The sequence below is a fragment of the Podospora pseudocomata genome (genome assembly GCF_035222375.1).
Source record: "Podospora pseudocomata strain CBS 415.72m chromosome 1 map unlocalized CBS415.72m_1, whole genome shotgun sequence".
In the NCBI taxonomy this organism is placed as follows: Eukaryota; Fungi; Ascomycota; class Sordariomycetes; order Sordariales; family Podosporaceae; genus Podospora; species Podospora pseudocomata.
The window spans coordinates 392,014-1,422,395 of NW_026946363.1; the positions used below are offsets into that span (position 1 = coordinate 392,014).

The 1,030,382-nt window shown below is 52.5% G+C and overlaps 336 protein-coding genes and 6 non-coding genes across 342 annotated transcripts in view; 185 read left to right on the forward strand and 157 right to left on the reverse strand.

The window, feature by feature from the left end:
• Positions 1-302: 302 nt before the first annotated feature.
• Positions 303-4,277, forward strand: QC762_103870 (uncharacterized protein). The gene is made up of 5 exons (XM_062884780.1): positions 303-1,292; positions 1,528-1,782; positions 1,843-2,603; positions 2,657-2,806; positions 2,861-4,277. The coding sequence occupies exons 2-5, from the start codon at positions 1,563-1,565 to the stop codon at positions 3,170-3,172; spliced, it is 1,443 nt and encodes a 480-aa protein (XP_062747678.1). The 5' UTR covers positions 303-1,292; positions 1,528-1,562; the 3' UTR covers positions 3,173-4,277.
• Positions 4,278-4,404: 127 nt separating this feature from the next.
• On the forward strand, positions 4,405-5,659 carry SBH1 (Arf guanine nucleotide exchange factor sbh1). Its single transcript, XM_062884781.1, has 3 exons — positions 4,405-4,811; positions 4,881-5,187; positions 5,287-5,659. Exons 1-3 carry the CDS (start codon positions 4,809-4,811, stop codon positions 5,319-5,321), a joined length of 345 nt encoding a protein of 114 aa, XP_062747679.1. The 5' UTR covers positions 4,405-4,808; the 3' UTR covers positions 5,322-5,659.
• A 646-nt stretch (positions 5,660-6,305) lies between these two features.
• On the reverse strand, positions 6,306-11,669 carry QC762_103890 (uncharacterized protein; the record flags this gene model as incomplete). The annotated part of the gene is made up of 2 exons (XM_062884782.1): positions 6,306-8,684; positions 8,736-11,669. The coding sequence occupies 2 exons, from the start codon at positions 11,667-11,669 to the stop codon at positions 6,306-6,308; spliced, it is 5,313 nt and encodes a 1,770-aa protein (XP_062747680.1).
• Positions 11,670-12,135: 466 nt separating this feature from the next.
• QC762_103900 (uncharacterized protein) lies at positions 12,136-14,113 on the forward strand (the record flags this gene model as incomplete). Its single annotated transcript, XM_062884783.1, has 3 exons — positions 12,136-12,610; positions 12,666-12,740; positions 12,795-14,113. The coding sequence occupies exons 1-3, from the start codon at positions 12,571-12,573 to the stop codon at positions 14,111-14,113; spliced, it is 1,434 nt and encodes a 477-aa protein (XP_062747681.1). The 5' UTR covers positions 12,136-12,570.
• Positions 14,114-14,838: 725 nt separating this feature from the next.
• QC762_103910 (uncharacterized protein) lies at positions 14,839-15,784 on the forward strand (the record flags this gene model as incomplete). Its single annotated transcript, XM_062884784.1, has 2 exons — positions 14,839-15,435; positions 15,503-15,784. 2 exons carry the CDS (start codon positions 14,839-14,841, stop codon positions 15,782-15,784), a joined length of 879 nt encoding a protein of 292 aa, XP_062747682.1.
• A 1,730-nt stretch (positions 15,785-17,514) lies between these two features.
• Positions 17,515-19,767, forward strand: QC762_103920 (uncharacterized protein; the record flags this gene model as incomplete). Its single annotated transcript, XM_062884785.1, has 3 exons — positions 17,515-18,222; positions 18,445-19,343; positions 19,396-19,767. The coding sequence occupies 3 exons, from the start codon at positions 17,515-17,517 to the stop codon at positions 19,520-19,522; spliced, it is 1,734 nt and encodes a 577-aa protein (XP_062747683.1). The 3' UTR covers positions 19,523-19,767.
• Positions 19,768-26,225: 6,458 nt separating this feature from the next.
• MED8 (mediator of RNA polymerase II transcription subunit 8) lies at positions 26,226-27,202 on the forward strand (the record flags this gene model as incomplete). Its single annotated transcript, XM_062884786.1, has 2 exons — positions 26,226-27,007; positions 27,067-27,202. The coding sequence occupies 2 exons, from the start codon at positions 26,226-26,228 to the stop codon at positions 27,200-27,202; spliced, it is 918 nt and encodes a 305-aa protein (XP_062747684.1).
• A 1,264-nt stretch (positions 27,203-28,466) lies between these two features.
• Positions 28,467-28,868, forward strand: QC762_103935 (uncharacterized protein; the record flags this gene model as incomplete). The annotated part of the gene is made up of 2 exons (XM_062884787.1): positions 28,467-28,624; positions 28,793-28,868. The coding sequence occupies 2 exons, from the start codon at positions 28,467-28,469 to the stop codon at positions 28,866-28,868; spliced, it is 234 nt and encodes a 77-aa protein (XP_062747685.1).
• A 455-nt stretch (positions 28,869-29,323) lies between these two features.
• QC762_103940 (uncharacterized protein) lies at positions 29,324-30,823 on the forward strand (the record flags this gene model as incomplete). Its single annotated transcript, XM_062884788.1, has 1 exon — positions 29,324-30,823. The coding sequence occupies one exon, from the start codon at positions 29,324-29,326 to the stop codon at positions 30,821-30,823; it is 1,500 nt and encodes a 499-aa protein (XP_062747686.1).
• Positions 30,824-31,840: 1,017 nt separating this feature from the next.
• QC762_103945 (uncharacterized protein) lies at positions 31,841-32,751 on the forward strand (the record flags this gene model as incomplete). Its single annotated transcript, XM_062884789.1, has 4 exons — positions 31,841-31,920; positions 32,000-32,261; positions 32,345-32,415; positions 32,485-32,751. 4 exons carry the CDS (start codon positions 31,841-31,843, stop codon positions 32,606-32,608), a joined length of 537 nt encoding a protein of 178 aa, XP_062747687.1. The 3' UTR covers positions 32,609-32,751.
• Positions 32,709-36,089, reverse strand: chk1 (Chk1 protein kinase). Its single transcript, XM_062884790.1, has 3 exons — positions 35,063-36,089; positions 34,750-34,826; positions 32,709-34,680 (listed from the first exon to the last, which is right to left on the reverse strand). The coding sequence occupies exons 1-3, from the start codon at positions 35,063-35,065 to the stop codon at positions 33,048-33,050; spliced, it is 1,713 nt and encodes a 570-aa protein (XP_062747688.1). The 5' UTR covers positions 35,066-36,089; the 3' UTR covers positions 32,709-33,047.
• On the forward strand, positions 34,947-36,609 carry UBC11 (Ubiquitin-conjugating enzyme E2 11). The gene is made up of 3 exons (XM_062884791.1): positions 34,947-35,729; positions 35,791-36,123; positions 36,186-36,609. Exons 1-3 carry the CDS (start codon positions 35,620-35,622, stop codon positions 36,286-36,288), a joined length of 546 nt encoding a protein of 181 aa, XP_062747689.1. The 5' UTR covers positions 34,947-35,619; the 3' UTR covers positions 36,289-36,609.
• Positions 36,405-37,859, reverse strand: RPL31B (60S ribosomal protein L31B). The gene is made up of 4 exons (XM_062884792.1): positions 37,509-37,859; positions 37,309-37,399; positions 37,171-37,245; positions 36,405-37,019 (listed from the first exon to the last, which is right to left on the reverse strand). Exons 2-4 carry the CDS (start codon positions 37,396-37,398, stop codon positions 36,816-36,818), a joined length of 369 nt encoding a protein of 122 aa, XP_062747690.1. The 5' UTR covers position 37,399; positions 37,509-37,859; the 3' UTR covers positions 36,405-36,815.
• On the forward strand, positions 37,318-40,041 carry RAX1 (Bud site selection protein, Revert to axial protein 1). The gene is made up of 3 exons (XM_062884793.1): positions 37,318-38,497; positions 38,558-39,245; positions 39,298-40,041. The coding sequence occupies exons 1-3, from the start codon at positions 38,328-38,330 to the stop codon at positions 39,532-39,534; spliced, it is 1,095 nt and encodes a 364-aa protein (XP_062747691.1). The 5' UTR covers positions 37,318-38,327; the 3' UTR covers positions 39,535-40,041.
• A 529-nt stretch (positions 40,042-40,570) lies between these two features.
• Positions 40,571-42,736, reverse strand: QC762_103990 (uncharacterized protein). Its single transcript, XM_062884794.1, has 2 exons — positions 42,223-42,736; positions 40,571-42,147 (listed from the first exon to the last, which is right to left on the reverse strand). Exons 1-2 carry the CDS (start codon positions 42,253-42,255, stop codon positions 40,897-40,899), a joined length of 1,284 nt encoding a protein of 427 aa, XP_062747692.1. The 5' UTR covers positions 42,256-42,736; the 3' UTR covers positions 40,571-40,896.
• A 764-nt stretch (positions 42,737-43,500) lies between these two features.
• On the forward strand, positions 43,501-48,030 carry CCC2 (Cu(2+)-transporting P-type ATPase). Its single transcript, XM_062884795.1, has 2 exons — positions 43,501-44,190; positions 44,251-48,030. The coding sequence occupies exons 1-2, from the start codon at positions 44,111-44,113 to the stop codon at positions 47,684-47,686; spliced, it is 3,516 nt and encodes a 1,171-aa protein (XP_062747693.1). The 5' UTR covers positions 43,501-44,110; the 3' UTR covers positions 47,687-48,030.
• Positions 48,031-48,357: 327 nt separating this feature from the next.
• On the reverse strand, positions 48,358-50,427 carry QC762_104010 (uncharacterized protein). The gene is made up of 4 exons (XM_062884796.1): positions 50,323-50,427; positions 50,053-50,249; positions 49,196-49,763; positions 48,358-49,135 (listed from the first exon to the last, which is right to left on the reverse strand). The coding sequence occupies exons 2-4, from the start codon at positions 50,115-50,117 to the stop codon at positions 48,734-48,736; spliced, it is 1,035 nt and encodes a 344-aa protein (XP_062747694.1). The 5' UTR covers positions 50,118-50,249; positions 50,323-50,427; the 3' UTR covers positions 48,358-48,733.
• Positions 50,428-50,648: 221 nt separating this feature from the next.
• QC762_104020 (uncharacterized protein) lies at positions 50,649-53,064 on the reverse strand (the record flags this gene model as incomplete). The annotated part of the gene is made up of 3 exons (XM_062884797.1): positions 50,649-52,139; positions 52,215-52,529; positions 52,878-53,064. The coding sequence occupies 3 exons, from the start codon at positions 53,062-53,064 to the stop codon at positions 50,770-50,772; spliced, it is 1,872 nt and encodes a 623-aa protein (XP_062747695.1). The 3' UTR covers positions 50,649-50,769.
• Positions 53,065-53,683: 619 nt separating this feature from the next.
• Positions 53,684-55,555, reverse strand: QC762_104030 (uncharacterized protein; the record flags this gene model as incomplete). The annotated part of the gene is made up of 3 exons (XM_062884798.1): positions 53,684-53,946; positions 54,040-55,451; positions 55,518-55,555. 3 exons carry the CDS (start codon positions 55,553-55,555, stop codon positions 53,684-53,686), a joined length of 1,713 nt encoding a protein of 570 aa, XP_062747696.1.
• Positions 55,556-56,309: 754 nt separating this feature from the next.
• Positions 56,310-59,351, reverse strand: CAC2 (Chromatin assembly factor 1 subunit; the record flags this gene model as incomplete). The annotated part of the gene is made up of 6 exons (XM_062884799.1): positions 59,251-59,351; positions 58,614-59,195; positions 58,449-58,551; positions 58,138-58,374; positions 56,989-58,084; positions 56,310-56,934 (listed from the first exon to the last, which is right to left on the reverse strand). Exons 2-6 carry the CDS (start codon positions 58,737-58,739, stop codon positions 56,310-56,312), a joined length of 2,187 nt encoding a protein of 728 aa, XP_062747697.1. The 5' UTR covers positions 58,740-59,195; positions 59,251-59,351.
• Positions 59,352-60,806: 1,455 nt separating this feature from the next.
• On the forward strand, positions 60,807-66,410 carry QC762_104050 (uncharacterized protein). Its single transcript, XM_062884800.1, has 4 exons — positions 60,807-61,736; positions 61,805-64,337; positions 64,387-65,321; positions 65,376-66,410. Exons 1-4 carry the CDS (start codon positions 61,431-61,433, stop codon positions 66,276-66,278), a joined length of 4,677 nt encoding a protein of 1,558 aa, XP_062747698.1. The 5' UTR covers positions 60,807-61,430; the 3' UTR covers positions 66,279-66,410.
• A 199-nt stretch (positions 66,411-66,609) lies between these two features.
• Positions 66,610-67,654, reverse strand: QC762_104060 (uncharacterized protein; the record flags this gene model as incomplete). The annotated part of the gene is made up of 3 exons (XM_062884801.1): positions 66,610-67,229; positions 67,298-67,447; positions 67,522-67,654. 3 exons carry the CDS (start codon positions 67,652-67,654, stop codon positions 66,610-66,612), a joined length of 903 nt encoding a protein of 300 aa, XP_062747699.1.
• Positions 67,655-68,160: 506 nt separating this feature from the next.
• Positions 68,161-69,850, reverse strand: TRR1 (thioredoxin-disulfide reductase). Its single transcript, XM_062884802.1, has 3 exons — positions 69,330-69,850; positions 68,412-69,230; positions 68,161-68,344 (listed from the first exon to the last, which is right to left on the reverse strand). The coding sequence occupies exons 1-3, from the start codon at positions 69,409-69,411 to the stop codon at positions 68,247-68,249; spliced, it is 999 nt and encodes a 332-aa protein (XP_062747700.1). The 5' UTR covers positions 69,412-69,850; the 3' UTR covers positions 68,161-68,246.
• Positions 69,851-69,902: 52 nt separating this feature from the next.
• Positions 69,903-72,119, reverse strand: QC762_104080 (uncharacterized protein). The gene is made up of 3 exons (XM_062884803.1): positions 71,101-72,119; positions 70,901-71,036; positions 69,903-70,843 (listed from the first exon to the last, which is right to left on the reverse strand). Exons 1-3 carry the CDS (start codon positions 71,131-71,133, stop codon positions 70,002-70,004), a joined length of 1,011 nt encoding a protein of 336 aa, XP_062747701.1. The 5' UTR covers positions 71,134-72,119; the 3' UTR covers positions 69,903-70,001.
• YTH1 (RNA-binding component of cleavage and polyadenylation factor) lies at positions 71,767-72,515 on the forward strand (the record flags this gene model as incomplete). The annotated part of the gene is given in 2 exon segments (XM_062884804.1): positions 71,767-71,771; positions 71,789-72,515. 2 exon segments carry the CDS (start codon positions 71,767-71,769, stop codon positions 72,513-72,515), a joined length of 732 nt encoding a protein of 243 aa, XP_062747702.1.
• A 639-nt stretch (positions 72,516-73,154) lies between these two features.
• On the reverse strand, positions 73,155-75,739 carry QC762_104100 (uncharacterized protein). Its single transcript, XM_062884805.1, has 3 exons — positions 75,324-75,739; positions 74,713-75,225; positions 73,155-74,657 (listed from the first exon to the last, which is right to left on the reverse strand). Exons 1-3 carry the CDS (start codon positions 75,360-75,362, stop codon positions 73,653-73,655), a joined length of 1,557 nt encoding a protein of 518 aa, XP_062747703.1. The 5' UTR covers positions 75,363-75,739; the 3' UTR covers positions 73,155-73,652.
• A 33-nt stretch (positions 75,740-75,772) lies between these two features.
• sif3 (Sad1-interacting factor 3) lies at positions 75,773-78,459 on the reverse strand. Its single transcript, XM_062884806.1, has 3 exons — positions 78,191-78,459; positions 76,802-78,131; positions 75,773-76,749 (listed from the first exon to the last, which is right to left on the reverse strand). The coding sequence occupies exons 1-3, from the start codon at positions 78,221-78,223 to the stop codon at positions 76,235-76,237; spliced, it is 1,878 nt and encodes a 625-aa protein (XP_062747704.1). The 5' UTR covers positions 78,224-78,459; the 3' UTR covers positions 75,773-76,234.
• Positions 78,460-79,461: 1,002 nt separating this feature from the next.
• QC762_104120 (uncharacterized protein) lies at positions 79,462-80,274 on the reverse strand (the record flags this gene model as incomplete). The annotated part of the gene is made up of 1 exon (XM_062884807.1): positions 79,462-80,274. The coding sequence occupies one exon, from the start codon at positions 80,272-80,274 to the stop codon at positions 79,462-79,464; it is 813 nt and encodes a 270-aa protein (XP_062747705.1).
• A 3,097-nt stretch (positions 80,275-83,371) lies between these two features.
• FAP1 (FKBP12-associated protein) lies at positions 83,372-87,702 on the forward strand. The gene is made up of 2 exons (XM_062884808.1): positions 83,372-86,254; positions 86,312-87,702. Exons 1-2 carry the CDS (start codon positions 83,962-83,964, stop codon positions 87,544-87,546), a joined length of 3,528 nt encoding a protein of 1,175 aa, XP_062747706.1. The 5' UTR covers positions 83,372-83,961; the 3' UTR covers positions 87,547-87,702.
• Positions 87,703-88,803: 1,101 nt separating this feature from the next.
• bem46 (bem46 protein, variant) lies at positions 88,804-91,534 on the reverse strand. Its single transcript, XM_062884809.1, has 4 exons — positions 90,127-91,534; positions 89,934-89,977; positions 89,215-89,865; positions 88,804-89,160 (listed from the first exon to the last, which is right to left on the reverse strand). The coding sequence occupies exons 1-4, from the start codon at positions 90,241-90,243 to the stop codon at positions 88,980-88,982; spliced, it is 993 nt and encodes a 330-aa protein (XP_062747707.1). The 5' UTR covers positions 90,244-91,534; the 3' UTR covers positions 88,804-88,979.
• Positions 91,535-91,928: 394 nt separating this feature from the next.
• QC762_0001620 (uncharacterized protein) lies at positions 91,929-92,484 on the forward strand (the record flags this gene model as incomplete). The annotated part of the gene is given in 3 exon segments (XM_062882753.1): positions 91,929-92,113; positions 92,130-92,227; positions 92,414-92,484. The coding sequence occupies 3 exon segments, from the start codon at positions 91,929-91,931 to the stop codon at positions 92,482-92,484; spliced, it is 354 nt and encodes a 117-aa protein (XP_062747708.1).
• A 118-nt stretch (positions 92,485-92,602) lies between these two features.
• QC762_104160 (uncharacterized protein) lies at positions 92,603-96,702 on the forward strand (the record flags this gene model as incomplete). The annotated part of the gene is made up of 3 exons (XM_062884810.1): positions 92,603-92,623; positions 93,109-93,231; positions 93,284-96,702. 3 exons carry the CDS (start codon positions 92,603-92,605, stop codon positions 94,472-94,474), a joined length of 1,335 nt encoding a protein of 444 aa, XP_062747709.1. The 3' UTR covers positions 94,475-96,702.
• Positions 95,446-96,714, reverse strand: PEX10 (peroxisome biogenesis factor 10; the record flags this gene model as incomplete). Its single annotated transcript, XM_062884811.1, has 1 exon — positions 95,446-96,714. One exon carries the CDS (start codon positions 96,712-96,714, stop codon positions 95,446-95,448), a length of 1,269 nt encoding a protein of 422 aa, XP_062747710.1.
• A 274-nt stretch (positions 96,715-96,988) lies between these two features.
• Positions 96,989-98,467, forward strand: ERD1 (protein-ER retention protein; the record flags this gene model as incomplete). Its single annotated transcript, XM_062884812.1, has 2 exons — positions 96,989-97,279; positions 97,338-98,467. Exons 1-2 carry the CDS (start codon positions 97,189-97,191, stop codon positions 98,465-98,467), a joined length of 1,221 nt encoding a protein of 406 aa, XP_062747711.1. The 5' UTR covers positions 96,989-97,188.
• Positions 98,468-99,122: 655 nt separating this feature from the next.
• Positions 99,123-102,065, forward strand: QC762_104190 (uncharacterized protein; the record flags this gene model as incomplete). Its single annotated transcript, XM_062884813.1, has 1 exon — positions 99,123-102,065. The coding sequence occupies one exon, from the start codon at positions 99,123-99,125 to the stop codon at positions 102,063-102,065; it is 2,943 nt and encodes a 980-aa protein (XP_062747712.1).
• Positions 102,066-102,917: 852 nt separating this feature from the next.
• Positions 102,918-103,585, forward strand: PCD1_1 (8-oxo-dGTP diphosphatase; the record flags this gene model as incomplete). Its single annotated transcript, XM_062882754.1, has 2 exons — positions 102,918-103,340; positions 103,406-103,585. The coding sequence occupies exons 1-2, from the start codon at positions 103,080-103,082 to the stop codon at positions 103,583-103,585; spliced, it is 441 nt and encodes a 146-aa protein (XP_062747713.1). The 5' UTR covers positions 102,918-103,079.
• An 11-nt stretch (positions 103,586-103,596) lies between these two features.
• On the forward strand, positions 103,597-104,490 carry PCD1_2 (8-oxo-dGTP diphosphatase; the record flags this gene model as incomplete). Its single annotated transcript, XM_062882755.1, has 2 exons — positions 103,597-103,678; positions 103,736-104,490. 2 exons carry the CDS (start codon positions 103,597-103,599, stop codon positions 104,488-104,490), a joined length of 837 nt encoding a protein of 278 aa, XP_062747714.1.
• On the reverse strand, positions 104,011-105,722 carry CTR2 (copper transpport protein). Its single transcript, XM_062884814.1, has 4 exons — positions 105,239-105,722; positions 104,998-105,181; positions 104,754-104,925; positions 104,011-104,701 (listed from the first exon to the last, which is right to left on the reverse strand). The coding sequence occupies exons 1-4, from the start codon at positions 105,344-105,346 to the stop codon at positions 104,584-104,586; spliced, it is 582 nt and encodes a 193-aa protein (XP_062747715.1). The 5' UTR covers positions 105,347-105,722; the 3' UTR covers positions 104,011-104,583.
• Positions 105,723-105,965: 243 nt separating this feature from the next.
• BNA1 (3-hydroxyanthranilic acid dioxygenase) lies at positions 105,966-107,714 on the forward strand (the record flags this gene model as incomplete). Its single annotated transcript, XM_062884815.1, has 2 exons — positions 105,966-105,997; positions 106,054-107,714. 2 exons carry the CDS (start codon positions 105,966-105,968, stop codon positions 106,577-106,579), a joined length of 558 nt encoding a protein of 185 aa, XP_062747716.1. The 3' UTR covers positions 106,580-107,714.
• Positions 106,566-107,821, reverse strand: QC762_104240 (uncharacterized protein). The gene is made up of 3 exons (XM_062884816.1): positions 107,428-107,821; positions 107,160-107,371; positions 106,566-107,101 (listed from the first exon to the last, which is right to left on the reverse strand). Exons 1-3 carry the CDS (start codon positions 107,526-107,528, stop codon positions 106,674-106,676), a joined length of 741 nt encoding a protein of 246 aa, XP_062747717.1. The 5' UTR covers positions 107,529-107,821; the 3' UTR covers positions 106,566-106,673.
• Positions 107,822-108,581: 760 nt separating this feature from the next.
• On the forward strand, positions 108,582-109,811 carry QC762_104250 (uncharacterized protein; the record flags this gene model as incomplete). The annotated part of the gene is made up of 3 exons (XM_062884817.1): positions 108,582-109,114; positions 109,190-109,483; positions 109,578-109,811. Exons 1-3 carry the CDS (start codon positions 109,058-109,060, stop codon positions 109,809-109,811), a joined length of 585 nt encoding a protein of 194 aa, XP_062747718.1. The 5' UTR covers positions 108,582-109,057.
• Positions 109,812-110,736: 925 nt separating this feature from the next.
• QC762_0001730 (uncharacterized protein) lies at positions 110,737-112,506 on the forward strand (the record flags this gene model as incomplete). Its single annotated transcript, XM_062882756.1, has 3 exons — positions 110,737-110,840; positions 110,909-112,337; positions 112,402-112,506. The coding sequence occupies 3 exons, from the start codon at positions 110,737-110,739 to the stop codon at positions 112,504-112,506; spliced, it is 1,638 nt and encodes a 545-aa protein (XP_062747719.1).
• A 1,369-nt stretch (positions 112,507-113,875) lies between these two features.
• Positions 113,876-115,229, forward strand: EAF6 (chromatin modification-related protein eaf6; the record flags this gene model as incomplete). Its single annotated transcript, XM_062884818.1, has 2 exons — positions 113,876-114,238; positions 114,305-115,229. The coding sequence occupies 2 exons, from the start codon at positions 113,876-113,878 to the stop codon at positions 114,836-114,838; spliced, it is 897 nt and encodes a 298-aa protein (XP_062747720.1). The 3' UTR covers positions 114,839-115,229.
• A 240-nt stretch (positions 115,230-115,469) lies between these two features.
• QC762_104280 (uncharacterized protein) lies at positions 115,470-118,281 on the forward strand (the record flags this gene model as incomplete). The annotated part of the gene is made up of 3 exons (XM_062884819.1): positions 115,470-117,842; positions 117,896-118,198; positions 118,261-118,281. 2 exons carry the CDS (start codon positions 115,470-115,472, stop codon positions 118,082-118,084), a joined length of 2,562 nt encoding a protein of 853 aa, XP_062747721.1. The 3' UTR covers positions 118,085-118,198; positions 118,261-118,281.
• Positions 118,282-118,957: 676 nt separating this feature from the next.
• On the reverse strand, positions 118,958-122,254 carry MCD1 (sister chromatid cohesion protein 1). The gene is made up of 2 exons (XM_062884820.1): positions 121,420-122,254; positions 118,958-121,359 (listed from the first exon to the last, which is right to left on the reverse strand). Exons 1-2 carry the CDS (start codon positions 121,681-121,683, stop codon positions 119,698-119,700), a joined length of 1,926 nt encoding a protein of 641 aa, XP_062747722.1. The 5' UTR covers positions 121,684-122,254; the 3' UTR covers positions 118,958-119,697.
• A 91-nt stretch (positions 122,255-122,345) lies between these two features.
• Positions 122,346-126,577, forward strand: PMR1 (High affinity Ca2+/Mn2+ P-type ATPase-like protein). The gene is made up of 3 exons (XM_062884821.1): positions 122,346-123,261; positions 123,325-125,791; positions 125,849-126,577. The coding sequence occupies exons 1-3, from the start codon at positions 123,121-123,123 to the stop codon at positions 126,400-126,402; spliced, it is 3,162 nt and encodes a 1,053-aa protein (XP_062747723.1). The 5' UTR covers positions 122,346-123,120; the 3' UTR covers positions 126,403-126,577.
• Positions 126,578-126,979: 402 nt separating this feature from the next.
• Positions 126,980-128,070, forward strand: QC762_104310 (uncharacterized protein; the record flags this gene model as incomplete). Its single annotated transcript, XM_062884822.1, has 3 exons — positions 126,980-127,074; positions 127,144-127,542; positions 127,600-128,070. The coding sequence occupies 3 exons, from the start codon at positions 126,980-126,982 to the stop codon at positions 128,012-128,014; spliced, it is 909 nt and encodes a 302-aa protein (XP_062747724.1). The 3' UTR covers positions 128,015-128,070.
• A 425-nt stretch (positions 128,071-128,495) lies between these two features.
• QC762_104320 (uncharacterized protein) lies at positions 128,496-130,223 on the reverse strand. Its single transcript, XM_062884823.1, has 2 exons — positions 129,521-130,223; positions 128,496-129,452 (listed from the first exon to the last, which is right to left on the reverse strand). The coding sequence occupies exons 1-2, from the start codon at positions 129,825-129,827 to the stop codon at positions 128,734-128,736; spliced, it is 1,026 nt and encodes a 341-aa protein (XP_062747725.1). The 5' UTR covers positions 129,828-130,223; the 3' UTR covers positions 128,496-128,733.
• Positions 130,224-130,891: 668 nt separating this feature from the next.
• QC762_104325 (uncharacterized protein) lies at positions 130,892-131,528 on the forward strand (the record flags this gene model as incomplete). Its single annotated transcript, XM_062884824.1, has 2 exons — positions 130,892-130,996; positions 131,130-131,528. The coding sequence occupies 2 exons, from the start codon at positions 130,892-130,894 to the stop codon at positions 131,526-131,528; spliced, it is 504 nt and encodes a 167-aa protein (XP_062747726.1).
• Positions 131,514-133,691, reverse strand: QC762_104330 (uncharacterized protein; the record flags this gene model as incomplete). Its single annotated transcript, XM_062884825.1, has 1 exon — positions 131,514-133,691. One exon carries the CDS (start codon positions 133,689-133,691, stop codon positions 131,514-131,516), a length of 2,178 nt encoding a protein of 725 aa, XP_062747727.1.
• A 957-nt stretch (positions 133,692-134,648) lies between these two features.
• QC762_104335 (uncharacterized protein) lies at positions 134,649-135,146 on the forward strand (the record flags this gene model as incomplete). Its single annotated transcript, XM_062884826.1, has 3 exons — positions 134,649-134,682; positions 134,741-134,834; positions 134,931-135,146. 3 exons carry the CDS (start codon positions 134,649-134,651, stop codon positions 135,037-135,039), a joined length of 237 nt encoding a protein of 78 aa, XP_062747728.1. The 3' UTR covers positions 135,040-135,146.
• Positions 135,147-135,248: 102 nt separating this feature from the next.
• Positions 135,249-136,979, reverse strand: rrg1 (Protein-lysine N-methyltransferase rrg1). Its single transcript, XM_062884827.1, has 3 exons — positions 136,183-136,979; positions 135,689-136,125; positions 135,249-135,629 (listed from the first exon to the last, which is right to left on the reverse strand). Exons 1-3 carry the CDS (start codon positions 136,481-136,483, stop codon positions 135,333-135,335), a joined length of 1,035 nt encoding a protein of 344 aa, XP_062747729.1. The 5' UTR covers positions 136,484-136,979; the 3' UTR covers positions 135,249-135,332.
• Positions 136,980-140,699: 3,720 nt separating this feature from the next.
• QC762_104350 (uncharacterized protein) lies at positions 140,700-141,009 on the reverse strand (the record flags this gene model as incomplete). Its single annotated transcript, XM_062884828.1, has 3 exons — positions 140,700-140,810; positions 140,871-140,924; positions 140,947-141,009. The coding sequence occupies 3 exons, from the start codon at positions 141,007-141,009 to the stop codon at positions 140,700-140,702; spliced, it is 228 nt and encodes a 75-aa protein (XP_062747730.1).
• A 5,446-nt stretch (positions 141,010-146,455) lies between these two features.
• Positions 146,456-150,389, forward strand: QC762_104360 (uncharacterized protein). The gene is made up of 3 exons (XM_062884829.1): positions 146,456-147,598; positions 147,742-148,037; positions 148,095-150,389. The coding sequence occupies exons 1-3, from the start codon at positions 147,428-147,430 to the stop codon at positions 149,902-149,904; spliced, it is 2,277 nt and encodes a 758-aa protein (XP_062747731.1). The 5' UTR covers positions 146,456-147,427; the 3' UTR covers positions 149,905-150,389.
• A 754-nt stretch (positions 150,390-151,143) lies between these two features.
• DYN2 (Dynein light chain) lies at positions 151,144-153,096 on the reverse strand. The gene is made up of 7 exons (XM_062884830.1): positions 152,447-153,096; positions 152,328-152,350; positions 152,209-152,242; positions 152,092-152,126; positions 151,950-151,976; positions 151,816-151,885; positions 151,144-151,756 (listed from the first exon to the last, which is right to left on the reverse strand). The coding sequence occupies exons 1-7, from the start codon at positions 152,511-152,513 to the stop codon at positions 151,692-151,694; spliced, it is 321 nt and encodes a 106-aa protein (XP_062747732.1). The 5' UTR covers positions 152,514-153,096; the 3' UTR covers positions 151,144-151,691.
• A 166-nt stretch (positions 153,097-153,262) lies between these two features.
• MRD1 (Multiple RNA-binding domain-containing protein 1) lies at positions 153,263-156,183 on the forward strand (the record flags this gene model as incomplete). The annotated part of the gene is made up of 3 exons (XM_062884831.1): positions 153,263-153,668; positions 153,729-154,505; positions 154,711-156,183. The coding sequence occupies exons 1-3, from the start codon at positions 153,438-153,440 to the stop codon at positions 156,181-156,183; spliced, it is 2,481 nt and encodes an 826-aa protein (XP_062747733.1). The 5' UTR covers positions 153,263-153,437.
• A 793-nt stretch (positions 156,184-156,976) lies between these two features.
• Positions 156,977-160,678, forward strand: QC762_104390 (uncharacterized protein; the record flags this gene model as incomplete). Its single annotated transcript, XM_062884832.1, has 3 exons — positions 156,977-157,427; positions 157,488-157,700; positions 157,823-160,678. 3 exons carry the CDS (start codon positions 156,977-156,979, stop codon positions 160,276-160,278), a joined length of 3,120 nt encoding a protein of 1,039 aa, XP_062747734.1. The 3' UTR covers positions 160,279-160,678.
• A 327-nt stretch (positions 160,679-161,005) lies between these two features.
• QC762_104400 (uncharacterized protein) lies at positions 161,006-162,601 on the reverse strand (the record flags this gene model as incomplete). Its single annotated transcript, XM_062884833.1, has 1 exon — positions 161,006-162,601. The coding sequence occupies one exon, from the start codon at positions 162,599-162,601 to the stop codon at positions 161,006-161,008; it is 1,596 nt and encodes a 531-aa protein (XP_062747735.1).
• A 1,746-nt stretch (positions 162,602-164,347) lies between these two features.
• Positions 164,348-165,358, reverse strand: cyp3 (Peptidyl-prolyl cis-trans isomerase-like 1). Its single transcript, XM_062884834.1, has 4 exons — positions 165,233-165,358; positions 165,014-165,039; positions 164,674-164,957; positions 164,348-164,616 (listed from the first exon to the last, which is right to left on the reverse strand). Exons 1-4 carry the CDS (start codon positions 165,268-165,270, stop codon positions 164,416-164,418), a joined length of 549 nt encoding a protein of 182 aa, XP_062747736.1. The 5' UTR covers positions 165,271-165,358; the 3' UTR covers positions 164,348-164,415.
• Positions 165,359-165,640: 282 nt separating this feature from the next.
• On the reverse strand, positions 165,641-167,986 carry FCY21 (Purine-cytosine permease fcy21). The gene is made up of 3 exons (XM_062884835.1): positions 167,251-167,986; positions 166,964-167,180; positions 165,641-166,912 (listed from the first exon to the last, which is right to left on the reverse strand). The coding sequence occupies exons 1-3, from the start codon at positions 167,512-167,514 to the stop codon at positions 165,801-165,803; spliced, it is 1,593 nt and encodes a 530-aa protein (XP_062747737.1). The 5' UTR covers positions 167,515-167,986; the 3' UTR covers positions 165,641-165,800.
• A 1,213-nt stretch (positions 167,987-169,199) lies between these two features.
• DUS3 (tRNA-dihydrouridine synthase 3) lies at positions 169,200-172,830 on the reverse strand. The gene is made up of 2 exons (XM_062884836.1): positions 169,593-172,830; positions 169,200-169,527 (listed from the first exon to the last, which is right to left on the reverse strand). Exons 1-2 carry the CDS (start codon positions 171,665-171,667, stop codon positions 169,440-169,442), a joined length of 2,163 nt encoding a protein of 720 aa, XP_062747738.1. The 5' UTR covers positions 171,668-172,830; the 3' UTR covers positions 169,200-169,439.
• A 359-nt stretch (positions 172,831-173,189) lies between these two features.
• On the forward strand, positions 173,190-174,926 carry QC762_104440 (uncharacterized protein; the record flags this gene model as incomplete). Its single annotated transcript, XM_062884837.1, has 1 exon — positions 173,190-174,926. The coding sequence occupies one exon, from the start codon at positions 173,190-173,192 to the stop codon at positions 174,924-174,926; it is 1,737 nt and encodes a 578-aa protein (XP_062747739.1).
• Positions 174,927-175,229: 303 nt separating this feature from the next.
• RCF2 (Replication factor C, subunit RFC4) lies at positions 175,230-176,612 on the reverse strand (the record flags this gene model as incomplete). The annotated part of the gene is made up of 2 exons (XM_062884838.1): positions 175,230-175,912; positions 175,973-176,612. The coding sequence occupies 2 exons, from the start codon at positions 176,610-176,612 to the stop codon at positions 175,824-175,826; spliced, it is 729 nt and encodes a 242-aa protein (XP_062747740.1). The 3' UTR covers positions 175,230-175,823.
• A 1,014-nt stretch (positions 176,613-177,626) lies between these two features.
• Positions 177,627-178,105, reverse strand: QC762_0001950 (uncharacterized protein; the record flags this gene model as incomplete). Its single annotated transcript, XM_062882757.1, is given in 3 exon segments — positions 177,627-177,703; positions 177,896-178,011; positions 178,026-178,105. 3 exon segments carry the CDS (start codon positions 178,103-178,105, stop codon positions 177,627-177,629), a joined length of 273 nt encoding a protein of 90 aa, XP_062747741.1.
• Positions 178,106-180,726: 2,621 nt separating this feature from the next.
• Positions 180,727-185,545, forward strand: SFP1 (Transcriptional regulator of ribosomal biogenesis proteins). The gene is made up of 4 exons (XM_062884839.1): positions 180,727-182,512; positions 182,657-183,748; positions 183,810-183,990; positions 184,052-185,545. The coding sequence occupies exons 1-4, from the start codon at positions 181,908-181,910 to the stop codon at positions 184,190-184,192; spliced, it is 2,019 nt and encodes a 672-aa protein (XP_062747742.1). The 5' UTR covers positions 180,727-181,907; the 3' UTR covers positions 184,193-185,545.
• A 775-nt stretch (positions 185,546-186,320) lies between these two features.
• On the reverse strand, positions 186,321-188,665 carry ERG11 (Lanosterol 14-alpha-demethylase). The gene is made up of 3 exons (XM_062884840.1): positions 187,968-188,665; positions 187,706-187,903; positions 186,321-187,644 (listed from the first exon to the last, which is right to left on the reverse strand). The coding sequence occupies exons 1-3, from the start codon at positions 188,211-188,213 to the stop codon at positions 186,499-186,501; spliced, it is 1,590 nt and encodes a 529-aa protein (XP_062747743.1). The 5' UTR covers positions 188,214-188,665; the 3' UTR covers positions 186,321-186,498.
• Positions 188,666-189,177: 512 nt separating this feature from the next.
• On the reverse strand, positions 189,178-192,816 carry QC762_104480 (uncharacterized protein). Its single transcript, XM_062884841.1, has 2 exons — positions 191,666-192,816; positions 189,178-191,556 (listed from the first exon to the last, which is right to left on the reverse strand). The coding sequence occupies exons 1-2, from the start codon at positions 191,821-191,823 to the stop codon at positions 189,678-189,680; spliced, it is 2,037 nt and encodes a 678-aa protein (XP_062747744.1). The 5' UTR covers positions 191,824-192,816; the 3' UTR covers positions 189,178-189,677.
• Positions 192,817-193,891: 1,075 nt separating this feature from the next.
• KIP2 (Kinesin-like protein kip2) lies at positions 193,892-197,504 on the reverse strand (the record flags this gene model as incomplete). Its single annotated transcript, XM_062884842.1, has 2 exons — positions 193,892-196,687; positions 196,748-197,504. The coding sequence occupies 2 exons, from the start codon at positions 197,502-197,504 to the stop codon at positions 194,421-194,423; spliced, it is 3,024 nt and encodes a 1,007-aa protein (XP_062747745.1). The 3' UTR covers positions 193,892-194,420.
• A 173-nt stretch (positions 197,505-197,677) lies between these two features.
• On the reverse strand, positions 197,678-198,518 carry QC762_0002000 (uncharacterized protein; the record flags this gene model as incomplete). Its single annotated transcript, XM_062882758.1, has 4 exons — positions 197,678-197,714; positions 197,797-198,030; positions 198,116-198,305; positions 198,494-198,518. 4 exons carry the CDS (start codon positions 198,516-198,518, stop codon positions 197,678-197,680), a joined length of 486 nt encoding a protein of 161 aa, XP_062747746.1.
• Positions 198,519-199,949: 1,431 nt separating this feature from the next.
• Positions 199,950-200,230, forward strand: QC762_104495 (uncharacterized protein; the record flags this gene model as incomplete). Its single annotated transcript, XM_062884843.1, has 2 exons — positions 199,950-200,126; positions 200,207-200,230. 2 exons carry the CDS (start codon positions 199,950-199,952, stop codon positions 200,228-200,230), a joined length of 201 nt encoding a protein of 66 aa, XP_062747747.1.
• A 2,353-nt stretch (positions 200,231-202,583) lies between these two features.
• QC762_104500 (uncharacterized protein) lies at positions 202,584-206,533 on the reverse strand (the record flags this gene model as incomplete). Its single annotated transcript, XM_062884844.1, has 5 exons — positions 202,584-204,516; positions 204,572-205,118; positions 205,168-205,310; positions 205,364-206,194; positions 206,272-206,533. The coding sequence occupies 5 exons, from the start codon at positions 206,531-206,533 to the stop codon at positions 202,844-202,846; spliced, it is 3,456 nt and encodes a 1,151-aa protein (XP_062747748.1). The 3' UTR covers positions 202,584-202,843.
• Positions 206,534-208,281: 1,748 nt separating this feature from the next.
• Positions 208,282-209,383, reverse strand: PSF1 (DNA replication protein psf1; the record flags this gene model as incomplete). Its single annotated transcript, XM_062884845.1, has 3 exons — positions 209,016-209,383; positions 208,438-208,961; positions 208,282-208,375 (listed from the first exon to the last, which is right to left on the reverse strand). The coding sequence occupies exons 1-3, from the start codon at positions 209,046-209,048 to the stop codon at positions 208,282-208,284; spliced, it is 651 nt and encodes a 216-aa protein (XP_062747749.1). The 5' UTR covers positions 209,049-209,383.
• Positions 209,384-209,478: 95 nt separating this feature from the next.
• On the reverse strand, positions 209,479-210,041 carry QC762_104515 (uncharacterized protein; the record flags this gene model as incomplete). The annotated part of the gene is made up of 2 exons (XM_062884846.1): positions 209,907-210,041; positions 209,479-209,704 (listed from the first exon to the last, which is right to left on the reverse strand). The coding sequence occupies exons 1-2, from the start codon at positions 209,948-209,950 to the stop codon at positions 209,479-209,481; spliced, it is 270 nt and encodes an 89-aa protein (XP_062747750.1). The 5' UTR covers positions 209,951-210,041.
• Positions 210,042-210,379: 338 nt separating this feature from the next.
• On the forward strand, positions 210,380-212,791 carry HSP78 (chaperone ATPase hsp78; the record flags this gene model as incomplete). Its single annotated transcript, XM_062884847.1, has 1 exon — positions 210,380-212,791. The coding sequence occupies one exon, from the start codon at positions 210,380-210,382 to the stop codon at positions 212,789-212,791; it is 2,412 nt and encodes an 803-aa protein (XP_062747751.1).
• A 1,096-nt stretch (positions 212,792-213,887) lies between these two features.
• Positions 213,888-214,818, reverse strand: ARF1 (Arf GTPase arf1; the record flags this gene model as incomplete). The annotated part of the gene is made up of 4 exons (XM_062884848.1): positions 213,888-213,956; positions 214,191-214,256; positions 214,313-214,557; positions 214,656-214,818. The coding sequence occupies 4 exons, from the start codon at positions 214,816-214,818 to the stop codon at positions 213,888-213,890; spliced, it is 543 nt and encodes a 180-aa protein (XP_062747752.1).
• A 552-nt stretch (positions 214,819-215,370) lies between these two features.
• On the forward strand, positions 215,371-217,084 carry EMP24 (p24 complex component). The gene is made up of 2 exons (XM_062884849.1): positions 215,371-216,303; positions 216,372-217,084. Exons 1-2 carry the CDS (start codon positions 216,103-216,105, stop codon positions 216,783-216,785), a joined length of 615 nt encoding a protein of 204 aa, XP_062747753.1. The 5' UTR covers positions 215,371-216,102; the 3' UTR covers positions 216,786-217,084.
• Positions 217,085-217,330: 246 nt separating this feature from the next.
• Positions 217,331-220,021, reverse strand: QC762_104550 (uncharacterized protein; the record flags this gene model as incomplete). The annotated part of the gene is made up of 1 exon (XM_062884850.1): positions 217,331-220,021. One exon carries the CDS (start codon positions 220,019-220,021, stop codon positions 217,331-217,333), a length of 2,691 nt encoding a protein of 896 aa, XP_062747754.1.
• A 1,597-nt stretch (positions 220,022-221,618) lies between these two features.
• KAR2_1 (ATPase with role in protein import into the ER) lies at positions 221,619-224,432 on the forward strand. The gene is made up of 5 exons (XM_062884851.1): positions 221,619-222,548; positions 222,609-223,363; positions 223,413-223,469; positions 223,572-224,062; positions 224,116-224,432. Exons 1-5 carry the CDS (start codon positions 221,935-221,937, stop codon positions 224,305-224,307), a joined length of 2,109 nt encoding a protein of 702 aa, XP_062747755.1. The 5' UTR covers positions 221,619-221,934; the 3' UTR covers positions 224,308-224,432.
• Positions 224,433-224,692: 260 nt separating this feature from the next.
• On the forward strand, positions 224,693-227,160 carry PEX13 (Peroxisomal membrane protein PAS20). The gene is made up of 3 exons (XM_062884852.1): positions 224,693-225,165; positions 225,237-225,758; positions 225,812-227,160. Exons 1-3 carry the CDS (start codon positions 225,111-225,113, stop codon positions 226,570-226,572), a joined length of 1,338 nt encoding a protein of 445 aa, XP_062747756.1. The 5' UTR covers positions 224,693-225,110; the 3' UTR covers positions 226,573-227,160.
• An 800-nt stretch (positions 227,161-227,960) lies between these two features.
• Positions 227,961-230,619, reverse strand: TOA1 (transcription factor IIA subunit alpha). Its single transcript, XM_062884853.1, has 3 exons — positions 230,024-230,619; positions 228,423-229,591; positions 227,961-228,359 (listed from the first exon to the last, which is right to left on the reverse strand). Exons 1-3 carry the CDS (start codon positions 230,141-230,143, stop codon positions 228,275-228,277), a joined length of 1,374 nt encoding a protein of 457 aa, XP_062747757.1. The 5' UTR covers positions 230,144-230,619; the 3' UTR covers positions 227,961-228,274.
• Positions 230,620-231,329: 710 nt separating this feature from the next.
• slp1 (WD repeat-containing protein slp1) lies at positions 231,330-233,117 on the reverse strand (the record flags this gene model as incomplete). Its single annotated transcript, XM_062884854.1, has 1 exon — positions 231,330-233,117. The coding sequence occupies one exon, from the start codon at positions 233,115-233,117 to the stop codon at positions 231,330-231,332; it is 1,788 nt and encodes a 595-aa protein (XP_062747758.1).
• A 494-nt stretch (positions 233,118-233,611) lies between these two features.
• Positions 233,612-236,883, forward strand: QC762_104600 (uncharacterized protein). Its single transcript, XM_062884855.1, has 2 exons — positions 233,612-234,454; positions 234,517-236,883. Exons 1-2 carry the CDS (start codon positions 234,028-234,030, stop codon positions 236,415-236,417), a joined length of 2,328 nt encoding a protein of 775 aa, XP_062747759.1. The 5' UTR covers positions 233,612-234,027; the 3' UTR covers positions 236,418-236,883.
• A 1,528-nt stretch (positions 236,884-238,411) lies between these two features.
• QC762_104610 (uncharacterized protein) lies at positions 238,412-241,859 on the reverse strand. The gene is made up of 3 exons (XM_062884856.1): positions 241,328-241,859; positions 238,964-241,266; positions 238,412-238,909 (listed from the first exon to the last, which is right to left on the reverse strand). The coding sequence occupies exons 1-3, from the start codon at positions 241,361-241,363 to the stop codon at positions 238,738-238,740; spliced, it is 2,511 nt and encodes an 836-aa protein (XP_062747760.1). The 5' UTR covers positions 241,364-241,859; the 3' UTR covers positions 238,412-238,737.
• Positions 241,860-242,128: 269 nt separating this feature from the next.
• On the forward strand, positions 242,129-242,761 carry QC762_104620 (uncharacterized protein; the record flags this gene model as incomplete). Its single annotated transcript, XM_062884857.1, has 1 exon — positions 242,129-242,761. The coding sequence occupies one exon, from the start codon at positions 242,129-242,131 to the stop codon at positions 242,759-242,761; it is 633 nt and encodes a 210-aa protein (XP_062747761.1).
• Positions 242,762-242,963: 202 nt separating this feature from the next.
• On the reverse strand, positions 242,964-251,040 carry UTP20 (U3 snoRNP protein). Its single transcript, XM_062884858.1, has 2 exons — positions 249,609-251,040; positions 242,964-249,556 (listed from the first exon to the last, which is right to left on the reverse strand). The coding sequence occupies exons 1-2, from the start codon at positions 250,958-250,960 to the stop codon at positions 243,046-243,048; spliced, it is 7,863 nt and encodes a 2,620-aa protein (XP_062747762.1). The 5' UTR covers positions 250,961-251,040; the 3' UTR covers positions 242,964-243,045.
• A 269-nt stretch (positions 251,041-251,309) lies between these two features.
• Positions 251,310-253,380, reverse strand: QC762_104640 (uncharacterized protein). The gene is made up of 2 exons (XM_062884859.1): positions 253,109-253,380; positions 251,310-253,054 (listed from the first exon to the last, which is right to left on the reverse strand). Exons 1-2 carry the CDS (start codon positions 253,120-253,122, stop codon positions 251,428-251,430), a joined length of 1,641 nt encoding a protein of 546 aa, XP_062747763.1. The 5' UTR covers positions 253,123-253,380; the 3' UTR covers positions 251,310-251,427.
• A 1,110-nt stretch (positions 253,381-254,490) lies between these two features.
• MIH1 (m-phase inducer phosphatase) lies at positions 254,491-258,813 on the reverse strand. Its single transcript, XM_062884860.1, has 4 exons — positions 257,563-258,813; positions 257,414-257,487; positions 257,137-257,347; positions 254,491-257,063 (listed from the first exon to the last, which is right to left on the reverse strand). The coding sequence occupies exons 1-4, from the start codon at positions 257,787-257,789 to the stop codon at positions 255,956-255,958; spliced, it is 1,620 nt and encodes a 539-aa protein (XP_062747764.1). The 5' UTR covers positions 257,790-258,813; the 3' UTR covers positions 254,491-255,955.
• A 5,465-nt stretch (positions 258,814-264,278) lies between these two features.
• On the forward strand, positions 264,279-267,694 carry POL5 (DNA-directed DNA polymerase). Its single transcript, XM_062884861.1, has 2 exons — positions 264,279-265,510; positions 265,564-267,694. Exons 1-2 carry the CDS (start codon positions 264,430-264,432, stop codon positions 267,582-267,584), a joined length of 3,102 nt encoding a protein of 1,033 aa, XP_062747765.1. The 5' UTR covers positions 264,279-264,429; the 3' UTR covers positions 267,585-267,694.
• Positions 267,695-267,707: 13 nt separating this feature from the next.
• PRE10 (putative proteasome subunit alpha type-7) lies at positions 267,708-269,186 on the reverse strand. The gene is made up of 2 exons (XM_062884862.1): positions 268,992-269,186; positions 267,708-268,864 (listed from the first exon to the last, which is right to left on the reverse strand). Exons 1-2 carry the CDS (start codon positions 268,992-268,994, stop codon positions 267,911-267,913), a joined length of 957 nt encoding a protein of 318 aa, XP_062747766.1. The 5' UTR covers positions 268,995-269,186; the 3' UTR covers positions 267,708-267,910.
• Positions 269,187-269,399: 213 nt separating this feature from the next.
• Positions 269,400-271,769, forward strand: QC762_104680 (uncharacterized protein; the record flags this gene model as incomplete). Its single annotated transcript, XM_062884863.1, has 1 exon — positions 269,400-271,769. One exon carries the CDS (start codon positions 269,400-269,402, stop codon positions 271,767-271,769), a length of 2,370 nt encoding a protein of 789 aa, XP_062747767.1.
• Positions 271,770-273,648: 1,879 nt separating this feature from the next.
• On the reverse strand, positions 273,649-277,151 carry QC762_104690 (uncharacterized protein; the record flags this gene model as incomplete). The annotated part of the gene is made up of 2 exons (XM_062884864.1): positions 275,207-277,151; positions 273,649-275,152 (listed from the first exon to the last, which is right to left on the reverse strand). Exons 1-2 carry the CDS (start codon positions 276,949-276,951, stop codon positions 273,649-273,651), a joined length of 3,249 nt encoding a protein of 1,082 aa, XP_062747768.1. The 5' UTR covers positions 276,952-277,151.
• A 2,508-nt stretch (positions 277,152-279,659) lies between these two features.
• On the reverse strand, positions 279,660-280,841 carry QC762_104710 (uncharacterized protein). The gene is made up of 2 exons (XM_062884865.1): positions 279,824-280,841; positions 279,660-279,767 (listed from the first exon to the last, which is right to left on the reverse strand). Exon 1 carries the CDS (start codon positions 280,601-280,603, stop codon positions 279,824-279,826), a length of 780 nt encoding a protein of 259 aa, XP_062747769.1. The 5' UTR covers positions 280,604-280,841; the 3' UTR covers positions 279,660-279,767.
• A 3,251-nt stretch (positions 280,842-284,092) lies between these two features.
• Positions 284,093-286,705, forward strand: QC762_104720 (uncharacterized protein). Its single transcript, XM_062884866.1, has 5 exons — positions 284,093-284,336; positions 284,412-285,374; positions 285,433-285,500; positions 285,563-285,937; positions 285,996-286,705. The coding sequence occupies exons 2-5, from the start codon at positions 285,149-285,151 to the stop codon at positions 286,524-286,526; spliced, it is 1,200 nt and encodes a 399-aa protein (XP_062747770.1). The 5' UTR covers positions 284,093-284,336; positions 284,412-285,148; the 3' UTR covers positions 286,527-286,705.
• A 478-nt stretch (positions 286,706-287,183) lies between these two features.
• QC762_104730 (uncharacterized protein) lies at positions 287,184-291,367 on the reverse strand. Its single transcript, XM_062884867.1, has 9 exons — positions 289,992-291,367; positions 288,975-289,940; positions 288,847-288,915; positions 288,685-288,787; positions 288,490-288,635; positions 288,285-288,428; positions 287,969-288,230; positions 287,574-287,913; positions 287,184-287,518 (listed from the first exon to the last, which is right to left on the reverse strand). The coding sequence occupies exons 2-9, from the start codon at positions 289,091-289,093 to the stop codon at positions 287,247-287,249; spliced, it is 1,455 nt and encodes a 484-aa protein (XP_062747771.1). The 5' UTR covers positions 289,094-289,940; positions 289,992-291,367; the 3' UTR covers positions 287,184-287,246.
• Positions 289,752-291,481, forward strand: QC762_104740 (uncharacterized protein). Its single transcript, XM_062884868.1, has 3 exons — positions 289,752-290,662; positions 290,723-291,108; positions 291,175-291,481. Exons 1-3 carry the CDS (start codon positions 290,049-290,051, stop codon positions 291,294-291,296), a joined length of 1,122 nt encoding a protein of 373 aa, XP_062747772.1. The 5' UTR covers positions 289,752-290,048; the 3' UTR covers positions 291,297-291,481.
• A 1,470-nt stretch (positions 291,482-292,951) lies between these two features.
• QC762_104750 (uncharacterized protein) lies at positions 292,952-293,959 on the reverse strand (the record flags this gene model as incomplete). The annotated part of the gene is made up of 1 exon (XM_062884869.1): positions 292,952-293,959. One exon carries the CDS (start codon positions 293,957-293,959, stop codon positions 292,952-292,954), a length of 1,008 nt encoding a protein of 335 aa, XP_062747773.1.
• Positions 293,960-294,518: 559 nt separating this feature from the next.
• Positions 294,519-295,793, forward strand: RPL44 (40s ribosomal protein L44e; the record flags this gene model as incomplete). The annotated part of the gene is made up of 3 exons (XM_062884870.1): positions 294,519-295,117; positions 295,175-295,239; positions 295,754-295,793. The coding sequence occupies exons 1-3, from the start codon at positions 294,587-294,589 to the stop codon at positions 295,791-295,793; spliced, it is 636 nt and encodes a 211-aa protein (XP_062747774.1). The 5' UTR covers positions 294,519-294,586.
• A 1,246-nt stretch (positions 295,794-297,039) lies between these two features.
• Positions 297,040-302,890, forward strand: QC762_104770 (uncharacterized protein; the record flags this gene model as incomplete). Its single annotated transcript, XM_062884871.1, has 2 exons — positions 297,040-300,166; positions 300,231-302,890. 2 exons carry the CDS (start codon positions 297,040-297,042, stop codon positions 300,995-300,997), a joined length of 3,894 nt encoding a protein of 1,297 aa, XP_062747775.1. The 3' UTR covers positions 300,998-302,890.
• A 199-nt stretch (positions 302,891-303,089) lies between these two features.
• Positions 303,090-307,490, forward strand: QC762_104780 (uncharacterized protein). The gene is made up of 2 exons (XM_062884872.1): positions 303,090-304,413; positions 304,475-307,490. Exons 1-2 carry the CDS (start codon positions 304,086-304,088, stop codon positions 305,335-305,337), a joined length of 1,191 nt encoding a protein of 396 aa, XP_062747776.1. The 5' UTR covers positions 303,090-304,085; the 3' UTR covers positions 305,338-307,490.
• A 537-nt stretch (positions 307,491-308,027) lies between these two features.
• Positions 308,028-309,668, reverse strand: QC762_104790 (uncharacterized protein; the record flags this gene model as incomplete). The annotated part of the gene is made up of 2 exons (XM_062884873.1): positions 308,028-309,410; positions 309,441-309,668. The coding sequence occupies 2 exons, from the start codon at positions 309,666-309,668 to the stop codon at positions 308,028-308,030; spliced, it is 1,611 nt and encodes a 536-aa protein (XP_062747777.1).
• Positions 309,669-311,894: 2,226 nt separating this feature from the next.
• Positions 311,895-312,151, reverse strand: QC762_104795 (uncharacterized protein; the record flags this gene model as incomplete). The annotated part of the gene is given in 2 exon segments (XM_062884874.1): positions 311,895-312,059; positions 312,071-312,151. The coding sequence occupies 2 exon segments, from the start codon at positions 312,149-312,151 to the stop codon at positions 311,895-311,897; spliced, it is 246 nt and encodes an 81-aa protein (XP_062747778.1).
• Positions 312,152-312,788: 637 nt separating this feature from the next.
• Positions 312,789-314,014, forward strand: QC762_104800 (uncharacterized protein; the record flags this gene model as incomplete). The annotated part of the gene is made up of 2 exons (XM_062884875.1): positions 312,789-313,643; positions 313,719-314,014. The coding sequence occupies exons 1-2, from the start codon at positions 312,890-312,892 to the stop codon at positions 314,012-314,014; spliced, it is 1,050 nt and encodes a 349-aa protein (XP_062747779.1). The 5' UTR covers positions 312,789-312,889.
• A 677-nt stretch (positions 314,015-314,691) lies between these two features.
• Positions 314,692-317,163, forward strand: QC762_104810 (uncharacterized protein; the record flags this gene model as incomplete). Its single annotated transcript, XM_062884876.1, has 4 exons — positions 314,692-314,882; positions 314,943-315,246; positions 315,301-315,675; positions 315,730-317,163. 4 exons carry the CDS (start codon positions 314,692-314,694, stop codon positions 317,161-317,163), a joined length of 2,304 nt encoding a protein of 767 aa, XP_062747780.1.
• A 50-nt stretch (positions 317,164-317,213) lies between these two features.
• QC762_104820 (uncharacterized protein) lies at positions 317,214-319,181 on the reverse strand. The gene is made up of 3 exons (XM_062884877.1): positions 317,722-319,181; positions 317,485-317,664; positions 317,214-317,422 (listed from the first exon to the last, which is right to left on the reverse strand). Exons 1-3 carry the CDS (start codon positions 318,087-318,089, stop codon positions 317,359-317,361), a joined length of 612 nt encoding a protein of 203 aa, XP_062747781.1. The 5' UTR covers positions 318,090-319,181; the 3' UTR covers positions 317,214-317,358.
• Positions 319,182-319,246: 65 nt separating this feature from the next.
• STI1 (Hsp90 cochaperone) lies at positions 319,247-321,715 on the forward strand. The gene is made up of 4 exons (XM_062884878.1): positions 319,247-319,658; positions 319,744-320,048; positions 320,105-321,327; positions 321,390-321,715. Exons 1-4 carry the CDS (start codon positions 319,588-319,590, stop codon positions 321,540-321,542), a joined length of 1,752 nt encoding a protein of 583 aa, XP_062747782.1. The 5' UTR covers positions 319,247-319,587; the 3' UTR covers positions 321,543-321,715.
• A 1-nt stretch (position 321,716) lies between these two features.
• QC762_104840 (Oxidase-like protein) lies at positions 321,717-323,621 on the reverse strand. The gene is made up of 3 exons (XM_062884879.1): positions 323,317-323,621; positions 323,036-323,151; positions 321,717-322,677 (listed from the first exon to the last, which is right to left on the reverse strand). The coding sequence occupies exons 1-3, from the start codon at positions 323,444-323,446 to the stop codon at positions 322,027-322,029; spliced, it is 897 nt and encodes a 298-aa protein (XP_062747783.1). The 5' UTR covers positions 323,447-323,621; the 3' UTR covers positions 321,717-322,026.
• Positions 323,622-324,909: 1,288 nt separating this feature from the next.
• On the forward strand, positions 324,910-329,485 carry HMG1 (3-hydroxy-3-methylglutaryl-coenzyme A (HMG-CoA) reductase isozyme). The gene is made up of 3 exons (XM_062884880.1): positions 324,910-325,413; positions 325,645-328,870; positions 328,931-329,485. The coding sequence occupies exons 2-3, from the start codon at positions 325,725-325,727 to the stop codon at positions 329,295-329,297; spliced, it is 3,513 nt and encodes a 1,170-aa protein (XP_062747784.1). The 5' UTR covers positions 324,910-325,413; positions 325,645-325,724; the 3' UTR covers positions 329,298-329,485.
• Positions 329,486-330,093: 608 nt separating this feature from the next.
• On the forward strand, positions 330,094-333,102 carry QC762_104860 (uncharacterized protein; the record flags this gene model as incomplete). Its single annotated transcript, XM_062884881.1, has 2 exons — positions 330,094-331,745; positions 331,799-333,102. Exons 1-2 carry the CDS (start codon positions 331,160-331,162, stop codon positions 333,100-333,102), a joined length of 1,890 nt encoding a protein of 629 aa, XP_062747785.1. The 5' UTR covers positions 330,094-331,159.
• A 1,033-nt stretch (positions 333,103-334,135) lies between these two features.
• Positions 334,136-335,464, forward strand: QC762_0002400 (uncharacterized protein; the record flags this gene model as incomplete). Its single annotated transcript, XM_062882759.1, has 2 exons — positions 334,136-334,807; positions 334,876-335,464. 2 exons carry the CDS (start codon positions 334,136-334,138, stop codon positions 335,314-335,316), a joined length of 1,113 nt encoding a protein of 370 aa, XP_062747786.1. The 3' UTR covers positions 335,317-335,464.
• Positions 335,465-341,501: 6,037 nt separating this feature from the next.
• On the forward strand, positions 341,502-343,081 carry QC762_104880 (uncharacterized protein; the record flags this gene model as incomplete). Its single annotated transcript, XM_062884882.1, has 3 exons — positions 341,502-341,791; positions 341,844-342,653; positions 342,709-343,081. Exons 2-3 carry the CDS (start codon positions 342,370-342,372, stop codon positions 343,079-343,081), a joined length of 657 nt encoding a protein of 218 aa, XP_062747787.1. The 5' UTR covers positions 341,502-341,791; positions 341,844-342,369.
• An 831-nt stretch (positions 343,082-343,912) lies between these two features.
• QC762_104890 (uncharacterized protein) lies at positions 343,913-345,921 on the forward strand (the record flags this gene model as incomplete). The annotated part of the gene is made up of 3 exons (XM_062884883.1): positions 343,913-344,653; positions 344,712-345,489; positions 345,542-345,921. The coding sequence occupies 3 exons, from the start codon at positions 343,913-343,915 to the stop codon at positions 345,730-345,732; spliced, it is 1,710 nt and encodes a 569-aa protein (XP_062747788.1). The 3' UTR covers positions 345,733-345,921.
• Positions 345,922-345,926: 5 nt separating this feature from the next.
• Positions 345,927-347,854, forward strand: RPC34 (34-kDa subunit of RNA polymerase III (C)). Its single transcript, XM_062884884.1, has 2 exons — positions 345,927-346,635; positions 346,703-347,854. Exons 1-2 carry the CDS (start codon positions 346,373-346,375, stop codon positions 347,649-347,651), a joined length of 1,212 nt encoding a protein of 403 aa, XP_062747789.1. The 5' UTR covers positions 345,927-346,372; the 3' UTR covers positions 347,652-347,854.
• Positions 347,827-349,959, reverse strand: CSR1_1 (phosphatidylinositol transfer protein csr1). Its single transcript, XM_062882760.1, has 4 exons — positions 348,800-349,959; positions 348,648-348,718; positions 348,294-348,570; positions 347,827-348,226 (listed from the first exon to the last, which is right to left on the reverse strand). Exons 1-4 carry the CDS (start codon positions 348,970-348,972, stop codon positions 348,034-348,036), a joined length of 714 nt encoding a protein of 237 aa, XP_062747790.1. The 5' UTR covers positions 348,973-349,959; the 3' UTR covers positions 347,827-348,033.
• Positions 349,960-350,152: 193 nt separating this feature from the next.
• ENT3 (Epsin-3, clathrin recruitment and traffic between the Golgi and endosome) lies at positions 350,153-352,698 on the forward strand. The gene is made up of 3 exons (XM_062884885.1): positions 350,153-350,404; positions 350,468-350,579; positions 350,639-352,698. Exons 1-3 carry the CDS (start codon positions 350,323-350,325, stop codon positions 351,984-351,986), a joined length of 1,542 nt encoding a protein of 513 aa, XP_062747791.1. The 5' UTR covers positions 350,153-350,322; the 3' UTR covers positions 351,987-352,698.
• A 578-nt stretch (positions 352,699-353,276) lies between these two features.
• Positions 353,277-354,327, forward strand: QC762_104935 (uncharacterized protein; the record flags this gene model as incomplete). The annotated part of the gene is made up of 2 exons (XM_062884886.1): positions 353,277-353,450; positions 353,512-354,327. The coding sequence occupies 2 exons, from the start codon at positions 353,277-353,279 to the stop codon at positions 354,325-354,327; spliced, it is 990 nt and encodes a 329-aa protein (XP_062747792.1).
• An 822-nt stretch (positions 354,328-355,149) lies between these two features.
• QC762_104940 (uncharacterized protein) lies at positions 355,150-357,174 on the reverse strand (the record flags this gene model as incomplete). Its single annotated transcript, XM_062884887.1, has 1 exon — positions 355,150-357,174. The coding sequence occupies one exon, from the start codon at positions 357,172-357,174 to the stop codon at positions 355,150-355,152; it is 2,025 nt and encodes a 674-aa protein (XP_062747793.1).
• A 570-nt stretch (positions 357,175-357,744) lies between these two features.
• On the reverse strand, positions 357,745-358,796 carry QC762_104950 (uncharacterized protein; the record flags this gene model as incomplete). Its single annotated transcript, XM_062884888.1, has 2 exons — positions 358,305-358,796; positions 357,745-358,241 (listed from the first exon to the last, which is right to left on the reverse strand). Exons 1-2 carry the CDS (start codon positions 358,714-358,716, stop codon positions 357,745-357,747), a joined length of 909 nt encoding a protein of 302 aa, XP_062747794.1. The 5' UTR covers positions 358,717-358,796.
• Positions 358,797-359,559: 763 nt separating this feature from the next.
• On the forward strand, positions 359,560-360,677 carry QC762_104960 (uncharacterized protein). Its single transcript, XM_062884889.1, has 2 exons — positions 359,560-360,205; positions 360,273-360,677. Exons 1-2 carry the CDS (start codon positions 359,758-359,760, stop codon positions 360,599-360,601), a joined length of 777 nt encoding a protein of 258 aa, XP_062747795.1. The 5' UTR covers positions 359,560-359,757; the 3' UTR covers positions 360,602-360,677.
• Positions 360,678-363,392: 2,715 nt separating this feature from the next.
• Positions 363,393-364,636, forward strand: QC762_104990 (uncharacterized protein; the record flags this gene model as incomplete). The annotated part of the gene is made up of 3 exons (XM_062884890.1): positions 363,393-363,712; positions 363,764-364,367; positions 364,448-364,636. The coding sequence occupies exons 2-3, from the start codon at positions 363,909-363,911 to the stop codon at positions 364,634-364,636; spliced, it is 648 nt and encodes a 215-aa protein (XP_062747796.1). The 5' UTR covers positions 363,393-363,712; positions 363,764-363,908.
• Positions 364,637-365,321: 685 nt separating this feature from the next.
• Positions 365,322-369,480, forward strand: QC762_105000 (uncharacterized protein; the record flags this gene model as incomplete). The annotated part of the gene is made up of 5 exons (XM_062884891.1): positions 365,322-365,567; positions 365,618-366,036; positions 366,094-368,245; positions 368,384-368,594; positions 368,877-369,480. The coding sequence occupies 3 exons, from the start codon at positions 365,322-365,324 to the stop codon at positions 367,607-367,609; spliced, it is 2,181 nt and encodes a 726-aa protein (XP_062747797.1). The 3' UTR covers positions 367,610-368,245; positions 368,384-368,594; positions 368,877-369,480.
• Positions 369,481-373,068: 3,588 nt separating this feature from the next.
• QC762_105005 (uncharacterized protein) lies at positions 373,069-373,960 on the forward strand (the record flags this gene model as incomplete). Its single annotated transcript, XM_062884892.1, has 2 exons — positions 373,069-373,214; positions 373,372-373,960. 2 exons carry the CDS (start codon positions 373,069-373,071, stop codon positions 373,958-373,960), a joined length of 735 nt encoding a protein of 244 aa, XP_062747798.1.
• A 1,063-nt stretch (positions 373,961-375,023) lies between these two features.
• Positions 375,024-376,589, forward strand: QC762_105010 (uncharacterized protein; the record flags this gene model as incomplete). Its single annotated transcript, XM_062884893.1, has 1 exon — positions 375,024-376,589. One exon carries the CDS (start codon positions 375,024-375,026, stop codon positions 376,587-376,589), a length of 1,566 nt encoding a protein of 521 aa, XP_062747799.1.
• A 1,060-nt stretch (positions 376,590-377,649) lies between these two features.
• Positions 377,650-378,081, reverse strand: QC762_105015 (uncharacterized protein; the record flags this gene model as incomplete). The annotated part of the gene is made up of 1 exon (XM_062884894.1): positions 377,650-378,081. The coding sequence occupies one exon, from the start codon at positions 378,079-378,081 to the stop codon at positions 377,650-377,652; it is 432 nt and encodes a 143-aa protein (XP_062747800.1).
• A 560-nt stretch (positions 378,082-378,641) lies between these two features.
• Positions 378,642-380,831, forward strand: QC762_105020 (uncharacterized protein; the record flags this gene model as incomplete). Its single annotated transcript, XM_062884895.1, has 1 exon — positions 378,642-380,831. The coding sequence occupies one exon, from the start codon at positions 378,642-378,644 to the stop codon at positions 380,829-380,831; it is 2,190 nt and encodes a 729-aa protein (XP_062747801.1).
• A 1,484-nt stretch (positions 380,832-382,315) lies between these two features.
• On the reverse strand, positions 382,316-383,386 carry QC762_105023 (uncharacterized protein; the record flags this gene model as incomplete). The annotated part of the gene is made up of 1 exon (XM_062884896.1): positions 382,316-383,386. One exon carries the CDS (start codon positions 383,384-383,386, stop codon positions 382,316-382,318), a length of 1,071 nt encoding a protein of 356 aa, XP_062747802.1.
• A 10,198-nt stretch (positions 383,387-393,584) lies between these two features.
• QC762_0002570 (uncharacterized protein) lies at positions 393,585-394,025 on the reverse strand (the record flags this gene model as incomplete). Its single annotated transcript, XM_062882761.1, has 1 exon — positions 393,585-394,025. One exon carries the CDS (start codon positions 394,023-394,025, stop codon positions 393,585-393,587), a length of 441 nt encoding a protein of 146 aa, XP_062747803.1.
• A 1,090-nt stretch (positions 394,026-395,115) lies between these two features.
• On the reverse strand, positions 395,116-395,483 carry QC762_105028 (uncharacterized protein; the record flags this gene model as incomplete). The annotated part of the gene is made up of 2 exons (XM_062884897.1): positions 395,116-395,301; positions 395,394-395,483. The coding sequence occupies 2 exons, from the start codon at positions 395,481-395,483 to the stop codon at positions 395,116-395,118; spliced, it is 276 nt and encodes a 91-aa protein (XP_062747804.1).
• A 670-nt stretch (positions 395,484-396,153) lies between these two features.
• QC762_105030 (uncharacterized protein) lies at positions 396,154-397,699 on the forward strand. Its single transcript, XM_062884898.1, has 2 exons — positions 396,154-396,905; positions 396,962-397,699. Exons 1-2 carry the CDS (start codon positions 396,256-396,258, stop codon positions 397,644-397,646), a joined length of 1,335 nt encoding a protein of 444 aa, XP_062747805.1. The 5' UTR covers positions 396,154-396,255; the 3' UTR covers positions 397,647-397,699.
• A 6,814-nt stretch (positions 397,700-404,513) lies between these two features.
• Positions 404,514-407,902, reverse strand: HNWD-pc19 (HNWD NOD-like receptor pc19; the record flags this gene model as incomplete). Its single annotated transcript, XM_062882763.1, has 2 exons — positions 404,514-406,265; positions 406,322-407,902. 2 exons carry the CDS (start codon positions 407,900-407,902, stop codon positions 404,514-404,516), a joined length of 3,333 nt encoding a protein of 1,110 aa, XP_062747806.1.
• Positions 407,903-408,300: 398 nt separating this feature from the next.
• QC762_0002610 (uncharacterized protein) lies at positions 408,301-408,435 on the reverse strand (the record flags this gene model as incomplete). The annotated part of the gene is made up of 1 exon (XM_062882764.1): positions 408,301-408,435. One exon carries the CDS (start codon positions 408,433-408,435, stop codon positions 408,301-408,303), a length of 135 nt encoding a protein of 44 aa, XP_062747807.1.
• A 2,850-nt stretch (positions 408,436-411,285) lies between these two features.
• On the reverse strand, positions 411,286-411,811 carry QC762_105075 (uncharacterized protein; the record flags this gene model as incomplete). The annotated part of the gene is made up of 2 exons (XM_062884899.1): positions 411,286-411,685; positions 411,777-411,811. 2 exons carry the CDS (start codon positions 411,809-411,811, stop codon positions 411,286-411,288), a joined length of 435 nt encoding a protein of 144 aa, XP_062747808.1.
• A 1,081-nt stretch (positions 411,812-412,892) lies between these two features.
• Positions 412,893-413,738, forward strand: QC762_0002630 (uncharacterized protein; the record flags this gene model as incomplete). The annotated part of the gene is made up of 2 exons (XM_062882765.1): positions 412,893-413,499; positions 413,555-413,738. Exons 1-2 carry the CDS (start codon positions 413,408-413,410, stop codon positions 413,736-413,738), a joined length of 276 nt encoding a protein of 91 aa, XP_062747809.1. The 5' UTR covers positions 412,893-413,407.
• Positions 413,739-415,335: 1,597 nt separating this feature from the next.
• QC762_0002640 (uncharacterized protein) lies at positions 415,336-416,678 on the forward strand (the record flags this gene model as incomplete). Its single annotated transcript, XM_062882766.1, has 2 exons — positions 415,336-415,354; positions 415,608-416,678. 2 exons carry the CDS (start codon positions 415,336-415,338, stop codon positions 416,042-416,044), a joined length of 456 nt encoding a protein of 151 aa, XP_062747810.1. The 3' UTR covers positions 416,045-416,678.
• Positions 415,600-416,403, reverse strand: QC762_0002650 (uncharacterized protein; the record flags this gene model as incomplete). The annotated part of the gene is made up of 1 exon (XM_062882767.1): positions 415,600-416,403. The coding sequence occupies one exon, from the start codon at positions 416,401-416,403 to the stop codon at positions 415,600-415,602; it is 804 nt and encodes a 267-aa protein (XP_062747811.1).
• A 965-nt stretch (positions 416,679-417,643) lies between the features above and the next one.
• On the forward strand, positions 417,644-418,843 carry URE2 (Transcriptional regulator ure2). The gene is made up of 2 exons (XM_062884900.1): positions 417,644-417,875; positions 417,942-418,843. Exons 1-2 carry the CDS (start codon positions 417,827-417,829, stop codon positions 418,664-418,666), a joined length of 774 nt encoding a protein of 257 aa, XP_062747812.1. The 5' UTR covers positions 417,644-417,826; the 3' UTR covers positions 418,667-418,843.
• Positions 418,844-419,060: 217 nt separating this feature from the next.
• Positions 419,061-423,094, forward strand: LYS2 (large subunit of alpha-aminoadipate reductase). Its single transcript, XM_062884901.1, has 3 exons — positions 419,061-419,513; positions 419,594-420,546; positions 420,601-423,094. The coding sequence occupies exons 1-3, from the start codon at positions 419,229-419,231 to the stop codon at positions 422,894-422,896; spliced, it is 3,534 nt and encodes a 1,177-aa protein (XP_062747813.1). The 5' UTR covers positions 419,061-419,228; the 3' UTR covers positions 422,897-423,094.
• Positions 423,095-423,329: 235 nt separating this feature from the next.
• On the reverse strand, positions 423,330-425,938 carry QC762_105120 (uncharacterized protein). The gene is made up of 4 exons (XM_062884902.1): positions 425,837-425,938; positions 424,841-425,775; positions 423,719-424,784; positions 423,330-423,655 (listed from the first exon to the last, which is right to left on the reverse strand). The coding sequence occupies exons 2-4, from the start codon at positions 424,918-424,920 to the stop codon at positions 423,557-423,559; spliced, it is 1,245 nt and encodes a 414-aa protein (XP_062747814.1). The 5' UTR covers positions 424,921-425,775; positions 425,837-425,938; the 3' UTR covers positions 423,330-423,556.
• Positions 425,939-426,044: 106 nt separating this feature from the next.
• Positions 426,045-431,115, forward strand: QC762_105130 (uncharacterized protein). Its single transcript, XM_062884903.1, has 7 exons — positions 426,045-426,727; positions 426,780-427,407; positions 427,466-427,937; positions 427,986-428,161; positions 428,214-428,565; positions 428,626-430,242; positions 430,307-431,115. The coding sequence occupies exons 2-6, from the start codon at positions 427,035-427,037 to the stop codon at positions 428,876-428,878; spliced, it is 1,626 nt and encodes a 541-aa protein (XP_062747815.1). The 5' UTR covers positions 426,045-426,727; positions 426,780-427,034; the 3' UTR covers positions 428,879-430,242; positions 430,307-431,115.
• On the reverse strand, positions 428,976-430,852 carry QC762_0002700 (putative secondary metabolism biosynthetic enzyme; the record flags this gene model as incomplete). Its single annotated transcript, XM_062882769.1, has 2 exons — positions 428,976-430,036; positions 430,399-430,852. The coding sequence occupies 2 exons, from the start codon at positions 430,850-430,852 to the stop codon at positions 429,288-429,290; spliced, it is 1,203 nt and encodes a 400-aa protein (XP_062747816.1). The 3' UTR covers positions 428,976-429,287.
• Positions 431,116-431,463: 348 nt separating the features above from the next.
• Positions 431,464-433,863, reverse strand: QC762_105160 (uncharacterized protein; the record flags this gene model as incomplete). Its single annotated transcript, XM_062884904.1, has 8 exons — positions 431,464-431,686; positions 431,734-431,931; positions 431,982-432,614; positions 432,673-433,379; positions 433,440-433,515; positions 433,579-433,653; positions 433,722-433,750; positions 433,804-433,863. The coding sequence occupies 8 exons, from the start codon at positions 433,861-433,863 to the stop codon at positions 431,464-431,466; spliced, it is 2,001 nt and encodes a 666-aa protein (XP_062747817.1).
• Positions 433,864-434,298: 435 nt separating this feature from the next.
• On the reverse strand, positions 434,299-436,267 carry QC762_105170 (uncharacterized protein; the record flags this gene model as incomplete). Its single annotated transcript, XM_062884905.1, has 3 exons — positions 436,105-436,267; positions 435,723-435,995; positions 434,299-435,658 (listed from the first exon to the last, which is right to left on the reverse strand). The coding sequence occupies exons 1-3, from the start codon at positions 436,107-436,109 to the stop codon at positions 434,299-434,301; spliced, it is 1,638 nt and encodes a 545-aa protein (XP_062747818.1). The 5' UTR covers positions 436,110-436,267.
• Positions 436,268-436,429: 162 nt separating this feature from the next.
• LAC4 (Beta-galactosidase (Lactase)) lies at positions 436,430-440,338 on the forward strand (the record flags this gene model as incomplete). The annotated part of the gene is made up of 4 exons (XM_062884906.1): positions 436,430-437,488; positions 437,564-437,621; positions 437,690-439,042; positions 439,105-440,338. The coding sequence occupies exons 1-4, from the start codon at positions 436,855-436,857 to the stop codon at positions 440,336-440,338; spliced, it is 3,279 nt and encodes a 1,092-aa protein (XP_062747819.1). The 5' UTR covers positions 436,430-436,854.
• A 295-nt stretch (positions 440,339-440,633) lies between these two features.
• On the forward strand, positions 440,634-442,281 carry QC762_105190 (uncharacterized protein; the record flags this gene model as incomplete). The annotated part of the gene is made up of 2 exons (XM_062884907.1): positions 440,634-441,338; positions 441,397-442,281. 2 exons carry the CDS (start codon positions 440,634-440,636, stop codon positions 441,940-441,942), a joined length of 1,251 nt encoding a protein of 416 aa, XP_062747820.1. The 3' UTR covers positions 441,943-442,281.
• A 414-nt stretch (positions 442,282-442,695) lies between these two features.
• Positions 442,696-443,467, forward strand: QC762_105195 (uncharacterized protein; the record flags this gene model as incomplete). Its single annotated transcript, XM_062884908.1, has 3 exons — positions 442,696-442,806; positions 442,942-443,219; positions 443,251-443,467. The coding sequence occupies 3 exons, from the start codon at positions 442,696-442,698 to the stop codon at positions 443,465-443,467; spliced, it is 606 nt and encodes a 201-aa protein (XP_062747821.1).
• A 284-nt stretch (positions 443,468-443,751) lies between these two features.
• Positions 443,752-446,432, forward strand: QC762_105200 (uncharacterized protein; the record flags this gene model as incomplete). Its single annotated transcript, XM_062884909.1, has 2 exons — positions 443,752-444,169; positions 444,226-446,432. 2 exons carry the CDS (start codon positions 443,752-443,754, stop codon positions 445,539-445,541), a joined length of 1,734 nt encoding a protein of 577 aa, XP_062747822.1. The 3' UTR covers positions 445,542-446,432.
• Positions 446,433-449,711: 3,279 nt separating this feature from the next.
• QC762_105208 (uncharacterized protein) lies at positions 449,712-450,454 on the reverse strand (the record flags this gene model as incomplete). The annotated part of the gene is made up of 2 exons (XM_062884910.1): positions 449,712-450,219; positions 450,276-450,454. 2 exons carry the CDS (start codon positions 450,452-450,454, stop codon positions 449,712-449,714), a joined length of 687 nt encoding a protein of 228 aa, XP_062747823.1.
• A 2,249-nt stretch (positions 450,455-452,703) lies between these two features.
• Positions 452,704-453,315, reverse strand: QC762_0002780 (uncharacterized protein; the record flags this gene model as incomplete). The annotated part of the gene is made up of 1 exon (XM_062882770.1): positions 452,704-453,315. One exon carries the CDS (start codon positions 453,313-453,315, stop codon positions 452,704-452,706), a length of 612 nt encoding a protein of 203 aa, XP_062747824.1.
• Positions 453,316-453,665: 350 nt separating this feature from the next.
• QC762_0002790 (uncharacterized protein) lies at positions 453,666-456,734 on the forward strand (the record flags this gene model as incomplete). The annotated part of the gene is made up of 3 exons (XM_062882771.1): positions 453,666-453,741; positions 454,060-455,600; positions 455,649-456,734. The coding sequence occupies 3 exons, from the start codon at positions 453,666-453,668 to the stop codon at positions 456,732-456,734; spliced, it is 2,703 nt and encodes a 900-aa protein (XP_062747825.1).
• Positions 456,735-457,681: 947 nt separating this feature from the next.
• On the reverse strand, positions 457,682-472,129 carry QC762_105210 (putative Hybrid PKS-NRPS biosynthetic cluster). Its single transcript, XM_062884911.1, has 4 exons — positions 471,575-472,129; positions 469,864-471,492; positions 469,333-469,809; positions 457,682-469,275 (listed from the first exon to the last, which is right to left on the reverse strand). The coding sequence occupies exons 2-4, from the start codon at positions 470,059-470,061 to the stop codon at positions 457,774-457,776; spliced, it is 12,177 nt and encodes a 4,058-aa protein (XP_062747826.1). The 5' UTR covers positions 470,062-471,492; positions 471,575-472,129; the 3' UTR covers positions 457,682-457,773.
• On the forward strand, positions 470,599-471,885 carry QC762_105220 (uncharacterized protein; the record flags this gene model as incomplete). The annotated part of the gene is made up of 1 exon (XM_062884912.1): positions 470,599-471,885. One exon carries the CDS (start codon positions 470,599-470,601, stop codon positions 471,883-471,885), a length of 1,287 nt encoding a protein of 428 aa, XP_062747827.1.
• Positions 472,130-472,505: 376 nt separating the features above from the next.
• QC762_105230 (uncharacterized protein) lies at positions 472,506-474,398 on the forward strand (the record flags this gene model as incomplete). The annotated part of the gene is made up of 3 exons (XM_062884913.1): positions 472,506-472,607; positions 472,677-472,844; positions 472,941-474,398. 3 exons carry the CDS (start codon positions 472,506-472,508, stop codon positions 474,396-474,398), a joined length of 1,728 nt encoding a protein of 575 aa, XP_062747828.1.
• A 454-nt stretch (positions 474,399-474,852) lies between these two features.
• QC762_105240 (uncharacterized protein) lies at positions 474,853-475,572 on the forward strand (the record flags this gene model as incomplete). The annotated part of the gene is made up of 2 exons (XM_062884914.1): positions 474,853-475,029; positions 475,091-475,572. 2 exons carry the CDS (start codon positions 474,853-474,855, stop codon positions 475,355-475,357), a joined length of 444 nt encoding a protein of 147 aa, XP_062747829.1. The 3' UTR covers positions 475,358-475,572.
• Positions 475,573-475,808: 236 nt separating this feature from the next.
• QC762_105250 (uncharacterized protein) lies at positions 475,809-478,119 on the forward strand (the record flags this gene model as incomplete). Its single annotated transcript, XM_062884915.1, has 3 exons — positions 475,809-476,609; positions 476,663-477,528; positions 477,600-478,119. The coding sequence occupies exons 1-3, from the start codon at positions 476,481-476,483 to the stop codon at positions 478,117-478,119; spliced, it is 1,515 nt and encodes a 504-aa protein (XP_062747830.1). The 5' UTR covers positions 475,809-476,480.
• A 743-nt stretch (positions 478,120-478,862) lies between these two features.
• On the forward strand, positions 478,863-480,287 carry QC762_105260 (uncharacterized protein; the record flags this gene model as incomplete). The annotated part of the gene is made up of 1 exon (XM_062884916.1): positions 478,863-480,287. One exon carries the CDS (start codon positions 478,863-478,865, stop codon positions 480,285-480,287), a length of 1,425 nt encoding a protein of 474 aa, XP_062747831.1.
• A 3,290-nt stretch (positions 480,288-483,577) lies between these two features.
• QC762_105270 (uncharacterized protein) lies at positions 483,578-484,534 on the reverse strand (the record flags this gene model as incomplete). The annotated part of the gene is made up of 1 exon (XM_062884917.1): positions 483,578-484,534. One exon carries the CDS (start codon positions 484,532-484,534, stop codon positions 483,578-483,580), a length of 957 nt encoding a protein of 318 aa, XP_062747832.1.
• A 1,098-nt stretch (positions 484,535-485,632) lies between these two features.
• SKI6 (Exosome non-catalytic core component) lies at positions 485,633-487,460 on the forward strand. Its single transcript, XM_062884918.1, has 3 exons — positions 485,633-485,792; positions 485,851-486,705; positions 486,771-487,460. The coding sequence occupies exons 2-3, from the start codon at positions 486,386-486,388 to the stop codon at positions 487,282-487,284; spliced, it is 834 nt and encodes a 277-aa protein (XP_062747833.1). The 5' UTR covers positions 485,633-485,792; positions 485,851-486,385; the 3' UTR covers positions 487,285-487,460.
• Positions 486,140-489,553, reverse strand: QC762_105290 (uncharacterized protein). The gene is made up of 2 exons (XM_062884919.1): positions 489,098-489,553; positions 486,140-489,023 (listed from the first exon to the last, which is right to left on the reverse strand). Exons 1-2 carry the CDS (start codon positions 489,245-489,247, stop codon positions 487,623-487,625), a joined length of 1,551 nt encoding a protein of 516 aa, XP_062747834.1. The 5' UTR covers positions 489,248-489,553; the 3' UTR covers positions 486,140-487,622.
• On the forward strand, positions 488,658-491,218 carry QC762_105300 (uncharacterized protein; the record flags this gene model as incomplete). The annotated part of the gene is made up of 2 exons (XM_062884920.1): positions 488,658-490,084; positions 490,148-491,218. Exons 1-2 carry the CDS (start codon positions 489,878-489,880, stop codon positions 491,216-491,218), a joined length of 1,278 nt encoding a protein of 425 aa, XP_062747835.1. The 5' UTR covers positions 488,658-489,877.
• A 1,290-nt stretch (positions 491,219-492,508) lies between these two features.
• Positions 492,509-492,694, forward strand: QC762_105306 (uncharacterized protein; the record flags this gene model as incomplete). The annotated part of the gene is made up of 1 exon (XM_062884921.1): positions 492,509-492,694. One exon carries the CDS (start codon positions 492,509-492,511, stop codon positions 492,692-492,694), a length of 186 nt encoding a protein of 61 aa, XP_062747836.1.
• A 235-nt stretch (positions 492,695-492,929) lies between these two features.
• Positions 492,930-493,721, forward strand: QC762_105310 (uncharacterized protein; the record flags this gene model as incomplete). Its single annotated transcript, XM_062884922.1, has 1 exon — positions 492,930-493,721. The coding sequence occupies one exon, from the start codon at positions 492,930-492,932 to the stop codon at positions 493,719-493,721; it is 792 nt and encodes a 263-aa protein (XP_062747837.1).
• Positions 493,722-494,553: 832 nt separating this feature from the next.
• Positions 494,554-496,088, reverse strand: QC762_105315 (uncharacterized protein; the record flags this gene model as incomplete). Its single annotated transcript, XM_062884923.1, has 2 exons — positions 494,554-495,723; positions 496,080-496,088. The coding sequence occupies 2 exons, from the start codon at positions 496,086-496,088 to the stop codon at positions 494,554-494,556; spliced, it is 1,179 nt and encodes a 392-aa protein (XP_062747838.1).
• A 312-nt stretch (positions 496,089-496,400) lies between these two features.
• Positions 496,401-497,752, reverse strand: RPN11 (multicatalytic endopeptidase; the record flags this gene model as incomplete). The annotated part of the gene is made up of 3 exons (XM_062884924.1): positions 497,503-497,752; positions 497,156-497,409; positions 496,401-497,091 (listed from the first exon to the last, which is right to left on the reverse strand). Exons 1-3 carry the CDS (start codon positions 497,563-497,565, stop codon positions 496,401-496,403), a joined length of 1,008 nt encoding a protein of 335 aa, XP_062747839.1. The 5' UTR covers positions 497,566-497,752.
• On the forward strand, positions 497,620-500,654 carry RPD3 (histone deacetylase; the record flags this gene model as incomplete). The annotated part of the gene is made up of 4 exons (XM_062884925.1): positions 497,620-498,773; positions 498,857-499,157; positions 499,215-499,756; positions 499,812-500,654. Exons 1-4 carry the CDS (start codon positions 498,108-498,110, stop codon positions 500,652-500,654), a joined length of 2,352 nt encoding a protein of 783 aa, XP_062747840.1. The 5' UTR covers positions 497,620-498,107.
• Positions 500,655-501,356: 702 nt separating this feature from the next.
• On the forward strand, positions 501,357-503,683 carry QC762_105340 (uncharacterized protein; the record flags this gene model as incomplete). The annotated part of the gene is made up of 2 exons (XM_062884926.1): positions 501,357-502,287; positions 502,341-503,683. 2 exons carry the CDS (start codon positions 501,357-501,359, stop codon positions 503,351-503,353), a joined length of 1,944 nt encoding a protein of 647 aa, XP_062747841.1. The 3' UTR covers positions 503,354-503,683.
• On the reverse strand, positions 503,451-506,648 carry QC762_105360 (uncharacterized protein; the record flags this gene model as incomplete). Its single annotated transcript, XM_062884927.1, has 2 exons — positions 503,451-504,487; positions 504,551-506,648. 2 exons carry the CDS (start codon positions 506,646-506,648, stop codon positions 503,781-503,783), a joined length of 2,805 nt encoding a protein of 934 aa, XP_062747842.1. The 3' UTR covers positions 503,451-503,780.
• Positions 506,649-508,601: 1,953 nt separating this feature from the next.
• On the reverse strand, positions 508,602-510,489 carry QC762_105370 (uncharacterized protein; the record flags this gene model as incomplete). Its single annotated transcript, XM_062884928.1, has 3 exons — positions 509,182-510,489; positions 508,969-509,111; positions 508,602-508,902 (listed from the first exon to the last, which is right to left on the reverse strand). The coding sequence occupies exons 1-3, from the start codon at positions 509,608-509,610 to the stop codon at positions 508,602-508,604; spliced, it is 873 nt and encodes a 290-aa protein (XP_062747843.1). The 5' UTR covers positions 509,611-510,489.
• Positions 510,490-514,089: 3,600 nt separating this feature from the next.
• Positions 514,090-515,358, reverse strand: QC762_105380 (uncharacterized protein; the record flags this gene model as incomplete). Its single annotated transcript, XM_062884929.1, has 1 exon — positions 514,090-515,358. One exon carries the CDS (start codon positions 515,356-515,358, stop codon positions 514,090-514,092), a length of 1,269 nt encoding a protein of 422 aa, XP_062747844.1.
• A 2,146-nt stretch (positions 515,359-517,504) lies between these two features.
• Positions 517,505-518,732, reverse strand: QC762_105390 (uncharacterized protein; the record flags this gene model as incomplete). The annotated part of the gene is made up of 2 exons (XM_062884930.1): positions 517,505-518,644; positions 518,703-518,732. 2 exons carry the CDS (start codon positions 518,730-518,732, stop codon positions 517,715-517,717), a joined length of 960 nt encoding a protein of 319 aa, XP_062747845.1. The 3' UTR covers positions 517,505-517,714.
• A 745-nt stretch (positions 518,733-519,477) lies between these two features.
• On the reverse strand, positions 519,478-521,172 carry QC762_105400 (uncharacterized protein; the record flags this gene model as incomplete). Its single annotated transcript, XM_062884931.1, has 2 exons — positions 519,478-520,969; positions 521,033-521,172. The coding sequence occupies 2 exons, from the start codon at positions 521,170-521,172 to the stop codon at positions 519,478-519,480; spliced, it is 1,632 nt and encodes a 543-aa protein (XP_062747846.1).
• Positions 521,173-522,276: 1,104 nt separating this feature from the next.
• Positions 522,277-525,017, forward strand: QC762_105420 (uncharacterized protein; the record flags this gene model as incomplete). The annotated part of the gene is made up of 3 exons (XM_062884933.1): positions 522,277-523,790; positions 523,851-524,068; positions 524,122-525,017. The coding sequence occupies exons 1-3, from the start codon at positions 523,354-523,356 to the stop codon at positions 525,015-525,017; spliced, it is 1,551 nt and encodes a 516-aa protein (XP_062747847.1). The 5' UTR covers positions 522,277-523,353.
• On the reverse strand, positions 522,542-522,997 carry QC762_105410 (uncharacterized protein; the record flags this gene model as incomplete). The annotated part of the gene is made up of 1 exon (XM_062884932.1): positions 522,542-522,997. The coding sequence occupies one exon, from the start codon at positions 522,995-522,997 to the stop codon at positions 522,542-522,544; it is 456 nt and encodes a 151-aa protein (XP_062747848.1).
• Positions 525,018-525,582: 565 nt separating the features above from the next.
• On the forward strand, positions 525,583-526,986 carry QC762_105430 (uncharacterized protein; the record flags this gene model as incomplete). Its single annotated transcript, XM_062884934.1, has 1 exon — positions 525,583-526,986. The coding sequence occupies one exon, from the start codon at positions 525,583-525,585 to the stop codon at positions 526,984-526,986; it is 1,404 nt and encodes a 467-aa protein (XP_062747849.1).
• Positions 526,987-529,665: 2,679 nt separating this feature from the next.
• QC762_105440 (uncharacterized protein) lies at positions 529,666-531,318 on the forward strand (the record flags this gene model as incomplete). Its single annotated transcript, XM_062884935.1, has 1 exon — positions 529,666-531,318. One exon carries the CDS (start codon positions 529,666-529,668, stop codon positions 531,316-531,318), a length of 1,653 nt encoding a protein of 550 aa, XP_062747850.1.
• Positions 531,319-531,573: 255 nt separating this feature from the next.
• Positions 531,574-532,506, reverse strand: QC762_105450 (uncharacterized protein; the record flags this gene model as incomplete). The annotated part of the gene is made up of 1 exon (XM_062884936.1): positions 531,574-532,506. The coding sequence occupies one exon, from the start codon at positions 532,504-532,506 to the stop codon at positions 531,574-531,576; it is 933 nt and encodes a 310-aa protein (XP_062747851.1).
• Positions 532,507-533,984: 1,478 nt separating this feature from the next.
• On the reverse strand, positions 533,985-534,836 carry QC762_105460 (uncharacterized protein; the record flags this gene model as incomplete). The annotated part of the gene is made up of 1 exon (XM_062884937.1): positions 533,985-534,836. One exon carries the CDS (start codon positions 534,834-534,836, stop codon positions 533,985-533,987), a length of 852 nt encoding a protein of 283 aa, XP_062747852.1.
• Positions 534,837-537,093: 2,257 nt separating this feature from the next.
• srk1 (MAPK-activated protein kinase Srk1) lies at positions 537,094-540,280 on the forward strand (the record flags this gene model as incomplete). The annotated part of the gene is made up of 5 exons (XM_062884938.1): positions 537,094-537,999; positions 538,148-538,623; positions 538,771-538,824; positions 538,937-539,181; positions 539,242-540,280. The coding sequence occupies exons 1-5, from the start codon at positions 537,960-537,962 to the stop codon at positions 540,278-540,280; spliced, it is 1,854 nt and encodes a 617-aa protein (XP_062747853.1). The 5' UTR covers positions 537,094-537,959.
• A 991-nt stretch (positions 540,281-541,271) lies between these two features.
• QC762_105480 (uncharacterized protein) lies at positions 541,272-543,158 on the forward strand (the record flags this gene model as incomplete). Its single annotated transcript, XM_062884939.1, has 3 exons — positions 541,272-541,769; positions 541,917-542,442; positions 542,464-543,158. The coding sequence occupies 3 exons, from the start codon at positions 541,272-541,274 to the stop codon at positions 543,156-543,158; spliced, it is 1,719 nt and encodes a 572-aa protein (XP_062747854.1).
• Positions 543,159-544,169: 1,011 nt separating this feature from the next.
• QC762_105485 (uncharacterized protein) lies at positions 544,170-544,463 on the forward strand (the record flags this gene model as incomplete). The annotated part of the gene is made up of 1 exon (XM_062884940.1): positions 544,170-544,463. The coding sequence occupies one exon, from the start codon at positions 544,170-544,172 to the stop codon at positions 544,461-544,463; it is 294 nt and encodes a 97-aa protein (XP_062747855.1).
• Positions 544,464-545,093: 630 nt separating this feature from the next.
• QC762_105488 (uncharacterized protein) lies at positions 545,094-545,822 on the reverse strand (the record flags this gene model as incomplete). Its single annotated transcript, XM_062884941.1, has 2 exons — positions 545,094-545,766; positions 545,813-545,822. The coding sequence occupies 2 exons, from the start codon at positions 545,820-545,822 to the stop codon at positions 545,114-545,116; spliced, it is 663 nt and encodes a 220-aa protein (XP_062747856.1). The 3' UTR covers positions 545,094-545,113.
• A 415-nt stretch (positions 545,823-546,237) lies between these two features.
• QC762_0003110 (uncharacterized protein) lies at positions 546,238-547,583 on the forward strand. Its single transcript, XM_062882775.1, has 2 exons — positions 546,238-546,950; positions 547,007-547,583. The coding sequence occupies exons 1-2, from the start codon at positions 546,677-546,679 to the stop codon at positions 547,483-547,485; spliced, it is 753 nt and encodes a 250-aa protein (XP_062747857.1). The 5' UTR covers positions 546,238-546,676; the 3' UTR covers positions 547,486-547,583.
• On the reverse strand, positions 547,559-549,799 carry QC762_0003120 (uncharacterized protein; the record flags this gene model as incomplete). Its single annotated transcript, XM_062882776.1, has 6 exons — positions 548,699-549,799; positions 548,543-548,583; positions 547,965-548,480; positions 547,783-547,911; positions 547,635-547,734; positions 547,559-547,582 (listed from the first exon to the last, which is right to left on the reverse strand). Exons 1-6 carry the CDS (start codon positions 549,602-549,604, stop codon positions 547,559-547,561), a joined length of 1,716 nt encoding a protein of 571 aa, XP_062747858.1. The 5' UTR covers positions 549,605-549,799.
• A 3,027-nt stretch (positions 549,800-552,826) lies between these two features.
• Positions 552,827-554,404, forward strand: QC762_105510 (uncharacterized protein; the record flags this gene model as incomplete). The annotated part of the gene is made up of 1 exon (XM_062884942.1): positions 552,827-554,404. The coding sequence occupies one exon, from the start codon at positions 552,827-552,829 to the stop codon at positions 554,402-554,404; it is 1,578 nt and encodes a 525-aa protein (XP_062747859.1).
• Positions 554,405-557,642: 3,238 nt separating this feature from the next.
• Positions 557,643-558,218, reverse strand: QC762_105520 (uncharacterized protein; the record flags this gene model as incomplete). The annotated part of the gene is made up of 1 exon (XM_062884943.1): positions 557,643-558,218. One exon carries the CDS (start codon positions 558,216-558,218, stop codon positions 557,643-557,645), a length of 576 nt encoding a protein of 191 aa, XP_062747860.1.
• Positions 558,219-558,530: 312 nt separating this feature from the next.
• Positions 558,531-558,604, forward strand: QC762_0003150. The gene has a single exon. It is a non-coding gene; the product is annotated as a tRNA-Lys (tRNA).
• Positions 558,605-560,400: 1,796 nt separating this feature from the next.
• On the reverse strand, positions 560,401-560,915 carry QC762_105530 (uncharacterized protein; the record flags this gene model as incomplete). Its single annotated transcript, XM_062884944.1, has 2 exons — positions 560,401-560,569; positions 560,638-560,915. The coding sequence occupies 2 exons, from the start codon at positions 560,913-560,915 to the stop codon at positions 560,401-560,403; spliced, it is 447 nt and encodes a 148-aa protein (XP_062747861.1).
• Positions 560,916-565,171: 4,256 nt separating this feature from the next.
• Positions 565,172-565,293, forward strand: QC762_0003170. Its single transcript has one exon. It is a non-coding gene; the product is annotated as a tRNA-Leu (tRNA).
• A 618-nt stretch (positions 565,294-565,911) lies between these two features.
• QC762_105540 (uncharacterized protein) lies at positions 565,912-567,330 on the reverse strand (the record flags this gene model as incomplete). The annotated part of the gene is made up of 4 exons (XM_062884945.1): positions 565,912-566,115; positions 566,823-567,064; positions 567,116-567,189; positions 567,260-567,330. 4 exons carry the CDS (start codon positions 567,328-567,330, stop codon positions 565,912-565,914), a joined length of 591 nt encoding a protein of 196 aa, XP_062747862.1.
• Positions 567,331-569,948: 2,618 nt separating this feature from the next.
• On the forward strand, positions 569,949-571,079 carry QC762_105570 (uncharacterized protein). The gene is made up of 4 exons (XM_062884946.1): positions 569,949-570,099; positions 570,169-570,226; positions 570,326-570,470; positions 570,614-571,079. Exons 1-4 carry the CDS (start codon positions 569,996-569,998, stop codon positions 570,754-570,756), a joined length of 450 nt encoding a protein of 149 aa, XP_062747863.1. The 5' UTR covers positions 569,949-569,995; the 3' UTR covers positions 570,757-571,079.
• Positions 571,080-571,513: 434 nt separating this feature from the next.
• Positions 571,514-572,365, forward strand: QC762_105580 (uncharacterized protein; the record flags this gene model as incomplete). The annotated part of the gene is made up of 3 exons (XM_062884947.1): positions 571,514-571,878; positions 572,012-572,046; positions 572,100-572,365. Coding segments are annotated over 2 exons (399 nt in total), but the record flags the coding sequence as incomplete, so codon positions are not given.
• A 117-nt stretch (positions 572,366-572,482) lies between these two features.
• On the forward strand, positions 572,483-572,857 carry QC762_0003210 (uncharacterized protein; the record flags this gene model as incomplete). The annotated part of the gene is made up of 1 exon (XM_062882777.1): positions 572,483-572,857. The coding sequence occupies one exon, from the start codon at positions 572,483-572,485 to the stop codon at positions 572,855-572,857; it is 375 nt and encodes a 124-aa protein (XP_062747865.1).
• Positions 572,858-574,482: 1,625 nt separating this feature from the next.
• On the reverse strand, positions 574,483-576,727 carry QC762_105590 (uncharacterized protein; the record flags this gene model as incomplete). The annotated part of the gene is made up of 4 exons (XM_062884948.1): positions 574,483-575,011; positions 575,073-576,402; positions 576,464-576,533; positions 576,593-576,727. 4 exons carry the CDS (start codon positions 576,725-576,727, stop codon positions 574,840-574,842), a joined length of 1,707 nt encoding a protein of 568 aa, XP_062747866.1. The 3' UTR covers positions 574,483-574,839.
• Positions 576,728-579,482: 2,755 nt separating this feature from the next.
• Positions 579,483-580,658, reverse strand: QC762_105599 (uncharacterized protein; the record flags this gene model as incomplete). Its single annotated transcript, XM_062884949.1, has 1 exon — positions 579,483-580,658. One exon carries the CDS (start codon positions 580,656-580,658, stop codon positions 579,483-579,485), a length of 1,176 nt encoding a protein of 391 aa, XP_062747867.1.
• Positions 580,659-580,799: 141 nt separating this feature from the next.
• Positions 580,800-582,837, reverse strand: QC762_105600 (uncharacterized protein; the record flags this gene model as incomplete). The annotated part of the gene is made up of 3 exons (XM_062884950.1): positions 582,135-582,837; positions 581,406-582,076; positions 580,800-581,348 (listed from the first exon to the last, which is right to left on the reverse strand). The coding sequence occupies exons 1-3, from the start codon at positions 582,469-582,471 to the stop codon at positions 580,800-580,802; spliced, it is 1,557 nt and encodes a 518-aa protein (XP_062747868.1). The 5' UTR covers positions 582,472-582,837.
• A 2,094-nt stretch (positions 582,838-584,931) lies between these two features.
• On the reverse strand, positions 584,932-585,140 carry QC762_105610 (uncharacterized protein; the record flags this gene model as incomplete). The annotated part of the gene is made up of 2 exons (XM_062884951.1): positions 584,932-584,988; positions 585,045-585,140. The coding sequence occupies 2 exons, from the start codon at positions 585,138-585,140 to the stop codon at positions 584,932-584,934; spliced, it is 153 nt and encodes a 50-aa protein (XP_062747869.1).
• Positions 585,141-591,439: 6,299 nt separating this feature from the next.
• SAM4 (AdoMet-homocysteine methyltransferase) lies at positions 591,440-592,776 on the reverse strand. The gene is made up of 2 exons (XM_062884952.1): positions 592,428-592,776; positions 591,440-592,359 (listed from the first exon to the last, which is right to left on the reverse strand). Exons 1-2 carry the CDS (start codon positions 592,697-592,699, stop codon positions 591,516-591,518), a joined length of 1,116 nt encoding a protein of 371 aa, XP_062747870.1. The 5' UTR covers positions 592,700-592,776; the 3' UTR covers positions 591,440-591,515.
• A 313-nt stretch (positions 592,777-593,089) lies between these two features.
• On the forward strand, positions 593,090-594,071 carry QC762_0003270 (uncharacterized protein; the record flags this gene model as incomplete). Its single annotated transcript, XM_062882778.1, has 3 exons — positions 593,090-593,111; positions 593,327-593,370; positions 593,451-594,071. The coding sequence occupies 3 exons, from the start codon at positions 593,090-593,092 to the stop codon at positions 594,069-594,071; spliced, it is 687 nt and encodes a 228-aa protein (XP_062747871.1).
• A 113-nt stretch (positions 594,072-594,184) lies between these two features.
• QC762_105630 (uncharacterized protein) lies at positions 594,185-596,096 on the reverse strand. Its single transcript, XM_062884953.1, has 3 exons — positions 595,326-596,096; positions 594,757-595,223; positions 594,185-594,680 (listed from the first exon to the last, which is right to left on the reverse strand). Exons 1-3 carry the CDS (start codon positions 595,717-595,719, stop codon positions 594,456-594,458), a joined length of 1,086 nt encoding a protein of 361 aa, XP_062747872.1. The 5' UTR covers positions 595,720-596,096; the 3' UTR covers positions 594,185-594,455.
• A 2-nt stretch (positions 596,097-596,098) lies between these two features.
• On the forward strand, positions 596,099-604,021 carry QC762_0003290 (uncharacterized protein). Its single transcript, XM_062882779.1, has 6 exons — positions 596,099-597,454; positions 597,506-598,087; positions 598,161-599,616; positions 601,290-601,526; positions 601,586-601,757; positions 601,809-604,021. Exons 1-6 carry the CDS (start codon positions 596,453-596,455, stop codon positions 603,349-603,351), a joined length of 4,992 nt encoding a protein of 1,663 aa, XP_062747873.1. The 5' UTR covers positions 596,099-596,452; the 3' UTR covers positions 603,352-604,021.
• On the reverse strand, positions 603,451-606,294 carry QC762_105655 (uncharacterized protein). Its single transcript, XM_062884954.1, has 2 exons — positions 603,998-606,294; positions 603,451-603,929 (listed from the first exon to the last, which is right to left on the reverse strand). Exons 1-2 carry the CDS (start codon positions 604,039-604,041, stop codon positions 603,674-603,676), a joined length of 300 nt encoding a protein of 99 aa, XP_062747874.1. The 5' UTR covers positions 604,042-606,294; the 3' UTR covers positions 603,451-603,673.
• QC762_105660 (uncharacterized protein) lies at positions 604,536-606,273 on the forward strand. Its single transcript, XM_062884955.1, has 2 exons — positions 604,536-605,576; positions 605,635-606,273. Exons 1-2 carry the CDS (start codon positions 605,081-605,083, stop codon positions 606,054-606,056), a joined length of 918 nt encoding a protein of 305 aa, XP_062747875.1. The 5' UTR covers positions 604,536-605,080; the 3' UTR covers positions 606,057-606,273.
• A 132-nt stretch (positions 606,295-606,426) lies between the features above and the next one.
• RSA4 (ribosome assembly) lies at positions 606,427-608,464 on the forward strand. The gene is made up of 5 exons (XM_062884956.1): positions 606,427-606,772; positions 606,849-607,353; positions 607,409-607,554; positions 607,614-608,018; positions 608,075-608,464. The coding sequence occupies exons 1-5, from the start codon at positions 606,548-606,550 to the stop codon at positions 608,345-608,347; spliced, it is 1,554 nt and encodes a 517-aa protein (XP_062747876.1). The 5' UTR covers positions 606,427-606,547; the 3' UTR covers positions 608,348-608,464.
• Positions 608,465-610,465: 2,001 nt separating this feature from the next.
• Positions 610,466-612,659, forward strand: QC762_105679 (uncharacterized protein; the record flags this gene model as incomplete). The annotated part of the gene is made up of 2 exons (XM_062884957.1): positions 610,466-612,181; positions 612,389-612,659. The coding sequence occupies exons 1-2, from the start codon at positions 611,895-611,897 to the stop codon at positions 612,657-612,659; spliced, it is 558 nt and encodes a 185-aa protein (XP_062747877.1). The 5' UTR covers positions 610,466-611,894.
• A 270-nt stretch (positions 612,660-612,929) lies between these two features.
• On the forward strand, positions 612,930-615,832 carry TPS3 (Trehalose-6-P synthase/phosphatase complex subunit; the record flags this gene model as incomplete). The annotated part of the gene is made up of 4 exons (XM_062884958.1): positions 612,930-612,952; positions 613,019-615,005; positions 615,063-615,732; positions 615,792-615,832. The coding sequence occupies 4 exons, from the start codon at positions 612,930-612,932 to the stop codon at positions 615,830-615,832; spliced, it is 2,721 nt and encodes a 906-aa protein (XP_062747878.1).
• A 1,384-nt stretch (positions 615,833-617,216) lies between these two features.
• Positions 617,217-618,535, forward strand: QC762_105690 (uncharacterized protein; the record flags this gene model as incomplete). Its single annotated transcript, XM_062884959.1, has 3 exons — positions 617,217-617,289; positions 617,361-618,124; positions 618,185-618,535. The coding sequence occupies 3 exons, from the start codon at positions 617,217-617,219 to the stop codon at positions 618,533-618,535; spliced, it is 1,188 nt and encodes a 395-aa protein (XP_062747879.1).
• A 971-nt stretch (positions 618,536-619,506) lies between these two features.
• Positions 619,507-620,096, forward strand: QC762_0003360 (uncharacterized protein; the record flags this gene model as incomplete). The annotated part of the gene is made up of 2 exons (XM_062882781.1): positions 619,507-619,734; positions 619,896-620,096. 2 exons carry the CDS (start codon positions 619,507-619,509, stop codon positions 620,094-620,096), a joined length of 429 nt encoding a protein of 142 aa, XP_062747880.1.
• A 633-nt stretch (positions 620,097-620,729) lies between these two features.
• On the forward strand, positions 620,730-621,241 carry QC762_105700 (uncharacterized protein; the record flags this gene model as incomplete). The annotated part of the gene is made up of 2 exons (XM_062884960.1): positions 620,730-621,055; positions 621,136-621,241. 2 exons carry the CDS (start codon positions 620,730-620,732, stop codon positions 621,239-621,241), a joined length of 432 nt encoding a protein of 143 aa, XP_062747881.1.
• Positions 621,242-623,763: 2,522 nt separating this feature from the next.
• On the reverse strand, positions 623,764-624,938 carry QC762_105710 (uncharacterized protein). Its single transcript, XM_062884961.1, has 2 exons — positions 624,424-624,938; positions 623,764-624,368 (listed from the first exon to the last, which is right to left on the reverse strand). Exons 1-2 carry the CDS (start codon positions 624,818-624,820, stop codon positions 623,857-623,859), a joined length of 909 nt encoding a protein of 302 aa, XP_062747882.1. The 5' UTR covers positions 624,821-624,938; the 3' UTR covers positions 623,764-623,856.
• Positions 624,939-625,681: 743 nt separating this feature from the next.
• On the forward strand, positions 625,682-629,296 carry QC762_0003390 (uncharacterized protein; the record flags this gene model as incomplete). Its single annotated transcript, XM_062882782.1, has 7 exons — positions 625,682-625,824; positions 625,872-626,666; positions 626,721-627,089; positions 627,160-627,604; positions 627,861-628,590; positions 628,643-628,791; positions 628,860-629,296. Exons 2-7 carry the CDS (start codon positions 626,034-626,036, stop codon positions 629,294-629,296), a joined length of 2,763 nt encoding a protein of 920 aa, XP_062747883.1. The 5' UTR covers positions 625,682-625,824; positions 625,872-626,033.
• Positions 629,297-630,839: 1,543 nt separating this feature from the next.
• Positions 630,840-633,452, forward strand: QC762_105740 (uncharacterized protein; the record flags this gene model as incomplete). Its single annotated transcript, XM_062884962.1, has 4 exons — positions 630,840-630,897; positions 630,962-631,512; positions 631,570-631,874; positions 631,927-633,452. The coding sequence occupies 4 exons, from the start codon at positions 630,840-630,842 to the stop codon at positions 632,942-632,944; spliced, it is 1,932 nt and encodes a 643-aa protein (XP_062747884.1). The 3' UTR covers positions 632,945-633,452.
• Positions 633,135-633,983, reverse strand: BUD23 (18S rRNA (guanine1575-N7)-methyltransferase; the record flags this gene model as incomplete). The annotated part of the gene is made up of 1 exon (XM_062884963.1): positions 633,135-633,983. One exon carries the CDS (start codon positions 633,981-633,983, stop codon positions 633,135-633,137), a length of 849 nt encoding a protein of 282 aa, XP_062747885.1.
• A 506-nt stretch (positions 633,984-634,489) lies between these two features.
• On the forward strand, positions 634,490-635,796 carry SVP26 (erv26 superfamily protein; the record flags this gene model as incomplete). Its single annotated transcript, XM_062884964.1, has 3 exons — positions 634,490-634,908; positions 635,127-635,360; positions 635,432-635,796. Exons 1-3 carry the CDS (start codon positions 634,839-634,841, stop codon positions 635,794-635,796), a joined length of 669 nt encoding a protein of 222 aa, XP_062747886.1. The 5' UTR covers positions 634,490-634,838.
• Positions 635,797-636,056: 260 nt separating this feature from the next.
• On the forward strand, positions 636,057-636,611 carry QC762_0003430 (uncharacterized protein; the record flags this gene model as incomplete). The annotated part of the gene is made up of 2 exons (XM_062882784.1): positions 636,057-636,093; positions 636,469-636,611. 2 exons carry the CDS (start codon positions 636,057-636,059, stop codon positions 636,609-636,611), a joined length of 180 nt encoding a protein of 59 aa, XP_062747887.1.
• On the reverse strand, positions 636,435-637,340 carry QC762_0003440 (uncharacterized protein; the record flags this gene model as incomplete). Its single annotated transcript, XM_062882785.1, has 1 exon — positions 636,435-637,340. The coding sequence occupies one exon, from the start codon at positions 637,338-637,340 to the stop codon at positions 636,435-636,437; it is 906 nt and encodes a 301-aa protein (XP_062747888.1).
• Positions 637,341-637,719: 379 nt separating this feature from the next.
• On the forward strand, positions 637,720-638,606 carry QC762_105767 (uncharacterized protein; the record flags this gene model as incomplete). The annotated part of the gene is given in 4 exon segments (XM_062884965.1): positions 637,720-638,034; positions 638,041-638,214; positions 638,348-638,524; positions 638,559-638,606. Coding segments are annotated over 4 exon segments (714 nt in total).
• A 499-nt stretch (positions 638,607-639,105) lies between these two features.
• Positions 639,106-639,177, forward strand: QC762_0003460. The gene has a single exon. It is a non-coding gene; the product is annotated as a tRNA-Thr (tRNA).
• A 747-nt stretch (positions 639,178-639,924) lies between these two features.
• QC762_105770 (uncharacterized protein) lies at positions 639,925-644,468 on the reverse strand. Its single transcript, XM_062884966.1, is given in 6 exon segments — positions 639,925-641,628; positions 641,808-642,014; positions 642,170-642,368; positions 642,422-642,851; positions 642,868-644,109; positions 644,187-644,468. The coding sequence occupies 4 exon segments, from the start codon at positions 642,751-642,753 to the stop codon at positions 640,555-640,557; spliced, it is 1,812 nt and encodes a 603-aa protein (XP_062747890.1). The 5' UTR covers positions 642,754-642,851; positions 642,868-644,109; positions 644,187-644,468; the 3' UTR covers positions 639,925-640,554.
• Positions 644,469-645,967: 1,499 nt separating this feature from the next.
• QC762_105780 (uncharacterized protein) lies at positions 645,968-649,451 on the reverse strand. The gene is made up of 3 exons (XM_062884967.1): positions 648,454-649,451; positions 647,674-648,395; positions 645,968-647,608 (listed from the first exon to the last, which is right to left on the reverse strand). Exons 1-3 carry the CDS (start codon positions 648,476-648,478, stop codon positions 646,139-646,141), a joined length of 2,217 nt encoding a protein of 738 aa, XP_062747891.1. The 5' UTR covers positions 648,479-649,451; the 3' UTR covers positions 645,968-646,138.
• Positions 649,452-649,721: 270 nt separating this feature from the next.
• Positions 649,722-650,177, forward strand: QC762_105783 (uncharacterized protein; the record flags this gene model as incomplete). Its single annotated transcript, XM_062884968.1, has 2 exons — positions 649,722-649,947; positions 650,008-650,177. The coding sequence occupies 2 exons, from the start codon at positions 649,722-649,724 to the stop codon at positions 650,175-650,177; spliced, it is 396 nt and encodes a 131-aa protein (XP_062747892.1).
• A 1,387-nt stretch (positions 650,178-651,564) lies between these two features.
• QC762_105790 (uncharacterized protein) lies at positions 651,565-655,049 on the forward strand. The gene is made up of 4 exons (XM_062884969.1): positions 651,565-652,534; positions 652,597-652,641; positions 652,698-652,903; positions 652,956-655,049. Exons 1-4 carry the CDS (start codon positions 652,409-652,411, stop codon positions 654,079-654,081), a joined length of 1,503 nt encoding a protein of 500 aa, XP_062747893.1. The 5' UTR covers positions 651,565-652,408; the 3' UTR covers positions 654,082-655,049.
• Positions 655,050-656,639: 1,590 nt separating this feature from the next.
• QC762_0003510 (uncharacterized protein) lies at positions 656,640-657,033 on the forward strand (the record flags this gene model as incomplete). The annotated part of the gene is made up of 2 exons (XM_062882786.1): positions 656,640-656,857; positions 656,913-657,033. Exons 1-2 carry the CDS (start codon positions 656,754-656,756, stop codon positions 657,031-657,033), a joined length of 225 nt encoding a protein of 74 aa, XP_062747894.1. The 5' UTR covers positions 656,640-656,753.
• A 317-nt stretch (positions 657,034-657,350) lies between these two features.
• QC762_105800 (uncharacterized protein) lies at positions 657,351-659,000 on the forward strand (the record flags this gene model as incomplete). Its single annotated transcript, XM_062884970.1, has 3 exons — positions 657,351-657,481; positions 657,568-657,812; positions 657,891-659,000. The coding sequence occupies 2 exons, from the start codon at positions 657,351-657,353 to the stop codon at positions 657,629-657,631; spliced, it is 195 nt and encodes a 64-aa protein (XP_062747895.1). The 3' UTR covers positions 657,632-657,812; positions 657,891-659,000.
• On the reverse strand, positions 658,642-659,761 carry QC762_105810 (uncharacterized protein; the record flags this gene model as incomplete). Its single annotated transcript, XM_062884971.1, is given in 2 exon segments — positions 658,642-659,367; positions 659,378-659,761. 2 exon segments carry the CDS (start codon positions 659,759-659,761, stop codon positions 658,642-658,644), a joined length of 1,110 nt encoding a protein of 369 aa, XP_062747896.1.
• Positions 659,762-660,239: 478 nt separating this feature from the next.
• QC762_105820 (uncharacterized protein) lies at positions 660,240-662,759 on the reverse strand (the record flags this gene model as incomplete). Its single annotated transcript, XM_062884972.1, has 1 exon — positions 660,240-662,759. One exon carries the CDS (start codon positions 662,757-662,759, stop codon positions 660,240-660,242), a length of 2,520 nt encoding a protein of 839 aa, XP_062747897.1.
• Positions 662,760-663,550: 791 nt separating this feature from the next.
• On the forward strand, positions 663,551-664,135 carry QC762_105830 (uncharacterized protein; the record flags this gene model as incomplete). The annotated part of the gene is made up of 1 exon (XM_062884973.1): positions 663,551-664,135. The coding sequence occupies one exon, from the start codon at positions 663,551-663,553 to the stop codon at positions 664,133-664,135; it is 585 nt and encodes a 194-aa protein (XP_062747898.1).
• Positions 664,136-664,403: 268 nt separating this feature from the next.
• Positions 664,404-668,053, forward strand: QC762_105840 (uncharacterized protein). The gene is made up of 3 exons (XM_062884974.1): positions 664,404-664,943; positions 665,004-667,312; positions 667,378-668,053. The coding sequence occupies exons 1-3, from the start codon at positions 664,812-664,814 to the stop codon at positions 667,625-667,627; spliced, it is 2,691 nt and encodes an 896-aa protein (XP_062747899.1). The 5' UTR covers positions 664,404-664,811; the 3' UTR covers positions 667,628-668,053.
• Positions 668,054-668,547: 494 nt separating this feature from the next.
• Positions 668,548-670,540, reverse strand: IDH1 (isocitrate dehydrogenase (NAD(+)) idh1). The gene is made up of 3 exons (XM_062884975.1): positions 670,292-670,540; positions 669,103-670,163; positions 668,548-669,050 (listed from the first exon to the last, which is right to left on the reverse strand). The coding sequence occupies exons 1-3, from the start codon at positions 670,313-670,315 to the stop codon at positions 668,963-668,965; spliced, it is 1,173 nt and encodes a 390-aa protein (XP_062747900.1). The 5' UTR covers positions 670,316-670,540; the 3' UTR covers positions 668,548-668,962.
• A 6,567-nt stretch (positions 670,541-677,107) lies between these two features.
• QC762_105870 (uncharacterized protein) lies at positions 677,108-680,106 on the forward strand (the record flags this gene model as incomplete). Its single annotated transcript, XM_062884977.1, has 2 exons — positions 677,108-679,182; positions 679,232-680,106. The coding sequence occupies exons 1-2, from the start codon at positions 678,987-678,989 to the stop codon at positions 680,104-680,106; spliced, it is 1,071 nt and encodes a 356-aa protein (XP_062747901.1). The 5' UTR covers positions 677,108-678,986.
• QC762_0003590 lies at positions 677,178-677,264 on the forward strand. The gene has a single exon. It is a non-coding gene; the product is annotated as a tRNA-Lys (tRNA).
• On the reverse strand, positions 677,345-678,376 carry QC762_105860 (uncharacterized protein; the record flags this gene model as incomplete). The annotated part of the gene is made up of 1 exon (XM_062884976.1): positions 677,345-678,376. The coding sequence occupies one exon, from the start codon at positions 678,374-678,376 to the stop codon at positions 677,345-677,347; it is 1,032 nt and encodes a 343-aa protein (XP_062747902.1).
• A 408-nt stretch (positions 680,107-680,514) lies between the features above and the next one.
• QC762_0003610 (uncharacterized protein) lies at positions 680,515-681,955 on the forward strand (the record flags this gene model as incomplete). Its single annotated transcript, XM_062882788.1, has 3 exons — positions 680,515-680,708; positions 680,813-680,884; positions 681,076-681,955. The coding sequence occupies 3 exons, from the start codon at positions 680,515-680,517 to the stop codon at positions 681,755-681,757; spliced, it is 948 nt and encodes a 315-aa protein (XP_062747903.1). The 3' UTR covers positions 681,758-681,955.
• A 262-nt stretch (positions 681,956-682,217) lies between these two features.
• Positions 682,218-686,294, reverse strand: PAK6 (Serine/threonine-protein kinase PAK 6). The gene is made up of 3 exons (XM_062884978.1): positions 685,281-686,294; positions 684,904-685,220; positions 682,218-684,845 (listed from the first exon to the last, which is right to left on the reverse strand). Exons 1-3 carry the CDS (start codon positions 685,385-685,387, stop codon positions 683,188-683,190), a joined length of 2,082 nt encoding a protein of 693 aa, XP_062747904.1. The 5' UTR covers positions 685,388-686,294; the 3' UTR covers positions 682,218-683,187.
• A 1,684-nt stretch (positions 686,295-687,978) lies between these two features.
• Positions 687,979-689,595, reverse strand: ubx2 (UBX domain protein Ubx2; the record flags this gene model as incomplete). Its single annotated transcript, XM_062884979.1, has 1 exon — positions 687,979-689,595. The coding sequence occupies one exon, from the start codon at positions 689,593-689,595 to the stop codon at positions 687,979-687,981; it is 1,617 nt and encodes a 538-aa protein (XP_062747905.1).
• An 840-nt stretch (positions 689,596-690,435) lies between these two features.
• On the reverse strand, positions 690,436-698,254 carry ECM29 (proteasome component M29). Its single transcript, XM_062884980.1, has 3 exons — positions 696,412-698,254; positions 694,764-696,237; positions 690,436-694,682 (listed from the first exon to the last, which is right to left on the reverse strand). Exons 1-3 carry the CDS (start codon positions 696,627-696,629, stop codon positions 690,774-690,776), a joined length of 5,601 nt encoding a protein of 1,866 aa, XP_062747906.1. The 5' UTR covers positions 696,630-698,254; the 3' UTR covers positions 690,436-690,773.
• Positions 698,255-706,332: 8,078 nt separating this feature from the next.
• On the reverse strand, positions 706,333-706,851 carry QC762_105915 (uncharacterized protein; the record flags this gene model as incomplete). Its single annotated transcript, XM_062884981.1, has 1 exon — positions 706,333-706,851. One exon carries the CDS (start codon positions 706,849-706,851, stop codon positions 706,333-706,335), a length of 519 nt encoding a protein of 172 aa, XP_062747907.1.
• A 1,141-nt stretch (positions 706,852-707,992) lies between these two features.
• Positions 707,993-712,074, forward strand: QC762_105920 (uncharacterized protein). Its single transcript, XM_062884982.1, has 7 exons — positions 707,993-708,167; positions 708,709-708,857; positions 708,907-709,014; positions 709,067-709,207; positions 709,258-709,524; positions 709,577-710,135; positions 710,199-712,074. Exons 2-7 carry the CDS (start codon positions 708,727-708,729, stop codon positions 710,199-710,201), a joined length of 1,209 nt encoding a protein of 402 aa, XP_062747908.1. The 5' UTR covers positions 707,993-708,167; positions 708,709-708,726; the 3' UTR covers positions 710,202-712,074.
• A 1,187-nt stretch (positions 712,075-713,261) lies between these two features.
• QC762_0003670 (uncharacterized protein) lies at positions 713,262-713,489 on the reverse strand (the record flags this gene model as incomplete). Its single annotated transcript, XM_062882789.1, has 1 exon — positions 713,262-713,489. The coding sequence occupies one exon, from the start codon at positions 713,487-713,489 to the stop codon at positions 713,262-713,264; it is 228 nt and encodes a 75-aa protein (XP_062747909.1).
• Positions 713,490-719,408: 5,919 nt separating this feature from the next.
• Positions 719,409-721,609, forward strand: QC762_105927 (uncharacterized protein). The gene is made up of 4 exons (XM_062884983.1): positions 719,409-719,846; positions 719,919-720,163; positions 720,219-721,131; positions 721,189-721,609. Exons 1-3 carry the CDS (start codon positions 719,634-719,636, stop codon positions 720,442-720,444), a joined length of 684 nt encoding a protein of 227 aa, XP_062747910.1. The 5' UTR covers positions 719,409-719,633; the 3' UTR covers positions 720,445-721,131; positions 721,189-721,609.
• Positions 721,610-721,755: 146 nt separating this feature from the next.
• Positions 721,756-723,115, forward strand: QC762_105930 (uncharacterized protein). The gene is made up of 2 exons (XM_062884984.1): positions 721,756-722,197; positions 722,260-723,115. The coding sequence occupies exons 1-2, from the start codon at positions 722,072-722,074 to the stop codon at positions 722,677-722,679; spliced, it is 546 nt and encodes a 181-aa protein (XP_062747911.1). The 5' UTR covers positions 721,756-722,071; the 3' UTR covers positions 722,680-723,115.
• An 890-nt stretch (positions 723,116-724,005) lies between these two features.
• On the forward strand, positions 724,006-724,281 carry QC762_105940 (uncharacterized protein; the record flags this gene model as incomplete). Its single annotated transcript, XM_062884985.1, has 1 exon — positions 724,006-724,281. One exon carries the CDS (start codon positions 724,006-724,008, stop codon positions 724,279-724,281), a length of 276 nt encoding a protein of 91 aa, XP_062747912.1.
• Positions 724,282-725,985: 1,704 nt separating this feature from the next.
• On the forward strand, positions 725,986-729,160 carry TPO5_2 (polyamine transporter tpo5; the record flags this gene model as incomplete). Its single annotated transcript, XM_062884986.1, has 7 exons — positions 725,986-727,289; positions 727,345-727,621; positions 727,672-728,074; positions 728,128-728,284; positions 728,345-728,821; positions 728,884-728,909; positions 729,139-729,160. Exons 1-7 carry the CDS (start codon positions 727,134-727,136, stop codon positions 729,158-729,160), a joined length of 1,518 nt encoding a protein of 505 aa, XP_062747913.1. The 5' UTR covers positions 725,986-727,133.
• Positions 729,161-732,132: 2,972 nt separating this feature from the next.
• On the reverse strand, positions 732,133-734,096 carry QC762_105960 (uncharacterized protein). The gene is made up of 4 exons (XM_062884987.1): positions 733,580-734,096; positions 733,274-733,522; positions 732,531-733,205; positions 732,133-732,468 (listed from the first exon to the last, which is right to left on the reverse strand). Exons 1-4 carry the CDS (start codon positions 733,773-733,775, stop codon positions 732,260-732,262), a joined length of 1,329 nt encoding a protein of 442 aa, XP_062747914.1. The 5' UTR covers positions 733,776-734,096; the 3' UTR covers positions 732,133-732,259.
• Positions 734,097-734,354: 258 nt separating this feature from the next.
• Positions 734,355-737,587, forward strand: QC762_105970 (uncharacterized protein). Its single transcript, XM_062884988.1, is given in 5 exon segments — positions 734,355-734,681; positions 734,744-736,143; positions 736,215-736,596; positions 736,652-736,994; positions 737,010-737,587. 3 exon segments carry the CDS (start codon positions 735,332-735,334, stop codon positions 736,754-736,756), a joined length of 1,299 nt encoding a protein of 432 aa, XP_062747915.1. The 5' UTR covers positions 734,355-734,681; positions 734,744-735,331; the 3' UTR covers positions 736,757-736,994; positions 737,010-737,587.
• On the reverse strand, positions 737,251-740,301 carry QC762_105980 (uncharacterized protein; the record flags this gene model as incomplete). Its single annotated transcript, XM_062884989.1, has 1 exon — positions 737,251-740,301. The coding sequence occupies one exon, from the start codon at positions 740,299-740,301 to the stop codon at positions 737,251-737,253; it is 3,051 nt and encodes a 1,016-aa protein (XP_062747916.1).
• A 606-nt stretch (positions 740,302-740,907) lies between these two features.
• GH51 (Endoglucanase gh5-1) lies at positions 740,908-742,132 on the reverse strand (the record flags this gene model as incomplete). Its single annotated transcript, XM_062884990.1, has 2 exons — positions 740,908-741,711; positions 741,767-742,132. 2 exons carry the CDS (start codon positions 742,130-742,132, stop codon positions 740,908-740,910), a joined length of 1,170 nt encoding a protein of 389 aa, XP_062747917.1.
• Positions 742,133-742,947: 815 nt separating this feature from the next.
• On the reverse strand, positions 742,948-744,981 carry QC762_106000 (uncharacterized protein; the record flags this gene model as incomplete). The annotated part of the gene is made up of 3 exons (XM_062884991.1): positions 744,498-744,981; positions 744,114-744,439; positions 742,948-744,055 (listed from the first exon to the last, which is right to left on the reverse strand). The coding sequence occupies exons 1-3, from the start codon at positions 744,726-744,728 to the stop codon at positions 742,948-742,950; spliced, it is 1,665 nt and encodes a 554-aa protein (XP_062747918.1). The 5' UTR covers positions 744,729-744,981.
• Positions 744,982-746,684: 1,703 nt separating this feature from the next.
• QC762_106010 (uncharacterized protein) lies at positions 746,685-748,803 on the forward strand. Its single transcript, XM_062884992.1, has 2 exons — positions 746,685-747,648; positions 747,744-748,803. The coding sequence occupies exons 1-2, from the start codon at positions 747,577-747,579 to the stop codon at positions 748,686-748,688; spliced, it is 1,017 nt and encodes a 338-aa protein (XP_062747919.1). The 5' UTR covers positions 746,685-747,576; the 3' UTR covers positions 748,689-748,803.
• A 2,476-nt stretch (positions 748,804-751,279) lies between these two features.
• Positions 751,280-751,949, forward strand: QC762_106013 (uncharacterized protein; the record flags this gene model as incomplete). The annotated part of the gene is given in 2 exon segments (XM_062884993.1): positions 751,280-751,397; positions 751,414-751,949. The coding sequence occupies 2 exon segments, from the start codon at positions 751,280-751,282 to the stop codon at positions 751,947-751,949; spliced, it is 654 nt and encodes a 217-aa protein (XP_062747920.1).
• Positions 751,950-752,814: 865 nt separating this feature from the next.
• QC762_106014 (uncharacterized protein) lies at positions 752,815-753,537 on the forward strand (the record flags this gene model as incomplete). Its single annotated transcript, XM_062884994.1, has 1 exon — positions 752,815-753,537. One exon carries the CDS (start codon positions 752,815-752,817, stop codon positions 753,535-753,537), a length of 723 nt encoding a protein of 240 aa, XP_062747921.1.
• A 4,735-nt stretch (positions 753,538-758,272) lies between these two features.
• QC762_106015 (uncharacterized protein) lies at positions 758,273-758,703 on the reverse strand (the record flags this gene model as incomplete). The annotated part of the gene is made up of 2 exons (XM_062884995.1): positions 758,273-758,499; positions 758,559-758,703. The coding sequence occupies 2 exons, from the start codon at positions 758,701-758,703 to the stop codon at positions 758,273-758,275; spliced, it is 372 nt and encodes a 123-aa protein (XP_062747922.1).
• A 78-nt stretch (positions 758,704-758,781) lies between these two features.
• On the reverse strand, positions 758,782-762,258 carry QC762_106020 (uncharacterized protein; the record flags this gene model as incomplete). Its single annotated transcript, XM_062884996.1, has 4 exons — positions 759,712-762,258; positions 759,358-759,602; positions 758,955-759,283; positions 758,782-758,893 (listed from the first exon to the last, which is right to left on the reverse strand). The coding sequence occupies exons 1-4, from the start codon at positions 760,997-760,999 to the stop codon at positions 758,782-758,784; spliced, it is 1,974 nt and encodes a 657-aa protein (XP_062747923.1). The 5' UTR covers positions 761,000-762,258.
• A 472-nt stretch (positions 762,259-762,730) lies between these two features.
• Positions 762,731-762,964, forward strand: QC762_106030 (uncharacterized protein; the record flags this gene model as incomplete). The annotated part of the gene is made up of 1 exon (XM_062884997.1): positions 762,731-762,964. One exon carries the CDS (start codon positions 762,731-762,733, stop codon positions 762,962-762,964), a length of 234 nt encoding a protein of 77 aa, XP_062747924.1.
• A 2,988-nt stretch (positions 762,965-765,952) lies between these two features.
• QC762_106040 (uncharacterized protein) lies at positions 765,953-767,656 on the reverse strand. Its single transcript, XM_062884998.1, has 2 exons — positions 766,597-767,656; positions 765,953-766,543 (listed from the first exon to the last, which is right to left on the reverse strand). Exons 1-2 carry the CDS (start codon positions 766,975-766,977, stop codon positions 766,322-766,324), a joined length of 603 nt encoding a protein of 200 aa, XP_062747925.1. The 5' UTR covers positions 766,978-767,656; the 3' UTR covers positions 765,953-766,321.
• A 216-nt stretch (positions 767,657-767,872) lies between these two features.
• On the reverse strand, positions 767,873-772,626 carry QC762_106050 (uncharacterized protein). Its single transcript, XM_062884999.1, has 5 exons — positions 770,965-772,626; positions 770,737-770,897; positions 769,706-770,673; positions 768,137-769,642; positions 767,873-768,078 (listed from the first exon to the last, which is right to left on the reverse strand). The coding sequence occupies exons 3-4, from the start codon at positions 770,136-770,138 to the stop codon at positions 768,996-768,998; spliced, it is 1,080 nt and encodes a 359-aa protein (XP_062747926.1). The 5' UTR covers positions 770,139-770,673; positions 770,737-770,897; positions 770,965-772,626; the 3' UTR covers positions 767,873-768,078; positions 768,137-768,995.
• Positions 772,627-772,686: 60 nt separating this feature from the next.
• Positions 772,687-776,488, reverse strand: QC762_106060 (uncharacterized protein). The gene is made up of 4 exons (XM_062885000.1): positions 774,601-776,488; positions 774,169-774,542; positions 774,000-774,076; positions 772,687-773,944 (listed from the first exon to the last, which is right to left on the reverse strand). The coding sequence occupies exons 1-4, from the start codon at positions 775,046-775,048 to the stop codon at positions 772,996-772,998; spliced, it is 1,848 nt and encodes a 615-aa protein (XP_062747927.1). The 5' UTR covers positions 775,049-776,488; the 3' UTR covers positions 772,687-772,995.
• A 352-nt stretch (positions 776,489-776,840) lies between these two features.
• Positions 776,841-780,156, reverse strand: NAG4 (Synaptic vesicle transporter SVOP). The gene is made up of 3 exons (XM_062885001.1): positions 778,440-780,156; positions 778,113-778,376; positions 776,841-778,060 (listed from the first exon to the last, which is right to left on the reverse strand). The coding sequence occupies exons 1-3, from the start codon at positions 778,870-778,872 to the stop codon at positions 777,057-777,059; spliced, it is 1,701 nt and encodes a 566-aa protein (XP_062747928.1). The 5' UTR covers positions 778,873-780,156; the 3' UTR covers positions 776,841-777,056.
• Positions 780,157-781,206: 1,050 nt separating this feature from the next.
• QC762_0003870 lies at positions 781,207-781,280 on the forward strand. The gene has a single exon. It is a non-coding gene; the product is annotated as a tRNA-Asn (tRNA).
• Positions 781,281-781,439: 159 nt separating this feature from the next.
• Positions 781,440-783,280, forward strand: QC762_106080 (uncharacterized protein). The gene is made up of 2 exons (XM_062885002.1): positions 781,440-781,842; positions 781,998-783,280. The coding sequence occupies exons 1-2, from the start codon at positions 781,743-781,745 to the stop codon at positions 783,086-783,088; spliced, it is 1,191 nt and encodes a 396-aa protein (XP_062747929.1). The 5' UTR covers positions 781,440-781,742; the 3' UTR covers positions 783,089-783,280.
• Positions 783,089-784,489, reverse strand: QC762_106090 (uncharacterized protein). The gene is made up of 3 exons (XM_062885003.1): positions 784,234-784,489; positions 783,695-784,165; positions 783,089-783,631 (listed from the first exon to the last, which is right to left on the reverse strand). The coding sequence occupies exons 2-3, from the start codon at positions 783,938-783,940 to the stop codon at positions 783,296-783,298; spliced, it is 582 nt and encodes a 193-aa protein (XP_062747930.1). The 5' UTR covers positions 783,941-784,165; positions 784,234-784,489; the 3' UTR covers positions 783,089-783,295.
• Positions 784,490-786,198: 1,709 nt separating this feature from the next.
• QC762_106100 (uncharacterized protein) lies at positions 786,199-789,193 on the forward strand. The gene is made up of 2 exons (XM_062885004.1): positions 786,199-787,521; positions 787,657-789,193. The coding sequence occupies exons 1-2, from the start codon at positions 787,480-787,482 to the stop codon at positions 788,944-788,946; spliced, it is 1,332 nt and encodes a 443-aa protein (XP_062747931.1). The 5' UTR covers positions 786,199-787,479; the 3' UTR covers positions 788,947-789,193.
• A 2,315-nt stretch (positions 789,194-791,508) lies between these two features.
• QC762_106110 (uncharacterized protein) lies at positions 791,509-793,092 on the reverse strand (the record flags this gene model as incomplete). Its single annotated transcript, XM_062885005.1, has 1 exon — positions 791,509-793,092. One exon carries the CDS (start codon positions 793,090-793,092, stop codon positions 792,352-792,354), a length of 741 nt encoding a protein of 246 aa, XP_062747932.1. The 3' UTR covers positions 791,509-792,351.
• A 2,175-nt stretch (positions 793,093-795,267) lies between these two features.
• QC762_106115 (uncharacterized protein) lies at positions 795,268-796,598 on the reverse strand (the record flags this gene model as incomplete). The annotated part of the gene is made up of 4 exons (XM_062885006.1): positions 795,268-795,348; positions 795,518-795,634; positions 795,989-796,328; positions 796,384-796,598. 4 exons carry the CDS (start codon positions 796,596-796,598, stop codon positions 795,268-795,270), a joined length of 753 nt encoding a protein of 250 aa, XP_062747933.1.
• A 552-nt stretch (positions 796,599-797,150) lies between these two features.
• QC762_0003930 (uncharacterized protein) lies at positions 797,151-798,361 on the forward strand. Its single transcript, XM_062882792.1, has 3 exons — positions 797,151-797,872; positions 797,927-798,098; positions 798,157-798,361. The coding sequence occupies exons 1-3, from the start codon at positions 797,724-797,726 to the stop codon at positions 798,340-798,342; spliced, it is 507 nt and encodes a 168-aa protein (XP_062747934.1). The 5' UTR covers positions 797,151-797,723; the 3' UTR covers positions 798,343-798,361.
• A 2,568-nt stretch (positions 798,362-800,929) lies between these two features.
• Positions 800,930-801,979, forward strand: QC762_106120 (uncharacterized protein; the record flags this gene model as incomplete). Its single annotated transcript, XM_062885007.1, has 1 exon — positions 800,930-801,979. One exon carries the CDS (start codon positions 800,930-800,932, stop codon positions 801,977-801,979), a length of 1,050 nt encoding a protein of 349 aa, XP_062747935.1.
• A 1,988-nt stretch (positions 801,980-803,967) lies between these two features.
• QC762_106130 (uncharacterized protein) lies at positions 803,968-805,872 on the reverse strand (the record flags this gene model as incomplete). The annotated part of the gene is made up of 1 exon (XM_062885008.1): positions 803,968-805,872. One exon carries the CDS (start codon positions 805,870-805,872, stop codon positions 803,968-803,970), a length of 1,905 nt encoding a protein of 634 aa, XP_062747936.1.
• A 674-nt stretch (positions 805,873-806,546) lies between these two features.
• On the forward strand, positions 806,547-807,890 carry PAM17 (TIM23 complex component). Its single transcript, XM_062885009.1, has 2 exons — positions 806,547-807,584; positions 807,650-807,890. Exons 1-2 carry the CDS (start codon positions 806,936-806,938, stop codon positions 807,745-807,747), a joined length of 747 nt encoding a protein of 248 aa, XP_062747937.1. The 5' UTR covers positions 806,547-806,935; the 3' UTR covers positions 807,748-807,890.
• A 194-nt stretch (positions 807,891-808,084) lies between these two features.
• QC762_106150 (uncharacterized protein) lies at positions 808,085-809,494 on the reverse strand (the record flags this gene model as incomplete). The annotated part of the gene is made up of 3 exons (XM_062885010.1): positions 808,085-808,090; positions 808,191-809,296; positions 809,353-809,494. 3 exons carry the CDS (start codon positions 809,492-809,494, stop codon positions 808,085-808,087), a joined length of 1,254 nt encoding a protein of 417 aa, XP_062747938.1.
• Positions 809,495-809,847: 353 nt separating this feature from the next.
• On the forward strand, positions 809,848-810,691 carry QC762_106160 (uncharacterized protein; the record flags this gene model as incomplete). The annotated part of the gene is made up of 2 exons (XM_062885011.1): positions 809,848-809,946; positions 810,004-810,691. The coding sequence occupies 2 exons, from the start codon at positions 809,848-809,850 to the stop codon at positions 810,646-810,648; spliced, it is 744 nt and encodes a 247-aa protein (XP_062747939.1). The 3' UTR covers positions 810,649-810,691.
• QC762_106170 (uncharacterized protein) lies at positions 810,691-813,979 on the reverse strand. The gene is made up of 5 exons (XM_062885012.1): positions 812,472-813,979; positions 812,394-812,408; positions 812,274-812,323; positions 812,204-812,223; positions 810,691-812,105 (listed from the first exon to the last, which is right to left on the reverse strand). Exons 1-5 carry the CDS (start codon positions 812,836-812,838, stop codon positions 811,508-811,510), a joined length of 1,050 nt encoding a protein of 349 aa, XP_062747940.1. The 5' UTR covers positions 812,839-813,979; the 3' UTR covers positions 810,691-811,507.
• Positions 813,980-817,029: 3,050 nt separating this feature from the next.
• Positions 817,030-818,370, forward strand: QC762_106180 (uncharacterized protein; the record flags this gene model as incomplete). Its single annotated transcript, XM_062885013.1, has 1 exon — positions 817,030-818,370. One exon carries the CDS (start codon positions 817,030-817,032, stop codon positions 818,368-818,370), a length of 1,341 nt encoding a protein of 446 aa, XP_062747941.1.
• A 453-nt stretch (positions 818,371-818,823) lies between these two features.
• Positions 818,824-828,363, forward strand: GDB1 (bifunctional 4-alpha-glucanotransferase/amylo-alpha-1,6-glucosidase). Its single transcript, XM_062885015.1, has 3 exons — positions 818,824-823,510; positions 823,573-827,956; positions 828,017-828,363. Exons 1-3 carry the CDS (start codon positions 823,281-823,283, stop codon positions 828,116-828,118), a joined length of 4,716 nt encoding a protein of 1,571 aa, XP_062747942.1. The 5' UTR covers positions 818,824-823,280; the 3' UTR covers positions 828,119-828,363.
• Positions 818,976-820,839, reverse strand: GPD1 (glycerol-3-phosphate dehydrogenase; the record flags this gene model as incomplete). The annotated part of the gene is made up of 2 exons (XM_062885014.1): positions 818,976-820,713; positions 820,802-820,839. 2 exons carry the CDS (start codon positions 820,837-820,839, stop codon positions 818,976-818,978), a joined length of 1,776 nt encoding a protein of 591 aa, XP_062747943.1.
• Positions 828,364-828,900: 537 nt separating the features above from the next.
• QC762_0004030 lies at positions 828,901-828,990 on the forward strand. The gene has a single exon. It is a non-coding gene; the product is annotated as a tRNA-Tyr (tRNA).
• Positions 828,991-829,473: 483 nt separating this feature from the next.
• QC762_106210 (uncharacterized protein) lies at positions 829,474-833,474 on the reverse strand. The gene is made up of 4 exons (XM_062885016.1): positions 833,258-833,474; positions 831,081-833,196; positions 830,636-830,969; positions 829,474-830,581 (listed from the first exon to the last, which is right to left on the reverse strand). Exons 2-4 carry the CDS (start codon positions 831,082-831,084, stop codon positions 830,278-830,280), a joined length of 642 nt encoding a protein of 213 aa, XP_062747944.1. The 5' UTR covers positions 831,085-833,196; positions 833,258-833,474; the 3' UTR covers positions 829,474-830,277.
• Positions 833,475-837,669: 4,195 nt separating this feature from the next.
• Positions 837,670-838,749, reverse strand: QC762_106220 (uncharacterized protein; the record flags this gene model as incomplete). Its single annotated transcript, XM_062885017.1, has 2 exons — positions 837,670-838,617; positions 838,684-838,749. 2 exons carry the CDS (start codon positions 838,747-838,749, stop codon positions 837,670-837,672), a joined length of 1,014 nt encoding a protein of 337 aa, XP_062747945.1.
• A 1,112-nt stretch (positions 838,750-839,861) lies between these two features.
• On the forward strand, positions 839,862-841,187 carry QC762_106230 (uncharacterized protein; the record flags this gene model as incomplete). The annotated part of the gene is made up of 2 exons (XM_062885018.1): positions 839,862-840,138; positions 840,198-841,187. Exons 1-2 carry the CDS (start codon positions 840,127-840,129, stop codon positions 841,185-841,187), a joined length of 1,002 nt encoding a protein of 333 aa, XP_062747946.1. The 5' UTR covers positions 839,862-840,126.
• Positions 841,188-845,315: 4,128 nt separating this feature from the next.
• Positions 845,316-845,636, forward strand: QC762_0004070 (uncharacterized protein; the record flags this gene model as incomplete). Its single annotated transcript, XM_062882793.1, has 1 exon — positions 845,316-845,636. The coding sequence occupies one exon, from the start codon at positions 845,316-845,318 to the stop codon at positions 845,634-845,636; it is 321 nt and encodes a 106-aa protein (XP_062747947.1).
• A 443-nt stretch (positions 845,637-846,079) lies between these two features.
• Positions 846,080-847,950, forward strand: QC762_106240 (uncharacterized protein). Its single transcript, XM_062885019.1, has 3 exons — positions 846,080-846,299; positions 846,434-847,380; positions 847,437-847,950. The coding sequence occupies exons 1-3, from the start codon at positions 846,227-846,229 to the stop codon at positions 847,758-847,760; spliced, it is 1,344 nt and encodes a 447-aa protein (XP_062747948.1). The 5' UTR covers positions 846,080-846,226; the 3' UTR covers positions 847,761-847,950.
• Positions 847,951-848,081: 131 nt separating this feature from the next.
• On the reverse strand, positions 848,082-849,608 carry QC762_106250 (uncharacterized protein). The gene is made up of 4 exons (XM_062885020.1): positions 849,168-849,608; positions 849,046-849,106; positions 848,416-848,992; positions 848,082-848,335 (listed from the first exon to the last, which is right to left on the reverse strand). The coding sequence occupies exons 1-4, from the start codon at positions 849,199-849,201 to the stop codon at positions 848,258-848,260; spliced, it is 750 nt and encodes a 249-aa protein (XP_062747949.1). The 5' UTR covers positions 849,202-849,608; the 3' UTR covers positions 848,082-848,257.
• A 952-nt stretch (positions 849,609-850,560) lies between these two features.
• QC762_106260 (uncharacterized protein) lies at positions 850,561-851,607 on the forward strand (the record flags this gene model as incomplete). Its single annotated transcript, XM_062885021.1, has 1 exon — positions 850,561-851,607. One exon carries the CDS (start codon positions 850,561-850,563, stop codon positions 851,605-851,607), a length of 1,047 nt encoding a protein of 348 aa, XP_062747950.1.
• Positions 851,608-852,236: 629 nt separating this feature from the next.
• On the forward strand, positions 852,237-853,068 carry QC762_0004110 (uncharacterized protein; the record flags this gene model as incomplete). Its single annotated transcript, XM_062882795.1, has 3 exons — positions 852,237-852,707; positions 852,809-852,979; positions 853,051-853,068. The coding sequence occupies 2 exons, from the start codon at positions 852,237-852,239 to the stop codon at positions 852,938-852,940; spliced, it is 603 nt and encodes a 200-aa protein (XP_062747951.1). The 3' UTR covers positions 852,941-852,979; positions 853,051-853,068.
• Positions 853,069-853,426: 358 nt separating this feature from the next.
• Positions 853,427-854,173, forward strand: QC762_0004120 (uncharacterized protein; the record flags this gene model as incomplete). The annotated part of the gene is made up of 2 exons (XM_062882796.1): positions 853,427-853,601; positions 854,136-854,173. The coding sequence occupies 2 exons, from the start codon at positions 853,427-853,429 to the stop codon at positions 854,171-854,173; spliced, it is 213 nt and encodes a 70-aa protein (XP_062747952.1).
• A 135-nt stretch (positions 854,174-854,308) lies between these two features.
• Positions 854,309-855,287, forward strand: QC762_106263 (uncharacterized protein; the record flags this gene model as incomplete). The annotated part of the gene is made up of 3 exons (XM_062885022.1): positions 854,309-854,770; positions 854,863-855,152; positions 855,216-855,287. 2 exons carry the CDS (start codon positions 854,309-854,311, stop codon positions 854,986-854,988), a joined length of 588 nt encoding a protein of 195 aa, XP_062747953.1. The 3' UTR covers positions 854,989-855,152; positions 855,216-855,287.
• A 1,203-nt stretch (positions 855,288-856,490) lies between these two features.
• QC762_106270 (uncharacterized protein) lies at positions 856,491-857,571 on the forward strand (the record flags this gene model as incomplete). Its single annotated transcript, XM_062885023.1, is given in 3 exon segments — positions 856,491-856,541; positions 856,550-857,071; positions 857,160-857,571. Coding segments are annotated over 3 exon segments (699 nt in total). The 3' UTR covers positions 857,286-857,571.
• A 776-nt stretch (positions 857,572-858,347) lies between these two features.
• Positions 858,348-860,574, forward strand: QC762_106280 (uncharacterized protein). Its single transcript, XM_062885024.1, has 8 exons — positions 858,348-858,544; positions 858,599-858,651; positions 858,720-858,745; positions 858,803-858,975; positions 859,036-859,373; positions 859,442-859,768; positions 859,841-859,930; positions 859,987-860,574. The coding sequence occupies exons 1-8, from the start codon at positions 858,478-858,480 to the stop codon at positions 860,287-860,289; spliced, it is 1,377 nt and encodes a 458-aa protein (XP_062747955.1). The 5' UTR covers positions 858,348-858,477; the 3' UTR covers positions 860,290-860,574.
• On the reverse strand, positions 860,421-861,275 carry QC762_106290 (uncharacterized protein; the record flags this gene model as incomplete). The annotated part of the gene is made up of 1 exon (XM_062885025.1): positions 860,421-861,275. The coding sequence occupies one exon, from the start codon at positions 861,273-861,275 to the stop codon at positions 860,421-860,423; it is 855 nt and encodes a 284-aa protein (XP_062747956.1).
• Positions 861,276-862,124: 849 nt separating this feature from the next.
• On the reverse strand, positions 862,125-862,805 carry QC762_106300 (uncharacterized protein; the record flags this gene model as incomplete). The annotated part of the gene is made up of 3 exons (XM_062885026.1): positions 862,125-862,263; positions 862,322-862,502; positions 862,556-862,805. 3 exons carry the CDS (start codon positions 862,803-862,805, stop codon positions 862,125-862,127), a joined length of 570 nt encoding a protein of 189 aa, XP_062747957.1.
• A 960-nt stretch (positions 862,806-863,765) lies between these two features.
• QC762_106310 (uncharacterized protein) lies at positions 863,766-868,471 on the reverse strand (the record flags this gene model as incomplete). The annotated part of the gene is made up of 4 exons (XM_062885027.1): positions 864,566-868,471; positions 864,333-864,507; positions 864,103-864,273; positions 863,766-864,044 (listed from the first exon to the last, which is right to left on the reverse strand). The coding sequence occupies exons 1-4, from the start codon at positions 864,793-864,795 to the stop codon at positions 863,766-863,768; spliced, it is 855 nt and encodes a 284-aa protein (XP_062747958.1). The 5' UTR covers positions 864,796-868,471.
• On the forward strand, positions 865,982-868,758 carry QC762_106320 (uncharacterized protein; the record flags this gene model as incomplete). Its single annotated transcript, XM_062885028.1, has 2 exons — positions 865,982-867,365; positions 867,433-868,758. Exons 1-2 carry the CDS (start codon positions 867,255-867,257, stop codon positions 868,756-868,758), a joined length of 1,437 nt encoding a protein of 478 aa, XP_062747959.1. The 5' UTR covers positions 865,982-867,254.
• Positions 868,759-869,473: 715 nt separating this feature from the next.
• MEF1 (Elongation factor G, mitochondrial) lies at positions 869,474-872,553 on the forward strand (the record flags this gene model as incomplete). Its single annotated transcript, XM_062885029.1, has 4 exons — positions 869,474-869,649; positions 869,721-869,835; positions 869,936-871,965; positions 872,027-872,553. 4 exons carry the CDS (start codon positions 869,474-869,476, stop codon positions 872,079-872,081), a joined length of 2,376 nt encoding a protein of 791 aa, XP_062747960.1. The 3' UTR covers positions 872,082-872,553.
• A 60-nt stretch (positions 872,554-872,613) lies between these two features.
• Positions 872,614-874,981, reverse strand: LYS12 (homoisocitrate dehydrogenase). Its single transcript, XM_062885030.1, has 2 exons — positions 873,973-874,981; positions 872,614-873,893 (listed from the first exon to the last, which is right to left on the reverse strand). Exons 1-2 carry the CDS (start codon positions 873,998-874,000, stop codon positions 872,851-872,853), a joined length of 1,071 nt encoding a protein of 356 aa, XP_062747961.1. The 5' UTR covers positions 874,001-874,981; the 3' UTR covers positions 872,614-872,850.
• On the forward strand, positions 873,944-877,639 carry QC762_106350 (uncharacterized protein). Its single transcript, XM_062885031.1, has 2 exons — positions 873,944-875,617; positions 875,743-877,639. The coding sequence occupies exons 1-2, from the start codon at positions 875,527-875,529 to the stop codon at positions 877,407-877,409; spliced, it is 1,758 nt and encodes a 585-aa protein (XP_062747962.1). The 5' UTR covers positions 873,944-875,526; the 3' UTR covers positions 877,410-877,639.
• A 725-nt stretch (positions 877,640-878,364) lies between these two features.
• Positions 878,365-878,841, reverse strand: QC762_106360 (uncharacterized protein; the record flags this gene model as incomplete). The annotated part of the gene is made up of 1 exon (XM_062885032.1): positions 878,365-878,841. The coding sequence occupies one exon, from the start codon at positions 878,839-878,841 to the stop codon at positions 878,365-878,367; it is 477 nt and encodes a 158-aa protein (XP_062747963.1).
• Positions 878,842-879,020: 179 nt separating this feature from the next.
• QC762_106370 (uncharacterized protein) lies at positions 879,021-881,167 on the forward strand (the record flags this gene model as incomplete). Its single annotated transcript, XM_062885033.1, has 3 exons — positions 879,021-879,742; positions 879,817-879,983; positions 880,047-881,167. Exons 1-3 carry the CDS (start codon positions 879,705-879,707, stop codon positions 881,165-881,167), a joined length of 1,326 nt encoding a protein of 441 aa, XP_062747964.1. The 5' UTR covers positions 879,021-879,704.
• A 1,659-nt stretch (positions 881,168-882,826) lies between these two features.
• QC762_106380 (uncharacterized protein) lies at positions 882,827-884,231 on the forward strand (the record flags this gene model as incomplete). The annotated part of the gene is made up of 2 exons (XM_062885034.1): positions 882,827-883,073; positions 883,126-884,231. The coding sequence occupies 2 exons, from the start codon at positions 882,827-882,829 to the stop codon at positions 884,229-884,231; spliced, it is 1,353 nt and encodes a 450-aa protein (XP_062747965.1).
• Positions 884,232-885,674: 1,443 nt separating this feature from the next.
• On the forward strand, positions 885,675-886,661 carry PST2 (flavodoxin-like fold protein; the record flags this gene model as incomplete). The annotated part of the gene is made up of 3 exons (XM_062885035.1): positions 885,675-885,787; positions 885,840-886,354; positions 886,409-886,661. The coding sequence occupies 2 exons, from the start codon at positions 885,675-885,677 to the stop codon at positions 886,342-886,344; spliced, it is 618 nt and encodes a 205-aa protein (XP_062747966.1). The 3' UTR covers positions 886,345-886,354; positions 886,409-886,661.
• A 442-nt stretch (positions 886,662-887,103) lies between these two features.
• On the forward strand, positions 887,104-887,907 carry YAE1 (Essential protein Yae1, N terminal; the record flags this gene model as incomplete). The annotated part of the gene is made up of 1 exon (XM_062885036.1): positions 887,104-887,907. One exon carries the CDS (start codon positions 887,104-887,106, stop codon positions 887,905-887,907), a length of 804 nt encoding a protein of 267 aa, XP_062747967.1.
• Positions 887,908-887,973: 66 nt separating this feature from the next.
• QC762_106410 (uncharacterized protein) lies at positions 887,974-889,941 on the reverse strand (the record flags this gene model as incomplete). The annotated part of the gene is made up of 1 exon (XM_062885037.1): positions 887,974-889,941. One exon carries the CDS (start codon positions 889,939-889,941, stop codon positions 887,974-887,976), a length of 1,968 nt encoding a protein of 655 aa, XP_062747968.1.
• A 550-nt stretch (positions 889,942-890,491) lies between these two features.
• Positions 890,492-894,121, reverse strand: QC762_106420 (uncharacterized protein; the record flags this gene model as incomplete). The annotated part of the gene is made up of 2 exons (XM_062885038.1): positions 890,492-891,103; positions 891,172-894,121. 2 exons carry the CDS (start codon positions 894,119-894,121, stop codon positions 890,526-890,528), a joined length of 3,528 nt encoding a protein of 1,175 aa, XP_062747969.1. The 3' UTR covers positions 890,492-890,525.
• A 1,044-nt stretch (positions 894,122-895,165) lies between these two features.
• Positions 895,166-897,456, reverse strand: QC762_106430 (uncharacterized protein; the record flags this gene model as incomplete). Its single annotated transcript, XM_062885039.1, has 3 exons — positions 896,447-897,456; positions 896,070-896,390; positions 895,166-896,016 (listed from the first exon to the last, which is right to left on the reverse strand). The coding sequence occupies exons 1-3, from the start codon at positions 896,775-896,777 to the stop codon at positions 895,166-895,168; spliced, it is 1,503 nt and encodes a 500-aa protein (XP_062747970.1). The 5' UTR covers positions 896,778-897,456.
• Positions 897,457-897,686: 230 nt separating this feature from the next.
• Positions 897,687-898,127, reverse strand: QC762_106440 (uncharacterized protein; the record flags this gene model as incomplete). Its single annotated transcript, XM_062885040.1, has 2 exons — positions 897,687-897,943; positions 898,013-898,127. The coding sequence occupies 2 exons, from the start codon at positions 898,125-898,127 to the stop codon at positions 897,768-897,770; spliced, it is 291 nt and encodes a 96-aa protein (XP_062747971.1). The 3' UTR covers positions 897,687-897,767.
• A 681-nt stretch (positions 898,128-898,808) lies between these two features.
• On the reverse strand, positions 898,809-900,611 carry QC762_106450 (uncharacterized protein; the record flags this gene model as incomplete). Its single annotated transcript, XM_062885041.1, has 2 exons — positions 899,575-900,611; positions 898,809-899,525 (listed from the first exon to the last, which is right to left on the reverse strand). The coding sequence occupies exons 1-2, from the start codon at positions 900,088-900,090 to the stop codon at positions 898,809-898,811; spliced, it is 1,233 nt and encodes a 410-aa protein (XP_062747972.1). The 5' UTR covers positions 900,091-900,611.
• A 49-nt stretch (positions 900,612-900,660) lies between these two features.
• On the forward strand, positions 900,661-904,515 carry ADP1 (FAD-dependent urate hydroxylase; the record flags this gene model as incomplete). The annotated part of the gene is made up of 4 exons (XM_062885042.1): positions 900,661-901,232; positions 901,304-901,416; positions 901,481-901,771; positions 901,826-904,515. The coding sequence occupies exons 1-4, from the start codon at positions 901,090-901,092 to the stop codon at positions 904,513-904,515; spliced, it is 3,237 nt and encodes a 1,078-aa protein (XP_062747973.1). The 5' UTR covers positions 900,661-901,089.
• Positions 904,516-905,148: 633 nt separating this feature from the next.
• Positions 905,149-906,096, reverse strand: QC762_106470 (uncharacterized protein; the record flags this gene model as incomplete). The annotated part of the gene is made up of 1 exon (XM_062885043.1): positions 905,149-906,096. The coding sequence occupies one exon, from the start codon at positions 906,094-906,096 to the stop codon at positions 905,149-905,151; it is 948 nt and encodes a 315-aa protein (XP_062747974.1).
• A 460-nt stretch (positions 906,097-906,556) lies between these two features.
• On the forward strand, positions 906,557-908,866 carry NOG2 (GTPase required for pre-60S ribosomal subunit nuclear export and maturation; the record flags this gene model as incomplete). The annotated part of the gene is made up of 4 exons (XM_062885044.1): positions 906,557-906,566; positions 906,626-907,303; positions 907,360-907,523; positions 907,904-908,866. 4 exons carry the CDS (start codon positions 906,557-906,559, stop codon positions 908,864-908,866), a joined length of 1,815 nt encoding a protein of 604 aa, XP_062747975.1.
• Positions 908,867-909,540: 674 nt separating this feature from the next.
• QC762_106490 (uncharacterized protein) lies at positions 909,541-911,152 on the forward strand (the record flags this gene model as incomplete). Its single annotated transcript, XM_062885045.1, has 2 exons — positions 909,541-909,784; positions 909,853-911,152. 2 exons carry the CDS (start codon positions 909,541-909,543, stop codon positions 910,839-910,841), a joined length of 1,233 nt encoding a protein of 410 aa, XP_062747976.1. The 3' UTR covers positions 910,842-911,152.
• Positions 911,153-911,480: 328 nt separating this feature from the next.
• QC762_106500 (uncharacterized protein) lies at positions 911,481-912,445 on the forward strand. The gene is made up of 2 exons (XM_062885046.1): positions 911,481-911,818; positions 911,872-912,445. The coding sequence occupies exons 1-2, from the start codon at positions 911,698-911,700 to the stop codon at positions 912,408-912,410; spliced, it is 660 nt and encodes a 219-aa protein (XP_062747977.1). The 5' UTR covers positions 911,481-911,697; the 3' UTR covers positions 912,411-912,445.
• Positions 912,446-912,614: 169 nt separating this feature from the next.
• On the reverse strand, positions 912,615-914,299 carry QC762_106510 (uncharacterized protein). Its single transcript, XM_062885047.1, has 3 exons — positions 913,586-914,299; positions 913,379-913,533; positions 912,615-913,306 (listed from the first exon to the last, which is right to left on the reverse strand). The coding sequence occupies exons 1-3, from the start codon at positions 913,887-913,889 to the stop codon at positions 912,761-912,763; spliced, it is 1,005 nt and encodes a 334-aa protein (XP_062747978.1). The 5' UTR covers positions 913,890-914,299; the 3' UTR covers positions 912,615-912,760.
• Positions 914,300-917,505: 3,206 nt separating this feature from the next.
• On the forward strand, positions 917,506-919,722 carry MAS1 (Mitochondrial-processing peptidase subunit beta). Its single transcript, XM_062885048.1, has 5 exons — positions 917,506-917,756; positions 917,883-918,008; positions 918,069-918,146; positions 918,205-918,890; positions 918,950-919,722. Exons 1-5 carry the CDS (start codon positions 917,610-917,612, stop codon positions 919,335-919,337), a joined length of 1,425 nt encoding a protein of 474 aa, XP_062747979.1. The 5' UTR covers positions 917,506-917,609; the 3' UTR covers positions 919,338-919,722.
• A 2,336-nt stretch (positions 919,723-922,058) lies between these two features.
• On the forward strand, positions 922,059-926,314 carry QC762_106530 (uncharacterized protein). The gene is made up of 2 exons (XM_062885049.1): positions 922,059-924,216; positions 924,277-926,314. Exons 1-2 carry the CDS (start codon positions 923,918-923,920, stop codon positions 925,502-925,504), a joined length of 1,527 nt encoding a protein of 508 aa, XP_062747980.1. The 5' UTR covers positions 922,059-923,917; the 3' UTR covers positions 925,505-926,314.
• Positions 926,315-926,624: 310 nt separating this feature from the next.
• Positions 926,625-927,719, reverse strand: QC762_106540 (uncharacterized protein; the record flags this gene model as incomplete). Its single annotated transcript, XM_062885050.1, has 1 exon — positions 926,625-927,719. One exon carries the CDS (start codon positions 927,717-927,719, stop codon positions 926,625-926,627), a length of 1,095 nt encoding a protein of 364 aa, XP_062747981.1.
• On the forward strand, positions 927,659-933,297 carry VPS8 (Vacuolar protein sorting-associated protein 8; the record flags this gene model as incomplete). Its single annotated transcript, XM_062885051.1, has 3 exons — positions 927,659-928,672; positions 928,726-929,158; positions 929,213-933,297. The coding sequence occupies exons 1-3, from the start codon at positions 928,295-928,297 to the stop codon at positions 933,295-933,297; spliced, it is 4,896 nt and encodes a 1,631-aa protein (XP_062747982.1). The 5' UTR covers positions 927,659-928,294.
• A 274-nt stretch (positions 933,298-933,571) lies between these two features.
• Positions 933,572-934,543, forward strand: QC762_106560 (uncharacterized protein; the record flags this gene model as incomplete). The annotated part of the gene is made up of 1 exon (XM_062885052.1): positions 933,572-934,543. One exon carries the CDS (start codon positions 933,572-933,574, stop codon positions 934,541-934,543), a length of 972 nt encoding a protein of 323 aa, XP_062747983.1.
• Positions 934,544-934,893: 350 nt separating this feature from the next.
• On the forward strand, positions 934,894-936,915 carry QC762_106570 (uncharacterized protein). Its single transcript, XM_062885053.1, has 3 exons — positions 934,894-935,341; positions 935,394-936,151; positions 936,203-936,915. The coding sequence occupies exons 1-3, from the start codon at positions 935,063-935,065 to the stop codon at positions 936,720-936,722; spliced, it is 1,557 nt and encodes a 518-aa protein (XP_062747984.1). The 5' UTR covers positions 934,894-935,062; the 3' UTR covers positions 936,723-936,915.
• Positions 936,777-939,292, reverse strand: ARP4 (Actin-related protein 4). Its single transcript, XM_062885054.1, has 2 exons — positions 938,712-939,292; positions 936,777-938,649 (listed from the first exon to the last, which is right to left on the reverse strand). Exons 1-2 carry the CDS (start codon positions 938,764-938,766, stop codon positions 937,283-937,285), a joined length of 1,422 nt encoding a protein of 473 aa, XP_062747985.1. The 5' UTR covers positions 938,767-939,292; the 3' UTR covers positions 936,777-937,282.
• Positions 938,845-944,193, forward strand: QC762_106590 (uncharacterized protein). Its single transcript, XM_062885055.1, has 4 exons — positions 938,845-942,536; positions 942,599-942,655; positions 942,706-942,906; positions 943,348-944,193. Exons 1-4 carry the CDS (start codon positions 939,610-939,612, stop codon positions 943,451-943,453), a joined length of 3,291 nt encoding a protein of 1,096 aa, XP_062747986.1. The 5' UTR covers positions 938,845-939,609; the 3' UTR covers positions 943,454-944,193.
• A 1,872-nt stretch (positions 944,194-946,065) lies between these two features.
• On the forward strand, positions 946,066-946,640 carry QC762_106595 (uncharacterized protein; the record flags this gene model as incomplete). The annotated part of the gene is made up of 2 exons (XM_062885056.1): positions 946,066-946,400; positions 946,463-946,640. 2 exons carry the CDS (start codon positions 946,066-946,068, stop codon positions 946,638-946,640), a joined length of 513 nt encoding a protein of 170 aa, XP_062747987.1.
• A 637-nt stretch (positions 946,641-947,277) lies between these two features.
• On the forward strand, positions 947,278-950,474 carry RLM1 (resistance to lethality of mkk1p386 overexpression). The gene is made up of 3 exons (XM_062885057.1): positions 947,278-948,286; positions 948,311-948,512; positions 948,570-950,474. The coding sequence occupies exons 1-3, from the start codon at positions 948,231-948,233 to the stop codon at positions 950,247-950,249; spliced, it is 1,938 nt and encodes a 645-aa protein (XP_062747988.1). The 5' UTR covers positions 947,278-948,230; the 3' UTR covers positions 950,250-950,474.
• A 4,735-nt stretch (positions 950,475-955,209) lies between these two features.
• QC762_106630 (uncharacterized protein) lies at positions 955,210-959,356 on the forward strand. Its single transcript, XM_062885060.1, has 2 exons — positions 955,210-958,659; positions 958,712-959,356. The coding sequence occupies exons 1-2, from the start codon at positions 958,268-958,270 to the stop codon at positions 959,148-959,150; spliced, it is 831 nt and encodes a 276-aa protein (XP_062747989.1). The 5' UTR covers positions 955,210-958,267; the 3' UTR covers positions 959,151-959,356.
• QC762_106610 (uncharacterized protein) lies at positions 955,283-956,197 on the reverse strand (the record flags this gene model as incomplete). The annotated part of the gene is made up of 1 exon (XM_062885058.1): positions 955,283-956,197. One exon carries the CDS (start codon positions 956,195-956,197, stop codon positions 955,283-955,285), a length of 915 nt encoding a protein of 304 aa, XP_062747990.1.
• QC762_106620 (uncharacterized protein) lies at positions 956,215-958,102 on the reverse strand. Its single transcript, XM_062885059.1, has 3 exons — positions 957,907-958,102; positions 957,680-957,832; positions 956,215-957,624 (listed from the first exon to the last, which is right to left on the reverse strand). The coding sequence occupies exons 1-3, from the start codon at positions 957,956-957,958 to the stop codon at positions 956,684-956,686; spliced, it is 1,146 nt and encodes a 381-aa protein (XP_062747991.1). The 5' UTR covers positions 957,959-958,102; the 3' UTR covers positions 956,215-956,683.
• A 323-nt stretch (positions 959,357-959,679) lies between the features above and the next one.
• QC762_106640 (uncharacterized protein) lies at positions 959,680-963,945 on the reverse strand (the record flags this gene model as incomplete). Its single annotated transcript, XM_062885061.1, has 6 exons — positions 959,680-960,190; positions 960,248-961,531; positions 961,585-961,940; positions 962,003-962,449; positions 962,506-963,586; positions 963,736-963,945. The coding sequence occupies 6 exons, from the start codon at positions 963,943-963,945 to the stop codon at positions 959,945-959,947; spliced, it is 3,624 nt and encodes a 1,207-aa protein (XP_062747992.1). The 3' UTR covers positions 959,680-959,944.
• Positions 963,946-964,739: 794 nt separating this feature from the next.
• Positions 964,740-966,827, reverse strand: RCO3 (glucose transporter; the record flags this gene model as incomplete). Its single annotated transcript, XM_062885062.1, has 3 exons — positions 966,480-966,827; positions 966,128-966,400; positions 964,740-966,054 (listed from the first exon to the last, which is right to left on the reverse strand). The coding sequence occupies exons 1-3, from the start codon at positions 966,590-966,592 to the stop codon at positions 964,740-964,742; spliced, it is 1,701 nt and encodes a 566-aa protein (XP_062747993.1). The 5' UTR covers positions 966,593-966,827.
• A 194-nt stretch (positions 966,828-967,021) lies between these two features.
• On the forward strand, positions 967,022-968,155 carry QC762_106655 (uncharacterized protein; the record flags this gene model as incomplete). Its single annotated transcript, XM_062885063.1, is given in 5 exon segments — positions 967,022-967,116; positions 967,520-967,772; positions 967,794-967,853; positions 967,909-967,980; positions 967,997-968,155. The coding sequence occupies 5 exon segments, from the start codon at positions 967,061-967,063 to the stop codon at positions 968,153-968,155; spliced, it is 600 nt and encodes a 199-aa protein (XP_062747994.1). The 5' UTR covers positions 967,022-967,060.
• Positions 968,156-969,111: 956 nt separating this feature from the next.
• On the forward strand, positions 969,112-972,138 carry QC762_106660 (uncharacterized protein; the record flags this gene model as incomplete). The annotated part of the gene is made up of 3 exons (XM_062885064.1): positions 969,112-969,695; positions 969,754-971,833; positions 971,896-972,138. The coding sequence occupies exons 1-3, from the start codon at positions 969,682-969,684 to the stop codon at positions 972,136-972,138; spliced, it is 2,337 nt and encodes a 778-aa protein (XP_062747995.1). The 5' UTR covers positions 969,112-969,681.
• A 169-nt stretch (positions 972,139-972,307) lies between these two features.
• QC762_106670 (uncharacterized protein) lies at positions 972,308-973,483 on the reverse strand (the record flags this gene model as incomplete). The annotated part of the gene is made up of 1 exon (XM_062885065.1): positions 972,308-973,483. One exon carries the CDS (start codon positions 973,481-973,483, stop codon positions 972,308-972,310), a length of 1,176 nt encoding a protein of 391 aa, XP_062747996.1.
• An 83-nt stretch (positions 973,484-973,566) lies between these two features.
• QC762_0004570 (uncharacterized protein) lies at positions 973,567-974,235 on the forward strand (the record flags this gene model as incomplete). Its single annotated transcript, XM_062882801.1, has 3 exons — positions 973,567-973,612; positions 973,661-973,785; positions 974,227-974,235. The coding sequence occupies 3 exons, from the start codon at positions 973,567-973,569 to the stop codon at positions 974,233-974,235; spliced, it is 180 nt and encodes a 59-aa protein (XP_062747997.1).
• A 721-nt stretch (positions 974,236-974,956) lies between these two features.
• On the forward strand, positions 974,957-976,479 carry QC762_106675 (uncharacterized protein; the record flags this gene model as incomplete). The annotated part of the gene is made up of 2 exons (XM_062885066.1): positions 974,957-975,430; positions 975,484-976,479. 2 exons carry the CDS (start codon positions 974,957-974,959, stop codon positions 976,477-976,479), a joined length of 1,470 nt encoding a protein of 489 aa, XP_062747998.1.
• Positions 976,480-979,102: 2,623 nt separating this feature from the next.
• Positions 979,103-981,928, reverse strand: QC762_106680 (uncharacterized protein). Its single transcript, XM_062885067.1, has 3 exons — positions 981,519-981,928; positions 981,113-981,432; positions 979,103-981,033 (listed from the first exon to the last, which is right to left on the reverse strand). The coding sequence occupies exons 2-3, from the start codon at positions 981,425-981,427 to the stop codon at positions 980,407-980,409; spliced, it is 942 nt and encodes a 313-aa protein (XP_062747999.1). The 5' UTR covers positions 981,428-981,432; positions 981,519-981,928; the 3' UTR covers positions 979,103-980,406.
• A 9,284-nt stretch (positions 981,929-991,212) lies between these two features.
• BET2 (Rab geranylgeranyltransferase) lies at positions 991,213-994,803 on the reverse strand. The gene is made up of 3 exons (XM_062885068.1): positions 993,010-994,803; positions 991,747-992,943; positions 991,213-991,678 (listed from the first exon to the last, which is right to left on the reverse strand). Exons 1-2 carry the CDS (start codon positions 993,374-993,376, stop codon positions 992,324-992,326), a joined length of 987 nt encoding a protein of 328 aa, XP_062748000.1. The 5' UTR covers positions 993,377-994,803; the 3' UTR covers positions 991,213-991,678; positions 991,747-992,323.
• Positions 994,312-998,884, forward strand: QC762_106700 (uncharacterized protein). The gene is made up of 3 exons (XM_062885069.1): positions 994,312-996,661; positions 996,829-997,620; positions 997,695-998,884. The coding sequence occupies exons 1-3, from the start codon at positions 995,983-995,985 to the stop codon at positions 998,444-998,446; spliced, it is 2,223 nt and encodes a 740-aa protein (XP_062748001.1). The 5' UTR covers positions 994,312-995,982; the 3' UTR covers positions 998,447-998,884.
• Positions 998,885-999,555: 671 nt separating this feature from the next.
• On the reverse strand, positions 999,556-1,000,155 carry RRS1 (Rhodanese-related sulfurtransferase; the record flags this gene model as incomplete). Its single annotated transcript, XM_062885070.1, has 1 exon — positions 999,556-1,000,155. One exon carries the CDS (start codon positions 1,000,153-1,000,155, stop codon positions 999,556-999,558), a length of 600 nt encoding a protein of 199 aa, XP_062748002.1.
• A 206-nt stretch (positions 1,000,156-1,000,361) lies between these two features.
• Positions 1,000,362-1,002,190, forward strand: QC762_106720 (uncharacterized protein). The gene is made up of 2 exons (XM_062885071.1): positions 1,000,362-1,001,315; positions 1,001,375-1,002,190. Exons 1-2 carry the CDS (start codon positions 1,000,679-1,000,681, stop codon positions 1,002,184-1,002,186), a joined length of 1,449 nt encoding a protein of 482 aa, XP_062748003.1. The 5' UTR covers positions 1,000,362-1,000,678; the 3' UTR covers positions 1,002,187-1,002,190.
• Positions 1,002,191-1,002,398: 208 nt separating this feature from the next.
• On the reverse strand, positions 1,002,399-1,005,561 carry MCM7 (DNA replication licensing factor MCM7). Its single transcript, XM_062885072.1, has 4 exons — positions 1,005,211-1,005,561; positions 1,004,851-1,005,113; positions 1,002,714-1,004,786; positions 1,002,399-1,002,651 (listed from the first exon to the last, which is right to left on the reverse strand). Exons 1-4 carry the CDS (start codon positions 1,005,257-1,005,259, stop codon positions 1,002,574-1,002,576), a joined length of 2,463 nt encoding a protein of 820 aa, XP_062748004.1. The 5' UTR covers positions 1,005,260-1,005,561; the 3' UTR covers positions 1,002,399-1,002,573.
• Positions 1,005,562-1,005,681: 120 nt separating this feature from the next.
• On the forward strand, positions 1,005,682-1,009,732 carry PEX1 (Peroxisome biosynthesis protein pex1). The gene is made up of 2 exons (XM_062885073.1): positions 1,005,682-1,005,990; positions 1,006,063-1,009,732. The coding sequence occupies exons 1-2, from the start codon at positions 1,005,874-1,005,876 to the stop codon at positions 1,009,654-1,009,656; spliced, it is 3,711 nt and encodes a 1,236-aa protein (XP_062748005.1). The 5' UTR covers positions 1,005,682-1,005,873; the 3' UTR covers positions 1,009,657-1,009,732.
• Positions 1,009,733-1,009,772: 40 nt separating this feature from the next.
• WDR6 (WD repeat-containing protein 6) lies at positions 1,009,773-1,013,400 on the reverse strand. The gene is made up of 2 exons (XM_062885074.1): positions 1,013,275-1,013,400; positions 1,009,773-1,013,196 (listed from the first exon to the last, which is right to left on the reverse strand). Exons 1-2 carry the CDS (start codon positions 1,013,284-1,013,286, stop codon positions 1,009,870-1,009,872), a joined length of 3,339 nt encoding a protein of 1,112 aa, XP_062748006.1. The 5' UTR covers positions 1,013,287-1,013,400; the 3' UTR covers positions 1,009,773-1,009,869.
• A 1,229-nt stretch (positions 1,013,401-1,014,629) lies between these two features.
• Positions 1,014,630-1,015,910, forward strand: QC762_106755 (uncharacterized protein; the record flags this gene model as incomplete). Its single annotated transcript, XM_062885075.1, has 2 exons — positions 1,014,630-1,015,369; positions 1,015,427-1,015,910. 2 exons carry the CDS (start codon positions 1,014,630-1,014,632, stop codon positions 1,015,908-1,015,910), a joined length of 1,224 nt encoding a protein of 407 aa, XP_062748007.1.
• Positions 1,015,911-1,016,103: 193 nt separating this feature from the next.
• hxk1 (hexokinase) lies at positions 1,016,104-1,018,717 on the forward strand. Its single transcript, XM_062885076.1, has 4 exons — positions 1,016,104-1,017,115; positions 1,017,169-1,017,579; positions 1,017,630-1,018,084; positions 1,018,136-1,018,717. The coding sequence occupies exons 1-4, from the start codon at positions 1,016,957-1,016,959 to the stop codon at positions 1,018,557-1,018,559; spliced, it is 1,449 nt and encodes a 482-aa protein (XP_062748008.1). The 5' UTR covers positions 1,016,104-1,016,956; the 3' UTR covers positions 1,018,560-1,018,717.
• On the reverse strand, positions 1,018,200-1,020,624 carry QC762_106770 (uncharacterized protein; the record flags this gene model as incomplete). Its single annotated transcript, XM_062885077.1, has 4 exons — positions 1,018,200-1,019,335; positions 1,019,391-1,019,516; positions 1,019,589-1,020,386; positions 1,020,442-1,020,624. 4 exons carry the CDS (start codon positions 1,020,622-1,020,624, stop codon positions 1,018,724-1,018,726), a joined length of 1,719 nt encoding a protein of 572 aa, XP_062748009.1. The 3' UTR covers positions 1,018,200-1,018,723.
• An 810-nt stretch (positions 1,020,625-1,021,434) lies between these two features.
• Positions 1,021,435-1,026,219, reverse strand: VTC4 (vacuolar transporter chaperone; the record flags this gene model as incomplete). Its single annotated transcript, XM_062885078.1, has 2 exons — positions 1,021,774-1,026,219; positions 1,021,435-1,021,719 (listed from the first exon to the last, which is right to left on the reverse strand). The coding sequence occupies exons 1-2, from the start codon at positions 1,023,940-1,023,942 to the stop codon at positions 1,021,435-1,021,437; spliced, it is 2,454 nt and encodes an 817-aa protein (XP_062748010.1). The 5' UTR covers positions 1,023,943-1,026,219.
• On the forward strand, positions 1,024,660-1,026,251 carry RMT2 (Arginine N-methyltransferase 2; the record flags this gene model as incomplete). The annotated part of the gene is made up of 2 exons (XM_062885079.1): positions 1,024,660-1,026,162; positions 1,026,217-1,026,251. Exons 1-2 carry the CDS (start codon positions 1,024,884-1,024,886, stop codon positions 1,026,249-1,026,251), a joined length of 1,314 nt encoding a protein of 437 aa, XP_062748011.1. The 5' UTR covers positions 1,024,660-1,024,883.
• Positions 1,026,252-1,026,609: 358 nt separating this feature from the next.
• QC762_106800 (uncharacterized protein) lies at positions 1,026,610-1,029,210 on the forward strand (the record flags this gene model as incomplete). Its single annotated transcript, XM_062885080.1, has 1 exon — positions 1,026,610-1,029,210. One exon carries the CDS (start codon positions 1,026,610-1,026,612, stop codon positions 1,029,208-1,029,210), a length of 2,601 nt encoding a protein of 866 aa, XP_062748012.1.
• Positions 1,029,211-1,029,347: 137 nt separating this feature from the next.
• QC762_106810 (uncharacterized protein) overlaps positions 1,029,348-1,030,382 on the reverse strand; it is a 1,494-nt gene continuing 459 nt past the window's right edge. Inside the window, exons 1-2 of the mRNA XM_062885081.1 lie at positions 1,029,869-1,030,382; positions 1,029,348-1,029,806 (exon numbers count right to left, since the gene is read on the reverse strand). The exon at positions 1,029,869-1,030,382 is cut by the window's right edge and continues 459 nt beyond it. Of these exons, the coding sequence (XP_062748013.1) occupies positions 1,029,522-1,029,806; positions 1,029,869-1,030,382 (799 nt within the window). The 3' untranslated portion in view covers positions 1,029,348-1,029,521. The remainder of the gene's footprint in view (positions 1,029,807-1,029,868) is intronic.

The window sequence follows — 1,030,382 nt, forward strand, 5'->3', positions numbered from 1 at the left end:
AAGCTCAGCCCTGGCCATAAAACGACGCGCTCTGCCAGGTGGCTGCGTATTCGCCTCATCTTTTGATGGTTTTCAGAGAGAATAATGTTGGATTACAGTCTCCAATCTCGAAAGGCTTGGAGTGGAAAGGGGCAGAGGAGGGTCCATGATGCCGTGGAACCCTTGGCCTATGAAATTGACCATAGCGATGCTGTTGAATGCCGGCGGTCTGCAGCTTGGGCTGCCAGTTGCATTGCCTTGCCATTGCTTGAGAAGCCAAGCGCATGTGTCGCTTCTTTTCCAATTCCTTTTCTTTGGTTCGCACATAGGTCTCCAAGAGCTGCAGTTCTGCACACGACACGACACAACAGCGGGAATCTCACAGCAAACACCAGACAGACAACCTTTCCATCTCAGCACCCACTTTGCCCAGGGCCGGCCAGAAGTTGAACTTCTGTGGGGGGCGGGTCTGGGACGGATTTAAACTAAGCAGAAGTATTGATTGGGTAAAAGTACTTGGCTGCTGCTGGGCCGCGATGAGACGTGTTAGTAGAATGAATGCCCAGACGCCTTGAAACCAGCCAAATGGCAGCTGTTGGCTCTACGCGCCGCGGCAGGTACTATCGCCTGGTAATAGCACGCTATGTGCACCACGTAGCCGCAAAGTTACTGGGCTGGCTGGGTAATTTTCCCTGGGGGTAATCCGCTAATCCTGTCTTGTCCTCCTTGCTCCCCCATCGTTCTCTGCTGCTGCGCTGCACTCAAGCCATCCCAGAACCAGACCCATCACCTTTAAACTCCATCATCTCGCTTGTCCACCACCACGTCCCTCCTCAGCCGCTGATACGCCCATCCTCTTTTTTCCCCTTCCACCATCCCCAAGGCCATTGTCTGGTCTCCGGCGTGCGATTCTTCCATCTGCGGGCTCCCTTTTGGTCCGACAGCTTCCCTCCTCACCTTCGTCCCTTTTGCCTCGAAACTGCCAGTTCCTTTCGCTCGAGAAGAAACACGCCCAGTCGTGTGCTCGGTCCCTTTCCCGATCGGCCTTGTCTGCGCGCCAATTTCCCGTCTGCACCGACCGTCACATCACGGTTCGCATCGTCCTTCTCGCGACTTTCTTTCTTCATAGCCGTATTCTTCACTGCAGAGCTTCGCGTGCTCCATTCGCACCAACCAGCAGCAACGGCTTCTTCGACAGTTATTAGGCAAAGGTGGTTCGGGACGAGCGAAGTGGCCTCGAAGGGCCATACTCCGCTGAGATAGGGGCTGGGTCGCGCCGAGCGTTCCTTGGATCCGATCTTTGAATCTTAAAGGTGGGTGGGTGATTACATGCGACCGCGTTTGGGGATCTTTTGGGCTTTGGGTGGCTGTGCGGTGATGGGGAGCTTCGGTGCTCGGCGGTCAATTCGACTAGGTTGTTGACCTGCCGTGTCCCATTGCAGCGCCCAACAACACGCCATCGCGCCCCAGAGCTCAGATCCGACACTGCACGGTCTCGAGTTGGCTGCAGTGAATTGAAGGGCCAGTGCTAACTACTGCAATGGATAGGTTCTAACTCGTCTTCATATATCTTACACACAAAAATGGCTTGGGGCACTGAAGAGAGGGTGCCAGCGGCCCCTGGGAGTTCCAAGGAGAAGGACACGCTATCAGCCGAGGATGGAAAGAAGGGTCGGGGTCTTTTGCCCGTGCCATCACGGTCATCGTCTCAAAGAGCTTCACCGACGGCTACTGGCCTGAGCGGCGCAACTGCGAGCGACCCCAGAGATAGCATCGGCGGACATTCCAAGGAATCCAAAGGCAGTATGTTGGGCCAAAACCGCAATGGAAGCGCATCTAGTAACCGTTTAGGCATGGTAACAGGGCCGACAGCCACTCCGGGACAGTCTGAGCCAAACTCTCCGGCAGCTCCCTCTCATAAAAAGAAGAAGGGCGGATTCTTGGCCATCTTTGGATGCTGTGGTGTTCCGGACAACGCCAATGGGCTGGAGGCTGAGGCCCCCCATCGTCTCGACAAGATCCCCGCTCGACCTGCCACAGCCAGCCGGCGAACAGCCACGCCATCGGGAGAGCAACCATCTGGGAGCAAGACGCAGCTGTCTGAGAAGGAGCCCGGTCAGCAAGCACAACAGTCGGCTGCGCAGCCCCAGAAGAACGGGAAGCGGATCTCTGGTGCTAGCACTCAGGATCAATCTACAGTGGGTGATCGTGATGGCGAGTCGAAGCAGACGACGCTTGTCGGCGCAGGATCCGGCAACCCATCCATCTCGGTGGACCCCCCACACAGCGTTACGAGCGCCGACGAGACGATTCACGAGAATGCTTCTGAAAAGGATGCAGAAGGTGATGTTTCTATGCCCGACGCTGACAACTCAAGGCAACAGAACGCCCAGGGATCCGTAAACAACGGGGACGAGCAGCTTCCCAAGGTTCCTCCACCGCCCCCAGGGCCTGTGCCGGCAGTGCCGAATGCGCCAACATCCACGTCAGTGGAAAACCCAGCTGTGTTTGCCTCTGAGCAGCAGCAGGAGAGATGGCTTCTGCCCCCCCAAAGGCCAGAGCACAAGGGCAGAAAATGCCTTGTTCTTGATCTGGATGAGACGCTTGTCCACAGCTCGTTTAAGGTAAGACCTTGTGTCCCATGAACTACCGGTGGCAATATTCTAATGATCACCAGATCCTCAACCAAGCCGACTTCACGATACCTGTCGAGATCGAGGGCAACTTCCATAACGTCTACGTAATCAAGCGACCGGGAGTCGACCAGTTCATGAAGAGGGTTGGCGAGCTCTACGAGGTTGTTGTCTTTACAGCCTCCGTGTCTAAGGTATGGATGGAGTTCCAGGTCACCGTTGAACGCTCGCATCTGACAAGAAAATAGTATGGCGACCCGCTACTCGACCAGCTGGACATCCACAATGTCGTCCACCATCGCCTCTTCCGCGAGAGTTGCTACAATCACCAGGGCAACTACGTCAAGGACTTGTCGCAAGTTGGCCGTGACCTCAAGGACACCATCATCATTGACAACTCGCCGACTTCGTACATCTTTCACCCTCAACACGCCGTCCCGATTAGCAGTTGGTTCTCGGATGCCCACGATAACGAATTGCTGGATTTAATTCCAGTCCTCGAAGACCTTGCCACTCCCAATGTACGAGATGTCAGCCTGGTCCTAGATGTCACTCTTTAAGACGAATTTTCCTTTTCATAGCCGATACCCTTTCATTCTACTACACGTTATTCCTCGGGCCAACAAAAAAAATGGCGTCGATACGCCGGTACTGTCTAATCTTCACAACAATTCAACGTGACGGGTTCACTGAGAAACCCGTCACGACCTTTCAGGGGCCTTGTTTAGACCGGCGAGGCAGAAACCGAACTTGGGACAGAGAACCGAACCCTACTTGAAGCGTTTTACTTCGTTTTCTTGAGCTACACTTCTGGTCACAGGAGGAGGAGGCAGAAGTGGGTAGTCAAGTGGATGGTCTGGCTCTGTCTTCAAGTTTGCTATACAAAAATCGGGAACGCTTCTTTCTTGGGGTGGTGGAGTTTGTTGGTTATAAGTCCGGGTGACGGTTTTGACCCAGTGTTTTCTTTTCTCGCGTTTTTTTCTCTTTGTCTTTTTCTTTTTTTTCTCTCTCGTGGAGCGGGGTGGAGAGGGGAATCTGTTGCCGTTGTTGGGTTTAGCAGGCCAAGCTGGGAAATCAAAGGGAAGAGGGGGGAAGAGAAGAGACCAGCATTGTCAAATATCAAGCCTTTTTTTTGTTGTTTTATTTTTCTTTTTTTTCTCGCTCTTGGTTTCTTTCTTATGTCAATTTTTCTAAGGAACACCACCACCACACACCAACCACACCAATCAATTGACTATACATAAACGAACTGAGATCAAGGGAGAGGGTGTGTTTTTGCTGCTCTGCTTCTTTTGTTTTTCACACAGTACACATCTCCAACCCAGTTCCATATCACGCATACTACAACTATACCATCATACTTCAGTACCCTACTTGCTCCTCACTATATTCTGTAGTTGCGATCTGTTGATTCGTCTGATGTAGTTTTGGGTTTTGTCTTGGGGGGTACTTGTTGCGCATTGTGCTCTTTTTGTTATTATACCTCCACTTGGGTAGCTCGGAGGACGGCTGGTGGGGAGGCATAGAGAGAGCCTCTAGAAAGAGAGGGAAGGTCAAGGGTCCCTGAGGGGATATATGCTGATGAGCAGGATGTGGGCAGCTGGGCATTCTTGTAGGGATAGTGGTTATAAATGAGTTTTGAGAAGAATATAGTTGGAACTGGCAGCCATGCTTTGCTCTTGTTGATTACTCACATATCGATCTAGTGCGGTACACAACCTGAGATGATTCCAACTTGCGATCCAAGATCACCCACACCAGACACCCAGTAGAACTGTATCAGTCAGATTATCTTTAATTCATCACTCTCTCATGTAAGAGCAACTTGAGGTTAAATCCACTGATTGACCTTGCAATGGCCTGTGCGCCACTCCCCGCCAAGCCCCTGCAGTCCCCACGGCCCCTGCACTCTTTCCAAACCGTGGCCTCAATTGACGCGCACGGACCAGGCTGTAGCAATTAGGGGACAGATCGGGCGACGTGCTCGCTAGGACAGCTTGGTGCTGTTGCTTGCTGGCCAATTTCACCAACCGCGACGACTTTTGACTTTCTCTTTTTTCTTCGTCATCAACCACCACTACCACCACTACTCATCACCACAATCGCCGTTGACGCCTTCTCTTTCGGCCTTTTCGACATTTTCAATTTATTTTCTACCAAGTTTAATCCCACACACCACACCACACCACACCAACAATGGTACCTCCCTCCCCATCCCCCATCACCACCACCCCCAATGAAGATGATGACGATACTGACAAGAAATAGTCCTCCCCCCGCGCCTCCTCCCCCTCCTCTCCCACAGGCGGCCCAGCAGGCGTCGCAACCGGCGCCCGCCCGTCTTCCCCCCCCCCTCCAGGAGGCGCCCGCACCGCCATCCGCCGCCGTGCTGCTGCCGACCAAAAGGAGAAGATCGCCAATGCCAGACCCAACAGCACCCGCGCTGCGGGCGCGGGAGGATCGAGCAGCACCATGCTGAGGCTGTATACCGACGAGAGCCCCGGGCTCAAGGTTGATCCGGTTGTTGTGCTGGTGTTGAGCTTGGTGTTTATTTTTAGTGTGGTTGCTCTGCATAGTGAGTTTTTCCTTTTTTGTTCGTATGAGGGGTGGTGGAAGGGGGAACTTGGGACTGGTGTTTTGGATGTGGGATTGTGGCTGACAACAAGGGGAATAGTTATCGCCAAGATTACGAGGAAATTCTCGAGCTAATTTCCTGACACCTCACTCGATGACGCCAACGATGATCTGAGGATACGAGATGAAGAGGGACGGTGGATCTGGTGGCGGCTTGGGTATTATGAAGACGAAAGGCTCACGGAACAGGGACTCCAAGGGTGGTGTTTAGGAAGAGAAACATTTCTTAATCCATCATGAGGACTGAAAATCACTGGGCCAAAAAGGGTGGTGAACTTGGGGATGGTGGGTGACAATTTTGTTTTTGACGGCGTTCACAACATACATTACATATACCTAGGGAACGCGGGGAAGGGGAGGAAGAGAGAGATAATGGGTCGAACGGATGGTGGGATGGCCAAAAGGCATCTTGTTTTAGTCTTTTCGTGGATGTGTTTTTTTTTTTTTTTTGCAAATGTGTACAATGTAAATTTGTTTGTAAGTGGCTGAATGATGGACCTTGTTCTGTTGTGAATGCCATTTAGATGATGTTGCTCTTCGTGGCTTGTGGACATGGTTGCTTATGCTGGGAGATAAGCAGGTTCCATATGAGGCTATCGTTGGGAGAAGCCTCGGGACAGAATCAATAACGGTGATTATACAAAGATATTTATGACATCCACCAGGTAGAACCCTGAATCCAGAAGCTCACCATGTGATTAATCTGCTCCTCAAACTGTTCGAATAAATCTTGATCGCTTGAATTGTAAACCCTCGGGTATATGTGGCTATCTCTCTCTCCCCCTTTCACACCATTCTCCTCTGTTTCTATCCCTGCAGCTCCCCGTTTCTTATACACATTCTTTCTTCATTGCTCCCCCCCCCCACCACCACAGGTATTTGGTTGATACAAAAAGGAAACAAAACAGAGATACAAAATATGTACTCAACCCGCCTTTAACCCCTTAAACACCATAAACCCAACCATCAATAAAACGCCATGATATCACCTAACCCAAAACCAAAACGCCAAAACTGTGCACCCAGGAGAAATTATTGACAAAACCACAAGCACCCTGCTCAGTTACTTCTAGCCCTCTTCTCCGCCTCAATCAACTCCCTCCTCATATCCCTAAACATATCCTCAATCTCATACACCTCCTCCATCGACAGCTTCGCCGACCTCAGCGTGTCTAACCCCCCTCGAAACATCCTCATGATGGCCTTTGCCCGGTCTTCTTCTTCTTCCTTGTTGTCTTTCAAATGTCGTTCCCTTTCTTCCGCGCTCGCCTCCACAGTGGAGGCCGGGCTGGTTTCTTTTTCTCGTTGTTGTTGTTCATCAAGTTGCATTTCTTCTGCTGCTGGTGGGTGGGTGACAGAATTGGTGGGTTCCTCCTCCTCCTCTTCTTCATCGTCGTCATCAAGACGTTGACTAGCGCTAAAGGACTCGAGCGCAATCTGGGATTGAACCTCGTCGTCGTCGCTGGTGGGGGGGTCATGATGCAGGTGCTGGTGTTCCATGTCCATGGCTGCTCCGCTGTCGAGTTCGGGTGAGCCGAGGGCTGTCGTGTTTTCTACAAGAGGAGACACCGGAGGACTTGACAATTCCAGGGAGGAGCTGGGAATCTCCGACAGGGACTGCTCATGCGGGTTTTCCTCGGCCTTCACCCCCGCAGGAGCAGCAACTTGCTGAGGTGCCTGTGTTTGCCGGGGTTGGCTGTCTGGGACCTCATGCTCCTCCACCGGCGGCGGCGTCTCGGTGAACTCGAGACGCGTTCTCTTGCTAGGATCCTGCGCTCTGGTAGATCCTCTCTTTCTCTTGCGCGGCCGGCCTCTTTGTGGTCCCGTTGGCTGCGAGCTAGGAATCGTTTCCAGCTCTGGTGATGCTGCCGAGCTTGACCTGGTGAGTCTTCTGGTGACTGGTGGTATTATAGGGATAGATTTGCCGATTTTCTTAGGGCTATCACCAACCACAATGCACTCCCGAGGAGCCGCCTTAGGCCCCGTGTAGTCGGGAGAGGCAGATGATTGGTGATACTCTTGCCTGTCCACTCGCGCATTGTCCAATTCAACCACCAATCGGAGCAGACTTCTCTCGTCGAGCTCGCTGACTTCGAACGAGGTGTTATCTGCATTGCTGCGTTGGCACGTTGCCGGGGCAGTCGACTGAGCTGGCCCTGCGGACCGCCTTGCTCGGCTAAGGCTCGTCGTCGGAAGAGGACCTGGGCGTGCGTCCACAAAAACCTCATCTGATTTAGGCTCGGGATTTTGACGAGCAGGACCTTGCACGGCCTGGGGCGGTGTTGAGTGTCGTTCCTGCTCAGTCGGTCCCGGAAGCTGGGACCCATTGGTAGAGTCAACGTCCATGTGATCACCATCCTCCCCTGGCAGCCGTGCCTCCTCCTTTTCTTCTCCAGCGACGGACTTTTGAGGAGAAAGGGCGGGAAGTGATACCACGGTGACAAAACCACTTTGACCCGATGGATCGGGGACAGCATGGCGGGAAGGAAGAGGTGACCCTGAGATTGGCGAGGAAGAGAACTGCCACTCCTCAAGCAAGCTGTGACTAGCAGACCTTGACCTTATCTCAGCAGCTAGCGGATTGCGTCTCGGTTCTGGAGGTGATGAAGGCGGATCAGTCATGTCGTGTCCCGGAATCATCAACGGCTGCCCTCGGCGTGGGGTCGGCGTTGACGAGACATACTCATCAAACCGAGCATCTGGCTGAGGGGTGGCCGCTTGGGGTGTTGTGATCTTCTCTGGAGCCCGAGATGTCCCTTCCTCGGTTGTTTTGGCATGTCTCCTTGACCTGCCTGGGCTCGACCTGATCTCAGGGAAAAGAGCAGCGTTCTCTTTCTGTCGTTCGCGCACTTCCTTCTGTCTTTCAGTCAATGCCTGTGACTCAAGTGCATTCATCTCCGTAGCGGCAGGGCCAATGGCTGCAAATTGGATCTGTGAATCATCGTGTCTAAGCTTTGGCGCTGCTTTCCGACGATTGGCAGCAGCCAGCTTTCTGACAGGTGATGTGTCGACACGGCGCTTGGTCAACGGGGTAAGCCGAGTAGACGCTGGTGATCTCGCTGGTGACGAGGTTGCCCGCGGAGTTCCGCGTCGGCTGCTAGATCGAGTGGACATCCTCGGCAGGCTGAAGTCCTCGGACGACTCAGTAAACAGCATTTGCTGCTGGCCTGCAAACTGGGAGCTGACAGTTTCGAGACCTGGCAAAACAATGTCGGTATGAAGTTGCATCTGGATGAGTGATGCTTTGAGGTCCTCTGGATACTCCAGATGCCCAACCTTCTCAAACAGCCTATTCCACAAAGAAACGGCAGAGTTGACTATGGACCGATGACTAGAAGCAAAAGACGCGCAGAAGAACCGCTCAAGAAAGTCGAGTTGCTGAGCTGGCTGCTCGATCTCAGTGATCAACGAGGCTAATTTATCCCAGAGGGTTTTGGTCTACTTATTGTGAGTAACATAGCAACGAAGTACCGGGGTGTGTGTACTCACTGCAGCAGAGACAGAAGCAGTCTGACTGCTAAGCTGTCGATTGCTGTCCTGAAGCCAGGGGATGATACCATCCTGGAGGGTGGCCAATGTTCTCAGGAACAACTGGCGATTGCACCTGTCAAAGAAGCTACCAACTTCCTTGAGAAGATGGATAGTCGGATCGGTATCGGTGGTGTCAAATGTGGTATACCTGTTTACCAAAGCTTCGTTGGCAGCCTTGTAGAGGTTGTCAAACGTGTCAAAAGAGGAAGAACGAGATCCAGCAAGAGCAGTACCCCAAAGACGCCGCCGGGCTGCATCCACAGCTTGCCGGTCCCGTGGCTGTGTTGCAACGGAGATGAGTTCAGCCACGCATCTCAGAGTATTCGGGAGCAACGCGCCTCCAGTTCCCCCGAGAGTGATCTGGTCCATCAAAGCCTTGGATAGGGGCTCAATGATAACTATCGCTGCTCCTGCATCTCCAGTCTCTTCCCGTACTCTTTCGAATAGCGCATAGAACAAAGACTCCCAAGGCTTCCAGGGGAGGCTCGGAGTCGACCTGATGCCGCGTTCGAGTACCTTGACAATGTCACGATATTCATTGCCAACCGGAGTATCAGTCCCAGATCCTGTTGAGTGGTGACTGTGGTGTTGTGGATCGAGCCAAGGAGTGATCTGCTCAGCAACAAGCAGCCACGTTCCCCAAGGGCGAGGTGTCTCTTGGGGAATGGTTGCAAGGAGATCTTGTGCCAGGTCCATCTTTGCCTTGTCGGCCTTTGAGGCGAAGAAAGGGGCAAAAATTTGACCAAGGAAATCCGCATAATCCTGATCGTCCAATACACCAGGTGGGAGTGTTGACAAGCTAGAGAAGAGCGTGTAGAGAGGGGCCTTCAAGGCCCCTTGAGCTTTGCTGGGCTTCTCGGTAAACGGCAATGACCCCAGAGAGTTGAACATAAGCTTCAAGTACGATTGTGCAGCGAGAAGGAACTCTGGTCCCTTCCCCTCGGGAACCCCCTGCTTCCACACGGTTTGCAAAATATTAAAAGATTCTGTAACAAAGCTGGTGGTATCCTTTGATACCTTGATCTCCTTAGCCGCGGCAGAAGCAACAGTAACCACCAAAGTCTCCCAAAGCTTGTATGTCGTGGTGTTCGTTTGGGCGAGAGCAATGAAGTTTCGCTCAAGAATGTTTCCTACCAGAGGAAAGACCCTCCCAACACTGTGTCGGACCCATTTCGAATCAAGAGGCGGAAGTTCGCTCGGCTTCAGATGTGTATTGTCCTGAATGCGGTCTTCCTTCCATCTCCGCGGCGTCGTGCTGTCAAACAGTCCAGCGAGGATGGCAGTGGCTTGCTGAAGGTTGTCGGCGGCAGCTTCGGAGGCCGGGTCGAGAAGCTTCTCAACGATAGGCTTGACACTACAATCCCAGTATCGATCCAGAAGTGTTGTGTTGGTGTTCGGTTTGAACGTGTAGTACAGGAGATTGCAGATGGACCCAAACACTGCCTGCCGCAGCTCCTCGGTCATCTTTCCAGGACCTTTTCTCCCCAACTGCCCTGTCAGGGGCGTGACCAGCGTCGAGATGTTCTTGTTAAACGACCGATCGTCGGTTTGTACAAAGTAAACAAGACGGTTCCAGCCACGGTTGGCGGCGATCTTGGTGGCAAAGTCGGTGCTGTTGAAACAGCCCTGAATGAGAAGAAGCCAGGAGCGCGAATGCTCCCACTTTTCTAGAGGAATGCGAAGCAGTAGTAGGACCGCACTCCAGATATCTGGAACCACTACAGAGTCTTGTTTCTCCTTGATCATAGCCTGGAGCCTCTCATAGTAGTACTGGATATACTTTTGGTCCCCAGAACTGGTATTGAAAATCTCAACAACTTTTCTCGATAACGCCTTGTCGTGTCCGATAGTAAAGGCCAGTTCGAGACCAAAAGAGATAGCCGATGATCGAATTTCCTTCAGATTACTGAGCATATCGGTAAATAGATCCATCAGCCAGTCTGAATGAACTATCATGTATTGCCTCGATTGCTTGACCAGCTTCCGGTAAATGAAGATGCGGGACAGGACGATGCTCTTGCCTGTAAGATATTCCTCGATCCGGCGCAATGATGCCACTATTCTCCCAACTCTTTCCGCCGTGATGACTTTTGCTGGGAAGTTTTGCACGGACAAAACCTGCATAAGACGGCGGGCGATATCCTTGGGAGTGTCAGGATCCTCGAAGGACCGAATGCAGTGGTCGACAATGAAAATGGCAAAATCATTGCTTATGGACGAGGCTATCGCGGGAAAGTGAAGAAATGTGATGAGCATATTGAGGGCGTGGTTCACAAGTATCGAGTCCAGAGCAGATTCCGAGGTCCTAGAGACAATATCTCTCTGAATAAACTGCATGAAAAGCCCCATTTTCTCTTGCAACGCCACGCGGTCTGGTAGGTTATTCGATGTCTTGAGGGCCCGGGTCAACATCTCGTATGAATCCACCTTCGACTCGCGGTCGCCTCCGGCCAGTTGCTGGATTGTGGATTCGAGCATGGCGGCAAGGTTGACTTTCGGGTTGGATGGATCGCAGGGGTTGCTGCTGGATGGGTCGAGAAGGTTTGGGGCGTGGTTTGTGATTTTAAGAATCGATTTGATGGGCTTGGACGCACTTCGAGGGAGGGAAACCGGCGTAGGATGTTGCTTCACTGCACCCCCTTCCCCGTAGACGGGAGCCTCCTTATATTCGGTTTGGGCGGAGAACCCAACCTTCTTGCGGCGGCGCGAGGTCGAGTTCGTTGTGGTAGAGGAGCTTGGGGACTGATGTCCCGGTGGAGTGTGGACGGACTGGAGGGAGCCAAGAGTATGGTTGAATGGGACGGAAGGCTCATGGTGTGTTTCTCTCGGGGGAGTTGGGGGTCGTGGTGGCAGAATACTGAGGGCGGTAGATAGGATGGCAGGAGATGACATGTTCGGCGGATCGAACTGTCGAGAGAGGCTCTGCGCCGAGAGCGATGGAGAGTAACCCAAAGACCCAGAAACCCAAAGACCCAGAAACCCAAAGACCCAGAAACCCAAAGACCTGGCGACCCGTCACCTGAATACCGAAGACTGACAAAATGGCAGACACATTTAGAAAACAGAACTGGCGATGGCGGCGATGAAAAGGCGGCCCAGCAACAAAAAGACGGTAAGGAGCGTGATGTCGGCTTTGGTCGTACAGCAAATGTGCCTATGTGGTTGAGCCGCTGGAAGACCTTGGGCAATTAAGACTTTTAACGCGGTCGCGCCATGTCTCCCCTGGTCCTTGGACGCGTCAGGTCGCGACTGCACTTTGTCAAAGGTGACAGCCCCACATTCAGCCCCCATCTTTTCTGGGGATGCATCTCTCCAACAGGTACTTGTACCATGTAACAATTGAACTTGATGAAAGATCATACATTCCACTGCGGGTTTCCACATTGTTGGAAATTAATTGCATCTGGTCTGGAGTCTCCATTCATCAATACCAAATTTGAACAAGGCCGGCTTGGAGGGTCTAGTCAGTGTTTTCCCAGCGACGGCTATGTATGTATCTATGTACCTTGTACTTGACAGTTGCCTTTGAAATAGCCCCACCCAGTTGTCGACGACGCTCTTTCACTTTCAGACCGCCAGTATGGGCATCTTGGGAATCGGTATAAACCATTCATGAGTAAAGCTTGCTTCCACTTTCTTCCTATATTTTATTGCCGCATCTCAAGTTACACGCCAGCACAAATTCTCGTCAGCCAGGCCATCTTTTAAAGTAGGGTACCCAGCTTTTGGAGTGGTTCTTTATTGTTGCAACAGCCCATCCTAGAATCAAATCTCCAACTTTATCACAGTCGCTATGGCACAATCTGCTTCTTTCGGAAGACTTACAGGGCCTGGTAAGGGAAACTCTGGGCTGCTACTTGATGAACGCAAAGGCTAAGATTCCGGTAGCTAAACTAGATGCTGTGAAGCAGCTTTTGGGGTCGCTGACAGAGGATCTTGAGACCAGCTCCCTAGCACCTCAACGTTGGTTTATCTTCCCAGCGGCTCTTGAGATTGCCTCTAACAAATTTGAAATAGGACGAGATTCGATCCTTGAGGAGCTGAAGATATATGGCCGGGACCCCAACTGTGCAGATCCTATCTTCACCAAGGAAGGCATCAAGACGCTAGTCAGACATGCTTTTGACAGTACGTCAGTCAACACCTCGCGCGGCGCCCTCAGGATACTTTGCAATGCTCTTCTTCTTGCACCAGAGACGCGACAAAGATTCGTCGACACTGGATATGCGGCCAAAGCAAGTGAGAAGCTGAAGGAGGATAACTCCGACGATGAGTTTCTTGTGGCTAGGCTGCTTCTTATCTCCACATACAACACCAATATCGACCTCCCCAAGCTCATTACACAGCACGGCCTGGCGGATTCCATAGCCAATCACCTCGCGAGGCATGCCAAACGGCTATCCTCGACAAACAGATCAACCACTGCAAATCCTATGGATTCAATGGCCCTAGAAGAAACCCTCAAGCTTACCTTCAACGTCAGCCAATTCTCTCCTAATCACCTCGCCTCTTTCGAACCAGCAATTCCTCATATTATCACTATCCTGTGTAGTCTTGACCTACCTTCCCCCCACATCAAGACCCCTCTTGGACCGCCGTTTGGACCCGCAGTCAACGCCGTCCTAAACCTGGACCTCTCAACCCCAACCGCGAAGGAGTACCTCTACCCCGACAGCTCACCATCCAGCTTCTCGGACCGCCTCATTAAGCTCCTCTCGCTCTCTATCAAGGCCTACAAGAACCCAGATCTCGAGCAAATCGTCACTCCTCTGGTCTGCGCCCTCTCCCTGGTCTACGAGCATGCCCCGGCCTCCGTCAAGCAGTCCATTAAGTCTGCTCTCCTGCCAACAGAGAAAGATCGCGAAGACGCCCTCGGCAAGGCTGACACCTTGCAGGGCCACCTCTTGAAAAACTGGTCCAACCCCGAAGCCCCAGAGCTAGGCAAAGCGATTGCACACTTGTATTTTGACTTGTCGAATAGGGACCCGCACAAATTTGTCAAGAATGTTGGTTATGGATATGCTTCTGGTTTCTTGTTCCAGAACAACATCAGCTTCACCCCGGAGGAGCTCAACAAGGGCGGCGAGACTGAAGTGGAAGGCGAGGATGGCGTGAGGGAGATCAAGAGGCCGATCAACCCCATCACTGGGCAGTTCTTGGATACGGAAAGGGTATCTGAGCTGCCAGAGATGACGGATGAGGAGAAGGAGAGGGAAGCGGAGAGGTTATTTGTTTTGTTTGAAAGGCTTAAGCAGACCGGCATCATCGATGTGCAGAATCCCGTGGAGCAGGCCATGCGGGAGGGACGGTTCGAGGAGCTCCCTGACGACAAATAGTATGGGTGCTTTTGGAGTAGCTTGGCTGTGAAGAGGGGAACGGGGGATAGTTCAGGTGGCAAGCAACCTCATCTCGGGATGACGGTTGTTGACGGCGACACTATCCAACAGCTGGCACTGGTTTCAGACATATCTGTTTATTCGTCGACGAGCAGGAGCATTACCTAGGCAACCACGATACCTGAAACCGAAGCTTATAAGATCCAGATTGGTCCCATGTAATAACAAAACAGGACGTATGGTCTAGTGGTTAAGACGTCTCGGCTGCAAAATGTTCGTTGCCTTGAAACTGTTACAATGATATAACAGGTGAAAGGGTTCGAATGATACAATGCTCCCTGAGAAGGTCCCGGGTTCGAACCCCGATACCGTTCAGTTCCTTTTGGCTTTTTGGATAATCTGCCACATTTGCTCCTTCCTGCTCTTGCACTCCGGTCCTTCCCTTCCGGCTGTGGTCAAGGAAGGAGCCCGGGCTTGGCACGATAAAGTGGGTCTCCGGTCCCGAAGAGTGTGGAGCTCCTCCCTCGGGGAAACTGGTGATTTCATGACGTTGCACTTTTCTGTCGCGTTCAAATTACTTTCAACTTTCCAGCCCAACAGCTCTTTTTTTGACAGCTGCAGCTTGCGAAGACTACAACGCACTACTCTTCTCTTCTTACTTCATACGGTCATTTCAGGCGATAGTTTATTCATTGGTTTATTGTTTATTTCTTCAGTACAACAAAATGGACGCCGTACGCACCACCCTCCAACCGATAACCCACAACCTCCCTGCCCCGATTCGGGACCTGGGCGTCTCGATCATTGGGGAGAAATGCTACAAATCTCTGCTTCTCAATATTGACGTGGAGGACACCGAATGCCTCAAGTACGCGATTAGCAAGGGTCTCGGAATTGGCATTGTCGGCGCCTCAGCGATCGTCAAGGTGCCGCAAATTGTGAAGCTTGTCAAGTCCAAGTCCGCCTCGGGAGTCTCTTTCCTCGCCTACCTGCTCGAAACCTCGTCGTACCTGATCAGCTTGGCATACAATGTTCGGAACGGGTTCCCCTTCAGCACTTATGGCGAGACGGCCATGGTTCTCGCCCAGAACGTGCTCATCACAGTTTTGGTCCTGCACTACAGTGGAAAGGCCAGCATGGCGGGTCTGTTTGTTGCTGCTCTGGCGGCCAGCGCCGTCACGCTTTTCAACGAGCAGACCTTGGGCATGAAGGAGCTGGGTTGGTTGCAGGTTGGAGCTGGGGGCATGAGTGTGGCCAGCAAGATCCCCCAGATCGCGGCCATTTGGAGCCAGGGAGGTACTGGGCAGCTCAGTGCCTTCACTGTAAGTTCATTCGGCGGTTGCAGTGTCAAGATGGGAGAACAATATGCTGACGGCGGTGAATGAACAGGTCTTCAACTACCTCCTCGGCTCGCTCACCCGCATTTTTACCACAATTCAAGAGGTGGACGACAAGGTTATCCTCTACAGCTTCGTGGCTGGCTTTGCACTCAACTTGGTGTTGGCGCTCCAGATGGTGTACTACTGGAATGCGCCCTCGGCGAAGGCCCAGGGCAAGCGCAAGGAGGCCCTTCCCGCCAACAGCGCTCTCACCCCTTCATACGCTGAAGTTGCGGCGACCTCGACGGCGAGACCTCGCAGCAAGGGCCCCACGACTCGCCGCCGTGGTTAGGAGCTGGATCCGTTTGTTCGAGAGTATCCAGCTCATAGATCTTTCATGAAACGCACTGCTGGATGCCTCGTCTTTTGTACCATTGTTGGGTTTTGCTTTTGGGCGGTCAAATTCACCATCGCGGCTTCGTTTTGGGTGACCTCATTTATTACCGGGCTTCTTCTTCCAGCTCTCGTGCTCCCTTTCAGGGTTTTTCAATGGTCTCTCTTGGTAGCCATTGGGTCTGTTCTTTGGGTGATGTGGGTTGCCGGAGCTGTTGTTGGGGCGATATGGTGTCCATATTCGCAGCGTTTCTTTGGTTTTCTGCTCCATTGGTTTCTCTTTTTATGTATGATAAGGGTTCTTTGACAGCGACACAGGGAAAATGGTCAAGTGACGGGCTCATATGAATGACATATCTTTTTACGAAACACCTCAGACCATGGTCCAATTTTTCGACATGGGGTCCGGGAGACTGCAGCGAGAAAAACGGCTTGTCACGGACTTCCGAGTCTGTATTGGGCAGATGTTCCGGAAGAGCCCCGCGGCTCCGGTGAGCGGAGTGTCGTATGCAAGAGACGACAGAAGCAGATCACGAGAGATATCGAAAGTGGTTGGGGCATGAAAGCGTCTGTGGTCCAGACCTCATTCGGCATCGGATTGGACCCCGATATTCCCCGCAGAGATTTGCATAGGCACACAATGCAAGCTGCAAAAATTATTGATCCTTGACTGGGTTCGACATCAAAGATAAGGGACATGATCTGGGAAGTCCATGTTGCATCAGCAGCCGCCGAAAGGGTCTGATAGGGAACGACAATAGGGTTTCTGGGGTGGTGCATGATCAACGCCATGGAATTTGTTCAATGACTGCAGGTTTTCGGCTTGTTCCATCTTCTTTGTTGGCCACCCTTTGGGACATGCCCACCACTCATGGCCCTTCACCGCCGCCTTTTTACGAGAAAGTTTCACCATCCGCAACGATAACTTCTCTTGACCCCCTGGAAGGAGGAAAGGTAGCGAGCGGTCTGGCTCTTGAAGAAACTGTTGCCAGCAACGCCAAGGATCACACTACAGCGAAACCGCAGGTCCACTATCTCTCTTTCCCCCGTCCGAATGGTCTGCTTCATGGCAGCGGTCCCCCCGAGCTCCTTTTTTTTTTTTTTTTTTTTTTGGGGGGGGGGTGTGTGCTTGCGCATTGACAACTTGACAGGAGGTTTTTGGAATGCTTAGTACTGTGAAATAAATTGGAGTGCAGCGCCCCGTCCTGTGCTTTTCTCATCCCGTCTCTCGATGGCGCAATATCGATAAGCTGTCCCACGATTGCGTCAAAGAAGAGCGGTTGCGTGATCTTGCGAGCAATCTGACCTGCCATCTACACACACTTTCCTGAGACGTTTATACCCCCCTTTCACGTTCTTCGTGGGGGGTTCTCTTTTCGTTTTCCCCCCTTCTTTTTCTACGCTAGTTTGTGACATATTTCCCCCACGGGAACAAGAACAACGCCACCATCGACATTCAAAGAAGTTATTGCCTATTCGGTCCACTTACACACGGTTGAAAGTTTCCTAACTTGATATTGGGCAAATTCTTGGCGAGGCTTTCTTACGCAATTCTAGAGGCCACCACATCTCTAGGGCTGAGTTAGATACTTTGAGATACGTGCGAGGACCACAAGCAAACCCCCCAGAAGCAAGCTTATTCACACACCTTGACATCTTACTCGTCGAGAGAGACATAGATACATCACCATGTCACCCGATCTCAACTCCCTCCCCGGTGCTGACAGCACCCCATCACCAACACCACCACCACCAATCAACAGCACCCGCGGAACAACAGCTTCCAACAGCAACGGCTACTACTTTCCCAACGGCCACCATGATGGAGAAAAACGCCCCAACATCCTCTACGTCATGGCCGACCAGCTAGCCGCCCCTCTGCTCAAGATGTACAACCCCACCTCCCAAATCCTCACCCCCAACCTCGACGCCCTAGCTGCAAAATCAGTTCAGTTCGACTCAGCCTACTGCCCCTCCCCGTTATGCGGCCCCTCAAGAATGAGTATGATCACGGGGCAGCTCCCCATGAAGATAGGAGCGTTTGACAATGCCGCCCAGATATCAAGCGATATCCCGACTTATGCCCACTACCTTCGGCTGAAGGGGTACCACACTGTTTTGGCGGGCAAGATGCATTTTGTCGGGGATCAGCTGCATGGGTACGAGACGAGGCTGACGAGCGATATTTACCCGGGGGATTTTGGGTGGGTGCCGAACTGGGAGGAGCCGGAGACGAGGCTGGAGTGGTATCATAACGCGAGCAGTGTACTGCAGGCGGGGAGCTGTGTGAGGAGTAATCAGCTGGATTATGATGAGGAGGTTATGTATAGGAGTAGGCAGTTTTTGTATGATTTTGTTAGGGAGGGGGAGGAGGGGAGGAGGCCGTTTGCTTTGACGGTGAGTTTAACCCTGCGCCATGTTCGTGTCTCTGTTTCGGGGAGGGGGGAGGGGTGTATGAGTGACCCCCACGGGACCCGGGAGGGTGGTTATGATGTGGTATGCATGATGCACTGCACATGACTACTCGGCCAATGACCGTTGGGTCGCAGAGGGGGGGGGGACAATATGGGGAAACGACTGGTCATTCCAACTACACGGTGTGCTAACGTCCACTCTCAGGTCTCCCTCACCCACCCCCACGACCCCTACACCATCGAGCAAAAGTACTGGGACCTCTACGAAAACGTCGACATTGACCTCCCCCGCGTGACCATCCCCCAGGAAGACCAAGACCCCCACTCCAAACGCCTCCTCAAAGTCTGCGACCTGTGGGACAATCCTTTCTCTGACGAGCAAATCAAGCGGGCCCGGAGGGCGTACTACGGCGCCGTCTCGTACGTCGACGACTGCCTCGGCCAGCTCCTCACCCTGCTCAAGCAGCTCAAGCTCGACGAGGACACGATTGTGATCTTTTCTGGCGACCACGGGGACATGCTCGGGGAGAGGGGGCTGTGGTACAAGATGTCGTATTTTGAGAACTCGGTGCGTGTGCCGCTTCTGGTGAGCTACCCGAAGAGGTTCGAGCCGAGGAGGGTGAGTCAGAATGTGAGCACGTTGGATATTTTGCCTACGATGTGCGATTTGGTGGGGACGAAGCCGTGGGCGTTGTTGCCGATGGATGGGAGGAGTTTGCTGCCGCACCTGGAGGGGAGGGAGGGGGGGCATGATGAGGTTTTTGCGGAGTATACTGGGGAGGGGACGGTCAGGCCGCTGATGATGATCAGAAGGGGGAGGTGGAAGTATGTGACTTGCCCGGCGGATGGGAGTCAGTTGTTTGATTTGAGGGCGGATCCGCTCGAGTTGAGGGATTTGGTGAAGGAGGCGGTGGTGAGGACGGATGAAGAAACAAAAGAGGTTTTTGAGGCGTTTGAGAGGGAGGCGAGGGAGAAGTGGGATTTTGAGGGGATTACGAAGGAGGTGTTGCATAGTCAGAGGAAGAGGAGGTTGGTTTGGGGGGCGTTGACGAAGGGGAGGTTTGAGAGTTGGGATTACAATCCGATTGATGATGGGAGGGAGAAGTAAGTTCTTCTCTCTGGCGTGATGAGGATGTGTACTAATCTGTTGTGATAGGTATATCCGGTCGCATATTCCTCTGGATGACCTCGAGAGGCGGGCGCGGTACCCGGCTGTGGATGAGTCCGGCCGGGAGACAGGATCGAGGATCGTGACTGATCAAGCTGGATCTCACGGGCAGTAAACTCTGTCGACATGTGCTGGTGGCGCTTCAACTATTACGACGGTGATGAAGAGGATGTGGTTCAACCCGGTTTCTCATAGCGAGTTTTGCTCTTGGGTGCACGATGGAGGTTCAAATGGTTAAGGTGGACGATATACGCGAAGGCATCTTGGGACATGTTTGATTTGGCGAGCGTGCTAGCATTGCTCTTTGTCAGTTATGCTGATCAAAAATACAACCGATCATGCAATCTGCACTGGTAGACCGTACATGCATCAGCGTTGATGATGTTGAGAGCAACCATTGAGAACCTTGATGAGCTAGCTGCCTGAAAATAAAGTGGGCTAGAGATCTGCGCTAGCCAAATAAGGAAGCGACAACCCGGGCCTGTGCTCAAGCTCCCCCGCGCGCGCAACCTTTCCCTGAAAAATATTTTTCTAGGAAGAATCGACCAATCAGGAGCTGGTTACTCCTTCCAGGGCCTTGGAAGCCCTCTTGTCTGAATACCCTCATCACCTCACCCCCCCCTACACAAGCCGCATCCCCACCTACCACGACAACGATGGCCTCGACGGCCCCAGGAGGCTACCGCCTCTCGAACAACTCGAAGCACGAGATCTACCTAGGCGTCTCCGAAGCCTGGAAAGCAGTGCTTTTCGACAACAACGTCCCGGCTGAACAAGCCACGCTCGAGCAGCGGCGACTCGCGGAAGAACTAGTCGCTAAAACCCACGCGAAAATGACGGCACCAGGCGCCCAGACCCCCAACTGCCTGTGGAACTGCGAGGGCTGCCTGGCCTGCGCAGGCTCCTGCTACGACGACCCGTGTCGAAATGAGCAATGCCCCTCACACGCGGACCGCAGGGGAAGACAGCCTCTTCGCCGACGAAGCCGCCCTCAGAAGGGACGAAGAGATGGGAGACTCCTCCCAACGACCAGACCGACCACTCCCACCCCGACCGGAAGGACCGCAGGGACACTACCTCCTCACCCACTGCCGTCGCGCCCACGCAAGACAACGGCCCCCCCGACGACCCAGACAGAAGCTGTCCCCCTCGGACTAGATAGGCCCAGCGCACGAGGCCTCGAGGACAGCCGGCATGCCGGAAGACCCCCTCTAGACCCAGAAGTAGAGGCCCTCTTCAGGGACATGGACCACGACAGAACACAAGCCCTCCAAAGGCAAGAGGTGCTCAGGAACATGGCACAGAGCCTAAACGGCGCCCTGGCAGCCGAACTGGCCGGCCCGCAGGCAGAATGGGCGTCCTTTTGCAAGGAGAAAGTCCTTTGGCTCTTTAGGATACTTAAGGACATCGACGGCACTACAGGAGCCCCCGGCTCAGCGAGGAGCGCCTGGTCGACCAGCTTCGACTCTAAGAACTCCTCGACAAGCACGACCAGGAGCACCAGCCCGACGACAGAGGCCCGGGGCCCCTCAAAGACCCCCAAACTCGCCAAGACCCCGACGGGCAGCAATGCAACCAGCGTCACGTGGGCCCAGGTGGCGACGAGCGGGGCCAGCAGCAGCCAAGCCGCCAGCAGCGCGCGGACAAGTGTCGCCAGCCTGACTGCCCACGCCCCCGATCCAACAGCGGGCTGGAAAACAGTGGGCCGCAACAACAAGGCCAACCGAGAAGACGACCGCCTCTTCGTAAGGCTCCCCGACGGCCACCCGTGGAGACAGGCATCAGCGGAGGGCTTCAGAGTCGCACTCTGCCGACAGCTCGGGGCCCCACTCAGCCTCATCCGCTCGGCCAAACAAGTCGACACTGGCTTCGCGATCGTCCCAGCCGACAAGAAGGCGCGGACGCAACTACTCGCCCTAGCGCCAGCCCTAACCACACACGGCGCGAAGCTTGACGAATCGGCCACCTGGCATACCTACGTAGTCCCCAGGGTACCGAAGACGGTCAACGGCCCTGACGGCAGCATCGACACCAACGACCTCATGGAAGACGAGATCCTCCGGGCCACTAAGGCCAAACCGGTCTCGGCGAAGAAGTCGAAACACGCCCTACCCGACGACACTCACGCCGACTGGGTCGTATCCTTCATCAAACCCGTCCCTGACCACTTCAGACTCTTTGGCAGCCCGCCGGCCAGAAAGATCACCAGAAGTGCAAAAGCCAACCAGTGCTATAGATGCCAAGGTTACCACGACCCACGCATCTGCGATAGACAAGCCAGATGCAATAACTGCGGAACTGATCACCCACCAGGGCCCTGCGCCAGGCCACCGAGATGCGCCAACTGCCACGGACCACACAAGGCAGACTTTGGAGCGTGCCCGGCCAGACCAAGGACGGAGGGGGGGCGTCCTCAAGAAACCAACCAACAGGCAGCTCAAGGCCATACGCAAGGTAGGCGAGGCCCTGTACGCGGCGGCACACCCAGCGGAAGGAAGGAACACCGACCCCCAACCCGCAACGACCAACCCCCCGGCCACAGAACCATGCCTGTGAGACCCAGCGAGCCCAGGAGAGCGGCCAAAAAACGGACGAAAGTCCGGGCTCTCCTTCTTACAGGCCAACGTAGCCAGAAGACCAGGGGCACACGACGCCCTCCTCAATATGGCGTGGGAAAGGACTGCCGACGTCATATTGGTACAGGAACCATGGGCACGAACCCAGGACGGCAGAAGAATGACCAAAACCCACAGAGGATACCAGCACTACACGCCAACAGAAGACTGGAATGCGGGACCCCCCAGGGCGATGGTATACATCAAAAAGACACACAAGGGGACCCAACAGAGCCTGGGACACGCGGGACACCGCGACGCCTGCGCGGTAGAAGCCCAAGGGATAGTCTGGGTCAGCCTATACAGGGACAGACTTGGCGACGACGAGGTGCTCGACCTGGTCGAAAGCTGGCACCCCGGCAGACCAGCGATCATAGGAGGCGACTTCAACGCCTACCACCCTACCTGGCAACCGGGAAAGGAGTGCCCGGCGGGGAGACGAATAGCTGGATGGCTGGAAGACCGCCTCACCCTGGCATCGCTGCAGGGACCCACCAACATACACGGAAACACCATCGATCTGGTCCTCTCAACGAGCACAGAGGTAAAAAGCCTGGGTGGACGAGGACACCTACACCGGATCGGACCACTACACCCTGGCGGGGACGGTACCACCAGCAAGCCCACAGGCAACCAAGAAAGGTAGACCCTACGTCCCAGCCAAAGAGGAGGATAGGGCGCTCTTCCGCTCCCTGACTAGATGGGGCATGACACAAGTACCGACGGTAGCACACACAACCAAGGACCTCGACCACTGGGCCCGCTCCCTACAGAACGCCCTCGTAGGCGCGATCAAGGGAGCGGGACGCCTGAGAAGACAAGCAGGAGGCACCACACAATGGTGGAACGAGGAGTGCAAGGAAGCACGCGTGGCGCTACAGCAGAGCCGCAACGACCCCACACAAGGGGAGGAAGACCGGAAGCAAATACGCAAGACGTTCGAGACAACGGTCAAAAAGGCAAAAGAGAGCACTGGCAACAGAAGCTCGAGCAAGCGTCCTCGAACAAGGACATCTACGCAGTGGCGGCATGGCACAAGGCAACCGACACCTTCGCCCCCCCGCCGCTGGTCCACAGGAATAGGACCTTTACGGAACCGGGGGAAAAGCTAGAACTACTTAGGAAAGAGGTGGTTGAAAGATTCGGAGAAGACGGGGACACCACAGAGCCTTGGGTTCTCGCCCAACCCACCGACACTATACAATGGGACAACACGATCTCCCCGGAGGAGGCAAGGAGATGCACAATCGGGACCACAAGCACAGCTCCCGGCACAGACGACGTCACGGTAGACCTACTACGCGAGGTGTGGCGGGAGATAGGCGACAACATCACGGCCCTCTTCAGACAGTGCCTCCTCTTAGGGCACCACCCGCCCCGTTTAAAGAAGCGGAAACGGTAATGCTCAGGAAACCGGGCAAAGACAACTATACCACGGTCAGAGCGTGGCGCCCGATCGCCCCTCCTATCGTGTATAGGGAAGGGTCTTGAAAGACTGATAGCCAGAAGGATAGGCTTCACCGCAGTCAACCAAGAAGTGCTCGGCCCCACCCACATAGGGTCCCTCCCGAGGAGGTCCGCCGAGGACCTCGTTCTGTGCCTGGTACACGACGTCGAGAGAGCCTGGGGAAGGGGTAAGGCGGCGGCGCTCCTGACAATGGACGTACAGGGCGCCTTCGACGCGGTCAGAAAGAATAGGCTAGCAGGGAGGCTAAGGCAACAAGGCTGGCCACTGAATGTCTGCGAATGGGTACACTCCTTCATGTCACACCGGAGCTCAGCCATGAGATTAGGAGACTGCACCCTCCCCCCTAGAAGAGTGGCATGCGGACTCCCACAAGGGTCCCCTGCCAGCCCGGTCCTCTTCGCACTCTTCCTACAGCCACTGGTTAAGGAGCTGGCCGGGGCGTCGGCGTACGCAGACGACCTCGGACTGCTGGCTGTAGGCAAGAACGCCCAGGAGTGCGCGGCAATACTGGAGGCTACGGCCGAAAAGGCGGAGGCCTGGGGCTCCAGGAATGGCGTCGAGTTCGACCCAGCCAAGTGCGAGCTACTACACCTTACGAAGAGCCGCGCAACCCCCCGCAGTAAGGATAGGCAATACGGAGGTGACGCCGAAACAGGAGGTCCGATGGCTGGGTTTCTTCCTGGACCCCAAACTCAACTTCAAAGCCCACGCCAGTCGGTGGGCGACGAAGGCACTGAAAATAGCGAACCACCTGCGAAGGCTGAACAGGGTGGCCCGGGGCACCCCACCAAGAGCCACGGCGGAGGCGGTCCGGGCGGTGGTCGTACCCACGGCGACGTATGGGGCGGCGACGTGGTATACCGGGGTAAGGCAGGGAGGACAAACGAATGCGGTCAACAAGGCACTTAAATGTGCGGCCAGGGCGGTTGTCCCGGTCTGGAGAACGACCCCCCTGGGGGCGATCTTCCGCGAGAGCGGGACCCCCCCCGCCGAAGTGGCGCTCGCCCACGCCAGAATCTCGATGGCGGCACGGTTCAAGAGCCTCGACCCCCGCCACCCACTGGTCCTCCGGACCCGGCCGATGCCGGAGCCACCCAGGAGGGGCCCCCGGGGGCGTCTCCCGGAGAAGCAAACCAGACTGGAAACACTCGCGACCCTACTCCCCGACTGCCCCAGGCCGCACCTGGTGCAATGGACCCTACGGCACCCGGTACCTCTGCCAAGACCAGAAAACAAGGAACTGGGCAAGAGACTCCACGAACAACTGACACTCCTCGCCCCTAGGGACGAGATCCACCTGTTCAGTGACGGATCGAAGGCAGCCCCCGCACGAGGACTACCGAAGAGGACGGGCTGGGGCTACGTGGCGTACCAGGATGGGCAGAAGCTACACGAGCACCACGGAAGGCTCGGGGAATCCGAGGCCTTTGACGGCGAAGCGGTTGGGGCGGCACACGCGGTGGTGTGGGCGCGCGAATACATCAGGGCGGGGGGGCAAGACCCTCGGCGGTACGGCTCTTCATCGACAACTCGGCGGTACTATACGGCATCACAGGGCGCCCCTCGGACAATTCCCAGGAGGCGTTCAGGGTTATAGGATACGCGTGGAAGGACCACCACCTGCCCCCCCTCACGGTACACTGGGCCCCAGGACATATGGGGATCCAGGGGAACGAGGAGGCCGACGTTCAGGCCGGCCTCGGGGGGGCGCTCCCAGACCCAAGATCCCCCCCCGCCCTGACCGCAGTCAAGGCAAAGGCCAGGGCACTGAAGAGGGAGGCGTGGAACTCGTGGTGGCTGGCGAACAGGCCGACGCGATACGCCCAGCTAATGATCCGGGACCAGGGAAACGACCCCCGGAACTCACGCTCGCAAGAAAGACCCTACACCACCTCCTGGCGGAGAGGACGGGACACGGAGACTACGAGGAGTACCACCTACGCTTCGGACACGACTCGTATAGGACCTGCCGCTGCGGCCGACCCACGGAAATCGGGCACTTCGCGGAGTGCCCAGCGGCGCGGGCCAGGGGCACTCTGAACAGCGAAATGCGAAAAGCGCTCAGGAGGCCGGATAAGCTCCTGGGAAAGGACTGGAAGAAATACGCCGAGTGGGTGGAAGGCTCGGGAGTGTACGACCCAGCGGAGGAAGAAGAATAGGACACGTGACCAGGCCCAGATTGTAATGGCCTGAGGAAACAGCGGAACCACAGAGGAGCCGTAAGCCCTCGGGGACCAGAGCCCTGAGGCAGGCAGGCCTCTCTCCTTTGTAAATAACTCTCTTTTGTGACGCGAAACGCCCTGTCAGCTAGTATTAGCAGTAGTATTAGAAGCTTGGGCCGTCCACATCCCCAAACGGGGGCCAGGCGAGGTAGGCTCGGGCACGTGACCCCTCGGGGCCACGCGCCACAGTTCGACCCGATTGGACGCTAATAGATCTCTCTCTCTCTCTCTCTCCCCCGCGCGCGCGACAGAATCGCGAACTTAACCATCATCAATTGCGCTTCTCAACTTTTCCATATTTTGATCGCAACAACAAAATCCCGACTGTAGAAATCACCAACTCTCACCACCAATATCTAACCCTTCCCACATTCAAGTCCACCCCCACTTTACCAATCCGCACTCATCACCTTTGATCTCGCGCAAACAGCAGCGCGAAAGCGCAATACCCAACTTCCCGCGACAGCAACACTCATCCACTGACCACAACTACTTTTCCCTCAACCGCCAAAGATGGCCTCCCTAAACCTCCTCCCCGAAGACCTCAAACACCTCGACCTCCTCCGCAACCGCTTCGCGACCCTATCTCTCAACCTCTCCAACGCCCACCGCAACATGGCGCTCACCTACCCCCTCCCCTCACAAGAATCCCTCCAGGCCTCAGCAGCAATAATCCACACCTCGCTGCTATCCCTCCAATCGATCCTAACCGACAAGTCAGCCTTGTTCCACCGCATCGCTGTCCACCCGTCTACCAACTTCCCCGGGCGCACCCAGCTAGACTTTTTGTCATCGATGCTAAGAAAAAAACCGGAACCGGAGATCGAGACGAAAATGGAGATGGGGATGCAGAGGGCGAGGGAGGTGGGGGTTGATGAGGCGGTGTTGGCAGAGATTGCTAGGCGGAACAAGAGACGGGAAGGAGGGGATGATGAGGATTATGAGGATGGGGGTGGTGGTGGTGGGGGTGGGGATGGGGACGAGGGGGAGGATGAGGAGGCGAATAATGAGAAGTGGGCGGATTGCTGGTTTTTGTTTGATAGGGGTTTGAAGGAGTATATTAATGTGCAGGAGGGGAGGAGTTATACTGTGGAGGAGCAGGAGATGGGGATTGAGAGGGTGAGGACGGGGTTGAGGAGGAATTTGTTGGAGGAGGAGGAGGAGGAGGAGGAGGAGGAGAGTGATGATGAGGAAGAGGATGAAGATGAAGAAGAGGATGAGGATTTAGTTATGATGGATGGGAGTGGTGGGGGGAGGGGAGGGGTGGGACAGCAGGGGGTTGTGCAGCAGGCGAGGTACGTGGTAGGCTTCATTGACATGTTCTTGGTTATTTTGCTAATCGGGTGGCATCCAGTGGAAATACGGGTGTGCAGCCAGAGCACTTGTTTTGGTTGTATGCTAGGGGCAGGACAGATCTACCGCCGAGGATAGAGCTCGAGTCCAAGAGGGCGCCTGCGAAGGGGCAGGTGAAGAGACTTCCGCCTAGGTAGTGGGGTGTGTTTCTCTGCTCTTGGTTTTGGGAAAGGGGCGGCCGTTTATATATTCATCTAGCATAGCGGGGAATGGGACATGGTGTTTTGGCGACAGGTGCGTGGCTTTGATGGCTGATGGCTGTGGCTCTGAACGCCCCTTTCGAGCAGGAAGGTTTCTTCCTCCCGAGGTTAAGTCGGGTGTGGACTGGTCATGATAATCAAAGGAAAATACCCAACTTCGAAGTCGTGCAATTGCTCTTCAACAAGACTTTCAATGCTTCGCAGGAGGATTGTCATGTCATAGAAGCAGTATGCACAACTAATGTATGGGAATATAATGATTTGTCTACCCAATGTAAAGACATACATACTCTGCCGACTTTTGTGTTACCCCGCTTCCAACGGTTGCCCCCCAACCTAGGGATTTGAAGATGCCCCCGCAGCTTGAGCTTGGCTCAGAACCTTCTTGGCAGCTGGTCAACTTGAGATACTTGCGCATGTTCACATATCAACAGGATCGCCTGGGTGCATCCTTGCCTTCTTTTCGGAGTCTTTGCGAGCGATTGCCTGGGCTTAGAGAGCTGAGGCTGCACATTAACCCTGACGAAGAGGGACCCGTGGGTTCAGACTCGGATTGGTGGTGGGGAGAGGTGCTGGATGATAGTTTCACTGAAGAGCAGGCGCCGATACAGGCACGGAGATGGATGTGGGTTGATTGTGGACTCAGACAGCTGAAGGGGTTGAAATATCTTGAGATAGCGGTGGGTATGTATTCCACGCTGTCGGAAGCTGGGAGAAGCAAGTAGGTTACGCTGTTAGAGCAAAGATTGAATGATAAAAGGGAGGAGGCGCAGAAGGTGAAGGTTGCTCATGTCCCCCGTACCATCGGGTCCAGGTGGGTATGATAGAATCAGATATAGTCATCTGTTGTACTCTTAAAATGTCAACACACACTACAGTAGAAAAACCGACAAGGGCTGGCTGGGCTGCTTGGCAATATGACGTAAACCAAGCCGGCACACACGTTCGAAACATTCTCCGCCGCAGATCTCTGGAGCTTGTGCGTGTCCCAAGGCACAGCCTGCAACTTGGCAACAAACAACAACAAGCATGAGAATCGAACTGGCGAAGATGCTATCTTGCTCTGCTGGCCACGCTACTTCAGAGGAGAACGGCTTGCTGTTTTAAGAATTGTCTGACCCATCATGAAATCTTTTCAGCTGTCAGCGGCTAGAACCATCATTGGAGGCGTTTCCTCATGTGGCGTTTCCGAAATTGTTGCATGTTCAGCTCCCTGCATCTTCCTGTTGTTCTCCTGGGACCTGCAGTTCAGATCAAGCTTCACAGGCCGATCCGTTCCCCTCCTCTCCTGGAAGCCCCTGCATGTCCGACGGAGTCTTTTGGGCCGTCCTCTGAGACCTGGGGGAGCTACACCGCCGGGTGAGGTGAGGCAATGGGTCGGTCGTACCTGCCTGCCTCTTCTGTTTTTTTTTTTTCAGCGTTCAATTACTAGGTGCTCGGTGAGACACAATACGCCGACTTTGCTGCTTGCCCTCTCACAAGCGGCTTTCGCTTTTATTGTGTTTGCTGAAACTCATGCTGGAATAGGGCAACGCAACGACACGCGGATCAGCCAAGGGCCTGGAACATCTTTTCCAAGCTCGGTAATCTTGCCAACCCCTGATTCAGCAAGCCTCGAGCCTGGGAACGTCACCAACAACGGCTGCCATGAGACAATGGTCCCTAGAACTAGCGACGAATTAGCGTGACGGTCAATCGGTGCACCGCACCTTGTCATATCAAATCCCCAGGAAAACAAACGTTACCCACGCCTGACACCGCCACCCGCTCTCCTTCAAAACACACCTCGTCCTCGGAGCTCAGCTTGGAGCTCCCCCCTTCTTTCCTCGTCCTGGGCCTCAACTTCGTACATACACACGCACACAAGCAGCCACCTTCCTGTGGCAGCCCTCTACCATCTGACTTTGTAGACTTTGACAGTCGCTTTGATACGGAATTTGCCACCAGTGTATATCATCACATCACTCATTCAGTTCAATCTTCACCACACCATCAATACCGCTTGTTTTATTCCCATTTCCAACCTCAGGGCGGCGGCCCAAGCCTCTCCCCACCAAGATGTTATCACCGCCCACCGCCAGCCTCCCCAGGCTTTTCCTCCCTCGCCAAACCCTCTTCAAAATCCTCCTCGCCCTCCTCCCCTCATTCCTCTCGGACCGCCTCTTCCCCGATCATAAACCAACTTACCGCGTCCATCCAACCTCGTACCTCGACGGCCTCCGCGGCATCGCCTCCATCATCGTCTTCTTCTGCCACTACACCGAAAACAACTTTTCGGCCCTGACGCCCTCCCACGGCCTCAACGTCGACCGCCCCTCGTCTTTTATTCAACTACCCTACTTCCGCATCATCTTCTCCGGCAGACCAATGGTGCACATCTTTTTTGTCATTTCCGGCTTTGCCCTGTCGTACAAGCCCATCAAGGCTCTACACGCCCGAGACCTGGACAAATGCTACACTGCCCTTGCGTCGTCCACGTTCCGTCGAGCGTTCAGGTTGTTTGGACCGTGCGTGGTGTCGACGTTTATGGTGCTTTGTCTCCGGCAGACGGGGTATCTGGGTCCGGCGCAGGAGACGCTGATGGAGGAGGTGTGGAAGTGGAAGGGGGCGGTGTTTCACCAGATTACTTGGGGGTGGGACTGGGATAGGGATTTGAAGCCGGCGTATGATATCCACTTGTGGACGATACCGATTGAGTTTGCGCATTCGATGTTGTTGTTTATGGTTGTGCTGATGCTCAGTCGGGTGAAGCTGCATGTGAGGATGGGGAGTGTGTTGGGGTTGATGGGGTACTGTTTGATGTGTGGGAAGTGGGCCGGGTTCGAGTTTTTGGCGGGTTTGTTTTTGGCTGAGGTTTTCGTGCTGAAGCAGGAGGGGAAGAAGCAAAAGGAGTGGGAGGGGGAGAGGGAGGGGACCAAAGAAGGGGGGATGGTGATGGGGCCGGGCATGTTGGTGAAGGGGTTGCAGGTGGTGATGATACTGGTGGGGTTGTTCATTGGGGGTTGGCCGAATAGGAGTGCGGATAAGACGCCGGGGATTAGCTGGTTTCTGGAGAGGACGCCGTTGCCGTTTGCGGAGATGGATCATTTGGCGCCGCAGAAGTTTTGGTTTGGGCTGAGCGCGGTGTGTACGGTGTGGGCGGTGGGGGAGCTGGATTTTCTGAGGAGGTTCTTTGAGGGGGGACTGGCGCAGTATTGTGGGAGGATCAGTTATGCGATTTATATCATGCATGGACCGGTGATGGATACCATCCAGGCGTCGATTCTGGGGCATGTTGATATCCCTGCGAGGGGGAAGCCAGGGGATGCGAATTTTAAGGAGGCGCTTCCTGCTGCGGGTGTAAAGGGGTTTTTCGGGGTGAAGACGCCAACTCAGATCACGTTGAGCTGGTTCTTTGGGATGTGGATGATTGGGCCGTTTGTGTTTTGGGCGGCGGATGTGTTTTGGAGGGTGGTGGACAACCGGATTGTGGACTGGGGGAAGAGGTTGGAGAACTGGTGTCTGGATGAGGACACTGGGCCTAGCCCGAGGTCCCAGGGGTATTCTGTTGCTGCGTGAAGGCTTTGCAAATGTTTGGGACCAGGGTGAAAATATCATGGGAGGTAGGTGCTTTGATGGGTAATTATTAGCAGGCGGGGCGTTGTTGGGAGGAGTTGGACTGGCTGATGATTATTTTCTCTTATGTTCTTTTCCCGCTCTTTGCTAGATTGGCGGCTTAGTGTTCTATACCCAGACTTCGTTGTTCACAATACAGATTTGCTTGTTTTATGGCTTTGGAGAGAAAGATGGAACAAGAGATGTTTGAGTTTTGGGATGAAAGGTCTCAACTGTTGGTGAATTTCTTCCAAGCAAAAGGGCGAGTTGAGATCCGATATCATGTGACCACGCGAAGCTGACCTGCGGTTGGGTGTGGTTGTCGACGCGGGGGAGGGGGGTGAGTCACGGTTGTGCAGGTGGGTCTTTATTAGGAAGGAGGTATGACTGCATTGGATATTGCCTGGGGCAGGTCAATGGGATGATATAAACATGTCTGAGGGGCCTCAGGCTGTATTTTTTTTTACTTGAAATCTTTTGTTCTTGGTTCATCGGAATCAATCAATTGATGAGGTTGAGAAAGAACCAATTTAGAAGACTGAATACGACCCCTCACTTTGCTACAGTTCTTTATTCTTTCCTCCTCTCTCCGGTCTTCGGGCACGGCACACGCCATCAATTGAAGGATAGCCGTGGGAAACCGCTCTGATCCGAAGGGGCGTTGTGTTATTGGGATTGAGTGGATGAGATCTTGGGGTGTAGATTCAGCTTTTGACTTTTGGGTGTAGTAGGTAGTTGGGGAGGTAGGATGTTTATATGGGATTTGTTTCCTGCTTTCATGTTCTGGTTTATTCCCTGTTTTTGGGTCACTTACACCTTTGTCACAGCCTCACCTCATAACCTTCTAACTCGACCTTCTCACACAACCTTCTCCCAGCAACCCCCCCATCTCAAATACCGCCATTGAACCATCACCCAAACCAATTAACTCACATAATCCTCATACCAACCAGTCAGTCCTCAACTCAACCCAAACCGAAAATGAACGCCTCCTGCCAATGCGGCTCCATCCGCTTCAAAACCCCCCTCCCCAAACCCCTAGCCTTGTATATCTGCCACTGGTATTTCCTCTCCCATCCCCCACCCTCCCCCTTTTTTTTTTTTTTTTTCTCTCTTGGTTTTCTAACATTAGCAAAACAGCATAGCCTGCCAAAGACAAACCTCCTCCGCATTTGGCGTTTCGGCCATCTTCCCCCGCTTCTCCCTCCCCGCCAACCTCATCCAACCACCGCCCTCCTCACCAACACCATCCTCGGTCTCGTCATCAGGGAGTCCGCCAGCTGGATGTGAAGGGAGCGGGAATAACCTGCTATCAGTCTACTCACGCGCAACAACCAACGGGCAGACGCTGTACTGCTATTTTTGCAAGAGGTGCGGGACGAGGTTGGTGCATGATAGTCCTGTGAGTTTTCCTTTACCCCCAACAAAAAAACATGATATGGGTTTCACGGTTGCCTGCTACGAACGTGGCTGACAAACAATCAGAACAAAAACGTCGTCAGCGTCAAGGGGGGTTGCCTAGAGGGGTTGGATTGGAAGAGCGCGATTCACATTTGGTATGCCACCCTCCTTCGTAACATTCACAGTCGTAAGGGGCGGTATCTAACGGGAAGATTGCCATCTAGGACAAAATCAGCCATGGTGCCAATTCCAGAAGGCGTGGAATCCCACAAGGAGGACTGCAAGGACCCGGAAGAGTATGGTGTTTGTCAGGAGGAGTTGGATCAGCCGCCGGGGGGGAGTTTGTGAGTGATTTCGTTGACAGCAATAATCGGAAGCTGGAAATATAGGTCAGGAAAAAAAAGGGAATATGAATACACCACTCGGTTTCAAGGTGAGGTCAAAAAGAATACCAAAACTAAATGCCACGTCTGTTTAATACAACCCTGCCATGCTTCGTGCTCATGCTATGCTGCAATTATATGCCATGCTCACAGACCAAAAAAAAATGCTGACTTATCAAAACACACTCAGCACCCCGACCCAGCCCTGTCTGTCTCTTATATATCAGCCATCCCAATCCTCCAAGCTACATAAATGATCGTCATCCCACCGTTCATTAAAAAAAGAAGAAAAAGTCATCCCACCCTACCATCCCATCGCCATTTCCTGTAATCCGCAAATCACATCAGCAACAACACAATTCCCAAAACCACCCCAAATCCAAAGGAACAAACACGGTTATCCATTACTGTGAACTCCCCCCATCCCCACTCCAAACCCCCTCCTTGCACAGCAGCGCCACCTTCTTGAAAAACCTCCGCCACTCTAGCGGGTCACCCTTCACCTTGACAAACCTAACCTCGTGCAGCACCACCTCCTGGCCCTCCTCGTCAGACATGCTCGTCATCAGCCTGTACTTGTCCACCAGCACCTCCCCGTGCAGGCTCTGGTTTCTCCCGTCCACCGTCTTCACCTTTAGCGTCGCCACGTGGTCCGACTCCGGGTTGACACTACCACCGATTTGAGCCGGTTGCGGCACGTTGAGTTGGTGAAGCGCGTCGCTGAGCATCTGCACGAGCAGCACCGGCGGCATGTGCGAGAAGAACCTTGTCAGCGAGTATGAGGGGATGATGTCCCTGAACTGGCGGGCGTGCTGGGTCAAGGACAATGGGATGCCTGGGATCTGCGAGAACTGGCTCATGGACGGGTCATCCGACAGAGCGGAGAGGGCGGCCAGGGCCAGGTTTCGGTTGGGATGCCGGCTTGATGGCGGAGGAAGGATGGAAGCAGCATCGCGGGGAGCCAACGGCTGCGTCGAGGAGATGATGGCGTGAGTACCCAGTGTTCGGAGAGTTGGCCGTTCCCAATCGAAGGCTGCATCTGTGATGGGAGTTTCGGGTTGGGTGGCTGGGAGTTTGGTAGTCCACGAGCTGGAGGGCTGCGAATCGAGGTCCATTGCTTCTGGTTGGGAAGCACGCTGGGAGGGGGTTGGCTCTGCGCTGAGATCAATGCGTAGGGCGGCCAGCATTTTGGTGGCCAGAGCCAGAGGATCTGACACCTTGCCGTCGGCGGCGAGGAGGGGGTTGTGACGGGTGTACCATGGGTGCTGGCGAATTTGAGCAAAGCTAAATCGTCTTTGAGGTTCAATGTTCATCATGCCTCGGAGGAGGGATAATGTGTTGGGGGGAATCCTCTGCCATAGCTGATCTGTACTCCGCCCATGCGTCCGTACGTACTCCTGAAACTCCCAACTTCCAGTTGTTGGCTCGTCCCATGGTGTGTTGCCCACCAAAAGCACAAACAAAATGACGCCACAAGACCAGATGTCGACCAGATCCGCCGAATATTTCTGCTGGTCAGGCGACCTCTTATCTGGTCTGGCACACTGCAGTACCTCAGGGGCGATGTATGGGGGGCTACCGCACATGGTGGCCGTCTGCTTCCGTACTCCCTTGTACTCAAACATGGTCGACATGCCAAAGTCGGCAATCTTGAGGTTGCCTGTGTCTGACAAAAGAATGTTCTCGGGTTTGAGGTCCCGGTGAGCTACCCCCTTGGAGTGCATGAAGCTGACACCAGCGATTAGTTGCAAGAAGTACAGATGCGCAATGTCTTCCTGAACGCCGACGTCCGCCTCGATCTTGTCAAAAAGATCACCTCCTTCGGCAAACTCCATGGCGATCCATCTCCAGACGGCATCTTCGCCAGTAGCGAACCACTCGATGATGTTGGGGTGCTGGCCGATGTGAGAGTGCAATGACACCTCCATGGCGATTTGCTTGGCTGATATCCGCCCATGCTTGACAGCGTAACCCTTGTGGATCAGCTTGACAGCAAAGACTGGTGTTGGTGCATCCAGAGGAATCGCCTTTTTGATGCTGGTTGATCAGAGTCAGCTGGTGGGGTCCTACCCTGGTGTAAGTGAGATGGGTGCGGGAAGAACTCACGATGCATATGCGCCCCTTCCTATCGTCTTGGAGATGATGCGGAAGGGCAAATCGTTTGGAAGCGGATCTAATTGTGACTGTTGCATTTTTGAGAGCTGTTTTTAGTTGATGTGATCCGAAACTGATGTCCAAAGTTATGGCGATGGAGGTGTCCCAGGCAGCATCGCGGGGTATCCCTTGAGCCAGAAGTGGTATTATTCAAAACAAAAGGCAGGGACGGGGGTATCAAAGAAAGAGTACAAAGATACAAGGCAAGTGAGGAAGGCTGAGTTCAATAACAAGCCGATAGTAAGCGGAAGTAAGTTGCACTCACCATTTTCTGAGTGCTGTTTGGATGAAATATGACGCGTCTTATAAAGTTCGCGTACCCGTGTAAAGTGTATTTGTATCTTGATGCGCTCAAAGAGTGGAGTGGCGGGCAAAATGTTTTGGCTGGGCACAGCAGCCAAAGGCACGCTCTGATTGGCTATGGCACAAGGGTTGCGCCCGGACCAGGCCGCTCTTGGCCGGCAGTGGTTGCTAGAGAGTCTCCAGCTTGTTACCTAGCGGGCTGGTGGGGGCAGGCAAAGTTGGGTCTTTCTTGTAAACATTCCTCTTGGGCTCTATGGCCTTCAGACGCCGCTCCGCCAAAACTCCCGAGGCGCCTTCCATCTCTTTCCTGAAAGCAAACACCAACCTCCTGCGCACCATTTGACATCATAACCCCTCCAATTCCTACGAAGCTGACGCCCCCGCTGTTGCAGGTACGCAATCGACCTCTCTTCCAGACCAGCCTCTTCTGCATCGACCCGCTTGGGTATATTAACCTGGATCCTGTCGCAGCATACGCCGAAGACATTCTTTACTCTTACGCCCGTCTTTGTCGACATCATGTCTTACATGGATGACACCCAGAACTCGGCCCCTGGAAGCCTCCCAGCCAGCAAGGCCGCCACCGGTGCTGCTACAAGCAAGAAGGTCAACGAGAATGCGACGAAGAGGTGAGCGTCGCGTGGGCGGTGTGGTGGAAGACTCATCATGGCTGACAACATGGGCCTGAAGACTGCAGAACGAGCTTATGCAAATGATGACCTCACCTGCCCCTGGCATCTCCGCGTTCCCCTCGGCCGACGGCAACCTGCTGTTCTGGCGCGCTACCATTGAAGGTCCCGAAGACACACCATATGCTGGCCTCAACCTCAAGCTCAGCTTCGAGTTCCCTGCCAACTATCCATACACGCCACCCACCGTACTTTTTATCACCCCCATTTACCACCCCAACGTCGACTTCTCTGGCCGCATCTGCCTCGACATTCTCAAGGACAAGTGGACGCCTGCTTACAACACTCAAACGGTGTTGCTGAGCTTGCAGTCTCTCTTGGGCGAACCAAACAAGTAAGACCATGTGTTCTGCCGATATCTGGCAAGGAAGTGTTTGAGATTGCTAACAGAAACAGCGCTTCCCCCCTCAACGGCGAGGCTGCCGAACTCTGGGACAAGGACCCAGCTCTTTTTAAGACCAAGGTCATGGACCGTCATAAGGATATTGAGGAGGACTGAATAGACAAAACTAATCAATGAGTTTACGACACACGCATTTGCATTTTCTTTTTGCTTGGGGGAACGGAGTCATGACGGCGTGTTGGCTGTTTGTTGTCAAGGTGGAAATCAAAGGCGTACTTGGTTCCTGAAGTTAAGGATTGAATTCCAGGGGGGGGTTGGTACATGGATTTCTCGCATCGGCGCTGCCTGCTTGCAGAGTAACTCCTCAAGTACATCGAGCATTGTTTTTTGCAACGGACATTGTCGTCCACGAGCGTATCACTTTGAGATATACACTCCAGCGTATCACTCTGAACAAAGGTTTCTTTCCCAACGCAAGCTCCAGCTCCAGCTCCTTCACATGTCGTTTGGGTTGGTTTGGTGAATTGGTTTTTTGGTATCGGAGGTGCCGTTTTTACGAACCCATCTATTCGTAATAGGAAGCTAGAAGCCATGCGTAACTCCGTAAAATCCCAATGCCGCCCTGAACCCGAACCACGGCCCGTCCTCAATCCCACTTTTTAATTGTTGCCGACAACCAAAATTTACTCCTCAACAACGACGGTGTGGAGGCCCTTGGGGTTCGTGACGTTGACGGCCTGGACGTAGCTGTAAAGCTTCTCCTTGGCGCCCTCCTCGTCGTTACGTTTCCGGGAGATGCGGACGCGGAGTCTGTAAGGAACGCCCTTGACACCCTGCTCCCAGACCTTCTTGTTCAGCTGGGGGTCGAGGCGGACATCGGTGGTGCCCTGTAACATGACATCTCAAGTCAGCTTTTCTGTCCTATGCCACCACACACACTTATCATCCGGAATCTCGAGCTGGGCAGGGCGAGTGGTTTCGTGTGCCGTGAACGGGAAGTCGTCGGGATAGTGGGAAGGTTTCTGCGGTCGAACGTACCATGGCCTTGTAGGCAAACTCCTTGATCTCCTTGATCGCCTTGGGAGCCCGCTTCTTGAAGGTCACGCCGTGGAGCTGTCCATCGAGTCAGCAATTCAATTCTTCCATCGACTATCGCCCTCGTTCGACTTGACATACGCGCTTGTGGAGGTGGATGGTGTACTCGCGAGCCACAACGTCGGCGATGGCCGAACGCTGGGTCTTTCCGGAGGGCTTGGTGGACGACATTCTGGTGGGAGGTGAGTTAGCCGCTGCACAGCGTCTCTGTTGGTTTCTGCAATGGCGAGCAGAAAATAAATCGAGTCGAATCGAGGGGGAAACTGCCAGCAATTACGTACTTCGGAGACGTGGGATCTCTTGCACTCGGAATCGGGTTGAGTGGTGTCGTGAGGTCGCGGGCTTTTGCTGGGTTCAATAAACCTACCTCTGGGGAATTTTGCACCTGGTTTTTCCGCGAATTCTGTCTGGTGCGCCGACCACTGGGCTCAAGTCACTCGCGTAACTGCCCTAAAGTGGAATGGCGCCTGTGCTCTTCCAGCCCCACCTTCACCTTCACACCGCCAAGGTTCTGGCGGTCGGTAGCCCACTGGCGGACAGCTGCCCAGGTGTCATCTCGGAATGGGCCAATCATGACTCCACAGCCAAATCTCACAAGATGAATTGGCGCTGGAAGCTTGAGTGGAACTCCTGCTCATCAGACTCTCATGCGTGCAGGGGCAGCCGTGCGCCTTGGAAGCTCTTCATGCCAACTCCTGCGCCCGCCTGTTCCAGGTCTCAACGACATTCCATCATCGCCAGTCTTTGCGCGACCTGACACTGTTCCCTGGTGCGCTGAGCGCACTTGTCACTCTTTTCGTACGCCCTCAGCAAATTCGTCCTAATTTTCCGCACTACCTCATCGACCGACCCCAGCTACCCCGGCGACACTTGAAAGTTACCACTCTACCCGAGCAACATCCTCAGCGACCCTCCCTGAAAAGTCAATTTACGCGGTCACCTCAAAACCGAGCTCTTCCAACTCTCCAAGGTCAATTCACGAATCACACCCCGAACTAGCGACGCCTTTCCCCAGACCACGCAAAGCTCCGTTTGACGCTGCGATCATTCTTTTAATCATTTCCTGTCGACTTTATTAACGGCAAAGTCGACTGGCGAAAATGAACGACCCGATGGCATCAACACCCTCACCGGTGCCCGATTTGAATCGGAACCGATTACCTACCCTCTTCGAAGTCTTGAGTCGACGGACATTGCCCCCTGTCGATTTGTTCTCCTTTTATATTTATATGCGGGACCAGCAGCGCTCTGTCGACTATCTTGATTTCTGGTACGTTCACTGGGGAGGGCGTTTGTAGCACGAGTACTGTTTGCTAACAAGGGATCATAGGCTTGATGTCGCCCAGCACATGTCCTTGTGCCGCCACTATGTTCGGGAGCTGCGCCGATCAGTTTTGGTAGGTACCCCAGATTTGGACAAGACGTCCAAACGATCTTCGGCCATCTTGGAAGGCCTAGGTGACCTAAACCACTCGGCCGCTGGGCCGTCCATGTACGCGACGGAGAAGGAAAGAGATCAGGATGCTCAGATGTCAATGTTTTTGCGGGAAGATAGGAACCCCCACGATTCACCACACAGCAGCAATGGGAGACGCGCTCGGGCAAGCACCAACCTTAGCAGCACCCCTCGCGAACCTAATACCGACTCAAACTCTCCGGCCCACACAGTTGCCCGGCAAGATATCAGAGCTTCCGCCGAGAAGATCCTCTACACTTTCCTTCTTCCCGGTGCGGAACGCGAGATAATGCTCCCGGGTTCAATTACCCAGGATGTAACGACAGCGATCGAAGAGTTCGGGCGAGATGACCCAGAGGTTTTCGATGTGGCCAAGGACTACGTTTTCCAAGCGATGGAGCGAGATGCGTTCCCCGGCTTTCTTAGAATGAAGGCCCTTGGAAATCTTATCCCACCCACACTGATCATGAGGCTCATCTTTGGCTTGGTCTCCATGTTTGGCGGTTTCTGGGCTGCGTTCATTTTGATATTCCTCAATAAGGACCGAATGACTCGCTGTTGGGTATGTATCACTCCTTTCTGCATGTACGGAGCTCAGCGCTAACACCCTTCAGCTCATCCTCCCCTTCACACTAGGCGTGTACTTTCTCGCCTCCTACCAATACTCACTCGACCCAGTCCTTGCCCTTCTCGGGTTCAGCGAGTACACCCCCTTCAACTTTTCCAGAATACGAGAACCATATGTCCGAAAGCTCCTCGCCCGACGAGCCATCATGGTACTCGCCGTGACATTGCTCGTCGATGCCGCGTTATGTGTGCTGTTCATCCTGGTGCCCGGCAAACGACTCTGAACCCCGAGCGAGAAGAACATTTCGGGAGTTTGACCAGGCTGGTTTCCATTCTCACTCTCGAAACCAAAGTACACGAAAGAACAGCATAGCGTAGCATCTTCGAAACCACCATAATCCCACGGCCGCCAAAGCAACTCTTACGAGATATATTCCGTCCTAGGGTAATGGATTTAACGAGGCAGGAGCATTTTCTTTTTTTCTCGTATTTTTCGTCGTCTTTTTTTCTTCTTTTTACTGGCTTTTCCCTTTTTTTTATGACGAAGTTATGAGGTTCTGTAGCCAAACTAGGAAATACTAGTTTCAAAAATGGGTATTTTCTCCTCGGGAGTGCTTTTTATTTTCTGATTTATGGAGGGGTATGGATGGCCACATCTGTAGTCTCTGTCGCTGTCGTTGTTGTTCTTCATTTCATCACATTCATTTCGCGTACCAGTTTTTTTTTAGAGAGCAAATCATGTAACTTTTTACTACTAGGGCAACAACAAATGGGGGGATGAAAGGTGGGTTGGGGGTGCAATGGAAGGGGGAAAGGTGCTTAAGAGTAGGGGGGTATTCGGCGCTGGGCTAAATTTCAGGTGTTCAGGATAGTGAAACTTTGCATGCTTTATTGTTTTATTTTTTTTCCATATCTTCCTTTGCTTTGTTGAGAAACGGGGGTGGGTGGTGGTTGTAATGTACGATTTTTAGAGAGGGTGGGGGATCGGATAGTAGCTGAAGAAAAAAAGATTTGAATACAGGATTGCTTGGTGGTGATGAGATGTGACGGCCATGAGGCCCGACACAGGAAGCCCATACTGCGGACGAGAAACAGAGATATCTGTTGCTCCGAGCCAAGGCCCTGATATCTATCTGGTGGTGTCTTTCTCGCATTCTGCAACCCCCTCCTCATGTTTCTGCTGCTTTTTCCTTCCCTCTTTCTCCTCTTAACTTTGAGTTCCTCTTGACCTTGCAGTTTGAGATTGTTTCCTTTTCAATACTTTGCTAGAGTGAGTTGAGACTCTTTTATATACAATCAACACGCAAAGAACCTAAAAAACTTGCTTGTATTTCAGGGCTTACTTCTTAACTAGTCTGGTTCTCTTCACAACGGAATCTAAAGCTGATACGGAGCTACTCAGACCACGCATATCAACGTCACCGAACACCCCGGCGGCCATCCTTCTCCAAAACAGAAGACACATTGATTTGGTAGTATTGCTAGATCCACAACATCAAAAATCTTCTGCAAGGATGCGTATTACTACGCTTCCCGAATTTACCCCCGACAAGGCTGCCGATTTATGCCCACCTACCTTGCCGTTTCGACAACCTCACAATAACCAACACTACCACCCCCAACCCCAATATGAACCCAGCTGTCCTCTACTGACCAGCCCCATCTCTCGCCGCCATATCATTCAACGAGTTCTCCACCGCCTGAGCAATCATCTCCCACTCCTCCGTATCCGTCATCGACACGTCGCCCGAACCTCCTCCGCTCAGCTGTACCCCGGCCGGTGAATATCGAGCGCCTCCTGCAGGGAATCCGCCGCCGAGATCTGGTTGCCCTGGCCCCGCTTGATCTTCTCGTTGTGGTGCCGAAGGAAGTGTGCTGCTGCCGTCCGAGTCATCAGTCAGCATTCTCTTCAGAGAGTTGTTTGGATGATGATGATGAGAAGAAAATGTCTGGACGTTGTGCGGGTTGTAATTGCCGTAGGCAGTAGTAGAAGCGTCCTGGGCGGCGTACTGGGGGGCAGCTTGAGAGTGGTAGTAGTTGTTCCTGGGGTTCCAGTTGAAAACTCCTCCAGCGCCACCACCGCCTCCAGCAGCCGGATAGCCATGTGGCTGTTGAGAGTCATGGAGAGACTTTTGTTTCTTGTGCTGCTGCCTGTTGCCGAGGTTTCCGCGACCATATCCAGATGTGTATCGGGGTGATGAGGAGAAGGAGGGGTAGAAACCTTTTTTGCCCTTGTCATTCTTGTTTCCAGTCTCCTGTTCCAGGAGATTCTCTGTTGTCTCTTGCCAGGCCGCTTCTTGCGCGGCACGGCGGTCGGCGTCGGCGCGGAGCTGGTCCATTTGTGCCGAGAGGGAGCTCAGGGTGGAATCGCAACGATCAGCCCAGGCTTGGAGGCTGGAGAGGAGCCCGCCAATGGCGGTGGGGGCGACATCTCGGAGAGGAGCAACGCTGTTGATCTGGACGAGGGAAGCCTTGGGCTTGAGCTGGCCTTTGATGAGGTCGGCGTAGATGGAGCTGATCACAAGCTCCTCCAGAGATTGCCGGGTGGGCAGGTCGAGAGCTCTTTGGAGGGACGAGTAGCTCAAGGCCGGCTCGGTCCCATGGCCGTTGTTTTGGTTGGCGAGTGTCAGAAGAGACAGCTGACGGAGCTTCAGTCTCTGGGCATCGTTCAACTCGGGAAGACCTGCGGTGGACTTGTATGTTTCGTAGGTGCCATAACTAAAGATCTGGAGGAGTGTGAGGTGTGGGGCAAGCTCTGGATTCGAAGCAAGAGCTTGGATCTGAGGAGTCTGTAACAACTCGGTGAAGATGTATGTATTCGGGGCCGAAGTCGCGCGGGAGATGAGGTCGGCGGCAGCGCGCGGGGAGGTGGCCGACTTGGTGAGTGCCAAGAAGGGCTACACAATAGGTGAGCAGGGTGCGGGGTGGGATACCATCGATGTAATCATGCCTATGGCGATGACGAAACGTACCTCGAGGGCATTGAGAGCTTTTGCCTGTTCCATCTTGGAAATTGTCTGAAGAACTCCGAGATCCTGCTTCAACCTGTCAAATCAGAAACACAGTCGGAGGTGGTGTTACTTGGGAATTCGGGAAAACGTTCAACAGATGATTCCTAACTCTTGGGTGGTTGAGAGCTGGTGGTTGTAGCTGGAAGGCAGCCTTGCAGCTGCGAAGTCATGGTGGGGCTCAAACAGAGCTGTTGACAAACCTGGGGTAAGGCTGGGATTATGTTTTGCGCTTGCCCCGCGCTGAACAAATGTGGCTTCCTGGTTGCACAACCACTGGCGTTTCGTGTTCCTGCATTACGAGCCCACTCAGGATACGTAACCACGAATAACTCCGCAGAAACGCAACAGGAGACATGTACCAGTCGAGCCATTTTGCAATTGTTGTCGTGCCACTTCCATTGGGCTTCTAGAAGATGACCCACCGTTTTCTGACCTGAAGTTTAATGTGCAGGGGAATCCCACCGCAGGGTTTGACCTGCTACAAGCGGGAGAACGTCCGGATCGAAGCGGATCTTATCGACAAGAGCAAGGGTTCTCGTGTCCACAGCTTCTGAATCCGCGACGTTGCCGAGAAGAGCGAGAAGAGTGCACAGTGCGCCTTGTCGCTTGGGTCTTTCCCAGGAACCTCGTGCCGTCTCTCTTGTACCCGCATGTGCGTCAATATTCGACCGAACATCACGTACTAGAGACTGGCACAAGCTGCAGTTGATAAGACTATTGGATTTATTGCTTCCTACGGGGCGGGCGGTGGGTGTGACCATTCAGACCGCTCAAAATAGATTGCAAGAGGACTGCCGTCTTCGACACTGACCGAATGGTGGCCAAGTTTTAGACCCCGCGTCTGTAACTGTTCTCGATCTGGCAGGTTCTTTCTGACTGTGTTGTGTCCCCCTGATCTTGAGGGGATGAAGAATCGCGTGAGCATGCCCGTATTTCGGCGTATTCATCCACCAAGGCTTGACCAGCATTCAGCGGGATGGAAAAGTCTCCCGTCCTCCCGGACGCAGTGGGTGTTCCTGGTGGCGCGGCACATCCATGCCCACCCAGGCTCCGAAGATCGAGAGACGTGCTCATTGTCACAGCCCGCACCTGAGCGGCTGGACACAGTACCAACTCGAATCCGGAGACAGATCGTCAAACCTGCGGTGCCTGTTTTCAGCCCACCCTCCACGTGCAGGGGATCCCAATATATGCTGTATTTCCGCGTTGCTTGCGTCCATTCTAGCCAGAAGTTTGTAATACTTTCACTATAAAACAACCAATCTGGCCTCTGTGGCCTTGGAAACACTCGGCAGATATCGCTAGCAGCACTTACAATAACTAAACGCAGTTAGTCGCATAGTGCGCCAAACACTGTATCACCATCCAACAGGGGCCTCCTTTGGGGACCACTGGGGACCGTCAACGCTGACAAACTCGGATCCGACGCTGCCGCACTTTGCGATATCTGGCACTTTGCCTTCCTTTAACGCGCTCCTCTCCATTCATCAATCCTTCCATCTCATTTACCTTTGCCGTCGGGTACCGTTTCTTTTTTTTGCCTTGCCTTTCTTGTACATAAGCAGCCCGCCCCATCTCCGCGAGGTGGCCTCGTTACCTATGCGTTATCTTTGAACGGTCAAAGCATTGTTTCACATCCACACTACTGTTCAAATGTTATAGCCTCCGAAGAAAACGAGTAAGACCGTGATCTCGGCGTCGCATTCGACCGGCCTGTTTCTCTCCAGAGTCGCAATCGATTTCCGAACTTCACCCTGGCCACCGAGTAGTTTTGTGGAGGAGGGAGGACGAGCACCTAACAACCTATTCACTACTCCAGTATTACACGATATCGGGTGCCACCACTACAATGGCCCCTCCTCAATCACAGTCGCTATCAGCGCCCCCCGCGCACATGGCTACTACGACACTGAAGGTTGAGGGCATGACGTGAGTAGTCATAGCGGTCCAAAACCGTGGTGCTGTGCTGGTCTCTAACTGTCTCCGTAGCTGTGGCGCATGCACCTCAGCCGTTGAAGCGGGCTTCAAAGGTGTCGATGGAGTAGGAAATGTGTCGGTCAGTCTGGTCATGGAAAGAGCGGTGGTTATGCACGACCCCCAAAGAATATCCGCCGAACAGATACGAGAAATCATCGAAGACCGAGGATTCGACGCCGAAGTACTATCTACAGACCTCCCGTCGCCGGTTGCGCCGCGCAACTCGTTTGGCGTATTTCCTACGGACGATGGCCCGGCTATGATGGTCACAACGGTCAAGATCGAAGGGATGACGTGCGGCGCTTGTACATCTGCGATCGAAGGCGGGTTCAAGGACGTCTCCGGGGTAAAACACTTTAGCATCTCGTTGCTGTCAGAAAGGGCAGTGATTGAACATGACCCGGCGCTTTTGGCTGCTGAGGCGATTTGCGGGATCATTGAGGACAGGGGGTTCGATGCCGAGGTGTTGGAAAGTACGGAAAAGCAACAAGAGGCGGATGCGCTGGTGGACTCGGGCAAAACATCATCAACAGCCGCCACCACGACGGTTGCGATCGAGGGCATGACTTGCGGAGCGTGTACCTCGGCCGTGGAGGAAGGGTTCAAAAATCTGGACGGAATTCTGCGCTTCAACATCAGTCTGCTTGCGGAACGGGCAGTGATCACCCACGACCCAATAAAAATTCCAGCGGACAAGATCGCCGAGATCATTGAAGACAGGGGGTTTGACGCCAAGATTCTGTCAACGGTTTTCGAGTCTTCGGATTCATCAAGTGGAGGCTCATCAACCGCCCAGCTCAAAATTTATGGGAACTTGGACGCTGCGGCTGCTCAGGGGCTTGAGGAGAAGCTGTTGGCGCTGCCTGGCGTCAGCAGCGCAAAGCTTGCTCCGAGTTCATCTAGACTAACGGTTGTGCATAAGCCAAACGTCACAGGCTTGCGCGTGATCGTGGAAGCTGTCGAAAACACGGGTTTCAACGCCCTGGTAGCTGACAACGACGACAACAATGCACAGCTGGAATCACTCGCCAAGACCAAGGAGATCAACGAGTGGAGGCGCGATTTTAGGATCTCTCTATCGTTTGCAATACCAGTGTTCATCATCAGCATGATTCTACCCATGTGTGGGCCCCTGGACTTTGGGTCTATCAGACTCATCCCGGGTCTCTATCTCGGCGACGTCATCTGCCTGGGTCTCACGGTGCCTGTTCAGTTTGGCATCGGCAAGCGATTCTACAAGTCAGCGTACAAGTCTATGAAGCATGGCTCACCCACTATGGACGTGTTGGTCGTTCTGGGTACATCCTGCGCCTTCTTCTTTAGTGTCATGGCCATGTTGGTTTCGATCCTCATGCCTCCACACACTAGGCCAGCCACCATCTACGACACCAGTACCATGCTTATCACTTTCATCACACTTGGTCGCTTCCTGGAGAACCGCGCAAAGGGTCAGACTTCCAAGGCTCTGTCCCGGCTGATGTCGCTGGCCCCATCTATGGCTACCATTTACGCTGACCCCATCGCTGCGGAAAAGGCTGCTGAAGGGTGGAACAAGGAAACATCTGCTGGTGACGCAAACCAGCCCCTGGATGGTTCTGCCGCTGAAGAAAAGGTCATTCCTACTGAGCTTATTCAAGTGGGAGACATTGTCATTCTCCGACCTGGTGACAAGATCCCCGCAGACGGTACCCTGGTCAGGGGTGAGACCTATGTTGACGAAAGCATGGTCACCGGCGAGGCGATGCCTGTGCAAAAGACCAAGGGCAGCAACGTGATCGGTGGAACCGTCAACGGCCATGGGCGTGTCGATATTCGCGTCACCAGGGCCGGCCGTGACACCCAGCTCAGTCAAATCGTCAAGCTTGTCCAGGACGCGCAGACCAGCCGCGCTCCTATCCAGCGTTTGGCTGATCTCCTTGCTGGTTACTTTGTTCCTAGCATTCTGTTCCTTGGTCTCATGACGTTCCTCGTCTGGATGATCCTCAGTCATGTCTTGTCCCACCCGCCTCAAATCTTCCTGGAGGAGGCCAGCGGCGGCAAAATCATGGTCTGTGTCAAGCTCTGCATCTCGGTTATCGTCTTTGCCTGCCCTTGCGCCCTCGGCCTTGCCACTCCCACCGCCGTCATGGTCGGAACCGGCATTGGCGCTGAGAATGGCATTCTCGTTAAGGGCGGCGCGGCTCTCGAGACCACCACCAAGATTACCCAGGTTGTTCTTGACAAGACGGGTACCCTTACCTACGGCAAGATGAGCGTGGCCAAGACGACCATCGTCTCCGCATGGGAAAACAATCAATCCCTCCGCCGTCTCTGGTGGACCATTGTTGGTCTTGCCGAGATGGGCTCCGAGCACCCAGTAGGCAAAGCCGTCTTGGGCGCCTGCCGCACCGAACTCGGTCTCGGACCCGAGGGCACAATCGAGGGCAGCGTCGGCGACTTCACAGCAGCTGTTGGGAAGGGCATCAGCGCGCTCGTCGAGCCGGCCGTCGGTGGAGAAAGAAAACGGTATCAAGTCCTCGTGGGCAACGTGAAGTTCTTGAGAGAAAACAACGTTGATGTCCCCGAGTCGGCTGTTGAAGCCTCGGAGAAGATCAACACCGCAGCCAACTCTTCCTCCTCTTCCTCCCCTTCCTCACCCGCCCCCGTCCGTAAAGCTCAAGCAGGCACAACCAACATCTTCATCTCCATCAACGGCTCCTACTCTGGCCACTTGTGCCTTTCCGACACCATCAAGGAAAACGCCGCCGCCGCCATCGCAGTCCTCCACCGCATGGGTGTCAAAACCGCCATGGTAACCGGCGACCAGCGCCCCACCGCCCTTGCTGTCGCAGCCGCGGTTGGGATCCCCCCCGCGGACGTCTACGCTGGCGTGTCGCCCGATCAGAAGCAAGAAATCATCAGACAGATTCAGGATTCAGGGGAGGTGGTCGCCATGGTGGGAGACGGCATCAACGACTCACCTGCTCTTGCCACGGCGGACGTCGGCATCGCCATGGCTTCTGGTACGGACGTGGCGATGGAAGCGGCCGATGTGGTCCTCATGCGGCCCAACGACCTGATGGACATCCCTGCTGCTTTGCACCTTGCGAGAACGATCTTTAGGAGGATCAAGATGAATTTGTTGTGGGCGTGCATGTACAATGCTGTTGGGTTGCCGTTTGCGATGGGGTTGTTTTTGCCGCTGGGGTGGCATCTGCACCCTATGGCTGCGGGGGCGGCGATGGCGGGGAGTAGTGTTAGTGTGGTGGTTAGTTCGCTGTTTTTGAAGTTTTGGAAGCGGCCGAGGTGGATGGAGGAGGGTGGGCTCAAGCCGAAGGGGGTAGTGGAGAGGATGGGTGATGGGATTGTGAGTGGGATGGAGGGGTTGTTGGGGGTTTTCATGGGGAGGAAGGGGGCTAGAGGGGAGGGGTATGTGCCGTTGGATGATTTGGAGAATGGGGGGCGGTAGGGTATGAGAGGGAAGGGTTGATGTTTGATAGGTACCTTACCGGGCATAAGGGAGGGGCGTTGGCATACCAGGAGGTTTAGTTTTCCTTGCTTCCCTGTGTTTTGTTCTGTTGTCCTTTGGTTTTGATAGTGAGAGGTAGAAATGTTGTTGTTGAATTCCCTTTTTTTTTTGTTTATGGTATTTTGTTCATTTGCTTTGGTTTTGAGACGTAGTGCCGTATTTATATACCCTCTTTTTGAACGTTGAGCAATGCTCGTCTGCGGTCGTGTCGTGTATTTGCTCGAATCGATGTTAAAGTATCGTTGTCTCGTTCGAGCAGTTGCGATAGTCTTCGAGAAAGGAACCAACCTATTTAAATAACATTAACGGGAGCGGTGACGGTAAAGAGTGATCCTTTCTCGGAAATAAACCAGAGGACAAGACTGCAAAACCAAGCACAGGAGCAACAGTGACAGGTGTGACGAGTTTTACAAACGCGCAACCTGTTCAGATAGGAAAGACAAGTGTGCCGTCATCCCCACCCTCCCTGCAGTTCAGCATGCCTCGTGTGCAAAGGATTTGACACAGTGGCGTCTTTAGAGCTGGGTGGTGGGTATGGGGAAGTGGAATGCGGTTATCTGTTGTGGCTGATGGCCTAACGACTCGACAGTAACCCGTGGGCAAGGCAAATATAGGAGAGAACTTCTGACACTCAGAGGGCAACAGTAAAGATAGCTATCAGGGTATACGCACGAGATAATGAGATATTATATGTAACAGTGATACATGCCAGCCATACACAAGCCCTAGCTAAACCACTACCACGTGACAACCGTCCGGAGAACTATTCTACGCAAAGATGGCTTTTTGTGTGTGCCTGATGAGCCAATATAAAAATGACCTCCATTGCAGGAACCGCGAGAAAGAAATAAAAATAACGACACGAAAGCGAAAAACAAACAGCAACCAGATTCCAATTGCAAAACTAAACAACCCACGCACCCACCCTTTTACAAACTGTGAGACAACCCAACGCCATATCGACTATGCCTTGGCAGATCTCCCCCTTCACCCCGGCCGCCCCACGGGCTTTTTTGCCGGCGCAACCTTCTTCACGGCCTTCGCCTTGCCCCTACCCTTAGCAGGGGCCACCTTCTTTTCGGCTGCTGGCTTCTCCGCCTTCTCCTTCTTGGGTGCTGATACCTTGACGGCAGCATCCGCAGCCTTGGTCTTCTTTTGGCTCTTCTCAAACTCACGGACTAATTCTTCGGCTCCTTTGAGGTTAGACCTGGGCTCCCAGGTGTTTTCATTTTCGGGATAGCCCTTCCACTTGACGAGGAACTTGTGAGCCTTGGTCTTGTCGTCGATTCTCGAGTCACGGATGGCTTCGACTTCGTAAACCTCTTCAGAGGCGACGCCAGATGTGTCCTTCTTGGGACGACCGCCCTTGTTCTTGGGCTTAGTGGTGGCCTTCTCCTTCTTCTCAGTAGAGGGCTGTGACAATATATACACGTAGGAGGCATTACTTACAGCGGGCCCCTTGGGACGACCACGAGTAGGCTCCTTAGCAGCCTTAAGTGAGAGTCGCGCACTGGCGGCCTTGCCTGCAGTACGGGCAGGCCTTCCGGCACGACCACGCTTTACCGCTGGTGTCGTTTCAACTTCAGCTTCAGCTTCAGGAGACGTCTCGGCCTCGGTCTCGATCTCTTCAGCCTTGCGCTTACGGCCTGTGCTGTGGCTGGCGCTCTTAGGACCCGCACTGTTCTTAGCAGATTTGGGCGTAGCAGAAGACTTGCCAACACTCTGGGTTGAACGAGGAGTCTTCGCAGCCGGTGTCGACTTGGCGGGCGTCTCGGAAGAAGTCCCAGTAGAGGATCTCAAAGGGCGGCCCCGCTTTTTCGACGGGGAAGGCGCGAGTTTATCATCGAAGAGACCGGCACCCAAGCCCATATCGGCTTCTGGAAGGGCGGGCGGCATGGTGAACTGCTCGTTTATGATGAGATCCTCTTCTTCATGAAGGTTGACCACAGTCGGGCCAGCACCACCGGCGAAATCGAGAGCGATTGAGCTCTCTCTTGAGTATGAAACCTCAACAGACCTGCAATGCGAGTTAATAATTGGGTCAAAATATAAAACAATTAAACATGAGACGGACAAGTGAGGGTGGGTGAGTGAGTGAGTGACGGGGTTTGGACCGCCAAATGAGCGACTTGTGAAAGTAGTGAAAACTACATGGACTTGCCAAAGTCGCCTCGTGATTTGGGGGGAAAGAGAGGAGTGGCAGGGTTGTGGGTGCTTGTCGCGAGCTGCTTGTACCAAAAACCCAGCGAAACTGAGGGAAGGCACAACACGACAAGGGTTTACAGGTGAGATGCCTGGTCACTTACTCTTGCAAGTCGCTTTGGATCAATTGGAGAGGAGCATCCTCCATGTAGTCATCCACGAACGACATTGTGACAGCTGTCTAGTGATGGCTTATGGTGATGGGCTATTCTACGCTTCGTCGTGACTTGGAAGACAGGCGGCCTTGGAAGTGAAAGTGTAAGTGAGCTCTAGACCAACCAGCGCGTCGAACAAAAAGGCGCTGTGAGAGGGTGTCAGTAAAATGAGCCAAAAATCATAAAAATCGCAGAAAAATTTTCAGATATGAATCATACCTCGTAGATGAAGAAAATTCAACGATTTCTTCGACTTTTGCGATGCGGCGGCGCGTTGTATGTTCTGGAGAATGGTATAATGTAAACACGTTGTTTGGGGTTTGGGTAAGATGTTGCAAAGTTCCCGGGTTGCGGTTGGCTTTGTTTGCCGTATTAGGTAAGGTTAATAATTTCTTATTAGCAGCTGCCATGCCTACATGGGCCAACAGTACTATTAGCGGGTTTAGCATGCAATGCTGTTAGTGCAGAGAACTTGAGCAATATCATCCGATAATCAATGGAAGCAAGAGAGCATCGACAGGCAAAGCAACGTCATTTTCTTAACTTGTGAGAGAGCCAGCGAAAGAATGTAAATTTGCAATCTCCCACCCAACTTACAAAACAAGCAGCTATGTCTCGCTACAGTCGCTCTGCCTATCTTACAAACATTGGCACCCCATCAGTTATCTAAATCTTCTCCCTCCTCTTCGCCTCTTCACACACCAAGACCTCTCCCTTTCTCTTTTTCTTGCCTCCAAACTTCAGCTCCCACATCTTTGCCTTCTCGGGCCAGATACGTTCAAACAAGGCCTCCACCTCCTCCCACTTCCCAACCTCATGTCCCGGCTTTATCGGTCCCTGATCCCCAAGCCAATCCTTCTCAAGTCTTCCTGTAGGCCGTTCCACTCCGAGCACCTCGTAAAGCGACTCTACAGTCTTAGGAATATAAGGCTCTAGCATCCTCACCACCAAGTATACCAGATTGATCCCCACCTCCAAAACAGCCTGCCGCTCACATGTGTCCGTCAACATAACCCTGTTACTGACCAGGTCCAAGAGAGCAATGCCTCCACAAGTTAACTCCAGAGTTGTCATCAAGCCACCCCTCAACTCCGAGTTTTCAAGCTGGGTAACGTACTGCACCAGTAGCTTGTGTACACCTCCGTTGAAGCGCTTAATCGTCTGTCCCATAGACGAAAGCAGTGGCCCATTGATATGATCGTGGCTGTGAGGCACCACACCGTTGAGATCCGTGAGGACTTTGCGGACCAGTCTCCCGATCTTACCGACAAAAAGTTCATTGTGGACCTCGACCAGCCTGTCCCAGGTGAAATCCGTGTCTTCCATGCCCTCAGGGCGGGACTGGAGGAGGAAGAATCGAAAGACATCAGCCGAGAGGCCAGTTTGCTGAGCATTGTCGCCAAATACCCCCACCCCAAGGGATTTAGAGAATCTGCCGCCCTGGTAGGTGAGAAATCTTGTTGAAGCGATGTGGCGAGGAGCTGTGTAGGGAGGATCCAAGGGAAGTAGCGTGGCAGGAAACAAGATCCCATGGAAGAAGATGTTGTCTGCGCCGAGAAACTGGGATAGCCGAACGCCTACATCCGACTTGGGTGTGTTATCACCAGGTTTGTAGAAAGAGCTGTCGTTGTCGTCGTGGCTTTTCATGGCGATGGGTGTCGAAGGCCGCCACCACGCCCTCCAGCTTTCCCCTTCCATCCCACTTGCCGTGATGGAAATATATCCGAGCAACGCATCCCACCACGGATAGAAAACTTTCCCGTCGAACCCTGCCAACCGCCCGGGCACCGGTGTTCCCCAGTCCAGTCCATCCCTTGTTATACATATAGAAGAGTTCCCATTGATTTCCTTCGCGTTTACCAACCAATTCTCTCCTTGTTCCTTAGCCTGGTTCTCGAGCAACGGGCCATGAATGTCAAGTTTCAAAAACAAGTGCTTGCTCGGCCTTAGTGCTGGCCTTCCCCCGTGGATCTTACACTTCGGCTCAACCAACTCCGTAATGTCAAAAACCCAGTCACAATCCCCACACTGGTCACCTACCGCCCCCCCAGCCAAAGCTGTCAGCAACTCTGCATCTCAAGGTGAGCATCTCAAAAAAAAAAAAAACGTACCTCTCGCCTCCTCGCAGCCACACTCCGGGCATGTCCCCTCCACCAACCGATCAAACACAAACCCTTTACACTGCTCACACCAAAGCTGTTCCGAATCCCTGATCTCAATCAGCCCTTCTTCCCACAACTCTTTGAAGATGTCGTGTGTGATTTCCGTGTGCCGGTCATTCGTCGTCCGTCCAAAGATGTCGAAGCTGATATTGAACCACTCGTACACGTCCTTGTGGATCTTATAATACTTGTCACACAACTCTTGGGGCGCAACGCCTTCCTCGCGTGCCCGGAGGGAGGTTGTAGTGCCGAACTCGTCCGTTCCTGTCCATTGCAACATTTGTCATCAGCAGTTTGTCAGACGGTCGAGAGGGAAAACAGGCAACACAACCAACTCCCCAGATGACATCCCTACCATCAACTCATTTTTGGCCTATAAAAAAAAAAAAAAAAAAAAAAAGAGGAACCGAGAAGCAGGCAAGACATTGAAAGAGGAAGATAAAAAACAAGACTTCGCCGTCCCACAGCCAAAGCCTGGACCAACCGTCCACTCCTCCGGCTTCCCAACCCGAGGAAAAGGGAAAAGATGATACCGTGAAAAAGGAGACCAACTCAAAATAAAGAGAAGATCTCAAAAACAAAAACAGATAAGCAAGAACAGAGATAACTCACCTCCCACAAAAAGCACATTCCCCCCCCTCCCCCTCCAAAACCTCGCAAACACATCCGCCGAGAGCACCGACCCGATAATATTCCCCAAGTGCGGGACATTGTTCACATAAGGGAGCGCCGAAGTGACCAAAATATTGCGCTCGCCCGGCTTGGGGAGCGGCAACACTTTCTCCTGTTTGGACACCATTTTCTTTGAAAAGGACAAATTGAAATTGGTTCTTGATGAGAAAGAAAACAAAAAAAAAAAAAAAAAAAAACAGATGGGGTATCAAGTAGTTGAAGTGGCAGTAGTGGTGTGGTCTGTTGCCAATATAGGTAAGTGACAGTTCCTTCAAGCTGGAGATGGGGTTTTATACACACCCATCAACACATTGTGCCTAGGCAACGCCCTCGAAAGAGAAAAAACCTGCATGACCCATCCCGAAAGTTCGAGACAAGGTCACACACACATACAATCGTGCAAACGCCCTCCATTCTCGTTTGATCTCGAACCTCGCATTGTCAAATCACAGAATTTCTTTAATCCGTTTGCTCTACCCCCAAAACACCAATCAACCAGTTTTGCCATCATATCGGAGCCTGGGTAGGTACACTTTGATACCATTTCTTCATCAAAAATAGTTACTTCTTATATTTCCACGCTATGTGCAACGCTCAAGCCCATAAACCAACTGCTCCACGCTTCCTCATTAACACCTCCCGGAGGCCTTCATAACCGCTAGAGCATCCAGAAAAGCCTCCTATTCCTCCTCCTTCAACCCCACCAACTTATCCTCCAACCCCTGTATCTCATACTGAGCTGCAATCTACTCTAGCTGAAGTCTGCCGACACTGATGGGCTGATACTTGTCCTCTCCCAGGGCGTCTTCCACCCGCTGCATCACCGCCAGAACCTTTTCTTCTTCCAGTCGGCGACCAATAACCTGCACGCCCACGGGCAGGCCATCCATCTTCTCGGCGTCGTAGTACTTGTAGGCCCCACGAGCAACACCATTGAGCTTTCTGATGTTGAAGTCTTCTGGAAGGCCGTCAAGTTCGGCTTGGACCTTGGTTACGGGAAGGACGCCGGCTGAGTAATCGAGCTGGATATAATGTTAGCCAGAGACATGGATAGGACAGCGTTCAAGTAGACTTGCCAAGTTGAACAAAAATGTATACCCACAGCTGCTGAAAGCATCCTTCATCGCATTCAGGGGCAGCGCAGGCGTTGCATTCGGAACCGAAACAATGACATCCAAACCCTGCTGATTCCACCACTCAAACCACTTGGCTCTGTACTCCTCTCTCCGAGCAACCAGCTTCCAGTTCTCAAAAGCCGACTGTGCTCTCCAATTCTCAACCAAACCAGCCCAAACGTGATCTCTCCTGACATACTTCACCCAAAGGTAATAGAACCATCTAAACGGGTTCCACCAACTCGCCAGTGATTTGATCTGAGCAGCTCCAGTATCCAGCCACTCCCCAGGTCGCCTAAAAGAGTCAAACATCTGCCCGCCATCCGCATTCAACACCAGTGAGGCAATCTTCAACCCCTCATACAGATCCGGCGGCGCGTGCTCTCCATCCAACTCAACAATCTCGTGCCCCTGCGCCTTCAACGCATTCACAACCGTCTCCAACGCCCTCCGACAGGCAGGACTCGGATCAACAACCCCATCCGTCCACATCACCCCAACCTTCAACTTCTCCTTCTGCTCAAACCCCTTCTCCATCTCCCCCCTCCACGCAAGAGGGTGAACAGTCCCATCATACCTCCACGGCCCAAATTCAATCACCTCCCTAGTAAAATACCTCAAATCCCCCAACGTCCTCGCCATAGGACTGTACACACTCGGCACCCCCTCCTGCCCAGGCATACTAGTCTTGATTCCCGCCTTAGGCCACCTCCCCGTCGAGCACCTCAACGCATAACAACCTGCCCAATGCGCCGGCAACCTCACGCTCCCCGCCACATCGCTCCCAACCCCAATCCTACTCCCCCCCATAGCCAACAGCGCGCTCTCACCCCCCGTACTCCCCCCGGGACTATACCCTTTTTTAAACGGATTCTCTGCCCTCCCCCAAACATCGTTCCCGCTCTCAAAACTCAACAACGTAATCGGACAATTCGTCTTGACATGCGGCACAGCCCCCATATCCTTCAGCATCCTCACCATCGCCCCATCTTTGCCGTCGTCGTTTCCCACAAACGAGCTGTACCCCACCGTCGTGTCATACCCCCCAACAATGATCGTATCCTTCAGCGACACCGGGATACCCGCTAACGACCCCTCTAGGTTCGGCAGCGGGTTCCCTCCCTTGTCTACTTCTGTTTTGGTGCGTGCAGCGTTGATCCACTGCTCCGCTGAAGAAAACATAATCTCCGTTAGGCAGTTAGTCTGAGAGTGCGCCCTTAGCGCAAGCTTTCCATACGCGCGGAGGATGCTCAGCGGATGGGTGGTGCCGTTTTGGACATTGGCGACCAGTGAATCGATTGGCGCGGAAAATATCTCCTTTTCGTCTGGGGTGACGGGTGATTTGTACTCTGCTGGGAGGGCGTCGATCCGTTGTTGGCGTTGGGCTTGCTTGAACTTGCTAATGGGAAGGTTGTTAATTCGAATTGTCAGAGGGTAGAGGTGGGAAGAAGGGAAAGAAGCTTACCAGTCCCGTTTGTGCTGAAAGTACTCGCTTAGAAACATGTTGGCGGTGGTGGTGTTGGAACCTTGATGAAGTTATACTCTGATGATGCTATACGTGTGGTGATAAGCCTGATGGATAAGCTGTGACGAACGATAGATGGTCCAATCGACTACAATGCTCCAAGACAAAAGAAGAACCTGAAAAGTAAAGCAAACTCAAAACAAAGAGTGGTGAAAAGAGAAATTTATGTTCAAGAAGACTGCAGGAGAGACATGGGGAAGAGCAGGTGACCTGGGAAGTAGCTGCCGTGTAAGTGATAAGATAACCGCTCGGCTGACGGATACCATTGGTGCGGAGTAAGGAGCGGCTTTCCCCTCACTCCCCCGCTGCCTGACCCCAACAAAGGACGGAAGTTGCTGGGTTGCTTGACCCGTAGGAAACCGCCCATCGTTAACCTTTAGAACAAACAATTCAGGTACAGTATAGCTTGATACATTATATCTGACCAGCCGACCTAGATGTGCCCCTTCCAATCAGCAAACCAGATCAAACTCGCATACCTACAACTCTAGCAGTTACATAAACATGTACCCCGTTGTCGACAACGTGTGAGGAAAAGAAAAGGACCTAACACCACCAAATGCAGACCAGCATGGCTGGGTCCATTAACTCCGAATAGATGGGGAGCCCAAAACCATTCCATAACAAAACTTGACCATCAATATCGCTTGCTTTTCTTAACCCGCAGTCCCAACGCCTACCCCAATCATAACAAACAAACTACGCGGTTCGCCGGCGACGTTCCGGGACCACCTAAGCCCTCGATCCTTCGCTGCCAGCACCGTTGTTTGACTCTGTCGATGAGTCCACCAGTGTAGGCGCAATACGCCTTCGCTTATTCTGGTTGCCCAACGAGTCATCTGTCTCCGCTTCATTGGTATCCCGCTTGGTGCCTGTCGGCGGCGGGACAAACGAGCTTCGGGGTGTTTCTGGGGGAGTGGTGATGGGAACTCCCGTCACCTTGCCAGAGTTCACCGCTGTCAGGCTGGGAACCTGACCAGCTATTAGTGGCGGGTTGTTCAACACCCCAGTCTGAGCACCAGACGTCTGAGTAATCACTGAAGACGCCGAGTTGGACCTTGCTGGTGACCCCGGCCTTGGGTTGACAAAAGATGCGGCTGGTGGAGGAGATGGGGCTGTAAACGAGCCGGCAGAGTCGCGATGGCGATGCTGGGAGCCGTTTGGAAAAGGGGAAGGAGGTGCCAGCACCGAAGTGGGGGTTGGTACAGGCGTATTTTGGTTCGAGACAGCAGTGCCTTGGGGCTTTGGAGGCCCGAGTTCGCCCGTGTACACAGTACCAAGCTCACCCGGCAGGAACGACAATGTAGAGCAGAATCCATCCGAAGACGAGATCAGCAGCGTCAAACCATCACTTGACCTGGAAAAAATGTTAGTCTGAAACCATCTTGTTGACGCTTCCGGATGAACTTACCAAGTCAAATCAGTAAATGTGGCGCAATGAAGGTTGCTCACGATACAGATCGGGGTGTGTTGTTGAGTATCGTACAACAACACCGAATCCTGGGTAGCCACCGCATATATCATTCGATACGGCAATGCAAAGGCAGGCTTGGGTCCTGGTGTTTGCACGCCTGTCTCCAAACTCAGCACCCTGGAGTTGGACGTGACTGTTTCAACCAATGACGGCGGCGGAGGGGGCTCCATCTGTGAGGGTGCTGGGGAAGGTTTTGTGACAGCCTCGGGCAACGGCGGGATGGCATCTTCAGAAGAAGATGTGTCGATAGTAATATGCTTGGTAACAGGAGGTGACTGCCTCAGCGTATACACGATTGGTGAACATCTGACTGCGACAGATGGCTTTTTGTGCCCTGGTAGATGTGCAATGGGAGGTTTGTTGATGCCTCCTCTGGTGTAAATGTACACGGTATTTGTCACCTCGAACGTGGGTTTCTGGCCCTCAACTTGGTGCTGGGTCTGATATTGCCCAGCAGGGGTGAGAAGAAGACTTCCGTCGGGAGTAAAAGTAAGTCGCCTGAAGAAGGAAGTCAGAGTCTCGTTTGCGTAGAGACTCGCGTTCTTCATCCCTAAGCTTGCGCCATGCATGTGCGGCTTTGGCGAAGCCTCTATCGGCATCACTGCCGGCAACGGCATCGACGGCGCTGGTGAGACCGAGCGTCTCGAAGAGAACGATGACCTCCGGCTGTGACTAACAACACTTGGGGGGTTCATCGGGAGAGCCATTGAGGTGGGGGTCCCTGGAGCGGATGGGACAGGAGAGCCAATCGCCACTCCTGGCACATTGTCAAGAACTGACCGATACCCCAATTCAGGAGGGGCGGGACTGTGGGAAGAGATCCGCCGCGCCGGAAGATCAGCTTTGACGTGGCTTGCAATTTTTGATGGCTCTTTATCGTTGCAGCCTAGAGTATACTGCCCGTCCTTGGTCTTCAGCGAGTAAATATGCACGGCACGATCCGAGGATTGCGTGGCGATATACTCGTTCAACGGGTCCCATGCAACACCCTGGACATAGTGACTATGTTCGGCAATTTGTCGAACCAGCGTGCCTAGGAAAACATCAGCAAGGCGTGCACTTGAAAGCTCCTGAAGCACTACGCACCTGTTGCAGCGTTGTAGATTCGGGCAACGTTATCCATACTTCCGATAATGAAGTAGGATGCATCCGGCGCCCAAGCCAAATCGAAAATCTCCGTCCCAGAAGACCTGCACATGTGTTTTCTCCGCCAAAACTCTTTGGCTTCGGGGTCCGCCTCCTCCCCAAAGCCAGCGGATCGGGAGTCAGAAGGGACCCATAGGATCACATTACCGTCGTCACCAGCAGATGCGAGGATGTCGCCTGAAGAACCGAATAGGTTAGCATAGAAGAAACAACATCGAACAGAATACTGGAGGAGGGAGATTCCGGCTTACCTTTCGGAGCCCACCGTACCACATTCACGGCTTGTGTATGTGTTGAAAGAGTGGCTAGATAATCCACCTTGCGGTCTTCGCCATCATCTTCGATCTTCCAGAGCTACCCATGTGCAAAGTCAGCACTTAGACCCTTGAAGAGCAAGCAGGTATGGGGTAACCTACTCGGACCTTGTTGTCTCCAGCACCAGTAGCCAGTCGTCCACCACCATTGGGCTGGAAATGTGCAGAGTATATAGGATATGGGTTGACATCAACATGCCAGTTGATGATGAGCGGTTGGGCCTTCATTTTTGTGGTCGACAGAGCTCTGCAGTTATGCTGTAGCTGGATTGGATGGATGGGCGTTTGCTGCGTCCAATCCGCAGCTGTGACTTTCTGCTGGTGTGCACGACTTCTCGGTAGAGCCGGAAAGATGATGGTAGAGGACGGGCAGGCGTGGATCGTGGATCGTGTGGATCGTGGTCTGGGACGAAGGGAGAGATGAACCAATTCGAAATTTGCAGGAGAGGTGGAAGGGGAATCGTGAGATCGCCGGCTGGTCCAAGATGAATGTTGGTGGATTGGCGGAAGCGAAGGCACGGTCGGTGTCTGCGGCCGGAAGCTCGTGCGACTCAAGGCGACATGGATTTCTGATGCAGCTTCCAGTCCTGCACATTTGTCACCGACAAGACGGCTGCACTTTAGACAAACGCTAGTCAAAGCAGTTCAAACGGCCATTGTTGTGGATAATAAAGCGCGGGCTTGCTTTCCTACTTGTCAATTGGAATTGGAAAAAAGGGAAATCCGGCCGCCGGCTTACAAGATGTCTGGGAAACAGGAAAAGCTGCCAACACCTTGTCTTGAGAGCTGCTGACGCCTTTTCCATAGAAGCCAAGCACCACGCTTCCACTGAAGGTCGCGTTTTGGCGTCACGGGCTCGCCAATCAAGAGAACGGAGTTGCGGGACTGCATTAGCCGCATTGTCCACCATCGCCAAGCCATTTATTCTAAAGACACCTGGGCGTTGATGAATCAATGATTAGCTATAAGCCTGGCGATTAGATATGGCGGGGTCATGAGCTTGATCTACTCCGCTTCTGCTGAACTTGAGAAGTGAGATATCCCCAGGAAGCCTTTCAAGGGTTAGTCACTCACTCCAATCAACATGCCGGCTTGTGTCGGTCTTTAGCACTTGCTCCCAGTCATAGCGCGGGAAGGTTATGTCTGATCAGGTATTACTTAGAGTCTTCAAGCTCATAATTTCGAGAAGATCAATTCGATGGCTCAGTAGCTTCTTACATGTTTTTCCTCGCCGCCCGCTTGCCAGGAAATCATCCTACTGCGTATACAGCCTTCCCACGAAGGTCAATATACGTGACGAGAAAATGGCGGCAATAAGCTTCATGCAAGATATGCGTATAGTTACTGTGCAACACACCATAGATACCTACCAGGACGATGGATGGCGATGTCTTGGTCCGCTCTTCTGCGCTCCGAATTAAGGCTCATGTACCCGGGGGGCGCGGTGGAGAGGTGATTACGTGCAGGTCCCATTCTTGAGCCGGACCAAGATATGGGAATGCAAACTTCAGACTCGGCAGTTGGTAAGTTCCTACTGCTTGGGCCATGAACTGGCGGAGGGAGCATATATCGCGCCATTCTCATTGCTACTGGAAGAGCTGCAGAAGAACGGGATGAAGTGATGTTGAAAATAAGCAGCTGCCAAGAACAGAAGTCCACCCGTTCAAGCGCCAAGACGGGTATCACTCATAAGGCGGGGAGGTACATCTCGTTAGGCATCTCACTTCATCAATGAGACACCTGCCTTCAGTTCTCAGTCATCCGCAACAATGATTAATATAGCAGCTCAAAGACTTAATCAGTCTTCAGATAGTGTGGCAATCAATCCTAACGTCTGCCTCATGATGTATGCTTCGAGTCTGCCTTGAGCAATACACCTACCGCCCTCGCATATTGCGTATCCCTCGCATTATGAAGATGCAGTTCGATACCACGGTGGACGATCCCTTCTGGGAAATCCCGGTAGACCTTTTTGCTGTAACTTGAAGCTCCACGGTGCGGGTGCTTGATATTCTCAACGAGTCACACCGCCTCTCGGCAAAATCCACTGAATAAGATCTGATAAGAGTTCTCTACAGGCTGGACAGGAGCTAGATCAGTCGAAAGGGCATGCAATCACGATTAACCTCCAACTTTTCCCCAGTGTGCTATAGTCACACGGGAATACGGCAAACTGCACTATTATTCAAATCCCGTCCCCAATGTGGCTGACCCCGCAGGTCCAGGGCTTTTGAAGGCCCCTGTGGCAGCCCTGTTGTTCTGTCGCGGCTGCATACCACCTTCTCAACTCTGCCTAGAAACTTGCATGCAGGGTGCCGTTCGCGATCCCAGACCCTCACCAACCCCCCAGCATTGGTAAACCGACGATGCATCTGGCTGTATGTATCTTCACCGCATGACTCAACGGTTCCGTGCAACCGCACACTCCATAACCCGAGAAGCTTGTGCTAGACGTATCTTGCTACGAATACAACGGAAGGGTGGCATCGACTACCCTACCTTCCCAATGACTAGAGTCGGAGTGGACGGAAGTTGATGAACACGATAATTTGTAAGTTGGGACTCATCTGATACTGTTGGTCTCACTACCGTTATCCGTATATCTCAATCGCTCCTGCCCCTGTTCTCAATCGCTCCTACCCTCCTTCCTGAGGCGCCCTGTTCCCCGTCACATTGTGTTATCAGTTCTTAATTCCGCTTTTGGTTCTCCGCCGCCAACTGGGGCTTTGTAAAAATTTCACCAACACTCTCCTCCTCCAACAACTGCGGTAAGATTGTGGCGGAACGCGGAACCCACTCCATCAACTACGAACCATAAACAAAACACCTGGGACGGACGTCTTACAAGTGCCTCCTGATTATCGATTTGGCTACAATATCTTCAACTCACTGGTTGGCCGACCAGCACTGCAGTCTACCATGGGATCTGGCGATTCCATGCTAGTCACGGTTGCCACGAGCCTCGCATTCATCGGTCTATGTTCTCTCCCAGCCGTTTCTAGCGTTCTGCTGCGGTCAGGCAGACAAGATGGGGACCGGGACACGTACGAGGATGCCGATGGCAAGGCGACACCCGAGTCCTTGAAAGCTTTCTCAACAAAGTTGTCAAAGACATGCATCTTGATCTTCGCGAATTCGGGATTTGCAATTTCACTTGCGACTGCTCTGTTGTTCACACACTCCAGTGGGATCCAGCTTCAGCAATGGCTGAGCACAGTATCGTGGGTGAGTTATGGCGTGAAAAGGCCATAAAGCTGGTGTCTCAGTTCGGTAGTGTTAACGATACATGGCAGGGTGCGTTACTGTTCCAGTCGGTTGCTATCACTTGGAGCAGAAGCTCCGTGCAAGCCTACGATCTTGGAATCTACAGTTTTCTGTCCTCTCTCACCTTAGCTGGCGCCCTGATCATTCAGGGCACCAAGTCAGCCGAGTCTCTTCTCCAGGACAATAGAACCCTTTTTGCCCTTTGCGTAGTCGAGCTTGGTCTGGCTATATGCCTCTCAGTGGCCAGCGTCTCACTCCCAAGGAGACCGGACGTACTTTATGATGGAGAACCAGTTGACCGGTTGTACAGTACCACAGCATTGGGCCGCTACACTTTCTCATGGCCGACAGCTCTTCTCACTCTCGCCTCGACTCAGAAGAACCTTGATATGACTGATCTCCCACGTCCCGATCATTACACCCGTGCCGCCTCTATATCCGAAGCATGGAAGAAACAGAACTCCAACCGCCCGCTCTGGTTATCGATGCTCCTGGCTCACAAAACAGTCATCGCCGTTCAGTGGTTTCTTGCCCTTTGTACGTCGGTCCTGAATTTTGCGCCACAATGGGTCATCCTTCAGCTTCTTCGAACGCTAGAGGATCGACAGCCCGGTACTAGCAGTGGAATGGATGCCTGGGCTTGGGTGTTCTGGCTCGGAATCTCTATTGTCGTTGGGTCGTGGCTTGAATCATGGCTCTTCTGGATGTCCTTTGCAGACCTGGCAATCCCCGTTCGTGCTCAACTCGGCGCTCTTGTTTTTGAAAAGTCTGTCCGCAAGAAAGACATCAAAGGAGTTTCCAAGTCGAAGGAAACGCCAACTGAGCCTTCGGAAGGGACCGAACCAGACGGTACCAAGCCGACCAAGCTTGATGATGCGGATGAGCTTAAGCAGGGCAAGCAGAGCACTGTAAATCTGATTGGAGTTGATGCCAGGAGAGTTGGTGACTTTGCTGCCTTTCAGTACATGTTCCCAGGCAGCCTGTTCAAGCTTGTCGTATCAATCAGCTTCCTCATCAGTCTTCTGGGCTGGAGGGCGCTTTTCGCAGGTTTATCAGCAATGCTTGCCATCATGCCTGTCAATATCTATTTCAGCAAGAGGTATGCGGCCGCTCAGGACAGGCTGATGAAGACCAGAGACAAGAAGATGGAGGTGGTCACCGAGGCGCTCCAAGGAATCCGCCAAATCAAGTTCTCGGCCCTCGAACCTGACTGGGAGAACAAGATTGGAGCTGTACGAGAGCGAGAGCTTAGTGCCGTTTGGGACGTCTTTGTGACAGACACAATGTTGTTGGCATGCTGGATTACCAGCCCGATTCTCTTATCTGCTATTTCACTGGCAGTCTATGCTTACATCAACGGTTCGCTCTCTCCGTCGGTTGCTTTTGTGAGTCTCGGTGTCTTCAAGGCCCTCGAGGTCACTTTATCCGTCATCCCAGAACTCACCACCGACCTTTTGGACGCATGGGTCTCGATCAAGCGTCTGGAAGAATATCTCAATTCTGCAGAGGTCTCCAAGATTTCCAAAGACGGCGAGGAAGTGAAGTTCGACAGGGCCTCTATCGCCTGGCCAGCAGATGACAGGACAGAGGAGGATGACCGGTTTGTTCTTCGCGATATCAGTGTCAATTTTCCGAGAGGAGAGCTCTCTGTCATATCCGGAAAAACTGGCACGGGAAAAAGCTTGATGCTGGCGGCAATCTTGGGCGAGGTGGATGTCTTGGGCGGTACTCTCTATGTTCCACGAGCTCCTCCGCTGGCAGTACGTCACGATAACAAGGCCAACAAGAGCAACTGGATCATTCCTGAGGCCATAGCCTACGTCGCCCAGATACCTTGGATCGAGAATGCCAGCATCAAGGACAACATTCTTTTTGGGTTGCCGTTCGATGAGGACCGCTACAAGAAGACGGTAGAGGTATGTGCTCTCAAGAAGGATCTCGAAATGCTTTCGGACGGCGAAAACACCGAAATCGGAGCCAACGGTATCAATCTCAGCGGTGGTCAGAAGTGGCGCATTACGCTCGCTCGCGCCATCTACTCCCGTGCCGGTATCCTCGTTCTGGACGACATCTTCAGTGCAGTTGACGCACACGTTGGCCGACACATCTTTGAAAAGTGTCTCAACGGGGAGCTGGCAACCGGTCGTACACGAATTCTGGTTACGCATCACGTTGCCCTATGCGAGCCGAAGACTAAGTATCTGGTAGAGCTCGGAGATGGCGGAGTGTTAAATGCCGGTTTAGTATCAGAGCTCAGGCAGGGCGGTACGCTGCAAAGGATTAAGACTCACGAGCAGAGCTCCGAAGAGATTGAGGCCGACGAATCTGTGACAGCTGTCAATTCTGACGGGTCAACAGATGACCATGGCAATGAGGATGAAGGAAATACGTTGCAGAAGGTCATGTCCAAAAAGTCTGCCCGAAAGTTCGTCGAGGAAGAGAGTCGTGAGAAAGGAGCTGTCAAGACACGGGTTTACTCGGCTTACCTCAACGCCAGTGGCGGATGGATATATTGGACCGTTGCGGCTCTCGTCTTCTCGCTCACGCAGGGCTTTACCATCGGTAGGCAACAATGCTCTCAGCTCCATACAAGACACTAACAAGGCTATAGGGCAATCGTGGTGGCTCAAGATCTGGACCAGCACCTACGAAGAGAAAAACAGCGGCGCGCAGCATATTGCGAACAACTCGCTCGGGCACAGTTTCTTCTACGCCGAAGGCGTACGTCAAACATCACTGCACGCAGCTTCAGGACCCTCAATATCGGGACATTTCGAGAAAGATCTGAAGTTCTACCTGGGAATCTACGTGGGTATTGCTATCCTTGGTTGCATCATTAGCACGGCAAAGTTCTTCTACATCTTTCTGGGCTCCCTCAGAGCCAGCCGCAAGCTCTTCGCCGAGATGAACTTTACGATTCTCCGAACCCCCATCCGATGGCTCGACACCGTCCCTGTTGGTCGTATCTTGAACCGTTATACCAACGATTTCAGTGTTATTGACTCTCAGCTGGCAAACTCGTTTAGCTTCGGGTTCAACTCTGTGTTGAGTCTTTTCACCGTTATCCTTGCAGGCCTAGTGGTTTCTCCGTATATCATGATTCTTGCACTTGTGCTGCTCCTCATTTGCTTGCGCATCGCCATCACATATATGGATGCGGCAAGACCGGTCAAGCGACTGGAGAGCAACACAAAGTCTCCGGTTTTCGAGCAGTTCGGCTCTTCACTCACCGGTGTTACCACCATCCGTGGTTTCGACAAGGCGGAGGTGTACATTGAGCGCATGTACAAGAAGATTGACGACTATTCGACAGCCACCTGGCATCTCTGGCTTTTCAACCGGTGGATGGGCTTGCGCATGGCTCTCGTGGGCTCTGTCTTCTCGTCTTTTGTAGCGAGCTTGATCCTGCTTACTCCGGGGATTGACGCAGCTCTGGCTGGGTTTGCGCTTGCATTTGCGCTCGACTTTTCCAGCGCGATTATATGGACTATTCGTCTGTACTCCAACATCGAGCTCAATATGAACGCCGCTGAGCGAATTGTCGAGGTAAGTCTTTTGGTATTGCTTGGTTCAAGAGACGAGCTAACACCGGGGATGCAGTACACCGAATTGCCCACAGAGTCTCTTGATGGGATTAGCCCGCCTGCCGCTTGGCCCACTGGGGGCCGCATTGAGGTTGACAACTTGGTGGTTGGCTACGTTGCTGATATGCCGCCCGTTCTCAAAGGGCTCAGTTTCAGCATCAACAGTAACGAAAGAGTTGGCGTCGTCGGCCGCACCGGTGCTGGAAAGTCATCTCTGACCCTGGCCCTGTTCCGTTTCTTGGAGGCTCGGTCTGGCGCTATCCATATTGATGGCATTGACATTTCAAAGATCAAGCTACACGACCTGCGATCTCGCCTGGCCATTATTCCTCAGGATCCCGTTCTCTTTTCCGGAACCATACGTAGCAACCTGGACCCCTTTGACCACCACACTGATGCCGAACTCCGCGACTGTCTTGAACGAGTCCACCTCATCACCGACTCTGAAAATTCGTCGGGAAGCGCCACCCCTGTGCCTGGCTCCTCGGAAGCGACGGAGACCCCAAAGAACACGAATGTTTTCAAGAATCTAGACTCGCCTGTCTCAGAAGGCGGGCTGAATCTGTCTCAAGGTCAGCGCCAGCTACTGTGCTTGGCTCGCGCTATTGTGAGCCGGCCGCGTATCATGGTTCTCGACGAGGCCACCTCTGCAGTTGACATGCATACGGACGGGTTGATTCAGAGAAGCATTCGTGAAGAGTTCACTGATGCTACTTTACTTGTCATTGCTCACAGGTTGAGTACCATTGCGGATTTTGACCGGGTTTTGGTGCTCAGCGATGGCTGTGTTGCTGAGTATGGGAGCCCCAAGGAGCTTTGGGAGAAGGGCGAGGGGGGTATCTTTAGAGGCATGTGCGAGGAGAGCGGTGAGAAGGAGAAGTTGAAGGCGGTGATATTTGGACAGGGGCAGTCAAGATGATAAAATAGGAGGAAGGTGTTCCGGATGTGTACTATTTCTGTTTCTCTAATTTTCTTGCTGGGTTATAGACATTGAAAGGGCAGATGGGGAAATAAAATGGCATCTATGAGTTTTTCCTTCATGATGGAGAAGTTTATATGGTGTTGCTTGATGTTCAGTGCCCTCCTGTGAAGCCGCAACGTACCCAACAGATCTGGTACTGTGAACCATTTAGCGTCAAACTGCCTCGACAGTACAAGAACCACTTCTGCCTTGGAAGTTTGAACTGATTTAAGGCCAAAAGCCAAAATCTTACTCTGATTACCACCTTATCCCAGCACACTTACGCTGCCTACAATCTCCTAGCAACGACCCTCAACCGAACATAATTCACCATGTACTCCACATCCCCCCTTTCGCGCGCTGGTTCCCTTCTACAAACAATTTCCAACAACCTGACCACCTCCCTCACCGCTTCCTCCCTTTCTTTCTCGTCCCTGATCAACCAAAACAACTTGCCCCCAATCAACCTAACCCACCCCTCCAGGCCCCCCTTCCCATCAATCTTGGTAGGCCTCCACTCCATTTCACTCCTTTCGACCTCAAACCCCCCAACCTTGACCTCCATCATGTCCCTGACCCACTCCTCATCAGGAAAAAACCACGGCTCCCTAATATTCTCGGGCGCTTGTTTCAGCGTCCTAGCAACCACCCCCACCATCGCGGCCCTCGCCTCAGCGATATTCCCCATCCCGCCCATCTCAAAGACAAACTTGCCCCCCTTCTTGAGAACGTACCGGGCCCCCTCAAAGAACTTTCTGCCCCTGTTTGACACCGGGCCGTCGTCATCCAGAGAAGAACCACTGCTGCTGCCGAGCATCCAGTGGATGGCCGCGGAGGAAAAGACTTTGCTGAAGTGTTCTGGTTGGTGGGCCATGGCTGAGTGTTTGAGGAGGTCGGAGGTGTTTGCTACTGTTTTTCCCCCAAGTTAGAATTTCGCAATCACTTCTAGAGAGGGGAAAGTAGGTAAGTAAGTATACCAATAAAAAGACACTTCCTCTCCAACCCAACCTCCTTCCTCCTCACATTCTCCCTCGCGGCCCGGATCATGCTCGGTGATCGGTCTAATCCCAGAAGTTTGCCCCCTCCTTGGGCTAGGACACGGCCGATTTCAATGTCTAGGATTCCATCTGGTTTTACGCGTGTTCTCGTTAGCTAATAACCCCCATCCATCAACGCAAAACAGAAGCATGCAAAAATGTACCACCGCACCCCAAATCCAAAACCTTGTCATCCGCTTTTACGTCAAGCCACTCCAACACTTTTGTCGCGAGCTTGGGGACGAAGCCGAGATTCTTTTGGTATTCGTCTGCTTTCCATTCTCTGATGGAAGTCATGGTTGCGGGTGACGAGGTGGTTGAGATATGATAAGTTGGTATATACACCTCTCTCCCCAACAGCAACAACAACAACAACAACAACAGCAACAACAACAACAACAGCAACAACAACAACAACAGCAACAACAACAACAAACGACGACGACGAACGTCAAAGCGAAAGAAAGACGGAGGGGTAAAATGTCTGGTCCTGACTCTGGTTCTGGTTGTGACTTTAATGGAACCCATGGATAGAAAACCAGACCAGATAAACCTAAAATAACGTGTCACAAAACACCCCTCCCTCTAACTCGGCCGATGTCGGCACAGCCTGATGGTACCAGCCTTTAATCTTGCTGAGAGCAATAGGGGTAGTTGCTTAAATACGTCAAGTCTTTTGTACACAACTTGGGAACCTCTACTCCGAAAAAGAGGATAATGTTACCAACCAGGTATTCCTGCTGGCCCTGTCACCTAGTCGTCAAGAGTAGCCAACACTCAGATCATACACAATAAATCTGGGGTATATCCTGACAGACCGCCAAAAACAGTGGTATCTCTATTCACAAAAGGCTGCCGCTAAAAATGACGTCTAACCTCTATATAACTTCTATAGGTTCCCCTCCTTCCCGGCCTTGTGCTCAGCTGTCGTGTCCTCCATCTCGGACAGGAACTTTTCAGCATCGAGAGCAGCCATGCAGCCAGTTCCTGTAAAATTATCATCAGTCAGCAAAACTTGTTTCCTGGCCAAAACAAAAGAGGAACAACAACATACCTGCACTGGTAATGGCCTGCCTGTACCTCTTATCCTGCACATCACCAGCAGCAAACACGCCCTCAACACTGGTCAGCGTAGTGCCAGGCTTGGTGATGACATAACCCTCCTCATCAGTCTCCAGCTGACCCTTGACAATCTTGGTGGCAGGATCGTGACCAATGGCATAAAAAAGCCCATTCGCCTCCAGCGTCTCCTCATTCCCAGAAACAACATCCTTGACCACCAGCTGGCTCATCAGCCCCTTGTCATCCCCCTTGACCTCCACACCCACAGTGTTAAACTTGACCGTAACCTTGGGATGCCCCAGCAACCTCTTCGCCATGATCGTGCTAGCCCTCAACTTGTCCTTCCTCACCAGCACAGTAACATGGCTAGCATACTTGGTCAAGAACATCGCCTCCTCCGCCGCAGAGTCACCACCCCCGATGACAACCAAGTGCTTGTTTCTGAAGATGGGCACCGCCCCGTCGCACACGGCGCAGGCCGAGATCCCGTTCTGCCAGTACTTGTCCTCCCCCGGCAGCCCAAGCCTGCGGGCCGAGGCCCCCGTGGCGAGGATGATGGCGTCGGCCGTGTGGATCTCGTCCGGGGACCACTCGGTGGCGTACTTGAACGGCCTCGACGAGAGGTCCAGCTTGTCGACCGTCTCGCTGACGATGACGGTGCCGAAGCGCTCCGACTGCTCGCGCATCCGGTCCATGAGCTCGCCGCCCATGATGCCCTTGGGGAAGCCGGGGAAGTTTTCGATTTCGGTCGTCGTGGTGAGCTGCCCGCCGGCGGCGACGCCGTTGGCCATGAAGCCCTCGTATAGGACGGCTGTTTTTACATGGTGTTGTTAGATTAGGTTCTTTTCGTATGAGGTTGACAAACTGTGGAGGGGTAATAAACTAAAAAAAAAAAAAAAACACTACGCACGCTTCAACTCGGCGCGGGCAAGGTAAACGGCCGCGGTGTGGGCGGCCGGCCCGGAGCCGATGATGACTACTTTGCTGTGCATGTTCCTCCGCTGTTGCTGCTTGCCTATCGTCTGTTGGAGTTCGGATTGGTACAGGGTGGTCCGCGTCTTGGTAAACACGCCCGTTGTTACAGCTGCTACTGACAGGCCGGCACCAGAGCGGAGGAAGATGCGTCTAGAGAAGGATGAGGAAAACAGCTTGACGGTTGTAGGTGGGGTACGTTAGGTAGCCCAGAAGCGTGGGAAAAGAGAAGAGATCAAAACGCGGGGGAGGAATATACGCCGCACGGATTAGGAGGGGGGTCGGGGGGTTTATTTAGGTGGGTTGGTATATAAATGATTACGAGAAAATGGAGCGAGTGGGTTACAGATGCGATTCTTCGAAATGGTTATTCCCTGGAAGATTCTCTTGTAAATTGTCAAGTCGTGTTTTACTAAGCTCTCAGAGGATACATCTCTCGTGATCGATCGAGACACGGAGGGGTGGGGTTGAGGGGCAATGGGAAAATTCCAAATCAGATGCAGGGTCCAAATCGGAGGGTGAATAAGCAGTCAATTACTATGGGGGTTAGGGTTGTATGAGCACCCCTTTTTTCATTAAACATGGCATCGCTACATACAATTCAGAAAAATTACAACTTGTTTTGTCCCTCCTGGGGAATCTTGACAACAACCTTGCCCCAGGTTTCCCTGCTCCCGAGCGCCTTGAGCGCATCTGGCACAGACTCGAGTCCGACAAACTCCTTGTCTGTGAACTCAGTTCCCTTGAACTTGCCCTCGGCAATCAACTTCATGATGCCCTCCCACACCTTGGGGACCGATTTAGTCTCCATCTTCTCATACATGCCCCAGTGAATACCGACCAAGCTGATATTCTTGAGCAAGACCTTGTTCATAGCCACCTTCTCGATAGTACCAGCGGCAAAGCCAACAATGAGAATGCGGCCGTTCCAAGCGATACACTTAGTACTCTTGTCAACCATGCCGACAGGGTCATAGACAATGTCAACACCACGGCCCTTGGGCGTCAATTTCTTGACAATCTGGGGCCAGTTCTCATCGCGGTAGTCAACGACATGATCAGCGCCAAAGGACTTGGCAACCTCCAGCTTGCGGGCAGTGCCCGCCGTGGCGATGACTGTCGCGCCGTATGCCTTGGCGACTTGAACAGCAGCAAGACCGACACCACCGGCAGCGGCGTGGACAAGAACGTAATCACCCGCCTTGACGCCAGCACGGAGGACGAGGGCGCCGTAGCTGGTGGGGGCTGTTACGAACAGACCGGAAGCCTGGTTGAAAGACCATCCCTTGGGTACGGGAAGCATGGAAACCTCCTTTGCGACACACTTGGTGGCATATGACCCCTGGGTGGCTCCGAAGACCTTGGAGCCGACGGGGAACTTGGGGTTCTTGGACCCGGAAGGCGTGGCCAGCACGACTCCGGCGAATTCAGCACCAGAAACCCATGGGAAAGCTATTGCGAGGATCAGCACGGTGTCTCCAAGTGATGGTGGGTGGTCTAAATACATACGAGGTTGGTGCTGGTATTTGCCCTGAATTTGCAGGATATCAAAGAAGTTGGTTGCCGCGGCGTGGACTTCGATGAGGTACTCGTCTGCGGCAGGCTTGGGATCAGCAAGCTCTGTGACCTTGAGCTCACCAGGAGCCTATCAAGAACGTATTAGCAATGTGTTTTACACTGAGACGAGCTTCAGATTGAGTGCCTATTACCTTGACATAGGCTGACACTTGGATTCCCTTCATGATTGTAGATGTAAGACGAACAGGCACGTGCACGGGGGGGCAAGGTGAGGTCGCGGGGGCAAACAGGAGCAAGACGAAGGAATGGTATCCGAAATGTAAGCAAGAAGTAGTATTAGAGTCGCTGTGGGAGGATGTTATATATATATAAAAGACACCAATGCTACGCTAAATACTTGATCAAAAAAGAACCTCGGAAATGGTCTTCCATCGCCGTCGTCCTGTCAATGGTCCCTGATTCATTGGTAAGACGGCTTTGCCAGGGTTCAGTTCGCGGGGCAGGGGCCGAACCGAGGTTGTGGATTCCGGCGGCTGATTGGCTGCACACCGCGGAGCTCTCGGTGAGGAAGCGACGTCGATCCATCTTATCGCCAGACGCGCCGTTGCTTGCGAACCTTGAAGACCAAACTTGGCTTTTTTCCAACTTTTGAACCACCATTTTTCGCGCAACTGTTCAACGAAGAAATTTGCACCCACCGCGGCGGCCCTCGAAATATCGAACGAAACCAACACAACAAGTTGCACAAAACAACGAAGCGACCAGAGCACAAACTACCAACAATAGATCGTCCATAACGGCCACTCCCTCACCACCACAATAATAACTGATCGCAAAGATCACCACCCACCATCACCATGGCGTTCCTCCCGCCCCCAGCCCAACAACTCCTAACCCACACACCCACCCCTACACCTTCACCTTCACCCCCTTCCTCCAAAAAACCTACCAACACTCCCTCCCCCCACCCAGCAGCAACCCCCCCTCAGGCGACCAACAACAATCCCAACCCAACAACAACAACAACACTGGCGGCTTCGGTTCCCTAGTCTGCAAACACTGGCTCCGCGGCCTCTGCAAAAAGGGCCTAACCTGCGAGTTCCTCCACGAGTACAACCTCCGCAAGATGCCCGAATGCAACTTCTTCGTCCGCAACGGCTACTGCTCCAACGGGGACGAGTGCCTCTACCTCCACATCGACCCCTCTTCCAAACTTCCCCCCTGCCCCCACTACGACCGCGGGTTTTGCCCCTTGGGGCCAAAATGCGACAAGAGACATTTAAAGAGAAACATATGTCTATACTACCTCGCGGGGTTCTGCCCGGACGGGAAGCAGTGCAGGCAGGGGGCGCATCCAAGGTGGACGAGGGATGAGCTGATGGAGAAGCCTACTATGAAGGTGGAGAAGACGGCGGAGGAGCTGGAGCGGGAGGAGCAGGAGAGGGAGAGGCATAGGGAGCGGGAGAGGGAGAGGGATATGGAACGGCGGGCGGAGAGGGATAGGGAGCGGGGTGGGGATGGGGATAGGCATGATAGGGGGCATGACAAGGGGGGGAGGTTTGGGAGGGGGGGGGGGAGGTGGGGTGGGAAGAGGGGGGGGGTATAGAGGGAGGGGTCATTAGGAGGGGCCTGCATCTAGAGAGAGTGTGTTTACGGATGGGAGGAAGGGGAGGGGGAAGTGGATATACCAATATCCAGTGGTGCGAAACCTGGAAGTCGGCCACAAGTGAAAAAAAGAGACAAGTCTTCAGAACAGGAGTCCAGGCGCCGAAACGTCGCGAGAGAGGTCAGCGAGGCGAAGTGCTATGCGACTCGCCCCGCCTATCGAGAAGAAAATAAACGAGTGCCGACAAAAAAGGACAAAGATCATGAGGAGAAGTAGCCACCATGATAGAGAGCGAACAGGGGAGTCTGTATATGATTGACAAGTATCAATCCGCTTTTGTATTCCACACCAGGGCAGACACAGAGAGGCGTTAGGGTTTATTCAAAAGAGGCAAGGTGGCAAGCATTAGGAGTTCGGGCCAACAGATATAATACAAAAAGTCTTACCTTTCTAGAGAAAACTATAAAAAAAATGTTGGACGTTGTGTGGACTTGCCGTGTTTCGAGAATGCACTCAAAAGACAGACCCGGCCTCATTTGACCTCGGAATCACATCATGTTAATCCAGACACGAAAAAGATAAATAGAAGCATCGGAAAGCGTCATGTATTGTTTGTCCTCCTATCATCCAAAACTGTTCAAAAAAAAAAACAACACCATTCAAAGTGGTTTATCCCCGCGTTTGCAACGAACCTAAATAAGCAAGGACAATCAAGTCCGGCAAAGGATCGAGGAAGATGACCAATCGCGTGAGTCGTGTCTTCCGCTGTCGTCTTCCGGACTTCATTGTCCTTGCTTATCTAGGTTCGTTGCACCCACAGAGATTTCCAACCTTGAATGGTGTTATATAGATGGTAAAGACTATAGAATGAAAAATAGTAAGAGCAAGCTGTTCCCTACCACCGCCAATCAAACCCAAACCCGCCTCTCCCAAGTGTATATACCATGTCGTCGATGTGTTTTTCTGTATCATTCATGTCCCCCATCCCTAGTCTAAAAGATGAGTAGAGATCCCTACCTCCCGCCGACATGCTTAAGCCTATTCCTGGCTCTGGTGTGTGTCCTGTGTTCCTCATATACAACCGCCATGCCTTTTCTTTTCTTTCTTTTTTCTTGTTTTGCCTCAATCTCAGTCTTCTCAAGACTTCCACACATTCTCCCCCGCGACACCTTCCAAAGGCGCCACACTAATAAAGCTCTCGCTCCCCGCCATCTTGTCCTCGTCCTCTCCATCATGGCTTCCTCCCCTTGGGCTCCCATGAGCACTGCCCTGCCAAGTAGCCAGCTCATCAACCTTCCTGATGCCCATGATGAAACAAACCATGCTCTTCGGCACCCACCGCCCAACAAAGCCATAGACACTCGCTCCCAAACCAACTCTCACTGTTGACGCAGTGATGGTGCCATCAATGACATCAAACACAGCATCGTGCAAGTTCTTGAGGCTGGATCCTCTCATACCCCTGATTCCAGTTGTACCAATAGAGGAGGTTGACTGAGAGACAAAGTTCCGGGCGTAGGTCTTTCGGGCGGCATCGGGCCAGTTGTGGGTTTGTTCGACACCAGAAGCAGTGATGAGACCTTGATTGGCACGACCGGCCGTGCTAGACTGGAACTTGGTGCCTTGAGCTGGGGTGAAACCAGTGAAGTCGAAGGTTCCGAGCTGCATGTGAGTTACGGGAACCTGGAGCGGGCGAAGCTCGGCGGCGAGGACTTCTGTGAAGGCTGAGAGGGCGGAGCAGATGGTTGCTTCAGGGGCATGGAAGGGAGGGTTGATTGAGGAGATGATAGAAGGCGTGAAAACCAACACCTTGGGGGAGAGGTCTTCCTTTTCTCTTTGCTTGCTGGCGTCTTTGGCGAGACTGCTTGCGAGCTCTGTTGGTGGAGGAGGAGGATGCAACCTGGCAGTGAGGATGGGGAGGAAAGCCTGAATAGTGACGATTGGCTGAAGAAGATGAGTCTTGAAAAGGTCGGCGAAGCTGGAGGGAGGGATGGTGGCGATAGGTGAAGTTTGATAGTTGAGGGAGGGGATGAGAATAACGGATTTGAGGTGAAGGTGGGACTTCTTGCCCTTGGGGATTGCCGCGTGAGGTTCTTGGAGGTAGCGGGCGAACTCCTCAATTGAAGCACCGACACGGGTAGGCTGTGACAAACATGTTAGCCAGGTGCAGAAATAGGGGAAAAGGAGACGGGCTTACATCATTGATATCCAAAGCAAACGACCGAATATCCGGCCTGGCCATCCCCTGAATCAAAAGCTCATCATCCCGCGTGTTGGCCACAATAAACACAATGAACCCCTTTCTCTCCAAATCCAGCGCCAACGACCTCGTCAGCGGCAACGCAGGCGAGCCAGCAATAACCACAACCTCCAACCTCCCCCCACTCCTCGCTCTCTTCGCCTTACGGTGCTTCCGTAGCGACAAGCTCGCCTTATACGACTTGTAAACCACCGTCCCCGTAGCCACAACAACAATACCCGTCAAAATCTTATGCCTCGAAACCCAGTTCTGCACCCTCTCAAGGGCCCCAACAGGCACAGCAATCACCGGCGGCGGCGGCGGTGCCTGAGGGCGAAACGATTCGGGAACCCATTCTGGCAAGTTCGAGAGGGTATCTCTCAGTTTGTCCGCAGCCTTGTCGACCGATCCGTTGACAAACTCGGCGACGTCACCAGTATATCGTTTGGCGTCGTCCGGGATGTACGATAACTAGAACAAACCCAACCCCCTGCAATCAGCATAAACCAACCTCACACGACCACCACCAAAATGAGAACTCCCGAGCTCCACAAACGGGCAATACATACCAGCGTATCCAGAATCTCCTGGGGACTCGTTCCAGACATTTTGACAACTCTTTTCCCAACAGCACAATCCCGTCGTCTGTCTGTCTAGAGGTGGAGCGGGCGGGGTTTCCAGAAGAATAACAGTCAGAGCATGGGTGGTGGACGGCGGTGAGCTGTATCTATGTATGTAGGTACCTTGACGGAGAAAAGAAGGAGGGGCCCGAGTTTTGCCCTTTGTTATCGGGTATCAATGTTATCGCTCACGCCCCCCCAAAGTACAACCGCTGACAGCCGAATGGACGAGTCAACGCCGGCAACGTCAGAGCACCTAGCGGGGCTGCCCCTCACCTTGCGGGGCTGGCAGCTCAGGTACGGTTCCCAAACGGGCTAGTGATCGCGAGCTTAAATGTTCTGGACTCGAACTTCTCCAACTCGACGACAACTCAGAGCAGAGAAGTCGTTAGGCTCGCGAAAGGAGGGGTTCGTTGGTATGGAGAATTTCTTTGGAAGGCCTAACTGGTGAATCATCTGATTCCGTTAACGACGTGTTATTTCATTCCTTGTTTTGTAGGTAGGTATAACGATTATCCATGTGTTCGCAGATGCTTCGGGCAGGAATGCCTTCCCTTCAACCAATGCTGGCGCATTTAAAGTTCAGCATCGAGAACTGCTCAGTTGAGCTCTGCCATCTGTCTTCGACCTAATCAAAATGGTCGAAGATAAACATGCACAGTATAACTTCCGTTCAAACAGAAAGCTCGTATCCTCCGGGCACGGGGCACTAAACCAGCTTTTACTTTGTTATCCGATGCTGGGAAATGCTAAACATCCATGGCCTCGCTGTGCCGGTCTACAACAGTCAACATCCTATATAATACCACCCTCGGCGCCCGGTACCATCTTCCGTACCCATAACGATTGTAGACACCCCCTCAAACCCCCTTAAACGTCCTCCCCACAATCTCTCCGCCACAAACAACCTCCTTCTCCTTCTCGTTCAAAATGCTATTCCACATCCTCAAATCCTCCAGCGTGATATTCCTTTCCGCCAGACTCCTCCTCAGTAAATCAATCTGTCCATTCCCTCCCCCAATCACATTCCCTGGCCCCCCACCCCGTTCTGGATCCCCAACAATAGGAGCCACAACCCCATCTCCTTGTTTCCCCTTTTCTCTTGACAACATTCCAAACCTCAGCCCCACCTCCGTGACTGTCACAATAATGCTGATAATAATCAGAATAATAATAATCCAGGTGATGTAGCTCATCTTGGAGTCGGCCACACTATCAGCGAGAATCTCGGACAAGTCCAAAAACACGCGGCACCGCTCGTTGAGCGTTTTGATACGTGGGTCGATTTCAAGGTACTCCCGGATCGCCACGTAGAGCGGGTGCAGCGTGGGCTCCGAGTCCCAGAAGAAGTTGGGTACATCAAGGATATTAGATGCTGAAGATAGAGTTAGTTGTCCGCCCAAAACGTTGTGATGGGATATGCTTACAAAGATTAATATCCACTCTCGACTTGAACAACCTCCCCAAAATCTTCACAATCTCCGTCCGGGTCATGTTGAGCTCCCCTGTCATAGCTAACCGCTTGGGCACATGCTGTGCGTCCGACATCGTCTCCGACATGCGCTCCTCAAAGAAACACAGCTTGGTACTCTGAGCGATAGCATGGCTAATCGTCAACTTGACCATGTGATCCGAACGCGGCAGCAGCGTGATCATGTCGTTGAATACACGCGGCCGCTTGACATCGGCGCTGTACTCGAAGTGGAACTCCTCCATCTCAAAGTCGGCCTCGTCCAATGGTCTCGTCGCAAGCGCAATGTTTGTCTCGTGCTCTGAAAATGCCAAATCCGCCAAGATATCCTTTTCTTGTCGCTCAGTAAAGTTCCAAAACACCACCACTCCGTACGAGAAGACAAACATCTCCGCAAAGTGCTTGGCATCTGGAACCAACCGATTGATGGGGTTCACCGTAATCTGTTCCACTTGGTGGTCGTCCGGTCTCCCGATCGAGTCAGGTGCACTGCTCGCCTGTTGCAGCACCGTCCCCGTATTAGGACTTCCGCCCAGTCCCTGCGCACCATACGAGTACTCATCCCAGTACCCCTCATGTTCATCCCTCCTCTCACTCCTCTCAATCTCCAAATCCAGCACCGTCTTTCCCGTCCCTGGCGTCTTCAACACCGGTCGACTCCTTAGCCTATACCCATCCACACCAGGCAGCAATGGCAAGTGATAGACGATGTACAAGCAATCATCATACAGCTTCGTCTTGGCCTCATGTTTCGTCTTCAGAAACTCCGCCGTCTCCTTCACCTTGAACGCCTGAGCCGTACAATACGCCGTCAACCTCGAAACCTTCTCCCCTCTCTGCATCTTAGGCAGCCGCTCCGCATAACTCTTGCCACGAATTCCGCCCCTCTTCCTCAGCACGTCTAATTCCTCGTCTTTAAGCGGTCTGTTCTCGTCTTCGCCGCGCAGTATCGACACCCGCCTAGCCGCCATCTCATCATCACTGACATCATCATCGACGGGAGCCTCAGGGAGAAGTACGAGCTTTTCGCTAACCTTCGTTGTGCGGGACGGGACCTGCTGGCCGGTTCGAGCAGAGGCGAAGGTAGGTACACCACTTGGGCGGCGCACATTGCGTGCTGGTCGCTGGCCTGGATGGCCCCGGGGCTGGCCGGAAGGAATATCTGATGAGTACTGAAGGATGTTGTCGACTGATACGAGACGGGTGCTCGGTCGCCCAGCGCTACCCATTGCTCCTGGTCGTTGTGTGCCATTGCGAGCTGATGGCCGTTCGCGGGAATCGGTGACCTGAGACAATCAACGGTTAACTTCATCATTGTCATCTGAAAAAGGTGGTTTCTTCCTACCAAGACCGACGGTGCTCGTTTTGAGGACGCCATTCCGCCAGATATCAGATGTCGCTGTATCTGTTCCCACTATCCGCCAGTTACCAGATTGAGCGGTGTAACAATCCCCCTTCACAAACTCTCGTGTATAACGGTTCTGAGTGCTGTCGTCAAAAGTCTGCAATCCTCCGAATAGTACAAAATGTCTTCACTTTTGATGCGTGCGGTGGTTGGTCCTTGCCGAATTGGATTGATGGGTAATGACAAGGAAAATGGAGAAAAAGAAACGCCCAGAGATCGGCTCTGCAACGCCAAAGCCAAGCGACGTCATTGCGCCCAGGCCCCACTGAGCTCTCCGCAGGACCGCTGGGATCCACTCCCGAGGCTGGATTTGGCAGTTTGTCAGTGTAATAAGACAAACATGAAAGTTCTGGATGATCAAGTTTTCTAGCTAGTCTGAATGTAATGTAGCGAGATGCCTGCTTCTATATAGGGTATTCGGAGGATCACAGCTCTCAAGCATGCTGGATTGGTTCTCGTTGTTGTTATTTTGGTTGGGAAAACGTTCGCCCTGGACAAAATAATGGTGTTGTAAGTGATAACGTGTGTGATAACTGTCAACTTATGCCAGTTATTTGGTCCATGACGTGCCCAGGCGCTGAGATAGATGTTCAAAGACGCGTTCTAGAAAGCCATGGAGACGGACCTATGTAAGAAACTCACGTATATTCATTTCTTGCAGAAGCGAATATGTACTAGCTAGTTGCCTATCTGGCGTCGATATTCTCATTCTAAATCCGCAGAAACCCAAGCTCTCAGACTCCCAACTCCAACTCACAAAAAGCAGCTTCAGGTATTAATCACCATTTCAACCCACAGTCTTGCCATTCTCCCGCCAACTTGAAACAGCCCAAAAATCTTGAGGAAAAAGAAATAGAAAGCACATAATCGGCCCCATCCCAAGTCTCACACAATCATGCACAGTTCACCAGACGCCTCTCCACAGTCTAGCAGGTCCTCACCAGTTCCCGAGCCTGTGCCTCCTCCAACTCCGCTTCCTCCCTGTTTTCCCCGGCCTTCACTCTCTCGGCTCTAGGCATGTGTATGTTCACTAAGCAAGACGGTAACCACCTTGGGTAGGTACATTACCAAGCGTTCAGTATTATGAGTAATAGGAACCAGAAATCTAGCCTAGCATACGGAATCAAAATGCAGAAAAAGAGCAGAGAATGAGAATCTGAGGGCGTGTTTCCAACCTCGAATATCTTGTCCGACAGCAATGGCAACAAAATTCATCTCCTTCCAGAATCGCAGTCTCTGCCGTCTTGCCTTGCTGGGCAAGGATAGAAACAGCCGCCAGTCTTGCAACGGCGTGTTTGTACAACACCTGTGCAAGGGGGCTGGTCGAGGAGCTCTTCCTGCGAACCAATGGAAACAGCATCCCAACACTTCAATGGCAATGAATGCCCGAACTGGCAATCCCGATGGGGGAATGATACGGTGTTGATCACATCCCTGTTTTGGCTCCTTTCAACACCAAGGACATCAATGTCTGCGACCCATCTGCCTGGATACTGCACCGAGACTGCTGGCTCAAGCAGAAATATCTCTTGGTCTATTTCTCCCTTGGGGCCCGGAGCCAAGGGCACTTTCGAGTTGGTGAACGAAAGATGCAGCGAGGTTCCTTTGAAGTTGTCCTCACAGGTTCCGTCGAAAACATGATGAGATACCATCAAAGCATCGTGCCCGATTTGTCGTATACGAGGTTTGGTTGGCGACACGAGACATACCATCCCCGTCTGGCCAACATTTCCAACCAGATGCCGAATGCCCAAGTTGAATGGGCTGGTACAAGGTTCGGAGAGCAATATGTCGGCGACATATATGGAGTCGTCCGAGCATAACGCAATGACATCCGCGAGGTTCGCAAGGTCTATATCGAAGCGGCCGGACTCAAACATTGCTATACATGCGAACAACTCCGCGCGTATCATCTGTTTGAAATATTCCTCTGCAGATTTTTCAGCAGTATTGGGCAGACAGAACCATTTCGCGGCTGTCAGCGTGTGCTCGATGATTTGCAGCGACACGGTAGCTTGTGACATCCTTTTGGTAGACGTGGGCTGCAACTTCAAGGACTAGAAAAGATTGGAGCAGGTCGGGTGGCTGCCGAAACCCACTGCTAACCAGATAAGAGACAGTCCTGTCGGATTTGAGCTTCGCAATTGCCAGAGCTTTCCCAGTAACTGAAGATGTCTTCAGAGGCCAACAAGACGGGAGGGGAATCCTCCTTAGGCTTAACATCCATCGGATTAGAGAATGATTCGGTCGAAAATTCAGACTTCCAACTAGCTGTTTCTGTCCAATCTGTAGGTAATCCCGATTTATGGTCCACTGGCTCAGAAGATCCTGTGGGCGGCCCAGCTTCACAGTCGACTTGTTCAGGTTCTTGTGTATAGTTGTGTTCAGGGTTGTAGTTTACGTAGAGCCGCTCCCATCCCGGAGTCTCAGGGGAGGTCCCCTTGAAGGCTGTTGGCTCTGAGCATTTCCGTTTCCGTTTCCGTTTCCGTTTCCGCTCCCGACCGACGGCTGCCTCTGTCAGGTCATCAGAAGAAGAGTTTGTCTGATGTGTGGTTAGCTCTGTATTGACATGCCACGTTAAATATCTCTAAGGGTACATTGCGACGTGAGCGCCAGGTGAAAGATTTACGAGCCCATCCGAACATGTCTACCTGCAAACACCTTGTTTGTCCCAGCTGGTATAGCAAGCCTTTTGCCGACTGGCAAGCAAAAATACCCATGACAACATATTCTTTGAGTCCAGATAAGTCCATGTGCAGCCATCTGGCATATCGCTTTCTAGGGATGTAATCTTAGCTCAACGCGCCATAGTGTTGGGTTTGCCCAGCAATATGATCCTCGTTTGGATGTATCGTCATCCATTCAATATGCCTCTGGCCTCGAATGTAAGACCGGTACGTGATTATTGCATTCTGGGCTTTCAGATCCAGGTGTGGTGAAGTGGCAACTTGGCAGCAGGTAGTGGATTCCGGCTCCAATGGTTATGCCGCAGCAGAGAGCCTGCATAACACGGGGGTTACAAAGCCTAAAAAATGCCATGTGCTCGCCGCGGCGAAGAGAATCCCCCAGGAAACCCCTTTCTCGTCTCCAGCCGTATTTGATAAGTATTACTGCGGAAATTTTCTCTTTCCCGTCGAGTTCTGTGACCACCGAGCAGAGCCTTGAAAGCAATGATCTAGGTGCGCGACCGGATTTCACTTGGCTCAAGACCTTTCCCAATTCTGCGAACCATGTCATGGCGGCTTCAAAGTCGGTGTATCCAACCTCCCACCGGCGGAACAAAGTCCCGAGAGCAACAAGCCAAAGTTGAGACATGTAAATCCAACTCAGCTGTTCGTGGCTGTGGACTGTGACCGGAGCACCGTAATATTGTGAATGAGACAGGGCGAGGGACCATTGGGCAAGGCTTTCGGAGTATTCGCCCCTGTATTCCAGTCCAAGGCTCAGGACTGCCAATTTGGGGAAGAGGTCGTCAGAAAAAGTAACTTTGGTAGCCTCAGCCTGAAAGACAAGAAGATTGGGGAACAAGTTCAAAGCCAATATGCCCCTCAATACCGATCGATCGCAGGCCTGCTGAGGAGTGTTATGGAGGAGTTTCTCAAACACCTCCATCGCCCGAGTCCAGGTAATGACGCCAGTTCCGTACGTAGATTTACCTTTAGGGTAGGGAATGTTGAGGTTCTGGGCGATCATATCGAATTGGGAATGTTGGAATTTCATCGAGGCTTCTGCCCTCCTCAGCCAAGACCGTGCGCTCGCATCCCAAGATGCTAATTCGGTTCTCGTATAAGATTATTGAGAGGCCAGGTTCGTGCGGGTTGACGAGTTTTCCACTCTCAAGGTCGGCTTTGACAGTCCGTATTCTCTTCTCGACCAGCTCAACCCGTATCGACGTGGCTGCCTTGGCCTCCCAAGCATCTGCGAGCATGCAGTCCAGTAGAAGGACACCAATTAAGGAGGGTCCAGATGTCGCAGCAGCCCATATAGAGGTACAGTCCGCTCCAATGAAAGGTTGAAAAGGGTCATCTCTCTCTGATCCCTGGGGGTTGATACCAGAGCGGGCCTAGATTTCGGGACGCGACTACCAAAAGCCTTGAATCATCTTGGTGTTTCGGGAACGAGCTCACGGAAAAGAAAGCCGAACTTACAAGCCGTTCGATGGATTTCGCCTTTCTCTGCCTCGTGTTTTCTATTGAGTGTCAATGCCGAGCCGACAGGATGCTACTCAGGCGAAGGTGCGCAACGCCACAGCGAAAAGTCCAGGTTAAATTGACCAAAGCAAGAGTGTTTTCGTTTTGGACGGCGACCCCGGACACGTTGAGCTTGTCTAGAGAGTTCATGACTGCTTATGTATAGGTATGTGAAAGTCCAGATGCGTAGCGTTTGTACTTGAACAAATGGGTGCCCAAGCTCCCTGTTGATATCAGTCCAAGGCTGGACAGCTGGCTTGTTCAAGGAGGGTCGCAAAACGTGAGGCCTTCGTTCCCTACAATCGAATAAAGCAACCGGAGAGCAAGATGAACAAGTGTCTCCATATACTTTTAGTTTCCACGTTCAGGGAAGAAGTCCAGTCCATCTCGACGCAAAGAGACACCAAGATTGCTGCCCAACACTTAACCTTGCTGCGAGCCTCATCTGCAAGAGTATCAGAATCGCGGGGCGTGCATTGTGTGACTTGAGCTCCTTACCATTGCTTGTTGGAATGGCCCATACTGCTCTATCGTTTTGACTGTGTTTAAAGATATCCGACGATCACCGTCGAACTCTCGTACGTGCTGAAGCTGAGTTGACCAAACTGTTTCCACATCAGTAGCGCTTGAGTGCGAAAATCCAAGGGCTTGAATCCGTTATGAAGAGCATATTCGGAAGATGTTCGGTATAAGCCAGACCAGTTCGGTATCTGACGAGTTGAGAGACGACAAAGCTCTACTATTAGATTCAAATTGTCGGTTTCTGATGATGGTTGGGTGTACGAAAACAAAATATCGTGGACATTCATCCGACAAGTCCATGACAAAGGCACTGGGATACTGGGATGGGAGACATGGGAGAGAAGCTGGAACCACTCCCGCTAAGCATTACACTAATGCAGCCTACGCCGCTAAGCCTTACAACAGACTGGGCACCGGAGCCTTCCATCCTTGATTTCACGATGAATCATCCTCACAACTACCCACCAGTGCCACCATCTTTGTCATCAATTTGGGAATTTTCGGACAGCGAAAAAAGTGAAGAACACAAGCATCATTCCAGATGCCCATTGGGGTGAAGTCTATCTTTGTAACCGCAAATCGACCTCGGCCGGAGTGGCAAGAGCTGGTGTTTTCAGACCGCCGGGCCGGCACGCGACCCTAACCCTAGCTCTTAAATCCAGGCCTTGTAGCGCCGGGTAAAAGCTTCCCCTTCATAAGACTGCGGCAAATGCCAAGAGATATTACTCATGCGGCGAACTTTCAACCCATCTTATTACCATCACTCAAACCTTGGCCTTTTCTTGGGCAGCACTTATCTAGCCGGTGGACGGTATTCTCCTGTCAAGTTTTCTTCTTGTCCAACTGCATTTTTGCAAAAGAACTTTTCTACGTTTTAAAGTCGCTGTATTTCAAAAAGCGCACCCCCCCGAAAGGAAACTGTGTTTGGCGGGGCAAATTGGAGCAGCGCCCAAAATTCCACCGCTACAGTCAAGAGGATACAACCTTACGACTGAAAATATGGCTGAAGTAGTTCCACAACCCCAGGGAAGTTCGAGCCGTGGAGGAGGATCAGGAGGTAGAGTTCGGCGAGGGCGTGGCTGGAGAGGAAGGCATAGAGGTGGTCGTGGAGGGTCCAATGCCAACGCATCCGGAAGTGGAAATGGAAATGTGGAAGGGAGCCAGGCGACTACGGCAACAACTCAACCATTACCACCACCAACTGCAGTAGCATCTCAACCAATCGTTTCAGATGCCTCAAGTTCGCATCAAGAGGGCCAACCAGGCAGAGGGCGAGGAGATAGGGGCAGGGGAGGTCGGGGCAGAGGCCGTGGTCGCGGAGGCGCGGCTCAAAGATCAATAGTAACCTCCCATCGTGGAGGTCGAGGACCGCCAGTTTCAGCACCTCGACAAACCGACTCTTCATCATCTCAGTCACAGTCACAGATACGACATGGGTTCAACCTTGGTGCTGTCGAGTTTGTCCCTGGTCAACCAGTCTCCGTCACTACCAACACACGGGGTCCTGGAGAAATCATGCCGCCCAGATCTGCCCCTGCTCCTAAACCAGTCATGGAAAAATCAACAGCAGAGGACCTTCCCACACGTATTCACGAGGACATCGACAATGGGCAGTACGAATGCGTCATCTGCACCAGCGAGGTTGTCCGATCTTCCCGAGTTTGGTCTTGCTTGATCTGCTGGACGGTTACCCACCTTCACTGTGTCAAGAAGTGGCACAAAAACCAAATGAAACAGAAGGAGGAAAACCAAAGCCCTAACCAACCCGACGGTTGGCGCTGTCCAGGGTGCAACTCCAATCTGTTGGAAGACCCAGCATCGTATCACTGTTGGTGTGGGAAAGAGTTTGACATGAAAGCAATTCCTGGCTTGCCTCCTCACACATGCGGACAGACCTGCTCCAAGCCTAGAGCTACATGTCCACATCCTTGTTCCTTGATGTGTCATGCCGGACCATGTCCGCCATGTACACTCATGGGCCCAGCACAGACCTGCTTCTGCGGCAAGAACACTGTTACCAAACGGTGTAATGAGACTGACTACACGAATGGATGGAGCTGCCAAGAGGTGTGCGGTGATTTCCTTCCATGTGGGGAGCATACCTGCTCCCAGCCTTGCCATCCAGGCTTATGTGGCGCTTGCGACGTTCCCATGCCGTCAACGTGCTATTGCGGCAAGGAACGGAAAGAGATACCTTGCAACCAGAGAGACGACATTTTGGAATCGTTCAACTATGGCCAGCTCGATGACGAAGAAGAGTGGTTTGAGGGATCATTCCAATGCTCAAAAGTCTGCGGCAGAAAGTTTGACTGTGGACATCACACTTGTCAAAAGCCCTGCCACCCGCAAGATGAAGAGACATCTCATTGCCCCCTTTCGCCCGACATGGTGTTGAACTGCCCCTGTGGAAAGACACCGCTTGCTTCCTTACCCGCCGAACCCAGGACGTCGTGTCAAGACCCCGTCCCGCGATGCGACAAGCCATGCGATAAGATCCTGGCTTGCGGTCATCATTGCCCGGATAAGTGCCATACTGGTGCATGCGCCCCTTGCTTCCAGAGTATGGACGTCTCCTGCCGTTGCGGCAGGGTCACCAGCCGTTCAGCGTGCCATCTAGGCCGTGTTGAACCACCACAATGCTTCCGGGTGTGCAAAGCGCAGCTCAACTGTGGAAGACATGAGTGTGGAGAGCGCTGCTGCTCGGGAGAGAAGAAGGCAGCGGAAAGGCGGAAACAGAAGCGGGCTGTCAACGAGAATTACGAGCCCGAACATATCTGCCTACAGGTTTGTGGCCGGCTGCTGAAATGTAGTAAGCACACATGCCAGCAGCTATGTCACAGGGGGTCTTGCAATGCTTGCCCGGAGGCTATCTTTGACGAGATCAGCTGCTCTTGCGGGCGAACTGTATTGCACCCTCCGCAACCATGCGGAACCAGACCGCCAGAGTGCCGATTTGACTGTCGCAGAGCGAGGCCATGCGGACATCCTGCAGTGTCCCATCAGTGTCATCCAGACGATGTGGCTTGCCCCAAGTGCGCCTTTCTGGTGGAAAGGCCTTGTATCTGTGGCAAGAAGATTCTCAAAAATCAGCCTTGTTGGTTTGAGGATGCTAGGTGCGGACTGCCTTGTGGGAAGAAGCTGAAATGCGGAGTCCACGAGTGCAGGAAGTCGTGCCATAAGCCCGGGGAATGTGAGGATGCTGAGGTAGTTGGTTCTCATTGCACGCAGTTATGCGGAAGGGCGAGAAAGTCTTGTGATCACACCTGCGTGGACGAGTGCCATGCCCCTTTTCGTAAGTTTACAGCCTTATATTTTTATGTGCCCAAGGACATTGCTGATACAGTCACAGCTTGCAACGAGGACAAGCCGTGTCAATCCATGACATTCACCACCTGCCCTTGCCAGCGGCAAAAGAAACAAATTCGGTGCGGTGCAACTCGCTTCAACTCGGGCCCAGATAAACACATCACTTTAAAGTGTGATGACGACTGTCTTCGACTGGAGCGGAATCAGCGGCTTGCCGACGCGCTCAATATCGACCCTAATCACACCGACGATCATGTGCCGTATGCCGACAAGACCTTGAAGATGTTCCGCGAGAATATTGCCTGGGCTCAATCACAAGAACGGGAACTTCGCATGTTTGCTGCAGACCCAGAGTTGAAGCGTATGCGTTTCAAGCCTATGGCCAACCACCAGCGTGCCTTTTTGCACTCACTAGCTGAGGACTATGGTCTTGATTCCGAGTCTCAAGATCCTGAGCCTCACCGTCATGTTTGCCTTTTCAAGACACCACGGTTTGTGTCTGCTCCCAAAAAGACCCTGGCTCAGAGTCTTCGCCTAGTTAAGACCGCTGCCGCCGCTGCTGCTGCCAAACCAGCCACTCCCGCCAATAGCCAACCCTCACCGCAGGCATTCAATGCCCTCTTACTCACCACACCTCGGTTTGGACTTACAGTCGAGGAGGTCGATCGAGCCCTGGCCTCAGACATTGCGGCCGCGGCACGTTCTGGTCCGGCACTCAGCTTCACGACCAGCTTCCTCCCCTCGGAAGACATTGTGATCAAGGCCATCCCTAATTTCACGACCGCAGCTATTGCAACGTCCATGGCACCAACACCACAGGCAGTTCAGTCAGTTCTGAAGGATCTCAAGTCTGCTGTGGCAAGAACTATCTCAAAGGCAGGGTTGGCAAACGGGGTGGTACTGTGCCACGCAGACAGTTCGCTCAATGTTGTTAGAAGAGAAGGAGATCAGGCTGCTGGTGCTGATGGATGGAGTGCTGTTGCTAGCAAGGGGACATGGCGGCGAGCTCCTAGTGGGAAGGTCGCTCCTCCTCCTGTGGCGAGCAGCAGCAGAGCTGGAGGTGGCTTCTTTGCGTTGAGGAAGCTGGAGCTGAGGAAGAAGAAGGTTGAGGAGGAAAAGGCGGAAGTTGAGGAGGATTGGGAAGCGGCAGCAGAGAAGTTGGAGGGTGGAAGCAGCGATAAGGAGAATGAGGTTGTCAAGACGAGCAGCGAGGATGAGCTGCAGGGGCATCATGATTCTGAGCAGGAGCAGAGTTCTCTGGTTGCCACTGATGCTTAAAACCTACAAGCTCACGATATCAGTGTCGATTGATTGATTGTAATGTATGAAATATCATGTTGTACATTAATTGACATCCTTGGACCAGTTGCAATCTCGCTTTCAGGTGTTGTTTAAATCATCGTTCCCAAAGCCTTGAAACAATTCAATCCCAAAAGAACCAAAAGTTCATGCACTCAATCGCCGCTATTGAAACCCGTACCAAGTAAAAAGATGCGCATTCCACACGCCCCTTATTCCCTTCCCGCCCATCCCATAGCCCATGTCTATTATTAGTCCTGCTATGATCACCTCACGCTTCACCCTTTGCCGCTCTGTAACGTGACAAATTGTCATTCTAGAACTCTCAAAGTTACCCCTTGTTAACTAACTGATCTTCTCAGCCAGGACAACTGATTTGCCTCCGACGATGAAGTGACCTTTCCAGAACCGAAAGATCCCGTCAAAATCTCCTGTTTTGGCCCCTATCCAATATCATGCTATGATCGCCTTCCCACACATGACCAACTCACTCAAAAGTCTCATGTTCCAAAACCCAAGGCAACACTTCGGAGTAATTCTAGAAACCAAAAATCATCCAATGACTTCTCCCTTGCCTCTCCCCCTCAAACTCAACTCACCAATCCCAGTCCCCAATCCCCTCTCTCTCTGCCGCCTACTACCTCATGCCCCTCACCCCAGATTTCCCCATCTCATCATTCCCAGCAAAAAGCAAATGCACTTGCGTAATCCAACCTGCGCGGCTTTTCTTCAAATACCAAAGCAGCAAGCAGCAGCCCTATACCAACCCTACTATAACCTTTTTATATCTCCGCCACTGTCATTCCCCCATCCCACCATCCAATAATCCCCCCGCAAAGCCACTACCGAGCTGAACACACAAACCCACCACCCCATCCCGAGACGAGACACACATCCCCAATCCATTCCTCGCTTATTCTTCAAAGCTGCGCAACTTGCTCACCTTGCCGAACCGAACGCAAGGGACCGACTATGGACCGCCGCATTGGGAAGCCCCGCCCAGCCAATTAATATCTAACCACCCACACACAACACAACCTCAACAGCCGGCAAGTATCGCCAACTAACTAGGAACTATCATGTTTGGGATAGAGCACTCCACCTTCATGCTCCCTCTATCACCTCACCAGTTTCGTTCCTGCCCGTGATCCGACTGTCCGGTCCCGAGAAAATGATCCTGGTTGAAAACTCTTGTCCGTACAATAATCACACACCCGTAGCAAATGACCACCAGTGGTTCCAATCTTTTCTTTCATATTTTTTTTGTCTTGTACCTCTTGAGTTTTTGTATATCTAGTAGTAACCTTTCGCCTCTCTCTTCCGCAAAAAAGGTTAGGGGGGTATCACTATGTTTTGTGTCTCCGTTTCCTCTCACCGTTTCCGTTGTTGTCCCGTCTGTCATGACGTAGACCTCAAAGCTCATCCTTCTCGTCCTTCTCCCTCCTTTCCCTCACAACCCTGTTGATAAACTCGGCAATGGCCTCGAAATACCCTTCTTCAATCACACTCGAGTTGTGATCTCCCCCAGGCAGCGGCTTCCAAATCTTGACCGGGGCGTTGCTCAAGTCATAGAGCTTCTTCATATGGATTGGACTTTTCAGCGTCAGCGTATACTTCCCAACCCACAAGCCGAGGCAAAGTACTCACGGAACAATCTCATCCTGCAACCCACTCAAAAACAGCGTCGGCACCTTGATCCCCCCAATCAACCCATCGCTTCCCCACACCTGATGGCACAAATACGCCAAATACTTGGCCGGCGGCATAATACTCGGGATCAGCTTCCTCATGCTCAGAAAGGTATTCTCCAGCACCAACCCCACAATATCCCCTCCCTTCCCGCCCTGGGACTGGTTCTTAGCCACCAGCTTGATCCCCACCGCACCCCCCAAACTCTGACCATACACCACAATCTTGTGGTTTCTCGTCTCGGCCCTATCCCTCAGGTAATCCAATGCCGTCTGGGCGTCCATGTTCAACCCTGATTCATCAGGCGTACCAGTGGAAATGCCATATCCGCGGTATTCAAGCATAAAGACGTTGCACCCCGTGGCGGCGATGAGCATACGGGCGATGGGGAGACGATGACCAATGTTACCTGCGTTGCCGTGGAACATAAGCACGGTCACGTCCGAGTTGGGGTTGTTTCGCCGAGGGCCCCGGATGTAAAAGGCCGAGAGCTTCTCGCCATCGTTGGTGGGGATGATGAGCTCTTCGTAGTCGCTGAAGTGGTATTGGCTCGGCCGGGGGACGTCAGTGCGGGCGTTGGCGGGGATGGAGGCCGGGTAGATTAGTGCTCTGAGAGGGGAAGATGAGGTTAGGATGACGTTATCGTTGAAATCGGGGGGGGGCGATGGAGGATATACTTTTGCTTGAAGTACAGGAGAGCTGTCAGCAAGGCTGCAAGCCCCTACATGCCAGGAAACAATTGGTTAGTTATGAGGACTGGATATCAAAAAGTGTTTCTCAAAAAACTTGCCCCCTGAGCCAGTCTGCGCGGTTGGCGCTGTAGCCATTCAGGCACTGGGCGGGAGAGGCAGGAGGAGTATCGGGTCATACAGAAGTCGCGATGGCTGGCAGGCGCATGTAGCCCGCTGCGGTGCTCATCAACGAGAGTGTCTGCTGCACGAGAGGATTGCCTGCAGACGATGACGACTCGTGAGGAGACGAGGACATGATGAGGTTTGTTGAGGTTTGGGCAGCGGGTGCCAGTAAAAAAGGGCGGTGGGTATGGCAGGTTAGGTACAGCAAATGCCCAGCAAAGCAGGGACCCTTAGCTATCCGAGCTTATTTAGGAGACGAGGCGGGAGTGGATGCGATGGGCGAAACAAACAGGGGTTGGGAGACGTTGTTGTGAGCAGTGAGTCTCACGGACAAGGGGGGCTCAAATTGAGACAAGGTGATTTGAGATGGAGAGTCAAAATGCAGATGCAGCAGGAGCAAAGTGGAAATATGCCTGCAGCTCCAAATCTACCGCTGGACATGCAGTCTTTTGGGCATGATGTAATTTTACCTCAACCGAGCAGATCTGCCGCTGATTGCCGTCCGCACTCTCCAACTGAAGCCAGCTCAACCCGGCCGGGCCAGCTGTTCGACCGTCCTCCACCTGGCCCGCCTGTCAGGCCGAATTGAACGGGCCCGGCCTCCCGCTATCGTCCGAATTTCTTTTTTTTGTTGAGGCCTTCGAGATGTTCTACTCCCTCCCTTGCTCTTCGCCTTGCCCAGAGCTCAGAGCTGACAGTCATGACGGCCACAGTGGCATCGTGGAGGGGTTTCAAGCTTATCGATTGCAACCTTGGAATTGCTGTCAGGTTGCCCCGACCCCGGACCCGAGAGGCCGATCTGACAGGGAGTGGGGGGGGTTAACAACCAAGCCACGACCAGGCTTTAAACCAACCACACTCTGTGGCTTGTGGGAATGCCATCTCAAAATCCATCCATCCAGCGCCGGCACTGTTCAGGAGGCAGGTGCTGTCGTCGCGCGCGCGCGAACGGGCCCCTCGCATTGGATTGTGCCACTGTTCATGCAACTCGTTTGCGATTCAGGCTGGCTCGATCACTGGCTCGTACCAATCGGCAGGAAGACGTCGCGCCAGGTCTGAAACAGGAGACGACTGGATAAGGGGCAAAGGTTGCAACACCCGACGGCGTGCTTCAATCGGCTTGACAGCTTCTCCAGTTCAAGAGCTTGAGCTCTTGATGGAGTAGGCGCTGCCGAATTGCTCTAGAAGCATCAAGGCAAACTCAATTCGGGGGCTGCATTGACGAATTGAGTGCCTGTGCTGCGCTGTTCCTGAGCTAGGCCGCGGTGAATCCACCGAACCGCCTCACGGGTAAGCCCCCACCTGTTTAGCTGCGTTTGGGTACAGAAAGACTGCCCAAACGACATCATTCTGGCCCTCTCTGCATGAAGGGTTTTTTTGCTGGTCCTTGATGTCTGTATTGTGGCCGCGAAGAGGGCTGGGTTGCCCCTTTTCCTTCATCTCTTTTGAGCAATACTCGGGACTGATCACAGGTCAGATGAACCGTCATCGATGCAAGAAGTGGTGTTGTGCCGGCATTGGCTTCTTTTTTTAAATGAATTGAAACGCGCTTCGAGCTGTCTCCTGACCAACCAAAGACGCGCTTCAAGTCAAGTTTCGTGTTGAGGATGCAGTTTGTTGTGCCACATCTCCCCGCTTTTCGAACCAAGAGGGGTCATCTCCAGCGGTTCTGTCAGCCACTCAGGGCACTCTGTAGCAAATCGGGACAAACGGGCAGCTCCGCAACCAAGAGCGGGTGGAGGGGCTGCTGTGGCTCGTGGGTGGGCTCGTGGGCTGCGGGACTGCGGGCCCGGCAACAGGGCAACGCAGAGACTAGCGATGCATCGGCGCCCAAAAACCTCCAACCAAACACCAGTCCAAGCCATCCAAATTCGACTTTTTCCTGTTGACAGCGCACACAAATTTTTCTTCGAATCCCACGATTCCAAGCCGGCCACGAAGACCGGACTCCCGTCGACTACCGTGGATCGGCCTCACCAGCCCGCTAGCCCCCGCTGTTGCTAGTGCGCCGTTCTACAGTTCTGCCCGTCAGCTTCATCCGCTCTCATTCGTGCCCAACGGCGCAGCGCAGCAGCAAGCAGAGCCCACTTTGTTGACAATCCTGAGGGACGCTCGCTGTATGTACAAACCGGACCCTCAGCTCGCCCCAACACAGCCCCATCTCTACCCTGTGCCGCCGCATACGCTCTACCCAGGCCATCCGTACCTGACAGAAGCCCACAAGGCCCGTCCGAGACCCATTCTTCATCTCTTCAGTTCTCTTTTCTTCACCGCACCCCCAACACTAAGAACCCGGGCAACAGCCTCCTTTGCCTCGTCTTCACCGTCCCGGAACGATTGGACAGAACTCGACCTGCTTGCAACTGCCAGCTAACAGCCAGAAAAGCCGCCTCCGAGACCACCGACAGCAGGGCAATAAGCCGCTACACATTTTGCAGACTCTGCACCACCAATTGGACCAACCCCGAGGATACCAAGGGCCAACTGACACCATGGTTTCCTTTTCGTGCGAGGTAAAGTCATCATGTCTCTATTCCTTCATGCTTCATCCCTCCGTCGTCCATATCGGATACTGCTGCCGTTGAGACCAAACACAGCTTCAACGGCCGTGTGTGTGTGTGTGTGTGTGTGTCTGTTGATTCCCCAATTGTCACCCCTCCCCCTTGTTGGTGTGGTCTGTTTTCACCCCCCATGACCATCCCGAAGGGCAATCTCAACTGACATCACACACTGCCGCACACCACCCACCTCCACGGGTCACGGCGGCCAAGACTGGTCACCCACCCTGGCACACCACCCCTCCTTCCCGCACCCCTCCCCCAGTATTGATCAAGCTGATCCCTCCCTCCCTCCTTTGCCCTGTTGCTTGTTTTCCCACATCGCCACGAGAACACACACACTGCCGTCCATATCTTCCCCGCGCTCCCCAGACACCCACCAATTAGTCTTGCTTTCCCCCCGCTCTATATCTAACCATTGTTTTTGCGACTCTGAACAGGCCTGTGGAGACATCTTCACCAAGAAGAAACTCGACCCGCACCGCAACCGCTGTCGAGGTGCTACCTTTACCTGCATCGACTGTATGGTACATTTTCCTGGCACAGAATATCGCTGGCACACGGTACGACGACCTGGTCATGTGTGTTACACCAGCAGAGCTGACTGGGACACAGAGTTGTATGAGTGAGGAACAAAAGTATCAGGGTGCCCTCTATAAAGAGAAGAAGCCAAAGCAGCAGCAACACCAGCAGCGCGTTCCCCCTCTCGCACCACCTCCTCCACCTGCCGCCATGGCTCAACCAGCATATGTCGAATCAGTCGCCGAGGAGGACAACTGGAAGAATTACGAGCAACGCAGTGACGATGATAGCCGTTCCATCAACCTTCCGGAAGCGCCTACCCCGCCTTCTGCCGTGGACATGGGAGGCAACGTGAATGTCTTTGATTTCATGGTCGACAACCCCACGCCAACCGCTTCCAATGTTTCGCTTCCCCTTCCCGTCCCTACTCAGGTTCCAGCAAACGAGGAGATGTCCCTCGTGCGGTTTGACCCGGAGGCCAACGGCGGCGACAACTTCGAAGACCATGCCCTCATTCATCAAGAAAATGGTGCTGTAGCCTTGAACCAGTTCCAGACACCCGCGCCAAAACAGCCCCGGAGAAAGACCAAGGACAGCGAAAGTAGCGTCAAGAAAGACAAGAAGCGCAAAAGACTACACATCGAAACCGACCAGGTCATGATCGATGCCCCACCAGTAATGCACTCCGGGTTGACTGGTGGCTTGAAAGGTCTTATGAGCAGGTCGTCCGTATTCCCACCATCTCCAGACTATTCTGGAGACAATATTGCGACACCAGCAAGTCCTTTGAAGAAGACCAAGTCGTCCAAGCATCACCACAAGTCCCTTGCGCGCACGACAACCGAGTCTTTGAGCAACGGCCTGATGGCCATGATTGCCGGACCTTCCAAGACGAAGTCGTCCAAGAAGAAGGCCAAGACCAGCTCCAGCTCCAAGGACTCCAAGAAGAAGAGTTCCAGCTCCAGCAGCCCCAAGCGCCTTGAAGGCGGCAAGGAGCCAAAGCTCCTCGAATACCGACCTGGATCCAAGGATAGCAAGGAGGGTGACGTGGCAAGTGGCCAGATGGTCATTTACAAGCCCGCCGCCGACCACTTTTTGAGCCTCGTTACCAAGGGTCCCGAGAGTGAGAAGGGATGCAGCGTCAACAAGGCACTTAAGAGGTACCACCGTGAACGCAGCAACTCGGGCGTCAGCCTCAGCAAGTTGATGGAAGAGAAGGAGTTGTTCAAGACTCTGCGGATGAAGAGGAATGACCGGGGAGAGATTGTGTTGTTTACCATTTGAAGCTTTAGCATGGTGTCTGAGAAGCGTGTATGCATATGGGAAACGGGTAGCATCCGGGGGCTCCAGGGCATGGGGCCTGGGTAATAACATCATTCCGATCAAGGAGTTAAGTGGCGAGGCATGATGGGCATATTGTGGGCATACGGTTTTTCTTCTTTTTCTCTTGATGATACCTCTCGGCGATGGACGTGATGCATTCTTTTGGTCGTTTCCTTTTCTTCTCACACGGGGTGCAAAGTCGCAGCTCACCTTGATTTCTTTTGTGGTTTGGTTGACTGGGGGTTTCTTCATCTTTTCTGGTCCGCGCAAGCTGGCTATTTCTCTTTTCCTCTCTAATCTCTCTAACAGAAGTGGGAGCGAAAGAAGATGGATTGCTTGGTGGACCCTGGTGGTTTTTACCGGTTTATAATATCCTGATTTCCATCTTTGTGTTTTGTTTGGTTAAGTTTTCGATTGCAGTGTTCCTTTCTTGTATTATTTTACAATTTGAGGAAGAGAAGAAAGGGAGACTAAGGACAAGCAAAACTAATGGTGGTGGTGGTGGTGGTGGTGGTTGAAGGGGGGGTTACTTGATACCTTTTCTTGCTGTACTGCCATTTTTTTTCTCGGGAAGAAGAATCAGGATAGATGTTTTTTTTTTTGATTGGAGTGAATATCTGGGGAGGCTTTTTTGATTGCTTTTGTTTTTTCTCGACAGTGGTTTTTTTATTTTTTTTATCTTGTGTGAAATCTATGATTGAAGTCTTTACCAGATGTATAACGTATTTTTATACTTGAGTTGTTGCAATTCAAAGCAAGCAGAATCATTACTAGTTGAATTTTGAACCATGTCTCAAACAACCCGAGGTGTCCAAACTTGATATTAGTAGTTACTAGTCTTCGCTTCCCTCAATCATACACATCATTTATTTACATGACAGCCCCTGTTTACATTACGCTTTCTCCTTTTTTCCCCACCAAAACCATCATGTCTAGTGAACATGCACCATCCTCAGCGGCAAAATCTTCTGTCCCATCGCCTCCCTCCTGCACAACGGACACTCTGGCTTCTCCCTCACCCAATCCCCGATGCACTCCCAGCAAAACACATGCCCGCAGCTCGTCACCGCCGGGTCCCTCAGCTCCTCCAGACAGAGCGTGCACTTCCTGGGATTGTAACCCTTTATCCAAGCCATTTGCTTCCCGTCACTGAGATCATACCTCGGCTTCGTCCCCCCTTTCACCAACGGGGTGTGAGTCGTCCTGGCAATCTCCGCCAATGAGCGCTGGTTCTGGGGAGCGGGGGCCGAGGTGTCAAGGAGGGAGGTGTTGAGGGCGTAGGCGTTGTCGTCCAAAGAGACTTCGACGAGGCCGGAGGGGATGTGCCGGTCTGATGATGTGGGGATGTCGTCTATATTTGACGAAGGGGAGGAAGACAGTTGTTGGGAGAGGTGGAGGTAGGTCCTGACGAGCATTTGGGTGACGAGGAGGACGCCGAGCACTTCGTAGCCTCCGCGACCAGAGTTTTGGCTTGCTCCTGGGGTGTCGGGGATGCGCTTGGTGAAGATGTAGCGGAGGCCGAAGAGCCGCTTGGAGAGGGAGTAATACGCGCCGGTGAAGTAAAAGGTTGCGAGGGTGATGGCGTGGATGTGGGCTGGGTTGGTGAGGGAGGAGAGGTGGGTTAGGATGTAGCGGAGGGCGCGGGCTTCAGAGGTGGGTTGGCCTTGTTTTGTTGTGTCGAGGCCGCGGGTGGTGAGGGTTGTCAGCCGGGTGGTGAGAAGGCGGCGTAGGGAGGAGCGGAGTTTGGGGAGGAGGAGGGTGAGGAGGTAGGGGGTTAGTGTTGAGGTTGCGATGAAGCCTGCTCGGCGGGAGAGGGAGGGGAGAAGGGGGCCGGGTTGGGAGGTGGGTTTGGGGGGGATGTGGGAGTCGGGGTAGGTGGTTGCTTGTTGCTGCGAGGGAGGAGAGGGGGGCGCTTCGACTTGGACAAGATCGCAGTATTCTTCTCCGAGCGTGCGGTTGCCGATTAGGGTTGTAAGGCAGAGGTAGAGGGCATCGCCTATTGTGCGGGTCTCGGTCGCCCATGAGTGGGCAGATCGGGCGCCGCGGAGACGGCGGTGGAGGTCGGAGATCTGGTTGGTGAGGAGGCCTTGGAAGTAGGCGTCTTTTTGGTGGGCGCGGATGATGTCTGGCGCGGCAGCGTAAGGGTATGGAGAGCTTGTGAGAGGCGGTGGCGGCTGCGATTTGGGGGGCTGTGACGCCATTGTGTCTGTCGCAGTTGAATATTCAGAAAGGTCTTTGCTCGCAGCGCTCAGCGCATTGCCTGGTTCCAAAAAAGTTTACAGTCGAAGATGCGATGGCGCGTGAAGAGAAATGGTCGTGGTGTTGATGCTCGGCTTTGGAGTCTTGGACCTCGGTGAGCTCTGGATCTACGCACCGGTATCCCTGTCCCTGGATGCGGACACAACAGCGGGGCCGTTTCGGGCTTAGACTTAGGTGGTCCCCACATGCCCCAACGTCCAGGCTGACGTCGGTCTCCAAAATTAATTACAGGGGGCACAGGACAGCACGCGACGGATGTACGTACGAATTATTCAATTCGAAACACGAATTTTCTTCCCCTTCAGCTTTTATAGTCGTTGACACAGTCTCTCGCTTTTGCTCTTTGTTTACTTATCTCGCCCTTCTTCGACACTTCTCGATGCCTGCGGTAAAGGCATCACCAGAAGACAGGCACAATGGACGGTGACCCGGCGGTTGAGCCGCAGCTCGATGCTTTCAGCTTGGCCTTCCCACTGCCCTACCGAGTAGCAATCATCGTGATTCTGGGTATGCCCTGCCCTTTGAACTTGCTGTGAAGCTCTCCTGTTCTGACATTTTACTACAGCCGTGTGGGGATGGGGTCTCAATCTCCATTTCCTTCACATTCGTCGAATCGATGTGCCCTCTTTGATCCGCTACCCGGGCAGGTCGAGCTCGGCCCAACTGACCCATCACCATTCGACCTACCGCATCGCCTCCCTCCTCTCCTCCGCCTCCGGCCTGTCGATAGTGATCTTCTGGATGCTGACGCGAGGAGATCCTCAACGTGTGATCGACTACGACTGGATTCCCATGACCAACCTACTCGTTATCGCCCTGCTCTTCTCCGTCCCGCTTCGCAAACTCTCGGTATCCCACCACGGAAGAAGTCGACTCCTTAGGACTTTGAAGAGAGTTAGCGTTGGAGGTCTGGCCGAGGCAAAAGACGGAAAGTTTGGGGACATCCTGCTTGCCGATGTGCTCACCAGCTATGCCAAAGTACTGGCCGATCTCTTTGTCTGCCTTTGCATGTTCCTCACTAGCAATGGTTCTGCTACCGCCAGACCGGATCGGGGCTGCGGAGGTGATGTTCTTGTCCCCGTGATAATGGCTGTTCCAAGTGCCATTCGACTCAGGCAATGTCTGATCGAGTACGTTCGTGTTCGGAGCGCTCCTTTGAGAGAGGCTACAGGATGGGGTGGTCAACACTTGGCCAACGCCGCAAAGTACTCAACTGCTTTCCCAGTCATTGTCATCGGTGCCATGCTGAGGAATCAGACCGAAGCTTCACCTGGCCTGTCCCGCGCGTGGATTGCCGCTTGTCTGCTGAATTCCTTCTACAGTTTTTACTGGGATGTTGCCAAGGATTGGGATTTGACTCTCTTTTCTGATGCACGGGAAAGAAACTCTCCCGACCATCCGTATGGGTTGAGGAGGAGGTTATTGGTGCATAAACCAGGGGTTTACTACGCTGTTATTGCGTTGGACCTGACTTTGCGGTGCACCTGGATGATCAAGCTGAACCCCAGTCTTGACCAAATCAGCAACTTTGAAAGTTCCATCTTTCTCATTCAGTTTCTAGAGGTGTTTAGGCGCTGGATATGGATTTTCTTCCGGGTTGAGACGGAATGGATTAGGAACAACCCAGTTGGGCTGGACGCTGAGGATATTCTTCTGGGAGACTTTCAAGGAAACAAGTACGAAGACGAGGACTGAAGAGGTGGCTCTTCGGCAATACACTTACATCATGACTAAGCGGAGATGAATAAAGTCGGCTGACTTTTATTCTTGGGTACAGGCTGGTATAGACTGGAATGGGAAACACGGCACATATGTATCATGGAGCAGGCGTTCGGGCAGCGTTTGGATTAGGTATGGACTGGTCCTCTTGATGATGATCTCACGTTATGCTAATATGGACCAGCGAGATATCACATAGCATGATCTGATCAAATTAACATCCCAACTTCGAAACCATTTCTCGGCATCTGACCTTTTATGTTGGACTCGGAGGCCGCGAAGGCTCAACTCGTCAAGGGCGCCGCTCCGCTTAGTTTTATTGATCCAGACAAAGACCTGATGGTATGGTTGACCAACTCCAACAAAGACGAGGACCGAAGAAGTTCCGTCACCCGCAGCTAGCCCTTGGTATGGTTGAAAGGTATCAGGTGTGGCTACGCGGCATCGGGGTTTTCCGTTTCTTTGTCGTGATGTTGCAAAGTCCCGACAGTCTGGTTTGGACAGCCACGCGAGATTCCCGTGTCCGCTTTCGACCACTTTTATCTCAACCATGTCCCTTGTCTCCGAAAACGTGGTTCAATCCGATCAACTATGCAATGACATGTTTGACACGATATAGGAGCCGCCGATCATGGGTCCCGACGTAGCCTTCACGAAGCATCCCAATGGATCAGTCTCGTCTTTGGCCCGGGCAGAGATGCAGGCCGCCCACCAATTTTTACCTCCCCCCGTCGAACAGGTACAGAGATACCACACCAAGAACCTACCTCCGCCTCCCCCAGATAGGAGACTATCATCAGTATCTGTTCTTAGCAGGGAAATGAATGTGGCATTTGCGGGTACCGAAGATATGCTTTCACTCGACACTGACCAACGCGGGGTATTAGAGAAACAGGGGCAGGAGGGTAATCAACAAGAAATGCCAGCTCACACCCACGTTTCCATTCCGACTCGTGCATCTGACGATGTCATCTCGCCTCAGCCAAAATCGGCGCTTCCTAAGTTATGGAAGATGACGGGGCATGATGGCTTCCGTACCTCAGCATCAAGAGAAGGGTCTATCGACTCAACACACCACATGACCGCATACGTGTCTTGTAACAGGTCAAATACCCAGATCGCTCCTGAAGAAGTGGAGCTACGCCGACAACTACATGAATACGAGCATGCCTGGACAGAAGGACCAAAGAACTCACTGACAGAGCCATGGCTGCCCTCTCCATTGAGCAATCAGTCGGTGACCTCTCCTCTGCAGAAGGATGTCAGTCGAGAGCCAGTCACAGCTATCTCTGAAACAGCTTTGATGGACATCAACACCGCGTTGCGAACATTAGAACCCGAGGAAAGGCGCCCTTCTAATGCGTCTTCCCTCAACCCTCCAAGGAGTAGACTGGGTTCGACTCCACATGCATCTTCTCTTACTTCACACATTGCTCGACGCAACAAACCTGACTTCCCTCGAGAGAAGAAGGCGGCCCCGGGACCCTCACCGTTGAAGAAGACGCCACGATCCGCCGTGCATGATGATCATGCTTGGTATCGAGGCTACCGCATACCGGATTCAGACGAGCAAAGGTCCAGCCACGACATGTATCATGAAGCAGCTGTGGAAATGGTGTCCAAAACACCCCCTAACTCTCCTGCTCATGTCTCTTCGACAGCGAGCTCGTCGAAGCACATACCGCTTGAGCAAATCATCAAGGGCATCCAATTGACCGAGATAAACACAGCAGATGCAGGGAATGCAAGCAGCGAGCCAAGTAGCTGGTATAGTAGCAGCCACCACTCGACCAAACCTTTACTAGCTTCTCCCCCTCAGCCGCCTCCTTCTTCATACCATTACCATCAGTCCCCGCGCGAAGGCCAGCAGCTGCAAAACATACGCCGTCCCTCGGGGAGCAGCGCTTTTAGCGCCCTAAGTGCCACAAGCGCCCCCCAGAGGCACCTCCAGCCTGGCGACCGGTCTGTCATGGCGAGTACTAGCATCTTTGGCGGCCCTTCCCATTTCCATATCCACCCTCCCTCCTCTTCCCACTCGCGCAAACCATCGCGGAGTTCCCCATCACCCTCTCCATCTCAAAAGCCTTCCCCGCCCGGCGACAACGGTAATAGGCTTGGTGACCTTGACGGGGAAGTCCACGCAGACGGGGATTCAAGTATGGGCTGTCGAGGCAGACGAACTTGCAGCATCTCGAGGACGCAGGGCACTCGGTCTATACCTATATCGAGGCCAGGAAGTGACGTTGTCACTCAGACCGTCAGCATCGATGCCAAGTCACACGATGCTTGGTCGAGCCATTTCACCCCTTCCCCCACGTCCCCGAAGAGGTACAGCTCCATCCTCAGCAAAGTCTTTAGGCGCTCTACAGGTGTTTATCCAGTAACACCTCTTCGATCTCCTTCTAAGCAGAAAGGACCATACAACCTGATGCTAGAATCGGCACAGCAGCGGCGAGCCCTACACCAGATCCAACATCAGTTCGGATCAGACGTGAAGCCCACCACCCCCACAACACCAAATCATTTATCTTTCTCGCGAATTGTCAGTAAGGCAGGAGCTGTTGCCACGGCTCCATTCAAAACCCCCGAAGAAAGGAGACGCTCCAAACTCAAAAACAAGATCAGAGTCTATGGCGACGAGGGTCAGCTCTTGGGCCAGGAGGAAGGTGCCACACCATTCAAGCACAAGACTGAGGCTGCCAACAACGAAACTCCATCCGCAAGGGCGTCAAAACATTCGATGCTTGCTGGATATGACAGGACAAAATCAGCCCACGAGTTGATGGGTGAAGGAACGCTTATTCCTCCAAACGACAACCCAATCTGGATGGGCCCAGGAGTGGCAACTTATGTTCACGGGACGTCTGTTTCTTCAACTCCAAGATTAGTCTCAACCCCCAGTGGCACCCCAGGCGTGACGTCTGCCCGGCTCTCGGCGGCAAATACAGCTACCGCGTCTGGTACTGACTCCAATTCAGTCTGGTCCCGAGCCCCGACATTATCAGCAACAGGGACGCCAACGAGAACAACATTTGGTAGCATTGCCTCCCCTCCTCCTCCTCCCGCTACTGTAACAAGGGGCAACACTTCCTCCCCTCCGGCGAGGTATCGCAAGACCCCAGCAGGAGGAAGCGATTCTTCTCAGAGTCATAGCCGCAGTCCGGCTGTCGGGCCTAGGCTAGGTGCTACTGCGACGGAAAGTCGATATAGCCCTGCAGCTTCTCTACCGCTACCGCCGGTGCATATCCCACCACCGTTTGTGCCCAGGTCTTTTACAGCACAAGTGTCGGTGTTGGATTACCCGCTCAAGCAAACCAGGGGTACCAGCCCGAGGCCAACGCCTAGTCCTAAACCTTCGAACGCAACACGATCAGAGATTGAAATTCCTGGGTACACCACTTTGCTTGCTGACGGAGCGGCGTATGGAGGATCGAGAACGGGGGCGGTGGGGTTGGGTATTCTTGTTCCTTGGAGGACTAAGAGTGTCATTGAGCGGGAGGAGAGGGAGAAGATAGAGGGACAGAAGAAGAAGGAGGAGGGGATGGAGGTAGAGGGGGTGAGGAATGTTTTGTAGAAGGGGGGTTGAAACGGCTGGTGTTTTGGGTATTGAGATTCATAGGTAGATGTGGTTACATGGGATTTTGGGATGGTAAACGTAGTGTTGGTTTTGGGGCATTGGTAGACGAGGGGGAGTGTGTTGTGATTATACTGGGTGGTGTACATAGATTCAAATTTATAGGCTGATGGGTTGAAGTGCGGTTAATGGTGGTTTGCTTCCTGGGTGAGTCTATCTTCTTACTTGGGAAAGAGCGGGCTCGATAGGGATAGCTCCTTCCATGTTGCTCCGTGACTGCCGTCTCGAGTCTTTCCATGCTGTGTTGCTCCTTCCTCGAGAACAACTGAACCATGGTATATATATTAGTTTAGACATACACTCCTCAACAAGGAACAGTAGCTCCTGGCCAATGGTCAAGTGGTAAGCCTGCTGGCCGGCAGGAAAGTTGCCCAAAATACCCTCCCAGGGTTCCTGTCCTTCCGTGACAGAGCCTCCTGTTCAAATCCTCGCAAAACCCACGGTTTTCGGCGCTGAACACAACACTCAATTAAAGTGTGGGTGCCCAGCGAGCTTTTTGATTTTAACTTGATCATGATAATGTCGTTCGACTGTCTTTTTTTCCCGTTCTTCCATCTAAAATACCGTTGATGTTTGGACTCGAAATGCATATCTCCAGGTCAACACTCGACGTCACCCCCCACTCTTTCTTCATCAACAAAAAGTTACCCCACATTCCCCATCCCCTTTTACTCTTCGACAACACCCAACCCTTCCAGAACACCGGCCGGCCGAGGTCCACCTATGACAAGCACTCCTCCGGCTTTTGACTCCCGAACCCGCCCCGCATTTGCATTTCCCCAGTCTAGTCAAGTGCCAGCAACATTGCCATGTGCATTTCCTATCTTATGCAGTACACTCCAGAGTGCAGTGCACCGCCTTATCCGACCGAGCCTTACGCTTATCCAGTCACCTCCCCCTCACTACTCACCCCCCTTTTAACCTACCAACTAACCTAAGCTTTGGCCCCAGAAAATGACCAGCACGTTGATGGTCTCTGAGCCTCATCAGTCAGATCAACAAGACCCTCAACAACAACAACAAGAAGATCTCATTTCTACTCCAGCCCAACCAGGCCAGGAAGAAACAAAGACGGTAGTTCAGGGGTTGCAGGATTCACCGAGTTTGAGTCCCACCGCTTTAGATACTCAACAGGAAGAAAGCGAGAGGGAGGAAGACGAGGGGTCGTATTACTGGAAAAGGGAGACCATGGCGCCGTTGAATGCTGTTTCTGCTGTGAGTTGAACTTTGGGGTCAATGAGTGAAATGAGATAGATGGTGACTGATGTCTGGGATGGCAGGCGGCGGTTGCGAGGCTGAGGGCGTTCAAGCCGCCTCCTTTTCCGTTGTGGGATCGGTTGCCTGTCAGTAGACGGGCGGCGGTGTTGTTGCTGTTGTATGCGGACCGGAAGGGGGATTTGAGGGTGGTGATAACGATGAGGGCGGCGACGTTGAGGAGTTTTTCTGGTGGGTTGCTGTGAGATGATACTACATGGAATGTGTGGTTGACTTCTATGTACCAGGTCATGCAGCATTGCCAGGTGGGAAGGCGGACACCATCCACGAGACACCCTGTAACCATTCCCCCCATCGTCTCACCACCCTGAACAACTACTGACCACTGCGAAAAGACCAAATCGCCCGCCGCGAAGCCTACGAGGAAATCGGCCTCCCCCTCGACAACACCCACCTCCCCCCACCCTTCACAATCGAACACCTCTGCTACCTCCCCGCCAACCTCGCCCGCACCGAGCTCGTCGTCCGCCCCGTCGTCGCCCTCCTGCACACCTCCCCCCCTTCCTCCACCGCCACATCCCCCCAGTCAAACCCCGTCTCCCCGCAGCCCAACCCAACAATCACCGCTGAAGACTCCCTAATCCCGCGACTCGACGCCAAAGAAGTCGCCGCCGTGTTCTCCGCCCCGTTTCACAACTTCCTCAGGTCAACCGATGAACCTGGTCACGAAAAGGTAGAAGGGGAGTGGTATAATGGCTCCTGGACGGAATGGCACGAGGAGCCCTGGCGGATGCACTTTTTTTATGTCCCGGTCACTAACCAGAGGGTTACTAAACCTAAAATTCGTGAGGGGGGTTTGGCATCACTGGCTGAAGATCACAGCCCTGATGAGGAGCCAGTTGAAGAGGAAAAGCGGTACAAAGTCTGGGGGATGACCGCTCGGATTCTGGTGGATGCGGCCACGATTGCGTATGGGGAGAAGCCAGAGTTTGAGCATAACAGTCATTTTGGAGATGAGAGGATCATTGAGGGATTGGAAAGGTTGGGGAGGCTGGGGGAGAAGAAGAGACGGGGGAGTACAGTCACCAAAGAGGATGTGAAGAAGGCGGGGGAGATTATGACCAAGAAGGAGGAAGGCAGTAAGATGTGAGATGATTGTTTTGGGTATGAATCATGAAATGGTCTATTCTTTTGGGCGTGAGACAGGTAGATCACATGAGACTAGATTACACAGTAGAAATCGTTAATGGCAGGCTGTCTCCTTTGCTACGGTGGTCTGGCCGCCAAACAAGAGGTATCCGAGGCCGGCGCCAAAGGAGCAGGCGAGCATGACCCAGCCGTTGTAAGTCATGAAGATGAGCCTTATATCTTGTCAGGTTGCCATCTTGAGTGCATTTACGAAAGGATACTCACATGATCATAAAAGCATAAAAGTTCTGTACCGCATACAAGACACTCTTCATGATGTGCGCGCGCTTGGTAACCTCGTCTCTGTTCTGGCCTGTAATCACAGCGCCAAAGAAGGGGGCTGTCTCAGCATCTTGTTCATGATCTTCCTCGTCTTGATATCGAGACTCGATTTCTCCTTGGAACCAAAGGAAAAACACATCGTCTCAGCCTATGGAATATTTGGGGAAGAGTATGAAGAATGACTTACGAGGGACGGAGTTGGCCCGTCTGGTGACTGCGGCTTCATAGCGACGGATGGCTTCACGGAGGGCTTCGTAGCCGGCGCCGAGGGCGACGATGGCGAGGAGGGAGACGAAGAGGGAAAAGTTGGAGGAGATGTGCCATTGGCGGAAGACGATGCAGAGGTTGTTGGTGTCCCAGGTGAAGAGCATCTTTTTCTCATATCAGTATCATGATTTGATGAGAGGGATATGAGGAAAAGGACTCACGTTCATGTTGCACATGTTTTGGCCATCACCGCCGTGATCACCGTGGCCCATGTGAGCCGAGTGGTCCATCATTTCATGATGGGAATGGTCGTGGTGAGAGTGATCCATTTTCGCGTTTACTTTGTGAGTGAAAAAGACAGAACAAATGAGAATCGTGAGAGAGAAGTGAGGAACTGAGATTATGGTGAAGAAGTTCTCATTCGGGGTTCAAGTTGCGCATGAAATCTGTCCCAACGTTGGGAACGAGACGCGAACAGGGGTCCGTGGATCCATGCACGGGGGCCCCACTTTTGATAATCAGCTCTGGGGAAGGGCGACTCGGCATTGTCTCGGGGGCGCGGGGCAGGAGCTTGGAAAGGATTGATGGCGGGGTTGGTCTGGGTTGATGACAGAGGGAATTTGGGAATGGAGACATATTTCTAAAATCTCAAGAACTAAGATCATCATCAAACATACAGGCTTTACAGTTGTGACGCTGTACACCTAAGCCTCTCGGCGTTGACAGGTGGGTGACCACCGAGCTTCAAGATCTCCAGGGCGAAGCTCTCATCTGATCTCACGAGCACTGAGCAAAGCTCCCGATGATACCCGCATCGCTTTGCTGAATGACAAGTCTTCATATTCGCTCACTCGCCCGTCCTAGACTATCACACCTCCAAGTCCATCTCGTACCTTTAGCTGCTCTCATTAACCTTGTTATCACAGATCCAACCAAACGCTCATCGAAATGCTCACCCAACCCATCAACCTGCCAAAATGGTTCAGTCTCCAATATCACCACTTTGATCTCTAACCAAACTAACACACACCCCCAGGCTTGAAGAAAACTCCCACCTCCTCAAACCCCCCATCAACAACTACTGCGTCTACAACGAAGGCTTCACCGTCATGATCGTCGGCGGCCCCAACGCCCGCACCGACTACCACATCAACCAAACCCCCGAATGGTTCTACCAGCACCGCGGTGCCATGCTCCTCAAGATCGTCGACCCCACCGACAACAACACTTTCAAGGACATCGTCATCCGCCAAGGCGACATGTTCCTCCTCCCGCCCAACACCCCCCACAACCCCGTCCGCTTCGCCGACACCGTCGGCATCGTCCTCGAGCAAAAGCGTCCAGAGGGGAGCATCGACCGGATGAGGTGGTACTGCCAGTCATGCAAGGAGATTGTCCACGAGGCGAGCTTTCACTGCACCGATTTGGGGACGCAGATCAAAGCTGCGGTGGAGGCTTTCAAGGAAGACGAAGAGAAGAGGACGTGTAAAAAGTGTGGGGAGGTGGCGGCGTGGAAGCCCGCCGAGGGGAGTCTGAAGGATCCTAATTTGGAGGAGGCTTGATTTTTTTGGTGTATATTTACTTTTCTACTTGGGGGTTTCTAGCGGTGTATATGCAAAAAGTCATCTGTTTTGGATACATGAAAAAAAAAACATTTTACGTCTCGCCGTACTGGTAAGCACCAGTTGACTCCTCCACCTGGACCTCAATCTTGGCCTCCTCGAGCTCCTTGCCATTGATTCTGATACCAGCCTTCATGACGTCGCCGGGAACGACCGGGCCGACGCCCTTGGGGGTGCCAGTGAGGACGATGTCACCTGGGTTGAGGGTCATGACCTTGGAGATGTCGCCGAGGATCTTGGGGATGCGGAAGAGCATCAGCTCGGTCGAGTCCTGCTGCTGGACCTTGTCGTTGACGGTGAGGTAGAGCTCGATGTTGTGGGGGTCGGGAATGGCCGACTTGTTGATGACGTTGCTGACGGGGAGGAAGGTGTCGAAGCCCTTGCAGATGTCCCAGGGGAGGCCCTTCTTCTTGGCTTCGTTTTGGACGTTGCGGGCGGTCATGTCGATGCTGAGGGCGTAGCCTTTTTTATCATGTGTTAGTTCGATGGGAAGGGAAGCGCAGATGAGATGAGAACTGACTGTCAATGGCGTCGAGAGCGGCCTTGTTGTCATTCTCATCAAAGTCTCTGATACGCTTGCCGAGGACAAGGGCGAGCTCAACTTCGTAGTGAAGGTCAACACCCTTGGGGCGGACGACCGGGCCCTCCCCGGGGGCCAAGATGGAGGAAGAAGGCTTCAGAAAAAAGAAGGGTTGCTTGGGGCGGGTGTTGTTGAGTTCAGCAATGTGGTCCCTGTTCAAGTTAGCTTTAGTACTCCTGTTACAAGGTAGGCATGAGGGAGCACACACGCATAGTTGCGGCCAATGCACACGACCTTGCCAGCCTTCTTGAGCGACGCCATTGTGGTTGCGTTTGTGGCCGTAGCCAAACCTCTCCGGAAGATCATCATCTTTTCTCTTTCTTTTCCCCGCTGGAGATAACCGGTCTTTATATGCAATCCAAGGTGTCTGGATGTATGGTAACCCCCCTCTGCAGAGTACCTGCCAAAGTGAGAGATTCCGTCTTATGAGGTGAGCTCGGTTCGGGTCAATTGGTCAATTGGCTGAGGTTGGAGTAACCAATCCCAACGACAGCAATGGAAGCACCGGAAGGAATGCCGACCCCGGTTGGGAAAAGAGTGTTGGTGGATTGCTTACGGTGACAACTTCACACCTGCTGTGACTGGGTGAATACCGAGGAAGGATGATATCTTGGTATTGCGATATAAGCTACTCTCTAAAACCCTAGTCTGACTTTGCTTCAATCGAGAAGTTCATGCTTCAATTGAAGGAATAGTGGAGATGTGGAGCTGGGTAGCAACAACAGCTAGCCATTGCTCGCTGTTCAATGTCATCCTCGAGCCCATCTGCAACTGCGACATCGCTTTGCTTCTAAATCGAGGGTATCGAATCGGTGAAGAGAAGGACCGGAGTAGTTCAAGTGTCTCTCGGGCATAATTTCTCACACTCTGAACTTCGACTTGAAACTGTACGACACATACACGGCACCAAAGTATGACGAGACCAGTGTTGGGCCGGGTGGAGGTCAAGATCATGACAAGAGAGCTCTGAAAGCACTGATCTCAGACACAGTGAGTAACTCGCCCCTGCCACGGCCCGGCTCAGCCTGGCCATCCTGGACACAAAGAACTCATTGTCGGCCTCAGCATTTGCCGACGTACATTCGCAGTCGAGGCCATAAAACCCACGTGGGAGTGGTGTTGGATCGTTATGGACGGGGCGGAAACGGGCTTGAACGGCATATTCTCGCCCTGTTCATCATCAAAGAGATAACGATCAGCCAATGGCTAACACTGGCAACTTTCCCATTGTTAAGAAGATCGTAAAAGAAGGCGATGAGATGCCGTGATATGTCTTGCAGGGTCAAAATGCGGGGGACCCCACGCAAGAAGACAAATGGAATTTGCCGACCCCTGTTCGGATCACAGGGGACCGGGACCCCACCAATCTTCAGTGGACAAAGCCAAAGCTTAGCACTGGGGTCAGTGCTGGCCTGCATCCCCAGCGACTCAGCCTGCTGGGTGAACAAGAGCAACCAGCCTGGGCCGTTTTGAGATACGTAGCCCGCACACACCCTCTCCCTCCCATCTTTCCAGCCAGCTTCACTTCATTAGCAACCAGCTGGTAACTGGTGAGAGCATAAAAACTGCGGCTTCTCTCTTTCGCCTCACCCGGAAAATCTCGGTTGGTGACACCACACACACCCGTGAAGCAGGATTTCGACATTGAGAAAGGCCACGGAATCCACAGCAAAGACGTCACGGGCTGCACTCTTCGACCTCACGGCGGCCACTACCGACCCTTTGACAGCCATCAAGACAAAGCAGTCTCATTGCCTTTTCCCCTTGCGCCTTTTGCATTTTTACACGCTCCAGAAACAACACCAGAGTTATCACCGCTTTCGGAGACAGTATTCGCCATGGAGAGCATTCAACTGGCACAGATGCTAGCTGACCTTAGCGACCTAAATGCAGCTGTACGTATATATACGCCATGCCCACGGACGCGCTCTGTCAAAAGACATGAGAACCTTGCTAAAATTTTGCCACAGCAGGAAGCTTCGGCCGCTGTGGCTTTGGTCAACGCCAACAAGAACCTCAACCAGCCTACCACCACTGCCCCTTCCGACGCCAGCCAACCCTCTGATTTGGTACGGCCACCGATCCGTCCGGGTCAGCGCAATCACCAGCGCACCGGTTCCGCCGGCTCTCTGGGTTCTTCTTCTTTCCTTTCCCGTACCGCCTCGCCGGCCAAGTTTGATAAATACGGTCGTCGCATTCTTACACCGCCCAACACACGAGCCAACTCCTCGTATGGATCAATACCGGGAACCCCTCGTGGAGAGGTGAGCAGTATTCCTTGCCGTCGCTCAAGGCTTGGTGTTTGTCTCCATCACACTTCGGTCCCGATGCTAAAAAAGTCGTACTTTTGAACCACAGCAGATAAGCGACGACGATGTCGACCGAGCCGGCTCACTCATGGCCTTGTACGAGATCCGCGCGAAGTTGAAGGACCAAGATAATCGAAGCTTGCTCAAGCTTAGGGAGAAGATCACGTCGTTGCAGCATGCGAGACAACAACAGGACAGACTTGAGAAGGGGCCTACTTCGCTAACAGGGTTCGCTGGCGAAACCGCCAACAAGTCAAGATACAGTTATCCCAAACACTCATGAGATCTGGCTGGCGTTTACCACCGACAAAACAACTCAACGGGCAGCTGCTCTCATTGAGGATAGCACGACGGAACTTTCACTTACCCAACGATAGCAGCATCGATTATCGTATACGGCGTTATCAGGGAGTTCGGGCCAGACAGGCTCATACAGACAGCCCTCTGGGATAGGGATCATGTTGTGGTTAATGGATTGGGTTGATATTGGAACTTGCATTTTCTTCTTGTGAGGAGAGACAAAACTGGTGCCGAGACTGATGGAAGGAACAACAGCACTGTCCTTACAGCTAGGTTGTCTGATATACCTTGCTGTTGAAAGATTACATGTACATACGTACCCTCGTCGCGATTGTGACAGTCTTGCCTTATTCACTGCTTGTGGTTGTTGGTAGACTGTAAGACTATTCTTTCTAAATCGATACAGCGGAGGATATTTTTGACTTCTGAAGCTCATTCTCTCTAATCATGAGTAATATGTTCTCAATCTCAACAATGCGACACACGACAGTCTTCCAGTCCCAGTTAGAGAGGTGGTCGTTGGTGTGCCCCGCATTCGTTAGCATTTACTGTAGCACCCCAACCCCTGTCCCCGGCCCCTCTTGGCACCGCTCCGCTGGCGTCAAGTGGATCCGGCCTGCAAATCGCGTCCCCACTTTTTTGTTTCTTCCCAGGTGCTTGCCTGACAAACAGAAATTGCTGGCGGTCCAACTTTCTCTTTGGGAGCGCGTCACGACAACGTCCAATCTTTTGGAGGACGAGACAACAACGACCTCTGACAACATCCTTCGTTCCATTGAGTCGGTCGCTTGCTTCCATCACGTAGTTATATTTCAGTTTCTTCGTTGCCGCCAGCCCGGCCAATCCTACCATCTACCGCCTCTTGGTTATTGCATCTCGAGAGATTCAATCACCAAACAGCAGCAGCCATGGCGACAGGCGTCGATGCAAAGCTCCTCAAGAGCACAAAATTCCCACCGGAATTCAACCAAAAGGTCGACATGACCAAGGTCAACCTCCAGGTTATGAAAAAGTTTGTTTTTCATTTCGCGCTCTGTCCGTATCTCTTGTCGGAACCTCGGTCTAACAAGTTGAAATCAGATGGATCGCAGGTCGCATAACCGAAATCCTTGCCAACGAAGACGATGTTGTCATTGAACTCGTGTTCAACCTTATCGAATCCAGCCGCCACCCCGATATCAAAGCTCTACAGATTCAGCTCACTGGCTTTCTCGACAAGGACACGCCCGGGTTTTGCAAGGAGATGTGGGGGCTGCTGCTGAGTGCGCAGGATTCTCCCCAGGGCGTGCCGAAGGAGTTGCTGGAGGCCAAGAAGCTGGAGCTCTTGCAGGAAAAGAGGGAGCAGGAGGAGGCGAGGCAGAAGAGAGAGGATAGTGAGAATCAGAGGAGGGATAGCTTTCAGAGGGGGTTTGGTGGGAGGGGTGATAGAGCTGAGAGAGGGAGAGGTGCTGGGGGGCCGAGGGGAGGGGGTAGACTGGGAGGTGATTCTTGGAGAGGTCCAGGTGGGAGGGACGACAACAGAGATCGGCCTTTTGGGAGGGGCAGAGGGGGTGATGAGAGACGGTCGAGGTCGCCGCCGAGATACCGTGACCGTGGGGGAAGAGGAGGACCGAGGGGTGGCTTGAGGGATTCATATGTCCCAGGCGGACGGGGTAGTTCACCGCTCCGTCGTGGCGGAAGGGGGATGGGAGATAGGCGGGATGATAGGCGGAGAAGGTCCAGGTCGCGCTCACGGTCGCCTTCTGTGCGCTCGGCTTCGTCCCCGTCTCGGTCTAGATCTCGATCTCTCTCTCGCAGCCCTAGTGTGGATGGGAAGAGACGGTCCTATTCGCGATCGGCTAGTCCCCCTCGTCGACGCCGTCGTTCTCGCTCACCACTTCCCTACAGGGATACAGTCAAAAGACGCCGCTCCCCTGCCCGGGATGCCGACCGCCGTAGCCGGTCCCGATCAGTAGCATCCGACCGCGGCTCACCTTCACCAAAGCGTCGCCGTTATTCTCCATCTAGCAGCCGGAGCAGAAGCAGAAGCAGGAGCAGGAGCCGCACCCGCAGCCGCTCTCGCAGTCTAACACGCAGTCCATCCAAGACCCGAAATCGGCGGTACAGTCGATCTTCTTCCTATTCTTCCAGATCCTCTCGCTACTCCCGATCTCTTAGTCGAAGCCGAAGCCGAAGCCCTCCCCCCAGGCGGTCAAGAGGTGGAAGCAGGAGTGTCTCCCCCGACATCAAGCGACATCGGAGTAGGAGCCGCTCTCGCAGTACGGGCCGTAGCATTAGTCCTGCTAGCTCCTACGGACGACGTCGATCCCGTTCCCGCTCTCCACGTCGTCGATCTCGTGATAGAAAACGTAGCCGCAGTGGTTCGAGGGATAGAAGAGGAGGACGAAGCAGGGCCTCTTCTGCATCTTCACAACTTTCCAAGCGGGACAGATCGGCTGATGGTTCAGGAGCTGAAGACAGACCCCCCAAAGCCCACCATGACGATGCGGCGGTGTCGAGCCAAGATCAGGTATGTTCCCTGAAGTTTCCAAGTATTTGCAAGATATGATGGCTAACTATTGCTTATGCTGCAGGAGTCCAAAATCGACACTGAGCAGCGGGAGAAGGAGCTCAAGGAGAAGATCAAGCAGATGAGAACCTCAAGAAGTAGTGACGTGGTTGAGGCTAACGGTGCTTGAAGCTGTTTATCACTTATTCATTCGTTCATTGAACCACATCAAAGAAAAAACAAGAAAAAAAAAGAAGAAAAAACAGGAAGGACATTAGCATGGCTTTGGGAGACTCGCGTTTCGAGGCGTTGAGGTTTGGAAGGCGGCTCTGTGAGGACTACAAACCCCCAAAATATTGTCTTGGCTTGTTTATCTGAGCATATTTTTAGCAGCCTCTGTGTGGATCGCGTAGTAAAATGATAGCTGTGGTAATATAGTGGCAAGGACGTGTACTTGAAATTTGTGTTGGGTTGTGCGGCATTAGGGAGGGTGATGAAGTTCTGAGTGGTTCCTTCCCAGGATATAGGTACCTACCTGGTTTGTGGTGGGAAGTCACTGCCCGGATCATCATAGCTTGGGCATTGGTGTGGTCTGATGAGAGATAATTGAAGTCGTGACTGCCTCCTATGTATCTTCCTGTGACGTGCAGAGTGGGTGGGGGGCACCTTCCCCCCAGTCGAAATTACAAGTTCAAGCAGGAGGCAGAGCTTTCAAGTTGAAAGAAGGAAAGAAGATGGGAGTTGCATGCTCTGAGATAAAAGACCAGCTCCAGGATTGGTTGAGAAGCAACCCAATTCAATCCAAGTATCATCACTTGCTACCCGGCTTTTATAACTTCAGCATTCTTTTTGCTACAGTCCATTCTTGCTTGTCTTGACATCCTTTCGGTTTACACGATATGGACTTTATGGCCTTCTGGAGGACCGTCTGGGACAGAGTGGACATCATCGTGGACATCATCAATATCGACTTTTGGCATCCAATTCGGCCTGCAGTACTCCGTATCAAGGCCGATTTGTTTGTTTTCCAAAAGTTCATCGCTCGCCGGTCCTGGCAGGCTATCAGGTGGTCCTGGAGAAGGGCCTGGGAGTGGTTCTGGGAAGTCGCGGAGGCGATCTTGACGGCTTGGTCTTACGTGTTTCTTAGTTCGGCTATCGGTGTTGCCTTTTTCAGCTGTGTTATCTGTTGGGTGGTATTCGGTTTTGATTTGCGGAGAGTCGTGGATTCAGTGTTGCCCCGAGCACGGCTGCTCCCCCCGCCGTCCTACACACCGTTACTCATGCCCGCACTATAATTCGACCACGCACTGCAACCACTAAGGGCTTCATCCCGGTCCACTGAGGCGCCAACAAGGTAAGAGGCCCGAGACTCGGTACCGCGACATGTTCAGGCCCGAGTTCTTGACTGACGCATTTTTAGACCAGGGAGGAAACAATCACTTTGCACGCGCACCACACCCCACGTTTACGCACCCACTCACTTTACACCAATTCAACGCGCTTTTTCTGCATCTCTCGACGCGTCTTTCGTCACCATACCACCTGCTTAACAACCAGTCATGGCAACGGAGAATACAACATCTTCGAATGGAGGAGGCGGAGGCGGAGCTGCTACACCAAAACCTGTGGGGAATAACGCGACCGCGGGGGGGCATCAGAACACACCTGTTAAGAACGAGTCGTCTGCCGCAAATGGACAGTCACAGCAAGCGCAGCAGCAGCAGCAGCAACAACAACAACAGCAACAACAACAACAACAACAACAACAACAACAACAACAACAACAACAGCAACAGCAGCAGCAGCAGCAGCAGCAGCAGCAGGCGGCGGCTGCAGCGGCGGCTGGAATCCCCTATTACGAGAAACAACGAGCGCAGCTTAAGGAGTTGTTGGCGAAGAGGAGGGCGCTGGATAAGAGACTTGTGGGTTTGACCCTTTCTTTCTGGAGTGACTGTGGGCAGGGAGCTAACGGGGATTGATGTAAACAGGCCGCTCAAGAAGAACACATTTTCCAAAAGGAGACGGAGTACCTCGAATCAACGCCGCACGGAAACATCATCATTGGGTTCGACAACTATGCCAAGGGAGGAGGCGGCGCTGGGCAGGGACCAGGCGCTCCTTCGTCTTCTGCTGCGAGGAGAAAGGGCGGTGGTGGAGGTGGTGGTGGGATGCAAGGGGGGGTGTTGAATGATGCCAACAGGGTCTTTTCTCGTAGTTCGATTTCGTACAATCTGGCGGCACAGGCTCAGTTGGCTCAACAGCAGGCTGCCGAGGGTGTCACACCGGGTAGTACGCCAGGGCCTACGCCGATCAGTGGGAGTTTTGCTGGAGGAGACAGTTCAAAGGTTGGGACACCTACTAGTGCTGGGGGTGGGAATGGGGGGGGGAGTAAGGCGGGGAAGAAGGGGAGCAGTAAAAGGCCAGTAGGAAGAGGGGCGGCGGGTGATGGGGACGGAGATAGTGAGACTGATTCCCGTGATGCTAAGAAAATTAGGACTGGCTTTGGGGCGGGGAGGAAGTGAGATCACTTGAAGAAGGTGGTGATGAGCAGGGACTGTGTTGTACCAACATGGAAGTTGTGATTTTATGGTAGGATGGATGGGAGCGAATGGCATGATACCAATGGCGTTTCTTTTTTTTTCTTTTTTATCTGGGCATGAGGTATGACCTCAAGATGCATATGGCGTTTACTGGCGGTGTTGACGGCATTCTTGTACGAGTACTTTTATAGCAGTTGTCTGAACAAAACAGGATTGTATCTTGTCTGGAGGATCAAGTTTGTGTCGGACAGACTTTTCACGGGGATTAAAGGTTGCTTTGCATATGCTGGACGGGAGGCTTCCTATCCAGCACCGGGAATAAGGGCTGGAATGTTGCAATGGGGCCCGGAAGGCTCGGATGTCGAGGTTGGGAAGATGGCGAGATGTTTTGTCTCCTGCCGGATCTGGAAGTCCTGATGCTTACACCACTGGCATGTCGTGCCATGGTTCTTCCAACCATAGGCGGTGATTAGCGCCTCTGTGGGTTGAATCTTGGACGTGAACGGGTTGCTGCTAGGGGGGGATGGGGGAATGGATTTAAAGAGTGAGAAGTGCTTTTCCCGATGACATTATTCTCATCACTCTTGAGACTTTCTTTTCATTTACGTCAGAGATGGGGGAAGCTCAAGACCCAAGGTGGGACGGATACGACGATGACGATGGGAGTGGTGGTGAAGAAGCTCTAGCAGCAGCCGCAGGTCTTAGCTGTTTCTCAATGCGGGGTTGTTCAGGGGAGGGGAAGCACCTTGATGGTTGTGGTGGTGCTGGTGCTGCCCCTCACTTGGACGGCACCAACAGCACCACCGCCATCGTTGTCTCTGAGCTCAAACAATTGTTCTCCCGCAGCAGACGGCGATTATTATTATTCCCAGGAGTAGAAACGACCTTTTTCTCTGTCTGTTTTATCACCCTCTTTTTCTTGGCATTCATCATCAACCCAGCTATTGCCAGCCCGGTTTGGAGGGATTCAGCCGGCAACATGACCATCATGGCGACAAAGTTCACGCCCGAGGTGATGCTCTCTGCCCCGCGGCGGTCGGCTGCTGTGCCGAACGGTAACGGGACGCTGGCGCTGTATACCGTGTCGACGTACTCGTTTGGGGAGCATAAGCGCAGGTCGGAGGTTAGGGTGTTGACGATTGCGAATGGGCAGTCGAGTGTTGTTGTGGAGGGGAGTGGTGCTTCGGAGCCGAATTGGGTTGGGGAGGAGGAGTTTGTTTGGGTTGAGGGGGTTGGGGAGAAGGGGGAGATGGAGATCAAATGGGGGGATGTGAGGGGGAATAAGGGGGTTGTGAAGAGGTTTGAGGGGGGGGTTGGGAATGTGAAGGTGAGGGAGGTGGAGAGGGGGAGGAGGTGGGTTTTGGGTTTTACGGTGGTGGTTACGCCTGGGGGGGAGATATATAACCCTGTGACGGAGGAGAAGGGGTTGTCGAGTGGGAGGGTGTATGATGGGTTGTTTGTGAGGCATTGGGATGCGTGGAGTTCGGAGAATAAGAACTCGATTAGGTATGGGTTTTTGAGGAGGAAGGAGGAGGGAGGGTTTGAGATTGAGGGGTTGGTGGATGCGCTTTATGGGACGGGATTGAGCTCGCCGGTGCCGCCGTTTGGGGGGACGGGTGACTTTGATGTTGGGCCGAAGGGGTTGGTGTTTGTGGCGAAGGATCCAAAGCTGGATCCGGCGATGTATACAAAGACTGATTTGTACTATCTGTCGCTGAAGGAGTTGGCGCAGGAGAAGCCGAAGCTGAGGTTGGTTGAGACGCCGGGGTTGGAAGGGTATTCACAAAGCCCGGTGTTTTCGAATGATGGAAACAAGATTGCGTTTACGCGGATGAGAAGCAAGCAGTATGAGAGCGATAAGACCCGTCTGCTTTTGGTCAAAGATCTCGACGAGTTGAAGGCGGAAGAGTTCTATGCCACTGAGGACGGCGAAGGTGGCTGGGACGCCCGTCCAGATGCCATCCTCTGGTCTGCCGACGACAAGACACTCTACGTCACAGCCGAACACAGAGCTCGCAACCTCATCTTTCAGCTTCCCTCTACCCCGTGCGAAGCTGGCAAGAAGCTACCCTCTATCATTCCGACAACCGACGGCTCTGTCAGCGATGTGCGCCTCCTCAGCACCACCGTCTCGGCCCACTCTCCTGTGGCCGGCAGGTTATTCGTAACTTCCACTTCTTTGGTGGACAACTCCTGCTACAGCATTGTCAATCCCTCTCAAAGCACGTTCCACATAGTTTCCTCCAACTCCAAGCAAGGGAAATCCTTCGGTCTCTCTCGGCTAAGCGTTGACGACATCACCTTCAAAGGTGCTGGCGACTATGATGTCCATGCATTGGTCATGAGACCGTCCAACTTCGACCCCAAGAAGAAGTACCCCCTCTGCTTCTTGATCCACGGCGGCCCGCAAGGCGCCTGGGCTGACTCTTGGTCGACCCGCTGGAACCCAGCTGTTTTTGCCGAGCAAGGCTACGTCGTTGTCAGTCCCAACCCCACAGGCTCGACGGGATACGGCATGGCGCTACAAAACGGAATCAAGGGAGACTGGGGCGGTAAGCCATACAACGACCTAGTCAACGCCTTCGAGTACATCCAAGACAATCTGGACTACGTGGACACCGACAGAGCGGTGGCACTGGGTGCCAGCTACGGCGGCTACATGATCAACTGGATCCAAGGCCACCCCCTCGGCCGCAAGTTCAAGGCGCTCGTCTGCCACGATGGAGTGTTCTCCACCTCAAACCAGTGGTCAACTGAGGAGCTGTTTTTCCCCATCCACGACTTTGAGGGGACCATCTACGAGAACAAGGAGGGGTACCAAAAGTGGGATCCGGCGAACCATTTGAACGAGTGGGCCACGCCTGAGTTGATCATCCACAGCGAGCTGGACTACCGTCTTCCTGTTACGGAGGGGCTGGCGGCGTTCAATGTCTTGCAGGCGAAGAAGGTGCCGAGTAGGTTGTTGGTGTTTCCTGATGAGAATCACGTAAGTTTTACTCTTTCACACATTCTGATAAACGGGGGCTAACATGGAATTAGTGGGTGCTTAAACCTGAGAACTCGCTTGTTTGGCACAAGACTGTGTTGGGTTGGATTAACAAGTATTCTGGGATTGAAGATGACGCTGGGGCGCAGGTCCAGGCTCACCAAGCCAATGTGACCAAGCGGGAGACTGAGCGGTTGGACAAGGAAACCTTTGCGAACTTGGTGAGCAAGTTGGCGTTGTGAGGGTGAAAGGTTGTAAACATCGGTATGACTGGCATGTTTTGCAATATGAGGGAAATAGATGAAGTGTTATATAGATGTTGATATCAGCAAGCCATTATATATAACTGTTATTAGGTACGATCTCCTGATGTGTTCTTGGTAAATGCTTGTTCTCCCAAGGCTTACCTAGCCAGCAGTTGTCTCAATATTAGACCGCTACTCACATCTAAACCACCACCCCCTTGACTTAGGCACATATGGCTTAACAGATCCTATCCCTCAAATCAACCACCCCAAACCCCAAACACGCCCACCGTGGACGTCACAAACCCCACCAGACCCTAAGCTTATGCAAAGACCACACCAGCACCAAGAATGAGAAACCGCCCTCCCCTATTCTTCCTTTCCTCTTTTCTTCCCTCGCCCTCCGGGGCCTTTGGTTAGTTTGCAATCTTGCAAACATTTACAGAAAGGCCTGCACCTGCTCCAAGTTCCCAGTCCGAGGATGATGGATGGCACGCTACTCAGAGACCTGATTTGCAATCGCAAATATTGCAGAGAAGAAAGATGGGCACGCACTCCAACCTGGGGATGGCATGCCACATACTCAAAGAGACTGCTACCATTCTCCCCCCCTTCCCCCGCCCGCTGTGGTCATGGTTTTGCTGTGACATGGAGGAGGAGAAACTCATCAGTATGAGACTTGACAGTGTCTTGAGCCAGGTCTCAGTCTATCAAGTGGTATAAAACCGTCACCAGTCGTCTACCTCCCAAGTTGAAATGCATCTATGAAAGCCAACACTGTGAACAATTGATGAGTGAGTATCGCCCAGGTAAACAACTGAGCAAACAAACGACAACCACCAAAGCACGAACCAGTAGAAATAACACAAATGACCAAACTAGCATCATATTCAACCGAATATACTAGATATACCTAAGCTAAACTATTTGAAAATCATCCTCCATCCCTCCACTCTTCTCTTCTCTCGTTGTGCGCAGCAAATGGTATCCTACACTACTGCATTCCATAACAGTTGACATAATTACTCATTGCGCTCCTTCACCCCAAACCATGAACCGCCCGCTTTGCATCAACAAAAGGAATAATCCTGGCTTATCGAAACTTTGCCAACCACCTGCCGCCATGAGTGCAAATGCTGAAAATGAGATATTCAACACAAGCGGTGCCCCCCTAATCCTAATCCCAAACAGGGGCTTCCTTCTTCTTCTTGTCCACCTCAAACCCCCAATGACGGTTCCTTTTCTGAATGACGTAAACAGAAAAACAAAACGGGTTCCGATAACACATCTCCCAACAACAACAACAACAACAACAACAACTACATTTTTTTGCCCAGCCAGAACAATGGTATCTTCCAGTTGTCTCCCTTTCCCCGATACGCCAAAACGCCCACTCGGTTCGTATTTGACGACCGTGTGAAAACATTTGTTAAGAAGAGAATATAAAAAAGAAAAGAAAACAAAGGGAAATGAGATAGCCGTCCATGCGCCGCCGCCTTCCTAGATAATTCCGCCAAGAGGCAAATGATGTACAGTGAATAGCCGAGACCAAAAGCAAACCCAAAACACCAGGTTGAATGCTGTTTACGCTGTCAATGCCGCGCTGGACTCTAAGCCGAAACAGACACGGCAGCAGTTGTAGCCATAGCATGCCCGGGCTCGTTACCTTGATGTTGCTCACGAGCCATCTCACCACCTGCTTCCCTCTCGGCCCAGTCACCCCAGAGACCACGCTTGCCGCGCACCCGGATTGGGCCGCCAAGGGATCCCTCGGGTTGCTCGACCTTGATGGCATCCTTGGTGGCAAGGACAAGGCACTCAAAGAACATCTTGGTGGCATCGGCCTTGCTTGTCCTTCCTTCTGGCAGGAGTTCCTGGAAGACAACGGCATTCTTCTTGCGGACTTCAGCATTGGTTTCGGCCTCAGCACCGAAGAGGTCGCGCAGGATATGGACAGCATGCTTGGTGCCAATCGATACGGGCCCGCTGTCAGCGGGGTGAACGATGGGAACGCTGGTCTCATCAAAGTTGGGCATCGGGCTAGAGGCCTCATGGCGCCTCTCCCCCTCTTCGTCGTGCTGCAGCACAGCAGTCTCATCAGCGGGAATATCGAGAACTGTGCCATCGGCTGCGATGGACTGGTTGCCAATAACGGTCCCGTCCATGTTGAAAACGCTCTCGTCGGCGGGAAGTTCAAGACGGGGAGACTTAGACCTGTTTTGCTCTTCGTCCGTCTCCATGTCGGCAACGCCACTATCGCGCTTCCGCTTGAGCTCATTTGGCCGAATCGAGCCAAGGGACAAGAGACCCTTCAGCTCGGGAGCCCACCCATCACTGCGGCCCTCAAACAAAATGTTCTGAATAAAGCCACCATTTTTGTGGAGGTCCTCAAGACCAGTGATGTACGGGTCGTGAGTGAGGAAGGACTGTGGCTTCAAGATGTTGTCGCGCTTCGCCTGCTGTTCCCTGATCTGTTGAGTAGACAGAACAGTTTGCTCATCAGGTTGGAGTAGCTTTCTCTTCTTCTGGCGCTGAGGGGCGTTGGCAATGGTGGCGGTTGGCTCGTCACTAGGCTCGTACAGATCGGTAGTCATGTGGCGGCTGTACTCCATCTCAACCTCCTTGGCAAACTCCTCATCAATGTCGGACAGCGGGGACTCCGAGATGCGGGCGCGGCTCATATCGGGGCCAGCAGCTGCGGGCATCGCAGACGCATCACCAACATTGAGCGTGACATCGTCTGGCATGGCGATATCGCCCTCATCATCCATGATGTGAACGCCATCGCCAAAGTCAAGTCCTTCCAGGGAGACGGCACGCTCGTTTCTGTCCTTGCCCAGGTCGAAGTCCATCTCGCTGAGCATGTCGTCCTCAACAGACCGGACGGGAGGCGCATCTCTGCCCATTTCCACGCTCCGGTCCAGCCTTGATCCTTCAACAATATCCTCACCAAAATCCAGTTTCAGACCGAGATCGTCATCGAAATTACCGAGTCCCATTTCCTCGTCCTCATCATGAGATGTATTTTGAAGGAACTGGCTATTGTTGAAATCCTCTTGCAAATATGTATCTCGGTTCAGCGCACGAGCCTTGCGGGCCATAGAGGGCGTCGCAGTGATCGCTTCCAGTTGTGACAGGAGGAAGTCCGAGCTTGGTGGTGGGAGCAAATCGAGGTTGTCGTACATTGTGATTTTATCAGGCAACATTAGAGCTTCCTTGTTCTGAATGTGCAAGTTTGTGGGAATATCATGATTGCCAGTCGAACGGAAAGCCTGCGCATGTTAGAAATCATATTGTCTCGCGCAGCTGGGGTCAAAGAGCTGAACGCTTACCATTTTGATCTTGACAAGAGCTTCATTGCAGTCGTCGAGCAGGTAGCGGGCCTTGCGGCTGTAGATGCGAACGACACCTAGCAGGAGCTGGCCGGAGAGACGGAGAGCTAAGGGGGCATCGTTGGGAGCGATAATGGCGTCGACACTGTCCTGGAGATTGTGCTGCAAAATCTGGACTTTCGATACCTTGCGCTCCTGGTTGGCAGATAGCCATGCCTTGGCCAAGGGGCCGGTGGCGCTGAGAAGCGTGCCCGACCAGAACATGGCGGCGACGGGAGTGCCGGGAGCAAGTGAGGTGGTTTACCGAGTGCAAGTGAATAATATACAGCTATGACTGGTTGTCGATCTCGAGCGTCGACGGCGGAGGGGTGCGCGGGGCAGACCGGTGTGGTTGCTGGAGATGACGATGGTGGGTTGTTGGGTTGTCAGGGTGGCGGAGGAGGGTAAACAAGAAAGCGCGTGTTGCGTTGTTTGGTGAACGGGCGCGTGGACGAAGCGCCGTCTTCGGCTTTGGTGCCGACAGTTGCGCAAAATACCAAAAAATGGCGATGATGTTGTGATAATTGTACCAGACAATGCAATGCGCGTCGGCCGGAGAAATCGCGATCGGGTCTGGGTGCGATGCGCTGGATGGAACAAAGGCGAATTGGTGAAGAAAGAGGGAGGGGACGTGGTTCGAGGGCCGGGTGAGTGTGGGAATTGCTTGCCGTTTGAAAATCGAGTTGCTGCGAAATTTGAGAGGCTGGGGACAGCTGCACCAGCCACAATCAATTAACCAGCCAACAGCGCGCCGAGCTGAGTCACGTGGCTTGGTGTCGCCTGTTGGACATCAGCCTTGGCGGATTACATCACCAGGCGATAGCCATCTTCGTCGCAAGTTGATGCGGCTTTCCCAACTTGCGCGTCATGGGTTTCGCAATTGCGGTCGAATATCCGTATCCCTCTCACTGTCTCCCAAGCAATCGACTCTCGACTCTCACATGATACATGATCAACTACTCGACAGTTCTTTCAAAGAAACTGGGACCAGACCTTCTTCAACACAAGAAGAGCATAATTATCAGTTATCCCGGACTATCCTTCGCACTACCCATTTCTAGCTCGAAGACCCTTTTGTGTTACTGTCGGTCTTCAACTTTTCATCCTCTACGATGTGAGAAATGATGGCCGAAAGGTTGTCGCATTGAATTTCTGACCAATGGCAGCCTGCGTTTTATCTGCCACCCCTTTCAGCCTCATGACATCCCTGAAAAGTTGCCAAGGCCTTTTGGGAGTGGCCTGTGTGCCCCTGGAAGTCCGGCTGGTCGGTCCAGATGCAGACACGTTCCACAATGGTGGATGGCACCGCGACCTGGTCCAAGTTTCCACTTTGTATCCAACCAGACCACTGCCGTCCAACTCAAAAAGTTTCCCTCCCAGTGGATTCAAACCCAATTCCGCACGGAGTCTACGGATGTGGTGATGCCTCTCCCGTGATGCACTATTCTTGTTCAAACTTTTAGCTCCCCTGCTTTCATCCCTCCATCTGTCTGTCAGCCCAGCTCTATCGACCAACATTCGCCCCCTTCCTCACCCCCATCGCAACAGCCATTGATGTCTTTCGGTCTGGATCTCAGCTTTCGCTAGGGCCCGTTGCGCCCAGGCCAGGCATTTGGCATATCTACACGTCCTCCTGATCCTGAACACACCGCCAGAATCGAAATGGATCGCTTTACTCGAACGAATGGCGGCGATGCGCTGCCGATCTACCACAACTCCCCTGTGCCTGCGCAGCTCACCATACCTCAGGCCGGTGACCGCCCCCCATCTACCTCACCACGGACGACGTCTGCACAATCAAGAGTAGGAAGGGGAAACGTTCTTTTCATAATGTTGCGGCGCGATGGGCTAACTGTGTTTTACTAGAGCATTGCCAACGAATATTCATACCAAAGCCCCGCCGAAGTCGCATCTCGATTAAATACGTCGTTAACTCAAGGCCTGACGGCTGCGGAGGCCCTTTCAAGGCTACGCGACTATGGCCCAAACGAAATACCTCACGCCGAGCCTGAGCCATTATGGTTGCGGTTTCTCGGGCAGTTCAAAGAGCCCCTGATTGTCTTGCTGCTGTGCTCGGCTGGGCTGTCATTGCTGGTAGGAAACATGGACGACGCTGTCAGCATCACAGTGGCGGTGACCATTGTGATTAGTGTGGGGTTCTTGCAAGAATATCGTTCCGAAAAGTCTATCGAGGCACTCAACCACTTGGTTCCGAACCATGCGCATCTTGTGCGGAAACAATCATCGGGTACGACCCCTGGGGCCCGCACCCCAAACGAACCGACGGCCGGCGCTTCAGGATTAGCGACGCCCGAGGAGGAGGTTCTCGAGGCTACTTCATCAAAAGTCATGGCCGCCCAGCTTGTACCTGGTGACCTCGTTCTCTTCACCACTGGCGATCGTATCCCTGCCGACATTCGAGTCACCAAAGCTGCGGACTTGACCATCGACGCCTCGAACCTCACAGGAGAGAATGCACCTGTCAGGATCACAGCAGATGCTCGCCCCCGCCAAGGCTTCGCATCACCTGCCCCAGGCGATGCCAGCCTTCAGCTGCCTCGTCCAACTTTTGCGGCAGGCAATGCGGACGACAAGGGTCAAAATATTGCGTACATGGGAACACTGGTAAAATCCGGACATGGACAAGGAATTGTGTTTGCGACTGGAGGTGATACGCACTTTGGCACTATTGCCACCAGTGTCTCTGGAACTGAAAGCCCGCGGTCCCCTCTCCAGCTCTCCATGGACGACCTAGGAGGCCAGCTGACACGCATGTCGTTTGGAATCATTGGTCTGATCTCCATATTTGGATGGTTGCAGGGAAAGAACCTGCTTGAAATATTCACCATCTCCGTCTCACTGGCTGTTGCGGCTATTCCTGAAGGTCTTCCCATCATTGTCACGGTCACCCTGGCTTTGGGTGTTCACCGGATGGCTAAACACAACGCCATTGTCCGTCGGATGCCGAAAGTTGAGACGCTGGGTTCTGTAAATGTGGTCTGCACAGACAAAACGGGAACACTGACAACGAATCATATGACAACGACCAAGATTTGGACATTTGGCAATGACGATGCCTTCAATGTTGATTCGGATGAAGAATTGACGGGAAAGGAGCCCGACGCTGCCACCCACAGGATCTTGCGCATTGGCAACATTGCCAACAATGCCCGTCCTGCGAGAAATCACAATGAAAATGGACCTGCTGCCAGAGCCGTCTTTTCCTCCACGCAACATAGAGGTCAAGGGTCGTCATCATACACCCGTTGGGTAGGACAGCCCACAGATGTTGCTATGCTTGACCTGTTGGATCGGTTCAGTTTACATGACGTCCGTGACTCCCTTGGACCTCGAGTTGCTGAGACGCCATTCAGCTCTGAGCGCAAGTGGATGGGCGTCGTCATTGCAGACGGAGATAAGGAACATGCATATATGAAGGGTGCGATTGATCGAGTCCTCGACACTTGCGATACATACGTGACAGATGATGGGCGGGAGTTCGTCATGGATGCTGGTCGCAGGGAAGAGGCTATACAGGCAGCCGAGAAGATGGCTAGGCAAGGCCTCCGTGTCCTTGCTTTTGCCAATGGTCCGGTAAATAAGTCTGCTAGGAGCAAGGCTGCCAGGAGTACCACTCCGAATGGCCGGGAAAGTCCAAATGCTGTTGGCGCTGTTGAAGAGCAGTACCGGGGACTTACTTTTGCCGGACTTGTAGGCATGAGTGATCCCCCTCGGCCTGGTGTCGGCCGCTCTATCAGAAAACTGATGCGAGGCTGTGTCAAGGTTATCATGATTACTGGCGACGGCGAATCAACCGCTTTGGCGATTGGCAAGCAATTGGGAATGGCGGTCGCCGTTCCCACAGAACACTCTTCGAATCAGATCACCGTCAAGCCAGTATTGCGGGGTGATGAGCTTGACGAGATGTCCGATGAAGATCTTGCTCGAGCTTTGGATCACACCACTATCTTTGCCCGCACCACCCCCGAACACAAAATGAAGATCATTCGCGCTCTCCAGTCTCGTGGTGATATTGTCGCCATGACGGGAGATGGAGTCAACGATGCACCTGCCCTCAAAAAGGCGGATATCGGCATTGCCATGGGCATGCATGGAACTGACGTCGCCAAAGAGGCGGCTGATATGATTCTAACGGACGACGACTTCTCTACTATTCTTCACGCTATCGAGGAGGGCAAGGCCATCTTCAACAATATTCAGAACTTCCTCACCTTCCAGCTGAGCACAAGCGCGGCCGGCCTCTCTCTTGTCTTGATCTGCACCGCTTTGGGGTTCAAGTCTCCATTGAACGCGATGCAGATTCTGTGGATCAGTAAGCACCCCCTTCGACGCCTTTTCAGTCACTTCGATCACTAACACAGTACAACAGACATCATAATGGATGGGCCTCCGGCGCAATCCCTCGGCGTCGAAGCTGTAGACAAGGACGTTATGAACCGCCCTCCCCGCCGCCGTAACGACGCGGTCCTTACTCGCCCGTTGGTTTCTCGCGTGTTGACCCAAGCGTTTGTCATTATGGTTGGCACGATGCTGGTTTACACTCACGAAATGCAAGACGGCATCGTCACCCGTCGGGACACCACCATGACCTTCACCGCTTTTGTCATGTTTGACATGTTCAACGCTCTTGCTTGCCGTTCCGAATCGAAATCGATCTTGAGAGGAGAAGTTGGGCTGTTCAGCAACACTCTGTTCAACTGGGCCGTGAGCTTGAGTATGTTGGGGCAGCTGCTGGTGATTTACTTCCCTTGGCTGCAGGAGGTGTTCCAGACGGAGGCGCTGGGGTGGAGGGATCTGGCGAAGCTGGTGGTGCTGTGTAGCACTGTGTTCTGGGTGGATGAGGGGAGGAAGTGGTTGAAGTATGGGAAGAGGAAGATTGGGTTGGGTGGGAGGACAGGGGGTGGGTATAGTCAGGCTGTGTGATGACATTGAATATTGGGATGGGATGGTTTGTTTTAAAGGGGGGATGGCGGGGTCGGTGGTCTTAATAATTATCATTGGTGAAATGAACATGTATACATGAGCATTGCGGTGAATTGGCATCCAAAGAAGCATTGTCCCCTTGGGTTTGGGGACGGACGGGGGGGTTATAAGGGGTTGGATGGATACGGCGGGTTGTGGTAATAGACTTGGGGGTGGGGATTGGAGAGGCGGGCTTTTTTGTATAATTATGGATGAATATTACATTGATGTGTATGAAAGTCGCTGTGCCGGTGGCTTTTGCGGCGTGTCCAGATGTATAGAGCTGTGTTGAGCCTCCAACAAGGGCAGTGGACGACCTGTCTCTATCACTTGATGTTGTCTACCAGTTGTTCTCTTCTTGTAATGTTTCCACGGAATCAGGATGCAGGGGCGGAGATGTGTTTCCACTTTTAGAGAGTATTTGATGTAACCGAAGGAACTTTGGAGTTGGTCTGCTCGATGATTTTCCAGTATCATTGAGGTGAAGGTTCGGGCTACGGGAGCGGCTCGGCCATGCATAAGGTAACAGTCTGCCTTCATGCATCTGGAGAGGAAGGAGTGTACCGAGGATTCCGACAACTTCATCAGAACCATCACAAGCTCCAAAGGTCGACTTATCACGGGCAGGGATGCGTGAGACGATTGTGTCGAGCATTCACCTATCTAGTATTGTCCGTTTTCATCTTGTTCTCTCTGAATCAGACGCTTCGCCATCCGTGGAACTGAGCAGGCAGCTGATTTCAGAGTAACAGGTCACTGCACCTATGCAATACCTGGCTACTGCGACGATCCGGTCCCAGCTGGTCTCGAAAAGGTCAGTGATGGACGATGGGCATACCGGTGCCCTCACGCATGGAGGTTTCTGCTTGGGGAAGAATGCGAAGATAATTGCAGCATGCTTCTCTTCGTGGACGACGCGAGAAGCCACGAGATATCCAGTCTTCCGCAGGCTCTCCAATATTGGCCTGAACAGTGGAGGAGGGAGCAAAACTGGCGCTACGCGGCCGAAATGATGCAGCAGGAAAGTTCTTCTAAGGAGCCTGAGACAGCTGATAGCCTCGCGGGGAGTCTGTCCATGGTATCTACTCAACATGGTTGGGGGTACGTTGTTGTCATAACAAAGCCAGAATTCTTCTTGCTTGCTAACTTCGAATCTAGCGACTTTGGAAGCCGGAGTTCCGGGAAGAGAAACTATTCTGCTCTTCTGACACCAGTCTCAACCGTGCCATCCACAGTCAAGGACGATTTGAGGAACAGTTCACGTCAGAAGCAGCAGCCCAGTCCGGCCAGATCTCGCGATGAACTTGACAGCGTCATGCGAATGGCGACGGGAGCTCGTGCAAGGAGAGCAAAGGCAGAAGATGAGGGAGCCGAAGCTAGAAAGGAGATGAATGAAGCTCGACAGAAGATGGAGGAAGCCGAGAACAAAATCCAGCAAGCTGGCCTGGAAGCTAAGAAAGCTGACGAGGAGGAAATCACGGCGCTGAAGAGAGTGACTGAGCTGGCATTGGCGCGGATTGGTTTGATGGAAGAGCGGGTAAATCCAAAGAAGGAACAAGACTCGGGATGGTGATTGAACTTGGTAGCCTCACCCCTAGGGATTCTTCTCTGGGATGATGGGCGGCGAGTTGCTCCGTGGCCGATGAGGATTCCCTGCTCTATTACCACCTAGATTTAGATGACATGGAAAGTCTGTACTATGAAAAAAGGTTACTCAATAACTTTCTCATTTGTCGACGATTGTCACATTCGTAGATGTACCTTAGTTACCCAAGATTGCCACCGAGAGGAACCCTAACCCCGAACCTGCCGCAATTCCTATGGGATTGGCGATATCCAGGTACGTGATGGACACTGTCTGATGGCATGACATATAGTTTCCTCAGATCTTTTTTCAGATGAATCTCAACTCATCATCTTATGTTTCTGTTCTGAGGCCACCTGGAATTTGTTGCGACCCACAACCACTTACACTGGCTGGTCAAATTCCAGATTCGGTGACGGATCCACCGACTTCGGGAAGTTGTGGAACCCCCTTTTCTTGGTATCTGCCAAGATATTTGTAAACAAGCGCAAGAGGGGAATAGGGGCTTCAGAGACTCGTGCAGGCTGTGGCATATCTGTTGGGGTCCAGTAGCTGTTGTAGTAAACTGAATTAAAACAGACCAAGTATCACAGATTGTGTATTGTCATTACTATGAATTTCTACACCATAGATGTCAAAATGTTCACCCTGAAGCTGTTGCCATAGCAACCATTGTTCCTCTTTGCGAAACCCCCTTTTCGCATATCTTAACTAGGTCTCTGAGCAAAAGAATATCCCTCTGGCAAAGGCCCTGCGTAGAGCTCACCCGCGCTTCGATCGGAGGGGAGCTCCTTGACTGAGTTTGTCTCGGGTGTGTGTGAATGCTGAGAGGAGTGGTAGAAGCCATATGGAGGGCTGTAATGTGGTGTGTTTCCGGGTGCTTGGTTTCCTGCTACTGCTTGCTCGAGTAATTTTTGGCTTTTGTTCAGCCTCCAGAGGAGGTAGACTACTGCTGCGATGAGGGCTGCGCCGAGTATGGCGCCTATGGCTATTCCGGCTGTTGTTGCTGGGGGGAGGAGTCCTGGTTGTTGTTGTTGTTGTTGAGGTTGGGGTTGGGATTGTGGTTGATTGCCGGGTGGGGATGAAGTTGACTCTGGGGTGGTTGTAGATGAAGCGGGCTCTGTGGTGGTTATGGATCGGGATGCTGTCATGGCTGTGCTTTCTGTCGAAGTTGAAGTCAGAGGGGCGGTTGACAATGAGGAAGTCGACGTTTTGGTTGAGGATGAAGAGGTCGAGGGCTGGAGCTGGAAAGAGATGTACCGAAAAGACTTGGAGTTCCAAGTCGCTGTCGTGACTGGCCGGGCGGGAGGTGCTTCGAACAAGGCCGATTCGTCACTGCAGCAGATACGGTCGAGGAAGCAGCAGTGCGTGGTGCTGCTGTCGTTTCCGTTGAGGCAAGGTGTCACGACGATCCCTTGGCGTAGTACTGAGAAGGGAATATGGAGATTAGCTTCTGTTCACCGCAATGCTGTTAACCTGATCGACTGTGCTTACCAGTACAGAAATTGGGACATTCTGGTGACAACCAGTTCTTGTCTGTACAAGAGCCACGGCTCATTCTCCCATCTATCCCCATACATAGCTTGTTTGATAGGCATCCGCCGCCTGATGAAAAGCGACCGCAGCAGACACTGACTTCGGCGTCTGGGTCGCAAGGAGCATCATCTAGTGATTCCCCGCCACCGGGGTAGTAACACTTGTTTACAGCCGTGCATCTATCAATACAATAAAGAAAGAATAGGGTAAACTGTAGGTTTCGTCTCTTCATCATGGTAAGACCAATGGCCAGTTCCGCCAACATCTGACGCAACCAGAGGAAAAGAAAAAAACCAAGGAAAAGACAGCTGGAATGGACATGCCATACTAGGGTTCTATTATACCGTGAAAGCTTGTCTATCTCCTCGTGTGGTCGTATGGAGCGGTCCGAAGCTGGGCCTCGACCTTGCAGCCTTATGCGGGCTTCATTTGCCCCTGAACGGCCCCCAACCAACCGCGCGCGTGCGTTATCGAATGATGATACAAAAGATGAGAGACGCTCCGGAAGATCTGTAACAGAATTGCTGTGCCTCCATTTTATGGCCAATGAGGTCGTTTGTGTTCAACATGTAAGCGGAACTGGCGGTTGTAGGTTACACTCGAGTCGCCTTCGTGGTGGCTCAACAAGGAGAACGACAGCCCTGATGATGGGCTGAAAAATAGTCGCACTGGATTACTCTGGAAGCAAAAAAAAGAGAAAATACTTTTAAACTTTCGGTTGGACTGCTGTCTCGTGCCCGGGGTTGTCTCTGCTGAAACCATGTTGAAGGCTCTTTAGATACAAGCCGTCAGCTCCACTTACCCTGGTGCTCGCCACAGGTGTGATCCCGCCAAAATGATTAACCTCAGACACTATCTGGATTCTATGGCTGTTTGGGCTTTGAAGCCTCCCTGTCCAACACTTTTGTAAGTGGGGCGAATGTGTTTGATACCAAAGTCTTTTGCTCTGCTGAACGTAAGTGAGGGCGGATGTCTTTGGCACGACATGAAAAGTAGGCAATATTCTGGAATCCGGCATGCAAATTTCTCGGTCCTGGTTATTTGAGATAGATCAATTTGCAAACAGTTCTCTACCTAGCGTGCACTCGGGCTATGACAAGGGAAATTCCATCAGTAGTAGAAGTTGCTGGCCATGTGGTCAGTACTTCAAGAGACAGTAAGGTCAAGCCAGTTCAAAGGCCAATCGAACATCCACATAGCGGTCAGGCCGGGTTACGGTACGGTAAAAAGTGGTGACATACAGAAGTGACCGGGAATTGAAATTCACTCGTTGTGACTAGTTTACTGTTTTGGCTCGCATTACTGTGTGGAAGCGTAGGCTGCCTCTTCATGGGTAAGGGTTTCTCAAACCGAGATCCCCCTCTTCCCTCCAAGCTACTCATAAAAAAAAAACGGTTCACACAACAGTCCATCAATCAGCTCCGTAGCAGACAAGTAAGCAAAACTCCAAGCAAATCTCCCAATTTACTTGCAATGCTCTTCTTCAATCACCAAGAATATGTGCTTCAACTTCTTTTGTCCGCGTCATGTTCCTAGGGGCTTCTTTCTAACAGATCTATTCTGATAGTTCCCCTCCTCGCGTCGCCCATGCACCTCTCGGTCTCGCGTGCCTTGTCCTCTGAGGCCAGTCTTGATCTCTTCCAACTCCTGCCTCCCACCTCCCATCAACCTCGACCTCCAGCCATCAGCTTCGTCCATCGACTACCCAACCGCCTCGAAACCAACCACCCTGCATCGGCCACCATCCCCGCCCAAGCTCCCCCGATGTCACAAACTCGCCTCCAGATCCAGAGCATCGCCACAGCTGCAATGTCCGTTCCCCTGGTCTGAATGCTTCCGCATTTCGACTAGGTACCGTCTGTGTACTGCTCCGGGACGTCGGGAACAGCCTTTGCCCCGACGTCCCAGAGTAAGGAAACGAGGTCGTAGGAGCTTCCAAGTGGAACTGGGGTCAGCCTGGGTCTGAGTTGCTTTGACCCAGATTGGTGCCACCTAGGTCTGAGATGCTCTGATCCAGATCGGTGCCACCTAGGTCTGAGGTGCTTGGACTTGGTGTGGTGCCATCTAGGAATGACAGTCTCTGCCGCATCTCCTCCACTGACTCTCCTTCCCGAATTATATCCGTTTCCGGAATCCAGTCTTCGACTGAGGAATTAAATTCGTCATTGGGACCGGCGCCTTGCTGGGGTGCTTCCAAACTGGCCTCTTGCTCCCCAGGTTGGTCGCCTTGCCAGTTGTACGGTGGAATCCGATCTTGCTGGCGAGGAATTTCTCGCCAAGGCGGAGGAGATACATCAGGAAGAGCACGGCGGTCAGAATATACGGGATATTTTTCTCTCCTTCCGAAAACATCGACTTGTGCTCTTACATCAGGTCCAGGGGCTTGATACGGCAGGTCCCGATTGCCATGCTGTTGGTAACTTCGGACTGGGAGCTGGACGTGGTTTTGAGGAGCCTGGCGTGGGTCAAAGAAGATATCTGCAGGTGGCTGGTATGACTGTTGGGTTCCCTCTACCGCTGGCTGTGCTGGAAGATGTGGTGGAGGCTGGGAGTGGGAATTGTCAGACGGGATCGGTGCTGGCACCAGCTGTGCAAGTCTGTCTTGCCGGGGTGCCCCTTCAACTCGCCTGTTGTCGGAATTCGGGTTTACCTCCTGCTCCTGCGGCTGCTTTCGTTTCGGGGGACTATCCCTCTGATGGGCGCGGTTCGATTTGACTATCATCGGGCACGGCTGCAAATCCTGGTCTCTCATCGAGCTGAGCCACTCTCTGACCAGATTCTGAGTGCATGTCTCGGCAACGTCTGAGCCGCTTTGTCGCATCTTCCACTGGTCTATAGCTCCCGCTTCATTGGAATCGATATCTCCGTTCCATTTATGCCGGTGGACAAAGCCTCTCCCGCACTTATCATGGGCCGCGATGTACCAGATGCCATCCCGGTCTACGCCTTTGGCTTCGACAGGGGTGCATGCGGCGGTATAAACAAAAACCTCCAGGTCTCCTTGAAAGTCTTGCCCAGGAGTTCGACCAAAGACTGTGAGATCCGACATCAAGTTCCTTGTCAGATACCTTTGCATGTCTTGTGGTATTCCGTCTAGGCGGGGAGAGAAGTTTTGCAGGAAGAAGTGCCAGTTCTTAAGTGGAACGAGCTTTTTTCCTCTAGAGCCTTCATAGGGCATGGTGGCCTTGATCTCCTCTTGCTCTTCTGGAAAAGCGACGGCTTGCCCCTGAGATATCTGCTCTGGCGAGATGATCCCTGCGGGTATATACCCCGTGCCGGTTTGGCCCAGTGCCTGAGAGCCGAAAGCATTCTTGGCAGGCATGCCGGGAGCCTGGAAGTTTGGTGGCGGGTTTATATATTGGCCCATCGGCGCACGAGGAGAAAAGGGGTTGGTGCTCCGCCTTGAAGGCGGGCGAGGTCTCATGACATTTGGCGGCGCTGTAGAGGAGGACATGTTCCTCCCCATCGGCCCTATATGGCCTCCTCCCTGACGCCTGTCATATGCAGGATAATCTCCCACTCGGCGCCGCTTGCTGGCCCTCGGGAGCGTCTGAGAGCGTGCTGCTCCAGGTATCTGTCCGCTCGCCGGCCGCGCATAGGAGAGCGCGTAGGCGTCTGAGAGCGCCCGGTCGTCGCCTTCAGACGAAGCTCCTTGGGACACAAACGCACTGTGGCCCGCGCCCAAGCCGCCCGCGGTGTTGTTTGCAAACGCGGGATGTTCGTTTGCAGACGCGAGATGGCCGTTTCCAAACACAGGATCCCGTTGTTGTACTTGTTGCCGGGGGGCTCGCGACTGGACGAGAGGTGGGAGGCCACTGTCAAGAAAAGGAGGGTTAGTTTTGGATTGGTCGCTATTCGAAACCAAGGAGATAGGGTCATGGTGGGGAGGTTCGGGGGATGTCAATGCTGCATACTTGGTACGTCGATACTCTACATCGTTCCATTGCTTTTGATGATACGTTTTCCAGCCGGTCACTTGGCGGTCGCTGATAGGTGATGGTGGGTTGAAGTGCTGGTTGAACTCGATGGCGATGCGACTGGGCGACTCGTTTTTAGCTATCCACTCGTGAAGAAAGCTCTTCTGCTGGGAGGTGAGCGTCTTAATGTTGATACGGCTTCCGTTGGACATGTTGACTGCTTGATGTCTTGGAGGGTTTGGGCGATGGTCTGTTGTTGAGTGTTGTCGACAATGGGGCTTGATTTGGATGAAGCTTTGTGATGGAATCGGTCGAGACTAATTGGGCAGTGATGGGATCGGTTGCCTTGCTGAGCCTGATGATCTGATTGCTGGGTATTAAATGGGCTGAAAACAGGACGATGAAGAAGGAGGAAATGCCTACCCTTTTTCAGGAAGAAGTCTGAGAAGGAGAGTGCTAACAGTTGAATCGAGGCTATTTAGGGAGAGATGGGCGCCGAGAAGCTTATCCGTCTCTTCGAACGTTAGGACACGAGCGAGATCTGTGGTACACGATGGAATGAAATTCAGGTTCAACGTTTGCGAGTAGACACCTCCCAGGCTTCCTCAAAACAAAAAAAGGCTATCAAAGTGGCTGTGGGCCGGCTGGCAGAGTGAAAGTCACACTGTCCGGGGGAGGGAGGAGGGTTTCGACACTTGACTAACCGCCAAGGAAACTGGAATACCGCGGGGATGGTGATTTTAGCAGTTCGTACACCTGGAGACGAGATCTTCGGCTTTCAAGCTACGAACAGCGACTGACCGGGCGATAATGAACCGTTCTTGGGCATTTACGTCGATTGTTGGCGAGGCACTTGGCACAGAGCCCCTGCGATCTCGAGCCAGACTCTCCTACGAACCACCAGCAGAGGCCGATATGCTCTGCAGTTTGACAGATGGAATGGGGTCAGAAGGTGGCTTGACAGAAAATGGATACGAAAGGCTCCATGAAACCCGCGCCTGGCACATCGCACAACGAGTTTGGGTGAGTTACGAAATCGCTCTGAAAACGATATACCAACTCACGGTGCCGCATTTCTCGCAAAAACTGCGTGGTACGCTCTGCGGTACTGGGAAAGGTGATATTTCTTCAGGAACAGCCTGGTATGCTCCGTGGTTCCGGGGAAGATCATGGTATATGACATTGCCCACCGCAAGGAACCAAGTCAGTCAAACGAACAGAACGACTTTTTCCAGCTCCAGGTGCTGAGTTGAGACTATAGGAGTCAAATCTCGCATGTTAAAGGCCAGAGAAAAGCATGGAGAGGGAAACGAGTGCTGGTTAGGAAAGATCCACCACGAGAGCTGGTCACCTTTGTGCGTTACATGTTTAGCTTCGTCTGTGGCAATGTTGTCCGCGGGACGTTTTTTTGGGGCGTCTTTCTGACACTTTTTGTGCTGACTGATAATTCGAGGACAAAAGAAAAAACCGCAGGAAACCCTGGGCACGCAAGATACAACGCTTCAGCAGTGGCCCTGCCCACTGCACCAAAACAAAAAACTAAGCTTGGGTGCCGGCTGATTTCCTGGGTTGGAATCAATTCTTGATGATTCATATTGACCGTCTATTTCTACTGCTCTTTATAGCGCTATCGTATAATTCGAGTTGAAAAGAAGAAAAAAACCACAGGAAACCTTGGGCACGCAAGATACGCTTCAGCGGTGGCGCTGCCCACTGTACCAAAACCAAAAAGAAGAAAAAAACTAAGCTTGGAGCTAGCGCTATCGGCTGTACATAAAATTAAAACCCTTGATCGTCATGTGTTGTGATAATAATCAATGTAAATAAAAAGAAAGTGGGCGAGTTATTGTGGTTTAAGAACTTCTCCCCAAAATTCCCCACCAGAAGCCAACTTGCTGTGAGTCGTCGTTGTTCCCATCGCCCCAGTCGTCCTCACCATCTACAATATTCTCATGGAGACAAATCAACGGATTGCTATGTCTGCCGAGCTCGGCCCTCAACGTCCTGCAAAGACCTTTGGTGATCTCGTCTCTTTGCGGCACCATAACCAGTACACGAGCATCTGGATTGAGAGCAAGCTGCTCGTCTATGGCACTGGCCAGCAGAGTGGGGTGATCATCGTCGTATAATGGGTCAGCAACGATGATGAGCTACGGATGGTCAGCTTGGGAAGTTCGAAGATAAAAAACAGCAAATGTACAAAACATACCTCGAACCGTTCTCCTGATCGAAACCTCGGGTCGACCTCTTCTTCGCTGCCACCCCACGTCAAAGGAGCAGCCTCAACTCTGCCTCCACGTTCTTCTACGAGAGCGCGGTTGAGTGAAGCATTATGCTCGAGGTTGGACATGATTTCGGGGAGATCGGTAAGGTAGACGGTTTTCCTCCAGATAGACGCTGCGGCTAAGCCGAGTAAGCCAGTTCCAGACCCAAGCTCGAGAACCTCCTCTGTCTTTTGAGAAGAGCGAACCAAATGTGCCAGAGGGCCAGAGGCGAACTCGTGAAGTCTCTGGGCTAGTGCGTACGACGAGCCCCATGTCTTTAAGCCGAGAGAGTCTCCCGTTAGTGGCGGTTCTCTGATAGTGAGGCTGAATGAACCATAATCGGGGTTCTCAAAGGGCCAGCTCCTAATGATCTCGCCCATAGCTAAATGCCGTGTTTAGCTTTTCACCCGTTGTATATCAGACGAGTGTCGTGACCAACCTGTTCGCCCGCAGCGTTCTGACATGCGCTTGCTGGCTTCTTCCCAAATCACCTCCCTCTCATCGTCGTCCCCCAGCCATGAAAGCCCACTCTTGATGATCGAAGACAGAAAAGCAATAGCCTCCTTGCGCTCATGAGCAGTCTGAACAGCGGCCTGTTGTTTGATGATCTCTGATCGAGAGACCTTTGCTCCCCAAACAGGCGGCTCGACCCTAAGTTTTTCTAGAGCCTTCAAAATGACTGAATAAGCAGGCTTCTGCCACAGATGTGGGAGATCTTCGTCTTCTTCGATGCCGCGCATTTTAGCAGTGGGGTGTTGATAAGGGGGCGAGGAGAGTCAAGTAGGAGGCTACCCGAAAGGGAAAAAAGAGAGAGGCGAGAAAACAAAAAACGGCGCAAACCAACCAGGACGAACAAGACGACCCAACAGCGACAAAAAGTAAAGAAGAAAAGCCAGAAGAAGGAGCCTTTTCACAAACTCTCAAGGCTTCATGCTCACAGTCGATCAGCTCAGATGCTTAAGGGACCTTCCCTGCAGTGGAGTCTCACCCAGAAAAGGAAGACCCATCTTCCGCCCCCTCGGCGGTGAGCCGTTCCGTCTGGGAAACCATCGTAGACCCGCTTTCGATCTGGGGTTTGGTGCACCCCATGGCTCACGTTTCTGATGACGAAACCTGGACAGTTTGCCCGCCCTCAAACAGTCACCCGTAAGCCGGACACATCAGCGGCGTGGTTTTGGCAGCGGCCAAACCAACGCCACACACTGGAAGAAAGCTGATGCCTGGGTCCCAATGTCCGGAAGCTACCAAACGGTGAAGTCCGAACAAGAGAAGTTTGATATGTGGGGGTCACGATCAAGCTTTCTCCCACAGAAGAATTCTTCATTTCCATTGGCTCATCAATTCTGCCGCCCCACAGAGCCTCAAAATCAAGCCCCCACAACAGTTTCTCTCTCGCAGAGGGCCATCAAAACGATTTCTTGTCGAAGTCCCCCTCTTCCTCTTCTTTCTTCTTCTTCTTCGTGAACCATCCCCCCTTCACCCCCCTCTCCTCTCCCACGCTGCGTTTCTATGCAACAAACCGAAGGCTTCTCTTGTCCTCGGACAGAGCTACTTTCACCACCCTTTTCTTTGCATATGAGAAATTCGGAGAAACAGCTTCATCTTTGGCCCGTCCATTTTCACTTCTTTGGAGAGATGACCGTGGTCAGCGGGCCCTGCCGGTGACGGCCTGCCTCGACGCTCGAGGTTGTAACTGGCATCAGAAAAGCAGGGCTCTTTTTGTGATAAAAAATGTTCCCTCTGGAAAGGCCGTTACGAAAGCTTGTGTTGTTGTGACACTTTAGTGCCATACGCGGCGTGCGGACTTCTTTTTCCTTGAAAAGGGAGGGACGTATCCTTCGATCCCGATTACTCTGGCGGGGGAGGGGGGTTTGAAAAGGGGGGCGGTTCACCATCCTTTTCAGGTGAGTTGTATTGGGATTGGGAGGGATGGGATACTACCAACGATTTTGTATATGCTTCAAGACGAGCGAAAGCTAGATTGGGCAAGGCTGGGGGCGGGTAACGGACGATTCGCAAGCCACTGGACGACAAGAGAAAGTGGCTTGGACTGTTCCGTCAAGGATACGAACACCAACTGCGGCCGCCAGATGAGACCTGGGCTCCCTGAGACCAAGCGCAATTCTTCAGCACAAAACTGGCCGAACCCCGAACAGTTTGCAACGACCAGAAGGTCGGCCTTTGGGGCCAGGAGGCGTTGTCCTCTTCTGGGACGAGATCATCCCAGTTACTATATTTCCAACCTGCTGGTAGACCGGACAGCTGTTTTGATGCTCGACCAGCATGGACGTCGGAAGTAAAGTCAAACGCGTTATCTAGGGGCTGCGAAGTCGCCAATGGTTCACAGGAGCTCATATTCACGCTCATGGCTTCCGCTGTCGGCTGATCCATCAACTATGTAGGCCTGTTGGATATCAGGCAGTGGAGCGGTCATGAGCGCATGGGTTTGATCAAGTAGTGTGGTGTTGGCTAAAGTTCCTGAAACGTTATATTCATCAGGTCTTCAGCAATATTACAAGAAATTCACTGCGTCTGTCGCTCCCCTTTTGTTGCGACATCCACCGCCTTCTTTTGTGCTGTGATTTCGCTGAAGTCGGTGGTGGTCGTTTGGCAACAAGTAAACGTATTACGAGCCCCCCGAGCTTTGAGAGAACTCGGTACTTATGTTCCATGGTATCTAGACAAGTAGCATCCGCCTCTACACTCAAAGAGTCACGAGGTAGCGCGATCAACCCAATCTATAAGCAAGAAAGCCATGGGCACGTTGCGTCTGATACTTGCGAGTCGGCTCGAGAACTGATCATCATCTTGGAAAATGCTTCCCGCCTGGCATATGCCATCTTATGGCCAAGTATTTCACAACGCTGGAAGCAACTGTGGCATTTCATGGCCACAAAACCTCATTCTGAATCACGCTTCTAGCAAACCATCATTGTCTTGGTTGCCGACCTTCTATTTTACCTTTCTTTGTCTTGCCACGGCCAGTAAACCCTAACCCAGCAAACCACAACCATGGCCTCCTGTTAGCATTTACCCCTGAATCGAGTCAACTTCACCTCTCCACTCCCCTGTTGTCCAGTCAACAGTCACCACCATCTCTTATCTCACCCACACGGTCCTCAGACCATGACGATGTGGAGTCGTCCGTGGAGTCGTGGATTTTCCTTGCTCACAGCCAGTTGCCTGCCGGGACCATCTTCACATGCTTCTCGTTCTCCTTTTTCTTTCACACGTCTCACCGTTCCTTTCTCATCTTATCAGACGGCTCCATCTCTTGATCCCACGTGTCTTTCGTCATTGAAACTTTCTAAGGGTTCCCTTGAGGTGTGTTGCCCGGCTTAGGTTGTGTTTGGCGTTGGGGGGTGGTGAGGGGTCCACTGATAGGAGCAAAAAAAAAAAAAAAACATGGAGACACAATTCTGCAAGAACGAACGTTCGGGACAAGGATGGGATGGGCTGTCTATCTTTCTGTACTTTTGAATTTACGCTTTATCTTTCATTGTAAACCGCAAGCAAGGGAAAGAAGCATGCCGGCGAGTGATGCCGTAACGAGGCCCCCGGTTTCGGCCGAGGTTTTCGGGGAACGAGGGACGGAAGGGGGTTTGGAATATCGTCATTGGGGAGGGGGATTGTGAAAATAGTTTTTTGTTGGGCTGAGTGGGTTTGCCTCCGGACACAATGACTCTGGTGGCCGCATAATTCATGGCCTGATACTTGTTCCTTTTCGGACGGGCAGTAACGGGAGTGATGATGTTTTGATGTCTTGGTTCATGTTGCACAAGATCCGCTCGGCCTTTTTATCTTACTTTCTCTTCTGGACGGAGTAGCAAATACTGTAGATCTCAAAACAGTGACCAAAAAAAACAATCTTGAAGGAACTGGTACCTGAATTCCGAAAGTTCGGGGTTTTCTCAAAGTTCAAATTTCGGGTTGTCCGGGCTATTCCAGATCGGATCCGGAGAGCATAAAGGGTTCGAATAGACCCGGGAACTAAACTCTCGCAGCGGCGTGTTTGCCCATCTATCCGAAGACACCGCCTGGAAGATGCTCGGGATGGACAGACGGGGTCCGGTCCGCGTTGAAGAACAAAGCTCAGGGCCTAGTTCACCGACTTTGGGGCTGGATTCGAAGACGGTGGATTCCGGGGTCTTCAATCTTGAGCAGCGGGAGTAGGTATGTGAAGAGTGAGCGTTCGCTGTGTTTCTCGTCAACCTCATCAGTCGCTTAGAGCAATTGTTGATAACTGTCTTCAACAGAGAAACATCATCCGTCATCCCATCGGATCAAGCACCCTTCCTCACTTCACCCCCAATAAATCACAGTGGCTGTGAAAAAGTCACGCCGAATCCCCCAGAAGCTCACAAACAAACCCACGCATTGGGAAACCTTTTTCTCATTGGCCCATCTCCCCATTTCAACCAACCGGTCGACCTTCGAAGGTGGCCGGCCGGTCAGTTCGGTCAGCCAAGGCTGCGATGCCATGCACGACGACTGATGAAAGTATGAGTGAAGTGGGGTCATCATCATGTGCCCAAGCGTCCGTGTGTGAGTGCGGTATGACTTGAAATATTTCGTTTTTTCCCCGCAATTGTGTATTCCAGTCACACATACCATTGCTAGACAGTGTGCCATAGTATAATGACCGATCCAGATTGAGACCTTCACCAAGAAAATGAACGGATGGACCATAAAGCCGAGGATCTTGTCGTCGGAATTCAGGTAACGCACCACCACTAACTGATGTAATCCCCTCTCTATATACGGGACGGATCCAGCCATCCGATTCCGACGGAGGGACAAGCGAAGCTGCACCGGGAAAAAGACAGCAAACACCAAAACCGGCCCCAGTTCTTCCGCCAGTGCAGCAGCAAGCCAAATATATTTTTATCAATATACCGTATATGAATATGTGGGGCGTTTGTTTTGCAGCGAAAGCAGTCGACACGATGATGCTGCTTACATCTTTTCTTCTCTGTTTCGATTAGGCTTGCCTCTGATGGAGAGAGCGTGTGGCAGAGAAAGAAGGGACAACTCCCAATACGAAGAGACATTGCAGCTGGGCGTCTTCTACAAAAAGGGGAGGTGAGTAAGTACCCTTCAACCCTTTCGATTGTAGGACGAACATGCCTGTTCCTGACACAATGACCGACACAGTTCGGTCGGTTCGGTCGGGTCAGGTCCCCCCCCCGCCATAGTCAGGTACAAAACAGAGATAGGCAGCTCGATCTCTGATGACAAAGATAGCACCGAAAAGGTCCTTCATCATCGCCCCCTCATCTCATGCTGTTGCCGTAAAGCCGAAAGATGACAACCTACCCATTTATACACACTCTGCTCACCAAAGCAGCTCTCAGAATAAAAAGCCACTTACTCGTTTCTGTGTTAAGAAAACGGCCACCCGGGGAACCACGCGGTTCTGTCGCATCGCTAGAATATCACATAGATTAATACTTCTCCTTTCTTAAGAAGAAATATCTGGGGTAAAAAAGTCCCAGGAGAGAGGGGGGGGGGGAAACCAGCTCGCTCGGCGTAGACGGACCTGAAAACCAAAAAGAAATCCCCACTTTTTGGCCTCGCCCACCGCCGTCGTAGTGTGTTACGCTGCATAGTGCTGTATATGTAATGTCACCTCAACGACGTGAGTGGCTGGCTAGTCGAACCTGAATTGGATTGCTTGGCTGCTGCTCTACTGCGGGTGAAGAAGCTGAGACGAAAGCGAGCTGGAGGTAACGATCCTCTGGGAATGCAATATGGAGAATTGTAAAAGTTACCAGCTGTTGTTGTTGTTGTTGTTGATGATGAAGAAACCCCAATGGGTGACAAAACGGTCTGTTTGGCGGGGTCGAAACAGCATCATCATCCCATCTGCCACACTCACGTTGATTTGTCTGGTTCCTGACAACCCAAAAATCGGGGTCTCGTTGAAGAACAACGAACCAAACTGACCAAAAAAAAAAAAACCAATCACAAATTCACGGCAAGAGAGCCGGAACCTGCTGACCTGAACTTGACCGAAAATCCTCTGGCCTTATGCACAACCATCCACCACACACCCCCGCCATTTGTTTCCCGTAAAGGAATGGAGAATACCAATATTCAGTGCTGGCTTCCGCAACCCCACCCATCTTTTCTCCCCCCCAAGAATAGCGGGGAAGCGGATGATGATGATGATGAGTGAGAGAAAGGGTTCAGGTAAGCAGCCGTTCAATCCGTCACCAACCAGCCATCAAAGCACACGTCCCCTATCCCACGTTTCCTCCCACCCCGCTCAGGCCATTGTGTGTGTGTGGGTGTGTGTGTGTGTGTGTGTGCGAGGCCGACGACTAAAAACATCTCGTTCGAGCGGGGGGTGGAAATGCTCAAGAGAGCAATTGCTCTTTCTTGTAAAACAACACTTTTTTTGAGTTGTCTACCAATCCATACTGGCACAACTTCGATCTTCAAATGCAACCAATGCACAGAGGGACCCAGTCTGTCAAAAATGAGGGGCAGACAGATGGATAACAACCACCACCACAACCACACATTATCCACCCATCCACACCATACAATCGGGCATGGTTGGGAAGCGAACCAGGTGTCCCCCGTTTCCCGAATGTTGTTTTGCAATCCAGGCTACCTCTCTCTGCCTTTTACATTTGCAGGTGCATACATAAGCCCAGCGTCTACCTAGTACATAAAATGGGGGGGGGGTTGAAGAATGGCGTTATTGTACCGCACGTCTACAAAGTGGGAACGTCTCGACGTTATCCACCACCACAACCAGCACACTCAAGCCGACGACCCGACCCAAAACGAACCATTGGCATAGGTAGGTAGGTGGAAAGAAAAGAAAAGATGGCAGGTTGTGGGGGACAAAAGGTACTTCAATGTATCTCTGTGTAGACAGTGCCGCCCCCCAGAATGCTCCTCCTCTTCTCCACCTTTCCCTCTTGATAACGCTTGTCGTCGTGTTGGGCTTTTTACTCAGTCGCAGTCCCATCACGCCCCCAATGCTTCACCGTACAGTAATAAGTCGGTGCCTGGTATTGTTACTCTGTGTATGTAATCAATTTGTGCCTATTGCATCAAACGCAGAACGCATGTGCCGCATCTCGCGTATGTCAAATCGTGGCTGCTGCTGCTGCTGCTGCTGCTGCTTGCTGATATCTACATCTCGTTTACAAAGCTGTTTTATCATCAAGAAATAATCTTCAGTGAGATCGACCCCCAACCCACACACCCAAGCCAATGTCAATGATCTTCACCACCTCGTGGCTTCGAAATAGCTCATCCGTCCGTACCTTGGACCCATAAGGCTGGATAGGAATAGCGGGGTGGGGGGATCCTGCTAGGAGCCAGTCCTACCAACCACGTGCCGTTGCTGATTTGTTGACTCGATGTCTGAGCCAGAGAAGAATATGGACTAATCCAGAGATGGGATTTCTGTGATGGGAGGAATGTCTGTTGCTGCAGACAGACAGCTCAGTAAAAATAAGCATGCAGTCGGGCCTTTACCTCAAGTCGGAGGAACAGGTTCAACAAGAGATAAGCCGGCCAATCCTATTGTGGTTTGATGACCGCCACCGCCAGTTTGGTTCTGAGCAGATGCGTATCGTTAATGACGCTGTGCTACCCCAATCTGGGCTATTTCAGCCAGTTGTGTGCTTCTCTGAGGTGTGTGTGGACGCTATGAGGTACCGTCTGCCATCCTCGTCCCGGCCGGAGGTACCGTGTTGAGGGAGGGATGTGCCGTTGGAAAGCGTCTGCGAGGAAAGCCCTAAGCTGCTGAAAAGATGTGGCAGAATTGGATCCTTCTTCCTGTCTCTTCAGAGACAGGAAGGTGGGTTCCAGCCTGGGACTCGGCCCAGGCTATCCGGGTCTCGGCTCGGAGGACCCAGAGACAGTACCAGGTAGTGTTCTTCCCTCCGCTCCGTCACGGCCGTTGAATGATCTGTTGAAAACCAGGCCGGATCATCGACCGAGCCAAGGTCTGCCAGTTTCGTGTGTTCTGGTTCAAAGCAAACAAAAAAGAAACGGCGGGCATTCGTTCGTCTGCAGATGTTGCAATCCGGAGTGTTCCAGCAGGCTGGGTCAACTTGGGAACAGCCGCAGCGCATAGCTACCCAACCAATGTGCGTGATCTTACAACGCCCATTATTCCTGCCAAGGCATGGAGAGAACTTCGGCGGCCTGGCCGATGACGCCCAGACTAACGCAGTGTAATCTTCCAGCAAGGCGCGCCAACCGCCGATTATGCGTTAGACGGTGCTTGATGACTGACAATGGGCAAAACATTGCAGATATGTGACTGGCAGGAGGCTGACGGGCACCATTCCCAGCCCGAAATCAAGGCTGGGAAATATGGACATATTCGTTGCCTACCTTAGCACCCTGTCGAACGGAGCTGACAGGGCTGAAACCGTGCTGGCTCTACGATCGCAGCGACGATCTCGATAAGGTTTGGCTGGCAGATAGATGAGAACTGGTGACGCTTGAGGTGGTCAACGAGACGGCCAACAACGAGTGAGTACTTTGGTTAGTGATATAATAGCATACTCATCATAGTGTCAAAGCGAGGCATGAGGCTACGGCCGCCAAAGTCGCCCAAACACAGCTGTTGCTGGAATCTCAAACGGCGAGGGGAATTGAACCAGGGCAAGAAACAACAGGGCGGAATGTTTCAGTCGTCCATTGGTCCATACTGTCAATTTGAGGCCACTGACGGCGAGCTGGTTGGCAGCTGCCAGGGCAAGACGAACAAGATGGAAATGAAGGAAGGCTACACTCCCAACCAAGACTTCCAAAAGGTGCCCAACTGTGCAATTAGTGTTACAAACATTCAAGTAACAAGGTGAAATCTCCATGAGTCGCATATTCGGTGTTGTTGGCGCATCTATGGCCGCTCTCGCAGGCTCGGGCACTTGGCTCAACGGAGGAAACAGTTTGGCCCCCGAGCCAGCCCGTGGCCAGCTGACGGAGCACGGAATACCTTACCCTATTGTACTTCGTACATACAAATCTGTCCAACAAGAGAGCCACACGAAAATCAACAACGCACCTCAGCAACGGGGAAGGCCATTGCGTGCAGGTGAGCTGAGTGAATTCCGTGCATCAGAAGTGGGCTTGGGGAATATCCCGCAGATTGGGCGTGTAATTGGCTTGTACAGGCATTTCCATATCCATACAGACAGGCAGTTGAACATTACACTCTCCCCTGCTCGCCCAGGCGGCCCTGTTGTTCCCAGCCAGGCCCGGTGAATCATCTTCATTGCAGGGCACGGCTGGGAGCGAGATGTTACTGCACTGCTATGTCATCTCTTGCAAGAAGCCTGCCTTGCAGCCTAGAGTTTTGAGCAAACTGAGGATCTCATGGGCGGGGGGTTACTCAGAGCACCACGCGGAGCCCAACCTGGAACTGCCATCCATCTGCTGCACAACATGCACCGCAGCGATGCCGGGTCTGCTTACAACGATTCGCATATTCTGTCTGTTCGGATGGACGAGGTGATGGGACTTGGCATGGCACTCTTCGACGGCGCAACAACCGCCCTGAAGAAGCCGCAAGCGAGGGAGGTTGAGTGAGTGTGGGCCTCCGCTTCTTCCCTATGGCTTGTCGCCGCGGGTATTGATGAGCGAAGCTGTAGCGGAATTGCACTTGAAGATGCATAACACAGGAGAGCCTATCAGCGGTCTTGTGATGGTATATACCCAACGATGATGGCACAGTAAGATAATTGGGCGTTGAGTCTCTCATGATTGCAATTGTACATTTGCCCAACTCCCTCCATGAATGGCTTCCGGTTTGGTTGGCGTTGCCTTGGAGATATCGGGGCAGGAGGGCCGATGCGGGAGAATCAAAAGTGGGCAAAGACCGGACCCACCTTCCCTCCAGAGACACAGGCACTAGTCCAGCTAAAGAGAAAGTGTGGAGGGTCATGCTCAACTCAGGGTCCCAAGGTGTCGTCGATTCGTCAGCGAATACCTCACGGAATCGCTCAGAGTTGGCAAGAGACCTTTTTGGGAGGGGGAAAGAAGAAAGAAAAGAACAAAAGAAGGAGAAATCGAAACGGCTCGGCAGTGCTGGGTCCCCAACACAATGGATGATGGCTGGCTGCCCGTCAACCACTCAACCTCTCTGGTTTGGCTTGTCTCCGGAAGAAAAGCAGCCAAACCCCGGGCTCTCTAGCAACTCCAAACTCCAAACTCCAAACCTGGGACCTGGACAGACGGCCCTTGCAATTCACCCGGAATGCTCCTTTGAATTGTCAAAAAGAGACAGACAATTCCCAACCTGATCAACGGGCACTGCTTTCCACTTCCACTTCCACTTCCACATGGTGGCAATTTGATTATGTAACCCCCGCTGTCCAGAGGCCCGTCTTTTCAGGTCCAGTTAGTAGAATTTGCGTAGTGTTCGTACAGGATGCAGCTGCGAGGAAATCCGCTGAAGACTCGCTGATGACATGACGGTCGGTACGGAATACGGTAAGGATGTAAATCAGTAGGGTGCGACATGCAGGCTTGCTGCTCACCCGCGATCCCTGTCCCCTGTCGGGCACGAGAAGCGACCTGGTGTGGTTGTGTACCTGGCGGTACCGCCACGCTTCGGCCCACTCACCGGCCCCAGCTTTTCTGAGCCTGTGACTGGTCCCCAGCCTGCGCGATCCACTTGTCGGACCAGACGGTGGAACAAAGATCTGGCGGGCAGTGGGCGACACTGGTGGGTTTTGGCTAGTGCCCCAAGCTGGGAGCCAATGTAGCCCAGGTACCTTCAGACAGTGCCAAAGTACCAGAGGTACCGGCCGTCCACTTGTGTGTAACCCACTCACTCCGCCCTCCCTCCTTCACCTGCTGCTACCCTCGGTGCCTCTCTTGCTGCGTCTTCTTGCCCTCTTGCTCCTTGTGCTTCCGCAACTCTCGATCCCCAAGGCACCACCACAGAAGCCTTCGTCTGTTGGGAATCTCTCTCGTTTTCTTGACCCTGCCGTAGCCCGCCCGTGCTGCCCTCGCCTTGCTTCTGCCTTCGAACGCTTCGCTTCTGTCTCCAGCCAGAGATCCCTTTTGCGGAACGACGACCGGCTGATCGACCGATTCCATCGAATGACAGCCTCCCAACACACGAATCTCTCCGCTTTCCGCTTCACAGCTCGGTGAATTGAGCGTGCCGCCGATTCGAGATTTGGATTCTGGCAACAAAACAAGTTGGAAACACTGAGCAAGACGGCGAGGAGGTCTTTCTACCCTCTTCCTAGCCCGACCGCTCGTCGCGAAAACAAGGGGTTCAACTCGAGCTTTCTTGGGTAACCGGGAACCATCCATCGCTTGCCTCAGCTTCTTCGTCATATGTCTTGAACGTGATTCTTCACCTGAGTTTGGACAAACTTGGCTTTGCATTGTTGCACACTGGATTCGCAACACACTTCTTTGCTCAACGGGTCTCTTAAAGGCCCTAGGGGGTTTTGCTTCTTTTGAACACCCACCTTTTTACCATACACGCAATACGCTTTGAATAGTTACACCTCATCATCCTGGCCGACGAAACGCGCAGTCGACCGAACCCCCTTTCTCGCTCGCAATCTCGGCAGAGCATAATATAGACACGGGTACACACAACGGACAGCAACGGATAGGGGACAGGAACGAGGAATACACTGGGAACCGTGGGGAGGAGTGGACGCTATTCGCGTGGTCGAGACAGCAAAATGGTGTTCAACGTGCCTGATGGTGGCCTGTCGTTGGATAGCTCAGCCAGGGCCATGGCTGGGCTTCCGGCGCAGGCCTTCGGAATTACATTGAGCAATAGTGTCATCGAAGACATGATTGCTTGTGTTCAAAATGGAGGGGATATTGAGCTATCGTTGGGGTCCAATCCGGTAAGTTTATGTTGTTAGCCTTGTATTTCAAGGTTGGGTTTTCCATTGTCCCTCAATCTGAATAGCTTCTCAAACTATTGTTCAACTGCACTCGGCCCTCCACAATAGCCCAATAGCAGTGTCTAACAGCTTAAACCCCATAGGCTTTTCTCTTCAGCGATCATGAAGTCAAAATTCCAAACTCTCCCGATTCTTACGATTACGATCTGTACTATTCCGACGCAGTTTCTCCAAGATCGCTCAAGAAGCTACCAAATCCTGCAATGGGTGTCTTCATGCCCCCACGGGTCTCTAGACCTGCCGCCAAGAAGCTGGCTTCGAAAGCTCCAGTCCAAAAGACAAGCTCCAGCAATACGACTCCAATTTCAAGCAACGAGGCCGACGATGCTATTGCCAACCTCAAAAGCTCACTGGCCCGGAAGGAAGCAGAGAAGAATACGTATGGACACACTACCGCCGACTACTTGGAGGGCTGTGATACTAACTTGGAAGACAGTGCTGTTGTGGTCAGTGGGTTGATGAACTCGAAAGGCAAGGTCAAACCCCCCAACCGGTTGCTCGACAACGCATCCCCCAGGTCTCTTCCGCCAAGTCCTGCGCTCAGCGGAGTTCGATCACCCTCTCTCGCACCAGGCGGCTCTGCCCTTGATCAAGTCAAGCAACATACATTCCCAATCATTCACCAGTTGGCGGTATCGGAGCAGAGCTTCGAGGACCTTTTTGCGCAGTGGAATGAGGGCAGCGAAGACGAGTTCAGAGTCGCGCTGGACAAGGTTGCCGATTTCGACAACAACATCCAGAAATGGACTCTGAGAAAGCGATACTGGAAGGAACTGGACGTCTTCGAGTACGATTATGCCAAGGAGGAAGACCGACAAACAGCCATCAACAATGCGGTGAAGCAGTTCGATCGTATGCGAGTTGGAGTTACCGACCCTATCTGGCAAAAGCTTCTACCGGTGGCGGAGCGCGGAAAGGGGATATGCCTGAGCAAACTGCAAGCCAATTTCGCCAAAGGCCCGACAGTCCCGAAACCAAAGCCGGACGGAGCCAACGGAAGCGGATCAGAGAGAGAGGATGCTGCGGTCTTGAAGAAAGGAAAAGGGGGCGAGCCCATGTCAAGATCAAGCTCCCAAGCTTCAGCTGCTGGCAAGAAGAAGCCCTCGGCATCGGAGGCCCAAGCGAAGCGTCTCACATCCACTACCAAGAAGACCGCACCCGCCAAAGCATCGACGAAAGCATCTCCGACCAAACCTCAAGCCAAGGCGGCAGCTAGCAAGGGCGGGCGCGGACCTCTTTCCGAAGAATTTGTGAAGGACTCGGACAGCGAGGAGGAGCCTTTGGCTAAATCCAAAGCTGTAGCTGCCGTCGCTCCCAGGCCAGTCAAGGCTGCTCCTGCCCCGGCCGTGAAGTCAAAGGCGGCCGCCGCTGCCAAGACGGCATCCAAGGAAACCGAGAAGGACACCATCCGAGCCGAAGTTGTCGCAAAGCCAACCAAGGCCACCAAGCCTGCGGCGAAGCGACCACGCGATGCCGACGAGGACGACAGCTCGAGCTCAGGTACGCCGCTCAGCAAGCGCGTCAAGGCTGGCAGCAAGGCACCCACCACGGGTGCCAACTCGACGAAGCCACGGACCGTTTCGGACGCCAGCCAGAACGGTCGTCCAGGCTCCTCGGCGCCCAAGGCGAAGAATACTTCGCCGACCAAGTCGTCGCCTCTGGCGACCCCACCACAGAATGCGTCCGAGGTGGAGCAGGAGCGCCTGGCTCGTGCCAGGTCCGCCGAGCGAGAAAGGGAGCGCGAGCAAGCGCAAATCCAGGCGCTGAAGAGGGACCGGGAGCGCGAGCGGGAACGTGAACGCGAACGGGTCGAGAAGGAACGGGAACGCGAGCGCAACCGCGAGAGGGCCGAAAAGGAGCGTGAGCGTGGCCGCGGCGAGAGAGCCAGAGAGCTGGGACGAGACCGGCCTCGGGCCCGCGAGCCGAGCCGGGACACCATCATCAGCAGTGCCAGCAGCAATGCTGACAGCACGATTGGCGTCCCGGTTGTTGGCAGGAAGAGGCCGGCGCCGGTGGACTCGTACTCGGAGAACCACCACCATGTGGCGAAGCGGATGCGGGTGTCGGCCGAGGTGCTGACCAAGGCGCAGGAGTTCAAGCTGGCGTACCAGCGGTACTTGCAGCTGCATGAGGAGCTCAACGGGTGGGATTCCCCGCCAGAGTCGAAACTGCACGATTTTGTCGAGATGCACGATCGGTTGCAGAGGATGAAGAGGGCTATTTATCAGGATGTTGGGGAGGGTTGAAGGATAATTTCATGACAGAGACACAGGATGTCATGTTTTGGAATGGAGTGGGGGATGATATACAAAATTTGGCGGCAGGGGAAAATGGAGTTCAAAAAAAAAAAACAAAAAAACGAGAATATCACGACTTGAAAGTGTCTTTTTGATATTTGGGTGTTTTTTTTTGTCCGTCATTTAATCAGGGATTTGGGGGGGCAGGCAGGCAGACTACAACATCGAACAACAACATCAATCATCAGTTGCATGAGATCATTTTTGGGCGTTTTTTGTTGTTTCTTTTCCGTCATGTTGCAATTTGGTTTGTTTGTTTTATTTTGGTACATTGGGTTCATTTGACTGCTGGTCACAAATATGAGAAGGGGGGGATGTGATGACTTGATGCCGGTTATGCCTTGCAGATTTGGAGGAGAGGTGGTGGATAGTAGAGGTGATTTTGATACCCCTGGGTTTTGATGGAGGAAGAGAGAAGAGAGCGGTGGGGGGAGGGGGGAAACTGTAGTTGAAGTTGTTGAACAGATTAAAATCAAATTTTAAGGATTTTGACAAATATGGCTGTTGCTTGTGATGAATCAAGTGGTGTTTACCGAGGCTGAGAAGGAGCGAGGTATGTGATCCCCTTTCTGCAACAACAGCTTACGTTCCAACTTTTATTTTCTAGGCCAACTTGATCTAAGCTTGGAACTTGAGAGGAAATGGATTCAAGTAGGGCTGTCTGTCCTTGAAGAATTCAATCAAGGGCTGAAGAAGGGCATGAATGAAAAAGGGCTAAAGTGCTTGCATACACACCTAGAGGCTCCCAGCTCCCAATAAAAAGGGGGCACGTGCCTCCCTTTCTTTTCTCGCCTTTCACCCACCCATCGAGTTGATTCTCGTACCTTGCATCCACTGGCTCGTCCCTGACATTTCTGTCTCGGAAAATTCCACCCATTCCCCGGATCTTCGAGAGAAAAAGAAGAAATTAGATATTCCCGGCGGGATGGTTCCAGCGGAGAAAGGGAGCCGGCCTCATGTAGGCACCCTTACCACAAAATAACCGAGACACTAAAGTAGGTAATATGCCTTAAAGGATAATCCATATGCCTTTAAAAATAGTTTGTAGGCCTACAAACTATCCTTCAAGGAATGTTTACCTGCTTTCGTGTGTCAACTATTTTGTGGTGAGGGAGGTAAGGTACCAAATGTAGGGAGAGAGACGCTTCGCTTGACTTCAATGGACAATTCCACTCCATCAACAACGCCGTTGCTGTGCTCCCCTAACCACAACTTGAAGTGCCACGATGATGCATAACCTCTCAAGTCAAGTGAAGTCACCCTCCTGCCAATCCACTCATTTGCAAAGAAGAAAAAACCACATATCATTCATTAAAATTTCAAACTCCTCAACTCAAAACTACTCCCTCATACGGTACGGTACCTGGTACAAATTTACCACATTGCTTTGTTATTTCTCTCTTCCCCCTCCTCCTCACATTCTACACTTCCCCCCACGTCCCCTTGCCCCAAAAAGTGCAATGTCATCGCTGATGTTGAAAATGCCTCCTCCGAATTTATCTCAAGTCTTTTTCCTCTCTTTGTTTTACGGTAAAAATAACGCTCAAAAATTGACATGATTATTTTTCCTCGCGCCTTTCCTTTGTCGTGCTGGCCGGTTGGTGACTTTGCTGTGTCTGATTCTCGTCTTGTATCTTGCATAGGGGTTAAGAGTGTTATAAAATGATAATGGCGATGACGAGCACCCCTTTTGAGAAAAATCACAGCTTGGAGAGAAAATGGAGGAGGCCGCGCCCCTACTGGGTCTTGAAGAGGAGGATGGCGCAGTGACCGAGGTAGAAGTAGATGAAGTGCTTGGTTTCTACGGGGTGCTGTTAGTGACGCTGTTGCTTGTTGAGTGAAACCCAGGGGTAAGCTTACCGTGGGTCACGAAGCTGCCAAAGTGGCGGCCTACGATGCAGTGCCAGGTAGGTCCCTTTCTTTCATCAAACTGTTACACACGATGGCGTGTTAGCTGATCTGGTCTTAAATGAAATGTGTCGTGGGCGTCATACTGTTCTCTTGATGTGCTGGGCGATATCCTGAAGATGAGGTTAGCTTCTGCTTGCTGCTAAAAATGGGGCTTAGGTTTGGTGTGGAATCTGCTTGCTGTCCGAACGCATCACATGCAGAATTTCCCATCCTTGGTCCGCTGACCTTCTCAACGGAGTACTTGGCCATGGCCTCCTGGGCTGTAAATAATGTCAGTCACACATCCCATTGCCGTCCTCCGAGTGGGGCCAGGATCCCGCGGGTTTTGTGACCCCTACATACCGACTTCAATGACCTCCTGTTGTAATTCTTCGGACTAGAAAGAGGGGTATCGTGTTAGCAGCTCGATCTGCTCGCCGAGAACGGAACAATTCGGTGGAAGATCGGTTGGTTCGTCATACCATGTCGGCGCTCTTGATCTGGGCTGTCACACGCGTATATTCTTAGCACTCCGTTCCAACCCAGGCGGAGATGGGGAGGTCTGGTGAGGTACACCGGGCCTAGAACGAGACGAACTCACCATCAAGCTTCTCCCTCGCGACAGGGGATGTGTTCCCAGCAGCGGGCTTGGTGTCGTCTCCTGCCATTATGATTGTCTATCTCAAAAAGGTGAAACGAGGTAAGTGTGGTTGGATAGTCGACGGATAAAGAAAGCCACGGTCTGGTCAGCAATTAGTACGGTGGCGTGAAGAAGGCAAACAGTACGGTAAGCTTGGTGATGTTCGGTGTGGGTTGTTGAATTGCCGCCAACAAGCGACAGACGCTCCTCCTGGCAAAGCACGCGGTTACGAGATGGAGGGGATCGAATGGGGGCCCAACGTACCGGTACGCGCAAACAATGGGGTGCAGGTGTTGGTAATCGATAGCTCAAAGCTCCCGGTGCCGGCGGTGCAGGTTCGGCCGTGCAGGTGGAAATGTGAGAGGGCTTGTTGTTGAGCTATCAACTATGGAAGTTGGCGTCAGGTCACAAAATAAAGGGTGGAGTGCGGAGAAGAGGCAAACAAGTGACGATGGAAGTCGTGTCTGGTTTGTTATTTTGCTACTGGACAGAAGCCTTGCAACAGGACAAATCATTGGCGTCCGCAGTGAGGCGGTCGACGGGGAAGGGAAGGACTGGGGCCCATCACTCACCTGGGGTAATCGATGTAGCGATACCGAGCTGATATGTGGAAGTGTCGGCAGAGTCAAGGTATCCGGGACTTTGGAGCTTGAGCCCACTGGTGCAGTGGAGCTTCAGCGGAGGCTCTCCGATAAGATAACGAAAAGCCGGTGTGGGTGGGGCAAAGCTTAAAATTTAATTGGGGCCAGTGCGGAAAAAAATCTTAGACCTTCTCCTCTTCCTTCGACTGAAGCCAAAAACTACATCACCCACCACAGAGTTGTCGCTTTGTTCCGCGGTACTCTGGTTCCAATGATTACACGGTAGCAACTGCTCTAATCAACTGCCCGCGGCAGACCGGAAGGAGCAAGCAGCAACATCGCCAATCATCGTCATCGTCATCGCCATCACAATGGAGTCGTCAAGAATCTTCGTCAAGAACCTACCGCCGTCCATCTCCGAGGCTGACTTTCGCAAACACTTCTCGCTTCAGGGACGAGAGGTCACCGATGTCAAGCTCATCCCCAACCGCCGCATCGGGTTTGTTGGTTACAAGTCTCATGAAGATGCATCCAAAGCCGTAAAGTACTTCAACAAGTCCTTTATTCGCATGTCCAGGATCGGCGTCGATCTGGCCAAACCTGTAAGGACATCCTGATCCCACCGTTCGACAAGGCCAACCAACTAATTGTCGTGCATCTAGATTGAAGCCGCCATCCCAAGATCAGCCACACAAGCTGCTCATGTCCCGAGCCGTGATGCAGCCAAGGCAAGCTCTCTCGTCAAGTCTGACGCAGAGCCAAGCGAGGATGACCCTAGCTCAAAGAAGAGGAAGCGGGACGTCGTTGACGAGGCTGACCCCAAGCTTCAGGAGTTTCTTGAGGTCATGGGTCATCCCACCAAGAAGGCTAAGGACGGAGAAGCCCTAGGGAGTAGCGCATTTGAGTCAGAAGCGGCCGATGCTATCCCCTCGGCTCTCATCGAGGGTGGTGAGAGTGACGATGAGTACGAGGACATCCCAGTGAGGCCCAAACGGCCAATCGAGGAGGCACCTACCTCGGCTCTACCTGTTGCCACCCCTGTCGCAGCTATCATCCCCCCCGCACCATCCCAACCAGCCGAGGACGCTGCAAGGGAAGTGCCGCAGGTACCCGCTGAAGCCACTGATGATGACTGGCTTCGGTCGAGAACGAACCGTCTGCTGGACCTTGTGGACCCGGATGACCCCGGGTTTCCCGCACAGTCTGCTGGTGCAATGCCTGCCACCACTCAAACACTTCTGCCAGAGGCCCAAGTCCAAGAAACCCAGGAACCGGGTCTTGCTGCCGGGTCTGGTGAGAAACCTGTTGTGGCTCGCACACCTGAGGATGCCGTGAAATTGATCCAGAAGACAGCTCGTCTGTTTTTGCGGAATCTCAGCTACACGGTAACGGAGGACAATGTGAGGGACCACTTTAGCCAGTTTGGCGAACTTGAAGAGGTAAGCTTGACATGATTCCTGTTTCCTTCGCTCCTTGCAGTCGCCTTTTCATGATGAACCCCTGATAGGGACATCTTATGCAAAGCATATGATGAGAACCTGGGCTCGGTATTTTAGTAGATGCTTCGAGATTCTGAAAAAAAGGCCCGATTGTTGTCCTGCTGTTTCGCCTCTAGTGACACTCGACTCTCGCTAACTCTGGCAGGTTCATGTTCCGCTGGATAATCAGGGCCAAAGCAAAGGCTTTGCTATGATTCGTTATGCCAGTCCTGAGGCGGCGCTTTCCGCATTCCAGACAGACGGCACCGTCTTTCAGGGCCGCATCATCCACATCCTTCCCGCTGCTGCCAAAAGGGAGAACAAGCTTGATGAATACGCAATCTCGAAGCTCCCTTTGAAGAAGCAACAGCTGCTCAAGAAGAAGGCTGAAGCTGCCTCCAGTACCTTCAACTGGAATTCGCTTTTTATGAGCCAAGATGCTGTCAACACCGCCGTAGCTGAACGCCTGGGTGTGTCCAAGCATGAGCTCCTGGACCCAACCGACGCGTCTGCCGCTGTGAAACAGGCAATCGCTGAGACCACCGTCATCCAGGAGGCCAAGGCTTACTTTGCAACTCATGGTGTGAACATCGAGGCCTTTAAGTCTCAGCAGCGAGGTGACACGTCAATTCTGGTCAAGAACATCAAGAACGCCACCATCGAGGAGATCAGAACCCTCTTCGAGGAGCATGGCTCCGTCCTCCGTGTGCTTATGCCCCCAAGCGGGACGATTGCCATTGTCCAGTTCGCGCAACCAGCACACTGCAGGGCAGCTTTCGCCAAGAAAGCATACTCTAGATTCAAGGACGGCGTGCTGTACCTCGAGAAAGGCCCGAAAGGGCTCTTCGTCGACAATCTGGCCCAGCCCGCAGATCGTCCTGCTGGTGTTCAGAAGGTGTCAGCTTCTTACCTGCTGGAACGCGATGACGGTGAGGATCAGCCAGAGACGGCCTCTCTATTCGTCCGCAACCTGAACTTCTCCACCACCACCGAAGGATTAACAAATGCATTCAAGCCCTTGGATGGATTTGTGAGTGCGCAGGTGAAGACCAAGGCCGATCCCAAGAAACCAGGTCAGGTGTTGAGCATGGGCTTTGGCTTCTGCGCCTTCAGGACCAAGGAGCAGGCCCAGGCTGCACGAAAGGCTATGGATGGCCATGTGCTTGACGGACACAAGCTTCTGGTCAAGGCTTCCCACAGGGGTCTGGACGCGGCCGAAGAGAGGAGGCGGGAGGATCTGGCCAAGAAGGCGAATGCTCAACGCACAAAGGTGGTCATCAAGAACCTTCCGTTCGAAGCGTCCAAGAAGGATGTGCGCGCACTCTTCAGCAACTATGGAAAGCTGGTTGCTCTCCGTATTCCCAAGAAGTTCAACCACTCTTCGCGTGGCTTTGCTTTTGCCGAGTTCTCCACAGGCAAGGAGGCGCTCAACGCGATCACTGCACTCAAAGACACGCATTTTCTCGGGAGAAGACTTGTGCTTGACTTTGCTGAAGCTGAGGAGCTTGATGCCGAGGAACAGATCGAGGCCATGGAGAAGAAGATGCGTGGCCAGGTTAGCAAGGTTGCCCTTCAGCAACTCACTGGGACAGGGAGGAGCAAGGTCAATTTTGGAGATAATCCCGAAGACGAGGCATGAGAGTGTAATGAATAAAATTAATGTTGACGGTCACCTCACTGAGGGACGACGGATGGAATGTCTCAAAATCTCAACGGTCCCCCCCCCCTTGCCAAGAAGTGTGTTTGCCCCTGTCAGCTCTCGTTGAAGAAAACCCCACCCTTGTCTTGACAAACTTGCTTTCTCTGTCTCGCACGTTGCTCACAGGCTTGGCCGTTGCGTCTGATCGATCTGTTGCTGTGTAGGGCTAATTTTGTTCTCATTCCGAAAATGAGCCCCTTCATCGGCCTCCCTCCCCCACGGTCCCGAGGGGTGGCGCCAACCGAAAGAGGGCACGGTGCAGGTCAGATTCGAGCCGTATGTTTCCACGACGGCCTAGTGCCCTTGCGTGCCAGTATTGGCACCCATCTTGAATGCAGCCCAGGACGGCTGACCCAGACCCAACTCGCTGCTTGTTTGACCCTGAAGGGGTATCCATCGCCCTAGACAATGATGGGGTGCAGCAATAATCTGAAGCGAAGAACGGCGGGATAGGCTCAGTTGATCCTCGCTTTATGCAGCATCGTCAGAGACAGGGACGATGTCGAGCCCTCTTATAAGCTATGCCGCCCCCTCTTCATGCCTGTCTCTTTTGCTATGACATACCTTATATGTGATTCTGGCCCGCATCCTGATGAACAACCATTCCACTCAGGATTCCTTCCTCTTTCATTCGTTCTCGTCAGCGTTCCTGAACTGAACAAGAGTGTTTGCCACCTGGGAGAGGTTTAGGTTTCTACACATTGTTCCCAGGTCTCATCCTCGGAGCTGAGCAATGAGGCTTCCAGTCCTTCCCTCACAATGCTATTCTACGTCGCCCGACGATGAGGTTGAGGGTCGCCATGGAACCTCGGCTTCACGACAGCCGCTTCGAGAGTCGACCGGGAATGCTCAATACTCACACATGGCCTGGTACTCGGAACAGATTCGCCAGCTGGGTGCTGCCAGCGGTCTTGCTTCCATGTCTCCATCAATACCAACTCCGCCTATTGTACCGACGCAGTCCTTTGGCCCAGACTATGGCTCATCAACATCGTCGGTCTACGGCAGACAGCAACAGCGGCATCACTACCAGGGGCACCGGGTAACCAATTTCAGGAGAAGGCAATTCGAAGAGAACCCGTTGATTCCGCTGCTCCCGGCAGCCTTTCAGAACTACAGGAAGAAGCAGGCCGACAAGACAGACCAGAAGTGGACCGATGTGTTGGAATGGGGCTTCATTGACGGTAAGTCCTATCTTCAACACGAGCAGTGTCTAGTTTTGTTTGCTAAGAGGTTGTCATCAGCGCTGCTGCTTATCCCCCAGATGAAGCGCAAGAAATATACCATGAAGCAGACACAGTTTGGGCGGAACATGCTGATCGGGGAGTATCTTTGGATCTACTACCTGCAGACCTTACCGTCAGGGACCGAGGCAGAATGCAACCTCGTGAGGCACCGAAAGCAAGTGTCGAGCCACATCCAAGTGCTCAAACAGTTCTTCGCAAATCACCGTTGTTGTAAGTTGCACGTTCCCATTCTCCCACGTGACGGATCCCTTTGTTCGGTGCGGAAGTGCTTGCATAACCGCTAGAAGAAGCAAACAGCTGACAATGGCGGCCCCCTTGGCTCATCCCTACAGTCCACTTTTTCTTCAACAGCCGCAACGATGAAAAGGACAAGGACAGCATCGAGACGATTTCCCTGAAGAACAACCCCGTCTTGATTGCCCTGTCCGAAGACCGGCTCCCTGACGAACGGCCAAACTACGAGTACTTTGCCGACATCCTTGCATTGAATGAACTGGTGACTGTCCGACCCAAACGATGCTGGATTTTTGTGTCACACCAGGGCGTTTCGGTGAGGGAAGATGGATCTGGCTTTCTCCCTTCCACTGGCGACAAGCTCGATGAGAACGAGTATCCCCACCTCGCGCGCAACCTCGAGAGGGAGACGTGGCTCAAGGAAGAGCAGCAGATCTTCAAGGGCGCTCTGCTTCACGAGTTCACCAAGGAGATGCAGCAGATTGAGTCGACCAGCGTTAACGACCTCGGGCGGAAATGGGAGACTTCGTTTCCGGAACTGCATCAGAGACTACAGGGCATCTGCGATTCGACCACAGATCAGCGGTGCACCATTCTGCACATGAATGTCACCCTCGAGCTCAAGGAGAAGCGGCGGTTTCCAAGCCAGTCGGAGCTCAACTCCTGGGTGGAAATCAACATTGAGCAGCCACGTCTACTGAGCCATCGGTGGAAGGTGCACACGCGCTTGGTGAGGCCAGCGGAGCTGAGCTACTCACACGAGAGCGCGAGCCCTGAGACCATGTACGAGACTTCAGCAGAGATCGCTATCCAATATCAGCACCGCCCAGGGTGTGAAGGTCCTCGGCCTGATGGGCGGGCTCACTGTGACTGCATCGCTCAGCGACGTCACCGTGACTCTGTCACTGTCCCCTTTCCAGCTGATATCTGGGCCAGCACACTGACGAACTGTGCTGAATATCCAGCCCATTCCTTCAGCGACGCCGGCAAGAATGGAAAGCGAAGCAAGGACCTCAACGTCAAGGTCGAGGAGGAGGGCGAGGAAGGAGGCAAGCCCACCCGCCGAAGCAAGCCGCTCACACAGATGGATCTTGTGCCCAAGATTGCCATGATGCAGGAGATCTGGTCATGTCCCCCTGATGCCCCACACTATGGCCCCGAGCCTCAAGGGAACGGCTCAAGATCCCAGCGATGGACTCGACGAGCAGTGATTGTATGGACTTTCAAGACGATCCACAGCGATGTAGATGGCAAACTCAACACCGCGCAGAGCGGCAGGACAGAGTGGCGCTATCTTACCATCCTCGACCCAATGAGCGAGGAGCACCAACAAAAGGCCATCATCAGTGGCAGCAGGAAGAACTCTGCTGTGTCTGACTATGCGGATGGATATTCATCCAACCACGTCCGTCCTGTCTCCCGGGATGTGGTCATGTCCCCCAGTCCCACATACCAGCAGCACTTGACCGCGAGCATGAGCGAGAACTTTTCGTCAGCATGGGATACTCCCACCGGGCTCAACCCCCTTTCCACGTCAGCCGCGCAAGCCTATAGCGCTCATCTCATGGCGCCCAGTCAGTCCCATGTGTCAGCCATGCCCGGCTACAGCCCCCTCGACAGCTTCAGCAGCCACGGCGGTCTCGCCACCCCTCCCCCAAGTGCATCCCTCACCACATCTTTCACTCACAACTTTGACACCACATCTACCCAACCTGACCTCATGCCAAATTACATGTCCCCCCACTCCGTCACCACAACAACTGCCGGACTGGACACCGACTCGGCACTCAACACCCTCGCCGCCGTGGCAGACCCCTTCCTCACAAACGGCAACTCCTCCTTTGGGTATGACCAATCCCACTGGTCAACCTCCAATACCTTGACCGGCTCGAGTAACGTCTGGTCCCAGCCTTATCAATCAGCAGCATCAACATACACCCACTCCCCCTTGGCCCCCTGGCCAAACCACACCCAACCCACCCCATCCCACAGGGGAAGTATCTATGATAAAACCCACAGCCATGTGCAATCCCAGCCCTGGATCTCCACCGCTGTTGCGGGGGGTGTCACCACCACAGCCGACGACCACGACCTCTGGACCCCAGCCACGTCCACGCACGCTCCCTTAACGACCACCGCGCCGGCTTTGGGTCCTGATCCCATCACAGCTGGGCAGCATGAATCTCAGGACACGACGGACTGGAACCAGGTTACTACTGGTAACGGCACCAACGGCAACTCCCAGGAGACAGGGGAGGAGGAACTGGGGCAGAACTGGGAGGAGATTTTGCCGCCTATTCCGCTCAACTTGACTGCCCCGGGCACTCAGCCCGAGGCGGTAAACTCTCCGACGACGGCAGGGGATACAGCGGCGCAGAGGTTGGAGAAGGCCGCTGCTGCTATGGAGATGCCGGTGATGGGTGGCCATACCAACGGCAATGGGGCGGTGGTTGGTGAAGAGAGGAAGAGCCTGAAGAGGAGACATGAGGAGGGGGATGAGGGGGGGGATTTGGATTCGGGTGAGTGGAGGAGGAAGAGTTTTAGGCAGTGTTGATTTTTCTTTTATTTGATTTTTTTTCAGCCTTCTTCGTGTTAGTTATTTTTTTTTTTTTTTTTGGTCCGGTTGGCTGGTTGGCTGATTATTCTCTGGCGTTCCCGCTTTGATCCTGGGCGGTCCTTTTTCCTCTTTTATTTTTCTCTGGGAACTTGGCCCCTTGGCTATGCTTTTTACTATCTTCAGGGGACGACATACCTTACCTTTTTCACGTCTAATGATGGGTCATCTTATTACCTAAAGCTATATCATGTATCATGATGAACGAAGAAGCGAAGCAAGTTGGGATAAGTAATTAGCTCACGTATTATCGCCTTGCCCCCAGACCCTTCTAAGGGTATTAATGGGGGCGGATGATGATAATGAAATCATAAAAAAAAAAAAAACCAATACCTCATAAGTGACAACCCTGCACGGTGATATATGATCAACCTTGTGTATTCAATCTTGTCCTCAATTTTTAACTGAATTCCAATCCCATAACTCCACCTAATGCGATGCAATCAATGCAATTTACCCTCCCAAATACCTTGGCAAAAGAAAAATTTCGATAACTAAACTAGGAAAGAAAAAGACAAAAGAGAGTAATGGTATATCCTCCATAAGCCATATCCCATCCTTCATGACATAATTCCATCAAAGCTGTTGCGTGTGCGTGTGCTCATTCTTTTTATATGTCCAAAAGGTTTCACCCAAAAAACAAAAAAAAAAAAGGGGGGGGGGGGAGTTACACCTCCTGACTGGCTGTGGCGGTGGCGGTGGAGGCAGTCGCCGTCTTGGGAACTGTCACTGTCACGAAGCTCGTGGGTACAGTCACGGTGACGTAGAAGACGCCGTCTTCCCTGCCTGGATTGGAGCCAGCACCATCTGTTGGTTTTGGTGATGTGGTGCTAGTTTCAAGACTGCTTGATGGGCTGGGAGCAATAGTCTCAGTCCCCTCCGTAGGCTTTGGCGCGATAGAAGAAGAATCAGCTCCATCCGTAGGTGTTGGTACCGTCGGGGAAGAAGCTGGTGTTGTCTGGGTCTGAGTGGGAGCCACAGTAAAGGTCGGCGGCGCCGGTCCGTCATTCTCCTCCTCCTCCTCCTCATCATCATCATCATCCTCAGGCACCGCCTCCTCCTCAAGATACCTCCTCTGCCCGTCCAAAATCTCCATCGAAAACGGCACCGGCGGCTTAGTCTCCTTCCCGATCAGCCCCGCAAGTGGAATATTCGCCTTGTCGACGCTCACCCTCCCCTCTCGTGTGCCAGGAAAGAACTTTGCCGAGGACCTGTTGCTACCGCCGAACCCAGCCTGGGGTACCTTCACCATAAACGGCTGGACCATCTGCCTCTGGATACCACGGAACTCGGCCGGCTGCTTCGAGTCAAACTTGACCCTGTTGCGGAAACGCTTCTTGCTGTTGAGGATACCGCTAAAGGGGGAGGAGGACTTGCCGCCCTTACTGCAGGTGGGTCCTTTGACCGCACCCAGGGAGTCGTCGCAGGGGTCGACAATCTTGTAGTCGACGACGCCGGTGTAGATCTCGGGAACGGTGACAAAGTACTCTCCAAAGTCGGAAGAATTGGCGTGGAAGCTAGCTGGGGGGACGGCAGCGCCGGGCTTGTTCATGTCGGGCCAGTCCCAGATCCAGAGCACGGTGAGAACATCGCCCGGCTTGGCGTCGAGGGGGATTTGAAGGTCGGACTGGCATCTCAGGGCCTCGGACTGGGTGATTTCGTCCTTGCGGTACCTGGAAATGCCTTCCGGGTCGCCAGTAGCTGGAATAGGCTCGTGGCACTGGCCGTCGTCGTAGTTGCGGGTGGCGAGAAGACGGCCCTTTCCGTTACCACCTTTGCCATCGGCGGTCCAGGTGTGGAGGACATCGGTCAGGGTTGTTTTGGAAAGATCGTTCTCGTATGTGCCATAGAGGTAGATAGTGCCGCGGTTGATAGGCTTGTTGGGGTTGGCGCCATCAGCTCTGGTGACGTGGCCGTTCTCGAGGTAAAAGATGGAGACAAAGTCACCAGGAGCTACCTTGAGCATAGGAAACTTTTCAGAGTAGCTTGAGCTGCCGAGTGGGCCTTGGCTTTTCCTGACGATGGGGTGGTCGTGCATGATGAGCTTTCCCGTCGATAAGCCATTTGGGGGAAGGAGGTAATCGAATTGCTCTCTGGGGTTCTCCCGATCAATATGAGCTCTGTCGAAGCCCTCCTCGCCGATGAAGGTACCGTTAGTAGCGATACGACGGGTCGATTCTGGCCAGGAGTGGCCTTTTGCTGTCTCGAAGAGGGCGAGGAGTGCTGCGGTCAAAAGACCGCTTCTTGGCGATGTTAACCTCATGGTTGGTCTGTCGTTTTCGTCTGGTGTATAAGCGGTTCGCGGAACAAACTCGTAGTGAGACAAACTTCGAGATATGTTGAAAAGCCGAGTGTTCAAGGTGTTGTAGTTCGTTGCAGTGTTCGTTGTGTCGATAGGGAAAGTTCGTAAACCGGAAAGAATTCCGACAAGAGGAAAAAAGGATTAGAATTCTTTAGTATCCTGGGATAGTCGAAGCGGCCAGCGAGCACAATAGCAGTCAGACCAGCTGGCTTTGTGTTGAATAAAATGAGAGAAATGGCGCCAACAATGGGCTATAATTCCATTGTCACGACCAGCGTTAAGGCCTTGTCAGGGACAACAAAGGAGAAGAACAGCGGCTTGGTTGCGCCGCCACCAACTTGCAAGTCGAGAAGGAAGGTGCTCCTTCTGATAACGAAGGCCAGTGAAGCTGTTGGCGGTACAATGAAGTTGGCGATAGTTCAAAGGTCAGCAACCAAGGTAGTACTCCGTGGCCGTGATCAAAAGACTTAGAGAAGATACCCAAAAGGAAATATGACGAAAAAATAGAAGAGTAAGAAAGTTGGGGGCTGCAGAAGGTAGATATCAAATTACCCCTACGTTTGGAACCTTGCGGCAAAAGTACACATGTGAGTTGCAACAAAGGTGAGAGAAACAAAGGACTTGTTCCATGTGGCCGGGACGGAGAGTAAAAGGAACCGGCAGCATGGCACTACCACACAACACAGACGCGCAAGCAACGGAAGTTATCATCAGACCGCAGACTCTCCAGGGCCATCTCGCGCCGGAGCCAGCAGGGGGTCGTGACCAAGAAGTCGAGGAAACAGACGAAAAGCGACGAAAACGAACGAAAAGAAGGCCTCAGATCAGGTTGGCGAGATGAGCAAGAAACACACTTCATTCGATATGCCGGGACGGTCATGTTGCAGCCCAGAGCAGCGGCAGGCGCTGTCTGTCCACGTCCCATGTCGTTGCCAGCGAGGAAGGTGAACCATCTCGATGTATTGGATGGTGTTGCATCGAGGCTCTTTGTAAGGCGACAAGTACCTCTGCTGCAAAACCAGTAGGAAAAGTGACTTGCCAACGCAGGGGCCACTTTTGTAGACACAAGGACAGCCACTCGAACCATCCACTCGCGGCAAAGCTCAGATTGGCGATGGTGAAAAGCGGGTCTGAGCGGTTGCAACTTCAAGAGCCGAGCTGCGAGTGATTGGATGCACACCACCACACTGGAAACACACTAACGCCCTTTGGCACCACAGAATATCATCAAGCGCGCTGCCCTTGTTCTTCCCATTTTCTTTCATCTTGCGATGTTGCACAGCGCGCTACGAAACAACGTTCCTTTGTTGTCTATTTTAGCCCTTTTGCCGCTTGCCGCCCGGTCAAAGCGAGATTAGAACTTTCTTATTTATGACTCTCCCCGAGGCGCCGGATAGCACTAGACAATTTGCCTCTTAGTGTTCTTCAGATCTAGACTGCTGCTTTCCCCACGGATGAACAGATGACAAGCATTGGATTGACAACTTTGACGGAATCAAGCTTCATTCGCACAGACACACGACACCAAAGAAACGGTTTTATCCGCAGCCAGTCGTTGATCTCTGCCAGGGTTTATCTGCCATGTCTCACCACCACCCCCTGCCTGTCATGCGCTCGTCAATGTGTGGAGTGGAATATCACCCGGTATGATCTCCCCTCTGCCGTCTATTTGACGACACTTCTCCCTTTCAATCTTGGCTCTTTTTGCATTGATGTAAAAGTTTTCTATTGTTGGCAATAGGGCACTTGTCATCCTGCTTCTAAACACTCCATCTCTACATCTCTCCACACTGAGCGATAACCACGTCCAGGTTCGGCACATCCTTCCCCTTGTATCCCGTTTTCGTATTCTCCATTTTCTTGACCACATCCATCCCATCCACCACCTGCCCAAACACCACATGCTTGTTGTCCAAAAATGGCGTTGGCACCGTCGTGATGAAGAACTGGCTGCCGTTTGTATTTGGCCCTGCGTTCTGTTTTCATGTCAGCCCTTCACTTCACCACCAGTATAAAAGCAGGGCGACACCTACAGCCATACTCAACAACCCAGCCTTATCATGCTTCAGCGTAAAATTCTCATCCGCAAAGGACTTGGTCCCGTAGATACACGTCGACCCGGTGCCATCCCCATTGAGGAAGTCACCGCCCTGGCACATGAAATTGGGGATGATTCTGTGGAACTTGGAGCCCTTGTAGCCCTGGGGCCGGTTTTGGTTGTTCTTGTGCTCGCCGGTGCAGAACTGGCGGAAGTTCTCGGCTGTCCTGGGGACCACATTGGCAAAGAGTTCGAAGGTGATGCGGCCGAGGGGTTCACCTGGTGAGTGGGTCAGCACAAGCACTCAGATGGGACGAAAAGGAAGGGACAAGTACCGCCAAGAGTGATGTCGAAGAAGACGCTGTATGAGAGGTCAGCATGGGTTCAAATGTGAGGCAGTGAGTGGAGGATGGGGTGGAAGGTTGTCAGATTCCATGGATAGCAGGCGTGGTAAGGGTTCACTATCATGACATGAGCTTCAATGCTCAGCCACCGCTTGCAAAGAAACCCAGTGAATGGTGAGGAAAGTGGAAACAGAAAGAACATGGACTTACAGGGGATTCCCCGACGATGGGAGTACAGTAGGCGGCATGGTGACTGTATCAATCTACTACTTTGGGATAAGTAAAGAATGTAAACGTGGTGTAAGTGATTGATGGGGCGCTGTTCAGTGAGTGAAGTGAAGCTGCTGGCAACAGGCTGCAGGGAATGAGTGGTGGTTGGCGCTCCTTGGCAGGTGCCACCTGGACATGCAGCTGGCAAGCCTCCAAGCTCACCCTTTGAGCTCCCAGTGGCTCATAGAGCCTGGCATCAACTTACGAGGAAAGAGTAAATCGGTGCTGAGCTGAGAACTGAATATTCATTGCTCGCAAATTCCGACTTCTCCCAATAATGAACATTTCCTTCCAGCCAACACTCTCTTACTCCTCTTGGCTTTTCAACAGAGTAGCACTCAGAGCTCAAAGTTCCAAGAAGACATATCGACGAAAAAGATTGGAAACATTTTTGGCCGAACATCATGTGTTATTCCAGGGAGACTAACCGCCGCTATCACATATACCTCAAAGATTCTCCTCCAGATTCGTTTCATCATATTTCATATACATCAAAACATTCCAGCACTCATCTCCCAAAACAACTCCGTTCAACAGCCCTCAGAGGAATATATGTGATGAAAGTAAAAGCAAACCCCAGCCAAACACCCACATCAGCCCCGTGCCCCTCCCCGCCACACAACCTAGCAATCACCCCCGTGTACCATTCCTGAGACATCCCCAGAGCAACACCCACAACGCCAACCAGGCAAGAAGCAATGGCTGCGAACCCCGGTGGTAAAAGCTCTGGCTTGTGAATATCCCCCACATCATACCCTGAAAATCCACGTAATCCTCCGCGGAATAAAAAGTGTTCCACCAGGGCAATGGCAACATAGATCGAAAGCCAATATCCCGTGCTCAACACGAACGTCTCGAGCCAGGTTTCGAAGAGGTTGTACCCAGGAATACCAATCCCAACATACACTGCCGTCCCAAAGATAGTCCACACGAAGCGCGGCACTTGCTGAGTCTGTCTCGCCAGTGCCTGCAACGAGAACGAGACCGAATAGATATTGGGGCAGTTGGTCGCAATGATCGAGAGCGCCACCAGGATAAGACAGGCCTTGTCAAACCCAGGTTCAACATTCGGCGTCAACACAGCCGCCATGAGACCTCCAACACCTGCGTTCTCGTAGTGCTTTTGGTATTCCTCATTCTTGACCAGAGCCGTAGAAATAGCAGCCCCGAGGAGCATGACAAATATAAGAGGAAACGTCAGCCCAGAAAACACCCAGAGAAAGGTCGACCTGGTTGATCGTGTCGAGGGCTGATAGACACTATAATCAGCCGAGTATGCCGACCAACCGACAGCAAACCCAAAGACAGCTCCGATGTATGAAAGAACAGCTCCCCTCTCACTTGGCCCCGTGGCCAGAGGCAGGAGGCTGTCGAACTCTCCGGATTTTATGAAAGCCCCCATGGCAACAAGAAAAACCACAAAGCACGGAATCCACGCGTACCGTTCGTAGAAGTGAACAGCTTTGTAACCCAACAAGCAGATAATCAGCGTTGCCAAAGACACAATGAGAATCCCGGCCCAGCCGGGAATATCAGGGTTGACGGCCTTCAACAGCTGAGCTCCAACGATGGCATTGACAGATGCCCACCCAAGACAGGTGATAATCTGAAATATCGCAACTACCTTAGGTCAGCAGCTATGGTTATTCACACAGAACTTGGACGACTCACTAAGTTTGACCGCATAGTGTCCAAACCAAAACCTGGACAGAATAATCTGTCTTAACCCAAACTTTGGCCCAAAAAGTGCAAAGAAGCAAACGGGGAGAACTCCGAGTATGTTGACGAGTACAATAATCAACGCGGCATCCACAAAGCCCAGTCCAAAGATTGGCACGGCCACGGCCCCCAGAGCAAAAGTAGGCATCCCCATGTTGGCTGCCAGCCACTATATTCACAGCTTATGTCAGTCTCTGAACTTGTATCAGATATTTGGGTTAACAGAAGACAGGACCTACCACGCCGCCCATCTTGGAAGCCCTTGTATCTCTCCTCTCATCCTCCGGCACCCGCTCAACACCCCGCTCTTCCACGCCATAACTACCGGCAAACCTTTGAAGCCTAGAAAAGAACCAGCTCTTGTCGCTCTCAAGGACAACACCTTCTCTGCTGCTGGAAGCGGTGATGAAACCTTCATCACCGGTGTCTGATGCACGGGTCTTTTCGTGGGTGTAACTTTCGATGTCCGTTTTCGACTGCGGTGGAAATGTGGACAGGCCCATTGTGTTGCTATTCGAACAAAAATATAGTGGATAATTACGCCAGGAAAACTTAGATACTGCCAGTAGTCTAAGAACACAGGCCCTGGAAAGGATGTAAGAATACAAGGGGAAGTCCTCAGAACTGGAAAGCACAGGGCAACCTAACGTAGCTGCCTTGCAGATATATATATTCTGATATTCAGGAAAAGAACTCTGCAGGGGAAAGAACTTTGCAAAGGTGGGAAAGAGGGACAGGCAAGGTGGTGAAGGGAATCACTGCATAAGGCCAAGAGACACGCATGCTCGCCCCTTCCTTCCATGCTTCTGCCCGTGGCCATGGTGACTATGGGCTGCTGTGTATCGCGGAACAGATGCATGCCATCGGCTGCATGATGATAACACTCTTTCCTCGGTATAGTAGAGGGGAAGTGAAGATGATGATGGCCCGGGTTACCCCAACAACGCCACTGTGTCTCAGTTCTCCCGGTTCGCCCCGGGGCTCTGGGTTAGGAGACTCGTCGGTTGACGGTTGACTGGAATGTAGTCAACATTCATGAGCACTACATCAAGATAACCACCACAAAGATCATCACTTAAGAGGAGAAGCCCTGTGCAACCACACATCAGCACCACCCCAACCACAAAACCACGTTGTCAACCTTCCACTGGTCCGCTCGCAAAAACGAAAAAACTCCCATCATCACACACAGCCTTTTCCAGAACCAAGAAACAATAACAAGCGCCATGTTTGCCCCTCCCAGCGTCAAGCCAGACCTACCGGTCCACCATGTAAGCTTTTGTCCCACGTTGCACACCCCATACCAAGCCCGCGCCAATATATTCCCTCTCCACGACATGAAGCTATACCCCCAAGATGGAGAACCAACCACAGTAAGCAGCACCCTCGCATCTCATGCAATGCAAACGCACCTCCTTCTGGTACTTTTACCCATCCATGCCCAAAGTCCTGGATCTAGTAGTGATAGATAAGATGGCCCCAACTTCCCATCCCACTGCCGGTACCTTTGTCATTGGTCTAAAACAATGTTACACACCACTTAACAGAAAAAAGAAGAAACGGGAAGGAACCGCCCCTCAACTCCCGGATTCCCTTCCCGCGTCTATCTACTATACTTTGCCTTTTAGATCCGAGCAGTCAAATCAGGAGCTTTGGTAAATCTTACGGTAGACAGGTGGGTGGTATATGACGGGTGCTGTGAGATTTTAGTCAAGGGGAGCTAGCAAGTGAGAGTGTCACACAAAACCGACATATCCAGATCTCACCTAGCTTGGCTTTACAGTCCAACAAGATGACAAGCCGATCACCGACTTTTACATTTCGCAATGAACCCTTCCAAAGGACCTATCTCACTAATCCAAGCCTGATCGCCATCTCAAAAGAACCCACTCGTCTATCTCCAACATATCCTCTTCTCTGCCAGGATGCAGTGTAACCACCACAACCCTCCCCCCTGGCCCCCATGTCTTGTTTCGCCTTGTCTCGTCTCTCTTTTCCTCTTGTATACACTCGGCCCGCCTCACCGCTTCTCTCCCCCCCCTCTCTCTTTCTCTCTTCAAGTTGAAACAGAAACATCTCATCCCACTGACGGTTGTCCTACCAAAAACACGTTTGGATCGAAAGACCACAAGGAACATATAGAACAAATCCCAGTCTCGGATCTTAATTGGACAACGCACACACCACTGGGTTCACAGAAGAAAAGGGGGGTTTTGATACAGCAGATAATACCACCGCAGAAGAGTGCATTGCATACATGCTGTCTACTTTGACATTACATCCAACTTGCCATATCTCGCTGCCAAATCTGAGGTTCCAAAAACCTGTCATGTGCAACCATAACCCTCAGCCTCGGCATGATTTCCCCCCCTTTTTCTCATAGCGTACAACCTTTACATCACCCACCCCACCCATAAAACAAGCCCTCTCAACCCTCCGCCTCGATCTCATACGAGTTTGACTTGTGCTTAGGCGTAAAAGAAAACGTAGCAGGTGCCGGGCCGAGGAACATCTCACTAGAATATCAAACAAAACATCAGCAAACAGCCCCACCAACAGATCGAAACTGACATGAACAAACCTGATCTTGATCCAATCCTTATAATCCTTACTCGCAAGCAACGTCTCAAGCTCATTTCTTCCCTTGTACGCCGGCGGCCTCTCATTGATACTCGGCGGCAGATACTCCAGCAGCCCAATAGGAACATACCGGCTGAAGAAGCTCAAAAACTCCAGCAGGAACCTCCTCGTGTAGTTGATCCCCAGCTCGTCTGACCCCCAAGCCTCCATTCCATACCGGGCAAATTTCTCAATGTACCCCAACCGCTCCGTGGCCGACTTGTCCAAGTACTGACCAGTCTGGATCTCCTCGTAGATCCAGGGCTTGATGATCGCTCCTCTGCCAATCATAACCGTGTCCACCTTGGCGTTGTCGACGTGGTCAAAGTAGTCAATGTGCGAATAGCAATCGCCGTTGCCAATGAAGAACATCCTCCCGCCATTGGGTAGAGTTCGTTCATCGACTTCGCGAATGGTGTCGGTGAGGCTGTCAGTTTTCTCGTTCAAGCGCTTGATCACGGCGGCCGTCTCAGCGATGTACTCCCAGTTGGCCGCGCGGGTGTACCGTTGCTGTCTTGTTCGGCCGTGAAGCGTCACAGCCGCGCAGCCGGGAGCTCCCAGAATATCACGATGCTCCTCACTGCCAAGGGCGAGCCTCTCGATGTTCTTTTGGGCCGTGAACTTGTCATCACGGACGCCCATTCTGATTTTGGCCGTGATGGGAACGTCATCAGAGACGGCGTTCATGCCTCTGATCATACGCTCCAGCTTGGAGGGAGCATCCAAGAGGGCAGATCCAGCACCCGACTTGTAGAGCATGTCAATCGGGCAGCCGCAGTTTAGATCGATCAGCCGGAGATGTGGGAGGAAGCGAGCCAAGGCTTCGGTAGACTTGATGGCAACCCAGGGAACGTTGGCTGCAATCTGAGCGCCAAACTTGAGATCCTTCGAGTTGTCGTAACCTTGAGCAACGGGCCCATCGCCATTGAAGCGAGGGGGTGTGGTCTCACTCTTGTGGGCTCTCATCAGAGTCCAGTCAGACTTGGCACCTTGGAGTAAGGGCATGCCCATGGCCATTTCCGAGTAGGTCAACTCGCATCCCAAGTCGACGCAAAGACGGCGGAATGGCAGGTTCCCTTGGGTTGTCAAGGGCGCCAAAGCCGGTGTTTCCCTTCCAAAGTAAAGCCTTTTCTTCTCCGAGGGCTTAAAAGGTGGCTCGACGTACATTGCCCTGTAGTCCAGCGCCTCAGCACCGCCATCCTTTTGCTTGTGGTGATGGTCACGGAAAATCTGAGTATCTTTTTCCAGCCATTTTAGATACTTGTCCGACTTTTCAAACTGGACTCGTTTCCGGGAGAGGTCAATCTTGATCTGGCCTTCCACGTTGTTCACCACCTCGGTATTGGCGTCACCGGTATCCCCATCGTCGGGGTAAGTGTTGCCATCTTTGTCTGTGAGAACTAGCTCCTTGCGCCCATCTTCGTGCTCGACCTCCTTGCTATGACTTGACACAAACAAGCAACGCCAGCCAGACGGGCACTTTCCAAATTTCTCAAGAGTAGGGCATTTTCCTCCAAAGGTTTCCAGGTCTGCACGGCGGCCCTCCTTCAGGTACTTTCGGATATCATGGAGGCCATTGCACCGCTCACCAAACTTGCAAGACCTGGGAGAGAACTCGGGAGTCCAGGCAACGGAATTGCAAAGGCGTTGAGCATCAGAAAAGGTGCCAAAGGTTCTCTCCTTGTTTTGGCCTGTCTTCTTTTTCCTCTTTCCTCCTTTCCCAGCATCGCGACTATCTCCTTGCTGCTGGTGTTCAATGGTGCCTCTTCCCTCAGCCTCATCATCATCAATGACATCAGGCACAACAACCTTTGCCGACTGACCAGGGGCAACGATAAGGTACTCGGCCTTGATGGGGGCGACACCCTTCACTCTGTCCACAGGCGACTTTTTCGTTGTGCCGTTTTGAGTTTCAGCAGGCTCATCAAACCTCTGTCGCTTAGAAGCTGGCTCATCATGAGTGGGTTCCTGCTGCTGAGGGGTGGCCTTATCGTGAATCTCATCCTGCGACCGCTTCGTTGACTCCTGGGGCTCCATGATCGCTTTTCGGATTGGCGATTCTCTCGACCCGGATGTCAACAACTGTGTCTCCGCCGGCAAACGTGAGGTGACGAATTGTCCAATCTGAGATCAAGCTTGCTTTTTTTTTTCTGCCGTCCACTGGAAGTGGGCTGAACGCTTGCAGTTGCAGAGCTCTGAAAGACTTTACCCCACAGCGGGGTTTGACAAGCAGTTGGGTGGGTGCAACACTTGCGGTCCTGCGTTGCTGCTGTGAAGGCGGGAGTTGCTCTTGGAGTGGGGGCCAGATCTTTTTTGCAACCAGGAATCTCAAAAGCCCATTTTGAAGCTCACCGCTCATTGGGCATGTCTCCAAATCGAAGGTTCTGCCGAATCTTCTATGGATGAAAAGCAAAAGTCGGACGAAACCTTACAAGAAGCTTTTAGCTGTTTTCCCCTGGCGGGCATCTCCACACTTCGGCCTCGCCCAGTGCGACCGGCTCGCCGGCAGTTCACCCTTCGGCCGGGTTCAGTTTAGGGAGCGGGATCGGATCTGGGAACAAAACAAATGGAAACGCCGCTTGATGGATACGGCAGCCGATTGGTTTAGTTCCCGAAGACTGGCAGCTAACAGTCCACCAAGCGGGCCAGCTTAGAGATCGTACTGTAAAGAGATCTTAATCCCACGTCGGGACGGCTTTCTAAGAACCGAGACCGAGCGTTTGCTCCTGTCGTCGTGTGCCTTTGCCACTTATGATTCGAGATCAAGAATTATCAAACCAGGTGAAAAGATGTTCCGGAACCAGGCTTACACGAACTGAATCTTCAAAGGTGCCATATGTAACCACGGGACGAACAGCATGAGGACCGATATAGCATGTCATCTCCGTAGCCAGACCTCCGCTGTTCTTGGATCCATATGCCGCTGAGTGGGGGTCCGGAACCTGCTTCTGGCCTTACTGATGGCCTGGCAGGTGATGTGAAGACGGGCACTCGGGGAGTTGTATCCCCGATCTGAGAGAGGTTCCTCGCATTCCTCTCTGATCCAGACATCCCCAGAAAATGAAGCTTGTCACAGATCGTGAGCCGATGTTGCGCAAACGCGAGACGAATGGTCCTCTTGCTTGGGGGTGGGGGTACCACACCCAATCAGGGGCACTTCAATGCCCGGTTACGTCTCGGGCGGTGTGGGCGGCACCTAGGGTTCTCCACGTTGTACGAACAATACAGGGGGTCTCAGTTAGGGAAAACGCGAAAACGACGGCGCCATTCAGGGCTGACATCTGTGACATGCTCCCGCTGCGGACTACCTTCCAATTCCATTCGTGGTTTATCCAGTCCTGCATCGCCCACCTCTGCCACCACCTTAGCCAGCGTCATTGCCCATCGCCTCTTCTCTCCCCCAAACTCCCCGCGATTTGCAACAAGAGACCAAAGAAAATAAGCTGCCGATCGGAGCTGTCACTGAAACCACCTGCACGCGTCTGTGGTGTCGTTCAAACGACGAACCCCGCCGCCCCCCGTGTCGTCCATGCTCGAGCAATGATCATTCGACCCCACAATGGCTGACCAGGCCAGAGCAACATCACGAGACAAGACGCCGCAGTCACCGCACAGCAAGAACAAGGTTGTGCGCTCACAAAAGATATCCCAGGTGACGTCGCCGACAGAGCCGCGCGCTCCGACCCCATTAGGGGGAGATCTCTACGACCACAGCCCCGTCCAGGACCGTCCGCCGATACCCCGCTCCCATACACCAGGCCACCTCTCGTCTCGGAATCAAGACCGTCGAAACCAGTCTGGCGATCTCGCCCTCCGCCAGCGCTCCCAGTCAGCAGCAGGCCACACCTCGTCCCGAGCCGCTGCGGCAGGCATCCCACACTCCTACTCAACCACCTCCTTCTCCAGCAACCCTTCCGCAAGCAAAGCCCCTACCCCCAACTCAGCGCCCCCGTCCCGCCAGCCAACCATAACCGAGAATGGCGACAACAATAGCACCAGCAGTCTCACGGTCAACCTCACCCTCGGCCGCGACAGAGGCGATTCGGGCGCCTCGGCCGGAAGCGGCAAAGAATCCACGACCTCCACCACCCACCCCCGAAGACCAACCAACCTCCGCTCCACCTCCGCCATAGCCGGCGGCGGTCGTCCCCCAGGCGGAAGCCATGCCGCCCCTTCCCACCCCCGAGTCGGCACCGGCCGCGGCCAACCCGCCAAAGGCGCCGAAGTCTTCACCCCTTTCCCCCCTTTAACAAACCCCAAGACCGCCCCCGACGTTCTCGCGGCCCCATCATCAGGAATGTACTGGTCCCGCGCACCCACCTCGGGCACCCCCCATACCGCCCTCCGCGCTCACACCACCACCCTCGTCGGGAGCAACGTCTTTGTCTTTGGCGGCTGCGACTCAAGAGCCTGCTTCAACGAGCTATACGTCCTCGACGCCGACGCCTTTTACTGGTCCACCCCCCACGTGGTAGGTGACGTCCCCGTCCCCCTCCGCGCAATGACTTGCACGGCGGTCGGCAAAAAATTAGTCATATTCGGAGGCGGCGACGGCCCGGCTTACTACAATGACGTCTACGTCCTCGACACGGTCAACTACCGGTGGTCAAAGCCCAAAATTATGGGGTCTGACCAGCCCGGACGAGTCCCCTCCAAACGTCGAGCCCACACGGCATGTCTGTACAAAAGCGGGATTTATGTTTTTGGCGGTGGGGACGGGGAAAGAGCGTTGAATGACATTTGGCGGTTGGACGTGAGCGACTTTGGTAAGATGAGCTGGAAGCTGGTGTCTGGCCCGTCTCCGAGTTCGTCAACAACATCAGTGACGGACAGGGAAATCCGCCCCAAGGCTAGGGGTTACCACACTGCCAACATGGTCGGGTCCAAACTGATCATTTACGGGGGCTCAGACGGGGGGGAGTGTTTCAACGATGTTTGGGTCTACGACGTGGAAACGCACGTTTGGAAGCAGGTCAACATCCCGGTTACGTACAGGCGGCTGAGCCACACGGCGACGATAGTGGGGAGTTATCTCTTTGTGATTGGGGGGCATGACGGGAATGAATACAGTAATGATGTGCTGCTGCTGAATCTGGTGACGATGGGGTGGGACAGGAGGAAGGTGTATGGGCTGCCGCCGAGCGGGAGGGGGTATCACGGGACGGTGCTGCACGACAGTCGGTTGTTGATGATTGGGGGGTTTGACGGGAGTGAGGTTTTTGGGGATGTTTGGGTTTTAGAGCTGGCGGTGCACGCTTATTATAGTCAGATTAGTCATTTTACGATTGAGATTTAGGGAGGGGAAGAGGCTTTTCCAAGATGGAGAGTCTTATGGATTGGAAAGAGGCTTTGTTCGTTTTTGGGGTCATGTATCAAAGCGAGATGTTTTTTGGGCCTTTTTGTTTTGGACAGTTTATTGTTTTGCTATCTTCTTTTTATTTATTTCCCCTTTACATGTTTACGTTTCTGAAAAAGAGGAGAGCAGCGATTCGGGAAAATGGGCTGGGCAAAGAGGTCGGTGGCAGGGCAGGGTTGATTTAAAAGACTGTTTATCATGTCCGTAACTTTTCTGAGAGCCTCACAGTCTAAGAGTCTCTTCATTCAAGAGACGAAACAATAAAACACTAGAAATACTGCAAAAGATATCCTATACATTGTAGTCATCTCTGTAAATTTACTGCTGCTAGTCAAAGCACAACCATCCTCCTTTTGAATAGTATCCCCATCCTCCTCACTTTGCTCGCCATGCCATGCAATTCATTTCTTTCTGTCCCACGCAAAAGGCTAAAAAAAAAAAGACCAACAAGAATCATTTCATAACAACAAGTAATCGTACAGAGAAGAACGAAACGGTAGAAAGCAAACAAATCCCAGAACGCCACCAAGAGACAAAGTCTATCTGTGTTGGGTAGAACGTTTCTTTTTGCCCACAGCAACCCGGGGAAAAGTAGTAAACCTCCTTCAACACCCAATAAAACCAAAAAAAGAGAAAGATCCAGATCCGTAATGTAAGGAAAAGAAGAAGCGCAAGATTTTTTGTCGTTGTTGTACAAGACTAGAAGCCATGATGGCTCCTAAAAGGTGGACGGCGTTGATGAACGGGCATCATCAAGAGTCGCTGTACCGTAAGGATCATTCGAGTCCGAAAGGCCGGATAGATCGTGTCGTGACATTTGAGAATTAAGGGAGTTGCTTAAGAAGCAGGGGCCTTCTCCTTCTTCTCAAGAGCAGCCACGTGCTTCTTCTGCTCGGCGAGTCTGCGCTCCTCAGCCTCGACCATATCTATTACCATATTAGCTTCCGTTCCGTACCCATTCAGATTCTTATTAAAAAAAGACATACCCTGCCACAAGTTCTGCCCCTCATAATCCTCCTTCCTCACCCTCTTCTCAATCAGATGCTTGTGCTCCGGATCCTCCGGATCAACAACCATAACAGTCTCCCACCTCCCCTTGCCCGCCTTCGCATCCGCCGTCTCAAACGCGGCGGTAGCAATCAGCACCGCCAGCGTCAACCCTTGGGCGTACATTCTCGCCTGCACCAGCTTCTGGCTTCCGCTCAGATACTTATTCTTCCCCACCATCGCCAGCGCGAGACCCATCGCCGCAATCCAAGATGTGAACACAATAGAGTACCTGTTCTCCCGTCCCCAATCCATCAGCTTCTCCGTGTCACTCTTGGCCGCGGCGCGAGCCTCGGCGGCCGCCTTGTGGGAGGCGTCCATGTAGTTGTACATGGAATCGTGCGAGCGCTGGAAGTCGATGGAGTATCTCTCGGCCCAGACGATGGCGCCAAAGGTGCCGGTCGAGGTGACGAGGAAGGAGCGGAAGGGGAGGGTGAGGTTGCGGATGGTGGGGTAGCGCTTTGAGCCGGCGATTACACCACCCAGACCGAGGGCAAGGCCGACGGAGCCGCCGATGAGACCACCCTTGAGGACGACCTTGAAGTGGGCGTCTTCCTCTTCCTTGGAGATGATCTTCATGGTGATGGTTTTTTTGGGGGGAAGGGTGGTTGGGTGGAGACTGAAGAGGTGGTTGTTGGAAAAGTGATTGGGTGCCTTTAGGAGGTGATTGCCCGTTTGCGCGCCGTCCAAAGACAGGTGTAATTAGTTGGAGGTTTAGGAAGGTGAATAGGCAGGTAGGTTCAGAAACCGACAAGGCTGTGAGGGTTGTGGTGGTGGTTTTGTTCTTTGGCAGGCGGTGGCGTGTGAGAAAATAAATCGTATGACCGGAGCTCGTTTGAGACAACTGCGTGATGCAGAATCAGCGCAGTGACGATTGGATCTCCGGTGGGAATAAAGGTGGATCCTGTTATTAACTTTTTGCTTTGGTAAGGAAAAAAAGGCGGATTGCGGCGATGGCCTCCTTCTACGATGCACCAAGTCTAGCAGTGATATCTGAATGCTAGATATCGCTCTTATATCATGTCTTCGAGATATCTCGCAAAAAGCCCAAGGCGCGAGTGCTGGGAGATGGCCACAGGGATAATGACACAATTGACAGGTCCTGCCAAGCAAGACGTTTTGGTGATGTCAGCGGTTCGTTGCTGACTTTTGTCAAAATTTCCCGAGCCTCCCCCGCCGGCTCTCGCCGTCGAGGGAAGCACGGACCACGTCCCTGGAAAATGGAGGGGTTTTAAGTGGTGGGTTCAATTCCAGCACTTTTGAACATGCCGGCCAAAGTCCGAAAAGTCACTCAGAAGCAGCCTGTTGCTGACATGGCCATCAATGCGGTCCCGAATGCTCCCGAGACTTTGAGAGCCTCTCATTGACACTTGCTTGACATAAGACTCATCGGTCAGGCCAGGCGCCCCGGGCACAATTTCTCCCGGCGCAACCGTTCCTCAAAGGCCCGATCCGCCGGGGCGGCAGCTCCGATTCCGATCGGCAAAAGCCGGCTGACGGTTGTCGGACGGTGAAACCTCAACCGGCTCAGTCACATCTCCGGTCGCTATCGGGTGTTTTGTTTCACCGGCAGGCAGGCAGTCGGCTTGCTGACTATTCATTCAACTCCAAATCAACTTGGATGTCATGTTGAGCTTCGGCCCCACGCAGCATCAGATGTTTCGACAGGACTGGTCCAGATGTTTGTTTGGCAGCTATTACCAGTCAATAAAAGTCAGCTGCGTGTTCGTTCCCGCTGCCGTGCTGTCCGCCTGCCGGAGCATCAGGACATTTTTAGGGGTCCGGAAACAATGCGGCCGACGCTCTAGACCATCAGGAAGGCCGCGTTTGCCGTGACAAATGGAAATCTGGACAACACCCACCGTCCGCGGGCAAAATAGGGGTCTTGCCGTGTCTTCTCTTGCCCCACGGACGCTCGCCGGCTGAGCGGACCGATTCCAACTCAACCCGTTTGCTTTGCTCCGCGAGCGTCTTTTTGCTGGTTGATGGTACCAGATCGACCCGTTGTCGTTGTCAATGCCTATGTATGTAGACTGTGGGCCAAAGTCATGCGTTTGTCGGATGGTGAACATGTCCCCAAAAACGATCGGCTCGGGGTCATAACTATTTCTCTCAGTGGTTGGCCCAATGCTACGTTAAATTGAGTTTATCCGGCAGTGCTTGAGAAAATGTGGTGAACCTTTGGAGGCAGGGGTTCATCAGTGCCTGCCCTAGCGGGATTAGCCTCCGCGTGTTGCGAGACTTTGAAAGAACGGTTCCTAAAAACAACTTCGTGGCTCCATCCAACTTCAGCTGTCACTGCCCGAAAGGTAGCTCCATTGCATCGTTGTGCTAAGAACCTAGGTTGGGAAATATCAAGGAGCAAAACCCAGCTCCTAGAGGACACTTTGACGGGTAAGAAAAAGAAAGTCTATCTGCATGTGAGAGCTCACCCACAGGCTGCCAAGAGACTGTTTAGCCAGAGACATGAGCTACTCGGTACACAGTGCAGGTTTGCCTCCCGTTGTATAAGTCAAGTCAGAATGCGCTCACACGACATCCCGCGAAACAAGGTTGTATTTCGAGAGTAACGCTACTGAATATGTGATATCTACCGAGTTGACGTTTGGATGATGGAACATGCCCATTCATACCAAACCCCCCTCACTCGGCAGGCATCTCAAATACCCGGGTGAAAGCCGATCTGATATCTCCAAATTCCTTGCATTGTCCTTGGGCCAAGGGCCGACTATTATCATCATGACCAGGTTTTTGAGCCAAACGCAACCCTTGGCACCGTTGGAGACGCAATCTTCTTTTTGGAAGCATAGCTTGCGAATGATGATAAGCTGATAAGACGTTGCGACGTCAGGCCGTTGAAGCGTGCATGCTGCTCGCTAGTGTGCAAAGCATCGGATCAGCAAAGAAGCGCTGCGAGATGCTGACGACATTGGTGGAGAAGCCGATATCATGTTTCGAGTTGATCTTTCTGAGATGAAGGTTGCAGTTTTGCGCCAAACCGAGCGAGGGGGGTGGACGCCTTGTACGAAATAGGCATTTTCTTCCTGTTCTCGACCTAGATTGAGCACTTAATCTGGTGTAGGCCTTTTCCTTTGGACCGGTGTTGCTCCAATAACATCGCTAGTGAGGTGATTGCAATGGTGAACAATCTCGATCGTTGTTCTGTTGGCACTTCTTTGGGGAGTACCCTGTAAGACATGCCGTGCATCTCGGAAGACTTCGACATCATGTATTGTCCTGGCCTGTGCTTGTCCGTGTTCCACCAGCAAGACAAGCATTGACAGCACTTCATATTTCTCCACCGAACAGCATTCTAGACTCTTATTATTGTCAATGTCGAGCCTCAGGAGCCAAATCCGTGTCGAGAACGGCAGAAGCGTGCTAAGAAGTTGTTAGGTATAGGTAGTATGATTGGAGTGGGGCCAATGGTGATATCACAGTATCAACACCCTATGCTACAGTGTACTACTGTGTACCTTTGGCACAGTCTCAACCAGCAGTCTCAACAAGCTGAGATGGTTCCTGGGACCCATTTCCAAGAGCAGGGAAGTGGTCAAAACAACCTTGATCTTGAGTCAGTTGTGAGCGTGACTACCAGGATGTTGCCGATGTCTAGGCACGCTCACCACCAAAGGGCAAGACGGCAACATACCTTGCAGTAACTTTGAGCCTCAAGCCTCTGCCCTTGAATCTGAGCCCGTTTGACGGGAGTGGACCTATCCAAGCTCAGCTTTGGCCGACAGTTGGCATACCGACTGATCAATGAGGGGATGTAAGCCGGCACTTGTTGAGTTTTCGAGAAGCTTGAATCGAGATGAACATTAGAAAGCACTCGGAATACTCCGCCAGCCGAGGCCCAGGGGAAACTTCGACAAGGCGTGGAATCTCTGGAATGATGATGCCGCAAGTCGAGCATGGGACGACCTCGTTGTCTCGTTGGTGCCCCTCCACTTTAGACCTGCCAGTTTCAGCGGGCGGTGAGTGTACAGCAGGGTCTCGAGAGTGGCCCGAATTCACATGACACCAGCGGCTTGTTACACCAAGCGACTTGGACGCTTGGTAACTCTGGCGTTTATGCGAGTGATTGGCGCGGCAATAATTTATTCGCAGTGAATCAATGGCTGAAGAGGCGGGAGAAGCTACCAGTGAATCTCGAGAGAACAAGAGGGGAAAAGGGTGACGGGATTGATGGCTGTGTGGCACAATTGTAGATCGATGGGAGATCAACGCGCAGGTCCCAGGTCCGCGACGACTACCGACAAGGCAAGATGAATCCGCACAGTGCAAGACCAAGGCCAACAATCACGGTGCCTCCACATCTTGCCCCTGTCTAGCGACCTTCCAAACCGCTGGTACCGGAGGACATTGGACATGCTTCCGTTTGATTTCCACGCGCAACACCCGCACACCCGCAAGAGAGATGAGAAGACAGTTACACTGCATCTGTCGATGGCAAGTAATCCCACGCACTTGGCAGTGACACATGGGAGCGGGCTACGGCGGTATAGCAAATTGCCAGACGTGGCCAGGATCGCTGGAAATGCTCGTCATAAACTAATAAAACTTGTTGGAGTTGTGTTGTGGTCAAGGTACCGTTTACCGTAGTCGGCGTTAGCAGATGGCAAGGACACTGTCCGTCTCAGGTCTGTTAGTGCCTTCCCAGCCTGCCGCCATAACCATATCTTTGTTGCACCTGCCCGCACGACCTCGAACTCTTTCCATTCCTGCCATATGCTCATGTCTGGTTGAGCTCTCTCTGCCTCCCATCTCGTATCTTCTTCTCGTCCTCTGTCTCCCCTTCTCACGGCCCCCTCCCCACCATCATTGATACTGGTCCATCACTCCAGTCTGCCTCCAGCTGTTAGTGTTTTCCCTCCTCGTCATCAGTATCCTCTTTGAACCCGCCACCTACCACCCAAGGCCGCCGTTTGCCCACCTCCACCTGTCTCTTGTCTGTCTCCAGCTGTACAGTACATTATTACCGAGGTGTACGAATCCCGTACTCGGTTCCCTACCGCCACGCCTGTCTGTTCTCGCAGGTGCTTTCGGCTCTCGGGCATACTGAGCCTGCGATTGATCTGCACGCCATTTGCCAAGACATCGACTTCGAGAAGCCCGGGGGCGCCCCTCAAATACCGCCGAGTCTTATATCCATCGCTACCTCAAAGGGGCGTGAGGAAGAGTCACCATTACACCCTCATAAACACCATAAACACCACCGAGGCACCGCCGAACCATATCTTATCCTCGACGGTACTTCTCTGGGCTGTTGTGGCTGGCGCGCATGGCTCTGTGATACCCTCTGTCGACAGCAGGAATTAGTCATTGGCCGTACCACGGTCCCCTAACAGGCCTAACACTTACACACGATTTCTGTTTCTTGGCGGTCGATTCTGAGCCGCTGAACGGTCGACCCCCAACAAGCGGAACCGACGCCGTTATAACTCGCTGACCCTAGCCTTCAAGCCTGAATCCACTGGGGTCAAACGCCTCCAGAAAGAAAGCGACGCCCCCCGGCCTGTGGGCTACGAAGTACTGGGTGGTTGACCTTCCAGGTTGAGAGTGCGTGCCGAAACTCTAGCTTCAGGTCTCGCATTGAGCCGAGAGGAGCATTATTATTATAACTCGAGGTCAGTTCCCCCCCCATCAGCTCTTCTGTTTCTTCTTCCGCCTCATCCTTTCCATTGAAGCCCCCCAAGAGCCCCCCCAAAACCGCACTGCTCTCCCCCACCTGGGTATTGGGCATCAAGCAGCTGCCAGCACCCCGTCGTCCAACCGTTTCCAGTGGGCGCTAACTAGAGCAACAGTGGAGGAAACAAACCCTCCCGCATCCGAGGCTAGGCAGCGCTCCCCACAACAAGGCCCTCTTTTGCCATGCAACATCCCATGTCGAGTTCACTCATCAATTCCACAGCGAGCCCCGAGCCTGCGGAGCCATCGGGGACTGGCCAAAATACTCTCACAACTCTCACTAATAATATTTGTCCCAATCGCGCATCACCTTTGGCCTCTGCCTCCAGTGATTCGCCTTCCTCTCTCAACAATTCGTCGTCACGTTCACCATCCTTGACGCCTCAGCCGGCCACTCCCAAATCTCCCGCCTCTGGCCTTTTTGTCCCCGCGCCCCCAAAGTCGCATTTCGTTGACATCGCATCGCTCCCGCCTCAAGATCCCCAGAATACCGATTTTGATTTTCTGCTCGATTGCAGCGACGACGTCGCCGCCTCTGCTGCCCTGTCCAACCACGCAGCGATACCAACAAGCAACACGCCAGGTATACCAGATATCGACATGGCGACCGGCTCCGTCTACGACTCAGGCCTCGGCCGCAGTCGACAGGACTCGTTTGTCGGCGCAAGGCCCATCTCCATGACCAACCCCAACCGCACTCGCCGGGACTCGAATAACATCGGACCCGGCAGTCTGATGGGTGGTATGAGCTGGGGTGGTATCTCTTTGGGGAGTTTTGTCAAGGACGAGTAAGTGTTATCCATGTTAGCATTCTCACGGGGCCTCTTTCGCGCACGCTGGTTGCGGCGCACCCCGTCACTGCGTCTACCTCACTTATAACTGAAAACTTGAATCATGCTTGCGATCAGGTGTGACTGATACATACCTTGCAGGATAATGATGGCCGGCACTTCTCCATATCCGACACACCAGTCACCATCGTTCCACTCATCGTCCTATATGCCCAAGCTGGAAGCATCCTTTATGCGCGACTTTATCTGCTGCGAGACGACGTGGGATACCCTTCATGATCTGCTCCAGCATTATGAGGAGCAGCATACTAACCTCACGGGAAACTCCACGTTGGGGCCTGGGTTCGGCGGGAACTTCACGCGTGGTCCTGCCAGTCGTGCAACTTCTGTTGCACCTTCAGTCAGACCACAGCAGCCAACACAACCGATGCATGGGTTCCAGCAACAGCGCCAGCCTGGTACTGGCGCCAGCAACCTGGGCGCTGGTGGATTCGGTATGATGCGACAGCAGGCGGCTCCGGTCGCACCCAAGGTCAACCACATGTCTCACCTCAACGACGAGATGGATGCAGTTGGCGACATGGAAATGGATGATGCTGTCGGGCACATGGATATGGACGACAGCCAACGCATACAGCAGACCCGTCACCTCTTTGGTCAGCAGCAGCGACCCCAGCTTCATCTTAATGCCTCGGGGCTTCCTCATCAAGCGTTGCGCACTTCGCAGCCACCAACACCAGCTGCTCAGAGCTTTGGATTCCAGAACAATCCTACCGTCTCTTCGGTCAACACACCAACACTGACGACTCACCAAGGCCTGCCCCAGCGCGGACAACAGTTCTCACAAGATAACGCTATGGAGGAGGATGATGATATGTCAGGCCTGCCCATGAAGCTTAACACCAACAACTTGGCGCCTCTAGGCGGTTTTCCGTTCAATATCAACAACACCATCGACGACCCTGCGAAGCGCCTTTACAGCCCCGGGGGTTCTTCGGCTCAGATGACCAGTCAGCAACGAGCCATGGAACAGCAGTTGCAAATGCAGCAGCAAGTGCAGCAGCAGTTGGTGAGCATGAATCTTGACTACAGCCAACTGCCACCAGGCATGGATCCAACCACGCTTCTTCAGCACTTCACTGCGCTGATGATGCCACCACCCGAAGAGCACAAGCCGTTCAAGTGCCCCGTCATCGGCTGTGAGAAAGCCTACAAGAACCAAAACGGCTTGAAGTAAGTAACTATTAAAACAGTGCAACCGATCCAGGTGATGTGTTGCTGACCCAAATTCTAGGTATCACAAGACACATGGGCATTCGACCCAGCAGCTCCACGAGAATGGCGACGGCACATTCTCCATCGTCAATCCTGAGACTCATGCGCCCTATCCAGGCACCCTGGGTATGGAAAAGGAGAAACCCTTCAAGTGCGAAGTCTGCGGCAAGCGGTACAAGAACCTGAACGGTCTAAAATACGTAAGCAAACACCTCACAGCAAGGTCTATAAAGCTCTGAACATTAACGTATCTTCGTCCAGCACAAGCAACACTCCCCACCGTGCGACCCGGAACTTCGAGCTCAGCAGCAGAACCTCTTTTCCAGCATGATGCAGAATCCCGCAGGATTTATGGCCATACAGCAAAACCTTCCCAATATCAACGAAGACAACAATCATTAAGCGTGGCATTCCGACTCGGTATCTCTTATGCAACAATGGTATCCTGCTGAGCGATTCGCCTCCTTATCCTACGGCATAAGCATACTTGCCTTCTTCACCATTTTTTCCTGGTTCGGGTACTTTTGCATTTCTCCTGCATCATGCGGTCCGGCGTTTTCCTGGTGGTCCTGGGCGTGGGAGGGGACGACTTTTTTTTTCCGAGTAAAGCGCACGCGGGAAGGCTGTCTGCGGATCTATATACCCCAAAGCATAGACTGGATTTCAGACTGATACCCCGTTGTCCTCTTTTTGTTTCTTTCATTTTTATCCCCTTCTCCCATTGGTCTTTTCTGTTGACTGGTTTGAGGCCAATCAAACGACTGGCCGACGATAACGATACGCACAACATAGAGGAGACCTGCTTTTTCCCCCCACCGAGACAGCGTTTTAGAGCGAGAAAGGAGAGAGCCCGGAAGAGACGAAGACCACGAACCGAACGAATACCATTAGACCGGGGGGTTCTGACGACAACAAAAAATGGTGTTGAGAGAGTGCGAGGGAGAGGAACAAAATTGGGGTGGTGATATTTGGGATGGTTGCGGCAAGGGAAAAAAACTCGGCGCGGAGAGGTGAAGAAGGGGAGCTAACGTCATACACTCGTTATTTCACCAGTAATAATCACTAATTGAGGACCTTACGGCTGGACTAGCTGGGCTGGACTGGTTTAGGGGGGCTTGGGGTGTGTGTTTTGGTTTTTTTTTGAGAGTGCGAGGAGGCGGGAAAGAACAGGCTGTTGTGCGCGAGTGATGAAGCGAGCAAGCCAGCGAGGAGTTGGGGAGAAGGGGGATGTGTGCTTTTTTGTTTGCTGATTTTATTTGTGTTCCTTTTTCCTCTCTCCCTTATTTTCCTTGTGATTTCTTTGGCTTTCTGTGGATGGGACCCCAAAGCGGCGAGGCGTATGAGGTATCAAAAAGTTTCATGGAAGGGAGACAAGTATGAGAAATGTGTGGTATGATGATGGTAGAAGGGAGGGGATAGGTATCCAAAACCTGGACGTGGGTTTTTATCCCCTAAGATATGTTTGAGAAGATGGGGGAAAGAAAGGGAAGGGGCGGGGGGGTAGGTGGTACAAGTTGGCGCAATGTGGTGCAAAAAAAATCGGTTGGGAAAAGTACTTGTGGGTTGTTGATTTCCGTCGGTTTCTCTTTTGTCTTCTTTTGATTTGGGTCTTTTTTTTTTTTGGGGGTAGAGGGGAACAGGAGATGAAGGAGGTTGCACTTGGCTTTTTCTTTTTTTGTGTATGGTGATTTTGCTTGCTTGCTTGCTGATGTAAAGGTTCTTGTTGTTCTTGTTGTCGGTGGCTTCAGGGTTTTGGGATAAAGATAGAAATATCAAACTCTACTCTCAGTTTTAAAATACGGGCGTGATGATTCTGGAACTGCGATATGAAAATTGGTTGGTTATGTGGAGGTAATGATGATGATGGGCCGTGTCTGAGCTGACAGACTATCTAGGTGGTTTAGAGTGGAAATAGGGGTCACTCCTTGTGTTGGTTACACACACACACCTGCTTTACACCCTTTATCCGAGGATAAGAAACAAAGCTGTGGGTTTTGCCAATCAGGATATCGTGATGCTACCTACCTAGCCTGCTCTGTATAGGTGCCTTGTACCCCGACCTGAAAGGTAAAACTTGGTTTGGTTGTTGTTGAGAAATGAATGGGAGCTGGTATACACTTGCATGTTGTGGGGTAATAACATGTTCAAGATCTATCAACCTTACTTTTGTTGAAAGACCTGTCGACTGCCCTCGAAAGCCTTTATTCACAATAGCAGCCCCTAAAATTTCGTTCCACAACCTGACTTGCCATACGCAATGATTCCTGGAGGGGATAATAGGTTGGTTGTGATATTTGCAACGATGCCTGAAGATGATGCTCTACACCAGTGGCCATCGTCCGTCCTCTCAGCCAACAACTTCCTAGACCAACCCCTCAAGCTCCCCCAGACGAATCACCCCCCTCAACCCACCACCAACCCACAACACTAATGCACAACCAACACCCACGATCTCTTGTGATTTGTGATATTAGTATTAACTAAGTGTATATATACTTTGCAAAGTCATCACTGGTCGTCCACATACCCCCCCTTCCCATCTTTCCCAGTGTCCGTGTTTTTGCTTTCCCTTCCCTTCCTCCCAATGCAAATGCTTTCCCTTTGTTCCAAGAAAGCACTCACTATAACTTGGTTCATCAATGACGACCGCAGACCCCAAACGCCACGAAACAACAGCTCATCGCATCCAACAACAACAACACATAAGTCTAATTCCTCCTCTCCCAGTAAATGTTCGCTGGCTCCAATGGTCTCGAGAAGAGAGAGGCATAATCTGTGCCAATCACCTTGTCGCTGCCATCCACGTTTCTGAATTTGAAAGCGCGGACAATCTCAGCGGTGATGGTCTGAAGCTGCACATTGGCAAAGTGCTCGCCAATGCAACGATGTCTACCGGCGCCGAAGGGAAGGTAAGGAGACGCGGAGCCCTTGCTGACGAGACCATAGCCGTAATCGATCTTCTCTTCCTCTTCCTCGTTGATCTCATCCTCATTGCGAACCATGCTAGGGGCCAGAGGGTGATCCTTCTGCCAGCGCGCGGGCTCCCACTTGTCGGGCTCGGGGAAGTACTGAGAGTCGGTCGCGGAGACACCGGGGGCGGCGAGGAGGACGTGGTCGGTAGGGATGACATACTTGGTGCCGGGGACGGGCATGGGAGACTTGACGGCGCGCATGATGGAGTGAATAGGGGCGTGGAGGCGGAGAGTCTCCTTGACGATGGCCTGGTTGAGAGGGAGCTTGGCGAGATCCTCGTACTTGAGGGGGGGAAGATCCTTGCCAAGGTTGTCGATCTGTTCCTGGTAGAGAGCTTCCATAACATCAGGTCTGGAGGCAAGACGGCACATGATCCAGGAGCTGGTGGACGAAGAAGAGTGCTGGCCGGCCATCAACAAGGCAATCATCATGTGGGCGATTTCGTGATCGGGAACCTTGGTGCCGTTCTTGTAGGTGGAGTTCATGAGATGCTGCATCATATCCTTCTGGCCATCATCGCCGCGAGCGCGACGGCGCTTCATTGTATCCATGTAGATCTTGGCGACAGTTCGCTGGGCGTGATCACGGCGGTTGTTCCAGGGGAGGGGAGCCCAGTGAAGCATAAAGTTGATGGGAGAAAAGCCCATATCCAAGTCGTGGTAGAGGTCGGCAAGCTTCTCGTCGAACTGGTCGCGGATCTCCTTGCCCTGGAGCGCGTGAGAGGCGGTGAAGATGGTGATCTGAGCCATCTTGGGGCAGATGTTGACAACGCCAGACTGGCCCTTGAAGTCGGGGGTACGCTTGAGGTAGCTAGTAACCTCGTCGGAGATGATGGGGACATAGGAGCGGAAAGCTTCGGTGGTGAGGGCAATCTTCATGAACTGTTTTTCGGCGTGTCAGCTAACCAGAGTCTTGCAGCTGGCATCGTTCGATTGGACCAACCTTCTTCTGCTCCATCAGCTTCGCATTGGGGCAGTCGTAGACAACATCCTTGCCGAAAACAGGGGTGGTGAGAACGGTGTAGATCTCCTCAGCATTCACGTCGCGAATCTTGCCGTTGAGAATGAAGTTGTTGCCCTCGGGGCCGACGTAGACGGTGGTCTTCTTGCCGAGAAGGATGAAGGTGAAGCAGTCGCCGTGCTGTCGTCAGAAACGGTTAGTACCCAGACGCGCGCGCAGATGATGGCGATAGGAGCTTGCTCACCTTCTTTCTGTTCTCGTGGAAGAACTTGGGGGGATCCATGCCGTAGGTGATGGTGCTTCCAATGATGGGGAACCAGTGGAACACCATCGGTGGCTCGTTGGGGCTCTTGAACAGCACCTGCTTGAGCACATTGAGGACGACAGCCACGACCACAAAGGTGGCCGTCGCGACACCGATTTGCGATGCCAGTCCCAGCGTCGAGAAGCCCTCGAGCAGAGGGCCCGCGACATCCTGGAGGAAACCCATTCTGTCGGGGAGGGAAGATTAAAAAGAAGTAGAGAAAAAGAACGTGTCCAAGGCTGCTGGGAAATGCAACAAGCGCGCGTGCGAGATGCCAACAATCCAAAGCCCACGGGGAAAGAAAGAGAAGACTCTCGCGACCTTTAAGTAGAAGGAGCAAAGAACTTTTCTAGAGTTCATGTCATCAAGAAAAAAGGGATGCGAATTGGCTTTTGGGTAGGTAATCTGCCCCTGCCACGGCAGTCCAGATTGGCCAATCAGGCGCTCTCCAAGAGCGGTTTCGTATTCGCATTCGCACGGTACCTGGGTACTTCGCATCCGTACGCTCCCACCGCACCGTTTACTCACATCATGCGATAGAAAGGCAACATCCGATCAAAGTTGCGCCAATGATTCCACGGCAATTACCGTTGACCACCACATATGCGCCGACCTTGTGAGAAGCTGGGCGCATTCTGGCTGTAAGCGAATGCCTTCGTTTTTCGTTTCACCGTTCCTTCTCCTGAAGGGCCGTCTTCTCTGCTCTCCATGTACAGACCGCCTGTGGGATATGGTGGCTTGGCTTAACCAGTTGTCCCGTACTTCGTACCTGCAGGGCGTGCTGTCATCGGATGAACCCTACCCACCTCATGCTGTGGAGTGCGGTGTGTCAACGCCCGTGGACTCCGCTGACAAGTGCTATCGCGGATGTGCGATGGTAGGGTGTTGGTGATATTGAACATGTCGCTCTCTCTTCGTCACTTGACCCAAGTTTACTCTCGGTGAGAGCTTCATACCGATACTGACCGTGCGCTTACACCCGGCATCTTCTCACCAAAGCGGCGAGTTGTGCCGCGTCAGTGGGTTTCCCATGATCATGAGAACTTCAACTTGTCTGGGGTTCCGCTCCGTTGTTCGGATCACAAGTAGTGAAGATTGAGAACAAGGCGAGACACCCTCTCGAGAACAGGCGCATGAAGCGATATCGATTACAGTTTCCAAAGTAGCCTAGTGCCTAATGATACGTAGTAATAACACTGCTGCTTATTCATTTCATGTGATTTCCTATCCTTGGCTAAAATGACAACAGCAACAACAACAACACCAACGACATATCTATCGTCTTCTCCCTGTAAAACAACCAGCGAATGACTATTCCCGCTCCATGCAAAGTCTGAGCACATCCCCCAAAACGTAAACGAAAAAGCGAATGAAGAGAAAGTATGTACAACTTGAAAAAGAGAAAAGAAAATCATGCTAATGATGATGATGATGATGACGATGGTAGATGCAACGAATGGCTCCCATGTGTGTGTGGTATATGGTATCATCTCCTCTTCCACTCCCCCCCCCCTTTTCAATAAAAAAGAATGTCCTCTTTTCTTTTCTCTTATGCCCCTTTACCCAAGCCTAAACGCCAAAAGCGAAAACAGTGTCATAACAAGAAAAGAAAACTCCTGCAACCGACAACAACAACAACAACAAACACCTTCAATCAAGACCCAACCAACCCAAGCCCCCATCCACATTCACCCACCTCCCCCCCTTGACACTCCCCTCCCCCATCATCACCCCCAACAACCTACACCCCAAACTACTAACCGTGCAAACCACCACATCGCTCGCCTCGGCCAGCACCGCCAAATCCATCATGTAAGCCCTCCCAACCAAGCTCCTAAGCCGGAGCGACTCAGCCCCCACCCCCTTTTCCTCCTTCTTGTCATTATTCGCCGTCGGCACCCCCAAATTCCAAAACATGCCGGCATAAAACCCACCCTCCCACCCAAAAGCCTCATCCACAAACTTGTGCATCACGTTCCGATCCACCTCCTCTTCCTTCCCCCCCTTGGGGAGCAGCTCATGCTTGGAAGCGAGCTTGATCCTATCCTGCGCTCTCACCACCCTCTTCCCGTTGAGGTTGTCCTTCACTTCCTCAGAGTCATACACAAGCGGGTCGTCAGACGCGAGGATCATGAACGAGTGTTCACGCGCAAGCCGGTTTTCTTCTGCCGTGTCGTGGAAGATGCTGCCGGACGAGTTGAACTTGGAGGCGATGATCTCCTGCGCAAAGTCGGTGTAGACGTTCACAGGAAGGTACGAGCGCCTGTATTGGGGTTCAAACGGGTGGCGGTCGCCGCGGCGGATGTGAAGGCCGATGGAAAGACCAGATTGTGTGCCCTTGGTTTTGGGCACAAGACGCTTGGCGAGGAGCTTGCGGGTGCGAGCATCGACGTGGCGGGCGTCTCCGGCGTTGAGGTGAAAGAGCGCTCTGAACCCGGAGCGAGCGAGCGCGAATTGCTTCTTGAGGAGGGAGGGATCAAGTGGTTCGAGGGGTGGGGAAGAGCTGGAGAAGATTCCCTCTGCTGAAGGAGGGAGGAGGTTGGCAAAGACTTCGTGGGCGTTGGCAGCTGAGACGACCAGGTGACGTGCCTGAGGTGGGCAGGGGAGTCGTTCATGGTCAGGAGGTGGGGAGCAGTCTTGCGCGGGCGGCGCTTCAAAGATGTCGGAGTACTCTCCGTATGCCCATCTCGTGTCGTCGATGAAGAAACCACGGCCTTCTTTTTCGGCGAGACCATATGCGATCCAGAGCATCATCAGCGTTTTTCCCAAGCCAGCCTCGCTGGACTCGAGAACAAAAGTGAGGCTCTTCTTGCAGACAGGCTTCCCCGTGTTTGTTCCTCCCGCTCCCCTCTTTGGCAAATAACCAGCTTTCTCAGCTTCTTGAACATCAATGAAGTCGTGATCAGGTGCCTCCGCCCCGAAGCTGAGTGAGACCTGCGGCAACCCGGACCCCTGAGATCGCAATTCCACCGCCCTGGCCGCTACCTGCTCACACCTCCCACACATGTCTGCGTAACCCTTCTGGGACAGTGGAAACGGTGTCCCTGGCGGTATCGATACTGTCCATTTCGCCTTACCTCGATGGTCGGTGATGACGATAGGCGTAGCGAAATCTGGCGCCCCCTTCTGCGATACCATCTCAACTCCATCGCTTCGTTTTGGCGGTGCTACTATCGGCTTCTCGGGGACTGACAGTCGTGTGTTATCAGCCGGTATCGGTATTTCCGGTCCAAAGAGGTAGGTAAGAACCTCGAGCGAGATCCAAAAGACAGCAAGAATGCTCAAAATCCGGATCGTATATCGTATGAGTCGTATTGGGCGTACGCCTAGGATCAATTTCCTCTGGGGGGGCTTTTTCGGTGGGGAGAGTGACGGAAGGCCTGGAGATGGTGGTGGTGAGAACACCAAGTGGTTGAAGCTGAAGCGAGAGGATGTGGATGATAGAGGGCCCTTTTCGGCGACATTGTACGAGGCTGCTCGTCGAAGGTTGATACGGGGCGGCAAGATGGCTTTGGCATGCGCCGTTCTACTGAGGTCAAGTGTTGGCGGCATGTTGAAGAACAGAAACAGAAACCAGGAAAGGAAAGTCTAGTGTTCGAAATCAAGAACTGGATAAGGCGACCGCAGGAAAAGTATACCGTTTGGAATACAATGAGCCGCCACCCTGGAGCCCAGCGTTTGGAGCGGCGTTCTGTTCGTCTCTGTCGACACCGGCGTGCTGCTCTCCGTGTCCGGCAGAGGAGAGTTGAAGGATTTCTGGTGGGGGTACCCGACCGGTGAGATTCGTCGAAGTCATAAGGGAGTTGCGATCTTGATGTCGGGATCTTTGTCTTATCAGGGAGAACTCAACTCCCAAGCCCTGATCCCGAAAGGACAAGTGACGTTTATGCCACCGGGATATCGTATCTTTCGTGGGCACGGATCAGGACCCCTTCAGAACACAGTCGTACAAGAGGGAGCGAGGCGCTTGCGGTCTTGTTACAAGGCGACAACGACGATGTGGTGGACGGAATGGGCCGTTGGAGGCCGATATGGGGGCAGGACAGAGTGAAAGATGCAAGATGTTGATCGAATAGAATGGCGAGGGCGGCCAGCCGGATTTTCAGGTCCAGCAAAGAAGATCAGCGGCAGTGCCGGTGTCCCCCCTTCTCGAGGTAGGGCGGAGGAGAAGAGGTCTTGCTTGAAGTGGACGGGCCGCTTGAACAGCCGAAGTGACCACCTGCCGAAAGATCGCCACCAGTACGAACTAGGTAGGTGTTGGAAGTATCATCTAGAGGATTGACAAACGGTGTTCGACAGAAAATGAGAATGGCCAAATATCCCTCTCCGAAATGAGGGTGTGGGTTCGGTTCAACGAGCACTGGAGGGGTACCAGGCCAGGTTGTGCTACCTTTACCTGGGTCTCAGTCTCACTTTTGGAGTCTTCCTCTCAAGAGAGTGCGCAAATCAGACCGAGGCTGACAAAAGAGGCGCTGTTGGTATATCGGAAAATCGGTATGCGATGCGAACTGCGTCGAGTTTCTATTCGCAGCTCGGAGGGGGTGTGGCCGAGAGCAGAAGCTGGTACAACCGCCGTTGGCTTCGAGAATAGAATAGCAAAGTTCAACTGGACACCCAGCGTCACAGTCGACAATTTAATTCATATACTGACGTACATGGTGAAGAATGGGAGAAAGGGAAAAAGATCGCCTCGAGGATGGACCCCGATGACTTGTTCTGTGTCGATCACTGCGACTGTTGTTCAGGGGGCCAACGGAGAATGCCAGGTGAGGTTATGGCCCACCATGAGATCACAGGCCAAAGAAGAACAGCAAACACAGCAGATCTTTGGCTTGGTTTTGGTCTCAAACCCATGCGCCCCAAGGAACCGATACCCCGGAAAGCTCAAAACCAAATCTTATCGATATCCAACGGGGGCTTGTTTGAAGCGGGAAGCGAGATCCATCTACAAGACACCAAACAGCATGAATGATGTGATTCTCTCTTCCTGGTTTCATCTCCAGGTTCTAGAAAGGTCTTGACCCGGAATCTGGAGTTCATCATGCCCCCCTGGCCTTTGGACGGCCTCACCAGATGGCCGGCACGATAGGCAATTCAGCAGACAAAAAGTTCTAGGGATTTCCCCTCCCCCTCCGTTTGGGCTGGAAAAAAGGGCAAGTTTGTTGGCGGAGGCGGGGCAGGCGGCGATCACCATTTGTGGCAGTTGAGCCCCTGTCGCTTCTGAAACGCACTAGCTTCGGGGAAATCATCCAATCAGATACCTGGCTCCCGCCCTTCCCGGCACACCGGTGCCTTCCCGCTTGGCATGGAGAACCACCACCAACGGCAGGTGGGGAAGTTTGTGTGACCTCCAGCAACGAGAAGGTAAGCGGACTCTGACCTTGAAGGCATCTCCAGAGGCATATCAGTGCTAGGGCTCGGTCTCTGAGGTAGATATTCTGAAATTGAACCAATATATTGAGCCTCTACATCATGATACTCATATAATCATATTCAGCCTCGTGTTGGATCACTGTGAAGAATTGGATATGCAGCCCCTCTCTCGGTTTTTGTTCTGTTTATACTACATTCTTATCAGGTCTCAAACATAATACAAAAAATGAAAACTACCTCTCATTCATGCTATCACATCTATATACGCCTCGCCCATTCACGCATAGGCCTCCAAAATCAACACATACTCGCCCCCAGGCTTCAACAAAAACTCTCTCAAGTCATCATCATGCCCCGCCTCAACCCACGCACGCGTGGAAAAACAAACACATCAAATGTTTAGAATAATCTCTTTTGGCATTTCAAAAAATCGCTTTCCATTCTTTCTTTCTCCCATCCCACCTCATCTCCTCCCACCTCTCCTAACCCCCCCCTTTTTGCGCGTGCGTCGTCTCATGATGCCATAGCCTCAATGATGAAAAAATGATGAACAAATGCTCTCCCCTGCTCCTCGACAACAAACAACCAGGCAGGCCAAAATTGGATACAAAAAAAGCCCCATTACCAACCAACCCTTCCCTCCTCCAATCTCCAACAAGAAAGTTTGCCAAACTAGTTGGATCCCCCATACAAAACTCTCCCCTTTCCCACCACCCCCTTCACTCCTAGCTAATGTACAAAATTAACAACAAGACGCTGGCTTGCTAAATGACGATGAGAAAAGTAAACTTGATCCCCTCCCCCCCAATTTCCCGATCTCCACCATAACAGAGAAACGGTGGGCTATTTTGAAAAGACCAAAAAGCAAAAATACCAATAACAACAAGTCGGGTATAAGACAGAAAAAAAAAAAGTACCCCGTATTCCTTACCCCCACCTTCTTCCATGTGAAACCCAACCAAGGAAAAAGAAAAACACTTATACATGTTCTATCATGTTATACAGGCCACGGCCCCCTTCCTACACCTCCATCGCAACTGCTTTGCTCGGCTCCTGGCTTAACGAGGTCCTCTGCTTGGACAACAACTGTAACTGAATCGGTGGCTGGGATCCAGATGGCCCCGCGCCCAGTGGTGGAGGAGGTTGTGGCATCGATGGTGGAAGCGATGGGCTCTGCGTGAGAATCTGCGGCGAAGGTAATGGCATCGTCGGCGGTGGCGAAGGGACCAACTCCTTAAGCAACGACCCCCTCTCCCTCGGCTCCCTCTCTGGACCAACCACCCTGAGGCTCCCCCGATTTCCCCTGACAACCTGCCCGCTCTCCACCCTTTCGTGAAGCATCTCGTCGAGCATCTTGCTCATCTCATCGACATTCTTCGTCTGCTTCCGAAGCTGCGAGACTTGTCTAACTAGCGAGTTGGGGGCAGGCGGGCTGCCGAGCGGTGCTGGCCCTGGGTTGCTGTCAAGAATTTGCGAGTTGCGGGCCTCTGACCGGGACTCGACTCGTTCCGCATTGTCTCTTGACCTGGCCGCGCTCCGCAGCGCAGTCAACATCCGGTCCTTGTCGTCGAGGCGGGCACGGAGCTCCGCGATTTCGGCATCCTTCTCCTTGAGAAGAGCGGACACACTATGGTCCTCGCCAACCATGATGCCCTTTCCTGCTGTTGCAATGCCGACCGACGCCCGAGAGGAGCTCGCGCGGCGGGCTTGCAGCAATCTTTTCTCTAGCGTTTGGATGTAGCGGTTCTTGTCGACAAGATCCGCTTGGAGGGCTCGGTTCTGAGCGGCAAGTGATGCCGTCCCGTCGCCGTACTCCCCCATGCTGTCATCGTCTTCTGTCAGTGGTACCGCTTCTGGTGCACCGCCAGACGACCGATGACTACTCGACTTCCGTCCAATTGTTGAAGCACTAGATGTCATGGACGCTGTCCTCTCCAGGCTGAGCTTGCCTCCATTAGAGATAGTCATCGACGACCGGATGGAACCTTGCGAGTATCGAGGATGAATGCCCAACGAGCTGAAGGACCCGCTCGCATTGACCCCTATCGATTTTGAACTGAGTATGAGGCGGTTGAGGTGGTCTATCCTCTCCTTCAGCGCGGTTCTAGCAAGCTGCATTTCGAGCATCTGCTCTTCATGCCGCAACTCGGCTTCCTTCTCACGAGCCCTTTCCTCCTCGGCGTCCCTCTCCTTCTCAATCTCGGCCTCCTTCTTGCTGTTGGACTTTGCTTGGGCTTCGAGCTCCTTTCGAAGCTCGGCAATCTCCATTCTGTACCGCTCCAAAAGTACCTTTGCGCCTCCGTCGCCACCAGCGCCCAAAGACTCCTCGGCACGCTTGGCGTGGCTGACAATGCTGTTTTTGGCACGAGAGGCAAACTTTAATGTGTTGAGGGTTTCGTTGTTGTGCGTGTTTGCTGATGTTGCGCTTGCAGGAGCGCCGATTTGAATTGTGCAGAGAATGCTAACCAACGAGTTACCGGACAGCGCGCCCTGGAGTAATCTGGTCAGTTTGCTATCGCGGTACGGCAAGTGTTTCCCATCCTTGTCGGCGGATTTGCCATCGGCCTTTTGCTCGGAGAGCTTGGCGATGACCGTTCCGAGAGTGAGTAAGCTTTTGTTGATGTGGGACCCTTCTTGACGCCTCTCCTTGGACTCGGCCGCCTTCTCAGAACCAGCCAAGTCGATCAAACTTAATGTCGACACCCGGACGCCACCGGGCGGAAGCGCTTGGCGTTTGCTATCCCCCGCAGCACTTCCGGGGACCCTCTCTCTGCTTTCCACCACAATCTGCACCACGGCGTGACTCCGGGAACTCCTGGCGTTGAATTGGGTGCTTGCTGTCCTACGAGCCTGGTCGCCACGGGCAATCACACGCAGAAGCTGCGTCGGACTCTGCACAATTTCCTCCTTGAGAGGGCTCGCATAAACCCCCCTCTTGCTGTCCTCACGTAGCTTGATCTCTTCCTGCTGCTGGTTAGCGCCAGGGCCGTTGTTGGTGGACATGCTCAGCAGGTCGTGGATTTTCTCGTTGTAGATTTCCAGGTAGCTGACGCGGAGCAAGAACTCTCGAGACGGGGTTTCGCGAATGTAGGAGAAGATGTCGGTAATAGCGAGAGGTATTACACCCGGGGATGACGCAGTTCCCTGCATCGAGAAGGTTTTTCCAGTGCCCGTCATGCCGTAGGCGAATACTGTCCCGTGGTAGCCCTCCATTACTCTTCGTACCAAACGTTTCGCGCAGTGGTCGTAGACTTTGGCGTTGTCGTCGTGTGTCGTAAAGACGTTATCTGAGAAACGGTCAGACGGCTACGAGACTCAACTGTCTACTTTGTAGAATTAATTCTTACCATAGATATAATCTCCCCCTTCCTTGCCGCGGTACGAGATCAACGATTTTCTTCCCTCCACCATCCACTCCCCATCTGGCGCCTGGTCATTGCCGGCAGCATCTGGCCGGACTCTGACACTGACCACGACGTTTCCCTTGCCATCAAACTTGGAGGCAGGTTTTCCGGGGGAAGCATCTGACCTGGATGCGGCATCGGTGGCATCTTCGTACTGGGTGGCAGAAGTAGAATACGAGTCCTGCGCAGAGGAACTGCGGCTCTGGGGCGGCGAAGACACACTAATCAGTCCGTCCGAATTCCTCGTCCCTCCTGTTCGCGAGACTGATTTCTGGTCGCCTGCTCCCGCAAGAAAACTCGAGGATCCATTAGAAAACTGATAGGTTGGTGTCGTAGGCGTCTTGACCTTGCGCGAAAGGCCGGCGGATAGTGGGCTCGGTGGGAGGCTGGATATTCGACCATCTCCGCGAGGGGGGTGCGGGAAAGCGCTGATGCTGACTGTTTTCCTAAGTGTCTTGCTCGTTGCATTGTATCCTGAGGCGGTTCTGGGTGTAGGTAAGGCTCCGGAAGGGGCTGGAGTGGCAGGCGGAAGGAGATTCGAGGACGGTGTTCGAAGGGCTTTTGGTGATGTTGGTGTAGACCTGGTCGGTGGAACTGCTAGTCCACCCATGCTTTTTCGTGTTTTTCCAACGGGAAGCGCTGGGAGGGCAATTTGAGGAGGTGCGTTCGAAGGCCGCGATGGCCTCGGGAGGGTTGTCATGTTGTTGATGCGACTGGCAGTGGCCGCGAAGTGGGAGGACTGTGCAACAAGGTTTCAGGGGCTTCCGCCTCTGTTTACAGCAAAAGTTCGAGCTCGGGTCGATCGAGGTCCATGGGCGTAGGGTGTTGCTTTCCCCGGAGAAAGAATACCGACCGCCGATTCACTCTCCACTGTCAGAACGCGGGCCGAAACGGGGTGGTATCGAAGAGCCTGTCCGCCACAGTCAATTGTCAATGCCAGCTCAAAAGAGGCCGCTCATGGCTAGCAAGTTTAGAATTGAATTGCACCGTACCAATTGGCGAGCGAGTGTGCAGAGGAATGCTGATAGGTTGGTCGGTCGGACGTATCGCGGCGAAACCAAAAGGGCTTAGGAAAAAGAAACAAGTTCGTGGGATATGCGGTGGTTGCCGTCACGATATCGGACTGCACTGCACTCGGGTGCTGGCGTTCGGGAGCCCGTTGAAAAGAGCAGAGAGGCACGGGTACCGGCGGTAGCGTGTGGGATTCGCGGAGAGATTTGAGAGCCCTGGACCAGAAGCAAAAAAAATGAGTGGACGACAAGGCGCTATGCGGACGACTGGGTTTATGCGCGCGACGCCCCGTCTCCGTACAATAGCACAAATGGACCGAAGAGAGCGGCGGCGCCGGTGGGCTTTGTGCTTTGGGCAGCCAAGGACGGAAACGAACGTCGAGAGTCGCTGCTTGGACTCGGGGGTCGGGGGTTGGGTATAGATAGGTGGGTAGTGTAGGTGCGGTGCGGTGCGGTGCGGTGCGGTAGGCGGGCGTGTGCTCCAATTAGTACTGCGGTAGGGCCTTATATCGATGGCCTGGCCTCTCGTGTCGTTCCTGGCGTGAAAGGTGCAACCATGTAGTAGGACGCACAAAAAAAAACGAGTGGCCAAAACAGTTCGTCTCAACTTGTTGAGTATGAGTATAGTAGGTACCTAACAATCGCAGGGCGCCCACTCAGCTGCGATTAGGTTGACTACGCGTAAGGTAAGGTAATGTCGACATGGGCTATCGATCACTCCACGAGAAAAAGACAGAACAGACAAAAGAGAATGAACGAGGGAATGGAGACTGGAGATGGAGAGAGCCGTGACAACCTGGAAAGCTGGAGATGGATGGGCAAGTGGGAGTCCCGTTGCTTTTCTTCGGCTCCCCGTTGCCCCTTCCACTTCTTTTTTACCCTTGCGCCTTGCCCGAAATGCCTGTCAATGGCACTTTGGATGCTCTCTCTCTTCTGTCGTCTCTCTGCTGGCCGTTGCCGTCCTCGTGAGAGAGCAATTTGACGGACCACCATCGGGTCCCTGCTGATCCCTGCACCCACCACCCTGGAGGGCTTTAAACCGTTTTGGGCCTGGCGACCCTTGGCTTCCCCAAGTCGGCCAGGGATGCCGGCATGAACTGAGGAGCAATCTTAGCGCACCTGGCTTTTGAGCCATCTCACAGGCTCACAAGTGTGACGAAAAGCTCGAGACATCCTTACGACAACGTCCGCCTCGCCGGCGCCGCGGTGTTTTGTGTGTCTCGAGCTGTGACTTATATGCTGGAGAAACACGAGGGGCCGCGGATTCTGAGCTTTTGTGCCATGGCGCATCCTTCTGACAGCAGCAAGCAGCCAGTAACAGTCGACCGTCGACTCTTCTGTTGATGACGCCCATCCACCAGTGACGAGGCGGCGCGGAGGATTTGAGATCCCACCTAATCATCACATCGCGCTGGTGCGTCGCATCAATGGTAACCTACCTTTTTGCGCGACAACTTTTTCACATGCTCCACGATCTGAGAGAAACATCCAGTCGAGATGATGAGTGGTGAGGGGTTGATACCCCGGTGGAGGATGGCAGCCACATCACGCAACAGGGCCTCCTCACCTACATGAGGGGCACAAAAAGGCTCTCTCATCTCATCGGGCTGACGAAAAAAACAAACACCAAATCCTATCACCAGTTGGGCAACAACTGGGGATGACGATCGGTACCAAAAGCAGGAGGTGCGGTGGGCATCAGGTGGCCGCTACAACCCACCTACGGCGGCTCCAATAGCCAGACACAAAACAGTCGAATCACAAAGCTGAAAGGCACTCGACGAAGCCACGAGCTGATTGAGGCAATCAAACTCAGTTTTGGATTCAAAAACGCCGCAGACCTGTCAGATTTCGTCCGCCATCTCGTCAACCCCAGACTTTTTGCTCCTCCATCGGCAACTGAGATGTCTTCCCTACCAGGCCTTCAACCAAAGTCTGTGCTCACTATCGACAGGGGCCCTGGAAGTCTGCTGCAGTGACCCCCGTGCTGTGCCGTTCCAATCACAACCTCTCGCGAACCACGCTCGCCTGATAAAAAGGGGGTCGTTGCGGTAACCATATGATGGCCATGGCATGCGACTGTGACCTCAGCCAGTGTTCGAGAAGTTGGCGCACGATGTCTTGCATTCAATGGAATGCTGAAGAGCTTCCTGTCTGCAGCAGTTCTCCACTGGCCTGTACCATCGCCCAGGGTTCGCGAAAGCCTTCCCAGGGAGGGCTTGAATCAGATTCAAATGTCGTCAACCTTCATCGTCCGGCAATCCGGGAATCACTCCATACAGATTATTATTATATATCTGGGCAACAAGAAGGCAAGACATTATCCTCCGGTCATATTCTCTCCGAATTCAACTTTCCTGATCGGCAATAATGTAACGAGTTACGGCTATAGAACCGAAAAAGCAGACTACCATGATACTACTGCAGTCTGCAGGTACATTCACACCACCCAACATACCCTTAGCACGCTGCGTCGGTTATCGTCCCTCTGCCGTTCCTGCCGTAGTCTCCCTGCGGTTACTACTTACCGTGGTTAATCTTTCATTTCCGATGTTGGTCCCCTTTTACACTACACAACAGTACTAGTGTCTTGTTTCCTACATACGGGTTATCTCGATCGATATTACTCCCTCGGCGGGATGGCAAGTCTGATCGCAACGAAGGAGGCCTGTGCGAACGGGATGTTGCGTTTTCTAGGGCCTTGAATTATTCAGCCTCTATTGAAACAGCTCTACACTATCTAGTTCCCTTGAGTGCCTATAGGGGGGAAAAGGCTGAATGTTTTCTGTGGTGTAGCTAGCCAAAACTTGAGTTGCCCCCCGCCGAGACGCCAACTGCTGCGAGGAGAGGGCACTGATAGGAAAGGGTGCGTATGCATCCCCCAAGTCCGAATTTCTATGTCAGTGCGTTTCTGCCGAGGGGAAGGAGGGCAGCAAACATATTCATCGAGGACCTTGGCAGATTTTTCCTTCATTCTTAAGGATCGATCGAAACATGGGTAACAATCCAGCTTTTGAGATGTTGAAAGTGCATGTATGGTTCCGAGTTTGGCGATCGCCTCAAGTTTATTGAGCCCTTGCAAAAAGGGAAACATTCCATTGTTTGTCTCAGTCCCTTCAGGAACAAACCCCCACTTACACACCATCTCGCAGAGATGTCAAAGTCTAAAGAGGCAGCAATCGGCATTTCGTGTAAGATGCAAATGGTGGGTGGTACAAAGCCGGTAGGGGAATAAGAGCGGTTTTCCTGACGGCGCGGGAACATCGTGTTTATTGGATGTTTGATGATACATGTTTCTTGAGCTGTGCCGTCGTCTTGACCCGGCATTTGGGCGAGATGGGTAGCAAGGAACTGTGCCATAGCCTGGGCGGCACACACCTGATAGGTAATCTGGATGTGGTATAATAGGAAGATATGGGGGAGTTGGGACAGGTTCTGAGTTCTGGTAGGATGTGGTAGATCAAACTCAACCAGACTTTTCTGCTCTGCCCCATGGCAAAGAAGGTCAATCCTCGGCGCGGCCTTCGATCACGAGGCAGCTGAATGAGAGAGTCTTACTCCACGCCTCGTATATATCGCACGTTGAGATGTGGCTGAGTTTAGACATCACGCACGCATTTATGCCCATATCTTTTTACCTAAACCATGGTTCACCCCTTCAAAACAAAGAACTACCTAAGCTACAAAACCACACATGTTTCAGATCCCCCCCAGCTGAGCCAAACTCGAACCCTTTTTCTTTCCCCGGAAACGAGCCATCATGTCCTGGAGTTCGGTTGAGGGGGCCTGGGGTAGGTAAAGCCCTGGTCCTTGTCGGAGCCAAAAACCTCGCGATATAGCTGGTGAAAGGGGTATAATATACATGTAGATTTGAAGGTTAGTTATATGCCGAAACAGAGGGACGGGATGGGGGGGACATTTTTGCTGCGTGAGGAGAAAAGAACGAAGGAAGGACTGATCTTGAATATATTTTAATGTCGGGGTGGTAAACATTGGAAGGGGTTGATGCGGGAAAAGTGTAATGTGGTGATGTGGTAAAGGGGGGTTGTGGTGATGTGTTAAACGGGTAATGTGTTGATGTGCTAAAGGAGAAGATGCAAGTAAGTCCCTTTAACAGCTTGTCACTCAAATCCCGGCAACATCTCAGCAAACTGGATAAAACCCACAGTCTAGCCATTCTTCAAATACTTTGGCCCTCTCAACCAGTAAATTGCCCTTCAACAAGCAGCAAAACCATCATCATCTCCATCACCTGAACACCTTCCCTGTCCACCCCCTCAGCAACCTTCCAGAGCTGTTCTTTCCTTCAATCATCGCACCTTCCCAGCACAAAGTCTTGCTCCTGCCGATGACCTACCAGAACACCATTTGAGGAAGGAACCACAACCAGCAGTGTCACAAGGAAGGAGCAACCTCCACGAACGTTGATTGATGGATGTCGGGTGCCCCATGAAACAGCCACCAATCTCATGCTCCAGCCGGAGATAGTCTGGTGTCATTCTGAAATCTTCCAAACCCGAGACAAGTACGATCGGCTGTGAGACTTTGACTCGGCCGAAGAGGCGTTCAGCTACCGGAGATACCAACGGGATATTCTATCTCCTTGGAATTCCACATCGGCCATCCCATGAAATAAAGTACTACGACTCTTATCTGTCATATTTCTTCCAATCTACAAACTTGCTGCATGTCTCGGCGATCCTCCCTATAAACATATCTCACTATATTTTCCCGTCTTAGTCTGCAAAGTGTTTGCAGGGTGCATAAAATGTACAACAACGGTGGTGATATTCTCGGGACATTTTCTTCTTTGTCTTGGTATCATCTGTACCCCCTATCTACAACGTATCACCAATCTCACATGGCCTGCCTCATACACAAACCACCCCCTCTATCTTACGGGCTCAAGACATCCCTCCCCAAAAACACAAACGCTTTTCGTTACCCCCTCCCAAACCCAAATATACCTAAACCCGGTATAACACCAAAAGCAAAAAAACTGACTCGCTCAAGATTACCCCCCCTTCCCTCACCCAGCCATAGTAAGCGTATAACTTGTAATAACCCCCATCCTCTCGCTCGTCAACTTGAGGCTAATCCTCAACAGCTCCCTCGCCACCTCCGCTTCCTCCCTTTGCATCCTCCCCCACCCCTCCCGATCCATAACCCAAACCACCACACCCCCCTCGCTCTCCACCACACACGTCGCCGTCCTGTTCGTCTCGCTGAAAAACGGCAGCTCCCCGCACGTGGTGCCCGCGACGATACTCTCGTACAGCATCCCCTGAGGGTGCTCATACTCGGCCCTCAAAATCCCCGACTCCAGCAGGTAAAACCCTTCTGCTTGCTCCCCTGATTTGAAGAGGACCGTTCCGTGGGCGTATTCCTTTCTCTGAAAGTACCCCACAGCCCGGAACCAAAAGTCCTCGTTTTTATCCGAGACGTCTTGGAAGATGCGGAGGATGAGACGCAGCGGCTCTTTGAAAGACTGCCATCTCGTGAGTTTTTTGCGTACTTCCATCGTGCCAAGAGAGTTCTTGGCCGCTTCTCTCAGATGAGACCTCCTCGGCGACGACCCCAACAGGTCAGAAGATGAAAAATGCGGGTCCAGACTAGAAGGCACATCCAAGTTTGCCGAAGGTCTCGGCGAGGGTTGCTGCTGCTGTTGCTGAATGAGCTGCTGCTGCTCCTCCTCTTGCTGGTTGGCATAGAGGGTTTTGAGAAGCTCGTTCTCGCAGTATTCCAGGGCTGAATTCAGTTCCGGGAGGAACTTGACTTCAATCCCGTCCTCTCCCAACCCGACCGCGCGGAGGGAGCGGCCCAAGGAACGTTCGGGCCCAACACCGCTGATGACGAGCTCGATGCCCTTGCCGTTGAGGAGGCGGCTGATGGTGTTGAAGACTTCGCCGGCCGAGTAATCCAGCCCAGTGACTAGCCATAGGTCCAAAATGAGGAACTTGATAGGCCGCTTCTTGAACTGGTCCTCGGTGATGAGGTGTCTGATCTTCTCCTCGACGCTGACGATGGTGCCGAAAAACAAATACCCCGAAAGCTTGATGATGTTGATCTGGCGACCAACCTGGCGCAGGTAGTGTTGCTGTGTAGGGTTTCTCCTCACTGTCGAGCCAACCACCTCTCCTGAATAACTGGCTCGAACAGCCGGCACCCTCGAAGCCTGAACAATCAACGAGATAAAAGCCAGCAAGATACCAACCCCGATACCCACGACGAAATCATAGATACCCATAATCAACACGATAGCAATGACGGTAAGATATTCAAGCAGCTTGAGCTTCTTCCTCGGCTGCCACACGGCCTCCAGCAGCAGCTCAAACCCAAGATCAAAGATGAGGACACCAACCATCATGATGGGAATAAAACCAATCAACGAAGGTCCGATCATCATGACTAAAAAGGTAAGGGCGGCAAGTATGTAACCTGCCAGCCGACTGTCGCCGCCTGAGCGCATAAAGAACAAGCTATTGGCGTAGACGAGGTAGTTTTGAATGCTGCCCACGCATCCAGAGAGGAAGTTCGAGTAGCCGTGAAGCTTGAGCTCGTGGTCAAGATCAGCATGATCCTCCCCCACATTAAGTGCGAGCGCTGGGACGTTGATGGGGACGTGCAAGATTCCGAAAAAGGTGAGGGCGAACATGGCGGGGACACACTGCACAATGGCGCTCCAGTCAACCAGGTGGAATTCTGTTGACATGTTAGCGGGAGGTTCACATAAAAAAACCGGTAGGAAAGTACGTACTGTAAAGCGTCCAGAAATACCACCACGGCTCACCCTCAGGAGGCCCCTGAAACACCCAGCCCTTCCCTCTCAGACTCTCTGTATCCACAGCCCCAAGCATCGAGACAACCGCGTAGAACGCAGCAGGAATGACGAGGATGTACAACGGCAGGAAGAATTTGGATGTGATCTTGGACTGGCCCCAAAACAGAACAATGGCAAGCACCAAAGGAATGATCCAAAGTGGGACAGTATCAGCCTGCGCAAGCTTCTTCACGGTTTCAAGATCGTAGTTCAGACTGCCATCCATCCGCGCTGTGACCTCAAAGCCAGTGGCAACCAAGAACCAACCGACACCACCGATGCAGCCGATCAGGATATGACGGGGGATAAAACCGACGATATAACCAAACTCGAACTTGCCCATGAGGTAGAATACAGTTCCGGTAAGCATCGAACTGAGGGCGTAAGAGGTGATTGTAGTTGCAATGACGGCATCAGGCTTGTCCTCGCCTACCAAAGCGGTGATGGTGGCAGCCATGTTGTGAAAAAAGGGCACAACTTCGATCTGGTGGATGTTAGCAGTGTTGCATGGGAATAGGTCTACATTTACTTACCAATTCAGATCCGACTCCGCCCCTGAAAATACTCCCAGTCGAGAATGTCAACTGCGAGATGATCGTGCTCACGTAAAAGATGGAAATACCCGCCGATCCTAAATTGGCGAAAATTGGACTTCCCAGCGGGAACAAAATCATACCTGGTGCCTGTTAGTAACGATTCCGCAAAGGATAGGATAGCCACAGTCCTCACCATATGACAATGCATCCAAAATATTCAGCAACAACCCAACCACCACCGCCGGCAGGCACGCCACAGGAGCAACCACAACATTCTTCCAAAGCGCATGCCGATCCCAACTCTTGAACCCCCTAGCAACCTTTCCCCTACCCCCCTTGACAGAGTCAACAGTCCTATGCAGCCACCCCGTCCTCGACGGCCCCTTCTGGCTCTCCAAATCAACACTCCCATTCCTCCCATTGCTAATCCCATAACTCCTCCTACTCTCCCTAGACCTCGACACCATCAACGGCGATGTCTCATCCTCCTCCGCGCCCCACCTCGACAGCAACGGCCGTGGCTCATTCGTCGACAGCCTGCTCAAATCATCCTCCTCATCCCCATCCTCATCCTCATCCCCCGTAACCTCCACCACATCATCCTCCCTTATCTGATCCTCCTTATGGTGCGGCAGCAAATACCTCTCCTCAGGTGGCGACCTCCTCAGCATAGCAGCAATCATTGAAGGCCCCTCTCCAGAGTCAACCTCGGCGCTATCATCCAACGGCTCCGGCGAAGGCGGCTCAGAGACTTCCTCTATGGTCTCGGCCGAGATCGACGCGCCGAGCAGGTCGTTTGCTATATTGTTATTGTTGGTGACGCCTGGTTCGTTGTTGTTGTTGTTGCGACCACCACCACTACCACCCGTGATTGCGTGATCGGGTCGAGCCGATGACGAAAGAGAGCGTGCTCGGGAGAGGAACGAGGCGCTGCGTCCGTCTTTCTTGTCTGATAGGAAGTAATCCGCGAGTTCGGCCGTGTCAGCGCGGACGGAGCGGGCTGACTGAATGTTTTCGAGGCGGGCTATCGCATGGGTTTTGTTAGTTTATATTACGGAGGTTTGGGTGGGATAAGGGTGATAAGGGGGAATGTAAACATACCTGGGTCCCTGATTGAACCATGAATGTAGGATCTTGTAGGCTCACGGTGGCTCACTGAACCGACAGAGGAGGAAAGAAACCTTGCATCGTTGTTGTTGTTGTTGTTGTTGTTGTTGTTCTGCTGGTTCTGGGATGTTGGTATTGGCTCTGGGGAGGTTGAGGTTATGGTTTGGTCTTCGGGGTGGTCCTGAGAGTGATTGGAGACGGTAGACGACCGTCTTCTCGCCCAGGGGGAAAACTGGCCAAAGACAGGAGAAGACATTTCTTCTGGTTTCAAAGCGGTCCTAGAGACTTGCGGACTCTTTCTGGGGGCGCGCAATCGGAGAGTACCCTAGAAGATGGGATGGGTGTATGGACGGGAATGTTCAACGATCAGGTTACCCAGAAGCGTGCATGTTGCAGATCCACCAAAAGTCAAAACTGCAAAATGGCACTAGATCCTTGACCCCTTACTTTTCCCCAATAAGAAACCCGATGACGAGCTCAAACCGAAGGAAGTGTAGGCGCAAATGTATGTAGGTCGGCTGGTGTGTGCGGTGTTGTCCTGCAGACGGGATGTTGCGAGACCGGCCGTGGGCAGTTAAGTAGTATGCGATACACGATTGGAATAGGTAAACTCCAATGCAGGCTGAAGAGTGTAACTCGCACAAACAATATGCGCTCCAATATAAGTCGCAGAGTTATTCACCGGTCGGTACTAGAAAAAAGAGTTGCAAAAATGTCGTGTACATGAATCGAGGTCAACAGAGAAAGCGGTCGAAGACTGGAAGCGGCGGGCGGCCAGGAGGGTTCTCGACATATCACAGGACGAAAAAGGTGCCTGCAACCAGTATTTTTGTACGTTTATTTTTTCCCCACACCAGCCCCACCAAAACTCAGGGATTCCAGCTCCAAAGCAACACTAAGGTACGTAGGAAATAAGCTATGCGCCTCGCCCAGTCGTAACGTCTTTCCAGCAGTTTTTGCGTCGCTCGTAAACGTGGTGCGTGGACTTGAGAAGATGGAGAGCCAAGTCCGCGAGAGATGTGCCGTTTTGGACCGCGCCCTTACTTACATGGTCTGGAACACGCAAGGATAGCTCTGAATGGTGGGGGCAGAAGCTTCAAAGTCGTCATTAGCCCCATGCAGGTCAACGCAAGAACAGTGCGAATTGGTTTGCTCCATCCTTCACGGGCAGCTCCGGTGCTCGCGTACCGCACCCGCTTTTCTGAGCTGGCAGCGGAGACATCCCTTATCCACCAGAGAGCTATCGAAAATGGCACAAGAAGTCTTGTGGAGATGTTTATAGTTCTGTATTTCAATCGACGATCGGTCTTGTGATGTTGTCGAGCTGTTTGAAGCTCAAATTCTCTAGTCTCTGATGGCTTTTCCTAACCCATATATGCCTTGGCACGGCACAGTATTGCCACTGTGGTCCATCGCCCCTCGACGACGACGGACGGAAAAAAAATTGAACTCGCCATGTGAGCTGAGGCGTTAACTTCCTGCAGGCGCACACCGTGGGAGCCGTTGTGGGTTGCGGCGCCTGGGTTAATGACCTGGTTGATTTCTCCAAAATTCTCCAACGTCGTATGCATGCTGTGACGGCTGCGGCATTGGCCTTCAGATGGACCGCTGAGCCCTGTTCATGCAGGAGGTGTTCTGACCCTCATGCCGAGTTTGATGATTTCAGCTCTGCCAGAGGCTCTCTGATATTGATTTCCGCTTCCCTGACTGGAACCGGAAGGCCACCTTTTGCCGTCATGGTGGTGCGAACTTTCGTCATGATTTGGTGGGACAAGAGCGACGATGGGAGTCTCGAGTGGTAAAAGACCGTGGCCTCGTGAACATCGCTCGGGACCGTCCTATCTTTCTTCCCCAGACAGTGATCATGGCGAGGAAAATAGCGATGGGAGTACTTCCGAGGGACCGTCGCATACTGGGCAATTTGGCCCTGCATCTGTTTTGACCTGCAAAATCGTGATCATGTTGGACTCTTACATGATACTCTTACACTTCGCCCACGCCCCCTCAGCCAAGCTTCTGAAGGTAGCCCTGGGCGATCAGGCGCTCAACATCTCCTTGCCGAACATAGAACTGGCTGTTCTTGGTGAGATTGATAGCCCTACGCGGTTGTTAGTCTCATTACATGCATGCGGGACCATCCGCAGAGAACAGCATGCCTACCCGTATTCGGTCTGGATCTCCCCCGCATCTTTGAGCACCCGCACGTCAATGAAGAGATCTCTAGGCGGCTCGAGGCTGCCAGTTAGGTCAATATCTGTCCACTGGCCCTTGTAGGCCGCGAGGAGGTCGCCGTATTGTCGAACGTAGTCCTCCTCTTGTGGGCTCAGACTGCTACTCGCCCCACCATCGGCCGTGGCAGTTGCGCCATTGGCACCACCTCCCGCTTGCTGGCCAGCGAGGTCTAGGACATCTGACCCGTTCCATACCAGCTCCTCCAGCTTATCTGTCCTGGTGCGGTGGTAGGCAAGGAGGCACCGCTTGTTTCTCCGCATAGACAGATGGTTGACCAGTAGGGTGCAAGCCGTGGACTGGTCTGCAGAGGGGTCAAATGACCCCTGAAAAGGTTCGAGGAGGCTGGCCACGTCCTTGTCCAAATCTCGCACCTCACGTGTCACGGCGCGGACGAGCTCTGTCTGGTATGGTGGCAGGTGGGCGAGGTTCTGCATGCGTTTGGCGTGTTGCACCTATAAGATGTGTGAGTGGGTGTTAAAGTCACTGATGAGACGTTTCTCACTTACCAATTTGTTGCCCTGATCTCCGTACATCGGCATCTTGGATAAGTTGGCGAGTTATATTTGGAGTCGCAGTGAGAAGTAAGAGATTTGGCTCAAGTGAAAGGCTCCTCTAGATTTTGTTGTACTTGGTTGTGAGAAGAAGGGTGGTGAGAGTGAGAAACCAAGTGGAAGTCGCGCCGCGTCGGGCTCCCATTTAGGTGGTCTGTGTAAGAGACATGATTGGGTATTTGACGCGATAGTCCCACTTTAATTGAACCTCGACGATCTCCAGTGTGAAGATATCAGATGAGCAATGAAAACAGTCTTCGAGGTCTATTGCTCTCAGGCAAGGTTGAGATAGATTTGCGTATACATAGAGATTTGGATTCGACTACTGCCAGCTATGTTGGTCACTGGCAAAGTCTCGGCAAAGTCCAGAGAACAATAATTGACATACGAGGACATTGGTCTGGAGGTCCTCAAATCACTAGTCATGAGACAAAGTTTGTGACTTGAAAAATGTATTTCTTCTATAACCATGACACATCCAAGCTCGCCGAAAGATCACACACAGGCATGTGTCAACCGAAACTAGATTCTTTTGCCACGACAAGCACTCAATTTCGGTAGCTTTCTCGACTTCGCGATGACTTGATAATCGGATCTCTGAACAAATCGTTCGTCTTATTTGACCCTCGATAGTCTTGTTCTTACTATGGAAGCAACATGTTAGCACGAGGCTTTAGATTTTGTTAACGAGTATTGCGACAGAGAGTAGGTATCAAGTCAGAACGCATTTGCATGCTGGGTTTCGTCGTCATCTGCGGGGTCTTAAGCCGCTAGGCAACACGGACCAAAATTGATCATCATGAGAGAAGGAGAGGTAAAAGAGCAAGGAAGGTGCTGATAACTTACCCATACGACAGTGTCACGACTGCTGCTGGCAATGCGATATTCATCTGTTTCAATTGACAGCAGCAGTCACCCAGAAGACCGTTGAAGCCATCCAGGTCAAAAAGATACTGGAGGTCGAAGTGGAAATGTCGGTCGCGACTCCAGAAAAATGTTTCCAGGAAGAATTTGTCGAAACTTCGAAATTGCAGCTTAAAAAAGCAGAATGCTGGTGCACAGACCACACAAGCTCAATATCCACTTGTTGCAGCATTAAGCTCCGATAAGATAAAAGCCTTTATGTGGGGCCATGATGGAATCGCCGAGAGCTTTCGAGCTTCCAGACTGAGCTTCTCTATCAGTGAACAGACTTGCCACTGGTGTCTGTCTACAAAGACGTTAAATTCAACGGGAGGCTCGGTCGGCAAACCCGATTTGAACTCTGTTGCCCGGCGACAACAACGTTGGAAAACGCAAAACATACAAAACAAACCACCATGCAAGCACGATCACGGCTACTAACAGCAGCCTCTCGGCGCATGGCTACCATGTCGAGGGGGGCTACCCGACAGCGACAATTTCCCCAAGCCCTCGCTACAACCACACCGCAGACGGCAGCTCTGGTAAACTCACTACGGCTCGTGCCATCTGTGGCAGCTCGGCACTATTCCAATGGCAGACCGCACCCACCGGGCGGTACTCACCGCATGAACATGGGAGGCGAGCCGGAGAAGCCTGCTCTGGAACAATACGGCGTTGACTTGACGGCAAAGGCAAGGGATGGAAAGCTTGATCCCGTTATTGGCAGATCGGCCGAGATTCAACGAACGATACAAATTCTATCGAGAAGGACAAAGAACAACCCGGTGCTTATCGGTAATGCTGGTGTAGGCAAGACGGCGATTCTGGAGGGGCTGGCCCTGGAAATCGTACGGGGGGCTGTTCCGGAGAGCATCAAGAACAAAAGGGTCATCAGTCTGGACCTTGGCTCGCTCATCGCGGGAGCCAAGTTCAGGGGTGACTTTGAGGAGAGGCTGAAGAAGGTGTTGACCGAGGTGGAACAGGCGAATGGGGAAGTTATCCTCTTCATTGATGAGCTTCACACCCTTCTGGGTCTTGGAAAGGCCGAAGGGTCTATCGACGCTTCTAATCTCTTGAAACCCGCCCTTTCAAGAGGTGAGCTTCAGTGCTGCGGCGCTACGACCCTCGCGGAATACCGTCTAATCGAAAAGGATGTCGCTCTCGCACGGAGATTCCAACCCATCATTGTCAGCGAGCCAACAGTCCAAGATACCATCAGCATTCTGCGAGGTATCAAGGACAAGTACGAGGTGCACCATGGTGTCCGCATCACTGACGGTGCCCTGGTCGCCGCAGCTACTTATTCCAACCGCTACATCACCGACCGTTTCCTCCCAGACAAGGCAATCGACTTGATGGACGAGGCAGCAAGCTCTCTCAGACTGCAGCAAGAGAGCAAGCCAGACGACATCCAACGCCTCGACCAAAAGATCATGACCATCCAGATCGAGCTCGAAAGCTTGCGCAAGGAAAAGGACATTGCAAGCAAGGAACGACGTGAAAAACTCGAGGCCGATCTGAAGACGTACGAAGATGAAGTCAAGGTCCTGACCGAGAAGTGGGAAAAGGAAAAGACCGAGCTCGACGCCATCAAGCAAGCCCAAGCCGAGCTCGACAGAGCCAGAGTCGAACTTGAAGTTGCCCAACGCGTTGGCAATTTTGGCCGCGCATCGGAGCTCCGCTTCGGCATCATCCCTCAGCTGGAACAAAAGCTCCCCAAGGAAGACGAGAAGAAGAGCGAGACGACCCTGATCCATGACTCTGTCACGGCAGATGACATCGCCAACGTCGTGTCCCGCATCACGGGCATCCCAATTTCCAAGCTCACCTCTGGCCACACCGAACGCCTGATCCACATGGAGGACATCCTCCGGGAATCCATCCGCGGCCAAGACGAAGCCCTCAAAGCCGTCGCCGACGCCGTCCGGATGCAGCGCGCCGGGCTCAGCGGGGAGAACCGCCCCCTGGCATCCTTCTTCTTCTTGGGGCCTACCGGTGTAGGCAAAACAGAACTCTGCAAGAAACTAGCCGGTTTCCTCTTCTCGACCGAGTCGGCCGTAGTCAGGTTTGACATGTCGGAGTTCCAGGAGAAGCACACGATTTCTCGTCTGATCGGTGCTCCCTCTGGATACGTCGGGTACGAGGACGCGGGTCAGCTCACGGAAGCCGTCAGGAGGAAACCCTACGCCGTCCTCCTCTTTGATGAATTCGAAAAAGCCCACCGCGACATCTCGGCTCTGCTCCTCCAAGTCCTCGACGAAGGCTACCTCACCGACGCCCAGGGCCACAAGGTCGACTTTAAGAATACCATCATCGTGCTCACCTCCAACCTGGGCGCTGAGATCCTGGTGGGAGCGGACATGCTCCACCCTTACAAGGAGACTCCGGACGGGGACATCCACCCCGACGTCAAACGTGCCGTCATGGACGTTGTTCACTCCCAATACCCGCCCGAGTTCCTCAACAGGATCGACAGCTTTATTATTTTCAAGAGGCTGGCGCTGGAGGCGCTGAGGGATATTGTAGATATTCGGCTGAAGGAGCTGCAGCAGAGGCTGGACGACAGACGGATCACGCTCGAGGTTCCGGGGGATGTGAGGCAGTGGTTGGCGGAGAGGGGGTATGATCCCAAGTTTGGGGCGAGGCCGCTGAACAGGTTGATCACGACGGAGATTGGGAACGGGCTGGCGGATAAGATTATCAGGGGGGAGATTAGGAAGGGGGATCATGCGGTTGTGAGGGTGAATGAGGAGAAGACGGGGTTGGTGATTGAGGGACAGCCTGGGAAGGGGGAGGAGGGTCGAAAGGAGGAGGGGGAAGAGAAGTAAACAACAGTTGTGGGTAAAGGGGAGAAAAGTGTAAGTTTGTTGTGCAAGAAAAGTTACAGATGAAGACGCCGCTCCATCGTTTAACAGGAGATTAGGGGGGCGTGTCCATGCATGAGTTATGGCGCTGGGAATTTATATCATGGTAGCATTTTGGAAGGGGGTGGGTTGGTTTTTGGACTTTGTATATTTTTTGTATCATCATATTGTAGATTGGGAAATGAGACATGAGAACATGCTGTGAATATTTTCCCTTGCCCTTGTAAATTCTGGTGGACGACACTTGGGGTTCTAGTCGTGCTCCACAAAGTACCTCAAGACATAAGAATGAGCAAACAATGTGACAAGACAACCTTTCTTTGTGCCCCCCCACCCCTCACCGCGAGCAACCACCCTCACACGCTCACCTGCCCCATTTCGTCTTGAATAAACCAGACAAAGAAAGCTCGATCCAAACTATGGAACCAAACTGGAGCTCGAAACCAATACCTGGAGCTAGCCAGTCAATTGCAGATGACGAACCCATCTTTGTGTTGCGTGTGACCATCTATGTAAAATTGAACCGCCGCCAGATGATGCCCAACTGTTACGTACGCTCACCTAGGCAACACTATTGCCATCACACAATTCCTCATTTCGTTTGCACCATCCCAGCATTATAAGCAAAACATAAATCGCATTACACCAAGCATGCTAGAGTACTCATAACAATCGTGTATAGGAGAGAGAAACAGAAAAGGGAAAAGCCAAGACTGGAAAAACGGAAATCAAATTGATGATTAGCAACTGTGTTTACAGCCCCCGTAACACTCCTTGCACGCCCACCACTTCTCCCGAACAAAAACAACATCGACAACTTCCTCCCCGCTGTATAACGTATTCCCCCTTTTCATCCCTTCGCATCCTCGGCATATCATCAGACGTAGACGTGGAGAGCCAGGTTGGGAAGGAGTCGGGGCGTTCGGGGAAGTAGCAGATGGACTGTTGTTCTCTCCTGACGATGTATCAAATTGTACAAGATTCCAAGCCAATACGTCCCCTGTCTTTCCGAAAAGTGACCAAGTTTGAAAGAGAGTGTCGATTCTCCCTCTGCATCTTCTCATCGTGAACGGCTGTCACCATAGAGGCAGAAACCGCCGTGTGTAATGTTCATGGACCAGTCGATCGTCTAAAATTGGGTATATTTGAGAGCACAATCGAACCATGCTTGACTGACCGGTGAAGGGGACCGGCCTGTGGTGTCTGCGTTACATTTATGACTTCTTCTTGAGCTCGCTGGAGAGCCAGTCGAGACCCTCGAACAGACCGTCACCGGAAGTGGCGCAGGTAGATTGGATGTACTGGAGCACATGTTAGAGGAGGGCCAATCATTACATGAATACTGCGACGGAAAAAAACATACCCAAACGCGTTGTCTCAAGCTGTGGAGGCCAAGCTTGTCTGTGATCTCAGCAACGCTCATGGCGTTCTACAAGCACGTCAGTCAGGTTGATCAACAATCATTGGTTGATTCTCGTTGCTTACAGGCAAATCCTGCTTGTTGGCGAAGACAAGGAGAAGAGCATCCCGCAGCTCATCCTCGTTGAGCATGCGTTGAAGCTCTTCGCGAGCCTCGGGAATACGGTCACGATCGTTGGAGTCGACGACGAAAATGATGCCCTGGGTGTTCTGGAAGTAATGTCTCCAGAGGGGGCGGATCTTGTCCTGTCCACCGACATCCCACACGGTGAACTGAATGTTGGCATACTCGACGGTCTCGACGTTGAAGCCTATATTAGAGAGAGTGTCAGCTTTGATGTTGTCATGGGACTAGACATGTTCGGAGATGCCCGAACCACTGGAGATGGGGTGGATGGTGTAATCGTACCGATGGTGGGGATGGTGGTGACGACCTCACCAAGCTTGAGCTTGTAAAGAATGGTGGTCTTGCCGGCGGCATCGAGACCGACCATGAGAATTCTCATTTCCTTCTTGTTGAAGACGAACAGCTGCTTGAGCATGTCCTGAAGTTTGGAGGCTGCGAGACCCATCTTGGCGGTGTTGGCTCACAAGGAGACTTTGGGTAACTGGGGTAGTAGTAGTTATCTGGAAAGAGTGTTGTGTGAGCAGATAAGCAGCAAAAAGGGGTGTGATCAGATGCGGAGCTGAGAGCGTCGGTGAGGTTGGGAGAGTCGATGGTTGCGATACAAAGGAAGCCGGGAGGCAAAGGTATAGAGAGCTGACCGATGGTCTGAGGACAGATATGCGGAGCGTTCCAGAGTTCGAGTCGGGCGTCCAGGCTTCCAACCTACAGCCTCGATGTCCCTAGTGCGTGCAAACGGGAAGCGACAAATCGTCGAGTGAAGCGACGACTGCAGCGTCGAATTGGTCAGCAGCACGGGTTTCGATGGGCCAAGAGCCGCTGGGAGCAGTTGTCGTGATGATTGGAAGGCAGCGGGCGGCAGGCCGAGGCAGAAAGCCGATGCCGCGATGGATGCACAGACACACAGCACATACAGTCGAGTCGTCGGTGGTCGAGCTCTCCTTTCCTCTCTCTCTCTCTCTCTCTCTTTTTAGGAGACGGGCAGGATAAAGAAAATGACTTACTATTCAAGGCGGTCCTCGAATATGGATGGAGATGGCGACGCGGTTGTTTACCGTCGCGATGGGTGCTGGCTTATGATGCTATGATGGCGGTGTGGGAAGGGAAACTCTTTGGGGGGAATGGTTTGGATTTTGAAAGTTGTTCTTGGGCTGGGCTGAGCTGAGCCGGGCACGGGACATGCAGCCAGTCCAGGGAACGCCAGTCCTGTCTTGCCCCTCTGGCACCGCAAGCCAGGGGACTTTGCTTCCAAAGGGTTAGGGGCGACGCACGGGCGCAGTCTGCGTGAATACCCACTGGCAACCTTATCACAAGCCCCTTTTAGGCACACCGTCAACGGTACTTTGCATGTACCCAGCCAGTGCGAGCCTCTGGAACAACATTGGACCGCGAAGTTGTTGCCTCTGAGGTGGCTCCGATTTTTCTCTTCACAAGCCAACAGCCAACCCCCAACCCTGGAGCAGAGTTGTGGTAGCAAGGGCCCCTGTCACTGTGTTGTCGGCCTGCCAGGAGGAGCCGCTCTTGCTCGACCTGTGGACCACTCACACTCCACGCGGCCAGAATCGCCAAGGTGTCCCTTGAGACCAAAGTCCCGTCAGAAGAAGCCAGCACCGCGAAAATCTAGGGTGAAGCTCTAGCCATTTGCGAGTCTTTCCACGTCATCACCACCCCCCCAAACGATACGGATAACGACACCGACGGCGAGAGACCCCCCCGACCGACGATACACACAATGTTTCTGCGCACAGCAGCCAAGCTGCTGCTCTCAGCCAGCGTGCTGGTGAGCTCAGCTCTTGCACACAACATCCAGCTCCCAGCCCACGGGCGCGAATGCTTCCACGAGAACCTGCACCGCGATGACAGGATGACGGTCACTTTCCAAGTTGGCGACAGGGAGTTCGGAAGCTCTGGCAATCTTGATATTGATTTCTGGGTATGTCTTGGTTCTCAATGGGCGGAAGGGGGAGCAGTCGACTAACCAAGTTTTGTTTCGATCCACAGATCACCAACCCTGTCGGCGGATTCGAAGTAAACGAAAAGTCCATCTCCAACGGCGACTTCTCCTTCGAGGCCAAGCATGACGGCAAGTACCTGTACTGCTTCGGCAACGAGCACTGGGGTGCCCACTCCAAAGAGGTCTCCTTCAACGTTCACGGCATCGTCTACGTCTCCGAGGCCGATGCCCCCCAGGATCCCCTCGAGGTGGAGGTGCGCAAGCTGTCAGAAATGCTGGAGCGGGTCAAGGATGAGCAGGGCTATATCATTGTTCGTGAGCGCACCCACCGTAACACGGCCGAGAGCACCAACAGCAGAGTCAAGTGGTGGAACTTGTTTGTTATCGGTATTGTTGTCGGCGAGAGCGTCTTCCAGGTCTGGTGGCTCAGGAGATTCTTTGAGGTCAAGCGGGTTGTTTAAGGAGGAGGCAAAGCCTCGGGGTTTGCATTGCTCAAATAAATGCATATATACACCTTTACTACACGGGTTATCCATATTTTGGGCGCAGGATCTGGCGGTGCGGAATATGAGAGTGGATTCAGGGGTAATTTTGTCTTTGGGGCTCATGAAGCACAGCAATGGTTTGATGTAAGAAGGAGAGGGTGTACCGTCACTGTCTGCCATGAAGGCACAGGTGCTTGTAGATGCAATGTCACGATAATTCATGATCTATCACTTTGTTTTTGGTTTCGGAGCGCTGCTGATCGCATGGAGTGCCCAGTGGCTAGAAAAGGCCATCTCTTTTCACTGGTCACGCTGCTGGACCATCAGCCAAACAAGCATTTTCAATCATGTACAGCAGATTCATTCATCTACTCGTCTAGAAACAGATCTTTGCTCGTGCTCTTCATATGCCAACAGAAGCAGGTAAACCAATTATATCCCCAACGCCGTCGGAAACCCAACCAAAGAAGGTAATCAAGGAAACCACCCATGTATAATATCCTCCCCTCTCCATGGGTATCTCAAGCAGAAGGATCAACCTCCACAAAAACCTCATCCTCCTCCCTCCTATGCTCCTCCACCGGCAACTCCACCTCCTTCACCGGGTGCAACAACATGGGCGGTAAACACATCCTCCCCTCCCCACCTCTCATCCCCCCGGGCGTCTTCTCATCCTTTGTCCCAGTCTCGTCCACCTCCAACTCGAACTGTTCCCCCCCATCATTATTCACCTTGAGCCCCATCCACCGTCTATACAAATTCCCACTAAACCCCGCGTTGTAGAACCACGTCAGCCCCCTCATGTTGTGCTCCTTGTCACCGTAAACCGATGTCCTGCCCCCACCAGAGGCACCATTCCTCCCGCCGTTGAGGACCCGTGCGAGGTAATCCGCCGGCCAGGCTCTGTCGACAAACACAGGGTGAGGTGCATACACAGCCTTAAACCCGTGGTGAAGCGCCACCGTGGCTGGCCACATTTCCGGAAACGCGTGGTGTTTCTTGAAGGCTGTCTCCCTGTGCATGAGAAGGAGTAGTCGTCTTGACATTCTAGACGCGGTGATGATCTGAGCTCTTCGCGGCGGGAGGCCACGTTGGGTGTTGTACCCCGTGATATCACTCGCCAGCTTCCAGGATGTTCCCTCCGGATCGAAAATGGGCGACAAGGTGATGAGATCGGGCTCTTCCCCGACGCCCCACGTATATTTATCCCTTTCGTAAGAAGTAGGGGGGACAGGGTCGTGCTCGTGCTCGAACCAATCTTTGGGATCTTCTGGCCGCAAGGGACCCCAGACCGAGCTTTCGGTTTGGGGTTTTGTCACTGGGGGAGAGGGGGATTTGATGGAGCCGGGGAGTTTATCCCACATGTTGTCTGCCGTCACGGTCCCATGCTCGGTTTGGACGCGGGCCATTTGCTTGAAGTCCTCCCATGAGCCGTGGACATAAGGCATGTAGAACCTGCTGTTGCGCTCCCAGAGGCCTTTTCGAGGTTGGGTTTTGGACCAATTCTCGAGTTTGGTCAGGAGGTCGTAGTAGTGGCCTGTGTAGCGGATGTCCATTTCCCATTGCCAAAAGTACTCGTATTCCGGGTGGTTGTAGGCGAAGTGCTGCATGGCCATTTGGAGGCCACGGTAGGAGCCGTGGACGGGGAGGTCGGGACCGCGGGTGAAGAGGTCGACGATGCCTTGGTAGACGGCGAGCATTTGGGTTTGGGACCAGAGGGTGGCGATGCCGCGGAACTCTTTGGGGACGGTCTCGTTGATGCGGGCGCGGTAGGCTTCGTCGTCGGCCCAGACGGGGTTGCGGGCGTCGTTGCGGACTTGGACGAGGAGGTGGACGTCGTAGCGGCCGCCAGAAGCAAGAGAGAGCTCGGCGATGAGGGCGCGGAGGTTGAGGATGTCTTCCTCCTTCCACTGAAACTCATCCCAGCAGCGGAGGACGACAGCGGTGCGAGGGAGGTCGCCTTGGGGGTTTTCCTGCGGAGGTTTCTCTTCCTCTGTCGCAGTCTTGTTATGTCCGGCCGCGGTAGGCCTGACGCTCTCAACCACGGGCGTCTTGGCCTCGCGCGCAGCGAGTTTCGCACCCCTAATTCCATCCCCAATATGGAACCCACTCGGCGCCGCCTCCTTCCTCACCAAAGGCTTATACCTCTTGGCGTTGGCTTCATAACACCGTCTCTGCGCATCCGCCCAGTCGACCGTCCTATAATCCACCTCCTGCCCCGTCCCCCGAAACTCCCCCGCCCCCTCCCTGTCCCCGTGCTCGCCCACCCCAAGCCCCCCCTTCTTAATAGAATACCCATACCCATAAGGCCCATACCTCCCAAACCTCTCAAAGCACACATCCTCCGGCAACGCCAAAAGCTCATAACTCCCCAGCACATTGTCCGGAAACCCATCCGGCCTACCCTCCAGATACCTCACCCCAGGAACTTTTACTTTTCCCCCTCCCACCTCCAAAAAACACTCCTCCACCTCCCCCTTCTGGGGCAAAACACCCCCCTTGTACCCCTCAAACCCCTTACTCTCAGGCACCCCCTTCCCCGTCCTTGTCCCCTCCCCTCCATCCCAGCCCTTTTCCTCTCCTAATCTCGGATACTCAGGCACATTCCCCTCCAACCCAACCAACCTCCTCACCCCCCCGTAATACCTCGTCAAAAAATCAAACTGCTCCCACACCGCAGGAACGGGCTTTTTAATTGCTTCCGTCTTCCCCTCCGCGATCCGTTTATTTTCTAGTTGCGACGCGCGGATGAGGCCAAAGATGAAGATTACTATGGTTGACATCATCAGGATGCACAGCCAGCGAATAACCTTGTTCGGGAGACGGTACAAAAACCTTGGCCGGGCTACTGGCCCCCTCCGTGGGGGTTTACGATGCCCATGTTTGGGGAGGAGCATGTTTATTGTTGAGGTGCGGCGGGAGGAGTCTAGGGATGATGAGCTGGGGGAGGTGGTGGGGTAGTCGCTGTCGTCGTCGGCTTCGGAGCTGGAGGAGAAGGGGGAGAGTTCAGAGTCGGAGTAGCGCTCTTTGGTTGTTGCTGCTGCTGCTGTTGTTGTTGTTGTTGGGGAGCGGATGGGGCGGCGGGAGGAGGATGTGCTGAAGGAGTGTTTATGGTATTTTGGGGGGACTTCCTTGTATAAAGGGAGTTTGTTGTTGTTGTTAAGGTCGCTTCCTCGTGGGCGGAGGGGGTTGAGGCTGGAGAGGAGACCCATTTTGGGGTAGGTTTGAGGACTGGAGGGGTTGGGGGGGTTAGTTGAGGGTTTGAATGGGGGGGAATAGCTTCAGAAATGGGTGCTTTACCTGAAAAACAGACCAGACGATCAGAGTCTACGAGACTCCCTCGCTGAGGCTTTGCAATCAGATGCCAATTGTCGCCATACACTCTTGTGTTTGTCCAAAACCGAATCCAACAAAGAAATGTGTCGAGTTTTGCCTGTTGGGCGTTGTTGATACTGCCCGATAAGATTTCAAAAGTCAACAATGAACAATTGACAGTCACAAGTCAATTCAACCCGGGCCGGTGGATATCGTGGGCTTCCCAAAGTATGTACAATCAACAAGCGTGCATAAGCTCCATTGAATATATTTCTGGGAAGCTGCTGCAGGATGCACTTCAACAACAAGTTGGATTGCCATGACGGGCGGTGTTGTGAACCCCCGCACTGATTGGTCGTCTGAATGCTGTTGTGAGCAGCATCGCGTGTTGCTCGGCAACGGGGGGCTCTCGGACAGGGTTTGGACCTTGGTTATCGTGGGGTAAGCGCCAGCCAAGGCTAGCTTGGCTTGTCCAACTTTGATGTGATCACGATTTGGATGGACTTTGGGAAGTGAAGCATCTTTTTTTTTTTTTGAAGATATCGCAAGGTTCTGCCTGAGGCTTTCAATTGATACTCGGTAAAGGTTCGCGAGACAGGATCGGTTCCGAAGTGCTGGGAGCGGGCGCATTCCAAAGCTCGTGTTAGTGTCGAATCTGTAGAGAACACGCTGTTCTCATCACAATGGTGACTCATGGTAAAATGATAGTTTCAGCACACGATCTACTAGCATGGTTTACTGTGGTGAAGATAAGATGAAAGAATGAGATGGAAGTCATTTCTCGTCTGAGGTTCTGCGATCTGTCTTTTTTCGTATTGTAAGAGTCATCCATTGTGTGAGCTGGCCGGCGGTTAGCATGAGCATAGGGCTGTTGTGGGTTAGAGCTCATCTCCATTGGGAACAAGATGAACCTTCGTTGTGATCATCTCGTTTTTGGGAACTGAGATGTGTCTTTTTCAAGAAATGAAAGAGTCATCGGTGGGTTGCTGGTGTGTGTGTGTTGGCCTAGGCTGGTGCGGTTTGAGGATGCGGCAAAGCGGATGAGGACGATAAGTCCGAGGTGTGACCTTGGACTTTAGAGACCAACTTTAAAGGTCAGAAAGAGAAAAACCTAGGGCCTCAGATGCTTAAATTTCGAAAAATTGTGCCTGTTCTGTCGGATGTGAATGAAGTAGTTGGTGCTCCAGTGTCTGAATCGGTCAGGTCAGGGGTAAAAGGTCACGTACATGGCTGAATATGGGACAATCGCAGTTCAGCAAAGTATCTGAAGCCTCTGACAACCATAATCAAGTGCAAATACCGAGCTAAGCCCTGTACCTGGATCCCTACCACCGATCTACCCACACTGCCGGATCCGAATGGCAAGGCTGGGGGAGGCAGTGGTCGCAGAGGGGGAGGGTTGTTATGGTGGTGGGCCAGCTTCGACCCGCGCAGCTAGGTTCATGGTTTCAGACCCGGACCAGAACATTGGCATCTGTGACTCTTTCTCGTATTCCTGGTTTCAACAGAGGAATATGTGTTCTGTACTGAGTTCTCGTTGAATCCAGCATCTTCTGATGAGGCCGATTGTGAGGTCTGTACCCGGGAGGTATCATGCTGTGCCATCATCCATGATGTTGACAGATTGTCAGAAGTTGAATGGCGGCTTCGATTAATTTTGTTATAACAGCTTCACACCTCAGGCTTTCTTGTCATCAGTATACCTTCCCACTCATACCCATTGTTTATACATATCACTTCAATCTTGGGGATTCAGAAGATAGGCACCTACCACAAGTCCAACAACTCGTAACAGCACCAACCTCACAAGATGTTTCTCCGCAAAACACGCCGAAAAGTACCCCTCAAACCCCCTCACCTCCGCCCACCTCCTCAAAGCTCCTACCGCAAACTCCCCCTCTACCTCACCCTCTCCCTCTGCCTCATAGCCCTCATCATCTTCCCCCTCGCCATCCTCCCCGTAGCCTCCGCCAAATCCATCGTCTCCAGTGAACCCGCCCCAGGAGAACCCATCATCGGCATCGACCTCGGCACCACCTTCTCCTGCGTGGGCGTCCTGAAAGATGGCAAAGTCGACATCATCACCAACGACCAAGGAAGCCGAATCACACCAAGCTACGTAGCCTGGACCAAAGAAGGAGAGAGGTTGGTGGGCGAGGGGGCCAAGAACCAATTTGCGAGCAACCCCAGGAACACGATATTTGATATCAAGCGGTTGATCGGGAGGTCGTTTTCAGACAAGGGGGTGCAGGAGGATGCGAAACATATGCCTTTTACCGTTAAGAAGAGCGGGACGACGGGTGGTCCGGTGGTGGAGGTTGACGTTTCTGGACAAGGGGACATGAAGACGTTTACTCCGGAGGAAATCAGTGCGATGGTGCTGGGGAAGATGAAGGAGGTTGCCGAGGGGTTTCTTGGTGTGCCGTGAGTATTTTCTTCTTTCCACACCCTGTTGGAAAAACGTGCTGACATGACCTTTCTCAGAGTCAAGCACGCCGTGGTCACCGTCCCGGCCTACTTCAGCGACAAACAACGCCAGGCGACCAAAGACGCAGGCCTCATCGCCGGCCTCAACATCGTCCGTGTCATCAACGAGCCCACCGCCGCCGCTTTAGCCTACGGCATCGACAAAGTTGACGGCGAACGCACCATCCTCGTCTACGACCTCGGAGGCGGCACATTTGACGTCTCGTTGCTTCAGCTCGAGGACGGTGTGTTTGAAGTCTTGTCAACAGCAGGCGACACAAGACTGGGCGGCGAGGATTTCGACAACAAAGTCATCAAGCACCTCGCTACCCAGTTCTCCAAGGCCAATGGTGGAGCCGATGTGACGAACGACGTCAAAGCGATGGGCAAGCTGAAGAGGGAGGCTGAGAAAGCCAAACGGACGCTGAGCTCGCAGATGAGTGCTAGGGTTGAGATTGAGGGGTTGCACAAGGGGTTGGACTTTGAGTACACGCTCACCAGGGCCAATTTTGAGGAGTTGAATATGGCCATGTTCAAGAAGACGCTGAAGACGGTGGAGCAGGCGCTGAAAGATGCAAAGGTTGACAAGAAGGATGTGACTGATATCGTGATGGTGGGAGGGTCGACGAGGATTCCAAAGATTCGCGAGTTGGTCGAGGCGTACTTTGGGAAGAAGGTTAGCCTGGGAGTTAATCCCGATGAGGCTGTTGCTCATGGAGCTGCGCTGCAGGGCGGTGTAAGCGTTCACATTTCAAAGCCGCAAGGGAAAGATGCTGATAATTCTGTTAGATCATTGCCGGCGAGGAATTCTTGATCACGAGAGCTATCTTGGATATCACCCCCCTCACGCTGGGTATCGAGACCACAGGAGGAGTCATGGTAGGCGCATTCACCTTGATTACCATATGGAGAGTGATTCCATGAGCTGACAGGAGAGAAGACCAAGTTGATCTTGCGAAACACGGCGATTCCCACGGTAAGTCCTCAGAACTCATGGCAGTCTCTCCGTCTCACTAACCGGGCCGCAGAAAAAATCCCAAATCTTTTCAACAGCAGCGGACAACCAAAACGTTGTTCAGATCAAGGTCTACGAGGGCGAGCGCGCACTGACCAAGGACAACAACCTCCTGGGCAAATTCGAACTCACGGGCATCCCACCAGCACCAAGGGGTGTCCCCCAGATCGAGGTCTCGTTTACGATTGACGTCAATGGTATCTTGGAAGTCACCGCCCACGACAAGGGTACCGGGAAGGCAGAGAGCGTTACGATTACCAACGACCGAGGACGGCTGTCTGCCGAGGAAATCGAGCGTTTGATCTTGGAGGCCGAGGGGTATGCCGAGAAAGATAAGGAGATTCGAGAGCGGATCGAAGCCAGAAATGGGCTTGAGAACTACGCTTTTAGCCTCAAGAACCAGATGAATGATGAACAGGGCATGGGTGGCAGGATTGATGGTGATGATAAGGATACTGTAAGTCGAGTTCCCAGACCTGTTGTTTGGACTGGTGCTAACGATGATTCCAGATTATGGATGCCCTGAGCGAGGCGATGGGTTGGTTGGATGAGAATGCCGCTACGGCGACGGCGGAGGACTTTGAAGAACAGAAGGAAAGGCTGTCGAATGTGGCTTATCCCATCACCAGCAAACTGTACGCCGAGTCTGGCGGTAGTGGTGCTGGCTACGATGGCGAGCCGGATATTCATGATGAGTTGTAGATATGTACTTGGAACTGTGTTTTGACTGGGTACCAGTTCCATGCTAATCAGGATGGATATTGAACAGAGACATGGTTTAGGACCAGATTACCGTAGATATCCATCAAACAGACCGAGTTTCACAGTTTGTTTGTGGCGGTTGATATGCTCAAAGTGTGTCCATAACAGAAACATCTCGACTTGCAATGATTCTACAGCAAACAGATGCCAGTTGGCCTGGTGTCCAGATAAGTCGAAGCTTTTCAACCTGTGCAAGTCATGCTAACCCCGGATCGGGAACGATGCTTGGGTCGGTTAAACATCGGTGCAGACTTCCCCAGACCGGAGGTGGAGCCTTCTTCTAGGTTCCAGGTTGCCCCGTGCTTGAGAGGATTGGGGGGAGGCTCGGCAGGTGGCTGAAGACGAAAATACCGAGGTTCACGAGCGCTTTCGACCACCCGAGAAGGGTCGCTCCAGAACCAAGGCTCTCCACCCTTCTCTGCCGTCATCTTGAAAATCACCCCTTCACCCTTCTCTGTGCCGGAGACGCATTTCCTCCACCCATCCTTCCCTCTTTGATTTTAAGCCAGAAGCGACCTACACAATATTCTCGCACCAACAACGACTGACTCTTTGTTGCTCCGACAAATACGCGTGGGGCTGGTGTGTGTGGGCGGCTACCGAGGCCGGGCATCGACCAGTTTGCGACCTGTTCGCTGTGACCCGCTGTTGCCACCCCGGAAACCCTTGTCCGCCGGCTGAGCGCGCCTCTGTGCTTTTCTCAACATCCCAGCAACAGCAACTCTCCCCCCGTTTGCAACACGATGGCATCGCCGCCAAAACCGTGGGAAAGACCAGGCGCAGCGTCTGGAACGACTGGTTAGTGCCTCTTTATTATCATACGCTCATTCGGATTCATTCAGAGCATCTTACTAATCACGCAACAATAGCAACTCTTTCTTCCCCATCCTCAGCCGCTCCAGCTGCGACAACAACTGCGACTCCCAACGCACTTTCCAATCCCGCCATGGCGACTTCCACCACAACCGCGTCCGGTGCCCCGCCGATACCGCCAGTTCCGGCCTCTCTGACCTCTTCGGTCACACAGAACGCGGCTGCTTACAGCAGGCCATACGCCGCCTCGCCCTATGGCGGAGGTTACGGTTCAGCCTACTCGTCGCCCTACTCATCACCATACAACAGATATGGCACTATGGGCGGTATGGGTGGTTATGGGGGCTATGGAAGTAGCATGTATGGAGGCATGGGTGGATATGGTGGCGGCATGTACGGAGGAGGCATGTACGGGGGCGGGATGCCAGGAGACCCAAACAACCCGGAAAGTCTCACCAACCGCTTCAACATGAGCACCCAGGCCACCTTCCAGATGCTCGAAGGCATTGTAGGCGCTTTCGGAGGATTTGCCCAGATGCTGGAGAGCACTTACATGGCCACGCATTCCAGCTTCTTCGGTAAGTGACGTCGCCAACAGATTGATATTGGCGCGAGACTGACGTTATCATAGCCATGGTATCTGTGGCCGAACAGTTTGGAAACCTACGTGACACCCTCGGCTCAGTCTTGGGTATCTTTACCCTGATGCGTTGGATTCGCACCCTGATCGCCAGGATTACAGGCAGACCCCCACCGGTGGATGCCACAGCCCTCACGCCCGCTGCGTTCGCCCGCTTCGAGGGCCGCAAGCTTCCCGACGGCAGCGCCCCACCCAAGCCCAGCCGCAAGCCTCTCTTCTTCTTCCTCCTCGCCGCCTTCGGCCTTCCGATGATCATGAGCAGGATTATCCGAGGGCTGGCTGCCAGCGCTGAAGAAGAGGAGCGCAAGCGCCAAATCATGGCTGCTCAGCAAGTTGTTGACCCCAACAATCTTGTCTTCTGCCGCGTGCTCTACGACTTTACCCCTGCCAATAGCGGTCCGGCTGCCGTTCAGGGAGTCGATATCCAGGTGCACAAGGGCGACTTTGTTGCCGTCCTGAGCAAGAGCGATCCCATGGGCAACCCAAGCGAGTGGTGGAAGTGCCGCGCTCGCGATGGAAGAATTGGATATCTCCCTGCGAATTTCCTCGAAGTTATGCGCAAACCCAACGAGCCTATCGCTGCCATCAAGAACACCCCCGCCAGCGAGAGCAGTAGAACTAGCTCCTTGACCAGCTCCGTCAGCGCCCCTGGCACGCTCAGCACGAACCCCCTGAAGGCCCCCCCGATGCCGACAACCAAGGTTGGCGACGTGACCGTGGAGAGCTTCCAGAAGTCAACGTTCCAATCTTAGAAGGAGGCCAATGTCATACCTGGACCTGTTATCAGTACGCACTCGGCACAGCCGGTTCCTGCTTCTGCGCATCCAAGCCGACGCTCTCATTCTCAGCCAGAGCTTTCCATCATTTTACAAGAGTTTAGGAAGACGAGGATGACTCCAGTGCCGCGCTACGATACGCAGTCGGGAACTATGGTATACGTGAATCCCCTGACCGGGGCCCCTCTAATGAATGGAAACCCGGTTGTGCATTACCAAGATCCTTCACAACAGGCTGCCCACAATCCTCGACAGGGACTCTCGCTTGAAGATTTACTTCGGATGGGCAATGTGAAGCATGCGAAGCGGGTGAAGAAGGCGAAGACGACGTTCTGAGACCGTACAACAACAGCAGCATTACAGCCTTTCTCTCTTTTTTGTCTGTATTTCAGCAGCAACAAACCCGACTATTAATATCCCACGAACTCGATGTACCGCGACGAAGGTCATAACGTCAGCATATCTTACCGATGCGAGTCCGATCTCTTTTTTGGCAAAGAGGGAGGGGGGGAGGATGACGGAACGAAGGAAGGATAGGAAGGAGTGGGAAACGGGTTAACGAAAAGAATCTTTTTCATACAACAAAGTCATGGCGTTTCTTTTTTTTTTTTTTTTTTTTTTTTTTTTTTGGAGTTGATGATGACACCATACAGAGCATCAGTTATTCTTGATGAAGCGATGGGAATGAAATTCCTATTATTATTGTACTTTTGTTCTGTTTGCTTGGGGGGATTTGGGGGGTATTGTAAGCGATAAGGGGGGGGAAGAGCGATTTATTTTGGGACTTGTGTGGTGACGAGGAAGGGTGTGTATGTGTGTGTGTGTGTGGTTTTGATAGTTGTATTAAATGAGAGGTATCTTGAACATTGTGCTGTTTGGTTGTTCTGTTCCGTTGGTCATGGGATGTTACCCATTGTAGGCTCAACAAGTGTGGACAGTTGCTACGAGGTGAACAATTTGCATGTGATAGACACGGCTAGGCCGCGTGTCCTGAACATGTGCGTCAGTGTCGTGTGGTGTCTCCAGTTCGGATGGATTTCCATGTTGCACTTTTGGTGGAGCAAAACGCAGAAACACATATTGAAACATGGGACGACAAAGAAAGAGCCTCCTCACCATATATCATGAAAATGGCAGTAAACTCAAAACCTGGGTTTCACTACCTTGAGCATCTGGCCAAAAAGGCACAACAAGGGAAAGAGGACTGTTCTGCTTTCATAGCCTCTGTTTGGTTCTTTGATAGCCATATCATACAAAATTAAAAAAAACCCTCATCCTTCCCCCATACTTCTCGTCCCTTCCCTCCGAAATTCATCGAATGTTATTTTCGCCTCCTTCTTTCTCTCTTGCTCTTGCCTTATTCGTCGCTGCCAATCTCTGTAATTTCCCCGTTTCTGTTTCTTGCCCCCCTAACCGACGCCCAAAGAGAAACGGTGATAAAATGTTTTTTTTATTAAAAAAAAAAAAAAAAAAAAAAAAGACATCCCCCCTTGATGAGATAGAAGGGGAAAGACCACAACCATGAAATGACCAAAACCCCAGTCCCAGGGCAGAGACAAAGTCGCCATAACGAAAAAAAAATGTATACAATATTCCCGTGATAAAGAAAAGGTTACCCGCACAGCAAAGCGAGAAAAGGAGGCATGGATGGTGTTGATGTCCCCGCCGAAAGAAGAAATTACCACTCGTACTCCCCCGTAGCCTTGTGGAAGACATACTCCTTGCCGTTCACAGTCAGGACGCCATCCTTGAGTGTGCACTTCCTGTAGCCCAGGGTATTAGTATCTGAAATGTTATACAAGTTTCGTGGGAGTAGAGAGACGCACCACTTATTCTTCACCCTCTGCACCTTGTCATACATGCAAAGCATCATATGCCCCATGTCATCATCCTCATCATCATCCTCCTTGTTGTCGTCGGAGTCGTCCAAGTCAGAGTTGATCGCATCGTCATCCAAATCCTCATCCTTCATGTCATCCTCCCCACCATCAACCTGGGAGGGACCCCCAGCAGCGCGGTTCCGTCTATTGTCAAGGCTGCGGACCTTGGTGGCCTGCTTCAGAGGAAGCATCAGGCCGCCGCCCTCCATCTGCTTGGCTCGGGCGGCGATCTGGGCGTGAAGATGATCATCAATCTCGATGCGGCCCATCTCGACAGCCTGGCCTTCGGCGTTGCGGCGCATCATGACAGCCTCCCAGCAGTCATCGCTAGGGCCATCAGTCTGGGCATTAGGCAAGCTGTTAGGGGCAATCCCACGCTGCTGCTGAGCCTGTTGAGCCTGTAGCTGCATGCGTTGCTGCATCTGTCGTTGATACACCTGCTCGGGGGTCAGCTGCTGAGGTCCACCCTGCTGTGGCCGTTGCATGTGCTGTTGCTGAATCTGCTGAGGGTGTTGTGGGCGTTGTTGTTGAGGATGCTGCGGGTGTTGCTGATACTGCTGCTGCTGAGAGTGTTGCTGGTGTTGAGAATGTTGCTGGTGTTGAGCATGTTGTTGCTGGACCTGCTGTTGCTGCTGCTGGGCTTGGCCAACGTTCCCTTGTCCGACCTTACCATTACCGTTGGACATGGAGGCAATGGAGGCAGCAGCTCCCTCGCCGTACTTGTTCTGCAAAGCCTGCACAGCCCGGGTAGCGGCTATGCTGGGGTTGACAGTAGGCAGGCTAGGGTGGGAGGCATTGTGATAACCAGGATGCACGGGCTGAGAGCCAGCGCCGGGTTCCTGCTTGATAGCGACCGGCTCAGACCTGACCAACCCTGGCTCCTGCTTGACGGGCACCCCGTTGGAATGAGGCTGGTTGATATTTGGCAGCGAGAGAGGTTGAGCTGAAGTCTGAGGGCTCAACGTAGACTGGGTATAGGCCGCCTGCGGTGGGGGAGCGGCTTGCGGCGCTGGAGCCGGGGGAGCGGCTGGTTGAGCTGGAGGAGCGGGCTGCTCTGGCTTCGGGTCCCAGGGAAACTGGGCCACGTTGAGCTGCGAGAGCTTCATTTGCCATTTCTGCAGCTTGTGTTAGTCTCATTCATAGACATGGCTCCCTGTAAGAGGCGCAATAAGAAAACAGGAGAGGGGGGGCCCTCTAGCAGGGTGCCACGTGATCAAGCGTGAGACCATCCAATCGGAAGGCAGTGTTGGGGAATGGAGTAAGTTCGCAGCAGCGGGGAAGGGACTTAAAAAGAGACCCAAAAGCACTGGGCCGCCCACTCCGAGGCAGCTCGCTCTCCACCCCTCTTTGCGTCCCAGGAGGCCCAGGCAGTCCAGCCCGTCAGCCAACACCGCCCGAATGAAGGGACCGACACTTGTCGCGCCCTTCAACCTCAATCTCGACCACCACCAACCATCACCAACATCTTCTCATCTCAATCGACAAACGGTGCGCATCGACACGCAAGCAGGTAAGGAGACAGGGACAGGAATACGGGTTTGCCTCACCTTCTTCAGGTCCTCGAGCACGCCATCCTCAACACCATTCTCCTCGAAATCAACGCGCACAGCGTCGATGACTCCCTGAATCACAGCCTCGTAAACCTGGCCAACGTGAACGTTCGACATCTTGACGAGTCAAAAAGCTGCAGCGAAAACAACAACAGCGAGCGAAGCTTGGCTATCTGCGATCGATTTGACTTTCTTCGTGTGGGTTCGTCAAACGGTGGTTGCCTTGACGTTTGTGAGATTGACTAGCAGTTTCTCTCTCCCGACTCGTTCTTTCTCTCTACGTTTTGCACGGCAAAAACGGGGCGTCGGCTCGGGTTGCGCCGGCGGAAAATATGATTCGGAGTCGATGGTTCGCGGATGAGATATCCCGATGGGAGGGAGGCGGGAAGTCGGTCTGAACTGCTAGACGTTTTCTCTTGCACTCTGATTCCTCGATTGCTTGTCCTGCCACGTCGCTTTGAAAAAAAAGAGGAACTCCCTCTTTCTCGTGACACCTGTCTTGTCTAGATGGAAAGTGCAGCGATTCAGCAATAACTCTGCAGTGTGATATGCCCGTGTTGCGCCGCGGGTCTGGGTTGCTGTTTCGCCTGGGAGTGATGTATTGGGCAAGTTGAACGAATCCGCCAGAGGCCTGTTGAAGTACTGAGGCCTGATTAGTCATCTGGCTCGAGCACCAACAGCCAGCCGGCACCTGCCTTCTGATTGGCCAGCCCGCTTTTATTAGTGAGTTCAGGGCACTCGGCACTTTTAACCGCAGTAAAAACAAGCATTACCTGCCCTGGAACTCTGCATCAATTCAGCGACCATTATCACGAAAGTAAATCAACCTGAAGGATATCATCACATAGTTCATCCCAGTTGGTCACTATTCCATACCCCATATCTAAAACAAAAACTCCAACGCCTGTTTCCTATTCTCCGAAAAATTACAAGTATGCTACTGTTTTTGTACAGTTTTGTTCCCTAGTCCATAGCCATGGAACAAGAGAAGGGGGTATCTTATGCCAACAAATATGTCCCAGTTGTTGATGTTCGTAAACCTCATGACCAAGCCGATTTTCATTCATTCCCGCTTCGAAAAAGTGCCGCCTCAAACAATGCAAGAGTGTGGGCAAGAGAGAGAGTATCCGTAAGAACTCCGAGTGAATGCTCCTTTCCCAACCCCAACGCCGCGCTGAAACGACCAAAGTGCAGGAATCCCATAGGGAACCGTTGTTATACCTACCGTTGGTTGAACAATTGACTATGATCAGACAGGATCATTGTGTTGTTGTTGTTGTCGTATCGTCATGTGAGTATTGCTTTAGCGGATCGTCATCTGCTTGCTGAGCCCAGCCTTGGCCGACGACCCAGAGCTTCCGACACCAGCACCAGCACCGGCCTTCTTCTCAAACACCTTCCAGAACTTCAAGCTCTCATCGGCAGCAGCGGTGGCCAGCATCTGGCCATCAGGGCTGAGGCAGCTGTGGAGGACTCTGCTCTCGTGGGCGGGAATCTCGACGTTGCGGACGAGGGTAGGGTAGCTCCAGATGCTGAGAGAGTTGTCGGGGAAACCGCTTGAGCTGACGATCTCGCGGTAGTGAGGGCTCCACCGGAGGCTGGTGACCTGAGAGCCGGTGTCGATGCTGTTGACGCGGGCACCGGAAGTGGTGTTCCAGAAGTGGATGTGGCGATCGTACGAGCCGCCACCGGTAGCAAGGAGGTTCATGTTCCATGGGCACCAGGCAAGAGCCTTGACGGCGGCCTTGTGGTTGGTCTTGGTGAACTTGGGAACGGCGAGAGAGCGAGCATCCCAGATGGAGACAAGATTGTCATTGCCGCCGGTAGCAAGCTGGGCACCATCAGAGCGCCACTCAAGGCCGCAAACCTCAGAGGTGTGAGAGACGAGCTCGGCAACCTTGTGCTCCGCGATACGGACATCATGGTTGAAGACCAGGCCGCTGCGGGAACCAGTAGACAAAAGATGCTTGTTCCAGCCCATGACGCCAACACGAGTCTCATGGCCGTGCATGCTGCGGATCTTGACACCCTCAGCGACATCCCAGATCTGAACCTCGCCTGTGCCGAGACCGACACCGACGTAAGCACCATCACCGGACCACTTGACACTGCTAACATAGGTATCGGGGGTGGTTTCGAGGAGACAGCTGACGGCACCCTCATCGGCCGACCAGACATATACGTTGCGCTCCAAGCCAATGGCGACCTGGTTTCCTGAGCTCCAGTCGAGCAGGTTGAGGTAGTAGTCGTCAATGAGACCAGGGGCATCGAGAACACGCTCGGGGGCTGTCGCGATGCGACGTCTGAACTGAGGGGGGGCATTCGCGGGCTTCAGTGGCCGGTTGTATTGCTGACGAAGATCAATAGGCTTTGAAGACTCTGGTGGGGCAGGCTTGAACTGAAGGATACGGGTGTTCAAGTTGACACCACAGGCATCGGCAAGAGAGTCTTGATAGGCAACGCTGTTGGGGGAAGGGCGAGAATAGGACTCCTCTTCCTCCTCTTCAATGTTGAGACCCTCGAGGGCAGCAAGAGCATCATCAGCAGCAGAGGCAACGATGGAAGAGGCCTCGCTATGGCCAGTTCTCGAGCGCTGCTTCTCCTGGAGGTCGAGCTTTCCCGAACCGACATTGGCGATGGCCGAGCTAGCTCCCCGGTTGGGAATGAAGCGATCGGCGTTGTAGGAGATGGTGGTCTTGGATGACTTTTGCTTGACGTGCGTGGTCTTCCTGGCCTTGGGAGAGACCTTGGTGGGGACACCAGTGCCAGTCAAGGTGAAGTCGGAAACACCAAGCTCGAGCGCCTTGCGAGGGGTCGAGACACCAGCGGCAATGTTGGACTTGGGAGAGTCGCGGTGATGGCTCTTGCTTGAAGCTCTGGCAAGGCGAGCACCAAGGTTGCCGCCGTAGACTGGCTTGGAAGCGCCACGCTCATTGCTCGACTTCTCGGGGGTGAATGGAGAGGAGTTGAGGTTGATGGGGATGGCACGCTGACGAGGGGAGGGGGTCAAGGGCATGCGACCACCGGCGGTGCGGGAGGAGAAGAGACCCGTGTGGGACTTGAGAGGAGTTGATACTGTAGCGGTAGCCATGTTGGTGACTGTACTCGTGCTGGTATCGAATATCTCAAGGAGGCGCCAGTGATAGACTGCTATTGGGAGATGGGGTGGAGTGTCGACCAGTCGAGTACTCCAGGCGACCCCGGATAATGGTTACAATTATCGATTTTTTGTTTTGCGATTTGTCGATTATCGGTACCAAAAATGTGCCAAAAAAGAAGCCTCGGTGAATAGGGACAACCAGACGGGCTCGAAGTGATTCTTGCGTATAGGGGCTTGCAATGTTCTAGGGTTGTTTGCTGATGAAGCGGATGGAATATTTAGAATGAAGTGCAAAGCAAAACTCCAAAAAGATGAAGTGATGTTTCGTGTGTGATGGTACGAGGAAGGAGAGCTCTGGGACATGAGAGGAAGGAAGGATGGCGATTTAAATGTTTACATGTTGTTGTCCAGGCAACGACCGCCAGCTGTTCTCTGCACTTGCTCTTCCCCACTTTTTTTGAGCCAGCTGGTTGCAACCCCCTGATGACAAGGCTGCGCCCGGCCTGGTCTGTGGGATCTGCACGGGGCGCTGTTAGCAAGGCCCTGGCCCCCGCAAGTCCCTGTTCTGTCGCATGTCGACAAGGAAACGCCAAGAGCCAAGCACTCTTCGACCCGTCGCCGCAAACCATCCTTGAACCATCCCACGCCAACAACGACACATGCAACAACAAACTTTCGGCGAGAAACTGTCTCTTCTCAATCTACCATGACCGCGCCCGACTTGCATTGACCGGCCTGAACTTGCGCTGACCCTAAGGGAAGAATCTTTCGGCCTATTCTGCTGTATAGGGCGGCTTGAATGTCTGCCTGGCGTTCTCGTAGGGCATTCTTGCAGTAATTAACTGGACACTCAGCAGCAAGGAAGCGAAACGAACAACTCCATTTTGCCTTTGCAGCCACCATGGCGCAACAACAACATCAGCAGCCTTCAACGCCCGCCGGCACCGGTAATTCTATCTTTGGCGGGCCCGCTCACCTCCAACAGCCCGCCGGCCTCCTCGCTCAGTCTTCGTTCTCGTCCTTCTCGACAGCACTCACACCTGCTTCGGCCGCATCGTCGAACAATACCTACATCATGCCGAACTCGCCGCTCAAGCACCGCGCCGCCATGGACGGCTACCGTCCCAAAGTCACACGCACTCTCGGCCAGCGCCCGGCCTGTCTCGTCAATGCCTCAGTGACGTATTGTGGTAACAACCAGATTTATGCCTTCGGAGGCTTTGACCAGTACACCGACGAGGTTTACAATCATGTGTTGCGACTGGATCTTGTCAGCCACCAGTGGAACCTGGTCGATAACTACGGGGACATCCCCGGTGTTCGGATGGGTAAGTCTCCTGTCTATTTTGCCCGTTGCTGGTGATACTGTGTTGACATTACCCCTGAACAGGCCACACGGCGACGCTGTACAAGGGGGACAAGCTGTTGGTTTTCGGAGGCGAGAACGAACATCGAACTTATCTCTCGGATCTTATCATCTTTGACTTGAAGACTGCCCACTGGACACAGCCACAAGTGACGGGACCTATTCCAAAAGGCCGCGCTCGCCATGCTGCTGTGCTACATGAGGACAAGCTCTTTATCGTGGGTGGTATAACAGGCCATGACAACTATGTGTTGGACGACATATGTTATTTGGATCTTAAGACCTTCACCTGGTCCAAGTCGTGGCGTTTTGTTGGGCGGTTCGATCACTCTGCATACATTTGGAGTGACAGGGTCTGGGTGTTTGGTGGCTTGAGTGAAGATATGGACAAGGTTAGTGACCTGTGGTGGCTGGATCTCAAGGGCAACCCAGCGTTTGAGTCTCCTCCACATATCGGCACCCTCGATCGATCCGGTTTATCTCGAAGTGCGGCATCACCACGGCCATCGTATCCTTCCGTCCAGTCTACAGCTGTGGGCTCTTCCGGTTATGCTGCCAACTCTAGGACTGCACAGGTCAACCCACCGTCATTCCACCTGAAGACATATGCGCCACAAGCACCCGGGGCCATTTCTGCGCTCAAGTTTGTCAGCGGTCCTAATGTCCCATCTCAGATGCAAGGCATCCATTTCCATGTCTACTCTTCAGGAACACTCCTGGACTTTGTAACACCAGCAGCTACGATTACGTCAAAAGAATGCTCACTATCAGCCTTAGATTTGGCAGCCTTACGGTGGCAGAAGCTTGCAGAAGGTCGAGAGATATTCAAGCCAGGCTATCGGTGGCATTACTGCACTATGAATGAAGATGGCACGAAAGCATGGCTGCTCGGCTGCCCTACCGATCCAGGGGCTATTGATCTCGGGGCTAATGGCCTGGAGGAGTATCTTTCGGACATTATGGAAATTGATCTGCGGCGCTACGGGTTCCTAGGAAACAACATGGCTCCAGAGCCTCGCACCACCCGCCCGTCCTCCCGCACCCGGCACGTCGAAACACCTTCCAAGGGCCTTGGTGATGATCTAGCGAAGCTCTTCAACCAGCCCCCAGAATCAGGCAGCGGCACGGATTTCATCGTCACCGCGCTCTCGAGGGACTTTGACGAGGAAGAGGTTATGGGCTCGGCACTCGTCCACGCCCAAGTAGACTCTGTCGGCGACACGGACCCCGACCAGACCTGGCTGTCACCAGACACGCCTACCTCCCCACCCATCCACGTTCATCGGCTCATCCTCCAAGCCCGTTGGCCGCACTTTGCCCGGTTGTGGTCTTCTCAGATGGCCGAGTTTCACACCAAAAAAATGCACATTCCTGAACCATACTCTGTCGTCAAAGCATTCTTGTACTACCTCTACACTGACCGGATCGATCCGCCTGATCAAAACGGCAACGAAACCACTGCCGACCTGGCTGATGTAGCAGGCTTGTTGGTCATGTCGAATATTTACAACATTCCCCACTTGAGACTGTTGTGCGTGAATAGATTGTCAAAGGAGCTGGATGTGGATCATGCGTGCATTATCTGGTATTGCGCGGGGTTGTCGAACGAGGAGTGGTTGAGGAAGCGGGCAGCGAACTTTTGCATGACGCACTGGGGGAGGATCGTGAGGACGGTTGGGTTTCAGCGGTTGCCGAGGAATGCGCTGGTGGAGCTCAGCCAGGAGGTGGATAGTGAGGGGAGGGTGGTGGCGGGCGAGGAACTGGATATGATGCAGGTTGGGTTTGGGGTTGGCGGAATTGATAGGGGGGGGGGGCTGGGGAGGAAGGATAGTGTGGGGAGTGATCAAGAGGGTGGGAGAGGGGTGATGGAGAGTGATGGGCATGAGGATGGAGAGGAAGAGGAGGATGGGATGGAGATGAGTTAGGGGGTTAGTCGAAGTCCTGTTCGGGAAGGGGCGTTGAGGGGGCGGGGGAGGTTGGTAGAGGGGGAGGAAACCTTGGGGCTTGAGAGCAGTGGGGAGAGTGAGGGTAGCGAGGATAGTGACGAGGAGACGTTGGGAGCTGGGGGGAATGAGGTGCTCAAGGAGGATAGTGAAGAGGAAGGGGAGGGGGAACTGGATCTTAGTTTTGTCGATACGAGTGTGAGGCGGTCGGCGAGGAAGCCGAGGATGTTGTTGGAGCTTCTCTGAGTGACTCTCTTATGTCCGAGGAGATAATTCCCTCGGTTTCTTCGGTTAAGGTAATCAGGCTACGTTTTTTTTTTTGCTTTTATCACAGTTGCTACTTTTTTTTCCATAGCTCGAGAGGTCTCTTTTGGACTGGGAAAGGGGCAAGGATACGCTGGGATCGGAAATGGACAGGTTGGCTGGCATCATGGCGGAGGCGTTGATGGTTGGGTGGGTGGACTGTGGGTTTATTTTACTAGTTAAAGACAAGGAAAGCCAGTTATTACATGTATGTAGTTGGGGCATGTCTGTACACACTTGCATGCCCCATTTTAGAATCGTACAAAAATGGAGTTATCGGATACTTGGGACGGGACGAGTTCGAGTGACTTGGAAAAGGGTTTTTCGGTCCCAGGTTGGTGAAGTGATAATTAGGCAGGGTTCTGATTATCGTTTTATCAAGGCTTGAGGTACTTCACTGACCAGTCAGTCTATGTCCTCACCGCCGTTGAGAGCCTTGCATATTGAGTTGACAAGGCAGTCAGTCAACCGGCCAATCGTTGACAACTGCACATTGGGAAATTTCCCATGTTGCTTTTTTCGACCCTCAAAGTTCTCCTCATCCAGGCCACAAGACGCAGCTTCTAGTCTGGTAGGCAAGGACTGGTCGGCAACGCTCCTTTTCTTTTACAAAACACAAACACATGAGCGTCATGGAGGAGCAAGTGGCGATACATTGGGATACTTTGGTCCCCAATCCTTCAGCCAACGATCGCCCACCAACCTGCGATACACCGCCCATTGAAGTCGAAGATGTCCCAGCCGAAGCTGAGCCAGCAGCTAGAGATGATGACGGAGAGGAAGAGCGGCCCGCCGAGTCTCATCCCTTTCGGAGACGACTAAGGGGAGGAATGAATCTGATAATCACAGCTTTCGGCTCGGTGTGTATCATGGTTGTCAAAGTGGTTCTCCGATCCCAAACGCGCTGTTGAATCCCATCCTTACTGGAAAGCATTGGCAAGAATGATAGATCGGATCGTCATGGCATATTTGAAATGGCATCTGGAACATTGAACACGCCATCGAAGCTGGGAAAATCGTTTTTGCCTTCGTTACGTTGGGTGTCGCTGTGTACACGGTCAAGCCGTCGGTGAGATCGGCCGAGCTGGCGGAGTGGACAGCGAAGGGGTTTCTTGAGTTTTGTGAAGCGGCAGGCGAATTCGGATTTTGGCTGTCATTGTCTCCGGGCTAACATCGTCCTTTCTACAGCACGATTGGGAAGGCTCTGACTGTCACCAGATGCGCAACGTGACACTTGAAGCCCCTCCTGGGATGGGAGCTCAGCACATGAAGAGAGACCTGGAACTGGTGACCAAGTATCACACCAAGTTTAAGCTCTATGCATATCTCTATGCACTTTTCTCCCCTTAGAAGCTGGTGCATAATATTATGGTTCGTAAACACATGATATTTGCAAAATAATTTTTTACAAGTATCCTTGCCGAGTTACATTTTGTCGGGTCTATAGTTATGTTAAACATGACCCCGAAGCTCTTTCAGTTATGGTGCAGGCTGCTGCTTGTCGATGTCTTGGGATTGGAAAGTTTTTCGGGAGGAATATTCGGGGTAATGGAGTAATTGGACAACATATTTCCACTGTTTTCGGCAGGTCGTTAGATTGTTATCACCTACAGGGCGGTTTAACTAGGCCAATATAGCCTCCGAAACCTAAAGTTATAATGGCATTCGTGATGGAAAAATGGTCCGCGATTATAACGTGTCATCCGTGTCTAGGCAAAGATGGTATTGACACTATCGTTCTGAGGCTGTGTGTGACATTGCTTCTGTTTAAGTATGTACTACAATACGGCCTCAGCAACCAAGAAAGTAGCCACGGAGACCCCATACAACCACACGCGTCATAACCCAGTGATATCGCAAAAAGTCCAATGCTTACGCTTCCGTCCCAGTCCCAAGCCAGTCCATGCATGCCTTCCCGGGCCTTCAACGCCGAAAGATGTGTAAACGCGAAAGAAGATGCATGTTCATACAAGTCCCAGCCATGTTTTGTGTGGCGGCTTCACGCCAGATAGCGATAGGCAGCCGTATCGCCCTCCATCCGCTCCAAGTATTCTCGCGCAAGCAAGTCCTCGATCCGCTTCTTAATGAGAGAAATCTCAGGCTTGAACCGACCAGAGAGCTGGCTGATGACCTCGGTTGTGAGCTGAGTATGGCTGAGCTCCTTGCGTTGTCTATAATCGACGGTTAGCATCAAGCAAAAACGAGCAGCAATGAAATGTACTAACTTCATGATTCTGACAATAGCAGCATCCACAACGTGAGCCCGCGTCTGATCGTTCTTCCTCTCCGTCTCCTTGCGCTCCTCCGTGCCCTCAACCTTGGATGTGCTGCTGATAACAGGCACCCTGATCTTGATTTGCTTGCTGACGAACTGAGCATTGAAAGAAAACTTGTCTGTGGGCTTCACGGACTTTGTCAGAGGCTCCTTGGCGAGAACCCTGAATTTTGGCGGAACCGAGAGTGAAGTCAAGGTTTTGGTCAGATCCGGGATGGGAATGTTCGTCTTCAGCTGGATTTCTTCGAAGCTGAGACTCTCGTCATTGGCCAGATCGTTGAAAAGCATGAGAACAATCATTCCGTAAGTGGAGACATTGAGCTCATAGCGCCTGTCTTTGCTCAACGGCCCAGACTCTTTGCCAGGAACCTTGGGAAAGAAACATTTGATGTCTGCGCTGCCGGTGGAAGGTACCCAGGTGAGAACTCTCCCGCTGCGATCCTGGCAGTAGAATTTGTAGAAACTCTCTTGCAGTCGTTTGATAGATGGTGGGAAGATACAGTCCGACCGCGATGCATCGCCATCTTGGAGGACACCGCGCCCCATGACATCAGTAGGCCAGAAGTTTGTGGTGAGAACATGAATAGCAAGTTCAGTAGACTTCCTATCATCGTCCCCAAGATTGCGAATGTGGTCCTTGTAGTTGGTTGACAGATCTTTGGAGAGCTCCATATCCTTGAACATGCCTTCGAATTTGGCAGTGAAATGATTGCCCAACTCAGCCCGCATTCGTCGGACGAGCTCCTTTTCGATGTGGATTTCGGATTTGTTGTGCAGTAACCTGCGACCTAGGTGCTTTTGATAGTAGCGCTCGAATAAGTCACGGTCCGAAAGATACCTGACCAGAATAATGGCCTTTTGTAGAACAACCTCCGCATCCTCGTCAGATTTGCCTTTCAACCCTCGTTTGAGACTATCGTCAATGAACAGCGAGACAAACTCGGCACCTCGATCAAACATGTTGATGAAGTCTGCAAAGCTCTTCGTAATAGCCGACTGGATGATAAGATCGTTGCTGAAACAATTTTCCAGCATCGAGTCAAACTTGCCCTTGAGCTTGAGGACGTCGTCAACCCATTTGATGGCAGCGGCTGTTTGCTGTGCGACTGGACTCAAAGCCTTTGGTTTGTCGGCCCCCTCGGCCCCCTCCTCGCCCTCCCCAGCAGCACCGGCCGCTGCTGGTGCAGAGAAGTCTGTGTTCTTGAGTGTCTGCTCAATTTCAAGGCCCAGTTCCATGACCCGGCCCATCAAACTCGTTTTGAGGGTATTCTTCGATTTGTCGATCCTTGAAATCAGCTGATACAGGATTCCAAGGTCTTCTTCTCGGTCATTGTCCACCATCGCCTTCAACCCGCTCCCTTCCATCGCCAGGAATTCATCCATCTTGGCCAGTATCAACTCTTTTTCCAAGACCGCTGCGATATTGTCTTTTGTGGAATTCGAAATCGAAGTAACACACCTCTCTTCTTCTTCGAGCAGGCGTCGTCGTGTGTGGCGCAACCACGAACCGGCGTCGGACTCTCGGAGCAACTTCTCACATTCGGCTTTGTAGAAGACCTCGCTGGCGGCAAGGAAGCGTGGCTCGAATATTGTCGTGTACAGCTTCTCGTTTTCCTTCTCTTCGTCCGTCTCATACAACTGCTCTAGCATGCCGGTTATGTCACGCAGAAGGTTGCGGTCGACGATATCCCCATCTCTATCCATATTGATGAGGTCGAGAACGACAGCAGTGACCACGTCCATAATGATGAATGGCTGATCCGACCCGTCAACATCCTTTAGGCCATACTTGAGGATATGATCTCGGAAAAGGCCGATCGTTGTTGCGTATACTGATGCTTGCTTGGTTTCCACACAGGACCTCTCCAGGTACATCAGCATATCCGCGATCAGATTCATTGATGTGTTATGGTCCTCCCAAATCTTGCGAATTCCGCGAAGAAGTCTCTCACCAGCCTCGCGGCGTTCGTGGGAGCTTGACGTGGCCAATTGTATCAAGGCGATGCTCGGTAAATTGTTCCTAACCAGCTCGTCGACACCGGGAATGATGTGCTTGTGGAACCATTCCGTCTCGAATTCTTTAACCTTTTCAAAGAGCTCCTCGCCGCGCTTGACCAGTGTAATCTTGTATGAGGCTCGGTAGAGGTTTTCGAAGGAAAGCTTGCTCGCATTTTTGTTGTGTATGTCGGTCATGGCACTCTGGAGGGTTGCCCAGCATTGATCAAACCCACCGGCGTCCTTGTTGATCAGGGGCTGTGATAGACAGACGTTAGCATGCCAAATAGGAAGCTAGCAGAGAATGACGGAGTTATACTCTTCGTATTGGCCTCGGCCTATTCCTGGAAGCCATTGTGCGATATTGGCGCTCTATGCTCGGCACAAGAAGGTGGGCAGGCAAAGTGGTGATGGTGGTGGTGTCGAGAGGGGGGGGGGGACGTCAACAGTCCGCGAGGTTTCGTGAGGTAGTGGGAAATATGGCCCGATTGGACTAAATTGGTGATCAAAACTGTTAAATAGCTTGTGATCAAATTCAGTTCGTTGGGTAGGTGAAGAAAGCCCGGGATGGCAGGAGGCGATTTTGGTATGCGTGCTGTGTTGGTGGGATGGAATCCGTCAAATGGCAGGCAAGCAAAGGCGGCGAACGACCGAGCTCCGGACTGGGCACATACTCGACGTTGTCCTGGAACAAAGTAAACAGACACAGGATGGGACCAGCAAGACAATCCTCAAAAAAATACACGAGCTCGACAATGCTTGGGAAGCTTCAGGCACAACCTTGACATCTAGGAGGTCTGACTACAGCACACCATCAGCTGCGACAGCGGGGAGTTGCAGCCAGCTTCAGCTGCCACCTAAAAACCGTGCCCCACCAAACCGCATCACTGGTTGGCCTCTGATTTGCTACCAATCATCTACTCTTGGCGCGTTTTATCGCGTCTTGGCTAGCTCCAAGCTAATCTTATCGATAAGAACTCTGACAGGGATCTTGAACATCTTGACGATGACGAAGGTCCATTGCTTCTCTACAGTTCGGCTTCACCTTTTGCGACAACCAAAATTCTTACCGATTTCGACCCCTTCTTTCCTCACCACTCATACCCTCCTATCCCTGACCATGGCCTCCAAACGCCTCCTCACCACCTCAATATCCACCCTCACCCGACTCACCACCCAACCAATATCACGATCAGCACTCCCCCGCCAGCTCCTCAATTCTCAATTACAACCCCTCCGTTTCGCCCACAACATCCCCCGACCACGAGCCAGTCCCATACCATCCACCCCCTCCTCCTCGACTCCATCAACACCCTCCACAACCCCCCCATCCTCCCCCTCAACCAAGCCACCCCAACCCTCCTACGAGTTGACCTTCACCTGCGTCCCCTGCAACACCCGCTCCCGCCACACAGTCTCCAAACAAGGCTACCACCACGGCTCCGTCCTCATCGCCTGCCCCGGCTGCAAAAACCGCCACGTCATCTCCGACCACCTCAAGATCTTCGGCGACAAGGCCCTCACCGTCGAGGACATCCTAAAGTCCAAAGGCGAGCTGGTAAAAAAGGGTACACTGGGCGAGGATGGCGACCTAGAGTTCTGGGAGGATGGCTCCACCACCGTGAGGGACCACGAAGCGCTCGCTAAGGAGGCGGAGGAGAGGGAACGGAGGAAAAAGGAGGTTGAAGAGAGGGAGAGAGAGATGGTGGCGGGGAGTACGTTTAAGAGTGTTAAGTCGGAGGGCAAGGAATAGTGGGGAGGGTGGAATTGGGAGGTCTGGACGGGTGGCATGATAAAATGATGTACGATATCGCTGTATTATTTGAGGTGCTTTGGCCGGTTTGATATAGGTGTTGGCATACCCAAAAGTTTGGCATTTTCAGGGGCTAAACGCAAGACACCTCACATGTCAACAATAGAAAATTGATGATATATCCGATTAATTTCAAATACATGGTACAACCCCCCCTTTTATCAGCTTTTTATCTACCCTTGAATTATTCTCCGCCGACCTCCTTCAATTACTCAGATGACCCCCTAATTCCCCTGAAAAGCCCTCCTGGCATCCCTCTGCTCCTGCCCCTTGATCTTCCTCCTCTCCTTCTTCTTCTCAAACTTCTTCCTCTTCTCCCTCCCATACTTCTCCGGCGCCGCCACCGCCTCGATCCTTCTCTTGCTCAACCTCGCCTGCCTCCTTTCCCTAATCTGGTCGCCCACCTCCAGCAAAGCCTTGGTGTACTCCGCGCTCCCCAGCTTCCTCTGCAACACCTCCATCACCGCCACAGCCTTGCTCTTCAAAGCCTCATACCTCGTCTTGAAAAGCTCGTTCAACGAGAACGGCGCGCGAATGGACGGGTCAGTCAGGTTCCTTAACGGACGGAGAATGGTCCTGACCGAAACCTCGACCGTCTCCTTGGGGGACTTGATGCAGAACGCTTCGAGCAAATCCATCGCCGCAAGCTTGGACACCATCGCTTCGGGCTTGGGCTGGCGTTCTTTTCTGATGATGGAGCAGAGCTTCCAGAAGAGATACTTCATGTCTGCCTTGCGGGAGACAGACTTGTCCACTTTGTCTTCTTCTTCGTCTTCATCTTCCTCCTCGTCGCTGTCTTCCTGTTCGGTCTTGCCGGACTCGAGGTAACCGCCTAGGAACTGGAGGACTTGGACAATTTCCTGTGCGAGAGTTTCGTCTAGCTCGACGACGTTGAGGATGCCGAGAGAAAGGCGCACCAAAGCGGTGACGTCGTCTTCGTCGAGCTCAAGGCCATACGAGCCCTTGAGTGGGAGCTTCGCATCCCTGCCAGAGGTTTTGGCAAAGTCGGTGAGGTACATGGACAAGAGTCTTGTGGCTGTGAGTTTGACGGTTGTGTTGGAGTGCGCGAGGCAAGTCTGGACTTCGGTCCACAGCTCGGACGTGCTCGGAGCGAGGGCCTTTTGAGGATGCTTGATAACAAGCGTTTGCAGAGTGTTGAGCGCGGTGTTGGCAAGCTCCCAGTCGGCCTCCAGAGCGTCGTCATCCCCAAGAACATGAGTAATCCTGTCAACAACCAGAGCCAGGTCCTTCTTATCGTTGACATTTGGCTCCCGGCCTTCAAAGTAGAGACCCCAAGCATGAAGCGCGAGCTTCGAAACAGCAGGCTTGTCATCCTGTTGAATCCATGTCCTCAACAACTGCATAAACTTGGACAACCTCTCCTTGTCAGCCACCCGGAAAGATTCCTTGAGCAGCTCACCCGCAGAAAGACGGCACTTTTCACTGTCATCGTTGGCCAAGACGAAAATCAACGGAACGAAGCACGTGGCCACAACTTCTTGTGCGAACTCATCCACCGATTTCTTGAGCAACAGATTGATAACCTCCATAACAGAGATTCGTCCACCTTCGCGCTCATACTTGAGATTGGCAACAATGAACTGGAGCTGCTTTTCCCACCTGTTTCTCTTTTGTGGATAGTCTCGGAGGAATTGGAAAAATGCACCGCGCGCGAGATCTCTGGTGTCCTTGTCAGGGTTGGTGATCATGATAGTGCCGACGTAGTCGAGTGTGTCGTAAACAACAGCCGTTTCCATCTTGCGGTCCAGGACTGACCGCAAGAAGTTGAAGGTTACATGCCGGTACAAGGGCTCGGTGAGATCATCCTTCAGCTTTCCGAGGAGCATGTCCAGAGCAGCATCCTTGATGACAATCTCCCTCCTGTCACGCAGGATAACAGAGATGAGCTTCAAAGCTGCTTGCGCCAAGTCAGAGGTGGTGGTAGGCGACATGGATATGGCCTTGGTAGCTTCCTTCAGCGCAACTTTGTACAGATTGGCAGAGTCGTCGTTCTTGAAGGGAACCTTGACAATGACAGTGAGTATCTTGAATGCCGCGATCTTGACATCCTCTTCCGCGGAAAGTACAGCATCACCAAAGATGGGCAGCAACTTGGCGATATTGGCAGCAGTACGGAGGTGGTCATGCTTTCTGAACACAGTCCGGAGAACATCGATGGCAAACCTGACAAGCTTGTAGGTGTGCTTAGCCGTGACACCGCCATCGCTCTTCTTCGCAGCCTTCTGCACGATATATCTCTTGAGACGGGGGTCCATCTTAGGTTGCTCCATGGGCTCATTAGACTTGTAGACCTCCTGAATGACCTCATAGCAGAAGATCAGGACATCTTGCGAAGCGGCAGCAGGGTTCTCAAGAAGACCCTTGGTGATACGAGTCAGCAGCTCATCAATCTTGCGGACGGTACGGACGTCCAGCTTCTCCAACAGCAAAGACTGGAGAGGCATAGTCAGATCGCTAAGGCGACGGATGGAGGCTGTCTTGGCGACCAACTCCATGGAATCCTGACTCTTGCTGCCCTTGACCTCCTTCATCTTGCCAGTGTAACCTTCGGCATCCTTCTCTTGACCTGTGGCACCGAAGATATCGTCCATAATGACAGCCATGATCTGAGGCAGGCAGTAATCGAGATCACCCTGCTCGAAAGCTGGGATAGCGACCAACAACAGAGAGTGCATGGTGTAGGACAGGATATGAAGCTGGTTGCCTCTGACGAGAGCACCACGCAACTCCTTCAGAATGAACCCGAACCTGTGAGCACCGAGGACACCGGAGATCTTGGCGAGCGTGTCTCTGGCCATATCGCGGGATTCGACAGACTTACTCCTGAGGATATGGCAAATATCAGTCAAGACACCGGGGAGCTTCTCGTTCAAGAGGTTATCCGGGAGAAGGACGAGCAGCTTGGCAATGATAACGCCCACCGGTACTCTGGAGCTGACCTCCGTCTCATCCTTCTCGTGGATGTACTTGAGGAGGGGAGGCAGGAAGCTGCCGACAATCTCGGTGCTGAGCTTCTCCTGGTCAGGAAGTGTGCTCGCGAGGCGGCTCTTTTGTACCTCTCCATCCACCTCCATAGCGTCACTTGACTTCTGGTCAAGGGCAGTGCGGAGGGCGTCCACCTCCCTCTCCAGAAGACGGATGACTCGCTTCTGGGAGTCAGGCTTTGACTCCACAAACGAGACGAATCGTCTGAGAATAGCTCTGTATTGTTGCCATTCCAAAGAAAGGGTCAGGCCAGAAACAGTGGTAATGGCCTGCGCGCCGAGGCCATGATCGTCGCCACCCTCTGGATGACCAAAGATGAAGTGCTCAAAGAGGGGAATGAAAAACTGGCTGATGTGCTTGCTGTGGAGAGGTGTCTTGGCATTCACCGACTCCAGCAAGCGAAGGGCCTGCAACTGCCTTGCGACAGCCGGACTGAGGACGTGGAAGAAGAAGGCTTGGTCTGAGTCCTCGGACGAAGGAACCAGGGGCGTCAGATCGGAGACCATCTCCCATTCTGGGAGGCCAGCCACGAGGGCACCAAACACGCGTAGAATCTCGCGTCTCACAGTCTCTGACTCCTCCTTTGATCCAGCGTAGATGGCCGGAAGCAGGATATCAGAAACCACAGTGATGAAGGCTTGTTGCTGGGCGCTGCCCCAAGCATCCTTGGCTGCCCAGATAAACTTGCACAACCCATCGGCAGAGTTTGTCGACAGGACACCAAATTCCTCATCCTGCTGGATGTAGAAGAGCATGTTGTGAAGGAGAGGCATCCATTGGTCCAGAGTAAAGGGCGTCTCCCGATCTCTGGTGATGGAGTTGAATGCGGTCAACCGGACATTGTAGTCTGGCTCATCCAGACGCCTTGGCTTGTAAGCATTGAGATCGCGGCAGGTATCCGCAATCTCTTGTGCCCATGTTTCTGTGGATGCAAACACTGCGAGCACTTCAGCCAAGGTCTGCCTGTTTTGCCTGTCCTTGAAATAGCCAAACAAAGAGGCCACCGTATGATAGACCTTGCTCTTCAGTTCAGCATTCCCCTGGAAATCTTCCAAAGCCATGAAACCCTTGAGAATCAGCAGGATTGAACCTTTGATCTTGGGGCTGACCATCCGCGAGGGTTGGTTGAGCAAGAACGTGGAAATCTCCACTATATCCTGGATGCTGGTGGATGTCTTGACGATAGGAGAGAGTACAACAACGGTATCAACAGCAGAACCCAAAAGGTCTCTGCTAATATCGCGCTGGTCACGAAGAAGACTGCTGATTTTTCCGAGAATGAGGTCGACATTTGGATCTAAGAGCTCAGATCTTATGAGTTCATTGAACTCTGACTCCTGCGCAGATGCCTGAGCAAGGCCGACAAGGGTCTTGATCATTTCAAGCGCGTATATCTTGACATCAGCCTTGGCCTTTTCCATACCAAGCGTCTCCACGACATTGGGCACAATGCGCCCGTCGATGGCCAAAAACATGGCTGTCTTGGGGAGAGCAGCCCAGGTACCGAGCAGCTTCCAAGTAGCTGATACGCCCTGGGTAGTCTCAACGGCAAGCTTCTCAATCCGAGGACTGATGATTTCCTTCACCATAATGTCTTGATACGGCGTCCAGTCAAAGCTTTGCTCATTCTGGAAGAGCTTGCAGAGACACTTGAGAGAAATCGTCCTGATAACCTTCAAGAGCAAAGCATCCTTCACGTTCTCAGTTTCTTCGGTTTCCTCGGACTCTTCCTCCCCTGTCGTAACACCAACCTGCCGGCAGGCGGAGATGAGACAGAGGAGAATTGCATTGGCAAGGGACTCCACGTATGGGGAGACCGCACCGCCGAGCTCAGTGATGACAGCCTCAAGCATATTGAGCAGACCGACCTGCTTGCGAATGGGCAGGATTTCCTGAGAGAAGAGCCGTTCATTCAGCCCCTTGGCATCAACAACACGGATGTTGCGCAGTGGGCCAAGCGCAATGTCCAGGAAGTCGCCCATGTCGTCCACATTAAGCTGCCGAATAACTGCCAAACGTGTCGCATGAAGACCGTGCCGGCCACTGCCTGCGCCCTTCTTGGAGATCGTACGGCCGTACAAGAGGTGAAGCAGAACAGGCATAACGGCCTCTCGCTCGTTTGGCTGAATCTTGTTGTCGCCTTGGAAAAGGACAGTAAGCTCGTTTTTAAACCTGGCCTCATCAAGGAGGTACTCCAGATGCTCCTGCTTCTTCTTGACCGCATCATTCTTCCATGCCAAAATGGCCTTCAAGGCAAGCTTTTGCACCTCGATATCACCATTTGCCAAGAGCTTCAGAAGTGCCGTATAGACCTTGTCGGCTTGATAAAGCACTCGAGGATTGTTGAACTGTGAAAACACCCCAACTAAGGCTTTCCGGTCAGGAAGCGACCAACTCGCTTCTAACATTTCTTCAGCCTCTTCCTCGGTGTCTTCTTGGTCTTCAGCCGGGGTCTCGCCATCGCTCATGAAAGAAAATAGATATGGCACTAGGTTTCTTGAGCGTTTCTCAGCCAAGCGCGGGATAGCGTTCAAAGCTTTGAGAGCCATGCTGCGAGCCCTTTGCGAGTGGGGATCAATGATCTTCTGACCCTCCTCGAACTTTTCCAGCATGCCCCTGTACGGCTCCTCCAAGGCCTGAGCGATTGGCTCAGCAGTTCTATGCAGGCCTTTCATGTTCAGGCATTCAAAGTCGGTGAGCGGGAGGCGACGTGGATCTTGGGGCTTGGATGCACCTGACCACCGTTCGGAAGGCTGGTCCAACCAGTCAAAGGCCAAATCGGCTAAAACCTCCTCGCCATGCTTAGACTCGGCAACCTTTTTCATGGCTTCCACCGAGTCATCCCAAACTGGAGCAAGAGGGACGGTCATCATACCAAACAAGAAGGCTGGGATTGCCCGTATGAGCCAGGAAGTTTGATCAAGATGAGTGTAGATTTGTCCCAGTTTTCGAACGTGAACAGCGATCGTTCGTACGTTTTCCAAAATCAGAGACAGCTCTTCACACTGAAGCATCGTTGCTAAGGCTGAGTTGGAATCAGGAGTTGACTCCAGAATTTCCAGAATTCGCAAGGACGCAAGCCGGAGTTCATGAGAGGGCGCGGACAAGTTGTCGACGAGAGACTTCACTAATGGGTCTTCCTCCTCCTGCATGCTGTCACTCCCACTGCTGGTTTCTGAGCTGCTGCGTCCCTTCGCCTTGATCTCCATCAGATACGCGAGCAGGGCCTCGAGGAATGCCGGAGAGTGGCAGAACCGCGGGGTAGCTGCTCTGAGAAGAGGAGCCAGACTTGGATCTACCGACCCAGGGGCAGCACACATTCTGAGATAGGCACGGAAGCCATCGCTCATAATGAAGTTGGCCTCATCGGTTGGTAAAGAGGAGGAGGGCCGTAAGGCGAGCTTTAGCTTCTTAAGCAAAACCTCGGCGATACGGGCATTGGTGGAGGGATGGACTGTCGTAACCTCCAGCACCCGTAAAAGTGCTGAATATTTTGGCAGACATCTGTCCCTCCACGTCTCCGCATCTTTCCCAAAACCACCACTCTCCGGGAAAGGGGTGTCTTCAAGCCGTACAAACTTGTTGACAATCTGATCTTGCCAGGATTGCGGGAGAAGGAAGCCGTCTTTCCCTTTGACCCGCGGCAGGCCCCCATTTTCTACCATATGAGGCAGAAGCACGCAGAGCATCTCCTCGTTTGAGTTTCGGGACCAATGGGCGATGACAAATCTATTAAACGGTCAGTATATCAGCCTTCACCAAGTTAATGGGTCATACACACTTTTGAAAGTCTTTCAGGAAGAGCCCTCTGAACCGTTCAGGGTGGAGATCGGCCAGATAGGAGCAAAATGGAATGTACCACCGCATTAATGGCTCCTTGGTCGTGGTGTTGTTGAGTGTTGACAATGATGGCAGCAAAGCGTCTATTGGTGCTTGTCCCCAAATAATAGCTATCCTGGTGATTAGGCGGTCCCATACTTGGCGAGGCGAGATGGCCTCAATCCTTTCCTTGACCTCACCCAGCTGCGTGAGCTGTTGTCCCAGAGCTTTTACAAGAGCTGACCAGTCGTGAATCCGGTTTCCCCTCCGTACACCAGCCGCAACACCTAGGAGTTGCACAAATAACACTGGGCGTGTACCAGCCGTAGCCTCTTGCACTATGCGTGTTTCGATCGTCTTGAAAGTCTCGATTGTTGTATGGTGAATGATACTGGTAAGCACACCGCAGCAGACATCCGTCCATACTGTTTGTTCAGGAAGGTCAGCTTCTCCTTCTGGCACATCCCGCACGATAGCTGCAAAGACCTCCGGGGCAGTCGAATGGACGCCATTGTTGGGAGCCTTGAGCGCCTCGGCAAACATAGTCATGATACCCTGGCTATAGAGCTCATACTGTCTCGTCCCGGCCACACTCTCCAGGTCCTTCCTCACATGCTCCACAAAGAGCGGTAGAGCCTTCTCCTTGTGGCTGGGCGCCGCCGCTTTCTTCACCAAGAAGCTCATTGCCTCGGCCGCAAACCGAGCAATATGTCCCGGAATCTTCGCCTTGCCCATCAAAGGAGAGACCGCATCGTATGTGGGTCGGAGGTCAGGAACGACTAGTCTCGAAAGATATTTGAAGAGGAATGCGAGCGACGCAAAGGTCCATTCGATTGCTTCTACATCGTGAACTTTGCTCGCCAGCTCCACGATCAAGCCGAGAGCGCGGGGGTAGTGTTTCTCGAATCGCACACCGAGATCATGGGCGAACGCAGTGACCAGGTCGAGTAACGGCTCTAAAGAATCCTTTTGGTGCGTCGAGATGGCCTCGGCCAAGAGGTCCATAATCTTGTCTTCATGATGGAGAATTTGAGCGAGGGAATCGGTATAACGGGTGACTTTTAGCCTGAAAGACACATAGGTCTTTGACAGGTTGAGTTCGGCCCATCTGTCGAGGCCATTTCTGAGGTAGGAGGTACTCGCTTCGAGATCTTCGGCTTCGAGGTCATGGCGGCGCACTTTGCGCAACGGATCGAGCGAATGGAGCTTTGAGATTTTGGTGCTGAATGATTCCCATCTGTGATTCTTTTCGTGAGGCGTCCGCTTGACGCCCCTTTGGGACTTAACAATGCGTCCGGAAGTTGTGGACGGCATGGTGGGTTGTGATCTGGGCTGTTGGTGTTTGCGAAGAGAGCCCAAGAAAGCCTTCAATCGCGAAAACACCACCGCGAAACAGCACCCTGACCTCTGGAAATTTTTTGGCAAGGGTCTGGGGCCATTGAAGCTAAGATAAGCCGATAAGCGGATAAGAGCGGGTTGGTGGGGGCAATAGGACATGTAGCGTTATTGCATAAGCACCGCAGTCATTGTTGCCATCTGCATACTGGACAGATGCATATACGGTTGTACGCCAATGGGGGCTTAAACACATATCTCGTCTTATGACATCATGTCCACCACCACCGTAACGAGGACTACTTGAGAACTAAACGAATTGTTGGGTGTGCGCAATAAAAATCATCGCATTGGTATCTCCGTCTAGATGAATCAAATCCCCATCTCATTTATCTCCTGCCTACAATCAACTGCTCTCATGAAGCATGAAACCAAATACCTCCCATCTAAGTAAAGTTCCACTCCTTGAACGCCTCCCTAAACGCAGCAACGTCCGCCGTCTCCTCCTCCTCAGTCTGCACCACATCCTGCCAGAAAGTCCGATTCTCCAGTTTCAGCAACTTCACCATAACCTTGCGCGGATACTGCAGATCAAACCTGATCTCATCCCCAAATTGCATCAACAAACTCTTGCCAATAACCTTCCCGCCCTCGACCTCATCATCTTCTTCCCCCCAGATCCAAATCCGGAAATAATCCCCTTCCACCTCATCCGCGGTCTCAAAGTCCTTCACCACAAACTTCCCCAGCTTCATATCCTCGGCCAACACGCGGAACCCAGCCTCCACCAGACCTTTGCTGACCAGCTCAATCGGCACAGGCAAAAACTGCCAATGAGCGTGAATATTCCTTGATCGGCTGATTTCCCATGTCACAGCCCCGAGCTTGTGCTTCGAAAGTGTTGATACCATACTCTGAAGTGACTCCCGGAACCGCTTCATCTCCTGAAACGTGGTCTTGGACTGCTCGTCCCCTAGCTCGGTCTTGCTAAGCGTCGCTACGTGGTCAACGGGCGTGATGACGAAGTGACCAGGAAAGTTCAAACCGTGCTCCTTGTAAGTTTCGCTAGTCGTGAGAGGGCCCTTGGCAGTAGCAAGATAGGCAGCCTCGCCGATACACCCAACCATGTGTGTTGAGAGATTTGGATTGCACAGGCAAAAAAAGCATTTCTCCGGTCCGGGTGGCGGAGAACGCTCGCGGTGGCGACGGTGACTCTTGCGCTCATGTCGCGAGTCTCCATGTGAGAATCTCGAGAATCCGGCATCTTCAGCAGACCGCTTCGTGGCGGCAGGCTTGTAGAAGGGGGTCATTGTGCTCCCGGCGGGTGGTGTGATAATGGCATCTCTGTTGAGGGTAAAGGCGTACATCGACTTGGCCTTGGCAGTATTTCCCCAAGATGCCAACGAGATAAAGCGTGTGAGTTGAATACCCTTGTCCTGTTCCTCCTCTGCCTTCTCCGGAAAGAAAGGCTCTCTCTCGAAGCAAAAGTCATCTGGTGACATGGACAGGTGATACTTGGGCTTGAGGGCGGCGCAGAGTTCCGCAATCGCTGGGTTGGAAGGGGCTGTGGTGCTGTTGATGCTCATCTCCTTAGCCTTTGGGCTATTCTTCCAGACATCGGATGGCCAAGTTGTTGTTAGGAGAATGTCTGCACTGTTAGCTCCTCGGAGACTCTTTGCATCGCCTTCAGTGTGAAACGGTGAGATCTGTTCCTTAGACAGACCAGCAATAATGTTCGAGTCAAGTAAGCCTCCGAGTGTGACTATCCGGACACCTTCAGATGTCTTTGTAGTTGAGCGCTTCCCGAGGTAATGAAGATTAGGGGCAATTTCCTCGTCTTTCTCGATTCTCTCGACCACACGTGGGGGAAGAGGAACAGTGCCGACTGTGAAGTACGTTGGGCAAGGGATTTGAATCTGCCCATCCAAGATCTGTGTGAGCTGCTCATCATCCTGTTCGCTACTGAACAGGTTGCCCGTCACGATGGCAAAACTGAAGGCGTTTTTCGCATGGAGTGTAGCTAGTTTGCTGAAGGCTGGTTGGAGTTGACCGTTGATGCTGCCGAACACGAAGCTGATTTGGTCAGTTGATGTGGCGTCGCTGAATTGAAGGGTACTGGGAACTGACATTTTGGCGGCCATCTTGATTGATAAAGATGATTTGTGATGAGAGCAGATGCTCTGAGAAAGAGGATGAGGATAAGAGGCTGCCAGCCCCCTGAGGTTGTTGTGAGACGAAATGTTGACCGCCGATCACAAAATTACCAATTAAATAAGATATCTTGAAAAATTGTGAGATAGTTTCCTCTTATCCTTGAACAAACAAAGTTGATATCTCGATTCCGTGGTTGGTAGATTTGAACCGCTCTCATCTCACAAATGTCATAAGTGGAAGGCACGATCTCACCCACAGCAGGCGCGCTTCAGCAAGCAATGACGCGCCTCGCCCTAAATTTCTTATCGCTTATCTTCCACCCAAGCTCTATCCCGCCTTGGCACCCTGATCCTCCCACCTCCAACCCCAACCCGCAGACCCACCAGTTCACCAACCTCCAACCTCAACCTTCTCGAAGCACCATTTCACAAACGAAAGGTCCCACCCCCAAGCCATGCACAAAACCACCCGCCCCTAATGCAAATGCACACCGCGCCGCAACATCTCAAATCCCCAGCATTTCCATCCCCGTCCGTCCCACCCCCCTTTTCTCCCGCATTCCCCCATTGTTTACATTTTCCCTCTTTAGGCAACCGATCACCTGTCTCGCAAAAAGAAAAAGCGGAGCCCACACTACCTATCCGATCCGAGAACTCCACACCCCACAACCCGGGCTCCGGTCCGCATTCCGCCATCCCAGGCCATCGCCGGGCTCCACACAAAGCCCGGACCACACCACCCCGGAACGGCTATCTCAACGACGACAGGACAAGGGGTGGAATTTTCTAGTACATAGTTGGTTACAACCTCACCCCTTACCCACGGCTATATCGTCTCCAGGGAAACGCTCACCTCAACGAAAACTCTGACATGTGTTCTTTTCTTCCATGCGGTAATGGCCGACATAAAAACCATATCCACGGTACAGGTAAAATGACAACCGGAGAGTTTGAAACGGAGGTATAACACATCCCGCGTTATACACTCTTATACCCATCATATCATAGTTGTGAAAAACTTTTTGTGATTGCAGCCTCTCATTCTACCAGCACGCCTTTCCCCGTCCATCTCTGATCTACACTCTCCATCAGCTGTTGCTTCCTGCCAACCAAGCATAAAACTCCTTGCCACATCACCGCCCATCAAAACCCACCCGCTCTCACTCGTTGCCCCGCGAACCCCAGAAACCATCACCCGATCTGACAGTTCAAAAAAAAAAAATCCATCCCCATCGGCGGCCATCCCGTCATCCAATATCGCAACCCTGCCTTGTCTTAAACCAATGCAAAGAAAAGGGTTAGGTTAGGTGTTCTCCGACGACCCTCTACTCACCAAACCGTTACATTCCCACCCGCTTGCAAATTTCCCCTGAACACAAAACCCCCGTCCTTGGCAAAGGGCCCAAGTGTTTGACATGCAGAGTTCAAATTATGCTTCCATGCTGGGTCACAAATTGATGAGAGATGAAGTCACAAACTTGATGACCACATGACGACGGACATGCAAGTCAAAGCACAACAAGTGCGACAGTCGTCAAGTAATTTTTAAACTTCATTTTGTTCTTGTTTTTTGCTTCAGCCTGTAAACTCGCTAGGTACAAAGCTACTTCGTAACAAGCACCCGTGGCCGTGATTTTTCTTTGTTCTGATATTCCCAAACAGTGAAAAAAAAAAGGAAGGGCGGTTTCTCGGTTCGAGTTCTCCATCATCGCGTATCATGCTGATTGATGGCTCGCCAATAAAAACCTCATCATCCATCCAATTGCTGTATGTTGCCAGAGGGGAGCGATGGCAATCACCCACACAAAAGCAGTACAGGAGTTTCCCATGATGTCCAGGCAAGGGGAGCAGACGAGGATGACTTTTTGCCACAGGGATATCTTGTTCACCAAGATCCCAGGGCTCTCTAAAGCCGTTCTTCTGTCCCATCCCATATTTCTTCCATCCGATCCTGGCAGGAACTTGAACAAAACTCATCTGACAATCAAGTCGTGAGCCGCAGTCCGTCGCAAGTAAAGGTTTCTCCTCCCATCTTATGCTTCCTCCCCTCGGACCAGCAAACAACACCAAAGATGACCCCTTCCTCCATTTTCCCTGGCCTCCATGGTAAATAAACCTGTTGCAAACCACTGCAGAACGCATGTTCGTGGAATCGACGTCTGGATCCACCGTGCGAAAACGGTTTGCCAGGAGGGGTATCTTGTGTGTAAATGCTACAAAGAAAAAAAAGACAAAAACAACAATTTTGGTGTGGTTTCGATGTGTGTCGGACCGAACCGGGATATTCTGATCAGTAAAGTGCTTTTTCGTACAGACGTTGATAAGGGAAGATGAGGTGCCCGCGAATGGGCTGATGACGCGCAATCGTAACAGCTCTTGAGCGGCGAGTAAGATAAAACAAGACCGGTTTGCTGTATCATCGTGATCGCTAAACATTATGAATACATGCCAGTCCACGCCGCAATGCGGACTGACACTTTGACAGTATCGAAGAGCTGATAGGCATCCAAAACATGATGGGCCTTTGCTGAAGTGATACATGCCAAAAGGTGGCAAGTAATGCCGAGAAGAAGAAACAAGTATGCTGGGTTTGTCGACGATCGTGAGGGTATCAATCCTACCGGAAACAAACCTGCACCCTACTCAGTCGCGATGAGAGGGCAGCATGTGTATGAATGAGGTATGTGACATAGAAAACAAAGTGGCTGCGGATGACCCTGCTCCGGGAAAGCTGTGGTTGGCGAGCAGAGGTGACAACTGCTGAAGAATAGGTAAGGATGCAGTGTAATCCAACAAGTATTCCCATGAGTGATGTTGGTCTTTAGAAAGAGACCATCCGTCGTGGAGGCCCACGATCCGCTCCAAGTGGCGATTGCCCAAGGTCCGCAAACTCACAATCACGGCTGATGGCACGACCTGGCGCAGTTGGCGAATCCTGGATCCGATCACCAAATGCATACGTTTGCGCACGACCCAGCCCTTTGCGCTGCTGCTTTAAGCGGCCCATCAGCCGCTCGCAAGTCTTCTCGTGCCCAGCGGCGCCCATCTCAACATACGCCCGAGGGTAGCAGCGTTCTTGGTGTTCAGAGAAGAAACCACTATACCCCCCGTCCAGAATGTAAACATCAGGGTATGTGAGTCTCGGGTAAGCCTCCTGGTTCAGTTGTCGGTCCTGGGAACGGATATGGCGAGCCATGAGTGGAGCACGGTGAGCAGAGTATTCGCAGTGAAAGATGAGAAGGGTGCGCCCTGGCATGGGAGTGCGAAACAGATGGTCTGCCAGAAGATCCTTATCATTGTAGTTGATGGCGCCATCAATGTGACCACCCTCATATTCGTACTCGAAGCGACAGTCGACGATCATCTTGTGTTGGTACTGGTCGCTGTATTTGCCGTCCAACACTTCAAGCATGGTGTCGCGGGTAATGCGAGGAATGTTATCTTGTTCATCTTCGGGCATGAAATACGGTAGCAGTGGCTCCTGGGTTTCCTCGATTTCGGGCAGAGCAGCGTCGGGCTCCTTGGGTTTCATAATCTCCTCGGCGCTTTCAAACATGCTCAGTGAGCGACGAGTCGTCCACCTCCGCGGCCGGCCGGCAGGATTCGAAGACTTGCGAGAGTGGCTGATTGGTGATCCGTTGCGGACACCGCTAAGACCAGGCAAGTTGAACTGGGGCCTTGGGCGATTGCTTGCCATGATCATGCAAGGGCTATTAGCACTGAGGGACCGCCTCTGTTGAGGAGGCGAGTCCTGAAAACATTCGCTCAGCGACATCGAGGTCGAAGGGGAGGAGCCGAGCTGCACCTCACCCCCGAGCTTTAGGGAGGGGAACTGGTTATCACCATTGGAACGACCCGGGATGGCCCCCGTAGTGTAACCTTTGGCACGGCTGAGAGATGGCCGCATCAAACCAAGCTTTCTGCGGGCTCTAAAAACGCAAAACCGTTAGCACCCTGTAGCTGGGGATCCGCACGGCTGGGAGCGCGTGTCATTAGACTTACTCGGCACCAACGGCCTTAGATGTATCCATGACAGTCTTTTGTGGGATGGGAGACTCCATCATGATATCATCACTCATAGGAATGCTCGGTGTTGGAGATGGCACTTCGACCTGGCCCGCAAAGGCACTCTTCTGCGGCAATGGTGACATGTCCATCATGTCGACATTACCAGGCGACGACGATGGTGCCAATGGAGGCGTGGTAAGATATTCTGCACGCACACACATTCGTCAGTCCAACCACTTTGTGGCACGTCTCTCAACCACACCCGGCTTACCACGAGACTTGAATCCGTCCATCATGGTGGCCGTGGTAAATAGGGCGCGACGCGGCGTCGGAAACATGGGGCTACTGCAACATTGCGTACACGATTAGTTATTGGACGTCCATGCTCTTTCCGTCCAAAGCCTAGGTCCAAACACTCACCTGGCTTCATTGAGCTTAAAGTTTTGTGACAGGTCCGCCGCCAACGAGGCCGCGGGAGAAGAGCCTCGGACGGCCTTGATGTTAAAGTACTCCGGGTTCTGACGTTGGAAGATATTCATAGACCCAGGACCCAAGGGGCTGGGACCCAAGGGCGGAGCAAACAAGTTCGACTGGCCAAACGTGGGAGGCGCCGGCCGGATGGCGGCCAACGGTGAAGAGGTCTCCATGGTGGCTCCAAGGTTCTCTTATCGCATGTACACAGCAGAGAGCGTTGGTGGATGATGCTATCGAAGAACTCAAGAGGTGAAATCGGGTGGCTATTTTTGACGTGGAGGTACAATGTCTGGATTTCGTGCAGTGGGTGGTGCAGCAGCAGCAGCCAACAGTCGAGGGTGTCGAGACGGTGGATGGTGAAGCTCTGAACTAGCCGTCGCGGTTGGCCAATGCTGCGAACTGCCACTTTCTCTTACTGAAATCACGAGAGCATTCGTCAAGGTGTAAAAGGATGTCTTGAGGTTTAAAGGTTGAATTCGGTGCACTGGTTGCTGGGGTTGACCTCAGTTTTCTCGTCGTCCGGTGCAACGCGGGCGGTCTGTGAAGTGCGTTTGGCAGAACCGGGATGGCAGAGGCCAGTCAGTAACGAGGTGATAGCGGGGTTCCGCTCCGGTGGGTGCAGCCAGGGCAAGGAGCTGACGCCGGGAAGGTGCTCGGTTGTTCTCGTCGAGATCGCCAGTTGCCCGTCTAACTGTTGCCGACGCTGCTGTATACCAGATACTCGTGAATGGAGAGGGAATGGGGTCGGATCGAGGTCGATTTTGAGAGTTTTATGACGTGCCGCCCACTTTCTTGTTCAGCTCCAAGTTCTGGTTCTTTGCAGGTGCAGAGGATGGACGGTCTGCCAAGTTATGGACAAGGGGTGGCCGGGGTGGTGATATGCAGCAGCAGGCTGACTGGCCGGGGCGTGTCGGACCACAGAAGGTCTGGCGTGGAGGCTAGAATGGAAGTTCTTCTACTCCCTGGATATTGTTTTGCTGAAAAGGAGAGCTTCTGGATAAGGTATCCCTTCCTACAACCAAAGCTGTTTACCGTCTACCAATGTCGACGACAACGTTACACACCAAAGGGCCTGTTGAGGGGCGAGGGCGAGGCTACAAGATGGGCAGCAGGTGGTTAAGAAGGAATTTTCCTTGCCGGCGTCGTGCACAGCATCGACAGGGAAGCCCAATCAACCAGGGCAGTTGATTTTCTTACGGGTTGTCAGGGGAGACCCAACTGGGACCCAGCCTGGCTGCTGCAGCTGCTTAAGCGCAACGGGGGCCCTGCTTTGGGAATTGTGGAGCGCTGGAGCAGCTTCCCTGTACCCGCCGCAGGGCCATGGAAAAAGGTACAAAGTACTTTTGATAGGTACCAAAGTACACCAGTGCTTGTGAGAGCCCAGCATCGGCAAAACCTCACACAATCGAGGTACATTTCAGCATGAAAACAGCCGCCGTAGGCAGCAGTTCCATTTTGTATGTTCCGTGATTCCGACTCTCTCTCCATGCGCCGCTTCCCCAGTGGCTTCTTCATGGGCCCGCCACACCGTGCTCTGGGGCAGCTGCCGGCGGCCTGGCGAAAGGGTCGCTAGCAGGCACAGCAAAAAGCGCGGAAGTCGGTTGTCCGTGTAAGTGGAGGAAGCAGTGGGCCAGTAATGGCCATGATCGATGACACCGCGACGACAGCAAATGCAATGAGACATCTGGGAGACAAGAGACAGTTTGAGAGATTATCTTGACGTCCAGAGCCTGGCCAGGGCAACAGTTCAAATGGCATGGGTAGATGGCATCTGGCCTCTCGTCATCCCATTCTTCCCTGAGGCTATCCACAGTCCAAATTTCTACCCACATACCCATAGGCATTGACCGGCCTGAGAGTCTTCAATATCCCGACAGGCTTTGGCCGGTCGCCGTCAGAAAAAGCGCCAAATAATTTCCTAGATCTCCGAGGGAGGAAGATCTTTAAAAAGTCGGCTTCAGGCCACCAGATATCGTTCGGAAGTCCCAAAGCTCTAAGACCCTCGCACGGCACCTCTCAGTCCTCCCTTGGGATATTTTGTTGCAGACTCAGGACCCGATCTTGAAGCTTGTTCACAAGGTGACTGGGAACGGCCTGAGAAAAGGGGAGTTGTATGTACATGGAGCCATCAAGCTCCCTACAGCTTTTGATGCTGACCCAGCAACCGTCCTATTCGGGTAAACATCCCAGTGCCTGGGACGATGTTTCAGAAGCCGTGGAAGATACTCCCAGCGAATGACATGCCCGAAAGGTCATTGGGATCCAGTATGTATTGTTAGCGGTCAAGCGCTGCAAGTTAGCGCTTCTACTCCATCACAGTGCATCTCAAAATTAGCCCAGCAGCGAGCAACGGACCATTGAGATGTCGGAATGTCGACTGACGGCCGGCAGGTCATCGTGGAATTCACAACTCAGCCAAATGCTTCTTCCACATGTCAATGACTCTCATCAGGAATAAGAAACCATATGCGAAATGCATGCAAAGACCTGCCTGACCGTTGAAGCTCATGGTCGCAACAATTGGAAGCATCACCGAACGAAGCCGACGCACAGACCAAACAGGAGCTACCTAGCAATAAACATGCGGCAAAACAGTAACACTGTCTGTGCCTCACAATTCCACACATCTTTAGACCAATGACCGTCTCCAATTGTCCACCTTCCCTTGCCGATTGCCCTCGGTTCCTTTTTGGTCCATTAGCTATTGTCAAACTCTCGATATCTCCAAACCCAGACACGCTTCTCCGGCCGCGTCCAACTCTGCTGGCAGCAACGGCATCATCACGATCCCCAATCTACAACAGGATGTCGATCTTGGCAATGACGATACCGGTCCGATGTCTGGAAGCATTTGTCCAAGATTCGAGATGAGAATTGCGTCAGAGAATCGCTTCGATAAAAGCTTGCCAAGGCTCGCTCCAGCTACAACCCCGGCCAGAGGGCCCTGGCCCCGCTTCTGAAGTGGCCGTGTTGGACATCAACCCTCTCCAGCCGCGGGCCTCACACCTGCCATTGGCTACCCTACTGGGAGACAGGCTGTATGTGAGGGGTTCTCTCGTCTCAGACTCATCAAATCAGCCGGCAGAATACAACTGAAGCAAATCACGGTTTCCGGGAAGGGAGGAAACATGAGGTTGCGGGGTCAATCAGACAGCAGCCCATGACCCCAGTTTTGTTTCCGCCTCGGAGAATTCATGCGGCTCCCAAGAACATATTCGAACGAAACGAACGATATACCGAATGTTAACATCGGTCTCCTTCCTGTCGAGCGATCAGAGGGCATATCGAGCAATGCCTGGAAATAGCACAGCGTTGCTTGGAGTGAGGGGCAGTCCGCCCAGCCTCAGCCTTCTTCATGGCCCAATTGGGAAAGACGTCATCCTCTTCGGCAGGGCTAGGGCGCGCGCTTCGGCGCTTTCCCTAAGCTGAACAAGATCGCCCGATCGCGTCTCGAATCCCCATCCTCTCTGCCAATCGCCTTTCAGCATTCTTTCCTTTGACCTTGTCAAATCGCGACATTCAGATCTGTCTGATCCGCCCAAGAACCAAGGAAAGAAGGGACGGTCAAACAAGAGCCAGAATACAAAGTCAAGCTGCGTTATGAATGACGTCTCGTTTGTTTACATACTTGGAGATGCCATCGCCAACTTCAACAACGTTGTCTGTCTTCATACCCCGCTCTGTGGTGTCGATGCAGGGCAGCCCAATGACTCGCATAATATTTTGAAGATGGAGAAGTCAGCTCAAGCAGAAGCGGTCGGATCTCTATCCAATGGTTATCCGGACTGACATCTTGGCGCAGGCCCAGACGCGCCGGGGCTGCCGCTTCGGTCTTCAACTCGCTGCGGCCCAGCTCACATCAGCCGCGCCACAAAAGACCACGCTGAGAAAGTCCCGCATTCCTCCGCCAAAAGCGGATTTCACCATGGAACCGTATGAGGGGGTTGGGCTCCTTTCTCGTCATGGGTCTGTTTGAGAAGCTGCATGTGAGGTTACTAGAGACTTCTGCGGAGTGCAGCGTACGACAGGTGAAGCTCGGTTGTTGGGGAGAAACTTGCCAACACATCGCCGTTGCATTTACAGTTCGCGGGGTAAAAGTAAACAATGAAAACGCGAGAAGCAACTTCACATAACACACAAGACACAAATTTCGTGCCGCCTTCGCCGCGGGGTAGCTACCGCGCATGCTCGAGGGACGCGGTGTCACCTGATGAACGAGCAGAGCTCCCCTGAGGTGATTGCCTCTTTGGGTATCAGACGCTCACCTCGGTGAGCTCGAGGTTGGTTGAGACAGTATCTCCCAAAGACATGTAAGTTCTCAGCGAGATTTTCCTCTTTAATGTTCAGACAACGAGAGCCAACGGAAATTTTTTTGGAGCTCTTGCAGTATCATGAAAAGACAACCACCACCATTCCACAGGTGTCTCAATAAAGATGCCTGCCACAACGTCGTATGGCCTACACACTTCCTTAGAGACAACACTTGCCGCTAGCACTGGTTGCTAGGAATTATCTCTTGGCGACAACACAGGATTTCGGCTCACTGGGCGGCGCGGCGGCCAACTGGCCCTCTGGCGATGCTTATTCCCCACAATACTGCTTCCCGCTGTCAGCGCCGCCTCACCAACGGCGAGGCGTGTTTGCCATTCCGTCCTTCGGTTTCCTCAGAGACCGGCCGGCTACGGCTAGCGCGCAAAGCTTTAGTTGGACAGCGAGTACAAGCAATGACAACGCAGGTTCGCTGCCGTAGAACATGAACGCGGCGGCGGCGGCGGTGGTGCTCTAGTTACAACGACCCCCGCAAGGATATTGGTCACCTGTTCTGGCGAGGGTTTTGCTTTTAACAGAAGTCGGTAATATTCGGGGACCAAAGCAACTCCACTATGCTCAGCCGAGCATGGGTGTCATGTCAACCGCTCGTCGTGACAAAATGGCGGCGTTGGGCTTGGTTGGCTTCTTGGGGATCCGTGATAGAGTGGATGATGGAGACGCTGTTCGGCTGGATGAAATAAAGATTTCCTCGGGCACACAGCCTGAACAAAGATGCCTTCAAAATGATTGAATGAGGATGCAGTTGCTCGGGGAACCATGGGAATCTTTCTCTGGCTGCTACGCCAAGTAGATGCTAGCTGAGACCCTGCAGGAAGGATAAGATCTAGGACTTTGCCGACGAGGCTAGGAACTGTCCAAGCTAGAGGCTTGTCCACAGTGAGGTTTTATATTCGCGCTGGCAGAAGAGATGACCATAGTCTGGATGCTGTGATATCTACTGCTTAGGCAGGTACGTGAGAGCAGGAAGAAGGCATCTCGGTCTGGGCTTTCTGTCTTAGATGGCGAGCGCATGTCTGAACCGAGAAGCTGGCTTTCTGGTAGTAGTATTCGGGAATGTTTCACTTGCATCTCGCTTTCTATTCCATGATGGGTGAGGACAATAGTAAGAGCTGGGGGAACGACACACTAAACTTTCGCTTGGAGTCTTGAACAGTTTGTCAGCCAGTACTTGAAGAGATTGGGATTGTCTGGATGGGGCATGTTCACTTACACGTATTTGTCTGACGGAGTGGTACGTTGAGCAAAGCTGCTGTCACCCGTAGAAACCATATGGTTGTGAGACCATAACAAAGTACGGGAAGCAGGAAGCCAACTTCTTGGTTTTAGGATTCGGGCTAGGACCGAGGTAGTACGACATTTCTACTCATCTATTCCCACAGAACCAGTGCTCACTAGGTGCTACGCAACCATCTGCTTCTATGCCTATACAGTATAGCCTAAATGTAGAATTGCATCTGTAAAGGGACCGAATGTGACTTCATATTCTCTGACATATTGAACTGCTCGATATGTGAAAATGGCCAAATTTCTGGCAGTCTTGTCCTGAAGTTGGCACGCTAGCATAGCGGTGTTGCTCCGAGTACAACGGGGATTTACAAACTCAGCTAGGACGCTCTTCTTTACATAGGTAATGTAGAGAGTATATGGGACAACAAACCACATCCGAAGAACAGGTAGAGAATGAGATCTGCTTTGACGTCAAAATTTATAAACCTAAATAATTTCCTTGTCCTGTAGTAAAAAGGCAAACGGCACTATGAGAATATGGATTGGGAATATCTGGACCTCAACCACAACACCAGACCACTGGTTTTCATCACTTTGGATAACACCTGCGCAAAAGACTCACCTCGTCAATCAAAAAGATCAGTTGGAATATCATCGAATATCCATGATGGCCTCAACCTCAGCCCCTCTCATGAGCCCTCACAAACCGTTGAAACAACCATCCATGATCCATGTCCAGCACAAATGCTTAAAGCAATCCACAGAACCCACGTCTTCAAAATTTTCGTCCGGACTCATGTCGGTATCTGCACTCAGCAGGGATAATGCCGCAGAAACTGTACTGGAATTCCCTTGCAAGAGTTTCTAGAACACATTTTGGTCAACCCGAACAGCTGAGAAACAGTTCGTCCAATATAAGATGCATCAATCGGGGCACCTCTTTTTCTGCAAGTTTTCAGGTTATCGCATGCAACTCTTAAACGAGGGGACCCTAGCGCAAAAGCCGAAACCCCGTTTCTCGTTATCGAAAGCGGTAAACACAAGCAGAAAATGATGCCCCGCTAAAAATTTCCTGGCTGTAGTGCTTGATTCGAGCTGGATGGAAGCCCATGTCCATGCTCTGCGATTGCTACTGTTGCGACAGTTGATGCTTGGTGCATTGAAGAAAATACCCTTCGCTCTCAACCACCACCACACCTCTCACCTTACTGAACAGATCAATTGTCCTTTCAATTACATCAACTCCCACCCATCATGGGCAGCAAAAGAAAAAGAACGCCCAAAGAGGCGCAAAACGACACCGCCGCTGCTCAGCAACCAATCCAGAAGCGCTCCAAGAAGGATGACACCACGACAACAACAACAGAACCACCAGCTCCCGTAAGCAACGGCTCGACATCAACAAAATCAAAAACCCCCAAGGTCACCCTCTTCGTCGAGCACCCCACGGGCGAAGACCGCAAACGCGAAGCGGAGCTCTACGACCAACTCGGCCGCGAAGACGAATCCGATCGCATCAAAGCCGCCAGTTCCATCATCTCCAGCCTCCTCTCTGGGAATGGCGTCGACGAGCCCGTTCTCCGTCGGCACCTCGAGAAGCGTCTCTTTCGCGGGTTGGCGAGCGGGAGGAATGCTTCCCGTTTGGGATTCAGTCTGGTGTTGACAGAGATTTTGGGGCAGTTATACGGGAAGGAAAATCTAGCGGAGAAGAAATACACTGGGCTGAGCTTTGAGGAGGTGAAGAAGATTCTCGTCAAGAGCACCACACCCTTTGGGAACCTGGCTGGGCAAGAAGAGAGGAACCACTGGTTTGGACAGCTGTTTGGCGTGGAGTGTTTTGTTCGGAGTGGGGTTTTGTTTCAGGACCAAAAGAAGTGGGGGGAGATTTTGGGGTTGTTGCTTGGGTTGTCGATGAAGAAGAGTTGGTTGAAGACGCAGTGCGGGTATGTGATTGTGCAAGCGGTGGCGCAGATGGGGAAGAAGATGGCGGAGGAGACGCTTGCGAGGTTGGCCGAGGAAGGGTTTGCGAAAACGCCCGAGGGGGTGGGGATTTGGATTATGGCGTTGGATAGGTTTCCTGATATGAAGGTTCCAGCGCAGCCGTGGAGGAATCCGCTGGCGGGGAGCTCGTTGGCTGCGCTGCCGGCTGCGTTGAAGGATAGTGGACGGGAGCAGACTGGTGATGAAGGAGCGAAGAAGCCAAAGGCGGGTAATTGGACGGCGCAGTTGCACTTTGTGTGGGATTTGATACTGGCGCATTTTGCAAAGGCCGGGCAGAAGTCGGAGAATGAGGCTTCGGAGCAATTTGAGCAGTTCTGGAGTCGGGTTGTTGACGGTGAGTTTGGCAGTGATGTTTGTCAGGGGATAGGTCTACTAACACGATTGCAGAGGGCTTCTTCTCCAAGAACTCTTCAGACAGCCAGAAGTTTTCAGGCTTCATGATCTTCCAGAAGATGCTCGAAGGCGCGCCGAGTTGCGAGTTCATTGTCAAGACATTGTTCAGCAAGAACTTGATGGCATGCTTGATGAACCAGGCTGCCAAAGAGGATCGGTACTTGCATCGGGCGGCTATCAAAGCGCTCAAGGCCCTTGAGGCCGCTGCTCATCACAACCCGAACTGGCTGCCAACAATTCTCAAGGGACTGTTCGGGAAGCATGGTGCGTACAACTTTGACCAGCGAACAAACACCAAGACGATCGATAAGCTACTCCAGAACACCACTTCCGATACTATCAAGCCTGTTCTCAAGGTCTTGCAGCTCAAGGACCCATCCAAGAGTGGTCTAGACCTCGAACAGTATTACCAGGCCCTTGGCAACTATCTCCTCAGACTTTCCAGCGCGTTGTCAGAGGAACAGTATGCGAAGGAATCGAACAAGAGAGGCGTTGCCCAGAAGGCTATCAAGGTTCTCGCTGAGCTTGCGTACTCTAATAACGCTGTTCCTGAGAAGGTCCGCGAAACACTGCGGACAAGGGCAACATCTGCGTTTGCCAAGCTCACCAGCAGGTCAGATGCCTTTGGTGATCTTTGTGATGCCATTTTGTCCATTGAGACTGAGGTAGATCCCGAGGACGAGCTTGCCCTCACTGTCCTCCCCCGTGCCTTTGAGAGGCTAAAAGACTTGCTTGATCACGACAAGACCACAGAGGAAACCAAAGGTCCTCGACAAGCGTTGGCTTTGCTATTTGCTGTTGGCATTCTTCAGTTCTACAACCAGGATCCTGATGTCATGGATTTGTTTGATGAACTTGAGGAGTGCTATGAGAAGCTTGTTGGCGAGAGCGACGAGGAAGAGGGTGGTATCTCAGAGTTCCTTGTCGAGGTCCTGCTTGCCATGGTTGCTCGGCCTTCAGCACTAATGAAGCAGGTGTCCCGGCAGGTATTCGAGGCATTCACCCCTCTCATGTCAGCAGAAGCCATCAAGCTGTTGACTGATCCCCTGGCTGCTGATGAAAGCGCCAAGGGCCAGCAAGCACTTTTCAGCACCGAAGACGAAGACATGATGGATGCCGAAGCCGGAAGCGACGATGAGAGCGAAATCGAAGATGACGCAGCCCTCGACTCAGACGTCGAGATGGCCAACCTCGAAGACGCCGGTTCCGATGAAGGTGACTCCGACAGCGAGGACAACTCGGGCTCCGACGACGAGGACGACGAAGCCGAAAAGGAAAACCAAGAAACCCTCGACGCCCTCGACAAGGAACTCTCCGCAGCCCTCGGCACCCACCGCCTAGACCAGGACGCCGACGCAGCCTCGGACGACGGCTCAGACATGACCGACTCGGAAATGCTAGCCGTCGACGAGAAACTCGCCGAGATCTTCAGACACCGCGCCAAAGCCACCAGCAAGAAGAAGGAGAACAAGGACGCCAAGGAGACCGTCATCAACTTCAAGCACCGCGTTCTCGACATGTTGGGTATCTTTGTCAAGAAGGAATCCACCCAGGCGAACCCCCTCGTCTTCGAGGCTGTCCTCCCCTTGCTCAACCTCATCCGCACGACAACCGCCAAGCCGCTCGCCAACAAGGCACACGAGGCGGTTCAGAACCTGTCAAAGGGCATCAAGAAGGCGAGGTCGGAGGGGAAAACACCTGCTATTGAAGGGGACGAGCACTACGAGATGCTGGGGAAGTTGCACGAGGAGGCGGCCAGGGATCCCTCGCATGCGTTCACCAAGGCTGTGTCGACGTGCTGCTTGACGGTTGCTTCGCTCATGTGCAATGATGATGATGCTGAGAGCGATGACATGGCCAAGGTATTCAACCTGTATGCCGAGACGCAGCTGAAGTGGTTCCGTGGCGAGGTCAAGATTCAAGCGTCGTTCTTTTCGGACTGGCTCAACTGGTGCCAGGCTCATGCTAGTGCTGCTGCTAGTGCTGCTGCTACGAAGAAGAAGGAAGAGAAGTAGAGAAGTGATGTGTATGTGGTGTATGTAGAGAGTGTGGGCGATGGATAAATACCCAAATGTTGATTTTTGTTCCCAACACCCCAACCACATGTTGCTGCAAATCATATGGTAAGAACATGCCTATCAGGACTAACCATAACCTCCAATCTGTCACTCCAACAGCATCGGCAAGTCCGTAATGCAATTCCAGGCCTACAGGCCACAGACGGGGTATCTTGTACCTCCAGTCTGCCCGCCAGCCATAAATTTATCGCTGCCAAATGTTTACAAATACAATTCCGATTGTTCCCACCTGCAACGCCTCGCCCGTTCTTCTTTAATCATGTTTACTCCTCCATCTTATCCCCCTCCTTCTTCTCCTCCTCCTCATCATCACTATCATCCAGCGACTTCTTCGCCAACCTCTCCGCCTCCTCCCTCAACGCCTTGGGAACCTCCTGATGCAACCCCTTAGTCGGACCATCCCTCCCGCTGATCCAGCTCATCTCCAGCTCAAACTCCTTATCCTTGCTGTCATCGTGCGCAACATAGATAATCCTCGCCGCCTCCTTGACCGCCTCCTCCAAGGTGATCCCCTCGCCCGTCAGGTCCAGCTTCTCCAGCTCAGCCTTGGCCGCCTGTCTCCCCTTGCCGGTAGCGGCACCATAGTACCCCCAGTACAGACCCGAGGGCTCAATCATGTAGAGAAAAGGACCGCCGTATTTCTTGTCGGGGTTCTTGCCGCCGGCGCCGCACGAGGGGCCGGAGCCGACTTGGCCGTCGACGGGGAGCTCCTCCTGGGCGTCGAAGCCGCCTACGATGGCGGTAATGCCGAAGGGGCGGACGGACTGGTAGAGGGTGTGGGCTTGGAGGTAGTTGCCCATACGGGAGGCCAGGTCGGAGGTTGTGATGGGGGTCTTGAAGTTGTCGCGCCATGAGCGGGCTTCGTCGCGGGCTCGGTCTACGAAGTGCCGGCCGTCGGGGAGCATGCCGGAGTATACCTGGGAGTGGGAAGGTCGTGTTAGCGGGCGGGATGGACGAAGAGAGAGGAAACGAAAGAGAGAGGAACATACAACACCCAAATGTCTATCCACGGTCGCGATGCGCTTGTTGGCACCTGGCTTGAGGAGCTTGGATGTGACAATCTTTTCCACCGCGAGCACGACGCCGTCCTTGCACCGGATGCCGATCGAGGTGCCGCCGTTCTCGACCGCCTTCACGGCGTACTCGACTTGGAAGTTGCGGCCATCGGGAGAGAAGATGGAGTTGGAGAGATCGTAGCCTGTTCCTATCGACGTCTGTTGTTGCGGGGGGAGGTCGCGCTGTCAGCATGTCATTGTCGCTTTTTGGAGGGGTTCGCTTGGGTATGGGTTGTGGTGGGTAAGGTAGGTTTCGCTGCGGCTACGAGATGGGGGGGGGCCAACTAACCATTGTGAATGTGAATTTGGGTTGTTATTATTGCTGTAACGGTCGAATTGGCGGGGGCTTGAGGGAGTGGGAAAAGTCACTAGTTTCCACTGCCGGAGGTGGGAGTTCGGGGGTTGGTGATGGTCGAGTTGGAGTCTGGCTTGCGTCGTTGCGAGCTGCTGCTGGACAGAGAGCTTCCATCAGGCAGCCTGGAGCTGCGCGTTGCTTGGCTTTCCGGGCCAGGGTGGGAGCTCGAGGCTGGCGTATGTGGCTCGTGCCTGCCGCCCCACGAGCTGTCAGCCACAAAAGAGCTCTGGGCAGCGCACGGACCATAAAATTGCCCCTGAACCCCTTTTCTTTGGGCATCAACCAACGCGAACACTCAGCTATCCATTTATTGCTGGTAATCAAGACTCAAAATAGACCATTATGGCGCCTTTCAGTTTTGAGAATCCACATATCTGCTACCACTGCTCAGCCATACAACTTCATCTCGAACTGAAACCCCAGATTCTCTGCTGCTTCGGGTGTATGTATAATGGTCCAGGCAGGACTACAGATAAAGGCGAATATGTCTGCTTCGAGTGCGCACGCCCATTCTCAGGCACTAGTGGTTTAGATCTTCGCTACTGCTCAACCTTGCCTTACGATCTCTCACAGGCCCTGACCGCTGCCGAGTCTGACCATTGCGAGTTCTATCGCTGGGTTATTCACAGAGTCACTCGCTTCTTCAAGATCCAGGAAACACCAAGCGGCTGGAAGTCCAAAAAAGCAGTTGGAATTCTAACGCAAAGGTCACGTTTCGAACTTTCCGGAATATCGAATGAGGTTGGGAGAGCCAATCTAGATATCAAGTTCTTCAGCCATTGGGTTGATGATGATGGCAACAAACATGAAACACGACATAACCTTGGATACTTTGATGCTTGGGATACGGGCGATGACCCGTCTTTCGGTCTCGTGTCGTCGCGGCCCTACGTGCAGGATGTCAAATCAGCCCAGTCGATCGACTTCGCTAGGTCATCTTTCGAAACATGCATGAGAAGCCATCCCTGGTGCAGAACCGATCAGATCAACCATATGACCGTGTCCCGCTGGCCGGGTGATGCCTTGTCCTACGAAAGGATAGACCCCAGGGACATACCCACCCGCCTCCTGGATATTGCCACCGGACCGTCCCCTGGGGCTGATGCAGAATACATCAAACTGATCGAAACCATAGTCGATGACAAAGACGGCCAGCTCATTGAGCAAATTGCCCAAACAGGCTTCATAGTTCTTTCCTACTGCTGGGGCGGTGATCAGAATTCCAAACTGGTCGCTTCCAACCTTCAAACCTACAAGACCGAAGGCATCAAGCTGGGCCAGCTAGACCAGTCTCTCCAAGACGCGGTCTGGGTCGCCAGGCAGATAGGAATCCGCTACCTCTGGATCGATGCTTTGTGCATCCCCCAAGATGATCTCGATGGCCAGGGAAACAACCCCGACAAAGCCCATGAAATCAGCCGCATGGCCTCCTACTACGGTCGAGCAACCCTAACAATCCTCGCCGCTTCCGCCTCTAGAGCCGTGGATGGTTTCCTGCAAAACCGGCAACCAGCAACTGACTTCGACATGGCACCCACCTACGCTCAGTTGATCGTATCTGATAACACCAAGACCAATGATGACACTCCCGATAAAGTCCACAAGATCCTCCTCGCCAAACAGTCCCCCAACCCCACTATAGAACCAATAACAACCCGCGGCTGGACCCTCCAAGAATCCCTCCTATCCCGCCGCATCCTCATCTACGGTGTCAACCAACTGTACTGGTCCTGCCTCAATTCCTTCGCCGGCTGCGGTGGCAAAACCACCAACTTAACCAACCGAACCATCCCCGGTATGGAGTCCCTCGTTCCCGGAGTATACCCCATAGGCAGTCTGATCGACCAGCCTGTTTACCTGCAGTGGAACTCCATCGTCAAGACTTATACCCAACGCTTTCTATCACAACCAGGTGACAAACTATGGGCTATCTCCGCGCTTGCTAGCCACATTGTCCAAGTTAGTGCTCACAGGGGAGAAAAGCCCATTTATGCGGCTGGGCTATTGGTCGATGAAGCAAATCCGGGGACGTGGTTGCAGCAGTTGTTGTGGTATCCTGACTCGATCGAGGGAAGAGATAACAAGAGACCACCTGGCGGTAGATACAGAGCACCGAGTTGGTCGTGGGCAAGTCTTGATGGCGTGGTGAAGGTGCCTAGCTGGCGGCATGAAATGGAGGAGTATGCCGCTGTGGAAGAATGGGGGGTTGAACCAGCTGTGAAAGGGGCGATGTATGGAGGACTGAGTGGGGGGTATATCTTTTTGAGGGCGGTGACGCAACCGATTTGTCGCATTGCGGGGAGGTGTGGTGACGTTGTGTGGGCTGAGAGGTTACAGACTGAAGGTACTGGAGATGATGACTTTGACTGGACATACTCTCGAAAGGGGGGTAATCTTGAAGGAGCTGCAGACAGTTGGGTCTTGGTGTTGTTGGCGGATTCCGGCGAGTGCAGAAGCGTGATTGAGATAGGGCTTCAGGATCCTGGGGTTGGAGCGAGAATATTGCTTGTTGGCTTGTCATCTTTGTCAACGGGACAACTTGTGGGGGTCAGAGGAATAATAGTCGAGCAGACTGTAGATGATGATGAGTTGAGGTTCTGTAAGCGACGTGGGAGTTTCCGACTGAAAATGGGGAAGCTTGCAAATGGGGGCCAAGATTTGGCAGCCAAGTTCTTCAAGAAGGGAACAAAGCAAACTCTGAGGATTCTGTAATAAGGCCATGATGATCGTGTGTATCGCACGGCGTAAGGCAAACAATTTACCTAAGGAATGGAACCGAGCCAACATAAAGATACCTGAGGTATGCCAAGGGCCGGTCCCCAGTGGAAAGCCCACGAACCGTGGAACCCAGCCCATGATGGCTAGATACCTTACAACGGCGTCAATGAAGGAATATCACGAGGTGTACCACGCCAACCTTGAAAGACGCGATGGCTGTATCACTATTGTGTGATGTCATGGACTCTACCTACCAACGGAAGGGAACGAAGCTAACACAGATAACACAGATATCTCTAAAGAGCTGGGCCTTCTAAGAGACTCAGAGTCTGAAACCCAACTCAGATGTTCCTTAACTTGTGACGGGATCATTCGCAAAAGAAAGATGAGGTAGTCAAAGCAGAAGATCTATATAAATCTCCTTCCCTGAATGAGGTTTCTAGACTTTCCTTCTTGGATAGCAACATCCAAACCTGCCATCGCTTTCTCCGGCAACCATTTAAAAAAACCAAAAGGCGCCAAATTCTGCTACAAGAACCACAATCATGCCGGCCGGCGAGGGTTTTGATAAGTTCAAGTGCCAGCGCTTTTACATTCTGAGCTGTCCCAAGCCTTGTAAAGGCTGGGTGTTCATGAATTACCGCTTTTGTGGAAATTGTTTGAGCAGGCTTAGTGAGAAATACCTCGACAGATGGGCGGGGCTGATGCCTAACTCGCTCGAATGGAAAGACGCCCTCTATAAACTGGTGCATGAGGAGAGGGTCCCTTTGTTCAGGGAGGACATTTCCGCGTGGGACGCCATCGAGGATAAGAATAATGAAAACACGGAGAACGGATTGCGAAGGGTAGGGGACAAAGAGAGACACCAGGAGGTCAAACGTCGGCCGATGTCTAGGTATTTACCACAGCGGAGGAAGCAAGTTGACCGAGTTTAGTTTCAGGACTGAATATGGCCACTGGACAGCCTTGATCATAGCAATATTATCTTGGTATTGACATCGTAGCGGAGCAAACATTATGTGTAAGCAACGTGGGATTTTCTGTCTGGTTTCCAGGTTAGATGGAAGCTTCCACCCCGGAGTGCGTCAATGAGTCAACTCAGGTGCCTCAAGTATTGTGATGTTTACAAGACTTGACGATCTAACTCTCAAGATATCGAGTGTTTCATAAGCCCTTGCAATGCTATTAACCTTTCACCCACTTTCACTTAGTTGCTGCTTCATCCCCTGATCCAGATAGATATTTATTCCACAAAATCCGAAAATACTTTGTGAGCAAGCACAGAAGCACTAATTGTCTCTCTTTGGGTCTCTCCGCATTCCTTTTCCCCCCTTTACTCTCTCGGCACCTCTCAGAACACAACAGACAAAAGCCTCAACGTAAAGAGCAGACCTCGCCTATCTTGACAACTTCAAAAGCCAACAGCAACACGCCACCGCGCTTGCGCGATGTGGTGCACAAGCCATTCACCTGCCAACGTTTTTGGATCCTGGGCTGCCTCAGACTCTGCATGCAAGGAGTTTTGATTGAGAACACCTTCTGTAGCAAATGTCTGTACAAGGTCCGACTAGATATCTCAAAGAACTTGCAGGCGTTGATCCCAAGAGCAATGAATTCCAACGAATATGCCACATGCTGAGCGTCATGGAGGGAATACCAATCTTCAAACCTGGCTACGGCGGTATAAATGATGCAGATGAGGATACATTTCCGTAATCCATGTCCTAGTTCAATTCTCCTTCATGTTAGCCACGCAGGAAGAAGGATGAGAGGGTTTTGAAACTGGTCCGGCTATCAGATAGCTATTCTCCTAGCAATATCAGCCTGAGTTAGAAACATAGAAACACTCCATGCCTCCTATCTGTTCCCTACATCATCCCTCATATCTCACCCTCATGGTGCTCGGAATAGGTGAGAACGCCCTCTGATCAGCCGTCATGTAGGTCCTCAGTCCATTCCCTCCATTCTGACTCTCACCAATCTCGCCTCGAATCTGCCCATTCCAAGACGGACCAGCTTGGGAACCGTTCAGCTGCCCTCTTGTCCCATCCGCCCTCTCTAGACCCTCCAGTCCAACCACCGCCTTGAACATAGCCACCAAAATCACGCGACTGACGCCAGATCCTAGCAACCCACCCCCGATATTATGCAGCAAGTACGACTCCAAATCCCTATCAAGCCTCACTTTTTCCGGCTCTGGAAACACACCGCCATCTCTTCCCACAGCCGTCAAATCCACAACCACCCTCTCCCCAGCCTTCAAGTTCGCAGTTGCCCCGCCGGTTGCGACAACAACATCACCCTTCAACCTACTCAACACAGCCCCCGAGCCTCCCAACCTCCAACCCTCAAGCAAATACATCACCACCCCCTCCTCATCCCCAGCCTTCACAGCCCTCCCCACATCCCCCAAATACCCCCTCCCCTCCCCCAAATAGAAGTCCAAAATCTCCCCCAAAACCCTCACCAGCTCCATCACTCCAAGCGCAACCCCAACCAACACCCCCTCCCCCCCATAAACAACCTTTTCCAAATCCCCTCCCTCCCGTCTCAAAACCCCCTCCAAAACCCCCTTCCCAAGTTTCCCAATCTCCACCTCATCCTCAGTAGCCCCAACATGCCGGTGAACCAACCCCTCCACCCTCCCCAACAACCCCCCCACCACCCCCTTTTCGTCCTTCAACTCCTTGACTACCAACCCCCCAAGCTTACCCGCCATCCCTTTCGCCGTCTGCCTGACTCTAAACTCACTGGCACGACCATCCACATCAAGGGACACACTACCCGCGATGGCGGCAAGTACAGTGAAGAGCTCGTACTCACTGTAGACGCCATGAGGGTTTTGCAAAGTCTTAAGCGGGAGGTTGAAGATTGTCGCGTAGAGCTGCGTCGCGACGGGGGAGAGGACATCGCGGATTATGTCGACTTCGTTGCGGGTGTCAGCAAGGGAAGAACAGACGATAGGAATGCTGCTCTTTTGGAGGTGATGGGTTATTTTTTCTTGGCAGAACCGATTCAGAGAAGCAGATTGGGATTCTGTGAGGGTTATAGGGGTAGTAGTGGGAGGTGGGGATGGTGTTGTTTGGGGGCTGTTCCAGGGGGGGTTGGAGGAGACGGGAATGCTGTTGGCAAGGATCGTTTTGGCTGCTTGGTAAAATCTGATCACGACCGGGGAGGCGTGGCGTTGGGGTTTATCCCAGGTGTAGTTGGGGGAGGTCCCGAGGTTGTCGTGGATCTGCTTGTTCTTGGCCGGGATGACAAAGGGGTAGTGGGCGTAGATGGAGTTGTGCTGGAAGTGGTTGGGGAAGGCGCGGAAGATGAGCTTGTGCATGACGTGGCCTTGGCTGATTTTGTTGTCGGAGTTGGGTTCGTTGTAGCTGGACCGGTGTTAGTTTTCATGAACATGGCTTTGAGATTGTGGTGGTGCTTACCCCCAGTTTGTAAGATTCTTGGGCGTGTAGTCCAGAGTGTAGAACCGGTCTCCACGAATGAGACTGACAGCATCAGACAAAATTGCTTTACTCGTGGTATAGTTTGTGCAAAGCCCACTTCCAGGAGAGATAGGCGGCTTGGCTTTCTCGATGACCAGCCCGGGATACATCTCGACAGAGTCAGGCGAGTCGTACAAGTCCCGCAGTTTCTTGGCCACCACAGGGTCGGGGTTGATATCTTCAAAAGTGGTGTGCTTGGTGAGACCCATGAAAGCCCGGAACTCATTGAGGGTAGCCACATTCCAGTAACGCGCTTGCTTGATGCCCAAGATCTCTACCGTCTTGAACACGTTAGGTACCCGGTTGGCACCGAAAGAGCCGGCAATGTCCTCAATGGACTCGGTGAGTATCTTCACTAAGCCATCATCCTCGAATGTGCCGTCAGCCTGGCGAACAAGCCCGCCGAGTGTATTCCGTTTCTCAGGTTCACTAGGAATATCGCGATCAAACTTTGCCAGAGCCCTCAGTACCTCTGGCAACGCCGCCTCATCAGGGTCCTTGCCGTCCAGAAGTCGAGTGAACTCATCGATGGTCCACTTCTCATCCCGTTGAGAAACAGTGCTGTGCCACCGATAAAGAAGATTAAACTCAACCGAAACCTGGTTTCCGACACCACGAGGGGATGGCTGACTGAACATGTTTTTGCCAGACTTGGTGCGAGGGTCGAGACTCCACGTCGTGTCGACATGATTGAGAGCAAGAATCGACCTCGTATAGTCGTGAAGAATGATGTTGGCATAAAGACCGCAAGTGATGAGACGGCCTGTCTGAAACAGGTCATTGTCGTACTTCTCCCAGGCGGCGTTTCCTGCTTCCGTGCCTGGCTTGTTGAAACGGCCATTCTCGTTGATCTTGGCAAGCTGTGTCACCACATAGTTGTGGTACCTGTTGAACATGACCAGGAAGACGCCACATCCAGGAGGAAACCCAAGAATTCTCTTGGAACTGAAGCAATCCGGCTTGAGAAGACCGTTTTGGAAGGTCCTCATGGCCTTTTGCTCCACTTCATTCCGACCGTATAAGGGTGACAAGTCGAGATAAGAAGAAGTCTGGTTGATGTTGTAGTCTGAGAAGGACGTCTGAAAACAGTCATGGATGATGAGAGTTGCGAGGTAAAACATTACGCTAGAGATACCTTGGGGATGTGGTTGGAAAGTGTCACCACGTGCCATCAGCATATCGAAGATTGTCGACGGGTCGGGCTGGCTGGGATTTTGAAATGTCAAGGGAGGTACAGTTCTGGCATAAGGTCTGTTGGCAGCCCCAAGTTCGGGGTGATTGATATTGTTCCCAGAGCCATCGGCAGACCGATAGCGGAATTCTTGGCCTAGTGATGTGGCGGGTGGATGGTCGAGGCTATTCCACAGCTGGGTGAGGAGGCCATCCGTGATTTGCTTGCGCTCCTTGGAGATAGTGGGCAGCTTTGACAGAAGCTGGATCAGCCGTTCCAGCAAAAGTTCATTGTCGTCGACAGCTCCTTGGACAGCGGCGTTCAGAAAGGCGAGCAGGGTTTCATAATCCTTGAACCCCAGCGACTTGATGGCACCTATGATATCGGGTGTAGCTTCAGGTTCAAGATTTCCAGGGGCATGAGGATATTCTGCCACTGGATTGAGGGCTTTCTTGACAGCCCGCTGAAGGCCTGAGAGCCTATCTCCGAGTTGTGTGTGCTGATTCGCACTCATATTGATCGATGAGCTTGCGGGCAGTTCCTAGAAAACGAGATAGGAGAAATGTGTAAATCATTGCTGGAATGACTGATCAAGTACGACATCAAATCCCGGCTTTATATAAGAAAGGGATCCAGGACAACCACCATGATCACAAATCAGGCTGCTGTATCACCATACTATCCATGCATCAAACGTAAGATGCTGGCGAGATCTAGACCGATCATGTCTTTGGCTGAAAGGTTCAGCTGTAAGATTCAGCTGTGAGGGTGTGTTTGATATAAATGCGAACAGGGTTTGTGATTGGTGCTTTCGGGTTGAAGTCAGCACTTGCCTGATATTTTCATGCTTTGTCAGCTTTGGCGGCTGCTTAGGAGTTGTGATGCATGTGGAGTGGTGTAAGAAACACAAGAAAGTCATGTTGCCGCATTTAGCTCGCTGCAAGTTGATTATGCTAATGCACGAGTACAGGGGCGGCTGATCAGGGTGATTCGGCAATGTCATTTTCAGAGAACAGTCAAGGTGTATTGGCTGCCGTGCTGGATGACACGCCTGGTAGGTAGGTAGGTAGGCAAGAGCCGGGTAAGTGGTTGCTGCTGGGTAGTCCCCACGGAATCGCCACGACCAATCCTCTTATCTAATTTGTGTCTGCATATGTGAATTCCCATGATCATTCCAGCAGTTGGACACTGCTTCTGTTTACATCTTCAAAAGCCAATGAACAGGTAGCGTTAGCCCTCTGAAGTCGTGCAGTTTCGACCAATCCGACACAAGCTCACTCCATCTCAATCGACGAAATGCCCGCCAATATCGGAGCGAACTCGCATGCCGCCCTTACACATCTCCGAGATGCCTTCTTTGAGCGAATTCTCAGGATAGATGCAATCTGTATCAATCAAGAAGACGACAAGAAAAAGGGGAAATAAGTCCAAAGAATGGCCGAGATTTATAGCATGGCCGATCGTGTGGTAGTATGGCTTGGAGAGTCGGACCATAACAGTAATGAGGCATTGGAAGAAATCCGTCCGGCCGCTGCTCAGGGGTGAAGTTGGTTCTATCTGCTCTGCTATGTCTTGCTCCGAAAGTCTCCAATCTAAACAACCCAAAATGGGCCCATTCCACCTTCCCACAGTCGTTTTTCTCTTAACTTGTATTCACTCGGCAACTTGATCGTTATGTACCGCCTCCATAACGCAACGGATCGCCGCGACAAGCTCTTTGCATTGCTTGGCATGTGCGCTGATGAGTTTCTGGGAGAAGAACGAATGCCAAACTACCAAGCCCCATGGGAGACTTTGCTGGGAAGTGTGGTGAGATATCTATTTGGGACTCAGGCGACGGTGACCATTGTTACAGCAAAAGACATGGTGATCATCAGAAACAAGGGTACAATAATCGGCCAGCTAACATCTGTGGAAGATATGGTTGGTGCCGACAAGAGGAAATTGGTGTTGATTGCTTGGTCGTCGATGAACAGCAGTAAACAGACAACGTCAAGATGGGTGGTACCACCGGCTACCACTGTTGTCGAGCCGGGGGACTGGCTCTGCTCAATCGAAGGGGTCCAAAAACCTGTCATATTAAGGCTTCAGGGATATTATTTCCTTGTCATTATGAGTACCACTCCCGACAACTTTGACGCGCCCAGAGAACTTAGCTTGCAAAACTTGAATTTGCAACACGATTTTCTGATCGTCTGGAACTGGCGTCATACACCTGAGAAAACTCAACAGATACTCAAAAAGAAATTTCCAATTACGGCAAATATAGAGGCACGCAATCGCCGCCGTGCTAAATTCTAAGATGCGGTTCAGATCTTGACAGCGGTCGAGCCAGACGCGACGGTGGAACTTCAAGGATTATTGGGTTTCTGTGCCAGTAAATTTGGCAAAGAATACCCCTAAACGTTATCAACGAGTACATTTCTTGGGAAAAGGTGGCAAGCAAAGAAGATATTTGATGTTGCGGAAGCTGTGTTTCGAGATGTGGCACAGACAAGGGCACTAATGCATGGTTCACGGCATCCAACACGTTGAAAAGCAGGGGAGATTTAATGGCCTGCTATAAAGACGAGTTGGACTTGACCAACGAGGATACAAGCCTCTATTCAGAAAAATATGGAGCAAGGAAAATATATAAGATCGACTTGAGAACAGCTGTTTTTGGTCGAATCTATTTCTATCTTCGAGCCAACGGCCGAATACATCACGATAAGTGAGGAAACACTCGTTGAAAGCATGGGTAAAAAGGCATATGACTTTCGACCTCCAACTCACGACACGGGAAAGACGCCACCGTCTCAATTTGGTTTGCAAGTTCTACAATTTCTGCTTGAGCAAAAGGGATATGAATGCTTCATCACAGAGGGAATAATTATACGGGCAACTCGTTGGAGGAGCCCAGATTTGCTGAAACTTGTGCTCAACCATGAAGCTAGGGAGGTCAATCATGTGCCAAATCGTGCATTGTAGGCAGCTGCGAAGCATGATGACGGCCTGTTGGAAATATTCTTGAGCCGTCGACCACCGTTGCAAATTTCCATCACAGAAGAACTCTTAGAGAGAGCTGCGTTCTGGCTTGTGGTTGGGGTCTTTGATGTTCTAGATAGTCGACCAACAGCCGTTGCTCCAATTACAGCGACTGTTCTGCTGACACTCTATGATTCGACTCATGAATATTGGCTTGTTAAAGACTCCAACGAAGGGTACAAGGCAGATGCATATGGGATGGACAAAGTAAGGAGAGCACGGCATATTCTGAACGTCATTCAGCGTCCACGCCAAGGGGAGGTAGAGAGGGTTGTCAGAGGGCTTTTCAATATGAACCAGGGTCTGCAAGGAAGAGTAGTTCAGCTCCTGACCTAAGTAGCGGACTAAAACATACCTACCTAGGTCTTCACAGCACGCACAACAGCCAAAAAAGGATCCTTCAAGAAATCAGCCCAAAACTCCGGATCATCTTTCACACACTGCGCACTCTCCAGTGACATCTCCACAATCTTGGTCAACCCAGCATTCTCATACAGCTCCTTCGACCCCCCATAGATAATCTCAAGCGAAGCAACCTCAAATTCGACCGGCTCAGGCTTGCAGTGCAAAACAGCCCAATACTTCACCCCTCCTTCAATCTCCTTGACCCAGCCCGTATGAGCCCCATACTTCCCCGTCTTGAACTCATGACTGAAGGGATTCGCATCTCTAATCCCGACAAAGATCCCCCCTGGCTTCAAATAGGCGCCAATATTGGCAAACATGCCCTCCAGAGTTGACCTCTTGTCGGCATGGCTGAAGATCCAGTTCGCCATGACGACATCGTACTTTTCTCGCAGTGGGTGGTTGTACTCAGACAAAGGCTTCGAGACATCAGCTTCAAAGAACCGGATCTTGCCCTCGCGGCCGAGGGACTCTTCAATGTTGGAAGCGATTTTGAGCATCTCGGGGGAGATGTCGACAATGTCGACTGATTCCGCGCCGTAGTTGATGCATTCTCTGGCGTGGATACCACTGCCTCCACCGAGGTCTAGGACATGAAGGCCGGTGAGATCGCCGGGGCCGAGGGCACAGGCGATGAGTTGGGCTTCGATGATGCCGGCTGGGGTTTGAGCGTAACCGTCGTAGGCTGTTGCGACTTGCGCGTAAGAGGTTTTGGCTATGTCTTGCGAGGACATTGTGGAGTGATGGGGAAGCTTGTGGGAAGCCGCTGTCAGAGCAAGTTTGATGATGAAGATGATTGAGTCTCTATGCAAGAACTTGGAATTTCAAGAACAAAAGCCCGGCACGTTCAACAACAGAGTCCCAAGGACTTATCTTGGGGAGCGTTGAACCCCTCTCTAAGACCCCCTCATACCTTACTTTGCCCGAACAGAGACACACATCACCTATGCACTTGTGATTGGGTGATAGAGCTGTCAATTTGAGAGAGAGGCTGCGGTGCCTCCACACTCCTACCCTCCTCTAAATGCAAGATTTCGGACTATTCTTCCATTACACCAACCAAGTGTTGCGGCTTGCGCATGCTCGGATTAATATTGAGCTTATATTACTATCGGATTACACGACAGCTATGTTGTGATGGCTGACTAGACAGCCATGTAGATCTTTGCCCAAGTTATCAGGAAGTTAAGATGCATTCGATTTGATATTTAGCTATAAGTACTGAAATCACGAACTATGAAAGAGCTTTTGACGAGGTAAGGCGTGTGGCCCGTCGGCTAAGTATGTACTATTGGCAACATGATGAGGAAGCAACCATGCCCTGGAAGTGCCAGCTATTTGTCTATTATGTGGTTGCCACATAACTCCCAGAGCCAGACAAATACCATCTGCATCTAGTCCTCCGAATTGCCGCAGAATAGAATACTGATCCACACAACACATGAACTGGCAGCTTGGCATTATGCTTCTAATTCCTCTGCACACACTCGGATATGTGTTTGTTTCATTCGAGCCAGCTCAACAAGTTTCATTTCATGGCATCGCCTGGAAAACAGGTAGCGAACAGCAAGCCCGGTAGAACGGCACCACTGATCCAGATCGTGCATCACCCAAGATCAATGCAAGTAGCAACTGGACCTGAAAATAGAACCCGGTCATCTCCCTTCGCTCTCGCCTCTGGCGACCCTTACTCCTGAAACTTTTTCACATCCTCATCCTGAGCTGCCTCCCCCCCTTTTTTTTTTTTTTTTTGGCTCTCGTTATCCCGAACACGAAGCTAGCTGTCCGCTCAACGCAAAGGACCTTTATTCGGACTTTCTTAAATGACTTGCAACTATGGCTACCTCCCCGTATATTATATAAAATAAGTCACCTAACTACCCACTTAATTAACTAAAGCTAATACTATCCACTAACCCCAATGTTACGTCCCAAGCGTAATACTCCTGTACAGGAACCACTGGGTGGTACCCGAGGTGCTGGGCACCTCAGCCAATCATTGGGCCAGGGATGGAAAGACCCATAAGCCCCCATACGACCAATCAGGAGGTGCTCAGTCTGATCAGTGGCCAAGACCACTGAGCACACTGAGCACATTGATCATGAAAGGTTGCTCAGTCTGCTCAGCCGCCAAGACCACTGAGCACACTGAGCAAGGTACAAAGATACTTCAGAAATATATGTAGATAGCTTGACATAAATAGGAGGGAGTGCCGGGCGCTCCCCGTGTCGAGGAATCTGATTCCTCATGCAAGCAATTCAAGTTCATTTGTCTACAATCTACTTTCAGTAGCTCTTTGTTAGAACAACCTGTTGTTGACAGTGAACCCGTGTCTGAGACGCTTGCCACAACCTTCGATTATCCTGTCATATTCACCTCTGGCGTACTGCCTTGCAGTCTGTATCCATTTCTGGTGCAGGTTGTAACACCCAATCGGGTACTAGATCTCGATTTTGGACTTTAAGCATGAAATTCACTACGCAAGCTATACTTTTAAATGAAAGCACGACATTCCTATATAATTATTTAGATAGCAATATATATCGAAGCTTTTTTTACTTTGAAAAAAAAACCTATTACGCTTATATATATTTTAGTAGTTTATAGGGTAGGCAAGTCCCAATTGATTAATCATTAATGTATACGCGCTCGGAGTACTTTGTGCAATCCAATTAGTTATTTAATCAATTTAACTGATTGCTAGGTGCCGGTAGGGCAGCCTGTGCGGCCGGTGGTGAGGTAGTCCGAGTTGCAAGTCATTCTGAGCAAGTCCCTTTATCTCACCTGTTTTATCGTCCAGCATAAAGCTCTATTTCGTCAAAGATATGGTATCCGTATTAAAAAGCGGCATCCTGAACACAATTTCGGGTGCGAACCACAAATATTGTGTTGGTGGTGTTCTTGGGGCCAAGCGATGCAACCCTCATGTCAAGGAAATGCTCCGCAAGGCGGGCGGAATAAATTGTCCGGCGAGCCGGTGGGTGCCAAGGGTTGCATTTCTTTCAACCTCTTTGCAAGTCACACCGGGTTTTGGTTTAAGCGACCGCCGAACTCTTCTCACCACATCTATGAAAAAATATATGATGTAGTATCGAGTGTCTGCTAGAATGAGATCCTCGATAGGGAAATCGGGGGTTCCTGGTCAGAAGAAGGATTCCATCCTGAGATCTCCCCCGAGATTCGCTGACACGATCAATGGCACCTTGGCCAAGCAGGGGGGCAGACAGTCGAAGAGATTTAGGGCTTATCCCAACCGAGCTATCACATCTTGGGTTAGACTGAGGTTTTGTGAACGAAACACAAGTCGAAGCGATTGCGATGCCTGCACGCCCCTGCCCTCCCACGAACCTCTCAGCTTTGTCGGCAGCAGCATCCGTTGTTGCCTTCGTTTGGCTTGCGAGGTGAGGAGGTGTGTGGCTGTCAGCAAAGTCGTATCCGTACCTGCAGCCAGATGTTTCGGCCCTTTCAGGCTCTATGTAAGACCAAGTTTTGGCGAGAACCTCCTCATCATTTCTGCTGTCGAGAGATGGATGTTATCTGGTGGTTGCTTCTTTCTTCACTATCGTTGAACCACGCTGTTGGGAAGGATTTTCTTCTCCCAAGAGCTGCACGGCACTGCTGTGTCCCTGAAAATCGACAGCAACCCCTGTGCCACCCACTCACGGTGTGTCCGGCAGACGAGATCGATCTTCATGCTGAATGAGGGCTGTAAGATGCCAATCTCTAGCTGGTTAAAGCTCAGGGGGGAACGCAAACAATGATTCCCCTGTGCCAGAGTTGCCACACATCTGTTTTGGTGATCAACCCCCCCCTTGGCTCTCATCACTGCGTTTCTCGAACACGATGAAAGCTAGAAGGATTGCTAGAAACTTGTAAAACGGCGACCTTCTTAAAACGATCAAGCTTTTGCTGCGGACGCACAGCTTGGCATTGACTCTGTATGTATGTATGTACTGTGATGAGAATTGTGAAGTCCAACAAGATTTCGAGGTTGAGAAGAACGCGTTTCTTCAGCTTCTTTGGAGTCGAGGGCCGAGATGGTCGGTGGGTCCCGTCCCGTGTGCACAGACAATAGCGGAGAAGAGTAAGAGAAACGTCGCAGGGCCCGGTTTGGCTTAGTATGTGGCTTTCCACCTGTTTTCTTCTTTCTGACTGGCCGGGCTTGCGGGGGTTGCACATCATTTCCATTTTTCTTCAACGGCCAAATATCACACTGCTCAACAAGAGATCTGTGCGGTGTTCGTGGCGCGCATTAGGGAGACAGGGGCCACGAACCATGGAACACCATCCCTGCTCTTCTGAGCTTCTGCTTCTGGCTCTGCTCACCACCAATCACACGATGGCTGCCATCTCGGATCCAAACTCATGACTGGAGGACGCAGTTGGTAGCACTGCAAGAGGGAAGACCTTTTACGCACTACCGAGCCGTGTCCCAGATCCAGGAACAGCGCATGACTGGGAATGATGTGAGTCGGATACCTTTGGGAGGACGGAGTGTTTTTATGACATTGATAGATACACCAACTAAGACTGTACGCTAGCAGATCACTACCTCGACCTCTCAAAGAGATTGTCAGGTGCCAAAACTGGAAACACAGCCGGACCTCTTTCCAGATCTGATACCTGCCGCCCCGGCTTGACTTGCATTGGGGCGAGAGGGACTCTGCAAAGAAAACCTGGGAAGCCCCCTCCGGATAAACTCGAGGTCCCCGGAAATCGAGCTACTGATGCAGCCACCAGTGACGGAGCTCGCCCGCCGAGCATTGCGGCACTAGAGCGGAATCGAAGGCCTAGGCGATGCTACTCCTAGCGTAGCAGAATACCAGTTGCCATGAAATCAGAGCTCCTAGGGGGACAACCTAGACATGGGGTTATCGACGAGGGTGAATCCCAGGAGATCTGAGCGTGCAGAACGTTCGGGCCATTGTAAGAATCCGGGGAACACTCCAACAAGTCGAGAACCCAAACGGCTGTGACTTATATCGCTCAGGACGCAATACTTGCAGAGAACACAACCCCTTCCCTTCCTTCTGCCGTTCGTCTTGCATCAGGCCGTGTACCAACGGCACACACCACACTCACTAACCCTGACCGACTCTAGAGGTCCGTGGTTTCCCCCGTAAGCGACGCCGGTCCGTCACGGTATATCATGGTAGTCTGCTCCCGCCGATAGCTTCCGCTGTGGACCTTCCCGTCAGGTCGTCTTGATCGTATCAGCGATCACCCTCGACTCGGCATTTCGTTCTTTCACCAGACTATATCACCACACACATACAAGATGTCGGATACCTTTACACCACCACAGGGTCTAGCACCCGAGATGTATGAATCGCGGGCCGGCGTTGTCATCGCCGTCGTGGCAGTTTGCTTGACGACAGCCACAACTGCCGTAGGGTTGCGGTCCTATTCCCGTGCGACACTGATTCGTCAATTCGGGATGGACGATTGGGCTGCTATTATAGCCCTTCTTTTGGCGATGGGCAGTGGGATCATGGTCGCTTCAAGTACGTGGGCAGATGTCCGGTTCAAGCCAACATACCTGATTGACCATCATCTTCTTAGATACAATTTATGGACATGGCAAACACATCGCGGTCGTGGACGGGTCTCAGCTGTGGAAATATTTCAGGGTACGTCTGCTCCAAGCATATTACCTACTTTGGGTAGCAACATGTTCTAACAACCTTGATAGACATTCTACACCTCCATCGTCCTCTATAACGGATCATTGACAGCTATCAAAATCACCTTCCTCCTCCAATACTGGCGCATTCTCGGGACACCACAGATGAGAAAGGTGGTGATGTTTGCTGGAATCATTGTTGCCTTGTGGTCCATCTCCCAACTACTCGTCGTCATCTTCACCTGCACGCCCATCGAGAGGTTTTGGCTGCCAGAAACGCCGGGAACTTGCATTCCCAACCTGCCTTTCTGGTATATCAACGCGGCCGGCAACATTGTTACCGATGTTATCGTTTTTGTCGTTCCTTTGCCAGCTCTTAGCAAGCTGAACCTGAAGAAGAACCAAAAGGTCGCATTGATCGGTATCTTTTGCTTGGGTTTCTTTGTGAGTCCCTCTCTCGTCTCACCGCTCTTCTCACATTTTGCTGACCTTTTGGCCACAGACCTGCGCCATCTCCGTTATCCGCATCCAGTACCTCCGCCTCAGCGAGGATGTCACATGGGACAACGTCGCCTCCTCATGCTGGTCCGTTGGTGAGCTTTGCTCCGGCATCACCTGTGCCTGCCTCCCTACTCTCCGCCCTCTCGTCGCCAAGATCTTTCCCTCTATGAACTCGAGCAACGACAGCTACGGCAGCTATCAAAAGTCCTCCGGCCGTGATGGGACGGCTCCAAGTAAGAGCAAGAGATCCCGCAACGAGACAGGGAGCACGAGGAGCATCATCTACCCCGAGGATGTGGAGCTCCAGAGTGATGACAGGTCAGACAAGGAGGTCAGGGTGGACAGGGTGGAGGACCACGTGCAGTATGGGGATGCGGTGAGCAAGCTCAAGCTGGGTCTCAAGCCTTCGGTCACTACGGAGATCAAGGTCGGGACACCTGGGCCGACTTCTTCGAGACCGGTACCGAGTTCGCAGTGGGGTAGGGGGATTGAGGTGAAGCATGATTTGGTTGTTACCAAGGAGGGGTTTTAAGTTTCTTTTGTTTTGTTGTTGTTCTTGTACAAAAAAGGTTTTGCTCTGGTAATAGATGGATGGGATATGTTAGGAACGAAGATTATACCCGGTGGGCTGTGTCAAAGTACACGATGGACCAGTTACGAAATGTAAAAAAGTAAAATGAAAAAAAAAAAAAACATTTCAGAATACCATCACACTGATAGTGGTAGTTAACCGGTGTAGTTGGTGTTGTAAGCGAACCGTGCCGCTCCCGTTCCCAACAACATCAGCCACATCGGCTTGGAGTGACGCTATTGGGGCGAGTATAGATAGAGTGGCATCCTTCCCGTGGGCCTGTGCCGCAGTTTATTGTGACCCGGTACACGGTCTTGGTGTCGTACTGTGTGGTAGGTCGCTTAGGTAGGTATTTAGGATGGTGTATAGAAACACGAAAAGGTCAAAGCGGCACCCTCATTTATTTCACATGTCATCTAACCCTCCAGAGGTTCCTTCAAAGCCAAAGTACCTAGACCATCGGGAAAGGACCGACTCAAGCTATGAAGTCACTGCCCCTCTAGTCGTACACAACAGAGCCAAAATCTACGCCACCGATCCTCTACAACATCCACTAGAGCCACACACTGCACAGCCCATTTTTTTCTAGTCATATCATCATTTTCCATTCATCTATAATCGGGCATCTCCCAAAATCCAAACCAGGGTATCGCTCATTCAAAACCATTATTCTCCCCCGATCTAGTACTTGTACCTATCCTCTCCCTCCCTCTTCTGAAACTTATTCAACAACCAATACTGCGCATTCGCCACGATCGACATGAAAAGCGAAGCTGAGCAAAGCGCAACAATAATCGTCCACCCAGTCCTATAAACAGGCGCATCATGCGCCTGGAAGATTTGCGAGCCAGCAATACCAGCAATGTTCGCGCCCATGACAAAGATAGCCATAGTGATGGAGCGCTCGCCGGCAGATCTGGCGTTGAGGGAGAGCCAGGCTCCGTTGACGGCGTCTGAATCATATCTGTCAGTGATATCAACTGGAAATGAGATGAGGGGGTAACATACGCCAATTGGCCATAAAAGCAGTAGCCATAGTCAAGAAACCGAACCGGAGGTCTCTATTAGGGGAGGTGATCAGGAGGCGGTTTCCAAGCTGGAAAACCCAGAGACCCAAGACACCAAGGAACACCATCAGCCCTCTCTTGCTGTACTTATCCGCGAGCCAGCCCCAGAGGAGGTTGAGGACCAAGAGAATCCATGCGCCGATTGTCATCATGGCGTTGGACTGCAGTCTGCCGTAGCCGAAGCCGATGACGAGGGTGGGGGCATAGGCACCCAGGGCATGAGCGGAAGCCATTCCGAGGATGGTGGTGAGGAAGTGAGGGAGGATGCGCCAGTTGGTGAGCTGTTGTTTTTGGTTAGTCTTAGCTGCTGGCCCAGGTGAGATTGGCCGGACTTACAGTATCCTTCACTTCACCCCAGCTAACATTTTGTCTAGGCTGGAGCTTGGACGGGTCGTCCTTGAAGACGCGTGCTTGCAGAATCGCAGACTCTCTCTCGGTGAAGTAGCGGAAGCTCTTGCCTGCGATCAAGGATCTTGGGTTGGCTGGGGACTGGGGGAAGAAGGCGATGAAGATAAGGCCGACGACAATGGTAAAGAGGCCTTCGAGAAGGAACAGCCATTGCCACCCAGAGAGACCGGCAATACCTCTCATGTGCAAACTGTAGATAAGGTCAGAAAAGTTTCAAATAAAACGGTCAACATGCAGAACATACATTCCATAAGCAATGAGACCTGAGCAAGCGCCGGCAAAGAGGTTGCCGAGGAAGTAATAGGAGAACCGCCTCGAAATCTCACTACGCTTGTACCACCGAGTCATGGTGTAAAGACCGGCAGGAATAAAACCAGCTTCACAGAGACTGTAATATCAAGATTAGTCTCTCTTTCAATGTGGCATATCCCGAGGTAGCAGGGACATACCCAAGAAGCAATCTGGTCGTCAGATATGGCCCCAAGCCCTTTCCCTTGATAAAGGCTTGAAAGGTAGCGACGGCACCCCAGGCAAGAATCTGGCAGCCAATCCATAGGGTTGGGCCAACACGATACAGGATGATGTTGCTGGGAATCTATGACTTGTTAGTCTGAAGCTCAGACATATGGTTGATGGTGACCTACTTCGAGAAGCACGATGCCTGTAGACAGCAGCTGCTGGCCGATGTTGAACTGAAACTGTGTGATTCCCACTTCTTGCATGAAAAAATCCGTCATGGCATTGCCGCTTGATTAAACGTATGTTAGTCATGGTGATAGAAATAAGGGCATAATGGCTCAACTTACATGTTTCCGCGATCTATTTGGAGGGCAAAGAAGCCAAGGATCAAGAGAGGCATGATGAGAAAGTCAACCCTGAAAGAGTCAAGTCAACAATGGTTCATGATGTCAGAGCAAAGACATGGAAAGCGTACCTTCGAAGCAGTGCCTTCTCCTCTTCCTCTGTCCAGGTGATTTCTTGTCCATCGTCGTCGGTGAAGCTCTGGCTCACACTGCTCGCTGTCACCTTCTCAAGTTGCTTTTCGTCGGCCATTTTGGCGTCGACTGGGTATCACAAACAAAATCAAACAAAAAAGTGAAACAGATAGCGCAAAGGAAAACGCTGAGCACTTGAAAAGGCGCCGAGGAAAGTGATGATCGACTTCTTGCATGCAACGCAACGTCTTGCTACCTATCTATACTCCAAATGTGAGTCCATGGCCCAACCGATTCGACATGGGGTTCAAGTTCGATGGAGCATTCTTTTTCACTAAAACTTAGGTAACGTCCTCGGCTTTCCTCATGCGCCTAACTTGTTAGCATCTTGAATTTCAGCGAGCTGGAAACACGAAAACGAGCCATTGCAACGAATATCGACCCTGTAATTGAATTCACATGTGGTAAGAAAGCGGTGGTGCAGGCGTGGTGCAGCAAATGTGCAGGGGTTTGCGCCAGTTTGGCGTGCTTGATGCCATAGACATGGAGAGGCACGTCATCTGTCACCATCGTGGGTTTCCACCTTCGGTCTCTTGAAATACCACCAAAACCCCCTCGCCCGGTATACACTCCCGTAACGGCACCGGCCTAGTGCTGCATCATGCATACGAACGGTGTGGGATTGGTTCGGCGTCTGATAATGCCATTTGATGCCTGCATCGTCTCATGGCTCTCTGTCGTCGGCGTTGGGTGACTGAAGGCCTGGACCAGCAGATTGGGACGGCATTTGAATGGCACTCCAAGCCATCATGGAAACCTCGGATTTAAGCGGGCATAATATCGTGATAGCAAAGGATGTCCAAATGTTGCATCATGGGAGAGTGCCGAAAAGCTGGGTGTTTGAGACGATATTTGAAGGGCGAGATGCGTCGTTGGGCATGTTGGACTGAATGAAGACTGGAGAGCTGAACTGACCTGAGCTGAAGACGACCCCGATCCATGACTCTATAACGCACCTTCCTGACCAAAGATATCCACAGTCCACATCAAACTGGGAAGTTTCGGCCGCAAACATGGCCCAGCTTGCTGCACGCGCCAATGTTGCCCCGGACTCGGGATTTCCAGTCACCCTCCACCCACACTTTAACCCCAAGATCAAAGATCATATCCCTCCAGAGCCACCACACAAAGAGCGAACCCCAGCGCCCGACAGAGGTCTCTTTGCCAATCCCGACAAGAAATCGTTGCTCTCAATCCCCGGTATCAAAGTGGTTCCCTTGACCGAATCGATTGGAACCGTCCTGGAGAATGTCCAGCTCTCCGCCTTGACACCACAACAGCTCGATGAGCTTGCTCTGCTGGTCAACGAACGCGGTGTGGTCTTCTTCCGCTCTCAAGATCTGACCACTGAAGGTCAGGTCAAACTCTTTGAACACTATGGAGAGCTCGACCGTCACCCGTCTCAGAAAGACACGCGCCATCATGTCATCAGAGGCAGCACCATAGATCACAGGGAGATATTGGCCTACACCCCTTGGCCAAGCGGCGATTTCCATGCCGACACCTCTTTCGAGATCAACCCGCCATCTTACTCGATGCTCAGAATGGAAGAGCACCCGCCTGTTGGTGGTGACACGGCGTGGGTATCGTCTTATGGTCTGTACGATACTCTGTCGGATGCCATGAAGTATGCTCATTGTTGTCACTGCTCCCATATGTCTTTTGTGTCCTGACAAAGCGTAAGCAGAAACTTTTTGTCCGGTCTTCACGCCGTTCACACCTCTCGTCTTCAGTACGACACCATCCTCGACCTTTGGCAAGTGCCTCCCAACCGTGCCCCAATCGACACCCACCACCCCGCTGTTCGGACTCATCCAGTCACTGGCCTCCGGGCACTGAACGTCAACCCCGGCTTTGTCACGGGCTTCGCCGAGTTGAAGAAATATGAAGGCGATAAGATTTTGGACTTCTTGAACTATCACATTCATTCTGCGGATGACCATTATGTACGATTCAAGTGGGAGGTGGGGAGTGTTGCGTTGTGGGACAACCGAGCCGTGGTTCATCGCGTAATTCCCGGATCGTACGAGACCCCTAGGAGAGGCATTAGAACGACTGTTTTTGGAGAAAAGCGTATGTACTACTGGTGCATTGCGTCGGAGTGTTGATCGAATTGATAGCTGACGTGAACTTGAACAGCATACTTCGATCCGAAGAGCGAGGGAAGGTTGGAGAGACAAAAGAGGCTAAAAGCTGAGAAAGAGAACGAAGATAAAGCTAAAGGTGTCAATGGAACCAACGGCAATGGGGTCAGCCACTGAGTGGCATTTGTCGATGTGGAAGATACGGGGAAAATACGGGGAATATCCCAGGCATGTGGGTTGGATCATGTTGGCTCCAGACACGGTATATCTCAGGTTTCACAAGCATGCTTTCGATGATGACCACATCCATTTGTTGTAGGAGAGGAATGCGAAATCAAGGTGGCGAATCAGCCAAGGCCCGAATCATTGTCCCCGTGTTTCTGTTGGTATAATGGATTTTTTGAATTATTTCAGTGTTGCAACTAAATAATTGCCATGTTGTCCCTGAACTGCACAATCAGCATCCGGCCACATGAGACAAAACACGAGCCGGAGAAGTTCCAGATAGAGCGTTGGGACCCAGCAAACATTCTAATGGCTCTCACGATGCAGACTACAGGCGTTACCAAGGAAAACCCTCTCCAAAAAATGGCACCGCAAAAGTAATTAGTTGATAATAATTAAACATTTTACTGGCTTGCAATGCCGATTATTTTGGGGGGAGGGTGCCAAAAAAAGGGAACCTTCCTGTGCCGGAGACAGGTCTTCACTAGGTACCTAGGTACTAGTTGTTTTTGGAGCCCACATCAGTGAGACCAACGTCATTATAGTTTTGGTTAATGTGACGATATCTACGTTCGACTGTCTTTGATTGATGTCTCTTTCATTAGATTTTGATGTTTGTATTTGAGCACCATAGTCAACCGCGAATAATCACCCAACTGAACTGTTGAAAGAGTGTCTTGACGTCAAGAGGAGGCTTTTCATCAACATGATCAGATCATGAGATACCTACGATACAGAGTTGACGATCCAAAGAATACACTTGGTTTTCGAAACCTGACCCTTGGTAAGTCGTCATGTGTACCTTTCATACTAAACCGACGGCAGCTTCTAGTACATGTAATGCCCGATTCCCACTTCAAAGTCTTACCCTTCTTGACTGCCAAAGCTACCGGCAAAAAGTCAGAATTGCCACACACATTCTCACGAAACTTCAACGACAAGTCAGCCTTGCCAGATATACTCAACATCCCACAACACTACCTCAGACTACTTACCGACAACGAACCACCTCCACAAACATGTGCGCAAAGCATTACAAGTACTGCAATGACCCATCGGGCTGCGCAACCGAGATGTCCGTCACTATCAACAAATGGCCCGCAGCCATAAAGCACGGCAAAGATTGTGACCCGTGTTTAGGTCAAAAGGTGACGCAGGAGGGGGTTAACTGTGGCAAACACACTTTGCCGAGTGTCATATTGAAGAAGACTTAATCATGAGTGGGTGCTCATGGTGAATACTGTGGTCGCAGTGGTGGGACTTGGGCTATGGAAACGGTTCCTGCATAGCAGCTGAGGATCGTTTGCTTGCATTGTTTTGCCCGTGCCATGGGCATTTGTTGATGGAATTACGTATCGTTGATCTATTGGTCATGATGTTGGTGGCCAGGTACCTACCTAGACTTGATATCAGTTGCTAGCTGGAGAAACTCGATACAGCAATAAAACCCCTGGGAGTCACCATACAGCGTCCGTCTACCTCCTCACCTTCACCGTGCTATGCTATGTTGGAAACACCAGGATTGAATGAATAGTTTCATGGTAACGACCCTCTTTCGCTTCTATTGTCAAAGAACTGTGCTGTATTTACAGTTACTGCTCTGCCAGCTATTCTCTGTCCTGCCTTGACGTTGTCGGTAATTCCTGTGGACCAATATCATAGGTAGCGGGAAGTTCCACGTGAGTATTGCCCACACCCGGCATCTCAACAGCAGCCTTGTATGCAGTTGGCATCTCCTTTGAAAACACTCCATACTGGGGCGGCAGTGGACCACCGGCTCCATGATAAGTGCTTGTTTGTTGCGTATAACCGCTCTGTTGCGGATAGCCCGCTCCAAATCCAGGTGATTCTGACGCCGGGCCTCCCAATGGCGAAGATTCCGGCAACGAGGAGGCAGCCAGCGCCCTTCGACTCCTCCACCATAAGAAAAATCCAACACCAGCAAGAATGGCGAGTATCGGTATGACCACCGCGATTGCGGCAATAGCTCCGGTACTGAGGCTTGAACCTGCTGGTTCAGCTATTGGCGCGGTGTCCGGGCTTGAAGATGTCTCCAAGGATCCCAATTGACTTGTGGGCGAGGAAGTCGTTATTGGAGGGTCTGTGTTTGAGGTTGATTGCGTATTTAAGGGCGATATGTCGGTCGTCTGGTGTACCATGCGAACGCCAAACGCATTGATGCCTTGCGGAGATATGAATGTCTGGGTTTCGGTGGCAGTCACGCCGTTCCTAGATGTGGTGACCGTGACAACGTTGCCTGTCCATTTCGCTTTGAACGTGCAAAAATGGTCCACCCAAGGTCCGGAGAGTACAGCATTAGAAGGAACACAAGAAAGAGAGATGTCGCTTCGGTATATTGGGCAGCAGGTCACCGTGGTGATCGTACTGACGCCCTTGGAATCCGAACAAGCACTCCAGTACCCGCTAGGACAAGCGATGCCGGGGGAGAAAAAGGAGGTTGACTCGGTGTCGAATCCTGGAGGAAGGCAGGTAGGGTCGTTATCCATAACCCAAATATTTCCGGGCATGTATATGCCATTGCAAGCAGGAGGTCTCGAGTACGTCGTTGTAAGCGGTTGAAAGGGGAAGGAGGTCATGGCAAGGGTTGCCATCATGACAGATACAATGAGAGATGGATCCAGGTACGTAAAGGCGAGAGATGGCAGGTGCTGTCAAGAGGATATCACTGAGACCATCGTGAAAAATAGAAGAAGGAAAACAGAGAAATGGAGAAGATGACCGCGGCATGGTGGAGGCAGTTTGAGCTACCTGATGCTTTATCCCCCCCGGTGATAACATGTCGGAAAGACTGAGCCAAATCTCTCAAGTGCGAGCAACCCGCACTGATCCGGGAGCTGAACTGGGGGCTAAACCATTTCGAGTTTCGTGTAGCAGAAGGTTATTGGAGGTTACGCATCTGTTGGTTGCATTGTGCAACATAGCCAGTTCAGGGGTAGAAGCGCGGAAGCATTGGGTGAAGAAGTCTGGAGCGGCGCAGCAGGCGCAGTCCGAGGCTGATGATCTGGTTACCGGATGTGACACGGAACCAAACATGGAACCATTCAGTAGTGGCTCTCACTGTGGGCAGTGAAGGTTAAAAAAGATATTTTGAAAGCTCTAGGCCTGGTACGGGCGCCTATGCGTAGGGACTGCACCTTGACCAGAGAACAATAAGACAAGCTTCAGCAAAAGGTAATGAGGCTGCGAGCACGTGGGAGAGCTGCAACCTGCAAAGGCGTTTGATGAGCATTGCGCAGACCAAACACATTTCGAGCAACGATGATAAGATAAGAAATCCGATAAAAGATAAGAGTGTCAGAACTCAGCTGCTTGAGCGAGTTGCGGGGAGAAAAGCTGAAGGTGGGGCCTGCCCTCGTCAAAAACCCGCAACAGGCCGGCAAGTCACGGGACCGGGTCAAATTTCGACCGTGCACCCACACTTGCACGGCAGCCCTGGGCGAAATTGTTGCAAATTCGCGAAAACCAAAGAGAGAGGCAGCTGGCCCACGACACCACACGTCAACCACACCACATCACGACCCCATCCAGCCGTCAAAATGGTGAACGTCCCCAAGACCAGAAAGACCTTCTGCAAGAGCAAGGAGTGCGGCAAGCACCAGCTCCACAAGGTCACCCAGTACAAGGCCGGCAAGGCTTCGGCCTTCGCTCAGGGAAAGCGCCGTTACGACCGCAAGCAGAGCGGTTACGGTGGTCAGACCAAGCCCGTCTTCCACAAGAAGGCGAAGACCACCAAGAAGATCGTTCTCAGACTGGTGAGATTACCCGATCGCTGAATCGAGGACGGAGGTATGCTAAAACGGGTGGAATAGGAATGCTCCGCGTGCAAGGCCAAGAAGCAGCTCCCTCTCAAGCGCTGCAAGCACTTCGAGCTTGGGTAAGTTTTTGTTCGCCTTTTTCCTTGCCAGCATCACGAATTCGAGAGACTCCTGCGAAACCGACCGGCATGATGAAAACCGATTGTGTGAACCACGAGCTTCCGACTACCCCGCGGCGGCGAATCTGCGACCAGGACCACTCCGAGTACGAACACGCCTCACGACACCATCATACGGAAAGTTTGATCCAACACTCGTCACATATACAATGGGAATTCGATGTTTGGGGTACAAAACGCCAGGAGAATCATATTCAGGTTTTCGAGCTGTTGCGGTCAGCATGACACCGGACGATGGGCAGCTATGATGTTTCGAACCAATCACCTCCGAATATCGGCAACACGATCTCGACATAGACTTATTGCACCACGAGAATATTTGCGATGCATGTTTCGATCTCCAAAATGCTCGACGTCATACGACGTCAAGATATGGAACAGGGTTCTGCGGCAGTCTCTCGAATTTGGTGCACCAGTTGCCGGACCGAACACGTGCTGACAGATTGTGCTACAGTGGTGACAAGAAGACCAAGGGTGCTGCCCTCGTCTTCTAAATGCGCTCCGGCTGGAAATGTGGGTGGTGAAGATTTGAGGACATTGGCTCTGGTTTTCGGGATTTGCCTGCATGGGAATTTGCCGCGCCATGTCGTGGAGCATCACAATATGATTTCGATGTTGACATGGGAATACCGGGCATAGAGGATCATGTACATGGGCATGGGTGGTTTCGGTCGCGGGACAAGCAACAATACCATCCTCGGGGCGTTTCGTCTGCGCTTTTTCACGAACACTGCTTCCAGTTTCCTCACACTTCAACGACCGAACAAGCGCCCTTGGTGCAGTGACCGCAACTGTTTTGTACGCATGTCGGGGCTGGTGGCTACGACGAATGTGAGGTTGGGCGGGAACTGGGAATCCCGTTAGCCAAGAAAACGGGCCAATGTCTTTTTGAAGCTGAATAAATTAAGTGGACGCACCAAACCTACTCCCACCATCGTTTCCCACTCCCATTCTTGCTGTGTATCCAGAGCCTCCGAACGCCGTAGAAGAACAGGTTTCCCTTCGTTGCAGTCTTGAGCGCTCAGTTCCTATGACCCATTACAGATTTAATATGAGAATTAACCACCACATTCCAGTATAGGACCAAACAAATGACCCGATTTGAGGACTCGGTTGCGCGGCATCTGATTGGAAGCATGTCGAGCGGCTAGACGCGATACAGCTTGGGTTCTCACCGCACTCCCTGATGGTGATGCCGCCTGGGTGTGGTTGCACAAATGGCCAGCAACGCTCAACAGCGTTTTGGTCCTCACCAATCCCGACTTGACAAACAAGCGCAGCCAGTTGTAATAGCTCGAGGGGCCAGTCACAGGGCGGCGCCATCGGCAATGAAGCGAGCTGCTGAGAGGTTGATACAAGCCTGGTGGACACGCAGTCGGAGAGGCTTAATCTCAGCCGCAGCTGCACACAGTCGGGTCTGGGAGACCTCGCGGGATCCAGGTTGGGTTTGGCTCTCTCTGTGTGCCCAATATGAGGGCACCGATGCCCGGCCACAGAATGGTTCACATGCATGTCCGATCTGCTGCCTTTCCAATGGGCTCCGGAAGAGGGAATATTGACCTGCCTCTCCAAGACCGAGTCAACACACAACGTTCATAAAACATGATCCTGGAGGACCTGACTGATATAAAACAATTTATCACTCAACAAAGAACCTCAAGATAACACCATTGAGAAGACACCTGACATTACCAGGCCAGGGGACTCCGTCTGTGCCCCGCGCCCACGCCGTCAAAAACTATGCAACAACCCCTTATTACACCAAGAGACGACCGAGCCTATGAGTACAGCATCCAGGCCACGGAAGATTACAACTATGAACCAAGGAGGACAGAGGGGCAGGTCGCGCCGACATGGCAGCCACCAGCATGGAGACCGACTGACACACCCAACTACAAGCCAAAACCACTGCGATGGCCATTCATCAGCGGTCTTATGGTCCTGCTAGTCGTGGCCATCGCCCTTATCATTTTTGCCGACAGGAGCCTGCCAAACTCAGACACGAGTGCTCGGTTTTTGGGACTACATCCCAATGCCTCGCAACCTGTGCGGCTAGCTCGCGATGTTCTCCCGAACAACACAGCAACCATGACCCCAGTCAGTGGCATGACTTCGATGTCACAGAGCACTCTGAGTTTCGAGGAAGAGGTCAGGGTCGCTGTTCAGAGCAGTTCTTCCCCAGAGATTGTGTCTCAGGCGACACCGACGCTTCAGTCGTCTACCGAAACACAGTCTATACCTTCCGGCTCAACGTCCCCGATCTTCATCGTGACAGGCATCACAAAGACCGAAAGACTGTCTCTCTCAGCTTCAGAAACGATGGATAACAACGCGTTTAGGTTGCCAGATCCTGAAACAAGCAATCCATCAAGCGTTCCGTCAGTCACGATATCTGAAGACACCTCAGCAACTGCCTCTGGTTTATCGTCTGTAACCGCTCCCCCTTCAGAGCCTGTCAGTTCCAGCACTAGTGCGACCAGCGTGAGCGGCATGTCGTTGATACCGATATCTGTCTCCATATCTTATTTTACACGAAACGTTACAGTTCCTTTCACGACAATTCTCTTCACCTCAACATTCACCAGAACTCGAACGTCTTCGTTCAGCAGTGCTTCTACATTTACCACATCATTTGTGACAGATGTGACCGATGTGGCTCCAACCACGGTCATGTCATTCTGGTCATCAGATGGATCAGAAGGCGCAGTCCCTATTTCCACTGGCATGGGCACTGGCGTGAAGCCTACAACAATCGTTTCAGGGGTGACGACGACCGTTGCAGGTGTTTCCACGGCGACAGATGTTGTGACGTCTGTTTTTACCAGCACGCTTACCGGAGTGGTGATTCCAAGCGTGGGCCAGGTTACGATCACTTACTTCCAGACTGTCATGCCTGTTCCAGTCACGGAGCCACCTAACCCGGTCAAGGTGACGGGGGTGGAAGTCATTGACGGGACAGTCATTGAGGTTATTAAAACTCAGGGGCCTGTTGTGGTCGTTGTCCCCACAAACGAAGTCCAAACTAGGGTGGTTGAGCAGGAGATTAGAACTGGTGTCGTTCGGGTCGGCGGATCTGCCGTGACCAATGTTGTGGTCATCACACCGACCCCTGGCGTCGCCATAGGCCAAGTTACTAATGTTGATGGTGCACCCCGGACCATTCAAGCGGTTGTGGCACCAGTCGAAGTTGGACAGCCGGTAACTTACACAGTCGTTGACAACGTCGGGGGCTCACTTGTTTCGCAAGTTGTCGTTACTACACCGGCTGGGCCGCCTTATCAACCGGTTTCATACACTGTTGTCCGCGAGCAAGGAGGGTCTCTTGCGACTCAAGTCGTAGTAACCACACCAACAGGCCCTCCAGGCCAGCCGATAACCTACACCGCCATTAACATGGAAGGAGGAACCCCGGTGACCCAAGTTGTCGTCACCACACCTTCCGTTGACGGCCCTTTCGTGCCCATCACCTACCTCGTCACAACCAACATAGGCGGCACCCCAACCGTCGTCACCATAACCCCCGCCCCAACAACCTTTGTCACCACCATCGACGGCACAACCATAACCCGCGTGACAACCCCCCAAGTGACGAGCTTCACCACAACCATAGACGGCACCCTCACCACCCTAACCCTAACCACCACCCCAACCAACACCTCCCCCATCACCCTCACCCTCGCCACGACCTCTCGCGAGACCCTAAGCACCTTCACCAGCACCATCCCCCCCACCACCTTTCTCACCACCATCTCCGGCTCCCTGAGGACAATAACCTCCACCCCCTCCCCCACCACCTCCCTCTCAACCCGCCTCCCCACAACCCTAACCTACACCTCAACCACAACCCCAACCCCCTCCTCCCCATCCGAATCCCTCGTCCCCCAAACAAGGGTAATCTCCTGGTCCGAAACCGACATCTTCCTCGGCACCTTCCTCCCCGCCCTCCTCGCCATTGCCATCGTGATTCCCCTCCGCATCATAGACCTAAACGCAAAACTCTACCAACCCTTCCAGTCCCTTACCCTCCCCACTGGCAGTCTGGGTGCTAACACCCTACTGGTCCAATACTCTGGCGTCCTGTCGTTTGTTACGCCAGTCATCACCCTCTTGCAGGCTAAACACCCTGTCCCATTCGTGACAACGCTCATGGTCGGTTGTGGGAGTTTGATGGTCCCTTTTGCGACTGAGGCTATCGGGCTGAAGCTTCATGGGGATTGTTATCTCAACACTGCGAGTAAGAACTGCGGTCCGGCGCTGGGGGTGAACAGGACGGCGGGGTATGTTCTTGTTGGCCTGATGGTTGTCGTGGTTGTTTTGCTAGGGGTGGTGATGTGGTTCACGAACTGGGGACGGAAAGGGGTCACGGGGGTGAGGGCGAATCCGTGGAATTTGGCTGGGATGGGGTCGCTCCTGGGGGGGGTGAGGAGTGATTTGGGAGGCGGGCATGGCAAAAAGATGAGGTATAAACGGTATGGAATGGGGTGGTATCGGAATCGGGATGGGAGGGAGGATTACGGAATGATAGTGTTGGATGAGGCTGGTCAGGGGTTGCAGCAGCAGCAACATCCTACCTCTGAGAGTGGGAGTGACGACATGGATGGGAGTGATGCGGTAGCTGATTTGAAAACGGGGGTGTCGGGGAGTCATTTACCTTTTATGACGTTAAGGATACCGTGGAGGGTCGGCCTGATTCTATTTCAACTTGCCGTCTTCATTTTCATCATCTATTACCATGCCTACTACCGCGGCGGGATCAAGGACAATGGCAAGCTCTGGACGTTTATGAACGCCAACACCTTTGGGGTGAGGTTCTTGTCGGCGATTATCGGGGTGATAGTAGCGTTTTGTTGGCAGTCCTTCTTTCTGAGTAAGTCCCCCTTTCTCATCTCCATCCAAAAGAGAATCGGGTTCACTAACAATCAAATCAAAAGGCGTGAGCACCATGACCCCCTTCCAACTAATGGCTCTCTCAACCCAACCGGCCTCCCGCTCCATCCTCTTCTCGCCGAACACGAACCCCTTTTCGGGGCTCTACTCCGCCATCAGAAACAGACACATGTTCCTGCTCGCGGTCTCAATAGCTGCGATCATGTCAGAGTTCTTGCCGGTGCTGCTCTCCAACGTCCCCTTCAGCCTCTACCAAACCTCCGCCGCGGCGACCGCCTGCGCGGTTCTTTCATGTCTCTTCTTGGCAGTGATGCTCGCCGTGCTCGGCTGGTCGTTCTGGATCCGATACCCCCCGATGCCCGCTGACCCGAGGTCCATCGCGGGGATGATGTACTACCTCTCCCAGTCACCCACCCTGCTGGCAGATTTGGAGGGGATATCCTCCATGGACGGGGCCGCAAGGCGCAAACGAATAGAAGAGAACGGTGGGAGATATTACTACGGGGTGCTGCCTGTTTCTGTGGAGAATGGGTTATGGGAGTCTCAGGACAGGAGAAGGCTAGGGGTGGAAGTGGAGACGGGAGGAGGTAGTGGTAGTAGTGGGTACGAGCCTGAGGACGGAACAACCCCGGCTTTTGCTGCGATGGACGGGCCAGCTATGACGGAAACGGCTCGCCGAGGCGAATACCATGCCGTTGATGGCAGTGGTGATGGCGGCAGTGGTGAGTTGAGGCATGATCGGAGCTTCATGAGTCAGAACACGGCGTATCAGGGACATCGGATTGATGAACAGCCTGCGATGTATGGTTGAGTTTGCCCCGAACTTGACCGACAGTTCGTTTTTGAGGAAGGAATGCCGGGAATCCTTTTACCAACAACATCCCACACGCACATGAACACTCGGGATACGGATATCGAGGCTCGGATCAGTGTACTCGGACTAGAATCAGCTGAGTGAGAGCCTGGCCAAAAAAAAATGCTGGCTTGCTGTTGCTGCTGCTGCTGTTTGTTCGGCCGAACACAACAAAAAAAAACCGACATGGGGAACATCTTCTACACAACAGGCAGGTGCAATTCTAGTCACTCCGCATCATTTTGTTGGTACGAGATTTCTTTTTCGACTGATGAGTGAGGTCAGCACCGTTTCTCTTGGCCCCCGTTTTGTGGTCTTTTTTGTCATCAGCGCAGGGTTGCGTTGCATGCGGCTCAGTTGCTTTAAGATGACGCCAATATGGAGTCCCAAACCAGGGGAAATCGATAGCGCGCGAAGCTTGGGGGGAAGTTCTCGAAGGCAAATAGCTTACACATGTTCCCAATACTACTAGTAGCGAGGCAATTGCCTAGAAACAAGTTCCTTGCATCTCGTTTTCAGTTTGAAAAGGCTTTTATACATGTGAATGGCATGGTGGCATGGTGGTTGTAGAGAATAAGAGGTGAGGTCACTCGGCAACAGCTCCCCAAAACTTTGGATCGGACAGAAGCGAGCGAGAGCGGAACCGGGCGCAGGGTGAGGTGGCGGTGGAAGTGGAATCATATTGCTCCGTAGTGGACCCTTTTCTCACGGGGTTCTCACAAGGGCTTGGTAGGGTAGAGCGGGCCTGGACATATTTGCAAGCTAAGACCGAGGCTGCTAAAAGACCATCAGCGATAAATCTCGAACGTTTTCAAGATGTGTCCAATCTGCTTCAATTGCTTCTCAGCCAGCTTCTCAATCTCAGCACTATCCTTTTAGCTCTCGTGACAGTGTCTTGTCTTGATGAATCCTATTTTTGTCGTCCACAGCGTCGGGATTTTTTTTCTGGACGGTTTCTGGTTTCCGGGTAAACTTGGCAACTTGGCAACTTGGCAAGCTTCGCGGGACGAGGATGATCAACCAGCAGGCGCGACCCTGGGAGTTGGACCTGTTGTGGTGATATCGAACTCTTGGCAAGCTATCTTCCAAGCAGGCAGCGCAAACACATGGCCCGACATGGATCTGATGTGGGGGTTTGAGGACGTTAGGCATCTTGGGGTCATCTCGATACGAGAAGGACAAGCAAATAAACCCCTCTTTAGCAGGTGCGGGTTTGAGAATAAAGTCCAGGGAACTCATGGTGGGTTTATAGCGCACACACATAGTGTCTGTGTACCACGGGAATTGTTTCTTCAAACAGCAAAGGCCAAAAAGGGGAAATAAAGTTTGACATGTCTTGGTCTTGTGCGATGTTACATGCTTCACGCTGCCAGGCTGGCCGACTGACTTCAATATCTCGTATGTGAGAAAAAAAGAAAGAGGAGAAGAAAAAAAGAAGGGTCCAAGGGAAAGCAAGATTGTCAGCTGAGCTGATCTGCAGGATGCACGCCATGCAGTAAAATATTGACAGTGTGCAGCATCTTCTTCACCTTGTGCCCGGGCGAGGGACAAATCAGGAGCAAAGTTCTGTCTCATTGAGACACACGAGGTTGGGTTTGACGGTGCGTGAGCCTCGAGATGGATAAACAACATCCAATTTTGCCATGTTTTCCATCAGTTTGGTCTACTGTGGCTACCTGTGGCGCCCCCGTCACAACTTCCATCGCTAACACGCGGGGTTGGGTGTGTGACGTAGGGCCGGTTTTTCGGGTGTGATGGGATGGAAGGAAAATTAGAAGGAAGGGAGAAGAGACAGACACAGGGAACGCCGTGCCAGCCACGCCCTTTTGGCTTTTTCTAGACATTGCTCCGAATCATATCCCGCACCCGATGCCGTCCCGATCGAAAAGCAGCCGCATTTTTCTTCTTTTGTTTGTGAACAATTTACCGTCCTTGCAGCCAGGGCGGCATTGCATCGCATCGCATCCAGCCATGGAAAACGGTTCCCATCTCGCATTTATCACTGAGGCCAGGCCGAAGGATACGAACATGACAACAATTACGTTCAATACGAACTTCCACCGCTACTACCAAGCTGACCTGCTGCTTGCTCATTGGACAAACCTTGCGAACAGGCAGTTGGTGGTGAGTGATATCAGAGGATACTAACGGTCATGATATGCACCTCTTCGGCGACTATGCCGCATGTTGCCCCGGCCGTTGGTTTTCAACTGTAAGATCTAACTCCGAGTCGGGTATAACTGGAGACAATCAGGTGCCGCAACCGCCCTTCCAACCGTTGCACTCACGTCAGAATCTTGGAAGTCCGTAAGGCAGAACACTGCGAAAAGAGCAGCATTGATCTTTTGATATTCGGGGAAATGGCATGCGGCGTCCGCCCGGGCCAACGGTATCGGCCACGTCCGGTGCTTGTCTCCAGAAATAATTGTTCACGTGTAGTCCTCACCGAGTATTTGTGCAACCAGAGGAGATCACGTCAAGCACTGAGGTGTGGTTCCTGTGCGTTTGCCGAGGGAGCCGCAAGTGTTGGCTCTAGTAGGGATCCCAACTGTCGATGTCTTGGTGTTTCTCTCCGTTTTTGGACCTTGTGGTCTTGGCTTGTTTCTGCACTAGCGCCGTCCATGTGCTCCGTCTTGGAATACTCCGTTTATGTGGAACAAGTGGACTGACCCAATGGAGTGACCCTCTCTTGATCCTTATTGTGCTGGGGAAAGAAAAAAAGGGCGAGAAGCACCATGAGTTGGCACTGGACTGAGTGGACCGTTTTCGTGACTGTCCTCAGACCCGATCGGTGACCGTCCGGATCTTGGGGTATCCCTATGCGCCGCCATCCTATTCCCCTTACTCATTTCATGGAGTCTCAAGCGGGATCAGGGGTGTTGTCTTGAAGATATAAGAAAGATGGCGGCCCTTACCTCGTCCTACCCCAATCCACCTTCATCATCAGCCCTTGCCTCTCCCCGTCTGCTTGGAAGGTGTTGAGACAGTATATACTGTTGTTGTTGTCACTGTCCATTCTTCACGACTTCACGAGACCATCGACAATATGATCAACGTACCAGTGACCCTTCTCTCGCTGTCGGCGGTAGCCACGGCTGCTGTTTTGGCCGATGCCAACTCCCAGTCTACCAGCCCTAACCCAAGCCCACGACAACATGCCAGAGATACACTCCAGAAGCGTGCCAACTGCGGTGCTGGCATTGGAAACTGCCCTTCCGGTCAATGCTGCTCTCAATACGGCTGGTGTGGCGTCACCTCTGAACATTGTGGAACTGGTTGCCAAAGCGGCTTTGGAACCTGTACAGGTGGTGGAGGTGGAAACAATGAAGAAACTCTGTCGACTCCTCGGCCAAAATTTGGAAGCATCCCCTATGGTAAGCCCCTCTCTGAGATAATTTGAAAACATAAAAACAAAATGACTTACACTTTTCAAAGGCGTCACCATCACCAACTGCAACGCCGCGGGCACCATCGCCCTCACGTTCGACGATGGCCCCTTCCTCTACACCAACCAGCTCCTTGACCTCCTCGCCCAGCAGCAAGTCAAGGCCACCTTCTTCACCAACGGCCTCAACTGGGGAGACGCAACCCAAGCACCATACCCCGATGTCCTGCGCCGCATTGTAAACGACGGCCACCAGCTCGGCTCCCACACCTACAACCACCCAGACCTCAACACCCTCACCACCGCCGCCCGCAGAAGCAACATGGCGCAAAACGAAAAGATCTTCAAGGACGCCCTCGGCGGGTACTTCCCCACTTACATGCGCCCTCCTTATGGCAGCTGCACCGGCCAGTGCCTCACCGACCTGGGCAACCTCGGCTATCACGTCATCAACTGGAACATCGACACCCTCGACTACCAAGGCAACATCCCCAACAGCCAAAACATCTTCAACAGCGCCGTCAGCACCAACGCCGCGGCCAACAAGTACATCGCCCTCGCCCACGACGTCCACCAGGCGACCGTTCAGCAGCTCGCCCTGGGTTTGATCCAGACCGCCAAGAACAGGGGCTACCGTCTGGTGACTGTCGGCGAGTGCCTTGGTGATGCTCCCGTCAACTGGTATCGTGATGCCACGACTGGCAATGCTCGCACCGGCGGCGGTGGTGGCAGCGGCGGCAACCCCAACCCCGGCCCCATCACCTCGACTAATGGTCTCTGCGGCAGCACAAACGGCAATATGAACTGCCTCAACTCTGGGTTCGGTAACTGCTGCTCTCAATGGGGCTTCTGCGGCTCTACCGCTGAGTACTGCGGTGCCAACTGCCAGCGGGCCTTTGGAAATTGCAATTAGCTGATATAAGAGTATATATATGTCCGCGGGGACAATGGGGTTTTCAATGGGTTTTCAACGGGTTTTTCAGTTAATAAATAATGTTCCTTACATCATGTCCACAAAGTGATGTTGAGCTGTGTTTGCCGAGATAGTGGCGTTCGATTATTGATTCTGAAAGAAACCAATGAAAACAACAACAAGTTGAAGGCTGATGCTTGTTCAACCGTAGATAAGGGGAGGGACTTAACGGTTGGCCCAGATGTGGTAGAAAAGATGAGCTTCCTTGGCGTGGTTGCCTCCGGACGCTGCCATGTTTTGTGTGATTTTGTGATCGCGTCAAAGGACAGCTTTCAAGAGCTGTAAAGGGGGTGGATGTTTCTCATCCAATGGAACACAAAGAAGAACGCGGTTGCTAACCGAGCAACAAGCTTAGACGCCACGAGAAAGGTTTAATGCAGTGTGCCTGATGGGGGCGTCATCTCTTGGTTCGAACTACACAATCAGTCAGCACCTTTTATAGTTTTTACTGGTGGAACCGACTTATACAAACGAGAGCGCCACGCTTACCTCATTTTCCATATTGCTTACCTGCTGCTTCAGCCTCACCGACGTCATTTGACACTGGGTCCAATCGGCAGGAATTCAAGCCATTTGTACTTTGTAATACCAATCAGCCGAGAGTCTAGTAGATTCATTGGGTCCGTAGGCGGACAACAAGGGGTTGCGTGGTCACACCGTCATACTATCTCGCAGAGGTATTAGTTCTCGCCTTTGTCCATGTCCAGGTCGAATATCCCAGAGTCTTTTACGACCATCATCTTGAAAGTTTCAGGCGCTTAGGGACTGACTCACCATGACATATGTAAGTTTGATTTCCACGTCGTTGCTCCCATCTATAATAAGACCGAGGTTACTGACGTAGGCCAGCAATCCAGTGCCCACTTGCCAATACCCAACCGCGAGCGCAACGAAGGCGGCGAGCTAGAGGTTGTGCCATCTCATTGGTATCCTCAAAGACCCATATCCGCTGTACCATATTCCTGGCGTCGAGAGTGGCAGTCACAGGAACAATGGCAAGGATACGGCGAAACGGAAGACGACAAGCCCAGCGAATACTCTCAGAGTCGGTACGACCGGAGTGTGAGTGTTTACGAGCCAAAAAAGCAAGCAGCTCGGCACATGCCAAGACGAAAGATTTGCGGCCTGAACCTTTCGATATTCTTGCTTTCATGTGCTGTGGCCTTGTTGTTTGTGGGCGTTGCTGTTGCTGCGGCATTGTTGGGGTCCAAAGTTGCCAAGCTTGAAGCCACAATGCCACCAGAAACAACACAACAAGCACGATCTGATGTTGAGTCAAACAAGAATTATGTGACGGGGGGGGTTGGCTCAAATGACACCCGTGTGGATGACTTTTTGACGACAAATACCATCTCTGATGGCGAAGAAAGGGGCCACTCCATCACAGGCAGAAGCGTCAATGCCTCCGTCCAAAAGACGACTGCCAGTACAGCCAAAAGTACGACAGTCAGTGTCAGCACCCGCACGACTGAAAGCACGAGTCAAGACGCAACCAAAGCGACTGAGGCCAGAACTAGTGTTCTTGTCAGCGAAACTCGATCCGCCCAGGCGAGTATGGTGCCGTCCACGGCAGGAGAAGTGATCAAGGCTCAGCAAACACCATCGAGAACCATAAGCGCTGTCATCGCAACTGAAACCACCATGATGAAGAAGCGAATTGCTGGGTGGAGCTATGTCGGGTGCTTTGAAGATTCCGGGGACCGCATTTTGATGGGTGATTTCAAGCAACGGAACGATATGACAAATAGCCTCTGCGCCAACATCTGTACCGACCAGAGATACAAGTATTTTGGAACAGAATTCCACCACCGTATGTTTCAACCTCCTTAAGTCCCTGATGAACTCGAGCATTCTGGCTAACAAGGCAATAGAATGCATGTGTGGTGAATCAGTTTCCAGAATGATACCAGCAGACGACTGGCGCTGTGATAGGGAATGCGGGGGAAATCCTGTTGATGAGGTGTTTGAGCCGTGCGGTGGTGAATGGTTCACAAGTTTGTGGGAAAGACAATGACCTGAATGGGTGATGCTGGGTTCAGATTGAGCGGTCAAGAGCTGATGCTTTCGGTAAGGTTGTAAGGGAAATAAACTTTAACGCCACTTGTTTCAAAATTTCAATAAGTATTAAAGCACAGTCCTCCATACTGCAGTTCTTGTGGTTGCCCTTTGGTGTGACCATGCAGTTCCTTCCCAATCATACAGGTGACAACAATGCTATGGCTTTGAGCCCTATTCAGTGGATCAGAAAAGCAGATCAAACAGCTTTGCTCTTCTATCCACAAAAGGCCTCCCAAGTGATAATGATACAATCCAGGCTCAAGAAACACCCATCCAAGCCAAAGAATCCTTGATTAAAAACTGGAGAGCTTTCTAACTTTGAATTGGAATCGCCCCATGAAAAGACGCCCGCAAAATTATTGCTCGCTTTTGCCATTTCGGTCATGTCGTCATTATTCGTTCTGTGGTTCCTCTTCCCTTGCTCCTCCTTCATTCGCACCCCACCTTCTCTCTCTCAGCAAACAGACCAGTCTGTCAGCCACAGACAAGATAATTGTCTTCTACTTGCCCCAAAGTCCAATCTGTAGAGCACACCCAGCACACCCAGCACCTCACCCCGTTCATCTGATGTCCTAATTCTCCTCAGTATCAACCACCCCATAGTAGTCCCCACCCTTGAAATCCTCACTGTTTCCAGTTATCGGCGACGTCATCGTCGGCGTCGTCATTGCCGTCGTCGTCGTCGTTATTATCGTCCCAGGTGTACTGAGACCCCAGGACTTAATACTCCCCCCACTACTCCCACCACCCACACTACTCCCCTCATAATCAAGCCCCCCTTGACCACCCCCCATCATCCCAACCTCCATTATCCTTCCCGTCGTCGGTGGTGGGCCACCCCTCAACCCAGAATAAACCTGCCGCGCTGCATGAGCCAAATAAGCCTGGATCAACGGACAGTCACAATCCGCGTGCTTCAACACCTCATTCTTCAAGTTATACACCTCCTCCCTCAATTGTCCCACGCTGGTCAACAAGCTCTTTCTCCGACTGCTAATCTCTTGCTCTTCTGCCTCTAGCTGGGCGGCGGCGGCCTGAGTCTTGACTCTGTACCGGATCGCGGCTTGTCGGTTGCGGGAGCGGAGGTTGGTCCCTTCGGCGGTGCTGTTGTTGTTGTCGTTGGCTCCAGAGACGGAGCCTCGTGGTCGTTTTTTGAGTTGTTGTTCTTGTTGTTGTCTTGTACCATCGTCGCCAGTTTCGGTGGGGTGGGAGACGCCAGTTGGTGTTTGTTTGCCGGGGTAGGCAGATGAGAATGCTAGGCTTCCAGCGGTTGTGAGTATTGTGGCCGGGGAGAGGATGCTGCTGGGAGCACTGGTGGAGCTTAGGGTTAAGGGCTGGCCTGGGGGAAAGTTCACGTCGTGTTTAGGTGGGCGGCCTCGCCGGCGTTTCGGGGGCACAACGAGTGTAAAATCCTGTCTGCGAGTCAAGCTTGTGGAGTGGGCGGCGGGTGTTGCTATTACTGCTGCTGGTGATGGGTGCGTCTCCGGTATTGGGGCTCCTATGTTGTCGTAGTTATGATCGATTGTGAGCCCGTGGTTGGACTGCTGTGCGTTAAGTACCAATCCGTGTTGATGTTGAAGACAGTAAGGTGTCGGCGGGGGGACTGAGTTCAGATTCAATTGAGGTTGACCGACGGGTCCAGTCAAAGAGTACGCCGACTCATTTCGGGCGTGAAGGTAAGAAGCGTCATACGTATTTTGGCGTTTTACAGGGTCGGCGGTATTGGAATAATCAGAAAAGAAGCTCGGCGGGTTATCGGAGGAAAGCCGTGCTGTTGGGGAAACGACGCTGCTTTGAGAGGCATGCGGTGGAAGCCAAAAAGGCGGCGCAGCTGGGTGAGAAGAGCGCTGTTCCTGGTCTAACTCTATATTTGTGTTGAAGACATGGGAGAGTTCAGACGTTGACCAATTTAGCGGTCCGTGGTTCTGGTAGAGCGCGACGGGAGCGTTATCCAGCTCATCGAAGGTGCCGGGAGCGTTATCCAGCCCATCGAAGGTGCCGGGAGCGTTATCCAATCCATTGAAGGTGTCGCTAAGGGCGGATGGCCAGTTATCGCAGTGGTGCCCATCATAGCTTATGCCACTTTGTGGGACTCCGCTCGTGGGAAAGGCGGGTGCTGTGGAAGAGAAGCCGTCGCCCTGAGAAACGTCGGCGGATAAGGAAAAGACTGAAGGAGTCCGCGACGTACTGAGGCCCTCCTGGCCGTCGTTCATTGGACTTGGGGTCAATGGAGGTGTGGTATATATTGGGTGGCAGCCTGAACTCGCCACTTTGGTTTGGCCAGGTTGCTCCGGGCATCGGTTTCGAGTTGCCAGGCCAGCATCTAACAGCTCGACTTGAATACCGAGTCAGCGGGCGCTTTGAAGCGGACGAGAAGTGGTATACCGCGCGAGTGCGCGCCTGGTCAAGGCCCAAGGATCAACAAGTGGTGGGCCAAGGAACGGAGCCGAACTGAATTTCTTGGATGAGACTGGAACCAGAGAGGGGTGCATAGGTAGACAAGCAATGACAAGCGGTTGATGATAGGTCTCGGCGGCAACACTTGCCCCAGCAAGTGGAGAGGAGTTTGGGGCTATCTCGGACTGGACATGGCTGGACTCCCATACATATGAGTGCACTGTTATCAGCCGACTAGATACCATTCCTGGTAGTTGTGGCATTGCATAAGTCATGACATTTCTCAAGCACTATTGAGATGAACTCTACATATTGCCGCCATGCCGGGTGCAAATTATCGAAGGCGAGGCTCGTCATCATAAGCCCCCCTGTGGCTCGACCGATTTTAGATAAACGGGTTGCATTGGTCAGTCCAGGATGACACCACAGACCTTGTCTTCTTTGTGTCGTGTGGCTGCGAGGGTGAGAACTGAGAACAGCCAACCAGCTCTCACGGCAGGGACGGGCTGACCAATGGGAGATTCTGGAAGCTCTTCCTCCAATGGATTGAAGGGGTGCCCTGGGCGGTCCACCAATTGGATGTTCACCCCAGCACGCCCAGCAATGAACATGCAGTGGGGGTCTCTGTCGGTCCGTTGGTGGACAACTCTCATTCACCACAAGATGATACCAATTCCAGGTTTACTAGGTACATGAATACAATGTGGCATCTCCGAGAAAAATCTGGGAGGTTCTCACCCTTTTATATCGACTTATTTTGTAAGAGTCAGATACGTAGCTAGCAAGATCGCAACGGTGATCTGCTTGGGAATGACACGGACAGCACAGATCATCCCGCGTGCTTTAACTTTAGATGTCATGGCTCGTTACGTGAGTCAGCGGGCATTGGTAGTGCTTCCTTGGCAGGCGCTGTCGGCATTTCCTCCAACGTGGAACCAGAGGCGAGCGCTCGATACTGTTTGTCATGTGAAGCTCAATTCGAGACCGGTGCTCAAATGTTTTTCCTACTTTGCCAGTGTGAAAACATTGTACGTTTCGCCAAGCAACTGTGGCCAGGGAGAGATCACCTCAAAGGCGGGGTTGATGCAGACGAGGGGCGAAGATCCCTCGGGCCATACATCTGACAGAATCTTTTTTTTCACTCTAAGCTCTAGGCTCATGTACATACGTTGTTTCCTTCCATACCAGACGTATCGGCCTTGGACACGTCTTTGTATTTTCCATTGGTACCGTGGTATCCAAGCCCTTAATAACCATGAATTAACACGTTGTGGTTGAAGAAAAAGTGCCTCTTATCTGTTGCCCGTCGAGATTGAGCTCTGTACATCGAGCCCACGGAGATATCCGGCCCCTACATGCAACGACTCAAAAGATAGCAGGTTGTTTAAGGGGTTTGGACCCTTATTTATGGCCGATCAGGAAATTAGCCCCGATCAGCCAATTGGAAACCTCGCCCATCCTCCGATGAGGTGGCCATTCTGCTTGGCCGATAAATGGAGGGAGCCAGTCTCGAGCTAGTTAAGCAAAACAGTCGATGAAGAGGCAAGTCACTTGATTACTCAGCACCCCCTCGCTGGGAATGCAACCTGCCCAATTTCTATGCCACAACAAAGCCGCAAATAACGCCATCAGTGACATTCCTAGATGAGGAGATTCAACACCTCACGACAGAGCCTTGAACCCTGAGCCTTGACCACACCCGGGGTCATTTTCTGCTCCATCATGACATTCCATATCTAGGCACCTCGGCAGTCTTTATGTGCCTCAATCTTGGAGTCGACAGAAGGCGCAGTTGCTGCTAGCTTCGTGAGCTGAACCATGCTTCAAGCTGGTGGTCTTGTCTGCGCTAGAGCTTGGCCTTTCTTGACAGCTGCAGCGACCCTTGTTCTTGGATTGAGATTGTGCCGACTGGTCGTGGATCGGAGTTGGGGTTCTAGACCTTGTTAGGTATCGAGGTCTTGGACGCCGTGCCAACTCCATCACCCTCGTTCCAACTGCAAAGGAAGATACTGGGGAGGAGTGAGTACCAACCTTTGAGCATCTCACACGCAGCCTGGCCTGGGTTCCTTGCTTTCTGCTTCTCGGTCGTCTTGGCCAGCATGGTTTGTGTACGATGTATCCCACCGGCTACTTGCCATCTGTTTGCCTCTTGTTGCTGCCGCATAAGTCGAGGGATGTGAACCAATGTGCAGTCTCCAAGTGCTCTCCAAGTGCTCTCCAAGTGCTCTCCATCTTTATAGAAGACCGGAAAGCTTCCGAGGTTGGGACACCTTACGGCCCTCTCCCACAATTGCGGCATGTGTTGACTAGGTATACCGTCTTCCAACAATGTTTATGATTAGGGGAAGTTGAGACGTGAGTGATGCCATGAAGGACGGGGGTGGTGCGGGTGGATAACCTCGAACAGTCCATAAGCCAGCCACAGATGCCACCTACATGTTACACCTGCCTCTTCACTGTTCTAGACCCAGAATCTCTCTAAGCTGGCATCAGAAACTATCTCTTGAACCTAGAAATAAGCGTGAACTATGTATTCTGAGGCCGGATTTGAATACAATTCATTTAAAAGTAAAACCGTACGTTGTATTCCAAGGGTCGGTCTTTACTTGTGAAGGCTTGTTGGGATTATTTTTTAATCGGCGTGCCTTATTCGATGCTAACGTAGAGTCAGAGTAAGAAGATCCGAGTATGGATACGGACAAGCAAGAGTCGATGTTGGGTTATATAAAGTCGACAAGTTGGACCAGAGGAATAGTATCACCCTAACCTTGCGGTAGATCGAACAGTCCCACTTGTCGTTACTCGGCGCCTTGCCTGGTCAATCATAGCCTCTTTTGGGTTCTTCGTTTTATTTTGTGCCACTGAAGGTTACACAATTTCGGACTCGACCTCGGGTACGTGCCTTCGTTGTGTTGCATAGCCAAAATGCCAAGTACCTTCCTCGGACTTCAGGTTTTCTGTTTTCCGTTCCTGCCCATCTTTCCCCCGCGTTGGTTTCCACCTTAAACCAAAACCAGACTCGATACCGCCGGCCGCTATGATGTTTGCTATTATTGCCGTATTATTGTTGCTCCTTTCTTTCTCCACCGCCGACAACCGCATCACCATCAAATCCTTCTCACTTTTTCTTCAGCAACGCCAATGCGTCCAACTTTGTCTTTGGCAACCAGTTACGAGCTCGAGAGATGTGGCAGTCGCTATCGGGTGCGCCGAACCATGGGTTAACGAATGCTTCTGCCAGAGGGAGCTGGCTGGCAAGGCCTCCACGTTCATCTCCAACTGCGTAGCCAGTCGATGCGGGAGTCCACAGGAGATTGCTCCCTCGAGCGGCCCTGTTGCTAGTGGTTTGAGTGTTTACAACTCCTACTGCCAGGAAAACGGACTGCCTATACCAACCGTCGCGTCGATCTGGAGCTTTGATGCGTACAGTGCCCTGCCGCAGTGCGGCCGCCTGTGCTTCTGGCGTGCAAATAGGGACACTTATGATTTAATGCCACAAATGGGGTGTGGGGAACCTTGGGACAATGGGTGTTTGTGTGATAGGGAGAACAACGAAGAGAGAATAACAAGGGGGAAAGCTTTCATGACCGAGTGTATAGCTAGCCGGTGCGGGACAAGCCAAGATGGAATCTTGACTGAGGCATTGAGGGCATGGGGGGATTATTGTGGGAGTGCTGGGTTGTCGTTGGTGGCCATCACTGAGGGAGCCGCCGTTGATTCATCAGTGACAACCATAAGCATCGCTGTAGGACCCTCCCAGACAGACATCCAAACCGGAGAACCTGAAACAGGTAGGTTACCTTATCTGGTCCTGGCACTGTCGGTGAGATTATCAAAGCGATGGCTAACCTTTTGTTTGCTCATAGGCCAAATCTCTACTGGAGCGATTGTTGGAATAGTTGTGGGGGGTGTTGCAACTGTCGCTGCTGTTGTGATCGCTGCGGCGCTGATCATGTACAGAAAACGGCAGAACAAGGCAAACATGGACAGATACGGCGCGGTAGAAAACCTGTCACCTCCGCAGAATGACAACAATCAAGTTGGGGGGCCGAGAATAATGCACGAAAAACCGGCCGAGCCAGAGGTTGCAGAGGTCGCAGGCGCAAGACATGAACTATCGAATCGAGATGTGCACCAGCGCATCTTGGAGCTACCGGCATAATACTTCTGGGAGCGTTATTTAACACAAATATCATGAACTTGCGTGGAGTTGGATATTTGGGAATTGGACATAAAGAGTGTGGTCGAAGTTGCTAGCTTTGAGAGGCGAGTCGCACCCTATTATCACCAGACTACCCTCCCTACCTTACCTTCATAATAGGCTTTTTTGAACCGGTCACGTCACATCCATCAGATCATTTTAGGCCTACAACGCATGTTACATTTCCTATCTCATCTAATATTCTACTGTTGGTTCGTTTGGTGTGGTTGCGAGTCATGTAGGTATCTGGGCGACCATTTCCGGTTCGATGTACTTTAGAGGTCATATTAAAGATTAACCAGATCGACAATAGGTGGTAGCTCCCGCCATTCAAGCTTTCAAATGCGGGTAATATCTGTCGTCATTTCTATAGTTGCCGCAACCTTCTCCGCTCACAACAACTCAATCTACGTGCCGCTCCAATCGGGTCGGCTTCCTATATTATGGCTTTGGATCAACGAGGGGTACCGGCGTGTATTATCGACCACACGGAATCCATCCTCGTATCTCTGCCATTTCATTCTTGTTTTCCATATCCAGACCGTCAAACCTGGCGTCTACATATGACTTCAATCATCAGGTCTCATGCATTACCCCTTTTGTTGTCCTGGACACAAGTGTCAACGTGAAAGCCAATCATGAAACTCAATAAGCCATTCCTGGCCATTTATTTGGCTTTCAACTTGGCCGAGGCTTCGAAAACTCCGGATTGCATCAATGGTCCGCTGGCAAAGACCTTGGCATGTGATACAACGGCGTCACCTCCTGCGAGAGCAGCTGCTCTTGTGCAGGCTTTAAATATCACGGAAAAGCTTGTGAATCTAGTGGAGTATGTCAAGTCAAGAGAAGCTCCTTTAGGGATTTCAATTCAGCTAATCACTCCTCGCAGCATGAGCCTCGGTGCAGAAAGGATCGGCCTTCCAGCTTATGCTTGGTGGAACGAAGCTCTTCATGGTGTTGCCGCGTCGCCTGGGGTCTCGTTCAATCAGGCCGGACAAGAATTCTCACACGCTACTTCATTTGCGAATACCATTACGCTAGCAGCCGCCTTTGACAATGACCTGGTTTACGAGGTGGCGGATACCATCAGCACTGAAGCGCGAGCGTTCAGCAATGCCGAGCTCGCTGGACTGGATTACTGGACGCCTAACATCAACCCGTACAAAGATCCGAGATGGGGGAGGGGCCATGAGGTTTGCTACCTTAGCCTTCTTTTCCGTGCCGTGCAGTAGCTGAGAACTCAAAAGACACCCGGAGAAGATCCGGTACACATCAAAGGCTACGTCCAAGCACTTCTCGAGGGCCTAGAAGGGAGAGATAAGATCAGAAAGGTGATTGCCACTTGTAAACACTTTGCAGCCTATGATTTGGAGAGGTGGCAAGGGGCTCTTAGATACAGGTTCAATGCTGTTGTGACCTCGCAGGATCTTTCGGAGTACTACCTCCAACCGTTTCAACAATGCGCTCGAGACAGCAAGGTCGGGTCTTTCATGTGCTCATATAATGCCCTCAACGGAACACCGGCATGTGCAAGCACGTATTTGATGGACGACATCCTTCGAAAACACTGGAATTGGACCGAGCACAACAACTATATTACGAGCGACTGTAATGCTATTCAGGTATGAACTTGCCGGAGTTGTGGTGTCTAATTTATGCCTCTGACATGTTGACAGGACTTCCTCCCCAACTTTCACAACTTCAGCCAAACTCCAGCTCAAGCCGCCGCTGATGCTTATAACGCTGGTACAGACACCGTCTGTGAGGTGCCTGGATACCCCCCACTCACAGATGTAATCGGAGCATACAATCAGTCTCTGCTGTCAGAGGAAATTATCGACCGAGCACTTCGCAGATTATACGAAGGCCTCATCCGAGCTGGCTATCTTGACTCAGCCTCCCCACATCCATACACCAAAATCTCATGGTCCCAAGTAAACACCCCCAAAGCCCAAGCCCTGGCTCTCCAGTCCGCCACCGACGGGATAGTCCTTCTGAAAAACAACGGCCTCCTTCCCCTAGACCTCACCAACAAAACCATAGCCCTCATAGGCCACTGGGCTAATGCAACCCGCCAAATGCTAGGCGGCTACAGCGGTATCCCCCCTTACTACGCCAACCCAATCTATGCAGCCACCCAGCTCAACGTCACTTTTCATCACGCCCCAGGACCGGTGAACCAGTCATCTCCCTCCCCAAATGACACCTGGACCTCCCCCGCCCTCTCCGCGGCTTCCAAATCGGATATCATCCTCTACCTCGGCGGCACCGACCTCTCCATCGCAGCCGAAGACCGAGACAGAGACTCCATCGCCTGGCCATCCGCTCAGCTTTCCTTGTTAACCTCCCTCGCCCAGATGGGAAAACCCACAATCGTAGCAAGACTAGGCGACCAAGTAGACGACACCCCCCTGCTCTCCAACCCAAACATCTCCTCCATCCTATGGGTAGGCTACCCAGGCCAATCAGGCGGAACAGCCCTCTTCAACATCATCACCGGAGTCAGCTCCCCCGCCGCTCGACTGCCCGTCACAGTCTACCCAGAAACTTACACCTCCCTCATCCCCCTGACAGCCATGTCCCTCCGCCCAACCTCCGCCCGCCCAGGTCGGACCTACAGGTGGTACCCCTCCCCCGTGCTCCCCTTCGGCCACGGCCTCCACTACACAACCTTTACCGCCAAATTCGGCGTCTTTGAGTCCCTCACCATCAACATTGCCGAACTCGTTTCCAACTGTAGCGAACGATACCTCGACCTCTGCCGGTTCCCGCAGGTGTCCGTCTGGGTGTCGAATACGGGAGAACTCAAATCTGATTATGTCGCCCTTGTTTTTGTCAGGGGTGAGTACGGACCGGAGCCGTACCCGATCAAGACGCTGGTGGGGTACAAGCGGATAAGGGATATCGAGCCGGGGACTACGGGGGCGGCGCCGGTGGGGGTGGTGCTGGGGGATTTGGCTAGGGTGGATTTGGGGGGGAATAGGGTTTTGTTTCCGGGGAGGTATGAGTTTCTGCTGGATGTGGAGGGGGGGAGGGATAGGGTTGTGATCGAGTTGGTTGGGGAGGAGGTGGTGTTGGAGAAGTTTCCTCAGCCGCCTGCGGCGGGTTGAGAAGATCAAGAGAGAGCAAGACGAATCGGTACAGATTGTGCTGATTCAACCTACCTACTTATGTGTTTGGAGTCAACTATCTCTTGGGCCCAGCCTGTCAACAACTCTCGCTTTTTATGTGTAGCTCTACCATCCTGGTAGCCTGACATATCCTCCAAGGTTCCCTGCTTCTCACTCAACTCTGCTTGTGTCTCGCTATAACGCTCGTTGAGGTCTCGTCACAGCATTGACTGCCGTCTTGGCCTGGAGATCAACTCGGCTACACAGCAAGTTAGAAAACAGCTTTGAACTTCTCGTGGAAAATATCCAAAATTTGCTCACCATAATGGACATGTAACCGCAAACTGCAGCAGCCACGGGTCAACGCACGACGGGTGAAAGATATGTCCACATGACAACTTCCGAACATCACCTCCTTCGACAAAGTCCTCGGTGCAGATGGCGCAGCTATGACTTCTTGTTGATGATCGTTTCTTTTCGGGCCTCAGCGTGCCGCTTTCTCTGCGACAGATTAGTTGGCATGTATCAGTGGTAGACAACGAGCAATCTGCAACTTACAACGCGCCATCACTGTGTTCAGTTGATGGAGTCGCTGCCCTGTCCTTCTTCTTCTGAGCCCAGCTCCAAAATCTCAACCTTGTCCTCGTCCATACTGAAACAGATTTTGCTCGTCCCGGACTCTCCAGCTCGTCGATGAGGGCTTCGTTGTACTTGACGACCGGCATCAACTGCAGGGTTTCTTCCCCAACGCCAGCTCTCCCCCCTCGTATCCGCTCGGTGATAGTCTCGCGGATTACTTCGAGGGTTGAGGATCGCTGGGCGACGAAGACGCAACCTAGGATGAGAATGGCGATCATGATGGCGAGAATGACAGAGGTAGCAGGAGGGCCAGCGTGGGGAGAATCGTTGGGGTCGACAGCTGCCATGATCAAGCTGGATAGGAGTGCTCCCGATGATCGAGAGTATATAAATATAGTGGCAGGAATAGACAATCCGTGGGTCCAAAATGCGGCGTCACATAGGGTAGCTGGTTTCAGCAACCCAGAATTATTTGAGAGTCAGGTTCAACGCCAAAACGTTGACGAGAAAGAGGGCGAGCCATGGGTACAGAAAGGCTGGGATGGATGGTATTTGAAGAAGGACAGGCGTAACAATGGGTGCTGCCCATGGTCGGGCCATAATGGTGCTGGTGCAATCCGCGCCACCGTTCATAACTCAGAACTGCCTCGTGGACTTGGACAGTTCATCGTGACACAGACGCCCTCGGGAATCGGTACTTCCACAACCGGTACTTCGGTCATGCTGTGCTTCAGCTTGAAAGCGAAAAGATTGGCGGCGGAACTCAGCGTTCGGCATGCTTCCCCGAGGAGATAGCTTGGGAAAGGGGATGAGGTGATATCGGGGTTGAGCAGTGATCATGATGGAGGGGCGGGAACGGGCACCAATTGCCCCTGACTGATTTAGCTAAATTTGACGTAACAAATAACACTGTGAGACAGATGACAGCCCGCGTTTTTCTTCATGATGAGACGGGATGGAATAGTGAAGGTGGGCGAAGTGTGCTTTATGAGTGATTTGAGTTCTGGGGGCACCTGAGGACTTGTAAGTGGTGTGCAGCCATCATAATGCTTGGCGGGCCAGTGGCGGGCCAATGATGGGCCGCAAAAGCGAGGGAAACAAGAGAAAAGGGAAGGCATAGAGACTTGGGGAACCTGACGCCAGGATCGCATCAAATGGTGGGGATCATGTGTAGCACAAGGGCTCATAGATGAACAGCGACGTGGTTTGTCTGTGTACCAGCAGGCCCATAGAGCTTATAGAAAGAGAGACAGGGCATTTACTCCTGTCAACTGGTGAGAATATTATTCTGCATCACTAGATTTGGAGCGTAGGGATCCCATCGCGACACTTGGCTTGTTCTGGTGTTGATTATTGCTAAACAAGGCTCTGAAAGTGTGCCAGTTTGTCTAAATGTCCTGGAGTAGACGAGCAATGAAGAATTGTAAGCTCAATAATGGTTCATGAACACTCGTTTGATGGCCGAACCAGGCCTCGAAGCGCCGGATGTTGTCACTGAGATGGCGTTGTTAGCGCATAGTGGGGTCTGTTCTAGAACCCCGCCTTCAACGTCGATGGAAAATCGGTGCGGGGCAGAGCTTCCCCATATTCTGGCCAATCACAAGCTCGGATTCCCATCGAAAGACATCGAAAGTCCAGAGCTTTCCATGAGCCTTGTGCGAGGTCTCCGGATACACTCCTGCCCTTTGGTGCTGAAAACCTTCTTCTGCAGCTTGACCTGCCTATTTGTAGACTGTTTCTCTCCCAACAGTCAACAACTCTTCAGACCATAACACCAAGCACACCAAGAGATACCCTTACCTGCTTTTCTTTCCCAGCGATACCCCACCACAGTAACTCAGCACCATGTCCACAGCCGACGAGCTCAAGGCTCTGGGCAACAAGGCCATTGCCGCGAAGAACTTCGACGAGGCCATGTAAGGCTCCCAAAGACCCCATCGCCTTGGCACAGAATACTTCTGGTGGAAAGAGGAAGGACTGTTGCTAACCTACTGGCTGCAGTGACAAGTTCACACAGGCTATCGCCATCGACCCACAAAACCACATCCTCTACAGCAACCGCTCGGCTGCTTATGCTTCGAAGAAGGACTGGGACCACGCCCTCGAGGATGCCCAGAAGACCACAGAACTGAAGCCAGACTGGCCAAAGGGGTGGGGCCGTAAGGGCACCGCGCTGTATGGCAAGGGCGACCTTCTTGGTGCCCACGATGCCTACGAGGAGGGTCTCAAGATCGATCCCAACAATGCTGGCATGAAGAATGATCTTGCTTCGGTCAAGCGTGCAATGGAGGCAGAGGCGGGACCTGGTAAGTGTTGGCATTGTCACTCGGCATGGAAAACGGGATGTTGATAAATGTCTTAGGTTTCGGCGGTGACCCAACTGGCGGTATTGGGCAGATGTTCAGCGACCCGAACCTTATCCAGAAGCTTGCGAGCAACCCAAAGACCAGTGCCTTACTTGCCGACCCGGGCTTTATGGCCAAGCTGCAGGCTATCAAGCAGAACCCCAACAACACACAAGAGCTCTTCAGCGACCCCAGGTTTATTCAAGTGCTGGGCGTCTTGATGGGTGTTGATATGACGATGGCCGATCCTGGCTCCCAACCGGGTGCCTCCGGCTCTGCTAAGGAGGCCGAGGAGGATGTGCCAATGCCGGATGCTAAGCCTGCCGAACCAAAGAAGGCCCCTGAGCCGGAGCCGGAGCCGGAGCCTGAAAACGAGGAGGCCCTGGAGAAGAAGAAGGCAAAGGAGGCTGCCGATAAGGAAAAGCAGCTCGGTACCGAGAACTACAAGAAGCGCAACTTTGACGAGGCTATCAAGCACTACCAGGCTGCGTGGGATCTCCACAAGGACATCACCTACCTCAACAACCTCGGTGCGGCTTACTTCGAGAAGGGTGACTACCAGGCCTGCATCGATACTTGCACTAAGGCTGCTGAAGAAGGTCGTGCTCTCTATGCCGATTTCAAACTCATTGCCAAGTCGTACGCCCGTGTTGGTACTGCTTATGAGAAGCTGGGCGATCTTGCGCAGGCTATCGACTACTACAACATGTCTCTTCGTGAGCACCGGACACCAGATGTGGTCACCAAGGTCCGGAACGCCGAGCGCAACAAGATTGAGGCTGCGCGCAAGGCGTACATCGACCCAGAAAAGGCCGAAGAGGCTCGCGTGGAGGGCAACACGAAGTTCAAAGAGTCGGACTGGCCAGGGGCCGTTGCTGCCTACTCAGAGATGATCAAGCGTGCGCCGGATGATCCTCGCGGATACAGCAACCGCGCGGCTGCCTTCATTAAGCTGCTCGAGTTCCCCAGTGCTCTTGATGACTGCGACGCCGCCATCAAGAAGGACCCCAAGTTCATCCGCGCCTACATTCGCAAGGCTCAGGCCTACTATGGCATGCGCGAGTACAGCAAGTGTGTTGACGCATGCACTGAGGCCCATACCGTGGACAATGAGCACCACAAGGGTGCCAATGCTAAGGAGATTGAGCAGCAGCAGCAAAAGGCGTTCACTGCCATGTACTCGGCGCGCGAGAATGAGACTGAGGAGCAGACCAGAGAGCGTCTGGCCCGTGACCCTGAGGTGAGTTTTTCTGGCCGCTAGTTTGGCAGTTTCGTGATATCTTGACTAACATTTGGGAACAGATCATGGGTATCATGGCTGACCCAGTCATGCAAGCTATCCTACAGCAAGCGCAGTCGGATCCTGCTGCTCTGAACGAGCACATGAGAAACCCTACGGTTCGCACCAAGATCCAGAAGCTGATGGCCGCCGGTGTTATTCGTGTTGGTAGGTAAAGAATGGGTTGGATGGGCTTCGTGACGGAGTAGGGTGTTTGATTCCTCAACTATAATTTCCGGGGTTTTAAAGTGATATCTGGTCGTTAATGAGTTGCATGAGAAATGATTTTGCACTGCTGTAGGAGACATGGCATTCTGACAGAACAATGAGACATCTGTTAAAAGTCATGACTTTATTTTGTTGGTGACTGTGTGACTGTTTCAGATGGTGACGTTGATCAACGGGGATATTCCTTTTGGAAATGTTTAGGGGACTGATGATCGTCACACGTTTGATGGGTGGAAATGGAGCTTGTATAGTGTCACGATCAACGGACATGGGACACCGACAAAGCTGTTAATAAGTTGAAGCCCATTCTAGGTCCGACCTAAATGGTTCGATGACACGGCCAGCTCAGCGTGCTGCCATAAAAGCCATCTTATATGACGCCGTCACAAACGCCTCCCGACTCTTCTTTCCCCATGGGTATCCTTAACCGCCTCAATCCTTCTTAAACAACCTCTGCACCTCCTCACTCTCCACGCTCACGACCCTCACCCCACCAATACTCTCCATCTCCTTTTTGCACTCCTCCCACCCGCCCGGGTTAACGGTCTTGGTCCCCTCCTCAATAATCACCGTCTGGAACCCTTCCTTTGTAGCATCATACGCCGTGTGCTTGACGCAGTAATCCCCCGCCAGCCCGACAACATAGACGTGCGTCACCTTTTCGTCGTGGAGCAGCTTGGCCAGTCCGGAATCGCAGACTCGTTCGCCGGTGGGGGTGGGGGGGAAAGGGTCGAAGAAGGCGGAGTACATCTCCACTCTGGGGTCGAGGCCCTTTTTGATGATGTGGGTGAAGTGTTGGGAGGAGAGCTCGGGGATGAGGGAGGCGCCGGGGGTAGATTGGATGCAGTGGGGGGGCCAGAGAAGGGTGGTGTAGGATTGGGAGGGATTGAGGGGGTTGGTGATTGTGTGCGAGGTGACGAAGGGAGGGGGGTTGGAGGGGTGGTTGGGGGCGAAGGAGATGTGGTTTGGGGGGTGCCAGTCTTGGGTTGCGATTTTGAGGGGGAGGGTGCGGGGGGGAAGGGTGAGGAGGGTGTTGATTAGGGGCGTTATTGTGCGACCGAGGGGGACGGCGAGGGAGCCGGACTAGGGTGGTGGATTGTTAGTAGATGTTTTGTAGATGGGAGATATGGGGAGGAATGTGTATGTGGGAATGTTGTGTGAGGTGATGGGTCAATGAGGTAGTGAGAGGGTGTTGTGAGAGCGAGGTGTGAGAGGTGAGTCGAGGTCAGGAATGGTGAGTGTGAGAGGTGAAAGTGAGCTTGTGAGAGCATGTGTGAGGGGACACGACCCCGCTCAGGAGATTTTTGGGATTCGACTTGTGAAAGATGTAACCAGCCATAATTTCACATGAACTTGAGGAAATGAAATAGTATTGCAAAAGACTGTGTTCATTATATGCAAATGCGGAAGATAGCGTGAGAAATAGCAGGTCGGTGCTTACTGGTGGGCAAAAGTCTTCCTGCATGTCCACCACCAGCAGTGCTGGCCGGAAGCTTGACTGAGAGTCCGCCATGACTACGTTTGCTGTTCGTTGTATTCCGAGGCTGAATTGAATGACTGTAGACTATTCAAGCAGCTGGGTCACTTATACACAAATCAAAGCCACTTGATACTTGGTTGACAATGACCAGTGATGAGGACGGAGGGAGCTTGTCAGGTGCTGTGAGCCTTTCGTCAGCCACACAAGAGGCAGCGAGGCACTCTGAGAGACAAGCCACCCACGACGATAAGAGATAATGCAAGGTCGAGTGGGAGATCTCTTGGCAATCACTGTCAGCAGATGCCCGTCGAATTCTCCCGTTCTGAAGGGGAGTTTCATTTGTTCCAGAAACCCCGTTTGGAATGCTACCATTTTTTGACGCCCGACGCCAACATATGCACATCAAGCAGCTCGGCGAGACAACAGATCAGACGAAGGCCACAGCCGCAGTAGACAGACACCACGACAAGTGTGGTGAAACAGAGCTGACCTCATTGACACATCCGGACGGTGATGTCTAGTTCGGGGCAGGCCCGATGAAAACGTGGGGTTTGAGCAAGGAACGTCAGAATTGAGTTTTTTTCCAAACTGCCAGGCCCAGTTCAAGCATCAGATGGACCCACGCATCGGATCAGATAAGAAAAATGCGGAATTGAGCTTGGGCCAACTCCTTGCTCTTCTCCATTTGCCAAGGGTCGCCAGCGAATTGGCCAATTCATCACTGCCAGCATCCAACGGCATTGACTAGTACTTTTTTTGCTTAAATACGGTGAAGGTTTGTTGGGGTCGGGAAATATCCGCTCCTGGAGCGACTGGGCCTCTCTATTTTTGAGTGACATACCCTTTTTCTTGTGGCAAGTACACAGAACGCCAGGTACAGGTTCAAGAGGCACCGAATGACAGGAAGTGTGGAAGTCCCACCCACACTGTCGGGCCGCCCTTCACCCTCCGGTTCGTGGTGGGGCCATGAATGTACGCAGTAATACCGGTGCAGGGGGGAACCGTTTTCACCACTGCCCAGTTCGTCTCGTGCAATTGTTCGGTCAAGATGCCGGATGGAAAAGAGTTGCCTGAACAGCTTATGGTCTCCTTGATGGTGATGGTTCATACTCGCATTGGTGACGGGCTTGACAGTAGTGCCTTGATCTACGTTACTAGCCACCTTAGCAGTTCTGACGAAGCCAACAAGCTGTTCAAAATTCTAACACCAAGGACAGCGCGTGGACATCAAGGTGGACAATTGCACGGGCCAACGGGTAATTTAATCTCCAATTGCTCGGGACGACGACCTGGTTCCCGGCCTCTGAGGCCTCAATACTTTCTGTACCTTGAGATATTACCGTCAACTGGCAGAGGCGGCGCAGAGATACATGGGCGGCATTGGGCGGCTGATGAAAGCGGGCCAAAGACACTGAGGTCATCTGCAAATCCCCCAACCGAGATCTCGTAACAAACGAAGATCATGAACAATCGTAGGAGTTCCCGCACAATCACAGTCCGTCGCAACAAGGAAATAAACCAAAACGGTGGCCACTGCCTCCCGCCGACTACGGAATTGCACACGCTGGCCAGCACTAGACCCCCAAGGGTCAAGCCTGTGAGCGAAAAAGGGGGTCCAGCATCGCCAACACTGAACAGATGCCATGTGGGTGCCAGGAGGTGCATCGCAAAAGGTGCCAGCTGCCCCGTGAATTGGATGACGGTAATGCCAAGCGGTCCGTTTCCCCATCGAGCGTCCCCCGTTCCAATGGGGTTATGGCAGCATGCAGCGTCCAGCCGGGGATCTGGAACCCTGGGGGGCACTGGAGGATGCACTCGATCAGCTGTTTGGCCGAAGCGTGCCAAGTTTCACCAAAACGGTGGGGCTTGGCTTGTGATGGCCCCATCATCTTGAAATTCTTTTTTAATTCGATCACCGCCTCGGAGCCCCGAGTTTTGGTATCCTTCGTGCCTACCTCACCGATAAGGAGCAAGATTTGTCTCCCCAACCCCCAAGGACACCCTGCCGGCCTCTTTTTTTCTTTTCTTTCTTTCCTTTCTTCGCCGCCACTCCATCTGCCCAATTCAACATTGTTGTTGTTGCTGTCCTTGGACAACACACGACTATCCCCTTTCAACATCGGCGCCAGCATCCGTTTCCTGGTGGATTCGCTTGCACCGACACCCTTCCCAGGTCGCGCCATCCCGAAGCTTCCCCAGCCAGGAAATCTCGGCCAAACCTCCCAACGCTCCGTGCACGCAACAAGCTTCGCGTGACATAACTTCGGCGTTGCGCCAAACCACACTCAAAGCCATCGCGGCTCTCTCGGGCAAACAGTGCAACTGCCAGTTGCTAGACAGTATGTGACTTCCTCCCTCCTTGCCCACACACACCGACCGACACCCACGCAACTCCACCACCCAGGTTGGGCTGGCCATGATGCCGCAACGGGAGATTGGTGCCACGTCCTCTCCCATGATGCTCGTGGACAACTTGTCAAGTCCGTTGTCATCCGAAGTGGTCTTGCTTCATGAAGGGGGGCCATGATCGGCCCGTTGAAACTGGCATGTCACTAACTCTCTCTTCTCAGGCCCAGCTTCCTGTCACATCGCCAACACATCCGTCCAATGCCCGCCGAGCAACGATAGTCGTATACTCTCCAAGGCCGTCATGATTGCTGCAAACCTACTGCCCGCGAGGTTTCGCGGGGAGCAGCCCGCCTCCCAGGCTGCTGCGCCATCCTGGTTCAACAAAAAAGTCACACCGCTTCTTCAGGTTCTGTCGAAGCTTACCTCAACCCACCCAATTCACACCATTGTCGTGGTTGCGCTGCTTGCCAGCTCTTCGTATATCGGCCTTTTGGAGGACAGCCTGTTTGATGCGAGCATAAGTGTAAGGAAGGCGGAATGGTCATCTCTTGTCGAGGGGAGCCGTCGCCTCAGGGTTGGCGAAGACACCGCTTGGAAGTGGCAGAACGATGACTCGGAAGCGCCCATTCCCGAGGGCGCCGACCACCTCGCCCTCTTGACTCTTGTCTTCCCTGAGACCATGTCTTCCGATGCTTCCCGTGTTCCTCCCGTCGTCAACGCCGTTCCAATTCCTCAGAATCTGTCGATCAAGTCGCTTCCATCAACATCCAACTCTTTCAGCACCTACGCCCAGGATAGCGCCCTCGCCTTTTCGATTCCCTACAGCCAGGCCCCCGAATTCCTCTCTGTCGCCCAGGAAATTCCCAACGACGAGTCCGCGCAAGAGAGCAGGGAGACTGAGCATGGCCGGGAACAAAAGATGTGGATCATGAAGGCTGCCAGAGTCCAGACTCGGAGCAGCCTCATCAGATGGGTACACAACGCTTGGGTTGAGTTTACCGACCTTCTCAAGAATGCCGAGACGCTCGATATCGTCATCATGGCTCTCGGCTATATCTCGATGCACCTGACCTTCGTCTCGCTCTTCCTTTCGATGCGCCGCATGGGCTCCAACTTCTGGCTTGCCACCAGCGTCATCTTCTCGTCCGTCTTCTCGTTCCTCTTCGGTCTGTTTGTCACCACCAAGCTCGGTGTCCCGATCTCCATGGTTCTCCTGTCTGAGGGACTTCCATTCCTTGTTGTGACAATTGGCTTTGAGAAGAACATCGTCCTGACAAGAGCGGTTCTCTCGCATGCCATCGAGCATCGAAGACCCGTCAAGGGTGGCAAGCAATCCGCGATTGATGCCTCGAGCGCCATTCAGTCAGCTATTTACCTTGCGATCAAGGAGAAGGGCTTCGATATTGTCAAGGACTATGCTATCGAGGTCGGCATCTTGGTGCTGGGCGCCGCCTCTGGTGTTCAGGGTGGCCTTCAGCAATTCTGCTTCTTGGCCGCGTGGATTCTGTTCTTTGACTGCATCCTGCTCTTTTCCTTCTATACGGCTATTCTCTGCATCAAGTTGGAAATCAACAGGATCAAGCGCCACGTTGAGATGCGCAAGGCTTTGGAGGATGATGGTGTCAGCCACCGCGTCGCTGAGAATGTGGCTCAGAGCAACGATTGGCCCAGAGCAGATGGTCAGGACAAGCCTGGCACCACCATCTTCGGCCGTCAGATCAAGAGCACCCATATCCCCAAATTCAAGGTGCTCATGGTGTCTGGGTTTGTTCTTATCAATGCCCTCAACTTGGCCTCGATTCCCTTCCGCAGCGCCGATTCTATTTCGAACATCTCTTCATGGGCTCGCGGTCTTGGCGGGGTCGTTACGTCGCCCCCTGTTGACCCTTTCAAGGTTGCCTCCAACGGTCTCGAGTTTGTGTTGGAATCTGCCAAGGCTGAGGGTCGTGAGACTGTCGTCACTGTTCTTACCCCGATTCGCTACGAGCTCGAGTTCCCCTCTGTTCACTACGACTTGCCCCAGCAGCTCGACAACGTTGGTGGTGATGATATCACCGAGCTGGGCTACGGTGGTCGCATGGTGGGCGGCATCCTCAAGAGCTTGGAAGATCCAATCCTGTCCAAGTGGATTGTCGTGGCTTTGGCTCTCAGTGTGGCTCTCAACGGATACCTTTTCAACGCCGCCAGGTGGGGCATCAAGGACCCCAATGTCCCAACTCACCCCATCGACCCCAAGGAGCTGGCCGATGCGCAGAGGTTCAACGATACCGAGTCTGCAACCCTCCCTCTGGGCGAATACATTCGCACCTCGCCAACGCCCGCCCCTTCAATCCCGCCTACTCCTGCTTTGACGGATGACGAGGCCGAACCCTCAAAGGAGTCCGGTTCGGAACCTCAAGCTCCCGCTGTCCCTCGCACCCAGGCCGAACTTGAGAAGATGGTTGCCGAGAAGCGCGCACATGAACTCACCGATGCCGAGATCGTTGCTCTTTCCCTTCGTGGCAAGATCCCTGGTTATGCTTTGGAGAAGACGCTCAAGGATTTCACACGCGCTGTCAAGGTCCGCCGCTCCATCATTTCTCGCACCAAGGCTACTTCAGAGCTCACCAACCTTTTGGAACGATCCAAGCTCCCGTACCAGAACTACAACTGGGCTCAGGTGCACGGTGCTTGCTGCGAAAATGTTATTGGATACATGCCCCTCCCGGTCGGTGTTGCCGGCCCCCTTGTCATTGACGGACAGAGCTACTTCATTCCCATGGCTACTACTGAAGGTGTCTTGGTGGCCAGTGCAAGCAGAGGCTGCAAGGCTATCAACTCTGGTGGTGGTGCTGTCACCGTTCTTACCGCCGATGGCATGACCCGTGGTCCTTGCGTCAGCTTCGAGACGCTTGAGAGAGCCGGTTACGCCAAGCTCTGGCTTGATTCCGAGAAGGGTCAAAATGTTATGAAGAAGGCTTTCAACTCTACCAGTCGCTTCGCTCGTCTTGAGACTATGAAGACCGCTATTGCCGGTACGAACCTGTACATCCGTTTCAAGACCACAACCGGTGATGCCATGGGCATGAACATGATTTCCAAGGGTGTCGAGCACGCCCTCAGTGTCATGCGCAACGAAGGCTTCGAGGATATGAACATTGTCACTGTCAGCGGTAACTACTGCACCGACAAGAAGCCTGCTGCCATCAACTGGATCGAGGGCCGTGGCAAGAGTGTTGTCGCTGAGGCCATCATTCCTGCCGAGGTTGTGAAGAGCGTACTGAAGACTGATGTTGACACCATGGTTGCCCTCAATGTCGACAAGAACTTGATTGGTTCCGCCATGGCCGGTTCTGTCGGTGGTTTCAACGCCCATGCTGCCAACATCGTCGCCGCTATTTTCCTCGCAACAGGTCAGGATCCCGCGCAGGTGGTTGAGAGCGCCAACTGCATCACCATCATGAAGAAGTAAGTTTTGGCCTGGTTTTATTGTTGTGAATACACAAATGCTAACGACTCTGTCTCTAGCCTGCGTGGGTCTCTGCAAATATCCGTCTCCATGCCTTCCATCGAAGTCGGCACTCTTGGCGGCGGCACCATCCTCGACCCCCAAGGTTCGATGCTTGACCTTCTCGGCGTCCGTGGCCCTCATCCCACCAGCCCAGGAGAGAACGCCAGGCGGTTGGCTCGCATTGTCGCTGCCGCTGTTCTCGCCGGTGAGCTCTCGCTCTGCAGTGCTCTCGCTGCCGGGCATCTTGTCAAGGCACACATGCAACATAACCGCTCCGCTCCTCCCACAAGGAGCACAACACCAGCTCCCATGACGAGCGGGTTTGAGCGGGCGCCGTCGACCACGGCGCTGAGCGCGGCTGCGATTGAGCGGTCGAGGCGCTGAGGTGTGTCTTGACGTTTATTCTCTGTATATAAGTTTAGACATGGTCAACTGAGGGGTTGTGGAGAGAGATGTTGTATGTAGATATAGACATAAAATTCGGACTGGCCACTGTAGTGATATTTGTGGCGGTTAATACTATTTTTGTTCCAAACAAGCAAAACTCGCGAACTTTTTCAAAAATGAAGGTTTCGAGTTTTCTCATGCGCTTCCTATTCTCATAGGTAGCCAGTGACGCGTTCTGCATGTGCGTTTGTGCTAGGGGGGTTGTTTGGAAGAGGTGAGGATAATTTTGAGTGGTGTATTCACAGGAATGGTTGAACCCAATGATGGGATTCTGATATCTCCGAATTACCTACTCGGATTTACAAATGTCCTGAAACGGATCAGGTCGTTCCATTGAGACCACCTCGTACACTTCTTTTGCCGTGAGGCATTGTCAGACGTTGATTGCACTGTGCTTGCCCGTGTATGGTTTAGGCTGGCTATTTTATGAGAGGCGAAGAAGTTTTTTTTATTAAAAACACAGGGGCCGTTTTCCAGCTGCTGTGGTTTTCTGCTGACTGCCGTGGCTTTGGATGAGAAGGTCTTGCTAATTTGGTGTCACAGCAGGATGGATCATCGGGAACCGAGCCCAGTGTGAGTGAGTCGGCAGTTGTTGAAAGCTTTGCCACGAGGTGTGCGACAAAGAAATACCACCACCACCACCACTTGCAGCCTAAGGAGATGGGAAAGTGGCCCGGAAATAAGAAGCGTGGTTAGTCGCGAAGGCGCGAAAGACGATGGCGGTGGGTGGCTTGCTTGTCTTGTGTGCGGTGAGGGACAGTGTCAAGTCACACCGATTGTTCTTTTTTTCTGCTTCTTTTCCCTTTTTGGGGGGTTGGTTTGTTGGCGAATGGGTTAGGGGAGTTCTTTAGGGAGAGAGCAAGTCGCACATTGTGAGACAAGTTGTGGAAGGGTTGAGCACGTGGTAGTCTGAGATTGGGTTTTGTACATGAGGCTGTCTACATCCTGAGAGGAAAAACTAAAATGAGGGATCAGAAGGGGGAACCGAAAGTCAATGATGACGGTGTGTTTTGTAGGAGGCTCTTGTTCCCCGCGTTGTCGAGCATCGGCACCGGCCGCCGCCCCCATGGTTTGCTGCTGCGTCTGATGTGTCTTTTTTTGCCGATTCGGCTTGACAGAATGTCACCTTCTGATCACCACTCTTTTTCCAACTGTTCGGTATGTGGGATTGACCCACAGCTCTTTCTTTCTGCCTTGCGTAATGGGTAGACTTTCCCATCTTTGCTTTGCCTCCGGAGTTTAGAAAGCCCTGGGTAGCTGTTATTAATCGATAGCGTCTTTGGGCCTAGTGGTGCCGTCATTCATCAAGACATTGCTCCCAGCCTTCTCGCAGTTTTTGCAACGTCTTGTCATCTTTCAACAATTGATGGGGCTTTTTGTTCTTTCCCACGAACTAATATCTACCTCGATACTTGACAGCTCTGCATCCGCCGAGCTCTGCCTTGGACCCGCATCCGTTTGCATCACCGCGCATCTGGCAGTCAAAATAAGCTTTGTGGTCCCCATTGCCGACAGATCCTGGCTGTTGAGGCGGTAGAACTGACGACATTGTTCGACAAAAACGTTGTTAGTGAGGGGTGCTTCCCTCGATCCCGGGACTGGTCGTCCCATCTAGGCCCAGTAGTTGAGAACTCTGCGACTCGAAGGGCTAGCTATAGTCTTGCGATTTGCCCACATCGCCACACTGGGTCGAATAATCTCGACTGACAAGCTTCCACTGTAGGCGCTGGCCACGAAACATTATCGCCATCACTTGCTTACCGACCTATAACATCACGTCCAAACTGCCCAACAGCATCATGGCTGGCGTTGCTGACGACCCAGAAAAGCGCACAACGCCAAGCAGTGGGACAAGTCCCGCGAGCACCATCCGAGTCGACAGAAGCGAAAACCAGTTGGCGCAGTCATCATCAACGTCGAAGGATGAAGTGGGCGAGCTCTCCTCCAAGGCCGATGTGCCGCCTGTCGCAGCCTCGGGACCAGCGCCAGAGGAGTCACGTACCAAGTTAGAAACGACACTGGTCATCACCGCACTGGCGAGCGCGCTCTTCCTTGGCGCACTCGATATCACCATCGTCAGTGTAGCCATTCCGACAATTGCGGAGGAATTCGGCTCGACCGCTGGGTACACATGGATTGGATCGGCATACATGCTCGCCAGCGCGGCCGGCGCGCCGATGTGGGGGAAGATATCTGATATCTGGGGCCGGAAGCCCATCATGCTCATTGCCGTCGGCATTTTTTGGATTGGGTCCCTGCTGAGTGCTCTCAGCAAGAATATTGGCATGCTCATTGCTGCTCGGGCGATCCAGGGCATTGGTGGTGGCGGCATCATCATTCTTGTCAACGTTTGCATCAGCGACCTGTTCTCCATGCGAAAACGAGGTAAGTTAAGAGTTTCCGTTTCAAGAAACCAAGCGTGCTAACGGTCTTGTTAGGTATCTACTTTGGTGTAATGGGAATCGTTTGGGCAGTGGCCAGCGCCGTCGGTCCTGTTCTTGGCGGTGTCTTTACAAGTCAGGTTACCTGGCGGTGGTGTTTCTGGATCAATCTGCCAGTATCTGGCGTTGGGTTTGCGGTGCTGGCTTGGGTGCTGAAGCTGCACAACCCTCGCACCCCGATGCGCCAGGGGCTCGCTGCCGTCGACTGGTTGGGTTCGCTTGCGGTTATCGGCGGAACGCTGATGGTCCTTTTCGGCCTCGAGTTTGGAGGCGTGACCTACCCATGGTCGTCGCCCACCGTCATCTGCTTGATCGTTTTCGGTGTGGTGACGGCTGGCATATTCGTCTTGATCGAATGGAAGGTGGCCAAATTTCCACTGATGCCGTTGCGTCTGTTTCGTCGGCGATCCAGCATTGCCAGTTTGGGTGTTGCTGCTTTTCAGGGCATTGTCTTCATCTCGGGAAGTTACTACCTGCCGCTGTACTTCCAAGCGGTCCTCGGCGCCTCGCCATTGATGTCCGGCATCTACGTCCTGCCTTTTGTCTTGTCTCTCTCAGTTGTCTCTGCCATAACTGGCGTGGTCATCAAGAAGACAGGAAAATACTTGCCTTGTATTATCTTTGGCATGTCTATCATGACTCTGGGTTTCGGGCTTTTTATTGCTCTTGAACCGCAGGCCAACTGGGCCAAGATCGTCGTCTTCCAGCTCATAGCTGGCATCGGTGTGGGGCCAAACTTCCAGGCACCGCTTATTGCGCTTCAAACAACCGTTGGGCCTCGAGATATGGCATCAGCGACGGCAACTTTTGGATTTATCAGGCAGTTGTTCACCGCGATATCTATTGTGATTGGGGGTGTTGTCTTCCAAAATGGGATGGAGGAGCAGTATCCCAGACTGCTAGAGGAAATCGGACCCGATGCTGCGAACATGCTCTCTGGGAGCAACGCGGCTTCCAGCATTGGCTTTGCCATGAGCCTGCCTGAGCGTAGTCGACGAGTTGCCCAAGAAGCCTACTTCAAGAGTCTGAGAACCATGTACATCATGTATGTTGTGTTCGCGGGAGTGGGATTGATCGTCTCCTTCTTTGTTGGGTCCCGCAAGCTGAGCAACGACCACCAAATACACAAAACAGGACTGAAGGACATGAAGGCTGCCAAGGAGAAGGAAAAGCCTCGACTGCCGGTTGATGGCGGTCTAGACGAAGAACAGAGGGTTCCAGAAGGGAACTCCAAGAAACTTCCCAAGGAGTCCAAAGGGGGAAAGAAGGGAGGCAACTCGATGAAATTCTTCTTTGAGTGAAAAGACAAGCATATCGATTTTGGCATGGCGTTCGAGGCGTTTAAGCGAGTCCAAGGGGGCCACGTGGTGGAAGCGTTACATAGCCATGTGAGTGTAGATATTAATCGAGGCTTTTCTCGTGCATGATGTGTTCGATTCGAGGCGCGAACTGCAGCCCAGTGAAGATGAGGGTGGTAGTGAAGGCAGGCAAAAGTGAAGAGGCTCGCGCTAGGGCATTCAGGCAAAAAGCGGGAGTGCGGGGAGGACAGCTACCAGGTACCGGGGAGTCCGCTATATCGAGAGCCGCTATGTCACTGTATCCATCGTTCTTGGCCACTGGACCACGAAGGGACTGTTGCAGACGGATGCAGAGGTCGTCTTCCCGGGTTCCTCTCGTCCGGCGATCGAACGCGGTGGTGGCGTGTCGTGAGGGGCGGGCCGGACTACTTCCACAGCCGGAGCGGGCTACATGGGAGGAAAAATGCAGTCGAAATCCTTAGAAAACCCGTAATATTGGAGCTCAATGAGGCATGATCTTGAAGTGATGGAGAAATAAAATGGGAAGACGGATTTCATGTGAACTGGGGCGGAGACCGCCAGCCGCTGATTCTTGGCATATGCTTGGCTGATGAACTTCATGGCAACTCCTTTCCCACAGATTCAGCTTGAGCACCAGTTCTCAACAAATTTCGACGCCTATATTCACTCGTCGCATGTTCCCAATGGGATTATCTTCATTTTTGAGGGCTTACGAATTGCGGCCCATCAACTAACCACTTTCTAGAACGCGCGTGCACTTCATCGGGAAGGGTCCCGAAAAGGTTGGCACCCCGGTTCCCTTGAAGTCTCCACGGTGTATCCGGAACTTCACTGTCCGCGTAAAACCCGCCCATGGCAACGAAGCGACATGATGGGTAGCTCAACAATGCCATGGAATGGAGGAGAAAGCGGGATCGGTCGAGAATGAAGTATAAGAGGGGCGCCACCAAGACAATATGCTTCGTGAGACTGCAGGCCACCCTCTCCAGTCGGATCAACCTAGCTGTACTCCAAGATGAGGCTCTCAAGCATTACCTCGGGCTTCCTCGCCCTGGTCGGTCTCTCGAACGCCGCCTCCCTTACCCAGATCACCAACTTCGGTTCCAATCCAAGCGGCGCGCGCTTTTACATCTACGTTCCCGATAGACTGGCCTCGAACCCGGCCATCATCACCGCCGTGCACTACTGCAGCGGTACCGCCAGCGCCTTCTACAATGGCAGCCCGTACGCCCGGCTGGCCGATACTCACGGCTTCATTGTCGTGTACCCTGAATCACCGAACTCGGGTGGCTGCTGGGATGTCTCTTCTAACGCTGCTTACACCCGCAACAGCGGCGCCAACAGCCATGCCATTGTCAACATGGTGAACTGGACCATTGAGCGCTACGGCGCCGACAGAAACCGTGTCTTCCTCGCGGGGCTCAGCTCGGGCGCCATGATGACCAACGTTCTTGCTGCGACGTATCCTGATGTCTTCAAGGCTGCCAGCGCCTATGCGGGCGTCCCTGCTGGATGCTTCTACACCGGCACCGTCGCCGGCTGGAACAACACCTGCGCGAACGGCCAGTCGATTACGACCCAGGAGCACTGGGCCCAGACTGCTCGCAACATGTATCCTGGCTACACCGGCCCCAGGCCGAAGATGATGATCTACCACGGCTCTGCTGATGACATTATCTACCCCAGAGTAAGTCCCCCTCACTACCTTTTTTTCTGCCCAAACTTGTGAGCATTTACAAACTATTTTTGCTACAGAACTTCAACGAGACGATGAAGCAGTGGGCTGGTGTACTGGGCTATACCTACGGCTCGCCCCGCCAGACCATCCCCAACAGCCCCTCCGCCCCCTACACCAAGTACGTCTACGGCGACGACCTCGTTGGCATCTACGGTACCGGCATCACCCACAACATCCAGATCAACGGTGCCCTCGACCTTGAGTGGTTCGGCATCACTGGCCAGCCCGCCACTACTTCTTCAGCCAGCGGTCCTACCACCACTCCTGTGTCGTCTAGCACTCTGGTCACTTCTGTCAGGACCACTACTACCTCTGCTCCTCCTGTTGCGACTACCCCTGCGGGTTGCACTTCGCCCAAGTGGGGACAGTGCGGTGGTCAGGGGTGGACTGGGTGCACTGTTTGCGCTGCGGGATCGACTTGCACTTTTGGAAATAACTGGTATTCGCAGTGCTTGTAAGGGGGGGTTTGTACATTGTTGAGGTGGGAGGAAAGCTGGATGGGAGAATAGGTGTATATGATTGAAGCCGTCGCATATATGATGCGTAGAAACTTGCAAGAATATATCGAGAAGTATTAAACAAAGCATTAGTTTTTGGGCAACCCTGAATTTGTGTTACTTCATTTGTGTTTTGGTTCCAAATTTGTGGTCAGGCATGGGCCATGCTCAAGGTGTGCATCGTTTTGCTGAACAGAAATATCAATGTGAAGCATCCCCCCTATCACGATGATCACAATCAACCACAGAAGCTGCAGCATGCATATTCAAGCGGACCTTTTTTTCGGCACCATCAGTTTCCAGTTTTCAAGGCTGCCATACACAGTCACAATTCCTTCACGATGATGAGACCAAAGTTCGCGGGCATCAACCACTGACTTGGTAATTGATCGATTTATAATATATAACTGATAAGGATCTAAGCCTCTTGCAAGTCTTCTAGCCTAGCACGTTTGTGAACATAAATAGCAGGTCCTGTAAAGCAAACTGTTACGTCCCAAGCGTAATACCCCTATACAGGAACCACTGGGTGGTACCCGAGGTGCTGGGCACCTCAGCCAATCATTGGGCCAGGGATGGAAAGACCCACAAGCCCCCGTGCAACCAATCAGGAGTTGCTCAGTCTGCTCAGTCTGCTCAGTGCGCCAAGACCACTGAGCACACTGAGCACACTGAGCAAGGTACAAAGATACTTCAGAAATATATGTAGATAGCTTGACATAAATAGGGGTGAGCGCCGGGCGCTCCCCGTGTCGAGGAATCTGATTCCTCATGCAAGCAATTCAAGTTCATTTGTCTACAATCTACTTTCAGTAGCTCTTTGTTAGAACAACCTGTTGTTGACAGTGAACCCGTGTCTGAGACGCTTGTCACAACCTTCGATCATCCTGTCATATTCACCTTCGGCGTACTGCCTTGCAGTCTGTATCCATTTCTGGTGCAGGTTGTAACACAAACCAATGCGTATCAACCTCTGAACCACACCTAAAGAATAATTAATAGATCTTAAAAGATAGTTAATAAGTTTTATAAGATAGTTAATAGGTTTTAAAAGAAAGTTAACAAATTTCGAAGGATAGTTAATAGGCTTGAATAACGTACATTATAAGCGAGTCGTGGGTACAAGCGAGCCGTGGGTTCTCCACTACCTACCAACAACTATCCTTAATTACTACATACAACACTAGTAACTAACTACAATTTCCTCTGCAATAGATGTATCAGATGATTCTCCAGCCTCCTGGCAAGTGCGCGCGTTATGGCCAGGCTTGCCGCACACACCACAGCACCGAACCTTCGTATGAGACCCCCCTGCACCACTACCATCCGGCCGCATTTCTTGCACTCCCTCTCCACCCACGGCCTTGTTATCCAGTAGATCGTGTGCATCCTGCACAGTAAGTGATCCTCCGAGACGTACGCGTGTTTTTTTTTTTTGGCTCACCGGCGTTTGCTTAGTGCTTCGTTGGCCTTACGGAGCGAAGCGACCTCTGCACGAAGGAGAGCCACCTGGAGCATCATAGCCGTTGTACCCTTAGCAAGCTGGTCTACCGCAGCCAACATTGAACTCGGGGAGCTATTTTGATGATTGGCAATGCGAGTCTTAATAAGCGTTGACTGTGAATTGGCTTCTCGAGGGTTGTGTGGTGTCTGGGAGACCCAAGGTTGTGCAGTGCCAGGCCTTGAGGATGGGGGTGTTGGCGTACGAAGCTTTACATCCAGCTTGGAAAGCACCCTCTCTGGATCGTATGGCACAAGGCCAGCACCCGCAAAGCTACCCTGTATATTCTTCTCCGTTATAGAGGCGAAGAAGGCCTCGCGGAAGGCACAGAGGAACTCGAGCTTGCTTACGTGGTTGATATGCATGCGCATTAAGTCCTCGATCTGGCGGCCGTACGCCTGCTTCAATGGCCCAAAGCAGCCGACATCGAGTGGCTGGAGGTAGTGTGAAGAATGCGGAGGCATGCAGAGCGTGATGATGTTGTTCTGCTGGCAGTAGCGCTCAAATTCAGTCGAGTGGTGGCTTTCGTGGCCGTCGAGGATCAACAACCGGTATATATGCGCTGCCGAAAGTTGGTTTGTTACTGAGAAGCGGCGGGCATGGAAGATCAGAGTCGAGACGCTCGTTGACGTCTACCCAGCGCAGGGGGCCGTGGTTGACCTTTTTGTCGGTGATAGGGTCTATGTCGCCCTGTCGCGGGTGTATCGGGAACCAGTGCCATCTGAGCTGAACCACGGTATAGTTAGAGTCGGTTTCGTCCGGTGAGGTTCCTACAACTTCCAATGAGGACTTCTTTCGTTCCCAGCAATCATGCAAGTACGGGTTTATTGGGATGATGTCGGCGTCGTCTTGCAAAGTCGTCGTAATATTCTTGGGGACTCCCCGTATTCCCATGGGAAGAGCCTGTAGATATTACGTAATGCATTGCCCATGGTGTTCCGATCCGCCACTGAGCTTGTTATGCTGAATGGCACGATGTGTGCTCCAGGGGGGTCTTTCAGCCCTGTAAATACGCATGCGCGGACGCTTCCATCTTTAGCCTGGGGTCGAGATGCGTATTAGTATCAGGGTGTATGTGAAGGGATTATCAAGTGGCCTACCAAATCTGGCTCTTCTCTCCTCCGAGACTCTTTGCCGTTCGAAACGGGAATACCAACCCTGTTGGCGACCCTCCACTTGTTCAGTGCCGCAGTATCTGCTCTGACTAGTACCGTGTTAGGGTTTCATTATCAAGCTCATGTCTGGATAACCAAACTTACAAATGTACAACGGAGGCCTCAGAGTTTCCAGTTCGCACAGAATACGTCTCACTCCCGTACCCTGCATATAAACCTGACCATGAAGCCTTCTAACGTTATCCAGTAGCCCCTTCATCACTGGTAGGGAGACAAACAACCAGACCGAAAATCGCAAAGCCGTGAGCACATCTGGTATATTGCAATGCCCTGCGAGATATTGGAGTTCAGAACTAGCTTTAAAGCCCTTCATTCTAACAAGGCCTTATTTACACTTCAGCCACCACCACCTGGCCACCACGTCAAAGATCACGGCTTTGAAATAGCCCTCTGAATGAGTGGGTCAACTAGCTTAGCAAGGCTTTCAAAATTTCGTTTAGACCTAACTATGGCCTGGCTCTGAAAAGGTTCTGAATGAGTACATTCAGAGGGCCTATTTCTAAACGAAAGATCACGCCCCAACACAATGCATATTTCCGTGACCTGAAATCATTTTTTACTTAGTTTATTCATTTTATCTATCATTTCATCGATTATTAATCTATTATTTCATCTATTATTTTATATGGCTATTTCAGATCAGTACTGCCGGAGATCTTCTCTTCGTCGAGAGTATCACCACTCAAGTGAGCCGATGTGATCCCGTGTCTCTCGAAAAATGCCTCGAAGCCGCGTCTCAGAGCAGCGGAGAGCTGTCCTTGATTCCGATGCTCTGGAGGGGGGCCGGTAACCGGCCCTACAGGATGCTGGCTTTCTGTCAAGAGAAACGTGATGGAGTTATTTTCGGGGCTTGATAATAGTACCAGTGTTAGCTGCTGACAATGGTTACTGTTGGATATCGGAATGCCACCAAAATCCCACGTAGTCCAGAGTCCGACAGTCTCATCCCAAAACTGTGTGAAGAGTGGCTCGTTATTTTCCTGGTCGCTGTTGTTATGGGCCTAGGGCTTGGTATGTGGATTTGAAGATTTGAAGGACACGGCAATACGAAGTGTCTGAGGAGGTGGCTTTCCACGTGGCTTTTCCAAAGGCCAGTGGTTCGGCAAGGTGTCATTTTCCACATGTATGTATGGGAGTCCGCTCCCACTCATCGGACCTGTTCTCTTTTCTTCTCTATCAGTTAATTCAATCCTTTTAAACAGCTTGAATTCCTAGACAGGACCAAATCCCGTATCAGTTGTCGGCAAGTGCGATAAAATCAATCCAGGATGTGTAGCCGTGGGACACCTGGAAACGCCGTAAGTGATCTGAATACTTCTCAGGATGCAGACCTGAGTCCAAAAGATTTGACGTCAAGTAGACAGCGGCGTACTCTAGTAACGGGTATAGAACAAGCGTCTTTTCCGGTTGTCGAGACTCTACCCACCGCCAAGTACACATGACTATCTTGAACAGTTGAGAAATCCCCGCGTGAAGCAATGATTGCGTTTTTGCCAATCAGATTCTTTCCGGATCGGAGGTTGCCAGATGGGGCAGAGAGAACGAGTAAGCGATTCGAAGTTCTTCGAGGGTGAGAGGTCTTGATGCGCCTACGATGAGAGCAAGAAGCCCTCGCGTGCGTTCCATCCCGACATATATGTTGTTTGGTCGTCCATGAAGTCTTGACATGAGCAAGGAGAACAGCCGGGCGTATTCCTGGTCAAGCTCGTGGGGTGCTCTTTGTAAAATAGACTCAATCTCAGTAGGACAGAAGGCTGACCGTAACTCCTTGAAGATGCGTTTGATCCATGGGAACATGACGATTGATCTAGCCTCCAGGTCTGATCTGATGCTGTTGCGCACAGCATCGTCTTTGATGTCAATGCAACTTTCCAGCCCAAAAGATATGAGCTTGGCCAAATCGCTCTGGAGCAAGTCCAGTGTCAGTTCGATATGAGGAGGCCCTTTCTTCAGCACCATTCGTAAACTTGACTGGCGACCAACAAGGAGACAGCGAAAGCGCTCGGTTTGTTCAAGTAACTCAGTTAAGCACCCCAAGGCATCGTTATTCGGGTCGTTCCGGTCATCAAGTGACTCGTCAATGCCGTCCAGAATGCAGAATATCGGATGTTGGCGCTGGTTACAACTTTTTTTTTTTTTGATTTGGATGAGAAGCTCTTTGAAGCTCGTGAGGGCTTCGCGAGCCAAAAGGTGTGGTATCAACGGAATCCGATCCACGGCTGGCAAACCCTTTAGCAGTTGGCACAAGATAGTGTGCATCATCGCATTAACTCGCCGGTCTTTCTCATTGCCTGCCCAAAAGGAAAAGAATAGGGTATCCTTCCCCTGTTTTGAAGCCCCTCTGCCACGGAACTAGCGAGAACAGACTTTCCGCTATCCTTGGCGCTGTGGATGAGGAGAGTTTTCCCTTCGCTGTCCAGAGGGGCATTGGTTGACTGAGCATCACTTCTCGGATCCAACCACCGAGAAAATGCCGGGTGCGCCCATATCCATTCGAGTGTACCGGGTAACCTGTCGGGAATGAAATGAGTGTCGGAGGGCCTGAGGAGCTTCTGAAGCTGGGTTTGCTGTAAAAACGGTGTTTGGCGCTCCAAAAGGCAGGCCTGCAAGGAGGCCTGGAGGCTGTGGAAGCGTTTGGCCTGTTCTTGAAAGTCTTTCTCAAATCTCTTAAGAATAAGGAGTGCCCTCTCATTATTCCAGGCCCTCCATTTTTGCCGTTGACCTCGCCCAGAAGGCGGGCCAAACTGGAGACTTCGTCTTTAGCTTCTCGAAGCAGTCGCTCGATTTCCGCATCATCGGCCGAATTCGCCGGATCAGCTTTGACTCTTTGGAAGACGCCTTCGAGTGTCTTTTCGAGGAGATTCAATTCCGATTGAACTTCGCGGGCGACTAATGCGGTGGGGGTTTTGCTATGAGCTTGGTGGTCTCAGTTGCAGCCTGCCGTACCATCTTGATCAGTGCTGGTATTGTAGCAACAACTCCGACGATTTCCATGATTCTAGGTACTGTAAAGAGTTACCGAGGCAAAGAAGGCCCGAAGTGCTGATTATCTAGAGAAAGAGTTCCGTGAAGAATGATTGAGGGCAAGGGCTTCTTGATGGTGTCAATTCACGGTAAGTTGGGCATCGTTTTCTATCAGACCGCAGAGATTGAGGGGGCGGTGCTTTTCTCCAGTCATTCTTGTAGGCGAACCTGAGCAGAAACAGAGCACAGGTTGTTTGCCTTGGATGCCCCAGGGAGGGGGAAATGGTTGTTGATATTCGCCAATCATCGTGCTCTTTGAGCATGTCGGCACTCCGACAATGTGCATTTTGCTGTATTTTCCATTCAACAAGCTCGAGGCTCCAATAATGCTTTGCACAACTTGGAGTCTTACGATAAGGCAACTTCCAAGGTGCAGAAAATGACTGACCGAGGTGTGCTAGGCAGGTAGTTCTGATGCAAACTGAGGCTGATGTTGGTGTAGGTTTCCTGAGACATGGTGACATGGATCCCAGGACTAGAGCAGGCCCACCTCTGCGGGAACCGTTGATGAGCGACGGTCCCTGAAACGCACAGATGGGTTCAACGTCCAATTCCACTTTGATTGAGTCTGCACGATATCGCTTATATCCAAACTTCGCTAGATACTAGCACTTCCACCATATTGTCTCAGATTCGTGCTGATAAGATGCGATTTCTTTCCCCGGATCGTGTGTGGGTGCTGTCGAGGATGCCAAGACACGTGCCGCACATCATGAAGGGTAGCAATTAACGGCATGTTGGCGCTTGCAGTAATGAATAGTGATCGTGCTGACACAAGTTCCAAGCAGTCTGAAAAGGGGCTGAAATACGAATAAAAAAAATAACCGTTCGTGTCCTAAATCCCGCTGGTCTCGGCGGCTGATGGACAAGAGGTCACCAAGACTTTCTACCAATATTTTTGCGATAGACGGCGTCGCGAATCCGTCTTGTCGTTCTTGGGTCAAGCCATGGCATCAGGAACAAGGCAGATGTCCAATTTCTGCATCCCCCAAAAATACCCCAGAAGGTGCCCACTTTCCAGCATGGCTCCACCATGATTTCCACTAAATGGACATTCAGCCAGCATAACCCTTGTCAATATTGTCCCAATTCGAACCCTTGACATGTGGGGAGGTTCCCTCCCAGGCACAAGGGACCACGACCCGAAAGTACATAAGGAAGACATGAAACACTTCCAACAGCTGCTCTTCTTTTATTCATTTCTTCTTGCCAAGTCGTCATTCAGCCCTAAACACCAAACGTTGCTCTTTCGCAACAGTCCATTCTTTTAGCAGTAAAGCAACCGCCGCGCTCACGGCGACTACAACAATCAATATGCGCGTCCTCTCCCTCTTTTCGCTCGCCGCTGCGGCCCTCCCCCTGGCCTCGGCCATCCAGTTCACCTCGCCCGCCGGCAACTCTACCTTGAGCAAGGGCAACTCGTACAAGGTCAAGTGGGATTCCGTCGACACGGATCCTTCCACTTTCAGCATTTACCTCGTCAACTTTGTCAACTGGCCCCCCTTTTACACCCAACTCGCCGGCGGTGTTTCCACCGAGTCTGGCGAGTATGAGGTGACCGTTCCCTGCCTTGTTGACGCCTCCTGGGGCTACCAATTGTGAGTATTTGTGTGTCTGGACGTGCTTTGAGCACAAAGCTAAACATCTTTGCAGCAATGCCATCAACGGCACCAACGTCTATGTCATCCACGCTCAGACCCCCAAGTTCTACGTGGGCGAGGGTTCCTGCGATGAGCCCGAGGAGGAGGTCCCCATTCCCGTGATCACCGACTCCCTCCAGCAGACCACCTGCGAGGCCTACACCGTGACCGCCACCCCCGAGCCCACCTGCGATAACTCCGTCTCTACTGTCACTGCCACCGTCACTGCCACTGTCACCGTCGGTAAGGATGCCCCCGCGGCCCCTGCCACCACCGCTCCTGCCACCCTTCAATACACCCCCGGCTTCCAGTCGGCTGTCAAGGTCTACTCGACCGTTTATGTTGACCTCTCTGAGGTCATTGACTCTGGCGAGTGCGTGTGCTAATTTTGTACACATAAGAATTCTAAGTTTCGATTGATGGAAAGGGGCATGTTGTTGTTCAGCGAAAGATACCCGTCTTTGTTTAATGATAATTCTGTGCCATCGAATGCCAATTTCATCAAGTCAATGGTTCCGTGGAGCGCATCATTTGTCGATGTTTGATGTCTCCTGGATCACCATGGAAACAGCTTTCAGTTCGTCTTTACGGTTAGTGGTGTGAGCAATTCGGGTTTTGGGTGATGTTTGGTACGCGTTGGGTGGCTCTAAGCTACCCAGAGGACGGTTAGTCTAAATACTAGTGCAGCTTCAATTCGTTTGATAGATGTTGCCTTCTCATGGAGCGAAGTCCCGGGTGTCCAAAGACGAAAAACTTGAGACATGCCCATATCTCGTGTCACATCAGACGCCGGTCTTCCCATATACTTCGCGCCCGAGGCTCCAGCTGTTACACAGCATCATTAAGCTCAGCAGCCAAAGCGATACCTGCAGACCAATATTGTAACGACGGCGCCATGACACAGACCCGACTGGCTGGAACTAGGCGGGAGAGATCAGCATTACCAACAGGCCGGACGCAACCCGCTAGGAGATCGTCGGACGTCCGGCAGTTGAAGTGAGTCTAGACTTAATCGACATAGTGTAAAAAGCATTGTGAGCCGTTGAAGGTATATAACTGCCATCTTGGCGCCGGATATCATGTATTCTCATCCCATGCTCACGACCAGCCATTTTTGTACCGTTCAACCTTCTGCCTTCATTGTCCTACATATATCTTTTACCCGATCTCCTCATACATAACAAACACCCACCCAACTGGTAGCTGCCAGGACAACAATGTCATTCTACGCCTTCCCACCCTTCTCCTTCTCCGCCATCCTCCCCAACAGCGCAAATATATCCTTCCACACCCTCCCCAAACCCACCTCTACCCGAACCCAACCCGCACCCGGTAGAACCATGTCAACCCCCCGTAAACAACACACCTTCACAACCCTCCACTCCTTCTACGCCACCTCAGGCACAGTAACAATCCACTCCTCTTCCTCAGACTCCCCAATCCTAGTCCCCACCCCTTCTCCCCTTGACCCAAACGACCCCTTATCCTGGCCCCCCCAAAAGAAACGCACCGCCTTCCTCTCCATCTGCACCTTCACCTTCCTCACAAACTTTGGCATCGGCGGCCTAACCTCCGCCTTTTACCTCATCTCCCTCGAGTTCGAAAAGTCCCTCCCGGAAACATCCGCCCTCCTCCTCTGGCCTATCCTCGTCTTGGGCCTCTTCAACTTTTTTTGGGTCCCCCTGGCTAATTACTTTGGTAAACGCCCCGTGTTTGTGCTAAGTTGTGGGTTACTTTTCGCGAGTTATATCTGGGGGGCTTTGGCGAAGAGTTTTGAGAGTTTGCTATGGAGTAATATCGTTGCTGCTTTTGCGGGGAGCTCGACCGAGGCGTTGGGGGCGGCGATGGTGAATGATTTGTTTTTCGTCCATGAGCGCGGGGGGAAGATGGGGGTTTATATGAATTTTATCAGTGGGGGGAATACTGTTGGCCCATTGGTTTGTGGGTTTGTAGTTACTGTGAGTGCTTTTCTTGATCAAAGGGTGGTTGTTCAAGAGCTGACTGTGATGTAATTAGGGGTTGAGTTGGAGGTGGCACAAGTGGATTGCTGCTATGCTAACTGGGATTAACTTTGTGACTGTGGTGTTGATGGTGCCTGAGACGAGATATCACAGGGTTGAAGTGACCGGAGAGGGGGGGCAGCAAGTGTCGGAGAGCGAAGATAACGGGCAGGAGAAGGGCAAGGTGAGAGGTGACGGTGAACAGGGACAGCAGAGGGAGGGAATAGTCGCGGTTCCGAAGAAGAGCTGGGTTCAAGAGTTGAGTTTGTGGTCTGGGACGCCAAAGGACGACACGAGCTTGTGGAAGATGTTCCTGAGGCCGCTGCCAATGTTTGCGTATCCGTGTGTTATTTACTCGTTCCTTGGGTACGCAGTGTCATTGGTGTTGACGGTGGCTGTCAACATTCTCAACTCGTTTGTGCTCCAGGCGCCGCCATACTCGTGGTCACCAACGGTCAACGGGCTGATCAATATTCCCGGGTTCATCGGGAATCTCCTTGGCAGCTTTGCGGGCGGTTGGCTTGTCGATAAGTTTTGCGACTGGAGAAGCAGGAAGAACAATGGGGTGTTTGAACCGGAGAATAGGTTGTATCTCTGCATACTTCCGCTGCTGATTACCGGAGCCGGTTGCGTCTTGTTCGGGTATGGAGTCGGGAGAACGCTCCATTGGACCTCATTATTCTTCGGCTACGGAATGGTGTCATTTGCGCTCACAGCGGTCCCCACGATTACGATGGCATATGTGTCAGATTGCCTACTGCCAGTTAACTCAGATGCTTTGATGCTTGTCAACGGTACGTCTCTCACTCACTTTCATTCGGATGAAAGAGGCTAACCATGGTACAGGGAGCAAAAATATTGTTGCTTTTGGATTTCTTTACGGAATCGTGCCATGGGTTGAAGAGGTTGGCTATGTAGAATGCTTTGGAACTCAAGCAGGAATCTATGTTGCTATTATTGCAATAGGAATGGCGGTTTTAATCCCATTTGGCGCTAGAATCAGACATGCCCAGGCAAAATGGAGGATTATCTTGTAATTTATGACGGGAAGGACGATGTTAGGTATTTCGAGGGAATGAAGCAGTCCTTGGGGTTCAAAGATATTTATCAACCAGTCAGTAATTTTAACATGATGATACTTATGTGTCATTAGATAAAAAGAATTCAGGGTGTAGGTGGTGATGGTTTGGATCGACCGCCATGTTCGTGATGTTTCCCTGGTGTTGAGTTGGTGGACCACCCCCACCCTTGCAAGGCTGCATGTAAAAAGACAGACTGATAAGATGAGACCCACTCTTCCCGGCGAGTGGGATTCACTGATAAGCGTGATCATCCACACGCGATTGGTCAGACACTTGACAAGGCTGCATGGCGGGGCAACTTTTTGCGATTTCTCGTCGCCAACCACTTTCGCAACAGAGCTCCGGCTGCCCACGCCATCACTGAATCACTATTTTGGAAGCAAAACTAGCAAAGAGCCTCGAAGACCTCCCCATATCACTCGATTTATTTGTCATTTATTCGAGATCGAGACACAAACAGTCACCAATAGTTTGTTACCAATATCTCAACATCGCCTGTTTGAACAAGGTCCGCAAAAGCCATCTCTTCATTCCACGCGACCACCACCACTGAACCCTGATTGAGCGCGCCCGTCTGCCGCATCCTCCCGCCTCAATGGCGGCGCCAAATTCCGAGGCCGACCAGGCCAAGCTCCAGATCTTCAAAGATGAGCTGTACGATACTATCAGGGAACATGGCAGCGAAACCCGTGTCTTCAGCCAGGCCGACCTCAAGGGTTTGGGCGTCATCCCCAACAACGACGTCAGGATACTTGTCGATGTCATTCAGATGCTCACTAATGAGAAGCTCCTCATTGGTGTTCATTTACCGGGCGGAGAACTGGGTTGGAAATGGCGAAGCAGAGAGGATGCCAAGAAGTACGTTTCCTTCTCTCAGATCTTCTCACTAGCCCACCCTGAATGCTAACTGCTCTTCGTTCTCCAGGTATACCTCCCTTCCAGACGAACCGACCAGGCTCGTATACGGCGAAATCGACCAAGCCGGCCAAGACGGTGTCTGGATCCGCCACATCAAGCTCCGAATCAACATCCAAGATGCCACCCTCAAGGCCTGCATCAAGTTCCTCGAGTCCAAAGGGTTCATCTCGTCCATGACCAACGTCGAGATGCCCAACCGGAAGATGTACATCAGAGCCGACCTCAAACCCTCCGAGCGCGCAACCGGCGGTCCTTGGTTCACAGACGGTGAGCTAGACGAAGCCTTTATCAAAGTCATCGAAGGTATCATTTTCGAGTACATCAAGACCCGTAGCGCATACTTTTCCAGGGGCACGGTTCTCCCTCAAAGACAACCAAAGAAGGGCGTAGTTACCGGGGATGCCAGAGGTGTCAAGAGAACGGCGACTGACATCTCCAACGACGACGCGACACCCGCCCCTGCTCCAGCGACAAAGGCTGCCCCTCCACCGCCAAAGGGCAAGCCAATGTATCTCCCCATGCCGGCCGGGTACAAGAAATACCCTACCGTCAACGATATCACAGAGTTTATCCACAATCAAAAGGTCAGCACTGCTATGCTCGGTGTTGCGGACATCCAGGCGTTGGTCGACGTGCTGGTATTTGACGGCCTGATTGAGCCGATCCAAGTCCACAATCGTAAGGGGTACAGGGTGGTGCGGCCAACAAAGCAGGACACGGTGTCGTATGCCAAGCGGCAGCAGGACCGAGAATCGCATCCAGAATCGGGGGATATCGTGTTAGGCCCTCCGCCGCTGAGCAACGCAGTGACTGAGGCACCGTGCGGTAAATGCCCGGTGTTTGAATTGTGCCAGGAGGGTGGACCGGTTGCGCCGAGCACGTGTGTTTACTTTCAGGAGTGGTTGGGCTTGAAAGAGCCTGCTGTTGCTACTGCCAACGGAACGGCTCCACCATGAGGTCAGCTACGCATGGGCAAATTAATGAAATTCTGGTAAATATTTTTTTTGAGCATGGAGTAAGTGTAGTTTAGTAATCGGGTACTGAGTTGTAAATATAACTGATCCGCCTGGCGGAAGAGCGCGACTTTGTCATCTCACGATTCTTGGCAATTCCGTTATCAAGGGGCGGAAGCATTGTTTACCATCTACTTCATTCAAACATAGTCCCAGATGTCGGTAACGACCTGGCAGCAGAATAATTCATGGATGAAACAATGTGAAGGCCAATGAAGTGGTGCTTTTATATTCTCCAACCTCCTAGAGGTCCACAAGACAATATGCTAACCATATCACTGAACCACCCTCCTTCGTTCCGAAATCAACCATCGATTTAGTTGATTTAGTTGATCTCACCGGAGTCCTCAATGGTGGGCTTCTTGAGACCAGGCTTGATGGCACCGGAGCCGGAGCCGGTAGCCTCAAGGAGCTTGACGACGTGCATGGAGTCATCATCGGCAACCTCGCCGAAGACGACGTGGCGGCCATCGAGCCAAGAGGTCTTCACGGTGGTGATGAAGAACTGGGAGCCGTTGCTGTGAGGGTTCAGGTCAGCTTTGTGATCAATTGAACGGGGAAATTCCGGACAGATTAATAACTCACGTGTTGGGGCCGGCGTTGGCCATGGAGAGGAGACCAGGGCGGGTGTGCTTGATCTGGAAGTTCTCGTCGGCAAACTTCTCGCCGTAGATGGACTTGCCACCGGTGCCGTTGCCACGGGTGAAGTCACCACCCTGGAGCATGAATTCGGGGATGATGCGATGGAAGGAAGAGCCCTTGTAGCCGAAGCCGTTCTGGCCAGTGCAGAGCTCACGGAAGTTACGGGTGGTGATGGGGACAACGTCGTCGTAGAGGTTGAACTTGATAGTACCCTCCTGCTCTACGCGATTGTCAGTATCATGGGATTGCCAGGCGTTGAACAACGTCAATGGAATAGATGGAAGGATGGCTACATACCGGCGATCTCGTTGTTGGGGCGGCCCTGGCTATCGAAGCCGGTGGGACCAGACCAAGAGACCTTGAAGAAGCTTTTGTAGGACCGTTAGCAAAGCTTCCACAAGCTGATGGTGGGGCATTGTCTCTGTTGACCCTGGAAGACAGCGACTTACACTTGAGGGGCCATGTTGATTGATGAGACTGAGAAAGCTCTAACGGAGTTTCTGATGTTGGATTGGATAGACGACGAAAAGGTGGAAGAGAATGGAGCAGTGGGAAGTTGGTGAAAGAGGGAGGAAGGTCGAGGAAGAGCAGAGCAACCGCGGGGTAGGAGGGGTCGAAACATTTTCCGGGCTGGCGAGAAACTGGGTTAGTGCTCCACATGGACCAATAAAAAAGCTATCCCTGAACAGGTACGTATACTTCACGTGAGAAAGGAGGGGCCTGTTGTGGTGTTGTCCAACCATGGCGGGGGTCATGCTTTGCCGCCCCTCACCGTCTGGTTGCTCAGCAGCTAGTACAGCACCCCCAGCAACGCTGGCGTGGGGCATGGTTTGAGGCGAACAAGATGACGGTGAACGTTCAGGACGAAGCCAACTCTGTATGTGGCCATGGCCTTTTTGTAGCAAGAGGAGGAAGAGTTGAGACGATGAGGGCAGTGACAGAGAGACACGGGGGAGACAATTCTTGTCTTCAAGCAACCGCTTGGCTGCCGGGAAGGGGACACTGAACAACGAGACTGGACATCCCACTTCTTTGCTGACCCCCTCATGCCCATCCTCCCTCCCTCTGATCCGTGGCGATCGCGAATTGCCCCAGCCTGCAGAGGAGGGGGAACCAGATGCGGGCCGAGCTGCACGCCAATTGGCGCAGCACGTTGTTTGTCCCACGGACTGGAATCGAAGTTGGCTCAGCCCATCTCCACTGGCAGCAGTGAGAGCATCACTGCCGGCTGACATGGTACCATCTTCTTTTTTCGAGGAAGTGGGATGTCGGAAACAACAAGTGAAGCCAACCACCTAACACTGGGAAACATGGAAAGCAGGTGCAATCATCACCCAAACACCTTGTGTTTGCTTCCCCCTTTTGAGCATGGTAACCCGTCCAGGGGCTAGCTCCCAACCTCACCAGGTTGAGGAAGCTGTATCCTTGAGCTCCCAGCCGAGCTCCAAATAGTAGGCGAGAAGGACTGACCGAAAGAAGGAAAGAGAGGCACGCACCTTCCGAGTGGAACTTCACTTATAATACAGAAAGAGAAGAATAATACACAGCTGAGAGCTGGACGAATTGAAGCACGACGGTGACGGAATGGACAAGTTCGATGGTGATGGAAAGCACTCCAAAATTTCTCTCTCTTGAGCTCTCCCACTGGCGCAAACTCTCTGAAGCTTTTCCGAGCACAGACCCACCTGGGCAGGTTCATTTGATGCCTTGATGCCTCAGGCTGCAATGGCTATTCAGACCCACTTTCAGCAGTGCCGCGCCCAGACCCCCAGAGCCCAAAGTGTCTTGGCTGCGGCGGTTGGGAAACCGCAAGGTGTCCGTCCTCTTAACTCCACAATATCGGTTCAACATCGAATGCGACAGCAGCAGGTCGACTCCTAAGTCCGCCGACACAAGCAAAGCTACAGCATTGCCTTGTCGCTCTGATACTCAACAATTTCACGCTGGATAATTGTCAGGATTCTTCTTCACAATGGATTTGAACAGTCTCCGGCAGACCGTCACCAACCTGACACTTTACGATGTCAAGGCCGGTGTGCGCAAGGTCCAGAATGGTAGGCTTGATGCGCCCGACTCCAGGTCTTCCCACATGTGCTAAACCATGCTTCCGTGTACAGCCGTCATGAACTTCACCGAGATGGAGGCCAAGGTGCGCGAGGCCACAAATAACGAACCTTGGGGCGCATCCTCGACTCAGATGCAGGAGATTGCGGATGGCACTTTCAACTAGTACGTGGTGTTACCGGCCACACATACCAAGACACAATCTAACCACCATTCTTTTCCAGCCAAACCCTGAACGAGATTATGCCCATGATCTATCGCCGCTTTACCGAAAAGTCTGCCGAAGAGTGGCGCCAGATCTACAAGGCCCTCCAACTTCTCGAGTACCTGATCAAGCACGGCTCTGAGCGCGTTATCGACGATGCTCGCTCCCACATTACTCTGCTCAAAATGCTTCGCCAGTTTCACTTCATTGACCAAAACGGCAAAGACCAGGGTGTTAACGTTCGCCATCGCGCCAAGGAACTTGCTGAGCTTCTTGGGGATGTTGACAGGATCCGGTCGGAGCGCAAGAAGGCACGTGCGATCAAGGGCAAGTTTGTAGGCATGCAGGGTGGGTCTGGAATGGGAAGCAGCAGTCGATATGGTGGCTTTGGGAGCAACTCGGACGGGTACAGTGGGGGCGGCGGTGGTGGCAGCAGCTCGACTTATGGTGGTGATGCTGGAGGTGTGTACGGGGACGGTGGAGGCTTCGGCGGACAACAAAGCAGCGATTTTGGTCGAACACAAGCACGCGGGGAACAGTTTGAGGAGTACGATGAGTTTGATGGGGATGAACGGCCAGCTGGTGGTGCTTTGTCTTCAAGCGCCCCAAGGGTGAAGCGAGACACATCCGAAAGAGCCGGTGTTAAGAAGACCACTGAACCGGCGAAGAAGAAGGCCCCTGAGGTCGATCTGTTTTCGTTCGACGAGCCCGCGACAACCTCTACCCCTCCCCTGGCTGATGCCCCGGCTGCTTCGAGCGCTGCACTCACCAATGATGACGACGACTTCGACGATTTCCAATCGGCAGTGCCGGCTGTTGCTGCTGCCCCTGCGACCCAGTTCGCCGCTCCCCAGCCTGTCTCTGCCCCCCAACAAGCCAACCTGAGCGGCATGGTCGCCATGTCTTCTATCTCTCCGCCGCCAAGCTCAACCGCCACGCCCTCCGGCAACTTTTCGGCCTTCTCAACGCCTTTGTCTGCGACTACTCTCTCTCCTGCTGCGAAGCCAGCAGGGTTCCAAGCCTCTACACCAAACTACTTTTCTTCGGTTCAGGCGGCATCTCCAGCAGCACCTGTGGCAAAGCCTGCTGCTGCCCCTGCCTCCTTCGGCGGGCTGAAGCCAGTCACCAGTGGCTCCAAGCCAGCAGCACCCGCAGCTGGAGGTGACGCTTTCGGTTCTCTCTGGTCTCAAGCCAGTGTAGGCCTCAAGAAGAGTACCCCCACTGGGCCTGGGCCGACAATTGGACAGCTCGCGAAGGAGAAGAGCAGTGCTGGCATCTGGGGTGCGGCCAGCTCTTCTTCTCCCGCTGCTGCTAAGCCTGCGGGTAGCAAGCCGCTTGGCAATGGTCTTAATGATTTGCTGGGCTGAGATCTGATTGTGTCCTTTCAATGCTAATTTCTGATATTATTTGCGCTGCTTTTCACGGGGATAGTTGGGGAGGCTAGAAGGTCTGTCTTGATAAGATAGTCATGCAGATGGCTTTTGGAGTATGGCGTGCCAAAATTGATCTTCAGCGTTATGCATGCATCTGAGTGGTTGTTCCAGCAATATTGCCAAGAGTGGCTGTCTGGGGATGTGGTCTCAAAAGGGGCTGGCCAGGGGCAGCTGTCCAACCCGGCCGAGCAATCGGCCCGGAGATCGAGGTGTTCCGCAGCGGCAATCATTCTACGACACAACATCATCTGAAAGCTGATCCGGCATGCGGAAGTTTGCCGATGTCGCCGTCCCTTCTCTCCGACGGCCTGTGCTTGAGCTGCACCATGTTTACTACGTGTTTTGGTGTGTTTAATGCTTACTCAAAATAGCCAAGTCCAGCAGATACCCTATCCTAAGGTAGTGTAGTTCAACTTGACAGATTCCGCTGCTTACTCGATTACTGACCTCAAGACCGTTACTCGTCCTGGAACATACAGTTACCTCGGTTTAGCCAGACTTGAGGATGACTCACTGCCAGCTCCGTCCGCAACCATCGGTTCCCTTTCCTCCTGGCCCCGGCACCGTTTTGCGGCCGGCTTGGCATTCTTACACCCGCAGATCCACGTTTCCCGGCCGCATCCTTCGGGGCCCAGGTTCTTTTCGTCTCATGTTCTCACCATTTGCCCTACTGGGAAAATCGTCCCAAGCGCCGACGGTGGCCTGGCTGGGCCTTGTAAGTGATCGACTTCAGAGGTTTGGAGTCAGGCTCGATACAACGCCAAGTCGATCATTCCTTCCTTCCACCTTCTCCAACTGTCAAATCGAACGGTTTGGACACTCGAGCGACTACCATCTTTCCCAGAAAGGGAATCGCTATGATGGTCTGGTGATAATACATCTGAAGGGCGGTGTGTGATCAGCGAAACTGCTGCAATGAGGCCGTGTCATGGATGACTGGGCCGGGGAAGCTTAGAGAATATATCTTCATTTGGACTTGCTGTTGCTCTTTGTGATTATGGGTAGTCGATCCTGGAATCCCTCAACTATCGCCTCTGGCTCTGATACATGTACCCGGTGGCCGACGGCGGTTTGTCCAACACTTTCGAATCCGATCTTGTTGCGAGTTCACCTTTCTTTTTCTCTACTTGAGGTTGAGAAAAGACATTCTTTGACTCTACATTTTTATTGCATGGCATCGTCCAGGCAGGGCATGCCAAGGTTTATGAGACAGTCTAAGCCATCATGGACACCAGATCGCTACGGCCTCAGGGCTTTCTCGGTTACTTCGTTCTCGTTGTGCGGATTCTGTCGATAGTTGCTTCGGGGCTTGTTGTAGGGTTCACGGTCAACTTCATAGTTGCTTTCAACAAAGCAGGACTTGGGCTGCCGCCAACAATTGTGGCATTAGCGGCTTTGGTATGTCTACGAGTGTCTTCGGCTCTTAATCTATTCAGACTTGACTGACAACAGTGACCAGACCAGCACAGCACTGCTCTATACCCTAGTCACTATTACAAGCTTCAGTCGGCGATTCGTCCCATATATCGCCACTATAGTTCTGGATTTCGTCCTTCTTATTCCAGCTGTAATTGTCACAGTACTCCTGGCCCAGCCCGTGACCAAAAGGTCATGCGCCGCCATCGCTCCTTCAACCACCTTCACAATTACCGTGCCACCCAATACCTCATTCGGCCAAACAACATTCCCATCCAACACCAACGGGAAAGAGGCCTGCTACCGGGTATTCGCCATCTGGATCTCCCTCATCGTCCTTTCTGCCCTGTTCATCCTCAGCACGCTTTCCTCCCTCCTACTCCAACTGCGTGAGCGCAAGCTTCAACGACAGGAATACGACTTTAACGAAAATTCGTCCGACCCTCTCAACCGCCCCGGCACCGATTTCTTCACCCAACGTCCCATCACCATCATCTCCAACCCCTCTAGAGATTATTCCACCGGCCGCAAGCCCGAAAACAAATGGGACAGCTTCGCCGACTGGGATCGCGACCTCGACGAGAAAAAGTCCCAATGGCGCCCAGCAAGTCAAAGAATCGACAGCTGGAACACCGCCAGCAGCACCACCCTTCCATACAAAACCAAAGACGAAATCCCCCGCTCCAACACAAGGGAATACCGCCCCCGCAACAACCGTCTCGACTCCCCTACCCTCCCCAACCGCCCCTCTGACCTCGCCAAAGCCTACCGTGCCTACCGCACCACCGGAGCGACTCCCACCTCCCCCTCCACCCGCCCCCGCTCTCGACAGCGAGGTCTACCGGGTAACCCCCAGTAGGGACTCGGGGCGCCTACCACCCCACTCCCCCAAAACCCAACAATAATCACGCCGACCCACCTCCCAAAAGCAAAAGAACAGACCGTTATAATTGAAGACGTCAACGGAGGGAGGAGAACACCCGGCTGGCCCTTTCCCTCAACAGCGGGAAAGAAGTCATCGGCGGGACACCTCCAACCTCCACCTACGACACCGAATAATACAAGACGAGCAAGAGCCGACACGGCAGAGAGCAGTCTCAGTCTAGGAGCAGGGATGATCCCCATTGCGTTGTCGTCCTCTCTGTCGGAGTCGTCGTCGTTTTCACCTGCTTTTGGGGGCGGTGGATTGTTGGGAAAGGAAGGGGAGAGGGAGGATCAGGCGCCCTTGTTGTTGCCCAAGACTACTTATAGCCCTAGTACAAAAATTGATCCGAGGGAGAGGAAGCTGAGAGAGAAGAAGAAGACGGGGAGGAGTGTCGTGCAGGGCATGGCTCCTTTGGAGGGTGTGCCGAGTAGTGATAGTGTGGTTCATGAGAGTTTGCTACCGTCGCCGTTGGTGCTTGGCCAGGAAGTGAAGGGGAGGAAGAAAAAGGAGGAGAGTGGGTGGTGGGGGCCGTTGGCGAGTGTGATTGGGCGGTCGAGGGGTGAGTTTGATCCGGGGAATGTTGTGTAAACATGTTGGATGGGTGTATATATATAGCTGGCCATATGTAATGGGTTGGCTACCGGGCACAAAGAGTTTGACTGTAAAAGTAGGGGCGAAGTACTGGTTGGTACATTGGTAGGATAGATATAATACCCAATTGTTCTTTTGTTCAAGCTTGTTCATCAAACAAAAGTGTCAGATCAGGAGCGAAGGCTGACCCAGACAACTTAAACATGCGGCGATATCCCACTGGTCTGCATTTTGCTCGATCTGGGCCCGGTTTGCCCATACGTGCTCCATGATGGCCAGTCCCTCTTTGATGGTGCCAAAATTCCTCAAGCACCCCATGGCGGCGACCATATCCCGGAATATTTGCTCCTGTTCTGGAGCAGCCAGACATCCGGTAACAGTGAATGGCCAAACCAATACTCTGAGACAGGCTGGTGCTGGAACGCAATAAAGCATCAGATTAAGAGTCTCTGTGACCGAGTGGTGTATCTCCTGACTTGCTGGCTGCCACCCAGAAATGACCACTTGGAGATATGTCAACGTTGCCTGAGCCCAGATTCTCGTATGTACAGCAGTACTGTGCATAGATTGAGGTGAAATCATGCCCTGTGCCGTGAAATGCAACAGTGGATGGTCTTTCGGCACAGGCCCGCTGGATGGGCAAGCATGTTTAACCTCCGGCTCTCCCAATCCCGCCAACCCATCCCGAATCCTCCTCTGAATCACCCTCGCCCGTTCGACCAACTCCGTCACCGACAACGCCCCCATCCTCTTCCTCTCCTTCTTATACCCATCCAGCGCAGCAACCTGCCCAACAGCCACCACAACCCAATTCTCCAACCCAATAAACTCCACCAACTTCAAATGCGGCAAGTCCATCTCCTTCTCCTTTACCTTCACCCCCACAATCCGTTCCAACTCTTCCCTCCCGATAGTATCCAACAAATGCCCATGCCACCTCTGCAACCTCGGTCCCTCACCCAAAGCCGTACTCCCCACCACATCCAAAAACAACAACTGCGCGCTAAAAAACCGCAACGTAGCCTGCCCCGTGCCCCAAGGCTGCCCCATCGGGGTAAAGCTCTTTGGATTCGTGCCCAGCTGTAAAAGCAACATCATAAAGCACACCACCTCCCTCTCTCCCTCCTCCCCTCCCACATCAACCCTTCCGATCCCATGAAACCTCCACGTCTCACCCCACAACTGCGCCGCCGCATCAAGATGCACCCTCCAATTCCATCCATTCCCTACCGCGACCTCGCTCGTCAGTAGCTGAACAATACAGGCCACCACCTCGCTCGCCTCCTTGAGATGCCCTTCCACACCTTTGTCGACGACCCCCTGAATCGCCCTTCTTAACCACTGCAGCCCCAACTCCTGCTCCCGTTGGATGGCGTCAAAATTATGGCTCTTGCACAGCTCGGGGACGTCTTCTTTGTTGTCTTCGCTGGAGAGGATGATACCGTAAAAGTACCCCGCCATTGTCTGTGCGACGTGGAAGAGGGCTTGGTTGCGCTGTAGCAGGACGAGCAACCAGCCGCGACCAAAGTCGAGGAGGGTAGGGCGGTAGAAAGGGAAGAGGAAGGGGAAGACGTAGTCGAGGTAGAACATTGTTCTGTGGGCGTCGCGCTCGGAGGCGGGGATGCCGGTGTGGTCTTCTCCATCTGGGTCAGCGCTGTCAGTTTGTTGATGACGGGACGGGATATTTGAAGGCGGGGGACTAGAGGAGGAGCAAGGTGTCGCAATGGCGGTGGTGTCGGTTGATGTGGCGCCGGTTGGGATATTGTCGGTTTCAACGCCCATCCCGCTACCCTTCTCGCCATCTGGTAGTATTGTCACCCCCCCAACAGTGTCGCCACCATCACCACCACCAACACTAACACCAGATAGTAGCTGCAGTGTCCCCGTCGTGATGACGCCAACCTCAACCCTTCCCATATCCAACCCTATCTCCCCAACACCGGACTCCAAATCCTTCATGTACCTCTTCTCCCTCCTCTGGGCAGCAACCCTCTTGATCTCCTGCTTCACCCACTCCCCTCTTGCCTTTTGCCAATCCCCGCCGTCCATCCACTGTGGCTTTTCCTCGCTGTACAAGCAGTCGATCCCCAGCGTGCTGCAGCCCTCGCACACCGGCCTGGTTTCGTCGCACTTTTTGCGGCGGAGTCGGCAGGTCCAACACCCCTCGGAGGATCTCGTTCGGGTTGTCATTTTGTTGCTTTTGTGAAAATCTAGCCAAACAGTTTGAACGGTTGGGAAGAGAGGTTCGAAAGTCAGACGAGCTGTCGTTGTTGGCTCGGGAGGTGAGATTTGTCAGCTGGCCTTGCCGCCGCGTACACTTGCATGTCTTGAACAGAATGACGGAGACCGCAGCGTTCAATAAAGGCCTTGAAAGATCAGATACCTAGTGCAAATGCCCTCGACTATCTTTCAAGGCCTTATCCAAATGCAACAGAGCAATAAAAAAATGTACAGCACAGAAGAATTAGCACTAAGTCTATAACCCTAACCCTATAACACCCCTAAAACCCCAGGATGTGCTATTCGCCGTCCTCGCCCTACTACCCGCACGCCCCCCCCTCCTCCAGCCACTGACTTTGCGGAAAACACTGGCTTGATGGGTCTGATGCCTGATATAAACGATGAACTGTTCTGTAATTGATGCCCATAAGGCTCTGATCCAAACATGAGATCGTGACCGGTACAGAATAACAAAAACTCCAACCAAAAACGACGGTCATAGCTCATTACATATGTCATGTACTTACCGAGATACACCTCCTAAGCCCTGGCCTGCTCCTCCTTTTGTGCCTTGATTGCCGCAGCACGATAAGCCCACAGCTCTTGCGGTTGACCATTCGCATCACAAGACGCAAACTTCCACCACCCCGAGTGGAAAGCCCCCGCGATGTTGATCAAGCCCCATTTGATCGGTGCCGGCATGGGAGGCCAGTGGGCCCACATCCCATCCTCGACCGTACGGTCCAAGTTGAGGAGGAAGAAGGGCACGACATCCGTCATGCCGGCCTTGGTAACAGTGCTCTTGCCCCATGCCTTGAATGTAGCCGCCGCGGCAGTGTTCTCGGGAGTGCCCTCCTTCGGCGCATTGGGGTGCTCGGAGAACTTGGCAATGGTGGATATCTCGCTGTGGAAATGTTTCTCGAAAGGCTCTTGGAACGTGCTCATGATTTGCAAAAGCTCGTCGGCGGAGAAGTCGGTGGGAGATTGGAGGCCGGAGAGGTACTTCTCAAACTCAGCTAGGCCGGCAAGGAAAGATTCTGTAGAAGGACAGATTGGTTAGTTGGGTGGGAGAAGAGCGACAGTTGACTACAGGAGCATACCGTGCTCATGATGAGTCTCCTCAAACACCGTCTTGTCCTGCAGCAGCTCCTCCACCTTGGTGAAGAGAGATGCCTCTTCATCGTCGTGGTGTGACTTCACGAAGCGATACCAAGCGAGGGCATAGCCGATGAAGTCGGCCTTGTCCTGGTCGAGCAGCAGCGGAGCCTGGTGGTAGATGGAATTGTAGCCGCGGAGGATGGAGTTATGGAGCAAAGCCATATGGGTGGCTCCCGATGTGAAGATATCAGTCTTCTTGGTCTGGAACTGGGGCGTAGTGATGAGCTTCATGGGCCCATCAGCCCAAGGTTTGGAGGGGGAAACAGAGGTCATCATGGACGGTGAGCGGCTTAGCAGAAAGCCAATAATCATGAACGGAATAGAGAGAAACAGAGTTACTCTTGGGCTCGCCATTTTGGAGGAGATGACAAGCAATGTGCAGTCGTACGATGGAATCTAAAGTCTAGCCTGTCTGCGGTAGCCATTGAGGTTGCGAGCCCGAGCTTTCCAGAAGCTCTAGTGGGGCATCTGCTGATAAAGCGCGGGTGTTGATTGGATACCATCCGCTGCCGGACCCTCCCTCTTGCCCCTGGTCGCGCTTGTTCCCGTCCTCCCGACATGGGCTAGGCGCGTCTTGTCTCGGTCCACCTTCAGAGCGGCATTGTGGACAAAGAATGGAGACTGCTGCTGTTCGAGACCATGAACAGGCCTTCAAAGATATTTAAATAGTCCTTGAACATGTTTCAAATGGGCTTTGATGATGAGCAAGGGCGATTCTGTTGCTTTAAGACCTTATTGTACCGTTGCAGTCTCTGTTTCCTGCCCACGACGTGAGGGCCAGACCATCACCAGCCGGGCCTGGAGAATTACTTACAACATGGAAATATCCAATAACTGGTACTTCAGCACCTCTCCTGATTCTTCGAATCATCGCTACATGGACAGTTTTGTGGTGGCCACGGCGACTTAAAACGACATGACAACCAAATCCGAACCGGCAATCGGAAGCCCACCTTCCTGTCTGAGCACATGTGGTCAGATCAGGCTGTTCAAGTCTACATGTGTCTACTGAGCCTTTTGCCACGACTGGCTTAGCTGGTATTGATCGATCCGAAAGCCATAATGCTTACGTATCCAGCACCTGAATATACACACCAAACGGATGTCGTCGAGACCGGCCAGAGAACCCGGAGCGTGTGATCGCGACCCGGTCAACCTGATCCAGCTGGCCGGAGCTCTTACACACTCCACTCCGAGTTTTAGCCGTGACTCACGCCGAGTACGAGTGGAGAAGGTTGTCGCGTTGGGAGCCGCAGAATGCTCGCACTCAAGCAATGGTGCCGCAGCGACCCCCAGTCGGGGATAGCTTTATAGCCTTGGGCCCTCGACATCGGTCGTGGAACGAGCATCTCTGCCCACATCCACCAACACTGCAACGCGCCCCGATTCACCAAGATGGCTTCCACCAAACCCTTCATCCGAGTCCGCAAAGCCGAACTGGCCGATACTGATGCCATTGTCCGAATCCACTACGAAGCCTTTGACGATGATGTTATGAACCAGCTCATGTATCCGGGTGGTGCCACAGAAGCCTCGCGGAAAAGGTTCGGGGAGCGGGTTTTTCCCAGACCCCAATCAGATGAAGAGCTAGCGAAGAATGGAGAGACTATCTTGAACGTTGCTGAATACTTTCCCGAGGGCCCTGATGGGCCTGGTGAAGTGGTTGCTTTCTCCAAGTGGGTTCTTCACCGAAACCCTCGGACGGAAGAACAGTGGAAGTCGGAGGACTATGTGCCCACTGTCGAGAACTTTGGCGAGGGCGCTGATCTTTCTGTGATCAATGCTTTTATTGGAGAGTTGAACAGGAAGCAGAGGGACCACGCGAAGGGCGAAGCAGCTTTGTGTAAGGCTTCACTCAATCCTGTCGAACCATGTCTTTGAAGTTGAGTTGCTGAATACTTACCCCGCAGTCCTCGGTATCCTTGCTTGCAGCCCGGACCGACAGCGACTGGGCGCCGGATCGGCTCTTGTGAAGTGGGGAACCGATCTTGCCGACAGCCTTAGGCTTCCCACCAGGCTCGAGTCTTCTCCTGTTGGATATGCCGTTTACCGGAAGTTTGGGTTCGAGGATGTGGACGTGTTGGACATGAAGGTCAAGGAAACATGGGGCGTCACCAAAGAAGAGGGTCGGTACTGGGGGGAGAACAACGCTGTAGCACTTGCCGGGCCTGTGCCCGAGGGTGTGATGCGGTCTGTTATCATGAGGCGGCCTGTCAAGCGTAGAGGTAGTGCTGCATGATGTGGATGAACGGGGGCGGGTCACAGTATAACATTGTCTACCTACCTTGCAGAGCATTACCAACATTGTTCCCCAGTACTTTTGTCCGATGCAGGAGGCCTATGATACGTGGCGCGCCTCTTGCGCAGGCCTTGCTCAAAACTGGAAGGCAACCGTCCGTCCTCCACGAGTTCCCGTTAAGTCAACCGGACCAAGATCAGCATCGGGGTTCCTTTTGGCTGTCTATCCGACTCTTTTCCACCCAAGCCTTTGCTGAATGAGGTAAAATGGATCCAGTCAGCGGTGCTGCGAGCATCATCGCCATCATCCAGATCGCCGACAAAGTCATACGAGCGTGCAAAGCGTATGTCGAAATATCAACTCTTCGTTCTGTGTTGAAAATCCTGAAGTTTCTCATCGATTTCAGCGATGAATTTAGTGCCCTTGAAACACTGGCAGCCTCAGATGGATTTGGAGCGGCTTCTACCTCCCTACCAAAGCTCTGATCCAACAGCAACCGGTGCAAAGTCTTCGAAGGCCAAGACTATTCTGTCGTCTTTGGCGTGGCCCTTCAAGGAGGGGAAGGCGACCAAGTTGCTTGATGAAATTAAACAGCACAAGGGCACAATATTGCTAGCTCTAACAACGGATACGGCGTATGTACGGTTGCTATGCGTCCATTTCGAGTGTTACTGACAGCACACCCAGACAAGATGTCAAAGTCATCAGAAAGAAGGTTGATGATATTTCTGCAAATCTGACCGGTAGGTTGGCCAGGCGTTGGTGTTTTGCAGATACAGATTTGTCATCTCGCGCAAGACCTCCAGGTCAGGGAGATATACCGCCACTTCTTATCCTGGTCCACAGACCCTTCATCGATTCACGACAAGTTTGTGAAACTGTATGAACCTGGCACCGGCGAGTGGGTCTTCAGATCTTCCGAGTGGAAAGCGTGGATGGAGGGAGATTCACCTTGCCTTGGGATCCACGGAATCCCTGGAGCTGGCAGAACAATCTTTGCGTCCCGCTTGATCAAAACAGTCAGAGGTCTTACTGAGAGCCCGGATCAACGAGACCAACAATACGCATGCACGTATTATTATTGCTATTTCGGCCACGAACAGGACGAAGCGATACGCCTTTCTATTCTGGATTTTAACCAAGCTTTGCCGGCAGATCAGTCATTGCACTGTGGAAGAAGGTAGAACACCCACCTCCTCATGATTTGTTGCAGGCTTTGGAAGAACTGTCCAGAGTTTTGATAGGGTGTACGTGCTGCTAGATGCAGTGGGCGAAAGCATGCCTCGGGGTAACCTCTTGAAGGTTGTGCGCGACCTGTCGACGAATCAAAGACTCGACCACATACAGCTTCTGGTAACAAGTCGCGAATACATCGACGTTGAGACTGTGATGTCATCATTCTCAACCTCCCTATCTATGTCGACCGGTTTAGTGGATGAAGATATCCAAATATACGTTCAGTCTCAACTCTCCCAAAATTTCAAACGGCTCGGAACACACACCTGCTGGTATGCTCCTGAAAGGCATCACGTTCGCGGCGAACTCTCACGGATAGTATTTTCCAAGATATTGCGGCTACGAGAGGGTGACCTAGCTGGATATCAAATGCAGGAGTGGCGCCACAAGAAGCAGCATGAGATCTTGGCGGAGGTCTACAGCAGCTTTGACTGGTTCTGTATCATCGAGTTCGCTCTTCATATGCGCTTTCTACACCGGCCTTTCATGTGCCCAGAATCTTTTGAGCTTGCAATGAGGCTGTTTGATCCATCAGAAGACCATTTTGTGCCAGTCATGAAAGCTATCTCACTTCTGGCAGAACTAACCCATATCTATAACCTTTACAACATTGCAACCTTTGAGCAATTCTGGAATACCGTTTGGCAATCCCACCCATTGAATCCCCATGCCAAAAAGTTGACCCACAGGATCCAAGCGCACCCTGTGTTTAATATACAGAAACGGAAGTCATCACACTCGACCTTGGTACAGTCGACGATTTGTTAACCTGTGAAATAGAGATCAGCTCCATTGCTGACATATTCCACCGGTCATGGTTCGAGAACTGGATCTTTGACGAGTTCAACGTACCACGAGTAATACCGTTCCGCTTTAAGGGCTCCATCTTGCAGTACTATGCCCATATCCCTCACTTCGACCGGTAACGCACATCTGGCTAAGGAATTGCCTTGAAAGGTGCCTCGGGAGTTTTGACCCATCCGTTATCATGGTGTTATACATTGGCAGACATGACCATAATCCTGTTTACGGACCACAAAATCAACAGAATAAACCTTGCGATGCATGCAACGTGTTGCAGTTTCTTCTGCAACTCGGAGCAAAGTCGATGGCACCAGGATACATAGTGGAACCAATACAAATAGCAGCCTCAAATCTGGATTTCGACGGGCTCAAACTGCTCTTGAAAATCAGGGGCAGACCCTAAGGGAACTGGAGACGTGGATGGTACGATTGGAACGCCAAATCGGGGACCTCTTCTGGCGTGGTATGCCTGGATTCGGGGGAAAGCGCGCTTCACCTTGTGAGAAAACTACACTTCTCCAGGATTGGTCACCCAGCGCTATCTGAGTTACCCGATGAAAGAATCAAAAAGATCGACGATTCAATCGTCAGCCATGGTGCGCGCGACTTCACACTGCTGGAGTGTCCCGGACGCGATGAGGGACCGAGTAGAACGTATTTTCATCCAAATATTCTCAAATCAACCCTCGCAAGTTGGCAAAGTCTGGGGTGGGAGTCGCTGCCAGGCTCGCGTCTATTGGCCAACATTTGGTCAAAGAAGGAGCGAGCAAGAGCAGCCAGATAGACGGCCTCAGCACCTACATCCTGGCCGACTGTTGCCAGAATCGAAGACCAAAACAGGTGGGGAGCGGCAAAGGCAGGAAGGAGCACTCAGCCATTACCCACATCGTACGACAGGCAGCTCTTCGTCTGAAGTCAATCTCGGACACCGGTAAAAGCTTTCGACGAATGAACGTCCCTGAATTGACGGGATTGTGTTGAGGAAGGAGCATACAAGAAGCGGTGTTGAAGAGTGCACCCCTGGCCCCTTGAAGAAGAGAGGTGGGGATGTTGACAAAGCCAGGTCTCAGGGTAGGTTTCTCGACGGAAAGAACCGCCAAACGGCAACTACCTTTCTACCAGGTATAAAGAGGTCTCCAGTGCACATCAACTCCAATTCCCCAGCTTGCCTTAAACAACCAACACAACCGCCCACACAATCGTCAACACCGACCGGCGGCGATACAACAACCAGACGCGCTTTCTTATTCTGATCAACATCGTCACCATGCTTTCCAAGACCATTCTGACCATCGCTGCCGCCTTGGTCGTCCTGGCCCAGACTGCCCAGGCCTCGCAGGCCCCCATCCCCGGCTACGGAGTCGTCGACATCCAGTTCGACCTGCCCATCTACCCCGGCAATGCCACCAGCGAGACTGTGCCCATCATCGGTACCATTGAGCATGCCGTTGCCCACATGGAAGCTTTATACCCCGGTTGGAACCAGTCTTTGTTCAAGTTGCCCAGTCAGCGTCACTTTGTCTATGATGACTCCGACCGCAACATCATCCCCGAGAGTTTCAACTGCTGGGGCAGATGGAAGGGTTGCTCATGGTCGGCCATTGCGAGAGGAATCGACTATCTCTGGCAACTTCCCATTTACCCTATGCCTACCAATGGCCCTGGACCTGGCAACTGTGGCAGAGTCAGCTGCAGTTACGACTCCGCCATTTGGTGGTGCAATGATGTGAGTCTGTACCTTTGACAGGTCTGCTCTTGTATACCTTATCCTGCCAGTTACTGACCACAGTATGCATCATGTTCTAGAACGACTTTTCAAAGACTGTGAGATGGATCAACATCTCCGCGGGGGCCGAATACATGAACGGGGCCTTTGGGAGCTTCTGGGGCAACAAGGGGAAGTGTGTGGACTCAGATGATGGCGCCTGGCAGAGCGCGGGTCAGGCGTTCTACCCTGGGAATTTCAACGTCATCCTCAACGCTGACAAGTGCTGAATCCGGGGGCGAGAGAGACGGTGTACGGAGCAGAGGAGGATGAGCGACGATATCGGGACTTTTTTTGGGGGGCCAAATTGCAGTCAGATCGTAGCACAGATGTTTGAGATCACCAAATCAGCTGGCCACCCAAATGGAAGACTTTTTACTGCGTTCCATCCTCCCCTCGGTGTCGTGTCATTTGCCCAAACTCGCACTGTCGATGTAGTTCACAGGCACTTACACCAAAATTTCCCAAACAGGCAACTCCTTGGCGGCCCCGTCTTCTCCAATCTTCGTCTACCCACGCCCGCCGCAGGATACCCCGGCCCCTGATTCTCCGCATACCCCGCACATTCCTCCGCATTGTCCGCTAACAACGCACCCACTCAACGCATGACCTTATATCACGTTCGGAAAGGCGGCTACAATCCCCCAAGACCTTCTTGGCAACCGAGTGTCATTCCCATAGGGGCAATCACGGCTGTCGTTGCTCCGAGAATGCCACCTATTTCTTTCAACTGTCCATCTCATGTCAAAAACAAAAATCATAGATAATACAGTTGAACCTGTGTCCATCTGACGAAAGAAAACTCCAAGATCACAACATTGTCCATCTTCTTCGGCCTTGACCTTACTATCTTTGTGTTGTGACTGTTTTGAGTGATACCCCCCACAGCCGAGAAAGAAAAAGTCCAACGACAAAATGGCAGTTGTACTTCCCTCACCACCCGTCACCGCCAGCCCTGGGCTCGACGGCGTGGTCACCAAACCAGACACCACCACGAGAGCACCGAGAGTCAAGCCAACGAAAGAGGATCTCCTCAAGACGCACGCCGTCCACGTCCAGAAACAGGCCAACTCGCCCGAAAACGCGCCGAGACCCGTCAAGCAGCCCAACTTGGCGCTTGCCTATCCTGCTTCGACAAAGTCGATTCGCGAAGTTGATATTGTACTGCTCACTCCTTTTCGTTTCATTCAAGACTCTGACACTTGCCATAGATCCCTCTATCACAACTCGAGGTCAACTCACACCACCGGGGTTCAGGCCTCATTCTCAAAGTCATCAGCCCACCATTCCTTGGGGCGGGAGCAGTGAGCATAGTCGAGGATGAGTTCGGTAATGTGGACAAGATCTCCATCTACAACCAGAATGACTCGTCTATCCTTTCTGGTGTACCAGAAGGGTGCATCATTGGTGTGAAGGAGCCTTACTACACCATCAACGGGAAGAATGCGGATGGGAGCGAGGATTACATGATCTGTGTCGACCACCCATCAGATGTGACGCTGATTAGGTTCACCGACCCCATCATTCCTGAGCCATTGAGATTGGGACCACTGCTCAAGACGGCGGAGGACTGGAAGAAGGCGGGCGATACGGCGTTTTTGGAGAAGGACTTCCCAACGGCGGTGTTCTGGTAGGTGTTTTTCTGGGATCGAGAAGAAGCAGAAGGGAAAGCTGACGGGAGGAACAGCTACACCGAAGCTCTGGATTGTGCCGAGGATGAAGGATTCAAGCCATCAATCTACACCAAGCGCGCCGGGACAAGTCTAATTCTCGGCCGCTATGATTCCGCGAAGGAGGATGCTCTCGCCTCTCGAACGGGTACCAGCACGGACTGGAAAGCATACTACACTGCTGGGAGAGCATGCTATGGGCTTTGCAACTACTCGGAATCGAAGGAATATCTTTCCAAGGCTCTCGAGCTCAACCCAACCAACCCAGCCATCAAGAAGGAGTACGAGCGGTGTCTCGCCAGGCTGCACGAGGAGGAGACTGGCGACTACGACTTTGAAGCCATCTACAAGTCCCTCAGCCCAAAGAACGTTCACCTGGACTTGGGGTCTTTCACCCGCAACACAGAGGTAAAGGCAAGCCCGCTCCACGGAAGAGGATTGTTCGCCACCAAGGATCTCGCACCCGGGGATCTTGTCTTTGCAGAAAAGGCCACCCTGATGCCCAACCAGTACGAGCCGATGAGGGCGTCGGCTGCGCTGTATGCTTTGACCGTCCGTCAACTGCTAGACAACCCATCACTGTGCAAGTCAGTACTCCAGCTCTACCCCGGCGAGATGACCTACGAGCGAAACCCGCTCGAAGGCACCCTCGTAGATGGTGTTCCAGTCCTAGACGTCTTCGTCATCGAAGGCCTCCGCAACAAGAACTGCTTCTCCGTGCCCCTGTCAACACTCGAAGACACCAGGCCAACCGCCCAAGAAGGTCGCCAAGCAAAAGGTCTCTGGGTCCACGCCAGCAACCTCAACCACGCCTGCGTCCCCAACACCCTCCGATCGTTCCTCGGCGACATGCTGATCTCCCGTGCGACTCGACACATCAAGGCAGGCGAGGAAATCTTCCAGCAGTATGTCCCCGTCAAATCCCTCCCTGATGTCCGCAACGGGGTGTACAAAGACGGATGGGGTTTCGAGTGCTCGTGCACCCTGTGCGTCGCCGAGCTCAAGCAATCGTCGGAGGCTAGTCGAGAGAAGAGGAAGGACTTGCTCGCGCAGGTGGAGAAGATCTTGAACAAGAAGACGCCGAGGGCAAAGACGATTATTCCCGACGCGACGATTCGATCGGTGGATAAGCTGATGAAGCAGTTGGAGGAGGCGCACGAGCCGGAGATTTACGGGCGATTGCCGAGACTGACGTTGATTTACGGGAGCAATTGGTTGGTTGGGGCGTATAGGGGGAAGAAGAACTACTCCAAGACGATTAGACATGCGGTGAAGGTGCTGAGGAACTTTGGGTTTGAGATGCCGCAGGGGGCGGAGAGCCAGGACAAGGTGTGGGACCCGAGGCAGATGTTCTTTTCGGAGGAGTGGCATTCGTTGATGACGATTCATGTGGTGGTTGCCTTGAGGAGGTTGGCGGAGGCGTACAATGGGTTGGGGAAGAAGGAGATGGCTGAGAGGAGTGTGGAGGCGGCCGAGTTTGGCTATATGCTCGTTACTGGGTTCAAGAATGACCTGAGCAATTTGGATAGGTAGGGGTACTCTTTCTTGACTGCCCAGAAAGAATTTGTCACAAGGGAGGGGGAGGACCTGAAAGGGAGACCGCATCGGGATGGGGGGTTGCCAGGGAACAGTGCAGAGCTTTGAAGGAAAAGGGAAGCAACGTATGTAAAGTAGACACTGGGCAATGGCACCAATTTTCTTATTCTTGTCTGCCTGGCCTTCCAAGGCTTCCTACAGGCCCGCACGATGACAGACCATCTATCTCCTCAGGGGAAGGACAGTAGATTTTCTGGCTCTGATAGGTGGGAGGAAGTGGATAGACAAGAAATGGCATTCAGGACCTGCAGGTACACGGAGGATACTCCTCGCCATGCTCCGGCTTGGAGACTAGTGGGAGCCTTCCCAACGTGCCTAGAGCCGCTGGATCAAAAGACCAAACGCAGAGGCCCTTTTTGTTGCTTTCCCTTCTCCAGCTCCATTTCCTGTCCACTATTCACCCTTCCTAATAGTCCACGCCAGATTTCTAGTCACAGCTCTGATTTCTTTCTGCCGCCGCCATGTTTATAACCCGGGCCCTTTATTCAACGTGTAAACTCAACTACCGGCCGTCTACCCACGCATCAGATCTTTAGGCCAAACACGGTGCAGATGGACAACAGGGCCCCCAAGGTGTGTATTTGTCCTGTCACCTCTGCGTACGATGAGGTGCTTGTTCTACTCCTCGGGGTTCTAGTCCTTTCGTTGGAACATTTCCCAAATGCTCACTGTAGCAACGTCAGCAATGCTAACGCAATTGATTGACACCAGCTCCTCTATCCAGTTTGGATCCAAGCACAACCCACAATCGGGAGGCCAACCCACCGGAGCTCGAATCCAGCATTTGATCAAGACCAGATCGCCAGCAACCGGCTCACCCAGAGTACTTCCATCCTCTTCGACCAGCCACTAGCACGAGACAGCGATTGAGAGCTCCTGGTAGCAACACCATCTAGCCGTACTGGGATACTATCGGTCCCACCTATATCTGTCCTGTCGATGATTCAACTTTGAGCAACCTGCACCTACAATCTTCACTACATGGGGGGGTCAACGTGGGATGCGCCCATACCTTGCCGCACCTGTCAGAGGGCCCGTCTCCCAGAGCTCTCACCCGGGCGTGCCAGGCACCCAGCGGTAGCCCCCGCACAGGGCTACTACCCGCTGTAGGCCCCGGGGTGCCTAGCTGCCACGGGGCGCGCCGGCAGTGTTGAAATGTGGAAGAAGAAGTGGCCTATGTGTGCTGTGTGTTGGTGGCGTCCACCTCGGCGACCCGGTATTTGGGTACAGTGCTACACTGATGATATTCTTTTGTGGCGTACTCGTCTTTCGAGGCCGTCGCAAATGTGCTGGTGAAGCAGATGCGTCCCTTATTCTTGCGCGTTTTTCCCATGGTAGGGGTGCTGGAGTTGTGGGGGGTAATGATGACTGGGACGCATGGTTTCGTTCCTTGGTGGTGATGATGGTCTTGTTGTTGTTGTTGCTGTTGTTGTTGTTCGGGTGTTGTTGTCGGTGGTGTAGGATGATGCACTGGGACGACATCGTGCCCTGCGCGTTTGTATTGTTCATGTTTTTTCTTTCTTTTTGGTTCTATTCTTTCATGTATTATCTATTTTCTTGGGTTCATTATTTTTATGTATTATTCTTTTATTTTTTTCTTACTGTTATTTTTTCTTCACTTTTCTTAACATCTTGGATGGGGTGTCTTATGGGAGGGTGAAAGGCGGGGATGGCCCTCGGGGAGACCCATTCCAGGCGCCCATCAGAGGTTTTCAACATCATTACCATGTATTTTATCCTGTATTGTTTTAGGTACCCTTCAGAGGGGTTGAACAGTGTAGGGTACTTGATGCAGTTCTCTTTGAAAACATGGTTCCGCTTCGAATGTTGCTTCGTGATACCGGTAGGATTTCCAGATTTCAGTTCCTCGTTCCAAAATCCCGTGTACAAAGCAATTCTTGTGACATTTCAGTTTTCAGTATACCGACATGTGTTGCGGGTCAAGGGATTAACTTCAAGGCTTCATAGGATACTTGATGATCAACGCCATGTATTTACACTTTTGTCTGTGAGAAAGCCCGAAGACGGAGGAGTAGATGACTGGCAACCGCTGGCTCAAGCAAATCTAGATTGGTATCTTTGGGATGCACATGTCCCTCCGCTCTTCAGTCGAAACAATAGAATCAACACACAAAACGGCTGCCGTTGGTAATGAAGCAGCCTCGCAACCTTCTCCCGTGGTTGGGGCAGACTTTAGAAAACCACGAGATCGGCCGGGCGGGAACTGTGTGGAACAGGTCAGCCCAAGGCAGCAGCGCCGAGGTGTCTTTGCCTCAGCACGAGACGACATCAAGAAATGTTGAGGTAGGTACGCCTCCCTCCGCCTGATACGATATTGGGGGATCTCCAGGGGGCTCTGCCTCAGCACGAGACGACATGGAGGGCTGTTCGGGTTGCTCTGCCTGTGGATGGTAGGCCGGGCGTGCAAAAACCTGAGATGAAACGGGCAGGAACGGTATGGCACAGGTGCGGACCGCTTGGTCCAAGCCAATGGTCTCCTGGCCCGAAGTGGTGAGGAAGCTCCGCCTCGGGATGAGACGATGCGGAGAGAGGTTGAGGTGGCTCTTCCGTAGCATGAGATGACATGGAGAGGTTGAGGTGGTTCTGCCTCGGGGTGATACGACATCAAGAGATGTTAGGGTGGTTCTGCCTTGGCATGACACGACATCAAAGAGAGATTGAGGTCGCTGTGCCTGAGCTTGATACGACATGGAGAGGAGTTCAGGATTGCTCTCCTGGATGTGTCCCATTATTCTATGGCAGTTACGGCCAGAGCCAGAGGCGAGGATGAGGAGCTTCTTCCTATGTTTCTCCAGACCACAGGGGTACTGGTGAACGAGCGGTGTTCTTGCCTGAGAATGGAGATTTGCTCGGGCCAATGGAAAGGCGCTGCGGAACCTGGACCGGAGCCACATGCTGGGTCAACCGGTGGTGGCGTTGTTGGGCAATAACTCTGAAGTACGGGGGCACAGTGTGGAAATAAAATGAATTACTCGTGGAAGTTTTCCTCGGTTGGAAATCATTGTGTGCACATGAAAGGAGCATCTCTGAAATGTCTTGATGGAATTGATCCTATTGATGAATTTCATGGCTGCCAACCTAGTGAGGTGAGCGAGCCAGGGGGCAAAGAAAGCCCAAATCGGCAGCCATGAAAGGGTGCCCAGGGCTGCCTGTTGGACGTCGGGATCCAGGTATCAACCTAGTTCCAGCAGTTCCCACTGCCTCGACTAAGTTCGGCGTTTGCCAGCTTCCTGCCCTTTCATGGAAAACTGACCGTGATACCATTCCACGACAAGGGGGTCCTTGGATTTCGTCCCCGGCCGCTTGCCATCAGTAGATCAAAGGAAAGAAAGTAGCTGAGCTCAGCTGCCTGAGCTCTTTGTTTCCTTCCGCTACTGCCGTTGAAATATCTCCTGTCCCCGGTCCCGTGTCTTGTGGAGACCCTTCCGTAATTCTCTCGTCTCTCTTGCCCTAAAGCAAGGTGATAGAACCAAAAGGAGCTTGATCGATCGATCGAACTCACTGTTCCAGTAATTACTTCCTGAATATGTGTCCCCCAGGAACTGTTCTGTCATCGAGGGATGTTTGTCTTCTAGCTTTTATGACGCTAGACCTGTTTACCGAGGATGGACGGCGTTTTGTGGCTATCCTGTGGATAGGACGGCTCACCAGCCTTGCATGGGGAGGTGTACCCGTTCTTTCCTTTCCGCCTATTTACCTATTAGTCATTGGTTGTAGGCAGGTGGATAGGGGCGAAGACAGGTCTCGATTTAGCTGCCGGAGGGTTCCTCCTATGGCAGGCGCCGTGCTTTGGTTCGGTGAATCTTAGAGCTCTACTGTCTCTTGTTCAACTTTCTGCTTCTCTCTCTTCTGTTCCCATTCCCAATTACTCTGCCTCCTCTTCCTCTCCCTCTTCCTTTTTCTTCTGCTTCTTCTCCTCCGTCTTCCCTGGGGTCATTCGGCCCGGCACGGGCACTGATCTCATCGAGGGATCAATCCGTCGTCTCCTCATTCCATTGCCTGGGGCGCAGACCTCCCGCCATTCCACAACCACGCCTTATTCCATCAGATTCTGCGGGAGGCTGCGTCCCCAGGCGACTCTTCACGGATCTTGCGGGAAACTTATCACTGCATTCATATCGGTATTTTAATCGGTATGTGCCAATTCCTTCGGTTCACCCTCAACTCCTGCTTTTGTTCGGGTTGCTGATATTGAGGCGTCACAGATATTTTTATCTCAGTTGTATTTCGACTGGGTACATCATTCCTTCGACATATCCTTGTTCTGCTTTCAACATGTCTAACATTCATCTGTGTCAGATATCCATCTTATCCATCGCATCGATAACATTATCAACATTCTTATTCATCATTTTGCTGAGGAAGAGCCTTTGTTATGTCGCTTCCTGCAACATCGATCGCTGACATTGTTGGTAGGCATTTTTTGGCCAAGGGGCATGCAGCCCTATCGTATTGGGCTCCGCGGACGTGGTCACATTTTGGCGATCAGTGAAGGGGTCACACACATATTTTCCATCAAACCACCGACGTTGCTTTCCAGTAGACTGCCATCCTTATCATCAACTGCAATGGCATGTTACGGGAGTCTTGCAACTCTATCAGGCTGTCGGGCACTGGACTTTGCCGCTCTATGACATCCTCTTGAGCACTCGGCTTTCAACTAAGCCGACAACAATCGAGGGAAAGAACTTGAGGACAACTTGGCTTTCTGGGAACGATCATAACCGAGTCTCTTGAGCAGCGCTTGAGCACGAGATTCATTCGACAAGGTGGCAAGGTCTGGTTTCTTCCTTGGTACTGAGAGCTTTCGAGCATCGTTGAGAAGGAGATAGGTTTCTCGAGCATTGCCATGCACTTAGTTGCTGTCATGGCAATTGTCTCAGCAGTTTGGTCCAGGCAATCGAGGCCACCCAAACAATGGTCAAGTTACCTACATTATCACTACTGGGGAGTTGGCTGCGTTCCCCTTCAAAATTCTTAGCTCTGGACATCATCCGCATGTGTCTAGTCGTGTGCGTGATCGATCTATAAGACGAATTGGTTGACAAGCGATGCCCGGAGCGGACTGAAGGAGGGCTCAAACTCCATTAAGCTGGATTGGATCTGGGATTACAACCTGTCCTTACTGGCATCGAGCTTGGGACTTTTTCATCCAAGCTTGTGGGCTTTGAGATCCCAATGGCCTTTGGACCCGCCTGCAATTGGTGGACGACGACATCATTGAATTGAATTCTGCCACTTGCTCCTGCCGCTTTCTCGGAGCGTTACTGTTTTTTCCGCCAGAGTGAGGTAGCCTGGTGTTATTCACTTTGCGCGATCCTCTTCACGCAAATCTTTTATCAACAACAACCATCGAACAGCGACGATCCAAAACGATGACCACCGAAAACAGCGCCACCGTGCCGGCCTACCTGTCATACCTACGCCATCAGCCGTACTTGCCGCCCGCTCCACCGATCGACGAGAAAGTCGTGCCGGCCTACTGGGCGCATCAGTGCGCAGTCAGCGGCAAAGAAGAGTGGTGAGTCGCTCGCAACCTTCTCGCTGCCGCGACCAAAAGCCCACGCTCTACCTTGGAACATTTCTCTCGCCATGTCTACCAAAGGCTTATGAAGCTTCCATCGGCAACTCACATTACCCCGATGGAATTACCTTTCTGACAAGTGTGTTTTGGCCAGGGACTTTTGGCACGGTGGTCCGCACACCTGCAAACATGGGTGCGGCTACAAGACGAACCCCACCACGATTCTGCGCAACAGAGACGGACAGCAGCTGGAGACCATTGAGGGCGAGAATCTGCTGGAGGATCGTTTCGTGGATTGGTGGGCGATCTGTTGCCGTTGCCAGCGGTGGCAGCAGAATGTATTGCCTGCGCATCCTCTTCATGGACGAATTCAAAAGGTCAATGGAGAAAACTGTTGCGATCACTGTCGCAACTTGACGACGAGCACCAGCGACTGCACAAGCTGTCTTGCAATCACCAAGTACCGCGAAGTCACGCGTACGTTGAGTGGGGTGGATATCCCTGGTGCCGCTCGAAGCCGGCATCACCAGATCATAATCACGAGGCGCCAGCAATCCCGCCCGAGGTTCAATTTTGGGGGCGAATTGTCCGCCAGTTCGACGATTGGAGATGAAGAGGATAAGAATCAGAAGGGGGATCTGGAGGATATTGAGAAAACGAAGGAATGCCGAAACGATGAGGAGGAGAATGGGAAGAAGGAGCAGGGCAAGGAACGCAAGGGGGATGATGAGAAGGTGTTATAGGCGTCTGGTTGAGGGTCTTTGATAATGGGCAGGGCCATTGTGTGGCACTTGTTTGCCGAATCAGAGGAGGGAATTATGATAGGGACTTTTTCACTCAACTAAGGTGGTCCAAGTCGTCACAACTGGCCTTTTCAAAACAGTTGATCGTCGGAACCAACAAGCAGAGGAGGACTGTCAGGCATTGCATGGAGTTTTTGGCGTCACAAATAATCCGGATACCGAGAAGGGGATCGGGAATTTCGCATTAGGTTCCTGAAATTTTCTCAAAGAATCAGTCAACTCTGCTTTTGAGGTAGATATGTTGCGTGCATACCCCATCTTGAATCGCTTACTTTGCGTTCATGTTGTTATGTCATCGAACCGCCCCCGTCGTTGCCCATCGACAGGTTTTGACTCTGGAAGTAATGAAGTCAATTTTATGGGGAGGAGGAAATATCTTGCAGATGCATTTGAACTGTTGGTTGCACTGTGGACCATTGAAACCCAATTGAAGTTGCTGGCGGTACTCCGACGCCAACTGTCGAGAACCACATGTTTCAGCAGACATCTGTACTATTTCATCAAGCCTTGAAGAATTAGGAATCCTCCACAAACTAGGATTGGGCCATATAAAGTCTTAACTCCGTCCGAGTTCACCGCGATTGCCGACCATGACCTGGATCGCACTCGCCGGCACCTTCGGAGTTCTCCAGTTCCCGTCGAACATCCGGAACCCGTTGTTTCGCTTTGCACATCGATACCAAGGGTCTTTTAATGGGTCTTCCGCGGAGCTGACACGGAAGTGACTTTGGTGGCGCATCGCCGACCGCACGCCTCCCTCGCTCTCCCATTCTGATGCTCGTTAAACTGACATCATTGCGAGAGCAAACATGGGTCACATCAAGACGGCGAAAACCATGACAACTTTAGTTGCATTGTCACAAGGAACTGAAAAGGAGACGCTATCGAGGGGGCACACTGCCACAAAAGTTATAATGAGCGTCTCGCCGAACCTCCCGATGGTCTTGTGTTTTTCCCGCATCTTCACCGGTGACCGGGCTCAACTTCCTTCGCCAGCCTTACCATGAAGCTCACCTCAGGTTTGGCGCTTGTTGCCGCAACCTTCCGGCTTGCCTTGGCCTCTGAGCCAACCTTTGAGACTCTTGTTTCCAGGGAGATCAACCTTCTCCAACGGACCGAGTACGACATCTGCCAGGCAGACTGCAGTCTAGCCGGCGTTTCATTCCCTGACAAGAACACTCTTCAGCTACCACTTGAGGACTACTACTCTGAGAGATGTCCTGAGATTTTCCTTGGCAATTACGACAATCCCAAGGGGAAATCGACAGTCTGTCTTGATTTTGCTGGACCGTATCTGACCTTCACCTTCAACCCATTTCCCGGCCACACCACCACATCTGCCCAGGTCACCTGGGGACTCAAGGGCAACCCTCTCTACCCAGCTGGATACAAACCACCACCACCCACAAGAGCTGTTCACTGTACACCAGGGCAGGATGGCACGTTCCTGTGCAAGGTTCCTTTCAACGAGATTATTAATGCTTCCAGCCATGCCGAGATCAAACACCTTCTTGAGGGAATGTGCCCCAACGGCGACGAAGCGGGCCTCACCCTCTATCTCCAATTCGCCGGAAGCGTTATTGTACCTGATTCACACGAACCGATTCATTTCCAACAACAGTTCCCCTGCAAGCCCGGCGGTCGCAACAAACACGGCATATGCACCTCCTACGACTGTGACTATGACTATTTTGAGATCACCTACCGTTGCAGCAAGTGCCTAGTTGCCCCTTGCCATGCAACATGCGATACGACACCTGCTTACGGCTATCAGAGCCCTCGAAACTCCCATGATCTCAACACACAGAAGGGCACAGATTGCAAGAGCAGCTGGGGTTGGTATGAGACGCCCAGTATTCACGACCTCAGAAGGGGCATACACGGCCATCTCTACATCCAAGAAAAGGGCAAGTACTACGAGAGGATTGGCAGCTGGGCTGCTACCATCAACGCCCTGAAGAAGCTGGACGTCAAGCTCAAGATTACACCTGGCCTGAAGTACGTCATTGAAAAGGTCAACATCAACCTCTCCTGCCTCCCCATCACGACCTGCAATTCGGATTCTTTCACGTACACCAAGGATGTGCTCGGAGGCCTTCAAGAGTACGACACGGACGGCATCCACTACCCTGCGTGCGGCCGGCGCTCTAGGGTTTACCTGATCATTTCGGCGGATGTTGGGAATCCTGAGAATCAAGACGGTGTATGCGAGAGTCCACATCATGATGAGCCTTCCCACAATGGAAAGCCACACGACGGTCAGCCCCACGACGGGAAGCCACATGATGGAGGGTCGCCCAATGATAAGCCTCACCCCGACCAGCCCTCTCACCACGGGCAGCCCTCTCACCACGGGCAGCCCTCTCACCACGGCGGGCTCCCTCACCACGGCGGGCTCCCTCACCACGGCGGGCTCCCTCACCACGGCGGGCTCCCTCACCACGGCGGGCTCCCTCACCACAGCGGGCTCCCTCACCACGGCGGGCTCCCTCACCACGGCGGGCTCCCTCACCACCACAAACTCCATGATGGCACACCTTCTCACGACAAGAAGCGTTCCCGTGATTAAAAGCCTGCCTCCGACAAGAAAGCCTTTTGATGGCGAACCTGCCAAGGATAAACATGGCGGAAATTCGGGAGTGGTATCTTCAACTCGGTGTTGACATGGAAGGATGTATTCTTGGGAGTGGCTTAAAAGTTGAGGTTTTGGAAGAGTGATATTCCTGGGTCTGGGTTAAAAGTTGAGGTTTTGAAAAAGTGACATTGCGGTTTTCTTCTCCCGGCAGAGTCTCTTATACATATCTGTCTTTTTTCTTTCTTTCTCCTCTTGGTACTGAACTTGGACCAACGGTCATTGTACAAACGCCCGCTGGGGAGATTGGACATTTGTATTTACCTTCTCCTCCTTCGTTTTGATCTGGTCCCGGATTAGGGGCTGGTCGTGGTATATAGAAGTCGAAAGTAAATATCTTGTGAAAATTCCATTTTGGACGTCTCTGCCCTGGCATGATGGAATGGGACCATGTTGGAATGGGTCGAACTCTGGAATGTCTCGGTTAAGCTGGACAGCTTTGTGTGGTACGATTTCCATTGCTCTTCAACAGAACCAGAAAAAGGCAGTCTTACAAACAGCTGGTGCAAACACACTTGAAATGCTGCGCCGACTCAGGCAAGTCTTCTTCGTTCCTGCATCTGGGTACATCTGGGATCACCGAGGATTCGTATTGTTCCCAATATGATCCAGTACCTTATCGCCAGTCATACGTAAAGCCAGAAACGGCCTTTTTATTGTGCCTGTGTAGGCAGCGACGGTCTGTCTTTAACTGGGACCAGAAACAGCTCCTACGTTGGGGCATAGGAAATCGCTGCCTCTACTATTGTATTCGATGTGGTAAAGGTTGGTAGGCATTTCGGCTGACTCTGGTTGGTAGCAGCAAGCTGGATCCGGCTGGACCCTAGGGTTGAAGATTACAGGCGGTGGTGTAACCGGATCGGGACCAGGGGGGCCGACCTGTCTGACGTTGTCGTCAGGGAGAATGATATCGCGATTTTGAAACATAACTTGACTGACGATGCCGAACTCGTCCCGGGTGCGGTCGTGCTTACTTCATCAGCCGGGCGAAGATGGATCATACGGGCGTCTCAACGAAGTTGCCCACAAAGTGGTCGAGCACCAAGTGATCTCCGATCTTACCCCGCGACATCTCCTGGCCCTGTGTTCGGGTGGCGTGCAGGCTCGGGAAGGCTTCTTGATCGGCCGGGTAGAGGGTGAATAAGCTGTCGAGGGTGCGGCGTTGTAGCGTGTCAAAGCCGTCCCAGTGTCGGAGATAGGTAGGGCAAAGCTTGCCATGCGGGGCCGAAGCAGGGCCGGCTGTAGTAAGCCTGGGATCCCGCTGTACTTCGAACGTGGTAAAGAGATGCTGGTGACAATATTTTAGGTACTCGACAAGTGTGGTGTTGCGGACCTCGCGTTGGGCCTCCTCTGCCCGGCGCTCAGCCACCTCTTCCCGACGCTTAGCATCCTCAACTTCCTTTCGTAACTTCACAAGCTCTGCCTCCATCGATTTTGTAGGTCTTGTTGATGTTGATGAATGGCTGATGTGGTTTAAGGCTAGGACACTCAAGTGGGGCTGGGTAAGTGCAAGGGTCGCGTAGTCACGTGCCTTCGATAGCGCGTGCCATGGTTGACAACGCTTTGAGGCTTGAATTCAAGCACCTATATGAGCACTGCAATTGCGGTGAGCTACTGTGCCAGAGTGTAATGCCGAGCATAATCAAGTTTGGACCGCCCTCTGATTTTCTCAGCTCTGCGAAGCTCCTTATCTTTTGGCTCGGTGACCTACGATAAGATGCGAATCTGATTGGTCTCTCGCCAGCCAAGTTGCTGGGCCTTTCTTGGATCCTCCTGAATATCATCACCCAGCACCTTGGCGAGCTGGCAGTGAGACTTGGCGTACGTATGCCGTCTCGGCGCGTCTCACTGCCACGACTGACACGCTCATTCGTTACTTGATTATTATCCTGGCGAACATGGCTTTTTTTCTTTCTCATTCATCTCAGCTTCTCATCCTCTTCCTCGAGCCAATTCCACCACGAACCATACACAAATCAACAAGCCTTGATGGCTTCCAACGTCGCACCATGGGATGACGTCAAGTACTTGACGGACGACGAGATCAACTCTTTTCTCGACGACCTCGACCACAACAATGACGGGTTAATTGACTACAGCGAAGTCGAGCAGAAGCTGGATAAGGTCCATGAGGAGATTGCTCCCAAGGCACTTCCACACCATCTTCACCATGACGGTCGAGAGGACTTGGACCGTCATGCATTCCTCCGCGCCATTATCAAGTCAGACAAAAACCGGATCCCGCGCGCCGAGTTTGCCGAAACGGTCAAGAGCTGGAATATTCCTAGCATGAAACAGGACCAGGCGAATGACAGCGAGCAAAAGGACTACATGCGCAAGATGGGCATCTGGAGACGAGTGAAGTCTTACTGGGCTGTTCACGGGCCAGAAATCGCCTTTATTGGGCTGGTAGTGGCTATGCAGCTTGCTTTTGGGGTTTGGCAGTTTGTCAAGTACCTCACTGGAGAGTACTACACACGCGGTTTTGGTTGGGGCGTGGTGCTGGCCAAGACTTGCGCTGGTGCTCTTTATCCGACCTTCTTCTTTCTGATTCTCAGCATGTCGCGGTATTTCTCGACATTTCTTCGACGGTCGTACTACATCTCAAGGTTCATCAATTGGGATTTGTCCCAGGAGTTCCACATCAGGATTTCGTGTGTGGCTCTTGTGCTCGCAAGTCTTCATGCAATTGGACACCTGGGAGGCTCTTTTGTTTGGGGCAGCAGGAAGGAAAACGAAGATGCCGTGGCTATCTTGCTGGGACCAGATGCTGTGCCACGGCCGTATATTGACTACGTTAGGTCCTTGCCTGGGTTCACTGGTCTTACTGCTTTGGGCTTGTTTTATCTTCTTTCACTGCTGAGTACTCCTCCAGTCAGAAAGTGGAACTATGAAGTCTTCCAAATGGGCCATCTTCTGATGTATCCCATTATTGGGTTATTGATGGCCCACGGCACCGCAGGGCTACTTCAGTGGCCCATGTTTGGGTACTGGCTTGCCTTCCCCACGCTCTTGGTTCTTACTGAAAGAATTGTGCGGCTACTGGTTGGTTTTCACAAAATCAGCGCTGCTCTTCAGGTTTTAGACAGCGAAACCGTCGCGATCAGAGCCAAGATTCCAAGTGAAAGAATTTGGAAATACAATGCTGGACAGTATGTCTTCTTGCAGGTCCCGGCCCTGAGCTTCTTTCAGTGGCATCCTTTCACAGTATCCACATGTATCGGTAATGAAATGCAGCTTCATATCAAAACCGACGGGAACTGGACACGCAGACTCCGTGACCTGGCTGGAAAAGATGGCATAGCACAGATTCAGATTGGCATCAACGGCCCATTTGGAGCACCAGCACAGCGCTTTTACGACTTCAGCCACACCATTGTTGTTGGTGCCGGTATTGGTGTCACCCCTTTCAGCGGTATCCTTACGGACTTGCAAGAGAAAGACGACAAAGCTCACAATGGCCCGGGTCTGGATGCTCCAATCACTGCAGGTGGAAGATCAACATCCCATGGCTCCCACCTCATCGGCCCTGGGGAGGATGGCTTGCAGGATTCGTCTGTCAGGGACAGGGAGAAGGTCTCTACTGGAGCCCCTATAGAAGACGCCAACCACCGGGAGACGCTCACCAAGGGAGGCAACGAGACGGACAATCACCCATCAGACTATCGCCGCGTTGACTTTCATTGGAGTGTCAGAGACAAGAACAACCTCCTCTGGCTATCCGATCTCCTAAACCGGGTTTCTCGCTCTCAGCAATGGCACGCTCAGCACCATAAGGAGGAGCACGGCCCCCATCTCGACATTAGAATCCACACCCACGTCACTCAGAAAAGGAACAACATCGCCACGCATGTATACCGCTGGTTGCTGGAGATGCATCGTACTCCTGAGCACCCAGCCAGCCCGTTGACCGGACTGCTGAACGCAACACACTTCGGCAGACCAGACTTTATCAGGATTTTGGATAGGCATTATGAGGAGATGAAGGGGTACAAGGCTGAACTCGTAAGGAAAGACAAGGAAAAGTGGGAGGATGAGGAGTTCAAGGTCGGGGTTTTCTTTTGTGGGACACCGATTGTTGGGGAGATCTTGGCTGATAGGTGTCGCCTGTTGAGTGCGAGGGGAAGGGCGGATGGGAGTAAGATCGAATATCATTTTATGATGGAGGTGTTTAACTAAGTAGTGTGCTGGAGGGAAACAGGAGCGTGGTCTCCGTACTCTGTGAGTAATAATGAACAGTATTTGTTTCTACCAAAGAACACGTGCCGGCGAACAAGGAAGTGTTTTTGGAACAATACAGACTTACTTTACATGCGGCTCTACACCCACACGTGAATGGGCGGCCGACACCACCCGACAGATATCCTGGTTTTTCCGCTCCACCACATCTCAACTTCTTGATCTGGATATGGGGCTCCATTCCAACAAGCTGAAGCTGACGAACTATTAGATGACTGATGTCCCCACACATGCTGACAGATGGCAGGGCAAGCTGGGGGCTTCATGCAGGAACGGTGTATTCAGCAGTACACATTGACCCCAACTTCCATGCAACTCTCACGCATATGTTGACATTGGCATAAACGAATCTGTCGATATGATGACATGCCAAGCTGGAAGCGATAGTCCCATTGTCAATAGTCTGTCCAACGTAATCCACGTTGATGAGTAAGATTATGCACTGTTTGGAGACATGAGGCTGGTGATTCTTGAGGCTAGATGCATGTGAAAAGAACGCACACTAGGAGATGGGGCTGGCTACATAATCGTGAAGTAAAGAACAGGTATAAAACGGAGGCTCATCATCCCCAAAGTCTTTGACATTCCCTCCTCATCATCCACCAACGACATTCTCCCATCCAACACCCACCCACCATGCACTTCATCAAGCTTCTCACCGCAGCCACTGCCTTCGCAGTCGGCACCTCCGCCTGGAACATCCCACGACAGGCAAAGGGCACAGTCACCGTCACTCAAACCGTGACTTCCTTCCTTACCGCTCCTTGTGACCCTGCCACCACCGTCATCTCAACTCAACCACCCTTGTCTACCACCGCACTGCCTGTCACAAGCTGCACACCATCACCTTCTCGTCCTTCACCTGTTCAGCCCGGGGCAGTATGTAACTGCTTTGCCTGGCATTATGTACGATCGGGTGACAACTGCTGGGAGTTGTCGCAGAGATATGGAATTACGGAAGCGCAGATTCAGGCCTGGAACACCGAGGTTGGACCGAGTTGTGAGATTTGGTTGGATTACTTTGTTTGCATTGGTGCTTGAGCTGTCAACTAAGGGATTGTGGGGGGAGCAAGGAATGCCTTGCGGGGGAGAAATGGTCGGATGAAATAGTGGATGAGATGATGGATGAGATGAATGAACTAGGTAAAAGGATATAGCTTTTTCAGGTCACAAAAATATGCATTGTGTTAGTCTTGAAGTCTTGAAGTGTAAAATGATAAAAAGTGTATCAAATGAAAGCACGCTAAGTATGCCTACCTGATACCTGTTTTTGGCCTTTTCGTATTAGATGAAATCTTACGCGAACGGCTAATTACCCTGAAAGCCAGCCCAATTAGTACCTACGAAGGGTAAGTGGTTTTTTTTTTTTGCTTTTTTTTTTTTTTTTGGAGATTTTAGGTGATGATGAGATGGCCATGACACAGCTAGTACTGAGCAGCAGAAGAATCATATCTCATCCTCGCGACAATTTCATCCAGAAACCCCCACTCAATCCGATTATGAAGAATATGGTACCTCAACAAAAAGTCAAGAATCACCAAGCCATTCTCCGGACTAAAGCTGTTAGCAAACAGCTCCCTCTCGAGCTCCTGGAAATTCAGCCAGATTAAATCGCTTACATCGGACCCAAGCTCATAGACATGCCTGTGCTTGGGAAGGACCACATCAACTATGTAGCGCCTCGAAAACTCGACAGTGCCCTCTCGGGCACTCCCGTATTCGGGGCCATGAATCTGAGTAGAGCATATCTTATCTTGGGATGCGAAGAAGGTGTTGTCATCAAATAACCATCTGGAGATATCATCACCTGCTATACGCTTCAAAGCCGCCAGAGGCGAGGCATCAAGGGCGGAGACATTGGTAGTGAAGAAGGGAGCCAGCCTTGCGCCGCCACTTTTGGGACCACCAGCGACTCTACAAACAAGGAGCTCATGATCGCCCTGTGGTGCCCGCCAGATGTTGAGGACAGCAAAGTGAGTGGGAATGCCGAGCACAGGGACCAGTGTACATGAGACCTTGACCCCAGGGAGAATACCACAGGTGGAGGTGGGGATCGGAGCCTGAGTGTGCCCAGGAAAGACCATCGGTTGAAGGTTGCCAAACGGATTACCACTCAGGCGCCAAGCAGCGTCAAAGATGTCCCTGATGGCCTTATTCAGTGCTTCCGGGTTGGTGCAGTATTTGGATTTAAGCTGCATGTGGTTGTTGGGTTGGACTTCAACGTTTTTGGCTTTGAAGAAGTCGAAGAAGGAGGAAAGCCTCCGATCACCCTTGAAAATGCGGGCAGTTGATTCGAGAACCACGCCGCACTTTACAACAGTGTCGGAGTCCACAGGATGGATTTGATTTCCTCGCTTGAGGAGAATGGTGAAGCGCCAGACGGGGAAGTCTTGACGGGGTTGCCAAACCTTGATGCCATCTCCCTCCATGAAACCGTTGCCTCGCTTGAGGACGGCCAGGATGAGGCTGGTATCGGGCACAAGTGTGGAAGCCATTTTTTGATGTGTTATCTGGACCAAGTAGAGGGTCTTGATGTGTTGCCAAAGTAATCCTTGCTTCGATGCAAAATGTTCACGTTAAATGAAGGCTGATGCCAGAAATAAAAGACGTTTCACTTCAGGTAACGTCGACGTGGTTGAATAGAATCTTAAGAGTCTAGAACACGACAGAAATATTTGTGTTGTTCTGAAACACATCTCTGCTGGTGGCCGAACAAAGCTTAAGGGGTGCAACAATAATATTGTTGCACTGTGGCGAGAGCAAGCAAGTCAATGCCCCCCTTACACGCGGGACACAGCAGAACGTTCGGTGGCTCCCCTATGTCATGCACCGTGTTGCCAAATTCTGTCCTGTGTTCGTAGAACTGACCTGTGGTTCTGACTTTTATTCTGTCCACGTTCCTTTTGACGATTTTCTTTTTGACGCTGCTAAAACCTGGTTCATTCCTCACCGACACAATACACAGCTTGCCTTGCCTGAAATCGCCTGACAACTCACCCGTGGCAACCGCGATGCAACTGAGAAGTGCAACAAGACGGCAACTTGCGGGGAAAATAGCCAAGGATAATGGGCACATCTCAGAGGACCATGAACGCCCAGGCCCAAGCACGGCGAGATTGTACGAGCGCTGCAAGTCGATTCCATGGAGTAAAGTCTCAAAGTATGTTCTCGCCCAGAGATTGGCTGCGAGAGAGGTGGACAGATATCGGCTACACATGGGAGTGGAAAAATGTTTCTGGACCCTCAGATGAACGGCAGCATATGGAGCAATCCACATGCCAAGTGTGTCGCATATTGGCAACCATCATGCCAGAGTATGGTGGAAAAACCTGCATTGTTGCCGTCACGTCTTACCAAACCTTCAACACTGCTAGTTTCAACTTGGCGAATGCTTCATCTTTATGGTACAAGGGCAATATTCTCATCAGCGACTTCCAAGAAGATCCTACCGGAGGGTGGGATGCACTGTTTGAACCAGATCCTCCCGCTTTCCAACGTCCCCTTGTCGAGGACAGAACGGAGAAGAAGGAGTTTGGCGCACGACGCATCCTACCAAATGTAGTTAGCTGGGACCTTGTTGCAACTTGGATGGGATATTGCCAGCAGAACCATGGCTTGAGATGTCGCCCCAACATGACCAGCCAATTCCCGGGCTACGGATGATAGACTCCCGGGCATGATGCGTGGTCCCTGCACCTGACGGATGCCGTTATGCTGCGTAAATATGTGAGTGCCGTTCCAACATTCTGATATCGCTTTGACTTATCGTCCTGCGTTCCTCAACCTGACGTCAAGAAGTGCATTGATCAGGAAAACCCACAGGAAAAGAATGAGCAGATCACCAAGATGGACGCCATATACACGTGTGCCGATCTCTCCTTTATCTCTATCTCCGGAGAGAGCGCTGCCGAGAGACTTCCTGGCGTTGGCAGCAAAGCCCGCCAGCTCCAAAAGCGGGTGGTCATTGGTCACGTTGTTCTTACTCAGTTCTTGTCCCATCTTCTGCCACTCCTGGGAAAGTCGAAATGGGCTACAAGGGCCTGTAACTTTCAAGAAGGGTGCCCGTCTAAACAAAGACTGCTTTTCACCGACCAGCAAGTATTTTACATGTGTAACAGCATGTACTGTGCCAAGTCCGTGAGGCAACCACTCAAGAGCGCGGGCCTTGCCTCAATACTTGATTTTACCCATCTATTATCCTTTGTCAGCGAGCCCGTGAGAGGTGTTTTTGAATTCCCTGCACACCCAAGCCCACTTGACAAATATGGTCATGGGCGAGGAGACTTACGTCAGACCTTGTTGTACTCCTGGGGGAATACAGCAAGCAACAACTCTCATTTGAGTCTGATAGACTTAGCGCATGCATGGGCATCCTGGAGGCAAACCACGAAGCAGAATTCTCGCATCCCAAATCACGTTTGGGGTGTGCCTGTAGCTTGGGAAGCACATTCGTGGGTGTCATACTTTGCAGACCCATCGGAGTAAGCGAAAAGCCCATGGAAAATAACCTTCTTCTGGATCTACCGGCGCAAAGACAAACCCGGTCAACGAAACAAGCACTTCCCCACATGGTCATGGACAAACCTATCCGGCCCAGTGACCATGAATCACCATCAACCAGCAACCCAGATGGGCACGTCATGTTGGCGTGAGACGGGTAATTTTCCGGACAGACCTGAAATTCAGTTTGCTCCATTGTGTGGTTATCCGGCCTTCGCTCCGGTGGCAAGACTCCGGAGAGCTTGGCAAATTCTCCGTATCACAAGCTTTCGGAATGTACGAGACACATGCACGTCATGGCATGAACGATTGTGGCTCTGATACAATAGTACTACTGGAGCGAAGACACTCCGTGGCACGAGGTTGATTCCGGATGAATAGTCAATCCCGACAATCCGATGTGGAGCAGTGATCAACCCAAGTAGATAGGATTTAGGCTCTCGAGAAAACGTTCAAGACCAGTGAGGCCTGGGTGGTATGGGAGGCTCAGGATTTCCGATGATCTCGACAAAATAATCGAGATACATCTGGACACTGACGACTCACCTCCCAAGGAGAATCTTTCTATTCCCTTTGACCAGTTAAAACCACGAGGGTCGCATTGTTTCTATGTCAATTATCCACCCTATGATCTTGATCCAACGATCAGTGTCTGATAAATACTCACGAGTAGTTCGGACTTATGGACATGCCTGGGGATCAATAACTCTACGTCGGGAAAAGCACAGGAACGATGTCAATATTGTCCTCCTGTGCCCTTCACGACTTTACCAACCGCCCAAGGTCCAGATGTTTCGCGCATCCTTATCGCCTTGAGTCTGACAATGCTGGATCTGCTGCTGAAGCAGTATTGATAGAGAACATCACACCCTTGTGGCACAATCATCGGGAGCTGTGGTATCTGGTAGTGGGTTGATATTCAACAAGGGTGAGTGTAGAGGGTGGCATTGGCTCAGTTTTACGTAGTAGCACACACGTTTAGTTCTCTTTATCATTCCGCGAGTGTCCCACCATAAGTACCCATAATTACCCACTTTTCCCAAAGTCCATTGGCTAGCAGTTCAATTATACCTGCTAGCAGTTCAATCATACCTGTCATCCAACCTTTCCCTGAAAAATATTTTTCTAGGAAGAATCGACCAATCAGGAGCTGGTTACTCCCTCTAGGGCCTTGGAAGCCCTCTTTTCTGAATACCCTCATTACTCCCCCCCCCTTACACAAGCCGCATCCCCACCTACCACGACGACGATGGCCTCGACGGCCCCAGGAGGCTACCGCCTCTCGAACAACTCGAAGCACGAGATCTACCTAGGCTTCTCCGAAGCCTGGAAAGCAGTGCTTTTCGACAACAACGTCCCGGCTGAACAAGCCACGCTCGAGCAGCGGCGACTCGCGGAAGAACTAGTCGCTAAAACCCACGCGAAAATGACGGCACCAGGCGCCCAGACCCCCAACTGCCTGTGGAACTGCGAGGGCTGCCTGGCCTGCGCAGGCTCCTGCTACGACGACCCGTGTCGAAATGAGCAATGCCCCTCACACGCGGACCGCAGGGGGAGGATAGCCTCTTCGCCGACGAAGCCGCCCTCAGAAGGGACGAAGAGATGGGAGACTCCTCCCAACGACCAGACCGGCCACTCCCACCCCGACCGGGAGGACCGCAGGGACACTACCCCTCACCCACTGCCGTCGCGCCCACGCAAGGCAACGGCCCCCGACAACCCAGACAGAGGCTGTCCCCTCGGACTGGATAGGCCCAACGCGCGGGGCCTCGAGGACAGCAGACACGCCGGAAAAGTCTCCCTTAGTCCAGAGATACAGTCCCTATTCGAGGACATGGAACACGACAGGACACAAGCGCTCCAAAGACAGGAGGTCCTCAGGGATATGGCGCAGAGCCTAAATGACGCCCTGACAAGACAGCTGAACGGACCCCAAACGGGTGGGCTTCTTTCTGCCAAGAAAAGGTCCTCTGGCTCTTCAGGATCCTCAAGGACATCGACGGAACCACCGGTGCGCCCGGCTCGGCCCGCAGCGCCTGGTCGACCAGCTTCGATTCCAAGAACTCCTCGACAAGTACAACCAGGAGCACCAGCCCAGCGACAGAGGCCCGGGGCCCCTCAAAGACCCCCAAACTTACCAAGACCCCGACGGGCAGCAACGCAACCAGCGTCACGTGGGCCCAGGTGGCGACGAGCGGGGCCAGCGGCAGCCAAGCCGCCAGCAGCGCGCGGACAAGTGTCACCAGCCTGACTGCCCACGCCCCCGATCCAACAGCGGGCTGGAAAACAGTGGGCCGCAACAACAAGGCCAACCGAGAGGACGACCGCCTTTTCGTAAGGCTCCCCGACGGCCACCCGTGGAGACAGGCATCAGCGGAGGGCTTCAGAGTCGCACTCTGCCGACAGCTCAGGGCCCCACTCAGCCTCATCCGCTCGGCCAAACAAGTCGACACTGGCTTCGCGATCGTCCCAGCCGACAAGAAGGCGCGGACGCAACTACTCGCCCTAGCGCCAGCCCTGACCACACACGGCGCAAAGTTGATGAATCGGCCACCTGGCACACCTACGTAGTTCCCAGGGTACCGAAGACGGTCAACGGCCTTGACGGCAGCATCGACACCAACGACCTCATGGAAGACGAGATCCTACGGGCCACCAAGGCCAAACCGGTCTCGGCGAAGAAGTCGAAACACGCCCTACCCGACGACACTCACGCCGACTGGGTCGTATCCTTCATCAAACCCGTCCCTGACCACTTCAGACTCTTTGGCAGCCCGCCGGCCAGAAAGATCACCAGAAGCGCAAAAGCCAACCAGTGCTACAGATGCCAAGGTTACCACGACCCACGCATCTGCGATAGACAAGCCAGATGCAATAATTGCGGAACTGACCACCCACCAGGGCCCTGCGCCAGGCCACCGAGATGCGCCAACTGCCACGGACCACACAAGGCAGAGTTTGGAGCGTGCCCGGCCAGACCAAGGACAGAGGGGGCGTCCTCAAGAAACCAACCAACAGGCAGCTCAAGGCCATACGCAAGGTAGGCGAGGCCCTGTACGCGGCGGCACACCCAGCGGAAGGAAGGAACACCGACTCCCAACCCGCAACGACCAACCCCCGGCCACAGAACCATGCCTGTGAGACCCAACGAGCCCAGGAGAGCGGCCAAAACGGACGAAAGTCCGGGCTCTCCTTCCTACAGGCCAACGTGGCTAGAAGACCAGGGGCACACGACGCCCTCCTCAATATGGCGTGGGAAAGGACTGCCGACGTCATTTTGGTACAGGAACCATGGGCACGAACCCAGGACGGCAGAAGAATGACCAAAACCCACAGAGGATACCAGCACTACACGCCAACAGAAGACTGGAACGCGGGACCCCCCAGGGCGATGGTATACATCAAAAAGACACACAAGGGGACCCAACAGAGCCTGGGACACGCGGGACACCGCGACGCCTGCGCGGTAGAAGCCCAAGGGATAGTCTGGGTCAGCCTATACAGGGACAGACTTGGCGACGACGAGGTGCTCGACCTGGTCGAAAGCTGGCACCCCGGCAGACCAGCGATCATCGGAGGCGACTTCAATGCCTACCACCCTACCTGGCAACCGGGAAAGGAGTGCCCGGCGGGGGGAGACGAATAGCTGGATGGCTGGAAAACCGCCTCACCCTGGCATCGCTGCAGGGACCCACCAATATACACGGAAACACCATTGATCTGGTCCTCTCAACAAGCACAGGGTAGAAGCCTGGGTGGACGAGGACACCTACACCGGATCGGACCACTACACCTTGGCGGGGACGGTACCACCAGCAAGCCCACAGGCAACCAAGAAAGGTAGACCCTACGTCCCGGCCCAAGAGGAGGATAGGGCGCTCTTCCGCTCCCTGACTAGATGGGGCATGACACAAGTACCGACGGTAGCACACACAACCAAGGACCTCGACCACTGGGCCCGCTCCCTACAGAACGCCCTCGTAGGCGCGATCAAGGGAGCGGGACGCCTGAGAAGACAAGCAGGAGGCACCACACAATGGTGGAACGAGGAGTGCAAGGAAGCACGCGTGGCGCTGCAGCAGAGCCGTAACGACCCCACACAAGGGGAAGTAGATCGGAAGCAAATGCGCAAGACGTTCGAGACAACGGTCAAAAAGGCAAAAAGAGAGTACTGGCAACAGAAGCTCGAGCAAGCGTCCTCGAACAAGGACATCTACGCAGTGGCGGCATGGCACAAGGCAACCGACACCTTCGCCCCCTCCGCTGGTCCACGGGAATAGGACCTATACGGAACCGGGGAAAAGTTAGAGCTACTTAGAGAGAGGTGGTTGAAAGATTCGGAGAAGACGGGGACACCACAGAGCCTTGGGCTCTCGCCCAACCCACCGACACCATACAATGGGACAACACGATCTCCCCGGAGGAGGCAAGGAGATGCACAATCGGGACCACAAGCACAGCCCCCGGCACAGACGACGTCACGGTGGACCTACTACGCGAGGTGTGGCGGGAGGTAGGCGACAACATCACGGCCCTCTTCAGACAGTGCCTCCTCTTAGGACACCACCCGCTCCCGTTTAAAGAAGCGGAAACGGTAATGCTTAGGAAACCGGGCAAAGACAACTATACCACGGTCAGAGCGTGGCGCCCGATCGCCCTCCTGTCGTGTATAGGGAAGGGTCTTGAGAGACTGATAGCCAGAAGGATAGGCTTCACCGCACTCAACCAAGAAGTGCTTGGCCCCACCCACATAGGGTCCCTCCCGAGGAGGTCCGCCGAGGACCTCGTTCTGTGCCTTGTACACGACGTCGAGAGAGCCTGGGGAAGGGGTAAGGCGGCGGCGCTCCTGACAATGGACGTGCAGGGCGCCTTCGACGCGGTCAGAAAGAATAGGCTAGCAGGGAGACTAAGGCAACAGGGCTGGCCACTGAATGTCTGCGAATGGGTACACTCCTTCATGTCACACCGGAGCTCGGCCATGAGACTAGGAGACTGCACCCTCCCCCAGGAGAGTGGCGTGCGGACTCCCACAAGGGTCCCCTGCCAGCCCGGTCCTCTTCGCACTCTTCCTACAGCCACTGGTCAAGGAGCTGGCCGGGGCGTCGGCGTACGCAGACGACCTCGGACTGCTGGCCGTAGGCAAGAACGCACAGGAGTGTGCGGCAATACTGGAAGCTACGGCCGAAAAGGCGGAGGCCTGGGGCTCCAGGAATGGCGTCGAGTTCGACCCAGCCAAGTGTGAGCTGCTACACCTTACGAAGAGCCGCGCAACTCCCCCTGCAGTAAGGATAGGCAATACGGAGGTGACGCCGAAACAGGAGGTCCGATGGCTAGGTTTCTTCCTGGACCCCAAACTCAACTTCAAAGCCCACGCTAATCGGTGGGCGACGAAGGCACTGAAAATAGCGAACCACCTGCGAGGGCTTAACAAGGTGGTCCGGGGCACCCCACCAAGAGCCACGGCGGAGGCGGTCCGGGCAGTGGTCGTACCTACGGCGACGTATGGGGCGGCGACGTGGTACACCGGGGTAAGGCAGGAGGACAAACGAATGCGGTCAACAGGGCACTTAAATGTGCGGCCAGGGCGGTTGTCCCGGTCTGGAGAACGACCCCTGGGGGCGATCTTCCGCGAGAGCAGGACCCCCGCCGAAGTGGCGCTCGCCCACGCCAGAATCTCGATGGCGGCACGGTTCAAGAGCCTCGACCCCCGCCACCCACTGGTCCTCCGGACCCGGCCGATGCCGGAGCCACCCAGGAGGGGCCCCGGAGGCGTCTCTCGGAGAAGCAAACTAGACTGGAAGCACTTGCGACCCTACTCCCCGACTGCCCCAGGCCGCACCTGGTGCAGTGGACCCTACGGCACCCGGTGCCTCTGCCAAGACCAGAAAACAAGGAACTGGGCAAGAGACTCCACGAACAACTGACACTCCTCGCCCCTAGGGACGAGATCCACCTGTTCAGTGACGGATCGAAGGCAGCCCCGCACGAGGACTACCGAAGAGGACGGGCTGGGGCTACGTGGCGTACCAGGATGGGCAGAAGCTACACGAGAACCACGGAAGGCTCGGGGAATCCGGAGGCCTTTGACGGCGAAGCGGTTGGGGCGGCACACGCGGTGGTGTGGGCGCGCGAATACATCAGGGCGGGGGCAAGACCCTCGGCGGTACGGCTCTTCATCGACAACTCGGCGGTACTATACGGCATCACAGGGCGCCCCTCGGACAACTCCCAGGAGGCGTTCAGGGTTATAGGATACGCGTGGAAGGACCACCACCTGCCCCCTCACGGTACACTGGGCCCCAGGACATATGGGGATCCAGGGGAACGAGGAGGCCGACGTTCAGGCCGGCCTCGGGGGCGCTCCCAGACCCAACATCCCCCGCCCTGACCGCAGTCAAGGCAAAGGCCAGGGCACTGAAGAGGAGGCGTGGAACTCGTGGTGGCTGGCGAACAGGCCGACGCGATACGCCCAGCTAATGATCCCGGGACCAGGGAAACGACCCCCGGAGCTCACGCTCGCAAGAAAGACCCTACACCACCTCCTGGCGGAAAGGACGGGACACGGAGACTACGAGGAGTGCCACCTACGCTTCGGACACGACTCGTATAGGACCTGCCGCTGCGGCCGACCCACGGAAATCGGGCACTTCGCAGAGTGCCCGGCGGCGCGGGCCAGGGGCACTCTGAACAGCGAAATGCGAAAAGCGCTCAGGAGGCCGGATAAGCTCCTGGGCAAGGACTGGAAGAAATACGCCGAGTGGGTGGAAGGCTCGGGAGTGTACGACCCAGCGGAGGAAGAAGAATAGGACACGTGACCAGGCCCAGATTGTAATGGCCTGAGGAAACAGCGGAACCACAGAGGAGCCGTAAGCCCTCGGGGACCAGAGCCCTGAGGCAGGCAGGCCTCTCTCTCCTTTGTAAATAACTCTCTTTTGTGACGCGAAACGCCCTGTCAGCTAGTATTAGCAGTAGTATTAGAAGCTTGGGCCGTCCACATCCCCAAACGGGGGCCAGGCGAGGTAGGCTCGGGCACGTGACCCCTCGGGGCCACGCGCCACAGTTCGACCCGATTGGACGCTAATAGATCTCTCTCTCTCTCTCTCTCTCTCTCATACCTGTCATCTTTGGCTTATATCTACTTCCACACATCCTCAATGTGTTTACTACCAGTCTTTCACTCGTAATTCCTAGGGGCTGACTTATGGTCTTCCTCTTTCATGCCTTACACCTCTAAACTCCTACTAAAACTTACCGGGCTACTGCCGTTCTTTTCGTTCAAATAATGACCTAACGTACACATGTGTCGTTTCATAATGTCAATGACAGAAAAAGAAACCACAGGAAACCCCCAGGCACGCAAGATACGCTAAACAGTGGCCCTGCCCACTGTAAAAAGACTAAAAGGTGTGGTTTCATTCCCCTACAAAGCAATATTATCAGCAACTACAATCCCAGATCCACCCAAGCCTGTTCCATCAATCTTTACTCTGAAAATCCCATCGTCGAATTCACTGCTGCCAGCATATATCTGGCCAACAACCCGATTTTCAATTGTGACAACAGCCTCAATATAGCGACACTCAAGATGAGAGCCAACAACCAAAAGAGCAGAACCCGCTTGGTTACCCGACCTCTCTGCCGGGTGCGCCAAAAGCAGGCATCTATCCCATTGCCGAATAGCACTTTCAACTTTTACAGCAGCAGCGACATCGTTGCCCTGTGGGCTCAAGTTGCCTGGCCTTCTCTCTGTCTATTTTATGAATTGCCACATTCCTTCAACTGCCCCATCCGCATCAATAGTCAGCGTTCCAGATGAGTGTGCAAGATCGCTGGCAGTGTCGACTGGCATATCAAAAAGTGTCGCCGGACACCAAGACCACGGCCCATGGTCCCTCATGGTCGGCTTTCCATGAAACAAGCAGCTATATGGAATTGTTCCCAGATGAGAAAGTACCTGAGCGGCGATGATGCTCTCGCCATCAGCCAGGTCACAGTCAGGTACCTGAGCTAGCAGCGCAGAGATAATGGTACGATCCCGCACCCAAGATGTACTGCGGGTTGACAAAGCAGCGAGCAAGTCACCAACATTATCAATGGGCCTTCGCAGCCGCCGGATCAACGTTGTGGCAAGCCAATGTGCAGGAGAAGACGTAGCTGGATTTTGAGCTAGGATTTCAGTGCCAAAGTCTTTCATCAGTGGTTCAGAATCCCCAGCTGGGTCTTTGACAACACCAACACCCTCTTTGACATGAACAGCTCCAAGGCAGTCCAGCCGCGTGTGAACCAAGTTGAAAGGATCATGGCGATACAACGGCTGCCGTCGTCGCTCCAGGGGAAGTTGACGAGGTCTATATCATGGATGATGGTGTATTCGGCGTTGGCGTAGTTTTCGTGCATATTGTTGAGAGCTAGCCGTCGAGCCTTGGTGGCGCTCTCGATGGCTGGGAATGCGACATGTGAAGGCAGGAGCTGGTGGTTCCATCGACCGAATCCCCTGGGGCCAAGCCCAAGATGGGATTGGATCCTTGCCATCCAGTAGATAAGATTCGATACTTCAGCCAGATCGACCGGGTAAGCATCGTTATTCAGATAGGGAATGAGGTACTGTTCGTGATTCCCGGCCTGCACGCACATCTTGAGTGCCATACACAACCTTTCAACCAAGATGTGGATCTGAGACCGTCGTTCGGTGTGGACGAGGACGGTCTGGCAACTCATTCCTGTTTAGGCCCAGCGCCGGAAGGCTTTCCATCCACACCTGGGGGCAGCTTCTTCCATCTTTGACCGCAGCTGTTGGCATGTACGACTCTTGTAATCACGAAGCCCCCGCCTGCAAGGCAGCCAGGGCGATCTCAGATAAGAACTCCATCTTTGGCTCAGTTGCATCCTCATGCAAGCTCTGCAGCCAAATCTTCGACTTCCAGGTCAAACTTTGACACATCTGTGTGTTGGGGAGTGCGAGGCCTTGTAAGACCCCCGTGAGTATATGGTAGAGGTCGAGTGCAAACCCTACTACAGAGTACCATAGTGGCATTACAGAGGGCTAGCGCTACAAATACAGAAGGTCACCTACTATTGCTCTGTCTTGTAGTGCTGTAAGGCACTAGAGCCCACGCACACCCAAAAGTAAGCTACTGGTACCGTGTGGCAAGTTTCCGCTGCGTGTCACAACCTTAACATCGGGAACGGTGGAGCAGTGCAAGGTCACCAACCAATCAGAACAAGGTCGCTGCGATCATGGGCAATAACACTGGGAAGTGCAGTGATCACGGAAGTACGACCAATAAAGAACCAGAGAAGGATCATAGCGATCATTGTGATCATTGGGAAAGAGCGGAATGATCACCATGATCGGGGAGAATCACAAGTCTATATATACGGAGGAACTAGATAGCTCGTAGATAGTTCCGCAGTATGCAATTCACGCTTGTATTCACGGTATCTTGTGTTTACATTGAGACATCTTGTTGTGCACTGTTTAGCTGCACCGAACCAATTGTCAGAAGTTACCTTCAACCCGTATCCCTTTCAGAGGTTCTGTACAGGGGTTCGTCACAGTAAGTTAACGGGAACTGAAGATGAGCCGGTCCTAAGCTGCGATTAAATTTATTTGTATAAAGCGGCGAGGAGTTACGTAGGGAATTAAGAATAGATTCCGGTATTGTCATAGGCCTAACGGCAGACGATTGTAATGTGACTGTGAGCGCATTACCAAGCAACCCTCTTATAGGGGGGTGCCGATATCTACTGACAGATCTCCCCCTGTTTTATTCGCCCCAGCGTGGCTGCTCTCATAGCACTCGTCTGCGTCTATCTCATCTTTTTTGAGCGCGCTTTCCTCCAACTTTGATATCCAAAGTTCGTTGGTGTGTTGATCGGTGCTGTTCTTCGGGTGGGCCATTTTGATCTCGTGTGAAAAGACTCTGTTCAGAATGGTGCCTTTCCGAGGGGCTTGGAATGGATGTGGGTTGACTTCAAGATCCACATCTGTGGAAAAAGTACCTCTACATACATGGTCAAGTATTTACCGTAAGCAATTGTCGAGGTCTCCAATCCCACAACCCAGCTTTGGTCGTTCTTATCAAACAACATGGTTACCTACTATCAGGCCTGGTCAAGGTCGCTGCTTCGTCCACACAATCCGCGAGGACATGGTGAAGGCACCGCAGTAGTGACAGTGCGAGGTCCCAACAGACTGGACAGACGTAAGTTAGGCACCTTTAGCAGCAGGGGTGTTTGTGCAGCTAATGGCATGGTGAAGCCGGTGATGGCACGCAGATGCTGCTGCACCGCAACGCCTTGGGGACTTGTCGGTGGTGGCACGGCAGCGTTTACTGGCAGTAACATGTGCTTCGACTTTTCAGGGATATCCTTAGTCTGTCAAAGAGGTTATCTGCTTTCACCTTGAAGCGGATCACAAGTCTTTCGCGGAGATGAATAGGGGATCATCGCTCTGTTTGGGGTTAAGGTTTCCTTCGGTGATATCAGGGGTCGATTCTTTGACAATGTCACGGGAGCAAGAAACGCCGCCAAAAAAGGTATATAAGGTTACTCTTCCGTTTATCAAAAATGGAAAGATTCCTATTGGTTCTTCTCGTTAAGGGTATCACTATATATGAGCTTGGCATAAAATCGCAGGGAACATAGAGGGTGAGAATTTAGGCAAATATCACGATCACCGTTGATCACGTTCCATCACCCAGATTGGCGAGAGTTGAAACGAGGAAGACACGGTAATCTTTTCAATATGCAGTGTTGTTTAACTTGATTCAATGAGATGAACTCCTACTTTATTTTCGCATCTCAAGTTCACTTCACATGTGCTTTTGTTCTCATCCACATTGCCAAAGCCTTGTAAGTGACCATGTATCAACTCCGACCTCTTCTCCTATTCTCTCTTGGTGTCCTTGTGACAGCCGTACGGGGAGACAATTCAGCGGATTCCAACAATGCGATTCCAGACGTCAACTTTGACTTAGAGGGGGAACACGCTGGTGAACTCCCCTCACCATGGGAAGGCCCCTCTCACTGTATCTCTGGGGACCATTGCCTCTACTTCAACCCAGAAGGCAACAATCACAACGGCCAGGTCCTCATCACAACGTCAAATTATGCCTACTTCACAGCAACGTTCCCCAAGATCACTTCCGAAACCCAAATCTCATCTGATTCCTTCCACCTCGCTCCCATCCCAGGAAAAGGGAATGGATTCGTGGCAGGCCGGCTGATCAAAAAGGGCGAGGTGATCATGCAACGGCAGCCCTCTTTCTTGGTGCATGCCGACGCGCATATCGACATGAAGCCCGAGGTGCAGGAGAAGATCTACCAGATTGCACTGTCAAAGCTGTCCAAGGACGCCCAGGAAAAGTTTTTGTCGCAGTTCGGCGATGGTGTCAGGGCCAAGATCGATAAGAACAGCTTCCGGATCGTGATTGATCCATCCGGTGATAAGGAGAGCGGGCACTTGGGTGTGTTTGTGGATGTTAGTGGGTTCAACCATGATTGCAGGCCAAAGTAAGTGTTGCTGGTTGACTTCAACCATGGAAGGAGAATGCTAACAAAGGTTGAAGCGTTCATTACCGCATCACCAACACCACTCACACCACCGTTGCCGTTCGGGACATCCACCCTGGAGACGAGCTGACTATCAGCTACATTTACGGCATCGCTCGCAGGTCCACCCGCCAAAAGGAGCTGCAAGACTGGGGCTTCGAGTGCACTTGCTCTCAATGCACCCTCAACAGCCTTGAAACCGCCGCCTCCGACGCCAGAGTCAAGGAGATCAAACGTCTCGAGGAGGAAATTGAGGACAAGATGTCCAGAAGAGGGGAAGATATCAAGCCTGAGATGGGAGGAAAGTTGGTGGACATATATCTTGAGGAAAAGCTCTTTGCCTATCTGGCACCGACATACGTGAGAGCTGCGCTGATTTACAGCATGTTTGGGAACGAGGCGAAAGCGAAGGAATATGCCGAGGAAGCTGTAGATGCATTGACAAGAGAGTATGGAACCCATGCAAAGGATATCCAGAGTATGCGGGAACTTGCAGCCGACGTCAAGGGGCATTGGAGTTGGGGGATCAAGGTTGTGAGTGAGGAGAAGGAACAAAAGACGTGGAAGTTGGGTCAAGGGAAGGGAAAGAAGAATGAGACGGGTGAAGCCGGCGCCAAGAAGGAGAGAAAGATTAGAGAGAAGATCGGGAAGAAGGCTGGAAAGACAGTTAAGGAGGCAAAGGCGAAGAAGGATGAACTGTAAAGGGCGGCGGACACAGACCTGAGACAGCAGAAAAGAATTTTGTTGAACAAATCGGGAAACTTTGTTCTTCCCGGTCAAGGGAAATATATTGCCGCTTTTAGACTTGGGTGGGGTGTGTAGTTAGGAGCAGCACTGCCTCTTCCACCCTACCCTCCTGCCCATTTCAGCCTGGAAAAAACGTGTTTGATTTCGAAATGTCCAAATTAACCAGCTTAAGCTCGAATAACGAATTTGCAAGTCAAGGTAAAGGCCTAGTTGAATCGTCATATAAACCAACATACTGCTTGTCTTAACGACAGTTCCATTTCATATTTACATACCTACCTAAGCTTCTTTATCACTTCCTATCAACAAATTAGCACTTATGGCGTCATACCTCCCTAGTTCCCTTGGCATCAGCTGCCGCTCTCACAGGCTTAGTTACTGCAGTCAAACCATCTTGGGAGCTGTCTCGTATGATAAAGAAGAAATATGAGCAGCGTGTACTGAAGGATCATGCCAATGAAATTGTTAATGTGTGGCACATAATAGGTGCCAGGTAAGACTCAGGTGTTGAGGTACTGGGAAGGTCTAACTTCTTCCCTACAAACCTACCCGGGAGACATCAAAGGAAGGTTTGTCAGCTGTCGAAGGATATCGAAGTCCATAGAACATTAGCTATACCATCCATAGCTTAGTTGTCCCACAGAATACCTTGCTACTCTATGGGGCCCAGTGCCCCACAGAGCCTGCTGGAAGGCCAGCACACTTATATAAGTAGACCTCTCCTCTCCTCTCAATCCTGTATATAGAATAAGCATAAGCAAGAATATAAGCCAATGACATACATGCACTAAAAAGCCTCTGTATTAGACTACGTACAAGCACTCAAAGCCTCTGTACTGTGGCGTCTTGCCCACTGTGATAACAGTGGTCTTGCTTCCTTCAGCACTGCTGTCGTATCCCCTTTTTCTCCAGCTTCCGCTACGCACTGCTACAAGCGCATAGTTCGCTGTAGCTCCCCTGTAGGTACTGTATTACAGACCTATAGGGCAACGCAGCAAACAGGTTATGAGCCCGGGTAACTAAACGGCCCGGAAGCCAACTTACCGACCTCCGATTCCACTGCCTACTCGCTGGCAGCTCGCAGGTGCTGCATGACAGTATCCACCCATCACCGATTAGCGCCTCCGCGACCAAATCGACGACTTATAGCACTGAACTTCAGGCTATTCCATTGCAACCTTTCTAACCATGGTTGAACACGTTGATCAACCTATGGACCACCCGACTGGCGCTGCCTCAGCGCCTCCAAACCCAAGCCTGCAAGGCCTACAGGCTCAAATCAATGCCCTCGAGAACCGGCTTCAGCAAGTGATTTCACTGCTTGAACGCAACTTAGTGGCTGAACAACAACAGCCGCAGCCACCTCCTCAACCCCCGCGCTTACTCCTGAGCCCCTACATTTACAGGGCTCTCAGGACACTCAGCAATAGACTTCAGCGCTCTTACGACGAAAGAGCTAGCTAAACAGTCCCTTCACCTTACTGAAAAACAGCGCCTTTCAGGGCCTGAGAACTACCAACAGTGGTACCAGGCTATCTCGATTCAGTTCAGGGCACTACAAATCCCTGACTTTCTAGAGGACCCAGACCGGATCAGTGGTCTACTTACTGATCCACAAAAGGCTGCCCTGCTCTTGACCCTCCGAAATACACTGAGGGAGGGACCACTTTCCACCATCGCCTTCGAGACCGACCCCCGCCGTGGCTTATAAACGCCTGAGAGTACAGTACGCTCCTACCTAGCCAGTGCTCCGAGACTCCCTATATAGGGAATACCACGACCTGAGATTCGACGGATCAACCAGCATTGTGGACTTCAATGCCAAATTCAACACTCTCGCAGTCCGGCTCAGCGCACTAGGCGTTAAAATAGCTGAGATTGATCAAATCAACCACTACTTCAACATACTTGAAGGCCATTTCTCTCAGTGGGCAGAGCGCTGCAGAGGCCTACTACGGCAAGAACAGTGGCTCTACAATACAGAAGGCAAGCCTACTAAGCTAAGCCTACTGTACTTCCAAGAGGACTTACTAGCTGAGACTCGCAACACGGCCTCAACCACCTCACAGCGGCTCTCAGCACTGCAAGCTGATGATTATAAGCGCAATCGCAGGCCTAACCATAGGACTAGCAATAGCAACCAGAACTCTCAAACTTCTACCGAGAAAGATGAGAGCCCTGAGTCCTCAAACCAACCCACTGGCCAGCTCACCAATCCAAAGAGCAAGCGGCGAGGGCAACAACGAAGTCAACAACGAGGCCAAAGACCTAAGAAGGAACCCCAGGAAGAGGCCTTCAACACTGAAGATGTGGAAAATCCCACTGAAAAACTCAGCCACCAATGACGCCTTCACCATAGGCTACAACCTCGAGTTTGGCACCATATTCAACAGCAACACCGCTGAGGAATATAGCGATCCAGAGCCACCTGAGAGCTCTGATTTCACTCATTACAGTCACAAATCCTCCAACCAGTGGCTCTTTGACACAGGGTCTACAGTGCACATCTGCAATAACAAAGCCCTCTTCACAGACCTACAGCTCTCTTCATCACTAGGAACCGTAGGAACAGGTGGTGGTCCTGTCAAGCCACAGGGCATAGGCACTGTGAGAGTTGGATTCCTCACCGGGTTCAAGGACGATGGCAAAGCAGTCTACAGTTCTGTCACTCTTCAAAAGACTCTCTACATTCCAGGCTTCCCAACTAAATATAGTGAGTGGCTACAGGCTTTATGCCTCAGGGGCATAATGATAAAAGAAAAGCTGTATACGGCCTCTCGGAAGCTATTAGCACTGCTAAACTTCCAGAAAAACGGCTTCTTCTTCACCACCAAAGGCGCAAACAGCGTCAAAACTGCCTCTCATCAACCACTAGTCTATGGGTCTACGTGGCACTGTTATACCACTGAGGACAGTAATGACAGTGAGGCTCGAGAAGCCCCTGAACTCCTGAACACCTCTGAAAACTCAGAACTTCTAGAGGGGGTATCAGAGCCATCGGTGGCTCCCACATCCACCACTGCGCTGAAGAAACCCTCTGAAGCGCTGATCCAGGCCGCCCAGCTCTGGCATGTCAGACTAGGGCATATCGGCCTAGACCTTCTGAGAAAAACTGCCTTGATTACCAAAGGCATGCCCAACTTCCAGATGATACGCCCTGAAGACTTGGCCTGCAGAAGCTGTGATGCAGCAAATATGCTGCGGAAACCTTCTAAGCGACCCATAACTGATCCACCACTGGCCCTAGGTCGGCTGGGGGGGGGATATATTTGTTATCCGCCCTACGCCACTGAATAACAGACCTTATGGTCTTATTCTAGTGGATCGGAAGACCCGCTTCAGGATGATAAGGCTTTGAAATCCAAAGATGAAGCTGCTACACAAGCTCGGTCCACTATAGAAGCATTATACAACACGTATAAGCGGTACCCAGCCCAGTTTCACTATGACGGAGGCAAGGAAATGAGAGCCTTGCTGCCTTACCTCGCTGAAAAAGGCATTACCTTCAGCGAATCAAGCCCCTACGCTCACCACCAAAACGGCCTAGCAGAACGGTCAATACGGGTGGTCTTGGACCGCCTCAGAGCTACTCTCATAGCCTCTGAGCTTCCTCCAACTCTCTGGTGCTATATTATAGGCCCTATCGTAGAATTGATTAACCGCACTGCAAATTCCACTCGGGAGCTCACCCCTTACCAGCTCTTCCTTGACGAACTGGTGCCCTCTCAAGCACCACACGTCCCTGACCTTCAACACTACAGAGCTATTGGCACTGAAGTCACAGTGCTCATACCCCCTGAGAAGCGTCCTACGGGGCAGAAGCTGCTACCCAGAGGCACCAAAGGACGGCTACTAGCAGTCCTAGGGCACCAAACCTACCTAGTGTGGCTCGGCCAACGACAGGTAGTTCAAACTCCTTCGTCAAATTCTACGAGGACTTCAGGTCTCACCTACAAGGCCCTCGGAGTTCTACAAGCACCTTGCAGCTCCCTGAAGCTGAGGAGGCTGAAGAGCTCACAGCACCTTCCACAGAGGAAGAATTATCCTCTGTACCTACAGCACCTTCCAGGTCTACCAGCATTGAAATCCACCTACCACAAGCTTCCAAAAAGCAAAAGAAGAATATCAAGCAGTGGATGACGACGATGCTATGGATACCACTGAATTGGTAACTTACTTAGCTACCAATGCTGCTGCTGCAGTGGCTACCACCAACCACACTTCAGAGCCCAATACCTTCAAGCAAGCTCTAAAGCACCCACTGAAGGAGCATTGGCTAAAGGCCACCTTCAATGAGCTACAACAGCTACTAGCCACCAAGACCTTTTACTTCGTCAAGCGCTCTAGGGCATTTAAACGCCCTATCACCAGCCGCTGGGTTTTCAAGGAAAAGAAGGACTCCCAGGGCCGAACTACTAAGTTCAAAGCTCGGCTAGTGGTGAGAGGCTTCCAACAAGTCCCTGGAACTGATTTCTCAGAAACCTTTGCCACCACTGCAGCACCACCTACCTGGAGGGTAATACTGGCTATTGCAGCCGTTGAGGACCTTGAAGTCGAACAAATCGATTTTATAGGAGCCTTTTTGAATTCAGGCATAGATTTCGATATATATATTGAAATCCCAGAAGGCCTATACGAATTCAGCATCAGCAGTGAAGCTGCCATAACACTGCTAAAACAACACGGTTGGGATCCTCTGAAGATCAAGTTGTACTGCTGAAGAAGTCTCTATACGGCTTGAAGCAAGCTCCTTATCTCTGGCAACAGCAGGTAGCCGGTCTAGCCAAAAGCTTAGGTTTCCGACCTCTGACCTCTGATTCGGCCATCTACCACAATGCAAAGGATGGCATCTTCATCGTCAGCCACGTAGATGACTGTCTCCTAGTTGGGCCTTCTATTCAGAAGATCCAAGCTTTGAAGCAAGGCCTAGCCAAAGCCTACGATATTGAAGATCTAGGCCCAGCCAAATTCTTCCTAGGTGTTCAAATTGAACGAGACAGGACCAACCGCCAGCTGTGGCTTCACCAAAGAGCCTATATTACAGAGGCTATTCAACACTTCGGCCTCAGCACCCATGGGCCCGCAATACCGCTCTCTCAGGACTCACTGGTACTGAAACACCATCACAACCACTGAGCAAGGCAGACCAGAAGCTATATCAACGCCTTATAGGCACTGCAACTTACGCCATGACTCAAACCAGAGTTGATATAGCGCATTCCATTCAGTGGCTCTCACGGCACCTACAGCAGCCAACAGTAGCCCACTTGAAGGCAGCCAAGAAGCTCCTCAGCTACCTATACAGCACTGCCGAATACGCCATTACCTATGGTACCTCAAGGAACACACAGCCCATAGGGTACACTGATAGTGATTTTGCAGGCTGCAAGACCACTGCCCGCTCAACGTACGGCTACGTATTCCTCATCAGTGGAGGCCCAGTAAGCTGGAAATCCAAGCGAGCCTCAACAGTGGCTTACAGCACCCTCGAGGCTGAATATACTGCACTCATAGAAGGTAACCGAGAGGCATTGTGGCTACGAGGCTTGTTCAGTGAGATACAGCGCCCACTCCAGATACCTACTCCCCTGAAATCAGACAACCAAGGTGCTATAGAGACTGCTTACAACCCCAAGCACCACAGCCGAACTAAGCACACCCTCTTGAAATTCCAAGGCGTAAGAGAGAGTGTTTCAGCAGGCAACATCACTATATCCTTTGTCTCTACAGAGGATATGGCTGCTGATGGGCTAACAAAGGCTCTAACAGCTCCTAAGTTCCAGCGCTTCCTACAGCTGCTGAACTACTCTAAGCCCTACAGTTTAAAGCTGTAGAGGGGCTCAGTGGCACCTATAAAGCCACAGAGGGGTGTTAATGTGTGGCACATAATAGGTGCCAGGTAAGACTCAGGTGTTGAGGTACTGGGAAGGTCTAACTTCTTCCCTACAAACCTACCCGGGAGACATCAAAGGAAGGTTTGTCAGCTGTCGAAGGATATCGAAGTCCATAGAACATTAGCTATACCATCCATAGCTTAGTTGTCCCACAGAATACCTTGCTACTCTATGGGGCCCAGTGCCCCACAGAGCCTGCTGGAAGGCCAGCACACTTATATAAGTAGACCTCTCCTCTCCTCTCAATCCTGTATATAGAATAAGCATAAGCAAGAATATAAGCCAATGACATACATGCACTAAAAAGCCTCTGTATTAGACTACGTACAAGCACTCAAAGCCTCTGTACTGTGGCGTCTTGCCCACTGTGATAACAGTGGTCTTGCTTCCTTCAGCACTGCTGTCGTATCCCCTTTTTCTCCAGCTTCCGCTACGCACTGCTACAAGCGCATAGTTCGCTGTAGCTCCCCTGTAGGTACTGTATTACAGACCTATAGGGCAACGCAGCAAACAGAAATTAACACCAGGCTGTAAGTAAGACTTTATGTTACACGGCAAATAAGCAATTAGCCGCATCACGACCTAACTGCTATCTACCTGCATAATCAATGGTTGGAATTGAGGCGGACAATCAAATGCCTCGCGGCTGTTAAAGGAAACCAGATCAAATAAAGTTGTGGCGCTTGGAACTACGTCAAGCCAACTAGCCCGATCTCGAGTTGTTCGAGTGGGCCAAATGACGTCTCTACCAAGTGTTCTAGAGCCACCTGTCTTCATGACGAAACAGGGTACTCGAAGTGATAAAAGAGGCGGGATCCAGAAGGATCTAGAGTATTGTGACGGGCTATAAATTAATGGAGACCGCCAGGCCCCTCCTGTGTCACACTATAATAGAAAAAAAGAGAGAGACAAAGAATGAGAGATCAGCTCAGCTGTCTGTCGTGAACTTCATAGTTAGGACGCGCCCCGAAGAACAGCCAATGGCAATTGTTGATGCCGCTGCAGCGAGACATTGTGACTGATATTCCAGAGGCAGCCATAGCCAATTTTCTGAACCCTTCGTAATCCATCTCTTGCTCATGTCTATTCCATAGCGTGGGTAATGTGGGGGGTTGGTATCGTTAGATCCGGATGCAATCAGCTTCGAATCAAGGGAAGACGCTACCGAGTTGACCCCATCGCCATGGCCCTCGAGCGTCTGCGTACATGACCCCGTGGCCGCCTCCCAGATTTTGATGGTACTGTCGTCTGATCCTGACACAACCCACTTCGAATCGGGCGACAACGCTACCGGCCGGACCCGATCGCCATGGCCCTCGAGCGTCTGCGTACATGACCCCGTGGCCGCCTCCCAGATCTTGATGGTACGGTCGGATGATCCTGATGCAATCCACTTCGAATCGGGCGAGAACGCTACCGACAGGACCCAACCGCCATGGCCCTCGAGCGTCTGCGTACATGACCCCGTGGCCGCCTCCCAGATCTTGATGGTACGGTCGTTTGATCCTGACACAACCCACTTCGAATCGGGCGAGAACGCTACCGACCGGACCCAGTCGCCATGGCCCTCGAGCGTCTGCGTACATGACCCCGTGGCCGCCTCCCAGATCTTGATGGTACTGTCGTCTGATCCTGACACAACCCACTTCGAATCGGGCGAGAACGCTACCGACAGGACCCGATCGCCATGGCCCTCGAGCGTCTGCGTACATGACCCCGTGGCCGCCTCCCAGATCTTGATGGTACGGTCGTTTGATCCTGACACAACCCACTTCGAATCGGGCGAGAACGCTACCGACAGGACCCAACCGTCATGGCCCTCGAGCGTCTGCGTACATGACCCCGTGGCCGCCTCCCAGATTTTGATGGTACTGTCGTTTGATCCTGACACACCCCACTTCGAATCGGGCGAGAACGCTACCGACCGGACCCAATCGCCATGGCCCTTGAGCGTCTGCGTACATAACCCCGTGGCCGCCTCCCAGATCTTGATGGTACTGTCGGCTGATCCTGACGCAACCCACTTCGAATCGGGCGAGAACGCTACCGACAGGACCCCATCGCCATGGCCCTCGAGCGTCTGCGTACATGACCCCGTGGCCGCCTCCCAGATCTTGATGGTACTGTCGTCTGATCCTGACACAACCCACTTCGAATCGGGCGAGAACGCTACCGACAGGACCCCATAGCCATGGCCCTCGAGCGTCTGCGTACATGACCCCGTGGCCGCCTCCCAGATTTTGATGGTACTGTCGTCTGATCCTGACACAACCCACTTCGAATCGGGCGAGAACGCTACCGACCGGACCCAATCGCCATGGCCCTCGAGCGTCTGCGTACATGACCCCGTGGCCGCCTCCCAGATCTTGATGGTACGGTCGTTTGATCCTGATGCAATCCACTTCGAATCGGGCGAGAACGCCACCGAGTTGACCGGACCGCCATGGCCCTCGAGCGTCTGCCGGCACGCATTCCAATTATCCTCTACAATTGGCCTCGAAGTAATCCACTTCCGTTCTTCCTGCGTAAATAGGCCTCTTGTTATACTTCGGGCGGGGCTGAACACAAGTGCCGAAGCGTATACCTGAAGAGGATAATTCTCAACAACCCATCTCCAGTATATAATGAATCGGTGCATATCAGTGACAAGGCTTGGTAATTGAGACGTAATCGAACTGTGCTAAATTCCTGTTAGAACCGCTTAATAATAAGATACTATCACTGGGTAGAGCCTACCTGAAGAATGCTTTCGAGCTTTGCCAATGAAAGTATCCCCTGCGGCATGCTCTTACAAAGTGAAAGTGCTTCAAGCCAGTGGAGGTAGTGCTGCCTCAGAAAGCCATCGACGATACCACCATCTTGGAAAATATCTGGGTGCTTACTATCGTCGCTCGACTGCCAGTTACAGAGATGATCAACCCAGTAAACGCACGAGTACCGCACTGTCGCAAGAGGGTCCGGGTCCGGCACTCGGACGTGGTCGATAGAAAATCCTGGTATACATAAACCGTATACATCGCGTTGCAACTTGCCTGAGAGAAGCTTTAGTGACCGATCCGATATGTCATGGTGGGTCACAGCCACACCACTGGGGAAAAGTAATGGGGAGGCTTGATCACTCAAGTAGTCCTTGGCTGATTGATGAACGAGGTAGATGTGGTTATCTCGAACCGTGAGAAAGGATCCGCACTTGGCCACGATCTTCTGAATATTTTCCGTTGACCTGACAATCTGTTCCGGTAATCCAGACAAGCGGCCTATTTCGTCCAAGTGAAGTGGGCGGTATGCTACCGTCACCACCGAGAGAATGCGCCAACAGAATTCCGAGTCCCGTTTATTCCGCTCGATCTCATCGAGCATGCGCTTGAACATCCCATCCAGCCCCGGTGGCACTTCTTCGACAATCTGCAGAACATGCCAGCTCTCAACCCCATCCATGCTGAGTTCCTGTACGACGAGGGCGACCCAGAGGAACGTGCCGTTTGCCTTGTTGTGTAGAATATCCCGTACTTGATCCTTTAGCAGGGCGTCGTCCTGAAGTGCTTCCAACCCAGATAGTTTATCGTCGATGTACACATCGACGGCATGAGACACCTCCATCGCATTTTCCTTCAGCTCAAGACTAAGCCTTGTTCGCGCATTGTTAGATTTCAATTTTTTCTCGATGATCGTCTCGTTCCGGCTTGTTAAGAGCCATTTTATCCGATCGGATGAGATACAGACGATAAAGTCTAAAAGCTTCGGTAGGTCGATAACACATTCGTCTAGGGCATCGACGACTAAACAGGTTGGCTTCACGTTCGGATCTCCTAGCATCCCCACTAAAATGTCCGAGAGGGCGAACCACGCATTTGCGTCGGAGAGGGATTTACCAGCGTCGGTGTATTTACGCACGTGGGAGATGAGACGTGGCTGCTGGTGGGCAAGAAGGTAGATCAGGCCACGCAATACGGCAATGGCGTTATTGATGCGGGAGTCGGTAGCTTGGCAGAAGAAGTAGGCCAGATTACGACAATGCCCGTCTGCAACAATGGCTCCCCTGTAGCTCGTTGATGATGCCGCAGAGTAACATGGTCTTGCCTTTGCCGGGATCTCCATTGATCCAGAGTAAGCGGCTCTCCGACCGTTCACGCCATAGACAGAAGTCGGGGTTGGCGAAAACCCAGCGGTAAGCGCCAGCAAGCAACCCACCTTTTGCCTCCTCGATGCGCTTCTTATCAAGGCGCGGGTCGGTAGAATGTAGACTGGACAGACAGCGATCATGCTTACTAATTTCCTCTCGCAGCCGCCCAAATGCTCTATCTTCTCCTTCGCCATACAGAAGCGCCATTGTTACATCAAAGATGCCGAATAGCGAGTACGCCTTGTCTTCTTTTTGTGTGGTGTTGCGCTTTCCGACCCACGACAGACGCTCTTCGATGCTGAAGTCGGACAATGTGTTGCCTGGGAGAGCCTCTAGGGGAATCTCGGTTACATCGTGGATTTGTTGTTCTAAAGACTTCTTATCTCCTAGACGCTCGCCCTCTTTGGAGAAGAATTCCACAATTGCTGGAGCAATGAGCTCTTGAAGGGTCCATCCACGAGTGAACCACCTGGATTTTCGAAAGGTTAATTCCCACCAGCCAGGGTTGCCGTCGGTGTCCTTCTGGCAGGTTGAGACATCTGTGAGATAGACATAGCATTTGGCTGCATTGCGGTACCACTGAAACATGGAGTTAAGGGCGCGCTGAACTTCGGTGCTGTCGGATTTGTCGATGCAGCATGTGTCGACCCAGAAGAATTTCAGCCCATCGCGTCCGGCTTGATCTCCGCAAAACTGGATCTTGGAGTAGCCTCTTTTGTTCTTGCATATACCGTCCTTTATATCCTTAAAGATAACCTCTTCGTCGCCCCAGGTGTGCGAAAGTATTGCATACGGTGGGACCTGGTCGTCGGGAATGTCATCCGTCAAACTAAAATCGCCGGTATCATTGCGTTCCAGGAGGCGCATTGTCGAAAAACCGCCGAGCTTAGCTCTCGTGGCTACTCGTATGACTGTCCGACAGCGGGAAAAGGCGAGCAGGTGGGCCGGGGGGATGGACGAAACTAGTAGGCTCAACAAATCAGTAGCTGAAACCAGGATAAGCTCTCAGACATAGATCAGAATCACCTACCGCGAGTAATTGTTGAGCTACGTAGCGCAAATCTCAGTGGGTTCGATTGTTGCAGCTCAAAGGTGGTTGTTGTTGCTGCTGTCTCCAAGGGTTGAGGTGCTGTCCTGCCTGGGCTGTGCAGCAGTGATGAGCCAAGTCCAGCGCAAACGTGCACGGACATCCAAACGTGATCCAGGCTCTCGGCTGAATCCTCAGCAAAACGCATTCCTTGCGATAGCACACATATGATTTTGATTTCGGCTTCGAAGATCGGAGTGGTAAATATCCAGTTATACAAAGAGCTATGCTTCATCATCATTCCGCCTGAGAGCCTGAAAATGCAAGCTCGATGTACCGAAGTACCTCTATTTTCTACAGCCCGTTTTATTTTCGATTTCTATTTTCTGTCGCGGTTATATGCTTCAGGTTTATTGGAAGACTGAGGGGTGTGAATGTAGAAGATAGGGAGAGAAATCTTCCTCAGTTTTTGGCAGTATGTCATCCGAAATCTGTATCGGATTTCCCTGGAAATGATAGTCTGGATGTTCTCTGTGATCTCCAGGGAGGCATCTACCAAAACGAAGTTGTCTTGACCGATCCCATCATTCTATCCCCAACTCAACAGCACGGTGTCACAGATCTCGGCCCGAATGGCATCAGTTCCTTTTTCAGCCAGCACGTTTGCTATGAGTACTGTCGCCCTACTCGGACTGCCCCCCGCAACACGGTTCGGCACTTTAATCCGGCCCTGGTACTTCGATGATGGCGCGCCGTGTCCCGACGGCTGGTTCAAAACCCATCAACACACGGTACTTTCGCTAGATTTGAAGAAGCACGCCGCCATGCAGGACGAGCCATGGCAACACATTTGGCCCCTTATTGTGAGAACGAAAGCTACAGGAATTAGGAAATGAGAACGGGAATAGACCGGCCATGTAGGAAACAAGTAGCACAATGAAGAAATTATGGGGTGGACTGTCAGGGCATTGTGACAAAATGGCAGCTCTTTTGGATTTCCCTCCCATATACCAAAAAACGAATCTTCGTGAGGAGTGAGCTCGCATCATCTCTATCTCTGGTATGTGCTGATGGAGGCCACAAACGGTACAAAACAGGTGCTGTGTATGAAAGTTACAATTGGCATCTCGACATCAAAGCCGTGAACAAAGCCCTCGAGATCGTCTAGCTCTTCAACGAGTTCAAGGCTATCAACTTTGAAGTCAAACTGAACATACCTGGCATATGGACGGCCAATGAGGCTTCTAGTCCAGAGTCGCGAGGCCAGACAGTCCTTGTCGAGCCATTCATTGAGTATCACCAAAGGTTCGACAGCAATCTTGGGTGGGTAACCGATGATCGTAGGCCTTGGCCTCTCGCCATGCAAGCTCTGAGCCACTTTAGCTATCACATCACCGGCGGGCAGTACGTGCTTTGCGACCTTCAGGGCGGTGTTTATTCGCACGAGGTTATCCTGACGGATCTGGTGATCCTCTCGCACAAGGAGTTTGGCGTGAGTGATTTGGGTCTGATGGGATAAGCAACTTTTCCAGGAAGCACGTCTGCAACGGGTTTTGTCGGCGTGATTGGCCCCGGCCAGCGGAACCAATGCGGTACTTTGATCCAGTTCCCGGATCGACGAAGATGAGGCACAGGGCTACGGACAGGACGGCTTATTCTCTCCCTGCACCGTCGTATTGGCCTTGGCTTCATGGTCCAGTGTCTGTTTTACCGAGGAGAGAAACCGTGGGGGAACAGGTGGTGTCGTCATGAGGATATTGACAGGTGTGAGTGGAAGTGTTGATCGAGAAGGAAGTCGGAATACGTTGGGATGGTGAAAGCCGGGCTGGATAACGAACTGGATCACGGTGTCACGACTCAGGAGAGAAATAGCCAAAGTCAGAAAGGAAATTATGACAAGATGCCAGCTCTTTTGTATCCTCTATATCTATCCCAAAAATGCTCTTGACTCATCTGCTCGAAATCCTAAAGCAGCACTGACAAAGCCGCCAAACATGAAGCCATACCAAAACCCCAGATAACCTCGGCAAGTTTGCAAACAGGCGTCACCGGTAGTTGGGTCTATGATTATGATGACATTTAGCTTCCAGGAGCAACCTCATTACTGCATAAAAACTCCAGGAAGCATTCCTGATTGGGGCGGCGGTTGGGGCATCGGTCGAGGCATTCCCGGGTGCGGTAAGGATTGCCCAGGAGGTGGCCCATGGCCCACAGGGAATCCTTGAGGCCCTGAATGCATTCACATCTGACCACCAGGTGGTGGCCCCTTCCCATCCCCGAGCAGGATACTTCCACGAAAATGGTCAACTAACTTTTCACCCCCACCATACTCGCTCGACTCCCTGTCAAAGTCCATGTCTGGACCCCCAAAGTGGTGGCTGCGCGGGTCCTTGATAATGCACCAAGTCACTCTCAACCCCAGCAACCCCATCCACATCCAATTCCACCAAAACTAAACAAGAATCATCATTCCTACCGAAGCCACTTGCTCCCCTGTGTGGCCGTCATACCGTACCTGTCCCAATGGTTCTGGGTATGACGAGTTTGTATTTAAACGTCCTCTACAGTAACAACGTGGTTGTACTGGTCAGTGGGTGGGCGGTCTTTACACACCTGGATTTGGTTTGTCGCGATGGATGCCATGCTAGAACCTGAGATGCCGCTCAATAGCCCCAACAGCGCAGATACAATCGAAGCAATCCAGTGCGACGATATGATGATCTTGTGACGGTTTCTGCTGTCATTTTTATGAATGGGTGGGTTGTAAATCGCGAACCAAGTGGTGAAGAACCCGAAGACTCTTTGGATGCCAGTGGCAATGGTGAACGTCAAGGTGAAGGCGTTGTGGGCACCGTACAAGGACTTCAGGTTGGCCTTCACATTCCCGGCATCGGCGAAGCCCTCAATCGCGCCGTTAATGAGTTTCATTAACAGCTCGTAGAGGTCGAGACTGTCTGTCAAGGATCATTCTTAATTACAGGGTTCCTTCAGGGAACTGTTACGACAAAGAAAACAGTACCGTCGGTGAAGTATCCAGTTACACAGTTTTGGACTTCTCTGTGTGAAGCAGGGTCATCTGGACTCGGGAAGAAACAGCCCATGCATATTCCAGTTCCGTGCAATGAGTAGAAGTCGTATGGCGGTCCCTCACGTTGAGGGAATGTCTACAGGCAAGTTCGGGGATCAAGGGAAAGCCTTGGTGTAGTCGAAATTTTGAGGTGAGAACAAGACTTGGACCAGTCGGTGGTAGAAGTTGTGTTAAGCTGTAAGATGCTTAGCATACGCAGTGCAAATACGGGCAAGATTCTTACCAGTAAGATTTCGTAGTCCTCCATGATATTCCATGTGCGCCCTGCAAACAAGGCCATTATGCCGGTAATAGAAGCGCCGAGGGAAAGGAACAATGGTACCAACCCCCTATTCCATTTCCTTTGTTTGAATGGGTAGCAGGGTCCATGGCGCATACTCATGATTAGTTCACGAAGTTCGTCGTAGGATTATTACTTGAAAAAGAGCAGTCGAGGTAGGCTATGCTTCTTTGTAAGTTGTGCAGGGCGGGAAAAATGCCGTCTTAAAGTGAGAAGCCGGCAGTCAATGCACATGTATTAAGGCGTCAGACTTCCAAGAGTTCATAACGTTAAAAGGGGTAGGGAGTGACAAGAAGAAGAGAAACCCGTGCGCTGCCTAGCATCGTTCTTTCCCCGGTGAAAAATGAGCTTGATAGGTTAAGGCTCTGCTTTGGAAATGGCAGTGGTCATATATAACAACGCAAGGCCTGACCCTTCAGCGTCCATATCGTATTTGTGTTCGTGATCAAAATGGGGGTGCTGAAAATTTGGTGGTGTCACTTGCTCAGTGCATGGCCAGTTGATGTTGATATCGGATTTGCCAAGCCTTTTGAGACCGAAGCTCCGGATTCAGATGCGGAAGACCGGCCCCACTTTAGGCCGGGGTTGATCCGGGCCGGGTGACATGTGCCGGAGGTAACCACCCGCGTGGAATGCGCATGTGGCCCGACTTGCAAACGATGGAAGAAAAATTCTGCTGAGAATATTGCCGAGGTTGGAATTAGCAGCAAATTTCTGGCGCATCACGTGGGTAAGTGCCGCTTGACAATTCCCGAAGGCAAGTGCGTGGCAGCCCTGCACTGCCCGTGACGCCGGTTATTTCTCAATGGCAGGAGGAAGGGGCTTTATTTCAGGCGCATGGAAAGGTACCTTACTTGTCACCAAGATATTGCCAATAAATAACACGCTCAAGCAGACCAACAATCACCATCTCTCTTCTTTTGCTCTTTTCGTTCTTAACGTCCATGATTGGCAAGCCACCCCCGCACAGTCAGTCGACGACATCACCTGCTGTAAACCCCCTCTCCTGCTAACATCGCCGCCATTTCGGCCTTCTCATGCCTCCAACTCACCGAGTTCTCAGGCCTGTCTCGACCGACATTCATGTACCGATTGATCTCCCCATAAATATTGTACGTGACACAATGATCGCAATGATGGTTCCTCAGCAAGTCTGCATGAGATGCGCAGTGTGCACAGCAGTTTACCCCCAATACTTTCCGCAGCTTTCCAGATGCACCACTTTGAAGCGGCACCAATCTATTCACCTCCCAGTGCCAACAGTGACAGCACAACATATGAGTATCGATATGACGACCTGGTAGATGGTTGATACCCGAAATGGTCTCGATTGGCTGACGGTGGTGGTTGTAAAGGATGGTTGTGGTAGTGGTAAAGTATCCACTGGATCATACATGTAAGCAAACTTTCTAGGAGACTCGTTGGGAAAGTTTTGACTGACCAACCCGCAGGACAAGATGTACCGACTGGTCTTTGGAAGGGATCGGTGTAGCGGGCCTCCTGCCATTGATACAACACCAGGTTGTTGGCCTGCAATGGGCAGATATGACTCCACCACATGGGGATGACATCGACTTTGAGATGGGGTGCGCCCCTGACACTTCCCTGGGGTTCCTCATGTTGAGGATGATTTGAGTGAGAACTCATGGCCTCTGCTTTATTGAATGCTGAGTTTGGAGGTGTCTTGGCTGCCAGTTTCGGCAGCAAGGTTGTCTCCCAATGCCTCCTTCCCCTTCTTATTAAAAAAAATCATGAAATTGGGGGGGCGGCATCGGAGCCGCCAAGATAGTTGACGATCGGTCTCATGTAGAACTCGTCACTCTAGCCCCAGGCTGGGATCATTTTGAGCAACGTTGGAAGTCTGCAGAAAATATCTCACCACAATCGGCTCATGCAGTCGTTACAGACTCACTCGACGCTGAAGTTTGCGTCGGAGGACAATAGCGTCCCTGCCGTGGCAATACCGCCAGGAAAAGGTCGGATGGCATAAATCCCCAGTGAAAGCTTTTTGGTGTGGAACAGTTTTCACATGGGCTGACCAAAGCTGGTCCCTGATGTGGTATTACGCCGAGCAGCAAAGTGCTCATCCAACCCGAGCGGCGAAGAGGAAGATTCGGGACCGGCCCATATGGAATTTTCTGTGTCACTATGAGGACAAGTCCTTCCATACCTAGGTATAACAAGAACCGGATCTTGACCTAGTTAGCGGTTCGCGCTATGAGCAACGAAGTTCGGAAGCGAGGGCATGTGAATATGCAACCAGCCTGGAAGAAGGCACCGTTGCCCTGGGTACTGGATGAGGCTCAGTCAGGTGAGACACAAGACCCCTCCTTTCACTAACTCTGTGGGAAAAAATAAGGTTGTTTCTTGTAGCTCATGAGGCAAACGAGATATACCAATGAAAGTACGTTTGTACTCTTGTATGTAACAACACATGGTTGACGAGAGGAAATTAGAGGTGACGATTCCCGCCACGGCTCTGGACCTCAGGGGCTTGGGAGCACCCGACTCCTGGGTACAAGCCACAGCATCGAGCACAAGACAAAACTTTCTGCTTTTCAAAAATCAACGATCGATTTTTTACGATATTCATCGCTATTTCGATGATCCGTCTGGTACCCTTCGAGACTCGCAAGATCCAATGGCATGTCGCGTTGCACCAGCTCGTCATCGGACGGACAAAGTTAGGCGACCTGTCTTCCCTTTGCACAATGTCTCAAGGACTTGCCACAAGACTTCCAGTTCGATAGGCGAGATTTTCCGAAAGAAGAAGGGTTCGTCCAGATACAAATCCCCTTGGCGAACACCAAGGCGATTTCTCCCGAGAAGTTTGATCGTCGGAGCTGTCGTAAAGCCGAATTCATCAATTCTAGCCCCGAGTCGTCCTGCTTCTTACCCTTGCCTTTCTCCTTCTCCTCCTTCTTCTCCTTCTCTTTCATCGTCTTCTCCTCACCGCTTGCCTCATTATCAGCGAGATCAGCCTCGTTTTCCAATTGTTCCCCTCACAAGCTCAGGTGGGCGTATCCATCATCAGAGTGAAAGCTTCCTTTTCTCAGCCTGATCACCACGATTATCGTGGTTATGGTCGCTCGACCTTTCTACCGGGTCACCTGTTCCTTCACTGACAATCTTTGATGCGGTATCAAGTATCAAGAAATCGAGGCCACGGAATCGAGGCCAAGAAATCGGTGGCGTTGCTTGCAGGTTGAGGTCGTACATGCTTTCTAACACCATGCCTTGCTTGTTTTCACGTGTGTCAGGACAGTTCTTAAGGGAAAAGGTTGGTATGATCAGTTGTCGCCTAGATCGGATGATATCTTGTTTCCCATTATATAACCGAAGTATTGTAAAATATCCTTCTATTTCCTTAGTAGCCATCTGTCCTGGTCCCCAGATATTTCCCGTCGTGTACTGGGTATCGAAATAGCCCTCGTCATGCCCATCCTTGTCGTCGTCCGCGCCAAATCATACCGACATAATATCATCATACTCACAATTACATAGCGCCCATCATGCCAGCAACACCAGCCGCAGCGGCCACCACAGCAACCATATACCCAGTCTCCCTGGCAGCGCCAGCAGTACTGGCGCTCGTCGACGTCCCCGTCTCCTCGGCAGGTTCCTCAGTTTCGGTCTCCTCAGCAGGTATCCCCGTCCCTGTGGTCGAAGCCTCCGTCTCAGTGGGAACAGTGCGTGTCCGTGTGATAATCTCCGTGGCGGGCTCCGTGGCGGTAATCCCCAACACAAGGCTGTACGCCTTGAAACAATCTTCTTCATTGTCAATGAACGCCAACCAAAGCAGACCCACCTCCCGGGGCCACTTCAGCGAACATGTCTGCGCAGCCTCGGATACAACAGGACGGAGCGAAGAATACCAGGAAAGAGCCGATGTTCGGTATCTATCGTATTCTTCGCTGCCGATAACAGTTGCAGGGGGGTAATAGGTGGTGGCAGTCCTGGTCCTGTCTTCGTCAAAGGCGCTAGAGCAAACCGATGATATATCTGCAACGTCTTCGACTAGAGGGCCCATGGCGGCTGTCGCGGTTTTCAAACGTTCTAACTGCTGGCTCAATTCGTACTCGAGGACTTCGGGGGGCGGGGTGGGGGCGCTGCTGCTGAGGGAGGTGAGGGTGCTGATGCAGGCGTCCACTGTGCGGGTTCTAAAAACGGACCCCGTGGAGGTTGGGATGCTGTCTTGGAGCTGACGGGCGCGGAGGATGGCGTTGTTGATGGGATCCATGGCGGCGGTGACGGATGATGCTCCCGCCAGGAGGGTGAGGATGGTGTTGCGATACATCATGGTGGGATTTGTTGTCCAACAATGAGACACTGATGATACGGAGTATTTTCGAACTGTCGGTCAGCAAGCTGAGGGATGTTTGTTTTCTTTAATAATGACGACGGGAACTTGTGTCAAGAGGCTGAGCCATGCAGCAATGATCTGCGATGCTACTTTACCCGGGAAAGCGGAAACTCGTACTTTTTTGGCAGTTGCAGTGGCGACCAGAAATGGCGAACGTTCAAAAGATTGATTGGAGGGGAAGCCTCGCAATGTTTCCGAGATTGACGTCAGGTGAAAGAAAAGTCTGTTGGGTGGGAATCAATGGGGCAGTGTTTCCTGGGCAGAGCCAAAGTGGTCTAGTTGCAAGACACGTACCCGGCCCAATATCGAGGTGAGATCCACGTGGTGCCTACAAACTCAACCTCAGTCTGTGCATTTGTTTGTTCATTGTACCTGACAGCTATGAAGCCTGTGGCCGTGCTCCATCAAGATTGACGTGTGGTGTTTAGGCTATTTGTGCAGAGGACAGTGTGCGCCGCCAGATCTTTGCGGCGCAGGACACGATGACGTCCTGAGGATTATAACAGGTTCTAGAATGGTTCTTACCTATGGTTAGAGCGTTGTCCTTTGACCTCTCGGCGTGTGGTAACAAGACAGGCAACCTAAGCCCATATCCATGTTGCGCTTAAGCTTGGTATATGGCATCAATTTGTGAAATCAATCCATAGAATGAGTGCACAATCACCTTCATAAGGTGCTTGAAGGCTCAGCTCTCAACGCATAGACCAAGCAAGATATCTGGACCTCTATTGTTAGAGAGGCTTAGTAACACAAAAGTGTGGGTGTTGTCAATGCTGCCGGGCCATCCGCATCCATGAATGCTGTTATTCAATAAGTTGTTCACCCAAAGTACCTAAGTTAGTAGGCACCATCTCACTCACTCCACAAGAAATACGTAAGGTAGTATTTACTCGGATCCTTCTATCTTCATCCATGGTTTCTAGAAGGGTCAATGATGCATCAAACCGCCCCTCGTATATCCGATCTGATCACAGATTGACATTGGCGACAGGAGGTGGACAGGAAGGGCAGGTATGCATGACAGTTCACGCGAGGCGTGTCCGGGTTACAGCCGTGCTGCTTTGTATCCCCTTTTCACCAACAAGCTCATAAGCATGCAGCCAACGGCAATAGCCTTGGCGCTGTTTGGTCAGCGGTGGTTATCAGCTCCTGCAGCCCTGTGACATACACCATGCAATGAACCAACGACATAGGTAGGAGCCAACAACATGAAATCGAGATGAGAAATCAGACCATGGGTTGGGATGTTCTCCTAGTATAAGATTATGGCAGTTAACGATACTTTTTACGAACCTCGCTATTTTTGAAACAGAACCGTCAAAAAGCACAAAGATCCTGCCCCCCCTACCTACCGAACAAGATGGCTGCTACTCTCAACCCTCCTAAACCCATCCGTGTATGGCTCACCCGTAAGTACCTCTCTAGCCACCGAACATTAGGATTGAGATGAGAAGCGCCGCTCAAATCCACATTAGCACCGGGCCCCAATGGCTGGAAAACCATTTTCCTCCTTGAGGAACTCTCCCTTAACTACGAGTTCAAATCGTTCCGCTTCGATGACGTGAAGAAACCCCCTTTCATAGACATCAACCCCAACGGCCGCATCCCGGCCATCGAAGACCCCAACACCGGTCTCACCCTTTGGGAGTCGGGAGCCATCAACCAGTACCTCATCGAGCAATACGACACGGAGAAGCGTCTCACATTTGACGATGTCATCAACCGCAACCTCTGCAACCAGTTCCTCCAGTTCCAGATGAGCGGCCAAGGACCCTATTACGGTCAGTGCGGCTGGTTCCAGCATTTACATGCTGAGAAGATTCAGTCGGCTATTGATAGGTATTCCAATGAGATCAAGCGTGTGTTGGGGGTGTTAGAGATTGTTTTGTCGAAGAAAGGGGAGTATGAACAGTGGCTGGTCGGGGACAAGATGACGTATGCTGATATGGCGTTTGTGCCTTGGAATTTTCGGTTGAGCGAGGTGCTGATGCAGTTGTGGGATGAGGTCTTCGAGGGAACACCGCGTGTTCGGGCCTGGCATGAAAAGATGGTCGAGCTGCCGAGTTGGAAGAGGGCTATGGAACATCGTGCGAGACTCATGGATGAGCAAGGGCTGCAGTGGAATGGTGTGCCAAAGGGGATCGAGACATTTATTGAGTACGAGGAGAAGATTGAGAAGGGGGAGATGAAGTATGACTAGGCGTTTTGGTAGACCTCGGTAGATGTGGCATCTGGACAGTCCTGCTGTTTGGTGTATATTTCCCTTGTGGTATAACTAGTCACGAAGTTTCAGCTCTGATGAACGTTGCTTCTTTTCAGATAGTGTTGATAGTGTCGCCTGACTTCATCTTCCAATGACTTGAAAGTTTTCTGTCAACATATCAGAATCGTCATGCCCGTCGGAAAAGGTCCCTTGAACCTGCACCACCTACCGCCGCCACAGCATTGAGCGTTCAAGCCCCAGACAACGCGACCTTGAATGCGCGATGTGGGGTTAAGTTGGATCTGTGGGGGAGGGGCAGTGGGGTTGAATTGGCTCCACTTTATTTTGTGTGTCAATTGACTGGATCCGTTGTCGGAGCTGCCGTTGATGTCCCGCACCTCCAATTGAGTCACTTGTCTTGACTGCAGAAAAAAAACTTCGTCATACGTGAGCTCGAATTGTTGCTATATCTACCAGCATACCTTCTTCATTCCGTTTTAAAACAGCTTTGACTTTGGAAATTAGATAAAACCGCAAATCCAAATCCCTAGCTTCGACAATGAGCCCATTACCAGACCCCACCATCGACCTTGACTGGTCAGGGTACGTTGGTTCGATCCAGGAGCACTTCCGCGCGCAAGCCGAAGCTCACCCCGACCGCACTTGCGTTGTCGAGACCAAGTCGTCCACCACCCCCGAGAGACGATTCACCTATCGCCAGATTTATGAGGCCTCAAACACTCTAGCATGGCACCTCCACAATGCCGGCGTTACCAATGGGGACGTTGTCATGATTTGGGCCCATCGATCAGTAGACTTGGTCGTGGCCCTGATGGGTATTTTGGTGGGTGCCTGTCTTTGTGATCCTTGCCTTCGTTTCGACTACTGTGTTGTATGGCTTCCTAACTGTTGCTCTCCGTTCAGGCTTCCGGCGCGACAATGACTGTCCTTGATCCTGCCTACCCTCCAGCGAGACAGAAGATCTACCTCGAGGTTTCTCAGCCCCGCGCCCTACTGAGAATTGGGCGTGCCACAGATGAGAACGGCCCCTTGGCCCCATTGGTACAACAGTACATTGATGATGAGCTCCAGCTCAAGGCCGAGGTCCCCGACCTCAGACTCCGTGATGACGGCTTCTTATACGGCGGTGAAGTGGACGGCAAGGACATCTTTGCCAGCGTCAGAGGATCCGTCTCTGCGCCACCAGACGTCCTGGTAGGACCTGACTCCAACCCCACACTCTCCTTCACTTCTGGCAGTGAAGGTAGACCCAAGGGTGTTTTGGGCAGGCATTTCAGCTTGGTCAAGTACTTTGGCTGGATGGCCGAGCGGTTTAACCTCTCCTCAGAGAGCAAATACACTCTGCTTTCTGGCATTGCTCACGATCCGGTCCAGCGCGACATCTTCACTCCCCTTTTCCTCGGCGCACAGCTCCTGGTGCCATCAAGAGAAGACATCCAGCACGAGAAGCTGGCCGAATGGATGCGCGAACACAAGCCTACCGTCACCCATCTTACCCCTGCCATGGGTCAGATCCTGGTAGGTGGAGCATCGGCTGAGTTCCCCAGCCTCGAGAACGTCTTCTTTGTCGGTGACGTTCTCACCACTAGGGACTGCCGCGCCCTCAGAAAACTGGCCATCAATGCCAACATCATTAACATGTACGGCACAACTGAGACGCAAAGAGCTGTCAGTTACTACGAAATTCCCAGCCGTGCCAGGGAGCCTGACTATCTGGACAAGCTCAAGGACACTGTTCCGGCTGGTACCGGTATGCAAAATGTCCAGTTGCTAGTTGTCAACCGCGAAAACAGAGCGGAGCAGTGCAAGGTGGGCGAGGTTGGTGAGATCTTTGTCCGTGCGGCGGGCCTTGCCGAGTAAGTCACATAGTTGGTTGTGTTTTGCGTCGCTTTACTGACTTTCATGCACAGGGGCTACCTCGGTGACCCGGCGCTCAACGAGCAGAAGTTCTTGATGAACTGGTTTGTTGACAACGAGAAGTGGGTTGAGGCTGATGCCAAGGCCAGCAAGAACGAACCATGGAGAAAGTATTACAAGGGGCCAAGGGACAGATTGTACCGCACCGGTGATCTGGGTCGTTACCTCGAATCTGGCGATGTCGAGTGCGTCGGGCGTGCTGACGACCAAGTCAAGATTCGCGGCTTCCGTATCGAACTGAACGATATCGACAGCAACTTGAGCCAAAACCCACTCATCCGCGACTGCAAAACTCTCGTTCGGAGAGATCGTAACGAAGAGCCCACGCTTGTCAGCTACATTGTTCCTGAGAGCAAGGAGTGGGCTCGCTGGCTCCATGACCGGGGATTGGCTGATGTTGAAGATGAGGGTGTGGAGATGGGTCCCGTCACAGTCTACTTGAAGAAGTACAGACGGATGCAAACGGAGGTTCGCGACCATTTGTCCACACGACTCCCGACATACGCTGTCCCAACCATCTACATTGTTCTCAGCAAGCTTCCGCTGAACCCCAATGGCAAGGTTGACAAGCCCAACCTTCCTTTCCCCGATATTGCTGAACTTGTTGAGGACGCTTCTGAGGATGATCTCCAGAACTGGGAGTCGCTCACTGAGACCGAAAGGACTGTGGCACAGTTCTGGGCCGACCTCATCCGTGGCTTGAACCCCAAGGCTATCAAGAGAGAAAACGGTTTCTTCGACCTCGGTGGTCACAGTTTGCTGGCTCAGCAGTTTCTGCTCAACGTGCGCAAGGGTCTCAACGCCGATGTGTCGATCAACACACTCTACGAACACCCTAGCCTTGCAGGATTCAGTGCTCAGATCGACAAGCTCCTTTCTAACGAGGCAGGCAGTGTAACAGCTGAAGCTGGAGAGGCCGCTTATTCCAAGTCTTTGGACGAGCTTCTGCAGCAGCTTCCTGCCAAGTACCAGTCGGCTGACCGTGCAGCGCTTGACTCTGCAGAGCAGTTGACGATCTTCCTGACTGGTGCCACCGGCTTCTTGGGCTCATATCTTGTCCAAGAAATCCTTAGCCGTACCGTCAAGACCGTCAAGCTCATTGCTCATGTTCGTGGCGCCAAGGAATCTTCGGCGGCTCTTGTCAGACTTCAGCGGTCTCTGCAGGGGTATGGACTGTGGAAGGATGAGTGGACCGGGAGGCTGAGTGCGGTCGTGGGTGACCTGTCTCAACCCCAGCTTGGCATTGACGATGCCACCTGGAAGACCCTGGCGGACGAGGCTGATGTCGTCATTCACAACGGCGCCACTGTCCATTGGGTTAAGAGATACCAAGACATGATGGCGGCCAACGTTTTGTCGACCATTGATGCCATGAGACTTTGCAATGAGGGCAAGCCTAAGGTCTTCTCTTTTGTCAGCTCCACCAGTGTGCTTGACACAGACTACTACATCAAGCTGTCCGAGGACTCCACCAGGACTGGCCAGGGTGCCATCTTGGAAAGCGATGACATGAATGGCAGCAGCACTGGGCTAGGCACTGGCTATGGTCAATCCAAGTGGGTGTCTGAGCAGCTTGTTCGTGAAGCAGGCAGACGCGGTCTTGTCGGTTCGGTTGTCCGTCCCGGCTACATCCTCGGAGATTCAGAGACTGGTGTTTGCAACGTGGACGATTTCTTGATCCGCATGCTGAAGGGCTGCATCCAGCTGCAGTCGCGCCCACACATCATCAACACCGTCAACGCCGTCCCTGTCAACCACGTTGCGCGTGTGGTGGTCGCCTCTGCCCTGAACCCTCTTACCGGTGACGCGGATGGCAATGTCCATGTTGTCCATGTCACGGCGCATCCCCGTTACCGCATGAACGAGTATCTTGCCTCTCTCGAGTTTTACGGCTACAATGCGCCAGAAATCACCTACGAGGACTGGAAGCAAAAGCTCGAACAGTTCGTCAGCGCTGGTTCGCTTGAGAAGGATTCGGAGCAGCATGCTCTGATGCCCCTATTCCATTTCTGCATGAATGACCTGCCCGCCAACACCCGTGCCCCCGAAATGGACGACAGGAACGCTGTTGCCATTCTCAAGGCTGATGCTGACAAGTGGACCGATGTCGATGACAGCACTGGCCATGGTGTCAACAGGGATGATGTTGGCAAGTACCTCAGCTATTTGTCTGCGATCAAGTTTATTGGGCTTCCTACCGAGAGGGGTAGGCCACTGCCCAAGCTCAAGCAGGAGACTCTGGAGTCTTTGGCTGTGGGCGCTGCTGGTGGTCGTGGAGCCGCTCACTAATTATGATCTACAAATTCCTGTTTTGTTTCACATTTCGATTTTGGGCATAGAGAAAAGGTCCATTACATGTAATCGGGCAAAGGTGTGGGTACATATGAGACAAGATTAAAATATCTAGAGATGAGGAATGATACAAGCGCTGTTTTCTTCATGGAATTCAGCTCACTTTGTGCTGTTTGACGGACTTCATATGCTTTGGCATCACCCCATCACTCTCATCCCATCACTCTCATCCCATCACTCGCATCCCATCACTCTCATCCCATAACTCTCATCCATTTACTTATCACATCGCTCACGTCTGAACACTTAGCTTCGTGTTGCTCAGGTCATCCCTGAACCTAGCGCTCATCTTAGGCGCGTTTCTGATCCCATTACCCTTGACTCATTGTCAATATCTCATGACTTTCATGTCACAGCTATATCTCATCGCTCGGGTTGTTACTTTTGATACCATTGATCTCAGACTGCAACCACGTGTACGGGCTGAAACGTCTTGCATTAACTATTACCAACCCAATATCTTGACATTCGTGGAACAGAGTTCGTTCTGAATTTTTTCTTCGAAAACCCGTTTGTACAAACCTCATTCCTCGATATCCCAATTGAGATACCTCACCCATACACCACTTGATCCAGTCGGATGCTCACACATGACGATTAGAACTTGTCCCAGTTCTTGTCAAACACCTTCAGCGTAGCCTCAGCAACCTTGTCACCGAGCTTCAAACCCTCCGTGCCTGCAAACTTGAAGTGAATCTATCACCAAAAGGTCAGTCAGCCACATCCATCAAAAAACAATCCTGGTTCCGGGAAACTTACACCACCAAACTGCCTGCTGATACTGTTCTCCTCATTCGCAAACTGCACACTCGTGTACCGCCTTGTAATCACACCCCTATTATCCAGAGTAACATTGCTACTCCACGTGGCATCGATCCTGTCCCCCTTATTCCACGCCTTGATCACATGCGCCGCGGCGCTCCCAAAAGTAGAGTGGGTAGATACATAGTCCGGGTGGGAAGGAGTAGGTCTCAAGAGGGGAACCCAGTTGGTATCAGTCTCGTTCCTCCCCGACTTGAGCCAAACATCAGGGTAGTGAACGGCCGTGACCGGACGCCAGCCTTGGTAGGCGTACTTGACGTCCCAGGAGGCGAAGCCGGCGTTGGCGATGGCGTAGTTGAGCTGGGCGTAGAACTTGGCCGACTCGAGGGGTTTCTTGTCGAGCTTGGAGCCGACGATGGCGCCGGCGAAGCGGTTCCAGCCCGTGACGGAGGACTCGCGCCAGAAGTAGGCCGTGTCGGTATCGTAGGCGGAGCGGTTGGCGGAATTGACAGCGCCGACGGACTTGACGAACAAAAAGTCGGCTTCGTACTCGGCCGAGTCGGTCTTGGGAGGGGGAGGGGAGCGGAAGCGGGTGATGTCGCCCAGGGCGGCAAATGGGCGGGTGAAGCGGGCTTGGGGGGTGTCTGGGAGGGGAGCGCCGCCGGGGGTGGGCTGGTAGACTCCGGGCTGCTTCGGGCCGAAGGTGAAGTCGACAAAGTTGACGAGATTGTCGTCGGCGCGAGCCTTTGCTACCTTGGCGGCGGCAGCTTGGCCGATCTTGGCGGCTTGCTTGCCCTTGCTGGAGTTGGGGTCGAGACCGATGATGGGGATGACGGCGCGGAGAGCGGCGTCAACGGGGGCGTACTGGCGGGAGCCATGGTAGACCCAGAGGATGGCGTCGTGAGCGGCGTGAGAGATGGCGAGCTGTTGGAACTCGAGACTCTCACGCTTGGAGTTCACGGCTGCTTCGTAGACGGCACCCTGGACGACGGCTGTGTACCAACCGGAGGGAGGGGAAGAAAGACCACCGGTGGCATTAACTACCACGGCGGACTGGTCAACCCTAGAAGAGATGTCAGACTGTAATCAACTACCATCCCAGAGGGTGAGATATCGTACCAGTAGTAGACAATATCCGTCGGAAAAGCCGCATTGACTACACCCACGACCGCGGCAACGGTCCCGAGGGAGAGCTTCATGTTGTATCAAGGCGTCAACTGACAGCTACAAGATACTGGTGGATTGATGAACACAGATGAAGGATGGTGGCCAGAATGCAGGAACCCGCGAAGCACTGCCTGACCTAGAACTCGACTGTTGATCCAGATGAGGGATGCTTATGGACCCGGATGATAACCTGCATTTATACAGGCCGTCTGCATCCCGGAATCATCGTGTTATTGTTGACATCTAAGTCACCATCGTGGCCGTGGCATGGTTGGGTGTTGCTGCGGAGTGACGAATGGCGTCAGCTGCAACTCTGATTACTCGAAAATCAATACTTTCGGGATCGAGGACGAACGTGCTTGCTGGGTGGTCGCTATTTGTCTTATTTCCTGCCATATTGGGCGTCCTTGGCAGTGCAACTGTGCCTGCGCCTGCATCGTGTTTGGTGGTTGTCCATTCATACAGGCTGTTTGCCGTTGCGGTCGGCAAGCCGGAGTGCACCCCGCGGTATGGCGACATCTGCGGCGTTTATTTGTGCTGATTTATAAGGTAGATCATAATACAACAACACCGCGCAGGGGATATCATCGTGAATCTCAACAATCATGCTGGTCTGTCGCCATCCGCCCAGACATATTGTTGATGGGAGACCCCCACGTTATGTTGATCTCAGAGAACGCTTCTGAGGGTTGGCATCGCGTGCGCAAGTACGCTTTGCTTTTGAAAAATGAACGAGGATGCAACTCGGTGTGATTATTCACCATGTCGCCATGGCTCGGTCTAGATCGTGGGGGGGTGCTGTTGATCGATCAAATGAGATCTGGGGTCCTTGCTGATTGGTTGCTGATTCCGTCATCCACTCAGTATCGTGGACCTTGTTTCAAATACTACGAAGGCATCAATGTTTGTATCAACACTTGAGGTTGAAGGTGCCTGTTGGGTTCTTACGTGAGTATTGATGTCTACCCCATATTTCATGCAAAGCAGGTGCTTGATTCCACGGTGCCGTGGAATAAGCTACCTTTTCCTGTGTCTGCATCGTAGCAGGAACGCCTCTCCCAACAATTTATGGACTCGTCTCAGAGCGCTTACGCTGTCATGATTGTAAGAATATTGAATTTCACTTTTGGTGATTCACAAACCTCCACGTGAATGAGGAGGTCAGGCCATGCCTTTTATACTATCTGCCTTTTATACCTACCAGCGACCTGAGACCAGTCCCGTATCTTTCGTCTTGATGGTTTCAAGTGATGATCTTTTTTTTCATGCTTTGTGTATATATTCCAGGTGCTATTCCCTGACATGGCGCTTCCATGAGCTTACGATACAATTTGACCACCTTATTTCTGGATCCCGGTAGTTGCCTTCAACTGGGCTGTCACCTTCTTCCCCGTTCCAGTACCGTCCGACCCAGACTCGCCAACCAAGAGCCACACGGGACAATCAGTCAACTTACCTTGGTCTCCTGGTACCTGTACCATGGATAGAGTTCCGAGTCAAGGAAGAATGCAACTGCCGCGGCACGAGAATATCAAACAGGTCGAGCTCCTCCTTTGTAGATTGTCTCTAGAGGACCAAGCGCCAAGATGGGCGTATTGGAACAGAGATATAAGGGTAATCAGATTGCTTCAATAAGACTGCAGCAAGCTCTTAGCTGCTCACAAATGACAGCTTTAGCCGGGCCAACCAAGATTGCCGTCTGCTTCATTTGACCCCGACCAAATCCCGGATCGGCGACATGTGGGAACCATGTGGTGCTCTCCGCATCTGCGAGGCGTAAGTATGAGCGGGCTGGAAGGCAAATACCGTGCAGATAAATGAGGTAGAGAACTGTGGATGGTATGTAAATTGATTGGTTTGCTTATTGTGGCCTGACTGACAGGTGGGCTAGACAGCTCAAGGGTCCTGGCATTTAGCCTCATACTATCGACAAAGACCGTATCAGAGGCACTTTTCATATGCATTTCTAACTTATCCATCATCTTCATCCATAGCGTTGCACTGCTCCCCACAATGATCCCTTTCATTCGGTACTTGAATATTCTCCGTCAAAGGCCTTTGACAGGGTGATAAAGCCCACAGCACCTGTCATGTCACAGAGAGCTTTCTGGTGTTGATTTGGCCTCCAACCACGTCAGCATTCACTATGAAGATACCCACGAATACAGTGCTCCTATTTGCAGCATGGGCTGCACCGAGAGCATCAATCAAGGGTGTGCCGGACGTTCTGACCAAGTCTGCCCAAGACGTCATCCAGGCCGCTGGCGCCAGCGCATCTTGCGAGTGGTTCACCCAACCGATAGATCACAGCAACCCTGAGCTTGGAACATGGCAGCAATTATATTGCGTAAACCCTGCCAAATGGGGAGGCCCCGGGTCGCCCGTGGTTCTCATGACTCCTGGCGAGACCCCAATCTGGGGGTCCATCACGCCCAGCCGAGGTTACAGCTTTCTGGATAACACAACCATGACCGGATTATACGCACAGGCCATTGGGGCGGCAACCGTTGTGATCGAGCGTAAGCTTCTGATTTGACAATGTCTCTTCGCCTTTCGCTAACGTACTATGTCCCCCAGACCGATACTTTGGCGGATCTTCGCCGTACGATGGCTTCGATGCCGAGACTCTACAGTATCTCACAATGGACCAAGCAGCCATGGACATGGTCAACTTTGCCCAGAATGTTGTCTTCCCTTTCGAAGACGGCAAAACAAGTGTGGCTACTAAGGTGCCGTGGGTTTGGTTTGGGACATCCTACGCGGCAACGCTGGGCAGCTGGATTGAACACACCTATCCTGGCGTATTTTACGCGTTCCATCTTAGCAGTGCTATCGTGCAAGCAAACACCGAGAACTGGTACTACTACGACACTATCCGAAAAGGAATCGATTCTTACAGGGGAGACACACGCTGCACTGTTGCGTTGAATGAGGTTTCAGAATATGTCGACAAGTACTTGCTGGCTTCGAACCGGAACGAGACGGAAGTGCAGGCGCTCAAGCTATTGTTCGGCGCGTCATTCCCGATTGAGGATGACGACTTTGCCTAGTATGCCACATCTCTTCCTTCTTGGGTGTCCTTGCTGACCATTTGCAGTGCTATTGCGACGCCGTTCCGCTACTGGCAAGAAACCAACGGTTACCACGATATCTTGGAGATGTGCGATGCTATCGTCGGCTCAAATGAGTCGGAAGAAAACGACGTTCTGGGAACTGTTCCTGGCTCTGTCGGGAACTACGCTGCATACTTTAGGATGAATTTCAGACAGTCAAGTAACGAACCCGCACATCCCCCTTGAAGGGAGGACTGCTAACACTGCCGCAGCTTGCGAGTATCTCAACACCTGGGGACAGGAGGATCCCCTCTGGTGCCTCAACACACATTACGAGTGGAATCCCTATTTCATTGCGAGAACCCTCGGGAACCCTTGGCGCACCTGGTACTGGTTCTTGTGCAATGAGCCGATTGCATCCTGGGCCACAGGTGCACCAAAGGAGTCGCTCTCGATGGTGTCACGAAAAATTGATGCTCAGTACTGGCAAAGACAGTGCGAGCTTCACTTCCCGGCTACACATGGCGAGAAGTACGGCAGCGCCAAGGGCAAGACACCTACCACTCTGAACGAAGAGACTGGTGGCTGGCTGCGGAACTCGACGCGTGTGATCTGGACGAGCGGGTGCGTGATTGTCCTTCTTCTTTGTAGCTTAACGGTACTGAATACTGACACCAAATCTAGTGAATTTGACCCCTGGAGAGGAACAAGCATGTCCAGCGAAATTAGAACAGGCGGTGTGCTGCAGTCCACCGACAGCGTTTCGGTCTTCCTCATCAAGAACGCTGTGCACGGCGATGACGCATTCACCACTCGTGCGCTTGGGAACCTCAACATTAAGCCTAACCCAGAGGTTGTCAAGGTGCAGGAGCAGTCTGTTTTGATTGTGAAGAAGTGGGTGGCTGAGTATTATGCGAAGCAGAGCAGCCAGAAATAGGGGGTAGCGGTCTCTGTTTTTGAGTCGAGCAGCAAGTAGTTGTTGAATTGTGAATCAGTGTCCCGTTTATCTAAAAGTACCATATCGATAAAGGGCTTGGGCATGAAGATCTCCACAACTGCTTTGCCTCCCCTTTGCAAGATTCACAACTTCAAGCTGTGTTTACCAGAGATCCAAACCTCACTGAATGGGATGAGAACTGGCACTGGGAGTTGTCACTGGCTCCACGACTATTCACCCTTGGGTTTCTTTCAGGCAGTTTGGGTCCACAACGGCAGTAGGGGCCTATATGGAGCGCCTTCCACAGTGCTGAGAAGACATCTCACCAACGACAGTGACTTATTGGGATGAGATTGCCAGCACTGAACAGTGTCTATTACCCTACGGCGGCAAAGAGACCACCCCGTCTTCATTCCATCACCAACACATTCCTAAACCTCGGCTTCCCCCCCTTCATCCCCTCAAACGCCTCATTCACCCTATCCAACCCAAACCTCTCGACAAAACACCTCACCCCATTCCTCTTCGCAAACGCCACCGCCTCCTCCCCATCCACCGCCGTCCCCGTTGACCACCCACTAACCGAGACCGCCTTCGTCACCATCAAAAAAGTATCAAACTCCACCCCCCCAACCGGCGCCAAAACCACCATCCTCCCAAAATTCGCCAACCCCCCCAGCAACCCCCCAATAGCCTTCGCACTAGGCGCCGTACTAACAATCACCTTCGCCCCTCCCATCTCCTGCAACCTCTCCACCGGATCCTCAACCAGCGAATCGATATACCCATCCGCCCCCAACTCCCCCATCACCAACTCCTTCTTGTCACTCCCCGTCGAGACTCCGATAGTCTTGTACCCCATAGCCTTGGAGTACTGCACCGCCAGATGGCCCAACCCTCCGACGCCCTGGACGGCAACGACGGCCTCCTCCCCGGGGATGATCCCGCTGTGGCGGAGGGCGTTGAAGACGGTCGTGCCGGCGCAGAGGAAGGGAGCCGTGGAGGCGGGGTCGGCGTCGAGGGGGATGCGCGAGACGGCTTCGTGGCGGAGGAGGCAGTATTCCGCGTAACCGCCGTTCATGGAGACGCCGTTGATGGCTTCGTTGGCGCAGTACTGGTGGGCGCCTTTGACGCAGGAGGGGCAGGTGCCGTCGTGGCCTGGGGGCGGGGGTGGGGTGGGGTGTCAATGAAGGAGGCAAGATAAGGAAAAGGGGGTGATGGAGAAGGGAAAAGGGGGTGATGGAGAGAGGGGCAAGAAGGGAGAAATGGGGTAATGTGCTAAGGTGGGAATGTGACAAATGTGCAAAAGGGCAGGATAAGAAGCTCCACAATGGGAAAAGTAAATTTGGCAGGAACAAAGGAAGGGAAGGAGCGGCGAGAGAAAGGGGCCACAAAAGGAAAGGAGCGTGAAGAAGAAAGACACCAAAGGGAAGGAGCGTCAACCAAAGACCGTAAGGGAAAGAGCAATCAACGAGTGGAAAGAACGACGCAACAAAATACCACAGCAGAAAAATGCTTACCGCCATGCCATCCGCCCCCGACCCTCTCCCCAAGACTAAACCCCTTCACCCCCTCCCCCAGCGCAGCAACCTCCCCGATGATCTCGTGTCCCAAAATCCTTGGAAACGACGTCGGGATTATCCCCGCCGCGACGAAGGCATCAGTGTGGCAGATCCCACACGCCAGCACCTTTACTAGAATCTGGCCTGGACCAGGGGGGATTAGGGGCAAGGACTGCAGCTCCAGAGGCTGGTTCAGTCCCGTGAGCACAGCTGCCCGGAATGTTTTAGGGAGGTTACTGATTGCGGACATGGTGGATAGTGTTGATATATCCCGTCGGGTTGGCGAGTGATATGGAAACGATGCTTGGAAGTCCGAGATGCAATTGAGAGGTTTGCGGAGGTGCACCGGATGGAGGCGGAGACAGGAGGAGATGAAGGTGCGGGCATGGGGGCTTTTGTAAAGGGTGGCCATTGCGAGCGGGTTTCTGGTGTTTGTCGTCGGATAGGGTCTATCTTGTAGATTAGGTGCTTACTCAGTTTGTCGCATTCGAACCGCGGACTTCGGCTTGGTTACTGGATGGAGGCGAAGAGTTGGAGGGACATATTGGACGTGCGGGCTGGTAATCGTCAAGCTGATGTCATGGCGTTGGGTGTTCAGTAAACATCTTCCTAGTATTTCCTAAACCGCAGTTTTCGGTACACCTTTTTTATTTCATTACAACCTACTAATCTCCATATCTTAGCAAGATATTTGATGTCTGTTGTTCCCTAGTAGTACGGTGAGGAGAGTATAGTAGGCTGAGATGGCGGACAATCGGATCGTCATGGGGAAAGCTAATAGCCCGAGTGGGAGGAACAATGACAAGCTCTCGTGCTGTTAGAAAGAGCTCTTGGAACACTGAAGATGCCAGGGGTAGATAGGTAGTCATTGCTGCAGGTGCTGACTGTAATCTACGGAGAAAAACCATGTTTAGTGATCGTGCCGCCGGAGGAACCCTAACCCTGGTCCTTTTGCGTCCAAGCCACTCAGGGGTAATTCAGGAGTTACACCAGGTGGATCCACCTCTTAGCGAGGACAAAGGTTTACCCATCTTGATCATACACATTCCGAATGAACCCATCCGCCTCCTTAATAATATGGACGCTTTGATCCACGCTGGGTGAACTTGGTCCCCCAGCAACTTCCTGCCAGCCCTCCAACAACTGGGTGAGGTGATGTCCTGCAGCCAAGACTTCTGGTCCGATGAGGTTGCGTAACGATGGCACTTGACATGCGGCAAGAAGGACAAGCATTGCCCCGGCCATTCTAGTGATGTATTAGCTGGAGCATACTGACTAGCGGTTGTGACTTACGACAGAGAACAAATCCAGGTGTCTACGAGGATTGTTTGGGAAAAACCTCGCAGATTGAGGATGTGAAGGAGGCAGGCGTCGAGACAGGACTTGCAATTGCCGAGGATGCCCTGGTTCGGTGATACAGAAGGACTGGTGTTCCCGATTCCGTCATTGATATTAGGGAGGGACTGCCCACTGAGCATCCCCATCAGGTACCTATCACAAAGTGAGAGACGTCCAGACGAGACAAAAGCGGCGTAACTTACGGTCGATATATCACACTTCGGCAAGTCAGGTATCTCTGCCTCAGAAACCTCCCATGTTCAGTCATTTCGCCAGACGGCTTCCGCTGTCGCATAGAGTCGATTTCCGGCACCTCAAACGTAAAAGCGCTAGGAAGAACGTCTCTCCACTCCTCCAACTGGTGGTCCAGTTCCGCAACCACGCTGGGAAATCGATTGATGTCCATCCCCGCACCAGTATCCTTTGCGTATAAAAGCTGATGTACTCGATTCAGCAGCCGTCTCATTGAAATGCATGCCAGGAAGTACAACGACGACAGCTCCTCGTCCTTGGGTGACTCATGGGTGTGATACGTGCCCACCGGCAGTGAGACTGAAGACTCAATTCTGGCAATGCCCGATAATGGTACGTGGGACAGCTCAGCTAGATAATCCGATTCGAGAATGTAGCAAGCCCAAAAGATTCTTTTTGTTCTTTCTTCGTCTTCAGCACCGACGTTCCTTGGACTTGGCAGGTGTGTGTTCGATGACTGTATGTAAGGCGACGAGGTGGAGGGGACTGAATCTGCGTAAGACAACAGCAACATGCATTTTGACGATGCTGACGAGATGCACTGCCATGCTTGGAGAGGACGCCGGAGGAAAGCAAAGTAGATGCTGCCAAACCCAGGTCTTTAGTCAGCGCGAGATTGAAATGAGTGGAGGACACACTTACGCAGTGAAGAACAAACACTGAGCTGATGTTGAGCTTACATCAGTTTGAGCCACATAAAGCATTTTCAGTGCTTTTTCAAAGAAGAGGTCGCCCCTAGAGCGAGCAGAAGCCTTTTCTTCTTTTTCTCTCGAATCCGGTGACCGTGGACTGTTCACCAGTCTCGAGGTGACCTTGCTCGCATAGCCCAATGCTAACGTCAACAATGCTAGGCAAGTCTCTGGCGTGTCCTCCTCTTCATGGCAACCACCCAACATTGTCTGCTTCGTTTTTTCCAGTTGATGCAGTGACATTGTTGGGTACCAAAAGTTGAAGTTTTGGGAAAAGGCATCCAGGGTTGCATCTATTTCCTCTTCTGGGAGATTGCACGATGCATCGTCAGACCACTGGCTTTTGACTTTCAGCGGGTGGCGCGACCTTTCCAGCTCGAAGATTGGTATGTAATGCTGTCGAAGACTGGGAAACGCATCAAAGTGTGGCCAGTGCAACACGGACTCAGTCGTCGAGGTGTGCCAAGATTCGAGCACTGCATTTTCGAGCTCGTTGGGGGTAGGAGTTGTCGGACTCATCCCATACTGGCCAATACTTCTAGTACGTTGACGACTGAGTGTTTGGTGATGCGTATGCAGGTCACTCAGAGGACTGCTGGAGAAGCTTGTGGTTCGTGTTGACGCCGTTTGGGTTGAGGTTGTCATTGACTGCAGCGACATCTGGAACATGTCAGACAAATGGACTCGAAGTCTGCCCATCCGAGACTCGAGTAGACCTACGAGATTGGCGTTCATTTTATGCAGGAAGGTTTCCAAACGTAACACTCCATCCAATATCAAGTCGCTCTTCCCTCTCCTTGATTCACACTGTCAGCTTTTCCAACATCTAGTGTTCTGCTGTGCAAGAAGTGCTACTGACGAATTGGCCTCGGAGCCATATGTGCAGTCATTTTCGGTCGAAGCACATGCCACGCAAGGATCTTTCCCATCACATCTGAATTTCGTAACCTGTGAGCAACTGTCTCTACTCTGGGTTTGGAACCCACACACCGGGGATCTCACCTGATTTTTCGTGCTCGGCACAGGTCACACTTCCACTTCATCAGCCCAGGCTGGCGGAGTAAGCAAGACAGTTAACACTCACCGCATGGGATGTACGAAGCCTCTTCCTCGCAGGTTCCCCTGCGTGCACGTAGTCGATCATGATTGCAGAGGACTCATGCACCCCGAAGCGGACCAAGAGGTATCCCAGCACTTAGTAACGTTGGAGAAAACTGGGTCTTGGACTGGAAACTGGGGGAGACATGGGCCCTTAAGCTTATTTTGCATGTGCTGCGGAGAAAGCGGGGATAGCAAGGGTAAATCGAGAATCGCTTGTTATCCTGGGTGGTATTGAAGAAATATTCCGAAAACCTTAAGCGCACCCTGATCGCCTCGGGGGATTTTGGTCCGTTCCAGAGTTGACAACCAGTCGGCACAATCACATTCCCTCCCCTACAGGTATACATTATGTTAGTACCAAAACCTCTCCTATAGGCTTTTTTGTGCAACTCCTCTGTCAGAGTATGGTCCAAGGACTAGGTACCTAGGTACATACTCATTCAATACCAGCAGCTCGGCTCCTACATGTTTCACAATCCTAAGGGTCATGATCAAGTTCCGATGCTGGGTTTGCGCCGACTGTGTTGAGAACAGTTTGGGCACTTCTCTTCTCCAAACTCTTCTTGACCGGGTTAGGGGCAGAAAACACCTCTTCCAATTCCTCCAATGTTCTGTCTTTGGTCTCTGGAAACAGGAAGTAGATGAATGCTGCCTCAAAAAGATCCCAGAACACAAAAACCAAGTAGAAGTAATAACCAATCTTCTCAAAGGCAGGGCCAGAAGCGTACTGCAAAATCGTTGATGCAGCAGCCGAGGAGAAATTCCCAACGGCGGTTCCTTTGGCTCGTGTCGATGTAGGAAGGCACTCTGAAATGTACATGCTTTGAAGGGGTGTCCAACCAAATGAGAAGACAATTCCGAATATGAAGATGAAGGCGATGGTGGTGTTGGCAGCTGCTACTTGGGTCGGATCATCAGTAGCCATTTTGCTGGTGCCTGTGATGATGGCAAAGCAAACAGAAGCAAACACAATCGTGTAGAGCAGCAGCGCTCGCCGGCCAATGACGTCTGACATGCGAGCGCCAAGAACAGCTCCGAAGAGAGACAGCACGGGGTTGATACCGTTGAGTGCCAGCACTCGCTGCTCTTGCACAATACCTGCGGACTCCAGCATTGTGACCATGTAATAAGACGACAACGAATTGCCGCTGATCTGGCCAAAGATGCCCATCCCGAGAACGCAAATCAGACGCCGTCGTGCGGAATGAGTGTTCCACAATTCATGATAATCGTACCACTTCTTATCGGACGCCTCGAAGGAAATTTGGTTCATCATCTCCTTGATTTGTAACTGGACAATGGGGTGATCGGTCCGCCCTTCTCCATGATAAACGGCCAAGACGTGGAGTGCATCCTCGTGTCTGTCTTGGGCCACCAGCCATCTTGGACTTTCTGGCAACCAGAATACACCCAAACAGACTAACCCAGAAGTCACCATCTGGCACCAAATCGGAATGCGCCAAGCATCGAGCGTGCCAATGTAGGAGCAACCGTAGACTGTCCATGAGGCGATGATACTCCCAATGTACCACGTGCAGTTGTAGAGACCTGTGAGAGTACCTCTCCACTTCGGATGAGCCATTTCAGACACGTAGCACGGTGCTGAAACACAGCAAAAGCTCACCCCGAATCCGAGAACGAAGCGTCCAGCGAGGAATTGGCCGGGAGTTGTACTCGGTGCTTGGACACAAGTACCAATGATGATGATTATAGCCCCTGTGAACATGCCCCAGCGGCGCCCAAACCAATCGTTGACGGGACCAGTGAAGAAGACTGCTGCGACGGAGCCGATGTTGTACATGGCGAAGACCAGGCCGGTACTTGATCCTGCTGTTTTCCTGGTGATTCAAAGTCAGTACGGTGGTGCGAGTATCATATACAGTCCAACTGAATGTATCTTACATGTTGAAGTACTGTTGATACGACTTCATCCCGTTCAGCCCGCCCATCAGGCTCCCATCGTAGCCATTGAGACATCCACAGAGGTAGGCTATTGCAAGTACAAGGTACAGACGTGCCATCTTTGCCGACCAAGGGGAGTATTTGGTGTCGTCGACATCGTGGGCGAGCCGCACGGCAACGTCGGTGTCGCGGAACTTGTCATCGTGATGGTCGGCGAAAGACGCCGCCTTCTCTGTGCTCGCCGCCATGTTGTCGGCAAACTCTAATGGATTTCTTCAAGGTTAGCAATGGGAAAGGCCAAATCTTCTAGGAGAACGACGGTGGTCAGTGAAAGAAGAACTTCCACTCTTCGGGATGTGCAGTGCTTTTGTGAAGCGTTTACTTCATTGTGGTATCATTGATGTGGTATCAAACCACTGCTACCTAGGTAGCTTCCCCGCACAGGACATCTCATTATGGTCTTGATGCCGGAAGATCTGAAGCTTTAATGGGCCGGATATTGCCTTGCATGATTTCATGGTGGCATTGTTCGTTGAATGCCGGCGCTTGATGTATCAGTGTAACTTAAAATTTGGTCCACCTATCCCCCGCCTATCCCACCCCCACTGAGCAGGTGCATTGCCGTTCGGCTCCGATATCCCCGCTCGATGTAATTGGATGGGTGAATTCGTTGTTGAGATCAACCCCGCCATCTCCAACATTGAGCTCTCACCACCACCATACCTGTCCTGATCTTTAGAGGGGCTGTTTTGTTTCCTTGTATACATTCTTGCTAACCAAAATCTCCAAACAAAACGTTTGTTCTATGTCCCTGTCTAAGGCAAGAAAGATCATCAAAGGTTGCTTGATCAAAATAAGGCCCTTCGTGTCTTGGTATTGGCGGGGATCAAGCAACCGCTTTCCTAAATCTACCAGACCTCTTCAATGCTTGGTCAAAATGATGTTTTACGGGGCAGCTGCATGTTGAAGCTGATTGGAGGGATATCTGTGGACAACAATAATGGGACACTGAAGATCCCCCGCATATGTTCGTCGCGTGGCACGATTTCAACCCCAATAGACCCCTCACCACCACCATTGCAACCCGTCTTCCCAAACACTTTGAGGACCTAGCTGGAGGGGGTCTAGAAAAATGTCCCAGCTTCCAACAAGGGCGGCTCCTTTCCAGCTTGGAAACACGGGCCCCCAAGCAGCAGACATGGCAGCGAAAGACCTGCCCGACTATTGCAATGAGAAAGTCTTCCGCCGCAACACGCTTCCTCCACGGTCTTATAACCTTGACACGGCAAGACTCTCACTCAACGGCCAGTGGAACTTCCATTACGCTTCGAATCCTTCGAAAAGTCCCGATCCGACCGCCAATACCTCGCATGCTGCGTCCGAGGGCTGGACTACCATTCAGGTTCCTGGTCACTGGCAGCTTCAGGGCCATGGCCGGCCTCATTACACGAACGTTCAGTACCCGTTTCCCGTCTGCCCGCCCATGGTGCCCTCGGAAAATCCAACCGGCACATATAGCAGGTCATTCTTTCTTCCGGAAAGTTTTCACGACTATCAAGTGCGTCTGAGGTTTGATGGCGTTGACAGTGCGTATCATGTCTGGCTGAATAAAAAGGAAGTGGGCTATGCGCAAGGGTCCCGGAACCCTGCCGAGTGGGATATAACCAAGCTGCTGGACACGAAGGGTCCCAACGAAGTGGTCGTCAAAGTTTACCAGTGGTCTGACGGGTCATACATTGAAGATCAGGATCAGTGGTGGCTCTCTGGTAAGCAGTGCATCCATCTCCCATGGGGACATTTGAAGATACGAAAGAATAGTGGCTGACTTTGTTTGGTCCTAGGAATCTACCGTGACGTGAATCTTCTCTTCTATGAGCGCGCCGGCCACATACGAGACTGGTATGTACATTGGATACACTCGATATTGTCCACGTCGCATTGGCTAAACCCTGCGTTCTGATCCTCAGGTTCCTTCGGACCGACCTAGATGCTGAGTACAAGGACGCTATTCTGCACGCCACAATCGACGTTTTTACGACAGTTGACCTAGCCGACTTGGCAGTCATTGTTAGAACTCTACCAGAAGAGGACACGATCGCTGTAGTGCATCAGGAGGTTCGATCAACCGGATCGATCGAGCTAAGCATTCCCATCACCAATCCGAAGAAGTGGACCGCCGAAACCCCCAATCTCTACTTGGTCGAGATACAGTTCAACAGGCTGGGGGGTGTCCCTATCACCTTTTCAGCTGTGGTCCGTCAGAAAATTGGATTTCGCAAGGTTGAGCTTAAGAACGGGTTGATATCCGTTAATGGCCAGCCGATACAGTTTCGTGGCGTGAATAGACACGACCATCACCCCGTTTTCGGAAGAGCAGTTCCGGTAGACTTCATACGAAAGGATTTGCTTCTCATGAAGAGGCACAATATCAATGCTTTGCGATGCAGCCATTACCCCAGCCACCCAAAACTGTTCGACATTGCGGATGAGCTTGGTTTGTGGGTGATCGATGAGGCGGATCTCGAATGTCATGGATTCTATGACGCCGTCGCTCGCCCACAGGATATCCCTGAGGAAATGGACTATGAAGAACGTAAAAAGCTGGCGTTTGGAAAGGCCGCCGAATACACGAGCAACAATCCAAATTGGAAGGCCGCCTACCTGGATCGCATGGAGCAAATGATACACCGGGACAAGAACCACCCATCTATCATCATTTGGTCACTTGGAAATGAGGCATTCTATGGTCAGAATCACAAAGCAATGTACACCCTTGCCACACACCTGGATCCCGGGCGGCTGGTGCACTATGAGGGTGATGCCCAGGCTGAGTCTGCAGACATGTACTCGTTCATGTACCCAACTGTCGACAAGCTCATAGAACTGGCCAACACACGAGGCGTCAAACCGGACGGTACCTACCAGAAGCCTGTGATTTTGTGCGAGTATGCCCACGCAATGGGAAACGGCCCGGGCGGGCTCGAAGATTATCAGCATGCGTTTCGAACTCACCCTCGCCTGCAAGGCGGTTTTATCTGGGAGTGGGCTAATCACGGGCTTTTCAAGCGGGAGAGCGATGGCAAGCAGTACTACGCTTACGGCGGTGACTTTGGAGATACACCCAATGACGGCACTTTCGTGATGGACGGTCTGGTCAACAGCGCTCATCAGCCTACGCCGGGCCTGGTGGAACTCAAAAAAGTGTTCCAACCTGTTGCTGTTACTGTTGAAGGAGATGAGCTGGTCATTTCGAATCTATATGACTTTTCCGATCTCAACCATTTGTCAGCCACCTACAAGGCCGAAAAGTTAGAAATCAGGTATGATAATCACCATTCGTACAAAGCTGTCACCTACCCAAGTTTGACTAACTGGTGTCTAGAGAGAGTGTCGTGGCCTCCGGGATTTTGAACCTCCCGCATATACCAGCCGGTAAAACGGTGCGAGTCGCGATCCCTGAGGATGTACATGTCTGGCGCAAGAGGAAGGATAGCCACCAGCCCCACGTATACCTCACGATATCGTTTGCTTTGAGGATGCCTACTACGTGGGCAGCCCTCGGCCACGAGGTTGCATGGTTTCAGCATCACCTCTTCAACGGGCACTCTATAGGCCCTCACGCCGAAGACGGAGGCTGGCTCTCTTTTGAAACCACTCGGACCGAGGCTGTTATCACCGGCCACGGCTTCACCTGTGTGTTTGACAAAACCTCCGGGTACATTACAAGTTGGACACATGCAGGTCAGAAGCTTCTGCAGCCTGACCCAACAACTGGCGCGGCCATTATGCCGTCGTTTTGGCGTCCGCCTACCGACAATGATCAAGCCTTATCTGTGCCATACTGGAAGCGTTTCGGTGTCGACACCATGACCAGTCAGCTCCGGTCGGTCAGTGTGGCTGGGGAAGATTATTACTGCGTGGGAGAGAACGGCAAGAAGATCTTCAGGAAGGTTATAGTTACGTCTACAGTGTTCCTGGCTCCTCCGGTTCTCGACTGGGGCTACCATGCAACAATTACCTACACCATAGAAATGTCGGGAAATCTCAGCATCGCCGTTACTCTGAAAGCCACAGGTTACGCTCCTGAGCACGTGCCCCGCATCGGGCTCAACCTGTGTCTCCCCAGGCAACTGGACAAGGTCAAATGGCACGGCCTCGGGCCGGGCGAGTCATATCCCGACAAAAGATCGGCCCAGCGGGTGGGAATCTGGACGGCAGAGTCTGTTTCAGAGCTACACACACCCTATGACGTCCCACAAGAGAACGGCAACAGGATGGGCACGCGGTGGGTTACCATTGTGAACCCTTATAGCGGCGGATCGGGGCTGTTTGCGGAGCCCGGTATATATGGACACGGCAACAGAGAGAGTGGTCTGGACGTGCCATGTAATTTTGCTGTGTCGCGGTACTCGACAAAGACGATCCAGGACGCAAAGCATCCGTGCGACTTGGTGGAGGAGAATGCCACGCTTCTTAGGCTAGATCACAAGGTCGCCGGGGTAGGCACGGCCGCCTGCGGTCCGGGGGTGAGGGAAGATTTGTTGGTCAAGGTGGACAGGGAAAAGGAGGTCAAGTTTGCGTTCAACCTCGGGCCATGGAGCGAAGTGGATGCGTGAGTAGCGGGTAGTTTTCGATCTCAAATACTTGGATATGTTTTGGAAAGAGATGACATTGCACTTGGTCCCTCAAAAGCGCTCAGAGAACACCAAAAGGTATTAGGGCAAATCGTTGAACATCGAACTCGACAGTTTGGTAGACCTACTGGCCTTTGAACCAAAAGCGTTTTCCAGTTCAAACAGCCGACTTACTAATATGATATCCCACACAACCACGGCACGTGCTTCCAGGAGGTTCCTCTCCCACAGCTCAACAACCCCGCAGTGAGTGCAAGCGGGGGACTCGGGATGGACCATGTCCGCCACCCTTCTCATCAAGCTTCCGGCAAGAAGATCCCAACTCAGCCGTGCTGCCAGTGTCATCATGCCCCCAACAGTCCAGTTCAACCCCTCCGCCACCTCATGGCGCTCTTCACCCCCCACAGACCTGGGCAGCACCACCTCCCAAACGATCCAAACCTTTCACTCCCTCCTCCCCTCCTACAGCCCCACACCCCTCCAGCCCCTTCCCTCCATCGCCCAAGACCTAGGTATCAAAGCCGTCTACCTCAAAAGCGAAGCCTCCCGGCTCGGGCTCCCTTCGTTCAAAATACTAGGTGCCTCATGGGCTGTTTACCGCGCCGTACTTGACTTCCTTGCCGTTGGGCTGGTTCCCAACCAGGCACTCCCCTCTCTGGATGACATTAAGAAAGTGATCCACGACAAGGGTTTGGAAGAGTTAAAGGTAATCACCGCCACAGCAGGCAACTGGGGACGGGCGGTGGCCAAGATGGCGGGGTATCTCGGTTTGAAGACCGTGGTTTTCGGGAGTGATCATATGCATCCTACCACAAGAGAACTGATACGCAACGAGGGGCTAGGGGCCGAGGTTAGGGTGGTGAGAGGGGGGTATGTTGATGCTGCGAACGAGGCGAGGGAGTATGGGATGGAAGAGGGGAGGGAAAAAGAGAGGTTGTTGGTTATGGATATGGGTTTTGAGGGAGGGGAGAAAGTTCCTGGGGTGAGTTCGCAAGTCTGATGACAATGACATTTGAGTTGTTATGCTGACAGTGGAATAGTGGGTTGTGGAGGGATACAGCACTATGCTTACGGAGTACGAGACTCAGATTCGGGAACAAACTGATGGTCAACGGGGTGCGACACATGCTTTTGTTCCTTGCGGTTGTGGATCTATCGCGAGTGCTGTCACGCAGTTTTTTAGGGACGCCAAAAGGGAGGATGATGTGAAAGTTGTGGTTGTCGAGCCGGATTCTGCGGCTTGTTTGTTGGCTTCACTTGAAAGGGGAGAGGATAGTACGGTTGAGACAGGGGATGAGACGATTATGTGTGGGATGAACTGTGGGACACTGTCAGGGAGCGCTTGGGAGGTTTTGGGGAAAGGTGTGGAGGCGGGTGTAGCTGTGACTGATAAAGAGGCTCATCGGGCTGTGGTGGATCTTGAGAATGAGGGGGTTGAAGCTGGGCCTTGCGGTGCGGCTACGTTGGCCGGGTTGAGGAGAGTCTGCGCGGATGTTTCGGCGAGGGAGAAGTTGGGGTTGGGTGTGGAGGCGGTGGTAGTGTTGTTCTGTACGGAGGGGAAGAGGGAATATGAGGTGCCAGTGTAACAAGGATTGGATGGACGGAACCTACCGAGATTTGGTTGACCCATCATCTGGTCAGGGCGGCCGATGTTCACGGTCCATAGGATGAAATGCTCGTGGGTCTTAAACAGGAAGGCTGTGTGGAGCATAGACTCGCACGACTCAGGCCAACAACAACAAAGTAGAGCCAATGATTTGGAACACGGTGGTTGGATGATAAAATACAACTCAACTGCGCGAGGATGCGGGGAGTGTGGTATCAGCTGTTGGCACATGCAGACATAATGATCCGATTGCTGCTATCTACATTTCTATACCCGTTCATTTCCGTTGGTCCTTGATGTGTCAGAAAATGCATCTGCCTCACTGGATGGCGTTTGCCTCATTGAAATCTCATCAACAGACAGCAAAGGGATGCTACCTTGGCTGTCGTTCTGCTAGATCTTGGTCCATGGCCACTCTTCTTGGCTGACGAGAGAGGCACTTAGTTGGCCATCGTGATCATAGTCGCAGAATTATCGCTGTTTCCCAAGTCAAAGACAGCCATGTACACAATAACCATTCGCATCGCTCCACCTCAACATTGGCAAACCCACATTATATGGCCTGAGGCAATTCAGTCACATGAAGTGAGACAATAGTAAAATGGCTGATTGATTCACCGCAGTTCGGTTTGCCCGAGATCCAACCGAGAAACATGGGGCAAAGGGCTTTGAGGAAGGTGACACGAACAGTGTTTTGGTGCAAAGCGGGCCAAGTGACGTTATCATTATCCACATGCAAGTCCACCCCAAAGGCAAGACGGCGTGGTATCACGTCTCGGAAACTAGGACTTTATGCAGATCCCCCAGCCAATTCACCCTCCGAAAAAAATCCATCTCGGTAAAGGTTTGAGCTGTTTGTCTGGAGAAAACTGCACTACTGAATTTCTGGGGATGCGGGTTCAGGGACCCTGTGAAGTTTGACAGGTTGGTTCCCGCAAAAATATCGGAGCGACACAGAAAGTTGATGGACGGAAACCAGACTTCTATGAAACACTGGATGGCCTATCAACTCTCTAGAACTGACCGGAGTTTCGTCCGGTCCACCGTGAACTCCGTTTGGCGGATTTCCCATTGCCTAGAAGTGAACAACTGCCGCTCAAGCTTCCCCAAGCTCCCGGCCCGAACACCAAGAAATCTTCATCTGAACTATGACCTCATCGCACCCCACACCAATGCGACCCCTAAAACCCTTCACTTGCGAACCGGACCTTGGCCGAAGTCACCGATACTCCTAACTGCAGGTTTCATATCAAGAGTGTTTTTTCTGACCGTATCCGCGTTGGGATAGCCATGGGAATATCCTTTCAAACTTTTCATCCGAGGTTGCACCATGCAGAAACGATGATCACAATCCAACCTCTTACACCCACAACTACCCACACAAAACCCACCAGATCTGGGAATATGGGCGGAACAAGATCGTCCCCCACCCCGCTGGGATGCCCTTAGCCCGCCAATGCGATTCACAGGCTCGACAGGACCGCACGTGGAGGGTTACCGAGTGACAGCATCCTGCAACACGCTCCACGGTGCTCGACAGCGGCTGGCAACGGTTCACTCGACCAACACGCTATCCTACACAGTCCCACCCTTCTCGCCGCTCACTGGTTGCGTAGTAGCCGGGAGAAGGGACCGTTCCCGGAAACCGTTACCTTTCAGGTCGGAGCCGGCCAACCCTTCCAGCATGCGGGGCTATGGTATATAAGATGGGCGCCTGTCCCGGGTCTGACCGTCCAGCAAGTTTATCAGTCATTCCTTCTTCACTGGCAACGGCCGAATCGTTACGACCATGGCGCCACCAAAGTTCATGGGCCTCTCTGGGAGGCCGTTATCCATGATGGTATCAGCTGTTGCGACGACGGGGTTCCTCCTCTTCGGTTACGACCAAGGTGTGATGAGTGGTATCATCACGGCCCCAGCTTTCAACAAAATGTTTCCAGAAACAAAAGACAACTCGACAATGCAAGGATTTGTGACGGCCATCTACGAGATCGGATGTCTGGCGGGCGCCATGTTCATGCTTTGGGCTGGTGATCTGCTCGGCAGACGACGAGGCATCATTACGGGCGCCAGCATCATGTTGATTGGCGTTATCATTCAGGTTGCGACGGTCAAGGATAAGAACCCGCTGGCTCAGCTCATCGTTGGTCGCGTTGTCATGGGCGTTGGAAACGGCATGAACACCTCGACAATTCCCACTTACCAGGGTGAGTGACACAACATTGTCATCAAACAGGAAACAGGCAACTGACAATGACCACAGCTGAATGCAGTAAGACGTCCAATCGAGGACTTTTGATCTGTATCGAAGGTGGTGTCATCGCTTTCGGTACACTGATCGCCTACTGGCTCGACTACGGTGCTTCCTACGGGCCCGATGACCTTGTCTGGCGTTTCCCTATTGCCTTCCAGGTCATCTTCGCCGTGCTCATCATCTTCCCCATGATGTTCCTTCCCGAGTCGCCGAGATGGCTTCTGAGCCACCAGCGCGAGGCGGAAGCTGACCGAGTCATCGCCGCCATCCGTGGTTACGAAGAGGGAAGCCCCGAGGCTGTGCTCGAGCGCAACCTCATTGTCGATTCTCTCCGTGCCTCTGGTGGTTATGGCCAGAAGAGCACTCCCGTCAAGGCTCTCTTCACGCACGGTAAAACGCAGCACTTCCGCCGCATGCTGCTCGGTTCCTCGGCCCAGTTCTTCCAGCAGGTCGGCGGCTGTAACGCAGTCATTTACTATTTCCCCATCCTGTTCGAAGAGTCCATCGGCACCGATCACAACATGTCACTCCTCTTGGGCGGTGTCAACATGATCGTTTATTCCATCTTCGCCACCACTTCCTGGTTCATCGTCGAGCGCGTCGGCCGGAGAAAGATGTTCCTCATCGGCAGTTTGGGACAGTCTCTTTCCATGGTCATCACGTTCGCCTGCCTTATTGACGGCAAGGAAATGACTGCTCGCGGCGCTGCTGTGGGCTTGTTTACCTACATTGCCTTCTTCGGCGCCACCTGGCTCCCCTTGCCCTGGCTCTACCCTGCCGAAGTCAACCCCATCAAGACCAGAGCCAAAGCCAACGCTGTCTCCACCTGTGTCAACTGGCTGTTCAACTTTGTCATTGTCATGGTTACGCCTATCATGGTCTCCAACATTGGCTGGGGAACCTACCTCTTCTTTGCGGCAACAAACGCTTGCTTCATCCCGGTCATTTACTTCTTCTACCCTGAGACAGCAAAGAGATCTCTCGAAGAGATCGACATCATCTTTGCCAAGGGCCACGCAGAGAAGATGAGCTATGTCCGGGCTGCGAAGGAGCTGCCGCATTTGCAGCCAGAGGAGATTGAAGGGTACGCGAGAAAGTATGGTCTTGTTGGGCACGGCGAGAGCGATAGCTCGACTGAGGTTGGAACTATTGGTGATGAGAGGAGGGATGTGGAGAAGAATTTCAGTGGGCAGAGCGGGAATACGACGAATAGCAGTGATGAGGGGTTGCCTGGCAGAGGGCCGGGTCCGTCGGTTGTTGATGAGGGGGGTGTGGAAAGTGGTTTTGGGGATGGAGTTAACGCGAATAGGAAGGCTGATAATTAGGGGGGGTTATGATGATGACGATTGAGAGAAAAAGAATGGTGGATGATATGGTGGATGATACCAGGCTTCTAAGCATGATGTTTTCTTATTTTTTGAAGAGTTTTTTTTTTTGGATCACTCATGACTTATAGACATAGACGGCTATGGTCGTCTGGGAGAGAATACCCTTTTGGCTTTTGTAGATATGGCTTTTTTTATGGTCATCTAGGATAGATGATAGTTGATGAAAGATTTTGTTTTTGAATATTTTGCGCTTGTGTTGGTTCTTGGTGTGTGTTGAATGATGGATGATGTGCAAGGGTCACATGCACTGTCAACACGGCCTGTGAGGCCGGCTCCCCGGTTATGGAGTTCCACGATTGCCACGAAGTGGCAATGTCAGGTCTTTCGTCGAATTAACATTTGCGTGTACCTGGAATAAATGGGGTGGGGTGGTGAATGCTGAGGAGTCGCAGCAGTTGGGAACATCCATCCCTTCCCCCTGTCGATCCACGATAATATTGACTTATTAAAGTATAGTACAAGTCAAGATCTCTTGAACTTGGGTCACCTACGGAGTCTCGAGGTTCTTGGTATTCGGCGACTGATACTTGGGCATGCAGTACACAATTTGCTTATCCTCACAATTCCAAGCTGTCAACTCCAACACTACATTTGCAGAAACACCACCTCGTAAGGACAACACAATAACGCAATTATTCAGCTACGGCCTCTGTCGTAGCATCCACCTCAGCTTCATCGGGCTTGTCTCCCGCTGCCGTTTTGCAGCCAAAGTTACCGCACCCATACACCCACTGGCAATCACACAAGTAGTAGCACTCAGGAGTCCTGGTCAATGGCGTAGATCCCTGGCAACTGGTAGTTACGTTGCATCTGTTCCAATTCTCCGCGGTGTGGCACTCGAGTGCCCAGTAGCCACGACGCCTGTAATGGGTTGGGTTGGGCGAGGTGTCGGCTGCTCCGATGGGCGCTGCTATAGCGAAAGTGATGTTGAGCCCCAGAAAGAAATTTGGATAGTGGAGGGGATCTAGATGGTGGATTTACTAGTAGAGGGCTGTTGAAGAGGGGTTCGTATGGTCTCTCTACCTTCATGGTTGGATGGTGGGATTGGAAGAGTTGATCGGCTATACAGGGTCGGTGGTAAGTGGTCTTTGATGCCTGAAGGATGTACGATGCGATGGTGGAAAGATTGTTAGATGATTGAACCGTCTCAGGAGGAGGAGGAAGCGGTTTACATATATACAGAAATCGGCTTGCTGCGACTTTGAGGTGGCCTCCCTCTCAGCTTGACGCCTAACAACAATGCTTTGCCTCTATCATGTCTTCAGTATCTAGCAAGAACTTGCTTTTTGTTGTTCGCCGACGGGCAGCAGATATGCTGGTCATGAGGATACTTGAAAGGAAGTTATTTCAAGTGTCGGTAGGAGATTGCTGTCTTGCTTTGCAGCATACCGCCGCTCGAAGGATTAACAATATGCACACACAGACACACACAAGCGAGGCCGTGTAGATAAACCTAGCACTTAATAGTGTGTTCCAAAAGGACATCCTTGTCTGGGCACGAATCGATTGGCAGGTGGTACACTCACAGATTCACCACATGTGGCACAACTAGGTATTTAGACCGTTGAGGCTCTTTGCATGAAGTCATATTTACTCCCTGGTCAAGTGCAGGGTCCCCTTTGTCATGAGCCATGATCATACACGTTGTGGTTTTCCCAGCATTGTTACCAACAGTCAGTCGTAACATAGACGCTTCTATGCCACTTTCCCGTTTCATGATGAATGACAGGACCAACGTAACCTCCTACCTGTCAAGAGACATCAGCGGGTCGATCATTCCTTCCGTCACTGTGAAAGGCAAGACGGGTTCCCCGGAAGCAGCGGGCCTTCTAATTTAAACTCTGTTGTTGGTCTACGTGTTGGCGGCTCAACCAAAGTATTGGGTCGAGTTAGCAAATCACATTCATACTCTGTAAATTAACAACTACTTCACCGAACGGCTCTCGGGTGTACTCATGCTTCCGTCATCAGGCCAGAACTAGTCGACGTCAAGAGTCTTTCGAATTTTGGCACAGAATCTCTCTTCATCACAACACGAACCGCTGGCAGCCGACCAGGCCACCACAAGGAACAATACAGACCGCATTCCATTATACTCGGACCGAATACTCTCTCTTATCACTGTGCCAGAACCCATTCATCAACAAATGCTCCTCCACCAGAAAGCTGGTTGCGACAAATCGAGACGGTGTATCATTCACCAGTTCCCACAGCGACACACACAAATCATATCCATTCCAACCATATACCCAATTCTTGTCAAAGTTTTCATCAAATCCTCAACTCACTGCCCCGACCCAACCGTTTCCCAAACCAATACCATGGACCCTAACAACGCCCAACACCAATCCCTCATCCCTCACCCACCCCTCGAGCCCGCCCTGCAGTCATGGACAACAGACGGGTGCCCCATAGTCAACGGCAAATACCTCGATCTCACCACCGGCGAGGTCAAGACACACGACGACGGCCTCGTGACCGGCGGGCCACCCTCGCTAAGCGTCTACTGGCACAACAGATCTCCAAAACCGCATCATGACAAGGACCAGCCATTCTACTCCCTCTCGGGCTTCCGCCAGATGACCGTGACAGATTACCTGGCTAAGGTTGGTGACCTACTCAAGACAGGTGTTTACACTGTGAATGCGATGACCGCGACGAAGTACTCGGTCAACTTGCTTATCATTACTCCGCTCACGAACGGCGGGTTCCGGGAAGCGCTTGGGAGGCATGGGTTGCTGTATGTTGGGGCGAGCTTGGGGGTTGGATCTTGACGAGGTGGCCTGTCATGTGAGAAGCGATGATGCTCCAATATCTGCTCAGATCCTATCCAGCAAAGAGCCAAAACGCAATCATTGTGACCACCGATGGCATAGTTCGTCTGGCACATGGTAGCATTTGGAGGGCCTTCAAACCGCGCATAAAATGGCACCAAGGACAGACATGAACAGACACTAGCTAAAAGCCAACATGCCTTAAAGAAACAAAACACTCATTTTCAGTCTTGGATGCTTCTCGTCTGTTGCCTGGTTGCCCCTGTGTGCCTTGATGAGTCAGATCCTGATTTTGTTTTTCCACCAGACTAAGCACGCAAAGAGTCATCGACCGTCAGTCACCCTATGTATATTAGCCAGGCCTCAGCCCCCAAGTCAGCCAAGTTGAGAGCCACCCATCTTGATGCGGCCTCGCTTCCAGATGTGTTGGCCGCCACTCAGAACATCTCACGAACCACCTAACCCATTCATTGCCCTTGTAAGTCCTTGCCTCAATCCAAGCAATTGAAGCGGAAGTCTGACAACACGGACTATCAGCCGCAACCGCCCCGCAACCAACCACCCCCAGGGCTCGCAGTCGCCATAGCACAATCAAGGAACTCAAACTGGGTCAACATATAAGACGGTAAATTGGTCCATGTACCCACCGGTCGAGGTCAGATCACGCGACGGCCATGTGATCGGTGGACCGCCGGCACAGGTTGCCTGGAGCAACATGGATCTAAGGCGCGATCCCAAGGACCGAAAACCATCAGATCCGGTAACTTGCTCCCTTGAGATCATAATGACGGAATACCTGGCCAAAGTTAGGGACTTTCTCAAAACAGCAGTTATTCGTACCGCAGATGCAATCAGTATGCCAAACAGGTATGCCATCTGCTTGCGTGTCAGTACTCTGCTTTCGAATGACGAGTTTAGAAAGGTTCTTGTGCGTGCAGCGTGGGTTGCTGCAGGTTGGGGAGAGTTTAAAGGCCGAGTCAACGTTTTATTTAGAAACAAAATGAACGTTCTCAGGTTGAAACTCCAACTTTCGGCCGAGTCAAGCAGCAAGCTTGCTTCTTGGCTGACTTCAATGATAGCTGGCCGCCAGAACGCCGCACACTCCCGCCACTGTGCTGCCGCCCACCTGATGAAATCACTTCTTGGAAGTGTGACAACAACGAAATCCGCCTTCATCGCCCTCTCCGCGATCAAATCCCCACAATAACACTGCTGCCCAGCCTCCGTCCCACAGTATTTCCTCCCTTCCCCGCAAAAGTCCGCACAAGCCTGGTTCGTCATCTTGATACTCGTCGTCTCGGCGAACTGCTGCGTCAGGATCCGCTCGAGATCATCAATGTAGCAGCTTATGTACCTGTAGTTTGGGGCCGTGATGTGAGTCGAGATTTGCTGCAGCAGGGGCTGTGGGACTTTGGGTTGATGAGGGGGTTTCGCTAGGTGATGTTTTGGTTGGTGGGGTGGTGGTGCTATTGTTGTTGGGCGACTCGGGGAGAATAGGTACAACGGTTTGTCCACGATGGGTGTGGGAACCGTCTGCTCGAGAGAGGCAGTTTTTCTGCCGTAAATCCCTGCTACAAAGACCGAGACTTGCCATTACAAGAAGTAACAAGCCGGAGACGACGATGAGAAGAACGCCGAGTCGGATACCGCAGAGCTTCTTCTCTGGTGGGTCGGAGATCTGTTGTTGGGCTGTACAAGGTGCTTTTGGATAATACTGATAGGGTATGCGTACTGGTATAGGAGGACGCCGAGGGCAGGTAAACGGGCATCGGAGCTGTGTGGTGGACATTGTAGACTTTAAGTCCTGAAGGGTCGTGTGGCGACAGCGGCGAGATGGGATTCTATTTCAAAAGTCAGCATGAACGCCGTGTAACATATCTCTGATGATAATCCGTATCTTTCGCGAGTGATCTCCGGGCATTGTGAGTAACCGCGCGGTCGGTGATAAAGGAAGGAATGGGTAAATGGTGGGGGAAGGATAATAGGTCTGGATGCGGGCTCTGGAAGGATTTGAGGAACTGACCCAACCCCATGGATCAGGTTCAGGGAAGGGCCGCGCCATGCCTCTGCGACCATGCCACCGGCCACCGACCACCAAAGTCCATAACATAAAAGCCAAAAAGCCCATCACAAGTCGAGAATCGACTAACCAAGGCCAAGAAATGGTCGACATTGCCCTCAATCCAATCAGGAGGCGGCCAAGTGTTACACCTGGTGCCGATCTGTAGCAAACCCCTTTTCAAGGAGCGAAGGGCTGCTTGCGCGATCCCGCAACAACAACAAAGGGACCATAGAGACACAAATCTTTCTTTCTCATGTGAAATAAATAAATGTAATCTGTCATTCCTCCTCCAGAAGGCGATTATTCCCACCCAGCTCTCCCAAAATCAAGGCTAGCCCATCGTGCAATACATCCAGACTGTCATTTCCAGGGAAATCCAATGCTGATTTGGAAGACATATTGCCTAAAACTGAGGAAGATTTCTCTCACTATTTTCTACATTCTCACTCCTCAGTCTTCCAATAAACCTGAAGTATTAAGCGCCGACAGAAAATAAAAATCGAAAATAAAACGGGCGGTAAAAAGTATAGGTACTTCGGTACATCGAGCTCGTATTTTCAGGCTCTCAGGCGGAATGATCATGAAGCATAGCTCTGGACACTTACCACTCCGGTCTTTAAAGCCGAAATCATAATCATCTGTGTGCCAACGCAAGGAATGCGTTTTGCTGAGGATTCAGCTGAACGACTGGATCACGCTTGGATGCTCATGCGCGTTTGTGCTGGACTTGGCTCATCACTGCGGCGCAACCAAGGCCCTCACCTCAGGTATATAGTTGTTTGCTCCCTCTAGCCCAGCCACAAATATCAGGTCTTGGAATCTTTAATATCGAGGCGATATACTATAATCCTGTAAGATCTGGACGGCTTTTGGGATACCGGTAGTAGGGGGCTGAGAAGCTAAAGTGTAAGAGAGCGAAAAGATGCAGCATATTCTAGATATAAAAAATAAACAGCGCACCGAGCAGAGATACTCCTGTACACAACCACCCACAGAGGCAATATTTCCTTCTATCTAGGAAGGAAATCGCCGTCGGATAACGAAGACTGGACTTCGAATGTCGAGGCCGTTCGGGTAACGATTCGGTTCGCAATAACCACGGGCCGACTCGACGCGAACTAACCGCAGGCCGACTAAAATACCTAGCCGGCCAACCATCATTCTTCACCCACCCTATACCTATCACCTCGCGCCACGGATAGCAGGCACCGCTTCAGCCGCCGAAGATAGGACGTTGAACACTTGAAGAACCGACTTTAAGCCAGCCTACTAACAATTCTACTAACCCACGAGAATCCGTAGAGAAATGGTAAATCAGAGTGCATGAGCTAGAATGGACTTTGCGCGGGCTTTAAGGAGATCAAGACATATTTTTGGGAATGTATGCTTCAATCGGTAATAGTTGCCCTTTCGGCTTAGCCGCCGGGCGTTAATAGATGGTTATTATTATTATTATTATTATTATAACATAATATGTGACGAACCCCTATCCAGAACCTTTGAAAGGGATACCCAATTGAAGGCTGACTTCTGAATGTTGGTTCGGTGCAGCTAAACAGTGCACAACAAGATTGTCTCAATGTAAACATAAGATGCCGTGAATATAAGCTGTGATTGCATACGGCAGAACTATCTACGAGCTATCTAGTTCCTCGGTATATACAGACCTTGCCAAGTCCTTGATCACCGTGATCATTCTGCTCGTCGCTCATGATCGCAATGATCGCCATGACTCTCCTAGGTTTCTTATTGGCTATGCTTCCGCGCTCATTGCATTCCTTAGTGTCATTGATCATGATCGCTCCGATCGTTACAACCCTCTCCTGATTGGTTACGCCGCTCCACCGTTCCCGATGTTAAGGTTGTGACATGTAGTCTACATTTTGTTCTATAGAATTTGGCCTACAAATGGATGATCTAGACATGATATTGTGGTGTAGGTGTAATGTAGGCAGATATTGTATTGTGGGGTGTGTCGCATCGTGGGGTCCGAGCGTCTAGAGGATAAGAGACCGTAGCTAAAACACACTATATTACCAGCTAACTAGCAATATTCTTATGTCGGGCCACTGTAGTGGCCTGCGACGTTTCTCCAGGCCATGTGTATTCGCACTTGCCGACAACCTAGCGCCCCTTCTTGCTGCCATCGACCCCAACCGTCATTGTATATTGGCCGCCTTGATGATTTCCTATATTCTGGACTGTGGAGCTCTCCGTATTATAAGTAGTAGCAATGTTCTGCGTAATATATAAGCGATGTATATCAAACGGCAAGGTTAAATGAAGTTCTACTTGCCTCTTGCTTGAGAATATTCTGCACAGCAGAGCGTATGACGGGATCGCGGTCGGAAGCGACATCCAACTCCTTCAGGACCTCAAGAAACTTCGCTAGTTCCTCCTTGCCGAGCTCCTTCTGCTCCTCCACGGGTGGTTCATGGATCTTATACAGCTCGTCGATGAGATCGTTAATATCTTTGATGAACTTCTCGAGATGCTCCTTCTTGTAGATGGCGAACTTGACCCGCTGCGCGACCGAGACTTTATTTTGCGGCCGTCGGCGATGTCTCGCATTTTTCCATGAAGGTAGCGGTGCATGGGGTTCCAGTTCAGGCCAACCGTGCCAAATGGGCTGACCTCGTTCTCTGTGGCACTGGGGTCGTCTTTGCTCTTTGCTTTTGCGCTCGTGGTGACAAAGTTTCTTGCACTGTTCAAAGAGATCCGCCACGGCCTGGAACGTCACGGCCGCTAGCTGCTCTTCCAATTCGTCGAGCTGGAACGAGCCTGAACTCTTCAGTGACTCTTCATCCTCAATCTGCGAGCCTGTAAGGCCGGCCAACCCAGATACCGCTTCGATTCCTTCTACGACGCCCGTCATGTCGACTTGTATGTGTCACAATGTAAGAAGCTTAAGACAGGCTGGTGGTTATGGGCTCGGAGGAACTTGACACAGACTCTTTAGGGCATACATCTTGGGGCATGCAGGGCGTATTTGTGCCAAATCAATCGGGCTTAAATCTGCCATTATTGAGTGACTGCAGAAGCCACAGTCGCCAGAGATGCAGAATTGCTGCATACATGCGGCCAAAATGTGGCCAGTGCAACCACTTCTCGGAGCTGATTCGACCATGTACTCTACACTGGACCAAGCCAGCCAGCCATTTGTGGCGGCTTGGAGCCCCACGACGATCCCCCCTTGAAGCTCGACGACCCCGCCTTTCTCAAATAATGAGCGGGATACAAGAAGAGAGCTCTCAGGTCTGCCTCAGGACGGTTCTCAAGCAATTAGGCAACCTGCAAACCGGTTTGCTAGCTATGCCGCCTTGAAAGCAATCGTCGCATATTCTCTACCTCATCAGAGAGCAGACCAGAATGGCATCGTCTAACACATTGCCTGCCAGCAATCGCCAGCACTACGAGACCAGGGCACCGGCCCAGCATGTTGGCCCCTCACATAACTCGTAAAAATACATCCCCACAACTGCATTATTCAAGCGGCGGTACAATACTAACATGGTATTATTCTAGAACCTATCATCAACATATATCTATTGAGGGCACGTTTGATATATACTCTACGCCTGCGTCGCTATTAGAGTAATTCGTTAACCAAGTTTTCCAGGCCAGAAAGACGAACAATACCTCACCCACCTGCAAGCAACCGACCCCCGCCACGACAAGAAAAATATCGAGTTAAGAAAGGGTGGTCTCCTCAGAGAGTCATACTGCTGGGTTCTCAGTCATGACAATTTCCACCGATGGCGCGACAACCGAGATGGCCAGTTGCTCTGGGTTAGAGGCGATCCTGGCAAGGGCAAAACGATGTTGCTCTGCGGAATAATTGATGAGCTGGAGAAGGACACTGCGCGCACAGATAATATCGCGTTTTTCTTCTGTCAGGCCACGGACGATCGCCTCAGCAATGCTACAGCGGTCCTCCGTGGGCTGATCTACCTGCTTGTGACCAAGCAGCAGCCGGAACTTATTTCACACGTTCGCGAAAGCTGCTATGGTTTGGGGAAAGAGGGCTTCCAAGGCCCCACTTCATGGGTGGTATTGTCAAAGATTTTTACCAACATTCTCGAAGACCCGAAGTTACGGGGAACATATCTAATCATTGACGCGCTTGACGAGTGTACTGGAGACCGGGACCTGCTTCTCGACCTTATCGCAAGCAAGTCATCAGCATACCCGAAAGTTAAGTGGCTCGTATCCAGTCGCAACTGGCCGGACATCGAGGAGAGTCTCAACACCGCAACACAGAAAATAAACCTACGTCTTGAGCTGAATGAAGAGTCTGTCTCCGCTGCTGTCACCACATATATCCAGTCCGAAATAGATAAGCTTGCGAAGCGGAAAAAATACAATAACGATACGCGGGACGCTGTCAAGCGCTATTTGGATACGAATGCACATGGGACCTTCCTCTGGGTAGCGTTGGTCTGTCAAGAGCTCGCCAAGATCTCGAGATGGGAAGCTGTGGAGATATTAACAACATTTCCGCCTGGGCTCGATGCAATCTATGAACAGATGAGGGACAAGATCAACAAGTCGAGGAATGCTAAACTTCTCCAAAGAATACTGGCTGTCATCTCGGTCGTATACCGACCTATCACATTAAACGAACTACCGGCCCTCGTGGATATGCCAGACTGTTCCTCTGGAAATGTGGAGGATCTAATAGAGATCGTAGGGCTTTGCGGCTCTTTCCTGATACTGCGTCAACACACGATATCATTCGTCCACCAATCCGCTAAAGACTTCCTACTTAGCAACGGCACGCACCAAGATTCACGAGATGTTGTTAATTGGGTTTTCCCTCAAGGGAAGGACGATGTACACAATAGCGTCTTCTCAAGGTCGCTAAGTGCGATGTCTACGATATTGCACCGCGACATATACGGTTTAAAGTTACCGGGATTCCCAATCAACGGGGTTCAAACGCCATGTCCAGACCCGCTGGCCACAGTCCGGTATTCGTGCGTCTTCTGGGTTGACCATCTCCGCGAGTCGATTTCTGATAAAGACACGCCACACCGCAACACACTGGTTGCGGTCCAGACATTCCTTGAACAGAAGTATCTTTACTGGCTCGAAGCTCTCAGTTTACTCCGAGCTATGTCGAAGGGTGTCATTGCCATAAGAAAACTTGAGGGCCTACTAGTAAGTATGGATCACTAAGACTAGAGAGCCATACTAACAGAGATACAGGGGCGAACTCATCAAAGGCAGCTAACAACCTTTATTCGGGATGCGCACCGGTTCGCTCTCTCCTATAGATGGATAATCGAGCAAGCCCCTCTTCAGGCGTACACATCAGCCCTCGTATTTGCACCGCTTGGTAGTCTAATGAAGAAGAGATTTAAGACGGAAGAACCTAGCTGGATCAGTGTAAAGCCAGTAGTAGAAGCGGACTGGAATGCGTGCCTCCAGACGCTCGAAGGCCATAGAAACTGGGTTACCTCGGTCGCCTTTTCGGCGGATGGCCAGCGGCTCGCATCCGGTTCAGACGACCATACCGTCAAGATCTGGGATCCCGCCTCGGGCCAATGCCTCCAGACGCTCCAAGGCCATAGCAACTCGGTTACCTCGATCGCCCTTTCAGCGGATGGCCAGCGGCTCGCATCCGGTTCACACGACCGTACCGTCAAGATCTGGGATCCCGCCTCGGGCCAATGCCTCCAGACGCTCCAAGGCCATAGCAACTGGGTTACCTCGGTCGCCTTTTCGGCGGACGGCCAGCGGCTCGCATCCGGTTCACACGACCGTACCGTCAAGATCTGGGATCCCGCCTCGGGCCAATGCCTCCAGACGCTCCAAGGCCATAGCAACTGGGTTAACTCGATCGCCTTTTCAGCGGATGGCCAGCGGTTCGCATCCGGCTCATACGACCGTACCGTCAAGATCTGGGATCCCGCCTCGGGCCAATGCCTCCAGACGCTCCAAGGCCATAGCGACTCGGTTACCTCGGTCGCCTTTTCGGCGGATGGCCAGCGGCTTGCATCCGGTTCAGATGACCATACCGTCAAGATCTGGGATCCCGCCTCGGGCCAATGCCTCCAGACGCTCCAAGGCCATAGCGACGAGGTTAACTCGATCGTCTTTTCGGCGGATGATCTAAGAGCGCATGGGTATAGGTTGGGGTCAGATAAGACCTGGGTTACTTGTAACGGCCAGAATGTGTTATGGTTACCACCTGAATACCGCCCAACCTGCTCTGTAATCCAAGGGCGGATGGTAGCTATTGGCTGTTCATCAGGGCGAGTTTTTACTATTGGCTTCTCGCGCGACATATAATACATTTTTAAGTTCTCTCTATTCGTTCTCTTTATTTCTTTTTTCTAGCTTGACACCAGAAGGGCCTGGGAGGATGGGTTAATTTATAGATGTTTTAGAAAACCTCACAGTAGCTCTAAGCGACTTTTGGAATAAAGAGTTAGCATCCAAGATTGTTGATATTGTGCAATGGTGTCACGAACCTGACATAAGGGTGGGGCGCAGGGCGCACCACAGCCTATTATTAGATAGCAAGATAAGTGTTGATCCATCTTCTGTTGTGTACCTTTTGGCTACACCGAACCGTTATTCAGAAGCAGCCTTCAACTCAGTAACCCTCTCAGAGGTTCTGATCAGGGGTTCGTCACACTTAACTTATTCATATGTTTACTACTGCTGACAACGACAAGCTAATTTCAACGTCGCAGTGACAATTATTTTCAGATGATGCTGAAAATAACATGAACAGCAAAGAGGGCGGGATGCCACTTGTTATTGCGACACCCCATAAGCGAGTCCGAAAACGGCAAAAAATTTCCCTCGACACAACAATACATCGACACGGCGATGGCGCAAAGGACCTTGGTGAGCATGATGACGGACTTGGTGTTGGCTGCGACTGTTGCGCTGGTTCGTTCTGGTTGTGTTGATGCCAGTTGTGTCAGATAGTTCACAGGAGTGGCTGTGGTATATAATATGGGCAGGCAGTAGCCATCCTCATTCAGGTCACAGTAAAGCAACTTCCACCATGCGTGGCGGTGTGGGTCGGAGATAACAAAGCTCTGCTTTGGTAAGAGCCCGCCCGCTGCTTTGCTGTTAGCCGACCACAGGTAGCCTTCCCTAGAAAGCCTATTCCGCTATTTCAGGTTACTCTCCTAGGCCGCAGTCTCACGCGGTTTAAGGTTACATGACTGCCTACACCATCGCTATTATCCCGACCATAGGCATTCACCAATGGGACTCCGATATTGTTGGTATCCAACGAAAGAAAGTCAATTTGTATCATCGATCGCTACAATCTATCCAACACTACAGCTATCCCGTCGGTCTTCCTCGCAGTCTACTCAGTCACCAAACAAGGCAACACCAGCGTCCTCCTCCCCTCTCCCCAACCCTCTTCAAAATAGCCCGCAATCACATCCCCCAACCCCCTAACCCTCGCCTCCTCAAGCCACCTGTCCATCGTCCAAACCTCAATCTTCCTTCCTGTCCGCCGGGCCAGGTACCCCGCCAACCCCTCGGCCGTGCCCTCGATCTTCTCCTCGTCATCCCCTCCCACATGATGAACATACGACACCTTGCTCTTCCCAGCTTGATCCACCGCCAAAGCCGCAGAAACAACATCACCAGCTACCCTTCCCACCTCAGCCATGTCCACGGTTCCTTCCACCTCTAGCCCGGGTATGTGGGGTACAGCACCCATCTTGGAGCTGAACCGCAATAGGGTTCCCACAACATCTGGTGCGACCTTCACAGCCTCCCCTTTTCCATCCTCTGCCGTGTATAGTGACACTGGCCTGTGTATCACGACTGTGACTCCCTTTCCAGCCAAGCGTTCAAGCATAACCTCTCCAATCCACTTTGATGCCGCGTAACCTTCTTTGACTGCTGCGTCGGACTCGCATGGCGGGAAACGCGCAAGTGAGCCAGGGGAAAGAGAGTTTCTGCCGTGTTGCTTCTGGGCAAAGGCAGCAACAGAGGCAGTGGAGATGAAGTGTACTGGCACCTTCTTTCCTCCCTGGAGTTGACCGGCAAGCACCGCGAATCGTGCGAGCGTTCTTGTGGACAGAACATTGGCCGGCTTGAGTGAGTCGTACGTCTTGAGGAAGCTAGTGTCTGCGCCATTGTGTATCATGACGTCTACTCTTGATGCCAATGTCTGGAACAGGTGTATGGAAAGGCCTAGCAAGGGCGAGGTGAGGTCGCCGGGATATTCTCTGACTTTGGGGTGACGATGGATCCGGCCCGAAGAGCTGTCGGTACCGGACCGGACCGCGACGCAGTGCACGGTCTTGACCTGATCGGAAGAGATGAGGTGTTCGAGCAGGTGTTGCCCAAGGAACCCCGTTGCACCTGTAAGGATGACTTCCAGACCATGCCCTTCAGGAACGCGTTCTTCCGCAGCAGCTGTCTCCAAGGGCAGGTCCTCCTCCAAGAAGCCTTCCATAAGAAGTGATATCTCCTTGTCCCAATCAACAACAGTCACCACATCTCGCGCTGGATCCTTCAGACCGGTAGTAGCCGTCTGGACAAGCGATGCCATGGCCCCAAGTGAACTTGCCCTGAAGAGGCTCGGCAACGAGGGGGTATTCTCCAGACCAAACTTCCTCTTCAGCGATGCCTGCAGTTGGATGAGAAGCAGCGAATTGCCCCCCACCCTAAAGAAGTCGGCTTCCTTCCCCGTGACTGGCGCATGAGCCGTTGGCAGCACCTCCAACCAGATCTCCCGAATTCGCGACTCTGTCTCGGTTAGAGACTCGGCCACACCGGTTTCGCCGTCGTCACCGATTTCTGGAAGTGGCAGCGTGTCCAAGGCGCGACGATCCAGCTTCCCGTTCGGCGTCAAAGGCAGCTTCTCAATCGGCACCGCAAAAGAGGGGCACATGTACGGCGGCAAAGGAAGTCGAGCGATCATGTCCTGCAGGTCAAAGTCCATGTCGTTTTTGTTGAGAACAACAAAGGCAACCAACAGGTCCTCTTCTCGCAAGGACACAGCAGCTTGGCTCACATTCTCTGCCCCAGCCGTCTTGACAATCACAGCTGCCACCTCGTCCAGTTCAACCCTGACACCCCTGATCTGGACCTGCGCATCGCCCTCAATACGACCAAGGCATTGAAGTGATCCATCGGGTAAGAACCGACCCAGGTCTCCCGTGCGGTAGAATCTTGTGTCCCTCATGCTAAATTCCAAGGCAAACGGAGGGTCGATGATGAATCTAGCCACTGGTTCATCCGGCCTGGTGACATATCCGCCTGCTGCAACACCAGCTCCTCCAATGCATATTTCGCCTGCGAATCCCTCTGGAACTGGCTCCAGCTTGTCATTGACGATGACGACGGTATAGTTCGGCATAGCAGTCCCAACATCGGGGTCTTCATCCCGATCCTTGCGGCGATAGTCGACAAACGTCCTGGTGCACGAAACGGTCCCCTCTGCCGGTCCATATGCATTTACCAATCTCAGATCTGTCAGTCCCAAAAAGGCAAACGCGTCCAGGTGATTCCGCGTCAGCTTTTCCCCACCACTCACGGCCAACTTCCAGGTCGTGCACTTTCTCAAACCCTCCCCGCCAAAGCGGATCAGGGCAGCATATTCGGACGGAACGCCAACGGTGTAGGTGACACCTTCGTGGGCCATGATCTTTGCAATAGAAGCTGGGTCTCCTCGGACACTGTCTGGTACCATGACCACCGTTCCTCCATGTGCCAGTCCACCAAAGATCTGCTCCAGGGAGCAGTCGAACCCAAGTGAGCTTTGCTGCAGAACCGTCTCCCTTTTGATGTCATGCAATGACTTTACAGCAAGGACTTGGTTGAGAATATTTGTGTGTGACATGATCACGCCTTTCGGACGGCCGGTGGAGCCGCTGGTGAAGATGATGCAGGCCGGGCTGTCACTTGCAATGTTGAGATGGAGTTCATCCTGGTCGTGGTTGTGATTGTTGGCTTTGACTGAGTCGATATCAACGATTGGAACGCTTGACCCAATAAAGCCCTGAAGAGTAGCCAGGTCCTCTTCCCCCTTGCACAGCAAAATATGAGGCTCGCAATCCTCGAGCATCAGCGCCAGCCGCTCGAGAGAGTTACGCCGTTCAAGGGGCACATAAACGCAACCCGCCGCCATGATTGCCAGCATTGCGCACAGGATGTCCCCCAGACCGGTGGCGTAAACTGCGACAGTCCTTCCTTTCCCGACAACCTGCTGCGCCAGTGCGGTTCTGATCACACCGACCCTCACCATTAACTGCTGATATGTGATAGATTCCGTTTCATCCTTGATGGCGATACTCTCAGGGTATTTAGCCGCCATCCGGAATACTCGATGAATGACGGTAACATCCTCGTTGATCGCCATGTCAGGTCCAGTCCCAATCATAACACCCCGCCTGGCACACTCCTCGTCAGCAAGGCGAAGCTCCTGCAACGCAGGGCTTACTGCGCCATCCATTCGATAAACCAACCCCTCCAACAACGTCACAAACGACCGCCCCAGCACCTCAGCATCAAACTCCGAGTACAAATACTTCTGTACTCCAAACCCAATCCACAACCCCCCATCCCCAATATCTGTCACGTCCAGGTGCAAGTCGAACGGATTCCTCGCCACAACCATGTCAGTCCACTCAACCTCACAGCCTCCTCCCCAGTTGGACTTTGACGACCCATGACCAAGACGGTAGTTGATCGCTACCTGGAACAGCGGGTGATGGTCACCACTTCTCGGAATGTACAACTTTGTGACAAGAGCGTCAAACGGAAGAGTAGAGTGCTCCAGAGCAGAAAGCATCGCCTCCTTGGTCGACGACAGCAAATCATCGAACGAGGCATTTGGAGAAAGCGAGAAACGCAGGGCGAGCGAGTTGAGAAAGTACCCAATCGTATGCTGGAACTCATCACCCTCTGGACGATTAGAATCCATCACTCCAATAACCAAGTCTGACACGTCAAGCCATCTGGACAGAAAAGCTGCCAATGCTGCAAGACAAAAGTGGAACTTGGTAACTCGTGCTTGGGTGCACTTTGCCTTGATAGCTCTGGCGAATTTGGAGTCGAGTTTCACCTCGAACGTGTGAGATCCAAAGGGCGGGTCTTGAGGGCCGCCAAGCTGCTTGCGGTGTCTTGACTTGGCGAAGGGGAAGAGAGGGAGCACTGAAGGTGTGTTCTGGTAGATCCCTTGCCAATATTTCAAGTCGCGCTCAAACTTGTCAGGGTCGGCACATAGTTGAAGTTGGCGTTCAGAAAGATCAATCGCCTGGACTGGCGATGGCAGGAGTGTCAGGGCTTGTGGGTCCGAATACCCTAGTTGGAGCTCATACAAGAACTGAACAAGGCTTGCGCCGTCCATAATGAGGTGATGGTAGGCGACAATGATCCAAGCTTCCGTCATCGTGTGTCGGACCACAATGGCACGCATAACCTCGCCATGCCCAACATCAAACTGATGGTTCTTGACGGCTGTGAGCTGTGTATTAAATTCGTGTTGGCTCCCTTCCAAGACTTCCACAGAAAGTCTGCCTGCACCATGAACGGCCTGCCGCCCGCTTGCTGAGTCAAAGAAGAACGAGCTTCGAAGAGCTTCATGTCTTACAGTAACTGCCTTAATAGTTCTCTCCAGCCTCGCGAGGTCCAAACTACCAGTGAACTTTCCCGCAATGACACAGTTATGGGTGGACTTGTCTTGCAGAAAGCTGTCAAGGAAGAGCAGGCGATCTTGACCATGAGATGTAGAGCCAACACGAAAAATATCATGCTCAGAGACATTGTCATCGCCATGGTTCGTACTCTCAGCTGGTGTGGCTGTTCCAGTGTTGCTCACTTCAGTTGAAGGAGCAAATGTTGGCTCAACCGGGGATGAGCCAATGTTCATGTGCCGTAATATCTCGGCACCCAGCTCTCGAACGGACGGGCTGTCCAGAATCTTGAGTGCAGGCAGATTGACACCAAGTTCTTTGGAGATCCATGTGCGAAGCTGAATAGCCACCAATGAGTCCAGTCCAAGTGACAAGAGCGGTGCGAGTGGGTCGATCTTTTGCTCAAGTGGAATCTGAAGCGTGTGTTGCAACTTTCTTCCCATCGCTGATTCCAGCACAGCCAACGCAGTGCCAGAAGGGGCAGACGTAATACTTTCCATCAAGCTGACCTGCTCAACCGATGAATCCGCGTCAGTCCCTGCTTGCCCCTTTTGTGAAGCGACACTGCCTTCCACAAGAAAGTGCGACATGCGAGGAAGGTTGAACCAGCTTGGCCGGCGCGACTGATCTGGATCCGACAAATCCCAAAGTCCAAGGCCAGTAATGAGATCAGCCTCCTTATCAAAGTTCCTGCCGCCCGCAAAGATTGCCTCGGCAAACATGACGTGCAAGTCAGCCTCAGACAAAGGCTGGGTGTTGTGTTTGCTGGCCAGCTCAACGGCCTCAAAGGCGTTGGATGACTTTGTCAGATACCCCACGTCAGATAAGACACCAATGTCAATGACACTGGCCGGAACACCGCGTTTTCTTCTTTGCTGCGCGAGGCCTGTCATAAAGAGGTTTGCTGCGTTGTAGTTGGCCAACCCGGGAACACCAACCACACTGGATGCCGATGACAGGAAAATGAAGAAGTCCAAGTTGTCTGAGGAGCCAAAGGCAGCTTCGAGGTTGATTGAGCCCTGCACCTTGGGCCGGAGAACCGCGTTCAGATCTTCCAGCGTCAAGTTTTCGAACGCTCGGTCGCGAAGAATCATGGCACCATTGACCACGCCTCCAACCGGTGGCATTTCAGGCTCCATGTCGGATACTCCCGCAACGGCGTTCAGGACGCTGTTGCGGTTTGACAGATCCAGTGGCAATACCTGCAATTTGGCGCCCTTGTGAGCCAGCTTTTCAACTTCGGTGCATTCAACCGATGGGTTGCGGCTGGCTAAGATGAAGTACCGTGCCCCATGATCAGCCATCCAGTTGCAAAGTGAAAGACCAACCGATCCTGTGAGACCAGCCAGGAAGTAGGTTTTATCGGAAGAGAGCAGGTATGAGCCTTGGAGAGGGCGGACGAACGATTGAACAGCTGTTTCACTGGAGGAATGGATATTGGTCCAATCGACAATGGTGGTTGGGTTGGCGGTGTGGGAACCAGCTGCCAATAGCTCGGCAGGTACCAGCCGCGATCCGAGTCTCGTTGACTCATCGTCCTCTGTACTTCTCCTCAACTTGAGCTTTGCAATAGCATCACCGAACGACCCCATAGAAAAGGCAAGATCCACAACCCAGCCATTTTCTTGACGTGCAGGTACCTTAAATATCCTGGCAGACTTGTCGATCGCACTCCGGATCTGTTTTGAGATTGCACTGTTTTGATCTCCAAAGTTGACATAAACAGAAACGCCGTTCGTCGGCGTCATACGTTGCAGTCTTCGCCTTGTGGACTGGGAATGGATGAAGGTGTATCCATATGCATCCTCCAATTCTGGATTTGTAGTGCTGCAAAACAGGTCAACCTGTTGCCTTCTTGCCTCTTCCCAGAGTTGTGAAACGAAATCCTCAGTTGCCTCGTGAACCCAGACGCAGTGTCCCGCAGTCGAGTGAGAGAGTATAGCCTTGATAAGAAGCTGCCTCACTACATCTGTTAGCAGGCCTGCTGCGTGGCATGCCGTATCATCGTCGAGAATTGTGGGGACAGCCATGTGCGAGTTGTCCACTTTGATGACAGAATTATTGAACCGTGACAATGCAAAAAACCATTGTCCACAGCTTTTTCCACGGCCAAGACAAATGTAGACTGGTTCCGGCGACTCTTGAGTTCGAAAGGCGCAGAGTGTAGAGTACTCCACAGTAAGCAACACCTTTTCATCTGGAATCTGGCCAGACAAAAGCTCAGGTCGTTGATGCAGCGCAAATGATCCGCTGCCATTGAGTGCGGGCACCAGTGACAATGGCACAGTCGGCGAGGACAGGTTCGTTTCAATGCCAATGGCCCTCCTTTCCGAGTTGAGCCGATCGTTCCTCTCCTGACTCAGCTTGATCCTCGGCAGCATTTCCATCCCATCTTGACCAACCCGAAACTCCGTCTCCTTACTCCACAGTACATCCTTTTGTTGACCCTCCCCGCCCCCAAGAAACACCATTCGCATAAAAGCCGAAGCAACCCACTGTGCAAACGCCACCGAGTTGCTCCCAGCTTCCCACCCCGAATCAACAAACTGCAACGGCCGATCCGGAAACTCCAACATCACCGACCTTGCAATCCCCAGCACCATCTGTGCATGAGGTTGCCGCCCATCATACGCACCACTCGTCACCCACAAGACATGCGTCGCCTTGCAGAGAACATTCTGCAGGCCTAAGAAGGTCTCGTTGCTGATTTCGCTCTTCGCAAACACAGGCTCCACCAGCTCCGTTAGGCAAATGACCGCTGTATCCTTTGGAAACCCGTCGCTGAAACTTTCCAACCCCTCTGAACATACAGCAACGGTCTTCGCAGCTCCCGCAGTCAAAAGCGCTCTCCGAAGATGGTTCGCAACTTTTGTCACGGCCAAGTCGGCCCCGTTGCCAAGGATGAGGACCTCTTCCAGGGAACCCCTGAGCGTTGCCCCGCCAACGTCTGACCAAAGCGGCTCCCTCAAAAACAACACCCTTTCATCAACCGCTTGACTGACCATCACCGAATAGGTGTAATACTTGGGATCATCTTCCAAATCCCTCGCAACAACATCAACACCAGAGAACCCACTCTGCAGCAGGACATCATGCCATCTCGCCTCACTGATCAACGGCGAAAAAGGCCGAGCATCATCAGCGCCAAGCCACCAGCCTGAGAGGGTGCCAAAAATGAACTCGGTGTGTAACGCGTCACCGGCTGCGGTGTTCTCCAACAGGAGCAGGTAGCCCCCGGGACGTAGAAGCGTGCGGCAGTTCTTGAGTGTTTCGGTCAGCTTCGGTGTAGCGTGCAAAACGTTGGAAGCAACGATGACGTCGTAGGCACCCTCCTCGAAGCCTTGCTCCTTGACTGGATCGCGGCCAATATCCAGAGTGCGGAAAATCATGTTTCTTGAAGGATGACCTTCAACAAAACGCTCGTGGGCTTGTTCGAAGAAGCCGGAGGAGATGTCGGTGAAAGTATACGACGAAAACTTGTCTGAGATGCTCGATAGGATGGCATTGGTGGCGCTCCCTGTCCCAGCACCGATTTCGAGGAAGCGAAGGTGGGGATAGCGGTGGACGATTTGGGCGGCTGCTTTGGCGATTCGTCTGTTGGATTGCTTCAAGCCCAGACTACGCTGGTAATAATCTGTTAAGAGATTCTCTTGGAGAAGGAGCTGTAGGGAGTGCACGCGACCAGCAAGTATGTCGGGAAGTGCCTCACCAAGACGGATAATCGTGGTCAGATCCACTAGGCTTGGGTACTTCTTGGACCACTCTGTCATCATCCGCGGGTTGTCTTCAGCCCAGTCTTTCGACACTCGTGGATGGTAACTAGCTTCGACACGAGTCAAGACGTGGTTGACTGCCCAATTCCAGTAGTCAATCAGATGCGGGTGCGCTTGAGATACAGACTCTAAGGGCACACCCTCTCGGAGTTGGCGAAGATAAAAGTACGCCGCGCGGTTGACTATGTCTGTTGTAGTCTTGTATAACTCCATGTCATCTTCGACGGCATCACTGTCAATCCCCGCCATGATATCTCGCATCCATGTGGTCTCTGAGAAGATGTTCCGGTCATCCTGGGCGTTGAACGAGCCGAATGGTGCACAGCAGAGACCTTCCATCTGAATCTCCGGATAATTATCCTCGGAGCTGAACACCTCCACATCGCAGGAGATTTCATTCGAGGACACCTTCCGGATGAAGCAGTCCGCAGATAGATAATCCTTGCTGGACTTTTTCTCCAACAAACGAGCTAGATCAACACGGACGAGATCAATGGACCGCGGGAGGTAGGTCTTTGGCAACATTCCGTTCTGGGCCGAAAGAGCAGCCAGGAGACCATGAGAAGCGACATCCAGAATTGCAGGGTGCAAAAGCATCTGATCCTCACGCTCGACAGGTCGACCAAGCTTGACACAGGAATACCCTTTTGTTCGCTGGACCTCCTGGGCTAGGAAGTCGCCAGAGTATTGAAGTCCAGTCGAACGCAAGGATTTGTAAAAGAGATCTATGTCGACGGCATCCAGGTCGGTCAGTTGAAGCTCTCTCCGAGGCAATACAGCCTTTTCTGGGCCATGCTCGGATCTTGAGCGATCAATCGTGAGAACAACTCGGCAGGCGAAATTCCGGCGGGAGTCGTCAATGCCAACCTCGGCTTGAGCGTTGGCAAGTGCGCTACTGCACGAGAACTCAGCCAAGATTTGGGCTTGTTGATTGCCAGTGTCATGAATATCTCCATCGACTCGCAACGTTGAGAAGACCTCAGTAGCCGTAGAATTGTGATCTTCCAGAGTGATAGCACGGTGGATTCTGAGGTCCTCCAACTCCACCAGTACGATTGACTTTTTGTCACCAACCAACGTGATTCCGGCATCCAACGCCATGGACACATAGCCTTGAGCAGGGAGAAGTACCTGACCTTGAAACTTGTGGCCACTGAGCCACTCAAGCTCGTCAAGCTTCAGTATGTTACGCCAGCGTCTCTCTTTCGGGTCACTGTCTTCGAGACGGGCCCCCAAGAGAGGATGAGGACGCGTATTTCGGGTGCGGAAACTCTTCGACGCTCTGGATTCTCTCCAAAGGGGTTTGTCATGGTCCCAAGAATAATGGGGCAAATTCTTGCACACCTGGTAATTCTGTTTAGACCACTTCTCTGGTCCAAGACAAGCCTTGGTGAACCCCTCAAAGTCAACCACAGGCCTGGCGCTTTGAATTCCTTGGGGAGAACTTGAGCTGAATTGTGTCCAGATAGATCCCAGCGTCTCCTGTATTGCTTCCAAATCGTCCGAACCCCTCTTTAGTGTCCCGCCATGAGTCAATTGGACACCCATGCTGGTGATTGTGTCTTGAGTCGGTCGCTTCAGGGCAGGATGTGGTCCAACTTCAACAGCCATAATCCTGTCAGACGCCATTCCCTCGGTGGCCTTCTCCAGGGCTTGGGAGAACAGCACCGGGTTCACCATATTGTCGATCCAATATTGGGAGGACAGGGAACTGACGTCCACGGGAGACTCTGGATAAACGCTCGAATACCAGATTGTGCTGCTCGTTTTCGCTGTCGGCTTGATATCGCAACTGACCAAGAATCTCCGGTAATCAGGAACAAACTGCTTCATATGATGAGAATGATACGCAGTGTCGACGCGAAGACCTCTCGCAAAGACCCCATGTTCATTCGACAGCATGTTCAGCGCCTCATCAACAGCATCAAGGTCACCAGACAGGGTGACACTGGTTGCTGAGTTGCAGGCAGCGACACAAAGTCTGCCAGCGAATTGCGGGCGACCACAAAACATCTTGGCATCGTCAACAGTCATGTCGGCGGCCAACATGCCACCTTTCTTTGCCTTCTCGTTGATCCGGGAACAAGCCAGGCCGCGGTAATAGGCGATGCGAATGGCTTCGGTAGCGGTCAGATAACCCGCAGCGTAGGCAGCAGCGATTTCTCCAGATGAATGACCGGCAACTCGTTCAAAAGTAATACCTGCACTTCGAAGGAGGTTGACAAGACCAATCTGTACTGCTGTGCAGAGTGGTTGTGAGATCGAGGCCTCTTGCAACCGACTCTTGTCTGATGCCGCCCTCAACTCGACTTCCAGCGACCATGAAGGAGGATTCTCTGGCACAGTGCCTAAAGCATGCTCCAAATTCTGGATAGTTTCACGAAACAAGTGGCTCGATTCAAGCAAACCGGTTGACATGGTCGCCCACTGTGCTCCCTGTCCCGTGAAAACTCCTAAAATTGGGAGAGACTGGCCAGTGACGACAATAGATTTGCTCCGCGGAAGGTCAAGAGACTTGGAACTCTTTGTGGACTGCAGCCAGGCACCCACTTGTTGCATCAGGGTGACTTGCGTTCGGCCGGAGAAGGCCAGCTTGAAAGGCAGTTCTGACCGTCTATTCTGCAGTGTCCATAACAGGTGGCCGAGGTCACCGTGGTGTTGTCCAAGGCCATCTTTCAGGACTGACAGGAACCTTGCTGCTGTTTCCATGAGAGACTGAGGTGAGTTCGCGGAGAGAAGCAGAGGACCGCATGCCTCGCCATTTACATTCTCTTTTTCCCAGCTCTCAACAATGACATGACAATTGGTACCTCCAAAGCCAAAACTATTGATACTGGCACGGCGCGGAACACCCGGTGGAAGATCTGGCCATTTTTGCGGTGTGGTGGGTATTTCCAAGTGTTGAAAGAACGGTTCAACTGCAGGAGAAAGACGACTGAAATGGAGGTTTGGTGGAATGATCCCATGTTGCATGGACAGAGATGCTTTCAGTAACCCAGCAAGCCCAGCTGTGCCTTCGGTATGACCAACAACAGTCTTGATAGAGCCCACAAGCAGTTTACCAGTGGCTGTCGAGTCATCCGGGAAGAAAGCAGTCTGGACTGCACGAGCTTCAATGGGGTCTCCAGCCGGCGTGCCCGTACCATGGGCTTCAAAGTACTGGCACCGATCCTGAGGGGAAAGGACATTCAAACCACACGCAGCGTAGGTGGATCGGATAAGATCGGCCTGTGAGGTAGCACTGGGCATAGTAATACCGGTGGTTCGGCCGTCTTGATTGACACCGGTTTGCCGTATAATGCATTCGATATGATCCCCGTCTCTGAGTGCTGCAGACAGGGGTTTCAACAGGACAGCTGCAACCCCATCCCCTCTTGCATATCCGTCGGCATTCGCATCCCACATTGCGCAACGTCCGTTGGGAGATAGCATACCGAGCTAAATACCACCACCATCAGCATCATATCCACACCAGGAGGTAGTGTTTGGACTCACATTGGACTCAAAGATGAATTGCTCGGGCCCAAGCAGCAAATTCACGCCTGCCGCAACGGCAATTTTGGACTCGCCAACGCGCAACGCTTGAACGGCGAGATGCAATGCAACAAGGCTGGAAGAGCAGGCTGTATCGATGGTGACGGATGGCCCGTTCCAGTCAAAGAAGTATGAGACACGGTTAGACATGATGCTCCTGGCCGTTCCAGTGGCTGTGTACTGAGGAGCACTTTCGACATTGCGGAGAACAACATCGTAGTAGTCGCCGTTTAGTTGACCAACGTAAACACCAGTCGAAGACCCTTTCAGTTGTGATATTGGATATCCAGCAGCTTCGAGAGATTCGTACACGACCTCGAGTAGGATCCGCTGCTGCGGGTCCATGGACTCAGCTTCTTCCCTGCGTATACCGAAGAAGCCATTGTCAAACAGCCGGGAATCTTCTTCGAGAAAATATGCCTTTTGTGTATTCGTAGTCTACAGAGCAAGGTTAGAGACCACATAGAGTTTGTACCACATCATAAGACTTACGCCATGATGCCGCGAATCCTGATGATAAAATCCAGAGAGATTGAACCTTGATTCTGGAATCTGGGCTGAGATGTCATGGGGGTTGGACAAGAGATCCCACAGTCGTGAAGGGGAGGAAGCACCACCAGGGAATCGGCAACCCGATCCAATAATGGCAATGGGCTCAGGAATTTGTGAAGCCATACTGAACACAGGCATAGGCCACTAGGTGTGCATGTAGGTAGGTCGTTCTGTCCTGCTCGATAGCCTCGGAAGCTTCGATCACTCCGTGGAGTCTGGCTGATGGTGGACGGCCTAAGAACGCGTGCAACATCATGTTCCTCGTAGATGTATACTGATGCTTGTATCTGGAATTCATCAGTCACTCAGTGTGAGTGCCTAGCCACCTAGGCAAAATTCCTATTCGGGAAGGAGATGCCGCCTTTCGTGACATCGTGTCAGAACATCAACGGCGAGTTCGCCTCAGTGGTGCAGAAACGGAAGTGATGACAGGCATCTCTGTCATCCATGGTAACTAGGGCTGAGGTGTATGGGTCTACTGAATACACCGAGTACCGCTCGATGGCATGCCGCAGTCCCGTCGCTCCTTCGGGACTTTGGTAACCTAGGCATTTCTACCGTTGGATCTCGAGCATTTAAGAGGCGTTGGCTTGGTTGTTGAGTGGATTAGAAGCCCCCAAGCTCCCAAACCACACCACCTTTGAGAAAATCACCAATAGCGGAAACCCGGGCATAATGAAAAGTTTGGCACCCCAATTCACCGAATTCTTTCGCTTTGAACTACTTCGGATTCTCGGAACGGCACCCTTCCACGGCTGCGACGTAAGCGAGTGGGCAGAGGCGACGGAGTCAATCAAGCAAGATGACCCGGAAAGCTGGTATGGAGCGTGGACGCAGGCAGCAGAGAGAGTCGAAGTAATGGCGGAAGAAGCCATGAAGAACGGTGATCATCATGCGGCAAGATGGGCATTCCTGCGGGCGTGCAACTACCGACGAGCCAGCGAGTTCATGTTGCATGTGCAACCCAGCGATCCCCGACTCCTCGCATCCTTGGTCAAGGCTTCCGACAATTTTCGACAGGCCAGCAAGTTACTGAATAGCCCTGTTGAAACATTGGAGATTCCCTTCGGCAATGGCTCGACGCTGCCGGGGTATCTATTCCTGCCAGCAGGAGGCACAAGGGCGGGTCACCGTGAGGAAAAGACGCCAATCCTGGTGGCAACCGGCGGTTTTGATTCAATCCAGGAAGAGCTCTTCTTCGGCATGGCTGACGGTGCTCGTGTACGGGGCTATGCTTGCGTCACTTTTGAAGGGCCGGGACAAGGAGTTGTGGCACGACGTGGTACTGACCGGCTCCTGCTGCGCCCCGACTGGGAGGTTGTAATCAAAGCCGTTCTCGATCACATCTTCCAATTAGCCGTTGCCAAGCCGCACCTCAACCTGGATCTGTCCCGCATCGCGTTGGTTGGCGCGTCGATGGGTGGGTATTTTGCTCTCAGGGGTGCAACCGACCCCCGCGTGTCCGCTGTCGTTTCGGTGGATGGGTTTTACGACCTCGGGGAGATGATGGCGTCCCGTACTCCTCGTTTCCTATGGCCTGAGAGCCTCGGTGACGGAATCTTCAACTGGCTTCTCGGGTCAGCACAAAGGTGGTATTTTCAGACACGTTGGGAGTTCCAACATGCCATGCTTGCAACGGGCGCTACTACACCAGCCGAAGTGTACCGGCAGTTGGCTCGCTATCATCTGCGCGGGCCTGAAGGGGGTCCGAGTGTCCTCGATCGGATCAAGTGCCCGGCCCTGATTACCGGTTCGAGGGACACGCTGTATTGGTCGTTGGAGGAGAGCACGTACAGGATCGTGCGGGAGCTGACGAGCCTCGAGGAGGGGAAGGACAAGAAGGTGTGGATTCCAACGGGTTGGGGACAGGGCTCGCTGCAGGCCAAAGTCGGAGCCTTTTCCCACTTTCATCACAACATGTTTTCGTGGTTGGACGACGTGTTCGGGATTGGCGCTGAGTAGCAGTCGTCGGAGCCCGAGGGTATCATGGAAGGATCTGAATGGAGTGGAGTTTGTCTTAGTTTTGTCTTGGAAACGATGGTTTAACCATCATGGCACCATGGTTGAACAACGAGCAAGAGCGAAAACGAAGGCGACGGTGACAGCTTAGGGTCAGACTCCGGGACAGGAGATGAAGGCACCAAAGAGGAAAGTGACATTGGTAGCTCGTAAGGCTGTTAGCGTTAGATTCCGCCAAGTGGTGGCGTCCGGGGATGTACGTCGCGCTGTTGCGCTGCCCGTTTGACAGTGCCGCAGCAGGTAATATACTTTTGTGGACCTCTCTATGCCGCCCACATGGAAAGCCTTCTTTCTCGTCAGTTGGGCGGTAATTGTTTCAATGATACCTGGAAGTTATCTGATGCTGCCATAGCTGCATCGATTGGAATATGGCTGGAGATCAGCACAACCAGGGAGTGCAAAGGTTTAGGGGTAGCCGTACTGTACTTTTTCCAGCCTGGTCTTATCACCAAGCATCCCACCTTCGTTCTCTCCTCAAAGGTGCTTTCTCCTGCCAGAGCCGTTGACTTCCAGGTTCGTGCACCTGAACACCTGGGTTCTCTGCTCCACCCATCCTGCCCGCCATGGACGCCACGACAGAGTGCAAAACGCAAAGTCATGATCCAACTATCGAGCCAGTCCCAACGGACGGGCAAACGGGAGGTCGATATGGCTGGCGTTTCAGTGTAAGTTTCGATGTTCTCGAGGTTTAGACCTACCTGGTACAGTTTGCTGACTCTCGTTGGCGCACTCAGGCAATTCTCGTCGCCCTATCTCTGACTTCGATCCTCGCCGGCCTCGAAATCGGATGCATCGCCACTGCTATGCCCACGATTGTCAAGGCTCTTGGCACTGGAGATGAAAGTGAGACTATCTACGTCTGGGTTGCCAATGCCTACTTCCTCACCATGACGGCTTTCCAGGTGTGTTTCTTGCCCCTTCGTTTGGTGCCAGCCGGCGGGACTGGTAACACGGACGACAAAAGCATGACGCTGACTTGCTTTCTCGCATTGATATAGCCTCTCTACGGTCAGGCTGCCAATATCTTTGGCCGGAGAACCATGACAGTGCTAGCCGTTGTATTCTTCGCCATCGGATCTGCGATCTCTGGCGCTGCTAGTAGCATGCCCATGCTCGTAGCCGGGAGAGCTATTATGGGCGTTGGTGGTGGCGGCATTCTCGTCATGATCGAGATCATCATCTGCGATCTCTGCCCCCAGCGCGACAGGCCCAAATATCTGGGAATAGTGATGAGCATCTTTGGTCTGGCCATGTGCGTTGGTCCACTGATCGGCGGTGGTCTGGCAGAGCATGCGAGCTGGAGATGGATCTTCTATCTCAACCTTCCCGTTGCTGCTGTCTCCCTCGTCCCACTGTTGCTTTTTCTGCGCGTCAAGTACAAGAGGGACGCGATTGGAAAGATGCTCGCGCGGGTAGACTGGGGAGGAAATACCCTTTTCGCAGCAGCTGTCACGTCCATTCTAGTGGCGCTTACCTGGGGAGGGACAGAACACGCTTGGTCGGCATGGCAGACACTTGTTCCGCTATTCCTCGGAATTGCAGGTCTAGGCCTCTTTCTCTGGCTTGAGTCAACAACACTCATTGAGCAACCAACAATGCCTCTCCGACTCTTCGCCAACCGCACCTCTTCGGGAGCATTCGGTCTTACCTTTGTCGCTTCCATCCTGACCTATTGGATGGCGTACTGGCTACCTATCTACTTTCAAGCTGTCAAAGAAGATTCCCCAACACAGTCTGGAATCTCTACGTTACCTGTGTCGATGATCATGATCCCCTTCTCGATTCTTGCAGGAGGCGGCGTGACAGTACTCGGAAAGTTCCGCCCATTCCAATTCGCAGGCATCTCTTTGATGACCATAGCCATGGGCCTGTTCTCTCTTCTGGACATCGAATCGTCAAAGGGACATTGGGTCGGCTTCCAGGTTGTTGCTGCTGCCGGCGGCGGCTTGCTGCTAACCTGCACACTCCCTGCCGTCCAAGCACCACTTCCCGAAGCTGATGTTGCCATTGCCACAGCAACTTGGGGGTTCTTGCGAAGCTTCGGTGGCATCTGGGGCATCGCCATCCCAACTGCCATTTTCAACTCGCATGTAAACACCTTGCTCGATCAAGGCCGAGTGAGCGAAGAGGCTGTTGTCAACGCCTTGCGAAATGGCGGCGCATATGCCTTGGCTTCGGTGGGTTTCATCCAGTCTATTCCACCTGATATCAAACAGCAGGTCAAGACGGTCTACGTAGAAAGCTTGCGGCTCGTGTGGCAAGTTGCTATCGGATTTGGCGTCCTTGGCTTTCTCATCACAATCATCATCAAGGAGGTCAAGCTGCGGGAGGATCTTGAGACTGATTTTGGACTCGTCGACGGAGCCAATAACAGTTCCAGCTCAGAGGTGGCTGCAGAAAGCGGGAGAGGCGTTGTGAAAAGTAAGGCCGAAAAGTCCGTGACCGGCACAGCATAATAGACGGTGGCCTGTGCCGGATGGATCTGGTGAATCGGTTTCCGAAAGGTTACTTGAGTTGGTTCGGTGTTGGAGAGGACTCCGTTCCGTGGGGCCGGATGGAGGTGTGTATGCGGCGCAGCTTTCACCCGTGTATAATTGTAACGCAACTTCTGCCTTGTTACCTCTGCTTTCTTGGATCAGCCAACCTCTATGCACACTGGAAACGACCTGCCTGTTTGGTCTATCCCAGCGGCGGGAATGGCGGACAATTAGGTACACATGGCTCTGGGTACGTTGAAACGCAGCGGCGTGGCACTGAATTAGCAGCACCACAAAGGATGCACGGGCACGGCGCATACGGTCACACTGGTTGGATAAAGTCCCGAGGCAGCAAAGGCCAAAGGTCGACTGCTTCGAGTCAACTCGCCCTCATTCTTGCTGTATCACTTATCCCTCCCGAAAGCTCAACACCATGGCCGACCAAGCTGCCGCACTGCCTCAGCCGCCTACTCAGCTCATCAAGTTCAGTGTTTACCTCTACAAGAAAGAGGATATTGACTATGATGAGTTTCTCAACTGGGTAACCAAGGAGTACCCCTCCAAGGCAGCCCCCATCATGAAAAGACACGGTATTGTGCAATGGACACAGGTCAGCGTCCTTGACAAAGACGAACATCTGAGAATCTCCGGGCTTACACTCTACAAAACAGACCGTGACCCCTCCGCATTTCCGGACCCCCTTCCGCGCTGCTCTTCAGCACATGGGAAGGGACAAGTGGACGGTCCCCGACTACGATGTGGTCATGTCGTATTGGATCCCCACCCCCGATACCATGCAGGCTCTGACCCAGGACCCTGAGTGGATCGAACTGGAGACCAAGGAAGCAATGCCGCGGGCTAACATGACAGTTGGTCACTTTGAGATAGGGCATGAGATCGTCCAGTTCGGTGAAGTACGGTCTCAGGGAACTGCTTAGATCAAATAGATGTATACCTGTAAAATACCAGGGTGTATCTAGCTCAAGAAGAACTGAATTGAAAATGAGGCCGCTTTCTCCAGTTTGGTATCACGTCATACTCAGACTCTCAGCAGTTACCTACCAAAATCTAGAAAGAAATATGATTGAAGTGGAACCACATCAATCCTTCAATGTCACAGTTTGATTCTGGGCAACATTTGCACCCGCACCAATCTCATCCCACATGGCAACGAGTTTTCGAGTTGTTGACTTTGCTGCCTTGAGCCTTAAAGATGGGGCATTCGTATTTCCCTCGGTCTCAGCTTTCTTCAAGACATCCCGGTCGTTCACACCCCCTTCAGGTAGGTGTCATTATATATGCGCCTGTGCCATAACGGTGCGTATCTAGCTGACTTCGCCTCACACGGGTGTCTATCGCAAACAGTTACCGCCCGGCTATAGACAAGTTCCAAACACTACCACGTTAAATCCGAGTTTCTCGGCAGCTGAACAAAACGGGTGGTTCTCCCGTGTCGGGTTGCGGTGAAATAGATTGCGATGGGACCCTTCTGTTATAAGCCGTAGTGTTACTCACACATCCCTCCCTACAGGTTGCTTCGCCACGAGTTCTGGGCGTAAGGCACAGCATTCGGTAATTGCTTGCTGCTATTATTCCCCTCTCAGATTCTTGGCCATAATGGCTTGAACGATGCTTAGGTACCTCTAAATAGCACACACTTTAGTCGGCAGGTTTATGCTTTCCAGAAGGGAACTTTCTGCGGCAATGTAAGTGGGTGGTCAAGTAGGCAGCATGAGACTGAGGAAGAGGCACAGCACTCAAGTCACAGAAGTGTGTGAGGCGAGTTCGAGAGATGGAATGAACTGCAGATTTCGAACCATGATTAGTATCATGGTAGTTGGATTTGTACTGCATACCCAGCCCCCACACAGATCTGTTAATGTATAATGTGGCTTGCTTACCCTTGAATTCCTCCGATTGTCTACCGCAACAGCCCTACCTCCCACGTGGATTTCTGGCAGACCTCAGCCCTCACTATTCTCCTGGTCATTGGTACTCTTCCGTTCACTTGCACTGGTCAATCACCCCGTCGCCCACCGGTGACGCTCGTACTCCTTGACCATGCACATCGTCAAAGCGTTCGCGACCGGCCTCCTCCTTCTCGCCAACCATGCCGGCGTCCTCGCTCAGGACCCGGGTGCCGGCGCACCCGATAACTCCAATCCCCTAGCCATCTACCCACCATGTGCTGTGAGTCCCGTCTTCCCCATGCTACTATTCACAAAACTAACTTGCGCATCAAGCAAAACTGCATCATCACCGCTTTCACAAACCACACCTTCTGCTCCTCCCCCCTAGACCAAGAATGCACCTGCACCTCCCCCGACTTCAACGGCTTCATGCACGAGTGCATCTTGGCCACCTGCACTATCCGCGAAGCCCTCTTCACCCACAACATCTCCTCCACCACCTGCCAAGTCCCCGTCTTTGACCGCTCCCCGGAAATCATCCGTGAGACCGCTGCCATGCTCATCACCATTTGCCTCCTCGTCACCGCAAGAATAGGTTACAAGATCTACTACGCCGAAGGGGACAGGTTCATGTTTTCCCGGCCAAAGGCGCATACCACTTCCCAGAACGGGCTCTGGTGGGACGACTACGCGCTGGTTTTCCTGCTCCTGTGCGGTGGGATACCAGCCATGGTGTTGACCATCTTCTTTTTGGCGCCGAATGGCCTGGGGAAGGATATGTGGGCTGTCCCGTTTGAGGACATTGACAAGCTTTTCAAATTCAGCTTTGTTTCCGGGGTGTTGTATCTACCTCAGGTGGCGGCCTTGAAGCTGACGTTTTTGTTCTTTTACCTGAGGATCTTCCCCTCGCCGGGGACCAGGAGGGTGATTTGGGGGACGATTGTCTTTACCAGCTTGTACGGGTTGACATTTTTCCTTTTGGCCATCTTCCAGTGCTCGCCGATTGAGGATTGGTACAAGTGGGATGGCACCGGGACGGGGAAGTGTCTGAACAAGGACGCCATACAGTGGAGCTGCGCGATTATCAGTATTGTGCTGGATGTGTGGATGATTGGGATTCCGCTTTGGAGCATGAGGATTGTGAAGCTGCATTGGAAGAAGAAGGTCGGGGTGGGGGCTATGTTCGCTGTTGGTTTATTGTACGTTTCCCTACGTTGCCCATCCCGGCTTCAAACCATAATCAAAGAGTGCCTGACTGACCTTTCAACAGGGTAACCATCGTCTGCTGCATCCGACTGCGGTACATCGCCGACATCACCAGCTCGCAAAACCCAACCCAAGATCTCTTCAACATCATCCGGTGGTCCACGATCGAAGGCTTCACCAGCTCGGTCTGCGCCTGCATGCCCTTCATCAGACAAGTCCTGGTGCGCATCTTCCCCAAGGCGATGCGCACAGGAACAACAAAGAAGTCGACCTACGCCTACAATGTGCACAGCTTTGGAAACACCCTCAAGGGTCACGGTGTCTCTGTCAACTCCGACATGACAGTCACTGTTAATGACCCAGGGTTAAACGGAAAGGTCTACCACAAAGACTTTCCATATCCCTACAACGTGCCACACTCGGAATCCACAGCCGCATTGGCTGAGCGTGAAGGGGCAAACAGAGATGGGCAAGCCCAATATCAGGGGAGCGATGGGACGTCCGTGATCATTGTTCAGGGGAACACTCCGCCGCCATCAGGAGACATTCCTTTGAAAAATGTACACCGGCCTCAAAGATATTAATGATTTATGATAAGTGTATAATTAGTTTCTAACAAAGACCGAAGATGTTTTCTTTTCTTCAGTTCGTTATCTTCAGGACGAGGTATGCCTTGTGCTCTGGGGTCCAAGGGCTCAATATTACCATAGTTACTGAAACCTCAAACAATCTGAACCACCAGAAAGTACGAAATTCTTTAGCAGCAAGATTTGTTTAGTATTTTTTCCATCGGGGCGGACAGTAAACTGATCCATGGCATATGGCGGGAGGCTGTTTCATAATTCAGGGTCTAACCCTAACCCTTAGCTGCATACTATGTATCAAACCCATATTCTACCAGCCTTTCTCCCATTGTATATAGAAAGCTCAACAATGGCTATACTATCTTCACTTCCCCTCCTCAATACATGTCAATTATCTTCACCATCACAACATCAACCCAGCCTTCTTCTCAATGACCTTCTCATCTGTTCAAACATTGGATTCCCCGCACATCTTGGCTGCAGTTCCATCCTCCCCACATTGCGAGCGGCCGGGGTGGGCGCCTCTGCCCCTGCCGTGGCAAATGACAGCACGAAGCTGAAATCCGAAACAATGGAGCGGCGCAGTCAACAGAGCTGAATGGGTTCGTTTCTTGTTGCTCTCGTGGAATTCCCGCATTTCCCTTCTTCATGTCCATCTGAAGCAAGTTGCTTGCTGTCTGTGTCAGCGATCGCCAACCTTCCCCACATCTCCAACTCGCACTAGCTAACACCAATCACCAACGATGCCCAGTAAAGGGGTCCAAGTCTTCACTTACATCGGTGTACCCGATATCTCCATTGAGCTCTCGGTCCCCAAACAAACCATCACCCGACGAGACCAAGGCTTCTGGAGTGGCTCCCTCGAAGTCGAAGCCCGCAACATCGATAGTTTCTTCAACAAAAAAGGTCGCTTCACCTTCAAAGTCTTCCACCGCGGCAACCAAATCACAGAACAATGGATCGACGTCAACGCCCTAACCGGCAACGCCAGCGGCGGCACAATGGAATCCATAGCCGAAACACCCTCCATCTTCCACGACAACTTCATCATCTCCTACGGCCTCTACGAAGCCGGGCCCGGTCATGACCCCCTTCCCAACCAACACCAATGCTACGTGACCGTGACCCAAAACTACACCAACTGGATCACCAACCTCGCCCCCCCAGGCTCAGATTTTGAAAAGAAACCCTTCCACCGCCTCGTCCTCCCCTCCGCTCACGACGTGGGCATGAACAGCATGGAATCCAGCGCCGCCCTCCTCCGCAAAGTAGGCGGCGCCGTCGTCTCAACAATGCTCACCCGCACCGACGACAAGATCTGCCGGGTGGTCGACAAGCTCTCGGGGTACCCCATCGAGCTCATAGCCCCCAATATCATCTACAGCCTCTCCATCACGCAAAAAGACTCGTTGGAATCCATGCTCCGGATCGGAGCGCGGTACTTTGAGTTTCGTCCCGCCAGACTCCACAGCAGCATCCGTGGCCGGGACGCGTTGCCGGACAAGCTGTATTTTATGCACAGCGCCATCCCAGGTATGGGGTATGACACTTTCCTGGAAGGCATCGTCAAGTTCCTCCGTGCCAACAAGAATGAAATAATCGTGGTGCAACTCCGGTGGGATGGCGTCCCGTCTGACTGTGCCCATCCTTCCAGCGAGGAGAAGAAGCAGTATCTTGAGAAGGCGATCCGTGATCATGCCGGGGGTGAGATCAACGTGGGCAATCTGGATGACATGAAACACCGGACTATTTCTGAGTTGAGGAGGGATAAGAAGAGGTTGCTTATGCTTGATAGTGTGGATACTTTGTCGACTTATACTGAAGATGGAAATGCCACGATCAACGGGCAGAGTATTGTGGATGCTTTCCCGCGGGTGTTGGAGGATAGGGGGGCGCAGAGGAGGGCTGGGTTTGTGTTGATCCAGTGTCAGGCTACGGCGACTAATATCCAGAAGGCGCTGTTGCATTCGATAAAGGATGCGGGGGTGACGACGAGTGTGTTGTTGGCGACGAAGGGGTTGTGCGATCATAAGACGCTGCCGTGGTGTAGGGATAATGTGGTGGATCGGTGTGAGCTGGGGAAGACGGTGGTGTTGATGAATGATTGGCTTGATGGGGCGACGGTGGATGTGGCGGTTGGGCTGAGTAGGAGGAGGTTGGCAAAATGAGGGAGGAACGTTTTCGAAAGGTGATGTGAAGAATTTATGAGTAGTTTCTCTAGCGATCTGGGTGGCTGTTTTCTGGGTTTCGATCTGTTAGTCTTTTTTTCAGCGAGCTCCGGTGGTTTTATATACCTTATGACGGCTGTGTATGAATCGTTGATTTTGAACCCCTCATTGAAAATGGGGGAGCGCAGCTACGAATGATATCCCGAATGCTTGAAGACTTGCCTTTAGTTGGGCAATTTCGCAACTGACGTCGTCTGGGGCCAGATATTGGACCAGAGTGGAAGGCGTGTGTCGGTTTCCAACACTTGCTCCTTCCTCAGCCTTGGATATGAACCACGGGTCACTCATCCTCTTACCCTCTACGTCACTCGGAGGTTAGGGTTCGCGGCGAGCGAGGACGTCGTTCTCGATGCCACGTTGCACTTGTAGTTTTCACCATTATGACCTGAAAATATGGCATACCTTACCTACTAAGTATTAACCTGCCAAATCAAATCAGGTATTCCAATCTCAAATTTGTTTGCACTATGTTGATCATTCATCACTCAGCCACTTGCTCGCTCACTCACTCACTCGACTTATCTCATTCGTTCATTTCTCAACCTCACACCATATCATCTCACACATAAAACCCCAAATGTACAAGTTCTCACAATCTAAACTCACACTATCCTCATCCATGAGTCCCAACCTATCTCATATCTCGATCCCCATCTCGATTGGCTACTCACCGACGTCACCGTCACACAACACGCCCCCATCCCCACGGCTCTACCTTCCACAATCTCGATAGCGCCCATCATCCGAAGCTTCTTGTGAAACATTTCTCCCACCGTTCCCAAAACGGAGCCACGGCAATGGTAACTTACATAGGTGACACTGACAGCTGTCACCCGACTTGACTCAACATACCTACCGAGTCATCAACATGCAGAACCTTGACCCAACTATCTGGGGCAGTTGACAAAGTCCCCGACCCTCACGAGGTAACAGTTCACGAAGAACAGTGAACCGCCAGAGCGGCCGAACAATGCATAATCCGGCGTTTGACTTACAAATAGGCGAATTTTTGAGGGGAGGAGTCGGACCGAGGCTATGATGAGGATGAGACTCGCAAATGCCTGGTTCAAGACCTATGTGTCCTCAGCTAATGGAACTTGTTTGATACGTAGCTACTTAGAGACCTATATGGCGCTTCGTAGACATTCTCAGCTGAATGAGCATGATCATAAGGCTAGGTGTGGGTGTATGGAGCCCGGGGTGAGAAGCACAACATCCCCAAACATTCACACAGCAGCACGGCGGAGGATTGGAACCACGTGTTTGTTTTTTGTGGACGAACCTTTTAATTTATGCAGGGCCCTCCTCCATAACACATCAACTAGGTAGTCAAGGTATGCTGTACCTCTGTGTCATAAACTGCCGTGCGAGGCAAGAAGAGCAACGAGTGCTTCCGGACCTGCGTTAGTCAGCCTGACCCTGCGTGATGCAGCATGCAAGTTGATGACCTCAGAAAAACAAATTCTTGACAGAGAAACCGCTGGGTATCCTCAACTCCAATGATCTTATGCCGTGTCGATGTGTAGTGAAGATATCGCATGGTACGGGTACCTGACCAACAACACCCATGTGTTGTTCAAAACAGGGATCCAACATTACAGAGCTTTGGGTCATCTCATCATTGTTGGGTTGTGGCATGTGAAATACCCGATTCTCGCTTGCAAGAGTGAATCTCGGGTAACCCCATTACAAAGAAACAAAAAGTCAACACAGCCCCGTTAGTAAGGCTTGACATTTCTGACCCAGCCATCTGTCAGGTCGTTGGCATCGGAGTCTGGGAGGCCAGGTCTTGTCTGGGTTGTCACGGAACAAGCTAATGCTGACGTAGGGGTCAAGTTGGTGGTGACGGGAGGACAACAACCTCATGCGGTGTGATGAAGACACAGGAGAGAGGAGACCTCACACAACGAAGTTGAGCTCCCCAGCCTCCGCTGGTAGTATCTGGCGTCATTGGGGAAACGCAGGACAAGTGACAAAAGAATCCTGAAACTCAGATTCCGAATATCACAAACACGCATCAGCCAACGAGAGCAGAGGAAAAGAAATCCCGGTCTTTGGGTAGGGACTGTTGTGCTGTTCCACGCAGGGAGGCTATGGGCTTCGGCTCTTGGTGAAACCGCAACCATGTGTGCGCCCGCCCATTGTATATCCACCGAGACCGTGACGGGGCGGAAAAGGCGGGAAAGCTAGATAATTGCTCGCCAACAAGCACGCGGTCTCAAGCCACGCGCGCCCACCTACCTTACCTACCACTGCCGATTCCGATTCCGGATTCCGATGTCGATCCATGGGCGGGCGATACAGACTGATACCTTACCGGCGCAAAGGTCAATGACGTCCCCCAGCTTTCCCCCATCGCGTTTCAGCCTCCTTTGTCACATCAAGACGTCAGAGACTCGGATATCCCGTATCACCCCTCGACCCGAGAGAGAGGAACCGAACCGCTCCAAGACAGAACACCACTTCCCCAGTTTCAGAAAAGAAGGAATCCACATTCCATGCAAAGCTGTGGTAACCACCGTAGCAACAAACCCCGCCTACACCCGCCCGCGCGTGAGAGTGCGTGCGTATCTGGGATGTTGTGGGACGTGTCAACAAAGCTTCTGTCTGTCGAGTCCGAGGTGCGGAACGATCCGTTGTGCGACCCTTCTTCGAACTACCCTCCTTCCCCACAGTAAAGCCGGGAGTCGGGACGCCACATCAAGTTTATCGTGACCGATCCGATCATCTTGTTCCTTAATCCGACTTCGTCTCATGTCCAACTCTCTGCTTGCGGAAGGGGTCGGGTAAAGGTCGCCGATCCACCCCCCGTTGTTACAATAGCCAAGGCATCAAAAACAAGCAACAGACAGAGTTTAACAAACAAAACACTACAATATATATTGCTGAGCCTATGATTCTAATCGAGAAAACAGAAAACAGAAACAAGTAGTGGTATCCAAACATGATTGATCGTAAACGTTTTTTTATCCAGACTACCTCGGGCCTCCTCAAGGGCTGAACCAAAGGGAGAAACAAAAGACCTGCCCAAGGACAAGTCATGCCAGATACAATGAACAGAAGAGTCCGTCCCAGACAGGAGACAGCAACACAAACACAAGTAAACAAACAAACACACACACTCCCAATTCCCTATCAGGTGTTTGTGAATTTTTCCATGGCAATTCACACCGTCGGCCTTGTAGAAAGCGGATCCAAAAAAGATATCCTGGTCGTTCGTTACAAATCCTTTACATGCCCTTCTCGAGACCGCAGAGGACCTCGATGACGGTCGGGCCGGGCTCGATGTTGAGGCCAATGCCATCCTCAGCCTCCAACCCGCGAATGTAGGCGTTCTCGGCAGTTCCGTCGGGGTAGATGGATGAATCAACACCGCCCTGGGACATGCGGCAGCCGGGGAAGTCCATGTTGTAAGCCTGGGCAACGAGGGAAGAGCAGTCGGCGCCGGACCACCCCTTGTTACTAGTGTTCTCGAAGTCGAACTCGGCCCAGTTGCCGGCGTATTGGCCGTGGCTGGTGGTGGGGACAGAGTTTGGCGCGAAGGCGCAAACACCCTGTGTGTTGGAATCGGCAACAACAGACTTGGTCTCGCCGGGTTGGAGCTTGAAAACGAGCTGATTCTGACCCTCGACCTTGAAGGAGCCAGTCACACCGCCATCGGCACCGATCTTGTTGAAGCAAATGACCTCATAGGGGACCTTGCCGACGTTTTTGTAGTTCTGAACGTACTTGTATTGCTTGGAGGCCTTGGTGGAAACGACCTGGAGGTTGGAGTTCCATGGGCAGCCGTTAGCAGTGCCGGTGTTACCGGTGTAATGAATCTGCTCCCAGGTGACACGCTTGGTCTTCCTCTTGCTGGAGCCGCAGAAGGGTTTGTAACCATCTTCCGAGTCAGAGTCGTTGCTGCTCTCGCTCTCCTCCTTAGCAGGGGCGGGAGCAGGAGCGGGCTCGGGCTTGGGCTTGGGCGAAGGAGAGGGCTCTACAGCTGCGATGGATGCCTTGGGAGGTTCGGGAGTGGGTTCAGGGGCAGTCTCAGTTGGCTCAGGGAGGGGCTTGTGAACGGCCTTGAGGAAGGTGATACCTCCTTCGCGCTTCTCATGGATGCTGCGGTGGAGGTGGGCATGGCCGGAAGGGTGGGCAGTGGCGGTGAGCGCACCGGCGAGGAGCAGAAGGTGGGAGAGTTGCATCGTGAAAGGATCCGAAGGTCGACAAAATATATATACTTGGTCCAAAAATCCCGTCTATGTGAATCGTATATGGTCGTTGAATCGATGCGCTGCCGTTGCTTTGATGCTCCGAGTAACAATGTTTTGCAATTATGCTTGGTGTCCAAAAAAGGGAGGGTGGTGAAAAAGGTGAAGATATCGTTGCTATGGGGAGCAGCGGAGAGGCGTTCGTGCTTTTTATCAAAAGAATGTCGCGAGATACAAGATCTCTGTAATGAGTGGATGGAAGCGCGAAAGGCGATGTTCGGCGAACAAAGAGGTTGGAGAGAGGAAAAACGAAAAAGGAGAGACAAATACTTGAAGGGGTGTGCGGCCAACGGGGGAGCAGGGTGTACAGGGGTGCCGAAATGAGCCTGGATGTTTCTGCCGCTGGCCAACCCTTGGCTCCAAGACCGACGATCCGCTGGCGTTTTGACATGAGTGGTCGGATGGACCCCGTAATCAAACAAGGTTCACGCAGGTCCCAACTGCTTCCTATTGGTCGAACGAGGCCATGCTTTTCTTCCATCTCGACAGAACTCGGGAAGTGCTCATGGAAGCGGACTCTTGAACGTGTCATCTGTGGACCCGTGCCACGCAATGCATCAGCGCATCTGGGATGCAGGTACTGCGGCTTTTCTTGTTTTTTGTCATCAAACTCTTCCTGCTCTCGAGTCAACACCACGGCATATCGAGTGTCACACCCACAAGCGACAAACGATCTCCACCGAACACAGGGGGAGCACAGCGGCCAAGAGATGCAAAGCGGAACTACTGGCCGTGCCCTGCTTCTGGACCTGCTGGTCTGGGCCAACTTGGGTCCAGAATCGAGATGAATTGGCACTGCGTCCAGCGGAGTCACTAACATAATCCGCAATGCGGACCAGCATGTTGTGTTAAGCGCTCTCTTGGCCTTTAAAGCGTTTGATTGCAGCGTAGCGCGCCCTGGCAGCACAAGACGGGCCTACCCCAGGTCATTGTGCTCTGTTTCATCAAAACGCTGAAGGGACGTTTGCAGGGGACTTCGACACCGTTTTTTTATGTGTCCACTGGCCCGTGATCCGATACCTTGTGTGACACTCGATCATGTTTCTTTCTGGCGGTTCGATATGCGGACCTCCTCACCAACCAAGCTGACCTTCCTCTTTTATTCTTGGACCAAGTGGGTGGCCATCGTCCAGAGCTGTGCCGCCGGGTGGCTTCCATTTGCGAAAACCCAATTGAGCAGCCACTTTTCCATGTGTGAAACATCCAATCTTTGGTTCGAGAAAGAAAAGATTGTCGTCTGATGAGATTAGCATATCTACCAGCGCAGTTGGCCAAGTTAACGTTTGTGTCCCCAGCACAGCAGACTTCTGCCATGATAACAAAACATTTCTAATCGTCAACTGTCAAACGTGATATCGAACATGTCTTGATCCAGCCTGTGATGTTGGCTGTCACTGACAGCTCGCGTGCCCCACAGCTACAGAAGCGCAAAAGTGGTCCAAGCTTTCTGTGCCCCGCGACAGACAGACGACGGCAAAGCTAGCTTGTGGATATTTTCTGATATCCCAAATTTGGCTTGCCCATCAAAATCGACGACAGCGACAATAGGAGCCCTCCCGCTGAAACTACGATACTCTGTCAAATCGATCATCGTGACCTCGATATTCGAACACAACAGGATCACAAACACCAACGGTCCAAAACCCTGATTAAGGCCGCCAAACCCACCCAGCCGACAACCATCCCCCCAAAGGCCATAAGCAACTTCGGCGCAGCAGAATATCCCCCCAGTTCGAACAAAAGAGGGGAAACCCCTAAACCGACCCCTCCACAAAACCCCCCATCATGCCGCTCGACACATCAACCTACGGCCTCGCCCTCCTTCGCGTCGACGGACGGAGGTGGAACGAGCTCCGTCGCATCCACGGCCAAATCCGCACCCAAGCCGCAGCCGATGGCTCGTCCTACCTCGAAATGGGCCACACAAAAGTCATGTGCGTCGTCACCGGCCCTAGCGAGCCCGGTCCGCGCCGTGGAGGAGCAGCAGGGGGAGCCAGCGGCGGCGGTGGATCTGGCGGGCAGTCCAAAGACGCAGAGGTGGTGGTCAACATCGTCATTGCTGGGTTCAGTTCGGTAGATAGGAAAAGAAGGGGGAGGGGTGACAAGTAAAGCCCTCTGTTATACACCATACCCCTTGGCGGCTCACAGTTATGCTAACAAAAAACAATAGGCGCACCCTAGAAATGCAACTCACCCTCTCCAACACCCTCGCCGCGACCCTCCACACCCACCTCTTCCCCCACTCCCAAATCAACATCTCCCTCCACGTCCTCTCCCAGGACGGCTCCCTCCTCGCAGCCCTCATCAACGCCGCCACGTTGGCGTGTGTGGACGCCGGTATCCCCATGACAGACTACGTGACCGCCTGCACGGCCGGTTCAACCTCGACCTACGCCGCCAACGACGAGGGCGCCGACCCGTTGCTCGATCTCAACCACCAGGAAGAGCAAGAACTACCCGGGCTGACAGTAGCCACCCTTGGTGAAAGCGACAAGGTCGTGGCGTTGGTGTGCGAGAGCAGAGTGCAGATCAGCCGGTTGGAGGGCATGCTGGCTGTGGGAGTGGACGGGTGCAAGCAAGTGAGAGAGATTCTGGATCAGGTTATCAAAGCGCAGGGGCGAAAGATGATCTTGGAGGGGACAGTAGACAAGGGGACGGGACTCAATGATATGGATCTGGATTAAGGAAGCATTGTCCCGTTGTCATATTGTATGTGTATCAGTGTGTTTGGTTGGAATGGCGTTTGGAGATAGGGTTTTATCCATCGGCCGGCGTTTTTGTCAGGAACTTTAACGATAACAGACATGGGAGCAAGGCAATGATTCAAAGGTGAGAAGAAGCCGGGTTCGTTTTGCTCTCATCAAAGTTCATTAATTCTCGTGGCCTGGAATTGGCTACCTACTTTTTGTGTTGCTGTGCTGTGTTGCCTCGGTCAAAGAATGCGCCAAACAAAACTCCCGTTACTGACCACCGGACAAAAGAGAGATAGAATACAACAAACTTTTGGTTTTCCTCCAAAATATCAAAGCTCGTCATGCTCTGCGGCAGGCCTGGCCCCGCACTGCTCGGCAGCACCAGTCTGGCACTCTGGTTCGGGATCCGTGGCCTCGGTCGCGGAGGACTCGGGTGGAACTCGAGTGGCGTTCTCTTCGGGAGTCAGAGGAGTGGGTTCCTCGCTGGTGGCGGCCTCAGTCGCGTCGGGGGTGTCCGCAGCAGTCGGGTCCGCCTCGGGCTCCGGAGTAGCCGGTGTGGGCTGCTCCACCGAGATGGCCACAATGCCCTCGGGAAGCTTCTTCTTGGAACCCTCGCCCATACGAATGGCGTCGATCCAGCTCTCCACCGTGGTGTGCGCAAAGTCGGCACCCTCAAAGTGGCGCCACCAGCCCCTGCGGGCGTTGATGGCGATGATCTCCACCTCGTTGGTGAGATCGAGGGCCCTGAGGAGAGGGGCGGCGCCGTTGATGCTGGTGGGTACCTCGTAGAAGGGGAAGAGGTTGCGCTTGCCTTGGGCGTATTTGAAGGAGAGTTGGGCCAGGCTGTCGAGTGCCTTCTTGGCCGAGTCGCTTTCGCTGTTGGAGACAAAGGCAAGGACGCAGGTGTGAGACTTTTCGGTCAGGCACTCTTTGATCAGCTTCTCCTGGGAGTTGATGGTGGGAATGGGCAAGGCCTTCTCGATGATGACGGGGGCTTCTTGTGTTGGAACATCGGGCTCGGATTCGGCTGTGGATGACGACTCGGATGAATCGGCCTTCTTCTCGGTCTTCTTCTCAGTCTTCTTCTCAGCTTTCTTTTCCTTCTTTGCAGCCTTGGGCTTAGCAGGCGCTGGGTCAGGGTTGGGCGCTCCGGCTTGCGAGAGGAATGTGACCAAAGCCTCCTTCTTGAGCTCTCCGTCGTAGGTTACCGCTGGGGCATCTCCGCCCGGCAGAAGGATAAGGGTGGGATACTTGGTGATGCCGAACTTCTCCACGGCCTTGGCCTGAGTATTCCGCACCTGTCCGACTGTGATCACGTCGAGGAAGTCAATGGCAATGCTCTTGAGCAAGGAGGATGTGGTCCCCTTGTCAGTAAAGAGAAGAGCCTTTGGGGCGTCCTTCTCGTCATCCAAGAACTTATCCAGGGTCTTGTCCTCAACCTTGACAACGTGGTTGTTCATGGCTTGCACCACAGCCTCGACAATACCGCTTGCTGTTCTTTGGCCATTGTAGTCTTGCACCATCGGCTTGCCACCTCCCTTCTTTGGCCTGACAATCTTGAGCGTTGGGAAGCCCTGCACGCCCATCTGACCGCAGAATTGCTTGTTGGCATCATCATCGCAGTCCACCGCGGCTACCTTGGCGATCCCAGCCAGGTTCTTGGCAGCCTTTTCGTAGGCTGGCTGAAGGTTCTTGCAGTGGCCGCACCATGGGGCATAGAATTCGACAATCTTGAGCGGAGGAGGTTAGCTGAAGAAAGCTCCAAGTGTTTGTCTGCCAAGCTACAAGGTTCAATATCACTTACAGAGGTATGGTTGCTCTTAGCAATCAGTCTGTCATAGCTCTTCGCATCCACCTGCAAGACAGGAGACTTCTTGGAGTAGAGACCAGCCTGAGCTCCTGGAAGCGCAGACAGCAGGGCAACTGCCACGGCACAGAGTGTGGGGTGATGCATGATGCCTGCTCTACCACAGCGGCTTGCTTGTTGCGAGTGTTCTGCTCGTGTGGATAGCGAGAGTGGAAGATGGATGGGCTAATAGACGTAGTATAAATATAGAAGGTGTGGAGTTTTTTATCAAGTGAACACAAAGGAGAAGCAAGAGAAGACACTGGGCGGCAAAGAAGCAAAGACAACTAGTTCACCAGCCTTGCTCCCTGGGATGTCTTCACTGGGCATATATGATCAGATGATACACAGGACGAAGGTGAGTTCACTGCCTAAATAAAAGCTGGCATCTTTCCATGTTTAGCAAAAGAACACATTTCCAATGCTGTGACGCCGGTGCCACCTGCGATTGATGGAGAATCGACCAGAAGCAAGAGCATGGACCATCTCGTGGCTTTAGCTCCCTGCCCATGTGCCCCTCGGTCTGGACAGCGGAATGTGGGGTAGACTTGGCAGCCAGGTGCTCCAACATCGAGGAGCAACTGGCGCTGGAGCTGACGACTTCCAACCAGGCAGACAGATCTAGGAGCGACAAACAGGATTAGGGATATTGCTAGATATTTTCTCATTGTCAAACTCTCAGTCAACAACTTCTCTGCCTCACGTTTGCGATAGTGCCTACCTGCCTACCTATCCACGATGGACGCCATTCCCGCGGCCATCAAACAGGCCGATATCAACCTCTGGAAATGCGCCGCCAAAGCTGTGCAGCTCCAAAATGTGAAGCCCATCATCGCGTACTGGTGTGAATACTGGGTGGTCAGACAAATTCTGGCGAGACAACTGCATCTTGCCGATGAAGAGACTCTCAACTATACAACGACCTTGATGGACAAGCTGGAAGAGGTGCGTGCCAACGTCCTGCCAGCAATCTATAAACCCTGCGCTAACGTTGATGTTTCATGACAGACTAAGCAGGAATATGCCCACGAGGAAGCTATCATGGACGATGCCGCCAGCCAAGCCTATGTCGAACAATTCGCCCAAGAGACCCTCGACCGTGCCGAGAGAGTGGTCAAGGCCAACAAAGTTACCCAACAAACAGCGACGACGTTTGACGCAGCTGCTACCTTCTTTCACCTTGTTAATATCTGGGGGACTCCGGATGCAGAGACACAGCAAAAGATCAAATATGCCAAGTGGAACGCCGCGCGGATTGTCAAGGCGATCAAGGAAGGCAAGGACCCAAATGAGTCCAACCCAAAGCTGGAGGAACTCGAACAACCCGCTCCCCCACCCTTGGACCACGATGATCCGGAAGTTCAGGGTCTGACGGACACTCCATACGGCGCCGGGCCAAGATCAGTGACAGTGGAGGATGTTCCCGACGTGGATCTGCGTAGAGATGCTGCCGGCGTATCGTTACCGCAGAGCCCTGTTTCTGCCGGACCACCATCAGCGTGGGGGGATGAGCTCAAGTTACCAGGAGTGCCAACACAGCTCAATGATCCGGCGCCCAGATCGCCTTCTATTCCGTCACCAATCTCTCCACCGTCGCATAATCCAGCCAACTACCAAGGAGCCCCTGATCTCTCATCACCAGTTACCGGACCGACCTGGACGCAGTCGCAGCCTAGTCCATTGGACACGCCTCCTCCCGTATCATGGTCACAACCCCCGACTCAACCACCTCCCACCACCGGGTGGACGCCATCTCCTGCGGCTCAACAACAGCCCTACGCCCCACCATCAGCGCCTCCAACCTTTGCTATGAACAACCCGTCGACAGCTGCAGTGGCTTCCCCGCCCGTCAGCCCTCCTACGAATCCTTATTACATGAACATGACACCAACAGCTCATACCACACATCCACCTGCGCCCGCCGCGTACGCACCTGCTCAAAGTGGCCTCGTGGACGAAGCTGCCATGGTTGGGGCTCAAAAGCATGCCAAATGGGCTATATCTGCGCTGAACTTTGAGGATGTGCCGACAGCGGTGAAAGAGCTGCGGAGGGCATTGGAGCTTCTTGGTGCGACATAGCTGGATTGTGATACCATTGGTAATAACGATTATATGCAACTAATGCATCACCCCCGTCAACTACGTCTACATGTGGATTTCCTTGGGAGGCCGTAGCGCCCGAGCCGGCGTTCAGCGTTTGTAATATGACCTTGTCTTGCGAGCGGTTCTTCTCGAAACCAGACTGTCGGATCCTGAGGCAGCGCCTTGCTGCATGTCTCTGACAAGGGCGAAGGCTAGAACCGGAGGGGTGGCCAGCAGTTCGTTGCGAGCCACAGAGGTGTCACAAGCGCCATCTGGTGTAACGAGTGCAACAGACCGCGAGCGCACAGCAGACGCAGGCAGTGTATGAAGTTGACAAGCTGGCTCCATACGAGCCCCATGACATGACTTTTGACAGGGCCTGCTCCGGCAGGCTAGAGTGAGGAGATGCAAAACATCATGTCTGTGGTTCTGCATGTCTATCAGTCGTTTCTGCATTGGACTGACACTTGACAACCTTGCGAGAAGGTTGGTGCAGGTCTGGGGTCTCTGAGTGGTTCGGTCCGAATTGCCTTGTTTATTTCAAGCAGGTGGCAGGTTGTAGCTAGGAGAATGGCTCAGTTACTGGGCGTGTGTCTTGGTGGGGAAGACTTTGTCTGTAATGTAGCGAGTTCAGAAGGAATTGTATAAATGCATCAACGAATCGCGTGTTTCCCATTGCCTGTTTGCCCCGGTGACGCCCACACGAGTCAACGAAAACAGACCTCATACCGAAAGCTCAGGCGGGAATTGATTGAAGCTCGCAGTTGCAGCTCCTTCTCCGTCGTACATGCGACTCATTCGTTTATCGTCTTCGCTCTTCTTCTTCGCTTCTGTCATTCTTACAATATCACCTTACTTCCTATTGTTTCTGCGACTTGCAGTCGAGGTTACAGCTCCACTCACTTCCGCCCCCGAATTACAAGTACAGGTTCGGTGAACAGCTGGCGGTGGTTTGGGGTCGGTATCTGGCCTGCCCTGGTCGCGCGGTGTGCCTTGCGTTACTACACACCCTGTAGTAGGTAGAGTGCCTCGCCTCTTGGACGCTTCACTTTTGTACGGCACCCTGTGATCGACATTGGGCACAACTAGGTGGATGAAGAATCGAGTAGTTTCAGCTGCTGTGATATAAGTCTACCTAGCTACTGGGTTCATATCTACGACTCAAAAGCATAACCCATCTGTCATTTTTTCTACGGTACGCCACTATCTGTGCTCGCCTGTACAAAGAGAAGCTAACAATCCGGCTTATATAGATTCACAAAGAAAGTCGACCGCCAACAATCAAAGATGGATAACGGCGACAGCACCTGCAACAGCAACTACACGTTCAGCAGCAGCAGCGGGTGCTTGTCTTCATCTACAACCTCCACCAGCTCTTCGACCGACTGGAGGCCACGGGTTTATACCCCTTTGCCACATGTACATGTGCCAGTGGCAACTATTTCAACCACGAGATGCGCAAGCCAACGTTGAAACTGGTGGACTTGGCCATGGCACTGGGTCTGGGATTTTAAGGAGGTTTTGTTGGATGACCTAGACTTTCAAAATGCTCGTTTGAAAAGTCACCACATGCCGGTTTTTGAAACCAACAGAAGAATCAGATCAGCCAAATCGATTAGAGAGTAGCACCGTACAAGCCTGATATGCAAACGAAACGCTCTTTCCTTCAGTGACATGCAGCAGGGCCACGCACCTTCCCTGAGGATTGATGTCATCACATCTCGGGACCGGTCGTTTGAGGTTTAGGTTCTGCATCCAGAGCAAGAATTTTACTATCAATGCTACTGTTCTGATTGATTTGCTAAAGCTGCTGTTTCCAGAACTCACCTCTGACTTTGTGGCACAAGGGTGTCTGGCAAATGGTGTTTTTGATGTGTTTTCTTCCACCGATTTCTTCGCTCATTTCCAAGATATAAATTCGTTTTCTTTCACGATTTTTAACACGAGTCAACATATCATATTTCCTTTTGGCTTGACGCCCATCACCTATTACTCATTGATTCTCTATTTTGCTAGATCAACATACACCATGTCGACGGTCAGTTTGACCATTGGCTTGGCCGCCATGTGCCTTGTATCTGGTATACAAGCACATGTGGTGATGCACACTCCCGAATCATACGGCCTCCACGAGGGCACCCCACTCCTTCAAGTCAACCCGCTCGATGGCGTCACTCACAAGCACCCTCGTTCAACTAATAATTTCCATCACAATGGACTCACTGTCATGGAGGCTGGAAATGTCACCAACGTCAATTTTACTGGCGGCGCTCAACACGGAGGCGGCTCATGCCAGTTCAGCATCACGTACGATACTCCCGACAATGGACAGTTGAACGAGAACACAAGGTTCAAGACTATATACAACATCATCGGGGGCTGTCCGGCGCAGTTTACGAATGAGATGGCAAACCTACCTGCGCCATATCATGATGCTGAGCAACGACTAGACACTGAGCATTGTGGTAATGACACTGTGACACTGAATTTAATGGCATGAGGAATTTCCTGGTACTTTTGGCCGAAGTTTTATGTATCATGGAATTGATCACTGAGACTATGGTTTTGACGATATTTATAGCTTGAAAAATGGTCCCACGATGTTTACCTCATCAGCTACCCTTGTTATCGTCTCTTCAACGGTATTTCCGACTTTTACTCTGGGTTTGTCTGTCAATGTCACTCACTTACTCTCTTCTACGGTGACGCTAGGGACTGGAACCACCACTATCGGAGTACCATCCATAACGCCAACAAATACGGTCACAGTCTCATCTACTGGCGAAGTCTGCGAACCCGACACCTTTACACCAGCAGTCACCAACACAGCCCCTGCAACCCCCACCACCCCCGGAGGAAACTACACCGCCAGTAGCCACCACCTCAACCAAAAAGCCCGGAATCACTTCCATATTCCCCATCGATGACACGACGCTCACAACCTCGATTCTCTCAACCACACCCCTCCCGCTCGCTACGGCTCCACTGCCAGGATCAATCCAGATGCCCAAGCCAGCGGCCAACGCGGTCCCGTGCACAAAGCAAGAGCGAGGAGGAGGAGGCTTCGTTTCTTTGGTGAAGTTTGGGAACGATAAGGGAGTATAGAATCATGATGGGGCAGTTGGTAATACGCTTGGGCAGTAGAGTTTTTTGGAGATTGTAATTATAGCTGATTAGGTCGCAATATCACAGTTTTGTGTTTGAAATTTGCTAGAGGTGTTATCATTATCTTTGGTGAACCGAGCTTCAAAGTAAAAGGCAAGTCAGCCTCCTACCTACTTATCCTTTATGGCTGGTTTATGAACTATCATTTGAAGCCTATCGGCAAGATATCATCGAGGAAGACTACGCTCACATGTTGGCGTGGGGTCATTTCGTTGAGGTCCATGCTCATGGCCTACTTGTGCAGCAACAAGAGCAGCATACTCCCTCATACCCACGCTCCCATCCCTCAACCCAGCCCTAACTCGGAAAGAATCAGGGTGATATCGTGCAAGATCAGTGTCAAGCTTCACCGCGGGCAGTTCAACCTGCTCAGAGTCCTCCGAATCACCCGACGAGGTCACGGTAGTTAGACTCACGTGGTGTTCTTTACCCTTGCCCTTACCTTCTTGCTCGGGCACAACAGAGGTAACATACAACCACCTGTTCCCCGTCCAGACCTTTGTCTGCCTCAACTCCCGCTCATCAGAGGCCACCTCCCTCAACAACCCCAACGCCAACATCAACCCGACACCCTCCCACCAAACCCCCGTAAACGGCACCCAAAACTCCTCCCTTGCAACTATTCCCCCCCTCAAATCCCACTCCTTCCCCAACCCTCCATCCTCCCTCATCCGTCGCAAAATCCACAAAATCCCCAACCCGCACTGCCTCAACCTCTCCTCCTCCTCCAGCGTTTTATTTCCTTTGCGAAAACACCCCCCCCACCCAGCACACAAATCCTCCAACAACCCCCTCAAACTAACAACCCACACCCCCGTCCTCAGTATCCCCTCCCTCCAACCTCTGAACTGTTCCACTCTATTCACCCCAAGCGGGCTCACCCGTCCCAGCCTCTCAAACATCTCCCGAGTCACAGTCCTGATCTTTACCGCCCTAATCTTCCCCTCTATTCCTACCCCGATCATGCCAGGACAAGAAGGGATCAAGACACAATGCGGACTGGCCGCCGCCCACGACTTGATAACCGGCACGTCGTCGTCCGTGCAAGATATGGAGACATGTCGGGGTAGGAAGTTTACGTGGGGGGGGACGTAACCCCATATCGCCATCGCGGCCGTCCCGGTGACCATGTACCGCGTGTGAGAGAGGATATGATGTAGCATGTCCAGTGTTTTCTTCAGGGTGGGGATGGACATGACCGATTGGGAAAGTCTAGGGGGGGAGGAGGGGGGTCGTCTTGTTGGTGCTGGAGGGTGGTTTCTCACCTGCTGTTGAGACTCTGAGGCAGTCGCTGTCGCTGTCGTGTCCCAAGGCGTGGTGGGTAGTGACTTTCTGTTCTGACGACCAGCATCAGTGACATTTGGTCCCCATGTCTTCTTCGACACTCTAGCACGGCTCCGCTTGATACGAGATCTCGAGTTTGATGGCTCTGGATCTGGCTCCGCCTGGGACTTCTCTTTGCCCGCAAAATCTCTAACAACTGCTTCTAGTTCCGACGGCGTGTAGCTGCGATCGTCACTAATGTCACAGTTCCCAGCAAAGCAGAGAAGATGGCACATTATGTTTGTGAGAAAAGTCCGGAAAGGCGCCATCTTGAAGTCTGAAAGAAGTATGCCAGCGTACTTCCCATGTCTGGTACCCATTTGTTCAAATACCTCTAATAATCTGCACATAGAAGAGGAAAATTACTCACAACGCACATATTCTGCCAGCAGCTTCTCAAGACAAGTCCATTGTTCACCGGTCTGGCTTGTTCTGGATAGCCTGCACACAAAGCTCCGACCGTCGAGGCACCACTCGAAAACTCACCGTCCAGAGGAATAAAGAAAAAAACACATCGGTGGCTATTGCTGGTTTCGTCTCGTCAATGTACCCGGAGGACCAAATGAATCTCTTTTTACGCTGCTACCTGTCTAGCTTGATGAGTTGCCCTTGCCCGCCTAACGCCTAGTCATACAGCGAACGCCCCGAAAAACTGCCCGCCGAAGGGGTATGTAGAATTAGTCGTCAATGTTCAAAGTTCATCCTCCACATCCATTTCGTCCCCATTCGCTTTGCCATTGGCACCTGGAGTGTCCTTCTTTGGCATCGTCGCCTCCTTGTCGATCATCTGCCTTGACACCGCCACGATGTTGTCCTCGATCAGCTGTTGTCCGACATCTTCCAAATGCTTCTTGGGGTCCAGCTTGCCGACATAGCGCGTCTTAAGCTGCTCCTTGGTGAGCTCTGTCTCCTCCTTGACCCTCTTCTCGTATCCCTCTGCAAGACTGACTAGGCGCTCGAGACGATCCTTTGTTCGTTGACCCTCGCAATGGAAGTCCTCCATCTGAAGCGCCTCTGTCCACTCTTGCTTGTGTAGGTTCATCAACATATTCTCCTCGAGGGCCGTCTTTCTGTAGTTGATGCCGATCGAGTAGTAGTGGCGGTTAAGGCCATGGATAAGCGCTTGAATAGAGGGCTTGTTCAGATGACCCAAATTGGAAGTGCTTTGCCGGGGTTCCTGTCCCATGATAAGGGACTGTGGGTTGATCAAACGGAAGGCGTCGATGACGACCTTGCCCTTGACTGACTGGATTGGATCGACGACCACGGCAACAGCACGCGGGGTCAGCTGCTCAAAACTCTGCTGGGTATTGATATCGACAGACGAGAGCCAGCACCCGAAACCGGGATGCGAATGGTACCAGCCGACAACCGACTCGGGCCTGTTTGGGGGTGGGCGGTTAGTCTTGATCCGCCGCTTGCATCAGCACCAGTGATTGTCCCTACCTTCCTGTTTGCCGAAGCATGTCCATCATCTTGGTCTGGAACACCGGGTCGACGGCCTCCACACTCACACCAGTACCGCTCTGAGGCATCGCAAACACATCGACGACACGAACTGTGAAATCGTCGACAAATTCGCCCAGCATTAGACCCATGACTTCCATAGGGACGCCGGCGCGGCCGTGGCGAAGCATTTTGAGGAGGGCGAGGGACGAGATGTAGACGGTCTCGGAGTTATCGATGAGATTGGTATTATCCTAAGCACTTGATATTAACATCTCGGTGTTTACACATGTGTGGCCAGCCAGGTATGCTGCAGTGGGTAGCTCTGCGGTTGGTGGAGGACCTACTGTCCCAGGAGCAGCTCCCATGCCCATGCCAGGGCCAGCGAACATGGTTCTCAATCGATCCATTTCAGCTGCTTTGATGTTTGGGAATTACTATTTGAAGTGTGAGAAAGGGAAGACAGGTTGGTGCAACCCGTAGCGAAACAGCAGAATGGTTGGTGGAGGTCGTGGTCGGAATGGCTGGAAAGTTGGTGATGTAGTTGGGAGAGAGCTGATGTCCATCAGCCGCCTACAGCTTGCCCACCAAGGCGCGCTGTGGTTGACGAAAGCTCTGGCAGCCTGCACTAGCTTACCTAATGCACTGACCGCTATGAGCCGGGAGTTGCTACTGTTTATCGATAAGATCATTTCACCCGTCGTATCACATGCCCCACACGACCTGTCGCTTGTACAATTTCAGCCTTGCATATACCGCTGCCACAGTTATTAATGTTAGCGCGACAGGGGGCTTTTGGTGGAAGTTGCGCTGGCCGCACTAACATTTACTTCGCCTGCGGAATTGCATGCCACTTCAAGACCTTACCTTATCCAACCACGGCTCACAAAACAGCTGAGGTAATCTGAGCTAAACATTCGCACCCTTGCACCCCAGCCACAGCGCCGCCAAGATGGATCCACTAATCTCAGCCTTGTTGAATCTGCGGGAGCCACGGCGGCGGCGTGGAATTGGTGAATTGCCTTCCTCGCTGGTCGCGGCAGCTCATGGCCTTTCCGCAGAACATCAACTTTTCCCCCACACACAAAACGGCGGCGCTGACTTTGATTCTCCTACCTTTTTGTTGAGCCACGGCAGCGAAAGAAGCTACATCAAATACGAAGACGATACTCGCATCAATCTTCTCAACCGGCCCTCTCACCCTGGCCGCGCGAAACTTGACTGGGACTCGAGCCGCGACCCAGATCCCGGCTTCGAACCCATTCCTTTCTGCCCACCGCTGCTGAGCCCGATCCGGTTTTTGCCTTCTTCACGAGAACACGAGCATCACGAACTTGACGAGCTTTGCGAAACGAAGGAACCCCCCCCGCAACACACATTCTCATCCATTTGCTTTGCAACAATGTCTAATTCCAACTCGACCGACCCAGCGGGTGTCGAGAGGACCAGGCCCCTCTTCGAGGTGGTCAAGAATGACAAGAAAAGGGTTGCTTACTTCTACGACTCCGACATTGGCAACTATGCCTACGTTACAGGCCACCCCATGAAACCGCACCGGATACGTTTGGCGCACTCTTTGGTGATGAACTACAACGTCTACAAGTTTCTCGAGATTTACGTAAGTTTTCTCCCTCATTTGAGCGACAATCCGGAAGTCCCAAGTTGCTCCTGCTTCTCTCGAAAAGATGCTGACAGCCACAGCGTGCGAAACCAGCTGTCACGAGCGAGATGACACAATTCCACACAGACGAGTATATCGAGTTTTTGCAAAAAGTTACTCCCGACAACATGGACTCCTTTATGAGAGAACAAGGCAAATACAATGTCGGGGACGATTGCCCAGTATTCGATGGACTCTTTGAGTTTTGCGGCATCAGCGCTGGCGGTTCCATGGAAGGCGCGGCAAGGTTGAACAGAGAAAAGTGCGACATCGCAATCAACTGGGCGGGTGGCCTGCATCACGCGAAAAAAAGCGAGGCTAGCGGCTTCTGCTATGTCAATGGTGAGTCCATGCAGCTGTCGAGCCTCGCCAATGACAGAACCTAACCTTGGTTTGCAGATATCGTGCTTGCGATCCTCGAGCTGCTCCGGTTCAAAAAGCGTGTTCTGTACATCGACATCGACGTTCACCATGGTGACGGTGTCGAGGAGGCCTTCTACACCACTGACCGTGTCATGACGGTTTCATTCCACAAGTACGGAGAATACTTTCCTGGTACTGGCGAGCTTAGGGACATTGGCATTGGCACCGGCAAGCATTACGCCGTTAATTTCCCTCTTCGCGACGGCATCGACGACGTCGCGTATGAAACCATCTTTGAGCCCGTGATCACGAACGTGATGCAATATTACCAACCTGAGGCTGTGGTCCTTCAGTGCGGCGGAGACTCTCTCTCTGGTGATCGTCTCGGCTGCTTCAACCTCAGTATGCGCGGACATGCGAACTGCGTCAACTTTGTTCGCGGCTTCAACTTGCCAACTCTGGTTCTCGGAGGCGGTGGGTACACCATGCGCAACGTCGCCCGCACATGGGCTTACGAGACGGGCCGCTTGGTCGGCGTTGAGATGGATCGAGTACTGCCATTTAATGAATATTACGAGGTAAGTACACGTAATGAAGTGCTCTTTACTCTGCCAGCTTCCTAACCCGGTATAGTACTACGGTCCGGATTACGAGCTGGATGTGCGAAATTCCAATATGGAAAACGCAAACAGCTACGAATACCTGGAGAAGATCAAGATTCAGGTCATCGAGAATCTAAAACGCACAGCCCCTGTCCCTTCCGTCCAGATGCAGGATGTACCACGCCAGTCAATGGGTGTCTCTGATGACCAAGACGACGAGATGGATGACCTGGACGAAGATGAGAACAAGGACGTCCGCATGACCCAGCGGCAGTGGGAGAAGCGTGTTGAGCGCCAAGATGAGTACGAAGACTCGGACGATGAGGATATGGCAGCTGCCAACGGAGTCTTCAAGCTCAATGGGAGGACCCGACAAGAGACCAACTTCCGCGATACCAAGGAAGACGACACCATGGAGGTCGACAGTGGAATCGCCACACCCGCTGAGCAGCCAGTTGAGATTACCGAAAACGATGATACTATGATCGACGAGGCCCTCGCCGAAATCGCAGCGGAAGCGGAAGCGGAAGCACAAGTCAAGGAGCCTGCTGCTACTGAGACAGCACCTGAGGCTCCAACAGCAGCGGTTGACGGCGACGGTGACGTGGATATGGGAGAGGTTACAGAAAGCAAGGCGGCCGAAACAGTGATCAAGACCGAAGATGTCGAAGAGCCTGCGCCTGCCAAGCAGGACGACAGCCAGGCTACGACTGTGGTATCGCCAAAGAAGACCACGGAGGTGGCAGCTCAGCCATCACGCACATCCAAGTCGCCAGAGCCAGCTGTTGCCACCGACAAACAAACCGAGAGCGTGTCAGAGGCCAGCGAGGTGGTGCCACCGACAACCACTCAGGACAATACGACCAATAGTTAGGTAACCCGCTGGTTGCATGACCTGTAGTGTAATGGCTTGTGCCAAGGCGTTCTGGAGCTCATGAATTATTGGTTTGGATGGGTGGTTTGTTTTCGTCATGGGGAAAGGTGTTTTCAGGTGGCCATTCTATAGTACCCCTATCGTGCGTTTTATACCTGGGAGAGAGGCAAAAAGCCGGCGGTACATCTTGATGCCTTCACAGAGTTATGGGTTGTTTTTCGCATCAGCGCCACGAAGTAGCCTCACGATTGCTATATTTTTTGGAATCTCCCAATTCTAGTCTTCACCTGGATCGCACATGTTCTGCTATCTTGTCGTGTTTCTTTTTGTTTCTTGACGTGGTCCTTTGCACATCACTGTCTCAGCTTCACCGCATGTTGTTGTCAGCGGGGTGATGCGTTGCTCAAGATAAGGTCAACTGTCTTGTTCCTTGGAGAAGATCCCGCTGCCAAGCATTTCCCCAAACTCCCCGGCTTCCTTCCTTGTGGAACACGATCTGCGGGTCGTCATGCAGCCCTGCAGGCTGCCCCCACAGGGTTCTGACTGACCCTCTGGGGATTCCTGCAGCATGCAGCAGAGGAGGGGCAGTCGCTTATGTTTTGGGGAGCATGAGGAGGGCCTTGCCCACCTCTGATTTCCCATCTTCCCTATCTCTGAATCGCTAGAAGGAATGGAGCGATCAGGGTCTGCTCTTACACGACGATGACGATGGGCGTTAAAGCTTCAGGGGCTTTCAGGGGCTACCCTTGGAGCACCCACTGGGCCTTATCGGTATCGCGAATACTACTCCCACGGCATCAACACCTGCGCGGCTTCCTGACGGGTGGCTGCATGGCGGGCTTGGTACTGGGGCTTGTTGTGTTGCTACAACTACATGGCTCGTTTAATGATTTCTTGTGGCCGTTTTGGAAGAGCAACACCAACGGCAGCGATGGAAAGCCTACTGAACCGCCGCCTACTTTCCGCTGGGCTGATATCACACCAAGTCCAACTCTGACTTGGCATCAGTGTTACTCTCCCGACCATGACTGTGCGCGTCTGGATGTGCCGATGGACTGGCAGTCTCCGTCGGACTCGGCCAGAGTTGTGCTTGCTATCATCAGACTTCGCGCAGTAGCAACGTCCGCGTCAAAGAATAAGACGGATTATCGAGGGCCGGTGTTCTTCAACCCTGGGGGGCCGGGGGGATCGGGCATTTGGTCAATGCTGGATCATGGCAGAGAGCTGCAAGCTATACTGGGCAAGGAACAGTACGATCTTGTTTCGTTCGATCCTAGAGGGGTAGGGAACTCTGTCCCCAGGATCGAATGCTGGAGTCAGCAGCAGGATAGAGGGGTGTGGGATCTGCAGAACAGTGTGCTCGGGACGGTGGATGCTCATCCGGGGGTGGTGTATGATGCGTATGCTCGCGCGCAGGCTTTCAGTCAGGTTTGTGAGAACAATCCTGACTTGGCAGGGGAGGATGGGATCCTCAGGCATAGCAGCACCGTGTATCATGCCCGGGACATGCTCGAGATACTGGAACAGATGGGGGAGGAGAAGCTCAAGTACTGGGGGTTTAGTTACGGAACCGTTCTCGGCGGTACCTTTGCCGCCCTGTGGCCTCACAGAATAGAAAGAATGGTCAACGACGGTATGCCTCCCTCACACTCTCCTATCACCAGTCCAATACTGACCTTGTTCAAGGCAACGTCGACTACGTCGAATGGTACCAAGGAGGCTACATCAACTTTCTCCACGACACCGACGCAGTAATGGAAGCCTTCTTCACCCACTGCCACCGCGTCGGCCCCCTCCGCTGCCCCTTTTACTCCCCCACCCCCTCCCAAACAAAATCCCGGCTCTTCTCCCTCCTCACCTCCCTCCGCGAATCCCCCATCCTGGTCACCCCCCCGCCTTCCAACCTCAGCTTTTCCCAACAACCCCCAGAGATAATAACCTACTCCAGAATCCTCCACCTCCTCTCCACAGCCCTCTACCAACCCCACCTCCGCTTCCCCCTCATCGCCCCCGTCCTCTCCGCCCTCGAGTCCCGCAACGGCCTCCCCTACCTCGCCTACACCTCCCCAGCCAACAACACCTCCCCCTCCACCCCGTTATGCCTTTCCGAGTCCCTCCCCCCATCCACCCCGCTCCCCTCCCCAAGCGAAGGAACACCAGACGCCTTCCCAGCAATAATGTGCTCCGACGCCTCCCACCACCCTCTAACCCCTTCCGAATTCGCGGCGTACGCCCTCATCCTCCAAAACATCTCCTACTCCGCCGGCGCGGTCCAGTCTGAATTCCGGCTTTCCTGCATCGGGAGGACGGTCCGGCCAAAGTGGGAGCTCTCCCCGGACTTTAGCTGGTCGCAGGGTGTCAAAACGGCGTTTCCGATACTGTTTGTCAATAACGATGCTGATAATGTTACGCCTTTGGTCTCGGCGAGGAATAACTCGCGGGCTTTCCCCGGGTCGAGGGTGCTGGTTCAAGAGGAGGGGTATGGGCATACTAGTCTTGCGGCGGGGAGTAGGTGTACTGCTGGGTGGGTGAGGAGGTATTTTCAGCGGGGGGAGATGCCGGACGGAAAGGAGGGGTGTAAGAGTGATAGGAGGCTTTTCGACGAGGAGGAGGAAATGATGGACCAAGAGGATGAGCTAGGTGTGGCGGTGAGGGAGTTGAGAAAGAAGGTCAGGATTAGGCCGTTTTACCGGGGCTGAAGGAAAAGAGGAGAATGTCGTTGGGATGGGGTCTCTTTTTGATGAAGTCACACACGCACATATACCCCCTTGTTTTTTTCATTCCGCGTTATGATAACAATGATGATTTTTTTGTATTTTTCTTCCTCCCACCCATCTAACACACACATTACGACTATTATATCTACTTATCTCCCTCATGACGGCTCGTCAATATCAGGTAGTTTGTCTTTATATCATATGCCTCCCAATGTAAATGCTCAGAAGCCCCCCCCAAAAACGCCTTTGCCTGGTCTTCCCTTCTCAATAAACGATACCGAAGATAAAGGCTCCAAACGCCTGTTCATGTCGTATACGAGTCCCAAAATGGTCCCAGAGGAAAAAACAATGCTTTTGACCTGCCCCCAAAACCTACGCATGTCATCACCCTCCCCTTATCAACACCGCCTTAGAAACTGAACAATCCACTTCTCCGCTTTCCGAAAGGATAAACCAGCAACGCACTCAAACTCAACCCTACAGAGATATTGATCGCAACCTGAATAACGCTGAACAGCACGTTGAAAGCAGTGCTGTTCAAATCCGCTACCTCTTCCGTTGTCGTAAACGTCCCGTTGACAACAGTCCCGTTCGCCAAAATTGTCTCGTTACGAACAATCTGGTTGGCGCTAGCAACGCCGCTCAACAAAGACCCGTTCACGGCCAGGCCTCCGGGCACTTGGACAAAGATGGCAGGCAACATGGCCGCCGCGGCAAGACCGTACCCAACTTTGCGAGCATGCTTGGTAATACCGGCTGTGATGCCCTCGGTGGACAAAGTCGGGGGTCCGTTCTCCAGGTCTCGCTCCTTCTCTCGCTCTGCAGCGGCTTTGGGATCAGACTCATCTGAATCCATGGCTGTCGATGATTGGTAATACGGGGACGGATAAGGTCCTCTCTTGACACGTCTCCGAAAGCGGTTCCAGCGTGGTTGGATCGTCCTCTCCCAGACATCGAGCATGTAGTTCTCAAAGTATCGTCCAAGGCGAGAGTAAAGGTTGGCGAGGACACCAATGGTCAGAGCACCGAGCGAACTGGAAACAACCGAATTGCCTTTGAAGAAGCGGGAAGAGTAATTGTTGACGAGGTAACCGGCGACCGAGATGATCACTTGGACTGTTGAAAACAATCGATATTAGTATTGCGGACTTTGCAGAAGAAAAACAGGGGAAAACATACCAGGTGTTTGCTTCCACTTCGCTTGATTGATCGCACACAGGCAAAGTGTGAAGGGAATGACAAATAAGACGTAATAATCGGGCGATGGTCGTTGGAGGTACCACTCCTCGCCAACTGAGCAGTGAATGGCGCTCGAGGCGTTCTCGTCCATGTAGCCATAGATAACGGACCCTATGGTTATACCGTAGCCTAGGAAGAGCGTGTAGATGAGCGCGTACACCATTCGAACAGAACCCGAGATCATCTGGTGGTTTTGGAGCTCCAGACTTGCGCAGAGGATCATGTAACCAGGGAGAATCAGAGCAATCGAGGCCTGGGCAAGGGAGGAGAAGCAGAAGAGCGTTCCACCTCTGATCGAACCAAAGGCTCGAGCCAGGCACGAAGTCAGAATAGCTGCCGTGATTTCGAAGACATTGGCATAGAGCTCATTGGATGGCGCCAGGTAGAGCTGGAGGAAACCAACCACGCAGCCGAGGATGAAGCAGATGGGCAAGTCGATGTACCGGCCCTCGAAACCGAAAGGAGCCACTGCTGCTGACGCTACCCCAGAGAGCAGGATCCGAAACCAGATGGGGAACTTCTCGTTACGCTTGTTCACCTCGTCAAGTCGGGTAGTAGCCTCATCGACTCCGATTCGATCATGGACAACCTCCTTGTAGATCTCGTGGACATCGCGCAGGCGACCAAAGTCCAAGCCCTGATTAGCCTTGATGATCTTGACCTCGGTAGTGTGCGTCTGACTGTCGTCGAAAGAAATCAACATGATGCCAGGCAGATACAGAAACTGGCCTTCGATGCCAAGAACGCGAGCAGACATGGCCATGTAAGCCTCGAGACGATGGGTTGGCGCGCCATAGATCATCAAGGCGTTGCAGAGCTTGATCAGGTAGCGATGTCGATTGATGATTTCGGCAATGTGGATCTTGATCTTGTATTCGTCGACCTTCTTCTTCGACTTTGCCGTCTTCTTGTACCGTTCTTTCTCCAACTTGATCTTCTCTGAGACGGCATTTTGGATGTCCTTGTTGGTTCCGGGGGCGGCAATCATGAAAGAGGACTCCATCAGCCCAGCCAGAGTGCTGGTAGACTGTCTCTTCTTGGATCGGCGCCCCTTGTCGGGATCGGGAGTCGTAGGCCGAGACGTAGGCGGAGTGCTAGAAGGCGTGCGGTTTGGAGTTCGACTGGGTGTGCTGGGGAGGCTGGGGATTAGGAGGTCGGCGGTCGACGTCGACGCCGAGGCCGAGCCATTTTTCTCATCTGTGCCGTACAGCTTAAGAAGCGTTCCCAAGATGCCACCCTTGTACTTGTCCGGGCGGGGGATGTACTCAACATCGTGATCAACAGGGGTTGCTGTCCCTGACCGTGGAGTGAATGAGTGCATGAGTGGGCTTTTGCGCCGGGTGTGGGTGCGAATAAGCCTGTCCGCCTCTTGATGGGCGTTTCTTCGATACCTGAGGGAGTCGTCATTGGCAGGCAAAGCGAAGTCATGCGTCTGTGCAGTGTCCGAACTCCCCAATAGGCCCTCACGATCTCGAGAAGCCTCCTCTTCCAACTCGGTAAGTTCAGCAGAGCTCCTTCCAGACGGCGGGGCTGAACCGGTGCCCACCGAATAAGCAAGCCGATCAGCCCGGTTCTTGGCTTCAATCTCGGACTGATGCTGTGTAGCGGGTGATTCGGGAACGGCCAGAAGTGGGGTCGACTTCCGGAGGACCGGGCGGGGCTTGCTCGGGGGTACTGGACCACTCAGGTGCTCGGGCTTCAAGATCTCAGCCAGGGCGGCAGCGAGCTGCTCCCTGTTAACAGAGTCTCGATTGGCATTGTGGCCATCGGTCGGGCTTGGACTTGGTGAGGGTGAAAGGGAGAAGTAATCCCGAGCCTCTGTTTCTTGATCGGTGGGGGTAGGGGTTCCGTAATAGTACCCAGAGTGAGATGGACCAGCCGTGATCTCGCTTGTAAATCCCACCTTCTTCTTCTCCTTTCCCTTGTTGGATGATGACTGTGTGTTGTTGGCGGGTTGCTCAGGAGGTGGTGACTGCGGATTCTCCTGGCTGTCGTCACCCGGCTTCGTGGGATCTTCGGGTGGGCGTGGTGCCGACATGGTGACTATATGGCTTCTTTTCAGACTTGCCTTTCAAAGTCTTGTGGTTGACGGTTAGATGGAGACCGGCTGTCTCGGGCCTGAGAGGGTACTGTATCAGAGAACGACAGTCTCTCAAACAAAGATGGGGTGAGTTGAAGTGTTGACAGAGTTGTTGGCAACGGGAGAAAAACGAGTGACGAAGCCCCAACCTAGGTTGAGCTGTTATGTTCCGATTCTAGCCAGAATGACGTGTGTAATAGAAACAATCGCGGCAAGGACGAATGTCGAGAGCGCTTGACGGTTTGCGTTTCAGGGGTCACCGGTACAGCTTCCGAAGGAAGGAAGCGGGATCTGTAGGCAGGTATCCGCCTCGCTTCCTGGAAGTGTCGATCGCGGAAGCTTTGTGGTAAGAGAGTCTTCAGGATGAGGTTGGAAAGGAAGACCCAAACTGATTATCGAAAACTCGAAACAAAGAGCCGGCAGGAGTTCTGAGATGATCTTCAAAACAAACCTGGGGTGAGAGACGGGGACGGGATGACTTGTCTCTTTGGACCTTCCAGGCGAATAAATTTGCATCACTCCCCTGCCAGAAACCATGTTGATGCTGTGGAGGCCGTGGCTGCAGTCCTTTACATTACATTACACATTGAAAACCTTGCAAACTCAAAGAAAGCCGACTTGGCCGAAGGGGAGGAGCTGCCTGAGAGGACAGGAGACACATGTGGTGGAGCCGAGTTACCGTTGCGAAGCTTCTTGGCTACCATGGATGCGATTGATCCATTCTTCCAGAGCTCCTGGTAGCTCCACCGGGCCGCTGTTTGGATGTGCTTGGGACCTTGGGATCTTCAGATCCTGAGAGGGGCTTGTTGGGACGGTGTGGTTCGGACAGCAGGGTCCCCTATAAAGAGGGCGATTCTCAGCGCAAACAGCGATGCTCTGTGCGAGCCTGCGGTATGTACAGTGTTAGGCAAGCGTTTCCTCTTTATGCAGCTAACACCACCGGCGCTCGTATCTCGAACAGTGCATTTTTCTCCCGCCACTTCAGTGGGCCGGGCCGATGCTACCGACTCACAGTCCAAGGTCCGATGACGTGTTGGTGGTTACTTTCCGCCGGTGTCTGCTGCTTGGCCGTGGAGTCGAACAATCGCCCGATATTCGCCTCCGGGAATCCACGGAGAGCCCTACGCGGACATAAAACTGAAATGATGCGCACCGCCCGACAGAAGCAACAAAGCTGGGTTTGAGGGTGAAATTTGCTTATATCATCGATCTCCTCGAGATCCACCAGCACAAGCTGTGACAGTGATGAGAAATTGGCTTTTGCTGCCCAATGGCTTTTGCTCCATGACTCGAACTTCCATGGCGCCGGTGCCATGGCTTTTGGTGGACGGGGCCAGCAAAATGTGGCATGAGGTACCAGGTTAGCTAGGTGATTGAGACGAGCCAAAAGCGATACAGTTGGAGCGGAATAAAAGCCGTCAATGGCAGCCCAGAACCCACCAATCGAGATTCTAGACAATCATCATGCGGCTCTTTTGCCGTGAACCACTTCGTCGTGGTTCGAGATGCCTATCTAGTCCCTGCAGAAACAGCGCCACCAGATCAGGTACAGGAGTATCCCTGGATTGGGCACCGCCTTGGCAACGATTGGCCCGGGCTTGGGGAAGGGTTTCCGTGCCGAGTCAGAAGCCAAACTGGCAGAAATCCATGCTCTGTTTCAGCAAAAGCCATCTCTGACTAGAGCAAGCAGCACGCCAAGAGACCCCAGGGTCCCAACGGCTTTGCGAGCTGCATTGCAGACAGATCACGACACGAGGAAGAAGACAAAATGCACCTCGATTCTTCTCATCCATTGATGGACACTCTGTAAAAATCAGAAAAAGACAAAGACCGCTTGCTAAACCCTTGGGCAGTACGAAGTGAAAAAGAAACCACCGCCATTTTTTTTCCCCAGAGCTCCCCGACCATGAATTAATGCGAAGTAATGACGAAATTAGCGTTGTCGTACTTTTCGGCCTGGCAGAGAACCTTTCCTTGCGGGTTCATCAGATGCACCATGGCCGCTCCATCGATCCCAACATTCTTCCCACGCACTGTCGTCGCCTCGGTATCGAGAAACCACAGGTCCTGGAAGCTGGCAAAAGGAACCTGCTTGTTCGTTTCGGCCTCGTAGAAGTCCTCCAGAATCCACTCAACATCCCACCGGCACAGCTTGGGCCCGCTGGTCAAATTGAGCGTCATTGAGTAGCCGCGCTGAGCGTTTGTTACAATTCTTCAGTAGCCACAACGTGGTTAGCACTTTGCTTTTTGTCGGAGAAAGAGCTGCTGCTAGACTTACATCCTGCCGCTGGTCGCATCGTGGGCTGTGATGTTGACGGACATCCAGTCCCCTGGCTTGACTGGGAGGTTGGCGATAGTGTACGCAGCACCTGGATACCACTCCCACCAAGCCGATGCACTCTGTCCACCGTTGGAGTTGACCTTCCCCCCCCCCACCAAATATGTCAGCAACTGATTCTCTTCATGTCAAAGAAACGATGCAACAACTTACCACGGTAGTGACTCCAGCTTGCAACAAGGTCTGGTTGCACTTGGCTCCGTCGATACCGATCCAGGCCGCCGCATATTGAGGCGGAGGGATACCAGCTCGTAACTTCAAGTCAGGCACAGTGAAATACCCAAACACATTGCGGATGGGGTCCGCATCGTTTGATCGCGAGGAGGCACCACACCAGTTGTCACTATAACTGATGTCGTTGTTCCCTCTCTTGGCGGTCACATGCTGGCCTGTGGCGACGGTTGCATTGCGGTGTCCACGTCTCCGGTGCTTCAACGGGGGAATCTTGACGAACTGAAGCTTGGAGGCATCAGCAGCTTTGCCGTTCTCTTCTAGTGACACGGTGAACTCGAGTCCTGTGACGCCTGTTGTGGTGATCAGGGAGATGGCTCCCAGGAGCAGAGAAAATACCGAGTGCCGCATCTTGATGGCGCAGCAGCTCACACTACCGGAGGGTACGGGGTTGTGGCTGGGATGGTGGTTGATGACTGGTCTTAAGTTGAGGTTACTGTCGATCCTGAGCAGGGCAATCCGTCAAAAGAGAGCGGGAAATCCGGGGTAAGCTGTCTTTTGTACGGTGACGAGATTTCCCGGGGAATAAAGAATCGAGATGAGCTGAAGGCTCTTCAGTTTGAGATGGCGGTTTAGCGAGCGTGTGTTGGGGGTGGGCAACCAAACCCAAAATGAGCGGCAGTCAGGGTCTGTCTGGCGAGAAAAGAAAGGTGTCACGGTCCGGTCGGTCCTGGAATGAGCGAACAGGAAGAGGGGATCAGGATCACGACACGCAACACAAAAACGATCTGCCGTACCCGGAAGTGTGTGCAGACTGGATGAAGAGGTGGTGGATGGTTGGTGGTTCAAAAGGCATGTATTCCCTAAAGCCTTCCAAATCCATCCATCAACAAGCCCACCCATCCCCCGGTGAGCTGATGGTTTTGCCAATTTCACCACCCCAACCCATGGTTCTATCGTCCATTCCGGTGTCCAGCGATTGGGCTCCGAGTTCCTGCGACAGCGACGTCCCGTCAGTGCGTTGCGACAATCCTGGAATTCGCCCTTCAATAGTCCAAGATTTTCGCGGGGCTAGCGCACCAGCGTAGCATCGACACCACCTAACCGGCCACACCTTCAGAGGGTCAACCGAGCCGGAGTCGCTTGTGGTCGGCGAGCATGGGTGCGATCTTAAAATAACTGCTGGTAAATTACAGGCAGGGCGGCCCGCTGAACGCTCTCGGCGTCCTGCATTGCGGTTCCGTGCTTGAAAAGCTCTGCTCTACTCTATAACGGTCCGTCGATATAACTTCTAGCTGGCCTTTACAGCACACCACGGACCCAACCAGCCATGCACCAAGACCCAGCCTAGACCTTACCGGTAGTGCCAATCTCGGCCCAGCTAACTCTCTTCATCGTGGCTTGCTTGGTAGAACCAGGGTTTTTGACATCTGTCAGGCCGCTTTGGGGAATTTTGTGTGCTGACAGAACTTTGCTAAGGTTTTTCTTGGAATCATGGAGTGTACGGTGTGATAATATCAGCCACGTGTTGGCCAAATGAATGAGGCTCTTCCGATCGGTTCTCATGCAGGTGGTGATGATGTGCACACCGAGGGACACTATATTGCCTCGGTTATTGGTAGAGATATTGGCAGCCAGCTGCTGGATGTTGATGACATGTACATGGTAACGGTATTCAGCTATCAACAGCTTGTATGAGTAAATAATAAGGTTGTTGTCAAGTCATGCCTGTGATCGTTCTGAAAGACAGCCGAGCCAATCTTCACAATGACAAGTTAGAGCTAGCTGGGCCTCGTCGACACCGCCTGGAAATTCCCTCATCTTCTAGTCTTGGATCTGGTCCACAGCATCCCGTTATCCCGTCGACAGGGAACCAAGAAGCTGCTTTCCGCACATGACCCTGGTCCATGGGATCGCACATGCATTGCAGTCACCTTATCAGCCAACATCCTCTTGGCTTGTTGAGAATTTCCTAGATTTTCATATCACCACGATTGGATGGACCCGAACTTTCACGGCGACTTGCAGACGCAAGTTCTCCTGGTGGGCCTAAGCTCAAGCACCTACCTCCCTCAGGTGGCAGCATAGCTGCGGCTCGCTTGATATCCGATGAGTGAGTAGGCCTTTCCATGATGTAAGTGGGTTCAAGGTTAACCGTCGCCGGGTTATTAAGGGAAAGAGCACCGGAGCAGCAAAGGTTGGAAACCTCGCGTTGAGGGCCATCCCACCTTTGCTCCTTCCCTTCAGCAAATGAGACAGAAATTAGATGACTCCTAGGAAGGACTCCGCTGCCCAACGCAAACAGAGATCGATCGGTTGTTTACGATGCTGGTGGGAACCGATTGGTTTTGTACCGAAGACAGCCGTCCAGTGAAGGAGCGACTTCTTTCGACTTCTTTGATTCATTTCTCAGCAACATTCCCTAGGTGAAGTGTACCGTATTCTGTTAAAAAAATTATTCCATGAAAGAGAGTCGTTCGAGTTTACCCTTTCATTTGCCCTTGTGTACATCATTCGGTGCAAATTCATTCCTTTTCCTCGCCTCGAATTATAATGTAAAGAATCATCCCTCATTTTGCTGTCAAGTGGTGGTTTACTTATTTTTTTCTCTTTGCGGCTGATCTCTCTAGGTACCTAGTCGGTCTCTTTGAAACCAAACCCAAGTTTGGATCTCGCCTTGTGTTGGTGCGGATTTTGAGTGAGAAGAGCTATTTCACATTCATGAGACCAAACGCCAGCTTTCATGGGTTTTCATATATTCTTTCAGTCCTTAATGAGTAGCGTGTAAGCACCCTTGAGGATATTACGAGTTAGAACATATTTCTCACATGAGAGCATGATACCAGGGTCAAATGCAGCTCATCTGACCCGCTGTTTATCTTGCTTTCGTAGAGTCTTCAGTGGTGAGGATGTTGGAGCTTGGAGTTAACTCAATGAGCATCTTTGCAATGATGGTTCCATGTGATTTGATTAATTTTATCCTTCCTCACATCCTCATCTCACTCATCTCACTCACCTCAGCGAAATGGTTACACGGGTACACCACCCACCTTCTCCTTATTGCTCAAAGATTGGACAGGCACACACAAACACCCCACAGCTCTGCCCAGCTGTCCACAGCCGGAGAGCCAAAAAGGTACAAAAGATTCGCCACGCTCCCTCGTGTTTGTGTTTGTAAGACCTTCCACGCGGCCATCTTAAACAGCCCAGTTGTCTGCCCACCGGTCGGCCGACAGAGCACACACTTGACCATTGCCCACGCAACTGCGCAGCCGTGGCTTCATCCAGATCATCACATCACCATCACCGTCATCATTGAAATAACCGAACTCAGCCGGCTCAGCTAACCTTCTAGCCCCTTCCACAAGTTACACCAAATATTTCTGCTTTTTTGCATCATGAAGCCTCGTCAATCTCCCAAGGTCGGATCGGGTACCGAGCCTGACAATGAAAGATCGGCATTTTCATCGCGCCTCATTCACTCAGCTACCTACATTACATCAAACAGCACTTTCAACAGCCCAGCCGGCTTTCCCGCTCTCGAATATGCTTGAACAGCTGTCAAAGATGGACCAGATCAACATGCACATCGCACAAGCATCGACAGCCTCATCATGCCAGTTTTCCCTAGGGACGCAGACCAAGCCGGCCTGCAGCAAATCTCTGCCAGTCAAAATCATCTGTGAAACAAGCAAAGAAATCCCAAAACAAGCCTGAAAATCAGAGGCAAGACCCAAGCCAGGCCATTTCGGCTCCGTACATACCCGTCTACATGCGCTCGCTATGTCATGAGAGTACAAAGACAGCCCTGAAAAGTGCCAGAAGCAGATTTCCATCTTGATGTTTGTGTCGCGGAAAAGCCCGTCATTGATTTGATCATTCCACTGCATAAGGCAGAGAACATCGGGACAACACCACACACCACCATCACACAAGGCCAACATAAGTCGGAGTTCGGGACCGTCAAGTGTAACAATAATACTACATCCTGTTTTTGCACATTTGAGCGGTGCGGGCAGCTGAGAGTAGGTAAGGTAGAGATGCATGATTACACCTACGGCGCAGCCGATTGTTCCGAATTTTTCTAAGGACAGATAGATCAACGGACCAACTCATGTTCGTCGTACACAAAGCCTGCAAAGTCAGCCTCATACTCCAGTCCTCAGGCTTTCATCACCGATGTAAAATGGAATATTTGCCTGTCTGGTTGACATCTCTTGCGATATTAGCATCTGTCTCACGTTACCGATGCGTTGAAGGTTCTACTGCACAGATCCAAAACACCGGTGGCAAGTAGGTGTTTGTGTGGCTCATTGGAGTAGAAGTAGTGGTAAGGTAATCAAGGTCATGATCAAGGAAAATTGTCAGGTTATCTCATTGTACCCAAAGGTGTACCTGGAACTGCGCAATGTGTGGTACCCTGACAATCACGTGTATTTTTCACTGCCCACCCAATGACGCATTTTCTTTTGTTCCACAAGCACACACACACACACACACACCGAAGTGGTATGTCTCCGGTGTCGGAGGTGAGGAGTTGGAAAATCGATCATGGGAGGTCACACCGAGCGTGGTGGTTAGCGAGCACCACTTTATGGTCACCACTGCGATCAGTTCATTCAGGTCATGTTAGGTAAAATTGTCCAAAAAGTTCAATTGTGTCCCACGGTATCAAGCTGTTGCCCCTAGTGCTCAGTAACGCCTTTCCTTAGCCCTCCAGATCCCAGGCTGATATCCAATTTTCCAGGAGTAGCCAATTTTGTGCCCATTTTCCTCTGTCCAGTGCCTTGCCAAACGCTATGCATATTGTAATCCAACTCCAAAAAAAAAAAAAAAAAAAAACCGCGAGAAAACAATGGAAACTGTAGAAAGAAAAGAAAATCAAGAGGATCAGTGAATATGCTTCAACATCCTCAAGTACTTCTCCCCCACCAACTCCCTCTCCCCTTGCTTCGCCCTCAACCTCGAATCCTCATCAATAGTAATAGCTTCCACATCCTTCCCCTTCCCCCTACTTCCCCCGGCTACTTCCCTCATCTCAGGCGTAGCCTGCCTTAGCAAATCCTTCAAGATCTTCACCCTCGGCAGCTGGCACCAGCTAGCCTCGTAAACTAACCACTCCCCCAAGCTCTTGATCAACGGCTTATCCTCCGGCCTGATGGTCTCCCCAAGCACGCACGCCAACCTCGCAAAACACCCCACAAGCATCACCCACCCAACCGCATCCTCCGCGCTCGTGCTGCCCGGCGGCTGCTTAAAAGCCACAGTTCCGCACCCGTCCCCCCCCTGCGCAACAAGCCCCTTGAACGACCACCGGTACGTATCCGTCATGAAATCCTGCCCATCCTCCGAAAGCGACAACCCCGTAGCAGAACTAGCAGAGCACCAGTTCATCCTCATAGCCAGCCCATTGATATCCAGCTTGCCCCCCTTGTCAAACTTGTCAAAACACTGCCTCATGCTCTTTGCCGAGCCGAAATAGGCGTTGTACCTATTGCTCTTGGCCCAGACTGACTTCCTCCGATAAGGCGGGACAAGCTCGTCAAGGCAGGATTCGAAATAGAGGGCAGACTTGGCTAGGCACTCCAGCTGCCCGTACGTCCAGTACCCTCGCTCAGGGACGATGTGGATGTGCGTGAAGCACTGGTGGGAGCTCGTGACTTCAAAGTTCGCCTCGAGGACGTGAAAGAGGGTGTAAATCTTTTTGAGCCAAGACTCGTGCTTGGTCGCTGTGAACCTCATGAAGGGAGACACAAGCTTGATGCCGAAGCGGTGGTCTTTGGCGTGGTCGGGGATGCTGGTTTCGGTGGTGATGGTCCATTCGCGGGAGGAGGGGCTGTCCAACACCTGGACGGCGTAGGATGATGATGATGATGATGTTTGTTTTAATGGGGAGGTGATGACCGAGTTGGGGATGTTTTGCTTGGTGAGGGTCCGGCTGAGCTCTTTCTCGAGACCGGCCGACTCTTTGTGGTCGAGGGTGCGGCTTCGGAGGACGAGGCCGAGCTCCATGCAGAAGCGGAAGTCGGGGACATTTGGGCGGTTGATGGTGACGGTTTGTTGGACTGGGCTGTAGTGATATGAGGTGGAAGAGGAGCTGTGGTGTGAGCATCCTGTCGAGGCCGACGACGGCGAGGGGTACCTCGTGTTGTGCGGCATTGTGATTGATGATCTTTGTGAATTGGTTGTAGATGGATAGAACGTAGACAATTGGAGTGTTTTTCAGAAACTTTGGAAGTTCAAGTGGAAGGTGACGAGGAACAGAGGTTCAACGTTGGGAGAGGTCGTCAGGGGATTATATGGCCGCTGGTATGTGTGTGTATGTATGTAAGTATGTAAGTATGTGTTGTTGGTCAGTGACCACCGTGCCAATGATATGGCCAACACAAAGCTGAACAAAGAAACACAGAGTGACAATGTGACAAGCTCATGACAATAATTCCACACCTGCGGGGACCCGAAGGCCCTATATACCAAGACCATTCTGGATGGATAGTGTTGAGGGAATCGTCTGCCTGGAGGCAAAAAAGAAGACAAGGGGGGAGGACGGTGTTACAATGCCGTCTGAGAACGTCATGTTGGGAAGCATGTATCATGCAGCCACGACAGCCACCACTCCGATGAGAGACCCGGCATGCACAATTGTGGAGAACAGGATCTGGCCATGATGGCTCAGCCGGCGGAACGAGGGGGGTGAGAGGTGGAGGCATCCAAATCTTCGCGCTGCAGGTCATAAGGAAAAAGAGGGGTAGCGGCGCTTTCCGCAGGCAACCATCGTCAAATCAGAACTCCCCAGTGTCACGAGGCAGAACTCAAGGTGAAATCCCACTATCCCCCTAGGGATTCAGGACTTATCTGCCAGCCGGCCAACGGCCGCTTATCCGAGGCCGCCAGGCGGCTATGGCTGCACAACAGTGCTGTCCTCAGGTTCACCCCCCCCGCGTTTTCCCCACTTGCTCAGCCTCTGAGTGCATTTGCACGATGGACATGTCAAGATTCCATTGGGTATTGATGCCTGAGGACAAGTGAAACCCTGCAGTACCGAGAGATTGGAGCCGATATCAACAAAGAGTTTCTTGTTGTCCCCCAAAATAAACACTGCCACCATGACGGGACATGGAGCTACTCCGTATCCCACTTCCTGGCGCAGAGCCGCACTGAGGCGCGCGCTTTTGTTCTGTGGGGTCATTGACGGGGACGATGCTTCTCCCATAGGGCTGTACTACGAGGGCGACTAAACCACACTACTCCAGACAAGCGCAAGGGTCCTTCAAAAGAGCCAACGGTAAGTTTCATGTCCACATGAAGAAACTGGCGAGGGGTGATGGCTTCATTGGGACGATGAATGAGATGCGGCTCTTTGAATGACGGGGCACTGTCTAAGCGCGAGCTGAGACCAACGCGGACCCAATGGAAGGGAAATTGTTCCAGACGGCGCGTAACAAAATGAGGGTGCAACAATGAAGTTTCTATTCTCATGATGTTTTAGACCTGCCACAAAGTTAGTCTTTCCTGTGATGATAATATATTTCTTGTGTAGGTGCTTTTGCGTTGTTGAAACCTTGCACTCATTCACCAAAACCACAGCTATCATGAAAAGCCTCATGAGAGCTTCACGGGAAATGAGTGAGACCCAATTAATCCTGCCGGGTGGCATCCGATTGCTGCATCAATCTCTTCACTCTCCCACCCTCTCACAACTCACAAAGCATTGTCACTGCACCAAAGCCTCCTTCAACAGGTCGCACCCTGTCTGTAAAGTGATGCAAACAACAAAGAACAACCTGAGGCGTCAACTATATCGGGCCTCATTTCTCAGACACGTCACAAGAAAATCATTTCTTCAATCGCCAGCTGAAGAACACGCAACCTGCTTCCGTATTTCCCCCTCGGACCCGGACAAGCACTGGCAGATCGGACTGGTGCCTAGTGGCCAGAGCCTGCCTGGTTCCGACCTGCATGCAGGCACCACCACCGCTTGAATCTTGCCCTGCAGAACAGAACATAGGTAGTATCACCCTTAGTGGAGCAAGAATTGAGTCATGCGGAATCTATTGAACTGAAGAATTTGAGTGACATCGTGTCTTGATCGGCAATTGAAAGAGGTGACCTGGTGGCTTCTAAGTAATGTACCTTCCGCCCTTTGATCAACATGCCATGCAGATATGCATCAGAGTCATCAGATCGGATGGCAGGTTCTCAACTATTTCTTCTTGAAGTTGGAAACGTGGCCATCCCTTATCTCTTGCCTGTCGATCATTATCATGGTACAATCAATGGTTACGGCTATCCAGAGCAGAGGTACTCAAGAGCTGCAAATCCTATCAGCAAACAAGACAATCTGTCAATGGCAACTAATTACGGAACACAGGTTTGAAATCTATTCTCATTTGATGAAATCAAGGCATGATGGCATTCCCACGCCCAATGAACCAGGTCCCACTTGCCAGTAACTCTAACCCAACCCAAACCCGCCTGCTAAACGTACACAAAACATGATGGAAAAATGACCCCCTTACTCGCAAGCCCTCAACACCTCCTTGATACTCTCCGCCGACTGCCTCAACAGCTCCTTCTCCTTCTCATCCAGCAACAGCGGCACATCCTGGTGAGCACCCGCCCTGTTCAGCTTGCAAGGCATGCTCAACGCAACATCATCCACCCCAGCGTACGTCCCCACCCTCGAAACTGTCACCAAGGCATCGCCATCAGTGATGATCGGCTCCAAGATGCTGACCAGCACCGAAGCAACACCATAGTTGGTCTTGCCCTTGCGCTGGATAATCTCGTACGCCGCGTCCTTCGTCCTCTGGGAGCAACCGTCCATGACCTCCTGGTCGTACGGAATCCCCTTTTGCGCCGCATAGTCCCTCAACCTCATGCCCGCAATCGAAGCAAGGGACCAAACCGGCAGCTGACTGTCACCATGCTCGCCAATAATCACCGCGTGCACGTTTCGCGGGTTGACGCCAAACTGCTTGCCCAGCTCGTGTCTGAATCTGGTCGTGTCCATGGCTGTCCCGGAGCCAATCACCCTCTCCACCGGGAAACCAGACAACTTGAGAGCGGCATGTGTGAGGACATCAACGGGGTTGGTCGCAATGATGAGAATCGTATCTGGCGCCGCGGCGGCGATCTGGGGGATGATGGACTTGAACAACCCGTAGTTGGTCTTGACAAGGTCCATTCTGGTCTGACCTGGCTTTTGATTGACGCCGGCTGTGACGATGACGGCTGTGGCTCCCGCGCAGTCGTCGTAAGAGTCACCTACACGAACGCGGGCCTGGGCATAGTGGGCGGCGTGGCTCATGTCAATGGCCTCACCCAGGGCGCGGTTCGTGTCGATGTCGATGAGAACGATCTCGGCTGCGAGCCCTGATAGGAGGAGGGCATAGGCGGTAGTAACACCGACGGAGCCGGCACCGACAATCACGATCTTGATGGACTGTTCTCTTGGTCAGTCCTGAAAAGGCCTTGATATGAGCAGAGATAAGGAGACGGACTCTAACGTTGGCTGCATTGGAGGCAGGCATTTTAGTGGTTGTGTAGGTGGCGTGCCACGTGCTGTCTAGTAACTGCTGTTGCTGAATGTGTTTGTGTGTGTGTGTGAAGAGAAGAGTGTTGGAACTGATCGGGTCGTCACTCGTGGGAAAGTTGGAAGCGAAAGAGGGGTTGTGGTTGTGGGTTGCAAATGCCAAGACTTGATGCTTCCGTCCTGGACAGTGATGAGGGTTGATTCTGAGGCCTGTCGATGATACAGAGGATGTTGATGATGCTCCAAAAGCTGTCAAGAGGTTTCAGGAGGCTTATAAGCTAAACGGCAATATTGGGTTCCGACAGCTTGGTCCCTGCAGTGAGCTGAGGAATGAAGGAGTGGATTGCGTGGAGTGTTGTTGGGAGGGATCATGGCCTGATCCTTTGTTTGCGTAGATGCTTGGAGCGGCCAATTAGTGGGGTGAACTGAGCCCAAGGCGCCCTTCCACCGACTGACGCTCATCCACTGTGACACGACAGATATCGGAGCATTTTTATTCGTTCCCGCCAACATCCCATGCAAAGAACAGGAAACTGGGGCAGTGAGATGCGCGAATAGATGTCGAGGAGGGAGCCACATGGAAGGGCCAAGACCTCAACCCTGCCAAGGTGGGGGTTAGGGTTTGCCGCATCATCACGGATAGCGCCGACGACCATGGTGATAGGTTCAATTTTGATCGTGGAATGATTCAAAGGTAAACACTGATTTACTGGATATCCAACCAAGGTATCTTAGACATCCATCTACGCAATCCAGAACCAAACCCTTTGCAACCAGTTCTTCGGCACAGGCTTAACATCGCCCTCACACCATTCGTCCATTTCCTTCTTGCCCGTCACCACATCGATATCAGCCAATGGCTTCGCCAAGGGCGTCCTGTACACAATCTTGTGTCCCACATATAACAACAAAAATGCCGGAATAGTGATGTATGCCGCCAAAAAGTTCCTGTAGTCGAACCCCCCGTCGGCCGCCTTGATGGCAAACACTTGAAATCCGTTGGTGAGGGTAAGAAGCGAGATGAGAACCAGCACAAACCAAGAGAGGTATGGCTGCCCGATCGTTTTAAATGGCAGTGTGTCTAGTAGACCCTGGAATTTCAGAGCCGAGCGGAAGCGGAGATAGGTGATGAGAACCACGATCCAAGCGATGAAACCTGAGATGGTGGAGATGTTCATGAACCAGGTGAATACTGTGGCGCCGTTTTCGGAAACGTTGAGGTAGGCCAGAAGCCCGAGCGACCACGTCCCAAGGACGGCGGCGTAAGGAACACCTCTGCGTGTAGTCCTGGTGAAAATATGTGGTGCTTGGCCGGTTGCCGCCAAGGAGTACAGGATACGTGATCCAGAGTAAAGAAAGGCATTACCGGCTGACCATGCAGAGGTGAGAATGGCGGCATTGATGACGTGGTTAAGGCCACCAATGCCTGCTTCCTGAATACCGATGACCCAGGGAGAGGCGTTGGCGTTCGACTCAGGGGACAAAAGGCGCGGGTGATCGGATCGGACGAGACAGCCGAGAATCAAACTGCTGACACCGTAGAAGATAGCCAGACGGTACAAGAAGCGGCGAGCAGCCTTGGGAATGTTCCGCCGAGGAGCAACAGTTTCACCAGCCGCGAGACCGATAAGCTCAGGAGAGGTGATGAAACTGAACCCAGCTCTGACAAATGCCGTCCAGTATGCCAAAAAGTTGCCCCAACTTCCCGTTGCCACATATGGTTTGATGGCACCAGGATCATTCCAAGTCCCGAACCCAATCGCTTCCCTGTTGGGCGCTCCGCCGGCCATGATGACAATTCCCGTAATGATCAAACCCAGGATGGTGATCAGCTTGATGCTGGCAAACCAAAACTCGGCCTCGCCAAACACCTCAACGGCAATGATGTTGAGAGCCAGGCAGACAATCAAGATGATCGTGATCCAAACAGCAGCATGAACGGGAGTGTCCCAGTAATCCAGCAGGATAGCTCCCGCTGAAGCTTCCGCTGCCACCAGAATGGCATACGCATACCAATAGTTCCAGCCGGCCGCAAAAGCCAAACTGCTATCGACATACCGGTTCGTGAAATATGGTAGCGTGATTCCTCTCATCGGAAGATAGGTAGTCATCTCAGCAATGGCGTTCATCACACACCACACAACAAACATCTGTGACAGGTAACCCAGCCATAATGGCAGTGGACCGACAAGCGCGAGAATTCCACCAGAGCCAACAAAAAGGCCTGTTCCGATGCTGTTGTCCGTATGAGCTGCCAGTAATTCATGATGAAGAGAGGGAGATTTGGGCAATACTTACGCGCCACCCAGTGCCAAAAACTGAATGTGTCTACTTTTCAACCCACGTTGAAGTTGTGAGTCCTTGTCGAGCGAGACAAGCCCGTCTAGCAGCTCGGGGCCACTGCCGCTTTCAACCGACCCTTCTTGCTCCGACTTCATTTTTGGTGTATCCTCCCAGCCTGGAAGTCGAGTTGTCGACAGGGAGAAGGTTGGATGGCCTCGAACAAAGATGACTGCTCACGAGACTTGGACAGGCGTAGATAGGCACATGAAGGCTGTCCAGATCTATGGAGATAAGTTTTGATCTGGCGCGGTTGAAGGCTGTATGTATACCCTTTTAACCTTTGTGCCACCTGCACGTTTGTTGCCGGCCGATGAGACCCGAGGGTTTGGGTCAGGAAGAGCGGATGGGGTATGGTGTTGATCAAATGTGAGGTAGATGTCAAAAACATGCCATTGATTGGAACACAGTAGGTAGCGCACCCAATGCCTTAAGTCAGGCTGGCGCGGAGGAAGGACGTCACCGACGGTTGGGGTCAGTGCCGGGGCAACGTCCGGGGAAGCGGATGAGGAGGGGTGATGGTAAGAAACCTGATAGGAGATTGCAACCATGGCAAGGAATTCCAACCGTAGCATGTCTGGGATTTTGTGTGTTCTCTTTTCGGGGTGATTGGCCATGTCGCTGACTGCTGATCCGACCTTCCTAATTGGAAGGCCCTCGAGTTGACAATGGTGGGATTGAACGCTAGAACCGTGTGAGTGCCGATCTGAGGTTTCCCTGCCCCACTACACGTCGTGTAACATCAACACTGTGACCTTCCGATCCGCTCACTGTCTTCCACCGTAGCTACCCGTTTGCCATGGCGTCGGTAAGAAAAGAGGTATCGCGTTTGGAATTTGACCCAGGAGTACGTGATCCAGTCGGACGGTGGCGGTGAGAAGAGGCGATAAAAGACACGCTAGAGGATGTGCTCGCGTGTGGCGTTCGCCATCAACGGCTGTTTGAAGGTTCTCCAAGATTTTGAGAATCGGTGAATGGATCAAGTTAGAAATGCCGTTTAGAGACACCCTAAGGTATCTAGGTGTGAATCCCTTTTGGTAAGGTAGGTAATACAAACAGGAAGTGTTAGGTGTTGGTGAGGCACCCTGCTCAGGAGCCGATGTGTGCTCAGAATTGTGACATCACATGAGAACGGAATGTCTTCCAACACCCAGCGTTGATATGCATTTGAAGATCTAGTCCAGCAAAAGATATATCCCCAGATCATCAATTCGCATCGATACCATCAAAACTATTAGTTTTTTGCTGATTTGACACTGCCCGAAGTCCAGTTGACAAAAATAGTCCCTACAGCGAGGGATGCTTGATCAACTGATAACTGTCGGAAAACGGAAGGTCGCCCTTCTCGCCAAGTCCAACCCTTGCAAACCCCCAATTAATTTTGCAGACCACCTCACATCCTCACCACATCTCGTGGTCCAAAGAAGTTTTCCATCTTTCCATCTGGACCATGTCCCAACCTCCCCTTCACTCCGAAACGACCGCTTGGCACTTGATCTCAACATTGAGCCTCTCGTTGGGCAGCGCAGCAACCTGAACGCAAGTCCGAGCTGGTGCTTTGGTGCGGTCTGGCCAAACTTTGTTCCACTCGGCGTTCATGGCGGCGTAATCGCTTCGAATATCCGTCAAGAAGACCGTTGCGTCCACAACACTTTCAAGACCACATTTCCCGTCTGTGGCCCCGCGAATGATGGTTTCGATGTTCCTCAGAACAGCTGCTGTCTGTGCCCCGCAGTCCAAAATGTGTGTTCCGTCGGCCTGTGTTTCGCAACCTTCGTAGGTGCCGTCCCCGCGTCGACTCGAGGTACCCGATACGAATATTGTTCGCGCTGTGCTTGGGATGGTGCGGGCATGAGGATAGTTGGCCAGCCCCTGGGCTCCAGTCGCTGGCAGCAAGTAGCCTGTTCCGTTTGGTGATGCCATTTTGCGTTTGATGTAGTCTTTTGTCGACAGGATATGGTAGTTGAGGCCCAGTTGGTGATACTTGACACTGGACGTTGTTATACCGAAGCCAAGAACCCCTCCGGCCCCTCACTGAGGTCCCGTTCGATGAGCGCCAAGCGCCGGATTCCGTTTTGACCTACCTGACCCGCCTTCCGTCCCGACCCGCGATTTGCCGACACTACTGCTGCTCTACATCACTGGCCTTGAATCTTGTCTCAATATATGTGACATAGTCACCAGAGCACCATATTGTCCTATTTCTACCCCTGGATAATCCAATCTTTGTTGTGCCATCGCTAAAAGTGTTTTGAAGTGTTGCTCTTGTATCGACAAATATGTCGTCCTCGACCTCAGACAGACGGTTGAGTGAGCTGTGGAGCTGCGTTACGCTCGACGAGGCAAGCTCACTTATAGACTCCACAAGCAACCCCTTCTCACTTCAGAACTTTGTTGGAGGCCAATACATTGCTCCTCATGACTCCTTGACCAGCTCCTCGCAACACATCACCTCGTTCGAGCCAAAGACTGGTCGCCCCATCTACACGCTTCCGTGTACTCAACCCCATGCCGTGGAGGCGGCCATCAAAGCCGCCAAGGCGGCTTTTCCATCATGGAGCAAAACAGCCCGTGCAGAGAGATCGGCCATTCTCTGGAAAGTGAGCGAACTGCTCCAGCAAAACAGAGAAGTCTTTGCGATCTGGGAAAGCATCGACCAGGGAAAGACACTGGATAGAGCTAGGATAGAGGTTGATAGGGCCATATCCAACTTCTCGTAAGAGATCAAGACAAGCTAGGCGGTATTCTTTCTCTTGGTGGCTGACAAAGAGGGCAGATATTTTTCGACCTTTATCCTCCACGAGCAAACAGCCGCGCGGATGGTGGATGGAGTTGCTCTTACCTATGAACATCGCTCACCAGCCGGTGTATTTGCCCTGATCTCACCATGGAACATGCCGTTGTATCTGCTCACCTGGAAGATTGCACCTTGTCTCGCCTTTGGGTGTACGGCTGTTGCGAAGCCAAGCGAGGTGACAAGCATGACGGCCTTCTGTGAGTTCATTCGTTGAATCGCCACTTATATGCTGTGCTAACAACTGCTACAGTGCTGGGTGATATCTTCCAAAAAGCCGGAGTCCCACCTGGAGTAATCAATATCATCTTTGGCGACGGAGCAACAACCGGTGCGGCCCTGGTGGCATCGCCGTTGATCAACGGCGTATCATTCACTGGAGGCACTCAGACCGGCATTGCTATCCGCCGCCTTACTGCGCATCAGATAGGGAAGCATCTTTCCCTCGAGCTGGGTGGCAAGAACCCGACTTTGGTCTTTGCAGATTCGATGGTGCCATCAGTGCGCGAACGTACCATCCGGGTTGCTGCCATGGCTGCCTTTGAGAACCAGGGAGAGATTTGCCTCTGTGGCTCGCGGATTTATGTTGAAAAGTCTGTTTACAACGACTTTGTCCGCGACTTTACGGCTTATGTCAGGGAGAAATACGTGCTGAAGCAGACTGTCGGGGCGGTTGCCAGCTTGCAGCATTGCGACAAAATCAGGAGATATCTCGAGTTGGCTGCGGAACAAAAGGCGACATTTCATCTTGGGGGTGTTCCGCCAACTTTGAACGAGGATGAGGCCCAGGGATACTGGATCGAACCGACTATCTTGACGGATGTGGCCAAGAATTCGGCGATTCAGATTGATGAGATATTCGGCCCCGTGGTGACCATCACTCCTTTTGACAATGAACAGGAGGCAATCCAGCTTGCGAATGATAGCGAATATGGACTGGCAGCCATTCTACTAACGACTGACGGAGCAAGGATGAGACGTGTAGGAGAGCAGCTCGAAGCTGGTTTGGTCTGGGTCAACTGCTGGTTGGTCCGAGAGCTTGGAACTCCTTTCGGCGGAATGAAGAACAGTGGAACAGGAAGAGAAGGAGGCGAGCATTCCAGAGACGTGTTCACCGTTGTGAGAACACTGCATCTGCCCGCCTACTAGGACCCTATCAACACCATGGCCGCAGGGCACGTGGCGCCCACGATGATAGCTGAAAAGCGGCTGGACTTTGGACCTTCCACAATGGTCAGCTGGATGCTAAGCGACTATCGATACGACCAAGCGTTTTCCTGGATCTACAGGCTCAGAGTTCACCGGTTTACCGCAACAAAGCTCGCCGGCATTAGCGCAGTCGGCTTGTCGCGGGTATCTCTCCCGGGCACAGGACGGACTTGGGCAATTGACCAATCAGCGCCGTATCCGTTCCGCCATCCGTCATCCGACATCCGCATTTTCGACCACCACAAACAAACAATTGCAAGCCTGTGCCTGGTGCTGCATGTGTGTGAACGTGATTGGATTTCGGGTGGAACATGACATCACGTTGATATACTTGCAGGTTTCTCATTGATCATTGATATAGCACAATATAGTTTTACGATTCCCATCTTATTCTAGGTTGGTAAACGCTTCCTCGATGTTTTGACAACCTTCATATCGTCACTTATATTCACATCACGATCGTCAGCATCAACACCATCAGGTATCACCACCAAGCATAATCATCATGGCACCACCAATCCAAGACTGCAGCTGCTGCTCCAGCTCCTCCTCCCTCTCCATGTCCTCCTCCCCAGACACCCCAATCACCCCAACAACGCCAACAATCCGCCCGGCCTCGAAGCTCTTCAGGATAGACATGCACACCCACATCATGCCCCCATCCCTCCCAGACCTCTCCTCCCTCACCCCACCATCAGACAGCACCTACCAATGGCCCTCCTTCCGCCCCGTCTCCTCCCCCGATGCCAAGCCCGGGGAGATCGACATGTTTGTCGGCCCAAACTTCTTCCGCCGCGTCCAAGCAAACTGCTACGACCCCGCCGTCCGCATCAAGGAGATGGACGCCGTAGGCGTAGACGTCCAAGTCCTCTCCACCGTCCCAGTTCTCTTCTGCTACGACGCCCCGCTAGAGCCAGCGGTTGTTCTGGCCAGGGCGTTGAATGATCATATCGCGGAGATATGCCGGCAGTATCCTGAACGGTTCGCCGGGTTGGGGACTGTGCCATTGCAGGATACCACCTCCGCAGTGGAAGAGCTGAGACGGATAAAAGGAATGAAGGGGATGAAGGGGATCCAAATCGGGACTTCGATCACGGAGAACATGATGCTGGATGATGAGCGGCTGGAAGAGTTCTGGAAGGAGTGCGAGGAGTTGGATGTGCCTGTTTTTGTGCACCCCTTGGGGTATTCCCTGCCGAGGGAGAATAAGGCCCGGTGGGGGAAATACTGGGGGAGTTGGCTTGTTGGTATGCCTTCTGAGACGGCGTTGGCCATGTTGGCGGTTACGTGCTCGGGGTTGTTGGGGCGGTATCCGAGGTTGAGGGTTTGCTTTGCTCATGCGGGTGGGGCTTTTCCTGCTTTGATGGGGAGGGTGCAGAAGGGGTATGATTGTAGGTCGGACTTGGTTGCTATGGACTCGCCGGAGGTTTCACCGAAGGATTATTTTAGGGGGAAAGGAGGTGAGGAGGAGGGAGGGATATATCTTGATTCTTTGACGCATGATCCTGATTTGTTGGGGTTTATACTTGCAAAGTTGGGGCCGGGTGGGAAGGGGAGGGTTTTACTTGGGAGTGACTACCCTTTTCCGCTGGGTGAAGTGCCCATGGCAGGAAAGATGATTGTTGAGGATGAGAGTGTGGATCAGTTCTTGAAGTGGGAGGAGAAGGCGTGGATTCTGGGGAGAAATGCCATCAGGTTTTTGAAGTTGGGGAAGGAGTTTGAGAGCAAATTTAACAGCAGGTTGCAAGAAGCTGCTGACGAGAGTTGGAATAGGTGGAACAGTACTGTATCGGGAGGGCTGCCTGTCAGGCCAAAGGAGATTGCGCACAGTGGAGGGAGAGATGGCAGACCGGTGATGATTCGTGATCAGGACTGGGAGGTGTCGTCTTTTAGTAGTGAAAGTCTGTAGTTCGTATAGTTAGGCGTACAGGAATCAATGCAACAATACCGATGATGGTGCTTAATAGAGTCATGTACAATAGGGGAGAAGACTCATGGGTAAATACGGCAAGATGCTATCTAAGAAGTTCAACGCTGAATGATATCCAAGAACAGAAGATGTGCCTACGTCTTCAAGACTCTTGCTTGCCGTCTTCATACCCTGTAGTCGCTGCCACCGCTCCGGTGAGCTCCACATCCCCCGGTGTACTTCTGTTGCGCTTCCTCCACATTTCCATTCCCTTCAGTCTCTCAAGCCTCTCTCGAAATGCCCTCCCCGCCTCCATCTTTTGTGAGCGAAGCTTGGTCATGATCTCCGTTTTCTCCAGCTTCTGAAGATTCTCGTTTCATCGTCGCGTTCACTTCAGCTCGCTGTGTCCAAAGGTCCCATACTGCGAGAACTAGCAGTGTGACTGGGCCAGCCACAGCCCAAAATACCCAGAAATGGGCTGTCAGCTGTGGCCTGTCCTCGTCGGATATCTTCGTGAAAGGTGCCATGACCGTCTGTGTAGAAAGTCAGCAAATACCAGTGAGGTAAGACAGGTAGCAGAGGGCAGGAATATCTACCGCAATAGCCGTGGCTGGCAGAAAGACCATGGTCAGAAGAGCAATGCTTTTCATTGCTGAAGAGGCCCGTCATGTCTCGCGAGCGATTTCTTGTTGCATGAGGTTATACAGCTGTTTAAAAAGACTACATAGTATTGCGCCACATTATGATGAATGACACTGTAACCATTTTTGAATGTACCACTTGCAAATGCAAATGCACATCTTGTATCATGTGTTCGCGCTGATGAAACAAACCCGACTGCGCACAGATGCAAGCTCCAAAAACCGCCTGCTTCGGCTACCATCATAGATCTCTGGCTCTTGCTCGACTCCAAATCGTTGACAATGATGCTGAATTTTGCTGATGGCTGCAATGATCGAACCGTGAAGGGGCTGGAACATTGTAAAACTCCTGTTTCGCAAGTATCGATGTTGCGTAGTAAGCGTCATATGCAGCCCAGAAAAGAATTTGTCTCGTTCTTCGATTTCATTCCCAGCATCCTGAAGAAGATCTGCCTCTTGAAGAGCCACCTTCTTATCCATGACCAGTAGAGTTTCGTTGACAAACTGAAGGTTCTTTCGTATTACATTCACTTGGCTTTTGATGTCCAGCAGAGCCCACTAGTAGATTAGCAAAGGTAGAAGTAGGATCCTTGATATGGTCCTTGCAGTGTACGACGTTAACCGGCACAGACATATGTTCTGATTCAACCCGATCGGCGACATAGAATCGCTGTGTCAAGCGGAGAGATGGATTATAGCTAAGCGCCATGGAAATCCAGCATTTGGGGGAGGTATTCCAGTTGAGTATCAAGCCTGCAATGGTTCTTTTATCAACACTTGCACGGTCGTCAATAATACCCTCTTAGAGAATCTGCTTCTCATCTAATGCTGAGATGTTGCTGCCAAGATCTTCAGTAGTAACAGATAGAACTGTTGATCCTTTGCTCGTAAGATCCCTGACATACGATTTTGGCAGTTCCATTGTCTGCATCATCTCCATACACTGCTCTCTTGTGAAGGGTACTGCCCAGGCTGATTCCACAGCCCAGGAGCCATAAATCAGTCGCAGGATTCCTGTGGGCGGGTTCTCAAGTTCATCCTCAGGGACGAATCGTCCTTCTGCTCTCAACCATTATCCAAAGTCGTCTGAGTCCGTGTTGAGAGTATAGTAGTCTTTGATTTTTGTTGGGAGTGACTGAAGAAAGAATCAATAATTATTGCCCTGCGCTTTAACCAATGCTCCGTATCAAACACACCTCAAAGGACACAATTTCTAGACATCCCACTTCTCTTGCACCAGCATCAGATGCGAACATTAGCCAGTCTGTGCATGGAAGTCCAAAGACGTCATTTTCCAAGTTTACAACCTGAGTATGGGGTTGAACGCCGAAACTGGATGTGGTGCAATGTCAAGGTCGGTATTATCAAAGGAACATGATCGTGAAATCCAAAGGATATGAATGCTCACGATTCACTGTCAACAACCTTCTTCTCTTTTCATCAATTTTATTTACCTAACAATTAACAGTGTTGTCACCCAATAAGCCACAGATTCTTCCTGAAAAAGCGCTGAATGATGAACTAGTTTAGTTTTGCAGCTGTGCACGTGCGTGGACTCAAATGGCTGGCTAGGTGCTCAAGGGGACATGTATGGTACGTCAACCTTGAAATGGTCACAGCGTTGACATTTGTTCTTCCTATAGGGACTGGTTAGAACATCATGGTTTTGATCTCAAACGTGGCGTTGTCTTCCGAACTTCGGAACCACTGGGAACCACTTCCAGACAGCCACCCCGTCTTGCTTGGCCCTGCCTGAAGCCCCGCTCTCGCCACTCCCCACCCGAAACTTGAGTTGACCTCTTATATCACCCCTCTGAGATAATCTGGGGCCACGATCGTCTTTCACTAGTGAACTGAGACTTGCATACCCCAGTTATCGGAGACCACTCCCAGGTAATAATGGGGTTTATACCCCCGGATACCCGGTGCCCGACCAATATCACTCAACCGTCGACTGCATAGACACACCGCTTGAGGATATCACCAGAAGGGTCTGAGCCACCCAATACAATTCAGAACAATTCGCCTGGTCGCCATAATGTCCACTCAAGCAACCCTCTTCACCAATGGCCGCATTTTTCTCTCCGGAGTAAACCCCGGCACCAACGCCGGTCTCACCCGGTCCCCAACATTTGCCGACTGCATGCTCGTCCGTGGTGACAAGATTGAACATGTGGGCTCATCTTCAGATGAGGTCATCAGCACGGCTCTTGCCTCCAGATCAGTAACCACCCATGACCTCCAAGGAAAAACCGTTCTCCCTGGATTCGTTGATGGGCATCTTCATCTCATGCTCCTTGGTCAAGCTCTCAACAAGCTTGACCTGGTGAGATGCAAAGACCTCGAAGAAATCCGTTCAACCATCAGAGAATATGCTGCCGCCAACCCAAACATGCCTCGCATCTTATGCAGAGGATACATGCACATTCAACTTCCCAACGGAGCCACAGCCGCTGACCTGGACGACCTCGACGAGCTCAACCGTCCCATCCTTATCGACTCCAAAGACCTTCACTCAACCTGGTGCAACACAGCCGGCATCAAAGAACTCGGCGCAGAAAACTGGGCCGACGTCCCAGGCGGCGTCATCGAAAGGAACTCCAACGGCAAGCTCACCGGCGTCTTCTCCGAAGCAGCCAACATCACTTACGTTTGGCCCTATCTCGCCAGCGTAGCCTCCATGGAAGAGCGTACAGCCGCCATCCGCTCCGCCGTCACAGCCTACCACGAAGCAGGCTACACCGGCATGATCGACATGGCCATGGACGAAGGCGCCTGGGAAGCCATCCAAGCCCTCATCGCAACCGACGGCTCCATCCCCATCCGCCTCGCCTGCTACTGGCTCGTCAAGCCCCTCCCAACCGAAGCTGAAACCCTCGCCCAAGTCGACCGCGCCATCGAGCTCGCCTCCCAGTTCAACGCCTCCACCGCCCCCGACTGCCGGATCGTCGGCATCAAGGTAATCTGCGACGGCATCATCGACGCCTGCACCGCCGGCCTCTCCCAGCCCTACGAGCACAACTCCCACTTCGAAGTCCCCCTCTGGACCCACGCCCAGCTCGAACCAGTTGTCAAACGCGCCAACGCCGCCGGCCTCCAAATCGCCCTCCACGCCATCGGCGACGCAACCATCAAAATGGTAGTCGACATCCTCTCCGCCCACGCCAACCCAGACAACCGCCCCCGAGTAGAGCACATCGAGCTCGCCAGCGCAGAAGACGCCGCCCGCCTGGGCCAAAACCGCATCACAGCCTCCATCCAGCCCGTCCACGCCGACCCAGCCATCCTCAAAGCCTGGCCCAAACTCCTCGGCCAGCACCGCTGCGGTAGAGCCTTTGCCTACCGCGAATTCGCCGACCACGGCGCGCCCCTCGCTCTGGGAAGCGACGCCCCTACCGCACCTCACGCCCCGCTTGGAAACGTCTACGTGGCCACCACCCGCAAATCATACCGCGAGCCGGAGCTCGAAACAGCCGTCAACCCTCATTTTGCCCTCGGATTGTGCGAGTCTGTCGCCGCGGCTACGGAAGGGGCAGCCTACAGTTGCTTTGACGACCACAGAATAGGCTCGTTGAAGAAGGGTCACAAAGCTGACTTTGTCGTCGTGGACATGGAGTGGGAAAATGAGAAGCTGATGCAGTCCAAGATTACAGAGACGTGGTACGACGGGAACAAGGTTTTTTCGGCTTGAGATCCGAGGTAATGTATGATGGAGTAATAAAAAAAAGACGGCTCGGTTGGGGTTCCGAAGAGTGAGAAACTTTATCTTCGGATGACCAGCAGACTTACCGAGAAAATGGAAGGCCGGGTGGGCCGTGAGCGACAGTATATCATGCAGGTTGAGGGGTGGCAGGAAACCTTGTAACGTGGTCTGGATGGATTCTTGAATTCGAAAAAAACAAAAAACAAAATGGCTTGGATATCATATCATACATTTTCCCCCAAATCACTCGTAGGCATAATACTGCCGTGGCCAAATATTCATCGCCGTCTTCTGCCCACTCTCCAACGGTAGACCGGCGTGTTTCGTGCGCGTGTCCCCCGTGCCGTTGGGATGTAGATTGATCCAGAACAAAGAATTACCAGCAACAGGCCGGAATGCCAGTCCCCCATCTTCATGCTCCCTCCACAGTGGTTTCTGTTGCTCCCCACCCCCGCTTTCCCTTTGGGTGATTCCAGGTTGCTCCCCCTTGGGGCCGGGTGCGACGATGCTCTTTGCAAAAGGAAAGTATGTTTCACCGCCTGTGCAGTCGTCCTCCAGAATGGCAAAGAAGCTCGCAAGCCTGTTCCATGTATTCCAGCTCCCATCGTCTGCCCAGAGCGGACTGGCGAACCAGTCATGGTGCAGGGTGAATTGCTGTCCGGTTGTGTATCGAACCAGCTGAGGTTGACCCATCTCATCCCAGCCATCGCGGAACATGTTACCCAAGAAGTTGCGAGCTCGCTTGAGGACGCATTGTACTGTCGGGTTGTCTTCTGGTAGTCCAGCAGAGCTCGACGTCCGTTCCTTTGTGTTTTGTTGGCGACCTCCCTTGGTGACTTTTGATGGAGCAAATTCGGGCTCGCCAGCTTGGAGGAGCTGGGTAATCTCAGTCGGGGTAATGAGGTTGTGTATGTAGATAATCAACGGGTCAAGAGAGACCAGCTCAGTGCGGTAGGAGTGGGAGGTATCGCAGGAGAAGGGCGCCTTGGTGCTGACGGGCTCACTCCCCGTGTTATTCTTCAAGAATGAAAGACTCAGAGGGACTTTAGCAACAGGAAGATCAGTGATGAAGGATGTGATTTGTGGTGGAGCGATCCTAGTGAAGTATGGTATCCCTAATCCGAGCAGAGCTGCTCCAGCAGAGATACCCGCCACCTTGGCCACGTTTGTAGTCATGTCGAGTCGCGCAAACTGGCATCAGAGAGCAAGACAAAATGTGCCCCAGAGCCTGATGAACGTCGCACCTACAAGCTGATATAGCACCCTAACACAAAGAGTGGCCCAGCCCATCCTTTCTCCATCCTGCTCATACCAGTTCCTCCTGGACCATCCTCCTCCGCCACCAAGCATCCAGACATTCAAACCCGCTGCCGCCAAGTACCGATTCTGTCACCTCCCCTCCCAAAATCGACGATTGCATAACCTTGCGCAAAAAATGCCAGGCCAAGAAGACCTCAAGGAGGGTGTCTCGACAAGCTCACTGGCCGGGGAAAGCAGAGCCAAGCCGTCGCAGCTATTGTCCGATCTGTTTCTAAATGGTGGGTGGCATGGCGGCTTTTGATCCGACAAATGGTGTTTACGATCGGGTAATTTTCCGGCATCCAGTCTCAGCGGTGGGAGGTTACCCCGACATAACGCCCTCAGGAACCCGGTCTGGGTAGCAGTTCTGTCCGGTTATTTCGGTAGGACTTGACCACAGAGGTGATTATGGTCACCGTGATGTTACTCCACCAATCCGCATGACACCGGGGCGTTCTTGGCTCGGAACCAGCAGACCCCATCAGTCGAGTCGGCGTTGAAAGTCGGTAACGAGGTATGGTCGATATGTTGGATGCGGGGTGTGGCTGTTGGTATGTTTTGTGACTGTCGAAGGCTTTGTAGGTGGTTGTCGTCTCGTCCCGGAAAGCATTATACGATCAAGAAAGAATGACAGAAGCTCTGAGGCCAAGTTAATCGATCCAATCCACTGGACAGCATTGCGATAGCAGCCGACCAAGATGTTGAAGGTGTTGTCAAGCTTTGTTGCCTGTTGATATGCCCGGAACGGCTGTACAATGCTCCAGGGTCACAAACGTTAATTTTCGTGACTTTCCAGGGCTTTAACCAGTGTGATAGCAAGGGGCAGAGAGCCACTTACGAAAGTGTCACACCAGGTCACTCTTTTAGTATTTTCTATGGGAGTGTACTTGGCCTTGCATTTACACTGCCTTTGACGCTTAGGCCAACATTTACTGTTACGTGAAGACACCTGGCCGTGGCCTGGCCTCGGCTACCCTCACAAAATACTGGCCATTTTCTCGGCCTTTCAGCCTGGGTTTATTGGGAGTGGTCCCCCTGGTGCCCCCCTTGTTAAGTGGCCTTGGCAAGTACCAGACTAGCGTTTATCATCCTGGAGGGTTGTATGTGACGAGGTTCAAATTGGACACCGAAGACTTACTGGCTGCAGTCGAACAGTCCAGACCTCTGGGCCCTTTCCATGCCTCTGGAGGTTGCTGCCTCTGTAAAGAGACGTCGTTTCAGTATAAAGCTGTATCTTGTTAACAGAATGGAGCGAGCCATTGAGAGAAACAGCGAGCCATAGTGCATTGCGTGATCTTTCAAAGTCAGTTTGTCTGCATCAAGTGTTATTACAAAGGAGAGTTATTCATGCCCTTCTACTTCCTCGCTGCCGACATCATAGCCCCCATATTCCCAGCAATCGTCCCCCCATCCACGAGAATATCCGTCCCCGTAACATACGACGCCTCGCTCCCAGCCAAAAAGGCAACCACGCTCGCAATTTCGTCCGCCGTCCCTCCCCTCTGCAGCGGCGTCCCAGAGATAATCTGCTTGATCGTCTCCCCATGCGGCGACTCCAACTCCTGTCTCACCATCGCCGTCAGAATAACTCCCGGGCTGACACTGTTGATCCTAGCACCCTTCTCTGCCCAAGCCCTTGCCGCCGCCTGAACCCTCAGATAATTCGCAGCCTTCGATAGCGAATACGCCATGGACGGGTCATTATTCTCCACCAATTCCTTCAACTCTGGCCTATCCAGGATTGTATCCCTCCTGCTCGTGGCAAAATGCGCTGCCAGATCTGGTGATGGCTGTGCGCCGAAGCGAGCCATGCTCGCGATGCAAATCATGCTGCCTCCCGGGGCCACGACCTCTCGGAAAGCGTCGATGACGTTGACTGTGCCGAGTAAATCGACCTTGAAGATGCGGTCTGCGGGTGCCATGGCTGGGGATAGACCGGCTGTGTGAACGATGGTTTCGAGTCTTCCTGCTTGCGCAGCGGCAGAGGCAAACTTCTGAACAGAGGCATAGTCCGAGACATCGATGAGCTGCGTTTGAACTTCGTGTCCATCGTTTCTCAGCGATGTGGCCGCGCTGTCGAGGTTGGCTTGGGAGAAGTCGGAGAGGAAGAGAGTTGTGCGGGCTGAAGAGAGGGCAAGGCGGCGAGCAGAGGCAAGACCCATGCCACCGGATCCTATGATTGCTACTACTCTACGAGGGAAAGCCATAATGGGCAGTATAAGGGGAAATAGTGTGGTGTAAGTCGAATTCAGGGGGTGTTGGGGGTTAGGGTTGTATGTTTGTAGGGTGTGAACTGAGTATTTCAGCCCTATCTGTTGGTTTCTGGTCAATTATGGGGGTAAGTGGGTAAGTGGGGTTGCAAAAAGATTATCCCCTACTTGGGCTTCTTCTCAAAGATATAGTTGAGGGGCACAACGAGGCTGTTCCGACTTCAATTCGCTGACTGTACTGTCAGCTGATTCTCGCCGGACCCGAAGTTCTGGACTGTATCCTCTCCCGAATTTCCACGGCTCATCAGCAAATTCGGGTCGGCTTGACCGTCGAGACTGCTGGTCTTCAGTCCGAGAGTCCGTGGCCACAGCCCACACTGTTCGCAGGCCACGGAGACAGCAAGCCAATGCCGTTCCGGGCCTAGTAGGACGGAGGAATCACCCCGCTGTCCACCCACTTCAGTGCCGAATCCGACGTGGCCGCACGCTCAAGAAGCCGCTATGTGGGGCTTGGGATTGAAGGGTATCCGCTTATCAGGAGATTTTTGAAACCTCACGACTCCACTTTGGACATCACCGGATCTGCTGTCTTGAGAAGAAAGGCAAGGTCCGAATGTAAGTGGTCAGGGACTTGGGAGAGATATGGTCGCCGACCAACGGGACTTTTTTACCACCATCCTCCTCATGACATGGAAACCTGACGAGTCTTCGCGTTAAGACACTGTCAGCTTCGTGTCCTGACGCCCTGCAAGACCTGTGATGAGTGGCCTGTTAAAAGGGGCAGTGAGGAGGCTGGAAGCAACACACTTTCAGGAGGTGGTGTATCACATTTACGCGACCCGCGTGCATGCAAACCGAAGCACGAACGAGAAGATTCATGTTGTGCTGTTCGCCAGCATTTTCTTCATTACAGGGGTGAATGTCCTGAAGATGACGTCAGGAACGATGTGAGCACTTATGTGGGTGACGAAATAACTTGTGCAAATAATTTCAACCTTACTCACTATTCGACCATCAAACCACCACCAAAAAGGATATTTTCCTCAAAGAAAGTTTCAAAGCGTCTTAATACAGGCTTATGACTGTTTAGGATTTTCTTTGGAATTTTTAATCCAAAGTGTGGTGGTGAAAAAAGGTACCTTGAGTAGAGGGTCGATATCAATTTGTACAAGTTATTTCGTCACCCACGTGGCACTCAGCGCAAGAACAGATGAAGCTCTATCCCGAGCTCTGATGCCGGGGAGACGGGGGCTCTTCCCCAGAAAATCTAGGGTCCAGACCAGATCAGCGTGCCATTCTGCACTTCTGACAAGCATTCATGGAAGCGGATGGCACACAACGGGTTATTTGGTGGTCGGTTACGGCGGTGAGGGATTCTCTCGTGAAGAGTGCCATCTCCTGTCGATAGATGTTGTGTCCTCACTTTTGGCTGTCATTATCCAGGTGGTTTTGGCATTCAGATTAAATATTCCACCAGACAGTGACACCAGGATTTGCGTATGACGATATCAACTGCAAAGTCCCAGCTTTATCAACTACTTGAAACCGTCGGTTGACAGTCGTGGAACTCTTATCGTTGGCACTCTACCCCGCATCATAGCCAGGAGGGTGATGACGAGGCGGGGTAGCGAGGCCTGTAATATAGTGGATGACAGGAAACAAACAAGACGATAATATGATGAACAGGCGATACTACTACCAGGTAAACTTCTCATTGGCCTTTGATGCTCTCTCAAGAGTCACAACAGAAATGCTTTGTTTGAGAGCCACACGACTCGTGCCAGAAGCTCGGGTGCTCCGGTGAAAAGGCGGAGGGGAGCGCCGAGACTGCAAAGAAGCCCTGAAAAGCTGGAAAAAGTATGGGCCACATGCCAGATCATACAGTGGGAAGCTTCGTCGTGCTGAAACCGGGAATTTGCAGGCTGGGAAATGCATCGTTGAGCGGGTTTTGGCTCGAATTATCGTCTTTCCCTTCTCCAGCCCTATATAGAAAATTTCTTTGACACTTTGTTCCTTTTATGAAGCTTGGGATCTTGGTTTTCCTTGTCCACCCGCCCGTGGCGCCATTGATGACGCCCTTGCTTGTTTCTGGTGACAGTGACGAGGGGACCCTGTCCAGGGCCCGCGCTAATATCCGGGCGCAAGGCAGATGACGCGCGACACTACGTCATAGCCAAGCTAACTCCCCCCCTCCTCCGACAAAATGCAGCCATGCGAGATTGAGAACCTGCTGCGGCATTCTGCCAGGTGACTGGAGTAATTTGACTGGGCTTTCCCATCATCTGGGAGCAACGTGTTCGCCTGTTCTACTCTGCTAGTGTAGCGATTTTGACAGCTGTGGGCTTTTGTCTCTGATCGCAGCAGCTGGTTTGCTTGGAAGCATTTCCTGCCGTCCTGCCATCCATCCTCCCCCTCAACTGGTGCTGTACACCTGACAAATCGAACTTTTTCTGCGGCGGACTCTGCCCAGGCAAGCGCGTACCAGTTATCGCTCGCTCTATGATGAAAATGATGATGAAAGCGGGTGCCTGAGAGAAGAAAGACATTAAGAAAGAGACGGCCCCCATCGATTGGTCGACCTCCGCCCCGGTTACATCCCTCAGAAGCCGCAGCCCATCCATTTCTTGGTTCAGTCTCCGTTGCAGCCACAGTGACCTCAGACCCTCCCACTCCCCCCTCCTACCGATTGCATATCTCCTCGACGATCCCGCTGTCTTGTTCCAGACAAACGTCGTCTGGTCTTCATCGTCATTTTTTTGAGGGAAACATATCCCCTACCGCACCGCGAGGTCCACTACCCCAAACCTTCCCGTCCTCAACCTTCAATCTTCCCATCATCACCGCTGCTGCTTCTACACTACATCCCATCGAGAGGAAGATAGATATCAACGAGAAACCGAGAAAACTGCAAGAGTCGACATTTGGCTGTGGATACCGCCAACTTTCTACCTTAGCGCCTTGAAAGAATAACCTTTTGAGTTTTTCGGCAGGAAAGCCAAGACAGGGTGCTATTGCTGCCCCTCACTGACCGCCAAAAGCACATCTCCACCCGAGATCGAGTCGAGGACGATCACCACCAGAACAAAGTAAACAGAGGGAGAACAGCGAACACTCGCGATCATGTCGACAATACAGCAACTCAAAAACTTCATCCGTCATGGTATGTCGCTTGTCCCCTCTCCGCTGGGCTGTTTTGTGCGCCGCCAGCATCGGGAAGCAGGTGCTGCAGATCACAGCGTGCGACTGCTACTCAGTGGCTTCGTCCCAAATAACGGAACTCGAAACTGATGTCACCGTCACTGTCACAGGCAAACAAGCTCGAGCCGCCAATGCTGACGACTCTGCACGCACAAAACATGAGCACTCTCCTCCCCATTCGCAAGCCCATGCGAAGCAGCACAATATGGCGCCAGCAGTTTCGGAGCCTGTGTACGGAGCGGGTGCCCCACGACAAAACCACGTCGATGCCTATTCGACTGCCGGAGATGCCCAAAACAGAGTGGCCCAGGCCGGCCATGTAGCCGCGCACCATGTCGAACCAGCCCAGGGTGTCAGCAGCAAGACAAAGAAGAGGGTACCTGACGAAAACATCGCCAAGTTGGTCGCCGAAGAGAATGCCGACAAGAATAAGCTTCCGAGGTATCAAGGTCTCGAGCGCTGGCAACTTGTTGAAAAGATGGGAGACGGCGCCTTCAGCAACGTATACCGCGCCCGCGACCTGCAAGGCCAACACGGAGAGGTGGCCATCAAGGTCGTTCGCAAGTTCGAGATGAACAACATGCAGGTATGTGATATAGCCTGATTCCAGCCTCTTCTTCGTTCCTACCCACGCTTCCCTCTCCTCCTCTCCTATCCTCTCCCTTCATTTCCTTTCCTTTTGTTTTTTCTTTTCCTCCAAGTCCCCCTTACCAACATGCGGGACCCGTTTTAGAGCAACAAGCATCTCCATCCGGATTTCAAGCCAAAGGCTCCCAAAGCAGCAGAGGTGCGAGAAATTTCTTTTCCTTTGTCCCAAGCGCTGTGTTTGTATTTGGACTTCCTGTTGCAAGCGCATATGCTCAGTCTCTGTGTTCTCAGTGAACTAACCGCCTGCTTAGCGGGCAAACATTCTCAAAGAAGTTCAGATTATGAAGCAACTCGACCACCCCAATATTGTCAAGTTGATCGACTTTTCCGAGTCCCAGCACTATTACTTTATTATTCTGGAGCTGGCTCCAGGTGGCGAGCTGTTCCATCAGATCGTTCGCCTGACCTACTTCAGCGAGGAGCTCTCCCGTCATGTCATCGTCCAAGTGGCCAAGGCGCTTGAGCACCTCCACGAAGAAAAGGGAATCGTTCATCGGTAGGTAGTCTCATGAACTCCTCGTGGCCTGGCAGTCGTTGTTTGTTAACAATCTACCAGTGATATCAAGCCTGAAAATATTCTTTTCAGCCCAATCCCGATGGTGCCCTCGAAGCACCCGAAGCCCAAGCAACCGGGCGACGAGGACAAGGTAGACGAAGGAGAGTTCATCAAAGGGGTGGGTGCTGGAGGTATTGGCCAGATCAAAATCGCAGACTTTGGCCTCTCCAAGATTGTTTGGGATAACCAGACCATGACGCCATGCGGTACTGTTGGTTATACCGCTCCCGAAATCGTCAAGGATGAGCGGTACTCAAAGTCAGTTGATATGTGGGCGCTTGGCTGTGTGCTTTACACCATGTTGTGCGGTTTCCCGCCATTCTACGACGAGAGTATCGAGGTGCTCACCGAGAAGGTTGCCAAGGGGCAGTACACCTTCCTCTCCCCTTGGTGGGATGACATCAGCAAGTCGGCCCAGGATTTGATCTCACATCTTCTCTGCGTCGATCCCGAGCAGCGATACACCATCAAGGAGTTCTTGGCTCATCCCTGGATTCGCGAGTCTGGTCCTACACCACGTGACGAGAAGAAGTCGGCCATGTCGTCAGACGGTGTTTTGAGGGCGTTCGATGCCACCAAGCTTGTGGACGGCGACAAGCGCTACGATTTCCGCTCGCCTGCTGCGGTCAATCTGCGTGAGGTGTTTGACGTTGGATACGCAGTCCACAGACAGGAAGAAGAGGGCAAAAGAAGGAAGCAAATTGGTGGAAAGGCTGGCGTTGATCGCCTTGCCGAGCTGGATGAAGATGCTGAGATGGAGGAGGCACCTGCAGGCTCGACTCAGCAAATTGAGCAAAGCATGCGCAACACTCAGATTAAGGATCACGAGCAGCGCGGGCGCGATCGATCTCGGAAACCCCATCCTCCGCCTGCCGCGGCTGAGCAAAAGGGTTATGGTCAGCATTCGGCTACTGTCGCCGCCGCCGCAAGACAGCAAGTTCGCGAACGTCAACGACAGAAGGGTGTTTTCGAGTTGAACCTTGATGGAGCTACATTATTGGGACGTCGCGGTGCAAAGCCTGCGACTCGGGTGGCGTAGAGAGCTCCGGAGCACAAGGATGTCCGCGGGGAGGATAGGTTGCAGACAGGCGACGGCAGCGTCAGCCCTTCTGTGCGGCCAGAGGAACTTCCAACACCAATGTTGGAGGTGCCACCAGAGGTTGAGTTCTCTGCTAATGACCTCAAGGCGTTGGCAGAGACTGTCAGCATCAATATGAGGGATGGCAGCGAAGGAAATTCGAGGGAGTAACATGGGTTATGGAGTTATGCGTCGGTGGGACCGGAAGTGGTGCATTTCTGGGAAAGCGTGTGACGGGTAGACACTCTAGGAGGACATGGGCTTCAAGTACAGCTCGGGTGCTCTCTTCTCTGCATCAATTTCTTCTTTTTTTCTTCAGGCAATGCATTGCGGTTTCGGTGTAGTGTAAAGGTACCCTATATGAGAGATATCATGGGCGGTGTTAGCGGCAATCGTTCTTAGTTTACTGTCAATACTTCAAAACTCACTGGATCATTTTGACGTGACATATGATGAGCTCTCCGTTCAATGGCCGCCACATGGCTTCTTGGAGTTCCGAGTGTGGTACCCCAGATCTCTTGTCTCGGACAGTCCTCAATATCGATCAAAGGGGGTTTTACCCGAAACCATGTCTCATTTGGATCCATGGCAGCGGAACAATGGGTGGATGCAGGGATTCACATGTAAATGGAACACCATTCCGTTCCTGTGCCCTCTCGTCTTCCATTTGGGAGAATTTCATGCTCTAAATACCTTGGTCCATTCCATGAAATTAAAACGAAATTGTCATTACTGCCTCTCAACAACCCTGAAATTCCTACTGTGAAATGTTGACAGGCGACAATCGACTGGCGATTCCAGTCAGAATTCCTTCGTGGATGTGCATTTGTAGAGGTTCTTTCATGTATATATTCTTGGGGATCTTCTCCTGTCAAGATCTGTCTAACCAGATCCCCACCGTTCCTTTACTCGTCTCCAGCTTACACCTACTTCCTGATCACTCACCGTTGCCATGTCTGACTTAACCAACACCTTCCCAGCCTTCTCCCTCGCCGGGGTTGCCAATGCAAATGGCTACTGCAGTCTCGCTCTGGCAGAGGCTGTACTGGGATGCGGGACCCTTGATATAGATCTGGGGGGCAGCTCGTTCAGGGCTGATATTCTGCCTGACAGAATCATCATCTCTGCTACTGAACCGCTCGAGGAGGATGCTTTTCGTGAAGAGGGCAGCTCCACCACCGAGACCACCGAGACGACAAGCAGTGCGACAGGCGTTTCTTCTTTGGTATACCGATTCGCACCACCAGCTGGTCCGGGTGGGCTGTTGTGGGCGCTTGACCTGCAGCAGGCCTCTACGTCGACGATTCAATCGACTGTGACATCTACCCGGACGAGCACGAGGACTTCGAAGTCGACTTCTACTTCTACCTGGACTAGGACTTCGACCAGGCCGACGACTTCGACTTTGACGGTTAGGGCTACTTCGACATCTACTGCCAGGTCTACATCTGTTTCCGCCGCTAGGTCCGCCTCAACTAGATCTACTTCAACATCAACCTCGAGGTCGACTTCCACCTCGACATCGCGATCTACCTTGACACCAAGGCCATCCACCACGTCAACGTCTATTCCAACTGTCAGGTCAGCGTCTACTTCGACCGTGAGGCCAACCACAACCATCAGATCAACTTCGACCTCGACAAGAACCTCGACCAGGACCTCCACGTCCACCTCGACATCCACCGTAACTCGGAGATTCCCCTTTCTGACAATCGGCAGAAGTGCCGCTTCGTCAACCGTTGCACCCGCAGCCATCGCCGGCCCCAATTTCCCTGGCGCCCCTCGCTTCCCTCCAGGAAGAACACTCCATACCTCGTCCTCCTCCTCTTCTCCTGCAACCGCCCCCGTAACACCGCCCGTCTATCCAACACGACTCCGCGCTCAAGATCTCCTATCCCTCCACGGGGTCCTCAACACCATCCTCGGCCGACGCTCCTACCGCGCCAAGGCACAAGACAAGGACGAACCCGAGCTCAACACCTCCAAAAGCGGCAGCAACCTCCCCGGCTCCATCCCTCCTGCCACTCAGGCCGAGGGCGACCAGCCCGATCTGGCCAACAATGCCACCGAACTCATCTCCTCGTCTTGCCCCCGGCCTGGCGTGTCCAAGCTCCTCGACATCAGCATCGACTTGTCGCGCATCGACATCGATCTTGACGTTTATCTCGACATTCTTGGCGGTTCGGCTTCTTCGTCTGGTGGTGGTGGTCTTGTCTCTGGTTTGCTTGATGGGATTCTCGGTCGGCGGGATCTGAAGGCAAAGGCTGAGGAGAAGGCTGGGGAGGCGAGGGGAAGGGCTCAGGAGCTCAGGGACCGTCTCAGGGCTGATGCTCGGGAGAAAAAGGAGCGGGTGTTGGAGAAGACGTATGAGGCTAGGTGTGGTGCTGTTCTTGCTGTTCCCACTGCTGTCTCGTCAGCTGCTCCTTCGGCAACAAGCACCGGGGCTGCTCCTCCTCCCCGTCCTGCCAAGGGTAATAACCGGCTGAGTCGGCCTGAGCTGCCAGCGGGGGAGGTCACTGAGACGGTTGTTACTGTTGAGGAGGTCAGTGAGGAGGTTGTGGTGGAGGAGTGTATTCTGACGTGTGAGCGGGCGTCGGTGAAGGCGAGTGTCGAGGCTGGGGAGATGAGGGGGTGTCTTGGGGTTACGGTGAGGAGGAGGGCAGGAGTGGATAATTGTGTGTATTTTGTTGGTGGGGTGGAGGTGGTGGATTTGGAGGTTGTGTTGTTGATTGAGGAGGAGGTTCAGGGTGGTAGGTTGGGTGAGGAGGTGGACGAGGACGAGGACGAGGATCTGAGGAGCGATTCTTTTGTTCCTGTTGGGAGGGTTAGGAGGGAGTAGGATTTCTTTATGATGAGGTGGGCGATGTGAAGATATCTCTGTTTTGGGTCGATTTTTCCTATGTTGAAGTAATTGAAGGAGGCTTTGTTTTGGGAGTCTTTGGGTTTGGAAATACAAAGGGTAATGGATAGGTTGTATAACGATATCATTAGCATCTTTGTCGTTGAGACCTGTGGAGCCATGTTGCAATTGCCCCTGTCGAGCATGGAGCCGAAGAAATCAGGGTCCAGGGATCTGACTATTTGGGCATGGATCACCACAATCTGCAACTACAACAAGGCAAACGACATAATTTTGGGCAGATCAAGGAAAATTCCATGTTTTTTGCTTGGAATCTCGTGTTTGGAGGCAACATATACCTAAGAGATTGCCAACAGTCTTTGCACTTCTTGTTGCCCTTACATCGAATTGAACGTTGGTCCTAAGAGATATATTCAATCCTATACCTTTTAGGCTAGCAACGGCGCTCTTGGACTTGGCTGCATGCATGCTAGAGCCAACGGTCTGGGTGACGACATAATTGCCAGCGGCCACGAGAGTCAGGCATGACTTTATGAGTTATTCAGTCCATACCGGGCTTATGACATCTGGTTTGACTCTCTTCAGCTTCAGGTCTGTCTTCATGGCATCTGCAGGGTACCAACTCAATCATTATCCTGAGGAGTCGTTCCTTCTCAGATATTCAACCTCGGCTCCACAGCCTCCCGAGACACCGTTCCAGTCCCCCAGTTTGGGAAGGACAGAGTTTCCGCTACTTCTCTTAGCCTCCTGCGGAACAAAGCTTAATACAAGGGATCAGACACACGCCAGAAGAAAAAAAAGGAAAGAGCCAACACCAACCACCACGACGCTCACACCACGGGGGAACAAACTTGATCTATTCCCATCTCAGTAAATCCCTTGCCTTTCGTGCGAGAGCCTGCTCCTCCGTCCCATCATTCATCAACTCGTCGCCCCGAGCCGGTCTCCTGTTCATCACACCATAAACACTCTCGGCGAACAACCATAAAAATGAAGCCACAAACCCTCCTCTCAACCCTCCTCTTCACAACCACAGCCACATCCACAACCCTCACCCTGAACGAAGACGGCAACTTTCCCGAAATCTGCACACAAACTTGCCGGAAAGCGCTCCACCTCGCCAACGCCGTACAAGGCTGGGGGAGAAGACTGTGCGCGCCAGGGTCTGACTTTATGAGCTACAAATTCGAGTGCTGGGTTTGCATCGCCATCAGCGGTGGGGGGACCACGAGGGGGACCGAGTTTGAGGATGTGGGGAGGATGTGTGTGGAATATATGCCGTGAGGGTGGATTTGCTTGCTGTTGTGGGGAAAGAGGAATAATCAAATGGTGGCTTGGGATTGATTGGGCTTGGGAGAGGGGGGGTAATTAATGATGGATGGGGTGGGACGGAACACAACTTTGCTGGAACCAAGGATGGGTGGGGGTTGGATTGCTAATATCGGAGTAAATGGGGTGGATAACTTCCTCGTTTGTCACACATTACAGGAGGATATGTTATTAGACATGATCGAATTGAAAGGGTTGTAGTGGCAAGAGAGGCACACGGATAGCATGGCTCATATACACTGACAATGATGAGAGAGCGTATGTGATAGCTGAGCGAAACCTAGAAGACAGGAGCAACATTAAGTGCGCACATGATCCAGATACAAGGTTCACATGGCATCAGACATATTAGCGTTGAATGGGTGGCGGTAGAGGTGAAGAAATAATCCATTATAGGCCGTTAAAGATGAGACAACCTTAACTGAGCCCCCTGCTTATCTGACGAAGGCACAACCTCCCCCCGCCTCCCCCTTATATGGAATCCTACTCTACGCCGAAGAGCAAATTTTAAGGGTTGAAAAATATTTAATATGCCTTAAAAGATTGTTGAAAGACCCCAAATGATAATTCAAAAGCCTTTAGAGAAGCTAAGAGGCCTTAAAAGATTACTTGAAGGCACAGCCATGCATCCAGAAAAGAAAGGCTCTTTGGACGCTGAATGATATGTTGGTGATGTGGCTTACAGTATGGTTCAGAAAGTGTTCCATGCTCTCCGACTTCGGGCAGGGCTGGCAATTATTCAACAAAGGCTGGCCGCAATTCAATAGAAGCTGGCCGCACTGGGAAGGACAGTTTTCCCACGCTCTGCGGCCGTGTACATGGTAGTGGTCTCGATAGAAGTGTGACCTCAACTCTTCCTTCTCTTCGTAGATAGTGCCGAATGGACAGGTTACCAACGGGCAAAACAAATACCCAAGTTTGTTTGTGACACCCTCGCACGCTTCCCAGTGTTGAATTGGCCATTTGGGCGCTTTCCTGGCACAACACAAGACTGTCGACATGCGGAGGGAGAGGCATGTAGCCAACCGAACCTTGATCACGTTTTTGCATACGGAATTGTTTGACGCGATCAAGGCGTATATTTGTCTGTATAGATATACCGCGGTGGTGTGGAGGCCTATTCGATTCCATATAGTTGGTGGGAATATGTAGTAGTCGAAACGGCGGAGCTTGTCGGTTTCCTTGTGCAAGGACTGGAGTTGCCCCTCAAGTTCCTTTCGCCACTGCCAAACTTTGTCATCTGTGCAGGTTGAATATCCTGACGTAGACAGTGATGGGTCAGAGCTTATTCCAAGGGGGGTCACGGTTGGACATACTCTCTAGCGCTCTTGTTATGCACAAAAGGCGGTATAATATAGTATGACGGATATCATTATAATTTGCCACTCTGGCGTCCAAGGAATCAGGCAAGCTTGCCGTGACTACCTCCTTGTCAACCCATTGCTGCAATCGTTTTCTCCATCTCGGTTCCTAGTCCTGGTCGAATGGTCGGTTGATAGCTGGAGGCAAAGCCTCAAGAGCACTTTTGAGTATCAACGGGTCGTTTCCATAGGAGGGCATGATTAAATGATTAATATAACTTATGGCTGAGGGAGAGTCGCTGTGGATTAGAGTTCAAAGTAAACATCCGATGCTGCGTTGACCTGATCTGACCTGAGCTGAGGGAAATTGACGAGAACGTTGGAGAATCGTGGATTCCATTCAAATTCTGTTATCTGTCGCCTGTGCCGTCCTTCCCTCCCTAAGGTACTTGCGCTTTCCGTTTCCCAAATCCAAACAGCAGGCAAAGACAGGCCAAAGCAGAACAGTGAATGACAAATGGAAGCAGCAAAACCCGAGGGTTAGGGCTGAATCCATTCCGGAGGTTGCATCCCTAAATCCGAAAGCCGAACTCAAGCACTACATTGACCCGTCTGTAACCTGTTGACTCGGGAAGCAGCAAGCCGGGAGGTCGCTCTCCCCATTCACATCCCGCCGCCATGTCAGCATCTTACATCTCACCCCCTCCAAGATCATCCCATTTACGCGTTCACATCCCGGAGTTACCACACACTATTCTCCATTAACAAAAGTTCCAATAAAAACACTGCCACGGCATAAATAATCCACTGTCCACAACACACTCACAACCCAACGATTTAACCCCTTCTAGCCACCTACCCCCAACCATGTCCCTCACAGGCAAAGTCCTCCTCATAACAGGCGGAACGAAGGGCATCGGCCGCGCCACCGTCCACCGCGCAGCCTCCCTCGGCGCCTCCATCGTCTTCTCCTACCTCTCCCCAACAAGCAGTACTACCGCCTCCGAAATCGTCACCCAATCCGGCGGTCCCTCCCGCCTCCTCGCCATCCAAGCAGACGCCTCCAAATTAGACCATATTGACAAGCTTGTCCACGCTGCCGTGGACAAGTTTGGCAAAATCGACATCGTCGTCCCCAACGGTACACATTACCCCCCTTTCCCTGACGAAACTTCGCGCTGACGGGCTTTTTATTAGCTGGAATAATGGGCATGGTCGACCTCGCCCACGCAACAGAAGACTCCTACGACGCTCACTTCAATCTCAACGTCAAGGGCGCGCTTTTCCTGGTGCAAAAGGCTCTGCCTTACTTCCCACCTGAGGGCGGGAGGGTCATCTTCATCTCGACCGGTCTCAACACGGCGAGCGGGGTAAGTCCGGGCTATCTGATCTATGTCGCGACAAAAGGGGCCATCGACCAAATGACCCGGGCTCTGTCAAAGGATTTGGCCAAGAGGAATATTACCGTCAATGCTGTTGCACCTGGACCAACAGGGACGGACTTGTTCTTTGAGGGCAAGTCGGAGCAGATTGTCAATTTTTTGAAGGATCAGAGTCCCTTTGGACGTTTGGGAGAGCCTCAAGAAATCGCCGATGTGATTTTATGGCTGGCATCAGAAGAAAGCAAGTGGGTGTCGGGACAGGTCATCAGGGTGAATGGTGCCAACATGGTGTAAGTCAAGACATCAGTGGTGTATTGATGGGTGTGGTGAATGATCTCAGATGTTGCTCTTCCCACCCTTGAGTCAACTAATACGTGAATCGGAATCCCACCTGGCAATATGTTAGCACCGGCTATGCTATTCGAAACACTTGATACACGTACCGTTTGCTCCAAAACCTTTCCTGTCCTCCTCAGTGAGCGGTTGGCGAGGTAGAAATAGATAGTGAGAAGACCAACGAGCGTTATCATCAGCAAATGGGATCTACATGTCGTTAGCAATAATTGTACCAAAATAGGATTGCCAACTTACCCTATAGATATCCAAACTGCGGTGGCGTAGTATGGCGCCTCATAATTTTGGACAATGAAGCTACCAGCAATACCACCGGCCCCATTGAACATTGTACATGCCGCAGCAGTAAATACACGCTTCCATTGTCTGCTGCAATGTTAGCACAAAGGCCCACATCTTTTGCCGGCCGATAGACATACCCAACAACATTGTTAGCTTGATACGCAGTAAGCGCAGCCCAGTTGGCGACGTAAGCCCCCGTGGCCAAAAAGACGCCAAAGTAGCGAGCCCCTGAATTACCTGCAAACCCAAGCACAGCAAAGCCGGTGATGAGACAAGTGGCGTTGAATGTGATGACCGGTCCTCGTACCCGAAACCTGTCTGCGTACCAAGACGAGAGCAGCACAGGCACAATGGCGTAGTAATACGGTGGTGCCGAAAGAATGATGGCCGCGTCAGACGAGTACCCAAGCCCGTTCTGGAGGATGATGGGTACAAAGTATGCCAGGGCAGTCGACACGATATTCTGCATGAAGAACAAACAGGCAAACGCCCAGATCTTCAGGTCTTTGGCGTGCTTGAGAACCTCAACGATGGAGAACTTCTGAGGAATGACATCGCCGCGGTCCTTTTCGATTCTGCTGGCGACGATGTCGGCTTCTTCACGTGTCAGGAAGCGGAAGCTCCTGTCGGAATTCTCAGGGAAATCAACCATCCTGGGTAGCAAAGTCAGTGTTTGTCGACCAAAATGAAAACAACAAAACAGAACAAAACATACCACCAATAGGTCACAATCCCAATAACACAAGTGCACACCCCCTTTGACCATCAGTCAGCAGCAAATTCAAAGCATTGAAGCCAAACACCAAGGCCATAAAACCTCAAAGCAACCCGCAAATCAAAAGGGGGCCAAGAGTAAACAAAGCCCACCCACCTGCACAACAAACATCCACCTCCACCCTTCCAACCCCCTACGCCCATCCAACCGATTCAACCCATAATTCACCAAACTCCCCGTCGCCAACACCACCACCTCCCCGCTCTGCATAAAAGCAAACCTCAACTGCTGCTCCCCCCTTGGATACCACGTGCTAATCAAGTACGCCAACCCCGGAAAGATCCCCGCCATCGCCGCCCCCAACAAAATCCTTAGCGCAATCATCTGCTGCCACGTCCTCACAAACCCCGTGCACAATGTGATCAACCCAAAGAAAAAAGTGATAACGGAAAACCATATCCTCGGACCGAGGAGGCGCACCGCGATGGTGGAGGGGAGTTGGAAGATGATGGACGAGATGGTGAAGATGAAGATGGAGATGGAGAAGCGGTTGCCGACGTCGAGGCCGAGGTCGGTGAGCATCGAGGTTACGGCTGCCGAGGAGAGGACGCCCGAGTCGAGGAGGTTGAGGGAGCAGAGGAGGCCGGCGATGGTGCAGAGGCGGAGGTCGACTTTGCGGCGGATGCGTTTGTAGGTTTCATTGTCGTTTTGGGGGTTGCTGGGGTCAGGTGGGTTGTGGGTGATGTTGAGGGTGGCATCGCCGAGGTTTAGGGAGACGTTGCTGGCTTCACCGGTGGTGGTCTTTTTGTCCGTCTTGTTGTGGTGACGGTTGGGGGGCGGTGTGGGGGCCCCTGTTGTTCCGGGCGCGTCGAGTGTGCCGGTCGAGGATGCCATGGTACTATGTCGAAAGTGTCGAGATGACTGTGCAGAGTTGGTGTTTTGGATTGGCGAGTCATCAATCTGACAGATATCCTGTGCCCGACGTGTAAAACTCCCAGTTGGAAAGTGCTTGGATGAAAATATGCAGGGACGGCGGCAGGGTGGGGCTGTCGGTTGCGACATCGCACGGCGTCGGGGACAGGGCGGGAGCTTTTCGATCGGCAAATAGCGGCGGATCTTTTCCAATGTCTTACTTTTGACGTGTTACCATCGGGCTTTTATTGAAGCAACAGCATCGGAGGTATCTGTGGGAGGTTGGAATGCACATCGCAGAGTCTTGAATCTGGGGGCAAATCCTCGGTAGTGCTTACCTTACTTCAAAAGGCTGCTATTTTGACGAGGTGAAGATGTCGGTTTTTGATCATGCCTTGTATGGGAGGAGGCCGGTCAGCGTGGATCAGTTGACATCAGATATAAGGTCTTGAAGGTAACTGAGCATATTCATTGAGAAATGCTGCTCAAGAGTGAATTCATGATGTGTCGGTTCATATATACGTTAATATATGTCGCTACATAAGGCAAGGAGGTATCTTATACAAATAATGCCCACGAGCTGATATGCCTTAAATAATCCAACAAATGACGACAGAAACAAGATAACCTCCTTTCACCCAGAATACACACCGATTCTTCAGTGTCCTAGCCCAGCCATGACACCAAGGTAAGAAATATGAGGTGTGTCGTTGTATCAAGACCACTATGATGCTCGGTCTTGATGCTCAGGCTGATGGGCTGTTGGTGAAGGCTGATGGGCTGTTGGTGAAGGCCGTGGGGGGCAGGAAAGCCTGGAGTTGGTCCGAAGTGATGGTGTCGGAGTGGTTCGCCCACAGTCACAAGCTGCGATGTGTTCACGGAGATTCTGCCGGTCGCCATGAACTGATCCGCGTATATCGTCCACGTGATTGTTGTCCCTGGGGTGGGCACTTTGGCCACTAGCATGGCGGGTTTTGCGCTTCTTGGACGGTGAGACGATCACACTACCAGACTCGCTGTGATTGTACGCAACTGAGGCAACCGATCCCTCGTTGTCATTAGCCATCGCTGACATGTTTGCGGATTGTGCTCGTGGAAAGCTGGTGAGGTTGGGTTCAGATTGTCCCGCAACCTGGCCCCAATTTCCGAAGGAACTCGTTTGCTGTGTGTTGTGGCATGGGGGCTGCCGCAATTGGTGATCCTTGGCGAAATGTCCCCGTTGTGTTCCAAGTGTTGCCAGCATTCGGTTCGTCGGGTGGCGGAAGGGCAGTAATTCGTCGTTCCATAAAAGTGCGCACACTTTGAAGTGTGCTATCGATACGTCCATCGTCCTCGGTTGCGGCGTCTTGGAGGTAGCAACTTCGGTCATACCGTTGGTCCTCGGTGATGGTGACGAGCCAGTTGAGGTCCTGTCTGTTCAATTGATTCATTCAGGAACCAGTTTTAGCCATAAGCTCCCAGAATTTGGTTCCAGTCGTGATGTTTTGCTGCTCGGCATCCGATTCTTGCTCAGAGTGTATGTTGGAGTCTCGATTTGGTGAGTAGTTGATCTCAGAGCCGCCCATCTGGAAGTCTTCGTCGGTCATGTTGTTGACTAGAGTATGAAGCCCTTGGGTTGATAGTGAGTCAATAATGATGCAGAAAACCTTGGTGATTCGACAGACAATGACAAACTCCGAAGGGATATGAGATCAAGGCGTAAGTAGTGTGAAGGTGGATTAATGTGTAATGGAAGCGGACTGAGAACGACATGGCATCAGTTTATGTGCCCAACGAAAGCAGGCTACCCAGGTGATTCATTCGAGTTGCTCGGTAACCGGTTCAACAAAGCAAACAAGTGTGCTAAAATTTCAGAGCCTGGCATACAGAGCAGTAGTGATAGACACATAAACAAACAAAATAAGCAACTCTATTGATCAAATTTTGGTGCCTAGTAATATGGAATGCGAAAGCCTAGTGCCACGTAGGGTAAATTACTGTTTCGCTGGTTCCACTTTTTAAATTCAGAGTGCATCGCAAACACATGCTACGCATGTTTTGCCATCCTGAATCTTGGAATTGATCTCCAAAACTTGGGATAGTATCTGGTGCAAGATAGAGTTTAAGGATGGATTATTATTGACCTCGCCTCCAATCGCCTTGGAAATTCTGTGTTTTTTTGTACTCCGTGCCTGTCTCTTCACCACCATCCCACAAGTTGTAGCTGCTTGAGAGCGCTGGCTCGTCTTGGTGTGTTGGATCGAGCCCATTGACCACCTCCGGTTTGAGAATTGAGGTACTGCCCACGGGATCTGGGCAGTGCATTGGTATATCATTCTGGTTCTCATCAATTGAGCCAAAATTGAAGTCAAAAATGCTGTCCAACTCATCGCGTTGATTGGGAAGAGATTAGTCGACAGTAGTTGACGATGTCACCTCCAGACCAAAGGTCGGGCAATTAGCGTTGGTGTCTGAACGGAGAAGTTACTCAAATATTTCTGGCACCTTCTCTTCCAAAATCTTGACCATGAGATCCTCTATTCTCGCGATTGAACTTGGCGGGAGGGTGGCTTCACATCCAATCGAGCGGCTTTGCCGAGAACAGCAATCGCCGGTTTGCCGATCATGATGGTTAGAAGACATGGCCATTGAACCGAGATCTCAGAATTCGTGTTCGTGAAGAGTTGAAATTTGACCTACTGCTGTGATGATAATTTGGGTCCAGGAATGAGTTGTGGGTTCTGAGGCAGTGGAAAGCGCCACGTTGTATCATGGATTTATAATACTTGCGACAGAACGTGGGCTCTTCAAGTCTGCTCTTTGAGATGGTAATTCTTTATGTAGCCATTTCCTACGTTACTTGACAAGAAGCTGCCACTGAGAAGTAAACAAAAAGGGACGTTGACATGATCCTTTCATAGGATTGTGGAAACAAAGGGCAATTTGCAAAGAATTATATGATGACCACTTACTCAGGCATGTTTTTTTGAGCCCTGCATCGCATGAAATCTCATACATTGCAAGCATCAACTGTTTCCCACGATCCAAGAGGAACCTGTGAGGGTTAGGGATCTTGTTCCACGACGTTGATGCCAAGCCAAGCCACCTCAGCCCTAAAATCTGGGGTACAGCCCTGATAACGCCGATTGGCTGCACCGGTCGCCGCTTTGCTGATGACGGGACTCTGCATGTTCTGATGCGCCGCTGTCCAACAGATCAACCGCCTATCTCTGACACCGACGTTTCCGAGAATAGTAATCCTCCATTATACATCTCGACCTCCAAAGCCACGTCTTCAACACTCTGTCCCCCAGATCTTTGCTTCGGCACACGCGCGCAAGCAAAACCCCTGCCCAGCAGACACGCGCGCCAACCAAAAACCAGGCGCAAACAATGAAGCAACCAGCATCCCCCATCACCCTCCCACCACAACCTGACCCAGCCGTCCAAGAAACCTCCTTCGAGCCCGATGCCAGTCCGATGCTCTCCCCCCATCGAAACGATGAAGAAAGCGCCCCAAATTATGGCTCCGTCCAACGCGCGTCTCCAACATCCACGCCTCCACCAGCACCAGCCCGCGCGTTGGCCCCTGATCTCCTCAGAGGTCTGCTAATGGCCTTCATGGCCCTCGATCACACCTCCCTCATGCTGCGCTCCTGGCCCCACGCTACCGCGATCGACGGCGAGAACGATTCAGCCCCTGTCCACGAATGGAACCGTCCTGCCGCATACGTCATCAGAACGCTCACACATCTCTGCGCACCGGGGTTCACATTCTTGCTGGGGATGGGGGTGGTATATTTCGGGAGATCGCGAACTTCTCGTCCGCCAGATAAGAGATGGACGACGGGGCAGTTGGCGTGGCACTTCTTTGTCAGGGCGTTGGTGCTGACGGCGATATCAACTCTAATGGGGCTGGCGGTCTCGGGCGGGAAGGTGTGGTTTCTCAACATGGTGCTGTTTAGTCTGGCGGTGGATTACCTTCTCGCTGGGTTAACGTGGATGGCTGTGGCCAAGACAGAAAGATTACTCGCGTTTGCGTTGCTGAAGGTCCTGCCGTTGAGGAAGAAGGATGATGTGACTGAGCCGTTGCTTCCTGGGCCTCAACCGAGGTTGCATGGTGAGGAGGAGATGGCGCCTGATGTGGAGATTATCAGGGCGGCAGATATTTCGTGGCATATTCATAATGTGTTCCTGGCTATCGGGGCAGCGGTGATGATCTGGTGGAATATCTGGCTCAGCCCTACCGGAGGGAGGTGCGGTGTCGATCCTACACCGAGGCTGCCGGGGAGCGATTGGATCAAGATTTGGTTCTACCCTATCATGGACGAAAGAGTCAAGTCTGGGTTTCCGCCTCTAGCATGGATGTCGTTCGCGGTTCTGGGATTACTCTATGGGAGGATCATCCTGGCGCGGGCGTGGAGTCCAAAGGCTATTACGTTGGGCAATGCTCTTGCCAGTCTAGGCTTTACTCTGGTGTTTGTCTTCGCCAGGATCTTTCACGTCGGAAACCTGTCTGAGGGGTGCTTGAGCATGGCGGAGCACCAACAGGGAGGGGACCAGTATCTTGCCTCGGTGAAATCCTTCTTTTACCTGACCAAGTATCCCCCTGATGTAGCCTTTTGGGCTTTTACCATGGCAGGTAACCACCTTTTGTTGGCGCTTTTTGGCGCTCTTCCTCCATTGTTTGCGAGCAAGGCTTTCCATGTCCTGCTGGTCTATGGAACATCGGCGCTGTTTTTCTACATTGTCCACATCTTGATGCTCGGGGCTCTATCGCTCCCCGTCATTGCGCTCATTGGCAGGGAGGTCAGCGATCCTTTCACCAAGCAACCTGTTCGGGGAGTTGATCAGTTGTGGGGCTTCTTTTTCAGTTGGGGGCTGCTGCTGGCGATACTGTATCCTCTCTGCAGGTGGTATGGAGGATTCAAGAAGGCGAAAGGGCCTGATTCGATATGGAGGTTCTTCTAGAGGTCTGCGTTGACGGCACCGGGACTTGGATACATGGATAGATTGAGGCATCCGAGTATATTACAACTACAAAAATAACCGTTGTATAATGTTTGGGTCCTCAATACTGTCTGCTCCGATCCTGGGTCTGTACCTGACCCCTTCCATGTAGGTCCATGTCGACAAAGCACAACACCACGTCATACTATTCTGCAACGCCATGCATCCAAGGCTCTCATGCTGCGTAGGTATTATTATAGACTTCCCTCAGTCTCATCCCAGATGTAGCCGCTCGAGCTCAATCATACGGTCCTCCCATGCCGAGCAAATGCGGCTCAGTTTCTTCCCCCGCTGAGCGTTGTGACTCGAGCGCTTGACGAAGATACTGCAACTCTTCGGAGAGACGAACAATCTCGAGCGCCGCGGCCTCCATAGTGCTGCGGTGGGCGTCTCCGCTGGGGCTAGGAGGGGCTCGGCCACTGTTGCTTTGGCGTTCCTGCCGCTGGCTGTTTGCTGAAGTCTGGCCTTGGCTACCCACAGGTTGAGGATGATGGGGATAACTAAGATTGGGAGAAGCCAAGCGAGGTTGTTCTATCGGCTGGTAGGAAATATTAGGCCATATACTTTTCAAGATGGAAACAACGGTTACCTACAGATATGGACGCTTCGCCGGTCCTCATTTTCATAGCCTGCCACGAGCCCACATGGATCGCTAAATCGTGAAGACGGGTCACAATACACTGTGGCACCTCGCCGCTGGTACCAACACTGAACCCCTATATGATTGTCAGAAATCATGGGACTTCATAAAGGATAATGTAGGCCGTCAACCCCCCTCCCTACCTGATCGGTCCTGTTCAAGGAAGGGTAAATCGATACAAACCAAAGTTCAGCAGGAGCTCGATTCGATGTTTGGAATTCTTGGGCGTTTGGGTCGATAATTCCTGGTGATGTGAAAGGCGGTTAGTACCTGAGGCTAGGTAAGGTAAGGTAGTTATATTTCCCCCCCGAGGCTCGTAGATATATGTAAGTAGGTACTAGGCAGTACCAGCACTGTTGCAAGCGTAGTAACAGAGACAACGGAAAGGTTCGAGGCTGTTCAACAAGAGAGTTGAAGGATCGATCAGTTGCGACATACTAATATTCAAAGCGCTGGGCATGAATCCAGTTTCCAACATTCGTTCAATATGCGCCTCTACTTGAGCGCCTGCAGCCGCGCCCGAACCGGTGTTGTTGTTCATTCTTGGCGTTTGTGAACGCCCTTGGGAGCAAGTACGCACGAAGAACACAAGGTAAAAATGGTGTATACACTCGTTGTACATGCGCCTGGGAGAGGTCCTGGACAGCGAAAGGCGAAGATTACGGGCAGGGTGATAAGGAGCGTAGGAGAGAAGAGTGAGAGAAGAGAATTCAAGGCCAGTAAGGCTTTTCAAATGTGTGACTTGACGGTGGCTTGGAAAGGTTCGAGGCTACCTCCTTTGCAGTCCTTATCTCGTGGCTTTATTTGCGAGATCTGCGTGATTACATATATGTGAGTGGATCTGTCTGCCACTGTTGAGGGAGTTACCGCGGTGCGTATCCCTCAGCAGGCAGTCAAGGTTTGAATCAAGCTTTTCGTGTCTCACCGTGGCCCATTTGTGGACAGGGCACGTTGTTGCACTTTGTTTTGAGCCTCAACAGCCTATCACGCCTTTTCCCAACGACCGAACAAATGTTCATGTGGTTGACAAGACGCGTATGCCTATTCGCGTCGTTTAAAGTTTGTAAAAGAGCTACAAAGATAACGCAATCAGAAAGTTATACCAATCCAAATTCAACCACATCCCTCCCCCATCCCCAAACCTCACCTTCCCTCGCACCAATAACATGGCAGAGTGAAACCAGCCTATACCCCCCCTCTCCAACCCTTTCCAGATGGAGAGGCAAACAACAAGACCCCAAGACAGCAACAACATCACCGCTCTGCACACCCACCATACCAACCCCAATATACCCATTCTCTGTGCGAAACGGCACCGTATTCGTAGTCCTCACAAACGGGCTATCCTCCATTTTCCACTTACGGTCCCAACTCTGTGCTTCATAGACCATTCTAGCGGTAAATATCATGTTTGACGAATCCAGGGTTTCACTCCTTTCCTCATCCAAAATAGATCTCAACATCTCTTTTGCTCTCTCCAGGTTCATGTCTCTGCATTCACGTTCCAACTCTTTTCTGAGTTAAAAGTCATCCGAGGAGACCAACATCAGGGCATCCACCAGAAACGGGATACTTTCCGGTTGAACGACAGACTTCAGCTCAGATGCAAAGACGCCGCGCCGGGCGGTTGTCTCCTCGAACAAGAGGCGGAGCACCGCTTGCACTGTCCAGAGGCCATTTCTTGGGTCCTTGCGAGGCGGCTCGCACAGCGTGGTGCACAGGGTTGTTTCGGCCTTTTCGTCAAAAAGGAACTCCGCGACAGATCTGATCCGGTACCGTTGCCAGCTTGGGGTCAGTTTGTTAGTCTCGGGAGGCATGGGGCGGTAGGCTTGCACTTCCGCCACCTCGTCCATCACAATGCCATGAACCCGCAGAGTTTTCCCGTCGACAATGATGGATCTTGCCGCGGATGAGGCGCCGCGATTGGCGTGGTGGTGATTCCTAATCGGGAAATTCTTATGACGAACACAATCGGGAACCCATGATGGAAGCTTGAACTGTGAGTCCGACTGGGCGTCTGCAATGGTGATAAAAAGTTGGGCAAGGTCGCTTGTCATACGGACCATGTTGGCGGCGAAACTTGTGTAGACTTCAGCCACGGGTGCATCATAGTCTATCTTGATGCCAATGTCGGCGATATTAGCCAGACCGTACAGCTTGTCTCTTGGGTCAAAGCAATCTCGAACGGCAGGGCACAAAACCAGTGAGCTCAGTAGTACATAAGGATTCGTGTTGGGAAACCTTCTCAGCCTGCGAGTGATGATAATGTCTGTGATCCAAGTATTGGCTTCGATATCGAGAAAGACGCTGCTGACTGTCTTCCAAACTTTGGTACCGACGCCCTCTGGAACTGCATTGGAGTGGATAATAGCGTTAATAGGCTTGCTCCATATCCAGTCGATTATCCTCTCAATATCCTGAACGTAGCATACATGGTCTCCAATGGTCAACAATGTTTTCGGCGAAAGAACAGTCTCCTGAAATGTCCACACACGGCTCCAATACACGCGCTGATAGAAAACCGGAGTCCTGAGGAGGGTAATGCTATCGCCCAGCTCATTAACCGTGTCGACATAGGACTTGTCCTTGAGCGGCGTCAACCTGGGTTTTCGCCCTGCATGTCGGGATGTTCCAAATCCTGGCAAAGCGTGTTGAGGAAGCGAAACACCTTGGCATCGTGTTCTTCAGCCTCGGAGCCATGAAGACAAAGAGCCTCGTGGCATGAGGTGTAAATCGACCCCATAAAGCGAACCTGGTCGTTGCGCTCGGGTATATTGCACTGATTGATGCAGATAGCATCAACCCATAGCGGACGGGAGGAGAATTCGGATTTAGAAACCACTTCAGGGCAAGCACGAGGTTTTGGGTCGCTTGGAAGGGCAGCCCATTGATCGTGATCTCTTCGGTAACCGATGCATTGTCCCAAACATAAGACAGAGCATAGTAACCTGTTCTTGTCGTCGCCTTATCGAAAGGGTCTGCCCAAAGCTGGCAGGCGATGGGTTCACCGGGTGCTGATGTGACCGAGAGGAGACGGATGCTGAATGATGATGAACCATCCTCATTCTGAGTTGAAATGGGAAGTGGAATTGGATTGTAGAGTTGCGCCGCAATCTTGAAGTTTGGGCTGGCCATGTTGCTGTTGTGAATTTCGGGTTTGCCAGGTGGTAAGGAAAGAGGTCGCGGGGTGTGGGCCCCATGCAGGCTCTCAAAACATTGACCTTCATCGTCAGAACTCCGAAAAGCATCTTGGTCATATATCAATATTGACTTTTGTATTGCCTTTCCAAACCGCCGCTCGCTTAACAAAAGTAATTGCAACCCTAGCAATTTCCCCCTTGAGCAACACCTCCCAAGTCACCACCTCCTGCAAAAAGGACCAACGCTGATACCAGAAATGCCAAAAGTAATTCCAACACTTCATTCACATGCTGGAAATGACTGAGACGCCCACGGCGAGACTCGAACTCGCAACATTCAGATTAAAAGTCTGACGCGCTAACCAATTGCGCCACGCGGGCTGTTGACAAGCTTCCCATCATGATTGGCTTGTCGTTGCCAGCCCTGTTCAGCACAACCCTTTATGAATCTCTCCATATCCTCCTCAACCCACAAGCCCAAGTCGCCATCAAACATGAGGTCATTCCCCTTGGCATTAACAACAAGAAACCCATCTCTCCACTGTAAAAGCATCCCCATGAGCCCCTCAGAGTACCTTGATTTTTGACCAACGTGATTCCAAACATCATTCCACTCCCTGATTCATGAATAATGAATCGCGGGCCGAATCTTGATAATGACCATATTTCGTTCCTTGTTCCTGAGTTGGCACGTCGGTTGATCCCAAATGCAACTTCCACGAGCGCCACAAACGCCTCAAATCCACAGCAGCCGCAAGCCACAGCGGAATGCATACCCGACCTAAGGGAAGGGATGGAGAAAAGCAGTCAACGTTCAAGCCTTCAGTTCCATCCCCATCGGTCTTGTGACAAAAGAACCCGTACAGCTCAGATTCCAGCCCTGAACAATGACGTCCTCACCATCATTTTCAGCCTCCTTTGTCACATCAAAGCCTAAATTTCAGCCCCCCAGCCCCAGCCCCAGCCGCACCCCTGATGACGTCACTCCCCTAAGTAACCCCAAGGCCGAATTCGCCCAACCCACCACGCAGCGGCAAAAAAAATACAACCACTCGTGACGCACCTAGGGTCCAACAGGCGCATGTCCCAGCTTCCCGGATCGAAATGGCACCACCCCATCTCCCAGGATACCACCACTAATTACTAACTCATTGTCCCCTCATCAACGGAGCATTTTAAAAATCCGATCTCGCATCATGTGGCTCAACACCAAGCAAGGAACAAGCATATAACAAACAAACTGTTCATCTGATCAATTCAGCAACAGGCAATGCCCTGCTCTACTTGCTTTTGCTTTTGCCTCTTTCTCCTCGTTGTTGTAGGCTACCTCCCTCCCATCTTTGCAAGTAGACATGGACAACACCGCGGTGACAATAACGCCCAACGTAGGGAGTAATCATAGATCCTATCTACATAACAAGGTCCCTTATTCTGCACCAAACAACCCAAGTTCCAGAACCTCCTCCTTTCTCCATCAGAATAATAAACAGAAAGCAACAAAAAGAACCAAATGGGAAGTTTTCTTCTCCGGTGAAGTCAAGTAAGAGTAAAACACCAACAAAAAAAAAGACAATAAAAAATAGAAAGCAATCCTGTCAAAATAAAAGTGATTAAACGCCACGATCATGTAGTTTGTCCCAATGCCCGTCCCCCAAATAAAAATCACATACCACCCCTTTGATCCCAGTGCCAGTATACAGAGCGATTGTGTGGTTGTTTTTCGCTCGACTGTGCCAGAAAAAGCTTCATTCTCTCTATGCCCTCTCAAAGGCACCCGAGCGTGCCGGTTGGGAGAAAAAAACCAAGGGATGTCATATCTTCTCTCTTTTCTTTTCTTATCCCATGAGCCGCCAAACCGAGATGCGCGTCGTGGTATCGTTTAAAAATAAAAAGCAAGAAGCGCTAAACAAAGGTGCGCAGCAAACGCCGGTGTCCTGTAAGACCATTCCCAAATTATGATGTGTTTTTGAGCGGGGAGTCTCGTATCTCCCTGTGTCCGGTTCTGTTGGTGCTTTCGTCGAGGTGAGGTATTGGTTTGAGGTAATGGATAGTTTTGTCGGCGAAGCGGTGCACCATGCCCGTCTGTTGTCCGGTGGCAGTAGCGACTTCATCGGGCATCCACGAAATGTTCGAATCCTCGATCCATCGTCCCGAAGCATTCCAGCATAAAAACTGAATTATTTCTTTGCGCGGCTGCTAGAGGCGGTGATTTTGCTCGTCGTCATAAGATCGCCGATGTATTTTTGCAGAAACTTGTTGTGGTTGTCGAGCTTGTCATGTTCCTCCTTGACGGCCTCTATTCGGTTGAACAACACAATGAGCGAATCCTGCAGCGCTTTTGCGTGCCTATATAGCTGTTAGCCAATGCCTGGCGTGGTCTTTGGTTCTTGTCGCGATGCGCAGCCAGCACTGACCTTTGTAGCTCTTGTCTGGCTTCCTTTCCCAGATGCTCAATGTCCTCGCTCGTTCTTCTCGGGCTCATGCTCCTCACATCATCTGGCGCAAAGTCTGTTTCCATCGGCCCGACAGAAGCATCCCGAGAGACAATCATGGTGCCGCTGCTCTTTCGACTGGGAAGGCGAGGTCGTGTTGGAACGGGTCCATGAAGGACATCGATATGGTCGCGCGATGTGCCGGAGCCTGAATCAGACCAGTCTGGGCTCTGAGATTTCTGCGGGCTAAGGTCACCCATGATAGAGGTGTATAATCGAACTGCGGTATCCGTCGACGAGTGGGTGCGAGATTTTCGTCGATGGGCTGTGGTTGAGCCGTAGAGGAGCGGTGTGTGGGAATGCCGGGCTAGTGTTGGATGGTCCGCCTTGGTAGAGCCGTGTATGTATGTAATGGAGGGAAAGAAGACTAATAAGAAAAGCCAGCTCCTCCTTCACCGTCACTTAAGCTACCTTGCTATTGCCACCATTCGCCAATCTGCGTGGCACAGGGCTGAAGTGTCGTTGTAGTGCTGGGAGTAAGCGGAGAGAGGGCCGGGAGGGCGTGGCAGAGAGAGAAAGTTGCAGCACAACTCTGTGTGGGAACTAGAGAGGGGGTGTTTGGTGTGAAAAAAGGGTAGCGCAGGGAGGTGGCAGCGAAACACTGTCGCGCTGGTGGGTCGAGGGCAGCCGTCGTGGGTTCAACTCGTGGTGGATGTCGTGGGTCCCCGCGGAGGCTTGTTGGGGTGGTCACTGGTGGGAGGGCAGAAAAAGGGGACCAACACAAGCCCACAGATAAAGATGTGTCACGCCCCAAGAAGAGACGGCGGAAACTTCCGGCAGAAAAGAAAGCCTCCGTTTACCGTTTGGAGCTTGTTTGCGAAGAACGGGTAAGCTGAGAGGTTGGCGTGCTGGTCAGGAGATGAAAAGCTGAGCAAGCGTCCTGTTTTTCCCTCCCGCGATCAGCAAAGACGTGCCTTGCTGTGGTGGATTTTCTCGGCGTCCAAGGGCGGGCGAATTGGCTTCTGGCGCAAGAGGGGGCGGGAGGGGTATCTAGCTCGCTGGCTCGGTTGTGGTCACATGGAGCGGAGGGCCGGGGGCCTGTTTTGGGTTGCTTGCTGCGGAAAGCGAAACGTCGATCGGAGGGAGTAGGTAGAGAGAGACTGGCGATTAGCCGCGCGAGCGAGTGGTTGTCGCTTGTGAGTACGAGGCTTTTAAGGTCTTTCGATGTCAGGATAGGCAAGGTATCTGGATGTCTGGATATCTGGATAGCACACAGGAAGGCTCAACCGATGTCGATTTGGTTGTTCTCGTGGCACCTGTCTTGTCTCTGTCCCTTTCTTCCCCAGGCGCCACACGCGCGGGTCCATGGCCGACGACTCCGCCGAAAAAAGAGTTGGCGTTTCTGCCTCAGGCAGCAAGCGGTCCCCTGCTTTTCCTGCCGTCGGTTTTTTCCAGGGTTAGCACGATGTCGTCAGTCCACCACAGCGGATAGGCGCCTTGATTGGCTGCGTCATGCAGCCCACCACGGCCAAACCCCCCAAGGTCCGACAGGGGTCAGCAGTTCATGATGAAATGGCTGCAGATTTTCATGGGAATCCCATTCCTCCTGTCTGCCCAACAAGCGAAATGCCATTTGTCCCCACCCACCTCGCTGCCGACCCCCTCATCCGGCACCTGTAGAAAGAGCTTCCTTTTTGCTTCGACACATCAGGTACATTATTACCCTGCAGATGTCAATCCGAGCCCATCAAACTTTTCTTCCCTCCTCCTCTCTTTTTTTCCCGAGCTGTTTGCATTGCTCGTCCTCTTCCAGCTGCGTCATGGATTACACCGTCGCATCCCGCTCTGCGGTACATAGGTCCACGGTAGTGTCACCGGACACCCAACCCACCATAATAATTCGACAGTGTTTCTCCCAAGCTCTTCAACCACCAGAGTCATCCAAGGCAAGGCACTGCCAGTCAGCAACTAACTATACCTCTCCTAATCAGATGAACATAGAGAGGAGAGGAGAGGATAGGATAACAGGGAGCACAGATGGCACAGCACTGTTGCGCTGTGACCACTCGATGGGCATGTTTGCCAAACCCTTGCAGTCGTCGTTCCCTGTTTTGGCGACCAAAATCCAACCGTCCACACCGTTGTGTCTCTCCCCCCCACCCGCCGCTGACGAATCGACACCGTGGGAACCGGGATAAGACCCTGAAAGCCGCTTCGCACAGTGCTGGTGTACGCGAGGTGCTTCATGCGTCTGAACACCGCTGTCGGCACTGGGGAAGTTGGTGTCTCATACACAAGCACTGATTCTGCGAGCAGGAGGCGTCGACGAGGACTGCCACTACACTTCAGTCATCAAACATCGACATGTCGACATGCCCGATACAGTCTGTCACAGAAAGACTCCAAACCTTTGCATATTTAGCCTTTATTGGTTCCCACTCCTCCGTCTATCTTGGGTGCTTCCAAGAAGCTTGTCCACCACACCACCACGCAACGTGTAAAGCCAAGCTACACGGGCAACGTAGCCGTGAAAATAACCACGGCAACACGGTACCCGAGCGCGGAATTTGGTGTCAGGGGAATGCCAGATGGAAACCGATCAGCATCTCATGGAGCAAGACATTGGTGTATATCATCGGTACGATGTACAGATATTCACCCCCAGACATTGCACAGATGGGTTTCCAGCCAGCCCTCAGCACGTCTCGCACTGTGTCCACGACCGTCGATCATCCAGTCCAGTGTCCGCAAACCAATCTCTCGCCAGAAAACTTTGACGCGGGATCAACCCTACAGACCACCCCTCGTTGGTTACACCGTGTCACCGACTCAGCTGCTTTCCCCGCTACACAATTTACCTCGCCCCCGAACAGCCCGCCATAACGTCAGTCTAGCGGTGGACTCACCACACACGGCAAAGCTCCCCGTCCTATCACCTTCTCCATTCCGTTATGACCTGCTCCTGTGCTTCTCGTGAGACCACGACATGGTCAACACGCTGTGGGATCCTCACACGTCTTGAACTGTACAAGTGGCCGGTGACAGCACACGGTAAACACTCACCGACGCCCCTCCCCTCACCTCGGCCCAGTTACCAAAACCTTTGAGGACAATAGGTTTGCTTCCTTGGGCACAATCGGCAATTCGGCACTCTGCCCATAGGTGCCAAGACCATTTCCCAGAAATTGGGCGCCCTGTTGCATATCTTGTCGTGATGGACTTTTCTCCGGCGGGATAATACCTCCGGTCTGGGAGTCTGGGCACACCGTCGTTGATGAGGGGAGGACTGCGATCCTCGGACAACCCATACGGCATCCCTGGTCTTGGCCCTTCGCAATATCACCAACCTCAGCGCAACACTAGACTTGAAGTGTCCAAGATGTATCTCTGCACAGCATGTCGTTTGGTATTGGGCGAGGCTAGATCGTGATAGGAACCCACGATCCACTCTAATCTTGCTGCTGCCTGTATCAACTGATGCTGCTGCACCTGACATGCATAGTTTTTTTCCCACTAGCCGTCTACCTACAGGATCATGTTCTGCAGTGCTACATGCTGTGTCACTTTGCAAAGATCTTCAGGCTGTGAAGAGAGCTGAGAAATCAAAATAGGTTCATAGCCCCCAGTGGCTCAGTTAGGAACTATTTATTCTAGTACCCCTTCTCTTCATGAAGATGATATGGATTTCACGATCGAACAATCATACCATTGATCGGGTTTCGTAGTTGCTATGAGGAAATCCAGCCGCAGGACTACCGCAGACGTCAGCAGGGCGCAGCGTAGGTACCGTTGGGGTAGGGTAAGCTGAGCGGGACGTGCCGCCCCCTGGTTCTTTGATCGTAGTAGAAAGAACTATGGTGTAACAAGGTCTTTGTTGCTGGCTACATTGCACCTTTGTGCAATACAGATACATGGGATATTTGGTCAGTTTCAACCCACGTCTTTTTGAGATATTAGGTACTTGGTGATGTTTTTGGAAAATTTTGGGGCCATGATCTCCGGCCACGTCACGTGGTAGATGCAAAATACGAAATATGATGGGTCGGGAAATTTGATGATCAATATAGGAAGTATACGTTGGATGTGTTTTCTCCACTGTGATCTCTCTCGTTGTCGTGGCGGCTATTGAGTGGAAAGGCGGGTTGAACTACGTGGATGGTACCTTGCATGGGGAAAGTCCGCAGTGTTAATTCAAGCTTACGTATGTTCTGTGAAATCTCCGAGGGCTCCGATGTTGCAAGGTTTGGGAATGGAGATTAGGTCAATCCTATGATATGAAAAAGAGCACGTGGGCATGTGAGGGATGGGGACAGAGACTGATCGGCTGAGGCAAAAAAAGGGTTGGTGGTGATCTGGTAGATCTGGAGATGAAACACGAGGTATAGATCTAATGGTGGAGACGAGTTGAGTTGTCGTTGATAAATGCCTTGATATAGGTTCAAAAGACAGAGAAAAAAAAGGAGGTGATTGTGGTGCAATCAGGCAAAAGACAAGTGAAGATGTGCTTGGACATGTATGACTAGAGTGAGATTCGAACTCACGCCCCTTACGAGACCACGGAACTCTGGAAGTGGAGTTGAGATTAAGGGTTTGAAAGAAACCTTAACGTGGCGCCTTAGACCGCTCGGCCATCTAGCCTGATAATTATCGTGATGTCGGGATGGTTGAGAGGGTGAGCTTATGAGTGAGAAGTTTTTGTGGGTGTGCACGACTCAGTGGGTGCTGGCCTTGGCAGGGCTTTTTGGAGGTGGAGATGAGCGTGGGTTGCCGGGTTAACACAGACTCGGGATGGAAGAAGGGGGCTATATAGGAGGACGCTTTGGACATGAACAAGTTGCAACACTATCCACTGCCAGCTAGGTAGCAAGGAATATAAGTATCACAGGCTCGTGCTCTACCCCACTGACATGGTGGTTACTACCTAGGTAGTAAATGATACATTATTGTTTACATGTTAGCCTTACTCAGTGCTTCGTCGTGTAAGCAGGCTGTCCTGAATGTGAGATCTTAATCAGGGAGGATGCCGAGATGGAAGGGGGCTAATTGTCTCGCATGTGGAGGCATGGGACAGTCAGGAAAAACCTGGGCCCCGTCTGATCTGGAATTCAGGCTGCCGAGTTGTGAAACCCTGGATCTTGTATCGTCTAGTAAGCACACCAGACCCACAGGATGTTTTCTTCAATCCCTTGTCCATGTACCTTATTTTGAAAAGCGTTTAGGATTCACCTTCAAAAAAAATGATATACAAGGCCTCTGCTATAACTCTTTCAACCTTTCACTCTCAGAATCCTTGCCCGCCACGCTGGTACCATCTCTTAACTCCTCCTGGACCTTCCTCACAATATCCATAAACCAACTCGCACTAACAGCAGTCAACACATGCCACCACCCATGCAACTCCAACACCCAAGCCCAAGGTAACCCCATCTTCACCCTCAAACTCCTCAGCTCCGTACAAAACTCCAAGTCAATATTCCAAAGCGCATATCCGATTAACAACAATCACAGCGTCCTCCCCCTCTTCTTCCACGATACCCTCTCGCTTCCGGAAACGGCGGGTTTCTCCAAAGAAACAAGTAGTGCCCTCGGATGGTGTGACAAGGGGAGTATCTCGGCTTGGAACAGGTAGTTCAACTCAGTATAATAATCTGTTATGGCCTCAAGGTCCTTGCCCCTTGCCATTTGGGTAGGAAAGGCAAGGCCTACTTATAGTCCTCCGGATCCCCAGGACCGTTCTGAGCTCCCTGGTCCTCGAACCTGTCTTATCTGTCTGCCTTGGCCGGGCACCTCCTTCGGCGTCCTGGCCACTGATTCCACCAGTAATAGGTACATATGATTCCTGTCCTGCAGTCTTCTTGCAGCTCGTATGGGTCCTCAGTCCCTCCTGCCCAACCAACCCGTATCGGCACCCTGGTTCTGCCTTCGTGGTGGTCGCCGTGATGCCTCCGCTGAGCCCCGGTGGGCTCAGTTGGTTGCCGGCCCCAGATATTCTGATCCTGGGCATATCGTTGGGCTATTGTTGGTTGGAGTGTGTACTGTCTAGGGGCACTGAGTCGTGGGCCCGTGTGACAGATGGTGATCAAAACCAACGCCAGACCAAAAGCAGAAGGATAGTAACTAATCTTGCCATTCAAGATATAAAACGCCGAAAAGAGCGGAAACCCCACAGCCATCAACCAGTTGAGTATCCTGTCACGCTTCGTCCCAATGGTGAGAACACCTTGAAGCAAAGACCAGACAAGCCCTAACATGGCAAGCTCGTCGGCGAATTGCATTGACTGGCGGAGGGTAGCGTGAAAGGCAAAAGAGCCGATGCCGAGGACGAGGAGAGAGATGGACATGAAATCATATCTGGGGGAGAATAAGACTTTGCTCCCAGGACCGTAGATGTACACAAGGGCGTAATAAACTATTGCCAGGTCAGCAACTTTCACTTACGAGAGGCAAGGTGGTGGCATACCATATGCCAAGATTGTCAAAGTGCTGATAAACTCGGCGAAATATCTGCTGACGGCATAGTCCTCCTCACAAAAGCTAATTCGCACTCTTGTCAGCAATCATACTCACCCGATTCTCACAGCAACAAGAACGAACTTTGCAGCACTAGTTGGTGGACTCCAAAACACCCTCCAGCGCGTGCGGATCGCCAGCAAAATGGCGGTTGTGATGTCCCATCTTGGCTTTCTTTCGCCGTTCTACCTTGTGCTGCAGGCTTGACAAACTGACACAAACCGACGTGTCAAACAAGACGGGCAGTCAACAAAAGTACCAACATCTCCTGCAAAGCCACGTGACTCACTTACTACTACCTAGGTAGTCGGACTCTAAAAACTATTTTTATCTCAGCTAAGAACGGTTGGCTTAGAATTAGGCTTGTTTTCGCTTAACCCTACACTCGCTATACTCTAAGATTAATAATTTTACGCAACGCCTTAATAATTTAAATTTAAAATCTGTGACGGCATACGGCAGAGAGCATGGTGTAGGGTTAGGGGTGCAGGGAGCAGAGGGAACAGGAGAGGTCTGCGGCCAATGGGAGAGCAGGAGGTAGCGAGGCTCACGGTCCAGGTGGACAGGACGGACCAATGAGATGGGGACCGGGGACCGCGGCGGGGCTCACGGTCCACGGTCCAGAATCGGCCAATCAGGAGTGGACCGAGGACCGTCTGTAAGTCAACGGTCCACGGTCCACTGGTCTATATATACGGCGGAACTGGCTGGTGTAGATAGACAGTTCCGCAGTATGCAATACAAGTCACAATCGTTGGTATTCAGACTATTGTGATTGAGACAAGCCATTGTTGTACACTGTTTACCTGTACCGAACCAGGATTGTTCAGAAGTGCCTTCAACCAGTATCCCTTTCAGAGGTTCTGGATAGGGGTTCGTCATAAATATTTACTGCGCTTACCTTTTACTTGCCTTTTAAGACTAATACGAGCTGAGCCAAAATTCTTATCGGGTGTGACTATATAGGCACGCAAAAGAATTACGGTGCATTTGCAGCAATCAACAAAATTTATCCAATCAAAATCACTATCCAAACGCTCAACCCCAAAATCGACCAGCCTTAAATTCAGCCCCACAACCTCCAGTCACACCTCAAGACTTGCTGTGATCATCTGCAGAGTCATTAGACCTATATCGACATAAATAGCCCCCAATAACTCCCGGGAATACCCCTCCTGATAGCCCCCAGGACGAATAGCAGCCGCGTCATTGCCCCCAGCTCCTCGTGTCATAGCCGCGCAACGCTCAAACTGCATGTCGTGTTCCGGAGGGGAAGTGGTCGGTTCGTCCGAAGGGCCCGCTGAGGAGCTGGCAACATCTGCTCGTCCGACCAACATGAACATTTGACTGGATGCTGCCTGGTCCGGCGTGATGTTGGAAGTGGCTAGCGGCCTCATCACTATAGCAGCGCTGCAGTTCCAGAACCAGACGACGATATCCCCTTCTTTGGCTGCTGGTGGCACAAGTCCGATGAAGTATCCTGTTCCAAGACTAATCCGGGCATCCCCGTCGACGTGCCGACCTTCTTCGTCTGATGCGATGTAGAAGGATTCTTGCTCTGAAGAGATGGAGTGGCTTAGGTCGCTGTTTGATCTAGCTGTTCCATCCATAGGTGCACCGTGTTTGTCTTCCTCGGGTCTCCTGTCGACAAGTATACGAGAGCCAATGGCGAATGGGTCGGGGATATTTCGAATGCGGCCTAGATCTTGCTCCTCGTACTCAAAGATTCTTGTCATGTACTCCTCGTCGAGTTGCCTAAGCGTCGATAGTTGCTCGCTGTCGTAGAATTCGTCCCAGCAGGAAGTCCAGTCTTGTTGCGCGCGGTGTGATCCCACCAGATCGCCATAGCCAGGACCAATTCGGAGAATTTCGCCAGCGATATATCCAACAACTCCGATAGCCTCAGGATCCCGCTGTGGCCGTTCTGTAGAACAAAGCTTCTTGTCAAGCTTCTGACCAAGGGCCCGTTGAATAATACCAGCCGTCCTCACAATCGTGAACCGTCTTTCCTCATCCTTCAGATACCCAACCCCTGTCTTTCCACCAATGGTCTTCGTATGATGGAACACAAACCCAACTACACTCCTCCAAAGATCATATAACGACCGGTTGTAATCGACCCTCAACGAACCCACTGTGCCCCTCCCTCGCGGCGAGACAGCCCTTCCCGGCGTTTGCGTAATATTCAATACAGCTGTCCAGTCAGGCAAAGTTGGATAACAGCCTTGCAATTAGGTCCCGTCCCCGGGGCTGATGCTTCCTCCTGTAGATGGTGACACTCCTTGTGGTAATTGATAAGTTGTGATTTATTTCGATGTGATATCTCAAAGGCTACCCTGACTGTACTCACCCTTCTTGCGAAGGCATAGGACAAAAGGAATAACACCATCAACAGAAAGGTAAATTGTTGAAGGATCATGGCACATTGATGAATCCAGCAATCCCATGTTGCAATATGTATATTTTAAAAAGGGAAAAAGCTCTATTTCTCAATGTCTGCATTGTAGATATACCTATGCAGACTTAATCAGCTGCAGAAGTATTGTGTATCCAGTAGATGAAGCTTGAATCAACCGAGCCTTCTCTTGCACATCTCAAGAACAGAGATAATGAAACGTCACTGCCTATGGACCTTTAGGATGACGAAATGGGGGTGGATAGGTGCCGAAAGAACTGTCAGACCAGATTCAAGGGGAGAGAAGCGGTGTCGTTTCCTACTAACTTACAGGGGCCCTACACGTCAACAGCTGCCATACCCATCTGTTCCTTCCACATTCAATACCGCCTTCTCGTGTCCAGACCCTAGGAAAGGGACCCGCACGGGCACTGAATGGTAGATAATACCTTTAGGCTCTTGTCAAATTTCCTTTTCTTCTCTTTTTTTCCTCATCTCATCCCCACTCCTGCAACACCATCACTAAACTCTCTTCTCTCGTGGGTTCTTTCGTTCCAGCCCCATCTCACTCTTCAGTAGAATATACTGACGGCTGTTTCTATCTGCAGAAAAATAAACAAGATGAACGGAGACGTGGGAAGGGACGCTGGGGGAGCAAACGGGACTGTAAGTGACCACTCTATTCTTCTCTCCCCTCTTTTCGCCACCTATATCCCTCTGACCCAGCGACTACGAGCCTTGTATGCTAACGAACTGCGTCTCTAGGGGGGTTCGGGAGCGTCTGCCGGGACGCAAGAGGTGAGGCAGGCGGCGGTTGCCCGCTTGCAGGGAGCCACCATGAGGCGGCAAGCGGTTGGTGACCTGGCGGCGGCAACTGCCCGCCTGAGCTTGGGGGACCCTGTTCTCACCAGTAAGTTGCCCGCATAATCACTTCTCTTCACTGCCTTTCCTCAACTTCATCTTCTTGACCAAAACTCTCCATCTTCTCCACAAGCCCCTTGTCCCCTCACCTTCTTGGTACAAATCATGACACTGACGTTGATGGTTGCATAGACGGACAACCCCGGGCCGCCTCGGCCTCGACCGGCAGCGCACCGGAGCTGCCACGGATTCTCATCACCAGCCCTGATGGGACGTCAGTGTGGGCAACTGACGCTCTCGGAGGGGATGGTCCCAGTGGCAGCAACGGATCCTGAGCCTGAGTCAACGGCGGAGGCCCAGCCGTCCTAGAAGGGGCAAGCCAAAGCCAGACTCGTTGGACCCATCAACCTGTCCAGCTCCAGTCCCAACTGCGAACCCAGCGCCGACAACGATAGGTGGGCGGGGGAGGAGAGGGGAAGGGGTGGTGGGAGGTGGGCTGGGAGCAGCGCGGGCCCGCGGGGGCGATAATACCTGGGCGTTTGGAGGCGGCGACGGGGGGTTTGGTCGGTGGTTTTTTATAAAAGAATTTTAAAAAAAAAATAAACAAGAAGCCCGTGTGGTTTCTTTTTGCTTCTTTGGACCTGAACAACTTCCCATGAATGATTGTGATCGTGATACATCTGGCAATATTCACTTTCAACTTGAATTCCTTCTCGTAGCTACAACCAGCATAGTTTGATACTACTGCCCAAGGCACGACCATTACTACGGCTCCCGGCATTCCCTAGAAGGGACCCCAAGATTTAGGCTTGAAAGACTTGGATCTGAAACAGATCACTGGGATTCCTCGAGGAGCTGAGTCGAAGAAAGGTGCACCACTTGCTTCCTTCTGCTTTCCATTGCTTTCCATCTCACCTGTATGGCCATTTCTTGCCTGATGTTTGCGCTCTCAGTGGCCACACGCTGGTCCCCAGGGTAGGTACGTCAGTCTGGGTGGTAGGGGACATAGGTGGATGCCTAGTACTGCTTCCGTTCTTTCCCACCCACAAAATGGTATAAGCCAACCAGCACTTGTAATATTTTCCGCTCCCACTTTTCTCTCCCAACCCACCACTTCTCTCCCCCCACCTCTTCCTCTCTCCATCTTCTGCTTTTCTCTCTCCAGCCCTTTTCCAACAACTTTGCTTCCTCCCATCGCTCTATCACAGATTGCTATCCATATTCTATTCTTTTACCACAATTTCTCTCACCTCTACACTGGCGTCTCATCATCTTCACCCCAAACATACCATACCGCAACCTAGTCGATCAATCATGTCGACTGCAACCTCGACTTCAACAGCACTGAAGAGAGTTTTAGATCTCACACATTCGAATCAAACACATCCAACCCCGACCATTCACCTAGCACGAGCCCTAAGCTTTGTTGCTCTGCCCACGTGGCCAGGCAGTCGATCGTAAGTTCCTTGTCTATAACTGCCTACCGATGGCACGAAGTAGTCTACCACTCAGAGGACGAACAGCCATGCTCGACACCGCCCCAACGATGGGCAAGTACGTGTACATGACCGTCGATATTCCCAGCACTAGCTGCAGATGTACACCGGATACAGGGTGTCCATGAGGTGAGTCGCATATCTTTAATAGTCATGATGCGAAGCTAACAACACCATCACAGTATTATTGCCAAAGAACAGTTTGATGGATCAAGAACATCGAACTTGTCGAGCCATCTCTGCCACAGGACGGCGGGTTGGCCACAGCGCCACGCCTGGGTTACTGGTATGCTACCTTCTGTCCACCGAGATTTCAGTCAAAACTAATAGTCAGTGGACAGGCTTTCTGGCCCATCGTCTTTTTGACTTGCGGGTCTCTTGTTTATCCTAATGAGACAATCGCCCGAGCGAATGCGACAAGAAAAACCCGCATTATCACTTCTCTTCCCTGCCTTTCCTCAACTTCATTTTCTTGACCGACCTTCGACGGATCCTCCTCTCCTGTTGCGGTGGTTGTCGGCAACGACAGCCATCATGGCGGAGGGGAGGCATCTTGAAGGATTGGATGGTCTGGTCGGTGTCGTGGGGTGTCATCCCCGACATTGAGATTCTCCCAAACATTGGGGGTGCTCCTGCAGCGTGGAAGGGCACCAGGGCCGATGCTGAGGCGGAGGAAGATGAGATGGACGGCGCCGATGAACCTGATCTTGATGCGACTATCCACCAGGCATCCTCGGTGCCAGTCTCTGATTGGTATCAGTGCTTGTGCTGTGGTGGCTACAGCACGCTTGAAGTCCTTGACATTCTTCGACGCATTGACAATGACATGGATCTATCCTTACTGTTATCTCGGATATTGAGGGGGAGGAGGATGGGGCGGATGAGGCAGAATCAGATAGAGATGAAACAGGCACTTGACATTTATTTAGAACACCAATAATTTTAACTTTATTATACTTGCCTTCTGTACCTAATGATATTTCTCCCGAAGTTGAATTAAGGTTGTCTAAGCCACCCTCCCCCCAGTCCCCCCAGTCAACTTTGCCGAACTTGTCCCGTCGCCTCCAGCAAGCGAACCACGATCCGGCCAGTTGGTTGTTGGAAGCGACGTTGAGCTTAGCTTTAATTGCAGTCCGTCGGTTGGTTGTACATCTTGACCTACCTAATAAGGTCTTTTGAAGAATTCAATGTTAGTGGTAAAACCGATCGCAAAGTCTACAAACTCTGTCCGAGCACACTTTCTTACTCTGCAGCGCCAGGGCCACTCCCGACAAACGACAACCACCATCACAATAAGCGACTCCAACTTGCACCCGAAGACGAATTCAGTTTGGTACATGTCCAGTGCAATGACGGTGTGCGATTACACCACCACGTCCCGTGACATGAACAGGAGACACGTGGAGGTTTTGTTGGGGAAACGACCACGCATCATCTGGCGTTGCCGGTTTGGGAGGTTGGGAATATCATGAAGTACCTTGAAGGATAAGGGGGATGGTGCTGAGGGAGGTGAATGGAGAGCGGTTGAGGGGGGTTAAAACCAGGTCTCTGGACGGTTACTGTAGGCGGAGTACCTCATGTGGGTTGGTGAGGAAATAAGGGACGTCAGGATGAAGGGGAGGTGGGTGTGTGGTGATCCGGCGGATCATGACGGTGGGAAGTTGAGGCGAGTGATGCGCTGAGGCACTATGAAGAGTTCAATAAGGCGATGGGTTTGGGGTGTGAAGATGGGACCAAGGCGGATATAGGGTTCTGGCTTCCTCGGCTGTGAGATTTTGAGAGGTGGAGGGGGGATGTGGAGTGGTGTGCCAGGGTGTTTGAGCTGTGGAAGGTGAGATCCTGTTGGGCAGGATTCATCGAAGGGTCCAGCAAAACACCAGGTTGAAGGATCAGGATGGCCACAGCTTGGAGAAGTGAAAATGACGGGCGAGGTGGATGTGGGAGTAAGACATACGATCAATGTATGAAATGTTCAAGATCAATGAGTCGAAGCTTCACAATTTAGATAGATATCCAAACACCAAAAAACCCAATTCAATGCCATCGCACGGCACAGAAATGATGAGCACTTTCCCCTCCCGTCCAAAATTCCTGGTTCCATCATGTATGTGCCTTACAAAGTCGGACCGACCCACGATAGGAAGCCCAAAGCCGAGCAGCATGCATTTCGTCCAAAAGTGACAGGGGGGCGTTGCTGCACCTGAACAAACGACGGCGTGGAAACCGCGGGCCGTCAGTCGGGCCTTTCTCATCAGCTCACCATCGTCCTATCATTGACCGTCCCATCTGCTTGAAAGCCACTCTGAATGAAAATGATCAAAATGAAGGGGCAGATATCTTCAGATGGAGAAACCATCCCACTGTTTCATCCAAAGAAGATTCTTTACCCCACCACTGAACACGCATGACAAACAAATTTCTTCGTCATTCATCAGACAAGCACTGGGAGCAGAGCACCCGCTTCGCTCCCCAGGCGGCTCCGGCATCCTCTTCCCCATGGGGGTAGTCCCTCCCGCTAAAGGTCTCAGGTTACACCCGCTAACGACGCCCTAGCGCGAAATGCTTGTTCCCTTGTTAGCGTAACCGTTTCGCTACCAGCGTGACATCGTGGCCTTTTGTCTTGGTCTTTCTTGGACTGGTCGGCATCAGGCACATGCGAGATTTCGGTGCCAAAGACATCATCGTGTCACAAACATCAGATGAAGGGGCAAAAAGTTGTTTCAACACATTATTATTCGTAAATACCATCTGAGCATCCTCACAGTTGGCAGATTTGGTTTGGTATCATGCACCTTGTTCCATAGCCGACCATCTTCCCGCTTGGGAACACCTAGATTACATCAACAACTCAACCCATTTGCGACAACACAAATACAACCCATCGGTATTTCATCAAACTCTCGTAATATCGTGAGATGGTGCTTAGATGGCATCGGCGCGGTCAGCATTGCCGGAAACGCCCCTCGCGGCGGTCTCAATGACGGTACCATCGTCGGCGAGGACGACCTTATCGACCTTGAGCGAGGCCTTGACGGGGTTGGGCTGGTCGTAGACCCAGTTAAGCTGCTCGAGGGTGCGGCCTTGGGATTCAACGCTGTAGAAACAAGGTGGTTAGCAAGGTGTAATTAGGTGGACGGAGAACAGGAAAAGCATACCAGAAGAGGTACCACATAAGCGCCTCAAACAAATCCCAGCCGACGAAGACGAAGATGTACTTGTATCCAATGTTTCCGAGAGCAATGGGGGTGGCGAACTGGTTGATGAAGGAGACGGCGTTGACGATGAAGCCGGAAGCAGCCAGACCCTTGGCACGCATGGTGGTCTCGAGAGCCTCGGTGGGGATGACACCCTGGAGGGGAGTGTAGGTGAACGAGAAAATTACGTTGAAGAGGAAGTAAGAGGCGAGAGCACCCTTGCCGTAGCTGAGGTCGAAGTTGCCCTCACCCCTCTCGGCCTCCTGGTTGGCAATCACGGCGGAAAGACCCGAGTTGGCAGCCAGAGCAAAGGAGCAGAGAGTGGTACCGATGATGAGGACCTTGCGGCGAGGCATCTTGTCGGTAAGCGTGACGGCAGTAAGGGCACCAATGGCGGAAATGCCCTGGTTGAGAATGTTGTAGCCGAGCTGCTGGGGAATCTCAGTGACACCCAACTTGCGGAAGATGGTGGTGTTGAAGTAACCGAGACCGTTGCCAGAGAATTGACCAAAGATGGAAATCATGAGCACCTGGGCCATACGCCAGCGGCCGTTGTGGGTGAGGAACAGGGGGCGATAGTCCCACCAGACCTTGTCGATACCGTCGAGCTTGATACCCTCTCTCATCTCCTCAACCTCAAGCCTAACAAGGGCAGAGTTGGGGTCCTTGTTGCCGTGGTACTTGACAAGGAAAGCGATGGCCTCCTCCTCGCGGCCGTTGGCCATCAGGAAACGGGGAGACTCATCCAAGAACCAGACAGCACCCATGACGAGCACGCAAGCAGCGGACTGGAGAATTAAAGGCACACGCCACGACCAGTTGTTGCCCATGTAGTTGGTGCCGAAAGTGACAATGGCAGCGGGAATGGCACCACCGAACCAACCGCAGTTGTAGAAACCAGCGAAACGTCCACGCCAGTGTGGGGGGGCGATCTCGATAGCGTAGGCGGGGGCGGCGACGGTCATAACGGCAATACCCAGACCAAGGACGAAGCGACCAACGATAAACTGGGGGGTGGTCATGGCTGTGGAGATGATAATCATACCAATGTTGATGACAACACCACCACAGAACATGCCAACGCGACGACCATAGCGATCCGAGAGGATAGCAGCGAATGGGGCACCAACCATGGCACCGACAGTGTAGAGGGAGAAGATAGCCGAGACAAGCGGGCCGGTGTCACCGACGGGGAAGACGGCCTGGTAGGACTCCATGGCGATGATTGAGGTCATGAGGGAGCCATCGTAACCGTTGGCACAGGCGCAGCAGAAGGCAATGAAGACGGACACTGCAACAGGGAACTATGTCAGCAAAACGAAACCCCTCAGATGAGGGGGGGAAACACTGACAGTAGAGCTTGAGCGACTCCTTGCTGTATGGGTTGATGTTGGCCTCCTGGATGGCAGCATAAAGCTCGGCCTAGAGAAAACAGTCAATCTTCATCCAAGCACAGCAGCAGTACAAGAACCAATACTCACATTGTGGACCACCTTCTCCTTCTTTGCCTTCTTGGCCTTGCCGGCACTGGTGAGGGTAACCTCGGGAGAAGCAGGCGCCTTCTCAATGCTGTGAGAGATAGCGTGCTTCTCGTCAGAAGAACCGTGCGACGACATCTTCGCGGTCGAGTCCAAGCTGGGACTGTTGGATTGGCGGGAAGATGTTCAAGCTGGGAGGTCGTGAGGACGCACGATCAAGAGAAGTGAAATCCAGAAAGTTGGGGACCCCAGTGGCACCTTTTAAGGATATCAAAAAGAAGGCACGCACACACACGGTCGAGCCCTCCTGGGGTAGGTAGCATCTCGGTATAGGCCATACCAAAAAGATTCCATGTAAGTAAGCCCTGTAAGATGCCGTCTCACACCAGCCAAGGTTTCATTCCTGTCCGCTTTGGGACTCGGAGTGCCCTCCTCCGAGGTCCTCTTTTGGGAGGGAGGAGGATGCAACGCCTGGCGCGCATTATGATTGACCAGATATTCTCCGACTGAATATGGGCCTTAGGCTTCTCCGGATCTGCTCCCTAGATTTCCCCATGTTCACAGGGGGTTGAGGTGGATTTTCAAATTCGCGCGAAGTGGTCTCTGCTTTCCCGAGTTCCTCTTGCAAACATGAAGGCGTGACCTGAACGCGTGCCACGATCCTGACGGCTTCCGGGCCTTGGTTCCTTGAGTTTAGCTAGGTAGGGTGTGGCGGCCATCGGCCACTGCTAACGGCTTTTTTTATTGTGGATGTGTGGTCCTTCCTGTCTCAGCGCCCAGACAAAAAAGAATGATTCCAGATCTTTGGTACCAGAACAAATTTGACGTCCAATGTTTAATATCAAATACCAAACCCTCCCCTCTTATTAGGTGACCCTCCCTAAATTATGCCTCTCCCGGCCACGGACATGTTCCATCCACGGTCCCTGTTTTTGCTCTGGCCAAGCATAGATCGCACTGGTCGACTCGACAAATTGCACACTCGCAAGCAAAACCGCCGTCTCGCCTCCCCTACCCCAAAATACCCCAACCGTGGTAGTCCGAGGTGGGTATCACTACAGGCTCGCGCCGCCTGCACGTTTTCCGGGTCACACTTTTGGCCTAGGCCCACTCACCACTACAACAACAAATCCCACAAATCCATGGTGTCCAATTCACCCCCCCCCGGGGGGGGGAGGGGCCTTCGGGTGGATTTGCTCTGCTGTTCCGTAAAGTCGGACCATCCTTGTGCATAGACGAGCCGGAAGGATGGCGCTAAACACCAGATTCTCAGTATTCCAGGTGGGTATCAGTGGGCAACGTGTGGACCGTTGCAGTTCCAGACCCGGCCTCCAGGAAACATATTCCGTTGGTGCTTCGTCTAGTGTAGTGTAGTGCTTGATCGAAAAAGACATCTCTCCTCACGATAGACGAGTCGCCTGCGAGGAGTGTGATGTTTGTTGTGAATGTTCGGCAACAAAAGTGTAGCGAAGCTAGGTGGGCTGCATATTCTTGGACGGGATTTTTGCTCCAAACGAGTGTACCGTTTGCGCCCTTGGGAGCACGTAATGATCTGATAACTTGTTTTGGTTTGGCGAGTTCGGAGAGTTTCTATTCGGCATCTAGATGGGGCTTTCGGATCGTTGTGAGGCGGGATCCGATTCAACAGTTGCTAGGAGCAGGTGACAGTTCGTGATCAACCGCTTTCTAATGTCCCGAGGTCAAGCTGTCAGGAAGAGGGTCTTGTCGAAGTCCTGTACACCGCAACATACGGAGTACCAAGGTAGTCAAGGCTTGTCATTTGACAACATTAGTCGTCTCACAGTGAAACTCCCCTTGTTACCTACCAAAGAGCCTCCAAGCAGTGAAAAAAGTCTTGACCAGCGGCCGATGGGTAGAAAGCTCGGTAACCTAGCTTGGCGCCCGTGATGCTGTTCTGGAGCACGCTACCCAAGAGCGAATAGATCAGCGGTAGCCGCTGTCACGGTGCCATTCTCCATGCAAGCTGGAGGCTCAACACATGAAGGGCAGGGATAGGGGACGACGTGGATTCGTCTTGTTCCATTCCCTACCCCAGAAACCCCATATGCTTACTCCATCGTAACCTTGCCGAGCAAGGGGCCGGTCTGGAAAGCAGGACCGGTGGGACGGTGTATGCTACCATGTGAAATATGGCGGTCATGATGGTCAGGAAGTCGAAAAAGCTTTTACTGTGCCAAGGTAGTCGCACCAATGTTGAGTGAGGCTGAGGTATGAAGGATCAATATCCTCAAAGGTTGGGTTCCAGATCATGACGAAGATCTCGTCCAAATGGTGGCGACCAGCCAGACATTGAGCCTTTGTGTGAGGTCTCAAGCGGAATCTCTTGCAGATGTAGAAAAGATCCATGATTTCCTCCCAACGAAAGGTCAGGCCCAGAAACGTCAGCAGCAAACCTCGCTTATGCAGAGATCAGGAACATCTGGGGTGGCAAGTGGCTCCAGCCATCTTTAACGGATGGACATGCATGGCGTACCCGTCCCTAGGTGGCTCCGTCTGTCGGTGACCCCTATTCTGGGCAAGCTTGGTGTGTTGCAGCCATCGGGGGAAAATCTCTGCCCAGGCGAAGAGAGTGGGTGGCCGATTTGCCGTTGGGTTCAGGAAAAGTTGACCTACTCAACACTGATGTCCATTAGGCCTGGCTGGAGCATCTCAGTTACGGTAGGTGGGTTTGCCTCCGGGGAGGCGGAAAGGAGAGCAGAAGAGTGAGGGTAACATTTATTCCGCCACACGTACAAGATCGGACATCTAGCTCCGTCGAATTTGGGTGTCTTCCTACTCGACAACCGGCTCAGTATAACTGGTCCCTTTCGGTTGTTCCTCAAACCTCACATTCTCTCTCTGTCCAAATAAAACTAACGCCGCATCTCAGGAACTACCTCGTGGTTTCGTTCATCTCAACCTCAGTCTTATTTGTCTGCTTCCGCATCGCGTTCTCCTGCAAGAATCGAGATATTCCCTCCTTGGCGACCTCGCTTTGTGAGTGCAATGCCATGACTCTGCCAGCAAACGCAACGGCGTCCTCAAAACCATCCCCGCCGCAGCCGTCAACCTCGACGCCATCAGCGTTGACGTGAGGCTGACCTCGAAGACCAATCTGGGTCCAAAACGCCCACTTCGTGATAGCCGTTTGCTGAGTATCTCTCTTCGTGAGTCGCCTCGCCAACCTGTAGACCAGGTGGTCCAGCGATAGGCGATCTCGCACAATGTCCTCGGCGGATCTACGAGGCAGAGATTTCTCCGACGATGGAGGTCCCTCAAAAAGGATATTTGCCTGTTGCTCATACTGTGACTTGTCTTCTACAGTTTTGGTGGCAGGGTCATCAACCTCCACACCATGCAGTTTCAAGTCCGCCCGTACATATCCACCTTTTGCGAGCTCAAGCCAGGTTCTTCGGGTGCCTAGAACACGACTCAGTCCTGCAGCAGGACTTGTGCAGGGAAGGCCAAGGTCAGCGCCAGGCAACCAAAGTTCGGTGAGAGACCTGCTCGCAACAGGAACGTCTGTGGCCAGGGCGAGTTGTGCCCCAGCGCCACTCGCAATACCGTGGATCTTGCCCATGACCAGTATGGCGCTGCGGCGAATCAGACTCATGACTTCAGCACAGAGGGCGAAGATCTCCCTGACTTCCTCCGGGGAGCCATTCTTGATTTCCGTCAGGTGATGGCCAGAACTGAAAACCTTGAAGCCAGGTGAAGCGAGCACAAGCAATTTTGGCAATCCTTTACGCTCTTCTTCCCAGACACGGCTGGAGACAAGCCATGCGTAATCATCTGCTTTGCCCTCTTTCGTAAGGAGCTCCTGAGAACGTTCCAGGTGTCCAAGAGTCTGGGGCTTAAAGGCGGGGAGAAACAACTGGCGGCCTGTTTGTGGGTTTGTGTTTGCTTCTATCAACTGGTCTTTGAGCCGCTGAAGCTCGTGCTTCGTCATAGCATTTCGTGTTCCGTAGTCTCCAAAGTGGAGGTAGCTCGCGCCGGAAGGCAAGGGTCGGTGCGTTATTCGAGGCAAGAGTGCGCGTGACCTCGCAACTCCTCGTTGAATCTTGTCCATGACCTGAGAGTTTATGATGCTGGATAATGTGGGGCCGTGGGTTGGCGAGATGTTGTCAAAATGCGTGGATTGAGAAGGGAATTTATCCTGCTATACATACAGGGGCGGAGGATGTTTGGCGGCTCGGCCTGCGGTTTCCCCTCACTCCAACCCCCGCTCTTGGTATCGCCTACGGACAAAGTAAAACACCAACCCCGCTACCCATAACCCGACCAAGACAACGGCGGGAACAGGCGCGAAGACAGCTCCCCGAACAACGACAAACCCGCTGACCAACGCAAACACGATTGGGATGGCAATAAGGGGTTTATATGGCCGAGCCAATTGCGGTTCCCTGTACCTGAGAACAATAGCCCCTACAACCGTCAGAAAGAAGAACGTGTACTCTCCCAACCCGTTGAAAGTCAGCAACGCCCTGAAGTTTCCAAGCAAAATGTATAGCGAGGAGAGAATTGTGGATACGATGATGGCGTTGACTGGGGCGTCCGACGTCGTTTCGCGCTCCTCCGGCTTAAACCCAATGCGCCCAACAATGCTGAGTGGCTTGGGCAACCAGCTCTGATTTGCTGCTGCGACTGCCATACGTCCGGCCACAAATGAGTTTCCTAGGAGAGAACCAGCAACCACTAGACAGATGAATACAGCCGCAAGGATGCCAAAGGCAGGACCAAGAAGTCGGGTTATTGCCGTCTGCAAACGTTAGCATGACTTCGACAACAGCAACTTGACAGGGTATCAACTTGCCACAGCAACGCTATCCGTTCTTGAAACCACATTCCATGGCAGTAAGATGTAGTAAGCTGCGTTGGCTGTGATGAAGCAGAGGATGATGGTCGGTATGGAGGTGTTAATGGCCAGGGGTAGTTGGCGCGCCGGTGATGAAAGCTCGGCAGAGATGTAGATCGCCTTGTCCCAGCCAGAATATGCCCACAGAGCAGCGTAAAGAGCAGCGGAGAGATATCCAAAAAGCTCCCACTGGGTAACATCGGCCCAATGCGTCACGCTGCCGTCGGGGTTGACGCTGTCTCGATATCCAAACCAAGGTTGCTTGACCCAGTCACCACCACCCACCGTTCGGTTCCGATCCACAAGCTGCAAAATGACAACAACAACGCCCGCAATAACAATCGCGGCGATGGTGACAAACTTTGTGACGACAAAGAAGTTATTGAGCCTTGTGCTGGCCTTGGTACTGATCGAATTGGCGACACTGATGACAGAAAGGACGACGATCGAAAGCAGTTTGTGAAGGAGGGTACCCCCTTGATCTGTGACTCCGGCAGCTGAGTAGATGCTTTCAATGAAAACGATGCTCAAGATGGCCAATGTTGCGGGCATCACTGCCACTACCCAGGTCCAAGCCGCAAGGAAACCAAACACGTCACCGAATATGTACTTGAGGTACGGCTGTACACCACCTGATCATACAGTCAGCATCTTCGCTTGACCTCTGTCATCCTGCCAACCTGAACTTACCTTCGCCAGGAATAGCAGTCCCCAACTCCGCCATAGTACTAGCTCCAGTCCATGCCAATACACCACCCACAAACCAAATCACGAGAGCCGCACCAGGAGAGGGGACATTGGTGTCGATAGAGCCAGGGGAGGTGAACACGCCACTTCCGATCACAATACTGATGACAATTGCAAAAGCCTCCAGAGTGCCGAGATTGCGTTTAAAAGTCCCAGTTTCTCCTCTTCCTTCCTCCCCTGAACCTGTGCGTTGCCGCGTGTCCGCCCCGGCGACTCCAGCATCCAACGCACCACTTGTTGCAGCCAGCAGAGGCCGGCGTTCTGGTTCTTCTGATGCCATCTCGTTGTGGCCAACGACAACTTGTTACTGTGTATGGATCGGTGCTCTTGAATGTACTGAAAATGGACGATTGAGTCAAAGGGCTGGGATGATGTAATGAGGAAGACGCGAATTCTGATGTTAACAAATGTGATGACTCGTTCAAAATGGCGGCTGTTTACTTGGGGCCCAGCAATCCCCGCTTTCCTGACCTTAGCACGTAATTTTGATTGGACCTGACGCCTCGAAATCTGGGGCGCGGGAGCTGCCGCCATGGCGTGAGCTTGGCATGACTTGGTTTCAGGCGGTTGTGAGCAAGCTGGAGATGTAGAGGTCCTACCTAGATAGAAGATCATGAGGACTGAAAATATGTAAATCTCAACAACTGTGGTGGGCTCTATTTGAGTAGGTAAGGGCATTCTTTTTTATTGGGACGCTTTACAGTAAGTATCTCCTATATATCAGCCCACAATGTTACACGCTGCATGCTTGTCAACAAGGATCATGAGTTCAAAGCAGGATGTCAGTGCTCCTGATAATTGAGCAAACAACATGAATGGAATGGTTCATCGGCAAAAAGACACGAGACACTATATCACCATTTAGGTTAATGCTGTACTGTAAAATGAGCAAGAGACCTCATGCTGCATGTGATAATGATCTCTTTACCGCCTCACACTATCACTTGCCACAAAAATAGCAGTTGGGCTACTTCGATGAGTTACAATGTATGATTAAATTTCTGAGATTGATTGCTTTGCTTAGAAAAAGCACATAAGCAGCAGCTGGCAGTCTGTCTGACACTACATCGACCAAAGGAGGCTTGTAGATAGACTGACCAGCTTTGACAGTCACCTCGAGAATGTAAGAGCAGTTATATATCCAACATCCCATTTTTGCATGTTAAATCCGGGGTTCCACAAGTCACTTGAGAGCTGTGAGATATAACATGCCAACTGCCTAGGATCTGTACCAAGACCATCGCTTCCATTACGGCTATTCTGTAGCTCTTACTCCAACGAGGTCTCATTTTTACGGGGACTCTTGCCCTCCGTGTTGGTTCTGTCTCTGCACACTGCTCCTTGTTCCTTGCTCTTTGCTTGACCAGCTGGCACCACTTCTACATCGGGGTTGCGTGCCTTCCTTCTTACCTTATTTTCCATCTTTCCTTCCTTACCTACCTCTAAGACCTAAAACCTATTAACGTATATTATAAGCGAGTCGTACATATAAGCGAGTCGTACAGTCTCCACCACGACGCGTCCTCCTTACACCTAACATCAATTTTTTCCACAACCCAATATGCCTCCTACTTCAAAGGAAGCCAGGATACTCTTAGCCCTTGAGGCTCTTCGAATCAATGAAAAATTAAGCCTCCGAGCTGCAGCTAAGCTCTACAACGTACCAGCTATGACTCTCTCTAACCGACGCGCCGGCCGGCCTGCACGACGCGATATAACACCCAATTCGAAAAAGCTGACTCAATCGGAAGAGGAAGCTATTGTCCGATATATTATTGAGCTATGTACGCGAGCTTTTCCACCAAGATTGCGTAGTGTAGATGATATGGCCAACCAACTGCTACGCGTACGCGACGCACCCCCTGTTGGCAAGCTCTGGGCACATAACTTCGTCAAACGCCAGCCACAGCTCCGTACGCGTTTTAAGCGTAGATACGACTACCAGAGGGCTAAGTGTGAGGATCCAAAGGTCATTGCCGAGTGGTTTGCGCTCGTACGGAACACTAAGGCTAAGTACGGTATTGTAGATGACGATATCTACAACTTCGACGAGACTGGGTTTATGATGGGTATTATCTTCGCGGGCATGGTAGTTACGACCTCGGACGGCCTTAGTAAGGCGAAACTAGCCCAGCCTGGTAACCGCGAATGGGCAACGGTAATCCAGGGAGTTAATGCCCTCGGTTGGGCCATCCCTCCTTTTATCATCTTGGCCGCGCAGTACCACCTTGCCAACGAGGCACTAAGCAAGCGCAGGAGAGCCAAAAAACACGTGTGCGGCTTGGAGGATCACTTACTGTGCAGGATGCACACGATCTACTTGACCAGAAGGCCGTGGGTGGGGAGGCAGTGGAAGAAACGCAGCCGGATGGTAGTGGTGTAGGGGTGCTTGTACAAAGGTTCAATGCTGTGGTGTATGCGGCAAGCCTGGCCATAATGCACGTACTTGCCAGGAGGCTGTAGAATCGTCTGATTCGGCTGTTTCTGATGTAATTATAGTTGGTTTCTAGTGTTGTTATGTTGCAATTGAGGATAGTTGTTGTAGGGTGGTGGAGACTGTACGACTCGCTTATATGTACGACTCGCTTATAATATACGTTACTGTTTTTCCTAGATTTATCAGCTGCCATTCTTCCCAGTCATCTTTGTCTCAGCCAAGGCTTGCTGGTTCTGTTTTGCTCACTCTTCTCTTGACAATCACTGAGCTTTGCGGAATCAATATTATAGACTTCAATCGATTTCAATCTGATATTGACTTCCTCGACCGACACTGTCCACTGTATGTTGTTCCCCATTCCTGTTTTGCTATTAATTGTCCATTTTCCCCGTCTCAATCTTGCGTCACCCGCTAACCATTTGACTCCAATCATACTTAGCCAAGCGACCCAGCCAATCCCTCAAACAAGCAATGTGTCTCCTGTCCCGAGTCCGCCACATCTGTGGCCACATCTCTCTTGACCCCAACAACGACGACGGATACTCCTGGACAGTATTCCGAGCCTGCAAGTACGCCGACGAGCTTGATGACACACTATTTTGTGCCTATGGAGAAGGAATGGTCTCGCAGACCCACACAAAGTTCGTCGACCGAGACGATTTTTGCCCTTCTTGCTCTCAGGAAGGGGGCGTGAAGGAGAAAGAAGACCCGGGCAATCTGGCCGACGATGAGAACTCGCAGCCGCGCGAGTAGAGTGGTCCCAGAGGTAGAGGAGTAATACAGCGTCGGTAAGTCAAGCTGAGATGGGGACAGTGCTGAGTAAATGCTAAATGGATTCTTCCTTCAGGGGGGTGAGGAACCCAGAAACTGAGAGGATATTCACAGTCTGGCGTGTCCGGTTCGAAAAAGCCAACCCCTTTAGGCCGTCTTGGTAGATTTCTGCTGGGCACGAGGAGATTGTGACTCCGGTCACTTGCCCCACGAGAACTTGCTCTTCCTGCCATCAGGAGTGAACAAATTTTCACCATTGGCTGGTTCTGCCTCCAATCAGGCTGCAACAGGTAATATCGGATATTGCCCGGTCAACTTGTCGGCCTCGATGCCCTGACCTAGAGCGGATGAAGGGTACCCACCCCATGAGGATTGGAAAGACGAGAACAGCAAGAAAGGTTTACATCATGTGCTGTTGATAAGGGATATCTTGGGAGCAGCTTGGTAATTATCATTTCAGGAAGGACTGGGCTTATAGAATCATATTCACATAGACAAGAAATAACTCGAGTCTTGCAACGAAACTATCCTCGCCAGCACTGTTTCTCTATGATAGCTGTTATAAGAGCGCGAGTTCTTCCATCTCGTCAAAGCTCGAGTGGATTCAATATCATCTGAAGCTGCTCGTGCTTACTGGTGTCGTTGCAAACACTTCTTTAACACACAGCCATCACACATGCTCGACCGCTTCATCTCGTCATCTGAGTTCCTGGCGTGATCCAGGCACCCGACGTGCTGTCAAGCATCTCCAACCGCACCTCGGGCACACCCTCATCCTGAAACAGAATTTCTCCCCTCTGACCCAGCCATTAATTGTCAATAGTGTACGTGTTCCCACTTTGTCCTCTCGCTTTGTCCAGCAACTCAAGCAAAAAGTAAGATAAACACCAAGGTCTCCCTTCTTGTCACCCTGACAATCAAGGTCGAGCTCATTGCTGCGTGCCAGCCATGAGACACAGAAGTCTTGGTCTCCCAGGCTGGCCACCCACCATCAATAGTTCATCGCAAATTCGCAGCTCCTTCCCATAAACATCCTCCCACACATCGATACCCCCAAAAGCGTCAGCTTCTCCCTCTGTATAACCTCAGCCATCAAGGTCGGAGATAGTGGCAACTACTTAATAGTAAAGCTTCCCTTAACTAGCCGACTGCCTACTATCATCAATAATCCACTGCAACTTCACGACGCCTCCTCATTAAATAGCCTCTACCTGTACCTGTACCCGTGTCAGATCCTCCCAATAGCCTGAGCCATCAAGATCCAAGAAATTGCCTCGTCCATGGCGTGCAGAAACCTTTCTCTGCCGGCGGTCGCATCCATCGCAACTTTACAGCCTCTCCCACGAAACATTCTCTTGTAGAGCGAGATTTGCAACATGTTGGAAGCCCCCTTTCCGCCTCGCCCCGTCCACAAAGGTAATAGACACCGCCATGGCCATGGGAGACCGGATTTTGTCTCCCTCACGAACCGCACCCGCGATCAGCAGTCCATCCCAACTCCAACAGCGCTCCCACGAAACGCCCTCCTACACAGTCTCAGACTCTCCCCCCCCCCCTCTCCTTGCCCCAGTCATCAAGGCAGCAAGCATCAGTTCAGTCAGCAAGGTACCAAAACCATGGACTACATAAACACCCTTTGGCCTCCCCCTTTCTGGCCCCCAGGCTCGTTGTTCTCCAGTCTGTTTGACTTCCAGTCCACTCCACAATCATCAAACGCAACAACCAAACCAACCAGCCGCACCAATCTTCAACCACCCAACTTTCGATCAACCCAACCCCGTGCCACCGTCAGCAGCACTTTATATACACCTAATCACCATCATGTGCGTCAAGGCCATGGCCGTACATACCCACCCCGGCAAGGGTGTTGGTCACGTCAAAGACATAAACAATTTCAACAGACATGTCTGGGTCATTAAAGACCAATGTGAAAAAGGTCCTTGCCAGGACGCTGATTGTACATTCGACACAGTCTCGAAACAGGAGGTTGTTGGGCAGAGAACATGTGTGTTTTTGTTATCTAGTGGAGCAGTAAGGGGTGGCGGAGGCAGGAGAAGGCTGACAGACTGGAGAGAGAGGTGTCCTGAACTGGGGATGGGTAACATCAAGGCTGGACCTTGATGGATGTGTGTTATTTGCTGTGGTTTTACGTTTTGCTTCTTGTTGTAGGCAGGGATCTGAATCCATGCTCAACATGCCTCCGGGGCAAATATAACGGTGATTGATGGGCCTCTAGGAGGATGGTGTGGGGCTTGGATTGGATCATGGCAGGATAGTTTTGCAATTTCACCTTTGACAATAATGCAAGTAACATGGACGAGTCAACAAGAACCAGGTGGTTGAATATGGTCTCCACTGTCACGAATTGCCATGTCCTGTCTGACCAAGTGCCAAACATGCCGATATTCACAGGTTCAGCGAGCCGCCGGTTGGATTGACAGCATGTATAGGGTATCCATGCCTTGACGTCTAAATACACTGCATCACATCATCGCTCAAGAAAGCAGAACACAACACTGGTGCTAATAAAGCTTCTGAATTATTGAGCATCTGTCTAGCCACTCCCACTTGCCACATCGTTATAATGTTCCAACCTGCCACCGTCTCCATCGCCCATGGTCCACCGTTTCCTCAAGCCCTTCTGCTCTTGAACACAGCCTTGCTGTCATCTGTGAAAGTCTCGTGCAGACCAAAGAGTTTCTTGCCACGTACGAGTTGCATAAGCTGGCGTTCCCCTGATGTCACACGGACAAGATTCTCGGGCATGGAACTCTGTTCTAAACACACAAGTCCGCGGCATGTTCCGGTATGACGCTCCTGCTTTCCACAATGACCTGAATTTGACTCACGGGGTTGAGATGCTGCATCCGGTTGCTATTGTTATTGCTGTTGCTGCGGGCCGGAAAGGCAATGTGATCTGCAACAGAGGGGCGCCATGTAGTGATGGAACCATAGGTGGACAGGTCTGGGACTGTTCTCCAGAAGGTGAGAAGAGCACCATTCTCAACTGGAAAAGACTGGGTCGGGTGTCTGAGGCAGCGGGATGTCCAGCCGTGATGGGATGGTGTCCAGATTTCCACCTGGGAAGCATGACATCGCGCGCGAGCGGGAGGAAGTATTGATCATGGTCTATGTCGCGGAAGACGACGCGAGCTCTTGGCTGTGGTTGAAGTGGTGGTTGAAGTGGACGCCTGAATGCCAGCAAGGTTAGCACGCCGCCATTATTGGGGAATGGAGGGGAATCCTACCAACATGCTCGGCATTTTCACAGCTCCGCTTCATTTTGGACTGGTTGTCCGGACACAATCCAGCCGCTTCAAACACTGTGCTGTCAGCAAAGTCTTCGCTGAAGACTCGAGCTTGGTAGGCAGATCTGGCACACCGGGAAAATCCAAGAACCAAGAAAGGGAGGAGAATGTTGGAAACATACGCACCATTGACCGTGCCGACGATGTCGAACTCACCGCCCGGCCCGACTGCTCATATTGAGCAGTCGTGGCCAGGCGGTGAGTCGATTCTCTCGGGCTCCCCCGTCAGTTGCTTGTTCTCCTGGCCACGCGAGGCGAGCAAGAGCTGTGGTTATGAGTGGGAGAAGAAAAAGAGTAGAAGGATCTGAGAGTGAAGAGAGAGAGAGCAGATAAAAAGGAAATTCTCAGAGAACTCTGGCGGATAGACTACGTCACATGTGGACGAGCTAGAGCCAACCAGACCAGACATGATCCCCACTGCTGCTTCAAACAACTGAAAGCAGTTGCCAACCAGGCACGCCTGTGACCTCTGGCTAGGAACGGGCTAGCTTGCCTACAGTCTGGTAGGACTGTGAGCACCTGCCGTTCAAAGTCAGTGTATATTTGACACCAGAACTCCGATGATACCCGTCATCTGGTACGTTCCATGATCGTCTGATTGCGCAATCTCCCATTCCAAGGCAGCTGAGGCCGTCACCCAGAGGGAAGGTAGGCACTGGGCAGTAGCCCGGCCTGAAACAAAGAGTCACTGTGTTTGTGTCTCTGTCTGAGCAAGAGAATGTGTTGGCCATCCAGGTGAGCTGATTTCTTCTCCGCGGGCACTCCTTCCAATCATTGAGGTCCCATGTTTGTCCACCTGATTCTAGTCTCTCACCAATTGTTTCCCCAATCACAATCACCCCCTCCCCCTTCCCGCTCAACAAACAGCTCGAACCAGAACCGCCAGGCAGCAATATGCTCATACGTCCGAAGCCGCTACTGGTGCGGCTGCCACAAGCTTGAGTTCGGGAAGCGGTGGCGGTCCATGGACTGGGTGGTTTGAGAGTAGGTATGAACACTGGCAACTTCCCCGGACGGAAATACCTTGGGTGACGAGGAAGACTCGCATCTGGAAAGATACTGCAGTGACGAGGAGTGGCTTGGCTAGCCGAAAGCGAGCGGGATGACGCAAGCAAAAAAGCAAGAGGAAAGCAAAAGGCCACGCTCGTGGAGGCGGAGATGAGAATGCGGACAGACAAATCAGAAGAGCAAGATCAAGCTGAAGGAGGGCATGTACTGATACAATGATTAGATGTAATAATAGGAATGATGTTTGCTTGAGGGCCAATGTGCTTTGTTTATTCCGTTGGTTTCCCATGCTATCTTATGTTCCAAAGAGCCAACTGCAATAACATGAACGCTACATTTGTACGCCGCAGAGAAGATCTATCTGGTAGTCAAGGCACAGCTGGATCACTAGTGTACAGGGCGGGCTGTGTCATTTTGATTGTTCAAGATGTTGTGTGAATGAAACTGATTGTGACAAAGCCCAATGACTGTTTTTAGTGAAATCCTTGTACAGGTCACTCCATTTCTCGGCCCGTCTCTCAATCTTCCTCCTCAAACCATCCCCATTCCCCTCCTCAAGCCATCCTCTCCCCACCCAACCTTTGCCACTCAAGGCACCCAAACCTCTCCTCCGATGATTGCGTAGCTTCGTTGAGATTACTTCGCACTGAACAAGTGCTTCGGCGGCGGCGTCCTGGAATTGGCGCTGGAGGTCGGGTAGCCGCCCGGACTAGTCGAAGGATTTGGAACTGTCTTTATCTTGTTGAAGAAGCGGGAAGCCCAGACGGAACTGTTGAACAGCAATGTTAGGAGATGACAATCATCAAGGCGGAAATGCCATGGGCACAGAGAGTAGGGAATTGACTCAATGAGGCAGCCAACATACCATTTGAGTTTGATTGTCCGCGACGGGGGATGATAACGTCGCTGGGTGATTGAGCCGCGCTGGGACAATACCTGATTGTGACCGGGGGTGGTCTATGAATAGGTGATAGAAATACTGAAGGACTGGACGGGGGGCTAAGAAAAAATCGGTCAGGGATCGAAGTTGGGTAAAAGGTAGAAAAGAATGAGCCAGATCAGAAGAATGTACTGAAAGTAAAAGGCGAGGCAGCCAGGTCGATAAGTGAGTGGAAATCACCGAAAGATGGAGTGATTGTGTTGTTGTTAGATGTCATGATGGTTGATGTTGTGCGGAGAAGAGGAAGAATTTCCGCAGAACTTACCTTAGTAAAAGAGTCTCAACAGGATAGGAGAGACAGGAAAAGAGACACCCGACAGGGCAAGGGCGGAGAAGAAGGACCGGGAACGCAGTCCTGTGCCTAGTACGATACGAAAGCTTATTTCCTTCCCTTCCTTCTCTGTTGATCTCGTACTCACCTCAAGCAGACAGCAAGATGTGGGGATGGACAAATTCACACAGCATCGCCAGGCGAAGCGATGGCAGTCGGTCCCAGACACTTGTTGACTCTACCCCAACACAAGATTGCTGGCATGGTCGAGCCCACTTTCCTCTACGCTCTCAAATCTCGCTGGGGCTGCCGATTTCGTCAGGCATCCTGTCGCCGGCGCCGGTCCCGGGTGGGTCCGGAACTCTGCGGAAGCATGTCAGTCACTGCTGTCAGCAGGTCACTAGGCAACGACAAGGTTGGAAATGCAGTGATAAGGCGCTCATGGCTACCTAAATATTGGACTTCATGTTGGTTTTTATGGCTATATTCTCTGAACAGAGGCAGGTAGCAACACTTCATGTTGACAGACAGGTCTAACAGCCAGTCTCCTGGTCCTCTCCATCCTCTTTGTCTTCTTCATCCTCCATGCTCACTCACGGATCGCCCACGTAAGCCTGTGGATGTTTTCAGGCGTAGTTCTGCAACAGCCACCGATCAAGAATGAACTCCATCCCCCAGTATCATAAGCCTCCTTGACCACCATAGCAAGCTGACGTTCCCATGATACATCCTCCGCTGTCTCCTTGGAACCCTCCCCCGATATCTCCCACTCCTTTGTCGCAGTATTGTACCGCTCTCCCTCCTTCGTGCCATCAGGATACAATACCAAACCAGGCCATTTTTCCACGGCCCCCGTCGCGACCAGCTTTTCCACAGCCTTGGTAAACTGTCGAACTAGACCTTTGAGCTTGGAAACTTGCGTACAGTTGATCCCAACAAACTGTGGCGTCTTACTTCCAAACTCTTTGCTAATCATAGCGGCTACCGCGTCTTCTACACTAGTGCCATCCGGCATTTTGTCGTCATCGCCAGGGAACAGAACACTGATCCAGACAGGAATGTCATGGTAAAACTCGCGCGGGCCTAGCGTTACCCCTTCGCTGATGTCCGCGTTCAAAAAGCGCCTGATTGCTAGTATCTCGTCCAATCGAGGGATGGTCTCGAACGCAATGTAGGACACATCGAACAGCAGTTTGGGGACTTGAACATAGAGGTTGTACCGCTCGCTGTGCCAATGAAAGAGTTTATCGACGATGTCTTGGGAAGGCTCGATGTCGTAGTGGCCGGTGTACTCAGTTGAAGGTATCATCGTAGCTCCATACGGTCCAAGGCTGAGAGCGACTCGGCCACCAACCTTGCCGGCGGCCCTCCTGGCGATGGAGACAGCATCTTTGAGGAAGTGGCCTATGTTGGGGAGGGGCACACCGTTCGGCCTACATGTAGTGGATTAGTTGGCTAGAGTGTTCACTCTAGAGCGGACTAGGAAGAGTGACAAACTGACCAGTTCTCTGTCTTTGTATTCTTGAACCCATCGATCGACACCTGGTATGTAGCGGTTGTGATGACATCTGCACCAGCTTTGGCAAACGACATCTGGCAGTCCGCCAGGGTTTGCAAGTCTGTCAAGAGAAGGTGGGAGGACCAGAGGGGCGTCGACTCGGAGAACTTGACGCCATGGATAGTTTCGAGGGTGGTTCCAAGACCACCGTCAAGGAATTTGATGGTTCTAGGCTTACGGCCCTCCATTGTTGGCGTCTGGAAACGAATCGACATTATTCGATTCGATGATTCTCGTGAGCGCACGAGTATTTGGAATTGTTCTCCGGGGTCAGAAGGCAGACGAGATCAAGGCTCAATTCGGGCTACACCATCCAATGAGCGCAGCATTCGCTCAAGCTTGCAGGATTGGTCATACCGTACAGCTCAGCGTACAGTGTGGACTTTAAAATGCACAGTGCCCTTCAGGGGTCAGATTCTGCTCTTCTAGACTGCAACGGAATCCGGAATAACACACAGGGCAACAAACTATGCTAACAGAGAGAATAAATCTTGATGGAGATGCCGCTCCTATTCACATAGCCCGTCATATACCGAAGCTTCTCACTGTTGGAATGTATCAATCTTAAGTGCCCATGCTCAGCAGTATCCTTTCATCGATGAAACATGGCTCCCGAGGTCGGAGAATGTGGGTGGGAGGAGCCCCTACTTGCTCCTACCATCTAAGAGCCCATAGCATCAGATGACGGCCTGTCCTTTTGTCTGCCTAAAGTGCAGGTGGTCCCAAGTGAAACAATGTTGGACAAGTGGCAGAAAGCGGGGAAACTTTTCCCAAAAAACCTTTCCCGATCTTCCCAAACTCTTTCATCACAAACCACAAACCTCAAACCCAACTCCAAGAAGCTAGAGTCTTCGGACCAGAAGTTTCAATCTCAGATTTGATCGAGGTATGTATTTTTGCCTTTGCAAACGCACAAAGCCTTTACCTTTGTCCGCAGCCTAACATCTTGTCAAAACAGATGTCCAGTTGCCTGGTACACTCTTTCGACGTTTCTCTCCCCACCATGTCTACAAGATTCTTCCCGTTGTCTTCCATTCATCTATCTCCGCCTCTGTCACTCTTCCCTTGATGGAGATGCCACTGGTGGCTCACCGCCACACAACATTGACGACCCCGATGCCCTGGCAGGATTTCGAGCCCATTGGTTTCCACCCCGACGGTCTTCCACGGGGTGTGACAAGCAGTCTGGGAAGCCATTCGCCAACGGGGACATATCCGAAGGTTCTTTCGCTTGGTGGCAGCAGCGGTAATGGCTGGACAATCAGGCATCTTCGCCACCTTCCATTACCTCCCGTGCACGCGTTCGAGGGAGAGAGAGGGTCTCATCACAATGTCCACATCAACTTGTGCCGCCCATCGCCAAAGATCGTACCAGAGTCTTTTTGCGACTCATCCATCTTCATCCCGCCTTGTCACGGAAAATCAGTCTCGCTGCGTTCCCACACCTCTCATCACCTCCTCTCGTTCAATGGCAGGTCTATAGATGTTTCTGTTTGGACCAAACCGTGTCCGGAATATGCGATAGGATTAAGAGAAAACCACCCTGGGGCACACGGCGGTTGGAGAAGCCGGTTAGGGCGGACCTGAGGAGACAGGCAAGACAGCTCAGTTGAAGACCCGTGCCACCAAGCCATCGGCTGCTTCCTCGAAACCCGCCAACGATAGCTCCGATGACGAGGTTGACAACAGGGAGTTCGCGATCAAGGAGACTGGCTTAGCATTGAAAAACAGAAGTAGATTTTAAACTGAAGTGTTCGACCAAACAATCAAGGAGACTGGTCTGGAATAGGAAAGCAGAATGAGATTTCACTTCCCTTCCCACGAACTTTGTCCCATGTGGTTTGGTGCAACTTCACAAATGTCGTGTCAATCTTCTACCATCAATATTCAGAGGTTCAAGGCCGCTTACCCTATGTCATCTACGAAGGAGTTCAAAAGACTTCAACACGTGGTGAAGTTCAATGTTGACATCTAAGAATGCCCACCCTTGCCCATCATCTCCAAACTCTTGTGATAGTCACTAGTCCCATTGTTAGGATCCTGGTCCTTTGCCTTGCACTTGCTGTAGGTCTTGCCATTCCCATGAGCACCATCAATCCTCATAAAAGACTGTCCCTTCGCCTGCAACATTGCCTTTGCCGCGTCGTCATACCAGCCGTTTATAAAGTCGCCATGGAAGCAATACCCAACACCAATCTGTCCACGAAGTTGTCAGTGTAATGTCTCTTGCATTTCAAACAAAAAATCAAACGCAACAAAACAAGTAACAAACCTCCCCACAAGCCAACTTGATAGGCGGCACTCCCTTCCACCCCTGAGGAATAGCCCCGCGGGTATTATACCTGATCGAAAACCGCAAGCTAGGCATCCTCTTCATCCCAACCGGGCACTTGTTCCCTTGGGCGGCGGCGTACGTGTACTCGGAGATCTTGTCGGGGTTGACGCAGTCCGGGAACCGGAGGATGGCCTGTAGATGGGCCGAGCAAGTCGACAGCGGGAGGGCTGCGCGGTCACGCCGGTTGCGATCTTCGGGGCCGTTGCCGTCGCACCACCAGGTGATCATGTTGAGGTTTTCCTGGACGTCGGTTTGGGATTTGGCAGAGGCGTTGCCTGCTACCATTACGAGGTCGCGGGGGAAGGGGATCTCGGCGCGGTCGATGTTTTCGTAGTAGGTTTTGAAGGTGGCGGGGTAGATTTCCGTGTGGGTGTTTCCGTTGACGTAGTAGAGGGTTGGTGCCCCTGGGTGGGTTGGTTCTTAGTGTTTTTTCAAAGGAGGGGTTTTCAAACGTCTTTGCGGTGTTTTTTCTGGTCTTTGTTGGATGGGGGGAGCAGATGGCATACAGTAGACAGAAAGATCGTTTGGGTTCTCTCCGGAGGGACATCCTTTTTGTAGTTCTGCTGTTGTAGGGAGGTCTTTGGTCAGGGCGTCTGAGCCGTAGAAGGAGTGCATGTGGGAGACGTATTGGCCGGGGTAGACAATCGGATCGATGTTCTTGCGCATGAAGGGCTTATGCTCAACCACGGTCAGGCCTGATGCAAGGCCAGCCAGGAATAGAGCTTCAAGGGACCACATTGTATCAACTTGCTGGGAGTCTCCGTATGACGGTGTTTGATATCGAAGTTGTTGGAAGGGAACTCCGGCTTGCTTCTTGACGAGGATCTCAGAGCAGGCGAGTGCTGGACGTATTTGTATGCTTCTTCCCTCATCTCCCCTGATATATCGGCACTTGGACATTGCATGGCGAGTTTATAGTGGTAGGGTTCATGGCTGGGCGCGGCTAATCTGATGTTAATACCAGGACAATGTCTGATTGCATGGCTCATCTGGGGAACCGCTGTCACAAGGTTGACATGGATCAAGACTTACTTCCATTGGCGGAAGAGTTCCTAGTTGACATCCGTACCCAAAATGCTTGATTTGACCGTGGCGGTCGTTGCTGGCAATCTTGATCTGAAGGTTATGGCAGGAAGAGCCATCGGGGGTATCACTATTTCGGGAATAGTAGGTATGTGTGGGGGTTGCATTCTGCCGATATCTTTGCTTTCTATGGTTTTTTTTGCAAAGTAGAGACAGGAACAGAACTCGTTATATCAGGGAAATCGAAGTCCTCCGTGGGGCTTGGAAATAATTATGCCATACCCATGGTGCTCTTCAGCAGTTATGGTGCCTGAAAATGAACAAGGGCGCCCCGGCAAGGCGAGAACACACTGAACCCACCTCTCCACACACAGATACCCGGGAGTGGGGGGAAATTGTCCGAGAGCGGCTGTCCGGTCTTGGCCTGCCGTCGTGAACCTTCCTTCTAACCACCGTCCGGGCTTATCTGATGATCTGATAATCCGGTTTCAGTCCTTCAGCATCCAACATATCACTGCTAGCATCGTTATCGTTGTCTTTTTGCTTAACAAAGCGCATTATACCACTTGATCGCCCTGAAAGCAAACCCCAGGCCCAAAAACCGCGCACCATGGCAGACACCTCTCTCCAGAAGACTCTCCGGATAGGTGTTGATGTTGGAGGCACCAATACTGACGGCGTGATTCTCGATCCCTCGCGAGCCAACGACCCCCAGACTAGAGGCATCCTGGCATGGCATAAAGCAGCCACCACGCCCGATCCAAGCGATGGAATCAGCAAAGCTGTCACCACCCTGTTTACCTCGGCCAACATCTCTCCCGAGCAAGTGGCAACTGTCACCATCGGCACAACACACTTCGTCAATGCCATCGTCGAGAGAGACGAGGCCCGTCTCAGCAAGGTGGCTGTCATTCGACTGTCAGGCCCCTTCTCAAAGCATGCCCCCCCTTGTGTAGACTGGCCCGACGATCTGAGAGAGATTATTCTGGGTTACTATGCCCTCGTCAAGGGAGGACTGGAGGTGGATGGCGAACTGATCAGTGATATCAACGAGAACGAGATTCTGGAACATTGCGAAGAAATCCAGAAAAGGGGCATCACCAGCGTTGTCGTCAACGGTGTTTTCAGTCCCATCGACACCGTGGAAAGACAAGAAGAGAGAGCTGCCGACATCATCCGAAGGCGAATCCCTGGTTGCGATGTTGTCTGCTCGAAGGAGGTGGCCAATCTTGGTTTCCTTGAGAGAGAAAATGCTGCTTTGCTCAACGCTTCGATCCTCCGCTTTGCAAGGAAAACGATCAAGTCGTTCCAGAAACCAGTCAGACAACTAGGCATCAAGTGTCCTGTCTTCATCACCCAGAACGACGGGACGGTTTTGTCAGGCGAGGTGGCTTCCCGGTTCCCCATCAAGACTTTTAGCAGCGGGCCTACGAACAGCATGCGAGGGGCGGCCTTCCTTGTTCAAGGAGAGGACAAAGCAAACGCCGATGGACAAGGAGAAGGGATGATGGTGGTGGACATCGGTGGCACTACGACGGATGTTGGACTGCTGTTGCCGAACGGCTTCCCAAGACAACAGGCGGCCTATAGTGATTTTTCTGGTGTCAGGATGGTCAGTGTCCTTTCCACTTCCCAAGATGCACAGTGCTGACAATAATGACAGAACTTCTCCTGTCCTGACGTCAAAAGCATCGGACTCGGTGGCGGCTCCATCGTTAGAAAAGGCGACACCTTCTCGATCGGCCCACACAGTGTCGGCTACAAGTTAACCAGCGAGTCTATCGTCTTTGGAGGAAAGGCTCTCACAGCAACCGACTGTGCAGTTGCGGCCAATCCTGCTCTTGGCATCGGAACCCCTGAGCTGGTTCAGGGGGCACTTACACAGGACGAAGCCTCCGTCTACGAGACCCTTGTAAAGAAGAAGCTCGAAAAGATCATCGACACAATGAAGACCTCCCCTGCGGATACTGCTGTGGTTCTCGTTGGAGGCGGTGCCATCATTGCCCCGAATCAGCTCCGTGGTGCCAGCAAGGTGCTCAAGCCGGAATGGTCCCAAGTTGCCAATGCTATCGGCGCAGCCATTGCCCGTATTAGTGCCGTCGTAGACACCATCAGGTCCACCGAAACCCAGACAGTCAAGCAATTGTTGGCAGAGATATCAGACGAGGCAAAGGCAAAGGTCATTGCCGCTGGCGCAACGGCTGAGTCGGTCAAGATTGTCGAGGTGGAGGAACTACCACTACAAGTAAGTTTTATGTTTATATACCAACCTAGACATTGTACAGATCTACTAGAAAGGGAGCTAATAGCAGTGCCAGTATGTAGCAAACAAGACCCGCTTCATCGTCCGAGCTGCCGGCGATTTCGATCTGTCGCACACTGACACAATCGCCGAGCTATCGTCGGAGCAAGCATCTGAACAACAGGAGACCGAGTCAGAGCAACCATCCCAACAAGCCGCAACTGGTGGACAAAACAAGAAGCAAGTGGGTAAAGAGGCGCACCAAGTGGACATCTCAACCTACAAGCCAGACGTCTGCAACCGCGTCTGGCATGTTAACGAGACCGACTTGAGCTGGATCTCTACCGGCTGTTACATCCTCGGTACCGGTGGTGGTGGATCTCCTTATCCACATATGATCCTACTTCGGCAGCTGCTCCGAGCCGGGGCAACAGTGCGTGTCGTCAGCCCTGAGGATGTAGAAGATGACGCAGCTGTTGGTTGTGGAGGTGGCGCAGGAAGTCCAACTGTCAGTATCGAAAAGCTCCAAGGGGACGAGATGATGGAAGCTCAGAACGAGCTGTACAAGATCTGTGACGACCAGGCCACACACATGATTGCTCTTGAAATAGGGGGAGGGAATGGCCTTCAGGGTTTGACGCTGGGAGCAAGCAGCAATATGGATCTTCCTTGCGTGGACGGTGACTGGATGGGACGGGCCTACCCTACCAAGTGGCAGACTACGCCGGTGGTGTTTAACGAACGACAGCCTATCTGGTCTCCGATCTGTATTGCTGATGGCAACGGCAATGTCGTCGTTATGCCCAAGGCCTCTTCGGATCGTCAAGTGGAGAGGATTATGAGAGCTGCTCTCAGTAATATGGGCTCCCAAGTCGCTGCAGCGGAGCCCCCTGTCACTGGTGCCGAGATGAAGAGATGGGTGGTGGAGAACACGATCTCGCAGGCATGGAGGATTGGAAGGGCTGTTGCAAGGGCCAGGCAAGAAAATCGTCTTGAGACTATGGCAGAGAGCATCATTGACGAGTGCGGGGGTTCTGCGAGCGGCAAGGTCTTGTTCAAGGGCAAGATTGTTGGTGTGCAACGCACCCTGAGAATGGGTCATGTCTATGGAGAGTGTATCATTGAAGGAACTGATGTGTCTGGGTCGGACTATCCCACGACTCGGAAAGAAAGAGAGCAGCAATTCACTGGCCGTATCAAAATTCCATTCAAGAACGAAAACATTGCCGCTGTCAAGATTCACGATGGTCAAGAGGAGGGTGTTCTAGAGAAACAGGAAGATGTCCTGGCTATTGTCCCAGACTTGATTTGTGTTATTGATGCACAGAATGGGGAGGCCATCGGCACGCCCGAGTACAGATATGGACTGCTGGTCATGGTGATTGCCCTCGCGGCATCGGACAAGTGGACGGATTCAGAGAGAGGCATAGAGCTTGGAGGTCCCAAGGCTTTTGGATTTGGGCATCTTGAATACAAACCAGTGGGCACGTTCGTCAAGCCTGTCAGTGTTATTGACGAGTTTAACGCATCCGGTTGAGATGGCAAGTGCTGGATATAAGAAAACTCTCTGTCAATCAAGGCCATCAGGATGTTGGGCAATGGGATAGTTTGTTGAGTTAAAGATATCATAAAACAGTAAGCTGTAGCACGGTTGAGAGCACATGCTCTGCCGATTTATTGCTTTGGTTACTCGATCGCGGACGTTTCATCTCGACCCGCTACTATTGACGATTTTGGAAGGGCTTTCCGATAGCTCACGCATGAAGATATCGCCACATCTTCCATAAACATCTTCTGATTCTGCATTGAGTGATCCATTGGGTGTCATTTTTGCTCGGCTTTGATGTTATCTCTTCGAGTCACACCCAGACAGTACTCTGAACGTAAACAAGGTGAATGACCCTCAACGCCAGGGAGCACAAGTCAGTAAGCGTTGCATTCCATGATGGAATTCGTAGAAATTCTTCGATTCACTAGCAGATCTCGATTCGAAGATGCGGGTGTCTTCTAAATAGCATCCGGTTGTGGGCCATGTGCTTAGCCCACCGTGTGATGGGTGTCGTGTCATGACGCCCAAGGTTGCAGCAAGGTGACTGTCAACAGAAGGTTCCCTCTTTGTGCATCTTGAGAGTCCTCGATCTAGCTGTCCCTCGCAAGCTGTCAGAGCCATACTTGGCATCGTTTGCTTTTCTGACCGCCTATCAACCCCGTGGGTTTCGCTGGTGGGAACAGTGGAGGGTGACGCAAATTCAATTGTCCACACAGCATCGACCCAGCAAAACGCAGTGAACCGTGTGATCGTGCTTGCATGTAGACACAAACAAATGCACCTTGGCCTGCAGCTGCACGGCCTAATCTATCTTACCTGCCTTCGGAAGGATTCAGGAAAGTTTGTTGCTCTAGTGACTTTCTCAGGCCAGGAACCAGCTGTTCTCAACCATTCTCTTCCCCTTTCCACTTTCTGGAAGCAGTAACCATTTCATCCATCTGAGAAGAAGAAAAGGCTCGCCTTCCCTCACAAAGCTCGCGTTCACGCTCGCTACTACTACCATCACCGTTCGAGCTTCCGCCCCCTGTTACCCTTGCACTACTCGTGCTCGGCCCTGAACCGGTAGCCGAAGTGCCCGACTTACCGATGCGTGAGTGTCTTCCGTGTTCTTAGCTTCTCTTTTTCTGAATTCTCTGCAAACCATCGTTTTCATTCTTCTTCCAGTTTTACCCTTTTTACCTTTCTGCAGAGTCTGTCGTTGTGTTGTTAACGTAGATGTTCTGCCGTTGGGCAATGGGAACGTTGGCTTTATCTTTAACCCCTTCATCCTGATTTTTTTTGGTTTAGCATTCATTCTTCCCTCTTGTTTGATATTCTTTTCCTATCATTACCTTTGCATCCCTATCATCAAGAACCAGCTGCTCACTTCGGTGGGCAACAACGCAAAGAAGCCCGTTCTCCGCCGATGAAATGTTGTGCGAACGTAACAAGTTCCATTGCAGGATTGCTTGGAACAGTCCCAGTTACAAGCCCGCTCCTTTCCAATCCCCTGGTCACAGTCTTCTGATGAAAACGGTCGGTCCGGATCCGTTGCCAAGGCGGAGGGACAACCATCAGTCGGGCCAAGAAGAGTTCGAGGAGCTCTCTCGGCGAATAAACACAGCACAGACACACAAACCACACAACCACACACAGATGTTGACAAGATTCTTCCAGATCGCATCCGAACTTGGGCGAGGACAAAGGCCCATGGCCCTTCTCCCCTTACCGGGACACCCCCGAGGACCCATGCTGCCGAAGCTGGGAACGAACGACGAGAAGGACGCCGAGATCGCCCAGCAGAAGACACCTCAAGGAATGCCTTCACAAGCTTCTGGCTAACAATACGAGCTATCCTGTTCTCGAGCATCGTCAATGTACTACTCATCTTTGTCCCAGTTGGGTTTGCTGTCCGTATGTCGTCGCTGCCCCTGTTGGTTCCTTCAAAGTTGGTGATTCTGACAGAGCAATAGGTTTCGCGCATTTGCCTGCAGGCGTGGTTTTCGGTGTCAACGCTGTTGCAATTATTCCACTTGCCAGTTTGCTCAGCCATGCGACGGAGAGTGTAGCCAGCCGAATGGGCGATACCGTGGGGGCTTTGATGAATGTCACCTTTGGCAATGCTGTCGAGCTGATCATCTTCATGTTCGTCTTGGTCGTGTCTCATCTTGTCTTCGTGTGCTAACATCTCCGCAGAATCGCCCTCTGCAAGGATCAGATTCGAATCGTTCAAGCGTCGCTTGTGGGCTCGATATTGGCTAACGTCCTCCTGATCCTTGGCATGTGCTTCCTCCTCGGCGGTCTGCGGTTCCGGGAGCAAATCTACAACTCGACCGTCACGCAAACCAGTGCCTCTCTCTTGGCCTTGAGTGTGATGAGTCTGCTCATACCGACCGTTTTCCATGCCTCTTTCAGCAAGATCCTCACGGCAGACGACAAGGTCCTCAAGATCAGCAGGGGCACATCGGTGATCTTGCTGCTTGTTTATCTTCTCTACCTGGTGTTTCAGCTGAAGTCACATTCGTACCTGTACGAGTCGACACCACAGCATATCATTGAGATGGAGACCAGGCCTGGACCGGCAGCGCACTATTTCCACTCGTCGAGTTCGTTGGATGAAATGGACAGCGACCACAATACTTCGAGCGACGAAAATAGGGAAGACGAGGGGATCGGGCGTGGAAGACAACTAGAGGCGCTTCAACTTCATAGCACGGGATCGGCAGAAGACACCCACCCTGACGCTGTCACTGACGGGCACGAGTCGGGTCAAGGAGCTCCTACCCACTCCCACAAGAAGTCAAAGAAGTCGAAACATCACCACAAGCGACACCATTCCAAAACACATTGTGACTCTGGCGAGCAGACACAGCCATCGGTCCGCCGAGTGGCCTTTGAAGAGGGCCCCTCGCTGGAAGCACAACCTGTCCCAACCTCGCCACGACCTCTGTCGTTGAGCTTTCGCCAATTACCTCTCTTTACACCCCGTCAGTCAGGACTGAACATCAACAACCCCTCCAATCTCCCACCTGCTTGCCCACGTCGCGCCCGTTCGCTCCCTCTGAACCGTGGCCCTCCCACTTCTTCCTCTATATTTGATCCCAGCTTCAGGTTTTCCACTGCCAATGCTGAACCCCAACCGTCAACTACCTCTGCCCCTACGACTTCTCCCGACGACGGTCGGTCCACCACCACCTCCAAACCTCCAATCTGGCCTCCCATCCTTGTCCTGCTCATTTCAACGGCGTTGATCTCCCTCCAAGCAGAGTTCATGGTTTCAGCCATCACACCACTTTTGGCATCCGATACGGGCTTGTCAGAGGCGTTTATCGGGCTGATCCTGCTCCCAATTGTCGGCAACGCAGCAGAGCACTTGACAGCTGTCACAGTCGCTCTCAAGAACAAGATGGATCTTGCTATTGGTGTTGCCGTTGGTTCGTCAATCCAGATTGCATTGTTTGTCACACCTCTCGTGGTAATATTAGGGTGGGCCATGGGCAAAGATATGAGTCTCTTCTTTACCTTGTTCGAAACGGTGTGCGTGGTTGTCTCGGCGTTCATTGTCAGCTTCCTCGTGCTGGATGGAAGAAGTAATTATCTCGAGGGAGCTCTCTTGGTTGCGGGCTATGTCATGATTGCGGTAGCGGCGTTTTTCTATCCGGATGTTGCTGCGGCGAATTTGCTGGGGGGTGGGCAGGACGAATTGTTGAATGGGGGGCCGTTGGATGGGACTGGGTGATGCCTAGGGCAAAACTGGAGCAGGGACGGTGTCGAGCGGAGACGGCGGTGGGCGTCGAGTAGGAACAGTCATACGGGAAGGAGCGGTGTCAGGGTTGGTGTTTAACTATTTGCATTGAAGGCGTTTCTTGACAGCCATGGTCAGGAGTTTGGAGGTTATTGCATTCTTTTCTTTTTGTGTTTCCTGGCCGTCTAGCATGTAAGGAATAGAAGAGGTACCGATCATTCACTTTCTCCAACCATTCTTGTCGTCATGATTTTCGTTTTGGGTATCATCATTCGTCGTAACATCATCTCGTCGTCTCTTCCATTGTTTTCCCAGCTCAGTCATACTCCCGAATCGGACAGCAAGTCTCATTCAAGCAATCACAGCACACCCAGCAGCAACAACAACTAGCACAAAACCACGCCCAGCAACCAATCGGCTCTGGCTGTCTCCGCCTCCGCTTCTCCTGCACAACAACCACTCTTGTCGGAGAGGGCGACAGCGACCGCTCTGGTCCTTCAACGTCAATGACGTGCGCGGTTCTGCTTGTTCGGGTGGTGGACTGGTAGTATGCTCTTGGAGGGGGCCTTGTGCTGGTTGGTTGGTGATTATCAGCTTTGCCGAAGAGAGTGTCAGCAGAGAGGAAGAAGAAGATGCGTACTATTGCGGACGTGGCTCTGTTTCGTAGTAGTATCCGCCGCCCATTCTGTCCAATTCCTTGGTTCAATTGCTCCCGGTTCGAGGCCGTTTTGAAGGCCGTTTGGCGATAAGAACACTCAATTGATCGCCCTTGACTGACTGCTTGGTATCCTGACAGGGAACACGAAAAAGGTGGGGTTGGGTTGTTGGTTGATGTGTCAGTTCCAAAGACCGCACTCTTGACCTCGTTACCGAATGGTGGACGTGAATAATTGATCGGGAAAAAAACGAGATCCTTCTAACACGAAGACCCGTGGTCAGGACGACGGACGGGCTGGCCGTGGGGTTTTATAAACTTGTTTCGATCGAGACAAGGAAGACCGGAGAGAGAGGGGACGACACCATGGCTAAGGCTGACGGGCAAGACGCTGGCTTGCGGCGTGGGAGCGTGTTCTTTTTTGGTATACATACATACAAATGGGTAAAGCGGGAAGGAATATGCGGCGCAGCAACACCAGGGAGGGGAACTGATTGGCGTGATGGAAAGTGGGGAGGATGCTGGCCAACTGAATTGAGGCCTGCTTGGTCGAGGCCGGCGAAACCAGTAGCCTTTGACTGTCAGCGCCGGCTGCTTGGTGATGGGGAGAGGAATGCTCTAGAGGGGCGCAGGGGAAGATGGAGCGAGTAGAAGGACGGGAGTCATTGTCTTTGCATGATAGTGTATGTCATAGTGTATGCGGGCGAGCAGATAACAACAATGGACTGAGTTCCAAAAGGGGAGATATTTCTCGTGTTTCTCAGAGTCGCAACAGCTCTGGATCACTTGGTACTCGATTTGTCCCACAGGAGATGGGGGCCCGTTGTGTGCTGCCTTCTAGAAGACAAACAACCAGCAGTGGTAGGGGAACCATGGGCAGATCGAGTTGATCTCTGGCCTGGTCATGGAAGAGCAACAGCTTTGCACGGCCAGCAGATAGAAAATCCATCACTCGGGAGAGCAATGTGCCAAGCCCGGTCCGAACAGGGCGAGACGGGGCCGGACCCGGGCCTGTGAAGCTCACCCGAAACAAGAGAGCGATCAACAGACCTGGCCAGGTCAAGCATTATGGGAAATCGTCTCAAGTATTCGCAACATGTTTTTCCAGGTCGCCGGTGTCGCCCTCGCACTCGACGGCTCCCGTTCCTTTTCTACCAGCTCTCCCAGAGCCCCAAGGAATCGAAACCCTTTCCTCCGACATCATCAAACAGTTCATGCCAGCAGACAACACACCTGACTCTCCTCAACTTCCTCCTTAGTCTCCCTCCGCCGTCTTCCACTTGGAAGAAAACCAGAGGTCAATCATCACATAACCATCTCGCGACAATGGGTGTCCCCGTCGTTTTGGCAACGGTTGCTGCGTGCGGTAGTATCGTGACGTCGATCAAGTCGAGCTGGGAGCTCCGGCGCATGGTCAAGAGAAAGAAGGAGCAGCATGAAGCTGATGATGAGGCGCCCTATGTCTTTCGCAAGTTGCGCCAGGCGTACTATGATGGGCTTATGACGGTGCCCGAGTACGAGCAATGGTACGAGAAGTTCCTCGTGGCCAAGGTCGAAAAGGACTGTAAGTTTGTGCTCCATTCAAGTCTTCACTGAGAGCAAAAGGTATTAACCATTCGCAGTGGCCGGCCTTCGCCGTATCCGCGCGCATCTCCGCATCATTGAGAACGGAGCGCCCATCACAGGCAATCGTCGATCGCGGTCGGTCGAACCAAGCAGGCGTCGGCAGTCTGTGACATTTGCGCCGACTCCCCAGCATCCGGCCTATGTCGACTATCGACAGCCCAACCGTGGAAACATTGAGTACTATGCGGACCCACGCGCCAGGGTTGGTGCGCACCCTGATGAGTTTGTTCGACTGGAGCGGCAGTCGACGTGCAGTCGGGCTTCGTCGTCGGACGCGCAGTCACGTGTCAGTCGGAGCTCATCGGCGCGGCATGAGTCTAGGGGTCGCTCGAGGAGGAGGTATGATAGCAGTGATTCGGATAGTGACGACTACTACTATGAGAAGAGGAGCTATCGCGGTAGGAGCTCAAATCGGTAGTCGCGCATTTTGTCTTTTGCGACTGATGTCGAGAGGGGCGGTTCTTTTCAGGCGTTTGCGAGTAGTGGCAGGACTGGGTTAGGCTTATGATGAATTTTCCTTTGTACTAGCATAGCGTAATGAACAAGAGCAGTGCATTTCCATTTGTCGCGTTACTCCTCGGTTGTGAGGAAGGAGCGAACTGTATGGACGCAGAGTTGTAGTTGGAATCGTCGAGGGCAAGCAGCCAGTGGAGAGCTGGAGCAATTGAATTCTAGCTGTAAGGCTGGAGCTCGAAGCTCCAGCCTTTGGGCAGGGGTCATCCGCGTCAGCCCCACATGGCGCATCCTTATGAAGGTGGGGCATCGAATTCTGCATGCTCTGACCGCCAAAATTTTGAATTTGTCCCCACCAGAGAGTGTGCTGACCCTTGCGCGCTGTCCTAGAATGCGCCCGCAGTTGTTTTCAACATAGGCATAAACAACACCACAGACTGCCCGCTCTCTACAACCATGGCCACTGTAGCCCCCCCTCCCTCGAAGAGGCAAAAAAGAGAAGAGATTGAGCGCACCACAGTCCAGCAAGATGTTTCCCCTCTGCTTGCGACGGATCTCGGGTCCTTCAAGGCCAATTTTGTTGATGGTGATGGGAACCAAATGGCCGATGTGATTGAGATCAACTTTGCCGATGCCTCCGAGAAGAATGTGTCTGCCTTGTTGAACACTATGATGGGGAGGGTACGATCACACCGGAGTCCCCTATACTCAACCTACCTCTTGAACTCATGCGCTGACACTTTTAACCCCAATTCAGGATCGTGAAGAATTCACCCCCTACCGCTTTCGCATCCACATCCCCGGAAGGGACGTCATTGTAGACCAATATCCCACAGATCTACTTGGACTACTTAAAAAGCATGGCGTGAACAACCCCTTCGAAACGACCATCACCCTCTCCGCCGAGCCCCAGGCTGTTTTCAGGGTCCAGGCTGTCTCCCGTATGGCCCACAAGATCTCCGGCCACGGTCAACCTATCCTCTGCTGCCAGTTCTCTCCTCTTTCCTCCAGCCGCCTCGCCACAGGCAGCGGCGACAACACTGCGCGCATCTGGAATGTCGATACCGGTACACCCGAGAAGACGCTATCTGGGCATACAGGCTGGGTGATGAGTGTAAACTGGAGGCCAGATGGACAACAGCTGGCTACCTGCTCTATGGACAAGACTGTGCGGGTATGGGACCCGGCGACTGGAAAGTCGACAGCCGAGCTCAAAGGGCATGCGAAGTGGGTTTTGGGATTGGCGTGGGAACCTTACCACTGTAAGTGTGGTTCTTGATTCTCGGGAAAACAACTTGTCATACTAACCGCAAGCAGTGTGGCGTGATGGCACGCCTAGACTTGTCTCTTGCTCCAAAGACGGCACTGCCAGGATATGGGTCGTCAACACTGGCCGTACTGAGCATGTGCTGAGCGGTCACAAGAGCTCAATTACCTGCGTGAGATGGGGCGGGACAGGCCAGGTATGGATTAACCTCAACATATCCACAAGATGACCTCCCATACTGACGAGTCCCGATAGATTTACACCGGCTCTCAAGACAGAACTGTTCGCATCTGGGATAGCGTAAAGGGCACCCTCGTCCAAAGTCTAACCGCCCACGGCCACTGGATCAACAACATTGCTCTCTCTAGCGACTTTGTCTTGAGAACAGGCTACCTAGACCACAGCAAGGAGGTCCCAGAAACAGAAGAAGCCAAGAGGGCCAAGGCCAAGGAGAGATTCGAAAAGGCCGTCAAGATCAACGGCAAGGTTGCCGAGAGGTTTGTCTCAGCGAGCGACGATTTCACAATGTACCTCTGGGATCCAACCAACAACGGGAACAAACCGGTGGCCAGACTGTTAGGTCACCAAAACAAGGTCAATCAGTGTGCCTTCTCGCCAGATGGCACCATGATTGCTAGCGCTGGTTGGGACAACCATACTGTAAGTTTTATTACATAACTTTTGTTCCTTTCCAGTCCAAGGCTCACATGAAACAGAAACTATGGAACGCCAGAGATGGCAAGTTCTTGACCACTCTCAGAGGCCACGTCGGTCCGGTGTTCCAATGCGCCTGGTCAGCCGACAGCCGCTTGCTTGTTACTGGTAGCAGAGACTGCACCCTCAAGGTGTGGAACGTTTTGAAGGGCGCGCTGGCGAGGGATCTGCCGGGCCACGAGGACGAGGTGTATGCTGTGGACTGGGCGCCGAGGGACGGAGCCAAGGTGGCGTCTGGTGGGAAAGATAAGGCTGTCAGGACATGGATGAACTAGAGAGGAGGGGATGGTTGGTAAGAGTAAAGGAGAGGTGGGCGAGGAGTGATGATACCCTGATGGTAGAGGAATACAAAAAAAAAATGATCGTTTATGTTGCTATTCGGAGGCAAAAGGTTGCATGTGACTAAAACACTGGAAATGAACAAACCTATCGCGCATAGGTCTTACTTAACGGATAGAGGAGTACAGCATCCGGGAGGGCAAATCCGCCCTGTCACGACAGGTTGATGAGAACTTGACCGCCGAAAAACGGGCAATAGGGACGGGGGTCATGTTCCGTGATATCCTGTCCTGCCAGAAGGCTGCCCATTAAAACTGACGATCACGAAGTTTTACCCATACCTACTACCTACCTTGCCTTACGTACCTACGTACCCACGTACCCAATGTTGGAACGAGGCGCACACACACACACCCATCTAGTTAGACGAAGACGAGCTGTGAGGTGATTCTTCATTCGGCCGGGCCGTCTTCAGCTACTAGAATTTGGAGGTGTTCTCGGCATTTGTGGTACTGGGCGAGCCTTGGCTCATGTGCCGTCCCCGAACAGGTAGTTGTGAGAGGTTGATCGGAGGATTTTGCTGAGTTTGGATCGTCATCACATAGAGTATGTATGAGAGAGTTTCTATCTTTGCCGAGCTTTCACCGCTACTGTCTCATTGGGGGACGGGAGTCTGCTCCAACACTCTCAGACGAGAGAGATAAAGAGTGGTAAAATACCGCCAACCGAGATGGGAAATCAGGGTTGAGAATAAGGCCGGTTAGGGAAAGACGGGAATAGCAACTCCTATCTACAGAAGAGGAGAGCCATGGTTTGGCTTGTGATTGTTACTGGATACTATGTGTGAACTGGGCGGGATTTTCACCATGGCATGAAATGAGACGGTGACATCCTTCCCCTGGGATGCTTGGGACCTTTCTTTTTTTCCTGCAATGGGCCATCCCCGGCAGATCGTGGTGTCTAGACTACTGCGTAAACATGTGTGTGAGCAGACGCCGTGCATTAGTGGGTTGTTGCTGGCTTTGCGGCAGCTGTTTCTGATAGGTCCCGTGGAATCGGGGTTCGTGGATGAGGTGCCTGTGGAGTGTTGATTCTCGGGGATAGCCCACAGGATGATGGTGCGGAGTGCATTGGAGAATGAGGGGATTGAGGGGACACAGGTGGTTATGGTGTGTCCTGACTATTAGGTGGTGGTTTGGCGAGAGAACAGCCGTAGCAATTGTCCCTGTTGTCAGTCTGATGATAGGCATGGGTACCCATAATGTCGAGCTCACCATCAGATACCGGTAGTGAAGATACAGAGAGCAATCTTGTGAAGAAATCACCTTGACAGAAGATGCCACAAATGACGGCATACATGTAGCCATCACGGAGATATACTCGGCCATTCGTCTCAGTCTAAAAGTAGGATCACGGCTGCTTGGTGGCATCATAGCGTTCGTTCAAACAGCGCCGTCAGAAGCAAGTCTCCGTTTTCCAAGCATGTCAGAAATTCACTATGAGCTATTTTCTTCCCTGGGTGTCACATAACAGTGCGGCCAATGGAGAGATTGAAGGCATCAAAATACCATGGTACTTGACGGCCCTCCGATGTATGAGATGTCGTCGGCGGATGGCGTCTGATTTTAGCCTATCAAGGCCCTGTGTGGGCTCGGGAGATCTCGGGACTCCACGGTCAATGGTTCCATGGCGCACATCAAACGGCCGTCCATGTGGCTGGGACAGGCTCATCGCTTCGCTTATACTTCGATCGGCCCGTGAAGCATGAAAATTTTTCCATTCTACCTTTTCACGATGGACTGTCACCAAGCCGGTGATGGTCGGGTAGGTGATTATGTTGAGAACAATAAGCGCGCCCAGCTTACCATCATTCGGCCAGGAAGGGTTTCCGTCTGTGCCTCATGACGGCACTTGCTGCCGAGTATTCCATTTCTGCGTGCTTTACAGACCTGATAAGAGGTCGACACGTTTCCCATGCTGTGCCTCTGACTGGACCGACAAACGCTCCATGGGACGGCAGAGGAGACTCGGACCTTTTTTTCTCCATTGAGGAGTTGCTCAATTAAGGTTGCTCTTAGTGGAATCTGACGTGTTTCGGTGGCTCATCTGTCTGGAAACGCTCCAAACAGCGCCGCCGGCGCCCAGCCTTCTGGCCCCTCCCGCTCACCACAGCCCTGCGCTGTGACCAACCACCAGCGTCATCTTCCCTCTTCTGAACCTCTTCCCTCGGCCGGAGTAACGGACTCGAAGCCGATAATGGCTCTTGTCTATTTCCTGCGTTTGAGAACCATTGCTTGCTTGAAATCAAGATATCACGGTCATGGATCTGATACAATATGTAGACCAAAGTTAATGACAAGCACACAAGAGCTGTTATCGGCAGACCAGGCTACTGACCGGCACCAACTATCTCCACTGTTCCCGGCCCGGACCTTCCATGCCTCTGGAATCCATCCGCTGATCTGCTTTTCAAGACCGGCAACGGTCCCAAGAGCCTGTGTCACGGAATTCGAGTGAGAGTCTTGGACCGGGTAATGGATGTCTCGATTGATATTTTGGTGCAGAACTTTCTTGTAAGAGGTCCTTGGCAAAGCATCCATTATCCAGGCAGCCAAGCCCGGCTGTTCAGGGTGTGGTTGCAGAACTGCATGTGGTTGACAGCGCTGTGATATCCAAGTCAAGCAGGAGGTACATAGTGGACACGGCCCATACACATTGGAGGCCGCCGCTCAGGTGGGAGAAAGGATGGCGACCGCGAGCTTACTGGCCTCTGGAGCAGCTGCTTGTAAAGGAGGTGCTATCGAGGAGTTGAACTCCGCCAGGCTGAGCCAGACGTCAGAGTGATAGATCAAGTTTTTCTGTTATCAGACATCTCCTTCCCACAGCTCAACCCGTTGGTCACACTGTTCGCCATCACCTGGCCCTGACATGTGGCCTCGATTTGGTAACAGGAGACTTTAGATTACGTGATTGCCCGAGAGAAACGGCCGTACAACATGAAAGGCATGCTCAGAATCTTCGATCCATGACAGGTGCCGAGACAATGCGCAGGCAAGCCGCTGCATTATATAGGTAAGGAAGGCCGGAAACTGTTCGGAAAGGAAACTCTGTAACGCTCGCAAACCACCGTCGAATAAGAGCTGCAGTTATAAGCAATAGGCGGGAGCGATTCGAGACTGATATTGGATAGCAGGAAGGAAGACGATCAAGGGATCATCAACAAGCAAGCACAACAAAACTCTTTGGGAAAACTTCCAAGGCATTGATTGAGTGGTGGGCTGGCCCCCTGTCACTGGATGGAAGCTGCGGAAGCCCAAGCTGTCCCCTGTCAGTCTTGGCATTCCTCTCGATGCCCCCCTCGATGTCCCTTGTCCATCTCCACTGGTTTCGGGCTGGAATGACGAACAACGGGCTGGCGGGACGCTGCTTCTTGGTCCGTAGGCCCCACTTTCAGCGCTCCCTTGAGCATTTTGCAGGCATAGCAGCGCCTATGAAGCGAGCTCCAACACCGATTAAAAGTGATCGAAGCTCCTCCAAGTTTCCATGATTTCCGTGATCTTCTTGCTTGCTCAAACCAAGACTCTTTCTCGGCAGCAGATCTCTGATCAAACTCAAAACCTGTCAGCCTTTGATCTTCACCTAGCTACGGACCAAAAGCTCCAGAACCCCCCTGGTCTGCCACCCACACAGTCTTTAACCATCCGTCTCCAAAAGCTCGTCAGAGAGCCCCTCACCCCGTCACACTCCCTAGTCAGCGTTTTCTGCAACGCCGTTGTCTGTCAACAAATAGAGACATCCGATCTTCGATCTGGGTGGCTATCAACAGGCAAGTAGGTATGCCCAATCCTTAGCTCCCTTCTCGAGCGATTCACCCTTGGTTACTGCCATCCACTCGAGGGAAGAAAATCCCCGGCTCTGGCTCGTTACGTCAGAGGGTGGACCACTGGGCACTAACTTGATCCCCGCCCTCAAAATACTATGCTGCCCTATTTTGAGTGACAAGCCCAATTGGTCTGACTGGAGATATTTCCTAACAGATTTCGAGCATCAAGTCTCGCGAAGTCTTTGTTCTCCTCTCCCGCCCCCCCAGCATCTTCCAGGCTCTTTTACGCTGCGCAACTCCTTCGTCCGTCCACCGAGAAGTCTTATCAGGCTTTACACCACACTAGACGCGCCATCCCCGTTTGCCGCAGCTCTTCTGGCCGCACCGTTAAGCTTGTTCACAAAGCCACCTTGCGTCACTATAATCCGAGCGTCAGCTTAGCTCCTTTATGGTCATCCGTCCTAAGCTCGTCCCACATTTGTTGAGACGGTGACATTTCCTGGTTCTGTTTGGGCACTTGTGACCTGTCGAGAAGCCAAAGACGCCGTTACCGGCAGCACTCTCGCGCATCCTGCAAGCTGGGCTGTTTACCGTTGGGAGAATATCCGTTGCAAAAGCTTCATCCTTGCCCTTGGCCCCCATGAACTTGTCACTGGGGATTTTCCAGTAGCTACGACCACCGACTCCTCGCCAACGACCCTTCTACAATCCCACCTACCTGTTGATAGCAAGAGACGGCCAGTCATCTGCCCATTATGACGGTTTTTATTGCTTCACTGTGAGTCTCTTGCCGTCAATGCTGTGCGGGCTGCCTGAAGCACTATACTTACGTTTCTCTGTACAGGTTCCTCCCCAAGACTATTCATTTCACACTCCCCGGCACACCTCCGCGCGGGTCTCGCTCCGAGAAGCCTCAGCCCAATCCGAGGCCAGCGCCACCTGAGCGGCAGCCTAGCCTGTTCCAACCGCCCAGTATCACCCCGCCTCATACTCCGACCGACGAGAAGAAGCCCAGCGGTCTTTTCACTAACGAGGATGGGCTGCGGGTTCATATTCCAACAACGACAGCGGTTGGAGAAGATGGTGTTCGTGCGCCAGCTGACCGAAGCTCTCCCACCTGGGGAGGTCGTTTAGATCAGCCAATGTCGCGGGCGAACTCACCGCCACCTCCTTCGTTGATCCAGAAGGCTAGAAACCTGCATCAGAAGGCCAAGGAGATGGGTCGGGCCGGCATCACACAACCTCGCACACTCGATAGAAGCGAGAGCCACGAGAGGGTTTTTGCACATGCCAACTGGAAGATCGTTAACGCTGACCAGGGCAATGGCGGTCTTCGAAATGCTGCCGAGGCGGCTTCCAGAGAGGGAAAGGTTGGAGACTGCACTTGGGTCGGCACCCTTGGTATGCCCACGGATGCTCTCCAGGGCACTCAACAACTCCAAGATATTCAGGACAAACTCGCCACGGAGCACGACATGCTCAGTGTCTGCCCCTCCGACAAGGACTTTGATGGACACTACTCTCACTTCTGTAAACAAATTCTGTGGCCAGTGTTTCATTACCAGATTCCCGACAACCCCAAGAGCAAGGCATACGAGGATCATTCATGGAAATACTATGTCAATGTCAACCAAGCGTTCGCCGATGTCATCGTTAAGAACTGGAAGCGGGGCGACGTCGTTTGGGTCCACGACTACCATCTTCTCTTGGTCCCTGGCATGGTACGAAAGAAGCTGCCAGAAGCCAAGATTTGCTTCTTCCTTCACGTGGCCTTCCCGTCATCTGAGGTGTTCCGTTGCCTGGCGGTTCGGAAACAGCTGCTGGAAGGCATGCTCGGTGCCAATCTGATTGGATTCCAGATCCACGAGTACACGAGACATTTCCTTCAGACCTGCAGTCGACTCCTTAGTGCGGAGGCCACTCCAGATGGACTCCAGTTGGAAGACCGCTTTGTCGACGTTGTCAACCTCCCAATCGGGATCGATCCTGTTAGTCTCAGCCAGCATCGTGAAGAAGACGAGGTTAAGAGATGGCTGGATACCATGAGGGAGCGTTACGCTGGCAAGAAGCTCATTGTTGCTCGCGACAAACTGGATCACGTTCGTGGCGTGAGACAAAAGCTCCTCTCATATGAGCTTTTCCTGAATAAGAATCCGGAATGGAGGGACAAGGTTGTCCTCATCCAAGTGGCGCTTTCCACCAGCGAGAAGAGCGAGCTGGACGCGACTGTTAGCGACATCGTCACTCGCGTCAACTCCTCGTGGGCCAACTTGGCGTACCAGCCCGTCGTCTACCTCAAGCAAGACATCGACTATGCACAGTATCTTGCTCTATTGAGCGTTGCGGACGCCCTCATGATCACCAGCCAACGCGAGGGCATGAACCTAACCTCGCATGAGTACCTCTTTTGCCAGGACGGCAAGATCAGCGAAAAGAAGCATGGATCTCTGATTCTCTCTGAGTTCACTGGCACGTCGTCCCTCTTTGGCGGAAATGAGCTTTCGGTCAACCCTTGGGATTATCGGGCCTGTGCGGATGCGATCAAGAAGGCTCTGGAGATGGGGGATGAGGAGAAAGAGATGCGATGGACCAAGCTGTACGAGGCAGTCAACCACCACACAGGGTCTCATTGGTTTTCCGAGATCCTGGCTCGCCTCGATGTTGTGTATGAACAGCAGCACCGTCACGACCAAACCTCTGTTCCCCGACTTTCACTCAACACGCTGGTTCAACAGTACAACAGGACGGAGAGAAGGCTGTTTATCCTCGATTTTGAGGGCACCCTGGTCAGCTGGGGGCCAGTCAACCAGATCATTCCTGTCAGCCCACAGGTATGCTTTCTTCAGCAATTCCTTTTGAGTGATCATCAACTAACAGAGCACTACTAGCGTACCCTTGACGTATTGAACGACCTGCTCCTTGACGATCGTAACACTATTTATGTTATGTCTGGCCGCAGACCGGAAGAGCTGGATCGTCTGTTCCGCCGTGTCCCTAATCTCGGCCTCATTGCTGAGAACGGTTGTTTCCTCAGAGACTGTGGTAGCACGGAGTGGACCGAGATGGCTGATGCAGATCAAATCCGCTCCTGGAAGGATTCCGTCAGAGGTATCCTGACATACTACATCGAGCGCACCCCAGGCGCCGAGATAGAGGATCGGCGCTGCTCGCTCATCTTCCACTATAAGTCGGCGGAAGATTACGAATCTGCCACCCGACAGGCCTTGGATTGTGCTAGTCACATCAACGACGCTTGTGAGGACCAGCGAGTCCACGCTATTCCCATGGAGGGCTGCGTCCTTGTGGAGCCGCTTGACTGGACCAAGAGCACGGCTGCCCAAAGGATCTTTTCCGATCTTCGCGACCGCATGGCACCAGATGCGACTCACACGTCGCCAGTGGACTTCCTCATGGTTGTCGGTGATGGACGTGAGGACGAGAAGGTCTTCAAGTGGGCCAACGGTTTGGGCGAGGAGGGCCTTGTGGAAGAGGTTGTGACGGTCAGCCTGGGAACAAGAAACACGGAGGCGACCGCCACCATGACACAGGGCGTGAGTGGTAAGTGACAGCAATCACGGAGGATCGATTTGCAGAGTCAAGACTAACACGCAATACAGGTGTACTCATGGCTCTACAGAGACTGGGATCAATCGCGTAAGCAGTTGCCCCATCCCCTCCCTAGCCCCCTTTGCTAGGCCAGATGCCAATGGTAATGTTGCAGGTCCGTTGTGCCCACGCAACATCGCCGGAAGAGCTCTGTTAGAGGTGTGACTCTGCCGCCAGACGCTGAGCTCCAGTTCCTGCCGACGTCGTAGTTGACTCGGGGGTCCGTGTGGGGTCAGTGTGGTGTGCGCCGTTATTCGGTGTGATGAGGTGTGGTACCTACCCTGCCTTGTTGTTGTTTTGCTTGGCTTGGTCAGGTTGATTTGTCGCCCCTTTTTGCGAGCATATACTGCAACCTTTATTTGTATGCGCTCGGCTCCTTGCATGGTAGAACCTCGTGTGTTCTGCCAGCGTAGCCAAGACTGTTGTTTTTGTGCTTCTGGGTCTTGTCGCAGTTTTTACGCCGTCCTGTATGGTATCCTTTTACGATGAGGCAAGCCTCTACGTTCTACAGTAGACTGTGAGGTGATTGGGATGGAAATTCTATGGGTTAACACAAAGAAAAGCAGGCAGTCGAAACGCTATGATACGCGAACTCGTCCATAGTATCGAAAGGATTCAGAGGGCAAAGAGAGAGATTGGAATCGCTTCAGCAATGATTAAGGGCCTCGGTATAGATATGGGATGGGGGTTTATTTCTTTTCGGTGGTGGAAACTTTGGTGGCCTTCTCCTTCTTTGCTCAAGAGTTATTAGCCTGCACATGTTTGATCGATTGCATGTTTATATGGATCGTGGCGTTCGGAGCCTTTATTCGTTGGTTGATGAGGTGTCCTAGATCATGACAGGCGGTTTACCTATCTTTACCTAGTTTATTGTACTGTACAAAGTGGAACATGGAATACATTTTTGCTCTCCTCTGCTCCCTAGAGACCTATGTTTTGTTTGCGTTCGGAACCATCACCAACATTGACCCCCCTCGGCAATGACATCATGTTCCGCTATCGGATGGCGGGGTTTGTCCTGGTTCTCTTTTCCTAGGTACCCCGCGATTTCCAGCCAATCTTGCATTATCCCTGGACCCCTGAAAAGAGCTTTGACGAGCTGCCCCTCATTCAGTGGGCAGCCGCGAGACAAGCCGAATCGGAGAGAGCTCAGGTCCCGAGGGACATTAGGTCGGGCAATACCATCAGAGCAAGTGGCTTGCTGACCTCGGACTGTTTCACACCGTGTTTTGAGCGACGGTCAAGTCGAGGTATCATCACTCGAATCCGTTTTAGTCTTTGTAGTATTCGAAGACTGAGATTTTCTGGTGTGTACCTAGGTAGTTTGCTTTGAGTCATCTCCTATTGAGCTACTTCGGCGCAAGATCACCTGCACAAACAGAAGGGCGGATTTACAACACTTCTACCGCATATCAAGTCAACAAAAAACATCCAAGATGGCTTCAACGTTTCCTCCCCCTCCGGTCAACACCATCGACTGGTCCAATGTCGGCTTCAAAGTTAGAGAAGGTCCGTACCACCTACTACCAACCACCAAAAGTTCCATTGACAACCCTTGTATTACTTACACACCTCGACAGTAAACGGCCACATTGAATCCCATTACTCGGTCAAGACAGGCCAATGGTCACCCCTCCAGTTCGTCACCGACCCCTACATCCGCCTCCACGGCATGGCCCCGGCCCTCAACTACGGCCAGCAAGCCTACGAAGGCCTCAAAGCCTTCCGCCTCCCGGGCAACAACAAGATCGCCATATTCCGCCCTGACCGCAACGCGGCCCGGCTCCAGCACTCGGCCGAGTTCATCTCTGTCCCTCCGGTCCCTGTCGACCTCTTTATCGCCGCAGTCAAGGCGGCTGTCGCTCTCAACGCCGAATTCGTGCCTCCCCACGAGACAGGCGCGGCGATGTACATTCGGCCGCAAGTCTATGGTTCTTCGGCCCAGTTGGGACTGACGCCGCCGGAGGAGTACATGTTTTGCGTTTATGTCTTGCCCACAGGGGTTTACCACGGGACTCACCCTGTCAGGGCGCTGATTATGGATGAGTTTGACCGGGCTGCCCCGAATGGGACGGGGAGCGCCAAGGTGGGGGGGAACTATGCTCCTGTGCTGCGGTGGAGTGATAAGGCTCGGGGGGAGGGGTATGGCATCACGCTGCATTTGGACAGCAAGAGGCACGAGGAGGTGGATGAGTTTTCTACGAGTGGGTTCATTGGGGTTTTGAGGGAGGGGGGCAAGGTGACGCTGGTGGTGCCGGATAGTAGGGCTGTGATTGACAGTGTTACTAGTCTGAGTGTGCAGGAGATTGGGAGGGATTTTGGTTGGGGGGTGGAGAAGAGGGCGGTAGGTTCTTCATTGTGGTGAACACGAAGGCAAATGGCTAACGGCGATGGGTTGTGACAGATCAAGTATGACGAGCTGCCCAAGTTCTCAGAGGTGCTGGCTGCGGGCACGGCAGCTGCTCTTGTGCCCATCCGGTCGATCACCAAACGTGACAGCAACCGGCTTGCGGGACAGGCTCGCGTGTCTAGCAGCAATGGCGCGGAGACTGTTACATACATTCCTGAGGGTATCGAGGAGCCAGGCGAGATCTGTACCAAGCTTCTCGAGCAACTTAAGGGTATCCAGCTCGGCAAGATCGAGGACAAGTTTGGCTGGCGGTTCGAGGTCACGGAGCAGGATGGCAAGAGCGTTGTCGGCGAGAGTGACTCGGGTGGCGCTGCGGATGCTGATTCTGTGGACCAGCTTGACTAGGAAGTTTCGTTTTTTGGACCATGGGACTTGTGATCCGAGTGTTGTCCCTTGGACGATGGTGTAGTGTACGAGGTATCCTGGGCCGCGGTGCATTACCCGAGGCTCACCATCTTTATTACCTTACGGAGGTTGTTGTCGGGATAAACAAAAACAGGGTTAAACAAGAGATGTCACTAACAAAAAAAAAAGTCCCGCACTTTTCTCGAGTTCAGACAAGTCCCCGCTGTGAAACCCTTTGCATATTCGATCTTTGCACTGCCACAATGTCGGCTCCAAAACCCCTCACTATCGTGACCTGCTTGTCCGGAGTGTGTTACAGGTCTTGGCGCATGGGAAGGAAGGGGACATTACCGCGGGATTTGCATTCTGTAATGGCATTCCTTGGATGGTGGAAACGCATCTGGCGGGATGCTGTTTTGAGGATAGAGGAGGTGGGCTCAGTCAGGATCGACTCTGTTGCGGAACCCCTGGATGTGATGGTGGCACCATTGGGGATAGAAGGAGGGGGGTTGTTTGCGAGCTGAGGGATATGGGGAAAGCATAGTTACTGCTCTGTTGCTGCATTTGACCATGCCATGAGATAGATGTTAGAGGTCAGAAAGAGGCCATATCCGAGGTTGCACTGTCGCTCTTTATTCCATGAATCTTTAATCATTACATTTCGAGTCACCCACAGCGTTTTCTCTTAAAGACTACACTCTCGCTCGTTCAGTGACGCGCGCTCCTGCTGCTTGGTGATCTTGAATTCAACTCCCTCCCGCACTCTGCTGTCGACGGTCAAAACAAGAAACCCGAAGGAATCCAAGCCATCACCTGTCGTCTCTCCAAAAGATCCCAGCCCAAATCCCCGACTTGGCACATACCCGGAACGCTGCCGCGGTGGGCGGCCTCCGGGAGTAAAAGAGACATGTGCCCCTGCCAACCCTTCCTGGGTCTTTGGGAACAAACCCGGAGGACTGGGTTGTCATCGAATGGTGCAAGGGTTCTGCTTGGCAATAAGGCTCTGGGCTTGGGTGGAGCGAGCCAGAAAGCTTAGGGCTTGCCAAGAGCGATGCCAAGGCCAGCTTGGCAACCGTGGGGTTTGGAACAAGACATGGAGGTGGTGGAATTTTGATGTCTTTATCCGAAGTGGATTGAAGATGGAAGGGGATGATGGGTTGGTGGGGTCATTGAGGGAGGGGGAAGATGTGTGTTATCGGGTGAGTTTGAGGCTCTGAAGTGAAGTGTCGGTCGGAGTTGGGCCGTTTGCTGAGGGGCATGGGGATCTTATGAAACCATGTTGTCTTCACACCTCATTTTCTGGCTCTCAACTCATTCTGGGATGGTTGTGAGGTTGGACTTTTAGGTTTTGGTGAGTTAGACTGGGAGACGGTCGGCCTCGTACATTTCACTGTCTCTGATGGGCCAGTCCATGGACTTCGTGTTCGAAGTGGACGCCCTAACGGGGCACGGTGTTGATTCCCTACCTGAGGTACCTTACCTATCTTTCGTGGTCCTCAGCTCACAGACGACCGATACTTACACGGTCTCGTCCCCAAGCCTCAACATCCCTATTCCTTGATTCCTTCGTGTCCTTGCCGTGTCGATCTCTAACCTGCTTGGTAGGTAGGTAGCATCAACCACGCTTCCACCACTTAACCCGATGGCTGCCGCGGGGCATGCCGGCCAGGGATAGACCCCCCGCGGCTGTAGACGGTGACGGGAAGGATGGAGCAGGAAGGTGCTCAATCAAGCGCGCATGCATGACTTTCACGAGCATGTAGCTCACCCTCATTGACACTGACCACTCACATGAGATATCGCTATCTGCCCTTAGAATGACTAGAGAACGGGACGTTGAGCTGGACCCAAGGACCCAGCGCCCTACCACAGAGCTCCCCAGAAGCTCGTGTGTTCGCGACCCCCATGACCCACACCACTGAACGTTGCGAGAAACGTGGTTTACCGATATCTCATTATGCAAATCTATCTCGCATCCTTATCTCACGGTTGTTTCGACTGCTGGACGAGAAGCTGAGTCTCGTCTTGAGACAAGCTGAACTATAAAGCCGACACAGCACGATCTGTCGGTCTTGTTCCGAGATATCATCCCTTTTCTTGACTTTCGTGTTCATCATACCAAGTCTTGACCCCATTCCATGACCAGCAACGCAACAGTTCAACGTTCAACTGCCGAAGCCATAACCCTGACACCATGGCCGACACACCACCACCACCGATCACATCGGAGGCCAATGACGAACCGCCTCCCCTAAACAATGTCCCGTCTGAACCCACGGCCCGCTCTACCGGTATCTCCTTTGGGCCAGACTTGCGAGGAGACATCGGATCTAGCCAGGCCGGCGGTATTTACAACACCAGAAGCATCACAAGGGCGTCTTTTGACAGACGAACCGCCGGTGACATCTCTCAGGAGAATGGTGGACCTTCCAACAGTAGCGATGATGTGGAAGAGGGGGATGACTGGCGTGACAAGCATGGCAAAACGAAGCAGGTGTTTAAGGGCACTACACTGTTATGGTGTGTCGGGCTCCATTTTCCTTTTTTGATGCTGCTCTTTAGGATGTTGTGATACTAACTAAGATTCTGCATGTCTGTAGGCTAGCATACCAATCCATTGGTGTTATCTACGGAGACATTGGCACCAGGTATGATCGTCAGACGTCTCGGTTGCTGTCCGGTAGCAATGCTGATCCCCAGGGGTAGTCCCCTGTATGTCTACTCGTCGACATTCCTCGAACCGCCTACTCAAGAAGACCTTCTGCAAGTGCTCTCAGTCATCATCTGGTCGTTGACCATTATGGTCACGGTCAAATATGTCTTTATCATCCTGCACGCGGACAATGAGGGAGAAGGTGGCACTTTCAGTTGTTATTCACTCCTTACCAGATTTGTGAGTCCCCTCAACAAAGCCCACCCTCGAATCATGCTGGCAATTACTTACAGAGGGGGACAGGCAAACATCACCTCGCGCGACCCTCGAGAAGAAGTGCTTGTGCGCATGGAACGCCACTCGACAATGGACATGCGCAAACCGAACCGTACCATTCGCGACCGGATCGAACGAAGCAAGTTTACCCATGGGCTCCTCAAGACGATTGGAGTCTTGGCCGTATCCATGGTCATTGCCGACGGTGTCCTTACGCCCGCTCAATCCGTCCTTGGGGCTGTCCAGGGGCTCAAGGTCGTGAAGCCAGACCTGTCATCTTCGGCGATTGTCGGTACCTCTTGTGGCATACTCATTGTATTGTTCCTGATACAGCCGTTCGGAACTACCAAGCTCGCCTCGGCGTTTGCTCCCATAGTCATCATTTGGTTGGGATTCAACGGCGGTTTTGGCATCTACAACCTCGTAAAATACGACTGGGTGGTGCTCAAGGCCTTCAGTCCTTATTTTGCCATCCAATTCTTCTCGCAGCACAAGACACACGGTTGGAGGATGCTGGGCGGTATCCTGTTATCTTTTACGGGAGTGGAAGCATTGTTTGCGGATCTTGGTGCCTTCAGCCTTCGCGCTATTCAGCTGAGCTGGATGTGCTACGCCTACCCTTGCTTGTTGCTGGCGTACATCGGTCAAGCGGCCTTCATCAGTGTTCACCCCGAAGCCTATGCCAACCCCTTCTTCAACTGTGTCCCCCCCGGCATGCTCTACCCCTCCCTGGTGGTAGCCGTCCTGGCAGCCATCGTCGCCAGCCAGGCCATGATCACAGCAACATTTCAGCTCACCAGCCAAATCATGAAGCTCTCCTACTGCCCCCAAGTCAAGGTGGTGCACACCTCTCGCGTCTTCCACGGCCAGCTTTACGTCCCCTTCCTCAACTGGATCCTCATGATCGGCGCTGTCCTCGTCACAGCCGTCTACAGCGACACCACCCGCCTCGGCAACGCCTACGGCGTCTGCGTCATGTTCGTCACCTTCTTCGACACCTGCATGGTCACGCTTGTGGCGCTGATAGTCTGGAAACTGTCCCCATTTTTGATCTTCATCCCCTGGCTCTTCTTCGTCACCATGGACGGGCTGTATCTTTCCTCGGCTCTCAACAAAGTCCCCGACGGGGCGTGGTTCACCATCACCGTCTCTGGGATCCTCACTGCCATCTTCCTCCTCTGGAGATTTGGCAAGGAGAACCAGTGGCGCGCCGAGGCGGAGGACCGCTTCAGGCCTACTGAACTTGTTGGTAAGGACCAGAAGGGACATTTGTGCCTTACGCCCAAATGGGGAGGTGAACCGTTGAGTGTCATTAGAGGTTTGGGGATCTACTTTGATAAGACGGGTGTGATGACTCCAGCTGTTTTCACACATTTTGTCAGTAAATTTGTTGCTGTACCTGAGGTGGCTGTCTTTTTCCATCTTCATCCGGTGGAGATCCCGACTGTTTCCCCTGAGGAGAGGTATCACGTCTCAAAGTTTGGGACTTTACCGGGGTGTTACCGGCTGGTGATCAAGCACGGGTTCATGGACGAGGTGATCAGTCCTGATTTGGCTGCGTTGATATACAACCAGGTGAGGAAGGCGATTATCCGGCAGGCGAAGGAGCGGCTGGGACTGGGCCCGTCAAAGGAGGTGGGGGATGAGGACGAGGACGAGGTCGGTGGGGAGAAGAATGGGGATAATAATACCACGAGTACCAGCGCCAGGACTACTACTACCACGGGGTTGGCGGGTGGACCTCCTGGGCTGAACTCGAGGTCGAATAGGCTGCCGGTGGAACTGAGGGATCATGAGGTTGCGAATGAGCTGGCCAAGCTTGATAAGGCTTTTGCGGCGAAGATTATGTATATTGTTGGCAAGGAGCAGATGAGGGTGAGGAGGTCGAGCTCGATTGGGAGGAGGATTGTGCTGTCGATTTTCTTGTGGATTAGGGAGAATACGAGGGCGAAGATTGCGAATTTGAGGTTGGCTATGGATAGGGTTGTTGAGGTTGGGTTTGTAAAGGAGATATGATGGGGGGTTGGGTGGCCCGTGTAGGTCGCGCGAAGCTGGATCAGGAGCAACTTGTTGTCGATAAGTGGGGCCTCTTTGTGTGGATGGCTTTGGCTGATGGAAATCATCCCCTGAGGAGCAAATTCTCTTCAAAGAGATTATGAGAGAATGATACTTGTTTGATTGTTTACAGTTTCACAGAGAGGCTATTGACACGGGGTGAAGCGGTTAAGGGGCAGCTCGGCAGGGTGCATGTCACCACAGCGCCAAAACCGACAGATTGTGCTTCCAACCACGAGAAAATAAGTCTTTTGCTATCCAAAAAGGAATCTCCAAGACTTGTTTGTTTCCTACATTTCCCACCATATTACACCAACACTGACCCCAGAGCGCTGCATCAGAGTGTATGCCTCGGTGCAGCCCACCTCTCCCCATCCACAAAGTTTGCCTCTCCATCCTGCATTACCACCGCCAGATTCCACCTTTTCAGGCCAGGAAAGAAGTTATCCTCCTCTTTTCCCCCTTCTCCCTCTTCCCTCTGATCCATGTCAGCCCACATGATCTTGCACTTCTTGGAGACTTGCTCATACCCCCCCATCTTGACCCACTCCTCCCCCGTTCCCGGGAGCTCTTCTTGGGAAGCCTGGCTATTTTCTGGCAAGGGAGGTTGCACCAAAGTGACGTCGATCCTTAACCTTGGAAGCCAGTGGTTCGAGAAGGGGAAGGATGGGAGGTAGGGGATCATCTTGAGGGTGCACTTGAATAAGGGGGTGGTGCTGGGGGTTGATTCAGTTGGGTCGTAGGGAGTAGTGTGGTCGTGGGGGTAGACTCGGAGGGTTTGGACATTGGGGTTGGATGGGTCGGGGGTTGACCAGGTGAATTTGGCAAGGTGTTTGGGGAGGTTCCAGACTGTGATGCGGTGTTAGACAGGTCCATGAGAAAACAGAGTAGTGGGGAAACAAACGCTTTCGGCCGTTCGAACAGGTGTATTTCTGGCTGACATAGATTCGGGTGATCCTCATGGCCTTGCCGGTTTTCTTCTTGGTTGAGCTGGCTTGGTCGTCTGGGAGGGGGTATTCGAATGTTCCGGGACAGAGGATGAGTTCGTCGTAGGGGCCAACGGGGGTTTCGTGGTAGCGGATTATCTGGACCATGCTGAGACCCCCGAGGGGTTTGCCTGACGCTTGGGGGGAGGAGAATGAGGACTGGTATTCCAAGGGGTGGTAGGCCTTTTGGGGGAGGTTGGCTGCGGTTTTGGAGGAGGTCCAGAAGGGGATCAGGTACATGGTTGCTTTGGTGTTCCATGGAGGAGGGGCGGCGAGGATAGGTCCTGTTGGGACGGTGTTGGTTGAAGGAGACATTTTGATTGGTGTTTTCTTCTCGGTGTTGGACGAATTACTATGACTAGAGTCGCAATCAGACAGAAATGTCACAGAATTGCAGAGCTGGCGAGAAAAAGTCAGTGTTATTTTGCCTTGGTTTTCGGATGGTCGTGTCTCACATGTCAGCAACCGACCCACCAAAAACCATCAAATCAGGGCCCGAATGGCGTTACATCACTGCATGTGCCAAGCGCAGAGTGCATAAGCATCTTGCATAGGGCTAAGCGATTCTGCTCTTGATCTCAAACAACTTGTCTGGGCTTGTCAGCAGCCTGGAATATATCTAGTCACTTGGTTCAACCCATGTTATGTATTTGATTACGGGCGTTGTGGTTAGCGAATTGGACATTTTGATGGACGATGAGTGTCACCTAGGATTGGGAGGAAATTGCTACATTGTGTTGGGCTAGGTGTGATGTTGATATCTTCACCATGCCTGAGGATGATGACACTGTCTGTATATAAGTATCCTTTTCAAAGGCCTGGTCACGGCATCATGTCATGGTGTCATTCATCTCTACCACCGGGCACCTCATCATGGAACTAGTGGTGTTTCTCAATGAGTGTGGGAGTGCCTCTCCATGGGTATAGGAGTTCCTCTCAGGGGGTCATTACACTCTGCAATACTGGTCCTATTTCCAACCGCATAACCCCTCGTTTTCCCAACATAATAACTGTTTCTTAATCTATATCTTTGAGAATCGTTAGATCGTCTTGAATGAACTAGGAAGGAGCCTCAGGTAGTTGCCTGGAGGTACTCTGGCCCGCTCCTTCCCCCTTCTGTACAAGGTTGCAAAGCCCTCGGAGGAGTTTCGGCACACACACGACTAGTTCTTTTAGGTGTATTTCAACTTCTGCCAGGCTTCGAAACTTTCCTTTGATCTCTCCCGGCCTTCATCAAAGACATCACCATCGTGTTTGGAACGCCTTCTTGTTATGATCCAACCCATCACCACTATCTCGCAACGCCCTCTCATGATCTTATAAGACCTCCTCACTACCATTGAAGGTATTGATTCTAACCTTTTAGGCCTTTCGATTTCAAAATTAGGGCTCGATCTTCTCTTCCAACTCCTTTCAAATCTCTCGACAGGCCTCAATATTATCTTTGAACGCTTAGTCACTATCTTCAAACGCCCAGTCACCAGCTTCGAACGCCTCGTTTTTCTCTTCGAAGACCCTCAATTTCACAATGGACGCGTCCAGCAGTTCATCCGACTCCTCCATCATCCGGAGAGAGGCTCCTCCAGCTATCGTCAGGAGCAGCAACTTTACCCCCCGCCGGCCTACCACTCCCACCCTGGACAGCTCCCCTGACCCCTCCAACGCCTCTCTTGGTCTCTCCAGCGCCGCTTACTCTGCCATGTATGACGCCTCGTTGGCTCCGTCTCCCTTTGCCACTCCCTCCTACTTTGAAGCTGAGGAGTTCCACCATCATGTCGTCTGTGCTGTAGCCGAATCTCGCTCAGCCGGCGTTATCGGCCTCGCCACGATCAATTTGAACCTAGCCAGCTCCCAGATTATCACCATTGCCAATGAAAGCAACTATACGACTCTCAAGCAGACTCTCTCTGCCATGCAGCACAAGCCGACCACATTCATCACTCTGCCCCGTATCACTGCGGACCGTGCCTCTTCCAGATTGGCCGAGGTCTTGGAAGACGAAATTGGGTGGCCTACTTACACCACCACGATGCCCAGAGGATGTTGGGACAAAGCTCTTGGAATCATCAACATTGAGTACTACGCCTATAGCGACCAGATTGTCCCTCTCAAAGTCATACTGTCATCCAACAACTTCTACGCCGCCTGCGCCTTCGCGGCCGTACGTATATCATATCCTAATCACTTGGTTGACTGTCATGCTAATGAAATCTAGGTCATCTCCTACATCGAGAGCTACCATGGCCTCGCAATCCGAGCAGGCGCACTCAACATCGAGTACGTCGAGCCCTCCGGAGTCATGCGGATGGACAAAGCAGCCATCCAAGCATTAGAACTCCTCCGCAACGGGCGCCAAGCCCAACCGGGCGACAACACGTTGTTCGCGTTAGCGAACAACACGCGGACTCCGGAGGGCCGGCGCCTGCTCACGAGGAGCGTCCTCCAGCCGATGACGAACGAGGAGGAGATCAACCTCCACCACGACGCGGTAGAAACTCTGTGTGGCGACGAAGACGTGTTCCGGAAGCTGAGAGATTGGTTGAAGGAGTTCGACGGGATCGACTTGGAGTCTATCTCCGGTTGGGTGAGTGAAGACCAGCCCATGTAAAGTATGAGGCTTAGGTAGCAAAGAAAGTCTGACATTTTTGGTTAAGTTGGCAATAGACCATACTGTGATCCGGCAACCCGTGCAAAGCGGGATCGTGTCGAGCAGTGGTCGGCACATGTCGGCGGCCGTGGGAGCCCATGAGCTCTCACAAGCCGAGGGGGATTTGAGCCGGGTCCTTGGGCTCAAATCCTACCTCAAAAAAGTCCAAGCCCTCCACCAACTTCTCCGGGCCGCCGACGTGACCGACCACTTGCTCGCGAGCGTAGCGAGCAAGACCGGCGCCGACAAGACCGGGCCGACCCTCGGCCTCCTCGCGTCGGTCCTCCAAGAAGACGCCGCCTACAGCCGTAGCGCGGCTGAGATTGGGCACGCCCGGATGTGGGCAATCCGGGCGTTGCCCAACGACGCCATCGACCTTGCCCGTGCTGAGCACAGGAGGACGCGTGAGGAGGCCGAGGCCTACTTTGCCCTGAAGCTCGCCCTGTTCCAAGGTAAGTTCGAAATGTTTTGGCTTGTTTTTTTTTAGTTCTTTTAAGTTCAGGGTTGTTTGCAAGCGCTGCTCTCGTTATATCTGTCAGCAGCTGGCAGCATTTCTGTTGATGTGAATGTCTTTTAATTTGTGTTTCCACGTGCATTATGATCTACCTCGCATTGTGGCTATATGGAGGGCGGTTCTGTATTTGCTGTTGACGTTTTTCCCTATCTGGTCTAATTCCTGGGCTGTATTGCAGTGCTAATATGACGTAGAAGTGTTGGGTGAAGCCGCTGCCCCGAAACTATTCGATGACAAGGACAAAGGACTGTGCTTCAAGTTCAAGTGGGCGGATGTCCGACAATATGTCGACACCGACGAGCCGCAGCCCGGGGAAATTTGGGGTCAAGCCAAGATTGGTTGTGTAAGGGTCAACCTCGGAATCCGAAGAGGCGAGCACTACCTGTGCCAGACCGACCGCTTGCTTGAATTGAGCCAGCAACTTCGAGTCCACTCCGACATCATCACCAAGGAAAGCGACAAGTACGTCCTCGAGTTGCGTAACGCCATCACAGAGGCTGGTTATGTGGCCGACCTCACCTCGATAGCAAAGGCTGTCGCCCAGTTGGACTTGATCTGTTCCCACGCCGAATTAACAACCACCCATGGATATGTTCGCCCAAAGCTCGGCAAGGAACTCGCTTTGATCAAAGCCCGTCACCCCATTATGGAAGCCAGAAGAGGTTTCGTTCCCAACGACGTGTTCTCTGGCGATGACACCAAGTTCGTGGTAGTGACCGGTACAAACATGGGCGGCAAGACGACATACATCAAGACAATTGCCCTCATGCAGATTCTCGCTCAGATCGGCTGTTTCGTTCCAGCAGAGAGGGCAGCTGTTCCAATTTGCGACCGAATCTTTGTCCGGTCTGCAACCAACGACAATGCCGCAGGCAATGCCGGTACATTTGCGGTAGAGATGGACGAAATGTCTGTCATTTTGCAGTAAGTCTTATCATTTTCCTGCGTCTCTGCAGACACCTAACTCTTTACGCAGCGGCGCCACCAACAAGAGCTTGGTGATCATTGATGAACTTGGTCGAGGAACCTCCACCGCCGAGGGTCTAGGACTCGCCGCCGCCATGGCAGAAGAGCTCGTAAAGAAGAAGTCTCGTGTCTTTTTCGCAACCCATTTCCTCGACCTGGGTAAGTCGGGTCCCTTGCCTCGATAGATGCCCTGAAGTAATACTGACCACGTTTTTCAACCTTTTTAGGCAAAATGTTGAATGCCTGGTATCCATCACAAGTTCTTAACGTCCACATGACCAGCCATGGTTCTGTCGAGGACGGCCACGCCACGATTTCCCTCCCCCACACCGTCGTCGCCGGCCCGGTGAACAATTGGGATTACGGCCTGGAGCTTGCCAGTCGCTACTTCCCAGCAAGCCTCATCGAGAGTGCCAGACACTGGTCAAAATATCACCAAGAGCAAGTAGAGCTTAGCCGCAAAGAGAGGACGTCAGCCGAGATGAAGAGCGCAGCGGAGATCGCCGTTATGCATCATATGGAGCAGGCGCTGTCTTCGCAGATGAGTAACATGGAGTTGGCGGAGAGATTGGAGTTGGTGACCGATCAGTACAAGGCCTTGGAAGAGAGAGGTGAGGTGTCGAATGAGGGCGGTGAGGCGTCGAATGATAATGCCGAGGCCTAAGGGTTGTTTTTTGAGATATATCGCAGGGGGGGATGGCATCATATGGAGAGATGGAGGAAAATAATAGGGATAAGTGTAGATTTTGGGCCACATGTTATGGTTTTATCATGCGTTATTTGTTGGGACATGTGTCATGGCTTTTCTCATGCATTACTTGCTTTCTTGTAGGCGTACAATGAAACAATCGGAGCGTATCTTTGACAGGAAGATGCATATCATCTGTTTTTTTCATCTCTTTCTGCTATACAGGTGTATCCCCAGCGTTCTTTCAAGAGGTATATTCCCAGGCCCTGTCCCATGAGCACCTACATTTAAAGGATCGAAATGACCCGAGGCGACACACCGTTCTTTGCGGCAAGAATGAAGTTGTTCTAGAGCCTACTTGCCCGTAGTAGATCTCAAATGCGGTATTGGAGGAAATACGATGAATAAGGTGGTGGCAATGTTCGCTCGGTGAGATTGCCTAGAAGGTCATAGGTCCATAAAAGTCATCCTTGAGCAGAGCGGCAAAGGTGGCCGATTAGCCACGCGTTCGAGGAGCATGGGACAGTCGTTGACCGGGTTGGTGAATACGAGCAGAGCGGGAAGTGGAAGCTGACAAAGCTAAATGAGGTCTGAAAGATCTCGGTGAAGCTGTTGTGCAACAACAGGGGGAGAATTAGATTCAAGAGCCTCAGGAAACCGATATACGATGAAAAGGCTGCCGAAGGTAGTTGTTGGGCGCTGTTGATTTGGTGTGTATCGACCAATTGATGTTGAATCTGGAGAGAAAACAGATGAATCCGCTTGGTTTATAGAAAGAAACTCACTGTGGTATTTGTGAGACTGAGATCGAATGCAAAAGAGGATCTAGGTACAAAGTTGTGAAAATTATTGCTGACGCCGTCTGCCAACTAACCCCAGATCCGAGTAATCCGGGTTGCGGAGACTTGCCCAAAGCTACCACAGTCCGCCCTACCACCATGAGCTGCCAGCCTCGACTCCAACCACCCGCTGGTTGACCGCTAATCTAACCGGTGAGTACCTTAATCCCGAATTACTTGCATTAGCTGACTGTTGCCAGATATCCTCCAGGGCTGCAGATCGTTGGTCGCTTGTCATGGGTTCCCGAGTGCTGGGTTTTAGCGGAAATCCGAGCAGAGCCACCCACCACGACGTATTCGCAAGCTCAGTCGCGATATGGATGAATCGAGGGAGCCACATGGGGCTGGTGATGGTTCAACTGGCCAACTCGCTCTTATCAGTCATCGATATGCCCCGAAATGAACGCAGCTGCGGGAGGCATAAGGGCACCACTGGTCGAGCTGGGGGCTGGGAGGCGGTCAACTGATGCCGCTTCGCAGATGGCTTACACCAACTAGCTGCGCCTCGATATTCAGGATGACGGGAGGGTTGGGACAAGATATTAAACAGTATGGTGTTCGGTCTGGGGTATGGATGGCTGTATAAAGGGCTGCCGTTGTCAAGTATCAAGACGATACAGACAGAGCAGTCTTGACAGAATACATCACAAGAAAGCACAACATTAACTTCAGCAGAAAACATGAGCACTACAGGCAACATTGCGATTACTGGGATTCCTACCACGGCTGGTCCAGATGGTAACACGATCCAACCATGCCAACATGCTGGGGCCGAGTTTGGACTCAGGCTGACATTGAACAGGATCGTTCCCCCTTCGCCGAGAGCTCCGGGACCTCCAGCGCAACTATCCTGACCACTTCAACCTCCTCGTCCTTGCGCTGAAGGACTTCCAAGCCCTCAACGAGTCAGTCCAGACATCCTACTACCAGATCGCTGGTATCCATGGTCTGCCCTACAAGCCTTGGAACAACGTCGGTAGCAACAGTGACTGGCAGTCGACAAGCGGGTTCGGGGGGTACTGCACCCATTCCTCGATTCTCTTCTTGACATGGCACCGTCCGTACCTTGCTCTCTTCGAGCAGGCTCTGTACAACTCCATCCAGAAGATTGCCAACCAGTTTCCTCAAGGCCCCCTCCGAACCAAGTATGTCGAGGCGGCCAAGACATTCCGCATGCCTTACTTCGACTGGGCTAGCCAGCCACCTTCTGGGTCTTCAGCTTTCCCCAGTGCTTTTACGGCCCCGAGCCTCCAAGTGGTTGATGTGGATGGCAAGACCAAGTCCACTGCCAACCCGATCTACCGCTTCGTGTTCCACCCGGTGAACCCCTCGCCGGGCGACTTTCCTAGTCAGGTATGGACCTTCTTACTCAAAGGTAGGATATTGAGATGGCTGACAACCTGATTCCAGTGGAGCCGGTTTCCCACAACTGTCCGCTACCCCAACCCGAGAACTGGGCAGTCTCAGGATAACCGCGTGGCACCCATCCTGGCCAACGAGCTGGCTTCTCTTCGCACCAACGTCAGCCTTCTTCTGCTGTCTTACACCAACTTTGACGCCTTCAGCTTCAACAGATGGGACCCGAACATGACCCCTGGCGAGTTCGGCAGTCTTGAGGACGTACATAACGAGATCCACGATCGAACTGGAGGGGGCGGGCACATGTCTTCTTTGGATGTGTCATCGTTTGATCCCCTGTTCTGGTTCCATCATACGTAGGTCTTCGTATCAAGGTGTGTACAACAGCCTTTGCTAACTACGAGGTAGCAACGTCGACCGTCTCTGGGCCATCTGGCAAGACCTCAACCCCGACAACTTCTTGACCCCCCGTCCAGCCCCTTACTCGACCTTTAACTCGACGGAAGGCGAGTCCCAGACCAAGGACACCCCCCTGACCCCCTTCTGGGACAAGTCAGCCACCAAGTTCTGGACCTCAGAGGAGATCAAGGATACCACGACCACCTTCGGCTACGCCTACCCCGAGACTCAAGAGTGGAAGTACAGGACCGGCACCGAGTACCAAACCTCCATCCGACAGGCAGTCACAACCCTCTACGGCACCAACGTCTTTGCCAACTTCGCCGCCGCCAACGTCCAGGCCAGAGCCACCGAGCACACAGAGCTGATCAAGAGCCTGTCCCTCGCCGCTCCTCCCCCTTCGGCTCCTATCACAGCAGAGAAACCCCTCCTCATCACCCAAGAGATGAAGGCCAGCCCCATCCCCGAACATCTTCAACACCTCGCCCCGAACAACAAGTACCCCGAATGGGTGGTCAACATCCGCGCCCAGAAACACGGCCTCCACGGTGCCTTCCGCGTCATCGTCTTCCTCGGCCCCATTGACGAGTCCGACCCTGACTCTTGGCAGACAGAGTTCAACACTGTCGGCCGTGTCTCTGTCCTTGGGCGCTCCACTCAAGGACCGACAACCACCAAGTGCGCCAAGTGCATCACTGATGCGGCAGATGAGCTGATGATCTCTGGGACGGTGCCTTTGACCTCAGCCCTGTTGCAGGATATTGTCAATGAGAATACTGGCTTGCATAGCCTGCAGCCAGAGGAAGTGGTGCCGTATCTGAAGAAGGAGCTCAAGTGGAAGGTGACGATGTTTGAGACTGGGGCGGAGAAGGATTGTGGGGAGGTTCCGGGGTTGAGGGTGAGTGTCACTAGCACCGAGGTTACTATTGGGGAGGATGGGTTGCCGGATTATTCGGGGGTGTATACCGTGTATCCGGAGATCACGGATGGAAAGCCGGGTGGTATGAGAGACGGTGAGCACATCTAAGGGGACGAGAAAGCACATGTAAGAGATGGGAACGCACGATGGAAATGAACACAATAGCACAAGAAACTGGGTATCAAAATTTCAGCCAACGTAGCAAATAACAAAATAACGAAGACCATGCTTTTATCGCCCAAACGCCGTTCCAAAATGCCCAACCGAAACCGTGCCAAAACAACAAGTCGCCCATCATCTAGAAAGCAATCCGACGTTTCCGCCCCGTGTACTTGCTCGTAGCCTTGACAACCTTTCCCTTCCTCTCCATCTGTTCCTTCTTCTTGATAATCCACTGCTTGCTACCCTTCTTGATCTCCCCCTTCCCAGACGACCTGCCCTGCCTCCGGTTATCCACCACATCTACCCCCTCCATATTCTCAACCACACCGGTAATATCCCCGCTCTTGGTATTGGCCACCGCGCTCTGACCCGCCGTCAAGACCAAGTAAACCTTTACATTCTTCGTATCAGGATCATCCTCAAGCATACCCGCCCCAAAACCAGCCTTGACCGCAGCAGAAGTGATCATCTGCTTCTGGACATCGTTCTTTGGATAAAACTGACACACCGCCCTCCCACCCCGCTTCAAGCTCTGATACAACCCCCCGAAAAACCTCGCCAACCTCTGCTGGGGAGAGGTCTCGCTGCTCTCGGCGTTGCAAAGCCACTGGATGGCGCTGATGCTGATCGCTGCGTCGAAGGTGCCGGCGCGGAAGGGGACGCCCTGGCCGATGTCGGCGAGGAACAAGTCGCCTTCTACGTCGCGCTGCAGGGCGACGTCGAGCATGGAAGGGGAGATGTCCATGCCGATCCAGACGTGAGGTCCGCCTTCCTCGGGGGGGATGTCGGAGAGGATCTCGCCTGAGAGGCCGGAGCCGCAGCCGACGTCGAGGATGAGGGAGGGGGTTTTGAGGTCGAGGAGCTCAAGGGCGCGGCGGGTCATGGAGGCTTGGATGTTTTGGATGCGGGAGGAGGTGGTGTACTTGCGGGCTTCGACGTCGTCGTAGTGGACGTCTGCGAGGAGGGTGTCTTCGGGGCGGGACATGGTGGGTGGTTGGGGGTTAGGTATTTACTAGGTAAAGCGCAGTTGTAGATAGTCACAATCCGCGATGCGCTCGAGAGGCTGTGGAGGGGGTCGCTGGTTAAGTTGGACTGTGGACTTGGGTCGCAAGCTTTGGCTGGGGAGCTTGGGAAATTCTACGATAAGGATTTTTTGGAAAGATTATGGTGGGGCGGGTGGGTGGTCTGCAGGGTTCTCGGTGCGCTGGGCGTCAATATGAATTGCGCCTCGAAGCATATATCCACAGCTCGAGTGAACAATGAGAATGATATATGTTAAAATGAGTAGCTGCTTTTACATTAGTTACTCCTATTACAACATCAGAAGCATACCTATACAAGTGCTCCAACTAGTTGTAGTTGCGAACTTCCAAGATCTTGTCGTTATCTAATCGGGATCAACAATGTACCGAATCCCGGTAGTTGACTGCTTATATGTGGAGATGCTGCTACACTAAAAAACAGGGCATGGCCCGTCGCCCAAACTGCGGGAACGCGCCAAGCTTTCAATTAACACGCGTTCGCTTTCAGGGGGCAGCTACCATTGACGTCGTTGAACACCTATGCTGGATTGTGGTTGCCCATACAAACCCGGCCTATGTGCCTAATAGAAGAACCCAGTACCGATTGAAGTGTACTGCTGAGACTTGTATTCTCCGACAAGCACTCTCGAAGAATCTGTCCCTTTTTCGAGACGCCTTGAAGCTATCTTCAAGAGGTCTTCTTGTTTCCCCAATACTACCTCATCTGCGCCGACAACACCCTTTTTACTCCTCAACGGCCTTTTCCTCTCTCGATAACCCTACCTTTCGCTTCAAGAGACCTTGAATAGCTGCTCAACATGTGGATTTTGCCGTTGGTCGGATACCTCGGGTCGATCGTGGGCTTTGGCTTCATGACCCTGGCCATAGGTATGCTCCCTTGCATGCGTCCAAACTATATTGAGAGGGCCATATGGTCGCTTCATATACCTTTGTCTTTTCTCCATATCCTTCTGAACATAGTCTGGATGCCGCCCACTTTCTTGCCAATGTCTGTTGGTGACTGTCGAATGCGTCTCGCGATCGTTCGAATGGCTTTAAAACGGACCCAATACACCTTCACTTTCGCTGACGTGCTTCCAATATAGCCTCCGGCCTCTACTACCTCTCTGAACTCGTCGAAGAGCACACCGTTATCGCGAAGCGCTTCCTCTCCAAGCTCATTTACTCGATCATGGCCCTCCAGCTTCTCCTCTGCGTCGTCGACCGTTTCCCCTTCTTCCTCACCGTTCTCGGCATCTTCTCGCACTTTATCTACTTAGGCAACATGCGGCGCTTCCCCTTTGTGAAACTCACCGACCCCTTGTTCCTCGCCTCGTGTGGTGAGTTGCCCCCGTCCCAACCCAAGTACCTACCGATAAAGCGTAAACTAACCCCTCTCTCTACCCAACAGCCCTCGTTTTAATCAACCACTACGTCTGGTTCAAACACTTCTCCCACCACCAAGAACGCGCCTACCAAAACGTCTCCTATTACGACACTCCTGACGACATCCCCACCTTCACCGAGATCGCCTCCTACTTCGGGCTCTGCGTCTGGCTCGTTCCCTTCGCATTGTTTGTTTCCCTCTCAGCAAGTGACAACGTCCTCCCCACCATGGGAAGCGGGAGCAGCGGTGACTTCTCCTCGTCGTCTACATCAAACGGCAGCAAAAAGAGAGGACAGGGCATGTTCAAGGCGCTGGTGGATGGAGTCCTAAATACAATGGCCGAGTTGGGCAACATGACGGGGTTGAAGAAGCTGGAGGATAGGCTCTAGGAGCGCCTCGCAAGAAACACAATTGAATCAAGAAAAGGATTGGAGAATGAGCAAAGGCCGAATGAGCCGGATCCGGGAAACGCCGCGGTGGAGTTTGTGGTTACGCGTGACTGGAAGAAACGGCTTCGCGGCAGAATTCAAGGCTTGCGATCGCAGCCGGACGAGCAAGGGCCTTGGCGCGTGAGCGAGCAAGTTCGCTTGTGGGCGGTGCTGGCCGGGCAAGATTGGGCGTGAGAGCACGCGACGGGGGTGGGGGGGCTATGGCGAGCATACGTTTTGGAAGGGGAGGAGACGAGAGTAAGTGGGCTTTTTGTTCCGTGCTCCAAAGCTGGAGATAGTATGGTATGGAAGTAGTGTTTGGCTAACGGAGGAATTTAGGAATGGCCTTGCTATGACCGGTTGTCCCCCGGGATCTAGTTGATCCCATACATCTATAGAGCCAAGCCGAGCTGTTGAAGCCGAGCCTGCTGAAAGAACTGGGTCTGTCTCGATGTTTGACCGCAATATTGTTCTCCTCTTCGTGATAGTGTTGTTGACGTTGCTTGTTTCACTTGTTCGTCTGCTGTCTGGTAATGTATATCCTCCTCCCCCGCTGCCAACTTGACATGAGAGCCAGCTCCCTATTGCTATCTATCTACCTACTTACAATGCGCCTTCGCACAATCGGCCCAGTACTTCCTCTGCAGCCCGTCAAAGTCGATCTCTATACCCGCAACCTCCACTCTCGGCAGCTCAGCGAACCTTGTCTTGCCGTCCTTCTCGATTTCCATGATAAGATCCCTTTGTGCGTCGAGGTCTCTCTGGAGCTGGTCTAACTTGGAGGGATCGATGCAAGTGCAATCTTCTCCATTGAGAACATGCCTACAGACCGCTTCTCTCTGTTTGCCTTTTTCTGAAGAGCTAGGGCCGATGGGCTCTAAGCTAAGGAGAGTGTTGGGTCCGGGGTAGTTGCTCAAGAGGTGAGGCGTTGGAGGAGCAGGGTTGATCCGAACGTCGCCTGGTTCGGTGGTCATTCCATCTGAAGGATCATCGTACAGGTCGCCTGGGTCCTCTTCCAAGTCCTCTTCAACGACCTCCAGGGCCGTGACCCCCCTTTCTTGGTTCGTCGACCGGATGCTCTCTGCATCAGTCCAGTTCCAGTTTGAATTCGCCCTTTCTGAGCCATCCCACGGACTACTACTGCCATCGGGGGGGTCGTCCATGCCCAATTCATGCATGGGTCTTATCCATGATCGACGAGAGATGGTTGTTTGGGACCTGTTCGATTGGGTTCTGATCTCGTCGTCCTCCGCGGCCGTGGTGAAGATCTCTGTCCACCCATCTCCAGACACAGAGGATGCAGTAAAGGACTCGTCGTCGGTATCCGGGAATGCGGATGGTGAAAGCAAGGCTTGGTTGAGGGCTTGGTCTAGGTCAGGTCCAGATCGAGGTGCCGCGTCGGATGAACGCATAACGTCGTCGAGAAGGAGAAGGGTGCCTTCGAACTGAGCCGCTGCTCGAACGGCTCCCTGTGAATGGTCATGGGTATCTAATGATGGCTCCATCACGTGTTTGCAGCATAGAGGCGATGCGATTCTGAGTTGCGTGTGAGGCGCGGGAGTGGTCGCGGTAGCGCCTCAGGAGTACCAGTCGTGCCATCTTATACTCCCACCTCTTCAGTGTCGGCCGGGCATGTAATTGTGCCCCAAGGTGCCCGACTTTCAGCCCACGACACTTCCATTCCCCGCAACTCTACGTGGCTCATCCCTTCTGACCGACGGAAAATGGCAGTGGGGTACAACAGTCAACTCTTTGCTTCCGTTTGTGGTAGGGAAAACAGATACCCGGACTCAAATCTGGATAGATGGATTTGCTCCGGCTCGGTTTGCCCTTGATACTCCAGGCGTGCCCGTGTTACGAAGCCAGTGGACGTGCGCTGTTGTCATGGACGCTTTGCAGATTTGCAGGGCGAGCGAGTGCCTTTTTCTCGCCTGCTGTACCACCCCCACCGGGTCTTTTCCTGTCCTCCGACATTTTGACAGAGCTGGCTATTCCCTCTTTCTACTCTATCTTGAGGCTCTACATGGGTTGGGGGAACTCTTTTCCATCGACTGCACATCGGATAGGAACCATCTAGACTATCCCGAGCAGTACACGCTTGTCTACACGTCCGAAAGCAGCGCCCCCATGACCCGCATCCGCCGTCCTTTGACTTATTCGCCAGCGTGGTCCCTATCGACCACGCATCATTACTGCCCGGTCTAGACCTGCTGTCCCCTTGGAACCCCTTACTCAGACGCACCCATTACTAAGACACCCCACGCTCGACGTCAAATTCAGACAGTCAAGCAACGTCCCACAACACACCGCGGAACGCACAGCAACCGCGGGATCTCAGGCGTCACCAACAGAAAAGGAAACGGAAATGATGATAAAACAGTTAGTTCTACCCTTCAACACCAAAAGAAAGAGATGAGCGACAAAAGGACCCTGGTCCGTACCACTCCCATGTCTCCCCATCCTCCTCCCCTTCCCTCACTCGGACATCTTTCCCTTCCCTTTCCCTAACAAGAGAGAATCCCACTACCTCTTCGCACCGCATAAAAGCAATATCATCAAACACCCCAACGTCGAGCCCGACGTTGATCACATCTTCGGGTCGGTTATCTCCCCTCTCCTCCGTCCTCCTCCGCATCTCGGCCTGACAGGTACCGCGTGCTACCAAAACCCCCATATCAGTTTGTGCTATGTGTGTTTCCCCCTCTCTCGTTCACACAAACTAGCGATTTTGCAACACCGTGCACAGCAGGAGGAGGGAGGGCACGAAATAGAACCGGCTATCAGAGCTTTACATCGGCCATCGGCCAGATGGATTATGGGGGGTTCGTCCTCGTGACAGAACTGGCGGGATGGTGGTGTCAGTGATCGTGCGGACTCGGAAGAGTCGGCGAGTTGTGTGGGACCGAAGGGGCTGGTTATTTTCGCGATGGAGTCGCTCTGGCTGTTGTAGATATCTGGGCATTCATTCACCAGAACGACATCATACTTCGGCTGCAGAGTCGGTATCAGAGAAAAAGAGAGGAGTGGATGGAGAAACGTAGAGATATCTGATAGATACTACCGAAGGGACAGAAGTGCCCTCGGGCTGATTGTCAAAAAGCGCTCATATTGTGGGAGTTTGGGCGAAGGTCGTGTGACAAGCATGTTGAAGCTCGAAGTAGACACCAAGGTCACAAAAACGGCCGGACGCCAAATTGCCAAAACTACAGCAGAGGATACCAAATACGATCATCATGTCCCGGAAGGGGTGAGAGAAATTGCAAAAGTTGATGCCCACAGCCAGAATCGAACTGACGACCTCATCATTACTAGTGATGCGCTCTACCACTGAGCCATGCGGGCTGAGCTGACATGTTGAACATGTCATCGGCAATACCCTTTAACAAACGAGTGCCGCTGAAAGCAACGGTCCAAGACATTCCTTCCTTCCTGATCCTCTCCCTCTTCAAAAGAGCATCCAGGAATGGGGATGGTGTTGAGCCATTAGCATAGTCTCTCAAAGCCAAGAACTATATCAGGCAGAAAGCGGGGCCCATTGTCTCCCTCTACCTACCTACCTACCTACCAAGAAAATGACACCCCTTTGTCCAAGCAATCATGTCACCAGCAAACAATAACAATTGCCAGCGGTCGTGATATATGAGCTATCAGAAAAGCATGGTACTTCTGGCAAAAAATCAAAATAAAAATCAAAATAAAAACCCTCTCTTGTATGAGGACCCGACGTTCTGGATGTGACAGAATGCTCCGGCGTCAACCGACGACGACGTATGATGGAGGCACATCGATCTCGATGAAACTGGCAACATGTGGCCAAAATGATTTTACCTTGCCACCCGGGATGAACGATGCAACAACAAACACACTTTGACCACATGTCTGACCGGCTTGTGGAAGTGAGATGTGAGATTGTATGTTGTGGCCGAAGTCGGCTTGAGGATGGCGTCTAACTCTGGGGCATGAACGGTTGGGGATTAAATCGCAGGGCTTTCTTGGTTGACCGAAAGGATGATGCTGGCTAGGTGGGTAGGTACCTTACATACACGCCTTCAAGTTCACGAGTACACGGGAGTATGAGGTCTATGAGCATCAGCCATCTTGTCCGTTGCTTCATCGCCCACGAGCAAAAGTTTGGATTATCTCATAAAACACAACAGTCAAACCCAGTAAGCAAGCCGAGCTTAATATCACACATTCATCAATGATGCTGATGGTGAGCTACTCCAAAGACACGAACAGTGATGAAACGCAGAGCGCCTGGCAAAACCACAGTAAGTGGTTGGGTCATGAGGAAGAAGCATCCGAGTAGACCTGGCAGAATCATTCAGGTCTCATACGTAACAGAAGATTGCATGGTGTAGGTACACACTGACGAGCTGTCTAACCCGCCTCTTCATCCGTCACAAAGCTCCCATCCCCTTGGTATACATCATTCAACATTCCCCAAACTCCACCCATCCTCGCGCCGAAATTAACAGCCTGTCCTGGGTATAGTAAAACAAACTCATGACGCCCCGCTCACACTACCGTAATCCGCCGTCAGAACAAGACATGACAAACATACAGGCCGGCCTGTATAAAAAGTAAGAACCCCGGGGATGACCCAGAAAGAGGTGTGCCCGCCTTCACCTTGTCGATCGACAAGGCCATCCTCGTCATTACTCGAAAAGGCTCGTCCACCCATCCGCGCGTGGTCTCTGACCACCAACCCTCGCCCTATCATAAAGAACCTCCCCTAATAACCCTGACCTGCCCCTGCCCAGCCCTCGGACTCCCCGGGCCCCCCAAAGGTGGCACCAAATACTCCGACGGTCTTCGACTCCCATACTCCGACGGCCGTCTACTCCCACCCCCACCATCAAACCCACCCGCCACACTCCCATGCCGTTCCCTAAACACCCTCTCCGGCGGCACCAACACATCATCCCCATCGTCCCCTTCCTCGTGACTAACCCTCCCTCTCCCATTCTGGTGCCAAGCCATCTTAAAGCCTTCCACCCCTTCCCTATTTACCACCGCCCCCCCTTCCTGTTGTTCCTCCTGCCACCGTCCCGGTATCCTCACCCCAGACCTGATCCACAAAGTCTTAAACTCCTCCGCCAACACAGCCCAGCTAGTCGCCGCAAAAATGACGGCATTCCACAACCCCTGAAGCGGCAACACGACGGCAGAAGCAAGATTGAGCGAGTAGCTCGTCGTAGCTGGGTACATGAGAGCGTAAACGCGGTTGATACTGCTCGGCGTCCACGTCACGAGCACTGAGATCGCAAAAACAAACGAGGTCCGGAGATAGGCCAGCTTGATCGGGTCCAGGTTGACAAGCTTGTACCGGAACTTCTTCCACGCCTGACCGACGTGGTCAAACCTGGTCTTCAACCAATTTTGCCTGTTGACATTCGCGACAGAGGCGGACCGGCATCTTGGGGCAGAGGAAACACTCGAGATAGTCTTGAACGGGTTCGAGTGCTGGGTTCGAGAGCACGAGTGCGAGGTGGGGGATCTCCCGAAGTCGTCGGAGTCGAGGGACTCGGCGGGCGATACCCACGGGTGGAGGGTGGCGGCTGGTGGCTGAGGGGCGGTGGCCATGGCATGGCGGTGGGCGGGCGGTAGGACAGGTGTGATGCTTGACGCGCCGGTGGGTGTCGAGGGCGGGGTCGCTTCGTGCTGCTGGTCGTGAGTGCCATCCGTCAAGGTCGAGGCGTGCGAGGAGCACTCTGCCGCTTCGGCTGTCACTTGGACCTCGGTTGTCACGGTGCCATAGCATGCGCCTCTTCTGTCGTCGAATTGGGGTTCCTAGCGCGGTTGTTCATGTCAGCATGTCAAACACCCACCGGGCTAAAACGAAGCAGAGGAAAGAGAAAGAGAAGGGGGAAAACATTTGGAAATGACGTAGTAGGGTGTGACAAACATCTCGCCCCGCGAGACGAGAGTGCAAGAACAGAAAGAATGATAAAGGGAAAAAAAAGGGGCACCTTTTCCGCTGATCCTCTGAGGTCGGTGCCGGAGGCGTCCTTGGCCTGGTTGCTCAGTGTGAGGTTCCTCAACTGGTTACGCTGGTGAAACACATGGTAGCCGACTGCCACGTAGATGAGAGCAGACAGCGCGATGCAAGTCCAGATTGGTAGGTAGTAGAGAAAGATGCGCAGCTGATTGTACGCGTCGGCAATCCAGCACCACAGCTAAAAGCAAGTGTCAGCATCTTTGTATCATGAAAGTGGGAACCGAGGCCGCCATTGGAGCCGAAGTCGTGGTGTCGGTGTCGAGCTGAATGTGACGAGACCCTAGGTAGGGTACGAGAGAGGTGTTGCGAGATGGTATGGAAAAGAGGACGTACTGTTGCGTTCCCGTACATGTGCACATCGCCAGGCCGATGGAATAACATGACAACTGCCGGGACGGCGGGAACACCGAAGCAAACGACACAGTACATCCAGAGATGTCTGTGAAAGTTGTTCGGGTTGTATGCCATGAAAAAAACCATGTACACATTGACAGCCATGGCAAGCGACCACCAAGGATCCGACTGCATGAACCTGGAGCTCCTATCAGCATCTCGATAAAGTCCAAAAGACAAAGGAAAACTTACATCTCCAGCAAAAACGCTTGAACTTTACATAGCCCAGAGTCATCCCCGGCGACTATTCCAGCATAGCCGATCAAGCAGGCGATGCTGGCCCCAACGTTCGCAATGGAAGCAAAGAGGATAAAAGTGTTGGGTACCGTCCGAACCCGCTTAAACATCCAGTAAGCCCAAAAGATGAAGGAAACCCCCACCAGGCTCAGGGAGGCCCCAAACCGTTCCACATGTTGGATGGTGTCTCGTTCTGTCGATGTCAAATTCATGTAGCCGCTTTGTCCAGGGACAATCTTGAGAGCGGCCATAGCGAGAAAGAAGGAGGGAGACCAAGTGCTGGTCATGAACAGGGATATATTAAATCTCAGACTTTTTTGTTGACAAAAGCGGAAGCTGGTGTGGGAGGTGTGCTTGGTCGGTGGCCGGCGGGGGAAGGGGGGGGGGAGGGGAGGGGGGACCAGCAGTCGCGTGGGTGTGTGGGTGTGTGTGTGTGAGCGAGCGAATGGGTTCGGAATTCAGGTCAGGTCAGTATTCGACGTGGCTGCGCTAGAAGGTAGAAGGTGCATGGGTGAGTGTCAATCCGCAAGATTGGGTGCTCAGAAATTGAAGCTCGCTGGTTTGCTGGCGGGGTGTATAGGTCGATAGATGGCCCAGCTGTGTCTCTTGCGGCTGGCTTAAGCTGGAGCAACTACCTTACCTGCAGCAATACAACCCCTGATCTGAACCTCTACAGGATCCGACGATGGCTGACCTTGTCCTCTCCACTTTCAGCTAGGTAGCTATTTGGTTTCTGCTGGTATTCTGGTGTGATATCGCCAGCCTCAATGTTTGTTTCCGTGTTGGCATGCAGCAGCAGGTGCCTCGCTGTCAGTAGCACGCCTGGATAGTTACCAGGTACCTGACCCCAGATATCGGGATGAAGCCAAGATGGGAGGAGGCTTGAAAGCCAAGGCGCGGAAGTGACTGAAATGATGTGCCGGGGAGAGACGGTTTGTCTGGGGAAGATGCGGCATGAGACAGCTGAAGAACGGCCGCCACAACGAGTGGTGGAAACAAATCTCGAGGGGGGTGGAAGGCGACCAGCGACTCGTCCAAAACGTGCGGGTGCGTGTCTGGTTTTGGTAGGTGCGGATTCTCGAATCGAGTAGAGGGGGAGGGGATCTTTGCCAACACGAAAAAGGGGGCTGATTGTGCTGCTTCTTGGGTCCTGCATCCAGATGCAGTACCTGCACGCCACCTAATTCCGCCAGCAAACCTGCCCCTGATTGGAGATGCCGTGATTTGTCTCCCTGGGTGTGTGGTATTCAGGACATGTGAGGCCTGCATGCACTGTGATATTCAAGCCAGAATGGCGGCGACAGTATCAACTCCGTATGCGTCCTGCCGCATGGGCTAGACACGATCCACCAAGGCTAAACAAGAATAAGGGACACAATGCCTTCCAGTCTGGCAATGCCAAGGCGGGATTTCGAATTGTTGTTTCTCCTCAGATACACTTGGTTTGAGCTCTTGTTCGAGGCCGCTCATGGATGATGTCTGAGCTCACTTTTCCTCCCCCTCAGAGTGGGAGTGGGACTTTTGCTCCAAATTGCTCGTGTGACTCGATACCGTGCCATTGCTCTGTGTGATTGGATGTTCCAGCGGAAATCGACAGGACCACAGCATGTGTTCCGGCCGGCCCTCTGTGCTGGGTGCCTCAGCTTGTAAATTGTTTTTAGACCTCTCTGTTCCATCAAGAAACCGAACTTCACCTCAGTCCTCCAGTCATTTGACGTACCTTAGCGGCTATGTGGTATGTGGGCGTCATGTAGGTTCCAATTATGTATGCATGTTTGATACAACGCAAGTGAGTGTTCGTATGGGGATGAAGCGGGAAGTAGTGAGAGGAGTTTTGAAGGTTCATCATCAGTGAGTGAGTGGTATGTGAGTACCTACCTATGGATAAGGCCAATGAGGCGGCAACAATGATAGCCAATCACACCAAAGCCAATAGCAAGAAAAGATGGCGGTTAGCTATCCGAAAGCCGTTACAGAGAAGCAAACATTCGTCAACCGTTTGCTGGGGGTTTGTGGGCGTTCTTGGCACTCATGGCGAAAGGGGGCTTTTTGACAACATGAAGCAAACATGAGATGAACAAACATGGCAGCACAGTGAGCCAGGGGTGGATGAGCAAGCCACAAATTTGCCTCGATTGGAACTACTGAATTCTGGGACCAGACCTTCGGCCCGAGGGAAAAAGGAACAGACGTCATCCCGTTCTTCTCGTCCGAGTTTTGCCCAATATCAACGCCATTGTTTCAAGAGACGAGATGGTGACCTTGACCTACCTACGACGAGATTTCCATCTCCGAAAGAGGTACAAGAACGTGGCAAGAACATTCTTCCGTTATCGCCGCGCAGATTTCTGGGTTTCGGATTGAGGCCTAACTTCTGACCAAAAGTCCCATACTCTCAAGTCCTTACAGAAAGGACGAACCGGGGAGTCGGGCTGTGAGTGCCCCGGTATGGAGCAACCAGGCGGAGAAATTGAGATGAAATATGGATCTCTGTGCTGTCGCTCTCCGGTCAGAAAGGCCTGGGGCAAAATAAATGGACCTTATGCAGTGTTGTGGAACTTGATTTCTGCGTGAAGCGATCGGACACCCGCGTTCGCACAGACAGGGGCAGCGCAAGCAACGGCCGTCGACCAGACTCCTTCGTCCCTCTTGGAGCGATGCTCGTCATCGATTGGGTGCCTCCTACTTTGAATGAATACTCAGGCACTGCAACCAAGCAAGTTGATATTCCGCATTTCACTTCTCGTTTGATGGGCATCTTTTGTCTTCAGTCGATCCAGCGTCTGAGGATCAAGGAAAAGAAGAGGCAGGGCAGGGTATTCGGGACAGACTGCATTTTCTATTGATTTATGTAGAGTGGGATCCCGGCTTGGCTGCCGTCGTCATGCGACACAGCGCATCGAGCTGGGCACAAGACACAGGCACATCCTCGGCCTTCCGGTGAAGCGATGGTTCTGATGTTGTCTTGTTTCCCGTCCTTGTCCTTGACTGTTTCTTCTCAACCGCGAGAGTCACATTTCCGAGATGTCTTCCTGTCTTTTCTTCAGCTGCCATTGATCGTGACTCCATGTCGGAGAAGAAACACCGAGCCAGGGTAAAATTCTCCTGTCCGAGTCCAGCTCCATGGATCGGCAACAGAATTGGGATTGCTGTGTTCCGATGCAATTCCAATTCGGGAGTATCCCTGTAGTTTTGCTGCCATTGTCCTAGAGTTGAAGACCAAAGTTTAGGGCTGTCGATTCGGTAGGTAGGCATCTTTCCCGCCTTGACTGGATGGATGCTTTGTTTGACCAACTTTGTCATCCTTGGAGAAGTCTTGTGACCAATGGTGATATCTTTGCATTAGTCTCCAAAGTACCTGCATTAGTTGGGTTGTTTAACTCGACCAGTCAGATGGGTGGTGGTGCTGTGCCGAATCCGTTGACGGGCAGTGGGCTGACGTTGCTGCAAGCCTCGAGACAGGACTAGAGGCAAACATACTATTTTGGAGGTGGAAAATGCCCGGAACCGTTGAAATCTCACCGCAACCGCTTGGCGCAAAGATGACTAACTTACCTTATGCGAGTTCACCTCTCATGTTCATCGCATGCCGCCCATAAAGCCAGTAATGAGGATTGTGCTCGTAAAATTCAGGACAGGAGCTGACAATCTTTCTAGGTATGTACAAAAGTCTCAACGGGTGTAGGTGCCATCGATCGTGTAATCCTTCTGCGGGCCATTGACAGTGTACGCCAAATTCCAATCCACCAGGTTGACCGCCTTGAAGCGAAAGTCATACTTGACGTCGTAATAATCCTTGATACACATGTGTCCAGCCGTCGCCTTCCAGCTCTTTTCGTTATCGTCCTTTGGCACCGTAAATTCCACCTTGTGAAAGAGGTAATCGGCCCTCTTCTGATCATCCGTCTTCGCAAACCAGACACTGAGCTCGTCCTTGTTCTCGTTGTAGCGCCAAATGTAGCGACGAGTGGCTCGGAAGGTGAAGCCGCTGTTGGCCTCAAAGTCGCCTTCTTCGATGTACAGGTACTCCATGCCGATATCACCGCCTTCTTGGACAATCTTGTCGAATTCGGCTTCGCGACCATCTCTTGTGCCCTCCCGGAGCAAGAACCTGGCCGTACCGCTGAAATGACCGCTAGGGTGACTGGGAAGCTTGCTTGTGAGTTTCCTCTCCAGCTTCCACTCTCCCAGTAGAGACCGAAACACGGCCTTTGCGACAAATTTGCCAGATGATACACCTGCCCATACTGTTGCTTCGGTCTGCTTTAGAGATTTCGTGAATTCCGGCTGCTCAAACTCGTTAAGCCTCTTCGATGGATATCGCGCCGGAGTCAGAATGTTCATCTCGTTGCCAGCAGGGGGGAGTGCGGGCATAGCACCGAGGTGGTCCACACGCTCCATTTCCAATGCTGTGGCAAATTCTTGCATGAGCCAGGCGTAGTCTCCCATGGGGAACTGAGATGCTCGTGGGTCGTCTCGAAGCGCGATCGTCCGTTGAATAGACTTGTCCTTGTCCAAAGCTTGCTTCAGGGCTTGGGCCAGAGCAACAGATCCTGATCCGCCGGCGTTCCAGAGATTCGTGACAAATCGAGCTTGCATCTCCATCACACCCCAGTATTGAGATCGGTAGAATCCCACGAATCCAAGGTTGGAAATGCAAGGATGATATGTGCCATGGAATGCCAACGCAACGGTGTTGTTCAGATCGTCTGGAGAAAGAGAAAGCGTCTCCAGTTCTTCCTGCGGTAAAAAGGAGATTGAGTCAGATGCTTTGAAGCCAGTCGCCAAAACCACTGCTACAATGTCGTCGACTTTGTCCCCTGTTGGCGAGATGATAGCCTCATGACCGGAAAGCTTGTCCAGTTTGCCCCGGGTGACAGTGATGAGCCCTGACCGAACGAACTCGTTGTAGTTGTCGCTGACTGCTATGAACTGTGGGTTGGCATGGTCCTTGTGGGTGAAGGCGAGTGCAGGGGAATAGATGGACTGGTCTGTTCCGAGAGCAGTTTCGTAAAGGGAACTGGTTCGAATTGCTGACTCCTCGGTAATGTGACCTTGCGTATTCGTCAATGGGTGGGGACGGTTGGAGAGGTTATAGGACGCCAAGTCCAACGGCAGGAAGGGGGGTGCCGGTGAGCTTGCCTGATTAGTACACATGTATCAGTTTTGCTCTCCCAGTTCTCCAACAACATGGAATGAATAGGTACCTTTGGTGATAGAAACATTGGCATTACCCAGACCGGTTTTTGAATAATTTGATGGACAGAGTATTTCTCAGGGTTCGCTATTGGGCTTGTTCCAGGCGAGTTCGTGACAGAAGACAAGTGTGTAGCAATGGTGCCGGCAATCTCGACGCCTGACATTTGGCCTCCGACAACAAGAATCTTGCCCCCTTTGGGATTACCTCCTCCAAGCAAATCCTTCAAATTTCGGTACTTGCTGCTGTGGATGACGGGTACTTCGGGATGCTCAGGAATCACGTCGGACCCGGGGACTGCTGGCTTCCCAAAATAGCCCGAAGCAACGAGGAGATAATCAAAGGGACGTTCTCCCAGAGTTCCATCCTTTGAGCGAGTCCAAACACGCCAGGATCCAGAACGAGTTTTCTCGGTTCTCTCAACGCGAGTTTCTAGGCATAGCTCTGCCGCGAGGCAGTACGCTTTGTAGTACCGATCTAGATACTGGCCAACCTGCCACGCTTGCGGCAACTCAGGGGCATCTTCGGGCCAAGCGAGATCACTGAATTGGACGGTGTGTTTGCTCTGGTTGGCGACCATGAGAGGATGGATGAGGCCACCATTGTCGTCCCTCTGGGATGGCCAGAGACCCCCCAGTCGAGGTTGGGAGTCGACAATGGTGACCTCAAAAGTGCCCCTGGGCACGTCGTGGAGAAGAGACTTGGCGGCCACGAGACCCGAAGGCCCGGCCCCTGAAAAAATATTAGCATCAACATAAAGACTATAGTGTGGACAGTCCGGGTGACCAACCAACAATGCACACCGTCTTCGTCATGGCAGCGTTCAACTGCGCAAAACGTCAGTAGGCCGGCGCGCCCGGGAACGATCAGACTCCTCCTCACTTCGGATAGCCGAAGCCAGGGTCGGGCCGCGAGTAAGCGGGTCCGAAGCAGGGCGGGCAGCCGCCAACTAAGGCGAAAAACAGTCACTATCTTCTAAAGATGATGGCTAAGGCTATGAAGGAAGATGGTTGTCTCGGGGCTTTTCGTTTGTTGGTTTGGTTCATTTCACTCAGGTTTAGTCATCATCATTCTCACCAGATCAGATGGCTTCTCACCAACCCAGTAAGCGAGACCCACCTATTTGGCAGTTTTAATTGGTCTAGGCTTAGGTAGTGAGAGTATTACTCATCAACCCTCCAAGACAAATCTCATCTCACTCATCTCAACTCTCAGCTCATCGACTTCAAGCTCACGCACCTCTCATCACTCTCACATATATCCCATCCACTCGTCAAATTGGAAAAAACAAGACATGGGTTCAGACAACCCTGTGATCTTTGCGTCCGCCCAGGCTCTGTGCTTGCATGGTGTAGGTGGCAGAGGGTGGTTGGAACCCATGTCTTGTTATTTTCCAATTTGACGAGTGGATGGGATATTTTGCAGTCTTTCGTCTTTTCCCCGAGCAATGACAAGACGTCCGCCCCGGGATTGCCGAAGAGTGGCGTCCAAAACGTGACTTGACATGAGGTCACATAAGGTTTGCTGCCACAAATCACAGGATTGCTGTTTGGCCTCCTACAGAACGCCAGGAACGCCGAGGACGCCCCCACTGTCACCATCAGCAAACACCAAAAGTCCCACAGACAGCAAACTCGAATCGTGACCGGCGCTCTGCATGCTTGGCTCTTTGTTTACCGGCATACATACACATGCTGCCGGTCGTTTGATGAAGACTAGAGCATACAAAGAGGATGCGGCCACTGTGACACAACATCATGCCCCGAGACGGCCACCGAAGGACCCCACATCCGACAGCTGAAGTCCGACTCTCGGGAGCCCGAGTGGTGCCGTCGTGGAGCGGTGAGGGTGGTCTGCTACTTTTCGTGGAAATGCCTGCCTGCTTTTCTCCCTGCGCTTCCTGCGACTTCCTGGCCGCCCTATGCGTCTTTCCACCGGTCAAGTCGGCATGTCGCAGCTCAATCACCTGAATTTCTCCTAGCGGATGCAACCTGTCAAAACCTCCTTACCTCAGCTCTGCAACACTCACGACACCACGGCGCATATTCCGCTCCTGGAATGGAAGAAGCAAGAGTGGATGGACACTTGGGGACTTACGGAGGCGCCTCCGATGGGCGCGGGGCGTGCCAAGCCAGATGTGTGGCTTGCAGAGAGCCGATTGGCGAATCCTCGGCCGTCTGGGCAAGAATTCGCAGAAGCAGTTCCGAACGTCTTCCCGTCTTGGCAGATGCTTACCAACCTTGGCATCGAGACGATCTGTCTCCTCTTTTGACCTCTGCCAAGTGTCTGTTATCAGACCCCCCCCCTGAAGAGCAGGCAGTCCATTCTAATTTCTCCATCTCAGCAGACACGTGGGCAAGGTCGCAGGGAGGCAGTCCTACCGGGCACTTGCCTCATGGCCATGTCTTCCGCCGGAAGCAAAGGCAGAGTCTCGCATTAGTCTGCCCATTGTTGCTCATCGACAATCTCCCGGCAAGCCCATGTCCACGAGGGGGGGTGCTGGTTGCGCTCTGATGGTTGGACAGGTGTAGCAAGGATTTGAGGTTGACCACGGCTTCAAAGAGCAACTGCGGGGAACTCATTTCCTAGAGATTCACTCAGTCTCCCGTCCAGAACAATAGGACACTCATTCCATATTCAGACGTGATGCTAGGATGAAGCCTCTCGGAGTCGCCGTGGTAGGTCACCCACATCCAAAGCATACAGCGCGCTATGCCAGCGCAGGTATAGTTATTTTGCCGTTCTCTTGTTGGTCCTTTCTACCAATCTACTTCATGCTGTTGTCCAATAGGTCTTTGTTGTCGACTGGTGGCTGCTTACCGTAGTCTGGTCTGGAAAATGGCCACACTGAACAGTGGAACCGACCCAAGGTATCCAGGTAGCTACCTCACCTTGGTACGGTGCTGAGGTAAAAGACATGCAGAAGCATGCGGGGTATAGACTCGGTGGCTGAACTCTTGTCCAGCTCCAATTTTCTTCCCGGTAAGCTATCGGAGCCGGTTCCTGGGGACCTGGGCGCAATGTGAGTCTGGTGAAAGCTGACAAGATGGAGAGACAGCAGCTTCCCATAGACGGCGCTGGATCTGGGTCACGACCGCTTTATCTCCGGAACTCTCAAGTACGTGCTGGGGCAGCCTACCGTGGTAAAGGCCGTAAAAGGCTCTGCGAGTGGGCATGTCTTGATTCTCGGTAGGGGGGGAAACTGGTGGGAGCCAAAATCTTGTGACACAGTACCTTGATCTGTCTTGCTGGGAACCGGTCGAGTGAGACACTATGACGCCCAGTCAAGGTCCAGGGTCGCGCTATCTTTGGAACTCGTCAATCTGGCATGCGTGTGATTACCGCTGCGAACTCGGGTGCCCCAGGAGGCGTCGATATTAGGGTATTGGCCCGCCCCAGGTAGCTCCCAGAGAACCAGAAGCAATATATGACCATGATATTCGGAGAAGCTACAAGCATCACCGCTTCGGAAAGACACACAAGTTAATTTACGATCCCTGCTCTGTGGCCGCCTGACGACGCTTCCAACGATTCTAGAAACCTTCACCTCGTAGGCCAATGGCCGAATTCTCGGCGTTCGGATGCTGTGTCTCGTTCACTGGAAGCCGGCAAAGAGAGCGGTGGCGTGGAAAGGCGCTTTCGGGCATGGGCTCTTGGTCCTGCAGCTGCATCAGAGGTTTGGAGACACACTTCGGGGTCGTTCTAAGTCGCTCTGCTTCTCAACAAGAGGGGAGGGGGGCGCGGTCTATTGGACTTGGCTGTTCGGGAACATGCGCAGACGAAAGGACTGACTGGCAGGGATACCGAGAAAGCCAGCTTCGTCCATGCCGGGAGCCAGTATATTGAGGTTTGCGATATCCCTGTCGCTGGTTCTCAGTGGAGAAACACGGACGGGCAGTGGTGTCCTGTGGAGGGTGGCATCCGTCCGTGGCGTCTGGTGCCAGCGCCATACATATAACATGCTTCAGCAGTTGAAAGCCTCCTCCGCAACTCAATTCCGGTCATGCATTGTTGTCTCGACGGTATAGCGGCATCCCCAGGCTCCACGAGGTGACAGATCGACCAATTGCGTGTTAACGAACCAGCTGCTCGCTTGCCATCCCAACACCACCACACCTTGATAACACCCACGTAGCATTTCCTGCACGCCAAACACCACCCTCTCTGCACCTTCTGCTTACAGAGACACGCTGGGATTGGTCGTTCGTGGCCTCACTTCCCGACAGAAGACCCGGAACAAAGATCCTTTTCGATATTCGGGAGTGCATCGCGCTGATCGCCCGCTCGGTGATATCGGTGTGGCCCCCGCATCCAATAGAGCGGACAATACGTCAACGAATAACGGTCAAGTGACTGGAAGAGGAAGTTGAGACTGACGCCTTCACTCCACACCAACCAGAATCTGTTTTCTGCTGGGGGAAAAAAATGGACACCATGGGTTCGTGACTTCCCCCTCACTTCTCCGCCGTCTGACTTTGAACATTAAATACACAACTCCCATCCCGCATCATCCAAGCAATTGATTCCCGCTCATTCCTCTTCTTCATGATTTATTGCCCTCCCACCATCAACGGTAGCGTACTTTTCAAGCACCGTTGCTCAAAGCCCCGCTGAATCCCGTCTTTCCGGTCCACTGGACCGTCGTTTCAAACCAAACTTGATAGTTTGTGTCGGCTAACACAATCTGGGCTCTCACAGCAGCCAACGACATCGTCACATCAAAAGAAAGGCTAGTCCTGGAGCAGATGATTAGTATGAGTGACGACAGAGAGAAAGACTCCATCAGCGAGGCTCAGCGAAGCCACGACGAAGGAATGGAGTTTCCAGAAGACCCAGACGCTCATCTCACGGCGGCCGAGAAGGCCGAAGTGGTAAGAATTGACTTGAGTCATGTATTCTTCAAGTCAATTTAGCGCTAACAACCATCATACAGGACCGCAAGTTACTCTGGAAGCTAGATAAGAAACTGATGCCTTGGGTAACTCCATTGTCACTCCTTCACTCGGCCTTGAACAAGACTAACCGCAATTTCAGCTTTGTTTCCTTTACCTCCTCGCCTTTCTCGACAGAACGAACATTGGCAATGCTAAAATCGCCGGTCTCTCTGAAGACCTCGGCCTCACCGTCTCGTCTTACAATGCCACCCTCACCATCTTTTTTGTGTCGTACGCCGTCTTTGAACCTATCACCAATATCATGCTAAAACGATACCGGCCCTCGGTCTTCATCCCCATCATCATGTGAGTCCCGGTCAAATCTATTTCTTTGTACCACTCTGACAATCAATATCAGGGTGCTCTGGGGCGCAAGCATGCTAGGAATGGGCTTCGTCAAAAACTGGTCCGGCCTCATGTGCGCCCGCTGGTTCCTCGGCCTCACCGAAGCGGGCCTCTTCCCCGGCGTGAATTACTACCTCTCGTGCTGGTACAAGCGTTCTGAATTTGGCCTACGCGCTGCCGTCTTCTTCTCGGCAGCTGCCTTGTCCGGCTCGTTCGGTGGTTTACTCGCTGCTGCCATCGAGAATATGCACGGCATCGCTGGCCTCCCAGGCTGGGCCTGGATTTTCATTCTGGAGGGCCTCCTTACCATCATCGTCGGTATCATGTCCTTCTGGCTAGTCTACGACTTTCCCACCGAAGCCAAGTTCTTGTCTGAAGTTGACAGAGCGAGAGTTGTCAGGAGGCTAAAGTTTGACAAGCAGAGCTCGGCGGAGAATGAAAAGTACACCAACAGTGCGCTGTGGGAGAGTCTGAAGGATTGGAAAATGTGGCTCGGGATGGTGATTTACATGGGGTGTGACATGCCGCTTTACGCGTTTTCTCTGTTCCTGCCGACGATTATCAGCGATATGGGTTGGAACACGTCTGTCATTCGAGCGCAGCTTATGAGCGTGCCCCCGTATGCAGCAGCTGCTATCCTGACGGTTGTTATCGGTTTCATCGCCGACAGGACAAGACAGAGAGGCCTATGCAACATTCTGGTCTCAGTCTTGGGGGTGGCGGGCTTCGCAATGTTACTGGCGAGCGAGGATGCAGCGGTCAAGTATGTCGGCACGTTTCTCGGAGCGTTGGGGATCTACCCTTGCATATCGAACACTATCTCGTGGATGGCAAACAACACCGAGGGGGTTTACAAGAGGGGGGTGGTGATGGGGTTTGTGATTGGGTGGGGAAATCTGAACGGGGTGGTGAGCAGTAATATCTTCTTCAACGGGCCGAGATTTGTGGAGGGACACGCGGTGATTATTGCGTACATGGCTGTCTTCCTCTTTGGGGGGTCGGTGTTGATGACGGTGCTGTTGAGGAGGGAGAATGCGAAACGGTTGAGGGGGGAGAGGGATTACCTGGTGGAGGGGATGAGCGAGAAGGAGATGGAGAGATTAGGAGACAGGAGGCCGGATTTTATTTATACGGTTTGAGGAGGTTGAATGAAGGGAGGGAGAGGGAGAGGTGGAAGACGATGAAGATACCATTTTGCTGTTTTTTTTTTTTGGTTGCTGGTAGGCATTGCCTGTTGTGTCTTGAGGCTTCAACACCTTTCACCGCACATTCGAAATATTTTGGGCCTTTTTATCTGGTATTATTTCTCCGCGGCAGTAAAAAAATGGAGTGGTTCTTTTCTTGTTCGCTCTGTCTTTTTATTTTATTTTACATTTTATACATGAGCAATCATGACACAACCACCATCTATCTTCATGGACTCCCCCCCTCTCTCTCTCTCTATGCACATGTGAAGTGATGTCTGCTTGACCGACGCTACGCAGATTGCAGTCACAGGTCACAGTCACACGGTCCACAGTCGTGAGCTGAGAGGGTCTGGTGGTCCTGTATCCAGACGGGGAAAATTGGAGGCATCACATGTGGATGTGAATCCCTCAGTTTGGAGAGGGACGGTAACGTCGGAAAGCACGACATGTGGTTTTCCCACTGGCTAGTTGTACAGAGGGCATGTGTAGGACAGGTTGGGAGAAAGAGGTTTCGGTTCGGGAAGAACTCAGGTACTCAAGTTAGCTCAGAGAGTGACGGTAGGAAACATGGCGGGAGAATAGGTGCACATGTTAGCTGCACCCAAGGTGATTGCTTGGTTGCGGTATGGCTTTGGTGGTGTAAATTCTGGGAGGTGTTGTAAACTTCTCTTCACTCAAGAACAAGAAAGTCGCATTGGTCCTCATGGAATGTATGGTTTGATGGGATACAATCTACCCAGCATCCAGGTGTGGGTTTGTTCAGTGTACGGAGGATTACTCCTGACGGGAGACCATCACATTTGAGGGGTAACAGCTTGCCATGGCTAGTAGTACAGTCTTAGAGTACTACTGCCCAACCTGAGGAGACAGCTTGCTTAGCCCGTTTTGTAAATAAAGAGGCTCGCGGCCCGGTCGAAAGGAGACAGCCTGTGAATGACGTCTGCCAAAACAAGGTGAGCTGCTTTCTGTTGTGCCAGTCCTCCGCATACGGCGGCACCTGCAACTGCCTCGGCTCCTCCGTCGGTCTTATGCGTGTGCATGCCAGAAGAGTGGTGTTTGTTCAATGTATCTTTCTGATATCGTACAGCCGTCGTTGCCGTCGGTTTGGGCCGTTGTTGGACTTGGTGGTCGGCGGGAAAAGGGGTAGGGAAGAAAATGCCGAGCTTGCCGACGGCATGGAATAGGTACCTGGTAGGAAAACGGTAGCGCCAGGCCAAGAGCTGAACTTTCGACCTGTCCGTCGATCGAACACGCGTGTTGTCTCGGGGTTTGCAGCCAAGGTGAATACGTCAAAAAGGCGCAGCTGCGGTTCTCGCCATCGAGACGCAGTCGAACGGGTGCCTATGGTAGGTAGCTACACGGACAGTAAGAGTTGCATTTGCTGCTCAGGCTGGCTGCCCGACTGCCAGGAAGCAAGGATGGGGGCGGTCGTTTCAGGGGTAATTGTAACGTCTCTGACCTTTTTGAATAAGATCAAAGACCACAAAGCTCGAGCGCCGGGCACAGCAGCGACATTGTGCGTTGACAAGCGGGCGCGTGACACTGGACTTACTGGGAAGACGGGCAGGAGGGCGATTCAGCGGCGTCTATTGACGCTCTGTGGCAGAGCGCGGACATGGGACTGCCATGATGGTTTGTGTTGCTGGTTCAGAGGTAGGTCTTGGGTGCTGCTCAATCGTGTCTGGCGAGGTTGCAGTTTGGTGTGCCCTGCTGTGTGCTGTGTTACCGTCGCCATCCCACGATGTCCCTTGGCCTTGGTTGCCCGGACTGGTGCCTTTCGGCGGTCCTCTTCTGAGGGGCACAAATGTCCAGGACGTCTCTGTATGGCGAGTATATGTCTCAGCATCCAGCGACGTTTGTGTCACCGCGCAAGAAGTCGCAAAAATAAAATCAAAAATCATGAAAAGGAAACAAAGACGGAATACGGGCTGCGTGCCAAGGGAGGCCCAGTTTGAAATATGTCGGCCTTTGATTGTGTTTGATGCCCGATCAGTGCTTGCCTTTCGAGGCCCCCACGTTTGAAGTGTAGTGCTCTCTGCAAGGCTCACTTCGGATGAGGCACCGTTGACACGCGTTGTCCGCAGGAAATTGTTGTCAAGGCTGGCCGGGTTTGAGATTTTCTGCTGTCCTGACACCTGATTGACTGCTCGAGATGCATGCTGAGATCACCAAGCCAGACACAGACGATTAATGGTCGATGACGGGCGGGAGAGTGCTGCGGAGGAGTGCTTGTCCCTGCAGATAGCTGCAGGTTGCGGACCGGCAGCAGCCACACCACCTGAGCCCCTTTCTCACCGATGCCCGACGGGGGAGATGGTCCTGGTGGTCTTCATTCCAGTGACTTGAGGTAGGAGCCAGGTAGGTAGGTATCATCAAATAATAACCTCGCCTGCACATTCTGACCGACCCGAGATTCAGCGGCATGGCTCGATCGGCACAGTTGGTGAGCTGATTCTGGGTGCCGCACCACGTACATATCAATATGTGTAGGGAATGCCATTGGTGTCGGATGAAAATAGGATTCACCGTCCAACGCCTCTACAACGTCTCCCTGCTGCCGGGCGCAGCTGGGGGTGTTTGATGCAGAACGAGCTGACGAATAAGACGATGGCCTTTCATGAGTCATGAGATTCCAAAGCAGCGCACAGGCACAAGGCAAGAAAGAAGGCGGCCAAAATGGAACCGTTCCGGAAGGGCTTCACCGCTGCTGTAATCCCAGAGGACCCTGGTCAGTCCTTCACATCGACTGCCCCTTTGGACCATATTCATCATCACCTCGACAGTGGATTGGCTGCCGCCGTTGAAATAAATCGAAGCCATTGGCTGGAGCAAAGTGCAAGAAGAGGCACTCCTGCTGCCAGACCGGACAACTGTGTGGGACCTGACAGCTGCGTCGGGCTATGAGAGCACCCACCAGACCAGGGCATCATTGTAAGATTCAACTACTCCTTCCCGTTCCCTCAGGTAGTGCACCTTTCTTCCTCCCTTCTTGTCAGAAGGTTCAGCCATAATAACCCACAAGAATCGGAACTCAAACGTACCATTAAAAACCTCTCAGTCTTCTCTATTCCCAAATTCTCTCCCCGCTACACTCTTTTCCAACCACAAACAAATCAATTACCACTTCAACTGTATCATATCACTCTTCAGAGTATACTACAGGCATCCTTCATCACCTCTCTGGAAGCAGCATCACGGCATATCAAATCATACTTCTCAAAATGCCGTCCTCCAATTTCAGCAGCTCCTCTTCATCCACCGCTGCCGGCGAGAAATCTCGGATTCCTCCCGACTACGAGTGGAAGTACCACAGCGGTCATGAGTCCAGTCGCCTCTGTTCCTGCAAGACTTGGTGTGTCACTCAGTCCCCTTCCGTCATTGATCTCCTTTTCAATGTCGACACGACAGTCGCTAATATCTTTGATTTTGACACGATAGCTCCTGTGGTGCTGCTGTCCCCTACGCCGGCGACCTCTGTGACGACTGCTCCAAGCCACACTAGGACAGACGTGTTCTTTGGTTGATTTTGAGAGGGCCGTCTTGGTGTCGGATAGGTAGACTCTGTGGGAGGCCTGTTATGTTCTGAGATGGGTGTTGGTGTTCTTTCTGTGGACTCTGTGTCCGGATTCAAGCAGCTGGTGCCTCTGATAGGACCGGAGAAGGAGTTGCTTTAACATGTTTTGGTTCGTCACTTTCAGTCCATCATCTCTTCCAGAGGTTGGCCTAATGTGAGCAGGTATGACTGACACTCCTTGACACAGCACCATTCTTCCAAGCAATGTACCTTTCCTCGGTTTCTTTCTCTCTGCTTTCCTCACGCCAGTACTTCATTCCCGACACGCTTCTGGGCCCTGGGACCACGAGGCCGGATCCTATTCTTATATCTCTACAACGAGCAGACGGTAACCCATTATCGCGACCGCTACTCCTATACCAGTCCGGTCCTGTCCTCCCCGGATTTCCAGAGACTTGACATCGGCACCCAAACAACCTGTACTGGGTCTTTGCCAGCTCCTTCTCCTTTCGAGCCCTTTCTGCCTTGCGACACTTTGGGCGGTCATCCTGCGCTCCTCTCCAGAACAGCACCTCCACCGCTCCTCTCCGGAACACCACCTCCACCGCCTTGACAACCATGTCCCAGTCAAGTCGTCATGGGGTGCCACAACGAACTCGTTGCAGTCAACTTCCAGTGCCTGGTTTCGTCGACAGAGGACTGGGTGCGTGTCGCGGGTACCCTCTGGCCTAGGATCTCGTCGGTACTATCCTCGGAACGAGGATCTCAAACCAGCCAGATTGCCCTCATGAAATCACTTTTCTGAAGAAAGGAGATTTATGGGTTGGCAACGAAGGTGTGGGTAAAATTGATGATATCGGTGATGTATGGAAGGAGGACAGAACGGAAAAGGCTGTGGCCCAGGTTGCACCCTTCGAATCATTTTTCTGTATCAATACACATTGTACCATTATATATTGATCCAGTCCGTCTAGACGTGTCTAGTTTGTTGTGAGCGTTTACCAATCCCCACCGCCCCCCGAATAATCAATTCCATTATACGCCAATGCATCTGCACTTCCCTCTCCCTTGTCCTTGACCACGTGCGTGAGAGCAGCATCCATGAGCCTCTGCCTCACCTCCTCGGCCGTATGAGCCCCATAGACCATCATGAAATACGCCGCCAGCCTAGCAACATGCGGAGCAGCCATGTTCGTCCCGCTCATCACCGCACTGGCATGATTATCTCCAAACCCAGCCGACATGACGTCCACCGCGGGAGCAAAGATATCAACCCCCTTCCCATAACTGGAAAACCCAGCTCTGGTACCATTCTGGTCCGTGGCCGCAACAGTAATCGCATCAGGACACAAAGCAGGCGAGAGATGCTCTGTCAAGTTATTATCATTCTTTGCGGAGTTGAAGCGATCTGGGTGATCGGGTGGGACGGTGAAGTTAGGCCCAAAACGGACTTTGGACTTTGTAGAATTGGAGGGGGGCGGGGAGGAGTCCTGGTTGGGCTGGAGGTGGGAGAGGCGGGATTGCCTCCAGTTTTGGGCTGGTTGGACGTGGGTTTTGAGGTTGAAATGGGGGGCTTTGGGGGGTGGCTCATTGGTGTTGCTGTCTCTTTTGGAGTTGGTCGGCGCGAGGAGATTGAAGATGGTATTGGCTTGGGTGGTGACTAGGGCGTTGGGTTCAACGCGCTTGATCTGTTGTTGTTGTTGTTGTTGTTCTTGTTGTTGTTGTTGTTGTCAGTAGAGCTCTTGATGGTTGGAAATGAGCAAGCTGTCTCACAAATTCCAGCTGCTTGAGCTGCTCAACGTGCTCGGGGTCAAGGTGTCCATGGAAGGCTCGAAACCCGGACCCGATGTTGAAGTGCCGGATGACACCGGCGTATTGATTGGCGGCTGTTGAGAATTTTTGCGCCGTGGCGTGAATACCCACGGTATGGGCAAGAAACTGCTCATGAGAGAGATCAGGGCCGTCGTGGAATTGGACCGAGTACTCATTCGCGAGCGACTTTTGGGTATTGGGGTTGGAAGGGGAGTGAGGAGAATGAAATGTCGCCGGGATGGCGTTGACGAAGACACCCGTCAGTAGGATGAGGCTTGAAGTGAGTGACTTCAATGTTGGAGTCATGTTGCCGAGACGTAAACAAATTAGCAGTCGAAGACGAACAAAACAAATCTCGATGTTGATGAGAAATGGGTAGTGATATGTCCCAGAACAGATGCCTAAATACAATGAAGTCGAAGGCAACCGTGGTCGTTACGTGGAAGGGGTTGCATGAGCACGCAGATGATGTTGCCTTCAAGAGCTGGACAAGTATCCCAGCAAACGGAGGTTTGTATTCATCCCACTGGGAACAGTAGCCACGCACTTGTCATGAAACATCATCTTAAGATCTTGAAACAATTGTCATTCTTCATAAAGCATCAATCCAAGGTATCTAAACAACAATAAGCACGTAACCCCATTCTAAACTCCAACTCCTCTGACTGACCGGTCAGGCGTCTACATCCTGAGGCCACCAATCGGTCAGTGGCCATCCGTCATTGTCCAAACCCATTAATCACCGGAATTACTAGAAAATAGCTCCTCGAATGACCCATATTGATTAACTCCTTACAGGCTTTCTCCTTCTCGAGGCCTCAAACTCCACAGCATCGTTACCGAAGGGATGGTTCGGGGAATAACCTCCGCCGTTAGTGTAGTACTGCTCGGGAGCGCCCCGCGGGGTGCGAGTAGTCGAGGTCGGAGAATACGCGCGACCCTCTTCATCCCTCACTTTTCCCGGCCGGGGCGGCGGAGGAGGCGCTGCCTGAGGTGGCCGTGTCGTGTATCCAGTGTCTGGAACATGATCAGTCTCCACAGTCACTTCCGGTCTGATGGGCCCGTAAGTGGTGCTCGGGGCATGAGTGGATGGTGGTGGAGGAGCCTGGGAGGGGGGCTGAGAGTATCTAGTGTTGTCATCGTACCCTCTGCTTGGTTGCGGCTGTGGCGTGAACTCCCCACTGGAGGGCTGTCGCGAGCGTCTTGACCGTTTGCTGGTGCTTCGACGTACTGGCTTGGGAGCCTCATCATCGGACGTCGACTCGCCATCTTCGGGTGCATCCTCGGCGTATGCCCTGAGCTCCTTGCGCATGGCAAGACTGGCACAGATATCCTTGGCCTCTTCGATGGCCTTCTTCTGGACCTTCAATGTCTGTCTCCGATCCCTTGTCTCCTTGTTCTCGGCAGCGATAGCCTCGACAATCTCGTTGCTCAAGCCCAAGACTTCGACCGAGTTGAAGATGCCGTACATGCCCTGGAGCAGATGTCTCTCGACAACCTGGACAATGGTATTGCGGATGAAGGTCTTGGCAGCGAGCTCATAGTAGATGAGCATCTTCTCCAGCACTTCTTCGGCTTCCGTGTACCGGGCACCATTTTGTGAGCTGGCGATGTGCCAGGCTCGCAAGCGCTCCTCGTATTCAGGGTCGTAGGGTTGGACCTCGAGGTTCTGGTCTTGCATGAGGAGATCCAGTTCGCGCTGAGCTTTGGCCATCAGAGCCTTCATTTGGGGGTCGAGGAAATGACGCCGAAGCGGCTCGCGCATGCGCTTCGGCCAAGCATAGTCGATAAGCTCGCCGAGAAACTCGTTGCAAACAACGCCGAGGTTGTCCTTGTGCTCTTGGGCCAGCTTGGGCCAGTTCTCCGAGTAACTCTGGAAGAGCATGTAAACAGCTCGGGGTTTGGCGTCCATTGGGAATTCAGTACCGCGGATCTGTCGGAGCAACATTTCAACCTCGCTAGTCACAAACTCTCGCTTAGCATGGTTAATCGGAGCAGGATCGTCGAGGTCTCCTGATGCGGGGGGCATGGCGAAGTTGAGCTTGCGCCCCTGGGCCCTGATTCTTTGCGAAAAGCGGTCATTTTCTTCGCTAGCACGGGCGCGGAGGTTCTGCGCTGGCGTGCCTCTCGGGTCGGCGGTAACTCTGAAGAAGGTCTTCTTCGGAGGGTTCTTGTAGAAGCCGTATACAGCTGGAATGACAAGTTCCTTGGATGCCGAGAAGAGTTCAACGAGCTCAATCCGCATCTCCTCCGGGGTGTCCTTGCCGATGCCTAGGGATTCGAGTTCGGCGTTGGTGTCGTCAAGTGCCTTTTGGATCTGCTTGCGCAAGATATGGACGTGCTTTCCGATGTGAAGCTGGAGCTGGACGCTGAGCTTCTGCATCAATGCCCTTGTGCCACAGATGTTACGTGGGACTTGGGCCCATTTTCCGCTGTTAAAGAAGGAATCCTCTACCCGACGTCTCTCCTCCGGGGTGGGCCATGGCTGGCCGGCCTCTCGGGGTCCGGGGTTCAGGAGAACATACCAGCCCAAGCGGAAATCGTTTCTCTTGTCCTTGTTCATGACGAGGTCGATGAACTTGTCTTCAAGGCCAATCGACTCGGTAAGGTCGGGCTTGGTCAACACACCAATGGTTCTTGACCCATTGGGATCGAAATGCCGTGCCTTGGTGAGAATAGGGGCTTGAACGTAATCCGAATTTCCGCCGACGACCGCCAGAATGATGGTGCGAGAGCTCTTCATGTAGCGATCGGAAAGGGCCTCGATAGTTCGGATATCTTCGAGCGACTGGTCGTTGTTGGCGTTGCGAACGAGGCCAGGCAAGTCGACGAGGGTCAGAAGGGGCATATCAGGGCCCCTTTTCTCCACCACAAGGATATCTCGAGCAGCAAAACGGCCGGGGATGTTCTTTGGCGCAATCATGTCGACAGCTGACCGCATGAGCTGCTCAAACGGCATGTTGGTGTTAACCATTCCGCCAAACTGCCTCAACCTCTCCTGCTCGGGAAATGGTCTGTTCTTGTCGGGAATGACAGACACTGTGATGCTGGCTTGTGGTGCCCTCCTCAGCCTGATTTCGGTTGCAAATCTGGTGCAGGCGCCGGCATCTCGTGGGAAAGGGGTGCCGGTGATGGCCTCGAGGACGGAGCTCTTGCCGGCGCTCTGGTCGCCGACGACGACGATCTGCGGGAGCTTGACATTGTCAAGTTGGGCAAACTGAAGCTTGTCAATAAGATCGAGGAGAGCGCGTTGGTCTCCGGCCAGCTCCTGGGCGTCCAGGGCGACCTCTAGCCTGGTGACCATGTCGAGCGAGAAGTATATAGGATGCTGGTAGGTGTGCTATACAGTTGGATATAATGATGGAATATATCGGTAAATATAGGGAAAGTTTGGTGATAGATGCGCAAACAACCATGGCTCAGCTGTGAGGCTTGATAGGGGGAAATGGCAGACGGGACAGGAACAGCAAGAGGAGAACACCAGAGATGTATTAAATACCTACGACGCCCTACCTTTGCCCGATGACAATGGCACAAGTTGGGCGGTGCCTGGATTTCCAGTGGAGTGGTTGCGCAAGGCCCGTTGGGGACGGTGACGACTGCAGGCGATGCAACGCGTCACTCGTCACTGGTCCCGGGCAAGGAGTTGGGCTGCGCAGCCTCTCCGGGTGGCGAGCTTGGGCCTGCCAAGACTGCCATTGGCTCTTGAGGCCTCTTGAAGCAGGCAACTGGTTCGAAATAAGCTCTCTAATGCTGTGGGAGCGCCGATGCCTCTGTGGAAGTTGACGAGCTGATGAGCCATGTGTTTCTCGTTGTGTCGTAGTCCTGATATTGGGGAAAGGGATGGCATGTGACGTGGGACAGAAGAAGACAACAGACCCTAACCCTCGGACAAAAAGCTACCTTGGGTGTTTAGTCAGCTGTAAGACTGTGCTTCACCACAACAACAAGGCCAGCAGAGACCCCTGAATCAGATCAACAATCGTCTTTGATATCGACGTCGGCTGCGGACAGTTTCGCTTACTTCCATCTTCTCATAAGGCATCCAGTACTCTATTCGCAGTCGACTCCATAGCCACTCCAAGCTCCGTCAGCATGGCATCCCAGGAGGCCACCAGCCAAGCAACCCCGCAAAAAATCGTTGTTGCCTCGCTGAATCCCGTCAAAACCGGTGCCGTTCTCGAGGGCTTTACGCGTATGTTTCCCGGCGGAGCATACCAAGTGTCTGGAGTTAGTGTCCCCTCAGACGTGCCAGACCAGCCACTTTCAGACCAAGAGACCCTTCAAGGTGCCCTCAACCGCATAAAAAACGCTCGCTCGCTTGAACCCGATGCCGACTTCTGGGTGGGTGTGGAAGGAGGCGTTAACCCCGAGGGCGAGACGTTCCAGTCTTTTGCTTGGATTGCCGTGGAGAGCAAGGAGGGCCGTACCGGCAAGGCGCGCACCGCAACGTACTATGTTGCTCAAGAAACGGCCAATCTGATCGGTGGAGGGATGGAGTTGGGCCACGCAGATGATCTGATTTTTGGGAAGACAAACTCCAAACAGCACAGCGGTTCGGTGGGCATCTTGACGGACGATGTGGTCACCAGAACTTCGTATTATATTCAGGCTGTCATCTTGGCCTTGATACCGTTCAAGAACACCCAGTTGACATTTTCATTGAACAAGAGTGGTTAGAGGTCGGACGGCAGCGCAGCTAGGCGCGTAGAGCTGGATCTCGCTCTTCTGCATCTTGAGCCAGGTGATACGGAGTGGTAGAAACTAACATACGCATTGCAAGAAACATGTTACACTCTCGGCCCCCAAAATGACCTTACAATCGTTGAGCAGAAATATTGTCCAATATCAGTGTTTGCAAGTCCCCTAATGAAGCCTTGTTCAGCAGCAGGCAGGCGATGCATGTGTAAGGAAGGCGCATCTTGCCAGTGGGTCCCATTTGCACGTCACCATGCAGACCGGCCCCACAGTGTCCTGTCGCATGTGGAGCCGTGAAACTGTTGTTGTTGAAGGTACTCGAGGACAGTACAAGGACGAGTCTACATTTGCAGCTTTGAAGGCTTTGCATACTCTGCTGATGACGGCTTTATGTTTAAACTTGCCTGGTATATACTACTTTAAGAGTTGAAGTCTACATTCTATCATCTCCAACCACAAAACCCCTGTTACTTCGACAGTAGTTGTACCCTTGACCCACTCTTTTTGTAATCTACCAACGCCAAGCCTGCGTGACCAGTCGTCGGTTGTGGTCAACAGTCGACAGCTCTGGCTCGCCAGTTCACTCTGAAAAGTTCATCCCACGTCGTCCATCTTCGACGTGCCCGTTCACATTCCCCTCAGCTTCAACTATGCAACCATGAACGGATTCGAAGACGATAAGAAGCCAAAGTGCGATGGCGACGAGTATGTCAAGCCTGGGCCCAAGGACCTCCAGGTTCAGCTCGTCATTTCCCTATCGCTAGGGGTTTCTGCCTTTCTAGCCTTCTGTGTACGTACGCTTCTCATTTTTCTAGTCCCAGTGAGCCTCTAACTAATAGCTCCTTGACAGATATTACGACGACGATGGAAATCCCTATACGCCGCGCGCAAACGACATGCCGAGATCGAGCTCCCACACTTGCCCGACACTTTGTTTGGTTGGATGCCCGCCCTTTATAGGATTACCGAACACCAGGTTCTGGCTTGCGCCGGACTGGACGCATATGTATTCCTGACATTCTTCAAGATGTCGTTGCAGCTCTTCGCTGTCATGTTCCTCTGTGCCGCCGTTGTTCTCGAGCCCATCAATCGCCACTTTGATCCCGGACACAAACGCAACGACACCAACGCCTCCGAATTTTCCCTGCTCCGCGAGTATGCGCCGTATAGCGACTATCAAAAAGACAACCTCCTCGGAAACGCTGGCGAAAACTCTGGCGACGACCATGGGGGCGATGACGAGAGCTTCAACAAGAACATGAGCTACTTGTGGTCTTACCTGGTGTTTACCTATGTATTTACTGGACTTACCCTGTTTATGCTGAACCGGTACACTCTGAAGGTCATTGGCATACGCCAGAACTACCTGGGCACACAATCTACAATCACCGACCGAACGTTCCGATTGTCTGGTATTCCTGAGAACCTGCGCACCGAGAATGCGATCAAAACTTTGGTAGAAAAGCTGGAGATTGGAAAGGTGGAAAGCGTCACTTTGTGCCGCAACTGGAAGGAGATCGACGAACTGATGGAGCGAAGAACCGCAATACTCGCCAAATTGGAAGAGACCTGGAGTGTTTACATCAGCCAAAAGCCAAAATTACCAGTTGGAACGCAGGCGAATGGCGATGGGACAGCTTCGGGGGCACCAGAAGTACGGTCTGATGAAGAAGCCGGCGAAAGTGAACGACTGCTGCGAGGAGGGCATGATATGCAGATTGACCGGCCCCGTCCTCAGGCAAGGCTCTGGTACGGCTTTCTTCGTATGCAAAGTCGCAAGATTGACGGTCTCGACTATTATACCGAACGCCTCCGGTTGCTCGATGAAAAGATTATCGCTGCTCGGAAGAAGACCTATGAACCGGCCAACATCGCATTCGTGACCATGGACTCTATTGCAGCCTGTCAGATGGCGATCCAGGCCCTCATCGACCCTGGGCCGGGCCAGTTGCTAACCAAGCCTGCCCCAGCCCCATCCGATGTGGTATGGAGGAATACATACAAGCCTTGGTGGAGGCGGCGCTTCCAGTCGTGGACTGTCACCATCTTTATCTCGATTCTTTCCATCATCTGGGTCGGTCCCGTCGCTGCCCTAGCATCTACCACCATCTGCACCATCAAGGCCATTATGCCCTCTCTAGCCGAGACCCTCAAGGACCACGAAATCATCCGCTCGCTTATTCAGACCGGCATCCCGACTCTCGTTGTATCTTTGCTCAACGTCGCCGTGCCCTACCTCTACGACTTCTTGTCCGAACACCAAGGCATGATCTCGCGGGGCGATGTGGCCCTCTCCGTGATCAGCAAGAACTTCTTCTTTACCTTCTTCAACATTTTCCTCATCTTCACCGTCTTCGGTGCCGCTGTGGCAGGTATCCAGGAGACGTTTCGAAAGAGCCTGACAGACAGCACCTACATCGCCTACACCATTGCCACAAAGATTGAGGAATTGACCAGCTTCTACAGCTGCTTCATCATGCTCCAGGGTCTGGGGTTGTTCCCCTTCCGACTGCTCCAGTTTGGCAGCATAAGCTTGTACCCGATCAACCGCATGGGCGCAAAGACGCCAAGGGACTTTTCCCAGATCATGCAGCCGCCCATGTTCTACTATGGCTTTTACCTGCCCACGGCGCTGTTGGTGTTCATCTTGTGTCTGGTCTACAGTGTGTTGCCAGACGGGTACCAGGTCTTGGGGTTGGGCGTGGTGTACTTTGTGTTTGGGTATTTCACCTACAAGTATCAGCTGCTGTATGCCATGGATCAACCGCAGCACGCGACGGGGGGTGCGTGGAGGATGATTTGCTATCGGGTCATTCTGGGGCTGGTGGTGTTCCAGGTGACCATGTCGGGGTACTTGGCGCTGAAGTCGGCGTTTACGGTGGCGGTGCTGGTGACCCCGCTGGTGATTGGGACGGTGTGGTATAGTTGGAACTTCAAGTGGCAGTTTGAGCCGCTGACGAAGTTTATTTCTTTGGTTAGTATCAAGAGGGGAGAGGACCAGGAAGAAGGGGTGAATGAGGTGGCGATTTTGGATGATGAGAGGGAGGGGGGGTATGAGGAGGATGTGGATCAGAGGTCGTTGAGGCGGAGGGGGAGCACGACGGTTGATGAGGCGAGGGAGAAGGGGTTGCGGTTTGTGAATCCTAGTTTGGTGGTTCCGTAGGTTTTGTCTTTTTTTCCCCTACTGTTGTCGAAAAGCGATCAAGCTAACAATGTACGTCTAGTCTGGAGCAACCATGGATCTACCAAGACCCACCACCGCCATTCACAGAAGAGAACGATAGTCTCGAGTTCGCCATTGGTGGTAGCGAAGGGGAGTACTCTTACGGCGCGGGGCCATCAATACGGAGCCGAAGAGACGAGACGCGGGTCGAGGGAATCGCAACTAGACCTCCGGGGCCCGGGAGCGGGGCTGCTAGTAGTAACTCTTCTAGCTCGATAAGCTTGGGGGATACACATATTTGGAGGCAGTGAGGGGTCAGTTTGTTTGTACGAGGTGGAAGGAGTGGTTCGTTCATTGCGTGGCGCTTGGTGCTTCACACATGGTATTGGCTTTTTTCGATACACAGTAGAGCGAAGCAAAGCATACTGGATGGGGGGATGGCTAATGGTCCTGGCGTGTTACATACACGCCTACATGATGGAGGAAACGAAGTACATGACGGGAGGCAGGAATGGATGGGCGTTTTTGATGGGAATACCAGGGTACGCGTACATAACAGAGTTGGGTGGTTTATGATGAGAGAGAGATTGTAATGATGGGGGAAAAGTGCAGTATTGCTTCCACTTTTCTTTCTTGCGTTTGTTTGCCTCAAATGTTTACTCCTACGAGGCCGTTTTGTATTCTTGTGTAAAGTAATTCATTGTTTGGTGTTTTATTCACAATATTTTTGACGGTGTTGCGATGGAATTTTCCCCAACCGGAACATGAGATCGGGACAAGCTATATTTGCTATATTTATGAAAGTAACCTATTCTCATGATGGTGGTGGTATTTGAGATGGTGATGCCTTCATCGTCCTGGTAAACAAACCAACCCCTCCTTTGCTGCACGCCTTTGCCTTCCAAGAAACCCTTGGCACTTCTAGCGCTTCAAGCATCAAAACCCCCACTGTCAACACCCCTGTCCTTTCATGCCACTTCGCGTCTTTCGTTCGCATCAAAAAAGAACCCCAACCCCTGCCCCACTTCTCGCCGATAAATCCGCCGCTTGTCCGCGCGCTCGCTCGGCGCTTCGGAGGGTCACGCCGAAAGGGGTAGGTAAGCTGCTCGAGGGGGGCAATTGGCATGTCGATAGGGTAGGATTTTGGATGTTAATTTTTTTTTGTCTGGGGTTGGGCCAAGTTGAGGATTTTCAGGTCTGGCTTGAAGGTCACAGCTCATGTTCGGGGATATTCAAGAATATGTTTAGGATTTTTTTGGTCCATTTCGTTATATCATTAACATAGGCCACCGCCACCCTTCTAAGCTTTCCTCTCAGCTCTCCAAGTGTGGTAGCCAGAAATAAAGGAAACATGAGTCTCTGTGTGTGCCGCATGGCCGACCAGTTCTAGCTCCCCCTGTCTCACTCCAGCGTCTCTACAACGGATTCTCTCTCCGCCCCATGCCAGTCTCACTCGTTTGATCCCCGTCTAAAAGTCGTCGCTGTAAAACGCCCTTCTTCCTCCGTTCCTGGTATCACTCCTTGAAAAAGTCAAGGATCCCCGTATATAGGTCGATATTAACGAATTACCGATGAAGAGCAACGCAATCGGATCATGTACATGGTAGGGGCGCGTGAATTAGCATTGCGTGTGTGGTTGGGTATCTTTACAACGAGTTCTCCATGGAGGTGAGGATGGCGCGGGTGAATTCGTGGGTGGTGGCATTACCGCCCATGTCGGGGGTGCGGATCTTGCTGTAGTGGTATTAGCAAACTGTGCATAGCAACAGACCTCGTCATAACTTACCCCTCGGCAATCACGCTGTAGACGGCGTTGGAGATGCGGTTGGCATGGTCATCAAGGCCGAGGTGGCGGAGAAGCATGGTACCGCTGAGAAGAAGAGCGGTAGGGTTGGCCTGGTCCTTGCCCTTGATGTCAAGGCCAACGTGCCTGCAACCGGGCTCGAAGACGGCGACATCACGACCCATGTTGCAGCCGGGAACGACACCAGGACCACCAACGAGAGCGGCAGCAATGTTGGACAGGATACCACCATAAAGGTTGGGCATGACCATGACGTCGAACTGCTGGGGCTTGCTGACGCACTGCATGGAGGCGTTGTCGACAATCATGTCGTTGCACTCAAGCATGGGGTACTGCTTGGAGAGAGCTTGGAATGTGTTGCGGAAGAGACCATCGGCAAGCTTCATGATGTTGGCCTTGTGTATGCAGGTAACCTTCTTGCGGTGGTTGGCAAGGGCGAAGCTGAAAGCGAACTTGGCGATGCGCTCAGACTTGGCGCGGGTGATAATCTTGAGGGACTCGACGACACCGGGCACGCTCTGGTGCTCGAGACCGCTGTACTCGCCCTCGGTATTCTCACGGATGATGGCGAGGTCAATGCCGTCGTGGCGGGTCTTGAGGCCGGGGATGTTCTTGATCAGGGAGATGGAGGCATAGATATCGAGCTCCTGGCGCATGGCGACGTTGAAAGACTGGTGGCCGGAGCGGCTGATGGGGGTGTGGAGGATACCCTTCAGACCGAGCTTGTTGCGCTTGAGGGAGGCAACGGCATCGGCGAAAGCCTCCTCGGTGCGGCCGGTTGGGGTCGCATCTGAGAGACCGGAGACCTCGATCTGCTCCCAGGTAACTGGCACATTGTCGGCCTTGAAGATGGTCTTGACGCTCTCGGCGACCTCGGCACCGATACCATCACCAGGGATGAGTGTGACGGTGTACTTGCCACCGTACTTGGTGGGCTTGAAGATATCGGCCTGAAGGGACTGGGCGGGGGTGTCCTGGACACTGGCGAAGCCGCGCGCAATGTTGAGGCGCTGGCTGGGCTGAGCGGCAACCCTGAGAAGGCGCTATTCGCAGAGAGAAAGGCAGTCAGTATGAGGATGGTTGGTGGTGGGGAAGCTGGCTAATCGCAACGACTTGCAGGGGTTCCAGGAGGAGAGGTGTTGGTGACGACAAGACTCAGGACTAGACTCACCTGCGCAGAGTTCCTGGAAAGCATGTTGAGAATATGGATAGGACGGGAAGAGGGTATCGTGAGGCTGGCCGGCGACAAAAAAAGAGCGAGCGGTAGGAAATGCGGAAAGGTTCTGACGGGAGGAGGAGAGCAAAAGAGCAAATGCCGCAAAGCAAAAGGAAGCACCTGCCTGCCTTGTTGGTCGAGCTGTTTTTTAGGTCTCCATCTTCCCGGTCGGGTGGGTCTCGGCGCTGTTCAGCAACAGCGCGCTAAGGCGAAGAAGTTTTAGTGCAGCAAGGCGGGCGGGGCACGGATTCCATTCTGTGACGTCTGCAACGTCGGCGCCACGGAAAGCTGCGGGTTTGGAACCATCTGCCAAGACCCCAAGAGCCCAGCGAGAGGGCCTTGCAGCAAACGATTGATCATGGCGGTTGATAACACAACGGCCGATATCATGATGAGATCTCTATCTTTATTCATTGCCTATCCATACCTATCTCACTACCTAGGTAATATCTATTGTAGTCACCAAACAGCTCCATGTCTCCGCCCATCTCAACCTAACTCACATGTCACGTTTCCGAAAACAGAACACCAACTAACAGCTGTCCAATTGGCCAATGAAAGGAAAACGATTGCGGTGGCGGCAGGCATTCCTCTGCTGTGGCAGCAATCCATGCGAGGGTGACAGTCCGGACGAACTACAGCAGTCCTCGGTAGTATATCTTCGGTCTCTTTACAATATCTTAAGTAATTCCAAAGCTAGCCTTGCGGGGAATAACCCAGCCCACGGAAAAAGAACCATCAAGCTTCTGGCAAGGCCACAACCTTTCCCTGAAAAATATTTTTCTAGGAAGAATCGACCAATCAGGAGCTGGTTACTCCTTCCAGGGCCTTGGAAGCCCTCTTGTCTGAATACCCTCATCACCTCACCCCCCCCTACACAAGCCGCATCCCCACCTACCACGACAACGATGGCCTCGACGGCCCCAGGAGGCTACCGCCTCTCGAACAACTCGAAGCACGAGATCTACCTAGGCTTCTCCGAAGCCTGGAAAGCAGTGCTTTTCGACAACAACGTCCCGGCTGAACAAGCCACGCTCGAGCAGCGGCGACTCGCGGAAGAACTAGTCGCTAAAACCCACGCGAAAATGACGGCACCAGGCGCCCAGACCCCCAACTGCCTGTGGAACTGCGAGGGCTGCCTGGCCTGCGCAGGCTCCTGCTACGACGACCCGTGTCGAAATGAGCAATGCCCCTCACACGCGGACCGCAGGGAAGACAGCCTCTTCGCCGACGAAGCCGCCCTCAGAAGGGACGAAGAGATGGGAGACTCCCTCCCAACGACCAGACCGACCACTCCCACCCCGACCGGAAGGACCGCAGGGACACTACCTCCTCACCCACTGCCGTCGCGCCCACGCAAGACAACGGCCCCCCCGACAACCCAGACAGAAGCTGTCCCCCTCGGACTAGATAGGCCCAGCGCACGAGGCCTCGAGGACAGCCGGCATGCCGGAAGACCCCCTCTAGACCCAGAAGTAGAGGCCCTCTTCAGGGACATGGACCACGACAGAACACAAGCCCTCCAAAGGCAAGAGGTGCTCAGGAACATGGCACAGAGCCTAAACGGCGCCCTGGCAGCCGAACTGGCCGGCCCGCAGGCAGAATGGGCGTCCTTTTGCAAGGAGAAAGTCCTTTGGCTCTTTAGGATACTTAAGGACATCGACGGCACTACAGGAGCCCCCGGCTCAGCGAGGAGCGCCTGGTCGACCAGCTTCGACTCTAAGAACTCCTCGACAAGCACGACCAGGAGCACCAGCCCGACGACAGAGGCCCGGGGCCCCTCAAAGACCCCCAAACTCGCCGAGACCCCGACGGGCAGCAATGCAACCAGCGTCACGTGGGCCCAGGTGGCGACGAGCGGGGCCAGCAGCAGCCAAGCCGCCAGCAGCGCGCGGACAAGTGTCGCCAGCCTGACTGCCCACGCCCCCGATCCAACAGCGGGCTGGAAAACAGTGGGCCGCAACAACAAGGCCAACCGAGAAGACGACCGCCTCTTCGTAAGGCTCCCCGACGGCCACCCGTGGAGACAGGCATCAGCGGAGGGCTTCAGAGTCGCACTCTGCCGACAGCTCGGGGCCCCACTCAGCCTCATCCGCTCGGCCAAACAAGTCGACACTGGCTTCGCGATCGTCCCAGCCGACAAGAAGGCGCGGACGCAACTACTCGCCCTAGCGCCAGCCCTAACCACACACGGCGCGAAGCTTGACGAATCGGCCACCTGGCATACCTACGTAGTCCCCAGGGTACCGAAGACGGTCAACGGCCCTGACGGCAGCATCTACACCAACGACCTCATGGAAGACGAGATCCTCCGGGCCACTAAGGCCAAACCGGTCTCGGCGAAGAAGTCGAAACACGCCCTACCCGACGACACTCACGCCGACTGGGTCGTATCCTTCATCAAACCCGTCCCTGACCACTTCAGACTCTTTGGCAGCCCGCCGGCCAGAAAGATCACCAGAAGTGCAAAAGCCAACCAGTGCTATAGATGCCAAGGTTACCACGACCCACGCATCTGCGATAGACAAGCCAGATGCAATAACTGCGGAACTGATCACCCACCAGGGCCCTGCGCCAGGCCACCGAGATGCGCCAACTGCCACGGACCACACAAGGCAGACTTTGGAGCGTGCCCGGCCAGACCAAGGACGGAGGGGGGCGTCCTCAAGAAACCAACCAACAGACAGCTCAAGGCCATACGCAAGGTAGGCGAGGCCCTGTACGCGGCGGCACACCCAGCGGAAGGAAGGAACACCGACCCCCAACCCGCAACGACCAACCCCCCGGCCACAGAACCATGCCTGTGAGACCCAGCGAGCCCAGGAGAGCGGCCAAAACGGACGAAAGTCCGGGCTCTCCTTCCTACAGGCCAACGTAGCCAGAAGACCAGGGGCACACGACGCCCTCCTCAATATGGCGTGGGAAAGGACTGCCGACGTCATATTGGTACAGGAACCATGGGCACGAACCCAGGACGGCAGAAGAATGACCAAAACCCACAGAGGATACCAGCACTACACGCCAACAGAAGACTGGAATGCAGGACCCCCAGGGCGATGGTATATCAAAAAAGACACACAAGGGGACCCAACAGAGCCTGGGACACGCGGGACACCGCGACGCCTGCGCGGTAGAAGCCCAAGGGATAGTCTGGGTCAGCCTATACAGGGACAGACTTGGCGACGACGAGGTGCTCGACCTGGTCGAAAGCTGGCACCCCGGCAGACCAGCGATCATAGGAGGCGACTTCAACGCCTACCACCCTACCTGGCAACCGGGAAAGGAGTGCCCGGCGGGGAGACGAATAGCTGGATGGCTGGAAGACCGCCTCACCCTGGCATCGCTGCAGGGACCCACCAACATACACGGAAACACCATCGATCTGGTCCTCTCAACGAGCACAGAGGTAAAAGCCTGGGTGGACGAGGACACCTACACCGGATCGGACCACTACACCCTGGCGGGGACGGTACCACCAGCAAGCCCACAGGCAACCAAGAAAGGTAGACCCTACGTCCCAGCCAAAGAGGAGGATAGGGCGCTCTTCCGCTCCCTGACTAGATGGGGCATGACACAAGTACCGACGGTAGCACACACAACCAAGGACCTCGACCACTGGGCTCGCTCCCTACAGAACGCCCTCGTAGGCGCGATCAAGGGAGCGGGACGCCTGAGAAGACAAGCAGGAGGCACCACACAATGGTGGAACGAGGAGTGCAAGGAAGCACGCGTGGCGCTACAGCAGAGCCGCAACGACCCCACACAAGGGGAGGAAGACCGGAAGCAAATACGCAAGACGTTCGAGACAACGGTCAAAAGGCAAAAGAGAGTACTGGCAACAGAAGCTCGAGCAAGCGTCCTCGAACAAGGACATCTACGCAGTGGCGGCATGGCACAAGGCAACCGACACCTTCGCCCCCGCCGCTGGTCCACAGGAATAGGACCTTTACGGAACCGGGGAAAAGCTAGAACTACTTAGGAAAGAGGTGGTTGAAAGATTCGGAGAAGACGGGGACACCACAGAGCCTTGGGTTCTCGCCCAACCCACCGACACTATACAATGGGACAACACGATCTCCCGGAGGAGGCAAGGAGATGCACAATCGGGACCACAAGCACAGCTCCCGGCACAGACGACGTCACGGTAGACCTACTACGCGAGGTGTGGCGGGAGATAGGCGACAACATCACGGCCCTCTTCAGACAGTGCCTCCTCTTAGGGCACCACCCGCTCCCGTTTAAAGAAGCGGAAACGGTAATGCTCAGGAAACCGGGCAAAGACAACTATACCACGGTCAGAGCGTGGCGCCCGATCGCCCTCCTATCGTGTATAGGGAAGGGTCTTGAAAGACTGATAGCCAGAAGGATAGGCTTCACCGCAGTCAACCAAGAAGTGCTCGGCCCCACCCACATAGGGTCCCTCCCGAGGAGGTCCGCCGAGGACCTCGTTCTGTGCCTGGTACACGACGTCGAGAGAGCCTGGGGAAGGGGTAAGGCGGCGGCGCTCCTGACAATGGACGTACAGGGCGCCTTCGACGCGGTCAGAAAGAATAGGCTAGCAGGGAGGCTAAGGCGACAAGGCTGGCCACTGAATGTCTGCGAATGGGTACACTCCTTCATGTCACACCGGAGCTCAGCCATGAGATTAGGAGACTGCACCCTCCCCCCTAGAAGAGTGGCATGCGGACTCCCACAAGGGTCCCCTGCCAGCCCGGTCCTCTTCGCACTCTTCCTACAGCCACTGGTTAAGGAGCTGGCCGGGGCGTCGGCGTACGCAGACGACCTCGGACTGCTGGCTGTAGGCAAGAACGCCCAGGAGTGCGCGGCAATACTGGAGGCTACGGCCGAAAAGGCGGAGGCCTGGGGCTCCAGGAATGGCGTCGAGTTCGACCCAGCCAAGTGCGAGCTACTACACCTTACGAAGAGCCGCGCAACCCCCGCAGTAAGGATAGGCAATACGGAGGTGACGCCGAAACAGGAGGTCCGATGGCTGGGTTTCTTCCTGGACCCCAAACTCAACTTCAAAGCCCACGCCAATCGGTGGGCGACGAAGGCACTGAAAATAGCGAACCACCTGCGAAGGCTGAACAGGGTGGCCCGGGGCACCCCACCAAGAGCCACGGCGGAGGCGGTCCGGGCAGTGGTCGTACCCACGGCGACGTATGGGGCGGCGACGTGGTATACCGGGGTAAGGCAGGGAGGACAAACGAATGCGGTCAACAAGGCACTTAAATGTGCGGCCAGGGCGGTTGTCCCGGTCTGGAGAACGACCCCCCTGGGGGCGATCTTCCGCGAGAGCGGGACCCCCCCCGCCGAAGTGGCGCTCGCCCTCGCCAGAATCTCGATGGCGGCACGGATCAAGAGCCTCGACCCCCGCCACCCACTGGTCCTCCGGACCCGGCCGATGCCGGAGCCACCCAGGAGGGGCCCCCGGAGGCGTCTCCCGGAGAAGCAAACCAGACTGGAAACACTCGCGACCCTACTCCCCGACTGCCCCAGGCCGCACCTGGTGCAATGGACCCTACGGCACCCGGTACCTCTGCCAAGACCAGAAAACAAGGAACTGGGCAAGAGACTCCACGAACAACTGACACTCCTCGCCCCTAGGGACGAGATCCACCTGTTCAGTGACGGATCGAAGGCAGCCCCCGCACGAGGACTACCGAAGAGGACGGGCTGGGGCTACGTGGCGTACCAGGATGGGCAGAAGCTACACGAGCACCACGGAAGGCTCGGAGAATCCGAGGCCTTTGACGGCGAAGCGGTTGGGGCGGCACACGCGGTGGTGTGGGCGCGCGAATACATCAGGGCGGGGGCAAGACCCTCGGCGGTACGGCTCTTCATCGACAACTCGGCGGTACTATACGGCATCACAGGGCGCCCCTCGGACAATTCCCAGGAGGCGTTCAGGGTTATAGGATACGCGTGGAAGGACCACCACCTGCCCCCTCACGGTACACTGGGCCCCAGGACATATGGGGATCCAGGGGAACGAGGAGGCCGACGTTCAGGCCGGCCTCGGGGGCGCTCCCAGACCCAAGATCCCCCCGCCCTGACCGCAGTCAAGGCAAAGGCCAGGGCACTGAAGAGGGAGGCGTGGAACTCGTGGTGGCTGGCGAACAGGCCGACGCGATACGCCCAGCTAATGATCCAGGACCAGGAAACGACCCCCGGAACTCACGCTCGCAAGAAAGACCCTACACCACCTCCTGGCGGAGAGGACGGGACACGGAGACTACGAGGAGTACCACCTACGCTTCGGACACGACTCGTATAGGACCTGCCGCTGCGGCCGACCCACGGAAATCGGGCACTTCGCGGAGTGCCCAGCGGCGCGGGCCAGGGGCACTCTGAACAGCGAAAATGAAAAGCGCTCAGGAGGCCGGATAAGCTCCTGGGAAAGGACTGGAAGAAATACGCCGAGTGGGTGGAAGGCTCGGGAGTGTACGACCCAGCGGAGGAAGAAGAATAGGACACGTGACCAGGCCCAGATTGTAATGGCCTGAGGAAACAGCGGAACCACAGAGGAGCCGTAAGCCCTCGGGGACCAGAGCCCTGAGGCAGGCAGGCCTCTCTCTCCTTTGTAAATAACTCTCTTTTGTGACGCGAAACGCCCTGTCAGCTAGTATTAGCAGTAGTATTAGAAGCTTGGGCCGTCCACATCCCCAAACGGGGGCCAGGCGAGGTAGGCTCGGGCACGTGACCCCTCGGGGCCACGCGCCACAGTTCGACCCGATTGGACGCTAATAGATCTCTCTCTCTCTCTCTCTCTCTGGCAAGGCCACCTGGCCCAGATGACCAAACAGAAAAGGTCAAAAAGAATCGTCTGTGACGGGAATTGAGCCCGACGTGGGGGTCGAACCCACAACCTTGAGATTTCGGAGTACTCCTTAAGAGTCTCACGCTCTACCGATTGAGCTAGCCGGGCAACGGCTAATTGGTTGCTCAAAACTGTCCGAAGCTGGCTACAAGTCAACAGCTTTTCACAATATGCAGCCCTGGCAATAGTCATAGCGTTTTAAACTCAACATCCCTCCGAAAGCTCCAACCACCCAGTGACGGCAACAGCTCGTATCCCAGCACACCCTCGATCAAAGCAGCAACCATGGGTGCCGTCACTTGGAACTCGTTTGTGTACCGGGTGTGCTCCGTGCTAAGGACGAGCGAGTTGAACATTTCGCCCAGCCCGAACGCAGACTGATGGAGCGTTATCTGGACGGCTGGAGGATTGGTGGTATCATGGTGATTGACCCGACACCAGCGTTGCAGATACTCCGACAAGAACTGAAGGGTAGGGCTGTGGCTGCAGTGCAACTCGATCCTCTTGGTGCTTGCCGTCATGGTCAGGTAATAGGGCGGTCGAAGAAACAGCTGGTCGGGGCGTGGTAGAGACGCCGCGTCGGGAAGAAACTCGACCTTTGCTCGTGGCTTGGAGGCGTCGACATTGACCTCTACCTCTGCCCAGTCGTCTCCAGGTGTCGTGGTGGCCTGGGCATCCCGAACCGGAAGCTCGGTTTGCTTCTTGTCGGTATCGAAGCAAGTAAGGAGGTTGCCACGAAAGATGGGAAACAATTCGGTTGGTTGAAGCTGAAAGGCCTGTTTCTTGGGAAGAGAGACGACAAACCCTCGCCGCTGCTCCGACCACGACGTGGCGGCCTTGTCCGAGTCCGCAACGGCTATAAAGATCCTGAGGCGAGAGGGGACCTTTTCCAGCAACTGCTCCCCCCACGCTTCGTGTTCAGAGCCATCCAAAAGCTCGATCATGCTCTTGACGCATACTAGAACGCACCCGGTGACGCAAGCCACGAGGTCCAGTTTGTCGGGATAATAGGAGTCAAGCTCGGCGATCAAAAGATGCCATTCGGGCTCAGCGTCCACCTCGTGGCCCAAGATGTCTTTGAGCTTCCTGATAGCCGTTTGGAGTGCGCCATCCTCCTTTTTCCAAACCTCACGGATTCCGATTTGGGCTTTGAGCGGTCTGTCGTGATCAGTTAGCGTCAGGTATGCTCGTCTGCTGGCACACGTGTGGTGGCATGGCATTACTCACATCGAGGGCATGGTTGCCGGCTTTGCGCTTCGCACCGGTTACTGATTCTGGAGGACAGAAACATCGAGCCGTGCGTTGTTCGTCTCTTTTAACCACATTGTTGATGCCACGAACTCGCTACCCTTTGTTGAGGGAGGCAGCATGCTTGGCGACCCCTGAAGGCGCGCGAGGCGCCAGAGCTGAGCGCGGGGATGGCTTGGCACCAAAGGGCGATCTGCAAGGCGAACTGGAGATTGCCATCTTCGTGTTAAGCAATGTCAACAAACTAGATGTCATATCTCGTGTAGGACGGCGGCAAAGTTGCCTTTCTTGGAATAACAAGGAGTATGCATGTTGACTTTGGCGTTTCCCCTCGGTTGCGTTCCTGATACTATGCAGTTCTTTGGGCCCTAGAGCGGCAGCCTGGAGTGGGCCGACGACTCATTTCCACAAGCAGAGCGGTCAACGTTTTGGAAACCGAGCTTCCGCAACAACTCCCGTGAGGCTGACCGAACCTCCGTGACTCGACAGAATGTGGCCCAGGGTATCACCGAACCCCCGGAAGGGATGCTTAGGCAAGTGATGTGCTCGGTCACTGGAAGACGCGGGTGGGCGTGAGGAGCGATGCGACTTTTGGACATAAAAGAGGGGACCTCTGGCTGTCCAGGAGGTCCAATATCTTCAGCATCATCTCGAACATCCTCGCCCGCCTCTTTTTCAACTCTACCACATTCTTCCCAACTACCACCACTCAATACATCCGTCACTATGGCTCCTCTTCCTCCTGCGGAGAAGCTTTCGCTTGCCGTCCGCAAGAATGGTAAGACAACCCAATCCCGTCTCTGCTCGCTTTACTAACAACCAACAAGTCAGAGACGAGTGGGAGAACAACAAGGCCGACCTCGAGAAGCAGCTTTCCGAACTCCTTGGCACCGAGTGGACCGTCGAAGCTGACCCCAAGGCCATCTGGCCTTACCACAACGACGGTTACGCCAAGGAGAGTCTTGGTTCTTGCATCAAAGCCTACGTCGAGGGCGCTATCTACCAGATCAAGTATCTGAGTGGAAGATATGGAAGCGAATTCGCCACAGAGATCAACGACCTCGCCCATGCTCATGTCTTGACGCTCGAGGTCGAGGACCAGGACCCAGCCCGTTTTAGCTACAATGGTTGCGATATCAAGGATGGCAAGCTGCGCATTCTGTTCAACGAGACATGCCTTGGCACCAACGTCGATTACGCCTTGCAAGAGAACAGCCTTTTGCCCGCCCTCAACGCCGCTCCCAGTGACAAGCCTTTTAGCTTCCACGCTCGCAACAGCATCAGACAGGACTACGAACCCGCCATCGGCGCTGTCAAGAAGGACATTGCCGACCTTCTCGGCAAGAGTGTGGATGAGATCACGATCAATCCCAACTTCGAGGCCAACTTTGCCAAACTCAGTGAGAGCAAGCCCAGTCTCGAGGACTGGCAAGAACGGCTCGGGAACTTCACGCTGAAGTACTTTGAGGGCTTGGCTTACCAGATGAAGTACCAAAAGGTTGGCGAGGACGAGCTTATCCAGGAGGGTCTTCTGGAGGCTGTCAGCAAGAACGAGTACGCCCTTCGCATTGTGGACACCCTCACGTATGACTCGTATGGTGAGGTTGTGGTGGAAGATGGGGTGCTCTACATCCAGGCCAAGCCGGATACATTCGGTACCAACATTGACTACGCTGCTCAGAAGCTTGTTGATCAGCTCTGAGAGAAAGAGATGCTTGGTCGGAGTGGTCTACGGACACATTGTTCTAGACCTGCGGTGCGCAGATAGATAGTCATTGATAGAAATACAAAGGACCCGTGTACATACACAAGCTGTCTCACACCATCGTCGTCCTACTTTGCTGCCTTCATAGTCGGAGAATATTTGTCAACGGTTTGGGACAGGACCACAGGAACGAGAGACTGGGGGCGTTGAGGGGTCCTGGTAATCCTTGAAGAATACCACCTCCACCACAGCGGAACGGGATGCCACTTCGAGAATCGCCTCTATCCATCCCATGTCGATCATTCCCCTCAAGCCCTGTCGGATAAAATTGGAGGTTCGGCACCGAGTAACGGGGACACACGAAGACAGCCAGCCGTTATCAGCTTGCAAAGTACGGCGGGATGGATGGACGATGGGGTCATTCCCAACCTCGCCGACGTGGAGAATTCGAGCGATCATGTTCTACAAAACGTCTTCTCAGCTTTCACTCACATTCTTCTTGGCGACATCGGTCCAATATCACCGGACAGATCCCTTTCAAGGCGTACAAGCATAACCTCTAGATTCCGCCGACGGATGCGCTGTTATACAGGCAACTGGTAAGTTACCTCACGCTAGCAGACAAGGAACTAGACTCCAACCGGCTATCTCGAGCATCGGCTGCTCTGACTCTCTGCCTACTAGCGACCGAAACCCGATGAAGGTCAGAGATGGTGGGAGGCTCTAGCAAGCGGAAGACGGCGCTGGGCACTACTCGCACAAGACAGAGAAGGAGGTCAGGCCACTTGAAAGGTCAGTTTTGCCTTATTTGATGGTGAGGCCTTTCGAAGATCATGCAACACCAGCCTGGCCTCGAGGCTGGTCGGACTTGATATGATCGAGAAGTGGCAGTCTATATGCGCATATAACCAGGGCAAAAGCCTACCATCTGACCTCATCTCTAACCTTCTCTACACCCACACACAGATCACCCCACCACCAACTCCCCCCCAAAACCTCACACTTAACCACCCTCACCATGTCCACCTCCCTCCTTCTCCTCCTCCTCCCCACCCTCACCCAAACCTCCCCAGTCCTCCAACAAGCAACCCAAACCTGCTCCGACGCGTCCCTCTCGTCCCTGAACTGGACAGCCAAATCCTTCCACTACTCCTCTCTCCTCTCCCTCCTCGGCCCCTCCCTCACCTCCCCCTCCACCGCCGGCACCGCCTCCCTAACCTTCAACCTCTCCAACCCCGCCCTCGGCCCCTCCTTCGACCAGCTCTGCACCGCCGTCTCCACCACCCCCAATCAATTCTTCTACCTTGATCAATGGTTCACCTGCCTTTACACGCCCCCCACCAGCACCGCGTCCAACCTCTCCCCGCTCGTCGCCAACACCTCCGCGGCGACCTTTCGGTTCGACAAGCTGACCGGCCGGCTGGAAGTGAAGCAGGACTGGGAGTGCGTGGACGGGAAAGACAAGACTTATCCTACCACGTCTTTCAAGGGGCAAGGGGGGGTGAATGTCACTCTGGATTGCCAGATGGACGTGTGGGCGAATCCGGAGTGGAGGGCGGGTGGGGAGGGGTTGATTGGGAACCAGACGGTGGATTGCGGGGTGGTGGATGTGAGTGTTGGGCTGGATAGTTTGGAGGCTATGGCTTAACGACTACAAGATTGAGATCGGGGGCGTTTAGGTCTCTGGGATGGTGTTTTTAGGCGTGTTGGTGGTTTACCTAGGTAGTTTAGGTAGGGGACAGGAGTTTGAAGGGTTTGAACTTTATGACTTGCTCTGAAACCTGACTCTACTCTTGTGAGGGCTACTCTTGTATCTTGGTCCTAAGCGTGAAAATCACATATCCCATTTATTTTCAACCTTTATCACGATAATCCAACCACACATCCTCAAATCCTCTCATCGTCACCCCAACCCTCCCACCAACACCACTTGACCATCACCACTTGACCATAACCACTTCACAATCATCCACCTGAACACCACATCATCTCCCGCAACACACCCACCAACTAATTTAAAACAAGAAAAATAAGAAAAACAAGGAGTTAACCTACCTACTAGCCATAAGTACATACCAGAACCAGAGACAGTATATATTTCAACTCTCGTCCTATACCCTCAAGCAGATTTCAAACACCAGATATCCCAGGTACACACCATCTCCACGCCCAAAATCAAAAAGGTCAATAATACAATTGCCTCCATCCCATCCTTTAAAAACGGACGAGCCAGTGTTTGGTAGTTTGTCGTCCCCATCCTCAAATCTCCTTCCAACGCGGAAGACCATCTTCATTCCCTTAGTACCTGAGCTATCAGCCATCCTCACTTTTCAACTACCTAACATATATAAGGTACCTTACCCAACCATTAGAGACACCACTACCAAGTACCGCAAGCGTGTTTTCACGCAGCAAAATATCGATCTCTCCAACATCATCACCACCACATCACATCTTCACAGAAGCATGCCCCAGAGAATCACCAACACAGAGAGCCCACGGCCCAAAACCCTCAAATTTAATACCTCTGCTATGCTATACTACGCCATGCCTCCATGCCTGCGCCCCCCCAAAATCAGCAACAAATTGGTATTGTAGAAAATGTAAAAACGTTTGCCTCCTCTCTCTCTCAAGTTCCTTCATCTTTTCCACTCCATGCCATCTCCCCTCCCATACCTCTATATACCCATGGTTTTTGCCTGCCTTCCTCCGCTAATACCATGTATGTGCCTGTGCCATGTAGCGACTCCACCAAACAAAAAGAGAAATACAAAGCCGCTTAGTCGTTTCATGCCCTCGAGCAAGTCGGATGCTTGCTTGCTTTTTCCGTCTCCGTCCTCCTCACATAGTGTAATCGCAATTTCCCCCGTCCGTTTGTTGTGGTGGTGTAGGTAGTGCTCTTCTCAATGGCCGTGATGATCAAAGATCGCAACTGCTAATGCTGGATATGCCGAGTGGTCGACCCCAAAATGTCTGCATTGATGCTTGTCGCAAAAAGAAATCCCCCAATATCTTCACAAGAGCTGGTTGAGCAACATCTTGAAGTAGATGTTCCTTGTCAATGTGTTGTGTTGTCGCTCATCTTTGAGCCTCCTCCTCATCAAGCGGCTCAACCCTCACCAAGATCTCCTCAAGCAGACCCTCCAGAAAGGTTGGCACCTCCTTGCCCATACCCACAGGCTCTTGCTTGTCGTGGTGGTCAATCTCCTTGCACACATGCGCAAGCTTGTACACCAGCTTCCGGATCCTCTCGTGCGTCGCCTCGGCCCGCTGCTGGCTCGGCGTCACCGGCGGAAAAGGCTTGCCCGGCTCTGGCCTAAAGAGCTGCTGCAGGCTAATCTGCCGCCTCTTGAGCGCCTCCTCGAGCGCCGGGAAAATCACGTCGTTGAGCGCGTCCAAGTCTCCATTCGGGTTCGCTGGCGCTGGCGACGGGAACGAGGTTGGCGTCAGCGAACCCGGATCGACAGGCTCGCGATTACGAGGCAGTTCCTTCGAGATCAGCGGCGAGCTTGGCTGATGGGCAGGAACCTGCGCGCCATATCTTTGATAATGTTGTTGGACCTGCTGCTGTTGCTGATAGCTGTAGGGACCATTGTCGGGATACATCATCGGAGCGGGCTGGTTCGTAATCTTTTGGAGAGGCACTTGTGATTGTTGCTGCTGTGATCCCCGGTATGGCGGAATCTCTGGCAGCTTCATCGGCGATGCTCGAGTCGACGACGTGTGAGACCTCAGAGATGGTCCTCGAGAATATCCACCAGGCCCCAACTGCAGAGCACCCATTTCCTGCTGGATCTGCTGCGCGAGTGCCCGTTCGTATTCGGGAGAGCCCGGGCCAGGTGGTCGAGGCACCGGTTTGGAGGTATAGGAAGCGCGAGGAGTGTCGTTGAGGTCGGCAAGTGGCTTCTCGGGCGAGTTCTCCCTAGAATACCTGCCCTTGGTTGGCGAAGAAGCACCGACGGGTTTTCGCTGAGGTGACATCTGCCTAGAATTGCCAGCCCCAGTGACTGCCTTCAGGGTATCCTTAGTATCCAGAGTCAACTTCGCAGGACTCGCCTCCCTCCGCCGCTCGCCATAGTCGTCAGAGTTCTCCCGTGTCCTCGTAGACCTGGCATTGGTTGCCGACTCGCCCATGGCGTTCAACATGCCCGGCCTATGGATCAGGTGACCACGCTCATTAACCAGTCGTACCGTCCCAAAATCCCACATGTCATCGTCGGTGCGGGACTGATTCTCGTATTGAGTCTCCGGCTCGTCGTCCACATCGTCCTTCTCAGGCTCGTGCGTCGCGGCCCAGCGCTGGTATCGCTCAATGAGCTCCGTCAGGTAGCTGGTCTTTTTCGCGCGTCTGATAAACGGATGCTTGAGCAGTTCCTTTGCTGAAGGTCGATCCTTGGGATCTCGCTGCAACACCACCTCAATGAAGTCTTTGAAGGCCTTGCTGAACTGTGCCCCGTCAAGCCTGGGTGGAGGATTCTTGGGTATCAAAAACAGAACTTTCATGGGATGAATGTCGGCATAGGGAGGCTCGCCATTGGCAAGCTCCAGGGCGGTGATGCCCAAGGACCAGATGTCAGCCTTGTGATCATAGCCACTTTGCTTGATCACTTCCGGTGCCATCCAGAAAGGCGTGCCCACAAACGTGTTCTTCTTGGTCATGGTTGCCGAAAGTTGTCCAGAGACACCAAAGTCAGCCAGCTTGACCTGTCCATTAGACGTCAAGAGAATGTTGGCAGCTAGAACATGATTAGCCCAAGAACCCCAACATCCCACAACTTACAAAGCAAGACTCACCCTTGATGTCTCGATGAAGCTTCTTGTCCGAATGCAGGTAATCCAACCCCATGAGCAGCTCCCGAACAATGATGGCAATGCAGTCCTCCCCAATAAGGCCGGGCTTCATCAAGTCGGCACAGCTCCCGCCAGAGCAAAACTCCATGACGATCCACAGCTCGGCGCCTTTGGCATACGACCCGTAATACTTAGTCACATGGGGCGACTGAAGCTCCGACAGGATGGCAATCTCCTGGATGATATCGTCGACCTCATCCTCAGCACTTTCTATGTCGATGATTTTGATTGCCACCGCCTGACCAGTACGCTTGTCCACCCTGTGAAATTTATGTCAGCCCAAGCTAGCAGAATCAGATTATGGTCACGGGTAGAAGTACCCTTTGTACACCTTGCCGAAACTACCCCCTCCAATGCATGACTCCCGGGTATAGAGCAGCTCAGGATCGAGCGAGAGCTCTCGATCGTTGTATTCACGTTCCGACATTGTGGCTCTGCTGGTATCCCTTGCTTGCGGCTGTCAAGGTAGGTCGATTGGACGAATGTGTGCTGCTCTCGAAGGCTACGTTTGCTCTCGAGAGCAAAAAGAAGAAAGGAGAAAACCCCAGTCCGTATTATTGTTGGCCAATCGTGACGGACAATGCGAATGGCATGTAAGGGAGAGAGAGAGAGAGAAAGAGGGAGAGAGGAAGCTGTGAGTCGAGGGAGTTTGGAAGAGCGGAAAGTTGTAGTGGGAAATCGAACAGCAGGTAGCCCACAGAAGCAGGAGGGCACGACCGAGGAGAAGCAGGAGCGAATGATCGGTTCGGTCGGACGAGTTCGAGGGTTGTGGATGCTCAGTTCGGGGAGCAAATTTCTTCGAGATTCGAAAATGGGTACTGTGTCTGTATTTCTAATGGGAGTGAAGGAAGGAAGGGCGAGGCGCTCCAAGTCACAAATGCCAATACACCGCAATGGACAAGTACTCCAGGCTGGCTGGCTGTATAGCTGCTGTGGTAGCCAGATATGTACCTAGGTCATACAAAATGTACCTGGCTCGCCCACACCTCCTATTGTCTGAAGCAAGAGACAATTGGCCAACGGTTTGCTGCTGCTGCTGCTTGCTGCATCTCTCAACTTGCCAGGAGAGAGAGCGAGAGAGAGATAGGTGCCTTCTCTGCCTGCTTGGTGGCTTGCGGCGGTACCTTGAGCTGGCGAGAGCGCTGTCTCACCTGGGCACGTCAAGGCAAGCTCAAAGCAAGAGTATGACGTCCCCCCAAATGTATCGCGCAGTTGTAGGGGGAGGTTGCGAGTGAAGTGTGGGGTCTGCGGTGCTGGCCGTCTGAAAGGGAAAACAGATGGCGTCTTTCCAGGCGTTGTCCACACACCGTTGCCCGCCCAGCCAGGCGCAGCCGAGTGGCCTGTGCCCCTCCCCCCCGCACACTACCCGCCTTGCCGCCGCTAACATCTGGTCAGGGGTAAGCCTGCCTCCTTGTAACCCTGTTGACAAGGACAGAAGCTGGCGGCGGGGTTGCTGTTGACACCCCACGAAGAGACATCATAGCAACAGCTGCTCACTGATGGCTTGAGATGGTTGGAGAAGATGATCTTTGACTCTAACACCCATGTGCCTAGTCTGTGGCTGATGCCGTGAATTACCGTACCAATTATATGTGACATATGTTTGTGGCCATGTTGGCTCTCAGATGAATCTCAAACAGATCTTCTGCCATACATCATCGCAGCATGAATCCCCTCTGATGAAGGTCAAAAACCTCCGGATGGAAGCAACAGTTGTATGATCTCCTCATCAAAAGCCAGCGCAAGACCCAACACACCGTAGCTACAACCACTCTTGCCCAGTCATACTTAGGTACCTATCTTGACTAGCCAAAAAGAACATATTCTCCAGTTTTGCCCAACCTGAACCCTCAAACTCAGGCGACGAGTGTGAGCTTCAACTGGAAATTACACCTCCCTTTCCCCCAAACATTCAGGTAGCTATGCCCAAACACACATCATCCAATCATTTTTAATCTTGACTGAGAGTGCTCAGCTTCAGGTAAGCCATCTCACCGAGGTGTTTCCCGCTCACCTTTTATCAACCAACCGATTGCCCATCATTGGACGTTGACATGACAATGAGCCGAGAATGTCCAGCACACTCCGTACAAGTCAAATGTGGCACACTAAAAATTGCGCATCATCCGTAAAAGGACCCGACCGATTGGATACCAGAAGCTATCTCCTGCGCCATGAACTTGCATGGTCTTGTGCTGGGTTGTGGTTTGGGTGCTCATCATCTATCACTGACATCAACTCATCATCAAATCCCTGGTCACAGCAAAAAACAGTACAAAACATACCCTCATTTCACAATCACATCAGCGCAAACAAGCATACCTCACAAAATAAGCACCACCCATCTATTCACACTCTAACATTTATGCACAAAACCAACGGCATCAGAGCACCAAAAATCTTAGCATCTCTTCTTCGCTAACGGATCAAACCCCCAATCCTCACCCATCCTAATTCACGCAGCAAAGCCGACACCTCCATAAACCCCATAAGAGCCAATCCGGCCTCTCCCATGCTGAGTAAGTAAAAAGGGAAACGTAAACGGAAAAATGCCCATTAGCAACTAACCTCCCCATTCCAAATTACGCCATTTTCACTCCTTCCCCATCTAAAGACAAGAAGAAAAAAAAAGGAACGGGATAACATGACCCACGCGCTGCTTTGCACGCCTGCCTATAATCCATGTTGCAGGCCCAATCATCTCTCCGCAAGGTCCCCCTCTCTCGACTTCTTGGTCTTCAACATCGCTTGCCTAACCCTCTCACCGATGGCCCTAATCTGACCAGCCGCGTCCAAAAGTAATTGGCTCATCTCCTCACCCGCTGCATTAGCACTACTTAAGTTCTTCTTCATATCCTCCGCCAGGACTGTCCGCTCTAGAGACGTCAACAATCCCGCAGAGGTGCTCGGAGACCCTGCATTCTCGGCAGATAGAGCTGCATAGCAATCGACAGCCCCTAGAAGCTGTTCCCTGATCTTCTCCGTCAGGTCATGGATATTACGACTCCAAGCGTCCTCCTAACTCTCAAATTCAAGCATCACCGTTCCGTTAGCGAGGCCAGCCTCCTTGATAGTTTGATCCAGGAGGCCGATCAGGTCCACACCACTGGGCGATGTCTTGAGCTCAAATGGTACCCCCTCCATGCCTGGAATGGGTGGCTCAGCCTTGATCCATTCGTAAATTCTGGACACCGTATCGTCGAGGCGGAACCGCCTGATAGTGCGGCCATTGCTGTGCCTGATCTGAATGCGCGTTGTGGTCTTGGGATCGGCGGCTGGCTCCGAGTGTGGCTGATTCGATGGAATTCTGTCAAAAGCCGACTCAACCTTTGGAGGTTCTGCTGGTGGCTCCTCCGCCTTCCCCTTGCCCTTGTCGTCCGCAGCCAGGTTGCCAGTTGAACGGGTTAGCGCATCGGGGTCGTCGATGTTTGGCGGCGAACCACCCGTGGCAGCCGCCAGACTGTTCTGAAGTGCGAGCTCAAGCTGCTGCTCCTCCGTCAATCGATCGAAGTCGATAACGCGCTCTGGCCTCTTGGCCTTGGTAACGGGGTTTTTGCTGTTGGCTGCGAGGCTGTACCTATCAAGGAACTCGACAAGCTGAGCGTGAAACTCCGAGGGCGATGGAAATGGGATGCCGCTCCAGACCTTGACCTGTTCACCAGTGCGGGGGTCGACAACCGACACATGAGGATAGTTGTTGGGGTTCTCATGGGTCCGGTTGGGAAAGTAGAAGTTGATGTACCGCTCGGCAGAAGGATCCAACTTGTCGTACTGCAGGAAAATGAAGTTCTCCTTGATGAGGGCGACAATGGCTTGGTCCTTCCACACATCGCGGTTGAGCATCTGGCATTGAAAGTCTGAGGAGTCTTGCAGGTTGACCAACAGCCACTTCTTCTCCTCCTTGCCTTCGTCGCGGGCCTCCTCCCAAGAGAAGTCGGAAATGATGTCGTATGGTGGCCTGAAGAGCTCAGCCAGGCGATCTGCCCTACTAACCGCAGCACCGGCTGATCTAGAGGCTGCTGCCGGAGCACCGGCCGACCAAGCTGATGGTTGTGCGAACGGGTTGTTGGCTCCAGCACGCCTACGGGCTGCAGCGGCAGCTTGTCCGTGTTCCCTTCTAGCACGAATCTGAGCAAGTACCGACTCATGATCGTCGTCGTCAAAACCGCCACCAGGGGCCACGAGCACCTCAGTTGTACGTGCCATGGGAGCCCTAACGCCATCGTCGTCGAGGCCTGCGCCACCACCCCCAGCCCCAGACGCTGAAGGATTGTAGAACTGCTCTTGCAACTCCCTAGCCAAGGCAGCATCTTCGTCTTCTTGAGCCGCACGGGCAATACCGGCAACATTGTCGGTATCGGAGTCGAAACCTGGGTCCTGCATGTCGTCGTCGCTATCGTCAATATGGATGACGCCTTGGGCATCTTCTCTGCCTTGGGAAGGACGGGGACGGTTCGAAGCTGTGGTCGACGCAGGGGTTTGCAAACTCTGCTCGATATTTCTCTGAAGGTCGAGGTCTGAATACCACATGCTGATGGCCTGGGTGGAATCGCCGCACATGTCGATCATACGTTTGGCAACGGCGTGAGACGTTGCCGTGACCATCATGAATTCTTGGATCTGCTCCTCGTCCATGGTTGCTGATATCTAGCTGAGCCAAGCTAAGTTAAGTGATAAGAGCTGTCGTATGTCAAGATATGCGGGAAGTAGTATGCCCTGTGATGTCCGGCTGGAAGAGAAGAGTCGAAGGGAGTCAGTCGGTCGAAAGGTTTGTGGTAAAAGCCCACAGAGCTCGGAAGGAAATATTGAGCGCACGCTGCGAGGAAGCAAGCGGCGGGAAGGGAACGGTTGATCCCAAAAGTCGGTCTCAGTGGCTCTCCGGAGGAAGGTCTTGCGGAAAAGTTGGGCAGAGGAGAGAGCCCAATGTCGATCGGTTTGCTCAATCGCTCTCGTGGGTTGGTCGAGAGTGTGTCGGAGCAGGAAGAGTTGGTCTGCAGCTGCAGAAGGAAAAAAGGTTTTCGGCACGAGGCGTCGTAGCTCGGGGCTTGCGGGTGGGAACTGTGGGTTATGGTTTGCGAGGCAAGCAAGAGTGAGGTGAAGTGGAAGAAAGCTCCAGCTGTGATCGAGAGTAGGATGGGTGGATGGAGATTGAGCCCCGCGTTGCTCTTGCTTCCAGGTTTCGGCTTCGGCTGGGTTCTTGTTCTGGTGGGTGCGGAGAAAGAGAGCAAGCAGGTTGGGGAGTGGTGCTTTGAAATAATTCACTGAGCGATAAGATAAGAGTTGTTGAGTGAACGCGTATCTCTGCTGGGTGCCTGTCAAGAGCAGAGCTTCGATGGGGGAGGAGTTCGTTTGGCTGCCCGGCGGTTGCTGGTTTGGAGGGGACGGGACCTGTGACGCAAGACCGACGGCGGATCCCGATCTCTTGGCACCTGGCAGGGTTAGGGTTGCTACACTTGTGACGTTCAACAACTTGTTCCCTGAGGGACTATTGTTCTGGATGGGATTATCAGCGATTATTTGACCAGTTCTATGCCATTGTATGTGTCTTGTAGCCAGGTATATATCTAAAACATCCTTATACAAATATCCACTTCTCGAAATATCTCAAGATATTCCTCGTTCCTTCCTATGCAGAGCAATGATGTCCTCCCTCCTCAATGACATGTACAAGATGTGCTCTTGTCTTTCCTCTTCTTCCTCGTTTCCAAGCAATTGCATGTTTGCCATAAGTTGAAAGACCCTCATCGGCCCTGTATAACCTCATGGCTTCCCAACGTCGTGATGAGAAGCAATGGGGTGATATCATGATGCCCCTACCCAAGCAGCTTGAGGGACTCCTTCCACTCCTTCTGCACGTCCAGAGACCTCTCCTTTTCGATGGAACCCGTAACCAACCCCTCAACCTCCTTGCCCAGCTCCGTCGTCTTGAACTCCACACCCTCAGCCGTGATCTTGCCCAGCTGAATGGCACCCTTGACCGCCTTGGCTCTCGCGATCCGCTGTGACTCCAACCCCGTGTCTTCCGCATCGAGGTCCAACGTCGACAGGAACCATCGGATGATCGGGACAGCATCACTCCCAGCCGCGCCTGCCACGGCGGCAGCTTCCAGAATATCCTTGGCGCACTCGTACCAGTACGTCTTGCGGATGACGTCGAACTCGGGTCGGGTGATGTACGGCTTCGCGGTGAATATCTGGGCAGGCTTAAACTTGGGATCGATCGACTCGATGGCAGTGATGACTTCCTTCAGAGTTGAGAGGGGATCCTTGCTCATATTGGCCCGGTTGTATCCCTTCGACAGAGTCTCCAGCGCTTTCCACTTGGTCACAGTCTTCAGATCCAGTCCACGACTGTCCTTGGACGTGGAAGCAGGTGTGTCGACGTCCATAGCGTCGCCGTCCTTGTCCTCCTCCTCGACATCCAGGTAAGGCGCGACGATGGTCTTGATGTCGGGAAGCATGTCACCGAATCCATCCCAAGCAGCAGCAACGCGCCGGAGGCACTCGAAGGCGTGGGGGCGATAGACATCATTATTGCGCTTGGCCTCCCGAATGGCAACCTTCTTGTAGGCAACCACCAACTTGTCATCCTTCTCCAGTAGCTCCTTGCTGAGCTCAACAAACTTGGGGAACGGCTCGAGAAGCTTCTCCTTTCCAGAGAAGGTCTTGAGAATGAGAGCCTTATCGTAGACCGGCCAGAGGGTCTTGACGTGCTCAACATTGACGTGGTGCGTGATGGTCTTGGCACCCGCTACGGACTCGGCAGCATCAGCCACCGTAAGGGCACCTCCATGCTTGAGTGCCCACTGAGCAGTGGACAAGGTCTTCTCCGCGAGAGAGACAATCTCTTTGAGGTACTTGGTCACGCTCAGATGCGTGCCAGCGTGCGTGTCCCACACCTCCTTGAACGCCTTTTGCGTGTACTCATCTGTGTCATGTTTGCCGAGAAAGCTGAAAGGGACGAGCAAAGTCTCCAGCGCGTTGAAGTGATCAGGTGAGATCTTGGAAAGGGCCAACACAACATTGGCAACCTTTTGCCTGCGATCGTCGGTGTCTGACTCGAGGTAAAGATTGATGAACTTTTCAATGAAGCGCTGCTTGGCAGCATCAGGGGCGACGCGGAGTAGGTAGGCGGTAGCGCGAGCGTAACCCTGGCTGACTTCGTCATTGCGATCCAGAGTGTGTTTCTCCATCAAGTTCAAGAACGTCGGAGCATGCTTCTCGAAGTTGATGCCATGTTTGGTGGACAAGGTCCAGATCGCACGGCCACAACCAATCTTGGTTGGCATTCCTATCGCAGTCTTGATGGTCTCGGACAGTTTGGGCACCAGTTGGTCCATGACCTCTGCGTCGACATTGCGCAGGCAGTCCTCGATGGCCTCGCCAAGAGGGCCTTGCGAAACGGCATTGGCACGAAGCTTGTCAAGCTTGTCTCTGTTGGCTTCACCAACCCGCTGGTAGTAGTAATTGATGGCCTCCGGTTCAATCGTGCTCAAGAGACCAAGAAGATGAACCATCAAGGTGGGAATGTAGGGCTTGAGTGCGCTTCCGCCTCTCTTGCAAATCTTGACGACCGTGCTGACACAGAAGTACTTGACATCGTCGGCTGAGCTCTCGATGCCCTTGTCTGAGAGCAAGAATGGCAAGGCCTCGTTCATCATGCTCTTGGCTGTGGCAGAAGATCCAGAGTCTTCGAGCTGACGGACCAATGTTGTCGAGAGAGTCATGCAAAGCTTTCCAGCTGCGTTGCGAACAGTTGCCTTGACGTCATCCGCCACCTTGACGGCGGCTGCCCAGATGTCCTTGTAGTACTTCTCGTATTTGGGGAAAGGTCGACCAGAGATCAGTTCGGCAATGGCGGAACAGCTGGCCTCGCGAACACGCCACTCCCTACCCAGGATGCTCTTGAGGAGGTCGTTCATGATGTTGTCGAACTGGGTCTCCAGCACAGCATTCGGATCCTTGACGAGGGCCTTCCAAATGTCGTTCATTGACCGTTGCACATTGGTGTTTGGGTCGAAGCGGTAGCGATACAGCTTCGGGTAGAGTTTGGGATCCACTTCCGAGCTCGAGAGGATGTTGCTGAGGCCAAATCTACCAAAGGCTGATCTGGTCGACCAGGTGGCCGCGTTGGTGGCCAAGGACATGAACTTGTAGACCAGGCTGGGATCTCCAACCTCGTTGGCGAGACTGACAATGTCCTTGTAGGACGTGATAGACTTGCCATCCCCTGTTGGCAAGGCGCCAGCATCAAACAGCTCCGTCTCCTCCTCCACCTTGATCTGAGGTCCAGATCCAGTGAACGAGGCGACCAAATCCTTGGTCAGGTCGCTCTTTAACCCGGCGTCGCCCTTCTCGTACACCAAGGCCAGACCCCGCGATGCCGTCTCCTGAACCAGCTCGTCCCTCGCGCTGAGCAGGCGCATGAACGCAACCTGGCACAGCCGCAAGCGCGACTGCACCTCCTCCAGGTGCGAACACCTCTGGATCAGGCAAAAGAGCCAAATACCCGACGCCTTCAGCAGCGACGGCTTGGTTGTCTTGCAGTCCGCAAGCAACTTCTCCAAGACCGCCACCAGCTGAGCGGCGCGCCTCGGAGCCCAGTACTCACGGCCGGCAGACTCGACGTCGACCGTGAGCTGGACCACCTCGGCGTCCCAGCGCGCGACTGCAGCCGCGATTGCCTCGCCCACCGCGAAGTGGACCTCCACCTGCTTCAGCTCGTACAGCGCGTACAGCTGCGCGAGCATCTTCTCCAGGGTCTCATCCCAGCTTCCGTCCGACGGGAGAGACAAAGCCAGTCTGCCCAGGGCAGCAATGGCCTTCTCGTTGCCTTTCTTTGCGTGGACAACGAGGGGGTCGACAAAAGATTGGATCAGGTTACCCTGATCCTTCTCTCCAAGCCCAGCAGTCCAAAGCTGGGACCAGGCTTCGAACAACGTCTCCTGCGTCGAGAAGACGGATGCGGTTGACGCCACCTCCTCCAACGTCGGGAAGACGGAGGCGATCTTGGCTGCGCGGTCTGCAGCGCCGGTCTTGGAGTAGTACACCAGCCGCGAGGCCAGGTGTGCCAATGCGAGGAACGCGCCCTCTACTGCGTTCAACTCCGCCCCCACAGCCGTCTTCAAGTTCTTGGTGATGTCAATCAGGCTGGCTGTGACATCGTCAAGTTCTTTGACGGGGTGTGACGGGTGGGCAGCGAGAATGCCCAGAGCCTTTGCCCCGAGGGCACGCAACTCCTTTTTGTTGGACTTGATGAGAGGCAGTAGCTCTCTCGAGCGCGGAGCGAGAAATGCCAAGATCACCTTGGATGAAAACGAGGCGAGGTCGACAAATGAACGAGCACAGGGCTCGATGATCTTTGGGGCGTCATCTCTTAACATGCCCTCGAAGGCGGCAGTCAGCAAGTCAGTGAATAGCAGCGCGTCGTCGCGCGTGAATTGGACGTGATAATTCCGGATAGCTTGGCGGGTTTCCAGGTCGGACTGGACCAGAGCTTCTAATCTCTGCTGCCACCCGGCGTCGAAAACAAAGCTATCCGCCAGGACGGTCAAGAAGAAGATCTTCTTGCAGTAATCGACGGCAATGGGGAAAGCCTGGATCATGTCGCCGGGGTAGTTCCTAAATAGCGGATGGGCATCGATATCCATGCCACCCTCTTCCGTTGACTTGCGCGTGGCTCGCCCTGCCTTAAAAAACACGTCCACCATCGCCGGCCATTCCTATGATGAGTATGTTAGTACAACGAGATCTTACTCTAGCACGAGTAAACAGATTCAGACAAAAGGAAATGTTCCACTTACGGGTAGGTCTTTCGACTTGTCCTCGTCATCATTCACGTGATATGTCCACGGATCAAGGCCCTTGTATCCCTCTTCCACAACATCATTTCTCTCGTCCAGTCGGCCCGCAACAGCAATAATGTTGATCCACCGTGCTGTGACGTCCGAGAAAGGCAGACAGTTGTTGGCCCATTTAGCAACAGCGTGCCTAGTGCTGCGTACTACATTTTCGTCTGTCTCATTGCCGAGCAGCATGTACGAGATCAGGATCGACTGGAGCTCGAGTTCCACCCTAAAGTCGTTGTGTGGAGGCTTGAACAAGGTCGATACGCTGGACAGCGCCGAGTCAATGTTCACCACCACGTCCGGGGTTGGGTCCTCGGAGAGTGACTGGAACAGCCAAGCAGCAAGGCCCGAACGGCGGTGGTCGTCCATTTTTGTACCCTTCGCCAGGATACCAATCGTCTCGTACGCTCGTGAGCGCAGAACACTGTCGTCGAGTGACTGCTGGTGAGGTCTGGGCCAGCCTTGGGAGTGGATGAACTGTCTGAGCATGTGAATCAGGTTCACCCCGATGCTATTGAAATCCGTCTTGCTTGGACCAATTCGGGCTACCCAGTTGATGAACTCAAAGAGGGCTCGGTGTAGTTTGGTTTGCTCCAAACCGGAAGATTTTGGACCCGTGGGACGTTGGTCAATGTCCATGAAGGTGGGATCTTGGCTCTCAACCGTCTTTTCGAGATCCACATTCCGCTTGAACACTGCAAGAACCTCATTCGTGAAGGTGGTTGCAATCTCTGACTTGCTGAGCATCCCCAGGATTCGGATCCGATAGGGGGGTTGTAGTTTGGAGTGAGCGTCGTAGAGCTTGCTCACAAGAGTCTTGTCCTCCAAGGAGACAGAAGTTCTCTTCAACAGATCCTCTCCGATTCCAGAGATGCGGTAATCCGTGCTGGAGGCTGCATAGAGAGCGGGAATAAAGCGCTCGAGGTCGGTGAAAGCACCACTGGCCAGAAAGTTGGCAGCAAGAATGCGCGTCTCGGGCAAGTTCAAACCTCCAGCAGACGGGTTCCAGGTGTCCTTTTTACCTGCAAGTGTCAGAAAGCTGATGTCTTCTTCTGTTAGGCCGGGTGCCGGCTTGTCAGCCGAGGCATTGGCGGGTAACAACAGGAGCTTGCCGAGCCATTCAGCAACGTATTTGGCGTCTTCGGGGTGGGACAACCCCATGGCCTCTCGAAAGGTAGCATCTTCTTTGCTTCCTCTTGAAGGAATCTTGATGGTAGGGAGCATACGCAGAACGACGTTGAACAGCTGACTGAGCGAAGCCGAAGACCCAGTTCTAATGTTTTTCAGCGCCTTGGGCACGAGCTGCTGTTGCTCATAACGTTCAAGCCTGCCAACACTGTGTTGGATGTAGATCAAGTCAAAGTGCTTTATCAGGGGAGAATCAGTCTCCTTGAACTGATCCAGTAGAGAAGCAACTGGGAGCACGATTCTATAAAATTGTCAGTTCCGATTCTTTGCTAGAATAGAGAAGGGTAGAAGGAGACGCGAGCTGCCTCGTTTCTCCACTCAAGCAAAGGACCACCTCTGCTCAAGTTGAGGACCTCTTCTCTGCTCAAACATGGTGTAGAGGTGCAGAAAAAGGAGGCCAGGGAGTATGACTTACGTTGGAGATTGGATAAGCTTGTTGATGTTTCCGCATACCGAGATGACCTTGTTGCGGACCCGAACATGTGGGCTTCCGGCTTTGAGAAGGATTGGGCAGAGATAAACATTGAGTCTCTCCTGAAGCTTCTTCTCGTTGGAAGAGGCGCTCAGAAGCGTCCACTCTGCTCCATCGAGCAAAGAGATGTCTTTCTTTTCTTCCTCGGCAGAGGAAGCCATCTTGCGAGAGGGTTATGGGATAAGAACCAGTGGCTGGCCTTGATCAGGATAGGCCTATACCAAGTCGTTAGATCCCATCTCGGGTGGTTCCATGGTCATCTAGCGGGTCGGACAGGCAAACCTTGGACAACTCTGTGCCTCTTTTCGAGTGGAAGAGGTCTCTCTGGGAGCCTCGCGGCGGTCTACCCCTGAAGCGGGTCGATAAAACGATGCAATAAATCGATGAAACGATAGAGCAGATGAATTCGAGTCGACTGAAGGCTTCGAATGGCAGATGGTGATGATGGAAGCGTGGTGCCCCGATGGTGATGGGTAGCCTCGCGAGAAAGAAACTCGAAAAAAGGAGGAGATAAGTAAGGTAGGTAGGATTGTATCCGGAGTATTAGGCAGATAGCCAAAACACGCGGAGTTGTTCTTCAGATGTGGGCGGGAGCAGGTTGAGATGACAGTTTGGTTTCTGCACCTGGAGTGCTATCCAAGCAGACAGCCTAACAAAGCAGGCCCAGTTGGAACTCTGATAGATGCAAAAGTATTGTCAATGGGTAGCAATAGGGGTCGTCCGGTCGTCCGAGGCTCTCTCTCCGTTTGTCCTAAGGCTTCTCGACGAGATATAGAGTCCCAGAGGTGTTCGACGAGGACTACTCAAGCCAAAGAATAGGCCCACTGCTACAGTCAAAGCAATATCGGAACTGAGCACCCAAGGACCGTCACCGGAAGGGCCGTATCTCCTCCAAGAACACGCTGAAGAACTGCTCCTACTCGATGTTGAACGGTCACAATATTCAGGAGGTAGGAGGTCAGGGGCCCACGGGAACTGGAGGCAAAGATACCAAGACCAGACACTCCTCAGCCACCGGTTACCCGAACCGTTAGTTCCCCTGGGATGTGGAAATGAAGGGTCGCAACACTTCGAGCTGCTCAAACGTCAAAGCAGCCACAAAATTGCGATGGGAAACCCTTCTTGAGGCTAGATACCCATAGGAGGTTCAGCCCCTCGATAGGCCGCCAACGCAGTACGACTCGTGGTCGCAACAGCTTCCTAGGGTATAGAAGAGAAGGGGATGCTGGTATTCCTTTTCGAATAGCTTGGCGATAAACCGGGTATCTTAACAGAAAACGAAGAGACGTGCCACTAATAAACCAGACGCCGTTAGAAAGATAGCTGCTGGGCAGAAAAGGAGCGCTGAGGAGACGGGATGTTGGTGTCCCAAAGCTAAGCCGGCGCTTGTGCAAGAGTCAAACCCAAGGAAGAGGCACAAGAGAATGGAACGAGAGTAGTCCAATGTCTAAACTGGATCAGCTTCCAGGTATATAACAAAGAGGACGTCGTCGCAAGCCCAGTTGCCTGTGTAGGGGGGAGGCGTCGTTGTCGAAGGATTGATGTTTCCTATGTTCCCTTCAGGCTTCTTGAGGTCTACGACAGCACCTCCCAAACACAAGTGCCAGGTACTGTGGAGGGGCACAAGAGCCCACAATGAAATGACTAAGCAGATAAGAACAGATGAACCGTTGTTCTGTTTGCTTCTTTGCCCAACGTCCAAGGTATGTTACTGGCAGGCAAATGCATCTGCGCTATGGAATTGAGATTTCCCAAAATGCCTCCATAAATAAACCTGTATTTGAACGTAGCTGCTTTTGAAGTAGTCATTCCCCGTGTAGCATTGAGGTACTGGAGGGCTCAAGCACAAGGAGATCCTGTCAGCCTCAAATGCTTCAGCCACATGGCGGGGTTGGGAGTATCTGGGCCCATGTACCATGCTTGGCAAACGGCTCTCGGCGCTGTGACCAATTCTGTCTTGGTCACCGAGGTGAAGGGGCCCCACTCGCGAATAACCTCACTTCGTTGCGGCTTCGATCTTGTAGATCAACGCGATTGAAATTGGATTCTCTGAAACAGTGTGGCTAATATTTCACCTAAGCAGTCAATGATAGTTTGTCTTAGGCCTGAAAGCTTGCTCCTCGAGACTATGTCCTGGCCTGCCTTTGCTTAGAAGCAACTCCTATGACAGACAGACTATACGCCCAATGACTACTTCTACACGATTCCACCCGCTTCCTGTCCTATAGAGGCAACGAACTTCGATATAGACGTCTCGGGCACCCTGTCCATGTCGTCACAAAACAACAGTGCGCCAATACCATGATGCGCCCAAGCCCCATCACCCTTATGCTGAATGTACCGAAGAGGAACCCGATCAACCAGGATATATCGAGCCGCATACTGAGATCCCGCCAGCACTCCCCTCTCCCGACATACAGGCAAAAGACGGTAAGAAGCCTTCTAGGGAGATCCAATATGCCATGGGGGGCTGTTATACCACCAACTCTGAATATCCCAGCTTCTTGTTTCCTACCACTTCTGAAAAGCGATGATGTCGAAGCCGGCAGTCCAAAGGCGGCACATCAATGTCTGGGCATAATTCTCGAAATAAGGCGGGACATGCCTGGGTGATCCCGGCACAGACTGTCTGCCGTGGTCTCTTTGCCCTGTTCCGGGTCAGTCAGAACAAAAACTTTGCCGGCGCGGGTTATGCTGTGGGAAAATGGGAAGATGGCATGGCTGATACTCAAATCACAGCAGTGGAGCTATTTGATTGACCCATCGATGTGCCCATGGTGTGTTCGACGCACGGCAGCTTGTTTACAGAGCAAGATCGATCGTGTCGAGCAAATCTGGTTCACAATTCCACAGCAGCCAGCCTGTCTCTGCAAGACCTTGGATACCGACCTGCCGAGCAAGTCACTCTTCCCTCTCCGTCCTTCAGAAGGGAAGTACTAGCCACGACGGCGATCTCAACAACGTGTCCCCACGATACGCCCAGAGGAGATATTTATCTTTCCTGCTGGCCAGGCCGGTGGTGGTTCACAGTAGCCATCGGAGTCATCAGCTGTTGAGAGATAGGCGTTTACGCCATCTTCTCGTGTTCTTTGAGCAAACTCAGACGACCATGTTTCGGTTACGCCTTCGTTTAGCCACGTCGAAGGTTACCACAACACGCCCCAGAGTAGGCCGAGCCCAAAGGTTCCATCGATAGGTGCCGTATGGGGCTCGAAAATAGATCAGATTCCCAGCATGAAGCTGAAAGTCCCAAGGCGCCTTCACAACTTGTTCTGGCCGGCCACGGTTGACCTGGAGTCCTGTCCCGCCCGAAATACCAAATAGAGCCGGCAGGCAAGATCCCCAGCAGACAAGACCCACGGCAAACAACACCCCAAAGCAGGAAAACTGCATACCATTGGGGAGACGACCGGACCGAACGATCCAGATCGAACCAAGAACGGGTGGCGTCCTGGAATCACGGAGAGGAGATCAGCCTGAACAAGCCCCCTCGTATACAGCAAGATCAAATCGGTTCAGTTGGCAGCACTTCCTGAAGAGAGGTGGGTATACACAGGGAGCACAGCAAACTGGAAGCTTTGGAAGCTGGTCCTCTGCATGACTTACATCTGCATGACTTACCGCTGACCCAACGCTGACATAACCTAGGGACAGAGAAAACAGGCTCTCGGCAATCCAAAATCTACCAACACAATGCCCATAGATTTCGCCAGCCAGTTCATGGTGCCATGTCGATCCCTTTTGAGTCCGTACCGCCGTCGAGCACGTCACGGCAAACACTATTCACGGTACTCTCCTCGTGGACCAAGGACCGCTTCGCCACCCGTTCGCGAGACGATCTCGCGGGGAAAGCTAGGCAATATACCGGAGGTTCACATCATGCTGAGCAGGTCTAATCTTGACGTTGAGACTCGGCGTTGTTGCTCCAAACGATTTGGTCCTCAAGGTTTGGCCAGCCTGGTTCTCCGTAGTCAGTTACGCTTATGTTAGTTCGAGACCGCTGGGACGTTTAACATTGTGCCTCGTGAGGAAAGCATGGCGTATACAACTACTGCATACTGGCTCCAGAAATATCCGGTCCGGGGTCAGGAATAAGGTTAGAGCTGTCTTCCTGGTTATGGTCTCGGCGGACTGTCGAGGTCTCTCGTAGGGCAGGTTAGTAAGGATCATCGTACTGAGGGTGTAATTGACTTGATAACTGTAGTTTTCGAAAGACTTTGACCAAGTAATCATCTAGAGAATGAGTGATTCGTTTAGGTATTACTCTGGTTGCTCTTTGCCCCATATATTACTATGGACCTGCTCCAAGTCCTGCTTTGCACATTGCTCCTGGTGGGGAATAGGAGCAAGCAGAGCGTATGTACCAGTGAAACTAATAATACTAGTTCAAATACCATAGACAGACGTCAGACGTATGTGGTCAGCAAAGAGCAGCACAGATTGGATAATATAACTGCGATCTGTCTTGTGAAACCAATGCCTTCAAGGGGTTGCACACTTATGCGGTAAGAGTGCACCATAGAACCTTAACTCCTCAACATGGAGGCGTGCCATGGATCTCACGCCTGTGTATCAAGACATCAACCATTTATAGGTCGGGCACACCAGCTAAAACTAGAACGACAGCATGATATCTAATCCAGAGGATGAGTCACGCAAAAGATGGAGACAATCCCACATGTTGAGGCTGGTATTGAATAGACACCTCAAGGTGGTTCGCTATGAAGCCCCCGGGATCAACTCGAGAGGTGGCTGTGAAGCCATATCCCCACCGACTTGCCAAGAGCTGAAGATAGTGGAGAACATCTGCCGAAGAGGCTTGACGGCTGCCGGTGATCCCGGCGATGGCGCACAGAAGAGGCCAACTACGGAGTTGATAGCAAAGCCAAGTACCAAAATTGATCTTGGGTCGGGAGTCAGGCCGTTGGAAATGCCATGGGGTGACAGTCTGTGATCTAGGGGCACACAACCATGGATGGCAACACCACCTCAGGAGAGCTTGTCCAGATGTCCAGAGATAGACAGCCCAGTAACCGGGACATGACTCTTCCCAGAGGCGCTGCTCACATGCAGGCGCAAGGCTTGCGTAAACGGGCGGGGGCACGGCTCCTCGATGCGACCTCGGGCTTGCTGTGGAAGCCGAGCACTGGGCGATGGACTGCAAACCTATTGACGGGTCTTGATTCGTTGATCCAGCAATGCAGGTGATCGCAAAGGGGGCGTTTTCTGTCTTGCAGGTTTGTCACCCGCCAGGGCTTAACCCGACGAGGAAAGGTATGTGATAATATATACATACAACTCATCAGACCAGACACTCGGGCCCGGTATCGTCGTCAGAGTCGAGCCCCGAGTCCTACGGATCTCTCGTTATGAGGTGTTTCTGGGACGGGGGGCGAGGGCCAGTGATGGTTGGATGACGTTGACAAAGAAAACCGAGCTTTGTGCGCGAAAAAGGGCTTGTGGGCTGGCGGGCTGGCTGACGAGAGAGAGCTCTCGGGCTTTTGCAGGGAGGCCCCCTAAAAATGGAAGAATTCCACGGCTTCCAGTCCGTGCGGTCCGGGAAGCGCATCCCTGTCGAGAAGGCGGACCACCGGAATCGACAAGAAGGACGATATGGATGAGAGCTGTTACGTACCTGCATACAGCTCAAGGTCGGTAGATGACCCAGCTGGCTGTAGGAAGGAGTGAACTGCTGAGACGCCTCTTCTGCCACATGTGTTCCTTGTGACGGCGGTTGCCATTGTCTTCTTTTTATGGCCGCCTAGGGCTGCGGCGCAGAGACCAGATGCGCGCTACTGAGATCTGGGGAAGGTTGCAGCGCCGACGATCGCCTCCAGTGGTGGGCAGAAGTGGCAGGCAGCCTGGAAATTCCCGTTTGGAAAAAAAAAAAAAAAAACACAGCAGGCGGGGCCAGTCAGGGTTTCAGGGCAGTCCTTGTCCTTCTGCTGTCATCAACAAGACGAGCCATGGAAGCTGATCCTTGTCGAGCGTACAAGAAGCTGGGAAACTTCACAATGTTACACTTGTGCCTCTTTGAAACCCAACCCTCGCACCGCGTCTAGAATTCCTAACTTGTCCCCATATGTTTCGATCATCAACGGAAGCTCTTGGTATATGGGCTGCGCTGGGCAAACCGTTTGGGCTGGCGATACCTTAGTCACACGCCCCCCGGCGGGCTGGCGGGCTGCATGCAAACATCCTCGCATCTTGGGGGCATCGTCGTGGTTGTTGGGGAATGTAGGTAGGCTTGCGGTAGTGTAGGGGGTGGTTCCGTGGCCGGTGTTTGCCTGCCCACTCAGTTTTAGCTATGGGCAAAGCGAGTCAACTTTAGTCTTCGTTCCATCGGATGCTGTTGCTAGGTGCTGCCCGCCCCAGTGAAGTCTGTCTTGGAATACGGGGTGGGTGTTATCTGCCGAGAGGCGGGGTGGCTTGTTGAGAGTTTTCACCGTCGAGAAGCTATCTTTACGGAGACAATGAATTGTTTGTTGAGGAAGCATCCATTTGATATCGATGAGGCAGAGGCCGACGGAGGTGCGGGTTAGTGGTGGTGATGGCTGTTCGGCAGGGGAGTGGCTGGCAGGGCAAGCGGGAACTGACGCGGGCATTGCGCCTGGTGTGGGTGCTCCGTCGGTGCTTGGGTGGTGCTTGGGTCGACCGTTTTTGGCTTTTCCCCACCAGTCCACTGAAATTCTCTCTCTTCAAGCTCCTCAAGCCCTCCACTCTGGCGTTTCCCAGTTTTTTTGCTTTCCTTTTGCTTCGCACACGGTCCACATCTTCTGGCTTTCCTTCTTCTTACTTTACGCTCTGCTTCGCCGCCGCGTGTGATTGCTTCTTACCCTTTTCTTTCTCCTTGCTCTCGGTGCCGCTATCAGAAACAGTAACGACACACTCCGTCGAAACATATTTCGCTGCTTTTGTTGGCTTTGCCCTTTTTGTTATCAGTCACCGTACAGTACGATCCTAGCTCTTCCCTCTCCCTTCCCTTGCCTCCCGAACGCCGTCACGTCCGATACCGACTCGATACGACTTACGCCGTCCTCCTTGACTGCTTCACTGCGAGTTAAGAGCCTTGTTCAATTCTCCTTGTTGCCTGGTGCCGCTCCTCGAGTAAGTTGTGACTTTTTTTTTCATTCTTGGCGTTGGTGTTCTTTTTGCATGCGCGGGCCTTCCCTCTTTTTTTGGTGACTCTTGCGTGGACTGGACGGGACAATGGACTGGAATTGCGTGGATGGGCGATGTGTGTGTGAATTGGCCATGGACTGGAAGATGGGAGAAGATGGACGCCGAACTGTCGATATCCCTTATTTAACCTCGACTACCCCTCGATTGCCCCTCTTGACGTCGCCGCGCCTTCGACCCCCACTCCCGCCGACGATGACTTTTTGAACCACTCCCGACACCGCGAGCCGTAAACATCCTCCCGAGCCTGGAAACTCCATGCCCTTCGCCCTTCTCCGTTGTGTGATTTGACCGGTCCAATTTTATGGTCTATCCCAATGGAAGCATGCGTGCGTCTCCCCACATAGGTTGTGGCGGGGTATTGTAGAAGGAAAGGGTTCGGCGTACCACTCGCTTGCTTTGTCTAGTCTGGTTCAGTCGATTGTCATGATGCTCTATGCCCCACGTTCAGGTATGGCTCATACTATGTATGGCCTGCCGATTGGGAGTTGGAGCGTTGTGGACGGCTGCGAAATTCAAGACTACAGGCTGGTAGGGTGGTGTCAGCCATGGGTCCCATACCCGCCACCTTGGAAAAAGCCGGAGAAGTTAGATTTCCGAGTTCACTGTCTGGATGGTGTTTGGCTCAGTCTAGTGCTGGAACTCTGTCCTGGTCTGCGGCGGTCGATTGGGGATCTGTTTGCTGGGGAGCACAGCAGTTAAAGCTTTCGGGCTCCCGCGCAAGCTTCAGCAAGACTGTAAACTGCTTTATACGTATTGATGGCTAACAGAACAACAAGGTTTTTATCTTTCGGAGTCTTTCCGGTAGTCTCAATTCTCGACTTTCTGTCCTGGCGTGAGGAGTCTTCGCAAACATTTCATAGGTATGCTGACTATTCCCTTGTGCTTGTTATTTCTCCCTTTTTATGCTTGTGGTGGTTTGGGCTTGGTAAAGATATGCTGTGGATCTCGTTTGCTGTCTTCTGGTACGCGCTGTGGTTCTGCGTTATCTTCTTTGGTATGGTTTTCAGGGGTCCGCTGGACAAGTGAAAGGTGTTTAGGAACGCTTGGTTTGGGGATTTGGTGTGGGCAAACTCGGGCGAAATTCATCTGCTTCATGGTTCTTCGATGTCTACCACCGCCATAAATCATCTTGGAGGGAAAAGGCAATACCGGCCAGCACGGAGCACTCCCCCGCGACGGCTGCTATTCGACAACTGCTACCTTCTCACCCGGCTTCCCGATCGTGTCTATCGCTTCCTCTCGCACTGCCATCTCGTTATGCGGAGGTTGGACTCGGTGTTGACGCAGCTTCGGTGTGACGGTTTAGTGTTAGGACGGGGTCAGCAAAATATCATGTTTGCAATCAGCGGCATGCCAATAGGGGCCCCAACCTACTGTTTAGTGGTTGCATGGAATGGGTGGTTTTCCATGACCAGGAAACAGAGAGTTGGTGTCAAGTTGTCCGGTTTTGCGGTAGACGAAGAGTTTTGAATCCGGCGAGGCTTCGATCAACTTACGAATCAACACCATCTCAGCGCCGAGAGCTTCATGCTACCCTTTCACTGCCAACCATATCAGCATCGGTGGATTTCAAAACGTCCTACAATTCGTTTCGACATGTTGACTCCGGATGCTTGGTTACCAGCCTCATAGCTATACTCTCATATGCCCGAAGATCGCTTCTCCTCGGTCGTTTGATCCTGGTTCTGGTAACGCTCTCTCACGTTGGCCTCCGGCACCATCTGCTATGGTCGAGAAACAAAAGCCTGTCTTCTGTCGCACTCGCCGAGCTTTGGTATGCTTACGCTCGATGGTTCATTCGGCTACTCGCAACCTGCTTCCGTGAATCACCTATTCCAGGAACTTGGATTTCTCACCTCGACTACATACTAGTTGCTTTTGGCTCTGGTTCTCGGTCTAGTTGCTCTCGCTCTAGTTGTGGCTAGTGGTGGTCGCTCATATCACTAGTTACAGCCACTATTTGGTTTTGGTGTCCAGTCTTGACCCGCATAGTGCTGGCACTATGCGTTGCACGAGCGAATCTATTACCGCGGCTTTGCGATCTCCAAAGTCTGGGAAAGTGCACCCGGCATTGGGCCTCTCTTCTTGTGATGCGGTACTGAATTTGGGACAACCCTGGCTCTCGGAGGGATTCAAGATCTAATTTCGGCATCTGTCAGCGTCGAAGATCTGGTCTTGTGGCGAATGGTCAGGGAGCTGTGACGGCGAGGAATGGGCTGAGGTTATGACGGGCTGCACAAGATGCGTACCTCGGAGCTTGAGCTGGGAGGGAGCTGGAGCCATATGGTGGTTTAGCTAGGACCAGCAACTGTTTCCAGGGAACGCGGTAGTAGGGGCAGTCGATATATGGAATACCTGGAACGAGAGCGAGAGGGATTATTGCTGAGCTGTGCAAGAATAGCTTCCTGAAGCAACAAGACTTGGGGAGCTGGTTCTTCAATGCTTTTTCTGTACGGCTATAACCATGGTGTGGTTAGCTGAAGTCAAGGAAGGTGTCTTTCAGGGGTAAGACCTTTCGCGGCTCACCGGCAACCGTTTCATGGTCCGCACATCATCGCTGTCGCTCTCATCGCCTTCGTCGGTCTCGTCCACTTGCCCCATGTCGTCACAAATCTGACAGTCGTCATCATCGTCACCGTTGTCACTGTCGTTGGCATCGAGACAAGCATCACACGCCACTCTTCAGGTCGTCTCTTCGCCGTCTTCGCGGTGTGGACGTTTCTCGCCGTCTCGGTCGTTTCCGCGGTGCTGGTGGTTCTCACTGTACTTGGTGGTCTCGGTGGTGTTATGGTCATCCACGAGTCCTCGTGGCCTTGCTTCTTGTGGCCTCACCCTTCTTGGTTCTGGCACTAGTGGTTCTGGCACTTGGCTATAGCTCTCACGCTTCTGGCTCTCGTGGATCTGGCTCTCCTGGTCTTGGTTGTTATGGCCTGGAGTCTTGTCGATCCTGTTCTGGTCTTGGTCCTTGCCGAGGGCGTTGCTGCGGCCGTTTGTGGAGCTGCTTTGTGTTGATGGTACTCGCGGTGCTCTCGTGGTCGTCGTGGTGGTCTTTGAGTTCATCGTCGGACCGAGTCTCATGGTGCCGGTTCTCTTGGTTGAGGCTATTATGCTGGCACCTCTCATGCGACCCTTGTGGTGGTGATGATGCACCACGCTGCCGTCGTCGCTACTGCTACAGCCTCTGTGGCTGTTGTTCGGCATCGTCGTCACAGTAACAACTACCTCAAGGCAGCCTGGACGTCAAATTTCCTCGGTAGGAATTCATCTCCGATTTGGATCAAGGTCAGGGGTACACATCACCGCCACGGTCGTCGTCCTCTAGTTATGCCTCTAGGACTACACCATCGTCGGCTACAAGTCATCCTCTTTCCTCCATGGCCCTCTGAGTCCTCCTAGCAAGGAGTCTCTTCGTGGCTCTCGATCTCCTCACTGCTAGACACCATGGGTCGGGCTGATCATCTCGTCTTCGATTTCTTGGAGCGCATCTGCCTTACTCATGTCTGTCCATTGTATTGCTGGATTTTCGAGTCTGTTCCAGCCTAGCCGATGTCGTCAGCTGCCCTAGAGATATCTGCCCATTCCTCTTTCAGTCTCGCTTCTTACTATCAGCGTTCCTGCGCGGGCTGCCCGGCTACGACCTCCGGTCCCCCTCTGCTCTGTCCGAGAACCTGTACAGGTCCTTGATGGATACTTGTTGGCTTCGGTTTCGGCTTCTGGTGGGGATGCTTCGCATGGACACAGAAGGGCGCGACAAAGCAAGACAAACTCTCTGTTGGCTGGGCACTCAGGAGACTGTCTAGAGAGTTTTTGGGCATACTGTCCAGGGGGTGGATGGACGTGGTGGTGGTTGACGTTGAGCGGACACACCTTTGGAGGATTAAGGCTATCATGAAGGCATCAGCGTAGCACCACAGTTTGTATATGGGAGGGGTGTAACATCTTGGGAGGCACGGCCAAAGGTATATGCTAACATAAGGCTCAACAGGGTTGTCTGATCATCTTCAGGGTCTTTCGTACCTTCAGCGGCTTTTCTAATCTCTTTCGACTACAGTCCTAGGTAGGTCAACGCTCTCCTGGCTCCGTATTGCCAGTTCCCCGGTCCCTCTACGTCACCTCCCTCGCCTGGACTACCCGCCTAGCAAGCGGTCACAGTCCGTAACCTTCGACCACACCGTGTTCTGCCAGTAGCTACCCCCAGACCTGACCACACCGCCCACCTCTCACCTTCTGCCCTTACTCATCTTGTTTATTCTTTCGTTCTTTCCTCCCAGCCTGCCTTTTCCTCGTCTGAGATTGGCTACTGGTGTGTGGGCCCACCTGCTTTATGCTTTGAATCTTCGTCCTTAAATATCCCCCTCGCTTCAACCTTTTCTCTCAAACTTCCCTCTCTTACCGACCTCTCTCACCAACCTCGCTCGCCCTGCTTTCTTCTGCTCTTTTCTCCCTCAGCTGGGCCTCAAATCATCTAATACTTCGCGTGTTTCCAACAGGAATCGCTTCGACTCACAACCACTTTAGTAAGTCTATTTGTTTTGTTTTCGTACCTCACCGTCATCCACCCCGGTGAGCCGCAATAGGTTTGCCTGCCCACACTTCTTTCACGACTTCCTCTCCCATTCTCAGGTGTCCTACTCGTTTTTCTCTGGTTCATCACCAGATGTCAGACAGGACCTCGAATCTTTGGCAATTAGCCGCGGACTGGAGTCGTGGTTTGTTTACTCATCTCACCCCCATCATATTACACCACAGCAAATATTCCCAAATTTACGACGCTGAGTTGCCATTTTGCGCTCATTCAACGAGGACTTATCTCGCGAACTAGTGGTTCTGGCGAGACTTTGGCTCTTAACCTTGAACGCTCTCATTCTATTCACTTTCACTCCAACTTCGCTCTCGGTTTGAGTTTTTTTCTCACTGGAACGTGGAGTCGACACGTGACAGGAGTTCCACTTTGTTTTTTCTTGCTCCTAAACCTCTCGCTTTTACCTACCGCCTACCAGCCGGTCTTGCCTTCGCCTTTCTCGTCTCTACCCGTTTGCTAACGATCTTTGGGTGCAGCCTTCGCCTACAATCAAAATGGCCGACTACCCTGCCGCTGGTGTTACCGGTGCGCCCGGCAACGGGCCCAACGTCAACGGCTCTGGTGACCCTGGGTTCGCGTCTCCCTCCCAGATGCCTGCCCCCAGCGAGGCGGCGAAGACTCTGTGGTAGGTTACCTCTCTTCGATCTCGCGGACGTAACTAACTTGCTGGCCAGGATGGGTGAGATGGAGCCTTGGATGGATGAAAACTTCATCAAGAATGTTTTTAGCAACACCTCGGCCGAGAATGTCCAGGTGAAGGTCATTCGTGACCGCAACTCTGGGTAAGTTGGAATGTCCTTTGTGTGTGATTTTACTGTGTGCTAACTGTCTTAGCAATGCTGGCTACTGCTTTGTGGAGTTCTCGACCCCTGAGGCTGCCCAGAAGGCCCTCGCCTTGAATGGCACTCCCGTTCCCAACAGCCAACGGGTTTTTAAGCTCAACTGGGCTAGTGGTGGTGGCTTGGTCGATCGTCGGTATGTTGACATCTCTCCATCTCACGTGTAACCATGCTGACACAACTTAGTGATGACCGCGGACCTGAGTACTCTATTTTCGTCGGTGACCTTGGCCCTGAGGTCAACGAGTTCGTCTTGGTTTCTCTTTTCCAGAGCCGCTTCCCCTCTTGCAAGTCCGCCAAGATCATGACCGACGCCATGACCGGCCAGTCGCGCGGTTACGGCTTCGTTCGCTTCAGCGACGAGAGCGACCAGCAGCGTGCCTTGGTCGAGATGCAGGGTGTTTACTGTGGCAACCGTCCCATGCGCATCTCTACTGCCACCCCCAAGACTCGGTATGTAACATGTTCTCTTTTCCAGTCTTCCCAGTCTCTAACTGACTTGTAGCAGCTCTAACCAGTACGGTCATGCCCAGGGTGGCAACCAGATGATGCCCCCTGTCCCCGGCGCCCAGGCCCCTATGTGGGGTGGTGTTCCTCCCTACGGCTACGCCCAACCCGCTGCCCCTTTTAATCCTATGCAGCCCATGAATCAGTTCACCGACCCGAACAACACCACCGTCTTCGTCGGTGGTCTCTCCGGCTACGTCACTGAAGACGAGCTTCGCTCGTTCTTCCAAGGCTTTGGTGAAATTACCTACGTCAAGATCCCTCCTGGAAAGGGCTGCGGTTTCGTCCAATTCGTCCATCGCCACGCCGCGGAGATGGCAATTAATCAGATGCAAGGTTACCCGATCGGTAATTCTCGCGTCCGCCTCTCTTGGGGCCGTTCTCAGAACAACTCTGGTGTAGGCACTCCTTATCGCCCTGCCCCGCCCCCTCCTCACTATCTTGCTGCGGCTGGCATGCCTCCCCACGCCGGTCCTGGTGGCGCTTACGGCGGACCTGCTGGTCCCTACGGTGGCAACCCTCCCCAGGGTCCTCCTCCCTCTGGTGGTCCCATGCAGGTATGTCTTATGGCTGTCTGAACAATATCCTTCCATTTGAGTCTTCGCTAACACTTTGGACAGTAACTTTTCTCTGAATCCGCTTACTCAGTCCTTCATCGCGTGGCGTTTTGGGTGGCGTACGGGAGACGAAAAGCACAAAGAAGGTTGATATTCTGCAAGTTGATCGCAATTCTTCTTCACGCCTCCACTTCGGTTGATCTGTTCGGCATTGCTCGGCGTTCTGGTCTCTACTGTCGTTTGCTTTGCTTTGATCGCGTTTCTGGGCATGCTTATGACACATGGGGCGCGTGAGCGGAAGGGAAATGAAATGGAAATGGCTTCTTTCGAGTCTGTTTTCTCTTTTCGTTCTGAGTTGTCTCTTTTCTGTTTTTCTTTACTCTCTTTCTGCGAAGTCTTTCAGCGGCTATCCAGCAGTTTAGCCCAAGGTGGAAGGGGAGAAGGGCGGTATTTCTTCAGAACTCTCTTTGGAGATTTATCATCTTCATTAGGATTTCATTCTAGGGTGATATTCCCCCACCACAGCCTCTTTGTTTTTTCTTTCAACTCATGGATATGGGAAAAAGATGGACTGGTATACTCTTTTACTGGTGTTCTTTCTTTGCTCTTTTCTGCGAGGGGAACTGGAGAGAAAAAAGTTGAGGGGGGACTTGGGTCGATTGATTTGGGGCCTCTTGGTCCTTGACTGGCTGCTTATGGGTTCCGTTTTATTAGCAAGAGAGACTCTGATAACTTTTTGTTTTTTCTGCAATTGACATTCGGTCATAAGCTGCTTTTGATATTTTGCTTGCGTGTTTTGTGAGTGCTTTTGCTTGATGCTTGTGTGCATGTGCCTTTGCGTTGTGTCTTAGGATGTTTGCGTCCTTTGCGGAGGGTTGGATATCGTCTCGAGAGCATAGCGTGACGGTGTTGGGCGTCTAATGGGATGTCTTAAATTAGAGGAGCTGGAGTCTTGGAGTGATGGTGTTTTGGTTGGTTGCTAGGCCAGGGGGCATTGGCGCCTGTGTTGGAACGACTTTGAGGACTTTGGATAGGGGTGAAGAGCTTTGAAGATTTGGCTGTGACGGGTTGCTCTTCAGCCCTTTGACCCACCGATGACCTCTCAACAAGTTTGGACGAAAGACGATGAACAATCATGGACGAAAACCTCGGTGATGAACAGCTTTCGACGAAACCTCATGACACCTTAGGGCTCTCTTTGGGTTATAATGAAACATGAGCAACACGAAAAAACAGAAGGAACACAACAAAACAACAGCAGAACAAAGGTGGATTTAAGCCGGGAACAGAGAGAGCGTATCAACAAGCAGCAACAACCCGACGTTATTCTGGAAGCAACCTTGCCAAGGAGTGGTCGACAACCTGGAATATAAGCACGTTGATGATGGGAGTCACCGGGTATCTTGGCAGCAAGTTAGAGCGTGGAGGGTTCAAGATTCGTCTGATCTCGTCGCGGCTTTTCTTGTCAGGATACCCCCCCATCAGACGACGGGCGTTGTTGGGCTTGCATACTCCCTACCTATACCCCGTTTGCTGGTAGCATCCTGATGGATCGTGGTGCCTGGGAGTCTTTTGGTGATGGCTTCAGATTCGTTGGTTGATTGGCCTGTTTGGTCTCTTCATGCGGCTATGTTTGTTTTTAGCAAAGGTACTTTGGATTGCTGGGTGGCTGGATCGGCTTGGTGTTGGTGTTGGTGGTTGTCTGCTAGGGCTGTCATTGATAGCACGACCGGAGTGGCTTGGTGGAATTGTGATCAACTTGTGGAAGGATTCGGAGTAGATGCATAATAGAAAATATAGAAAGCTCCCTTGCGTGTTTTGACAGATCAGCATGGATTGGATGGTGTTGCTTGGCTCTGAGGCGGGACTCTGGGACGGGACTGCCGGTTTGGCTGTGTGTCTCTGTTGGCATTCCTGGGTTTGATGAGTACCTGGGCCTAATGGCTTTGCTTACCGGACCTGATATAGCAACCTTCGTTCACGTTGGTGACCGGTAAAGGTAACCGGATGGCAGGGGCAAGAGGGTAAGTTCGGGTACACACCAGGAACACCTGGTCAATTGTCATGAAGAATATTTGACGGCCATGCTGGGGTCCTAGCTGACTCAAAACGTTGATGCTATGTGATGACTGACCCAGCTAGGTACCTCTTATTGCATCGACATGGAGGGCAAGCTGACATGCCTTGGATAGACCCCAACTGGAGTCGTCCTGTGTCTGTGAAGGAAGAAGTCGCTGGGTTGGAGCACATAAGGTATGGAAGAAACACCTGGTTGCTGATATGCCGCACCATATGGTGATCAAGCAGCTGGATACTCGCATTTGCTTGTGTTCTTTGATGTGCTAGCATGTGGACAGGTAGCCCGGGGGCTGTATCCGTGTTATAAGCAGCCATGAACGCCATTGGCATCCATTCCTTTTCGTACCTCCGGCAGTTAGTATAAGAATTGGAAGTCCCATACACTTGAGGTCAGCGAGATGAAACAACTCTGTGTCACTGTTAGCTTTAGACTGACTGGTTACAGGGAGTCTGGCCTGGGTGAACAGAGGCAAAATGAAAAAGACGGGAAAGCAAAGAGGCAAAGAAAAACGGCGTGCAACGAAGGCAGAGGCTGTAGGCAACAGGTACGACAATAAAGTGATTACGTGTCGGTACATGGTGCAATCAGACAGGCTTCACGGGTGAGTTGATACCTGGTATCTAGATAGCCCACGTGGAGAGAATTGTTGGCCTAATAAGAGCGTGGGAAAGAGAATTGGTGCATGCAATGGTCGTGCCTTTGACAATCAAGCTTGACAAGGTGTTTATAAGTGAGATTCAAGCTATCAACATACTCTAACCCCAGACTCTGCATCAAAACCAAGCCGTTCAGAGGAGGTAAAAGTCGTAACAAGGTCTCCGTTGGGGGAACCAGGAAAAGGACCATTAAAGAGTTGCAAGACTCCCCCAAAACCATCTAACATCAACCCGCCGACAACGTGTCATGGGGAGCAGAAGGTGAGAATGCCATCGTAGTCTGCGACACTGCCGCCATATTGTCACCTCCGAAGGCAACTCAACCGACGGTTGGCGACGGCGACAAACCAGTCGACGACCGGGTCATGTGGCACCAAAAGGACATCTTACTCACAGGGTGGGCCGGGCTGTCTGAGCTAGGACAACCTGTTGAAGAGTGCAGTTGACGGCTGCGCGGGTGTAATGGGCGCCGAGCGTGTCACCGCGCATAGGCCGTGTTATCGTGGGCGTCCTGATGCATCGAGTTTCAGAAGATCTCATTGTCCCGCCTGAAGATATCCAAAAATTGCTGGCTTGTCTGAGATCTTCGTGGTACTGAACATGGGGCTTTGGAGCCATCGGGGCACTCGCGGAGAAAATCAGATTTACAACGCCGCCTGGGCAGACCACGCCTGCGAGGCTCTCAGACCCGTAGGCGACCAAGACGCTAACATGTGGGAAGAATACTGGCTGCTGTCCCCAACACAAGCCCGGGGCTTGATAGCTGAAATGATGCTAGGACAGGCATGGCCCGTTGATCATGGCCTGCTTCTTTTTATATTCAGGCGCATCCGGCCTGTCCTCGGGGCGCACAGGTGTGACACCACCAGGCGCAATGCCCGCCCCCCAATACCTGCCGCTGTTTTTCTTGAGCCGAAAGTGCTTTACCCCTTTGGGTCTTTTGGATTAGGCTGTACCGGTTCTCGTATTGTTGTCATGTATGCCGTTAATACCTCCGGGAGGGGGCAAGCAAAGGATGACTGACGACATTTGCTCGAGGAGGACCTGGGAATGAAACATGCGATCAGCTGTGTACGAAGAATGATAACAGAGCACAAGTGACAAAATGACATACGGGAGCCCTCATCAAAATCGGACCATTCACGATTCAAGCCTCCGGCAAGCGAAGGATACACACTGTCTTGCAACCAAGTCACTTCCCGTCTCCGCAACTCCATATCCTTAATGAGATATTGGCTGTGAGTGAGCCGACATCCACAGATGTCCATCAGAGGCTGTAAAGGCGACTTCCGCATATGTTGAAGTATCATGTTCAGGAGCCATGACGACCAGTCTCGAAGTATTGACAGTGACGGAATTAAGAGTCAACAGGACGACGAATATGGCGATATTGGAAGTTTCCTCGGCCCCGCAGCTCGGATCGAGATCCCTACGACAGGTGTTCACACCCACGTTACCGAAATATCTTTGCGGTGGTTCGTGAGACCGATCGGTTGGCTGGCATGGTGCGATGGTCCAAGGTTGTTTGCATGTTGAGTAGCCAATAGCACGACAACCTTGAAAGAGTCATCAAGCGAAGCATGTGCTCAATGTTGATAACACACCGGAAGTGGCTTTTTTGACCAGGATGTCCAGCCTCAAGTCACCGAGACATGGCTCATGGGAAGCTTCTCAGTGGGCATGGCGAGCTTTGTGAGGCGCTAACTGTAAAGCATGTGCCTCTCCTACACTTCTGCGTTTTCGAGAAACCCGGGACTCACTGCTCACGACTCCCATCAATCCACCTGCCCAAGGCCCTCTCAACGGCTCTCACACCACGGTTTGCGACAGCTATCAATCAATCCACCCGCCCAGGGCCCTCCTGACTGTCCTCCCAACTGGAAGCTGTGGGCAAAGGTGGCGCTATTGATGATGTGTGGAAGAGAAGGTAGGGAATGATGGTGGCTCAGACTGCAAGATGAAGAAGATTTAGACAGTGAGCCTGTGCCCACGCCTCAGAAGAGGCGCCGTGATGCTCTAAAAAGGTTGGTGGTGCTTTGGCGGGTAGGTCTCCTGGGAGATGGGCCAAGTGGTTGGCTAAGAATGTATATGTGGTCCCTTTCGTTTGACCACGGTGCCTTTCTCCCCCATCGTATGCTTATGGGCGGACCTGGGTCGGATCGCACACCAGGAAGAGACAGATGGATAGCAACTTGTCCAGATATGGAACGCCGGAGGATGATGTCCAGAGCAAGGTCATTTGGCCTGTCGAGTGGCTGGGCTCATAGGTTGCTAGCGGGAAGCAACGTTGGTTTTTCCCTGCTGCTTTTGCCTGTATATCAAACAGGACCAGGTCCCGGTTATCGTGTTTGAAGCCCTCACTTCGAAAGTTGCCTTCTGAGAGACGAACTGAAGAACTGACGTATGATAAAGCGAGCCATGTCGTATTGTCCTAATCTTGGAGCCCCTGGTTGCCCCCCAACATGCCAGACTGTAAGTTTTCGTGGTGATTGGCAAGCTGGTATCTGTATAGAACTATGAAGTGCGGTTAGTAAGGAGTCTGCACCACTGCATGATGGTATGAAGAAGATGGAGAGATGATGAATTCTGCAACCAACGTGAGGCCGAAAATGTCCAAGCCATATACGAAGCAATCAAATCAAGCGATGAAGAAAGACAAGAGAAAGAAGAGAAAGAAACGCAATGACCAAAGAGAAGGCCAGTAGTAGAAAAGCAAAGGCTAGAGCCTAGAATGCGAGGAGAGATACTTACTCGAGTAGGGCCTACATTGGGACGCCATGATCTCGGTGCTCTGTTGTTTGATGAGCAGGAAGGCTTGACAGGCCGTGGGTGGGAGATGGCTGGCCTAACCTCTTAGGCAGATGCTGAATCGATAGGAAGGCGTGCTGGGGGGTGTATTGATAGTCCCCACCATTGCTCGCAATGTGTGACAGTATGTTGTGAGTGTGGGAAAAATGATTGAGCAACATCGTTCTACTTGCAGTCTTCTCAGAGACCACGATGATGTCTGTCGTGCTTGTGTGATGGTCTCAGCCAACCGAGGTAGCTCGATGGGCACCCTATCAAAAACTGGTTATGATGGGATGAAGGCTATGAAGACCATGAGTCGGGGGACACAGTATCTGCTGCATACTGGCTGAACGCCTTCAAGTCGAAGTAGATGCCTGACCTTTGTGATATCTTCTCCGTCGTTTACCCCGTATCTCAGGGAATAGCTCCTCGTCAGTCGAAGACCCGAAGTGTGATTACGGTAGTCCAGTAACTGAAGTTCTTGTAACCTGCGAAAACTTGTCCCACCGTTGAGCCTTTCCCACAGTCTAAGTCCACGGAGCTTGACACGGTTGACAACGCTGGCTGAAGTTAAACCCTCGTTGTCAACAAGAGTTGCGCGGAATGTAAAGACACGGACAACTTACTCGACGCAGCTACCTTGAGTGGCCAGCGCATCCTTCTTACTCGAATCTTCCTGATGAAATATCGTCTCTCGATGGGGCTTTGATGTAATATATCAGGATCTGGAGTGAGAACAGAACGTTAGAAGGCGTGCTCGGCGATGGAGATAAGGGGGAAGACCAACCTTCTTGATGGGTCGTCGAGCCTTCTCAGGTAACCTTGAGTCCCGCAAAGCTCACCAGTGTAAATCCTCCTCTTTAGTTATTACCCCTTCCTGGGCCTTGTTGAGTCGGTTGGCGTCCATGAAGAAAACACATCCTCCTCTTGAGGTATTACCCCTTCTTGGGCCTTCTTGAATCGGGTTGAGTCCATTAACATAGAGACCCTCTCTTGAAATATTACCCCTTCCTGGGCCTCCTTGGATCGGTAATAAGGTCGTGGCCCATGAATGCACACCCTCCTCTTAAGTTATTACCCCTTCTTGGGCCTCCTTGAATCGGTAATACGGTTACGGTCCATGAATACACACCCTTCTCTTGAGTTGTTACCCCTTCTTGGGCCTCCTTGGATTGGTAGCTCGGTTCGAGTCCATGAAGAAAGATCATCCATCTCTTGAAGTATTACCCCTTCTTGGGCCTCCTTGAATCGAGGGTGCAGTAGTGGCCCAGAGATATAGAGATATCCTCCTCTTCAGTTATTACCCCTTCTTGGGCCTCCTTGAATCGGTCGAATGCTCGTGGCCCTGTTACATGTCCTCCTCTTGAGTTATCACCCCTTCCTGGGCCTCCTTGATTCCCATGAGTCTTCGGGGATCTCATGGTCGACTTGGCCTGGATCGGGCCTCGGAGACAGGCAAATGGAGGGATGTCTTGGAGGTAATGCTACAGGTGGCATGTCAGTGGATGTACTTGTGTGGGTGACTTTCAGCATCTGATGGGCGAGGAGACTGACGATCAGGGAGTGGGTTGCAATGCCAACAACCTGGGATTGATCATTGACAGGATGATGAGAATAGGCAGAACACTCAATGCAAGATGAGCCAAAGATTGGAAGAAGACGAAGAAGAACACGAACATTTGTGGCCACAGAAAAGTGATTTACCAAAAAAGTCAGAATATCTCGGCAGAAGTGGCTCAACAAACAAAGTTTCGACAGGTGTTAGAGTCAAAACACAAGAAAGATCCGCAGTCCTGCGGTAGGACAACCTCGCAGCCTCCAACTCCCCCCTCGTCTCGGCATCTCCAAGCCTTCCTCACTGAATCTTGCTCGGCTCCGCCCTCCCAGAGTGACCAGAAGCGGGTACAAGTGACAAGATCGAGCATAGTTCAATGGAAGGCGGGTACGTTCTGTTCAGCATTACACACGCTCCTTCCCCATCCATCGCCTCGCTGCCTTGGACACCGTTCCCTCACAACGTATCAACTCACTCTGCCTAGCTCTGGACCCCTGAGGGACTCCACTCTAAGAAGCTGAAGGTCTAAAAGGCGGGTACGTTGCGTCCCTAGATGACCAACCTATCCGCTTTCCTCTTTCAGTTTCAAAATCCCCGCCTGGCCTTCACTTATTCGATGCAGGGGTAAGTTGTTGGGAGAGCCAGGCGGTCAAAGCTTAAGTAAGGGAGCTGAATGGTCCGGAGACAGGCGGATACCTCCTTGTGCAGTTGGAACTTATGCCGAAAGAAAGAGGGCAGCGAAGAAGGAACAGTCATGCCCGGCAAGGACTTGGTAGGCATCTAGCATGTGAACCTGCATATATCACAATATCCAAGGCAAGAAATGCAAGCAACATGTCACAAGTTGATTTTGAAAGAAAGCTGCAGACAAGGACTGCTTTTTTCTTTGATTTTCTGGCTCGAGTGACGGTTCCAATCGTCAAACTGGCCCGGGGGCAGGATGGAGCTGGACGGGACGAATCGATTCATGTCCGAATTTAGTCATCACGGGAATTCTGTGATGTGTAATGTAATAAAATATGAGGAGCCTCTGTCAAAGTGCTTTTTTTGGAATCAGTGTTTGGAGGACGCTCAAGTGCTCTTTGTTGTGAAGCGGGAACGCACGCAGCTCACCACCTTGCAGATTGAATTCATGAAGCAGCCCTAGGCCCACTTCATGCGAGAGTGCTCCAGGTCATGACGGTCGGTAGCCGTTTGTTCGGTTACTTGCATTCTAAGGAGTCTATTTCTCTAAGGTCACGTTCGCTGCCAAACCGAGGTAATGTGTTGGGATTCCTTTCATATTGTGTAAAAGAGTTTGGTCAGCTGGAAAGTCCTTCACCACTTTCTCATACATGCAACCACACCCACAGCCAGACACGTCTCATTAACACTCCTAGCACTTATAATGTAAATGGGTTTTAAGAACAGATGACATCTGCAATGTGGTTTTGTACATGGGTATCAAATGAGAAGTTGATGAAGAGCAGTTAATTCATGACTCAAAAGGGTTAGGGTTAGACATAGGAAAGACCAGTGCGCAGGAAATCGTCAAACTTTTCAAGCATATCTTCTTCCGAATCCATAGTATTGATTTTTGTCTTGTTAATGTTTGTGCGAACAAGCCATCAGGACATCGATCCATTCATCTGTTTTTATCTTGGCATCTGAAGTACCAAGACATGATCGTGATGAACTTTGATGACGTCGGATGCAACATCAAGCCAGAAAGGGTGGTTCCATGGTTGAGCCACTATTATTCCCGGGTGGCATATTCGATTTGGGATGCCGATGAAGAATCCTATATCTCGCACTCTCTGGGTATCATCATTCCGAGACCGATATTGTTGTCACACACATATCAACGTGTTGTTATCCCCGGAATTCTGAACGGTAACTGCTGGAGCATGCCGTCACGGGTGTCTCATTTGATTCTTGAACTCCATCCACATCTCCTGAGGTAAGAAAAAAGCTTGTCATCTAAGGCATGGAATATCAGGCCTCCATCGGTCTTCTATCACTGAAATATTATTCCGAGCCAACAAGCATCATGCGCTGGCTATGTGTCATACTCCAATCCGGGGCCTGGCGGGTTTCAAGGCCGAATCCTTTGATGCCAAGCCACTTATGGAAGCCTGGCGCCAACAGATCAGTGAGGTCACGGGTGACCAGTGACAAGTTGGTGCTGCGCCCCATATCCCCTCGCCAGAGCACCGCACTGCCCATCATGAACCCGACGTACTGAAATCCGCCTTTGCCGGACCTATCCCATGACATAGCATCTCCCAGACTCCAAGCCAGCGAGAAACAAAACCTCTCCCCTTTCCTCTCTTCAACTGCCAGTTGCTGGCATCTGTTTTCTGCCAATTACTCAAGTCTATTTTGCTGGCCCCGCTTTCTTCAAACATTTCGTCAGATATCTAGGCAGGTTTGGTGGTATGATGGTCGATGAGGAGGGAAGGCGTTCGCGACGGCCAAGGGTACGGGCTATCGGTGCTCTGGGCGTGTCTTTCAACTTCCTCCAAGTTGCCCTGAGGTTCGCGACGTGTCTCTATGAGGTGGGATTGATTGCTTTTATCGCGTGGCTGTATGATCACTGGAGACGGGAAGAAACTGCGAGGGTCGATTTCCTCTTTCCGTCGTTCTTCCCGGTAAGTTCTGCTCTGGTTGGAAATGGTCATTGAGACAGATGTCTGAAGGAGACACTAACATGCCGAGGCAAGCTTGGTGTTGGTATTTTGGTCGATGCATACGAATTTGTGTCGTTGCTTTGGTTCGATCGGAGACGGGCTATTAATCCCGTTGCTGTTGGATTCGACGTTGCTCTAACAGGAACGGGTGTCTTTTGTTTCTCGATCTTGAATATGGTGGACGATAGGCCGAAGTGGAACTTCAACGGGCCTGACCGCCGCCACCAAGCTTGGGTTTTGGACATGAGAAATGCAATGATATTCATGGTAGTCTATTCGTGAGTTGCAAATGCGTTTGATTCAACGATATGGAATTGCTGACAGTTGAAATAGAATTCTGCATGCCACCTTTGTGGTCCTGGCAGCAGCGGGCGTTGTCAAAATGTACAGGGATATTGGAAAGACACGGAAGGCGAGACGACTGGCGGAAGCCCAGTTGCAGATGCTGCAGTTCAGCCAAGTGGCAAGGCCTGACAAACGGACAGATGCTGCAGCTGTTACAGAGGTACCGATAGATCCTCCAACAGCTGTTCACTTGGATACATCAAGGGACCCATAGTTTGAGATTCCTCACATTCACATGAAATCATATGGCATTGATCTGGCGTATGATATTCAGGCATGACCAACCTGAGGTACGTATGCTGTCAACGGACACCACAGGCGAGGCGGGCTGCAACCAAGGGGGCGGATACCACACATGTTCCCTCCAGGGCCAAAGCAGCTGGAAGGGGAAAGGAGGGTACGAGGGAGGACCTTCCTGAGCACCTCGTCCTTGGGGAGTCCGCAGCGTAGGTCGACAAGTGGTGGAAGTACCTTGGTACCAGACCTGAGCCTTGTCTTAGGTAATGAAGGTCCTCGCAGGCAACAGTCCCTGCACTGTTTTGTGGACTGGGACGCATTCGAAATTCTTCCACCTTTCAGTCTTCTGCCTCGATTTCGCCTCTCACCACCCACCTCCTCATCATCCACATTCCACTTGGCAGCGATTCCACCATGTCATTCCGTCACCCCATCACTCCATCATTCCAGCTAAAGTTCATTGGTGTCTCGCCTTTGGCTTGAGTCTGTAGGTTGCCCTGTACTTAAACCGTGGCTTGTTTGTCGCTAATGATTCAGGTGGTGGTTCAAGTGGTGGTTAAAGCATGGGCTGTGTCGACAACGGGGACACATGTACCAGCTTGATTTTGTCCCCAGCCCAGCCCGATTTCATCCCCAGAGCTCACACTGAGTTCGCATTGCCAAGGTACGATCGAATCCTCAGCTTCCACTCTATTGTCCCACCTGTCTAACTGATCTTCAGACAGGGTTGACCTCCGGAGGGGATGGTCCCAGTGGCAGCAACGGATCCCGAGCCTGAGTCCACATCAGTCTTGCTCAATGTTATGAGTCCACATCGGTCTTTACTCCAGTGTCATGACCTTTCTGTCTATCGAGAGGCGTCCACACCCAAGCTCAGGGCCTACAAGCAGCCCCGATGACGAGGTTGACAACAGGGAGTTTGCTGGGTAACTGGCCAGCATCAAGCAGGGCACCAACCTGAATGCCACCGAGAAGGCCGACGAGAAGAGACAAAAGTCGGTGAAGCAGTCTCGTGCTCAGGTTATCGACGAGAAGCCCAAGGAGCCCAAGGGCAGAAGATTGTCATGGTGGTGTATCATAATTCATGTACATAGCGTCTGTTGTATCTATACAGGGAAAGCAAGAGAAAAGAGCATCTTAGGAATTCGTCGTTGTCATGCTGTGACACCTTCATGACGCTGTTAGCTTGTGAAGCCGCCATCAAACCGGTGGATGACTAACCTGTGCTGAGCGCGGGGTCAAGGCTATCCCCTCCAGGCCGGTTTGGTCATACAAACCAACCTTCATTACTCAGCGAGGGGTCAAAGTTGTCCCCTTCAGCGAGGACAACATTGCGATTGTGTCTCCAACATCCAAGACTGGAACATGGGAAGGGAAATACTTTAAGTCCCATATCCCCTTTCTATTGTTTCCAAACCGTACGTATAAGTAGGTGCAATAAAGCCGCTCGACAGTGTGCGTCTTTCCTCCTCCTCATTCTATCTCTACCCTACGCTTGAATCACTCTGGGCTACTCAATTTACGTTTGTTTTCGTCTTGCCGACACCACACCGGCATTCGCAAAATAAAAATCCACATATACAGATCCAGCGACACACAACAAGATGGCCTCTGGTACCGCTGACAAATCGAAGCCCTACCTCCCGCTTGCCGGCCTCGCCGGGGACGGTTGGTCCAAGGACGGCAAGGCGACAGCCACCTGCTACTGTGGCACGGTGCAGCTCATTGTAGTGAGTCCAACACTCTAGCCCAGCCGGAAAATCAAAGCCGACGTGTATGATCCCACAAACAGTCCCTCGACGGCGTCGTCAACACCTTTGTCTGCAACTGCGCCGACTGCCGCAAGATCACCGCGTCCATGTTCGCCAGCAACTTCACCGTCAAGAACTCCCACTTTGAGTACGCGCGCGGGAAGGACCGTCTCAAGACGTTTAGCCAGTCTCAGACGATCGCTTCGGGCAAGGCGATGACCAACTACTTCTGCGAGAACTGCGGTACGCTCATGTACCGTGTTGGCGAGCGCTTTCCTGGAGTGAGCATCCTGCGCATTGGCACTGTTGACGACTTTTCGTTGCATGAGACCAGGCTTCGGCCACGACAGGAGCATTGGACTAAGGACCGTGTCTGCTGGTTTACGGGAGTCCAGGGGATAGAGGAGACTTTTGAGGTTCAGGGGGGAGGGGGAAGAAACGGAGGCATCAGCAATCTTTAATGATTTCCAACGGGGATTAGATATTGGATCATGTCCTGGAGGGTGTTCAGGATTCTTTGACGGGTAATGTACATTAACAGAACAAGTTTTAGCTGAATGGGAAGAAATGCGTGAATCTCGGTTAAGGTACCCTGTGAGTTCGGATCAAGTTGGTACCTGAAGACACTGAAGATACAAAGACAGGTTTTGTCCACACTCGGACAAGACAGATACATCTATTGAACAACAGAGAATAACAGAAGGCCCTTAGAGAAAAAGACGATATGTAGTGATGGAGTGGAGGGTACGGTGGTTACAGTCGTGCGGCGTATGAGTTCGCAGGGCCAGACAATAGCTTGGCGTTTTCAAACGGGGAAATCAAAATGTCGAGATATAGACTGTAGCTGTCCCGGCCGAATGCCTATGACATGAGTAGTTAAATATGAACTTCAAACCTGTCGGAAAAATTTATCATTACTGTTGCGTTGACTTGATAATGCATCCAACCACTGTATGCACTTTGAAAGTAATCCAGTCAAGTCATCGTCACCGTCGTACCCTAACCTTACCCCATGTCATGCCGCCATGAGCCCAGCATGACCGAAGAAGCTGAGCACAGTGAGTGAGCTATATGCCATAGAGCTGTTCTGGCGTGGCATATTCTAGGCTCAACAGCCGGTGCGGTCTCTGTGTTGGCCGGCGCGTCCTTCTTGTGGCATAGGATGACTGACGGGGTTGAATCGGTTGATGGTAGAGTGCTGGACCGGGGACGAGAACAGGGCGATAGACAAGTGTCAAGAAGACTGGGTGGGTATGAATGATATCGATGGGCTGGCTCTGCCATCAGGAGAAATCGAAGCAAGGAGTCCCTGTCCTAACTTCAGGGGGTATACATGTGGAGAGTCTGTCTTCTGAACTGAAAACCCTCCAACCCTTGGCCGACAACAACGTCACTCTTGGGAACACGGCGGTCGACTAAACTTTGGCCTCGAGGATGGAGCTTGTTATTGACCTATGGTAGGCCGGTTTCCTGTGGCTGTGCGGGTGTCAGGGTGGGTGGGACAGACGGCGGTTGTGTTCATGGGTCGGAGAATATGACGTAGTGCGGGGCGGCGTCGAAGCCAAGGCAAGGGTGCAGCAACGGTTTGGTCTGTGGGCGGCGAGAGCGGTAAGTCAAATAACCAGGAGAGATTTGGAGATATAAAGCGGTGGCTCGCCAGGGGAGAAACACTGAAGCCCATGTCCATCAAATTCCAACTCCAAATCCATACAAAAGCCTCAACCCAACATACTCCAGTTGGAGAATTGCAACATCTTTCTGTCCATTCTTGAACCAACACTCTCACAATGCTCGAAGACAAGAACAAGAGCTCAGGCGTCACTGGTGCCGGAAAGGTCGTCACCTCCACACTCGGGAACACAGTCGGCGGCTTGACAAACACGGTTGGAGGCGTTGTAGGTGCAGCGTCTCGTGGCATTGGGGAGACGGTGACAGGGGCCACAGGTGGGCTCGGGAGACCTCTTGGGGATGGCATTGCCAACATTGGGACTGGTGTCGAAGGGGGAGCTGCTACTGTCGCCAAGGGGGTAAAGGATGCTGGCGAGTGGAAGACAAGCCGATAAGGGTGGTGCAAGGGAATGGGCGAGTGGTGGTCGCTGATAATTCTGTACTGGAGCCTACCAGCCTGGTATTCAGATTCAGCGGTCGAAATAGGGTGGAAGCCCAGAGTCAAGTGCCTTCTCTCACTGATATCGAGGATGTAGAACTCTAGGTATTTGATTGTGTTATGAATTTCAAAATGCCAGAATTATTGCGTACGATTTTCTGCTGAAGCAGGCCCTACATCATAGTTGGAATAAAGTGATGGATTTGATGGCTTGGTTGAGCGATTGGTCGGGAAAGTGCTTTCCATCTCGTACAGAAACAAATCGGCAGGTGCAAAAAGTGGTTGACATTCTGCCCCAAGGTTTTCAAGCTCAACCCCAACCTGGAATCTACAGAGAAACTCCAACACCAGCTCAATCACACACTCAGCATCTCCTCCGCACCCATACACTCGCATCCATTACAAACTGACACAATGGAACCTAAGAATCACCCTCCGGTCCCTTCGCGCCCCGTTACACCGCCCTCTCTTCCTCCCTGGCCCACCACCCCCCCCTCCCAAATCACCCCCTGGCCCGAAGACTCCTCTCCCACCGTTGCCTCCTTCGCCGAGGCGTACCCCCCACTACGGACTTTCTCGTCCTTGTTATGGTCTACCTCGGCCGGACACCCCGCCGGAAAGGCTCATCCCCAATTTGGGCCCTCTGCCGTATCAACTTCCCTATCGCCTTCCACCTTGCCCCGGACCGCCTCCTAATCGTCCCTTGCCTCCTACCCCCAAGAGGAGGGTCCCAGAAGATCAGGCGAGTGAGTCGAAGGGCACCGAGTCGAAGACAAGCGACGCGAAGTAGTTAAGAGTTGCTCACATGGACCTTACCTCGTGGTTTCAGCCATATCTTCTGTACCTGACAGGCATGCCCTTTGGCCAACACTGTCGGGTTAGATTACTTACCCGTTCATTTTGATACTTCAGCACTATCATGTCCAAGTAAGTGAAGAGCCTAGGTGCTCTGACAATCCGCCTCGGGTACTGGGACGTTACTGACAGCAGTTTACTGGCTTCGTTAGACTTTTTGCAATGTTTCGACAAATCTTATGCACATCCTTGTGGTACAACCACGAGTCGAGAACTTTTCCCTTTCGATGCTGTATTTGACACCAAGTCCAAGTACGTTTGTATCCTATTCTTTCGGTCCGTTTTCTGTGCCTTGGACGTGCTTTTGGGACCTTTCTGACAGCTCCTTACTTTGGTTGTTAGGTAGATTCTTTGCAATGTCTCAACATATCGAATACCTCTTCTCGAGTCGATACTGTCGTCTTTTACTTTGCCAAACGCCAAGGAACCGATATTTCCCCAAACATCGTCACCCGTCTTTGAGGAGCCAGCCCTGCTAGGCGTCATAGTGTAACCCAGGTACATGCACGCCAAGGCTTTGTCGGATGTGGTGGATGTTCCTTTTGGCCAGCTCTGGAGTCTGTATATTAGATGTGGTCGACATGGTCGAGGCTAGAGGCTTGACCACACATAATCAAATTTTGCTCTCCCTGTCTCTCTCTCCTGGGCTCAAGCTTTCTATGCAGTGTCAAAAGGCGGAACAGGGGGTGCCCGGCACCGGTTGCTGTCACGAGGATAACCCCCCTCTCCATCCCCACCTGTGACCTGTCAGGACCCGTCAAGCAGGCTAGTCTGTTAGCGATCGGCCTGTCTAATGTAGGCTTCCCGAATACTACGTTTGGTCGGCACTTGAGACGTCGACAGTCGCCGTCCACATAGATGGCGAACCGTATTGGCGTGCCACCCATGGCTTAACTTGGCAGCAGATAACACCGGGCCCCGCGACTGGCCGATGCCACTCAAGAAACCATCCACAAACACTAGGGCAATCCCAAGGTTCTAGAATACTCGGAGGATTTGTGATGATCCTCCACTTGTCGGGTAGAGATCCCGGTGCGTTACCTTGTTGTACCTCAGGTTCTGTTACTGAGAAGTCCCTGCTGTTCTTTGTAACACATTTGAAGAATATGAAGAGGCCGGGAAGCCTTCGAGTGTCTATCCTCGTTCGAAGTTTCTTAATGTTCGACATCTACTATTGTTATCGACCGTATGCATGCAGAGCGCTGCTGTGTGCGGGCCGAGAACCTTTGGGTTTGGAGGAAGAGCTAACCCAATTCAAAAGCCGACATATGCGGTCAATATCCGATGCCTCCCAAGAGAAGCAACTTTCCCCGGTCAATGATCCTTTCAACTTTGAAGGACCAATAGTTGACATTACAATATCGAGACAGTCACTGTTCCTCCTATCATGCCTGTATTGGTATCCCGCAGCCAAGGTGCGCAGGTCCTGCATCGAGCATCGAGCAAGCGGCACCCACTTCAACGAGATCCAGACCTGGAGCCAGACCGGTGTATGCCAGCCCCTCCTCAGAATGCCCAACCACTGTGCCGATTTTGGCAGCTTTGTACATACTGCAGAAACGGCTGTTGCAGTGACCACTCAGACATCGGATGGAGGAGGTGCAGGGCCGACCGACCACAGCCGGATTATGCATACCAGCAGATGTGGCTGCGACCTAGCCTAACGTCATGAGAGGTTGACTACCAATCGCGTCGTTCCCCGGTGGACGTTCAAGTACAGAGATTGAGAATCGACGTGACACACCTGGTGACGGATCGATGCCCTTCGGCTTGACAACGCACGCTGGGACCGGGGAAGCTGCTTTGGTGCCACTTGAAAGGACGAGGACAGATCGGATGGATTACAAAACGGGCGTGCTGGAAACATTGTCGGACAAGACCGTGGTGCTCCCTTTCTTGAGGAACATTCTGGATTTTGAAGTCTGGTGAGGGAGCTTGTTCCAAACCAGAACAATGGCTTCCAAGAGTGCAGAGAAGTCCGGCCACACCAATGCACTTCAGGGGTCTACGGTCGTTGTTCGAGAAAATGTGTCGCCTTTGACGTCCTCGAGTGACGATGTCACGATGGATGAGGCCGACAGGAAGCTGGAAGCCATGGGGTACACACCGGTAAGCAAGAGCCCTGGTCTGTTGACGATACAACAAAAAAGCTGACTGTTCTCAGGTCTTCAAACGAGAGTTCTCCACCTGGTCCAGCTTCAGCTTTGCCATGAGCATATCTGGCGTCTACGGCTCCCTCATGTCCACTTGGATATACGGACTACAAGCCGGTGGAGCTGCCGCCATCATGTGGAGTTGGGTCATAGGGGGTGCCGGGGCTTGGGCATTGGCACTTAGTCTGGCTGAGCTATCGTCAGCATATCCAAGTTCAGGGGCTATGTACTTCACTCTGAAGTTTCTTGCGCCAGAGGAGCAAGTGCCTATCTTGTGCTGGATTTCGGGTTCGTACTCTTTCTTGGCCAGGGAATGCACTGTGCTAATACGAAAGCAGGCTACATCAATCTTGTTGGAACCGTCACCGGCAGTGCCGCCACCGAATATGCATCCAGTCAGATGCTGCTCGCAGCTGTTTCCATCACCTCCAACTTCTCTTACATGCCGACCAACAACCATGTTGTGGCTTGTATGGCCATCTTGACCGTCATTCATGCCTCGATCAACACACTGCCAACACTATGGCTGACACGATTGACCAGTGGCTATGTCGTATTCCACATCAGTGTTCTGGTTGGCGCCTGCGTGTGCCTGCTCGTTCAGACAAAGGAAAAGCATAGCATTGCATATGCCTTCACTGACTTCCAGTCCTCATCCGGCTGGAATCCCCCTGGCTTTGCCTTTCTCTTTGGCTGTCTGGCACCAGCCTGGATCATGACAAGCGCTGATAGCACAGCCCGGTATGCCCACATGTTCTCTCACACAGAGGACGTCGCTGACAAGCCTCCCACAGCATAGCCGAAGAAGCCAAAGACCCCGCCCGCATAGTCCCCAAAGCAATCGCCAACGCCACAACCTTCACGTACATCATCGGCTTCCTCTTCAACCTCGTACTAGTGATCTGCATGGGCGACCCCCTCGAACTAGTCCAAAGCCCCAGCGGCCAACCAGTAAACCCCCACTCCCCTTGACTAATCCTATACAACCTCTAACCCTTCTTAACCCAACAGGTAGCCCAACTCTTCTTCAATGCCATGGGCCGCACCACAGCAATACTGTTCACCCTCTGCGGCTTCGCAGTAATGAACCTAGTCGCCATCCCAGGCATCCAAGCTGGCTCCCGCACCATCTTCGCCTTTGCCCGCGACGACCTACTCCCCTTTTCCCACCACTGGCGTCGGGTTTCCAAGCGCTCCCAGACACCCATTGCCGCGGTGTGGTTATATGCCGCCCTCGAGATTATTGTTAATCTCCTCGGGTTAATGTCCGACACGGCAATCAGTGCCGTGTTCAACGTCTGCACTGTTGCCTTGAATATCTCTTATCTGGTCCCCATCGTCTGCAAGATGCTGTACGGGAGATTTGAAAAAGGGCCGTGGAATCTGGGGAGGTGGAGCTCTGTGATGAATGTGGTTGCTGTGGGGTGGAACACGCTCATGGCAGTTATTTTCTTTTTTCCTACCAGGTTGCCGGTTGCGGCGGAGAATGTGAGTTTTTCTGTCTGCTTTCCCGGGCTGGGAAGTGGAAGAGATGCTGACTTCTGAAACAGATGAACTATGCTATTGTCGTGTTTGTGTTTGTTCTGATGTTTTCTGTTGGGTTTTGGTATACCCATGGACGACATTTTTATACCGGTCCTGGGACGAGGAGGCCGTTGGCAGCCACGGTTGTTGAGACGTTGGGTTGAGGATGGGGGCTATGTTAACTTGACTAGGCGGAGGGCGATGATAGTAGGGCGATTCGAGGTGAGATTGGTACATATATGTTTGTTTTTGAAGCTGGTGATAATAATGGGTTCCCATAGTAAAGACGGAGGAAAAGAATAACGAGGACAAAAGACGCCAGCCAAGGGACTTTCTTGGCGTGACAGTGAAAAGTGTCGTGGAGTGCTTTATTTGGTTTCAGGGCCCTGAAGTGTGTATCATTAGTGTCGAACAGTCCAGTCACGACCCCCACTGCAGTACACCTTTCTCCGATCTACAAGTTGTATTCATAATCGTAGTCGTGATATCTTAAGGGGAACTGGTCCGTGCGCTGGCCATCAGCAATTCAGGGGTTTACAACTCTTGGCTTTGATCTTGAGATTGAGGTTATCACCAATACTTTCGTCCCAACTTTGGACAACAAAGGTCTTTGTTAGAAGGGGGGGCAATTTCCAGTGGCCTAAATATCTAATTTCCGAGTCCTCTGTTATAAATGGATGGAGACACAAAACATGAGAACATGGCGTCTCAAAAGCAACGTAGAGGCAAGGGAGTAGAGTCGCAAAAGGTCATTGGATGATGGAAGAGCAAGTAGATAGACAACAAGATACATGATAATACATTATGACCCGAATCCCAACAGTAATATCTAAACAAGGTACTCCAACAATCCTTCTTCTATATGCTCAGTCTTGCCATACATTCCTCAATAATCCAACATCGGCGCCTGCAGGTCTCCAATCCTATCTGAATTCACCACCCCGGCCCTGCCATGCTTTGAGACAAGGTTGATCCCAGGCTGCGCGGGCTAGCATAAGTGCCCGAGTTGTCGTGGGAGTTCAACTCTTCCTAGAAAGGTGTTAACGTCTGACAAAACTAGTGGCCTTTTTGGAGAAACAGAACTTACCCACATTCTTGCCACGGATTCTCATCACCAGCACTTGGTGAGTAAGAACTGGCGAATAGAGGGTGCCACGGAAGCTTCTTGAGCGTGGAGATCATCGACTCGAAAGGTCGCTGAGGACAGTCCTTTGAGTTGAAATAGGGCGTTGCCACCGAAAAATCTTTGAAGGTAGCCAGTGTTGAATCAGACGTCACTGATGGGCCTCCTTCATGTCTCACTGCTTCTGACTGGACATCGTCATCTCGATAGGGCGGTCGCCCAAGCGAGGTTGACGATGCTTACGAATCGCCTCGTAGCGGCGTTCGATGGTGCGAGTGGCAGCATGAATGCTGCTAAACTCCACAAAGGCGTCCCCAATCTTCGAGGTAACACGTTCCATGATGATGTGAACGACCTCTTGGGCTTCACTGACGTCCCATCAGGGTTGGTGATGAGAATCAGTGGCAGCTCCGGTGCGCTGACGGTTGAGGCCGAGGCCGAGGCGAGGATCCAGGGACATATTAGCGTTGACTATTGTGGGGAATCTGTCGTAGTGTTGAAGCGGACTCGCAATCGGTCTCTGTTTACAGATCTTGAGGCATAGATGATGAGCAAAAGGTGATGATGGATGGATTGCAGCTGAAGTAGATGGAGAATAAAGTGTCCCACAGGACAGGAATTTTCACTAGCATATATTCCACACAACCTCCCCACAGAACGGCATCATAGCCCTAAGGCAAGGCAGCGACAATGTCACAGGCCCTCCAGCCTCTCGCTCTTCTGTTGGCCATCAAGGTCGTCCATCAAGGTCTCTCATCGAGGCAGCGAGGCAGCAGAGGACCCGCCTTCCCCCCAGTCAACTACTCACATACAAGGCAACGGCCACGACGACATCATCCTCCCCGTCTCCCTCCTTCCCCCCTAGCCAACGGAAGCCTCCAGACACCCCATCTTCTCCGCTTTCCTCAGCCCAAATCCCCACCCATCGCATCGTTGCCTGACCACACCCCCAGATTTGCATTCCCTCCCACATCGTCAAGCGTGCATTGACCGCTCCCCAGACCACCTATAAAACCTCCCCTCCCCTCCCAACTCTCCCTCCTTTCCTTTCTTCTTTTTCCTCAGCGTGGCTCTCTAGTCTTCGAGAGTTCACTCCAATTTTCATGTGCAAGAAATTGCATTGCAAAAAACAGTTCAGCCTGCTTCTCCATGGCTGAGCTGAAAACCACAATACAGACATCAAAATTTCATTTACGAGAACTGGCTCAGCCCTTCCCTTGAGGATCCCTCTATAGACTGATCTGGAAAAACACAATGGAAACATCTTCTTCTTTTCTTTTTCCTTTTTGCTTGGTGGTCTCTTCCCTCTTTCATGGAAGAGTATCAGCAAAGCCTGTTGATTCTGGTGTCTCTTCTTCCCACAAGGGATCACCAACCCAGATGCATTATTTTTAAATTCCAGTGCTTGAGGCTGACGGATCGGTTCGGTTGTTCACCATGAGGATGAAAGTTTCTCAGCACACACTTGTTCCACTTTGTGAAGTGTGTTTGCACCCATGCTTTTACAGTGTTGTCAGATCACTTGTTCCGCCATGTGCTTAGGTCTGCGCCCGTTGACTGTCTGTTGGGTTGCTTCTAACATCAATGAAAGCTGGCCAACAAAAAGATGTGTGACAATCATTGACGTCTGCTGGAAAGTTTGGAGAGTTGAAAATGATGAACAGAGGTAGGGTTTATCTTACGATATTGAATGTTCCAATTGATGTTGTGTCAAAGCGACTATGCCTCACCAATGCCCTTTCCTCCTGCAAGGTAATGCCGGAATTTCAGAGACAAGCTCGCTCACCTACAGGGGTCCACGGGTATCCTCGTCCGAGATGGAATGATCTCGAGCATGCCGCGGCGATTACTGATGACCGAGGCCCGTTCACCAGCTCTACCCAGCCGATAGCGGCCGCTCTAGATACTCTTGAGTGGGAGGGTGTGCTACGGCAGAAGAAGACTGGAGATCGATTGAGGCAACTGTGTAGCTTCCAGGTTGTTGATGACGAAGCTTACTGGGCACCTGATCATTCTGAGGCATGCCTGCCTCGTAGTATGAAACAACCAGTGACGAATGACCGAAATATCATTGCTTCCAGGACCTCTCAATATGTGAGAACTGGGGATCTCGGCAGAATGAAAGCACTTGGACATGTACAAGTGGATCCAGGGCTAACTCGTGCTCGTTCCCTTTGGGAGAGCTATGTACATGCTGGTTATTCTGCTCGAGTTTTGTACATACGATCTGATGCTGGCACAGTCCGCGGTGTTGCACTCACCATTCAACTGCCTCCACGCTACAAAAACAACGCAAGCACCCACAAAACAAAGGCAGCTGGCACAATGATCCAGCACATTGGGATAGATGCAAATAGATGGTGACCGGAGTGACACTGTCCGGTCAGATTGAGGGCCGCTCCAACCTCTCCTGACAGTATTTGCTCGTTTGTGCCGCAGTCGTGGTAGCTCGCCATATACAGATGCTGGTTGGTTTGATCAAAAATGACTATCATGGTGTAAGCACGTACTTGATGCCACGGCTAAACAACTGCAATGATTTCGACTGACCATAGGCTGATCGCAGAAACGAGTCTCCCAGGACCGCTCGATCATACGACCCCTTCCTCGGCAGGACACCCAACGCACAATATCCTGGTTCCAGCTGGGAGATGAACTCCGAATATGGCACTTGAATGGTCAGGTCCCCGAATGTGAAGTCGACAGTGCCGGGCTGGTCAACGATGGAGCATGGCACTTCAAGGCTACCATCCTCAGAAAGAGTGGCGTTAAAGTCGTCTTGCAGGCTATCGAAGATGTGCTGGGGCAGGTAGCTCCATGTTGATCCGGTGTCGAGAAGAGCGGGCATCGTCGAATACTCGTAAGTCGCGACAACTTTGGTTGGGGTTGTTATTCCGACTGACTTCATTTGCACCCAGTACCGCCATGGGCCTTCCTTGCTCCCTTCGATTTGTGGAGGCATATTGTCGAACTTGTGCAACTTTCCGCCGAACTTCTTTGTGTCAACTCCCCCGAAGATGATAGTCCCTCCGGTCTCCGAGTACTGGCCTCCAAGAGCTATGCTAAAGGCCTTGGACTGTGTTATTCCTTGGGCATGGAGCTCGTCGATCAGGTTGTTGTAGTGGAGGTTGAAACCATTGCCGTGTCCGATGCCGCCAACACCCCAAGCAAGCTCGGTCGTGTTCACTCCGACACCAAACACGACATTTCGTAGTGGCTGAGAATCTGCAGACACAGTCAGTAAGGGATCACCAATGTACCAAAGTTTCAAGGGCGAGTGAAAATGCACTGACTACTTCCGGGCACTAGGATACTGTCAGCCGCATAGTTGAGCTCGGCACCGCCCTTTCCGTACCCAATATGCTGTTTAGCGCCCTTGTCGACGTAGGTGGAGGACTGGCCTGGTACATATCTTCCAGAGGCGTTGCATTTCTCCTCTTGGCCCTGGGTAGCGGCCGTTGCGCACGTTGGGTCTACCCAGAGCTCAAAAGATCCGGTGTCAAGCACAACCTCAACTGGTTGTGGAGGAGTGCCAATTTCAACTGGTATGGGTGTGTCAGCTTGTGGGTATTACGGGATGTACGAGGGAGAGGGCCCACGTCGAATGAGGTATGTCAACGTCGAGACATTGCCCAAGGCCACCACATTGTCTCGTTTCCTAAGATTCACAGACTGACTCCTTTTTTGCAAAACAGGGAACGATAACAGTCCCTTTTTGGCTTCGATGGTGGGCAAGGTTAGCGCTGTCCCAAGAAGCGCAAACGCTAGCTGGAAACCTGCCAATGCTAGCATCATCACCAATGTCCACTACTGGACACGCAACGAGTCTTGAGGTCGGTGGATGATGCCTGACATGGACACGACGTGCGATATACTACGGCAACATCCTCCAGTCCGGCCTCAGAGTTCTGGAACACACAGGTCGGGAGCCGAATAACAAAGACATAACAGAGGTTGGCAGCTGTGGAAGTGGTCCGGAACAACGCCAAGGCTTCTCCCGTCGGCGTGGCACAACAATGATTTGGGCGTCAAAGACATTTTTTGAGGCGGGTGGACTTCCAGAATAGGCATCAATAAACAGATTACACGACAGTCTGCCCGAGAGCTGCATGAAATACAGGCGGCTGAAGACAATGTTTTTTTTTTCAGTGCTCTGTTGCAACAGTGATGTATTCGCCAGGATGCCTTGTGAAACTGTGGCTATCAATGAATGGTAAGGATCAATCTGCTGTCCCACCCAGCCATGATTACTTTGATGCCTGACCCAGGGTGTAAACACCGAGACCAGTGAACAGGTATCCATCGTCATGTGGTCGCGTTGGTAGTTTGTAACAGCTGTTGTTTTCCTCGCAACATAGCTCGAACATTGAAAGTCAAGGGTTCCTGGAATACTCGAATTGTGATCCTGGAACAGAATGTTGGCGGAGTATTGGAGATTGCAGTTAGCAGCAAGAATGCTGACATCATGCCGACTGCAGGTCCGGACGCTAAAGCCATTGACTGCTTTTTGCCTCTGAATCGTTGCAGATACTAAGGTACACCAGCCGGAACCCTACAGAGGCAATCCCCCACGACGAATTCATCAAGCATCAGGACTAATTAATAGAACCTGCGAATGCCTAAGTAGAACAACAATCACCACCTTTGACGCCCCCCATCTTTGGTACTGCCGTCCTCAAAATAAGGCATAGGTGACAAAAGGTAAGGAATAGAAGAAACAATCACGCAATGCTTCCACCATCGTTACTTACAATGAGCCTAAGGTACGGGGTAGTTTTGCCTCACCTTTCGAAGATCCGACCTCGCAAGTCTGTCCAAGATGAAAACTTTATCTGCTTTAGGAGTCAACATGCTTCGCTGAACAGACCAGGCAACCAAGCACATTCCCGTGGCTCGACTCCACTATTGACCTTCGTCCACCGGCTACTGTCCATGACCCATGGTTGAGCGACGTCTCCGGCCTCACCTATGACGCCTTGCCGCAACACCAACCAGAGTTTCGGACTTAGATCTCAACTGAAGTTTGGAGATTCCAAGAGGGCGGAAATGTCGATCCGGACTCGGCGCAGACGCCGGCGACCATTCCGCCCTCCTTTTCTTCCACCCACCGAACCAACCCCGAGTTAGCCTGTGATCTAGCCGGCCAAAACTGCACGATAACCGTCCACGAATCGTCACCAGAGAAAAGGAATGGAACAACACACAGGTCGAAGCAATGACTGGCACACCTACACCTGCTGGGAAGATACCAGCATGGAATGGCCAAGTTATTAGTGATCTAGAGCAAGGCGTCGAACACTACCGGCCAGACTAGCACATGGTTACGATCCCAAGCGCTGTGAACGGTGGCCATGACACAGCCGATACCCCTTGATGAGTTTGGGATATATCTACGTCGGCAGGGTCCAAGGCTGAAGAGTCTCGATATTCGGTTTCTTCGCCATACACCCACAGCTGTCACTCGTTTCAGTCTTACAGGTCCGCCCCCCCCCTTTTTTTTCAGTTGCGTCTGCCCTTGGTACAGAAAGACACTCTCTCGTCTCCAGCCAGCCACCATGAAGGCCTCTTCTATCGCTACGGCCTTGGCCGGTGGCATAACCATGCTCTCAGCGGCGGTGCAAGCCGATCCGGGGATGATGAACTCGTCTGTTCTGGAAGTCCTCCACGAGGCAGACCGGAGGCCACAAGAGCTCATCGGTGACCTTCAATGGCTTCAACCTCGCCAGATGAGCCCCGTTTCTCACTTGATCAGATCAATTCTGGTCGATGGCTTTGATGCTCAATCGAATGAGCATTACCAATACGTACCTCCCTTGCGTTCGGCAGCTTGTGCTCGAGACACTTGCTGCGTCTGGTGGTACATTGCCAAAGAAATGTCACAACTCTTCCGTGGCACTGATGGGCAATGTACAGATGCCGCCCGAGGTGCCATCCGTACCGGTTTTCACGATGCCGGCGCGTGGTCCAAGACTACGGGCGATTTCGGGGGTGCTGACGGGTCCATCGTCCATGCACCCGAGGAGATGCTTCGCCGACCAAACAAGGGGCTTCAAGAGATTGTTCAACAGTACAAGTTTTGGTACGATCGCTGGAGCCATTTCGGTGTTAGCATGGCCGATTTGATCCAGATGGGCGCCAATGTCGCTACTGTTGTTTGCCCTCTGTAAGTCAATTACATCTTTTGCCTCGTTCTCTACTCCGTCTTACAGGTTGCTGACTCTGCCATCTCAACAGTGGCCCCCGCATCCGCTCCTTTGTTGGCCGCCGAGACAACTTCAAGCCTGCTCCAGACGGACTTCTCCCCAGCCCTTTCGACCCTCCCGACAAGGTCATCGCCATGTTCCGTGCCAAGACTATCCAACCGCTCAGCCTTGCCGCCCTGCTCGGTGCTCACTCCACCAGCCGCCAACGTTTCTTCAATCCTGCGCGTGCTGGCGCCCCCCAGGACAGCACCCCAGGTGTTTGCGATGTGCTGTTCTACCGCCAGACTCTGGCTGCCCGCTCCCCTCCTGATGTCTTCCGCCTCCCCAGCGATGTCGTCTTGGCTGAGCACCCCCTCCTGTTCCCGGCTTTCAAGGCTTTTGCCGGACCTGGTGGCCAGGCTCTTTGGGCACATGTAAGCCTTGTCCTCAGCCTTGTTGTGAAATCCCGCTAACAGTAGTGTGCAATAGGAATACGCCCGCGCGTACCTCCGGCTTAGTCTTCTCGGTGTTTTCAACATCAACAACCTGACCGACTGCACCCGGGTGCTACCGCCGAGAACGCTCAAGTGGTGAGCATGCGATACTTGCCGTGGTTGATCGATGGGAAATGGGACGCGCAAGAACATGGCATGGCCTGAGGCTATGGAAAAACATCACGGGGCTGGACTTGGCTTGGAAAAGGGCTGGAAAAGAAGGAAGGAAAACGGCACAAAATAAGTAGATAAACACAGAGAGCAAGTACTTGGACTGGATGGACATACCGTAGTTGGAAGTAGATCGATTTGCATACCACTACCATAATTTGTTTCACATACTGGATTTTCAGTGTTGTTTGTGGAGCAACATCATTAGAAAATAGCACAAGGTCGACAACATCAGCATGCGGCTTTCGAGCCCTGAGTTCTTGGCACCCCCTTTTCACGCCAAGACTTTCACAGATCCGACAGCAAAATCCATGATCTATTCTCAGCAAAACAAGCCAACCTAGCAAAGTCTCTTTTCCATATATCACCCAACATCTTCGCCTACCAACATATCATATTGCCTCGCTCTTCTTGACTCCACAATCACATCACACCACCAGTACGCCCAGCATCATCAGCACCACCACCACTACTAGACCCTCTCCTCCTGATCCTCGCGATAATCGCCGGCCTCCTCACCCGCGGACGACCAACAACCGCATCAGCCATCGCAGCAACAACACCAGACTGCGCACCACCAGCAACACCACCACCAGGAGGCGGAGACCGACCAACACCACCACCACCACCCCTCCTCTCACTCTCATCAATAACAACCACCGCCCCCTCCCTCTCCCACCGCCTCCGCACCCCCCCAGGCGCAGCCCACCGAGCCTGCACCGACGGCCCCAGCGGCGGTCCCTTTCCCCCATCCTTGAACCAATCCACCGGCTGTTTGTTCTTCGTAGACTTTTTCTCCGGAGTCCCCAGCCTCATCTTACTCATTACCGTCCTCAACCCATCCAAACTGTCCTGGTCGGGGGTGTATAATGCTTGCTGAGGTGGAACTACAAGCTCGTACCTCTGTCTCTGTCTGGGACCAACCGGTGTGAGGACCCGCCGGGCAGTTCTCCTTGCTGCTGGCTGCAACGGGGCAGGGGTGGAGGGGGGGACAGGGGTGAGGTGGAGGCCTGCTACTTTTGGGGTGAGGACTTTGGTGATATAGTCGTCGGTAGGGCCTGGGCGGGAAGGGGTGGATGGGGGAGGGGCAGGGGGGGCGAGGACTGCTCCTGGGGGGAGGATGTTGCTTTGGAAGTGGAAGACTGGGGGGGGAGGGGGGGCGTCGTCGCCGGCTGCTGCTGCTGCTGCTGCGGCGGCGGCGGCGATGTAGGAGGGGGGTGGTTGCTGGGGGGCTGGGGAGGGGAGGTTTGGATTTGTTGAAGGGAGGGGGGGCGCGGGGATGTGGGCTTGGGGGGTACGGCAGGATTCGCCTTGGGTTTCGGGTTTGCGGCGGAGGAGTTTGGCGCGTGGTTGGGTTGGGTCTATGGGGTTGTGGCGGCGGACGAGTCTGGTTGTTTGGCGCCCGGGGCGGCGGGTGGGTGTGCTGGCGGGGGGTTGTTGGGGTTGTTGGGGTGCTTGGGGGGTTGTCAGGTTGGGAGCAGGCGGAGGTGGCGGAGGAGCAGGAGGAGCAGTAGGTGTTGGTGGTGGTGGTGGTGGTGGAGGAGGAGGCTGTTGCGGTTGCTGAGCCGATTCGGCTGCTGGTTCAGGTTCTGAAGGTACTGGAACCGGTGCCGGGTTTGCAACCGGGACAATGGGGACAACGGGCGTTTCGCCAGCTGGCTCGTTAAAGAACTGCTCGCACCACTTACGCACATCGGCGTTCCTCTGCCATTCCCATTCCGACTTCACCTCACGATCAATCGCTTGTTTTAACTCGTGAAATGCTGGTCGTTGTTCTGGCTCTTCTAGCATGCAGGCGACAACGAGGTCGAGCAGCTCACGGTCATAGATCCCGTCCCACATTTTGCCTTGGAGATAACCACCATAGCCCCAGAGCTTCCTCATTTTGGGTTGACCGGTTTTGGGGTCCAAAACAGGGTTGCCAGTATCCGGATCGGTGACCTCCTTCTCAAAGCACTCATATGGTACTGGAGAAAAGGGCAGTTTGCGAAGTGTTATCAGCCCCCACATAACCAGTCCAACATGATAGAGGTTGGTTTTGTACGAGTATTTGCCGGCAATACTAGACTTCTTTTCCGGGTCTGTTTCTTCAGCGGGTAGGAATCCCGTGATGTAGTCCCACTCGTCGGTAAACTGCTCTGGCAACAGCCATCCCAACCAATATTTACCTCTTGGCCGGGATATGTGCATCAGCTTGGGATCGTTCCGCATTGCATTCCTCATGAAAGTTGTCATTCCAAAATCTGCGAGCTTTATGATGGGCACCATCGTGTGAGTGATATCCGAGTCATTGTCCGCAAAGTCGCCAACAAACAGATTTGTCGCATCGAGGTCGAAATGAACCAAGTCTGGGCTCATTTCGTACTCGCTTGGGGGGAGGATTTCGTTGATGGGATACTTTCCCAGGTGGCGATGAGTGCTATTATATAGCTCCTCTTGGAACCGTGGAGGGTAGGCCAGAGCGAGAGCGGCCTTCAACAAGCAGTCGAATATCAGCCATAGTACCTTTTCTGGTAACGCTTGTCCGAGCAGGCTTATCCGGCCAATCCAGCTTTCGAGACCGCCCCTCCGCATCATTTCCAGGATAAGAGTCGGACCATTGTCGTCCACTTTCCCAATGTTGCTCCTCTCGACCGTCCTGTCCTGAGGATAGTTCCAGTGATGAAAGGCCTGTACAGGATAGCCTTTAGCCCCCGTGCCATCGTCTGTATCGGTGCTGCCATCCGGATCATCGTCCGGGGGCGGCGCCGGTGGTGGGGCAGGTGTCGGTGTGATGGTCCTTCTCGATGGTCCAGCTTTCGACACGAGTCCTCCAGCCTTTGATACGAGTCCTCCAGCCACGACCCGCGGATCAACACCTGATAATGGTGCCGTGTTTTTCTTTCTTTCCGGAGGGCGCAAGTAAACCCTTTGTGTGATATGTCGTGCCCGTGCCAGATATCGGTGCATCTGCTTCTCATTTTCCAGCTCGTTGCCCGATATAGCATTCAACGCGTACTTGAAGACCACGTCTCTGGTCCGGCCCTTCAAGTCCTGGATCGTGTACATGGCAGCGAGCCCGTTCCCACCAAATCCAAGGAACTTTTTGAAGCCAATTTGCGCCTGTGGCGAGACGATGTACAAGGGAATGTTTTCGAGTTCCTTCTGGATCTCCTCGGGTAAATTAGACACACCTTTGTTTCCCAGGTCAAACTTGGGAAGGCTCTGAATGTTTATCATTGAGTTTTTGTGCTTGTCATTTTCGTGGCCGGGAGCCTTGCCCGGCAGGGGAAGGTCGTAGTTTCTCCATAGCTCAGGTTTATCGCACTCCTCTTCCCACAGCCTTTGTTTTCCAAGGCGGTAGTAGACGAGGGAGGTTGCATTGCGCTGACGATAGAGGTGGAGCTTTCTCATATAATCGGGGTCGCGGTCCCTATATCTACGGTCGATGAGGTACCCGGGCTGACCGGCTTCTTTGCTGACTGCTGGCGGCATCTTGTTCAATATTGGTGATCAGACTGTTGATGGCGCTGTTGGGAGATATATGGCCTTGCGATTAGCCCGCGCCACATCTATGGAGGTGGGCGAAGAATGCAGCAGACTGTTGATTTTCTTATGGAGTGGTTAATGTCATCAAGCATGTTTGTGTCTGAGATATGCTGTATGATAGGTGCCAAGGCTGTTTGAGCAAAGACAACATCGGGACAAACCTTTACAATGAAATCGCGTCAATCATGCCGCATCCGGATGTCGGATGATGAAGCTACCACAACAAAGACATTCACTGTCGCCTTAATTAGGCACGCCTTCATGTATAGTCCAGTGCTCACCTGCCGCGGCACCGGACAATGAAACTGATCTGATGAGAAGAAGCCCGAGGTTAACCCAGTACCTCAGCTTATCGTCACACGACATCCAAAAGTAGCAAGCTGTGTCACTCCTCTATCCCAATAGCAAAGTGACAACAAATATACGCAATGGAAGACTTACTCAAAGCAATACATTTACTCAAAGCTCACAAAGAGCAACATATACACAACTTCCTATCCCACCCCCTCCCAACCACCACACCTATGCCCCCCAAATTCCACCTCCCACAACCTAAATATACTCCCTCAAGATATTATTATAGTTCACATACCCCGTCCCACTAGGCGGCTCAAAGCTAAACATGTAATCTCCCCACCACGGACCCCCAGCCCACCACAACGCCCCCTGCCACACATCACTATTCGCCTTCAAGTGATCCAGCAGTCCCCTAACGGCCTGCTTGCAAACATCGTTTGGCCCACCAGCAAACTCACCCAGAATCCCCTTCTTGTTGTTCGCCCTCAACCAGGCAGTAGCGCCCACCACCCTCTGAGCCCCAATCTGCGCATTCACACACGCCGGCGCTGTCCCCGACCCGTCAGAGTCCAGGTACTGATGCATCTGGTAGATAATCTTGTTCTTCGGGTCAGTCAGCGCGACAAGGTTGGTGTTGGTGACGTTCCAAGTCCAGGCTCCGGACCAAGAGTTGCCCTCGACCCAGATGTACTGCTCCTTTGCGCCCGCTGCACGGATGCCGTTGATGGCGGCTTGGTTGAGCTGGAGGACCAGGTCCTGGGACATGGTGTGGTACTCGTTGTTGGTGTCAAAAATAACACGGGGGTTGTTCACGAACTGAGTGGCGAGGTTGCGCCAGAAGGTCTGGAAGTCGGCCGTGTTGGTGATGATGTTGCCGAAGTAGCGGCCGTAGTTGTGGGGGTCGAGCACGGCGTAGGCGCCGGCGTTGGTGATGAAGTTGATGGAGTCGGTGAAGTTGCGGAGGTAACCCGCGTCGAACGAGTTGGTCAGGCCGTTTTGGGCAAGACGCTCCATGGCGAAGCCGACGCGGAAGGTGTTGTAGCCTTGGTTAATCAGTGTCTATACCGCTTGTCAGCTACATCTCCTTTCCATCATGTGTCCAAGAGCTTCCTACCCTGATGGCATTATTGTCCGGAAAGATAAAATGCGTCCCCCAAACACCAGGATACGTCTTCTCTCCAAACTCGCCACCAGCCTGGTTGGTACCGAACCACTTGAACTTGCCCGGGGCCAAGGTAGGGGTAGCAGCCGCCGAGGTCGTCGCAGCACGGGTGGTCGATGTCGCGAGGGTCGTTGGCTGAGGGGCAGCACCGGGTTGGCACTGGCTGTACCACTGGTTGACAAAGACACAAGTGTGCCCAGAGACACAGGTCGTCGCGCCAGACCAGTTCTGACCGCCGCACTGGGCCCAGGCACCGGCTTGAGCAGCCGCGCCAGCCGCCAGAGTGGCGACGGCACCGGCAATGATGGAGCCCTTCATCTTGTCGTGGAGTTTACTGGGAGCAAGACAGGTTGGTCAACGAAACATCTTCCTGGCAGACAGGGGAACATACTCGCGCTTTTATATCCTTCCTCTCCCCCCCCCAACAACCTTCCATCTCTTCAACCGCCCTTGTCAGAGTGGAGATGGGACCGTTAGCGATGCGGCTCTCGCCATCTCGGCATCACGGTCCCCTTCGATTTGGCAGGGGAGAAGCCGTTGAAGCATGGTGATTTCCGGGGAAGTCGCCTTGTTCAGTGGAGCGACGTTGCATCGTGCGTTGCTAGACGCAACTCGAGGCGGCCCCTGACATCCCGGAGGGCGGTAGAGGCGAACCCGGATACCGGAACGGGAATGAATCACCTCACCTTCAAGGGAATTCTGCTGTCTTCTTCCGCGTTGATTGAATGACGAGTGACGCGTGCGGAAGAATGACTTGCGTTGCGCTGTCCTGTGGTGTTGGGCCCGCGGTCCGGAAACGCCCAGCAGTTTTCACCACGGACGAAGGTCTTCCGTTTGTCGTCTTTGGCACAAACGTCCGTGCCAAGACCCACGATCAAGATTTGCCCAGGAACACTGACAAATGCTTGTCATGGTCGGTTAACATGTGCCGCGGATTCAGGGGCAAGACAACGAGAAGATCGACTGGATGTGCATATCAACTACTCTCTCTCCATCAAGAAGATGAAGACAGCAAATGTCCCGAATATCTACTCTGATTAGCAGTACAGGATTACAGGGTGTATGCCCCAAACATAGATACTGCGATACAACCCATTTCTTCCTCCTGACGTCTCAAGACTCTCACTGTTCCATCACCATCCGGTCCATCCACTTCCAACCCGTCTTGGGTATATCTTGTCGAACAAAAGCGTGCATCTCCTCGCAAGTTCACTGCCGACATACTCCATCTCAGTCTTTCCTCCCGTGTCAAACCGCAGCCGACTAAGCTTCTTGCTGTCAAATTTCTCCCATCGAGCCGTTCCTTGGGCCCGCTCTGTGTTGGGATCAAATGTCTTGATAAAGCTGATCCAGTATTTCTGAATCACATCAACGGCGTTTCCGTTGAGCTCTCCCTCTCTATACGTTCTTGGTGCACTGATGTACGGCTCTAGAACATACTCTGGTCCAAACAACGCAGATATCTCGCTGACATGAGGGACGCCGAGTCCTGCTGCAATCTGGTCGGGATCCTCGATGTTCCAACGATAGTTCCACGCGTTGTTGAAGCCATGGTCTGGGAAAGCAGAGCTCATGTAGATGTTAGGGCACATGTAGCGCATGTCACCGTAGACTTGGCTGAGCTGCTCTCTCCAACAGTCTCTTGCGGGGCATCTGTCTTGCTCCTTCCCCGTGTTCTTCCACGCCTTGTTGAGCAACCACAACTTTCTGAGTGTCAAAAAGGGGTATTGGGTCCTCATCCATCGATTGCTGTGGGCGACAGTCGAGGTGAAGGGAGAAGTGAAGATGCTGCCACCATTGGTATCGTCGCCCCAGATGACTGGCACCTTGATAAACCTTCCTTGCTTGAACGCTTCGATGAGAGGTAGGCTGAACATGTCGTAGTCGATCACGGGTCCCCACATAAACAAGGGGTTGAGTGATTGGCCAGGGTATGGTGTGCCAGAGCCATGCATCTGAATCTCTCGGTACGGCTTCTTGCGTAGACAGGTGAGTGTAGCCTCCGAGCTGTTGCTGACGCAGCCGATGCGGACGACAAGATCTTGGAACTGGTAACGGGCTTCTTTGGCGGTGATAACATGACCCCAAGCCGCTGACTCGCCGGCGCCAGCGTGGAAAAGGTCTTGATCACGGCCGCCATATGCGGTGAGGTGCCAGGCGATACTTGTGGCGCCGGCGGATGCACCACCGAGGACAACATGGTCTGGGTCACCACCAAACTGGGCAATGTTCTTCTTGACCCTGCATAGATGAAGAGGGTCAGTACATGGGCACACATGACCATCAGTGTCAGACATACCACTTCAAGGCTTGTCGTTGGTCTCGCAATCCATTGTTGGGAGTTAACTTGTCGCCGTCCACGAGGAATCCCCAAGGGCCGACTCGGTAATTCAAAGTGACGACAACGATGCCCATCTTGCTCTTCTTGACCAGGCCGGTGCCGTTCAGGCGAGGATGGGAGTTCGCGTTAAACCCTCCACCTTGAATGTAGACGAAAACAGGCAGCTTAGACACCGGGTGTGCTCTGCTGGGAGCATAAACATCGAGGAAGAGACAGTCCTCGGAGTAATTGGCCTCATTATTTTGGCTGGGAAGAACCCCAGTTGGGAGGCAGATTGGACCATGCTTGGAGAAGCATCAGTATCAATGCCCAGAAAACAAAGACCAACAGGAAGATACATACCTCGTAGGCATATTGCGTGAAGTTCTCTGGGAGAGGGTCAACTGGGGGCTGGAACCGAAGTTCCCCAAGAGGAGGGGCAGCGTATCGGATTCCCAACCAGTAGGAGACACCACAATCGAGAACCTGGCCGATGTAGTCCCCATTGCTGAGCTTGACGCGAGGACTAAGGCCCCAGGTCTCGAGAGGAGAAAGCAACAGGAGGAGGCAGGCGACGGCGATGGTGGCGAACATTGCGAGGAACCAATTGATGTTTTTGGCCCGGCGAGGATCTCGTTGGGCGGTGGTGGTGGCGTTGGGGGAGAGAAGATGACGGGCCCCCCAGCCCCCAAGTCTGAGAACAAGTCCCAGGAGAACGCTTGCAAACAGGTTTATCTTGCTTGTTGTGCGCGAGCAGACGCAAAATCGATTGGGCGGCAGGAGGAATCACTTACTTGTAGCACCGCGGGCACGCGCGTCAGCCAGCGTGTGGGTACGGCAGGCAGCATAATGTTCCGGACGCAGTGGACCATGGGAAGCCATGAGGAAGCAGTTGTACGCAAGTTCCTTCCATACTAGAGTACACACCGCATATTCAAGTGATCACGGCCTCGAGGTTCACATTCAGGTAGGCAGGCACGACAGTCTTTGTGCAACTTGGCACTGGGTCATGGAGCATAAGGTCCTCGATGGGCCCCATGGTCATGCTGGTCGAGTATGGCGAGGCCTATCGTGGTACCATCTACTAAACAGATCTCTGATAGAGGTAGGCATCTAAAGGGCAGCACAGCATCCTCATGAGATTCGAATCTAGAAGCTGGAAGACAAGTGATGCCAGTGTTTGTAATATTATATATGCTACCTCCTATAAATAAGGCACTCAACAAATAAATATCTATTCCCGACAACAGCCAGATCTCTGAGTATCACTACCTTCAATACTTTTGCTTCACAATCACTTGAGCATGTTCCATGACGGAAACATGACTGCGTTCCAGTCTGTCGACGTGCTGAGAAGGTGTGGATGGATGGTTGATGCATGACCCAACCGGAGCAAGTAGTGGCAGTCCTATCCTATCTTCCGGTGCTGTTCATATGTCAGAACAATCCGCTCAGGCCTGACCCAATACCTGCTAACAAGGCAAGCTTCGGCTTAATGAGCTTGAATCCACATCAATTCGTGTCCCTACCGGTACCTATGAGGTTCAGTCACATTTGCTTCAGCCGATGGGCAAGGCAGGCTACAAAGAAATGGATGCTGGACAAGATAGACCTGCCCTCATTCATGACAGGGAAAGGGACATTGTTCGGAGAAATTGATGATGTGAATTTTGAAGTGAAAGAGCAAGCCTAATTGCCTGATCAGTTCCGATGTGGGCCAGCCTTGAATACAAAGAAGGAAAGACATGACTGTTTGGGAAGGCTCTGTCTCTTTGGATTCATTGAGAACAGTGGGTCCCACAAATGTCGCCTATGTTCCTCGTGATTTATGGTGTGGGACAGTGGAAATGGTCACTGGCGCGCAAAGGGAGGCAAAACAGGTGGTGAGAAAGTAATGATGTGGAAAAGAAAGCTACAAAAGTATGCGAAATACAAGCCCTAACCAGAGTAACCAACGTGTGGGCTTGACATAAAAGGTGGGACCAGGTGAACTGGGAGCAACCACAAATGGTTTTAAGTGAGATGGTCCCCGAGGCTCCTTTCATCGCTCATCAAGGTAGAGTACACAATTAATATCGATTCAAAGTAAAATCCATGGAGGCCACTATTCGTGGCAGCGAAGGGGCAGGAGCTCTGGATAGGCTGTCTCCAACGTTTCTGTTGTTTGAGTTGGGCCGAAGTCTGGATGAGGCTCTACCACTCGACTTTGGCATATTTTTCATATCGTGAATTATATCATCACGAAGTCCATATTATGATCTTTATTCCTGTCTCAGAATCGTCTCATCATCCAGACCCTAAAGGCTACCCAATCACTAGATGTTGGAACAAGCTCAGCGTTTGTTTCAAACACCACGCGATCTCGGAACTTGACGAGTACGCTAGAAGAACACAAGTGTGGTGCGTGGCCGCGGCTGAACATCAAATACCGGTGATATCGACATGGCTACTGCATATCGTGGAAGTAGAGGATTAGATAGGGTAAGACTTAGCGAATGATCCAAAGTGCTGACCCGAGGAAGTGGTTGGGCGTGCGGGTACGCTAGACAACAGCGCCATCCAGGGGTACCACGAGGCCGGAAGGGGGCGCCGAACGGGAGTGGCACTCATCACCCACCGAGATCACTCATCATCATGGGCCCATCAGAAAGCCGCTGACCAACAATTCATCAATTCATCGTACCATCCGATGACCTTCGGAGCGTAACCCGGCAGCAAATATTGGTGATGGGAATTTTTGTTGTCCCAGCGGAAAAGGGGGAAGTCGTCGACCGATCTAGAACGCCTCCTTGCAGCACGCTTGCATGTGGTGTGCATGAGACACCCCTGACTGTCGCCAATCTGGTCAGGGCAAATGCCAACCGGAGCTCTGGCCGATGCGGGGAGACAACAGAAGCAGCAGAGGCCAGATGACAGCTGAACCCCTTGGCGCGCGTGCCATTCCCCGTCGCATGTCCGTGAGGTCCCAGTCCCGCGGAATTCAGCGCCACCAGCAACGACAAGCAACGGCATGACCGCCAGCGCCAAGGCCAGGGCTGGCCAATCGCATCGCTGACACCTTACGGAGATGTAGGTTTCGGTACTGCACCGAAGACAGGAACAGGCACCTCCTCCGCCTGCATCCCTGACAGCCCTTTGCCATCAGAACCGACATCTACTACCATCAATATGGCACTTTTCGGCTCGGTCTGTGGGGGGAGGGGGAGAATGGAACATGTTTGTTGATGCCCTTTCTCAGTTTTCATCTTTAAAAAGGAGGGGGGCTCCCCACTGTGTTGGATCTCGTCTTATCATTGATGCCGGCTGACGATCTTCACCAATCCTCTGCAACACTGCGTCATAAGCCAGGGGTGAATTGTACCACCGACGTACCTCTACCCCCCTTCTACGTCACGGTCCCCTAAGCGATATCAACAACACCAGCACCACACAAATAGTGGTGATGGAACACAACGAGCTTTCAACTTCATCTTCCACTTCATCAAGCAACAGACAGCTGGCCGCAAACATGGAGGTAATTTGCTCCCGCGGGCTCTTTTAGCCAGCGAATGGGTTGGCCGGGCTATTCGCCGTGTTTTGGGAACAGAGTCTGACTTGTCTCGTAACCAGGCTCCAATGTATCAAACATATCCCCAGGACGCCTTTGCCTGTGGCCAGTGGTCCAACAGGCCAAGCTTCCCCCCGACGTTTCCAGCATCGAATCCCCCCGCACAGTTCGACGGAATGTGGCACGATGAACTACAGCACCCAATGACAACCTACGACATGCCAACAATGCTCCAAACATCCGATGACGTCGTCTGGCCCATGCAAGAGCAGCCTGCTGGAGGCTTCTCCCAGCCGTCGTCCGTATCTCCCGTTGGATATCAAGGACAAGACGCAGAGTGGAGCTCGATACCATCACAAGACACCGGCTACGCTTCAGGATCCTGGATGTCAAACGAACAGATCCAACCGGTGCCGTCTCCCCTGTCGGAAGCCCCGTCATTTAACAACTACACCTTCAACCACAAGACACCCAGCGACTACGAACCTCACTCGGCCACCTCCACTGCCCCTTTCCCATCCCAGAGCTCCTTTGACACTCGGGAATCGGCTTCGCCCGCCGCTAGCACCGCAGCCCCAGTTTCGAAACCTAAAGGCAAAGGCAAAGGAAAGGCCGCCGTCACCAAACCCTCCAAGAAGGGCACAGAAGCCTCCTCCATATCCCGGGGAACAAAGAGAAAATCTCCCGCTCCGTCCACGAAATCCACCTCAAGTTACAACAGCAAGCCACCACCACCATTTCTGGGCATCTTTCCTCCCGATGTCGACCCCCGGGAGGCTTCAGCCAAGGTGCAACGCGAAGCATGGGAGAGGTGCAAGAACGAGGCCATGGTCATGTCGCAAAGACGGCTCCTGCTATTGCACCACGAGCGTGGTGCATTAGAGCGGGAGACACAGAAATTGCAAGACAACCTTGCCTTGATGAGAGAAGCAGCTGTGAGGGAACACGGGCAACTGAAGGAAGCTGTGAAGAAGGCCGAGAGGTTGAATGCGAGGGGGTATTACTGAGGGCCTCTTTTGTGTTCGAACACTGTATTACTATATAATTATCACGGAACACCAGTAACGAGGACATGAATGATGATCAGACATGAAGGAATAACGAGCCACCTTTGGACACCGGAATAAGTATTGCAAACTTTGTGACAACACTAAGACCAGAGACAGCCAAACAGAAAGCGATGATGTAACCACTCGTGCCAAGACAAAACGTCAAGAAGATCGGCAGCAGGGGTCATCCGTGTAAGTGACCAGCAGTCTACCGAGTGACCCAGCGTTCTGGGTCGAGCTGGGACCTGGGAGCTGTTCCCGGTTGACGCTGTCGTGATGGGGTGGGCGTCTTCCGCCAGGAGTTTGGTCTTGGCAGGGGAGCGAGAGGCATGCCTTCGGGCGTGGCGTCGAGGGCTGTACATGCACTACCACTGCCGTTCAGCTGCCGGGCTTCCCCACGTGGGAACAGGTTCTGAGGAATTGGTCTATGCTTTCCAGCTGTGTGGCGGTGGTAGCTAGGAGTTGAGGATAGGATCGGATGGTAACTATAGAGCAGGTCAGGGGTATCGAGATATTCGCGATGGCGTGGTCTTGACGTGGCTCACAATCGTGGACTTTTACCTACATTAGTTGTTGGCAAGGAGCTCATCATGACAGCCTCATTTCCCCCACGAGCCATCAGGCTTAACCAATCACGCCAGTTATCCGTGCCATGTCCCAGTTGTTCGGTACGGGTGACTGTCCGTGCTGCCATCATGTATAGACTTTTGCGGGAATGCCGCCAGAACCACGCGCGATCCCATAGCTCCATGCATCCATGTCCCCCCAGCACGAGGTGGCTTGCAACCCCTTCCCCCAGATCTCGTACGCAGACCAATAGCCATCCCTCCCTTCTCCTCAATTCCCACGAGACAGGTGAAGAAGCAGCGCGACATCCCCAAATGTACTGTACCTCCCCCCGTGTTTCCCCTTCGGGTTTTTGGTCCCCCACATCTCTGCGAGACACTGTCTCTGCAACTCTGGGTCGTCCAATGAACCGCAGCTCGTAGGAATCGGACATCTGCCCGATAGTGGGGCAGTAAACATCCCTGCGGCAGGGCTATCCGGGGCCCCGAACGGTCCCGACACTCTGGGCGCATGCAGCCCAGTGGCTCAGGTGGCTGGTTGGGGATCTTGGCTTCGTTTTTTCAGGATAGGTGCTGCGATTATGCTGCGGCTGCATCGATAACATGAGCAGGATATTCCCCATCGGCAAGGGGATATTGAAGTTTTGGGCGGAAAAGTGTTGATGTCTCACTTTGCGTGTCGTAGTAAGTAGTATACACTGCAGGCTGTCAGTCTATTTCGGAACTTCATGATCTTCCTGATAGCGCCTGCAATAGGAATTCGCGATGCCCCGTTAAATGAAGGGTTAGGGTTAATAATGACCAGAATCAGCCCGACCGGCAATGAACGACATGTTAGGTATTCATGAGATAGAAATCATACCTACATACCTACGCTGCTTGAGATGTAGGGCGTGTCTTGAACATTCAAAGCGTCGGGGAGAGACATACTTTTCAATTATCTCTTTGTTGCCAACCAAGCACGGGACTCAAACAGCTCAGGACTGGAAACAGACGGGGCATGGAGATGTGGATCGGAAGTTGTAGGGGCGTTAGAAAACTGAAGATAGGTAAGGTAGATAATGCCGAGAAGGCCATTTCATGGCAATGTTCGGGGTATAGAAGTGATGGCCCGCTGAGTTGAGAGTGCTCACAGAGCAAGCTTGCTCCTACCTAGCCGGTCAACGCTCACCCGCAACAAAAACGTAGCGCTCCAGTGAGTATCGACCTTCGTGCTTTCGAGTTTTTGCCTGGTCCCCCAATAATTCCGCTTTCTTCGGTCCACACTTTCCCTCTACTTACCTACCCACTCCATCATCTTCCTGCAGTCGGCCGAGTCTTGTTTGCCCGTTGCTCTACCTCACATTTCCCCGTCGACCTCCCACCTCTGACCCCCAAACATCGACCTATTACGACCTTTATTGCTTTACAAAGAGGTCGAGATGTCGGAGAGAACTGCTGAAACCCCTCTCAGCGAGGTTGGAAGTCGGAGTGACCGCCACCGCAACGACATGGACCAGTCGAATGGACAGAGTCCAGAGCCACTGGAGTGGACAATGCAAATCTTCCCTGGCTCCACGACCAGTTTTCCCATTCCCGAAGTCGGCATCCAAGTTCAGATCACCCCTCTGGTAAATAATTTGACTTCATCGCCTGTTGGCCGTGGTCGGGTCCCGCCAACGGTGAAGATCATTGCCTTTCCATCGCCACTACCGCCGCACCTCGCCCAACCCAAGAAGAATGGAGAAGCGCTCCACAAGTCCAGCTCCCCACTCTCGCCAGGAGAGATTCGTCCCAAGCCAGATATATAGTCATTAACCCCAGGCGACCAGGGGTTGACCGGTATCACTCGTGTCACGAAACGCGGAGTGAGGGGTGGTTTTCGCATCAATCGAGCTCGGAGCCGGTCTCCACAGGAAGGCCCCGCAGGTGTTGAGAGTATGGGCCGTCACCAGCAACCATCACGATCGAGAGAGCGGAGCCTAGCTCATCGTGGTTTTCGGGATGATCGCGCTCCGCACCACAGCCAGAGTCCCTATGAACCTGTCATGTCGAAAGAGCCTCCTTATGGTGATTCGTATGGAGCAGGCTTTCTTGAGTAAAGAATTGCCAGCAAGCAGAGGACAGTTGAGAAAGAGGACAGTTGGGAACGAGGAACGTTGATCTCAACAACCTCGAAAGCACCGCCAAGGCTCTACCATGGAGCGTCCTCACTGCCAAAAAGCCCCAATCTCGCACCAGGCTTCGGTTTGCTAGGCTCGCGTTGAAAGAGCTCGAGTTTCAAGCTGATAAGTTGTCCGGGGCCCAACCAGGCTCTACCAAGGGATGGGGACCGGTTACATCTGATGCTCAGCCGCCAATGCCTCCGCCCCACCACTATACCACCCAAGGGCCGCCTCCGAGGGGTATACCAGGCGGGCCCCGCAGGCAGGATCGATCGAGGGGAGCTACCAAAACTCAGAGATATAGATTCATCACTGAGCAGAGTCGGGATGCTGGGCAGGCTGAGGTCATGCCTTCTGTCGAGGGCAGAGAGGAGTCCACATTTGAGCAGTTGGAAAAGAATGATATGTTGCTTCAGGCGAGAAACAAGCAGGACATGGTTTTGTTTGGGGCGCATGACATGAGAAATGCTTTTGATATGGATCGTGAGAAGAGAAGACCGGGAAATTAGGAGGATATCAATGATTTGCCATATTAGAAGGGTTTGGTGCCATGTTATCGGATGTTTTGTTGGAATAGTAATGATATGTTGGTTTGGAGGCTGTGGGAACGCTTTGCAAGGAGAAGCTCTCTGCGAAATTTATAGTGAGAGGATACTTTAGGTAAACAATGGGCTTTGGAAGGTACCGCCGCATTCTTATTTCGTCCAATGTCCCAATAAGTGCCAAGGCTGTCACTGATAACATAGAGTATAAAAGAAGTAGCAGAATAGCGGGTCAACATCATTTCGTGTATGTGATTTTGCTCACTTGTGTCACTGAGTGCATCTGGTTTTGAAGACGTAAGTAGTGTAAGTTTTCCCTAGGTTTTTTCATAAAAGAAACGCCAAAGCCAACGCAAGAGACACTAAACAGTAGACGTGCCCACTGCAAAAAGATAAAGGAAAAAACATTCAAGGTTTCGTATCGAAGAGGCTTGCAGAGCCGCGAACGGATGGTGCTTCTGGAAGCCCTCAACCAAGAAAGCCCCCTTTCACAAGATATTGAAATCCATTGCCCGCATGAAGACGTGATAGCAAATGTTCAACGAAAGAAGTAACCATCCGGACAAGCACTCTTCGCCGAGTAATCAGTCCCGCTTTCGGCTTTCACGTCTACTTTTATCTGAGCAACTCCATTGAAGAGGCCTGACAATTCAAGAATTCATGAGCCCTAATGACATCGTAGACCCGCTTACCCGGGCACCAGGCTATAAACTACTCTATTGTTTTCCTTTCTATATTCTTTCATAATACTGCTTTGCTCTCCGCAGTCTTCTTTCTTCGGCATTCGACAAGACAACTTCCTACCTCTGGCAAACAAACAAACAAGGGAAACATGAACAAACAACAATTTCAAGGCCACGCCTCTGGCAATATCTTTGGCCCCGGCCCTACCTTTACTCGCCCTCCTCCCACATCCCCAAAGGCCATATCCAGGTCTAACCGGAACCCCTCCATCAACGGCACCGGCACCAACATTGCCACCGACTTGAACACCCCTCCGGTCCTCAGCCACCCGCCCCCCGCCGCTCCAAGGGCCATGTTAAACCTCCGTCGAGATCCCCCCATTGCCCCGCTCCACACCAAGATCACCATCCTGAAGGACGCCCTCTTGCAAGAACAAAGGTGCTTGAGAATCCTCAGGAGCAATATTCGTCGACTGCCGCCCTGGATCCTTCGGCGTAAGGAAGAAGAGTGTCTCGGCCGTATCGACCGCGACGAGGCCAGGTTGATGGAGTTGCAGGAAGAAGCCAGGTTGAGGGGTTTGGAGTCTGTGGCCATCCACAGCACGAGACAGGGCGGTGCTGCGAGCTCCCGCGATGGTAATTTCGAGGGTGATTCCGGATGGGTAGGCCGTCGCGTTATGACCGAGAGACTTCGGTCTCTGGGCCCGCGTGTTGAGGAAGAGCAAGAGGAGAAGACCGCTGAGATGGATAGAAAGTACAGCCGGGTGCTCCGTAGGATGGAGAGGTGGGACGCGAAGTGGGAGAGGGAGGACAGGAAGGAGAGAAGGCGTCAGGAGGCTGAGAGGGAGTTCTTCAGGAGATTTGAGTATTGAAGCCGGAAGAGAGGGGGTGCCATTCGGGGTGTTGGAGATTGGGGAACTGGTAGTGGAGTACCTTAACTGGTAGTTATACATCCAATTTTTTCAAGAGGAACCGAAAGTCAAGATACCTAAGGTTGTATGTCGTGATAAAATTTGATTATGCAACTTTGTCATTGCCATGCTGAGATGAATTTTCACCGCCGGCGAGCGAGCTGAAATGGTTTACAAGCGATGACTATGAGCACGTTCGTGAGCATGTGTGGTCCGTTGGCTTGGGCTCGAATCACCAGGCAATATATCATCAAAATCGAGGAGGAAAGCGTTGTATTATTAAGAAGAATCATCCTCCAAAGCTCAGCAAAGCCTATAAAACACCGTCCTCCACCATTCCCCACTTATCGCCCCACACATGCTTCCGCCTGCCCACGAACCAAACTGGTTTACAAGCCATGTTCACCTGCATTTTCGCAAGCTTTTTTGCCGGTTCCTCGCGCGCCGAAGTCGTCCCAGCTATCGCGATTTTGGCTTTCCTTCACACATTTGAGAGCGTTTGAGACTGAAGATCAGGAATTCACCTCGGTTGACAGACAGTCAGAGAACCCCTCCCCAGCACGTTCGATAACGAGGAGGCACAAGTGGTTGTGGTCCGTTAGTTGGGTCTTGTTACCAACAAAGATATTATTAGATTGAGGAGGAGAAGGTGGTGTGTATTGTTAAAACTGTGCAACTACCAAACCTCAGCAATGCCCATGAAATACCATCCGCAACCGTGCTCCACTTTCCAACCCTACAATAGTCCCCCTTTCCTACCAAGGCGGGCACCGCACGCCGGAAAGTGAAGTCCAAGAAACGAACCACCGTAAATGAGTGTGTATGTGGTGATGTGTCGAGAAATGGTATATGTGATGTGTCGGGAAAGAAAATCAACACCAGCAATGCCAAAAAACCTCCTCCCAAAAGCCCACAAGTATCATATCACGGCCGTTATGTGGAACCAAAAGGACATCCTACCCACAGGGTAGGCCAGGCGGTATATATCTCTACACGTTATCTAAATCCTTGATTAGCTCTTCGCCGTCCATTTCTTTGCAAAGATAATGATGGACACGTATACAACCAGTCTTAGCTATACTAGAGTATATGAGCCCGAGCTTGATTTAGATCAGTTACTTCACAAGTATGATCTTGCTAAGAATTGGTAGCTTTGACTTTAACAATATAAACACCCTGGCGTTACTCCTTATTTTTGACTTTATTTGCCTAGTGATTAGAACCCTGTAACCAAACTACATTCCCTCAGTAGCGTTTGCTCATATTAATCTTTTAAAAAATTGAATGCAATTTTACTAGGGCATATGGTCCGAAACGATGAGGATTGAGAGAGCCATTGTGTTGGGTGATCATACGGACGATCATCCATCTTCTAATAACAATTTCACATGTCTCAGCGCTGTCCCAGACCACTTGGTATTGGAAGAGCACTGAAAGAAGTATAGAAGGCTTGATTGGGCACCTTTTGGTGTCGTGCCACCTGGGGTTGTGCCAAACAGTGTGGTCTCGCACTGCACTTGTCAAGTCTCTCCAATCGGCTGAGAAATTCATCAGTGTGTGCTGACAGACCCCGCTCTTTTGCCCTCCAATGGTCAAAGGACAAATGCTCAGCATTCATCTCTCTCACGAAGAACTTGCAATTTCTAACGTTGTCAGCATTCTTTGTCAATACTGGCGGTCCCAACACTTCGTCATGGAGGGGCTACGGATGACGGCGATTACATAACAACCTCTGGGGATGTAATACCGGTCTCCAAGACCTGAGGAATGATTCCGGGCTCTTCGAATAACAAGGTCAGAAAACGGGCAGGAAGAACTCGCATACAACGACATTGAGCTCCGCGCCTTGCAAAGCTACTTCTCCGACGATGTTTCAGCAACGGCCCCGGACGCTAATACCCCTATTCTGAGACTCGTTTGTATCCCAATGAATACAGTAGGACATGTATCGCTCTCTAGTGATCAATATCTCCAGCATATTCTATTCCGATTAATCTTCCTGACCGTTTCAATGTCCAGCCCGAGGATCTTGAGGACCGGAAACCGCCCCTAACAATTGGCAAGCCCGTCTCGCTCAGACTTCTTGACTGCCTGGAACTCTTCAAAGGGGAATCTGGCTCCGCACTCTCACTGTCATTCGTCCTAGCTGTCTACAGATATTCATGGATAGAGGAGGACTTGGTCAACAGTCTTCACAGGGTCCGGCATGTTATCCAACTTACCGGCCATGGCGACTCGGTGCATAAACCTGACCTTATGGATGGGCAAAACCCAATGGCTACAGCACAGAAAATGGGGGCGACGCACGACATCATCATCAAAACGCTTCCAAGCACGTGGAAATTGTGTTGACTCTGCTTGATCACCTTGTACAGCAAGTTGCAACAGGCCCCAGGGATAAGACGAGGCTCAGTGTCCTTTCAGCAGTGGTGCTTCTTCGTCGCCAGGTAGAGAGCGCGGGAAAGCAGTGCCAGTATCTCGACAACCGCAGTTGAAACCAGTTAGAAGTGGTAAGTGAACTTAGCACTCAACCGCTAGGACATACCACCTGAGATGAAACTAACCTCTTCTATTTGTCTCGGCCCAGCTCTTCGCCTCCCTCACCCATGAAGACTCAGCATCCAACATGAAGATCGCCGAAGCGGCCAGTAGGGACGCCTCGTCGATGAAAATAGTTGCCATTTTGACCATGGATTTTCTTCCGGCAACGTTTCTCGCCGCCTTGTTTTCGATTCCGTCGTTGGAATGGGACGAGCCAGACAAGTTCTAGGTATATTGGGCATGTGTCGTTCCAACCACCATTGTCACTTTTACCTTGTGGGCAGGGATTACTCAGCGTGGGCAGATACTTAAGTTGATGAGGTCCAAATGAGACAGAGATCCAGAAAAGGCAGAGGCAATGAAGTCCAGTACACAGGCTTTGGTGGCATTCTTGCGCCTCAGCCGCTCTGTTCTCCGACTTGACAGGCTCAGTACCTGGCATCTGAACGTCTTGCGTCGCAACCTGACTTTGTTTTTTGGTTTGATCACAACTCCATCAGGTACTGATTCATAACTTACATAACCAAGTCTAACTGAGACCGCAGTGAACAGAAGCGGTCGTTCCATAATTATCGACCTCAAGCCACGTCTCCCATGCTTGGCTCAATGTCTGGCAATCGTGCCTGGGCTATTCTCTGTGTGGCTTGCAGACAGTCTGACACTGCCATGAAAGGGTAACAGCCGTCGGCAGCTCTCCTCGAATAAGAACGGATGCTTGGGTGACTTGTCATGAGTTCTGGTGTAACGTCTTCGGAGTTAGAGGCGGCTGAAGGCCAGCTCCCACACCAAACCGCTTAAGCAGGCCAACCAGCATACGACAATCATTTGTGACTGGAGGATAAGTGCCAGCAACGTAAAGGGCTTCATGTGAGGCGCTGGACGCCAGCCTTGATGTGCAACGCGAGCTGGAGGCCTAGGCATGTAGATAGTGGGTAGTGCATTGGATAGGCTGGTGTTCCAAGCACTGACGATGTTTGGCGTGTATATATTGTGTGATTCCCTTTTCTCCTATCGTCGATCCGGAGCAGAGGTTCAAGCCTAACCCAACAGTTTGAAACAACATACCCTTCATCTTTCTTTCTTTACTTACTTTTCTTTCGGCAACCTGTGTGACATTCGTTAATATCAAACACTTGAAGACATGTAGGAAAGCTATGACTTCCACCACTGCTCTACTCAGCTAACTTTCTCCAAGGCATCTAGCATTCACCAAATTAGCCTCCCTGGCCACCATCCTCGCACTGACAGGGCAGATCAGTGCGAGAGTCACCATCCCTCCTCCACAGAACTCAACATGCGAACCCCTCTTTGGCAAAATAGAGGCCACAAACGGCGGCCGGAAGATCGGGGTTGTCATCGATAGGTCCGGTTCAATGGAGGACACCGACCCGAGCAACCTCCGTCTCCAAGCCGCCAAGCTCCTCGTCGGAAAGCTGATTCCATCCTCCGGCACAACCACCGGTCAAACCGCCGACCAAGTCACCATCGTCCAGTTCAACGAGACAGCCGAGGTCCTCTACCCCCTCGGTGACCCCAGCGGTGCAGGAGCCACAATCGACGGCATCCCCGCCAACGGCGGGACCTTCATCGGCGGCGGCATCTCCGCCGCCCTCGACGAACTTACAAGAAGCGGTAACAAGCCCGACGCCGCCGGCATCTTCGTCCTCACCGACGGAGCCGACGACCCCCCCTCCCTCATCTCAGACACAATTGACTCCATCAACCGCGCCCAACAAGCCGGCATCCGCGTGTCCTTCGGCTTCCTCTCCGTCGACGCGGAGGAGCAAGACTCCCGCATCACCTCCGCCATCCTCAGCTCGGGCGGCACCTTCACAACAGTAAACACAGCAGAAGACACCTCCAAGCTCGTCGCCCAAGCCCTCCTCAACGGGCTAGTCGGACCCCCGCAGACAGGCAGCGTTCCCCTGTTACCTGGACTCAAAACAGCGGGAATGCTCTCCCAGACAAGCCTCACCACCTTTTCCTACGCTGCCCAGAGCGGCGAGGCGTTCAATGTCACTGTCACAGCCATTGACAATATCCCCCTCAAGGCCACGTTGAAGCAAGCGGGTCAGACGAGTGAGATCAAATCTGCTGTCACAGACACCACAACTGGGATCGCGCTGCTGGAGTACACCGCGTTCTCGACTGGGAATTACACCATTGAAGTCTCGTCGGCTGGTGGGTCAAAGTCGGGGCTCTTTGCGGTGCAGATTGGGAGCTCGCTTGACCCGTGCAAGCCGTCAAACTCGACGGTGCCGCTTCCTTCTGGCACCGGGGCGATTCCTTCCCCGACTGCTTCGACTGTTTTCACTGCTGGGGCTGTGCCCATGGGTGGTAATGCGGCTTTGCAGATGGGGGTTGGGTTGTCTTTGATGGCGGCTTTTCTTGAGATGTTTTTGAGTGGATAATTGATAGGGTAGCTTGGTGTGATGGCTTACATGTCCGGATCTGTGAGGATGGGTTCACATGTTTCAAAATAAGTCGAGGTTGTTCAAAAGAATCCTTGTTCAGCATGTTAGCTAGATGAAGAAATTCAGGAACTCCAAGATTTCTATCAAAACCCAAAGAGCGGTAAGGCAGCATTTGCAGAGGTCATCAACACAAGCCCTTGAGAAGGTCAACCCACAACGCCACAGGCCATCAAATCACAAAGCTTTTCCCTCATTTAAACTCCCCATGACAGACATCATCCGAACGCATTCTCATCTCCGCCTCTTCCACAGCATGGTCCCAATTAGCCTGGTACAGGTACCAGAGCTCCACGCTCGAAACACTGCGTGATTCGTTAGTCCAAGCCACTGGGCGGACAAGCTCGACCACATTGGAAAACTTACACTGCTAGGCCAATGGCAATGCCGAACCAGAGCCCCTCCAGTTTCCATCCAAGAACCCATCCAGTCGAGAACGAGATAGGCAGCGCCACGAGATAGTATGAACCCAAGTTGGTGAAGCTACCAATGCTCTGCCTCCCGATACCTCTGAGAAGGCCGTGTGATATTGCTGCCAGGGCGTCAAAGAGTTGCAGGACAGCGCATATGGGTAGCACTTCTGACACGATGGCTGCAACCTCTTCGTCATTTGTAAAGAGGTACGGTATCTTGAATCGGAGGCTGCTGAGCAGGGTGAGGTTGAACAGTCCCACCAGACATCCAGCCACGAGTGCCTGTCGAGTTGTAAGCCATTGCTCGCTGACGATGCCAAAGGAAAAAAACAAAAAGAAAAAAAGATGGCACGTACCACTTTTGCGCTGGTCTTCGCAGCGCCACTTAATCTGGCCCCGATAAGGTTTGCCACGCGTGTTGAGGCCGCGATGGAAAGTGGAAAGGGGATGTTGAATGTCGTGGACGTCACCGTGACAACGACGCTCTGTGCGGCAAGATGAGCACTGCCGAATTGACTGGCTGCCAGTGTGAGGACCTCAAAGGCAAAATACTGCGCTTCAACCATGATCATTCCAGGAAGAGCAAGCTTGACCATTGGCCCTATTCAGATTGGTCAGCATGGAAGATTCGTACAAGGCGTGTTTTGGTGACGAGGGACAAGTGGATCCCCGAAAAGGGGTAAGAAGGTCAAAGTGCCAAGGTTGCTTACCCCAGTTGCTGAAAGCTCGTCGAGTGAGCCCATTCCAGCACTCCATGCCTTCAATGAACCGAACATAGAGGAAAAGCAGGAATGGAAGAAGATTCTGCGTGAAGACGACGGCTGTTGCAGCGCCCGTGAACCCCCATCCCATTTTCCATACAAAGAACCAGTTGGCAAAGATGTTGACTGAAGCGCCAATGAGAAGAACAAAAGTTGTTGCGTGAAACAGACCCTGAGCCTGCACGAAGCGCTTGCCGCTCTCGAATGCCGCAACGCCAGGTGTCCCGAGAATCAGCACCCGGAGGTACAGCCCCGCCAGCGCAGCTGTCTCGGGCTCCGGAATGATCGAGGCTAGCACGCTTCCTGAAAACCACCACAGGGTAACAATAGGAACTAGCAGCATCCACAACAGATATGTCATTCTCTGAAGCTGCAGTCCGACCAAGTGTTTGTGGCCAGATCCATAGGCTTGGGCACAGAGCGTATCCAGGCAAGTTGAGAGGCCTTGAACTGGGGCGTAGCAGGTGATGTTGGCGGTCATGGTGGCGAGACTGACGGCTCCAAGTTCCAGACGACCAATGCGGCCCACAGTGAAAACACTTGTGACAGTGACCGAGTAGTGTAGAAGGAATGTGATGATCAACGACCTCGAGTATTGTGTGAGAGTTTGGGCTTCGCGCTGCCACGTTGTTTTGAGGACATTGGCAGCTACCGCCGCTTCCCATCGGTTGATCTCGTCGCTCTCGGTAGGGGACGGCGGGTCCAGGTAGATGTCTTGCAGCAGAGGTGTGCTCTCGAGGGCTTTTGTGGAGGATGCCGAAATGATAGGGCCGACCTCATCGCTCTGAGGTACTTTGGTACTGAACATCCGCCGATACATCTGCTTCCAGGCTGGCTCGGCAAGTCCTCGACGATGCTTGGGAGGGAGGATATGGTTGTCCCGAAGTAGACTCCTCTCGGCATCACGAGAGAGTGCGACATCTGAGCTTGCAGCTGTCTCAGTCGTGATGATGGGTCTCAAGGTGCCATAGGCTACACCACTAGATCTCGGTGCAAAGGATGAGCCTTGGGCGTTGGTCACCTCCAGGGGCTCGGTCTCAAAGTCGACATCATCGTCATAGTCGTGCCCACAGCGGCAGTCGTGGGTTCCGTAGTCATCGCAGCATTCTGCAAGGTCCCTAGCTAGGATTTCTTGCGCAATGGGCGACGAGGATAGGTACGAGTTGGAGACGAATGTTGATGCCTCCAACAAGCGGTCAGGACGGGGCTTGAACTTGATAGGCTGTGCCGGCGACATTGAGAGGAAGCTGGAAATGACTCAGGGGCAGCTTTCTGGAAGGGGTGAAAAAATTGACAAGCACGATGCCCGGGTTGATGAGACCAGAGCCAACCACGCCGACAAGAGCCCAAGACCACCGTGAAGAAAGCCCTAGCACCAAGGCCTGGTGAGAGGCCATGGCACCTTTTTATGCCAAGTAGGCTGGTGCTCGAACTTTTGACAGATACGAGGTTGTCTGTTTCGCCATCGACCGGTGGAAAGCGGTGAGATGGCGGGTCGTGGGTGTGGTGAAAGGGGGTGTGTCGGATGGCGGATGATGCACCATACTGCGGAAAGGAGTGGGCAGCGGGATGGGCGGCACCTTATCTTGCCTGCCACGAACTAGATAGCACAGGAGAGAACCTCGCATGTATAGCAGGTCTCGACGAAGTTCTAGTTCTCAAAAACTGGCGGGAATCCTACATCTAGCACAAGCCTAGGCCATCTTGATGGTGGGGGGCGACAGGGTAAGGGAGGGTCAGTTGCGTTGCTCACCACGCCTGTGGCAATCATCGATATGCTTCTCCAAAGAACCTTTTGGATCGTGAACGCCATGGTGGGAAAATACCCGCCATGTGTAACTGGATGGTGGTGCAGATCCAACATGGGGGTGCCCCCATGGCGAGATGGTCTGTCGCGGCGGGCAAGTGTGGGAGGTGTGTGTGTGTGTGCGTGATATCGAACGTCGATGCATCGGCACAAGCACCGCCGTTGCGACCCTACTAGACACAGCCATGGTCAAATCGGGAAATCCGAACGCGTTACTGGTCAGCTCTCAAATGGACAATTGTTGCCGGCCATGAGAGTTTTGTCGAATTGTCGATCCTGTTACATGCAGTATGCAGCACGTCCTTGGGATGGGTAGTATGGCATGCTGCAAGCCTGCAAACGACCATTTTCGGTCGCACTGGGCCTCCTTCCTCGGTGGGACAGAAAAGGATTAAGCCAACACCACCAGCTGTTGTGTGGTTAAGGGACGCGTCTAGAGGCGAAGAGTTCGATAGCGTGCGGTTGTGAAAGAGCAGCCTTCATGAGAGCTACTCCATCCAAAGCACAAGCAGAGCCGCCCTGAGAAATGGTGAGATCAGTTGTCAAACGTCGTCAAACGCCCACCTGGGCACCGGTGTGGCTGGCCACCCTCAATGTAGCCTTCCGTGGGGAACGCGCCTGGCTTTCTCTGGGCACACTTTTGAGGTATGGCCACCCCCAATGGAACTTGGAAGCTTCACACACATCAGGCACGGGTAGTTTGCCCACTTGTCGGACTGGAGCTACCTGATCCTTCCATCGAGCTAGCTACCCCTCAGTTTCACACATGGAGCTCTTGTCCCGGGTCTTCGCCGCCGTGCTCCTGGCCCACCTTATTACCGTTCGACACAGCACAATGACAACAAAAGATTGCGAGTAAATACCGCAGGTCCAGCAAGGGAGGCTGAGCATTTGTGACAGGATAATCTGCAAGTGTTACTCGAAGGAATCACGACCGGTCAAGGGGCAATTTCGATCATCTCGAGCTGTACAAGCCGGTGGCTTCTGCACGAGAAACCGGCTTTTTCTTGCCTGCCGTCGGACCCCTCACTTTCCTGCCCCCCCCGTCCCGGCCACCCTCGCTCCTCTTGCTGCTCCCTTGCTCCCAACCACTGGGAGCTGTCAAGCTGACAATATCCGAAAACCAAGACAAGCGGAACATTTTCATGTGACCCATCCGTTATGCATCTTTTTCAAAACTTTCACATCCTTCTGCTCCCCCAACACCTCCATTCCAAGAAACAGTTGCAACGTTCGCGGGATGTGGAAGAGATTGGTACGTGGGGTTCTTGGTTGCTCATTGTTTCCTGTCCAACCATCCAAGATGCCTTGCAGATGGTGGATGCAAAGCTATGCCTGCACACCACCTTCAATTTCACCTTCCTGGAGTTGTGCGGTGTGAGGAAGGTGTCCTAGATTCGTTGTCACCGCTATTTCCTATCAGTACAAAGTTAAAATCGGAAGATCCTTTTCAACCTTAACGCCTCTCGGTTCCAATCAAGGGAAAAAGGCCCGAGGGCAGACGATCACCAGCAATGATTGTCATGTTTGATGATAAAAGGTAGCTGTGCCTTACATAATTCTTAATGGAAGGCTGAAACAGTTCAGGTATCCAATGATGCGCTCAGTGCTCTGATAAGTTGACGCCGCCCTATCTTGATTCCATACCTGCAGTCACCCGGGCAATTGATTTGAAGCGTCAATTGAACATGATGATACTGGACCCTACCCTATTCATCTGCTCAACTAAGCCTTTATGTTCCTCCACATCCTATCTAATTTCCAACTTGCAATTGGCTTTACACAGAGTGCCTGTTAGTCACATAAGGCCTTAGTATTATATGAAATACATACTTTATAACTACAAGAAACTACAATAACTAGTACAATAGACTGAAGACACCCGGGCAATGATACCCATCCCCATAAAGTCCCCACCCTCGTGTTCCTAACCCTACATATACCGCTGTTTTTAAGGCAATGTGCCTACGATATCCCATAACATAGGTAACCCGCTGATGGAACAATATAGACCGCGTCCAAACCACCAACAACCTCCAGCGTCTGTTGCCGGTGGGTGTGCTACACAGATCGTTACACTTCGCCATGATATCTGATGCTCCAACATTCTTTCAAGTTTCAATAATTCAGATCCGGCCCTGTCTTCACTTGGCGATAGCCGATGTCCTGCATACGATGCTCAGGACGCCGATACTCATAGCGACTTGCATGCACCGAATTCTGACGATCCGTGCGGCTTGCAAACCCAGAACCTGGAAGAGCCATACGACTGCTATGTTCAGAGCCCCGAAGTCGCTGGAAACTTGCATACCCGGATGCTTGACGGAATTGGTGTTCTTCATGGTCCCGGTGAACGTTTTGATGATGACTACAGTGCATCCCATAGCCATGGTGCTCGGAATCGTGGCGAGAGCCGTGCGATGAGACTGCTTCCCCTTCATGACCGGAACGATCTAGGCCTGGGTCACCATAGTCCCCAATTCCAGCCACAGCGTACCTAACAACACCTCCCATACCCCGCCAGCGTGCTGTCTCCTGATCATGAGTTTCGAATCGGCTCTCTCTCCTCTCCATATCTCTCATGGATCTCTCTTCCTCCTGCTGCCTCCAGTCATCCTCCCCTCTCTCGTTTCGCACTCTGCTGGGACCAACTCGAAGATGTCCTTGTTCAGCTTTCCAATCTTAGTGTCGTGGGGGCCCTAGTGCTCTTCTCAACGCTTCCTCATCCTCGGCCAGTTCATGTTGAACAACCGTTATTTCGGATTCCAAATCAGCCTTCTTTCTCTGCAGCTCTTGGAGTGCAGCGGCGGGCTCGGCTTTGGTAACTGCCGAAGTAAGTTGAGGGCGTCTATGAGTATTGACAGCATTAGGAGTGTTGCCAAAGCCCAGCAGAGCATCAACAGATGCCTCCCAAACATTTCTCAAGCTTGGACGAGCATCTGCGTTTGTGAACGGCAGCGATGCTCGCGCGGGCCCAGACAGCGAGGGCCCGGGAACGGCTTGGGCGCGCGAGGGGACGGGGACAGCTCGCGGCAGCACGGCGGTGATATGCATGGTATTTCCGTTCGGAACTTAAGCCCACGATCACGCCGGCACGGGCAAGGGGTTTGTCCAGCGGCGAAATCTGGACTTGAATGCCGGGTTATGGGATGAAAACATTAGCAAAGTTCGACTCGAAGTTAATACAAGACAAGATGACCACAAGATCATCAAAGGAACATGACATACCGAGGCTTGGGATGGGAAAGCTAGTTGTTCCACCCGGAATGACCGGGATGGGCCAGTTCAACTGCCCAAAACCCAGGTGCCTGCCACCACCTGGCTGGCCTTGCTTTTCACCACTGGGGGTGCTTTGAGTCGACATCTTCGACATCTTTTTTGGTTCGCCTGTACCTTGCTTTTAGTATAATTTATTCTCAATGCGCGAGAGTATTGGCGAACCTCGAGAAAGGAGGGCAAGTGCGCAAAAATGAAGGCGGCGAGGTTGGGTGATGATGTTGTCTTGCTGGAGGAAAGAAAACGCAAAAAAGGCTCTGGAGAGAGAGAGTAAAAGCAGGGCGGGATTGTAGTAGACCAGAAGCATGGACCATCCCCACCCACAATCTAAAAACTTTCAGTAAACAAACCCTTTTCCTGGTGAAGCTATTAGGAAGGAGCAGCTGCGTGAAGGGGGGGTGGTCGGAGCAAGTGTCTGCTCAGTCACCATACCCCATTGCTGTCAACTTGGGCTCGTGACATTTTCCATTTTTTGGGTTTTGTAGAACTGATGCGCTAGGCTAGACGAGGCTAGGAGCTGCCCTCTAACACACTACAAGACTTGCGATGTAGGCTAGATGGGGCTAAGGGCTGTCCTCTAACATGCCATAAGAGTTGTGATGGTAAATTTAAGAGAGACCCATTTCTTTACCTAGGTAGATCAACAACCAGGCAACAACCAGACAACCAGCACCAAACTACATAACTCAACACCATTACGTCGACATCTCAACGATATAGGTGAGAGCCTGTTCTATGTCTACATCTTCACGCTGAAACCGATACTACCAGTCGTCACCGTGGGTTATTTTGACAAGGTGTTCAATGTTGGGTCCCAAACTGAAGAGGAAAAGGTGGTAGTCTTCTTCAAGCTATAAATAATGCTTATCCTGCCAAAAATTCCAATTTATCTCCCCTACCCACGGCTCCATTCTACCTGCCATCAACGCTCGTTTTGAAAAACGGCCTTGTTTGTTTGTTTTTTTAATCAAGTCTTCTGTACGTGGTCAAAGCTTTGTAAGAAAGAAAAAAAATGACAAAAAAGACTTCCTCTTCAACTGGGGTCGAACCAGTGAAGCGTACATGTCCCAGCAGATCGAGCCTTCGGTCCTGACTCGAGCAACATGCCTCCATCAGTTCACTCTCTGCTGTCCATCATGGTCAATTCCTGGAGTTGACGAAAGCACTTCTACGACCACCGCACCCTCTGCACTGCAGATCCACCCACCGCCACCTGCATCCTCACCACATAAGTATTCAAGATCAAGTTTTTATCTCTTTCTCTACAGCGAAATCATCTTTTCACCTGCCATATATTTTTCTTTTTCCCTTTTCCACCCCTCCCACCCCCAACACCCCCCTTCTTTCCTTCCCACCACAATTTGCACCACCCACGCCCAAAACAAAAGAAAAGATCCGATATTAACCAAACAATTTATAAACGCTCATTTAAAAAATCACACACACTCAACCTCCCTTCAGAAAGGCACCCAACCTCTAGCACTTCCTCCACTCCAAATCCCAATTCTCAGTCAAAGCCTCAAAATACGCCTTCCCATCCCCGTTCAGCGCGCTCCGGAAGTTGACATTCAAAATCCCAATCGACCCGTCGGCACCCGTGCAGGGAGACCAGACCTTGTTCGCGCCCGTGTTGCTCACGAGCGTGACGGCCTGGTCGATGGTCCTGTCCGTGGCCGCGATGTGTCCGCGGGCGGTGCCCTGTTTCTATCTGTCAGTGCCTTGCTGCAAGGTGAATAAGAGAGGGGACGTACAGTCTTGGCGGCGTCCTGGCTGAAGAAGACGGTGGTGAAGTAGTCTAAGGATGTGCCCGGGGTGAGGTAGACGTTGCCCTTGACGATGTTGGTCTTGACGGCGACCTGCCACCCCGGGGAGGCGCCGGCGGCTTGGAGGTGGGCCTGGCAGTTGAGGGTCTTTGTCGTGCCGGGGAGGGAGGAGGCAAAGTTGGAGAAGGAAAAGGTTGGGTCGGAGAGGCCGCCGGTGTGCTTTGGGTCGCGGACGCAGCCGGGGCCGGAGAAGGTGAGGGAGGTGATGCGGGGGATGGCGGCGGGCGCGGCCGGGGCGGCGGCTGCGTCGGCGTTAACTACCGAGGCGGCGGCGGCGAGGATGGTGAGTGTTGTTGTGAGGAGGCCCATTGTGATAGTTGTGAATCTGAGGAAAAGGTGTGGGGATAGTAGAGATGAAAATCCGGGGTAAGGGAGTGGATATGGAGAGGATTTAAGCTTGTTTGTTGCTTGGATACCTGTAGTGATGATTGGGAGTTGAGCTGTCAAGAAAAAAGACGAGGTCAAAGCCTGTTACTTATATGCGTGCGAACCCGGGCCAAGGAAAAAAAAAGACTATCGTGATGGGTTCTATTGAACTGGCAGGACTACCTGACGATTACGATATTCGCCTTCTCTTGCTGCTTCATCCCGTCTACCGTGTTTTTCGCCATTTTGCCTTTTGCCACACCCTGGTAGATCACCTTTCTCATCACAAGCATAGCAATCGGCGTGGTTCGCCGAAAGGTCTGGCTGGGTCTCTGTGTGGTCTGGTTGACAGATGGCGAGAGTGTTTTTGGTGGTCCTGGGTGTAGCGGAGCTTTTGCCATTTATCCAAATTGCAACCCGCGAAACCGAGTGCCCGGATTGGCAACAAACTCTGTCTCTTCAAATTAAAACCCAAGTGTGTCCAAAAATAGGAACACCAGGGGGGGAGAAGAGAAGAGCACAAAAACAAATTCGTGGGAGGGAAAAAAAAGTGGTTTGGCAGTTTCAAACTGTTGTTGCACATGAAATGAAAAAGGTCGGATATCATCCGTGTGTCCAAGACAGGAAGACAGGCCACACAACCTGGAACTTTCTCCTTTGACATGCAACCAAATGCATGTGGGTTAATCTACAAGTGATATATATCGGTATATTACCCCAGCGTGTCAACCAGCCGCCCCCTTGTCGCCATGTCGCGCCACCCGGGGACACACACTTCAACTTAATGCTGCCTCTACCACACTTTGTTGCTCGTCTGGGCCATCTTGGGTGTCGTTTTGTCGCCGTTGTTCCTGGCTGGGCCTCTCGTCGACATTCGGGATATGCGGGCGTGGCGTTGCAAGCAAAAACGGGAAAGATGCAGCAAGAGAAGAAAGGAACGCGGAGGTGGTTTCCGCAACCTTTAATTGTTCCAATGCGACGTCATCTCTTTCATCGGGCCAGTGCTTGATGTGCTTGGCTCTATTTCGCCGATCTGTTCTGGCCCTTGTCACTGTCAGTAGTAGTAGTAAAGTAGGGAACATATCTGTCGAGAAATGCGTACACGTAAGGAGGGTCCCGGCCGAGAAACAAAGATTTAAACTACCCTCTACTGACCTGCAGTAGTCCCCAATATCTGGGATGAATTGGTCGCGACGTTCCCGGTGTGATTGCATGCGACAGGTTGATAGTAGTTGATAAATTTGATCCTATTTATGGCAGCTCACGCTATGTCCAACTCAAAAATAGGGGACCCGGTGCGCCGTTGAAGCAGCTCATGGTCCTTGAAGAGCCGGAGACTCTCAAGAAATCGGCCGTGATGATGCCGACTCAACTCTCGGAAGACCTTCGAGCTCTTGGCCCTCGCCTTCCCCCCGCCGGATGCTACTCGCCTCGCCAGTGCCCTCTTCCTCTGAGGCTGCCATTCCAGCTCCAGCCCATTACCACACTAGCCACATGCCCGGAACACATTTCGTCTGGCACACTCAACTCCGGCTATTCAAGTCCTCCTCCCTTCTGGTCAAACGCGTTCGCAGGTACGTGCAAGAGAACGCCGATATGCCCAGCAGATCGAGGGTATCATCTTTCTTTCTTTGCGCCGACAATGATGCGAGTAAACGAACAGCCCAACTCCGACAAACTCGCTCGCTTTCTCCAGAAACCAAACACCGCGGCGGGAAGAATGCGTCTCAGGGACCTCGGTATGCATGAGAGCCAGGGACAAGAGGCGGAACGAGGCTGATGGTCCTTGAACGCCTGTGTCTCCGCTTGTGTGGCTCAAACCTTCCCCGGCATCGCTTCTCCCGTCTTCAAAGACTTAAACCCCAGTACCGACCGTAACGCCTCAAGCAGCGCCTGAAAAGCTAAGCTTCAGATCTCCAACTCCTTTGGTGTAAAAAACGACAATATCGCAGCGTCGGTATTCACCTACTGAACCTTGTTGATGGCGGCAGTCGTAGGTGTTTGAACAGTGCGCTGGAACTCCCCGCTAGAGTTGCTGCTCTTGCCACCGCGATCCTCGACGATTGTGCCGCTGCGAATGGCAAAAAGATTGCCCTCCTCCAGAGAGCGCTCTGGCTGCTGATAGTAGACCCCGTCGACAGCAACAGGATCCTCTCCCAAGAGGTGCATGTAGAAGTAAAAGAAGCCGCAGAAGAAAAAGCCACCGAGCATGTTTCCGAGAGTTGTGGGAATGATGCCTGGACGATTCGGGTTAGCATCTTGCACGACAAACACCCAGGTAAGAAAAGGAAGAGAAGCATACCCTTCCATATGTAAAGTCCAACGCTAATCCCAGGGGCTCCCAGGAAGATGCCGATGGGGATGAAGAACATGTTGGCGACAACGTGCTCCAGTCCCATGGTGACGAAAGCGAAGATGGGCCACCACATGCCCGCGACCTTGGACGTCACATCCTTAGCCTGGAGACCGAGATAGCAAGAGAGGCAGACCAGCCAGTTACAACCGATAGCGCGCAGGAAGATTTGATGCCATTGGGGAGTGATCTGCTTGAGCTGAGCAGTGGCAATAGCCTGCCGCTTGAAGATCTCATTGTCGAAAACGCCACCATCTAGAAAGAAGCATACTAGTTAACACGAGTTCGAACACACAAGATCAAAGAGATGGAACCTACAGCCAACAATGATGGCCATTACGAACAACGCGCCAGCCATGTTGCCCCAGAAGCAAAGGAACCAGTGCATGAGCAGGTTCTTGAGCGGCAGCCTCCTGTGCATCCAAGCAATGCCAGTAATCATGTTGGAACCAGTGAAGAGTTCAGAGCCCGAGATCAAGATCATGACGATGCCGCTGGGGAAGATCAAGCCACTGATCATTCTGATCAGACCGGGGGCGTTTTCCTGGAACCATGGGGCGGCAGTGGCGATGACGGCCGAGGCGGAGGTGAAGCTGACGAGACAGCCGGCCATGAAGGCAGAGAAGAAGATCTTGTCGGGTCGTGCTCTTCCTCTCATGGCACCAATCCGAGACATCAACTCGGCTGTCTCCTTTGGCGTGTAGGCCGCCATGTTGGCCATGTTGTCGACGTGGACGTGTGTGACAGCCATCTCGTCGGTTGGGAGTGATGCAGTGACACCGGTATAGGTGGTGTTGATGGACTGGTTAGGTGTCCAAACCGTTGAGGGTATGATGACGGGCCGGGGAGAAGGGCTGTCTATCCAAGTTGAGGTGACAGGACAGCGTAAGAGGGTCGATAGAGGGGCGGAGGTGTTCGGACGAAGACGGTGATCGGGGCGGCTTGGTGACTTTAAGAAGAAGGAACAAGCGGAACACACCCCGCAACAGTCGGCCACTATGGAATACGCTTCTGTGGAGTGTGCTGAAGGCTCGAGATCCCCGTCACCTTGGCAAAGTGGAAGACGGAATTGGGTGGGTGGATGACCAGGCCATGGGCATCGAGCGTCTTGGTTGGGACCGGTGTTCCAAGACCTGCGAGCATCCGGGGCGGCCCATTTTTGACAGTTCACAGGTCGCCAAGTTCCCCCAGTCTAGTGGAAGATAAGGTGTTTATAGCAGAGTGGCACTGGTGGGCACTCTCAATGGGATGCTTTTTCATCCGAGGGCTTCAGTCTCAACGTTCGGCTGTCAAAGATCAGTCTCAAATGTTCTCAACAGCCATGAATCAGGCGAGAGGAAGAGCCTCACAGGGGACCCACGACGAAATTGCCGGAGGGTGGGTACAGCATTAGACTCTGGCCGATTCATCAACCAGGGATCCTCGATCTTTGTGGCCACGATGGCTCAAAGTCAAACTCCGAACCAAACATCTTCCCATCGTCCGTCCCGTCTACCCCGGCGATGCAGCCCTGTACCTGCAGGACATGGTCAGCCACCGATTCCGCTTGCCAACAGGAGTTCGGGAACCTCATGGACCGACGGAGAGCTGCTCCTGCGGGCGGTGTGGGGGTGTTCGCGATGCGAAGCTGAGTGGGTGGACTGGCAAGTCTGGGATGACGTCTTGCCTGCTTCCATCTCTCCTCTAGGACGGCGCGCCGACCCGCCAAACCTTATGCCTTGAGCCTGTTTTCCTCAGCATTGGCAGCAACCTTAATGATGGATACCGTGGTTCCCTCCTGACTCGGCCGGTGTTGATCCTCTCCGTCAAGTTCTCATTGCTGTTTTCTTGGACAAATCCTTTGCTGGGCGGATTACCGTCCATCTCACCGTCGCCCAAATCAAGACAAGCGCAGTCGCCGGTCTCGCAGAAATGTCCACCCTTATCTCATCGACTTCGAGATACGAAACCGAAATATCCCCGCGACGGTGCCCCGGTTGTAACCGTGTTGAGGAGGTTGTGGAGACGACATTTTCCTCAGCAGTTTAAGAATTTTCTTCCAGTGTTTTGCTCCCAGGGTAGGGGTGCATGGAACCACGACCCTGGCTCAGACGTCTCGCATCTTCAGGGGTCTTGTCAACAAATGGTTTTTGACCCAGGCATTCCCAGAAACCTCACCCTCCTGCTTGTTGAACAAGCAGCACCCTTCAATCAACTCGTTTCGCATCAATTTACGGTGCTCGACTTTGGCCTCGCTTTTTGACGGTCCCGATGGGCTTCTTTGAAGCAACTCTTGGGAATCCACGTAACCTGCGCATCCCATCCAGAAAGCCATCTCAACGCCGTTGACACTAACAAAAAGCCACCAAACCACCATCCGACTCAAGAACAATCTGGCTCGTATCTCCCGTCGTCCACGCCAGCACAGTCAGCCCTATACGTTCTAGGTTCAAGGAGCCTCCCGCTGCCAACCCGCCGAGCCTCAATTCAACTTCCAGATCAGGGCAGGCCTTGGGCCAAGAGAAAAAAGCCTTTCATCCATGTCCAGTCACCCACCGCTCAAACTTCGGCATCACACCACCAACAAGCCTCCCACCCAGACCACCAGCCAAGAAGCTTGAAGAAAGCGACCCTTTTGCCAAACCTCCGAACGGAATCTCGGGCTTGGAAGCGCCAGAGTCGTCAACAAACTGAGCTAAAGCCCGGCGAAGGCCGCCGGAAAACATCATGCTCAAGCCGCGCAATCCCCGTCGCCCAGCCCGAACGCTCTGCTTGGCAAAAGCTTAAACTTCAAGTTCTGGCCAGACCTCTTCTTTTTTTCCCAGGCAGGCCGGTCGTTTGGAAGGCGCTAGTAGTATCCCGCTCTGTTTGTTGGACCTGGTAGGTAGGCGAGGTAAGCTTCGTTTTCTGTCGCTACCGGGTTATGAGGTTGGGAAAAAGACCGGTGAGATGATGGGCCAGAACTTTTCATGGCGTCGCGTGTCATTCAAAACAGCGGTGGTTTGTTGCTCGCTTGTTTGGTGTCCAGCGCAAAATATCAGCCCAATAAAAATGAGGCGACGTTGTGTCACGGATAGGGCTCTTCAGCTCTGGACGCTCAAAATCCGCATTGGCGGAGATGAGAAACAGCAATGTGGTTGCAAAACGCAAATGTCGTCAAAAGAGGATTCTTTGATCAACTCCACTCATCTCGCCAACTTTATCCCGCGAACATGTCATGTCATGTCCCCTATTATGTCATCGCGCGCGCTCTGGTGAACGGCAGTGAGCTGAATTTTACAGCTCGCTTAGCACAGCCTCAGGAGACAGGTCGGGTTGGGTAGTTTTTTGGTTTTGCTTGCGGTCAAAGTTGGTTTACATCGAGGACTAATGCCTGAACATGTATCGTGACGATGGAGAAATAGAATAGATTTTGATATCTCTCAAACCCACAAAAACCTTGGTATCATCCCATTCCCTTCGTTACCCGTGAAAGAAACAAACCATTCATCATGAGAGGCTATCCGGCCCTTCTTTTCTCACACATCCGATCCAGACCTTGACTCCGTGGGATGTTTGACAAAGACAAGAGAAAAAAAACGAAGCCAGCAACAAGACAGACCATAATATCTGTCCCAACAAATTTCATACTACACCCCCCCTCTCCTCGCCACCGATCCCACCTTCTCTCCCCTGTAATCCCTATCCCTATCCTCCCGTTGGTTCATCCTCATGATCCTCGTCCCCCTAGGGCTCTCAGGCAAGTCGTATTCATCCTCATCGCTATCCTCCTCCTCGTCCTCATCATCATCAGCATGATCCGATCTTCTCCGTGGCGGTGGTGTCCTCCCCACATTCACACCACCAAACGTCTCCCCCGGCTGTGGACTCCTCGGGTGCTTCTCTACCTTGACCGACCTGGTAACCTGTATCGACAACCTCAGGTGAGCCCGTGGCGGTGCTCGTAAACTTCCTGAACCAGGTGACCTCCCTCCACTCGTGGTATCCAACGGAGAGATGTCATCATCATCCTCGTTATGGTGATCAGTCGTATTCGACGGATGCAACGATGACCCCCCTCTCGCACCAGCAGAAACACTGCACGTCTGCTGTGATTCCAAATCCCCTTGCATGACCGGCCTGTTAAGTTTGTAGTCTGCCAGCCCGTTGTTGTTGTTCACCAACGGTAGTCCGACTTCGTGTTCTTCCACTTGCCGGAGGAGGCTCACTTTGCGCTTGGAGGAGGTTTTGTCTGATGTTTCGCTTAGCCTTCTGCTTCCTCTTCGGCCTAGTTGAGCAGCGAGGCCGATGAAGGACTGGCGTGAGTCACGGCGGATGGGGTGGCCGGTGATGGGGTCGATCCATTGGAGGCTGCTGTTTTCTCTTTGGGTCTTGCTGCCCGAGTTGGGGGAGAGGAGCCGGGGAAAGAGGCGTTGGATGAGAGGTTTGAGGGTCATGAGGCAGGCGCAGCAGATGGCGGCGGAGACCTCGACCGAGGTCCAGTAAATCATCTGGGCCGAGGTGTAGGTTGCGTCGTAGCCGGCTTTTTTGACAATGTCGATAAGGTAGACTAGGCGGATGATGGAGACGATGCAGACGCTGGGGTAATGAGTTAGGAACATAAAGATACCCATGTGTGTGGTGGAGGACTTACAAAAACCCCAAAGCAAACACCCCAACAAGAGCGTACTTTTGGCGTCTCGGCAGTTTCAAAGCTGAAAGCACTGGCATCTGGTTTCTTTCTGTCAGTCCTTCTTCTACTCATCCATCCTAGCAATAACCTCAAACAGATCATCAGGCCAGGCAACAAAAAAAGAACATACCGGCAAAGCCATAATCACCAAATCACTAACAATATGCAAAGCCGCATTCGCCCACCAAATGTTCCCCGGCTGGCAATACACCTCCTGCGTAAAAAACAAACCCCAATTCCAGAACGCCTCAAGCGGGATACAAGCCGTGCAAACCGAAACAACAAGCCAGATCCCAATAAGCACCACAAGAACAAGCACAATCTGAATCGCCCGCTTCGCCCAGCTGTAGGTAAAGATGCGTCGATACAGCAAAAGTATCGAAATCCTTGAGAAGGTGAGACTCAAATTGTAAAACAGAATCCCATACCAAGCCGCCCTTTCCAGCGCCGACATCTGCATCCAGTCCGCCTCCCAAGCGTGTTTCCCGGCCCCTCGAGCCATTTCTAGATTTGCTGTCAGTAATCACAATCTCGATATCAGAAACCGTGCGGCAAGACCTACGCTCAAGAGAACTAGCCATCACACCAGCGGCAAACACCAACGCCGGAATGATACACCAATCCGACGCCCCCAGCACATTGTTGAGTCTACCCCTCGTGTAAAACCTCACCACCACGAACCCAAGCGCGATGAGCCATGTTATCACCGCGCAAGCCACGATATCGGCTTGCAGCGATCGCCCAGCATCAGTCGGTATTGGCCCCCAAGGTAGAAACGTCTCGTTGGTTCCCACTGTGAAGTTTGTCCCGTTTGTTGGGAATGTGAAGTTGAAATCTGTTGGCGGTGGTGGTGGTGGTGGTCCCTCGAAGGGAGGGATGCCAGTGCTGGCCAGAGGGTCGGGTCCCATTTCTGCGTCCCGGCTCTTGCAACCTAGGTACCTTGGGTATGTTTTGACGTTGGCGGTGTGGATTCTTGATGTCGATGGGGGTAGGAAACCATGCCCGCCCATCAACCCGAAAAAGGAGAAAAAAAGAAGAATGTGGGAATAGCCCGATGGGGCTCACCAAGAAAAGATATATCTCCAGCCAGCTTCTTGATATCTGGAAAAAGCGCAGCCTTTCCCCGCAACTCGTTACCAGCCAAAATTTGAGGGAAAACGGGCGAAAAAAGGGGCCCGATGTGACTGTTCATCAACCGGCGGCGGCAGCAGCAGAATCAGGATCGGCAGTGCTGAGCTTTTCTGTCGACTCTTTTTTCGCCTTGCAGGGTTGCAACCCGAACTATCGAAAACTCTGGGGAAGCGGAAAACGGTTTCTTGGTTCCTGTCTGGGGGTGCAAGCAACATCAAATAAGTAATGTCTAGCTAGGAACGTTTGGAAATGAGTAATGGCCGCAAAGGGAATAATCGTTGGAAAGAAATCAGGGCACGTACTCGTGTTTGATGTTGGGTGTCATTGTTTATGCCTTCCAACCGTGACAACGCTCTCTCTTCGCACTCGCAAGCTAGGGCATTGTAGAGAGAAAGGGGGATGGCGAGGTTAGTTAGTCCTTGCAAGCTTCCACTTTGCCGGCCGGTGTGTTCCCGGACGAGGTTGCTTCAGAGGGTGGCACTTCGGAACTTGTAAGATTTGAGTCCCTGTTAGGCCATGATTTCTTTTGGGTGGATAATGCGGGGAGTCCTGGCCCAGTCATAGGGTACTGGCGGTATAAAAGGCAACGTGCGCTTAACTGTCGAGTACAAGGAAACATTGGTTCTTGCTCCGCTCTACCGAACGGGTTGACGTACATTTGGTTCGCTGGAAAGCGTGCCCGAGCGCTGAGTGACACTTTTGAGCTTTGGTAGACAGGACGAGGATGGTGGAGATTGAAACAATTCCAGATCCATATTGAAGATAATTTTACCGTTAAGCAAGTAGCGATCTTCGACTCCAAGGTCTGCCTGAAAATATTTCCTTGTCATTAATGGCCAGCTCCGGCAGACTTCCTACTCATCAGGCCTCGTCATCTTCATCAACGAAAAACATGCTGAAGAGCGGTCATGTCCCAAATCCTCCGCAGGCCGACAGCGCTCAGGTCAATCCCAGACCCCAGAAGCGAATGCAACACTGGTGCTGGCCACCATACCCGACTTGACCCAGCGCTAAGCTTGATCGAGAACCCCCCCAACACCCTCCGACCTCCCGCATTCAAACAAGAACCATGGTGGTACTCCCTGTTTCTACCGCCGGAATTCCGCATTTGGACCAAGTTGTGCTGTCAAACATGTCAAAAGGAGGGCTGGTACCGGCAGTTGAATGGATGGATGGATGGATGTGGCGGAGTGTGAATCATGCAATGCAAAGCAGTGGCGTGTTGCCGAAAGGATTTTGACATTTTCTGGGGAAGAGGTGGGACATGATTGGTTTTTGGTCTATGAGATGCGGCTACAGGAAGCCAAGAGATCTATCTCTCTAGATACATAGGCCAGAAACGTGGCACAGATTGCTTCATTTGAATCGACCTGGTCGAAGGCAGGACACAAGAGGGAGAACAGACTTCCACGCATGAAATGATGGTCACTGGCTCCCCGGAGGTGTGTGACACAGCATTGCTGAACTCTGCGCTCTCGAACAGAAATTCGGCAAATGTCAAAGGTGCCAGGTCATTCATCAGGAGTTCCCCTCATGATTGGGTTTCTTTTATATTGTATTGCCGCCCTAGATATTGCACCCCATCTTGGCCAATATCAGGCTGCGAGGCCCGCAAGTCCGGATTTCAGAACATTCCGCCAATAGGTATATCACATGAAAGTCACCACAAAGCAATTTGTTAAAGGCAAGTTCAAAACAATCTATTGCAGCAAAACTACCACTGGTATCTATCCCAAATCACAACCCAACTCCAATGCTCCAATGCAATGCAGTTTACTAGCGATTATTGTCCTAAAGCCCATCCGAGAGGTAAAAATACCGAAATCAACAAAAGCCATAGCTGAGATTGGAGTTGCCAACCCAGCAGGTGTACTGATCATATGTGACCTAAGGGTTGCTGACGTAGCTTCTCGCCTGTCTGAGGTCCTCCATATCGTGGTGCTCTCTCGCGTTCGCCTTTTCCACATCCGAGTCCATGTGGTCGTCGTCACCGCCAAAAGCATACTTGCTGCGCGCTCTGATCCTCGCGCCGTATCTCCAGAACAGAAACGGAATGGCACAGCAGGCAAGAGCCAAGAAGGCCAGGAAAGTACTGGCCCATTGATCACCCATCCTGTCATACATTTGCTCGGTGAAAAGCACGACACCAGCGCCCCAGAAAGATCGAATAAACGTCTTGGCAGCAAGTGCTGAAGCGGCCTGGTGCTGATAAGAGTCGACAAGATAGTTGTTGGCCGCGTTGTACAGGAAGATGAAGCCAAAACCAACGGGAAGACCAGCAAGGCAAGGGCCAACCCAGGTCAGATGTGGGTATGAAGACCAAGCAAAGATGAACATGCCGATGGGGATGAACCAGCAGCTCAGCATCATTGGGATCAAACGAACCTCGGCAGGTGGCTTTCCGCCGTGCTTGGCCACTAAAGTGAGATAGTGCTTGTTGACCCACGGGGAGCACGCGGCCGAGAGCACGACGCCGACAGCAATGGGAATAAACATCAAGCCAGTAATACCAGATGAGTACCCCTTCCTGACCTCGAAAATAATGGGGTATGCGACGAAGAACATGTACAGAAGGCCATAGAGAACCGACATGTACAGACTGATGAGGAGAACGATGAGCTCGCGGAAGAGAAGCTGGAATGGACGAATCATGAAGACACCCATGCGCTCCTTGAGGGGTCTTGGGTCGAGCTCAGCCTCGGTGACATGGCCATTGTCGCCTGTCTCCTTGCGAAGTCTCTTGGCTCTGGCGGCAAGGATGGTTGGTGCGTAAGTCTCGGGAACGGTGAAGGTGATGAGGACCCAGACAACGAAAGAGAAGATGAGCTGAATCCAATAGAGCCATCTCCAGCCAGCAGCATCAGACAAGAAACCGCCGATCAATGGACCAACTGTTCATTGTTAGCTTTGTGGTCAGACTGGAGAAAACTGGGGGATCCTTACTTGCGGGGCCAATAAAGGGGGCGGCGGAGAAAGCAGCCATGGGAACACCTCGCTCCTCGTTCCTCCAGAGATCTGCCAGGGTGCCGCCTACCAATGTCATGGGCGCAGAAAATGCAATGCCATCGATAGTTCTGCAAACAATGAGGGTCCCGATGTTCTTGGAGACAGCGCATGGGATGATGAAGATGACGGCCAGCAACAGGGTTGAGCCATATATGATTCGTCTCCCGAAGACCTCAGAAAGAGGAGCAAAAACCATAGGTCCTGGGCGTCACAATATCAGAACACATACTGCCAAACCAAGACATTACAATGCTGTTGACTTACCAACACCAAAACCAACAACGAATACCGAGATGGGAACAAGCGCAGCCTCATGGCTGACTCCAAAAGACTCCTGAACGCCACCAACATCCGAAGTGACAACACTGGAACAAAAAGCGACAACGAAGCATGTAACTGCCACAACCATGGTGATGTACCACTTGTACGCCTTTGACCAGTTTTTCGGGTCATCGGGATCTCCTGGAGTGAAGGTGACCAGTTTATACTCCTGACGTGTATCTGCTGCCCCAGCTAGTTTTCCGTGCTTCTCGGCCGGTGCTGGAATTTGTGGTCTTGTCTCGGGGGAACGATCAGCTGAACTCCGTGCAGAGGCGGCATTGGGTTCCGGTGGGATGATGGAAGCATAGTGAGCATTGTCGTCGCTGTCGTATGGGTATGGGGGTACTTGACCCGTGGCGGATGTCGGTGCTGCCATGTTGAAGAGCCTCTCCTCCTCTATTAATCGATATATTGATGCTGGATCCCGACTGCGAAGTTGATGATGAATGAGCGACCTGCGGTGTCGTATTACAGGGAGTGAATGATAAACGAATGTGATCCAAACATCCCACTCGAAACCTGGCTGTGTACTATTCTGGAACGATATCTGAATCCATCACGGCGGCTCCAGAGACTTATATCTTCGAAATGGGAGTGCCCGTGGCGGTCTTTGCTCGGGAGCGTTCGGTGGTTCACCTGCACGAAGCTGCCATTCCCTGTGCCGATCATGGACGAACGCCATTCGCGATACCAAACATCGCGGCCGTCGTCCCTTGAGCCGCACGGGTCTTGGATAGCATGAGGAAGATGTAACCAATGCGGGTGTCCAGATAACTGGGGCCTGGAACGTTGTCACGCATTCTTTCTGCCCTAGGGGTGGCAACAATGGAGCCATGAAACAGCATCAGGGATCCCCTCGCTCACAGCTCACGCAGGTCAGGGCCGAGCCGATAGCGATTGTCAGGAGCGTAAATGACGGTGCCAAGGCACGTGGGATCATACATCGCTGTTCCTGGGATTGACGGGAAATAAGTGGGCGGAGGCTTGTGTTGATTGGCGGTGATCTTCGGCATCGCGCGGTCACCATAACCGCGAGGACATTCGCGCCCCATCATAAGATAAATACAGCTGTGAGGTCGGGCGCCGACGTTGACGTCCCGGCTGCCATCGGTTACAATAAGATGATGCCAGTGAAAAATTTTCCAGCCTGTTGAGATGGTCCTGGAGGTGCTGTCTCGTCACCGCCATTTGAGATAGTTCTGTAGAAATGTCATGTCAATCTCACAAGTAGTTCAGACGTCAAGGAGGATGGGATGGCAGATCCGATCCGCAATGGCATCTTTTCGTTCGATATCGAAACTGTCTGAAGCATGCTCAACTCGAGTTTGTCCAATATCGTCCAGCAGTTCAAGATGTGAAACTATCGCCACGCCCGCTCTCTGGTCGGTCGGGATGTTCGGAAGGTGACACAAGCGGCTGTACTCGGAGCCACGAGGGGTGGAGAATGACTCGTGAGGTTTTCTGCATGGAAGTTGTGGGTCATGGCATATTTGGAAACAGCGCGAAGTTGCTAGTCTTTCAGAAAGCAAGAGAAAATAGCGGGCTGGAGGATGGATATCCGGATGTTGAGTGAGAGAGGTGCTCATTGTAGGGGGTCGGCCATTTCTTCTTGTGTTTGGGGGTGTGAAGGAAGATGGGGTGACGGGGTGTGAAATTCTTTGGTGCTCGCTTAAGAAAACAAGCTTTCCGAAAGCTTGGCTCTGCTCCCGTCCCGGCGACACAACCTTGCCCACGGCCACCGGCTCGACCCACTCTCATCCAAACTGCAAAACCTACGGAGACGGAGTAGTAAGTACAGTAAGAATTCTCAGTTCTCAACGAACTTGAGCTGTCATCAAATAATTGACTAGGTACCTCGAAATCAGGATGTCAGTGACAGTCCCTCATGGCCAGGTTTAAGAAGGGAATGAAGACCACATTTGGAATGTAGAACACTCTTGAGGGACTGAGACGCAAGATAAATCACCAGTTATCTATAAGCCATCTTGCCGAGAGATAGGATGAACCATATTGATCCAGCCCCTTTTTAAACACTGCAATTCCCCGACTCATAAGTCGTCGGAAGAACTATTTCCACTGCTTGTGATGGATGCCAAGTACCCCTCCTGAGTTTTGCGGTCATGTCGTTAAAAGGTGATACCTGGAAATGTATTGATTTATTTGAGCTTAACATCTGCCACAGCTTATTCGTCTGTGCGACTGTGGCAGCAAGTTGATATTGAGAGATCAAAACTTTTGTCTTCCACTATCTGCAAGTTATTTGGGTCACTAAACCCTCAGGGACTGTAGTGGGAACACATTATACAAGCAAAGCCCAAGGCGACTGTGGTTGATGAACGATCGGTGACAAAAGCAAACGAGACTAGGCATGATGGGTACAAGCACATGAGGTTGCTGCGATTGATTTTGCAAACTCGTATGGACGTTTCAAACACGGTGAATTCGAATGAAAACAGCTGCCAATGCCCGCTCCATGTTGGCAAAAGTCTTACGCAATGGGAAAAGATACGATCCGTCACACTTGGTGCATAGAAAAGGAATCTGGACCTATCTATTTGTCCTTCTAGTTTATTTTCTCGAAATAGCTGTTTATAAGCTACTAAGCCCAGTTGTAATATCCTTCATCGAATACTAAAGGTATAAGAAGAAGCCAGAACGCTACCAATTATAAGACAATCTACTTGCAGTGTCAGCACGTGACAAGCGAATATCCTCTGTGGCGCAATTGGCTAGCGCGTCTGACTGTTAATCAGGAGGTTGGAAGTTCGAGCCTTCCCGGAGGAGTTCTTTTTGTTCCTCCTCCTAACCTGCTGCAAGGTCCTTCTTAAAACCACTGTCAGTTTTTATGACCATCCATCAAAGTGGTCAGCCAGTGTGAAGAGCATTGTGGGATGGCTCTGCTATTTTCATAAAAGTTTGTTCTCGGCCGAGACCTTGCATGGAGGGAGCTTGGGCCCACAGCTGCAGATAAGGTTGATGTGTGGTGGATCCGCACGTGACGATTGGCTGCAAATGCCAATGGCCTGTCGGGCTCTGGGTGCCGCTTCCAATCCAGATTACGGTATTTCCAAAGTTTCATTTCATCCTCCTTGCAACACCAGCTTTTTGCGCATCGGTTTCCCGATTTACCGCCGGTAAAGATCGATACGCAAACGCGGGCCACAGACCGTCCAGTTGTCCAAAAACAACCACAGTCTCAAGTCTGGCCAGCAGCGCCTTCGATCCCCGGTTCACAACCTGGCTTTAATGGGAAGACAGCCCGGCTGGAGCAGGCCGTACGACGGAGACATGCCCCGTCACATCGATCAAGATGTCCACAGCGCCTTTGTGGAATTTCGCAATGGCAGTAAGTTGGGTCACCTTACCGTCGTCACTGTATTGACAGTACCCGTACCCGTACCCACGCGCCACCGCCGCGTACACAACACATACATCACATACACCATGATACCTTACATGCTGCCCTCTGCTAACCTTGCCGTCATTACGCTCCACACGTAGGCGAACCCAAGTGCATGTCGGTGCAATGCCTCTACTGCAACCAGACCCGCGCCAAAAACACCACGCGCCAGAAGCAGCACCTGCTCCAATGCGCCCCCTATCTCGCTGCCCACCCCGAGATAGCTCTCCAGGCCTCGGCCGCCGCAGACGAAGCCGCGGCTGCTGGCTCGTCGTCTGAACCACAACATGGCCACCCCGATGCCTCCCAATACCCGAACCCCAATCCCCCGCCGGGTGAGCATACCAACCTGGGTTTCATGCCAAACCCACGCATAAATGGCACCCCAAACCAGATGCCCGGCCATGGAGGACGTGCTTCGATAGGCGCGCCGGATGGAACACCGGCCGCGAAGCGCCAAAAGACGAAAAACTCCAACCTTCCCGAGATACCCCTCCGCGAAGTCCACGCTGCCTTTGCCGAGTTTAAAGCCAAGGACGATGACAAGTGCATGTCTGCGCGCTGTTTACACTGCAACCAGGTCCGGGCGAAGAACACCTCCAGGCAGCGGGAGCATCTGATGGTGTGTCCCGGCTACCAGAGCGTGCTGAAGGAGAAGATCCCCGCGAACAACCTCCGTCACCAATTTGACGAGGATGATGTCGCCAGCTCACTGGCGCTGCCTACCCCATCCCTGACACTTGACTTTCGGATGAGTATCCGGGTCAAACCAAAGCTCAGCATCGGCACTGCCAACTTTGGCCGGGAAAGCTGGATTTCGTGCGTTGGCGGTCAGTGGGCTGGGAGGTTTGGTAAGGGCATCCTGCTGCCTGGCGGCCAGGACAAGCAGACTACGGTCAAGGACATGGCTACGAGGATTGATGCGAGCTATCTTTTACAAACTAATGACGAACAACCTGCCTTGATTACATGCAAGGTCAAGGGCTGGTGGACGGGGGATCGGGATGTCATGGAACGGCTGCAGGACCCGGTGGCGGCCGACAATGTGGCTGCTCACCGGTATTTGTTCCGTGTGGTCATCGAGCTGGAGACGGGCGACGAGCGGTATGCAGATGTCAACACTGGGTTGTGGGTGGGGAGCGGGTGTAGGAGGGGTGCAGAGATTGTTTATGATGCCCACCGCGTCAGTTAGTTCTGGCTGCGGTTGTTTGAGGACACAAAAGCGCGTATCATTGCATCCTCCTTTGCTGGGAGATCTCTACGATTTTTCACTGTAGATTTATTCGAATTGTACTTCTTCACCAGTATGGGTAGTGGGATATAGGGGCATGGGGGCTGAAATGATACCAACTTTGTTTAAGAGCCTTCATTCCATCCTACATTTTGGTGGTGGTTATCGTCAGTAAAACACCAAGCACCTCACCTCCACGCTTTCTCTGTCTGCTGCGGTTATGTGCTCTGGATCTTCAACCGCACAGTGCGGCACTCTTCGAGCTGGACAGGTTAGATCACTGTCGAAACACTTGATGAGGATTACTTCTGTGGGTTGCTGGTGGTGTTTGTAGTACCACTTGTGACTGCTGGAAGGCTTGGGCTTCTTGACGGTCCAGGACTCGTTGCGTTTACCGGTCTTGAGGTAGATGATGGAGGCGGGGAGGAGGTCGGTGTCGGGGACTGAAGGGGCAGAGCAGAGGGCTAGGGGGTCTCTCAGGATGGGGGAGAGGGGACGCCAGATCTGGGGGTGGTTGTTAGGTAGGTTGAGTGGGTGTTTTCCGGGAGGGAAAGGGGGGTGGGTTACATTAATGATCTGCCATCGCTTCTGGCTGACTGCCGTAAAGTCAGTTTCGTTGGGGAACTGCTCCCTCAGCCTGAGGACCGCCCCGTCGTAGGATTGGTCGACATGGGCTTTATGCAAGGGGCCTCGGCAGGCGGCGTTGTTCTCTTTGATGCTGTGCCAGTGGGAGGGACCGCGCCGAACCTTGTGGTCGAAGGCTAGAACGTTGGAGGCGTTCGTGCTTGGGTGGGGGTTTAGCAACATGGTCATTGGTGTGGGTAAGGATGCGTGACGGACAGGTCTCGGATGAGGCGCTCACACTCCCTGTAGTAGTCGTGTGCTATCTGCTGTTCGTCGTGGAAGGCCGAAAAGGAGGTGGGTTTGGTGTGGTATTGGAAGCCGTGGGTGTCAAGGGTGAATGTCGATTCGTGACCGGTGATATCGGTGACTGTCACGGGAATGGCAATCATGGGGCGGGAGTTGTTGACTTGGGTACTGGAAAAGGGGGGTGTTGGTGAGTGAGACATGAGAGGGAGCGGTGACAGAAGGGGGGCATGAGATACCTTCCCACGTATACCGGTGTTGGGGGAGTGCCATCCTCTGGATCATCGTAGTGGTTGATCGTTGTGCGGATGTGGTGGCCCATGGTGGAATGTGATGATCCCTGTGTGAATCCCTCACCGGGGACCTGGATGACGGAGGCAGATCCGTCAGGGGTGAGGCTGCTGGTTGTCTGCACGTCTTCTCGGACTTACTCTGCATATGCCGGATGTTCACTTCACTCCACGAACTGCTTCGGTGATCAAAGATAAAGAAAGAGCAACTGGTCTGCTACGTTACCACTGTGGTTTAAACCGTCACAATTTAGCCAGTATTTGACCAGTTACCCCGCTTTCTTACCAGATGCTCGATCTGGAGTTCGGTCCCCCATCTCGCCAAAACCCTTGACAGCCATTACCACACTGTAAGCAAACCTTTTTATTCATGTATTATCATATTCAACCCGAAACTCGAACTTATCCAGCAAAGAGGTTGATTTAAGCTCTTTGAACCCTGGACGACGTTGCAGGCCTGTAGACCAATTCCTCGATGTTTGCCACTTTACCCCTTGTTTAGCCTCCATTCTGACCTCTCGGCTATGAGGCTCTAAGTGCAGCAAAAGAAAACATGAAAAAAAGATAGACCGCTTCTAGAACCTCTCAACCACAATCTTCGACGCCCAGTGCTGTAAGACAAAAGGTCTCGCATCCGCGGAGCTGTCAAATATCAAACCTGTCAAGAAGTCGACCTGCATACCTTCTCTGCAGATCTTATATATATTTTCTGAGACATACAGCAGCGAGGTCATAGGAAAGCACATCAAGGTGCAGCATGTTTAGCTTTTCAAACAGTCAGACCACTCCAAGCAACGGCTGTGGTCTTGATGAGCAACTCCGTCGTAAGCTAGAATGATAGTGAACTCGGGATCGCAGGTGCATGACAAGCATGTACACTCTTCGGCCACCAAGCTGTATGTCCTCGGAACGAGTCTGAAGTCAAGGCTCACGAGAGGTCGGCTTCGAGCCAATCTCGAAGCCCGCTGACAAATAACGACAGTCACCGCGGATGACTGGTGTGGTGTTCTTTCACAAGGTGAAGGTTTCGTCCAGCAACGGGCAGCATGCCAAAGGCAGAGATGCGGAATTCAGAAGTGGAATGAACCTCAGTGTAAGTAGGTAATGGAGCTTGGTGATGTGTCCCTGCAACTGCCGTGAACATCCTATTCATTCGTGGGGGTATGCTGGTTACCTGTCCCTCCTACACGCCTTCTTTCGATACCTTTTGGGTGTAGTATTGTAGGTGGGCGGGCCGTGCCTCGGGGACATGACAAAACGAGACCGAGATTCTCGACCCCCAATACCTGACTGAGCTGGGGACCTGGTGGCTCTGGGAAGATACGTGCTCAGTTCACTTGTGGGACGCTTCTTCCAAGGCATCAACATGTCGCTGTCCTTGCCTTTGTAAGCACATGTGAGCAGTCATAAAAAGTTGAGCAGTGAGGTTCCATCAGAGGTCCGGACTGCACTGCTGGAGACACCTCAGAGCGGCCCAGTATTTGTTGCGTGCTGGTGGCTTGCATGGGATCCCTGGTGCTGCTGATCCCCAACGAATAAGAAATGGCTGGCCACCGTCATGCAGCAGCGTGCAATTCCGAGGCTCGCAACGGAGCAGCTGTGGGAATTCACCACGTAAGTGGAACTTCGCCGAAATCAACTAGCAATAGCGTAAATGGGCGGCCCGCGACGGGAGTGAGGAAAACCCAAGAAGCTGGCCGTGAATGTGGATGTGGCCAAGCACCAAGTTGGATGAAGCAACCGGGAACGATACCGGGGGGGCTTCTCTGGGTCATCCCCCCCACAAAAGATGCCTGAACTATTGGCGGGATTTAATCCGGTACTATGCTAGCGGGTCCCTGGCCCCGCTGTTGGTCCATTTCACTTGTCCAGGGAGAGCTTTGACAGGTGAGAACGAGGAGGGCAGATAGGTATTGGCTCTGTCTTTCGTCGGTCTCCCTCTGAGCCTGTCACGATGCAGGCAATAAATGGTCTAGAGATAAACGAGCGAATGGTCTCCCTTGGGACACGAACGCTGCCTGTTAGCCGAGCCACGACAAATCGCGAGCGGCCCGAGGAGAGGGGGAAGAAAAGGTGAGTATGTGTGCTGGTGATGAGGTTATCGCGACGGCCGATAAGCCATATAACGACATGGGTCTAGGATTGTTACAAGGGCCTAGAGGGCATGCTCCGTCCTGCCCTGAGCCCTTCGAACATTGCGTCCCTGTGTCCCTTTGGTAGGTCGCTTCGGGGACTCGGAGCACTGCGCTGTCGATCGACCAAACTGTCAAACTAGGGTCCCAGACATCTCAATGTTTTTTGTCGCTCTGCCACGTTCGATGTGCATTCTGATACCTAATACTTGCATGCTTCTTTTGGCAAATGTCTCTTTTCTGTCACTGACACCTCTCTTGAGCCCGCCGTGGCCCACGAAGCTAAAAGCAGCCGTCCCCTAGAACTGACACCACGAGTCTGGCGTCAACACTCCAGTTAGGTATACATCACCAAGCTTCGCACCCCAGTCAACTGCGGAATACAAGGGCCCAGGATCGGCCACACTTGAGCAAGGTGGCGTCGGGGAACTGAGGCACTGCGCGCGATTGCGGATTCGGTACCCAAAAGCCAAGCAGCCTCACCACGTTCGGTCCTCTTCACAAGACTTCGCACCTCGGCAAGCGTATAACCCATCCAACCACTGTCCTGGGCCTGTGGCTGGAACAGTCCATGAGCGTCGGCTCTACTGATTACTGCATATTGGCGTCCCCCTACAACACGTTGCGACCTCTCCGACCACATTATTTGGGAAATTGACACAGCTGCGTCAATCTTGGCATGAAACCCAAGAGGGGAGGCAGAGAAACCGTGCCCAGTGACCCCCCGGGGTGTCTCAGAGACAGCTTACCAGGCAGAGTCACTGAAAGGGGAGTCTCGGGCGGGGGTAGCAACCAGTTCAGACACCAAGACACGGACGAGCTCACCGCGCAGCCTACAACACAGCGGGTCCCTGCCCGCTTCCCATTCGGTTACCCTCCGCATTATTAGCCCTGGCTCTCAGTTCGGGTAAGCCCAAGACGGTCTCCTCTACCAGGAAAGCCCTCTTATCTTCGAACGTACCCTCTGTTACCTGGCTGACACCCAAACTAACATCATTTCAGTGCCTGTCGGTGCCTATCTTGAATCTATCATCTACCCACACAGCAGACCAACACAGTGAGAATGGAGCAAACTTCGGGGTGGATTCAGAATAATACAAACCAGGTGGGCAACGTCCCGAGTCCCTTTTCCTCTACCACCTTTCCCTTCACTCTTGATCCGTCCCTTTTGTTGTCCCTATTCCCCGTGTACCAAGCTTGAGAGCAGATACGCCTGTCCCTATCCTGACATCAGTTTCAGCTCCCTGGGGAACATTTCGGGCAAGGGCTGCCATCAGACCTCCAACATCGATCAGATACGGGCAGTCATGGATGGACATATGACGAGAACTCGAGCAACCATCTCGGCTACCATGACCCCAACCTTCACCACGGCATCACTAATCCCACCGACCTCTCATCATATCAACAGCCCGTGGCAGATGCCAGAATTCCAAGTCCTACCTACTTGCACTTGGAAACTTCCTTTGACCAGAGCTCCTCGACTCTAGAAGGCCAGTGGGTTTCGAACAGCCCAATAAGCCCGTCAGCACCTTACGGCGACATTGCCTGCACCCTCAGCTCAACCAACAGTATTCAAACTTCGCCGATGATTTTGAGCCCAGCCAACGATCATTGGACGTATCAGTCTTTCCCGATAAACCACACATATGGAGTTTCGTTGAGCCAGCCCGATTCACCCATAGTTTCGGCTCCCTTTGACGCACCACACTCTGCTCGGGAGATGCCGGCGTCATATTTTGCTGTGTGCATGATGTCCGATACCACATTACCTGTACACCAAGGGTCGCATGACAGGTCGCTTTCTTCTTCCACGATCCCACCCGAACTCGAACCAGCACCGACACAGCACCGACAGCATAGTGGCAGACCTGCGAGTTTGAACCTGCGGAAGACAACAAAAGCCTCGGGTAAAGGAGAGCTACCCTCACCCTCAACGAAAACAAAGGTAACTCCCCGATCCAAAGACTCCAAGACAGTCTCTCCAGCCAGCTCAAGTTCAATACAACCGCACAAGCAAACGAAGTCAAACGGTCCCAGCTTGCGCACTGCGACCCGCCGGTTTAGACGCACCCCCGAAGAAGCTCCACCACGACCAGGAGAGTTGGCTGAAGATCAGCGTGCCAGGGAAAATCATAATCAGGTTGAGAAGGAGTACCGGACCAGGCTGCACAAAGGCTTCGAGGAGCTACTCGAAGCGCTGTGCGCTTTGCCGGAAGAGGAACGAGTGATAGCCCGCCACAGCAAAACGGCCGGCGGAAGTGTGAATGGAGACTATGACGACGACGACGAACATATGACCATCATTGGGGCCCTGCTGGACGAAAGGACTGGTCCTGGATTGCCCGCAAACAGGAACACAGGGGGCAAAGGGAAGAAGAAACAGAGGAGAATGAGCAAGGCAGAGGTGCTTCACTACACCTGCCGTGTGCTCAAGTCGATGGGGGATGGTAATCAGAAACTGAAAGAAGAGGTGGAACGCTTGAGGTCGGAACATGACATGAGGTTGAAGCATACAAGGAGTAGCTGATGCTTGGGCTTGTTTGAATAGCTCATACTGATGGTTAGGTGGGACTTGGCAGGAATCATTTCGATACAACTCTTATTTTGGTGGGTTGAGGCTCAAGATACAAACAGAATGTATGATATTTACGTAGCACAAATCATGCATGTTGTTGCCACTGACAATTACTGTCTCTATGTCCTGTGCTTATGCAATCATCTAGGTATGCAGACAGATGTCGAAAGGCCCTACCAGCAGCCCAGTACCTCGGAAACCCGTCCACTATGCCTCCAAATTGCTTTTCTGGAACACGTTAGCTCACTATTCAAATTGAAGATAGACTGAAACATCAACCACCAACAAGACCCAAGTTCTGAATATCGTACTGCTCACAGCCCACTTTTGCCGCTACTTCTGTCACGAGGAAAACAATAGCGTGAAAATAACTTTGTCTCGCTTTCAGCTCAGCTTATTCAGGAACACTCGGAGCCCTCGGGCGGCAATGATTCAACACTCAGTTTGTATCACGAGTGGTATTGGTGGAATCGTACCCGGAGCCGCCCCAGACCAGGGGACATGGGCTTGGGGGCAGCTAGCCACATCGCCAATTCACCCTGGTATCCTGAACAACAAGCTAGAGCCCGATTCGTTCATTCTGAGACTCGGAGCCTGATGCCTTCTGTCCCTAATTCAGAATGCCAACAACACTTACTGCGCAACACCAAATGCCGCCGAGTTACAATCGCATCGATCAGTTGGATTCGATTTTATGCATTCTCGGTCTTCTCTTCAGCAGACCGATGCCGAGACCCCCTGGCTGAAAGCGATAGGCTGAGAAAGGGTACCGTACCTCTCCCTCTCCATGTCGACGTGAACGGCGTTATCCCCCCCCTGTCCCCTGTCGTTGTCTGGGTACAAGCGCACCCGTCACATCTGGCAGTCGGATCGGCCACGAGGCTAGCTGGTGACACAGTTCTCTTTCTCCGCCTACAAATCCGGGCCGAGCGTTGGGAGAGCAAGGACGAGAATTGATATCTCACATTTTGCCTTTACCGAGGAAAGCTCAATTCAAGCAGAAACCAGGTTCCAACTCGTGCATTTCAAGCCTGGGCAAGTTTTTGAAACGTTAATTTCACATACCCCCCCTTTCACCTTGCCCATTTCAGGACATATCGACATCCAACTACCGGTTTCGAAGCTTTACTTGCTTGTTCTAAGCTCCCTTGTGCCCGTCACCCGCTGTGGGCTTTCTCAGAACGGAATGGGAGGGTGGGTGGTTGTGGTGATCCAGACCAGTCGGTGAATAATGACAGGGGATCCTGTATGGTCCTCCAGTCCCAAAGCTCACTGCCGAGTGCCGAAGAGCGATGTGTGTTGGCTTATCAGACCTATTCATAGTGGTTGTTCCTTTTGCAGTGGCCTTCTCATCCTCATATCCGGGATTGAAGAGCTCTGGGATCCTATGCCCGTGGTCTGATGGACAGTTGATCTTGATGATTAATCATCGCATCCTTGTAAAACCGGGACCTGATAAGAAGAACAGAGCTAATGCCGAAAAGAGAACAGAGCTTCATTCCCCTATCATAAACCCCCATGACGGGACATGAATTATGGGGAGTCCCGTTCGGGACGTGGGAGTTGTCGTTGTTGCTGGCTGAATGCAACCTTGTTGAATCTTTGCCGTAAATGACGAAAACGATAGCTTTCAACTTATCCCAAGAAAGAGTCATTTTGAAGTTCAGCAGACAGGATGCCTCTTTTACTGGGCTAATTAACTGCAGGTATCGGATCAGCAGGTCTAGACCTGTCCATGCACTTGACCAACTCATCTTGGGTGTACCCCATAGATGAAGAATAGGCATCATCATCAACAACAACAGGTCTCGCTATCAGCCCCCTGCCGAAATGGAACGCCTAAAGGTCACACAGCATATGCTCTCCACCCCCTCCCACCAGAAAACTCCCTCAAAAGAGCGGTGTCCAAAAACGAACCAGAGAAAGGGTACGCTACCCGTTTTGCCACATCCCACTTTCAGCATGCTCGTTTATCTCCTGCCATGTCATCAACCGTTTCACAGCATCATGCAACCTCTCGCTTTCGCTTCCATCCTTGATTCCTCAAAACCAAAAGCCACATCAATGCTGGCATGGGACCTACATTTACAAATCCATCCTTCCGCACTGGACTAACCATCTTCATCAAATTTACCCCCGGCGAACCTCCATGTATTTTACCCTCCGACCACTAAACCCACTGATCTACCCCTAAAATCAAACCAAGAAAAAAAAAACAAAAAAAGACCAAATAGTTCCAGACCTTCTTATTACCCCGCCCCGCAAGGAGGACCTTTTCCTAGCGGTAAGTTCTTTCTCTCCGCTTATTAGTTAGTGTGTATGACGAGGAAAGTTCTCTTGGTGTACATATTTGCAGTGTCGAGCAGGGCACGGAGCAAAGTCCATCTCACCGTTGGACCTAGCACCAGTTGTGCGGAGCTTAAGCCTTTCTTGTCTTTTCTCGCCCCTGGGGCGTCACAAAATCTTGAACAACCTGACATGCCCGGAAATGAAATGGGAATATCTCTCTGCCTTGCTGGGGTCCCCCGGGGCGAGGCTATCGCCAATGTAGTAAACAGCAGAACTATCCATTCATTCCGCTCCCTGTCACTACTGGTAGTCGTAATTTACCCCAGCCTAACTTTACTAAACGGGCATCCCGGCTCCTGCTACCTCTCAAGGTACCTTGAATACCGGCCACCTGCGGATGTTGAACGCAGGTAGGCAGCTTGCATACCAACCAGATCATGTCCTGCTCACACAACCCGGGACAAAAGATAACGATTCATGGAACCCCAAAAAGAGAAAATTGTCGACATAAAAGACCGGATACGTTGATTTGCTTTGATCTTACAGTGACCTTTCTTTGAGTGGGGGTGAAACGTGCTTCGTTGTGACAGAGCGACACCCTTGTTACCATGCCATGCCAGGCAGTTAAGATAGTACAGATACATCCAGGAGATCTAACAAAACCCCTGACCGAATCGTAAGAAAAAGAAAAGCAAGAAAACAAACGCCAGATCTTTCCGTCCCAGCCCATCCTGACCATTATCGCCCTGTCGCCATAGTGAATTCTGAGTGTAAAAAGGACAGAAGAAAAAGAAAGTTACGCCAGTAAAACTCAATCCACCCGTTTCATGCTTGAAACTTTCGTCCTCCCGCCCAGTCCGTGTATATCCATTGTATAACGCTTTTGCTTGGAAGAACCAACATAAACTGAAACAAAAAAGGAAAGAAAAGGGTCCCAAGCTTAGCCAGTGTTAGCCGCAAGCTGGGACAATGTCGCAATGGGCCGTCCTCATGACCACCTCAACCAACATCCAAAACAGACACCTTGTTTCTAAAAAAGAAAGAACCGCAAACCCCACGTCTTCCTAATCAGTGAACCGTCCTAACACAAGCCCCTGTCCTGCTCAAGCTCGGGTCCCGGACGCAGACCCCTACCCTGTGCACCACAAAGTTTAGGTCCCACACCCCTGAGCTGCCATCCAAGACAACACTGATCCAACAGCACAACCGTCCTTGGCGGGTCAACGTAGCCGCCGCCTCCTCGCCAAAGCCGGTAAAGTCGGCCAGCAGGCAGCGAGAAAAGACCCAGTCGTCTTGGTCGTCAATGTGGGGGACGGCGCTTGTCACGAGCTCAAAGTCGGCGGCAGCGTGGTGGTGGTGGTGGTTGAGACCGACGACGTCGGCTGTGGAGGAGGGCAGGGCGATGGTGGAGAGGAATCCTTGGACCAGAGACCGTGGCAGGCCGATTCGCTCGACGAGGCCGGGGGCGTGGTGGGAGGCGGGGGTGTGACTGGTGACGTTGAGATAGCAGTGCGGGACGTGGATAAGGGCTGTAGTCATGAGCTGCGACTCTTGGAGTTGCCGATTGCGGTGGGGGCGACTCGTGGTGGGCATTGTGTTGGCTAGGGACATGGTTTGGAGGCCTTGATAGCAGGTGTCGGTGGGCCATATGGCGACGATCAAGCTGTTGCCTTGGTTGCTGTCGGCGGGGACGTAGTGCCACTCGAGGGGTTGCATAGTGTGGTGCTGGCAGGAAAACTGGCTGGTGATGGGAGCCTCGTCGTCCAGAGGGGATGTGATCTCGAGAGCGGGCATGATAGAACTGGCCATATCCGAAGTGAAAGACGAGTAGGAGGGGATCTGATCAGACTTTATGGCAGAGAAAACTGTCGTTGTTTGACCGGATTGTGATGTGTACCAGTCAACACAGGAGAGAGCGACAGATGCCGTCCACAGCCTAGCAGCCTGGTCGGCGAATGTTTAACACTCGAGTCTTGAAGTCAAAGGTGTGTGTGAAACAGAAGGAAGGAAAGACGGGACGGCGGTGCCTCTTATCAGGAACACTGTCTCCGAGACATGCACACGGGATGGGATGTCAGCAGCAGACAGCCGGCTCTCCAGGTGAACGTTGGTTGGTGCTGGCCAGGTGAGATTCCCACGTAGGTACCGAGATGTACGAGGGGACGCTGGGACAGAGGTACCCCAGTCTGGGGTTCTGCTGCAGACCCAGTCACCCAGACCACTCCAGATGTCACTGCAGGGCGATGTAAGTTGGGGGTCCAAGCGCTACCTGTGTGTGGTGCGTGCCTGGATTGTGCAACCCACGTTGGCTGTGATCCGGTCTGTCTCTTGAATCCTTTGTGGAGGTAACTGAGATCATGAGACAGGGAGAGAGTGACAGAGTGAAAGGTGGCCCACTGGGGCCTGGGGATCGGCGGATAGGGTTGCGGGCAAAATTGAGTAAAAGACAAGCCACCTCAGTTGATAAGACGAAAGAGACGATATATTTATTGGCCGAGGGAATAGTGAGGGTGTCTGGATGAGTTGCCGGCGGCAGCCCTAACCGTGCCGCGAGACCATTGCTCGACAGCCCGTTCTTGGCGTATTCACAAGATTCCCAAGGCGAGCTTGGCTGAAGGGGACTGCGCAAGAATGGACCAAACAGGACAGGCGCCGGACAGCACTCATAGTCCCGACAGTTTGGACGAAGCCCCATAATCAACTGGCTAGCCTTGCCGCCGGAAGACTCTTCCAACACTTGCGATTGGATTTTGGGCCAACAGTGAGGAGCTAAGGAGGTCTAGGGTGCTCAACAGGGAAGGTAGAGAAACCTACCAGCATGCCATGGCGTCTGTGTGCGTCGTCCCAGACCCTCAGAGCAGGAGGCACAAAATGCGAGCTTGGGACCGATAATCTGACAAAAGATGATGACCCTCGAGTCTTGAATGGAGGCAACGCGCTTCTTTTTTCTGTATTCAGCTCGCTTCTGCGGATGCCCAGCTGCAATTAAGCCAACAGGAGGGCTGCGATACGGCCTGTCGGCCCGAGATGTCGATGGGTTCGGTTAGTCCCTGGCAGCGACGCACCTTGCCAGAGCTGACATGTTGGTAAAATGATGGTTCCGAAGAATATCGGGGTTTGCAGATCCCTTTCGTTCACTGGTGGCCCAACAGCCTGGGTCCGATCCCATCTTGTCGCAGCAATTGGCGCGATAGTCACAGTAGCTTCTTTCACTTGCTGCTTATGTACATGCCGTATTTATGACCTGCCTGGAGATGAGACGGTGTGTGTGTCTTGGTCGGCCTCAACCATTGGCCGCTCGAACACTCGAAGCATGTCTGCCATCCTAAACCCGAAGATCTGGGAATTCAGCTCCGATTCAGAATAGTGTAATCTCAAACCTGAAACCACAGAGAGCCGACCCAAATCCCCGATCCCGGGAATGCTACAGTGGAGCACAATTCAAGTCTGGGGATCGAAAGCCACACGTTTGCTACCTTGGTAATGAGTCCGGTTTCAAAAAGGTTGTCCATCGTGTTTGGTATGTAGGTAGGTACCTTGAGGTAGGTATGTATAGGAGATGTTTGGAAGGGTTCCATACCGGGAGCTTCCGTGGTCCCATTAGCAGATATATGCTTGTAAATGACTTTTATCTTCAATCAAGGTAGGTAGGTACACTAACGATTTCCCAAGGTCGCAGTAACTAGGGCTGCTCGGATTAAGTCAACCGGGTTGATCTTCAATTTCCCCGGATCACAAACAACCGCAGCTTGAGCCCAGTGATCGAGTTCAGCCATTGTGGAGTCGCTCGGCGATGTTGTAAATGATTCCCGAAGCTAACGGCTGAATGCCAGGTGTGAGTGGTGGTCGGGGTGAAGGCGAAGGAGGGAAGCACACTTCGACACCGAACGAAGTTGGTCTGCGAAGAATACCTAACTGCAGCAATCCGTTCCAAAGATTCGGGCATCGGACCTTTCTGCCCGGTCAGCCATCAGCTGCGGCACATCATGCAGCCAGCCAGCCCCCAGTCTCTCTCCACAGATACCAAGGATAAACAGCCGCTTCAATGTCTCGGCCATACTTGTGCTATCATTATCAATAGGAGAAGTTAGTGACTCTGTGTACCCGGTGAGCTCAAAGCGACAAGTGATCGACGAGATGCCTCGGTTGCGTTCCCGGGAACCCCTGTTGATCGCCGCGGCTGAATGGGACAGTGCCTACCTTATTTCTTGGTGTCGAGGATATCCTCGATCACCGCATCCGCGAGCTGGCTGGCGAAGATGGCCTCGCCCACAGGCGGGTTGACATTCGCCTCTGGGCGAGCAGGAACGAACATGCCGGGCCGGAAAACAGAAATTTTGATGTTGGCGTTCTATAACCAAGAGTCAGTAAGCATTCACTATCAGGTATCGATAAATGTAACAAGAACGCAGGAAATGGGTGCACAAACAATCCAGTATTTGAAAACAGTATATACACAAAAAGGCAAAACTGGAGGAAAACCCCTTTATTGATGAAATAATGAGCCTGGCTGCCAACCTTGAACTTGAACCAAGAAATCAATCCCTGTAAACCAACCAGCCGATTTCTATCCAAACTCTCCCATCTTACCAACCGAATGTCTCAACAGAATCATACTGTACCTAGGCATGAAGCCATAAACTGACTAGACCCCCAGTAACAAAAAGAAAAATCTCTTGAAAGAACAAAACAAAACATAACGTACCACAAGCCGCTCGGACAACACCTCCATGGCCTCTTCGGTCTCTTCCTCACCCCAGCTGTTGGCCGCCCAGTTCACCAAGGCAAACCGGAACGGCCGCTCGCTCGCCGGGGGCAGGTGTCGGATCACCTGGTCGAGGAACGCCTTGGCACCTCCGAGGCAGCGGTCAACTTGAACTCTCTTGCCGGCCTCGGTTTCAACCTCCACGAAACGGTCATCCGAAACAGTGAGGGCTTCGACCTCATCGGCAAGAGAGTCACAGTTGAACCAGGTGTCGCTGATAGATCGACGCCTCTCGGAGGGCCTCGGACGCTCGTCAACACAGGGTTTCGGCGGCAACGCCCTATTCCAAGAAGTCAGCGCTGGGTTCCAGAAGGTTTCCAGGAGGCAGGCCATACCAGATGCAGGCTTGAGCGCCCGCGAGCTTCTCGATCAGCTCCGGCTCGTACGACATGAAGTCCTGGTGGGCCAGGTGCCGGGCCTTGGCAGAATACTCATGTGGCATCGCTGCCGGGGACAGTATGTAGACATCTTGGATGTCTCTGCTTGCTAGGCACTGGAAAGCAATGGCGTCTCCCACCAGGCCAGTTGAGTTGACGATGATGATCTTCATTTTTGCTTGTTCTTGGTGCTGCTGATAGAATGAAGCACTTTGTTATTTTGTCTTTGTAGGGAGAAATAAGGGCCAAATTAAAGCTGCTTGGTGGTGATCATCTTGGAGCCTATGCTGAGGTGGCTTCTGCTCCTTCCAGTCCTATTTTTTCCTCATTGCTATTGTTCCTTCCTTTTACTTCTGTTACTCCAACCTACCCAAAAACCCGCTTATTCCGGTTCAGATCTTTCCATCGATGCTCAGCACCTACATCCCAGCTCCTACCCAGCCTGGGTACCTAGATACTTGGCCTGTCCTCATTGACCCAACATTTCTACCGCTTACCCTCTTGAACAATCCGAACATCAGGCAAGCAAGCCTCCTATTGTTATGCTTCCCAATGCTACCCAGTTTGGTATGAACAGAATCGATCATGTGTAATGGGCCACCAAACAACCTGGAAATCAAGTAAGCAATAGCTAGTAGCAGTTGGAACATGCCGGTATCCCACGGAATCCATCATTCACCATTGTGACCTTTGTGACCTTTGTGACCGGGGCTCTTAGAGCCTGGAAAGGCAGGAATCAGGGAACAAGAGAGCGGCTGAGTGGGGGAATGATGTCGTCCTCCTTCCCCGTTTCTGGTGCGAGGGGCAGCTGAGCGGGTCTAGGTTCCGATCCTATGACACGGGGCAACAGAGAAAACTCTGCCTACCTTTCTGTGGGGCAAGAAAACTCCCCTGATATATCTTCTCTCTCTTCTCTTCTTCTCTTCTTCTCATCTTCTTCCAAACACAAACATCCAAGACATCTACCCCCTCCGCGGAAGGTGCCTCGGGCACTCCTCAACATAAGGGTCTTCGACCTCAAATTCGTGCCCGCCCCCCGCGCACTCAAACTCAAACATGCCGTCCCCTCGGGGCACTCAACCTCAAACGTGATGGGGTTGGATTGTCTTCCAACTTCATCCTGGGGGGAAGGCTCTTCTCCGGCATCATTCTGGGGGGGCGGGCGCCCATTACAAAGTCGGTTGGGTTTTTCGACACCCCTCCAAGAGGCAACGGTCAACTTGAACTCTCTTATCGACCTTTCACCGGGTTCATTCCCTCACTGATGCCAGAGTTGCCCACCGTCAACTCTCAGCATCATGGCACAGAGTTGGGTCTTCGCGGGGGATTTGTCTTGCCTCAATGCCATCATGCATGCAGACGTCTTGCCGGCTTCGGTTTCGACCTCCACGAAGCGGTCATCTCAAGATATTTGCCCTGGGGCTACATGGAGCACGATAAGATCAATGTATGTCACTATACCTTGCGACTCATCATGGAATACTAATTGATCATTGTACAGTATAACCTGGCCTGTCGCCGCCGCTCCATCACTTGGGTCACAGTGCACGATGAGATTTCGCCCTAAGCGAAACAAGGGTTTCGAGACCAATGGTTTCACCAGAAGCGGTGGGAAGAATAATCACAAAGATATTCTTGAGATGGAGATAAAGCACGGTGATATGATGGTGCCGGTAAGTTTTCCCATTCCCCAGCAAGTTACCTATGGTTCGATTGCTGACCCTAGTCCAGACAACCAGAGTCAAGGATGCAAATGGCTGTGCAGCTCTGCTAATCATTGAAACGAGCTCATGGAGAAGGAAAAGAGCTGTCAACGCCGCCGTCGACAAAGAGTCATTTGAGGGATGGTTGGGAAGGGTGGTCATGATTCTGATTTGGTTTCAATATCTCGTCCATGTCAGCTATTATCTCGACTAGGGAACTGGAGGATCAATACATGTGTATATGGATCTGCTCTTGTCACGGAAATGTCTAACATTCTCCATATTGTCATTTGATCGTGCTCGCAGTGCCGTTACTGTTTCTTGTGATTCTAAGGCCCCGATAATATCATGCCGCAGAGTTTGTGCACCAAGTGATTGATACCGTATTGGATGCCTGATGACCGTTGACATTCGCGGGGGTCATATCTTGTTCCTGTGGTCAAGTTGGAGGAGACACAGACAGCCACAGAATGGTGAATGCTTCACGTGCTGTTCATTGACGACACCGGGAGATGGGCATCATGGCCAATGATAAATCGACCTCACACTGTACATCTTCAGCCCCATGATCTAACGGCACGTCATTTCTATAGAGCTACCGGGAGATTCTGGCGATGGTCATTTGTGGCATTGAATTCGGGCATCATGTGTATGTCGCGTGTTTTAAGATTATGATGCTCTCCGTGCTTCACCAAGGTACCCTGACGGGCTGAAAACCGTGATAGACCACACTCACAGTTTCGGTTGAGATTTGACACGCAGATTGCACAAGATATGAGTATATTCAGCACTAGAAAACATTTCGTGGACTTGAAGATCATCCGCCCCGTGCCGCTGGGACAAGATTGAACCCATCGTCACGAGGTCAATTTGGCAATCTCGCGCGATAAGACGATCCATTGAAAACAAACATCACAAGGCCAGGACAAGAGCCAATGGGAACGCGAGAAACGTGTTGGAAATTCCAGAACGTCTAGAGCCGTGCCCGGAGCCACTTTCAGTTGGAGCTCAGCACCCCGGCCAGCATCGTTCTTGGGGAACCAATAGCGGCTTGGTAGCGAGTTGAGGAAATCTGGGGAACCCCCACGCGAACGGGGGACAAGGCGGGGGCCTCACGTGAGACTTGCTCGATGCAAGCAGGCAAGGGAACCTGGCTGCCAATTAATTGGGGTTTAAGGGGAAGGGAGCAGGAGGAGGACAAAGGAATGATGGACAGAGGATCGGGAAAAAGAGCGACGAGAACACGACAACTTGTTGGAAGACGCGAAGGCGATCGATCAATGATTTTGAGGTTAAAGCGTGTGGGGGTGGATCTGGGAGATATTCCTGGCTCTGGCTCAGGAGAAAGAAGCAAGGAGGCTCGGGCGAGAACAGCCCGAAATGCCCTTGCTTCTCCATCATCTTCATCAGACATGGGGAAGCGGTGTGGCTTTATGATGTGCGATGGGTGTGAGGTGTTGGATGACAGAGCGGGGGATAAAAAAATAAAAATAAAAAAATAAAATAAAAAAACATGCCTGGATGACGAAACCGAGTGAGATTGTTGGCTTCTGACCGAGCGAAAACCGGGTGGTTTTCATTGATCAATTGGAAGCCCCGATGCCGTCCTCCTTGTGAGGGAGGGAGGGGTGGCGTTGATGAGAATGGTCACGACTTGGAATTTTGGGGATTTGCCCCTGACAGAGCCATGCCGCCAATGGTCTTTGACATCGGGGGCGCCAAGCTCGTTGCCCGAATGTTGGGGGTCACCCCACTGTAACACTGCACATCTTTGGGGCTTTGGGTCCGTCGACTTGCACTCCCGTGGTTTTGGAGACGAGCATTTTTCCCGAACTTTGTGTCCCCAAACTGGATTTGCCGTGCTACCCTTCCAGCCAACGGGTAGTTTGTCGTTAGGCGATACAAACAGCCTACTGACACATAGAATGGGAAAGGTGACGGGTGCATTACCTGATGGGATCATGGCCACAGCATGGTGTTTAGTTTGACCAGAGGTGCCATCACGAGATCATATTCGTTCCAGCTATTGCCCTGATCGGGACCAGGTTACCCGGCACCCATGTATGCGGTGTATCTCACCGCTGTCTTTGCCCGGCTGATACTGGGAAACGCAACCACCTACAGCTGTGTCTGCTCAACGACTGGTTCTGGAGGAAATTCCAGATGCCTTGGGACGCTTTTCTGGGTAGGGCAAAACTGACCAGTCGGTAGGCGTGGCATCTTCGGTGTGCATGCCACGCAAGCCATGATCCGGCTCCGGTGTCACTTCCGCATGGCTAGCCGCTTCTTGTCTGTGGTGAAGCCCCCATCAGTCATGCTCGGCATCCCGACTCTTTGGCGCCCCCACGCGAGGCAAAGATGCTAGACAAGGACCACACTCTTGGCAAGAGGCACCCCTGGGTCTATCATCATTGCTAGAGCCTCAGATGTCCTTGTCTTGCCAGGGGGCTCGCCTTCCGAGAAGATCGGGCCGGCAGGGATGCCTCAATGCCTACGGCTTAGGCTGTGTTCCTTCAGGTCCGTATATCTTCCCCGTCATTCCTTTCCTGGTTGTCCACCTGACTTCAACTTGGATCACTTTTGCTCCACCCTGATCAAGCGTTGTGGTATAAGTACCCGAGACTCAACCTTTCCCTTCCTCCACCACCACCATCTCTTGTGCCCATTCGCCAGTTACACTATTGCTATATCACTACCCTCTCAAACTCTTACCACCAAAACCTGCATCAGGCACTCGAAGCCAACTCATACTATCAGTCAAGTCTATTCCCAGGCCTGATATTCTGTCCCATAGATCAACAATGGAGCCTTCAACAAACTTCGGCATGCCCGTCACGCCGACCCACCTTCCATCAGACACCTTCGACGAGCAGAGCCAACTAGGAAGACTTCCCAATGGCGTCTACGTACCCATGCTGGCCTTCTTTACGCCTGACGACGAGGTTGACATTCCCGCGACGCAACGACACACGGCACGCTTGCTCGCCGCCGGTGTAAGTGGGCTGGTGGTCCACGGCTCCAACGGCGAAGCAGTCCACATGTCCCGTCAAGAACGCAAGTCTGTGATCAAGGCGGTGGCCGACGCCGTCAGACACGAATCAGACCATGCTCAAATGCCCATCATTGCTGGCTGCTGCGCCCAGTCCATCCGAGAAACCGTTGAGCTGTGTCAAGAGTCGAAGGAAGCCGGGGCCACACATGCCCTCGTTCTCCCACCAGGCTACTACGCTGGGATTCTCAACAAGGACATCATTGTCGACTTCTTTCACAGCGTTGCGTCCAAGTCTCCCATCCCGCTGCTTGTCTACAACTTTCCCGGCGCGGCCAACGGAGTCGACCTTGATTCCGACACCATCCTCCGCATTGCCGCGCACCCTCGTGTTGTCGGTGTCAAGCTGACGTGTGGAAACACTGGAAAGCTCGCCCGCCTCGTTGTTGATACACCAAAGGTTCGCAACGGCAAGCACGACTTTTTTGTTGCTGGTGGCAGTGCCGACTTTGTTCTCCAAGGCTTGGTCGTTGGTGCTCATGGAACAATCAGTGGCTTTGCCAACCTTGCCCCCAGAGCCTGTGTGAGGATTGGGGAGCTTTTCGAGCAAGGGAAACTGGCTGAGGCAAGAGATCTCCAACATGAGGTTGCCAGGGGTGACTGGCTTGCCATCCGCTACGGGTTCGTTGGTGTTAAGGCTGCGATGCCATACTTCCACGGTCAAGGAGAGTTGGCTTGCGTGGAGCCACGGCTGCCATTCAAATCGTTGGCGCAGGATGGTGATGCGGTCAAGGAGATTCAGCAAGGCATGGCTGGAGTGTTGGAGATTGAGCAGCGACTTGTTGCAGAGGCTACCGCTTAGTTTGGAGAAGAAACTCGACGCATTTTACAGATTTTAATGACTTTTCACTAGGGCCCAGGGCTGGATTGCAAGAAGGGGACTTGGGAGATAATGGTTATCAAAAGGATTTGCTATTGGGGTCTGCTAGACAAAGGAAGGGTACTCGGAAATTTTTGTATAGAGTTATCAGGAGTTCAAATCAACCTGTAGATCACAAGCAAGGGCTTTGCTTTGCTGAATGAATTATTTTCTTTGACAACTTCTCTTCTGGCTCGGACTTTAAAATTAGCCCACAACACCTCCAACCTGGCTTCCTGGCTTCCTGGCTTTGTACGCCTCAAAGCAACTGACCCACCTTGACGCCTAATAACGTGATTGCCTCGTCCCAGTTCACCCATGTTCCACAACTTCAACCCCCCTCAAGCAGAGCCTCTCCCGACCCAAGTACAAGAGTAAAAGCAGGCAACACAAAAACCTGTGACCCCCCAATCCTGAATCCCACGATGGTAACGCCCGCCTTTATGTCGGTCAACCTCAAAATCCCACGCCATGGTTCTCCCAAATGATGGCGGTTGATCTTCACTTCTCGAGTCTCCGAGGTCGCTCAAGTACTTGCCTCACATGCGAATTTCACCTGTGGCCAAGGTACGCACAAAGCCTGTATCGCTTCAGCATGAGCGACCCCCCACGCTGGTCCGCATCATCATGGCGTATGCATATTCCATCCCACTCAGCCGCTTTCAATCCGCCCATGTACATGTACATCCATGTATAGGTATCGGCATACATACGCCCGACCCGACCGGAGTGAACGTGGCTTGAAGATCAATGCAGGTCAGATTGTTAGCGAGGGATGAACAAAGTTTCAAAGTGCTCTTTTTCTCCCATCCAAGTGGAACCTGGCTCACTCATACAAGTTCGTCTCATCCAACCACAATCTCTGATTACATCCCATTCCCAGCCTTATCATGAACGATTTGCAAACACTCTCAGCTTTAGGCCTCACCGCCATATCCTCAGCTCGCTCGTAAGAAACGGGGATACTGCCCACCTCTGGTTCATACAATCCCACACGGCCATTCGAATACCCCCATTGTCGTGCCAGCACTGATATGCCCTCCTCTGCATGGTGTGTATTGCTAAGCACAACCCCCAACCCAGTCCAGATATTTTGTTTTCTTCCTCTACCGCTGTATGCCCGAAGAAAACCTAGGCAACGCCACATAAATCCTACCCACCGCTCTGGGATCCTTCTCGAAGAAAATCCCAGCCACAAGTCACCCTTTCGTGGGGGTGGTCAGCAGCGAGTTTTACATGCCAAATTGTTCCACCGGGCGGCGGGCGTAGGGGGTCTAACCAACTCACCGAAACAGCCTCGTAATGCCCTCTCAGCCAAGAGACAGCGGAATACTTCGTTCATCGCGGATTGGACAAACAAGGCGTGGCTTATTCTCACTCTCGGGATAAACAAAGCCAATGTCATCACAATATATCACCCAACCCCCTTCAATCACCTCACATACCCAATAGTTCGGTAGTTGGGCGCATATAAATTGTATTTACTGCCTCCAAGAGCGTGGCTGCCCGGCCAAAACTAGATGGAAATGGAATGCCGGTTCTCCCGTAATATATGATGCGCTGGATGCCAGAGAGCTAGGTATATAATGGACGTGTCCCTTCCTCCCGCTCGTCTCCGTCATCAAAGCAACGTGACTATTGCTATACTATGGTACATGAAGCTCTTGGGAATGAGCGCAGTTCGTTTGCCAACGCCGCTGAATATTTAATGTTGGGGTGTGTAAGGGCAGCAGCTTGTCGTAAGGAAACCCGGCTTGTCGTCGTGAGGAAACCCAACTTGTCATCGCGAGGGAACCGCCTTGTCGCAAACGGAACCATCCACCAGAGCGTACCCTGCCAATCAGGTAAACCTCTCGGACCAAAACCTCCACCAAGGTATCACCAAGGCCAAAGACCGAATAACTCTGCCCGTATGAATGCCGTCGGCCCATCTAAAAAGCTCCACGAGGCGCACCATTAAAGCTCTGTTGATACCGAGCAAGACTGGCATCAAACGCCGAGAACGATGCGTCGACCACCTTGCCACTCGCACCCCCTCCCTCCTTCTCCTTCTTGACATGAAAGCTCAAGCTCTTCGCATACTGCGGATGGAGATTATCCACCACCTTGAGGAACTCCTCCTTGTCCATGTTCACATCCTCCTCATCGTTCCCCTGATGATTTCTGGGTTCTACCACGTCGAGACCGTCCTCAAAAGCTTCAGCAACGGAGCTGTACTGCTTCCCCGTCAGGATATAAGAACGCAAAGTCTTTTGCATCTTCTTAGGAGGCGGCCTCACTATGCCCAAGGCTTTCTTCTCGTGATACTGGCGGATGAGCTCCTTATCCTCAATGTTGTCCGCCGGCTCCCAAGTGGGATTCTGGCCTTCCGGCCACTGACCCGCCCAGAGGACGAGGTATTTGTGTGTCTTCTTTCCTTCCTCGGTGATCCACCGGTCGTCTAGGAGCTCCTTAACATCGTAGACCTCTTCCTGTGATGCTGGTGCCTTTCGCTTCCTTGGTTTAGGCGCCTTCTTTTCGCTTTTCTGGGATCCAGTCTCTTGGGTTTGATCTTGGGATACCGATGCGGTGGAGGAGGAGCCGGGGGTAGTTCGGCTGAAACGACCCCGGCTCACGGCCACTGGGGTCCATTGGGCGATCTTGAGCGGCTCAGCTCGCCGAGCTGGAGTAGACGTCTTCGACTGCTGCGTTCCATGTGATTTAGCAGGAGTTGACTTGGGTGTCTTGGGATCTGCCGCACCGTTCCGAGACCCAACCTTTGCTTCGGTGCGTGCGCCAAAAGCCGCAGCGAAAACCGGGTGAATGTTTCCAGGAATAGCTGGGCACGTCTGTGCCGGAGCTGCAGGTTTGTGTTTAGGTTTAGTAGAAAGACCTGATGTCTGTCCTGGAATAGGAGGAGGAATGGGCGTTTGTTTCGGTCTAGGAATCGCCGTGACGCCTGTTTTGGCCTTCGATGGGAGAGAATGCAAATTGAGATTTGGTGGGGGGATGGGCGTCTCTTTCCGTCCAGGTGGCAATGGCTGTGAGAGAGGAGGTAGCACACCTCGCCGGGATGGTGCCAAACTGCTGGCTTGCGATGTCTCGGCACCTGATGTTTCGAAGGAAGGTAGACCAGACTGACCGATTGGCTCTGCTTCAGACTTTCCGGCCCATTGACCCTCTTCCGCGTCGCGGAGCTGCCACTCTTGATCATTCACAAAATCTGGATGCAGTTGTCTTTGGATGGCGGCTTCGTCGGACTCCACGTCACTAACCGTGTCCTCCCTCTCCAATGCCATGCTCAGTTTTCTCTTCTTCGGTGTTGAAAGAGACGGTCCAGCTACCTGCTCTACCATGGTGAGGGCTTCACTCGCTTGGGTGGTCGAAGCGGGCGAGCGAGAGTCGCGGGGTTTGGTTTTGGGGGGTCTGCCGACTGGTCGTTTGCCTTCAGCAATGGCGGCGGCCTCGGCGGCCTTCTTCTTTGCCATTTTTTTCTCTTTCAGAGCCAACTCTGCTGTCTTTCTCTGTGCGTCGAGTCTCTCAAAATTGCGGGACTCCCACTCCTCGAGCTCGCGCGGGGAGATGTAGTCGAGCACCTTGTGGCAAGGCACAAGTAGCTTCGCCGCAGGCAGGTCGGTGAAGCCAATGTGATAGTGAAGTAGACGGCGAGAATCTGGCTTCATGTCCTGATCCGTGGGAAGGACAAACTGGTCGATTATGTAACCGGTCGAGTCGTGAACAGGAAGGAGCGAGATCTGAGGGGGGGCGGGCCCTGAGCCGGGGACATACTTTCGCTCTGACCGGAGAGGGATCTCGATCGCCGCTTTGCGACGGGTGGGAGATTCGTCTTCCTCCATGATTATCTCTTTGTTCTGGAGGAGGGAAAGCTGGAAGTAGAGGACATAGGCGGGTAGGTCGAGACCTTGAGGAAAGGTGGTGGGGCGTAAAGTCGCGACTTTGCGACGCGTACGAGAGATCGCGAAACTGCGCCTGGAATTGCTGGAACATCCAGTCTGAGCCTGAGTTTGTCAAATGAGGGTTCGAAAATGTAGAGAGTTGGTGACCTGAACTGGACTTTAAGGAGAGGACCTGTTGCGCCTGACTGGCATATGATGAGAGTTGCCCAATTCAGGGTGCCTGGTAAGGTTGGCGTGGCATTGATCGCTATGAGCTGTCGAGGCGCTGTCCCAAGCTCGCGACGACTGGATAAATTACGGACCGATGAGGAAAGTAGACACTGCATTGGGAACCATGGACTGAGTCAATGGTCCAGCAAATACAGGATCATTCTCGATGTTAGGTGTATAGTCTGATATGTGAGGTCAAAGTCCTATTGTTTCTTTTCCAGTGCTTCTGTCTGTCTCTTTTGTCTGGTGGGCTGGAGGAGTTCCATGGGATCTGAGAACCTTGGTGGGTGGTAGGTAGGTAGATCCTTGCCTCTAGAACGTTCTGGCTCCTCAAGATGGGAGTGTCAACAGCCACAATAAGATATGCACGCAATTGCCATAACTTAGTTGCTTATAAGTCGCTCCTTCTCTAAATCAGCAGAACGACTAGAGTTGAGCAATTACAGGAAGCAATGCAAGGAAAGGGCTGTAGACTTACAAGCACCAGCCCGCCCCTCCACTGTTATCGCTTATCACCATTCCTTGCCAAGACTGGAATTAGCGCCTGAGGCTCGCAAAAACCTAGCTCCAGTTCTCCACAAGAGCTCTTGTTCAGTAGCCTTCCATGACAGTATCTTGAACCGCACAGCGTCACCGTGCCTGTTGAGGCCACTCTCCATTCAATCTTTCCAGGTTCTGCCACTTTCTACTCGAGCAATTGCCTGTTCAAAATCAACACATATCACTCTTTGAACGGCCACAACACGAGCCACCCAGTAGATTACAACAACGTCACTTACATCTTATCCCCAAGATGCTCGTCACATCAGCAACGAGCATGCTTCGCGCAGGCGCAGGCCGCTCTGCCAGCGGTCTCCAGCCCATGCTCCTCCGCACCACCACCGCCTGCCCTTACTCCGCCGGCCTCAACATGATCTCGCCCTTCTCCTCCATGTCACAACAACCCCTCGCCAAGTTCCGTACTTCACCACCAACTACCCGCCGCACCCTCTCCACCACCCCTTCCCGCCTCAGCACCGACGCCGAAGTCGACGCAGCCGCCGCGGCAAAGGCCTCCAAGGCTCAAATCGCTGCTCATCCCGAGACGCCTGCTCTCAACTGGGAGACTTTCTTCAAGCTTCGCAAGTCGAGGAGGAGATGGCAGCAAGGCTTTAGTGTGCTGGGCATGCTGGGGTTTGGTCTCGCGGGGTCGATGGCGCTGGGATCCGGCGCGGCGGATAGTCTTGTGGGCAATATCCCGCTTGATCCGCTCATGACGATGGGGTTGATGACTATGGGTTTCGCCGCACTGGGTTGGTTGGTGGGGCCGAGTGTTGGAACGGTGGTATTTAATGCGATGAACAGCAAGTGGAAGGCGCCGATGGCGCTGAAGGAGAGCCAGTTCTTTGCGAGGATCAAGAAGAATCGGGTTGATCCTACGGCGAGTTCGGCGAGGAATCCTGGTATGGTGATCTCATGATGTTTTGAGTTGGCGATGATGACAGGTGCTAACATGAGATTGGAACAGTCCCCGATTTCTATGGTGAGAAGATCTCCAGTGTTGCCGGTTACAGGCAGTGGTTGAGAGATCAGAGAGCGTTCAACAAGAAGAAGATTGGCGTATAAAGGAAACTTGAGTAAGACGGTATGGCATGTGGCAAAGTATAGTGTGTATCGAGTTCACAACAGGAGGAATTCTTACTTTCATGAGAGCGAACAATTATGGACTCAGCCATCGGTCTGCCTCTGCTCTCATTCTCATTGTTTAGCGGTGTTCAGGGATGGCATTTTGTCAGGTGTACCATAGGTGGAAAAAAAGGACCATTGCCAGAGCGGTTACACAGCAGACTCCTCTTATTCATAGCAATTCGAAATGAGTTGAGTTTATTCAAGATTTGGCCGTTCCTGTGATGTTATCACTATATGAACGGAAAGGATGGATCGACCTCGTCCTTCCATGCCCTCATTCCTCCTATGATATCAACAATCTTTCTCTTGCCCCCGTGGTCCACTCCGAGCTCCTTGAGCTTCTCGACTGCCTCTTGGGAGTCCAGCCCTCGACGACATACAACAAATATGGGATCCTCTGCCGATTTCAGGGGTAAGATCTCTTGAGCATCACCACCATCCCTCTTGATGGTCGCCGCTTTCATGAGTAGCTTCCCAAAGGGCACGTTCACCGCACCGTCGATACTTCCAAAGGAGAAATGTTCCTTCTCCCTGGTGTCGAGAAGGATGTGGTTCTGCAATTGCCCACCTTCTCTCGCTGCGTGGTAGGCAGATGCGGTGATTCTATCCTGCGCAGGGAGGGTGGCTTTGGGTGTTTGGAGCCCGCAGAACTGGATGTAATTCGGATTGCCGGATTTGATGCCCTCTAGTGTCAAAGTCTGGGGTGAGTTCTCGCCGCAGGCGAAGCAGTTCTTTTTGCGGGAGGCCATTTTCAGGGCGCGGAAGGTGTAGGGGCCTGGGGCGGCGTTGAGGTCGTAGGAGTAGATTAGGAGGGTGGGTTGGATTAAGTTGTGGGGGTCGTCTTCGGTGGTGGTGTCTGAACCGGATTGGAGGAGGTGTAGAGCTGAGGCAAGAATCTTGATCGCTTCTCCTGCTTGGGCTACACCCATTAGACCGACTACTGGGCCCATGATGCCTGCTTCTCCGCATGATAGCTGGGTGTTGGCTGGCGGTGGTTTGCGGAAGCAGCAACGGTAGCAAGGAGGGTATTTCCTGTCCATCTTTCCCTGGGGTGTGGGTGGGCAGTTTAGGACGATCAGTTGACCGGACTTTTGAACAGAGGCGGCTGATATTAGAGGTTTGCAGAGGAGAACGCAGACATCGGAGATGAGGTAGCGGGTTGCTGGGTTGTCGGTGCAGTCTAGGACTAGGTCGTAGAGGGTGATGATGTCTGCTGCGTTTTCGTGGGAGATGGGATAGGTGTAAGGAACATAGGTCGGCAGTGGGTTGAGGTCTCTTAGATGGGTGATAAGACTGTCAACTTTCTTCATGCCTATGCGAGAGGTGGCATGACCAACTTGGCGATGGAGGTTTGATGGTTCGACGACATCGCCGTCAATGATGCCGATGGTTCCTATCCCAGCACCTGCGATGTATTGGGCTGCTGGACAGCCGAGACCACCGGCGCCGATAATGAGGACCTTGGAATTTATAAGTCGAAGTTGAGCTGTTGCGTGTTAGTCTCGGCCCAAGGCAGGGTACCCCCTTAGGACATAGTCATACCATCTTTGCCCATTCCAGGGACGATCATTTGACGAGAGTATCTATCAAACTCCTCATCTGTAAGCCGTAGACTGGAGCCGTTCTGCTCCCCATTCGTTGCTGCGCTATTTGAATGGTGTTCATCATTCGAATTGTGCTGCATAATGTCGGTTTGTGAACACGCCGGGTTCTTGGTCTGAAGCTCGAAATACACCAGCAGATAGCTCCTGCCGTTTGTGTGTTCAAATGCTTGTTCTGCCTACACAGGGACAAGGAACTCTAATACAGTAGAAACCCTCGCTTAGAAACATACAGACTAACGAACAAATTCGCTATCACCAATATGATCGACTTTCAGAAACCCAATCCACTTCACCCCAGCAGACGAAAATCCATAGGGCTGAGCTTTGCCCCTCCCCCGCCAAAAGAAGGATCAGCCTTGGCGCTCGTCAAAAGCCGACCCCTACCCACCAAAGGCGGTGAACCCCCATGCCCCACTAAAAAGTCCAAACTGCCATGCTCTCCCTGTCGCTTTGCGACTGCGACTTGTCACGCATTGCGATAAGCCACCTCTCGCACACTTTTGTCGGCCACCTCTCACACCAAACAACCATGGTATTTAACTCAAATCCACCAATACCTTCTTATCTCCAACCTAACATTCTCTCCCAGGCTCCCACAGTCCCAGGAAAGCGCCCCACCGCCCGCCAAAAAGCCCTCGCCCGCCTCGCCGACCCAACCATCCCCCGCAAAACCCACCGCGAAGACAACCACGTAACCGACTCCTTCATCAACTCCAAGCGCGACAAGCGCCTAATTAAGCACTCCTCCTTCGTCTCCAAAATCACCAAGCCCTCCTCCTCCACAGCACTCAAGAACCACAAGAAGCGCCAGGCCAAAAAAGCCAAGACCCAGCTAAAGACAACTCTCGACTCGCTCGGAGATGTCCTTGACGACATTGAAGATGAGATGGAGGACGAAGGTGCAATAGACAACGAGCAGGCGCTGCAGGGGAAAGTCAGACACAAAAGTATAAAGTCTAGGCCGGGGGCGCTAAAGAGGAAGGAGAGGGTCGTCAAGGGGGAGATGTCCCGGTTTGGGCATAACCTGGCACAGTTGGCTACTGTGACGAGCGCGAGTAGCACGGCGACGATAAACCAGAACACGGCCAAGAAACAGGCGGAAGAGCAGTCAAAGATGGAGACAGAGGGGACCGCGATAACGGCGCAAGAGGCAGCGACTTCGAATCGGTGGGCGGCGTTGAGGGGGTTCATCTCTTCTACTATGGAGCAGAATCCTGCTTTTCTTGGCAAATAATGGCTACACGTCATGTGTGTTTTTCTTATCTATGTATATACCCTTCAAACTGCTGTAATAACGACAAGAATGACGAATGTTGAGACAATATGAGTATACAATAGCCGTCCACTAGATTGCCCAACGTGAACTTCTGTTGTGCTGTCTAGAAGAATTGTAAACATAACCATGCACAATGATGATGCAGATGTTGGCTTTGTGTGATGTGGGTATCGTAATGCGACATAACCCCCCTCCATCCTCTCCAATTAACGAGATAAACCAGATGATGTTACCCAAACCGCACCCCTCTTTCTTCCCATTTTTCATCTCCAATTGCTCAAAGCCTGCCCTCGCGCCTTAAAAACAAAGGGGTACTCGTGTCCTGCCTGCCTAACTCCTAAACACCTGTTCTCCCTCGTAGATAGCCAGCGCCTCTGTGAAGGTAGAGGCACAGGACTGCAGATCCATCGTCGTGATGCTTTCAATGTAAAGCCAGAACAACTACTCTCAGAAAGCCATCTCGGGTAATATACCTCCACCTCAACAGCAATCATTGCCTCCATGAGTTCCGCCCTCAAAATATGATGACTTCGTACCAAGAACCAACAGTTGCGATAGGGCTCAACTCTCATACCAAAATACTGCTGCTGATCTTCAGCTCGAATGGAGCTGCCAACGCTGGAAATGCTGTGAATGACCCAAATCATGCGGCAAAACCCGACTGCTGTGCTGAATACAGTTACAAGAAGGAACCATAGGGCTCAACTCCAAGATGTCTAGTGATAGCATCCGATAAACGCCTCATCTCAACCTCTGTTCTATTTGGTCCGTTTGGAGCCAGATTGTAATCGTCAATCGAACGCTTGGTGGCAACCCATCAGTCGATGCGTGGCGGGGTGGATGAGGATGGAAATGGTGATGCACTGCGTCTTCTCTCGCCTTCTTTTCGCAGACTTTCGATAATATTCATCATCTCTTTTCGACCGCTGCGGCTGTCGACCGCTTTGCCGGCCATCGACATTGACACCTTCTCAGTAGCGTTGGCGTTGAGCAACTTCTTGATTAGAAGATGCCTCATAAGAATACAGACGTAGACGCCGCAGTCGCTGCTATTCTCCTGCTGTGGGCAGTCGTTCATCTGGTAAAATCGTAGAGCCTGGCCCAACACCTTACTTAGCCGATCGGTGCACTTTTGGGCTTCGTAATAGTTCGCGCCACCCAGCGAGTCGTAGTGAAACGCAACGCCATCGATTTTGGACACCAGGAGCAACGACCAGTGAGAGCCGAGGTCGGATCTGGTGCTGTCGCGTGCGTCGTTGACTGGAAGAAAGATATGTGTGATCTGGTCGAAGTTTGGCAGGGCGCTTGCTATACTCCTGACGTCGCTTGATTGCATCATCAGGAACGTCATGCTGGGACGAAGCAGGACGATCTTCGCCTCGGGGTACTTGATGAGGACCTCCCGTTCGAGCCATCTAAACCACATGTTAGAGACGCGGTGTTTCGGGGGGAGGGGGGAAGCTTGGTGACTGTTGGGAGCTTCAACAGAACCCTCTTCACCCTCTAGACGTACTCTTCCCAGAAGGCAATGTTCTACGATCATGTTAGCTTGGTCCAGTACAACAGCGCCAGCAGATACATACATTATCTGTCAGCCAGTCGTTTCGGAGGGACCTAACATCCTCAGTCGTCACTAGAGCCTCAGTTAGATCTGGTTTGCTTGCCATAAGAGATCGAAAAGTCGCAAAGTTTGGAAAACGTACGGCAGATGTCATAGTCTGGTTGGGATGGATTGTTAGCAGGAGAACACACCACGATGGGAGCAAGATAGAAGCACTTACATGATAGATACTGGGTTGAGCCCGATCCCAGCTGTGCATTGGTCAGTCTCCGTGAGGTCCTGGTAGAGTATCGAGAGATAGTAGCTGGACTGCTCGCACGCGCACTGCTTCGGCCCTTGGTCGTAGCAGTGCGAAGAGAAGACATATCGGGCTTCTTGATCCTGGGTTCGACTTTCCCGGGTTGTCTGCCCTGTCTGCTCTTGGTGCGGGGGTTGGTTGTGAGACGGAGATGGAATTTTTGGGCCTTGGATTTTGTACTGGCCATCCCCGTGACCCGGGAACTGGGGGGAGAAAATGTTGATAAAGAAGGGGAAGTTCTGCTCACAGTATCCCCGAAACGCCTGGCCATGCTGTTTCGGAATCCCATGATCCTGGAAGAACGGGGTCCGCGCGACGGAGAAGAGGTGGTTGAAATAGATTCTGGGTCAGGTGAAGTTGACGCCGTTCGGCGGGGCTGGCCGGAGGTCCTTGAACCGCGGTAGGAGTGGGAGGGCAGCCACGGGGAGGGGCTTCGCGAACGGAGCGATGAGGGGGGTAATACCGGTAGGGCGAGAGAGATGTCACTAGCGCCGTCGAGGAGAAGCTGTTCACGGGTTGCGCGAGTGTGGTAGAGGAGTCGCGACACGTTGAAGCGTAGGGTGTACCAGTCAAAGGTAGCCGGGGGCTGCGAGGTCCTCGGTCTTCCGGCGCGGTGTTAACGACTACAGATTGTTATATACGAACAGACAATGCTAGCGCGATCTTCAAATGAATACGGTGTAGAGCGCGAGGTCAATGCGGACTGTGGGGTTGGCCAGAGAGCAAGAATTGCGCAGGCAGAAATCACAAGCGATGTAGAACCGAGTCTCGAAGTTTTGACGGGGTGCGGGCAGTGTGGGCTGCGGGACCGACCTTATAGAGGACCCCGCAGTTTTGTGGTGACTTACACGCACCTTTGAAGGCCAGCCATCGTGGCAGTGCGCTAGCCAAAATGCCCGTCACAGGCCGCCGCCTGTCGATGCTGTCTTGTCTCCAGCGCGGGGCTTTCCGCAATTCCACCAACACTTTCTGGCTTCCTCTGGCCGGTGGTTTCTTTGTACTCGTCGTGCAAAAGGACATTTCCGTCTTCCCTCCAGATATCTTTTTACTCCCGAGTCTCAAGTCTTCAGGTTCTGGAGTCGAGCGCAAAAATGATCGCAACTGTCAGATGCTCAGATGCTCAAGCAGAAAGACGTCACCAAGCGATCTTGCCCACGCTTGGCATGCCAAGCAGTTGCAGACAGAGATCAAGGACCGTGCCACGCCTGGATGGCGACAGGTGAATCAGACAAATCGGCCGCCCGGGTGAATCTTGTGAAGACAACACACGTCACGGCCCACGTCGCGAGGCTGAACCTACCAAGCGTTTGAATGTGAAGTATCAGAGATGTGGTTGTTATTCGGAATCTGGACATTCAAAAGTCGTGAGAGGATCATTTGGTGTAAGGTATTCGGAGCTGGACTCGCAAACGTGAAGGCACGCAATCTCCAGAGCCAGGGTTGTTGTTGTTTGTCGATGGGAAACAGCAATGAATGAAACGGCAAACGTATCCAAAACCTTATCAGGCTCATGCCTCGGTGTCAACACTTCGCCGGTAACTTTGCGCAGCTGTCAAGTGTGCCCTAATCATGAAGGCGTAAGCCTCTTCTCATAGGAACCTGTCTGACTCCCAGCAACAAACAGTTCTAGTCGGACGAAAAGCCAAAACACAATGTTTGGCTACCTAGAGATGGGATTGAGAGTATCAATATAGGTATGAAGGCTATAACCCTATTGTTCATCTACAGGACACCACATAGCTATCATTTGCGGTGACTGGGCTTGACTGGGAACTCCAGGGAATGAATGGTATTGGACTCTCGCCTTCACGGTCCCAGCAGCCATACTGTGCGCCTCGTCGGTTTTTTATTCACTCATTCATTTTACGGAGGTGAAGATGTGTATTCACACGTGATGCGGGTCTTTGGGAGCGTCTTGGGGAGGCATTCTGGAGCAGCTAACTGTATGTGTTGCTCCCATTCCCTCATCGGTGCTATTCAACTGATCCTGACGAATAGCTTCAATTGGAGCAACAGCCATGTTCACTGCAGATTCAAGTTGCTCCCAGCAAAGCCCCAAATGAATCAGGCTCACAGCCAGGCTCCTCAGTCTGAAAGTACTATAAAGTGTGTCTTCTTCTCTCTGCCACTTGGCAAGCCCATCCTTCCCCTCCCCATTCAATCACCGTCTTCACCGTTAGCACTGAATGACCCAAATCACGATACAGAAACGATCCATTCATCAAACTACCATCGAAATGTCACCTACGTTCCTCTCTCGCAGTGCCCTTTCGGCCATCCGCCCAGCGAGCAACTAACCAGTCACCTCTCTTCCCAACGTTAGAAGACTCAACTGTGTTAACATGGGTTTTGACGATGTCAAGAGATGGAAAGAGTGGAAAGCGAAGGAACTTTTGGTGCCCAATTCCCAGGACAATGTCTTCCACTTGAAGGTCTACTCTCCCATCAATAAAAGCCAGGTGTGGAACATCGACTATTCTGGTGTGTCTACCAGACCTCCGCCTCCTCCTCAACAGGCATCTGCTCGTCTTCTCGTATCACCACTCCCGGCCAAAGTCCCTGTTCGCCGCCTCAGGGTCCCGAAGTAACTCTTGTCATATCATTATGAGTCACCGACCGGCGGGGGATCATCTACACCACAAAGGTCTTCTTTCTCCACCACGTCCCAGTACATCACCTTTGAGACGCTCAAATCAGTCGAGAAAGGAGGCAACGTCGACTCACATTCCGCCAAAGTCAAGAGCTCGTTGCGGAACAAAGTCCAGTCTCGCCCAAACACCGATGACGCGCAAGTTACAGGTACTCCCGACAACAAGCAAGACAAAGATGTCGATGCTGAGCTGCCAGTCTTGCGATATCTGCCATTCTTCCTCGGTGCTGGTGGACCACTCTGAGTTTGCGAGGCTTTCGCCTAAGGGTTTCCTGCCATGAAGTTTCATAATAAATGATTCATGGTTAGGGTGGAAAACTTGGAGTTTTGTGGCTGAAGGCAAAAGATTGGGATTGGTATCCTGTGGAGCTTGGTTGGGATGGAGTTGTGGCTTTTCACCCAGATTTTACACTTATGAGCGAAGGCGTTTAGAGGACCAGCAAGTGTTTTCTTCAAACGGGATTTCGAGTTTATGGGGTAGGTCGGGTTACTTCAGTTCAGCCAAATAGAAGGGGAAGTAGTAAACCACATGCTGCTGGACGTACTGTTGAGGCTTGTGCATGAATTTGTGATAGTGATGAACTGGGCCCCAAGAGGTCAGGGGAGGTTTCATCAAAAAAGAAAAGCTGCCTACGACAGCAAACATTTTAACAGTAGAACACGAAGTAGTCACCCTGCCCACAAAATAATTGAGACACCAAATAAAGACCCCCTCTTCACACGTCCTCCTCCCCAACCACACTCTCTAAGAGCCTAGGAAAATATTTTAAGGGTATAGTGCCACAGGCCTACTCCTGTTCAAAATTCGGAGGCCTTTGGCCACAGGACGGTTAAAATACGGTTGGTTACAATTGGAGGTTCCTGTGTAAGTGACTGCGATTTGGGTGGTTTGGTGTCTCGATTAATTTGTGGGCAGGGTGGTAGTATAAAGATACTTCGCCACAGTCTTCCCCATGTCAGCCCCCTGGTATGTCCCTTTTGTGTCATTCGCTCTTAGGGGGCGAGGAATGGGTTGGGGTACATTAGACAGTGCTGGGATTCTAAAGAAAATTGTCGATATCTAGCATCTATAATTGACCGAGTTAGCCAAAAAGTCATGAAGTTGCAGAATCGAACTTTCCGGGGATAAGCACCGATAGTACCAAGGCTTTGTCCGGATCATTGTTAATCGAGAGTATGTTAAAGATATTGCTACCGACTCATTGATTCAACCTCGCCACGTGACTGCCAGATATTGACAGACCCGGATTTTCTAAGAAAGTCTGAATCTATTTCTCAATGCCTTAGTCATGGTAGAGTAGGAAGTTGTTGGAGCTGGTGAAAGGTGGTTAAAGCTGGACGTTCATTAAGAGCATGCAGAAAATCCCGGATTTGAGGAGCTAACTGCCACAGATTTGGTAAGGACCAGGAGCTCACGGTGCTTCAACAGCCACAGGTACAAATACGTACGGCTGTCAACCTGATAATCCTCCCGAAGATTTGAAAATACGGCGACAAAGTCTCCGAGCCTCCAAACTGATGCTTTGTCATCGTGTTACTCGGAGTTGGGCTAAACCCGAACTCCAGAAAATAGGGTAGCGGACAACGGATGAACCTTCAGTGGAAATGGCACCAAACCCCCACAAATCCCGGCCCCGAAGATCCCTGCCAATTACGTGGGCACCGCTGTGCAACTCCAATAGCTTCCGGAAAGCCTGGGTCGGCAGGGGACGGGACAGCGAGACAGTTCTTATATAAACCACCCAGTGCTTGGTTTGCCATCACCAGTGTGAATTGCGCCATCCGTCAACCACCCAAACAGGTAATTAACTGTTGTGTAAAACCACCAACATGTCTCCAAAAGCAGCCTCAACAGCCACAGGCCCACTTGCGCCATCGAATCCGGAAACCAAAGAAGACACCGCTCTCTGGAGTTTGAAACATGTCCAAGTCCTCTGGTCCTGGGCTGCCAGACCATCCAAGCCAACATATCCTCCCATCTCCTCAATCCCACCCACGCCGGCCACCCGTCTCCTCGAAGCCGATGCCGTGCCCACAACCGGCGAGCCCTTCCCGACCGAGCCAATCCTCACCAGAAACGCCCACCATGAGCCCTCCAAATCCAATACTGTCCTCTACCTCGCCTATGGCTCCAACATGTGCTCAAAGACCTTCCTGGGCATGCGCGGCATCCGTCCCATAAGCCAAATCAACGTATCCGCCCCTTCTCTCGACCTAACCTTTGACCTGCCCGGTCTCCCATATCGCGAACCATGTTTCGCCAACACCGCCCTGCGTAAACTCCCAGAACCTCCAAAACTGCCCCCCAAAGTCCCTGACATGCCCGACCTCCCTGACCCCCCAAAGATGCCCCCTTTCTCTTTCAGCAATCGACAGCGCGGACCAATCAACTGGACCAAAGGCCTCGTCGGCGTAGTCTACGAAGTAACGGCAGAAGACTACGCCAAAATCATCACCACCGAAGGCGGCGGCGCAAGCTACCACGACATTCTCGTGCCGTGTTTCCCCTTGCCAGCCACGATCGGCGTCCCAGAAAAACCCGACATTCCCGTCCCTCCCAGACCGTTCCTCGCGAGAACGCTCTATGCCCCACGCCTCCCCGATATTCCAGATAAGCCCCCGAAAGAAGACGATCGCAGCCCCACCAACAATGACGACGGTGACGGTGACAAATGCCCCAAGCCTAAACCCCCCTCTTGGATCCAAAAATTCCTCCTCCCCGTCCGCCGCCCGCAAGCAAACTACGCCCAGCCCTCCCCCCGCTACCTCTCCCTCCTCACCACCGGCGCAGCAGAACACGACCTCCCCCAAGACTACCAAGCCTACCTTCAATCCCTCCGGCCCTACACCGCAACCACCTGCCTCCAGAAACTCGGCCAGGTACTCTTCCTCAGCTTCTGGGTGCCCTGGGTCGTAACAGCCATGTTTGGGGGTCGGTTGTTCAGTGACGAGAAGGGCAGGGCGCCCAAGTGGGTCGTGGCAGGGACGACGGTGCTGTTTAATATCGTCTGGGCAAGTTACGATTACGTCGCCAAGCCCATCTTTGGGGACGGGGAGAGGACGCTCGAGGAGGAGGAGACGGACGGGCAGAGGAGTTGGGTCGGGGAACGGTGGGGTGGTTGGAGAAGGGAGAGGGGGACGGTGGGCGAGAGGAGGGTTCTGTTGGCGTAGGTCATGGAGATGAAGAGAGTGAGAGTCCGAGGAAAGAAGTCCGAAGAGGGTGGATATCGAATATCATCCATCTTCCGAGGACCAAGACATCTCGGAAAGCCATAGGCTGACGCGAGCGTCAGTTCAGTTTCTGTGCAAACAACGGTACATAATGTCATCTCAAAGTATCCAAGTTTCTAGACAACGCTGGCGAGGAGTTTGGAGTTTTATTTTTGTTTTTGTCACTTGGACATATGCACTCAATGCCAGCAAAGACACATTTATCTCTCTTCTCCACCGATAAGCAATGCATTTTGATTCGCCCAAAGCAATTTTATATGTTTGTAGCCATGAACAATCCCTACTTTCAGAAAACAAGAGGACAACATGTAGTCCATCATTATCCCGTTATATGCAAACTGTCAAACCTTTGTTGGTACAAGGTATGCATTTCCCAGTCCCCAGACCCGATACCAACCCGGTCCTTGCGGCCCCTCCTCTTACCCGCCTATAAGGCAGGTTAAATACATGTTATTTTTGACAGTACCAAAACTCAAAGACTCCCCATGAACCCCGCCCGTCCCTCATGCCTATGTCCTGGGTAAGAAAAAGATGACTTTTGAAACCTAATTCTTTCTGAAGAGGCTAGGAATGTCATTAACATTGACCTTGCCGTCCAGAATGCCGTCGACGAGCTTGAACAGAGGATACTTGTCCTCGATACCGCGCGCCCTCAAGAAGCTGCTGACTTCGCGCGAGGTCGAAATGCCCTGCAGCTTCTGCCCGTTGAGCTCTGTACGCTCAATCTCCTGAATGGACACTCCGCGCTCAACCGCCATCTTGGAGTACCGCCAGTTGCGGGCAGCGGTGCAGCTGACAATCATGTCGCCCCACCCGGCACTCTCCTCCCAGAGCGTTGCTGGCTGGATGGTCTCGGGGTAGAACTCGCGAGCGAACTGGATGATCTCCAACATGCCACGACGCATGACGGCAGTCTTGGCAGTCATGTTCCAGCCGTGACCCTCCACAAAGCCACAGGCAATAGCGACGATGTTCTTGAGCGCACCGCCAAGTGAGACACCCACCACGTCAGACACCATCGAGACGGTGAAGTAAGGACGGCTGAAGAGTGTGTGAAGGACCTCGTGGTCCAGCGGGGGATAGTCTTCCGGGACGGGTGTGAGCTTCGTCTTGACAATCTGGCCACGAGAGTCGCGGTGCTCCTCATAGGCCCCGTTGCCGTTGCCATTGGCTTGCCCGTTTCCGTTGGCCACGTGGCGGTCGCAAGGAGGTGTGTTGTAAGCAATGGTGGTCTCGCACCAGTTCTCGTTGGCGATTTCGCTGGCAATGTTGGCTCCGCTCAGGGCACCGCAATAAATCTCAAGCTGCTCGCCAATGAACTCGCAGATGAGTTCGATCTTGTCGTCGGTTACGGTCACACCCTTGATGCAGCTCACGCCGCGGGCATAGGGGAGGATCTTGCCCTTGAGTTGTCTGCAGATGTTGTTGATGAACTCGTGTGGAAAGTTGAAGATGAGAATGGTGGCGTCCTTGACAGCGTCCTCGATGCTGGGGTTGGCGATGAGGTTGGTCGGAAGGTTGATGCCCTCGAGGTACTTTGTGTTTTGGTGCTTTGTGTTGATGACCTCGGTCAGGTTCCGAGTCTCGCCGTCAACTCTCACCTTCTCCTCGTACACCCACATCTGAACATCCTTCTCGAAAACATCTGGGTGCTCGCTCGTGCTCTCAGCGATGACCTTGCCGACAGTGGTGCCCCAGTTTCCGGATCCAATCACTGCGACCTTGTGCTTGTGCGGAAAAGAGTCCGGTACGGTCATTTTGGCGGATTGAGAGTGTGTCGTACGGTGAGACGGCTGCTGCTTGTTGTTGAGAGTGAGAGGGGCAGCTAATGACACAGCGATGTTGGAACAGCCAAGCGGTGGAGCAAGACTAAGAGGGTCTAGATTGTGGCAGCGGGGCGGGGTCGGACGAGGAGAGGGAGCGACGCCGCAGTGGTGATCGGGATTGGGATTGTTGAGGAGGTGAGATGAGAAAGCACGACTTTGCCGGCAAGTTCTGGCTTCGGGTGAGGGTCTGGCTTTGGCTTTGAGAATGGGGTACCGGGATGGGCCGCTATGCGAGTGGATATTCCGACAGGAAAAATGGGGCAGGTCCGGCGTCGAGCAAGGGAAGGGCGATAAGCGACAAGACTTGGGAATGGAACAAGCAGCAGAGAAAATGGTCCGAAGCAGCAAGCGAGGGATGTTGGGACTCTTCTTGTAGTCCGCTAGTCGTAGTATCTTCATGAGCCAAAACAAAAGAGGCCGGGCGCGGGGACGGTGAGATGGGGCGGGGAGGGGGGGTCTGGATTCAAATAGGGGACTTTTCAACTGGTCTCTGGCTGCTGGCTGTGTGTGTCTTTGTCAATCAGCTTGTGAACTGGTTCGATGACCGCCACTGGCCGGAATTGCTGCGACGCGGTTGGCCCATTCCGAAAGGCATGACGCAAAGGGGGTTGCCAGGGAGGGCTTAATTGGCAGAAAATTGTTCACCGCCTGCCTCTTTTCCCTTCCTTTTTTATTTTAGGTCGTGGCTGACAGCTCAGCGCGAGCTTGTGATTGCGGGCCTTCCGTAACCACACACGGCTCGCCTCGGCCATCGCCGTTCAAACCTCCGTTCACCGAGGTCGCCAAGCCATCTCGGCCATAATCGACATACAGAATCTCTCATTCACCGAGGCTCTTATCAACATATCAGACCTTATCTCCGTGAGGGCCTCCTCCTCGCTCTGGAAATATCCTCACATTGATCACAAGACTCTGCCGAGGCTTGAAGAGCAACGGCTCCTGATAATGCGATAATTACCTGCCCATGCGCTGAGAATTTCTGCAATACCACCATGCCTCGGCCTTCAACACCAAGGCTGTTATCGCGAATACCACAGTGAATATGGCGATCGTTCCAATACGAGATGGTATCAACGGACCCCGGAGCACCGGATGCCGGCCCAGGACTTGAGCCGCATCATTTGGACGTCCGTGACAGAATCCCCTCGTGCTGTAGCCAGGGTCGGGCCGCTGCTTGGACGCCGGTGTTGCTGGGACATGCGTTTCTGCAGGATCAATACCTACAGGATGAATGGGGCTTCAACATGCACACATGGTGGAAGTGCATAAGCTCACTGCCAAACCATTCGCTTCTCGGGGTCGTCTGGAGTTGATATATAACACCACCACCGTTGGTACAGAATCAAAGTGGTGGTTGTCGAGTCAGAACCATCACCGTTGGAGGTCATCAAGGTTCACCATCGGCTGACCTCTGCGATTCTTTTGCGATCTCTCAGGTGTTGCTCGATCAGGACTTTGTCGACTTTCGACTCTGGATTTTGCCTAGGGAATAGGGCTGTTGCATAGGTACCCTGTTCTCGCTTTATCGTTGAAACAAAGATCGATACCACGATGCTATCGTTCCAACGTTCCAAGATGTGCTTCGGTTTCGGTCACCTATAAGAGTTCCGAACAGCTACCTGTCGTGAGGCTTGTATGTTGCCAAGATGCCGCCGAGGACATCAACAGATCAAGTTCCAGCCGCAGCAGGGGGGGCCACGGGGCGGGGGTCAACAAGCGGTCTGGACTCTACGGCGTGCAATTCGCCAAGCCCCTCGATTCTGCGTGATGTCATCGAACATGGGCGCTGAGATGCGCTAAAACATGCGGGGCACCGGGCGACGCCTCTCCTAATATTTCTCACTCCGGCCTCGTCACCACCATCACCATCAGGCGGAAACAACGTGGGATCATTCAAGGGGAACACGGAAAGCTGCTCCGATAGACAAGTGGATGGCAGTTTGACACGGGTTTTGACACGCGGAACCACCGGAGCTCATAAAGGAGGCTCGCCACCTATCACAATGTTTTGGGATCCAACCAAACTGCCCCGCTATCGAGTCTCAGGAGGCTCGAAGCACCCACCATTTATATAGGGAACGGGCGAAAATATCGGACTCTCTCGGTGTCGGTGCTCACCTTGGAGCGGGATGGAAGAGATTCTGCTTCAGGTGCCGCTCCGATCGGGCTTGATGGATAGGTTGGTGCCATTGAAAATTGAAACCAACAAGGACCCCGCCGGGCCGCACTGTCGGTTGCCCGCTTGTGCCTGTCAATCTGACGACATTACAGTATTCTTGGATATCGCAGGCCCATGCATAGGCCTACGAGCCGGGGCGTTCTGCGCCTTTGAACTTCCATTTCCGTCTTTTCTCTCCAAGCCTCTGGACAATCCCATGGGACCTGCAGGCTGCAGACAGCGGCGTAGGTTTCCAAGTGCCCTGTTACTGTTTGCTGCTCCCACAACCCCTGCCTCTCAGGAGGTTGAATAGGAATGGCTTCACCCCATCCATGCCTTCCAACTTTTCTGCATCTGCTTTCTTCCCTGCATAGAGACCCATACTCTTACAGTGCTGCTGTTCCCTGCTTTTCAGCTCTAACGATCCAAACCCGCACGAAGCTGTCCGAGAACCACAGAACCAAGCTCCGCTAAGCTGCCGATTCCCTAGCGCCTCGCGATTGACACGCAGGCCAACCTAACCTTGGTGTCAGACGGTTCCGCCCACAGGTAGCGAACCAGCTTTCGACGTGGCTTGTCACGACAGGGTGTCGGACTACTCTTTCGAATCGTACTTAGCTCGGGGTAGAGCTCTCTCTGTGATGTCCTCGCGACTTCTGCGCTCTCTCTGCCTCTGTTTCTGTCTCATCTGGTGCTTTTCAGACAGAAGGAGGTAGATCATCTGCCTTTTTGGCACCATTTGGACCCGACGCGGGGCAACGTCCATCACCATTGGTACCTTACGGATACCGTACCTCGACTAGCTGCATCTACAGCTCCCTATTAGCTCCCAAGTTCGCCCCCCTTTTTTTTTTCCTTCTTTCACCATGATCCCCAAAACCATGGTTTCCAACGAGGTTTACCTGCTGCCTCTCAACGATGATGGCTCGCCCCAGGTCGCCGGCGAGTACATCTATCTGGCACCCAAGACCAACGACCCCGTGACCATTCGATTTGCCATCGAGGGCACATCGAGCATCTGCCGCCATGGCAGCTTGTGGGTCAACATTCCCGAACAGGGACAAGAGTTCCGCCGGGACAAGTTTCGAGAGTTCAAGTATGTTTGTTGTCTGGGAATGCAATACATGTCGTACCACAAAGACTAATCTGTTTTACTAGGCTTGTCCCCGATTTCAACCGCACACTTGAGATCTCGATCCCCATCTACGAAGCCGGTGCTTATGCCTTTTACACCACATACGCCGAGCTGCCCGACCTTGCAAACAACTTGAAGCCTCAGACAAATGGCAATGCCAAGGTCCAGACCAAACAGACACCAACATACTACATCGATGTTGCACCACGGCTTTCTCTCGATGGTCAACCGCTGCCGCTGCCTGCACTGTCCGTATTCTCTATTATTAGCAAGTTTATGGGCAAGTATCCCAATGACTGGGAGAAACATCTCCGTGGCATCAGCGACAGGGGCTACAACATGGTCCACTTCACGCCACTGCAAGTGAGAGGTGACTCGAATTCCCCATACAGTCTCTACGATCAGCTCGGGTGGGACCCAGTCTGTTTCCCTGGGGGTGAGAAGGATGTGAAGAAGTTGGTCGACAGCCTCGAAAAGAACCACTCTCTTCTCAGCTTGACCGACATTGTCCTCAACCACACAGCACACAACAGCGAGTGGCTTCTGGAGCACCCAGAAGCTGGCTACAATCTCACTACAGCACCATGGCTCGAGTCGGCATATCTTCTGGACACCAAGCTGCTCGAGTTGGGCTTCAAGCTGGGAGACCTCGGGTTGCCTACGGAACTCAAGTCTGTTGACGATTTGGTGCTGATCATGGGTGCGATCAAGAAGGAGGTCATTGCTGAGATCCGCCTCTGGGAGTACTATGTTCTGGACGTCGAACGGGATGCTGATGCGGCTGTCGAATCTTGGGTCGTTGGCCGGACCAACTTCCCAGACGGTTCCATCGGCAGCCATGGTCTAGACGGCCTTCGCTCTACTTCCCTTGAGGAACAAGCGCAATGGATCACCAAGCACGGTCTTCAAAACATGGATCGTCTAGGAGAGCGTTTTAGGAGGCGTGCCGACCCCAGTGTGGCTGCGGCCCTCTTATCCGTTCTGTTTGGCAAGTACGAAGGCAGCAAGGGCAGCGTTGCCGACCAAGCCGCTGCTCGCAACGCCCTTGTCAAGATCCTAGACGTTGTCAATGTGCCCTTCTACGAGGAATACGACGCTGAAGTTGCCGATACTCTCCAGCAGGTCTTCAACCGTATCAAGTATGTCCGGTTGGATGACAACGGCCCAAAGCTTGGACCGATCAACCAGGCGAACCCCTTGATTGAGACCTACTTCACTCGTCTGCCTCTGAATGAGAAGACCAAAAAGCACAGGAAGGAGGACTTGGTGCTTGTGAACAACGGCTGGGTCTGGGGTGGAGATGCTCGGGTCGACAATGCCGGCCCTGAATCCCGAGTCTACCTTCGCCGTGAGGTTATCGTCTGGGGTGATTGCACCAAACTCAGATATGGTGCCGGGCCTCAAGACAGCCCATGGCTGTGGGAACACATGACCAAGTATGCTCGCATGTTAGCCAAGTACTTTGCCGGCTTCCGCATTGACAACTGCCACTCGACTCCTCTTCACGTTGCCGAGCACATCCTCGACGAGGCTCGCCGCGTGAGACCTAATCTATATGTTGTCGCCGAGCTCTTTACGGGCTCCGAGGAGTTGGACTATGTCTTTGTCAAGAGACTTGGCATCAGCTCTCTCATTCGTGAAGCCATGCAGGCGTGGAGCACTGGCGAGCTGAGTCGTCTTGTTCATCGTCATGGTGGTCGCCCCATTGGCAGCTTCGAGGTGGATGAGATCTCGAGTGCGGATGTTCGCAGTGGCTCCAAGACCAACGACACAAACGGTACCAATGGTACGAACGGACATTACACACGTGAGATCATTCGCCGCATCAAGCCAGTTCCTGTCCAGGCACTCTTCATGGACTGCACCCACGATAACGAGGTTCCTGCTCAGAAGCGCGATGCCCGTGACACGTTGCCCAATGCTGCCCTTGTCAGCATGTGCGCGAGTGCCACCGGCAGCGTCATGGGTTACGACGAGATCTATCCTCGTCTGATCGAGCTTGTCCACGAGACCAGACTGTACACATCCGAATCATCCAAGTTCCCAGTCAAGGTCGGCGAAGGCAAGGGTGGCATCGCTGGTGTCAAGAAGCTTCTCAACCAGATCCACACCCTGATGGGTATGGATGGTTATGATGAGACGCATATCCACCACGAAGATCAGTATGTCACTGTTCACAGAGTTCACCCAGTATCTCGCAAGGGATACTTCCTCATTGCCCATACCGCGTTTCCGGGATATGGAAACGGGAATGGCGCTTTCAACCCCGTCCACCTGACCGGCACCAAAGCCAAACACCTTGGTAGTTGGATGCTCGAGGTTGATGCAAGCAAAGAGGCTGTGGAAGAGGTTCTGAGCGACAAGAAGCTGCTCCGTGGCCTTCCCAGTCGTCTTATTGGTCTCCCTGGCGTTCGTATGGAGGTCAAGGGCCAAGACACCATTATCACTGTCCGCGAAAAGTTCCCTCCTGGCAGCATTGCGCTCTTTGAGACTTGGATCCCCGCGGCGGAGCACTCGAGTGGTTTGGACACCTTTGTCACGTCCGGAGCCAAGGCCGCGATGGCCGAGCTTGACCTGGTTGATCTCAACTTCCTTCTGTATAAGTGCGAGCCGGAAGAACGTGACGCCAGCGAAGGGAGAGATGGCGTCTATGACATTCCCGGACATGGCAAGCTTGTCTATGCTGGTCTTCAGGGCTGGTGGAGCATCATGAAGGATATCATCAGGGACAATAACCTGGCTCACCCACTGTGCCAAAACCTTCGTGATGGACAGTGGGCGCTGGACTATACCCTGGGTAGACTTGAGCGTGCGGCCAAGAAGGAGAACTTCAAGCGGTTGGGTAAGCCTGCTGCCTGGCTCAAGGAGCGGTTCGATGCCATCCGTGGTATTCCTAGCTTCCTTCTCCCGCGGTACTTTGCCCTGGTTCTCAGGACTGCGTACATGGCTGCATTCGAAAGGGGCATTTCCCTCATGAACAACAATGTTCAGAAGGGGCAATGGTTCCTCCAAAGCCTCAGCATGGTGAGCGTTCAGCAGACTGGTCTTGTCAAGTCCGCCTCGCTTTACCCTGATCGCCTGGTCCCATCGCTCGCTGCTGGCCTTCCTCACTTTGCTGTTGAATGGGCTCGCTGCTGGGGACGCGACGTCTTCATCTCTCTCCGTGGTCTCTACCTCGGTACCGGTCGCTTCGATGAGGCCAAGGAACACATCCGTGCCTTTGCTAGTGTGCTGAAGCACGGCATGATCCCCAACCTTCTTGGTAGTGGTAACACTCCGCGATACAACGCCAGAGACTCTGTTTGGTTCTTCTTGCAGTGCATCCAAGACTACACTCGGATCGTTCCTGATGGGCTGTCGCTGCTTGACGAGAAGGTCAAGAGACGGTTCCTGCCATATGACGACGCCTACTTTGATACCGCCGACCCTCGTGCCTACAGCAAGGAGAGCACCATCCGCGAGATCATCCAGGAGGTTTTCCAGCGCCACGCCGAGGGCATGAAGTTCCGCGAGGCCAATGCCGGCCCTAACCTCGACATGCAGATGAGTGACAATGGCTTCAACCAAGAGATCAAGGTCGACTGGTCCAACGGTTTTGTGTTCGGTGGCAACCAAGACAATTGCGGCACTTGGATGGACAAGATGGGCGAAAGCGAAAGAGCTCGCTCCAAGGGCGTCCCGGGCACTCCCCGTGACGGCGCCGCCGTTGAGATCACCGGTCTGTTGTACAGCGGTCTCAAGTGGTTTGCCTCCCTCCACGAACAAGGAAAACACGACCAATCCGGCGTCAGAAAAGCCGACGGCTCAACCATCACCTTCAAGGACTGGGCCGCTCTCATCAAGAAGAACTTTGAGCGCTGCTACTTTGTCCCCATCTCTTCCGAAGACGACAAGGACTACGACGTCAACCCTGCCATCATCAACCGCCGTGGCATCTACAAGGACTTGTACAAATCCGGCAAGGAATACGAGGACTACCAGCTCCGTCCCAACTTCCCCATTGCCATGACCGCCGCCCCGGATCTGTTTGTCCCTGAGCATGCCATGCACGCGCTTTGCATTGCGGACTCTGCTCTTCGCGGCCCGACGGGCATGGCTACGCTTGACCCAAGCGATTTGAACTATAGGCCTTATTACCGCAACAGTGAGGACAGTGATGATTTTGCGACGAGTAAAGGGAGGAACTATCACCAGGGGCCGGAGTGGCTGTGGCCTACGGGGTTCTTCTTGAGGGCGCTGCTCAAGTTTGATCTGATGAGAAGGGGGAAGGAGGATGCGGAGGGAAGGACGGAGGCGTTCCAGCAGGTGACGAGGAGACTGATTGGGTGTAAAGAGATGATTGAGCAGAGCCCGTGGGCGGGGTTGACCGAGTTGACGCAGAAGGGGGGGGAGGAGTGTGCTGATTCTGTGAGTTTCTTTTTGAAGTTATAAGGATTGATGATGACGATGTGCTAATACTGGATGCAGTCACCTACTCAGGCTTGGTCGGCGGGTTGCTTGATTGATCTTTATATGGATGCTGCGGAGGAGCAGGCGATTTTGGAGGCGAAGAGTTTGCCTCTGAGGTAGCTTGTTGGTTGGTGGTGGTAGCCATGATGATGATGATGACGACGGAACACGGGTGGAGGTCTTTTGTTTTCTTCGAGGGGGTGGTGGAACAGGTATAAAAACAGACATAGCATAGAATGGGTAAATTGGAATGGGAAATGGGTACAGTCGATGCCGAGATATTGGGGCTTTTGTGGTGCATGCGGATTACGTTGCCTAGCAAAGAACTTTTGGATCGATCCCTCTTGGATACTCTCTTGATGACCAAACCATTGCCTGCTTTCAAGGCCTCTGAACTATTGTATAAGGCATATGGGCTATTTCTCGATATATAATCGCCGTTGGTAAGTGGTGCTGATAGAGGCCTATCTCAACATGCAGCATTCCTTCCTCTGTCCAGAATGGTCGGGCAAGGTACCTATGTCAGCTGACGGCAGCGGCAATCTTGCACCAAAGCAAACGCAACATTCGATCAGACTTTTTCTGTTTTGTGTGCTGAAACAGGAGAATGTGAGAGAGATCGCGATGATAAGCCTACTAATCGTTGGTTGGATATAGAATGAAGAAGCAGTACGAGAAGAGAAAAGAAAAGAGCAACTAAGAAAAGGGGTGAACATCCGAATGGGGTAGCCCAGACTGTCGCTACGCACTCAGCCAGCTTCACAAGCAGAAAGGGGGTGTCCTTCTAAAGTGAGTAGGAAAGGAAGCAAAAGGGAAACAAAAAGGTGGCTGTGTAGGAAAAAAAAAAATAGATAGGAAAAAAGAGCTGTGCATAAAAACAGTTGATAAAAAATGAAGTTGTGTCCCCTCGACCGGAATCGAGCCGGTGACCTTTCGGTATCGATAAATTGCCATTTACAGCCGAACGTGATAGCCAACTACACCACAAGGGGATTTATTGTTTGTTGCATTGTTCATTTTAGAATTGTGCCTATGTTGAGAGGGCCACGCCGAACTCGATCTGTCTTTTGTTCCAGAGTCGGGTTTGAACTGCCACTGTACAAACCTGAGCGAAAACTGTTGAAACAACACCTGGGTTAGGTCTCCTCACCAGGCCAGAAAGAAGGTCCTGATGTGGCTGTTTGGGGCGTGCGTGGTTTGAGGTTCGATGGATGACGAGTCTTGGGGGCTTGGCCAGCCTACGCCACAGCGGACGTCGTGTGGTGCAGAGGGGATGGAGAGTGCTCAGCCTACTTCAGAAGAGGACCCCAAAGAGCAGTCAAAATGCTTCATCTCATGAATAGTATGCCTATGCTTTGTAAAAGCGTCTTTACCAAACTTTCAAGGCCTTGATCTTGTCTCACAGTGCCGCAGCGGGCGCGCAACGACACATCAACAGCGTCACACCACTGCTAACTCGCAACATCACCGCCTCACCGCAACTATACCCAAGGAATCTCACTCTCAGCAACAGAATTCGTCTCTCCATTCTCCATATCAAACGGTATGCACTTTATGTAAATACCTAACCCCTTTTATACTTGAACTTTCCCACTAACACCCTTCACTCCCCTTTCTTTCCCTAGCCAAAAAAAAAAAACAAAAAAATAAAAAAGGAGCGTGTAGGTATAACCAAAACCCAAAATCCACGTGTCCTATCCAAAACCAGCTCATTTCCCATCATCAATAATGCAAAATAAAAGGAGTGACTCGCCAATCCACCAAAAGATGTCCATCCATTCCCAATGTCTCCTCCCATGGTAGATACCCGCCTGAACCAACCACAGCACACACGCAATGCAATGAGGAACGTTCTAAGGAAAGGTACAAAAGGTGGTGAAAAAAAAGATATTATACTGCGTTTGTTTCAAATACCTACGTGAGAAGAACGAAAATTAGAAGGAAAAAAGCATCGAATAGCCCAAAAAAAAAAAAAAAAAAGGGAGAGTGATGGGGTATAATGCATCGAAAATTCCACTTCGAATGCACAAAAAAAAAAAGATCCCTGAAACCTGGTTTTCCCCTGGGCCCCTTTCCCAAACCAACCCGTCCCATGCACACACCGCACTGTTTTGGTGATATAGTGGGTGTTTAGTTCTGTGTGTTATTTACGTCTATACCTCTCTGGGTCTCCAGAGAGTATTGTGTTTGTGCAATGCGTAGTGAGTTGCTGATGAAGTCGATGCGGTTCAATATGATGTTGGACTGGTATCCAGAAAAACCACTCATTCCTGAGCCCCTCACGTCCTCTCCTTGACAATCCACCTCTTCTTCTCTTTCGGCTTCTCCTCATAAACCCGGGCAGCGCTGAGGGGTGCTGGTTCGAACATGCCGGCTGATGGACGGTGAATTGACCCAGAGTTGCTTTCGTTTGGCACGACTCTCCCTGACTCGGTGGCATGCGCGAGGTTGGCACCCAAGGCGTACTGGCGGTCCTTCTTACGCAGGTATCGTTTCCTCCAGATGCAGGCGCCAACCCAGATACCGACTATCGCCACCACCATGATCACCAAGAAAATTACCCATTGGTAATGTGTCTCGATCCTGTAAGCCTTGGTTAGCCAAAAAGTCTCGGGCATAGCGAAAACGTCGTCTTACCAGGTGCCGCCAGTAGAGTTCTGCGCGGGCCGCACCGTCGATGTGGACGTCGTTTGTTGCCCGGCAGTGGTGGGTTGTACATTGGAGCAAAAGCCCGAAAACCACTGTTGGATTCTCGAGTAGGCAGACGGGTCAGATGCACACGCATCGGGGCATACTCCTGTAGTGCCCGTCTTCCAGGCCGCCAACCTAGGGTCGTTGCAGAAGCAGCTATTGTAGACGCTGTTGTCGGCTGGGGGCGCTCCTGGTGGTACGCAGCCTCCGTTGACATCGTATAGAACACCACAATCCTTCACACAAGCAGGCAGCTGCCCCTCGGGAATAAGAACGATGTCTGCAGTGAACAGTCAGTACGGGTCTGTGGGAAACACAAGTCGGTTACATCTCGAAATTGACGTTGCGCAGTACGTCCTTCAGGGAGATGAGCGATGGCAGTTGAACGTACCCATTGCGAAGAATGTTGGCAAACAAGATTGAAGCTAGTGTAAAGTGCCTGCAGCTAATATGTTGTTGATTGACGATGGGAGGCTGTCGATGTATCGCAAATCCCGACGGAAAGAAACCGCTGCTGGCTGCAGGAAACCACGATGCAGTGATCAGCAGGACAGCCAACCGATCACCTGGAGGGCTGGTGACGTTGACACAAGCGCCCGCCTGTCGTCCGAAAAGCCAATTCTCCTTTGACAGGCGCCCGAAAAGTGTTTAAACTAGCGGCGACCGGGAACGTCGGAGAGATAGAAGAAAGAAGGGATGCAGACAAATGCTGTTGTTTTTGTTTCCTTCGTCCTAGATCGATGCGGAGAGGGTCTTTGTTCGGTCGTCGGCACTTGGGTGACGTCGCTATCGGTAAAACAGTCGCTTTTCCTTCCTTGGTATCCCTCAAATACTGCCAGCTCCGTTTCTGGAGTCGGCCAAGTCTTTGTCGATTCGTTGTTTTGTCGAAGCCGAAGAAAACAGCCCAGGAAGCCAAGATGCAAGTGTCGGGATGTCGTCGTCGCTTATAATCCGTATCGAGCACCTTTTACAATTTCAGATCTTTCAAGAGCGAGCGAATGGTCCTTGAATTCGTCCTTCTTCCTCAATTCACTGTCGCCGTCGAAATGGCGCGAATAACGAGCGTCGTTGGTGGTGGTGGGAACGAGGGGAGGGTGGATGAGCAAGAGGGAAAGGGAAAAACAGGGAAAATGGCGGTGGTGCAGAGGCAATAGGAAAATCAGCGAGTGAGAGGCGGGTGTGGGTGGTCGTCACTGGTCAGACAAGTTGGCGGGCTGCAACCTGGAATCGGTCGCTAGCTACAAGCAGTTCGGGTGGGCTGGGGTCGGTGACCCGGTCCGATGGGCTGAGTGATCAAGCACAAGCAGTGAATCAATAGAGGAGCGGTTGGCGGTCTGGTCTGGCTTCCCTTTCGTTTGGGCGGCATTCATCAAATCCCCAAAACGCGCGGGTCCGCTGTGAAGGCTGCTGACGAAGCACCCTGGCAGTGTCTAGACACACACTGACGGCCACTGACACCCCAACGCATGGCGAGTGATCACGGTGGCATCCAACGCAATTCAATGGCATGGGCCAAGCAGCACGGGCCCTTAGGTCCCTACACCCTCAACGTGACCGTAGCACGTTTGGTATAGCGGCCAAATTGTGGGCGTGAGGGCGCCGCGCTGCGCTCTCACTTCTCTCGTATGGAAGTAATTACCTCTTCTATACAGTAACCCCCGGGCCGGTGATTATCGTGCTCCCGTTGGAGCATTCCTTCGTTTCTTCAGCCCACCTTGATTTCACCTTCATTCAGCCCTCAAGGTGCCTCAGCAGGGGACCCCGCGCCTCCAATCGATTCACGTCATGGTTCAACTTTCTCAGACATTTGGAAGGCTGAGGCTAAACAAGACAGAACAAAAGACCAGACAGCAGGGCATGGCATAACAAGTCCCAACCATGACAAGCCCAGGCAGCTTTTTTACCTCAACAACGCAACCAACACCGAGTTTAATAGGATCCGGCTCGACCGGACGAAAACATCAACCGACTCTCAGCGTTCAATGACACGCCATCAGCGGGAAAAAGCGGGCCATGTACATGCTTCGTGGGCCTGTTCCACACCCCACAATTACCCAGAGCGCCACCAATCAGCTGGGACGCGCCGGGGCGATTCACCGTTCGCTGCTTCGGTGCCGTTTGTACCTGGACCTTTTTTCGCATTTTAGCCATAACGTTGCATTATTGAAATATGCAAACCACCACCTACCCAAAAGGTTGATATTTCTCTTTTTTGCATCCGTATAGGGTGGTGGGTATATGTAATAGCTCACGTAATAATCGCTCGTGTTTGTGTGCGTCCTTGCTTTGGTGGTCGGGGGCCCAGGGATAACGTCAGACCAGTGGTAATTAACAGCCACAAGGTGTGAGGGGGAATGCAAGGTACCGGGCATCATGTCCGCGCGGCAGCAGGAACGGTATGCCTCATCGGAGTGAACCTACATGCGTTTTTGGCCATGGCGTTCAGCTTATGTGGCTGATATTGTGGATAGGACAGCAGTCGAAAACTCGTTGGGGGTTCGAAAAGACTGGACATTGGTCAGTTTGACATTATATGAGGACTTCATGCTCGAGGAAAGATTGAGGTACCTCAGATACTCATGGAGAACATATTAGGAAGCTAAACTCCGATCCTGGGTGAGAAGGATTATGTCAAAACTCGAAGTGAGCAACAACAAACCAAAGATTCCCGAATCGGATGATGACAAGGCGGAAAGGTTGAACCCAAAGTAAAGCTCAAAGTCCAGACCTCGGTGAGGTCAAACTCACCTCTAGCAAGTCGGTGTAAACAACCAGCACATCACGAACCAAGAAAGAAAAAAAAAGAGAAACACTCAGCTGTTAAGAAGACCCAGAAACAGCCACAATCTGAAAAATCGCCCGACCCGCGGCTACACCTTCCGCAACACCTCCCCAGAAAGTCCCTGCATGGGTTTCGACCCTACCCTAGATTCTGTAGGATACCGCCCCTCCAGAAATAACTGACCATCCTTCCTCAACGTCATCAAACGTTGAACAGTACCTAGATCAGGCATCCTCTAGTTCTGTACCCATCTCACACGTCTAATCTTGCCTCTTTAGCTATTGTCCTTCGCCTGCCGCTGTGGCAAAAGAAGATCACTCGGCTCCGAGGTATAACAACAAGCTGCCCGGTAGTAGTTGCCTTCTTTCCTTTTCTGGATTTTCACGCATGAGGATGGCCTGGTGTTATCAAGACTGATTTTCTCTCTCTGCGTGTGTGTGTGTCACCCCTTTGAAGGATTGATCCCCCAACCCACGACCACGTGCTGTGATGGGCTTTCTGTGTGACGGGAAACCCGGCGCCCCCGGCAGTCCTTTCCGAAGTGAGGTTGATAGGCGCCTAGAGGTTACCTAGGGGTAGGTGTGGAATTGACCAATACCGCGGCTTCCCAGGTTTGTTTGATAAACGTGGCGATAAAAGAGACAGTTCGCAATGTCAAGAGGGGAGAAACATACATGACATTTGGCAGGACGCACTGTCAAATGAGGAAACATACCCCCAGCCTTTCGCCCTGGCGGTGAGGGTTTATTTGAAGGGATATACCCAGGTTGGTTTTCAGGTCTGCTGGGTTTGGCTGAATAGATCAGACGGTGACATGATGGTAAAACATTATACAAGTCTTGCAGGCTTTGGTCATACAATCAACAAAAAAAACCCTTTTTTTCATTGCTTTTCATGCCACCTTTCAGGTGGGTCTCCCGAGGCTCGTGGTCGGCGCCTAAATGGGGAAATGTTTGAGAGTGGGTGACAACGTGGCTGTTGGTGAGACTGAAGATTTTTTGCTGGTTTACAATGACGTCTGTTGTCTTTGAACAATATGTCTATCTGTTTGGCGCATATTGAGCTGGGAGGGCGTGGAAATCAGGCCAACCGGACGGGGTGTGAAGAGAGCCTTGGGCTCTTCCTCTCTGTCGATGCCGATTCGGATCGAGATGAAACAGAGCTTTGGTTGCCTATCCCGAGTGTGGTGGTAACCAGAGTGAGAGGGGCAAAACCGCCTCTCGTTGTTGATCCATTCGATGCTTGACGATGGTGTCTTGAATCAAGAGAGGCACCTTTGATCCAATGTGCTGTCCGGATTGGGCCGCATGCCGTGCAACTTTGTGCAATATGAATTCAAATCATGAATGAGGCAGAGGAAGCCACCACTCCATGGCATCGGTAAAGAATAAAGTAGTTCGGACCGGTGGCGGCTGAGAATAACCTTCTGAGGTATTGTTCTCGCGTGTTCCGAGGGTGTAAACCCCCCCTTGTGCTACGGGTAGTGTTGGCTTGTGACCTGGGATTTCGGGGCCTTGTTCTTCGTAAGGGATTGTCCGTGGACAGTCGTCTGAGTGTTTCGGCTACCAACACCGAAGCTGTTTAAAGACGTGGTCAACGCAAAGCTCTTGCTTACCCTATTTTTCGGCTCGGAGCTTCTAACTCGGACATATTGTGTGACCACCACGTTTGAGGTTCTTGGCTGGGACCAGGGAATCATCAGATGTTCCCCCTCACATGGGCAGGGATTGCTTTCGGCCGTTAATACTTGCTGGAAAATATAAGCCTGATGGCACTGCAAGATACCCAGGTAGAGCAACCTTGGGCGATTGGGTGCCCCTGGGCTGGATGAGGATGCGTGGCATGCATTAGTGCCGGTATTTGAACTGATTGTGCCAACCACATGGGATTGCTTCCTTGGGGAGACATTCTGGGCGTACATTTTCACGGTGTGGCGGTGTTGTACGCTGAATCCCTTCCCAAGCTGGTACAGAATGAAATTTGACGCCAGAAAGTGAGACATCGATGGAGCAGGTCAATGATGCTGTCAAACTCTACCGAAGTTGCTTCACTGCAACGTTGTCAGCAGTTGATTTTGGTTCTCGCAGATCCTCGGGTCGAGCTTCTCGACGAAATCCTTGAGTACCATGGCATATGTTGCTTCTTGGATGTTCATCATCATATTTCACCTTGACTGTATAGTGCAAGCAGTCCCGATGCAATGGATCTGCAGCACTAACTCGTCGAAACGGTGACGCTACCGAGTACAAAGACTTGTCTGTGTTATTGTGGGAGTGCCCACGACGGCTGCATGGACCCTTCTTCCTGACGATCCCGCGCATGGTTAAGTGTCTTGAACTTTGATGGCGGAAGTCAACCTAGACGGGTTATTACGTCTCTTTTTGACCATTCGGAAGCTTCAAATGGTCTCAAAAAAGACAAGGAACACCTCTGAGACGCATCATTGCCGCTCGGTCTGGAACAGCCCGTCCGCACCCACCTCGCCTAACGTTGGTGTTCAACATTAATACAACTGCATCCACCCGGTCCTGGCAAGGCAACTAGAGGGGTAGATAGCCTTATAGGACCGGCGAACTTTTGGAGAATCTTGCTGGGGATATCATTCGGCGGGATGTCCGGGAGGCCTGTTGGCAGCAGCTGAAAGCTCAACGCCTTCTCAGACAGCAGACAGCAGGGCAAGCTCAATACGAAGAGCTATAACGTCTTCTTGTGCCTGAAAAGTCTCTGTTTCAGACCCATTAACTGCCCGTAAGACAGCCTAGTACAGCAAGTGCCTGGGGTAAGTGCCTAGGTAGGTATAAGCTCGCAAGTGACAGGTGCCAGAACTCAGTATCTGCCATCAGTTACGCATGAGGGATGACCCAGCTATAAATTCCATGTCGCACAACACCGGCCCAGCTCGGAGGCCCGTTTGCCTCCTGGCGGTGAGCCAACAACTATCTTCCGACCTTTGTCTATTCGAGTCGACCGCTCCGTGTTTTCTGAGACAGAGCCATTGACATCCATCAACCTTGTGCTTGACGCCCACGAAGACGAATATCATCCGAGACATGCCGGAAGTGACCCTCGAGTACATGCAGGAAGACACGCCATGTGAGAAGGAGCCACGCGGGATGTATGACATGACAATCGAATTTACACTCCGGGATGGAGTGGGCTGTAGACACCCCTTGCGGCAGGCTGTCGACGAGTGGGATGACAGCTAGTACCAAGTACTGCCGAGGTGATTCTATCGTGGGCGAGATGATCATCCATATACGAAGACAGAGTGGCTGGCAAGTTGAAAATATCTATAAAGGTCTGGTCCCTTGAAGGAAAGCCCCGAGTATTCTCATCAGCCACCAGCACCAAAGCAAGATCTCAAAAGAAGAAGAACATACCTTCAACACTTCCTCGGCCATATCTACAACACAGCACACATCTATCAACATGCCGGAAAATTCAGGAACCAGCTCTTCCCAGAGCTCAACTTCAAGTGCCACCTTGTCAGGTGCGTCTGGATACTCTTCGTATCCGAGGTAATCCAAAGCCCGTCGCCGGTTAGTACACTGCTGTCTACTCATATTTGCCCTCAACCAAGTAGCTGACCTAGGCTTCAGGTGAATCACGATGGATGAGATCGTTGGAGTGATGGTGTACAAGCATGTTTTCGGTTTGCCAGGAGGTCAAAGGTGTTGAGTGATCATTGATTTCGACAGTGGAGTGGTGGACATATTTGTTTGTCTTGGGGTCTGAAATGGGGCGGCTTTGGTGCTATTTGTTTGTTTTCTTCGGTTGCTGGGTTTTTGGCTAAATGTTGGCACTGCGGTGGTGATGGCGTCTTTGACTACGAACTTCTCTAGCTTGTTCAATTAGATACCTTGAATTGATGGGTGAAAATCTAGGTCGCGTATGGCTTGCGGAGCCAAGGTGTGAAGTGATGAAGTGATGTATTCCGTAAATGTGAATTATGAATTTTGTGCGAGCATGTCCAACGGCCAAGAGAGCCAGTGGTCCCAATCCGGGCCAAGATATGCTGCGATACTTTTGAGTAGGTGAGCTCCTGAATCTGCAACATGCCAAACGTCTCGACTCAGGTGTAGGTAGAGTGCCCAGTAGCCCATCACGGCAATCGCCTCTGGTCGTCGCTGGGCAAGCAACTCGGTGAACTCTGATGGTACGGCTGCAGGCCTAACCCAGTCGTCAGCGAATACCAAACTTATGGTTCAAGATAGAAAGGTACTTGCCACATGAAGATCATTAGATAGCGTTCATTGCGCACGTCATTGCCCAGAATCCTGTCAAACCCAACTTGCATATAAGCCGCAGCTTTGAGACAGGCCTCTTTCGACTGAGCGTCGAGACTGAGTGACTCAGAAATGAGATGTCGAAGATAGTCACAATGATTCCCCAGTGGCAATGACTGGGAAATGCTAATCGCCCAAAGAACAAGGTGCTTGATATCAGATTCGAGTAGAAGCTCCCATGCACTGATCGACACGCCTTTCAAACCACCAGAGATTGAAAGAAACTGAAGATAGCGGTCAAGAAACCCATCCAGATTCGTATCGCGCTTAGCAAGCAGATCGGCGAGTAAATGTCGGCTGAGCAAAGAACAGTAGAGGAGGAGGGCGGAGCAGTTGTTCTGGTCAATCTGAGCCTTGGCTGCAGTCTCGTTGTAAATCGAGATGGCCCTTGTTTGAAGATGCATCGCGTGCTCCGAGAAGAAGTCGGACCTGTCGGGGAAAAGCGCAACCAACCTTCGCGCGCACACCGCCAGCATCTGGTGCATCAAGTACGGAGCTTGAAGAGCGCATCTGAATAAGAGTTTTGAGGCAAAGTCGTGTAGCTCCTCGTTGAGTTCTGGTGCGTGATCAGAGAATTTGAACCGGATCATGAGCTCCATATGAGCACTGTTGACATCGTGACAGAGATGAGAGCTTGGATGGCCCAGCTCGGGTAGGGGGACACCAGGAACAGGTGCTGCATCGCCAATTGTGCCCACGGCGACATTTGACATCGGCGAGCCTGACACTGATCCTGGTGGTGATACCGCGACTCGATCACCAGCGAATGATACGGGTGCCCCGTCGGTCACCGGTGAGGCATAGCTACAGTCTCGGCCGGAGAGCGTACAGATGATGCATTTGGGGCGTTGCTCGTCACACTACATCCAGAGAGGTTAGCAATAAAGTTTTGAAACCCAACGGGAGCTAGTTAGGTAGGTAGGCACCTTGACATGACGTCGTTTGCACTCGAGGCATCCCGCCCGTGACTTCTTATGACTTCTTCGAAGCATGGTTTGTGTCAGCACCAAGAATTGGCTGTTGATCAAGCGGGTGTAGGAAGTGGCCCTCTGAAACTCCAGAATTTCAGGGATCAGATCCACCAGATGCGGTTGGATTGGTGGATAGTTCCAGGCCTTAGGCCGGCTCTTTGACCGCGATCTCCGCTAAAAGAAGGCTCGACCCGGGGGTAATCTCGAAGTTAGAGATCTCACAAGTGTGAAAGAAATTCACCAGTAACGTGGTCATTCTTATACAATTAGATTGTTCTTGGTGTGATTAATTTGCTGATCTTGACTGCGGCCAAGTCGGGTAAGCACTTCGCTCCCATCGAGTTCTAGATCAAGTTTAAATCATTGATTCATCCCACGCTGAATCAAAGTCCGATAAATCACCCTATGAAGTCGACCTAAGAAACTCCGGCTCACTAGCACTAAGCCACTAATGGCAAATTAATAGTATTGTTGCTGCCGGGCGTGAGGATGCGGCACTGTCGTGAGAATTGATTGGGCAGTGATCTGATTGTGTAGAAATGCCCATCGGATAGTTTCAGACCTCGGATGACAAATGGCGCCTACAATACTGCTTCTTGCTACAACCCTATCCAAGGTCAGTTCAAAACTATTGGTCTCACATAATCTCAACCTCCGACTGGCACGGAGCATTCTGTCCTTCTGCTCACGCTCAAATAGGGTCCTCCTGCGGATATATGCGGGTGAGAGCGGGTGTATGAAAACCATATGATTGCTCGACACTGTAAGGGTCAACCTCAAGGCGAACAGAGGTGACGTTAGGAGGAGACAAGCGAGACAACAAGCTTATCCAACGATGATAAGCTGACTCCACGGCTATGTTCAGGTAGGTAAGGTGTACAGCGACCTGCCAAAGTATCTCATCGATAATCAGCTGTGGCACATCTTTGCTTCCAAAATCTTGTGGTTGAAGGCGTCGAGTCGAGATACATACCAGGTAGTTCCAAATGTTTGTTGAAGAAAAGGTCCAAAATCATGCAAACGAGAAAGAATATCAAAAACTGGGAGCCTGAAATTTGTCCAATTGGAAAGCACACCGACCTCCTCGATTTGATGAGGACCCAGCTGGCTGGTTCTTGGGACCACCGTGGCAGGGGGGTTTCCCCTGCTAGTTTCTGCCATGAACTCTCACGCTCTCCCGATGACGATCCTTCCCCTCGACGCGCTTCGAAATTCAAACTCAGACGCGTCTTTTATTTTGCTCTTCATTCTCGAGTGGTGTGAGCAAGATCAGGACCGCACTCCTTTTTGGCCCTTATCTGAGTTCTGTGGCTGGATTTCAACCATTGAACCACTCCTTTTGGGTCGGTTTCATCATCTCCTGACTTTTGACTCGCACAATCCGAGTCCACAAACATCATGTCATCATGGGTAAATCACCTGCACATTCCAGATGCACATCAGAAACTCCACCACTAACACATACCCAGGTGTTCCGTCCTCCCGTGGCACCATCCACAGGCGTCATGCCTATCTCAGCTCTCCTCTCGCCTCAGCCAGACGCTGATAAAGAGAATCATGGCCCCGCTGCAAGCAAAAGCCTAAAGCGCAAGTCCCTCGATGACCATGCCATTGCCCCAGCAGGATCAGGCATGTCCCTCGACGACATCGACCTCAAAGGCGTACCAATCGACATGAACTGCGACCAGGTCCGTCGCAAAATCAATAATCTTCTCGACTCCGCCGCCATGACCAAAACCGCCTTCGCCCGTGAGATTGGCGTCAGCACCAAATCGCTTTCAGGCTTCTTGGGTGTCCACGGTCCCTTCAACGGCTCAGGCTTCGCCGCCTATGAAAACGCCTGGGAGTGGTTCAAGAAGAGGGAGATGCTCGGTATCCCTCTGCTAGTAGGGAAGAAACAGAAGACTTCCGCCACCACTGCTGCCTTTGCTGCTCCTGCTGTCACTGTGGCCCCAGCCCCCGCAACCGCATCCAAAGCCAAACCCTCCGCTGCCTCTTCGGTTCCTGATATCAGCGGAATTCACCTGGAAGGTCAGGAAACTGACTCCGTCCCCGTCTATGACTCTTGCGACGAAATCCGCCGTAAGATCAACCTACATCTCAAAAAAGACGGCGTCACTCAGGCGTCTTTCCTCCGGGACATCTACGCCCAGCTTCGCGGCCCCAGCAAGCCAGGAAAATGCTTCCAGAGCGTGCAGCTCCAGCGATTTAGGGGGATGACGGGGAGTAACTGTGGGGCGAAATCAGCGTTGTATTACGGGGCTTATGTCTTTTTTGAAAAGATCCGGATCAAGGAGGGGAAGCCGAAGACGAAGCATAGGTTGGAAATGGAGGGGCTTTGGGGGGCAGCAGGGGCGGATAGGGAGCATGATGGGAACACTAGGGTTTGGGTCTTGGGTGTGGCGAGCAAAGGAGATAGTGGGAGGGGGGGGGGAGGTGGGGGGTATGCTTACTTTTGATTAGGGGGGCGACGGGTGGTAGAGTTAGTTTGGTATGATGCTGCTGGTTATCGATGATATTTGGAAACTACCTACCTTATGTTTGGGGGATGACTTTGAATGGCGTGGTTTAATTTGGTGGGAGGAAAATGGGGCGGCTTTTGTGATATTCAAGTTAGCGATCTTATAATATGGTACTTATCGGTGCTCAGTGTGCTCAAAAATAATAAAATCTCTTACATTTATTCTTTTCTGTTGCCTTTATAGGCCAGTCATGCAGGATCGTGCCTCAAGGAAAGGTTTTGGGCCAACCTAAAGGATCACCTCGTGACTGTCGTCTAAGTTTGAACCACAGAAAGCCACCTTATTTTTTTGAAAACTTGAATAAGGACAGGAAACTTTTGAGCTTCCAGTTTCAATCACCTTCTGCTCTCCGTAAAAGATTGATTTTCCATCAACTCTCCATTCGTCAACAAAGCAACAATGAACGCATCTATTACCTTACCGATGACCTGATCTCGCTCCAGACTCTGATATACGTTGGCATGTCTGCAAAAAAGGCAGGTGAGCTCTGGTGGGAGTGGATGTTCCGCGGGCGTTATGACCATTCCAATCACAGGACCTTCCTCCACTTCATTCGCCAATACACAACTGAGAACCACGTGGTGGAAGCCGCCGATGACAGTGATACTCAATGGTGAAAATGTATGGATGCTTGCGGTCTTGCCGTCGAAACCCAGGACGCCATCGTGGATCCGCAGTTCACCTATCTCCGCCTGTCCAAATCTTGCCTGCACTGGATGAATGACACAATGGATATGCGCTACGCCGAGCTCGATGGCATCTACGATCCGTGGCGGGTCGGCTATTCGGAGCAGCGGCGGATAGCAACGGGTGATGTTTCCAAACGCCACTCAACTCCCGGACAACAGCAGCAGGGCACGCTGGCTATCAACCTGACTTAGAGCTCCGCAAAAGCCGACAATCCTCCCGGGCATACAGTACTCTACAAAGCAATTAACCACGCTCGCGGCCATTGTCTCTTTGACGAGGCCGGCATCATGTTGTATAATTAGAGGGATGTCTGCGAACCTCTAATAGAGAATGCCATCCCAAGACAACTCTTTACCTTCACACCGCACGTCGAAATTGCAGAACCTGAAGCGAGCTATGGGAAACGACGGGCACGGCTCGATTCGATGGTGATATTTCGCGTTTACATCCCGAACTCTGTCATTGAAAGTTTACCTGGGCCCAACTGCCTTCGACATTTCCACTATCCGACAGATGACTGGAAGAAGTTTGTTTTAACTTCTCACAGAAAAGGGAAACTGGTGGCCTGGGTATCAGCGGTCGTACCACATGTACAAATCGGCCATCCTCACGATTGCCGATGCATCTCGGGGACCCAATCATGCGTTTGAGGCATTGAAATCCTGGGACGATGTCACGGAGGTCACGGAGAGGTTCTTGTTTAAACTTGGAGTCGATGGGAGTGGGTCCATAGCCACCCAATACATTGTCGACGGGTACGATGGAGGATGCACATGGCTCGACAGCAATGCTCGGGACGTCACGGCTTTTCTCTTTACTGAGGTTGACTTGAATTCGTGGCTTGCAGAGAACCCAGTTGCAAATAGTTAAGGGAAAAGGATTTGAAACAGCTACAAGGTCTTCAAGACACCCACAATGTCTTCCAAGAGAGTGGGAAGGGAGTGATACCATCAGGGACGTGTTTATCAACGCACAAGGCAAAGCTTTAAATTCTGCCGCAGTCTACTATCATGTCCATGACGTACCTAGATTCTGTTTGATAGGTACCTGGGCCACGATCGTGGCTTTGACCTCGCCGCAGCAGAAGCAGTGACTTGTGCTACGGAGTGTGTTTTATCATAACAGGTATCTCGACACACTGTACTCCTGTATTATCTATGAAGAACCAGTGAATACTGTGATAAAGCCACTCACACTGTGGCATAGCTATTCACAAGCTGCCACGTCTCCGTTGTCTAGATCTTTATGGCCAGGCTGGAAATGGTGTCGAGATTTATGCCGTATAACCTGGCGACCACGTTTTATAGGATACCCCCGACTTCTACGTTCCTACCATGCCACCCCTCGTCCGTCCTCGAATAAGCCTGGGCACTGCCTTGGTGACCAGTTGCCTCCCCTCCCCCCACCGGGTTCGCAAAGTGTTCCATGAGAATGATGTTAACACAAAGCGACCCCGCTCTCTGGCAACCGGTGAGTGTGTCACCTTGAGCGTGTTCTCCGAAAACCATTTGTTTTGTGATCAAATCATGGCCGAGATCATCGGACTCGTTTCAGGAGGTATCGCAATAGCGCAGGCCACTGGTAAAGTGGGCAGTCTGGTCCTCTCACTGTCTCGACTCTGGAGAGAGGTCAAGGATGTACCAGAAACAATCAAAGCTTTGGTCGAGCAGCTCAAGTATTTCGCCCTATCGATCGATGCAATCGAAGCGGAGCTACAGGCAGTGATCGGAGGAGGATGTCCTCCAATGCCCATGTGCGCTCGAGCAATTTAGCATTGTCGACATGTGCACGAGGAACTGGGCAAATTGATTCAAGATCTCATGGGCGATATCGTTTCGACCAGGAGGCAGAAGAGATATGTCGCCAAAACGGAAGCGGTGTTGTTCTAGAAGGCCGAGCTCGAGATGTACGAAAAGCGACTTTATCGAGCATTGAAAATAATCGAAATGGCTCTTCAGCTGTTGAAAATGTGAGTGGAATGACGCAAAGTCATTTGCTCATCTTAGGGCAAGAACTGATTAGGTATTGATCGTCTAGATCCCAAATGAACTTTCAGCCCGAATATATCGCCTCAAGGGTTGTCGAGTCGATTCCCCTTCAATAGAACCAGGAACGGGATCTCAAAGAGAAGTCTCTGACCGGTGAACAAGAGGCAAATTATTGGGTGTCGGGCAAACTAACCACGAAGCTGAATGGGACTCGTATAGGGCGAGCTCGCCATCGGACAAGGATTCTAGCAGGGTGCCTGGTTTTCGAGGTCATGCACGATGGGGATGCCAAAGCACCCTCCGTAAAGCAGAAAGCGAAAAGTGAGTATCCCCTTCATTTTGTAGTCGGGGATTATTTCTTGACATTTATCATGTTAGGCTACCGGATAAAAGTGGCATTTCCGCGTTGGTTCATGAACAGAGCTTGGGACCTTCAAGTACCTTTTGCGATTTGTGTATGGAATGTTGCTTTTCGGCAGTATACGATCGTCGAAGAAGGCAATGAATTGTTTCTTTGAGTCACGTGTGAAACACATCCCATCACACCAAACGAGCTTCGAAGCTCCTTTTGCCAACGGACACATCACACCATATATTCTGGATGACAAAGGAAGGACACTATTACACGTCAGTACTACATTTTTATATGAGCTCGACCAGGTACTAATGGTGCATCAGTATGCCATGATCTTCAACCCAAATCTGGTCAAACCTCTCCTCGTTGCGGGTCTTGACCTGTTCACTATCAGCTTTGAAGGCCAGTCGCCCCTTTGCTGGTTGGATGTGGTACCGTACACCTACCTGAATCCAGAGGATCAGCTTGTATTTCATACGGCCCTGCTCTCCTACGGCGCACATGACAACTTCAGCGGGGACGTTCACCTCGTCGGCAATGCTGGACAGTGATAGCGCTGCTGTAGAGCCTCTATTCTTCGAAATCTTCTGCCACTATTACAAGTCGCCATGACAGCGGCGCCTGAAACTCTTCTAACGATTCTCGGGCTTGGCTATAGACTATAAAGTTGGGCAACGGTTTCTCTGCCAACAAGAAAACTCAGGCACCGACGATATCCGAGCAGAGGGCTTCCAAAGAGATGGGGTCGGTTTTGAATCACATAATGCGGATGTATTTCCAAAGCGCTATGGGGTTAGATCACACTTGCAGGCGACCAGGCCAAGCTCCTAAACGACTGGACAAGTTTACTGATACCGTCAAAAACAATGAAAAATGGTCCGATGTGTATTTCGTAAGGTTGCCGGTATCACCACCCTCGAGGATCTTGATGCCCGCCATCCTGCCCACGTTCTGACCGCGCTACTCCTAGCACCTGCGTTATGTCGGTGTCCAGACTTCAGCAAACTTCTGGAGTATCAAAGGGGCTGGAAAATGGCAGTCCACTCGGCTCTCCGTGCCTGGCTCGAAGATTTGCATATTGCGGGGATAGATCTGGAGGAGTATGGTAAGGCTACAAAAGCAGTGTTTGTCGACACTGGTATCTTGCAGTCTAGGGTGTGGCCGGTGGAACCGATGTGTTTACCAGTACAGCCGGAGTTCGAATATGTGTGGAAGGATATCATCTATGGGCCATACCCTAGGGATTGGTTGCTTGTATTTGAGTGGGATATCGCTTGGGAGGACTTTTTAAGGGATTTCTGGGAATGGATTGAGAACCCTCCCATGAACATTCCTGGCTCTTGGATAGATTAGATACTGACCTTAGTTGAAGACCAGTGCTCTTGAACATCTTGCCGGTTCCATGTTGTAACATGTCGTCAATCTGGTGTCTCGCCTTTGCCAAGCAGGGGTGATGTTGGCGTGTTTGGACTTAATCCGTCTGTCTTGAGAGGTATAACGGAAAAAGCAAAGAGCAATGTATATAAGAATGGCGAAAGGAGTCTTAAGGTGTAGATTATGTAGCACAAGGATATCAAGTGAATTCACTATGAGAATATGTCATTGTTCTTCCTGCTCCTACTGAAAGCTTGATGATTGGATCCAGCCAAGCTTCTGTCCGAGATGCAAACTGGCCCTACAAAAAAGAAAAGATGGGGCACAGGGTTCAGCGGGCCGCGGCAGCTTGCCCCGGCAGGCAGTTGCAGCTTCAACCCCTGTCTGGGCTAAAATGGGGGGCTCCATCTGCCCAAAACTTCCAGCCTGTCCCTTGGAAACTTTTGCACCAAGGGTTCCAGGTCATTTCGTGGCGGCGCTCTTCAACCTTCTTGCGCCGGTTCAACCACCAAACGGTGTTCTCTCTTTGTTTCTAACTTTGGTCAGTTTCCTCATGGAGTAGCGCAATCATGAAATTCTCTGCTCTTTCCCTAGGCCTGTTGGCCCTCCTAACGCCGCTGAGTGCGGCATGGACCAAAGAAGGTATGTGAAGTATTTGCTGTACCTTCCCGTCGCAAATGCGATGATACCCCTTTTCTATTGCGTCTGGTTCCAGTACCACTATATCTACACAATCCAATTGTATCAGACTTACTAACATCTTCGATGATAACCAGATCGCGAAATCTTCCGTGTCCGCGATGAACTCCTTGCGCATGAAGGTCCCGAAGTGACTTTTTACGATTTTCTTGGTGTCAAGAAGGGCGCAAGCCACGAGGACATCAACAAAGCCTACAAGAAGAAGTCAAGAGAGCTCCATCCCGACAAAGTCAGACAGCAGCTCCAGGCCCAGCGCATCAAGGCCAACAAGGAGAACGCCAAGAAGTCGGGAGGTAAGCCCGGTGTGCATGTGACGAAGCAGCCTACCTCTCATGAGCTCAAGGTTGCCATCAAGCGCGCCTCAGAGCGCCAGGCTCGTCTTTCCATCGTTGCCGATGTCCTCCGCGGCCCTGGGCGTGACCGATATGACTACTTCCTCACCAATGGCTTCCCTACCTGGAAGGGCACCGAGTACTACTACAACCGCTATCGCCCCGGCCTTGGCACTGCTATCTTCGGCGTCTTCCTCGTCGCCGGTGGTGGCGCGCATTATCTCGCCCTTTACATGAGCTGGAAGCGCCAACGCGAGTTTGTGGAGCGCTATATCACGTTTGCGCGCCGTGCTGCTTGGGGCGACAACCTTGGCCTCAACATTCCTGGCGTTGATGGCGAGCCTGCCGCCGCTCCCCCCCCTCCCCCTCCTCAACAGGTGTACGAAGACGAAGACGGTCGCCAGATTCCCATCAACCGCAAGATGCGTCGCATGCAAGAGCGCGAGACAAAGAAGGAGGCCAAGGATAAGAGCGCCGGGCGCAAGACCCGCCGTGGACGTGACACCAAGCCCGCCTCGGCCTCTGCTTCCGGATCAGCGACTCCCCAGCCGCAGCCCGAGGGACAGGGTCCCACTGGAGTCAAAAGGCGTGTCGTTGCGGAGAATGGCAAGGTTCTCGTTGTTGACTCGGTGGGCGCCGTCTTCCTGGAACAGGAGGATGAGGATGGCAATGTGGGCGAGTACCTTTTGGACGTAAGCTACCTTTTATTCATCCAACTTTTTGCAAAATAAGCTAACATATCCACCAGCCCAATGAGATCGCCAAACCTACCTTCAAGGACACCGCCGTGGTTCGCCTGCCTTTCTGGGTTTATGATCTGACCATCGGACGCGTGTTTAAGAAGCGCACTGCGGATGACGAGTTTGAGGAAGAGATCGACGAGCCCACCGAGACCGAGGTCGTCAATGACGACGAGGATTCTGAGCCCGGAAGACTCACTCCCTCCACCGGCTCTGCCGAGGATTTTGAGCTTCTCGAGAAGTCGGTCGACTCTCTGGGTCAGGCTAAGGCAAGCGGTACCCAGAAGGCGGGCGGCAACAAGGCGAGCAAGCGCAAGAACAAGAAGAGGTGATCGTGGATTTTTTTTTGCGGAGGGTATATTGCTTTACAAGCGGTAGAGTTTTCGAGCAATACGTGGCTTTGACGTTGCGGTTAGGTTAGGTGTTCTTCGGTGGTTGATTTAAAAAGGAGGAAGAAAAAAGGAGGCCAAATCTTCTCTCGGTATATGGGACGATGTTATATGACAACGAGCCCCGGATTTCCCAGGTGAAATATTGCTATCTATATATATAGAGCTGTAACACTCAATATGGTTACATACAACCCGCCCCACTCCAGATTCGACATGCATTGACAGAAACAAGACACAGGCAAAAGCAACAATGAGCATTAATCTATTGCATCGACGATACAGAAAACCAATCCTTCATGGTATATTAACCACCCATTTCAGCCCGTGCTGTTTCCATGGGCGAATCTCTCCCAAACAATCCCAAACTCCACGCCCAATTCCAAGTTCATAACCTTTCCGAACCCCGACCACACCTCTCATCAGCCAGCACATCAAGATCAAATCCCCACCGTATGGCTCAACACCTTCGCGGCTAACTGACTAAGAAGCCTTGCTCGATCCGCCTGTGGCAGTTCCTGCACACAATCACAAACATCTCAGTAGCTGTCACTTATGCTCGCTCTCCATGGATGAAGTCAACCCCAGCAGCACTCACCTGAAAGACCGCATACACACTCTTCCCCTTGGCATCCCTCACCGCGCCGAGCCTGTTGCCAGCCACAGCACCAGCAACCATACCAGGTACATTGGCCATAATAAACCCTAGCGCGCCACCACTGATACCGCCCAGCGTGCCCCAAAACTTGCCCGTCGGCCTGTTGTTGTGCGACGGATCGGCCATGCCCTCCTCCCGGAGCATCTCTTCGAAGACATCGGCGAACTGCTCATTCTCAGCTTGCTGGCGAGATTCTTCCTGGTTGTGCTGGTTTTTGGCGCCCTGGCTTTGGTTGGTGAAGAAGTTCCAGGCCCAGGAGTAGAAGTTTGGCTGCTGTCCTTGCTGTTGCTGGTCGGAAGCGGACTCTTCGGCGTCGGCGAAGGGGTCGAAGCCGCCGGGCGTGGGGCGGGAGGAGCTGGGGCCGGAGAAGAGTTTGCGCTGGGCGTCGTATTCGCGGCGGCGGGTGGGATCGGAGAGGGTGTAGTATGCGTCGTTGACGAGCTGAAATTTGCGGGTTCGTTCGGGACGGTCAGGGTGGTCGGCCGGGATGCGGTCGGGGTGGGTTTTTAAGGCAGCGCTGGGGGGGTTGTTAGTTGGGGAGATATGATGGTGGTGAGTAGGATAGGTTACCGTTTATAGGCATCGCGGATCTGGGTGGTGGAGGCGGTTTCTGGGACCTCGAGGATGGCATCTATAGCGGTAGGTATGGTAAGTCAACAGTTATGAGTTCGTGGAATATAGGCTTGACTGACAGTAGTTGGGAGGCCGGCCGGCTTTTGCTGCCATTTTGATAAGATGCGGGGGTCAGATGTCTAACGGTGCCGATGGGTACAAGAGAGCAAGCAGATGAACAAAGGCAATCTAGGTTTGGATTTTTGTCTCGGAGACTCTTGTCTGGCCAGGCTTTCCCAAGAGTTGGTTGCTACATGCAAAATCACTAGGACAAGTCTATCTTCAATCGAAGAGAGAGCGCGAAAGTGGGATGGTGGAACGAGAGTTGGATACGTCATCTGTGGCGTCGAAATGTGGCTTTTTTGAACCAACCCTTGTCCAGCCGTCCCCCGCATTCTCAGGGGACGCGAATCAGTGGGTCTGGGTCACAGGCAGTTCTAGCCCCTTGTGCCCCTCTATACGGAGCATCGCTATCTCCCATGATCAGCACATTGTTTTCTTGGGTGTATCGACGAGAAAAATCGCCAGCCTCTTGCTCAAGGCTAATTCTCTTTTATTGGATATCCAGTGAGGTATAAATGGAGAGGCAGGAAGCAATAGGCAAGGAATGGCCGACAGGGTCTGGAATCACCCCGCGTGTCACCAATTCATTGGACGGCCTGGCGGAGTGACTGGACGTGTAGCCGCTTTCCTCGCCCGTTTCAGGTCGGCTGGCCTCTGACGCATGACTGCTCTGGGGAAGGCGAGCTGTGTGACTGCCCAACCAGGCACTCGATTTTGAGCCCAGAGCTGCAATAGAACCTCAACGTGGAGGTGATGGACGCTGTTTTTGGTCTCTTGGAGCCTAACAAGCCGTCCTACTCGGCCAGGATCGGAAGTTTTTTTTGTTCACCTGCGTCACAGAGCTCAACAGTTTGATGACAACCCCTCCACTGCTTCATCTGATCCCGAATGCCTGGAAAGCCCCACCGGTGATTTTCTCTATATATCGGACCACCTGCGGAGACATTTCCTCAGGGCCTCTTGCTCTGTGTCCTCGATTAGCAGCTCCGAGTTACCTGAAGTCTCCAAGAGCTTATTCTAAACGTGTGCCCTTCCACGCGTCATCGTTGTACAAGCACACGCTGCCTCGAAGCACGTCCCCCACCACCACCTTACCCGCAGGCGTGCTATCATACTTGCAAATTCCAGCAAAGTGTCGATTATCAAGACAGTTAGCTTAGACAATAAAGAGACGAGTTGCAACAATCCAGAGTTCTTTTCTATCCGCAGACTTTCTGACTCTAATCCACACCATCTCTGTGGCATCCCTGCCTGTTGAGTACGCAACAGTCAAGATATCATACACACCACACGGCCAGGATTAATCTTGTGTTAAATCTGCCACTCAAGTAAACGACAGCAAGAAGCCTCTCTTGGTTATTATCCTGCTAACATTTCGTACAGACTTCAAAACAGTCATCATCTCCAACAATGGCGGCAGTATACCAAGACATCTACTCTGAAGACGAGCTCTCCATGCTCCTAGCTCGTCAGTTGAACTTCAACAATCCCTTACCAGCACAACCAGAGCAAGTCCTAGAACCCGTGGCCGTCGCAGCGCCACAACCAGTCCAGGCTCCCAAGATAGTGTACATCTCCCAGCACTACAACCACTCGGCAGCCCACCTGGCCAAACAAAAGGAGCAACAGCAACAACAACAAGAAACCCCAGCCCGACCCTCCTCGGAGCCCCCCCAAAGCGAACACGCGGCCATCGAACGTGTCCTCCGTGAATACTCGGTCGATTCAACCAACCTCTCCCCCGCCCAGTTCCACCTCTTCAAAACCGTCGACGACCCCCAACGCATGCACTTGATCGAACTCTGGCGCGCCTGCCCCCCACCCCCCCAACACCCCTCAGATGTTGACTACAACTCCACCACCTCCCTAGACCAGGAAGAAGCACTCGCTCGAATGCGCTGGGAGCAGGCCCAGCAAGACGAAATGGAAGCCGAACTCCAGGCTCAGCTCGAGCACGAGTACCAGATCCAAATGGAGGAGCAGCAACGACAGCAACAACAAGGGCAGCGACAGCAGGAAATGATCATCTCGTTGGATGGGACCCCCTTGACGCCAGTTCAGGTGGGAGATGGTAGGTGGATCCAGACGACGGCAGAGTATGGGGATATGGAACCTTACATGGCGACTGGGTATCAGGAGGAGCTGGCGAGACGTGAGTATGAAGAATCTGCTAGGCGGGCGCTACTTTTGGCTGAGCCATATGAAAAGGACATGATGAGCGGGCCGTACAGCCAGTTTGGGCCTGCGCTCGTCCAACCAGGGGGTGTCATCGGTACTGGGACGGGTGGTAATAGCGAGGCTAAGAGGGCGACGGACCCGGTGTACAAGTCCGTCGGGGTGGACTGGGCGGCAATTCGGAGGAGGGAGGAGGAGTACCAGATGAGCATGTCGGAGCAGTATGGGAGGTTGATGCTGGCTAGGGGGGTGGAGGATGAGGAGGATGAGGAGATGTTGTGAGTTTTGATTACGTTGAGATATTGGTATGTGGCTCGGGTTCCGGGTCGGGAAAGAGTTCTGTCGGTCATCGGATCTCGGAGGAGGGACTGTGATGGATCTTGCATAAGCATTGTTTGTGGCGATTGGTGTTGATTTATTAGAATGCAGAAGATGGCGAGCTGAATCTGATCATTTGATATCGAAGAGTATGTGAGGGTTGCTGGCTGGGTCAGTGGCTTGTTTGTGATACTTGATCGTTGCAAATGGATTGGTTTGGTTGAGCGAGCTGTGCCTTTCGACGGACCGGGACCAGGAACCCAGAGCTGAAGTCGAAGCCTGTCAGGAGGGTAAACTGGAGTACTCCGCTCGGTCAACGACACAGAGGTTCTTGCCTCATAGGAACTTTGGCCTTGGTCTTGGCTGATGGTGGCTTGACTTGAAGACGAAGCTACCTTGCCTTCTTGATTCGGATGTTCAGTTTGAGGCAAAAAATTGTTCATGTCTGAAAGCAATCGGAGGCGAGATGTCGAGACATAAAAGCACAGGATTTGAAGGCTTCGCACATTTTGAATAACCAAACTAGTTACCTCTCTGCTATTGTTTTGTGTACTTTTCAGACAGCGTCGCCAACCCTGTACACCTGCAACAAAATGGTTCGCCTTCTAGCTATTTTCTTTTCCGCTCTTACATTCATGGGCGTATCTGCGCAAACACCAGGAACAACCGGCCAATATGTTCTCGACACTATCGCCGCACTGCAAGCCAACGCTACCAAACTTCAGATCGAGGCACAGAAGCTCAATTCTCTTAGCTGTGCCCAGTATCTCACTCGCACTGGTCCCTTCACAGCGATTCTTCCAATCTTGGAGGACATCAAGGCCGGTTTGCTTGTCGCTAATCCAGTGATGCGCTCACTCACCCCCCTGAACGATTCAGTCTGCACTTCAGCCGACTTCGCAGTCTCTACAAGCATTACAGCCAAGCTTGGAGGGGTGACGTCGTCTTTCGTACGCAGTCTTACCAGGCTGAGCGGCAAGGGACAGCTCAATGCCTGCTCCCTAGTCCCGTCTGCTGCACAGGCTATTCGCACGCCTCTGGAGCAGTTGAGCATTGTTGTTCTGGTGAGTTGATTCTCAATACACCTTTTCTTGTCCGGTTTCAACGATCACTAGTAAATACGCATCACTTATCGGAAGCAGCGCTAACCTTGTTACAATCACAGGAGTTTTACCTCAGTATATTTCCACTCACACCTTTCCAGGGAGACCCGCAGGCAGTGCAATACAATACGGTTCAGGAGTTGCTTGCTCTTGCTATTGCGGCGTATTCTCCGGTTGTTGGAATTCTTCCGTAAATCAAAACATCGGCATATGGCGAGGGAAGGATATTGATTGTAACTACACGCTTCCATGGCATTCTAGCCACATAGGGGGTACATTGAGTACCCAGTTAACATAGTGAAAGCGAAATATTATTTGCCATCTTTATTATCACAATGCTTTGTCTTAACCGTGGAATTGGCCAATCTTTGGAAGGCGCTGCCCTCCTACCTACCTGCTTACCTGGGTAGTTTGTCCGCTCTCCCATGTGGGATGATGCTCGCCACGGCCAACCAACAACACTTCCACAGCATGTTGGGGATTGACCTCTTATTTCCACGCCAAAACTTTATCCGACACTATTTTGCGCCTTTTCTTCAAGGTACACAAGAGACGGGAGTCACTAGCGTTATTCATGCGGTCGATGATGGGAAATCTGCAAAGATCTGTCCCGGATGTCTGCAATCGCCCTCCAGCGTCTTGGTGGCTTCGGAAAGGAAAGTTCCAGGCCCGAATAAATCATGATCGTGTGCATATCTACTTTCTCGCATTCGGCTGTTGTCATCACAAGTGCCCTATCGAAAGCCTCGCCAGATGCCCAACAACCTACGTTCTCGACAGCATCGCGGCTTTACAAGGCGACACCACCAGACTTGAAGCTCCCAACACTTTCAGCTGCCCTCTTTACCTGCCTAGGTATGTTATCAGACAAGGGACCTTTACCAAAGTTATCCCTGTCGTGAAATATTTGGAACACTGCTCGTTTCCGGCCCAACAATCAACACTTTCAGGCCCTTGAACGAAACGATCCCGGCCGGTCTGGCGAGATCCCAAGAGATCTTAAGGGTCATACGGCCTGCACCACCTACCTTTCCAGGAACCTCGAGTCAAAGGTACCTAGGAAAGCATCAAATATTCGCAGGTTGGGTAGGCTTCTGTCCCACACACACTCAAAGCCACCAATTCGAGGTTTTCGTCTATGGTGGTCACGGGTGCATCCTTTGAGATACCCACAGATCTACCAACCGGCTCGGTGGCTTTCGTGAGACTTCAGCCCGGCCAGTAGAGTCTTTTGCTTAGCGAATTGTGCCCCCCCAACAGTATGAGGGGATACTGACTGATAGAGGGCCCTTTCTCCAGTCTCCAGTGGCGAGGTTGGTAAGGTATGTCGGGAAACCTGATTTCATGTCTCAAGAATTTCAGAAGAGGTGAACATCGAATACTGGGCAGATCGACTACTGATTCGAGAGTCTGCGATGCGTCTATAAGAAGCCTTAGACCTCTTGATACAACCGACTGCTTCACTTCTGTGGATCACAACGAATTGAAACATCATCCTATCGACAATTTCACGGGACCGACTTATTCTGCCTTCGCCTTCCGCAGTAACCCCCCAAGCAAAGATGATCCGTCTTTTGACTGTTTTCTTGTCTGCCCTTGCCGCCGTGGGCTGTGTCTCAGCACAGGCGTCCCCAAACGCGCAAACTGCGGTCGACAAGACTCAGGAATACTTCAACGAAGCTCTTGCTCTCCGAGCTCAGACTGATGAAATCGGTACTCTCAGCTGTGCTCAGTACGCCGTGAACATGGGGCCCTACACCAAGATTGTGCCCACTTTGGAAAGGATCAAGGGAATCTTCGATGCCTACAAGCAAATTGTCAACTTTCAGCCTCCACTGAACCTCAATATTCCGGAAGAGGCCGCCGCAGGCAACAAGACTGTATACTTCCTGGGTGCGGCAACCATCGAAATTGGTACAGCCTTCGACAGAATGACCAAGACGGGGACAGCTAATCTTTGCACTCTCCCGATGCTGGGAACTAAGATCAAGAAGGCTTTGCAGGATGTGAAGGCGGTTTCTAGGGTAAGCTGTTTTACCCTCGTCCCATTATTTTCCTCGGTGTTTTTGGGAAGTGTGGACAATGTGCTGACAGGGGTTTCTCAACTTTTATGTAGCCGTTTTACTTGTCCCTTGCGTCTTTTCATCCTACTGCAGAACGGAATATTGGAGGATTATTGTTCACTTTCGAGAGCAATATTGAGGCAGCCATCCAGGTTTATTCAAGCCCTATTCCAGTTTGATCGATAATTGTATGGGCGCGGAAAAGCATATAGGGTGGTGGGGGGTGACAGGCGGGACACGAGACTTTAGGCTGTTAGACCTTTCGTTGCAGTTTTCGTTTCATATAAATTGCCTTCAAGGGGCCATTACCTGATAATATCTTGACAAACTGCCCAACCACGTTGTAGGTCTCTTTTTGCTTGCGAATTAAGACAATCACCAAAGTTAAGGTACCTATCCAACACAGCAGGTTGATGTCCGTGTCATTCCAACACATTAGATCGAATTCGGGGCCGAATCAGACCTCTTAGCACGCAAATAGACTTGTGATAGTGACGATGGCAAAATCAGTGGTGTTCGTCTCTGTACCAGGAATCATGGCTGGGGACTGGCCTTGCTCTAGGGTAGTCATTGAAGGGATTTCAAATGGGCTTCAGTCTGTGTTACCCCAGGCGGGACTTTCGCTCTGAAGTGTCTTTCATGGTGCGATAACTGCCAGGTACCTAGAATTCGGGCCGAAAATCGAAGGGCGTCAGCCACTCAATAAGACTGACCTGGCGGCTATGACCGCTAAGCTATCTTGACTTATATTGGCAGAGCAACTCTCCAAGTGAACGACGCTTTGGATGCCATGATCGAGCTAGGAGGCTTGATTAATCTCTGTACTGTTGCCCCAAACCTTGGAAAGGGGATGAGTGATGTCTTGAAGGAAGTTCAGATCTACGTTTCGATGAGTCTTCACAGATACTTTCGTGCACCATTGAGAAATCCACAGAGAACCCCAGCTGGACATGGAAAGGTTCCTGCGGTCTTGCAGCCAACATCATCGAGGATGTTGATATTTTCTTGTTGTATAGGGCCTCATAATGGTACAATAAACCGATGGCTGACCTCCCGACGGCAAAGGGGGGTGATAAAGACGCATGGATACTGACTGGTTTTAGAACACAAAACTCTCCTGACTTCCATGTTATTTCGCTAGTAATGTCTAAGCCGCTAATGCTGTACAAACCTCTTCTGTCAGTGACATCTACATACATACTTTCGTGCCGAAACAACTCACAGCCGGCTTTTTCTCGCTTAAGTGAGTCGGTGGCGGCTTTTGTGATACTTGATTACGAGTGATCTATTAGTCTGGTGAGCAATCGCCTCTTCGCGAGAGAAGTAGAGTTCGATTTACGGAAGTTGAGACCAGAATTGAAAAGCGGAAAGAAGGATCATCGTGCGTGGGAGAAGTGTTACGGCTGCTGAATGCTTGGATTCCCACCACATTGCACCTTCCACTTGGGATAAGCAGCCACTTGATCATAGAGATCAAGACTGCACAGATAATTGGCTTTGATTATGACTTGTGTGGCTTACTTGGTGTTGCACCATTGATTTGGAGTGATGATATCGGAAGTGGGAAGTTTCGGATGAGGGCAGGAGCCCCAGAGGCGTCGGAAACGAGAAGTCTCGGATGATGCGTCTTGTATCATCTTACCTGACTGATGGATAACCAGACGCCCGATGGATCTCAAAGATGGCCAACAATAAATACCTGGACTCACCTGTTTCTATGCCTTCTTCTTTTGTCAGTAGGGTATTCTTAAGCCAGCACGCCGTGCGTTTTTTTTTTCTTTCACATCAAAAAACCTCAAGATGGTTTCAATTTCAACCCTTTTGATCTCCGCCATCACCGCTGTAAGCGTCTCAGCACAGGCACCAGCCGAAGCCCAAGACACCATCACAAGGGTCTACAATTACTGGACTGATGCACTAGAGCTCCGAAGAGAAGTGGGGCAGGTCAATGACCTCAGTTGTCTCCTGTACACTCTCTTCGGGACGGGACCACTAGCAAAAGTCATCCCTATTCTGGATCGAGTTACAGCAAACTTTCTGGAGACTTCGCGGGCCGTCGTCACCCTTGAACCACTCAATGCCACCATTCCGGCCGAGGAAGAGGCTGGAAAGGAGATTGATAGCTACGTGGCCAAAGGGACCATCGAAATCACCGGGGCGTTTAGCAGGTTATCTACAGCGAGTACCGTCAACCCGTGCACTATCCCGGGCCTTGGGTCTGCAACCCTCACGGCTTTGAGGAATCTGAAAGTGGAGTCTCAGGTATTTTTCCACTCTCACTTCCTGTCCCTCCTCTCTTCCTGATTTTTGGTAGCTGTCTGTTTCATGCTGACTCTCGAAATTCTTTTAGCCATTCTACTACGAAGTTCGAAATTATGTCCCTGCCCGGGCAGTCGAGATCGAACGTAATCTGGTCCTCTTCATGAATTCTATTGATGCCGTCATCGCAGAATTCGGAAGTGTCATTGACACCTGATGTGCAAAACATGTTTTATATGGACTGGAGTATAACCGGTTTGCTTTTCGTTCAATTCTGGTCTTTTGGATGTCAGTATTTCTTTATCTCGAAATTGGGTTATTTTGTCGGATGAAATTCGTTACCATCTGACATGTGGGTGTTATCATTTTTCCGGTTTCCTTCTCTTCACAGTTGTGGGATGTCTTGTATTAAAAGGGATGCACAAAGATTATTTGAATAAGCAGCTATATACAAGAAAACACCTTCCTTTAAAGCACTCCCAAGTGTGCTTTCATCTTCTGCCCACGACATTCGAGTCTGCTCTGTCATTCTTGACATCAACTGGAGCTCGATCATGCAAGGAGCAATCTTCTCTCATCTGCCCACACCCGCTGAGGGAAGACTGTTAGCACCCCCCCCAAATTTAGTACGGCGAATTCGGCCTCTCGACTACCGCTCTTAACAGAAGCTCAATATGCATGCGTCTTGTGCTCCTTCCACAGAAACCAGTTTACCTCTATGGTCGCCTGCTTCTCAATGCTGTTGTAGACAGTCACGTCTCCTCGGCCTCGTCCCGAGTAATTGCCTTTGTAGAACTGCCCAGTCAGGAAAACTGAATTGGTGCTGCTTTCAGGTTGCCACTTGGGTGCAACTGACACACGGTCAGGTTGGTGTCCAAGATGCTGGCCACCTTCCTTCTGCCAAGCATTCCACCTTGCCAACTGTCAAAATTCAATTTGTTGTTGACTGTGATTAATTAACCCACTGAACTACCACTGCACAATCCAAACCAAAGGCCGCGTGTTTAACCTAACTTAGCTTATGTGATTTATTGCTTGTGCCTGCCTTGAATCGGTAACCATCAATAAAACATCCAATATTTGATGGTTGACTTTTTGATGTATGCAACTGCATGCCTAACTTCTCATTGCAGGGGACCTTTGCCCGCATGATATGTGCATCCACAAGGTTGCCCGACATATTGTGGCCCGTTACGATAGGCTACTTGCTACCACTATAAGCTGCGCTGCCACTGGGCAGTGCAGAAAGAGCCTCATCTCTCGTCCCACTTTGCCATCTGAAATCGTCGGCCAGCTGAGAAGAACGTACGTATGAAACCATTCATTCAAAACCTTCATTTTAGAACAAGTCAACTTTGTTCGTCATTTTCAATGAATAACATTTGTCTGATTGTGGCTATCTCGCATGGATGTCATTGAGGACCGGTGATAGGCAAAACATGACATTGAAACCAAAAATGAGAATACTCCAGCCCTGTAAGTAGTCGTGATCTGAAGGATGGCTGGGGTCGGGTACTGATTTGCTTCAAGCCTTGGGAGGGAGGGAATGGACAACAAGCACATCTAATTTTAGCCCCGAAAGTGTAAGTCAATCTTCTGTCTCATTTGATGCCACTGTCGAGTGTTTGGGTGAGCTAACCAAAACTCCCAGATCAATCTTCCCCAACAGTGTTATGTGTGAGTGCTCCCATATTTTTTTCATGATAGCAACATGGTGTCTAAACTCCATTCCAGCTTCCTAGACCATGACAACTACCCCGACATAGGCTCACGTCGCGACCGAGCTCTAGAGCATTTCCAAGTCCCTGCTTTTGTTGGCACTAAGACCTGTTTTGACCTGAATGGCTTCTTTGGCAGCCAGGTAACCTATGACGAGACCTCCTCCCAAAAGCGCATGATCGGACTTAGTAACTTGCCCCTTCTCTTTTGTTCATTCGTCTTGCTCCCCAGCTGATGAGCTGTTTAAGCAACATGGTTCCGCGTCCTCATCAAAATGGTCCAAAAAGTCGAGGAAGCCCATGACAACCTCCCCGAGTATGCCACCAGTGGCGAGAAAGGCTACAATTGGTTCGAAACAACTTATTTTACCCGATGGGACTACCCAGACAAGCACCAGGTTTTAATTGTCGACACACCTTCGGACTTCCCTGAGCAACTTATTTGCCTTCTTCAAAAAGCGTCACTATCGGGGCAAATCAACTTTCACGATCCCTTGGCAATGCACACCAGTCTCATCGATCAGATAATCGTGTATTCCGACATCTCTGTCTGGCGAATCCGAGACCCGGTCCGTCAAATGGAGAAGGTGGGTGCCTCTTATCAGTAGACGACCATTATATTCTCCCCATGGCTGACAGTCTGTTTCTTCTGCAGAGTCGCATGCGAACCGGCGCCATCTTCAGTGAGGTCCACGAGATGTCCCGTCACGCCATCCATTCCTCAGAAGTTCTTGAAGCGACCATTGACACCCTCAAAGACTTGCAAAGATGCCGAATGATGATTCACGACTCTTTCCCATCCCGGCCTCCTCCCATGGCAGCAGCCACTTCTGCTTCCAGAGAGGCGACAACCCCAATTTACTTGACACAAACTTACAAAGACCAGGCCATCCAATATGCACAGTTCCAAATCTCTCTACTCAAAAACTTGAAACTACGAGCCGACAGTAACAGGGAACGACTCAAGAATGAGATCAACACGGTCAGCTGAGCCTTGTTCACACTGGAGGTATATAGCGTCAAGAAACTTTCCACTGACCAAAAATCCAAACAGGCCTTCAACAACCTCACCATGCAAGACAACTCGGTGCTCAAGAGCATAGCCCTTCTCACCATGGTCTTCCTCCCAGCAACATTCTTCTCCGTAAGCCCCCTCCCACCCCTTCAAGCTAAACCACGCTTATTAACTAACAAAATCAGTCCCTCTTCAGCACAACCTTTTTCAACTACGGCGATGACGGGGAGTGGCAGGTATCGGGGAAAATGTGGATTTATTGGGTCACCACCCTCCCGGCGACGATCCTCATTGTTATTCTTTGGAGGGTGTGGCTCGGAAACAGTGATGCTATTGTTGCTTGTTGGAAACGAGTGAAGAAATGGACATTAGAAGATCAGGGGTGGAAGGGGTTGTGGAGGGGGGCTGGGAACACGAAGGAGCAGATGGTGAAGGAGGAGGGCACGGAGATGGGTCATGTTGTTGGTAAAAATGTTCGTACTTTTTGATGTTGAAAGAGTTTCAGCTAGGATTTGGTTAGACAGATTCTCATAGGAGTGGTTACCTAGGCTGATTTGTATTTCGTGTACCTAGGGATCCCTTATATGACAACAATACACCCAGGCATGGTGAGTTCCCCTTACCACGGAATATCCATCTTCTCCAACGTATCCTCTATCAACCTATACCGGCATGCCTTTTCATTCGTCAGAAGCTTCTGCCAGTTCCTCTTGTCCAGATCCCGAATATTCGCCGCCATAATCTCCCCGACCGTAACCTTCCCATGGTTCCCCACAGCCTCCTCAGGCACCTCCCTCTGCCCCTTCTCCCCCCCAAACGTCTTGATCAAGTCCTCATTAACCGGGTCACTAAACCCGTACTTTTGCGCCTCCTTAAAATACGCCCTCGGCACCTCCACCCCCTCGGACACCCCCGTCTTCACCACACCCGTCACGGGGTTGTACAACACAATATAAGCGTAATCCACCGGCTCCTTGATAGCGCCCTCCCCAGGTCTAGCAGGGGGCCAACCAGGCCTAGTAATAAAGCTCTCGATAGCCGCGTAGATGATGGTCGTGATACGGCGCTTGACAACCAACTCGATTATCTGAGGACTTACTCGGTTCAGGATCATGCCACGGTCAATCCTGTTGAACGCCCCGGTCATTCCCGCTTCGTTGTAGGGCTGCTCACCCACGCCTGAGGACGCGCCCTCGAAGCCAAGGCAGTAGATTTCGGTGTTATGTGGGAGACGCTTCCGGAGCTGGGTTTCCATGAGCTGGCCTTTGTCGGCGTTCATGGTTGGGATGAGGAGCAGGACGCGTTTTTTCGGAGTGTTGTCTTGGTGGAGCTCGTAGCTGAGCGGGAGGAGTTCATTGTGCGGCTCTGGGAGCTGGGGAGGTGGGTAGACTTTGAGAGGGGGGATTTGCGCTCTCTTGGGGAGATAACTTTTGGAGTAGTTGGGGAGGTTGGGTGGTGTAGATGTAGAGGTCATTATTTTGGTCGTTGTATGTCAACCTGATGGGTATCTAGTGGCGGTTTCTTTTCTGTGTGGGAGTCGAGGGAAAAGTTAAGGGTTTCGAGATAGAAATATTCGAAAACAGCCCTAGGTAATCAGTCATACAAAAAGTTGAACAGATGCTGCTGTCACGCGCAAATGGAGGCCAGGAGGTCGAACAAACTGTATAGGCTCACCATTCCTGGCAAACCTGTCATCTGTACCAGATGGCAGCCAAAAAAAAACTCCCAGCTGCTCATTTGAAATTTGTGTTCTTTTGCAGGGTGGCTAAGGTGGGCGGTGCCCTAAGGTCGATCACAAGGCAGCAAGGCATAACGTACCATACAAAGTGTTTGCTCTTACTCTGGCTTGTAACATGTGGAACTATCGAGTGGGGGGAAATACTTAATTAAGTAACCAACTAGGTACCATCTGACTTGCAAAAGTCATTTGGGTCTTCATGTTGGAGCGTTTTACAGCATGTGGTAGCTATCATCGGGATTTTCAATTAGATGAGTCGGCGGATTGCTGATAAGGCGAGCACCTAACGGGTGGTATTGGGAATCTTTCAAATCTTTTCCGAGTCAAAGTCAGCAAAGAAAAGCTGTGACTTGTTGGCGTATTCATCCCTTATCAGCTGGCATGACCTTACTCAGGACCAGCAGAAAGAACAGCAGCATGTGCCTCAACCCATTCAGAATACTGATTCTTTCATTTTTGACTGTTTATCGATCTCGAACTCATCGCACCCCGGTTTCTATGTACCCCTACCGCATAAAGCCTCCACCGTCTACGACCAGATGTATGCAAAATGTCCAATTTCTCCTCGTTCCAACCTGCCATAATTCAAGGAGTCGCAGAAACCGGCGCCTTCTTGATGTTGGCGCAAGCAACCCTCGCCGAACTCTTATCATGGAAAACAACCGCACGATTACCAATATACCCAAGCTGGATGATGTTGGTGGCAGTGTATGGATCATGGAATCTGCACCACCACAATCAGTATGTCAATTTCCACTCGGCAAGCCTGATTGAACACTTACTCCTTCTGAATATGGCCCCCAGCAACCTTGCCATACTTCCCAGACAGATCGCCGACCTCGCAAGTCGCAGGCAGCGAAGCCTCACAAGGCGGTTCCTGGCCACGCACGTATGAGTCGAGATGAGCGCCCGTATCGGCGCATGTGCCGTTTTCGGGAACAGCGCGGACGTGGATGTGGTAGTCTAGATCTCATCAGTGCCTGTTATCACTTGTCCTTCAGGAACAACACGCATACTGTAAGGTCCGTTCTCCTCTGGCAAGCCGGTAATATCAATGGTGTAGTTGATACCGATCTGGGCAGCGACAGCCTTGAAGGTGCCCTTGACGGTTTCCGAGTCGAACTCGGCGATCCAAACCTCACCAATGACGGGGTTGTTCCTCACCGGCCGAGCATCACCCAGCTTGCCAGTCGTGACGTTGTTGGAAGCCTGGGCCGCTGCCAGCGTGCCGACAGCCAGGAGGCTCAAAACAGAAGACAGCTGCATTGTGGATCGATTTCTTTCCCGAAGACGGTATAACAAAGCAGAACCAAGGCTCGAGGACCGGGAGAGTCTCTAATAAGATCCGGGGAACGGCAGAGAAGAGTTACCCAGAGGAGGATAGCTTCTCCATGACCAGGGAACCCCTTCCTCCCCCTTATATAACCCTCCCCAAACCCCCCCCATCCACGAACCGCATCTTGCCCCCTTATCCAATGATAGCAACTGCACCTCCAATATCCTAGGATTGGGGGTCCGGGCACTCAACACCTAAGCGATTGGATCAACTCCGAACTGTCGTGATGAATTGTCCGGCCGAGAAGCGCTGCGTGGTGGGATTTCTCCCGGCTGTATGGATAAGTTCTCCGAACATTTGACTGCCAAGCAGGGGTATACTTCCTCGCCGGGACGAATGGGCGCGGTGCCTATCTCGCCAGGAGCCGCAATATCAATATAACCGCCGCGGGAAAGCACTATAAATCTGCTGTACGACTTATGAACGGGACCGTACCAGCAACCGGACTCCCGAGATGGTCTGCCTATATGACGGGATTTGGAATCATTCGGACATAACGGTGGCATCCGAATATCCCACATCCCGTCTAGCCAAAGCTCCCAAGGGGGTTGCAATGGTGTAATCATACATGCCCCTTGTGAATGGTCAGTAGAGGCCTACTCGGTTAGAACTGCAGCTTACGATATGGCTTCTACCGGGCCTGGCTCACGGCTTCCAAGGCGGTTATGTTGTCGCGGAGATATGAGTTGGCATTTGGCGTGAGGAGATATTCTTGGCTTTAAGTTAAAGCTGCTGAAAGGAAAGTCCAACCGACATGAATCTGCATGAGTCTATGATACCTATTGCATGCTAAGATTCTAGCTACCGCCAGAAAAGTTCTATTAGCACCTCGAGGTCATGTACCCACCAGATATTCTTACCAAAGACTCACCCCAATACTTAGGCCGAGCTCAAAGCCTAAACATCTTACTCGCCTCCGAAAAGCTCATCCCCTTCGCAATCTCCACCGCCATCTTCTCATCCGCCTCCACCTGCTTCTTCATCAGCGGAATCGCCTGCTCCGCCAACTCCTTGGGCAGCACCACAGCCCCATTCACATCACCAATGAGGTAATCCCCCGGCCTGATCGTCATATCCTGCTCATCAGTCTGCAGTTTGACTGGCACATTGACCGCCGCCACCTTGAGCAACTCAGCAGGAGGCGCTGTTCCGACATCCCTCGCAAAGATCTGTCACACTATTAGCAATCGCCCCTCTGTCACAAAACAGTGAGCCCAATATAAATACCGGAAACCCCAGCCCCCTCTGCTCCTGCAAATCCCTAAACCGTCCATCAATCACACTCCCCACGGCACCACTCGCCTTCGCCCTCGTGCTCATCAATCCACCATAAACTGCATTTGGAGTCTTGGGAGGGCAAGAAACAAAGATAACCGCTCCCGCAGGGACAGAGTCGATCTACTTGACATATTAGCAACCCTCCTCTCCTCCTACACAAACCAAAGGAAAAAACTAACATAATGACTCGGATGCTTCGGCCTAGGATCGTCCAGCGGGACATATTGGACCGTATACGCCGGCCCAACAATCTTTGTATCCCCGTCCTGTCTCTGAGGGGACCACATCGTCAGCCCGGATAGGAACCCGCCATTGCGGTACTTGAGCTTGATCAGGGCGTCGGAGACGTCACAACTAGAGGTGTCAGAGGGACTATAATCCAGAGATGGTATGCTATGATATGAGTACATACGTAGTGAACTCTTGCAACGCCTTCACAATTGGATCCTCTGGTGCGGTTGGAGTAGCCATCTTGGAATACAGCGACCTCTGTTGGTTGAACAGTGTTGGTGTTAACAACCTCGGCTGTAATTGGTTTGGCGGGGTTCGGACAACAAATCTCAAACTGGAAGAAGATGAGCTGCTCGGCTGACGATATAACAATGCAGGTTTCACGGGCAAACAAGACACAACTCTACGCATGTCAAAAACTGAGGGGATTCACATGGGTTGATGTTGATGCTGGCTTTCAAAGCTCCCGGCTTTGAGGGATGATGCAATGGCATGTGCTAACAAGCCGAGACATTGGTGGGCCCCACCTGCCGATCCGGCCGCCCGGTCCCTGAAATCGGCCGCATTCGGGAAAGGTGGGGTTCGGTGATGGGCTGTCGGCATCGGCTTCATAGTGCTTGATTTTAATGCTGGCCCTGTATCCGGCCATATGCGAAGAGAGCACAGTGTAAAGTCTGTCAATGTACAAGTGAGATCTAGATCGACGTGAAACATCAGAATACGCTTTCACAAGCCTCTCACTAATTATCATACCACAGAGGGATTGAAGTGAACTGTCACCACGCGCCCAAGATCCACCGGCCACGCAACCCCCTGCTGGGACATTTGATGAGAGCAAGTTCTGACTCGGCAAAACTTGTCAAAGAACACAGTCGATCCTGCCGTCAATACCACGAAGCGGAAAGGGGTTGAAACTAGGTCCTGGACCTACGGATAGCCCCCATTGCAACGGTTTGGTGTAATCTGTAGATACCCATAAACCCAACGGCCTTGCCGACGTGGCGGGTGTGTGTATATAGTGCCATTGGCTGGCAGCCGACCGCGCCGCAACTGGTCTGACCAAGTTCCATTCACTGCAACCTGGTGTTCGGTTGGGGTCAATGTCACCATCTGATGATGGATGAAGCTCACATCGGTCCCACGACTCTGGGTTGGGATCACTGCCGGGCGGCCGTGAAAGATGGGCCACAAGGAAAATCTCATCGCCTGCCCGGGCTGACCACTTTCAACAGATGATGGTGTGTGATCTGAGACCTGCCTGCCTTCCAGACTGTCAGGGACACCAGAATATGGTGAGATGCCGATCAGTGATCAGGCTTTGTGAGACCTGGCAGAAAGGCGGCTTCTTCAACGACGAAAAGATCCAGATGGAAGTTTCGATACGTGATACATGTTGTGGAGATCCTCTGCTGTGCTGTGGCGCTGTCAACGGCAAAGTCGCCCTCAGGTTCTCTCTCACGCTGTGAGAGGATGGATGCTATTCAGCGGCCCAGCCACACGGCAGAGGTCCTTCCAACCCCCGCTTGCGACGATGATGCCGTGATCGTCCAGCTCTCGCAGATGTGGTGAGGTAGCATTGGAGGCCTTTTGCCGGTTGTCAGTTTCCACAAAACCGTTCTCATGACAACAAAAACATCTCCATTGTCTCCAAGTCTCCATCGGTGTTGTTGATTGTTGTCGATGTCTGTGGCTGGGAAACAGATTTAGCGTTGTCGGGATTTCCCTAGCAGTGATGCTAGCGCCAGACTTGGCGCATCATCGGCGGCTGGTTCTCCAACTCTGAGATCTGGATAATAAGTGAAGAAAAAAAATGAGGCTTTTGATTTTGAGTTCGCAGAAACGGCAGGCATTGTTGGTGAAACTGAGGTGCCTTGAAATCGTACAGAAGCTGAAACGGAACTGGGCTGAAGCGAGATCGACATTGCCTTTGACAAACCTGCATGCACAGTCATTGTACCTTATGTAGTGACGGCCGGAGCCAGAGTTGGATGAGGGTTACCTGACCCCATCGCGAGCGGTAGCTGCGGGCGAGCAAACACGAGGTGTACCCTGCCCCCGCCTGAGGAAATCCGGGTCGGTCAATCAAATCGTACAAAGAGTCGAAGATATCGTATCTTCCCTCCTCAACTCGACCCAACATTGGAATCTGATGTGAGACGTTCATGGCGAGTAACGCAGAGAGATAAGCGCCATTGGCACACTTCCTAGATGCAATTCAACGGCCCGGTTACCATCACCAACGGACAGCCCAGAACAGAGGTTCCAGTTGCTGTGTGAGACAGCAACGTGGGGAAATCTGGGCCCTCGGTCGAGGCGTGAACGGCGCGGAACAGGGGCCACGGTGCGTTAAGCGGCCAGCCCCTGTGCATTTTCAGCCCAGCCTTGCCGCAATGAGCATCCAGCCTTGGCTTGCAGGTGCCTTGTCGTCGCAGATGAAAGCACCCAACCCTTTGCCGCCGGTTTGGATTGCGCTTTTCGGTTTCTGTCGACTCCTCATCGCCATTCTTCATTCTGTTGACCTGCTTTGGTTCACTGGTTCACCAGGACGGCCAGTTCATCAATAACGTCAACGTCCGCCTCACCCAAGACTTCCTCCGCTTTGGTCTGGGGTAACGCCGATTCCCCGCATCGAGAGCCAAGCCATTGTTGACGAATCCGCCTTGTGGGAGCTGAGCTGAGAGCGAACCATCCGCTAGGCACGAGCTTTTTGGATCGGAGAGACGCAACTTCGGGAACGAGTACAATGCGGAGTACCCTTTGCATCTCGTAGCAAGGCATAATCGACGACGTTTCTTTTTGGATATTCTGCTGTACCGTGTATCACTGCTGGGCTCACTCGGTTCGCTTGGAGACTGAAAAAATAGTGGAGGATGCCTCCGCAGCTTCGAATACCGATCTTTGTAACGCTGCCAGTCGGTCAAGATGAATCTCGCAGATTGCTTTCTCGGAAAACCAAGGAGCAGCCTTCCAAAGAAGCACAGGTAGGCTTTTCCCTCCCAAACAGCCTTGATTCTTTAGTCTCATTCTTACCGTCTCCGCCATCTTCAGATCGTAGGCGCTGTTCTCGGTGGCATCTTTGCCCTCATCATCATATACTTCTGTACCCGGTCCCTCTGGAGAAAATGCCTTGGACCTCGAGGCGGGAAGTACAAACCAACAGAGCGAGAGGACGACTCTCCGACAACTCGACAGATCAATAGAGAGGCCCAGGATAACCTGGAGGACGCATTGGCTGGCGCACAAGCACAGAATGGCGCCACCAACAACAACTTGGCGGCGGTCGATCGGTCCACATCAGTTCGCAGCGTTATGACATTGCCAATGTACCGACCCAAAGCGACAGAAAACGAGCAGGTTCTGGGCAGGGAGGGCGAGCGCGATGGTATTGATGTTGTCGTCGAGATGCCGACGGCCGAGCAAGAGGAGGAGTTGCGCGAACAGGAAATGGAAGCTCTCTATCAGATTCGGGCGGCAAGACGTCGACAACTAGCCGATCGCGAGGAGAGGCGGCGGTTACGACGGGAAGCGCGCGAGGCGAACGATGTGGTAGCTATGCGGGAGTTGAGGGAACGGGGTCGAAGCGTGGCGGCGATAAACACGGTGGAAATCGAGGAGCTGAGGAACGAGCACGAGCGGTTGAAGGAAACGAGAGCGCGAGCGGTGAGCACTGTCGCGTATGGCGACTTGGGAGTTGCAAGGGCAGATGGGACTAGGATCCGGGCGAATAGTACCGACAGCGAACGGATTGGTCTTCTCAGTGATGCCGCGAGTATCGGGGCGTCCACCCAACCAGAGAGCCTCCTGCTGAGGCGTGACAGGAGTCACAGTGCTGCGACTCTCAGTATCGACACGACGAACCGCCCAAACACACCGAGCTTGACGACAGGAGGAAGCGCCTACAGCTTAAATAGCGCAGGATTAACCAGCGCCGGGTTACCAAGTGCTGGTTTGCCAAGCGCAGGATTATCAACCCGGTCGAGAGCAAACTCTGGAGCAAACACACCACGGGTACCGAGCGCAATGGCCACCCCAAGAGCTGGGTCGAGTCCCGAGATGATCGATACCGCAGACCTGGCCGACTTTGGAATGCCACCGCCCGACTATGACGAAGTGAGCTTGGACGACATCACGCCTGGGCACTCACGTCGCAATTCTGGGGTATCAGCCTTATCGGGCAGGAACAGCCCCTTCAACGAGCCACCCCCAGACTATCCAGGCCCCGGACCAGCCAGGGCACGCAGCAACCGACTGTCGGCAGCCATTCAGGACCTCGCCGCACAGGCTCAGGAAGACCAAGAGCCTACAGGTCGGCCAGGGTTGAGGCTGAGCCAGGTGCCACAGATCGTTATTGAACCGTCGAGCGCGAGACCATAAGAACAATAAGCATTGGATGTTACTGAGTATTTTGGATACCCAGAGATTGGATGTACACGTACCTTTTTGGACCCTTTGGCTTTGGAATTTGGGCATGACGAACGAATATCAGATGATTTGGCATGGAGTTCTGTTGGTTCTGGCTTTTATATAGGAGAGTTCCTTGGATTAATCCTGACAAGGGCAAGTTGCGAGGGTGACTGAGATGGAGGTGGACTGTATATAGGTACTTGGTTATAAAAGAAGACGTGTTGTAGCTGAGGATAGTGGCAATCGACAGGCGTTCGTGGTCTCAGTCATTTGGCACTGTTTGCATTATTTGTTCCTGTGGAATAATGCTCGTCTACAAGGCAGATAGATACCCCGCGGTGTGTTCTACTCAACTACAGCCTACCCACCTGGATGAGGGACTGTAAGCCCACAACATCTGGATATAAGAGTCCTGGATTTTACAACCGAGCAACTTGAATTGGGCTACACACACCAACATAGGGTCAACAATGTTCACTTTGCTCCCCTCCTTGGATGTAAGAAACAGGCTGTGGTGTGAGTGGTCAATCCAGTTCCCGGCCCCACTAAAAAAATTCGCGGAGCTGGAGTCTCGCCGGGAACCACCGTACCGTATCCTGCGGGAATCTTAGCCCCACGAACGTCCCCTTCCCTCTTGTTTGTGGTTGTTGGTGTCATTCCTTTTCTCTTTCTTCGGCCAGCCAAGATGAGGGTAATACGGGCGGTAAACAGCTGTCGCGCTGCTCTTGCGACAAGAAACGCAGCGCTGGTGGGCCGCCGGGCCTTGCCATACGCTGCTGCCATCAACAGCGCCAGACTGGGAGGTCTCAGAGAGTTCAGCAGGACGTCCAACTACAGGGCTGCCGAGGGTGCTGCTGCCGCGTATGGCTTAACCCCTTAACCTAACATGACATCTTCAAGCAATGGCTGACACTGGAGAACGGGAACTACAGTCTCAAGCAGGCCAAGGAGCTGGCCCAGGCCAACATGACCCCCGAAGCTGCCGCTGCGAAGGTTTCCCCCGCCGAGGCTGCCAGGTTGGCACATGTCCGGAACATCGGTATCGCAGTATGTTATGGCCTTGGTTCAAGATGACAAGTTGGTCGAAGAACCAACTGGACTTTATTGGGGAACAGGAAATGCTGAGACAAGCATGGCAAACCACTAGGCACACATCGATTCCGGCAAGACCACTGTATCCGAGCGCATTCTCTTCTACACCGGCAGAACGAAGCACATTCACGAAGTTCGCGGGCGTGATGGCGTCGGTGCCAAGATGGACTCCATGGAACTGGAGAGGGAGAGAGGTATCACCATTCAGTCTGCCGCCACCTTTGCCGACTGGAAGTACAAGACCAAAGACGGCAAGGAGGATACCTACCACCTGAACTTGATCGACACGCCCGGACATATTGATTTTACCATCGAGGTCGAGAGAGCCATGAGAGTGTTGGACGGCGCCGTCATGGTGCTGTGCGCTGTCAGTGGTGTCCAATCCCAGACCATTACGGTCGATCGCCAGATGAAGCGTTACAACGTCCCCCGTATCTCCTTCGTCAACAAGATGGATCGTATGGGTGCCAACCCCTTCAGGGCTGTCGAGATGATCAACTCCAAGCTCAAGATCCCGGCTGCCGCTATTCAGATCCCGATCGGTGCTGAGAAGGAGTTTGAGGGTGTCGTTGATCTCATTGAGATGAGGGCAATCAGAAACGATGGCCAACGTGGTGTCAACGTCAAGGTCTCGAACCAGATCCCCGAGGAGTTGAAGGAGTTGGCCGAGCAAAAGAGACAAGAGCTGATTGAGAAATTGGCCGATGTCGACGATGAGATCGCCGAAATGTTCTTGGACGAGATCACCCCCACCCCTGAGCAGATCAAGGCTGCTATCCGCAGAGCGACTATTGGCCTCAAGTTCACCCCTGTGTTGATGGGCTCTGCCCTCGCCGACAAGTCCATCCAGCCCATGCTTGACGCTGTCTGCGACTACCTCCCCAACCCCAACGACGTTCCCAACATGGCTCTCGACCGGTCCAAGGGCGAAGCTCCTGTCAGCTTGCTTCCCTACAACTCTCTTCCCTTTGTCGGCCTCGCCTTCAAGCTGGAAGAGAACCCTTACGGTCAGCTCACCTACATGCGTGTCTACCAGGGCTCCCTGAAGAAGGGCCAGTACCTCTTCAACACCCGCAATGACAAAAAGGTCCGCATTCCCCGCATCGTCCGCATGCACTCCAATGAAATGGAGGACGTGGCCGAGATTGGCGCCGGTGAAATTTGTGCCGTCTTCGGCGTTGAGTGCGCCTCCGGTGACACCTTCACCGACGGTCGCCTTCCTTACGGCATGAGCTCCATGTACGTCCCGGATGCCGTCATGTCTCTCAGCATCAAGCCCAAGCGCAGCAGCGACGCCGACGCCTTCTCCAAGGCCATGAACCGTTTCATGCGTGAGGATCCCACCTTCCGCCTCCACGTCGATGAGGAGTCAGAAGAGACCATCATCAGCGGTATGGGCGAACTTCATCTAGACATTTACGTCGAGCGTCTCCGCCGTGAGTACAAGGTCGACTGCGAGACTGGCAAACCCCGCGTCGCCTACCGCGAGACCATTAGCCGCAAGGCCGAGTTCGACTTCTTGCTCAAGCGCCAGTCCGGCGGTCCCGGTGATTACGCCCGTGTTGTTGGCTGGGTCGAGCCCAACGCTGAAGACGCCGAGAAGAATTACTTCGAGACCCGCGTCGTCGGTGGTACCATCCCCGAAAAGTACCTCGCCGCTTGCGGGAAGGGTTTCGAAGAAGCCTGCCTCAAGGGTCCCCTATTGGGCCACAGGGTCATTGGTGCCAGCATGATCATCACTGACGGTGCTACTCACGTTACTGATTCCAGTGACTACGCCTTCAACCTCGCCACTCAGATGGCGTTCCGCAAGGCCTTCCCAGATGCAGGCGGTGCAGTGCTCGAGCCGTTGATGAAGACGACAATCACCGCGCCGGTGGAGTTCCAGGGTAACATCCTCATGTTGATGAACAAGAGGGGTACCATTGTTGATACCGAGGTGGGCGCGGATGAGTTCACGCTTGTGGCGGACTGCAGTTTGAACGCCATGTTTGGGTTCAGCACTCACTTGAGAGCGGCTACGCAGGGTAAGGGAGAGTTTAGCATGGAGTTCAGCCATTATGCGCCTGCGCCGCCGCATTTGCAGTAAGTTTTTCTCCGGTTGATGATGCTGAGGAAAGATGACTGACATTTCTTCGAATTATAGGAAGGAGTTGGTTGCTGCCTATGAGAAGGAGCTCGACGCCAAGAGAACCAAGTAAATCAGCAATCGCAAGATTTGTTGATAGGATTTGGGGATTTCCCCGCCCCGCGCCCCCCTGGCCAGGGCTTGGTGAGAATGATACCCGCCCTGCTCAAAATTTAGAGCCATGGATGGCTTCACCATACACCAGTCATCACCACGTCACAAGGGAATCATCACCCCTACGAGCCATGAATAACTTGGTGTAGGGCAATCTCAGGGGTTGATACACCACGAAGAGGTACCATAGACAGAGATGGATAGGCATAAAATGGGACGGAAAAACAAGGTGGGACGATGATATCGGTACACAATAAAGGGGTCATGTGCTTTTTTTTTGATGTTGTTGGATGTATGTATAGATGGATGGGTAGACAAAGATTGTATGATAGGTGCTGTCTGATACACACGGGGCGCAAGGCGCAGAGGTTGCGTCATATGGGGTTTGATGGTTAATGAACGACATCCCCTCTCTCTCTCTGTCTCTGATATCGGATGGCTCTCTTTGAGACCCAGCATACCCCTGGGCCTATGGGTTATGACACCCGGGGAATTCCCGGGTTATCCTTGTGACAATATGGCAACAACACCCGAGTTTTCATAATAGCTTCATTACCGCCCTCAACACAGCTCCTGCTTTTATTTTATCTATTCCAGAGACCATCCCATCTCCCCTGATTTTTGATAACGTTTCCTGTGTAACATGTCTACATGAAAAATGGGGTATATATGTGAAACATGTCCACTCATTATTCCTCTCGACGTCTCCCTCCCAAACCCATCATCACTTAAAGACGTCTAAGGATATCCTGCAAGACCTCCTCAGTCTTGGCAGTGCCGCCCAAGTCGGGGCTGACGTACTTGCCCTCCTCCAAGTTAGCATCCACAGCAGCGTAGATCTTGGCAGCAGCCTCCTCCTCATCAAGAAACTCCAGCATGAGCGCAGCGCTACGGATAGTAGCAATAGGGTTGGAGATCCCCTGGCCCTGGATATCAGGCGCGCTGCCGTGGCAGGGCTCACCAAGAGCAAAAGTCTTGCCAACGTTGGCGCTGGGAACGAGACCAAGCGAGCCAACAAGAGCAGCGGCACCATCAGACAAGATGTCGCCGTAGAGGTTAGGAGCAACAATGACATCATACGCCTCAGGCTGGCGGAAGAGCTTGTAGACCATCGAGTCAACAATCTGCTCCTCAACCTTGACAGAGCTGAACTTGGGGTCGGCAAGGGCAGCCTTGGAGGCGGTGCGGAAGAGGCCGTCGGTCTGTGACAGGACGTTGGACTTGTGAGTCACCGTCACGAGAGGGCCCTTGTGGATGCTGGGGGCTCCGCTCGCCCGGATCTTTTGCCGGCGCAGGGCAATCTCACCGGCCATGGCGGCGATGTTGGTGCTGGCCTTCTCGGAGATGCGCTTGATCGCCTCGGCGACCTTGCCCTCGGGGGTGTCGTAGGTCTTCTCCTCCTTGACGTAGAGGTCCTCGGTGTTCTCACGGACGATGACCATGTCGATGGGCTTCTTGGCGGTAGCGACCGTCTTGACGGGGCGGACGTTGGCGTAGAGGGCCAGTCTTTTGCGGAGGGCGACAATGGGGGAGGAGTACCCCTTGACGGCGGTGGTGGGGGAGCTAACAGCACCGAAAAGACCGCCATTGCAGCTCTGGAGAGTCTGGACGGTCTCTTCGGGCAGAGCAACGCCGGTCTTCTCAAAGGTCTCCCAGCCGGCGTTGAGGTCGACAAAGTCGAACTTCAGACCAAGAGAGGCAGGGAGGGCCTCGAGGACACGGCGACCAGCGGGGATGACCTCCTTGCCGATACCATCACCGGGGATGAGGCCTTGTAATCGCAGCCAGTGTTAGGAAAAGCAAGTTTATTGTGGTGAAAGAAGCAATCATGGGTTCCCACAAGAACATACCGATAGTCAAAGCTCTTCTGGCAGCCATGTTTGCGCGTCAATTGACCTTTTTTCTTTTTTTTGGTTTGGGAGGTTTGTTTAACGGGCAAGCCACGGGCGAAATTATTGGCCGCGGGCTGAAAAGGCTCGGATTGCGTTCTTTCGGCAGCCGGGATCGGAGCTAGAAACCGTGGATCTTGATGTTGCCCCGCGGTTGGTTCCCGAGAAGCTCAAATCATTTGCTTGGCTATTTCCCGTTCGGGTGTAAATGAATGCGATCCAGAATGTGGGGTTGGAGCTTCAACTTGGTTTGCGTTGGGCCTGGCCGTTTTCCAGATGGCCTGTTTAAACGTTCTCCATGCTTGCCTGCTTGCTGGCAGGGTGCTCCTTGAAGTTCAATATCATATCCCGTACCCTCTTATCGACAACCCGGAGCTGTAGGGCTGGAAAGGAAGGTGGCCTCAAGCGGAATATGGGGATTATCCTACCGCTATGCCGTATATGTCTTCCACATCGGACGGAGCACAAGCATCTGCGCTTTATATGATGATGCCGCCGGACGCAATGCATGACGGACATCTGAAACACAAGTCAGAAGAAGGCGGGATGGCCTTCTCGAAAGGGTATCCTGGCGCCAAAGACGGCTGGTCCGGGGAAATCTGCGTTCTGATGCCCACGGTGGCAGCAAGACCGGCTCTGACAGGTTGTGTGTGCTAAACAGAGAGGCAAGCGGCGCTTTTCCAACGAAAAAACCTGACGGCGTGTGGCAATGTATGTAGGAAGATATTTATTAGAGCATCGCGAGTGGTGGACGGTGGTAGACGACCTGGAGCACAGCCCCTGAAACCCACCTCTCTGCTGGAGCTGTTCCAGCTTTGGGCCAACCGTTGTGCACCCACCTCAACGGCGCTTTGGCCAAGATCACACCAAAATAAAGACAACAAGAGGCTTTGGCTGTCGGGGTCTCAGGATTATCAACAGAAAATCTCTCGGGGCTTTCGGTGCGCCAAACAGATTGATTTGTCTGGACGAAAAGTGCTGCGAGGCATTAGGGGCAGTGTGTGTCCCACCGAACCGCTTGGCAAAGCTCCCCTGAACCAACCCTTCCCCAAATTGTTCTCTTAATTTTATGAAGACACCTTCACATTTTTGGTGCCACCACGGTCCGTTGATACTTACTTTATCTGCATCTTTTTCGCATCCTGTTCGCGACACGCAACCTCCGACCACCCGTACATTGCTCCCACACCATTGCCCGTTGCGACGCCGCCATATCCCACCTAGTCTGTTGTTGTATTTCTCGGCTCCCTCACATCAGCTGTTTAATCGAGCGACACGGGCTCTCTTGACCATCCCTCGGGTCACTTGGCGCGGGGGAGCTCAAAGCGCGTCTCTTTCGCAAAGCCCGGCGCGCCGGGTGCTGCCCTCCAAAGTCGACTTCAACACCACCTCCCCGCGTGACGACACCTCACACGACTCAGTCAAGATCTCTTTGCGCTTTGGTCATCGCCTTCGGGGCCCTCCACATATTTGAATTCAAAACCCAAACGGGCAGGTACTGCCACATCCGCCATCATGAGTGCCGTCAAGAACCTTCGCGCCATGTTTGAGCAAAAGGGGGAAAACAGTCCTCCAGACCGGGGTCGTTCGCCTGGTGCGCCTTTTGGTAAGGATCATCTTGTGCTGTTCCTTTGCGCGCAACACCTGCCGGCGCATTCGGGTGCATCTGCGCATTCCGTGTGGCAGCTGGCTACGAGGTAAACATGGCTAATTCTGTCGTCATTGTTACAGTTTCCGGCGCCGAGTCCCCACGTCCGCTGGCCAAAGTCCGAACGAGCTTCATCGCAATCGAAAAAGACGGTAGGATGGGCTTGACACGAGAAGGCAGCCAGGATTCAGTGCCCGGGATTCGAAAGCTCAGCGGTGGATCTAGCGAAATGACGACGCCGACTGCTGGAAAGGAGATCTCGAATCCGTTCGAGAAATTTGAGAGGCTCACGAGCACACCAAAAACTTTCCTTAGAGACCAACCAATTGTGGAATCACCACAGGCGAAGGCAGAAGAGAAGACGGCGACATCGCCGGTCAAGGAAGTGAATGTCGCACAAACACCGACCGCACCTATTGTGAAGAAGGAGGAAGTGAAGACCCCAGAGCCAGCCCTGGATGGCACTGCGGAGAAGACAGTCACACCAGCACCAAAACCGGAGACCAAAGAGCCAGTAAACGAGACAAGCGGTGCGAATGAGGAGAAGAAGGAGACAACTGCCACCAAGGAAGCCACGAAACCCACCACCACCACTACCATCACACCACAGTCGATAGTGAAGCCGATGACAACTACTTCGACAGGAAAGCTCGATGTAAAATCTGCGAAATCGCCAGTCACCACCAAGCCCCCGAAGAGCCCAGCTCTGAGACCTCAGCCGAATTTGGCTGCGCCTAAACAGACGCCCGAAAGGAAAGTGTCCCACACCGAAAAGACAATGACACCAAAAGCAGCCACTCCCGCCGCAAAGGCCTCTGCTCCTTCCTCGGTGAAGAAGCCACCTCCGCTCCATGCATCCCCCGCAGCCACAGGGTTTGTCAAGCCAAAGGTCAAGTCACCAACAAGACCAGTCAAGCTTCCTCCAGGCCTCACAACGCATACGGCTGCCTCCGGTTCCAAGGTCCACGGCGACAGCGCACAATACGCCAGTTCCCTCGCACGCTCCGCCAGCAGAACAAGCATGTCGGGCACCACTAGCAAAGCCGCCCCGGGTAAAACGCTCAAACGACAGAGTTCGACCGTTGGCCGCTCCCGGCCGAGCATAGGACCCCCTCCGCCTCAACCAGCCAAGGACCATGCTCCTAAGAAGGAGAAGCCGGTTGACGAGAGTTTCCTCGCGCGTATGATGCGGCCTACCCAAGCCTCTGCCAACAAGGTCACACAAAAGGTGCCCATTTCTCCACCCAGACATGGGCCGGCCTCCCGGAGAACATCCCCAGCGTCTAAGCCCCGCGTTAAGAAGGCTGTCTCACGACCACATAGTGCCACGTCAGGACATAGCGCACCTTCAGCATCGCAGACCAGCCTGGCTCCAGCCGCCGAGATTGTTCCCGCTTCAAAGTCTGCCGAGGACGACGCTAAGCACGCCGCTCTCGATGCCGTGGCTGAGAAGACGGCGGTTCAGGAGGTAGCAGTCCTTGCGGAGCAGGCTGAGACCGCCGAGGAGGCCGTGGAAGCCGCCAAGGAGGTTGAGGGTGAGATCACTCTGCCAGAGACTTCCCCTGGGGTCAAGGCTGTGACAAACAGCATGGAGCGCATGAGCGTCGGGTCTGCCGATTCCAAGGCCGAAGTGAGTGGACATAGCAACGACAATACCTCTTCCCCCTCTCCTTCTGCCACAGAAGAAACCGAGGCTTCCGTCATCGACAACAAGGAGAGCCATTCCGAAATCTCCCCTATCGCCGCCTAATTACCTGTCGCGACGGACTCGACACCTTGTTTAATTCTTTGTATTCTTCTTGACCGCGGCCCATGGTACCGCACTTTTTTACCTTTTATCACCCCCAAAAAGGGATTTTGGCTTGTCGGTTTTGCATTGCTCTTTTAAGCGCTGCTAATGACACCTATTTGTTTGTATTGGTTGGAGGGAACGCGAACAAAAAAACTCCCAGCTTCTTATGATACCTTTTTGTGTGTGTGTGTGTGTGTTGGGGGGGGGAGAGGTGAAACGAGGAGGAAAGTGTTTTGCCTTGTTAATTGGGAGAGAGGGAGAGAGCTTGCGGATTCTAATTGTTGGGTTTATGTTTTTATTGGCTTTTCTGTTGTTGGTACTTGCCTCATAGTCGGGAGTTGTTTGTTTTTGATAAGCACAGCAGGAAAAGGGAAAGGAGGATGGTAGGGAAATGGGGGGAGAAACATTAAGGGAGGGGGGAGGAGTTTGTCTATGTAGAATAGGGTTTTCGGTATATATGTGTGGTTTGGTGTTTTGGGGGGCAGGGCAAACAGCACTTTATTGCATAGGACACCGCACGCAAGATGCATACAAAAGAGACAGCGGCTGGCAGGCACGCTCGCGCACACACACAGTCAGGCACACAAAGTATGTTAGATTAGTATGAATAACAGTATTCATTGTACAATTCCTTTCCGAGGCCATATATGGAAGCTGAATCAACTGGTAGCCTTGTTGCTAAGGGTTGCATCTGAAATCTGCTTCAGTTACAGTCTGCTCATGTGTCTTTAATCTTGGTGTATTTAACTTTGATGTACATGTCTTTCGTCTTCTCCCCACTATCTCGTACACTCTCATCGTTGGGTATGATATCCTTTACATCCTTCCTTCCACATTCCACCACCATCAACGCCCCCATCTATTTTTTTTTCTTCTTGTTTTTTCAAATTTCTTGATTTCTCCCTCATCCACCCTACGAAACCCTCGCCAGAACCAGACCCCCCACCCTCTTCTCCAACGCCTCCCTCACCTCCAACACCCCCTTATCCGTGCACAAAAACAACGTCTCCCCCAGGTTGAGCCCCTTGATATGCCCCGCCTGGAACCCCCTCGCAATCTTGGACAGCTCCTTGTAATCCGCAGTCACCGGCCTCTTTGGCTTGGACACGGCCTGGAGGTTGGACATGACGGGCTTGTTGTTGAAGTACTTGAGCCCCAGCCACAGACGACGGGTGGAGACGTTGGCCGAGGTGACGGGTTCGGTTTCGAAGGTCAGAAGGGCTTCGGGGGTGAGGCCGGCGCGGGTGACAGAGGAGATGAAGCCCGCGCGGTGGAGGGCGAGGGCGAAGCGGAGGTTGTACTTTGTGTTGGGGATCGAGGTGAGGCCTAGCTTGGCGCGGGAGGCATTTTGGAGGTGGGAGAGGGCGTTGCAGATGGAGTGAATGCCCATTTTGGATGTTGATGAACCTTCGGGGGTTGATATGGAATTGGGTGGGTGCTGGGCCCCGGGTTGGGGAGGGGGGTGATTTGGTTGTTGGCTTTGGGGGGTTAGTTGGGAGTTGAGAGGACGGTTTGAGCCGGGGGATTCGTACCAGAAAGAGAGGGTGAAAAGTGGTGGGCGTGGAGGACGTGGAGGGGTGTCGTCGCTGGAGCTGTCGCCGGTGAGGTGTCTGTTCGAGTCGATTAACTCAAATCGGCTCTTTCCGTTGTCGCGGTTCCAAATTTTTGGCCAGTCTCCGGGACGGGCACGGTGCGGGCGATGGGAGAGATCGCACTGTGTTGGGCAGGGGTTGCAATTGACAATTGGACAGAGCTCTGACCACCGGTACCTACCCCGCTATGAAGGCTTGGCAGTATCTGTTTAAGCGCCCAGGTGGGAGGGGCACCCACTCATTCACAGCATCACAACCACCCGAGCTGTCCTGACGGCATGTCCAGGGGTAGGATCATCACGCTGTAAAAAAGAGGTGATTTGTTGACGGGACGGGAGTGATGGGCTTTCAATTGCTCGCTAATGTGCGCGTGGGCCTGCCCAAGGGACGCCTAAGCTCTCTGGGTCATGGTTCCAGCTCGAGTGTCGCACAGGGGGGAGCTGATGGGTTCGTCTCATAGGAATACCACCGTGATCTTTTTTCTGGCTACTTTTTTTTTCCTTTTCTCTGTCTCCTGCCAGCTTGATTGAACTATCTCCTGTCTTTTCCCTAGTTCTGGGTGGAACTAGAGTTTTGTTGCGCCGCTGTTCTCTTTGTATTTCTCACCCCTCATCACCACCAACTTCCCCTCATCCTGTCGATCGCATAGCGCGTCGCAAAGATGGCCGCCCGGCCGGGAGAAGAACTTGTAGCCACGCTGTAAGTATGCTTGCTTTCTTTGTGCCTCTACGCATTATTGTGAGGTTATATGTCCTAACCTGGAGCATGTGAAGCTTTGGCGACGTTCATTACTTTTACGGGCCACCAACAAATAACCCGCCTCATCATCGATTCGATAAGGGGTCCTATGTCTACCTCTTCGAGGACCCCAATCAGGGACGCGCCCGTTTAGAGATTGCGAACCAGCCAGGCACAGAGGATCAAGACGCATTTGATGGCTGTAAGATACCTTGGCTTTGTCGCACAAGCAATGATGGCACTTGCTAACCAAGCATGTTGCCAGACCTCGACAATGTCCACCTCCAATACACATACAAGCACACTTGCCTCGTAACCCTCATCGTCGGCCAAGTCAATAACCAAGAAGAATGGCACCTTCCAACCTATGACCCCCACAACCAAGCCAAATATCACTACAAACTTCATTCCCTTGACCTCTACTTCTGGACTCACCAAGACGCCCTCGAGTTCGTCAACGGCATCCGCCGCGTCCTTCCCCATACCCAATGCGAAGTCCTCGATGAACCCGGGCCTCCACCCCGTCAACCCACCGAAGCTAGCTCCCTTGTTCAAAAGCTCGAGAAAGTTGCCATCTCCGACTCCTCCCCAGCCCAGCAAGCCAACCCCGGCGTCCCGTCTTTCCCCGGCCCTCCGGTGTCCGCAGTAGATGGCGACCTCCCTCCTCCCCCTCCTCCCCCAGCAGCCTTCTCACCTATCCCTTACAACCCCGCCGCGCCCGCAGCTCCAGAGCAGCTCCGCCACAGGGAAAAGACTCCCCCTCCTGAAGACGGCGTCGCCAACCCACTCCATCAAACCCTCGCCTATGACGCCGCCACACCTTTCTCCCCTGGCCTTCCACCCGGACCAAGCCATCTCAGCCCGTTGAGCCCGGGCATCCCACCTCCCAACCTCCAACACCCCCCGGGAGCGCCAACATTCCCCGGTCCCCCCGTGGCATCACCCGGCTTCGCCCCCCAAGGCTTCGGCTCCCTCGGTGGTGTAGGTGCGCCTCCTCATCCAGGCATCACCCGCTCAGTAACCATGCCGGCAGTTGGTACTCCCCTCTCCAGTCCAGGGCTGGTGAGTCCTTACGGAGGCGTTGGGACATTCCCGGGTCAGCCGCAGGTGTATAACCCCGCTGCTGTGGCGGCCGTGTCTCAGACACCTACACCACCTGCCGTGGGTGGGATCGGGGCTTCACCCGGCGTTGGGGTCCAAGGGCCGCAGACGGCGCAGGCGGGGCTGCCGCAGCAGAATGAGTATGCTGTGCATCAGCAGTTTTATGTGCCGGAGGAGGAGTATAGACCGAAGAAGGAGGTGAGGGGGAAGCTGGAGGAGAATGCGGGGAGGTTGGAGAGGGGGGTGTCGGGGATGTTGAAGAAGTTTGAGAAGAAGTTTGGTTGAGGCTTGATGATGGTGTTGAGAGAGGAGTGTTTCTGGGCTAGGCGTGGGGTTAGTTTGGATACAAGGTGTTTGGCAATTGGTTCGCTTCTTGCTGTTGGGTTAGGCGTACATAGCTTTTTGGTCAAGCACAGCGTTCGTTACACCTTCTCATGGCCCATTGACAGCCTTGTCAGCAGAAGGCACCCTGCTGCCCATCGCCGGGCCAGTCCAGTTCCTCTACCCGCTTCCAGGTTGTCAGTGGTGTAACTAGGAAGTAAACCCAGCATAGAAAATGCAGAACATCATCGGAACCGGCCGGTATATTTGACATCATCATTGACGAGACTTATCTTTGACCCATGATAATATGACCTATCACCATCGGGCCGGCCATCGGCCACACACACACACACACACACCACCGCATCGGTTAGGTCACCCGGAATCCGCAACCCCCGTTCCGACCCGTGAGGAGGACAAGGGCAGCGGCGCCGTGCTTTTTTTGCGGGGGTGGCTTTTCGCACCACATGGCCCAAATCCCGTGCTTGTGTCACACCATTCTGCCGTTTTGAACGACATCATTCAACATCAATCGTCCGCCTCGCCCCCGTACCCCTCCTCTACTGTGCAGAAAGAAGGGAAGACTACTTTTCCAAGCGGTACAAGCAGCCCTGCTTGAGAATTAAACAAAGTATTTGCTTGGTAATTGCTCTGTTTCCTCTTACGTTATGTGCCTGCGTTTTGGCGTTGGTGTTGAGTAATTCCAAAATCCTCCTCGGCACAACCCCAGGTTTCTTGGTGGAGCTGAGATAGCGGTGATCTGGCCTGGAATCTCTCGGCAGGTATCCATCGTCTTGACGGTGATTAAAAAAAAAGATGAAAAACAAGAAGACAGGTTGGGAGAGTTGACATGGCACTGCGAACTTGATAAAATAATCACCTCTCTCGTGCTCCCTCGGTGTTATAAGACGAAAGATTGGTAAATCCCAACAACAGTGCTAAGCTTTTACTTGACGTCTCCAAGAAAATATAGCAGGTACCGGAAGCTTTCTCACCTGCGGCGGAGAAGGGGCATGATACCACACACCATCCAACTAACAAACTAGACTAAACCAGTTGAGTCCACTTCCTACCCCAGACAAGACACAAAGAAAAGGCGGGGGTGGAATTCGGCGCCGGTTTGCGAATTCCCATGTGGTTCATTGATCAATTTATTGGAACAAGCGAATTCTTCTTTTTTCCTTTTTGATGGCTTGTCCCAAAGAAAATTAAGTCCTGGTTATATCCGCTTGACACGGGATGTGTGGACGGTGATTCCCGAACCTTACCTAGGTACCTTCCTCCTATGAATACTGATCACGGCCCCGCCGCCACTTGCGTATCCCTTCTTTCAAATGCTCTAAAAGGTGAAAGAAAAGATACGAAGTTGTCCCTATCTAATGCCGTCGATGGCCTCATGATTTGATGTTACTCTAGACCTCGTCCCCCTGACGATTTGAAAGTGGATGCTCAGACCAGAGACCTCAGCTTATACTTATCCGGACGATATATCCCCACCGCCACCAACCGAAGTCACTTTTTCTTTGGAACAAAACACCGTTATCCTTTCCAACGGCAGCTGAAAGAGCCTATTGGACTGGAAAGAAACAAAGTCAGAAAAGAGGTCTACGAACACAGACCATGAAGGAGAAAGATTCCACATCCGCCTCCGACTCGGACAGAACAGACGGCGAAATCTCAATCCCAAACGACCAGAACATCGCCGGCTTCAAGCCCAGCCACAACACAGAAACAGATCCTGCCTCGAATGTTGACCCACCACCAGATGTGGTCCCAGATGGAGGTCTCACAGCTTGGCTCCAAGTCCTAGGCTCGACCGCTATCCTCGTCAACACCTGGGGTCTTATCAACACCTTCGGGGTCTTCCGTACGTCTTGTTCCATCCCATTCCCCTTTGCGAAATCTAACCCGTTGCACAGAGGCCTACTACGAAACAACCCTCCTATCCTCCCATCCACCCTCCTCAATCTCATGGATCGGCTCTACCCAAGCCGCCCTCCTCTTCTTGGTCGGCGTGTTCGCCGGTCCTCTCTATGACGCCGGCTACTTCCGCCACCTCCTCATCACCGGCATGTTCCTCATCGTCTTCGGCCAGTTCATGACCTCGTTATGTACCGAGTACTGGCAAGTCCTTCTCGCGCAAGGGTTTTGCATGGGGAGCGGCATGGGAATGACTTTCCTACCTTCAGCTGCAATCCTCAGTCAGTACTTTGCCCGCCATCGGGCGTTAGCCTTGGGCATCGCCTCGGCAGGGTCGCCAGTTGCCGGGACGGTTTTTCCGATCATCTTTTCAAAGTTGGAGAAGAGCCTGGGTTTCGGCTGGGCGACGAGGGTGATCGCCTTCATCCTGCTGGGAATGTCGGTCATACCAGTCGCGTTCATGAAGACCAGGGTGCCACCTCACAAGGGGAAGAAGTCGCTGGTCGACAAGAGCCTTTTCAAGGATGGTCCATATTTGAGCTTCACCGCTGGCGGTTTCTTTGCCTTCCTGACGCTCTATGTTCCGTTCTTTTACATCACGCTGTATGGCACATCGCAGGCGTCGGTTACCGAGTCCTTTGCGCCGTATCTGGTTACGTTGCTGAATGCCGGGTCGATTTTTGGCAGAATTATCCCCAACGCGCTGGCGGATCGGTTTGGGTGCCTGAACCTCATGCTCGTTTGCATGTCGGGGAGTGCAATTCTCGTCTTCGGCTGGCTGGGAGTCAAGAATCTCGCTGGATCAGTGGTTTTTGTACTGCTGTATGGTGCCTTCTCGGGCGGCGTGGTCAGCTTGACACCTAGTGTTGTCGTCGAGCTATCTCCTGATCTTTCGAGAGTTGGGACCAGAATGGGTTTTGGGTTCATTGTCTCTGGAACTGCGGTTCTGATTGGGACGCCCATTGCGGGTGCGGTCTTGGGTGGTGAGAGTGCCAATGCCAGATGGGTGCCGACGGTCCTGTATGCTGCCTGTGGGCTTCTGATTGCGACGTTTCTCTACTCGACAGCGAGGTTTTTGCAGTATAGAAAGAAAGGAGGGTGGTAAGAAGTGGTCATGGGGGCATCTCATCAATTCATACCTGCTACTATATGCATTGGGAGAGACGACATGTGCGTGGTGTTTGGGTTTGTTCATGACAACACGAAAGGCTAGAATAGTTCAGTTTACATTAGGTATATGCAAATTTACGGATGATGCATGATATAAAGGAAATAAATAGTACCTTGGCCCAAACTACCGCATCATCTCTGATATCAAGACATCCGCAACTGCCGGGAAGAAGTGTGCCCAGGGAAGTCTGAGTCGCGCTGACACAGTAGTAGATATGCTCGACTGAAACGTGTTTGATGCCAAGCACATGAAACCAAAGTACTCCAGTCTGGAATGGGCAGTCATAACCGAGAAGAGTAAAGAGCTACCAGAAAGACGTTTCGTGATATGTTCGTGGTGTTCCATGGATGGAGAGCTCTTGCGTGCCAAGCATCGCGGACAGGGAGCTTAAGCACGGTTCAACTCCGCAACTTGCAGCGTGCACGGATCCCAGAGTGTCCTCGACCCGTTTGGCTGCATGTGATCCCCTGCGGAAAAAAAAAAAAAGTTCCATCATTGTTCCTTCAGAAACGTTACGTCGATGCAGATACGATGTTCTGGTGGCTGGTGGTTCAACAGACAACTGTCATCGGGGTTTAGTATTTACAAGGCTGCTTTGTCTCGGAAATCCAGCGATTGAAGCAACCCGATTTGTCAGAGGCCAATCTGCAGCCAAAACGCGAGGGCGAGGGCCGTGAATAATGTCTTACAGCACTTCCGTCAGCCCTTATTCAGCAATGCTAAGGTCAATCTAGAGTGGGGCAGTCCTGGTGTTGAGGGGCAGTTTTGAGAGGGGCAAGGCCTGGGCGACCAACACAGCTAGCTGAACATCAGCTACGGGCGTGTGGGATACCACTATTTTGCACTCCAGGGTGTCCTGGACGTTGAGTATCCTATATTTGGTAATGGATCAATAACTTGTGCAGAGACCGGATGCGGACAATGCTAAACATGGCATTCGCGATATCGGTTTTGGAAGCATTTCGAACGTGTTGACAGGCCCGTCGGGAGGGGGAGCCGGACCAATTTCGGTGCTACACCGACGCCTCTTGGGCGTTGCGTTACTAGACATCGAGCCCCTCTGTCGGTCGCCAGCAATCGTTGATCCAGGGTTGATTATCCGATCATGACGAATGCCGACAAATGCAGATGAGGTACCCGCAACACGGGGGTCTAACCTGAGACCTTCTTTGACGCGGGATCTTCCCTGGGCAGTACCCCATCCCTTCCCGCTGTCAATTTGACAAGTATGTATATATAGACTTGACTTCCTCCCTCTTCTTTGCCTATCCAGCTTGGTTATCATTCCCAACATCCAGCTGATACCCACGCCTTGATCTTTCCAAGCACCACTTGATACCCATCAACGTCAAATATATACCCACATAACCAGTCAACATGGCTCCCAAGATCGCAATTGTTTACTACTCGATGTACGGCCACATCAAGCAGTTGGCTGAGGCTGAGAAGGCCGGTATCGAGAAGGCTGGCGGCACTGCCGATCTCTACCAGTAAGTTGTCTGCACTTCAGATCATGAGACATGCTAACAGTGAAACACCTAGGGTCCCTGAGACTCTTTCTGACGAGGTCCTCGCCAAGATGTACGCTCCTCCCAAGGCCACAGATGTCCCCGTCCTCGAAGACCCAAGCGTGCTCGAGCAATATGACGCCTTCCTCATCGGCATCCCAACAAGATACGGCAACTTCCCCGCTCAATGGAAGGCTTTCTGGGACAAGACCGGCAAGCAATGGAGCTCCGGTGGTTTCTGGGGCAAGTACGCCGGTGTCTTCATCTCCACTGCCTCTCAGGGAGGTGGCCAGGAGTCCACTGCTCTCGCCGCCATGAGCACCTTCGCCCACCACGGCATCATCTACGTGCCCCTCGGATACGCCAAGGCCTTCGGCATCTTGACCAACCTGGATGCGGTCCGCGGTGGTAGTGCCTGGGGAGCGGGTACTTTCGCTGGTGGTGACGGCTCTCGCCAGCCTAGTGATGTGGAGAAAGAGCTGGCCACCATCCAGGGCGAGGAGTTTTACAAGACGGTCGCCAAGGCTTTCAGTGCGTGAAATCACCATCGTGAGTGTTTGTGTGGGAGAAGTGGGACGGCATGTGGCTAATAGGTGGTGAAAGGGGGTTCATCGGGGGGAGAGTCAGTTCCTGCACCGGCTGTCGTTGAGACTCCAGCTCCAGCAGCTGCCAGTGCCCCTGCAGCTGGGGAAAGGCAAACGAGGGCCGAGCCAGTGCCAGAGCACAAGGAGGATAAGGAGGAGGAAGGCGGACCATGCGGATTGCCATCCAAATGCGTCATTCTATGATTTCTGCAAATAGCGTTACAATATTGTTTTTTTCCCAGCGAATACACATATGGATATCAAACACACCACACCTGTCGACCACCTCCAATCCCTTGGCCAACCTTGAACCTGCAACCCTGCATAAGGTATGTGAACAGGCAGGACGGAGCACAACATTTCATCCATTAGGCACCCATCCAGACCATTTCATCGAGATTTTCTTTCTTGCATTCTTGGATGAACCTTTCACTCCAAATTCCAACCGCCTCAACTCAATTACAAAGCAATTGACTCACTTGTGAGAGGGTTAGGGTTATGCATGTAGCAAATACATCCTCCACCTGCATCAATTTATTTTAGCTTTTTTGTTTGCCTTCAAGCCGGCTCGCTTTCAACATTCACTTTGAACTCAAAATTTTCCCCCTTTCCAACTTTTTCCCAACCTTTTCCCAACCTTGAATCCCCCAATCCCACCCCCGTTTTCATCAACTACCCATCTCACTCATCCTCTCCAACATTAAAAATCTTACCATGCTCCTCCGCCATCCCTCCCTCCACCCCGACGAAACAAGAGCATCAACCGCCAACAACCAAGACATCTTCCCCAGCATGTCCTCTCACCCAGCCCCCAGCCCATACCAAGACCAAGACGACACCGAGCCCGAAAACGGCCAGTTCGACGACGTCTGGGGCGACGATGAAGACAATGACTTTATCCCCTCTTCTACCACCACCGTCTCATCCTCATCAGAAAGAGAACGTGACATCAACCGCCTCAAAACTCTCCACTCCAAAACCGGCTACATCGACGGCATCACCCACGCTAAATCTACCTCTGTCCAAGCCGGCTTCGACGAGGGGTTCACCCTCGGAGCCAACATCGGCTCTCGGGCCGGGATCCTCCTAGGCATCATCGAAGGCTTCGTGGCTGCTTTTGGGCTGCAGTCTATTTCCACTTCTCCACCTCAGCCATGGGAAACCGCAGAGTGGGGGCGGTTAGAGGTCCTTCTCAACGAAGCCAGGCGAGAGCTTGACGTGAGAAGTGTTTTTGCCAAGGACTGGTTTTGTGAGGACGGGACGTGGAATTACCCCGTTGGTGACGAGGAAAGCGGCGGGGAGGTGCTCTTCCCGGATGTGGCGGCTTCTCACCCTCTGATCAAAAAGTGGGATGCGATTGTCAGGCGGGAAGGGGAGAGATTTGGACTTGATTGGAATGTTTTGAGAGATGAGGAGGGTGTTGAGAGGGGACATGAGTACGATCAGGAAGAGGAGAACAGCAGACAAGGGAACCAGCCTGCTGTAGCAAAGACTGGAAATCAGGCTCTTGCCTGGTAAAATTCTTTCAGGGCTGCTACAAAAAGCGTCTCTCAACTCAATACAGACACCGCATCATCATTCAGCTCAAAACACCCCATCGGCAGCATCTTTACTCCACTTCCCAGCGATTTTGGCAATTTGTTTTTGCACCCTTTCTGCAACCACATCTCTCAACTCCGTCTTGGGCTTGACATACGGCTTCACCGTCTCCCTCACCTTCGTCTTTTGCTCAAAATCATACGCCAGCCCAATCAGTTTCTCCTCGCTGAAACCCTCACCAACAAAACTGATACCAAAGGGCAAATTCCCTGCCCAACGCACCAAATCTCCACGTTGGTCCTTTTCCTCAACCACACTTCCATCATTCGGCAGTTTCCCCATCGGCACCGTCACAACTGGAGTTCCCAGCATCGCCGGCATGGTAGCGGACCACCAGGTCGGGATAACCAAGGCGTCCAACGAATGGTTTTTGAGCGCTCCCAAAATTCCCTGCGGGCCAGCGGCATAGATCTGGGCAGAGTAATTACCCCAGAAGTAAGGCGAGTCGTTTCCGTGGCCGGTATTGGTCAAAACACCCTCCCAGCGAGCGACATCTCGGTCGGGATAGTGCTCCAGGTGTCCGTGAGATTTTGTCCAGTTTATCAGAGATTGAAGGTCGGTGAGATTGGCTGGATTGCTGGTCAACGAGGCAAAGTATCTTGGGAGTGCGGAGATGAATTCGGCGTTTACGACATGCATTTGATATGGGCCGAGGTTCATCAGGACCTGACCGGGCAAGTACAGGTCGTCGATTATCGTTGCGTTGGCTTCTCTCAGGACGCCAAGGGCGGTGTTGAAACTCGAGACAATGTATTGGAATGATTGCGGCAGAGGGCTTGGGATCAGATTTCTTGGAATGCCGATTCGTTTACCTGACAAGGAGCCGAGTTGGCAGGCGGAGACGTAATCAGGGAGCGTTTCGAAGGGAATAGAACTCGTGTAATTGTCTTTTGAGTCTTTTCCGGCTATGGCAGCGAGGAGGTATGCGGCGTCCTTGACCGTCCTGGCCATGGGCCCTATGGTGTCCTGGCGTTCACTGATAGGCACGACAAGGTGGCGGGAGGTCAGGCCTACAGTCGGCTTGATGCCAACAAGGTTGTTCATCTGGGCCGGGGCGATGATTGAACCATGGGTTTCAGTCCCCAGGGAGGCAGCTGCCAAACCAATGGAAATGGCCACACCGCTGCCGGAGGAGGAACCGACGGGATCTTGTTTTGGGAAATAAGCCCCTTCTGTTTGCCCACCGGTCGAAGACCACCCATTGCTCGAGTTGAAACTTCTAAAGTTGGCCCATTGGGACATGTTGGCTTTCCCCAGTATCACCGCACCTGCTTTCCGGAGTTTGGCCACCACGGTGCTGTCCTCTGGCACTTTTGCTCCAACAAGGGCGTATGACCCGGCGGTATTTTCCATCTTGTCAAAAGTCCCAATACTATCCTTCAATAGAATCGGGATACCGTGAAGAGGTCCCTTTTTGTCGCCCGCCGCCCGAGCAGCGTCCAGGTCTGCCGCAATGGACAAGGCATCGGGATTAATCTGTGTGACCGCCTTGAGTGTCGAATTAACCTCGTTGATCCGTGCGATGTAAGCGTTCACCAAGTCAACCGTAGTAAATAGACCCGAATCCAACCCCTTGATCAAATCCGGAATCTCCGCGTTGAGAAGTGAAGGGAATTTTTTGCCTCCTCCGTTTGAACAAGAAGGCGCAGCACAACTCTGCTGAACCCAGAGAAGTGTCAAAACAAGAGCGAGCAGCTCGTCAACGGACGCAAGCATGTTGCTGATCTTCCCGAGAGCTTCGAGGTCGTGTATTGCGTTTTGCAAGGTGAAAATACAAACAACGAGAGAAACGAGAAGGAGGAAGAGACGGGCCTTGAAAGGGAGGAGCGTGGAGGCCTGATGTATCTTTTCTTGCTGCTGTCGTTGTTTACCCCCGGGGGTACCCAGGAGCGGTTCGACCGCCTCGGATTGACCACCCATGTCGGCGTTGGATTGGATCTCGGTGTTATTCATTGGCGATGGGTCGGTTGATCTCAGTCAGTCCTTGCTTAGAGCCAAGAGAAAGTTGCACGAATCTACCCGATTTTGTCAAAACCTGACCCTAACTAACAACTCTCTTAATCCCCCCTCCCCCACTTTCATACAAGATAGGCAGTCGTGGCTTCCCAACTAGCGGAGACAAACGGCAGGTAACTGGCGCGGTAGTAGAGAAGTTGTGTGCTGTGTAACCAATACTCGAGGCAAGAGCTCTTAGAGGGAAGGAATCCATGGTTACATGTAACTTGGCGGGGTCCAAAAGCTGCCGTTGGTCCTTCCCGACTCTCGGGACAGGGGCCCCAAGGGAATGAAGGTTGATGTAGTATTCTGATGGTTTCCAATCGTCTGGTGACCCTAGGTACCTTGCAGGTCTCTTATGCCGTTGCCTGCTAGGAACTCGCTCGCAACACAAGAGCCATACAGATGATGTGATTCGGGACTGAAGTTATCATGATGGTGATTGCTTCAGGCACCTACACACCCCAAGCACAAGTCATGTCATGCTTTATTCGACTGCCTATCACTATCGCTGCTCACGACTCACACAGTTGTCTAGATATTCACTTCCCCCCCGTGGTCCCAAACCCGCAACCCCCCAACCCATGCATCCTATAGCCCTGCTCACCCTCAGGATAATCAACCCCAACTCTCCTCTCCCCCGAAACACCAGTCATCCATCCAAACCGATACATCCTCCCCATCCTCTCTACCCTCCGATCCCTCTCCCTCCTCCCCAACATAGACAACCTCTCAAAATCCCTCAGCATCGCCGAATCACACACATAGTAAATCTGACACGCCAACGAATCCGGCGCCGCTGGCATATGCGGCCACTTGACAAGCCACATGTAGCTGAATAGAGTCAAGATAAGAACAATAAGCAGCGCAACCGTCGTCCAAGTACATATCTCATGCGTCTGCCACGTCTGAGCCGAAGAAAATGGAATGCTCGACAGTAAAGCCGGTACAAACTTGGACAGTATCCCGGCAAAGGCAACGGCCCCAGCCATCAAATCCTTCTGACGAACCGCTCTCCACAGTCCTGTAAATACAGTCTTGGGACAGGGCTCAAGAACCGACAGCGCTGCTGGCTGTTGTTTCTGCGCCATACGTTGGTAGATACGCCTCTTTGAGAATGCTAGCAAGTACCACGCCGTCAGCAACGTTCGCTCTTGAAAGTTGTTAGCAGGCAGGGAGAGACTCAACTCGTAAACAAATGATCCCACATAAACGAAAGCACCACACCAAGCCCGGTAAACAACATCCTCACGCCAAACCCCTGGCTGTCCATGAACCACTCAAACGCCGACTCCTGGAGGTCCTCATACTCGGTGAGCTCGTAGTAAAGGATAAGAATCAGTAAGCCGCAAAAGAAGGCCAAAAGCACTCCCTGGAAAGTCCTTTCCCTCCCCGGCACATAGAACGTCATTCTCTTCACAGGCAAACCACTCCTGGCCCGCCTCATCTGTCGCAAACCAGCCCTCTCAACCGGCAGAATCATATCACTGCCATCAATCTCACAGTTAGACCTCATCTTGGTCTTCCCGTTCTTGTGACCCCCTACCGAAACCGACGAAACAACAATCCCATAATCATGCGCCCTCTTTCCAGTCCAGTTTCCCAACCTCCCAAGCCGAAAGCTCAACCCCTCACAGTTTCTCCTCAACAACTGCTCCACCTTTGCCGAATCATCCAATCCATCCTCTGCCCTTCTTTCCATCCCCCTCATCAACACCTCCCTGGTCCTATCAACCTGCAACAACGCGCAAACCCCAGCCACACTGCTCGGATCCGCCGCAGTCCCAGTCCTCCACCTGGCAAGCATAAACCCCAACACCATCACCAACACAATCAACCCCCCCAGCAAACCCTCCGCCACCCTCGCCGGCACAGGAAAAACCGCCACAGTCAAAAAACAAGTACTGAGATTCACACTCAGGCAGCTCCCCCGTAGCTTCAGTCCCACCGTCTCTCCCGACACAGAGATCAGCCCTGCCACGCATAAAACAACCAGATCGCTCATGAGGGAAATCGGATCGCCATAGCGCCATAGCAACTTCCAGCCGCTTATACGACCAGGTTGCATGACCAAAGCATCTACACCTGCGCCAGCAGGAGGGTTGTGTTTAGTCAAAAGACGAAAAGGAAGAAGCTGCTTGATCTCGGCATCAATCGCCTGAACAGGAATGAGCAAGAAAATCGTAAGCAAAATAGGCAAAAAGTAAATCGTAAAGTAGCTCGCCCGATTCGGAAGCATGAGATTGGCGGCAGTGGAGTTGGGCAAGTTGGGCCATACCGGAAAGCTGGTTGCTGTTGCTGTCGGGACGCCATCGGCATCCGTGAGTGTTGTGATGACAGAGGTGGCGGGGACCTGCGTTGTTGCGGTGAGCGTTGGGGAGCCACGAGCGTTCGTCAGGGTCGTGAGAGTGTTGATGAGATAGAGCTCGCCGTGGAAGTCGGTTTGCGTGCTTGTTGGGACGCCATTAGAGTTTGTCAAAGTTGTTACTGCTGGAATCACCATCACCGCCGGGACACCGATGAGGATGCTGCTCGTGGACGTATGGACAATGCTTTTTATCCACATCTGACCAGACATCGTGAACTGGGTCGTTGACTCAACGTACACGTTGACGGGTACGAGGACATATTTGACAGAGGGTTCTAGTTGATGCGGGACCGGTGACGGTACGCTCGTGGTCAAACGTAAATCGAATGGTGTTGTGGGGTATGAAGTAGACGTCGAAATTGAAGCTGTAGATTTACTCGGATTTTCCAAGTGCTCCGTTGAAGCTGACTGGAGCTGTGTTGGTTTTAGACTGCTCCAAGATAAGGACAGAAGCGTGCTGGAGTCCCGTATAATGCCCATCTTCGTCTCCAGAATCGAAGCTGGTTCTGACTGTGAGGTTTGTTTTGAGCTATGAATGAAGATGGGTGAAGTGACCGAAGCTGGCATGCCATCCGCCTTCGACTCTGAATCCGAGGTTGTTACTGGGAGCACTGCTATGTTTGAACTCGTGACTGTTTCTGTGGCAGTTGTTTCCGAAGTTGAACTCGACTGAGACATGGATGGTTCGGACTGTAAAGTCGATGTATCAACAGACTCAAAAGTCGATTGCTTTGTACTAGTAGGCGATGGCAATAGCGTCACACTCGAAGTTGTTGATGGCTCGCCAATATTGTGTTCGCCCCAAAGGTACAGGCCCGCGCCAGGATAAAGCCGTCCCGGGAAGCGAAGCCTGACAATAAGGCGTTCCATCTGCCTCTGAACGTCCCATTCAACGTAGTAATTGAGAAAGGTCTCTGGTAATGGCTCTTTGACATCGTACCGGGTACTGGTTGTCTCTTCACGCGGCTCGCCATGCCACGAGCACCGTAAGAATCGCTTCATGAAAGCATTTGGGTACGGTATCGCTGGACCTGGCGGAGGAGCAGGGATCGTGGCTAACTGAGACTTGTACCAATCGTCGTAGCTCTTGACACATTCATCGGAAAACCAGAGACCAGGAATACCTTGACGAGGTGATTTCCAGCCCGGTGGCGGAGTGGTCAAAGGATCAGGTGCAATGATGACCTGGCACGCTGAGCTATTTGTTGTTATGATAACGCCCTGGTAGTTATACATGCATTCGTTTGGCTTCTCTTCACCTGGGAATACCGCCGTCCTGGCCATTACGTTATCTGGATGGCCGTACCAGCTATTAGCCCAAGTAACATAGGTGGTGATCACGTTGGTGTTCACATAGTAGCTGGTATGTGGGCGGGGATCTGGGGCCATTCTCTTGTTGAACTCAGCTGGAAAAGACGTCGTTGTCGCATCCGGCATTCTTGTACTGCTTGGAGGGTCATCTTGAAGGGAGGTTTCCACCGGCAGCCCATAGAACTTCTGTCGAGCCTCAGGTGACAATGCATTCAGGACATCAAATGCCGGCTTTGGATCTCTCGGATCAGGTATGAAGCCAAATTCTTGGGGTATCTCCGTTCGGCTGTCTTCGTGTGGAAGCGAGTGAAGCAGCCTCTCCAAGGCAATGATGAGGCCACAGAGGACAAGAACGACTGTAGCCAAAAAAGAAATTCGGAGCGGCAGGGGTTTGTAATCCGGGATATCATTTTCTGTATTTCGCCGACTTCGAGCTGATTTCTCTGTGGTGGCGGCCATGATGGAGGGTTCTCATCCTGTGGAAGGGTTGAGCGCTCGAAGAGAGGGCACATCTTGCTCATTGCATGCCGGGAAGAAACTATACTTAATAACGACGGCATCGTTCCGTCCTCGACAAGGTATGGCTTCCATTCCATTTTAGTCCAGGAACTTTACAGCTTCAAAAGGGCACCATGTTCTAGACGCCATCATATAGGGTCTGCGGCGCAGGCTGGATTGCCGGGTGGTATAAATTGACTTTTGTATAACCTTGGGGGCCAACGTCCCTGGCGATGTAACTTTCGGTTGTATTGTGATAGATTCGAGCGGCATTTGAACTTGGTCCTACATTTTGCCTGGGATTAGCGAACGGTCACCAGCCCCCAACTGTTAACAGCGATCCTAACCTGTATGCCCGCTATTTTGCTAACCAGCTGGGGACTGAATTTGGTTTGGCTTTTGGGGTCACCACCAACTGTCCTGGCCCCCAATAGCATGTCAGGGGCTGCTGCCCGCAAACGTTTGAGGTCGACGTTGGATGCTTAGGTCCGTCGGTACTGCTGGATGTAAAGGTGAAAATGACGCGTACACCCGCTCCCCTAGAGACGGAATGTGAGCTAACTTGTGGGGGTCAGTTCTTGTTGGAAGGTGCGACTTAACAACCAAGGAGGAAAGGGTCATGGTCTTACACCTCATAGGCCAACATAACTTGACGCCTGGAAGCCATCCCCAAAGTCACCTCTCAAATGCACCTAGGTACCTCTGGCCAGGCTTTTGTATTAGAAAACAACTCGAGACAATCCTAGCTGAATTTCCAGGTAGCTATCTACATCTACAATTCTAACGCAAATTCTTGTTGCTTTTTTGTCTTGCTCTCTCCTCTATCTCAATCCAAACAAGGTACTTGATCGCAAAACCAACACCAGCAGCAAAGTCATGCTTTACCGCGTATATAAATCAACACAAAGACCACCAATCCTGATAGCCAACCTAGATTCTGAGGGTATTGTTATCGTAAATATGTTCTTCTTCTCATGGCCCGAAACGTAATAGTCGTTGCGCTGCCTACAACAAGAACGTCCCAGACCCAAGCATCGCAAACACCATCGATAAGCCCACCACCGAGAGCTGTGCTGCTCCAAGAGCAGGTGGTAGACCACACGCAGCATTCTCGGACCCGTTTACACCCGCACTGTCCGTGAAACCAGCACTGGCCGCATAAGCCGGTGTGGTGACTGACGGACGTATGGTCGCTTGACTCTGGTCTGGAGCAATAGTCGCCGAAGGGATGTGGGCGCTCAAGCTAGGGAAGGGCACAATGTTGCTTTCGGTTGAGTTGAAGTCGGTGGCAGCAAGCCCAACCTGATTGTTGACGAGATCGTAGACAACGTACGCTGATCGGAGAAACGTGTCGCCCAGGAGATAGGGAGCAGAGCTGAAGTTCTGGATCCCGAATTCGCAGGCATCCATGCCCTTGTATGGGCCAGTGTTGAAGACCGGTGCTCGGCCAGATGTGAGATCGAGGACTAGCTCATCCATCGACACATTTATTTGTGGACCACTGGGGCCGCCGAATCCAAACGAAAAATACCCCTCGCTGTTTTGCATATCGCATGGAAGAACGGCAAGCTCGAAGTCAGGCGAATATAAAGCCCCAACCTCCTTCCATACTTGCAGGGCAAGGTCAGTAGGCAAGTAAGAGAGGGTGGTGCCGGAGTCAAGAACTACAGGCATGGGAAAGGCCTTCGACGTGAGCGTATCCTGGCCGCTAGGGCTGACTGCTATCAGGGAAGTCATGGCAACAGCGAAAGAAGTGTAGAGCCCTTGCGTCGTCGGCAGTATATTGATGCGTGTAAGATCCCCTTTGTACTTTTGGGTATCAATTCCACCAAAAAGGATGTTGCCCGAGCTCGAGTCTATTACGGTCAGTAGCTGAGCACGTAGACGAGCTGCTGCGATCTGAACCCACCTAGATCGTTGAGCCATAAACTGTACGCCACAGTGTTAATCAGTTTTTCTTTAACCATGTTGACGGGGAGGTTGGGGTAAACTGAAGCTGTCGATTGCGTGGTCCCCACGATGGCTTCATTCAACGCATAGCCAACACCAACCAATCCATAAGCGATGTCTGTGTTGACACCAAGGCCCATAGTCATGTTCTGTAATGTTGCGCCGCCAATCTGGAAAACATCGGTGAAATAGTCACCCTTCGAAGAGCTGCCGTCGACATAGTTGATGTCAAAGTCGCCCTGTCCAACAACCTTGAATGTGCTGGAGCGGTCGGGATTAACTGCTCAAAAGGTCAATATAATGATCGAGAAGTCAGGTCAGGGAGTCCGAGCGTACATGTTCCCAATGCGCAACCCTCAGTCCCAGATTTGGAGCAGACCTTTGCCGTCGGATCCGGAACCCAGATATCGCTGCTTCCTGTGTCCAACTGGAGCGTGAGGTCTTGACCCGGCGTTCCTAACCTGCAGGTAGCGAAATAACCTCCTCTGGCCTCCTCGTTGGTGATGATCTCCTCAAACGTCGAAGCGCGCTTCCGTACTCTGGTGTAGGTTTCTGGTGGCGGTTGTCGCCTCTGAATGCCCCATTGAACTACTCCATCCTTTCGTTGTGCCAACGTAGTCGCAGCAAACAATGCACCCGCGGCGATGATGCCAGCCCCCCTTCTCATGACTGCGGTTCGTGACTCCTAGCTATGCGATATACTTGACTCGTTGTAAGAAAGATGTCCCTGGCTCTATGATCGGAATCGTGTACTGAAATAGTCGCCAAAACAGTTGACCAGAAGAGGGAGCCGCCCAGGAAAGACACAAGCAATGATGGTGACGCAAACGAGGCGCGCGGGTATCGATCGAGGTTGACTGCGAATGGCTCAGGGACACAACACAGCCCGCGGCGACACCTGGAGCCGAAACCAAGAGAGCTTAAATCGGGCCAAAATACATCGAAGGGAGCACCAACTCGGTCTCGGGCAATGTTCGACGAGCCGGATCAGCCGGATCAGCGTTATACAGCTCCAGAAAAGGTCACTAGAAGCAGACCAGAAGAAAAAAAGGGGGGGCTCCAAGGGAAACGGGCAAAAAGGCGAGCGAGTGACCGAGGTTGGCACGCAGCCATTTGATTATGTTGACTGTGACAGGACTTCGTCACCGGGGGTCGGGCTCGGGAGGGAAAGCGGAAAAACGAACTTCCATTATTCAGCGTGTCAGGCCTCCCCTCGGAGCCAGGAAATCCTGGGAGGGAAGGTCGTCACTGACATCAGCTAGTCCATGATCAAGCAACAAGAGCGAAGCAAACAAAGCCGTTCCTGGCGTCCGAAATAAAGATGACGGGATGCTTCCACTTACACCGAAAAGCAGGCTTCAGTGGGGTCGGAGCTTTTTCCAGCGGTGGGAGCTCCTCCCATTTCCCAGTGAAGAATCAAGCAATCCATGGATCTCTTGGCAACAGCGGGGTACGCGGCCTTAGCGCCCCATGACGTTGCTTGTCTGGGGAATGTGGGGTCTTTTCAGGGATGATGTCCGACAGGGCATTCTTCATCAAGCTTCAACTTCAGGCACACGACTCGGGAGATATGAATGACCAAACACCTGATGCTATAAGTACTCCTTCTGATTGACTGCTCTCAGACCCGATGAAAATCTAAACAGCCTCAGCCTATTCAGCAGTGATCACTCTTCCCATCTCCACCGTCAACACAGCTGCTGCACTTGGCCTGGTATTTGATGTTGCCATTGCTCCCACCCGTGCAATAAAAGAGAGAATGATTCACATAGGCCGAGGAAGTGGACTTGTCTGCCTTTTTGAGGGCTTCGATAATTTGGTTGTAGTAGTTGCCTAGGTAGGAGAGTGTCAGCGTTGAACCTGGGGAATCTGGATACCTCAAGAGGATGGGAAAGGCAATACCTCTGCGAAGAAGGACGTATCCGCAATAGTGCAAGCCGGTCTTGCAATTGGCGGCATCTACTGCAGCCGGTGCGACGACTGCGAGGGTGATGGCGAGGATGGAAGAGAGCTTCATTTTTGCGTGATTGAGTAGTTGGGTTTGGGTTGGTTGTGAGAGTTGTGCCGTCAGTGGTTGTGATGTGATGCGACTGAGCTTGATGGACGTGTCTCCAAGCCAACATCCCTCGACAGATTTTATACTCGCGAGATCATGAAGCTTCTCTTGCAGTTGAGGCCTCGGCCTTGGTGTCACGCCGTCTTATTGGCATCAACATCAGCACAAGGTAACATCATGGTCTTTACCGAGACTCGTTCCGTGTGGAGTTGTAACCTTTTACATGACACTAGCACAAGGCTGTTGGTTCATAGTTAGGCCGATCTTGTGTTCTCAACTACAGTCTTACGGCTTTCAAAGCCTCAGCTGCAATAAATGGACCTTGGCTGTTGCATTGTAGTATGCCTGCCGAATCCTGCCCCTTATTAGCTACCCCTTAGGGATGCCTGTTAGCGGCATGACATAACTAGATGCTATATGGTTGGTGGACTCGTAAACACAACATAGCACGCTCAAAGGCTCATGAGACCGGTGGTTCATCTCACCGGATTTCGGCACCTTCCTCCATAAAAAGGACCTTGCAGGGCTCTTTCTAAGATAACCAAGACATCCATCGCCAATCAAAATACCAGTCAACTATAGGTAGTCCATGAGCTCGCTTTCCATTCATCCGTGTCTTCACTCGAGCCAACTCGGCTTACTCTATTCAAGCAAAAACTTCTCCAAATACCCACCGAGCACCTCCAGGGCCTCCTTCAAGACCTCGGTCTCACACACATACCCTATTCTCACAAACCCCTTAAAGTCCCTTGCCAGCCCGAAGCACGGACTCGCTGGCATAAACAGCACCTTTGTCTTGTCCAACACATCCAAGACAAAGTTTGGGTCATGAACCGGTACCAGGCCTCGTTTGCTGAATTGTACCAGGGCGGTTGTCCCAGCCGTAGGCTTCACCCACGAACACACTGAGTGATACTTCTCGACGAACTTGCTCAGAATCTCGAGGTTTGTCCGGGCAAGGTTCATGTTCCTCTCCAATAGAGGTCCGAGAACTGGCTCCGATAGAGCATAGCTCGCGACTTGATCGTCAAGCTGCGAGACGCTAATGGTAGTGTAGTCCCGAGCATGAGCCACGGCTTCGATGATGCTCTCGTCGCGGGAAGCTACCCATCCTATTCGGATGCCAGCCAGAGAGAAGGCCTTGGACATGGAGCCAGTGGCAACAGCCTTTTTGTACCCCAGGGTGAGAATGGATGGAGGGGCGGTCTGACCGTCGGGTAGGGAGTGGTAGAGAGGGTTGTAGACCTCGTCGGCGAAGACAATGATGTCCCTTTCTTTTGCGAAAGAAATGATGTCTTCAAGGACAGACTTGGGGGTGGTGCTACCCATGGGATTATTGGGATTGTTGAGGACGATCATCTGGTCAGGGTCAGCACGGGTTGGTATCAAGGCGGTCGGGAACACACACCTTGGTGTTCTCCTTTACCAACGATTCCAAGTCCTTCACGTTAGGTACATAATGATTTTCCTTCGTTAACTCCCAGAGTGACACTTCAGCCCCAAGACTTTCCGGCACAGCGTATAGCTGTTGATACGTCGGGTAGACACAGACAACATGGTCACCGGGTCCAACGAGGGTGTAAAACAACAGGAAGTTGGCTGCGATAGCTCCTTGGGTGATGATGATATTCTCGGCAGGAAGAGGCGATGTCAGAGGCGAAGTGGCATCAGCCTGAGGGGAGGACAGGCCACGGTGCAAAAGTGAGGCAACACGCTGTCGAAGCATTTTAGAGCCGGTGATTGCACCATAGGTCAGTTTCTTGGAGGTGGAAAGTGGACTTGGGAGGTCTTTATCAGTGCAAAGCTGAACAAGGTCTTTGATGGATACCGAAGCTGCACATGTTTCGGCGATGTTCAAGACACCAGGTGTGTTTTCAAGCCTGTTCATCCATTGCTCGACTTCGAAGGGTTGAATCTTGACCATTTTGGACGGGTGGGAGTGGATTGGCGTTTCTTGTGATTCTCTTTGATGTCAAGGTAAGAGTGAGTGTTGATGACTTATATAGTTACTTTCCAAGTTGTCGCTCTGCGCCTTCTCCCATCTCCATGAAGACCTGCGCCCTTCAATGACATGCTCTAGTGGAGTTAGAGTACCTTGTGCACTTCTCAGAGCCTCATGGGCATGGAAGTTTCCATGATCCTAAACACCTGCCGTTCGAAGGTAGGAAGGATCCATAGGGGCCGATATTCAAGGCCTGCTATCGATATTAATCCCTAGTCTGTTTACTATCGCCCCATACATGTGAGGGGAAGCGGAGTTGTTGGAAGTTGATGGCTCCTGATAACGATAAACTCTGTACCTAGGGTGACTGTCACCTGAGTCTGCTGACCGTTTCAGCAGCGCCCACTTGTGCGACACCCCTGGGAAGACGTGGCAGGGAAATGCAGATGAGATCCACATTGAAAGCGGTACAGCCAATCGAAGGGCTCGGCTCCGATTGAACCGCTCCAGGCCCGCTCCAGGATGCTCCGTGCCTCTCCACAGCGACATCATCGCCTGGGGAGCGTTGGACGGCTGAAGGCCGATTGCGCCAGACAGACACACAGGAGAGTTCCCTCTTTCAACACTGCCATGTTCAACATGAGGCTTTATTGACTGATGAACACCAGTGCCTTTTTTGGACATTGATGACAGGTACCTGCTGGGACGACCTGTGAAAGAGCATTAGCTTCCCACCAGTCTGGAAGCTCTGCATTGGCGTTGATCTAAGCTCTGCCAGGGTAGGTGGTTGAGTCTTCGTGGGGTTGGTCTGACGCCCTTGTCGCCTGCCGGCTCAGCATCCGCCGATCTCAACAGCTTCCATCTCAACACGCACCACAGCTTCGCAAGCTTCTTCCATCGCATTGTTGCAACAGTCCCAGTTCGCATCAAATCTCTGAGTTTCTACTTCATCACGGCCCGAGCTGGCCTACCTCCGCCATCATGGCATCCAAAATACCACGGGCGCTAGCCTTGCTGCTATCGCTGTCATGCGCTGTCTCGGCCGCCAGCAACTACTCGTCCATCGACATGCTGCGAGTCCAGGCAGCACTGATGGAGGGACGTCCAAAAGACTGTCCACCATGGTAGGTTTTCGGTCCCAAATGGATTTCCCATTCTCATCATGTCCAGAATGCTTACGACCTGTCTTGAACAGCTTCAACTGCAACCTCCCAGCCCATTCGTGCGGTCAGTTCGCTCCTTGTAGCGAATACAGCGGCAAATGCAATTGCCCTGATGGCTTTGGCGGTGACAATTGTCTTGAACCATGTATGCGCCCCTTCGTATCACAACTATTTACGCAATGGCTGTACTCACACCATGTGCTCCACAGTATGCGGCTCTCTCTCCAGAGGACCTGATCGACCGAAACGGGAGGGCAAGTCCTGCCAGTGTGATGATGGATGGACCGGCATCAACTGCAATGTGTGCACCAACGATAGAGCCTGCGACGCCATGACCGAGACTGGTGATGGTGGTGTTTGTTATACCGGCGGTGAGATTGTGAAGGAGAACTTCCAGATGTGTGATGTTACCAATAAGGCTATTCGTAGCCTGTTGGGCGCCCAGATCCCCCAGGTCACCTTCAACTGCAAAAAGGAGACGAAGCTGTGTGATTTCCAATGTGAGTCTGATGTGGCACCTCATACTTTGAATGCTTGAGCTGACAGTTTTACAGTTTGGGTTGATCAGAAGGAGTCTTTTATGTGCCATCTCGAAGAATGCGATTCGACCGCCGACTATGACCTCTCGGGAACGAAGAACTCGACTTCCTACAAGTGCGAAAAGATCAAGTGCGAGTGTATCCCCGACCGTATGCTCTGTGGCGAGAATGGCTCTGTGGACATCAGCGATTTCCTGGTCAACTTGATCAAGGGCCCTGCCAAGTTCGAGTGTGTGCAACGACCGGGCGAGGACAAGAAGTGCTCTTTCCAAGAGCCCGAGATGAACAACCTGATCAGCGATATTTTTGGTGACTCGAGCATTCTTCTCAGCTGCGGCGCCGGCGAATGTCTCTACCACACAGAAGTCCCCGGTTATGCCCCCCAGGTCCCCAAGATCAACACGCCATTGATTGCTGGAGTCATTGCAGGATGCGCACTCTTCTTGGTGGGTGTCATTCTCCTGACATGGTACTTGTCCAGAAGGCAGTTCAAGTATGGGCCTATCCATCTGGACGATTCAGATGACGAAGCCATCAAGCTCATGGCAGACCACAAGCCGGCCTCCCTTTACTTCCAGAACGTGTTCTACAACCTGAACGGAAAGCATATTCTTTCGGGCATCCAGGGCATGGCTCATCCCGGAGAGATCACGGCGATCATGGGAGCTTCGGGTGCTGGAAAGACCACCTTTTTGGACATCTTGGCCCGCAAGAACAAGCGTGGCCAGGTTTCTGGTGACTTTTATGTCAATGGTGAAAAGGTCAGCGATGTGGACTACAAGAACGCTGTGGGATTTGTTGATCAGGAAGATACCATGTTGCCCACTCTCACGGTTCACGAGACCATCATGACCAGCGCACTTCTTCGCCTGCCAAGGGACATGGGAAGGGCCGCAAAGGAACAGAGAGTCGTCGAGGTCGAAAAGCAGTTGGGTATTCACCACATTCGAGACTCGTTGATCGGTTCCGAGGAGGGCAAGGGTCGGGGTATTTCGGGCGGAGAGAAGCGCCGTGTCAGCATTGCCTGCGAGTTGGTCACCAGCCCGTCCATCCTCTTCCTCGATGAGCCTACCAGTGGTCTTGACGCTTACAACGCCTACAACGTCATCGAATGTTTGGTCACATTGGCAAAGACGTACAAGCGGACAGTCATCTTCACGATCCACCAGCCTAGATCCAACATCGTTGCCCTGTTTGACCGCCTCATTCTGCTCGCTCAAGGCAAGACCGTCTACTCTGGACCCCTGCACCTGTGCCAGGAGTACTTCGATCAGATCGGTTACAGCTGCCCTCCCGGTTTCAACATCGCCGACTATTTGGTCGACCTGACGATGCATGCTTCCTCCACCACTTCCTACGACGACGGTGCCCTGTCTACTGATGGTGGTAGCATCGGCCCCAGCAGCACCCGGGCTGTCAAATCGGTCGCTAGTATCTCTGGTAACAGTGTTGGTGACGAGAGTACAGTTACGGCTGGCTCATCACGTCCCAGAGGCCCGCGTCGGGATTCCGTGAGGTTGAGGCAGGAGCGGGAGCTCTACACTCGGCGCAAGCAAGCAGCTGATACTGCTGCTTTTTCGGACGCCGGGGACGAGATTGGAGCGTACAAGGTTCAACGCCAGGCACCCGGCCAACAACCAACCCCAATCGCGGAAGATCCTGATGATTTACCTCCTCCCGCCACCACTGGAACCGATCTGGACATTCTCGTTCACTCTTATATCCAGTCAGATATCGCTGGCAATACGCATGACCAAATCGAGCAGGCTGTTGCGGCAGCGACTGCCAGAAACGGCCAAAACGCCAATGGGTATGTGGCAGATGGACCCAACATCAACCTTGGTGCGATGGGCAGAGGATATACTCGCATCGGATATTGGCGACAGTTTGTTCTTTTGTCCCAGCGTACCTGGAGAAACCTCTACCGGAACCCCATGTTGATGTTGACCCACTACGCCATCGCCATCCTCCTCGCCGTTTTCGCTGGCTATCTGTTCTACGGCCTGACGATGGATATTGCTGGCTTCCAAAACAGACTCGGTCTTTTCTTCTTCGTCCTCGCCCTGTTCGGCTTCAGCACCCTGACCAGCTTGTCCGTGTTCTCCCAGGAGCGGCTTCTCTTTGTCCGTGAGAGAGCAAATGGATACTATTCACCCATCACCTACTTTGCGGCCAAGGTTCTTTTCGACATCATCCCTCTCAGAATTATCCCACCAATTCTGCTAGGTGCGATTGTCTACCCAATGACTGGCCTCGTTGCCGAGCCAGCCAAGTTTTTGGTGTTCATGCTGGTCCTGGTGCTTTTCAACTTTGCTGCAGCAGGCATTTGTCTGTTCATCGGCATTGTCTGCAAGGACCATGGCGTTGCGAACCTGATTGGCAGCTTGGTCATGTTATTCAGCTTGCTTTTTGCCGGTCTGCTGCTGAATCACAACGCAATTCCACCAGCAGCTCTCTGGCTCCAGTGGCTGTCAATCTTCCACTATGGCTTCGAGGCGCTGATCGTGAACGAGGTCGCTGGGCTCACTCTTATCGACCACAAGATTGGTATCGATATTACCGTGCCTGGTGCCGCCATTCTCAGCTCGTTCGGTTTCGATAACCTGGCCATGTGGATGGACATCATCAATCTTGGTGTATTTGGTGTTGTGTTCATCATTCTGGCTTACGCCGCTATGCATCTTCTTTTGGTCGAGAGGAGATAGTCGTGGGCGGCAGGCGGAGATGATGTTCCTTGCAGGCTTCGTCTGTTACTAAATCTTCAAGAGGCGTCTTGTTTCCGGGAGTTGGTGAGGTAGAGAGTGGTTTTTGTTTTGCGTTGTTGCTGCATGTTTTTTCTTGGATTACTTGAACACATATCATGTACCACTGGTAGTATTGTACACGACGGACGGACGATGAGGGAGCAAAGGACGGGATGGGAATCAGGGGCAATCGGCGTTCTGACAGGCGTATAGTCATTTTGAATTTGATCAGCGAAATATGTAGAGTAGGAGAACATTATGTGATTTCTTTATTTCTTCTCTTCTTTTTGTACATATCCCTGTTCTTCTTCTTCTTCTTCTTCTTCTTCTTCTTCTTCTTCTTCTTCTTCTTCTTCTTCTCTGTAGAAGCTAAACAGAGTGTATACAATATTGTAAATAGCTCTTTTCAGTGGCCGGTTAAACATTGGCTCAAAACAAATTCTATTTGTACACGCCTACTTCCACCTAGGCTTTGATACATGATGTAACTAATGTAGTCTCATCGGTTTGCCCGCAACAAACAGGCATCCCCACCTGCTTAAGACAGCTTCATCTCTCTCCTTGTGCTCTCGAAACTCCCAGATCGCTCATTTACTAAGCATCGATAACCAGCTTGCCACCCGAAAGCTCCTCGGCCACCAACTTCCTCCTGACCGCCGCCTGGGTCGCCGCCCTGGTAGAATCAGACAATCCAGAGGCCATACCTGAAATCTGCGCCTGTCTCGTGGCCACGCTGATCGGCGGGCCAGAAGCCTCCCAAATGTTCTTAGCGGCGCTGCTAATCCTGTTCTTGAACGTATCCTCCTTGAACAGCTCCTCGACCCTCTCCTCCAGCTGCTTCTCCGTCACGATGAAGCTCTGCGCGGCAACAAACAGCTGAGCAAGGGCGTCTTTCCTCGCCTCTGACTTTTGCGCAGCCAACTGTTCAGTCTTTTGCCTGGCCTCTTCGGCCCTCTCGAACCGGAGTGGACTGGGCTCGACCTGGACCTTCAGGGCGGTGGACGCCTTGACTGTCGACCGGGTGAGGATTTCGTCCTCGCGCTCGGGCTTGTTGGCGCAGGCGATGTTGAATTCGACCTTGTACTGGGAGCGTTCGAGGATTCTCCTGTCGTGGGTGGTCTTACGGCGGTAGAGGCTAAAGGTGCCTGCTGCGAGGTTCTTGCGGCGGATGGCAGCTGCTTTGCGGTGGGCGGCTTCGGCGGCGGATTTGGGGGGGAGGCCGGCGGCTTCGGATTTGGAGAGGGGGGTGGCGGCTTTGATGAAGGCGGGTGTGGCTTTGCGGTGGCCGCCGCGGGTGGGGAAGAGGTTGCGCGGTTTGGGGAGGTGGCCTTTGACGGGGGGGGGTTTGACTTCGGAGGATTGGGGGGGTTCGGGGATGGTGATGAACTTGGGGGAGTCGGGGGGGAAGAATTGTTGGAGGTAGGAGGGGGTTGTCGAGAGGGAGCGAGAGAGTTGCCGGGATACTGGTCTTGGGGTGAGGCGGCAGTTGGTGAGGGCGGCTTCGAGGCCGGTGAGGGCCGGTCGTGGGAGCGATGGAGGCATGTTGTTTGTGGTAGGGGGGAGCTACTGTCTGGAGAGACAGGAGTTCGGGCTGGCTTCCTGGACTACTGGGGGATTGTCGACGACGGCGAGGTGCGGGTGGTGGTGATTCGACTTGGAAATTCTGAAGCTCGCTGGGGCTGGCTGATTGATAGACGCTAAGCCGGTTTGGGAGTAAGGGCGGTTGAGCATTGGGGGTTCTGCCGTGGCTGACCGCTCTTTTTTCAGAGACTTTTGGAGCTCCACCCCTCCAGAACTTTCCCATTTACTTTGCGCGACCGTTGCTCTTTTGCACCCTTTCCAACTTTTCTCTCCTCGTCTTCCACATTCACTTTCCCCCGTGGAAGACCGCAAAACATCAATTTTCAATCCCTCAGATCCTTTCTCGCAGGCGAGGTTCTTGTTTTGCCTTTGCTTTTTCTTGTCTCCTGATTTCAGCTTGGCGTTTTAGCATTCCACCAAGATGGGAACTGGTACGTCGCAGCATTCATCGATATCGCAATTGACGTCGCCCTCTAACTCTTCATCACAGGGAAGAAGGAAAAGTCCCGCATGGAGCGGCAGGGCAAGCCCACAGGCGACCCCAAGGTGAAGGGTGAAAACTTCTACCGCTCCGCCAAAAAGATCAAGACCCTCAATGTTCTCAAGGAGGGCAAGGCGATTCGCAACAAGGATGGCAAGATCGTTAAGGCTGCCTCTTTCCAGAGCAGAGAGCGCCCCAAGGCTGTCATCGAGCCAAACCGAAGATGGTTCAGCAACACCAGAGTCATTTCCCAGGACACACTCACATCGTTCCGGGAGGCTGTGGAGGAGAACCAGAAGGACCCATACTCAGTACTGCTCAAGAGCAACAAGCTTCCCATGAGCTTGATTCGTGATGACGGACCCAAGCTCGAGGATGGGTTGAAGAAGCATCAAGCCAAGATGACAATCGAGAGTGCGCCCTTCTCAGAGACCTTTGGACCCAAGGCGCAAAGGAAACGTCCCAAGCTGAGCTTCGCCACTGTTGACGAACTGGCGGGCCACACCGAGTCGAGCTTCGATCAGTACACCGCGAGGCAGGAACAGATCAAGCTGCTCAGTGGTACTTCTGGCACGGCTGAGGTGGAGAACAAGGAGAGTGTCTACCCGGAGATTGACTTCAGTGTCTCAACGGCCAAGGAAGCCATCTTCTTCAAGGGTCAATCCAAGCGCATCTGGAACGAGCTCTGTAAGCATACACGCACTCACGTTGGAGGTCAGCATTGTTCTAACCTATTCTCACAGACAAGGTGATTGACTCTTCCGACGTCATCCTCCACGTTCTCGACGCCCGTGATCCTGTCGGCACAAGATGTCGCCACGTGGAGAAGTATCTTTCTACAGAAGCTCCGCACAAGCATCTCATCTTCGTTCTGAACAAGATCGATTTGGTTCCATCCAGCACAGCCGTAAGTACAACCATTTTGTATTGTATCACATCACACATTCTTGGTACTCCTCGATTTTTATTGGGAGTACCCCAGGGGTTTTGTCAGGATGCTTCCGCACATTCGTGTGCCACTGCAATGGAAGTTGTGCGTTACATCCCTGGGAGATTGATATCCACCTCCAACTTCTCTGGCCTGGTCATCAGGTCGGGGATTGTCAGACTCCGTCTTGGGGTTTTGGCGCCGGATACCGGACGTGTTTCATACGAGTTGAAAACCGCCGCGCCCTTCACTGGGTAATTTTGTTGCGGTTTTCTTAGTGATGTTTCATACATTTCTCCCCCATCATACATCTGCATTTGAAATTGTTGCTTCCAAGACGGACGCTAACAGGTTTTCAGGCTGCTTGGATCCGTGTGCTTCAAAAGGATCGCCCCACCTGCGCCATGAGATCAAGCATGAAGAACCCGTTCGGTCGTGGTTCTCTTATCGATCTTCTCCGCCAATTTAGCATCCTCCACAAGGACCGCAAGCAGATCAGTGTTGGCCTGGTTGGGTATCCCAACGTGGGCAAATCCAGCATCATCAACGCCCTCCGTGGCAAGCCTGTTGCCAAGGTTGCACCCATTCCCGGTGAGACCAAGGTCTGGCAGTACGTTACTCTGATGAAGAGGATCTACCTGATTGATTGCCCGGGTATTGTACCACCCAACCAAAATGACACACCACAGGACCTTCTTCTCCGTGGTGTCGTCCGTGTTGAGAATGTCGAGCATCCCGAGCAGTATATCCCTGCTGTGTTGAGCAAGGTCAAGCCGCATCATATGGAAAGGACATATGAGCTGAAGGGTTGGAAAGACCACATTCAGTTCCTTGAGATGCTGGCTAGGAAGGGCGGCAGACTGTTGAAGGGTGGTGAGCCAGATGTGGACGGTGTGGCCAAGATGGTCTTGAACGATTTCATGCGAGGCAAGATTCCTTGGTTCACCCCCGCGCCAGCAATGGAAGGGACCGAGGATGCCGACTCTGAACTCATTGAGGGCCGCCAAGGTCGTCTCGGTGAGATGCGGAAGCGGAAACGCGACCTCGAGGCTGAAGGCGAAAGTGTTGCCGATACATCCATGGCTGGGTCGACTCTGGCGGCCACCGAGGATCTTGCAGCTTCAGATGACGAAGATGACGATTTCTCTGGATTTTCCAGTGATAGTGACTCTGAGGGTGAGGGCGAAGATAACGAAGACAATGAGGGCGATGATGCCGAGGATATGATATCCCTCGGCGAGTCGAGTGATGAGGAGGCATCAGATGCTGAGTCGGAGCAAGAGCCAGATCCGCCAGCGTCCAGGAAAAGGAGAAAGGCGTAGTCAAGCCACTTCGATTCTTATCTTGTTGCAGCGAAAAGCACCACGTGTTGATTTTTGGTAATGAAACCGTGGAAGGGTTTGGGCACAACCCGAATGATACCTCTGCCCATATCATACATTTTTCGTTCCAATTCTGCTTGCTTGTGTAGCTGTGTTGACAAAGACAACTTTTGTTGCCAGTGGCTGGGAAAGGCCATTGTTGGGCTCGGTCTGTCGGACAAGTCTGGAATTAGGATGGTAGATATCTAGTGGTGAATGATCTCGCAGATGCGACGGTGACCTTATCATGGTGTTGCACAGCATGCTCAAGTCGAGATGGGTATCACTGGGCTGAGGCTCACAGGCGATATGCATGCACGGTCCCTTGTTTTTAGGTGTGAGCCGAGCGGATGAGACCATCACTTCTTTACATCTTGAACTTGCCAACGGTCTGACGGGCGCTGGGGCGTAGTTGTTCAAGATATTTGGGGCAATATCGCCGTCATGAGAAACAATGAGTCCGTTGCACCAAACGGCACATCTTGCCGTCCTTGGTGGAAATGATAATTGGAAGTCTGGTGATATAAGTGTTGGGTTACCTCCCCGTTGCTGTGGTCAGTTATGAAGTTGGCAGCTCTTTCACTTGAACCCAGGATTACCTACCGCCGCTGTCATCTATCACCTACACTTCGACTATGTTTGCTCACATCTTCCTCTTCTTGGTGCTGGGGTTGAGCTTCGTGGTGGCTGATGTCGCGGATATAGAAACATGTTTGTTCCACCTATACTCAGTCGATGCCAGTTGCAGCAACAACCTCACAGTTGGCCAATTACCAGGTGGTCAACTTCAGGGAAGCAAACTCACAGAGTCAGCAACGTGGTTCCGGTTGTTTGATGGTCGTCTTCTAGACCACGCCCTACGGGGGTGCTGGTGGGCTCGTACAGTTGTCCCTGTCCCCTGTCCTGTTTTTGCTCTGTTCCAGCTAATCTTTTGTTCATTCTTCTAGCCGTCTCGACAGTCTTGGTCTGTGACGTTGCCTTTTCCGACGTGGAAGAACCCGACATGCTTTTCTCTGTCACCACGCACGGCGATGCCCAGGCTCTCAGTTACAATGGAACATTTTCCTTTTTCGCCTGCCGATCTGGCCGCTACGACAAGGTGAACTACTACCTCGAGCAGCCGGACGCAACGTGCCCGCAAGTCTTCCTTCACGTCGACCCCGATATGTCATGTTTTGATGAGCCGTTTCTCACTATGACAACCACACCCGCGCTTCATTTCTCAACGCCAGTCCCCTCTGCCACAGAGAGTACCAGTACGGACGATTTGTTGAGTACGGCGTACTATACTGAGACAGTCGGCGAGTCAACTTCGACAGCTCACGATACAGAATCTCCCGCCACTTATAACACAGACGGTCCCCGGGTTACTACGTTGATCTTCCAAACCACCACACCTACATTAACCATCACGGTAGACGAACCCCCCCTAACCTCAGACTCCTACCCCCCACCTTCCACCCTCCAACTTACATCATCCATCCGCCCCCAATACCACTCCCTCAGCACCCTCCTCTCCCCTCCCCTCCCATCCCTGACCGCCCCCTCCATCAACCTCACAGCCTTGCCTCCCACGACCTTCCCATCCCTCTCCATCCCCAAACCATTCACAACAGGCCTCTTCTCCTGGACAAACTCCTCTTTCCCCTCCACCCTCAAAACTAAAACCCTCAGCCCGGGCGTTTATGGTAGCGGAACGGGTTCTTCCCTCAGCATGCAGACACCAACGGTGTATTACGGCACGGCGGGGTTCAGCCGTCCACCCAGAACTCCTACCCCGTCATACGAATCAATGCCTTTGGTGACGACGTTGATTTTTCGAACGGAGCGGGAGGAGGGTGAGGGAAGTGTTACTACCGGGCCGGTGGTGGAGACCTTTACGGTGACGGCGGAGGGGGGGGTGGCGGTTACCTTTGCTGTGGAGGTTGAGCGTTAAGGGGGGGAAGTTTGTTAAAGGTGCAAAGATGAGAGAGGAAGGAGGAAAGGCAAAGGAAGAAAAAGGAAGATTTAGTGTAATGGTAGTAGTAATAGTACAGGGAAGAGGCTGTTTGGACTTGGCTTGAAAAGGGTTGTAAAGTGTTGCTTGGTGGCTATAAGTTAGGGCGGGTGTGCAAAGAGTGTCCCGTAGTTAAACTTGTCATTGAACGATTAACTAAGGGGGGGTCTTTGAACCCACCATTTTCAAGTAGAAATTGGGTGTCTTTTGCAGTTCGAGAAAGAATGCAGGATAACCAACCAGTAAGAGAGCAAAAAGCAAAGCAGCTTTCGAAAACATACAACACCGGGGATTCCCCAGTGGTCACCCACCTGAGTACTGGTCCGGCGGTCAGCTGTTTGACTAGGGGAGAGCAGACGGGATCCCGTATTTTCAGCTGCCTATGGTCGTATGTGATCGTTATGGTTAAGATTTAATCTCATGTAGGGAGTGAGGATGAGAAAATAGGGGTTTCACAGGAGACAGTCTGAGAGACAGAATGACAAATTCCCCTAGAGAGGTATTTGGAATTGACCAACGAGCACCGATGCCGAACAGGTATTTCGACGAATCGGGGAGCGATTAAGTTTTTCGGAAAAGCGATGATGCAACTGAGCGCGAGCAGCCCCTCATTCACCCCACTAACACACCCCTATCTACCTATCTTCATGTGTAACAAGAGCTCCCATCACATCATCCCGAGCCTTTCTGTTGCGGTCTAATTCTTAATTCTATAAAAGCCTCATTCACTACCCATCGTCCGTTCGTGACTGTCACTCATCAATTCTCAACTTCACAAACAAAGTAAACCACCAAGATGGCCCTCCCACCCAAATTCAACGCCCATCGCCTCACCTTCTCCTCCTCATTAACCTCAGCCCCCGAACCAAAGCACACCATCGAGCTCTTCCTCGACTACGTCTGCCCCTTCTCAGCCAGTCAGTCCCCCCTCAACCCACCCCCCAAAGCATACACTAACTCCCCCTACCAGAACTCTTCAACCATCTCTACAACAACATCATCCCCAAAATCATCTCCCCCAACCCCTCCCTCTCCTCCAAAGTCGACTTCATCATCCGTCAACAAATCCAACCCTGGCACCCCTCCTCCACCCTCGTCCACGAAGCCGCTCTCGCCGTCCTCCAACTAACCAACTCCCCCGCCAAATTCTACCAGTTCTCCTCCACCCTTTTCACCCACCAAAAATCCTACTTTGATATCTCCCTCGTGAACGAAACCCGCAACCAGACCTACCGCCGCCTCGCCAAGCTCGCCTCGGACACCATCTCTGACCTGGACGAGGAAGCCGTCTACAACCTCCTCGCCATCCCCTCCCAACCGGGCGAGGACGGCGCCCTCAACGCAGGCAACGCCGTCACAAACGACGTGAAGCTGATCACCAAAATCAACAGACTTCTCGGTGTTCATGTCACGCCTACTGTAATCTTCAATGGCGTTGTAGCGAATGAGATTTCGAGTGGGTGGACTGAGGAGCAGTGGAAGGAGTGGTTGGACAAGAATATTGTTTAGCTTAGGAGAGATAGCATGCACTAAAAAGACTAAAAGAAAAACGGTTGATACTGATGCTATGCAGAATGTGAAAAAAAAGAGACGGACAATCTGGCTCATGCTACCATCCCTTTAACCGCTCCACAGTGACTAAAACTACTCCTTCTCTATATGTGGAAACTGCCATGCAACAAAGACCTCAAGGGAAAAAAGAAAAATCCATCATAACTCTTTCTAGACATTGGTTTGTTCTTGTCAGTTGATCAAAAAGGAAAAGAAAAAAAAAGAGAGAGAAGTGGATTATGTACAAATACGCCGCCGTCCCCCCCAATCCCACCCACCATCCCATACATCATAATCCGACAATCTATTTACAATCTATCCAACTTTCTCCTCTCGTTTCTCGTCCTCTTCTGCAGCTTCTTGTACTTCTTCTTCTTCATCCGCAACTTCCTCTGCCTCTTCACACTGATGGCCTGCATGGCCCGGTCCTGCAGCCGTCTCGACTCGTCATACTTCAGCTGGCGCAGCGCCATCCTCTCCAGAAACGTCCTCGGCTGAACGCCGCCCTGCTCCGCACTGTCGATGAGCTCCGGGCTGTGCGCAACAACCTTGTACTGCCCGTCCGCCTCCACCGTCTCCTCGATCGTGACCATGGCCTTGTACACCCTCGTCTGGGGCTCCTCGCTCGCTTCCAGCGTCGTGCCGGCAAGCTCGTCGACAAGAGCATCAACGGCGGCGGCGGCGCCATCGGCGATCGGCTTGGGTGCCGGAGGCGGCGCATAAGGCAGGAACTGGCCCGCCATGGAGTTGAGCTGAAAATAGACGTTGCTCTCGCCGCTCATCTCAAACGGGGCGCCGTCGGCGCGCCTCGCCAGCTCTCCGGTTTCCTGAATCTCTTGCTGCATCCGCTCCTGCTGTTTAAAGACACTAGTGTTGGCTTCATCTTCATTCAACTTGGAGAGGGGATGTTTTTCAAGGTCATGTACCGTTTGTGACAGGGTCGACAGGACGTCAGACACCCTGTGACGCGGCGAGCGGGTGTTGAAGATCTCGGCGAAGGCATCCTCGGTCACCGTCTTGGGGAGGAGCTGTGTGACGGAGATGGGCCGGTGGAGGGCGAAGAAGGTGGACAGGGCGAGGGCTAGATAGAGGGGTAAGCAAGAGATGTGAGTGATATTGGGGAGGATACGAACCCTCGTCCTTGATGTGCTTGGTGCTGGGGACGCTGGGGAGCTGGGGGCCGGCGTCTTTGGCCTTTCTTTTGCGCTTCTCGCCGGTCGTCTTGGAGTTGCCCGAGGCGGGCACGGAGGGCCGGGCGGCGAAATCGCGGGCGCCGTCATCCGGGCTTGAGGGTTTTGAGGACGAGTACCGGCGCTGGTGGAGACCATTGGCCTTGTAGGCGGCTTTGGGAGCCGACGCAGTCAGGGAGGAAACCACCGTCACAGGCGACTGGGGAGCCGCAGACGCGACAGCCCGTCGCACTGATAACGGCAGCATGGTTGGCGAGGTGGTGGCGGCTGGTTCTGGAGTGAGAACAAAACTCGCAAGGGTCCTCTCCAGAGGTGCCCGATCACAAAGGCTGGCTGCTTTCTGAAAAGGACAGCGAGAGACGACGTCGAGGTGTCGAGATGTTGAGATGTCGGGAGGTGGCGGGTGGTGCGCTGTCAAAGGCAGACGCTATCCAGGTTTGCAGTCACGTTTGACGATGACCTGCCAGAGGAATGGAAAGCCTTGTTGGTGGCTCCGGCTCGGCTTGCTTCTTCTCTCGGGCGCTATTTGCCGTGATCGCCTGATGGTCTGTGCGGCTTCAAACGTCTCGTCTCGATTGGTACCTGGAGTCCGCATTGGGTAATAACCGGGGCATCAAAGAAAGTGAAGCTGTCTCTCCCTCACCCAGCTCCTTACACCGACCCTAACTGCCTTTCGTCCATGCGGGGAAACACAGAAACGTGGGTTCTACATGCCCCCTGACGGAAGTGCAAATGGCATTGAACTACCAGCCATGGATGTTGAGAACAACAGGTAAGCAATACCGCATATACTCAATCGAACCAAAATTGTGACGAACCCCTGTACAGAACCTCTGAAAGGGATACAGGTTGAAGGTAACTTCTGACAATTGGTTCGGTGCAGCTAAACAGTGCACAACAAGATGTCTCAATGTAAACACAAGATACCGTGAATACAAGCGTTAATTGCATACTGCGGAACTGTCTATCTACACCAGCCAGTTCCTCCGTATATATAGACCTCGTGGTCTCCTGGATCATTACCCCTTGGCAATGATCCCACGGGTAAGGCTACTCCCGTCCTGATTGGTTCTACTAGCGATTGGTTGTGCGCGTTGCGCCCCGCACACGGTCTGACTTGCTTGTTGGCTTAACTGTGACAAGAGACCTAGTAAGAAGCTGGATTATAGGAGAGTAGGCCCGTTTAAAGTTAAGAGGAAGATCTCGGAGATAGCATTCGAATTAAAGCTACCTAATACGATACGTCTACGGTCATACACTTTTCACATCTTATTTCTGGAACCCGCACCACACGCAAGCAAGGCTAATATATAGGAAGTGGCGGAAAACGAAGAAGAAAAGTACGATATGGACGAGATAGTAGATTTACGGTTCAATAGAGGTTACTTAGAATATTTAGTTAGTTAGTTAGGGTATTGAAATAGTGAGAAAACACACAAATACAACCAAGACACCACAAATATACCCTCAACAGGTCCCTGAATGAATACTCCTGCGTGACAGTGGCTCGCTCGCAGGCCGCACTTCACGCAGGACAAAGAAAAGACACTATGGGCTCGCAGGCCACATAATAAGCACCGGAATGGCCTGATCAGAGGGCCAGAATTGCCTGCACGCGTGCAAGGCTCAAAATTCGAAAGAAAACAAAAGTCGATGTCCTGTCTAAAATAGAATGTCCGAAGCAGACCGCTTATATACATGACCCCTGAACCCCTGAATCCTCCGAGAGCCCCACTTCCTTACTCAAACCCTCAGGCCTGTGAGCCTCACCCCAAACCAGTATCCGGCTATAGACAATTCGTAGGAACCAGAGACAAATCTCAACTACCTAAACAAGTAAAAAGAGTTCCACCGGTAGTACCTAAACCGGCCAAAACCCAAATAAGTAAAAGATAAGTACTTAAGTCCACGGACTATTATCTATGAACTTGGACACAGAATCTCGACGGGAATCGAACCTGTACTTTCGACATAGTAACCGACGTGCTACACGCTACACTATAAGGTTGGAAGGGGTGAGGGAACCTAGGTATAACTAGTGCCACGCGTCTCAACTACCTTGGGACGGGGAAGGCGCGCTGTCAGGGGAACCTAGGGCGTTTAAGGGCAGGGAACTCCCAGACGGGCCGGCGGCCGGCTCTAGGGAAAGGTTGGAGCCCGGCGGGAGGTTAAAGGACAGGTCGTCCGGAAGACCCAGGCCAGGCCAGTCCAGCGTCGAGGAAGCACAGTCAAGGGAAGAAGTTGAAGGAAGGTTAACGGTGGAAGCGGCGTGCGCCTCCTCCCGTTCCAGGTCCTCGATCAACCGCTCCTCGCGAGCCGCGATGCGACGGAACTTAGCCACAAGGGCCCGGCGTTGGGTCTCCACCCGCGAAAGCTTCGAGGCAGCTTGCAGCATGGTCGTACGAGCCTTCTGCTCTTCGGCGTCTAGTTTCTCCTTCTGGCGGCGAAGGGAGGCGGTTAAGGTGGGCGTAAGACCCAAGACATCGCAGTCGGAACGACCAGAGCTTATGCAGTGGTTGCATCTGGAAGAGCGATCGAGAACGCGACAATCGGAAATACCAAGGGCCTCGCAAGACGAACAGGGAAGCATATCGTCACCAAAGATGGAAGTAGCGGCTGCAAGATTCTGTCGGCGTAGGCTTCTTGACGCGGTTAGATATTGCGGAAGGTGGTAATGGGAAGGGAGAACTCACCTGGAGAAGAAGTTGTTGTTGGCAGGAATAAAAGGAACTAGGCCATCGGGACGTTGGCCTGAGAGGGGGAGCATCGTGTCACAACCCTGGTATATGGACGGGAATAACGATTGGTTGTGGAACCACGGGAGTAGGGACCAGTCGGGGAAACACCCAGGAGAGCCAATCACAGTACAGGAAGACTGATCAGGACACTGATCAGACTGAGCAGAGCGATCAGTGTGATCAGACTGAGCACGACTCAGGGGAGGTCTATATATACGGAGGAACTGGCTGGTGTAGATAGACAGTTCCGCAGTATGCAATACAAGTCACAATCGTTGGCATTCAGACTATTGTGATTGAGACAAGCCATTGTTGTACACTGTTTAGCTGTACCGAACCAGGATTGTTCAGAAGTGCCTTCAACCAGTATCCCTTTCAGAGGTTCCGGATAGGGGTTCGTCACATGTATGCAGAATACCATGAAGCTGGATATCGTTATTTCGCTGCTTTGACAGTAAACATCGTTGGATATCGTGGTGTCCCAGTGAAGGCGGACAGGATGGTTATGCAGCGAGGTTTCTCTAAGTGGTTCATCCACTCATGCATCATTATTGTTGCTCCTCGAATAGGATAAATTGAAACTCGTAATTGGTGGCGTGATGAGCAATAGGAAACCTGAAAACAGCTCGAAACATGACCTTGGGAGGATGAATGACTGTAATTTCGGATGGTGCCAGGTGCAAAGGGGCAGATAATACATGGTGGGGTCCATGTTGGGCTGGGTAAAGTAACGATGGTGACTGAAGATGAACTACGTTAATGTCTGGTGAAGGAGAGGTTTCTGGTTTGACCAACCCAAAGTCCTGCTCAAGTGTCGTGTTTCTGAACGTGCTTTCCAGCACCCAGGTGTGGGAAAGAAAGACGTGGCATTGCGACTTTCCCAGACTCTGATGCTGAAGCTGGAACTTTCAAGAGCTTCTCAAGCTGTCAACCTTGAAGCTTCCAAGTATGTAAACGATGACCCAAAGTGTTGCTGGTTGGTGGGGCACTGGCAAAGGAGTGGCAGGAACGAATCCTAAAGGCGGAATTTGCAATTGGGCGCCAAGAAACGCATAGCTCAAGCACGTGACGCTGGGGCCCGGTGCGCAGCTCTGGCAAATTGGCCCGGGCCTTCCCGAGCTTGCCTTGGAAGTGAGGCAAAATCACTGCTGCATAAGTCTGTTTTTTGAGGTTGAGGACATTTTCTTCAACCGCCCTTCCACCCCCCCGACACACACCCATCCGCGTCCATGGCGTCCCGGAGACTTGCTCTGAACCTCGCCCAGGGCCTGCGTGGCCGCTCTGGAGGTCTTTCTGTCCCCGTCAGACGAGGCCTTGCGACACCTCACTCGCCCGCCCTCAAGACCCAGACGACGACACTCAAGAATGGCCTGACTGTGAGCTTCCCCTCGGCCCTCCCGTCCGCTCGTCCACAGCCTGGCCGCCATGACGTCGTGCCAATTGGTCCTCCCTGAGCTTGCTACAGCTTCATATACTGACTGCAACTCTTTCCCACCCCGCAGGTCGCATCCCAGTACTCTCCCTATGCGCAGACCTCGACGGTCGGCATGTGGATCGATGCCGGCTCCCGCGCCGAGACCGACGAGACCAACGGCACTGCCCACTTCCTCGAGCACTTGGCCTTCAAGGTACGGTAATCCGGGCTCGCCCTCTGCCGTTCCCGGGCTAACATGAATACACTTGGGCAGGGCACATCGAAGCGGACTCAGCAACAGTTGGAGCTTGAAATTGAGAACATGGGCGCCCACCTCAACGCCTATACCTCGGTTTGTTGCCGTCTATTCTATTCCGGATACCTTCGTCGAAGCTAATTCCCGAGTGTAGCGCGAGAACACCGTCTACTTCGCCAGGGCCCTGAACGAGGACGTTCCTCAGTGCGTCGATATCCTCCAGGACATTCTCCAAAACTCTAAGCTTGAGGAGTCGGCTATTGAGCGGGAACGTGATGTCATTCTCCGTGAGTCGGAGGAGGTTGAGAAGCAGTTGGAGGAAGTTGTTTTCGATCACCTGCACGCCACCGCTTACCAGCAACAACCCCTCGGCCGCACCATCCTCGGCCCCCGCGAGAACATCCGTGACATCACCAGGACCGAGCTTACCAACTACATCAAGAACAACTACACTGCCGACCGCATGGTTCTTGTCGGAGCTGGTGGTGTTCCCCACGAGCAGCTCGTCGAGATGGCTGACAAGTACTTTGCTGGCCTCCCCTCCAAGAGCCCCGAGTCCGCCGCCTACCTCCTGTCCAAGAAGAAGGCCGATTTCATCGGCTCCGATGTCAGAATCCGCGACGACACTATCCCCACCGCCAACATCGCCATTGCCGTTGAGGGCGTCAGCTGGAATGACCCCGACTACTTCACTGCCCTCGTCACCCAGGCTATTGTCGGCAACTATGACAAGGCTCTTGGCAACGCTCCTCACCAGGGCAGCAAGCTCAGCGGCATCGTTCACAAGAATGATCTTGCCACCAGCTACATGAGCTTCTCCACCAGCTATAGCGACACTGGGTACGGACCGTTTTGCTATGTTGTGTGTGAAGGTTGACTTGATACTAATACGTCTCTAGTCTCTGGGGCATCTACATGGTCACCGACAATCTCGCCAACGTCGATGATCTTGTTCACTTCTCCCTCCGCGAGTGGACCCGCCTCTGCGGCAGCGTCACCCCCGCCGAGGTTGAGCGCGCCAAGGCCCAGCTCAAGGCCTCCATCCTCCTGTCCCTCGACGGCACCAGCGCCGTTGCCGAGGACATTGGTCGGCAAATCGTCAACACTGGCCGCCGCATGAGCCCCGGCGAGATCGAGCGCGTCATTGATGCCATCACGGAGAAGGACGTCATGGAGTTTGCCAACAAGAAGATCTGGGATCAGGACATTGCCATCAGCGCCGTCGGCAGCATCGAGGGTCTGTTTGACTACGCCAGAATCAGAGCCGACATGAGCAGAAACTTTTAGACAGCCCCCTTGAGTTGAAAAAAGAAAGCAAGTAAATAAATCTGATGGGGAGTACGAAGAGCAGATGGTGTCTTTTTTTTGCTTCTCCGACAGTCTTGAAAGGGGCGTGTCTGTGTGATGAGTGTGGTGTTTGTAAAACGGGGACGCCGGCGGATCGAAAAAATCACAGTGTATTATAATTCGGTGGTTTGTCTGTTTCAAGCTAGTCCGCCAAAAGGAAGAGAAGGAAAATGGCAAGGGGAGGGGTGAATGGGTGAAAGGGAAGGGGAAGAGACCTATGAATTGTACTGTAGAGAGAGGGGTTCTGGGTAGACATAGAGCCAATCGATGCTGCTTCTTTGCTTAAGCCTGACCATCTTGCTGAATGAAAACGTGGGGGTTTGGTGAGGGAGTCCAGATGATGGTGCGTTTGATGGATGTGCAGGGCATTTGTTCGTGAGTGGTGGGATGGGTTATCTGATGGGAGGTGAGGTCAATAGGGGTAAGGTGGTGGTGGTTGTTGTTTGTGTATCCTGGGTGATCATGCCTGGTGGTTGTGTCTTTTTTTTGTAAGGGAAGTCGAGATGGTTGTTGACTGATGGGTGGGTGGTTGAATGAAGTTTTGGGTGAGTTGGGGGTTCCATCGTTTGTCTGCAAACTTTGTGAATGTGAGAGGGTGAGCAGTTTGGGGTTGAAAGTGAGGTATGATATGGAGAGATGGAAAAGATTCTATGTACGTGCGATGGTGTGGCGGATTCCACATTCCAATATCTGTTGCGTAGTTGTGGTCTTGTGTCGGAGAGAGATAGTTTTTCTGATGGGAACGGTTCTGGTGATGAGAATATGGGCTTGTTTAGCTGGGTGACTAGGTACGTGGGATGATGGCGACGGCTAGGGTCCTCTTGTGTTATGTTGGAGACTATAACGGATAGGCCAACCTCAAGGTGGCGGATGAGATTGAACGCCCATAAAGTTGCTGAACTACTGTGGTATATCACCCTGATAGGCAATGCAGGTGAGCTCACCCATATACCCACCTATCGATAATGTATCTTGAGACACAAACACTCTATAAAAGGTTCCTCAACACTCCCACCTACGTACACCCATACAACATGCTCTCAAATCTTGAAGCTGAAAGGGAATGTAGAGGAGATGTGTTTATGGTCTTCATATCTCGTGCGAAATATGCGCGTTACAACTCTGCTCCCTAAGGCAAACAGATACGCGGTAGGTGCCCTTTATGAACACTTGATACCTAATCATATCACATACCAGTGGCGTTAAAGAATATCAAGAAATGGGCTTGATTCCTCATGAAACGTTCATCCAATTTCCTTGTTTCCAGTAACAGGTACCAACTCCACTAAGCCCTGACTGGCTGACATGATACTACACTTCTCGAGTTGATGAATGAATCACCATCGATGAGCTCAGCATAACCATCGTTGTCGGGATCGCTCATAACCCTGATGAGCGAGGCAAAAAAAAGTCCTGAACCATGTCCCCGTGAAAACGAGAAGAGCCATATGGATTAGTAAACTTTGGTGATGATGAGGTGATAAGGCCCAGACCGAACTCGGTGTTGGAGCGAAAGGCAAGGTGGCAGTGTAGTAGCAATATAGATAGACATTGGAAGATCATCTTGGATGTGGGTGGGATGCTAACGGTCATGAGAGCGGCACGTGCATCTGAATGTACCGACCGACCTGCACGGCGGGAGCAGGCGGAGGGTAGCAGAGCCATCGAATGGTGGTGTGATCTGAGATGTATAGGTCTTTTGCTTTTACGGTCCCTGATAGTCATACTATGTATATAAGGTTTGGTTCTGTGAAGGCAGTTACACAAAGTCCCAGCCAGTTTAATGATATACCGCCTGTTTAGACAGCCGCCAGTAAAGTTCAAGTGCGACCTAGGTATGTGTGATTGATTCGCTTCTTGTGCTCCGTTTCACCGTCTCATTAACGGCCGTGGTCAACCACGCGGCCGGGTACAAGGAGTGCAACTTCAACCGATTGACTCGAAGGTTGTGCAAATTTCAAAAGGTTCGCTGTTACGACAAGCCGAGAAATTACCTCGCTGTTCTCGGCTTGACGGAGGTGACGTCGGTGCCGGCTTGCTCGGGATCGGGGGTGTCGTATCCAGCAACAAAGAAAACTACACACACGCGTCCCTGCATCACTTCGCCCCGTCACTACTACAAGGCTGATCGGGGCGGTGAAAAAGGCTGGTGAAAAAGCCGGAAGCTTCCAGGTTGTTGGTGGTAGCTTGTGGTCCGCTGGTAGGGCTTCACTTCTCCGTCCCTAGTCTTGGAGTTTGACAAATTCTTGAATCCTTGTCGCTCCCACAGACATTTCGGGGTTTGGAGGGGTTCTTTGATGCTGACGTTATGCCCCGCAGCTCGACGTGACACTCCGGTCTCGTACATATATCACCCGCAGACGTGTTCGGGCTGTATGTAGGTAAAACGGTAAAAACACGACTTGGCTGCTTGACGCGTATTATCGAGACTGTGCTTGTTGTTATTGTTTCTGCACCCTGGAAGTATTCACCACTCACACAAGGGACAGGAGAGGTGGTGGCAGTGGTCGAGGGCCACGGCTAGAGACCGGGCAACCGCAGCTGGCCTTGCCACCTCATCCTGGTGAGGCGTTCATCTTGAGACATAGTGGGGATAAATAGTATCAGTTTCTAGGAGATTCCTACTAAAAAAATTCTATAAAAGAGCAACAGTTGGAATCATCATGATGAAGAAGATAAAAGATTCATGAAATGACATCGATTTTGCACTTCCTGCATCATTGCCAAGCCGTCCATGACAGATCAAGTCAGCAGGGATCAGTCGATCGGCTTTGCAGATAGAAAAGTGGATCCGGCTTGGCAGATAACAAAGCTGTGGAGACCCCACCTCTCCGCCTTTCTATCGAAGCCCAAGCGTGCCGCCAACGATCTCGGAAGACGCCTTTGAGAATAAAAGATCGATTACTGTACGATACTGACGGATATGGACACCGAAATGCCGCGGTTCATCTGACCATGCGGATGGCCATCTCCCACGCGAGCTTCCCGTTACTGGCCCGTCCAAGGGAAAATATATTGCTGCCCGTTCTTGGCTGCCAAATTGGCCGCGGCCACCTCTACTCGAGACCAAGGGACCAAGACCAACTGTCCAAACCAAGAATTTGTCGCGGCTACCATTGGCGCTACCTGACTGGGCGGGTGGCTTTCTCAGGCGCGCCGATCGAGTGCCCGTATCGAGGGTTTTGCCCATGATCATGCAGCGCAGCGTCGGCCCTTGGCTGGTCTTTCTGCTTGCAACATAGATAGAAACAACTCTACTCGCTGGAAAGGAGCAGCAGTTGCGTCGTCAGCAAGAAGACTTGGTGATGCCGCCGTCCAATGCGACAGCTAACTTGGCTGATAATATTGCAGGGAGCAATACCTTGATATCAAGCCACATCTTAACCGGGCGCCCCGGCACCTAACAGTTAGTGTCCTTCGAGAACGCTTACTGCTGTTATAACCGCCGAAGAATGGGCTCTGGATCAACGATTCAACGCACACACGCCGGCAGGGGGCAACAGTTCAATTCCGACTTTCATGATTCAGCGCAATTTGGGCTTCTCAGACTTTTCGAGGAGAGGGCGTGAATTGTCCGATAGTCCTTCATAAGAGAATGGCCACCACCAGATGTACCAGATAAAGGACGCAGCCGTCCTGCCGAGGCGTGGGTGATGAGGGCGTCTCAGACGAACAAAGCGAAGGGGTCAAATGGTAGAGGCGGGAAGCAAAGCCGTAATTCGAATAACCGGGAAAAGGTCTAGAGCAGGTGGTATTTTCAAAAGTGAGGGATTGGAGCTGAACCAGTCTGCAAAGTTTCACTTGGAAATCCTCCGTACCTTAATCGTCCATGGATATCAGATTGTGCCATGCTCGGATCAAACCTGTGAATCGTGAGTTGTCTTCTTCTGTTTCTTCTGTACTGGCCCACAAACCTGAATTCTGTGAAATAAAAGCGGCGAAAAAAGGTTGCTCCCGCATTCAGCGGATGACCAAGTTCCAGCTTCTTTTTCACCAACACTTGTGAACCTGGAACCCGACGGCACCCCTGCCCTCCCCGCCGAAGGATCCGACCCACTTGGGATTAGCTTGCTGTGTCTACCATTAAGCACAGCCCTCCCGCCCCCCTCTCCTGCCTCAAACAGCGAGACATCCCCCCAACCCCAGCGCCCATCTCTCGCCTCGACTCCGCTTCCATCCTTTAACATAGCGGTTCGCTCCAACCAACCCTTCCCTTCCTCTTCCACCCCGATTGCCATTAACCGTGTCCCTTCTCCACTCATTCGCACGCAGCACACAGTGTTCGCCGGCCCTTTGAGGGAGTTCACCTTCGACGCAGCTCGAGCCGACTTCTGCTTCCGACCGCGAATGAAGCAGAGCCGTTGCATCCTCGAGGGGTAATCTGTCGACGACAACACGGGTGCATCTGCTCGCCGCCAGCAATCTGCGATGCTGATGGCCGTCGTGCACCCTTGAAGTTCACCACAGCGCCACTGAGCCTTCACCTTCATATCATCTCGTCTCGTCCCGTCTCTCCCAAGATGGCCTTCATTGATCCTGCCTTGGTGTTGCAAGGCGTTCGGATAGTTGCAAGACAAGCAACCGAGACCGTGGTATCGACCGCATTGTCATCAACAATCAACCCATCGCCCACCACGGATATCACCAACTCACCAACGGACTCGCCCACCGTCCAACCCTCTTTGACCTCTCTCACATCATCGACCTCACCCGAAGCGACTCCGAGTCCGTCTCCGCAGCCATCGCCGGGAGGTAACAATTCCTCGCCGTTGCTGTTTTTTGTAGCGCTGGGCTTTGGTGTCGTCTTCACCAATCTCTGGTAAGCAGGAAAGAAAGGCGATGAGAAATATCTGAACATGGGTGTCTAACGAAGAGGCAGGATTATCGTTGGGGTCAAGTACTGCTTCAGATACAATGCCCGTAACCGTCAAATGCGGATGAATGAAGATGGCGAACCAATCAACATGGAGAACATGCCTCGCCCGCATCGTCGTCGGCGCGAAAAGAAATTGATGACCATCGATGAGGTCAACGAAAAATTTCCGATGCTCAAGTACAAGACGTGGGTTGCAAGCCGAGCGCAGGAAGGACTACCTACCCGCGGCGGTGTTTCAAGCCCCAGTCGCCCAAACAGTGTCCGCGATGCCGAAGGTGTGATTTCCGAGCTTCCTAATAAGGAGCGCATGTCTACCGAGGAGCGACCAACAACGAGCGCAGCCGCACCAGCAGCAGAAGCGACAGCGAAAAACGAAACGGCCGCAACTCCCGAGTCAACGACGGCGGCTGCCCAGACCGAGAAGCCCGGAAAACATGCTTCAAAGGAAAGCACCTCGAGTTCGATAGGTGGGCCTCATCCAAGGATATCCACGGATAGGGAACGGGATGGGGGCAATGATGGAGCTCGGGATGCTGATGCCGGAACTCTCCATAAAGCGTCGACCCAAGGCGCACATGATGACGATGAGGAAGATGATGAGCACATTGATGCTGCCATCCCACCCGAATGCATGGGGACCTCGGGAGACACGTGTGCTATTTGCATCGACACTCTCGAAGACGACGATGACGTGCGCGGCTTGACTTGTGGCCATGCTTTCCACGCTGTTTGCTTGGACCCGTGGCTCACGAGCAGGAGGGCATGCTGCCCATTGTGCAAGGCTGATTATTACACTCCCAAGCCACGACCTCCAGGCGCTGAGGGTCCCGACGGGGCCACGGTGATCGCCATCAGCCTCGTTGATTCGCGCTCGAACCGGATGAACATGCCCAATCGGCCACGGCGCACCTTCTTTGGTCTTCTGGGCTCTGACAACCGGAGCGAGAGAGAAATGTATGCCAGCAACAGACATAGGCATGATAACCGAACACGATCCTCCCGTGCTCGCGATAACAGGCGAGGGAACAGGACTCGTGCGCCAACGAGTCCTGCTCCAGTGTCGGAGAGCCAGGCTAGCAGCGGCGGTTGGTTCTCCAACATGAGAACAGCTATTTCGAGACTTCCAAGAGGGCGGCAGCAAAACACCGACAGCCAGACTACCCCACCAGCATCGGGGGCCAACCCGGCTGTGACACCATCCCAGCTTGAAGCTGGAGTACAGAGATCATGATCTTCAGCCCATCTTGGAGGGGAGAGGAGTTGTGTGCTCATGACATCGCTGTTCCCCGCATCTATTGATACCCGTATTTCCCACCATGTACATGTAATTTTCTGATGCCGTCATAACGACTGCTTGGGAGTCGCAATTCGCCCATTTCACTAGCCTCTAAAAGTTCTAGTACTGGTGACTCGTTATCGGAGTCTTGCAATTTATCTCGCAAGCACTTGCGTCTGATAAAGTGGCGGTAATCCCTGAGGCATCAAGAGAAAAATTAGCCGGTAACGAAGTGGGCGACGCAGACTCAGGCATTTGAGCGCCAGGAAGAGGGTAGAAGAGAAGAGCAGGAGAGCGCTGAGCACTAAGCTGCTGGCTGGGATATTGGCTGTTGTACCTTTCAATTAGTCTGTTTTTCTTCTTTCTCTCGATCTGGCTTTCACTGTCGGTTTGTTTATTATGGGATGTTTGTTTGCGGGTTGCGTCCCCCTTGTTTTCCTCCCCACATTTGGATTTGCATAGCACCCCTCACCATATTTGGCTTTTTTGTTTCGAAGGACAACGCGAGAGGAGGCTACACTTGACACACACGACTCACAACCCTCTACCACAAGGGAAGAAAGGGACAAGCATGGAGTTTACTTGGGATTTGGTTTTGTGTTTTTTTTGCTCATGGGTTGGGAAGGGAATGTAAGCTGGATGGGATGGGATGGGATGGGATAAGGGTGGCGGTTACAACGTGTATATGTTTGCGAAATGGGGAGGGGGTTGCTGAAAGGACTTTTTGGAGGGCTTGCCATGTAGTGGAATTTGAACCAGATGAAGCACACGTGAACAAGAATGGTTCAGCTGTTGTTGATGTGATCATTGTGTGGTGTCTATTGCTATGCTCGCTGTGGATCGTCCAGTATATATACCATCTGAAATTGAAGGCCAGAAAAGACCTTCTGGGCTGCTGCTCAACTTGAAGCTACTTCCAGTGATATGCTTCAAACCATCTTTCATATAGCTATCCCTCATCAATGTATGGTGGTGTCGTGGCCCGCGTTGGAAATAAAAAACGCTAACCGCCATATCCCTTTCATCTTCCTCAACCTGCCTTCCGTCAAAGTTGTCTCTCTCTCTCTAAAAGCGATCAGAGGTAACTTCCCTTCTGAAACCTCCCCCCAAAATTCGCCGCCTTGTTCAACAACTCCCTCTTCTGCTTCCCGCTCACCACCCCACCAACCTTCATGTCCTTCTCCCAGCTAAAAGCCCTCTTGCTCGGGTCATCCTCTTCCTCCTCTTCCTTCCCACTCCCACTCTTTGCCTTTCTTTCAGCCTTCCTAGCCTGGTGCTGCTCCACCAGACTCTTACCCCTCGTTTGCTCGGTATAAGACTTGATTCTGGCTTCATCCTCCGCCGTCCGTTTTGACGGCCCGGCTGATGGACCGATGGGTTGTTGAGGGGTGTTGGATGGGTCGTCTCTGCCTAGCACGGCATTGGCGAGGCGACGACGCTTTTCCTCAGGGGTCTCGGTCCATATTGAGGATACCCCGGAGGAAGACTTGGATTCTGTGACGGCGCGGGGGCCCGTGTTGAATTTGCGGGCTTTGAGCTTGGTTGGGTCTGGGGCGCGGTAAGAGCTTTCTGTTGGAGGAGCTATCATCCAGGAGTCGCGTTTAGGGGCCGCTTCTGGTTCCGTGTAGGCAGGTAGGGAGGAACCCTGGGGGGTTGGGCGGGAGGGGACGGAGTCGGGGAGGGCGGGGCAGTAGTCGTCGTCTGAGTCCGAGTCGGAATCGGGGTTGGTGGTTGGGCGAGTTGAGAGGGGTGCTGGGGGAGGAGCGGGGCCGAGGACTCGGCGGGGTGGGGGGGATGGTTTTGATGAGGGTGGGAGGGCTGGGCCTGGGGAGTCGGAATCGGAGTCATCGAGGGGGATCTCGTCGTTGTTTGTTGGTGGGAGGGTTGGTCCTACTGGTGGACGGGAGGGACCGATGGATGGCTTTGCGACGGTGGGATTGAGTGGATTTGATGGGTTTTCTGATGGGGGGAGCGACGGTCCTATTGATGACTTTGTGGGAGGTGGTGCGCCGGGACCAAACCCATCGTCGGAGTCGTCATCTAGGGGTATTTCATCATCGTTGTCACGTCGCGAGACTTTGGGTGGAGGAGATGCTAGGAGGCCGTCGTCTTCTGGTATGCGCTTGCGCTTTTGAAGATGTGGTGGTAACTGGGGTCCGATGGAAGACATGATGACAGTCTCATATGACTGTTGACGAGTGAGTTCTTTGTTTGTGATGGGTCCAATGCCTGGTTGAAGTTGAGAATAAGTTCGCGACAGCCAGGGGGATGATGCAAATGGTTCCAGTTGGGGTGCTGCTGCTAGCTTATCGATAAGGCTGACAGCACCACTAATTCAGGTGGCTGAGCTTGAGCAAGGATGTTGAACATGGGGGGTCTCTGGGAGGCCCGGGGAGCTGGGCTGCACGCGCAATTGCTCCACGACTTCCAAGGTTCCCAGCTCCCGTCGAATGCGCCAACCTTCCGAGGGGCCGCATCTCTTGATTCGCATGTACAGAATAGAGGGGGACTGAAGATTGAGACTGGTTCTTCCAAATGTACAAACTTTTCAAACTTCTGTCCTCAGCCCTAGAAATCTTTGCGCTGCCCCGCAGGCAACGAGGCGTCGTCCCGCCAAGCTTCCATACCCTGATCGAATCTACCCAAGAAAGCGAGTGATAGCCTTTCGGCATCGAGTACATACTTTTGCGCGACATACACATTTACGAGTCTTTGCGGAGCAATGCATTCAGCAGCCAGCGCCAGATGAGTTCGAGTCAAGCACAGGGCAGCAATGGCCCGGGAGACAATATGGCCGACGTCCCAGAACTGGCCCCAGAAGCAGATGATCACAGGCTAGGGTCGAGCTCTAGCGATGAGGAGACAATAAGAGGGGAGCGTGACGAAGACTATGTTACTGATGCCGCCATACTGGAGGAAGAGGATGAGAACCGGCCAGCTGACGTTCCAATACCCACTGTCGAGGTCGATACCTCTGCTTCCATACCCAACCACTATCGTGGAATTGTTGGAGCTTCACAGGAGGCTGCTTCGGAAGATGGGTCGACCGATGCTATACCCCGGTTGGCGGCAAGCCCTATGGGTTCCAACCTTTCAATTCCAGATGATACTCCGTCTGCTCAGGTGCGTTTTTGAAGAGTTGCTTGGTCTGGAACTGGAACTGACAGTTGCTGCAGGGCTCCGTCGTTTCCTCGGTGGGTAGCAGTGTCATGCCCTCCTTCGCTCGCCGACCTGGTATGAGCCCAACGCCATCTTTCAGGCCGTTTGACCAGAGATTCCAATCTGGTATTGCCTCGCCACACCTAAGCTCTCCCCGACCGTCCTCACCTGCCTTTCTTGCTGGACATAGCCGAACAGTGTCTGTGAGCAGTCAGTTTCTACTCGATTCGGGTGAAACAGAGACGCCGTCTCCGCCATGGGAGGTTGTGAGGTGGACGAAGCTGAGAAAGCTAAATAGCCAGGCTTTCTCGGAGGCAGGAAAGAGAAATTTTGGAACTCCGACCTGTCTTGCCGTCACAGCAAATATCGTGATGGGGACATCAAAGGGCATAATCCTGGTTTTTGACTATAACCAAAATCTCAAGTTGATCATTGGTCCCGGAACAAAAGGTTCGCTTTGAGCCGCTCCTCCGGTACGAAAATCAAGGGCTAACTGGATGGCAGCTGTTGAGTCGGGTCCTATCACATCGATTGCCATTTCGGCAGACCATAGCACTATAGCTGGTGGACACTCTAACGGCAATATCTTTACCTGGGACACCACCCGAGCGGCGAGACCGTTTCTTAGCATACCCCATCTGGACTCAACACAAGTCCAACGCAGAACGGCCGACGGTCATGTCTCCAATGTTGCTATCACTCACTTAGGATTTCTCGGAACACGCCACACAGCACTCGTTTCGGCCGACGACAGAGGAATGGCCTTTTCACATCTCGCAACGCGGGGCACAGGAGCACTGGGAAGGACAGTGAAGACCACTCGCATTCTCGGGCGCTATCCAGACTCAAAACCACCTGTTGGAAAAACCCTCAAGCCCAGCACTGTACTAGGGTTTTCCTCATGTCCCCTTGGTAACGTCGAGATGGCTACTGACGGTATGGGCCTCACGGCGATGCTCACCCCCTATTTGCTCGTCATTGTCTCCACAACCCCTATCGCGCAAACTCAACACAAATCCGCCCGTCCAAAAGAGGTTGCAGCACACAGTGCCATGACCGGGTGCCTAGCTTGGTTTCCAGCTGTGAAGCTGAAGGTGCCGGACCCTGTTACTGGAAGTCAAATTTCCAAAGTGAAATTGGTGTACTGCTGGTCAAATGTCCTCACTGTACTAGATGTGGATGAGATACCAGAAGACGACAAAGAAAAACTCCCAAGTCTCAAGTTCAGAGCACGGAGCCGATGGACGTGTGAGGAATCGATCGCGGCTGTCCAATGGCTCAGCAGATCAGTTCTGACGGTTCTCACGATATCCCAACGGCTGATCGTGCTCGAAGATCGAAGCATGCGCATGACGGAGGCTTTTGACTTGATGGGCAAGCACATCTATCATGCAGATCTTTTTTCAAAACAGCTGAACCCACTGGTGGAACAACTGGATGAAGATGACGACTCGATGCATGGTGTCGTTGCTGACGCGTTCTACATGAGTTTCAAGGCGTATAAAAGCCGCCTGTTTCTCCTGGGATTCAATGATGTTTCGATAGGCGCTCTGTCCAACTGGGCTGATCGCTTGATCGCGTTGATGGAATCTGGGGACTATGTGGGGGCCATCCAACTTGCCACGTCCTACTACACAGGTGATGCTAATAAGCTCACCGTCGGACTTCCAGAAGATGCAAAACTCAGACACTCTATGGTCCAGGACAAGCTGATGGAAATCATGAGCGCCTCGCTCAAGTATGCATTTGGGCAGAGACAGAAGCGGAAAGACAGCGTTACAGACGCTCATCTGCAAGAGCTGGCTGAAACCTGCTTTGTGGCTTGCCAAAGCGTCGGGGACGAGGACTTTGTCTTTGACGAGATGTGGGAATGGTACGAAGATGCCGAGGTTGAAGGCATTTTCCTTGAGACTTTGGAGCCATACATCCTCGATGGATCTATTACGACGGTCCCTCCAGTTGTGGTCAAAGGCATGGTCACCCATTTTGTGAGCAAAGGGCTCGAAAGCCGCCTGGAGGAACTGATATGTCATCTGAACACCGCGACTCTCGATTTGGACCAAATCACCCTACTTTGCAAACAACACAGCCTTTACGACGCCCTCCTATATGTCTGGAATCAAGCCCTTCAAGATTTCATTACGCCCCTCCTCGATTTGCTGGCTTTATTGGTACCATTGATGCAAAACGGCCGATATTCAGGCTCAGCAAACCCCATCGAGGATGATATTTATGGGGTCAATGCCCTCAAGATCTTCCCATATCTTTCATATGTCCTCACGGGACGGGTGTACCCGACTGGTGAGGCCCTGTCAGAAGAGATCGCGCAGAGGGCAAAGGCTGAGCTTTATTGGCTTCTCTTTTCTGGCAAAAGCATTACCTGGCCTAAGGGCAGCAACAAGCGACTCCTCACGAAGCCTTCTCAGTCGCAGGAGCCGTCGTTTCCCTACCTACGATTGATCCTTAACTTTGATGCGCCCAGCTTTCTGAGTGCCCTCAATGAAGCGTTTGAAGATTCCTTCCTCAACGATTCGCCCGAGAAGCAGGCGGCAACCGGCAGCCGACCACGAGATCTACCAGAAGAGCAAATCTTCGGGTTGACTGTAGACAGACAGTACATTGTCTCCATCCTGATGGAGATCATGAACCCGACCGACTACGAAACGACCGACACGATCTACCTTGACATGTTTATTGCGAGAAACCTCCCCAAATACCCACAATATCTGCTGTTTCCAGGCTCAACTCTTACCAAAGTGCTCGCGGGACTCTGCAAGTTTCCCGGCCGAGACCTGGCCGAGGATGCTCAGCTGAGTGCGGAATACCTGCTTTCGGTATACCATCCACCAGATGTCAATGACTTGATTTCCCTTTTCAAGGAAGCTGGATTCTATCGCATTTTGAAGCGCATCTACAAGAACGACAAGCAATATGGGAAGCTCATTGAGACTTATTTTGACGACCCCGAAGACCAAGAAGCTGTGTTTAGCTGCATTGAGGTCTGCTTACGACCGCAAGCGGGCCTTACACGGCGGCAAGTACAGGATGTTCACCAAGTCATCAAACGGCACGCGGCTCAGTTTGTCGAGATCGACCCTCCCATGGCAGCCAAAACCATTGCAAAGGTTGCGCCCGAGCTGCATCATGATGTCCTTCAAGCATCTGGTGAGCAACCGGGACTGCAATATTCGTATCTCAAGGCCATCCTGGAGCCACAGACTGAACAACGTCGTATTGGGTCGCCAGATCGGGATTTGGTTGAGCAGTATCTGCGGCTGATGTGCAGGTTTGATCCAGCACATGTGTCTGACTATGTTGGGCTGGTTCAGTCTACCAATCTACGGCTTGAAAACTTGCTTCCAACGATGGAGGAGACAGGCGTGATTGATGCGGCTGTCATACTTATGGCCAAGGAAGGTCAGGCTCAGGAGGCAATGGGTCGGTTGGTTAAGCACCTCGGAACACTAGAATCTGCTGTCCAGGGTCTGCTTGCAGGTTCTGAACCCGAATCGAACACTGAGCACCTTCATCAGTCTGTCGAGGAGCTGATGGAGGCCTTGAGGAGGTACATCCTAGTCGGCATCTGGCTTTGCCAGGGACAGACGAAGACTGTGCGGGAAGCCAATGCTGGTCGTCGACGGCAGAAGCCTACTCTTGACGATGCACTGTCTTCTGATGAGGCTCTCTGGCTTGATCTGATTGATATCGCGGTGCGGATCACCAAGCAGATCTCTACGGCCCTCCGGTTGTCTCCGGCAGAAACTCCCTCCGAGAACGAGAAGCCCAATCTACCATTAGGCGATAACGACAAAATCACCACTCTTCTCCGCTCTCTGGTGCAAAACACTTTTACCGCACTGCTCACATGTACTTCAACCCCATCACCTTCCTCGACCACAACTGCCGGCATGGGCAGCAACCTGTCCTTTCTCCGAATCCTCAGGGCGTTCCTCACACGTGCGGCTGCCTCCTCTCCCAACTTGGCCGACCTTCGCTCCGTCTTGTCGTCCATTTTTGCGGCGTATGCGTATGAAGAGTCGATCCTGCGGCTTTCCAACCGGCTTCTTGAGCGGAGTTTGTTCGTCAGTGTCAACGAGGCGGTCGCGCTCCGGCAGCGAGGATGGCGACCACGAGGCTCAACCTGCGAGGCTTGCAGTCGGAGAGTGTGGGGTCCGGGGGTGGCTGGAAATGTGTTTGAAGCTTGGGAGGAGAAGCAAGCGGTGGAAGAGAAGAAGAGGAAACTGAGAAAGGCCCTGATGTCACCGAATGGTGATGTCGGTGAGGATGGGACAGGTGGTGACGAGGAAGAGGCTTATGTTGGCAAGGGCAAAGGGAAAGGAAAGGCACCTAGTCCCAGGTTAAGACAGGAAGATGGGGCGGTCGGTGATGGCGATGTTCAGACAGCTCAGGATCCCCGAGAGGGACGGTCTGATGAGGCTGGGGCTCCTAGGAGGAGGGAGCAGCCACCGTTGGGGCCGTTGGTCTTGCTTGCGTGTAGACATATTTACCACAAGAGCTGCTTGGAGGAGCTGTTGGCGAAGGATGGGCAGGTAAAGGAAAATGAGTATAGATGTCCTATTGACGGGTAGAAGACTTGGGGAGACTTGGTGGGTGATATCAGGCATTTAGCTGTATATATTATGGATTTAATACCGCCTGTTGGTTTGAAGAAAAGGGGGTAAAATACCGTATTGGATGCACGCTGCTGTAACTTACGTTACCCATGTGCAGATCAGTGGGGCGCCCCAGAGTCTTGGCGCTCTTAACAATCCGCCCAGCTCCTGATCTCAATTCTAGATCTCGCCTTTCTATCTTGCAACAAACACGCCTCACAGCATCTCAATCCCTCCACATGCCGTCAGAATGTCGATAACATCCGAAGAAGAAGTCGAAGAGGACGCGCCTCCCCTCTCCGACTCACCCTCCCACAACGACTCTTCCGACTCCAACAACGGCAGCAGCAGTCTACATCAACACCACAACCACAATCACGACCACAACAATGGCTCAACCTCCCCCTCCGCCACCTCCCACCCAGGCTCCGACTACGAAGGCGAATACCTCTCCGAGTCAGACCTATCAGAAGAAGACGACGACGACGAAGACGACGGCAACCCAAATTCTTTCCCCCTTGCGGCCCCCTTTTCGCAACACACCTTCGCGCCCCCGTTCTACGGCCGTCCGCCAACACCCCTACCCCCATCTCCCTCTTTAACATCCCTGTTGCGACCCTCCAGACCAACAACCCCCGACGCCTCGGACGACGAACACGCCGAACCACTACCTAGGGCGAGGCCAAAAGTGCCGACGTATGAATACTACGGCTTCGTGCTGTATCTCTTCTCCAGCCTCCTGTTCCTCTTTTACCTGCTCTGGAGCTACCTCCCGTCGCCGTTTCTGCACGCGTTGGGGATATACTACTACCCTAACCGGTGGTGGTCGTTGGCGGTGCCGAGTTTTATCGTCATGTTGCTGGTGTATATATACGTGGCGTTGGCGGCGTATAATGTGGAGATATTGACGCTGCCGATGGGGAGCATAGAGACCGTGGTTGATGAGGCGGCGCAGGTGGCGGTTGTGGATAGTCGGGGGAGGATAAGGGCTGTTGGGAAGCGGGGGAGGGATAGGGGGCAGGGGCATAGGAGGAAGGGGTCCGGGAGAAGTAATAGGGATGAGGAAGGGGGAGGGGGGCAGCATGGGGGGTTGGATTGGAGGGAGGTTTGGAATGAGGGGACGGATGCGGTGATGGATGTGCCGCTGGCGGGGGTTTGTGAGGTGCTTTATGGGTATGGGGGGGAAGAAGAAGGGGATGGGGATGTTATTACGAGGGTTTAAACAGAGCGGGCGTTTGTTTTTGTAATGATACCCTTTTGTTTGTGCGGAGCTAGTGGCGTACTTCGGTCTTGGAAGGGGAAGCAACTTGGCGAAGTGCAGAAGGACTTTGATGTTATTGTGGATAGTTGGATGCTATTGAGGATGACATAAAAGTTCTTCTGGGCTTCGATATGTTGCACTTTCCATACTTTTATAGTTCCAAGGCCGAAGTAGGCTAAAGTTGTCAACCTAGTCAAATATATAGCGAGCGTTGATTGAGATAATAGCGGGAATTGATTACATCGAGTATTTAACAATGATGGTATGGTGTAGATGCGGGGCACCCACTACAGCAGCAACACAACGTCGTGGAAATAGCAAGGAATAAGCAATTGAACGTCGGTACAAGATTATTCTACGTAAAGAGTTTGGGGGATTGTGTATAATACATCACGCAAGGCCGAACATCCGTAAGTAAGCACGCTGAGGAGTCACAAGTGGGGTACGTTCGATCAGGGAGGAGGGAAGGAGGGCAAGCCGATGAACATCAACTACCTCGTGTCCAGCATTTCCCGCCAAACAGCTAAACCTCGTGAGCCTCACAACCTATTCAAAGACACAAGCAAAATGGATTCACCCACGTCCGATGCCTCCCTCAAGGAGCAGCTCAAAAGCAGATTCGTTGGCAAGACACTCGACCAAGTCCCCACCCCATCAGTGATCCTCGATTTGGCCAAACTCGAGACGAACTGCAATGGAATGCTGGAAGCGACGGAGAAACTTGGTCTGCTCTGGCGGGCTCACATAAAGACGCACAAGGTATAAATCGTCGTTGAGAATAAGTCGCCGGTCATGAGCTGACATTGTTCAGACAACAGAGCTCACCCGCCTCCAAGTCGGCAATGACAAGTCCACTCCTGTGAACATTGTCGTCTCAACCATCATCGAAGCAGAGAATATCCTCCCATTGCTGAAAGAATACCAGTCCAAGGGGAGAAAAGTCAACGTGCTCTTCTCCTTTCCCCTCTTCCCTTCCGCGGCCTCTCGACTAGCCGATCTATCTGCGCAATTAGGACCGGATTCCATTTCTCTTATGATTGACCACTCTGACCAACTCGTTTCTGCCGCAACTATTGCTCACACAACGGGTGCTTACCCCCCTCTGGTATTCATCAAGATTGACGGTGGCTACCACCGAGCAGGCGTACAGCCCTCTCCCAGTTTCGCCACGGGGGAGTCAACCCAGGGGGACAGCAGCCACCCTTCCGAAGTCCTCATCGACGCCGTTCTCGAAGCGGAGAAACAAAACAAGTGTGTCTTGCACGGGGTGTACATCCACGCAGGCCACAGCTACGGCACCAGGACTGACTGGGCTGCATTGGGCTATCTAGCCCAGGAATTCCAAATCTGTCTCGACTTTGCCGAAGCGATCAGAAAACGAAGCCCAGGGCATAAGCTAGTCCTTTCCGTTGGTGCGACACCTACCGCAACCACCATCCAGCACCCTAGCATCATCTCATCTGGTGACAACAACAACGGTGATAGTTCAGTTCAGAAACTAAAAGCATTCATCACCGCCCAGTCAAAAAGAGAAAACCCATTCAGCCTTGAAGTTCACGCCGGGGTTTAGTATGTCCCTCCCTGCTCCCTGTTCCTAGGTACTCAGCTAACACCCCCAAGTTCAACCCTCGACCTCCAACAACTCGCCACCCACGCCCGGGACTCCTCCCTCCTCAAGGCTGACGACATCGCCATCAGTGTCCTAGCAGAAATAGCCTCCCTCTACCCCTCCCGCGGCAAAAACTCCACCACCGAAGCTCTCATCAACGCAGGCTGCCTCGCCCTCGGCAGAGAACCCGTCACCGACAAGGGCAGCATCCCCGGAGTGGATTACTCCGGCTGGGGCTTTCTTATGCCCTGGGGCGGTAACCTCACCTCTAACCCCACCCCAGGTCCTGACTTTCCCCGTGTTCACCCCGGTTGGCAAGTGGGCAAAGTCTCCCAGGAACATGGCATCTTGGTGTGGGATGGTAAACCCGAGGACGAGATCCCGCTGCAGTATGGACAGAGGGTGAGAATCTGGCCTAATCACAGCTGCATCGCGGGCGCGTGCTTTGATTGGTATTTGATCGTGGACAGTAGGAGCAAGGGGAGGGAGGACGAGGTGGTGGATGTTTGGCCTAGGTGGAGGGGATGGTAGGTAGAGATTGTGATCACGAAACCAAGTGTCGATGAGAGGGAGCATACAATACTTTGCCGTATTTTTTTCTAAGAACTAAAAACCCAGACAAGGCTCGTTGAGCACCTGAAATGAAACAACAGTCAAAACCAGCGCTGGACCTTTTTAGAGACCACGGTCTTTTCCCCTACGCTGACTCCTCGTTCGATCAAAGAGAGGTGCCCCCGGAATAATCCACCTCCCCTTCTTTCACTTGGCTCACTCAAATTTCACATAACGCCAGCGCATGCCCTACCCCTACCCCTACGCCCTTACGCCACCCCCCCTTGGAGGTGCTTCATCCCTCTACTTCTTTTCCTCCTCAGCAGCTACTTTCTTCCTCTTCCCCTTCCCCTCCTCCTTGCTTGCCTCTTCTCCTCCCTGACTTTTTTCCACTTCCTTTTCTCCTCCTCCTCGACCTCCTTCGTCTTCTTTTCCTCCTCCTCCTCCAGGGCTTCGCTTACCTTCAAGCATACACCGTTGCGAGCTTTTTTCTGACATCTTCACCTTCCTCTCCATCAAAGTCGGGTTGGCCGACCACCCTACTTGCAGCGCTTCTCCACGATCCCAGGCCCGTTCTCCTCGTATTCCTTTCGTGAGATCCACATCTGGTGGAATGTGCCCAGACTCCCGAGGATGCTGCCACCTATCCAGGCCCCGAACCGCCTCTCGCTGCTGAGGCCGGCGGCGTGAAGCTTGACCTTGACGCTGGGGAACATGGCTGTGAGTTCGTGGTTCAGGCGGTCGGTGAACCCTGGCAACAAGCTTGTGCTCCCGGTAACGACAACGTTGGCCAAAAGGGCAGGTCGAACGTCGACATCGATGGAGTCGAGTGCTGCCTTGATCAAGCCGGGCACAGTCTGGGCCTTGGTGATCTTTCCTTCCTCGGTGGCGCTGGGGAAGGCAGCGTTGTCATCCCACATGCCCTCGGCAACCTTGAAGCGTTGCTCGCGCCACATCTGATTGCTGCCATCTGGCATCTCAAACACACGGCCAGGTAGGTTCTTGGCGTAGTCCTCGTTTCCTGGCGCGAGGTATCTCCCAGGGCCCCTCCAAACCTCTACCACAGACTCCTTGAACTCTTTCAAGACTCTCTCCTCCTCATAGGCCCTGAAGGAGGGTGAAATCTGGAAATCAAAAGTCTTCAGCCTGGCGTCAGCAGGTTGCCCAGCCTCCACCGGCTTTTTGTTTTCCACCATAAAAGTAGGCACAACCTCCACCTTGGGCTCGCTGGCCTCAAAGAGCGACCTGATCTGGCTGCTGAGCCATACACCGCCGACAGGCGACCGCTGGACGCTCCGCTTCAGCACCATGCCGTCAAAAATCGCCGTGACACTGGTGTTAGACCCTCCCACGTCCAATACCAAGGCTGTCGCCTTCCCCGCTGCAAAGGCAGCCAGCACCGGGGTCTTGCTCAGCCAAAACGCAGGACACGCCCAATTCTCCATGCAAATCTCAATGGCCTTTTCCCTCTGCTTTGGTGAGTTCCATGCCGCCTCTGTCATCAATAGCGGATTCTCCGCCATGGGCTTTTCGTAGTTTTCCGTCTCGTCTAAATCAGCCTCGTCGGCCATTTCCACATCTTCGCCCTCGGCTGCTGGTTTGGGCTTGTTGTTCAGGCCGTTTTTGCTGGGCGGGGTTGGGCGGGGGATGCCCAGGCGGTTGACAAGGGCATGCTCCCAGATCTTGGTGGCGGCATCCCAGTCCTCCACGACGCTATCGCGGTTCATGTAATTGCGGATTTCGAAGTCAGCACGGGGATACATAGCCTGGTCGCCGAAGACATCGCGATTGGAGGAGGTGATATGGCCGTAGAACGAGGGGAGAACCTGCTTAGGCATTTCTTCGCCTGCGAAGCCGGCACGGGTGTTGATGTAGCCTGGGTCAAGGACGATGGCAGAGACTTCGTCTGAAGGGGCGGAATTGTTAGCATGTGCGCTCCTCCTGGGGGTAGCAGATGATGGAGCATACCTCCGCCATAGACGTCCGTCGGTTGTACCGACGAGGGGAGCGGTTGTTGTGCCATGTTGTAAGTTGTGATGTCGTATAATATGATGATGGGCTCTGTAGCTATCAATTGAATCTGTGTGGAATCAGTGATGGTGTGTGAAAGATGAGATTTTAAGTTTGTTGGGAGTAAGTTGCAGGCGACAGAGATGGAACCAGTCGCGTGAAGAATGATTGAGCTTCTCGAAGTACGAGGGGTGGGCGCAGAGCTGCAAGACGGCGCGTTCCTGCTCTTAAGAGAAAACAGTGGGGCATGGAAGGCAGCCTTGGCAAGTACAACCACTGAAAGTGTGCCTCAGTGAGCTGTTGTACCTTGATGGATTTCCATTGCAGTTGCCTGCCCACACCAGCTCATTGATTCATCAGACGGAGAAGCCACCACAGAAATTCTTAACTGTCAGGACACCTAGCTTTCCTTCTTTTCTACAACGTACCTCCTTCGACCAAGACTGCCCGTCAAAAGCACAGACTCCAAACCAAAAAAGACCAGCCCAGGTTTTCGGCACCGACCTTCAAAGCCCCACCTGAAAGCGAAGCTGGGGAAGGCCCCTGCTTGCGAAGCTAATTCTTGGCGCGACTTTGCTTCCCGCCCGCCGCGACTTAACAAAGGCAGCGAGGCCAGCGGAGACAAATCGCAACCACACATCGCCAAATCGTGATTCACCTTTCCCCAGGCTTCCGACCCTGCCACGGCACTCGAGGGCAGCCAAACTCTAGGTCGCCGGCGCTCAAAACGATGAGATAGCCGTGTACCATCCAGCGCATTCCAAACGAGGACCTGAGCTGCGACCTCGCACCTCACCAAACCCTCTCACTACAAACCCATCCCATTCCCGACATTCCAACCGCTACCACTGACACCATGGCGGTCGACGAACTCGACTTTGCCAATCTTAACGACGAGGCTTGGGCTGATGTTGAGGCCCGTGACGAAGCCGCCATCAAGAAGATCAACAACGCTTTTGAGGACGGCGAACTCAATGGCATCATCGGCAATGTCGCATCAGGCGGCGCCATCGACCAGGCCGACAAAGCCGACGATGCTATCGACTTTGAAGACATGGATTTGAGCGACGAAGATGACCTGCCCGAGGAGGAGGAAGCGACGGGCCCGCCCTTGGACGTTAATGACGATGAGGACGACCTCTTTGGTGACGCCGGCTTCAGGTCCTCCCCGGAACCCGCTGACGGGCTAAACGACGATAACGACGCCGATTCCAATGCTCCTGATGCAGACGGTATGGATATTGACGAGCCTGCCAAGTCGTTGGAGGAACTGCGGGCCATGAACTTCGACTTTGATCATGACCCTGGCCTGGACGAAACCAACCAAGATCCCAACATTCCGGCCCCTGCCGAGAATCTCGTGGAAGCCGTCAAGCAAGCCTACCCGGGATTCAAGGAGAACGCTGTTCTGCCTTGGAACGAACTTTTGCGCCCCAAAGTTGCCACCTGGATCTCCAAGAAACCTCTGAAGCCTCCCAAGCACCTCGTGCCGAGCAAACTGAGCTTGGATTTGGAGGCTGATCAGGAGAAGCTTTTCAGAATTCCTGGCACTGCCATGTATTCGGTATTTCAGAGGATCAGAGATGCCGAGGCGCGCGGTCTGTGGTCTCTAGAGGAGTATGAGCCCCTGGAGCAAGCCGATATTGAGGTGTTCAGCGTGGACGATGGGGAGTCTGGCGATGAGAAATTAGGTGGGTACACCCTGCGCGACATCGCCCTTGTGTGCGATGACTGGGACAGCGTCGTCGGGCTTGCCGAATTCCAAAGCCAAAACCAGGTCGACTCCGTCACTGAAGACAGGCACATTAAGTCTGAGCCTGACGAAGATGACGAAGACGACGAGTGGGATAGAATGTTTCTGGATAACCAGCCTGCCTCGAAGAAACGGCGGCTGGAGATACCAAAAGGCCTCCCGCCTATCCCAACCTTTACAGCACCGAACTTTGACAATTACGAACAAGCTGCCTCCAAGCTCGGGAAGCGCGTCATACTGGACATGAACGACCCGTTCCTTCTTGTGGATGATGTCGAGTCGTCAGAACGAGCCGCCAAGAGACGCAAGACCCAGCACAAGACGGTCCGCCTGGCAAATGGACGCCTTGGCCGCGAATTGACTCAACGATTCAACTTTTCTTCGGACCAGGCCTACGATGCCCTCAAGGAAAACGCTCAGAGCAAGGTTCGCGCGACGTTGGCACCCATTCCCGTCGAGCACAGTATGCCTGCCCAGCGGCTGTCTTGGCCATATTACAAGGTCAAGCTTACTGCCAGCGACCCGCACAGTTATCACCGGCCGCAATTCCATCCAAAGAAGGATGGTCAGCATCTCATCAGGTTTTCCAAGCCTCAGCCTTCAAAGCGCAAGTTGATGAGGGCCAAGAAGATTCCAGAGGCCTTCAGGACATCTGCCGACCTCTCAATGAACGACAGCTCCACCGCTGTACTACTGGAGTACTGCGAGGAGGTTCCCATTGTACTTTCCAACTTCGGCATGGGTCAAAAGATCATCAACTACTACCGTCGCTCAAAGGGCACTGACTCCAACTCTAAGGGAGAGAAGAGGGAGCTTGGCGAGAACTGTGTCTTGATGCCTGAGGACCGGTCTCCGTTTGCCATGGTTGGCCAGGTACATCCGGGCGAAACTGTGCCTACTCTTCACAACCAGATGTTCCGAGCCCCCATCTTCAAGCACAGCCCGAGAAAGACTGATTTCCTCGTCGGTCGCAGCTCCACCGGCAAATCAGGGGCGAGCTGGTACATTCGCAACATTGATCATCTCTTCGTCGTCGGTCAGATTCTTCCCTCGATGGAAGTGCCAGGACCTCACTCCCGACGTGTGACCAACATTGCCAAAAACCGCCTCAAGATGGTTTCATATCGCCTGCTCAGGAACAGCGACAATGTCACGCTCAGCGATATCACAAAGCACGTCGCCGAGTCCAACGAGTCACAGAACCGTCAGAAGCTCAAGGAATTTTTAGACTTCCGCAAGGAGCAGCGCAACTGGACGCTCAAGGAAGGCGACGAAATGTTGCCGGAAAGCGAGATCCGGTCGCTTGTTAGGCCTGAAGAGGTCTGCCTGTTGGATGCCATGCAGGTGGGCGCACACGAACTCGAGAACGGCGGCTATGAAGTTAATGACAGCATGGTCAACGATGAGAATGAAGCCGGTGACGAGCTACCTCCGGATGCACTTGCTAATAAAATGGCGCCGTGGAGGCTCACCAAGGCTTTCATTGATGCGAGCCATGGCAAAGCCATGATCGCTGTTCACGGTGCGGGAGACCCGACGGGCAAAGGTCTCGGCGTCAGCTACCTCCGCACCTCGATGAAGGGTGGTTTCCTAGAGCAGCTTCAAGGTCCCAATGCTACATCCGCCGATGCCATAGAGCGACAACGGAAGGCCAACGGCGGGCACATGTACAACGTCAAGAACCAAGACACGCTGTACAGTGAAGCTCTCAAGGATATCTGGAACCGCCAGCGAGAAAGTCTGCAGGATGCGCAGGAGCACGATGACGACGATGTTTTGGCACAGGAAGACGAGGATGATCGCTTCAACACCCAGAGTCAGGCTCCTTCCCGCCCGGCCGTCCCCGATGGCGTCAGCCAGATCAGTCAGAGCCATGCCAGCGCTGTGGGTGGTGGCAGAAAGCTGAAGATCACCCGGCAAATCAAGGATGAGAACGGCGAGCTTAAAACTGTTGAAGAGGTCGTTCACGACCCCGTGGTCATCAATCAATACCTGAAGAGGAGGCGCCAACAAGCCATGGAGAAGATCGAGTATGTTGTTGCCCTCAGAAACAGTCAATTCAACCTGGATTTTGCTGACATGATATCTGTAGCTTTGACAATATCAAGCTTACCGGAGACAAGGAAACTGATACGCTCATTCTTGAAAAGTTAGTATCAACCATCATTGCAGTGCACGGAAACTAACACGTTTTGGCAGAGCTGCGATTGAGCTCGAGCGTCTACAGAAGAACAAGATCCGAACAGCCAAACGCACCAAGCAGAAGGATCTTCAGCAGCGCATGAAGGAAGGCGGCGCCGACGGCCCCGATTCACCCGGTCCCGGCGGAGAAAAGGTCCCGGGCACGACGAGGAAGTGCGCGAACTGCGGCCAGGTCGGCCATATCAAAACCAACAAGAAGTGTGTATGCCCCAGCCCCTTGTGTGATTCTTTCGACGATGAGGAGCTCTAGGAGGAGATTGAGGAGGAGGAGAAGGAGGAAGAGGAGGTAGTGGAGCAGCCCAAGGCGAAGCCGAAGAAGAAGCGCAAGCCGTGGAATCGTCCGACTGCTCGCAAAGAGCGGGAGCTGGACACGCAGCGGAGCAAGCTGCTCACCGATGCTTCCCAGTGGTGAAGCTTGGGCTCTTATGATGTTGCTTTGACAGGAGTCTGGTCAGCAACCCAAGAAAGGCGTGGTCTAAGGAGACGTAAACCGCCGATATGATCGTGGAAGAGCTGCGAGTCATGATTTCACAAGTTTTCTTTTCTTTTACTTTTTCTTTTTCTTTTGTCTTTTCTTACTGTCAACAACTTCATGCTTTGCGTTTACGCAACACTTGGCTGACATTTAACCCCCAAAAGGCTCTGCCCGCTTCTCAATGGGTCTCGACCCCGCGAGCAGAACCCCGACGACGCTGCTGGACTTGCATCTGGCGACGCGCCTGTTGCGGCCAGTTTCATTCTTTGAAGAGAGGAGTGTCTCCCGCCGTTGGGGCGAGATGAAGGGGGTAGGGGTGGGAGGCGCCGCGGTGCGGTGCGGGGGTTGGTATGCTAAACTTGCAGTTCTAATTTGGAGCTATCGATCATGGTCCTTGAGGCAGGAGACTGTACGGCAGTCGGGCAACCAATCTATCTGCGACGTACCGGACATCGACCTTTGGCACGCAAGACACGCCAACCCGGTTTACTGGCCAGGAAGGAGATTACGGGAGGAGGCATGGAGGTTTGTGTGGGGATACAGCAGAGTATTTTGAGGGGGGATCGGTTTCTCGCTTGAGGCTTACTTACTTCATACCCCTTTTATTTGCGCAGGCGTTTGGTATTTGATTGATGTACTCGGTAATTTGAGGAGGGACAACAATGGGTATCTAGGGATGGGTGGGGGTTTCACGGTTTTGGGAAAAAAAGGTGGGCGGCTCGGTCTACATTACATTTGGCGTTACCAAAGGGACAAGACTAAAAGGTCATGGCGTTCAAGGAGAGTGTCTTTTCAACTGCATTGAGGGGGCTAGGATCTGGCGCTCTATGTCTTGAGGTGGGGGAAGTTTCGCAGTTTGAGGATGAAAGGGCGTTAAGCTGGGGATATCAAGAGAGAGCGTGTTGATGTTAGTGGAGGTTGTTGCAGTGTACATAATTATGGAAATCGTGTATAATGAATGCGATACATACCAGCCCTATCACGGGACTTGGATGAGTGGTGATCAATCTATCTGTTACATGGCCTTGCTGGTGACAATGAATCAGGAGAGCCGAGGAAAGGGGTAAGTTGGAGTACTCAGTTTGAAGGTTGACAAGAAAAGAATTGGAGATGGCTAAACGCCGGTGAGTGGATGTGAGGTGAAGTCACGTTAGGTTGGTCATGATGCCAAAAATGGGTGCTTAACAGGGCGGTATATAGATTCTATGTTTATGAGCGGGTGATGTAAGGTATATGTGTGTGTGTGTGGGAGGGGGGGGGGGGTATGGCAGCTGGTAGTTACACAAGAACCTCGACTGTCAAGAACCGCTGTCAGCTTACAAGAACGATATCCAGTGTGCACAGTCCAAAAAGAGAACAAAAACAACCGGTGGGGTACCAAGATTTGTTTGAAATGTGGGGGTTGGCTTGCTATTCATTTTGTGAGTAAGTATTCACTCGGTTCTGTCTGTGAGCGGCAACGTGAGTTGACAAAGGTGTGCCTGAGAAGTGTGTACATTGGGGTAAGGCTCTTAGGGATCTTTGGAGGGGTGATAGATTAAACGGCCACCAAGATCCTGGCGTTTAGATGGGTGCCCACATTCCGATCAGTAATTGTTTGCTCATGTAGGTTTCTTGGGATAGAACAGATTTGGAGATCTGCCCCCCTGAATCCCGGTAGTTCTATGCATGCCATATGTTGTTGGTTCGTTGATGCTGACCGGGAGGATATATTGGGTCCTATACTTGGAGAGAGTAGGTAGGTATGACGGCATATTCAAGAACGCAGGCTTGACAGTCAACAACCTCCCGCATTCTCGCTCTTCTGTGAGTAGTCTGGTTGTCTGAGACGTAGATATGGCACCCAGATAGGGCTGCCGAGAAAATGTAACACCTCATTGGCCCAAAATCCCCTCACAGCCAGCCAGCCAGCCGCTCAGTCGGTAGACAGGAAGACTAAACCTCCGGGCCCGCAGTAACGATCTTCGGACCACACGGCCTTTCCACCTGGCCTTGCGCCTTACGGGAGGTGAGACAACCGGCCGGTTGGTTCAGCCATCCTTGTTTTGGCCTACTGAGGCCAGCCCGGCCTGTCTTCCTGGTCAAGTCCTCTACAATGTCATGCCTGCCGGCTCCGAACTCTTGTGTTGTTGGGTCTCGCCTTGGGCCATGCATTGGCCCGGCGGTTCGGTCAGTGTAAGGCTGGGTAGGTAAACAAGGTCTGGGTTCCCTAGGCTTATGCTGCCAAGTGGCATGAGGGAAACGGGGTGTTGATCTCGTGATTTACATACATGCTGGAGACCACACACAGTCTAAAGAGAATGGAGGCTTGTTCGTGGCGTCATCTTGCTTGCACACGTCCCGTGTGCCCGGCATATCAAAAGGGGGGGTGATGGCGTAAGTCGGCGCTTGCGCTTGCCTGGTCTTGACGACAGACGCGCTGCCGTCCCAATCGGCACTCGACTGGGCTTCGCTACCGGACAATCTCTTGTACACAGATCTCTTTATTTGGGATATTGGGGGAGATCTAAGTTTGGGGGCAGAGAGGGAGGGGAGACAATATCACGTACATCATGTGTGGGTTGCAGTTGGGGAGGGTTTTTGGAGATGGGTGACAGTGAGAAAGGGGAATGGGTTCATCAGAAGTGGGTACACACAACGGTGATATATTGAATGAATGGGATGATGGTTGGCTGAGGACTGGTGAGACTCAAGATGTATGCATGTGGTGGAGTTGGTGATGATGTCCCTGGTTTGGATGACAGGAAAATAGATTATAGCAACAATGTGATAAACGAGGCCAGCTGATGAAGTGATCTGGTAGGTGGTGATGATAATGGGGACGGTGTGCAGAGTGCATACCCGGGGATCAACAGAAAAGTATCGAAAAGCTTATTTTTGCTATGTTTATCATTGTGTTAACCGCCGAACGTTGCGAACCGGAGCTCTGGGTCGATATTGGAGAGGTTCAACCGTCTGGGCTCGGATGGAATGGGACGGGAGTGCTGGTGATGGCGGGGAAGCCTCCCATTTGCGGGAGAAAGATGCGAAGACGCACCGCTTACGGATATTCTCAAAGCAGCAGAGCAACGCGTGTGACGAGCTGCCGTCAAGGTGATGATGGCTACAAAGATGTTGATATGCCAAGCTGCAACTGCTATGAGCAAGTCGGTGTCAAGTCGGTGACAACAGAAAGGCGGACAGATTTGAAGATTGAGCAGCGAATCAAATGTCTTGTCTAAGAATAGAAACATAGCTAATTAGCCCACATCAAGACTCAACACCTCTCGCGGCGCTTACGAGCAAAGTGGGCAAAATTGACGCTCACCAATCACGGACGGCAGAGCACCGGGTTGCATTGCTGGGCGGACAGGGTTCAGGAACCACGACCCTCAGTGCCGTTGGCGTTGCTTTCTGCCCCTCACTTTTGCGGTCGAGTGCCTGTGTTCATGGGTCGCTGGGGATGCCCAGACGTTGAATTCAACGTCGACTACGAGATCGAGGTTAGATCCGGAGCTACATGGCTTCGGTACTGGTCTGAATGGTCTCGATCCCACCCCGATAACGAAGTCTTGGCCTGGAGGGGGTTGAGCTGCAGGTTGGTTGAAGCAATCAATTTGTTGATGATGGTACGGTGGCTTCTTTCCCGAAGCTGGAACGGACCTCTTGTTCCAGAGCAGGACCCCTCATCAACCGGTTCCGTGGGTTCGTTCGAAAGAGACTTTCACAAGAGCCCGAGGCGGAAGACATTCCTCCTCTTTCCAGGTTCTCTGCTTGAATGTTTGAAGTTGATGATGACAGCCGAACCGGGAAGGAGGGGTTCGGCCAGCCTGGGAGCTCCAAAACGAACCTGTGCACCAACCTGGAACTCGTGCACGGTGCAACTCCACCGTTTGAGGAATGGCGGTTTGGGGCTGATGGCGTCGCATGGCTTTGCTGTGAATCATCACAACCTGGGAAAATGATGGAAGAGGAGGAGCGACACAAAACCCTGTAAACGAATATTCTTCACCAACCGGAGCGATGGGACCATTTCAATATGTGCTGCACTACTCATTTGAGCCGAAGTGGTTGATATGGCATTGGAGTTCCATTCGGGTATATTGGTTGATTGGCAGCAACCAGCAAAAGCTTACAGAAAAGTACGTATCCTCGGTGCCCAGCACTCGACCCCCGTCGAGCCCTCCAGGGCTCGTCCCCGTCTTTGTTCACTGTCAAAGTGAATGAAAGCTCGAGTCTACACCACGTCTCAGATCTGACATCTCTGGGAACAATGGAGCACTGACTAGAGGCATCTTTTGTCGTCAAAGCCGTTCCCCATTGCCGTTCCTTCATTGTGGTTCCTGGGTCTTGAATCATCTGCTGGATAGATAGACTACAGCAGACTACAGCAGACTACTGCACAGTGCGGCCGCATGGCATCCAAGTCCGAATTGGCCGACCCTGTTTCCTGTACGGGCATCCGGCCAATACGATGCGTCTCCGAGAGGGCTGCCAAGCCATGTAGAGCTTCTCTGCCCTTTTCTCCTCCCCATCCCCCAAGTTCTATTTTTGGATCTCTCTCTTGAACTGACATCGAACGCCGCAAGTTGCGTCGAGTACGTATCTTTTGCGACCCTGGCCCAGAACAAAGGAATTGACGTCGGCCCATCGACATCTACCACGGCTGCCACTTCCGAAGGCACAAAAAGACGTTGGACCGCCCTTCATCGCCATTGTCGCGGCCCGTTGTGTTCACGCTTCACGGCTTCACGGAGCACCAGAGACCAGCCCCAGGTCGACATACCCCAGACCCCATCTCCACCATCCGCCCACTTCGAAGCTATCCACAGATAGGATAGCCATTCGACCCTGCATACCGGTGGACTCGTCGCCAAACCGATCGTCGACGACGACATCGCCCAGTGCGCCCTGTCCGAACCACCATCATCTTTCTTTGTCGCCGACGAAGAGAGGCCGTTCGTTGTCCTTTGCCACGAGCACCGTTGCGATCGTGTCGCATCGCGACGCCTTTCGCTCCCTCTAGCAGCTCTCACTCCCACACACTTGCCGATACTCAGTCGACAAGATGGGACGCAGAAAGATTGAAATCAAGGCCATCAAGGATGACAGAAATCGCTCTGTGTAAGCTATTCCCGAAAATCCCAGCGCTGCCGAGATCCCGTCGCTGACCATGCAATTCTGGCGCAACAGCACCTTTTTGAAGCGCAAGGGTGGTCTCTTCAAGAAAGCGCACGAGTTATCCGTGCTTTGCTCTGTAGATGTGGCCGTGTTCATTTTCGGCAGTAATAAGAAGCTCTACGAGTATTCATCCTGCGACATGCGCGATTTGATCACGCGGTACACCTATGTATGTTTCAAATTCCGATCCCCTGTCTTGGAGAGTTTGGCTAACATGTCGCAACAGCACGGCGGTCCAAATGAGCACAAGGGCCCATCCGACTTCAATGGCGGTGCCGATGACGAGGAGGAGGATGACGAAAACGGCACTCCACCGCAAGGAGACGGGATGGACGCTCCAATGCTCCATCCTCACTTCCAGGCGCAACCTCAGTTCCCCCCACACATCAGACACCACACTCCATCAGCGTCACCTCCTATTCCAAATGGCATGTTCGGCCCAGGGCCTCGAGGCCATACTCCTCAGCCTCCTCAGATGGGATCGCGGCCATCATCACGCAATGACATCCGAAGAATGGGACCAATGGGTGGTCCTCAAGTTGGTCCGCAAGGCCCTCCCCATCAGGCAGTGAACGGATATGCTTTCATGCCCCAGCCAGCTATCTACAACCCTCATAATGCACCCAATATGCCTCCTAATGCTTCTCATGGCCTGCCACCGCAATATCCTTACCCTGGCCCTCCACCGCACACGCAACAAATGCAACAATTTGCCGAAGAGCGAAGAAGATCATCTGTTCCGCCCAACTACCCACCGCAGGCACAAGGGCCACCAGCACCGCGTCACTCAGTGTCTCCCCCTCGACCTCAGGCACCACAGCTGCCTCACCAATTGCCAGCTCAGCTTCCTCCTCGCACTATGCCATCACACATGGTCCCTAGTCCGCCACAACCACAGATGCATCCCATGCAGAGCCCACCTCAACCTCAGCAACACCTGGCCCCTCCACCATCGCACGAACTGCCACAGATCCGGCCACCTCCCCAGGAGCCCCAACCGCCAGCCCCTGTAGAGACCATGGCAAAGCCTGAACTTGTCGACAGACCCCGACAGCCGCCTCTTTTGGACACCGCCATCAAAAAGGCACCACCGCGCAAAGGTGGCAGCATCTTTACGCCTATTGATGAAAACCGATCTATTCTCTCGCAACACTTGGCAGCATTTCACCCAGAAGTAAAGTCGGAGCCGCAGGGCAACCGATCGCTTTCATTGGACATGGGAAAGAATGGGACCACAAACTCGCCGCCACATCTCCAACGCTCCAACACCCAAGCCCAGCCACAAATAAAGCGAAATGGCTCGCTATCGTCCATCCCCGAGACTGTGTTTACGCCACCGTCCCGGTCCAATAGTCTGCGCATCGGAAGCATATCTCGGCCACGACTAAAGGTGCAAATCCCCGACGAGTCTGATGGCGGGAGTGCTACGGCCGAATCGGCATCTCCCCGCAACACAACAACCACGACGGATGCCACCTCACAACCCTCGAGGCGACCTGAGTCGGTTGTTCTCCCGCCCCCTTCCCCATCCGCCTCCTCGCTCCTCTCAGCGGGCGCAACCGGCCCACCGAACCCGTTTGCCCGACCTCCTCCCGCTTCTCACCAAAACAACTCGATGAACATTGATACCCCTGTTTCCGCGCTCCCATCTCGATTTATGACGAATGAGTTTCTCCCAAGTCCCAGCAGCTTTTACCCCGAGTGGAACTTTCGTGGAAGTGACAGCAACACGCTGCCCAGTCCACTAAACTTTGCTACGCCCGTGGTGAGCACCGGGCCGTCCTTTCTGAGGGACGACCCGGTCCCACAGAAGCGGAAAAGCCCCGAGATTAGCGGCAACGGGCACGGGCCTGAGCAACATGTTGATATTGGCGGAGATGCGAAGCGTGTAAAGGTTGATTCTTGAGCGGCAAGGCATGTTTGAACATCCTTTCATGTACCATACTTTGTGTTTTTCATTCTTCTTGTTGTTGGATACCGTGTAACCCGGTTTTTTTCTTTTCTTTTTATCTTCTTCTATCAGACTTATTCTATTATAGGGTTCTACTCTGTATTTGGCGGGCATTTTCAAGGCGTTTATTTGTATTGTTAAAACTGGACGCGACAGGACAGGCTATGATGAGATATTGGGGGGTATGGATGAATCGCAATGAACGATTATCTAGCGTTTTTTGTACTTGGAAAATTATGTTTCTAGCGGTGATTTAGGGGTGTGGTATAAAGAAGATATTTCGCAACTTGGAGCTTTACATGCAAGGCCTTTCCCCTTTTGACAGCGAGGATGAAGTGTCGGAGGACTCGGCCGAGGGATGATGTCAGTCCGGTCAAAGCAGCAGTGAGGCAGAAGTTGAGGCTCTGTGGGGAGCTCTGACCACCGAGCAGGGGAAGCATGGCCTAGACAACTGACCCGACTGTACCCTGAAGCATATCGGAGATGGGGGCGGAGCAGAAGTTGCGAGCCGTAGGGCTGATGGGGGCGCCAGGGACGGGGAGCTGCGGATGATATGTCTACCGCTTAGCTACACCTTACTTAGCTAAGCTGTTGTTCAACTCGTCGCATGGCCTACTCCTCCATCTGAGTCTACCGGGTGGGGTGGTTGTTACCTACCTACCTATCTATCTTGGAGGGTAAATGGGATGGGTAGTATGTACGTACGATCGTATATGCCGTCGGATTGATAGTCCAATATGCAAGTAGAGAGTGTGGAAGGGTGGGGGACACATACTACAACGATCCCGGGGAGGTCGGCGGCTCTGCGGGCGATGGGGTGGGTAGTGTGGTGGAGTGGGGATGGGTGTTGCTAAAAATAAATCTATTTTTGGTGATGGGTGTGGTTGGGTGGAATGATTTACCTGCAGGTGTGAGGTTGCGGCGCACAGCAGCAGCATGTATGCGAGCGAGTGCACATACACATGCCGGTTGGGAGGGAAGGCGGCGGCGGCGGCGGTGGCGGTGGGAAGACCACGTGGAATTTTGGCTGGGATTGGGATGGATACCTAGGGAAAGGTAAGCAAGTGGAAGAAGGGTTGGGGATTGTTCGGTGTGCTGATCACAGACAGACATAAAGAGTTGTGACAAGAGTAGTGTGAGGGGAGCACCGAATTTTTTGGGAGGGGAAGGGGATAAAAGTTATGAACTGTTAACAATGCTGCCATCTAAACCTCACGGTATCTTCACTGCAGGGAGTATATATGACGGTTTTTGGTCGATATTCCCAACCTTCCTTTTGCTCCTCATCATCATCAACAACAATTTACTTATACTCATAACCACAGCCCGATCACTAACAACTCCAGTACTAACCCCTAGATCTCACACCACATCATAACCAAAGATGTGCCTCTACCATCAACACTAGTGGCGGTGCGGACACAACGTTAGGGGGCCTCTCCGTCTACTACGACGGTGCGACCGCGGGCTGCCCGGGAGGCTCATGGAGGCGATGATTACCCCTGTGGTAACTTCACGAGGGTGAGGTGGGTTGATTCTTGTGATAAATGCATGAGGGCGAACCCCGATTTACCCAAGCTAACCGTACTAATTAAGTAGGTGAGAAGGTAAGTGCAGAGTCCCCTGGAGGAGACGTCTATGTTGATGTACTTAATATATTCTATCTTTTTTTCACTAGAAAATATTGTCCTGATTAATTGCTTGTTAAGATGTTAAAGTGACTACTGATAGACGTTCAATCAATGTGCTTGTGTGCGCGCATGCTGGTCTTCAATTGGGATAGTTTTTCGTCCCGCCGCTAAGTTGAGGTTGATTATGTAATTTCGAGCTTTTGCTCTTGCTGCGACGAAACTTACCTCAAATGAATTAACAGATACATATGAGAGTGTGATCAATCACGGACTCGAACTGGGAGCAGGACGGTGCGTATGGTTGGGATTGAGGACAAAGGATGCTGTTTGTTCCACGCGCAAGGGCACAAAGGACGGAAGAACATGGACGATGCTATTGAAGCGGACTGGATAACACAATTATGCAATGGAAGTAGCGCGGGCAATACATTGTTCACAAGTCAGTAGAATGACCCGCTTGAAGCAGACTAAACAACCTAATTATCCCCAACTCCCCAAGACAGTATAAAAGCCCCCTTCATCCCTCCCTCCTCTCCTTCCATTTTCCTCATCATCAGCATCAAAAACTTACTTAAACAGCCCTCCTCACTCTCACTTTGCAGACATTACCCAACAAAACCCCCCAACATCATCACCCAAGATGTGCCTCTGGGAGAAACTTTACTGCTACTGCGGCATCCCTTCTGATAAGCCTCAAAAGCTTATCATGAACTGCCACTCCTATTCCACTACTGGCCGCTGCAGCGGCGATACGGTAAGACCCAAGAATAGGGGCTGGCTCTGCTCGAGGTGCCAGGAGATTGAGGATTTGGCTAGGCAGATGGGAAGTTGGAGGGTGTAAGGAGTCTGCAAAAGTGAGAGCGCTGGGGAGATAAGTCCGGAACGGAATCTGGGTAGGTAAGTGGAAACGTCCCAGGTGGAGGTTGTTGCTGATCATACATACATTAACAAAATAAATTTTTTTTCCTGTAAAAACTTCAAGTTATCGTTGGTTTCAAATTTCGAGAGTGAGTGAGTGAGTTTTATTTGATATATACAAGCTACCTACCATCTACCTGACTGGCATATTTTGGACGAAAGGAAGTATGAAATTGCTACAGAAAGATAGGCTTTAAGAGATAAATAAGCAGCCAGCCAAGACAAATTGAATGGTTTTATCCTATCCATCGAGCAACTGTGTCTCTCGAAGCAGGCTAAAGGGAGAAGAGATCTGCCTGCTGGTTGGTTATCCATCTTTTACATGACTGACTTATTTGTGTGTGTGTATGAAGCACAACGAATACCCTCCCTATCTTCCTTCTTTCTACCCATGATTTATTTGACAGACAGGAGTGAGTGCCCAAAGTGAAAACGAAGAAGACCTTCACGATGGTCGTCTCTCAGCATTGATCGTGTGACCAGCCAGCTTCGAGATATCCATTCTTAGCAAACATGTGTACATACATACATACATACATACATACATACATACATACATACATACATACATACGTATATATATACATACCTTTTACCATTTCAACATGAGAGTAGTCTGTCTATCTTATTTCCCAATTTTCTCTTTGTTACAAGAACAAGAAATTGTCATCAAATGGCCTATTCCAGTGGCTTTGTTCTTGTAGTAGGACCCCGAGGGCTGAATTGTTTCAGTGCTTCCGAGTCCAAGGGAAATACCATTCATGTACAATTTCACACCGTTAATGCACGTAACCAAGATTAGAAAGCAAATTAAATGGGGCTTATAAAAGAGTGTGTATTATTCTCACCAACAAAATCCCCACCAGGGAGATTTGAATCTCACTTACCTCCTTTCCACATACCTATACTCATGTCTATGAGCTCGGCAAGGACAATCAAACGTCCTCTGTTCGATTTTAAGGATTTCACAGCTCATACCAATGTGATAAAGGCGGCAGCGATTAACCAAAACGGGCGCAGGATGAATGGGGCACCCGCAAAGCCAGAGACCCTGTCGGAAGAGACACATCTTGGGTGATGTGAGGTTGGTAATAGTTTTGAAGGTTGTGAGTTGTGAAGGTTTGTGTAAGTAGTTAGTTGTGTGGGTTTGTTGCGTTGATGATGAGAAAAGATTGACGAGCTCATGGGAGGGCGCCTGGCTTTTTATATAGTGATAAGAAGGGTAGACAGAATGGAAACAATCCCATTATCTTCTTTCACTGGCTTTGTTCATCTCGATACTCCTCTATTTATAGCAATTTTCGTCTCAGCACAGCACCAGTCTAGTACTCAGCCAAACCCATAGGTCAGAAACCACTTCACATCAACTTCGATCAATCCCATCATAATCAAAACAATGCCCCCCTTCCATCTTCAACACCATTGCTCTTCCAATAATCACATTATACAGACTCCAATGCCACACAATTTCTCCTCTATTTAAACCCTTCCCTCCTTCTCTCCTCAACAACTTTCCTCCTCATCATCATCATCATCATCAGATCAAACCACCGAACCAAACACACACACATACCACCACTTCAAACTACCAACCCAAAACAACAAACAAGATGTGCCAATACGAGCAATTTTACCTACCACCTCTGCGGCTGCAAGGACGCGGCTGAGGTCCGCATCGAGACCTGTCAGTTAGTCCAAGAGGGCGGTGCATGCTCTGGTCTGAAGCCGCTGGTGATCTCCTTTGTTCCTCCTCCGGCAACCTGTGATTACCACGAGGTCTCCTCTGATGATGGGTACTAGTGGATCCCTCGTTGAGCGCAGCCTCTTGCTCATTACTTGGTGGGTAAATGGCTCTCCTGGAAGGTAAGTAAGGCGAGTGAGTGTTTGATAAAAGGTAAGGTGTGGTGCGGTTGTAGATGCCTGGAGCATCAATAAACCAAAACATATAATTTCAATACATTTTTTTAACAAAACCCTAGACTGCTATATCTCTTTTCGTGCTTGTATTGTGATCCTGTGGTTTAACTGTTGCTTCAACAGGCAGATGTGTAGCTTTGTGCACTTTCACCTCTTTCGATACACCTGCTCCACCTAGGTACATGTGTACAATTCATTCAGTGTTATTTTCTCTCATTATACATGTAAAACTCAACCACCACCATATCTAGTTCTCAGCTTGCCTTTGTACAATAAAGACACCAACCCCTGACGCCATTCCATATGCGTTTATGACAAGTTATATCGCAAACTTATATACAACGTATATGACTCTAAAAAGCCGCGCCACATCTTCCAAACTATCATCCAATTATGACTCAAATCCAAGATCCGAGAGCCGACCGGCCTGCCCCTTTTGAGGTCCGGCAGTCCAACCTTCTCCAGCCAAGACGTTCGTTCCATAACCCGGTCCACCCTTCAAAGATCTGTCTCGGGAACCCTTTAATCAACCTTCCTAACCCCCAATCCACTCCCCTCCCCAACCCCCCTCCCAAGCTCCATATCCCTCCCATCAACCCTAGAATACTGCCCCCTATCCCTCCTATTCCTCCCCACCGTCCCCCTCTCACTCCTCCTGTTCCTCCCCATCACATTCCCCAAATCAATCCTCCTCACCCCCCTATTACAGCACAACGTGCTCATCACAATCGCCATCAAGAAAAACGCCACCGTGGGCAGCGCCACATACAACACCTGATCGTCCGCCGGGTGCCTCTTCCCATCACTCTTATTCGGCCCCTTCTTCGGCTTGACAATCTGCACCGTCGGTCCCTGATGCCATTCCGCGGGCGAGCCATCCTCCGGCAGCGCCGCCATCCTCAGGGTTATCGTCGTTGGTGTGTTCTGCTTGAAGTGCTTCGCCTTGTTTCCCGGTTTTTCATTCCACAATGGGTTGGCGTTGATGAGGTCTTGGGTAACGGACCACTGGTAAAAACCCCATGCGCACGAGATTTCGCCAGAGTCAAAGGCTTGGTGGGTGTCGCTTTCGGGGGTGAGGTAAAACCCGATGATTTTGACCGTGTGGTTTGCTTTCTCGTGGGTGTGGCCTTTGGAGAAGAAGGCCGGGTCCCAGGTGATGTACTTGAGGACGCCGGGGTTGAAGGTTTCGTTGTGTTTGGGGAGGCAGAATGGTTTGTAGTCGCCGTCGAGGTTGTGGCAGACGGCGAATTCGTGACCGGCGAGTTTGGTGGTGTCGATGGCGGGAGGGGCGTCGTTGTCGGTGGGAGGGGGGACGAGGTCGGCGTCGATGGGTTGACGGGGCGCAAGAGCGTTCGGGTTTTCTGAGCCGGGAAGAGCTGATGCTGTGCCTAGCACGGCCAGCCAGAGGGCTGACCGGATGAGGTTAGGCGAAACCATCTGTATCCTTTGCGTGTGTGATGTTGCTCGGATGCCTCGGAGCTTTCTTCGTTCAAGCTCTTAGAGAGAAGAGGCCAGACAGTTGAGTTGAAGGGGTAAGTAGGAAGCCGAGTAAGACACTGCTGGTCGTCTTTCCAGTCAACTGAGCGGACAGAGAAGGCCGTTGAAGAAGCAGAGGTTCAAGAAGGAAAAAGGAATGGATAACCGACGAGATATCGGCCCGGCGCAACCTTCAGCCCTCGACCTGGAAGCGGCAATTTTGGAAGTCCCGGAGCTTCCCGCCGTCCGTTGATGGTGAACTTGAGACAGGGAGCTCCCGGCGGACAAAAGCTGCATGAAATCGCGCTAGAAGGCCTGCCAAGCCGGCATGCCAAGATCGACAAAGCAGGGGTTCCGGCATCTTAACGCCTCGGCATCTCAGCCTCCACAGACAACACCATGTCGATATTGATGGTTCACCGTACAGAACGTCTCATTTGCTACCATCTAAGAAACAGTGTTCTTGGCCACGATTCCTCTCGCAAACTCTCCAAAGGTAATATGCTGCTCCATGTCAACCTCCTCACCCAGGTTCGGCTGGGTAAAAACGGCAAGCGTGTTGCGCGCAATCCGGCCATCGCTCATGGAAGCACGAGCTCCCCGTACAAAATGCGGCACAGCCTTGAACTTGCCCTCAGTAATCCTCTCCAATGCCTCGCCCGTCTGGAAAGCAATACAGTCGCGGGGAATCTTGACCTGGACCGTTTGCCCAGTACGAGACTTGATGTACAAACCAGATGCCGGGTCAGGGGACGCATCAAGTTCGGGAAGAGGTGCCAACTTCAGCGGCTTGCTGTCGGCCAAAGTTTGTTCAAAAGCCGGTGCGACCGCTGGCGTCTTGGCTTCATCGACAAACATGGCCGAAGTCAAACCGGTCAAACAGCCGTGGTCCAGATGGGTAGCACACCAGTCATCCTCGTCGCTGCCCTCGCCATTCGCGATTTCGCTCGCCTTTATCGGCGCAGGAGGCGCGTTGGCGGGGTCCTCGGGGAAGTAGTGTAACAGGCGAGCCTTTGTCGTGGTCGAAGTGCTCACAACCTTTTCCAAGTAACCGTTGGGATAACCGGCAATTTCCTTCTCGGCGAACCTATCGCACGCTCTAGCCACCAAAACGGCAACGTCAATGATCAGACGGCAAAGATCCTCGACAGAGTTTTTGAAGCCGGGTAGCGTCGCATCATCCGGCCAGATGTTGGGCGAGAGATATTCAGGGAAGTTGTCAGTGTTGAACTCCTCGGTGGGCGCTGCGCAAGACAGCTTTGGGTCAACATAGAAAGCACAGTTGGCATAGAAAGAGCCCTTTAATGTGTCGACCTGGCCGTTCTTGAGGGTTTCCTTTCCAAGGGACCATCCGGTAAGGTACTTGGCCTTTTCATTCTCGAGTTTATCTGTGGCTGGTCAACTTTTGCTCATAGCCGCCATGACCCTTCACATGTAACCTACCCAGCTCAGACTTGGAGAGGTTTCCAAGGTAAGACGAATAGGAGAGGGCATGATGCCTCAGACTCGCAAACTCGGGTGGTACATCTTTGACAACCAAGATACCCAGAGAATCCGGGCCGAATGCTTGCTGGAGCTTCTCAAACGACACCGTTCCTAGAGATTTTTACACATCAGCGATTGCACTTACACAGATCACCCCGCAAAGTGATCCCTGGACCCTGACTTACCGTCCTTTAGCTCCTGTAGGGAGACAGTCACAGCCTGAGCAATAGGGGCCATTTTGATCCAAAGATGTTACAAGACAAATAATCCAACATCCAACAAAAAGAGGGGAAGCAAACTTTTATCTCACGAGATCTACTTACACATCTTCAAGCTCCCTGTACCAGGTCAGCGGGGCGGACCGCCAAGCATTCCCACTGCCGGCCGACTTGCTCAAGGCGGCAGGTCCCTGTTCACGCCAAGACATTTCCAACGCGCCTATCGATAACGATAAGATCATCGTCACCATCATCATCAACCACTTGCCCCAGCCTCACTGACGTTGTTTGCAACTACAGCATCACAATTCATCCCCCCATTGCGACAATGGTCAAAGCACTCACCTTCAAAGGAGATAAAAAACCAAAAAAGAGGAAACGCACCGGCGGGGCTAGCGGGAAAGCAGACGACGATGACAACCGCCAGCTCAAAACCGCCAAACCCTCCACCGAAGCCGACGCCGACGCCGACGCCGACGACGACAGCTGGGTTTCCGCAGACGTAACAGCCGACATCTCCGGTCCGATCATGTTCGTCCTACCAACCGAACCACCAACCGCGCTGGCATGCGACGCCATAGGAAAGGTGTTCACCCTCCCAATCGAGAACATCATCGACAACAACCCCATCACCGCCGAGCCGCACGATGTGCGGCAGGTCTGGGTGGCCAATCGGATTGTAGGGACAGAACACTTCCGGTTCAAGGGGCATCATGGAAAGTCAGTAACCCCGTCCCCTGAGTGTTGGTGTACGATATTAACAGAAAAATAGATACCTCTCCTGCGACAAAATCGGTCTCTTCTCCGCCACCTCCGAAGCCATCACCCCCCTCGAGTCTTTTTCCGTCATCCCCACCGCCGACACCCCCGGCACTTTCCAGATCCAAACGCTAAGGGATACCTTCCTTTCTGTGAGAGCGTCGCGGTCCTCAAAAGCGAATGCTTCCCCTGAGGTCAGGGGGGATGAGACGGAGATTACGTTTGATACTACGTTGAGGATCAGGATGCAGGCGAGGTATAAACCCAAGTTAAAGGCTTCAAAAGAGGAGAAGGCAAGGGAGAAGATTAGCCGGGCCGAGTTGGAGGCTGCGGTGGGGAGGAGGTTGGATGAGGATGAGGTGAAACGACTGAAGAGGGCGAGGAGGGAGGGGGACTACCATGAGGCGGTGTTGGATTTGAAGGTTAAGGGGAAGCATGATAAGTATGGGTAGGGAGGCTGATGTCAGAGCTGTTGTGGTAGGAAAATGGCTTGGCTTAGTAGGGTTGGTGTTGTTCTATACTGTGTAATGAGTTTGGGAGTTTCGTTGATGAATCACGGTCTTGGAGAATGGGAAGATCAGGGTTTAATAAAAGACTAATTGTATTCATGGATGGCGAAGACAAAGCCTCAACTTGCTTGTAGGAAAACAATGCCTCCAATCGAGTTGAGGCGGGTTCAAATAGTGACTTGTATGGGTGAAGGCGATGTGAGACGAAAGGATACACACCTATGGACTTCCACACCGTTCTGATACCAGTAATGTTATCGTGGAAAGAGAATCACAACACTTCGTCCCAGCCTAATGTGCATTTTCAACCACTTTCACCACTTTCCCTAACATTATCCAAACCTCTAGCCCTTTCACTAACCATATCCCACTCAGGCAGTGAATAATTCTCCTCGATAACAGTCTTCCCCATGTCGCTGTATCTTCAAATCAACAATATTTAACCATCACATCACACTAAGCAAGTCAACACAGCGGTTTAAACAGAAACTATCAATCACTTAGGTGTACAAAACCCCCCCGCCATATCTATACAATTTCCCAATCTTTTTTCCCAACCACCGGTATCCAGCCATATCTCTATATCCAACCCCATAATATCAATCTGAAAAAAAATGCCCCCTGGGCAAGACAGGTGTGCTATGTGCAGGTGATTATACAGAGGCCCATGCCACTCCCACCCAAAATATGATCAGTGAGAAGAGAGCACAAAAGTAAACACAAGAAGAAAAGTACAACTACTCCCAAGTAATCTCCCACCCCTGCACCCAAGCACCACCAGAAAACTTCTCCTTCAGCTCAAACAACTCCAACACACACCTCCCCGCATCATAACTCCAATGCTCCTGCTCCAGCACCTCACCATCAAGCCACACCTGCTTGGGCTCGTGCTCCAGACCCATGACCGTGGCGTTGCGAAGGGGGTTGGTGTCCGGGTAGTTACCCAGCGGCTCGACCTTGAGGAAGTTGTTTGAGGCAGTAAACTACTCCCATCATTAGCACCACATTCATCACCTCAAATGTTTGCAACAGTCACTTACCGAAATCCAGCTCACCTCCTCCGGCTCCAGACTGACCCCATCATCCAAATACAACTTCCCCTCCGCCCATCCAGTCCCATCCAATCCCACCAACAGTCTCCAAGGATTCTGCCTACTCTCCGCTGTAGTCATTCCAGGCTCCTGCAACGGAACAACCTTTCCACCCCTCACATAGACAGGAATATGCCCCAACTCCGCCCCAATAGTGACATTCTCCCCAGGTCCAACCCCATCACTCACCTTCCCCTTGGTATACCAATCATACCACACCTCCCCCTCTCCCACCCCGGGGAAAACCCCCTTCACCGTATCCGCCCCCTGCTCCAAACAAGGCGTAACCATAATCGCATCTCCCAACATGAACTGCCTGTCAGCATCAGCAAGCCACGGCTCATTGGGAAACTCCCACGCAAGAGCACGCATGACGGTGCTACCAGCGAGAGAAGCCTGGGTCATGAGCGTGTACATATACGGCAGCAGCGCATACCGTATCGCCATCGCCGACTTGGTAGCGTCAATCACACTGCTCCACCTGTACGGCTCCTGGTCAATCGCCCCCATCGCATTGTGATTCCGATAAAAGGGAAAAAACGCGCTGAGCTGCATCCACCGCGAGCAGAGTTCATAGTTTGTGTTGCCGTTGAAGCCGCACGTGTCGACCCCAAACATGGGGAAGCCAAAGATGGAGAAGGACAGTGCTTGCGGGATGCTAAAGTACAAAAATGCCCAGAGGGCCTCATTGTCACCGCCCCAGTGGCCAGCCCACTTGCCTGAGCCGGCGAAGGTGCCGCGGCCGATGATGAAGGGGCGGACGCCCTTTTGGACTTGGAGCAGAGCTGAGTAGGTCGCGTTGAGGACTTGGTGACCGAAGAGGTTGTGGAAATCGTACTCGAGATAGCCACCATTATGCGTCGAGTTCGGGCTCAGGGCGTGGACTCCTATGTCGCCATGATAGTTGTTGATCACGTACGGGGGCCAGTTGATGTTTCTTGCGCCAGGAGTGGGTGTGCTCCGGTAGAAGTTCTTCGTTGTTGTGGTTGTGGTGACGGTGGGGACGGCGGTCGCAGTTGGCCCGTAGCTCTGGGTGATGATCGCCTTTGTCGCTGAGATGGCTTCGGTTTCGTTTGTCTTCGCGAAGCCTTCGGGGTATCTCAAGACAAGATTACCAGGCTCACCGGGCAGCTTGAAGGGCGGATGGGCAGGATTGAGTGTCAAGTTTCCGGTGCCGCAGCTTCCAACGCAGAAGGAGGCAACTTCGGACATGTCGACCCAGATACCATCGAACTGGACATGTTAGTATTGTCTTATTCATTCACATATCATCATGGGAAACTCACCGAGATATTCTTGCTCCACCTCGAAATCTCATCAATCCACCAGTCGATAGTCCCAGCCTCACCAAGCACAGCACCAACCCAGTCAGGAAAAACCGTATAACCAGGCCACACAGCCCCATAGTAAATCGACCCATCAGGATTCTTCACAAAGGCATCTGCCTCCAGCCCCCGCTCATAGGTAGGATAGCGATCTTCCTCATCCTCTGGGTTAGGCGCATAGATGGCAGAGTCAACAATGGGAACCCAGTGCTGGTGATTCTTGTGAAGCCTGTTCATGAACTCCTCTCCTTCGGTGTAGTTCCAGGTATCATGGTCGTTCTCAAAGTCACGGTACTTCTTCATGTAGTCGATATCGGCTATATCCACATGTCAGTTCAAGAAACCTTTTGTCAAAATATGAAGGGAAAGAAAGACCCACCCCAGACCGTCTCAAGCGGAATCTCAAACTTTGCAAAGTTGTCAATAACCTCTTGCAAACGTTGCCAGCCAGTATAGCCCCAGCGACACTGATGGTATCCCAAAGTCCAGTACTGCTGCATAGCCGGAAGGCCAACAGCGCTCTCTTGGTACTTGGTCGTGACATCTTCAGCCCGGGGACCGCTGTAAAAATAGAGATCGATGCTGCCACCGAGTGTTCTCCAAGTAATACCAGGTTGCCGCAGAAGCACCTCTTGTGGATGAGCATTGCGAAGATAGACACCATGTGTATACGATGTGTACCTGGCCGTCTTGTCGTCGGCATAAGGAGCATATGTCAATTTTCCCGACTCATCGGTGGTGAAGTATCTTGTGTCATGATAGATAGGATGACTGCCATAGATGTTCCAGTCGATGTCGTTGCCAACATCTGCCGCAAAGAGTGTCCCTAGCCTGTGTGTAAGCTATCTCGCCTGAGCATTGAATATACTTGGCGGTACTTACTGGTGAGATTGTTGCCCAAGCGGAAGCCATGAATAACTTCACCGAGACCATACAGGTTGTAGCTCTCGGGCAGAGCGGACACAAACTCGATGAACTGATCTTCGTAGACGAGCTTGCTCCCCTCGGTTGTAAAGAGTGTGTCGTCAGTTGCCTTTCGCTTCACCGTGAAGGAGAATGTCGGGTCGTTTGACCACGAGACCACAAAGTCACTGTTTTGCTCCTCGCAAAGAGGATCGTTTTGAGGTTTTGGTATCAACACTTCGGGTAATCTGAACCACGTTTCATTCTCCTTCGAGATGTACCGTGGCTCAATCTGAAGGTGAAGCCTTTCGTTGGCCTGAAACTCCACCAGTAAGGAGAGGTGCTCGATGTCGTTGCCGTAGACGTTGCATGCTGGGCCGGCAAGGTCAAGATCGGCAGTAAACCCGTTTTTCGTGTTTTGGACGTTGGATGCAGAGTACCCAGGACATACTAGCTGCGGGTTAGCGGCAAGGGGGTCGTCTATGTTGGCTTCAACGTCCTTCCCTTTGTCGGCAGACGCAGGGACTGTGAACTGTGGGACTGAGCTGGTGGTGGGAGACGCCGTCTGAAGAAACTTGGCCGGGACCACTGGTGGCCCCTTGTGCCCAGAAGTACCACTCGGCAGCAACGACGAGGTCAAAAGGAGCGATATCGAAGTAAGCAAAGCCATGGTGGCTAGCAACGAAGTGGCTTTGGAAAGGATGCCTTGTCTGGGAACCCTGCGGTTGTACAATTTGAAGCCCAAACTAAGAGCAGCGACAAAGACGAGGACTTCCACCTTGAAATAGTCCTGGCCGAAGTCGAGCCCCAGACCCAGATGTGAGGATACGCGAGCATCTTCCAAGTCTAGACCGGCCCGTGACTCGGAAGAAGCAGTTGGGAGCTCGCTGGTTCCTGGCTCCAAACTCTGATGGTCCCAGGTGATACTGTTACCGGCAAACAACTCGGCCGAAGCCAAGGTACTGTTGAAAGCCATAACGAGTGAGAAGAGCGCCAACAGGGGCGAGCACGGCGGAAAAGGGGCTCTCGGGGCCGACGCTGACCGGCGACTGGAAGAAGACTGGACGCCAGTGCCTGTTAACCAAGCGTCACACTACCGTTAATATTCTCCACGCGAGACAAGTAAGGGTAACGGCGGGAAGAGACCGGAGTCAGGAGGGAGATTGAGTTAAATGAAGGGTCGGCGTGACTGGGGATCACAAAACCTACACTGACCGTTGACTTTGCCTTGTGAGGCTCGCCCGCGAAACCACAGCCCTGGGACGACATGGCTCTAGTAACGGTGCCCAACAGTGTCCATTTCACCGTTTGTCTCTGTGCTGGCGTCCGTGTGTTGGCTGTACCAAGTTTGGGGTGTCCCCTTATGCGTAGCGGTAGATGCAGGCGGATATGGTCATGCATGTCGACTGTCATCGCCATGCTTGCTGGTCCAAGTCAATTGATTCGTGTTGGTCTTCCTGTTCTCAACCCGACCCGATAGAATTCAGTTTTGCAATAATCTTCGACATCTGCCTCGTCCCTTGATTGAGAGGCAAGCTCCAAAACCTGATCTTAGCGTGACTTGAGCTGTGGCGGTTTAGTTTGTCTGCGGAAGCTCGACCGGTAACTGGGCCGATCAGTTGACCACAGGCGCGGGGTTATCTGCACAGTGTTACTTGCCAATAAGGTTTGTGGCAGGGCGCACGGAACCTGCTTTGGTGGGTTGGCAAGGAAAGAGAGCCGTCTACGGCCTCATGACCCTTTGTTGTCATCCACCGCATATAGACATGTAGGTAGCCTATGACCGGTGGCGGGCGCTGTGTGAGAGTAACAGATAGAGAGTAACAATATGAGTGTATTTACTTGAATGCCCTCCTCTGATGCTTTCTGTCTTGTGTCCTGTTGTGCCTCCCCTCCTTGCGCCTTTGCTCAGTCAACAGGAGAGGAAAACTGCTTTGTTCCTCGGATATCATCCCAAGTTTGTTAAACGCCGAAGCCCTAGCCCATAACAACAACCATGTTTGTCAAGAATTGTTTGATCCCCAATAAAATTCAAAAAAAAGTGGCGAGCCCAAATATTTAGTATCCCAAAGCTGGCCGAGATTAATGCCCCCAAACTCCGTCACATCAAAAACTCCGTCGCTGATATCCACAACGCTGGTCCGGATATATATCATGATACAAATAGGAAAACCGACAATCGAGTTGACCCCACGGTACAAAAAGCAAAATCATCAGTAACTGAAATCGACATGGCCTATTGGAATCGGTAGCTTATCGTCCTGTGAGGATGTCGTCGCCGTATTCGTCGAGCTTCCGCCTGTTTCTGACTGTGATTCGCTGCTGCGTGATTGTTGCAGCTCGAGCTGTGGTTCCTGAGGAGGAATGCCACTGTCGGAGAAGCCAAAATCTCGCATCTGCTGGAAACTCCAGCTCGGTTCGAATCGTCGACTGTTCCACGCATGGTCCACCCTCTCGTACATTTCGTCGATCTGTTCCAAGCTGATCTTGCTCGTCTCGTAGACCATAAACCAGACAAAGGCGATCGAGAGAATGCAGAATGCGCCCCAGAGAAAGAAAATGCGAGATCCGAGATCGATTGACCGGGACCCTTCGATTCTATTTGTGTCCACCATGTAAGGGGTCCCATAGGCAATGCCAAAGTTCAAAAGCCAGTTGGAGGCGGTAGAGACGGACATCGACTTCGCGCGTACCTTCAGCGGATAGATTTCTGATGTGACGACCCAAACCACGGGACCCCAGGAGGCTGCGAAAAAGAATATATATATGGCCACGAAAATGATGAGGATGCGGCTCTGCGTCTCCGAATTGCTTCCGTTGGCGGTAGCGAACGAGGCAATCAAGAGTTGGCAGATGGCCATGCCGGCGGCTCCGACAATGAGCAGCCTTCGTCTACCCCACGATTCGACGACGAAGAGACCCGGCAGCGTCGAGACCATGTTAATAATCTGCATGATGAGGGTGATGAGATAGGGGTCGTCGACACCGCCCTTTTGAAAGAAGTCGGTGCCATAGTACATGATGAAATTGACACCTGTGAGCTGCTGGAGCATTTGCAGCCCGCAGCCTGTTAGTGTGCGGCGACCCAGATGTGGTTCGCCAAAGAATATATCTTTGTAAGTGTCAGGGCCAAGAGCTAGTTCGTACTCATGGTTTGCCTGGATTTCTGCGAGCTCCTCGATGAGAGCAGGGTGGGTGATGTCGAGCCGACGTAGACGGCTGAGTGAAAGAGCAGCGGCGTCTTTGTAGCCGCGCTTGATAAGATAACGGGGCGTCTCCGGTAGGATCAGCAGACCAAGGGCCAAAACAACAGCCCAGGTAAGCTGAAGACCAATGGGGATGCGATACGCGGCGGCCCCTTTCATATTATGAGTTAAGATATTGACGCCGGCAGCAGCAAATAGACCGGCCGTGATTGATAGCTGATAGGCGCAGACGAGCGTTCCACGCACCCACTTTGGTGCCATCTCAGACTGATATAATGGGACAAGAACTGAGACAACGCCCACTCCAATGCCCGCCAGTGTTCTGATGAGATCAAGTCAATACAAGTCACACTTTGAGGGATGAATTGGGCACCAAAAGGGAAAGTGTTACGAACCTCCCGATAACAAGAAGGGCCACATTCGTCGCGCACACCTGGAAGATAGCACCAACACAAAACACCCCCAGGGCGGCAATAAGTGAGAGCCGTCTGCCCCATAAGTCACCTATTGGCGCCGATATGAGTGCTCCCACCATCGTTCCTGCACTCAGCATTGCCACAATCAGTGACACTTGGCTTGGGTACATGCCGGGTACTCCCTCCTTGTCGAAGTAGCCAGTGGTGAAATCCTTCTTGAACGACTCCATCGCCAGAATACCGTTGATCGACCTGCATGCACCAAACGGCTCAGCCAAAAGTCCCTCCAAATCCTAGCGCGTCCGACCAAAATGGCGCCGAGTCGACTTACCCGGTATCATATCCAAACAAGAGCCCGCCTGTGGCTACAAAGAGCGATAAAAGGATGGCCGGCGCCGAGGTGCCGGCGACGTTTGCTGGCTTTCGCCAACCGAAGCCCACCATGACTGCGATTGGAGCGCCTTCATGAAGGGCTCTTCAGAACAGCGTCGAGCGCGGGGGTTTCCACCAGGATTGGGGGTCTCCGGACAATCGAGGATATGGTTGTTATTCGATCATGGGGAGCGGTTTGGATCGTTTCGAGGTGGGAAGGTGGGCGGCGAACGGGTTTCGACGATGAGATGAACAGTTGAAAGGGTGCGTCCAACAACTGGGATGGTGGACGGGAGTTCGTTGAAAGTGGTGGAGAAAGGACCGCCGCCCACCTGATTGATGGGCAGCGGAGACTCTGCAAACGTCTGATTGGCTGCACATCAAGACTAGCCCGCTTGGGAATAGCTGTGACCAGAAGGTGGGGCTGACCCGGCTTTGACTAGCGTGGTGGGGACTCGGCCTGCGCCAAGCCCCAGTCTCGCTCACCCCAGACCCAAATCCGACTTGGGTTCAGCAACGGGCCTCTCGGCTACATTGAAAATGTCACTCTGTCGGGTTGACAGCTGTGAGAATGCGGTGCTTCTGCGTTGCCTTTGGTAAGAATTTTCCCATTTTTCTGATCTTGGTGTTGTTCTGTCCTTTGCCGCTGATCTATGGGATTCATCCGAGTACGAAGTAGACAGACTATATGAGGCTATCTCTGTCAATTTAGTCCCTATTCCTTGGAATCTGAATGCCATGAATTCCCACCGTGGTTAGAACCTTGGTGTCTTGGAAACCTGGGGTTTCACCTGGTGCCGTGGTCCATGTGTAAGCCCTCGGTCCCTCTCTTTCACGCGCCTCACCAGGCGGCCCAAAAAGCCATCCTCGCTCCCGCTTTCCCAATGCTTCATAGCGGGCGCCCAGCTTCACGCTGGCTTCAGGGGGGGGAGACCAGACCACCAATCGCCAAAGGAACTGCATGATAAATTAATAACTGACCCAGAGTGTGAGCAGAAGGCCACACACACACCACCACATCAACCACACCATTGTCCCAAGAATCTCTATGCTTTGGAAACGCGCGGCGGGTGCTCTGAAGCCATTGGCTGTCAAGATGGTTGTGCCGCAGCCGGGAGCTGCCCCCCCAGGCTTGCAGCTTGCAGTCCTCAAATCCTTTGACTGCGTGTTTTTTCTTTTCCCTTCACACCTCTTGACTGTTCGCCGGCTATGCTCGTTTGGGACTCCTAGACAGGTCATAGCAACACTGCTGGTTCGTGAACCCTGCCACTAGCTTGCGTCGAGGGGGCAGCAAAAGAAGGAAATGCGGGTTGCTTTTATCACAACTTCCAAGGTTGAGGCATTCACATCGCTACAATTTTCATCATTCGCTGACCCAAAAGGTGCAGGAGACGCCCGATATAGGAGATGCAGGAGCTTGCATCAATATTCCCACAGCATTTCCAGCCACCTTGCTTCAGGTGAGTCTCTGTCTAGGAACACTCCGATCCTGAGAGGGAGGGGGGACCACGATCGGGTCAATGGGCAAACAGTTTGGGATTTCATGAGAGGCACGGGTGCTGGTTGTTGCGGCACGATGCTCATGCTCAACCAGTGTTGATTTGTGCTGTCTGTTTGGTATCGGTCTTTTGGTAGGTCTGAGTTCCGATACGCTCAGGATCTGGTGGAACAGGTCACAGATAACATTAAGGTCCTCAAACCCTCTTATTGACATGAATTTCTTTGGCAACACCCGGTTCCGGTGCATCCGACATTGGCGGCTCGTGAGAGCACACACTCACAAGCTTTTCCAGTCCGCCCTTTCCCTGTACTTTTGACTGGCTCATTTGCCTAGAAACGTGTCACCATGAACAGCATGGATCTCGGAGTCAGATCCTGCAGAGTCCCTTTGTGCAAGAGAGGTTGTACAAGGTTGTTGTGGTCAACACAATATCAAGCACCCGTCTGCCCAGGAAGTGGGAAGCGAAGGCGAAGCGCGATGGCCAAGAAACTTGGGATCGGAGTTCTGCTCCTCATCCTCCCCAAGACCCAGCCACTGCGTCTCTTGTTTGGTGAGAGGTGGTGGCTTGATATGCACAGGCACTAGCGTGAAACCAGTATACAGTTCGACCAGGAGAGTCCTCACACCACTGTTGTTCGGTTGGGAATAGCGCCAATCGCGAAGCCACAAGAGGTTTATGCACGGCTTACTGTGTGAAGTCCGTAGAAACGAACGGCACGATAGAACACATGACCATGTAATCTGTCTCAAGTCACCCTGACCTCATCATTTGTTGGGTTTTGATTATAAGCATGTTGTGGCACACCTAAGTTTGTGGTGTCTCTTCAACTTGCTTTACCAGGGGCTTGCCGCATGTGCGAGGACAAGCTTGGAATGTGTCAACATGAGTGTCACAGTGGAGAACTCACGTGTATCAGCTGGTGGATGAGACCGAATACCAGGAACATAAAAAGAAAGACATTCGTAACAAGCAGCTCAAGGCGAGGCCGAGGCCCAAAAGCAGCCGGTGGCTTGAAGTAAAGGGCAATCGATATGTCTTGGGTGAAATGTTCTTGATGCTTCAGATGACTTTCGACTTTCTTCTTAAAACCTTTGGTCTTATACCGTCTCTGCCAGCACGAGGATTGAACTTTATACGAAGTGAAAACCTAAGGTGTGTAGACTCCCAGAGCTCTAGAAGAATTCGACGCTTCCGAAACTGCTGAGGTGATGCTACAAAATAAAAATGCCCTCTTCTGCTGTTCCAGATGTTCAAAGCATTGTTTTCTGCACCTAAGGTAGTGGGATGTTGTCAGAGCAATTCAGGGGTCAGTTGCCTTGGCAGTTTGTGCCGAGCGGGAAGGCCCCGCTAAATTAACTCTCGCGTCCACTGCGAATCGGCGGGGTCCCCACCGATCAACGGCGCGTCTTTTGCTTTGCGATTCAAGCTGGAGCGCGTCACTCTTCAAGGTCCCCACCGCAGACACCGAACAGCAATTCGCTACACCACATCTTCCCGAAACATTGGGACCCCAGCATGTAATATTGTTTGAGCGCAACATATTCTGGGACCGAGAGGACGACTGGGAAGGATGGCGACAAGTATGTGCCCCATGCTAGGCTTAACCAGTGCTTGTACCATAGCTAACAAAACCAAGGACAGGAGCGCATTCGAGATCGGATGCGCGGTGCTGGGTGAGTATCTTCCCTACGACATCTGCTCAGAGGACCCAATTAACGTCAACAATTATAGTCGTCATGAAGTAGGGGATGATCTAGACTTTGGCTTTGTGATTCCCATCGCCACAGAACCAGAGCCAGAAGAGACAATCGAGGAAGAGCTCCCAGATGCTTCACCACTACCGCCACCTCCAACCACCAACCGACCAACTCCAAACACATCCGTCAAGCGAATACACCTCGACCGCGATGGCGTTGCGCAATCCTCCCCGTCTATGGGCCCCAGCCCCTCTCGTCCTCCCCGCCCTCCCCGGTCTGAATACAGCATACCCGACGGCACCAGTACCGAAAGATCAGCCTCACTGCCACCACGTTCCCCAGCGTCTGTTCGAGCTCAGGGCTCTTCTCTTCGCCATATGACCCGCCCCCCAGCTTCGGATGAAGTTGAAGAGGCTGAAAATGAGGAGGACCACGACGTGACTATGCACGACTCGCAACCCGAGCCAGAGGCCGTAGAGGAGGATGTCGACATGGAAGATGCCCCTCCACCACCATACCCGCGATCCGTTCAAAGAACCGCACAAAAGCAGCGAGGTCCGCTCTCCTCTGTCATTGCGGCGACAAAGCGGATTACTATCCACACTTCACCCGAGGAGCCAACGCCAACAGTGGAGGAGGTAGTCATGGAAAGCCCGGCTGATGCACCTGGCAGTGGGAAGCGGCAAAGGACTATCTTGCTCGATCCGAATAGCCCAGTCGTGGGGTCGAGTACGTTATTGCACAAGGTTTTGGAGGATCTAGATGATACTACTCAGCAAAACCCTGGAGGTATCCCGGCAAGTTCTTCACCAGTAGAAAGGAGGGTTAGAACGAGGATACGAAAGAGCGCAGAGATGAGGAAGATGTCGGAGAGTATGAGTATGAGGGGGAGTACAATGTCCGTGACGTCTCCTACGTCTTCGAGGGGCAAGAGGAGGAGTCCAAGGTTGAGGTCGAGCAGTGTTATTGAAGGTGAGGAGAATGCAGCTGAGGATGTGGATGTCCCGGATGCCGTTGAGGAAGAGGAGCCAGAGGAAGAGGAGGAGGAGGAGGAGAAGGAGGGAGAAAGGGAGCCCGAGGCGGAGGAGTCAGCTGTGCTTGGGGCAGATGATGATGATGTGGCCGATGTGCCAGAACCAGAGCCGGAACTACCGGAGCCAAAACCAGAGGCCCTAGAGGAACCAGAGGAGAAAGAGGCTGAAGAGATTGGTGTGCAAGAGGCTACTAAACGAATAGGGAGGAAGCGGCCTACTCGCCGAACCGCCCCTGCTCCTTCACCAGAGCTAGGCTCAGACCAACCACCAATGCCGGTGGCAGAATCACCAGCACTGAGAAAACGGCGAAGGAGGGAGGCGGTGGCCAGTCCAGCACAGCAACAGCAGCCTGTCAAGAAGGTACGGACAGGCAAACAACCACCTAAACCACAGCTTCCACAACACTCATCGCCAGCACAACCCTCACCAGCGCAGCCCTCACCAGCGCAACCCTCACCACGACAACCCTCCCCGCGACCACCAACACGCCGATCACAGTCAAAAGTTCAAGAGAAGTCCAAGCCAAAACCAAAACAACAGGCCAAAAAGCCACCAGCAAAGAGGAAACCAAGAACCAACTCCGACGATGCGGAGGGAAAAGACTCTGGAGATAAAGTCTCCGGCTCCGTCCCCATCACAGTCCAACGGTTCAGCAAACCCCACATCGACCCTGAAACCGAAGCTGACGACCTCGACGATGACGAAATTCAATTTTCTCACCGCGGTCCGGGCGTCCATATTCTCGATGTGCTGTCCAAACTCTGCGACGAAATGGCCGAGAATTACATGGGGAAACTCCGCGCAGCAGAGGAAGCGGCGGAGGATGCGGCCACAAGAAGGGAGAAGAAGGTGATGCTGAGAGCCTTGGAAGCCTTTCATAGGGAGTTGATGACCAAGCTTTTGGATCACACTATTGCCCTCGATCAGCTTCATGGCTTGCGCAAAAGGGTCAAGGCGGCGCAGAAGGAGAAGATTGCGATGAGGGATGAGATCATGCGGGTTAGGGCGGAGAGGGAGCAGGTCGCGTTGAGGATGGATGCGGTCAGGATGAAGCATGAGGTGGAGAGCAGGGAGGCGTTGGTATGTTGTTTTGCTATTGATACAATCGCCATCGGTGACCAAGATTGCTAATTTGTTGGCAGCGACACATCTCTCTCTCGTCGGCCATGCATGATATTGATCTTGCGGTGGAAAAGGCGCAAGCAGCACCAGAGCTGTCTGCCGCTGAGCAAAAGAAGGCCGATCTCGCCAATCTTGAACTACTGGTCAGCCGAGTAGCTGATCAAGCCAGCTCGAAGAGCGATGGTGGGGGCACGTTGAAGCAAATCAAAGAGTTCAATGCCTTTTTAGAAAGAGCGGCTGCGGCGATGGAGAAAAGGAGGTAGCAATACTTCTCACCGCCATTACTGCCATGATATATACAACATGGCCCGTTGATTCGGCCAGTTTTTGACGCCAAAAATGAGCAACGATTTGAACGAGATCTCTTGTACAAACTTTCAACCATGAAGACCCTCATATTCTTACATTTTCCCGTCCCCTTTCCAAGCTAACCTATTTGTTGTTATCCTCCTTCTTCTCCGTCACCTTCCCCACAGCAACCATGCCCCTAAACCGATCCATAAACGTCTCCTCGCCCTTCTTCTTCCTCTCCTCCCTCTGTTTCGCCTGCTCCTGCCACAGGCCTTGAATACTCGCCGCCATCTCGGCATTAGCCCTATAATCCGCCCTCAACGCCGCCTCCTCGGCCGCCCTATCCTGCTCAGGCAACTTCTCCAACTTTTCCTTCCAACTCGCGATCAACTCGGCCGGCGGCGGTGGAATATTCACCTTCCCAGCCGCCTCCCCAGCAGCCTCCTGCTGCCACTGCCTAACCTTTGCAGCCTCCTCCAGCACACTCCTAAACTCGGGCGCCTCCCTCCCTTCCTCCTTGGCCCTCTTGATCTCCTCCTCCTGCCTCAACATCTGATGATACAGCTCATCGGCCCTCATCTGAATCATCTCATCCTCCTCGGCGCTTCTCCCATAGGTGTTCAGGTACCCCAACGCTTTCAAAAGACGGGATTGGTTGTTGTAGCAGCGCTCGAATTTCTTGACCTCGTCAGAGCACATTGTCAGCCGGGCTTTGACCCCCCCGGATTTCATGCACGTGGCCCAGGTGAATTGCTCGTCGGCGCAGTTTTCGAGGGCGGCGCGGCCGATGGCGGCTTTGCGATCTTTGTACGAGTCGAGGACGTCCATGAGTTTTTCGTGGTCGGTTTTGGTTGCTGCTTCGATGGTGGATTGGGGGGTGTAGGTTTTCCAGAGGTGGGCGTAGCGGCCGTCGGGGAAGAGGGATTCGGGGGGGACGGTGGATTGGGAGGCGGCGGTTTGGTCGTCTTGGGATTTTTGGTCGAGCTGGCGATGTGGTGGGACGGCGGGGGTTGGGGGGGAGGATTCGGAGGAGGGGGTGTATTTGACGGGGGCTTCTTTTTGGAGGAATTCGCGGAGTTTGGGATCGAGGTGGGCGAGGGGGTCGGAGGAGGAGTTGTCTGGGCTCCCGCCGAACCAGCCGTTGAACCAGCCCATTTTGAATGGTGTGTGTGGGCGGATTTGGGGGTGGGATTGGGATTTGCGCAAAGTGGTGATGGTGAGGTGGGTTAATGCGACCTGTGGTGGTGATGGTGGTGAGATAGCTTGGGGAAGCTTGAATTTAGGCGGGGTAAAGTGGCAGAAAGAGGTGCCCCACATTGATCTTTGCCAAGATCGACGCCGTTGGCAAGGGTGGGTTCACCTTGATCTTGACCACTTTGAGGTCAACGGTTGGAGGTCCAATGGATTTGTATCTGGAAGCTTCATTGGAGAAGAATCGAGATTTTTGTTTGTTTTTGCTTCAAAGTTCTTATATACGCCTTGACATAATTCCAGACCTTCTCATTCTCAAAGCGATCTACCTCTCGAGTATTCATTCCACTTCGTGGAGCTTGTGCAAGGCCCGGATCTCCAGACCACGACACGACCATCTGGTCACTGTCGATAGGCCCAATCTGATAGTTTTTGTCAGCCGTGTGTTTACATTTCAGTTCAAAGCTGGGTTACTCGAAGGCCCAATTTTAATTTCCAATTAGCCAAGTTCGTAATCCTCCTTCTTCCAGCTATCTTTTTATTAACAACAACGACCCACCATCTTCTGATCTCAGGCCAGTTCGTGGCATATATATCTAGATCACTAGACTGAGAACACAACCTGGCGGAGATCAAGCCTGAGGGCCCTTCGAAGATATCAAATGGTCTAGATTGCATGGCAAGCTCCATCGCAACGTCTCCCCAAGTCGACTTCATCCCCCAGCTCCTGCAGCGAATCATCCCAGAGGCACAAGAGTGGCCAATTGTTTAGAGTTTTGTTTCGACTTTGAATTCTCCCGGATTCCGCCTCGCTTGCCATTGCGTTAGTACATTGGTCTTAATGACACGCTATTCGCTAACAGCTCCAGTGTGCTTAGTGGCAGGTGGTTTCATCGCTGCAGGGCTCTGTGTCAGAGACGCTGCTTGGACCCCTTTTCACATCTCCGTGTTTCCCCCCACGAGCCGCAACCCCAAGACGGAACCACACCGGATGAATCCAGATGTGCACCACCTCTTGACGCACACTGCAATTGCCTTGGCTGAGGCGGTTGCATTGGCATCAAGATGCACGGCCCGACTGTGTCGTTTGTGCCAATCACATCTCCAATTGACTGGAAGCGTTCTCGAAGCAACCCTGCCATGTCGCCTCATCAGGAGACTGTTCCCTTCCCAGCGGGTCCCCCTGCCTCGAAATGGCACCCTCCTCAAGCCTCTCCACACTGCCGGCGAGGGTGGGAGAGGGGCGGGAGCATGGATGACGTTGAATGGTCTATGGTCAGACTCCTGATGTCGCAAATCCCCATGAGAATAGAACCGTGTGCCGCCATATATCCCTCCTCTGTACCCGGCTTCCCTCGTCTGTCTCCTCTTTCCTTCCTCTTCTGCACTCCAAGTTTTGGGCTATCTGATGGTATCATAGGGCGATTCTCGTTTCCCTCTCTTTCTCTTCACCTTCCCTTCGTGACTGCAGGTCAGCTTAATTGTTTAGTTTCTTCTACCTTGATTTTTATACACGGCTGAGCCGTGCAAGTCTTTCTTTACCTACCTCTCGACCCTATCGATTCGATTTTTGAGTTTCGAATTTTAAAGACAACAACCATGTATTTCTCAACCAGAGCTCTCGTCACCATCCTCCTGGCCGCTGTGGCCCGCGATGTTGCTGCTCAGGCAGCCGTTCAGACCCCAGACGCACCGGCGCCCAGCGCCATCCCTCCAGAGGTTCTTGCCAGTCAGGCAGCAAGTGCCAGTGCTGCTGCTTCGGCGGCGGCGGCGGCGAACGAGGCGGCAGCAGCAGGAGGATTGAGGCCACTACCGGGGCTACAGGGCGGTGAGGCAGAGGCGCCAGCAGAACTTAGGCCTTTGCCCAATCTTGCTGGAGATGCCGCCGTTGTGACTCCTCCGCCCGTGGCGGTAACAGCTCCCGAAGCTGCGGAACCAGTAGCAACAGTGGCACCGACGTTGCCAGCGGAAGAACCGGCTGTTGAGGCCCCTCCTGCACTAATCCCACCTCCTGGCCTCGACGCGGAGGCTCCGGCCCCTGAGCTCGTGGTCCCTCCAGGTCTTGCTACACCGGTAAGTATCTTGATGTATATCTTACAGAAACAGCCACTAACTCGATATATTAGGTTGTGGAAACCCCTGTTGTCGAAAGTCCCCCTCCCGAAGTTGCGGCTCCAGCCCCTGAAGAGCCCCCTGCCGTCATCGAGTCCTTCACCCCTATCGTGGCCGAGCCCACAGCCGAGGAGACTGCCGCTCTTGCTGAACCGACCGAGGCCGCTGTTGTCCCCCCAGTCGTAGAAGAACCTGCCGCTGCGCCCGTCATCGGCTCCTTCACTCGTATCGTCGCTGAACCGACGGTCGAAGCCCCGGTCGAAACCCCGGTCGAAACCCCGGTCGAAGTCCCGGCCGAAACCCCCGCTGCCGAACCTGTCGCTTCCGAAGCCACTGGGCCCGCCGGTGTAGTCGAAACCCCCGCCCCGGTCCCAATCGGTTCATTCTCTCAAGTCATTGTTGGCACTGCCCCTACTTTGGCCGTCCCTCAACCCGTTCCCACCGGCGCTGGCGGCTTCGTTTTCCTCAACAGCACAACTGCTGGTGCCGGAGTTGCCCAGCCCACGGGTGGTCTTCTGCCTCTTCCTGGAGTTGCTGCTCCTTCTGGCGGTCTCCTCCCTATTCCCGGAGTCGCCCAGCCTTCTGGTGTCGCCGCCCCATCTGGTGGTTTGGTAACCCCTCCTGGTCTTGGTGGTGCTGGTGGCGAGACTGGATCTGGAAGTGATGGTAGCGGCAGCGGCCTCGTCAACCCAGATGGAAGCACCGGAACTGAGACTCTGGAGACGGATCCCAACGTCACTGCTGGCCCTGGATCTGGCGGTACTGGGGCAAATGAGGTTTTGACCACTCTTACTACCACCAACGCTGAGGGCGTACCTACCACTTTGGTGACTGCTGTGGCTCAAACCACAGGGCCAAACGGTGCTCAGGTTACTGGAACTGGCAACCTCGCCAACAACGGATCTACTCCCGCCCTGACGGCTGGTGGAGCCCGCTTGGGCGAGGGCATCAACATGAAGATGTCAGTTTTGGGAGGTGTTGTCGGTATGATGGTTGTCCTGATGCTTTAAGGGGTAACTTGAAAATAGTGGGAAAGTTCCACAGAGGAGAAGGTGGTGGTGTTTTCACTGGTAATAAAGGGGGGTGCTGCGGTTACACAAAGCAATCTTTACGATGTTGTTCTATTTACTTCAGGGGATGAATGCTTGAAAAGCGCGAATCAGATTGGGGTTTTACTTTTTACTTTTTACATCACCTTTTTGTATATATACGATTTATGATACCTTTTACAGCAACCACATCGACGTACGACAGAGTAGATCAAAAAAAAAAAAAAACTCAAAAAAAAAAACTACAAATTGAGACGAAAATGACACTAGGCTTGGAACAAGGCCACCTGAAAGAATCTGGGGAAGGCACGAGAAAGGTGTGGGTTGATCTTGCATGGATGACCCCCATCGGCTGAACTACCGGCCGTGGGTTCCAAAACGTGGGTGGTTTCGTCTGAAGTTCTGCCATGTGGTGGTGGAAAAGCCGCGCCTCGGTTGAGAGATAGCTACTCCAGATATCAATTAAGAGCTTCCAACTTCCGTCTCCCTTGGCTTATCACTAATTGTACATGTCTATTATCCGGTCTTGTAGTTCGTTGGGTACATGACCGCGAGGGAAATTCACTTGTGTGAGGTTCCTTACTGATAGGAATGACAAAAAAGTCGTCCGAGCAGAGAGAGCTCTCCTTTCAGTAGCACCCCTTACAGAATAATAGGTTCTTGCTAATCCCATTCATCGCCATCCTGTGCAGTTGACTGTGGTGGCTGTGATCACTCTCTTTATGTGAACCCCTGAGTAGTACTACTAACTCATTACACTCACTTACCTTGCTGTGCAGTATAAGCAATCTTTGTGGTAACTTCAACAGCACCTATTGGGAAATAATTCCTCCTTGCTAATCTTGTGTATCACAATCATGGTGGAATTACCACGCTGACAGTGATCATGATCTTTCTGACGACCCCCAAGTAGCACCAAACCCGTTACACTCACCTGCCTTGCTACAAAATACCAATGGACTAGTATCACCAACATGATCGTGAATGGCATTTTACGCCTCTTCAAGCCAAACTCGCATCCATATTCACTGCATACAGTTCCAAAAGTGGGACCATGCCCCCTCTGCACGGCACTTTCTTTTCTTTCGTCTTTCAACTTACACCCACTCTTCATATCACCTTGCTCCTTCCACTCTTATCCAGAGTACCTATCCATACCGCCCCTAAAAAATCATCATTGTCTCCTTCCGTCCCCTGCATCCCTAACTCAGACCACTTACACCTTGCTCCCTCTAACTCCATGATGCCATAATGGTAGAACAAGCGGATAACCTCACAATGTCTGAATCCAGCTTTCAGCAAGTAGCACGAATCCGCGCCGATAACCGTATAAAACAAGAGACTCACATACAACCACTCAACCCACCTCCTCACTTTATTCTATTACCCTTATTTTCATATCACTGCTCTTTTCTTCCTACCATTTCTCTTATCCTCAAATCATTACTCTTATTCCTTTATCTCCAAACCCCTCACCACTCGGTATCTTCCAGAATGATAACATTTTATCAAGCCACCAACCTCACGACATTCACCGCTACCTTTCAGCCATTAACACCAATCCGTGCCATCCACCATATAATTAAAGATACTCACACATAATCCCTCTCCCCAGTTCCTCACCTTGTAGGCATTGTTTTCAATTTCCCCTTCCAACAACCACCTCGCCGTTTAGTGCTTATACACCAGCTGAAAGATATCACATTCCTCTCTCATTTCTTCCCAAATCAATTCCGTGTCACTGTTTTCTCCTCCAACAACGTCACCATGTGATATCTTTCAGAATGACAACCTTATAGCAAGCCACCAACCTCACCTATCCAGCACCATCTTTCAACTTCTTTCACCCATCCGCGACATCCGCCATACAATCGTGGATCCCCACAAACAACCACTCTCCCCACCCCCTCACCTTGCACCATTACCGTCATGTCCCCTTTCCACCCTCCTCACCAGTGACGATTCCGGCTGAAAGAAGTGCCTTTGTTATCTCTCAAACAACCGCCAAATCCACCTCCCTCCATCCCTTAACCAACCCTACACCTTGCTAACCCCCAACCCCCTGGACAGCTCCTTCTCATCGTCTTACATCCGACCACCCATCCCCACAAGCACACCCCCGTGCTCCTTCCTCCCTTTTATCCCCCCTGTAGCAACCACTTCCTGCGTCCGTAGCACCTGTCCACCTTCCCTATCTCCCTGACCCCTTTTATACAATCCCCCTTTCCTATCGTCCCTTGTCTTGTTCACGCTGCCCTGGCACTGTGTGCGCCCCACTTTTACCCCTGAATTTTGCACAAAGAGACAGGAGGGAGCAAAGAACACAGGCAGCAATCACAATTCACTTGACCCTGCAGAAAAAAAAAACAGAGATAGCATAATCAAAATATCGAGAGATGAAAAGTGGGGATTTTATCGCTCCCAAACCGTCTCGTCTCTGCATAAATAGGTTTACGCCGACATGTTTGTTGCCAAGTCGTCGAGTGTTTCATTTTCACACCAATACCAACTTTACCAAATTCAAACATACTTCGCCGAAACCCCCACCAAGACAGCTTCTTTTTTTTAAATAAAACGAGTATATTAGGGCTTGTATAAAGGCTATACTATCTGTTATCATCCATCCCTCCAAGACCTCTCTGATCTAACGCAAGCTTATTGTTGCTAAATGGTAAGAAGACGAAAAAAAAAAGAAGAAACCTCCCGAAAGCTAATAACCCGAATACCTAGGTTGGAAGATAAACTTTTCCCCAAGTAAAAGCCATCGTGTTCATGTATTTTCCCTCCTAACCGCCTTCCAACCATGCAAATATCAGTGATTCAGTCGAGGATGCTAGGAATCAAACGAGATCAAACGCCTTTGTTCGTGTGGGCGGTTCCCACGCCCTCCCCGTCGATGTGACAGCTGACGTGCCAGAAAGCGAGCACTCGCTTTTCTCCCTCGAAAAAGACTCCGCGTGCGCGATCATCTGGAAGAGGAAGAGGTCAGCTCCTTGAGCTCAGAGCCGCCGGCTGAGCAAATCTTGGTAATGTACAGAAGGAAGGTGTTGGCCCCGAACCCAAGTGTTGAGGGCCAACGTTGCCCTTCCTCGACCTCAGAGATCGAAGTCCTGGCCGACGCTGTCGTGCTGGTCAGCCGAGTACTGGCCCTGGTTGTACGAGCCGTAGCCCAGATTTCCCAGGTTCTGGGTCATGTTGACCGCCTGGAAGCCGGCCTGGGGCTTGATGTCGGCGGTGGTGTAGCCCGTGTAGCCCGCGCTGTAGTAGATCGGGCGAGGCTGGGCGCACAACGGGTTGCCCGTGTAGGTGCCGGCATTCGACAACCCGTGCGGATGATAGAACGGGGCGGCAGGAATGGATGGCTGGCTGGTGAACGCAGAGGCACCAGCATCCCGAGTGGGAAAGTGGAAGGGCGAATGGGTCCTGACCGCTTCCGAGGGATGGTTCGTGCTCATGGAGCGCAACGCGTTGCTCCGGCGGCTGTCATACCTGGCAACATGTTAGCGGCCATCGAAGTATTCACTTGAGAAGGTCGCTTCTTTTACTCACCCATAATCTTCCATCGGGCTGTGATGGCGGGTCGCCACCAACGGGCCGTTGGTCATCTGCCAACCGCCGCCCATCCAAGAGTGTTGAGAGGCCGGCTTGGGGCCATCACTGAACACATCGTACGTCTCCGCCGGGAGATGGGTGTGGGTGGCTGATCCGACATCGTCATCGATCTCACCATCAGCATCCTCATCCACTTCATCAAGTCGCTCTGTCTTGTGAAAATCATTGGGGGCCGCAGTCATCTTTCTGGTCAGGCGGGCCGAAGAACGGCGCGCTTGTCTCGAAGTGGCAGTAGTGAGCGTACGACGAGCCCGCTTCTTCTTGCTAGGCTCCGCCTCATCCTGGGGGTCGTATTAGTATTGATCTTTGGCCTAAAATGGGATGGAATGACAACCGCCAACATACCTGACTGCCATCAATGGAAGGGCTGTCATATACATCTCGCTCGCGCAAACGCTTGAGACCCTCCTCGGTCAGCTCGTAAACTGTCTCCACGGATGTGATGTCTCTCGACGTTTGCTGCATCTTCATCAAAACAGATGCGTCTTTGCGCTGGTTCCGCTTCTTCTTCTGCGGAGTCGTGGCAGAATCAAAGAGCCCCATTCCCTCATACACAATACCCTTGAGCTTAGTGGCATTGTCGCCCTCATTGGTGTCTTCGGGCAATTCGGTGCTCTCGGACAGGAGTTCAGATGTCGTCCCACTCACAGCAGTTGACTCAGATGGGAAGCGGCGTCTTCTCAAAATCATGCTGTGCTGCTGCTGAGGGGTGCTGGGAAGCGTGGCGCTGTCTCGAGAACGACGAGTGGTAGGGGTCTGGAAGCCGGAATTGTCGAAGTACCCCTGACGTGTTGAAGAAGAGGACCAACCGTATATAGCTTGGGCGTGAAGAATCTCATCAGGCTCGATCTTGATACTATCCATCATCAGAGCAGTGTCATCATCATGAGGGCGGTCTCGAGGCTGCAAGTTGGCCAGGTTGCATGATCAGTGTGTGTTCATTGTCTGAATGTCACCTCGGAGGTGGAAGCTAGTAACTAACCCCAGAGGCAGAAGCAAAGTTCCGGGCTCTCTTCTTGCCAGTAGTCTTCTTCTCTTTACTAGCCAAGCGCTCGGCCAGGAGATCATTGATGCCATAGCGAGCCTCCCAGTCGAGGTAGGCGGCAGTATCGGCCTTGGACTCGGGGTCAGGTCGCAAGCCAACTTTGAATTTCTGGGACAAGTGGCTCTTGGAAGCGATGTGCGTCAAGAGGTGCGAGAGGTCCGAAAAGGTGGGCTTCTTGGGGCAGATCAAGCACTGCAGCGGGATGACATTGGCGGCGGGGCCGGGCATCTCCATTGGAGCAATTGCGGCCATATTTTCTGGGAGGAAGTGAAAGTCAGCAGTTGAGATCTCGGATTGCAAGTACGAGATGCATTGTGTAAGCCCCAAGCGGGTGGTAACTCACACAATACACACACAGTGAGATCAGGGGTTGGTGGTTGGCTGACTGCAAGATCAACCCAGGTAAATCAGGGGGCAGTAAATACAGGTGGGCAGGGCAACCAGACGGAGATGGGAAGTAGATGGGTTGAAGGGGACTTCTTCGACCACACAAGGCAGGTGAGATCGAAGAATGCGTGATGTAGATATCGTCCTTCGGTGCCTCCTGCGAGAGTGTCTGATGGTCCTTGACTTCCAAGGTGGTGAGGACTGACCACCAGGGTCGTCTGTAGGAGGAGAAGCTGGTGACACAACTCAGGAATTCTTGATAAACTGGATTTCCAACAAAGCAAAATGCCCTCGGGGCACCGCCAACCCGGGCTGCGGAGAGGCACCGGTCGGTAGGGAAGATAGTGGAGAAAAGGGAAGATGAACTGGACTAACCGTTGAGGAAGGCACAGGTGGGACGCCGAGATGCGACGGAAGACAGAACGAGGTGAGGCTGTCGATGTGTGGACGAAAAAAGGAAGGAGAGGAAGTGGGAAAGAAGAGAGGGCAGGCGACGAGGTAAGCGACCCCCGCAGGCAGTGGTGCGAAAAGTCGAAAGAGTGGGAGGACTGGGAAGGTGGGGGCAGATTTTTCAAAAGATTTTAAAGAAGGAAGGGGCGGGACACTTGACGCAACCAACTTTGCAGTGAAGGAAGGTGCAATAAGAAGAGAGGAAAGAGAGGGTGAAGAGGGAAGGAACAGGCCCCAAGAATGGTCAAGGCTCAAGATGGCGATAGCCCAAGAATGGTGACTATACATGAACTTAACATCATCTTGTGAATGTATAAAGGGTCTTCTCAGAGATGTTCTGAATTACTGAGACGTTCACAAGCAAGCCTACAAGAGGCCGCATCGAAGCGCTCCGTAGAAGCGCGTGGCGGCGTGAAATAAAGTACTGGATGTGTGTGTTAGCGAATATGTGATTGCGAGCTGGGACGAACACTTGTGTTAGAATACATATGTCTTGAGGGTGTGGCTTCATCGCATATTGATGAAGCAAAGACTTTTGTAGCTCGCTCGGACGAAACAAAGTGGAAGAGAAGAAGTGAGAGAGGTCCTAAATAAATACTCAGACACTGGGCATCTCGACGACATTGTGCAAATCACCTGAATGGTGTCTATCATAAATAGGACTATTCTTGAAGCGGGACCATTCTGACCATAAGGGCCTGATAATGAAGCTATATTCTTCCGTTGTGATACCGGGCCTTTCCGCCCATTTCTAGGTATCGTGATGCCGCCGGCTCCATCGGAGCTTTTTAAGATGGGGTGGAATAAAATAAACCAAACATTTTGCTCCTGTTAAGACGCCCGCCGTCGCGACGGCACTGTGAAAATCATCTGAATGATTTCTTAAGTGGAGCCCATCATATCATGAGGGCCTCATGATGAAGCTATCTTTTTCCGTTGAGACACCGGGCTATTCCGCCCATGTCTATTATGCTGCCACCTGCTCTGTTGGAGCTTCTTACGACTGGATAAGACGGGGTGAACCAAATATCTTGCTCCAGTTAAACACTCGGTATGTCGACGATATTGTGTAAATCATCTGAATGGGTTCTTAAGCGGGGCCTATCCTGAACATGAAGGCCTGATGATAAAGCTAATTTTTTTTCCATTGAGCCACCAGGTTATTCCGACCATATCTATTATAATGTCGCCTGCTCCGTCGAGCTTTCCAGTATGTGATAAGGGGGAAAGAAGCAGATATCTTGTTCCTGTTGAGACGCCGGGCATTCCGGCCTACTCCGTTGGAGCCTTTTAGCATGGAATCAAATGGGACAAAGTAGATAGATATCTTGCTTCTGCTGAGATACCTGACTGTTCCGGCCATATCCGTGATGCTGTTGCCTGCTCCATGAGATCATTCATAAAGCAGATATCTTGCACTGTTGAGACACCGGGGCCTGTTTTCCTTGCCGGAGCTTTTTAAGCCAGGATAAAGCAGATATGTTGTTCTGGTTAAGACACCAGGCCATTCTGGCCATATGAACAATGATATCACCTGCTCTCTGAGATCATTTATTAAGTAGATATCTTGCTCCGTAAAGTTACCAGGCCATTCCGGTCATGTCCGTGATGATATTGCCTACTGTCAAAGCCTTTCAAGATGGACAGGATGCAGTGAAGAAGCTATCTTACTCCGTCAAGTAGGCCGGAGTCTGAGACGTTAAGATCGTCGGAGCTTTCTAACCTGAGACAAGATGGGATAAAGCAGCTATTGTGCTTCGTTGAGAGGATGGGTCCTTCCGGCGATATCTGTGACGATATGACCGGTATTGTTGAAGCTCTCTGGTATAGAATAGAGTAGAGTATTAACTATCGTGCTTTGTTGGAGGGACGGGCGTGTCTGGCTATATACATGATGATATGGCCTGCTCTGTTGACCATGTTGACCATCTAAGCTGGGACGATGAAAGATATTGAAATTGTTAAGAATGAAGACCTTTTTGTTTATATCTATGATGATGTGGCCTGCTTTCACAAGTCTTTGAGCATATATTATGAAGCTATCTCGTTACTTTAAGCAACAGGCCGTTCCGCCCTCGTCCATGAGAATGTGACCTGCCTCTTTAAAATCACTAGGCAGTTAGGATGTGACAATGAAGCTAGGTAGGTAGTGTTTTTCCGTTCAGGAGAAAGTCCTTTTCCGTCATTTTTAAGATAATGCGGCCTTCCTTAGAGGAGCCGATCAAAGTAGGTATGATATCCATGGAGGAAAAAAGATGTTCCATCTATGTCCATGATATCGATGCCTTCTTTGGCGGGGTATGTAGAGATAACGTGATGAAATTGTTATGATCCATTAAATACAGAGGAGAAGTAGCGGCTTGACAGGCTGTTCTTCTATGTTTAAGTAGATATAGTTATGTGTCTGCCTTCGATGACCAGGTATGTGGAAATGTCAGTAGAGAACATCGAGACAGCTTTCCACCCAGATCCATGATGATGTGAACTGTTCGGCGGATCACATTGCAGTGTTAGTAGTTAGAGAACGGCTTCTCACACATATGAACAATGGTGCGGCGGAATTGGAGGATCATGCCCGCATCAGATGATATTTTCTGTTAGGAAGACGTATTTCCCACACATCATCATGATGATGCTTCCTATCTAGAAGGGGCCACAAACCATGAGATATTAGACACTGGGCCGCTTCCGGATCCTTGGTTGCCATTACTATGGAACCCCTTTTGTTCGACAGAGTATATGGCACCGGCATTGGCTTTCACCCACCTCGTCCGATCTTTTGGGAGCAAATCTCTGAGCTCCTCACAGCCATCAGGGTAGGCGCCCTTCCAAGCCCAACAAACAAAGGGCTTATCTGAACCATGTGCTAGTTTCCAGAAAAGGTTGGAAAAGCTTGGAAAAGCCACATGATAGGCTATATCTGCCTGACAGACCCTTCCATCAATGTTGACAGCCATCCAGCTCAGGAGAGGAGCTTAAAGCCCATGCAAGAAGCCATACTCTAAGCGAGCCTTGAACCCTTCAGCCTTCGAGTTGCTGTATGCGGGAGAGAAGGAGAAAAGAGGAACCTATTCACCAGACCTCGTCTCAAGCCTGCCATCTGATCAAATCTTAAGCCGAGCCAAGCCCTGTTCTCCATCTGACTGCTCTCAGATTAACAGCAGTCACTCATGCCGGTACTTGCATCGATGCTTATTGGCATGGGAAACCCAGAGGTATAAAGCATGGGTGTATCGCCTGACTGGAAGATCACCTCAATCTGGAACCCAACTTTGGCTGTGTTTGCGCGATTGCTGTAGCGCCTGGTTGCGTGGAAATCAGTTGGGTTTCTGTGGGAAGGCAGGTTGTCGTCAGTCGCTGTCCGCAAGCATGACAGTTCGCCAGTGTCCACACTCGCTCGCGCGGCGGAAACCCACCAACAGTGCAATTTTACGGATCAGATGAGAAGGATACAGTAGGGCACGCCTGGTATTCCAAATTTTGTCTTTTAGACGGCGCATGAAGCTTTGGGTGCAAGCTTTTGAAAACTCACTGCTTCTGGGCAAGACAAAGACGCCTTTTCCAATCCTTTCGACTGATGTGCCACTCACATCCTGAACCTCTTGCTCCAGCCACACTTTCCCTGCAAAGAACACTATTTTTCAGACTTGATATCAACCACCCAGGTCGCGACGGAGCAAAATGAACATGACTCTCCCCCCATTGCAGCAACTTGGAGTAGTCACACTTTTTAACCCCTACCTCAAATGCATCACCTTCATGCTATGCTCCCATCAACCTTCAAGCTCCATACATATCAAAAACGCTGGACATTGCTTGTGGATGAAATGTCCATGGTGAACTGGCCAGATGGGGCACAACATTCACCATCTCATCAGCATCATCAGCCTTCTCTGCAGTCTTTACAGTTTCTCATAAGTGGTCGATATCTTGTTGCTCTCAAAAAAGCGTATGACCTTTCCCGGCTGCCAAATCTGCATACGTGCCACGGTGTTTTTCTCCTCCATGGCTTGCTCGCCGTAACATCCGACGTTGAGTGACACTTACACCCATGCCGAGACCTCTGGTTTGGCTCACTGGGCACCCTGAAGCGCCGAGAACCAACGTCGGAAGGCTGTGGAAGGGTTCGGCATGACAGAGGTGGTGTGAAATTCTCTGTCCTTGAACAGACTTGGTGTATGATGGTCCATCAGCAAGATCTTCCTACCTTGAAGATGCCATGCAGTTGCTCTTCGCGGATGCCGTTTTAACTGCTGACTAGAAGAGTTGGTGATATAGGCGCGACAAGCTGTAGGTGAAGCTCATTGAGGAGTTAGCCACGCTTTGCAAACAACAGATATGATGGAAGGAGGTTGCGGAGTGATGGTGCTTTGGGTGCCATGCTCAACCACCCACAACGGCTCCCGTTCTATTTTCTCTTATTTACCAAAGCTGACTAATATATTCCTTCTCGCGACCATGTCTTTCCCCTGATGTCTCCTCGGGTAAGGTATGGTACTCGGAGTCTTTCTTCTCATGCCACATATCCCTGTCACTTGACTGACAATCATATTGTCTCTCTTATTATTACCTTACTTATATCCGTCACTTTAGAGAGCTCTCATCTATCTCTCTTGCTATGTGCATTGCATTATCCTTACGTCGACGGGGAACTTCAACTACTGCCTTGCAACTCATGGCGACAATGAATTAGAAGCTTTACAACCTCTCTCTATGAAGACTCATGTGTGGAAAGAGCACTCAATGAGGGGAAAAGACGCAGATGAAACTGGCAATGTGAGAATTCTAAAGAAAATAGAAGAAAACCAAAAGGTGCGAGTAAAGAAGAAGAGCAACCAAGCTCTAGGAGCAACCAGTTTGTGGCTCTTACCCAAAGTGGGCCACACCACAACACAGGGCTGGTGAGATGAAAAGCTAATACTTCCTTATTCTTCACCTTGAGTTTAGCACGCTCGCGTGACATCGCATCTGGTAACGCTTCTGCTATTCATGCGCGCGTGTTGTCGTGAAGGCTAGGCTTAGCGATGGAAGAAGAAAAAGGGGTAGGGTCAAACTTCTGTTTGCGATGAGAGAGAAATAAGGGGGACGACAAGTTGGCCGGGCAGTGCTCCTCTTCTGTCTAGGACAAAATGGGACAGGCACGCTTGAAACAAAATTTAGATCTTCGAGTATATTGGGAAATATACCCGAAGAATGAGTACTTACCTACCTTAGTGTTAAATTCAAGCTGAGATCACCCGATCTTACATAGATTCCTTTTAAGAGGAGCTCCACTGCCAAATCATGAATTGTTCTCATGCTCAAGGCAATCACATACAAGTGAAAGCTGAAGAAGCAGACTTTGGTTCGGATCATCTAGCATCTTACATATCGAACACTTGCTCTCATCTCACAATAAATGCTACGTAGGAGTAGGTCTTGTCTTTACTCTCGTTTTTCATTTTCTTAGCATTGCCCTCGCGCATGGAATCACTCTTTTCTTGTCACTCACTTGCTCCCGGCGCGCCAAGGCGCATCAGTCTCGCAAAGCCTACCTCAAGGGCTCCTTTCCACGTGCCGAGACGAGCGTGACCTTCAACACCACCGACTATGATGATTGGGTTTCTGTTGAGGGAGCCTCGTGCTAGCGTTGGATTGGCAGTACAGTGTTCACCAGTTTCACAACGTTGATGTGGTGTGAACCACAACCCCCAAGCTTTGTGCTATGAGTTTCCCGCTCCGTCCCCACGATCCGGTCTGGTCGCATCAGCCGCGCAATGCCGACTTCAAGAGCTGCTTTCCACGCGGCGAGGCGCATCGGTCCTGCAAAGCTGACTTCAAGAGTACAGAGATCCAGCTGTGTTTGCTGGCTACCCTCGTCGCCAGCCAGGTTCAGAACATGTCTATTGACTACAAGAACCTCAACTCCTTGCTATCTCCAGAGAAAGTAGGTTAAAAGTCGCGCTCCAAGAGGAGATATGTCAAAATTCGCGCTCTCCCGAGAAAATGGGTGTGTTGTGGTGTTTGTAGCTGTCGGCGCGCGCGCTGGAGTTCACACTCTCCAGAGTAGATAGTGGAGGCATGGTTGTGCGTCATCTTCATCTCCATGCGGACCGGCTTGCGGGGGCAATTGGATCAGAGGATGAGCTCCCCCGGCTTGTGAGGGCATTTTGAACAGAGGATGGGCTTCTCCGGCTTGGAGAGCAGCTAGCGGAGTGAGTGAATATCTATCAATCCCCACAGAGGCACTATATTGAAAAGAGTTGAAAGCTCTAAGCCAGTTAGAGATCTGGTATCATGAATGAGAGGAAGGGAACTGGGAATGAAGCTTTCAAGACAAAAGGTCTTTGCCCGCAGTGTCCCCACTAGCACTACATATTAGATCCTTCACGATGATGGTATAGCGTCTGTTGGCACTGCTAAAATGAGGTGGTGAAAAGAGGTGGAATTACTTGGTTACTTCAAAGCTGTAAGCAGCCTCGGGAAATGTAACTGCCTTATCATGCGGACAAAAAAATATCGACAGATCTGTTTACTTAGAAAGATCTGTTTACGAGGTTCAGGGGGCTCGATATATTGTTCACATCTGTTTTACCAAAACGCCCCTCTTCCATCTCCCGGATATGAGTTCAATGTTCAGCACATATTCTTTTCGCCGAAGTTTGTACCTTGATTCACCGCCCCAATTCTCTAATCAAAGACTTATCTTTCAGCCTACTCCTTAATAGCACAATTTATTTCTCCCGGGCGCACAGCCTCAACGGAGACAGTTCTCAATCAATGCCAGCGGCTCACCATCAAAGAGCCAACCCGCCCCGGCGCCTCACGGAGTTCGCGTTGCTCTTAGCCGGGCTCAAGTAACTCAATGCTCCGGGTTTGAACCACCTGGCTGAGACTCATAGTCGCCTCCGATCTCCTCGCACTTGCAGCACCCACCGGAACATCAAGCAGATAGCCAACGAGATTGTGCCTTGCAACAGAAAGTCCACCAGACGGCTCCTTGTAACAGGAAGTCAACTCCCACCGGAGTCGAACCAGCCGCGCGCACGCGCCGAGATAATTGATGACATGCATGACCTCAAGAAGGCAAAATTGCTGCTTGATATGATGGAGCAGGAGAAGCAGCTTGGGATCAGGTTTAGGTACACGCCTTGAGGATGCGGGTAGAGGTTGATGATGAGTTTATCGCGCGCGCGCTCGAGATAGTTCATCATAAACATCTACCCGCACCGGCAAGGCGATCACATCGAGGGTATCATGGCGAGGTCTCTGAATGGGTGTGGATACACTGGCCTCATCTTTCATCACTGAGAGCGATGAGCCCATTGCCTCGGTCCTTACCCGTACCCTTCTCGAGACCGGCCAGGAGATCCCGGATCTCTTGGCCGGCTACATCCCGGAGGATGCCGCCCATTTTCGCCTCAAAGCTGATTCAGACTTCGATGAGACCGAGAACGCTGCGGTCAACTTTGGCGGCGATGCCAACGATGGTGGTGATGGCGGTGCGACCCCTGGGGCGCTGGTGATGCTTCTCCGGTTGCCCAGCCGACCGCCGAGAAGCGATAGTTGATGGCGTGGGCGATGTTGATTAAGGCACTGTTACTTCTAATAGGGGAGCGTGAAGGTGGCTTGCAGGGCAGAGTTTGGAGCAGTCGGCGCGCGGGGTCGCAGAAGTTGATGTTGGACAGCGGCTCGTGAAGTAACACAAGGACACCATCAGACACAAGATATGAGTAAAACTTCTAAAACATGAAGTCTTCGAGCCCTACTAACAGGTAGCAATGTCTCATTCCATCTCGGTATGTTAGGTTATACTAGTTTCACTTACTCCCTCAATTAACGATAGTTCTGTATTTATCCCACTGATATAGCCCGTAATCTAGGTTTCAAGTCATCTATCTGACTGGTACACTGTGGTGTATTAGGTATTATGTGGAGAGAGTGTAAATTGGTTTTCTATGTGTTCCATACGTGTTCCGAAATTTTGGGTTGGTTGCCCTCGGGTGGCAGATTTCAGGGGTAAAAACAAAGTGGGCTGCTGCCAGAGCAACACTGTTCTTGGCAGAGCAACGTCGAGCCTGGTAGGTAATTTACTCTGCTCCTGCCTTTGCTTTTCTGTGCTTTATTTTCCCTTGACATGCCCCCGCATAACAAGAAGATGAAAACTTTGGGCAGTTCACAATGGCCGTTTTGTCGTGGTGGAAGATTTTGTTCGAGATCAAAGTCAGCTTAAATGGTGAGTCTGATCCCGATCTCTGTTCCTTACGGAGTACCTCGAAGCACAGGAGATGGATGGATGATCTTGTAGCATAAAAGTCCCTCGTCGCATACCTTTATGTTTGAAATCCTGCCTTATAGATGGACGGCACTACAGTGAACATTGCCCATTTCATCCATGCCCCAAAGCTAGTTACTTCAGGAGAGTCGAGTCCGTGGGTCCCTCAAAATTGCTCCAGGCGTTCATTCACTTCAAAATCCATCTTGGGCACCACCGAGCCCGCTAGTTGGGTCATGACCTCCGCGGCGCGCTCTGCGGCAAGATTTCCCCAGCGTGGGAGCACGTCCACATGGCGAGTTCATCTTCTCAGCCCCGTATCTCACCATGAACAGGCAGGCCATGGTTTACCAGACCTTTCCTACTTGAAGGCCACCACCAAGAATACAAGCATCCTTCGTCTTTTCAGCACGAGCAAGCCCATTGCTAGAAGGTATTCATCGCCGCGGCTACAACAACACCACATGCGTTCCATCGCCATGGCTACAGCTATACCATATCCGCTCCCTTGGCTTCAGCACGACGAGACCGTCCACCATGTTCAGGGCAGTGAGTGGAAGTGCATCAGCCGCGCTCTTCTCCCCATGACTCAAACAAGTCGCTGAAGGAAACCTATTCCTCGATGCGAACACCGAAGCTACCCCGCGCCCTCGCATGCGAGGGCACGACGTTTTATATTATCGCCGATATCTTTTCCTTCTGGTTGCGGGTGTAGCGGGACTTGCTCTTTTGCATCGACGACACATGTCTCTCCAGCGATTTCACAATTGCGATGAAAGATGCTGTCTAATATAAGATAGGAGAAGAGATGTATGAAGAGCAGGTCGTCACTCATCCTGACTTGTAGTAATAGTAATGATTTGCTAACAACATACCTAGTGATATGCTAGAGCTTACTTCCCGGAAAGAATTGCAAGCAGTACTCATATTTGAGAGAAGAGACTGCACATCAAACGAAGCTCTGTAATATGGTCTACACCTGTAAGCAAAATTGAGACGAAAGACATCATACAAAACTTCAGCTTTCCATCTCAAGTTAACTCTTCACCCTATCCAGCTTGGGAGCACCATCGTCTGCCAGTCGCAAGCGAGCGAACGCAAGTGCTGAAAGGTGATGAAATGCTCGGGGGAAATTATTAAGAGCAACTTCATAGGTGAGCGAGTGAAAGCAAGAGTGGTAATGGGAAGAAAGATTTGGGAGTAGTTAGCGATGTCGAGGTCGACGATCTGTTGCTTTCCGGCCGGCGTGAAGCGCACCTCACCCAGCAACTTCCACAACAAATGACCCAGCGTATGTCTCCACAAGTACCACACCAGATATCCCACATGTATCTCAATCCCAGAAGGTGCCTTAGCAAGCGGTCCAAAAACAATCCATCTTTGCTCCCACCTAGGCAAAGAAGCAACAAGGTCTGGTGGAGATGGAAGAACTGTCAGTCACAATGTGTTTTGGTATTGAAGGAAAGATGCCCACACGAACTAGGATTGAAGAAAGGCTGTCTGGTTGCTGAGATCGGGGGAAAGGTTGGCTTCTGGTCCAAAAAGTAGACCAAAATAAAGAAGAGATGCGTTGAATAGTCAGGCAGATATGTGCACTTGTAGAAACCAGCTCAGCATGGTTTGGAGATCTGAACGATGATCCTTGTCTGAACTTGAAATTTGATGAGGTTTGACGGCCATAAAAACAAGCGTTATAATTGTTGTTGATAGCTGGGACGAAACGCCCAGGTACTATCGAGAAGCGTGTGATCAGGATGAAGCAAGTAGACAAGATGCTGAGGGGCTGGCCAGCCGGGGAGAGATCGATCCCTCCTGTCGACAAGTCAACATTTCTGGCCATGTCAGTACTGTCCCACGTTGTCTGTATGGGGGTCAACAGCAACAAAAGAGAGGCGAACTTTGTTAATTTTCTCTTGCCTTGTGTCCTGTCCAACATGAAAGAGGTCGGCAGGTTATTAGATTGCAAGAGGTGAATCAAGCAAACACGGGCATCTTAAAAGAATCATGAAACAGAGCGCCTGCTTGCATTATGTAAAAGTATAACTGAGGAAGGCAGCTCATGGACCGAAGATTCTTGTGATGGTCGATTTGGGCAAGCAGTAGACCTCGTCGACAAGCTCCAGGCCGGGGTAGTCCAACAGGCTTAGCCCGGTGATGCCGAACAGCGTATGCCACACATCCACCATGTCACCTGGTCGGTCCGAGATACCGCCCTTCTCAGTGTCTTGACATTGAAGGATGAAGTTGATGAGCCTGTCCCGATCGATCCAGTGTGTCTTGCCAATCATTTCCAGACTGCTCAGGACCCACCAGCTGTAGCAGACATCCTCCTTCTTCTCTGGTCGACCGTTCAGACCACCGTTGGCGAGCTGTCTTTCACTCAGCCACTTTCCTAATCGCTCCTTATCGATAAGATCCTGTCTCTTGGCGATCGTTAAGCTGGCCACACACGTGAATATTTGCCCTGAGTGGGACTCAGCACCGGGACTGACACCGTAACCTCCGTCAAAGTTGGCACATGCCGCCACATAGTCAACGGCTTTGTCGACATCAATCAAGTCCATGAGACCAAGAAGCGACAAGGCGTTGAAAGCACCGTACAGAAACCGAGTATCTTCTTCACCCCACTCGTCACCAGCAAACGTTCCAGTCTGCCGGTTCTGAAGGTTGGCAATGTCTGGGTCGACGGGTTAGTATCTTCACATAGGATATTGTTTTCCGAATGGTGCGGTTAACGACGCACATTTCCCTACAAGCACCTTCCCCTTCCCTCGAGTCTCCAGCTCGTCAAAGGCATCTACCATGGCGAGGATCTGCACAGCGCTAACGGTAGAGAGCATGTGTGCATCGTGACCGGGAGCGGCACCGAAGCCTCCGTCTTCGTGTTGGCATGATAGTACAAAGTCGATGGTCTCAGAGCGTGGAAGGCCTTCGGGTACGCCGAGAAGGTGTAAGGCAGTCAAACCCCAATACACACCGTTGAGTCGCAGGTGTTCTGTTAGCCAGTAGTCATACTCGTCTTGTCTCGTATTGAGGCTTTGTATATATTTGACATGAGCAGAAGTGGCGAGCTCCAGCTCTTCTGGGAGTTGTTGAAAATCATCCGTCATGGTGAGGTGGTCGGTTTTATGAGTCCGTAGAATTAGCTGTGAGTGTTGTCGAATCCCAAGCCAACAAAGGAATGACGTTAGACCTCAGGCCCCTGTTGAAGATCTTATGTAATCAGCATGGTAAGGTAAGTGGACCAGGCACACCACCCCACTCATCTCAAGGTCTAGGCAGCTGGTTTCAACGCCAGCTGGCAGATATTGGCCAGGACATCACACAGGTTGCTGACACCTCAGCTATGTAAATATTCCAGCTTCACAGCACGGACCAGAAGCTGCCGAATAACATAAACGGCGTTTTGTTGAGGGATACTCGGATTATCCTGATGCGTCGATTTGTTCGTGTTCTGATTGGCCTCATTTTCGATATATAGTGTTCCGTTCGCTTGTTCGGCGCTTCGTTACCGCCGCCGTCTAATCACGATACGAGAAAGCAAGCTGCTCCACAACAAGAGCAGGGCGCCTTGTGCGAACAAGTCTGAATCTCCAGCGAATCGAGCTTGAAAACAAGCCTCGAGGGCCGTGACGCCACCTCATATGCATGCAGTCTGCGAGGTGACCATCCCGTACCAGGCAACAAGTCTGGATCGGATCAGTTTGGATGTAACTCGGATACTATAGGAGTCCATTGGGTGTTGTCAAAGATCAACTCATCGAGAAGGCAGCACTGCGTCTTGGATACCCAGCTACCCAGTTTTGGGGCCCGAATTCGTGGCTTGAGCCTCTCAAACCAAAGGGCATCCATTGTAGTATATACTGGTGAAGCACTGTGAAGCACTGAAGCCAGGAGGAGTAGAAGACGCTCAGACCAACTGGCAGATGGCCCATAGAAAAAGTGCCGAGTTTCAGAATTGGCTTTTTGTGTACCTGAAGCTAACCATATCAGGTTTGGTGTTGACAGCGGCCCCTCCTTTTCGATATGGCTTGGTTGGAGATGCGGAAGATGAGGATACAACAGATTCACGACTAGAGGTTCCTTCCAGCCTGGAGATGCGGGATTGATGAGGTCTCTATATGTCTCCTGCAAGGAATCACCTGTCTCGTGATTCACAACACAGACTAGATAATATCAAGGCCCCCCGAGACATGCGCATCGTGCTAATAATGGTTTCATGGATTTGGGTTCGAAGGGCAGCGACCGCTTGCGTGTGGCACCGAGACGTCGGGCATCTCGGCCTATCCCTTTCTTTCTTCTTCGAGCACGAGAGAGCCATGTGTGCCCAAGGCGCCCAGTACGTGCCGGTTTTCATCAGCCGAAGAGAACAAAGACTGGCAATGGGCTCGAGAGTCGTTTTCCAGCGGATCAAAGAGTGGGGAGATAAGTGCTCAGAGCGGCACCCAGCCAGTGGTTGATGACCCCTCACTAGGCTGAGAGGGAGGTGCGAATGGAGCCCAGATGCTTGGTGTGTTTAAGCACAAACGACCTTCGCTCTTGGTCCTCCTCCGCCTTGCCTCTCCCAACCAGTTCCAAACATCGCTGGCTGCTCAATAGACAACAGCAATATATTACTGACAACCTGCCGCCCTCCTAGCGACACGACACCTTTGATCATCAGTCTCCATTCGTCTCCAAACCTAATGCTGAATACCCCGGCGTCTATTCTACGGAACTTCCCAATTCGACCCTTTGCCCTGACGGAGCTTCAGACAAAGCAGCACCCCTGACACCGCTCAGCGGCAGCGCATCGCATCATCGTGTGTCTGCAGCGCGGGCCAGCAGAGTGCTCTTGAGATAATCCCCGTTTCAGATTCCGGGCCACTTGGAACCTTGACGACACTCACCTTACTCATTTGGCCGGTTATCGACATTTTGGATACCAATACCAGAATACCTCTCCCATAATAGCTGGGCGTCAGATTTCATCGAAGCTGTTGTAACAGTGGTTGCATCCTGGTCGGCCCTGAAATCTGCAGGAACGGGCCTCGAAACGGGTGCATCTCTTCTCCGGGTCCAGCCTCTATTATCGTTCTTTCTCACCCATCCCATTTCCACAATATCAGTCGAAAACGGTGTTGCAGAAACACCCACAAAATTGAGTCGTCCGACAAGGCACAACCCGAGCGCTCGGTTTCGACTTGCGGGCATCCCTGGTACGAAGTTAGGGTCAACGGGGTGAAGGTTACCTATGCCGCATGCGCTTGTCTTGGAGTAGGTGCGCAGCCCTTGGAACATCGACCTGACATTTTCAACTCCTGGCCTGCGGCTCTTCCCATAACCCAGGGCCCTTTCCTTTCCGGACTCCGTGCCTCCTTGGGGGAGGGTGCTCACTTGCCGCAGCCTGCAATCTGCCTATTTTCCGCCTCTTTCGAGGCCTGGTACTGTAAGTTTCGGCCCAGCACCCGCTACTGTACCGTTGGGCTGCTTGGCTGGCGCGTTGCTCGCAAGACCACGCTGCACTGCACTGCTTGTTGCTGCAACAGCTGCGACAAGTCGGGTGGTCTTCGTGTGCGGCAAAGTGCTCGAGGTGCGAATCAGGAACAACCCAGGGAAAGCAGACGCCTGTTATATCCAGGCCCATCATTATTAGCTCCATCTGAGCGGGTGGCCCGGCGTCTTGCGCAGCCTCTCTCATTTGGCGTTTGACACCTGGCAGCAGTCTGCTGGCAGCATGGGCCGGAGCAAGCCTGTACCGCAGCCGCTTACGCTGCCGCCCAGCGACGACTCTCGTGGTGAAACTGTCCCCAATTCCGCTCGACTGACGACGGCTTCGCCCCGATCCCCGCGCTCCCCTTTCCGCTTCGGCCAAAAAAAGTCTGAGAACGCCGGAGAGCCTCTGCAGCTTGCCGACGTCTTGCACCAGCCCGAGAAGCAGAGTCCAATTCACAATCACCAACACGAACACCAGCTTCAGCAGCAACAACAACAACAACAACAACAGCAGCAGCAGCAGCAGCACCAGCCGCGGCCCCAATACAAGCCCTCAGTCCAAGCCCAGGGCCAACCACACGTCAATTCCCCAGGCCAAGCCCCGCTTCCTACTGAGCAACTAGCTGAGAAACGCCCCCTTGACCACACTCTCACCTCCTCGCCGCCATTGCACTCACCTGGAGGCCGGACTGCCGACCCACAGAATCGACTGCCCAACCAACCCCCGCCGCACCTTGGCCACAGAAACCCGCGGCACGACGACGACAAGGCTTCAAAGTCGAGTTTCTTCTTCAACTTTGGAAAGGCGGCCAGGCCGTCGGACCGTCCCTCCACACACCAACACTCAGACTCCCGCGCTGAAACTATGTCAAGAGATTCTGAACATTCCACGCCTTCGAATCAGAGCACTAAGCATTCGGGTATGTCGATCCAAAGTTTATCTTGCTTAGCTTCCACGGCCCACCCTTTTTGACCTACGGCCTGTCCCTCGGCCTAGTGTTTTGTGCGCGCGTAGCAGCCAACTTGACTGTCTCGCCCGGCTTTGTTTCATGGTTTGACTAACACTCTCTGGTGTCCGAAATTGCAGAACCACCCCAGCAGGATTCCTCAGCGCAAAGATCCATTCCCCAGCTGCCGTCCAGATCTCAAGTGTCACTAGCCTCGTCTGCCGATCACGATAGCCAAAACAATTCCGCCAACGCCTCCGGCTCGAAAAAGCACAAACCAAAGCCCTTCAACCTACTGAGCCGAAACAGATCGTTCAAGGACAAGGAAAACAAGGAGACCAAGAGCAGTCCGAGCCCCAGGGAACAGACTCTGGCACCACCAAAAGCCGGCGACTCGGAGAGGCTTGCCCCTCTGAAAACTGCCCCGCTCCAGGCACACGACCGATCGTTCCGCGACATGATGTCCTCGGCGGTCCGCAACCATTCGGCGGAAAGGCCGCAGGCGAGAGAGATTGGCGGAGGAAAGGGAAGGGACCAAGATGGGGGACATCGAGGCTTGCCTTCTTCTCTAAGAGAGGCGGGCGGATCCGCATTTTTCAGTAATCTCAAGAACAGCAAAGCTGCCGGCATTATCAGCACCCGTTTGTTCGGCAAGGACAGCAAAAACGAGCCCCCAGTACCAAGAGAGCCATTGATAGATGACGAGAGTTATGTGCTCAAAGTCATCAACCTGCCTCTCGTGGAGCAGACACGGTTGACCAGGATATCAAAGCGGCTGGAGGATTCGCGAGACAAGACGGAGTTCTGGATGCCCGCCTTCCCATGGAGAGCGATTGACTACCTTAACTATAAAGGAAGTGACGTAGAAGGATTGTACCGGGTACCAGGCAGTGGACCGCAAATCAAGAAGTGGCAAAGGAAGTTCGACGAAGGTATGATGCCAAGACGCCAAGAGATATACTGGAAACTCCCTTTGTGACCATTCTTGCTGACAGTGCGTTTGTAGAACTCGATGTTGATCTGTTTGAGCAGCCAGATCTTTACGACATCAATATTATTGGGTCGATGTTGAAGGCTTGGTTACGAGAGTTACCTGACGAGCTGTTTCCCAAATCAGCCCAAGACAGGATCGCCAGAGAATGCGCAGGCGCAGAGACGGTCCCCCAGCTGCTCATCGACGAACTCTCGAACCTTTCGCCTTTCAACTACTACCTCTTGTTTGCCATCACGTGCCATCTCAGTCTGTTGCTTGCCCACTCCGACAAGAACAAGATGGATTTCCGCAATCTCTGCATTTGCTTCCAGCCCTGCATGAAGATTGATGCCTTTTGCTTCAAGTTCTTGGTGTGCGACTGGCGCGAGTGCTGGAAGGGCTGCAAGAACGAGGCCAAGTACATCGAGGAGGAGTATGCGCTCTTTGATCAGCCACCACCCATGCGAGCTATCGGCGAGGCGAGGAGGAACGGAGCTCCCCTGAATGAGGAACACAAGCCAGAACCCCACAGGCCAGAGCCCCGGAATATTTCGTCATCAAACAGCAGCAAGAGCTCCATCAGAGGCGCCGCCGACAACCAACAGCCGCAGCAAAAGCAATCACGACCAAAGAAGAAGGCGCTGCCGGAGAGTGAGAGCATTGATACAGGCTCCACAATCTCGACAACACTGACCATCAACAGTGACGTAGAGACACCACCAAGGCGATCAGGAGAGTTGCGTCCCCTCTCGCCTATCAAGCCGCTCTCGCCTCTGAACTTTTAGGTGGACGCTGTACAAAAGCCGCAAACTAGATTCTCATGTCGATGGAGATTCGATATTCCTATTCTCATCGTCGAACGATCGTCACGCCCGTCCACGACTCTTTTCTTTACCCGTACCGCAGTGCGTATTTACCGGAACCACATCGTACCTACCTATTTCATTATCAACCCATCTAGCTTTTGGCAACCATGAGAGAGGTTGCCAATTTTGCTTCGTTCGACCTTGATCAAATGGTCGATATCAAAACGTTGTCCACTACACGAAGAGGACAATTACACACACACGGGGATACTGGAGATCGCAACACCTGAATTTTGCTTTGTCGTTTTTTTTTCCAAGTCAGAGGGGGTTTTAGCATGCGGGCCGTTCTTGTTTTGTTGCTTTGCGTTGATTTATCTGCCTTTGCTTTTCGTTTCAGTTTGGAATACCCCGTCCGGCCTCGTTTTCTTTTATTTTTGTGTTGAAATACCACCACGCGCAAGGCGTGGGAAAGGGTATTGAAGTTTTCTTTTAATCACGAAATTGATTCACTTCTCGCTAGTTGTGGTGTAGTAGTGGCTGAGAGGGGGGCTGTTGTTTATAAGTGCTGAAGAGAAAAGTGTTTCCGGCCAGGCTACTCCGGGTGGGAGGTGGATTAAAAAGATGACAAGCATCTTTTGTTCATGAGCGGCCTTGGTCTAAAACACTTTGTGTATGTGGGGGATGAGAAAGGGGAAGGGGGCATTCAAAAGCAGCAGGGGCAAGTGTACGATATTGACTTTTTTTTGGTTTCTGGGAGGCAGGTACTTATTTGGCTGGAGATTGGGTGGTCAAGAAAAGAGGGAGGGATTGTGGTTGGGGTTGTGTGTGTGTGAATAATGAAAAATACAGGATTGGATTGTCCAGGGACAGATCACGCTATTCTGTTTGCTTTGAAGAGATGTGAACAACCATTGCTTATTGCATGACAAGAATCGTTTTATTTCCCCTTGTCCTCCACCAGAGAGTGTTGTCAAGTCCACCCCAAACCCATCAACGCCAAAGAAGCAAAGATAACAACTGAATCCCCAGGAAATCTGATTTCTCCCAAACGCCCATTGATACCATGTGCCAACACCATTAACAGTTTTTTACTTCCTCTGCCCAGCGTGCCTCTCATTCCTCCTCATCCTCCTCTCATTCCTCTTGATATTCTCCCTAATCTCCCTCCTCTTGTCACCCCTGATACTCGTCCCCTCCTTCCTCTCCAGCTCCTTCTTGGAGTTGTGCTTAATCTCGATGATCGCCTCGTCCTGACCGGCCTTGTTGGCGCCCTTGTAACCCCACTTGCGCTCGTGCTCGCCAGTCTCGGGGTTGAGCTGCAGGTTGCGGCGCTGCTCGCGAGTCTTGGGCTTGATGCCGCGGCGTTTGGCAAAGGCGGCCCATTTAGTCTCTGGCTTGGGGGTGGGGACGGGCTTCTCGCGGGGGAGGGGGGTGACGGGGCCGGGGAGGGAGAGGAGGACGCCGGCGGGGGTGGAGGATATGGGGAGGGTGGTGAGGAGTTGGTTGATTAGGGATTGGGTGCCGTCTCTGGCGATGTCGTAGAGGGAGGACTCAAGGGAGGGGCCGGTGCTGGCGGGGAGGGAGAGGGGGTTGGGGTCGTTGGCTAGGAGGAGGCCGAGGTCGAAGGTGTAAGGGGTGGGCTTGGAGACTGTGACGGGGAGTTTGGGGGGTTTGGTATCGGCGGACATGGTGATGGTCTTGTGAGATTAAACCAGGAAAGTTGTGGTTTTGGTTTGGTTGAGAAGGGGGTTAGAGGTCGAATTGATGGTGTTAGCCGACAGAGATTGGTGTTGCGATGTCCGGCGCAAAAGTGAAGCTTGACTTGTTGCGATGCGATTAGAGTTGAATGGCAAGCAAAGAAACTGGAGGCGCTTCTGAAAATTTGGGCGGTCAAAAGCTGCAGAAACCCAACAGCTTGGAGATTGCGGGGCAGAAATGTAGAAGAACCCCGGCTTGATTGGCGTCGCTTTCCAAGCTTCGACCGAACGGCTGCTTGGCTTTGAACTGCCAATAAGTGGTCTGTGCTTCAAGAACCTCACAGCCGTCCGATTTTGAGTTCAGAGATTTTGGAGGCTGCTCGACAAGCGGGACCAGCTTCCGGGCCGTAAAGTGCAATTGGCGACGCCGACGACCCCTGACACCGGCCCCCTACGATGCGATAGAGCGCCCTGCTACCGATAGACAGAAATTCACAAAATAAACCCCGCAAAAATGTCGGCAAGCAACTGCCTGAGATGCCTTGGCCGGCCATCAGTGGCAGGAGCCTCGAGAGGTGTTGTTGTGCCCGTCTTTGCGCCCAGAACGGCGGCTCCCTTCTCGACGACTGCTGTCCAGAATGCTCTGCCGGCGAAGCCAAAGAGCGCCGAGCACCAGGACCGGTCGGTGAGGGTGTACCGTGCGGGCAGGAAGATGACGATCAAGAAGAAGAACACCCAGGACAGGGGCAAGCCCCCTCTCCCAGGCGAGCGCAAGGCCTTCCGCAAGAAGATTGTCCTCAGCAACGACAACGCCTTTCCCGTACCGTGGGTGACAGAAATGGAGGCAAGCAGCTTGTCGAACGAGAACAAGGTCGGCAGCATTGTGTCACTTCCCCCTGCGCTGCAGGATCAACTGCGCGCCACTGAGGCTTTCCAGCCTACACAGACTTGGGGCTTGTTCAGAAAGCCCTCGACATTAATCCGGAAGGAGACGGTCGAGTTGACGGGCAAGATGGAGAAGGCGGTTGAGAACAAGCAGACGGCTCGTATTGTCCTCGCGGGTGAGAAGATCTCGGGCAAGAGCACCATGCTCCTCCAGGCTCAGTCACACGCCTACCTCAACAACTGGATTGTGATTCACTTCCCAGATGGTATTTCCCCCTTTTTCACTCCCCCTTTTTGTAACCCCCCAACTAACACGCTTCCCCAGCCCAAGAACTCACCAACGGCTCAACCGAATACGCCCCCATCCCCAACACCGAAAACCCAACCCTCTACATGCAGCAAAACTACTGCCTCAAGCTCCTCCAATCCATCAAAAAGGCCAACGAGAAGATCCTCGCCAAGCTGCTCTCCGTCTCCAACCACAACGAGCTCCCCCAAAACATCACCGTCAACCAGCCCCTCCTGTCCCTGATCAACGCCGCCAAAGAAGCCGAGGGCGCCTGGTCCGTCTTCCAGGCCCTCTGGTCCGAACTCAACGCCCAGGGCGTCAACCGGCCCCCCATCCTCCTCAGCATGGACAACCTCCCCCACATCATGAAGATGTCCGAGTACCGCTCTGCCTCGTTTGACAAGATTCACTCTCACGACTTGTCTCTGGTCAGGCTCTTCACCGAGGCCCTGGCGGGCAACACCCGCTTCCCGTCCGGTGGTGCCGTCATCGCCGCGACAAACAGAAACAACGGGCCGCGGATTCCGAGCATGGAGTTGGCGCTGAAGCAGAGGTTGGCGGAGCAGATCAAGGCTGTTGAGGGTGAGGAGGCGCCCGAGCCGCCGGTGAGGGATCCTTATTTCAAGGGGTATGATGATAGAGTGGAGAAGGTGCTCAAGACGGTGGAGGTGATGGAGGTGAACAAGATTGGGAAGAGGGAGGCGAGGAGTTTGATGGAGTATTGGGCTGCTAGCGGGTTGTTGAGGACGACAGTGGATGAGCAGGTTGTGAGTGAGAAGTGGACGTTGGGTGGGTGCGGTGTTCTGGGCGAGATGGAGAGGGCGGCGTTGTTGACGATGAAGATTTAGGGATGATTGGGGGTTCGAAAAATTGGGGGGGTGGGGAATAAAATGTATATTTGTGTATCATCAGGGATAGATAGTATGGGCCTCATGATGAAAAATTGTATTGTAGAGTTTTTGAATGCTGTTTACGTTGGAAATGATATCTATTCCCAAAGAATTGTCGGCTTTTGATGCTGGATAAGTTGGCATGGCTTATTTGAGGGGCGTCAGAAGGGCACAGGTAGAATATTTTCCCATGTTTTTTGTTTCGGCTCATCCTACAAACACTATACGGACAAAGCTAATGGTAAAATCTCTGGTATCCGTTTCCCAAACCCATCAAACCCAAACTAGTAGACAAGACATAAAACGCCACAAACGCAGTCAAAATCTCACCACTTCCAAAGACTCTCACAGCTCCTGGCTACCTGCCCTATCATCTGCCACAATAAACACCAACCTCGACCCATTGCCAGTTGTTTGCCAGATCTATTCATTCTCTTGTTAGCATAGTGTCTCAAATCAAGGTCAGTCGGGGTATCAAAACTCACGTTCAAATCTGTATACTCCTCCAAAGCAGTCATCCACTGGTTCTCCGTGAAACCCTTCGCAATCACTCTCTCCTTCACCTTCCTCAAGTTCAGCTCCACACCAAACTCGTTCTCGTTATCCTCATCATCCTCCATCTCATCCGCCCGGCAAGCGCCACTGTCCGCAAGACCCTTGACAAGATTGAAGATCTTGCTGCTGGCGTTGAGGCCCCTTCTGCCGGTCCGGTTCCCATCGTCCATAGCGAGGGACTCCTTCGAGGCTTCGATCAAACGCAGCGCTTCATCTACATCTTCTTGCTTAACCGTGTTGCTGAACTGGAGACGGGCGAGAGCCTGCGCAAGACGGACGATGCCGAGAAGAGTACGGGGGGTGGTATGCCCAAAATTTTGAGACTTCTTCTCGTTGCGCTTGTGCTGGTTGCGGAGGCGGACGTAGGTCTTGACCATGTAGTCGGCGACGTTCGGAGGGAGGACAGGGCGGTAGGTGCGGGCCTTGGCAACATAGGCACGGACTTCGGCTGGGCTGAAGACGAAGCCGTCCGAGGTGTCGATGTCGGGGTGCTTGTTGTGCATGTGGACGTAGGCGACATGCTTGGCGAGTTGGGCGTCAGTTTCTCTTGTTGGGGTGTCGAGCAACAGGAACATGACGTCGAAACGGGAGAGGAGGGCGGCGGGGAGGTTAATGTTTTCGACGGCGGTGAGACGGGTGTTGTAACGGCCATAGAGAGGGTTGGCGGCGGCCAGAATTGACGTGCGGGCATTGAGAGAGGTGGAAATACCGGCCTTGGAGATGGAAATCGTCTGCTGCTCCATGACTTCGTGGATGGCAGTACGGTCGTTGTCGTCCATTTTGTCAAACTCATCGATACAGCAGATACCATTATCAGCAAGGACAAGGGCACCACCTTCGAGGACCATCTCATCTGTTACAGGGTCGCGCATGACGGCAGCAGTGAGACCGACACCGGATGAACCACGACCAGAGGTGTAAACACCGCGAGGAGCCACCTTCGAAATGTACTTCAACAACTGGGATTTGGCCACACCTGGGTCACCCATGAGGCAGATATTGATATCACCACGGATACGCATACCGTCACCAACCTCCTTGGTAACGCCACCCACAAGCAGCAACAGGAGTGCCTTCTTGACGTCGAGGTGACCGAAGATTTCAGGGGCGATGGACTTGGCAAGGTACTCATACTGGTTACCGGACTGAAAGGACTTGGCGATTCTCCTTTCCATCAAGGGATCGATCTGCATATCCTCGTAGGCCTTCTTGTGCTGAATGACATCGTGTGCCTCGAGGTAAGTGTCGGTCAAGAGACCAGCGCGCATGGCCTGGAAACCGGTGTAAGGTGTTGGGAGGAAAATGCCGGAAATATCAACAGTATCACCAGGGTGCACCTTCCGCACAAGAGTGCCATAGCAAAGTACGGTAAGTGTCCTGGGAATCTGACCAATGGGCACCTGCTCGGCAAGTTCCTGAATCTTAACCTCCTGGAAGGGCAGGAACTTGGAAGCTCTTGATGATGGGTACAGCTGACCCTTGGCCTGATTTTCCTTACAATCCTTCGACGGGCACAGTGTGAGGGGACCGTACTGCTTATCGGACACGGGCTGGAAAATTTCGCAACCGCAGCGATCGCAAGTATAGGCGCTGACCTGCACAATAGGCTTGACGTCTGATACTCTGGTGGCGATGCCGCGGATGGTGATGAGATGTCCGAGGTGGTCGCCACGGACTTGTCTGACAGAGAGTGCCTTCAGGGGCTCGCCCGACATGGCGGTTCTGGGCTTGAAGACAAGGGTGTATCGGCGGGTGAGTTGCGCAGGGTATTGCTCGTTCAGCATAGCTGGGTCAGCAGTTCTCTCAGCGGCCTCAACCAGATCCGCGTTGCGCTGGGCCCGGTTGGCCATTAATACGTCGAGCACATCGTCCTTGAAAGTAAGTCCCTGAGTTGGTTGTGGCATCAACTTGTCGATGGCCCTCGAAAGAATCTCGACATAGTGCTTTGTGTTCTTCTCGATCGACTCAACGAGCTTGAGCTCCAGGCCCAAGTCCTCTTCAAACTGCATCATGGGTCATTAGAAAATGTTCATGTCGAAAAGGGGCCGTAATAGGAGCAGAACACACCGTATGGATGTCATCCAGCTCGATTGCCACCTCGTTTGTCTTTCTGTCAGCCAGTTCTTGGAGCATCAGCTTGTATTTGTGTACAGGCTCCTTGGTTCCTCTCCTTTGCTGGCGGCGCCGTTGCTGTCCCGCCTCGTCATCCTCATCCATAAAATCATAATCATCGCTCAGGTCGTCCTCGTTAATTGTGATGTTTCCCAGCGCAGTGGTGATGGTCTCCTGCGGCGACGTCTTGAAATCGGTAAGGAAATGCTCAAAGGCCTCTGCTCCACCGTCAGCACACTGTTGATATTTTACCGCCTTTGTTTTGTTTTGTTTTGTTTTCCAAATTTTCTTCAAGGATGGTTGGGCCGCGCTCACCTTGCTGTTCGCCGTACTCGACGGGCGCTTTCATGTTAAAGAGAGCCATGGTTGCGACGTTTGTTTACTTGCGCCCGGGATGCGCTGGGTCGCAGTGTTGATGTGGTTGTTGGGACGGGGATGGGAGCGTCGGGCTTTCAGTTGAAGATGATCAAGAAAACACCTGCTGCTGGCGCTAGGATGATGCGGGATGGAGGCCGGGCACTGCCAATCCAATGCCCCTGTCAATGTTCCTGACAGGGGGCACGCGCTGGAACGCGGTCAGGCACGGAGCGAGACGTGTCGTGGGCCAAGAGGCAATTAAAAGTGTTCCACGTTTAGGTTCTCAGCTGTGGAGGGGCACTGTCGGACGGGTGCCAGCTGGGAGAGCCCAAGAAGGACCGGTGACCTTGATGGTCGGAGCTTGCCTCGGCACATGCCACCCGCTGATTGCCGGGAAACCTTCCCCGTCCGAGAGCTGCCCCGAGGTGAGTTGCATCCATCCGATGCGCTATCCCATGCGCTACGAAAGCGGACCCGATCAGCTGCATCTTCTTTAACGCCGGAGAGAACGGCGTCCCTCCGTGTGCAACACCATCTGTACATACTACAATTGTTTTTTCTGTTCTTGTTCCTCTCTTCGCGGTACCCCAGAATCCCAGACCACATTCAGTAACAGATACAATGGCGCCGCGCAAGAACGCGCAGTCAACGGCTGCCGAAATATCACTGGTACATCTACAGAACTGTTTTGCAAACCTGCCCCAGTCGCTGGCCTCTTTGCTCGCCAATGTCAACACTGTAAGCGCTTTCTTTTGTCTTTTCATGGTCTGTAGCTCTTATGTGACTAAATGATATCAATTGTGTTCTTAGCCCGCGCAAAATGTCATTGTCGAACTCACCTACCGCGTCCCTACCCCTCCTGGCTCAGGGGCTGCAGCATCGTCCACCAAGTCCATCTACCTAGGATGGACCGGCATGCCCAGCAAGCGCAGAGTCGCCCCGATCGTGGACAGAAACGGTATCAATGGGTCAAGAAGCGGCCGTGATCAGGAAGTTCCCCTCGTGGAAATCGACGCAACGCTGGCTGCAACCGTGGGGTTGAAGGATGGACAAAAGGTCACAGCGACGATACACTTCGACCCCCCTATGGCGACCACCGTCAACATTGAGCCTCTGACGCCCGAGGACTGGGAGATGATTGAATTACATGGTAGCTTCCTGGAGGACAACTTGTTGTTTCAGATCCGCGCGGTACCAAATCCCACTTATGCGCCTGGAGGCGTTCTTGCTGGTGCGCATCCATTGACGCTTCACCTCTCACAAACGTCGACCGCGAGCATTAAAGTACTTTCCCTCGACCCCCCACTGTCGGCAGATGCCCCCTTTGCCAAGATCGCCCCCGACGCCGAGGTTATCGTGGCCCCGAAGACTAGGCAAAAGCAACGAAGTAGCAAGGACAACAGAAGTGTGGGCGGTGCCTCGAGGAAGAGTGGAAAGAGCACAGGGAGTTCCAGACGGAAGAGTGTCAAAGAAGAGAAAAGGCCAGTTCTGTTCTTCCGCAGCGTTGACAAGAAAAACTGCCTGGAGTGGTTTGACGAGGGAGTAGAGGTGGACGATCTCAGTGTGTGGATCGATACGGATATGCTCTTTACCAAGGAGCTGAAAGGAGTGAACTATGTTGCGGTCAGTCTGGTGCGCCCAGCAGGACTCCAACAACCGCTCGATTCGCAGACACAACCTCAGGAGGCAGACCCAGCATCCAAAGCATCCACCAAAATCATTGCCCACCTGCGTTCTTGGGAAGAGCCGCCAGATGGACAGACCGCAGCACTCTCAACCAGTCTGTGTGCCGCTCTCGGCTGCCAGGGACTTGTTGGAGGGGTTGTGAAGATTGAGCCCGCCCCTACACCGTTGCCAAAGAAGACGCCAGATCAGGAGGGAATCAACCGCGATTCGGTTCAAAAAATCAAGATTTTCCCCTTTCAAACAACAAAACCTACGACATCAGCAGGCCTCAAATTTGGTGGACAGTCGAAAGCCGAGCGCGAAGAGGGTGCCAATCAAGTCAAACATATCTATGGCACCGAGGGTAATTCATTGCTGGCTGGACCGTTGACGGATGGCCAGGTTCTCGGAGTTCACGATGGCATGACATTCCCACGAGGTTGGGAAGGTGCTGTTGTCCGATTTGAACCTTCTCAGCCAACCTCTCAGAGTGGCAAGAAGTCCCTGAGCTGGATCTTGGGATCAGAGTGGAGGTTGCCCATCTCCATTCAACCACCAATTCCTAAGCCTGCTTGGCTTACTGAGTTTGAAGCTGAGCTAGCCACTGAACCGTCTGATTCTCTGCTCGTAGGCATCGACTCGTTGCTTGACAAGCTCAAGACTCATGTTATGCATATGTCTTCAGTTCTCTTGACAGGCGGTCAGGGTGCTGGCAAGACCTGTGTGGCACAACACATTGCCCATGCTTTGCGTTCATCTCAACTGTTTCACACCACTTACTTTTCCTGCTCAAAGCTCTTGGGTGATGAGAGCCGGGTCACCACTATCAAGGAGACCCTTAACCGTCTGTTTATGGCTGCCAGCTGGGGTGCCAGGCTTGGTGGCAAGGCGCTCGTGATCCTTGATGATTTGGACAAGCTCTGCCCAGCAGAGACAGAACTCCAAGTAGGCAACAACAATGCCCGTGCTCGGCAGATCAGCGAGGCGATTTGCTCCATGGTCAAACAATACTGCGGCCGGGACAGCAATGTTGTCTTGCTGGCCACCTGCCAGGGCAAAGAGTCTCTTCACAACGTCCTCGTAGGCGGTCACATCGTTCGTGAGATTGTCGACCTGGCCGCTCCCGACAAGGAAACCAGACGTCGTATCATGGAAGCTCTCACCAAACAAGGCTCCGTCTCTCCGGAAGATTCCTATGCCAACGACGATGACCCCGAAGACATCAGCCGCCCCACTACCGCAGATGGCAGCGCCACCGATGGTGACGGAGACGGCTGGATGGACGGTCCTAGCCGCCCTCCACGCCAAAACACTCGCGCCAAACCAAGCGGCTTCATCCTCGATGCCGATCTCGACTTCCTCGACATCGCCGGCCAGACAGACGGCTACATGCCCGGCGACCTCATCCTCCTCATCTCCCGCGCCCGCAACGAGGCCCTCTCCCGCTCCGTCACCTCTTCTCTGTCTTCCAACGTCCCCAATCCAAACCTAACCACCATCCACCTCTCCCGCGCGGACTTCACCTCCGCCCTGAAAGGCTTTACCCCTGCTTCCCTCAGAAACGTAACCCTCCAATCCTCCACCACGACTTTTGCCTCGATCGGTGGCCTTCAGGAAACCCGCCAGGTCCTCCTGGAAACACTGCAGTATCCCACCAAATACGCCCCCATTTTCGCCCAATGCCCCCTGCGGCTCCGTTCAGGGTTGTTGTTATACGGCTACCCAGGCTGCGGCAAAACCCTCCTCGCCTCTGCCGTCGCGGGCGAGTGCGGCCTGAATTTCATCTCGGTCAAGGGACCAGAGATTCTGAACAAGTACATTGGTGCCTCTGAAAAATCCGTCCGCGACCTCTTTGCCCGAGCCTCGGCCGCTAAGCCGTGCGTGTTGTTCTTTGACGAGTTTGACAGCATCGCCCCCAAGAGAGGCCACGACTCGACTGGTGTGACAGACAGAGTAGTCAACCAGCTTTTGACGCAAATGGATGGTGCGGAAGGACTGTCTGGTGTTTACGTGCTCGCTGCTACCTCCCGGCCGGATTTGATCGACCCTGCGTTGCTACGACCAGGAAGATTGGACAAGAGTTTGCTCTGTGACTTTCCCAACGAGGAAGACAGATTGGATATCATCCGTGCGTTGGCCGGGAAAGTGAAGGTAGATGAAGAAGTTTGGGGGGATGAGGGGGTGCTGAGGGAGTTGGGGAGGAGGACGGACGGGTTCAGCGGGGCGGATTTGCAAGCGTTGGTTAGTAATGCGCAGTTGGAGGCTATTCATGATGTTTTGGGGGATAGGGAGACTTCTGCCACGGTTGTTACTAGGAGGGGGGCGAAGGGTAACAAGGGGACGGGAAGGGCGAGGGATTTCTTGCAGTTCAAGTATGGGGAGGAGGAGGTGAATGGGGATGTGGGGGTGCCGAAGACGAGGCAGCAGATGCTGGCTGAGCAGGCGGCTATTGTGGGGAAGTTGGAGGGGATTAAAGCTGCGAGGAAGAGGAGCAAGGTTGCGCCAGCGGGGCAGAAGCAGCTGGAGGATAAGAAGGAGGTTGATGCTGGGGGGAACAAGGAGGTGGTGATTAAGTGGGCGCACTTGGAGAAGGCGTTGGAGGAGACGAGGGCTAGTATTTCTAGGACGGAGAGAGCGAGACTGGAGAGGATTTATAGGGAGTTTGTGGATGGGAGGAGTGGGGAGATGAAGGATGGGCAGGGGAGTATGGAGATTGGGGGGAGGAGTAGTTTGATGTAGAGGGCGTGTTGGGGGTGTAATCAATGTGTATAAGTGTGTATAAGTGTGTGTAATCAAAATCATTAGAGATGTGCAAGTTAGGGTTATGTTCAAAAAGCTGCCAAAGAGGTTGGTTTGTGCGTGTCATCAATTGCGAGAAATCTTTTTGATGTATGGTGCAAAATGAACTTTTGTCTAGCCCTTTTCTGTTTTCTTTCCTCTGTCCTTTCATAGTCACTTGAACGGGTTAAAATCCCAAACCTCCATGCCAACACCACCCACCAGCACCTTCCCTGACTCAATAACCTCCACATCCCCCACATCAGCTATCCCACTGTACCTATTATCCTGCAGCGATATCTCCATCCCCTGTCCGCCCTCTCCAGGTACCGCTCTCCAAAGCTTGATCCTCTGGTCATTGCTCACCGTCACCACCTCAATCATATCCGTATCATCCCTCACAATCTTCATCCCCGTCACAGCCGCGCCGTGAGCAGAAGACACCCTGTACCGCCCACTCACCACATACTTCACATCATTCTCCTCCATCCTCAAATCAGTGATGACAAGAGCGTTATCGTCTCCACCCGTGGAGATAACATAGTGACAGTCTTCCAGATCAACTACATCAAGAGACTTGATACTACTCTGATGCACCTTCAACAACAACTTCAACCTCAGCGGCGAGTTATTCGCGTGCCCAACATCCGGGTTTATGTTCAGGTCTGTACGTGTCCAAATGGCGATGTGGCCGTCGGTATACGCCACCAGGATGTCTCCATTAGACAAGAATCGCAACTGCGTCGGACAAGCGCCCGTATATTTCGCCTCGCTGCCAAACTCGAATTCCTGAGTCCTTTCGCCATAGGCATACGTCTGGATGGTGGAGTTGGAAAGCGCAATCGCAAACTCGTTGTGGTACTCCCCGATGTAGTTGGTTGACCAGGAAAAGGCCATGATCCGCAGGTCTTTGTCCTTGCTTTGGAAGTTCCAGACAGCTTCGCATTTAACAGCGATGGTCTCATAGTCTGATTCGAGACGGGTGATGTCCCATATGAAGAGCTCCTCGCTTCCGCCGCAGCTAACGAGGGTGCTGTCACCCTTCCACTGGAGGGACTGGATGCCGGAGGAGTGCTTCTCTAGCGTGGCAAGACACTTGAAACCTTGTCCGGTTGGCGAGTGTGTCCAGATGCGGATCACGGTGTCTTCTGCTGCTGTGGCGATGTACTTGAACGAGGAGCTGCACGCTACAGCACGGATTTCTCTACCATGACCGCCTTCCTTGATGGTTCTGAGGAAGGTGGACGATTGTGAGTAGAAGCGGAGGTGAGAGGATTTGGTGAAAACCAGGCGAAGGGCGTTGGGGTTCGACAAGGCGGAGATAATGGCGAAGGAGCGGTGGGCGCCGCCGCATTCAAGGGATGCTAGGACGGCGGATGTTGTAGCATTGTAGTAGATGAACTGTTTTCCTTTGAATCCATGGAGGATGAGTTCTGGGTTCTCGGCTGTGGTGAACCAAGCACCCTCGATCATGCCCATTGGCGGTGAGATTTCATGTCGGAGACTAAAGGTACGATTGTCCGCCCTAAGGGTGTACATGCGGTATATTCCGTCCCGACATGTGGTAAGAAACTCGCGGGAACATCCAGGCAAAGGCACAATGGCGGTAATGGCGTCTTTGGTTTTGGGATCCCGGCAGGAGCACCCTGGGAAGAGGACATCGGTTGCGTCTCCCGAGTTGGGATAGGAGGTGACGAAACCCACGCGAGACCCCAGCATAATAACTGAACCAACTCGAGCTGCCGCTGTAGGGATGTAGTTTTCCTTGAGAGAAAGGGTAACATCGCCAAAGCTTGGTTCGTTCGTTGAAGCGTTGAAACTGAGAATATAAGCGCGGTCGGCACCCAGCACCGTGACGACTGCCTGCCAATTCTGAGCATCGGCGGCCACAAGCGGCAGAATATCCTGAATCTTTCCCGGCAATTGTCCAACAGAGCGGATTGGCTTTTCGCTTTGCAAGACATAGACATTTCCAGCCGCGCTGCCGAGAACAACTGTGTCCGCAGCCACGGTCTTCATAACATTGTAGGACCTCAAATCAGCCACAACCTCAGCAGGCAGCTGTACCTCCCTCCATTTTGGTTTTCCTTGGATATCAGCCATGAATATCCTCCCGGGAGATGTGGTTGAAACCACCCTGGAATCCGACAGGAAGGCGTACTTTTGAAAGGCTTGCCTGGGGTCTCCTTTCGCCAGAGGGCTCATTAAGGAAGTCTCTGAGTTCTTTTGAATGTGTTCAAGAACGTCATCAAAAGAAAGATTGAGATCAAAATCCTCAAAGCCACCCTCGGAGGCTGAATTTGACAAACCCCCAGAAACGACAATCTTTCCATCCGCTCCGCCAGTGGCTATTATGGAAGCCCGTCCCTCCCTATTCGAGACAGCAGCGGACCAAATATTCTTGCCGTTATGGCAACCGTCAGTCGTGCGGTGCTTCAAAGCCCCCTTTGGCCCTTCCGACCCAGTCAAGTCAAGACTCAACTCCCATTTTTGTCTTGTAGTATCCTCGCCGAATGAGTACACATTAATGGAACCATTTGATCTCGATGTGTATTCCCCAAACTTGACATGCCATATCCTTGACAAATGTCCCATGGCAACTGCCACACATCTTGTTGAGTCTTTTTTGTTCTCCTCCTTCACTTCCGAATTACCACCAAAACCGGTCTCTCTCCCTTCCCCAAGGGCTTTGGAATCTATTTCCATTCCATTTTCCCGGACAATGAGATGTCGATTAGTAATGTCCCATATCCTTATTGTTCTATCGTCACTGCAGCTTGCCAGTAGCCTGAACTTTGACCCAGGGCTAAATTCGAGCTCTGGTGATATAGTAACACCGAAAATCGACCCTTCGTGTCCACCAAACACGTATAGCACCTCCCATTGAGACGGCCTGCAAGAGTCCAGGTAGTATTTCCAGACAATAATCTCCCCGAATACTGTGCCGCCTGCTACGAGGATGGTGTTGTCGCCCAGAAACATGAGGTTCGCAGAATACAGGATGGGCCTCGATGGCGACACCACAGGCCCTAGCTCAAGGAGGTTTCCGTCTGAACTGAGTTTGAGAGTGACAATTTCGTTATGAGCGGTGACTAGCGCGCCCAGAGTCTCGCCGTTGCAAGAGAAGAGGATGCCATCGTAGATCCAGTCTGGCGCTTGAAACTCGGTGGGTAACTCGGTAGGGGCGGTTCCTTGAATGAGGGATGCAACTGACGACGGTGGGAGAACCATGACAGATTGCCCACCCCAAATCAAGAATCCCCCTTCTGTTGTTGGGGTGCCATCCTCAGATTTCCAAGCATGAATTCCATGGATAGGCTGTGAGTTGAAAACTCTGAGTTGGCTGACGAGGCGAGAGGTGGCTACGTCGTAAATTCTGAGCCAGGTGTCTTCACCTGCAAGGAGGTATGAAGAGTTGGACTCGGCATGATAGATCTCGAGGGCGGTGATGGGACTGAGCACAAAGCTCTGTTGTAGTTGAGTTCGAGGATGAGGGGTGCTCTGAGATGTAAAGTTAGTGAGGGGGTTCGGGTTGTGTGTGAGTGACTCACGAGAGTTTGTAGGTTGAAGCCAACATACCGTTTGAGACATAATGATGACGTAAGAAATACCCGTTGATAATGTGATTCGTCTTCATAGGTGTCATAAAATCATTTTCATGTGTGAGCGTTATTCGTGTGCCAGTGGTGTGGTTTTGAGTGTGAGGGAAGCAAAGGCTCAGGGTGTGAGAACTTTCGGCCAATAAGCACGCACCAAAAGTGACCCACCCAGGCAGCCTGCCTGAGTGGGTCCATGGACCCCTTTCAACTTCAACTCGTGAACTTGAGGACGGTCAAAGCATCATTCCACATTTATGCTTAGGGTTCAAGTTGATGTGAGGTGGGATGAATAAGTCTTCTTATTTCCAACCTAAAGGCCGTGTAACGCAAGAAAATATTGCCCAAGTGCGTGGCAGCTAACATGGCAGACCAAATTCTTCATATTGATTAGGACTGTTGCCGTATAAAACAACTTCAAGTCCACTTGTTACTTCTTCGTTCCTCCAGACTCCTCTCCCTCTGAGCTACTGCCGGTGACTGCGCCACAATCATGGCCGTCCTTGATGGCGGCACCACATATTTCGCAGACGTTATGTCTTGGGACTCCCGGCATTGTGTCTAAGAAAGCTTGTTGGTCGTAAGAATTGTGTGTTTTTATGTACGTAGTGTTGGTTGTAGTTTGTGGGTGAGAGCTGTCGAGTGATGGTTAATGGAAATGTCGATGACAGAAACATTGTTAGGTAGAGAGACTCGGTGCGTTGCATTTTCTTATATACAACTTCTCGAATCTTTTCAAGCCGGCTTTTGCGCTCCATTGACGTGGCATCATTGGTAAATGTGAAGGTGTCATTACGGTATCTGTAATGTGGCATCATGGTGTTCATGGTGATCTCATTGAACTGGGTAATACGGCCTTTTAATGGTGTTCTGGTGACCCGAAACTCGGCCATATGCTGGTTTGATTGTGAGGTTGAGGAGTGAAACGAGAAGTTACAAGACACATATGTCACACCAAAAGCACAACAGAAAGACTCAGCGTTGAAACAAGCACCATTCATCAGCGTCAATTTGCCCAGTCGCTTCCCGAGCGTATGTCACCCTGGCCTCTTCGTAATAACTGTGTTGTATGTTACGCGTATGCTGACTTGGCTTTTGCACTATAGGCTTCTACGTAAACATGGGTACGATGAGCCAAACCACATCTCGATCTTGAAGTATCAATCATCTTTGCTAGAGGCTTGTCCCAAGTTTGAGTGATGTTGTGGTTGGAGAATGTGCTTGCTCACTGACTCCAGCCAACTGCTCGCTAGAAGGCGAGCACTATAAGATTCCCCATATAATCAAGATAGATCAGTTTCCGTTCATTGCACCAACTTACCCACGTTATCGCAAGTCATGGCCACCTTTCATAACCCTAATGTAGTACCCGACAACAGCCTCCTGTGCCAGATATTCGGCAAAAACGTGCTTTTAAGGCTGGCCACCGTACGCCAGGACGGGGATCGTTGCGTCTTCAAAGCCTTAGTACTAAAAAAGCTTGACCATGGCCAGAATTCATGCTTTGTGCGCCTCCGGGCTCTGGACAAGCCGGCACCCTCGTTTTACACGGTTGCTGCTATGCAAAAAATAGCCGCATCTTGCATCAAACACCTTGTTCCAGCAACCATCAAAATCGGTGAGGCAACCAATGACCAAGCAAGAAAGTTCCAGTTTTGGGTCATGGAACTTGACAAAGGAATTGCCCTGGACAACATCTGGGAAAAGATGAACCATGAGAATCGGAAGTCTGTGGTCAAGAACCTGGTCGAGGTGCTCTTTTCACTTCAATCTTTGAAGATCTCAGACTACAAAGTCCAGAACACCCTCCAGGAATCACTCGGCGAGCACAGAAAGGAAGAACTTACGGAGGCTGCCAAGGCTTCCTTCGGGGGCCCATTGTCGGGATTCCTGGAAACAGAGGCCTTTTTCATGGCCTTTCTCTTGCGAGTGTTTGGCTTTGACCAGCCATTCAAGAACATCTTCGTAAACCGATTTAACAGCATGAAGCCTGTGTCTGATCCGGCCGGCATTGTGCTGGAATTTGCGGCAAAACATGTGGACTCGTTCAGAATCAACGATGATGATATGCGGAAGTTGTAAGTGCATCGATCAGATACACCACTGGGATGCCCTAGTAATTTGCCGAAAGGAGGCCAAGAGGCTGTTTTCTGCCTCAACGACATTAGGCCTCAGAACATCATGGTCCTAGGGGTTGAAACCGATGATGGACGAGTGAAATACGAGCTCACTGGTCTCGTGGAGCGGGCATGGGCTGGTTTCTTTCCCCCCTCATTTCAGCTGAGTTTGCAAGACTCATTGGTGGGTGTTACAAACCGCCATCTTTCCTTCTACTTACTTTTGAAACAAGAACTCACTGGATTTCTCCCTCGAACCCCGCCACATATGTCGTTGGCGAGGGCCATGTTCCACCTCTTGGAGGCCCAGCAAGTGAAGAAGTTGGCTGAGGCCGATATGGAAGCTCAAATTCGCAAACGGTACATGGCCGTGATGCGGGTATCCCGGGACAAGGATCCGTATGTTGGATGGAAATATGACGTCGAAGGACCAATTCCGGAGGTGTCGGCTGAAGCTTTTGACAGGATGGAGATCGATGCTGTTAATAGCATGTGGGACTAGCTATCTTGATGGATAGTAATTCTCTAAAATAAATGAATTGAGATATCAAATTAGTCAACAACCCTAACCCATCAATGGCTGAAGTAGGGAAGGTCAGTGCTTGTTGGGCCGTCACCGCGGGGTAGCTTACCCCTGCTCGAGGGACCCTGGCAGCGGCAAGAGCAGAGACAGCGGGACATCGCCAGCATCATCACCGCCTCGAATCTCAGTCAGCTCCTTTTCAACTGTTGGCAAGACAAAGATTATCCAGCCGTGCCAGCCTCATATCTTACCCAAACTCCAATTACAACATCAAAATGGTCGGTCTTGGTCCCAAGCGTCCTCCCTCCCGAAAAGGCACTGGTACGTAAACAGTTGGTTGCAATCTCCAAACCCCAGCTCGGGAATCTCCAACAGCTTTCCATGCCCAACATAACCCCTCTCGGCTTTATTCATTGCTGCCTATTGTTTTTGTTGAATACAAGATAAAGTCAGGCACAATTGCTCCTGCCATCCGTCTGATTGTATACTCAGAAGGGCCAAGTGGTTCTTCCCCCCAGCGCCTTGTGTGGTTTTGGTGCCGTGTCGCGTGCGTATCATCCGGGAAGAGGCGAAGCGGAAGTCACGTTGGAGTGAAGACCCTATCTGTGTACCGTCCGCGATAATCTTGGATGATGTGACATCACTCACTCTTCTGGTTTTCTGCATGCTCAGTCACCAACACACCACCAACCTATCCGATCAGGCTTCCCAGCATTTCCCCACCTTGCTCTGCCTTGGCATATTTCTTCCTAAAGTACCCTTTTTGCGAATCGCTATATTCGATCCCTACTCTGGCCTGCATTAGGTACCCAGCCTCCTACCTTGCCCTACAAATAAGTACCTGAGCCATGTCTTTCTTCGGCATGAGATCCCTGGTCAATCCCGACAACGTCAACCAACACCACCCAATTCCTCTGTCAAAGAGCCACGCCTACCGACACCACTCTATTTTCTCCAGCAACAGTTCTCAGTCCAGCCGACAGGGCAAGGCCTGTGCGCTCTTGTCCCTTGTTTCTTAACTGACCATGTCTTCAGGCTCGTTTGTCGAAGTCCCCAAGGACCTGCTCAAGGAGATTAAGCGCCTTGAGGAGCTGTTCACGGTTGATACGGCAAAGCTCAAACAGATTACCGACCACTTTGTCAATGAACTCGAAAAGGGTCTCAGCAAGGAGGGCGGGACCATCGTAAGTTTATCTTGAGCCAATGTTGGGTGTTACTCACGGCTAATGCGTCAAAGCCCATGAACCCAACATGGGTCATGTCCTTTCCCACTGGCTATGAGACCGGTACTTACCTGGCCCTTGACATGGGCGGCACCAACCTGCGTGTCTGCCAGATCACTTTGACGGAGCAAAAGTCAGAATTCGACATTATCCAGTCAAAGTACCGCATGCCCGAGGAGCTCAAGACAGGTGTGGCTGAAGATCTGTGGGAATACATTGCCGAGTGCTTGTTGCAGTTCATCCAGACTCACCACGGCGATGTCGCCAAGCTCGACAAGATTCCTCTAGGCTTCACCTTCTCCTACCCTGCCACTCAAAATTACATTGATGAGGGCATCCTTCAGCGGTGGACCAAGGGCTTCGATATCGATGGTGTTGAGGGCCGCAATGTTGTTCCCATGTTTGAGAAGGCCCTTCAAGAGCGGGTATGTCTAGGGGGCTAAGGGATGAGCGATGATATGCTGACCATCCACAGGGCGTGCCAATCAAGCTGACTGCTCTTATCAACGATACCACCGGCACCCTCATTGCCTCTGCGTACACCGACACTAAGATGAAGATTGGTTGTATCTTTGGCACCGGTTGCAATGCCGCTTACATGGAGGACTGTGGTTCTATCCCTAAGCTTGCGCACCTTAACCTCCCACCCGATACCCCCATGGCTATCAACTGCGAGTGGGGAGCTTTCGACAATGAGCATAAGGTGCTCCCTCGGACTCCCTACGATGAATCCATTGATACGGATTCACCTCGCCCCGGTCAACAGGCATTTGAGAAGATGATTGCAGGGTTATACCTGGGAGAGATCTTCCGCTTGATCATGGTAGACCTGCATGACAACCATAATGTCAACATCTTTGCCGGACAGGATATTGGGAAGTTACGGAGGCCGTACACCCTTGACTCGTCATTCCTGTCGGCCATTGAGGAGTATGTTTATTTACAGAAGTTGATTGATGTTGAATGCTAACCAGAGTACAGTGACCCGTTCGAGAACCTGTCCGAGACCCGCGAGCTCTTCCAGAACCAACTTGGCATCGATCCCAACCCCTCAGAGCTCGAGCTTATCCGCCGTGCTGCGGAGCTGATTGGCACCCGTGCCGCCCGTCTCTCAGCCTGCGGCGTTGCTGCCATCAGCAAAAAGAAGGGCTATAAGGAATGCCACGTCGGCGCTGACGGGTCGGTATTCAACAAGTACCCTCACTTCAAGAAGCGCGGTGCGGCTGCCCTTCGTGAGATTCTCGACTGGCCCGCAAAGGCGGATCCCAACGATGACGACCCCATCGAGATCTTGGCCGCCGAGGATGGAAGCGGCGTGGGCGCTGCATTGATTGCGGCTTTGACACTGGAGAGGGTCAAAAAGGGGAATATGCATGGAATTTTGCACCCGGAGAACTTCCACTAAGCGGGTGTGTTTTGGAGTGTTTGTTGAGATTGGGTATAGGATTGCAGAGCATACGGATTACGAAGTTCAAGAGTAGCGGATGGTTTCAGTTCCGTTGATCACAGATTATAGTAGCTTAGAACGTTGAATTAAGGGGCTTCATTTTGTCATTGTATCTGCTGTTGTCAGTTTTGACTTGTCAGCCTCTTTTTTTCCCCCTTTGCCTTTTCCACGGCGTATTTGAAGGTATCGATCAGCTCCTCCTCACTCTCCAACCCAACCGATACCCGGACCTGCTCTGGGTTCGCCCCAAAAGTCTTGAGGTACTCCGCCGCCTCTGGCTCAACGCCCCAGATTGCATCGTTGAAGGGGAAGGCAAGAGTGAGGTGGGCACCGAGGTGAGGACCCTGGTATACGGACAGGTTATCGTAGAATGTCTTTGCCAGGTCGAGGGATTCGAAATCGACGGCCAAAAGGCAGCCGTACCCCGGGTTAGGGAACTCGGGAGTTGGCGCGCGCATTACGGCGTCGTAGTTGGGCTTTGTGTCTAGGAAGGGGGGATAGAAAACTGCTTTTACGGGGGAGGAGGGGTCCTGGGCTTCCGAGTTGAGGTAGGTGGCTAGGGATAGGGCGTTGGAGTTTAGGGTTGCTGAGCGGGCGAGGTAGGATTGGGAGTTGGAGAGGAGGAGGGAGGCGTCGGGGTGGAAGTACTCGTTGCGGAAGGTGGTTGTGAGGAGGGGGGAGAGGGAGGGGGAGAGGGGGGTGGACGGGGGGAGGAGGAGGGAGCCGCCCATGCACTGTGGAAGATGTTAGTAAAGGGGGATAGGGATGGTGGAAAAGGGGGAGACGTACGTTGGCGTATCCGGAGAGGGACTTGGTTATGGAGGTTACGATGACGTCGGCGACGGGGAGGACGTCGATATTGGCGAAGGAGCCGATTGTGTCGTCTATGATGATAGGGAAGTCGTATTTATCGGCCTAGCACATATTTGTCAGTTCAGTGGTTTTGCCCACAAGAAAATGGGGGTTGGATCTGTCTGGACGACGTACCAGTTTCCTCAACCTAAGCAAATCAACCGAGACCAGAATCGGATTAGAAGGGAACTCGGCAAAGCAATACGCCGGCCTCCCCCCTTTTTGTTTCTCCCCCTCCAGATACTTTTCCAATTCGTCAAACAGATTCGACTTTGCGTCACAGCTCCCAAAGTGCTTCATCCCGTTGGGTGACTCCTCGAAGAGGTGGTAGCTGTTGTGGAACACACTCCCCAAAACGACAATCTCCCCTTCTGGACGAAGGGTGATAAGCGCGTTGTGCAACCTCCACACGGCGGCCATGCCAGTAGGGTAAAGGAAGACATTCTCCGGTGACAATAAATTCGCTTTCTCCTTGTCGAGCGGAGAGCGTTGAGCTAGCTCGACGATGCGAGACTTGAGGCCGGTGTGGGCTTCGGTCAGGGGGAGATAGGTTGGTTCGGGGATGTTGGGGAGGGAGACATCGTCCGCGCCGGTGGCGGTAAATGGGAGGATGGCAAGGGAGTCAAGGTGGGCAAGGCAGGCGGCGGCTAGGCGGGAGGAGATGCCGCAGCCATAGTTTTGCCATGTGCCTACTACCCCCGGGGCGTGCTTTTGGGGGAAGGCGGTGATATACAGCCTGACTTTGTCCTCGGAAGAAATGGGGATTTCGACTACGCGGAACCAGAGGTCGGATGGGGGGACGAGGTGCTCCGGTTTGCGCCATTTGCCGTCGGAGGAGTAGCGTTGGGCGGTGGTGAAGGAGTCGGGGTGGACGAAGATGATGAGGCCGTAGGTTTCTGGGAGGGAGAGGGCTTTGTGGAGGGCGGTTGAGAGCTGGTGGTGAAGTTAGACTATGGGTGAGTGAACAAGGGGAAAGGGGAACGCTTACCTGACGCACTTCACACCATGGGCCGAAACGGGGGTAGATGGAGCTGAGTTTAGACAAGAGGTTTGGGTCACCTCTGCGGAGGGCTTTGGCTGTCTCCCAGCCGGGAATGTGAAAGGTGATGTTGTGAGGCTGCTCTGGTGGGAGAGAGTGCCCGAGTTCTGTGGTGATGACTTTGACGGGCATTTTGCTGACTTAGGTAATTTGACTTTCTCTTCTGGCGTGAGACTCACTCAGGTGTAAGCGAGAGTGAGATTACAGGTGAGTGTGAGTGATTATGGAATGTGCTTATTCACGCACCATATGCCGAAAAGAGCAACAGTCACCAGTGAAACTTGAAAGATGAGATGGAATTCAAGACATCTCTAAATTTATAAGTCATGTCCGACTTCGCATACACCCCATGAAATACCCCAGATTCGGCAGACAACCCTGGCCCAAGGGGCTGGAACCGCCGTAACGGCTCGAGAACGGGTTAGTCACAAAGCACGACATCGGGGATGGCGGTTTTTGTTGTCTACAACTTGGCGGAGTATCCCGCCCACATTCTTTGATACGATGGCTCAAAATCCCGCGCCGACTTCAGCCCCGAAACCTCCCTTTCCCTCTTCTCGTTCGATGTTGAAACCAACTTCACCAATGAAAAATCATCTCTATTCCCCGAGAGCTACAGTACAACACAAGAGCAAAAAAGAGGGGCTCCGAAAGTGGAGGCCGAACCTCCCGCCCGAGTCACATCCGTTGATCCCCGATGCTGGCCGGTGGAGCAGGGACTCCCTCGGTGACCATGTTATTCAACGTCTCATCGCCGACTCAGTTGTGACAAGTCTTGAATGTGTCATGCTGTGCTGTGTTTTGCTGGCTACATTCTATACCATTGAATCGCAAAAAGTATGCATCGCTCTCCTATGCTCGCTGACAAAAACAGTTCTGACTTGTTGTACAAGAACACCCTCCCACATTCCATATCCAAATTGCACCCCATCTGATATGAGATCACCACATTGACCTACTTGTCCCTTCGTATCCGAAATTCAACGCAACCGCAACAAACAAAGCAGCGCATAGCACCGTAGGCCCCACCTTGTCGTAGTATTTCGCCGCCTGGCGGGTACGGATGGCTTTGCTGCGATAGAGATAGGTGACCACGGCGTAGCAGAGCGACATTACTGCCAGGAACGTAAAGGCACCGGCAGCGATGAATGAGGCCTTGTCGCCGCGCTTGGTACTGAAGTTGAGCAAGGTCACGGCGATGGTGCCAATGTAAATCGAGTATTCAAGCTGCTGATTGTTAGCAAATCGTTACTGTCAGGGAGTAGAAGAGAGGCAACATACCCAACCCAGGAACGTTCTCTCGGCCGCAAAGTACACCTTGGGTTCTACGCGAACGGGCACATAGATCTTCTTCCCCTTGGGCGCCTTGAATCTCTTTTGTTGAATCTCGCCGGTACCCAAAAGCGACTCCAGTCTTGCGTTGCGAGGTACGGTAGTTGCCCGAGGGCGTGGGACAATAGCTTTCAGACCAGTCCACACTGCATGGCCGACAGTGTGTGCTGTGGTGGAAGCCAGAGTCTGGTAATATGTCCACCCACCAACCCTTCTCGCCTCCGCTAGTCTGTCTTCATCATCCTCGTCATCGGAGTCATAAAGATAGACGTCATCATTGGTAGGACGGTCGACAGTTTGGTCTTCGACATCAGATGCTGCCAGAAGGGCCCTGCCGTTCCGAGCGGCAGCACCCTGTCTGATAGATTCCCCGTTTTGGGCTCCCAATACTCCACCCTCGTCATCAGAGTCCTCCTCGTCCTCGTCATCTGATGTCGATGTTGTGGCCGAGTGCTCTGTTCTTTTGATGCCAAAGTCATGGCTTGCTGGCTTCCGAATGTCGACATCCATCTGGGGCATCCAGTATGGCAGCAGGTGTATCCTGTCAGGGAACAGGGTGGCAGTGCCGTGGATAAACTTGGAGAACTTGGGTACGGCTTCGACCAAGTGGCTGGAAATCAGCTGTCGTACCCAATCGGGGGGTTCTTGGCCGTGCTGTGTTTGAAGCTTGACCTCGAGGACTGCATAGGGAAACCGCACAATATCTCCGGGTGGGAGCTGTGAAAATGGGTAGTCAATACCAATGTCCATGCGTCTCCAGTTATCACCGGAGCGCGTGACACCATCCAAGTTGTCCTCTCTGATCATGGTAAGCTCAGTATCAAGCGAGATACGGACTCGGGCGTCGGCAGGCAGCTGGAAGGCGGTACGGTGGTAGAAGGATCGGCAGACTGGCTTGTAGCCCTTCTTCAAGACCGACCACTGTATCTCCTTGGCTAATCTTTCGTCTTCGGCAATGGCCTTTTCCGACTTCTTGCCTTCCTTGCGAGCCTTTTCGAAAATAGCGGCAGGGAGCAGCTCGCCACGCATGTAGGCATTGACATTCTTCTCTTTGATGGCGAAACGGGCCTTGACTGATTTTTCACCCGTCCAGTCTTCTCTGTGTGTTTTCCGCTCAACGAAGATGGTCTCGTTCTGCATACCGCCATACCAACGCAATCGAATCGCCTCGGCTCCTTCTGTTTTCTTCAGACGACCCTCGTATAGCTCCCACGTGTCGGGGTTGTCATAGTAGATGGATGTGATGGCTGAATCGGCGGCTTCGAACTCTTTGCTGGCATTGAAAACCAGAACAGGCAAGTGCTTTAGAATGATCAATTTGAGTTCTGTGACATTGTCGGGATGCACCCAGTATTTGGTCGTGTTGCGAATGAAACTGGCCTGGCTTCCGCCGGCTGCGCTGTCGCCCTTTACGGGGTTTCCTCTTGTTCGAACCAAGTCGTACAGCTTGGACAACTTGACAACCGAGGCATCATAGTTTTCTTTGTAGAATGGTTTCGCCTTGAGGCGGGTTTCGAAGACGGGCTTGAGGTGCCATCCAGTCATTTTGTCATGCTTCTTGATGATCTTGTAGAATCCCGTGTAATTGAGCTGCACGAACTTGGCGAGATCGTGGACGTCGGCAATGATGTCGCTCAGGTCCTCCTCGAGAAGCATGAACTCCTCCTCGCTGGGCCCATCTTGGCTCAATCCGCGCTCGTTGAGGCGGTTAACCACATCGCGGACCTCGCGCTCGCTGACGGCGATACGACGCGAGATCTCCATCGCCTTGACCTGCTGTTTTGTGTGCACTTTTTCGAGCTCGGCCTCGAGCTTGCTGATGAAGCGGCTTTCATCGTCTTCTGTCCATTCGCGGCGCGATTGCTGTCTGTTGTTGGGCTTTGTGCTGTTGTCGCCGACGGGCTGCACAGAGCCAGAGGGATGCTTGAGGTCGGCCTTGAGCCCGTCATAATCGATGTAGTACCATTGGTATTCGCGGATGGCGCTCGATCGGAGCTGTTCGCCGAACTTCATGACGACAACGCCGGGACGGACGCGGCAATTGGACTTGCTGAGCTTGCGGTTTCGGGCGTATTGTTTAGTGATTTGTCGAGTCTTGAGATCGTGGATAATCAGCATGGACCGGCGGGGCAGGTTCTAACGGCTGCCCATATAGTTAACAGTAGCCAAGCAACAGTTGCTGTAGAGTTGCCAGTTGCCACCGAAACTGAAGTGCAACGCAAGGTTTCTCTCTTCTCTCAGCGGTATCCTGGGATGCAAGCTCCACTGTTGCGGATCAGGAGCCCAGCTAAGCGCAGTGGGCTGTTCGGCTCGGGACCTGGAGTGTTTTTGTTTCGTCTCTTTCTCGTGGTGAAGCTATTCAAACTTTGAAGAGATGAAAACACAAAGAAGCGGAAAAAGCCAGTCCAGAGGCTGGCGCAGCAAGTGGTGCCAGACCAACAGGGGCTTCTGTAACCAGCGGAAGCCACGATGGCCCAGGCACAGCAACTTGTGCCATCACCGACACACGTTTCACCAACATTGGTTGCCATTGGCGAATGGCTCGACTTGGCTTTCTCTTGGCGCCCGACCGGGATTCGGTGGATCTTAGCTCGTCCTGAGCTTGCATCGGAATGACGTTTTGGTGAAGAACAACGCTAGGTTGGGCCTGGGCCCTTTGCCGTCTTCAACGTTCAACAGGTGGCTTTCTTTCTCAAGAATGAAAAGGGATTAAGGGCTATCATTTATCTCGATACCTACTGTGTAAAGTCCTTGAGGTGCCAATCAACCTAAACTTTGTAGAACGGCCAAATTCCAACAGAATGACCCCGAGTCCTAAGTGCAAGCCCTGTACCTGTCCCACCTTGTCGCGATAAAAGATAACGATAACGGCCACAGACCCGCAAAAAATTGTCGATGAGGGGGAGGGGCAACCGCTAAATCGCACAGGCTGTCCTAGGCCTGGATAGTGCCACAAAGTACGAAGTCGACTTCCAAACCAGAACCTGATCGCAGCAAGAGATTGGTTTCGTTTCCTGACTGAACGACTACCAAGCGACGGCCAGTTCAGCTAGACCATCATGATCCTCCTCGACTCCGAGCGGGATGCCATCTCGGCCCGCATCTCTGAGGCCTGCCCACCCGAGATACAAAAAGTTCTTACCGCGGCTTGGGCGCACGATGTCGCAACTGTGAAAAAGCTCCTCGACACCCCCGAGGCCGCCAGGGGCCAAGACCCCCTGACCGGGGAGACGCCGCTGCACGCCGCCATCCGATCGTGCGGTCCCCCTTCCGAAGATGACGATGAGGCCGATTTGGCGGCTGCGAGAGAGACAGTTCAAGAGCTCTTGCTTTGGGGAGGCATCTGGAACGATGTCGACGATCGCAATGAGACTCCTGGTTGCGTCGCCCATCGTCTAGGCCGGACTGAGCTGTACAACCTCTGTGTTGACGCTGGTGTAAGAGCTGAGATGCTTTTCGGGGTGCTGGAGGGGTACGAGGAGCTGGAAAGTGACGACGAGGAAGAGGACGAGGGGGATGCTCATCAGGAGGCTGGCGAGTCGGAGATGGTGGTTGTGGGCGAGGATGGAGAGGAGGCCCCTGAACTGATCAATGTACCAACAAACGGAACTGCGGAGGAAGCGTCACAAGGATTTGTCCCACCACAAGACGACGCGGTCGATGTCAACTCGGAGCAATATCTGAGGTCGAAGCTGACATACTCTGACGGGAAGTTGGTAGACGACGAGGGTAATGGAGTGATGATGGCCTGGGAAACAGATATCATGCGCCAGAGCGTTGATGCTCTGCTGCCGAGCAAGGAACCAGGGAAGAGAATCCTCAATATCGGCTTTGGTATGGGCATCATTGACACAATGTTCGCTGAGACTAAGCCAGCAAAGCATCACATTGTTGAGGCCCATCCCGGAGTCCTTGAACACATTTCTAGCCCCGACTCCAAGTTTGGCCCAAGCTGGGAGGCAAGCGCCCCTGAGCCTGGCGCCTACAAGATTCACCAAGGAAAGTGGCAAGAGGTGTGCGTCAAGCTTTTGCAAGAAGGCAATGTGTACGATGCCATTTACTTCGACACATTTGGTGAAGATTATTCGCAACTACGCATGTTTTTTACTGAACTTATCCCCGGCCTGCTGGACAGCAATGGCATCTTTGGTTTCTTCAACGGCCTTGGCGCGGATCGAATGATTTGCTACGATGTCTATACCAAGGTCTCGGAGCTTCATCTTGCCGATGCTGGGCTTGATGTTGAGTGGAAAGTGATTGATGTTGACATGTCCCGACTGGCCGAGGAGGGCCAAGGCGAATGGGAAGGTGTTAGAAGGAGATATTGGACGTTGGACAGTGAGTACCCCCAAAGCAACCATGTTATGACCAGAGATCTGATCCATTCAATAGAATACCGTCTGCCGATATGTACTTTCCTTGGTTGAGCATAGCTTCTAGAACCCGCACGGGGGTTTGGAGGTGATGGGCCCCAATACAAATACGCCCCCCACCCCCCCCCAACACACACACGCATTTTTATTCTGTGTAACTACAACAAGGCTTTGAAGTTGTAGGCCTCACTGCATCTACCCCTCCCCCTACCATCTAGAGGACTCTCTGTGACTCAACAAAGCTGTCAGTAGCGGAAATGTGCAGAAGACAATTCCTCGATTTTTCAAATCCTCCCCACATGTTCTTCACTTCATCCATTCTGATGTTTTTTCGTATCTATGTCGAGGACTATTTGTGTTCTGTCCTTTGAGCATGCTAGTCCACCTCGGTCTTTGGCCCTGATGAGCCATCATGCTTTCCAAGAAGCAGCGCCAGCGAGAGCTTGCCTGTGCTGAAGATATATCACTTCTCTCCATTCTGAGCCCTCCCTCATACTCTCCGCTGGTGAACAAGCCACCATTCCTAAAGTCCCAACCTGACTCTTCGCGAGTTTTGCCGTTCGAAACCGAAGTCAGTCTGGCAAGCACTTTGGCTTTCCTCTCTGGTATCTCCGACGACCCCAGCCATGTGGTGGCAGCCTCTGTGGAAGAGTTGGGAAATGGAAACGGGATATGTGTCAGAGTGGCCATCAACAAAGACCATGCCGGCGGCGGAGATGATGTGTTGGAAAGGATCCAAGATGGGTTGCAAAGGGTGCTGAAGTGTCTAGCCCCCAAACACACAGACTCGGACGATCACACCCACGATCAGACTTTGACGGCGATACTGGATATGTCCCAACCACGGCTGCTATCTCGTCTCGGAGTTCAGCGGGCTGGAATCAAGAAGGCCCCAAAGGACAAGTCCTTTTTCGGTTCACCCATTCAGCAAATCATCAATGCTGTCAGCCAATACAAATACACCAAGAAGGTGGAAACAGAAGCTCGCAGATTTATTAAACTGGCTGGGGAGCTACTCACTCACCTCGAACAGCTCAAGACTTGCAAAGTAGTAGCTCTAACAGCCTGTTTCAAACGGGTCACTTACACGTCGTCCCAGCTTATAGCAAGCATCAAGTTTGACAAGCTATTCTCAGCACTGAATATCAACCCATTGATGAAAACTGGGTTTGTCACTCGACTTGGAAAGATTGCCCGGTACTACGAGAGTTCACACTTTCTAGTCCAGCTGGCGAAGAGGAGCATACTTTTTGACAACACGGAGGTCAAAACGATCAAATTAAACGAGGAAGCATTTTTGAGAGTTCCAAACTCTGAGACCATTCATCGACTATCAGAATGCCTCTCACGTTGCCATCCCGGCGCTCAATTGCCTCTCAATATCAACAAAATCTGCCAAAAGGTCAAGACGGATCCGACAATGGCCAACGCAGTGTTTGGGAAGGCAACCAGGAAGATACTGGCTGAGTCGAAGGTCCATGCGGAAGTGCAGATAGTGGCCTACTATGGGCTTCATCCAGTGGCGCGCAAGCCCCGGGTAATATGTTCAAACAAGGACGCATGCTATATGTGCAACTTGTTCATTCAAGTTCACGGGATGTACTATGTGCCCAAGAGCCATGGAAGATTGTATACTGGCTGGAGGGTCCCGCCTATATCTTCCCTCAGCGACGCACATGCTCAGCTTGACAAAGCTTTGCAGAACAAGATCAGGGATGTTGTTCAGGAGTTCAAGGATGTTGGTGATCGAGAACGGGTATTGGATCTCAATCAGAATGAGAGCACCATCTTTCCATTCACGACCCTTATGTCGTCGCTGGAAGGCATATCACTGCCCGTGGCAAAGCCTCCACAGGCCGGTCAGGTGCAGAAGCCTCCGCGACCACCCCAGAAACTACACGAGCCACCTCAGCGTCGATTACCCGAGCGACCACGATCAGAGCAAAGACAGCCAGAGCAATCGCAAGAGCAACCACAAGAGCTATCGCCTGCAACTACACAACTGTCCAAGCCTCACATAGTCAAAACAAGCACCCCACGCATAGAACGTCGAGATGAGAGAATCACTGATCAACAGCCTACTATTGAACCAACATCAACAACCCCCGAGTCATCTTCAACACCTGTGTTCAGCCCAACACTTGTAGCGCCATCTCCAGAAGATCTTGCATCGCCTCCAACCCCTTCAGAATCCCGCCCAGCGCCAGTAAACCTCGTCCCAATTGCTATCAGAACTCCACCCACACCAACCGAAAAGCCCTTCGCGTTACCAAACGATATTCCCGAACCACTCGACCAGCTCTCAGGCCCCATCATGAAGCCAGATTCATCCCAGCAGACCACGAGCATCAAGAAGCCAGCCCGCATACCCAACAGAAACCAAGGCTCACCGCCGAGACCAAACCCGCCAGTAAAACAAGACACGCCCATCCCCGTAAAAACCCTCCCAAAACCAACCCTCGCCAACCTCTCGCTCCTCGACCAACAATCTCCCGACCTGTTGGAAAACCAAAAACCAACACGACAAACGAGCCGAACTTCGTCAGAGCTAGCAGAGGTAACCCCTTCTCTGCCCACCAAAGCTCAAAACTCGCGAGGAAGCGAGGGTAAAAGGGTAGAGTCGTCTGAGCAAAAAGGAAAAGTCTTGCTCCAAAGGGGGAAAACCACTAGTATTTGGATGGACGAGGGGGTGCTGCCGCCTGTTTTTACGGCTGGGGGGCTGGATATCTTTTTGGAGAAGGTGACTGAATGTAAAAGAGGGAGAAAAAGGGAAAGCACCGGGAAGGTGGTGAGGGTGGATTTAACTTGGTTGGGTGGGGAGGGTGAGAGAAGGCCACGGATGAAGAGGGGGAGGAATTATCATTTCCTAGAGGGGCTGGAGAGGGGGATGGAGGTCGATGGGGGGAGCGGAGAGGTTGTGGTTTTGGAGGGGGGTGGGGAGGTGGTTGTTGTTGAGGTTGTTGGGGAGGGAAGGGGGAAGGGGTTGTCGGGGAGTAAGGCCGAATGGGTATGAGCTCAGGGAATAATTTATAGAGAATGTTTGCGTGTATAGTCCCTGATGGAGTTAATTACAGAATGATTAAAAGATAACCGCGGATATCTCTCACTAACTAGACACTGGAATTGACGATGTTGAAACACCTATTGTAATGTCCTTGTTCAGGTTCAAATTTGCTATATTCCCCGGAACGCGATCCTAAATCCGGGAAGGGGCTCTTCTAGACCTCATAGACACGCCCGATTTGCCAAGTCAAGCATATTGATCATACCGTCGAATTACCACCCATAAACTTATACTGTGCCATTACTGTTCCAAAACCACTCTCACGCCTTCCCCTCAAGACCCATACCTTCCATCCTCGTCTCCCACACATCCTTCACACTCATAGCATAATCCCTAAACTTCTTCGGCGCCGTCCCCGTCACACTAAAAATCACATCATTCGTCCTATTCTCGGCCCCGAACTTGATTGCCGTGTCCATCGCACTCATCATCCTCGCGTACTCCTCCGGCATCCCAAACCGTGCGTGTCTCTTCTCAAGCTCAGCAGACGATAAGTCAACATGGACAATCTTCCTCCCCAACACCTCGGTAAGTATTTCCGCAATCTGTTTTCCACCTATTAGCAAACCCCCTTCCCCCTCGCATTGTTTAGTTGCATATCACATACCTCATCATAACTCAACAGCTCCGGCCCCAACACCATCCACTCCGTATTCGGCGCCTCCTCCCCCGTCAACGCCCTCACCGCCACGCTCGCAATATCATCCGCACTCACCCACGGAATCTTTCCATCCTCGGTCGCGCTGTAAATCTTGCTCTCGCTCCTGATCGACTCCTTGTGAGTAGGCTGCTCAGCAATATTCTGCTGAAACCAGGTCGGCCTCAACACCCCCCACTCCACATCCCCTCTTTGCCCCAACTCCCGGAGATAAGCGTGGACTTTGCCCATCAAGGGCCCACCGGCTTCGATGCTGGACGCAGACTGGAGGATGAACCTGTGCACACCTCGGGAACGGGCAAATTCGATGAACTCAATCATGGGGCGGTGGCCTGAGAGGGATGGGGGGGCGACGAGGTAGATTGATTTGATTGGCTGGGGGGCGGGTTGGGGTTTGGAGGACTGTTGGGCTTGTTCAGGTTCGGTGGTGGTGCCTTCGGTGCTGTTTGTCTTGCTGAGGAAG

Excerpts from the sequence above, each read along its gene's own strand:
- TOA1 (XM_062884853.1), bottom strand. The coding sequence starts at position 230,143 with ATGTCGAACGTTCACGTTGGCCAGGTTTACGAGGCTGTGATTCAGGGA. Across the intron at positions 229,592-230,023 it reads TGCTCGAGGACCTGAAGAAG|AAATGGCAAATGAAGCTCTC; the intron begins GTGAGGCAAACC and ends CACAAGCTGCAG. Across the intron at positions 228,360-228,422 it reads CAGAGGGTGAAGAATAAGTG|GAAGTGCACACTCAAGGATG; the intron begins GTGCGTCTCTCT and ends CCTGGGCTACAG.
- QC762_106240 (XM_062885019.1), top strand. The coding sequence starts at position 846,227 with ATGAAATTCTCTGCTCTTTCCCTAGGCCTGTTGGCCCTCCTAACGCCG. Across the intron at positions 846,300-846,433 it reads TGCGGCATGGACCAAAGAAG|ATCGCGAAATCTTCCGTGTC; the intron begins GTATGTGAAGTA and ends GATGATAACCAG. Across the intron at positions 847,381-847,436 it reads TGGGCGAGTACCTTTTGGAC|CCCAATGAGATCGCCAAACC; the intron begins GTAAGCTACCTT and ends CATATCCACCAG.
- QC762_106570 (XM_062885053.1), top strand. The coding sequence starts at position 935,063 with ATGAACATCAACTACCTCGTGTCCAGCATTTCCCGCCAAACAGCTAAA. Across the intron at positions 935,342-935,393 it reads CTCACATAAAGACGCACAAG|ACAACAGAGCTCACCCGCCT; the intron begins GTATAAATCGTC and ends GACATTGTTCAG. Across the intron at positions 936,152-936,202 it reads GAAGTTCACGCCGGGGTTTA|TTCAACCCTCGACCTCCAAC; the intron begins GTATGTCCCTCC and ends AACACCCCCAAG.
- QC762_0003290 (XM_062882779.1), top strand. The coding sequence starts at position 596,453 with ATGGCAGACACCTCTCTCCAGAAGACTCTCCGGATAGGTGTTGATGTT. Across the intron at positions 599,617-601,289 it reads TGACGAGTTTAACGCATCCG|ATCGCATCCGAACTTGGGCG; the intron begins GTTGAGATGGCA and ends AGATTCTTCCAG. Across the intron at positions 601,527-601,585 it reads CCCAGTTGGGTTTGCTGTCC|GTTTCGCGCATTTGCCTGCA; the intron begins GTATGTCGTCGC and ends ACAGAGCAATAG.
- PEX13 (XM_062884852.1), top strand. The coding sequence starts at position 225,111 with ATGGCATCGCCGCCAAAACCGTGGGAAAGACCAGGCGCAGCGTCTGGA. Across the intron at positions 225,166-225,236 it reads CGCAGCGTCTGGAACGACTG|CAACTCTTTCTTCCCCATCC; the intron begins GTTAGTGCCTCT and ends ACGCAACAATAG. Across the intron at positions 225,759-225,811 it reads CACGCATTCCAGCTTCTTCG|CCATGGTATCTGTGGCCGAA; the intron begins GTAAGTGACGTC and ends ACGTTATCATAG.
- QC762_105710 (XM_062884961.1), bottom strand. The coding sequence starts at position 624,820 with ATGTCTCCTTCAACCAACACCGTCCCAACAGGACCTATCCTCGCCGCC. Across the intron at positions 624,369-624,423 it reads CTGTTCGAACGGCCGAAAGC|TCTGGAACCTCCCCAAACAC; the intron begins GTTTGTTTCCCC and ends ACCGCATCACAG.
- PEX1 (XM_062885073.1), top strand. The coding sequence starts at position 1,005,874 with ATGGCGCCGCGCAAGAACGCGCAGTCAACGGCTGCCGAAATATCACTG. Across the intron at positions 1,005,991-1,006,062 it reads TGCTCGCCAATGTCAACACT|CCCGCGCAAAATGTCATTGT; the intron begins GTAAGCGCTTTC and ends TTGTGTTCTTAG.
- SBH1 (XM_062884781.1), top strand. Across the intron at positions 5,188-5,286 it reads TAGTGTGGTTGCTCTGCATA|TTATCGCCAAGATTACGAGG; the intron begins GTGAGTTTTTCC and ends CAAGGGGAATAG.
- QC762_105960 (XM_062884987.1), bottom strand. The coding sequence starts at position 733,775 with ATGATGCTAGCATTGGCAGGTTTCCAGCTAGCGTTTGCGCTTCTTGGG. Across the intron at positions 733,523-733,579 it reads GTTGACATACCTCATTCGAC|TTGAAATTGGCACTCCTCCA; the intron begins GTGGGCCCTCTC and ends CACCCATACCAG. Across the intron at positions 733,206-733,273 it reads TATCCTAGTGCCCGGAAGTA|ATTCTCAGCCACTACGAAAT; the intron begins GTCAGTGCATTT and ends CTGTGTCTGCAG.
- LYS2 (XM_062884901.1), top strand. The coding sequence starts at position 419,229 with ATGAGCCCATTACCAGACCCCACCATCGACCTTGACTGGTCAGGGTAC. Across the intron at positions 419,514-419,593 it reads TGGCCCTGATGGGTATTTTG|GCTTCCGGCGCGACAATGAC; the intron begins GTGGGTGCCTGT and ends CTCTCCGTTCAG. Across the intron at positions 420,547-420,600 it reads CGTGCGGCGGGCCTTGCCGA|GGGCTACCTCGGTGACCCGG; the intron begins GTAAGTCACATA and ends TTTCATGCACAG.
- ERG11 (XM_062884840.1), bottom strand. The coding sequence starts at position 188,213 with ATGGGTTTCCTCCAGGATGTCGCGGGCCCTCTGCTCGAGGGCTTCTCG. Across the intron at positions 187,904-187,967 it reads TCCACGAGAACAGAAAGAAG|CACGGCGACTGCTTCACCTT; the intron begins GTGAGCAAGCTC and ends TTCTGACGACAG. Across the intron at positions 187,645-187,705 it reads AGCTGATGGAGCAGAAGAAG|TTCATGAAGATTGCCCTCAC; the intron begins GTTGGTCCAATC and ends GCCGAAAAACAG.
- QC762_106280 (XM_062885024.1), top strand. The coding sequence starts at position 858,478 with ATGTCATTGAGGACCGGTGATAGGCAAAACATGACATTGAAACCAAAA. Across the intron at positions 858,545-858,598 it reads AATGAGAATACTCCAGCCCT|CCTTGGGAGGGAGGGAATGG; the intron begins GTAAGTAGTCGT and ends ATTTGCTTCAAG. Across the intron at positions 859,374-859,441 it reads CGGTCCGTCAAATGGAGAAG|AGTCGCATGCGAACCGGCGC; the intron begins GTGGGTGCCTCT and ends TTTCTTCTGCAG.
- QC762_106080 (XM_062885002.1), top strand. The coding sequence starts at position 781,743 with ATGGGAAGACAGCCCGGCTGGAGCAGGCCGTACGACGGAGACATGCCC. Across the intron at positions 781,843-781,997 it reads TGTGGAATTTCGCAATGGCA|GCGAACCCAAGTGCATGTCG; the intron begins GTAAGTTGGGTC and ends CTCCACACGTAG.
- QC762_105655 (XM_062884954.1), bottom strand. The coding sequence starts at position 604,041 with ATGGGCGGCGGATACTACTACGAAACAGAGCCACGTCCGCAATA. Across the intron at positions 603,930-603,997 it reads ACAGAGCCACGTCCGCAATA|CACAAGGCCCCCTCCAAGAG; the intron begins GTACGCATCTTC and ends CCAACCAACCAG.
- QC762_104360 (XM_062884829.1), top strand. The coding sequence starts at position 147,428 with ATGGTGTTCAACGTGCCTGATGGTGGCCTGTCGTTGGATAGCTCAGCC. Across the intron at positions 147,599-147,741 it reads TATCGTTGGGGTCCAATCCG|GCTTTTCTCTTCAGCGATCA; the intron begins GTAAGTTTATGT and ends TAAACCCCATAG. Across the intron at positions 148,038-148,094 it reads AAGGAAGCAGAGAAGAATAC|TGCTGTTGTGGTCAGTGGGT; the intron begins GTATGGACACAC and ends CTTGGAAGACAG.
- NAG4 (XM_062885001.1), bottom strand. The coding sequence starts at position 778,872 with ATGGCAGCACCGACATCCGCCACGGGTCAAGTACCCCCATACCCATAC. Across the intron at positions 778,377-778,439 it reads CGTTGTTGGTTTTGGTGTTG|GACCTATGGTTTTTGCTCCT; the intron begins GTAAGTCAACAG and ends TGTGACGCCCAG. Across the intron at positions 778,061-778,112 it reads CCCCTTTATTGGCCCCGCAA|TTGGTCCATTGATCGGCGGT; the intron begins GTAAGGATCCCC and ends AACAATGAACAG.
- QC762_106350 (XM_062885031.1), top strand. The coding sequence starts at position 875,527 with ATGAGTGCCGTCAAGAACCTTCGCGCCATGTTTGAGCAAAAGGGGGAA. Across the intron at positions 875,618-875,742 it reads TTCGCCTGGTGCGCCTTTTG|TTTCCGGCGCCGAGTCCCCA; the intron begins GTAAGGATCATC and ends TCATTGTTACAG.
- FCY21 (XM_062884835.1), bottom strand. The coding sequence starts at position 167,514 with ATGGGCCTGTCCACATTTCCACCGCAGTCGAAAACGGACATCGAAAGT. Across the intron at positions 167,181-167,250 it reads CTTCCAAGATGGGCGGCGTG|TGGCTGGCAGCCAACATGGG; the intron begins GTAGGTCCTGTC and ends CTGTGAATATAG. Across the intron at positions 166,913-166,963 it reads ACACTATGCGGTCAAACTTA|TTGCGATATTTCAGATTATC; the intron begins GTGAGTCGTCCA and ends GACCTAAGGTAG.
- QC762_105030 (XM_062884898.1), top strand. The coding sequence starts at position 396,256 with ATGTATCAACTCCGACCTCTTCTCCTATTCTCTCTTGGTGTCCTTGTG. Across the intron at positions 396,906-396,961 it reads AACCATGATTGCAGGCCAAA|CGTTCATTACCGCATCACCA; the intron begins GTAAGTGTTGCT and ends CAAAGGTTGAAG.
- QC762_105770 (XM_062884966.1), bottom strand. The coding sequence starts at position 642,753 with ATGACCAGCACTTGGTCTCCCTCCTTCTTTCTCGCTATGGCCGCTCTC. Across the intron at positions 642,369-642,421 it reads CAAGCGTTTTTGCTGGAGAT|GTTCATGCAGTCGGATCCTT; the intron begins GTAAGTTTTCCT and ends TAGGAGCTCCAG. Across the intron at positions 642,015-642,169 it reads ACATGTACGGGAACGCAACA|CTGTGGTGCTGGATTGCCGA; the intron begins GTACGTCCTCTT and ends ACTTGCTTTTAG.
- ARP4 (XM_062885054.1), bottom strand. The coding sequence starts at position 938,766 with ATGGCACAACAACCGCTCCCCTCGTCGGTACAACCGACGGACGTCTAT. Across the intron at positions 938,650-938,711 it reads GACGGACGTCTATGGCGGAG|ACGAAGTCTCTGCCATCGTC; the intron begins GTATGCTCCATC and ends CCGCCCCTTCAG.
- QC762_104740 (XM_062884868.1), top strand. The coding sequence starts at position 290,049 with ATGGCCCAGCTTGCTGCACGCGCCAATGTTGCCCCGGACTCGGGATTT. Across the intron at positions 290,663-290,722 it reads ACTCTGTCGGATGCCATGAA|AAACTTTTTGTCCGGTCTTC; the intron begins GTATGCTCATTG and ends AAGCGTAAGCAG. Across the intron at positions 291,109-291,174 it reads GACTGTTTTTGGAGAAAAGC|CATACTTCGATCCGAAGAGC; the intron begins GTATGTACTACT and ends GAACTTGAACAG.
- QC762_104050 (XM_062884800.1), top strand. The coding sequence starts at position 61,431 with ATGGGATCTGGCGATTCCATGCTAGTCACGGTTGCCACGAGCCTCGCA. Across the intron at positions 64,338-64,386 it reads CACGCAGGGCTTTACCATCG|GGCAATCGTGGTGGCTCAAG; the intron begins GTAGGCAACAAT and ends ACAAGGCTATAG. Across the intron at positions 65,322-65,375 it reads CCGCTGAGCGAATTGTCGAG|TACACCGAATTGCCCACAGA; the intron begins GTAAGTCTTTTG and ends CCGGGGATGCAG.
- CTR2 (XM_062884814.1), bottom strand. The coding sequence starts at position 105,346 with ATGGATCACTCTCACCACGACCATTCCCATCATGAAATGATGGACCAC. Across the intron at positions 105,182-105,238 it reads AAAACATGTGCAACATGAAC|ATGCTCTTCACCTGGGACAC; the intron begins GTGAGTCCTTTT and ends TATGAGAAAAAG. Across the intron at positions 104,702-104,753 it reads TTTTATGCTTTTATGATCAT|GCTCATCTTCATGACTTACA; the intron begins GTGAGTATCCTT and ends ACAAGATATAAG.
- QC762_105130 (XM_062884903.1), top strand. The coding sequence starts at position 427,035 with ATGAAGATACCCACGAATACAGTGCTCCTATTTGCAGCATGGGCTGCA. Across the intron at positions 427,938-427,985 it reads GAGGATGACGACTTTGCCTA|TGCTATTGCGACGCCGTTCC; the intron begins GTATGCCACATC and ends GACCATTTGCAG. Across the intron at positions 428,162-428,213 it reads GATGAATTTCAGACAGTCAA|CTTGCGAGTATCTCAACACC; the intron begins GTAACGAACCCG and ends ACACTGCCGCAG.
- QC762_106620 (XM_062885059.1), bottom strand. The coding sequence starts at position 957,958 with ATGGCCCCTATTGCTCAGGCTGTGACTGTCTCCCTACAGGAGCTAAAG. Across the intron at positions 957,833-957,906 it reads CCTACAGGAGCTAAAGGACG|GAACGGTGTCGTTTGAGAAG; the intron begins GTAAGTCAGGGT and ends AAAAATCTCTAG. Across the intron at positions 957,625-957,679 it reads CCTCTCCAAGTCTGAGCTGG|ATAAACTCGAGAATGAAAAG; the intron begins GTAGGTTACATG and ends GACCAGCCACAG.
- BET2 (XM_062885068.1), bottom strand. The coding sequence starts at position 993,376 with ATGACGGATGATTTTCAACAACTCCCAGAAGAGCTGGAGCTCGCCACT. Across the intron at positions 992,944-993,009 it reads GAAGGTGCTTGTAGGGAAAT|ACATTGCCAACCTTCAGAAC; the intron begins GTGCGTCGTTAA and ends CCGTCGACCCAG.
- QC762_104240 (XM_062884816.1), bottom strand. The coding sequence starts at position 107,528 with ATGATGATCTTCCGGAGAGGTTTGGCTACGGCCACAAACGCAACCACA. Across the intron at positions 107,372-107,427 it reads TGCATTGGCCGCAACTATGC|GGACCACATTGCTGAACTCA; the intron begins GTGTGTGCTCCC and ends TAACTTGAACAG. Across the intron at positions 107,102-107,159 it reads CGCTCTCGACGCCATTGACA|GCTACGCCCTCAGCATCGAC; the intron begins GTCAGTTCTCAT and ends ATGATAAAAAAG.
- QC762_104960 (XM_062884889.1), top strand. The coding sequence starts at position 359,758 with ATGGCTTCCACCAAACCCTTCATCCGAGTCCGCAAAGCCGAACTGGCC. Across the intron at positions 360,206-360,272 it reads GAAGGGCGAAGCAGCTTTGT|TCCTCGGTATCCTTGCTTGC; the intron begins GTAAGGCTTCAC and ends CTTACCCCGCAG.
- QC762_105290 (XM_062884919.1), bottom strand. The coding sequence starts at position 489,247 with ATGCATCACCCCACACTCTGTGCCGTGGCAGTTGCCCTGCTGTCTGCG. Across the intron at positions 489,024-489,097 it reads CTAAGAGCAACCATACCTCT|ATTGTCGAATTCTATGCCCC; the intron begins GTAAGTGATATT and ends CCTCCGCTCAAG.
- QC762_105780 (XM_062884967.1), bottom strand. The coding sequence starts at position 648,478 with ATGACGAAGACGGTGTGCATTGTTG. Across the intron at positions 648,396-648,453 it reads GAAGACGGTGTGCATTGTTG|GGGCCGGGCCTTCGGGTCTC; the intron begins GTTGGTCACCCG and ends ATATTTTTTCAG. Across the intron at positions 647,609-647,673 it reads CAATGTTTCTATCACCAAAG|GCAAGCTCACCGGCACCCCC; the intron begins GTACCTATTCAT and ends TGTACTAATCAG.
- QC762_104600 (XM_062884855.1), top strand. The coding sequence starts at position 234,028 with ATGGCGCAACAACAACATCAGCAGCCTTCAACGCCCGCCGGCACCGGT. Across the intron at positions 234,455-234,516 it reads CATCCCCGGTGTTCGGATGG|GCCACACGGCGACGCTGTAC; the intron begins GTAAGTCTCCTG and ends ACCCCTGAACAG.
- QC762_106630 (XM_062885060.1), top strand. The coding sequence starts at position 958,268 with ATGGTCAAAGCACTCACCTTCAAAGGAGATAAAAAACCAAAAAAGAGG. Across the intron at positions 958,660-958,711 it reads TTCAAGGGGCATCATGGAAA|ATACCTCTCCTGCGACAAAA; the intron begins GTCAGTAACCCC and ends ACAGAAAAATAG.
- bem46 (XM_062884809.1), bottom strand. The coding sequence starts at position 90,243 with ATGTCCTCGTCTCCTCACGAGTCGTCATCGTCTGCAGGCAATCCTCTC. Across the intron at positions 89,866-89,933 it reads CTCCTGTACTTCAAGCAAAA|AGCACTAATCTACCCGGCCT; the intron begins GTATATCCTCCA and ends TTCCCCTCTCAG. Across the intron at positions 89,161-89,214 it reads TTGCAGGATGAGATTGTTCC|TCCAATCCATATGAAGAAGC; the intron begins GTGAGTACTTTG and ends GACGCTGAAAAG.
- QC762_0003930 (XM_062882792.1), top strand. The coding sequence starts at position 797,724 with ATGGCACAGAGTTGGGTCTTCGCGGGGGATTTGTCTTGCCTCAATGCC. Across the intron at positions 797,873-797,926 it reads TGGAGCACGATAAGATCAAT|TATAACCTGGCCTGTCGCCG; the intron begins GTATGTCACTAT and ends ATCATTGTACAG. Across the intron at positions 798,099-798,156 it reads ACGGTGATATGATGGTGCCG|ACAACCAGAGTCAAGGATGC; the intron begins GTAAGTTTTCCC and ends ACCCTAGTCCAG.
- QC762_106010 (XM_062884992.1), top strand. The coding sequence starts at position 747,577 with ATGGAACACAACGAGCTTTCAACTTCATCTTCCACTTCATCAAGCAAC. Across the intron at positions 747,649-747,743 it reads AGCTGGCCGCAAACATGGAG|GCTCCAATGTATCAAACATA; the intron begins GTAATTTGCTCC and ends TCTCGTAACCAG.
- PMR1 (XM_062884821.1), top strand. The coding sequence starts at position 123,121 with ATGGATCGCTTTACTCGAACGAATGGCGGCGATGCGCTGCCGATCTAC. Across the intron at positions 123,262-123,324 it reads CGACGTCTGCACAATCAAGA|AGCATTGCCAACGAATATTC; the intron begins GTAGGAAGGGGA and ends GTGTTTTACTAG. Across the intron at positions 125,792-125,848 it reads GATGCAGATTCTGTGGATCA|ACATCATAATGGATGGGCCT; the intron begins GTAAGCACCCCC and ends ACAGTACAACAG.
- MAS1 (XM_062885048.1), top strand. The coding sequence starts at position 917,610 with ATGGCGTCCCGGAGACTTGCTCTGAACCTCGCCCAGGGCCTGCGTGGC. Across the intron at positions 917,757-917,882 it reads CACTCAAGAATGGCCTGACT|GTCGCATCCCAGTACTCTCC; the intron begins GTGAGCTTCCCC and ends CCCACCCCGCAG. Across the intron at positions 918,147-918,204 it reads ACCTCAACGCCTATACCTCG|CGCGAGAACACCGTCTACTT; the intron begins GTTTGTTGCCGT and ends TCCCGAGTGTAG.
- RPC34 (XM_062884884.1), top strand. The coding sequence starts at position 346,373 with ATGGCGGCGCCAAATTCCGAGGCCGACCAGGCCAAGCTCCAGATCTTC. Across the intron at positions 346,636-346,702 it reads AGCAGAGAGGATGCCAAGAA|GTATACCTCCCTTCCAGACG; the intron begins GTACGTTTCCTT and ends TTCGTTCTCCAG.
- QC762_106720 (XM_062885071.1), top strand. The coding sequence starts at position 1,000,679 with ATGTCGGCAAGCAACTGCCTGAGATGCCTTGGCCGGCCATCAGTGGCA. Across the intron at positions 1,001,316-1,001,374 it reads TGTGATTCACTTCCCAGATG|CCCAAGAACTCACCAACGGC; the intron begins GTATTTCCCCCT and ends ACGCTTCCCCAG.
- QC762_104010 (XM_062884796.1), bottom strand. The coding sequence starts at position 50,117 with ATGTCGTTCGTGGATGACTACATGGAGGATGCTCCTCTCCAATTGATC. Across the intron at positions 49,764-50,052 it reads ATCCAAAGCGACTTGCAAGA|GTCTGTTGAGGTTTCATACT; the intron begins GTAAGTGACCAG and ends CTCGCATTGCAG. Across the intron at positions 49,136-49,195 it reads GTCGTCCCAAGGGGCCCGCT|GCCACCACTAAGCCCAAGAA; the intron begins GTAAGTAATGCC and ends AAGAAGGAGAAG.
- QC762_105210 (XM_062884911.1), bottom strand. The coding sequence starts at position 470,061 with ATGCCTGTGTTCAGTATGGCTTCACAAATTCCTGAGCCCATTGCCATT. Across the intron at positions 469,810-469,863 it reads AGGATTCGCGGCATCATGGC|ACTACGAATACACAAAAGGC; the intron begins GTAAGTCTTATG and ends CTTGCTCTGTAG. Across the intron at positions 469,276-469,332 it reads AATTCATCTTTGAGTCCAAT|CTCGGTATGCTATCTCCCAA; the intron begins GTGAGTCCAAAC and ends GGTGGTATTTAG.
- EMP24 (XM_062884849.1), top strand. The coding sequence starts at position 216,103 with ATGTTTCTGCGCACAGCAGCCAAGCTGCTGCTCTCAGCCAGCGTGCTG. Across the intron at positions 216,304-216,371 it reads ATCTTGATATTGATTTCTGG|ATCACCAACCCTGTCGGCGG; the intron begins GTATGTCTTGGT and ends TTCGATCCACAG.
- IDH1 (XM_062884975.1), bottom strand. The coding sequence starts at position 670,315 with ATGCTTTCCAGGAACTCTGCGCAG. Across the intron at positions 670,164-670,291 it reads TTTCCAGGAACTCTGCGCAG|CGCCTTCTCAGGGTTGCCGC; the intron begins GTGAGTCTAGTC and ends CTCTGCGAATAG. Across the intron at positions 669,051-669,102 it reads TACAGCGTGATTGCCGAGGG|CAAGATCCGCACCCCCGACA; the intron begins GTAAGTTATGAC and ends ATACCACTACAG.
- QC762_105570 (XM_062884946.1), top strand. The coding sequence starts at position 569,996 with ATGGTAGATAATACCTTTAGGCTCTTGTCAAATTTCCTTTTCTTCTCT. Across the intron at positions 570,227-570,325 it reads CTGGGGGAGCAAACGGGACT|GGGGGTTCGGGAGCGTCTGC; the intron begins GTAAGTGACCAC and ends CTGCGTCTCTAG. Across the intron at positions 570,471-570,613 it reads GGGGGACCCTGTTCTCACCA|ACGGACAACCCCGGGCCGCC; the intron begins GTAAGTTGCCCG and ends ATGGTTGCATAG.
- MCM7 (XM_062885072.1), bottom strand. The coding sequence starts at position 1,005,259 with ATGGCTCTCTTTAACATGAAAGCGCCCGTCGAGTACGGCGAACAGCAA. Across the intron at positions 1,005,114-1,005,210 it reads CGAGTACGGCGAACAGCAAG|AGGCCTTTGAGCATTTCCTT; the intron begins GTGAGCGCGGCC and ends ACGGTGGAGCAG. Across the intron at positions 1,004,787-1,004,850 it reads AGCTGGATGACATCCATACG|TTTGAAGAGGACTTGGGCCT; the intron begins GTGTGTTCTGCT and ends CCCATGATGCAG.
- QC762_104720 (XM_062884866.1), top strand. The coding sequence starts at position 285,149 with ATGTCGGATACCTTTACACCACCACAGGGTCTAGCACCCGAGATGTAT. Across the intron at positions 285,375-285,432 it reads TGGGATCATGGTCGCTTCAA|ATACAATTTATGGACATGGC; the intron begins GTACGTGGGCAG and ends TCATCTTCTTAG. Across the intron at positions 285,938-285,995 it reads TCTTTTGCTTGGGTTTCTTT|ACCTGCGCCATCTCCGTTAT; the intron begins GTGAGTCCCTCT and ends TTTTGGCCACAG.
- ENT3 (XM_062884885.1), top strand. The coding sequence starts at position 350,323 with ATGGATTTGAACAGTCTCCGGCAGACCGTCACCAACCTGACACTTTAC. Across the intron at positions 350,405-350,467 it reads TGTGCGCAAGGTCCAGAATG|CCGTCATGAACTTCACCGAG; the intron begins GTAGGCTTGATG and ends TTCCGTGTACAG. Across the intron at positions 350,580-350,638 it reads GCGGATGGCACTTTCAACTA|CCAAACCCTGAACGAGATTA; the intron begins GTACGTGGTGTT and ends ATTCTTTTCCAG.
- QC762_104840 (XM_062884879.1), bottom strand. The coding sequence starts at position 323,446 with ATGGTAGCATTCCAAACGGGGTTTCTGGAACAAATGAAACTCCCCTTC. Across the intron at positions 323,152-323,316 it reads TTGCATTATCTCTTATCGTC|TCATTCAATTCAGCCTCGGA; the intron begins GTGGGTGGCTTG and ends AATAGTCTACAG. Across the intron at positions 322,678-323,035 it reads AGGAAGACTTTTGCCCACCA|TCCGGCTCCCTCGCCGTCCC; the intron begins GTAAGCACCGAC and ends CCACCACCCTAG.
- QC762_105790 (XM_062884969.1), top strand. The coding sequence starts at position 652,409 with ATGATTAGTATGAGTGACGACAGAGAGAAAGACTCCATCAGCGAGGCT. Across the intron at positions 652,642-652,697 it reads ATAAGAAACTGATGCCTTGG|CTTTGTTTCCTTTACCTCCT; the intron begins GTAACTCCATTG and ends CCGCAATTTCAG. Across the intron at positions 652,904-652,955 it reads GTCTTCATCCCCATCATCAT|GGTGCTCTGGGGCGCAAGCA; the intron begins GTGAGTCCCGGT and ends AATCAATATCAG.
- QC762_104710 (XM_062884865.1), bottom strand. The coding sequence starts at position 280,603 with ATGTCCTCGCAAGACATAGCCAAAACCTCTTACGCGCAAGTCGCAACA.
- QC762_106100 (XM_062885004.1), top strand. The coding sequence starts at position 787,480 with ATGGAGCAAACTTCGGGGTGGATTCAGAATAATACAAACCAG. Across the intron at positions 787,522-787,656 it reads TTCAGAATAATACAAACCAG|CTCCCTGGGGAACATTTCGG; the intron begins GTGGGCAACGTC and ends CATCAGTTTCAG.
- SAM4 (XM_062884952.1), bottom strand. The coding sequence starts at position 592,699 with ATGTCGATTCGTTTCCAGACGCCAACAATGGAGGGCCGTAAGCCTAGA. Across the intron at positions 592,360-592,427 it reads AATACAAAGACAGAGAACTG|GCCGAACGGTGTGCCCCTCC; the intron begins GTCAGTTTGTCA and ends CACTACATGTAG.
- MCD1 (XM_062884820.1), bottom strand. The coding sequence starts at position 121,683 with ATGTTCTGGTCGGGCACGCTTCTCAGCGCCACCGGCCCCTTGGCCAAG. Across the intron at positions 121,360-121,419 it reads CTCTTGTCAAGATCAAAATG|GCTTTCCGTTCGACTGGCAA; the intron begins GTAAGCGTTCAG and ends TAACATGCGCAG.
- QC762_106680 (XM_062885067.1), bottom strand. The coding sequence starts at position 981,427 with ATGGCCGCAATTGCTCCAATGGAGATGCCCGGCCCCGCCGCCAATGTC. Across the intron at positions 981,034-981,112 it reads ACTTTGCTTCTGCCTCTGGG|CCTCGAGACCGCCCTCATGA; the intron begins GTTAGTTACTAG and ends GCCAACTTGCAG.
- QC762_104100 (XM_062884805.1), bottom strand. The coding sequence starts at position 75,362 with ATGTCTGGAACGAGTCCCCAGGAGATTCTGGATACGCTG. Across the intron at positions 75,226-75,323 it reads AGGAGATTCTGGATACGCTG|TTATCGTACATCCCGGACGA; the intron begins GTATGTATTGCC and ends GGTTTGTTCTAG. Across the intron at positions 74,658-74,712 it reads TTGCTTTGGATATCAATGAT|CCTACCCGTGTCGGTGCTTC; the intron begins GTAAGCCCGTCT and ends TGTTTGTCACAG.
- SFP1 (XM_062884839.1), top strand. The coding sequence starts at position 181,908 with ATGCAACATCCCATGTCGAGTTCACTCATCAATTCCACAGCGAGCCCC. Across the intron at positions 182,513-182,656 it reads GGGAGTTTTGTCAAGGACGA|GATAATGATGGCCGGCACTT; the intron begins GTAAGTGTTATC and ends CATACCTTGCAG. Across the intron at positions 183,749-183,809 it reads AAGAACCAAAACGGCTTGAA|GTATCACAAGACACATGGGC; the intron begins GTAAGTAACTAT and ends CCCAAATTCTAG.
- QC762_106510 (XM_062885047.1), bottom strand. The coding sequence starts at position 913,889 with ATGCTGCCGTTATCAGTGCGACGGGCTGTCGCGTCTGCGGCTCCCCAG. Across the intron at positions 913,534-913,585 it reads CAAGCACATCAAGGACGAGG|CCCTCGCCCTGTCCACCTTC; the intron begins GTTCGTATCCTC and ends CCCTCTATCTAG. Across the intron at positions 913,307-913,378 it reads TGTCGACCCTGTCACAAACG|CAGGAGCGGATGCAGCAAGA; the intron begins GTACATGACCTT and ends GTCTTTAAACAG.
- QC762_105970 (XM_062884988.1), top strand. The coding sequence starts at position 735,332 with ATGACACAGCCGATACCCCTTGATGAGTTTGGGATATATCTACGTCGG. Across the intron at positions 736,144-736,214 it reads GCTACTGTTGTTTGCCCTCT|TGGCCCCCGCATCCGCTCCT; the intron begins GTAAGTCAATTA and ends CCATCTCAACAG. Across the intron at positions 736,597-736,651 it reads GCCAGGCTCTTTGGGCACAT|GAATACGCCCGCGCGTACCT; the intron begins GTAAGCCTTGTC and ends AGTGTGCAATAG.
- MIH1 (XM_062884860.1), bottom strand. The coding sequence starts at position 257,789 with ATGGAGACCTCTTCACCGTTGGCCGCCATCCGGCCGGCGCCTCCCACG. Across the intron at positions 257,488-257,562 it reads TTTAAGCTCAATGAAGCCAG|TAGCCCCATGTTTCCGACGC; the intron begins GTGAGTGTTTGG and ends GCAATGTTGCAG. Across the intron at positions 257,348-257,413 it reads GGACGGATTCAAGTCTCGTG|AATATCTTACCACGCCTCCA; the intron begins GTAAGCCGGGTG and ends GTGTGCGTGCAG.
- chk1 (XM_062884790.1), bottom strand. Across the intron at positions 34,681-34,749 it reads GGAAGGGGCGCATATGCATC|CATCAAAAAGGCGATTCCTC; the intron begins GTGAGTTCTTCC and ends CTGATCAACCAG.
- QC762_104320 (XM_062884823.1), bottom strand. The coding sequence starts at position 129,827 with ATGTTGGCGGAACTGGCCATTGGTCTTACCATGATGAAGAGACGAAAC. Across the intron at positions 129,453-129,520 it reads ATGTCCCAATTTCTGTACTG|TACTACGCCAAGGGATCGTC; the intron begins GTAAGCACAGTC and ends TTCCCTTCTCAG.
- RPL31B (XM_062884792.1), bottom strand. The coding sequence starts at position 37,398 with ATGTCGTCCACCAAGCCCTCCGGAAAGACCCAGCGTTCGGCCATCGCC. Across the intron at positions 37,246-37,308 it reads CCATCCACCTCCACAAGCGC|CTCCACGGCGTGACCTTCAA; the intron begins GTATGTCAAGTC and ends CTCGATGGACAG. Across the intron at positions 37,020-37,170 it reads AGTTTGCCTACAAGGCCATG|GGCACCACCGATGTCCGCCT; the intron begins GTACGTTCGACC and ends GTCATGTTACAG.
- QC762_106050 (XM_062884999.1), bottom strand. The coding sequence starts at position 770,138 with ATGGCTGTCACACACGTCCACGTCGACAACATGGCCAACATGGCGGCC. Across the intron at positions 769,643-769,705 it reads AATGGCCATCATTGTTGGCT|ATGGTGGCGTTTTCGACAAT; the intron begins GTAGGTTCCATC and ends GCTTCTTTCTAG.
- LYS12 (XM_062885030.1), bottom strand. The coding sequence starts at position 874,000 with ATGGCTGCCAGAAGAGCTTTGACTATCG. Across the intron at positions 873,894-873,972 it reads CAGAAGAGCTTTGACTATCG|GCCTCATCCCCGGTGATGGT; the intron begins GTATGTTCTTGT and ends TGCGATTACAAG.
- STI1 (XM_062884878.1), top strand. The coding sequence starts at position 319,588 with ATGTCCACAGCCGACGAGCTCAAGGCTCTGGGCAACAAGGCCATTGCC. Across the intron at positions 319,659-319,743 it reads AAGAACTTCGACGAGGCCAT|TGACAAGTTCACACAGGCTA; the intron begins GTAAGGCTCCCA and ends TACTGGCTGCAG. Across the intron at positions 321,328-321,389 it reads GTCTGGCCCGTGACCCTGAG|ATCATGGGTATCATGGCTGA; the intron begins GTGAGTTTTTCT and ends ATTTGGGAACAG.
- QC762_106060 (XM_062885000.1), bottom strand. The coding sequence starts at position 775,048 with ATGGGCGGGCATGGTTTCCTACCCCCATCGACATCAAGAATCCACACC. Across the intron at positions 774,543-774,600 it reads GATGGCTAGTTCTCTTGAGC|AAATGGCTCGAGGGGCCGGG; the intron begins GTAGGTCTTGCC and ends CAGCAAATCTAG. Across the intron at positions 773,945-773,999 it reads GTGTTTGCTTTGGGGTTTTT|CGTCTGCATCGTCTCCATCA; the intron begins GTAAGTCCTCCA and ends TCATTACCCCAG.
- GDB1 (XM_062885015.1), top strand. The coding sequence starts at position 823,281 with ATGATCCCCAAAACCATGGTTTCCAACGAGGTTTACCTGCTGCCTCTC. Across the intron at positions 823,511-823,572 it reads GACAAGTTTCGAGAGTTCAA|GCTTGTCCCCGATTTCAACC; the intron begins GTATGTTTGTTG and ends CTGTTTTACTAG. Across the intron at positions 827,957-828,016 it reads GGGAGGAGTGTGCTGATTCT|TCACCTACTCAGGCTTGGTC; the intron begins GTGAGTTTCTTT and ends TACTGGATGCAG.
- RLM1 (XM_062885057.1), top strand. The coding sequence starts at position 948,231 with ATGGGACGCAGAAAGATTGAAATCAAGGCCATCAAGGATGACAGAAAT. Across the intron at positions 948,287-948,310 it reads GATGACAGAAATCGCTCTGT|CGCTGCCGAGATCCCGTCGC; the intron begins GTAAGCTATTCC and ends CGAAAATCCCAG. Across the intron at positions 948,513-948,569 it reads TGATCACGCGGTACACCTAT|CACGGCGGTCCAAATGAGCA; the intron begins GTATGTTTCAAA and ends ATGTCGCAACAG.
- QC762_103870 (XM_062884780.1), top strand. The coding sequence starts at position 1,563 with ATGGCTTGGGGCACTGAAGAGAGGGTGCCAGCGGCCCCTGGGAGTTCC. Across the intron at positions 1,783-1,842 it reads TTCCAAGGAATCCAAAGGCA|GGCCGACAGCCACTCCGGGA; the intron begins GTATGTTGGGCC and ends GCATGGTAACAG. Across the intron at positions 2,807-2,860 it reads TTACAGCCTCCGTGTCTAAG|TATGGCGACCCGCTACTCGA; the intron begins GTATGGATGGAG and ends ACAAGAAAATAG.
- QC762_104780 (XM_062884872.1), top strand. The coding sequence starts at position 304,086 with ATGATCAACGTACCAGTGACCCTTCTCTCGCTGTCGGCGGTAGCCACG. Across the intron at positions 304,414-304,474 it reads ATTTGGAAGCATCCCCTATG|GCGTCACCATCACCAACTGC; the intron begins GTAAGCCCCTCT and ends CACTTTTCAAAG.
- CSR1_1 (XM_062882760.1), bottom strand. The coding sequence starts at position 348,972 with ATGTTTCGACCCCTCCTACCCCGCGGTTGCTCTGCTCTTCCTCGACCT. Across the intron at positions 348,719-348,799 it reads ATCAACATGGCCCCTCAAGT|CTTCTTCAAGGTCTCTTGGT; the intron begins GTAAGTCGCTGT and ends GTCCTACAAAAG. Across the intron at positions 348,571-348,647 it reads CCCCAACAACGAGATCGCCG|AGCAGGAGGGTACTATCAAG; the intron begins GTATGTAGCCAT and ends ACAATCGCGTAG.
- TRR1 (XM_062884802.1), bottom strand. The coding sequence starts at position 69,411 with ATGCACAGCAAAGTAGTCATCATCGGCTCCGGGCCGGCCGCCCACACC. Across the intron at positions 69,231-69,329 it reads TGCCCGCGCCGAGTTGAAGC|CCGTCCTATACGAGGGCTTC; the intron begins GTGCGTAGTGTT and ends ATGTAAAAACAG. Across the intron at positions 68,345-68,411 it reads GCAGGCCATTACCAGTGCAG|GAACTGGCTGCATGGCTGCT; the intron begins GTATGTTGTTGT and ends ATAATTTTACAG.
- KAR2_1 (XM_062884851.1), top strand. The coding sequence starts at position 221,935 with ATGTTTCTCCGCAAAACACGCCGAAAAGTACCCCTCAAACCCCCTCAC. Across the intron at positions 223,364-223,412 it reads AAAGCCGCAAGGGAAAGATG|GCTATCTTGGATATCACCCC; the intron begins CTGATAATTCTG and ends TTGATCACGAGA. Across the intron at positions 224,063-224,115 it reads ATGGTGATGATAAGGATACT|ATTATGGATGCCCTGAGCGA; the intron begins GTAAGTCGAGTT and ends CGATGATTCCAG.
- QC762_106170 (XM_062885012.1), bottom strand. The coding sequence starts at position 812,838 with ATGGGATTCCGAAACAGCATGGCCAGGCGTTTCGGGGATACTGTGAGC. Across the intron at positions 812,224-812,273 it reads ACGACTGGCTGACAGATAAT|AACATTGCCTTCTGGGAAGA; the intron begins GTATGTATCTGC and ends ACATGATCGTAG. Across the intron at positions 812,106-812,203 it reads AACATTGCCTTCTGGGAAGA|ATGGCTCGAACGGGAGGTCC; the intron begins GTACGTCTAGAG and ends CATGTGGTTTAG.
- QC762_105930 (XM_062884984.1), top strand. The coding sequence starts at position 722,072 with ATGGCCTCTGGTACCGCTGACAAATCGAAGCCCTACCTCCCGCTTGCC. Across the intron at positions 722,198-722,259 it reads GCACGGTGCAGCTCATTGTA|TCCCTCGACGGCGTCGTCAA; the intron begins GTGAGTCCAACA and ends TCCCACAAACAG.
- QC762_104080 (XM_062884803.1), bottom strand. The coding sequence starts at position 71,133 with ATGAAGGGAATCCAAGTGTCAGCCTATGTCAAG. Across the intron at positions 71,037-71,100 it reads AAGTGTCAGCCTATGTCAAG|GCTCCTGGTGAGCTCAAGGT; the intron begins GTAATAGGCACT and ends CGTTCTTGATAG. Across the intron at positions 70,844-70,900 it reads CAAATACCAGCACCAACCTC|CTTTCCCATGGGTTTCTGGT; the intron begins GTATGTATTTAG and ends TCCTCGCAATAG.
- QC762_106210 (XM_062885016.1), bottom strand. Across the intron at positions 830,582-830,635 it reads AACTCTACTGGCGGCACCTG|GATCGAGACACATTACCAAT; the intron begins GTAAGACGACGT and ends CAAGGCTTACAG.
- QC762_106250 (XM_062885020.1), bottom strand. The coding sequence starts at position 849,201 with ATGGCAGCAAAAGCCGGCCGGCCTCCCAACTACT. Across the intron at positions 849,107-849,167 it reads CGGCCGGCCTCCCAACTACT|ATGCCATCCTCGAGGTCCCA; the intron begins GTCAGTCAAGCC and ends CTACCGCTATAG. Across the intron at positions 848,993-849,045 it reads ATCCGCGATGCCTATAAACG|CGCTGCCTTAAAAACCCACC; the intron begins GTAACCTATCCT and ends CAACCCCCCCAG.
- cyp3 (XM_062884834.1), bottom strand. The coding sequence starts at position 165,270 with ATGCCGCCTACTGTACTCCCATCGTCGGGGAATCCCCT. Across the intron at positions 165,040-165,232 it reads CCATCGTCGGGGAATCCCCT|CGTCTTCTTCGACATCACTC; the intron begins GTAAGTCCATGT and ends CCTCTCATACAG. Across the intron at positions 164,958-165,013 it reads CTTCGACATCACTCTTGGCG|GTGAACCCCTCGGCCGCATC; the intron begins GTACTTGTCCCT and ends CCCACTCACCAG.
- QC762_106090 (XM_062885003.1), bottom strand. The coding sequence starts at position 783,940 with ATGACCATGTTGCTAAACCCCCACCCAAGCACGAACGCCTCCAACGTT. Across the intron at positions 783,632-783,694 it reads AGCGATGGCAGATCATTAAT|ATCTGGCGTCCCCTCTCCCC; the intron begins GTAACCCACCCC and ends AACCACCCCCAG.
- QC762_104730 (XM_062884867.1), bottom strand. The coding sequence starts at position 289,093 with ATGGCCGACGAAAAGCAACTTGAGAAGGTGACAGCGAGCAGTGTGAGC. Across the intron at positions 288,788-288,846 it reads CAAATAGATCGCGGAAACAT|CGGCAATGCCATGACGGATT; the intron begins GTAAGTTGAGCC and ends CGTTTAATCAAG. Across the intron at positions 288,429-288,489 it reads ACGACCAGATTGCTTCTTGG|TCTCTGTGAAGCTGGTTTTA; the intron begins GTATGTCCCTGC and ends TTGATATTACAG.
- QC762_104610 (XM_062884856.1), bottom strand. The coding sequence starts at position 241,363 with ATGGCTTCCAGGAATAGGCCGAGGCCAATACGAAGA. Across the intron at positions 241,267-241,327 it reads GGCCGAGGCCAATACGAAGA|CCCCTGATCAACAAGGACGC; the intron begins GTATAACTCCGT and ends TGTCTATCACAG. Across the intron at positions 238,910-238,963 it reads GCTATTGTCAGAATCATGAA|ACAACGCAAGGAGCTCAGCC; the intron begins GTTAGTACATTT and ends CGTCGATTATAG.
- QC762_106590 (XM_062885055.1), top strand. The coding sequence starts at position 939,610 with ATGGCGGTCGACGAACTCGACTTTGCCAATCTTAACGACGAGGCTTGG. Across the intron at positions 942,537-942,598 it reads CAAGCCATGGAGAAGATCGA|CTTTGACAATATCAAGCTTA; the intron begins GTATGTTGTTGC and ends TGATATCTGTAG. Across the intron at positions 942,907-943,347 it reads CATATCAAAACCAACAAGAA|GCTCTGCCCGCTTCTCAATG; the intron begins GTGTGTATGCCC and ends AACCCCCAAAAG.
- QC762_105927 (XM_062884983.1), top strand. The coding sequence starts at position 719,634 with ATGATGGTCGATGAGGAGGGAAGGCGTTCGCGACGGCCAAGGGTACGG. Across the intron at positions 719,847-719,918 it reads TCTTTCCGTCGTTCTTCCCG|CTTGGTGTTGGTATTTTGGT; the intron begins GTAAGTTCTGCT and ends TGCCGAGGCAAG. Across the intron at positions 720,164-720,218 it reads ATATTCATGGTAGTCTATTC|AATTCTGCATGCCACCTTTG; the intron begins GTGAGTTGCAAA and ends CAGTTGAAATAG.
- PAM17 (XM_062885009.1), top strand. The coding sequence starts at position 806,936 with ATGCTCGTCACATCAGCAACGAGCATGCTTCGCGCAGGCGCAGGCCGC. Across the intron at positions 807,585-807,649 it reads GAGTTCGGCGAGGAATCCTG|TCCCCGATTTCTATGGTGAG; the intron begins GTATGGTGATCT and ends AGATTGGAACAG.
- hxk1 (XM_062885076.1), top strand. The coding sequence starts at position 1,016,957 with ATGTCTTCAGGCTCGTTTGTCGAAGTCCCCAAGGACCTGCTCAAGGAG. Across the intron at positions 1,017,116-1,017,168 it reads GCAAGGAGGGCGGGACCATC|CCCATGAACCCAACATGGGT; the intron begins GTAAGTTTATCT and ends AATGCGTCAAAG. Across the intron at positions 1,017,580-1,017,629 it reads AGAAGGCCCTTCAAGAGCGG|GGCGTGCCAATCAAGCTGAC; the intron begins GTATGTCTAGGG and ends GACCATCCACAG.
- QC762_104480 (XM_062884841.1), bottom strand. The coding sequence starts at position 191,823 with ATGACTTCGACGAATCTCACCGGTCGGGTACCCCCACCAGAAATCCTT. Across the intron at positions 191,557-191,665 it reads GGCTCATTGTATTCCAAACG|TAGAACGGCGCATGCCAAAG; the intron begins GTATACTTTTCC and ends ACTTGACCTCAG.
- UTP20 (XM_062884858.1), bottom strand. The coding sequence starts at position 250,960 with ATGCCGTCCACAACTTCCGGACGCATTGTTAAGTCCCAAAGGGGCGTC. Across the intron at positions 249,557-249,608 it reads TTCCTGAAAGACTTTCAAAA|ATTTGTCATCGCCCATTGGT; the intron begins GTGTGTATGACC and ends ACCGTTTAATAG.
- POL5 (XM_062884861.1), top strand. The coding sequence starts at position 264,430 with ATGGGCAGCAAAAGAAAAAGAACGCCCAAAGAGGCGCAAAACGACACC. Across the intron at positions 265,511-265,563 it reads CTGGAGTCGGGTTGTTGACG|AGGGCTTCTTCTCCAAGAAC; the intron begins GTGAGTTTGGCA and ends ACACGATTGCAG.
- QC762_106700 (XM_062885069.1), top strand. The coding sequence starts at position 995,983 with ATGGGCCGGAGCAAGCCTGTACCGCAGCCGCTTACGCTGCCGCCCAGC. Across the intron at positions 996,662-996,828 it reads TCAGAGCACTAAGCATTCGG|AACCACCCCAGCAGGATTCC; the intron begins GTATGTCGATCC and ends CCGAAATTGCAG. Across the intron at positions 997,621-997,694 it reads GCAAAGGAAGTTCGACGAAG|AACTCGATGTTGATCTGTTT; the intron begins GTATGATGCCAA and ends GTGCGTTTGTAG.
- CCC2 (XM_062884795.1), top strand. The coding sequence starts at position 44,111 with ATGGCCCCTCCTCAATCACAGTCGCTATCAGCGCCCCCCGCGCACATG. Across the intron at positions 44,191-44,250 it reads CTGAAGGTTGAGGGCATGAC|CTGTGGCGCATGCACCTCAG; the intron begins GTGAGTAGTCAT and ends CTGTCTCCGTAG.
- RSA4 (XM_062884956.1), top strand. The coding sequence starts at position 606,548 with ATGGCCACTGTAGCCCCCCCTCCCTCGAAGAGGCAAAAAAGAGAAGAG. Across the intron at positions 607,354-607,408 it reads GGCGTGGGAACCTTACCACT|TGTGGCGTGATGGCACGCCT; the intron begins GTAAGTGTGGTT and ends AACCGCAAGCAG. Across the intron at positions 607,555-607,613 it reads GATGGGGCGGGACAGGCCAG|ATTTACACCGGCTCTCAAGA; the intron begins GTATGGATTAAC and ends GAGTCCCGATAG.
- QC762_105840 (XM_062884974.1), top strand. The coding sequence starts at position 664,812 with ATGAACGGATTCGAAGACGATAAGAAGCCAAAGTGCGATGGCGACGAG. Across the intron at positions 664,944-665,003 it reads CTGCCTTTCTAGCCTTCTGT|ATATTACGACGACGATGGAA; the intron begins GTACGTACGCTT and ends GCTCCTTGACAG. Across the intron at positions 667,313-667,377 it reads AATCCTAGTTTGGTGGTTCC|TCTGGAGCAACCATGGATCT; the intron begins GTAGGTTTTGTC and ends ATGTACGTCTAG.
- QC762_105120 (XM_062884902.1), bottom strand. The coding sequence starts at position 424,920 with ATGAAGCTCTCCCTCGGGACCGTTGCCGCGGTCGTGGGTGTAGTCAAT. Across the intron at positions 424,785-424,840 it reads ACGGATATTGTCTACTACTG|GGTTGACCAGTCCGCCGTGG; the intron begins GTACGATATCTC and ends CATCTCTTCTAG. Across the intron at positions 423,656-423,718 it reads TCAGCAGGCAGTTTGGTGGT|ATTCACTTCAAGTTTGCAGG; the intron begins GTAAGTTTCCCG and ends TTTTGGTGATAG.
- DUS3 (XM_062884836.1), bottom strand. The coding sequence starts at position 171,667 with ATGGAGCCCCAGGAGTCAACGAAGCGGTCGCAGGATGAGATTCACGAT. Across the intron at positions 169,528-169,592 it reads AAGGATTGGATCAAGATCAG|TGAGATGTTCCTCGGCCCGG; the intron begins GTTTGTTCATGT and ends TTGATATTCTAG.
- QC762_0003110 (XM_062882775.1), top strand. The coding sequence starts at position 546,677 with ATGTCCCTCACAGGCAAAGTCCTCCTCATAACAGGCGGAACGAAGGGC. Across the intron at positions 546,951-547,006 it reads CGACATCGTCGTCCCCAACG|CTGGAATAATGGGCATGGTC; the intron begins GTACACATTACC and ends GCTTTTTATTAG.
- SKI6 (XM_062884918.1), top strand. The coding sequence starts at position 486,386 with ATGCCGCTCGACACATCAACCTACGGCCTCGCCCTCCTTCGCGTCGAC. Across the intron at positions 486,706-486,770 it reads AGAAGGGGGAGGGGTGACAA|GCGCACCCTAGAAATGCAAC; the intron begins GTAAAGCCCTCT and ends AAAAAACAATAG.
- QC762_106040 (XM_062884998.1), bottom strand. The coding sequence starts at position 766,977 with ATGGGCCTCCTCACAACAACACTCACCATCCTCGCCGCCGCCGCCTCG. Across the intron at positions 766,544-766,596 it reads GCCAGGACGCCGCCAAGACT|GGCACCGCCCGCGGACACAT; the intron begins GTACGTCCCCTC and ends AGATAGAAACAG.
- ECM29 (XM_062884980.1), bottom strand. The coding sequence starts at position 696,629 with ATGGCTTCCTCTGCCGAGGAAGAAAAGAAAGACATCTCTTTGCTCGAT. Across the intron at positions 696,238-696,411 it reads AAGCTTATCCAATCTCCAAC|AATCGTGCTCCCAGTTGCTT; the intron begins GTAAGTCATACT and ends ACAATTTTATAG. Across the intron at positions 694,683-694,763 it reads ACAAGTCGAAAGACCTACCC|GAATGGCCGGCGATGGTGGA; the intron begins GTAAGTGGAACA and ends TACTCATCATAG.
- QC762_104820 (XM_062884877.1), bottom strand. The coding sequence starts at position 318,089 with ATGGCAGCTGTCGACCCCAACGATTCTCCCCACGCTGGCCCTCCTGCT. Across the intron at positions 317,665-317,721 it reads GAACACAGTGATGGCGCGTT|AGAAAGCGGCACGCTGAGGC; the intron begins GTAAGTTGCAGA and ends AATCTGTCGCAG. Across the intron at positions 317,423-317,484 it reads GCGGTTACATGTCCATTATG|CCGAGTTGATCTCCAGGCCA; the intron begins GTGAGCAAATTT and ends CTTGCTGTGTAG.
- QC762_105630 (XM_062884953.1), bottom strand. The coding sequence starts at position 595,719 with ATGTCCAAGTGCCGATATATCAGGGGAGATGAGGGAAGAAGCATACAA. Across the intron at positions 595,224-595,325 it reads AAACGATCTTTCTGTCTACT|GGGCACCAACCCTCTACTAC; the intron begins GTATGCCATCTG and ends CAACCCACCCAG. Across the intron at positions 594,681-594,756 it reads TCAAGTTGGCTTGTGGGGAG|ATTGGTGTTGGGTATTGCTT; the intron begins GTTTGTTACTTG and ends CTTCGTGGACAG.
- PAK6 (XM_062884978.1), bottom strand. The coding sequence starts at position 685,387 with ATGTCGGAACGTGAATACAACGATCGAGAGCTCTCGCTCGATCCTGAG. Across the intron at positions 685,221-685,280 it reads TTCGGCAAGGTGTACAAAGG|GGTGGACAAGCGTACTGGTC; the intron begins GTACTTCTACCC and ends TAAATTTCACAG. Across the intron at positions 684,846-684,903 it reads GCTTCATCGAGACATCAAGG|CTGCCAACATTCTCTTGACG; the intron begins GTGAGTCTTGCT and ends ATCATGTTCTAG.
- URE2 (XM_062884900.1), top strand. The coding sequence starts at position 417,827 with ATGGCTGCTACTCTCAACCCTCCTAAACCCATCCGTGTATGGCTCACC. Across the intron at positions 417,876-417,941 it reads CATCCGTGTATGGCTCACCC|CACCGGGCCCCAATGGCTGG; the intron begins GTAAGTACCTCT and ends AATCCACATTAG.
- RAX1 (XM_062884793.1), top strand. The coding sequence starts at position 38,328 with ATGAACGACCCGATGGCATCAACACCCTCACCGGTGCCCGATTTGAAT. Across the intron at positions 38,498-38,557 it reads GTCGACTATCTTGATTTCTG|GCTTGATGTCGCCCAGCACA; the intron begins GTACGTTCACTG and ends AAGGGATCATAG. Across the intron at positions 39,246-39,297 it reads ACCGAATGACTCGCTGTTGG|CTCATCCTCCCCTTCACACT; the intron begins GTATGTATCACT and ends AACACCCTTCAG.
- HMG1 (XM_062884880.1), top strand. The coding sequence starts at position 325,725 with ATGATTGCTGCAAACCTACTGCCCGCGAGGTTTCGCGGGGAGCAGCCC. Across the intron at positions 328,871-328,930 it reads TGCATCACCATCATGAAGAA|CCTGCGTGGGTCTCTGCAAA; the intron begins GTAAGTTTTGGC and ends CTCTGTCTCTAG.
- QC762_105660 (XM_062884955.1), top strand. The coding sequence starts at position 605,081 with ATGGGAAATCGTCTCAAGTATTCGCAACATGTTTTTCCAGGTCGCCGG. Across the intron at positions 605,577-605,634 it reads GGCCAAGGTCGAAAAGGACT|TGGCCGGCCTTCGCCGTATC; the intron begins GTAAGTTTGTGC and ends AACCATTCGCAG.
- rrg1 (XM_062884827.1), bottom strand. The coding sequence starts at position 136,483 with ATGCGCGGCATCGAAGAAGACGAAGATCTCCCACATCTGTGGCAGAAG. Across the intron at positions 136,126-136,182 it reads AGAACGCTGCGGGCGAACAG|CTATGGGCGAGATCATTAGG; the intron begins GTTGGTCACGAC and ends CACGGCATTTAG. Across the intron at positions 135,630-135,688 it reads GATCAGGAGAACGGTTCGAG|CTCATCATCGTTGCTGACCC; the intron begins GTATGTTTTGTA and ends GACCATCCGTAG.
- QC762_105920 (XM_062884982.1), top strand. The coding sequence starts at position 708,727 with ATGGCCGACTACCCTGCCGCTGGTGTTACCGGTGCGCCCGGCAACGGG. Across the intron at positions 709,015-709,066 it reads ATTCGTGACCGCAACTCTGG|CAATGCTGGCTACTGCTTTG; the intron begins GTAAGTTGGAAT and ends TAACTGTCTTAG. Across the intron at positions 709,208-709,257 it reads GGTGGCTTGGTCGATCGTCG|TGATGACCGCGGACCTGAGT; the intron begins GTATGTTGACAT and ends GACACAACTTAG.
- FAP1 (XM_062884808.1), top strand. The coding sequence starts at position 83,962 with ATGGCTGAAGTAGTTCCACAACCCCAGGGAAGTTCGAGCCGTGGAGGA. Across the intron at positions 86,255-86,311 it reads CGAGTGCCATGCCCCTTTTC|CTTGCAACGAGGACAAGCCG; the intron begins GTAAGTTTACAG and ends ATACAGTCACAG.
- QC762_106500 (XM_062885046.1), top strand. The coding sequence starts at position 911,698 with ATGGCCCTCCCACCCAAATTCAACGCCCATCGCCTCACCTTCTCCTCC. Across the intron at positions 911,819-911,871 it reads CGTCTGCCCCTTCTCAGCCA|AACTCTTCAACCATCTCTAC; the intron begins GTCAGTCCCCCC and ends TCCCCCTACCAG.
- UBC11 (XM_062884791.1), top strand. The coding sequence starts at position 35,620 with ATGTCTTACATGGATGACACCCAGAACTCGGCCCCTGGAAGCCTCCCA. Across the intron at positions 35,730-35,790 it reads AACGAGAATGCGACGAAGAG|ACTGCAGAACGAGCTTATGC; the intron begins GTGAGCGTCGCG and ends ATGGGCCTGAAG. Across the intron at positions 36,124-36,185 it reads CTCTTGGGCGAACCAAACAA|CGCTTCCCCCCTCAACGGCG; the intron begins GTAAGACCATGT and ends TAACAGAAACAG.
- sif3 (XM_062884806.1), bottom strand. The coding sequence starts at position 78,223 with ATGGCGTCCTCAAAACGAGCACCGTCGGTCTTG. Across the intron at positions 78,132-78,190 it reads AACGAGCACCGTCGGTCTTG|GTCACCGATTCCCGCGAACG; the intron begins GTAGGAAGAAAC and ends TGATTGTCTCAG. Across the intron at positions 76,750-76,801 it reads GAGAGTGGATATTAATCTTT|CATCTAATATCCTTGATGTA; the intron begins GTAAGCATATCC and ends CTCTATCTTCAG.
- DYN2 (XM_062884830.1), bottom strand. The coding sequence starts at position 152,513 with ATGGCAGGAGACGACACCAAGCCCGCTGCTGGGAACACATCCCCTGTC. Across the intron at positions 152,351-152,446 it reads CGCGAGGGAGAAGCTTGATG|CCCAGATCAAGAGCGCCGAC; the intron begins GTGAGTTCGTCT and ends CGCGTGTGACAG. Across the intron at positions 152,243-152,327 it reads AGATCAAGAGCGCCGACATG|TCCGAAGAATTACAACAGGA; the intron begins GTATGACGAACC and ends CCCTCTTTCTAG.
- QC762_103990 (XM_062884794.1), bottom strand. The coding sequence starts at position 42,255 with ATGGAACAGGCAAAAGCTCTCAATGCCCTCGAG. Across the intron at positions 42,148-42,222 it reads AAGCTCTCAATGCCCTCGAG|CCCTTCTTGGCACTCACCAA; the intron begins GTACGTTTCGTC and ends CCTATTGTGTAG.
- QC762_106530 (XM_062885049.1), top strand. The coding sequence starts at position 923,918 with ATGGCCTTCATTGATCCTGCCTTGGTGTTGCAAGGCGTTCGGATAGTT. Across the intron at positions 924,217-924,276 it reads GTCGTCTTCACCAATCTCTG|GATTATCGTTGGGGTCAAGT; the intron begins GTAAGCAGGAAA and ends ACGAAGAGGCAG.